Below are 1,003,234 nucleotides of genomic sequence, written 5' to 3' on the forward strand. Positions count from 1 at the left end.
AACCTAATCTGTTTTCCGAGTCCCGCCTTTTACACAGTCTGTCCCAGGACACGTGCATGCATGTGTGCAGCGTCCCTGCCACGTGGGCTCCTCGCATCTCGGGCGGATGTATGTGATCATTCCTGACTAGATCACCTTTGATACGGTTATCTTCCCCTGCTCACTTTCTCTACATTCACTCTGCTCTTCCCACCTCTTTCCTTTTGCCCAAACTGCCTACACCCTTCTTTCTGTTTCTTTCTCTCTGCCTCTGAGAAGACAGCATCACAAGCTCCTGATTTGCTACAGGAAAAGCAGAGGTGAGCCAGGTTCCTGAACAGGATGGCCTTGGAGTCAAGGCCTAGCCAGGGGCAGGTCCAGGGCTAAGGTCTTGCATGACCTGAGGCCAAGCACAGAGGTGGGACACAGTCAGGATGAGATGCAGGAGGGACAGCTAAGCTCTAGAAGATATGGTGCCCACTGCATAGGTACACAGAGGTGTGCTGTACTAGCAACTTTCTAGTCTATGACACAACATCGCCAAGACATTCCCCAAGGCTCATGTAAAGAAAAGCACTCAGGCCTGATGGGAACAGAAACTGATCTACACACAGGGGATCTGAGTGTGTACACCAGCCCGCGCGTGTGTGTGTGTGGGGGGGGGGGGGGAGGAGGGGGGGGTGTTTGGGGGTGAGGGGAGGCCGGCAGTGGCTAGGACGCATGACCTGCGTGTGGCACAGAGAAAATGCACAGGGCTTCTCGGGTTTCATGTCCCCTAACCCCTGGATTATAGTCTAACTAGGCCAGGGTGGCCCGAGGATATGCAGCTCTTTCTGGCTCTGAGCCTAGAAGGTTCCCACACTCCCCAAGACATCTGACCAAGAGGGCAGATGTCTTGTGACCCAAGTATTCTCAAAGTGGGTAAATCCCGAGATAATGGCAGCCCTGCTCTAGGGAAAGAGGTTTACAGTAAAATATATGTGCACATAGATATATAAGAGAACCATAGGCAATCCTTCATCATAAACGACTCCGGCCAACCTGAGTTACGAACGTAAGGCGTGCTCACCATCCTTCCAGAGCTCGGCCACAAATCTGTCAGAGGACTGGTGCAGCAGCGTGGCCACATTGTCGTTCAGGGGGTCCATGTTCTTCATCAGCCACTCGTCCGCCTTGTAGTCCACCTGGCCGGCCCGGAGCCGAACGAGGCGAGACGGAAAAACAAAAAAAACCCAGAAACAGTTAGCCTTACCCACAGACGTTCACAGAGCAACCTAAGAAGAGGATTGTCTTAAAGGTCCTCAATTGCAATGTACACTATATTTAGGGATTTACAAATGTTTATTGGCACCTTTCTTATAAACTCCATCACATGTAGCAAAGTTTCAAACAGTACTTTTACCAGGTAATCCAGTTCTCCAGCTCTTACCTTCCCTGCATAGTGTATGATGCAAAAGTCAGCTTTGTCTTTCAGCTGCCGAGGTTTCTGGAACTTGGAGTGGGAACCTTGCTCTTGAACTAGTTTTTCAACAAAGGTTTTATCTGTGGCTTTCGGGAACCAGCACTCCTCATCCAAAAGGGCAAGCACACCGGGAGGGTTGGCCTGATAACGAGAAGCAACGAGAATGGCGAGTTTGCATGTAATACCATCGGGTCTGATCCAGACCATGGACACCAACGGCTGGGATAGGAGGCCATGTCCAGGCCAACCCTATGCCCCAAGCTCCCAGGCCTCCGAGTGCTAAGTAAGTACAGGGGAGCCAGTGGGTGAGTCACTTTCTTATAAACACACACGTGTAAACTGTAGGTAAACGAATTCCAAGCAGATAGTCCCTCAAACACAGCAAATAAAAGACACCACAAAGGAGCGAGGAGGTGGAGAGATGAAACTGAATGTTCATAGTCAGTGACTGGATGGATAAGTTATTCAAAACCCCCACTAGGTGGAATGCTTCAGACGTTTTATATCCTAATCCATTTTTCTGGTTAAGTAATGATTAAATAAAATAAATGTACTGCTTCACACTTGGTGAAATGTTTTAAACTATTATTAAGTAGAGTAGATGGAAGGTGATGAAATAATTTATCAGTTACTTTATAGATTTGTTTCAACAAACACTTGAGAGCCTATTTTATTTCACACAACTAATTCCCTGAAAAAAGATAGAAACATAAAGTAGGTTAGTGTAGCCAGGGACTCGGGGAGGGGAGCAGGGAGCACCTGCCAACGGGAGGGAGTTTCTTTGAGGGATTATGAGCATGTGGAATCAGACAATGGTAATGGCTACACAACTTTGTGAATATGCTGAAACCCACTGAACTGTATACTTTATATTTATTTATTTATTTATTTATTTATTTATTTATTTATTTATTTTATTGTTTAAGGCAGGAGTCCTCAAACTACGGCCCGTGGGCCACATGCAAATACAAATATTGTATTTGTTCCCGTTTTGTTTTTTTACTTCAAAATAAGATATGTGCAGTGTGCATAGGAATTTGTTCATAGTTTTTTTTTAAACTATAGTCCGGCCCTCCAACGGTCTGAGGGACAGTGAACTGGCCCCGTTTAAAAAGTTTGAGGACCCCTGGTTTAAGGTATTACAAATACTAGTATATATGTTTCTCTTTTTTTTCCCTCCACTGACGACCCCCCAGCCTCCCCTACCCCCCGGCACTTGCCCTCGTCCCCAGTGTCTTGTGTCTGTTGGTTGTGCTTATATGCGTACATATAAGTCCTTTGGTTGATCTCTTACCCCCCAACCCTCCCCTACCTTCCCGCTGTAGTTTGACAGTCTGTTCGATGCTTCTTCGCCTCTATTTTTGTTCAATAGTTTGTAATGTTCTTTATTATCCATAAATGAGTGTAAAGAATTGTATACTTTAAAAGAGTGAGTTTTAGGGTCTGTGCCTATAGCCTGCCATTCTCTGGAAGCTCAAAATTTAGTGGCCTGACTTCTTTCTTGGAGGAATGTGGGGTTCTCAGTGGTCTATTTTATAACTTCTGCATAAGCATTCATTGCCACTCTGAAATACAGCAACTTGTGATACAAGACTGAATGCCTCCATTCCAGGGCCTATCAGTTTCCTGAATAAATCTCTAGGATCAGTTTTCTGCAACTCACAAGGCCTTTCTATTTACTCGGGAAGAGAAGGCTGTGTACAAATAGCACTTAAAGAGTAACTAGAGGCTATAGTTAAGTGTGAGTGAAATAATGTAATAACATGGTCAGGGGCAGGTGACAGCAGAAGCTGAGACTCCTCTGCAGCGAGCCCAGCACTGAGCCCTCCCTCCACGCTGCTAGGTTTGCATCCTCCCCCTGAGGAACTACATGAAAGAACTTCTGAGCAGCTAAAAAAAGACTGTGATCAAAGCGACCGGGATCTCTAACTTCTGAAATAGGATCCCAAATATAATTTAATCTTTTCTAAATGACTCAGTGACAGCATAATTATGAATATCCATTATGGTGTCTCCTTGTTATTTTTCCTGCGTCATCCTTCAATGTCAAGTTCACTATTAGCACTTCTTTTAATTGGAGCTTAAGTATGAGTGACTGTTTCCTGCCCAAGGCCAGAGGTACTCTCAAAGGTTTTTAAGCAGCTTTCTGAACTTAGAGGCTCACCCACTGCCGCCCCACCCCCACCCACCCCCACCCTAGGCTGGGCAGGGCTAGGTTTGGGAGAGAGGAGGTCAAGACTGGTCCATAGCTTTCAAGGTATTTATTTTCCTTCTGGAAAATGTTCTCACTCTCCATTTTGAAAGAACCATCAATAGCATCATTATCCCATATTGTACATGCCATAGTTAAATTTCCTACTGTTATAAAATCTTTATGTTTCTATGGATAAGTAGAAAAAGGTAATCCTAAAGAACAATGGATTTAAAGAGTGAGTCAGCATTCGATCCTAAACTCCCTCCCTCCCCTTTCTGAGCCGCCTCTCCTTTAAGTTGGGACCAGTCAGGCAAGAAATAAAACGGTACATTCTAAAGTCTTTTGGGGAAGAGCCTAGAGATGCCAGTACAAAAAGTATAGGAGGAAGGAGGAAGAAAGGAAGGGGAGAGGGAGGGAGCAGGGAAGCAGTGAGGAGAAAAGGAAGCATTCATTCTGCTCACTGTCCTTAAGTATCTAGACCAGTGATGGCGAACCTATGACACCTCTGACACACAAACTCATTTTTTGGTTGATTTTTCTTTGTTAAATGGCATTTAAATATATAAAATAAATATCAAAAATATAAGTTTTTGTTTTACTATGGTTGCAAAAATCAAAAAATTTCTATATGTGACACGGCACCAGAGTTAGTTAGGGTTTTTCAAAATGCTGACACGCCGAGCTCAAAAGGTTCGCCATCACTGATCTAGACAAAGCTGGCATATCCTCCCCATGCCAATAGCTTCTGAACACCCTGACTGGACAATTTTCCTAAAATCCCACTATCCTCCCAATTTCTGGAATGTGGCCCTTGGAACGCTCTCCCACAGCTGTCCTGGCCTTTACCGTCTCCAAATTCAGAGCGTCACTGACCAGGAACCACTAACCAGTGAACTACCACCATGTTCTGCTCTGTTCTCTGGCTTTAAGATCAGGTCCCCTAGGACCAGGGCCATGCAACTACTCCCCACACCCCCACAGCACCCCAATCTTTTTATTTCCAGGCTGTAATAGAGGAGTTAATAAAATTTTGCAGCCTCGATCTTATCCTAACCTAATAATGGTCAACAAAACAACTAAAAGTGCAGATAGTTAATACTTTCTTAACACATAGAGCTCCCAGTGTTACAGATACACATAAGTGAGCATCTCAAATCATATGATCGCTGATAATACCAATATTAAATGTTCTATTCCCTTATTTATATTAAATTCCCAAATAGTTTTTTGGGCAAAAAAAGCTGTAAGGAAATAGATGCACATGTTTGTGTGGACACTGGAAGTTACTACGAGTAATGCCTTCAATATTATTGCTAAACAATGCTTCAGGGTACACAGAGCAGCATCCTCCCAAGTGCAGTAATTTGAGAGTTCGGCCCCAAACAAGTGGCTGCAGTGCCTTGAAAGGTAAAATAATCTCTCATGGATGAGCCAAATGAAAACGATGTTCCTTCCCTTAAACCCAAACTTCTAATGCGCGACAAGTACGTCTCTAACAAGGTGAGTGTCCTCTAGGCTCCTGTCCCTCGTTCGGAACCAGGTACTGAGCATCCAGGCTTAGGCATTGGTCCTCCAACCCCTCAGACACGAGAACATGGGTGCAGACTGAGTAGCACAAGGAGAACTGCTCCACAGCCTAGAGCGCCCCACAGAACACACCCCATGGGAACACACCTGCTGAACCAGCATTAGGCCTTGACCTAAATGACTGGTATCGGTGCTTAATTGCGCTTTAGTTTTCCTATGTTTTGGTAGTTAGCAAAGTAAAATACATTCACTTGGGATCATACAGTTCCATTCGAGAGTTATACATGTTCCATGTATTTCTACATGATACTGAACCAAAAGAAAATGGTCTAAGATTGCTATAAAAATATACCTGCCTCAACCTTAAAAATAAAAACTTCTAATTAAAAAAATCTGTCAGAATAAAAACATCCTTGTGCTTATCAGGATAAACTTTAGTTATCTGAAAAATAGATTTACACGCCATGTCTTAGTTTTGGGCAAATGAAGTGCCCTGTATTGCCTAGGAGGCGAGTCAGGTGGAGCCCTCCACCCTCCCAAGGTGCAGAGGATTGGAGGTAAACGTGACGGCCACCACCATCGTGGCACCTGCAGTCTGGGAAGACCGGGTACATGAGACAAAGAAGGGTCTAAATGGCATGCTACTTACTTTTTCAATAGGTACTTTATCACAGTATCACCTTCCTAGAACATTTAGATTAGAAAATTAACACTGAGCAGACAGGATAATTCACACAGACCAGATTAAGCCAAGAAAAACTCAAGGCACTGCCTGCAGCAGCTCTGAAAGCCAACAGCAGGGAAACACTCACAGGCCTCTCTATCAGGTCGATGCAGGGCTGCAGGTCGAGCCCGAAGTCGATGAAGTTCCACTCGATGCCCTCGCGCTGGTACTCCTCCTGCTCCAGGATGAACATGGTGTGGTTGAACAGCTGCTGCAGCTTCTCGTTCGTGTAGTTGATGCACAGCTGCTCGAAGGAGTTCAGCTGCCAAGGTTGAGAGAACGGGTTTCCAAACATGGGGAGGGGACAGAAAAGCAGAAATATCATCTAGTTATCAAACAATTCATTAAAGGTCAATTAGGTGTCAACCATGTTATTGCTTGTAGCTAATGATAGCGACTGAAACGAGGGGGTCTCTCTCTCTCTCTCTCTCTCCACACACACACACACACACACACACACACACACACACACACACATTACTGAACGGCTACAATGAGAAAATAATAAACTCAGTATGCTAACTGAATAATCTACAAATAAAACAAAGCTTATTAGTGATTGGTTAATGAGTATAAATTATGAAATAAATGAGAAAGAGAAGAAGAAAAACAGAGAGACGTGGGCAGGCAAAGGAAAGCAAGCACCACTCCATAAGCTCTGAGGGGCCTAGAGCATGGACGTGGCGCGGTCCCATCTACTCTTCACTCAGCTGCCAGCGCAGAGGGAGCTGAGAAAGAACGAGTGTGTACCTCACAGGGACGTTGTTGAGATCTAGCCGGGCCTGACGAGCAAAATGCACTCAACCCAGTGTGAGGCTCCCGGCTGCTCCCTAGGCATCCCTTCTGATCAAGTGTATGACCTTTGCCAATACTAACAGTGACACTGCATTGCTCTCAGGAAGTGAACTTGAGCATCTTTGCATATGTTACAGACACTTGTTTCCTTCTATGCGATCTGCCTGTTTTTCTATTGTGCTGTTAACAGGATGAATGACCAAATGGATGAATTAATAGGCACAATATTCTTAAAGCAATCACTTTCTATATTAGAGGCACTCAACCTTTTTTCCTGCCTTCACACTATTCACACAAGTAGCAAGTGCCCATAAATAACCTCTTTCATTATAAAAAGTGATCCTCAAGTAGGGCAGGTACAATCCATCTCCGAGGAATAAATTTATAGTCTGAGAGACATTCTAGTCCCCCACCCCCTACGGAGGTGTTACACTCACCATTTGGAATGAGGTCAGGCTAGGAAGGCAGGGGCAGTGTCTGCTTGCTCAAACACATTTCGAGTGAGCCACATGAACATCTACAGGCTGCTCGACGGTGCTTATTCATGTTTGTGTCAATGGCATTGCTCTGCCTTAGGGTTATGAGACCTTATTCTCTGTTTAGCCTTACTAGTATGTGTGGTGGTATTTTTTTTAAATAGTTTTTTATTTCTCTTCCATATTTAAGCTATCAACTATATGTTAAAACAATCAATATTTACATTGGTAATTCATGGTATAAAATTAAAAATGTACAAGAATTGCAGTCTCATTCCCTAGAGTCAACTACTATCACTTAATTCTTGTGATCCTTCCAGAAATAGTCTGTGCACTTATAAATGTGTTACCTTGTTTTATTTTTTAACTCAACAATGTATTTGGAGTCTTTCCATATCAGTAAATAAAGCCACGTACTCTTTATAATGGGTGCGTAGCACTCCACTCTACGGATATCTCTAGGTTAATTGAACCAATCTCCTAATGGTGGGCATTTAGCTTTTCCCATGATAAATAACGATCAATAACACCCTTGAATTTTTAGCATTACACACTTTTCTACTGTCCGTGTACTTTCATGTATAGCTTTCTTTTACATCCTTTAATACCCTCGTGAAGATTTATCCTCTACAGTACTATATTTTCCTATCCAAGAACAAGGTATGCTTTTTCAACTGTTCAAGTCTTCTATGTTTTCACAGTAGCCTTATAAAATTGTCTTATAAAACTGTCTTCAACTTAATCTTGCCCATTTCTTCTTAAATTTATGCTTAGATATTTTTTTTTTTTCCTTTTAATTCATGTGTTACATATTTTATTTTATTATTTTTTTATTTTTATTTTTTTTTTTAATTAAATCTTTATTGTTCAGATTATTACATTTGTTCCTCTTTTTTTTCCCCCCATAACTCCCCTCCTCCCAGTTCCCGCCCCACCCTCCGCCCTCACTCCCCACCCACTGTCCTCATCCATAGGTGCACGATTTTTGTCCAGTCTCTTCCCGCATCTCCCACACCCCTTTCCCCCCCAGGAATAGTCAGTCCATTCCCTTTCTATGTCCCTGATTCTATTATAATCAACAGTTCATTCTGTTCATCAGATTATTTATTCACTTGATTCTTAGATTCACTTGTTGATAGATGCATATTTGTTGTTCATAATTTGTATCTTTACCTTTTTCTTCCTCTTCCCCTTCTTAAAGGATACCTTTCAGCATTTCATATAATCCTGGTTTGGTGGTGATGAACTCCTTTAGCTTTTCCTTATCTGTGAAGCTCTTTATCTGACCTTCAATTCTGAATGATAGCTTTGCTGGATAAAGTAATCTTGGTTGTAGGTTGTTGGTATTCATCACTTTGAATATTTCTTGCCACTCCCTTCTGGCCTGCAAAGTTTCTGTTGAGAAATCAGCTGACAGTCGTATGGGTATTCCCTTGTAGGTAACTGAGTTTCTTTCTCTTGCTGTTTTTAAGATTCTCTCTTTATCTTTTGCTCTTGGCATTTTAATTATGATGTGTCTTGGTGTGGTCCTCTTTGGATTCCTTTTGTTTGGGGTTCTCCGCGCTTCTTGGATCTGTAAGTCCATTTCTTTCACCAGGTGGGGGAAGTTTTCTGTCATTATTTCTTCAAATAGGTTTTCAATATCTTGCTCTCTCTCATCTTCTGGCACCCCTATAATTCTGATGTTGGTACGCTTGAAGCTGTCCCAGAGGCTCCTTACACTATCCTCGCATTTTTGGATTCTTTTTTCATTTTGCTTTTCCGGTTGGGTGTTTTTTGCTTCCTCGCATTTCAAATCATTGACTTGATTCTTGTGCTCCTCTGGTCTGCTGTCGGGAGTCTGTATAATATTCGTTATTTCAGTCCGTGTATGCTTAATTTCTAGTTGGTTCCCCAATATAAGATCGAGGGTCTTATTAGTTTTCTTGTAGATCTCATTAAGTTTATCGACGGCTTCTAAACAGTTCTTGAGAGACCTTAAAAGTGTGGTTCTGAACTCTATATCTTCCATTGACAATTTTGTCCTGTTTCTTTGTCTCCGCATTTTGTTATGCTTCCTTGGTGCACCCCCTAGTGGTCTTTGTTCACAGTCTTATAGTTAAATCTTGATTGTTGTAGCTAATTCCAGGGAGGGTTTGACCTCCAGGCCAAGTGGCTATGAGAATCAGCTGTGTCAGCAGTGAGAGAACTTCTGTCCTCTAGGGAGGTGCTAATCTAGCCTTTGCCTGAGGCTATCCGGCAAATGCCTGTGTGCAGGGCTTGGGCGGGGCGGGTCGCACAGGATCAACAGGGTGGGCCGGAGAGAGCAGTTATGGCGGCTCTCAGTCCTGTCCCCAGGGGCTCTGCCTCTCTGAGTCCCAGCACCCGCTGCAAAGCTCAGAGAGAAAGCTGCACTCGCTCTGACCGAAGCCAGACAGTCCCGCTTCTCCCGTTTTAGTCTGGGTCCCTAAAGACTCGCCCGGATCTGGAGCTCAGAGTCTGCGACTCCCTCCCAATTGAAAACGCCAACCGCGCCCTCCGCCGCCAGCCCGCTCGCGCACTCCGCACCTCAGAATTTGACTTCAGCACTGTGCCTCCTCTGAGTGTCCGTATGCGTTTCTCTTTCCTCCTAGTTGTAGGACTTCCACTCAGGCAGCGTTCCTGTGGTTCTGGGTGATGTCCCTTCCGTTTTTTGGTTTCACTTTTGAAGTAGTTGTTCAAAGCAGCAAACTCCAGTGTTAACCTATGCCGCCATCTTGGTTCCACATATTTTTCTATGCTTAGATATTTCATCTGCTTTTGCTGCAGTTGGAAATGTAATTCTTTTCTTTTATTACATCTTCTGATTATTTATATATAGGGTGGAAATGATTTTAAAAATGTAACTTTAAGTTACAGACATTTCTGTTTCCTTCTCTGTGAACTCTGCCCATTTACTGGGCCACCTTCCATGATTTCTCAAGTTATTTACTAATCAATGCACATTAAAGCAACTTCTTATTGTGGCAGTTGCAGCTGAGCAGGCAAAACAGCGTATACGGTACCAGTTCAGACTGCATGGAAACAGATGTAATTTTAAAGTGGCCAAAGTAGCACACTGATCCCAAGAAGTACATTATTATTTGTTTCTTACATATATACAATCAGCCTATCAAAGGAGAGATAAAGAGCCACCATCCCCTGGCCCCTGGGCCACGATAAAGGCCAGTGGCCTCACGGTCTCCCTACTTCTGCTTTTGCTCCACACCACATTCCAGTTCCCGTTGGGCAGCTACATCTAGTCACTCTGGCTTTCCAGCAATTTCTAACATTAACAAATCCCCTCCCATACAGGACTGCTGCCTGGAGAACTTAGGGAGGCTGGGCTTCTCCTCCTTCATGTACCCATAAGGCCAGCACTGCAGAGACACCTCCCAAGACTCCGCTGTCTAAAGCCGGCCTCCCCATTCTCCTATCACAGCAGCACTCACAGTTCTGAGAATGTAGTGGTTCTTCCTCTTTTATGGTCTGAGTCTCCACTAGAATGGCAGGGACTATCCCTGCTTCTCTACCACTACGTCCCCAGTGCCTAGCACAGCAGTGAGCGTACATTGTGAGCCTTCATTAATATCTGTTAAAAGACTAAGACGAGCCCGACCGGCGTGGCTCAGTTGAGCATCGACCTATGAACCAGGAGGTCAGGGTTCGATTCCCAGTCAGGGCACATGCCCGGGTTGCAGGCTCGATCCCCAGTTGGGGGCGTGCAGGAGGCAGCCAATCAATGATTCTCTGTCATCACTGATGTTTCTATCCCTCTTATCCTCTCCCTTTCTCTCTCTGAAATCAATAAAAATAAAGAAAGAAAGGAAGAATAATTTGAAGGAAGAGCAGGAGGGAGAGACACACCTCAAAAATTTCAAATCCAGCAATGTCCAGGATTCCAATGAAAGATGCTCCCTGACGCTTGGTCCTATCCAGAGCTTTATTGATCCGGTGAACGAGCCAGCGAAAGAGCCGCTCGTAGGTAGCTTTTGCCAATGCTTCCACTGCAAAGTCCGCCTGTAATTACACAACACCATGCTTTATTCTGGGAATGATCTCAACAAGGCATTCATGGCTATTATATATAGTTCAATGTTCTACAAAAATCCTGAAATAGCATGTACTGCTTAGTCATGTCTCAAGTTTACACATCAACAAAGGGTGTTAGTACAATTAAATGTAAACTAGAGACAATCAATTTAAGGGAAGGTGAAGACGGCCAGTAAAGAGGAACCCCTCCCTGTGTCCCGGGGCTTCTGTGAGCCTATCTGCTCGGAGTCTGAAAGGAGTCCACCCTGAAACGGGGGAGTCCAACTCCTATACTCTTGGCGGGTGGGCTCTACAAGGACATAACTTTGTCCTCCTGGATCTACTATCTACTGGGGAAAACTCAAATTTCCTTTTAAAAAAACTATACAAGAAAACCCCCACTCAACTAGTCCCAGGAAACATCCATATTATAGAGCTTTATCTGATTCAGTTTGTCACACACCACTCAGACGGTCTTATGACCACAATTTATCTTCAAACAAATGTAGAATAATTAATGGTAAATGTACTTGTTCTTTGGTCTGGGCTTTCTGCACGTAGTCTCGGCCGACCTTGATCCGGGGGGTAAGGATGGCCCGGGTGAACTCCATCACATTCATCCCAAGAAGATGGCACAGCTTCTGGGCAACTAGAGTGTAAAAAAATCTCCTAAATAGTGGCCTCCTCCTTATGATCCAGTCACAACACATGCAATAAACACTCGAAAAACCCGAGTCATCATTAAATTGTATTAAGAAATAACAAGTTTTAGGTCTGATGGAAAATCCCTTCATCCCTTCAAATTAATAGCACTCATCCTTAGGTTATTTATAAGAGATGGCTAGCCAGCAATTACTTATTATGGCTAATAATGCAAGTTACTGAGTCTTGGAAGCCATGATAACACAGAGAATGAGAAAAACAGTGCTACCAAGATAACTGGCCGTGATCATGTAATGATCCTAATAATATTTTAATGGGCAAGAAATCTATAAGTTTAAAAAAAGTTATTTGATTACATGGCTAACATGAAACACTTGATACATAACTGCTACTTTTGTTATTGTTGATTCTCAGCAGCATTAGGGCACCTGCCTCACTAGAAGTTCATTGTCTAATATCCCCCAAGGTCCAACAAGTATACGAATTATTATAATTAGTTTTGAACTAAGTGTTAAAAATAACAATAATATTCTCTAAAGGTAAGTGCATTTTGAATTACGTTACAGGGATAACCTACCCAGGTCATTTCAAGACCTGCATCCTATTACCCTAACCCAGGCCAACTGCTGGCCGCCTGCAGGAGCCCTGTCTGCAGGGCGGGCCGTGCCTCGAGAGCACTTCCTGTGCTTTGGGACTCTTCTCACTGGCTCTTACCAATGGCCCTGCCTCAGCTGCTAGGTCATGGCTCCCTTTAGTTAATGAGTGGATCATGAGTGTAGGTATTGGATAGAAAATTAGAAAATACAAAGAAGTACAAAAGGCAAATTAATCCCTTTGCTTTGTACCATGACAAATATCATTTCAGCAGCTAAAATATATACTTCACAGTGGGGCTATATCTTGGTTTACTTCATTCCATTGGATATTTAAGGTAGCTCCCTTGTTGCCATTGCATACATCTTTCTGTGTGATGTGTTCTGTCTGTCTCTTATTCCCCTTCCTGAGACTACTTCAAAGAGCCAAGCTTAGTACAAAAGTTCCAGAAATTAAATAAAACACAGTAATTAATTAAAGCTACTGAATAGGAAACTTACTGGCCATCTCGCCATGGCAAGTACAACTTTGGTTTTATGATGTTACGGTAAAGAAATGTGGCTAAATGTTTAAACAGGCCTATTAGAACTCATCTATCTTACGGAGAGCTGGCACCTGGGGTGGCAAACACTCACTACAGGGCTGAGTGCTGCTCAAGGAAGAATAAAACAGAAACGGGTGAGACTGATTTCCGACAGGGGTAGGTGGAAACAGGGCAGAAAGAATGGGGGAAGGGAACAGAGTGGAAGAGATGGGGGTGGGTGGGAACAAAATCAGAGAAGTACACATTTTTCTGTAGCTCTTTTAGAATTATTTATATGTTGCATATACTAAAATATAAGCAAAAAGGGTTGATGGGGGGCAAAATGCAATACAAACAGAAATAAATGAAGCTACCTACATTACAAATGAAAGCTTAGCCAGTTGAAGGTGGAAGGAGGGAAGAGTAAAAGAGCCTTTTGACCCACCATCTGCTGATGGGCACTTAGGCTGTTTCCAAATCTTAGCTATGGTGAATTGTGCTGCTATGAACATAGGGGTACATATATCCTTTCTGACTGGTGTTTCTAGTTTCTTGGGATATATTCCTAGAAGTGGGATTACTGGGTCAAATGGGAGTTCCATTTTTAGTTTTTTGAGGAAAACTCCTTACTGTTCTCCACTGTGGTACACAATGGAATACTACGCTGCGGTAAAAAAGAAGGAATTCTTACCATTTGCAACAGCATGGATGGAACTGGAGAGCATTATGCTAAGTGAAATAAGCCAGTCAGAGAAAGATAAATATCACATGATCTCACTCATTTGTGGAATATAATGAACCACATAAACTGATGAACAAAAACAGATCCAGAGACAGAGAATCATTGATCAGACCGTCAAACCTCAGAGCGAAGGCAGGGAGGGCGGGGTTAAGGGGGAGAGATCAACCAAAGGACTTGTATGCATGCACGTAAGCCCAACCAATGGACACAGACACCAGGGGGGTGAGGACATGAGTGAGAGGGGCAATGGGGGGATAAGGACACATATGTAATACCTTAATCAATAAAGAAAAAAAACAACACAAACAAAAACCCACAGTATTTTGACTCTGTACTCTAATGCTAACGAACCGTACACAGATACTGTTTATTAATTAGCAGGTTTGTTTTCCGGAGGAGTACAAGTGAGTAATTCTGAAGCTCTTTTATGGGTATTCTAGGATCAAACAAATAAACAAATATACTGTAGATAAGACTTCTTACTGTCAGAGAAAGGAGTTTCAAATAAAGAAAAGGAAATGGCTAGCATAAAACCTGTAGCGTCGGATCAAAATTGGAGGTATCAGTATAAATCCATGGTTTTGAATATACAAACAAAGAAATGAAAATAGGAGTGAGTACACGTGTGTGCATGTTCCCTTGCTCTGTCCTCTGAGAGAAGTCAGAAACAAATGAGACCCTAGAACAGTGATGGTGAACCTTTTGAGCTCGGCGTGTCAGCATTTTGAAAAACCCTAACTTCACTCTGGTGCCGTGTCACATATAGAAATATTTTGATATTTGCAACCATAGTAAAACAAAGACTTATATTTTTGATATTTATTTTATATATTTAAATGCCACTTAACAAAGAAAAATCAACCAAAAAAATGAGTTCACGTGTCACCTCTGACACGTGTGTCATAGATTCGCCATCACTGCCCTAGAACAACCAGGTATTGGCAGCTAAATCCCATTCTTCAATATGAAGAAACGGTAGCGAAACGGCCAATTCCAGGGCCGGGCTGGACAAATACAAAATGAGTCTGGAACATTTTGTGTTGCCATAAAGTAAGAAAATGCTTTAAAATAAAAGTGACAGAGTCATGTCAAAGTGGCCTGAGCACTAGCCTGAAGGGCTCCAACTCCTCACGGCCACACCCAGGACAGGAATGAATAGATGATTACGGAATGGACCATAAACCACACAATTAAAGACGGGCCCACGTGTCTATACTGACAGGAATGAAAAAGCGAAAGCTCTTCCTTACAGTAGAATTCCAGGGAGTGAATATAAAAGAACGATGCAGACAGAAGTCACCACTTGACATACACCACAAGCAAGACTCATTTGCGGTAAGAATCATAAACGGATGCTACAACTAGTAGCCCAAGAGCCTGATGAGAGCCTGGACTTTCTTCCTTAGTCTCTGTGTCTCCCTCCTCTCCCAGATACTTGTTCCAAAGGCAGAAGGTAATCCGGTAGCGGAGAAACCCAGTAGACACTTCCTTAACCAAGTGAACCTCGCCAACGAGACAAACTCACATAGGCCTGCCGATATGATGCACGAGAAGGCCACACCACTTCTGTGATATTCTTACCAAAAACGCGTAACCTGAATTTAATCAGGAGGAAACCTCAGACAAACGCAAATGAAGGGACGTTTTCCAAAACAACCGGCCAGCATTCTTCTTCAAAAGTCAAGGCCATGAAAGACAGAGACTGGGCCTATGGTCCTGGTAGGTCTCAGTAGCTGCAGCTCCCTTTCCGATCAGCTGTGTGGCCTTTGCAGCTTAGGTCTCCGCATGCCCCCATTCCCAGTGCCTCCCCAGGCCACGGCGGGGTCTCCAGGGCTGCCTTGTGTCCTACACACATCTCTTCCCTCAGATGACAGCAGAGTGGCCCTCACACATTCTGCTCCTGAGTCTGTGGCACTGCGTCGGGAGTGCTTTCTATGCCTGCGCTAACATGTTCTTGGAGAGCACAACTACCGACCATTTAAACGGAAATAAAATCAGCATCGTCAGTTACCTGTATTTTCCGGCATGGAAGCTTGATCAGTGTTTCGCTCCTTTTTGAAAGAAATGTTTCCAAACTGAAGCACTGAAGACACTACTTTAAGCATAGCTTTATTAAAGAGAAAAAAATTAATAAGAATATTGCATCAACATATAGCAGAGATATATTCTAATTTATTTTGGCTAAAAATTAGCTGGACAAAACTTTTCAGGATATCTCTGAGGATGTCATAACATTACAGGCAGTTCTCAGTTCCTCGATCATTTTCTAGTTTAGGCTATTAACCCCCAACATGTGTCTTATTTAAATGAGTATCAGAATCTTAGAGAAATCCCACATACACAGAATCTCTTCATGAGAGAAGCCCATTATATGCATCGCTTCCATCGTCTCCTGGAAGTTATCTTTGTCTTGCTGTCCCGGAATGGGAATATAACCGTTGGAGAGAAATCTGTAGTTGTTAAATCCTTCAAGCAGCAAGTCAGCTACGAGAAAACAGAACAGAATGCCTTCAAGCAACACTCATCAGCAGACTGAGCATGCCCACATCCAGGCGGCACCGATGCCCCAGGAGGCCAGTGGTTCCCCACCAACCATCACCCTACATACTTCTCAGCCCCACACTTTCTCTTTCTGTATATGTTCATGCTAAATACACAAACACATACAGTTTCCCATCGTCTGCAACCAGGAAGGAAAATGATAATGTAAACTGCACAAATCTCAACGGGTGGTGGGGACAGTGGTTTATATAATATTTTAAATTGGATCGTGGGAAAATGATGTAACTTTTCCAGAGAACTAAAACCTTATTGTTTTCAGATTTAAATATTTTAGAAAGCTTTTAAACCCATCTTCTATTCCTTTCTTAGCAAGGAGTTTATAGCAAACACTATGGGGTCAATATGAAGACTAAGTGGACCTAAGATAAACACCCAGATGTAGAAGGTGTGTGCTCAGCCCAGCCACCCCGAAACGTCTCTCCGAGGCAGTCTATTTAGTGGTAAATGTGCTTTTGAGAGCGATGTGCAACATAAAATATTATGACAGAATATTATAATGGATAATACCCCCACTGTCTACTTGTACTTTAGGGGCCGTGAGTTAGAGACAACTTAACTACCTCTTTCGATAAATGTGTTTGTTCCTGGAGAGCAGAAGGCTGTCTCTCAGGAGGGATCAAGACAGACAGGGCAACTTATCCCGAGAAAGGACGCCAGCACATGCTCCCAGCCTGCAGAGAATTTCTGATCGACATCACATTTAACTCTACTGGGTACTGACTGCTTTCTTCTTCTCTATCTTGAATACTTTGATATTATGTCTTTTGATCATTACTATTGCCCGTTGGGAAGCCTGAGAGTTTCCTTCCCGTTAGCATCACATACTGCATGTGTAGAAGCCTGAATTTTCAGTCTCTTGTTGGCTCGCTTTATTTTTGTTACTTATTTTTTTCCTTGCAGGTCATTTCCAATCAATTTCTGGGTTCAATGCTTTCACAGCAAAAGCATTTCATTGCAAAAGTCTACATCCCAATGAGAAAAGCATTACTGTGCATGTATTATTTCTTGTGAGATCTACAAAATATGTTTATAATATTCACACAGAAGCACTGAGTTTGAGAAATTGGAAAGTTGTGCCTCTTTTCCCCTCATATACTTAGAAACGTGCTTTTACCCTGCCCAGGCCTAAGCTTCCAGTCCTTGTGATTCAAGAAAAACCCACCATAGGCTTTTCCCAGGACTAGTGGAAACATAACATATATATTTGTTAATCTAGAAATAAAAATGTTTGTTCATTAATTTTATTAAGTTTATTTTTTCTAACTTGTATATTTATAAATGCTGAAACAAAACTTTATAAAAACACACCATTTGCCTTCTAATTTAAAAAAGAAACAGAAATAATATAACACCACTCATGTACCTACCACTTAAAAGTATTTATCCCATTGGCATGGAAATTCCATTTCACTTTCATCATCTGACCAGCTAGAGTTTTGTAACTTACACTTTAGGTGTTCTCCTGCTCCAGATAGCAGCTGGTAAAAGATATGAAAAGTACGCTCATCTTTTGCTTGGCGAACAGCACGAGATTTTTCCAGAAGGTCTGAGCAAAGACGGGTTAAGGATTAAGTTGGTCCTTTTTCCATGTCTATTTAATTATAAAACATTTTTTCTCTCTGATATAGGTCAGGTATCCTGCTATTAACCACTCTAAATGGTTAAACTTTGTAAGTGAGAAAAGAAAATGTATGCAATTTATGTTTCCCACTAATCTACTAGATCCATTGGGCTAGTAGGGAACTTAAAACCTCAGAGTGCTTTCCTCAACCCCCCCCCTCCCCCGTTCTTAACTTGGATTATATTCAAAGAATACAGCACTATACAAAGAACTATATTTATATCACTGGAGATTATTCTAATAAGAATCAGAGAAATGTCATCTGTAACTTTCCTAACTGGCACACTACCAGTTCAGAAACACTTCTATTTTATTATCTGTACCCAAATTAATTCCATATAGACCTACCATTTCTTAGGACTAGTGTATGTATTTGACATTTTCTTCTAGTTTTGTTCTGCTTAACACTAACTGAAACGGCTTTAACTGTACTTTTATGAGGCTTGTTTCAATGGGTACACGCCCATCCTACGAATGGCAGAAATAGGTGGTAAAAAATAAATAAGCTAACACAACCATAACTGAAGAGTAGTTCAATTTAACAGTATTCACCTAAAGGTCCTTACACCACACAAACATTCCTTGGGCTGATGACATATAGGTGATCCTCACCTCTGTGCAACTCTCCACTTCCCCAGCCACATGATCAGGTTGTGGCCTGGTGTTATAAGACCAAGTCACAATCTCTTGGGACTCAAGTTTTACCATCTTGATAACGGGAGTGATATCACAAAGGGTTTCTTTGAGGCCGTAGGAAGAGGAAATGATTCTTTATTTTAGATTATACTATTCTGAAAAAGGATACATGTTTCAATGTTGGCCCCAACAATATAGCCAGTTACATCAAAGTTGATCCGAATAAATTTGCCCTGAAAATAAATTACAAAGAAAAAATTGAAAATAAATAAGGCAGAAAGGATCTGAGCACCATCATAAATAAGCCAATGTGCCCTGCCAAGTATCCATAAATTTGTTATAAAAATGAACCTTAAATATTGCCTCAAATAAAAAGGGGGAAAAAAGCTTCAATAAATTCCAAAACTGTAGCAATAGGATAGGTTACCTTCTTGGACTATAACATAATAAAAATGAAACCCTAATCATTTAGACCTTTTAAAAAGCTCTTCTAAATAACCTGAGATATAAGCAATTTCAATAGTATAAAAGGAACACTACACCCAGCCTTATAATGATAGACTTGAAAAACTGAATAATATAGATAATTTCCTAGGAAAAGAGAAATCCATTTAAGAAAAAAACAAGAGAAAACTTGAATGGACCATAATCACAAAAAGTAATGAAGTCATTTGGCAAATTCCTAAGGAATATGTAATTGCCTTACTACATAACTGTTTTAGGGAAACAGAACCCAGTGATTATTTCATAATTCACTTTAAAAAATTATCACAACACTGAATACCCAAACAGGTAAAGATAGACTAAAAAAAGGAAAGCAAAATAAAACTGAATATCTTACTCATAAGTGTGTATATATATATATATATATGTATATACACACATATATATGTATATACACACATATATATGTGTGTATGTGTATATATGTGTGTGTGTGTGTGTGTGTGTGTGTGTATATATATATATGTATATATATATATATATATATATATATATATATATATATATATCAAATTAAACACTGCAAAACAAAGAAACACAACAATGATCAAGAATGGCGTATTCCACGACAGCTAAGAAGGGCTGATGTTAATATACATACTACTATCATTCATCACATGAGTAGTCAAGGGACTGAAGGGCTTTCTTCAAAGAAATGAACAAAGTGACTCTAAAATTTATAGGGAAATGGAAAGGACCTAGAATAGTCACAACAATTTTGAGAAAGAGAACAAGAACCAGAGCTGAAGGGCTCAAACTATTCAATTTCAAAAAGCTACAAATGTATTAAGACAGTGTGGGAAGGATAGAGACCGAGTCCAGGCATAGGCCAGACATGTACGGCCAATCCATCTTCAACTGAGGTGCCAAGGTAATTTAACAGTGAAAGGATCTTTTCAACAAATGAAGCTTAAAAAGATGTAAAATAAAACAAAATAAATGCCAAACCTGGACCCTTACCTCACTCCATACATAAAAATTAAGTCAAAGTAGATCACAGACTTAAATGTATGGGGTAAAACTATAAAACTTCCATAAGAACAGAAGAAAATTTTTACAACCTTAAGTTAGACCAAGATTTCTTAGACAAAATGCAAAAAAGCAGGAACCATAAAATTAAGCACTGATGAATTTTATCAAAATTTAAAACTTTTGTTCTTCAAAAGACACTGTAAAGAAATAAAAAGAAACTTCAGACTAGCAGAGAATATTTGTGGAACACATTGTCTGATAAAGGATTTGTACCCAGAATACATAAGGAACTCCTACAACTCAATTATAAGAAGACCAACCAAAGTTTTAAAAAGTTGAATAAAAGATTTGAACAAATTATCTCAATGATATGTATGGCTACATTTTAAAAGAGAGACTAGCAAGGATATAGAATTAGAACTCTCACAAAACCCCGGTAAGAATGCAAAATGGTACAGCCACTTTGGAAAATGGTTTGCTAGTTTCTTATAAAATTAAACTTAAGTTGCCATATGACTCAGCAGTTCCACTCTTAGGTAGTTAGTTACCTAAGAGAAACGAAAGCATGTGTCCACACAAAAATTTGCACAGGAATGTTCATAGCCACTTTATTCTTAACGGCACTCAATGAAAACAACCCAAATGTTCATCAAGTGGTAAATGGATAAAGAAATCATGGTATATTTACACAATGAAATCCTACTAAGCAATAAAAAGGAACCAGTGATATGCTATGTCAAAGAAGTTAGACATAAAAAAACTACACAATATATGATTCCATTTATTTGACATTCTAAAGAAAAACTATAGAGACAAATAAATCAATGGTTATCAGGGCTAGGGGGTAGAAGCAGGAGGAGGGGGCTGATTGCATAAAGGCGAAAGGAAACTTTTTGGGGTAATGGAAATATTCTCTCTGGATCCTGGTGCTAGTTACACCACTATATTAAACACTCACCAACACTCATCGAACTGTACACTTAAAAAGGGTGAATGTTATTGCATACAAAATATAACTCAATAAACCTAATTTTAAAAACTACTCAAGGGAGATGTCTTGATACTGTAGGACCCCTTGAATAAATGCCAATTTTAAAAATATAATTAATCATTTATTCTTTATATTTACTACAAACATTAAGCATGTTACTTTCTCACTAAAGTGAAAAATCTTGGCTTACACTCTTGTACTTATTTCTCCACTCAACTTGCTTATTCTTATATTCACTACTTTAGGCCTTTTCTTGTCTTTTCAATGTTTTTTTAGTGTAGAAATATTTTAAGTAGAAAAAGATGAGTACTCAGTACTTGAATGCTACCACAGAAAAACTTGAACTACATTTTATTACATATAAATTGTTTCTCAATAATATTGTTTTTCAAAACTGAAGAGGGTAATTTACTAAAAATGTATGATCTATTATTTTGTCTAATTTTATGAGCATTCATTAAGAACTCATCCAAGCCTGACTGGAGTGGCTCAGTGGTTGTTGACCTATGAACCAGGAGGTCACAGTTCAATCCCTGGTCAGGGCACATGCCTGGGCTGCAGGCTCGACCCCCAGTGTGGGGCATGCAGCTGATCAATGATTCTCTCTCATTACTGATGTTTCTCTCTCTCCCTCTCCCTTCCTCTCTGAAATCAACACACACACACACACACACACACACACACACACACACACACACACACCCCTATGTATATAAAAGCCTAAGTGACTGTTCGACCAGTAGCTATGATGCGCACTGACCACCAGGGGGGAGATGCTTAATGCATAGGCATGGAAACATGGAACAGACTGATGAATTTCAGAGGGAAGTGGGGGAGGAGGGAAGAGATTAACCAAAGATCTTATATGCATGCTAGAGGCCTGGTGCATGGGATTCATGCACTGCTGGGAAGCATGGCCTGCGGGGATTGACCCGCTGTGGGAGTGCTGCTCATCCTGGCCTGCCGAGCAGCTGCTCCCTGGTCCGGTATCTCCCATGGAGCTGGAGCACTTGCCTCTCCAGGGGACCCAGTCAGGGCCAGGCCAGGGACAATAGCACTGAGAGACAGCAGAGTAGGCTTCAGTCCCGCAGTGGCCACAAACCCGCCTCCCAGTCTCCGGTCAGCCAAGTGGCACTTCCACTGTGGTAGCGCACTGACCACCAGGGGGAAGCTCCTGCATTGAGCATCTGCCCCTTGGTGGTCAGTGCGTGTCATAGTGACTGGTCAACCAGTCATTCTGGTTGTTCTGCCATTTAGTTGCTGGGCTTTTATTATATAGGACTAGAGGCCTAGTGCACAAATTTGTGCATTGGTGGGGTCCCTGGCCTGGCCTGCGGGGATCGGGCTGTAACCAGCAGTCCAACATCCCCCAAGGGGTCCCGGATTGTGAGAGGGTGCAGGCCAGGCCAAGGGACCCCACTGGTGCACGAATCCATATTAGTCTGAAGATGAATGCAGAGGGACAGGTAGCGCTATAGACTCTGATGATGACAGTGGAATTGATTCTGTAAGAACACGTTTCTGAGGACAGGAAGCATGGCATTAGCATTCAGCAGGAAGGACTTCCTTACTCATTGTTATGCAACAAGAACCTAGACCGTTGTTTAGTTAATGGACATGTAACAATATTATTATGTGATGCTCTGGCCTCTAATATATATATATATATTTATATAAAAGAACTCATCCAAGCCCGGCTGGTGTGGCTCAGTGGTTGAATGTTGATCCATGAACCAAGAGGTGATGGGTTTGATTCCCAGTCAGGGAATATGCCTGGGTTGTGGGCTCAATCCCCAGTAAGGGGTATGCAGGAGACAGCCAATTGATGTTTCTGTCTCTCTATTCCTCTTCCTTCCTCTCTCTAAAAATCAATAAAGCCTTGCTCTGAACAGAAAATGCATAGCTAGTTTGATACACCTAAGGTATCATGCCATAACAACAAACATGCATTCCATTACAGACCTGTTTCAGATGCCACTAAACCTCAGAATTTAGAGGGAAAAGGGAGTATGACTACAAAGAAAAGGCATTTTGTGACAAATAGCCTCTTAGCACCTCTTACACAGGCATGTATACACTCTGCATAATAAATGATCAAAACATTGGCTAAACCAAAAAAATCTCTGGACATGGTCTTACATTTATAACTGAGTGTATGTGAGTGGGATAGAATATACCAAAATGGAACATATCTGGGAAACTAGGATGGTGTCAGTCACAATACCTGCCATGTCCTCTAGTCTAAAAGCTCTCGGACCACCCAAACTTCCTGAACACTTTAAATTCCATCGATGACAATGCATCTTTAAGAGGCTGCTTAACAATGGGTAAGCATTTAACATTTTCTTCTATAAAGAACTTATTAAGAGGCACAAAACCAAAATGACAATTTATGTGTTTTTGGTTAGTTTTGTAGTATGGGAGAGAAAAGTTTTGTTTGCATTTTTTCTTAAATGGGAGAAACATTTTCTCTTTTGAGATAGGGTCTTGTGATGTCATATAAGCACAAGTTTTATACATATGACCACTTGACACAAATAACATATTTGTGACATTGAGAGATGCTGACCTAACGCCCTAAACTTAGTCAAACTGTGAGGCTGTGTTCTTTCAACACGTGAGCACAGTGGTGCGGGCACTTCTAAAGCACGAGGTGGGATGGGCACACACAGGAAGGCATTGCAGAGAGAGTGCCATTCGAGCTGATTACGGTTTATCAAGTATATTAGTTTGCTGCAAGCTAAATGGTAATGTAAAGGGAGGTTCTGTGAGTCTCTTTTCTCTAAAAAAATATATTTATGGGATGATATTGGTTAATAAAATTATGTAGGCTTCAAGTGTAACTCCTTCTTTATTTCTAAGTTTTCTTAAAATAAAACTACTACAAAGAGTCGTCCTCGAAATACTGCAATCTGATTTCAACCCCTAAGTTGTGAGACATTATTTTCAAGAGAGACAACATTCTGGGCTAACAGCGGTTCCAAGTGGCACCTATATTCTCTTCTGCCAATAGGTTCTCACTATTGTCCTTGTGTTGTCAGAATGCGATACTTGAAGAATATTTGAAACGTTTGACGGCTCATAATTTTGTTAGAGTGGAAGGACTTTTTTGCTCCATAACTGTAAGACATTTTCATTGTTAGATTTACAATCACCAATTAGAATGGCCAATCCAATGAATTTCATTTCTACATCATTTCTTTCCTTCCAATAACTTTCATATACACATCTGCCTTCAGCATTGGTCCACTTACAAACCACATCAGATAAACTGTGGTAGATAAGCATCACATAAGAATACTGTTACATGTCCATTTAACAAAACAACGGTCCACGTTCTTGTTGCAAAACAATGAGTAAGGAAGTCCTTCCTGCTGAATGCTGAAGTCCTTCCTGTCCTCAGAAACATGTTCTTACAGAATCGATTCCACTGTCATCATCAGAGTCTATAGCGCTACCTGTCCCTCTGCATTCATCTTCAGACTCACCTAATGTTTTTTGTTTTTAATATATTTGATTGTTCAGAGAGGAAGGGAGAGAGCTAGAGAGTCAGAAACATCGATGAGAGAGAAACATGGACCAGCCGCCTCCTGCATACTTCCCACTGGGGATGTGCCCGCAACCAAGGTACATGCCACTGACCGGAATCGAACCCAGGACCCTTCAGTCCGCAGGCCAACTCTCTATCCATTGAGCCAAACCGGCCACGGCTCACCTAATGTTTTTTAAATGCTTTCCTCTATTATTTTTTTTCTCTTGGACATTATGGATAGAAAATGAAAACTTCTGACTCTTTGCCCTGGCTGGTGTAGCTCAGTTGGTTGGAGTGTCATCCCGTTTACACCAAAAGGCTCGGGTTTGATTCCAGGTGAGGGCACATACCCAGGTTGTGGGTTCAATGCGTGCTTGGGGCGCTTCAGGGAGGCAACTGATTGCTGTTTCTCTGTCGCATTGATGTTTTTTCTCTCATTCTCTCTCTTCCTCTTGCTCTCTCAAATCAACAACATATCCTCAGGTAAGGATTTAAAAAAGAAAAAGCACTGGCTGGTCAGTTAGTTGGAGCCTTGTTCCATGCACCGAAAGGTAGCAGGTTTGATTCTGGTCAGGGCACGTGCCTGGGTTGTGGGCTCCATCCCCGGTAGGGGGTGTGCAGGACACAGCCGAGCGATGATTCGTTCTCATCACTGATGTTTCGCTCTACGTTGATGTTTCTCTCTCTCTCTCTCTTCCTGTGTAAAAACCAATAAACTAGCCTTTAAAAAACCCCACAAACTTCTGACTTTCCAATTATGTTCCCTGAAAAGCTAAAAGTAGACCACAAAGATGGTGTCCCTAGTCTTCTGACATACCTTCTTGAAAGATAATGCAATATGATCACTGATACCCCACATAATGTATCTTAGATTTATAAAATCATCCAATGGACTCACATAATAATTATAAAAGAGAATGATTTTATTTTTAAAATAAGTAAATTTTGGGGTCTCCTTCCTGCACTTGTCATTACATCCCTGTCTGGATTCCCGGATGCCTGTCCAGTGCCGGACCTCTGCCCACGGCCCCCATCTCACAGCGTCCGGGCTCTTCACCGGCATCCATATCCAGGGCCACTGCCAATGACCAGACCCTATAACTCCCAGGGCAGAGCCTGGCCCTCCCGACCACCCGTCTTAGCGCCTGCTCTCTGGGAATCCAGGAAAGGCTGTGTGAGGACATAGTGAGAAGGCGGCTGCCTGCAAGTCAGGAATCGAGTCCTCATAGAAACCAACCTGGCGGAACTTGGACCTCAGACTTCCAGCCTCCATAACTGTGAGAAAATTGAAACTACCTAAGAGATCTAAAATCTGTTGTTTAACCCCACCCCCCCAAAAAGGGAAATTGTGTCTTTGTTCTCCAGAAGACCCTAAGAAGAAATAAAGTTAAAAAATTATTAGTCCTTATAAATAGTTGGAATGCCTCAAGAAAGAAACTAAAAAAAAAACTAAAATCGGGTCCTGATGTTCAAATTTTAAACAGCTGTATTATCTATACAATATCTCATCGAGTTAATAAAAAATTGCTATTTTAGAGACAGTAGTCAAAAGACAATGTTATTCCTTCAAAGCTGCAGAGAATACGCTGCCAACATACTGTTCAAGAAAATACTTTCTCAAACTTCTCACTGTAACACTGCAGAAAGTTTAATCAAAATCATATGGTATCACGTCATTCTCACTGAAGAAAATATTTCACTCAAAAAACTCGTTACATAGAAAAACAAACTTTCAGATTTCAACATGTCTGTTTAACTTCTTTATTAGGTCTATATCAACGTGCTGTTTAAGCTTTTAGTTTCTTATGCTATTTCCTATTCGTTTTCTTGATCACCCCTAATAGAAGTTCATATTCATTAAACAAAGTATTTTTTTTAACTTGGGAAATAAGATAAAATTGTTATATTGATAACTTTAAACTCTAATAACTTAAAAATATAAAACAGAAAATTATCCACTGTATATTTAGTAAACTTATTTTGCCCTTACTTCTTGGAAAATTATAAAATAGGAAAGAAAGTAAAGGAGAAATGGAAGAAACAAAGGTTTTTTGGCCTTCTGAACAGGTAACCTAAAAAGAAGTTTCTCAAAATAATTTAGGCACGTGGTCCCTTAATTGGATAAACGAAACCACAACATCCAACATTTACTAATAATTGTCTCATCAGTTCCCTGATCAAATTAGTTCCCTTTCTTTCTCATAACTGGTGTCCATAGTTGTTCTAGCCAGTATAGCTAGCGCAGAGAAATATCTTCTGGCTAAATAAAAATGGCTAGGCATAAAGTAATGGAATAAAGGGACAGAATGAGGAAAGAGATGGGGCAGTAGAAGCCTGCTGTGGGGGGAGGCGGCAGAGTGGATTAGGTGTCCTTCCACCCCTCCTCTCCACCTCCCCCTGCCCCGACTTCTCTTATTTACACCCAAAAGAAACTAGTATCTCTGAAAACAACATATTTAGTCACTAATAAATACTGGTTATAAGCCAAAGCTCTAGCATTGATTCTATTTTGAAAACACTTTAACAAAACAAAAACCTTACAAAGTTGAAAATTATCAACTCTCTATGCTAAGTGACATTCACATTCAGCTGTATTACAAGATCTACCCACACATATTGCCAACACGACAAAGTGAAATTTCAGAACCAAAGAGAAATACTTCCCTGCACATCCCCCAACAGCCCAGGATTCACAGATTCCCCTTAATGCTGGATATCCTGAAAAACCAGGCCAGAAGCAGGCCATGAAGTATGAAATCACTTCAGTCTTGGGCGGAGGAGGAGGAAGGGGACGGAATAAAATCTGTTAAGTTAAAAAGTCTTTTTCTCACAGTAATAAATACTTTCAGAGTTAACATTTTTATTAAAATACAAATCTAGACTAAAGTGGAAAAGAATTTTACTGTCAAGTGGTCCTCTAATCTTTAAAACATTATGTGAAGAAACTTGTAAAAATGCCCACTCCATATTTGATTTCCACGTCAGATTATGGCACTCAGAATATTGAACCAGAATTTCACCAATAAAAACAAAAACAAGAAAAACCCTCAAAATATGACCAGTACATTATGTATGAATTATAGAGCATGCGCTTTAATGCCATATACATGTTGAATGCCATATACATGTTGAATGCCAATCCAAGAACCACCGAGACCCCACACTTCCTGCACGAGCTCTGGGCAGCAAAGACGACTAGAATCACCTCTCATACACTTTCACTTAAAAGGTGCAATTGGACAACTTGGATATTTTGATATTGTCAAGAAAGTAATAAGAAAAATGTTTTATTTAAAGAATTTTATTCCTTGTAAATCGACATTGATTTTCTAGACCTTTCTGTGCTGTTTACAATCTATCTGTAGTAATTACACCTAGATGGTTAGCAATTTACTATAGGGGTACAGGTTTGTTTCATTTGAAAATATTCTCCCCTTCCTAACTTGATATTTAAAGTTGTTATAAAATCTGTAATTTACTTTAAGACACGTCAGTACAGTGTGCTATGTGTGTGTGTTAGTTACTCCACTAAAAATCTACACTCTAGAGCAGGGATGGGGAACCTCGGGCCTTATAAGACCCGAGAAATCATTTGCTCTGGCCCTGCCAAGGCATTAGGGGTGAGTTAATTAAATGACCGAATATAGCAGCTGATGTTGGTAACGTTGTATGGCCCGCGAATGATGTTATAAATATCCACATGGCCCTGGGCAGAAGGAAGGCTCCCCGCCCCTGCTCTAGAGACCACTATTGACCCTAAGTGGGAAAACCCATTCGAGGAGTAATTAAGCTAGGATTTAACCTACAAGCCAGATGGCTATTTTACATGCTTCCGTTATCCTAGCCTCATGTAAACTAAGTAGCCCTGTTACTTAGGATCATGGATATTAGAAATTCCTGGGATAAAATGAGTGGCATTAAGGCACGGACTGATTGGAAATACACAGATAATCCCCCACTCTGGTGTGAACACGGTATTTAAGACTCTAGTGGTGGCCACCGCAGAAGCGCCAGCGGTCAAAATGAAGTTTAATCACTCTGACCCCTGACCAGAGCCGTAAAAGGCATTTCGATGCACTTTCCCACGTTCGCAGGAAGATTATGTCTTCTCTTTCCAAAGAGCCGAGACAGGAGTACAATGTGCGATCCATGCCCACCGCAAGGACAATGAGGTTCAGGTTGCTCAAGGACATTACAAAGGGCAGCAAATTAACAGAGTCGTCCAGGTTTACAGGAAGAACTACACCAGCGACACTGAACGAGTGCAGCGGAGCAGGTGAACGGTACAACTTCCATGCGTGTGTTCACCCCAGCACACTGGTTATCAAGACTAAAGCTGGACAAAGGCCGCAAGAAGACCCTGAACGTAAAGCCAAATCTCGCCAAGTAGGAAAGGAGAAGGGCAAGTAGAAGGAAGAAACCATTGAGAAGATGCAGGAATAAAGTAATCTTATACACAACTTCATCTGAAACTTAAAATGGAAAAAGAAAGAAGACTCTATGGTAAACGACTCTGTGCAGCCACTTAATTGAAGATGCTGGTGGCCTGGTTCAGACCACGTTCTGTCTCTGTCACATCTGCCTCAGTACATCTTTAGGGTCAGGTAGGTGAGAGGACTAAAGACGGACAGCAGGGGCTGCCTTCACTATTTCTGCAAGGGCGCAGGCTCTGGCTTGCTTCCACTGTAACCTGCTAGCCTGGTGGGAGGGCGCATACCCAGAGCCTTTATCTATCTGTAACTATTGGAAGCAGATTACCAAAAGGTACATCAACTGGGGAATTGCCAAACTGGCTTAACACGTTAAGCGCCCAGTCAATCACCGGTGACTGACACTATACTTTCTGTCCAGAAGACAAAACAAGCTGGGCGCTTAACGTGTTAAATAAGTTTGGGGAAAAAAAGATTTGAGCAAATACAGAAAGTACTTCCTACTAAAACTTTCTGAGGGAAGATGTATCTGCTGATACGATCATTTTGACATTGAAATCCCTGTTTTTAAAGTTTCATTACAAGAGATTCATTTTACGTAAAACCTCCCCCATCTGGAACACATTTTACTTCTCCATAAACAGCGAACTGGAGTAACTGTGAACGATTATTTTCACAAGGGTAATGCTCTTCTAAAGAATCCCCTTTAACACAAACCATATGCTAGCATCTTTGAAAGAAAAGATATTCTTCAGGAAATTACTTGTCTATTTCAGATCAAAGAAATGGAAACAAAAGGATTCTAAAGCTTACGGAGTTTACAGTTTCAAATATTTTTCACTGTGAGCATGTGGTTTGTAAATACTGACTACATGAAATTCCACTGTACACCCAACTCATTTTTTAGTATCACATTGCTCTTCCAGTATGAGGTATAACACTAATACCAGCCCAAGGCCTGGCCCGTCCACAGAGCCACCGCCTCCCATGTAACTTCTTCTCATCCTTCAGAAACTGGGGCAGGCACACTCTCAGGGGTCTAGCACACGCCATACGCTCCCTGAGCTCAATTGTGCGTTGTGGCGTGTCTTTGAAAGTATATTAAAGTTAAACCCAAAAGAAGGTGAGCTCTCTGAGGCTAGGGGCTTTGTTTTTGTCCACTGATATATTCCCAGGGCTTAGAGAGTGTTTAGCACTTAGTAGGCAACCACCTTTCAATAAAGGGATCACACACCTACTATGTACTTACATGTGAAAGGCACAGCCAGAGACTAAGGAGCCAGAGAACAAGGTGGATGAGGTCCCTACTGTCAGAGAGCTTACATTCTAGCAGGAGAGACCATAAGTTAGCAGAGCAATTAACTCTACGTTGTGATTAATGCTATGAGGGAAATCAATAGGACACTGATACACAACAGAGGAAAATCCTGAGACAGGGTGTTAGACTGACTAAGTGTTTAAATGAGACAGAAGAGAAATATGGACAGATCTGAAATTCATGCTTGAAATAACCAATAGGGTTTACTCCTGGCCTGGACTTGGGCCATGAAAAAAAAAGCTGAATCAAGGATGATTCATAGATATTTTGTTTCTCTAGGGTTTTTTTTGGTTGTTTTTATTTTATTTTATGCTTAAGCAGGTGGATGATTTGATGATATCATATACTGACATAAGACTTAAATTTTGAACAGAAAAGATGAAATTACATCTGTAATATGTTAAATTTGAGAAATCTATTAGACATCCAAATGAAGATAACAGGTAAGCAGCACAGTGCCTGGCAGAGAATAGGAACTTAATAATTAACTACATAACAAAAAATATAAATTATATAAAATTTACTTTAAAAATGAGCCAATGCTGGCTACTCTCTAAACCCATGAGAACCAGTGTTGGCAACACCCACAGACAACTGCTAACGGGATGTTTGAACTGAACATGAATCAATTAATGGAACTAACCACTCAGCTATTTATGGAACCACTAAAATCAACTACTTATAGTATTGTGTAATGCCTTATGATAGTAGTAGCTAGCTAATAAACTATTTCTTTAAAAAAGATACTATACCTATCAATATAAAGTTGACTTTTTTTTTTTTGATGTTGTTACTGTCTTTATTCAGGAGTTAAATGTGGCTAACAGTGGTGCATAAAATTGCTGAGAAAACAAAGGGGTGGACTGTGCTTGATTATTTGTTATCTTTGAGATAGTAATTTCATTCCCTTGGATACATACCCAGAAGTAGGATTGTTGGTTTGTAAAGTAGTTTTTTGTTTTGTTTTTATTTTTAGTTTTTTAAATTTTGTTTTATTGCTTAAAGTATTACAAAGAGTATTACATATGTCTCTCCCCCCCCCCCCCGCCGCCCTTGACATTCCCCCAGCCTCCCCTACTCCCCAGTGTCTTGTGTCCACTGGTTATGCTTATATGCATGCATACAAGTCCTTCGGTTGATCTCTTACCGCCCCCCCTCCCCCAACCCTCTCAGGCAGAGCAGCATTGAACAGACTGTAAAGTTGACTTTCTAAAATAAAGCTCAGCCTAGCCAGAGTGGCTCAGTGGTTGAGCATCAACCTATGAACCAGGAGGTCACAGTTTGATTCCCAGTCAGGGCACATGCCTGGTTGTGGGCTCGATCTCCAGTGTGGGGCGTGCAGGAGGCAGCTGATCAATGATTCTCTCTCATCATTAATGTTTCTCTCTCTCTCTCTCTCTCTCTCTCTCTCTCTCTCTCCCCTCTCCCCTCCCTTCCTCTCTGATATCAATAAAAAATATTTAAAAAATAAAAATAAAAATTAAAAAAGCCAAAAGCCAGTAATTAAAGATACTTTTGTTTCTTGTTTGAATGAATAGCTATGTCTAAGAATATTGCCTTCATTAAAAATATTTTTCTAAAACAATTAGCTTTTAATATATTAGATTAAGCATAAAGATTATTATACAGTAACACAAGCACGTTGGAAGGTGGATTATCAGCTTAAACAGGGTTTGCTGAGAATTTAGATTGGATGGCGGATTCCTGCTAGAATCAATCTTGCTAGCAAACAACCTAAGGCATTCTACCTACCAGTAGATTTATAAGTTTCTCCCAGAATTATTAAACATTGTATAAATAATGAGACTCACGTATAGTATTTACTTTGCAAATTAATTTCAAAAAGTAAGGAACAAGCTAGAGCAGCGTTTCTCAACCTCAACATAACTGACACTGGGGCTGGGTGATTCGCTGCCTGTCCTGTACACTGCAGGGTGCTTAGCAGCATCCCTGGCCTCTACCCACCACCAGATGCCAGCGGCACACCACTACCCACTGCCCAAGCTGAACAACCAAAACTGTCTCCAGACACAACCAAACGTCCCCTGGGGCACCCTAATTGAGAAGCACTGGTCTAAAGTAATGCAAATTACAGATTATAACCCACACATGTCAGCATGATTATTTTATTAACTAGAGGCCCGGTGCACAAAAATTTGTGCACTCGGGGGGGAAGGGAGGGTCCCTCAGCCCGGCCTGTGCCCTCTAGCAGTCTGGGACCCCTCGGGAGATAACGACCTGCTGGCTTAGGCCTGCTCCCGGGTGGCAGAGGGCAGGCCCAATCCCTAGGTGCAGCCCCTGGTCGGGCTCAGAGCAGGGCCGATTGGGGGGTTGGGGCACCACCCCCTGTCACACTCAAGGCAGGGTCGATGGGGAGGTTGCGGTGCGACCCCCTGTCACGCACAGAGCAGGGCCAACCCAGGGGTTGGGGCACTGCCCCGTCACACACAGAGCAGGGCCCATCAGGGGGGGGTTGGGCTCCATACCCTGTCATGCACAGAGCAGAGCCCATCAGGGGGTTGGGGAGTTCCCTCCTGTCACTCAGAGTAGGTCCGATAGGGGAGTTGGGGCACCGTCCCGTCACACACAGAGCAGGGCGGATCAGTGGGTTGGAGCGCCGCCCTCTATCACCCACAGAGCAGGGCCAATCAGGGGGTTGGGGCGCCGCCACTGTCACACTCAGGGCAGGGCTGATGGGGAGGTTATGGCTCTACCCCGTCACACACAGAGCAGGGCCAGTGGCGGACTGGGGGGTTTGGGGTGCCATCCTCTATCACCCACAAAGCAGGGCCGATCAGGGGGTTGGGGCACCGCCACTCTCACACTCAGGGTAGGGCCGATGGGGAGGTTATGGCTCTACCCCATCACACACAGAGCAGGACCGATCAGGGGGTTTGGGCGCTGCCCCGTCATGCTGATCCCGGTGCCGGGAGGCCTCGCGGCTCCGCTGATCCCGGTGCTGGGAGGCATATTACCCTTTTACTATATAGGGTAGAGGCCTGGTGCACGGGTGGGGGCCGGCTGGTTTGCCCTGAAGGGTGTCCTGGATCAGGGTGGGGGTCCCCACTGGGGTGCCTGGCCAGCCTGGGTGAGGGGATGATGGCTGTTTGCAGCTGGTCACACACCCTTCAGGGTGGGGGTCCCCACTGGGGTGCCTGGCAAGTCTGGGTGAGGGGCTGAGGGCTGTTTTCAGGCTGGGGGTGACTGAACTCCCAAACGCTCCTTTTTTCCTTTTTTTTTTTTTATTCTGGGCCAGCTTTAGCTTGAGGCTTGGCTCCAGCTCTTAGGCCTCCGCTCCTGAAAGTAGGTTTCTGGCCTTTGCATACAATGTTGCAAATCTGCTGGCTGAAGTCCTGCAGTATTTGTTAAAATGTTTCAAACTGCAGGCTCAGAGGCCTGCAGCCGCAGGCGGGAACGTTGGTTTCCCCCGTCACTGAGGCAACCAAGCCTCACGTTAGTTTCAAGCTGCCTGGCTGCCGGCCACCATCTTAGCTGACAGTTAATTTGCATATCTCGCTGATTAGCCAATGAAAAGGGTAGAGGTTGTACGCCAATTACCATGTTTCTCTTTTATTAGTGTAGATGATTTGTGGCAGCCAATTTCCAAGATGAGTTCAACAATCCCCACCTTTTGATACGTCATTATGTGACCAATAAAATATATCAAAGGGATGGTATGTGACATCCAAGGTGGGGTCATAAAAAACACCGTGTGGCTTCTGTCTTGCTCTTTCTTGAATCCCTTGCTCTGGGGGGATGCCAGCTGCCACGTCAGGAGCAAGCAACTCTATGGAGAGGCCTTTGAGGTGGGGAACGAGGGCCGCCAAGCAGCCACCAGGAGGAAGTGAGGCCTCCTGACAGTAAGCTTGGAAGAAGATCCTCCAGCCTCAAGTCTTCAGATGACTGCAGCTCTAGCCAGAACATCTTAATGACAACCTCATGCGAGACCCTGAGCTAGAGCCACCCACCACACAGAAACTCTGAAATAATCAATGTTTTAAGCCACCAGGTTTTAGGGCAACTTGTTACATAGCAATAGGTCACCAATACAGAACTGTACTTCTGTCTCAAACACAAAAGCCCTGGCAAGTATACGAACCCTTACTGCTTAGTAACAGAATCACTACATTGTTTATCAAGGACACAAATGACTGATTCGTAGCAATTTATCTTTTCTAAGCAAAAATAAGACAAATGGGTTCAAAACTGTTTCTCCTGAATTTAAAGTGTGGTTTAGGGGAGAACATCGGAACAGACGGGTAACTGGATTTATGTGGTAAAATAAAATATTTTCCACTAAGAAGTCCTTGAAAATCTTCACAGAGATCGCATACCTAAGTTGGTAGCTCAGTGTCTTCTATCCCATGATACAGCCACTAAACACAGGGCTTTCAGTAGGAAGAATTCAAGATTTAATTGTGGCTCAGGGCAATGGTGATGATCCATGGACTGACAGAAACTCTGCAAACAAAGCTCCGTTTCCCCAGATGTCTTGTATAGCCAAGCGTCTTAGCTGAGTTCCTACTGCCATAGGCACATTTGTTATCCCCCTTTGTACATAAATAAAATAATTGCTAAGTGAATGCGGATTAAGTGATTTGGAATAAACAATATTCTAAGCAAATAGATCCTTATTTCTCACATAACTGGGAAGCCTCTTGTACTTAAAATATCTGATGGTGTTATGGGCTACCAGCGGTTCTCAACCTGTGGGTCGAGACCCCTGAAAATACATCCTGCATATCAGATATTTACATTACGATTCATAACAGTAGCAAAATTACAGTTATGAAGTAGCAATGAAGATAATTTTATGGTTGGGGGGTCACCACAACATGAGGAACTGTATTAAAGGGTCGTGGCATTAGAAAGGTTGAGAACCACTGGCGCTAAACTGTGCCATCCCCCCAATTCATGTGCCAAAGTCCTAACTCCCAGCACCTCAGAACATGATACTTGGAGACTGGGTTTTTACCGAGGTAATTAAGTTCAAATGAGGTCACCAGGAGGGTCCTAATCCCAAATGATGGGTGTCCTTTTAAGAGAAAATAGGCCACAGACGCACACAGAGGGAAGACCATGAGAAGACATGGAGAAGATGGCCATCTACAAGCCAAGAGAGAGGTCTCAGAAGAAACCAACCCTGCCAACCCCTTCACCTCAGAATCTAGCCTCCAACTGTGCGGCAGTTAATTCCTCTGGTTTCAGCCTCCCAGTTGGTGGCAGTCTGTTATGGCAGCCTTAGCAAACTCGGATGGCCACCTGGCTGGCTGCCTTTGTGTTTACCAGGTCCTCTGTGACCCTGAATCTGGTCACTTCTACTGATCGCAGAGACCATGTCATCAGAAAATTAACATGCAGACCATGGCTTTACATTTCCAGAATAAAAAAGTATGTGACAATGTTTTCAGATTTCCCCAAATTAGCCACTGAATTGAAGCCTCACTTATTCTGGCCTTCTTGACTTTTACGACACGTCTAATATCGGAAGAGGGAGAAGAAACAATAACTCTAACCACTGAAGGAGAAATATAACTGAAACCAAAGACCCTCTCCAAAATGACCGTGGAAAGGGTTACGGACTCTTGATGACTATAATCCAGGGCAAAAGATTTGCTGAAGGAACGCCCACTTTGTTGAATATGGGTTTAGAGATGATCTGCCATGAAAGTGTTGACTCTGAGCTGGTGGAATGGGGAGGACAGGATCCTCATTCTAATACTACTTTGGCTACCACTTACGATAATATCCTCAGGTGAACTGTTACAGTTGATCCAACTGAGGGAGAAAGTAAAGCTTTTAATGAATCAAGAGAGTTGAACAGAAGAATTTTTAAAGAGAAATAATAGTAATGACAACTTATTTTGAAGTCCATGACATGGGAACAGCAAGATAAGAGAAGGATAATTTACTACATCCAATACCAACCTTATGCGTTGAGCATTTATTATGCTCAGTGCTGTGTTAAATAGCAAACACACACCTTTAAGTCTCCATGCCAGCCCCCTAACAGGTATTACATATCATCCCCGATCAAAGATGAAAAAATAAGTTCAGAGAGGTTACAGAATTATATATCCATACAATAATATGTAATTATCTATTTATGTAGAATATATGATTACAATTAATTTCACAATTTTTCAATTGCTTTTTTAAAATGTGCCTACTAGAAAAATTTAAATTACAGGTTACCTGCATTATATTTCTATTGATAGTACTATTCTATATTATATTGATTAGCCTCTTTCAAAAATCTATACAGTGCTGTATAATGAATCATAATAGACACTTAACTAGAAGTCTGAGAAATTAAGTTTCTGATACTTTCAACTTACAAAACGAGATGAGTTATCATTTTTCACAGTCTTCGCATTTCCAAACGATTCCAGAATTGGATTGGCTTGCAAAAGTTGCCGTTCAAGTTCCCCCTAAAAGACATTACACATACACACATGTATACACACATACACACAAATAAAAGCAGATGTGTGTTAATCTAGTGTCTTTACTCCAGTCCTCAGGGGGGTAAAACAAAATAAAACAAAAAACTGCCTCTTTCCCTCAGTCCTCTCATCTAGTTTGTCATCCAGCAACCTTTGTTGGCTTCTTATTCTAGGTCATAAGAGGCTCCACTGAAGGAAAAGAGTTAGCATCTATAAAGAAGAAAATGTCACACTGGTCAGAGAAGACACATTTAAGGACAGGGCACATAAATTAGGCAGAGAATTCTGAAAATAAAACAAAAGTAACTGGTTTTCATAAAATAAAATTTAGCATGACACTTCAATTAAGAACATATTAATACTTACATGTTATAATTACTGGTATAAAGCTTGCCATTTTCCCAAGGGTTTCATATATTTTAATAATGTAGACCAGGCAATGTCCTCATCCATCTCCATGATCAGAGATGGTGATATTATTGACTTCTTGCTCAAATGTAAAAGACTTAAATATAGACTATTTGATATAATGTATGTGGGTTTTTGGATATGTTTTACTTAGATATGCAAATAAAACAGATTTTACAAAAAGATGTGAGTATATTAATATGTGTTTTATCATGAAACACAATAGAAAGCTGTATGAGAAAGCATGATGTCATTCCTGACCATAAAAACTCTAGAAAGTTTTTATGCTTGTTCCTGGAATGTAATTTCAGAATTATATTGTATGATTTCAGTAACTCTGCTTTTTCCAAACACAAATCTCACCCCTATATTTTAAAATAGCCACAAGCACTTTAGACCCTAATGAAAGAAAGGACTAAAAACCACTAGCAGCCCTGACCTGTGTTGCTCAGTTAGCTGGAGCGTCATCCCATGCACCAGAAGGTCACAGGTTCGATTCCTCATCAGGGCACATACCTAGGTTGCAGGTTTGTACTGGAGACAACCAATTGATGTATCTCTCTTACACTGATGTTTTTTTCTCTCTCTTCCTTCCTCTCTAAAAATCAATAAAAAACAACAAACAACCACTAGCAAATGTGATTCTCTAGGCAGTGGTTCTCAACCTTCCTAAAGCCGCGACCCTTTAATACAGTTCCTCATGTTGTGATGACCCCCAGCCATAAAATTATTATTTTTTTAAAAAATATATATATTTTATTGATTTTTTACAGAGAGGAAGGGATAGGGATAGAGAGTTAGAAACATCGATGAGAGAGAAACATCGATAAGCTGCCTCCTGCACACTCCTTACTGGATATGTGCCCGCAACCAAGGTACATGCCCTTAACCGGAATCGAACCTAGGACCCTTGAGTCCGCAGGCCTAAGCTCTATCCACTGAGCCAAACCGGTTAGGGCCATAAAATTATTTTTGTTACTTCATAACTGTAATTTTGCTACTGTTATGAATCGTAATGTAAATATCTGATATGCAGGATGTATTTTCAGGGGTCTCGACCCACAGGTTGAGAACCGCTGCAAGGGAAACAAGGAATATAAGGAACCTCACATAAGATTTGTTATGTAATGGTCAGTTGCTATGTGACTAATTATACTATAATCAAATCAAAAACCAGGAACAAATATATGCCAAATTGACTCCTGTACTCTGAAAGGGTGAGGACGTTTTTCTGAGGCACACGACACAGTGAGGAAATATGCTCCTTATGTCTACTCTGCAGCACTTATCAGGATTGTTCAGACTTTTACAGGTGCTAATTCCAGTCTACAGTTGTGTCCCATTGAGACCAGTCAGGAACCGGTCCCTTGTCAGAATCCCAAGCTGCATGAATTTCATGCTACCAGTATTGAAACACTTTCTTGGCACTAGATAATATGCTCTTTGTACAGTGAATCTAGTTTATTAACTTCAAAACACCAGATTATTTCTGATGTAAACCTTTCTAAATATTATATGCTACCAAAATTTCTTTAACATGGCATCCTGAGCCAATTTTAATGACTGAGAGTCATCATTAAAAATGTTAGTATCTGCCTGGCCTGTGTGGCTCAGTGGTTGAGCGTCAACCTATAAACCAGAAGGTCACGGTTCTATTCCTGGTCAGAGCACACGCCCAGGTTGTGAGCTTGATCCCCAGTAGGGGGCATGCAGGAAGCAGCTGATCAAAGATTCTCTCTCATCATTGATGTTTCTATCTCCCTTTCCCTTCCTCTCTGAAATCGATTAAAATATATTTTAAAATATTGTATCATTCTGTGATATATCAGTGCCTTTCTCCTGAGGTCACGTCCAGCGGTGTGCCCATGGCTAACATCCTACAAAAGCCCTCAGATGCTGGCTCTGCAGTAGTTGTTTGGGCTCTAGAATCCTTTGACCTCACTCAGAACATGTAATCAGAATGTAGAAACTGTTAGAAAAAACTAACTTTTCATAAGTGAGGCATTACCTTTACAACACCGAACATCTGTTAGATCAAGGAATTAGAATAGGTTCCTCAAAATTACCCACTATTCTGCCAAATAAAACCGTAATGAAAATACTTTAAGAAGTAATGCACCTTTAAAATGTTTTCCTAACTTGGGAGGTAATACAAGTGTTGCATATTCCATTTTAATATTCCTTAGGCATGGCTACAAGAATTCTTTGGATCAAATTTATTGATTCTTTTCCTTTCGTGTGTGTGTGTGTATGTGTGTGTGTGTGTGTGTGTGTGTGTGTTTCTCTCCTGCTGGCTTATAGCAGCAATTTTCAACCTTTTTCATCTCATGGCACATATACACTAATTACCCAAATCCTGCAATACACCAAAAAAAACATGTATTTTTTCCTGACCTGAACAACAACAAAAAGTATAATTCTGATTCATTCACAATGGACCACTATTGTTCTGTTGGCTGTCATCATTTTTTAAATTTGATAACCTATGGGAAAAGAGTTCAGAACCCCTGACTATATAGTCAGGTATTGCATGTTTTAAACATTCTTGTGGCACACAGGCTGAAAATCGCTGGCTTATAGTCATTGACTGTATTCCCTGCACCTAGCTCAGTCAGTAACGAGTCAAAATGATGCACCGGGACTATTTCCTGAGTAAATGTATAATCAGAGATCCTAGAACATCTAGTAGTATTTGGGTAAGGGATGGCGATGAGCTAAAGGTGGCAACAAGATTTGGGTAAGGGTCTCCGTAGTCATGGAAGTAGCTGTAGACATTGGCACTTCCATGTCCCTCTTGGGGCCACTACTGTAATAGCCTTGTGGTATTCTGTCCTGATGGATATGTGGCTTCAGTGAGTCCGGACAAAGACCTCAAAAACTCATCAATGAATCACAAAAAACGTGACACGAAACATACAAAAATGGTCTTACATTAAGGAAGTTACCACTAAATTTGATCATTTCTGTGTTGAGCAATTTCATATTTAAACAGTGCCAAGATCTCGCAACAAATGACAAAGCCCCTGGTAAACCATCGGGGCAGTGACTAGCTGTTACCCTTTCTGCCAGAAGTGGATGGGCAGTGGCCCTTATTTCTATCCAATATAAGGAGAAGTGGCATTTGGGAATGTGGAAAACAGCCGCATTAGCTATTGACATTATTTTTTAAATTCTAAGTACTTAGAATTGTATGGTTTATAGATTTACCAATAGTGATGAAAACCCTGTTTATTACATAGTGTATAATATACACTTGCTATATGATAGATAGAGGATGACTTTAAATCGGTAAAACTATATACCCCTTTCAAAATTTCAGTTCAGCCAACAAGGGGACTCAGGCTGAGACCATCCTGCACCTGCAGGCTGAGAGGGCAAAGGCGTGGTGTCGCACTGACCACAGGAGGAGGGACAAAACAAGGTGGCAGCAGCTAGTCACAATGTTGAGAAACAGACTCTAATCACAACTGGCAGGTCTAATTTCTGTACTTGCTATCATCTTGTGTCTTATAGTTCAAGGCCGTTTAGACCAGTAAATATAATGGTAGCCTGAGATGCTGCCTGGCTTTGGGGCAGGTGAGCGGGCTGGATGGATCGCTCTTAGGGAATGGTCAAGTTTTAGAAACTGGTTGTTTTAAACCTTCTCTGAAACTGAGCTGAGCTCCGCCTCTGGTGTGGCACTGAACACTGTGCAGGCTCTGAGGCCTATGACAGCGACCGATGACAAGGGAAGAGGGGGTGGAAACTGTACTTTCAGTTGGCTGGGGGGCAAAGCCAAATAAGATGTAATTTTATTATAAAAACTCTATCAAAGGTTTATAGGCAAATATTTAATGTTTATTTAAATACTGTGAGCTAAATTTTAAAAATTGATGTCATGTATTTGTTCATGTTTCCGTAAGTTTCAAAGGCACATATAAAAAGGACAGATCACTTTGCACTGCCAGAATGGCTACAATAAAGACAATGACAGTGTTGGTGAGGATAGAGAAACTGGCACCCTCCTAAACTGCTGGTGAAAATGTACAAAAATGGTACAGTCACTTTGAAAAATAGTTTGGCAGTTCCTCAAAATGTTAAACAGAAGGTTACCACAACTCACCAATTCCACTCCTAGGCATACACCCAAGAGAACTGAAAATCTATGTCCACACAAAACTTGTCTGCAAATGCTCAGTGCAGCATTATTCGTCATGGCCCCCAAATGGAAACAACCCCAATGTCCATCAACTGATGAATGGATTAACGAAATGCGACATATTTAATATCATGGAATTTTATTCAGCCATAAAAAGGACTGGAATATTTGTACATGCTACAGCACGAATGAACCTGGAAAACATTATGTGAAAGAACAGTCACAGAGACCCACATATTATAGGATTCCATTCATATAAAATATCCAGAACAGGCAAAGTCTTTGAGACAAGGTATTTTAGTGATTTCCAGGGACTGGGAGGAAATGGAAGGTGACTCTGAATAGGTACGAAGTTTCATTTTGGAGCGATGAAAATGTTCTAAAATTAACTGCAGTGATAATTATACATCCTTTAAAAAACTGAACAGTATACTTTAAATGAGTGAATGCTATGGTACATGAATTAAACCTCAATAAATAAAGCTGATTTTTAAGAATAAGCAAATAGACAAATAATAGACTCACAAAATCAGGAGCTTAGAAATCATACTAATGATAATATGCTAGAAATTTATACAAATGGTTCCTGGGAACTTAAGTTTTGCCTATGAAGTTCATCAATGTAAATTAACAAAACAGTGATATCAAGCCAAAAGAAACACTGACTTGCGAAGTCTAGACTTTCAACATTATAATTGTTACTTTATGGCAGTCACCCTCAAAATGGGGCATAGAAATCACGACTAGGGGCACCCCCGGAGGGGGAAGGGAGTGTGGACAGAGAAGTAATTACTTGCTAGGATCCTCTCCAGGGTGTGCGCATTCCCTACTACTCACGAGTAGCTCATATCCCTTAAGAGTGCTGGGGAAGAAAAATTAATAGAGAACCGGTGTTCTCATGTTTCTAAAGACATAATCGCAGCTACTCCTTGACTAGACTATTATGAAATAACTTGGGAAAAGCAGCCTTGACGATGCGGTGCACAGGAAATCCATGCAGGAAGACATGCAAATCAACGACGACAGCGAAGCGCGGCCTAGAGAAGCGGTTGCCTTCTTTGGGAGAACTTGCTACCCAGGGATTGATTTGACCCAAAGTTAAATCTGGGGGGAGGCATGCTACTCACATACAACAGGGATTCACTTGTTTAAAATGACATCGAAACAAAATGCAAACAACCATGATTTATGTTTTCCATAGAGGGCTGGAAAACCTAAATCTGTACTTCGTTTAAGTAGGATCTAAGTACCTATTAAAAGGACAAAAGCTGGTTTCTGGCCTAGTGGTTCCTTCTTTAAATATCCTATAGGATGATGATCATTTCATTAACCCTCCAATTTGTCTGAATGGTCTGGTCTGCAGCTAAGAGAGCTGAAAGGCACCATAGGCCTTCAGAGGTATAGTACAGCTCTGGATGTGAGAATTTCTTACATTTTTAAGGAAGACATCTGAAAATCTTAGTACCTGTGACTATTCCTTTATTTCTATTCTGTTCTAATTAGAATAGAAACTTGTGACGGTTTCTTTATAGTAATAGTTGCTTTATATTACCTTTGTAGCATTATGTTTGGGGGAGACAGACAAAATCAAGGCCATTCCCATGCTAGGAAGGGTTCCAACCGAGGATGGATGGCCCATTCTGCCTGAGGCCCTGGCTCGGCTCTGCCCGCCCCTCATCCCCGCGGCAGCAAGTGCTCCGGTTCGCAGTTTGTTCACTGCTCTGCTCTGTGGAGCTAAAGAGGTGGCATCTGAGAGCTGGGAAGATCAAGACATGCCACAGACAGAAAATTCTAATTTTATAAAATATAAGCAGACCTTTAGGTTAAAACACATATGGCCATAAAATTTTAACAGATTTGAAATTTAAAGCTGCAGCCCCAGATTCAAAATTTAATATATGGCACAAGGCCAGGCTTCCATGTGTTGAAGAAGCATTAATATAATTCCACCTAGTCCTTGGCATATGAAACCCTGAGGTTATAGGCTTCATAAATGTGCGATTCAATGTCATGATAAAAGAGTAATTACTAAAATTCATCTAGAAAACAAATTTAAAGCAAAACGGCATGCTGCTTCTGATGAAAAGAACAAGCCTCTAAGCAAGAAATTTTCAAAATCAAAATGTTCTTTATAATAGATTTCACTCAGAACTAACGGTATTGTTTCTAGTAGAGACTCAATGTAAAGACAGAAATTAGTGCGCACACTCAAGACTAAGAAGCATAAAGAAAAGCACTTGCCTGGTGTTTCACGGGTTTAGGCGATTCCTGCTGCTCGTTACAAACAGACAAATGCAAATGTTAGCAAGAGTGGTTCTCCCCTAGAGCAGTAAGCCACCTCCACAGCGCCCAGGCCCTGCAGTTAGAACTGGGAGGGCTGGGAGGGCTGGCATTCTTTCAGGCCACATTAACTAACAGTTTTGCAATCTACAAAGTAAGGATAAAGGACATTTATATCCTTACCCCTTTTCTAGCTCCAATTCTTTCCAAATTTCTAGCCTCCCTTCAAGCTGCTGTGGGCTGCTTTGCAGAGTTCAGAAAGAACTGCTAAAAATATTTGGGGCTCTTCTTTTGGTGGAAAATAAGTCTTCAAAGGCACTGCTCACCAGTTTTTAACAATTCTCACCAAATCTTTGCAAGAAATGAGGCTTCAAGCCACAGCCATGATTGACAGCCATTTCCTGATCATCGGCTCCCTTTTAAGTGAAGGAGAGAGTTGCTGGGTGGGGAGGGGGGACAGGGCGCTGTCAGAGAGCAGCACACTGGGTGGGCCCGCTTCCTCAGTGTTTCTGAAATTGTGAAAGAATGAATCTAAGATGTGAAACACCAGCCACAGAGCAAGAACTTACAGGAATATTATGGTCCTTGCGTCCTTTATGTGAGGAAGCGACGTGAGCAAGGTACTGGATGACCTTCTTAGTGTTCTCCGTCTTCCCGGCACCCGACTCGCCCCTGGAAGAGACAGTAACACAGGCCGCCTTGAAGGAAGCACAGTTCACATTCCGAAATTATACTCAACAAATTAAACTGAGCGGAAACAAGAATTAGAAAATAAAAAAAAAATAAGTAAAGGAAAAAAATCTATCAGCAATAGTTAGAAAGTTATTGTTTTTAAATGGTATTAAATTAACCCAAATGTTTTTTGGTAAGGGGCCACAGGAAAATGCTCACAGCACTTTTTGTTCTTGGCACAAGGGTTCTGGCATGGAAGTGAAATTTATTAGAACGCTTGCGAAGAAATCCCTTAGCACCAGAAATGTACCCAGCACTGGAGATGGAATTCCTAAAACAGTGAAATGAGGTAGAAAATATTGTTTCAAAGTTGGATGTATTCAACACTTGCCTGCTGAGTTACCAAGAGGGGAGATGATGAGCCTTACATCCTCCATCTTAGCAGGGGACCACAGCCTCTGCTGTGTGAGGTGGTTGTGAAGAAAAAGTACCATCCATCTAAAGCACATGATTAGCGTTCAATAATCATTACCATTACCGGCCGCACAACCGTTCATCCACCATACAAGAGGTCATTTGAATGAATAAACTCCAAATGACTCCCTGAATCGATAGTGTAAGAGTATGGCTCTGGTGTCAAAGTGACCACCGAGCAACACAGCCATGCTATATTTTCATTTATAACTAAATCTTTAATCAACCTTGCCGGAGTCCAACCCCAGCAGGTCCAGGGGTCCCCAAAGGTGTGGATGGAGTCGGCGAAGAAGGAAGGACACGGAGACAGTGTTCAGTTGATCAGCAGCCTAGCCAGGATCTCCAGCCAGGATCTCCAGCCAAGTTCTGGTCTGGATCTCCAGCGAAGTTCTGCTTAGGATCTCCAGCCAGGTTCTGTAGCCATGTTCCCTCGCTAGGTTCTCCAGCCAGGTTCAGTCACCAGGTTCTAGTCAGGTTCTCTTGCCAATTTCTGTAGTCAGGTTCAGTCCAGGATCTTTTGCCATGTTCTCTCCAGCGAAGTTCTTCTGTCTCTAGGTTCTGAGTAGGTTCTGTGTTCTTCGTTCTGTCTTCTTCTGGTTCTGTATTCTAAGTTCTGTCTCTTGCTGTCTTATTACATCTGTATTTATACCAGTTGATTCAATCCTATCAATCTCTATTACAAAGGTTAGGGCGTTTCTTATCTCCATTCCAGGGAGTAAAGGTTATGTAGCTTAAGCATGATTGTTCGTAGTTAAAGTGATTAATTACCCACCTGGCACTAGTTAAGAGGTTTTATTCCCTCCCTAACTTCAGGGGAAAATCCCTACCTGGGGAAACAACGTTTCTCAGAGACCTTGGTTAAAACACATAGTGCCAAGAAGGTGAGCAAACATATTAAGAACAGTATGCCATATATGCCAGGTCCCTTGAAACAGCAAGGATGGACCGGCTCCCGGCACAACCTGAAAAAATAATTTATGGTTGGAGGTAAAGATTTAAACTAATTTTCCCCCAAATGACTCAACCCAATATCAATGGTTCACAAAGACATTAATTCTCCAGTGATATGAAATGTTATATTTATCTTATACTCACTTCTTACACATATGGCTTATTCCAAAGCTGGTAACATATTGCAGTCGTTTTGAAATATGACTAATCAAAGTACACATCATTTTTCTTCTTAAAAAAGCACACAAACCAAGTTGTCTCCGGGGTTTGTTTTGTCAGATAAACTTCAAATAATTTTGTTCTGCTATGTCTCCTCCATCTCCTGCTCCCACAAATAAACAGGCGGAATTTTGAATTAAATAATAATAATATTAACATGTATGCTGTTTTTAGGAGAAATGATGTTTTCACCTCTGTCTCTCAGGTAACTGTATTTTTCTAAGTTCATAACAAGCAAGGACCATTATCTTATTCATCTTTAAAGTCATAGTGCCTAGCATAATAAGTGCCTTTGAATACAGGTCCTACGCATGTTTTGTTAAGTTTACTCCTAGGCTCTTTGAAAATATTTTTTGTTCCTGTCATTAATGTCCTTTCATCACCATTCTATTTTCTACCTGGCTACCACTCGTACCTAGATAAGGTTAATAATTTTCATTCACTCACTCCACAAATATTTACAAGTTTACTTCTACGTGTAGGGCATTCTTCTCAGTGCTAGAGAGGTAGCTGTGAAAAAAAAAATGCATGTCCTTATGGAACTCAAGTTTAGGAAAAGAGACAGAAAATAAGTAAGAAAAATAAGATGATTACAGAATGTGAGGAATGCTACAAAGGATGAGGATCTGGGAAGAGCTTCCTGAAAGATGAGCCGGAACTAGCAAGTGAAGAGCTAGGGGCAGAGTGTTCAGGCAGATGGAAAGACAAACACGAAAGCCCCGCCAGCGTGGCGTGGCTCAGTGATTGAGGGTCAACGTATGAACCAGGAGGTCACAGTTTGATTCCCGGTCAGGGCACATGCCAGGGTTGCGGGCTTGATCCTCAGTAGGGGGTCTGCAGGAGGCAGCTGATTGATGATTCTGTCTTATCAATGATGTTTCTCTCTCTCTCTCTCCCTCTCCCTTTCTCTCTGAAATCAATAAAAATGTTTGTTTGTTTTTTAAAGCCCCAAAGCAGGAAAAAGCTTGTTAAATTCTAGGAACCAGCAGCCTGTGTGTAGGATTTGATGTAACTAACCAGCAAGGCAGAGAACAGCAGGAGACACTGATGATGTAGGAATAGGGTGGATGTATGTGCCCAGGAGTCAGGGGAAAGAATATGGGCTTTATTCAAGTATAATTTTTTAGTAGCTATGGTAGAGGTGTTCTCTGTTTTGTTCTTAACTTTATTCAACATACTTAGTGTTTCAAGGTTAATCATGATGTTGGCTGTCGGTTTCAAACATAATGTTTATTATGCTGAGAAATGAGCGTCTCATTTGACCGATGATGACTCGTCTTGTACAGTTATGACTGGGGCTTTTCAGCTCAGTTTGCCTCTGGTTTCTCAGCGAACCCTTCTCACCTGGACATGCTTCAGTTTGTCCTTAAAGCACTCTCCCCTCCCGTCACACTTCCTGGGCTGTTTATTAGCATAAACACAACTGTTTAGGAACTCTGCTACATTTCACACACTTTAGTTTAAAAAGGTAACTTTGCTGTAGAAAATATTGTTTCAAAGTTGGATGTATTCAACACTTGCCTGCTGAGTTACCAAGAGGGGAGATGATGAGCCTTACATCCTCCATCTTAGCAGGGGACCACAGCCTCTGCTGTGTGAGGTGGTTGTGAAGAAAAAGTACCATCCATCTAAAGCACATGATTAGCGTTCAATAATCATTACCATTACCGGCCGCACAACCGTTCATCCACCATACAAGAGGTCATTTGAATGAATAAACTCCAAATGACTCCCTGAATCGATAGTGTAAGAGTATGGCTCTGGTGTCAAAGCGACCCACCTGGATTCAAATCCCACCTACCACTTCCTGGCTATGGCGCTTCGGGCAAATTACTGAGCTCTTTGATCCCCAGTTTATCTGCTTTAAAAAGAGATAGTTATTTCCCAGGACTGAGAGAATGCATGTAGGAGCCTAACACTGCACCTGGCAAAGTCTCTCAATAAATGGCTGCAGTAGTAGTAGTAACAGCTATGATGATGATCAATAATGATGAAGATAAATATATTAACAAAAGTTTTATAAAAACCTTCGATTTGAATATGAAAGAGATGGAGGATCAAAGGAATACAATTCTTGGAAAAGATTTTTTAAAATGGGCAATGGCACATCTGTCCTAGATGGAAGCAAAGAAAATAAAGCCGCATGAACAAAAGTCACAGGAAAGGGAACCAACCAGATAGTTCAGCAGACGTCTCTTGAAGAAAATGAGGAGAATTCTGAGAGGAGAACAACAGGACGAGATCTCAAAGAGAAGGAGGACAAAGGGAATCTGACCTCATTTCCACCAACAACACGCGGTCTGCTGACCCAGGAGTTCTGTGCTGTGAGTGACGGCTTGTTTCTGTGCTGGTCTCCTGGTTCAAGGGCAAGGTTAACAGAACAAAACAAGGAGCCTGCTGGGTGGGTGCCTGTGTCTGCTGCAGCGCTTCCGGACATAAAAGATCAGGAATTCCTAATCTGAAGGTATTTGTGTTTTCTAGAAAGGTCTATGGCTTTCTCGGCTCCTCAAAAGGATGTGCAATTCAAAACAAAGGCTTAAAAACCAAGAGTGGAAGGAAGCAGTAAAGCAGATCATTAATAAATGATCAGTTCCAGGATCTTTCTCGGATTCCCTCTAGACCAGGGGTGTTTCCCCAATGAGAAACCCCTTGCCCAGATCTTCACTAGTTTTGTTTTTATTCTCTCTGGCTATTTATAAAATTCAATTCAGTCTAGCTTCAAAAACACCCTTTGCCTGAAGTTCTTGCTTTAGATGATCTCAATTTGAAAAACAACATATATATTATTCAATCTACTAGAGGCCCAGTGTGAGAAATCGCTTGAGACCCAGACTCGCCCCACCGGCAGGACTCCAGACCCGCCCCTGCTGCGCGAACGTGAATCCTGAACCGTGAGAGGTGCTCCATGCACCTCCTGGAGACTGGTTGTTTGGTCATTCCACTGTTATGGCGTCACAACCACAGGCCTTTTACGAGATAGATAATAATAAAAGCATAATATGCTAATTAGACGGGATGTCCTTCTGGATGAAGCTGGGGCTGTGAGGGAAGCCCGGGTCGTGGGTGCCAGAGGGAAGCCGGTGCCAGCAGCCGGGGGAAGGAAGGCCTATTCTTGCACGAATTTCATGCATCGGGCCTCTAGTATATATATAAAACATTAGTCAATTTCTTATAGTTTCAAAACTGTTAGAAAGTAGTCTACTAGGAAGAACAGAAATTTTATGGTCAAGATAGGCTTGGCTGGGGCAGGGGGCGGGGGCGGGCTAGAAGAGGTCAATGGAGGAAGAAAGGGAACATATGTAATACTTTCAACAATAAAGACTTTTTTTAAAAAAGGCTTGTGTTCAAGTTTTCCATCACACATGTAAATGTAACATGGGTGTTGCAAAGATTAATGGAGATATTTGCAAAGTCAGTTCCTTGGCAGATTTGCCTAGAACATTTTAAACTTAGAATTACAAGTTGATTTGCATACTCTCTGCCCACCCCCACCCCTACCCCCACCCCCGCCCCGCCCCGCCCTGCCCCTCCACTACAACACAGCTACAATAACCTAAAAATTCCTTTAGTTGAGACTTGAGGACAGCTAACAGAGTCCTAGAAAAGCAAATTGAGGTCTAAAAAAACTGGCTGTCTGGCCTAGGTCACAGAGCTAGTTCATAGTAGAGCTGGGACAAGAAAGAATTCCAGATTCCTATCTGACAACATAATATTTCAACTACACCACACTGTTGCCTTGGCTTTTTTTTAAGACTTAAATTTTTTAAATAGCAGTTTTAGGTTTATAACACAATTGAGTTCCTGTTGCTCCAGCCTCACCAGCATGTGTTGCCAATGTTTCGGATTTCATCCTTTCTAGTGGGTGTGTAGTGATGATGAGACAGGATGTGAAACAACTCCTCACATGCTCTTTTGCCATCTGCATATCTTCTTTGGTGAGGAGTCTGACTGCTGAATTTTAAGCGTTCTTCGTACATTTTGGATAACTGTCTTTTATAAGATGTTATCTTTTGCACCTATTTTCTCCCAATCTGTGGCTTATCTCATTGTCTTGCCAATGTCTTTTGCAGAGCAGTTTTTAATTTTAATGAAGTCCAGCTTATCAATTATTTCTTTCACGGATCGTGTCTTTAGTGTTGAATGTAAAAAGGCATCTAGGTTTCGTCCTATGTTCCCTTCTAGGAGTTTTATAGTTCTGTCTTTTATATTTAGGTCCATGATCCATTTTGAGCTTATTTTTGTGACGGGAGTAAGATCTGGGTCTAGATTCATTTTTTTGCTGTTGTTCCAGCACCATTTGTTAAAGTGACTGACTACCTTTGCTCTGTGGCCTTGGATCCTTTGTCAAAGATCAGTTGGCCTACATTTATAGGGCCTATTTCTAGGTTGCCTTAGCTATTTAATCAATTCTATTGAATCGATTATCTTAACATTTTTTAAGGCATGTTTCTCATAGCAAGAATCAACTGTTCTAAATCCAGGTTGGGGTGGTCATCACCATTTAGTGTAATACTTGCATATGATAGATAAAATTCCTTAACAAAAGAAATCTATTGTCACATCCTGCTAGAACGCTGAAGTAACCATTGTTTTACAATGGTTGCATTATATTTAAATATATTTTATAGGAAAAAAGAAAATTTGAGTTAACCAGAGTTATTCATAAATGTAAACCGAATTCTTTAAAAGGGAGGCTTAGACGACAAAGTCAATTCCTCACCAAGTATGAATTTTAATTCTAACAAGAAGGAAAGTCAGCCCGAGGCTTATCCTCTCAACAGGATTTCACGTCCAATTAGATGGAGGGCATGTGGGAAAGACTTTGCTCTCTGAGGATAAAGGAAATCCTGAGTGTCCTCACCAAAGACTGTCAGGATACCAGGCTAAGACTGAGCAGGGTCCGGGGCCTTTAACTGGGAGCTCCCTCTGCCTCCCTGAGTCTGCAGGAATAAAAGCTGGTTGGGGGCTGTAGGCAGATGAGGCCAGAGGTTAAATTACATGCTCATCATTTTGGGGAGAAAAAGTAAACTACAGAGTAAATGACTAAAAAAACAAAACTTAAACAGAAGGAAATGCTGCTTCCAATTGTATTTTTTCTTTATGATACAATGCAGACATAGATACTTAGTATAAAATAACTATTAAATTAACGTGACTGAACAATTATTCTTATACAGAAAGTTCATTAGGTTGGCTGTGCACTAAATTTAAGAAGACCCTTGTTATACACTCGTGGAATTCATTTGGTAGGTTCTCAAAGGCACCAAGGAACATATAATATTTTCTTAAACCTAGGATACTTTGTTTCCCATTTTCCTGTTTCTCAAGTCACAATGTAGCTTATAATAGATAGAAATACGAAAAGCTGTTTATTAACATTCATAACTAGAGGTATCTAAGAATTAAGAAAATGTGGCGATGCTAAAAGAAGTGAGGGGCGAGATTTGCTGCAAGTACACAGGGGGAATTCTGGGGTGATGGTGATAGTAATGTTTTCTATTTTGATAGGGATTTTGGTTACTTAAATAACTCAGCACATGTATACTTAAGATGTATGCATTTTATTACACGTAAATTGTCTCAAAAGTTAAAGATGCAAATTCTGGACTTTAGTGACTGTTATATATGTTGATGTTATTCAAGGGGAAATGTACTGACATGCATCAAATTAAGGGATTAGTAGTTCATCAAAGTGGTATAAAAACTTAAACTGAAAACATCTGAACAATCAGCAGCCACAGAAAGAAACATTCTCTAACCTTAAGCAGAGCCTCCCGAAAATACAGCTGCCACTGACCCCACCCCAGGCAGTTGCCTGATGGGAAAAGACTGACCCTTAGCACCAAGGAGTGTTAATTCAGCTGTCTATTAACATCACAAAGCCGAATAGGCCCTTCCATACTTTCCCCAGAAAGCCCTAATTTTTCTACTCTCCCCTTTTTGCTGAAGTTTAGTATAGTTTGTAAGCCTTTTGATTTCTGGCTATTCAGCAACTTACTAATCACATGCCTGTGTAAAGAAACTTCGCCTGTTATCAGTTAATTTTCAGACCCTCCAAACTCTGGACCCAAGTTGGAAAAGTTAGTTTTCCTCCCAACAAAAATAAAAATAGATTAATGGATGGATAAAAGAATGAACAGGTTAATATATATAATAAAGCAAGTACAGAACAATATTAATGGTAGAATGTAGGTGGTCTATATATGGGTCTTGACTGCAGCTTTATGTAAAAGTATAAATAAGATGTTCAGAAAAGTTGAAAGAAAAAATAAGGAAAGAGAGGGAGGGAAAGAAAAACAAAACAGACAGACATGGCACTTGATTGCTACTCTGTGCCCAAGAGGTAGCCAGCTGCTAGGGAGACTTACCTCATACCCAAGCCTATTAATTGATGACAACCCTCAGTCTAAAATGGAACTAACCATCTAATTACAAGTGCTAGTGCCTGTAATGGTCACTCTGGTGCTGAAAGTAAATTAGTATTCACTGACCTCTCGTTAGGCCAAACAGCAGTCATTCTCTCCCCAAGTGTTTCCTGCTGCCAGACATTCCAAAGTCATCAGCAAAGGTCATCCAAGCTGCCAACCCTCAATCAAAGGGAGTGGGTGCCCTGCACCTGACTCCCTGCTCTCTCTGCAGGGTTACCGACTGCAGCCCTGCAGGTGGGCAACACAGCTCTGTCCCTCCCTAGCTCACCCGCAGAAACATGCAGCTCCCTATGCTCGGTTCCGGGAGAGTTTCGGGGACTAGAAGCTGGCTGCGGTTTTATTAACTCATGCTGCATAACAAAGAATTTGGCTGGTCTTTGTCCCTGGTTCCTGGGAGGAAGCCTCTAAGTCCTTGGAATGTCTGTGCTATTCACGTGGGCCCTGACCGTTTATGCTAATGAGGTGACTCATAGTGGGCACCTAGATCACTCCAGGATGGGAACTGGCCAAGCTGAAAGACCAAAAGGGTGATTAGAGATGTGGGCTGCTGAACCACATAATACCAGCCAGATCTGGGAGGGGAGAGGGTTGGAGAGTGAATTCAACCCTGTGGCCAGTGGTTCAAAACGCAGACATATGAATCCCAATAAAAACCCTGGACCTGGGCACTTAGGGGAGATTCCTGGTTAGTGACAGACAAGGGTGTGCTGGGCAGGAAGTGTCCAGAGACATGGAGGCTGTGTCTTTGGGACCCTCTGAAGGGTAGTGGCAACACCCAAATTTGTGTTACTTTGTCAGAAGTCCCCAGGGCTTGGGAGCCCCTGAGCTTGTGGCTGGTGTCTATAGTGCGGGCACCAGGTGGGAAGTCAGTGTCAGAATTATCCTGCAACAGATAATTTTGAAAAGACATCTGCACACATGCATAACCCATGGACTCAGACCACAGTGTGGTGAAGGCCTGGGGCAGGGGCTGGGTACGTTGCCAAGTCCCACTCATGTGAATGACATCCCGGACCTGGCAACGTGATACCCTCAACTCCCATGACCTCCTCCTCCTCTCTTCAGTTACCCACTCCTGCTGCCACACCCGAGGTGCTCCCGTCTCACCTCGTGCAGCCATACTGCCTACTCTTTCTGCCTGGCACTCCAGTATCCTCAAGATTATCTGTTCCATTTCATCAAGACCTCTAGTTCTTTTATGCAGCTACTTCCTTCCTCTCAACCCCCTCCTCTTTGCCCACTTCCCATGGTCCATTGAGACAGTTTCTCTTGCCAATCTCCCCAATTCCTATGCTCCACTGTCGCCCATTTGCACCCACTTGCAAAAACTGGGACTGGACTTCGGTGGACTGGATCTGGTTCCATTCCACACACTCATAGTGGCTAAGCAATGGCCCCAACTGTCCCACCTCGCTGTGTCCACTCTCTTTGGCCGTGTCTCCACACGGACCCTGGCCATGGCCCTGTGTCTTGCCTGGGAATGGGACAGTGGTACATGTGACACAAGCAGAAACCTGGACTTTGTTTCACACTGGCTCTCACGCTGCTCCTGGAACCCTGCCACCAGGTTAAACCAGGGCTAGCCAGCTGCACACTGAGGGGACAGGTGGAGGAGAAAGCACGGCTCCCAGCAGGTGACTGCAGGCGCAGGAGTGAGCCCCACCTGGGACCGCTCAGCCGGCCGGATCAGCAGACCCACCCAGCTGAGCCCAACCCAATTCCTGGGAAAACGGTTTTAAGGCACTGAATTTCTGGGTGGTTTGTTGGTTAGGAAGAGCTAATTTGTATAACCCAGAGGCTAAGCAATGCTGGAAAGAAGTTTACACAACAGAGCAGACGTGTCAGCTATTTCTACCTCTCTTCTCCCTTCAAACCCACTCTGCCTACCAGATAACAAATGCTCTTCACTTCGTGGAAGAGAAAAACTATTTGACAACTTTTTCAATTCCCAGCCTCCCCATCCCTACTTACCTACCTCAGCGCCTGTCTGCCTCCGGGGCGTGTAGAGGGGTCCCGGTCCCCGCCCAGCCCGGACACCCAGCCCCGCTCTGGTCTCACCATCCTCCTCACCCCCTCAATTCCCTCCTTCCTGCCCCCACCTCCCTCTCATCAGCATTTCATCTCTCCCACATTAAAAACACCAACAGTAACAACAAATGTTCTCTCTCTAGCTGCTCACTACACACAGACCTTGTTTATTGCACTTCACTGGTGTTGAGTTCTTTTTATAAACTGAAGGCAAGACCCTCCACAAGGAAAAAGGTCCTGACTCGACTGACTGCGTGGTCTGGAAGCATCTCAGCACCATCTGCCGGTTTTAGCCATCTCTGCAGCTCCACGTCCTCTGCCTGACCCTCACCTGTCGCTTTTCCCCAGGATTGCATCCCCGTTGTGCTCTCTCAACACATTCTGCTGGGGCATCTCACTCACGGGCACGGCGTCCATTACCATCCAGGCTGCTGGCTCATCAGCTCGCTCTCTCTGCCCTGAGCTGCACCCACATATCCAATGGCCCAGTGGGCAGCTCCACTTAGATGAGCCGTACACACCTCAAAGTCAACGCGTCCGCAACCAAACTCATTATCTTCCTCTCCAAATCTGTTCTTTCTCTCATCTTCCCAGGTCAGGAAACAGCCAGAAATCATCGTAATCCCACCTCTGCTCTCAGCTCCTCTTTCTTAAGCGGATAAATCACCACGTCCTGGCGAGTCTGTCTCCTGAACTGAACGCCACTGAAACTCGTCCATTTCCTCCAGGCTCGTGGCCACCCCTCTAATATCTCTTGCCTGGATAACGGAACAGCCAGCCTCCACACTGCTCTTCCTCTTTTAACTCTTCCTCCAACCCATTTCCACACGACAGCCAAAGTGGCCTCTCGAATGTGCAAAACTGCTCACTTCCTTCTGTGGATACTGTTTTATTCAACCTTCACTCTCTCGTACTTAGCACAGAACACCAGGCACATAATAATCCAATAACGCCTATTGGGGAGCATGGCTACATTACTGAAACGTTTAGTATATCAACATTTGGAAATACAACTAAAGATGGAAGTTTCACAGATTAACATTATGACATGTGTGAAAAACCCAGTTTGCAGTAATACCAAATTTAAGCAACTTATATAATCTTAGTTTTAAAAATAACTACAAGGTTTACAACAAACTCAAAAATTACCATTCTACTATACCTCGCCCTCCATACAAAAAAATTAATTGCTTTACTTTCCAACAGAATCAAAAATGAATCTGAACATTCAACATTTACTTACGTGCAAAGAATTGACTGGTCCTCACGATCTATAAGACAAAACAAATAGAAAAAGAGAAAGTGACCATTTGCCTGATTTTTAAAGTATCTGATATAATAAAGTTACAGTAACAGCTTCTAAAATAGTAACTGTACACCTCTCAGGTCAGGTTAACGCTTCCCCAACCTGTTAGATAGTCCCAAATCCAGTCAAGTTCACTTACTCTTTCAACAGATTCTCTGGGAATAAAAGCCCAGGCTTAGCAAACTTTATATGCCTATCAACCTTGATTCTCAGCCACTTCCGCTTATCAAATTCAACTGGGAAGTTTTATAACAATATACTTCTTGGAGCGCCACCTTTGCTAAATTATTTTCAAGTGGTGTAGGGATTGAAAAATCCCACGTGAAGTAAATTCCCTAAGTGATTCTGAGGCAAGGCCAAGTTTGGAAAACCAATGCCTTTCAGAATGGCTTCAAGAATACCCACAACCATTATTAATGTGACCATGTGACCTTAAAGGAGAAAAGAACTAGCATCAAACACTGAATAGAAAAGAAGGTTCAAGGAGGATATGTCTCTATGTGATGTTTAGCCACTGTCTCAAGTCAAATGTTATATATACCAAAAATAAGGAAAGCAAGAGCAATGAAAAAAGTCCAACATGATTTTAAAGTGATCAATGATTTAAGTATTCAACTCAATTTTCAAGTGAAAAGATGAAATTCAAGTCCACATCTGGCCCATGGACAAAACCACCGATGTAGGAAGTATGACTTCCGATCACTTATGAACGAGCATCACTGTCTCTATTTTACAGATGAGAAATGTTCCCCGAGAAGGCCAGGTAATCCTCCCAAGTCACACACTACTGGAGGGCAAGGTGCTGGGGTGAGGACCAGCCAGGTCTGCCTCCAGCGCCTGTGTTCTCTGCACTATTGACCAAGCTCACCACTGCTTCGCAACGTCATAGGCCTGCCTAGCCAGCTTCTTTGTCACTACCTTATGTCGGGCTTGCTTCCCTCATCAGGTGCCCAATGAGGATCTCACAGCAGTTCAGGCATAAATTCGTGTGACGAAGGAGAAATAAATAGTTCATTCACTATGCCATACCTTTTCCTCTATTGGTAAAATAAGCAAATCCATTCATATAGTCTATGTATAAACTGAATTATATTACTGCCCGGCCCAGAAAGCTTACCTCCTAACAGACATACCTCCTCAGAGATTCCAGACCACCACAATAAAGCAAGTATTATAATTAAGCAAGTTGTAATCTTTTCGGTTGGTGGAGGGTATTACCTTCAATTTGTAAAAACCCTACATCTGTGAAGCGCAGCAAAGTGCGATAAAACAAGGTATGCCTGTAGCTTCTACCAGTTTTCCCTTCCTTCTGGTTGCCGTAGACAGCGTTCATAGTACACAGTTGATGTGCACCTCCTCTGTCGGCTCACTTTCCCAGAGGTCATGCCATATCCTTTCCTCAACACGCTCCGCCTAGATCCAAATACCTGGCCGTCTCCACGTATCCTCTCCTGCTCGGCTCCGCTGTATCTCCTCCGGGAACCACCCAGACACTCCCTCAGACTCCTCCCTGTTTCCTTCTTTGAGCCATATTTTCAAGTTAGACAAACAATAGTGCCAACTCCTGCCCAGTAGAATGTGCTGCCTGAGGTCAGAAACTGTCTTATTTCTTCATCCACAGAATTAACGGTAAGGCCTGCTGAGAGAAATTCAGTGCTGGGTACCATGCTGGGCACTGGCAAAATAGTGGGATCTGGAATCTTTTGTTCTCACTCCAGCTCTGCTGCAAACGGACTAATGTAGCTATAGATGACACATTGATTCCCTGCTGGTTTCAATTTCTTTACCTATAAAACTAGGTTTTAACAAGTTTTTGCTTATCTTATATAATAAAAGGCTAATATGCAACCTGTTTCCTTGACCAGGAGTTAAACCAGGGGACGAGCCAGCTGGCCAACTGCCCGAGGCCCCTCCCTCTGGCCAACCCCACCCCCATCAGGGCGGCCGGCTAGACCCCACCCACCCATGCACGAATTCGCACACCAGGCCTCTAGTTCACTATAAATATGAACTGTCAGACCCTGAGATTCTTCTGTTCTGAGCAATTTCTATAGAACTCCACTACACCAAGTGTTTTTTAATGGCTTTTATAAACTGGTTTATAGATGTAACTGAAACACAAAAATTAACCAGAATTAAATTGCATTCCATCCTTAATCCATTGAGAATGGTTTTCTTCCCGCATCTGTACATGCTATTATCACTGTCTGAAATTTGAGACTTAGACAACCCAAATCTATCCTTCAAATCTGCGCAATACTTCATTTCCCATGCTTCTACCCCCCAGCCAAAAACAAAACAAAACAACTGTCTTCTAAGTGAGACTTGTTTATTCTCTTACTCATCTGTCTGACTTTAGGCTTCAGTGTCACTAGCAGTACAGTAAGGGGAGGGGCTTCATAACCTCCAAGATTCTGTCCAACTAGGACTGTCCCACCCCTACTTCTCCCTTCTGCTTCACTCAGTTCTTTACATCCTTCAAGGACCAACTTCAGCAGCACTATGGCAATTTATACACTGATCTTGAAAAACCTATAAATGTGACCAGACAGAGCCTTATATTGGTATTTTTAAAAAAATATTTTTTATTGATTTCAGAAAGGAAGGGGGGTGGAGAGAAACATCAATGATGAGAGAGAATCATTGATCGGCTGCCTCCTACACTCCCCACACTGCGGATCGAGCCCTCAACCCAGGCATCTGCCCTGACCAGGAATTGAACCATGACCTCCTGGTTCATAGGTTGACACTCAAATACTGATCCAAACTGGCTAGACCAGCTGTGGGCAAACTACGGCCCGCGGGCCAGATCCGGCCCATTTGAAATGAATAAAACTAAAAAAAAAAAAAAAAGACCGTACCCTTTTATGTAATGATGTTTACTTTGAATTTATATTAGTTCACACAAACACTCCATCCATGCTTTTGTTCCGGCCCTCCCGTCCAGTTTAAGAACCCATTGTGGCCCTCGAGTCAAAAAGTTTGCCCACCCCTGGGCTAGACTGTATATTGATATTTAAAGGAAACAATTTTAATTTTAAAAAATGCAAATAGCCTTCTGAAGACTAGGGACTCATCTGATAACTCATATTTTCCACAGTACCTCCCCAAAATCACATACCATTTATGGAGATACTCAATAAATCCATACAAATTAAATCATATTTTCAACAGTGAAAATAGTTTTAAATCAATGCCTTCAGCTCCTACCTTAAAAGAAGGTAGAGGCAACACCTCTACAGATCTCAGATACTAAAAGGATAATAAGGAAATATTAGGAATTACTTTATGTAAAAACTTTTGATAACTAAGATTAAAGGGACAGTTTCTTGAAAGACATAAACTATTAAAGCTCACTCAAGAAGAAATGATAACCTGAACAGTCCTATATCTATTAAAGAAATTGAGCTCTAACTGGTGTGGCTCAGTGGGTTGATGTCATTGGTGCACCAAAAGGTCACCAGTTGATTCCCAGTCAGGGCACATGCCCGGGTTTCGGCCTCAATCCCCGGTAGGGGGTATGTAGGAGGCAGCCAATTCTCCCTCTAAAATCAATTTAAAAAGAAAGAAATTGAATTGGTAAAACTAGTATGATATTATATGTCAATTAAATCACAATAAAAAAATAAATTCAATGCGTAATTAAAAACCTCACAGCCCGGCCAGCGTGGCTCAGTGGGTTGGAAAATCATCCTGTGCACCAGAAGGTCACAGGTTCGATTTCTGGTCAAGGGCACATACCTGGGTTGCAGGAGTCAAACCTTTCACACTCTCTGAAATCAATAGAAAAAAATATCCTCGGGTGATGATTAAAAAACAAACCAAAAAAACCAATTCTATATGAACTCTTCAGAAAAACCGAAGAGGAAAAACACTTCCCAGCCCATTCTAAAAGACAAGCCTTACCCTGATACTAAAATCAGAAAGAGACATTGTAATAAAAGAAAATGACATACAAATATCTCTCATAAACAAGGGCACAAAAATTCTTAACAGAATGTTGGCAGATCAAATCCAACAATATGTGAAAAGGATAACGTACAGGAGCAAGTGGTGTTTATCCTGGAAATGCAAGGTTAGCTCAACATCCAAAAGGCAAACAATCTAATTCACTGTATCAACAGACTAAAAGGAAAGCCATGTAATCATCTGAATAGATGTTGAAAAAGCATTTGATAAAACTCAATATCCATTCATGATTTAAACAAACTAACAAAAAAACCTCAGCAAACTAGGAACACAGGGAATTTCATCAACCTGATAAAGGGCACCTACAAAGAAGCCTTTTGCTGATATCATCTTCAAAGGTGAAAAACTCAATGCTGTCCCCCTAAGATGAGGAGCAGGCAAGGATGTCTGTTCTCACAATAGCTTTTCAGCATCACAAGGCAAGAAAAATAATTAGAAGCATAGGATTGAAAAGGAGGAAATAACAACATCTCTATTTGCAGAGACCATGACTGTCTATACAGGAAATCCCAAACAATCTACAAAAAACCTTCCCGAATTAGTGAGTTTTACAAGGTTGCAAAATACAAGGTCAATATAATGTATATTTAAAAAAGAATATTACTATACATTAACAGTGAACAATTAGAAACTTAAAAATTTTAAGTTCCACTTAATACTAAAAACATGAAATGCCTAGTTATTATTAGAGCATATATCATGTCTAGGTATAAATTTAACAAAAACTAAATTTGTAATTTTTGTAATAAAGTTTATGTCTAACAACATTACTTTCATTCATTCATTCAATAAATACTTATTGAGCATTTTATTGAAACTTAAGAAAAAATTAAGTTTTCTTCTATTTTGCATTAAACGAACCATTGAGAGGGACCACATGCTCTGAATCCTCTGCATGGTCCCCGCTTCTCTAGCAGCAGATCCTTCAGAGGCCCAGTTACATTTAGTTACTTGCTCACATTTGTAATTGAAAACCTGGATTGATCAGCATTGGAAGGTAGCCTGAGCTTGGTCAGCCACCGCATATGCAATGAACCCCTATCAGATGTCCCAACCCAATTGTGCTGTGTATGTAGCACATTAGCAGGTGGCCCCTGCTTACACAATGGAATACAACACAACTGTTTAGCATTTTTTTCAATCTCCTGTATCAATTTGTAAATTACTATGCAATAAAAGCTATAAATTACTGTAATTCCTTTTAACTTTTACATTGAAGTTTATTTTTGTGGATAAGAATGTGTCACATTGCCTTGGTTTTGACTCCTAGCTCATACCTCTTACTAGTTACATTTTCTTGGTTACATTTTTAACCTTTGTGCCACATAAAATAGGGATAAGTGATCATACTTACTTTTTAGGGTTGTTGTGTGGATTAACTAATACACATAAAAGCAATGAGCTCAGTGCCTGGCACACAGTAATATTCAATAAATGTTCATTGAGCATTAATGATGGTATTAATACTATGATGTGCTGATAAGCCACATCTTTTTCTTTGTTTTAAAGACAATAGCTTTATTGACAGATGAGGATAGTCAAGTCCCTACTCTCAGGGTCCTGGCGGCATCTAGCTCAGGCCTCCTGCAGTCAGAGAGCCACACCTTGCTCCTTCTGCGCTGGGACATTAACATTTACCCATCAACGATTTTGTTAGATCTAATTCCCCATTCAACCTGTCAAGATATTTTAAAAATTCTGTTTATTTTCATCAGATATATTTATTTTCCCTCCCTCCCAGTTTTGTGTCATCTACGAATTTTATGGGCATGCATCCCCCATCGTCAAGTATACTGATAAAGATGTTGGGAAGGGCACAAACCCACTGTGCACACCCTGATAAACCTGGCCAACCGCAATCATTAAAAGCACTTCAAGTGCAACTTCTCAGTCTACAGCCACAAGGATATCATGGTAGACTACGGGATGCGTGTAGAGTCTCTCTGTTTACACTGTCTACTGTATTTCCCTTCCTACTAAGCTAAAGCAACGTGGTATTTTCATGTTGTTTTTTGACTGTTAACAATAGAGTCCAGAATCTTTCCTGGAAGGTGTATTAAGCTCAGCAGTTTGAAGTGTCTCTCCCCCTACCTCCTTTTTTTTGCTAATCTGCCATTGATTTTTAGAGAGAGTGGGGGGGGGGGGGGATGGGAGCGAGAAAGAGAGAGAAACATTGATGTGAGAGATACACATTGATTGGTTGCCTTCCACACGTGCCCTGACCCTGATTGGGGCTGGGGATCAAACCTGCAACCCAGGTACATGGCCCTTGACTGGGAATTGAACCTGGGACTCTCTGGTGTGTAGGCTGATGCTCTAACCACTGAGCCCACCGACCAGGATGCTTCTTCCCTTTAAAAAATTAGAATTATATATGTGAGCCCATCCCAGCGTTCTGGAAACTCCCCTTTTAGTTCAAAGACCAGAGTTACAATCTCAATTGTAAGAATGTATTTGTCTTTTTGTTTTTTTAATCCTCACCCGAGGATATTTTTCCACTGATTTTTAGGGAGAGTGGAAGAAAGAGGGAAAGACAGAAAGAAAAAAAATCAATGTGAGAGACACACAGCAATTGATTGCCTCCTGCCTGAGCCCTGACCAGGGCCCGGGCTGAGGAGAAGCCTGCAACCAAGGTACAAGCCCTTAACCGGAATCAAACCCGGGTCCCTTTGGTCCGCAGGCCAAAGCTCTACCCACTGCGCCAAACCGGCTAGGGCAGAACATATTTGTTTAAATGAGGAACTATGGTTTCAATTAGGGAAGAAGTGTACCTTCTCTAATTTCTTCTCCCATATAAGGCAAAGTTTGCTCATTCATACATTACATGCTTTTCTGTAAATAAAGATTATTCTTAACAGAGACACAAAACCAAAAACAAAGAAGCTGACAATTTTTCTTTCTCCATTATCTAGTAGCAATTTATCACTGCCATAGTCATTTTTAGTATTCTTTGGCTCTGAAAGGTTATTAAATATAATCTTTTTTTAAGCCTAAGCTGATTTTGGATATTGAACCTGTCCTTACCAATCTATGACACTATTCTAATCTTGAAGTACTTCCTATTTGCCTCAGAGGACCTGGTACGTAAAAGTACCCAAACAAAACTTGAAAGAGGAAATGGGTATTGTAATTTATTAATTCCCTCACACTCCCCTTCAGACCCAGTCACCAAGGCAGCCTTTCCATGACCTACAAACTTTGATGATAGGTGGATATAGCATATCCTGTTTTCTGATAATGGAACTACTTTATAAGAACCATATAGATTTTAATACATCTTATCGAATTTATTAAAAATAAATAATAGTAGATAGAGGGGGAGTTATACTTCACATAGCACTAGCAAGTCCCATGTATAATGTAGTCTTTTTGAGCAATGCTAAGTGCATTAAAAACTACTACATTTTAGTTTTTTAAAACATGTCCGTCCACAAACCATTGTGTCTAAAGCCATGATTCAAATGAATGACTCCTTACATTTACATTTCATTCTAAATCCAAAAGAAAACAAAAATCAACCAATTCAACACATTTTTTAACTTTTGCTGTCTCTTTTACACATATTTAAATAAGAAATATTTTATAATCTTTCTTTCCCCAATGAAACATTCACCTTTTCTGTTTATTATTCTTCCTGCTGGCTCTTCCTGTTGGTTTTAAAACCTAGTGCAACAGAGCTTTGCTTATACTGGCTTGTGGTGTGGATCAGATGTATATACAGCCTAGAAGCTTTTGAACATAAAAATTAACATGGAGTATTTATGAAGCAAGGTACATACCAGCTTCCTATAAGAATGTCCATTTTGCCCATTCTAATTTTAAGAATTCATAATTTTTTACAATAAACATTTATTACTTTAATTTCTAATCTTTTAAAAATGTTAATATTTTTTTGATAAATGTAGCATCTAATAAGATACCTAATGACATTTAAAAAACTCTAAGCATTTCGTACTGTAACGTTTCCAGTTACCTTGAAGCATGCATCTGTAAGCAGACTCAGATATAGCATAGATGTGTGGAGGCATCTCATGACGTTTCTTCCCTCTGTACATTTCAATAATATTCTCAGAGTAAATTGGAAGATTCTTGTAAGGATTTATGACTACACAGAAGAGTCCAGAATAAGTCTAGAATAAAAATAAAACACAGTGTTTTAAAAAAGGCATATATCGGACAAACAGAAATCACACAGTCATCTGAACAGGGAGACTTTTCAATTATTCTTTGGATAATTAATCTAGTCCCAAAATTAAATCTAGCACATGAGAGGCAATTCTAAACCACAAGTAGTTCTGTCACAGAGAGATTTTTAAGTGGCTCTCTCCTGGATCAATCACTTCATCTGTAAAATGGAAATAACAATATATGCCTCATGACGTCACAGGGCTACCATAAGGTTCAAACAATGTTGTCTTTTCACACATTCTTTCCCAAGAGTAGTAGGTATGAAAAGTTCATTAACGTAGTTTCAGAGTCCACACTGCAACTAATCTTTAAGAAAACACCATTTAAGTTTGAGTATACTAGCAAAGAAAAATACCCACAGTTATCTAAAAAGGAGATTATTAAAAAGATTTACAAATATGTAAACTTTTCACTCTTCTAATTTTTCTTTTTTGGAAAATATATTTTTTTCCATAAAAAATAATTTACATTAACTTGTTATATATTTAAGTGAATTTATTTAAGTAAATGGTTTATTATTTTTAAATGAATTGATAAATATTTTAAAATTTTGCTTTAATTTCTAATACAGTAAATATCAATAAATATAAGCCACATAAACAAAAGCTCTTGGGGGTCCCCAATGTTTAAAGCCACTTGTCTAGAAGACACAGGCCTGCCTGATCAGTAATCAGTACACAGAACTGATCCTAACACTTTTGACTTTGGGGTTTTTAAGTTCACATGGAATGATTTCTGAGAATAATCTACAAAACTGATCCTGGGAATTAGAGAAAAGCAAGAGCAGTTAGGATTGCTGCCAAATGCTCCAAGCCTCTGAGGGACTGAGGTATTTGGAAAGGACGCTCAGTCACACTATGAAGCAGACCTTTTATTTAAGGTGACTCGGGCAGACCAAATCCAAAGGCGAGAGGACACGACAGGCGGCTGAGAACTGACGTGTTCAGCTCCCCAGGGAGCCTAAGGGAGCGTCTAACCAGCAGCTGTGTTGGGAAGGGCTGAAACCCTTGGCAGTTGCCACCAGAAGGCACTCTAGAGACTACTCTGTTTTGAATACTGCAGTTACTAGCGCTAAAACAAGAGAAGGAAATCCTGCCAGAAAAGGTTAAGTGGTCAGAACTATCTCTGTAGCTGTTCTCTTTCTGAAACTCACAATGGTAGGCTCTAACGCGGAATGCCCTTCCTCACCTGGCTCAGGGGTACAGGGGGGGCCAAAAGGCAGAAAGACCCTGCCTAAGGTCGCTGATCTGGGCTGTCTGCCTTATAGCCGGAGCCAGAGCACTTGCCCTCCCTTGCTGATCACTTAGGTCCCCAGACTGCTGGCTCAGAGTAGAGCACACAGCTCAGACAACCTTGGCTAACTCTTGGGCTTCTCACACCATCAACTTGGCTGTTTCTCCCAAATCAAGTCTCTCATCTAGCTAGCCCAGCCTCTCTGCCACCCATATGACAAAAAGGCATTGAGAGAGAATAAAAACAAAAGCTGAGGAGAGGTGATCCAAATATTTTGTTATTGAGTTTTATTTATATAAAGTTAACAAATCATAATTATACATCTTAATGCATTTTAAAATATATAACCTCATTTTTTTCATTCAAAATTAGATAATAGTCTATCATGAAGCTACAGATGATTTATTTTACTTTTATAAGAGGCAAATAATTAGACTGGCAACAAACAAACAAAACAAAAAACCTCCCAGAAACATACATTCTATATATATGACATGGTAACAAATCATAACAATGACATTTTTAATCAGAAATAATTTGCTTGGCTCAGTGGTTGAACATCAACTAACAAACCAGGAGGTCACCAGTTCGATTCCCAGTCAGGGCACATGCCCAGACTGCAGATGTGGGCTGGATTCCCAGTGGGGGGCGTGTAGGAGGTAACTGATCAATGATTCTCTCTCATCATTGATGTTTCTATCTCTCTCCCTCTCTCATCCTCTCTGAAATCAATAAAAATTTTTTAAAAATTAAAAATAAAGAAATAATTCCAACATGTGTCTACCATGTGTTTCTGAGGACTAGGATTAAAAAAAAAATGAGTAAGTCTCACAAATATGAGTAAGTCATCAAAAAACAAGGTTAAATAGTCATCAGTGTTCTGTGCTTACCAAAGGGCAGTAATAAATATTTAAGTGGAAACATTAAATTAAAGTGCTTAAAGAGGTAACTTACATCTAGAAAATTAGCTCAAATGTTGGGCTCCTGCATAAGTGATAACTGAACTGATACTCTATCACTTTTGTCCTTCCCTAAGGCACTCGGTAAGAGGGCGATATGTTAAAATAATTTCTTTGATACCTTAAAGTTTAAATTAAACTCCACCGAAGTATTTAAGGACGTACACAGGCCCTGGCGAGGGAGCTCGGTTGGAGAGTTGTCTGATGCATCAAGATGGTGGGTTCAATCCCTGGTCAGGGTGCATACAAGAATCAACCACTGAATGCATAAAGTAGAACACTGAATCGATGTTTCTCTCCCTTCCTCTCCCTAACGTCAAATAAAGGTGTGTTTAAAAAAATTTTTTTTAAAGACATACACAAGGTATTAAGCAACTTCATGATGCTTACACTCTAGACATGATGACAATAAATATTCATTAAATAAACAAGACAATATATGGCACTAAAAAAAAAGAGAGTGGCACAGAGAAAGAGAAAGATTTAGAGACATTATAAATAGTAGAGAAACTCTACTGAGGTGGAACACACTAGCCCCAGGCACTAAAAGTCAGGGCCATCCTGTCAGAAACTGTAACACTAGGAACACAAAATCAAACCTAGTGGTCTTTGATGTTCTTTTAGGTCAAAAGTGGGGGATAAAGGAGTCCCTATTAAAATATTAAGAGCATAAAACTAGGTGGGGGGGATATACCCAAGGCAGAGTGAGAAGTCCAGTCTAGCTACATATTGTTTGTACCCTGGAAGGTGAGAGGCATGAACCCAGAAAGTCAAACTGGACAATTTAGATGTTGTCCTCTATAGATGATTAGGTATCAGAAATTTAGCAGAGATGAGTGATGGAAAGAAAAAAGGATTTTTGAAAATGTATAAACCTGGCAGCCATGTGGGAAATAGAGCGAAGGGGGAAGAGGTGAGAAGCAGGAAATGGAGCCTGCTGAACAGTCCTGGCCCGATAACAGCCGAGATGAGAGAAAGGCAATACAAAAATGGAGAGGGGATGAGTCACAGGGAAAGCTGAATGGAAAGGCAATGTACTCAGTAACTCAGAATAGAGGAAAACCACTTATGATACAAGTTAAAGACTCCAAGCTTGAGAGACTGGAAAGGTTACTGTTGGACAAGAAAAATGATTTGATTTGTGGGAAAAATAATGAATCCCCTTTTAACATTTTTGAGATTGCAGTTTGTTAAAAGGGGATTCATTACAATAGGGTAGATTGCCTAGGGCAGTGGTCAGCAAACCGTGGCTCGCGAGCCACATGCGGCTCTTTGGCCCCTTGAGTGTGGCTCTTCCACAAAATACCACGTGCCGCACGTACAGTGCGATTGAAACTTCGTGGCCCATGCGCAGAAGTCGGTTTTCAGCCTGGGCGAGTCTATTTTGAAGTAGTGGCGTTCGAAGAAGTGGGGGGTGAACATATAGAGAGGATAAACGAAAGGAGGTAGACGAAACAAGTATATAAGACGAGTGTGGATGGGAGAGTTGGAAGGGGTCGACCTCAGCGAATGTACCTCAATCAGATTGAGGACGTTTTTAGCAAAGGCCAGCTTAGGGGTACCCTAATTAAGTTAACAACAACGTACCTACCTATATAGTTTATGTTTAAAAAATTTGGCTCTCAAAAGAAATTTCAATCATTGTACTGTTGATATTTTGCTCTGTTGACTAATAAGTTTGCCAACCACTGACTGGCCTAGGGAGCAGTTGGAAATACTGAATTGCTAAAGCCATGAGAAAAACCTGAAGAAATGCAAAGGCTTGAGGGGTAAGTGTGCGTGGCCTTTAAGACACCAAGTAACATTATGTACATAAGAGAAATACAAAAATATTTGCAGAAAATAGTTGGCAATTTTCAAACAGGCTATGCTGCTCTATGCCTCTAGGCCTCAATATATGCTGGTTACTCTGCCAGGAATGTGCACCTCTTGTCTAGTACTGGGAAATTCCACTCATCCTTCAGTGTCAGGCCTCTGTTTAAGAAAGCAGGGACAGTGTACACATTATTTCATAGCTCAGAGTATTGGAGAGCCAGGAAAAGAGGCAGCGGCATGTCAATGAAATTGTTTAAAAAAATTTTTTTTGAAGACATACACAAGATATTAAGTGGAGAGGAGTCAGGAAAGGGGAACTGACCTGGGAGCACTGTACAACCTACACCCCAGCTGCAGCTCTCAGAAGAAACCATCCACAGAAAAGAAAGGAAGAACAATTCTCTCACACCACATCAAACATCGCACCTAGGTAAAATTCCGGTGTGTTTAAGAGAAAACAAACAAACAACCCTATGTAATAAGGAGATCATTACCCAGAGGATTCAGAGAAAGAAATTACCTGTGGAAATTATCTACAAACTCGGCTAAAAGGAAACTTTAGGAAACAGTGTTATAGCTGCAACCAAATTTAATATAATATGGATTCTACATACCGGAACAGAAATGCATAAGGAAAAAAGAGGTGACTAAAGCAAGGAAGAACTGTAAGGAATAATCTGAAATTTAAAAAAGTTAAAATTCACAGTGGAGAAAAAAGGGCCGAATGGATATCAGGAAATCAAGTGATAGAATGGACACATTCTCAGAGGGTGTCTTTCTTTCTTTCCATTAATTTTTATTTATTATTATTTTAATTTAAATTCTTTATTGTTAATTAAGTTAATAACAATGTACCTACCTATATAGTTGTACCCTGGAAGGTGAGAGGCATGAACCCAGAAAGTATTACATGTCTCCTTTTTTGCCCATAGACCTCTCCCCACCTGCTCCCAACCTCACCCTCCTACTGTCTGTGTCTATTGGTTATGCTTATATACATGCATATGAGTCCTTTGGTTGATCTCTGGCCCCTCCCCCATCCTCCTGGCCTTCCCTCAGAAGGTGTCTTTCTTATAGAAAAATAGAACAAGTGTAAAATAATAAAAAGAGGCAGATAGATAAAACCAATAAAAATATTTAGAAGACAGCCAAAACCGGTTTGACTCGGTGGATAGAGCGTCGGCCTGCAGACTGAAAGGTCCCAGGTTCAATTCTGGTCAAGGGCATATACCTTGGTTGCGGGCACATCCCCAGCAGGAGGTGTGCAGGAGGCAGCTAGTCGATGTTTCTCTCTCATCGATGTTTCTAACTCTCTATCCCTCTCCCTTCCTCTCTGTAAAAAATCAATAAAATGTATTTAAAAAAATATTTAGAAGACAGATGAATATGGAGAGAAGAGAAAGGATAAATAAATATTAATTACTATCATTCTTTTGGAGGGAAACAGGTTAAAACTGTAAAAAAAATAATAAACTAGAAAACTCTGTGTGCATGTGGGAGGAAGGGTGTATATATAGATTAAAAAGAATCCATCGAGACAATAAACACACAAGGAGTGGTGGTGGTTCACTGGCATCATTTTGCAGCCCCAAATAAAATAATAGATCTGGACAGCGCTCACCACTGGCTACTAAAAGCCTTAGGTGAATGGCAGACGAGGACACTCCCAATACACAAACAGGGCTGCCAAAATCCAAACTGATCACTAACTCACTGGTCAATCTCAACATCACAAAGTGAAAGACACCCTGGCATTATTGCCTCCTGAACCCGAACCTGTTCAAGCCTCTAGAACCAATCAGTACTTTATAGGAAGCGCCACAGGAATGAATCAATAAAATCCAAAATATGGGAAATTCTACAGCACAATTGACCTCGTCCTTCAAATTAAAAAAGGGGGGGGGGGGACATATAGATTAGAAGAGACATAACCACCAATTACGATACACGTTGACCTTGTTTGGATCATGAAATGAATAGACCAACTATAATAACATTTATGAAACATAAGGAAAACCTGAAAAATGACTGAATATTTGATGATACAGAAGTAGTGTTCTTTCTTCTTTAGGCAGCTAATAAGTCCCCAACCCCAAAAACTAATGCTGAGAAGCAAGAAGCTGAGCAGAGCTTTCAGCAGAATGCAAGGCTGGGAGGAGAAAATGCAGAGTTTGGGTAACCCACGAGGAAGGTGAACACCTGGGCTTTCAGCTCATGCCCTGGTGGCTGCATCCTCAGAGTTACCAGAAACAGACCAGCCTGCACCTCGTTGGGAAGGATGGCAATCACTGATTGTCTACAGGTGCTAGCCCCCGTGGCCTGCCCAAAGAGTTCCAGAATGAGCTTATTGTCCTCCAGAGCCTCAAATTACCTTCACAATTTCTCTATACAATAACTGGCAGGGAAGGCAACAATTATGACTATAGTAAAATACAAGACAAAATCTGAATCCCCTGTGAGCCTATTTTTATTGCCGTGTATTATTACCTTGGATAATAATATATATTTTCAAATAATTAAGACATGATTGAGAATTCTGACAGAGAATTGGAAACTATTAAAAGAAAGCTCAAATGAAAATTCTAAATTTGGAAAACAGAATAACTGAAATAAAGAATTCAATAGATGTGCTTAACAGCAAATGAGATACAGCTGAAGAAAGAGTTAGTTGACATTTTAATTAGAAGCAAATATCCAGACCGAAGCCTGGGAAAAAAACAGGAATACAGAAAAATGTGACAGATATATGGGACATGATGAAAAGGTCTGAAAGACGAGGTATCTGATTCCAAGAAGAAAAGAGAGAATGGAGCAGAAGCATATCTGAAGAGATAAAGGCTAAGAATTTACCAGAACTAACAAAAGACATCAAGCCACAGATTCAAAAATGCTATGAATTCCAATCAGAATATGTAAAAAAAACCTTACCTTAGCACATGAGAGTAAAACCGCTGAAAGCCAAAATCAAAGAGAAAATTTTAGAAATAGCCAGTGGGGAAAAAGAGATTATCTTCAAAAAGAAATAGCAATAAAACTCTAAGCTGGATTCTCAACAACAACAAAAAAAGATGAAGGGAGAACATCTTTATAGGCTGAAAGGAAATAATTGCCAGCTTGAAATTCCAAATCCAGGGGGGGAAAGAACTTAAAAAATGAAGATGAAATACAGACACTGTCAGACAAATAGAGACCCCTTCTTAAAAGGAAGATAGAAGCTAAGAGATGTAGGGAAAAAAAAAAAAAGCAATAGGAAGTAAGTGAATAAACCTAAATGGATGCCAACCAAGAAGGAATAAGCCTCTTGTGGGATTAAAATACAGAGAATTAGCCCAGCTGGTGCAGCTCCGTGGCTGACCTATGAACCAAGGTCACAGTTGGATTCTGGTCAGGGCACATGACCAGGTTGTGGGCTCGATCCCCAGTAGGGGACATGCAGGAGGCATGCCGATCAATGATTCTCTCTTCATCACTGATGTTTTTCTCTCTCTCCCTCTTTCTTCCTCTCTGAAATCAATTAAAAATAAATAAGTAAATAAAACAAAATACAGAGAATTAAACAGCAGTGGCACATAACTTCGTGAGGGAGGAGTAAGTGGAGTTCAAGTGCTCTGAGGTCTAAGCTAACACTACTGTCAGATAACGCTGCATTACTAAAAATGGAAATCATGACGATTCACCAGAAAGATATAAACATTTTGCATTTGCATTTGTACATATCTTACAACGTAACTTCAACAGCATATAGCAAAAATTGACAGAACTAAACAGAGAAGCAAAGATTTTAATGGTAGTAAGGAACAAGCAGATAAAAAAATCTGAGAACATGCAAGATTGAGCGACATTGCACATACAAGAGACACTGCATCCAGTAACTGCAGCATACATGTTTTTCAAGGGCATGATGACCTCTTATCCAAACTGATCATATGATGAACTATACAGCAAGTCTAACAAATTTCAAAGGACTACAACTATGTTCTCTGACCAAGGGGGGATTATATCAGAAATAACGGAATAAACCTAAAAATCCCTTTATATTTGGAAATTAAGCAATTTACTTCTAAATAACCCATGGAAGCAACAAAGACATCCTCATTATTTTGAACTGAATGAACAATAAAAACACATATTAAAACTTGTAGAATAGTGCTAAAGCTTTTACCTTAGAATGAAATGTATAGCTTTTAAAGTACATATTAGAAATGACTAGCTGAAAAAAAAAGATCTAAATCTCCATCTCAAAAATGAGAATGAACAAATTAAACCCACAGAAAGTATTGTAAAAATCTCTCTATATAAAACCCTAATATGCGGAACAATCGAACAACCGGTCACTATGACGTGTTCTGACCACCAGGAGGTGCACGCGGAACATGGCGGGTGTCGGCAGCAGGCAGCAGAGCGTGGAACATGGTGGGCATCAGCCACGGTGGGATGGTGGAGCAGGTGAGCGAGAGCGCCAGACCAAGGGCGCCAGTCTCTGTCATCAGGGCAAGCCTCTGGTGGTTACTGAAAATTCTTTGCTCCTGTGTGCCACGGTCCCGCAGGGCGCTCACACCTACTGCCAGTGCTGGAGCCACTGCTCACACCCACTGCCAGTGCCCGGCGCCAGTCCCAATCGCTCAGCACCGTCAGAGGGTGCAAGCGGTGGCTGCTGGCCCCGATCACCCTTGAGGGCTTCTCCACCTCCCTCTGCTCCTGAGGGGGGATTGGGGCAGCAGTCACTGCTCGCACCCATTGATGATGACAGCCTCGCTCACACCCGTTGCTGGTGCCGGCCCCAATTGCTCTGTGCCATCAGTGGGTGCAAGCGGGGTCAGCGTGGTCAGCACGTGAGAGTGGCGGCAGTGGGAGCAGGGCTGCCCTGCCGGCAGACAGGGGACCCAGGGGCCACGGTAGGAGGGGCCACGGAGGACGGGTCGAGACCTGCCCCTGTGCCCAGCACAGCCTTGTGGCCCACAGTGCCTTTCACGGTACAGGAATTCGTGCACTGAGCCCCTAGTACAGTGATGGTGAATCTTTTGAGCTCGGCGTGCCAGCATTTTGAAAAGCCCTAACTTAACTCTGGTGCCGTGTCACATATACAGTGGGGCCTTGATTTATGAGTTTAATTCATTCTGTGACGGAGCTCGTAACTCAAATTACTCGTATGCCAAATCAAAAAGTGAACGAGTGAGACACGTGATGCTGGGCTGATGTTGTGGCGTTCACTGTGGCGTTCGCTGCACCAACTAGTGGTGGGGTATCTGAAGCTGGCTCGTAACCCGAATTTTAGCTCGCAACTCAAAGCAAAAAATCGGCCAAGAGACGGCTCATATCTCGAAAAACTTGTTAGTTGGGACACTCATAAGTCAAGGCCCCACTGTAGAAATTTTTTGATATTTGCAACCATAGTAAAACAAAGACTTATATTTTTGATATTTATTTTATATATTTAAATGCCACTTAACAAAGAAAAATCAACCAAAAAAAATGAGTTCGTGTGTCACCTCTGACACGCGTGTCATAGATTCACCATCACTGCCCTAGTATAATATAAACAGAGCCACTTTAAAATGGCGTCAGCTACATCCCAGAGGAGCTGAAGGTTTTCTGCCTCAACCCTTTGGAATGTTAAAATAGGGCAAATAACCGGCACTTATCTCCAACAACTGTTTACAAAGATAACAAGAAATCTGATATGACTACCAGACTGATGACTTCCAGACTGAAAAGTAAAAAACATTTTCAGAATTAGAGCCACTAGTTAGTTTATCTGCGCCTACAGAAATGCCTTCCGCCTTTTGGTGTGACTGTTCCCCGTCCCTTTCTAATAAATGCCCCTTGCCTTTGTCTCCTAATGGGAATTCTATTTGGGCTAATGCCTAAGTCAGTGCTTTCCAAATAGCTATTCTTTTTTGATCTCAAAAGAAATGCTTGTTGCTTCTCACTTTGGCCTTTATTTTTAGGTTAACAGTACCGTTGTGGCCACTTAATGAGAAGGATACACCTGAGAAATGTGTTGTTAGGCGACTGCATCCTCATGCAAACATCATAGAGTGCATTACACAAACCTAAGTGGTATAGCCTACTCCACACCTAGGCTATGTAGTGCAGTCTATTGCTCTCTAGAGTCTAGAAGAGGAAAAATAACTTTCCCTCTTACTGGGTTCGTGGCTGAGACATCCCTGCGATAAGAGATTAAAAGGAGAAAACAAAAAAAGTTTAGTAATATGTGTACCTCCTGAATACATGGGAGAGACCCAGGAAAACAATTATTTGCCGAAATGACTGAAGCCACTACCTTAATTACCATCTTCAGCTGAAAACAAAAGAGGATAGATAGCCCTAGTCAAGTGTCAGCCTTCGGACCAAAAGGTCCCGGGTTCAATTCTGGTCAAGGGCTCCTTCTAGGCCTGGGCCCTGGTTGGGGCTCATGCAGGAGGCAACCAATAGATGTGTTTCTCTCACATCGATGTTTCTGTCTTTCCCTCTCTCTTCCACTCTCTCTATAAATCAATGGAAAAAGATCCTCAGATGAGAGAGAGAGAGAGAGAGAGAGAGAGAGAGAGAGAGAGAGAGAGAGAAAGGAAAGAAAGAAAGAAAGAAAGAAAGAAAGAAAGAAAGAAAGAAAGAAAGAAAGAAAGAAAGAAAGAAAGAAAGAAAGAAAGGGAGAGAAGAGAATATTGCGGTGGGGCAAGTCAGTTATGGGAGGTTATCAAGAAAAAACACAGAGCCCTCCCCGGCTCAGGCCCGAGTTCCACCCCGGGGACCCAAGAAAAAACACAGTAAATAGGGTAAGGTTGTTCTGCCGATATAAATCTTCTGAATTGATAAGAGTTTCCAGAAATAAAGTCATCCCTCTCTACCAGGTACAGGAGGGAGGCGCTCTTACTAATGGAGATTTCCCTTACAAATTTGTTACCTTTACAAAAGGCAACTTCTACTTGGTTTTTCAGAGCTTCTCCCAATGTCTGCTGTTTCTTACAATTAGCCTAAAATAACCCTTAGGCCAAAGACAATATTTTGCGGTGCCAAATTCTGTTGCCCTATAAGCTCCTAGGATACAGATCTGTGCAGCATGTTACTGTATTGAATACTTAGGCAACTGTAACTCAATGATAAGTATTTGTGAACTTCATTGTACATTACACATTACCATCTCACTGGGTAATAGGAATTTTCAGTTCCATTATAACCTCATGAGACCACTGTCATATATATATATATACACAGTCCATCACTGACCAAAACATCATGTGCAGATGGCTGTAGAAAAAAAACACCCCAAATGTGTGAAGGTAGGTAGACAGGTAAAGAATAAGGTGGTTAGATGAAGGAGGAAGAAAGGAAGGGAGGGAGGGAGGGAGGGAGGAAAGAGAGGACCAACAAAGTCAGAAGTCTGTTCTTTGAAAAGACTAATACTGATAAATCTCTGATGAGCCTAATTTAAAAATAAAAAGGTAGAACGAATTATTAGTATCAGGAATAAGTGAATATCACTACAAATCCTACAGAAATAAGAGGATATTATGAACAACTGTATGCCAATAAATTTGAAAATTTAGGTGAAGTAGACAAATTCCCAGAAAAAATTATCAAAACTGATACAAGAAATTTAAAATCTGAAAAGTTCTACATTTATGAAAGAAAACGTTCCCACAAAGAAAACTATATTGTTATTTAAAAAAAAAAAATAACATCAATCCTATCCAAACTCTTTCAGAGAACACACAAACATAAAATATTACTCAATTCACTTTATTACGCCAACATAATCTTGATAGCAAAATAGGACAAGGACACTGCAAGAAAGGAAAATTTCAAGTCAGTCTCATTTACAGAAATACAGGGTGTCCCAAAAAAGTGTATATATACTTTAATAGCTGATAGCTTAAATTTGAAAATGAAATGTATTTTAATAAACACTGCCTTTATTATTCCAAGTGTGTGTATACATTTTTGGGGGACATCCTATATGTAAAATCCACAACAATCTCTCTATATCAAAGCCTGCAACCAGAACGGTGGAATGACCAGATGGACCAGTGGCTACGACGAGCACTGCGAGCATGGTGGAGCATAGGTTAGTTGCAGCAGCCAACCAGCCTAATCCCGGCCCTGACTGGCCCCCAACACCCCGATCAGGGGAGGGGCTGGCCCGCCAACCGCCCTTGGCCCCTCCCCCTGTCCAACCCCTTCTCTGATCGGCCCCCAAAACTTTGATTGGTGGCGGAACCAGCCGGCCAACTGCCGACAGCCCCTCCTCCCCGCTGGCCCGGCCCAATGGGCCCCCATCGGGGTGGGCCAGCTGGACCCCACCCATGCATGAATTCATACACAGGGCCTCTAGTAACAACATAATCAGAAAAATCACACTATCACACATGCAGGATAAAAACTAAGAGGAGAATGAAACTCCCTTTAATCTGATAAAAAAATATTCAAAGCAAAAACTATAGCAAACATCATTCTTTAAAAAAAGTTTTTGAATTTAATATTTAATTACAGTTGGCATGCAATATATTAGTTTCAGACATACAACACAGTGATTAGACATTTATATAGCTTACAAAGCAATCATCCTGAAAAGTTTAGTATCCATCTGATACAGTTATTACAGTGTTATTGACTATATTCCCTATGCTGTACTTTATATCCCTGTGACTATTTTTATAACTAGAAAATTGTACTTTTTAATCCCTTTCACCCTTTTCACCTATCTCCCTAACCCTTCTCCCATCTGGTGACCATCAATTCTCTATTAGTTTTTTTTTTTTAATTCTTTATGTGAGTGAAATCATATGGTATTTGTCTTTCTCTGTCTGACTTATTTCACTTAGTATAATATCCTCTAGGTCCATCCATATTGTCCCAAATAGCAAGAGTTCCTTCTTTTTTTTTTTTAATGGCTGAGTAATATTCCATTGCAAACATCATTCTTAATGATGAAATGCTGAAAGCTTTCCCTCTGAGATAGGAATGATATAAAGATGCCTCCAATCACTACTTCTATTCAACAAACATTTACTGAATAAAGGTCCTGGACAGCGCAATAAAGCAAGTTAAAGTGTGAATGGGAGAGGGGCTTTGTAGCAAGCCTGACAAGCTCAGGGACCATGTAACCTAACCACATAGGATGATCTGATCTTACATTTCCTAACTGGGCAGGTCATGAGGCAAAGTCACATTGTGAGTTATAGATTCCTTAATAAAAGGTCAATCTTTGCCTTAAGGGAGCCCTGTCCATTGTTTTTGTGCATCTAAGATAACATACCCTTGGAATATCAGTCACCATCTTTTCCAGACCTCTCAGAGGCATAACCACCCACCTTCACAGGACAACCCCAAAACTCATTTTCTTGTTGTCTGTACCATCTCTATATACTGTAAAAGTTAAATGCTAACTATCCTGTGCCCACTTAAAACAAGTATGTATCTCTCCACTTTGTTTTTCATCCAATCCTTGAGACACCTCCCCCTGGCTTTCTCCCACCTCTTTAATCTACCACTAATGACTAATGGATTGCATGTAGCCTTCTCCTTTGATTCTAAACTAGAAAAAAGAACTACAAAAGTGTCGTTCTCCAGAGTGTCACTCCTTTGAGATTTTGCTTGTGGGTTGGTCCTCAATTTTTTGGCTCAAACTCTTATAAAATTTATCTATAGGTTCTGACCTACTTTTGTTGACAAAAGAACTATATAAGAATTGGAAAGGAAACTGTCAGTATTTGCAGACAACACTGAGTGCTTTCATGGGAAATCCAAAAGAATACCCAGCTGAACTATTATAATTAATAACTAAACTTACTAAGGTTAAAGTTAAAATACAAAAATCAATTGTAGGCAAAGGACCTAAATAGACACCTTTCAAAAGAGGACATTCAGAAAGCCAAGAGACATATGAAAACATGCTCAAAGTCACTAATCATCCGAGAGATGCAAATCAAAACAACAATGAGGTACCATCTCACACCTGTCAGAATGGCTATCATCAACAAATCAACAAACGACAAGTGCTGGAGAGGATGTGGAGAAAAAGGAACACTTGTGCACTGCTGGTGGGAATGCAGACTGGTGCAGCCACTATGGAAGACAGTATGGAGTTTCCTCAAAAAACTGAAAATGGAACTCCCATTTGACCCTGTGATCCCACTTCTAGGAATATATCCCAAGAAACCAGAAACACCAATCAGAAAGGATATATGCACCTCTATGTTCATAGCAGCACAATTCACCATAGCTAAGATCTGGAAACAGCCTAAGTGCCCATCAGTAGATGAATGGATTAGAAAACTGTGGTACATTTACACGATGGAATACTATGCTGCTCTAAAAAGGAAGGAACTCTTACCATTTGCAACAGCATGGATGGAACTGGAGAGCATTATGCTAAGTGAAATAAGCCAGTCAATGAAGGAAAAATACCACATGATCTCACTCATTCATGGATAATAGAGACCATTATAAACTTTTGAACAATAATAGATACAGAGGCAGAGCTGCCTCAAACAGATTGTCAAACTGCAGCGGGAAGGCCGGGGAGGGTTGGGGGGCAGGAGGTAGGGGGGTAAGAGATCAACCAAAGGACTTGTATGCATGCATATAAGCATAACCAATGGACATAAGACACTGGGGGATAGGGGAGGCTAGGGGACTGTCTAGGGCGGGGGGGGGGGGGGGAATGGACACATATGTAATACCCTTTGTAATACTTTAATAAAATAAAAAAAAATCAATTGTAAAAAACATAGCAACTGTATTTGTACATAATGGTAACAATTAAAAAGCAATATTTAGGACACCATTTTAAAATAGTACCTGAAAATCAAATACACAAAAATAAATTCAACAAAAGATGTACATGGTCTCTACAAAGGAAATAAAATATAGAGAAAAATTTTAAAAATAAATAAATAGGTATACCCCTAAACTACAAGATCTCATTTTCCTCCAAATTGACCTACAGAATCAACAAATCCCAATCAAATTTCCAATAAGGGTGTGTGTGTGTATGCACACACATAAAACTATAAAAACCAAGACAATATCTACTGGCTCATAGACAGGCACACAGACCCATGAAACATACTAAGGAGTCAACAAACTCATGAACATCTGGTTTATAATAAAGGTGGCACTTCAGAGCAGTGAGATAGGACTGTTTCAGTAAACAACACTGGTCACTTGGGGAGCCATTTGGAAAAAAAAAAAATCAGTCTTACACTGTCTACAAAATTCAATTCCAAATGGATCTGAGGCTGACCTAAAAAAAATTAATTAAAAAAAATATATATCATTGCCCTGGTTAGTGTGACTCAGTTGACTGGACATCATCCTGTGCACGGATGAAGAATGGCAGGGTTGTCGATTCACCTCCAGGTCAGGGCACATGCCCAGGTTTCGGCTTGATCCTCCCGTAGGGGGTGTGCAGGGGCAGCCAATTGATGTTTCGCTCTCACATCAATGTTTCTGTTTCTCCCTCTCCCTTCCTCTCTAAAAATAAATTTAAAAATCTAAACATAAAATCCTATATAACTAAAGGCTCATATCCAATTTGACAGAACTGCGGAACGACCAGTCGCTATGACGTGCACTGACCACCAGAGGGCAGATGCTCAACAGGAGCTGCCCTCTGGTGGTCAGTGTGCTCCCACAGGAGAAGCGCTGCTCAGCCAGAAGCCAGGCTCAGGGCTGGCGAGCCCAGTGGTGGTGGCAGGATCATCTCCTGCCTCTGCAGCAGTGCTAAGGATGTCTGACTACCAGCTTAGGCCAAGTGGGCTAATCTGTCTGTCAGTCAGACATCCCCCGAGGGCTCCCAGATTGTGAGGGCGCAGGCTGGGCTGAGGGACACCCCCCCCCCCCACCGAGTGCACGAATTTTGTGCACCTGCCCCCCCCCCCCCCCCCCGGAAAAATATATAATCAAACTCCTCTCTCCTCTGGCTTCAAACTGAGTTCAACCCATGGGAGACATTAGCAGGAGACTGAGGCTGGGAGGAGGTAAAGACAGGTAATTTATTCCCCAGGATCTTCCCTGCCAGTTGTCATGAGTTATGGGCATCCCTCTTTAGGGGCCACAATTCCTATCAGGAAGCCCTTTCCATACAACTATCCTCTCCCAGTTGAGGTCAAGTTCTTTCCCATTGCTTTTTTAAACACCAAGCTGTGTCAAGGGCTCTCAGCCATCACTAGTGCTGGATACTGTACAACTAGCATGTTTTCTAAACTCTATCCACGTGTTTCTAAATCGTCCCCTTAGTAAACTCTCAAAATACCTAGTTTGAGGGCCTTCTGTTTCCTGCTAGACTCTGACTAAATCAGGCATTATCTAAAAAAGCTCAAGATATGAGTTAAAAATATGCATATTCTCTAGTCCAGGAATCCCACCGCTAGTTCTATACCTTACAGAAAGGCATGCTTATGTGCACTAGGTACATGTCCAAAGCTGTTCACTGAAGCAATCAATGTTCATAATGTTCCAGTTTCCAAACTGGAAAAAACAAATGTCCAAAAACATTTGGATTAAAGAAAAGGGTCAAAAATCTGAAAAAGAATATTACATTCAAACAAAAATGAACAAAATATTCAAACTTTTTTATTTCAGGGCCGTTTTATACTCTTAGAAAATGAGTACAAAGATCTTTTGTCTTATATAACTGAGTTTTTAAAATGTACATGTATTCATTTTAAATAACAATGAATATGTGTTAATATAAGTAACATTTATAAAATTAACTATGTTTTCTAAAAAGTAAAAAGACTGACAGTTTTATATTTTTGCAAATCTTATCTGGCTTAATAGAAAACCCCATTTTCATATCTGTTTCTACATTTAATCTGTTGTGACATTTTGTTTTGGTTGAAGTATGAAGAAAATCAGCCTTACACAGATATATAGTTGGAATGGGAGAAGCAGTCTTACACTCTTTTTAAGTAATTGTGGATATTCTTCTTTGATACTATACCCAAACCCAACAAGTGATAATTTCTTAAAGATCAGAGGCAATGTACCTTCTGAAACCCTATCAATGAACTTTTCATACTGTTTTCACTAAAATCCAATGTCTTATATCTTGCATGTTGAATGAAAGCTATTACCTATGCATGATTTTGTAATATCTACACACATCACTTGCAAAACATTGGTTCACTAAATTATGCAAATCTTCTCAATGATGGCATTGTACCACTCTATGTCATAATCACGTTTGTCTATCGAAACAGAAAGGTTAAGTAGTGATATCAAGTTCACAGTGGTAGACATGAGTTTCTCCAAATTTTAATTTTCATGTAAAAATTCAAATTTTATCATTGGCAACAAATACAATCAGTTTTTTCTTTGAAGTGACTGGCTCGCTTTATTTCTAAGAAAATATCTGCCAAACACTGAAGTGGAAGTAACCAGAGTTTATCTATCAGCCACTCTATAAAATAAAAACGGTATTCTATTTTAAAAGTAGCAAATGTAGTCTGCAACTTAATAATGACATGCTTTTCCTCAGGGCGACCACCGTAGTTCAACACGCAGCAGAAGTGCTTTATACATACTCACCATTTCATCATATGGAATATTCAAAAGACATGGACACAAGGGCTGAGAATTAATAAAATCAATAATTTATCTGCTTTATCAAAGACATTCTTCTTTTATTATTGTTATTTTTTTATTTTATTAAAGCTGGGGACAATGAGACCAGGAAGGGCTTAGGGTAGAAGAAGCAACAGGAGAGCCTAGACAGGGCTGCTTTCGGTCTCCAGAAATGTTACAGGGAAAAAATGAGCGGAGGCAGGGCTGCTGTCAGCTCTGGAAAGTCAGAGAAAAGGGGGCCTTGGAGACAGGTTGGGGGGTAGCCCGGGGCCAGGCAGGGCTGTCCATAGCTCTCCTGGTTGCAAGTCTCATGGGCACCCTTAGGATTGAAGAGGTGCACGCCTGAGAGGGAAGGCATGGCGTGCTCCCAGGAGGGAGAGCACTAGCAAAGACATTCTTGAGTGAAACTGAATTAAAATGACCACTAGGTACAGTTTGGGGTCACCATCTTAATTCATGACAACGTGTCAATGGATTTTCTTACCATTGTCTGTTCACTGTTGACATCACTACCAATGTCAACAGTGAAAAGGGCAAATAATCATGAAAATAGTTTTGACCACACGGATCCTGGGAAAGCGTCTTGGGGAAAAACCCTGAAGTCCATAGACCACAATTTGAAAACTACTAAATTATTCCAACACAAAGCAATATGGATGATCTTTAGAAGGTAATGCTGAGCAAAGAATAATAATAATAACAAATAATAAAAAAGAGGCAGAAAAGGCTATGTAAGATTCATTCACAAACAGGCAAAACTCAACTATATAATTATATTATTTAGGAATGTATACCTTGTTGATAAGACACACTGAGAGATTTTAAGATACTTCTCAGTAATTGATAGACCAAGCAGACAAAAATAAGGCTATAGAAGATTTAAACAATTAAAAATCTTAGTCATATACAGAATAGACCTTCAATAACAGAATATACCTTCTTTATAAACACATATAGAACTGTCAATATCTATATAAAGCAAGTCTCAACAAAAACAAAGAATGTATTATATGGACTATATTCTTTGACTGCAATGCAATTAATTTAAAAATAATAAAAAGATAGCCCTAGCCCAGTGGTCGGCAAACTCATTAGTCAACAGAGCCAAATATCAACAGTACAACGATTGAAATTCCTTTTGAGAGCCAAATTTTTAAAACTTAAACTATATAGGTAGGTACATTGTTATTAACTTAATTAGGGTACACCTAAGCTGGCCTTTGCTAAAAACGTCCTCAATCTGAGGGGTCAACCTCAGCAAACGTACCCCCACTCCTTCTAACGCTGCTTCTTCAAAATAGACTGGCCCAGGCTGAAAACCAACTTCTGCGCATGGGCCACGAAGTTTCAATCGCACTGTACGTGCGCGCCCGCACTTGGTATTTTGTGGAAGAGCCACACTCAAAGGGGCCAAAGAGCCGCATGAGGCTCACAAGCCACGGTTTGCCGACCACTGCCCTAGCCGGTTTGGCTCAGTGGATAAAGCATCGGCCTGCAGACTGAAGGGTCCCGGATTCAATTCTGGTCAAGGGCACGTGCCCAGGTTGTAGGCTTGATTGCCAGTAGGGGACATGCAGGAGGCAGCCAATCAATGATCCTTTCTCATCATAGATGTTTCTATCTCTCTCTCCCTCTTCCTTCCTCTCTGAAATCATAAAGATATATTTTTTAAAAAATAAAAATAAATAATAAAAAGATAACTTAAAAACCAACATTTAGAAGTTTTAAAAATATACTTTTAAAAGGTTCATAAAGAAGAAATCATAAGAGAAATTAGAAAATATTTAGAACTAAATAATACAAATACTACAGAAAAAAACGGACGAGGTGAGCTAAAACAGTACCAGGGGAGATATTCACAGTGTTTAAATGGTTTTTACTAGGGGAAAAAAATTAATATTGGATGAGAAGTTATATGTCAGGGAGATTAAATACAAAGAAAATATAAGGAAACTAAACCTGTGAATATCAATTTTTGAAAATTGTGGACAAGATCCTCCCAGACCCCCACTTCTGCTGTGACCTTAAAACTTAGAAAAACTCAGATTTCCCTTCTTTAAAGATCAAGGGGACCATGGTTTGAAAGGAAACTCAGAAAGTCACTCAGGTTATACCTGAGATAAGTGGGGAAAACTCAAACACAATAAAAGATACTTGCAAAGTTGTAGAAGTATTATAAAGCATGGCTACAAATAAAATGTCTTTTCTTTCACCCCTTCTCTTTATCCCACAATCTTCCCCTTCCTAGTTCTCTTCTCTCTCCTGGTGGCAGGAGCCTACAGACTACAAGGTGGGGAATGGAGGGAAGACTGGCAGAAAGAGCCTGGCTCCATTCCACAACGTTTTGGTTGTGTCATCACACGGAGCCTTTCGCAAGTCATTGCGCCCAGGCATCATCCGAAATTGACCCACAGCTCAAATCTTTGCTCACCATTACGATCTGGCCACAATCTCTTAGTTTTCCAGTTTTCTCTCTCCTTCATGGCCATTACCTTCACTCCAGGCCCCTTTGATTTGTTTGACAAGACAGAGAAGAGAAAGGAACTGTGCTAGCAGTGGAGACACACAGTGGTCAGGCTCTCCTGCCTTCACAGATCTGGGCAAGCCTACAAATGTGGCAAAACCAGGAAGACAAACAACCCAATTAAAAAATGGGCAAAGGACCTCAATAGCCACTTCTCCAAAGTGGACATACAGATGGCTAAGAGACATATGAAAAAATGCTCAAAGTCACGGATCATCAGAGAGATGCAAATTAAAACGACAATGAGGTAGCATCTCACACCTGTCAGAATGGCTACCATCAACAAATCAACAAATGACAAGTGCTGGCGAGGATGTGGGGAAAAGGGGACCCTCTTACACTGCTGGTGGGAATGCAGACTGGTGCAGCCATTATGGAAAACAATATGGAGTTTCCTCAAAAAATTAAATATGAAACTGCCACTTGACCCAGTGATCCCACTTCCAGGAATATATCCTAAGAAACCCGAAATACCAATCAGAAAGAATATATGTACCCCTATGTTCACAACAGCACAATTTACAATAGCTAAGATCTGGAAAGAGCCAAGTGCCCATCAATAGACAAGTGGATAAAAAAGCTGTGGTACATTTATACCATGGAATACTATGCAGCAGTAAAAAAGAAGAATCTCTTAGCCTTTGAGACAGCATGGAGGGACCTGGAGAGTATTATGCTAAGTGAAATAAGCCAGTCAGAGAAAGACAAATATCACATGACCTCACTTATATGTGGAATCTAATTAACAAAATAAACCGATAAAGAGTGGATCCAGAGACATGGAAGCATGGAACAGAGTGCGGAATCTTGGAGGGAAGGCGGGAGAGGGTGGGTGGGTGGGAGGTGATCAACCAAAGAACTTGTATGCATATATAAGCATAACCCATGGACACAGACAATAGGGTGGGCAGGGGGACGGGGGTGGGCTAGAGGGGGTCAATGGGGGGAAAAACGGGGAAATATTAATACTTTCAATAATAAAGATTAAAAAAAATAATGGCAAAACGACATAGCCAGACAAAAATGTGGTCACCATACATATTCTGTTATTCAGTCTCAGCCAGATCCTCAATGCTACTCTCCAATTGTCTCCTTATCTGTGGCTTATCTTCCAAACCTTTCCCATTCTCCTGGAGCCACCTTCCCAACCCTGATGCCTCTTACTCACTTACTTTCCATCCTACCTCATAGCAGGGGTGGGTGGGGGGAGAGAGTAAGAGAGAGACCTTCAGGCTTCATTGAAATTTCTCTGGCAAAGGTCATGAATGAACTATTCATTTCTCAGATTTTCCCATGGCTAGCTCCCTCCTATCAGTCAGATTCTATCTAGCTCAAATGCTACCTTCTCAGAGCTCTTCACTGACCTGCTGTGGAAAGTCTCCTACTTACTCTATCCCGTTTCATTCCCTTAGAGCAGTGGTTCTCAACCTTCTGGCCCTTTAGATACAGTTCCTCATGTTGTGACCCAACCATAAAATTATTTTCGTTGCTACTTCATAACTGTAATGTTGCTACTGTTATGAATCGTAATGTAAATATCTGATATGCAGGATGGTCTTAGGCGACCCCTGTGAAAGGGTCATTCGACCGCCAATGGGGTCGCGACCCACAGGTTGAGAACCACTGCCTTAGAGGGTGTATCACAAAGGCAGGAGCCTATCCTGTCCACCACACTCTCCCCTGCAGGAGGTGCTCGGTACATATTCACCAAATAAACTAGTTCCTATGGTAGAGCTAGTTCTGATTTGTTGAAGTTCTAAATTGTGTATGAGCTTCAGTGTCACACCTCGTGCATAAAATTCTTTTCCAAATTCAGACCATTACAATGTCAACTTTTCTGTCTCCTTCTCTTCATTCTAAATCTAAGTTCTACCTACACCACCTTCTTTAAATCTTTGCCAATTGCATCTACCACCCCTTCAAACCTGTTTTGTCATTCTAGGTTTTTTTCAGGAGTTGGCTTGCATTTTCCCTCTTCCTTACCCCTTATTATTTTCAATGACTTTTATATGGTCAGTGACTACAACATCCGGATGTGTCAACTGCTAACCACAGGACAACCCCAGCCTCAATCTCACCCTGAACTGTTTCCTCTTAAAAACCTCAGTCTCATCTTTCCCATTTCCCTGCACCCAGTGAACTGGTTCTTGCCCTCCACTTTACAATTCTGGATTTACCCAGCATTTCCTACCAATTTGCTGTCTGTCTCCTCCTATTAATGCACCTCTTAGTCCCATATTAAACTCCCTGGTCTTTCTGCCACATGCTTCCCCTATCTTATTATATTCCAGAGCACCACCACAAAAGTCTTCACATACCATTCAGTATATTTCATTAAAAACAATTTTTAAGCAAAGCAAGACTTAGGGTAAGCAAGAGACTATCTTTAATAGAAACAACAGTTAAACAGAGAATGTGAATAGTCCACATTCTTATTTGATTATGACAGTATATATAATTTACATTAATTCTCAGTCACCACACTCACGTGATTAGAGGGAATACTTACATAGATAAGTCCTGAATAGTAACGATCCTTCAGATTATGTAAAACAGAAGCTTCATTCAAGCACGTCAATTCTGCCATATCCTCCACCTTGGAAAACTTAGGTGGGTTCATCTTCTGAATATCATCTTTGTTGACCATTGCTTTCTTTCCATTCTCTGCCAACTCCACCATAACTTCATCTCCCCGCTCTTCTTTGATACTAGCTGCCTCAAAACCATGGCGTTCTGATGGAATCCACACTAGCTTTTTCGCCGTCCAATCAGCCTGTGTGGCAGGGTTGTAGATGACAGCCCTGTCCACAAAGAGATACCTCTCTGGATCTTCAAGTCCACTTCTCTGCGCCATTGTAAACAGAAGGATCCAAGAGCAATTGCCTCTATGGAAAGAGGAGGAGGATAAAGTTAGATACTCAAACATATAAAACTAGAGGCCCAATGCACAAAATTCGTGCAGGAATATGCCTTCCTTCCCCTGGCTGCCAGCACCGCTTCCCTCTGGCACCTGGGACCCGGGCTTCCCTTGTAGCCCTGGCTTCATCTGGAAGGACGGAAGGACGTCCGGAAGGACATCCAGAATGACGTCCGAAAGGACGTCCGGTCTAATTAGCATATTATGCTTTTATTATTATAGATGAGCCCTGGCTGATGTTGGCTCAGTTGTTTGAGTATCATCCTGTGCACCGAGAGGTTGCCAGTTCAATTCCCAGTCAGGGCACATGCCCAGGTTGTGAGTTTGATCCCCAGCAGGGGGCATGCAGGAGGCAGTTGACCAATGTTTCTCTCCCATTGATGTTTCTCTCTCTCCCTCTCTCTCTCTCTCTCTCTCTCTCTCTCTCTCTCTCTCTCTCTCTCTCTCCTTCTCACTTCCTCTCTCTCAATAAACACACACACATATAAAATCACTTATATTTATATATAAAATTTACAAATTTTGCTCCTTTGGTAAAGAGAAAGCATAAACTTTGAGTTAAAAAGCTGGGGTATTCCTCTTTATGGCCATATTAACTGAGTTTCCAAGGTAAATTTCAGGGGTGACCACAAATTATGACTGGTTGTCTGAAGACCACTCAAGACACGCCCTCAGTTACTGAGGGCTGAAAAACAAGCAGAAGGGCAAAGCAAAGTTCTAGTTTGACTTTCCCCCCCTCTTCATCTCCTCTTTCACCCTCACCACAAATTAAACAGAGTTAAGACGGGAAAGGATAATGAAGAGAAAGAAAACAAAAATTCATAATAAAAAGCCACTCCATAGAGTGGTACCAGAATTTGTTTCACCACCAGGATATAGCACAGAACACATGAGGAATGACAGAAGAGAAAGCATCGGTCTCAAGCAGGCCTCCTATTCCATCCTCAAATACCCCAACTCAGTTTCCCTATAGCTTGTCTATGGTCAGTGTGGTCTTAATGTGATCAAATAAGGCCACAGAGGAAAAACATAACTTGGCTTCACGTAATAGTCTTTCAAGTATGTGATGGTAGCTATTCAGGTCTCCACTCCCCTTCCTGCAGCTGCTCCTACTCCCTTGGTTCCTCTTTAGCATTCCATCATTCATCAAGACTCATTCCACTACCCTGAGCTCTTGCCTCCAAACAGACTCGATGTGCTTATGCCCCTTTAGAGTGTGTGACCAGAAGTAAACATAATATTCCAGACACAGTTCCACCAGTACCACAGAAAAAGGGAATGCTAACAACCATAGGGCCACACTAGGGAAAGCTGTTAATGTATTTCAAGACCTAATGGGTGCATTTGTACTCATTCACTGTTGGCTCCGAATGAGCTGTCAGCCAAACCTCCACACATGCTGCTCTAAGTTACCTCCCCTCCTATACTTGTGCAACTGGCTTCTTGGATCAAATGACAAGATTTTATATTCACCACTCACCTTTCTGATGAGATTCACTTATCTCCTTTACAATATCTTTTTGGAACCCAATAACATCATTACACACTTTTGTTATTACTCCAAATTCCAGGTGGCTACAAATTTCATAAGCATGGATTCCATCCATGACTTCATCCAAATCAATACAAGGAGCCAACTGAGAACCTACTCTTGCTCTATCAAATCTTCCCAGCTTCTCCCAGCCCCCGAACTGATGGGGATTCTTTATAGGCAAGATAGAAGGCTGAAAGGTTAACCATAAAATAGTCCAAGGTTGTTAAAGAGGTTCTTAACCTTGATTCCGTAGACAAATTTCAAGCTCAAATGGTATAAAAAAGTTGTACACTCACTTTATACATGTATGTGTGCTATTCTAAAAGGAGAACACTCAGGACTTCCTTCAGATTCTGTGCCCTAAAAAATTAATCACTGATACTATCCCTTTCACTGCTAGTGAGAATGTACTAGAATCAAATAGCTAAGATTCTTCAGAAATTATTTGTTATAAAGTAATGCATCACGAACACCTATGTCTAGAACAGTGATGGTGACCCTATGACACGCGTGTTAGAGGTGACACTTGAATTCATTTTTTTGGTTGATTTTTCTTTGTTAAATGGCATTTAAATATATAAAATAAATATCAAAAATATAAGTCTTTGTTTTACTATGGTTGCAAATATCAAAAAATTTCTATATGTGACACGGCACCAGAGTTAAGTTAGGGTTTTTCAAAATGCTGACACGCCGAGCTCAAAAGGTTCGCCATCACTGCTCTAGAACGTGGTTCTCAAACTCTGGCATGTGCACCAGCAGCACCTACACACTGCCGGGCCCCATCCCAGAGCTTCTGATTTAGTTAAATCTGGGGTGGAGCCTAGTAACTTGCATTTGTAACAAATTCCCAGATGATGCTAATGCTGCTGATCCTGGACCACACTTTGAGAATCATTGCTCCAAAGTTCTCTGGCTGCCATGGTGAACCACTGTTACTAATAGGTATTTGAGGGGGGGAAAAAAAAAAGGTGAAAACCAATGTTCTAGACTAATTCATACCAAGATTTAAAGACTACGCTAATGTTTTAAGGATAACAGACATGGACAAAACAAAAATTAAATGAAAAAACGTCACAAAACATGTAACATTAAGACTTCTATAAATAAAATTGCTAACCTGTTTTTTAATTAGCATTTTTTCCTTCTTACAGAAAATATTCATGGACACATGTACAATCCAAAGAATGGTTTTAGCCCTAGCTGGTTTGGCTCAGTGGATAGAGCATCGGCCTGCAGACTAAAGGGTCCCGAGTTCGATTCTGGTCAAGGGCACATGGCTGGGTTATGGGCTTGATCCTCGGTAGGAGGCGTGCAGGAAGCAGTCAATCAATGATTTTTATCACTGATTTCATCTCTCCTTCCCTCGCCCTTCCTCTCTGAAATCAACTATATATATATATATATATATATATATATATATATATATATCTTTTTTTTTTTTTTAAAGAATGGTTTCAAAAGACCATTACCTCTAGGGACTACTCTATAAGATCATTAACAAATTATCTGTCTTTCCAACTTATATACTGCTAAGGAGGAGGCATGGCTTTGAAGTGGGACTTACCCAGATGAATTTAGAGACAATCAGACACACACTCTGCCTAAAGGACAGTCTATCAAAAACAAAGATATCCAACTCTAAAAAAATATGATAAGTTATTCTTTCTTTATTTATTTTTTTAAAAAAATATATTTTATTGATTTTTTACAGAGAGGAAGGGAGAGAGATAGAGAGTTAGAAACATTGATGAGAGAGAAACATCGATCAGCTGCCTCCTGCACATCTCCCACTGGGGATATGCCCGCAACCCAGGTACATGCCCTTGACCGGAATCGAACCTGGGACCTTTCAGTCCGCAGGCCGACGCTCTATCCACTGAGCCAAACCGGTTTCGGCGATAAGTTATTCTTTATATTCTTTTTAGGTATTAACTGTATGTCCCATATAACACTTGGAAAACTGTCTTGCTGCCAGTTGGCACACATACATTTCTTTACTTTTACCTTGGGTATGCTTAAATTTTTTACTATAAGTTAGAATAACTGATCATTTCTACAGCAGGTTCTTCTTTAAGTAAATTATATATTTAAGAATTATTTTATCGAATTGTACATTTTAAATGTACTAGTACTTTTTTTGGTGGGGAAGTGCTTATAATAGTTCCTACCGATATAGCTAAGTGATTAGAGCATTAGCCCACACATTGAAGGATCACGGGTTCGATTCCCGGTCAAGGACACATACCTGGGTTGTAGGTTCAATCCTCAGCATGGGGAAGCAACCAATTGATGTGACTCACATCAATGTTTCTCTCCCCACCCCCCTCCCTACCCTCCACTCTATCTAAAAGCAATGGAACAATATTCTCAAGTGAGAATTAACAAAATAAAAAATCCAATACATCGCAAAAGTGTAATTACAAAATGTTCCCTGTTTTGTGGGTGGAAATTACACACACACACACACACACACACACACACATACACTTTAAAAAAAGGTAACAACTACTCATGGGTCTTCACTGGGAAGTGGGATTAAACATTTTTACTTTTCCAGAGTTTTCTACAACTAAACACTATTCCTTACTATATGGTAAGCACTCAGCCTAGTCCCTGATCCAAGGAGGGAATCTATACCTACTGATCAAATATTACATGAGTGGTCCTACCCTCATTTCTCCTCCACAACCAAACACCTACCATTCCTTCAAATCCTGACCCAAATGACACCCTACCACAAGTTCTTTTCACGTCAATCTGGCACCTGAATCCTTCTCCTTCCCTTAACATTTTGTGCTGCTCTTCTGGCATTTTTCTTGCCCTCCTGTGCATTGGCCAAGAGAACCTAGCAGGCAGTAGGTACTCAAATCATTCTTTAGTTGATAGTGTTCATGAGGCCACTGAGGATTTTTTTTGTTCACTTTAATTCTTCACTTGTGATTGCCAAATATGTTGTATTTTTTTCCATTCCATTGTACATTTGGGACCCAATCTTGATAATACTGGTATTTAAAGTGAACCACTCCCAAATGCTTTGCCTTGTGGTAAGGATAATATCACAATATTTAAAATAGCAAATACTGTTGTTATATATCACTAATTATGGCCAGACACTATTCTAAGCAGTTTACATATATCAACTCTTAATCCTCACAAAAGCCCTATGAAGTAGGTACTATTTATATCTTCATTATACAGATGAGGAACCCGAGGCACAGAGAAAGCCAAAACCAGCTAACAAGTAGCAGAGCTGGGCGTAAACCCAGAGTTCAGTTCCTGAGTTCATTCTACAGCAGTGGAAGGTGACGGGGAGGGAATTTTGAAGGCATGATGTGCACTATATACTGCCTCTCTACTAAGTAAAAACCCTATCGATTATGGCTTCAAGAGTACAGGCTCGGCCAATAAACACACTCGCACAACCTAGGAAATGCTTTATACTTTATATAAAAAAAATAACTATACTTAGGGGAAAAACGAATAAATAGGAACCTCTTTGCAGGAGACACAAAGGTTCTTGGTATCATTTGAAATAACTGCCTAATTATAGTTAAATCATTTATATGTGTATGAATTAACCCCCTACAGAGTCAAAGCCCTATGTCCTTCATTGGTTTTACGGGCACACACTCCTGGGCTCCCTCCCACTAGACCATTTTTGACTTGCAATAAAACGCCACCCAGAACATTTCTCAACTGCCGTCCAGCACATACCAAAGTATGGATACAGGGAAACAATTAAATTTTATGAGTATCTTGCATACAAAGCCAAACAAAAAATGGATAAATTTCCCATGATAGTGCATCCCTCTATGACAGATACACTAAAACAGAAATTGTCCCAATTTGTGTAACACTATCTCAGAGGTCACTTGCACTACAGAGACCTGCAAGTCTGTTAATTTACCAATATTCTGCTTAATCAAACGAGCACAGATACAAACCAAACGCGAAAGGACACTATGGCTAGTCGTGGCCTGCACCATCTCTCAGTTAATATTTGTGTTACATTATTTCTGAAATGCGAACCCAAAACCAGGAATTTTCATTTCTATATGATGAGAAAGTACATAAACCACAGCCGCATATAGCCTTTCACCACACAACGTGCCCTTCAGAATTTCCTCCATCTCACCTTCCATCCAGCCTGTCTTCATTTGTAATCATTTCCCCAAGGAGCCCAAATAAAAAGCCCGGCTCTCGGGTCACATCCCTTTGCTGTAAGAGCTCGTGCTATATCGCACAATGACACCATCTGCTTTCTCCAGATAAGAAAACGGGGAAGAACTGAATTTAAGATGCAGAAGTAAGGAGAAGCATAAAATGGCCACTTTTCCAGAATCGGAGACACACAGGGCATATACATCAACACCACAAGCACGGGACTAAACAGAATAATGAATAAGGACGGACTGATGAAGGAAAGGAAACAATAAATAGGTTCAAGTTTTCCAGAGTGAATACCATATCAGGAATAATGAAGCCTGCCTCAAAGAATCCTCAGTTTCCATGTTTAAAACACACACACACACACACACACACACACACAATCTCGGCAAAGCCCAAGTATTATATCTGGTATTATATTATTCAGCGAAAACAGCCGTCTTTGTTTCATTTGCAGCCTGGATCTACCCCGCCTGCTCTCCCCTACCCCACCCACCCCACCCCCTTCCACCAGCCGCAGTGATCTGGACGGGAGCTGCAGAGGCCCCGCGGAACAGATAACGGTCACGGGCAGAGGCCACGGGCAGGGGCCGCGCTGCCCAAACCTCCCGGGCTGAGCCCCGACCCACCGAGTCGCCAACCTCCTTCCCGGGGCCCTCGTTCCCGGGCAGGCCCGGCCGGGGGGCCTCCGAGGTCCCCGGGCCGCATCCGCCCCCCACAGGCCCACAAAGCCCCGCACTCCCTCTGACCCCATTCCAGGCTGATTTGAGGGGACCCGGGTGTGACCCCCAGATGCACAAGGCCAGGAAGGCTCGGCGGCGGGCCACTGCCAGGTCCCCCACACAATAAAGGGCTCCCGGAGCCAGGGCGGACCCTCCCCCCGGCCGCCCTGCTGCAGCGCGGCCCCGCCACATTTCCCGCCTCGCCCCCCGCCCCCCGCCCTAAACCGCCGGGGCCTCGCCCGCGTCCACCTCGGCCCCCGCGGGCTGCAGAGCACGTTGTCGGACGCCCCCTCCCGCCCTCCTGCCCGGGAACCACGGAGCCCGACCCGCCCCGTGCCGGCGGCCGGCTCCTCCGACCCTCCGCCGCCCCGCGCTTTCCCGGCGGCGCCGAGCCCCTGCCTCCGGTCCCTCCAACCCACGGGTCCTGGGCGCTCCGTCCGCCTGCCGAATCCTCGGCGAACCCCTCGCCGCACCCTGGCTGCCCGACCCGGCCTAACCCCCAGGAACCCACCAGGGGCCCTTCCTGTCCAGCATCTCCCCACCCCCAACCGGGATCGCGCTTCCCAGCCCGCCCCGGACTCCCACCCCTCCAGGGAGACAGAGACTCGCGGGACCCCCCGGGACCCCCACCAGAGCACCAGCCCCCCAACCCCAGCGCCGGGGCGCTCGGACCCCACACACCGAATACCAACTCCCCTCATCCCCACACCCACATCTCCATCCCAGCCCCCGAGGGGTCGTCCTCCCGCACACCCAGGCCCTGGTTCCTGCAGGGGTCTCACGCTCAAGGACCTCATTCCCCGCCCTTCCCGGGGTCTCTCCACCCACTGGGGTCCCGTTACCCTACTCCTGGGTCCTTCCCCAGATGAACCTAGATCCCCGCACACAAGCCTCTACCCAGAGCCCCTCAGCTTCCCCCCGCTTCCACTGCGGGCTCCGCTCCTGCCGTCCGGGCCCAACGGGTGCCCGGCCCGGGATCCTCCCGTCCCCCCCAAACCGTCCCTCGGCCCCCGACAGCCGCACCTCTCACCTTCAGCCGAAGATGGTGGCGCCGGCGCACGTTCTGAGCCGCGACCACAGATCCAGCGCCTCAGTCCCAAACCCACCGCTGCCTCCGCCGGGCTCCTTTAGCACTGCTGCTCCGGGCGGCCCCTCCCACCCCCGCCCTCATTGGGCCAGCCCCACGCCCGTCACCGCCGCCCCCAGACCCACTGGTCCGTTTGCGCGCCCATCTCCAGGGGAAGACGTTAGCAACGCGAACGAAGCTACCTTCCCGAGGTCCGCTCCCTCCACCCACCTGGAACTGCGCTCATTGGCTCCCGCTCCCAGCCCGGCCCGCAGAGGCCCCAAGCTCATAGGGCGCTGCGCACGCCAGTCATCGATTCCGGGAGGTGCGGCCGGAGCAGTGGCGCGCGATTGGCTGACTCAGGCAGAGATGGACAGCTGAGGCTGGCTGCGCGCCCCGCGATCCCGCGGGGCAGCGGATGCAGGCTCTGCTGGGGCCGCGGCGGTGCGGACGGCGGGGCAGGTGTGCCGCCGCAGGAGCACCGAGCTCCGCCTGGACGCGGCTCGCCCTGGCGTCCGGCCGCCGCGACAACCCCCTCGAGCGCCTTGATGCCCACACTGCTTGCCGCCGCCGGCATGTCCCGAAGCGATACCGCTCCCACCGCAGAGTCGCGGGCCCCCAACGCTGCCGGCAGGGGCGGGGCGGGAGCGCGGTCCAGAGGCCTTACGTCACCCTGGCTGCGGGGGCGGGTGGGGACCGCGGCTCCGCTGCTCACCTGCAGTGGGGGAGGAGAGGCCGCGCTCGGGGTGCAGCTCTGCCCATGCGCACTGGCTCTGCGGGGGGCGGGGGGCCGGGGGCCGACTGGGTTCTGCGATCGGGCCGCGGTGGCCGCCGTGGGATCCCCGGTTCAACCTACCCGGGTCTGCTGAGCGCCGACGCGGGACGGCTTCCTCCGCTGCCGCAGCTCTGGTGTGTGCGAGGGGAGGGGCCTTCCTACCCAGCCTCCAGGCCGGGCTTGGGTGCCTGAAGGTGAAACCAGCCGGCCTTGGAGAGGACACTTGGGGAAAGGACTTCGTTCGCCTCATTCATTCGTCTTTCACCAAATGGAATTTCCTACGTGAGAGGGGGCTGTGAGGAGGTGCTGCTGGGCTGTTACATCACGTTCGGGCTGATCAGCTTTCCAAAAGCCTTAGAAACCTGAGGCCTGAGACCTGAAAAAAGAAAATGGCTCCAAAATGAGGAAACTGGAAAAAATCAAAGTTAATAACCATTTCATGGAATGTCTGCAGAATTTAGTCCACTTCAACACGACTCAAATGCTTACATACAAACAGAATAAAGCTTAAGTCACAAAAATAAAGTGAATGACTTACTTTAACAAGAACAAAATGATCAAGGTTCTTCACAAAGAAATTACAAAGAGATAGTTACGTCATGTTGGATATGGGTGCATTTTAATACGGGTGATGTGATAGAAGTGGCTAAGCCTAGGAAACTTCCAGTCTAGTAAAAAAAAAAAAAAAGAATAAAGCAATAAACAAAACAAGGCAGGAAAAGATAAGGGCGGGTTGGTGGAATTCAGAGAAGGTTCCAGGGCAGCCAAGTGCAGAGTCCTTCCTGGGGAAATCCGAATCAGGTCCTGTATTGTCCTTTGTCCGAGCGCATCTGGACCCCCTCCCCCACCGGCCTGCTGGGTGAGCTGCCCCTTGTCCAGGTGTCTTGTGACTTGGCTCCATCAAGAGGTCTGTCCTTAGTGCAGCCTGCAATGGAGTATGAGTGAACGGTACAAAATATGTGAATGGTGTTTTTAAGTGAATTTAAAAACATTTCTTAGAGAAGACCAAAGACTGTGTCTCTAGGGCGTGAAGCTCGGCTTTGTGAGCCACCAAAGTCATTTCTGAACGCAGTGTCCCGTGCTTAGAGCATCTATGTACAAATGCAGCCCCATTAGCCACCACGTCTGTGGGTTTTCATAATTTTTAAAACAAACTCAGTGGACCATCAGAAGAGGAGGGCAGGAAGCTCACCAGAATTAAACATCACAAAGATGGTAGGCTTGATGAGAAGGCAATAGTAAAGAGAATGCCCCCAAATATTTCACTAGCCCTGGCATCTCTCCAGCACTTCGGCCCTACATACAACTCTCTACCAGACATCTCTCCCTAGAGACTGCAAAAGCAACTAGTCCAAAACCTTATTTCTTCCCACTTCCACTATATCCTACCACCCCCAAACCCTCTATTCCCAACTTCCTTTGTCTTGAAACTTCTTTGGCTCCTTGCTCCTACATCATGTCTCTCTCCACCTCTGTCATCCGTCCATCCTGTGACTCCAGTCTCACTCCATGTAGCTCCATCCCAGAATCTGTTGCCATTTTGATGTGGAAAACACAGAATTTCAAACTAGATAGGTCTGGCTTTAATCCATCTCTGCCACTTCCTTAGTCTTTAACCTTTGACAAATTTCTTAACCTCACCTCTGAAAATGGGACACAAATATATACGTAAGGGACTAATTCAATGCCTGTGTAACAGGATAATTTACTGGAGGAAAAAGTGGCACTATGAATATATAGATTAAAAATTGTCATTTTTTTCTAGCCCACGAGTTCATTACAAAAGAGTGAGAAAATTTTCCCCTCTCTCTATTGTAATTTTTGCTGGCGGTCTGGGCTGTTTTTAACCCTAAAAGGAACAGTTCACAGACCATTGTTTTTCAGAATTTAGGTCAGAAGTGCAAACTCGTTCCCTTAGGGCAGGTCCTGCCCGTGAACAGGTTTTGTTCTAAACAGGTTTGTTCCATCTGTACAGTGCCGATATGGAGCATTTTAAAAATTTGAATGAATTCCAACATTTAAGAATCGAGATCTATCCAAAATCATTAGCCATTAGGGAAACACAAATCAAAACCATGAGACATCACTTTACACCCAGTAGAATGACTATAATTAAAAAGACAGACTATAGCCCTAGCTGGTTTGGCTCAATGGATAGAGCATTGGCCTGTGGACTGAAGGGTCCCATGGGCACATTCCTGGGTTGCGGGCTTGATCCCCAGTAGGGGGCGTGCAGGAGGCAGCCAATCAATGATTCTGTCTCATCATTGATGTTTCTCTCTCTCTTTCCCTCTCCCTTCCTCTCTAAAATCAATAAAATATACTTAAAAAAAAAAAAAAAAGACAGACTGTAGCAAATGTTGGCAAAAATGCAGAGAAACGGAAACCCTCAGTCATTTCTGATGGGAATTTAAAATGGTACAGCCCTAGCCCGTTTGGCTCAGTGGATAGAGTGTCGGCCAATGGACTGAAGGGTCCCAGGTTTGGTTGAGGTCAAGGGCACATGCCCTTCCTCTCCGAAATAAATAAAAATATATTTAAAAAATAAAATGGTACAGCCTCTCTGGGAAATAGTTTGCCAGTTTCTTAAAAAGTTAAACAAATTTACCATGTAACCCACAATTCTACCCAGAGGTACCTACCAAAAATCAAACAAAAAGGAAAACATATATGGACTCAAAGACTTGCACGCAAATATTCATAGCAGCATTATTCATAATAGCAAAAAGAATGGCCATCAGCTGGTGAATGGATAGATAAAATGTGCTACATCCACACAATGGAATACTATCCTATATAATAAAAGCCTAATATGCTAAGTGTCCAGTCGTCTGGTCGGCCATTCAACCAATCAAAATGCAATATGCTAATGATATGCTAAGGCTGCTCAACCGCTTGCTATGACATGCACTGACCACCAGGGAGCAGACACTCCAACTGGTAGGTTAGCTTGCTGCTGGGGTCTGGCTGATCATGACTGAATGAGATGGGCCAGTCACACCCTGGGCCCTCCCCCCCCCCCCCCCGCAGTCCCTCCCCAGCCCCAATCGTACACCAGAGGGGTCCCTTGGCCTGGCCTGCACCCTCTTGCAATCTGGGCTGAGGGACCTCCCCCTCCCTCCCCCAGTGCAAAAATTTTGTGCACCAGGTCTCTAGTTCAGCAATGAAAAGGAATGAACTGCAGATACATGCAGCAATATGGACGAATCTTGAAAACATAGTGCTCAGCCGAAGAAGCCACTCACAAAAGACCACATATTATATTATATGAAATGTCCATAAAGTCTATGCGAAAGAGACAGAAAGGGGGATAGTAGTTGCCTGGAGAGGAGGGACAGCAGAGGGATTAACAGTAAATATACATGAGGTATCTTATTGGGACGAGGAAAATACTCTAAAACTATGGTCATGGTTACACAACTTGGCAAACTTACTTTAGAAATTATTGGATTTTATACTGTGAATTACACGATTCACAAAATATACCTTAATAATGTACATTTTTAGATAAAGAAAAAAGAGCTATGACATAAATTCCCGATTTCCGGCTCCCTTGAAAAATCGGAAGATCTGGAAATTTCAGCAACAATTGGTTGATGCCTTAATTGCTGCTCCTTTTTAAACAAGGCCTATGTTCTCCAGTATACCTCAGTTGCCACTATTTCCTGTTGTCTTTTTTTTTCCCCTCAATTGATTTCAGAGAGGAAGGGAGAGGGAAAGAGAAACAGAAACATCAATGATGAGAGAGAATCATTGATTGGCTGCCTCCTGCACATCCCACACTGGGAATGAATGAGCCCACAACCTGGGCATGTGCCTTGACCAGGTATAGAATCGTGACCTCATGGTTCATAGGTCAACGCTCAACCACTGAGCCACATTGGATGGGTCGTATTGTCTCATTGCTTTAAGAGACAATGTCGTTGACATTCTTCGCCTCATCTTTTTAGGCATTTATTTTCGTTTTCAGTCCCTGTCATGCTTGTTGAGGGATTTCATGTCAGATTATCCGAAAAAGATAAGAAGAAAGGTAGTATTTTTGAGTCTAAGAGCTGTTTCCCTGATAGTGGTGAAGGAGCAGGGGTTTGGAGTGTCATAGAGAAGTATAGACAGGGTCCCTCCTTTCAACATGATTCCTGGATGTGGAAGGACCTTGGGGCACAGACTGTGATAAGCATCTCACAGCTCACCCAGGACAATAGTACCTGACCTACAGAAGGGTCAGTGCTCAATTGTGGAATCTCGAAATAGAAGGAGTGATGGTTAAAGCAGAGACTCAAGGAGCTGAGAAACATGGAACCTTCCAGAATTTTCTTGGATCCTGTAAGTTCTGGAGTTCTGGGGAAACAGCCATGAGAAGAAGTTCCTGAAAATGACTAATGTAAGCCTCTTGCCAACCATATGGGATAAGACTAAGTCAGATTTAATTTGATCTAGAAAAATAAAGGTGCGATACTCCTTGCATCCTCATGTCTTAGAACAAGCCATAACTGCGGCAAATGCCTACTGAGTATCCTTTATATCTGGGGATTGTGCCAGGTGCTGAGGAAATACCGATACCAACACAGCAGGGTCCCTACCCTCAGGTGCATACAGGCTAGCAAGAAATATAAGGAAGCTCTGCCGGTTTGGCTCGGTGGATAGAGTGTCAGCCTCCGGACTGAAGGGTCCCAGGTTTGATTCCGGTCAAGGGCATGTACCTTGGTTGTGGGCACATCCCCAGTAGGGGGTGTGCAGGAGGCAGCTGATCGATGTTTCTCTCTCATTGATGTTTCTAACTCTCTATCTCTCTCCCTTCCTCTCTGTAAAAAATCAATAAAAAATATATTTAAAAAAAAAAAGGAATATAAGGAAATGTGCAGATAATTATAATAAAGCAGGGTTTTTTAAAATTGAGTCCATGGAAACCTAAAGGGCTCTAAAGGATCTATAAAACCTCTGAAACTGTATGCAAGATTCATTGTGCACTCTTTTTCTGGAAGATCTACAGCTTTTAGCAGATTCTCATAAAGACCTCTGATCCAAGAAGGTTGAGAGAATGCAATACAATATGGTAAGTACTACATTATGGGAAGGACGGCAAGATCCAGGAACATATAAGAGGACCCTTAACTCGGAATATGGCAGGAGTGGGAGGGGGTTCCGGAAAGTCTTCTTAAGAAAAGTTATCTTGAAAATATAATCTGAAGAATAAGACATTAACCAGACAAACAGGAGGAAGAATCTTTCAGGAAAAAAAAAACAGGATATAGAAGGGAGAATGAAGATCAGAAAGAAATTCAGCGTAGTCAGAAGGTTGAGAGCAGAGAGAGCATGAAGGAGGGTGAGGGGCCTGGAGGCGGTCCGCAGGACCAGATGTATGTATTCACCCCGAGGCAGAATTTAGATTTTATCCAGATGACAGTGGGGAGCAGTGGAAGAGTTTTAAATTGAAGAGTAACATGACCAGGTTTGCGTTTTAGAAGAATCACTCTGGTCATAATGTGGAGAACGGATTGAAGTGAGGCCAGCAGAGACCAGTTAAGAGGCCGCTGCCAAACAGTCCAGATGAGAGATGACGGTGACTTGGTCTAGGAAGGGGACAGCAGGCTGGAAAGACCTGGTCAGATCGTGGTGATTGCTGCTGCGAGGATTAAGGGAGTGTGTAAGGTACCAAGCCAATGCATGAAGATAGTAAAGTGCCTACCAAAGTGCGTGAGGATGTCTATAATGCTTGACACGGTCCAAATCGATTCCCTTCCTCCTCCTTCTCATGGCCTCCTGAATTAAAAAAAAAAAAAAAAAAAAAAAAAAAAAATCCCTCAGTGTATCCTGCACACACTTTTATAAAAGCACCTATAAACATTCCTTACACATTTTCAAATCCATCCCTGTATCCTATGGCAACTGAGTGTAAATGAATCAGGAGCATTTGGCTAGAATTGAAATGATATTTATTCAGGGGTCTTACGGTTTTCGAACCAGAAACACAACTAGGCAAAACCCAGAGTGCTCTGAAGAAGAAAGAAAAGCTTGGAGCTCTTATAGTGAAAAGTTCATTCTTAAGGAGAATCAGTCCTACATTCTTAACTTCTGGATTGGTCTAAAATGATAATTTTCCAGATCCCTGGTGTTCTGGATAGTGGATGTCAGGCCGTCTGGATACATGAATATTCTTCCCTAAGTCCTTCAGGGGGTAGTCAGAGGGTTAACTATAGGATTTATATACACATGCATATACGTATTCATTTCCAGGCATAGCTGGAGAGTTCAAAAGCTTAAGTTCCCAGGCTAGTTAAAACAAGAGTGGACTCATTTCCTCATGCTTCAGACTACTTGATTTCACTAATTTAGCAGCTTGACTAAAATGACATCATTTTATTTTATTTTTTCACTCTTTTCTTACCTCCTTTAAGACCAGTGCTGTCCAAGAGAAATAGAATGTGAGCTACCAAAGCAAGCCACATATATAGGTTTAAATTTTCTAGGAGCTATATTTAAAAAGTAAAGACAAATCATTGAAATTAATTTTAACATAGTAACCCAACATAAAAGGAATATTACGTTTCACCATGTAACCAGTTAAAAATCATTAGTAGGATGTTTCACATTCTTTTTCTTATGCTAAGTGTTCAAAATCCATGTGTGTTTTAGGCTCAGAGCACACCCCATTTCAGGCTGGCCACATTTTCAGTGCTCAGCAGTTCTCTGTAGCTGGTGGCTACCACATAGTTCTAGCCCCAAAACGCCTTGCAGGCAAGGCCAGTGTGTTCAACTTGTATCCCAGGGAACTACCTCAGTGCTCGATACACAGCAGCTGCTCATCAAATGTTTGTCAGGTAGAAAGATGGCTGGATGGGTAGGTGGATGAGGAGGTCCCATCCAGATGTCCAGGCATCATTTTAGCTGAGCCTGAAAAGTGAGCAGGATTACAATACAGGTGATGATAAAAGATGGTGGGCTGCAAGGAACCAAATCATGGGCAAAGGCGAGGAAAAGTGTAACCAGGAAAGAGTGGGATGAAATAACGTTTGGTTACAGTATGGAATACATGCCGCAGAAAAGAAGGCGGGATGTGACCCTGGAGGTTCCTGAAAGCTGACACCACACTGTCTATACATCTGGGGATTCTCAAGCATCTAGTGTAATTTTTTTCAGTAAATATTTAAAGAACAATTGAAAAGAGAAGTAAGAGGACAAGGTAACAGAAGACAGGAAAGGATTACAAAAAGAAAGGAAAATGTTGGCAAAGCGGTCAACGATCCCTGGCGTTAAAGTTGGCAAATAACAAACAATAGGAAAGTTTATAGGATCCAGTTTGTCACCATGCTGGTGGTTGCTGGAAAGAGGAACAGGTTACTGGAGGCAAACAGTCCGAGAAGAAGTCTGAAGTCGCTCAGCGGTTAGAAATGAAAGCAGGGTTGTCCGTCTCAGAGTGCCTGCTGGCCCTGGTAGATCAGGCCAGGTGGGGACGTGGAGAGCCCTGTGTTGGCGTAGAGGGCCCAAGGTTCAAATCAAGCATCTCCGTTGTTACATGACACGGCACTGTTGCCACCTGGTCTTTAAGGAGTCGGGCTGGTGTGCTTTTCTTTGCGTCAGTTCTATTCACCAGGTGGAGAAAATATCAAGAAGTTGCCCTAGATTTGCTGAAAATAAATATAATTCTTCAGGCAAAAAAAGTGTGTGGGTATCTCATTGTTTTGAAAATCTACATCAGTCTATTCTTGAAAGATATTTTCTATCAAAGGTTCTTCTTGTATAAAAGGTTCTTCCTGCATGATATTGGGCAAGTGCTTACCCCTCTGAGCCTTAACTTAATTGTGTGCAAAACAGGGATAACAATTACACAGAGTAATAGTCAGTAGGCGTTCCTTTTTATCAACACTATTATATTAATCATCAGTATCACCCCCTTTTCAAAAGGACTTATACCTAGTCTTGCACAGGAAATTTATAGTGCTCTTCCATTACTTTCTACAGATGTATATTAATCAGAGTGTGGTTCCTGGTTTAGAGTTTTAAATGATACATGAAAAATACATAACCTGCAGAAAAAAATCACCTAAGGCAATCGAAGTCCTTATAAAAATAAAGAAAAATATAAGCTAGAAAAGCAATGCAAACTGGAAGTTATATTCATATATAACTTCACGAAGAGCCCTTCCTAGAAAGGTCCACTCTGATAGGTAGATTCCTCTATGAACACAGGAGCCTTTGCTCTGTATCGCTAAGCAGGAGAAATGGGAAGGCTTGAGGGAAATCCCAGTATTCACAATGCGCCTTGAGGACACGCAGAGCCCTCTGCGGAGGTAGGATGGCACCGTGGGTAAATGCCTGGACGTGGCAATCAGTTCAGTTGGCTCTACCACTGACAGCTATGTGACCTTGACCAAGTTTTTCATCTATAAATGGTGACGGTGACAGCACAGACCGAATGGGATTGTTTTAAGAATCAAATAAGACAATCTTTGCAAAGGCAAATTGTGTCCTCATGTGGAGGACGGGGAGGACAGAGAGGACGGGGAAGGGAGCTGGTGGGTCTCTTTTACAAGGGCGCTAATCCCATTCAGGAGGGCTCTCCCCTCAGGACGTAATCACCTCCCAGAGGCTCGACATGCATGTGCGGGGACGGAAACATTCATTCCAGTCTCTCTACTTTGGCATCTATTTGAAATGCTCTGTAACAGAAAATTTAAACATTATTTTTTGTTATAATGATTTCTACAGGGAGGGCTGGATTCGAGGGAAGAGAAAATGAGATCAAAAAGAAAAGAAGAGATTCCCTAGTGTGATTGCCACAATCCTACATAATGTGGTCTCAGCCTACCTCCTCAAATGCATGTTTCCTGTCCCTTCAGCACACCTGTTCCTCCCAGTCACCTCTCCTCCGTCTTCTCCATCTGCCTGTTCCTTTCTGGCCATCTTCTCCCCTTAGTCTGTGCTATTTCCCGTTGGAAGGCCCTTTCTTCACGAGCTCGCCTGGCCAACGCCTCCCCACTCGTCAAGGCTGAGCTCCCAGTTCACCTCCTCCCTGGAGCTTCTCGGAACACTCCAGCCAAAATTTCTGTTGTGCTTAAAATTACTTTGTTTCCTGCCTGTGCATACTTTCCCCTCTAAATTAAAATAGAAGACATCGTCCAGCTCTGAGGCAGGCGCAGAGTAGGCCCCTAGCAAGTATTGAATCAACAGAAAATATTGACTCAGTTTGTGATCCCAAATCCACCTCTACTTTCTTTGCAGTCTCACCTCGACCTATTCTGATGACCCAGCAGACTGATTGATCCCGATTCCTTGAAGATACCCCCATGCTTTGCGATTGTGACCAGAATTTCCCTGCCAGGCCTTCTCTAGGTCCCACCTACTGAAATTCTGCCCACTCTTGGACGTTTGTCTCATGTACCTTTTCCTCCCAAAGCCTCATCTCTGCTCTCCATCTCACCGGCAGCCCAAATCTTCTAACTTTGTAAACAGTGGATTTAAATTCAAACAGTTTTGGCCAGAAAAATCACTGACCACTTTGAGAATCTCATGGAGGCTATGGGTGCTCTCTCCGCTCCCCATAGGCACACACATCTCTCAGTTGATTTTGTGGGGGAAGCCCATGGACTCAGGCTACAGCTCTGCCCAGGTCCCTGCCTTCTAACACTAATCATACCTTTCCGGTGCCCAGGTGTTTTGTAAACGAGACATGTTTTCTTCTGGCCTTATGAGGGTCTTAAAGGAAAAACATGCTTTGCTTAACCCTGTATCCCCCATGGCACCTATAGCATGATGTTGCATACTCTGTAGGTTCTTTTGTTGTTGTTGTTAATCCTCACCTGAGGACATTTTCCCATTGATTTTTAGAGAGAGTGGAAAGGAGGGGGAGAGACACTGAGAAAGAGAGAGAGAGAGAGAGAGAGAGAGAGAGAGAGAGAGAGAGACATTGATATGAGAGAGACACATCGATTGGTTGCTTCCTGCACACTTCCTGGTCAGGGCTAGGGATGGAGCCTGCAACCGAGGTACATGCCCTTGACTGGAATTGAACCTGGGACCCTTCAGTTCTAGGGCCAATGCTCTATTCCAGCCGTGGGCAAACTACGGCCCGAGGGCCGGATCAGGCCGGTTTGAAATGAATAAAACTAAAAAAAAAAAAAGACCGTACCCTTTTATGTAATGATGTTTACTTTGAATTTATATTAGTTCACACAAACACTCCATCCATGCTTTTGTTCCGGCCCTCCGGTCCAGTTTAAGAACCCATTGTGGCCCTCAAGTCAAAAAGTTTGCCCACCCCTGCTCTATCCACTGAGCCAAATCGGCTAGGGCCTCTGTAGGTTCTTGAAAAACATTTGATGCACAGAGTCAGGTTGGACTGATTGAATGATGGTTGTGGATTCCTGTTTAGTAATCATATAGTTAACCAACCACATGCTTTCTAACAGCGGTTCTGGTTCATGTTAGCTCTTCAATTTGTCCCTTTTTTATTTTTCTCTCCAATTTTTAGAGAGCGAGGAAGGGAAAGGGACAGAGAGAGAAGCCATCTATGTGAGAGGGAAACATCATTTGGCTGCCTCCTGCCTGCCCCCTGCCAGGGACCGGACTGGAAATCCGGGCATGTGCCCTGATTGGGAATCAAACTGGCAACTCTTCGGTACAGGGGACTGATGCCCAACATGAGCCACACTGGCCAGGGCCAATTTGTTTCTTTACTTCTTTTCTCCTGGGGAGTTTCACTGTGGCCTGGCCGAGGAACAGGCCCAAGAGGTGGTTTTCAGATCTGTGTGGCTGCCGAAACTCAGGGTAATTGTGAGGCATCTGTGGCAGAGGCTGGAACACCGATTGGATTCTTTTATTTGACTGGGCGAAGCCCTTGATATCCTCCAGCCCTCACTCTTCTTGACCCCATAGTGCAGCAAACATGAGACCTGCCAGGCCAAATAACACCTCAGAGGCCCTCGGGGATGCCAACTGGGCTCTCCACAGTGTTTTACATGAGGATGGATCTACTGTCTTGGCAAAGTGTGCGGCCTCTCCCATCATTACTCTCAGAGGCCATCGCCAGGCTCTATTTGCCCGGAAACCCTTCCCCCTGGGCTTGCCATGGTGCTGCCTGTCCATCTGTCTGAAACTTCCCACCATCCATATGACTCTTCTGGTTTGGACCAGAGCAATAGCGCGTCACCATCAGATGCACACGCCACCTGAGAATGGAGGGTGGTTCTCTCCAGGACCCCATTTGTATACGAGCATGAATATTCTAATCATTAGCTAGTTTTTCTCTGACCACCGGTGGTTGGGGAGCCGTTAAAGGGACTGCTGGCTGCCGTATGGCAGGGAGCCTCGCCGAGCTCTCCTGTGGGAGAAACTAAAGGTTTCTAATTAGTTGTGCAGTGTTCTTGGCAGGTTAGGAATGGTGATTCCTGCTTTGCCCTTAAAAGGAGATTTCCCAGTTTTCTTCTGTTGAGGACATGGATGATCGTGAGCCCACAGAGAACACCACTGCCTTCCTCACCAGGTTGGAAGTTGGCTCACAGGAGAGAGACACAGAGGCCCTGCCCAGAGTCTGTGTCCAGACTCTGTGTCTGCCCTTCACATGGGCATGCGGGAGCCACCGAACTAGACCCCTACAGGTAGAAGAGGCTGCAGGGGCCGCCTACTCATTTCACAGATAAGGTTCTGAGTCGGAGGCTTGCCCAAGCGCAGGCAGCAAACCAATGCAGAGCGAGGGCTCGGCCCTACACCACCTGCCCACGCCCCACCCAGGGCTCTCTGCGTGTCCTCATCGTCAGCACAGCAATGCTGCGGTGCTCCTACTGCGCGCAGAGCTCCTACTCTTTGTGGAGAAAAGTAACAGATCATCTCAGGAAGAGCCACTAGAATTCAGCAGATGCTGGCGTGCTTAGGGGACGGGGGCGGGGGGGGGGGGGGATGGGAAAGAGCTCATAGAAACGGGGCTTGTGCTGAGCTCAGAGTGTGGCGAGAAAGGCACAGGGCATCAGGATGACGGGGAGCAGGTCTAGAAGTCCGAGGGAGTTTTAAATAGAAGGATGCCCATTCTTCCCCCAACTGCCTATTTACAAATCTCAGAAACCTCCAGTTACCTCCTCTTCCCCACGATGCTTGAAAGCCTGTGAAAATGCCTACGATTTTTTTTTTTTTTTTTGCCCCCAACTGGATGGTCAGAGGCTCTATGGAAGCAGCCTGAGTTCAAATCCCAGCTCGGTAGTGACTTGACCTAGGACTAGTCGCAGCCTCTCTGAGTGTCCAATTTCCCTCCTACAAGTTCAGGGTCACCATGTGGGTCTAGGAGCCACAGTACATAGAGTGGGAAGCACGGTGCCTGGCACACAGACAACTGCTCAGTAACTGATGGCTGTGATCATCCTGGTACTTGGCTCCTCTGTCTCCATAGTTCTGGCTCCCGCGTCAACACGAAGTTGGCCAAGAGACAGATGAGGTCCCCCGGAACATACCCTGGAATCAAGACCTGTTAAACGTTTCTCCCTCTCCCCTCATAGCCGCGTCTTTCATTTCGGGGAGAATTAGAAAGAGCTATACCGGGAACGGAAAATTTGCATCTGACAAGAGGTATGTGCAGACACATGTTTGCAAATGAGGTCAAGGTTTCAAAATATTCCTTCTCTGACAGATGAGTCAAGCCCCACACAGTGGTCTTACTATTTACCACACATGACGGCACATTCAGCGACCGGTAGGGTCGCCTGCCAGGAGTTATATTGGAGGGAGTTACTCATTGGAAAATGTGGCTGCATTGCCCAGACTGAGAACTCAACTTGGACTTCCAGGGATTTCACCCAAAATAAGCTGAATTCCTCGGCTATAATTGCCGGAGAAACACAGCCAAGGAGCCTGTGTGCCAGCCCAGCACCGGTTCCCGATGGGGAAGTGTGGGTTCAGGCAGGAGCCGCTCTGGCTTTCAGCGGGAGGGCACGGGCCTGTCCGACCCTCACGGCATTTATCGTTCCTGTCAAGGACTGTTGCCAGGTGGTCAGTCATTCGTCCTTTGATTCAATTATTTACTCACTCCCTCGGCGACTGTTTTATGAGCACCTAGCAATAGCAGCTACCACCAGCCTAGTAGCTGTGTGCTAAGCACCGTGTCTGCATTCTCTCCTGTGGTCCTCCCACAGCCCTGTGAGATCGGTGTTAGAGTAGAGCAGGGTCAGATAGTTCAGCTCAACTCCAGCTGAGAAGTGTGGAGAAAATGTAAATGTTTCATTGTGTCTGTAACTAATCAGGCCTTCTTTCCTCGTCTCCTGCCACCCCCACTCATACGTGTTGGGAGTGGGATGAACTAAGTGGCTAAAGCAGTTGAAATCTTTGTCTCATCTTATTAGTCAAATAGTCCTCTTTAGTAACGCCCAGTCTCTCCGACAGCACCCCGTGCTGCCTCTCTCTCTCTCTCTCTCTCTCTCTCTCTCCCTCTCTCTCTTTTTCTCTCTCTCTTGGAGTGTGTGAACGAGGGTGCATGGCTCACTCCATCTTGTAGCTGAGGGGAAGTTTTGGAGTTGCTGGTGTCATGTACTCTGGCCTCTGGGGCAAAGTCCCAAATTCTCTCATTTGATGTCTTAGCACATGTCCTCCTCCTCTGTCGCCCACCCAGAAGACCATACTCCTGGACCCGGCTGTCAAGGCCCTTCTCACTAGAAGTGGGTTCCCACGTTGCAACTTTCTCTTATATGCTTCCAATTCGTTCCTGAAGGCCTGCCATCTCCAACTACACCTGAGATGAGGCCTTTGCCTGTGATTTGGGGCACCCGAGCCGGATCGCTCCCTTCTCTGAACTTCTATGGTCATTATATTTGGCAATTAAGTCTATACTCCTGTGACATATCTTCTTATTGTTTCATAAAAATCACTTCTATCTGTCGCTGTTATTTAAGTTTTAAGCTCCCTTGGAGCATGGATGATGCCGTAGATCTGGGTGAATTCACCAAATCCAATCCGGAGTCCAGCACAGAGAAGGACTGCGGGTGTCCCCTGAAAAAGCGGTGCAGGTGCCCAGCGTGTGAGCAGCTTCTCAAAACACAGAAGAGACTAACCAGTGGCACCACGGAGAAATGGGCTAGAGCCGTGGCCGGCAAACCGCGGCTCGCGAGCCATGTGCGGCTCTTCGGCCCCTTGAGTGTGGCTCTGCCACAAAATACCACGTGCGGGCGCGCATGTACAGTGCGATTGAAACTTCGTGGCCCGTGCGCAGAAGTCGGTATTTTGTGGAAGAGCCACACCCAAGGGGCCAAAGAGCCGCAAGTGGCTCGAGAGCCGCAGTTTGCCGACCACGGGTAGAGGTATGAATAGATAATTCACAGAAAAAGAAATGAAACTCACATGAAAATATGCTCAAACTTGCTCATCACAAGAACAATAACAATTAAAAATACACGGATACTATTTCTAACCTATCAGATTGGCCCAAGCCCAAAAGCTTTACAGCACACTCTTGGCAAGGCGGCAGAGAAAAGGGCACACTCGGGATCGCTGGGGCCCTGTGTCTCACTGCGGAAACCTGTCGCATGTGGGCTGGGAGGAAGGATGTGACACGGTGGTTTATTTGTCTTTGCTCTCACCTGAGCACTTTCCTTGCTCAGACCCTCCCATACCTCAAAGCTGTGTCCATCTCCTGTGTTGGCAGCAGCACGACCCACACGCATTCATCGAATTAGACACGGCCACCTTATTTCAAGGCTATAGGACAAGAGGCAAGGAGAAGCGCTTCCCTGTGGCCTGAATGGTGTTAGTGATGAGGGAGGGATTTAGGGCCCTGAACATGCCAGTGCTTTGCGCTTGGGACTTAGTGTCCCAGGCACCCCTATAATAAATACACTTTAATGAGGGTCTCGTGTGTTTGTGGTATGTGGGGCCCCTAAAGCACAGGGTGCAGGGCAGAGGCCCAGGGTAGTCCTTTAGTCAGGTTCTAAGAAAGTTCTGCTTCAACGCCATCTCCAATGAAAAGAGCAAGGTGGAGAAAAGTATGTAGAGAATGTAAGGAAAGATGTATCTTTTTTTGTTTGCCACAAAAGATAAGCCATATGTTCTTTTAAAAAATATATCTGGAGAGAGAGAGAGAGAGAGAGAGAGAGAGAGAGAGAGAGAGAGAGAGAGAGAGAATAGGGTAGAGAGACAAGATAGAAACTGGATTTCTCAGAACACATTTTGTTTTATAGGTATGACTTTGGAGCCATGTAAATATTTTAGAAACTATACAAAATCAAAGTTAAAAAATCTAAAGTAAATGAAAAAAAGGAGCTAACTCTTTGTCCAATTTGAGGCATAACCATACAGAGAAAAACAATTCCAGGTGACTTTAAAGCATAGACACTTGAGTGTGCATTCCTAGTGGGACATACCCTAAGGACAAAAAGAAGTGTATTGAGGGGGAAAAAAAAAGAAGAAAGAAAAAAATTGTCGTCTACGAATACTATTTCCCACTAATGCAACCAGAGTTCCTCGGAGAAACTGCCTTGTCCCCGTCTGAAGGAGGAAATACACAAGATGAGCTTGCAGCATCTTGTCAATAGAGAAAGCAAGGAAACAAAATATCAAAAACTACTAAGTTGTGACTAAAGGACTCAGGAACTAACTTAAAGAGACTCCCTCTGGCCAAAGATGGGAGGCATAATGTGAGTATCATGCTAGATAATAAAAGGCTAATATGCAAATTGTCCCCTCCACAGGGAGTTTGACCAGGGGCCAGGGCAGGCTGGCCAACCACCTGTGGGTCTCCCCTCCCCCTGCTGGCCGGCCAGCCGGCCCGCCCAATCGGCCTGATTAGGGTGGGCCAGCCGGACCTCACCCATGCATGAATTCGTGCACTAGGCCTCTAGTGATGATAATAATGGCAATGAATGGAAACATGCTAAATATGTTTAAAAACATGAGTTCTTAATGATTAAAACAAAACAGTGGATTTATCAGTTAACTTTGAAGAGGGCAAAGGAACAATCTCCTGATTTCGAAAACAGATAGAAGTAAAAAAATCAATCAAGCGTTTATTTTGTCTTTTCTATACACACTGTGCCTCACAATAGCCAAATCATTGATAAGGGAGAAGTTATATATTTTTTTAAAGAATCCCTATCTAGAGGTACAGATGGATATATTTAAGACAAAATAATATGACGTTGGAACTTATTCAGAATAATCTGGGAGGAGTGGATAGAGTTATTGTTGAAACAACACTGTCTACAGGTTGTCTATTGTTGGAAGCTGGGTGACAGGTCATGGAGGGGCGGGCCACCAAACTATTGTCTTTTTTGCTTATGTTTGAATTGTCCATAATAAAAGGTTAAAGATAAATAATACATAAAAGGTATTTTTTTTAAAATATATTTTATTGATTTTTTACAGAGAGGAAGGGAGAGAAATAGAGAGTCAGAAACATCGATGAGAGAGAAACATCGATCAGCTGCCTCCTGCACATCTCCCACTGGGAATGTGCCTGCAACCCAGGTACGTGCCCTTGACCGGAATCGAACCTGGGACCTTTCAGTCCGCAGGCCGACACTCTATCCACTGAGCCAAACCGGTTTCGGCATAAAAGGTATTTTTAGGTACAAAAAAGTGCATGCTTTTAAAAAAACATTAAAATAATATAGAAGTGCAGAAAGTGAGAGGTGAAACCTCCTTCACCGGCAGCCTGCCCCACATGGCGACCTCATGGGGGGTGGGGTGGGGGGGAGGGGGGATGGGTGGGTAGTTCTGTGGGAACATTTTGCGTTACTGCTCAGACATTGTCACTATGCTGCTCTGAGGAGGGAATGTACTCTCTCACCGTGTGGCTTTCAGGCGTAGCCATGTGACTTGCTTGACCAAAACACTACAAGCAGAAGGAGTCTCTCTGGAGCCAGTACATGGGTCTCTTTTCTCTCTGTCACGTTGTTCTGGAAAATTGGATCCCAGGGTGAAGACAGCAGAGCCACACCAGCCATGATACACTAGTGCAGATGACAAGTAACCCTCTACTGGCGGACACGGAGATTTTGCAGCCATTTATCACTGGACATACCTACCCTATCCTGATCGATACAAAATCTTTCCACACCTCTGCTGGGCATCCATAAACAAATGTTTCCCCACAAATGTTACACATGCTACTCTTCAATTTGCGTGTGTGTGTGTGTGTGTGTGTGTGTGTTTTGTTAATTCTCAAACAAGGATTTTTCTTCCATTGATTTTTAGGGAGAGTAGAAGAAAGAGAGAAAGACAGAGAGGAACACATCGATTGGTTGCCTCCTGCATGAGCCCCCACCAGGGCCCAGGCAGGGAGGAATCTGCAACCAAGGTACATGCCCTTGACCAGAATCGAACCCGGGACCCTTTGGTCTGCAGGACCATGTTCTATCCACTGAGCCAAACCGGTTAGGGCTGCTTTTCTGGTTTAATTAATAATGTATTGCCCTGACTGGTTTGGCTCAGTGGATAAAGCGTCAGCCTGCGGACTGAAGGGTCCCAGGTTCGATTCCGGTCAAGGGCATGTACCTTGGTTGCCTGCACATCCCCAGTAGGGAGTGTGCAGGAGGCAGCTTATCGATGTTTCTCTCTCATCGATGTTTCTAACGCTCTATCCCTCTCCCTTCCTCTCTGTAAAAAATCAATAAAATATATTTAAAAAAAATAATGTATCGTGGGCATTTGAGTCTACCTTGAAACAAAACCAGTCTGAGTTTCCAAAGGCCCAAGAACAGTTTCCTAATGCCAGAAGTTTCTGTGCTGTTTATTTTTTATTTATTTTTTAAATAGGGGTCAGTGGAGAGGTTCTCCAGAAAAAACCAGTGTGGGAAGCTGAGTGTGTCAGAGTGTGAATTCAACTCTGAGCCCCCTTGTCACTGGAGCGTAATTGGCAGTGAGCTGTGGACTTTTGCACGATTCCAGTGCCTTTCCGGCCTAGGAAAGGCAGGAAATCTCCGAGGCTGCTAAAGTGCTTGTCTTTCTCTTTGTAATCTCGCAGGCGCTGCCTGTGGTTGGAAGTGAAATCCTGGATTTCCTCAACAGCTTGTAGTCGGAGTGCTGTGACTGTGGTTATGATCACAGCTGAAGTGCCCGGGAACTGAGCACTTACTGTCTTGGTTATGTTATCAACCCTGCGTTCAAACTGGCCTCCTGGGTCCCTCACCTGTGATCGTGGCAGCACCCTGCCGTGCCGGGTACACACACAGGAACATTGGCAGCACCTTTCATTCTCCAGTCCCGAGCATAGAAGCCCCGTGGAGCGGGGAGTTATACCTGTTTTATTTACTGCCATGTCCTCAGCGTCTGTAACATTGCCTGATGTGTAGTGGATGCTCACTAAATAATTTATGCATAACCCGGTCGGTGTGGCTCAGTGGTTGATTGTCAACCTATGAACCAGGAGGTCACGGTTGGATTCGGTCAGGGCACATGCTCAGGTTTTGGTCTCGATTCCCAGTGGGGGTTGTGCAGGAGGCAATTGGTCAATGATTCTCTCTCATCATTAATGTTTCTATTTCTCTCTCTCTCTCTGAAATCAATAAGAACATGCTTAAAGTAGTAATGTATGCATGAATGAATCTAAACAGCTGTCAAGTCCAGGGATTTCTCTCTCTCTGTGTTTATCTTATATTTGTCATCCTCTCATTCCCATTGTTATCGCCTGTGGGGGATTAAAGATGGCCACAATTTCTTGACAATGCCCCCCCATTGAGATAGGGTGTGTATGTCTCTAACTCTTGAGTGTGGGTGGGTTCTGTGACTACCTGAACCAATAGAACACAGTAGAAGTGATGCTACGTAGTCTGCAGGCTGAGGACTTCAGAGGTCTGCAGTTTCTACTTCCTGTCTCTTAAAACGCTCACTCTTTGAGCCCCGGGCAGCTGGAGAAGCCATGAGACTTTTCCAGCCCCGGCTGCCCAGGAGCCAGACATGAGCGAAGCTATACCAGCGGTTCTCAACCTGGGGGTCGAACAACCCTTTCACAGGGGTCACCTAAGACCATCGGAAAACACATATACAATTACATATTGTTTTTGAGATTAATCACTATGCTTTCATTATGTTCAATTTGTAACCATGAAAATACATTCTGCATATCAGATATTTACATGACGATTCATAACAGTAGCAAAATGACAGTTGTGAAGTAGCAACGAAAATGATTTTATGGGTGGGGGTCCCCACAACAGGAGGAACCGTATTGAACGGCATTAGGAAGGTGGAGAACCACTGAGCTATCCGAACCCTCCGGCCTATCTCAGCCTGTCAGCGGAACAGCGCTGGGAAACTCCAGGTGGGCGTTCTGTGGAGCAGAAGGAACATTGGGCGGAGCCCTGGGCTGATCTACACAATCGAGGCGGAGCCTGCATTCCTGAGCTACACAACTGTACGGGATAAAAAGTGCTGTCGTTTAAACCATTACGTTTAGGGGTGATTTGTTAATGTCAGAACATTACCGTACTCAGGACCGCATGCGACGTCTCACCTGGAAAATGACCCGTACGCTCAGTTTCCTGACCGTGCTCTGCACTGCTGCTTGTTTTCCTGAAGAAACCATGGGGGGCTCCTGCTTTTCAACGCAAACAAGCAAGTCACTGTCAACAGAACAGAGCACCGTCTTCTTAGCCTGCCCCGATGGGCCTTCTAAGATCTGTCTCTGAACTCGACTTTGCCAGCTCTCCTAGTCCTCCCTCACATTTCCTATGTTCCAGTCAAATCCAACTTTTGGCTCAGCGCCTTGGCACGCCATGATTTCCATCACGTAGTTCCTCCTCCAGGAATGCCCTCCACCTCATCTGCATATGTTCACATCCTACTTGTCTTCCAAAGATATCCAAGACCTCCCTCGTGGAAACAATCTCTTCTGGATTTCTAAAGCAGTTTACCTGGGCCTTTCAAAGGTTTGCCCTTTTCTACTTTTCTAACATTATAATTTGGAAAGATGTCTTTAACAGTCCTCATAGACCAGGAGTCCTTGAAGGCAGGGTCCACATCTTATTATTGTAAACTCATTATCAAATATTTATTGGACAAACAGATGGAGAAATGAGTGAATGGTGCCCAGTCTTGCTTCTCTGTTGTCATAGGTCACAGTAAGAGCACTACACTCGTGTGTCTTTATAAACTACTAGAAGCCTGGTGCACGTATTTGTGCATGGTAGGGTCCCCAGGCCTGGCCGGCGATCAGGGCCGATGAGGGCCTTCCGGCTGCTGCCCAAGGCCTTCCTTCCTTGGCTGCCGGCTGCTGCCCAAGGCCTTCCTTCATTCCTCACCACACCCTGGTGGTCAGCGCATGTCACAGCGAGCAATCGAACTCCCTGTCTCCCAGTCAAACTCTCAAGGGGACACGTTGCATGTTAGCCTTTTATATATATAGATGTTCAGTTTATAAATACATCTGCTTGAAACATGTTGCCAGGTCTCAGGTTCTCTCCATTTCTCAGCTCTGCTTTCTTCTGTCTTGGTTCCATTCTGAGGCGGGCTCTCCCAGGTTGTAGCACAGATGGTCCCTAGCAGCCTCACACTGATACCCTACCAGTTTAGCAACCCCTTGGAAAAGAGTGCTTTTCTTTCTCAGTAGTTCCAGAAGAAGCATATAAATTAGGAGTCACAGACACACAGGAGCCCTTTCCCTGTGGCCAAGGGGATGGACTGTCTTGATGACCCAGTTCTGGGTTTTCAGGAGACCCCAGGAGCAGGAGTTGGAAGCTCTGGTGGTAGGGATTAGCCTAAAGGATAACGGTACTATTACCAAAGGAATGGGGAGTGGGAGTTCATAGGAAAAACAACAGATCCCACCCTACCCATGCTGGAAGGGGATACCAAGCCCTACATAAATAAAAGGACTGCTCTTCCTTACGCCTACTTTTGGGTACCTGTTCTGTACTGGACCTCTAAAAATAACTGTCCCAACCAGGTCACAGGGTGTCCAGGGCCCAGGATAGCTCCATTCCACTGCACGCCCCACCATCTCTGTTCCTTACTCAAACTTTCTTTGTTGTTAATCCTCACCTGAGGATATTTTTCCATTCATTTTTAGAGAGAGTGGAAGGGAAAGGGAGAGACAGAGAGAAACATCAATGTGAGAGAGACACATTGATTGGTTGCCTCCTTCACGCCAGGGAACCTACAACCAAGGTCTGTGCCCTTGACCAGAATCGAACTCGGGACCCTTCAGTCTGCAGGCCGATGCTCTATCACTGAGCCAAACCAGCTAGGGAGGGCCTTACCCAGACTTTTAAATTTGTCTCTGATTTACCCTTTCTCACCAATCACATCTTGCTCTCATAGTTCCTGACTCACTATCTCTCTTAGCCTCCATGAGCACAAAACACAAGAGGTGCTTACTGCTACTTCCCTGTGCAACCCCCGTACCATCAGCACTGACATCTGTGAGCTGCTAGCAACTGTCAGGCAGAGAGCCTGTCTGAATAGTGAAGAGACCGAGACCTGGTGACACTGTTTGAGCCCCTGAAGCCAGCCATCCCTCTATTGTGGGTTGAATTGTGTCCTCCAGAAAGATATGGTCCCCGTGAATGTGACTTTATTTGGACACAGGGTCTTTGTAATCAAGTTAAGATGAGGTTATATGGTGTCCTTATAAAAAGACACCAGTCCTTATAGGAAGAGGACAAGAGACATAGAAACAGACGTATAAGGAGAATGCTATGTGACAATGGAGGAGGAAATTGGGGTGATGTGTGTACAAGCCAAGGATTGTTGGCAACACCAGAAACTGAGAAAGGCATCAAGTGGAATCTTCTCTAGAGCTGAGAGAGAGAGAGAAAGAGAAAGAGAGAGAGAAAAGAAGAAGAAGAAGAAGAAGAAGAAGAAGAAGAAGAAGAAGAAGAAGAAGAAGGAGAAGAAGGAGAAGAAGAAGAAGTCTACAGAAAGAAGTAACCTTGCTGACACCTTGACTTTAGACTTCCAGCTTCCAGAACTGTGAGAGAATAAGTTTCTGTTGTTTTATGCCACCCACTTTGTGGTGATGTGTTAGGGCAGCTGAGAAGGAAACATACACTACGTCCGTGTTTCTCCTTTGCTCTCACACTACTATCAGACTCACAACACTCTGTACCAGATGTGTGGGGTTTTCCACACTAAGCAATCCTCTGACACCAGCTGGATGTCTTAAAATTCAACTCAATTCTGACACTGTCTACCTGGAGAGAGCTTCGGATCTCCGAGGTTACGGGCTCAGGCTGCCCTCCCCACCTCAGAGCCCACCACAAGTCCAGGTGTGGGGAAAGACTGACCGACCCGGGATAGACTGGTTGGAAGTTCCAATGACACCCTCCTCGGGTTTGATTAATTTGCTAGCGTGGCTTACAAAACTCAGAAAAGCACTTTACTTACTAGATTGCCAGTTTATTATAAAAAAAATATATCTCAGGATGAAGAGATGCATAGGGTAAGGTGTGGGGAAAGGGCAGCTTGCAAGCTTCCATGGCCTCGCAGGCATGCCATTCTCCCAGCACCTCCCCATGGTCACCAATCGGAAGGGTTTTATGGAGTCTTCAGTAGGCAGGACTGATTAAATTACCGGCAATTCGTGTTTGAACTCTCCCCTCTCCCCTGTCCCTGGAAGTGGGGAGGTGGGGGTTGGGACTGAAAGTTCCAACACTCTAGTCACTGGTTGGTTCCCCTGGCAACCAGCCCCCATCCCTAAGTAACCTAGGGGCTTTCCCAAAGTCACCTCATTAATGTAACAAGACACCTCTTCTGGCTCTCATCACTCAGGAAATTCCAAGGGTTTTAGGAGCTCCATGCCAGGAACTGGGACAAAGACTAAATATATTTCTTATTATAAATCACAATATCACAGCGGCCCTAGAAAACTCATATACCCTCGCACCCCTTCCCCCGCCTCGTTTTGTGAGCCAGTGAATTCCCTGGTTGCTTCAGCAAAATTGTTTCTATTACAGCTGAAGTCCTCAATAATACAACGTGTTTTCTACTCTACATGCTGAGGATACGAAAACAAATTAAACCCTGTCCCTATCTTCGAGTTATCCATCCTGTGGCACTGAGCCCAGCACCATCTAACATTACTGGGGCCAAAACCAGTGAGAAGGATGAGAAGAAACCCAAAGAAATACTGGGGAGGCAATTTCTTAACGCTGATTAATGAAGGAATTCATCTCAAGCACAGTCCAGACTCCAGGAAAAAATGTTAATGACTTCCCAAACAAGATAAAGGCCAAACTCCTTAGCCTGGCACTGGAGGCCCCAGCCTATATGTCCATCATCTCCCACAATACTTGGCCCCTCCTCCATCTCCTTTGCTCCAGCCACATCAAGATACTAATTATTCCCCAAGGACATGGATGACTTAAAAAATTATTACATTCACTCATAGTAGCTCTGTCAACACATAGTCCTTCCCTCCATCTCATAGTCCTGCCCATCTATATTGGTTTCCTAGAGCTGTCATAACAAATTACCACAAGCTGGCTTTTTTTTTTTTTTTTTTTTTTAACTTTTAGAGAGAGAGGCAAGGAGGAGAGAGAGAGAGCAAAACATCGATGTAAGAGTGAGACATTTATTGGCTGCCTCTTGCACACCCTCTACCGGGCATCAAGCCTGCAACCTGGGCATGTGCTCCCACTGGGAATCGAACCAGCAACATTTTGGTGCACAGGACAGGCCAGGGTATGGGTGGCTTTAACTGACAGACGTTTGTTCTCTCAAGGTTCTGGAGGCGATACATCTGAAGTCAGGGTGTCAGCAGGGCCAGGCTTCCTCATCCTTCCCGGCCTCTCCGAGGCTTCTGGTGGCTGCTGGCAATCTCTGGCATTCCTTGGCTTGTAGGCACATCACTCCAATGCCTGCCGCTGTTGTCACATGATGTTCTTGTATTGGAGTCTGTGTTCAAATTTCTCTCTTGAGCGGAGCCCACCCTAATTCCGAGTGACCCCAGATCTTAACTTGATCATATCTACAAACAGGTATGGGGGTGAGGGCTTGAATAAATCTTTTGGGGGAACATTATCCTTCAAAGCACAGCTCAAATACTACTTCCTGCCAGAAACCCTCAGCACCTGACTACAGCAGGAGCGTCCAGTGCGCCCGAGGTTCGCTGCACTCACTTAGACTCGGACGCAGGCCTAGGCGTCAAACCCTGTCCGTGTGGCCCAAGTCCCTGGGTCAGTACCTGTACTAGTCAGCACGTAATCTATAAATGTTTGTCATCTTTTAATTAAACTGATAAGGAGAAGAGTGTTAAGATGAGGGAGAGAGTAGTTGTATGGCACATGCTGGAAAGGTTTTTGTTTTTTAAAAATCCTCACCCTAGGTTATTTTTTCCATTGATTTCTAGAGAGTGGAAGGGAGGGAGGAAGGAGAGAGCGAGAAACATCAATGTGAGAGAGACACATCGATGGGTTGCCTCCTGCATGCACCCCTATTGGGGCTGGGGAACCTGCAAATAAGGTACATGCCCTTGACTGGGAATCGAACTGGGGACCCTTTGGTCTGAGGGCCGGGGCTCTAACCACTGAGAAACCGGCCAGGGCTGGAAGGGTTTTTAAGCCATTAGAAGGCGGAGAATAAGATTAAAGCTGCCTCATAAGAACTGAAATGCGATGGCAATGTCTCTATCCCTCTTCTGCAGCTCGTCCTTCTCCGTTCCCCCCTTGCAATCATTTTGCTCTCTTGCATCCTCTCGATGGGGGGCTTTGAGATGCTCCGAGGGCCAAGCAGAGACTTTGAGACCAAGAATGGCTCCAGTCCAGTGGCTGCCCTGGCCTCCAGGCTCAGGGACAGTGAGAAATCCCCCCTCTCTGTGACTCTGGCATAGCCTCCAGCCCCAGACTCTGCCCCAAATCAAACCCACACCAGAAAGACGCCTCCATGGTGCTTCACGGAAAATTGTTGGCCAGTGTCTGGGCCCAGCTCATGCTGATCCCAGCACGAAGAGGAAACAGCATGGCTGGCCCAGAGCCCAGGCTCTCCCTCCGTCTGTGGTCTCAGCACTTGACAGAGTGGAGCTATTGCAGTCTGCCTGGAGACAAGAATAACACTGCCGCATCCTCGTCATCCTGAAATAGCTGAGACATGAGCCCCAGCACCTTGACGCCTGTCCTTCAGGGAGAGACTTTCAGAGAAGGGCCCGGTACCCACAGCCCCGTTTATTCCTCCTCATTAGAATGTGTCAGTGAGGCCCTCAGTCGGACTTTGGGGCCCAGGCTTCAGCAACCCCTTGGCTAGGGTTCCTCCCTGGTGTTTTGGTAGCTCTTGTGGAATTGGGCAGTTGATGTAGAGACTGTTTCTAAATCAGGGTCTAAGAATCCCTGGCCTCCTTAGGAAAATTACCAAAAGAATCAAGAGGGAAAGGAAATATTAAAGACAGTCCTCATATTGCACTTCCATGGCCTTATCGAGAATTATTTTAAGCACTGTGGGTAGATACTGCACTAGACTGTATTATTGTCCCAAAGATTCTCTGTCCCTCCTTATGGGAGAATTATATCTCTCCCACCATGGTGACATCAAGCATAGCCAAGGAAAAGTAAACAGAAGCGACACGTCATTTTTAAGAACAAGCCTTAAGAGCCGTTATGGGGATCCACAATCAACCATTCTTTTCCTGTTGCCCTAACATCAGTCGTGTTTTATTTTTTTTAAATATATTTTATTGATTTTTTACAGAGAGGAAGGTTAGAAACATCGATGAGAGAGAAACATCGATCAGCTGCCTCCTGCATACCCACCACTGGGGATGTGCTGGAAACCAAGGTATATGCCCTTGACCGGAATCGAACCCGGGACCCTTCAGTCCACAGGCCAATGCTCTATCCACTGAGCCAAACTGGTTAGGGCCAGTCGTGTTTTAGATAAGGGCTGCTCCTCAGCCTGGTCCAGGGGGGAAGAGCCAAAGTCAACCTGTAATGGACACGTGATATGAACAAGACATAAACCTTTGTTGTTGTGAGCCACTAATTTTTGGAGCTGCTTGTTATTGCAGCTTAGCTTCGCTTAACCCTGAGCATTATCGTCATCCCCATTTCACAAACAGGGGAATAAAGGCACCTAGAGATTTGTGGAACTTGCCGAGGCCGTACAACCAGGATTCACATCCACACTACATCCCTTCCACCAATGTCTCTGATGTTTTTTTTTCCAAACTCCTTTAGCCAGCAAGATCCCCATGAATGTTCTGTTTTTCTGTATTTCCCATGGAGGTGATTAAGAATAATCAGCAGACCATTCGGGCCTCAATAGGTAGAATGGACCAGGTAGGTAGGCTGTGCAATAAAGCATATCTGGCTGTTGAGTGAGCTGGTCTCATTGGTATGCAAAGCAGTTAACAACTAAATGTTTTCCATACCAACAGTCTTTCAGGAATTAACAAACAATTTTATTATTAGAGATTTAAAAACAGAAATCAAATTTTGTCTCAACACCCCAGCTCCTCAGCCATTGGAAAAATTCTCTCCTGTCCCTGGTTTGGAACTTCGCAATAGGCCCTAAATGTTAGGGGGTCATGGGTGGCTTCCTCTTGACTTCCCTCTTCCATGCCACCCCCACTCACCAGGGTCTCAGGCTCCTGCAGAATTACAGAGCTGGAGTGGTGAGGGGGACAAGAAGCAGGGAAAGTGACTTTGAAGTATGGTAGCAATCATCTCAGGTAGAAACTGTAGTTTAACTCTAACCCTGCTGTCTGGCTTATGTACCTATTTGCTTTGTTTAACAATAGACAGGTTATTTTGATTTTCTAAATTATATAAATCATCCCATTCAATTAAATACCCTATTGATTATGTGAATATCCCATGGGTTGTGGTTATACTAGTCTTAGAAAGCACATTTTCCCTTACCTGGGAAGGACAGCACAATTATCCCAAGGTCAGAGGGCTCCAGTTATCGTGTCCCTGTTGACTCAGTGTTCTGGAGACCCAAAACAAAAACTGTAATTTAGATAACATGCTTAAGTCTGACCAGGTTCCTCGTTCCAGACCCGAGGCTCTAGATAATGTGTTTCTGTCAATTCAGTGATCCGGAGACCCCAAACTGTAATTTAGATAACATGCTTAGGTCTGACCAGGTTCCTCGTTCCAGACCCGAGGGCTCTAGATAACGTGTTTCTGTCAATTCAGTGACCCGGAGACCCAAACTGTAATGTAGATAACCTGCTGCTTCTGCTTCTGTGAACTGCTCTTTGCAAATCAGGTTCCTCGTTCCAAACCTTGGGATGTAGTCATACCTTTGTGACCTTTGCCTATTTAAGTCTGGTTTTGCGACCATCTTATCACTATGAGATTTGGGAAATCAAAATGGCCCCTCATAGTCCCGGATTGCAATAAATGTGGCTCTTTAATTCGACTTCTTGAGGCGTCCTTCTGTGATTTGTGGGGTACATTACAACAACTTTAGTGTCTTCTGGGTGTGGTAGGAGGTCAAATGCTGGCTCTTTGTGACAAGGGCCTCTTTTGTTTTGTTGTTAACCTTCACCTGAGGATACTTTTTCCCCATTTATTTTTAGAGAGAGTGGAAGGAAGGGAGAGAGGAATGGAGGAAGGGAGAGAGAGAGAGAGGGAGAAACATGAATGTGTCTCTCTCACTATTAGAAATAAGGTGAGCCCCCAAACCAGGGGTCCTGGTAGAACACAAAGCACACTCGGGAGCCTGCAGGAGGGTGCGCACACTCAGGTCTGGGAGCAGCACACACTGAGCGGGCAGTCCTCTCGGGCTTTTGTCCTTGACGCACATGATCTGTCCCTCACTCTTGATTGGAAGAGCTTAGGCTCACACTGTTGCGCGATTGGCTAATTTAAAGGAAGGGGTTGACCTTTGCCATTTCAAAATGGCAGCCCACCGGTGAGCTGCAAGTCACGCGAGCCAAAGTGGTGGTTGCCTAAACTCCCTTCTTTGACAGAAAAGATTGCTTGTTTATTCTCACACTCACATTGAGTGGTTGTCTCCCACATGAGGGTCTCCCACACGCAGGTATATGCCCTTGACCAGGAATCGAACCCGAGACCCTTGTTGAGCGGGTCCATGCTCTAACCATTGAGCTCACTGGCCAGGTCATCAAAGGCCTCTTTTATGGGCATTAAAGGGCAGAATTCCCTAGAGTTTTCCCCTTGGACATCCCACAGCACCACTTTCTGGCCCAAGTAATGTGCTACCTGGCTCACCACTTAGGATGGAGCCCTTCCCTCCACTAGCTTCTGCACCAACCTCTTTCTTCTGGGGTAACCTGGCTCCAGCACGAGGCCCTCTTCCACGGAGTCCTTTTCAGGTTAAACAGCTTTACTGAGATATAGTTTGCATGCAGTAATAAACTGAACATATTTAAAATGTCCTACTTGATAAGTTCTGACTTTTGAAGGGGCCCAATGAGCCAGAATCAAGGTAATAAACACTGCATCACCCCAAAAAGCTTCCCTTTGGCCCTTAGTGATTCCTCTTGCCCTTCCTCCCACTCCCAGGCTCCACTGATCTGCTTTCTGGCCTGTAGGTAAGTTTGCATTCTCTAGAATTTTAATGGTGCCATACAGTATGCACTCTTTCTCTGGGGGGCACTCAGCCTAATTCTTTATAGGTTCACCATGGAGTCTCTTTTCAAGAGAATTTAAGTCTGGCCACCTTCCGGTGCACAGGCCCACGGAAAGTCCACTCACCCATGTCCTGTCACACTGCAAGTGCAGCCTGTTCCCAGGCAGCCACCGGGCTGCTCCCCCCGTTGTTTTCCAGGTGTGGCAGGCTCCAGTGCGAGGACTTCCCAGGGAACACGGGCCCGCCTCTCTAAGCACTTGAAGGTCTGTTCCACTGGGCTGGAGGGAGGGACAGGCACCCCTCTGTCCTTTGCACCCCGTCCTGATGACTTGGGTAGATCTTCCCTTTCCAGTCTCCTTGTGGATGCCTCAGCTCCCGTTACACAGCCTTCTGATGCTATTGCAACCGGACAATCAATGGGTCTGGGCTGCCTGTCACTACTTGAGCCAATTCAGCAGAGACAGGATTGAATCATATATGAGCGTTTATTCCAATCCTGCCGGCAGTATGGGAGAGCAGCAGGCCATCCACAAAAATCTGCTCTGCAGCCCCCCATAAGCCAGCTGTTTATACAGGGTATGACAAGGATTACATGGGGAAGTAGAGCTTACAGGCATGGGGAAGCAGGCTATGCAGACTGGGGTGGGACTCCATTGTTTGGGCAACCAGGTTGTTAATCTTTCCATGACAATAGGCTAGTCTTGAATGAGAATGAACCGCATTCCAAGGTTGACTCCCAGGTCCCGGGGGCATACAACTTCCAGCCAAGTTAGAATGTCCTATCTTTAATCAGAACAAGGCAATCACAGTTATTAGAGCATGATTAATATTTCCCGTAACCATAGCTAGTCCCCAACATTCTATTTTTGTTTATAACACTGAGTCCCCAGGTCAGTTTTTTGGGTCAACTCAATAAGTTCTGTCTGCACAGATAGTCTGAAGTCTTTAGAATATACTATGTTCTGGGCTGAAACAGACAACAGGAAAAGTTGCCTGCTAATAATCTATGTCAGCGGTCGCCAACCTTTCAGATCTTATGGGCCACCGGTTGGCGACCACTGATCTATGTCATAAACTCAGAGGTTAAAGGACAACATTGTGTAGAAATGTCCCTATCAAGTTTCTGCACCTAAATCCAACGTGACTGTGTGTGTGTGTGTGGGGGGGGGGGGGGGGGAGGGAGGGGAGTTCCCCAAACCACCAAGCAATTCTCTGACAGCAGCTGAGTGTCCTACAATTAAGCTCAATTCTGACACTAGCTACCTGGAGTGCTACTGTATTTTTCCGTGTATAAGACGCTATTTTTTCCTAAAATTGTTAGACTGAAAATCCAGGGGCGTCTTATACATGGAACTCAGCCGCGGAGAGAGCCCTGTGGGTGCATGGCTGCCCATACCTTATCAAACAGGCTTCCTCTAGTCATGAGCCTTATTGTTACTGTCGGCAGCTGATGCTGTAATTAGAGGCGAAGGTGGAGAGTGCGCAGATGCAACAGGAACCGAGCGTTCTGAGCCCATAAAGATGTCAAAAAATAAAAAGGTAAATACCGGTAAGTGATTGTCTTAATCTGCAAAATTCAAAGTGAATGTAATCAGCTATGCAAAAGAGCATGGCAATAGAGCTGCAGAGAATTTGGAACTCCTCCTCCCACTGAGTGTATGATCAGACAGTGGAGAAAACAGGAAGAACAACTCCTTAAGATGCCAAAAAAGAAGGCCTTCAGAGGAAAATGTTTAAAGTATTGATTTCTTAATTTTGGGTTGGAAAAGTGGGGTCGTCTTATACATGGGGCATCTTAGACACAGAAAATACAGTAGTTAGCTTCAGATTCCACAGATTCCTTAAGGACTTAGTCCCACAAGACTCCCCCCAGACCTCACCCCAAACCTCAGGCACCAGTCACAAGCCCAGGTTATCACCTCTGGCTTCTGACTAAGCAGCTATGGTCCAGAGGTTCGATTAATTTGCTAGAGCAGCTCACAGAACTCAGAGAAACATTTCATTTACTAGATTACTAGTTCATTATAAAAGGATTTAAATAACCCAGGAATGGCCAGATGAAGGAGATATACAGGGTGCAGTCTGGGGAAAGGACTCTGAGCTTCCATGCCCTCCTGGAGCTCCCCACTCTCCCCAAATCTTCACGTGTTCACCAACCTGGAAGCTCTCTGAACGCCTCCTTTTGGGTTTTTATGGAGCCTGCATTACGCAGTCACCATTGATTAAATCGCAGGCCATTGGAGATTGATTCAACCGCCAGCCCCTCTCCCTCCCCAGAGGTCAGGGAGGTGGGACTATAAGTTCCAATCCACTAATTGCAAGATTGATTCTCTTGGCAACCAGCCCCCATCCCAAGGTCAGCTCAAGACCCACCTCATTAATATAACAAAAGACGCCTGGATCGCTCTCCTCATCTAGGACAACCCAAGGATTTTAGGAGCTCTGTGCCAGAAATGGGGTTGGAGGCCAAATATATTTCTTACTACAAATCACAGTCCCCAACACTGATGCCTCCAGTTGAACTTGTAGCTCAGGGATCTCAGACTTCATCAGCGTCTGTGGTCATGCTGCCCTTGGATGTCCAGAACACTCTAGCCCGGGACCCAGCCCCCTTGACCAGAATCTCTACTTTGAAGTGTCTAGGACTCCCGAAGAAATGCTCTCAAAAGCTACAAATCTCCCCGGCCTCCACTCCCCCCTCAGTCACAGAGTGACCCTGTGACTCTGGGTCACTCCATGACCCTATTCTCTCTCCTCAGCCTAGACCAGTGATGGCGAACCTTTTGAGCTCGGCGTGTCAGCATTTTGAAAAACCCTAACTTCACTCTGGTGCCGTGTCACATATAGAAATTTTTTGATATTTGCAACCATAGTAAAACAAAGACTTATATTTTTGATATTTATTTTATATATTTAAATGCCATTTAACAAAGAAAAATCAACCAAACAAATGAGTTCGCGTGTCACCTCTGACACGCGTGTCATAGGTTCACCATCATTGGCCTAGACTCTGAGTCCTCTGGCATTGGCTACCACTCCCATCAGCACGGCTTCAACCCACGCGTGGCACAGAGCCCTCCCTCAAGTGCCCCCAGCAATTTTTTAGTGTAACGATGTTCTGTACCACATTAGAAACCGAACATTATTTGGGATATCCTTATGCTAACATATTATTTGTTGTTTATCTGAAATTCAGGTTTACTTGGGTGTCAGCATTTTATCTGGCAACCCTATCCCTTCCCCCACCAGTGTCTTTCTGTGGCCCTTGCTGTGCCCCCCATTGCAGAATGGAACTTGCTCTCCCACATGGAAGTGTCCTGGAGACCCCTCCTTTCCCAGGCCCAGGCTTTGCAATGCTCAAGATTCCAAGAGCAAGAAGCAGTTTTCCCCTCAGAGAGTCTACACTCCTTCCACATCCCTATTTTAGGCCCCAGGATGACTGATCCTGGGAACATCCATTCCTTTCAGGGAAGCCCTACCCAGACCCAGAATAATGCAGTCTTTCCTTTAGCCCCAAGGGCACCGGAACAATCTTCTCAGCACATTTCCTAGAGTTGCACAGCTGTTCTAGAATTAGCTGCCTGGGGAATGTCCGGGGAGTCCAGGTGGCCTCAGGCCATGCCCGTCAGGCTGCCGCAGGGCCCTCAGTGGGCCTGCAGCAAAGCGACCGGTTCCGGGCTCGCTCCCGAACCTTCTGAGGCCGGTGTCTGGTCTGGGACAAGACTGCCTCACACGTCTCCCTGAAGAAACCATAACTTAGAAAGGAACATGATGTAGCTCTGCCCACGGCGGAGGCTCTAGTTTCCATTATGCAGAGAAGCAAACCGCCCTGTTCTGTAACCGGTAACACATTCACTACCTTTACAGAATCAAAGACCATTGGAGGATTTTCCCCAAGTCAAAGCAGTAAGCTGTCCTCAGGCTGACCTCCCAGCCCCGGCCTAATCCAGAGGACAGCCTGTGCACGGAAATGTTCGTTTTTTGCTCTGGCCCATGTGGTTCAGTTGGTTGGTCCTCATCCCAGGCACCGAAGGGTTTGCCGGTTCCAGTCACGGTCGATATTTCTCTCTCCCTTTCTCTCTCTCTCAAAATCAATTTTAAAAAATCAAAAAAAAAATAAAAAAAAAATCCATGGCCCTTCTGCAAAAAAAAAAAAAAAAAAAAAAAAAAAACTTTTATGTTTTTCCTGCTCAGAACCATCAAACTTTCATAAAATCTAGTGTAGTCTTAGCTGAGGTCTCCCCCACACCCTCACCCGTACATACCACTAGTAATTCATCCAACTGGTAGATCTTAAATCTTTGAATGCCTTGCTAGGTTTGCTTATTCAAAACACAGTGACGCTTCAGTTATGCAGCTTCCGAAGCAAATGAGTTCTGCAGTTAACTGAGGCTTGTCTCTGAAGCGCCAGCACTGTTTAGTTTAGTCATTTTGGTTGGAATCCATCAAAAATGTCACAGCACAAGTACCACAGCTGCTTTTTTTTTTTTTTTTTTTTTTTAGTTTCTCTGTCTCCTTTGTCCTCAGGCTACCAGCTGGTTCAGCACTGCTGCTAACATGTCTGTGCTCCCCCAGTTTCACCCACTGTTGAGAAGGATGTGTTAAAAAAGAGTAAGTGTCATTTTGGGGTCCAGAGACTTTTCTCAGAAAAAAGGCTTTTTTGTCTTTAGTGTGAGACTCTGTGAGGGTCATTCCAGAAGCCAACGGGCTTTGTTTTAGATTTTTATCATTCTGAAAGGCTACGATTTTTTCCCTCCTTCTGGATCAGAGACGTTATTATCATGAAATCTGCAAGTTCCTTTAGAATGAGCTCCGGCAAGCTATAAAAGTTAGAGCCGTTGCCAAGGGAACCAGGCAAGGCTTGCTTAATGCATAAACCTGGTTATTATATTTAAAATCCAAGTTGCCGCCAGAGACTCCTAATGGGAGAGGAAAGTGGAAAATTACTTCTCTCTCCTGGGAAAGGGCAGCTCCTGAGGCTCGTTCCTGGAGGCCTAGAGTCACGCTTCTGTGACTTCTCTCCCGTGTCTCCAATGCCGGAAGGAAAGGAGAGCCGTCTTCCCACGGGAGGTGAAGAGGAGACCTAGCAGCCCTCCCTTCTCCACCAGCGGTTTGCTGACTGAGGTGGAGAGACCAGGGAGCAGAGGAAGCCCACAAGCTGGGTAGCAGCTCGAGGGACGTACAGGACGACTCCGGGACAGAGAGAACCATCCGGGAAACGTTTGGATCCTGAGCCGTGAAGGTGAGGAAAGAGCAAAAGATTGCGTTCCCCTTTAAAGGAAACAGGTGACCAAAGGAAAATGTGGAGGCGGAAGGACAAAGACATTAAACTGTCCCTAGTGGCATGCTCTCCCCAACCCTCACCCTTCCCTCTTCATCCTGATGGCACATCCCGGGGGAGGGGACCGCGTGGGGCCATCTGGTTGTCAGACTGAATGAACTGTTGCAGAAATTACGGTCCACAGAGACCCTCATCAGACAGAAATGCGCGTTCTCGCTCCTAACCCAGGGTATTTTCTCACTGCATCAGTCAAGGCGGGGATTTCCCTGGAAAATTCAGGAAATTTCTCACTTCCTAGTGCTCCCTCCGAGCTACAAGCACAGCATTGCTAAACTGCGTTCCGCAGAACACGAGCCCAAGAGATGCTCCAGCAACTCCACGTCTGGGCGCGCACCTAAAATACCTGAAAGCAGGGACGCAAACAGATGTCTGTGCACCCGTGTTCACGGTGTCATGATCGCCAAAAGGCGGGAACAAGCCCAGTGTCCTGGATGGACGAACAGATAAACAAAAACATGAAATATACATACAATGAGAAATTCACTGTTCAGTCTTAAAAGGAAATGACAGGCTGACACATGCTGCAACATGGATGAACTCTAGGATATGAAGTGAAATAAGCCAGTGACGAAGGACAAATGTTACGTGATTCCACTTATATGAGGCACCTGGAATGCTCAAGTTCATAGAGACAGAAAGTAGAATGGTGGTTGCCGGGGACGGGGGTGAGGGAGGGGAACAAGGCGTTACTTAATGGGTACAAAGGTTCAGTTTGGGAAGATGGAAATCTGGCGATGGATGGTGGGCATGTGAATGTACTAGTATGAATGCCACTAGGTGGTACATTCTGTGTTAGTTATATTTTCACACACACACACACACACACACACACACACACACACACACACACACGGAATGCTCCACTCATCAGGGGTATCACAGACAAACCCTCAGGAGGTCTGGCACCTACCCCTTCACCCCTTTCACACACAGCCCCAGCCCTGGCCGTCACAGCGCACATTCAATAAAAGGCTCCGCGAAGTCCTAAGTCAAAGGCTGTTTCATTGGATTTAATCAAGCATTTCCTCAACTGCATACAGACCCTTTTTATTTCCACGGGGCCACTATGAATAGCCCGATCCACGTGCACACTCTGGAAATACTGATAAAGAGCCTCATTCCCTTCAAAGTCCTGCTGTCAATACTCCACTGGCTGCTGCCCGCAAGACTGCAAGATGGTCCCCAGAAGTTAGACCTCAGTCATCTGTGCTGACTAGTGAACAGCCAATGAGCTTACTAATGGCTCCTCTTTCCTGATGAAGACACTGGAGCCCAGAGAAGTCAGGCCCTGGCTCAAGACCACACAAACCACTTGAGGTCGGTGCAGGGACGAGACAGAATCCCAGTTTCCTCAACCCCAGTTTGGAGTCTGTCCCCCGACCCCTGTGTGATCTCCCGTCTCCCCTCCTGGGTGCCCAGATGTGTGAGCAAGTTCACTGAAGACCCCCCGAGCCCCAGGGCTGCTGACCAGCAAGCCAGGGACACCAGAGGTGACAGGACTCGGGGAATGTGGCTCGCGTCCCTGACATCTGAGTCCTTAAAGGCCAGAGCTGCCAGCCTCTTCGCTGTGTTTTCCATTCTCCAAATAGAGCTGGGCGTTTGGAGATGTCCCACCCCCTACAGCAGCTCCTGGGTTTTCCTGATGGAAGACTCATCTGGGTGCTGATTGAAATAGATGCCAGTGGAATAAGTCAGGCAGAGAAGGACAAACGCTGTATGATCTCTCTTCTATGTGGAATCTAAAAAAAAAAAAAAAAAATGCAACTCACAGAAACACAGAACAGATTGGCCATTGCCAGAGGCAGGGGATGGGGTGGGGGGAATGGCTGAAGGGAGTCAAAAGGTACGAGCTTCCAGTTATAAGATAGTCCTGAGGATGTCTAGTTTACAATACTGTATAGTATATATCTATTTTTTTAAAAAAATATTTTTATTGATTTCAGAGAGGAAGGGAGAAGGAGAGAGAGAGAGAGAGAGAGAGAGAGAGAGAGAGAGAGAGAGAGAAACATCGATGATGAGAATCACTGATGGGCCGCCTCTGCACTGGAGAAGGAAGTTTCTCACTTCCTAGTCCTCCCCCAGAGCAATAAAGAGCAGTGTTTCTAAACCGAGTTCCATAGAACATTAGCCCAAGAAATGCTCCCACGATTCCACTTCTGGGCATATGGGTATACACCCAAAATAACTGAAAGCAGGGGCTCAAACAGAGAACTCAAACTCCCCCACTTAAGTATATTTTTAAGTTGCTAAGAGAGTAGACCCTGAAAGTTCTCATCACAAGGGGATTTTTTTTTTTTTTTTGTAACTGTATAAGATGATGGATGCTAACTAAACTTACTGTGGTAATCATTTTGCAATATATATGTGTGTCAACTCATTATGCTGCATGCCTTAGACTTACACAGTGTTGCATGCCAATTACCTAGCAATGAAACTATATTAGTAAATAAGTAAATAAATTGTGCGTCAGTATCCTCATCTATAAAAATAAATAAAATGAAATGAAATCAAGTACAGGTTCCCAGGCCCTTTCTCCAGAAATTCTGACTGAGGAGGATGGGCCGGAACTTAGAAATGTTCTAAACAGCCCAGCCAGCGTGGTTCAGTGGTGGAGTCTCGACCAGGAGGTCACAGTTCGATCCCAGGTCAGGGCACCTGTCTAGGTTACAGGCTTGATCCCTAGTGTGGGGCATGAGGAGGTAGCCAATCGATGCTTCTCTCTCATCATTACTGTTTCTCTCTCTCTCTCCCTCTCCCTTCCTCTCTGAAATCAATAAAAATATATTTTAAAGAAAGAGATGTTCTAAACAAGTGTCCTGGAGGAAGTTTGAGAACCCTTAAAAGTACCCTAACAGAACACCCTCTGGTTTACACGCCCCCCCCCCCCCCCCCACTTCCCAATCCACAGATACTGCCGCTGAGGCACCACAGAGCTAAAGTGATTGTCCACATCCACACAGCTGCTTTTCTAACTGCCTTTAAAACAGATACAAAATAGTGATCTGTATGCCCCCTCTACTCCTCCCCGTGCTAACTCTCCCTGCCCAGTGGAGACCCCCCCCCCCCCCCCCGCCTCCTGTTCTTTGGGCAGGTCCAGCTGCTGTATCCCTGCCACAGCCCTAACCGTGACGGCAGTGGTGACCCAATTGCTTTCTGAGCACTGATGGAGACCAAATGGTGCTTGGCTTCGCGGGCCCAACCCATTTCCTCCGGGCCCACCCCATTGAAGCTCTCAAAGCTCTCGGCCCCAGGCCCCAGCTACGCTGCAGGAGGGAGCTGGCAGCCTCCGCGTCTGCCCTCCGCGAGGAGCTCACCCCAGAACTGTGGCTCCAGCCCAACAAGGGAGATGGATGACCCGTGGGGACGAGCCTGGGCACACACACAGCATTCCGCCTTCACTTGGCAGAGCCTTGTCAAGCAGCAGATGGAAAAGTCTGAGGACACTCAATTCCCCAGATTCCTTTTCTGCGAGCTCTACCCCGTCGCAGCCTCGGCGAGTTAGTCTTTTCAAAGGAGTTAAAACCCAGCTCCTCCCCACCTACACACTCCCCAGTTTTCTTTTCTTCTTTTTTTTAATACTCACCCTAGGACATGTTTATTGATTTTTTTTTTTTTTTTTTTTTTTTAGAGAGAAGAATGGAGAGAGACACACAGAAAGAGAGATAGACAGAGAGATACCCAGAGAGAGACAGAGAGAGAGACACACACAAAGAGATAGAGAGATGTGAGAGAGAAACATGGTTGCTTCTTGTACCTGCTCTAACTGGACCGAACCCACAACCTAGGCATGTGACCTGACCGGGAATCGAACCTGCAACTTTTTGGTGTATGGGATGACACTCCAAACAACTGAGCCAGCCGGCCAGGGCACCGGCTTTCTTTACTTCAGGTCCCAGGCAAGGGGGAGCTAAGAGATTGATGGGTCAGCGGGAATGTGTGGTCCTGGGAGTTGTCCGCCTGCCCTCGCCGGCGAGGCTGCAGCTCCTGCTCCGGGGGGCCCAGAGTGGAAGCTGCTGTTGGCGGGGTCTTACCGGCCACACGTTCCCTCCGAGGGGCCTCCGTGTTGCGTGGGGCCCTGGAGCCCTGGCCAGCAACAGGACCATGGCTTGGACACAGAGTCGGCTTCACACCCTGGCTTCCTGGCTGAGGGATGATAACACTGCACCTCAGTGGGGCTCTCTCTGCGCCTGTAAAATGGGACCATCGTGTCTCCTTCACCGGGTTGTGGTGGAAAGTACATGAAAGGCCAGGTGTCCAGTGCCCGGCACCCAGCGAAACGCTCAGTGAGTGCTGGTGATTGTTGCTGCCCGAGGTCTCAGGACACTGCCTCACCTTCCTGTGGCTCCCCTTTGCCACGTGGAATGCCACCAAGTACCATCAGCGGGGATCTGGGCTGCGGCCAGCATAAGGCCTACATACTGGCCATCCGGGAATATTTGATTCAATTAAAAATTTACTACACACGCAGATGCACACAACACTAATAATGGCCACCTGGGGTGGGGTGTCTTAACTTGTGGATTTTCATATAAAGTACACCTGGGGGTATAGAAGGTATACTTTGATCTCTACTGCTAAATTGCTTCTGGAGAGGTTGCATCAATGAACACTTGTGCATACGATGAGGAGGGGCCTGCTTCCCCAGCCCCTCCCCAGCAATGCCTGTGGAAACGTTTCCTAGGGCCCCAGTTTGATGAATTATCTTATAGTCGTTCTGATTGGTGAATCTATGATTAATGCTGAAGTTGTAGGTTTTTTTTTCCCCCTCCTATTTACTGGATATCTGTATCTCTTGTGATTTTCTTATTCATATCCTTTGATTATTTTTCTAAGGCTTCTTCATTTTTTATTAAATTACAGTTTTAATTTACAATTGATTTACAGTGTATATTTTATGACCATATATCAAAAATATAAACCCTTATATTTTATTCTAGTACTTTCTTATTCCCTATATTTACACATGTAGTCCATCTAGAATGTGCTGTTCAATATGGTAGCCACCAGCCACAAATGGCCATTTACATTTCAACGAATTAAAAGTAGAAATTCAGTTCTTCAGTGCACTAGCCCCATTTAGTAACCACGTGTGGACAGTGGCTACATGTTGAACAGCACAGGTATAGAGTCTGTTAGACAGAAAGTTCTATTGGAGAGCACTGATCTACAATTCATGTTGTGAATGATGGGGGAAGATAGGGAGTTGTTTCAACAATATCTTTTGAATAATCCACTGCTTTTATCCTGATTTGAATGCCACACATATTTGTAAGTCTAGTATTACATACTAGGACCCATTTCTGTACTTCCTATTCTATTCCTTTATCTTTCTAATGGTCACACAATTCTGACCATTATGATCTTATATTTTATTATTTAGTAGAGCAGCATTTTTTCTTTCCTTGTTATTGTTTTAAAAAATTCTTGGCAATTATCATACTTACTGTTTCCAGACAAATGTCAAAATCATTTTGTAGTTTGGAGTTGGGATTTATATCCATATAAGAGCTCAACTCATGATGGGCCCCGATGGGCCCCCTTGCTTTCTCAACTTCCTTCACGTCCCGTCAAACTGTAGGCTCCCACTAGACTTAGCCGCTTCCCTTCCCCAGCGTCACTGTGCACTGTGTCTTCCTCCTGGAACTCGCTGCCTGGGTCCACTGGGAACTTTGGCTCTTCCTCTCAGCTCAAAACTCCCTCTCTCTGCAAGCCCTGTCGGATGCTCCCAGGGAGTTGTAGGTGCCTCTTCTCCTCCTGTGCTTTCTTCATTCCATGTAGAAACAATGAACTTAGGATTTTGCCCTTGTTTACACGTCTGTCTTCTCACTGTGAAAAACAATTTGAGGATGTGGACTATGACCTTTCAACTTTGGATTTCCATAACCTGCCACAGTACTTGGCCCAAAGTCGCCACTCAACAAAAATGTATCGAGTGAAAGAGCATCATCAGGCAAAGCTGGAAAAGCTGGCTGTGGCCTGCCGTGGGAGGCCTCGGCTGGAGACACTGGCGGGCTTGGTGCTGGCGGGGGCTAGGACAGAGCTGTTCTGTCTTCATTTAATCTGGCAGGGATGCAATACTGAATTGGAGCGGAGAAGCAACGGAAAGCCAGACACTAGTGACGAGGCCCTTATAAGAGTTCAAGGCAGACAGAGTAAAGGCCTGAATGAGGCGGGTGGCTTGGAAAGGAGGGACATTGTTAGGGACAACGCAGGGTTAGAACTGTCAGGTGACTGAGCACCAACAGAGCCAACACTATGGCCAGCAGCCAACAGGCTCTTTCTGCAATTTATCCTCATGGAATTTTCAGTACCTGTAAATGTGCTGTGTCATTCACAAACACGACAATGAGATTTTATTATAAAATCTAAATGAATTATGATAATGGCAGCAGCAATTGTTCTAGAACTAGCTGAGTTTCCTCAGTCAAGTCACTTAGCCTGTGCCTGTAAACTTGGTATCGTGCTGGCACCTCCTTTTAGAAAGCTTTGGTGAGTGTATACTTGGGACATGCTTAGAGCAATGCTTGGTACAGAGTAAGTTCTCAGTCGTTGGCTATTTTAAAAATCATTACTCAGACATTCCCATCCAGAGAAGCACCCATTTGTCCCTGCACCTACGTAGCTCCCAACTTGTGACAAAAAGTGACCAGTCATCCAGTCAATGACTCATTCAGCCTTACATGGGGCAATTTGTCAACGGCTCTGAAGGCTCAAATCTATACGTAGATGTATGTATGCGGTTGGGAAAGAAGCTAGTCTTCTCTTATCAAGACAGGTTTGTTCGAAGATATCATTACCTCACTGTTCAATGTGTAACTGGTAAAACTGGTCTCTTTGTCTCCTTTGAGAGGTGATGTAGGTGTAGCTAAGCCAAGAGCTAAGAAGCACATGGGGTGTGTAGAGTGTGATTAGGGCCATGTAGAAAGGGCCCTGCGGATGGAGAGTGAGGAGGGGCCACCCCAAGCGAGACCCACCCACTCATGTCCCCAAAACAGGACAGGACACTATTTTTCCACATGGCTCCCATTGTCCATGGGGAGAAGGTGAGTTGAGAGGAAGGAATTGGAGGTGGAAGCTGTCTTGTTCTTTCTACCCCCAGAGAAGGGTGCATGAGGAGCTGTGATACCCCCATTAGGGAGAAACTACCCTGCCAGCAGATTTTTAAGTCATAAGGATTCAGGTCCCAGGCCTCTCATCCTAGACATTGCTTTGTGGACTCCCTAGAGCAGTGATGGCGAACCTATGACACACGTGTCAGGGGTGACACGCGAACTCATTTGGTTGATTTTTCTTTGTTAAATGGCATTTAAATATATAAAATAAATATCAAAAATATAAGTCTTTGTTTTACTATGGTTGCGAATATCAAAAAATTTCTCTATGTGACACGGCACCTGAGTTAAGTTAGGGTTTTTCAAAATGCTGACACGCCGAGCTCAAAAGGTTCACCATCACTGCCCTAGAGCCTACGGCCCAGTCCTGCTACTTGCTGCGTTGCCTGCATTTCACTCAGTTTTATCATCAACCTGGCTTCTTGCCCATAAATAAAGTGAGACGTGCCAGTGTGCTTATCATAGCTCTTATCATCTTTAGAGAAAAAAGTGAACTATCCTAGGATGTCTGTTACAAGATGATCTTATCATCTTGCTCATAATGAAAGTGAACATGGCATAGTGTTTATTATTGATTCTGTCCTCTCACCTAGAACGAAGGTGAGAGGTGCCCCTATCTTTATCAAAGCTTCTATGAGTCTTTCCTGTGAATGGAGGTTGAAATGGTCCAGTGATGGCCAAAGCCAAGTCTGTCCAGCTATTCTGGAACTCTCTCTCCATCCATCCTGCCCTTGTCCTCGGACGTGCCTGTCTCCATCCTCCGGGACAGGATCCTGACGCTTTGAGGTCTTTGGTGAGCATTGCCATGTTTGGGAGGGTCACACTAACAGTTAATGCCTTTGTGCTGGAACAAGGTCCCCACTGTGCCTCTCCGGGTGAAAACAAAATCCCTGAGACACAGAGCTGACTTCCAGAACAGCTCCCGTGCGAAGCCAGCCAGCAGACTCCGGAGCTAATCTGGACCAGATGTGAGTTCTTTCACTGGAATATATTGCAGGTCACAGATTTATTTTTTGAGAGCACCTATAATAACAATTAAAGTCATAAAATGTGTTTTCCCTAGATATTTTCTCCTAGTCAACCACGCAATACAGTCTGATAAGTTGGGGCGAACCCAGGCCAAAGTCAACATATTTGCTTTGTTAAAAATCTGCAGAATGTGTCTGTCTGTGGAGGTGTGCTCTGGTCAGGAACAGCTGCCAACAGACAAACAGTTTCCTAAAATATCCCGTGCACGCAGGAATGATAAGCGGACTCCGTGGCTGAGAGGTGGGAAGAGAAAAGCCTGGGGGAGAGGCATAGAATGAATGGCATTAAGCATAATTCATGTCATGTGGCAGATACTTCCTGTGTTTTTAAAAACGGAGTGTACAAAGGGTTCAGCGACTGCCGACAACTTGCTCCATCCCGGCCTCACTGCCAAAGTTCAAGTGCTGGGCTGAGGTCCACCTCTGGGAAGCAGACTGGCAGACTCCCGGGCTGTTCTTTCTTCTAAAGTCTTCTATCAAGACACATCTACTTGCCCTGACCGGTTTGGCTCAGTGGATAGAGCGTCAGCCTGCGGACTGAAAGGTCCCAGGTTCGATTCTGGTCAAGGGCATGTACCTTGGTTGCGGGCACATCCCCAGTAGGAGGTGTGCAGGAGGCAGCTGATCAACGTTTCTCTCTCATCAATGTTTCTAACTCTCTATCCCTCTCCCTTCCTCTCTGTAAAAAATCAATAATATATGTAATCACACATCTACTTATTGAAGATGTTGCCAGGCCTTCTCAGAGCTGATTCTCTGCCCCCCCTTAGACAGGTGTTGCCAATTGTCCCCACTTGGGTCCCAACTTCATGGACAGTGGCCTGCTGCCCAACATGAAATGTCAGTGAGCAGGGGCCTCCCTGCCCCCTGATCCCTCTTTTACTTGTTGGCATCCATTTCCATTCCAGGACATCCCTTATTTCCCAACACTACACTCCCGACGCCCTCTGGTCCTCACCTCTTTTCTGTGCTTAATGTTAACGTCAGCGGCAACGGGACAAATAAAAATCATGTGTCGTCTGATAGAATGCAATGGGATCACATATCACATCTGTGATATTCCTGCCCGAGAGTCAGAACCTGAAGCCAGTCATGAGGAAACATCGGGCAAACCCACGGAAAGACATTCAATGCGGTGATCGTGAAGGCCGAGGGAGCACGAAGGAGCGATTCCAGGCGGGAGGAGACTAAGGAGACACGACAACGGGAGGCAACACGTGGGTAGGAGTTGGATCCTTTTGTTGTTATAAAGGACATTATGGGGACACGGTGAAACTTGAGTGGTGGAAATATAGCAGTGTCAATTTTTCTATTTTTAAATTTGTTCCGGGATTATGTCAGGGAAGATCCTTGTTGTAGGAAATCCACACTGAGGTCCTCAGGGGTGATGGGGGATCCTATCAGCAACTTACTCTCAAATAGTTCAGAAAAAAGAAGTGATTTTTACCGTACTTTTAGCTGTCATGTAAATTTGAGATTATTTTAAAATAAATTGTTCTAAGTTATCTAAGAAAAATTTTACCTCTAATTCCTGACCCTCACCTGCCTACCCACTCCCCAGTAATAGATAGCCATATATCCTAGTGCAGTGGTCGGCAAACCGCGGCTTGCGAGCCACAAGCGGCTCTTTGGCCCCTTGAGTGTGGCTCTTCCACAAAATACCACGTGTGGGCGCGCACGTACAGTGCGATTGAAACTTCGTGGCCCATGAGCAGAAGTCGGTTTTAGGCCTGGGCGAGTCTATTTTGAAGAAGTGGCGTTAGAAGAAGTGGGGGGTGTCGGTCGGTCGGGCGACGGGAGATGCAGCGCCAGGGGAGGTACATTGTTTTGAGGTACGTTCGCTCAGGTCGACCCCTTCCAACTCTCCCATCCACACTCGTCTATCTGAAACTACAACAAGGCCAGTGTGGGTGGGAGAGTTGGAAGGGGTTGACCTCAGAGAACATACCTCAACCAGATTGAGGATGTTTTTAGCAAAGGCCAGCTTAGGAGTACCCTAATTAAGTTAATAACAATGTACCTACCTCTATAGTTTAAGTTTAAAAAATTTGGCTCTCAAAAGAAATTTCAATCGTTGTACTATTGATATTTGGCTCTGTTGACTAATGAGTTTGCCGACCACTGTCCTAGTGGATTCTTTGGAGGTTTCTTTCTAACTTAAGAGGCCTCTTTAAGACAAGGGTCTCTGAATCACAATCTAGAAAGGTCTGGAAACTATGCCCAGGCTGGGTAGCTCGTCCCTTGTTCTCATAGCTCTCGGGGATCCTCAGTCTAGGGGTGTGGAGCACCTGGCTCACAGCTGACCTTGTTCAGGTCTGCAACTTGTACTCTTAGGCCTCTTTCTCTCATCACTTATCAGAAGTCGCGTGGCTTTGTAGAGGGCCTCCTGCTCAAAGAGCTCATCTACCCGAAGCCCCCAACCCATGGGAAACATACACAGCGAACCCTTGAGCAACACAGGTTTGAACTGAGTGGGCCCACTTATACATGGATGCTTAAAAATAAAAATACCTGCCCTAGCCGGTTTGGCTCAGTGGAGAGAGTGTGGCCTATGGACCAAAGAGCCTGGGGTTCAATTCTGGTCAACTTCCTTAGACACGAGGAAAATACCCAGTAAAACAATGATGAAATAGCCCACTAGAATGGCTATAACAACAAAACAATTGATGACATTAAGTGTAGACAAGGATTTGAAGAAACTAGAACCCTCAGGGCTGGAATTTAAATGCTGCGGCCACTTTAGATAACAGTTTGGCAGCTTCTTAAAAATTTTAACATGAACTTACCACATGACTCAGCAATTCCACGCTTAGGTAGATTCTCAAGAGAAATTAAGACATATATGTCCATTCAAAACCTTGTGGCAAATGTTCAAAGCAGCATTTTTCATAATGGCCAAACACCGAAACGACTGAAGTGTCCGTCAATTGATGAATGGATCAATGAATGTGGTCTATCCACACAGCGGCTGCTACCCAGCAGGAGTATGAATATGGTATCAGCGTGAAGGACTGATATATTCCACAGGGAGCAAGCTCAAGAATATTATGCTTAGGGAAAAAAGCCGGACTACAAAAGACCGTATATTATACGAATATGCTTACATGAAATTTCTAGGGAAGACTAAACTGGAGACTGAAAGCAGGTCAAGGGTTGCCCGAGGTGGGGGTGGGACCAAGGATTGACTCCAAATAGGCACAAAGGAAATCTTCGGGGTGATGGGAATATTCTAACACTGGGTTCTGGTGATGGTTACGCAATTGTATAAATTACTCAAACTTGTCTGACTGTGCCTTTTTAATGGGTGAATTTTATGATATGTAACTTATGCCTTAATAAAGCTATTTTAAAAGAATCATTCTGGCCCTAACTGGTTTGGCTCAGTGGATAGAGCGTCGGCCTGCGGACTGAAAGGTCCCAGGTTCGATTCCGGCCAAGGGCATGTACCTGGGTTGCGGGCACATCCCCAGTAGGGGATGTGCAGGAGGCAGCTGATTGATGTTTCTCTCTCATCGATATTTCTAACTCTCTATCCCTCTCCTTTCCTCTCTGTGAAAAATCAATAAAATATATACTTTAAAAAAAAAAAAAAAGAATCATTCTGAGAGGTGGGGCGAGGTTAAAGATAGAAGACCACTTAGAAATCCCAGAGTCTTCTCTGTGCTTTGTTTCTTGGATTCTCACCTCCAGAAACTAAATCTCCCTTAAAACAGAAATGCAAAGCACCTCTCCACAGAAAAAGACAGCGTGGTGACGTTTCTGACCCCCTGATTCAGCAGACGCTGAGACTGGCCCCAGAAAACCTGCACCATGAACACGTGCATTCAGTTTATGTAGGATCCACAGTTTGTCTAAGAACAATGGATGGGAACCTGCATTACATTTGTTCAATAAAGAGTCCATTTTAGTGGGATTTCCCCCAAACAAACAGGATAAAAAACAGTTGGTTGTAAAGATAAATCGAAGACTCCATCTTTAGTGATAGAAAATTGTTCCCAACTTTTACATTATAGACCCACTCTCATCCCCTCAAAGTTTCAAAATTCATAGGGTCTCTTGTCTACCCCTCCTTACACATATTCCTCACCCCACCCAGCAGAGGGAAGATGTTGGTAAACATATGTTAAGGACCAAGTGATTAAGTTTTAGAATGTTTCCATGGTCATCTTCTCTCTCACTGTCTGTCTTTTCTCCCTCTCAATTCATCTTTCCAATGTTTTTTATTTTATTTTTGGTATCATGCTTTTTTTCTTCCTAGATTTTATTATAGTTGGGCTGCTCTTAACAATTGTGGGGCCTGGACCAAGAGTACAAATGGAGGCCAGCCTTGTTATATTTCTAAATATTTAGAAATTACAAGCCAAAATGAATGTCAAACGGTTAAATAAAATATGTGCTTCCTCTTACCTTGACATTTGCCTTCATAACAACCTTGGAGGCCGAGTTTGAATTTAGAATTCTCATACTCCTTGGAATATGGAAGCTTAGAGAAAGGCTGCCCACCCCCAACCTCAGGCTGAGGCCCGCCATCCCACTCTTCTCACCCCCAGCTCCATCCCACACCAGGAGGCACCTCATGTGCCCAGCTAAGGACACCCCGGCCCACAAATCCAGGCTTCACCCTACTACACTGCCACCTCCCACAGCAGCTTGACCTTGGCCATCCCTCAGGCCTTGGGATGAGTACCACTCTGGTGGCAAGATCCACCCTGGAGCGGGTGGAACCAGGGAAGAGGCCAGGGTAAGTCCTAGGAATGGGCGTGGGCCATTTGAGCAGGCAGTTTTAGAGTCCGGGTACCCCAAATTGTGGTCTAATAGGGAGGAGGAACACAGGCCGAGTCTTTGGGAGAAGTAGGCCTGGAGGGGACCAGGGCAGGGAGCCCTGTTGGCCAGGTCCAGGGGCAGGACTGATTGTCCTGATAAATTGTCTTAATTGATTTCCTGATATTCATTTACCCTGGAATAAACCCTGCTTAGTCATGGTTTTTATATACTGCTGGATTCCATTTGCTAATGTTCCACATAGGAATTTTCCATCCGTATTCCTAAGCGACATTAATCTCTAATCTTTATTTGTGCCAACATTGCAAGTTTTGATATATCAGGGTGATGCCAGTTTTGTAAATTGAGTTGGGAAGCTTTCCACTTTTTCTATGTTCTATAACTGTTATTTCATTCCTTTTAATCTCTGAGGCATTTATAAAAACATTCTCACTGTACAAACTTCAAATCATACAGAAAAAGCAAATATTTTCCTTGACTCTCCCTTCAAATCTTAATCCCTTGCCTAGAAACGACCACATTATCCATTTGCTGTGTATTCATTTCCATCCATACATGTGCATATATATTTATCATTTTCTACTTTCCTTTTTTTTTACACAAATGGGATTAAATTCTACTTACAGAATGGTAAGGTTTTGTGGCTTGCGTATTTTTTGTGTTGGTTTGGTTTTACTTAGCAAATGTATGTCGTGGAGAACTCACCATGTCCGTGCACACAGAACTATCTCATCCTATTTAACTGCTACATGATAGTCCATAGTATGGACATTTTTATTTAAAATGATTTCCCATTTGAGGGACATGTAAGTGGGTTCCAAATTTTCTTCGTTCCTATGCTAAGTTACACATTGTTTCATAGCCCTCATTACCTTCTGATTTTATCCTATTTAGACATTTGCTTGTTGGAATGTTCATTTGTTTCTTGTCTGTCTGCCAGCACTAGAACTTCAACTTCCTCGCAGAGAAACTCTTACTTTTCCTCCTGTGCCTCCAACTGTGCCTGGTACACAGTAGTCACTCCATGGATATTCACTGAATAGATAAGTGAGTGAAAGACCATCGTTGTGAATGGCTCTTCGGATGTGCAAGCTATTAGGTACCCGGAAGTGGAGCTCTCAGTCAAAGGGCACAGGCATTTGAAATGTCAACAGATATGGTCACATTGACCTCCAGTCTAACAATAGACTAATATACTTCCACAAGTGATATAAAGGAGAATTCGCTTCTTCACACTCTTGCCAACATTCACCATTAACAAACAGCTTCTTACCCACTTTATGAGTGAAAAATGCATCTTAAGTTGGATACTGCTGCAGTTGACCATGGTTTTATTTCTGGGCCCTGTGGAGATCCTTATTGGTGAATTACTTGTTTCTATTTTTATCCCATTTCCTACCTCGTTACTTATAATTTATTGATTTGTGGGAGATCTTTATTTATTTTGGAAAATTGTTCAATATGTGGCCATAATTTCTCCTAACCTGTTGATTTTGACTTAACTTTATGGTATCATTTTAGTCTGCATCAAGTAGTTTATATTTTAGTGAATCAAACTTACTCTTCTTTTCCTTTGTGCTTTTTTCAATTTGAATCTTATTATCTATTGCAGCGGTTCTCAACCTGTGGGTCGCGACCCCTTTGGCGGTCGAACGACCCTTCCACAGGGGTCGCCTAAGACCATCCTGCATATCAGATATTTACATTATGATTCATAACAGTAGCAACATGACAGTTATGAAGTAGCAACGAAAATCATGTTATGGTTGGATCACAGCATGAGGAACTGTATTTAAAGGGCCAGAAGGTTGAGAACCACTGATCTACTGACTCATCTCTGTGAATAATGAGAATTTTTTCATAATCGTAAAGAGTACCCTTTCAAGTTGATAATCTTTAAATACTTGTTGGATGTTTATTTAAGAGGACCGCAAAAGGCTGTTTTTAAAGTGATAGTGGAACATGGCTTCTTTATATGCCACAGAAGGGATTGATCCCAGGCACTGAATGTCACAAAGCATTTGAACTTATTGGCATTATCTTTTATTTTAGTCTTTTTCTTGTTTACAAGTGGATCCCCAGGGATGAGAATGACCTGCTGCACTAAGTGAACGCCAGCGTCAAGGCGATGGGTACGCACAGGAGCCCACAGGAGGACAGGCTCCCATTCTGGGTGCAGGGTCTGATCCCCCCCACCTCCCCACCCCCCCACCCCGCCACCACCACCTTCATCCCCACCATAATCTGTTAGCTCCCAGTTATGTCTGCTTTGGGTGGGGACAGGGAGTTGAAATATGGGCTAGGTCTTGGACTGGATATCAGTCGCATTTTGATAGTTAGAGATTTGCCTCCCTGGTCTAAACTTTTAAACTAGTAAATTGAACCTCTCGTATTTCTCTCTCAACAACACCATGCCGACCTAAGTCAGTACTTGGTGCTCTGTAAGTTTTTGTCAGTTGCTCCCTGCCCTCTCCTCCCTGCCCTCCTCTTTCTAGATAATCAGTAGCCTTTTTGAGAAAAGCCCAGCAGTCAGGGTCAGTGGTTCTCAACGGAAAGATGCACATAGAATCACGTGGGCAGCGCTAGAGCATAGGCTCCTGGGCTGTCCCCGACATTTGCTGCAGCAGAATCAGCAGGGGCTCTGAAATGTTTAACTTTCTCCAGGGGGTACTGATGTGCAGCCAGCGCTGAGGACACCCAGGTCTTGATTTTTTTTTTTTTTTTATATTTTATTGATTTTTTACAGAGAGGAAGGGAGAGAGATAGAGAGTCAGAAACATCGATGAGAGAGAAACATCGATCAGCTGCCTCCTGCACATCTCCCACTGGGGATATGCCCGCAACCCAGGTACATGCCCCTGACCGGAATCGAACCTGGGACCCCTCAGTCCGCAGGCCGACGCTCCATCCACTGAGCCAAACTGGTTTCGGCCAGGTCTTGATTTTTAACATCTGACATCATCCTTGCGGAACGGTTAAACCACCCAAAGAATATACAGTCAGCCCACGTGACTAATTCTGTAGGACACATGACCCAGTTTCTTCAAGTAAGTGTCATGAAAAACGGAGCAGGAGGGTGGGAAGTGTTATAAATGAAAAGACTGGGAGCATGTCAACCACAGTCAACGTGTAGACTTTATCTGGGTCCTGGTTTGAACAAACTAAAAATAGCCATTTTGAGACAATTAGAGAAAACTGAATACCGGTAATTTTATATTAAAGAATTATTATTAACTTGTTGGATGCAATGATGGGAGGGGAAGAAACTTTCCTCTACCCTTCTAGGTTTTCCCAGGTGGTCTAATCATCAAACAGGCACGAGGCAGATTAGCAAGAGAAAATAACCAGATTTAATGGCGTAAGTACCTATGGGAACCCCACACACCTGAGAGGCTCAGAGACGGACAGTTAAAATGAGTTACAGATGACTTTCTGAGGGAGGGGTGAAGTGAGGCCCATTGGGGAGGAAGGACAGGAAGGTCATTTGAAGGACGATAAGAAGAGCAGATGTTCAGTAATTAGATGTTTGCCCTGCCATAGGTTATAAAAGTTATTTCTGGTGCTAACCCTGACCACGGGCAAGGCCCCTAATTTAAATTCTTTAAGGGAGACGTAAAGGTTTCTCATGAGCCCTCAGGGTCTCCACTGCCTTCAGCTCAAAATAATTCACATGCCAAAGTAGCACATCTTGGGGAGGCCTGTTCTGAACCCTTTCGTGATATTGCTGTGATGGTTGTGTTAAAAAAAACAAAGTCTCTATCCTTATCTTTAGTCCTTAGCAGTCAGAGATAAATACTGAGGTGTTTAAGGGTGAAATAATATACCTGGAATTTGCTTTTCAATATTTCTGGGAGGAGACAACGAAGCAAGAAGGGTGGAGTGTTGCTAACTGTGGCAACAAGGTGATAGGTACAAGGGGTTCTTTGTATTATTTTTTCCATTTTTTATATGTTTGAAAATTTCACTAAGAAAAACATTTAAAAAAATGGAGTCTGGCCTTAGTGAAAAGAGAATCATGGTGTACCTGGGAACTGGCTTTTCTGTATTTTGTCTTATAGACAAAAAAAACAATAACCAACCTATTGTTTTTCGAACTAGGTTTTCTTGATTTTTAACTTAAGGGTTGTGTGTGTGTTTAATTAAAATGACAAGAGGAAAGGACGCTGACTGTGGAGTTAACCACGCTCTGGCTGTAGCGAGGCTGTGCCGACAGCATGACACAGTTCCACCGGCGGCAGCTTACTCTAAATTCAGGCAAAGTGCCTCAGAGGCAATCAGCAACCTCCCCTGAAGCCTCATAGCTCAAGTCCAAGTTCTGTTAAGTACCGTCAACAATGAACACACGAGTACAAAACCATTTCTCTGTCCTCTCTCACTTGGCCTATTGGCTTCTCCCAGACTTGCCAATTCCAGTTACAACACCTCTGTTTTCTGATTCAGGCTGCTTCTGTCTTCACTCCCTCGTGACGCTAACCTCATCTCTGACCCTCGTGTAAGCTCAAATTCCCCTTCCTTTTGATTTTGCTCCCAAGACAATGACAAGTGGAGTGGCAGGGTGGAGGGAGACCTGACTCTACATGCTACCGATGGTCTGGGTTGGAGACAGGCCCACTGTTCACTCAGCCACCCTCTTTGTTTTTTTGTTTTTTTCTTTATCTTTCCTTCCTGCTGAGCAGAGAGGGGTTGCTGCTCTCTCTCAGCTGGCTGATGTCACCTCATCTTGGGGCCAAACACTGTGTTATGCACTTATTAAACGAAGAAGCAAGCTTTGAAGCCCATTCCTTGGCAGCTCATGACAGAGGGCAAGAGGAAACACCACGCTGCCCGTGTCAGAATCCAGGAGCGTGCCAAGGGCATTTCTTGCACCACCTGACGCATCCTCCTCCCAGGATTTGTCTTGCTGGGTTTGGCCCTGGCCTCCTGGGAAAGGACAGCCACAGTAAGTCCCTTCAGATCTGTCTGGTATGCAAAGCAACGGTGGTGCTTAGGCAGGCGAGCCCTGGAACTGCACTGTGGGATCTTGGCACAGAGGGGACCCCGGTGGGAGGACCAGTCCCTGTTATTTGGAGCAAATTGGAAGACAGGGACCACCAAAGCCACGCTGTGCCCACTGTGCTGTCCCTGAGGCTGGTCTAGACACCTTGTGAGAGGCTGGCCGCCCTCCCTGCCCTTGTCATTGGAGGTTTAGCTGCTCCTGTGAACACCCCCAAGCTTGCGCCTGCCACTCAAGAGTTGGTCTAACACTGCCCCGCCTGACCTTGCTTTAGGTTAACTGAACAGCGCCCCCTGTGACCTGTGGGCGGAGCGCAGGAGAAGATCTGAACTGGAGATGTAAACCTCTCAAATCCTTTTTTTTTTTTTTTTTTTTTGGCGGGGTGGGGTGTGTGTGTGTGTGTGTCATACTACAGTCCTTTATTATTTTATTTATGAAATAGATTTGACATACAACACTGTATACATTTAAGGTGTACAATGTGTTATACATTTGCATATTGTAATAGGATTACTATTGCAGCGATACTTAGCAGCTTATCACATTACAGGACCGGAGTTGATACTGTGGTCGGAGTTCATTATACTGTGCTTATTTACTACTTGCTGCAAGTTTAAACATCGATCCGATGCTCACCCCCATCTCTTGGTAAGCATCATTTTTTCCTGTTTTTTTTTTTTACAAGTTTGACTTTTTTAAGATTCCATATGTAAGTGATATCATACAATGCTTGTCTTTCTCGTCTGACTGATTTCACTTAACACAATGTGCTCAGCCCTCACCCATGTTGTCACAAATGGCAGGGTATCCTCCTCTCTCGTGGCTGAATTCTCTCTCTCTCTCTCTCTCTCTCTCTCTATCTATCTATCTATCTATCTGTCATATATCTATATCTACTAGTATATCTATATCTATATCTAGATTTAGATATCTCCATCCATGTTCAGGGCTCCTTGATGTGGCAGGTGATAAGCCTAGGAAATCTTTTTTTTTTTTTTTAATATGACAGTCTTCATTGTGGACCAAGTAGCCATTGCTACCAAAGAGCCATCAGACAAAACAGTTCTTCAGAGGAGCCCCATAAAGGCAGCCCCACAAAGTGGCCTCACAGAGCAGCCGGGCAAACACAGGGGCCATTGCGAACAAAGCAGCCCGGCCAAGTGGCCAGCCACTGGCTGCTCAGTGACACATCTTTATTCCAACTCAGACAAAGGAGCCTTGGAGTCTTGATGGCCTCAGGCTGGAGGTAGAAGGTGAGGCCCTGACAGTGACGTTTGGGGATCACCCTGTGCACTCAGATCTGCTGCGAGGCCCAGGATTGGCTTCCTGTGCTGCCATGTTGCTGCCTCAGGCCCCGGGGCGGGCCCCCCTCACCCCCTCTGCAGCTCTTGCTTGACCAGGCCAGGTGGGGAGCGCCAGCCGCCAACATTCTGCCAAGACGGTCCCTGTCCCAGGAGCTGGGGATCCCACCTGCTGTGACTCCACCCTCTCTGAGCCCTGCCCAGCCTCAGGGGTCATCTGCGCCCGGCAGCTTGAGGTGTGCAGGGAAGAAGGGGACACCGGCCGGCCGGGGAACAAAGGAGGAATGTGGGCAGAGGGGGCCCCGCTGGAGGAGGCCAGCGCTGGAAAGACTCCTGGGACAATACAGGGACAAGGGGGCAGGGGGTGGGAGGGGCAGGGATCAAGGAAGGGAATTGACAGCCAGCAGAGCTCTCCCCCCACATTCCTCTGGAATTGTTTTCATTCCCTGGTTAGAGAAGAATAGCAATTAGCAAATTCAGTAAAAAGAGCCAGATATGGAGACTGCTTGTGCCTTTGGGGGCCAACATGCATTAGTGAAGGAATGTGACCAGAACTATATATAACCCCGCTCTTGGCCCACCCACCTGTCCGGCGAGCGAGCGGCGCTCTGTTTGTTCTGGGCTGGTATGCAGCTCGCTGCGCGCTGGGAGCTGACCATCTGGGCCAGTAGCGCTCAGTGACCATATATGGCAAAATGACATATGTGATCCAAAGAAGCCAAATTCTCCAGTTGCGTCAGCCCCCGGAGCAGGCAACCAGCCTGGGTCGAAACCCCTCGCAGCCCGACTCTCTTCTCCCACCCCCACCGCCTTCGCTCCGAAACCAAAGGCGCTCAGCGATTGGCTGGGGGAGCAGGACCGGGCGGGCGCTCAGGTCCAGACTGACTTGAAAGTTTGTTTGGGATGGGGGAGCTGAGGAGCGAGGGTCCGAAAGGGGCCTTAAACCTGGAAGATTGTAAGTTAAGAATGAGAGCACGCTCTTTCCAGAAAGCAGCTTGGTGTGATGCCAGTGTGATGTAGACAGTGGGGTAGGGGCGCAGTCCGCCCCACTTCCAAGGATAAAGTGAGCCCACGCTCCCCAACATGCCTGCAATTCCCTCGAGCCTTCCTGACCAGGAGAAAGATTCAGTGTAGATTGCTCAGCTGGAGGTGGGGGTGACATATTATTATATATATCCTCTCCCCAATTTTTCTCTCTTCCCCTCGGCCCTGCCCTCAGCAGCCAGACCCCATGGCTGCATCCATCTCCTTCAGATGGTTCCCACTCCAGGCCAGGCGCTGGGCTGGAGGCTGGGGGAGGTGACACGGGGGAGTGGGGGGGGGGACGACGACGACGATGACAGCCCAGGCAGTGGCATTGCTGTCGGGGGTGGTGGGGTGGTGGGGTGGTGGTGGTGGTGGTGGGGTATCCAGCCCAGACATGGGGGCTAAGGTGGCTCTGGGAGGAGGAACACTGGAGCCAGGCTTCAAGGACAAGCAGTAGTTTGCCTAATAATGGATGGGGATTAGGCACAGCAACCACAGGCTGAGGAGAGAGAGGGTAAGTTCCCTGTTGATGTGGTGAGACCTGAGCCTGGGATGTAGGCAGAGGCCAGAGCAGCGAGGCCTTTCCCAAGAGGTGCTAAGTGGTCTGGACCTCTGCCTACACCCCCGCCTTCTATCACATCTGAGCCCACTAACCCTGAGCAGATGCCAGGTGTGGCCCACTCCCCAGCATCCTTGGTACACACAGAAACAGATACAATCTCTCTCTCTCTCTCTCTCTCTCTCTCTCTCTCTCTCTCTCTCTCTCTCTCATACCTGGTGCATGCTCACGCCCACCCGTTGCCACATCACATATGCAAGGAGCGTTAGCAAAAGGGAAGAACAGAAGAGCAATGACGAGCGAATGAGAGCGGGGAGGGACGGTAGGCCTGGTGAAGGCACCTTGTCAGGAAGGGGTGGGCGCTGGGCGTGAAAAGTGTGTGGGAGGGAGAGCCAGGAGTTGTTCTTGGAAGGGGAGAGACATTCTAGCATGTTCTGGGCTCCTCTTCTGGGGAAAGAACAGACTGGGATGGAGATAGCTGGTCAGCAGAGGCGGGTGGGGTGCGGGTGGGCCAGCATAGGTTTTCTAGCCCAGCCTCCCCCAACTGACAGCTCAGCTCAGGATGTGTTGTGTGCCTGTGTCTTTGCAGGGGGTCAACAGCCCCTCTCATACTCTCTTCCTCGCCTGTGGGAACTGCGGGCCCTGTAGCTCCACTTCTCTGAGCTGACCGCTGGCTGCAGGAGGTCCCTGAGAAAGTGCTCTGGTGTGATCCAGCAGGGAACTAGGGCCTGGAGGTCTTATCTGGCTTTCTCCCCTCCAGGGTGCATATATTGACCAGCTGTGTCCCCCGACATCTTGGAAACTGACCTGAAGGGTGTGCCTTCAGAGACCTGTCTACTGAGCATTCAGAGGGAAGGATAGACTTTAGGACTGAGTTTAATCATTGCTTCCACCAGGAAGTCCTCCCTGGCTCCTCAGGGCAAGCCAGATACCCTCCTGTGTGCTTACCTGGACGTCAGAATGCAACAGGATATGTCCAGGAGAAGCAAAGAGCCGCAAAGTATAATGTCTCTTCTGACCTAGCCTGAAAGTCACGCATCGTCCCTTTCACTGTATTCTGTTTATCTCACAGACTAACGCATGTAGGAGTCTGCAATGGGCATGAATACCAGAAGGTGAGGATCTTTAAGGGCCACCTTGGAGGAGGCTGGTTGCCATAGTTACTAAATTTGGGGTTATTTATTATGCAGCCATAGATACACTGTGGATGCCCTTGAAAGGGTACTTGGGCTCAGGGTGACAGGCAGATAAGGGTGGGCAGGACCTGCCTCTATATTCTCTTTACTAGACAGGATTCTTTATATTAGACAAGGTGTTTTTTCCCCATTATGCAAGATAAAAATTCACTTCAAGCTGAAGTGTAGAAAGAAATGTATTGACTCACATAACAGAAGAGCCCAGGAATAGCGCTGGTTTCAAGAGTAGCTGAAATGAAGATTTCATGAGAAAGTACATGAGTGGGAGGCATGGGCAAGTTAGAGGTGCTTGGCGGAGGAAGAGATCAATAGAAGGGAGAATAATGGGTCATGGAGACTCACTGTACTCTGCTCGTCATTATTATCTATGTTTTCAAATGTCTACAACAAGAAGTAAAAGCAACAACAAACACGCAGAGCGGACACACTTCCTAGGAGGGGTCACGTTGTTGGTCTGTCTCTCTTCACACATGTGTGGTGTCAACCACACTCACGTGCACATCAAATACCCTCAAGACACAGAGTGAGCCCCAGCTGGTGTGGCTCAGTGGATAGAGCATCGGCCTGTGGACTGAAGGGCCCCAAGTTGGATTCTGGTCAAGGGCACATGGCTGGGTTGCAGGTTCAATCCACAGTAGGGGGCGTGCAGGAGGCAGCCGATCAATGATTCTCTCTCATTGATGTTTCTGTCTCTCCCTCTCCCTTCTTCTTTGAAATCAATAAAAATACATATTTAAAAAAAAAGACAGAGTGATTCTCTGCATCAAGTCGCTCCCGAGGCACATCTGGACACCCTCCAAAGTCCCCAAGACCTTCTAGACGACAAGCCCTACCCAACAGCCCCCTTCCCGGTACGGGGAGTTCGCTTTGCTGTGACTCCCATGTCTGTTGCATCTCTTTGCTGCTATTCAATAATCAGTCCAAACCGAGGCACCTGCTCTGCCAAAGAGGTTGAGCTACTTGCCTCCTTTGGAAGCAGGAACAAATTCTGACGACGAGTTCAGTCACTCATGGGCTAGAAGCTTCCTGGGAGGGAGTAGCCTTGGTGTGGACACTGAGGCTGATCAGAGGGCGTGGCTGTTGGGGGCTGTCAAGCAACTACATTTCTCGTCTCTTTTTTTAAAAAAAATTAATTCTTTATTGTTTAAAGTGTTATGTATGTCTCCTTTCCCCCCCATTGACCTCTCCCCGGCTGCTCCCGCCCCTCAGCACATGCCCTCACCCCGCTACTGAGTGTGTCCACTGGTTATGCTTATAAGCATGCATACAACCCCTCACCCCCCACCCTCATGCCCTGCCCCCCTGCCTTCCCTTTGAGGTTGGGAGATCTGTTTGATGCTTCTATGTCTCTCCAGAGTCTCTTGAAGGGACTTGTGAGTAGTCCCCCCCGTGGCCACACGGCACCTCCCCAAACTTGATCACATCCCTTTGGTACATGTTGTCCTGGGACGATGTCCCTTCCCTTTGGAGAAGTTACCTTAGTTGTGACTACACCACCCATGAGCATCCTGTTTGTTTCAGGTCCGTTCCTCCTTGAGAAACAGGGACAATGGACTTGCTCACCATTGTGTCTCCCATGCCCAGCAGTGTGATCGCTCTGAGTTGAGTTTGGGGGGCTGTGTCCCTGGATTTCAACAAGAGCTTGTTAGAGAAATGAAAGAATGAATAAGTAACCAATAGCTCGTTCAGTCTCCCAGAATCCCCTCGTCATGACTGGCTACCTGGGCGCTGTTGCTGACCCTGTCCAATCAGCTATGTTTGGAGGGGCGTTGGGTGGTACAAATCCGGATGCAACAATGAGTATTTCTAGAATGGGCATCTCTGCGCCATAAATCTTTGTGTCCCTTCCTTGTAAAGGGTTGGCACTGCTTCCCCTGACTTACTCTAGAGCAGTGGTTCTCAACCTTCCTAATGCCGCGACCCTTTAATACAGTTCCTCATGTTGTGGTGACCCCCAACCATAAAATTATTTTCGTTGCTACTTCATAACTGTAATTTTGCCACTGTTATGAATCGTCATGTAAATATCTGATCTGCAGGATGTATTTTCATTGTTACAAATTGAACATAATGAAAGCATAGTGATTAATCTCAAAAACAATATGTAATTATATATGTGTTTTCCAATGGTCTTAGGCGACCCCTGTGAAAGGGTCATTCGACCCCCAAAGGCGTCGCGACCCACAGGTTGAGAACCGCTGCTCTAGAGCCTGGTTCCAGCTGTGAGGAGCAGCACAAATGTTGGTGAGTCCCCCACCTCCTGAATGAGTTGTCCCCAGGAGGTAGCCACTGGCCCTTCTGCGTGAGGTATTTGTATACACAAAAACCCTCACTCTCCTCTCTGCTTCCCCAGAAGCCTGCCCTTTGCTCCATTTCCCCGGAGGTGCTGCAGCTGGGACCAAGGCAGCGTGTCAGGGCCAGGACCTCCATCCTGGAGTTGACTAACATGGGATGAAAAGGCAGCCTATGTTAGGGACATGGGCTCTCGAGTCAGATCACAGCCCCTTCACTTCCAAGCTGCAGGACTCTGGGCAAGCGGGAGCCTCACGTTTGCATCTGTGAAATGGAAACAGCAAAATGGCAAAAACAAAGGCTGTGGTGAAGGGGAAGCAGAGTCTGTAGTCACGGTTCTCACGTGGAGGTGCCTTCGCCTGTCAAAGGCTCTGAGAAGCCCTGCAGCGAAGAGACCCCCAGCTTATTGGACAACAGGTTTAGCAAACCCAAGTGCGCATGGGACCCCAGGGTTCCACAGAAAGCGTTTCCGGAAACATTGCTCTAAGGTTTTAGCTTTTTACTTTTAGAAGACTGAGGACCTTTAAAATGACCACCGACGAGATCCAGGTGGGCTTGGCCTCCGGGGCGATCATGCTGAGTTGAGTTTGGGGGGTTACGACTCTGGATTTCACAGGGGGTTACTGAAACGCTCTAGTGCAGTGGTTCTCAACCTGTGGGTCGCGACCCCTTTGGGAGTTGAAAGACCCTTTCACAGGGGTCGCCTAAGACTAGTAGTTCTCAACCTTCTGGCCCTTTAAATACAGTTCCTCATGTTGTGACCCAACCATAAAATTATTTTCGTTGCTACTTCATAACTGTAATGTTGCTACTGTTATGAATCATAATGTAAATATCTGATATGCAGGATGGTCTTAGGCGACCCCTGTGAAAGGGTCGTTCGACCGCCAAAGGGGTCGCGACCCACAGGCTGAGAACCGCTGCCTAAGACCATCGGAAAACACATATATAATGACATATTGTTTTTGTGATTAATCACTATGCTTTCATTATGTTCAATTTGTAACAATGAAATTGGGGGTCACCACAACATGAGGAACTGTATGAAAGGGCCGCGGCATTAGGAGGGCTGAGAACCACTGCTCTAGTGCATTCCATGACTGTGCTTGTCAGGGATGTTGTGATACCATCAGCGATGCCCCTCTCTTTAATACTGCCCCTCTCTTCTCTGGCAAAAACCGGCCGTGGTCATAGAGGCTTGGAAGGTTTTAAGTGGGGAGCACCCTGAGGTTTGGGGCCCTCTCATTCCACTATTGATAGACGGGAAAACAGGCTCAGCTAGAAAGTCAGGTGACTTGCCCAGAGGCGCACAGAAGTGAGGGGCAGGGCCCAGGGCTCAGAGCCAGTTGTCTGCTGTGCACTGGATGGCCGATGCTGGGCCCGAGGGAAGTGACATCTCCTTGGTTCGAACTGGGCATGTAAAGGACCCCTCTGTGGGGACTGGGAGGCCCCGTGGCTCCTTGCTCCTTCTCCCAGCATGGATGATGTGGAAGGAGGTGAGGGGAAGGCTTATGGCCGAAGGTCAGGGGTTAATAGGCCTGAGTCCAGATGGCAGGCAGCTGGGCCGAGGCGCAAACCAAGCACTGCTTCCTCCCCTTTCTGGTGATTTCAGGGATGAGAAGGCAGGGAAGGAACTTGCAACAGATGGAAGGGGGACCAGAGGAATTTGGAATGAGCCCAAGGGGCCCAGCTCTTAGAAAATGAGGGGAAACATGTTCTGCTCCAAGAGAACGTTATTTACAAGAGGAGAGCTGGGCAGACGGGTGGGCTCTGGCTTACATTTTTTGGCCATGACCAATCATACCAAGTCATGTTTCTAAGACAACTAGAGAACCAAATAGGAACAACATTAATGGTGATAAGAGGTGGCTGTTGCAGACTGGGCCAAGCCAGACAAGTTGAGCTCAAAGATCAGAAGTTTTGAGGCCAGTTCTAAATTTAGAGTCCAATTTTTGAGGGAGCCAAAATGAGCTCTCCCTGCATGAAGTGTGTCAGAAGAATAGAGACACAAATCCCAAAGAGCAGCTAGCACAGAGGGGGTGGGGAGCCCCTTTCAGCCAGAGATGCTAAGAATGAGATCAACCAGGCTCTTTATAAAAAAAATAAAAGAAAAGAACTCAGTGTCTCTTTAAACTAAGAGCGTTGAAAGAACTGCGTGTCACACCCCCTCTTCTCTCTTCCCTCAGAAAAACCCTCAAAGCAACTCAGGGTGTATGGGGAGGTGGCAAAATTCCTCGTTCAAATCCAGCCCCCATCTAGCTCCGAGGGCCCAGCTCTTCACAGAGGGGAGAGAGCAGGTCATCACGAGGGCAGACCTTTTCTGTTGGGTCAAACCAACTCTCACTGGACAATTCACAGGATTGAACTGACATGACACCAGGCCATGCTGATGCCAACGTGCCCCACAGAACGGTCAGCGGAGCCAACTCTTGCGGTTCCCACCGTGACTGCTCCCATTGCTCACGAATGGACCAGGGGTCCAAGGACCTGGGCTCCTGGGCTCCACCCTCCACTTATTCGTTGGCCCATTGACCTCTTACCCCTGCCATCTGCTTTGCTAAGAGATCCTGGAGCATTTACCTCTAGAGACACAATGTCCTCATCTGTAAAATGCCAACTTGTCAAGTTGTGTCAAATCCACCCCTGAAATGTGTCCTGCATTCACACCCATCCTCTGTTCCCACATACGGTGTCTAGGCCAGGTCTCCAGCACTCCTGTGAGTCTCCTCACTTACTGGGCTGCCTCCATTCATCCAGCACACACAGGGCTCCCTTCATCTCCCTGGTCAAGCCACTCTCCTGCTCCAAACCTTTGCATGGCTTCCCATCGCCCTCAGAATCAAGCCCACCTAGCTTAGCCTGCTGTTCCGAGTCATCCCCTGTGACTAAAGGTGGCCCCAGCCTACTTTTGTTTTTTTTTTTGTCTCATTCTTATATACATAGTTCTTTCTGCAAAGTGAACAATCACACTCCAGGCCACAACGCTGGGCCCTCACTCACATGCATCCTTTCATCTGAAATGTCCTGCTCTACATTTCTGCATGTCTGACCTTTACCTTACTGACCCCCCACCCAAGGCCTAATTATTAGCTGTATGATCTTGTCTGAGTAAGATCTCTTCCAAAGATGACCACAGCAGTTTCTTCCATTCTGCATGTCCTTTGCAAGGTGACTTTGCCACGCCTCCCATGACAATTTGCCTTCCACTGGAACCTGGGCTGGCTCTGTGACATCCCGTGACCAATTGAATGGTGTACTTGATGGTGTCGCTTGCAGGTTCTGTGTTTGCACTCTGGGAAGAGAGCTGCTATGGAAAGAAGTCCCAGTTATCCTGCTGAAGAGAGAGAGGTCACATGAAGGGCAACCAAAGTGCCAACCCTAAGGCCCTAGACATGTGCAAGGCCATCTTGATCCTCTAGCTCCAGCCAAAAGCCCAGCTAACGCTATGGAGCAGAGATGAGCCGTCCCTGCTGAGCCCTGCCTGAATTCCTGACCCACCAAATTGTAACAAAATAAAATGATGGCTGTTTTAAGCCACTCATTTTGGGGTGGATTGCTAAGCAGCAATGAATAAATGAAACCCTCTCCTCCTACAAAATGGGAATATCAGTGGTTTCCTGCCTCAGAAGGGCTGGGAGGACGAAAGAAGTCAATCTATGGAGAGCACTTAGAACGGCATCAGCATGTTAGAAGCACTCAGTAAACTTTAGCGCCTCATAACCTGAAATCGCTTTGTTTAATTTTTCTTATTCATCCCCAACCCTTTTCCCCAATAGCGCGAGGCATATCGTTAGATACCCAGTAAACGCAGTTGAATGTCAAAGGTCCCCTCCTTCATTGAGACCTCTGATTCCCTTCCACCAGAGGGCGGTAACTCTCTCTTCCCTGGCCCCATGGCACTTCCTCGGCGCCCCTCCTCATGGAGATTCCCTCAGCCCTGAGCTCTGGTTGGTAGTCTCCTTTGCAGAATGTGAGCTCTTTGAAGGCAATGACCTTGCCCATGGTACGTGGGCAATAGGAGTTTGTTGAAAGAATAAATGAATGAACTAATGAAAATGGGGACAATGCTGCCTGCCCTATCAGTCTACTAACCAGGCTATTGTACAGGAGCCCCCCTTATGTGAGGCTCCATTCTCTGTGGTTGCTGTAGTCACCTGCAGTCTGAAAATATTAAATGGAAAATTTCAGAAATAAAACAACTCATAAGTTTTCATGAGTAGTGTAAGGAAGTCTCTTGCCATCCAGCTTCATCTCAAACCCCCATGCTGGATATGCTACCCACAGATTGTGCCTTAGTAGCCTCTTGCTGGGGAGGGGGTGGGGGGAGGAGAGAGAGAGAGAGAGAGAGAGAGAGAGAGAGAGAGAGAGAGAGGAAGAGTGAGCCAACAGTCACACAACTTTTATTATAGTATATTGTTATAATTGTTCTATTTTATCATTAGTTATTGTTGTTAATCTCTTACAGGGCCTAATTTATAAGTTAAAGTTTGTCATAGGTGTGTATGCATAGAAAGCATAGCATATACAGGGATTCAGGCATTCACAGGGGTCTTGGAACCGATCCCCTGTGGTTAAGGGAGGGCAACTATAATTGCAAAGGAGATGAAGAAAGTACTCAGGCACCTCGTGCTTCCTCTGCAGGAGTGCATTTAGCTCCGATTCTCCTGCTTCGGTGTCTTCTGGTCCCACCTGGGTGGCCTTTATCCTTTAGGGCAGAAGAGAATGGAACATGGGGCTCCTAGAGGAAGCCCCCCTATTTCCTGATTTAAGAGCTGGCTGACCTCGCAGGCTAAGGCAGTACATGGTATGATGTCACAGATCAAGTCCGTTTCTATTGTTGACAGATGCCTGAAGTTCCATCAGTACGTAAAAAAGAGCTGATTCCTAAGCCATAATTCAATCAGGTCTAAAGAGGCAATAAAATATGAAAGAATGCAGGATCCCATCTGGCTCAAAGATCTTTAGCTTTAGGTAGAAACGACTAATCATAAAAACCAACAACATGCAACGTCAGACCAGGCAGTAGAGTTTCCGGCGTGGGGGTGTGACCTATAGCTTAGGTCTAGGCTTCCTAGGCTACTGCCTTTGAATTATGGGCTCACCGACACAGCAACGATAAACAGGGCAGAGCAGGTGTTCTGGAATCTCAAGAGTCAAGAAGGCAACCCTCACCACGGTGTGAGGCGAATATTACAGTTTTCTTGGCGAGTGAGCATCTTTAAAGATTTAAAATTAAGTATAGAAAGGTTAAAGAAATCTAAATCATGGTATCAATGCTTCTATGTAAAAGAATCTGTGTGCATTTGGTATTCAGGCATTTATAACTCAATATGACTTGGCCTACTTAGAGTAAAAATCTTGAAATTCCAGTATAAAATTAGTAAGTATGACTTGATTGAGATTCATAATTTTAACCAAAAATCTTCTCAAATGTATATCTAATTTTGGAACATTTAGGAGAACTCAATGTTCAGTGTAGTTGTAAGTTTAATTTATTGGGTGAATAATTTAAATTTAAGTATTTGGAAAGGTTTTGTTTATTAAGTCAGAACACTGAAGCACATAAGGAAACTGAACACAATGGATGCTTAAATGCAATTGAAAATGTTTGAGGGAATTTACCTTTGGAACTGGAATCAAACATTCAAAATCCTTTTAAAAGGATTGTTAAAATATGTTGAGAACTTGGGTTTTTGAATAGTAATTTCAATAAATAAAATATGAATTTTAAAAGTCATGCCCTGGCTGGTTTGGCTCAGTGGATAGAGCATCAGCCTGCAGACTGAAGGGTCCCGGGTTTGACTCCAATCAAGGGCACATGCCCAAGTTGCAGGCTCAATCCCCAGTAGGGGGCATGCAGGAGGCAGCCGATCAATGATTCTCTCTTATCATTGATGTTTCTATCGCTCTCTCCATCTCCTTTCCTCTCTGAAATTAATAAAAATATATTTAAGAAAAAATCAGGTAACCTCTGAACCATCCTTGTCTAGCAAATGAGTTTGATGGTAATACCTGCCTCATAGGATTGTTAAGATGATTAAATAAATACAGGGTTTAAAGTGTTTGGCACTGTAACTGTCACATGGTAAGCATTCAATATAACACGCCTGTTTCTTAAAGGAGAGTATAAAAATGTTTAGACCAGTGGTGTGGTTCAGTGGCTGAGCATTGACCTATGAACCAGGAGGTCACAGTTCAATTCCCAGTCAGGGCACATGTCTAGGTTGTAGGCTCTGTACCCAGTAGAGGGATGCAGGAAGCAGCTGGTCAATATTCTCTCTCATTACTGATGTTTCTATCTCCCTCTCCCTTCCTCTCTGAAATCAATAAAAATATATTTAAAAAAGTGTTCTGAGATAAGAGGATGTTCTGAGACAGGATGTGACACAGGACACAGGTAATCCTGGTGGCTGAGTCAATATATCCACCCCACCCTGTGACCCCTTAGTCCCTCTCTGGCTAGCAAGGTTCACCCTCATCTTGTCTGGGCCTCCCCAACATGTGGTAGACTTCTTCAGGAGTGCTGTCAGTGCATTATCTTACATCACCCAATGTCTCCTTTGCCAGTCCCCATGGTGGACATTTCTCCCACTTCACTCGTTCATTCACTCACTCATCCATCCTACAAACAGCCGTTGATGTTTTACCAGGCATTGTTCTTGGCAGCGGGAGTACTATAGTGAACGCAGATGACAACCCTGTCCTACATTCTAATAAGGGAGACAGACATTACACAAAACCAACAAGGAAATTATGCAGTATGCTAGAAGAAGATACATCTCTGAAGCAAAATCTGCAGGACAAGGGAAGGGAGTCCCAGGGGTGGGGTCTGTCACTTTAGAATGGGTAGCCATAGTAGACCCCACCGAGGAGGAGACAGCTGAACCATTTGAGCCAAGTCCTTAAGGAGGTGAGAGTGACTTCTGTCCACGGGACAGCAAGTACAAAGGGCAGGAGGTGGGAGTGTGCCCAAGTATCAGGGGAGCTGGAGAGGCTGGAGAGGAGTGTGCAAGGGGGAGGGTAGGAAATGAGGTCAGAGAGGTGCCAGGGGCAGGGGTGGAGCTGATCACTGAGGCCCTCACGGCTTCGGTGAGAACGTTGGCTTTTACTCTGAATGAAGTGGGGAGCCACCGGGATATTCTGGGAACGATGAGAGAAATGTATAAACTGTATGTTAGATATTATTTAATCAATACTCAAATTCAGGAGCATGATAATTCCTAAGAAACTGAAAGAAAACTTTGGGGTGTCATTGTTCTCAGAAGAAACAAGCTAAATATTTAGAGCTGAAGCATCACGTCTGCAACTTTTCAAATGTTAGGCAAGGAAAGTAAAACACAGAACTATTCATAATCGTTACCGATCACTGAGTAATAAATTACCTCAAACTTAGGGGCACAAAACAAGATCACACACATTATATGAGGGATTCTGAGATTACCACTGTTCATTTTTCACTTCTTTACTGTCTTTTAAAACATTAATTTAGTCTGTAATGTTAATTGAGCTCCAATCATGTTCAAGCTACAGCATTCAGAATTGTAGAGATCCAAAGAAGATCAACATAGTTCCTTCCATTAAAAAATATAGACTTTATTTATTTTATTCAACAAACACATAATGAGCACCTACTATGTACCAGGCATTGCTCTGAACAACAAGGACACATCTCGAAGTAATATAGAAACAATTTCTGCTTTCATTGAGCTTAAATTATAGTGGAGCTAGTTAACAATCCTATCCTATATAAAAAAGGCTAATATGCAAATTGTCCCCACTGGCTGGAGTTTGACCGACTGGGAGTTAGACGTGCACTGACCGCCAGGGGCCGGCATGAAACATGGCAGGCATCGGCGACATGGTGCTGGCAGCTGGCTGCAGTGAAGGCACTGCCGGCCTCAATGGGCCCCGAGGGTGCGAAGGGAGGCCCCAGCCGGCAGCCGGCAGCCGCTAGGGACCCTATCCATGCACAAATTTTGTGCACACTGGGCCTCTAGTAAACAAGTAAGAAAATTAAGTAGTAACAGGTGCTGTAAAAAAAATGTATGCAATTCATCTTCAGCATTTTAAGATCTAAATACAAGCAGGAGTTAAAGAGTACATAAATAATTGAGACTAAGGTTGGGGAAACTAGAAAGCCCAGGTATCCAAGAACGCTAAGTAGCCTGGTTGGGGTGTATACAGCAGGCAACCGATCCATGTTTCTCTCATATTGATGTTTCTCTCTCTCTCTCTCTCTCTCTCTCTCCCTTCTCCTCTCTCTAAAATCAATAAAAACATATCCTCGGGTGAGGATTAAAAAAATAATAATAATGTGAACCTAGGAAACACGTAGGGCAAAAGTTTTCAAACTGGATTCTGGAGTCCCAGGCTTCCTGACGTGTCCCAGGAGCGGCCTGTTGGGGGAGGGAGCTCTGTGGAGCCTCACCACGCAGCTCACCGCAGCACTGGATCTGTTTCACACACTGTTCCTCTGCAAAGCCCAGGTTTGCACGGGCCACTGCACAGCTCCAGATTGTCGGCCAAATGTGTGGAAGACTTTGAAGCAGGCAAACATTTCACTGCTTCCTTTCCGTGGTGGTGTCTCCAGAGAACTCGTCTAGGCTTATCTGATTTGACAGGGGTTTGCACCTTTCTCTTCTTTTCCTTTTTTCTTTACAGTTTGCAGTTCCTTAGAGACAGAAGTTAACCTACGGAGGTGATGCAAATGATTTCTGTTCAGAGACATGCAAATGAATTCTGCACAGGGAAGATGCGATTGGCTCCTGCCCTCCGCAGAGATCATTTCTGCATCAATTAGCAAGTTAACTTCATTCCTGATGATCTCTGTTTTGTGCCTGTTCTTTGGATTCTCATTTGAACTGGGTTTTATGTCATACCGGTTCTCTCAATTGATGAGTTCAATACAATCTTTAAGACGTGCCCATTCTATATTTATATGGCAGTCATAACCTTCCTTTAAAATACTATCCTGTAGCGAGATAGACTCCACTCTGGCCTCCGTCCTTTCTATTTGTTTAAATCCTCACCCCAGGAATGAGGATATTTTTTCCATTGATTTTTAGAGACAGTAGAAAGGCTCGGGGCAGAGACACATTGATTGATTGACTCCCACGTGCCCCAACCAGGGCCAGGGATTGAACCTACAACTGAGGTATGTGCCCTTGACTGGGAATCGAATCCGCAACCCTTCAGTTCACTGGCTGATGCTCTCACCACTGAGAAAATCGGCCAGGGCCCGAGCCATCTTTTCCAAGGGCAAATCTGACCATACTCCTCCCTTGCAACTGACATGCTATGTACAGACGGCTGACAGCCTTGCAGATCTGGCTTAAGGCAACTGTGGGCCACCATCCTGAGTCTGACACCTTGCTCTGCTGCAGACAGTGGGACAGCCCCAAGGAAGGCGCCCCTTGGAGGGGAAAAGCCGCGCCCGCGCCTGCCTGATTAAGCCCAGACTTTGCCAGCGGCTCTCAGAGACTTACCTTTCTAGCACAGGACAGAGAAAGTTTTCAAGTTTTGCTTTGTTTTATTTTTCAGATTGAAAAGATCCTTCCCCAAACCTCATTTCCGAGATCCTAGATTCTGTGCCAAGTCGAATTTGTAAGCCTGACACTATAAAACAAATACAGTTCTACTCAGAGTTCAACCTTGGTCTCTTATTCTTTTTAAATAGAAAATCCCCCAGTGCTCTTCAGTCCCCTTAGGATAAAACACAAGATCCTCGGAAAGGCCTCTCCACAGGGCCTCCCGACCTAGCCTGCCCACCCCTGTCCAGTGACACTGGCCCTCTGAGCCATTCCTTCCAGACTCACGTCTTCCCATTTTGTGTTGGCACCACCCTCCCCTCCCTCTTTCACCTCGTCCTCATTCTCCCTCTCATCACTGTCTGGCTAAGATAACACTTACTCATCCTATCAGTCTCTTCCTAAATGTTACATCGCTTCCGCAGAAGGACTTGGCTGGTTCCCCACCTCCACCCCCTTCTCTGGTCTCAGCACCCAGCACTTCTTGCCAGCCTCGCAGTGACAGCCCCTCAGTTATTGAACTATTTGTCGAATGTCTTTCCCAAGAGACCACAAGATCCAAGAGTCAGCAACCGCCTCAATTGTTTACTAATCTGTCCCTTTGCTTCTATCGGAGCTGGCACGTGGAAGGCTCGCCGGTCACACCATTAATTGCCGGTCAACAGAAGGGCTCTGCAGCCCAGGTGTGAGGGTGCAGGATGGGGAGGATGGGTGGGTGAGGAGGATGGTGCATGTGGGGGCTGTGAAATGAGTTAAGGGTAGGGCTGGGATGCAGTCTGTTCTCTAATTCATGGCCCAGCCTCCTTCCCTTGAGTCCGGACAGCCTATAATTGATATTGTATTCATCAATCTTGAACTATCCTAAGTCATTGCTTCATCAAATCCTGGTTTTCCTTCGGACTATTCCTTGCCAGCTGGCCTTCCTTTTTGCTAATTTGCCATGAATGTCTGAAATAAAAATGCCCTCAGAGCATCTCAAAAGGCAGCTGTTCAAAAAATATATAACAGTCCTTAAAAGGTTAAATGGAGTTACCTTATGACTAGCAGTTCCACTTCTAGGAATATATATTCCCACAAGAAACAAACTTGCACAAAAATGTTCACAGCAGCATTATTTATAATAGCCAAAAAATAGGAATAATCCAAATGTCCATCAACTGATGACTGGATATAAATGTATATCCACACAGTGGAACATTATTCAGCCATAAAAAGGAATGATAGCTGCTGTAACATGGATGAACCTTGAAAACATTATGCAAAGGGAAAGAAGCCAATCACAAAAGACAACATATTGTATGATTCCATTTATATGGAATGTCCAAAACAGGCAAATCCAGAGAAACAGAAAGTAGATTACTGGCTGCTGGGGACTGGGAGTTTGGGAGGAAACGGGAATGACTGCTAACAGGCGTGCATTTTGCAGGGGGGGGGGGGAGAGGAGTGTGATGAAAGTTTTCTCAAGTTGACTGTATTGATGGTTGCACATCTCTGTCAATTGAATAAAAACCACTGAATTGTGGTGAATATATGGTATATGACTCCTATCTCAATAAAGCTGTTAATTTTTAAAGATATATTTTATTGATTTTTTTTTTTTTAAAAGAGAGGAAGGGAGAAGGATAGAGAGTTAGAAACATCAATGAGAGAGAAACATTGATCAGCTGCCCCCTGCACACCCACTACTGGGGATGTGCCCACAACCAAGGTACATACCCTTGACCGGAATCGAACCTGGGACCGTTCAGTCCGCAGGCTGACGCTCTATCCACTGAGCCAAACCGGTCAGGGAAAAGCTGTTAATTTTTTAAAAAGCAGTAGTTCCTACTGCTTTTTGGGTAAGGATTCTTGGGATAATCTATTGAAAGACAAGGACTTTCTCCCGCCTCCCCTCCTCCACCCATCTCTCCCCCCCCCCCCCCAATGAAAAATCCATAATGGATGTTTATAAAACTTTCATAAAACATCAAGAAATCCCCAGACTGACCCAGGTCCATTTACTGATGCCCTGGAGGGCTCTAAGCTCCAGGGAAACCCTGTGTTGATGAGAGTGTCACTAGTGAATGTTAGGTCAGGTGCTCACCTGAAAGGTTTCTTTCCATCCAGGCCTCATCTTGGCCTTTGACCACCCTCATCACAGTTCCTCTTGCCCCCTCCTCCCTTTCTCTTCCTTCTCAAGCTATTTTGACATCCTTTCTTCATTACTGGGGTAGGGTTTTTAAATGGCCCCCATGACCTTCACCCCTTGGCGTTACTCCCAGGTTATATGGCAAAAGGGAAGTTATCGGGATGGGCCTAACCTAACGTCATGAGCCTGTTAAGAGCAGAGTTTTCTCTGGATGGTATTGGAAGAGAAAGTCGGAGGGATTCAAACCATGACAGCGACTCCATTGCTGGCTTTGAAGGTGGAAGCCATAGCGTGTGGCCAGGAATGCAGGTGGCCTCTAGCGGGAGCCGAGAGTGGCCCCTGGCTAGCAGCCAGCAAGGAAATGGGGGCCTCAGACCCACAACCGCACGGACCTGGATTCTGCCGACAACTGGACGAACTTGGAGGTGGATTCCTCTCTAGACTCTCCAGGTAAGAGCCAGGTCCCACCAACATCTTGATCTGGGCCTTGCACGGAGAACCCAGTTGCGTCCACACAGGCTTCCAACCTACTATTTTGAGATAATAGTGGGTGTTGGTTCAAGACACCGAGTTTGGGGTTATTTGTTATGCAGACTGGAAAATTAATTCAATCAGTTTGCAGCACTATGCAGCTGGCTTTCATTCTGTTGGATATTTCTAGATCCAGCTTGTTTCTTCATGAAGTTCCTCAAATGGTTATTTGCCCTCAGAGGGTGGTATCCCTACACTCTGGCTGCCACCAAGCCTGGCTGTTGTCATTCCCTTCTCCGTGGTCTACATTGGGAGCCTCCTCAATGTCAAAATGTTAAAAGTTTTAGAGTCAAAGCTCAGGGGAGCTTCGGGCCATCATCGGCAAGAAAGCTGAGGTGAGGCCTAGGCTCTGCTGGCATCGCAGCTCGCAGTGGGTTCTTCTTAAAAAAATATATTTTTATTGATTTCAGAGAGGAAGGGAGAGGGAGAGAGAGAGATAGAAACATCAATGATGAGAGAGAATCACTGATCAGCTGCCTCCTGCACTCGCCCCCCCCCCCCAACCCCCCCATTGGAGATGGAGCCCACAACCTGGAATTGAACTGTGACCTCCTGGTTCATCGGTCAATGCTACTGAGTCATGAGGGCCAGCTCGAAGTGGGTTCTTATCTGCCAGGAAAGAGAAGCTGCCTGGGGCAGGGCCTCTAGACTCTGCTTGCCCTCAGCACCCTGCAGTGCACACATGACACTTCCGATATTCCTGGATTGAAAGTCCCAGAGCAGAGCAGCTTGCGCGGGTGCCTGAGCGAGCAGCCCCAAGAAGAGGAAGGTTCCAGGTCCCTCCAGCTGGCTGCAACCCTTGAATATAAGATGTGGGACCCGGGCCCGCAGTCTGGGAAAGGGGCTGAGAGGCTCCAATTGAGTGAGGGAGGGTCTGATCCCACAGCAGCACGGGCCCTTAGCTACTCCAGAGACCCCCCCGCAAGCCCTCAGCTCTTTGTTCTAGACCCGTTCTCACCAGCAGCTCTTGGACATTCGTTGCTGCTCTGGGTCAGTGTCCTTGGCATGGTGTGCATGACAGCCATGGGGTTGTCTGGTACCAGGCTGCTTGCAGGCTGAGCCCTTTCACACCTGGAGGCCACCCTCCTCTCTCTTCCTTCCTCCCTTCCTCTCCTCCTTTCTATTGGGAAGAGCGATCAGCTTTGGGGGGATGGAGTATTCCTGAAGGTCTTGCTGCCCTTGACCCTTAGGGCACCCGGAGCCCTCCTCCCTGCCAGTGCTGATGAAAACGACTCATGTCTGGAACCAGTCCGTTACTTCTGCTTCAATGAGCTGGTGTCTTCCCAGCTGGAAAACTCCAATGGGCTCTCAATGCTATCTTCTTTTTCTTGACCCTGATATCATGTACCTGGAGCCCAAATCTCTCTTGATTGGGCCAGACTTGGGCTTCGTGGGTCCAGGGCCCAGGGTGGACATGCTGAGGGGTCCTATGTGTGTGCTCAGCTCCAAGGTGAAGGGTCCTGGCCGCTGTGGGACACGCACACCACTGAGCTTGGAAATGACCAGAACGGCATGGGTTTCTGTCTGTCCCCAGGTTGTGCATATGGATTCTGGCTCCTGCTTGATCTCTCCCCTCCCCCACTTTACATCCATATTTCTCCCCCAACTCCCTCCCCCTGTGGACTTTAAGGCCCAGTGTCAGGTGTGAAGACAACAGCTTTGCAGAGAGTATTCACCCGGCGCCCACAACCCCTGCAGCCAGCCCTGTATGGACATCTGTCTCTGGTAGCTCCACTTCTCTGGCTGCAGCTGGCAAGACAGGGCCTCCCTGACGTGTGTGGCTTCACATGGTGGAGGTGACAGGAGCCCGGTTCTTGAGAGTGCTCGGCTCACAACAAAGCAGTGGTGCTCAAACCTGGAGGACTTGTTAAAACCCAGATGGTGCCATGGCCACTGTGCTCAGTGGTTAGAGCAATGACCCACGCACCAAAAGGTCCCTTGGTTCGATTCCCAGTCAAGGGCACTTACCTGGGTTGTAGCCCAGTTGGGGTACGTGTGAAAGGCAACCGATTGATGTGTCTCTCTCACATGGATGTTTCTCTCTCTTTCTTTTCTCCTCCTCTCTCCCTTTCACTGTCTCTAAAAATCAATGGGAAATATCCTCGGATGGCGATTCATAGAAGACAAATAAACAAAAAACAACCCAGGTGTCTGGGGCCCACCCAGAGTTTCCGATTCTCATTTCTGGTCAGTTCCCAGGTGATGCTGCTGCCACTGGCCCAGGAGCCACACTGAGACGGACGGTGGGTGTACAAAGCCCAGAGCAGGACCAGAGGGGCGACTGCAGCAGCCCCTGGGGTCATGGGGATCCCTCTGGGGTCACAGGGCCAGGGAGGAAGCGAGGAGCCTCGTCTGGCCTGCTCCTCAGCCTTCTTTGGAGGGGACAGCAGCCGTGTCTGTCTTCTGAAGGGCAGCCAGGCTGAGGGTGCCCCGGCTGGGGGCAGGCAGCCCCCGTGTGAACCCCCACCCTGCCCTCTGTGCCAGTGTCCTTGGGCAAGCGGCCTGTTGGGTGAGACGGGGACACAGAGCTTCCACGGGGGTGCTGAGCATGGATGCTCAGTCAGTGCTGCTTCCTCTGTCCACCTCTGACCCAGCTTTTGCCACTGGGGGTTTGGAAATGTGCAGCTGAGTTTTGGACGCTAAGTGCAAGGCTTTCCATCGGCCCGTCCTCAGTTTAGTTTGCCTGGGGTAAGCCATCATCCAGCCTGCTCAGGTGCTGCCTGCTCTTCCTGTTAGCGTGGCTGATACCATGTTGTAGTTTTAGGGTTCACGGTGGGTGGGAGAAAAGGGAAGAGGTGGGACCCTGACTTGGGAAGCTGCCTTCATAGCTTCTAGTGGGCCCCTGCTCCCCACTTAGAAAGACCCACCCCCCACATTGTTTTTGAAGCGGTAGAGGGAAGACAGCCCCATGTGCCATCCCCACTGGCCTGCGGCCCTATGCATACCTACTGTGTGCTTGCCACGCCGAGGAGACACGAGACCCAAGATTGGATGTCTAGACCCCAGGCAGCCTAGTGACCAGCTTCAAGGGCGGGGGGCGCTTTGGGGGGTTCTTTCCTCAATGGGCCCTCTTCCCCGTGAATAACCAAAACGAGAACTTAGGAAAAACTTATAGAATTTAATGTGCACAGGGGAGGGCGGGCTGAGGCCCGAGGGGAAACCCGGCAGGGTGTCTGCCAGCAGAAAGGCGCAGGTCCCAGAGGGCTGGACTGGGCTGAGCACCGCAAGCTCACCAGGAACTTCTCTCTCCGTCGCTGCTCACGGCGACTCCTTAAACCCGGATCTGCGGTGTTTGGTCCTTCTTCTTCACCTCTGCCCAGATGTCCGACAGGTCCTGGATGAACTGCTGGACCTGACAAGGCAAGGGGACCAAGTGATCCTGCCCAGCTCAGGCTGCCCACCCAGGAACAGAGCGCGTCCAGGAGCCCCCCTGTTCCTGTGACCAGCTGCAGCCACTCTCCGTCATTCGACAATGATTCTAGTGGACACGGAGGGCCAGACTTCGTAGACCAACTGCAATAATAGCTTGGAGCTGGAACGCCTGGAGGCAGGCACGGTGACGGGAAGGAGCCAGGCTGGGGATCTGACTGAAGGGCGAGAGGAGAGAGGGGGGGGATGCAAGCATTCCGCAGGCGGCAGGGAGCGTTCCCCCGTTGGATAATCTTGAAGGTGTCATTCACCTGAAACCCAGAACTGATGCTCCTTATGCTAATCTCCAGTCATCTGGGGAGTTTGAATTCTCTTTGCTGGCTTCTTTTTTTATGTTTTATTCTATTTATTTTTTGGTTAATCCTCACTCCAGAATATTTTTCATTGATTTTTTTGTTTTGTTTTTGAGAGAGAGAGTGTGGAAAGGAGGGGGATAGACACAGAGAGAGAAACATTGATTGGTTGCCTCCCACATGCACCTTGACCAGGGTCAAGCCTGCAACCGAGGTACGTGTCCTTGACCGAAGCGAACTGGGGACCCCTCAGTTCGCAGGCCTATGCTCTATCTCCCAGGGGTCCTCAAACTACGGCCCGCGGGCCACATGCAAATACAAATATTGTATTTGTTCCCGTTTTGGTTTTTTACTTCAAAATAAGATATGTGCAGTGTGCATAGGAATTTGTTCATAGTTTTTTCTTAAACTATAGTCCGGCCTTCCAACGGTCTGAGGGACAGTGAACTGACCCCCTGTTTAAAAAGTTTGAGGACCCCTGCTCTATCCACTGAGCCAAACAGGCTAGGGCGCTGGCTTCTGTTTGTAAGAACATGAAATCAGTTTAATGGTGGAAACCGTGCTGCCTTATAAGCCAGAGGCCTGGAGTCCTGATGCAACTTTAGGGCAATTATGTCATCTTTCTAGGACTTAATTGCTTCATCTTTAAAAAGGGAAGAGGGAGGAAAGCTTGGCCTAGATGACCTCTAAGATCTCAGTTCTAACATTTCTCCTTTTCAAGAATGTCCCTGGAGATAGGGCTGTCCCAAACTTTCAGCAACTCTGTCAGTAGCTAATACTCGTACCATGACCGATGTGACGCCTATTTTGCAAAAAGAGGAAACCAAGAGTCAGCGAATTAAAGTAACTTTCCCAAGGCTACAGAGAAGACCAGCCCAGCATTTCCCAAACTGTGTTCTTACAATAAGTAACCTCATGCCCTCCAAAAGGGCTCAGTGGTCAAGTAAGTTTCAGAAACGTTCAACATAAACTATGCGGAATCTCCTTCGAGAGCCTCAGGACTCGGTGAAGTCCCATATTTACAAACCACGTAACTTTGTTTTACTTTCGAGTTTTCAAAATGTATTAGGCCACAGAGTCCTTTTATTCCCCCAAAGGAAATGTGTGAGCTCCGTCTGGAAAAAAATGCTGCTCTAGACCTTCCCCCACGCAGCATGTGGATTCGCATGGTCCCGGCCGTTCGCAGGCTGCACTGTCATGCTGTGCTCCTGCTTCTGCAGAAGTGGCTCCCAAAGCCCAGGCTTGGATCGGTTGCAGGGATTTGTTGAGAACACTGTTTCCTGAGCATCTCAGAAGCCTCCTTGAGAAATTTTTGTTGGGATTAGGGCTGGAAAAGGCTCCCTTTCTCTGAGGAAAACGTATGTTTTCTTATTTTGGTGCCAGACCTGCGTGTTGCTCTTCCTCCTGGTTGCCAGGAAGCTCAGCGTCAACTACTGTCCTTTATAAGGCCAGAGTCTACAGTCTTTCTTTCTCTCTCTTGCCCTGACCTTGGATTTCAACTTATATTTTTCCTGGGCCTTATTTTTTTAATTGTTCAGGCTACTGGACTGTGTGTATTTCTCTCAGTAGGCTCATATCCTTTGGGAATGCAGCGGGATGTTTTAGAAGAACATTTGGGCTGTGTTAAGTATTCCTGTGGAGACAAATCAAGGTTGAAAGGGAGTCAGAAAGCTCATGACTCGGAGTGGATGAGCTGGAAGCTGTGCTCTCAGCAGGGATGCGCAGGCAGAGGCGAGGAGCTGGGCTCGCGGCCCCCTGCCCACCTGTCTCCACAACAGCCAAAGGAAAGGGCCCGAGGCCCCTGGAGTCCCCGAGGCCCCACTGCTGGGGAGAGGGCTGCAGGCCCAAACCCTGTTTATAACCTAAGATGTGATTTGTGTTTTTTTCGCTCTTATTCTCTCATGAGTGTGCAGTGGCTTTTACCAGAGTAGAACGTTTCAGGGACATGGGCTGTCAAACAGGATGAAGGCGAAAGCGGACACGAGAAGCCACCCGTCCTCCGTGCAGCCAGACATTAAGGGGATTTGTAAAAGGGTCAAGGATGCCACTCATCCCACAAAACAGCTTTTGAAAACGGATTTTTCATTAAAAAGGCTATTTATGTTCATGTGCTTCCTGCTATTTAAAAATGAATGAATTAAGTATTTTTAACTTTTCTGTTTGCGTTTCTAATGTGCTAAATATCAGTAGATACAACTGATATAAACAGAAACTCTTCGAGGGCCTTCAATAAATGTTAAGAGCGTGACGGTATCCAGATACCAAAAAGTTTGAGAATTGCTGCTTCAGCGCAGGCTTTCTTGCAAATTCCCTTTATGGTCTTTGGACCGTCAATAACGCTGCCCTCACTTGCCTTAAGAAGGAGGCAGAGTTTTGGGTTTAGGGAAATCCTTCTTCCTGGCTGGTCAGAGGGTGAAATCCTTTACGTTTCATGACTTTCGCCTTTTTGTTGTTGTTAAACAGGGGAAGTGGCCCTCAATCAATTGCCTTTTGTAGCTTGTGTTTGATCTTCATTCACCAAATACTTGTTGAGGGCCTGCTCTGTGACTGGCATTGTTCTAGACACTGGGATACAGTAGGGAACAAAAGAAAAATCACAGTTTAAAAGCTTTCTTTCTACTACTGCACAGCAGAGCTGAAGACTTTTGCCAAAGGAATACGAAGTCATGGTTCTTTGCATGTTGCAAGAAACATGGCGAATGCATCTGCTGATGTGGAACCTCCCAAATTATGGGGTGTGTTCACCTTTGGTCAGAAACGAGATGATGTTGGGTGGCACATGACATGGCATCAAATAGCTTTGGATCAGACAGTGAAAAGTTACTCAATGACTTCAAAGAGAAAAATCTCAGACTGGCACTAATATGACTCGACAACTTGCCTAAACTTGCTGGTTGTCCTCCCTTCTCCCTCACCAACATTCTCTTTTCCCAAAGAGTGGGCCTCAGGCATAAGCCTCTGGGAACTCACTAGATCTAACAGGACTGTTTTGCACAATGAATTCGATAGTGGGTCCCTGCTGCTGTCCCTGTTGATTGGGGCCAACAGGGACTCAGTTCTAATGCCGTGAGTGGTTCTCAAAGTGTGGAACCCAGGCCAGCACCTGGGACCTGTTGGAAATGGAAATTCAGCCCTGGCTGGTGTGACTCAGCTGGTTGGAGCACTGTTCTGTGACCCGAAGGGCTGAAGGGCCGAGGGTTCGATTCTGGTCAGGGTACATAGCCAGGTTTTGGGTTCGATGATGTCTCTCTCTCACATTGATGTTTCTCTCTCTCTCTTCTCCCTCCCCCTCTCCCTTCTTCTCTCTCTAAAATCAGTAAAAAAGACAACAACACAATACATCCTCAGGTTCAATTAAAAAAAAACAAACTACACACATCCTCAGGTGAGGATTACAAAGAAAATGGAAATTCGTGGATTCCCGCTTCAGTCCCGTTGAATCAGAGACTCTGGGATGGGGCCCAGCAATGCTCCACAGACCCTATCAGTCGTTCTCAACCTGTGGGTCACGACCCCTTTGGCGGTCGAACAACCCTTTCACACGGGTCGCCTAAGACCATCCTGCATATCAGATATTTACATTACGATTCATAACAGTAGCAACATGACAGTTATAAAGTAGCAACGAAAATAATTTTATGGTTGGGTCACAACATGAGGAACTGAATTTAAAGGGCCAGAAGGTTGAGAACCACTGCCTAGGTGATGGGAATCCTGTTAACATTTGAGAACCGGGGCTCTATCCGGTTCATCCCTCCACTCAACCAGTCAAGCACCATCTTGGTTCAGTAGACACAGCCCAGGCGGCACCTGTACCTCCTCTTACCATGTCCAGCTGTTTGTGCGTGTCCTCCAGGGACACGAAGGTTGTCTCCTTTAGCTGCTTGCTCACGATCTGGAAGAGGTTCAGCGTTGCCATCTTGATGGTGCCAAGCAAGAGGGTCTTCTTGGCGGCGGTGTTCTGGATGTGCGCCCAGCGGGATTCCTGGGGAGGGCATGCGGGAGGGATGTGAGGGCAGCCTGTGTGTGTGTGTGTGTGTGTGTGTGTGTGTGTGTGTGTGCGCGCCTCCCGCGCACCTGTCCCTCCCTTCTTCACCCAACCGGTGGCTCACCCAGATGATGACGTCGCTGCGGGCGCGGTCGAAGCGCATCTGCAGGCGCGCCAGCTCGTTGTTGTGCTGCAGGATCTCGTCGTCCTTCTCCTCCATGTAGCGCGCCAGCCGCGCCTTGGCCCGCTCGATCTTCTCCTGGCCCTCCTGCGCCGACTGCATGAGGTCCTGGTGCATGCTCACCAGCGTCTTGTGCCGCGCCATCACCTCGTGGATCTCCTCGAACTGCAATGGGGGCTTGTTCACAGCACTGCAGTCCCAGGGCCCTACCGCTGCCCCGGTTCCCCGCCAGCTTCCGGCCTCGTTTCCTTGGCCTGGCAGGGAGGCCCTAGGCCAGTGATGGCGAACCTATGACACGCGTGTCAGAGATGACACGCGAACTCATTTTTTTGGTTGATTTTTCTTTGTTAAATGGCATTTAAATATATAAAATAAATATCAAAAATATAAATCTTTGTTTTACTATGGTTGCAAAGATCAAAACATTTCTATATGTGACACGGCACCAGAGTTACGTTAGGGTTTTTCAAAATGCTGACACGCCGAGCTCAAAAGGTTCGCCATCACTGCCCTAGGCCAAGGTCAAGGGGCAGGAGCTCGGGGTACATTGGAGTCCTGCTGCTTGTTCCTCTTGGGTTGGTATGGGCCATGGGCCATATGTTAGGGGAACCTGCAACTGGACCAAGAGTTCTCAGTCTTGCTGCACGTTGGAACTGAAGCATCCATCTTGTATAAGAACTGCTGTTTGAAATTTTAACCCTGATAGTATGGCTTCTGTAAACGCTTGCTTGCTTAAATAATAAGGAAAATAAGACTACTCCCATTCCAGAGAGGCCGTAAACTATGCCTCAGACAGAGTCGTCAGTGCTGACACCAGGCCAGGCCTTGAGATAGGGTCTGATGGCCCCTTCCCCGCACGCAGGCCTTCTTTCTCGGAAGGCCCGGAAGGCTCATTCCAAATTTGGGAGACAAAGGACTGGACAAAGTATAAATAGAGGAGTTTCCTCCATGTTGGGGGGCCCAGAATTTGAAAGACACATATTTCCCTGGGCCTGCGCAGAATTTAATAATAAAATGTAACTCCCTTTCTCTAAGCGTGGCTTGGTTTTTCTCTGGTCTTCTGCGACAGAATCATGGGAGGAACTTTAAAAAGGACACCTGGCAGGCTCCATCCCCAGAGATTTGGATGAATAAACAGGTCTGCATGGTCCCTGGCATCTGAATTTTGCATCTCCCCCCTCAACCCCTCTCCCCTCCCTGCACATTGCTACAGGGAACAGCCCGGGAAAGATGATGGAGCATATGTCACATGGTCAGGAAGCTCAAGGAAGGTTAGTATGAATGACCTGAGCTCGTGAAGGGGAGGGAGAGGTTGACCTGGAGAAGTAAAAGCAGTGCCCAGGGAACGCTGGAAGGAGTGTGGACTTCACCTCCTGAAGGATTTTAAGAAGCAGAGAGAACCGCATGTCTGCAGGAGGGGGAGGGTGCATTCTGAGACGTTTCCCATGGCAATGATGATCCTATTCAACAAGAATGTACCAAGAACCACTACAACCCAGGAACTATGCTGACTGCTAGGGACAGAGCAGGAGATAAGCCAGGCAGACCCTGCTCTTATAAAGCCTGCAATTTGGGGTGGTGTGGAGGCAAAACAGACAGACAAGTAAACAGTCGGTTACAGCAGAGTGATAAGCCTTATCTCTGACTGGGGGAGGGGGCAGGACGGGGCCTGTGAGGGTAATAACTTCAATATGGTCTCTCTGGTATCCAACATTTGCTGAGCCCTCCCTCCAGCAGAGACTGCAGAGGGTACCAGTGGGTCAGGAGGCCTGCCAGGCTCCGCTGCCTCCTCTGGCATGGTCCAGAGCTGCGGTTCTCAACCTGTGGGTCACGACCCCTTTGGGGGTCAAACGACCCTTTCACAGGGGTCGCCTAAGACCACCGGAAAACGCAAATATAATTACATATTGCTTTTGTGATTGATCACTATGCTTTCATTATGTTCAATTTGTAACAATGGAAATACATCCTGCATATCAGATAGTTACATTACGATTCATAACAGTAGCAAAATTACAGTTATGAGGTAGCAACGAAAATAATTTTATGGTTGGGGGTCACACAACATGAGGAACTGTATTAAAGGGCCGCGGCATTAGGAAGGTGGAGAACCACTGGTCCAGAGCCATGCCACGCTGGCCCTGACTTGCAGGCCCCACTCAGCAGAAGGGACGAAGGCAGTGTGAGCACCAGTCCCAGGGGGCCAACTCCCCTCCCCAGGCGTGGATCAAAGTGAGCTTTCTGGCCACCCAGGGGACACTCCTTGAGCACTTTGTTCATCGCATGGCATTTCCAGTGATAGGTTGGTGACTGGGATCTGCCCTGCTGGCTTTTGTCCAAGTCTGCCTCTGTGGGGAAGGGCCACCCAACCCAGCATTAGAGGAGATGGAAACAGAAAAGGTTTCCTCGGGGAAAGGATGGCTAAAATGAGACCAGAGGTATGAACAGAAGATAGCCAGGCAAAGGCATGGGGAGCGGTGGGGGCGGGGGGAAGGTGCGGAAGGATCACAGGCAGAGGGAAGAGCCTGGTTAAAGATCATGGGTGTGTGTGGCATGCTTAGGAAGCTCAAGAAGGTTTAGTCTGAATGACCCGAGTTCAAGATGGGGAGGGAGAGATCCACCTGGAGAAGTAAGGAAAGCGCCCAGTGAACCCTGAGAAGGAGGGTGGGCTTTACCCACGGAAGGATTTTAAGAAGCAGAGAGAGGACTTTATGTCTATATGTTGAAGTTCACCCAGCACATGGTGCAACAGCATTCAGGTTGAAACGAATGGGCCACCTCTAATCTACCAGGGGCACCTCTCCAAAACTTAGTGCTGATGGCAAAAGGCCTCCGGTGCCAACTTGAAGAGGCTCCCACTGTCCGAGGATGGGACACTGAACATCAGGAAGAGAAGGTGCAAAGTATTAAAACATATCAAACATGTTAAAAATCCGTGAGTTCATAATGATGATCACAACAGGACAGGTCGCTTTGGGAGGACGCTGGAGAGCCAACGCACTATTCTGAAAAGAATCGGGCACTGAAGCAGCTTCTGTAAGACCCACACAGAGACCAAGTAGCTGACGAAGGGAAGGGTCTCTTTAAGGAGTCCTTCCCTTTATGGCAGGATTCTAGTTATGTGTGAAGAGGGCTGATAGGAATGTCCTTAGAGGGGTCTCCTGTCCCCTACCACCAAGGAGATCACAATTGTGACTTCTATCATCAAAGACTCATCTTACCTGTTTTTAAACACATCAGCGAAATCACGCAATATGTCCCTTTTCAGGTTTGGCTAATTTTGGTCATCATAATGTCTGTGACTCAAGAAACATATCCACCAAATGCAGTGTGGGGACCTTGTTTGGCCCCCGATTGGAACAAACCAACTGTCCAAAAAGCATTTGTGCAAGAATGGGGGAATTTTTAACATCAACTGGATATTTAACATGAAGGAGTTACTAACACATTTTCCCTGGGCGTGACAATGGCATTGGGACTACATTAAAAAGAGCTCTTCTTTTTTAGAGTTACATACAGAAATACTTATGGATAAAAAATATAACTTGCTTGAAAATGGCAGAGGTGGGAGGTTTGGGGGATTTGACTATGAGTTGATAATTGTTGGAATTAGGTGATGAGTAATGGACAGTCACAGACTGTTCTGTCTATTTTTGTATATGTTCAAAATTTTACATAATAAAAAGGTTTTTAAAAATATTGGTGGGAAAAAGTAAGTCACAAAAGGACATGTACAATAGTATTAGCAGTTTATGGATAAGTAATATGTTGCCAAAGCAAGAAGAACAAACATGTGAATGAGAAATGAGAAAATCCGAGAGCCGGTTACCTCTCAGGAGAGGGGAAGAAGAATGGGTTTGGAAGGGGGCACACAATCACCTATAGTATTTTATTAAAGAAAAAAAGTATTAGGGGCAAATATTAAGATTTGACAAAGCTGCGGCGAGTACTTGGGTGCTATTTTATATTTCTCTATACTTTTCAGTGCGCCTGAAATATTGTGAGAGAAGGAAAGAGAGAAAGAAACAGGTGGGGGACTGCACTGGCTGTAGGTGCTGGACAGGCTGGTGGGCAGGGATCATACAAATCTGAGCTCCAGGTGAGGTACATTGGTGGTCTGGACGAGGAAGGGGCAGGGACTGGATGCCAGAAATACTTAGGCTGTGGGTGGGAGGCTGTGGGTGGGAGGCTGTGAGTGGGAGGCTGTGGGTGGGAGGCTGTGGATGGGAGGCTGTGGGTGGGAGGCTGTGGGTGGGAGGCTGTGAGTGGGAGGCTGTGGGTGGGAGGCTGTGAGTGGGAGGCTGTGGGTGGGAGGCTGTGGGTGGGAGGCTGTGGGTGGGAGGCTGTGGGTGGGAGGCTATGGTGGGAGGCTGTGGGTGGAATGGTATGGGGGGGTGGTCATGCCATCCATCAGTACCAGACACACCAGCAGTGGGCTGGCCTGGGGATGGCGGGAAGCAGATGAGATGAGTCGTAGACACGATAAATTAGATGTAGGGGCCTGAACTCAGGAGGGAGACACAGGACAGTGAGATACAGGCCGCTCTCCTCAGTGCATCCTTTGTCTCTCCGCAGCCGCCACAGGCATCGATCCACACGGAGAGGGCCTCTCATACCGCTCTCTGCCCTGATAAGGGGCCCTACCTCCTGCTGTCACATGGGGCATGGGGACACAGCGTGGAGAGCCACTGACATGGGGGCACCCAAGGGAGGCCCAGGGGATTGATTAGGGAGAAGAGTGGAGGGTCCGGGACAAGGACCTGAGGAATGTGTCAGGAAGGAGCTGGGAGGGAGCCCCAGAGGAGCCTGAGGAGGAAGGGCCAGAGGTCGGAGGAAGCAGGGGGTGCCCAGAGGAAAGGGCAAAGGCGGGCTTAAAGGAGGAGTGTCAACAGTGAGGATACAGCTGAGCCTTGAACAATGCAGGGCCTAGGGGCAACCACGCCCATGCAGGGCTTGGGGGCAACGACACCCAGGCAGTGGAAAATCCACATACAGCCTTTGACTCCCCCCAACTTAGCCACTGGCAGCCTGCTGTTGACTGGAAGCCTCAGTGATAACATAAACAGTCGATTACACTTACGTTGCATGTGATGGGTATTATATACTGTATCAGAGAGTGCTGCTAAAAAAACATAAGGAAGAGAAAATACATTGACAGCACTGATTGTACTGTACTGATCGATACTGCCAGTGTATGCCATTGTTTTAGGCTACATGGTTCGTCTGAGTTTTTTCCAATTATTTGTTGAAAAAAGCCACACGTCAGTGGCCCTGCACAGCTCAAACCCCTGTTGGCGAAGGTCAACTGGACTGCGGGGTGCACGGGCGGGAAGAGGCTGGGCAGTTCCCGTTGCTCTGGCAACGAGGCGACCTCAGGAAGAGCAGTGGCCAGTGGCACTGTGGGGCCGCAGAGGAGCAGCTAGAGGCCAGCGCTCAGCCAGGCACAGGCTGGGAGACCCTGAGCAGTTTCCCTGACCTCCCCGAGCCTCCACGTCGTCCCTGGGGCCAATGAGCAAACTGAATGCAGTCACGCATGAGCAGCCCCGAGCCCAGGGCCCAGCACACACTGAGCCAGTGGTTCTCAACCTTCCTGATGCCGCAACCCTTTCATACAGTTCCTCATGTCGTGGTGACCCCCGATTTCATTGTGACAAATTGAACATAATGAAAGCATAGTGATGAATCACAAAAACAATCTGTAATTATATATGTGTTTTCCGACGGTCTTAGGTGACCCCTGTGAAAGGGTCGGTCGACCCCCCAAGGGGTCGCGACCCACAGGTTGAGAACCGCTGCTCTAAGCTCTCAAAGGCTGCCTTAGGTTGGGCGTCTCCCAGTTTCTCCCCCTTCCTCTCCCCATTGACTCCCAAGTAAACAGAACGCCCGGGGGGAGGGGATGCTGGGAGAGAAGCAGGCCACATCCGGCAAAGCTTCTCGCTGCGCAGCTAAAAGAAACCTCCTTTCCGCACACACCCCGCACACCACCATTCAGAGGCATGGGCACAGCTGTCACCTGCACAGACACCAAGGTACAGCGCCCAGTCCCCAGCCCCGACCAGGGGCCTTTCCCAGCTGCCCTCAGAGTAGGTGGGCATCCCCCCCCACCCCCAGGGTCCCTCTGCCTCCTGTAGCCCCAGGCCTGGGCCGGGGAGGCGGGGCCGAGGAAGGCAACCCTCCTGCCCCCGCTCACCTCAGAGCTCTCCACCACCTTCTCCAGGTACTTGTTGAAGATGGAGTAGTTCTGCAGCTTGCTGCTCAGCTGCTGGTGCTGCAGCCGCAGGGCCGCCATCTCCTGCTTGGCCTTGGCCAGCTCACGCATGCGCTGCCTCTTGAGGTCTCTCTCCTTGTTGGCTTTCTTCAGGGCGCGGATCCGCTTCTGGTCATTCTCCTGGGGCCAGGGAGGGGGCGTCTGCCAGGCATTCGCCCTGCCCTCCCTGGGGCCCCGCTGGTGGTGCCCCCACCCAGGGCTTCCGTTTGCTGAGCCCAGGTCACCCTGAGGATGCACAGGCACCATCCAGGTGGGCAAGAAGGCCTGAGTTGTCTCCCGATTTGGTATTTGGTGCCTCAGTTTCTCCGACTGCAGAAGGGAGAGGCAGTAGCCCCCCCTCTTTCCTTCCAAAAGCTGGGGCAACAGTGCTCAAGCCACAGGGAGATGAGCTAGGAGAGGGGCCTGCTCCAGAGGACCTGGGGCGAGGCCACACCAGAGAGCATGCAGCTAGGAGCTCCGGCTGGCGTCAGGCTCAGGCAGGAGGAGCAGATGCGGGCAATTCCATGCCCAGAAAAAGACAGGACACCCAGCTACTGCAATTCAGGCCGACCCCCTTTCTGCCTCCTTCTGCAAAGCCTCCCCCCCCCCCCCCCCCCGCCCAAGATTAGAGGGCAAGCCCGCCCCTCACAGGGCACGCGTGCGACTCCGTTCCCTGATCCCAAACGGACAGCGTGTGTGCTGGTGCCTTTGGGGGCATGTGGGGAGGACACACAGGATTGGCACTGTCCCCGTCAGCCCCGGAGAAGATTGAAGGGCCTAAGCCAGTGGTTTTCAAGTCCAACTGTGCATCACAACCCTCTGAGGAACTTCTTAAAAATGTAGTTGCCTGGGCCAGACCTCGGGCCTCTGAAAGCAAGGGGAGGGGAGTGCCGGGGTCTGCATTTGGAACAAGCGACGCTGTGGTCGCTGGTGGCCGTTTGGAGAACCCTCGTCCCCAAATTTCCTGCTGCCCCAGCCACTCCATTCGCTTTCCTCTGGTCAGTAAGAGGAACTGCACCTCTGCAGAATATGCCTGGTCCCTCAGCTTCCTTTCCCACCGGGGTTAGGCCCAGAGCAACACAGAAGAGGCTCCAGAGCAGGCCGCCCCTGTAGCAGGGGCCAGCGATTCCTCCCCAGAGCTGGGCCAGCCCTTCCTTCTGGGAGAGATCTGGGTTTTAAATGGTGAGATCGCTCCTCAGGGGACCAATCGGGAGGAGTTGCCTCAAAGTGGACTCTGGTGCCTGGCCCTCCAACCACCCCCTCCCTGGACCCTCAGTGCCAGGAGGGAAGGATGGGGTCATTGGGGAGGCTAAAACTCGGCCTGATTTATCCTTGTTTCTCCAAGTGCCGAGCCCTGCCCCTAGCGCATTCATTCATTCAATACATCGTGTATACCAGGTATGGGTATGGAAATGGTCAACGGAAATCTAGAAGGAGCAGAGACTGGCAGGTAAACAAGGAATTACCAACAGCAATAAGCGGGGACCTAAAGGGGGAAGCCCCAGGCATTGCTGAGCACTGAGAGACTTCTAACCCAGGGTGAGGAGTCAGCCAAAGCAAGGAGGAAGAGGGGAGGCAGGACACGGAGGAGGGGACGAGAGAGTGGGTGTCCCTGGCCTGCTGCAGGCCGCACACCGGGTACCTGGATGAACTGTTCAAACTTCTGAATGTGGGCCTTCAGCTGGGCTTCCTTGATGCCCAGCTCCTCCCAGCGCAGGTTCAGAGTTTCCATTCTCCGCTGAAATGTCTTGGGTGGAGGAAGCAGGAAGGTCAGGAGGGCCTCTGGCATGGGAACCAAGGAAGGCCCCAGCATCCTCTGCCCCCGCGCCTCTCTCCCCAGGCCTCCCCACTTTCCACCCCCTGCCTGGCTCAGAGCAGAGCATCCCAGGACACAGGCACCCCCAAAGCCTGGGATTGTTCCTGTGTCTGCAGAGGGAACACAGAACCACCATCCAGGACTCCTGGCGTGAGCCAAAGCCACCCACAAAATGAAGCGCTGTCCCTGTGGCCCCTGCACCCCTCCCCCAGTATCCCACCTCCTTCTTATGCAACATAGCATGGTGCATGATCTTGGCCTCCTTCTTCTTCTCCAGGAGCTGGATAGATGGGGAATCCGACTGCTCCTCAATGTGGGGGAACTTCCTGTCCAAGACATGAGCCAGAGGGGCTGGGGCAGGCTGGGCTGGGAGTGACCCGTGGACACAGGCAGCCATGGGGAGGGAAGGGAGCCTGTCCCTGTCTGAGTGAAGGGAATGGTGTGCTGCGAGGAAGAGAGGGCTGTGCTGATGTCCAAGGAGCAAGGTGAGGCGGGGTGATGAGGGGTGGGGATCGGTGATGGGGGTGGATTGGTGCCAGGTGAAGGGGCAGGACCATTTGGGTCACTGGGCTATAGGAGAGGGAGGGTTGGAAGGTGGGGCGTGGGTAGGAATGGGAGGTCCCAGGCGCAGAGGGGGCGGCCCAGGCCCCAGGCACTCACTGCAGCAGCTGGAGCAGCCGCTCCCCATACTGCAGCCGGAAGTACTCGGCCAGGTCTTCCTCCTCCATGATGCCCAGACTCATGGTGGCGGCGGTCTAAGGCCCAGGCAGCCCAGTCTCCGCAGGAAAAGAGTGGGTGGTGGAGCCCCAGGTAGCTCGGGAGTGGTCGGAGCTTGCTTCTCCTTTCTGCCTGCTTTTCAGGGTCCAGAGGGCAGGTGTCTGAGTGACTCCCCCGGAAAACGGCTGGAGGCTGAGAGCAGCAGCCACCAGAGACCTGGTTACCTAGCAACAGGACGCCGGTTCCGTGGACCACCCCGGGAGCTGGGCTTCGCCCTCTGACCTCTGGCCCCGCTGACCCTGGCTGGCTGGGGCCCGCAGGGACCGAGGGAAGAAGCTGGGCTGGGTAGATGCTGGCGTCCAGGCGGGGAGGAAGGGAAAAGGGGTTCGGTGGAGGGGCGGGGTGTGTGAGGCCGAGGCGGGGAGGCGGGGCGGCGCTGGGACAGGTGGCCGAGCAAAGGGGGACAGAAGGAGGGACAGGAGGAGGGACAGGAGGAGGGAGGTGCTTGGGGAGGTGGGGGGCGGCCTGAGGCGGGAGCCACGGTGGGGGAGGGAGGTGCAGGGTGCGTGTGGGGGGCAGGCAGGAGCGGGGACTACAGGGGCCTCCCCGGGAACAGGAATGCGGCCCCGGGCAAGGCCCCGGGAGGGAACAGACCCTCCTTTTGCGGTTGGCGGGATGTTAAAATATGAGATGTCACCTATGGACGTGTCTGCTGTGCAGTGGTTACCTTTCTTGATCCCATCCGAGCTCCGTGCATAGCTCATCTGGCCGAGGGTCGGCGTGGAAATGTGAGAGCCTGAGTGGGGCCCGCTCTGCACCCTCTGCACCCCCGGACCTCGCCTGGGAGGGCAGCGTGGTGGGTGGGTGGGGGGCTCCGGCTGGGGCCGGGTCCCTACTCGGCAAGCCCACCCCCGCGGCATTGCCGGTCCTCTGGCGCCCCCTGCCGGCCGCCCCACCCAATCCTGGCCTGGGAGGAGGAGACTGGTGGGGGGCGCTGCCAACTCCCACCTTCCCGAGTCACACCCCCAGTCTTTCCTCCAGAGCTGGTCGCTTCCAGACAGCCCCGCGGGCTCAGCAGGGCCCCCCATCCTCTACCTCCCCCGCCCCCCAATCCCTCAACCAGACATGGCAGGGTGACAAGAACACCAATAAAGATGGTAAGCGCCCCATAGGGGTGTGCTTCTCCCCTTGTTTATCCCTAGAGCCTGGCACAATCGACCTGGTCCCCCCTTTTTCCTTGGGGGGGCTGGGTGATGCCAACCTGAGGAGGAGGCTCTCTGTTCGCCAGTCAGCAGTGTGCCTGGCACACACAGGCACATCCTTGGTTGCATCTATGGTTGCTGGTCCGGGGCCAGATGCAGACAGTAAGACAGCCTCTTCGGCCTGCGGACCCCTCACATCTGGGACTCTTTCTGCCGCTTCCTCTGTGCCTTGCATGAGAGTCAGCAGAATCTTTATCTCCATCTCCCACCTCCATCCTTCTCTGGGATCTCACTGTCTTCCCAGGGATACCCTGCAAGATCGGGGCTGCTGAGACTCACAGAAAGCTGTGCTCCCCCATCCCTCCTCCTCTTACCTCCTCATTTTCTTTTTCCTGCCCCCGAGGATATTTTTCCATTGATTTTGAGAGAGTGGAAGGGAGCGGGAGAGACACACACAGAGAGAAACATCAAATAGTTGCCTCCTGCATTCGCCTAAACCAGGGCCTGGGACCGAGCCTGCCACCCAGGTACATGCCCTTGACTGGAGTCAAACCCGGGACCCTTCGGTCCGCTGGCTGACACTCTACCCACTGAGCCAAACCGGCGAGGGCTCCCCTCCTCCTTTTCTATCTTGACATTTTCTGAGACATCTAGCAAAATCTCCTAATGGATTTAGGTGGTTGGAAATCAATAGGCGTAATAGTTTCTGCTTTCTGTCCCTTCTCGTCTTCCCTCTGAGACAGTTGTCAGCTTAAAAAGGGGGAGGAGGAAATATCAGGAAAAAGAATGAGGTCAATATAAACATTATTCTGCCATACAGACCAGCACGTAGAGTGTTGGGTATGAGGGAACTGCTTTTTATCTTTCTTATGTCCCAGTTCACATACGTGGAATCGTGCAGACACGTTATCTTAAATGCAGCCATGTGTCACTCACTTAAGGACGGGGATATGTCCTGAGAAATGCATCATGGGGCAAGTCTGTCGTTGTGCTTGCATGATAGTGTGTGAACAGAAACCCAGGGGTATAACCTGCTGCACGCCAGATGGGATAGCCTACTGCTCCCAGCCGCAGACCGGCACAGTGTGCGGCTGTGCTGGACACTCTAGGCACTTGCAACCCAATGGTATTAGTGCATTAAACATACGAAATGTGGCAAAGGCGCCGTGAACATGTGGCACAAAAGGTGGAAATGGTGCACCTGCAGAGGGCGCTCGCCAGGCATGGCGCTCGCAGGACTGGGAGTTGCTGGGGGGTGGGGGGGGGAGTCGGTGAGTGAGCGGTGCGTGGATGTGAAGGCCTAGGACACACTGTCCACTCCTGCAGACGTCATAACACTGTGCGCTTAGCTGCACTAAGTTTATAAAAATACTTCTCTTCCTTCATAATAAATTAACCTTAGCTTACTGTATCTTTTTTACTTTATAAACTTTAAAACCGTTTCAACTGTTCAACTCTTTTGTAATACTCCCTCTGTCCCATAACAATATAGCGAGTGGATATTTAAATGGGAATTATTGGCGAATGCAGCTGGAAGTGATGTTGTAGCTCAAAATTGCGAAGCCTTCAATCAAAACCAATGTTTCATGACATCTGTCATGTTTTGACGCATCTTTCAATTTTTAGGTTAATCTAATTATTACCAATTATAACTATTTTTTCTAATTTCATCTGCTGATTGAAATCAATTGTTTTATTTCAGTTGAATATCAACCCATTGTAAAAGTAAGATGAAAAAAAGAGAGTTTTCAAGCAAAGATTGAGTTGTGATTGTCCAGTTCTTGATGCATCAAAAGAAAAAGAAGGAAAAGTTGCAGAAAGGTGCAATTACGTTAGCTGCAAAACAATTTAAGTGCAACACAATGACCACATCAAGAATTTGGAAACGTGCTTCCGAAAATAATTGTCAAGGAGAATCTTATGCCAATGTTGATTCTTTGAAAAAAACAAAACTGTGGACTTAAATGCAAAGATTATGGAGAAAAACTTGAAAAACGTAGTCATATTCCTCTTAGCACCATATTAGCCTTTGATAATATTTCTCCCGAAATTCTGGATAATACGTTTCTGTCACTTCAACAAGTTATGCTGGAAGCAATGAAGAACGATGGCTTCAATAATTTTAAGCTCATGCATATAGGGAAAGCAAAGCTTCGCAGCCAAGGGCTCCTACCTACAAGTTTAAAATGCAGTAACGAAATTATTGAAAAATCCAGAAACTATCTGAACACTCAAAATAAAAATTAGGAGTACTATTTTTAATTTATTATTTAATTTAATCTAGTTTTTGATAATAAATGTTGCGTTCTATATTTATTTTCTTTTGCTACTATTATTTTGGGACAAATTACATTCATCAACTGCTACTATTATTATGGGACAGAGGGAGTAACACTTAACTTAAAGCACAAACGCATTGTGCAGCTATGCAAAAATGTTCTTTCTTTATATCCTTATTCTGTCAGCTTTTATTCTACTTAAACTTTTTTTTTTACTTTTAAAATATTTTTGTTAGAAATGAAGACACAAACACATACATTAGTTTAGACCCATAAAGGGTCAGGATCATCAGTATCCGTGTCTTCCATCCACATCGGACCCTCCCAGAAGGTCTCCAGGGACCATGTGTGGAGTCCTCATCCCTATGACAACAGACAACAATGCCTTCCCCTGGGAGGCCCCGGAAGGACCCCCTGCGGCCCTTCTTGCGGTATCACCCTTCTCAGAAATGTGTCTATAGTGGTTTGCTTGGCTCGTTTCCTTTTTTTCCATCATGGATTTGCTTATAAGCAGATAATACACCATGAACAGGCCTCTCTGTTAATTGAAACCAGTCGATGTTGGGGGTCCATGTTTTCAAACTTTTCACGGAGCTTGTTGAAGTCTGCAGAAGCCCCTGCTGAAGCGTCACTGTGTCACCTTAAGGGACATTGCTGTGCATGTGGTCTCTCCTTAAGCAAAATGTAGTTACGTGGCACACCGCTACGCTTCAGGATGGCTCGAGTATTGTATTGCATTGTATTGCGTTGCGTTGCGTTGCGTTGCGTTGCATTGCATTGCATTGTATTGTATTGTTAGTTCTGTAATAAGCAGCTAACAAGTTCCAATATGGATTTTCCTAGTGGGGTGCTTCTCCTGGGAGATTTTCTTCCAAGCAGTGAAGGCTCTAAGCCTTTTCCATCTTGCAGCTCCGTGACCCCCATGGCTGCGGTGGGAGGGAGAAAAGAGAGAAAGAGGGGAAAAGGCCGCTCTGCTGTGAACAAACTCAGCATCGCTCTTGTGCCCTGGCCTTTGGGGGGAACAGCCACGTGCCAGGGGCTGGCGATGTGGGTCAGCTGTGTCCCCGGACGAGGAAACTAGTTTGACGAGAGTCACACTAGTGTGTGCTGTGCTCCTGAGAATCAGAAAGATGTTGGGAAGGAAGCTGAAGGCAGAGCTTCAGAAAGAAACTAAACAAAGAAAAAAACAAACAACAAACAGGCCAACCACGAGCTCACGTCTGAAAAGTCTTAATGGAAACATTATCAAATTTAATTTGGCATAATATTAAAAAAAGAATCCACCAGAACCATGGGTACAAAAATGGTTTAATATTAGGCAATCTACTAATACAATTAAGTTTATCAATGTCTCAAGAGAAAAGGCTTATTATCGTTGCAATAAATGCCAACATGTCATTGAAAAATACAACATCCATCCTGATTAAAAAACAAACTATTAGTATACAAAGACACTTTATTCGCATGATAAAAAAAAAATCTGAACCCTACAGATAACATTAAAATGTAGTTTAAAGATGTTATTGTTAAAGTTAGGGACATAGGCTTTCTTCTGTCACTACAATCAGTCAACATTATTTTGAATACTCTAGCTGCTGCAAAAAGGCAATAAAATTAAGTTTTCTTTTTTTACATGGCAGATGCTGTGATCATGTACTGTGAAAATCCAAGAATGGTTAATTAATAAAAACCTATTAGAATTTAATGTAATACTATACAATTTATAAAAGGTGAGGTTGATTTACATGCATGGACATGGAGAGATGTCTGTAATAAACAGCTATGTGACAGAAGCAAGATGCAGAACGCTATGTATGGTGTGACCTAGTCAGCGTGTGTGTGCGTGCGTGTGTGTGTGTGTGTGTGTGTCTGTGCATGTGTGTGTGATTAAGTATAGAAAAGCATTAGAAGGATATAGCCCTACCTCTGGGGAAGGACGTGGCATCAGTGGGGGTGATGGTTCTTTTACTTTTTACTGTCTTTATTTCTGTATTGTTTATTTTTTTTTATGACTACATGTGGTTACAGTTGGCATCCTTGTCTTGTACTGGATCTTAGAGGAAAAGCTTTCAGTTTTCCTCAGATTTATGTTAGCTATGGACTTTTAAAAAATATATATTTTTATTGATTTCAGAGAGGAAGGGAGAGAGAGTGAGAGTGAGATAGAAACATCAGTGATGGGATAGAGTCATTGATTGGCTGCCTCCTGCACATCCCACACTAGGGATCAAACCCGCAACCCAGGCATATGGCTTGACCGGGTATAGAACTGGTTCATAGGTCCATGCTCATCCACTGAACTACAGCGGCTGGGCCAGCTATGGACTTTTTATAAATTGTCTTTATTGTGTTGAGGAAATTTTTATATCTATTTTATTGAGAGTGTTTATCATGAATGCATGTTGAGTTTTCTCAAAACTTTTCCTCTATTGAGATAATCCGATGGTTTTAATCTTTTATTCTGTTAATATGGTGTATCACTTTGATTAATGTTTGTATGTTAAACCAATTTTGCATCCCAGGAATAAATCCCACTTGGTCATAGTGTATATACTTCTTGATGAATTGTTGTAATCAGTTTGCTTGTATTTTATTGAGGATTTTGGCATCTATTTTCATAATAGACATTAGCCCATGACAGTTTTCTTTTCAGTCTTTGACTTTGGTATCAGGGTGATGCTTGCTTCATAAAATGAGTTTGAAAGTGTTCCCTCTTATTCTATTTTTTTAGAGGAGTTTGAGAAAGATTGGTATTAATTCTTTGAATGTTTGGTAGAATTCAGCTGTGAAGCCATTTGGTCCCGGGCTTTCCTTTGTTGCTGGTTTTTAGATTACTTTACTCTCCATACTTGTTAACAATCTGCTAACGTTTTCTATTTCTTCTTGATTCAGTCTTGGTAGGTTGTATGTTTCTAGGAATTTACCTATTTCTTCTAAGTTATCCAATTTATTTACATGTAATTGTTCATAATAGTCCCTTATAATTCATTTTATTTCAGACGCATCTGTTGTAATGCTTCCTCCTTCTTTTCTGAATTTTCTCTCGTTATTCTTGATTAGTCTAGCTAAGAGTTTGTTGATGTTATTTTTTAAAAACCCAATTCTTAGTTTTATTGACTTTTGTTTTTCTATTCTCTATTTGATTTATTTCAGCTCTGGCTTTTATTATTTCCTTCCTTCTGCTAACTATGGTTTAGTTTTTCTTCTTCTTTTTTTTAGTTCCTTGAAGTATAAAGTTAGGTTGCTTATTTGAGATCTTTCTTCTTTATTAATGTTGGTATTTACTGCTACAAACTCCCCTCTTGGTACCGCTTTTGCTGCATCCCATAAGTTATGTTCTCGTTTTCATTTGTCTTGAGATTTGTTTGGTTTCCTTCTGATTTGATTCTTTAACACAGTGATTGTTCAAGATGATATGAATTTAAATTACAGGTAAATTAGAGTTAAATGGAAAAATATATTATGTAGCAGGATATCCAATGGAAATTACACTATTATTTTCCAGTGAAATTGACAACACTATTCCACCCCCTTGTGAGAGAAAGAGCTGCCAGAATACAGCCTGATGCAGTGAGGTACGTCAGTCACATGAGTCTCTGAAGATCATACTTTGCAAGTATATATCCTGACCAAGAGCATATGGAATATTCATTTCTCTGCGTCGTCACCAGCACCATATGTTACTACTCTTTAAATTGTTTGCCAGTCCCATCGGTGAAAATGACACTCAATTGTTGTTTTAAATTAATTTTCCTAATTATTAGTGAAATGAAGCATCTTTTCATATACATAGCCATTTCTCCCTCTGTGTGTTTCTTGTTCATATTTGATGCACATTCAAAGTGAGTTGTTTGTATTTTCTTTATTGATTGCTAGGAGGTGTTTATGTTTCCTGGGTAGTAACCTCACACGTGCGGTGCTCTCTCATACCCATCCTCATATTTTTGAATGTGTTGGACCCACATTAGATGCAACAGGAGGCAGGGAGGACAACCAACGCAAGCTGACCAAGAGTAAGTAACCCAAGCCAACTCACCCAATCCTGGGAGAATGAGCATAAAAGCAGAGATGGCACCAAACAGAAGAGGGGGAGGCAACTTGGGTCGTTTTACCCTGTGCCCGCATCACAGGAAGCAGGTCGGCTTTTATGCTCATTCTCCCAGGAGAGCGGACTCTTTTATTAACAACCCGAGTCCACACTTTGTGAGTTCGTTCTTTGACATTGCACAGACTCTTACCAAACTGCTCTCAGCTCTTGCTTGCCTCATCTGCATGTGGTTTCGGGTATCAGTGACACGAGGAGGGGTCCTGTGATGGAGCCGGTCTGGAGTAGTGCTTGCACAGTCCTATGTGCTTGAATAATTGTGTTCTTGGCTCACCCACCTGGTTACAAAAGCATCAGCACTCTGCAGCCTCCTGCTTAATTTGTTTGTTTCTCCCAGTGTCTCCTCTAAATCCATTGACTTCAGTTATTTTATTTCCAACTAAACCCACTACACTTCCCTGCTCGCATACGGTAGTTTCCTTGACGGTCAGTACTGCCCAACATATGTATGTAAATATTTCCTTCCAGTCTATCAGTTGTCTTTTACTTTGTTTGTGTTTTCTTTTATCATAGACATTTAAAATATTGATCTAGCCAAATCTGATTATCTTTTTATTTTGGGGAGCTCTGTGTTTTGTTTAAAAGTATTTCACACTCAAAATTATAAATGTATTCCAACCCATTTACTTTTAGAATTATGTTTTGATTTTTTTTCGTTTAATTATGACAAAATACACATAACATAAAATTTACCACCTTAACCATTTTTAGTGTACTGCTCAGTATTGTTACGCATATTTATATTGTTATGCAACCAATTTCCAGAACATTTGCATTTTGCAAAACTGCAACTCAATATGTATTACTCAACAACTCCCCATTCCCCTGCCTCCCTACCCCTGGCAGCCACTATTCTGCTTTCTGATTCTAGGAATTGACTACTAGGTACCTCATGTAAGTGGAATCACATGGTATTTGTCCTTTTGTGGATGGCTTATTGCACTTAACATAACTTCCTCAAAGTGTATCCATGTTGGAATGTGTGACAGGATTTGCTTCCTTTTTTAAGGCTAAATAACATTCAATTGTATGTATGTACCGCATTTTGTTTATCCATGTATCTGTGGATGGACACTTGTTGCATTTACCTTTTGCCTATTGTGAATAATGCCGTTATGAACATGGTTGTGCAGATATCTCTTTTGAGAAGCTGCTTTTGCTTTAAATTCGTTTGGGTATATATTCAGAAGAAGAATTGCTGGATCATATGATCATTCTATTTTCGATGTTTTGAGGAACCACCATGCTGTTCTCCGTAGTGGCTGTTTCATTCCCACCAGCACTGCACAAGGATTCCAATTTCTTCACATCCTCACCACCTCTGTTAATTTTTTTTTTTAATGGTAGCCATCCTGATGGGAAGGAGGTAATATCTCATTATGAAATTATATTGTTTCGATTAGAAGGGAATTAAGTGAATACATTCTCATTATACATTATTCAAACAATAAAGATACAGCGGAGGCCTGTTTATCCACCATCCAGTCCTGTTTCCTAGAGGTGAGTGTGCTTTCAACAAATACTTAGGTGAATAGCTGAGTGGGCCTGACAGTCTCCTAGGCTGGAGAACAAAATAAGCTTACCACTCAGACAGTGGCTGAGGGAGGGAATAGGAAATGCATTCTGGTGACTACATCTGGGGATGCTGTCTTCAGTGCACTGCCCTCACTACCACCATAGGTGACCATGGGGAGGTAGGGGTGGAAAACTGGGACAAAGGAGTCAGTAATGCCCAAAGACCCAGGCACCTCCCATTAAATCTCTTCAGCAGGTCCTCCGGGACCTCTGGGCACAGAACCAAGGTCTATGAGCTTTTCAAGAGCTTACAACAGGGTTTGAAGCCTGGAAATGATTACTGGCTCTAAAAGAAAAAAAGGAAACCACAAAAGAAAAAATAATTTATTATTTAAATGCATACAAAGGTAATATTCCAACTTCATAAGTTGTTAACTTTAGCATTCACACAGCATTTCACTCATTTCAAAGTAATCTGTGGACTTGATTTTTCTCACTTCTCAAGAATTCCCAATTATGCACAGGCTTTTTGGGGGGAAAATATCGAAGCAAATTGCAAATGAAATGAGTTACTCATAGACAAATAATTTCAAAAACAAATTTTATAAAAATCCTTTCAGTGTCCGCCTAATTGTATTTAGTGTTGATGAAATTATGTTATTATCATTTTTTTCCTCCAAATTATATACTTAGAATGCATTTTCGTCTGTTTGCTAAGACCGTTTTAGGGCTTAAGATAATCCCATTCACCTTGGCCAGTGTGGCTCAGTTGGTTGGGTGCCGTCTTGTGTACCAAAAGGTTGCCGGTTTGATTCCTGGTCAGGGTACACGACCAGAGTTGCAGGCAATATCCCCGGTAGGGGCTGTGCAGGAGGCAGCCGCATGTTTTTCTCTCTCCCTCTCCCTTCCTCTCTCTATAAAAATCAATAAAAAGCACCCTCCATGAAATATTTTTAAATAAAATAAGTCACAAGACAAAAAAAAATCATATAAAAGTAATTATTCCTTTCTTCTGACCTTGATGTTCTAGGAGTGTGGCCCTCTCTTGGTATCAGTCCGTTTCTGGGAGCTCCTGCCGGTGACCTCATCACGTAGAAGAGACCTAAATGAGTAGGAATAATCTTCTCGTTATTCCATTCTCTTTATTACTCTCCTTGCCTGGGGCTCCTTCAACAACGACACTTTTTTAAAAACCTCAAACAGGTATTCCAGTAGCCATACTTTTCAGTCTTCACACGCCAAACTTGAGATTTTTAAAGATAAAATATGGCCCTCGAGTACAAAAATCGAGAGTAAAACTGTAATGCACTACTGGGAATGATAAAGAACAAATTAGGATAATGGTTCCTACCTCTTGGTGGTGGTCGGGAGAGGATTACTATATATTGGTGAGGAGTAATATTTGAGATTGGGCAGCGGGGACACAAGCGTTCAGTAGATTATTCCGTGTGCTTTTTGCTGGGTCAGGCATACTGAATAAGGAACTGGAACGCAAATATTGCATCTCCTCAAGGTGTTTGCCATTCTCACCTGTCGATTTTCCTCCAAACCTCTTTTCAATCAGTGGTTTTCCTCTTCTCCTGGGAACCTCTGCCAACGTCCTCCCCCACCTCCTCGTTCCTTGAAACTTGATTGACATTCCACCCTCTAACATGCATTTTTGCTAACAGCTCTCTCTTGTTGGGTGTTCCCCGTTATGTCTCTTTATCTCCTTGGAAACTGGGTAGCCTTAAAATATCTCAGTGTCTCTTATTGGCCGCCTCTTCGTTTACTGCACGGAACCACAGAACTTTAGAGCTAGAACAGCTTGGGGTCACCTCTTCCAGACTCCTCGTTATATATAGAAAAAAGGGGAGACGAAGATCTCATTTCATCTTCAGCGGCTGCAAAGCCAGGATCCCAAGCGAGACTGCCTTCAGGTTCCCCACAAGATGACAAACCAGGAGAGGTTCTTTGCTCCTGTCCCTGGAGATGCTGTAGAGGTGGGAGGGAGGCTGATGGATCCTTGAACCGAACACAGAAACTCCTAGGGAGGCACATGTGGTTGGATGTCTCTCTCTGTGAAACGCAGTCTAGAGCAGAGACCAAGGCCAGAGACCAAGACCCGGGGTCAGACGCTGCCAATTCTCTCTTGCACATTGTTCTGGGAAGATCGCTGCCCCTACCCTATTGCCATGTGTGGCAAGAAAACAGTATTGGCCCAGTGCCAACTTAATGCCGGCCCAGGGCGGGGGGGTTAGAGGAGACAGCGCTGAAGCAGACACAGGCGCTCAGCGGGACGCGGCCCCTAGAAAAAAGCAATGTCTGAGGAGGAGGCTCCAGATGATTTAGGGAGAAAGTACGGCCTGGTTGGGAGAGCAAAGGGGGAGGTGGTTGCTCACAGACAGCAGCACCACAGGCTCTCTGACTGCTCTCAGGGGTGGGCAAACTTTTTGACTCGAGGGCCACAATGGGTTCTTAAACTGGACCGGAGGGCCGGAACGAAAGCATGGATGGAGTGTTTGTGTGAACTAATAGAAATTCAAAATAAACATCATTACATAAAAGGGTACGGTCTTTTTTTTTTTTTTTTTTTTTTTTTTTAGTTTTATTCATTTAAAACGGGCCGGATCCGGCCTGCGGGCTGTAGTTTGCCCACGGCTGGCTCAAGTACACATTCCAGCCAAGGTAGCTGGTGGCTCAAGGACACATGAGCTCTTGAGAAAAAATACAGCCAAACCTCGGTTCTCAAACATCTCCCATCTGGAGCAATTCAGTTGGCAGGGGAGAGGGGTCTCAATTGTCCAACAAAACTTTGGTTCTCAGCCTGACCAGTCTTTCATGCCAATACCTGTATGACCATCAGTCACACACGTCTCTCAGGCGACAAACAAAGGAGAGAATGCAGCAGTGGGAGTCAGTTTACCGCTAAACCTCGAATTGTTAACATCTCAGGAGATTGTGCTGTGAACATTTTCATTTTGTTTGTTTTTGCTTTTGAGGGTCTGGAATGGATTCATTCCATTTACATGGATTTCTAATGGGGAAAAAATGACTTGGTTTTCGAATAGCCTTCTGGAACAAATTAAGTTCAAGAACCTAGGTTCCACTGTAATGGGAAGCCTGAGGAGGACACCTGTTATAAGAGAAAGGCAACAGACTCGAGAACCTGTACCAAAGGAAGCAGAATAAATGGGTCAAAGGAATAAGAGTTTATTTAAAATAAACAGCAAATATCCTCGGAGAGATGAGAAAAGATATTGAAAATACGAAACCAGAAGCAGGCAAAAATGATGAACAAATTTGATTGACATATGGGATAAGAAAACTGAGTGAAATAGCTCATGGGTGCATTGAATGGCAGTATGGATATAAACAACACATTAGTGAATGAAGACTATATTTAGGAACTTTCCCGGAGGCCTCAGGAAGAAAGAAAGAAAGAATAAAAGTGAAGATACAGAGGATTGAAGTAAAAATTGGAAAATCTAAGTAACAGTAGGAGTTTCATAAGAAAAAAAATGAATAGAATGAATACTTGAAGAAAAAAATGACCAAGATTTCCAGAAGAGCCCTCCAATTGAAAATAACCACCACACCTTGACATAGTACAGTGAAATTTAAGAATATGGAAAGTAAATAGAAAAGCATTTAAATTTAATTTTTAATTTTAAACAAATAATTTATTGTCATGATTTTTTTTTTTTAAATATATTTTATTGATTTTTTACAGAGAGGAAGGGAGAGAGATAGAGAGTTAGAAACATCGATGAGAGAGAAACATCGATCAGCTGCCTCCCGCACATCCCCTACTGGGAATATGCCCGCAACCCAGGCACATGCCCTCGACTGGAATCGAACCTGGGACCCCTCAGTCCGCAGGCCGACGCTCCATCCACTGAGCCAAACCAGTTTCGGCTATTGTCATGATTTAATGAATCCAAAAAGGAGCAGTGAAAAGTCCAACTTCCGTTCCTTCTTTCATCTACCCAATTCTCACTTCTTCCCCAAATATCATCACTTTCATTCCTTTCTGTGAATTTTTCAGAGTTTCTTTATGCAAATACATTCTTTTTAAAAAATGTCTATACAAAAGGTGGCACATAGACACTTCTACCCCTTACTTTGAAAATTTTAACTGAATATATATTAGACATTTTTCCATATCAATATATACACAGCTGATTTAATTATATGGTGTTCTATATGCCAGCTTAGCTGGTCTCTTATCAATGGAAATTTAAGTTATTTCCATTTTTTTTTTGCAATAAATAACAGTATAAACATTACTTCACACAAAAGCAGGTATAATCTGTAGGATAATTTCTAAGAAGTGGGAGTGCAGGGTCAGTCCATTTGTATTTTCTTTTCTATAAACTGCCGGTGTTAACCTTCTCCTATCAATCTATTGGGTTTGTTGGTCTTTCCCTCGTAGGTTTGTAGATTTGTAGGGAGAAAACCTTTTTGTACATGAAGTGAGTTGCAAATACTTTTCCTTGTTTGTCTTTGGTGTTTTGACTTATGGTGGTTTTTTTTTTTTTTTGGGTAAAATTTGACTTTATTTTCCATGCATTAAAACATTGGTATTTTTTATGGCTTCTGGATTTTGAGTCATAGTTAGAGAGACTTCCTATTGCAAGGTTATTAAGGAATTCTTTCACTTTTGTGGTTTTAAATTTTACATTTTTATCTTTAAGCCAATTGGAATTTATCTTGTGAGGCAGGTGTGAGGTAAAATCCATCTTCCCCTTTCCCTCTTCTGATGGTTGTCCAACTGTCTTCAAATCATTTGTTGACTTTTCTTCATGAACATTTTCTGTTCAATAGGTCTGTCCATTCAGACTTCAAGTGTATTTATATCTTTTAGAGCTGGCATCCTTCCACTTTGCTACTTTTTCAGTTTTCATAGTTATTCTTGTTTATTTTCACATATAAATGTTGGAATCAGATTCTCTAGTTCCAAATAAAGTAATCAATGAAACAAGACCTAGTTAATATTTTTATTGAGATTGCATTAAATGTATAAATTAATGTACAGAAAATTGACATCTTTGAGATGTTGAATTAACCAATCAAAAAACATGGTATGCTTTTTCATTGTTTCAGTCTTTTTTCATTTTTTGATCTTCAACAGAATTTTTAAAGTTTTCTTTATATAAGTCTTGTACAGTTTTTGTTAAATTTATTCTTAGGCATTTTATTATTATTTTGTTGTTGTTGTTGAAAAAGACAATTCTAAAACCTTCCAGAGAAAAAGCAGATCACTTACAAGTAACAAGAAATATGTTGATATCAGACTTCTCAACATGAAACTGGATGCAATATAACAATGGAGCAGTATTTTCAAAAGGCTTAAGGGCAAAGACTTTTCAAATTCTAGAATTTTTAATGCATCTTAACTACTATTAAATTGTGATCATGAATTAAAAATATTGTTAGGCACATAAATTCTCAAAAAGTTTATCATATCTGGATCTTCTTTGAACCCATTTAACAAATTATTTTCCTAGTGGCTGACCTTGGAATTACAATTAGCACTTTAATTTAAAACAATCTGGTTTGGGTAGATATTAACTCAATTTCAATAGTCCACAAAACTTTGCTCCAACACACCTCCATTCTCTCCCTCCTCCTTTGTGCTATTATTGTCATACAAATTATATCTTGATATAGTATAAGCCCTCTGCTAACCTTTTTAAAAGTTCTTACTATATATAATACAGTTTTATAATTATTGCTTTATGCAGTTGTTATTAAATCAGATAGGAGAAAAAAGAATTATAATAAAAATATATTTATACTGTCTTTTATATTTACTTAGATAGTTATCTATACTAGTGTTCTTTATTTCTTCATGTGAATTCTAGTTTCTGTCTAATTCCTTTTATTTCAGCCTGAAGGACTCCCTTTAGTATTTCTGGGCAGGTCTGCTAGTGGCAAGTTCTCTGTTTTTGTTTATCTAGACATATCTTAATTTCACCTTTATTTTTGAAGGAGAGTTTTGTTAGGTATAGAGTTCTTGAATGATAGTCTGTGTCTTTCAACACTTTGAAGGTGTCATTTCACTGTCTTCTGTCTTTATCATTTCTGCTAAGAAGTCAGCTGTTAATCTTATTGAGGCACCTGGTACATGATAAATGGGTTTCCTCTTGTAGCGTTCAAGATTTTCTCTCTCTGTCTTTGACTTTTACCAGTTGGACTATGATGTTATTTTGAATTATTCTATTTGGAGTTTGTTAAGTTTCCTGGATGAATATACTGTTTTCATCAAATTTGGGATGTTTTTAGTCAAAATTTCTTCCAATATATTATTTGTTCTCTCTATTTTTTTCTTTTCCTTCTGAGACTCCTATTAGGTGTATATTGGTATGCTTTAAATTATTCTATAGGTCTCTGAGGCTCTGTTCTTTTTTTTATTTTTTACTTTAAATATATTTTTATTGATTTTTTTTACAGAGAGGAAGAGAGAGGGATAGAGAGTTAGAAACATCGATGAGAGAGAAACATCGATCAGCTGCCTCCTGCACACCCCCCACTGGGGATGTGCCCGCAACCAAGGTACATGCCCTTGACCGGAATCGAACCTGGGACCCTTCAGTCCGCAGGCCGACACGCTGTCCACTGAGCCAAACCGGTTAGGGCCTGTTCTTTTTTTAAAATTCTTTTCCTGAGAGTTGATAATCTCTATTAACCTATCTTCAAGTTTGTTGATTCTTTCTTCTGATAGTCTAAATTTGTTATTGAGTGAAGTTTTCATTTTAGCAGTTGTACTCTTCAATTCTAGAATTTCTATTTGATTGTTTTTTGTAATTTCTATTGTTTGTTAATGTTTTCTACTTGGTGAGATACTATTATCATAATTTCCTTTTATTTTTTAGACATGGTATCCTTCAGTTTTTAAAAAATTTCTACTAGCTAATTTAAAGTCTTTGTCTATTAATTTAAACATCCTTGTCTCCTTAGAAATATTTTCTGTTGGTTATTCATTTTACAGCGTATCTGACATACTTTTCTGTTTCTTTACATATCTTTTAAATTTTGTCAAAATTACACATTTAACATAATATATTGTAACAACTTGAAATCAGATTCTTTTTCCTCAGATTTGCCATTGTTGCTGTTTTTTGTTCTTGTTGCTGGTTATTTGTTAAACGACTTTCCTGAATTAATTCTATAGATTCTACATTCCCTGCAGTGTGAAGCCCTTGAGTTCTCTGCTAGGTCCTTTATTTAAGATCTTATTTTTAAGTCTGTTTTCTAAGGTTCACTCCTGGTTCAGTATAATTTAGTGGTGAGTCAATGATTGGTCTGAAGTTGTTTTTTTTTAAATGCCTTGTTTGTGTGTCTTTACCCTTTGACAAGGGGAACAATGTCTGAAGGTACACAATCAAACCTGAGGCAGCTTGAATGCCTGAACAGCCTTCGCTTTCGCTTTCTAAGTGCACAGGGCCTGAAGGTCAGCCAGAGGTGAGTGGCTGGAGCCTTCTTTCCAAGGTCTTTCCCAAGAATGCACATGTGTGCAGCCTTCTAGAACCTCAAGAATATGTGGGAGCTTTTCAGAGTTCCCTGTGGCTTTCTAATTCCCCAGGGCTTACTTTTAAACCTTTGCCCTTGTTTGTTTCAACCCAAATCACAGCCTTAGGCAGTTGAGGTATTTCCAGCAGATTGCTACTTTTTTTCTATTTTTTTTTCTTTTTGGGGGGTAATGCCCTTGGGAAGGTTTATCCACTGTCCCAAGTCACATCACATAGCCACAACACCTTGGGAATGGATGTTTTCCTGGTAGCTGCTAATTTGGACAAATATTGTCTGTGGTCTAGGGATGGGGCTTTTAACATAGCACCAAAGAGGTCAGTGTTCTCGGTGAGCCTGCTGGCCTTCCATGGCTTCTAGGCCACGGATATGGGGGCGGGGAGAGAGGACAGGAATGGGCCCCAGTTACAATTCCACAGACACCACTCTTTTATTCAAGTCCAGTAGCTTCTCTTGGAGAGAGGATTTTCAGTTCTCTCAGTGGCTTTGGTGCATTTCCAAAGTTCTGAAATGGCTGATTTAAGTTGTTCTGTCGGTATTTTTGTTGTTTTTATGGGAGAGTGGTTCACCAAGATCCTCACTTCACCATTCCAAAAGTTGATCTCCCTTGAAAGCATTTTAAAAGGCGCAGTGCCTCAGTAAGATGGGAAATGAATCCAGGAAGAAGCAATGAAGCAAGCAAAGTAAAGGGGAGAACACAGTCTAGAAAAGTGTAATGTTACCTTAATTAGCAATGCTTCTCTCCTGTAAAAAAATATATATATCACAGATAATTCAGAAATAAAGTCAGAGTAGAAGCATGGCTGGGGAAGGAGAATGGGGATCTGATGAGGGGAGGGAAGACTGGAAGGTTATGGTAGCATGCTAGGGTACTTGCCTGTTTAAGTATAAATTTGTTAAGCTTAAGATATTGACAGGGGAAGAATAAACATAAATAAAGGTCATAATAAGTTAGGTTAACCATGAGAAGTATACAAATGGAATGTATTATTTTTGACAGAATAATTTGATCTTGTCAATGGAAAGTAGAAAATCTAAACTTGTCATTTGAAGAGAAGAAATTTTGAACTATTCCAAAGATGTCAAAGAGTAGAAAGGAAGTATAGTAAATAGAAAACACAAAGTGAGGTAGCAGAAAGAAGTCCTGAAATAACATTAATAAATATAAATGAGATGAATTAAACTCACAAATCAAAATTTTTAGCCAATCTCTGATTGGCTAAAAAAACCAAGATGCAATAAAATATTGTTAGCAAGAGATCATTGGAGCAAAGTTGGAAAATAAAAGGTTAAAAACATTTTATTATTTAACATTTAATATTATTTTATTTAATATTTTAATATGAAATATTTAATATCAAGTAATATTTATTTAATATTTTATTTAATATTTAATAGTATTTTACTAACCACATTATAAAAGAAAGAACTTTAGGGTAACAATTTTAGCATCAGAAGAAAAAAATGAATTTTGGGTGAAAAATAACAGGTAACAAATAGAAATGTTATATATTAATAAGAAATAATAAATAAAAAAGACAATCATAAACATATATGCACTCAGCAATGTGGCCTCAAAATATATAAAGCAACAAACAGCTAAAATGGGGGAAATGGATATATCCAAATTATATTTGGAGATTTTTTTTTAAAAATGTGTTTTATTTTTAATTGATTTCAGAGAGAGGAAGGGAGAGGAAGATGGAAACATCAAAGCTCAGAGAGAATCACTGATTGGCTGCCTCCTGCCTGCCCCCCACTGGAGGCTGAGCCCACAACTTGGGCACGTGCCCTGAGCAGGAATCTCGAACTGTGACCTCCTGGTTCAACCACTGAGCCACACCAGCTGGGCTATTCAACTCTTCCAGAATATGATACATCAAGCAGACCAAAAATAGCAGAATAGAATATTTGACTAATACAATTAAAAAATCTTGAACTAAAATATGTCTACACAGACATACTTCTTTTTAATTAACAAAGGAAATCTTTTACAAGTCACAAAGAACAATTTCAAAACCATAATGAAATAAAGTTAGAATTCAATAAAAAGAGAACACTTAAAAATCCCATATTCCTGGGGGGGAAATTAAGTTACCTTTGGGCTAAAGAAGAAATGACGAGGGAAATTATGAAATATTTAGAACCGAGTCACATTGCCAAGGTTTGTGCTGAGTTACAATGTCAAGATGTGCACTAAAGCAATACATGAGGGAAATTAAAACTTTTGACTACATTTATGGGCAAATAAGAAATCCCGAGAACAGAAGAGTTAAGTGTGTAACTCAAGAAGTAAAAAAGAAAAGAAAAAGAGCAATGGTGGGAAGTCACAAAAATAAGAAGGAAGTAAATAACACATAATGGCAGAGGTGAAAAGGAGACAAACAAGAATAAAATGACCAAAACTAAAAACAGGTCTTTTGAAAATACGAAACACAAACCTCTGATAAGCGTAACTAAGCAAAAACAAAAACAAACTGTGTTCAACCGACTGTAGGCTTTCCTTGCTCAGGCTGGCCAACGTCTGGTTTCAAGGTGATTGCTTCTCCTCTAAGGAAAGGGGAGCAGGAGGGGGTGGAGCCTGTGTAGGAGGCGGAGCCTACACCTGGGAAAGTTCTGCTTTGATGAATAGTGGTAACGGTAGTGGTTAAAATGCACATTTCCACATGCAAGGGAATCTGGGAAGGTAACCGTTTTACTTGAAATACAATGGTTTAGGAACACAATTTGAGTAAAGAGAGAAGAATGAATATTGGGGAGGCATGCAGCAGTTTTTGCCTCCACAATTATACACGCAATGCATTGGAAAACTTGGGTAAAAAGCATACATTTTCAGAAAAAAATGTCAAATGAATGAATAGAAAACAGTATAAACACTCACACCCTAAGTTCCCTTTATACAAGAAAACTTGTTCTGCTAGCCTCCAGCACGCATGGCCATTGGTGGTGGCCGCGAACGGGGTGGTGGGCCCCAGTTGGAACGGACTAGTGACATCTGGTGGCTCTTCTCTCCCAGGTTATTCTTACTTAGATCCTTTCGGTTACAATGAACTTTCCTTAGAAAGGGCGGCCCCCGGCGGCGTCCGTTCACAGCCCTCTGACCTCAGTCACCGCAGGTTCAGTGTCTCTCTCAGCGAATCTGTGCACTGAGGGCACGCTTCTCACTATCCTCCAGCAGAAACCTAGAAAGCCAGTCATACCCCCTCTAAGCAAAAGCATGCGTTTGATTCTTTCCTTCCTGGAAGTATGCTCTTTTTGTCTGGGAAAAGGACGCCCAGATTTCGATGGAACTTGCCAAGAGAAATAGAAGGACTCCTTGTTGACGCCATCTGCTACCGGAGAAAAGGAAGACAGTGTAACACGGTGACGTCAGAGGGTGTCGGGATTCCCTGCAGGTCTCCCGTGACAAACCCTCTCAGCTTTTCCCGTTGGTAATGGGGGCCGGTGGATGCCTGGTGAGATCAGACTCATTTGTAAACACCCAGAGGCCCTTGCTGTAGGCTCCCAGAAATAAACAGGTGCAGCCAGTGTTGGACGGGGAGGGAGGCTGAGGAGCAGGGGGTGCAGATCTGTGGAGCTGAAGTTATTATTGGGGCTCTGACCCCATGGGGCCCGTTATCAGTTCTAGGAAACTCAAGTGGAACACTTGTCCTGTTTCTTTCACACTAACACCAACTCCTCCCCAGCCTGACCAAGACTAAGGCAGCATTAGGGTGGCCTGTCTCCTCAGGAAGCAATGCCTGGGGCTGCTCTGGGCTGGGCCAGCTGTTGGTACCTGTGTTTATCACAGGCCAAGTCCAATGCAGGTCCTTGCAGCTGGCCCCTTTCCCCAGACCCCTCTCCTGGACATACCTCCTGTCTCTCACACAAAGCCGGCCCAGCAATTGGCACCCGATCCTTGGGTTTTTCTGTACGTTCCAGGCTCCTAGAGGTGCAGGGTCTTCAGGGAGCCCGCCTCAGCCTGAGCTGGAGCTTTGGGAAGGGGGCCAGACCCTGTTTGACCAAGGAAGCCGCTGGGGAGTCTTCCCAATGTGTTTGGTGCCTCCTGGTGGAACGATGCTGAACTGCTGGTGGAACCCCTTCCCCCTTCCCTCCCTTCTTGTCTCGGTTTGCTCTCAGAAACCCTCTCCAGCCCCATCTTATGCCCTTCCACCCCACGTGGAGGTAGACAATGGCTTTTTGGGCCAAGAGGGTACCCCCACTTCTTGCAAAGGGCAGAGGGGATACAGGAATCCGAGGCTGCGGCCTGTGATGATTGACAGGAGCTCAGCTGGTGGGTGGAGGAGGGGGGGAGTGGAGAGGAGTGGGAAGTTGGATGCCACCAGGAATGAATTCCCCACACAGGTGGTGCCCCTTCCATCACAGACCCCATGCTGCAGCCGTCACGCACAGGCATGCAATTCAGCTCCCACAGATTGACCCTCTGGTCCATGCCCTCCCCGCTCACCCTCCTCCCACCCTCCCCACCCTGGCCTTGGCTTTGAGGGCAGGCGGGTCTAGGGGCTCTCTCCCCTAGGGTTGGAGCTGAGGGCTCAATGTGGTCACACTGCACAGCACACCCAGGGCTTTGTGCCAGGTTCAGGGAAGGAAACGGACAGTCATTCAATTGATGCTGTGCTACTCTGCCAGGTGAGAGGGGCCGGGGCAGGGCCCTGGCCGCCTTAGGGTAACCCGTCTCCTCGGGAGGAAACGCCCAGCTCCTCAAAGGAAGGAATCATGTCACCGTCGAGCGGCACAAATTTGGAAGGTCACGGAGGCCAAGGCCCCTGATTTTCAGACTCGGAAGCTGAGACCCAGTGGGGTGAGTGATTTGCTCACGGGGTCACATCTCAACCTGACTCTGCAGCAGAAGACACCGCACTGAGCCGTGTCCCTGTCTCAGACCACAGGCTCCCAGGATGGAGAACTCCAGTCCAGTCCAACCTCCTGGCTCCAAGCTACTCCCCAACCAGGCTTGACAAGAGGGTGACATGGCTATGGAAAGCCTCTGGCTATTGGGAATGCCTTCTGCTCTTCTCCACGTCACAAGTGTCACCAAACAGTGATGTCCGTGGTCTCGGCAACAGTCAGCGATTGCAGGAAGGGAGCGAGCCGGATTAGGAGTGATTTTTTTTTTTTTTTCTGTATTGTCTTTAACGTTTATGATCTATGCATCCATTTTCCATCATTCTGAATTCTGCCATTTCTACAGACTTTCTCCCTCAGATGGATTCAAAATGGTAAAATTATCTATGACCTTTGATACCTCCTTCCTTAACTCTCTTCCTCATTATCCAATCAAAAGCCAAGGGCTATGTTATTGGTCCCACCTTGAAAACTCCTTCGCATACTGCCTTAGTCTTCTCGAGCTGAACACAACAGACATTTATTTTCTCCCAGTTCTGGAGGCGAGAAGTTCATGATCAAGGTGCTGGCAAATGCAGTTTCTGGTGAGGCCTCTCTTCCGGGCTTATGGACATGTGCCTTCTCACTGGTCCTCATGTAGCCTCTCCTCTGTGCACTTCAGGTGGGGAGTGTGTGTGTGGAGAGAATGAGAGAGAGAGAGGTGGGGTGGTGGAGTGTGAGCGTTCTCTGATGTCCCATAAACACACCAATCTTCACGGATTAGGGCCTCACCCTTATGACTTCATTTAACCCTAATCATTAACTAAAGGCCCTACCAAATATTGGATGTTTGGGCTTCAGTTTATGAATTTGGAGGGGACACAATTCAGTCCATAGCCCATACATGACCTTGTCATTAGATCCTCACGGGCTATTGAGATGCAGTCCCTTCCTACCTGGACAGTCGCAATGGTCTGTCCAAAGCAGACATCCCAGCAGCCCCGGAAGCTCCCTAACTCAGACTCATTGCTCACAACGCAACTGGCAAAAGAGAGTCAGAAAGCTTCAGGGTCTCTTCCCTGGCTGGTGACACCTTCCCTTCCTGGGAGCATGGGATTTGCAATGGTCATATCTGGGCTCAAACCATGCTCCACCCCCTAATAGTCATGACCCTGAGCAACTAAGTCAGTAAATCTCCTGCACCTCTACTTCCCTTGCTGTAAAGTGAGCATGACAAGCGGTACTGTATGCAGATGTTAGGCACAGAGAGGGTGGGCATAGTCAACCCATGTGAGTTCCCTTTCCTTTAGGGTGACATTTAGGGTGTCCACATCTGATTCCAACCCATGTCTCCCACCTATTTTTCTACCACTCTGCATGTGAAATCCAGGGAATCCACAAGCCAACTCAATGAGTCGTCCCCGCCTTGCCCCTGCCTCTATCGCTCGCTCCCCTGCGAGGAATAGCCTCTCCACTAATCGGAATCATTACTGACATCGAGGCGGAGAGGACTGGCTCAGACACACCTGGTTAGGAATTGTAACCTGTCTGAACTGCAGTGACTCCACGTGTGAAGAGAGCGGATGCTCTGGCGCAATGAGAGCAGCTTTGTCAAGTTCCCAGCAGGGGTGGGAGCCCAGGTTTGTCCCTGAGCACTGACTGCTGGGTTGCCAAGTCCGCACAGAAAATGCCAACGGTGGTGTTTTCCAGTCTCTTGTAGAGAGCATTAGTTCTGCAAGATCGTGGTCGGTGTGACCCGGAAGAAGGTTGTGGTACTGGATATAAAAGGGGAATTACAGGTCCAACAGAGCTAACAAGTTTATTGACTACAGGGCTTTTACAAGTCTTTAATTGCCAATGTTTATTGTAATTTTCTCAGAAGTGACAATAATTTACGTCATTTTCCAAACCGGTTAGCGACAGAATCCTTTTATTTTTTTAAATTCTTTATTGTTTAAAGTATTACATATGTCTCCTTTTTCCCCATTGACCTCTCCCCGGCCACAGAATCCTTTTTCAAACAAATATATCTTTATTGATTTCAGAGAGGAAAGGAGAGGGAGAGAAAGATAGAAATGTCAGTGATGAGAGAGAATTGTTGATTGGCTGCCTCCTGCATGATCTGGGATTGAGCCTGCAACCCGGACATATGCCCTGACTGGGAACCGAACTGTGACCTCCTGGTTCATAGGCTGACACTCAACTACTGAGCCACTGTGGCCAGGCCAGGATTTTTTTTTAATTGCCCCCGCCCCACCCCACCCCACTAGGATTAAGTGTTGTACAAAAGTCATTTGGGAAAGAATAGTTTAAGTAAACCTGAGAATAAAAGTTAATAGCTCATTCAATATTTGCTTTCCTTTTAGCTGGAACCAACATATGTTAGAACTTGACATTTCTGACAGCCATGAGGCTGGGAGCTAAACATTAATTTAGTTTTGATTTTATGAAGTTTAACCGACCCGCTGGCTAGTCAACAGAGTAAAAGTCACAGCTCGAAGTCGAAGCATGCAAGTCCCAGTTCTTTCTTCAATGCGCAAGCCTACCCTTCATCATCTCCTTAGGGTGTCTCTGAGCACCCAGCCCTCAGCCAGCGTACCTGCCCCAGACTTCATGAAGAACTCACTGTTTGAACTTCTCCTGTGACTTTTAGTTTGTCCTGTTCGTCCTGTTTTGTTCTGTTTGTGTACATGATTTTGGTTATTCACGATGGGCCTCTCAGACCACACCTGTGTTTGTGCGAATGAGGTGACTCTGAATACAGATTGTCCATGCAAGAAAGATCAATCACATGTTAGAAATTTGAGACTTTGAGCCACATAATATCCTGGCAGTCTGATTTCTGGGGAGGAGAAAGGGACTGGAAATTGAGTCACAGGCCAATGATTCAACGAATCAGGCTTATATAATGAAGCCTCACTAAAAGCCACGGACTCCAAAGCTTGGTGAGGCTCCCTGTTGGTAATACTTCATCCATTGGTGCATCAGTGTGCTGACCGCAGGATGCATCCTGACTCCACAGGGAGAGGACGGGACACCTCACACTTGGGACCTCCCAGACCGCGCCCCCTCTGCACCTCTTCTTTCAGCCGCTTCTGATTTGTGTCCTTTGGTTATCATGAAATCATAATCCTACGTATAGAGCGTTCCTGAACCATGTGAATGGTTCTAATGAATTATTGAACCTGAGTGGGGAGTGGGCCCCTTCAAATCTGTAGCCAGTCAGTCAGAAGTGAGAGTGTCTGAATTGAGGGCAGTTGTGTGCCCTTAACCTGTAGAGTATGGCCTAACTCCGGGTAGTCGGTGTCAGAAGTCACTGCAATTATGCCGAGTGAAAGAGGTCGGACATAGAGGAGTACATATGATAGTCTCTAAAAATGCGGACACCGTCGGCAAAAGGAGGTTTACAGTTGTTCATATGGAAAAAGACGTGCAGGCTCTGATGATCACAACTGTAAATCTACTTGTGCCCACCCCTGCATAGTGACAGAAAGTAGACCTTAGAAAGCAGTGCTGCCTAAGACCAGGTAGAGTGAGGGAGAAAGGAGGGATTGCGAAGGGGCAGGAGGAAATTTGGGGGGGGGGGTCTATATGTTCACTATGTTGATCGTGGTGTTGATTTCGGAGGTGTATATATATTAAAAACTTATCAAATTGTACAATTTAAATGTGTGCAGTTTATTACATGTCAATTAATACATCAATAAAGCTAGTGCTTTTTTTTTTTTTTTTTTAATGAAAGCTCAGCACGGTCCTCATCTATCATGACCCTGTCCAGAACCTTCCATGGTTTACCTAAAGTCTACCGAATCAAAACCTTCCTTGATCTGGTCCTAAGCCATTTTTCCAGTCTTGATATTTCTTGCTATTCTCCAAGAAGACCCCGTATTTGCCACCTTTGTAACACTGCTCACGCTCTGCCCTCTGCCTGGAATGCCCTTCCCCGAGTTACCACCCTCTCTCTACCGATTAGCTTTCCTGTCCTTGAAGCTTAGCTGAAATGTAATGCCACAAAATCTTCCTTCACTTCTTGAGTCAGAAATGATCTGTCTTTTCCCTAAACTCCTGTACTGCTTTGTGTGTGTGTGTGTGTGTGTGGCATTTTTCAGTGTCTTGTGCTTCCTTTGTATGTGTGTACGTATAGAAGTAAATCTCCCACCCGGCCGGTGTGGCTCAGTGGTTGAGCATTGACCTATGAACCAGGAGGTCACGGTTCGATTCCAGCTCAGGGGTGCTAGGGCTTCGGACTCGATCCCCAGGAGGGGGTGTGCAGGAGGCAGCCCATCAATGATTCTCTCTCATCACTGATGTTTCTATCTCTTTCTTTCTCTGAAATCAATAAAAATATATTTTTTTAAAAAAGAAGTAAATCTCCTAGAAAATCTGGAGGGTAGGAGGTTATGTGTTTTATTCATTCTTGTATTTTCCATGACAAGTAGCATAATTCTTTACAAATAGAGGCTAGTCAAATAATAAATAGCCAGAAACACAAATTTCTCAGCACGTTTAGATCCTTAAGCCATGATATCACTCAGGTTCCTTTCAGCTCCTCCTCCTCCTCCACCTCGTGCTCCCTTCTCCTCCTCTTCCTTTCCTTCCTGTGGAACCACACTCACATTCTCAGCTCTTTTCTTAAGCCAGCGCTTGTTCCGCACCCTCTTGCTTATGTTAGGAACACACATGTGCTTGCATTTTGGTATTACTGTATGTTCTGTCTACAGGGTGAATGCTATCTCTACCCAGCAGATTTCAAGTGATAGCCACCTTAAACCTTAATATTTCATGTTCCATCTTTTGTCCCATTTCTTGGCCACAGAGCAGAGATGGCAGTTTCAGGCTTCGGCCCCAGGCCGGCTCAGAAGCCCCGCCCTGCCACCTACCAGCTCTGTGTCCTCGAGCCAGTTACTTAGCGGTCAGCTTTGTCATCTGGAAATTGGATATGGTGATAATGGCTTCCAGCTAAGGTGCTTTAGGACTAAAGGAGCGACACCTGGGAAGTGTTTAGAACAGTGTCTACATAGAGTAGCACTCAGTAGCTACCTTTCTTTCACTTCGGGCTGAGAAGCATTCAGCAAAGGAGTGGGAGACGCGCAGGGCGTGGTTAGCCACAGACTCGCTTGGTGTTTGCATGGCTGGGGGATTCTGGGCCCCACCTGAGAGATTCCGATGGCGCCCAGGAACCTGTCTTTTTGGATACGCTCCTCAGGTGACTTGGGTGGCCAGGCAGGCGTGGACCTGCTGGCGCAGCAGAGAACGCACTAAATTTGGGGTAAAGGAGATCAGGGCTCTGGTGGTGTTTTTGCCCGCGACCCACTGTGTGACTTTTCCAAGACTCCATTTTCTTGTTTGTAAAATGCAGCGAACAAATTTGCGCTATTCCTAGGGTTGCGGTGGGAGGTCTAGTTGCTAAGGGCATTTCTGTGGGAAGCAGGCTTGCTGTGCAGAAAGAACGCAGGCTTTGGAACGAGACAGGCCTGAATGTGAGCTCCGCTTCTGGCGCTGGGCTAGGCAGTGCCAGCCCCTCGTCTCTCTCACAGGACCCTGATTTTGCTTGGGGTGTAAATGTGCCCACTGGAAAACACTCCACCTCCCAGATGCCTTTGCAGTTCAGGGTGGCCACGTGAGCAGACGGAGGCTATGAATTTCAGGGAAGTTTCTTGTTTTCCTGACCTAGGCATTCAGTCCTCTCGCTCCCTGGAGCATGGGTGAGAGGCCTGCAGTTGCAGAGCCACCGTGTAATGAGTGAACAATATGGGAGAGAGGCCTATAAGCTGAGGATGATGAAGCAGAGATGAAAAGATTTGGGTCCCCAGTGGCATCGCGAAGCAGCTATACTAGCTCTGGACTGCCTACCCCTAGACTTCTTCTGTAAGACAAATGAATCCCTAATTACTAGTATTGAAGGTAGAGGTTATTTTTTGTTGGTTATTTGAACCCTTAGGAACTTTAAAAAGAACAAAGTTGCTAGAACCATGACTAAACCATTGGACATTCTGGGTGTGTTCCTTTCCCCAGCTATGAGACATTTTCTGCATTTGAGGCCCCTTCTAAACCCAATATCCTACACCCACCTGATTATAAGATAGAAGGCTTGGGCTCTGGGGGCTGGTCCCTGGAATAAAAAACCGTTTTCTGGGATGTGGGGAGGGTTTGCAAAAGCGCCCAACCAAGTGATTAGGCACAGGTGCCGTGTGGACTACCCGTGGCACCTGAATCCTGCAGAGGCCGCCGCACACTAATCAAAGCAAAGGTGAGGGGAGTGTGTACAATGCGAGTCCAAAGGACATGACATTGCCTTTGCTCTGACATAAGAATGGAAGGCAGTCCTAAGGATTCTATTCCCGGTGACACATTTGAGAGTAAGAATGAAAACTCATGAACTCCCACCCCCTCTCCCCTGGACATATTACATCTCCATCATCTTCTCTTATTGGAAACTTAAGTACCTGGGTCTGAGTGTGGGCACCTGTGTATCGGGGGGGGGGGGGGAAGTTCTAATTTTCGTGACAACTCTTACCTGCCCAGGCGTGGCTTTAATAGGATCAGGCGCAGGCCCGTTAGGACCCACAGGAATGCACAGCACTCATCAACGCCAGCTGCTCCCTCTGCTGCTGGAATTCTGCAGGCCCCATGGTCACCCTGGCGCAGCACGTTTGACCCAAGCGCTCCCGCCATGGCTGGATTCAGCAGCACCGGATCCGTGCTAGTAAAGCTCTGGCAAACCTCATAGACCAAAAGGCAGTGACCACAGAGGGAACTTTGTTTTTTTAGCAAATGTTTTCTTTCCTCCATGACTTTTTACAAAATTGAGCTGCAATCCGACAAGGAGAGGAACCTGTGGGGCTTCCGCATCGACGTGCCCTCTCTCCCCCGAGGCCGTGGAGCCCCGGGCAGGACTCGGGGACTCTGTCCTCAGCAGGCCGAGTTCTGTCCAGTCCTGTGGCTCCTTCCCAGACTGGCCTTCACAAGACAGTCCCGTTCGGTCCCCTGCTCCGAGTCGCTCGTGTCACTTGCCTCCACGACCAGCAGCTTCGAGTAGCTGACTCGCGGCTCCTGGGGCAGCCTGGGCCGGACGGACAGGAAGAGGGCCAGCCAGAGCCCCAGGACGACGCAGCCGGCCTGGTAGAGCACCGCCAGGCTGAAGTGCCTCGCCACGAAGCCGCCCACGAAGCTGCCCAGGCTGGCCCCGCCCCCATAAAAGTGGCCCCGGAACATGGCACTCAGAGGTCTCTCCATTCCGGGGGTGGCCAGGTCCTCTAGGGAGGCGCCCACCGCCCACCACAGAGCCCCGTGGCTGACGGCACTCAAGACCTGCGCAGGGAGGACGGACCACCAGCTCCAGAGGAGCGAGTAGTACAGGAGCTGCCCCGAGAGGCAGCCCAGCCCCAGCCCTAGGGTTCCCAGCCTGGACAGTTTCCTAAGCAACGTGGCCCTGAACGGGTGGAGGAGAACCTCCCCCAGCAAGCCCAGGGCCACGGAGAAGCCCATCACCAGCTCGCTGCTGCCGTGGTCCTGCATGTGCCAGAACAGAAAGTTCTGGGTGGTGCTGGTGACGGCTCCGACCAGAAAGACAGTGATGGCCAGGAGGAGGAGGCGGGGGTCGCCCTCCACCAGAGACAGCGCTTTGCTGGTTTTGCAGCTGGGCTCCCGCCGCCTGCACAGGGGCACGGGGAAAACAGTGCTGACCGGCAGAGCCAGGACGCTGACCAGGGCGTAGCCGTAGAAGTACACCACCCCCCGGGGGCCGCTGGCCTTCAGGGAGCAGTCCAGCTGCTCCACCAAGGCCGCGATGCCGCACACGCCCGCCGCCGTGCCCAGCAGCTTCCAGGCCCAAAGGGTTCTGTGCCGGTCGGTGGCGTCCACAACATCCAGGTACTCAAACAGGCTGTCGTCCGCCACCTGCTCCAGAGGGGCCGCCAGCAGCTCCCAGAACACCAAGGACACCAAGCAGGGAAGGAAACTCCGCAGCAACCCTTCCGGGGACAGGCCCAGGGTCCCCGAGTCCCCCTGGGTCACGGACACGTTGGCTGGACTCGCCAGCGCTGTACCCCCGGCCAGCGAAGGGAGGGCGGTGCTGACCACCTTCAAGGCACCTTCTTCCCAGGGCGCCTCTTCCCTCCCTGCAGCGACAGGATGGAGGACTTCGGGTGCGGTCCGGGCTCCTTCCCCGGAGCCCACCAAGCTTCTGGGCAGATGCCAGGAAGGTTCTTGGGCACTTTCCACCAGTCCTTTCCTGAAGCTGGAGGCGTGGCTGATCTCAGCACCGCTCTCGGCTGGGAGGCTCGAGCCGCGCTCCTGGGTCAGGGTGACGTTCACCGCCAGTGCGGGGGTCAGGCTGGGGCCGGCGTGGCAGGAGCGGGGCCCCAGGTCTGCGTCCAGCGGCGGCACCAGCAGCACCAGCAGGCTGGCTCCGGCCGAGCCCAGCAGCGACCCGACCAGCAGCGCCCTCCTCCTCGGGTGGCTCCGGGCCAGGCAGGCGCAGAAGGGAGCCCAGAAGGCGGCGACCAGGTGCCTGGTCCCCATCAGGACGCCCACCCAGGGCGCGGCCAGACCCAGCTGCCTCAGGTAGAGGGTCAGGAACGGGCTCACGGCGGCCTCCCGGACCCCGCACACCACGCGGAAGAGCCCGGCCACTCCCAGCGCCCGGCGGATGTCCCACTGGGGGTTGGCGCTCATGGCTGCCCGGCGCCGGGGACCCAGGCCGCGGAGGGAGGGGAGCTGCGCGGGCGGAGGCGGGACCCGAGGGAGGCTCGCGCCGAGGTGAGCGGACCCCGCCTCCGGCTTCGCTCTGAGCCCCGTCACCTGGTCAACGGCCGCCCCCGCCCCTGTGTCCGGCCTCCCACCCGGAAGTGGCCCCGCCCTGAGGGACGTGCACCTGGGGGCGGGGCGCGCGCACCTGCAGCTGCACCTGCCGCCTCCTGTCCTGGCCGGACACTGCTGGCTCCCCCCGCACCTGCCGGTTCCTGTCCCCTGGGCCAGGCACTGCTGGCTCCCCCCGCACCTGCCGGGTCCTGTCCCCTGGGCCAGGCACTGCTGGCTCCCCCCGCACCTGCCGGTTCCTGTCCTCCTGGGCCAGGCTCTGCTGGCTCCCCCCGCACCTGCCACCTGCCCTGTGTACAGGTGCTGCGCTCCAAGCTGAGCCCCGCGACCCCCGCTGAACTGAGTTTGACCCCTGAACTGCTTCAGGTGAGTGAAACTATTGGGGAGCGGAGAGTGAGTATAGAAGTCGAATTCCTTCCTCATCTTCAGGATTTACTAAAAGGCCAGGACCACCCGGTTACTGTCAGGGGCCGCCCGCCCGAGGCCACCCTCACTGAAATACCAGCCCACCCCCTCCCAGACTCCACCCTCGCGCCCCGCTTTAGTTTTCTCCCCAGCAGCTACTGTCCCGCACACGATCTCTTTGTCACTTGTTATCTTGTTCATCACCCGCCTCCCTCCAATCAGAGCCCCAGAAGGCAGCTATTTTTGTCCCAAGGGCTCAGAGCTCCTTCATGGGACGTGGGTGCCCCCTGGAAGGGGCATGGCTGGGTGACACCATCCTCTTCAGTTGGGACCACCCCCAGAGGGCTGGCAGCTGAGGGCTGTCTTGGAGTGGCACTCCACACCCCATCCGGGGTCCATCTAGACCCAGAAGGGGTTAGTTTTAATCTACACCTAGGACGTCCAACTCGGACGTTAGCCAACATTTACTTAACCAGCCACATCCAGAGACAGGTTTGCTCACAGCGCCGGATTTGGTTGGGGTGGGAGGGAGTTGGGTGGGGGTGTATGCGTGGCAGGATTTGGTGTACAGCTTGCTTTCATTGCAAGCTGACGGGATGGACTCAAGCCTAGCCTTTATGTTCTCTATTCCTTTCTCTCCCACCCACAGCTAGTCCTGGGGGCGAGGGAACTGGTTCTGGGCCACTGATCTTCCCTATTTTAACTTGGGTGTGAGTTTTCGAACTCAAGAGCCAAGCATTTTACTGTCTCTACTCTCTGGTTTCTCTGAAACTAGCCTGCACTCCCTCCTCTGTTTTGGGAGTCCCTACATCAACGTGTGGTCAGGCAGACACTACCTGGCCCAAGTGGATTCACAGGGTAGTCCTGCCCCCAGTCCCCATTAAAATAGAAATATTGCCGGTGTTAGATAAAAGCAGAAACACTTTAGTGTGCATTTATTGAATCTGACACTTTCCTCTCAATCGAGAGAGACGCCCAGGGGTGGGTGAGGTGGGCAGAGGCTCGAGTGAGGGAAGGGAGCAGACATGGGAGGCAGAGGAGGTGTAGTTGCCTTTGTCTACTTCCCATTTCCCCCCAGGACGCGGGCCCTGACCAGAACAGCAGCTGTCACTGTGGTCTTAAGGGCTGGGGGGAGCATGAGTGGGAGAGGTGGGAATTGGAAGGAGCGGACAGCTGTGCCAGGAGCTGGGCTTGTGTGTGTGCTCAGCTTTGCCCGGGCATCCTGGGGCCTTCGCGTGGCCTCCGTCAACCTCACGGCCAGCCTCCTTGTGTTCCAGACACTTGCTGGCTCCTCACTGGGGCCAGTCCAGGGCAGCCTGGCCTTGCTCCGGCCATCGGTGTGAGTATTTGGACTGGTGGGTAGTGTGTCCTTCCTCGCGGGCCAGCAGCTCTTGGACTCAGCGCGTCCACTACCCCTTCAGGCTCACTGGACGATGCCGGAGAACGTGTTGATGGGCATGAGAAGGGGCTTGGGCTTGGCTTTGGTCCCTTCCACCTCCTTCTGGTGGTGTGAACTGAGCCATAGTGCCTTGGACTTCTGGACCCCGGAACATGGCTCTGGGCAGGGGACAACCTCGATTCTGTGAGTGGAGAGAGACCAGCTCAGGAGACCCATCTCAGGGTTCAAATCTCAGGGGCTAAAGGGTATAGAGGAGGGGGCCCCATAGAGGGAGGAGGAAGCATCAGGAGAAGAAAGAGCCCCCTAGCCGAGGGCGAACACTGGGAGAGGAGAACATGGCTGGATGGGTCACTGTGTCTGCCGCCCTTACCCAACAAGGGTCACAGGAACTGGGCACAGCTGCCACCGTAGGGCAGCTTGTGTTGCAGGGGGCAGTGCCAGTACCGGGCATTGGATTAGGAGGGCTGCAGCTGCAGGTTCATGGCAATCTCGGCTACTCGGGGTCAGCCGTGCATTTGCCCTTCTTCCAGGATTCAAGTCACAGGGCAGTGGCCCAAGTTCACACCCACCAGGAACACCTGCCCGGCCTCAGGATCTGCCTCTGGCAAGGCTGGAGGCGGGGGATGGGAGGGGTTGGCTTCTGCTAGGTTTGCCCAATGGGGCACGCAGCCCAAGAGGTGGCGGCCCAGCCTCACCTGACCACATCCCTGAAAGTGCGCCGATGGTCCTTGTCCAGCCACAGTGTCAGCAGCCTCTGGTCCTGGCTCTGGATCTGGACGTTGGCCGCACGGAAGGTGTTCGTCACTGTCTGCAACAAAGAGACAGCTCCGGCATCACCTCTGTGACAGGTGGCCCTGCCAACGTCTCCTCCCCTGAACGCGGGTGTGTTTCTTCCATCCAGCACACGGTCCCGGCTCTCTTCCTGCAAGTGACCCGGCAGGGGCAGTCCTGCAGGCTGCTCTGGTCCCTGCGGGCCTCGGGGTTTCTGCAGTCCTTCTCTCAACCTGCCATCCGTAATTCAGAACACAGCCCGGGCTGCTGGGGCCGGTGCCTGCCAGGTTATGAAGTGGCCTGAGTGCTCCCATATGACAGGCAGGCTATGGGTGGAATTTCCTAAGTCCTGACTCCAAGTTCCATGTTGGATTACATACAAAATTATTCACCTGGGACAGACACAGGACATCTAGAAAGAGGCCACGACCCCCCTACCCCCCAGGGCTCAGATCAGGCCTTCTCACTTTGTACCCTGGAATTGTCTGGGGGCCAGATATGGGTGGAAGGAATCCACCCTCTGCACAGGGAACCTGGGCCCAGGTGTCCAGCCTTCTGTGCCCCAAAGCCGTACGTGGCTTCTCTAGACAATACCCAGGGCCCAAGGAAAGCACCTCCCTAACCTCCAAGCTCAGGGGGCCTCTCGGAGAGGACCTCCCCCGCCCCAGGCAGGGAATTGGAGCTGCCTGGGCTGCAGGTGGGACTTCAGAGGCCTTTCCAGTCACTGGCCCAACCCACCTGCAGCTTTGGGTGGCTCCCCACCACAGAACACTGGAGTGCTAGAGCCGGGGACACTTGTCCAGGTGTTCTCAACCCTGGCTGCTCGTAAGAGTCATCTTTCAAAACATAAAATTAGAGATTCTGACTTAAATGGTCTGGAGTCCAGCCAGGTGTGATTTTGTGTTAGGGAGGGAGGGAGGGAGAGAGAGAGAGAGAGAGAGAGAGAGAGAGAGAGAGAGAGAGAGAGAGAGAGAGGTGTGCCCTGACTGGGGATTGAACCTGAAACCCTTTGGTGTACCAGATGACGCTCCAACCAACTGAGCCTCCCAGCCAGGGCCAGGCACGAGCATTTTAAAATAAGCTCCCATTGAAGGCATTGCTGGGAACCGCTGAGCTAAGCTACCTCTGCATTGTCACAGAGCAGAGGCACCAGCAGTAGCCTAAACGGGGGTGGGGTGCTGGGGTGTCAAGCATGTCCTGGCATCCCTGCTGCAGTTTGGGGGGCTAGGGTAGGCCAGCCGGAAACCCATGGGCAGAGTCTCGCGGGAGGAGGGGCAAAGTCCAGACTCTACAGCCAGGCACCCGGGCCTGGCTCTGCCCTGATCAGCTGTGTGACCTTGCACATATTTCTTAATCTCTCTGTGCTTTTGTTTCTCACCTGTTTAGGAAAAATGTGGTAATAATAGCAGCCACTTTGTAGGTGTGGAGATGAAAAGACAGCATATGTTAAGCCCCTGGGACATGACAAGCACTGTATTCGTGTTGGCTGTTTATTGATGGTAATTTTTCAAGAAGGAGCTGGCATAAACGATGACCTCGGCTGTCAGGGGAGAAGGGAACAAACCTGCTGTGGGTCCTTTCACTCCTCAGCCTGTCTCCTGGCCCCGGCCCCCTCCTACCATCACCCTGTAGACTAGGCCACAGGGCATTTCTCTTTCTAGGATGGAAAAGACGTGAGCATGTTTATAGGCTAAGAGAAAGGAGCAGTAGAGAGCGGGGGGCGGGGAGGCAGTGCCAACACTGGAGGAAACAGATGGAGAGGTGCCCAGAGGAGATGGAAGAGAAATGGGTTAAATGATGCCAAGGCTCCATTGAGGTGGAAGGTCATGAGTGTGCTCTGGCCCTAGTCTATGTGGTTGTAAGGATTTAGTCCAGAAACACTCAGCCACATGAGCGTACAAACTGAGGAGGAGGCTGGACCCAAAGTGAGGATCTGCCTGGTAGTTGAGGGTGTCTAAGAACATGGTCAGGGGAATCATGGGATCCAAGGCCCAGCTAAGTAGGGAGGAGAAGCCGGGAGAGGCCATCAGGCAGGGGGAAGGTGGGTGAGTCTGTATCAATGGGGAATCCACATCAAGAAGTATGAATAAGGGCCAAGGGCAATGAGGTTGAAAGAGCTGGTTGGATTTGGTCAAAGGCTGGGCTATAGTGTTAGGAGTCTGGCCGTTGTGCAGTACAGGGGATGCCAGAATGTGTATTTTGTAGTTACCTCCATGCGTCTTAGGTCTTCAGAGAGCCAGCAGGTGGGGGACAAGGCCTTCACTCTTATGATGCCTTATATGCCAGTTCATGCTCAATATTTCAAACCAACTGATTGGAAAGCAGATTCTTTCTGATAGGACGACCCATTTCCATAGCAAAGGCTCACAAGTCCTTCCTCTGAACACTGATCCCCCTGCGCTCCCAGCCACCTGCCCCTTTGAACATCCCCAGTTCCCATTCTACCCAGTACTCACAGAAAAGGACCTTCCTGCCAAGTTGGATGACTTGATAACTTCCATCACGTTAACACTCAGGCACGTGTGGTCTGTAAGGGGAGACACATTTTGGGGGGGAGTGGGTGGGATTTGAAATGGGAAGGAATGAGATGGGGAGGGGCAGCTATGAATGGGCCCTCAGGGAAGTAGGACAGTTTGAGAGCCTAGGTCCTAAGAGGACTCCCCCTCCCCACATGAACCTTCTCCCACATTCTGCTTGGCCCCTTCCTGACTCCACCTGGGTCCTAGCCACCTTTCTGTTCCTTCCTGATTATGTTATCTATTTCCCTCCCCTGGGGAATCCACAAGCTTCCGCATCCTCAGGCAGAGCAGCCAACCCAGACCCCTTTCTTCATCCCCTCGCACCCCTTTTTCAATGGGAGAAGGTTCTGTTGAGCTTCCTCGCAGCTCCTGGGAAGGAACCTGGCCCAGGATGTGTGTGCAACAAAGCACCACGGAGAGGGAGGAGCGCAGCACTCCGACAGGCTGAGGGCCTTCCCTGGGCTTCGGAATGGTGTCTAATGTGTCCAAACCATCGTGTGACTGCTCCCCGGCTCCCCGGCTCCCCCGGCTCCCTGCTAAGGAGGGTTCTTAGATGTCTATGCCTGAGGCGGGTCTGGCCTCAGTTCTGACAGGGTTTTGTGATGGAAGACTTGGAGAAGCACAAGTTAGAGTGGGGGTGGGCAGTGCGAGTCTTGAGAAGAAATACAAAGTTAACAAGAAGTTAAGATTGTCACTTACTACATGTAATAAATTAGTATCTTATTTCCATTTTAGAAGTGAAAAAAACGGGGAGAGAGGACACAAGTAACTTGCCCAGGTCACCCGGCGGTAAGTGACAAAGCTGGCTTGAAGACTGCCCTTCCGGTCCTAGAATCTGTGCTCTCCACCCACCCTACCCCACCTCTCGGTTAGAGCTATTGCCAAAGTCACACATCCCCTTCACGGTGGGCGTCAAAGACCTACAGGCAGAGGATGTCTGGTGCCCTGGCCGGTAGCTCCGATACACCGAGAATGTCTGGCTGTGACAGGGTTTCATGTCATCCACAAATTCAACCCGCCTGCAAGCCATTTTATCAGGAAGTGATCAAATCAACAGATTATTTCTTGAGTGTCCTCTTTGTGACAGATGCTAAGACAATTTTTGGAGCGATGATGCCCTTAAATAAATGCAAATGCTGTACAGGACAGATGTCGTTAACTGGAGAGCTAGCAAAGCCGCCCTCATCGCTCATCGTTGGACAGGAGAGGAGGGAGGGAGCCGAGGCATACTCCTCAGAGGCGTCCAGGCGGGCTAATGTGTACTTTCAGTCTGTGTTTCTTCTGGAACATTCCAGATTCATTCATTCTTTTTAAAAAAAATATATTTTATTGATTTCAGAGAGGAAGAGAGAGATAGAAACATCAAGAGAGAATCATTGATCGGCTGCCTCCTGCACACCCCCTATTGGGGATTGAGCCTGAACCCAGGCATGTGCCCTTGATCGCAATTGAATCCAGGACCCCTCAGTTCACAGGCGGATGCTCTATCCGCTGAGCCAGACCAGCTAGGGCTCATTCATTCGTTTTAAAATAAATTTCCGGGTGTAAAGTAGCACTTCCTTTATTCACTGAATGTTCACTGAGTACCTACTGTGTGCCAGGGTGTGTGCTAGGCAGTGAGCAAGATACAGTTCTGCCAGGTACACTGTTTGCTCTGGAACAATCTTCCACAAGCATCTGTGGCTCACAGCCTGTACGTCTGGCCTGCTGAGGTTTGGAGGTTGCAGAGGAAGAGTGAGGAGCCGAGGTGAGGAATACTGGCTCTTGTGTGAGGTGTGACCTTGGGCAAGTTATTTCATTTTCTTCAGTTTCCTCTCCCGTAAAAAGTGGCTAATACGAATAATGCCTATGTCATCGGGTTGATATGCTTACAGGAGTGGATAGGTTTGGCCTCTGAGCAACGTGCGTGGTGGTTAGGAATCCACATCACCACCCTTTCATTATTCCAGAGGCCAGGGCGCTCACAGGAACAGCTCCCATCTATAATCTATGCATAGAATTATATGCACATAACCTGGTGTCTTCTAGGATCTCAATTTTAGATTTAGATAATGAGATAATGATCTTAGTATCAATAGATCTCTGTCATTCTATAATTAGTTAGTAGATACTTTGGATTGGTAGTGCCCTGTGTGACCTGGAGGGTCCCTGCCCACTGGAACAGCATTCAAATAAAATTTTTCAAATGAAACTCTAGCCCTGCAGCCCGGGTGCAGAGGAGGAGCTCCGCCTTCATCAGGCCTCAGACGCGCGCAACCCACTGCTAGAGCGCAGCCAGCGCTCACTGCTCAGCATCTGAGGGCGGGGCAGCCTGAGTAGGAGCTCAACCTGTTCAGTGACCCCAGGGCTGGGGTGGGAGGCCTCCCTGGGTCACCTCCCCTCCTGTCACTGGCCCCTCTATCCTCTGCCCTCTGTCCCTCCGCCCTCTCTCTGCTCTGCATTCCCGCTCCTCACCGTTAGTGTCACTGGCTGGAAGGGCCTTCAGGACCAGCCCGGTGGCCCTCAGGGAAATGGTAACCTCTCGGGTCCGGTGGCTGAGCAGGGCCTGGGGAGGGAGGTCAGGGATAGATGGCGGCCCTCACATCCTCACGTCAGCAGTCTCACTCCCAGCCCCTGCCTCGAGTTTTACCTGAGTCATCACTGCCCAGTCAGGGGACCCGGGGAAGGGCTTGGAGCACTCTCAGCCCAGGGGGCATGTGCAGCCTTCTAGATCTAGAGGATGCTGTCTCTAATGAGGAAGGGGACAGCCTCTTGTTCCTGAAATCGGGTCCCCTCCTGTCTACATGGGAGGCCGCTGGTAGCCCTCACATTCCTACAAAACTCTCTGAAGGCTGGGGCACCGGTGTGTGTGTTTGTGTGTGTGTGGGTGCGGGGGGCGGGGGGGGGGGGCGTGCGGAAAGGGCAGAAGGCCCCGCTGGCTCTGTTTTCCCTCCATGTGCTCCTGACACCTGCTTCCATCCAGTGGCACCTCCCGACCACACCCAGCACTGACCTTCCGGTAGCACAGGGAGAGCTCAGCCCCGGGGGCCTCAGCCGCGCCTCTCCTCCTGGGGGAGAAAGCATCTGAGGGAAGAGGAGAAGAGGCTGAAGGTGGGAGGTCCTCCCCCAGCCCAGCTTCCCCACCGCCCTGAGCCTCAGGGGGGCCAGGCTGCCCTTTCATCCGGGTGAGCTTGGAGGGACCCAGGTCACCTCAGTATTCAGCCAAGACAGGTGGGGCAATGGGGCTTGGGGGGGCTGAGTCAGGGCGAGCTTTGGAAACGGGAGCAGATGCTCACCTTTGGGGAGTTTGGAGTCTTGGATCTTCACCTTCAGCTCAGTGAGGAAAACGTCCTCCACGGGGTCCTGGCTCAGGTCACCGAAGAAGATCTGGAGAAACGGGGGTAAAGGGTAAGGGGTGAGGGGGGAGGGGGGAGGAGGTGGAGAAGGCTGGCTCCCTGCCAGAGGAGCTCCCCCTGCAGCCCCAGAGACCGAGGATGTGGGTGCTGGGAGAGTGTCCAGAGCTGCCAGAGTCCCCCTGCCCCTCCTGCCGGTGCGGGGTTCCGAGTGGCATCCAGTGATGGCCCGGATCTGACTGTCCATCACCTACACGTACATCACATGCCAGCAAATCACAGATTTATCAACAGTGGAGGAAAGTATGATTGGAACCAGCACTAATCTGGACAGCAGGAGCGGGGACACCGTTCACAGGAGGGAGGGTAACAGTCTCTTGTAGACCCTGGTAGGGGAGGATGAAAGGGTGAGGGCCAGACCGGAGGACCCGGCAGTCCTCCATGTGCACAGAGAAGCCCGGGCTGTGGGAGCCAAGGGCTAGGGAGACCCCCAGGAAATTGGGGGTGGGAGTGGCTCCTGAGGGAAGAGGGACAGAGCAGAGGGGAGCGGCAGGAGGGAGGATGTTGGAACAGCAGGGAAGAGTAGCTATAGGATCCTCAAAAGAACAGGATGGAGAGAGTAAAAACATGTCCGCCAGCAGCCAGGAGCTGGCCTGGCACTCAGGGCGCGGTCTGCGTGTTCTGTTGACCATAAACAAGTTCACAGACGCCGGCACTGTTAGGCAAGGCCACTCTGTGACTGTGATGGGCCAAGACAGAAAGCCGACTCGCCACTGTCACGTCTGAACACAGGAAAGATGGGAAGACTGTGCAGGCCACAGCCCTCCCCTCCCCTCCCAGCAAACAGTGAGCAGCTGCTGTTTCTTTGCGCCAAAGAATAGCAGTTAAAGCCACTGAGATGCCCAGTCGTAGAATCATTCCTGACAGCGTGCGACCCAGAGCCAAGTCACATGTTTCCGAGCCCTCTCCAAAGTCACTGGGCAGGAGGCCAGACGCTGTGAGTTCTAACCGTCTCCTCCTGAGATGCCCCGTGGTTCTCCAGGTGTGTGGCCCCCCTCACTCAGCAAGTCGGGAAACCCCTCTCTGTCCTGCGTTAGGTGTGCTCCTGGGGGCAGTGGCAGCTGCGATGTTTACTCCCTGTACCAGGGTCCTCTGAGAGTTTTTCCCCCCATTTGTCTCTTTTGTGTTCTTTTGGTTTGCAGTTTGAAAACCAAGGAAAAGTCCTGAATCCTTTATTTAGGTCAAAATCAAGGAGGCAATGAAGAAGAGATCTCCCCCAGGAAGCAGAGTGAAAACAAGAATCCCGTAAGCTAGAAGGACTTCCACAAGGAGCTAGACTAGAGGCAGAGGTGGCCATTGGAAACTAGCCTGCAGGCGCTCACAGAAATCCAGGACGAAACCCAGTGAGAAGATAACATTCACAGCCCGGGGTCTCTGGGTGGGTTTATGACGTTCACCCAGGTAACCAGTGTTTCCCCAGAGCCAGGTACTCAGGGGTGGGGTCCTGGGGCCCAGCAGGCTGCCCCAGGTGGAAAGCTTACCTTGACTGTGTAGAGCTGGAAATAGATGGGTTGGGTGCCCATGCGGACATAGTAGGTGATGACATCCAGGATGAAGGGGTCTACAGTCTGGGATGTGTCCAGGGAGGGAGGCTGTGAGGGAGACAGAGACAGTTTTCAACGACCTCCTTCCATGCTACAGTGGGAGGTGCCACTTTCTTAATAGAGAAACCCCATAACCACCACCTATCCTCTGGGATGTACTAACCCAGCTGGCCCTTCAGCACAGCCCAAGCCTTTCCTACCACCCAACTTCCACTCTAGTCAAAATATGCCTGTGCAGAACCCCATTTCCCCAGGGACTCGGGGTCATTGTAATTGCACCGAGACATACTTGGTACCTCGATGTGCAAAGCATTGTGCTGGGTGCCTAGGGTAGACAAGATGCGTGAGGATATAACTAGTCACGTAAGAGTCTGGACTGGGTTCTAGGTTTGCTCTCACATCACTAACCTTGGGCATGAGAAGTTGAACCAGAAGGTGATGTTTCCTTCAGTTCTGGTGGTATCTGAATATATTAAGAAACTAACTATTTTTTACATATTATTGGGAAGGGACTAGTGCAATGTCCTACAGCCCCCCCCCCCCCCAAAGCCCCATATAATTGTAAAGCATAATAATTTGGTATTTTAGGTAAATAGAGCAGAATGTCTACATAGAATCTGAGAGTATCAGTGTTGGAAAGAAGCTCAGCGTTTATCTAACCCATCTGCGTATGGCCCTATGAGATCTCCTCTGATTCTCACCTCTGATCTACTGAATACTGTTCCCTTCAAAAAGGTCATGCTGAAGAAGTAGGAACTTATTCTAGTCATGCTGCATCACGCACACTGTTTCCAGTCTCCTCGTGTGGAAACTGCTTTTGGAATAAGTGTAAGGGTCATACAAATTGTTAATTATAAGGAGACGGAGAGCAGGAGGAAACCAAAATCTTATATGTGTCCTGGCAGGGGGAAAAACTACCAATAAATGCATATAGTTTTGAGGAAAAGGTATTTTAATACCCAGCTGAATAGTCTTTCATGTATATGCAGACATTTTTAGATAAGCAATAATTCAGAAAACATGCTGCCCTAGCCGCTTTGGCTCAGTGGATAGAGCGTCGGCCTGCGGACTCAAGGGTCCCAGGTTCGATTCTAGTCAAGGGCATGTACCTTGATTGCGGGCACATACCCAGTAGGGAGTGTGCAGGAGGCAGCTGATCGATGTTTCTCTCTCATCGATGTTTCTAGGTCTCTATCCCTCTCCCTTCCTCTCTGTAAAAAATCAATAAAATATATTTTAAAAAAGAAAACATGCCCCCCAACATCTTTATTCAAATAAAAGATATAAGAAGGCACCCCAATCAATCAGGCACTAAAGCAAAACGGAGATCTCAGTAAAGTGGCAAGTTTGAAAATAAATACGTAAAAATCAATAAGTCCCTTTTATACTAGCAGTAACACCATCCAAAAACAATGGGAGAAAGATACCATCCACAATTGCAAGAAAAAACTATTAAACATGAGGATAAATTAATCAAGAAATGGGTCAAATCTATATGCTGAGAGCTACACAACTATCATGAGGAATATACAAGAAGACCTTAATAAATAGAGTTATACTTCGGTCTCAGAGACGGTGACTTGATATGCTAAAGATGCTAATTCTCCTCCAAAGTCCAATCAAAATCCCAAAGGAATTAAACATAAAACGAAGCGCCAGCCAGCGTGGCTCAGCTGGTTTGGTGTCGGCCCCGTGCACCCAAAGGTTGCAGGCTGGGTTCCCAGCCGGGGCACATGCCCAGGTTGATCCCTGGTAGGGAACTTGCAGGAGGCAGCCGAGTGATGTTTTGCTCTCACATCAATATTTCTCTCTGTGTGTCCCTCTCCCACTAAAAAAAAAAAAATCAATAAAATTTTTAGAAAAATGAAAAAATTCTGAAACTTTTCTGGAAACAAACCTAAATAAGCACATTCTGAAAAGTTTTAAAAAGGGGAAGTAAGGGGGTAAGCTTACCCTGACAACTATTAAAATATCAAAGTGCTAATTGGTACAGAACTGAATAGACCAACGAGAAAGAACAGGTATCCCGAAATAAACTCAAGCATATGTTAGAATTTAGTAAATGATGAAAGTGGCATTTCAGATGGATGGAGCAAGATGGTTTATGCAATTAATAGCTTCGGAAAACTGGCTAACCATTTGGAAAAAATAAAATTACATACTCCACACTAAACACTGAAATTAATGGCAGATAGGTCATTTAAATGTAAAAGTGGAGATGCTCAAAGTATTAGGGTAAATTATCAGTGAAAATGTATTTAATCTTGGGTACAATTTAATCAGTAGAGAAGTCCTTTCAACACATAAAAGTGCTATGTATGTCTACACAAATGTATTGAACTTTTGAAGATCAAAAGCTCTGTTGACATAATTGATAGGCAAATAATGAAGTGGAATAAAATGTCTGCAACACATATGATTGCAAAAAGGATAAGATTCTCTTAATATGTCAAGGCCTTTTCAAGTCAGCAAGAGTCTAGCTTCTTCCCACTGTCGGCCACCAGGGGTGGGGGTGGCGCGGTGTAAGAGAATGTGCTCTTGATTCCATGAGGGACTCTACCACTCATCGGTCACTTTGGGCAGGTACCTAATCTCTCTGTGCCTCCGCTGCTTGAGCTGTAAAATGGGGATGTGGAGACAATAGCACCCGCCAACAGGAGTATCTACTTGGTAGGGATGCCCTGCGTTAAGTGCTCAGAGCAGTGCCTGGCACATGGGTGGACCCTGGAAGCATTCGCTATATAACCACAGACAAAGCATCGCAGGAAACTCACAAGAGAAGGAGTGTCATTGGCCTACACACTCACGCAAGGATGCTTTCCTTCATCTTTTTCCCTGTGGTTTTGTCCAAAGTACAGTCAGTAACCACGGGGATTGCTTCCGGGACCCCTGTGGGTACCAGCATCTGCGGATGCTCATACATCCCCTATAGAAAGTCACCTACCCACAACCTCCCGTGTGCTTTAAGTCAGCTCTAGATTACTTCTAACGCCTAATACAATGTGAATGCTATGTACATCGCTGTCATACTGTATTATCTAGGGAACAACGACAAGAAAAAAGAGTCCGTATGTGTTTAGTACAGAGGCAACTGTGGGCCAAGTACACATGAGCAACAGTGTAACCTGTATTCCTGAGTGTTTTCCATCCGGGTTGGTTGAATCGGCAGATGCGGAACCCGTGGATAAGGACTGTGGTTAGGGTTCGCTCCTGTATTGCTCTCCTGCCTCCTCCAACCATGGATCCCCTGGGAGGGTCCCCTGGACTGACTCTTTAGGTCAAGGGTCAAGAGTCACATTGGAAATGGCCCCCTCCCGCCTCCCTCTACCTTGCTGCCCTCACCGCCCCTACCATCTCCGCCAGCTTCTGGATGGCCGGGCACAGGGTGTTGACGGTGCTCTCGTACCAGGGGTCCGCCCGGCCCAGGAACGCCGCCAGCTCTCCGAGCTCCAAGTGCCGGGATGATGCGCGCTTCTGAGGACAAAGGGAGGAGGCGGACCATCAGGCCTTGTCTCGGCCCGCTCGTCCTGGCCGCAGGGTTCCCAGGTACCAGGCCCGGGCAAACCAGCTTTGGGAATGTGGTCCAATCGCTTAACCTCGTGGGGCCGTTTCTGCACCATAGACTGTGCTGTTCTATCTCGGATGAAGCGGGAATAGCCTCTCTGAGGGCCACTTGCCAGGGACGTTGCGAAATGACCATCAGCCTTAAAAGGAGGAGGTGGGTGTTGCATTGACCTTAATCTTCCCATAAGCAGCAGCGTGGACAACAGGAATGAGAACCCTCGAGTGGGGCTTCCTCTCCCCCAGCAGACCAATGGCTTCCGCTGCCCGAGGTTCCCAGGAAGTGGTGTGTGTGCGTGTGTGGGTGCGCGCGCACGCGCGTTCCTGTGTGTGTACATGTGCATGCGTGCATGTGTGCCCCTGTCTGAGGAGGAGCTTGCCATTAATTCCATTAGGAAAGCAAAATGAAAACAGGCGTTGGGCAGGTTGCCTGCCCCTGTGAGGGAACATCCCTCCGGCCACACTCAGCCCCAGGGCCATGTCCGTGGCTTCTGGGAAGAAGACCTCTAGGGCAGTGATGGCTAACCAATGACACGCGTGTCAGAGGTGACACATGAACTCAGTTTTTTGGTTGACTGTTCTTTGTTAAATGGCATTTAAATATATAAAATAAATATCAAAAATATAAATCTTTGTTTTACTATGGCTGCAAATATCAAAAAATTTCTATATGTGACACGGCACCAGAGTTAAGTTAGGGTTTTTCAAAATGCTGACACGCCGAGCTCAAAAGGTTCGCCATCGCTGCCCTAGGGTATCTCCCAGCCCCGAATCCCGAGGAAGATGACCCTAGTTCCTGGAGCCGGGGCAGCAGGCTGCAGTGTGTCCTGCCCAGCCTCTAACCCAGACCCCTGCTCCTGACAGCCCCCCGCCCCCCTCACCTCAGGAGTCAGCACAGGGATGTAGTAGAGCTGCAGGCTGAGTCTGGGAGACAAGCAGAATGTCTGGGTCTCTCGCTTCCTGGCAAAGGGCAACAGAGCACAGGGGGTGTCAGCACATGCCGACCGGTGCCCCCAGAAGCCCCCGCCGCAGCACCTCTCCCCCCCGCCCCCGCCCCCGCCCCCGGGCCCCACCTGAGGCTGTGGTAGGCCCTGGCCAGGCGCCCCAGCATCCTGTCGTCCCCCAGCACCAGCACGCGGGCTGTGTGCAGCCGGGCGACACCGGGCAGCAGTTCTCCATCCCCACTGGGCCTGCCTGTCCTCCGGTGAAGCCCGGGGGGGCCGTCCCAGTGGCTGATGTCCGGGGGCCACATCCGCTTCTTCACGCCCCCTTTGCGCTGCAGCCCCGCGCGCTCCGTCTCGGGGCTGCTGGGTGCGGGCAGCTCGTCAGCGCCCGGAGGAAGGTCCCGCTCGATGCCGCTGTCGGTGGACAGCACGGACATGCGGGCCAGCGACCGGTCGGGCAGGAGGCCCTGCAGGTCCAAGGCCTCCATGTCCGCGCTGAGGCGCCGCTGGGAGCGCGGGCGCAGGAAGAGCACCAGTTCCTTCCCTGCGACGCGGAGAACAAGGGCGCCATGGGCGGAGGGCGTGTGGGCTGCCAGGGCCTCACCCCGCCAGGTGGGGTTCATGTTTCCCAAACGCTGCTTCACTGAGCAGCAGCCCCACAAGATGCTCCCGAAGGAGCAGAGGTTCTGCGGCCAACAGGCCAAGCGCCCCCCTCGCCGGCCCCCTCTTGCTGAGTCCATTCCTCAGCATCTAAAGGCTCCGGGAAGCCTGCCGTCAAGGAATCAGGTCAGCAGTACCTCCCGACTTGGAGCCTCTTTTTCACCATCGCTCATTAGCATCCTCCCGCCCTCCCACTTCCTGTAGCTTCCCCTGGGACACAGAGAACGGACCAGCAGCTCCGGGAGCCATGACTTCTCTTGTGACTGCCTCCTTCTTGGGGACCTGCATTGTCTGTTGGCATCATCATGAGCATGTGGCCCTTTCTAGACCAGTGGTTCTCAACCTTCCTAATGCCGCGACCCTTTAATACAGTTCCTCACATTGTGGTGACCCCCAATTTCATTGTTACAAATTGAACATAATTAAAGCATAGTGATTAATCACAAAAACAACATGTAATTATATATGTGTTTTCTGATGGTCTTAGGCGACCCCTGTGAAAGGGTCGTTCGACCCCCAAAGGGGTCGCGACCCACAGGTTGAGAACCGCTGTTCTAGACAATGCGAAGCCGGTGGCTAATGCGCTCAGCTGTTCTGACATCAGGAAAATGCCTGCTTCCTTCAGATGTGCAGAGCAGCTCAGTGCACACCCAGACGCACAACAGATGTACACATGGACACGCAGACACATACAGACACACACAGATACACCTAAACAGATGCACACACAAAGACAGACACAGACACACATAATAGATATAAAGTTACAGTCACACAGAACACACACAGACACAATAGATACACATACAAGCACATGCAGATACATACACAGACACACACAGAGACACATGGACACAATGACACACAAACACATGTACACACAGACACACAAGCACACACAGACACAGGCACACTTACACAGATGCAGAGACACACACAGACACACACAGACACACACATATGCCGCTGTTCCCAGCCAGCTGCTACGGAGGAGGTCAAAGGCGTGACTTACAGAGCTGCTCCTCATCCGTCCACAGCTGGAACGTGATGTGCGGGCTGGGCAGGGGGATGCTTGGGGGCCGCTCTGGGACGGGGTCACCTGAAGGAAGGAGCAGGCTGTGGAGACCACGGAGAAGATTGTGGGATTCTCCTCTGCCCTCCCATCCCACCCACAGCTCCTGCATGGGGCCTAGGGAGTTGGCAGAGACCCTCGCCCTCACACGCCCGCTCTGGTTCCGGCCTCTCCCGCTCTGCCACTGGCAGCTCACCCAGGCCTCACACTGCAGCCGTGCCTCCTGCCCATGGTGCTCAGAAGCTCTGTCTCCTGCAAGCTTCCTAGCTCAGCTTTTAGGTCCCCTCACAAACCAGCTCACAGGGTCTTTCCCAACCGTTTCTCCTATGGCTGGTCCCTCCGCTGACCCCATAGGCAGCCACGCTGCCTTCACCCAGAGCAGTGGTTGGCAAACTGCGGCTCGCGAGCCATATGCGGCTCTTTGGCCCCTTGAGTGTGGCTCTTCCACAAAATACCGACTTCTGCGCATGGGCCATGAAGTTTCAATCGCACTGTACGTGCGTGCCCGAAAGTGGTATTTTGTGGAAGAGCCACACTCAAGGGGCCAAAGAGCCGCATGTGGCTCACGATCCACAGTTTGCCAACCACTGACCCAGAGGAAGGGGAAAGGCTGCTGTGTTTCTCAGTGTCTCTCCCAGTAGCTTGCACACAGAAGGCACTCAATTAATGTTTGCTCTGGGGGGTGACGCTAAAGAGAGCTCAGGAGCCAAGTACTAAGGTCAGCAGGACCCCTGCAGTCCAGGAGAGAGACGGGGCCAGGCCCCCCCTCTTCTCCTCCTTCGGAAAGCCTTCCTGACCACTCCACCCCCGTGGTCATTCCCTCCCAGCAGACCTTACTGGCTGCGCTTAACAACTAAATCCTAACACGTAGACTTAGGATTTAATTTCTACAAAGCATGGCTCCCTCCCTATTAAGGCTGCAAGTTCCTTAGTGGAGAGCAACTGATGCCCACAGAACACCTACTCCTGCCAGGCGCTGTTCTCCGCACCTGGCACACCTTGCCATCACCTCACCAGATTCTGCATGGGCCACAGACAGTATTCTTATCCTCACTTTACAGAGGAGGAGCCAGCGGCACAGAGAGGTTAAGTAACTGGCCCCAGGCCACACAGTAAGTCGCAGAGTCAGAACTTGAGGCCAGGTATGCCCCCTTCAGAGTGCATGCTCTTACCCAGGACACTGTGCTCAAAACCACCGTCCCATGCAGGGGCTCAACAGGCTGGTCAGTAAGATGTGCAGGACAAGTCAAGGCAGGAGGCAGGTGCTGGGTGTGGCTGGCTGGTGGGGGTGGCCAGACCTGGTCTCATCCTGTCCATGCAGTTACTGCAGAGTTAGCAAGTGGTACCCCAGGAGAGCACCCGCCGCTTACCGCCGCAGCGCCCCCTGGCGGCCGCCGTCGGCCCCAGCAGCGAGCAGTAAATCTCCTCCAGCCTCTCCAGGTGCCCCTCCCGGGTGGCGCTGGGCTCGCTGGCCGTCTGCTCCACCGCGGCCACCACCTCGTGGAAATGGCGCTCCAGGGCGCGGCGGGGGCTGGCCTGCCGAGGAGCGGTGTCAGAGCCTGGATCCCGGCCCCGCACCCGCCCACCCCAGCTCCGACGCCAAGTCCGCAGGTGCATGGACAACGCCACCTGGCGCCTCCCCTCTGCCTGGGGCGAAGGTGCGGGGGTGAGGAGGAGCAGACGGAGCTTCCCCGCCAAAGTGCCTTCGCCCCCACATCCAAGGCTCCGCCCCTGCCCCGCCACACCTGCTACCAGATGCTGCCTGCGACCCTGGGGGGGGGGGGGGGGGGGAGACAGCTGGTGCCCGGCAGCGTGGGGAACCCAGTGGGCAGGATGGCTGCTGGCACCCACCTCCCTGAGGGTCACCAGGCACTTGTGTCAACGTCCTGCCCCCACCAGGACGTGAACTCCAGGAAGGCAGCGATGTTGTCTGTTTTATTTAGAGCTGCATCGCCAGCACCCTGTCCATACATGTATTGAATATTTCCTGAACTTCTCTCATTTTTATACTGCCTTGACATAGCACCTATACTGTTAACTACTCAATATTTTTATTTAAGTCAGCTCAGTTTTTTGGTTCAAAAATATTTTAAGAAGAAATTTTATATTGCTACCCTACATAAAAAGGTTGGCTCAGTGGTTGAGCGTTGACCTATGAACCAGGAGGTCACGGGTTCGATTCCCAGTCAGGGCACATGGGCGGGTGGCTGGCTTGATTCCCATGATGGAGGCAGCCGGTCAATGATGCTCTCTCATCATTGATGTTTCTCTCTCTCTCTCCCTCTCCCTTCCTCTCTGATATCAATAAAAGTATATTTAAAAAAATAAAACTGCGTATAGAGGGTGATCTCCCAGTTTGTTAGAAAGGAGTGGTGGAGGAGGCGACTGAACATGGGCTTGAAGTCAGGTCTGGGTGACATTCTGACTTGGTCCCTTTGCATGTGTGACCAGGAGTAGGTTAGCATCTTCTCTGTCCCTGAGTTTTGAAAAATGACATCCATTTCACAGTGTTGTGGTGAGAATTTTAGAACGTGATATATGTGAAGTGCTAACACAGTGCCTGGAACACAACAAACATCCAATAAACAGTAGCTATTGGGATTATCATTGTCATTAAGGCAATATACCAGACTGTTCATTGCTACTAGGTCTGGGTGGAGGGTGTGAGTGATTTTTATTTTCCCCTGTGACTTACCTGCATTTCTCAGGCTTTCCTTAGCGCATGTGTATTCGTGTTGACTTACGAAAGGTAACATGGCAATAGGAGAGGGGGCAGACGAGTAGAGTCAGCACTTGGTGTGGGCATGTAGGGCCCAGGGCTGGACCCCGCAGGGCTGGGCAGGGAGTTACCTGCAGCTTCCTTTGCAGAACTTCCGCCCGGCAGGCCCCGCCCAGAGCTGCCTGCAGGGTGTGGGAGACCACGTGGCGCATGCAGGCCTCGGGCGTCTGCTGTGTCTGGGCGGCCTGGATCTCCAGCAGCAGGGCACTGCACACGGAGGGAGGCACCAGCTCGGGATCCACGAAGAGGAACACTCTGAGGGCACAGCGGGGAGGGTGTGTGCTGATGAGAGTGACTACTAGGCGCAGAGCCATGGGAGGGGCACCCTCAGAGTCTTGCGCCCCCCCCTCCCCCAAGTTATTTAGCTCCTCCCAAAACAGGAACCTCAAATTCAAACCTCTATGGGGGAGGGGAGCAACGATAGGGAATGGTGAGGACTGTGGCAAGGAAGAGCGTGCACAGCCCTTCTAGAGAGGCAGCTGGTCCGTCTAGCCCAAGCATGTCAAACTCAAAGGCTAACACGGGCCAAATAAACAAGGTGTAAGTGTATGTGGCCGCAAAAAAACAAAAGCTTCAATTTTCATAGAAACGTAGGTGTATTTCGATAGAGACATGCTGAATACAAAGGGCTGAAATAAATGACTCATCGTTAACATAAAATAATAGAACATTTTAATAAAATTAATATTTTTTCTTGAACTTTAACTTACCAGACACTGAATAACTGCGCAAATGAATACGCGCAATGCAAAAAAACACCCCCTATTTTTCTTGTTCTCCGAAAGTGAAGTATTTCCTGTTGCGCACACCAAACAAGCCAGTACAAGACTAATGACGTGGCCATCGGCGGCGGCTAAAATATTCGCTGCTAGGATTAGTGGAGAGAAATGGTGCGCTTGCACGTAAGGCACATAAGGGAAATGAATGCAACACGATGATAGTAATCAGTCATTAGCGAACATTGTAGTTTGTTATTAATAATTATGTATCACAGGATATTGTAAAAGTTAAGTTGCGAAATTTTTATTAAAACGTTTCTTACATACTGTTATATTGGCTGGGCTGCAAAAATATTCGTTGTGGGCCGCGAGTTTGACATGCTTGGTCCAGTGTCTGGTGTCCAGGTAGGTTCTAACCTGCTTCCTCCGTTGGCGTCATGGCCCATCGACCACATGGCCCTCTGGGAGGGACCCTAAACCCTTCTTGCTGAAACTGGCGCTCTGAGCAGTCCCATCTGCTCTCATCATCCCCGTCACACCAGGAGGCACCTCAGCCAGCTGTGCCTCCCACTTCTCCAAGCTTATTCCTCCGAGCCCTTCCCCTCCCTGCACCTGCCTGAACACAGAGCCTCAAGCCATGCCTTCCAGCAGAAGTCCCTGCGGGGGAGGAAGCTATTCACCCAGCGCTATCTGTCCCTCTTCTCAGCTGTAACAGTGGGCACTTCCTCAACCTTAGCTACAGGGCCAGGCACACTGACGACAGCCCGCAGACCTCTGTGACCATGGCCTGAGCTCCTCTGCTCTGGGCATTCTGGAGCTGGCTCGGCTGCCAGCCTAGTTGACACTGCCTCACGGCCACGGGAAGGATGGAGGTGAAACAACAGAGCTCCCGGGTGGCCAGTGTCCTGTCCAAGAAGGAGACCTATCCTACTCTCAGTGAGCTCCAGGGAAGGGCCTGCACCGGAGACGCACCCACCGCTGGACACATGTCATGGACGGGAGCTCTGCTGGGCTCCCCTCTGTCCAGCCCCCTCCCTGTCCTCCTGTCAGTGCGCAGTCACACAGGCCCCACACTGGAGGGCGGAGGGCAGCACCCATGGGAGCCACTCACCTCTCCTGGTAGGGGTACAGCTCACTCCTCAAGTTCTGCTCAGCAATGACCAGCCTCTGATACAGCGTCCCTGCCAAGCAGAGCACTTCAGCAAGCTGCCCGGCCTGACCCCAGGCCCCTCCCCACAGCAGGTGCTGGGATTTTTGAGCTCCCAGAATCCTGAGACCTGCGCGAGGCCTTGGGTGGAGCTGGACTGCAGAGTGGGAGACTCAGCTCCTCCCTGGGGCAGCTCCTCTCTGGGGCAGCTCCTCCCTGGGGCAGCTCCCACCTGGGGCAGCTCCCACCTGGGGCAGCTCCTCCCTGGGGCAGCTCCCACCTGGGGCAGCTTCTCCCTGGGGCAGCTCCCACCTGGGCCAGCTCCACCCTGGGGCAGCTCCTCCCTGGGGCAGCTCCCACCTGGGGCAGCTTCTCCCTGGGGCAGCTCCCACCTGGGGCAGCTCCCACCTGGGGCAGCTCCTCCCTGGGGCAGCTCCTCCCTGGGGCAGCTCCCACCTGGGGCAGCTTCTCCCTGGGGCAGCTCCCACCTGGGGCAGCTCCCACCTGGGGCAGCTCCTCCCTGGGGCAGCTCCCACCTGGGGCAGCTTCTCCCTGGGGCAGCTCCCACCTGGGGCAGCTCCCACCTGGGGCAGCTTCTCCCTGGGGCAGCTCCCACCTGGGGCAGCTTCTCCCTGGGGCAGCTCCCACCTGGGCCAGTTCCTCCCTGGGGCAGCTCCTACCTGGGGCCGCCGTCTCGGTTTTCAGCCTGATGGCGCAGTCCAGGGCCACCGTGCAGTAGGGGGCGGGCAGGGTCAGTAGCCGCATGCAGAGGGCGTAGGTCCTCCGGTAGAGCTCCTGCGAGATGCCTGTGGCCTGGGACAGAGTGAGGGGGTGGGTGCCCGGAGCCCGAGGTCAGGAGGGTCCTGGGTGGATGGGAGAGGAGGAAGGTGGGCCTGAAGCAGGACTTGGGCTCCCACTTCTCTCCCCCAAATCTACACCTTCAATCTCTTCCCCCAGCACCTGGGGGACAGGCTATTTGACACTCTACTCAGCTCCCCAGGAGAGAGAGCCATCTGTCTTCCCCCCAGTAAGTCCTCTCCCTCCTAGCCCTCTGCTCAGGGAGTCCCCCACGCCCCACGGCCTCCAGGTTTCATCGAGGACTGCTAGGGAGAGGGCACGGCCAGTGGAGGGAAGCCCTGGCTGGTTTGGCTCAGTGGTCAGAGCTTAGCCTGAGATCTGAAGGGTCCCAGGTTTGATTCCCCATCAAGGGCACATGCCTGGGTTGTGGCTGGATCCCCAGTAGGGGGTGTGCAGGAGGCAGCCGATCAATGATTCTCTCTCATCATTGATGTTTCTCTTTCCCTCTCCCTTCCTCACTGAAATCAATAAAAATATATTTAAAGAAAAAAGAAAAAGAGAAAGAAAGAGAAGAGCCGATCCAGGCGGGCAACCCAAGAGTTCTTCCCGGATCGCCCAGTCAGGGGGAGAGGACGTGTCCAGCCCCGCCCGCGTCATGGGTCCCCCCTCCCCCTACCCTCAGCGCGGCTCACCTTGGTGAGCACGTACATTAGCGTGTGCAGCAAAGGGATGATGACGCGCCGGGTGTCCTCGCGTTCTGCCTGCAAAACACGCATTGGGCTGGGGCTGAGGGGCTCACGCCCTAGCAGGAGGCTGTGGAAGGGGTTGGGGATGGGCAGGGACGTGGTGGAAAAGGGCCACAGTCTGCCCTGTGGAGGTGGGTGGGGAGAGCACAGGGGTGGCGGTCCCAGTGTGAGGGGGCGGGCGGGGGGGAGTGAGGTGGGGGCAACTTCGTGGGGGAGGGGCGGCGGCGACCCAGGGCAGGGGCTGGGAACAAGGCGACAAGAAAGTCCCCAACTGGGAGGCCCCTTGAGTGCAGCCCTGGTGGTGTGTGCGGGGAGCTGGGAGTCATGTGCGGGGAGCTGGGAGGGGTGTGTGGGGAGCTGGGAGGGGTGTGCGGGGAGCTGGGATCATGTGCGGGGAGCTGGGAGGGGTGTGCGGGGAGCTGGGAGCGGTGTGCGGGGAGCTGGGGGGTCTGGGGGACGGTGGGGGGAGCTGGGGGGTGTGGGGGACGGTGCGGGGAGCTGGGGGGGGTGTGAGGAACGGGGGGCGGTGCGGGGAGCTGGGAGGGGTGTGCGGGGAGCTGGGAGGTGTGTGCGGGGAGCTGGGGAGTGCGGGGAGCTGGGAGCGGTGTGCGGGGATCTGGGGGGTGTGGGGAACTGGGGGACGGTGCGGGGAGCTGGGAGCCGTGCGGTAACTGTGGGCATTCTAGTAGCTGTGCATGTATGTTGATGGTGCTTTCTCTCTGCCAAGTGACGTGATTGTCCATTGGTGCTCGCGCTATGCTTTCCTTTAGAAACATGCCAGCTCGTGTGAAACAGTGGGCGTCACTGAAAGACAGTGCTGCTCCCAGGAAAGCACAGGAGGGAGGCCCGTGGTGGGAACGCAGCGGTTCACCAGTGACCAGTCCGGGGCGCAGCGCTGAGGGGCCTCTCCTCCTCTCACCCCTTTGGCCCCGGGCTGGGACCCACCTTTTCCAGTTCTCGGAGCAGAATGTGGACCAGCACCGGGCTCTTTCCAGGATCCCGCTCCACCTTCTTGTGCAGGGACCACCTCCACATGCCTGGGCCGGGAAAGGGGCCGCCCAGCCCGGCGGGGGCAGCTCTCAGAGGAGAAGCCTCTGAGCCAGACCCCGCGTGCGTCCCGGAGCCCCAGACCCCGCGTCCCGGAGCCCCAGACCACGCCTTTGCGCAGCCACGGGCTGACCTGGGCCCGGCACTGGCTCCAGGTACACGTGGGGCCCAGTGCAGAAGGTGGGGGGGGCACGGGGTGCGGGGGGAGGTGGGACACAGGAAGAGGGGCGTGTGCACGTGGCTGAGGGAGCAGCATCCTTTACAGCTCAGGCCTCCACCACGGTTCTGGAAGTCACGTGGGCCTGGAGGGCCCGGGGGTTTCATGGGAAGGGGAGTTGGGGCGGGTGGTTAGGGAAGAGGCTGCAGGCCCCGGGGGCACTCTGCCACAGCCCCTGGCAGGGTGAGGGTGAGCAGGGGGCTGGGAAGGCTTCTGGGTTCTTCAGGCCCCGGGGATCCCCAGCAGGATGAGGGTTCTGCTGGAAGCCCCTCCCTGTGAGCCGCATACTTCGTTGAGAAGGTGTGGACGGGTTGGGGGTGGGGGTGGGGGGAGGTGGGGGCACCCGCGGGCTCCTACCTCGGTTGCTCCGCAGGGCGGGGGCCTGGGCGCTGAGCTCCCGGAGCACAGCCTGCACGCTCCGCTGCAGGTCCAGCTCCACATCTGGGGGCGGAGAGCGGGGAGCTTAGAGGCCAGGAGCTTTGGAGCTCAGCCCCTGGTCCTGCCCTCGCCCCACGGCCCACTCTCCCACGGGAATGTCTGTAGCCCCTTCTCTGAGCCTCAGGGGGTGCCTGAAAGTATCCACTAGAGCTGGCAGGCAGCATCCGGCCCGGGCAGGGATACAGCCTCACACAGCGTGTCTGTGATTCCTGTAGAACCAGCATTTCCAAGCGTGCGGCGTGTGTCCCACCGGTGGCACACAGGACATGTAAGATGGTACACAAATGAGCCTAACATCTGATAACGATGCACTCATTTTAATGCGTAGTGGAAAAATAGAAAACCAGTTCCCCAACAAATGCATGGAGCCAAAATGAAAGCCAGTTTAAAGAAACATATCGGGTAATACCAGGAAGAGGCAAAGACTCTCTCCCTGACCAAACGTCACCCGGGCTCTTCTGAGCCCTCTTCTCCACTGGGCCTGGCCCTGGCCCCTGGCCTGCCCTTGGCCTGCCTCGCAGTGTCAGCACGAATCCCGCCGTCAGTGTACACAGAATCCCCCACTTGATATCTGATCAAGTTCGCCATCCCCATGTCTGGTGTGTAAGTCCTTGACCTGCCTCTCGCGAGAATCCTGTCAGGTCAGTTGAATAAGAATCCCCCCAGCCCTGAGGTCTCTTCTTAGTAATTTTCTGTCCCCTGGCCGCCCCTTGTGCGTGGGCTGTAAATGCCCAGCTGGCTCTGCCTTATTCAGAGTTGAGCTGATGTCTCTCTCCTATTGCAGTGGTCTCGCATAAAGTGTTCCTTAGCGCTTTAACAAGTGCCAGAATAGTTTTTTCTTTCATAGCGGTACGTTGACATGAAACCGTGAAGGCGGCACAAAAATAAGTAACTGACGTTTGGGAAGCGTGGTAGCCGTGAGCATGCGTTTTGCGGGTCCAGCTATGAGACGTTCCCCTGACCAGGGCGGGGAGCTCTGTGTGGCTGGGCTGGGAACTCCGTGGCTTTGTGCCGAGGCCGTGCCACCCGGCCCACGGTGAGGGCAGCAGGGATGCCAAGGCGGGCTGGTCCTGGAGATGCAAGCCTTCTCTGGCGGCTGACTTTGGCTCAGGGATTCCCCAGCCACCCTGCGGAGCCTTCCTCCATGACCTGTCCATCTGAGACATTCCCCCACCCACCCACCTCCGTCCTTTCTCCTGCATCCAGTGTCAGATTTGCATCATCCCTGACACCTTGCTCCTCAGCTGTGCCCAGCTCCCTCGCCATGTTCTGCCCACAGGTGTTTCCCCGCATAAACCCTTGCGTAGCTACTCCTGTGTTGGTATCTGCTTCTTGGAGGATCCGACTAGCACGGGAAGGGTGGGAGACGCTCCCTGCATAAATCCCCCTTTATGATGAACGCCAGCCGAGAGTTGGTCTTTGCAGGCAAGTGTGCTTTCTCTGGCTGTCAGACAATACAAGCCACATGCCTCAGGGGTTCCCCTTTCTCCTCAGCCGCCAGGAAGCGTACAGCCAACCTGCGGCCCAGCCTCTAACATCAGCTCATCTCCAGCGATGGGGACTCTGCTCTGTTCCTCTTTGGTGTTTCTGCTTTATGTCCTGCTTTACACGTCTAGGCGTTGCCTCGGCTGCCTCGGAAGCACATGGGATGGAGATGGCAAGCTTTAAAAATCAGCAGGTGGCCGTCCAGGCATCAAAGTGTGTTTAGGCCAAGGCACCCCCTGCCCTGGGCTCACAGACTGGCTCCCCCAGGCCTGGCTCTGGCACGAGCTTGTGCGAAGCCTGCCGGGGCCACTGGCCACTCTGAAACCTCTCACGTGTCCCCCAGATCATGCCAAGGCCCAATTCTAAGCCTGCTTCAGGCTGAGGGCGGGCAGCGAGCTGTTCCAGCCCATGTTTGCCCTCCCGGCCACTGGCCAGGAAGTAATTTAGCCTGGTGCGAGGCTGGCCACAGCTGCCCTTTCACCTACCTTTCTCCACCTTGCATGAAGCGTGGTTGCAGGGTGAGTTATTAAAAAATAATCGATGTTCAGTCTCCTCCCCTCCCTCCCTTCTTCCCTCCTTTCCTTCCTTCCTTCCTTCCTTCCTTCCTTCCTTCCTTCCTTCCTTCCTTCCTCCCCCTCCCCCACCACCCCCCTGCACACACAGACTTACAGCTGATCAGTGACCTCCTCCTGGCCCCCTCACTAGAGGGCAGAGGAGCCTTCATCTTCGGAGCTTTAGTTTCCCCTGCTTTGCAAAGGGAGTTACGTTTTCATTTTCAGAGAAAAATAGAGAAGTTGCCAGTAGCCCCGGGAGACAGCCCCAAACAAACTTTGTTTTCAAAAGTCTGGGCGGCCGGAACACACTCAGGCTTCGGTCCACATCTGGCTGCGGACGCGTTTTGTTTGGGCTGTAGAGTCTCAAAAAAATGGAATGAGCCGCCAACAGGTGCAAATCGGGGACTTTGCGTTACAGTCGGGGGCTCGGTCATCTCTTGCACGTCTGCTGGCACCGGCAAGCATTCCTTTCACATGCGACCATCCACGGGCTGGGCAGCTGCCCCGTGAGGTGAGGCACGGGTTCTTGCTCTTCCCAGTTCCCACTCTCCTCCTTTCATTCATCTACATCCTCCCCGAGCCCAGGAGTTTGAGACCCTGGCCATGTGGCTGAGACAATCAATCAGATTGACTTCAAGGCGTGGGGAGGAAGCCTGCAGCCTTTAGTTAAAGAAGAAAATGGCAACCCAAGAGTGTGTGGTTGGATTCCCCAAGGGTTACAGGGCCCAGGGGTTATGGGACCCAGGGAATGAGGGAGACCTGGGCTCCCTGGGACATAGCTCACTGGTGGCGGCAAGGATCTCTGATGAGGGCAGCGAAGCACCAAACTCTGTGCCCTTGAATGCCATTGCCATGTTCTCCTGTGCCACCTTTGCCAGAGCACAGGAATGTCCCCAAGGGAACCCCCTATCTCCAGATGGACCGTGGTAGCCTGGCCAAGGAGCCTGCACCCCCGTGGAACAGAGAGCACATACTTTCCCACCAACCAGACTCTCAGACCGAGGTAGGTGTTACTATAGCTAAAGAGGCAACAGGGAGAGACAGAGAAGCAAGGCTGAGAGGGTCCTGACCATGGTAGGATCCCCATAGTTCAGGGTCTTGTCCTCAATCTGAGACCATTCAAAGCTGTCCTAGGACTTGGCCATGCCAGCTCTCCATTGCCCTTCGATCCCAGACGAGTCTCTTGTCTCTTACCACACCCTTCCTAGGGTTGTTTGCTTTCTCTTAGTCCCCAACCTGGGTGCACAGTAGAATCACCTGGAAAGCTTTCAAAGAAAACACCCATGCATAGCCCACCCCAAATCCAAATCACTTCTCTGAGGGTGGGGCCTACTGATGAACTTTTATTTTATTTTTAAAATATATTTTTATTGATTTCAGAGAGAAGAAGGGAGAGGAAGAGAGAGACAGAAACATCCATGATAAGAGGGAATCATTGACTGGCTGCCTCCTGCATGCCCCACACTAGGGATCGAGCCTGCAACCCAGGCATGTGCCCTTGACTGGAATCGAACCTGGGACCCATCGGTCAGCAGGCCAACGCTCTATCCACTGAGCCAAACTGGCTAGGGTTCAGCTGGATCTTCTGACTGGGAGCCGCTCCCTGGCGGTGGGTGGGGTGTGGCCAGTGTGCATGTCTTAGGAATGATAACAACCTGGTCGCTGTGCTTGCCCTGCCGGGGTGTCCCCTCACCTTCCCCAGGACAGGCATCCTCCAGGGCCCTGGAGTCCGCGCCTGGAGGCCTGCGGAGTGCTTTGACTTGCTGGGGGACCACTGGCCAACACACACCTTAGGGGAGGGCTCATCTCTCCTTGCTCTCACAGGTTCACAGAAGGAAAAGAACGTAAGTTTTGGAATCAGCCAGATCTGGGTTCCAATCCTGACTCTGCCACTTTACTAGCTCTGTGGCCTTGAGCAAATTACCTAACCTCTCTGAGCCTTGGTTTCCTTTTCAGTAAAATAAGGAAAATCACACTGATATTCCTACCTCACAGAAGTACCTGACGTTTGCATGAGGCCATCCATAGTGAAATCGCTAAGAGCAGGATGCTGGAGCCGGGTCACTGGGTCAATCCCGATTTAACCACACGGCATCTGTGTGACTGCGGGAACAATGCCCGTCCTCCCTGTGCCTCGCTTTCCCTGTCTGTCAAATGGGAGTAAGAATAATATCTACCTTTCTAATGACTAAATGAGTTCATATTTGTCGTGCTTTCACTAGTACTTGATATAGTGTAAGCTCTATAAAGGGTTTTGTTCAATAAATGCAAGGCTTTGGCAATAAATCTCTCTTGCCTATTACTGTCCTTCTTCCCAGTGTCCACCTCAGTGACCTATACACAGCTGAGGCCAATAACAGTGTGTGGATGTCAGATGTGGATGTGGGTTGGCTCTCGCAGCCAGCTGGGGGGAGGTCCTGCCAGCCCAGGGCAGCCTCACCTGCAAGAGCGTCCTTCCCATGATGCACACCAGGCGCACTAGACCCCTCTCCCCGACCATACTGACCTGAGCTCTCCATGGGAGCGCGTGTGTGAGGAGGATGTGGTTGTCTCGGGCAGCAGAATGGAAAGTAAAGTGGTTTGGTTTTTTTCTGCACAGAGATGGTTCTGCAAAATAAGAGGCAGTGAGTGTAAGGGGTAGGAAGGTGCAGAAAGTGCACTTGGGGGGTGGAGGGGCTGCCAGGGACCTGGGCTTCCAGCACACAGCAGGAAAGCCTAGGTTTATGTAAGAAACACGTCTATGGTGCGTGCCATGTGGCAGGCGCTCCTCTAAGCACTTAAATAATGGTCAGCTCTTCAATGTTAATATTAACCTTATGTTGTAGATGCTATTTTCTCCCAAAGTACAAGTGGGAAAATTGAAGCACAGAGAGCTCAAATAGCTCTTCAAGGTCAAACAGCCAGTAAGTAACAGGATGAGCACTGGACTTGGAGCGTCTGGCTTCAGAGCCCATGCCCGCCCTCATGAGCCCAGGCTGCTCCACTGGAGGGCAGGGACTCCCACAGAGAGAGAAGACAAAGAGACAATATTAGGAATGACAAATATGCATATACATTTGTGTCTTTTAAAATATATTTTTATTGACTTCAGAGAGGAAGGGAGAGGGAGAAAGGAACATCAATGATAAGAGAGAATTGTTGATCAGCTGCCTCCTGCACGCCCTACACTGGGGATTGAGTCTGCAACCTGGGCATGTGCCTTGACCGAGAATTGAACCATGACCTCCTGGTTTATAGGTCGACGCTCAACCACTGAACAATGCCGGCCGCACTAGACATATATATTTGTAGCAAAAAAAAAAAAAAAAAAAAAAGAAAGAAAGAAAAGAAAATCTGAATCCTCTACATCATACATAGTTTTCTAGGAAAATAAAAATGACTCAAAAGTCTCTAGGAGAGCTGGTAAATCTGCTTATATGAGTAACCACCGAGGAAACAGAGAAAGGTGTCAAGGAACCAGCTCCTAAAATTTGGTGTCAGAGGGTTCCTGTGATAAATTCTCTCAAAGCTGCAAAGTAAAGTCATTTTCTACATTATTTAAACTGTCCCCAAAGGCAGCGAAAGAAAGGTTCTCTGAGAAAAAGCCAGCTTATCCTGGACACCAAAATCTCATAAAGACAGTTCTAAAAATAGATGAAGCCCTTCACACCCAGCGGGACAGCTATTTCAAAAAGAAAAGCAATAGGAAGCAACAAGTGTCGGCGAGGACGTGGGGAGATCAGAGTCCTGGGGCACTGGTGGCTGGAATTTAGAATGTGCAGCTGCTGTGGACAGCGGTCTGCAGCTCCTCAAAGAGTTGAACAGAGTCACCGTATGACCCAGCCATTCCACTCCTGGGTAAATCCCCAAAAGAATGGAAAATGGGGACTCCAACCAGAACCTACACACCAGTGTTCACAGCAGCATCATTCAAAGGGGCCCAAAGATGGGAACACTACAAATGCCCTTCAACAGATGAATGAATAAACAAAATGGGTGTATACATACACACAATGAAAAACTATTCAGCCTTTAAAAAGAATGAAACTATGATAACATGCTACTATTTAAGTCAACCTCGAAGACATCATGCCAATTGAAATAAGTCAAAATGACAAATATTATGTGATTGCACTTTCATGAGGCACCCAGAAAAGGTGAATTTATAGAGACAGAAAGTGTAACGGGGGTGTCTAGGGGTTTGGGGAAGGGAGGAATGGGGAGTTAGTGTGGAATGAGTTTCTTTTGGGGATGATGAAAAAGTTCTAGAAATGGGTAGTGGTGTGGAGTACGCAACATCGGGTCTGTACTTAATGCCACCGAACTGTATGCTTTAGAATGGTTCAAATGGTAAATTTTATGGTCTGTATGTTTTACCACAGTGAAAAGTAGATTAGGCTCACTTATAAATATACTAGAGGCCCGTTGCACGAAGACATTCGTGCAATAGGCCTTCCGTCCCCTGGCCGCCGGCACCAGTTTTCCTCTGGCACCCGGGACCCAGGCCTTCGCTCCGGCTGCAGTGGAGAAGCCAAGCCTCTTCAGTCTTCGCTCCGTGCCTGCATATGCAAATTAACCGCCATCTTTGTTGGGTTAATTTGCATACTCATCCTGATTGGCTGGTGGGCATAGCAGAGTGACACCAATTTCTATGTTTCTCTTTTATTAGTGTAGATATGTACACATTCTAACTAAATATCAACTAATTGAATTTAATGTATTAACATGACAATGAACTCAAAATAACTTTAGCCTGTTGATATAACCATAGGGATGAATACTAAAATGTGATATAACTTTGGCGAAGATTGGAAAAGACAGTCACAACAACTGCTGGTGAAGACACCCAGCTGGTGAGAAGGAAATTGGTATCACTTTTCTGGGGGTAGGTGGGCAATGAGTATCAAATTTCAAAATGTGCTTACTTTTTGTCCAAGAAATTCCATTTTTAAAAATGTATACTAAGGCCGAAACCGGTTTGGCTCAGTGGATAGAGCATTGACCTGCGGACTGAAGGGTCCCAGGTTCGATTCCGGTCTAGGGCATGTACCTGGGTTGTGGGCACATCCCCGGTGGGGGGTGTGCAGGAGGCGGCTGATCGATGTTTCTCTCTCATTGATGTTTCTGACTCTCTATCTCTCTCCCTTCCTTTCTGTGGAAAATCAATAAAATATATTTAAAAAAATAAATAAATAAAAAATAAAAATAGCCTAAAATCATATAAGGAGCTCACCTTGATCTGACCCCAATAAGCAAACTTACGATCATGATTTATTTAAAAAAAAAATGTATACTAAGGAACTTATCAGACAAGGGAATCAGGAGCATGTGCAGCAATGTGCACGAAAACATTGTTTATGGTGAGTGAGAACCAGAAGAAACTTAAAGGCCCAACTAGAGGATATTGATTAAGCAAATTAGAGTAATCTGTGCCCTGGAATACTACGTGGGCATAAAACTGAGTATGTACGTCTATATTTATTGCATTGAAAAGATTTGTAAGTGTTCATTTTAAATAGCCGGTAATGAAACAATGGACACATTTCAAACACATCAGCTTTTGAAAGTGTATTTCTAAATCTGCACATATGCATTAAAAAAGTCAGGCAAAGCTCAACATCAAAATGTGACGTCGGAGGTTCTAGATCTGGTGAAGATGGAGCAAGAACACTCCGCCGTGGCACCCCCACTGAGTGAGCCGAAAGCTCTGGACACTGTGTGTGAACAGCGCCCTGAGGACTCTGCAAGGCGAACGCAGCAAGCAGCAGGGGAAGGAGCCGGTCCTGGGAGGGAGAACAGCCCGGCAGTGAGCTCTCTGCTCTCCCCTCCCGTTACACCTTGGCCTGGATGCAAAAGCAGCCTGAACCTCAGAGGTGCACGCCGAGGGCAGACGGAAAGATCTAGAAGAAAAGCTTTCTCTTTCTGGCCTGACAAACAGAAAAGGGTCCCCTAAGGATTGGAGAAATGGGGGGATTCCTTCTTTCTTTTTGCCTTTCCTCCTGCTATCGCCCCCAGGAGTCCTGCCCAGCAGCAGCCGCAGCAGTGATGGCTGTGGAGGCCACGCAGGTCCCTATGTTATGGACTAGACCAGTGGTGGGCAAACGCATTAGTCAACAGAGCGAAATATCAACAGTACAACGATTGAAATTTTTTTTGAGAGTCAAATTTTTTAAACTTAAACTATATAGGTAGGTACATTGTTATTAACTTAATTAGGGTACTCCTAAGGCTTAGGAAGAGCCACACTCAAGGGGCCAAAGAGCCGCATGTGGCTCACGAGCCGCAGTTTGCTGACCACAAGACTAGAAGAACCATGTCCCAAGGGCCCTGGGAGAATCCTTATTGCTTTTCCCCTCTATCTGTGGAACAAAACACAAGGTACATGCCCTTGACCAGAATCGAACCTGGGACCCTTCAGTCCACAGGCCGACGCTCTATCCACTGAGCCAAACCAGCCAGGGCGGTAAATTTTATTTTAACGCATTTTTACATCTTCTGATTTCTTAATATTAAGCATGTTTGACTTTATTTTTCTTATGTAGCAGGCGGCACAGAGAAGGGAGAGCTAGCCTACATGTAAGCTGTGAAACAGCAATAACATGGACATCTGTGAGCCACCAACCAACCCAAGAACGCAGCCATCGCTTTGCACTGTGTGTGACAAAATCAGGGTGAAAAGCCGATAAACTATGAAAATAACTGCTCTTCTCTCCCTCCCTGGGCACCCGGAGCTGCTGAGCTGTGAGGCTGACCATGGCCTCCTGGAGCCTAAAGAAGTCCCGCTCCCCGCCCGCACCTGCGGGCCCAGGACTCGCCTCTCTGAGCTGCAGCCTCCGCCTTTGCCTGGGAGCCGGACACCCACCAGCACCAGAGAAAGGGGCAGACTATTTCAGGACAACGTTGTGATCACGGCTTGGCGTGGAGATCAGGGACCCACATCCCTGCTGAAAGAGGAACGCGCACTCATGACGTTTCTGTCTCTAAAGATGCTGTGGCACGTTTTTGTGGTAAGAATAGACATCACAACTGAATGAACTACGACAATTCAAACATGAAAATTCGGCTGTGAATGAAAGACTGTGGTTGGCCTTGGGGGTTCCCAGTCCAGGGAGAGGAGCTGGGGAAAGGCTGTGTGGTGTGGTCGGAGCCAGCACACGGGGACAGGCAGTGGGGACAGCACAGATCGGGGTCCTGGTCCCAAATCTAGTGGTGGACCCAGTGGCCCGGAAGTCCGTTCCCAGGTCCCCCCACTAGCTGTGTGGTTGTGAAGAAAGATCGTGATAACCTCTGCTCCACCCTCTCTACCTCCAGGAGTCCAGGCCACCGGCATCTCTTGCTCAGTTAACAGCAGCCTCCCCACTGCGTCTCCCAGCTGCCACTCTCCCCCTGCAATCCAGCCCTGATTAAAGCCCTCCCATGGTTCCCTTAGATCTTACAGTGAACGCCACACTCCTCATCCTGCCTACATCTTGCCTCACCAGCGCACCTCTCCAGCCTCATCCCCTCCCCTCCCCCGTGGCTCATCAGGGTCTCACCTCATGGCTTATTTATTTATTTATTTAAATATGAAAGCATCTGTGGTTTCTCTTCTTCTTTTTTAAAAAAAATATATATTTTATTGATTTTTTTACAGAGAGGAAGGGAGAAGGATAGAGAGTTAGAAACATCGATGAGAGAGAAACATCAATCGGCTGCCTCCAGCACACTCCCCACTGGGGATGTGCCCGCAACCAAGGTACATGCCCTTGACTGGAATCAAACCTGGGACCCTTCAGTCCGCAGGCCGACCCTCTGTCCACTGAGCCAAACCGGTCAGGGCTCATGGCTTATTTTTAATGTCACTTTTCAGAGAGGACTTTCCGGACCAGCCTATAAAGCGGCCCTCCCAGTCATGCTCTAGCGCACGTTGAAGTTTACTCAGCGTTTCTCAGTAGCGGAAATGTTCCTGTGCTTTAGTGTTTTGACTGCCCGTTAGAACGCGAGCTCCACAAACACTGGGTCCTGGCGTGTCTTCTTCATGCAGCGTGTCGGGCACCGAGGGCACTGTTGGCGCCCAGTAGACAATAAATACACATTTCAGAGAAACATGTGATGGATGAATGAAGATGAAGTGTCTTGCCAAAGTCACATGGCCAATGCATGAGGACACCCGGGCTAAAGCCCACCCTGGGGTGTGCCATCACGGCCACCTCCCCGGCCTTCCTCCCAGCACCCCCTCAACCTCTCTGGTCACCCTCTGCCCCAGTAAAATAAAATGAACACACAGACGAACTTCTGCCTGGATAGAATCAGCTAATCATGGACATCAAGCAGCCTCTACGGAAAACAAGTCACACACATACACATTGAAAGAGGAGTGTCCTCTTACTGTGTTAATGTGGGGGTGTCTGGGCTGATTTTTCATTGAAAGTGAAATTCTAAGAAGCTTAAACACTCTCTGTCAGAAAGCCTCCTTAGTCACTCTTCTAGTCATTCCGTCGCTCTCTCATGCATTCGTCAAACCTTTATCCGGTGTTTACATATATCTGTGCAGCTGCTGGGGCTATTTTGTCCAGCCCCCCTGTCCCCTGCAGGGCACCTCTGTCTATTTCCTGTCCTTTGGGGCTGCTGACCACACCAGTGCGGGGGGGCGGGGGGAGGACGGGGTGACACCCTCAGGGGACAAGCTTGCAAGGAGACAGGAAATGGCAACAAGCAGAACCCAGGACATTCTCAAAATGCATCTCTCATTCGTCTTCACTTCAGGATGACACGGGTTTCTCGGGGAGTAAAGCTGCCCGTTTAAGCACTCAGACTGCCCCGTCTGTGAATCGCAGAGGAGCTGACCGCACGTGCCACGTCGAAACCCGAGGACGATCTCAGAGCTGCTGGCAGGTGAAGGAGCCTCCGTCCTGCGCTGCGTGGCTCCGACTTTCTGCTTCCCAGCTGTGCCTTGCACCTCACTAGGATGGGGGCTGCTGTCCAGGCCACTGGCCTCTCGGTAATTTACCCAGCCAGGGCGGGCGGGGTTTTGTCACTAATCTGTCTGCTTGGAGGGGGAAGGGATGCTTCTTTCTGATGTGCACACAGGCCCCGGGTGCTGGCCGCAGCCCTGCCTGAGCCTCTCTGTTTCCCCTCCAGCAGCCAGCGTGCATGCAGGAGGCTGGGAAGCCAGAGGAGCCCCCGGGCTTGTCTTGTATGAAACAAAGCCTGAGAAACTGCTCTCTGCAAAGAGCATGACACGTCCACCCCCAGACTTGGAACACGTATTTGGGCTGCTCAGAGGCCCTGGGGGTGGCTTCCTAGCGCTGGACAGAGCTTTGAGGGTCAGAGGTTGCCGAGGAAATGAGAGAGCATCTAGGGGACGCCATCCCTGTGGCAGACACTGTGCAGGGCGGAGAGCACAGAGACCAAGAAATGACAGGGGGTGGGGTTTCTTTTTGGATGATGAAAATGTTCTAAAACTTATGGTAGTGATAATTGCACATATCTGTGAACATACTAAAAACCACTGAATTACACCTTAAAAAAGAAAAGAAAAGAAAAAGAAACGACAGGGCCCTTGCCCTTAGGAGCCGGAGGTCTAACCAGCCTGTGACTTCTTAGTGAGCACAGTCACACTCCCGGCCGAGACACGCACACTGACAGCTCACAGACCCAGTGTCCACAGCCTGCTGATAACCTACCCGCTTCACAGGTTCACACGGGGAGCCAGAGGCGCGCTCTGCCTAGTGCAGTGTTAAAACTCACCTGTCACATACAAAACCAGGCCTGCGGTAAACATAAAAGGCACACGTGGCTGTACAGTGAAAAGCAAGTGTCCTCAGCTCTCCTCTGGACGCTGTGCCCTTCCCCAGAAGGAGCCGTCGTGTTAAAAAGTCTTAGTCTGTGGCCAACATTTAAAAGTATATGCACAACCGTGGACACAGACAGCAGTGTGGTCGGCCGGGGAAAGGGGGAGGTCCGGGGTGGAGGGGGTCAGTGGAGGGGGAAAGGGACATTTGTAATAATTCCAACAATAAAGATAAATTTAAAAAAGGAAAAAGGAATAAAAACAAAGTCAGCCGGGCTCGGGCGGCCTGTGGTGCCCATGTGCCCATGTGAATCGTCTGACAAGCATCCATGGGGCACTCGCTGCTTCTCCGAGCACCTGCCGCATGGGGTCCTGTGTGTTAGTTGTCCGGTTGCCCCGCTAGAATGTAAGCTCCACGGGGCAGGACTCTGTCACGTCCACTGCTGTGTCCCCATTACCCCACAGGGTTTACACCCCCCGGAAGGCCCTCAGTAAATATCGTTGAATGAACGGCTGCCAGGCTCTCAGATAGAGACGAGACAGTGTCACTGTCCCCAAGCTGCTCTCAGGCCGGGAGCAGAAGCCAGTCTGGGGGGCATGGCTGGTAGGACACATGGCACAGGAAACAGACATCATCTTGATGCTCAGAGTACTGGCAGAGGAGCCAGCCATCCCATGGGGAGGGGACGCGGACGCAGACACAGTAGCGAGGACACTGTGCTCTGCCACACTCCCATCACGGACACCCCTGCCCCCTGTGCTTGGGGATCTGTCTCGGGCCCCATCTCGGACAACCTGGCTGCAACACCAGGCTGCTCCTTTTGTGCCTCTGACCAAGCAAATGGCACCTCCGGGCTCCGCTCACGTGCCCTGCGGTTTCCCTGTTCCTCTAGTCACAGCAAGAACGTGGTATCACAAGAAAGAAGCACATGACCTCTGTCTCCAGCACCCGGCACAGGCAGCAGGGCGCGCGGCCCCGGGGTGGATCCCAGTGAGCCGGGAGCAGTGCCACGGTCACTGCACTGTGGCCTCTCACCCTGCACTGTCCGTGCATCGTTTCATTTATTCAGTAGTTATTGAGCCTCACTGTGTGATGGACACTGTGTTCCAGACACAAGGTTGGAAAACGTGTCTTCAGTTGAAGACCAGATCCATGCATGGATGGATTTATTCATTCATTCATTCAACATTTACTGAGCATCTTCTGTATGGCAGACACTGTGTTCGGTCCTGGGGATATGGCAATACTTTATCATAGACCAAGACACCTGCCCTCCTAAAGGTTGTGCCCCAGTCTAGTGGGTATGTAGTGAGTATGGACGGTATAGACAAAGTCAGTGATTAAACTGCATGTTAGATGATGGCCGTGCTATAAGAATGAGACTGGGAAGGAGAATGAGGGGTTCCAGGGTTGGGGGTGTGGTTTTTAGAAGGGTGATCAGGGAGTTCTCATTGAAGAGGTGGCATCTGAGTAGAAACCTGTAGAAGGAAGAGAGCAAGCTAGGTGACAGCTGCAGGAATTGGGCCCCAGGTGAAGGGAGGAGCCAGCCAGGCGCTAAGGAGGGTGCTGGCAGACAGCTCTCCATGGTTTATGCAGGCCTGTGGGCTTTCGTTTCAGGTCAAGAATTCAAGTAAGTTTGTGTCATGAATAGCTTTGGAAAAGAGAGAGTGTGTCTCCCCAGGGCAGAGCGCCATTCAGTATAATAGAGACAATGTTTCCTTCCAGGGCAAAGATCTGCTGGCAGCTCATTGTGAAACCTGGGCTTCCCGAGCTCAGGTTCCTTGGTTGGGACAGCATTCACTGGCTCCACTCCTTGCTGTCCCCAGGGGCTTGGCAGGCCAGGGGAACCGAAGGACATGACACTCATGCTCTGATTGTGCTGTGAGTAATAAAGTCCTTCGTCTCTGACCCTGGAGTCGAGTGTTTTCTGCCAATGTCCTTAACACTGTGGCAAGCGAACTTGTTAGTTGTGGGGAAGCACGGGACTTGGTTGGAAAGTCTGTAAGGAGGAATCTCCAAAAGGTCGGGGGGCCTTGAGGGGGGCCTTGCCAAAGCTGCAACCCCTGCCTTGACTTTTCCAAACAAGTCTGAACCCCCGGGTGTTCTATTGGAATCTTTATGTCTAGTCTCTAGACATGTCCTTGCTTAAAGGACACTGCCGACGCATGTGTCTTCTCAAGGATGCTTACCCTACTGATAATGTCTAATAGTTAATTTTAATTCAAGCTGCTGTTACAATAAAAGCCTGAGGAGGCAGGCAAACGGGGCTGTTTGGTTCCTCAAACCAAGCAGTCCCTTAGCTTTCTCTTTCACAGAAACTAGTGTCAGAGTAATCATTCATCTGTAGCTCAGGGTCTGCTGGTCAGCCCCGGCAGATGGTTTCCCATGTGAGGACCGAGGAACTGAACAAGACTCGAGGAAAACCTCGAAAATAAAGAGGAAGAAAAGGAAAGTAACTGCACAGTAAGTCATTGGAGCCCACTGGGGATTTCCAAGTTCGAGGGGATTGTTTCTCAGCTAAGCTTTCATAATGGGACAACAGTTATCCACAGAACAGCAGCAACATATCACAGTGCTAAAGCAGTTAGTAAAAGCAGGTGGTGCCTCTGTTACAGAAGAACAACTAAAATGCCTCTTACAAACTGTTATAATTTATAATCCTTGGCTTCCTGATGCTGGAATGCTAGACCTTAATCTCTGGGAACAAGTGGGCAGGAATTTAAAGAGAAATCAGGCCCAGGGAAAACGAGTGCCCTTATCATCAGTAACTATGTGGTCATGTTATCTCTGTTATGCTTCTTAAGAATGTAAGTATATTTTCCATTGGAAAAATAAACCTATTTCTAAAAGTACAGGGGAAAAAAAGGTTTTCCCTGTATTTGCCTAGGAAGCAAAGGTTTTATATGTATACTAGAGGCCCGGTGCATGAAATTTGTGCCCTCGGGGGCGGGGGGCCCTCAGCCAGGATTGAGAGAGGGCACAAGCCAGGCCGAGAGACCCCACCGGTGCATGATCGGGGCCAGGGAGGGACACGGGAGGTTGGCCAGCTGGGGAGGGGCCACGGGAGGGCTCCAGGGCATGTCCGGTCCATCTCACTCAGTCCCAATGGGCAGGACCTCAGCAGCAAGCTAACCTACCAGTTGGAGCGTCTGCCCCCTGGTGGTCAGTGCACATCATAGAGAGTGGTTGAACTGTCTTAGCATATCATTAGCATACTAGAGGCCCAGTGCATGAAAATTCATGCACTGGAGGGGGTCCCTCAGCCTGGCCTGCCCCCTCTTACAGTCCGGAGCCCTCAGGGGCGGGAGGTGACCTGGCGATCAGGAGATGGCGATGCCCCCATCACACCTCTGCTGTTGCCACTGCCAGTAGCGCAAGCCTCAGCCGGCCCTGGTTACCTGCACCTTGGGCTGACCCTGGGGTGACTGGGCAGCCACCATCTGAGGCTTGCCTGCACCTTGGGCTGGCCCTGGGCGGCTGGGGGGCTGAGGGGACTGGGGGACTCTGGAGGCAGGTGCAAGGCAAGGCTGGGCCTGCCTGGGGGCGGGCCCGGCCTTGTTGTGTGTGCCTGCCACCCTGGTGGGGTTGAGGGGACTGGGCGCTGCCATCTTTGAGGGCAAGGCAGTCAATTAGCATACTCCCTCCTTATTGGCTGTGGGCACTGCCATCTTTGCGACGGCATGAGGATCAATTAGCATATTCCCTCTTTATTAGATAGGATTATGCTTTGATTAGTTGAACAGATGACTGGACAACCGAACACTTAACATATTAGGCTTTTATTATATAGGACTGGAGGCCCAGTGCACAGATTTGTGCACCGGTGGAGTCCCCTGGCCTGGCCTGTGGGGATTGGGCTGAAACTGGCTCTCCAACATCCCCCGAGGGGTCTCGGATTGTGAGAGAGCACAGGCCAGGCCGAGGGACCCACCAGCGCATGATTGGGGCCTAAGAGGGACCGCGGGAGGGGTCCAGGGTGTGTCTGGCCCATCTCGCCCAGTCCCGATGGGCCAGACCTCAGCAACAAGCTAACCTACCAGTCAGAGCATCTGCCCCCTGGTGGTCAGTCTACATCATAGTGACTGGTCAAATGATGGAATGAACGATTGGACACTTAGCATATTAGGCTTTTACTATATAGGATTATTAAAATGATTATGTTAATCAGGAACTTGATTACTTTAAATGAATAAATTACTTAACACTATTTAATAATCTCTATATATAAAAACCTAAGCGACTGTTACGACTGGACGACCAGATGACTGGAAGACCGGCCAGTAGCTATGACACACACTGGCCACCAGGGGGCAGACCCTCAATGGAGGAGCTGCCCCCTGGTGGTCAGTGTGCTCCCACAGCCAACCTCCTGTAGTCTCTCCACCGCTGCCCCCTTCCCCCCCCCGCCCCCAGCCCCAATCAGCTGGGAGGGACCCCACCTGTGTATGAATTTGTGCACCAGGCCTCTAGTAGTAGTAGTAATAATAATAATAATAATAATAGTAATATACAATCTTTTAGTCTAATGTATTTGACAATCCTTCCAGGGTTTAAATTTTAAGAAACTTTTCCTTGACCTAGAATTAGCTGTAGGTCATTCCAAAAGGCTCTGGAATGCCTCAAATGTTTGTTTTCTCTCTCACAAAGGAAAGTTTCCTGCCCAACGTACATGGGAAGCTTTGTCAAATAATAATAACTATGTCATGCTTTCATTGATAGCTCTAATTATTATTAGAATATTGTGTTTTATTGTGTTTTACAGAAAGGACAAGATTCCATGTCACTTCCATTACTCCATAAAGTATTTGGATTTATAGAAGTACTAGCAGGAAAAATCAGGAGAAACAAACATTTTATTATGGGGCTAAATGCATAGAAAATAATTATATAGCTTTTATAACTTTTGTTAAAAGTATTACTAATTCTTAAACTTTTTGTTTTTCAGATATAAGGAAGTATTTTAAAAGCAATTTGGTAAATTATATATTTCTCTTTCTACTTGTCCCTCCAGAATTCTTAATAAGTAGCAATACATTTATTTACATAGATTCAATAAGAACTGTTTCCAATTATAGCCATAGTAACCAAGATAAAAACTGACAATGGGCCTGCTTATAGCAGCCATGCGTTTGCTACCTTTTATAGGACTTGGTCCATCCAGCATTCCACGGGAATCCCTTACAATCCACAGGGGCAGGCCCTTGTCGAGCACACCCATTTGACATTAAAGAGCGTACTAGTAAAACAAAAAAGGGGGAATATAGGACTCAAGGACCCAGTGAATTATTAACATGGGGGAGAGGATATGGGTGTGTTTCACCCCCACAGGGCCGATGTGGATTCCAGCGCATCGGATTAAACCCTATCATGGCATGGCACGGTGACTGCCAGAACTCCTCCAGCCACAGTAGTACGACTTTCACTGATAATATTACTGACAATAGCCTGACTTACACCACTCACCCCTATGTCTTTGTTATGGGCCCCAATCTACTAATAAACCGTAGCTCATCTTTTCTAGTACAGGTTGGAGAAGAAACTTATTTTGCATCCTGTATTAGCACCCAGAATATTACCTCATTGAACATCAGCACTGTTATGGTACTTAGGAGACAAGCAGAAATCCTAATACTTGTTAATCTCACCAGGAAATGGCAAGGCTCATCAGCTATTGAAGTCTTAGAAAGAGCATTGAGCCAATCACTGCCCAAAAGATTTTTGGGGATGCTCCTTGCAGCCATCATCTCCACTGTTGTTATTCTTACTACTGCCAGCATCGCCGTGGAGGCCCTTTCTGAGTCTGTGCAGATTGCCACATTTGTAGACAATATGGCTTATAATGTAACTAGCGAATTCACTATATAATAGCACATAGATAAAAAAAAATATTAGCTAGACTACAGGCAATAGAGGCAGCCATTGAATATCTGGGGGAAAGACAGGACACCATAGCATACAGGCAAGTGCTCAATTGCAACTAGGAGCATAAGCACATATGTGTCACCCCTTAAAACGGAACAGTGGTCACCATCAGTAGATTGATATTAAAAAGCATCTATAGAGAGTCTTTCATGATAACCTTACTGAGAAGTAAACATGTTGCAAAGGCAAATTAAAGAGTCCTTTCTTGCTATCAATGAACATGAAAACCAGACTACTGCTTGGAATACGGTAAGGGAGCATTTGGAGTGGCTAGACCCCACCACATGGTTTCCTTGAATCAATTAGTACCTGATTGGACTAATCATTGCTGTCATTGTAATTCTCTTTGTTTTTCTTATAGTCTACAAAATCAGAAATCAAGCAGTAAATGTGCTCTGCGGACCCTGACATTCCAAAGCAAAAGTTCACTGCGTCCCTCTGTCTTCTGCAGCCAGCAAAACAAAAAGGGGGAGATGTGGGGAAGCATGGGACTTGATTGGAAAGTTTGTAAGGAGGAATCTCTGAAAGGTCAGGGGCCTCTAAGGAGACCTTGCCAAAGGCAGCAGCCCCTGCCTTGACTTTTCCAAACAAGTCTGAGCCCCCGGGTGTTTTACTGGAATCTTTATGTTTAGTCTCTAGACGTCCTTGCTTAAAGGACATTGCAGATGCATGTGTCTTCTCCAGGCTGCTTACCCTCCTGATAGTATCTAATAGTTAATTTTAGTTCAAGCTGCTGTTACAATAAAAGCCTGAGGAGGCAGGGGAACGGGGCTGTTTGGTTTCTCAAACCAAGCAGTCCCTTAGCCTTCTCTTTCACAGAAACTAGTGTCAGAGTAATCATTCATCTGTACTCAGGGTCTGCTGGTCAGCCCCGGCAGTTAGTTATAAGTAGAGTAAAATCTTAGACCCCTCATTGTTCTTGACAGAGGGACCAGACCAGAGACAAAGAGAATGAGCGAATGAATAAGTGAATGAAGGAATTGGGATTTAGAGGCCTATCTCCTTAAATACAGCATATTCACAATGAGCAGTCCTGGGGCAGGTGCAGACCACACTGGTCATTGCCTTAGGGAAAAGCAGGCCCCAGGACTGTCCACAGAACCATAGAGATGCTCATTGGGATGCAGCAGAAAAAGGCCGACGGGAGTGCGTTCACCTCTTAAAGCAATTAAGTGGCTAGTCCCCACCACATGGTTTCTGTAGGTGATGCAAGTACCGTGGGAAGGTTTCCGGAGAGGAAGGACTGGAGTAAGCAGGACTTAGGGGAGGATGTGAAGAGGCCTGGGTCAGGGTTTCACAGTACAGACCCCAGGTTCTGACCATCCCCGCCCACCCCAGCACCCCAAGCTCTTACTGCTGGCTCCTAGGGCAGGCTGTTCAGACAGAAGAACCACCCCCCAGACCGCCCTGTGGCCACCCCTTCCAGACTAAAACCTGGGGAAAAGGTGTGGATTTCCCAGGACTGCACCTCTGCCTCCCTCAGGCCCTCTGCCCACAGCCTGGCACAGAGAGAAGGGACCTCCTAAGCCTGCCACCTCACTGCTCCCCAGGAATCCACTTTCCCTCCTCCCACCACCGCTGCCTCACGCCCAGGGCGTCAGGGGCAGGTGCTCTTTCCAGTGCTCTGGCCCTTTCTCCATTGAGACAGTCACGCTGGCCAGACAACACACCTGGTTCTCTGGTTTAGAGCATGTGGCAGCAGACTCACAGCAGCAGGAGGGAGTAGGAATGAGGGTTCCCTCACTCCTCACCCCTCATCCCTCACCCCGTGAGGCTTTCCAGATCCTGTGGGGTCAGGGAGGGGACGGCCTGCTCCCCTGTGGCTGCTCCCTGTGGATGGGGCGGCCCATTTCCTCCTCTATGTCTGCCAATAGCCCGGAAGGAAACACCTGGCTGTTGGAAGGCCACTCTGAGGGTGAGGGGAGAGCATTGTTCCCGGGGGCAGGGAGCTGCACGCAGGCCGGGAAGCTTTGGGGCCGGGACGAGGTGGTGCTGACTGCAGCGTGGCCTTCCCACTCACTGCCAGTCTGTTATCTCTCTGAGGTAACAGAGGGGTGCGCAGGCCCTGGTGAGTGGCTGTGCAGGTAGAGTGGGTGCTGAGCAGCCCTCTCTATTGCTATGGCAACTTGGAGTAGTAGCTTAAAACCTTTGCCCCTCAGTTTCCCTAATTTTAAAGGAGACCTAATAGCCTGGCCAGTGTTGCTCAGTGGTTGAGCACCGACCTATGAACCAGGAGGTCACAGTTTGATTCCTGGTCAGGGCACATGCCTGGGTTGTGGGCTCAGTCCCCAGTGTGGGGCGTGCAGGAGGCAGCCGATCAATGATTCTCTCTCATCATTGATGTTTCTGTCTCTCCCTCGCCCTTCCTCTCTGAAATCAATAAAAATATATATTTTAAAAAGAGACTTAATAATAGCACCTACTCGCAGGATTACCGTGAAGGCTAAATGAGATCATATTTAAAATCCACTTAAAACCAAATAAAGAAACAGGACAGGCCAGACCTGTAAGTCCTCCATAAACTCTACACTTTGGTGTCCAAATTGAACCTCCAGCCGTTCTTTCCTTTATCGCCACCTCTCACAGCCACCCTCCTGCTCCATGGGTTTGCACACGTGCCTCGTGTTTGCACACAAACCATCTGCTTCCTTCAAGGCTCAGGTGCACCTCCCGCCGAGCCCTTCCTGATCCCACACCCAGCGCCAACCTCTGCCTTCACACCCCACCCGCCCACGGCTCTGGCGCGTTTGACCTTCTCTGTTAGTCGTTTGTAGCCAGGCCTCAACCCCCACACCAGCCGGCCAGCTTCTCAAGGATGGAGACCGGCCCTGGTTGGACTCGCGCTGGCTGCACGTGTAGAAGATGCTCAATCCACGTGTGTGGAGAGAGAGGCCAGACTGGCCTCTCTGGCTCCAGGTTCCCCGGGAGAGGGGTGGGCAGAAGCCGCCCCAGAAGGGGTGCAGAGGGAACCCAGAAGGCTCGTTCTGAGTTGCTTATCACCCTGTAATCTTTGGTAAGTTGCTTCATCTCTCTAAGCTTTAGTCTCCCGGCCTATAAAATGGGCGTTAGAACATGTATCCAGTCTACTGCCTCTGAGAATCCAGCCTACTGCCTCATGAGAACCCAGCGGGATGGGGACTGGACTCTACAGCACGGACGGGGCTGTAGTCTTATGATTATTGTACATTAATCTTATGATGATTGGCATTTGCAAGATTCAGAGAAGAAAGAAGAGGTCTGCTCACACAGGCCTGTGTCCTTTCTTCTTGTGAAAATGGACTGAACAATCTTAACTTGGCTGCGTGGTCCTAGTAGCCGCCAGATCTGGGTAACCCTTCTCAGAGAGGCTGGGCCTGTATTCCTCAGAGCCAGGGCTGCCTCACCCCTTCCCTGGACCCCCCTCCAGCATCCCTCCTCCAGGCACCCCATCTGCTCTGCTCCGATCTGCCTTTTCCGCTCCCCCCTTGCAGACCCCGCCCTGGTCAGCACCTACCTCGGCTCAGCTGCTGCAGCTCAGCCCCACAAGTCCTTCAGCCGATGAGCTCCCCACAGTCCTGCCTCGGGAGGCTGCCAGCCCCAGAGAAGCCGATGCCCTAGAGGAGCCAGGCTGGTGCTTTCAGCCTCAGCTGCAGCCTCCAGGTCTGCAGAGAAAAGCCGAGGGTTGAACAGGCCGGCTCTGTCCCCTCCCCTTCCTTCCCCTTCCCCTTCCCCTCAGGCCTCAGAGCTCCTCCCAGGGCGCATCCTGCTGCGAGGTTGCTCTGTGGCCAGCCATGGTCACGGAGGTTCTTTATTCTCATCAGGCAGGAGGTCGGCACCTCTGCCTCCTCCCAGAAGTCCTGCTGCTGACTGGGCAGTGACGCGGGGACGCTGACCTCGCTCCCCCGCTCCAGACCCACCGAGCCCCTGCCTCCGGACACTCAGCCAGAGACTCAGGCACCTCCAAAGTGTGAGCGAACCCAGCTCATCACTTCCCCTCCAAACCACTGCTCTGCCCCTCACCTTAGAAGCAGAAACCCGAGACTCGTTCCTAACACCTCTGGCTCCCTCACCTCTAACATCTAAGCAGCACCAAGTCCTGTCAATGCCTCACGAACCCACCGCTTTTTCCCACCATCACTGCTTCATCAGGCACCAGCGTCTTTTGCCGGGACTGACGGGCAGACCGGAATGACGGATGAATGATGACTTTAACACTCGTTTCTGTGAGGGACGGGGCTGAGGCACTACTTGGCTATCGCCGCCCAGTCGCCCTGTTCGCCTGCCTCCTTTGGCTTTTATCGTCACAACGGCTTGACCTCAAATTGACCTCTAGATACAATCAGTGGGGCAAGTATCGTTGAGAAAGCACATGCTTCTACAAGGTCAGGCCTTTAAAGACTAAACATAGAGATTCTAGCAAAACACCCAGGGGGGTCGGACTTGTTTGGAAAAGTCAAGGTAGGGGCCGCCACCTTCGGCCAGGTCCCTCAGAGGCCCCGACCTTTCGGAGAATCCTCCTCACAGACCTTCCAACCCAGTCCCGTGCTTTCTCCTCTATTCTGGCAACAGCCCGATGTCTCCCTGGAGTGCTCCCTCCACCTCACAGCCCGAGGTCTCCTTCTGACAGCGAAACACATGCTGATCATCTGACCCCTTCAGTGGCCCCCTGTTGCCTTCAAGAGACCAGCCAAGCTCCTGGCGCGACTTGTAAAGACCTTCTCGATCTGGTCCTTCTTCCATCCCCAACCTCGGGCTCTACCCCATCACCCTGTCTCCTCCCAGAAGTCATGACCGACGGCAGCTCCTCGGTGACGCGGGCTTCGCCTGTATGCACATTCTCTTCCCAGCCCTCCTCCCGGCTCCCTTTAAGTCATCCTTCGTTCAGCAGAGCAGAGCCAAAAAGAAGACGTCAGAGTGGCAGGAGGAAGAGTGGAGGGCCAGGAAGCTGGGGAGAGAGCGTCAAGGAGATGACGGTCAACACTGTCAAGGACGGCAAAGAGGACACGGATGAGGGTGACAGGTACCTGCCGGCCTTGGCGATGAGGGGAGGGCCGGGCTGGGGAGCAGCTGGCCTCCACGGTGACACGGCTGCTAGCTGGTCACGTTCGTTCTTTTTCTCACATTTTGAAGCCAAGCAGCCTTTCGGGGAATCGCCAACACATTTCCAGACGTTGGTAAAGCTCGCAGATTTCTATGCTCTCATCGGTTTGGCCTAATGGGTAAATGGAGAGTGACAGATTGCTGGCGGCGTTGTCTGAATGTCTAGATGCAGCTCTGCCTGACCCTGAAGCCTAGATCCATTCTTTAATTGTTCAACTGTGTGATCCAAGACATACCCCGCCCCCCCCCCCCGCCTTTTTTTTTTTTAATAGGCCTCTTTGAGCTAGGTTTCTGTCACTTGCAACCAAAGGAGAAGTCACTTTTTCTGCAAAGGCTTGCATGCATTTTGTTGCATCCCCTCATTTCCTAGAAGAGGACATTTGAAAAGAGAGAGAGAGAGTCCAGCCCCAGCCAGTTTGATTCTGTGGATAGAGCCTCAGCCCGAGGACTGAAGGGTCCCAGGTTTGGGTCTGATCAAGGGCATGTACCTCAGTTGCCTGCAACCAGCCGCTGTGTCTCTCTCACATTGATATTTCTCTCTCGGTGTCTCTCCCCCCTCCATGCCACTCTCTCTAAACGTCAATGGAAAAATATCCTTGGATGAGGATTAACAACAACAACAAAAAGAGGCCTGAAATTTAAATAATTTGCTCTATGGCTCTGCTTCCCTCCCACATGTACTGTTCTGTCCCACTTTTGTGTGACTGGAATCACATTCTATTTTGCATCTTTGTATTGGGGTTCTTAGGTCACATGTCTGCCTCGCCTCTCTGGCCATCACTGTAACTTCTGGGAAAGCAGAGAGGAAGTCTTCATTACTCTACCCATCGTAGGATAAGAGAATGTTAAGAGAATGCTTGGCTCTTTAGAGAAAGTAAATGGATGAATGGGTGAATGGAGGAAGAGAGGGAAGGAGAGAGAGGGGTGGAGGGAGGAGGGAGGGAGAGAGTTGGGAAGGGTGCAATGAATAAGGACCGAGAGCTCAGCCCCTGCAGGTTCAGGACTGAGCAGAGGCCGGCAGTGTGGCCATTCTTATCAGCGCGGGCCTAACTGAATCGGAAGTCACAAGCTGATGATGCCTCTGTGGCCACCCTGCTCCTCTTATCAGCTGTTGGGTCTGTAACTGCACTGGGTGTGGCAGCCACAGAGGGGGGCTTGGTGCCTGTCCACACTCCAGAGCTGTCCCCTGCAAGCCTCCCCACTCCTCTGTCTCTCCTGGGCACTGGGAGCTGCTCCTGAAACTTGGCTTGGGGCTGTGAAGTTACTGATCTTTCCTGGCCCATCCTCAATCCTCTTTCCTGGAGAACTCCGTCCGGTCCCACCTATTCAGACAAATGCGTCTCATCTGTTTTCTGGACTTCTTTTTTTTTTTTTCCAGTTACAGTTTACATTCAATATTATTCTGCATGAGTGTCAGGTGTACAGTATAGTGGTTAGACAATCATACACTTCACAATGTGGTCCCCCCTTCCCCCCAATATTTCAAGTACCCACCTGGCCTCAGGCATAGTTATTATAATACTAGAGGCCCGGTGCACAAAATTTGTGCATGGAGGTGTGTGTGTCCCTCAGCCCAGCCTGCACCCTCTCCAATCCAGGACTGCTGGCTCCCAATCGCTCGCCTGCCTGCCTGATTGCCCCTAACTGCTTCTGCCTGCCAGCCTGATCACCCCCTAACCAGTCCCCTGCCAGCCTGATCAAGGCCTAACTGCTCCCCTGCCAGCCCAATTGCCCCTAACTGCCCCCCCTACTGGCCTGGTTGCCCCTAACTTCCCTCCCCTGAAGGTCTGTTCCCTCCCAACTGCCCTCCCCTGCCGGCCATCTTGTGGCGACCATCTTTGACCACATGGGGTGACCATCTTGTATGTTGGAGTGACGGTCAATTTGCATATTACTCTTTTATTAGATAGGGTTGTGGACTATATTCCCTGTGCTGTACTTTACATTCACTTGACTATTCTGTAACTATCAATTTGTACTTAATTCCTTCACCTTTTTCACCCAGTCCCCAAATCCCCTCCTCTCTGGCAACCATCAGTCTGTTCTTTGTATCTATGAGTCTGTTTCTGTTTTGTTTGTCATTTATTTTGTTCTTTAGATTCCACATATAAGTGACATCATAGGGTATTTGTCTTTCTCTGACTGACTGATTTCACTTAACATAATACCCTCTAGGTCCATCCATGCTGTTGCAAATGGTAAGATTTCTTTTTAATAGGTCAGAACTGTTCCATTGCATATATGTATCACAACTTTTATACCCATTCATATATTGATGGGCACCGGGATTGCTTCCATAGCTTGGCTATTGTAAGTAGCTGCAATGAACATAGGGGTGCATGTATTCTTTTGAATTAGTGTTTTGGGTTTCTTTGGATATATATACACAGAAGCAGAATCACTGGGTCATAAGACAGTTCCATTTTTAATTTTTTGAGGAATCTCCATACTGTTTTCCATAATGGCTGCACCAGTCTGCATTCCCACCAACAGTGCAAGAGGGTTCCCTTTCCTCCACATCCTCACCAACACTTGTGGTTTGTTGATTTATTGATAATAGTCACTCTGACAGGTGTGAAGTGGTATCTCATTGTGGTTTTAATTTTTGTTTCTCTGGTGAACCAGTGTCAGATTTGAATTTGGACTCATTTAATTGCAGGTCTTGAGAACTGAAAAGGATCATTCAATAGAACTTTGTGTACTTTTGATGAACTCTTGGCTTACAGGGGCTGTTTAAATGTGTAGCTAGGTTACCTGTCAGAATACTTACACAGAAATTAGGCGTCCTTAGTTTTTTCTACTGTCCAGTGAAAAATCTCTGTTTCTGCATAGGGAGTAAAACCCAGTGGTATTTGGTATTTTGGATATAAAATTCTTTTTTTCTTTTTAAATATATTTTATTGATTTTTTTTTACAGAGAGGAAGGGAGAGGGATAGAGAGTCAGAAACATCGATCAGCTGCCTCCTGCACACCCCCTACTGGGGATGTGCCCACAACCAAGGTACATGCCCTTGACCGGAATCGAACCTGGGACCTTCCAGTCCACAGGCCGACACTCCATCTACTGAGCCAAAACGGTCAGGGCTGGATGTAAAATTCTTGTTTGTGGGATTGTCCTGTGTTGAGCACTGCTGGCCTCAGTGCAGTAAATGCTAGGAGTGCTCTCTAGTGGTTGTATGAATAAAATCGCCCCTGCCTGTTTCCAAAGACTGCAGATACCCCCCTGGCTGAGAACCAGTCTTCATTTCTTTTGCTTCTAATAGGCTCCGACTTATTTGTGCACCCACGGTTCTCAGATGTAAAAACTCTGTCTCGTGTTTGCGGGATGCGCCTACCTCTGAAAATGCCATGGATGTGTGCATAGGCTCTTGTATGAGGAACTGGACTAATCACTAATATTTAAGAACCTACTGCACTCAAGAGATTAAGTACCAGTTCTGCAGGGTACATATTCTAGGTGAGATCTGGAGTGAAAATCACAGCACCAGAATATTAACCCAACCCTGACTTCACACAAAGAACAAAGTGAGAGTTTAGAGAACCTAGGACCACATAAGTGAGCAGCTCTGCCCAGAGAGCAGCCAGGCGGTTCAGTTCAGTGGTTCAAAGTACATTCATATTGTTGTGCAACCACCACCACCATCCATGTCCAGAGCTCTTTCCATCTTGTAAAACTGAAACTCTGTCCCGATTAAACAATGACCCCCCATGACCGCCCCCTCCCCCAGCCCTTGGTCTCCCCCATCCTCCTTCCTGTCTCTGTGAATATGACTATTCTAAGTACCTCATATAAGTAGGAACAAACAGTATTTATCTTTTTTTTTGGTGACTGGCTTATTTCACTTAGCATAATGCCCTCAAGATTCATTCACGCTATGGCATGTTGCAGAATTTCTTTCCTTTTTGAGGCTGAATTATAATCTATTTTATGTATATGCCATATTTTGCTTATCCATTCATCTGTCAATAGACACTAAGAACTCCTTATTCTTAAAACATTAATAACATCGCACTTAAAAATTGATAATTCCTCAAAATCAAATACCTTGTCAATGATAAATTTCTCTGTTTGTACCAAGTGTTTTAAACATTTGATTTCTTTCTGTCACCATCCAAAATAAAAGCCCACACATTGCATTTGGTCAATGTTTTATATCTTAGAGCTTTCTGAGCAAATCTTTGATCCTATTTTTTAAAAACTTGGTTGTTCGAAGTATTGCAAACGTTCCCCTTTATTCCCAGTTGACCCCCGACACCCTTCTCCCACCATCCCTATTTTTATATTTAACACAAATGTAGTATTTTATTTGTTTTTGTGTACATCTATCTTTTCATAGTCCTTTCAGATCTATTAAGATTCTATTCTGATTGTTATCCTGGTGTACTGACAGTCTCAAAGGAGACCCTTAGCAGGTAATAAAAACATCCCATCTGTGGCTTCAATTGGAGAAATTGTTCCAAATATTGACTAGCAGGCGATTAAGGTCAGAACCCTGGGTCCAGCTAGGGGACAGCGGTCCGTAGGCCAGCACCCTCATGGTGTGGCTCAGCTGTACCCCTGCTTATATACAAGCTCGCTTCACGCTTTCCCATCTCATCCCAAATCTCATTTGTTTCATATGCCGTTTGAGCTCCTATGTGCTGGATATTTTGATGAATTCAAAGTGAGGAGACCCCCAGATCTGGCTCTGAAGAATAAACAAGCAGTAGGGTGTATGTGAATAACGAATACAAAGCAGAGTTCTATACGCCATTAAAATGCCATAGAGAAAAGGCTTGGGGTGGGGTGGGTGGCGTTACTGGCTGTGGGAGTGACCGCCAGTTACCTTAGCAGAGCTAAGCCAAGTGTTTTGCTGAGATGATTTATTTTACCCCATTTGTTTGGCTTCAACAAAATGAGGTTGGTTTGGCATGACTTCTCAGTGATCCCACATGGACTCCAGGTCATCATGAGTTTCCTATCAAAGGGCTCACAGTCATCTGATGGGTAAATGTAGAAGCTGGAGGGGGAGCTCACACGCAGCTGCTTGTCTTCTAGAGCCCCACTGCACGCCCCCTCCCCCCCCCCCCGCCCCCCGTTTTGAATGTTGTATTATCTAGGACATTGACATCATTCCATTTCTAGGATATTCCTGCAGACAGAGCCAATAGCACTAATGTGAGCCACATGCTCCAGGGAGTTACCATCTTAGATCCTGTCCTGCAAACCAGCAGAGGACTAAGGGGGAAGAGGACGAAGGAATCTGAGTGTGGCTCATACGTGACAGAGCGGGCAGGACTGGGAGGGTTTTTGTGTTGTGGAGTTTCATCAGTTATTAAGCATCGGTGGTGGTTGCCTTGTGGGATTTCTGTTATTTCCCATTCTTGGTTTATTTTAAAAAAAATTTTTTTATTGATTTTAGAGGGGAAGGGAGAGGGAAAGAGAGAGATAGAGACATCAATGATGAAAGCGAATCATTGATCGGCTGCCTCCTGGGTGCCCTCTACTGGGGATTGTGCATAATGATCTCACTTATATGTGGCCTGATCTGTGACCCTCTCCTTCATAGGTCGATGCTCAACCACTGAGCTATGCTGGCTGGGCTCATTTAAATATGCCATCTTTAATTCAATTATGTTCATCCTTGTGGGCTGCTGCTCTGCCTCCCTTCAGAGTCTAGGTGCTCCCGAGGGTTGTGCCCTTGGGTCCATGCCCACCTGCTCACTGCTCACGTCTCTCTCCGTGACTTCCTGTAGTCTCTTGGCTTCCCTGGCCACCTATACATAGGCAGCCCCATATTTTTTATGTTCCGATAATAAATGTATGATTCAATTTATTTTTTACACATAAGTAATATAAAATGTCATTTCTCTAAAGAAACTTAAAATACACATTCAGGATAGCCAAGTTCTATTCTTTTTTTAATTTTCCAATTGCAGTTGATGTTCAATTTGACATTAGCTTCAGGTGTACAGCATAGTGACTAGACACTTATATAACTTACGGAGTGGCCCCTCTGGTAGGTCTAGTACCCACCTGGCACCATACGTAGTCGTTACAGTATTATTGACTGTGTCCCCTAGGCTGTCTGTACTTTACGTCCCCGAGACTGTTTTGTAACTGCCAATTTGTGCTTCTTGACCCCTTAACCATTTTCACTCAGCCCCCCTGAGCCCCTTCCCATCCAGCAACCATTAGTTTGTTCTCTGTATCGATGCATCTGCTTTGTTTGTTTTCGTTTATTTGGATGCCACGTATAAGTGAGATCATACATCATTTGTTTTCCTCTGTCTGACTTATTCATTAGCATAATACCTTCTAGGTCCCTCCATGTTGTCACAAATGGTGAGATTTCATTCTTTTTATGGCCAAGTAATATTCCATTGTATATAGGTACCACACTGTTAGCCAATTGTCTATTTAAAAAATACTTTTATTGATTTCAGAGAGGAAGGAAGAGGGAAAGAGAGATAGAAACATTAATGATGAGAGAGAATCATGGATTGGCTGTCTCCTGCACGCTCCCTACTGAGGACTGAGCCCACAACCTGGGCGTGTGCCCTTGGCTGGAATTGAACCCAGGATCCTTGAGTCCGTAGGCCGATGCTCTATTCACTGAGCCAAACCGGCTAGGGCCCAGTTGTCTATTGAGGGATACTCAGGTTGCTTCCACATGTTGGCTATTATAAATAATGCTGCAGTGAACATAGGGATACATGTATCTTTTCAAATTCATGTTTTGGATTTCTTCAGATAAATACTCAGAAGAGGAATTGCTGTGACCCCTGTATTTTTATTTTGGGGCCTGAAATTTTCTTTTGACTTAAAAAGTGAAGCAGCATATTATCTAAGAAAATTACGAAAGTAAAGAGTGCTGAGGAGGGCAAATCCTACCAAAATGTTTAAAAACTATGTAAAATCTCAATAAAGAAAAGTGTGGCCCTAGCCAGTTTTGCTCAGTAGATAGAGCCTCAGCCTGCAGACAGAAGGGTCCAGGGTTCGATTCCGGTCAAGGGCACATACATCAGTTGCAGGCTCGATCCTGGCTCTGGTCAAGAGTGTGTGCAGGAGGCAACCAATTGATGTATCTCTCTCATACTGATGTCTCTCTCTCTCTCTCTCTCTCTCTCTCCCTCCCTCCCTTCCACTCTCTCTAAAAATCAATGGAAAAATATCCTTGGGTGAAGATTAACAAAAAAATAAAAAATAAAAAGTGTGGCACCGATGCATAGGCAGATTAATGCCACTGACTAGAGAGCCAAGAGTAGACACACAGGAGACACAAATACATTTTGGGATTTAGTGTGAGATGAAGATAGCATTTCAAATGAGCGATGAAAAGATTATTGACCAATGATACTGAGAAAACTGAATAGCCATTTAGAAAAAGATAGAAGCTGGAACCTTAATACCAAAATAAATTCCCAGTACACGTAGGACATAAAAAAGAAAGCATAAAGTCTTAGAAGAAAAGGTGGTAGAAGGCTGTGTGATGCCAAATCCGGAACGCACACACGTGTGCTAGTGCAGCTCTGATGAGTCAGACGCATACAAATTTGTGCATAAACAGACTCAAAAGGGCTGCAGCTCATTTCAGAGAGCGGACTCTATTCCTCTATCAAAAGCTCCGTCCAAGCAATGGGAGACTCAGTAGTCAGGCAGAAGAACAGCGAGGAGAGGAGAGATTTAGAGACTGTCTGTGGGAAAAGATACACAGAAGGAAAAGATGTTCAGGCTTTACTTGTGAAAAGTATAAATTAAAAATTTTAAATTTTTAAAAATTATTGATTGAATGAGAGAGAGAGAGAGAGAGATTTGTTGTTCCACTTATTTATGCATTCATTGGTTGACTCTTGTATGTGACTGGGGATCGAACTCAAAATCTTGGCATATTAGGACCACACTCTAACCAACTGAGCCACCCAGCCAAGGCCTAAATTAAACATTTTCATCTATTGAAGCTTCTTCAAGTATCAAGCCGTTCGATAAGGTGTCTGGCAAGGATGCAGAAAGTAGGTATACCCGTTTGGGGCTGGTTTTGGAATGTATCCCTGTCCCATACAGTTCTACTTCTAGAAATGTATTCTATAGATATTTAATATATGTGCCAATTTCAGTATGAACAAGGTGATTTATTGCAGTGTTTGGAGGTAATAGCAAAACATTGGAATAAGCCAGCTAGCACTAGTAAGTACACTGAATTATGTTGCATCAATACAATGAAATATTGAATAAAAAAAAGCCAGGTGCAGAAAAGTGTGTATAGTAGGCTATCAATTAGGGCGCCTATATAATACTAGAGAGATCAAAATACATTCAGATTAAAATTTGTTAGACTTTGCGGGCCGTAGGGATCCTGCACACTTTCACACCTTGAATTTTTTAACTTTCCATATAGTAGGCCTCTTTCCAAATCACTTTGTATACATCAGACTCATTATTATTTTTTAACTTTTTAAAAATATATTTTATTGATTTTTTACAGAGATGAAGGGAGAGGGATAGAGAGTTAGAAACACCGATGAGAGAGAAACATCAATCAGCTGCCTCCTGCACACCTCTTACTGGGGATGTGCCCGCAACCAAGGTACATGCCCTTGACCGGAATCGAGCCTGGGACCCTTGAGTCCGCAAGCCGATGCCCTATCCTCTGAGCCAAACCTGTTAGGGCAAGACTCACTGTTTCTATTAGTTGCCAAGTACTCCGGTTATTGGTAAAGCTACAGAGAGAGTCTTTATCATATCCATTTTCTGCTAGAGCATGTGATGTCTTTATGCACTCATGCTCGTGTGTATTTTTGTGGGGTATATTAGTATGCATTACATTGCTGAGTCACACCTGTTGTATTTCTTTAAAATCGATGCTCCTGTATGGCTTGTGAAATGGTCTCTTCTCCCACACTCTTGCCAATATTAGATATTAATCAATTTTTAAAATGTTTCCCAGGTTGATGAGAGGAAAGTGACATCTCATTTTAATCGCTATTTCTTTATTAGTGAGAATGAATACCCTTTGTTGTCTTTTTATTATCTACTAGAGGCCTGGCGCACAAAATTCCTGCATGGGGGTGTGTGTGTGTCTCTCAGCCCGGCCTTTACCCTCTCCAATCTGGGATCCCTCTCACAATCCAGGACTGCTGGCTCCCAATCGCTCACCTGCCTGCCTGCCTGTTTGCTCCTAACCACTTCTGTCTGCCAGCCCGATTGCCCCTAACTGCCCTCCCCTGCTGGCCCGGTCACCCCCAATTGCCCTCCCCTGCTGGCCCAGTCACCCCTAACTGCCTTCCCTTGCCAGCCTAGTTGCCCTTAACTGACCTTCCCTGCCAGCCTGGTCCCCCCCAACTGCCCTCCCCTGCAGGCCTGGTCCCTCCCAACTGCCCTCCCCTGCTGACCTGATTGCCCACAACTGCCCTCTGCTGCTGGCCACCTTGTGTCCACATGGGGGCAGCCATCTTGTGTGTTGGAGTGATGGTCAATTTGCATATTATCTCTTTATTATATAGGATAATGTCATATTTATAACAAAGCTGGGGAACGTGTGGGAGATGTAAAGATTTGACAAAGTTGGGTGTTAAATGCTCTCCCAATGTTAGATGCTCTCCCAATGTTACTATCTGCTTATGCTATTTCAAAATAAGAAAGGAAGACTGTCTAGGTCTCCTGAAAATGTTCTTTTACCTCCTCTCCTTGCTTCCCGATGTGACTTGTCATTGTCCCCTAGACACACATGTCACCTGAGGGCAGCTCCATACGGTTCACTTCGCAGGCTCTGTGAGCTCTGGGAGGTGTGACCGGGTCTGGTATATCTTGCGAGTCGAGCACAGTGGGTAGCAGGTAGTATGTGTTCAATACTTACTCGTGGAATGAATGTCTGCAAATTACTCGCTTTGAGAAAGTCTCATTTCTGCATGACTGTGCTTGCATTAACCTGTTACTTCAGTTGGTTTTGTGATAATTCTGAGGCATTGGTGTACATATTACAAGCAAACTTTGCAGAGAGAAAAAGGTATTGGAAAGAGAAGGATCGTCCCAGGAAAGTTAGACAATCAATAGGTTAATATATTAGCAATGATCAGCCTGGATGTGAGCAACGGCGGAGACTCCTTCACGCCCTTTTGCTGTGTCTAACACCTTGGGTCCCCTGGAACCGCCACATCTCCTGCCCGTTTTGTCGTAGCGGTGACCTCAGTTTACAATGAGTTCGTTGGCTTCCCTCCAGAGCTGTGAGCTGGGGCAGAATCTTGTCTGACTTGTTGTCCACTGTCCCTGGAGCCTGGCACATAGTGGTACATGATTTTTCTTTGTTGAGAAAAATCAGTTTGTGCTTTTCTAGCAAGATTTTGGATTTAATTTGTTGTTTTAATTTTAGGAATCCATATTGAGTCATTTCTGCCAAATTAACGGTAATGTGATAGGCCAGTGTGTGGATGTTCTGTGTGATGGGGGGAGAGATTGTCGGGTGACAAACAGTCAGGTAAAGACTGTAGCAAACAGACTTGTTAGAAGGATCTCTGTATGTTTTAAATGCCCCATGGTTGAGTGTGTTTTCCCTGTTGTGAGTACTTGATTTTATTCTTTAGCCCAACCTCATAGCAGCCAATGTATAATTCACTTTTTAAAAAATATATTTTTATTGATTTGAGAAAGAGAGAGAGAGAGGGAGAGAGATCAATGATGAAAGAAAATCATCCATCGGCTGCCTCCTGCATGCCCCACACTGGGGATCAAGCCCACAACCCGGGCATGTGCCCCGACTGGGAATCGAACTGCGACCTCCTGGTTCATAGGTTGATGCTCAACCACTGAGCTATGCCAGCCCGGCTAATTCACTTTTAAAAAACTCCCTTATACGTTTTTTGTCTCTCCCCACCACCCCATGGTAAAATATACCAAACATTGAATGTACCATTTTAGCCATTTTTAAGTGTACAGTTCAATGGTCTTAAATGGTCTTACAAGCCGTGTAGCCATCACCACCAACATCTCCAGAACCTTCTCACCTTCCCAAACTGAAACTCTGTCTCCCTTAAACACTAACCCCTCAGTCCTCCCTTAGTCTTGACCAAAAGGTTCCACTTTTCCATCGATAAGTAGCCCAATCCATTAGAAGGAGTATTGTATCCAGTGTATCTTCTTACTAATGATAGGAAATTACAAGATTACCATGTGTCACTCGAACAACAGCTGTGAGCAGTGAAAAGGGGTGAGTCCACAGTTAGAGACGCCCAGTGGTAAGCTGGGTGTGTGGTCTTCCAAACATGGAAAAATATAAAAATTATAACATTGTGTTTTTCAGAGTTCTGACTAAAGAGGACCTTTTCAGTGAAATGGACAAGGCCAGCAGACCTCGGGGGGTGCCCCAGAGAACTGGGCATGGCCACACCTCCTCCCTGACACAGCCTTCCTCTCAGGGACAACACCGGCCTCCTGCCTTTGGCTTCTTCGGGGGAGAAGTCTTTCAAGCTCATTGCTTTTACCTCTTGATCTCGGGGACACAATATAAATCCAGGCTCCAAGGGCTATGGTTTGGGGATTCCTTTAGGAGTGAGATTTCCTTTTGATATGTTTCAGCCCAAGTCGCTTTTTACTGCAGGGGTTCCTTCAGTCTCCGAGGGCACCTGCTTTTCCCCAACACTCCAGGTAAAGTTCCCTGTGGAAGTCCCCGAGGGGCTTCAGCACCGAGAGCCTGGCTGCCCTTGCCAAGGCCGGAGACACTGGCACGTGCCCCGTGAGTGCTGCCGACTGTCTGCAGGCATGACTCTCTGTCCTGTCCCTAGGCTGGGATGGGGAGGGGCTGTCTTGAGGAAATGGCGGTGTTCCTGGGCAGGTTTTATCTTGTTTCATGCTTTCCCACCATCATGAAGTCAGGGTTGGTTTTGCTTCGTTGCTGTTATGTGTGCTTTGGTTGGTGGTGGACTCTCTGAGGAGGGTAAGCACCACGTAGTCCCTCCGTTCTGGGTTAACGTGAGATATGAACTCCACACGGCTCAGCACTGTGCCCAGGCCTCACTTACACGGGGCACCATCAACCACCTTCGTGGCTTGGGAAAGAGTTCTTCACCTCAGAGCCTTGTTTTGCACACGTGTCAGTCGTGCAAAGCACAATCAGCTGAGGTGACCTCTGTCCTGCAGCCCGTGCACGCCGCAGCTGGGATCCCCAACATGTGCTAGACTCAGACCGAAGTACAGCAGGGTCAGGCTCTGCTTTTGAGCAGTTCGTGTCCAGAAGAAGGAAGGAAAAACCCCGGTAGAATAAGGACTGATGCGAGCAGTATGAGCAGCCTCAGTTATGCTCCTTCCATAGGTTGCTGTTATCTTTGTTTTGTTAATCCTCACCTGGATATTTCCCCATTGACTTTTTAGAGAGGGTGGAAGGCGGGGGCAGAGGAGGGGGGGAGATACATTGATTGGTTGCCTCCGACACGCACGGGATGTGCCCTTGACTGGGATGTGCCCTTGACCGGAATCGAACCTGCAAGCCTTCAGTCTTCAGGCAGACGCTCTACCCACAGAGCCAAACCTGCTAGGGCAAGGCTGTTGGTTATTGTTAGCAAGTGGTCTCTGATCTCTGTTGCTAGGCTGAACCTACACCAGGTCACACAGGGTCACAGGACTTAAAGGGTCAAGTCAATCTCTGTCGGGTTTGGGTTGAGCAGAACCATGTTTAGAAACAAAGGTGCCTTGTAGGTAGGCTGGGCAGGGGAATGACACAGAAATAAGCTTGTTCTTCACAGGGGTGCCTTACAGTTCCCCAGTGTGTGTGTGTTCCAGGGTTCTTCATGGAAGCTTATCTCACTACTAGGCCTTCGTTGAAGCTGGCACAACGTACAAATTGGGCTTTAGAGAACGGCACCTGATTCAGGTTGCATTCTGTCCACCCCACAGATGGACCAGACCTGCTGGCTTCCTATTCGCCTCGGAGTGCCACGCTGACAGTTCATCTAACCCGGGCTGGGACAGACTTCATGAAATGTAGGGGGGTTTCAAGCACAAGCTCCTGCTTAGTTGTTTGCTATTGCTTGTTTTTGGAGAAATCAGCGTTGTGTTTTCTGCTTCCTGCTCTGGCCCTGTTGTCCCTCACCAAGACCTCCTCCTGCCGAGGCTCTCGCGGGGGTCGGAGTGAGGGGCTCTCCCCAGGGCTCCTGCACCCGCTCCCCCGATCTCTTCCTGTCTGTCCCACCCGTGCTTCTCCCTGGTGTTACCTCCCTGTCCTCGTGCGTTGGCTTCAGCCCCGGGGGACTGTGACAGGGCCGGGCTGTGAGGCCGGGCCAGCCTCCCGCTGGCGGGAACTGCTACTGTTTTTCTTCTTTCTCGGTGTTCAGATGCATTGCTTCAGCTATAACAATGTTCAGTGCTGTTTCTGTTCGTGCTAAGTGTGAAGCTATGGGACCAAAGAGGTGTCATTTTAAGGCTTTTTCCCATTTTGACTGCAATTCTGTGGCCATAGCATGACTTTGCACCCTTGTAGTACAGATGGTTGGCAAATGGAGGATATGCAATGTTTTAAAGACCCTAGACCAGTGGTTCTCAACCTGTGGGTCTCGACCCTTTTGGGGTCAAATGACCCTTTCACAGGGGTCACCTAAGACCATCGGAAAACACACATATAATTACACATTGTTTTTGTGATTAATCACTATGCTTTCATTATGTTCAATTTGTAACAATGAAATTGGGGGTCACCACAACATGAGGAACTGTATTAGGAAGGTTGAGAACCACTGCCCTAGACTAAAATGAGCAAAACGGACTTAAAAAAAAAAAGGTATTTGCGCGGTGGTTGAGTTACAGTTCACTGTTTTGCACACCGAGGCTGTCTCAAAGGTGCCAGTGGGAAAGTCTGGAAGTGAAGCCTGGGGGTCCAGCTTGAATCTCACAGGCTCCCCTCTTTGACCGGTTAAGTCTCGTGATTGGAAAGGGGCTCGCAAGAGACGGACTTGTTCTTATTTTATTTTTGTTCATCCTCACCCGAGGATACTTTTCCATTGATTCTTAGAGAGAGTGGGAGGGAGGGAGACAGACAGAGAGAGAGAAAAACATCGATGTGAGAGAGACACATGGATTGGTTGCCCCCCTCACACATCTCTACAAAGGCCAGGGATTGAGCCTGCAACCGAAATACATGCCCTTGACCAAAATCGAACCCAGGACCCTTCGGTCCACGGGCCAGCGCTCTAACCACTGAGGAAAACCAGCGAGGGCAAGAAACGGGCTTGTTTCTAGAAAGGTCTGCCTTTGCGGCTGTCCTGGCAGCTGGCTGAGAGCTCCCGGGGTGCTGAGCCCCTAGCGTCACGAGTTGGGAGAAGCCTGGAGCCCATTTGCTCACCCCAGTCTCTCCTCAAACCCTCTGCTGATGGATTTGTGGTGAATATTTTAAAACCAGAGTTACACCCTCACCGGTTTGGCTCAGTGGATAGAGCGTCGGCTGCGGACTGAAGGGTTCCAGGTTCGATTCCTTGGTTGCAGGCACATCCCCAGTGTGGGGTGTGCAGGAGGCAGCTGATCGATGTTTCTCTCTCATCCGATGTTTCTACCTCTCTATTCCTCTCCCTTCCTCTCTGTAAAAAATCAATAAAATATATTTTTAAAAAAATAAAAAATAACCAGAGTTACATTTTTACCTTTGACCAAAAGAGTGTGAAGTGGGGGTAGAACTCCCCGTCTGTTGCTTATCATTTTAATGGAACGTTAATACTCCACCCGAGGACCACAAAACGTCTTGTTTTGTTGTTGTTTTGTACAGCCCAAAGCTAAGATTGGTTTTTATATTTTTAAAGAGTTGTGAAACCAAAAAGAAAACAGGCGAATATGTGACAGAGGTCTTATATGTCCCTTGATAGAAAGAGTTTGCTGACTGCTTGCGTCATTGGCCTGAGTGTGATATTCCAATTCTTATTGTGAAACATTGCCTTTCGGTTATTCGTGTGTTTCTTTTTGCAAACTTTCCTTTTCCCCTTTATTTTTAGAGGTAGGTTGGATGTAAGCTAATGCAGGGCCAGCCTAGCGGTTCTTGGCTCTGTAGGGGAGGGAGGGGCGGAGGGATGCTGCCCCCTTGTGGTGGCACACTGCTCACCTTGCCCACTTGAATCTGACCTGAGGTTGATTCCCTCAGGAGGTTGGCCCCCTTTTTTAGTTTTTTTTTTCTTTGGGGGACGCTAAATACTTTGTGTGTCTGTTAAACAAGTTATTTTGAAGTAGCCGACGGTCAACTTGACAAGTTTTTGAGTTAGAGGAAATTTCCTCTGTGACACCTATCCCATAATTTAACTTTAGCCCACTTTTTTTTCTTGCTTTAACTGCTTCATTCTTTCTTTAATTATTTTATCCGGGTATAATTTACACACCATAAAACCCACCCATTCCAAGTGTGAAGTTTAATGATTTTTGGTAAATTTATCGAGTTGTGGAACTGTCACGATGCTACGGTTTTATAACATTTCTACCACCCCAAGCAGTTCCTTTATTCCTACTATTAGTCACTCCCCACTCCCACCACTAGCCACAGGCAGCTTTTGGCCTCTGTAGATTAACCTTTTCTGGACATTTCGAGTCAATAGGATCATGCTTTTGCATCCGGCTTCCTTCACTTAGCATCGTGTGTTTGCGTTTCACCCCTGTTGTAGCTTGTATCGGTAGTTAGTCAGTACTTAGTTCCTCTTTAGTGTTGAGTAACAGTCTGTTGTATGGCTATACCACACTACTTTCCCCAAGTTGATTGGTTCCACTTTGGGGCTATTTTGAGTAACTCTGCTAAAATACTTGCCTATGAGTGATGTGTGGGTATATATTTTCATTAGGGGAGGAGTGCGTGGGGGATAAATACCTAGGAATGGAAATGCTGAATTATATGGCAGATTTGCTTATCTTTTGAAGAAACTACCAAACTTTTCCGAAGTGGCTGCACCCTTTTACAGTCCCATCGGCAGTGTGTAAGGTTTCTCGTTTTTCCACACCCACGTCATCACTTGATAGTGTCTATTATAGCAATTCCAGTGGTTGTGTACTCACTGTAAAGCCGCAGTGGGTACCACATTGTATGTGTTTTGTTGTAGTTGTTTTTATCTTAGAAAGAGGAAGGGAGGGAAGGAGGGAGAGAGAGAGAGAGGGAGAAATAGAGAGAGAGAGAGACATCGACGTGAGAGAGAAATGTGGGCCAGTTGCCTCCCATATGCACCCTGACCAGGGACTGCAACTGCAACCTGGGCATATGCCCTGACTGGGGATCAAACCCCCAAAACTTGGCATATCGGGACGCTGCTCCAACCAACTGAGCGCACTGATCAGGGGTCTTTGACTATGTTTTCAATTCTACATGAAGTTTTAAAAATATTTAAGATATTTACAATTCTGACTATTACAGACTTTCAAGCACTTGGATATCTAATGTGACAGAACAGTATTAATGAATTTCTTTTCTTTCTTTTTTTTTGGTTAATCCTCACCTGAGGATATTTTTCCACTGATTTTTAGAGAGTGTGGAAGAGGGAAAGACACAGAGAAACATCGATGTGAGAGAAAAGCATCGATTGGTTGCTTCTTGCACTTGTCCTGACCAGGGCCCAGGCCAGGGAGGAGCCTGCAACCAAAGTACGTACCCTTGACTGGACTCGAACCCGGACCCTTTGGTCCACAGGCCAAAGCTCTATCCACTGAGCGAGTCAAACCGGCTAGGGCATGAATTTCTAATTATCTGAAAATCCATGGACCCTTATCCCCTCCAGGATCTTATATTTAGTTGATTCCCCTCATTTCCTTCCGTTTATTACAGTTGCATTATAAAATAGGATGGGTTACAGATGTGCATTTTGTGAAAGCATGTGTCCACTCCCATTTGAACCTGTTTCTATGGAAGGGAAAAGCAAACAAATTATTTGCTCTTGGCATCATACGTGACTAAATTAACTTAGTCGTGTCGGCACCCACTTTACATGAGCCCATCGCTGTCCTGAAAAAAAAATTAGGGTCCTCTTATCAAGGAAGAAGGGGGAGTGGAGGAAGGAGGAAGCAGCCGGAGTAACCCCCAGCACTGTGTCACTGAAAAGGGCAGCAGGCAGGCATGCAATGTGCTCCATAAAAGTGGATAAAACCATGGAGAATTAATGTCTTACAGGTGGGTAAGAGAGTTGACAAAGAAATAAAACCCAATAGATATTTTTAATGCCCCGAGAATTATGTTTCTCATGTGCTTAAAAGCTTCTTGTGTCTGTATCTAAGGATTCAGAGTGAGTGCTAGACAATTCTGCTTCGGGGCCGTCCTGGCCATGAGGTTCAGTGGGTGTAAACCCAGGAGAACCCAGGTGCCTGCAGCAAGCGGGGGCGTCTGGTGCTGTGTAGCAGTTACTCTAGATGCCCCAATGTCATTGCCGCACTTGGGTAGAGAGGTGTGAGTTTGGCTTTGTGACAGGTGACTCCACTGCTCTGTCTGCAACCATCATCAGTGCTGAGATTCCCATAACATGTTTGAAACATACTGTTTGTTTCTTTTTAAAAACCTTTTCATTGATGTATTATACATGTGCCGAAACACGCTGATATCATGGTTGAACAGCTCTATGAATTTTCACAAACTGCGTAATCTTCCCCTAGATTTAAAAACCAAAGACAAAAATCAAAATACATGATTGGAACCGAGCACCCCAGAAGTTCCTTCAGGCCTCCTTCCTGTAATGACACCCCCCTAGCCCCCCGCAAGGTAACCACTTGCAAATAAAGGAAATCATGATTCCTTTAGTGCCTGGCTGCATCCACTCTCCAGTTTATGAGATTCACCTAGATCAGCGGTTCTCAACCTGTGGGTCGCGACCCCTTTGGCAGTCGAACGACCCTTTCACAGGGGTCGCCTAAGACCATCCTGCATATTAGATATTTACATGACAATTCATAACAGTAGCAGCATTACAGTTATGAAGTAGCAACGAAAATAATTTGATGGTTGGGTCACAACCTGAGGAACGGTATTTAAAGGGCCAGAAGGTTGAGAACCACTGAGCTAGATGGTTGTATATTTAAAGGGTCATTCCTCCCTATGACGGTACAGTAGGCACTTGTCGAAACCGGCTGGAATATGTTTGCACATTCTGCTGTCATGAGGGTTTGGGTAGTTCACAGCTTTGGGGAATTAGGAGTAATGCTGCTTTGCACATTCTTGTAAATGTCTTCTGGGGAACACGTGCGTGCCTTTCTGTTGAGCATTCCTGTACTGAATCGCTGGGACATCGGGATGCTTATACTCAGTCTTCTAAATGGACACCGGGATGCTTATACTCAGTCTTCTAAATGGAGCGCGCATCGGATGCTCACACCTGCCCTGGGAGAGTCTGCTTGCTCCCAGCCCCACCACCACTGGTAGGTTGTGACTTTTCATGTTAGCCTCTGGCGGATGTGTCCACAGCAATCAGAAAGCTCAGATGCTTCTGGTTAGCCCACAGAGTCTGAGAGCTCAGAGGCAACAGAAGGGCCACCTGGTCAACCTCAGCCGTTGCTGGGGTTTCCTTAGCATCAGTGGAAAGCAAACAAGGTTGAGGAGATATGTTAGTGGTCTATGCCAGCATCATCACCACCTGCCCTAGGCATCCCGGGAGATACACAACTTAGGGACAGTGGCAAATAAAAACTCCTCGTTCTAGTTGGTTATTGGCCTGGTGTCCAACACCCCTTTTTGTAATGCTTGCGTAGCTGGGTTCGAGGAACGTATGAGCAGTACCAGCAAAGGACTGATAGTTCATCTGCATCCTGGTTCCCCAGAGGACCAGTTGGCAGGGCAGACGAGGGGCTCCCCCTCTAATGCCAAGGTAAGATGGTTCCTGAGACAGAAATGTTGCTTTCGGGGGCAGCCCCGCGGTCAGTAGTGGCGGTTCCCACTGCAGCCCAGCGGCAGGAGGGCAGACCTGATGTGCTAGAGGGATGCAGGGGCCACCACCAGGGTTCCCACCTCCTGAGAGTCAGTGCCCTCTGCCTCCCCTTTTACTCCCTACCCCTTCCCCAAGCCACTAACGTCCCACGGTTCTGAGTGTTCAGAGTCTGGGCCTGGTCGGGTGCTGCTGCATCCTTGGCTGCCCTCGCCCCACACAACCCTCCCCACCCAGGTGCCTGGGCACTCCAGAGGGCTGAGCCCGCCCCTCCCCCGCCAAGCCTGAACCCAGGCACTGCTCCCGCTGTGGCGCTGTAGCCCGCATGTGGAGTCAGTGGACAAGAGGCACCCCCTCTGGGGGCCCTGCCCCAGACCTACAGCTACAGCTGCAGCAGGAGGAGCTGCACCTCCACGCCAACCAGCTGCCCAGCCCTTCTTCCGGCACTGAACCTGCACAAGCTGGGCCCGAGCAACCATGAAATCCAGCGGAGGCGGCCAAGTTCATGCAGCTGGCGGAGCTGGGCATGTCCCGGCACACATCCCCGAAATCATCAAGTTCTGCAAGGCCCTGGGCACTGCGGACCTCAGCGGGAACCCCTTGTGCAGGCCTCCAAAGGCTCCACTCAGCCTGGCTCGCCTGGCCCTGAGTGCCCTAGCCTTGCAGACGCTTCCCCGGGAACCTGGGCAACCTCGCCCACCTGGTGGCCCTGGAGCTCCGGCTGAACCCGCTCAAGTCCCTGCCTGCGGCCTTGTCCTTTGAATCTGGGAGGCAGTGATGTGGAGGTGCTGCCTCAGGTGACGCCATCAGGTGGGCGGTGGCTGGACTGGACCCAGCTGCCTCTGGAGCCCGGGAGCCCGTGGCCTGGTGCGCCTGGACGTGTGGGAGACCCGGCTGGACGCTGCCTGGGGGCTGGCGCTGGCGCTGCTCCTACCCTGCTGCTGCCCCAGGCCCCGCCGCAGTGGCTCTTGGCGGCCGGGTCAGCTGACGCAGCTGTCCATGCGTCCATCCGAGGGTGGGCCAGGTGGGCCAGAGCCGCCTGGGGCATGAGGACTGTGAGAACTTGTCAGAGTGGTCCTCACAGCGACTCCGCTGAGGGCGCTGCCTGCTCCTGGGGCAGCTGGCCAAGCTGGCCAACATCAGTGTGGACCGGAACTGCCTGGAGGTGCTGCCCCCAGATCGGGGCTGTGAGGCCCTCGGTGTCCTGTCCTTGAGGGTCAGCCGCCTGGCCATCCTCAGACACATTGCCGGCTGTGGGTGCTGGACGTGCCTGGGCACCGGCTGCAGAGCCTGCTGTTCCCACTGCCCCCCAACTCCAGGCCCCGTGGCTGTCTGAGAACCAGGTGCAGTCCCTGCTCTGCTTCCAGGCCCAGGAAGACGCCCAGACCGTGAGATGGTGCTCAGCGGCTCACTGCTGTCCCAGGACCCCACCCAGCCTGGAGGACAGGGCAGCGGAGCAGCCCATCTGAGAGCTGAAGCGACCCCCTGCTCAGCCCAGTCAGTGTCATCAAGTTCCCTCAGGCCCGTCAGGCAACGAGGACACAGGAGGCAGCTGCCCAGAAGCAGGGCCTGTGGCACCAGCCACGCCTCACCCCAGCAGCTCAGGTGACCAACGTGGGCATGGAAGAGCGTGGGAGCGAAGCCTGCAGGCTTGGCCAGGCCCTCCAGATGGCGAAGCTGAGCAGCACCCACAGAGCCCTGAGAGCTGCCCTGTCCCCCCAGTTCAGGCCCTTGAGGCAGAGAAGGTGCGCTGTGGAGGGCAGCCAGGATGACTCACCGATAGTTCTCAGCAAGTCCCAGGGTGGACGGAGCAAGCGTGGGCCCCTGAAGCGGCCGCCTGAACCCCCCCCCCACCCCACACCCACCCTCTTGGAAGACCTTGACCCCCAGACCAGCACCTCCTCGTCCGTCTGTCCCTAGATTTTGCTGAGGAGCTGAGATCCTTGGAACGGTCTCATAGGCTGTCCCCAGATGCCACGGGCCCCGGGGAGGTGACACTGCACAGCAGCTGCCACCCAGTGTGGCCAGGACGCGGTGTCCTGGGCCCGGTGCCCTCCTGGAGGGTCAGGATGGGGCCCTGCCAGCGCCAACACCACCCTCACCCAAGTCTTCTAATTTGGGTGTTAGAATTTTAGAGAGATTCCTCCCCAACCTCTTGGCAAGATTGTAACTGGTGATGTTTGGACAACCAAACACTATTTTGTGGTTTAAGGAGAATAAAATTGACAATGTTTTACCTTCAAAAACAAAAGAAATGTTGCTTTCGTAATTTTGTTCTTACTCGTGAGATCAGATGTGAAAACCTGGTCATGTGCATCACAGGGTTAGTTACCGCTTCCCTGTGTCTGGAAGGGTGGGCTTCCGGCAGCGAGGCCAGCTTACAGGCGCTCAGAGAGGGAGCTCCCGTGTGCTCTGCTGGAGGGAGGGGGGGACCGACCGTTTCTTAGCAGCCATTTATCCTCTTTGATTAAGAACATTGTGGTTGCAAGCCCAGCCACGGTGGCTCAGTGGCTGAGCATCGGCCTATGGGCCAGGAGGTCACGGTTCAATTCCCGGTCAGAGCTCATGCCCGGGTTGTGGGGGGTGTGGTGGTGGAGGGGGGGAGAGGCAGTAAAGGGCATGGGGGGGGCCATTGGGGGCGTGCAGGAGGCAGCTGATCAATGATTCTCTCTCATCATTGATGTTTCTATCTCCCTCTCCCTTCCTCTCTGAAATCAATAAACACATATTTTAAAAAACCCAAAAAACGTTGTGGTTGCCCATCAAGATAGACTTGAGAGACATCCTCCTGGTGTGTGTGTGTGTCCTCCACTCTTGCTTAGCGTTTCCCCCGTCTTGACCACTGTTTCCCCTCTGGTCAGCAGGAGAACAAAGGGCCTGCGAACCAGGACACTGCCTGGCCCGACACTCGGTGCTTTCTTTCCTGGAAGTGCAGGTGGCCTCAAGAGAGACAAAAAAATGTGCACTTTCTGGGTCAGTCACTTCCTGAGGAAACAAAATCCAGATGCTGAGAAAGGTGAGTCTTCCTTGCCGGCTTAGAACCACCCAGTGCCAGCTTCCTGCTGGAACGAGGGTTCATCGTGCAGCGAAGGGAAGTGCCTTTCTGGGTAAAGCCCCAGGGCCACGTTGCGACAGGCGGTTATAGATGGTCCCTGTTGATGTCACGGGGGTGGGGTATGTGAGCTGACGTGGTGTGATTGTGTGCACATGCGTGCGTCCTCCCCCTGGAGTTCTAGCCCCCTTACAGAGCAAAATGGCATAAAGAATCCCATCACCATCGCTTTCTGGGTGGCAGCGTGTCCTCTTCCTGGCACTGCCATGCCACTCAGACTGACACTAACCACCAGAGGCACTATCAAAGCCCACAAGTCAGGGACCCAGGCCTTGACAAGGCTGCCCTTTCTTCAGACACCTGCCACAATGCGGGGGGCCCCAGGCCTCCCACATTTCCAAAGCATGGGCTATAAATCTAGGGGCTCCCATGACACCTTAAGCTTGACATCCACTATTAATCACTCACAGAACTCAGGAAAGCTCTGTACTTGTTCCAGCGCTATTACAAGGCTGTGCGTAGGCTGAGGTCTGGGAGGACCCGGGAGCGGAGCTTGCATGCCCTCTCTCTGTGGGTCAGGGCGCCGTGCCCTCCCAGCACATCAGTGGACTCCCCAAACAGAAACCCGCTTAGCCTCCGCGTCCATCATCTTTATGGGTTCCAATCTGTAGGCAGAATTGATTGGAGTCAGTCTCTGTCTGCCCTCCCCTCTCCTGGCCTTTGACCTTGGTTACCTTATGGCAACATGATCATACCTGTCTGAGCATCTACATTGGGTGCAGCATTTATGTAACAGATAAAGCAATAGTAGCAACATGAATATACCTCGTGTTTGGAGGAGTGAGTGTGGGGTACATCTAGTAGGTTTTTAGTTTAAAAGCATGTCCCAGTATTTGACTATCCACATTGATCTTACAATTTTACCAACAGTGCCAGTGATTGTTACAGCCTATTGCAATGATGGTAGACGAACCTGAAAAATAAAGGTCAAAGGTACTGGCACATTCCTGGAGTTCCTGTTAGTCATCAATAATTAGGCGGTCCATCATCATATCATACGATGAACATGTCCCCTGGGGCAAGGCCACACAGGTGTGCAGGCTTCAGGTTCCAAAAGGAGGAATGGTCTCAGCTTCACCCTCTCATCATAGAGCTCAGAGCCTTTTGTGGAAAAGATTGGATTTCTCTCATTGCATAACCCATGGCTCCATTCCTTTACCCTCAGCTGTTAGTTCCCCTTCTCCCCATCCGTACAGGACTAACGGATGGTTTCTACCACTAGGCCATACGGGTACCTGCAGCATTAACCCCATTTGTGCCAGATGGAGTGAAAGTACAGCCCACACAGTCAGGGCCACAGGGATTCTGACCTAAAAGGGTAAAAGCATATTTATAATTTCTTGCCTAGAAATCATGCCTGCTTCTGACCATTGTAGTTGCAGCCCGGTTCTGGAATTACTACCTCAGGTAGGAAAAAGTTGTGATGTGGGGAAGAAAGAAAAATATATAGTCATACCATTACCTCCCCATGGTGGGACGAATGGCATAGTCATACCGGCTTCCTGCCTCCCCCCACCCTTCACCCCAGATCCATCAGAAAAGCAGAGGGATCTACCTAGTGGGGCCACACCCTCAGCACCCCCATGGTGAGTGTGAGCAAACACTCCCGAAGACATGGAAACAAGCCCAGCTGTTTTATGTAGGTATATCTCCAGCTGTTTTAATTGCTTTAATTGGCCGGTCCAGTTACCTATGGAACCATTACTCTGAGTATGAGGATGTGTCCCTGGGTCTAAGAAAATGTAACTTGGTGGCCTCACTTGGCTCAGGATCTTCTGTTCTGGCTCTTTTGCTGTGCTCTGAGCATTCGTATCTACCACCTGGTACACACGGTCCAGAGTCCGTCTATTCCTGTCAGTGCCCATGTCTAGCCCAGGACACTTCTTTTCTTGTTAATCCTCACCTGAGGATATTTTTCCAATGGTTTTTAGAGAGAGTGGGAAGGAGGGGGGAGAGACACAGAGAGAGAGAAACACCAACATGAGAGAGACACATCGATTAGTTGCCTTGCACATACACCCGACCAGGGCCAGGATTGAGCCTGCAATGGAGGTATGTGCCCTTGACTGGAATCAAGCCTGGGACCCTTCAGTCCACAGGCTGACGCTCTATCTACTGAGCCAAACGGCTAGAGCAACAGAACACTTCTTACTGGCATTTTGTGCCTCAAGGGCTGTAAGAGGAATGCATCTAGATGGAACCCATTTCTGCTTTATTGCAGTCCATGGACCAAGGAGGCCACCGCAAGCGAACACAGTGGTACATGCACTCACCTTCAGTCACCACATGCGTCTGACTGACATGCACTGCTTTAATGCATTCTGCAATTTCCCCAGTGGCTTCCCCAGCACCATGCCCCATTTGAGCATCTGAACAGGCCAATTTCCCGTGGCCCTTCTGCCCGACTCTGTGGCCAGGCTCTTGGGCACTACCCGCCAGCCAGTACGAACCCAGACCCAGAGGCAAACACCACGCACTTTGGCCCAGGGTCTGGTTTATGTTTACCTTCTTTGTTCAGAGTGGTGGTCTTCTAAGCAGGAAACGATTTGTTCACCTTGGAGTGCAGCCACCCCAAAGCCAAGCAGGTTGGCGTTGGCCAAAGAAAAGCTGTTTATAGGGCACTGTCCAGGTGGTAATAGAACCAGGCAGCTCCTGGTGTGGCCCAGGTCAGCCGTGAGGGGAAGGACGTACCTGTTTAGGAAGATGCCGAGTTGCCCTCTGCATCCCCTCGTAGCACCCCCTCGTAGCATGCTCCTGTGCAAGCCTTTTCCATGTTTACTGTGGAAGCCTTCTGGGCACTGCCCACCCCCCACCCCCTGCCCCATAGTCATCAGTTTTGCAGTCATCGTATCAGCAGATGTTGTCTTTGCAAGCAGTGGTTGGGGTACAGTGCTGCTTGGGCCCAGTCCGGAGGTTATTGTGCCTCTTTAACCTTCAAAAGGCACAAGACGGAGACTCTCAAGGCAGTTCCTCAGGACGGCAGCTCCACCTCCATTTAAGGTGGATTCGTTTATTTTCATGTTACAGTGTCTTCCCAGCATTCATAGGTTGAACTCCCAAGGTGACGGTACTAGGAGGTAGGACCTCTGGTGGGGGGCAACGAGGCTTAGATGACATCATGAGGGTAGGGCCCCCATGATGGGGTCGGTGTCCCTGTAAGAAGAGGGGGGCCAGAGCTTCCTCTCCGCACCTTGTGAAGACACGGCGAGAAGGTGGCGTCTGCAGACCAAGAGGAGAGCTCTCCCCACATACAGAATCTGCCAGCACCTCGATCTTGGACACCCCAGCCCCCAGAACTGTGAGGAATGAATGCCTGCTGGTTAAGCCCTCCCCCCTCATGGTATTCTGCTAGGGCAACCTGAGCGAAGGCAGGGGGGCTGTGGTCCGAGCTGGGACACAGGTGTGTGCCTGCTGCACAGAAGGGAGAACTAAAGTGACACAGGTGGGGACAGTCTGCCACCTGCCTGTTATCAGCCTCAGTAAAGACGTAAACGGAGATACGACCAAGACTGTAAAAAAAGATGAGTTTATTTGGTGATAGCGAGGAATTGCAATTTGGGCCGAGTGAACTGTAAAGCTACAGGGGAGCCTGCAGAGGGTTGGGGAGGGCGGTATTTGTGAGCAGGGAATGGAAGGAGGGAGCGTTCAGCTGGAGTCTGTTAAAATGGAGAACAAATGGAGACCAGCCTTGAAAACGCGCTGCAGACGAGCAGCTCAGTTCAGCGTGTTTTGTGAGATTAACCCAACCTGGGTGGGTTTTTGTTCACGCCTCTGGACAGCATAGCAACCCTTCCCAAGGCTGATGCGAGGCAACCCCTAACCAGCTCCCTCTAAGAAAATCCCAGTATTATCTGTTTCCTAACCAGGCATTTATGGGAAACCAGTCTCTCTTGGTCCTTGAGTTCTGTTTTCCTGACTCTGCATGGGGTTTCCTATTTCACACTTCTGGTTCCATTTTAGATGGAAATTCCATCACACTGCCTGTGCCCGCTCCCCCCCCCCCCGCCCCCCGGGGAGGTGGGGACCATGCCCCTTCCCCGGGAGGACCTGAGGTAGGGGCAGGGTTGGGGGAGGAGATAGAAGGGGAGGAAATGAGAAAGGAGGGCGCAGCTTCCTCCCAGAAATGCAAGAAGCCCTCTTCCGAGGGCAGGGGCCACATCCCTGTGCTGGAGGGGCCGGGGGTGACAGGGGGATGGGAGTCTGATCACGGGGGAGGCACCCAGCTGCGGGCCCACCCTCATCTCCTGTGCGTGTGAGGCTGTGGGGCTGGACACCTCTCTGGTGCCTCCGCTTGGAGCAGACAGGGGTGTGGGTGGTGCCTCTTGGGGGCACATGGACTGCAGGTCAGGGACCTCAGGGAGGGGTCTGAGGAGGGTGACTGACCACTACACTCTGAGCCCCAGAGGACGCTCCAAGCTGCCAGAAGAGAACAAACTGCTAATTGGACGTCATTACAATGAAGACCATCTGCTTGTCAAAAGGCACTGTTACGGAAATGAAAAGACAAGCCACAGACTGGAAGAGATATTTGCAAAACATTTACTGGATCTGCAAAAGGACCGGTATCCAAAATACACAGAGAAAACATAATTTGACATTAAGAAAACAAACAGCCCGATTTGAAAATGGGCAAAGCACCTGAACAGACACCTCACCAAAGAAGACATGCACTTGGCAAAGAAACACACGGAAAGGTGCTCAACGTCACGGCCACTGGGGAGTCGCAGATTAAGACAACAGCGATATCACTGCACAGCCACTGGCATGGGTACACCACAAATGCTGGCCACGCCAGGTGCCGATGAAGCCATGGAGCCACAGGAGCGCTCATCCGCCTGGTGAGGGTGAGAAGGGCCACCGCCACTTTGGACGGCAGCCTGGCGTTTGTTTTGCAACTAAACATGCTTATACCAGATGGTTGAGTGATGGTGCTTTTTGGTATTTACCCAAATAAATTGAAAATCCATGTCCACACGGACAGCAGTACATGAATGTTTATAGCGGCTTCATTCATAATCGCCCCAAATTGGCATCAACCAAGATGTTCATCAGTAGGTGAATGAATAAACAAATCAGGGTACATCCATACAATGGAATATTATTCAACAACAAAAAGAAATGAGCTGTGAAACCACGGGAAGATCTGGAAGCGCCTTACGTGCATATTGCTAAGTGAAAGAAGGCAATCAGAAAAGGCTACATGCTGCATGGTTTCAACTGTATGATATTCTGGAGAATGCGTTACAACGGAGACAGTAAAAAGATGATTGGATTCCAGTCTAATTAGTAAAATAATGGTTTCAAATTCTTTACTATATTAGCCTACTCAGTATATCCATTTCTTTCGTCAAATTGGCAAATTGTATTTTTGAGAAATTTCTTCATTTAACCCAAGTGTCAAATTTATTGGTGAATGTGTAATATCCTTTTATTATCTTTTAAAGGGTGTATAGGACCTTTTTTTCATTCATGATATTGATAATTCTCTCTCTCATCAGCCTTGCTGGGGTTTATCGATTAGTATGCTGTTTTCTAATTTATAGATTTCTGTAATCACACTTATTTCCTTCCTTCTACTTTCTTGAGGATTGATCGACTGCTCTTTCTCTGGCTTTTTGAGATGTAAATGTAAATAATTGATTTTTAGCTATTGCTCCAGTCTAAGATATGCTTTTAATGGAAATAAATTTTCTCCGAAGCATGGCTTTAGCATCCTAAGAGTTTCAATATCATATATTCATTATTAACCAGTTTAATATATTTTCTAGCTTCCATTTTTATTTTATTTATTTTTTTTGACCTGTGAATTATTTAGGGATATTGTGCTTAATTCCCAAGCAGTTGGGATTTTCTCTCTCTCTCTCTCTCTCTCTCTCTCTCTCTCTCTCTCTCTCTATATATATATATTTATATATATATATATTTTTTAATCCTCACCCGAGGATATATTTTTCCATTGACTTTTAGAGAGAATGGAAGGGAGCAGGAGAGACAGAAAGAAATATTGATGTGAGAGAGACACATCGATTGGTTGCCTCCTGCATGTCCCTGACTAGGGCCCATGCCCCTGACCAAGGCCAGGAGCCTGCAACCAAGGCCTTGACCGGAATCAAACTCGGGACCCTTCAGTCCGCAGGCCGACGCTCTATCCACTGAGCAAAACCAGCTAGGGCTAATATTTTTATTGATAGTCTAATTTCAGTGTAGTCAGAGAACATACTTTGATTTCAATCATTTGAAATTTGATATTCTATTTGTATTCTAAAGTAATATGAATTCTGTTGTTGGGCACAGTGTTCTATTTCAAAAAGATCACATTTATTTTATTTATTTACTAGGGGCCCAGTGCATAAATTCATGCACCTTGAAAGGAACTGTGGGTCGAGAGGCTGTGGTAGGCACAGGAGTGGGTCTTGGCCCATCCTCCACACCCCCACCCGGCCCCTCCTGCCGTGGCCCCCTGTCCCCTGTCTGCCGGCAGCCCTGCTCCTGCTGCCACCACTCCCGCCAGCCCCGCTTGCACCCACTGACGGCACGGAGCAGTTGGGGCTGGCGCCAGCGCCAGCGCCAGCAGCGGGTGCAAGCAGGGCCAGTGCTGTCAGTGTGTGAAAGCGGCGATTGTTGCACCGATCGTCCCTCAAGAGCAGGGGGTGGTGGAGAAGCCCTCAGGGGTGATCTGGGCTGGCAGCTGACGCTCGCACCTGCTGATGGCGCCGAGTGATTGGGACCAGCACCAGCAGTGGGTGCAAACAGTGGCTCCGGCGCCAGCTGTGGGTGCAAGCGGGGCTGGGGCCATCAGCAGGTGTGAGTGTCAGGCGGGACTGCGGTGCCTGGGAGCAAAGAATTTTCAGTAACCACCAGAGGCTCGCCCCCACGACAGCAACCGGCGCTCTGCCTTGGTCTGGCGACCCCGCTCACCTGCTCCACCATCCCACCACGGCCAATGCCCACCATGTTCTGCACACGCCCCATGGTGGTCATAGTGACCAGTTGTTTGGTTGGTTGGTTGTTCCAGTTGTTCTGCTGTTCAGTCTATTTGCATATTAGCCTTTTATTATACAGGATAGGATTATTTATATTCTTTAAAATATATTTTTATTGATATCAGAGAGGAAGGGAGAGGGAGAGATAGAAACATCAATGATGAAAGAGACTCATTGATTAGCTGCCTCCTGCAAGCCCCATACAGGGGATGGAACCTGCAACCCGGGTATGTGCCCCAACTGGGAATTGAACCATGACTTCCTGCTTCATAGGTCCATGCTCAACCACTGAGCCACACCAGACAGGCAAGATCACATTTATTAATTGTTTCGTCCAGATCTTCTATATCACTACTGATTTTTTGTCTATTTGTTCTATCAGCTACTGAAAGAAGTGTGTTAAAGTATTTCACTATGGCTGTAGAGATGTAGAAACAGTCTCTGCTTTATAGTTTAAATGCATGTCATGGGATGCATACAGACTCATGATTGTGATATCTTTTTGTTGGATTGACTCTTTGATCTTTATAAAATGTCCCTCTTTATCTTTTGTTTCTTGCCTTAAAAATGTTTGATATTTGGGTCATGTGTGCATGGTGTTATCCTTTTAGTTTTTCTGTGTTCTTAAGATTTAAAGTATGTCTCTCATGAACAGTGTATAATTTTTAAAAAATCATTGGACAATACTAGGTATAGAATTCTAGGTTGATGGGGTTCTGCAGCCCTTTGAGGGTGTCATTTCATTGTCTTCTGGCTTCTACTGTTACTGTTGAGAAGAGAGATCTCAGTTTTATTGTTGATCCTTTGATGATAACATGTATTTTTTTAAAAAATATATTTTATTGATTTTTTACAGAGAGGAAGGGAGAGAGATAGAGTTAGAAACATTGATGAGAGAGAAACATCGATCAGCCGCCTCCTGCACACCTCCTACTGGGGATGTGCCCGCAACCCAGGTACATGCCCTTGACCGGAATCGAACCCGGGACCTTTCAGTCCGTAGGCCGATGCTCTATCCACTGAGCCAAACCGGTTTCAGCGATAACATGTATTTTTTCCCTTGAGCTGTCTTTACGTTTTCTTCATTACCTCCCCCCTCCCCACACCCACCCTGCTCCCCACAGGAGTTTGACAATGAGGTACTTGTGTGTTTTAAAATATAAACTCCAGACTTTATTGGAATTTCACCCATTTTTTCCATTAATCTTCTCTTTCTGTTTCATGAGCCAATCCGGGTACCACATTGCATTTAGTTTTCAGGTTTCCTGAGTCTCCTTTGGTCCTTCCTTGTTTTTTATGACACCGACTGGCCGATGAAATGGTCAGATTATCCCGTAGAATGTCCCACAGGGGTTATCTGATATCTTCTTCGTTAGACTAGGGTTATGGAATTTTGGAAAGAAATCGGAAATGAAGTGAAGTGCTCTTCTCATGTAATTTTGTTTTTATTCTGTAGGAGACTTGCTGAGCTTATTGAACTGGTGGATGAGATTTGCCGAGTTAAGAGCTGTTGTGCCTCTTCACTGTTGGCCAGTTGGATGTTAGGAGCAGATGCTGCGCCAGGCCCAGGCCCAGGCCCGAGGAGGCAGCACCTGTCGCTGCTTTCCTCTCTAGTGCTAACATGCCGGCCCGAGGTGCCCGAGGGACCCACCCAGCAGACCGGAGCCCAACCTGCAGCCCGAACCCAGCCACTCTGAGCCCGACTTCGACCCAGGGCCCCCTCGATGCCTATGGATGCATGAGCGAGACTAAACAAGCACAGTCAGCGCACAGAGCATCGGCTGTGCTTTCCTGTTTGCAAGAGGGGCTGGTGCAGACCTGGGCATCTCACGCTTCCTTCTTCCTCCATCTCCAGCAGCCGTGTTTGGAGCAGTTGTGTTTGGTGCTACGTACTTCTCCCAGGTCACAGGTGTCCTCCACCACCCCTTTACCTCCTCTTCTCTCCCTCCCCGTGCCCCAAGACTGACAACTGCCCCAGAGCCGGAGGGCCCGCATTAAGCTGACTTTCCTTCCTCTCAGCAGCATGATAAGGCTTAAATGGAACCGTGTCGGGGAAAACTTAAGCACAAATACATTTTCTACAGAGAAGAAAATTCCCCAAATCAACAAAACAACCCCCCAAGAATCTTATTTCTGCTGTAGGTGAAATAATGTATGTGAACTGCCCAACTAGCAGTTAACTGTCACACAACAAAATAACTCTCGGTCATTAAATACAAGATTGATGTTTTATTTAACAATAATATTAAATTCAATTCATTCCTACCCTTGCTCATACAGGAGGACATCTTGTTCACACAATAAGAAATATTGACAGTGTAGAGCCGGCCACTCTCTGGAGCCCGGCTGGGCGGGAGGAGTGCCGACTCCGGGTGGGAGCTGGCCCTGTCCACGTCTCTCCAGCTGTGAATCCTCTGGGCTCCGACAGGCCCAGAACCTTTGGATCAGGAGGAAGCAGGAGAGGAAGGAGGGGGTCTGTGCAGGATACAACTGTCCTTGGACACCCCTCCTCTCACACAACATGCACACCTCCGCCAGTTCAAATCCTGGCCCCGGCCCTGCCCTCCACCCGATCGCCCTAGCCTTTATTTATTTGTTTGTTTGTTTATTTATTTATTTATTTAGTATTCCTCACCTGAGGATCCTTTTTCACTGATTTTTAAAGAGAGTGGAAGAGAGAGAGAGGTAGGGGAAGAGAGAGGGGGATAGGGATGGGGACTGGGCTGAAGGTCAGGAATGAAAAGTCTCGTCCACATTTCTGGAGTCGAGGGGACTGAGCTCCGGACACAAAGGGTTTCCCAGGCCTTTGACAAAGGAAGGAGTGGGCCCGCTGGGCCGCAGGTGGGAGAGGAGGCCTAACCCAGACCTCAGAGCACCAGGGCCTCCGGTCTTTCTTCTGGAAAGGATACGGAGCATGTTGGTGGCCGGGGCCCTCAGAGGTGAGCTCTCCTTCTACCTCAGGAATCTGAGGGGCTGTGTGGCCAGGCCCCTCTCTCCCTAAAGCCTGTTTCTGTCCCAAGCAGAGCCCCGGGGCCCCAGAAACCACCGACGCGCTGCCCTGCCCAGTGCAGGGCCCTCGGCAGGACCCGGACCCCGCACAGGCCCCTGTGGTTCTCCACCAGGAGCGAGACCCTCACCGCTAACCGACCGACCGTCTGGAGAGGCTCGGAAGAGGCCGCTTCTGGGCTTTCTGTCCGGGGTGGGTGGGTGGGTGGGGTGCGGGGCGGTGGGTGCAGAGCCTCGCTAGGGCAGCGCCCCGCTGAAAGTCATGATGGGCAGGCAGAGGAGGGAGCAGAGATCGGGCGTGGCCTGGGCCGGTGAGTGGGGCGACCTCTGGGGCTGGGGGCCGAGGCTGCTCTTCTCGGGCTTGTAGCAAGGTGAGACCTCACACCTGTGGGGGCAGGAGTCAGGACAGGCTCACATCCCTCCAGCCACTTCCAGGCCTCCGGGTGGGAACAGCACAGACAGGGACCCTTCCCTCCACCTCACGCAGCTGGGGCAGAGCCGCGCCCCTTCCTACCTGACCACACTCTGCAGGATCTTCCTCTCATCCTGGTCCAGGCACACCGCAAAGGGGCAGATTTTGGAGCCGATAATCTGTACCTTGTCCACTTCGATCTGCGAGGTGCTGATCTGGAAGGAAGGCCCAGGTCAGTCCCCTGGGATTGCCCGCCACCCTGGGGTGGGGTGGGCGTTTGTCTGTCAGCTCTCTAAGGCTAATGGCCAGCGCAGGGGAGGGGTTCTGTGGGCAGCTCGGGGCCTGGCTCTGCCCTTTCCTGAGCCTGGAAGAAGCAAATGCCCTCCAAGGAGAAGTTGCACTGCGCTCACGCGCCCCCCCTCCCCCCCCCCCCCGCTCCCATCCCCCTGCAAGAGCCCTGGGGGTCCCACAGCCCGCTCTGCCTCTGACTTAGGGCAGAACCCTTCCACACCACATTTCCTCTCACAGAGCCCCCCCCTTCCTCCTAACGCCCCACAGCACCCCACATGTGAGCACACCCAAACCTCACCCCTCCCCCTGCTTCCCCTCCCCCCACACCCCCCAGAGCCTTGGACACCCCTCCTCTCACACAACATGCCCACGTGCACGCACACAGGTGCATACTCACCCGTCAGTCTCCAGAGGGTGTGGCTTCAAGGAGAGGGAAGCCCTTACCTGGTTAAAGCCCTTCTTGGATTTGGGGTTTTGCCTCTTCACCACTTCCGTCAGGTTTAGCGTCAGGGACTCTACACCGGAGTCTGAAGGGCAGGGGTGCTCAGGCCAGGCCCAGAGCCCCTCCCCGCCACCACCCCTGCACTGCCCGCCCACCCGACCAACCTAGCTCCTCCTGCTTCCGGCAGGCCTTGTTGAGGTTGATGGAGGTGCAGACCTTCTCCATGTTACTCCAGCGACTTCGTCCGCTGATGGCCCCCTGCAAAGGCAGCAAACCAGGTCCTCTCTCAGCTCGGGGCCCCGTGGCCTGCCACCTTCCTTTCAAAGAAGAGGCCCAGATTGCCAGGGCCCGGAGCTGCCTGTCGTGGGCACACCCAGGGAGCTCTCTCTCCTCCACCCAGGTCTGCCGGCTCCTTCACTGAGACCCCTGGCCCCTGTAGAGACCTTGCTGACTCCGGGGAGGGCGTGATGCCGCTAGCGTGGTCCATGGGTCAGCCTTGTGACCAGGTCATAGGACACGAGAGCTGAGAGCACCTAAGGGGTGGCCTTGATGACCTCCTGCTGAGCCCAGAGTGAGGAAGAGAGGGGCCCACAGGCCTGGAGCTCCCAGCAGAGCCAGCCTGCCACCCTCTTTCATGGGGGGCCTCCATGTTGCCAAACCCAAGAGGGTTTCTCGGTCCTTGGTCAATCTCAAGGTCAGCTCACTTGATCTTGCAGGAGAATTTGCTTCTGTTCACCCCTCTCCTCCCCTGGCTTTTGTGAGGGCACACGCCTGGTTCCCCACCACCTTTCGGCCAGGGCCTCTGCTCAGCCCGACACCCTCCTCTGCCTGCGGTCACATGACACAGGTCTCAGGACCTTCTCCTGGCTCCTCCGCTCTTCGCACTTCTACTTTCTCCATTAGGGAACCTCGACCACCTATACACCCCTCCTCATATTTCATGTCTGAGTTCAGGCCCATCCATCCAACTGCCTCCTCTGACTTCTTCCTTCTGCCTCTCAAGGGCACTGCAAACTCACATGTCCCGCATGCATTCCTGATCTGCTGCTACCGGACCTGGGCTGCTTCTGAGACAATGCATTATTAGTCTCAGAAGACTGAAATCCGGGAGTCCGGGCCCCTCTTTTTCCAACCCACCCCTACGCCCTGCTGCTCGCATAATCCACATCTAGCCCCCATTCCTTCCCATCTCCACCACCACCAGCTAGACCTGGCGGCCACATTTCTCTCCTGGGAAACCACCGGAGCCTCCCATGGGCCTTGCCATGGCCCCCGTGGACCCGCCAATCTGTTCTCCACAGAGCTGCCAGGGGCACCACCCCAAACTTAAGCCCCTTCCAAGAATACCCATTGCTCTTATGACTGGACAAAACTCCTCTCACTGTCACTAAGGCCCTTGGTATCCTGGCCCCGCCTCTCTCTTCAGCCTCGCCTCGTCGCCTTTGCTGTTCATGCTCTCTTCTACCACAGGGCCTTTGAACATGCTGCTTCCTCTGTCTGGGGAATACATTCCTCTCTTTTTAGCTTAACTAATGAATTCCTGTCTTCCCCCACCCCCCCTAATATTGACTCAATGTCCCTTCTCTAAGAAGCGTCTAACTTTCCAGACTGGGTTGAGGGATCCCCTGGAGGTTCTCCCAGTACCATGTACTCCTTCATCTGTTTGTCACAGTTGTAATTATGCATCTGTGGGTCCATCTAACCAATGCCTACCATCCCTCTAGGCCAGTGATGGCGAACCTATGACATGCGTGTCAGAGGTGACACACGAACTCATTTTTTTGGTTGATTTTTCTTTGTTAAATGGCATTTAAATATATAAAATAAATATCAAAAATATAAGTCTTTGTTTTACTATGGTTGTAGATATCAAAACATTTCTATATGTGACACGGCACCAGAGTTAAGTTAGGGTTTTTCAAAATGCTGACACGCCGAGCTCAAAAGGTTCGCCATAACTGCTCTAGGCTGCCAGCATTTTGTTCACTCTTGACAGCACTACCTGTGCCCAGAACAATGCCTGGGGCCCAGTAGGTGCTAACAAACACCTGGCACACAGCTCTCAGGGGCAGTCCCACCTGCCCACTGCCATGGCCACCAAATGTAAAGTAGCCCCATGATCACCATCCCATCAGCCCTTTGATTGCCTTGTCATCGCTCGCTACTCAGACACGACCTTGGTCATTTCCTCGTTTCCTGTCTGTCTCTCTCTTCTGAAAAAGCTAAAGGCAGGGCCCAGCCCTCCCTGCTTACTGCATTCTCCCTTGCCCAGCACAGGGCCTGGCAGGAGTAGGTGCTAAATAAATACCTTTTGAATGATTGAAAGAAGGAAGAAAGAAAAGAAGGCAGGAGGTGAGGTCAGGGCTCTCACGGCCTGTCCCCCAAAGTGTGACAGGCTCAGAGACACATGCTCATGGGCACCCCTTCCTCCCTCACCTCAAATATCTCTTCACTGACACTAATCCCACCTCCCATGCACCCAGCCTGGCACACCGGCCCCAGACCACAGCCTCTCCCTCGTGGTGCCTCTGGAAGCCCAGCCTTGCCCCACTCTCCACCCTAGCCCTGTAGCCCGGCCCGGACACCTCACGGCAGCTGCTGGGCACATCCAGGAGGGGCAGAGCACAGGGGGGGGGTGGCCTCTGCGGGCTCCAGCTTGAACACTGGGGCCCGGGAACCCGAGTCTGACGCTGCGTGAGGAGGCCCAGGAGCAGACCCCAGAGGGCCGTGGCCCAGCGCCATCTTACCTTGCTGTAAATTATCTGTAGTGTTAGAGGGACGGCCTCCCGGTCCCCATCAATGCCCAGCCTCTTGCTGCCAGGACCTGTGCCACACGCAGACAGACCCTTCACTCGGTGCCCCTTACAGACCCTGGGGCCCTACCTCCCCGCCCCCCACCTCTGGCCCTGCTTTCCGGTGACCCTGCCTCCCAGGGCCCTCCCTCCCCAGGGCTCCACCTCCCGCCCCCCCACCCCCACCTGTGTCCCCGGGACTCAGGCAGCACTCACCTGAAGCCTTGATGGCTCGCGTGGCGGCAGAGTGACCCAGCTCCAGGGAATGAATGAAGATCTCCGTGGTCTTCTCCCCGGTGATGAAGGTCAGCTGCAGAGGGCAAGACCGGGCGTCAGGGTGGACCTCCTGCAGGGACCCTCCAGGCTCCTCTGGCTCAGGGCCGGGGGCTGCCACGTGGTGGGGACGGGGCATAGGCTGGGGCCCGGCGATGTGAGGGAGGCCTGCCTGTGAGTCCCAGGGAGCAGGTGGCTGGGGCGACAGGCACTCACCTCTGTCTGGTAGACCTGCAGCAGCACCGGCCGTGCAGCGAAGCGGCAGTAATAGAGCAGCATGTCGGCCAGGATGGGCAGCTGGGTGGGGGAGCCCTCCAGGGGCCGGGAGTCAGCCTTCAGGGACTGCTGCGTCGGGGGAGCCAGAGCCAGAGGGGCAGGTGGATGGCGAGTGGGAGGGAAAGGGAAGATGAGAGGCAGAGGAACATGCACACACATGCAGAGGGAGACGCAGAGGAGAGAGCCAGGGAGGGGGTGGTGAGGCGAAAGCAGAAAATAGACGGTCAGGGGAGCACCCACAGCCGATCTCCACACGGCTCCCTGGCCTGGCCCGGGGGCTCAGGAAGGCCCCTGACAGAGCTGGACAGGGCAGAGCTGAGGACGGGGCCCAAGCCCCAGGTCGTCTGGATCCTTCTGAGAGCCTCCCTGTCACTCTGGTGACTTCACCCCTTGCCCCCAGAGCCCTGTCCCGCTTTTCGCCTACTCTCTGCTCATTCCCAAGGGCACCCTGGCCCTCCGTGGAGTCCTCGAGCTGGAGCTCCCCAAACCAGGGCCTCTGAGTGAGGCTGGGTGACCCCAGCCAGCGGGCCTTCTCTCCCCTCCCAGGGGCCGCTTACCTGGCACAGGACTTCGGGGGGCAGGTGCATGAGGCCCAGCACGTTGCGCTCATACCAGGGGTCGAGCATGCCGAGGTAGTGAGAGATGTCGTTGGTGCTCTCCTCCCACTGGGCCGCGCCCAGCTCCTGAGACAGGGGCGAGAGTCATGCCCGGCGACCCAGGAGGCCTGCCAGGGCCCTGGGCAGCCCTGCACCCCACATCTGAGCTTCCCCCTACCCTCGGACAGGTCTGTGTCATACAGCAAAATGCCACCCCCACGTGCAGGGCGGGGACCACTCCCGGGAGCAAGGGCCAGGGGCCAGGCGGGAGAAGGTGCCCACCACCACAGTGATGGCTTAGTGGCCTCCAACCAGCCCTCTGGGATGACTGCCACCTGCTCACGTCCACCTACTTTCCCACCCCGTTTGGTGCAGGGCCGGGACATACTGTAGGGAGGGGGTGCCTCGGGGACTCGGGGGGAAGCGGCGGTGTCTGGCTCCGAGGGGCCGGGCAGGCGCTGGAGCAGGCCCCCTGGCTTCGCTTCATGGGCACGTAGAAGAACTGCAGCTTGAAGAACCGGGTGAGGAGGGGGCGATTGCTCTCCAGCAGCCTGGCAACAAGAAGGTGGTGAGAAGGTGCCCCGGGTCCCTGTGGGAGGTCAGCTCAAGCCTGAGATGCCACCAGCACCACCACCCCGCCACTCCGGCAGAGACGACCCACTCCGGCTCTTACCGCAGGTTGCTGTAGGCCCGGGCTACCTTCCCCGAGATCCGATCGGAGCCGAAGACCACCACGCGGAGGGTGGAAGCCTTGGGGTCCTCGTCCCCGCTCAGGAAGGGGCGGCGGCGCTGATGGCGCGAGGCGGGCGCCAGGAGCCAGCTGGGCAGCTGGATGCCGAGCTTGGGCTGGGGCAGGGAGCGGGAGCGCTGGGCCCGGGACGGGGGCGGGCCCGGGCTGTCCAGGGGGCTGCAGAGGCTGCCGGCCCGCCGCAGGGGCAGTGCCGAGTCCGGGCTGCCCTCCAGGCTGCGAGAGTCCCTCCGCAGCACCAGCTGGCTGGTGCTCTTGAACAGTTTGTAGATCCTGTTAAACTTCTGCCCGGGCCTGCGGTAGCCCCGGCGCTCCCGGCCGCCCGGCCTCTTGGGCCACTCCGGGGAGCTCTCCTCGCTGTCCTCCACGTAGCCGCTGTCCATGCCGTCCGAGAGGCCCGAGACAAAGGAGGTCAGCACCTGGCTGGAGAGGGTGGCCCCCGAGGCCTGGGACGAGGCGAGGGACAGGGTGGAGTCACGGGAGGCCTCCGAGCTGGTGGAAAACAGTGAGTCCCTCTGGGCACAGGGCCCATCCGTTTCCAAGTCCTCCTCCTCCTCTTCCTCCTCCTCTTCCTCCTCCTCGTCCTCGTCCTCGTCCTCGTCCCCCAGGAGCCCCGGCTCCAGCAGCTCCTGTTCCTTGAGCAGCATCTCCTGCAGGACGTCTGCACGGGGAAAGGGAGACACTGCTGGGTGTACGGGCCGGGAAACCTCTCCCGCTCACCTCTGGGAGGGTGACAGGCTCCGACAGAATGAACTTGGGGAGGAGGTGCCAGAAGGCGGATCAAGTCCAGCCCAGGACTCAGCGTGCGGCCCTGTGCCCTGCCCAGAGCCTGCTCAGGCCGGAGGGCTGGTGGGGAGTGGAGGCGGCTGCCCAGACGGGCCGGGAAGAGAGCCCAGGCCGCTGGGGTGGGCGCCATGAGGCCCCAGCCGGCTGCTTACCAAAGCTGTCCTGGTTCCAGCTGTAGGTGTAGCACCTGGCGACAGGGATGGGGATGGTGCGGAGCTTGCCTGGGTTGGCAGGATCTGTAAGAACGGGCGGGGCCGGCCCAGGTGAGGCCTGGGAAGGAGCCCTGGGATCGGCCAGCCCAGTGCCCTCGCCTTAAAGAAGAGGGCAGAGTTGGGAGAGGACAGGCCAGGCCGCGAAGCTGGGTGGGCCAGGGCGGAGCTGGAGCTGAGAGCTGGGGTGCTGGCTCGCAGCCAGAGGGCACCGTGGGGGTGCCATGCCTTGTATACGCTGTGTAAATGTGGCGGCACACACTTTGCGCCTCCTTTCACAGGGGCCAAACAGCAAAACGGGGGCACTCCCCCTTCAGATGCGAGAACACCGTGTCCCTTCTTCTGCGGTCACACGGTGTGGAGAGGAAGTTTCCCAGGCTCCTCGGGGGGAGGTGTGGCCATGTGACCAAAGTGGGCCAAGGGGATATGGGTCGATGTGACGCACGCGACTTCCGTATTGTCTTCACGTCAAGTGAGAGGCCCTTGCCCTTGATTAGCACATGCTTTTCCTCTTCCCACAGCCCCACATGGTGCGCCCAGCCCTGACCCCGCAGGCAGGACCCGGGCACCAGGCACCAGGGTGGAGGACACGCTGAGGAGCGTGGTCCCCGAGGGACGGTGTGGAGCAGAGCCTCCAGCCAACCTGGACTGCTCACGGTGGGCGCCAGAGCAGGCCACGGGGAAAGTGGGCCCCCCTGTCCCAGGGCCTCACCTAAGACTTCGAGGAAGCCAGCTTTCTCTCCCACCGCCTTCAGCTTGGTCCTGAGCCACTGCCGGGCCTGGGCTGCATCCCCGATGCCAGAGGCCAGCTCCTGGGCCTCTGCCGTCTCCGTGTAGACGTCCTCAAGCTCGGCCAGCGCCTTGGACTGGAACCCCAGGAGGAGACCGGCTTGCTCCTCTGCCATGGCTGGCTGCCCGCCTCCACTTCCCAGGTCTTACCCAGGGCAGCAGGGCCCAGGCCCTCCCAGACTCATCACCCATCTCCACCCACAGCCCAGGAGCCAGGCCTGCCCCCAACCCCCCTCTGAGGACATGGTCATGAGAGAAGGGCTCAGAGCAGAGGGTCTGTCCGGGGTCTGTCCCAGAGCTGGGGCCAGACACCAGTCTTCCAGCTTCAGTCTGAATCTCGTTCCCCTGAGGTGGGTCCCACCCACCCTGGTCAGGCCCCAGCACAACAGAGAGCCTCTTGGCAGGGCCGGCTCTCCAACCACTGCCGCCATGCTTTGGGGTGAGGGAGGCCAGCGTACCCTGGAGGCTGCAGCCCTAAGATGGAGCAGACGCAGGTCTGCGAGAAGGGGGCAGCGTGGACCCCTGGGCCCCAGACACATACCTGCAGCCTGCAGTGCAGACCCGCGAGGTCACAGTGGGCCCCGAAGGTGGCCTGGAAGGCGTGCAGGAGCAGGGTGATGTAGGCGCTATGGGGCGAGTGCCCTGGCGTGCTCAGCTTGTTGGCCACGGCAAGGAACTCCGCCTGCACCTCCACAGGGTTCAGCAGCAGCACGGTGCTGGGGGCACAGAGGAGTGGCTGTGGGCACCGGGGCGCCGCCACACGCCTCATGCTGGGGTTGTGGCCCCTCCCCCCCCGCACCTCCACTCCAGCCAGAGGCCTGGGCCTCCTCACAGCCCGGGCAGGGCCTGAGGCCACGAGAGAGGTGGGGGCTCAAGGGTCCCGTTTCCAAGAGGAAAGTGTCTGGTCTACTTTTGAGTATTTTTTGCCCGGTGTTTTCAAAGACCTTTTCAACACTGAACTCAATTTTTTTAAAATAAGTTTGACCTTAATTTTTATATAAACATTTTTTTTTTCTCTACAGGACATCTGAATGGATATAAGATTACTCAAGAGAAGACTGTGTTTTAGGTGAGGTCGCTGGAAGCCAGGCGATCATTTTGGGAAGGGGAAGCAGACATATGCCATGGTGCAGGGGGGCTGAAATTTTGGCCCCTGCCCTTGTCCTCAAGCCACGGGTTGCGGGGTGGGGTGGCATCTGCCAGGAGGAAGGCGGGCCAAGTCAGGGCTGCATCCCAGTCCTCTGCCCGGGGGACCCCCTTCTAACTGCCCGCACATCACACAGGCCGGCACTGGCCGGGGAGGAGTGTGTGTCCAGCCACCTCCGCCTCTCTCCCCACTCCACCCCGGCTCCTCCTCGGTGCGTGTGAAATGCGTTCATTATGAAAATTTCAAATATACACAAATGTTGAGAACCGTGAACCCCGAGGTGTCAATTACTCAGTTAACGGTTAACAACCCAGGACGGTTCTCACGTCGCCCACGCCGACCCTCGTCGCTGCATCTCCTGGAACGTGTCTGAGCCATCACCGTGCTCCTGCGCCCGCCCGTGCACGCTGTCATGCACATGGCTGCCCTTCGCTGCGCTCTCTCCCAAACCCACGCCGCAAACTGCATTCACACCAGTGCAAAGCAACGCCAGGCAGGCGACGCAACTCCCAGTCCCTGTGGGCATCTGCTCAGAGCGGGGCCCTGGGCGCAGGACCAGGCGCTGTCAGAGGCATCAGCGTGGGGAGAAACGATGTGTGATTTCTCTCTTTATGAGAAAAAGGAGGCAGGCTCACGTAAGCAGCCCCCTACTGAGCCCCTCTCCTTCACTGAGGGCTTGATCCCAGGTGCTGGGCACACAGGACCTCACTCTCCCCCACTTGACTCCCTGTGTGCAGGACCAGCCTGGCCAGCCTGCGCCCTCGCAGCCTGCAAGCCATCTCCGCTGGGAAACCGACCATCCCTCCCAACACACAGAAAACAGGAGTGGCTTCCCCCTCAGCCCCGAGACCTCCTACTAACCTCTCAGAACCTCAGTTCCCCGGCCTTAAAAATGCCTTTTCTGTAAGGTCAGCACGAGGATTGCAGGAAGCAGCCATGCCCACAGCAGTGCCCAGAGCTCAGTAAGTGCCCGGGCGATGTTGGTGAGTGTTCGCCAGCCCCCTGCCTCCGCCCGGGAGGGAGCTTATTTACTTGCTAAGCTAACATTTACAAATATGCTCGTCCCTCTGTCTCTCTCAGGACCTGCACTGCCTGAGGATGGGAGGGCGGGAGTGACTAGTTTCTGCTGCTGGAGCTGAAGCGTCTGGGCGCCCCGGTGTCCGGGTGAGACAGCGCCCACACGCCCGGAGACCGGCTGGAGGGGCCTCGGAACGGAGGCTGCTCTTCTAGCGTTTGTCACACTGCAGACCCGGACCCGTGAGTGGGCAATGCAATCCATTTGCGGAGTCACCACCAGAATTGCCTTTTAAATGAAATGGACAGAACCTACCCTAGGAGGTAAGGGTAAGTTTCAATTTATGAAACCTGTTTTAGCTGTGTGTGTGTGTGTGTGTGTGTGTGTGTGTGTGTGCGCGCGCGCGCCAGGCTGTCATAGAAAATAAATTCTTTATTGCAGATTCTGGTTAAAAAAAAAAAGTTTGGAAAATGCTGCTTTAAAAACCAGCAGAAAGACACTGTGGGAAGAGCATGGGATTCCGAGGAGGACTGAGGTTCCGGTCCTGGCTCAGACACTCATTGCTGTGTGACCTTGGGGAAGTTACTTGGCCTCTCTGACCTCCAGTTTCCTCATCTGAAAAGTGGGGTGAAGTGAGGTAACGTGTGCCCAGCGTCTGGCATGATCAATGCAGGTGATTCTTAACCTTTTTTTTTTAAGTCTCAGACCTGTTTAGGAATCTGATGAAAGACCCTCAGCCCAGAAAGCGGCTCTGCGCACAAAACTTCACCAGCAATCCCTGGGTTCCGGGTCTAAGCCTGTTTGTGGGGGGCTTGGTTGGGGTGCAGCGAGAGAGGGATGCAGGGGTGCTGGTGCAGGAATGGTGAACAGTGGGCGTAGTCCCATCCCCACCCCACCCCACACCCTTTCTCGCTCCCCAAGAGCACTCACACAGTGGAGCTGCGGTGACTCCGAAGGGGCAGACCCTGCTCAGCCCTCACCAGCCGCTGGTAGGAGATTCCTGTGGCCAAAGAAAAAGAACAGGTTCACGCGGTTACCTGGTCCTTTGGCGCTCGTGGCCTGTGCCTCACAGTGGCCGCACCGGACAGTTCGGATGGGAGTTTCTGGATGGGGTTCAGGCCCAGGGGCAGATCATGCCTGACGCCTACGGGGCCTCTGACAAGATGAGCCCCAGGCCCCACCTGGCTCCAGCCACCTTCCGAGCTTTGCTCCTCAGAGGCAGTGGGGCAGAGCACCCTGAGAGGAGAACTGAGGCCGGTCTCCTGCTGTCCAGCAGTCCTGGCTCCTGTCACACTGCCCTCTCGCAGTCCCGGTGTCCGGCAGTGGGCACGCCGGGCACCCCTCGGGCCATCCCCTCAGCCTCAGCCCCTCCCACACTCTCTCCTTCCCCCAGCATCTTGGCCTGGCCTCCACAACTTTTCAAGGGCCACAGACCCCTGATGGGGTCCCTCCCAGACTGCGCCTCTGCACCCCCCACCCCCAGCCTTCCTCTCCGCCCCGTCCACCTGCCGGTCTCCTTGACTTTAAATGTGTGGAGAAATGGACTCAAGTGTCTCCTGCGACCTGGCTCCGTTCTGCAGCTGGAAGCAGACCCTCCACCGAGTGTCTTCGGTTCTGTGTCACCCTCGGGAGGAGATGAAAGCACGTTTCACTCTCCTCACTGACAAGGGTGACAGAGCAGGGGCTGGGCCTCAGGAGACAGCACCCTTGTTAGAGCTTGGACGTCTTTACGGGGTCCCTGTCTCCCTGTCGGGGGCAGGGCCAGCCCGGGCCGGTAGGAGTGGGGAGCAGGAAGGCGATCCACTCGGGAAGCGTTGCAGAAAGCAGGAAAGAAGGCCCTGATGCTTGTCTAACACATGGAAGAAAATGGCCAATGTATGCATTCTGACTTAGCACCTAATTGCTTTGATCTGGGCCTTCTGCTTGGCGTTTCTTTTATGTAACTGTCACATGTTTGGACGTGACTGTTGTGTCTGGTTTGATGGTCCCCGGACAGTGGCTGCTCCTATCAGGACTGGGAACGCTGTCGGGCAGCTCTCACACACGTACTCCTGTACTCTCGTACTCAAACGCTGGAGCGGATGAGGGTGCCCGCTCTGCACGGGTTCCCCACGAGGAGCACACAGACAAGCCGCCTCCTCTTGACTCATCTGCTCTTTCCTTTTACCATGGGACGGCTTAACGGTAACCCACACCCCACGGACGCGTCGCCTCGCCTCCCACTCTGCCTCGATGGACACAGGCCACGCAGCCTGCCACTCTCCTGGGGAGGGGAGCAGCCGGCAAGATCACTCTCCCTCCATCAGGCCTCCTTCCAGATGCCGGCCATTGGCTTCCAATCCCATTGCCCTCCTGGACTGCCCTCCTGAAGTCACAACACCCTAGGCCTCAACCTTATCATCATTTTCCTTGAATTGCTTTTTTCTTTTCGTCTTTGATACTGTGGACCACTTTCTCCTTGAAGCTTGCTCTGCTCCATTAGTCTCCATGACAAGGACCATTCAGTCACATCTTGTATTTCTCTCCCTGTTTATCTTAGGACTAGAGGCCCAGTACCTGAAATTCGTGCACGGGTGGAATTCCTAGGCCTGGCCAGTGATCAGGGCCAATCGGGCCTTCCTTCCCGCAGCTGCCGGCTGCCCGCTGGGGCCTTCCTTCATTCCCCACTGTCCCCTGGTGGTCAGTGCACGTCCTAGCAAGCAGTCAAACTCCCGGTCGGTCGAACTCCCAAGGGGACAATTTGCATATTAGGCTTTTATTATATAGGATAATACCCAATAGTCTCATTTGGGGATTGCAGTACAGGTAGAACTGGGAGCTGCCTCATATCAGCTAGGCAGATGCCATATAACCTTGCCCTGTGCCTGATTTTGCTGTTGGGGGACTTTTAGGAGGACGTCTGTGCCCCTGGGCACACCCTCGCCCAGAGGGAGTCATTTCCAGAGCTGGATATCCTGGATGCCAACAGTCCCCAAGTGAAGCACGGAGCATCAGATGAGACTCCCCCACCCCCAACGAAGACATTGAAACAAAAAATCGGGTGGACGGCAATCCAGGGGTCAGAGTGAAAACAGCACAGACCCTCTCCTACTCGTGGTCCCATGAACATTCAGACTAGGCTTCTCCCATCTTTCTGCTCCCCCATCCCTGGCAGGAGACCTCATCCTCAAGGTCATTTCAATGTCTAACGACTGCTGGAGTGCCGGCCATCAAGTCTTCATTCGAGTTAACAGGAGGAAGTGAGGGGGAGGGGTGTCAAAAGTGTAAGCCACTGTTATTTCAGGCTTTCTTTTATAGGCAGCCGGCTCAACTAATCACACCCTGTGATTTCTGGAACATCTGCCTTCCACTCCTTCCCTGAGTCTCCCCTTATAGTATTGTGATATAATGAGGAATATATATTTGTATTTATTATATTTATATGTTCATCCCCAGTTCCTGGGACAGAGCTCCTAAAATCCTTGTCATGTCCTGAGTGAGGGGTGAGAGGAGCATCTAAATAAGCCCCTTTAACTGGACCTGAGTTTATGCTAATGAGGTGACTCTGGGTGGGTCCCTAGATAGCTTCCAGCAGCGGGCTGGGTGCCCTCTGGAACCAGCCCTGTGAGTGATTCAAGGGCTGGAACTTTGTGACCTCCCCCAGCAACCTTCAGCGGGGGGAGGGGCTGGAGATAGAGGTAATCAGCCAAGATTGAGTCAATCATGCCTACTTAGTAGGACCTCCATGAAATCCCTAAACCCGTGGTCGGCAAACTGCGGCTCGCGAGCCACATGTGGCTGTTTGGCCCCTTGAGTGTGGCTCTTCCTAAGCCTTAGGAGCACCCTAGTTAAGTTAATAACAATGACCTACCTCTATAGTTTAAGTTTAAAAATGTTGGCTCTCAAAAGAAATTTCAATCGTTGTACTGTTGATATTTGGCTCTGTTGACTAATGAGTTTGCCAACCACTGCCCTAAACAATGGGGTTCAGGAAGCTCCCAGGGTGGCGGTGCACCCCAACTCCACAGGGTAGAAGCTCCTACCCTCAGGACCCCTCCAGACCTCGCCCTCTGTACCCCTTCACCCGGCTGTTCCTCAGTATTCTTCATAGTATCCTTTCCAATAAACCAGTGAACGTAAGTAAAGTGCTCTCCTACTTCTAGGAGCTGTTTTAGCAAATTACTGCACCTGAGGAGGGAGCGCTGGGAAACCCTGATTTGTAGCTGGTTGGTCAAACGCAAGGGAGACCTGGGCTTATGGTCAGCACCTGAAGTGGGGCCAGTCTTGCAGGACTGAGCCCTCCACTGCGGGGTCTGTGCTGACTCCAGGTGGTTAGTGTCCGAATTGGATTGAATCTGTGGACACCCAGCTGGTGTCTGGGGAGCTGGAGAACGGGCGTGTGGGGGAAAGACTCCCATGTATCTGGGGTCGGAGTAAAAACAGCACAGACCCTCTCCTACTAGTCCGTGTTGGTTGACTTTCCACTAAGAGACCTAAACCTTTCATTCCATAATCTGAGACAAAAAGTAGGAGATGCAAATGTTTATGATCAGTTATGTCCCAAGAGAAACGTATTGCCACTGAAGAATATTCACAGTTCAGCTGCCACCAGTCGACAGGCAGAACTGACCTCATCAGGTTTCTTCCTGATGGCAGGAGGCCCAGGGTGGGAGGGCACTAGGCGATAGGAAAGGGACAGGAGAAACTGCCCAAGGGCAGAAGGTGCTTGGGAGCCAGCAGGGCCCGGGGCCTGTCAGTCATGCAGTCCCCTGCCTGGGTCTTTTGAAAGAAACAGCATTTTGCAATGTGAGAAGGTAGTTTTTGACTCAAACAGACATGGGTTCAAGTGGTAGAGCTCTAGTTAGCTATGTGACCACAGAAAAGCTCCTTAATTGTCTGGCCCTCAAGTTTCATTATCTGAAAGATGGAAATACTAGTGACTAATCAGGGGACTGTCGGAGGATGGATGGGACCGATTCTTAGCAATGTTGAATGCACCGTAAGCACACAGGTAATGCAGCCATTGCCACCATCACCACCACCACCACCATCATCAACCACAATTTCAGTCCTGCTTTGATGAGGAAAGCTTATGCAACCTGTCCCCAGGTCACCAACTAATAAGTAACAAAGCAGATGTTTTTGTCATACCAAGGCCTGTGTTTCTCCTCTCACACCTGGCTTTATAGCTTGGGCAAGAAACAAACTTCTCCCAGTCTTGGTTGTGTCATGCACAAAATGGGAGTAATATTGCTTTTCCCTCTTACGTCATGGGGCCGTGGTCTGGGTGAGATGCAGGCATTGATGCCCACTGTCACCCCTCAGGATTACAGATAAATTCTTTGCAGACAAGTATTCCGCTGAGTGCAGCCATGTGGTCACAGCATAAATATTCAACAAACATGTGGGCTTAACCCCAGAGGGTTGTGGTGGGCAGGACCTGGTAGCACTGATGTGAGGTTTCCTGCCAGCCCCAGAGCGGAGCCAGTAGGCACCCTATTGGGGGTGGAGTCAGGAAGAAGGGGGAGGCCCGGGGCTTCATAACCTGCCCACTTCCTCTGCTACCCAGCCACATCAAAGTAGAGTAAACTGTTTCATTCATCTCCATGGCAACTCGCTCCCTAAGGCTCCCTGGGTGGAGGGCCCAGCTCTTCAGGTCCCTGGTCATCTTCTTCCTGTGACCTTGCCAGGACCTCTCTCTTAAGCCAACACACCCCAAACCCTACTGCCCAAGCAACGTGAAATCAACGTAGGTCAGCGGTCAGCATTTAGCCTCGAAAACTGCTCTGAGAGGGAGGGATCCTCCTCCCATTTTACAGATGAGGAAACTGAGGCTCCCATAAGTAAAACATCTTTCCAACGGCCCCGCAGCTCCAGGACTTGAAACCACTGAGGTCTAATACCTAGTACTGGTAACCGCCAAGTGATTGAGCCTCAGCTCCTCCTCCCAGAGCCCATTCCGGCCTCCATCCCAGCCCCTCCCTGGTTCCTCCCATTGCCTCTCTCGGCTGGGCTCACTAGGGGTGGGGCACTCAGCCACATGCCTCTACAAAACCACACTGAAGCATTTTCTAACAAGCCCACCTAAGGTTCCTGCAGATGAGGGTCAATTTTGTTCAACTTACTATTTGCTGTTGATGAGGGCTCAGGTTCTGTGAAATCAGAGGTTAACGTGTGGATGTGAGATGAGTGTTTTGTTCCGGACAAAAGATGCCCTCAAAGGTTACAGTTTTATTCTCCTAGATGACATTAACTAATTTGGTATCTAGTTTTGCAACCTTATTCTAGCTTGCATGAGAAACCTGTATCAGTTTCTCACACCCTCCTCTACACCAGTTCTGTCGTGTCGCTGGTTCCCTCGGGACGGGGTGAACACATCTGGGGCACAGGCTCGCTGTGCATTTGTATGAGAGCTTGGTTTTTGTTTGAAGACATGAGAAGGAGATGGTTTCCTGTTTCAGTTCTGCTTTCCCTGGAAGAGAAGTTCCTAGCACGGGCAGCCTGGCCCGAGTCCCTCTCCACACATCTGCCTTCTGGGTCACCGGCATATCTGAGGCCTCGAGTGGTCCCTGGGCACTGCCCCTCAGCAGGGAGGGGCAAGAGCGCCACGGGTCCTCCCTGCTCTGGGTCCAGCTGCAGCTGCTGCTCTGCCTGGCTTTTGTCCCCCAGGCTTAGAACCTCATGTCCCAGCATCTGGACCTCGCCACAGCCCGTCCCTCTGCTCCCCATCTGCTCGCTAGGCTGCCCAGAACAGAGTTCCTGCTCAGCTGCCCGCAAAAACACTTCCAGGCATAGCGTGCGTTCAGCGGAGGAGGGCCAGCTGGCTCCACTCGAAATTGGGAAGCCGTCGCCCCACATGCAGGTGACGGCCCTCCCCCAACCCAACATCGCCCTTGGCCATGTCAAAGAAAGAAAGGGTTGTTTAAATCTTTGGTATAGACCCGTGGTCTGCAAACTGCGCTCGCGAGACACATGCGGCTCTTCGGCCCCTTGACTGTGGCTCTTCCTAAGCCTTAGGAGGACCCTAATTAAGTTAATGACAATGTACCTACCTATATAGTTTAAGTTTAAAAAATTCGGCTCTCAAAAGAAATTTCAATCGTTGTACTGTTGATATTTGGCTCTGTTGACTAATGAGTTTGCCGACCACTGGTATAGACAGAAGGTCCTGCCAAGGCATGTGCATTGAAATCTTTTCCGTCTAAATCATAAGCAGGAATAAAACTTTCCATTCTTGTTAAAGGCATTCTGGTCCCCAGCAGGAAGCCCAGAAGTGATCTAGTCCTACTTACTTTGGGGACAGTGGGAAGGACGGGCATGAAGGAGATTAACCTTAAACTGGTCTGTTCATTTAGGGTGCCTTGGAGAGTCAGGTTGGCAGTTTCTCGATTCATCATGTGCCCAAGCACCTCCTCGTTCAACACCTTCTCCTCAGGGTCTTCCTGATTTCTTCATTCTTCCACCACGTCTCTCCCATAAAGTGAGGTTCATGCAAGAGGCAGACTTGGGTGACGGCCAAGCTCAGCCTGTGCCTGCTCTGCTCTGTAACAACACACAGCTGATTGGCTGGGGGCAGAGAGGTCAGATAGATGATTGGCTGGGGAAGGAAGTCATGAGTCCCTCAAAGAAATCTGCAGACCGAGCTTCAGTCCTGAGCTTTCGAGGGTTCGTGAATTGTTGGGGAATAAGATTTGGTCCCTCTGTCCTATGTGTATAATGCGTACAGTGAGAATGAAACACTGTCAGTACTACATAGGGCTTGGTGTGCAGAGATTTAAAAGAAAAGATGGGATTACAACATACATAGTATTTTGGGGCCTGGTTTTTTAAAGATTCAAGTTACCCAACATCTTCTGATCTCAGTAATTACATTTCTATATCATTTCTAATGATGGACTAGCATTCCACCAAGTGACTTTGCTAGACTATACTCAGCCATGTCCAATATTTAGGTTTTTTGGAATTGGTTGATTACTAGAAAGAACTCATCGATGAACACCCTTGTAGGAAAACCTTTGCATAGCCATAATTGCTCAAATTTCTAGGAATGGAACTGCTGTGTGAAAGGATATTCTTTTTAATATTTTAAAGGACACAGCTCCCCTTTCCTGACCAATATTGGCTTTTTTTTTTTTTTTTTTAAATCTTTGCCAATTTGTTAGGGGAAAATGGTGTCTCACTGTTAAGTTTTGCATTTTCTTTATTATTAATGGGGGTGAATATCTTGAGAGTTGTTCCTCAGATGTTTTTAGTTCTTTTTTTGATGTGCTTAAAGCATGCTTTGTCACATGGTCATTGGTGTGTTGGCCTATTTTTAACTGACTCAAAAGAACTCTTCATGGATTTGAATACTATTAATTTTTATTGAAAATATTTTTCTTAGCTTGTCATTTACCTTTCACTTATAGTGGGTTGTGCCAAATAAAGAGCTTTAAATTTTATGCTCTCAAATCTGTTGGCCTTTTATAATTTTTGTCTTGCAGGGACAATCCTTCTTCATTCTAAGCTCAGGTGACCTATTTTTCTTCTATGACTTTTATGGTCTTGTTTCTACCCTTAAGCTTTTAATCCAATTGTAAGTTATTTTTATAAAACTCAATTTTGTTTTTTGGAGATAAAATTCTAACTTGTTTTTTATGGTCTCTCCATTATCCTGATATCATTTATTAAATGACCAATTTTTTTTCAGGACCCATTTGAGGATGCCACTTTGTTATATAACAATTTTTTACTATTTCATTTGTTCCTAGCTATTCTATTTTGCTCCATTATTCATGTATTCTTTTCCCAATAGTGTATGATTTTCATAACTACATATAGCCTTAGGGTACCTTCAAAGACCTAGTAAGGAAATATCCATCCTTACTCTTCTTTAAGAATACATAATTATATATATCAAATGCATGGGTAAATGTTATTGTAGGGCACTGATAGACTTTCTCTATTTTGTTAAATTGTAAAAGATGTTGATGTATTTTGATCATGGTAACACCTGATATTATTATGATATTGACTCAATCTAGCAACATGTGTTTTAATTTATTTATCCTTTGGTTAAATTTGTTTCTTCTATGTAGGTTAGTTGCATTTATTTTATATTTGTAGTCGCTATTGCAAATTGTTGTGGGTTTTTTTTTTTCATGTCTTCTAACTGGTTAATGGCATTATATGGCAAAGCTCTTAGCTCCCTGTTTACCAGTCTGACAGTCCTTCAGGTGATCCTCTTAGTCTTGATAAATAAGCAATTGTTTGATTTCTACCTATTAAAATTTTATCTTCTCTGGAAAAGGAAATATCTTTATTTTTTTGCATAGGCAAAATCATTGTAAGCATGAAGAGAAAGAATATTGACTAAATGGAAATGCCTCTAGTATTAAGAACACTTCCGTATATTAGAAGTTTTCATATATTAGAGGGGTTTTAAATATTAGGAACGGATATTGAATTTTTTCCATTCACTTGTTTCCTGACTTCATTCCTTTGAGCCTCTGATGGGATGAATTGCTCTAATATCAGACTACCTCTCAGGACATCATACTTGATTATGATTCCTCTTGCTCTGCAATAGTGTATCATAGCACCTGCAATTTCTCAAGAATTCCTACTTTTCAGACTCTACATATGAAAAGTTAGTACCAGGCCCCTGCCCGCACTTGTCATGGCGCCCATTAACCTGTCCATTCCCAACACCAGCCACCTTCCGTGGCCAGACTGAACCTGTCCACACACACATACATTTTCCCACGTGCTCCTGAGGCAAAGAGAACACGCGAGGGCCTCGTGTCAACATGGGCTTCGCTGTCGGACCTGGGCAGCCTCCGAGACCACTTGCATAACCAGAGCAGAGGCACAGGCCGCATGGTGTGGTCTCCTTGCCCTGAACGCCTGCTCAGCCTCCCCTGAGAAGCCCTCTGTTTTTTCCCCTTTTTATCCTTTCCCGAGGACATTTTCTGATTTTCAAAGAGAGGGGAAGGGACAGAGACAGAGAAAGGGAAACATCGATCAGTTGCCTCCCACAGGCTGGGTTGGGATCAGGGATCAAACCCAAAACCCAGGTATGTGCCCTGACCGGGAATCAAACCCACAACCTTTCAGTGTAACTGGACGAAACTCCTACCAATTGAGCAACGCCGGGCAGGACAAGAATTCCCCCTCGAGTTACTGCCTACGTTCACTGTTTCAGCCATCTGATGCTGGTGCGCACATGGTACACACAGCACCATAAAGAGGAGACTCCAAGGTTTTGAATCGGGGCCATGGGCAGAGACGAGCTGAAGGTTGAGAGGCGAGGGGATCACAGCCCGAGAGCAGTTCCAGAAGAACCTCCTGCCTGCACGATCCCTGCTCCCCGCGCAAGCTGCCTCCGCACTGACCTGGGGCCTTGAGCTCAGCGTCGATGAAGGTGAGCAGCTCCTGGCTGATGTTGCAGTACGGAACGGGCCAGGTCAGGAATCGGTGGTAGGTGCCGGCTGCTTTCAGAAGAAGGTCTGAGTCCGGGGGGAAGTGTGGTGTCTGCAATGCAGAGGGAGTGGTAAGCAGAGAAGTCTGGGTGGGAGAAAGGGCACTGGTATTCCAGAGCAGAACCTGCTACTTTTCTGGAATGTTCCACAAAGGGCACACATTTCCCGGCAGCCGCATGTCCAAGAACAAGGTCAGGAAGGACTGGAAATAACCCACAGGCAGTGAGTTACAGATAGGCAAGAGGGTGCCAGGGATGTCTCTACCGTAAGGGCCTTGGTTTTATTAAACATAACACAGTTTACCCAGTTCAGGAGAGCAGCGCTCTGAAAAGCTGGAGTCATCTTAAATGGGGCAGCTGCTGCCTCTCAAATGTCTAAACCTGTGGTCGGCAAACTGCGGCTTGCGAGCCACATGTGGCTCTTTGGCCCCTTGAGTGTGGCTCTTCCACAAAATACCACGTGCGGGCGTGCACATAAAGTGCGATTGAAACTTTGTGGCCCGTGTGCAGAAGTCGGTATTTTGTGGAAGAGCCACACTCAAGGGGCCAAAGAGCCGCATGTGGCTCGTGAGCCACAGTTTGCCGACCACTGGTCTAAACCACATTTATCCTTACTAGAGGGAAACATTTCTTCTGTGAAGTGAATTGACTCAATCAATGTACATGGACTCATTTGATGCCCCCAGTCTGGCGAATAGAGGGTGATCACATTGGGTAAAACTGACCACTGGGGCACAAAATGAGGTGGGCATAGAAGCTGTTTAACGGGTCTATTCCATGGCTTGTGAGAGGCTGTGACTGGTTCCTCCATGGGCGCCAGATGTGCCAGGCACAACAGCATCCACATGAGTTACTGGAGATGAGTTACAGAAGAAGTTCTGAATCCGGTGGGAAGTGTGGCTTATCAAGACGGCTTATTGGCTTATCAGCGGTTCTCAACCTGTGGGTCGCGACCCCTTTGGAGGTCGAACGACCCTTTCACAGGGGTCGCCTAAGACCATCCTGCATATCAGATATTTACATGACAATTCATAACAGTAGCAACATTACAGTTATGAAGTAGCCACGAAAATAATTTTATGGTTGGGTCACAACATGAGGAACTGTATTTAAAGGGCCAGAAGGTTGAGAACCACTGGCTTAGCTGAAGCCATCAGAAGGTTGACATGCATCAGGTGTCATTGATTGACAGTTTCTCTCCCAGTGTTTATCCTCAGAGTCGTGAGGGCTATGCCTGCCCTGTGTGGGCTGTTCTCTTTCCTCCCCCAGCTCCCAGCCTGGCCCACCCTGGAACTTACACAGAGGACCGTGGAGTAGAATAGCAGGGCCAGGGGCGTGAAGAGGTCATAGGAACCCTTCTCTTGGACCTGTGGAGAGGGTAGGAGAGGAGGGTGAGGCTCACTTACGGGTGCAGAACAGAGCAGCGTGTCCTTGTTTTATTGTTGTTTTTTTAAATACATTTTTATTGATTTCAGGATGGAAGGGAGAGAGAAAGAGAGATAGAAACATCAATGATGAGAGAGAATCATTGATTGGCTGCCTGCTGCACACCCCCCGTGGGGATTGAGCCCACAACCTGGGCATATGCCCTGACTGTGACCTCCTGGTTCATAGATCAATGTTCAATCACTGAGCCATGCCAGCTGGGCTAGTCTTTCTTTCTTTCTTTCTTTCTTTCTTTCTTTCTTTCTTTCTTTCTTTCTTTCTTTCTTCTTTTCTTTTTTTCAATGAAAAGATGAAAAGCAATGCAACCACGAGACAAAATTTGGAAATTAGAAATTAGAAAAAAACTCCACGCACAATGGCCCCTTCCAAACTCAACCACTGCTAATGTTTCAACGTACTTCTCCTTACAGTGTTTCTCTGTGTATTTTCCTCTGCGAAGTCTTCATAGTGTGCACATTTTTACTCTTAATGTCTTTTACATGTAATATTACAGATGGATTTCTGTTTTGTTACATGATCGCTAAGCCCACCTCTTGTTCCCCTTCTGGTTATACATGTACCTGTTACCTGTATTGTAAAGTTTTGTTTTTTTTCCAGTCTGTTGTTTGCTTTTAAATGTATGGAGTATTTGTGTACATAAATTATGTGTTAATTTTTTCCTTTCTGGATGTTTGCTTTGCCATGCAAGGATCATGTGAATACTCATATATTTTCTTTGAAGCTTTATTTTCTTAAATTTAAGTCTTTAAGACATCTAAAATTCCATTTGCTGTATGGTATGAATTAGGATTCTCACTCTGTGTTTTTCCAAGTGTTTCATCAATTTCCCCTAAGCCATTTAATAAATATTACTGTTGTGATTTTTATTACATATGCAATTGTGTTAATACCCTTGGATAATATCCATTATTTTTATTAGCTGTATAATATTCCTTCTGGTAGATACGTATACTGTATTAGTTTCATTTTAGACATTTGAGGTCATTTCTTGCTATTTAATTACTTTTGCAATGAAAACCTTTGAGCAAATTTCTTTTCCTATAATTTGTATGGTTTATCTAGGATACAGTTCAAGAAGTGGAATCAATCGAGATTATAAACATATTTACTATCTTTTAAACATATTGCCGCATTGCTTTCCAAAAGGATTTTGCCATTTATAAGATCTCATACGTTTGAAAGTGCCAGCTTCACTACAACCTTCTCTGCATTGCTTATTATAATTTTTTGCTAATTTGCTAGGCAAAGGCTGTCTCATTGTGGTTTTAATTTGCATTTGTTCTATGATCACAGGGGCAACATTTTTCCTGTATATGTTTAAAGTTCTAGTTATTCTTTTGTGCCCTGTCTTTTTTTAAAAATATTTTATTGATTTTTTACAGAGAGGAAGGGAGAGGGATAGTTAGAAACATCGATGAGCAAGAAACATCTATCAGCTGCCTCCTGCATGCCCCCTACTGGGGATGTGCCTGCAGCCAAGGTACATGCCCTTCACCGGAATCGAACCTGGGACCCTTGAGTCCACAGGCCGACGCTCTAGCCACTGAGCCAAACCGGTCAGGGCTGTGCACTGTCTTTTTTAGAGCACTCACCCACCACAGCACATACACACCTGAGCCCGGGTTTTAGACTTCTTCGGCCTTTCAGCCCCGTCGAGAGCTCACAGGCTGAGGCCTCAGTGGCAGCCCCGCATTCCCGCTGCCTGGTGACCTCGCAGGCCCAAATGTAAGGTTCTCCTTTTCTTTCTCCTGAAGAGACCATGTGCCTGCTCCCCTGTCACTGCACAGCAGTCGGTCCTTTACATTTGGGTTGTGCGTTAAGCACTCCAGGGAGGGTCAGCTCTCCTTAGTGGGCTTGCGTATAAACGCACCAGGTAAATGGTGGTGCTAGAGCTGGGACCTTGGGAGTCTTGATAAACCAGTACAGTGGGGCCTTGACTTACGAGTTTAATTCGTTCCATGACGGAGCTCGTAACTCAAATTACTCGTATGTCAAATCATAAAGTGAACAAGTGAGACACGTGATGCTGGGCTATTGTTGTGGCGTTCACTGTGACGTTCGCTGCGCCAACTAGCGGTGGGTATCTGAAGCTGGCTCGTAACTCGAATTTTAGCTCGCAACTCAAAGCAAAAAATCGGCCGAGAGACAGCTCATATCTCGAAAAACTCGTTAGTCCGGACACTCGTAAGTCAAGGCCCCACTGTACTTTCTTCTTATAGGTAAAAGGGTCAGCTAATAGAGAAAGGCCAATGTTTTGCAACTCAGTCATGTATTAAAAAGCAAAACTTTAGCTCAGCTGGTGTGGCTCAGTGATTGAGCGTCAACCTATTACACCAGGAGGTCACAGTTCGATTTCCAGTCAGGACATATGCCCGGGGTGCAGGCTGGATCCCTAGTAAGGGGCGTGCAGGAGGCAGCCAATCAATGATTCTCTCTCATCATTCATGTTTCTATCTCTCTCTCCCTCTCCCTTCCTCTCTGAAATCAATAACAAAATTTAAAACACACACCAATAACAACAACAACAACAAAACTTTAAAGAGAATTCTTCAGGAAAGAGCCATAGTCCTCCTTAGGGACTCAGCTGTCCTGGAACCCCAGCCCAGCTCAGCTCCGACGGCACTCCTCCGCTTAGACGTAAAGGCCCATTTATTGACCTGTTAGAGGAGGTCTCGGTTTACCTCTCCCATCAGTCCTTGTTTTCATGGATCTTTTTGAGGAAAGGATCCAGCAAGGCTTCCTCCCCTTCTCTAGTCGATACCTTGACATACACGCAAGCAGCTTAAAGGACCCTGGCTCACGTACCACGTGTTCTCATGGCGAGGCCCACATCCCTTCCCAGAAGCCTTTGATCCATGGCTGACACCAAGCTCGCAGGTTCCCGGAGCCTTTGCCAAGCCCCTCGGCGGCCCAGGCACCCCAGAACCGACATTCTGTGGGGCCTCTTTCTTGACCACGCGGCTGATCCCAGCTCACCGTCACCCCTGGCCAGCCTCACCTCTTGCGTCTTCTGCAGGATCTGCTCCAGGAGGATGAGGAAGTGGCCCGGGTCCCTGCTGACCAGCTCCTGCAGGCTCCAGCAGTTCAGACACAGCCCGGCTGGGAAGGGAACGGCCAGTGGTCAGATTCCTATATGAAGTAAGAGGCTCCGAAAATCGTATCAACACTCAACTCTATCGTGCCCATTAAGACATAATGACAAGTTTCTTATTCTTGGAAACTCAAGAGACACAGAGAGGAGCTGGGGTCCCCCTTAAAGGCCAATGAGCGGCCACGATTCTGGTCCCTGTACCTCCCCCCAGCGGGCACCACGTCTCCCACCACCACCTGCCCCGCTTCCTACGGGGGGAGCTGGGAAGGAGGTGCCGGGAAGGAGGCCAGAGGCAGCAATTGCTGGAAGAATAGGGAGAGGAGCCACGGTGACACCTCCCCCCCCCCCCCCCCGCCCCGACCCCAACACAAGGCTGAGTCCCTGACAGCGGGGACTTCCCGGGACTGCCTGGACCGGAGCCCAGGACGGGGAAGCCACATTCATTTCTATTTTGAAAGTTAGAATGAACACTTTGCCATTCTAACTTCCCCACACTTTCTTATTGTGTCAAGAAGAATTCTAATTTCTATTTCCCTGCAGTCAGCAAGGGTAAACCCCTAAAAATTAAAGGGGTGGTCATGGAGGCGCTTGTGCATGTGTGTGTGTATGTGTGTGTATGTGTGTGTATGTGTGTTTATGTGTGTGTATGTGTGTTTATGTGTGTGTGTATGTGTGTGTATGTGTGTGTATGTGTGTTTATGTGTGTGTATGTGTGTTTATGTGTGTGTGTGTGTATGTGTGTATATGTGTGTATATGTGTGTGTATGTGTGTGTGTGTGTGTGTGTGTGTGTGTGTGTGTGCACGCGCGCGCGCAGTGAGAGCAGCAGGGGCAGAAGTGGTTAAACCAGGGGTTTCATGGAGCTCCAGCCCCTCCTCATGGTGGAGGCTCCTCCCAAAGTCCTGGAGGCCCGAATAGTGCGCTTCATGTGGTCGTGGGATTTTGTAAATTTGTAAAAGTCAGATATTTTTGTGTGATTTCACTTAATGACGGCCCTCTCAATTCTCTGAGCTCACGCTCCATCGACACCTGGGAAGGAGGCAAGAAGAAAAATACTACCACCTACTGACCAACTCCTATGTGCCAGGCCTTGCATACACATCTCCACTGAGCCTCCCGCCCTCCCTTCAGGAAGGTGGTTTCTGTTGTCATTATTCTCATTTCGCAGACAAGGCAGCTGAGGTCCTGAGAGGTTAAGTGACTCACACAAGTTCATAGAGCCAGCGAGAAAGAGTTTAATCCAGATCGGGTTAATTCCTAAGGCCAAGGAAAGCCTCCAGAGGAGGTGACGTCTGAGCTGAGACCTGGATGAGAAAGAGGCAGTGGGCACAGTTCTGAAGGAGGAATCCCAGGCAGCAAGTGCAAAGGTCCTGAGGTAGGAACGAACCAAGATGTGTTCAAGGACCAGTGGGCATTTCTCTCATGGGGCAGTTAGGGAGGCAAGTGAGATATGGGATAGAAAAAAGAAATCTTTACAAGATAAGAATGATTACAATTAGCCACCAGCCTTCGGAGAAAGAACTGCCCCAGCCTGCGGATACCTCCGTTTCTCGGTCCTGGGGAACATGGAGCACGGAGGCCTCCTACTCCCTGTGTACAGAATTCCGCGGAGAGCAGCCTATGAAGTTCCAGCTGCTCTTTCAGAACCAGCCGATGTGGTATTTCTAAGTAGGTTAAACAATGACTATGCTTCTAGCGAATGCTAAGGAAGCAAGATGCAGCCCTGAGCAGGATGAGGAAGACAGCACGGGCGACAGGAGAAACTGCTGCATCCAGAGGGCCTGCCTCCATCGGGGGCTGTGCCAAGCACCTGTCCAGGTGAGGTCCAGGGGTTTGCAAAGTCATACAGAGTTGGAGCCAGAATCTTCCCGGTCCAGGGCTCACTGTGGCCCCCGAGGCTTCCTTGAGTCTTCGGAGCCTCCCCAACCCCCCCAGCTCTCTCAGACCTACCTGACCAGGAGGTGGAGCGGAGGCGGTTGAGGTTGAGTCCGTGCAGGCAGCGCTCCAGGGCATGCTGGATGCGGTCCTCTGTGCACGTCGTAGCCCCTGGCTGCATCCTGAGTCATCGCCTGCGTGGAAACAGACACTGTCAGCCCCGGACCCCCAGGTGTGAGGAGCGCACAGCCAGCAGGGCAGGTGGCACAGACAACGGCACTCCCAGCCCAGTGCTGCCAGCCTTGCTATTGACTGGGTGCTGTGGGCACAGCAGGTGGGAGCTCAGCTGCCTCCAGGGCTGGAATGGCTCCCTGTGGGGGGATGGGGGGGCGCTGCTCTGAGTGGCAGGAAGGAGTGCTCCTGCAGCCAAGGGCGCGATGCTACAGGAAGCAAGGGGTCAGGGACAGGAGTGGAGAGGTGTCTGCCCCAAGGTGGTCGTGTTTCCAAGCGCCTGGGGAATGCCCAGGGCGTGGCCAGACCCCAGTAGGCTGGGCAGCAGGACCTCCAGGAACAAGCAGAATGGCTTGGGGATTTTTCTGAATTTCCAGGCCTGCAACCCCCAGCCCCAGGGAAGAGCACGGAGATCCCTCTCAGGGAACCGGGGGCTCCAACGCCGAGGCCTGGTGGGGGCTGCCCCACGTGCTCCCCACCACACTCCCTGCTAGGGTGCCCGGGCCCAGGCACCGTTCCTTGTCTGCCCTCGCCTCTACTTTGGCCATGTTTCTTTGCTCTCTGAAGCATTGCAGTGCTGCCAGCTACACACAGACTCCGCATGCCCTGCCCCCTCCCTTGTCCAGCTCAGGCTGGAGGGCCATGAGGAAGGGATCTAAGAGGGGGTCTCAGCACCCGCTGGGGAACTGTGGGAAGGGCCGCATTCTAAGAGCCGCCAGAAGGGCCAGCCTGCCTCTCAGTGATGTGTGAGGCCCCCAGGTCCCTTGGGAGCCACAGCAGGTAGGTGAACAGGTGAATAAGCCTGGCCCCTGGGTCAACAGACTTGGACTCAGATCTGGACTCTGCTATTGGTTAGCCATGCAATTCTGGACACACTTTTTCCCTTTTCCAAACCTCAGTTTACTTATCTGTAAAATGGGATAATGAGAGCACTGACCCCACAGGGCTGTTAGGAAGATTAAACGTCACAGTGGTGTGTGTGCTGGGTAAGCTTTAGGACACGAAAGCTATGGTGCCCCAGTCTTGCCACCACTCTTTCCCTCAGGAATTCCACTGCGTTCACCCGCCGGGCAGACTCCACTGCCCACCGAGCAGGCCAGGCCAGGGAGGGAGGCCGAAGAGGCTGCGGTCCAGCTCCGTGGAACTGGGGACAGACCAGGAAACCACAAGCAGAAGCACCCAGAGCTGAGCCATGCAAACAGCATGCAAAGAGCTACGGAATCCGAGGCTGCTCAGCTGCATGCCCGGCAGTCAGCTCACGGGGCCCCGGGAGGCACAGGCCCCTGCTCCCCGGCCGGGGAGGAACCAAGCGTCCAGGGAAACGTAGCCCCTGTGAGCTGTCCGGCATCACGTCACCTCCGTGAGACCTGGGACGGTGCCGCGGTCTGCGTGCATTTATTCTTTCATATAATTTATGACCACCTATGTGTGGCAGGCAATACGGACACAGCACCGAGGGACACAGGCCATCTCCTTGGTAGGAGACAGACATTAGCAAACAATTTAACAGCTCTGAACAGTTTGGCTCAGTGGATAGAGCCCACGGACAGAAGGGTCCCGGGTTCGATTCTGGTTGTGGGCTCGATCCTCAGTAGGGGGCGTGCAGGAGGCAGCCGATCAATGATTCTCTCTCATCATTGATGTTTCTCTCTCTCTCCCTCTCCTTTCCTCTCTGAAATCAATAAAAACCTATGTTAAAAAAAGAAAGATGAAGGAGGAAATCCGGAGAAAAGTTCGGGGGGAGGCAGATGTTCCGGAAAGAGGAGCCAGCATGTGCCAAGGTCTGGGCCCGCCATGGACTGAGCGCCCGGAGCACAGACCAGCCTTCCAGGTCCCACACCTGCCCGCTGCCGAGGTGGCGGGCGGAGTTCCACAAACCGCTCACCAGGTACCCAGGACGGGGACCTCGGGGGCTTCCGTGAGTGGCACCTCCAGGCCTGCAGATGCCCGCGGGCCCTCCCGGGGCGACTCTCACAGTCACCTTCGGGCCTTTGTCTGCTGACGCTCACGCTAGTCCAGGCAGGGAGTCCACAGCCCTGAACCAGGAGGCAGTTTGCAAGCTGCTGGGCCCCTCCTTCACCTGGATGGGCAAGCCTCCATGTGCCAGTGTGTGTCCATTGGGCAGGGGGGAGGGGGGAGTTGGGGGTGGGAGTGGGGATCAGGGACACCAGGAACAAAAGCTGGTTCTGTTCACACTTCACTCTGGAGGGCCCCCGGCAGGTGAGGGGTGCTTAGCAGTAGAGGCCTGAAGGTTAGACCACCTTGGGTGGGAGCGGGGGGGGGGGGGGGGGGAAACCTGTGGCACAGAGAAGCTAAACAACTGGCCTGAGGCCACACAGCGAGGAGGTGGCAGAGCCAGGCCGAGGACCCAGGGCGTGGCTCTGACACTAGCACAGGCTGCGCCTCAGCACCATCAGATGCAGTTACTAGAAGAAAACAAAAACCAATTCACACTTCCACCCTACAGTGAAGACTCAGTCAGCTACAGCATGATCTTGCTTTTAGTGGCCCCGACGCCCAGTTGCTGGGAGCCCTGAGGCCACCATGTCTGTCTGCACAGCTGCCGCCCTCCAAGGAGAGGACTAGGCTCACGGGAGCAGCATTCTCGGCTGAACTGGGCGATGACCATGGTGACCCCCCCCCCAACCCCCCCGCCTGGAGCACGGGCTTCCCCGTGGGAACTGGGTGAGACCCCTCCACCCCGCCCTGCGATGGATAAGTCCGTTGTGTGGTGAGGCAGGAATGAGTCACCTGCTCTGCTGTGCCCCATTGGAACTGATGCAAACACACGATGCAAATGATCAGCCTCGGCCCACGCCCCTCTGCCGCAGCCCGTCCCTGGGGGTCGGAACACACTGCTCTTCGGGAGGCTGCAGGCTGCCCCCCGCACCCCCAGGGCCTGCAGGCCCACGTCTTTCCTTCTCCAGGCCCTGGCACTTTCCTATCTCCTGGCCTTGGTGTCCCTGGCTGCTCACTGGAGGCAATCAGGGCTTCTGCACAGATGGGCACTGGGCAGAGTTCCTGGTGTGCCCACCTCCAGGCCTGGCACCCAGGCCATCTAGAGCTTGTCCCCAAGCTCCTCTAAGAAGTAGGGCCTGCCCAAGTCGCTGGGGGCCCAGCTGGGGTCCTCGGCGAGCTGCCCTGGGGGTTCACCAGGCGTTCTGCCTGGTCCTCTGGCACGCTCATTTCCGTTTGATGAGTCAGTCATCAGCCGTTTCTTATGACTCGTCAGCAGAACCCAGTGGCTTTGGGGTGGAGATGAAGGGGGAAGAAGGTGGCATCCAATCTCCCCAGGGATGATGCCTTTTTTCAAAGGCTTGGCAAGCAAGGCTTGGCTTCCTGGCACCCCGCTCCCAGCACCCCCTCCACCCGGCAGAAGGAGCTGTTGTGAAATTCAGTGGCTGCCGGGAATGGGAATGCCCCCACATCCGCGGTGGGGGAGTGTCGAAACAGTCAACAATGGGGTTTGCCCCTACCTCCAGTTCCTCTTCTGAGCCAGTAAGGACGAGTCTTTACTGGGGACCCTGAACAGGACAGGATCTTGTTGACATGACCCCTTGAGGCAAAACAGGGGTTGTCTTCCCTACTGTGCAGGACTGGTCAGAGGGTCGGGGTCGGCCTGGGCCCATCTTCCTAGGCAGCCCCCAAGGAGGCAGGGAAGAGGGCATCTTTTCTTGGGGGATAGAGCGCCGGCCTGCAGAAGGGTCCCAGGTTTGATTCCGGTCAAGGGCACCTGCCAGGGTTATGGGCTCAATCCCCCGTAAGGGGCGTGCAGGAGGCAGCCAATCAATGATTCTTATCATTGATGTTGCTATCTCTCTCTCTCTCTCACTTCCTCTCTGTAATTAATAAAAATCTATTTTGTAAAAGTAATAATAAATGGAGGAGAAGGAACAGGTCTCATTTACAAAAGAATTCCAATTAATAAATGAGAGCGGAATGAGAGAAATACAAAATCACCATTAGGCCAACACCACAGTAGTCATTTTACAGGCAAGAGCCACCAATGGATGCTAAAATCAGTGGGTTATCCTGGCCGGTGCGGCTCAGTTGGTTGAGTGTCATCCCGTGCACCGGGAGGTCACCAATTCGATTCCCAGTCAGGGCACATGCCCCGGTTGAGGGTTCAGTCCCCAGTCAGGGTGCATATGGAAGGCAACCAACTGATGTTTCTCTCACACATATATGTTTCTCTTCCCGCCCTCCCTCTCTCTCTAAAATTAATAGAAACCTATTTTTTAAAATACATTTTTATTGATTTCAGAGAGGAAAGGGGAGAGAGAGAGAGAGAGAGAAAGAGAGAGAGAGAGAAATAGAGAGATAGAAACATCAGTGATGAGAATCATTGATCGGCTGCCTCCTGCATGCCCCTTAATGGGGATCTAGCCCGCAACCCGGCTATGTGCCCTTGACTGGAATTGAACCTGGGACCCTTCAGTTCCCAGGCCGATGCTCTATTCACTGAGTCAAACCAGCCAGGGGGGAAACCTATTTTTAAAAATAAAGAAATAATAAAATCAATGGGTGAAAATTTGAGAGGAAACAGAATATTTGCTTAATCTCAGAGTATTTCCCCTAAGAAGTTGAGCAATTATAAAGGGGAAAGTACTAACTTTAGCATGGAGAAACCCAGCATCACTTACACCTCACGATCAAAGTTAATATCACCAATAAGAAGGCATATCAACATCATGTATTGATGTTGCCCTGAGAGGCTCATGACATCACTTCCCTGGGATGTATCCCCAAAATGCATCCCTGCAATCTAATGAGAAAAGGTCATTCCCAACCTAAATGGGAAGAACTGCTATTTGACTGACCAGCATTCACCCAAGTGTCAAGGTCATAGAAGCTAAGGAAAGACTGAGGAACTGTCACAGACTGGAGGAGCCTAAGGAACACAGAAAGCTAAATGTAATGTGGGATCCTGGGCTGGATTCTGCAACTGAAAGGGGACATTAGGGGGGAAACAGCTAAAACCCAAATAAAGCCTGTAGCATTGTACAGTTGGACCAGTTGTTCGTGGTTTTGATAACTGCACCACATTACGTGAGCTGTAAACATTAGGGGAAGCTGGGTGGGGGACATGCATGTCTCTAAGACCCTTTATCTAGTTACCTAACCTCACATATCCTTTCTGTATCTCTCTGGCTGGTGGTCCAATGCCTTGCTGCCCTTCATGAACTTGTTTGAAGTTCTTATTTCATAAATACTCATTAATTCCTAGCGACAGGTGGGTAGGCCAGTGCAGGGCTGGCTGCCTTAAAATCCTCTACATCGATGTTCCTAAACGGGGGTTGAGACTCTGGGGTTCTTGAAGGGTTTCTGAGGGCTCTTCGTGAGAACGGTTAAGTTGTGTTTTCATTTGGAAGACAGTCTATGAAAAGTTAGTAGTGAACATATTCTGGAACATCCTGATGACACCTATGACCAAATATTACCATAAGGTGTTATGCCCAGTTTGCATTTGTGCCTATCATTGATCTGGTGCCACCTAAGAGGACAGAACAGGTGTGTTTTGGGGTCTGCGAGAGCTCAAGGTTGATCAGAAGGAATTACTAGATGGAAAATGTTTGGAATAGTGCCTGGCACGAAATAAGCATTCAACAATGTTGTGTATTAACTATCAGGGTACTTTCCTCACACATACAATTCTGCTGCCCAACTCTAGATGCCCTTGAGATTGGGCCAAGAAATAAAACACTCCCTGGATGCTTCTGTTGCATAGTCAGGCTCGGAGAGTAATGTTTTCTATTTCACAAATTCTGCACATATACCTACTAGGAGACTGTGAGATCAGGAGGGCACCAGAGAGATCATCCCGGGCAACTCTCCCATTCCACAGATAAGAAGCGGAGACGCTGAGCAGGGAAGGACTTGCTCAGATTAGAAAGTGGTAAATCCATACCAGAAACTGAGCCTGGAGCCCAGGAGAGCGTGGCACCTCCTGCTCGCGTGGAGTCAGTGAGTGACCTCAGTGCCTCGCCGCTAAGTTCTGTTAGGAACCCTTTAGCAAATGTCTTCTGGAGTTAGGCATTCCACTTCCTCACGTGTCGATTTTGTGAATTTAGGTTTTTGACAATATCATTCATTTTAATCAAGATTTTCAGGTTTATTAGCAAGGGTCTGAATCTAGAATTCCTAAATGATTTTTAAAATTATATCTGAATCAGTGATTTTAGCCACTCTTTTAATCTTAATGTTGTAATATTACATATATATTTTTAATCCTCACCAAAAGATATGTTTTTATTGATTTGAGAGAGAAAGGAAAGGAGAGAGAGAGAGAGAGAGAGAGAGAGAGAGAGAGAGAGAGAGAGAGAGAAACATTGACTTGAGAAACATCCATCGATCGCCTCCTGCACGCATCCTGACCGGGAATCGAACCTGCAATCTTTTGGTCTACAGGGTGATGCTCCAACCGACTGAGCCACCTGGCCAGGGCTTAATGTTATAATATTATGTTTTCTTTTAATGCAGGTCTGGTTTCTAGTAAATATTTTAATACTACATCACAATTCTTTAATTACTTTTGACATTGACAGTAAATGTAATAACTATGATAACAGCACTGCTTGTTTTGGACAGCGGCTTTAAGTTTGATTTATTTCATTGCTCACTGTTTTGTTTGCCTGTTTTGTGCCATGCTACCCCTATTTACAAGTTCTTTATGTGATTCATTTCTTGCTCAGCTGGGGTATTTCGAGTAACTTCAGGAAGAGTGCGTGGGCAAGGTACTTTCTAAGACTATATGTCGCCTCATTACTGAGGCTCACTAGAAACGATAGCTTTGCCAAACATAAAATTGGCATAATTCAGTTTTTCACCCTCAACATGTTTATAGAAACCCAAAATAATTACTCGAAAAACTGGCTATAACAAAAACTATAACTAGGTAAGGTGATTGGGCACAAATTAAGATAAAAATTTATATTATTCAATTTTACAAATAACAAAAGAGAAATTATGTTAGAAGAAGACCCCAATTATAATAGCAACAAAAAGAAGGGAAAATAAACTTCACAAATATGCAACATCTGAATGAAACAAAACTTTTGAGGGACATAAAAGCAGGCAAATCACTGGAAATGCATATCCTGTTGTTAGACAGGAAGATTCAATATCGTAAAGAATTAATTCAGAATGGGTCAGAGACCAAGTGTAAAGAAATTCAAGTATTTCTTGGACATGACACTAAAAGCACAGGCAACAGAAGACAAACGAGATAAACGGGGCGACATCAACATTTAACACTCTGCCCATCAAAAGAAACAAGAGAGTGGGAAAAAACAACCACCTACAGCATAGGGGGCATATCTGCAAGTCCTACATCTGATAACACGTGAGTCCCAGAATAGACAAAGACCCTCTATAAACTCAACAACAATGAAACAAACAACCCAAGTTAAAAATGGACAAAGGACTTGAATAGACATTCCTGCAAAGAAGACATACAAATGACCAATAAGCACATGAAAATATGCTCAGTGTCACTGATCATTAGGGAACTGCAAATCAAAACCACAATGAGCTCACGCCTGCCAGAATGGCCACCACCAACAAGTCAACAAACAACTAGTGCTAGTGAGGATGTGAGAAAAGGGAACCCTAGCACACAGTTGGTGAAAATGCAGCCACTGTGGAAAACAACGTGGAGTTTCCTCAATGGGCCTGCCTCTTGGCCAGTGGGCCCACTTCTGGGAATATATCCTAAGACTCCCGAAACACCAATCAGAAAGAATATATGCACCCCTATGTTCATAGCAGCGTTACTTACAATAGCTAAGATCTGGAAACAGCCCAAGTGCCCACCAGTAGATGAGTGGATCAAACAGCTGTGGTACCTTTACACAATGGAATACTACGTGGCTGTAAGGAAGAAGCATCTCTTATCCTTTGTGACAGTAGGAACGGACCTGGAGAGCATTACGCTAAGTGAAATAAGCCGGTCAGATATGACCTCATTTATATGTGGAATCTAATGAACAAAACAAATTGATGAACAAAATAGAACTAGAGGCTTGGATGCATGGGACAGACTGATAGAGGTCAGAGGGAAAGGAGGTGGGGGAAATGGAATAAACGGTGAAGAGAGTAGCCAAAGAACATATAGACACAGCCCACGGACACAGACAACGGAGTGGTGAAGGCCAGGGGAGGGGTGACAGGAGCTGGGTGGAGGTGGGCAAAGGGGGAGGAAATGGGGGGCATTTGTAATAGTGTCAACAATTAAAAAATAAGAAAAAACAATTTAAAAAAAGAAAGAAAGAGTAAAAAAGAAAACTCACAATGAGCTATAACCTCACACCCAGTGAGAGGGGAGTGGGGTGTTATTGGTGAATGGGCACCAGTTTCCGTTTTACAAGATGAAAAGAGCTCTGGAGATCAGTTGCACAATGTGAAAGTACTTAACACCACTGAACTGTACACTTAAAAATGGTCAAGATGATCAGTTTTATGTCAGGTGTATTTTACTACAATATTGAAAGAGAGTTAAAGAAGAATTAACATATTTATGATATTACACAGGAATATCAATTATCTATAAGTTTCAGCCTAGACAACAGGAAGGGAGGGAGGGAGGGAGGGAGGGAGGGAGGGAGGGAGGGAGGGAGGGAGGGAGGGAGGAAGAGGGAAGGAAGGAAGGAAGGAAGGAAGGAAGGAAGGAAGGAAGGAAGGAAGGAAGGAAGGGAGGGGCTGCTCTATGTCAGGTGCTATACTGGGCACTTTCGCTTGATTATCTAGTTTAATTATCATAATTACTCTACAACATAATCACAGTTTTTCACAATCCGTGGTACAGGGAGAGTCTGTATTTATCTGCCCAGTTCCTGCGGTGGCATTCCTGTGGCTGAGCTGGAGGCACATCCAAAGCTGTCCTGACTCCCACAGCCCGTGCGCTTTCCTGTGCCAGGTTCTCAGGAACCCTCTCCACGGTTTCCTGGAGGAAGGGTGAGCGCGCGGCTTCGCCTGTGTTGTCATTGGAGGCTTCCAGGGAAGACGCCTTGCACCAAAAGTGCCTGAGTTCTTGTCAGTGATTCATTCCCCACGGGTTCAGCTTCCAGTGACTCACTGCCTCCGTCCCAGCTTATTTTTCAAGATGTAAGATTCCTGGAGGGACAGTTAGCTAACAAATGAGTCTATTGCGGCAGCGACAGTGGACAGTGGGCGGCGGAAGGACGCCAGGGCCAGGAGAGGAGGGAAATACGAAAAGGTAGGTGGAGACGGCATGGGGGCGCAGGGAGCAGGATGACGTAGAAGTGGGCACCCAGTGGGAACCGCGAAGGGTGCTCAGACAAGCCTTTACCTACTTCCCAACTTTGCTCACGCTCTCCTTTACCAAGGAAAGGGCCCAGGAAGACAACGCCGTGGTTAAGACCAAGAGAAATGAGACGAGGGATGGGGGAGGGAAGGAGAAAGATGCTAACATGTACACAGCGCTGACTCTACGCCAGCTTCTGTGCTTAGGGCTTGAAGCACATGATCTCATTGATTCTGAACAACCCCCAAAACTCTGAACATCCAAGGATGAGGACATGCAGCTCCTGGTGGCTAATGACTTTCCCAAGGTCGCACAACGAGCAAGCAGCATAAGCAGAATTTGAACCCAGGTCTCTCTGACTCCCTTCTACCCAGGCAATCCTCTGGAAGGGCACTGAAAAGAAAACAGGATGCATGAAGATGCCTTCGCATATAATAATTATAATCACAGCAGCTAATGCTACCTGGTAGCATACTATGTGCTGGGCACCATTCTAGGTGTTTTCTATGAATTAGCTCATTGAATCTGTAGAAGTAGATAGATTCCCATCTTAAAAATGAGGAGACAGGCACAGAGTGTTCTTGGCTGGTAAGTGATGTATGTCCTTTCTTGGCATGTCTTAGGCAAGTTAGCTTCTCTAGGCGCATTAAAGGAACCCATAAGGGAGCTAGAGATGGGCCAACTGAAATGACTGAAAAGAGACTGAGATTAAGGCATAAACTCCAGGCAGCAAGGATGTTCTATGGGCCTCTAGGCTAAACCATGGGCACCTGGCCCTGGAGACTATTTAACCACCTTTCAAACGCTGAGCCTATCTTGTTTGCCAGCAAATGCTCACAACAACAAGGCCAAAAACAATGAATGGAGATGTAAAAGCTCCAGAAAAGCCAATTACACATGTGTTGGCAGCTTTCTGGTTTTCCTGGATGTGGAAAAAGATTGTGGTTGTGACAAATTGCATTCATTATCTGCTGCTCGTTTTCTGCAGAATCATCTTCAGTTTGGAAGACAGGCATGAATACTTCATAGTTTTGGGCAAAGATTTTATGGAGCACTGTGACTTCCAGATGCTTTACCAGTGGGAAAAAAATAAACGGGGCACAGACTGATCCAACCCATCATCTCTTCCCTCCACCATCTCTCCTTCCCTCCACCATCATCTCTTCCCTCCACCATCTTCCCTTCCCTCCCAGAGTGAAAACCATTTACCACCCCATTGTCTCTCTGTTAATTGGCAACAGGTAATTGCTCCCAGACACTGGCATATCCACCTTCTTTAGTCTCCTTCTCTCTTTAAGCTCTTGCCCAATTATATACATCTCTCCCCTCTCTATGTCATTCATGAATATGGTTTATTAGTGTAAGAAAAACTTCTCTAACAAGAAAAGAAACTATCGATGTTTGTGGACAGAACTGAAATCAGACACTCCTCCTAATACTTGGCCAGATGTGATTTATACAACTTTTCATGAAACAGACACTGATTTCAAGAGTCCCATTTAGCACATTTCGTCCCATTTAGAACTCTCTAGGAGGCCACGGGGCTATTTACCGTGACAGGACAGCAGGCACCGAAACAGTCTCTCCCAACTCCTTACCAAATATACCCATGAAGAGGAGAACTACTGAAAACCAATGCTGACAGGCCAGGGTCAAGGACTGACATTACGTCTGAACCAGATGGAAATGGATTAAGAAAATCTAGCCTCCAGTTCAGGCCAAAATCTCTCTAGAGGGCGGCCAGAGGACTTGGCATCATGGCTGATCAACGTTTGATACTCAAGTGGGTGGGCAGTGTTTTCAGATATTTGGTCCCCGTCTGTCTTTTCCTTCAGTGAAGATTGGTGGGTCACGTTGGCAGAGGGGGGATTTGGGAAGAGGACCATGTGAGAGGGGAAAATAGGAATCCTGATTTGGCCAAGTTACATCGCATTGTGACCCCAGTGGAGAGGTCTGGGCAGCAGCTCTAAATTTGGGAGCTACTCTGAATATAGTGATCACTGAGACTATGCACTGTGTGGAGAGAGAGTGAGGCACTAGGGTTCAGCCCAGAGGCATCCAGTGTTAAGAGGTGGTACATGAAGAATCAGCAAAAGGACACTGAGAAAGTAAGCTCATAAAGTAAGAGGAGAGCATGATGTCTCAGAAAATCAAAGCAAGAGTGTCTTGAGGAGGGAGAGGGGACCGCTGCTGCAAGGTCCACACCATGAGAGCAGAGAAGTGGCCATTGGACTTGGTGACATGGAGGTTTTGGTGACCTTGGGAGAATAAGTGACCTTGGGAGAGGGCGATAAGATGCAATGGAATAGGCAGAGGAGACAAAGGGGGGTGGGAGAGAGGCAACTCCTCTGAGTTTTGCTTAGAAATGGATTTTATGAGCTGCTCCAGTATCCTTCTACTAACTCCTTCAGGGTCTTTACATAGCACAAGTTCATTTCTGGTACTTTGACCAAAGGAACCTTAATCTGCTTCCAACTATGTTTTTTAAAGATCTATATCTACATCTAAAAAAAACCTACTCTATGTGATCACCAGAGATTGTTTCCAAGAGGCAAGATTAGATATCACCTTTTGACTATAAACATTTTAATAACACATTTTATGCATTGTTTTTCTTCACACAGATTGTAAGTGTTAAGTATATAAGAAATGGACAACAGTTCTGGAAAAGTGGAATAGATGTACTTTTCCCTATTCCTCCTGCTAAGTACGAATACAAACCTAGACATTATATAAAAACCTAACATAAAAGGCTCTGAAGGAGGAGGGAGAGAAGGCAGACCAGGTAGGGACCTTGGCCCCAAGAAGGAACATGGTGAGAAAATCCCTGGGTTTTCTTTTTGTCTTATAATTCCAAACTTGGAGCTAAAGAGCCAACAAGCTGGAAACACCAATGGGTGCAGACAGTGGGGTGGCGGGGACCCCCAAAGAAAAGCCTGCTCTCTCTAGCCAAAGGACCAGGAAAGGGGTAGCTTAGCAAGACAGAAAATTTTAAGACAATACTCTCTCTATTCCAGGCAAAAACTGCAGAAAAAACAATGGCCCATCTCCACTAGCAAAGGCCTAGATGGGGAGCCTAGATTTCACTCTGGCAAAGCTACATTTAATGAGGTTAGGGGCGCCCTAACCATGGGGGTATCTGAGAAATCCAAGTAGGGGACCAAGCTTTTCATACTCACTGGCAGTAATGAGCCTCCTTCCACCCTCTGTGATCAGTGGAGACTTCTGCAGAGCCTGGACGTTCAGCCCCACCAGACAATAAAGAGCTCATACTTGCGGGGAGGGGATGTCAGAGGAAGCCTAGCCAGGGAGCCAGGACTTTCACTACTGCCCAGTGGTAATGAGGTCATCTCCTCAACCCCAAGGTGTCAGTGGACAGTACTGAGCCCTCCGGTCCAGCCCAACCAGGGAGGCATCAGTGGAGGCCTAATGGGAAGCCCGAATTCCCAGTCCCCCCAGCAGTGATTAGGAGCACCTCCTGAATTTCAATGGAGGCTGAGAATGGGACGTGAACATGCACCTTTACCTGACAGTAATGAGGTGGTGTTCCCCACCCTCATAACCCCTTTCAGGGACATGTTAGAGAAAGGCAGCTAAAATAAAAGGTTTAAATAGAGCCAGAGTCTCATAACTCTCATAATACCCAAAAGGCCCAGGTTTCAATAGGAAATAACTTGCCATGCCAAGACCAAGGGAGATCTCAAACTGAATGAAAAAAGGCAATCCATAGACGCCAACACCAAAATGAGAGCTGTTAAAATGACCTGACAGAGAGTTTAAAGCAGCCACCATTGAAAATGCTTCAATGAAAAAGAATAAACCAATAAAAACTAGAAAAATCCCAGCAAAAAACTAGAAGAGATAAGTACCAAAATGGAAATTTGAGAACTGAAAAATATAATATATGAAATAAAAAGCTCAGTGGATGGGCTCAACAGCAGAATGGAGGGGACAGAGGGAGTAATCAATGAACTTGAATATAAAACAATAACTTTATCCAGTCTGAACAACAGAGAGAAAATAAGTTGAAGAAGAATTAAAAGAGCCTCAGGGATCTGTGGGACTATAACAAAAGGTCTAAAATTCATGTCATCTGAGTTCCAGTGGGAGAGGGCAGAGCTGAAAAAGTACTCAAAGAAATAATGACTGAAAATTTGGCACATCTCGAAAAATACATAAAACTACAGATTCAAGAAGCTGTGTGAATCCTAAATAGGAGAAAGCCAAGAAATACACACCAACATACATCATAGTCAAACTTCTGAAAAACTAAAGACCAGAAACAACAACAAAAACAGAGGGGAAAACAGAAAACAAATAATAAAATAACAGATTAAAGTTCCAACATATCAATAATTACATTACATTTAATTGGGCTAAGCTTACCAATTAAAAACAGAGATTGGTAGTGAATTCTAAAACATGACCCAACTATTTGCTGTCCACAATAGACTCGCTTCCAATTATAATGATATAGGCAAGTTGAAAGTACTAAATGTACAGAGATATATCATGTAATGTTAATCAAAAGAAAGCAGAAGTAGATATATTAATATCAGATAAAGCCGACCTCAAAACAAAGAAAATTACCAAGGACAGAGAGGGACACTATATAATGACAAAAAGGTCGATCTACCAAGAAGATACAGTAATCCTTAATGAGGCTTCACCAAACAAGAGAGTTGCAAGATACATGAAGTAAAAGCTGGTAACACTGAGAAGATTAATAGACAGATCCATAATTATGGTTGGATCAACAGCCCTCTCTCAACAACTGATAGGAAATGAGCAAGGACACAAAAGAACTCTAATACCATTGGCCAACAGGACCTAATCAATATTTCTAGGATGCTTCACCCAATAACAGCAGAATATACGTTCTCTTCAAGTACCCAAGGAACATATACTGGGCCATAAACCAACCTCAACATATTGAAATCATAAAGTGTGATCTACAACCACAATGGAATCAAACTACAATACAGAAAGATAACAGGAAAATCTCCAAACACTTAGGAACGGAACACACAGCTAAATAATGGGGCAGAGCGGAAGTCTCAAGGGAAGTCCAAAAATACACTGAACAGAATAAAAATGAATATATGACATATCAAATTTTGTTGGGCACAACTAAAGCTGTGAGGGAAATTTCTGGCACTAAGTACATACATTAGAACTAACCCGTGGCCCAGCAATTTCACTCCTGGGCAGTCATCTCCAAGAAATGAAAACTTACCCTCACACTGAAACCTATACATGAATGTTTATAGCAGTTTTGTTCAGAATAGCCACGAAATGGGAACAACCCAGATCTCCTTCAGGGGGTGAATAGTTAGACTATGGTACCATGGAATACTATTCAGCAATAAAAAGAAAATAATGGTTAATGCATACAACATCCAGAAAATTATGTGAATCAAAAAGCCAACCCTGAAAGATTACCTACTATATGATTCCATTTATGTAACATTTTTGAAATTACAAAATTATAGAATGATCACAGATTGGGAGAAAACAGTCTATATATATATATATATATATGACAAACGAATTGTACCCCAGAAATGAACAGAGATAAGAACAGCCACTTCACAAAAAGACCCAATGTGAATAAATAAACACATGAAAATATGCCAGTTACCGTTAGTCATCAGGAAAATGCAGATGTAAAGCTGTAATGAGACTACACTGCACTAGAGTTGCTAAAATTAAAAAGATGGACAATACCAAGCTGGCGAGGATACGGAGCAACCATACGTGATTGGTAGAATCATAAAACGGTGCGACCACTTTGAAAATCAGCTTGGCATTTTCACAAAGGTAGCAAATACTTATCATTTTGACCCAATAATTCCACTTCTTTAACCAAAATAAATGAAAACACATGTCGACCAAAAGACTTGTGCCAAAATGTTCATAGCAGCTTTATTTATAACTAGAGGCCCAATGCACGAAATTCGTGCAAGAGTAGGCCTTCCTTCCCCCAGCTGCCAGCACCGGCTTCCCTCTGGCACCCGGGACCCAAGACCTGGACTTCCCTCGCAGCCCCAGCTTCATCCGGAAAGTCATCCAGAAGGAAGTCCAGTCTAATTAACATATTCTGCTTTTATTATTATAGATAGCCTCAATCTGGAAGCAGCCCAATCCATCACCAGGAGAATGGATAAACATATTTGGTATATTCATATAATACATTACTACTTAGCAATGCAAAGAATAAAAAAGAACAAATCACTAATGTGTGTAACAAGTATGAGTGTGTGAATAAAGCTGGACACAAAATATATTCTATGGTTCCATTTACAGGAAATACTAGAACAGGCAAAACTAGTCCATGATGAAATAAATCAAAATGGTAGTTGTCTCTGGGAGGGCACAGGGAGAGTTGATCAGGAATGAAATCTATGCATTTCGCTGTATGCAAATCATACCTCAATAAAAAACATTTTAAAGAGGCATGCATACTAAGTGTGGAGAATAAATCTTTAAACTTTTCTTAGCCTGACCACTTAGCTGTGCCCCCCCCCACACACACACACACACACACATTCCCCACCTCAGTTTGGCCTCTTATCCTTCCAGTCCTTTTTAATGCATTTATATGCCACATACCCACACACATGCACTTTCTTCTTACATACATGGGGTCACAACACAGACACTGCTCTGTACAGAGTTGTCTCCCCAGAAGCGCATCTGCCATTCCCTCCCTGCCCCTTAAAACTTTCTAATGGTTTTCCGATGCCTTAGGACAAGGTGTGGCCCCCTTAGCCGGATCATCTGGCCCTCTGGACTCTTCTTCCCCGACCAGTTTCAGGCCCTCACTTCACCTCTCCTTGACGAACCTCTTCCTGCCTGGGCTCGCCCGGCCTGAAACATTCCCACGGTCTGCCCCTGCTTTTGATGTGGCTCCTAATACCCATTTTTCTGTCTTCCCTTTACAAGATCAATTTTTCAGGGAATGCCCCCTGATTCCCCAGGCTGGGTGCACACCCCACCCTCTCTGCTTCCTCTATGCCTGTGTTGTAACTTTTATTTTATTTATTTGTTATTAATTAATTAATTAATTTTATTAATTACTTTTTTATTGATTGATTGACTGATGAGAGATCAATTGGCTGTTCCACTTACTTATGCATTCACTAGTTGACTATTATTTTTAAATATATTTTTATTCATTTCAGAGAGGAAGGGAGAGGAAGAGAGAGATAGAAATATCAATATGAGAGAGAATCATCAACCAGCTGCCTCCTGCACACCTCACCCTGGGGATCGAGCCCCACAACCCAGGCATGTGCCCTGACCAGGAATCGAACCGGGACCTCTTGGTTCATAAGTTGAGCCATGCCGGCTGGGTCCACTCTTTGATTCTTGTATATGCCCTGACCGGGGATCAAACCCACAACCTTGGCATATTGAGATGATCCCCTCACCAACTGAGCTACCGGCCAGGCTGCACCTGTTCTCTCTACTGGGCTTTCAGCCTTGATGACAGTGGCTCCTCTACCATGCGAGTGGTTCTAACGCCAGCCTCTGGCAGAGGGCGCGGTGGGATTCTCCCTGGACAGTTAGATGAGTGTACAAATGTGCCCTGCAAACCAAAAGCCCCACCCAAATCTGGGGCGTGATGTCATGACCACACGAGCAATAGGGGAGATTCCTCAGGCCTCCAGGGGAAATCACGTCTATTGTAACTTCCCAGTGAGTCAGTCCTCCGAGGTGCGGCACAAGTCACTCTGGCCACCCACGTGTGGCAGGTCGACTCCAAGACCTGCTTCCTCCTGTGTTTCCACTGCCAGGGGCCAGAGGAAGGGAGTCCAGTCGGAACCAAGCTTTCTAGGAGCTGCTCCTCAGGCCACAGGGGACAAACACAGGACGACTTCTTTCTTTCTGTACAGTGTTCCCTCCCCCCACCGTCCCCTGCTAACAGGGCACCACCCTGGGGACGGTGTGTGGCAGGAGAGTGCGGTCCTGAGCTCCTGGACAGCTCCTGGCAGGATGGAGGGGGCTCGGAGCTGGATTTCAGTCGATGTGAGGACATAGAGAAATGGTTCTTTCTCTTCTTTTTATTAACTTTATCTCTTAGAGCAGTTTTAGGTTTGCCACTCGCCCGCCCCCCGCCCCCCCACGCCCTTCCTGCCCACAGTTTCCTCTCTTATTAATATCTTCCACTAGTGAGGCATATTTGTTACAATCGATGAACCAATATTGACACAATAGTATTTATTAAAGCCCACAGTTTACTTGGTTGTAAGTTCTACGGGTTTTGCCAGATACAAACTGGCATGTACCCACCATTATCACACAGAATATAATAGTTTCACTGACCTAAAATCCCCTAAGCCCTATCTATTCATCTCAACCCCAGCAGCCACTATCATTTCGCTGTCTCTAGTTTTTCCTTTTCCAGAATGTCAGACTGTTGGTATTATACATTATGTAGACTTTTCAAATTGGCTTTTTTTTTTCACTTAATAATATGCATTTAAGGCTTCTCCTTGTCTTTTCATGACTTCACAGCGCATTTTTTTTTTCCTAAATAGCATTCTAGTCTGTGGATGTACCACGGTTTGTTTATCCATTCACCTACTGAAGGACATCTTGGCTGCTTCTAATTTTTGGCAATTATGAATAAAGCCGCTATAAACACTCATGTGCAGGTTTCTGTGTGGAAATTAATTTTCTATTCATTTGGGTAAACACCTAGAGGCATGATTGCTGGGTCATATGACAAGACTTCTTAGCTTTCTAAGAAACTGTCAAACTGTCTGCTAAAGTGGCATATGCCATCTGCATTCCTGTTAGCAGGGAATCAGAGTTCCTATTGCTCCACATCCTTGTCAGCACTTAGAGTTGTCAGCGTTTGGGATTTTAGCCATTTAACAGATATTTAGAAGGAGCTCATTGTTTTAACTTTCATCTCCCTAATGACATACGATGTCAAACACCTTTTTATATGCTTACTTGTCATCTGTAGATCTTCTTTGGTGAGTGATTCAGATATTTGCCTACTTTTAAAAATTGGGTTATTTTCTGACTATTGAATTTTAAGAATTCTTTGTATATTTTGGATACAAGTCCTTTTATCAGATAAATGTTTTGCAAATAGTTTCTCCTAGTCTGTGGCTTGTCTTTTCATTCTCTTAATGGTGTCTTTCAGAGAGCAGATGTTTTTAATTTTTCTTTCATGGACTATGCTTTTGGGGTTATGTCTAAAAACTCCTTGCCAAACCCAAGCTCATCTAAGTTTTCTTGTGTTATCTTCTATGAGTTTTATGGTTTTGCATTTTACCTTTAGGTGTATGATCTATTTTTAGTTCATTTTTGTGAAAGAGTTAAGGTAGTGTTTCCATTCACTTTTTGCTATGGATACCCAGTTGTTCCAGCACCATTTGTTAAAAAGACTATCCTTTCTCCATGGAATTGCGTTTGTTACTTTGTCAAAGATCAATTGCTTATATTTGTGTGGGTCTAATTCTGGGCTCTCTATTCTGTTCCATTGATCTATTTACCTATTATTTCACCTATATCACCCTCTTTTGATTAATGTAGCTTTATAGTAAGTCTCAAAGTCAGGTAATGTCGGTTCTCTAACTCTGTTCTTTTCCTTCAGGATTGCTTTGACTATTCTTTATAATAAACTTTATTAGAATCAGTTTATTGGCGTATACAAAGTAATTTGTTGGATTTTGACTGGAATGGCATTGAATCTATATATCAAGTTGGGAAGAACTGACATATTAGCAATATTTAGTCTGCCTATTCATAAACATGGAATAGCTTTCCATTTATTTGCATTTTCTTTGACTTTGTTCATCAAAGTTTTGAAGTTTTCCTCATATAGATCTTGCCCATATTTTGTTAGATCTGTGCCTAAGTACTTCATTTTGTGGTGCTAATGTCAATGATGTTGTATTTTTTATTTCAAATTCCAATAGCTCATTGCTGGTGTATAGGAAAACATTAGATTTCTTTGTATAAGTCATGTATCCTGCAACCTTCCCATAATTGTTTATTAGTTCCAGAACTTTTTTGTCAACTATTTGGCATTTTCTACCTAGACAGTCATGTTACCTGCAAACAAAGATAGTTTCATTTCATTCTTTCCATTCATCTATCTTTTATTTCCTTGTCTTGTCTTATTGCATTAGCGATGACTTCTAGTATGATGCTGAATAGGAGGAATGAGAAGGAACATCCTTACCTTGTTCCCATTCTTAGGGAGAAAGCATCTAGGTTCTCAGCATTGTGTATGATGTTGGCTGTAGGATTTTTGTAGATAGTCTATATCTATTAAGGACGTTCCCCCTCAATTGCTAGTTTGCTGAAATATTTTATCATGAATATATATTGGATTTTGTCAAATACTTTTTCTGTATCAATTGATGATCATAGGATTTTACTTCTTTATCCTGTTGATGTCACAAATTACACTAATTGATTTTCAAATGTTGAACCAGCCTGCATACCAGAAATAAATCCCACTTAGTTGTGGTATATAATTCTTTTTATAGATTGTTGGATTCAGTTTTTTAACATTTTGTTGAGGAATATATATATATATATATATATATATATATATATATATATATATATATATATTTGATTTTAGAGAGGAAGGGAGAGGGAGATAGAAACATCAATGATCAATGATGAGAAAGAATCATTGATCGACTGCCTCCTGCATGCCCCCTACTGGGGATCGAGCCCGAAACCCAGGCATGTGCCATTGGCCGGAATCAAACCTGGGACCCTTCAGTTCACAGGCCGATGCTCTATCCATTGAGCCAAACCAGCTAGGGCTTGTTGGAGGATTTTTACATTGATATTCATGAGAGATATTGGTTTATAGTTTTCCTTTCTTGTAATATCTTTGGTGATTTGGGTATTAGAGTAATGTAGGCCTCATAGAGTGATTTAGGAAGTGTTCCCTCTGCTTCTATTTTCTGGAATTATATTATAGAGCAGTGATTTTCAACCAGTGTGCTGCAAATCATTTTAAAACATGTAATTCCTAACTTTAATTTCTTTAAAATATACAGATCTACTCAGATGACCTATCCTGGTTTGAGCTTTGATAGACTGTGTCTTTCAAGGAATTGGTCCATTTCACTCAAGTTATCAAATTTGTGAGCACAAAGTTATTCAAAGTATTCCTCTGTTATGTCCATGAGTTGGTAGTGATTTCTTAACTTTTTACATTTTTTATATAATTCATATAACATAAAATTCACCATTTTAAAGTACACACTTCAGTGGTTTTTAATATATTCACTATGTTGTCTAAACATAACCATGATCTAAATCCAGAATGTTTCCATCAGCCCAAAAAGAAACCTCATCCCTATTAGCAGTCACTCCCTTCTTCTTCCCCCATCATCTGGCAACCACTGATCTACTTTCTGTCTCTATGAATTTCCTTTTTCTGTACATTTCATATAAATGAAATCATCTAATACGTGATATTTGGCATCTGGCCCTTTTTACCTAGCATATTTTCTAAGTTCACCCATGGTATAGCATGGAACAGTACTTTTAATGATTGAATAATATTCCATTGCATGGACATACAATGGCTATTTCTTAAATACTCCAATTTATGGATCAAGATTCATATTGGATACCTGGGGGCTCCCTGTTCCCAGCCTAAAGCCACAGAGAAAGATGGGAGGCATAATCCCATATGCAGTCTTTCCTTCTCCACGAGGGCTCCAGACTGGAGTTTCCTCAGTGATGAGCAAGAATCCTACTGGAACCTCATGGGCTTCAAAAAACTGCTGCCGCTGCCACCAGCTACTGCCCACGGTGAAGTTCCCACTGCCTGCCAGGCTGCAGACTCGGCAGGCACGGGCCCACGAAAAAACCCTCCAAAGTAGATCTTTTACCCCCATTTACATGTAAAGAAACTCTGGCTCTGAGAGACAAAGCCACTACCTCCGGGTCTGCAGCAGCAATGCCAGCACAGGCCTGCCTCATGCCACAGCCCCCTTCACTGTCCCAGTAGCAGGACTCCCGGCCTTTTCATGCTCTGGACCCACTTGGCCATCTGGAGAAGTTTACAGACCCCCTTCAGAAGGATGTTTTAAATGCCCGGGATAAAATCCGTGGAACTGCAATGGAAGGGAGTTACACTGGAATACAGGTATCAATGTTTTAAATAATCAGATTTGTGAAACGGTAATACATGTTCTTCTCATTCATACACTAAATAACAAAAGCCAGCGGCGGGTCTAGCCACTCTGATCACTTTGAAGAAGTAAAATGCAGAAGTGACATTTGAGGTACCTGCACAACTGCAAAGTACTATGAAAACATCTGGATAGGAAAACATCTGGACGGAGGCACAGGTGCCAGTAATGCGACCACAGTTTGTTGCCTACATTCATAATGGAAGGAAACACTCCAGTTCAGCTAGAGGTGAGTGCAAATAAAAATGTCACATGTTTCCCATCCGAGCCCAAGGACCCGCGGGCAAGGGTCTCTGCTCCCAGAGGAAGGGGGATGTGGGCGGGGAGAGAAGGGAGACCCCGCCCCGCCCAGAGCCCGTGGTGCCCCAGGATGCCCATCACACTTAGCAGTCCTGGTGTGTGTGTGTGGAGGGGGGGGCCGGGGGGGAGGTGGGGTCGCCTTCATGCCCACTATCTCGGCCTAGTCCAGAATCCCTCAAATCCGCTTTTCTGGGAAGCTCCCTGAATAGTGTTTCAGTTTCTCAATCTGGTCCCTTCTGTCTTCGTCTTATACACTCTCTCTCTCTCTCTGGACAGTGTGATGCCTTTAGAACAACCCCTTTGAGGTTTGGGGAGTTTCTCACCTCTCATATCAGACTTCTTATATGACTTCAAAAGGGCAGCCCCTAAGGCAGGTCCCCTGGGAGAAGGGGAGGCCCCGCCTGAAGGCGTGGTACCGAGGCAGGAAGGAAGGCCCAGGGCGCAGCCCCGCAGGGGGCGCCCAAGAGCACAGCAGCTCCCTATGCAGAGAGCCACTGGCCTCTGGCCTCCTGAGGGGCCAGCGTGGCCATGGAGAACAAAAGCCATGGGACCTCTCTGGGCCTCAGTTTGTTCATCCATAAAATGGGCCTCTCCATAGTGGCACATTATGGGGTGGGGAATGGACAGCAAGAAAGCTTGACTACAGCCCCAGACATGCTCAGAGGTCACCCCTGCAAGAGGAGGCCGGGATGAGGGGATAAGGACACATATGTAATACCTTAATAAAGAAAAAATTTAAAAAAAAGAAAATTGGCCACCCAAATAAATAAATAAATAAATAAATAAATAAATAAATAAATAAATAAGATGAGGCTGGGAAACACTCCCCAGGGACAGCAGCAGCGCTTCCTCGCACTTGACTAAAGGCCCAATGCGCACACGGCAGTCCCCGCCCCGCCTCCTCCCCGCCTCCTGCATGCCTGTGTCCCAGCCTGGGCAGGGGGGTCTGGGGCAGAGCCGGAGCTTGGACCCAGACCTCCCCACCCGCTCCCTGTTCCTCCTCTTTATCAGGCATCTCTCTCATCTGGGGCCCCTGGAAAGTCCCCAGCCCTCTCGGCCTCAGTGTCTCCATAGATAAAGTGACATCCGAGGGCCCCTGCAGCTCCGGTCTGACCCAGGCGGGATGACGGATTTCCCTGCCCCTGTTTCCAGCTACAGGACAGCGGCCCCAGCTGCTGCAGGTCCTGGTCCGCAGAACCCACTGTGCTTCCTGTCCAACCACCGCGATAAAGGTGGGGGGAGCGCAGGGCGGAGGGGCCACGGCAGGTGCAGGGAAACCCCACTCCACAGAAGCACATGCTCCAAGTCGCATACGTCACCAAGACAGGACACCTGTTTCCCTGGTCTAGACTGTCCCCCTCCCCACAGAAGCGACGGGGTGGGGGGAGAAGGTGGTCCAGTCAAGAGGAACAGGGACTGGAGAAGGCCCAGGGGCCGCCAGGACGGTAAGGAGGCTTGAAAGGTAGGGCTGAGCAGAAACGCCCTTACAACACCTGAGGCCGAGACAGATGAAAGGGGTTCAAAAACAAAAACAAAAAAGGCAAAATGTACGCCAGCAGCCCCAATGTTTCCTGTTTTTCTAACAAATCACCAATGATTTCCAAGAAAAGCAAACTGTGCTAGGCTCGGCCTGGGCACAGCCGCAGAATTTGCACATCTGGCCTGTGCTTCGAGAGCAGCAGGACCGGGCACAGGATGTGGCAGGGCGGCCCAGAGGTCTGCAGCCCGAGGGGGCGCGGGGCGCGGCCGGGAGCTCTCCAGGGATCCCGCGCTTAGAGGGCCCTGGCGGAGGACTCAGGCGTGTTTGAATTCTCTGAGGATTTCCAGTCCTGGGGTGTGGGGGCTCAGGGAGGCCCGGTGGGTCTCGCAGGGTCCTGGGCTTTTTCAAAAACCCCAGGAATGATGGGCTGACCCCAGAGCTGGGGCTAAAGATCAGTGTCCTCTGCCCAGGACCCCCACCCTTCTTACCATGGCCACCTGCTCCTCCCTCAGTCGCCCCAGGAGCCACATCCTGCCCCAGCCTGCCGGACTGATCACTCTGACTTCTCACCCTCCAGGAATACACAGCTGCCCCCTGAAGAGCCCCTCCCCCTCCCCAGCCCTGTCCCAGGCCCTCTTCTCTCCATGGGTAACCAGAGCCTCCTCTGTAGTGCCTCCCCCTCTCCCGCCGGCTCACCATCACTTTCCCAGGCGGTTCTTTTAGACCAGGGTAGGAAATGTCTGGCCCGCAGGCCACAGAGGGCCCACAGAATCATTTGGTCAGGCCCTATGGGTTAGTTAATTAGATGCCTGACCAAATATAACAGGCTAATTTTTAAGTTGATAATTTTGTATGGCCCGAGAATGATGTTATAAATATCCACATGTCCCTGGGCAGAAAAAAGGTTCCCCACCCCTGTAACAGAGGGCCAGGGGTTTGTTTGCACAGAAAACTGAGAGACTTTGCCTCATCCATTTGGGTTCAGGGCAATTCAGCCCAACATAGACCGGGCCTGCCCCAGCTGAGACCCTCCAGCACCACCCATCCCCAGGGCAGGGTGGGAGGCAGGCTGTGGGTGGGGGTTGCGGATGGAAGGGAGGGAGACAGGGAGCCCAGCCCCATGTGCCTGCAGCCTTGTTCCTATTGGGCTGGGACCAGATCCTCAGGTCAACACCCCCACCCCCTCCAACACACATACACATTTATTTTGCTGAACCGTTTGAAAGTGAGTTGTAGGTTGCAGACATCATGACTCCTCAATTTTAGATTTAAGCATATTGCACATGAGCAGAGATCAGCAAATTCATAGGGTTCAATATAATACTTCAGCAGGCATCCCTTGAGAACAAGGACATTCACTCGGGTAATAACACCATGAGCACGCTGAGTAAACGAGTAAACGGATAACAATCAACACTGCTCTGCCCCAGGGGCATACGGACTCCTGAAGAGCCCTTGCTCTGTGCCTGAACACCCACCTTCCCCCGGCCTTGGGACTTCACCCACACAGGGCACGCAGTCAGAGGGGGAGGCCACCGGTCCCAGCAGCCATCGCACACCGGGAATTTTCTCTGAACAGGGTGCAAAAAGACATCTGAAAATCCACGACAGCCCAGGGGCAGCAGGAAAGGAGACCTTCTCCCCAGGGAAACAGGAGGTGCTAGATGAGATTGTCTTTTCCAACGCTGGTCACAACATCGGCCGTCCCACATTCAGCCTTGCCACTTCCCATCAAGAGGTGGCACCTCATGCCCCTCCCCTAAATCTGGGTGGGCTTGAAACTGCTTCAACCACCAGGTGACAGTGGAGGTGACACCGTGCGGCTTTCCGAACTAGGTCGTGAAGACGACGCAGCTGCTGCCTCATTGGCTACAACACCAGCCCTTGGAGCTCTGGGCTGTCCGAGAACTAATCCGACTGTCCACTTAGCAGTGGTTCTCAACCTTCTGGCCCTTTAAATACAGTTCCTCAGGTTGTGACCCAACCATAAAATTATTTTCGTTGCTACTTCGTAATGTTGCTACTGTGATGAATCGTAATGTAAATATCTGATATGCAGGATGGCCTTAGGCGACCCCTGTGAAAGGGTCGTTCGACCGCCAAAGGGGTCGCGACCCACAGGTTGAGAACGGCTGCTTTAGAGGTTGGAAGCCCCAGCTACAATGGAGAGGCCATTGCAGGCACGCTGACCACAGTGCCAGTCCCCAGCCGGCCAGGTCTTCCCAGCAGAGGCCCTGACCTTGTTGAACACAGACAAGCCATCCCATTGTGTTCTGCCCAGATCCCTGGCTCCCACAATCCACAGGCACACTGAAATCATCAGTCTTCTACCATACATTTTGGGTAGTTTGTTGCACAGCCACTGCATCTGGAACATACCAGTATATATCTAATGGAGGCCCCACCCCTTGACGGAGACCAGGCCACATGGCCAGAAGCCATGTGTTCCGCAGAGCGCAGGTGGAGCAGCTGGAGACAAAGCCACTGGTAGCTAAGATAACCGTGGCCGTTCAGAGGTGAAAGGGCTCTCAGAGGTTGTCCAACCTAAATTCATCGATTCCAATAAAAAGTTGTCTGAGTAAGTGAATCTGGCCACAGAGACCTTGCTGGGTGCTGTTGTAGACCCAACGATGACTAATACACTGTCCTTCATGTCAGATATTAAGATTCCCCGATGCCAGCATGAAGTGGCCAATTCTGAGGACTACAATGACCACAGCAACACACCAGGAGCACTCCTGCCTCGGGACCTTGGCACTTGCTGTTCCCTCCACCTGGAGTGCTCTTCTCCCAGATGTCCATTCGGCTCACTCCCTCACCTCCGCACAGTTTTCGTATTATATTCTCAACAAGGACTTACCACCCCTCTTGTCACCAACTGACACACAAAACATGTTACGTATTATTCATTGTGCTCATTGTCAGTCTCTCTCCTCCAGCCCCATTAGATTATAAACTCCATGAGGACTTAGAAGAGTGCCTGGATGAATAAATGAATTTTGAATGAATAAGTAAGTGATACAGAGGTTTAAAAGAAGATAAAAGAAGAAAGAAGCACATGGGATTACCCACACATAGTTTAACTGAGATATGGATGCTGCTTTTCTCATATGAATCATAAAACTGACCCACAGCAAAGTCTAGGGGTGTAGCATTTCACCTTGACAATACATGGAAGACAGTACCTGGCTCCTCTGATCATCTCATCTCTTGGAAGGTTGAGGAAGCAGAGGAAAACTATTCCATTTGTGTCATTGATTCTGACCAAGAATAATGAAAGGTTTGTAAAACAGGAGTGAGGGGAAGATGGGAAAAAATGACCACATCATTTTTTTAATCCTCCAAGTTTGGACTAATCATGGAAAGAAATGTCAGACACACATCTTAGACTTTAAGAAAGTGGAATCAGAGAGGATGGCATAACAGGAAAAGAAAGCTCTTAAAATTAAATTCTGAAGGCACAGGCACAGAGCCTCATGAGAATGGTGTGGGGTCGGTGAGGTTTTCTGGGCCATATACAAAAGATGGAAGTGAGGTTCCCAAATAAGGATGGACACAAAAGGGCGGTAGTGAGCAGGCATGAAAGGAAATCTTGAGAAAAACACTGAGGACATTAATAAGGGCCCATAGAGTTATTTTCAGAGCCTAAACTTGGAGAGATTAGCCAACCACGCAGGACAGGTGGGCAGTAGTCACAGATGCCCAAGAGAGAGCGGAATTGCTCCACTGCTATTTCCTCCATCTTTTTCCTCCAGGGAGATGGTTATCTTTCTGGAAAGCATGGATCAAAGATGATTTATTTAGTCAACAGCAGATACTGGTATATACGAAGGTCTATTATTAGAGGGATTTTACTACGGGGGGAGGGGTCCAGAAATCTCAAGAAGCTTGTGGTCAGAAGGGAAAGTGGGACTCTAAGAGGCCCATCATCTCCATACAAAGTGTGAGGAGCTGCAACAAATACAAAAAAATACAGACGACCCAAGAGAAAAATGGGCAAAAGATTTGAATAGACCCTTCACCAAAGAAGATATCCAAATGACCAATAAACATGAAAAGATTCTCAATCCCATTAGTCATAAGAGACATGCAAATTCAAATCATGATGCAATACCACTAAACACCCACCAGAATGGCTCAAATGGAAAAGACGGAAAACACGATTTGTGAGGGTGTGAAGCACCTTGAACCCTGGGGGCTGCCGGGGAGAGTGTAAACTGGTACAGCCGCTTTCCAAATGGAAAACCGTTTAGCAATACCACGAAGGCACAGTCTGGGCATGCCCTACGACCCTGCAATTCCGCTCCTAAGAATGTACTCAAAGGACATACGCCAGAAAGCTCACAGCAAGCAGCACCATTCAAAATGACCTTCAGAAAAGACACTACCCAATGGATGAGCTGTCCCAGTGGAGGTGAATATGGGACTGGTGCACTAGGGACTTGGAGGAGGGAGAAGGTCAATCAGCAAAACTTCTCCAAGAGGGTAGCTCCTGAGATAACTCTACAGGCAGGAGCCGCTGCCCTGGGTTTGGGGCATGGTGTTGGGAAAATGGACAGAGGCAAGGGGTGTGAATCAGAATGGTTCCTTCAGGGAACGGCCAGGCATTTAAAACCCTACTGCAGGATAAAGTATGACACGGGGCATGCTGGGAGATGAAGCTGCATGAGCTGGGCTGGCAGATGGTACATGGCTTTATATGCCAAGCTAAGTGCTTAAGGATTTCCTCCAGGGCCATGTGGAGCCACTGCCAAATTATCAGCTGGTACATCTACTGTCCAAGTGGAAATGGCACATCGGCCTTGTATTTAGAAGCCCACAGCAGCAGGGGAGGGTCGGGGAGACTGTAGCAGAAGGGTCCCACACGGGGGGCTCTGAAGTCAAATAACGGGTTGGTTGAAAATGAGTTGAGGATTGCATGAGGATAAATACATCTCAGACTCATAAGGAAACTTGAGGTTGTGAAAGGGAACTGCTATTAGTAATCTTGGAAGGATCAGAGAAAATGAAAGATGTGCAAGAGAGACAGAGAGTGAGACAGAAAAAGGCAGAGACAGACACTAGAAAAGGCTGTCCTAATTTTTGAGAACATGAACAAGGTAGAATCTTGGAAACTGCAGTCTCTGAGCCCACTAAGCCCCTGGCAATGTTGTCTACATGTAACTGAGAGGCACTTCGTGAGCATTCAGCAAAGGATCTCGGGACCACCAGGCGCTGGAATGGACTCACTAACAAAACAGGTATGACAGCAAAATGCCACCAAAACAGCGTATCTGGATTTTGTGTAGAAAAAGGTGAGCTGAATGGCAACACAGGTGGATGCACTCACCACTGACTTCATAACCTCACCCAAAGGGGGTTGAGAATCTTTACCCATGGGGACATCTCTCCTAAAATGCCAGAGAACTCCGCTTTTAGATCATTAGCACATGCCACTTAAAAACTTGTGGCAAAATATAAGCATAAATTTATCATTTTAACCATTTTTAATGTACAGTTGTGTGGCATTTAGCACATTCACATTGTTGTGCGACCGTCACCACCATCATCTCCAAAACTTTTTCATCTTCCCAAACTGAAACCGTATCCATTAAACACTAAGTCCCCATTCTGCCTCCTCCCAGTATACTAACCAATGCTTCAGTCAACACTGAGTTAATCTAAGAAATAAAATTATGTTTTACTTGGAACCATCATTCTACTTTCTGTCTCCATGAGTTTGACTCATAGGTATCTAATGTAAGTGGAATTGTACAGTGTTTGTTCTTTTGTGTCTGGCTTATTTCACTCAGTATAATGTCTTCACGTTTCTTCCATGTTGTAGCATGTGTCAGAATTTCCTTCCTTTTTAAGGCTAAATAATATTATTCCATTGTATGTATATACCACATTTTGTTTATCCATTCCCCCATAGATGGACATTTGGGTTGATTCCATCTTTTGGTATAGCATGCCATTTTTTTAAACGAACAGTTTTCAATAGGACTCAGAAGGCATGCTTACTATAGGACAGAAGGGATGAAGAATATTTATATGACTAAAGATTCAGTAAGATCTCAAACTAATAGAGTTCAAATATGGATGAGAGTCATAATTGTCCTGTGTCCAATCTCCCTTCTTTGATAGTTATACAATTTTTGGAAATTTTAGATTACATTTCCCAGATTCTTTTGCAATTAAATGTGATCATAGGATGACATTCTGGCCAATGGAATGTGAGTAAACATTGACAATTGCAATTTCCACATGCTTTTAAATGCCTTCTTCTTCTTCTTCTTTTCTCCTCCTCCTGCTAACTGGAATGAAGACGTAATTGTAATTGTAATTGCTAGAATAGCCATTATGGGCTATGAGATGAAAGCTACATGTTGAGGGAGGAGAAGCAACGAGATAGAAGGGGCATAGGCTCCCAACCTATGAAGATGGCATGTAAAGTCTTGATCACTTATTCTCAGATTTACATGAGAAAGAAATCAACCTTTATCTTATCCAAGCCACTGCTGTTTTGGGTCTGTCCACTACAACATCAAACCAGTATACCAACTAATACTTCAGTCAACACTGAGTTAATCTAAGAAGTAAAATTATGTTTTTGTTTGTCTGTTACTGTGTCATTTAGATACAGCTGGTGGGATTTCCCCCAAGTTGTAGAGTATGTTTTATGGTCTGACCTTAAATAGAGACCACATAATGTACCCAAAATTCCCTTGTAAGGGGACACCTCATAACAGCCAAAGTCATCCTTCAGAGAAGCAGTATACACCTTCTATATGGCATGACCACCTCTGTGTATCCTAATCTGGGGCAGCAACAGCAGAGATGAAGTTATTTAAAGGTTAGATATTCTTTGGAACAAACTGGGTTGGCCAGCTAATGTTGAAGCAATTCAAGTTGAGAGGGTACCGTTTTGGTAAATGAGTTAGAAATCATCTCTTACTGGTCAGTAAAAAGGTACTTGAAAATAAAGTATGGGCATTACAAAACTTTTCCTATTTAAATGAGATAAAATAGTTTAGTAAAATATGATGTTCCCAAGGCAAAACTATGGAGACAATAAATCAGGGGTGGGGAACATCCGGCCTGCAGGCCGTAAAAGGCCCATGAAATCATTTGGTCTGGCCCTGCCGAGGCCTTAGGGGTGAGTTAATTAAATGTCTGACCGAATATAGCAGGCTAATTTTTAAGTTGGTAATTTTATATGTCCTGCGAATGATGTTATACATATCCACATGGCACTCAGCCGATCAAAGGTTCCCCACCCCTGCAATAAACAGATCAATGACTGTGAAGGGTGAGGGGAGAGGGAGAGGAATATTAGGGAAGTAAGAATACTATATGCTATTATAATGATGGGTATATGTCATTACTCATTTAGTAAAAGCCATAGATTATACTATACAACACCAAGCATGAACCCTAAGGTAAGTTATGCACGTTGGGTGGTTATGATGTGAAAATGTAGGTTCATCCTTGGTAAAAAAAAAATGTACCATTCTGGTGAGTAATATTATAAAGGGGAAAGCTATACATGAGTGGGGACAAGAGATTTATGGGAAATCTCTGTACTTTCCTCTCAATTTTGTTGTAAATCTAAATTTTCTCTAAGAAAAGAAAATCTCCTTTAAAAAATAATGATGATGTTCTCACCTCCATCTACTGAGCAGGCCTTAGAAATAATGTAGACAATGATGGGGGTTAATGAGGGGGATGAGGACACATTTGTAATACCTTAACTAATAATAATAATAATAATAAAATAATGTAGACAATGAGAAGTAATCCCTCCTCTTGGAAGAGAGAATTCTCTGAGGGCACTGAGCTCTGGACCCAAGGTGGGATTCAACTGTGGTCCCGACCCAATTAATCCCTTTGAAAGTCCCTTGATGGAAACCCAGTAGAGCTTAGCCATGGCCCAAGCAGGGGCATGCTCAGTCTGCCACGTCCATCTCAGGGAAGAATGTTGGCCATCATAGTGCCTTGCCTTGGGCCAGGGGTGGGAGAATAAGAGGAATGGTGCCTCTTTCTTGTTACATTGCACCCAATATATGGCCTTGTACCGAGGGCTGCTTCTATCAACTCCCACAAGTCCCCATCCACTTGTTTTTCTAGCTGATGAGGTATCTTCTAGAATAACCTCCTGTCCAGACCCCTAAAAAGCTCACATGCCTTGGGCCTGAGCTCCTTAGCCCCCCTAGTTCAGAAATGCATTGTCTTGATGCTACACGAGGCTAGTCCTTGCTCCACCCCACCCTCTCATCACTCTTCTCAGCCCTGCCCCTCAGGCCAACCTCTATCTCTTTCAAGTAGGTTTGTACTATCAGTTTCTTTAAAGGGCCCTGCCCTTATTTTTTTTTCTTCCTTTGCATTTTATAGCAAACCTCCCTACCCAAACCAATACTGTCCCACCATGGCCCGCAGGCTCGCGTGTGGATGTCAGGGGAGTCCTCTGCACCTCTGCCCTGCAGCTGGGCAGCTCTTGTTCCACATCCTTTTTCTAATGGGTGTAGAAGAAGACTTCACCACAGAAAACAACCTCAGGTCTTTGAAGTCAGGAGGTAATTTGAGCCCCAAATTTGAGTCATCCACTCACCAGAAAGGGAATATGGAATATTTCTGTCCCCAAGGCCAAGAGAGCCTGAGGCACTTTACCAGACCTTTCCAGGGACCAGTGATACAAGCTTAAGTTCTTGTGGGTGCCATGGTGGTGGTTCCAGGCTGGTGGGTGGGTGCCCCAGGTGTGCCCTGGCCCTTTGAGGAAGCAGGTGAGCATGGACAGGGCACCGCTCTCCATCTTTGGGGGAACTCTACATCGGAACGGGAGGTTCTCTCTCGGGGGGAGTCCTTTCCGCCGCTGTCTCCCTCCCTCAGAAAGCCCTCTGTCCTCTCCAAGCATAATTCCCCTTCAGAAAAAGAACAGCATCCTTGCTGGCCTGACCACGCACCTGCTTGGGAGCAACAGAAGGGACTGTCCTTCTGCTCTAAACGGCTCTGCGTCAGACTAGCGGGGCCACACTGCCGAGCACGTGTGCAAGCTGTGAAGGGCAATATGCAAAGTAATGATAATGATGAGTAATACTTTCTTTTCTCCTAATTTAAAAACCTGAGTTCTACATCTCCCTGGACCTCCTCCAGGGTCTGCTTGGCCAGGTACCCGCTGGGGATGTTTGAAGAATCCCCCCAAATCCTCCAAGCATTTCCTGCCCCCACTCCCCTGAAAGCACAGCTCCCGATTGCCCCACAGCTGCCGGCAGGCGGGACAGGAAGCCCCTCTGCCCTGTAAACACCGTGTTGCAAGCAGATACTTCCCCAGGCTCCTGTGAAACAGCGGTCACCAGGCTGGGAGTGGCTCGTCTGGGCCAGTTCCCAGGTCTCCCCCTGTCAGACTCAGAGAGCTGCTTCTCTTAAACCTGACCGATGCGGGAGGCGTAAGAGGACGCCAAGGAGTGGAGTCAGTCTGCAGTCTGCCCGGGGTCATGGGGCCTAAGCAGCTCAGAGAAGGACACCTGCTTGCCCATCCTGGAGGGCAAAGACACATGGTGTTGCCCCTTCAGATGCTCACAGAAAGCCAGTGAGGTGCCTGCAGGGTGCAGTCCGTGAGGAAGATGATGACTGAACCCCCACAATGATCTCAGATGGGGGACAGCCCAGCCGCCAGGTCAGCAGCTACCCTAGGCTGAGGCGAAGGTCTCCCACGTGCTGCTGCTCAACCAGACAATCTTCCATTCAGCAAACACGGACTGAGCACCACCCAACACCGGCCCGTCCAGGCACTGGGGGGTCAGTGCTGAACACAATGGTGGGGAGAGGGATGGGAGAGGCAGGAGCACACGTTGGGCCTTGGGGAAACTGAGTCAGGCAGCGGGCTGGAGGAGAGGGCGAGAATTCCCGGAGAAGACTCCAAGAGCGGGACTCACCTTGGAAACTAGAACAGAAGATGAAGGACTGGGCTTTCCCTATGAGGCGGGGTAGGATCGAAGATTTCCAAACAGGACGAAGGAGCGTTCATATGAAAAATCTCCTGGTGAAGCAAGGAAGAGACTGCGGCCCAGAAGCACCATGAGCAGCACACGGTGATGAAAGCTGAATTCGATGGCAGAGAGGACGATGGGGAAGTGAGAGAAGCAAGAGCTCCAGGGAAAGGAAGCGCCATCAAAACTGACGGAAGGAGAGGAGACTCGGGGTGGTGAGCACACAGAGCAATAGACAGACCCTGTGTTCTGGGGCTGCACACCTGAAACTCCGTGTTACTAATCGATGTTCCACCAATAAACTTAATTTTTGAAAACCTGGCTGGATAATGAGAACAGGAAGACGGAGGGGAGCTCAGGGATGACTCGAAGCTCTCAAGAGCAGGAGTCTGATTTCACTAGACACAAAACAGGGAAGTCTGCAGAGGAAGCTGCTCTGTGGGCGACGAGTTGGGCTTTGGACATGTGCTGAAGACGAAATAGTGAAAATAACCAGCATGGACATGGGGAAAGGTATTAGGGGAGGGAGACAGGACCATTGGGGAGGCAAGAACAAGAGTCTGCAGAGGAAGGAGGAGGTGAGACTAAGAGAACAGGTGCAAATGTTGGGCATCAGATGCTATAGAAACTTCAAAGAGAGATGTGGGTTGGGAGCAGGCCTTTGGAATTTGTCCTTACAAAGCCACCAATGACTGTAGAGGAAGCCATCCAATGGGAGCATGGGCAGGGGAAGACGTGGCGCCATTGTGGTATGAAGAAGGGTCTGGAGTTCTGGGAATCCTGCCAAGAGATGGGCACCTCGAGGGAAGGAGCAGGTCCCCTCTGCTCAGCCCATCAGAGCAGCTCCCACTATGGAAGGGTAGACTTTGAAAACTCACCGGCTGTCAGAACAATAGAGTCCATTGGCTCAGGGGGGATGCAGAGGTAAGCAGGGGACAGCTCAGACTAGAGATCTCCTCTCCTATTCCCCTCCTGCAGCCTGAACATCACCCCACAGCCCTGTTGTCTCTTAAGCACAGTAGCAGGCCAAGGACAGCTCTCTGAGCATTTAGTTCTCTCAAAACCAAGCCCCCAAGATGTCAGTATAGACGTGAATGCAAAAGGCAAAGGCCTGGGAAACGTTGGCTCAGAAACCCCAAGAACGAGAGGCCATTCATTTCCAGCTCAATCTGCAGGTTGGGAGGTTGACCTTGAGAACTTATCTCGGTCAGCCACAGAGGAAGGTGGTTCTGAAGTGGAGTTCAATTCGTTGATTTCACCCAGAGTCAGGATGAGAGATCCAAGAGCAGCCGGGGCTCCAGCACAGGATGTGGGCAAGGTCCCAGTTCAGGGATGGCCCCTGGGCCCTTCCCCATGGGTAACCACCAAAGGGCTCCTGCTCTGGGGAATGGGCTGTGAAGCTGTGGGATTTGGGAGGCATCTTCCCAGCTTTGTGATTTTTTATTCAAGGCCAGGGAATTTCTTACATTCAAATTATGTTCTCAGAACCACCAGTTTTTATATGACCAGTCAGACACAGCTAGACACTCTCAGAAACGGAGCCATCTCGGTCTTCATCCTCACAGCTATCATTTCCACATCTGACCTGTATTTTCTCTGAATACTTCCCCCGCCAGGGAACGCACTACCACTAGGTCACCTATTCCACTGTCTGGATTTCTCCAAGACCTGCTCGCAGCACACCGAAGTCTATTTCCTTACAATGTCCCTTCACTGGACCCTTTTCCTTCTGGAGAGGGACCGCCACAGAGCAGGTGTGTGGCTTTTCCGAAGGACGCTGCCTTCAAACATGTGAAGAGAGATATTACCTCGTTGGTGCTCTCCGTAGAAGAAAACATCTCGCTTCTTTAGTCATTTCGTATTATGGCACCAGCATCTCGGGTACCTGTCCCTGGGTATAAAGTGGTTTATCGGCATCCCCATAAAATGCAGCACCTGGAGTTGAACTGCCCTCCAGCAGGCTCTACGCCAGCAGTTCTCAACCTGTGGGTCATGACCCCTTTGGCGGTCAAACAACCCTTTCACAGGGGTCACCTAAGACCATCCTGCATATCAGATATTGACATTGTGATTCATAACAGTAGCAACATTACAGTTATGAAGTAGCAATGAAAACAATTTTATGGTTGGGTCACAACATGAGGAACTGTATTTAAAGGGCCAGAAGGTTGAGAACCACTGCTCTAAGCTATGGTATGACCAAGAGTCAAAGACGGCTCTCCGGGGCCGGCATGGGAGCAGTGGGGTGACAGGTGCGCACTTGGAGAACCAAGGAAGAGAGAAGAGGAGAGAAAGGCCCAGCAAGTGGGTAACCAAGGGTCTGGCCGTAAAGGACCTGAAGACCCGAGCCATTCTCCCAACTTTCCGGGGACGGATCATTGCCCTGCAGGATAAGCTGGCCCAGGGCACAGGAGCAAATGAAATGCCTCCCAAACACTCGGCAAAGCAGCACATCAAACCCGGACAACGCGGCACAGGACAGGAGAATAGGCCGAGCTTACTGGTGAGTATAGGTGTGAAAACTCTACAGAGAACCACCTCACCGTATTAAAAGGATAAAACACCTTGGCCAAATGGAGTTTATTCCAGAAGTGCAAGGAGGGTTCCATAGAAGGATGCTGCTACAGTGTGCCACATAAGTCTACCTCAAGGTGAAAGAATACAAGAATTGCCTAGTGCAGTGGTGGGCAAACTCATTAGTCAACAGAGCCAAATATCAACAGTACGACGATTGAAATTTCCTTTTGAGAGCCAAATTTTTTAAACTTAAACTATATAGGTAGGTACATTGTTATTAACTTAATTGGGGTACTCCTAAGGCTTAGGAAGAGCCACACTCAAGGGGCCAACGAGCCGCATGTGGCTCGCAAGCCGCAATTTGCCGACCACGGGTAGATGCTTAAAGAAGAATCTGACAAACTTCCATTCCTGCTTTTTAAAATCCTTAGAAACGAGGAGTTGAAGCAAACATGCTTCACATGTGGTGCCGGACTTCAAGGCACCCAAAGAGCTGTGACCACATCAGAGAAACAAAGCCCCAAGCCCGTGCCAGACCCTGGAGCCGGCGGGGAGGGCGAGACCTGCAGCAGGGCTGCCTCTGCCTCCTAGACCGGCTCCAGGCGAAGAGCCACAAACACACATGTTCTCTGACTCTCATTCCTGGCCTAAAACCTACTTCTCTGGTTCGGGGGGGGGGGGAGGGGCGGGGGCAGTAGGGAGGCAGAGGGCTTCTTGTAAGGACACCGCCAGCAAAGTGATGCTCTTTAATCAACTTGGAAATGGGTTGAATCAAGACTTGATGAGAAATGCAGAAAGCGGATGGGAGGCGGCGGCTCCGTGAGTGGTCAGGGAGCTCTGCCCGCTGCTCGCCGCCTGGAGGTCTGCCAGGGAGTCCAGCGCCTCCTCTGCAGTCTGCAGGCTTCCGCCGCCAGCATCACCCCCAGCTGGCCTGTGACAACAGCTGGGGCTATTCAAAGCGATCGCAGTAGAGAAAGTCGGTTACTCGGTGGACTGCAATGTTAAGAAGACCCTGAAGTTTCATTCAAAACCTTGAGAGAGGGAGAAGATGGTCTATCACTTTGATCAGTTTTTGAAAGAGCCCCATTATCTAATAGAGTTTGAAACTCTCCTTTAAGAGCTGTAGGTGTAGCCCAGCCGGCATGGCCCAGTGGATGGAGCGTCAGCCTGCGGACTGAAGGGTCCCAGGTTCGATTCCAGTCAAGGGCATATGCCTGGGTTGTAGGCTCAATCCTCAGTGTGGGGTGTGAAGGAGGCAGCCAATCAACGATTCTCTCTCATCATTGATGTTTCTCTCCCTCTCTCTCCCTTTCCCTTCCTCTCTGAAATCAATAACAATATATTTTAAAAAAAACAAAAGAGCTGTAGGTGTAGATGTGATCGAACAAACCCAAAACATTCAAAGAGGAGGCAGGCCGCCTCAGCCTGTGTGGCAGTGTGAAGAATTGCCTGACAAGAGTCAAAGCCACCACGCCATTCAGGAACAGATGCTCAGACCCCAAACCCAGAGATACGTCCGCAGAGACTTCGTGGCTCTGGGGCGACAAGTTTGGATTAAGAAGGCTGTGAGAGCTGAACAGGTGTCTTCACAGATGATAGAGAAAACCAGATCTTCTGAACCCCGCGAGAAGAGCAGCTCTGGGGGACGTAAGGCAGGCCCAGCAAGCGCCGCGATGGTTGTCTGTGGAGGGGGCGCCCTATACCGTGATAGCCAGCCTGAAAGCCACCTGCAGAGGACGCCTGCGTGGAGCCGCGACAGCAGCACGGACACCACGGGCACGCGCTCTCCGGTGATGAGCAGCGAAAGGAAAAGGGAGACACCCTGTCATAGCATGTGTGGCCTTGGGTGGTTAGGCTGGCCTTTGGAGTGTGGGGGAGGCAGGGAAGGAGGAGATGCAGGGGATGAGCCCTGGTCTCTGCCAGGCACTGGGCGAGGTACTTGCCAGCAGTTGACTCATGTAATTGTCACAGGACAGGAAGTCTACTGAGCCCCCCAGAGTTGTTGAAGGACTGCCGCAGAGGGTGCACCCGGAGAACGCTTAGCACGTGTCTGCTAAGTGCTAGGCGTGACTATTACTAGCGTTACTGCTTTTTAAATTTTATATCTCAAGTCTCAAACATGATTTTTTTCTTTTTTTTGTTTAGTTTTGTTTTGTTTTGTTAATCCTCACCCGAGGATATTTTTTCTATTGATTTTTAGAAAGTGGAAGGGAATGGGAGAGACAGAGAGGAACATTGATGTGAGAGAGACCAGGGTCAGGGAACCTGCAACCAAGGTACCTGCTTTTGATTGGAATCGAACCCGGGACCCTTCAGTCTGTGAGCCAACGCTATCCACTGAGCTAAACCGGCTGGGGCCCAAATACGATGTCTTTAGGGAAGACTTTCCGTAATTCCCCAACTATATTGGGATCCTTTAACGAAATCTCGCAGAACTCCATAATTCTCGTGATTGTAATGAAATGATATGTGTGCCTAGTGTCTTGTCCACTGGACTGTGATTCCCATGAGCAGGAGCACTGTATGTCTCGCTCAGGAGTCCAGCACATGCCTGGCACATAGGAAGTGCTCCATGTTGAAATGCTGACCCAATGTGTGAAATGTTGAGGTTAAGATGGGTCACAGAAAGCAACTGGTGCCATCTGCCATGCAGATGGGGAAACTGACACCCAGAGAGACACATGGATTCACCCAAGATCACATGCTAGGAGTGCAGGACTCAGGCAGGAATGAGAGACCCTAACTCCACGGGAGGCAGGAGCCTGGAAGCCACCGTCAGCCCTCATACCCAAGCCCTGCCCCCCACAAAGAAACCACACAAGCTTATTTGCCTAGATCAACAACAACAGCAAGAAGACTCCGGAGGACACGAAAATGAAAAGCACACCACTCCCTCCCAACCCCACCCTCCTGCCCCCAACACCATCCTGTCCAGGCAGCTTCCACCGTTAATGTGCGTGGACTTCTTGCCTATGAGACCCCAGAGAGTTTCCTGGTGACAGCTTCACAGCCACACTGAGCATCAGTGAGCAAGCCACCAAGCCACTGATCAGACCCTGTAGGCCAGGGTGGTCAGTGTTCTGGTAGGAGGACATCACAGGTATGGCAAGGACAGAGGAGTGGGTGCTCAGTGCTGGGGGTGGGGAGAAGGTTAGGGAATATGTCAAAGATGATGTTTGGGTTGGGTATCCAAGGATGAATTCATGGTCCCCCAGGCAGGCGAAGGGCAACGGGGGAGAAGGAATAGCACGTGCAAAGGCACTGAGGTTTGCCTGAGCTTCAGAGGGTTAAACAGGGTGGGTGGTGGAGGCCTTCCTAGTCATGCTAGGGGGTATCGGCCTTCTCCAGAGGGCAGTGGCAGCTCTGCAGGGGTTGCAGCTGAAAAGCAACTTGCTCTGATTTGTTGTCTTACATCACCATGGGAACAGGAGAGGGGCTGGACTGGGAGTGGGGGGAGGCCAGAGGCTGGAGGCAGGAGTCTCCCACTGAGGCCAAACTCTAAAGCCCAAAGCCTAGTACCCAAATGGGTAATCACTAGGCTCAAGAAGGACCCAATATCTGCTTTGTGCCACCAAATCACCCCCTTCTTCCTAACCATTGTCCTCACCCTCCTATTGGGTGCACCTTGCTATAGCTATATCTCACTTATCCAGAAGTCCCTTAACCGGTAACCCCAATTATCCAGAACCTAGCTGCTAGCCTGGAAGCAGACAGAAAAGGCATGTGGACAGCCACAGGTATGCCCCAAAGCAATGCCCTACAGAGCATGCACTTCACACCCAAGAGTACATGCAGGCTGCCACTCAAGCTTAATCATCTCTGGTCAAGAGTAGACGCCAGTGTCCGACTGGTTGTGGCTAAGTGGTTGAGCGTCAACTCAGGAACTAAGAGGTCACGGTTCAATTCCCAGTTAGGGCACATGCTTGGGTTGCAGCCAACTGATGTTTCTCTCTCTAAAAAAATCAATAAAAACATATTTTTAAAAGGAGTAGACGCCAGCCAGGGTCAGCCCAGCTCTACCACTTTCTAGTCATGTGGCCAGGTTCCTAACGCATAAAATAGGGGCAACAGTTGTGGCCGCCTCTGAGTGTGGCTGTGAGGAGTAAAGAACATGAAATACTGGGAGAAAGGGAAGGAAGAAAAAGGCAGAAAATGTGTCCTGAGCAGCCCCCAGGTACAAAGAATGGCAGGCAGAGCCGTGTGATATTTTCAAGATATTAAATCCCACACAATGTGCTACATTTATAAATGCAAGCAACACATTTTACAAAGATGTCCTTTAAAACTAGACATACTGAAAAGTTTTGGGGTGTTTAGAAGGCAGAGTTGCTGGAAAATGAATGTATACAAATTTACTTAGGGGAATGTCAATTCTGTGTGTACCTGGGTACATCTAAAGCAGTGGTTCTCCACCTTCCTAATGCCGTGACCCTTTAATACAGTTCCTCATGTTGTGGTGACCCCCAACCATAAAATTATTTTCGTTGCTACTTCATAACTGTAATATTGCTACTGTTATGAATCGTAATGTCAATATCTGATATGCAGGATGGTCTTAGGCGACCCCTGTGAAAGGGTCGTTCGACCGCCAAAGGGGTCGCGACCCACAGGTTGAGAACCACTGATCTAAAGTGTCCCTCAAATTTTGGAAAACATACATCGTGTTTAACAGAATCTCAGACGCCATCGACTGTATGTAAGCGCACCATTATTTTGTGTGCCACTAAGAAAGGAACACGGCTATCTATTCTGATGGTGAGATGCTATAGATGGTAAGATGCATCTTGATGTCAGAGTTGTTAAAATGTGAAAGCATGCACATCTTTAAGTCAATGGGAATCCGAATATGCAATACGTTTGCTGTGAAAGTGTCTCTTGGGCAGAGAAGTCAGATATATTCTTTCCTTTACCCACCCATGTATGCCAGAGGCTCCAAGCCAAAGGTAACACCTCTCCTTTGACCTTCTGGTGACCTCTCTACCTTGCCCTCCAGAAGCTTCCTCTTTCAAGAAGCTGATCCAGGCTTTCAGCCCACCCATGGCTCAGACAAACAAGTCTTCAGGTTCCCAGGGATCCCACAGAGCCCCCAGCTCAGGGTGAGCCTCTCTGAGCCAAGGCCATGTGCATAGCCTGAGTGCTCACTGAACCCAAGCTGGGGCCTCCAGCACCAGGCTGCCCAGGCTAAAAATCTACTGGTTCTCCTCCCACTTCTCAGCCAGCAGGCCCAGGGCCAGTGACTCACCTGGGGCTGCAGAGAAGCCTCCAGAGCCAGCCTCCTCCGCCTTCACCGTGAAGGCCGACCCCCCCACCCCCCATCATTACCACTGTAGTAATCCCCAACACACTGTAGCCCAGTGCCACTGCTATTCTTGAAAGAAACAAGAGGGGTGCATGGGCGGGGTGACGAGGTGGCGGCTTACCCTACAGCTTGCTGAGAGAGGACATTACTCACCCCCGCCCAAGCTAGAGATAAGGGGAAAGGTTTTCTTAAAACCCTAATGAGGGCAGCACACGGACCGGGCGCCCTCCTGCCCCACAGTCTTGGCCGGTTATGCTTAAAAAAATCAAAGGAGGTTTTCCTGAAGCAGGAAGAGAGCTGGATCATCCCACCCCAGGGACCACGCTGAGGAAGAGGTGAGCCCTTGCCGCCCACTCTTGTTCTGCAAACGCCCAGGGAGAAGCTCCCCTGTGCAGCTGCTCTTATCACACCTTCCCCATTGAATGTTCCCACAGCCCCAGAAGTCGCTAGGGGAGCCCATTTTGCGGACAGGGAAACAGGCTGGGAGAGGGCGGCAAGATGCTCAAGATCACACCACGGGGCTTGGCTGGAACCCGGGTGTCCTTTCCATACAACAGGGAGTCCCCAGGCAGTGGCTCCAGCGTCATCCCTTAAGAAGCTTGTTCAGACTGTAGAATAATACGATTCCAGACCCCACCCCCGGAGAGCTGTGCTGTAGGGCTAGGCCTGCACCAGGTGGTCCAGGTGGTCCGAGGCCAGGAGGAAGGAGAGCTGGATGGGCAGATGCCGGGCCCAGGGGGAGAGGCGGGGGAGAAGGCCAATCCAGAAGGGGCCTTGGAGGCACCCTGGCCTACTTTGAGTCCTCATTTTGCCTAAACCCACCCCTCCTCTCTGCACGGAGGCTTGTTAACTCACGAGATACCACATCCTGCTACTTTCATCTCATCTTCCTTTTCCCTCCCAACAATCTCCTTCCTCCTACTGACCTGAACTTCTTGCTTATTTACCCCAGGACCAGCCCGACGCGCACGCGCAAACACACACACACACACACACACACACACACACACACACACACACACGTCAAGGGACAGGCAGGCAGGGTGTAAACACAAATCCTGACAGTGCCAGGCGTGCAATCCGCTAGAAGAGCAGCCCCTGCCTGGGCCCACGCTCGCTAGGGGCGGGCTGAGGCAAGCACTTGCACGACCCCCAGGCCCGGATGGCAAAGGACCCCGGAGGCCAATGCTCCCCGGGAGGGCGCCCAGGCGGGGAGGTGCAGACCTGTGACCCCGTGACACAGGACGCACGCGGCCTGGGGAGGTGGCAGGAAGCTATGGCCACACTCGGACCGCAGGGAGGCAGCGGCCACCTAGGCAACGACAGAGGAGCCCCGGAATGCCCCTTCTGTCTCCGGGACTGTGGGGACCGCGGGTGTGGCTCCTGTCCCCAGAGCCCTGAGAGAGCAGGATCTGTCCAGCCGCCGCCGCCGCCGCCACCGCTGCCGCAGCCGAGCCCACCGCTCCCCCACGGTGCCCGCCCGCTCGGCGCCGCCTCGAGTCCCGAGCTCGCCCCCGACGGCCCCCGCCCCGGCCGCCCCGACACACACCTGCAGTCCCCGCCGGGCGCCACGCCCCTCTCCAGTGACGACTCCCTGCGACCCGGGGTTCGGCCGGGACCCCGCACCTGGGCTGCAGTCGCGCGGCAGGTCCCAGCATCGGCCGATGCTCCGCTCCTCGGGCAGCTGTGGGCGGGGCCGCGCCGTGGGCGGAGCTTGCTCGTGGGCGGGGGCGGGGCCCGGGCCAGGCCGGCCGCCCGCCCAGCGGACCCGTCGCGCCACCTAGTGGCGGGGCAGGGATGGCAAGGCGCTGGGCCAGGTCACGTGTCCTCGCAGCCCTGCTGCAGCCCGCAGCTCTGAGCCGCTCTGCCGTCGGAGGGAACGGGCCCTGACGGTGGGCGGCCGCGGTGGGAGGCATGCCAGCCCCCCCCCCACTCCCTCCCGCCCTGGAGCAAGGTGCGGTTCCGCCCGGGGAGCGGAAGCGGTTTTGGACCCCGCAGGGGAGGTGGGCGGGGCAGGGGCCAGGCTGGGGTGGGGGCGTCGGGGAAGGAGGAGAAAGGGGAAGCTCGGAGGAGCTGCTTCCTTCTCTCGCGGAGACCCAGCGCCCCACTTCCTTTTACCACTTCTATTTTCTGTCGTTGCTCTGAACATGTAAAATGTCTGCGCCCCCTCGGAGCAGAAAGACGCCCTGACCCTCACCTTCCGCGGGGACCGAGAAGCACCGGCCAGTCCAGACTCCCCGCCGCGGGTCTGGCTTTCCCGCCTCCTCCACGGGGCTGTCACTGCCTCCGTTTCTCGTCCCTGAAGGGCCGCCCCTTCTCTCCCCGCAGACCACGCGGCAGCCGCGGTTATGCCAGGAGGCGGGTCGCAGAGCCCTGGAAGTCAGAGCCCACCCCCGTGCCTCAGTGTCCTCGTTTGCAAAACGGAGCCGAGCTGGTTTGCTGCTGTGCAGGCAGCCCCAGCGGCGCCAGGCGGCACTCGACTCAGAGGTGACAGCGGGCCTGGCTGGAACTCTCACGGCCGCTCCTGGACGAGGCCGCCAGCCGCAGGAGCTGCCAGAAGCCGGTTCGTTATTGTTGGTCAGAAGCCACAGCCCTACCTGAGCTTGAGAGATGTGAGCGCCAATGACTTGGCTGTCCCTGGCTCCCTAAATAGCAAGAGAGCAACTTCCCCAAAGGCCTAAAACAGAAAGTTCGCTGGGTGAACACGGAGGACTGTTCCCGCCGGTAGTAAGAGGTGGAAGGGGGCTCAAAACCATCTAGTGCTTCTCCTCATTCACCACTGAACCCCCTCCCGCCCCCCTGCCCCCCCCCCCCCACCATTTTATAAATAAGGAACCAAGGCCATGAAAGACAGAGGATACGCCTAAGGTCATGGGACTTGATGAGGGTGGGCAAGGACTGTAGTCTCCCAACCCCTACTTTTCCACCGCGGAAGCGAGAGGGGGTGGGGAGGAGGGAGCCCGGAGGTGGCCAGCCTGGAGGGGGCGAGGGGGAGGATGGGGGAAGGGGTAGAACTGCTCTAGAATGAGGAACAGGGTAGCAAGAGTGACACACTTGTGTACCACATTGACGTGTTGCATTATGAGATCGCTTTGAAGGGTGAAGAAAATGCTAGAGAGGTTAGGGCATCCTGGACTTCTTCCCTGTTCTTTGTATTCCTGAAACTGCAGGGAGAGGAAAGCCAAGGCAGAGGGGCCCCTCAGGTCACTCCCAGGAGGCTGAGCAGCCCGTGAAGCCCACTCAGTCCCATCCTGCCTCCCCTCGCAGGTGGCCGTTCCCTTCTCCATCAGCAGGTGTGGCCCAGATGTTGCGTTGTCATGTTATCCCACCCCCTCAGTGAGCTCCACCTGTGTCCCCCTGTCCCAAGCCGGCAGACCACCAACCAGGAGATCTGAGCAGCACCTGACACCTATTGGCCACAACTCCGAACTGCAGCTACTGGGGGCATCTGACTCCCGCCTCCCCGAAGCAGCTGGTAAGACTCAAGGTGTCTCTGTCACTCGTGTGGCACCTGATTTTGTACCACTGTGTACAGCTCTGTTGTTGCTTCATTTAAAAATACGTCTGTTTTTGTCCCTCTCCTTCCTTTCACTGCCTTATGTTTTCAAAGAGGAGCCTAGTCGTCTCAACTTCCTCATCCTACATTTATGTTTCAGCGCTCTGAAACTGTCACCAAGGAAACCCCAAATGCCAAATCCAGTGCCCTCATTTCTTACCTCACTGTGGCATTTGATGCTACCCCTCCTTGAGAATTATCTCCCTTGACTTCTCCTCTTCTGCCTCTGACTAATATTTCTGTTTTCTTTTTTCTGGCTTCATTTTATGGCAACCCTAGGCAACATTTTTAAAAAATATATGTTTTTTATTGATTTCAGAGAGAGGAGGGGAGAGAAGGAGAGGGATAGAAACATCAATGATGAGAGAGAATCATTGAGCAGCTGCCTCCTGCACACCCCCTACTGGGGATTGAGCCTGAACCCGGGCATGTGCCCTTGACCGGAATCAAAGCTGAGGCCCTTCAGTTCTCAGTCTGATGCTCTATATCAGGGGTCCTCAAACTACGGCCCGCGGGCCAATGCAAATACAAATATTGTATTTGTTCCTGTTTTGTTATTTTACTTCAAAATAAGATATGTGCAGTGTGCATAGGAATTTGTTCATAGTTTGTGTTTTTTTTTAAACTATAGTCCGGCCCTCCAACGATCTGAGGGACAATGAACTGGCCCCCGGTTTAAAAAGTTTGAGGACCCCTGCTCTATATGCTGAGCCAAACCGGCTAGGGCTACAACATTTTTTATAACTCCAAAATCACTGCAAAATATACATTTAAAAAAAGCAAACATTAAATGTTGCAACTCTTTCAAACTTTTGAAGAACTTCCCATTTCATTTTCCTTGTTACTAAAACTTAAAAAGAAAACGACAGACCACTGTTTTCTATGATACAAATATAAAAATCTGAAATAAAATAAGCACAGCCTATCAGAGTGGCTCAGTTGGTTGAGCGTCATGCTGTGCACCAAAAGGTTGCCAGTTCGATTCATGGTCGGGGCACATACCTGGGTTTGATCCCCAGTTGGGCAAGTACAGAAAGCAACCGATCTCTCTCTCTCCCTTCTTCTGTCTAAGCAAGTCCTTTGGTGAGAATTAAAAATAAATATGTAAGTAAGTACAAATTGTACTCAGCCTTTAAGATAGTAATATGCCGTGACAAAGTAGAGTCTGTTCAAGGAATGCCAGTGTTTGAATGAGCCTAAAGCGATTCAGGCATATTCAATGGCTCAGTTGGACTGGTTGCCCACCAGCAACAATGGTGGGAAGTCAGGCGCCTGCCAGGAGGGGTTTATGCCGGGTCTTGGGTTGCAAGATGCAGTGTGGTCTCCAGTGAAAGCTCCAGTAGGTCAACATAGGAGACTTTGGATCTGACTGATCAGTTGCCATTTTAAAGTTCAGAAAGGACATTTGGGGAAGAACCGATGAAGGTGGGGGCCAACCTTCACCGCCCCCCAGTCCCTCCCAAGCAAGTCCACTGATGCTTTACTGGTAGCGGTGTGACCGCTGTCCCAGGTCAGATCAGATTGGTTCTTGATCCTCATGGAGAAAAGAGCTTCAGGCAACAGCAAAAGAGTAGTTTCCATTAGGGTCCTGGAGAACAACAGGGGTAGGGGGGTAGATTTCCGGGGGGTAGGGGGACACAATGAAGGAAGCTTTGAAGGAAGCTGGAGGACTGAGCAGGAGTCAGAAGCTCAGATGTCTCCAAGAGCCAAACAGGTCCAAGTCCTGCACAGAACTGGTGAGATGGTGTCCACTCACCTGTCTTACATCATCTCATGGCAGCTTCCTTTATACGCTGAGCCTCCAGAAACGAGCCCTGCTGAAATGTCAGTCCCTTTCCCCCCAGTTCAAAGGTTGCCTCTCCCCACAGAGCTTTTGCACATTCTTCTTCGGATTTCTTTTCTGGAGGCATTATGCGTTGTACTCTTTCCACAGGCACGCTTCATATATTACACAAAAAGGAATATTCTTCACTCCCGGCAAGAAATGTGCCTCCTCCCATTTCTCTTGAAGCATATATCCCTCTTGGCCTCTTCTATTTTTCCACGTTTGCTAGAGACATGATTACAAGAAATATTTCACTCTTACCTAATTCCAATATATAAAAAAACAAAACCAATTGCACAAATACAAAAACTGGCGACTGACCCCTGACCTTGATGTCTGGGAACAATAAGGTTTGGAAAGGATGCAAATGAGGAGACCGCTGAAGGAGGCCCCCCTGGGAAAAGCCCGGCTTCAGCCCCGTGGAAATGCAGAAGTGATGTGGTCAGACTTTATAATTTTTGAAGAAAACCAAAATTTGGAACTCTTGATCTGAAATTGCCTGGTTTGTAAATGCAGGAAATTCAAAAGAGTATTTTAAAACTCCTCGCAGGCCAAGCCAGACGCGGCCTACTGGCTTCCAGCGTGTGACATCTGGTCTGTATTGTTCAGGTGGGAGCTGCAGCAGCGAGCTCTGAGTTATTTCTGTTAATGTGCGCTAATTTGTTCCCACTGGCGTGAGAGACCGTTTATGCGAAGGAGGGTCAATGTTCAAAGTTTATTAATGTTGTTCATCATATGAATGGGCCACCGGAGAACAACTGCATCATTAGCCTAATAGGATGCACCCTGATGAAAACTCCTAGGGACTAGGAATAAAAAGACTTTGTCAGGATGATAAATGTTATCTCAAGCCCACAGACCATATGATAGCTGGTGATGACCAGGAATGGAGAGCAAATATAGTTCTTTGGAACAGAGGCAATGCTACAAAAACAAGGAGCAGGACAAGGATGGCAATAATGTCAACAATATTCTGAAATTTAAGGGAAAACAATAAGGAAACATAAATAAGAGACATAAATTTGGGGAGGAAGAGTTATAAATTTTGCTTATGATTATTTGCAAAAGATATGATAGTCTACCTGAGAAACCCCCGCTAATGGATTGAGGAATGTTTACAAAGAGTTGTAAAGTAGCTGTACACAAAATTATATGTAATTCAATGGTTTTCTATACACCAGCAATGACCAAACAGGAAATAAAGCTCATTCACCCCAGCAACAAAATGCCACGGATTAGGAAATTCAAGGAACCCAGAATAGCCAAAATATCTAGAGAAAGAAAAATTGGAGGCCTCGAACTCTCTGATTTCAAAACTTACCGCAAAGCTACAGATAGACATACAATCAGTGGAGTATAATTGAGAGTCCAGAAATAAACCCTCCCACTTACAATCAAATGATTTTTTTAGCAATGGTGTCAAGACAATTCAAAGGGGGAATGGTTGTTGCTGACATAATTGGATATCCATATGAAAAAGAGTGAAGTTGCATTCCTAACTCATACCACACATAGAAATTAATTCAAAATTGATCAAAGACCTAAATGAAAGAGTTAAAACTATAAAACTCTCAGAAGAAAACAATGGTTTTCTTGAATTAGACAATGGCTTTTTAGATATAACCTCAAAATCACAAGCAACAAAAGAAAAATTAAATAAGATGTGCAGTATCGAAACAGAAAACTTTTGTGCTTCAAGGACACCATCAAGAAACAAAAGACACCCCACAGAATGGGAGAAAAATTTTGCAGGTCATTCATATGATAGGGGATTTCAATCTAGAATATATAAGTAACTTCTATAACTCAATAATAAAAAGACATAAATACATTGAAAAATGGACAAAGGACATAAATAGATATACAAAGGAAGATATACAAAGGGTCAAAAAACATTTGAAAAAATGTCCAATGTCATTAGCTATCAGAGAGATGCAAATCAAAACCACAATGAAATACTACTTCACATCCCCTATAATCAAAAAGGCATATAATAAGAAGTGTTGATAGGAATGTAGAGAATTTGGAACCCACATATATACATTGCTGATGGAAATGTAAATGGTGCAGCTGCTTTGGAAAACAGTCTGGCAGTTCCTCCAAAAGTTAAATAAGAAAACCATATGACCTAGCAATTCCACTCCTGGGTATATACCCAAAAGAAGTGAAAACATATGTGCACACAAAAACATATACACAGATATCCATAGCTGTATTATTTACAACTAGAGGCCTGGTGCAAGGATTTGTGCACCAGTGGGGTCCCTCCGCCTGACCTGCAACCTCTCGCAATCTGGGACCTCTCGGGGGATGTCGGACTGCTGGTTTCGGCCCAATCCTCGCAGGCCAGACGGAGGGACTCCGCCAGTACACCAATCCATGCACCAGGTCCTTACTATGCATATAAGATCTTTGGTTAATCTCTTCCCGCCCTCTTCCCTCCCCCCTCCCGCCTTCCCTCTGAGATTCATCAGTCTGTTCCATGTTTCCATACCTGTGCATTGAGCATCTGCCCCCTGGTGGTCAGTGCTCATCATAGCTACCAGTCAAACAGTCAAATGGTCACTTAGGCTCTTATATATATAGACTAGAGGCCCGATGCACAAAAATTTGTGCACTCGGGGGGGACAGGGGGTCCCTCAGCCCAGCCTGTGTCCTCTCGCAGTCTGAGACCCCTCAGGGGATGACCACCTGCTGGCTTAGGCCCACTCCCCGGGGGATTGGGCCTAAGATGGCAATCAGACAATCCTCTGGCAGCCCAGCAGCCCTCGGGGGATGTCCACTTGCCAGCGGGGAGCAGGCCTAAACTGCAGTCAGACATCCTTAGCGCTGCTGAGGAGGCAGGAGAGGCTCCCACCACCACCGCTGTACTGGCAGCCATCAGCCTGGCTTGTGGCTGAACAGAGCTCCTCCCATGTGAGAGCGACCTTACCACCAGAGGGCAGCTCCTGCATTGAGAGTCTGCCCCCTGGTGGTCAGTGTGTGTCATAGTGACCAGTCATTCCCAGTCTTTTTGCTGTTAGGGTCAGTTTTCATATTACCCTTTTACTATATAGGATAGAGGCCTGGTGCACCGGTGGGGGCTGGCTGGTTTGCCCTGAAGGGTGTCCCGGATCAGGGTGGGGGTCCCTCTTGGGTGCCTGGCCAGCCTGGATGAGGGGATGATGGCTGTTTGCATCTGGTCACACCCCCTTCAGGGTGGGGGTCCCCACTGGGGTGCCTGGCCAGCTTGGATGAGGGGGTGATGGCTGTTTGCAGCCAGTCACACCCCCTTCAGTGTGGAGGCCCCCACTGGGGTGCCTGGCAAGTCTGGGTGAGGGGCTGAGGGCCGTTTTCAGGCTGGCGGGTGACTGAAGCTCCCAACCTCTCCTTTTTTGCTTTTTTTTTATTCTGGGATTTATTTACCTTCTATGCCTGTTACTGGAGCTGAGAGCCAGCTTTAGCTCTGAGGCTCGGCTCCAGCTCTGAGACCTCGGCTGCTGAAAGCAGGTATCTGGTTTGTTTGGGTTCTATAATCATAACACTGTTGTGGTCCTGCTCGCTCCAGCTCTGACAGTTGAAAGCAGGTTTCTGGGGTTTGTTTAGGTTCTATAATTGCAACATAGTTGCTTAGAGTTGCAGCTCAGAGGCCGGCAGAGGCAGGCAGGGAACCTTGGCTTCCTCCATCACTGGAGCAAGCAAGCCTCCTGTTCACTTCAGCTGCCTGGCTGCCGGCCACCATCTTGGTTGGCAGTTAATTTGCATATCTCACTGATTAGCCAATGGGAAGGGTAGCGAAGTTACAGTTAATTACCATGTTTCTCTATTATTAGATAGGATAGCCAATGGGTGGAAACACCACAAATGCCCATCAGCTAACGAATAGATAAATAAAATGTGGTATATTTATACAATGGAATATTATTTGGCCACAAAGAGAAATGAGGTACCAATACATGCTACAACACAGACGAACCTTAAAAACATGATAAGTGAAAGAATCCAGTTACAAAGGACCACATACTGTATGATTCCATTTATATGAAATGTTCAGAATAGGCAAATACCTAGAGACAAAAAAGTAGATTGGTGGTTGCCTAGGGCTGGGATGGTTGGAGAAAAGTAGGGAGTGAATGCTAATGGGTATGGGATTGGGGGTGAGGGGAGGAGGAGGTTAATGGAAATGTTCTAAACTGACTTTGAGGATAATTGCACAACTCTGAACATGCTAAAAACCATTTAATTATTTTTCTAAATGGGTGAATTGTATGGTGTGTGAATTATAACTCCATAAAGCTGTTATTTAAAAACTATAGGCTTCATTATGGGAAAGAAAAGAAACCTTGCATAAATGTAAGGCACTTAATGTTCTTGGATTCTAAAATTGTATTATAAAAGATACCCATTCGTCTCCAGTTGAGTATATAAATGTAATATAGTTTCAATCTATAGCCAAATAAGGCTTTTTTTTTTGGAGGGAAGAATATTGACAAAATGATTTTACATTTCATCATGAAAAAGAATTGTGTAAAAATAATCAAACTACAGAGTTAAAACACTATAGTACTGATATAAAAAGTGTAACAGCTCAATGAAGCAACTTGATCTGTCAGAAACAAACACAAGTATCTGAATGAATTAAATATATGATAAAGGAGGTAAGATTGATTATCCAATAAATGGGCTACGACAATTAAATAACCATTAGGAGAAAAACACAATTGTGGTTTCAACCTCAAATCTTACACAACAAAAAATTCCTGACTAATTAAGGATCCATATGTAAAAATTCAAATAAAACAAGAGAAGTTTAGAAGAAATAAAGGAAATGTGTATATATTGTTGGACTTGTAGGTGGCCTTTCTTTGAAAAGTAAATCTTTATTGTTGAAAGTATTACATATGTCACCTTTTCCCCCCATTGACCTTCTAGCCTGTAGCCACCCCCATAGATGGCCTTTTGAGACATGACACCAAACTAGGAAATTATGAAGAAACTGATTAATTTGAATATGTAAAATAACTTCTCTACATAAAAAATTACCATAAGCATTAAATTAAAAGGCAAATGGCATGCTAGGGCAAAATGTTTACAGCAAATAACAAGGGCAACATCCTTAATATAAAAACTTACATCTGACCATGAGGCAAAAATAAAATAAATTATATTACCCAGAGTTCTCAAACATTTGGAGACTCAAATCAATGGGAAAAAATCCCACAAATATTCAACAGAGAAAACCAAATAAAGCTAAAAAGATGGTTCTTTGAGAAAATAAAAACAAATCTGCAAGATAAATAAGAAATAGAAAGCATAAGTAACTAATATTAGGGATGAAAAGGACATAATTAGAGATACAGGGAAGATTATAAAAATAATATAATACAATGATCAACTTTATGCTGAAGAATTTTAAAACTTTGATGAAACAGGGATTTTTTCCTATATATAAAAAAAAACTTTAATAAAACCAATTCAAGAAGAAATAGAATGCCTACAATTGCATAACTTGCTAAAACATTGAAGCAGTAATTAAAATCTTTTCACAAAGACTGTCCCGGGATGAGGACATGTTTCAGGTGAGTTCTAGCTGACTTCCAAGGAACAGATCATTCCAATCATGTACTAAACCCTTTCAGACAGTTGACGAAGGAATAGCCCCCAACTTATTTGATGAAGGCACCATAACCTTCGTATCCAAACTCAAGAAAAACAGTAAAAGAAATTAGAGGCCACTCTTATTTGTGAACCTAGATGCAGAGATAGTAGGTGGTCAAAACAGATGATACCCTTGGATTTACCCGGGAATGCAAGAGGGTAATTTGAACATTAGGAAAGCCGGTGGCATCATAGCAACAGTGTGCCGTGTGATTATCGAATTGGATGCCAAAGAGGCATTTGGTAAAAGCCTCAATTTAGAAAAGTAGAAGTAGGACTTCCTTAACCTGAAATAAGGCATCGACCAAGTACGTGTAATGAACAACCAGCTTTAGTGAGGAAGCAGCCTCTTTAAAATCAGGCACAGGCAACAATATAGATCAGTGGTTCTCAACCTTGGCTGCACATTAGAATCACCTGGGAATCTTTTTAAAATCCTGATTTCTGGGCCTTCTCCTCCGGAAATTCTGTTTCTTTGTTACTCATGTTGTGGCCCCACCCCATAACCAAGAAACAGAATTTCCGGAGGATGAGGCCCAGAAATCAGGATTTTAAAAAGATTCCCAGGTGATTCTAATGTGCAGCCAAGGTTGAGAGCCACTGACATAGATGAAGCTTGGAAACTCTATTCTAAGTGAAAAACAGCCAGTTACAAAGGACCAGCCAGGCTGGTGTGGCTCAGTGGTTGAGCACCGACCCGTGAACCAGGAGGTTCCTCATCCTGGATACTGTGAATGAATTTATGTTCAATTGGCATTATTTCTTAAACATTTGAAAGAGTTTATGTGTAGTGCCATCTGGGCTTAGAGGTTTCTTTGTAGGATGTTACAGCTTGATGAGGTATAACTGACATGCAGTAAAGTGTGCATAAATAAAGAGTGCAACTTCAGAAGTTTTGCCCAATGTATAGATGCATGAAAAAGCATCACCACAATCCAGATGATGAACACATCCATCAATCCCCAACGTTTCTTTGTGCCCCTTTTTAGTCCCTTCCTCCCACCCAACCCGTTCCAGGCAACCACTGACCTACCTTCTGTCACTATAGGTTAGTTTTCATTTTCTAAAATTTTAAATAAATAAAATAATACAACATGTGTTCTTTTTTCTCTCTCTCTCAGGAGTGTTTTCCAAAACCAACAATCAATTCTCTAATTCTCTTAGCACCAACTGGATGTTCAATAATTCAGTTCAGTTCTGACACTAGCTACTGAAGTTAGCACCGACACCACAACTTAAGCGCTCAGCCCACAAGACTGGCCCCAATTTCAGACACCAGTCAAAGTCCCAGGGTCCCCATACTTCTGGCCAACCCACTATAAGTTGGTATTTCTCACAATCCCCTCCTAAGTTTTGATAATTTGCTAGGAAGGCTCACAGAACTCAGAAAGGCACTTGGCTTATGTTTAGCAGTTTCTTATAAAAGACACAACTCAGGAACAGTCATACTGAAGAGATGCATAGGACGATGCATGTGGGAGGGTGCCCGGAGCTTTCACGCCCTCTGCAGGTGCACCACCCTCCCAGCACCTCGATGGGTTCCCCGGCCCGAAAGCCCATCAAATTCTGTTGTTCAAGAGTCTTTACAGCCCTGACTGGTGTGGCTCAGAAGGTCCACCAGAAGGTCCACAGTTCAATCCCCGATCAAGACATATGCCCAGGTTTGGGGCTCCATTCCTGGTGGGGGATGTGCAGGATGCAGCTGATCCATGTTTCTCTCTCATTCCTCTCTGTCTACAATCAATTAAAAAAATTAAATGAGTTTTTATGGAGCTTAATCTACAGCCCCTTCTTCTCCTCCCTAGAGGTTGGTGAATGGGACTGGAATTTTCAACCCTCTACACACATAATCTTTCCAGTGACCAGCCCCATCTGGGGCTCTCTGGGGGTTAACTCTAGGAAAGAGAGAGGGTTATGATCAAAGAGACGCCCGGGGCGGGCTTGGGTGGGGTGGGGGTAATGTTTTATGTCTTGGTGGTAGTTAACACATTTTATAATTATTTATTAAGCTGTGCAAAGAATGCTGTTCTTAAAAGTTCTTTGAAGATAGACATCTTGTTTCTTTATATCAACAGTCACAGCAATGTTAGACTCTTCTTAGACCTGGAAGCCATTTTCTCTCCTTAATAAAATTCTACCGACTTCTGTTAGACCTTGTCTCACCATGTTGTCCTATGCTTTCCTCAAAAGACAACCTTATCGCCAGCACTGCTGGCGCCTGGGAGGGGCCCCACTGCCACCCTCATGCAGGAACACCAGCAGGATTTGAAGATTCCAGTTTTTGATGTCTCAGCTCAAACCACTGTGTCAGCCATGCATGGTCTAAGGCAAAACCCTGTAGTCATCACTCCCCCTGCACTCCCCCTCTTCTCTTTGACCCCGGCTGCCCTGACTCCCATGCCAGCGCCAAGGCTCAGCAGCCCCCACTTGGTGACAGAAGATAATATGATTCAACCAGCTTCTGCTAAAGCAGGGTCTTTAACCACATGTACATCACCGACCTCCTTGGCTACCCACTGAGGCTGATGAACCGCATTTCAGAATAATGGTTTCAACCCAATAAGATAAAATACATAAGACTCCGAAGGAAAACAATGATACTGAATTTCAGCATTAACATAAATTTTTTAAAAATTGGCAATCCAGTAATAACATGCGTGCTTCTTTATTGGTGTGTTAAATAACATGGTCCCGTGGCAGATCTAACAGCTGGTGTACCTGTGACTTAGCGATCAATGAAAAGGAGATTTCAAGCTATCAGCAACACCTTAATGGGAAATAAAAATAACTGTTCCTTGCGACAAAGTCCAGGTACTGTTTGTTGACACTGTTATGATTTGTCGCGTGTGTTCATTCTTAAAGTAAATCCTACATTTCAGTGAGAGGTCAGTGAAAATTAAGGGGTGTATTTTTGCCCCCTAAGTTCAGCGACTCCAATAAGAATCCTGAAGTGGAGGGAGAGTTGCTCCCACTAGGGGGCGCTGGGATTTTAGAAAGCAGAGCTAACTCCTCTGTCTACCCAGGGAGAGTCAACCACCAGCCGTCTTCCCGGTGGTTGGGCCTCAGCTCTCCCAGCCGCAGACCTTCTCTTCCTCAGGCTGACCCCCACCTGTGACCCCCACCTTCCTCACACACACCCTGTTGACAGGGAGGTACAGCTCTTGGTGTAACACACAGATTCCTGGGGACGAATCACCTGCCAACCAGCACTCAGAGGGGTCGCCAACAAGGTGGGCACCCCTCAACGCTGCCCAGGTCTAGGCCCTTGGCTGTGACAATGTCCTCACCCCAGGTCCACGCAGCCAGCAAGACCTCACAGGAACAGCACCGGCTCTGGTGCAGGCCGGCTGCCTGGGCCCTGCCATTTCACTGTTCCTGCTGTGGCTGGTGGGAAGCCAGGGCTTCTGATGAAATCTCAGCAGGGCCACTCGCCTTCTGGAAAGTTCTCTCCTCATATCTGGGGGCCCCTCGGGAGAGAATAATGTCCTGTGTGTTGCCTGCACCTGGAGTGGTGACGCTGTGATGGTCAGAGCTGCCTGTGGCTGCAGCTTCCTGGACTAATCCCACCCAGAACGAGCGTGGAATTGACTTCCTGCAGGAGCAGAGTGTCTGCTGCTGCCGTTCTCCACGTACAAAGCAGAGGGACGTGTCAGCTCTCGCCGCCCGCCTCGTGCACCCGTGGGTGCTGGAGCTGGCTTTGCAGTCACTCGAGAGGCCGTGTGAGGAGAGGCCAAGAAGCAGATTCCAGACAACCTGCTGGAGAAACCCCAGCCCTGCCGCCCACGGTACATGTCACTTTAGGCGAGTCAGTCAACCTCCGTGCCTCCAGCTCCTCATCTCCAAGGTGGCGATGGTAATAGTCCTGAGCTTATAGGCTGTTTGTAGATTAAACGACATGTTACCCAGAAAGCACTTAGAAGTGTGCCCGAGTCACGGTAAGTGTCAAGTGAGATTTTGCTGTTATTAATAACTGGCATAAATGTTATAAAAGAAATAACACACGCCAGCTATTGCTTCTCTCCTCAGCTCTGCTTATCCAAAAGTCCATTCCAGTTTCTTCCTCCCTTCATGACTTGTTTTTATCTGAGAAATGAGTGTTTTCCCCCAAACTCTCCCAGCCCTCCCTGTTGCTTTTTCTGGGGAGAGCAGGGAAGTGAGCACAGGAGATGGAGCCCAAAGACCTGCTTCTCGTCCACGAGCCTCCGCCAGACATGTTGGGCCCCTTGGGGTTAAAATGTGGGTTTCATTACGATGCAAGATGGTGAGCCCAACCGATCAGGAGGCACCTGCTGCTGAAAAGATAGTTGGCTACAGTTCCAGGCCTTGTGAGGCCACACCGGGGGCAGCAGGATCAGTCGCGAGGCATAGGAATGAACGGAGAATGTAGCGAGAGTCTTCTTTGTGGTTTTCATGGGAAAGGCAAGGCAGGGCAGGCTGAGCCAGCTCAGGACTGGCTAATTTGAATCCGTTCAGCGGGCTCAAGGGATGTCTCTGATTGTCCCATACAGGACCCTGCGGTAATTAGGACGGAGAGATAGTGGCCCAGCCTGTGACAGCTTGGGTATGGGCCCTGAATCGGTTGGTTCGCATATCAAAAGGCATGTTCCCAGGGAAGTGGTTTGCTATCTTTAGGAATTAGAGGTAAACCCTAGGAGGCCAGTCCCTCCAGAATCAGCAAAGCCCGGATGCCAAAGCGCCAAGGATACAGAAAGTCAGCAAACATAGTTGATTCACCCTTCTGCTGTGATGTGGATTCATCAGTCTCTTTATACATGCCAACGTATATATCTTTCTAATAGGACCATGACTTTTTAAAAAAATATACTTTTATTGATTTCAGAGAGGAAGGGAGAGGGGAGAGATAGAAACATCAATGATGAGAGAGAATCATTGATCAGCCGCCTCCTGCACGCCCCACACTGGGGATCAAGTCTGCAACCCGGACATGTGTCCCTGGCTGGAATCAAACCTGGGATCCTTCAGTCTGCAGGCTGACGCCAAACCAGTTAGGATGACCATGACTTCTGATCTGATATAGAGGTTAAGGCTGCAGTCTCTGGGAATGACATCACCAAGAGAGCAAAGTAGGAGACCCCAGCCTCTGTCCCCTGACAAAGGCCCACAATTAGACAGCCGTCCACAAGCAAAAAATAGCTCTGGGGGAGTTCAGTTTCTTTAAGAAGCGTTAGTCCCTCCTGCTGTGTGCCTGCATGTTGCTGGCTGGCCTGACCCCTGTCACCAGCCTCTACTGCTACGTGCTTGCCCAAGGGGAGACCCCGCAGTGCACACCTGCAGCCAGGATTCCCACAACCACCAGCCTGCCTGCCATTGGTCCCAGCCCTGGCCGCTGGCCTTGGCCCCCACCACAAGGTGTTTGTGTCTGCAACTGACCTCTGCCACCCACAAGCACCTACAGCTGACCCCCAAGGTCCATCGTAGGCACCCACTGGCTCCAGCAGCAACTGCCGCCGGCCTTGATCTCTAACTGCTGGACCTAGAGGCACTGCTGCGGACCCCCACAGCCCTGGCAGCCGCTGTGGATGCCCCAATACACTCTCCAAGAACCATGCGGTGGTTGATGCTGAGGACCCCAGTGGCCAGAGCTGATGAGACATCATGCCCGCCTCTGACCCGCAGCCTCCACACACCCCTGCACGTGGTGACCTGCACCACCAGACCCAGGTCACAGCAGCTCCAGCATTCTCCACCCACAGGCGAAGGTCTTTTCCTACTGAAGCCCGTCTGTGAAATCTGGAAGAGGCGACTGCTTCTTCAAATGTGCAGACACCTGTACAAGGCTACAGGGACCATGAAGAATCAGGGAAACATAACACCACCAAAGGAACCCAGTACGTTTCCAATAACTGACTCCAAAGAAATGGAGACACATGAATTGCCCAGCAAAGAATTAAAAATAGTTGTTCTGAAGCTAGTTAGAGAGCTACAAGAAAACACAGATAAATTCTTTGTGAAATCATGAAAACAATGCAAGAACTAAGAGGTAGAAAACATAAAAAAGAACCAAACAGAAATATTGGAGCTGTAGAACACAATGACTGAACTAAAGAGTTCAACAGAGAGCTACAACAGCAGACTGGACCAAGCAGAAGAAAGAAGCAGTGAGTTAGAAGACAGACCAATTTCAATTATCCAGTCAGAGGAGCAAAAAGAAAAAGAATGGAAGGAATCTGATAAGGGGTTAATGGTCAAAATATACAAGGGACTCACACAACTCAATAGCAAACATAAAAATAAAAAGCAACACCACCACCACCACAACCCAAACAATAAGATTTAAAAATGAGCAGAGGCCCTAGCTGATTTGGTTCAGTGGATAGAGCATCGGCCTGCCAGCTGAAGGGTCTCGGGTTCGATTTCGAACAAAGGAACATGCCTGGGTTGTGGGCTTGATCCCCAGTGTGAGGTGTGCAGGAGGCAGCCGATCAATGATTCTCTCTCATCATTGATGTTTCTCTCTCTCTCTCTCTCTCTCTCTCTCTCTCTCTCTCTCTCTCTCTCTCTCCCTCTCCCTTCCTCTCTGAAATTAATTTAAAAATATTTTTTAAAAATGTGCAGAGGACTTGAATGGCCATTTCTCCAAAGAAGACATGCAATGCAACTGGCAAACAGGTACATGGAAAGATGTTCAACATCCAAATCAAAACCACAGTGAGATACCACATCACACTGTTAGAATGGCTATTATGGAAAAAGACTAGAAATAACAAGTTGGCCAGGAAAAAAGAATGTAAATAAATAGGTGCAGCTACTTTAAAAAACAGTGTGGAGGTTCCTCAAAAAATTAAAAAGAGAACTATCATGTGATCCAGTAATTCTACATCTGGGTATATATCCTTAGGAAATGAAGTCACTACCTCAAAGAGATACTAGTATATCACTCCAATGTTCATCGTAGCATTATTCACAATAGCCAAGACATGGCAACAATCTAAGTGTTCACTGACAGGTAAATAAATGGATAAAGAAAATGTTTATTTATTTACTTAATGGGAAATCATCTACACTAATAAAAGAGAAACATGGTAATTGGCGTACAACCGCTACCCTTCCCATTGACTAATCCCCCTGTCACTCACAGAGTAGGGCCGAGATATGCAAATTAACTGGCAGCCAAGATGGCGGCCGGCAGCCAGGCAGCTGATGCGAACAGGGAGGCTTGCTTGCTTCAGTGACGGAGGACTCCAACGTTCCCCGCCTGACTTCCCGGCTTCTCAGCTGCAACTCTAAGCAACTATGTTGCGAATAAAGAAGCTAAAAAAACCCCAGAAACCTGCTTTACTCAGCAGAGCTTCAGCCAGCCAGACCGCAACATTGTATCAAATACAGACGGTAAACAAAGGCCAGAAACCTGTTTTCAGCAGCCGAGGCCTCAGAGCTAAAGCTGGCCCAGAATAAAAAAAAAAAAGAAAAGAAAAGAAAAAAAGGAGCGGTTGGGAGCTTCAGTCCCAGCCTGAAAACAGCCCTCAGCCCCTCAGCCAGACTGGCCGGGCACCCCAGTGGGGACCCCCACCCTGATCAGGACACCCTTCAGGGCAAACCAGCCAGCCCCACCTGTGCACCAGGCCTCTACCCTATATAGTAAAAGGGTAATATGCCTCCCGGCACCGGGATCAGCATGACAGGGGGCAGCGCCCAAACACCCTGATCGCCCTGTGGCTCTGTGTGTGACAGGGGGCGGGGCCCCAACCCCCCTGCCCCCCACAGGCCCTGCTCTGTGTGTGACGGGGTAGAGCCATAACCTCCCCATTGGCCCTGCCCTGAGTATGAGAGTGGAGGCGCCCCAACTGCCTGATCGGCCCTGCTCTGTGGGTGACAGGGGGCGGTGTCCCAACTCCCTTATCGGCCCTACTCTGTGAGTGACAGGGAGGAGCTCCTCAACCCCCTGATCGGCCCTGCTCTGTGCATGACAGGGTATGGAGCCCCAACCCCCCTGATGGGCCCTGCTCTGTGTGTGACAGGGGGTGGCGTCGCAACCTCCCCATCGACCCTGCCTTGAGTGTGACAGGGGCCGGTGCCCCAACCCCCCAATCGGCCCCACCCTGAGCGTGACTGAGGGTGGCATCACAACCTCCCAATCTGCCCTGCTCTGTGCATGACAGGGGAAGGCGCCCCAACTCCCCAATCGGCCCTGCTCTGAGCCCGACCAGGGGCTGCACCTAGGGATTGGGCCTGCCCTCTGCCACCCGGGAGCAGGCCTAAGCCAGCAGGTCGTTATCTCCTGAGGGGTCCCAGACTGCAAGAGGGCACAGGCCGGTCTGAGGGACCCCCCCTTCCCCCGAGTGCACAAATTTTTGTGCACCGGGCCTCTAGTTAAACCATAAAAAAGGAAGGAAATCCTGCTATTTGCAACAACATGGATAGTCTTTGAGGGCATTATGCTAAGTGAAATAATTCAACAGAGAAGGACAAATACTGTATGATCTCACTTAAATGTGGAAGCTAAAGAAGCTGAATTCATAGAAACCAAGAGTCGAATGGTGGTTGCCAGGGGCTGAGGGGTGGGAGGAAATAGGGAGATCGTGGTAAAGGCCTTCAGGTATAAAATGAGTAAGTTCCGGGGAGATGGCGTACAGTACCGTGATTATGGCTAACAATACTGTATTTGCGCCCTCGAAAGTTATTAGGAGCGTAGAGCTTTAATGTTCTCACCACAACAAAAACAATGACAACAAAACGGTAACTGTGCGGGGAAACATGTGGAAATCAATCTTATTGTGGTCGTCATTCCGTAACATGGTTATGTATCAAATCTTCACATCAGACACCTTGAACTCACATTATGTTATATGGCAGTTATATCTTGATAAATCTGGGGTGGGGAAATGTTTCTTTAAAAATCAATACAGTCTCCAGAGTCAGATGACCTGGGTCCAAATGCTGCCTCTGTCGTTTTGAGAAGGTAATTAACCTGTCTGTGCCTCGGTTTCCTCATTTGTACAACAGGGCTGGTAGCATTTTATTTCATAACATTGTGGGCATTAGGAGAACTGATACTGAACAGCTCTTAGAACAGGTTGGGTACACCGTGAGCGACCTATAAATGTCGACTATTATGATTTCTTGGTCACATCAAGCCGCCTTCTGACTCAGCGCCTTCACCTGTGCTGCTACTGCCACCGGAAAGGCTCCTCCCCACTCTCTTCACCTGCATAACACCTCACCCCTCAGATGCCAACAGAAACGTCACCTCCTCAGTGATGCCGTGTCCCAGCCCGCCCCAGCCTCTGTTATAATCGCTCGCAGGGCTCCTGTATTCCTTGAAATGCTTATCGTAGTTGCAATCCCATGGCTGTGTATTATTCACTGATGCCTGTCTTTCCCATCAGGCTGTGAGCCCTACGAGAACAGGGACGGTGCCTACCCAGTTTCCACTGTACCCATAGTGCCTGGCGTACAGGAGGTGCTCAATAAATGTCTGTGCGCTAGATAAGTCACACAGGCTTACGCTGCAGGTGTGTGGACGGATGCCAGGGTGAGAAGCCACCTGGACTGTTGCCTGAAGAGCAGATATACAGAGTCATAGGCTTCTGACCCTTTCGTTTGATATGGGAAGGCTTCTGGGCTCTTCTGCTGCCCTTTTCAGACTCAAGAGTCTGGGAAGGAATTCTGGAGGCAGCCAAACCTGTGTAGTAGATGACCAGCTGGCCCCGAGACATCAATTGGCAGAGTGATGGAATGTGTGCAGAAACACGCAGCTGCCCTGCCCAGGAAGATCCCGTCCTGGTTTGCTAAAGCAGCTGAATTCCAGGAATACCAGCGGGAGATTGGGTCATGTCATACCTGCCTCTCAAGACAAACAAGCTGACAGTCTGGGCAGGGTAGGGGGGTGGGGGGAGGGGGAGGTGCCAGCACTGCTGAGAGAAAGGAAGGGCCAGATGCACAGACCGGAAAAAGCCCCATAGCAGGTGGAGGTGGACATAATTGATGGAGCCCAGGGAGCGAGCCTGTACATGCCGACTTGTCAAAACCTTGTCCCAAGGAGCCCTGGGCTCGCTAGCCCTTCCCCGAGAAAGCAGAGAAAGGATAGCTTGCGATTGACATGCCCAGCAAATGGAGGGCAGGAAATTCTCACAAACCAGGGGCTTGCTCAGAGGCCCTGGCCCCTCTGGCTAAAGTCAGCATTATGTCTGCGCTGATGTACTTGCCAGCTGGGTCTTAGGAAAAGCTCGAAAAAGACCCCTCCGTTATTCCTGAGATTGGCAGGAGAGGCCAGCCTCCCCCAGGCCTCCCCTTTCTGGACAAAGAGCTAACAGAAGGGGGATGGGGAAAGGCCCCACCCACAGCCTCTTTCTCTCTGGAACGGCTTTGCATCCCGGCTCTAGTCCCAGATGAGTATATCTGTGTGCATTAGAGAAAAACAAATGCCCTTAGTAGCCCGAGGGCCCACTTGCTAGAAATGGCCACAGCAATTTTGACCCCGGACCAGAGGTTCTCAACGGAGATGTTATTGTTCAGTTGAAAATATTGTGGCGAAGGGGTTCTGACCGCCACAGTGACTGGGGAACTCTTACTTAACTGTTGAGTAGGCGGGGACCAGAGGTGCTGGCCACCTACGCTGCACTCAGGGGATAGTCATGCACTTCATGGCTTTCCATACAACTTTTAAAGTCCCACTGAACGTTCATAAAGATGAAAAATCATCTGTGCCCAGAGTCTACCTTTATTTTGCCTGTGAATACAAAGGTATGGTTTGGTTTTTGTCTTGATGAACAACTCTAACATGCACTAACATTTCCAGGAGGTGACTTGCCCAAGAGCTGCTGGCCACTTGGAAAGCACGGTGCTTTCTGCCACGCCACTCAAGGTGTTCGAGTCGCCAGAACGACACACCTCTATCAGACATCATTTGTTCTTGGTAATTCTTACTTATAGATGGAGCCATGCAATGATTGCCTTACGTCGGCTGATGTCGTTGTGCCTAAGCCTTTACATATTGAAATGCATGTTATTTTACTAGATGTGACTTTATTTATTTATTTTTTCTTCCTCATATTACCTTCAGGTCATTATGTTGATATGAGGGAGAAAATTATGCGTCGGAAAACTATGTTGTCCATAAATGTCATTTCAGGGTGAGGAAGGAAGGTGTTACAAAATGTTCGAGATAAAGAGGAGGAGGGTGCTGGGGGGAAACTCACATATGTGTTTCACTGCAGGACATCAGCTGGTACGCAGCTCATGTTCTACCTTCACCATGCACTTTATTTGTAGACATGCACTGGCTGGCTTCTCTGTGTTGGAGAAAATTTTGTCCTTTGAGTGGCACTGAATAGAGAAATTTGGTGTATTATAGGTGATCTTGCTATAGGTAGCTCACCGACGGAACCACAACAACAGCACTAGCAAATGATTTGCATGGTTTATCACAGCCCAGGGTTAACTGTGCAAGGGACCTAACTGTGCAAGGGACCGAGGGCCATTTTCGTTGCCCGAAGTGTTGCGCCTACGCCACCTAGTGGGACAAGGGAAAGTAGCAGGCCTGTAAGAAGTTCACTTTCATAGGCAGATGGTTAACAATAACTGAATAATATTGTCAACTAATGCTTATGGAGTGCCTATCACAGACTACCATTTTATATATATTAATTTATTTAATTTATACACAACCCTTATGACATAGGCACTTTTATCCCCATTTTGCACATCAAGAAACTGAGGCACAGAGAAGGTCAGTGGCAGGGGCGGGATTTGAACCTGGCGTCTGCCTCCACGGTTGCTGTTCTGAACCATTGTGTTATGGCCTTGCAGGGCTCCTATGATGGGAGACACTGTTCTTAGAGTGAAGAACTATACTGAGTCTGTAAGGCTACTGCAGCCATTTCTCTCAGGGCAGGAGGATTGCCAAGAGAGGAAGCAGAGAAAGTTAATGCCTACGTATTAGGACATGGTAAGATCCAGAAGACTCTTGCCTTTGTATGAGCCATGAAAATCTTTGTGCATAAGTGGGAGGGGGTGTTTCATTCTTTTGGCAGGCTGTAGCGCCCTGAAATGGCTACACCCTCAATTACGTTGTGAGCTTCATGAGGGCAGAACCCACATCTCTTGGTTACCTCAGTATTTATTCCAGTACCTGACATGCATTGCGTGCTCAATAAGTATTTTTTATATAATATCTGCATTGAGACAGAATTCACATACCATACAATTCATCCGTCTAAAACAGCCGTGGGCAAACTACGGCCCGCAGGCCGGATCCGGCCCGTTTCAAATGAATAAAACAAACAAACAAAAAAAAGACCGTACCCTTTTATGTAATGATGTTTACTTTGAATTTATATTAGTTCACAAAAACACTCCATCCATGCTTTTGTTCCAGCCCTCCGGTCCAGTTTAAGAACCCATTGTGGCCCTCGAGTCAAAAAGTTTGCCCACCCCTGGTCTAAAATGTAGAATAAAACGGTGTTTCATAGGGTTATGTAACCATCATCACCATCAATTTTTATCACACCGAATAGGAAACCAGTCTTACCAACGTTCACTTCTCATTGTCCTCACCCCCACCCCCAGTCCTAGGCAACCACTAATCTACTCTCTGTCTCTTCGGATTTGCTTGTTCCGGGCATTTCATAATAAATGGGACCATACAACATGTGACCTTTGGTGGATGCCTTCTTTCACTTAGCATGACGTTTTCAAGCCTCATCCGTGTGGTAGCATGTGTCAGCCCTTCCTCTTTATGGCTGCTATGACCATTTGTGTACCAGTGCATGGACTTATGTTGTCATACCCAGGAGTGGAATGGCTGGGTCACATGATAACTGTACGTTTCACCTTTTGGGCTCTGCTAGACCGTCTTCCAATGGCTGCACCATGTTTTTTCATTCCCACCAGGAAGGCATGAGGCTTCTAACCTCAACACTTGGTAGTATCTGTCTTTTTTTAATATATTTTTATTGATTTCGAGAAGAAGGAAGAGGGAGAGAGAGATAGAAACATCCATGATGAGAGAGAATCATAGATTGGCTGCCTCCTGCACGTCAGGAGGTTGTGGGATCGAGCCCACAACCTCGGCATGTGCCCTTGACCGGAATCGAACCTGGGACCTTTCAGTTCGCAGGCCGACACTCTATCCACTGAGCCAAACCAGCTAGGGTGTCTCTGTCTTTTTATTACAGCCATCCTAGTTGGTGTGAATTATCCTTGTGGTGAGGCTGTTGCTTTTTCATCATAGATGAAGAGACTCCAGGACTGTTGGAGCTGATGGGACCGCGGCAATCATGGAGCCCACTTCCTTCATTTTACAGGAGAAGCAGTGAAGGGGAAGAGAGAAGGGACCCACTCAAGCTCCCAATTAGTAAAGGAGGCAGTGACAGAACCTATATCGGGTTGTTTTTTTTCCTTTAAAAGGCAAAGAAAACTAAAGACAGATGTCTAAGAAGGATGAGAGTCTGAATATATTATCCTCTAAATCTAGAAGTTTCTGCAACTATAAAAACCAGAAGACAATGAATCAATGACTAATAACATTTACGGATCCTCTATGTGTCTTAGCCACAGAGCAAAGTATGCACTTTTCATTCACATCCCGGCTTAGTGCTGGCAAGACCCCTGCCTTACAGAGCCTGTAAGTGTAAATAAAGGGTTTTGGAGCCTCTATCCCATAGAACCCTAAGTCTATCTAGGGTCTGTGTATAAGTTAACAGAGACATTCTTGGACATGCAATGACTCAAAAAGTCCATCCTCCACGCACCCTTCCCCCAAAGGTTACTCGAAGTAGCATTTCGGCTGTGTGAGAAATTAATCAAAATAAGCAACTGAAGAATGAGGAAGACATTTATAATAAAAGAAATGGCAAACAATGAAGAAATGGGAAAACCACATTAACTATGAATGCAATCTGAAATCTCAGTACAAATAACAGAAATAATTTTTGAAAGAGAAGACAGATTATGTAAAATAGTAAGAATGGCCTGAGGTCGAGGTTTATCCCTGTAGTAGGTGAGCTCTGCGGCGGGTCCCAGGGCCTCAGGCGGTGGACTCCCCTCCCTGAGCTTGCAGGAGGCAGGGCAACAGGGTTGCTCAAGCTCTTCCAGGCCCACTCCTGCTTCTCGCCTGATGAATGCGGAGTCCCTTCGTCCTCCCCTTGGCTCCTCTGAAACTTCCCTGTCTCGGGAGAGTGAAGGACACATTTCCCTAGATTTCGGGGGCGACCGTTCTCTATAGTCTCAGTCATTTCAGTGGTGATGGGAGGAGGCCTGCACTCGTCATTTAGATCAAGGGAGAGAGGACCAGTTTGACATTGACTTGAGGCGCTTCCTGAGATGATGACAGGGGGTGGTGGTGGGGGGGGGGGAACACATCATCGCAGGTCCTTGGACAAGACTCCTCAACCTTCTCCGGCCCCTTCCCCCACTGCCCCAGCATGACCCCCCTCCCCCCAATAGATGTCTCCATCCCCAGGCCCACCGAAGCTAGGGTGGGCAGGATGGCTGACTTGCTCTTGGGTATCCGTGTGTCCCCAATGATACCCATGCTGTCCCCCTGGGCTTCTGGCTCAGCTCCGTGGGAGCGGGCGCGGCAGGGCGCGGAGGGGAAGCGAGGGGCTGGGATCTGCCCGGGGCGGCCTGGGAAGCGGGGTGGCCGCGGGGGTGAGGAGCCGCCCCAGCCGGGTCGGCCTGACACCACCTGGCGGAGTCTCGGGGAAGAGTCTTAAAGCGCGCGCTCCTCGGCGCCCCGCGCACTCCAGCGGGAGCCGCCGAGCGCGCCGCCCTCTCCCACCAGCGCCTCCGGAGGTAAGTGCCGAGCGCCGGCCGCAGTCGGGGTCCGGTGGGGGCGGCCCCGCGCTCGCCAAGCCCCGGCCCGGCTTCGGTGGGAGGGCGGCGCCCAAGTTTGTTGGAGGCCTCGGAGGGCAGCCGGAGCGGCGCGGTGCCGGGGCGGGGATGGCGCGGGTGGCCGCGAGCTGGGCCGTCTGGGGCGGTCTTCCCCGGCGGGGCTCCGGGGAGACACCCGCGCGCGGCGCACGCCGGCGCCCCGGCCCCGCGCCCCGAGCACTTGGCGCGCTCTGGCCGCGGTCCCAGCGAGCCCCGGCCGCCGCCGGCTCCGCGCCTTGCCGCCCGCCCCGGTCCCTCTGCAGCCCTCTCGCCCCGCGGTCGCGCCCGGTCACGCCGGCAGATCGTGCTCGGCGGCCCGCCGCGCCCGCCCCGGCCCCGCCGCGCCCGCGCCCCGGGCCACCCCGCCCGGCCTCAGCGCTGCGCCCCTCGCCTTCCCCACCTCCAGCCGCTCGCTCTTTTCACACCTCCCGGTGCCCCGGCCCCGGCGCCTGATTCAGCGCTTAGTAATTAATTTGGCGTTTCAGAATGGTCACCGGGCTGGATAATGGGCGCATTCATCCCCCGGGCTAATCCGAACAGAGGTGGGAAGAAAGGCTTTCACAGACAGAAAATGCCATTCGCCGAGCGCTCAAAGGGGCTGTCACTCCCGGAATAAATCGCCGCCGCGCCCGCCGGCTTCCCTGGCCATTTCCATGCAGCGCGGCCCGCGCCGCGGACCCGCCGCCTCGCCCGCCCGGCTCCCGGGAACCAGCCGCTCGGGTGCCTCCGACGGGAAAGTCGGCGAGAGCGCGACCCGGGGCAGGGGCCGAGGGGGAACGAGGAAGGAGGGACTCGGTTCAGGCCGCAGGGGACAAAGAGCTTGATTAGAAAATCAAATGCCAGACTCGGAGGAGGCGATGCTAATTCGAGGCGCGGACGTTGGAGCTGGGGTTCGGGGGGAGCCTTCATCCAAAACCCTACGGCTCCTCGCCAAAGAGAAGGACCCGCGTGGTCCAGGGCGGTGCTAGGGTGCCCGAGGCCACGCGGCAAGTTTCTGGGTCTCCCGAGGTGTAACCGGAACCCAACGCACCAGCACAGGTCCCAGGAGCGGGGCGCACGGTGCAGCCCCGACCCTCGCCAGCTGTTTAAAGCCGGGTTCCCGGCGGCATTGGCTGTTTCGCTGGTGGGGCTGGGGAGGTGACGCCGCGGCCTCCTGCTGGGACCCTAGGTGTGCCCCAGGGATCAGCTGAGGGTGACGGCAGCTTTATTCCCTGACCTCTTCTTGACCCCCGGGTCGCCCCAAGAGTGTCAGGCAAAGCCGGGGCCCTTTCCTGGCGGCAACCCCCGCCCTTTAGCGAAGCTGGATAGAGCGCCCCAGCGGCAGCCCTGACCCAGCCTCCGGGAGTATCCAGGGTGGCGCTCGAGGCACTGATTTTTCTGCCCTCGGGGCTCACTGCGTGCCCACCTGGCGGGGCCCAGTGGGACCCCATCTGGGGAAGAGAAGGAGCTGTGTGGTTGGTTCTAAGTTCGAAGCTCAGCTTGGTTGAGTGGCTGGAATGACGAGGGAAGCAGCTGGTCAGAAGGGACCTTCCTGGAATGGCCAGACGGGTGACCCAGCGGGACAGGGGCAGGACTCCCATGCCACTTGCCGACTTCTGAGTGGAAGGCACACCTCCTTCGAGTCTCACTTTCCTTGTCTGCGAAGCAGGAGTGAAATGGGACCACATTGGGCTCCAAGGGCAGGGCCCTCAGTAGACGGATCCCACACACCACTCACACCCCCCACCAGCAACCCAGCCCGCGCCCCTGGCATCTCTCCAAGTCATAACCAGCACCGCTCCTTGGAGCTCTAGGGATGCCCCTGTTTTCCTCGGGCTGCTTCCACCCATCTTTGCGGCTCCTGGGTCTGGTGTCCAGCTCTCCGTGAAACTAAACATGCTAAGAGCTGAAAGGGGCCTTTCAAAGATTCCAGGGCCATTGTACAGACGGTGACACTGAGGCCTGAAGTGGCTGACAGTGTGAGCCAGTTTGTCAGAGAACTTGAACTAGCATGGGTTTCCCAGCAGAGTGGATCCCAGCCCCTGGCCCCACCACCAGGGAGAGCTTCCCTAGGCCTGGGGAGGAGCTCAGAAATCTGCATTTAAACAAGCTTCCTGAAGCACTTAGATGTCTGTGGATAGGGACTGTATTTAGGGAAATGCATCCCAAACTTTCCCCCAGCAACTCCTTTCCTCCCAGGACCACAGGCCCAGCTTTCCTTGGGGGGGGGGGGGGGTGTGTGTCCATCAGTGGCACAGTCCTGACTGTCTCCTGTCCCTATTGGAGGCCCGTGGAGGGTGGAGTCTACGTCTAGGAGACACCTCTGGATGCCTGAATGTGCTGCCTCTGAGGGAGCAGCTGCAGGTGAGCTGAGTACGGGCCAGATGAGGAACAATCTGAATGGGCCGCAGACTCCCTGGACATTGAGCCCCAAACCTGGGGGCCTTCTCTTACCAACACACGTTGACAGCTGGACCTAACACTGTCCACCACAGGCCCCACACAGACAGTACAAATATGCCTGGAGGGCCCCTTAGCAAGGCAAACCCTGCCCACACCAGGGACAGAGCGGCCCACCATAGGGGATCCGTGCCAGTAATAACCCAGGTGCAAGCTGTGGCCCAGAATACCCAACACCTGCCCCTCCACCATGCTGGGGCTCAGAGGAGAGGAGGTGGGGGGCAGGGGGAAGTTTGGAAGAGTGTGGAAGAGTGGGGGGGGGGAGCTGTAAGAACAGAGAGGGGGCAGGGGAGGGGACGAGTCCCTATTTATGTAAGCCGTTTGTAGCTGTGGATTGTAAAACTAGGCAGGATTCTCTGGAGTAATTCATAGTGTTTGGACAAGACAAACATTGTTCTGCTTTAAACAAACCTCCAGAAAGGTCAGCCCGGTTCATCCTTTTGCTGCAAGTTGCTGAGACTATCCAGATGATGAGAAAATCAGATCTTAGCTGAGGGGCCCGGGCAGGAGGCAGTTGTCTCCTGAGCCCTTTGGATCCAGGGTGAGGGCACTCGGTCCAGGGAGGGTCCTTAGCTCCGCTGAGAAAGGCTGGCTCCCACTCTGGAGGGAGGAGACATGGGTGTGCGCGTGTGTGTGTTTATATGTGTGCGCACGCGTGTGTGCATGTGTGTGTGTGTGTGCGCACGTGTGTGTGTGTGTGTGTGTGTGTGTGTGTGTGTGTGAGACAGATGATGAGATCTTGATGATGCCAAGGAACATCCAAGTTCTGGAGCGAGGCCAACATGTCCTTCATTGTGAGTCTTCTGTATGGGGGTGAAGAATTGAGGGAAAACGAAAGTTCGTGGATACAGAACCAAATTAGACCCACTAAACCCAAGCCAGATGCGCTCCCGGGTACCAAGAAATCACTGGTCCTTACATACGGATGCATTGGCTGGGCCCCTCTGTGTTCATTTAGCAAACATTTTTTGAGTGCCTACTATTTGCTAAGTGTTGAGTGTATGATATTGAGCAATAAAGATGTGTACCCAGTCATTGGGCCTATATTCTGGCTTCCCAACCCCAGCCCCATTTTCCCTAAGCAGATAAACTCACAATTTCACTTCCAGCACCTCTACTACCATGGTTGCCTCTATAAGCCCCTGGCGGAGACATTTCCGTCCCCAGACTGAGCCTGGCAGCCATACAGTGTTCTGTAAGCATGAGCTGTCATTGTGACTATGATTATGACTGCGATCATAGACTCCACTCTTGAAGGATCTATCTGAGCCCAAGCTGAAGTGAATACGTTTTGATAGTTATTATGCCTGCTCACTGACTTATTATGAGTTAGTAATGGGTAACGTGCTATTAACACCAAGTCCAGTCTTTCTGTAGTACTAGTTGTCACTGTCCTGTACATGATCTTCAGTTGCCCAGGGCAGCTTGTCATCCCCTCAAGAGGGTGGTGTCCCTGTGGTAACCATGGTGATGGTAGTGGCACTGGGTTATCTGGTTCCATACAAATTTATAAAGTTTATATTTGTTTAGGGTTCTGGACACTTCAGCGTCTTTTGAATATACTTTTTTACTCAGTACTCCTGATATCCATGGGAGACTTGAATGGATGAAAAGAAGGAAGGAAGGAAGGAAGGAAGGAAGGAAGGAAGGAAGGAAAACAGAATACCATAGACTGGGTGGCTTGAGCAACAAACATTTATTTCTCATTGTTCTGGATGCTGGGAAGGCCAAGGCCAAGGTGCTGGCCAATTGGGTTCCTGGTGAAGGCTCTCTGCCTCGTTTTCAGACAGCTCGCTGCCTTCTTGCTGTGCTCTCACATGGTGGAAAGAGACATGTCTCTCACATCTCTTCTTAAAAGGGCACTAATCCCACCACTGGGGATTAAGGCTTCAATAGACACAGTCATTTAGTCCATAGCACCCACTGTCTCAGACGTGTGAGGGCCAGGGAGTGTACATGACTGGAGTATAATCCAAGAAGTCTTCTTGGTCCTGCGCCATCCTGCCGACCACCTGAGGAGCTCTCTGCAAACAGGGCTAGGAACCTGGCTCCCCGGGAGACCCCATAACCAGGTGCCCAGCGAGAGGCTAGGAAGTAGCTTCTAGGCTAGGTCATGTCTAGCCAGCCTCTGTCTAGTTTCTGGCATCCGTCTTGGGGCTAGAATGGTAGCACCTTCGCCTGATATTACCATCAGTGAGAGGTCCCCTCCTTCCCCCCAAACCCTACTTTCCTTTAATACCTTATTATAATTCATGTACTTACCCAATCTGTTTGGAATCAATGGTCCGTGTCTGTTTTATCCTGTATCACCTCTTGAAATGAAATCCTTCTGAATTTTCTCCCTGTGTGCTGTGAAGACCAGTAACACCTTCTTTTACTATTTGGGGATGATCAGCTGTTTTACATAGCTGAGTTTTTGCAGGTAACAGAAGATTGCTCCTTGAAGCATAGAAACTTTTTATGTAATATTTCATGAAAAACATTTTCCCATCAAAATCATGATCTTTTTTCCACCGAGGTCAGCAGGATTGAATATATAGCAGGTGTCCCCTAAATGTGGTTAAATGGGTGACCCGCCACCTATTCTGATGACTCACAGCCATCTTTAGGAACATCAGCTCCTAGGCAATTCGCTCAGCCCCCCTGCCTCAGTTTCCTAACTTGTAAACTGGGGAGCACTGGATGGATGCTCTCTAGGAGCTCCTTCTATTCTTCTCCATCTCCGCTGGGCTCTAATGCAGCAATGAATCTGGGTGGGACCTGTCTTGAGTCCCTGGGTAGTGGCTGGGTTAGGTTCTACTGTCAGCTGTCACTTCTCAGTGTAACAATGTTCAGCAATCACCCATCCCCCCAAGGACCCTAACCTGTGGTTCTCTGTGACGCTGGAAGAACAGAAGATGCCTGACCTCAGCTTATAGACACTTCTAAGTGAGGCGCTTCTGGCTCCCCTGTGGACTAAAGTCCCTGATATTGTGACTCTTCTTCTCTCAAATGCTCAGGGGGCTATTGACTGGCTTTTGGAATATGTTCAAAATCATAAACAGTGCAGGAACCCTGGCCTCCAGAAAAGGGGGTTTATAATACCTAATATTAAGAGCAGGCTCTTGGCAAGCTTATGTTGAAGGGCTGAACACTGCATTGTGGGAGGTAAAGGACAGTGAGACATGGCCACAGCTCATGAGAAGACCCAAAGGAAGACTTCACAAGCATTTTAAAACTAGAGTGCTAGCATTCCCTCTTTTTGTTCCTCTCATTTACCCCAAGCTCACCTTTTAATATTTGTAAAGAACCCTCTTTAAATATATATCTATACTAATAAAACGGTAATATGCTAATTAGACCAGGTCAACCGGCCATCTTCCAGACATCCGACTTCCTTCCGGACAAAGCCATGGTGGTGGGGGCCGAGGCAGAAGCAGTTAGGGGTGATCAGGCCAGTAGGAGAGGGCAGTTGGGGGCGATCAGGCCTGCAAGGGAGGGCAGTTGGGGGAGACCAGGCCAGCAGGGGAGCAGTTAGGGGTGATCAGACAGGCAGACAGAGGTGGTTAGGGGCGATCAGGCAGGCAGGCAGAGGTGGTTAGGGGCGATCAGGCAGGCAGGCAGGTGAGCAATTCGGAGCCAGCAGTCCCAGATTGCAAGAGGGATGTCGACTGTGGGTTTAGGCCCAATTCCAGGGATCAGGCCTAAACCGGCAGTCGGATATCCCCCAAGGGGTCCCCAATTGGAGAGGGTGCAGGGGGAACTGCCCCCTCCCAGTGCACAAATTTTTTGCACTGGGCCTCTAGAGTGTGTGTGTGTGTGTGTGTGTGTGTGTATATATATATATATATATATATATATATATATATATATATATATATATATATATATTTCCCTGATTTCAGAGAGGAAGGGAGAGGGAGAGAGAGAGACAGAAACATCAATGATGAGAGAGAATCATCGCTCTCTCCTGCATGCCCCAACTGGGAATCGAACTGTGACCTCCAGGTTCATAGGTTGATGCTCAACCACTGAGCAACACTGGCTGGGCTGCAAGGGACCCTCTTAATTCTGGCATTTCTGGGTTGTTAGTGTATTAGCTTCTTGTGGCCACAAATTCCCACAAATTGGGTGTCTTAAAACAACAGAAATTTATTATTTCACAGTTCTGGAAGCCAGAAGTTTGAAATCACTGTCACTAGATTGAAGTCAAGGGATGCACTCTCTCCACAGGTTCTGGAGGGGGATGAGTTTCTTGTCTCTTTCAGCTTCTTGTGGCTGCCAATATTCCTTGGCTTGTGGCCATACCACCCTATGACTCTGTCTTCACCTGGCCTTCTCCTCTCCTATCTTGTCAGATCGCCCTCTGCACTCTCTTATAAAGATGGCATTTAGGGCCCACCCAGAGGATATCTTGTCAGATCTCCCTCTGCACTCTCTTGTGATGGCATTTAGGGCCCACCCAGATAATCCATGATGATATTCCCATCTCAAGATTCTTAATCGCATCTGTAAATACTTTTTTTTTTTTTTTGTCATATAAGGTAACGTTCACTGGGGGCAGGGGTCAGGAATGCCCAGTGTCCTGTAATGGGCAGGGCTGTTCTGTCTGGTGAAGAATTTTCTGATCCGGAATGCCAATAGCGCCTCTGTGGAGAAACAATCTTAAGGCAATAGTTTGTATTCAATTCCTAAAATAGTATTTTTCAATCTTAACTGATAACCTTTTATCTTATGAGTATTTTAAATTATTTCTCCCTGAGTGCACCACCTTCTGCTAAACCTGTCTGAGTTCCACGGCCCATTCACACAACCTCTTGAGATGCTCCGATTCACCCCTTTCCTCTTGGCCTCACTCCAGTGTCACCTCTGCATTTTAAGATTTCACCAAGAAGACTCCTGCTCCTTCAGATTTTGTCTAAATGCTCAATGAGCGGAGCCCCAATTTGGGGCTCTGAGCCCCGCCCACACACACTATTTTCCAACCTGGAGAACCATCCTTTCATTTGCATCCTTTGTTCCGGCCTCCACGGCCAGGCTTCCATCCATGACAAAGCTTCCCCCGTGGTGTCCCATTTTCTTTATTTTAATAGTGTTCCGGGTGGGACCTTGTCGAAACCTTTTTGCAAATGAAAATAAATTACATCTGCTGGTTCCCCTTATCCACAGGCATTTCACCCCTTCAAAGAGCTCTGCTAGATTAAAGGATTTGCCGGATTTGGGGTTTGTATGGTTTCTAGGCCCAACTCCTGAGTCCTCAGCCAAGAAGCCTGCCATAGGGGAGGCCTGAGCTGAAGATGCAGATAAACAGCACTGAGGAAACAGACCAATCTCCAGGAATCCTCTGCACTCTCCAGGCCTGTTCTCCCCGGCTCTCCGGCCTTTTCCAGAATAGCCACATCTCCTGAAATCCTGCCAGGGACCTGGGGTGGGGCCCTTCAGCAACTTCCATGAGGCTGATAGGTGAGCTGAGCTCTAGAAACCTTGGAATGAGAGGAAGCCCCTAACTCTTCCAGGGTGAGAGGTCTGGGAGCCTGATCTGAGAATGATGAGTATTAAAAAGAAACAAAATCCCCCTCTAAACTCACACATATTGAGCCTCTACTCTGTTCCAGCTTCTTTCTTTTCAGATACATCTTTGTAAGCACCCTGACAAACCTATAAGGCAAGAGTGATGACTCCCATTTCACTGTGAGAAAACTGATGCTCAGACGGGTCAGATAGCTTGCTCAAGGTCATCCCATCCGTTATGGCGAATTGGAATCAAGCTTTGTCGAAGTTAAATTCTTTCCATTTCCAAAAAACACACACAATCAATCCAAGCTACACTGACCCTTTTGCAGGGGCCAGATGCTGGGGCCACCTCTGCAGCTACAATTTCCAGCCTATGTTGGGAGTCCTGGAAATCAAATCATTTCATGTCTGCCCTCTTAACTGAACTAGACAGCTGAGCCAGGTCACAGCTCATATTTCTGGGAGACCTGACTTTCCTCCCCTGTCTCAAGGTCGCTGAGACCCGTTTTTATTGGAAAGCTTCTGGCAACCAGCTCATCTTGCCTATCGGTGCTAAGAGCTCCAAACACTGGAACCAGACCATTTTAGTTCAGACCTCTGCTCCTCTACTTACCGGTGACGGCATCTTCAGCAAATTCCTTCTGTGTCTCAGTTTCCTCCTCTGTAAAATGGAGATAGTAGTACTTGCCTCATCAGGTTGTGATGAGTATTATGAGTTAATGATTGATAAAGTTCTTAGAAGAGTGCTTGGCACCCAGTGAGCATTATGTAAATGCTCGATGTAAAAAGTAAAACCCTCAGTCATGCCCGATATGAAGGCCCCTTGGGTCATCTCGTTTCTCCGTTAGCCTTAGCCGGTGCCACCTGGTGCGCCCCTGCCCTGGGATATGCTCTCCCCTGCATCTTCACCCTGTTCCCTGATTGTTCCACCCACCTTCATGCTTATCCCACAGCCTTGCCCCATGCACACGGCGGCCCCTTCAGTGGGGCTCTTCTCCCACATCACACACCCAATGCCCTGGAGGGGGAGCTGTTGTCATCCTCAGTCCCCAACGTTCCTTCCATCTTCATTAAAAACCCCAGCAACACTCTGTTCCTTTAAGGCCGGAACCACACAGCTAGTCCACCTTCCACATCTCATCCTTGGAATCTCCTCTCCATCCAAGTCAGCGATTTTCAACCTTTTTTATCTCATGGCACACACAAACTAATTACTAAAATCCTGTGGCACACCAAAATATATATATATTTTTTGCCAACCTGACAAAAAAATAATAGATGTAATTTTTATTCATTCACGCCAGATGGCTATTGTCATTTTTTTAATTTGACAAAGGGAAAAAAGATCCGTGCCCCTGACTAAACAGGTATTGCACGATTTAAAAGTTCTTGCAGTGCACCGGTTGATAATTGAAGATCTAGGTCACTTCCCTTTCTTTGAAGATACTAGCACCTGGTTTGGTTTTCATCTCTGTCCCAAGCCCTGATGTGGGTCCCAAGTGTCTTTAATATCCAGGGTACCTTGACCACCTTATATCCAGTCATTTCACCTCTCCTTCCGGGCAGTACCAATCCCCAACATTACCCTTCGTGGACCTTGTCACCACCAGACTTGTTCCACATCTGGGATCCTCAATTCAGACATCTGGTTTGGGGCCACAATCTCGCTGGTTATTCCCCACCACATTTCTTTTTTCCTGAATCTTCTAGACCAGTTCTGTCCAATATAAGTTTCTGTGATGGTAGAAATGTTCTTTATTGGCACTATCCAAATCAGGGGTAGTTGAGGAATGAGCTTTAAGTTTTATTTAAGTTTAATTCTTTTTTAAAAAAAAATATATATATTTTTATTGCTTTCAGAGAGGAAGGGAGAGGGAGAGAGAAATAGAAACATCAATAATGAGAGAGAATCATCCATCAGCTACTTCCTGCACGCCCCCTACTGGGGATTGAGCCCTGACCTGACTGGGAATTGGGAATCAAGAATCGAACCGTGACTTGCAGGTTCATAGGTCTATGCTCCAATGAGTTATGCCCGCCAGGCTTAACTTTAATTCTTTCAAGCTGAAACGGAACTAGCAACATGTGCTTCCTGGCTATTGCATTTAACAGCACAGCCTGAGACCCCTGGCATCTCTCTTTCCTCTTCTATCCTCTCCTGTCCTCACTTCCTTCTCTCTTTAGCTTTGTCTCCTGGTCCATCGCATCAGCCACCCTCCTCTTCCCCCTTGTCCTTCTGTCCCACCTCCTGGAACAAACCCTCAACTCGAGATTAATTCAACTGCTCTGCTTTTTCTAAGTCTACACGGGAGGCTGCTGAGCCCTGCTGGGGGGAGGGGAGCCCTGCGACTTGGCTGGTTTGCATTCTTTCTCCTAGATAGTCACCCACTTCAATGGGACCTTTATCTGCCCAGCACACATTATCCTCTTTTCTGTAATGACCCAACCCAGCCTTCTCCCCCAGTCTGAAACCTCCAGTGCGCCCACCTGCTCCCTCACTCTCGGCAGGTGGTGCCACTTCCTATTCCGTTGTAACCCGAGCAGCTTTCAGACCACCTGACCACACATTTTACAAGGCTGGTTTTATCTGTCTTCAACCTGTCCCCTTAGCCGCCTTCGGATCAACATTTAGGCATGTTTAAACAGCCTTATCTTATAAACAACAGTAAAAAATCCCAATGCCCCCTCAATCCCGTGTCAGCTTCCTGCTATCACCATCTCTCTTTCCTACCACTTGTTTTCACACTTCTTGAGAGGTGCCTACACTCGCTATCTTCCACTTTCTCACCTCCCATTCACTCCAGAACCTGAGGCGGTCTGGCTTCTGTCCTTACCACTCCTCAGCCACGGCTGGTCAAGGTCACCAATGGCTTCCTTGTAGTTTAATCCAAAGGACTCCTTTCAGATCTTATCTCGACCTTGAAAGCATGTGATACTCCTCACTGCCCCTGCTTCCCTGAACTTGCCTGTGGGTTTCTAGGACACCCGACTCTCCTGTTTTCCTCCTTCTGTTTTGGCTACTTGGAAGTTTTCTTGAAACTGCCACATTCATTCTCCTCTTCTGGGGTGATCCTGGGCTTCAGGTGAGGCTGGGTTCCAAGAAGGGCAGCTCCCCCTCCAGACACATTCCTTGCAGAAACACCTGGGAATTTGCTTTCTCACCCAACAGCCATTGTTGTGTTTTGAACTCCAGCCTGAACTGTGGATCCTGCTGCTTAGCGCCTGACAGCCTTTGCGGGTGTGTATTTATAACCCCCACTTTGAGAAGCTCTCACAACACTTGGACATCTGTTTTTTTCATTTGTCCCCTCAAAAGGTAGAATGCTTTCGGAATGGACATTGACAAATTAGAGGGCATCGGGAGTCTGCAGAGCAGTCAGGAAACAATGTCCTTGCCGAAATCTTTGAAAGAACTGGGAACGTTTAGCCTAGAAGACATAAAACTGAAAGACGATAGAGGGTTGACTTCAAACATTTGAAGAGGCAGAATGGTGGAGTTGGAATTGGACCAACTGTACAAGTGACAGGGAGGCAGGTTTGAATGGACGTAGACAGGTTCTACTGTGTCCCAGAATGTTCCAGGCCTTCATGGTACAAGGTGAGGGTCCAGCTCGCCAGGAACTACTAAAGAAGATAGCTTAGGCCTCAGTGACCACAAGCAAAGTGGAAAGCTTTCCCCCCAAGGCCCCTCCGGAAGACCACTGGCCAAGGCTCAGAGGCCACTTGTAGCTGCAGTCCAGGGAGTACGAGCCAAACCTGCTGCCCCGCAAGGGCCACCAGCAGCTCTGCAGACAGAGCAGCCGAAGGAAGGCTTGGAGGGCCCTGGGTGACGGAGCGGGCTGGGTGGGGAGTGGGGCACTCTGATTTGCCTCTCTCAGCCCCTCCTTGTCGGTGTGTCTTTTCCTGTGTTCTGGTGCGCTGCCAACCGCTTACATTGTGGGCCACCATCACAGAAACTGCCCCCCGAAGCTCACCACTGTGACTGTGAGGGGGATGTTGTTGAGGGTGTTTGCTGTCATCTCACACTGGGTTCTATGTTTGAGGCCCCCCCCCCCCCCAGGAGAAATTCCTGTCTGATTTTAGTACCGAGAATAGTTAGTTGTAATTCTCTTGAGTAATAGGTCTGTTTTTATCTCTGGGACACTGGGAATTGTGTAACTGACATGATCTCCTTTTCACTTTGGCTGTTGGGGGTGGAGGGTGGGATGTGGGGGTGTGGGGAAGCTTAGGGACAGATTTGTGGCCCACCGACAGGAGGTGAACAGGGCATTCAGGGTGCATTTTAGCTCTATCCCCATCTCTACTTGGCCCTTCCTCTTGGTTTTTCTTTTTTCTTTTAGCCTTCCCTCTCATTTTACTACACAAAATCGAGACTATAGAAGCAAACATAAATAAAAATCATCTCTAACCTCACTATCCAGAGATAACCACAGTTAACAATGCTGTCTTTGTATGCATATGTAAAAAAAAATAAAAATGAGAGGATACTGTGCACAATGTGCTTTGGGCTTCAGTGTTTTGTAATTTGCTTTTTTTCATTTTATAATTTTTTAGATTAAATTTACTTATTAGTTTTAAATTTCCATAAAGATCTAGCAACTTAATAGTAAGAACTAACATTCCCACATCCACTTACTTACGATGTGCCTGGTTTTATGTATATTTACATATACACGTATGTGGAAGTATATCCATGTAGATTATGTAAGTACACTATGTATACATATTATAAGCCATGATATTCATATGTTAACTCATCTGATGCTCGCACCTCTATGAGGTAGATAATGTTGTACCCCTTTTGAAACTGAGAAAAATAAGTCACAGAAAGTTGCAAGACTTGCCAGCGGCACACTGGCTCCTCACCGCTATGCTGCCTCTCATGCCTTTGGAATGTCACAGTCCACAGTGGTGGAACATCTCCTTTATCTCCTTTCCGCTCACTTTCTGATTTATGCGATTTTGCCATGTTTGCAGTCCTCCTGTAAGTTACCTTAAGTCCTCTCAGCCATAAGGTCAGGCTGTAAGTAACCAGGGCACAGTGGTAGTGGCACAAGAAGGCAAAGCTAAAGTGTGACCCCGGAAAGAGGATGCGCCCAGGCTGTCCTGCCAAGGAACGGACGTCACTCCTCGGGCTGGGTGAAACCCCAGGCCTGGAAGAGCTGGCTTGGGGGGCTGTCTCTCCAGGAAAGCGGTTCTTCCGAGACTGAGCTGGGCCAGGCGAGCCCTGAAGCCCCTTCGTAGAGTCTCGGAGTTTATGAAAATGCCAAGAAGACAAAATGAGGCCCTTAATGGAGCTAATGAGCAAGTCAGCTGTTAGGCCAGAACCAGGACCCTGGGCTTTCAATCCAGATCTGTTACTAGTGACATAAAGCAACAGAAATGTTGTCCCAACCTCCCAGCCCGTGCATTCTTTCCCCACAGCTCTTGGTGGCTGCGGCAAGACGGTCAAAGGAGACCGTCACTGTCCTCAGTCCTTTCGTTAAGGCAGAGCATGAGGTAAGGAGAGGCTGGGCAGCCCGGAGAATGCCCCATGAGCCTACAACTGGGTGGGAATATCCGCTTGACAAATGTGAGGAGAGGAAGGATTTGATGTTTACCAGTTGGGAGAGCTGGGCAAGTCTCTTCACCTCCCGAGAGAGACCTCAGTGTCTTCATTTGCAAAAAGGAATTAATGCCTGCTTTGTAAAGCTGTTGTGGGCTCCCATGAGAGAGTATAGGGTATGGCACCCTTCAAGACCTGAGCCAGGAAGAAGTCCTATCAGCCTGCCTCAGGGGACCCGGGAGGGTTGGCTTCCCCCAGCCTGAGGCTCTGCAGACCTGGCTAGAGGGGCACTGGCCAGTGCCCAGGTGCTGTCCTGCTTCTTTCCCCTTCAGTCTACTGCCCACCTAGGTTCCCCGGGCATGAAAAAAACCACGTGCCTGCCAGATAGGCCCAACCTCACAGTGACAACTGTGTGTCCGTGGGAGGAAGTGTGTGTGTGTGGGTGTGTGTTGGGGGTGTGTGTGTGTGTGGGGGGGGACTGGTGCACAGGAGCAGCCCCTCCCGCCAGACCCCATGGGCTTCGGGCAGGGGGAGTGAGCAGGCAGAGGTTACATCCTCCTCTTCCTCATGACCCCAGGCTGTTTGCCGACAGGGGCGCGGAGCTGTACGCGGTGCCACCATGGCCACAGGGCTGGGTTAGAGGCAGGCCCGACCTCGGCGCAGCAAAGAAAACAAACACAGATGTGTTGGGATGGGACCTGGAGGGAGAAGCCCGTCCCCTCCCCCACCCCCGCCTGCGCGCTCCCGGGGGAGAGGGGCTGGCGGAAACCTGCGAGGCTCCCGGGGCAGCGCGGGCCGGAGCGGGGCTGACAGTCCCCGTCCCCCGCCGGCCCCTCCTCCCTCCGCGGGGTGCGCGCGGGCCCGGCCTCCTCTCCGGGGTTTCCCCGGGCGCTCTCCTAGCTTTCTCTTTGTCTCTGCTTTTCTTTCTCGGGCTCCCGGGTTCCCACCCGCGGGCGCCCTCGCTCTGTCCGCGTCCCAGGCCGCTTCCCTTGAACTTTCTTCTTTCCCGGGGTGAAAACTTGGCTCCCGAGCGGGCGGCTGCTCGCCGACGTTATTGGCCGGCGCCCCGCCCGGCGGCCCCGCCCCCCGCCCCCGCGCTCCCCTCCGCCCCCCACTCCCGGCGCGAGTGGCGGCCGCCGCGGAGCCCTCGGAGGCGTGCGTGCGTGTGTGCGAGTCCGCGCCAGCCAGCGTGAGTGTGTGCGCCCCGGGCGCGGGCTGGGCGGCACTCCGACCGCGGCGGGAGACCGGCGGCCGCGTCGTCACTCGGGCGAGAGAGGCGGCGGCGGCAGCAGCGGCCGGGCCGGGGCCGGGGCTGGGTAGCGGCGGCCGCGCCGGGCATGGAGCTGGCAAGCCCGCGCTGAGGCAGGACGCGTCTGCTAGCGGCGAGGGAGAGCCTCCCGCTGTCCGGCGTGCGGGCTCCCCGGCCAGTGCCCCGCAAACTTTTCTTTCTCGTTTGCCCTTTCCAGAGGTAAAGTCCCGAATGCGGAGTCTCCGGCGGGGACGCGATCTGGGGCAGCGGAGCGGGACCCCAGGCTGCGGGAGGAAGGGGCGCGGGTCGTGAGGGGTTGGGGCCCCCCGCGCTCTCCTGCGCCCGAGACTTGGGGTGCAAGGCGGGCTGGCTGCGAGCGGGCAGGCGGGCGCGGGCATGCCCCTCGGGCGGCGTGGAGGCGGTGGCTGGGAAGCCTAGCTTTCGCCCGCGGCCCCGCTTCGCCGCCGGGCCGGGGAGAAGCGCGGGCGATGCTGGCTTGGGGGCCCCGGACTCGCCTTCCTCTGCGAGGCCGGCAGTCGGCCGCGGGGCTGGTGCTGGGGAAGCCGGGCGTTCGCCCGCACCTCGGCTCTTGGCCTCGCGGTGGGTAGAGGGCGCGGGCGGGCTGGCTGAGCGCAGCTCCCCTCTCTCCGCAGGCGCCTTCTGCGGCGGGCGGACCCACTCCTCGGCGCGGCGGGGCCGGGGCAAGCTGGACGCAGCATGATGCGCGCCGTGTGGGAGGCGCTGGCGGCGCTGGCGACCGTGGCGTGCCTGGTGGGCGCGGTGCGCGGCGGGCCCGGGCTCAGCATGTTCGCGGGCCAGGCGGCGCAGCCCGACCCCTGCTCGGACGAGAACGGCCACCCCCGCCGCTGCATCCCTGACTTTGTCAACGCGGCCTTCGGCAAGGACGTGCGCGTGTCCAGCACCTGCGGCCGGCCCCCGGCGCGCTACTGCGTGGTGAGCGAGCGCGGCGAAGAGCGGCTGCGCTCCTGCCACCTCTGCAACGCGTCGGATCCCAAGAAGGCGCACCCGCCCGCCTTCCTCACCGACCTCAACAACCCGCACAACCTGACGTGCTGGCAGTCCGAGAACTACCTGCAGTTCCCGCACAACGTCACGCTCACGCTGTCGCTGGGCAAGAAGTTCGAGGTGACTTACGTGAGCCTCCAGTTCTGCTCGCCACGGCCCGAGTCCATGGCCATCTACAAGTCCATGGACTACGGGCGCACGTGGGTGCCCTTCCAGTACTACTCCACGCAGTGCCGCAAGATGTACAACCGGCCGCACCGCGCGCCCATCACCAAGCAGAACGAGCAGGAGGCCGTCTGCACGGACTCGCACACGGACATGCGCCCGCTCTCCGGCGGCCTCATCGCCTTCAGCACGCTGGACGGGCGGCCCTCGGCGCACGACTTCGACAACTCGCCGGTGCTGCAGGACTGGGTCACGGCCACCGACATCCGAGTGGCTTTCAGCCGCCTGCACACGTTCGGCGACGAGAACGAGGACGACTCGGAGCTGGCGCGGGACTCCTACTTCTATGCAGTGTCCGACCTACAGGTGGGCGGCCGCTGCAAGTGCAACGGACACGCGGCCCGCTGCGTGCGCGACCGCGACGACAGCCTGGTGTGCGATTGCAGGCACAACACGGCGGGTCCCGAGTGCGACCGCTGCAAGCCCTTCCACTACGATCGGCCCTGGCAACGCGCCACCGCCCGCGAGGCCAACGAGTGCGTGGGTGAGTGGAGCGCCGCGGAGGGTGCGGGCGGCGGGCGGGGAAGCGGGCGGCTGTTCTGGGGGCCTCGCACCCTGGAGCGCGGGCCGCGGCTGCCCCGAGGATCATCTGCTGTGGTCGTGCCGCGGGAACGGTGGGAGGTGCGTTCCGGGAGGTAGTGGACCCGGGAGGGCGGACCTCAGGACCACGCGCTCCCATGGCGCTGGCCGTGGACTCTCGGGTTGGCGACCAGTGCACTCTGCAAAGCCAAGAAGCACGAGAAATGTTGCGGGGGGAGAGAGGGTTTTGCAGAAAATATGCCGACTGGTCCCTCTAACCTGGGATCCACATGCAAACATACGTTGCTTTAAGCTCGGCTCGGCAGGATCCCCCTTAGGGCTGAAACTGGGCGCAGTGGGGGATCCCGGCCGGGTTCCCTGGGTGTTCCAGCCCCACAACCATACACCCCTTGGGAGATGGCAAAGGGATTTGCAGTTTGGGGCCAGTTCAGTACCCGACGATCATTTCCTGCGCCTTTTTATAGTTCAATTTTTTTTTTCCTTTTGGACAGCGTGTTTGTGTTAGCAAAATAATGATGTGGTTTAAATTAATTACTATCCACAGATTACAAAGGAGAGTTCATTAATTATTTTAAACCAATTCAATTCTGGGTTCAAAAAATGAACATAACAGATTTGTTAGTGTCAGGATTGGGTGAAATTAAATAGTTTTGAATTAACTAAGGATCCAGATTCGCACTTTTTAGTGGGGTTTCTGTTCCTGAAAGAGAAAACTGACAAAACCGGCACTGGCGAATAGATTTTGTTAGAAATGAGACTAAGGGGGTACATTCTATTTCTGAATTGTGCAACTTTGCTGCTATAGAAACTCAGGGTCCAGTTTCTGGGGGCGGTAGGAGGAGGGGGCAGGTAGTAAGACATTATTCTTCCAGTATGAGATGTAAATTTCATTTCATTTTAAGGAAAATTACTTAGTTTGTAAAGTGCCATTTGGTGTGCATCTTTTGTGAACAGTATAGATTTTTCCTTCGCACCCCCTCCCCCGCCCCCATCCCCAAACAGCCAGTGTGAGTCTCTTCAGTTGCTTCGCCCTCTGAAGCACATTGCAGTTTGCCGGTCCCCACGCACACACGTTTTGAGGTCTGGTTCTGATTAATTGTGTCATGTTGTTGTCGAATAGTTTGTGCCTCATGACTGCGGATGCAGCCTTTGGAGCAATCCAGTGGAAAACATGTCTCGGAGCGCTGGGTGGGCACGGAGGCCCAGGAAGGCCTCCTGGTCTGCAAGGGCTGGGCCTCCTGTTGCATGGTGGGCCCTCCATTTTTGCACTCACTGTGTCGGATTTTGCAGACCTAATTGTTCTCCCCTCTCCTTTAAGAGATGGAACCGGTTGCCGGTTTGAAGAGTCTTTTCAGGATTCTGCAGTGAGATACTTATACCCGGGCATTCGTGGTCTTTGAGAATGAAATTCCTTTGATCTGCTCAAGTTCTTCAGAAATATTGGTTTTTCCCATCTCTTCCCCCCTCTTCCCCTTTCCTCTTTTCTTTTCTTCCTTTTGTGCGGAAAAGCCCTGTATTGACATTCCAAGGGCCTCCCAGGGTTTTGCTATCAGTTTTAGTTTGTATGTGCATATGAAAGATACCTTTGAATTGTCACCAGCGGGGTCTAATTGGACAAATGCAAGTGAATGCATTGAGGCAAATAAGCTGGATGTTGTGGTAACATTTGACTGGTTTGAAGATTTGTTCTCAGTGTAGATTTGTTCAGATTCATCAGCCACCCCTCCCTCTCCGTGTCACTTGGGATGTGGAGACATAACCCACATTTGCTGTAACAATAGTCCTGCACTTGAAATAACCTCTGTAGTTTAGGATTTTGTCTTTTGACTACAGCACTAACTATGCACAAATTGGATTGACAGTTTTTTTAAGCCAAATGGAGCAATCAACATATTAACTAATGTAATTAGTAAGTCTTTTTGCTCAAAAAGTTTAATTAGGCCTAATAAGCACATGATCTACATGACAAATAATCAGCTAACAGTATTTTCTGGGGTTTTTTTTTTAGTTTTTTTTTACTGAAGTTATTTTAATTCTCAGTAGTTAACGTATCTTTAAATTTTGCCAGTTGTTCAGTTACTGTATAAAAGCAAAGCCTATTCAACTATCTTAAAGTTACTTATGGTTTCCTTTTTGAATAGACATTCTGATATCTTGTAGATACAGACAGGAAAGTCAGGTTGAAGTTCCCATAAAGTCTTAATTGAAGTCTTAGTGATTTTTCCATCCTTCTGTGAGAGAGAAAGCCAGCAAAGACAATTTAAAAGTGATTTACAATTAAAGGTCGAGCTTTTTATGAAAAGGCCCCGTAGCGGAGAGATGTGAATGAATTAGTATTTGACAGGTGATCTGAGACACTACAGGGCACTGTGCTAGGAAAAAGCCTTAATAAATCCTTCGAACACTAACTTTTGTACTATCAGCGGCCCAGATCCTTTTTTTTCTCTCTCTCTCCAACATAATCCCATCTTGTGAATTTCACACTGTTGACCTAAATTCAAGCTCCCAGATTATTTACAACTAGGGCAAATTGAAGAAGTATATCTACTTTTCATTCCCCAAATCAGTCTTGATAAACACGAAGCATTGTCCCCGTGCTATTCTGTCTTTGCCACATCGTTTCAAGGTTGAGTTCTCTATGGAATAAATGTGAGCTTTGGTGAAACTCAATTTTATTTTGAATGCCATTTTGGGTTACTTCCGGAAAAACACACACCCTCGAAACAATATGAAAGACAGGACTACGTATAATGTTACAGCCTCGACAGCTCTCAGTGGAATAACGAAAGACTTTCTTCCGCCCATATGTATCAGCAGTGTCCACATGCTTTTACACACATGTGCATTTACATTCATGGTGTAAAGAAGCATCCATGCATGTTGGGGTGGGGGGCGGTGTACATTCAAGGGAAAATTCAAGGGAACAGTTTTAAACCACCTGGGTTGCTAGGCCCTTTTTTCCCCCACTCCTATTTTTTTTTTTTTTTTTTCAAAAGAGCATCTGAAGACCATATTGTGTTTCATAAATTATTGACATCAGTTTTAATCAGTGTCCCCCTGACGTCGGAGCTGTGTTAGTATTTAGTGCCTGACTAAGCATGCTGTTTAATCTTGCTGTGGGGATGTCAGCAGGAGCCCCTGCCTGGCTTGTGACAGGGTGAGCTTGTGAAAACTCGTTTTTCGACTCACTCTCTGGTTTTGCATTGCCCAGCTGAAACCCAAAACCCACACAAAAGACACCTTTGCAAGATGAGCACCCTGCTGGGCTGGCCTCCGCTGGTCATGGGTACCTGCAACATAATGCTCATAGTTGTTTAAACATGGTTTTGGGAGGGAGTTTTTCATGCCGTAAATGGCTCCAGTGTTTGGGCCTACCATCATCCTCGCACGAGAGGGAGGGCTGTCTTGGTGGCGTTGCCGTGAGAAATCCAATGCCCCCGCTAAAGACGCTTGCAAAATCAGAAGGCTAACGTTATTTGCTGCCTGGTCCAGAGTCTGGCACATAGCTGTAGGTCAGCGAATGGTTTCTTAGTCAGAGTAGTTATTATAATTACTGTCATTGTGATGATGAACTCTTGAGGGCTTATTTTTTTTTGCCCGGCAATCATTAATTGAATCATTTTATCATTGTGACTATGCTAATAAAAGGCACTATTAATTGTTTTCATTTCACAGATGAGGAAACCACAACCAAGAGACATTAAACGTTTTACCCAAAGACTACCAGCTGTTAGTAGTACATATACCCAGGAGATGGTGGAGGTGAAACTCCAGTCTGATATTTATGCTTTTAAAGCATCCTTGGTGCTGCCTCCCCATAGAATGGGTGATTGGATGGTGGGGCAATGGCAGGCACACATCCACATACAGGAGAAAAGTTGGCACAACTTTTCTTGCTAGAACTGCACGCGGTTCCCGTGTTATATTATGTAATGTTATCATTATATTTATGGTGTTTATTCATGCTTAATAGGAAATTATATATGAGAAGTTGTCCTTTATTTTAGCCATCAGGCCGAGCGGGCGCTGGAGTGAGGAATGTGAGTGAAGAGGGTTTAAATACTTCCTTGTGGGTGTTCAGCGTCCACAGGTGTTGCTGATGGCCACGTCTGTCTTGATTCCAGGGCCTGTGATCTCTCTCAAAGATGCTGGAACAGAGCTCATAATCAGAAAATCCTCTTTAATAAGGCCTTCTCCTTTCTCCCTGATGTTCGGATTCCCTTTGCTTCTCCGGGACATATTGAGAAAAAAAAAAAAAAAAAATCGAGGCAGAGACTAAGAAGTGCTGCTAAGAGAGGAGTGCAGTGGTATATCCTGGTCCCCAGCGCGGTGCTGGTCGGTGCAGCGCCTGTGTGTCAGCAGCACAGGCCTGTCATCGATCTCTGTGGGCCGCTAGAGCTGGAGTGAGGGTCTTGCTGGGTCCTCAGTTCCTCGTGGGCAGGGAGACAGCTTTGGGACAGGGTATCCTCTTGGGGCGGGTCTCTGCATTTCCAGGCTCTGCCAAGCTCTCCTTTGGCCCTGCCCAGACTTCTCTCTGACCTCCTCCTCCTGTAGAAAAATGAGATCCTCGGAAAAGTATTTGAGACTTTATGTCCAGAGAAAATATTGGAAAGGCAGTGGGTTGAAATTCAAATGTTCCCTGGAAGGAATCCCCTCATTTTCTGCTCACAGCTGGTATCGATATTTCCTTCTTGAGATGAGTTGTGCTTTTCATTAAGTCGATTTTTTGTCTTGGGATTAAACCAACATTGTATTCTTAATAGACTTTTATGTTTACACTTCAAAAGTCCACTGGGTTGGTTGGTATTCGTGTTATCTTGATGGCTTCTATAGTTTCTGCTGTGCACACTGGCCTCACCGAAATAAATGGCTCTCCGGGGAACTGGATTAGAAAACAGCCTTATCTGTCCGCGCACGAGTGTGGCTAGTTCGTGAGGCAGGGTTTCTTTCTTCCTTTTAGAAGTGGCCATCGTCCCAGGGGCTTCTGCAGGGCCTTAAATTGGCGGGAGACCGGAGGTGCAGGAGGGCTTAGGACCCGCTCAGGATCTAAGCCTAACGGTTGCAGAGCGGCCCACAGCATTGGCCCGTGGTCCGGAAAGATGCACATCAGCGCTTGTGGTCTCCGCGGCCTGGGAAGGTGTGGCACTGCGTGGGGCGGCTGGGCAACGGCAGGGTGTAGAATGTCAGTTCACGGTGGTTGTCAGGTTGCCTCCTGGAAACAGCCCACAAACCCCCTATGAATGCCCGGCACTGGACCAGGGGCGTTATATGGGCTTTGTTCCGGTGCGTGAGGTTCCCACCAGGAGTGGAAGCTTTTCCCAAACAGATGCCCCTGCCACCCATGGGCAGTTTTGACACAAACTGAACTAAGTGTGGACAGGTGTGCAGGGCACATCCTGGCTCATTCAGCGACAGCGTTGCACACGCAGAGCGGGGGCAGGAGCCGGGCTTGCTTTGAAGGCCGATCGTTGTCATCAGCTCCAAGGAACGGCGTTTGTGGATCCCACCCGAGATAAGTGAGCTGCCGGGGACCGTCCTCAGGACACAGGTCTCTTGGCCTTTGTGCTGACCGCTGTCCTGGGGTTTGACTTGTGGGGCACAACGCAGTGAGTTCAGTATGGCAGCCCCATATTCTTATTTCTAAAGGGCATCTCCATTGTAAACGCAGAATTAAATCTTACTCTGCCTTGGAGACACTGTATAATTTATGCGAATCCCCCCCCCCCCCCAACACGCACCCTCCACCGGGTCAGAAGGCAGGGACCTATTTCAGTTGTCAGTCTTTTGCCTTAGAGATAATGCTCCCTTTCCATCCCCAGCCGCCCGGACACCTGCGCTGGGTTTGTGCTCAGCCCTGGCTACATTATTTTGTGCCAGTTCTACCCTCTGACGGAGGGATGGGCCTGTGGTCCTGAGATGGATGAGACGGAAGTGCCTCTCCTCTGAGCCTTTCCCTTCTAGCGTGGCAGTGCCTGCCCTGGCCTCCTCTGCGATGGGCATTTCAATCATCAGAGGCGCCGGCTGGCACTCAGAGGACAGGGAAGGTACATCTGAGGGGACAGGTGTGTGGGACAACTGCCAAGGAGTGGAGAAGTGTGCTCTGCCTTTTCCTGTGTTGGGGTCGTCCCCAGAGGTCGCTGATCCTCCTGCCGCTGGGAGTTGAATAGTGGCTACAGTTAAGTTGAAGTGAATTCATGCTGCGGTGCGTTGACGCAGGTGAGGAAGACCCGGAAGAACGGTGTCTCTGTCCCTATGGTGGGCTTCCGGGCGTTTCAAGGGGTGGCTTTCCAGGGATCAAAGAAAATGTGTTGGGTGAGAACCTGGAAAGGTAGAAAGTAACAAACACCAGGGCTCATTGCAGTACATCCAGTCTTCCCAACTCAGCCAGTGCCCGGAAGGAGATGCGGGAATCTGTCTCTGAGGACGATTCGATTCGAGAGTAGCCCGGGTGAGGTGGTGGCCCTCTTCAGATGGCTGGGTTTTACTTGGGGACCCATCCATGTCCCCTCCTAGCGGGTGCTATTGCTATATTTCCCCCTCCTCTTCCCCAGTCCTGTTCTGCCTACAGATGAGAGATTATTGGTTGTCATGTCCAATTGTTCAGGTTCCAGAGGCTCCACACCTAAGTTAGATAATCTGTAAGACCACAGGGATGTTCGAAGGGGCTGGATCTGAATAACTGAGTCCTAGGTAGCAAGGAAACGAGGCATCTTTTAGTTTCCGGGGGCCTATCCTCTATGTTGTGCTGTGTCCCATATTGGAGATCCCAAAGTAAGCCCTGGCCAGTGTGGCGCACCAACATGTCACCAGTATGATGCTGGGTCAGGGCACATGCCCAGGTTGCAGGCTCAGTCCCCAGTAGGAAGCAGCTGATTGATGTTTCTCTTTCTCTCTCTCTCTCTCTCTCTCTCTCTCTCTCTCTCTCTCTCTCTCTCCCTTCCATGCTTTCTAAAATCAATAAAAACATATTTAAAAAAACAACAAAAAGAAATGTATGCAAACTGATGGACATTTCCTGCCTGCCTGTTGCCGATGCCAGTGTTGGGAGTGGCGTGGGGAGTACATAGCAAGTACACTCCCGCTCCCCAACTCGGGGACCAAGGCAGATGTTGCTAACCCATCACAGCCGTCTTTTCTCCCAAGTCCAGAAATGGCCTGAGGGTATGGGAATCCTTCTCAAGATAATACCCTAGGCAGCCATTACTGCTTATGCAGAATCAGCCTCAGAGATGAAAACCAGGTGCCGTTGTCAGCCTCAGAAGTCATTCCCCGTTGCCCCAGCTGCAGATGAGGAAGTACTTGTAAGTGGATGTTTCTGGAGCGGCCAGTGGTCAGCTGGTCCATGGCTCTGGAATGAATGTAAGGCAGTGAGAAGGGGCTGCCCTCCCCGCAGGCGGGATACCTGGGAAGTTGTACTAATAGGCAGCATGGGCGGGTCCCCACAGTGGGGAGATTTGCCAAATGCCTGGGACACGGGGGAGGTGGGTGTCCGATTTGGCTCCTGGGTCCTGGGAGAACTGGAGTTTCACGTATTTCTCCTCCTTTTGCCCTGGCCTGGTGTTTCTGTTTGCTCCCGTCCTGTCTAGAGACCATGGTTCCCTAAAAAGGGGAGGTGGGGGGCAGGATTGCTCCAGGGCGCCTGCGTTCTGAGACAAGCTCACCACGGCCCCACCATGTGGAGGAAATCACAGGCCAGCCCGCATGCCCCTCCCCTGCATGAGGCTTGCGGAGCCCTGCCCAGGTTGGGGTGTAATCTTCCCACCTCAGAAGTCGGGCCCTTGACCCCAAACCCCGTCTCTGTGGCCTTGAGCAAGGAGGACTCCGCGCAGGCCACTTCACCCCGCGCTCTGCTTACATGAGGGCTGTGCAGAAAGTGCTGAACAATAAGAGCCCCAGCCCCAGCATGAAAAAGGAAACACATTGTGTTTACAGATACAGAATTTGGCATCCGAAACATGAAAGTACCTTCGGGTCGGGCGCCCCAGGACCGGGCTGTTGGACACCAGCCCCCCTGCTCGGAGTCCTGCGGCCAACTTGTTTCCTCTGCCCGAAGCCAGGCCTCAGAGGTGGGCAGGTTGATCTCAGCCAGCTCTTTTTTCCCAGCCCCAGCCCAGCCTCCCCGCCTGGCTCAGACCCGGGAGAGTGTACGGTGAGAAAGTGCGTGGCCTTCCCAGCTGCCACGGGGGAGGAAATTGCTTCTCACTCCAATCCACAGAAATCAATCCTCCTTAAGCCACATTTTTTGGCAGATTTGCCATCCTGATACCCAGAAATGCTAGGGAAGAAGGGCCTGGGCATTCCCCTGTAGTTCTCATCCTATTTATTGTTGGAACGGGGGTCCGACCGCTATTTTTATTGTTGTTGGTGTTTTATTTTTTTTTTAAAAAAATGTATTCTATTGATTTTTTACAGAGAGGAAGGGAGAGGGATAGAGAGTTAGAAACATCGATGAGAGAGGAACATCGACCAGCTGCCTCCTACACACTCCCCACTGGGGATGTGCCCGAAACCAAGGTACATGCCCTTGACCGGAATCGAACCCGGGACCCTTCAGCCTGCAGGCCGACGCTCTATCCACTGAGCCAAACGGGTCAGGGCTGTTTGTTTGTTTTTAAATCAAAGATCTCTACAGAAGAACCTGACCCAGTGAAAGTGGACAGCAAGTCCGGCTTTTTCTGATCCTTAGGAAATAGTTCTAAAGTCAAGAGCAGAGAGCACAGTATTTTATTTAATAATGTATGAAATACCAGGATGTATGTGTTAGGGGTTATGGGTGAGAGCTCATCTCCAGCTTCAGGCTGCCCGGGCCAAATCCGGCTCCAGGGCCGTGGGAGTGGGAGCCACCTGGGAGCCAGCCGTGGGAGTGTGAGCCTGTGAGCGCGGGCCCTTAGCCTCCCTGGGCCTTCCCTGGCTTAGTGTCCTGGGGGCTGTGCTCAGGACCACGCTGGTATATGAGGCTGATGGGGAGAGAGAGGAGCCCTTCCATTCCGCTAGGGCGGGCTCCTTCCTATGGACACCCAAAGGCCAGGTGCTTACCTTCAGCTTTGGGCTTTGTCAGCACACATTTCTATAGCCCTTACTATCACCACACTCTGTTCTAAACACTTTATAGATATTACTTCTTTCCTAATAATGGCATTATAAGGCGGGTTCTATTATCATTAAGTAAACTTCTTTCTTCTTTCCATCCTTCCTTCCTTTCATCCTTCCTTCCTTTCTTTCTTCCTTCCTATTCTCACCTGAGGATTTTTTTCCCATTGATCTTTTTTTTAGAGAGAGTGGAAGAGAGGGCGAGGGGAAGAGAGAGAGGAGAGAGGCAGCAATTGGAAAGACACATCGATTGGTTGCCTCTTGCCTCCCACACATGCCCCGACTGGGGACAGGGATTGGACCTGCAACCCGGGTACGAACCCCCTGACCCTCTGTGCACAGGGCGGTGCTGTAACTGATGAGCACGCCAGCCAAGGCAAGTAAACATTTTTATTGAAGTGTAACATACATACAGAAAAGCACACGAATCATAAGCAGACCGCTCAAAGACTTCTCCCCATGCGACCACACCTACATAACTAGCACCCACATCAAGAACAGGCCAGCATGGCCGGCCGGTGTGGCTCTGCCTGTCCCATGCACCAAGAGGTCATGGGTTCAATTCCCAGTCAGGGCGCATGTCCGGGTTTCAGGCTTGGTCCTCAGTAGGGGGAATGCAGGAGGCAGCTGATGGATGTTTCTCTCTCATCGATGATTCTATCTCTCTCCCTCTCCCTTTCTTCCTCTCTAAAAATCAATAAAAACATTTTTTTTTTAAAAAAAAAGAACATGCTCTGTGTCCCCTTCCAGTCACCACGCCCCCTGCCCACTGTACCTTGACTGTTTTTGGACTTTATATAAATTGAATGTATTCTGGCTTCTTTTGCTCAGTCATAAATTTGTGGTATTCACCCACAGGCAGTCATAGTTTTATTAGTTCTCATTGCTTTATAGTGATCTGTGATATACACGATACATTTATTTGTTCCACGTATGGTGGATGTTCGAGTTGTTTCCAGATTTTAGCTGTGAACAATAATGCTGCTGTGGCCATCCTGCCCATGTCTTCTGATGCACATATGGATGCCTTTCCGTTGGGCATGCATCTACCAGAGGAATCCCTGGGCCCTAGGGGGGGTCTCTGTTCAGCTGGAGTAGAAGGTGGCTCTGCATTGGTGATACATCTTGTAGGACGTGTCAGATACCGTTTTACCGGTGAGGGAATAGAGGCACACAGGAGGCATAAGCAGCCAGCAAGCGGCAGGGTTGGAATTAGAGTCTAAGGGAAGTGGCTCTGGAGGCCTGCTTTTTCGCCCCGCTTCCTGGTGGCCTTTATCTTTAATCCGTACATACCCGCCAAGGAAAACTGTAACGGGGAAGGGGGGTGTGTGGGAGGACGGGGGCGCAGGAGGACGGGGGCGCAGAGGTGACTCTGGGTAAGGTTCTTTACTTTTCTGGGCCTTGTTTTTCTCTTCTGTAAAATGAGGGCTTGGGCCCTGAAGACCCTTCAGCTCTGATATCCTGTGTCCCAGTGGACGCACCTCCTTCCCGAGGACTTCCCAATCTACATGACCCACCCCCTCAACCCCATCTCAACCAGAAGCAGCTCTTTCTCTTGAATGATGTATGTCCCATCCCCTCCATTCCATTGGGGTTCCATCCAAAGACTGCTCGGCTCTGATTGGGGGACCTCACTTGGGCCTGCCCTCCAAAACTACTGGGAATTTCTCCACCTCACTCACCAGCTCCTCCATGCGGGTTTGGGCAGACGTGGGCCTACACCATCCTTGCCCTCCGGCATGTCAGCCAGCCCTCTCTCTTCACATCACGCATGTTTAGTCCACTCATCTGTGTAACTGGCTCCGTCATCCAGCGATAAAGTATTTTCATAAGGCCCCCTGTGCCCTTCCCAATCGCCCTCGACCCCCGTGGCCACCATATTGACTTCTAACACCAGCGTTTCGTTTTGCTGGTCCTTGAACTTCATATATGAACGTGAAATCATAGTGTTTGTTCTCTTCGGTACCTGGCTGCTTTGCCCAGCATTATTCCCTGGTAAAGAGTTCTAAGCATAACTTACCCTGTGTTCCTTTTTAGTTTGATGGATAATCGCATCTTTTGGGGGAAGGATTGATCCTCCTGCTTGTTCTGTCTCTGACCTTCCCTCACAGTGAATGATTTCCTTGTGTGTTTTGTACTGTCTGCCTGGGCGCTTATCTTTATTGGGGATTTTGTGTAAATCCCACTGGTCTTAGTTCTGGAAATGTTTCTGTTGAGTGATTTTGCCCGATATCCTAGAGTTACCATTGGCTTGGGACTGATTTTTCCATTAATTAATTATCTTGGAAATTCCTGTATCGAATGAGGAGTGTGCATGTTGCCTCTAATCGCTGGCAGGCTTAAGTTCCGTTTTCCCACGGAAGACTTTTTCTCCCTTTACTTGACAGTGTCACTGTCTCCTTAGGTCGATGGACAAGGATTTCTAGTGTCCCTTTCACTTAGGAGACATTCAGAAGGCCCAGGCTTGCTCGCCACCGGGATTACTGCCAACTGGTCTCCCTGCCTCTACCTCCCCCCGACCTCCCTGCCCCCCCACCCCCCAGTGTGTTCTTACTAGTAGTTCCCTCTGCCCAGATATCTGAATGCATGGCTTCCTCAGCTCCTCTAAGTCTTTGATCAGTTGTCATTTCTCAGTGCAGCCTGCCCTGATAATCCTATTTAATATCCTAAAACAGTTTCCTTATCTGTGCCTGACTGTGTCCATTTCTTCCTCCCACCTCCCACCCACCCCCAATTTCACACTTCTGATCACCCTCATCTTGCTCTATTTTCTATTCCTACAATATTTATCACCTTCTAACATACTACTTAATTTACTTATTTATTATGTTTATTAACTGTCTCCCCCATCCTCCCACTTGTTGCATTCTAGCACTTGCTAGAATATGAATTTATGTAAAGGCAGGAATCCTTGTCTGTTTTGTTGACAGGGGGCTGGCATGTCATTAGGCTCTCATTTCTAACTCCTGGCCTTGAAAGAACCAAGGCCTCAATTTATGTGTGTGTGTGGGTACTAAAACCCAAGCCCACAGCCATGAAGGCCTAGCTCCAAGTCTAATCACCAACATTTCTTTTGCCTTATCCCCTCCCTCCCTCTCCCTCCCTCCCTCCCCACTCATCATACCTCACGATCACTGTGGCCTCAGTGCTTCTTCTAATACTTTGGCTTTCACATTCTTATTTCCTCTAACACCTGGGGATTTCCTTTTTTTCTTGTGAGATCTGCTACACATTAAGTATTTTTGAAATTACATTTCATCTAGTATTTTTAGACATTTGCAGAGGTAGGAGTTCTGCATGAGCTCAGTCCACTTTGTTGCCAGAACTCGAGTTGCATGTTTTAACCCTTCGTGTGTCTGGCATGATGACATACGGTGTGAAGGTAAAGATTTCCATTTCTTTCATCAAATATTTAGCCAGTTACTCAATGACAGTTATTGAGAAAATTACTCTCACTGATTTGAGATGCCACATTTCTTAAACGCTGAAGTATTGTATAAACTTGGATCCGTTTTCTGGATTTTCCATTTTGTTTCCCTGATCTGCCTATTTTCCTGCCTTTTCCTATCTGTCTGGATAGTGCATTTCAAAGTCTGGTGGGTTCAGTATTTATTCCTTTCTTCTTTTTTAGCTATTCCCATTGCTATTTTTATTTACTTATACATAGATGTTAGATCCGTTTGTCACACTTCAGTACAAATGCCATTGGTAATTTGATGGCAGTATTGTTACAATAAACTTGGTGATCATTGATAACCTTACACTTTTTAAATTGTAACAGGATCAATACAACGGTTGCACTTAATGATTTGATTATTCAAATGGCTCCATTAGTGTTGTTAGGATATCAAAAGGGAAGGCTATATAAGCCTGGATAAAATCACAAATTGTGTGTTTCTCTCTGATTCTTCCAGATGAATTTTAAACAGTCTTACTGTGTATAATTGAAATTCAGTAAATTGCACATATTTAAAGAATGTTCTTTGGTAAGTTTGATATATGTATGTGCTACTACCCCATTAAAGGTAAAGAACATACCCATCAGCCTCAGATGTTTCTAAAAGCCCCTTGGTAATTCCTTCTACACCTCTGGCCCCTTTTCCCCATTATACTTCCTATCACTTTATTATATTAGTTTGCCTTTTATAGATTTTTTCTAGAAATTTTTATATATATATTTCTAGTTGGGGCTGTTACAGATAAAGCAGCTGTGAACATTCTGTACACGTTTTGCATGGCCATATGCTTTCATGTCTCTTCGGTGGATACCTAGGAGAGGAATGACTGGTGATATGGTAGGTGTATGTTTAACTTTGAAAGAAACTGCTGAACTTATTCAAGGTATGCTGTCACAAGGTAATTTTACTTACTTGTAGCACCTAAAGGAGAAGGGGATTCACATCTAAAGCTCTGTATCCTGCCCTGGCCCGTGTTGCTCAGTGGTTGAGTGTTGACCCATGAGCCAAGAAGTCACTGGTTTGATTCCTGGTCAGGACACATGCCCTAGTTGTGGGCTTGATCCCCAGTAGGGAGTGTGCAGGAGGCAGCCGATCAATGTTTCTCTCGCATTGATGCTTCTATCTCTCTACTTCTCTCTCTAAAAATATCAATAAAAACATATTTAAATGATGTCAAGGGAAATGCTGAAACTGGAGAAAGTGAGGGAACTGCATGGAGAAAACAGAGCCTCCCAATCCACAGTAGACCCCGAGCCGGGAGCTGCCTGGGGCAGGACAGGCAACTTCCTACCATTGACCCACTGGCTGTATTTCTTAATTTATATAAGTGCTTTATTTCTTTATGTCAAATAAACAGATCCAGTTCTGGAGGATTTGAGTTTCCCATAGCCAGCACATTTACATCAAGACAAACAAGGCAAGCCCAAATGTCCACACAAAATCCAACTCCTGCAGGACAGACGGCCAGACCAGAGACTGCCATTGAGGATGTCTTGGATTGTCTCGCAGGCATTCCCTCTCCCTTCAGAGTTAGACCTCGGTCAGGCCTTAATCTGGTGTCCTAGGCACGCACCAGACCCGAAACTACTTTTCTGACAACCCTGTATCCCAAACAGGAATAGAAACACTCATTGAAGTGACTACAGGCGCTGACCTACTCACCTCCCTACCAAACTGCTGACCGGAGCGGGCTCAGGTGGCCTGTCCACTTCACTGCTGAGGCAGGCCCGGCAGCTGCTCCAGTGGTGAGCACCAAGGCAGAGTCTCCTATAAACAGTCTCCGTCCAGTGGAGACAGATGCGTAAGCCCTGGGACGAGCTGCCGCTGCCGACCACTTGGCCAAGTGTCCACACCAGGCCGAGAGGGAGTCCCTTTAGGAGAATCCCAAATCTGAGCCGTCAAATTTGTTAATGAACTCAAGGGGTTTGCCTCTTGGGGTGAGCTACAGAATGAGAGGTCGCTGCAACCCCTTAGTTTTATTCCCTTCAGCAAGTAAAGGAGGCGGGGGATGCACATCCAAAGCTCTGTCCCCTCAGGGAAGTTCAGCCATTGCTTACGTACACTGTTCAGTCAGTCACACATGGATTCCTCCTCTGCAGTTAGCTATACTTCTACCCAGTTGAGTTCCTGTCAAGCTCATACTGCTTACAGTTGCAGCTGCGAAATACTGAGCTACATTTTAATTTTTAGCAAGAATAACACTTAGCGATAACCTTTAGAACTGCCCACACCCTGAGACCCTTGTCATAGCCAACAAAACTGTCGTCCAAAATGGTTGTACCACTTTATACTCCTACCAGCAGCGTAGGCCAAGCCTGTCAAACTCACAGGCTAACACGGGCCAAGTAAGGTTTAAGTGTATGTGGCCGCAAAAGAACAAAAGCTTCACTTTTCATAGAAACGTAGGTTTATTTTGATAGAGACATGCTGAATACAAAGGGCTGAAATAAGTAATTGTTAACATAAAATAATAGAACATTTTAATAAAAATTAATATTTTTTTCTTGAACATTGTCTTACCAGACACTGAAATAACTGCACAAATTAATAAGTGTCATGCAGATAAACCTATTTCTCTTGTTCTTCGAAAGTGAAATACTTCCTGTTGCTCACACCAAACAAGCCAGTCCAAGACTAATGACGTGGCCATCGGTGGCTAAAATATTCGCTGCTAGTATGGAGAGAAATGGTGTGCCTGCCTGCGTGTAAGGCATGTAAGGGAAAGGAATGAAACACGATTATAGTAATTAATCATTAGCGAACCTTGTAGTTCATTAATAATAATTAAATCTAACAGGATATTGTAAAAATTAAGTTATGAAATTTTTATTAAAACATTTCTTACATGCCGTTGTATTGGCTGGGCCACAAGAATATTCGTTGTGGGCCAGATGTCGCCTGCGGGCTGTGAGTTTGACATGCTTGGTGTAGAAGAATTCCAGTTTCTCCAGTTCTAGTTGCTCATCAGCCTTTCATATGGTCAGTTTTTTTAGTTTTAGTCATTCCAATAGGTATGTAGCAGATAGCTTTACAACTTTAAGTGTTACAATCTAGAAACATTGAACATTTCCTGTTATTTATGTCTTCTTTTATGTCTTTTTGTAGAGTATATAAATTTCTTTGTATTGGTATCACACTTAAAGGTTTTATTTCTGTGTATTTTTAATTTTTATTACTATTATGAAAGGGATTTTTTCCTTCTCATTTTATTTTCTAAGTGGGTATTGCTGACATGTAGGAAAGCTATTGATTTTTATATAAGTATTTTGTAATCTGCAACCTTACTGAACTCTTCAAATTAGTTCTCATAGTGTTTCAGTTAATTCTCTTCTCTTGGACTCTTTTCATGTTCAGCTATAATCCACAAATCATGAATATTTTAGTTCTTCTTTACCAATACCTGCATTTTTGTTTTTCTTGTCTTATTGCATTGGCTATAGCTTCAAAGTTACGATATGTGATAATGGTAAGATAAACCTTTGGGTTGATCCTGATTTGAGTGGGAATGTTCTAGAGTCTCATCATTAAGTTTGTTGTTTGTTACTAGTTTCTGATAGATAATCCTTATTGTGCTAAATGGAGTGACCTCCATTAATGGGAGGCTTGCTTCTTTTTGTTATTATTGTTTTAAGTCAAATATGTGGAATGTTAATCCTTTGGATATCAGTCAGAATGATCATACAATAAATACTTCTGCTTTGACTATTAATGTAATGAATTATATTAATTGTCTTTCTAAATTCTTTAACAACTTTATTGAAATATAATTCACATACCATACAACTCACCCATTTAAGGTGTACAATTCAGTGGTTTTGGTATGTTTAGACTGGTACAGCCATCACTAAAATAAATCTCAGAGTATTTTTTCTCATCTCCAAAAGAAACCTTGTTCTCATTAGCGGTCACTCTCCATTTCCTCCCTTGTACCACCACTCAAGCTCTAGGCAACCACTCATCTACTTCCAGTCGCTATGGATTTACCTGTTATGGATGTTTCATATAACTAGAATACAACATGTGGCTTTGAGTGGCGGACTTCTTCCAGTTAGTTTCATGTCTTCACGGTTCCATCCAGGTGTTAGCATGTGTCAGTACTGCATTCTTTGTGTGGCTGAATAATACTCCATTGTATAAATATGCCACATTTATTTATTTATTCATCATGGAGGGACATTGGAGTTGTTTCTACTTTTTAGCTATTAGGAACAATGCTCCTGTGAACCTTGATGTACAGGTTTTTGTATGGATATGTGTTTTAATTTCTCTTGAATTTATACTTAGGAGAGGAATTGTTGGGTCAAAGGATAGCTCTGTTTAACCTTTGGAGGCGCTGCCAGGCTGTTTTCAATGCAGTTGCACCATTTTGCATTCCCACTTAGCAACATATGAGGATTCCAGTCTCTGCACGTTCTCGTCAATACTTATTCTTTGTATTTGTGAGTATAGCCGTTCTGGTGGGTGTGAAGGGATACCTCATTGTGGTTTTGTGAATTTCTAAGTCTGAACTGTCCTAGCATTCTTGGAATTCACTCTACGTGGTGATACATTGTTTTTTTTGCTCATATTTTATTTTTGATTTTTATGTCTGTTCAAAGGTGAGATTTCTCTGTATAGTGCCTTTTGTATCAGAGCTATTCTAATAGAACGGAATGAAGTGAGAACTTTCCATTCTTTTGTATGCTCTGGAATAATTTAGGTAGCATGAAAAATACCTGTCCCTTGAAGACCTGTTAGAATTAGCCCACCAGGGCCCTGTGCCATTGTTGGAAGTAGTTCTTTGATAACCATTTCAACTTCTTGCATGCTTGTATGTTTATTCAGGAATTTTGAACTGCTTTTTGAGTCAAATCTGGTGATTTCTTTTCCAAGAAAATAATCATTTACCCAGATTTTCATTTTTAAGCATAGTTGCATGGAGTAATCACTACAGATATTTTTTAAAATTTCCATATGTGGCTCTATTACCTTTCTAATTTCTAATAGTGGATATTTATTCTCACTCTCTCTTTGCCCACGTTTGTTGTTTTCTTGACATTTTAGAAGTGATGCTAATAACATCTGATAATATCTATTGACCACTCACTGTGTGACAGGCCCTGCGCTAAGTACTTGGTATGCAGTCTGATTTTTAAAATCGTTACAACTCTGTGAATTGAGTACTATTATTCTCATTTTACAGGTGGTTGAGAAATTTAGAAATTTAGCTTGCGTGAGGTCACACAGCTACAAAGCCCAGAACGGTAATTCAAATAAGACCTTTCTGCTCTCGGAACTGGGGGTCTTAGCTGCCATTTCCGGCTGCCACTTCTTTTTGAATGTCTTACTGTTTTTAATTTTCTAAGTTATGTTTGTTAACTTCTTAGTTAGGAGTTTGTGATCCTCCTAATAGTGTGAGTTGAAGGCTAAGTTCAAATAATATTGTTCTCTTATTTCTGTTTAGCAGTAAAGCCATTTAAGGTAATGACTTTTTCTTTCTCGAGTTGCTTTGACCACTTCCCATTAGTGTTTATTTGCACTGCTACCATTGTCATGATTTTACAATGACTACATCATAGTCGTTTTGATATGCTTTTTGCTCCTGGAGTTACTTAGGAATTGGATTTTTAAAAAATCCTCACTCAAGGAGTGAGGATATTTTTTCCATTGATTTTCAGAGAGAGTGGAAGGGAGAGGGGAGAGAGGAGAGAGAGGAGAGAGAAAAGAGAGGAGAGGAGAGGGGAGGGGAGGGGAGGGGAGGGGAGGGGAGGGGAGGGGAGGGGAGGGGAGGGGAGGGGAGGGAGAGAGAGAAATAGTAACATGAGGGAGACACATGGACTGGCTGCCCTCCCACTCACACTCCGACCAGGGCCAGGGATTGAAGCTGCAACTGAGGTGTGTGCTCTTGACCAGGAATCGAACAGGCGACACTTTGGTCCGAGGGCAGACACTTCAACCACTGAGCAAACTGGCCAGGGCAAGTTGGATTTTCATTTTCAAGAGAATATGTCCTCAAAATATATATTTGGTTATTAATTTCCAATTTTATTTTATTACAGCTGGTACTTTCCTAAAAAAATCATCTTGTATGTGTATATAAGATCTTTTCTTTTTTTTCGCTATTCTATGGGAAGTGATGGAGAACTCTATTTTTAGAGTACAGACTCCAATATATTATGAAGTCAATATTATTGATTACATTCTTCAGGTACTCTGTCTTCTCATTTTTAGTTTTGCCTACTTGAAACAAAAACCACAATATTAGTAGTAGCCTCTCACATATCACTCTCAGTATTTTTTTTATTTTTTAAAAATATATTTTATTGATTACAGAGAGGAAGGGAGAGGGAGAGAGAGAGATAGAAACATCAATGATGAGAGAGAATCATTGATCGGCTGCCTCCTGCATACCCCACACTGGGGATCGAGCTCGCAACCCGGGCATGCGCCCTTGATCAGAATTGAACATGCCCTTGACCAGAATCGAACCCGGGACCCTTCATCCCGCAGGCCAACACTCTATCCACGGAGCCAAACCAGCGAGGGCTCACTCTCAGTATTTAACAGGTTAAGTGACCAAGTTGTCCAACTTTTCAAAATTAAGGGATGTACAAAAGCACATGAGGCAGATAAATAGCAAGCAAACGCAGGGTTCATAAAATCGTATCTGAAGTGTAGAGTTCAGAGCAGACTGCACCAAATAGGACCAAGCTGGTGGGTTTACACTGACAGTAGAGAAAGAGCACCGTGTTGTGAACTGTAATGGACACTCCCTGGCCTCAGTCTGCTCCTCGGGAAAAAGGGGGAGTGGGACAGATGATTCCTCAGACCCTCCCACCCTCCCATTCCGTGATGAAGGTTTTGGGGTTCCCTACCAAGTGGTGCCAAGGAAGGAATGAACTGGGAATGAGAATTAGAAGCAGAGAAAAGGTCAGGATGACTCCTGGCTGAAACTGGAGCAGTTTGAGCTGACAGCTGGGGCCGAGATGATTGCTTTGGCTCATTGCTGTCTTTACACGAGCATCTGCCTCATTGCCTTTTGGCCTGGCAAAGGAGATCTGCTGACATAGAAGCCAGCCTGCAAGAAAAGATGTGAGGCCACAAGAGCTCAGCGATGTGGGGTGCCACCTCCTGTAATGAAATTTGACCCCAAATGGTTTCATTTGGCTCTGGAATATGCCCCCACCACCCTCCAGGAGCTCTCAGCCCTCCGAAAGAGCGTTTCCATAGGTGGCTTCCTGTGGGAACAGGCAGGCGACCCAGCTCCACACCTGCCTCTGTTTCTCCTTGTTCCCCTGCCAAGGGGTGATGGATTCGCCGAAGAAAGTGGGCGTGCTAAAGAGAGGCATGCTTTTCACTGGATACCAGAACCATAAGAAAGACAGAAAATAATGAGCTAAGTATCTAATTTAGGGAGTTAAAAAATTAATAGAATAATCCAGAAAAAAGGCGAGGGGGGGTGGGGAGGATAAAAATAAGAGCCGGAAGTCATTGAACTAGAAAACAGATACTTAGGAGAGGGCCAACCAAAGCCCAAAGTTGGTTGTTTGAAAAGACTAATAAATTAAACAAATATCTGGAAAACTTGGTCAAGAAAAAAAGAGAAGGTGCACATAAACCACATTAGGATTGAAAAAGAGATGTAACTAGAGATCTGACAGAGTCTAAAAAATAATACTATGAACAATGTTGTGCTAATAAAGTTTTAAAGGTGTAACCTCTAGCATTTTGATCAAACCCTTGGAGTATTCCTCATAGAGCTGTCCATAGGCCATCTACATCAAAATCTTCTGTGGAGTCAAATAGAAAAACATAATGTAGACATCATCAAAATTTAAAATTTGTGCTTCAGAGGACACTGTCAAGGAAATGAACAAACAACGCACAGAATGGGGAAAATTTTAAACATCATATACTGATAAGGGTCCCAGAGTCTGTAAATATTATCCTAATATATAAAAAGCCAGGGGCCATCACGACTGAAATAACCGAATGGACAACTGAACAGCAGGTTGCGTGGGGCAACAAGGCCATCAGGGGGGTTAGTGAGGGACAACCAAACGACTGAACAGCAGGCTGCGTGGGGTGATCAGGCTGGCAGGGGGCACAGTTAGGGGCAAGCAGGCAGGCAGGCAGGTGAGCAGTTAGGAGCCAGCGGTCCCAGATTGTGAGAGCGATGTCCGACTGCCGGTTAGGCCTGATCCCAGGGATAGGGTCTAAACTGGCAGTCAGACATCCCCTGAGGGGTCCCGGATTGGAGAGGGTGCAGGCTGGGCTGAAGGGACCCCCCCGCCCCCCCATGCACAAATTTTGTGCACTGGGCCTTCAGTATTATATAAAGAAATTTTACAACTCAACTCAAGGACAACCCAATTTAAAAAGTCAAAGGTCTTAATAGACACTTCTCCAAAGAAGACATGCAGGTGGCCATGTGAAAAAAATGTCAGTGTAATTGGCAGTCAGAGACATTCAGATTAAGACCATAATGAGATTAAGACCACTTCACAGTCACGCGGACAGGTCATAATCAAAAAGACTGGTGGTAATAAGTGTTGAAAGAACGTGGAGAAATTGGCACCTCTGTGCTGGTGGGAACAGAAAGCGATGTAACTGTTTTAGAAAATAGTTCCTCACAAGGTTAAACAGTCTCAATATGGCCCAGCAGTTCCCCTCCTGGTATAAACCCGAGAGGTGAAAGTACATATCCACATAAAAAAACTGGACACACATGTCCATATTAGCAGTATTCTTAATAGCCAAAAAGTAGAAACAGCCCAACCACTGAACGGATAAATGAAGTTTGGTATAGCCACACAGCGGAATATTATTCTGCCATGTGAAGGAATGGAGTGCTGATACATGCTTAAACATGGGTATGTCTTGAAAACTCACGATACTTGAAAGTCAGTCCCAGAAGACCACCTACTGTATGATTCTACTCATACGAAATGTCCAGAGTCGGCGAATCCATACAGGAAGCAGTTAGTGGTTACCAGAGACTGAAGGGAGGGGTCGGTAGGGAGTAACTCTTTAGTGGGTATAGATTTTTTTTTTTTTGAGATGATGAAAATGTCCTGGAATTAGATAGTGTTGATGGACCAACCATGTGAATATACTAAAAACCATGGAACTGTACACTTCTAAGGGTAAATTGTATGGTATGTGAATTATAACTTTTAAAAAACCTCATGGGAAGTGGGAAATGCTTATTAAAAATGTGTATTTTTGAGCTTGCCCTGACTTAATGAAGTCATATCTTTGGAAGTAGGGCCTAGAAATCTATGCTTTGGATGAAACCAGTGCACAGAGAGATTTAATCACTCTCCACTATTTTTTAGTAAAATTCCAATCGTGAATGTAAAAAAGAATGATTGAAATAGAAACTCACTACTTGGGGGGCGTGGGGGGACCCCAGTAATAATTGTTGTAGAGACTCAGCATGTCTGCCAAAGTTAGTGGGTGACAGTACGGTGCGAAATAGAAAACTTACAGAATGTCACAGTATCTCCCCCAAGTTCAAGAGGAAAAATAGTAACTTTACAGTGAAGAGTTCAGGCAGCTATCACCCTAACCAAGTGACCAGAATCAACATGACCGCTGATGGAATATGCTGACAGCGGGGACCGCCGGATGGCATGCACCGAGGAGGATCTTGCTCAAAATGCATAACTTGAGCTTAATCACGAAGAAACATCAGATAATCTCAAAGGAGAGACGTGCTACGAAACAACTGGCCAGGACTCTTCAGGAGCATCAGGGCTGCCAAAGACAGAATGAGCGACTGCCACAATGACGAGGAGGCGAAGGAGGCGTGGAACCTAAATGCAGTGTCTGATTCAGAACTGGAGCCATCCTGGACCAGAAAAGGACGATCGTGGGACAGCTAACAAAATCCGTGAACTTCCATTTCCTGGATTTGAGAACTGTGGGATGGGTATGTTAGACATCAGCGTTTGGGGAAGTGGGGTGAAGGGTAAACAGGAGTTCTTTGCACCATTTTGCAACTTTTTGTAAGTCTAAGATTATTTCAGGTTGAAATAATTTTTTAAAAATCACTGTCCTAGAGTGTCATGGGTCCCAGTGTGCAAACCAGTGGTGTCATACGGAAAGAACTCTGGCTTTGGAATCAGCGAGCCTCAGCTGGACACCAGCTCCACCAGTGACCAGCTGGGCCTGGAGCCTCCCAGCCTCAGCGTGCCGCCTGTGAAATGGAGTTAGTCCTGTTGCTGTCCGAGGCTTGTTGGATGGCTCAGAGGAAACGATGCATGTAAAATGCTAGTTGCAGGCGCAGGAAACGCCACTGCTCCTGAGCGGGTCATGCTCTCGGCGTTGTCCCCCACGCCTCAGCCTCCAGGCCCCGGGAGGACCAGTCCTGGGGCGGGACTGGGGCACCTGGCAAGGAGCCATCTCCGCTTCCTGGCCTGGCAGCTGAGAAAAGGTGCACCCTGGGAGAGGGGATTTGACCGAGGTTGCGAAGGGGGAAGCAGCCTGGCCTGGGAGCTTTCTCACAGGCTCTGCTTGGCAGGCTGCTTAAAGTTACACCAACTTCAAACAAAACGTTTTCAGACACAAAGAAAGGCTCGACCTGGCCAGTGCTGGGCCTGGCTTGGCATTTGAATTCAGTCCTCGGTGCTCAGACAGGCCACGCCGTCCTGGACGCTCTCCTGCCCCCGCTCCCGGAATGCCAAGAACCTGCAGCGGGACTCTCGGGGCCGCTCCCATTGTCGACCCGGGGTCCAAATTAATTAGAGTTAAATGAGATCCAGTTCCCCACGGCGTGCGTCCTGCTGACAGCGGAGCCCGGGCGACAGGCCTGAGGTGGTGGTCCCTCCACCTGCCTTCCCTTCCGACTCCTCCCCACTTGGTGCTGGGGCGGCTTTCTTCACTGATTATGTATCTACTTCATTTATGTGTCCAGCTCCTGAAGAAATAATCGCCCATCACTGTGGAAGCACGATGGTTTGATTTACATAGAGGATTGTGACATGATTACCGCAATAGGCTCAGTTACCATCCATCAGCTGATACACTAAAAAGAGAAAAAAAAAATTCTTGTGATGAGAACTCTCCAGCTCTCTTCTTATACCCACTTCCCGGTATACCGTGCAGTGTTAACTGTAGCCATCATGTTGAAATCACATCCCTACCTGACCTTATAACTGGGAGTTTGAACCTTTGTAGCACCTCCCTTTTGCTTTTAAAACAAAGCGGCAGTGCTAGCGTGCCATTGGGCCAGGTAGTTTGGGTAGCTTTTTGGTTGTGTGCTAGGCTGTCACTTGGGATCCCCATGTGACAAAAGGCACAGGTATAGAACATTAGAATGACCAAGTGTTTTACAGGAGCTTCCCCGTGACTTGGCAGTTCTACCCCACCCTAGAGAAACGCACACATGCGTGTGCAGATGTTTGTCCCAGATGTCTATAGATCTAGATCAGTCTTTCTCTATTACCGTTATTGTTTACTGTCTCTATATTACACACACCCCGGAGGACACAGCCTTAACATCTACCAGTAAGGAAATGGCTAAATAAAACGGGGTATTCACACCGGAGAATTGAATGCTGCAGGTCAAATCATAAATCTCTATGAGTGCCCATGCGCAGGACTCCATGATACAGGAAGTGTGGTACCACTTACATAGCAAAACAAAATCACACCCCGTCTGTCCTGGGTGCACAATGTCCCCCCTGAGCAGAAGGGCCCCCTCCTCCTCACCTCTGTCCTGTCCCAGCCCTGGCACATACAGGTCTCATGGCTGCTTTAGCAAAAGCCTTGGTTTCAGGAAGTTTGTTAATTAACCGAGTTTGCCATTATTATGTGGATTATTAATTCAATTCATTAAATTAATGAAGAACTAGGCCCAGAGTTGATTCTTTCTCAGTGCTGAACTGGACCATGTAATTGGCAAACTATAGCCTGTGGCCAGATTCTGCCTGTTGCCTGTGCTGTAAATAAACTCGCGTTGGAACACAGCCACACCCGTCTGTTTATGGATTGTCTGTGGCTGTTTCCCCTACAACAGCAGAGTGGAGTAGTTGCAAGAGACCCTGTGGCCCACAGGGCCTAAAATAGTCATTATCGGCCTTTCACTGAGCTTGCTGAACCTTGCCTAAATCCTTCTCCCAGATCAGCCCCATTTCTCCCGATCCTGGGGGACACTGGAAGGAATTGGCCCCTCCTGCTGCTGCCATATGACTCAGTGGTTTTTGGAAGAGCTGTCGGGGAAAAGCCTGGACTGAAGGTTACTTTATTATGAGTTAGTCTTTAAGAAACTTGCTGCAGCCCTGGCCAGTGGTTAGAGCATCAGCCTGAGCACCGAAGGGTTGGGTTCGATTCGCGGTCAATGGAAGGTACCTGGGTTGCAGGTACCATCCTTGGCCCCAGTGGGGGTGCATGCTGGAGGCAGCCAATCGATGTGTCTCTGTCACATCGCTGTTTCTCTCCCTCTCTCTCTCTCTTGCTCTTTCCTCCGTCTCCCACTCTCTCTAAAAATCAATGGGACAAATATCCTCTGGTGAGGAAGAAAGAAAGGAAGATAGAAAGAAAGAAAGAAAAGAAAGGAAAGAAAGGAAAGGAAAGGAAGGAAGGAAGGAAGGAAGGAAGGAAGGAAGGAAGGAAGGAAGGGGCATCCCCTGCCTCTCCAGCACTGGAACTTCTGAAATGCTTTGTGTCCTGAATCCCACCCCCAGGAGACTGGGGCTGCTCTCTTTGTGTCCTCAGGGCCTAGCAGAATGCTGGCACTGGCAGGTGCAGGTGTGTGGGTAAATCCATCAATGAAAAGCATTTTTAAAAAGTGTCCTCTTTAGTCTCGCCCCCGGGATGGCATATTGAGCGAGTGTCCTCCAGAAATTAAAGAAACCCATTCACCTGCATGAACGACCAGCTGTCCGAATGTCAGGCAAATGGCCCCCAGGTCTAGAGCTCGCTGGGAGCGAAGGGAATGCTTTCCCTCCTTCGCGGAGCCCTGGCGGCGGGCGTGCGCCCGGTGCCATGAATGCCATGGCTGCACCAGGTCCAGGGACACATACCCATCGCGTTTGTCGAGGCTGCCGAGCCGTTCCTCCCAGGGTGGCCCCCCTTCTGACTTGGCAGGGATCCCCGATGGTTGCCTGACATCTGGTTCAGAGGCCGCAGGTAGGAAATGCCAGGCCGCCCTGAGAAGGGAGAATCGGCCCGATGGGCACTACAGGGACACGGGCACGTGATTCTCCCTCCCAGAGAACCTGGCAACGGGTGAGCACTTCCCGGGGAGTTTTTGTCTGATTCACACGCTAATTCCAGCAGCAGGGCGGTTATCAGAGAGCAGTGTGCCACAGGGTGACGTCCCTGGTGCGCTGGCTGCAGGGTAACTCGGGGAGAATCGCTCACTGGGGCCTGCCTACCGCAGAAAGCCCGGCAGCCCTCCCTGCCTGTCCCACCTGCCTCACTGGGAAATGGCTCCTGCTCTGTCTTTGCCCCAGGATGGAGGGCAAAGCGAGGGGGCCGGCTCAGGAAGGATTAGCCCCCCTAAAGGGGATATTCATCTTGCCTTGTGGAGGGGTCTTTCATTGGGATGAAAAGTCCCCCATGCAGTCGTTATCAAAAGGTCCCCTCACGAAGCAGAAAGAGGCTGGGGTGGTGGGGGGGGGGCGGTGGGGGGCAGAGAAGAGGTGGCAGAAGGGAAATGCTTCAGAACTAGAGTCAGAGAATGAGAATACCCTCCTTCTCTATTTGGCAAAAATAGAGACAGACTCATAGAAAGCAGGCTGACAACGGGCGGGGGGGGGGGGGGGGCGGGATCAGGGATCGGACTACTGTGTGGTGACTGGGGGCCCTGGAGGGTGAGGCGAGCACGCAGTGCGGTGTACAGATGATGTGCTGTAGAACTGAAACCTGTGTAGTTTTGTTAGCCAGTGTCACTCCCAGTAAATGTAACAAGAAGGAGCACGGAGAACACACTCTCAATAACGGAGATGCGAGGGCACGTTGAGCTTGGCCCGTGAGGAGGGAGATTAGCCAAGTGGCCGAGCTTCCAGGGGCCGAGCCTCTCCCTGGCCCACAGTCCGTCCATCAGCCTCCAGCCGGGCAGCACAACGAGAGCTTTGGGATGCTAATGGGCCTTTCGGAATGCTAAATGGAGCATTTCTGTCGCAACAAAGGGGCGAAATGAGGGGAGAAAGGCATTTTAGTTGTGAAGTTTCCTTAGGGGAGGACCAAACAAAGGCAGTTTAAATGGACAGTGTAAAAGTTTTATCTGTGTGATGGAAAAGAAGAATAGCGTGCACATGCCCCTGGCCGCGTCCCCGTCGGGTTACACGGGGACTGGCGTGGACCGGCGGAGGCTGGACTGGTGTTTGCTGGGTTCCAGCCCTCCCTGAGCAAAGAGCAGAGGGCCCAGTTGAGGACGGCTAGGGAGTGCCTGTCTGATGGAGACCCTGCTTTCGGCCTCGCTGCATTCATTTAAGCGCTCATTCATGCATTCATGCGCTCAGTCCATTCACTCACTGATTCACCTTCCCATTCACTCATTCAGTGAACGCCCAATGAATGCCCACTGCGTCCAGGCAGAGTGCTGGACGCTGCAGACACCACAGTGAACAAGCAGGGTCTCTGCTCTCACGAAACCCATGCCCTTTCCAAGAGTTAGGTGTTAGAGAGGTGAATGCTGGGAGGTGAGAGCAGGGAGTGCTTGCAGGGCAGTGATAGGCAAGGCACAGGGTGGGGTGCCTCTTGGAGCAGATGCCTCAGGGCTGAGACCTGAATGAGGGCGAGGCCAGCTGTGCAGAGATCAGAGTGGAGGCCATTCCCGGTGGAGGACAGTGAGGAAGTCCGGATGCAGGAGGGAGCTTGCTGTGTTTGAGGAACAGAGGGAAGGCCGGTGGGAAGGAAGGTGGGGAGGTGGGAGAGGCGGGAGTGAGGAAGGCAGAAGGGCTGCCCTCACCACGGGGTCCGTGGGCTCCGCGAGAGGTTACATTTTACCGAGGACCAGGGAGCTCTTAGAGGACTTGGGGGAGGTGGTGGATAACGCAGGGAAGGGTCCTGGGCCGATGGCTGTGAGCAGAGCCCAAGGGAGAGTGTGGGGTGCTGAGTGCTGGCCTGGGGCCGTTTGGGCAGAGGGAGGGCAAGCACTAGTGCTCTTGTGGGCGGGGCACCGTCCATCAGTCTAGGTTTGGGAATGTGCCCACAGTCCTGGAGTGTGATACCCCAAACAGGTGAGCACTCACCCCAGCTTGCCCAGACTCTGCTCAGAGTCCAGACACAGGATTTCCACCCCGAGAGGTTAGAGGAGGCAGCATGGGCAGGAGGCCCAGAGCTCCCAGTGCGCCCTTGGAGGGACCCGTGATCAAGCACTGATGGAGGGAGCCCTTTGGCCGAAAGTGAAGGGCAGAGTGATCACACCTGCAGAGGCCCGCCCACCCGCAGCCCTGTCCCTGTTCTCTGGCTGTGTTCCCACCTCAGCAATGATTTCCATCAGACATCCCCCTGCCGTACAGTGCACCCCCAGCGGCCAGTAGGGAGGGGCCAGGAGTATTGCCTGGAGCCTCAGAATGTAACTTGGACACATTCTCTTCATTGTCGGGGCGGGGACACCAGTGAGAAATAAAATGACCAGCAAACTGAGATGCCAGAGACCTCGGGGAGCCCTTCTCCTCTTGGCTGGACTGCTGTGGATGAGTGAGCCTGGTGGGAGTGCCCTGGGACATGCTCTGAGGCCAGCTAGGACACGTAACCCTTTGGGCCACAGGTGGCATCAGGAAGGTGTGTTCCATACAGGTGAGGGGTGGAGGGGGATGGGCCAGGCCACCGGCAGCAGGCAGGCTGTTGCTGGAAGCCAGGAGAGGGGCCATGCCTGGGTTGGTGGCCTAGGGTTTGGGAAAGATGTGAGTCGACCTTCTGAAGGAAGAAATGATAAGATTTGGGGCCGGTCCAGTGTCAAGGATGAAGAGAACCTGGAGAAACAGTCCAGAGAAGGCACTGCGTGTGTGCTGGCTGCACCCTCCCTCTCTCGGCAGCCAGCCGAGCAAGACCCTCTGTAGGGCTTGCCTCTCGCCTCACCTGCTTGCCTTTCAGATGCCCTTTGTCCTCAAGATTTTTTTTTATACAAAATCTTACATGAAAACTCAGAGGGTAAAATAAGGCGAAAGTTGAGCTGCTCTGGCTGAAGGAGGTATTGGTGAAGGGGGGTGGCTGGAGTGTCACCCTGACATCCCCCCAAAAGACCAAAGGACACCCAGGGCTATGGGGGAAATGGTTTGCAAAGAGAGGCTTGGGACCCAATTATACAGCCTTTTGTTTTTATTATTATTAAAAGATATACTTTTATTGATTTCAGAGGGAAGGGAGAGGGAGAGAGAGAGATAGAAACATCAATGATGAGAGAGAATCATTGATTGGTTGCCTCCTGCACACCCCATAGTGGGGGTCGAGCCCACAACTCAGGCATGTACCCTGACTGGGAATCTCACCATAACCTCCTGGTTCATAGGGCAACGCTCAACCACGGAGCCACGCCAGCCGGGGCTACAACCTTTTATTTTTGACCTCACTGAATTTACTGTGTAAACAACACGCAGTCAGGTTTGTTAGCTGAAACAATTTCATCACTTAACCCTCAATTTGACGTCTGACTGGTTGGTTGCACACAGATCTGGTGACCCCCAGGCTGTTTCCTAGTGATTGCCCGGGCTTAGCACCGTCTTGTTTGCTTTTGTTCTTCTCAGTGACGTGCTTTCCAGGGGCAATAGTCTGACCCGTCCGCCTCTTTCTAGGTGACCCCTTCTCACTCTGGTTAATGCACCTTCATCTCCCTGTTTTCATTGATTTCTCAGGTGTTTTCCATCCCGTAATTCTTTGACTGCTGTTTCTTCCTTGTTTTTATAATTCATCTGCGGATTGCAGTTTCCACCACGTCGCCATGAAGACCTCCGGTGGGAAGGTGGTATTGTGGACCCACAGTGCAGGCTCATTGACGGCTGGCCAAGGCCGGGTTTGAGATCCCATGTGAGAAAATTGTACATGGCTCCTTTAAGTGCAACCCTTCTTATATCGTCTTAGTCATTTCGAATAACAGCCTTCCTAAAATTCATTTTGTATTATCTGCCTTAAACATAATCTTTTTCTTGACGACTCAGGTCATTCGTTGAATGTAATGTACAGAAGCGTGTAGGACTCTTGTTCTGGCTCTAAATGGCTCCAGGTGGCCAACCAAGCCTTAACAATCAGCGTTGTATATTAAAGTCTCATTTTTCCTGTCCATAAAACGGGGACAATTATACTTACCTTATAGGATTTCGGTGAAGATTAGGGCCTACAGAGGATATTTGACCTCTGGTAGGCACCAAAGAAATAGCTTTAAAAAAAAAAAGAAGGAAAACTTGCAATAGATGCTAAGGAGGCTGGATGATTTTCATGTGAGCTCTTTTGCTGTGTTGATCTGATTTTGTTTTTTTGAGCCCCAGGTACCAGGTATCCCCCACATTTCCCACCCCAGTTTTGTCTTTTTCGAGTTGAGGGTGATGGATGGGGGAGTAGTTTAAGAGCCCATATTCGGGAGTCAGACTGCCTGGGTTCTAATCCTGGCTCTGTCACTTGCTGGCCATTTACTCTCCTGCATCTCAGTTTACTTATTGGAAAAATGGAGATAATAATAAGTATTACCTCACAGGTCTGTTATGAGGATTAAATAAGTTAATACACATAAATGTCTTAGCAAAATGCCTGGTAAGCCCTCTCTATTATCATTCATTGTGACGCCTCCCTACTGTGTGTGCTAGAGCCTGGGTATAAGATGAGGTGCTTGAGGTTCTATTTTTGCTGACATGTATCATTGGGGGGACATAGGGCAGATACATTGAAGAACTCATGTAAGAATCTCAAAAAGGTAAACATGGAATTACCACATGATCCAGCCTGAATATTCAAAAGAACTGGAAAGCAGGGAATCAAATTGGATCTTGTACAAAAATGTTCATATCAACATTATTAACAACTCGAGGCCCAGTGCACAAAATTCATGCACTGGTAGGGTCCCTAGTAGCTACTGGCCAGGGCCTCCCTCTCTTCCCCTGCCAGCCAGGGCCTCCCTAATTTCCCCCAGCTGGCCCCACCCCCTGGTCGAACTCCTGGACAAACTCCTGGTTGAGGGGACAGTTTGCATACTATGCCTTTATTAAATAGGATAGGATAGCCTAAAAGGTGGAAACAACCCAAATGCTCATCAGTGGATAAATGGATAAACACAGCGTGGTACACACATGTAATGGAATATTATTCAGCTGTAAAAAGAAATGAAGTACTGATATAAGCTACCATGGAACATGCTAAGTGAAAGAAGACAGACACAAAAGGTCACATGTTATATGACTCCATTTATGTGAAATATCCAGACGGGCAAAGCCACAGAGACAGAAAGCAGATTGGTGGTTGCCAGGCTGCAGGGAAGGGCCGTAGGGAGTGGCTGCTGTATGGGAATGGGGTCTCCTTTGGGAGCAACGAACTTGTTTTGGAACTAGCCAGAGGGGATGGTTGTACAACATTGTGGATGTACTAAATGCCACTGAATTGTAGTGGTTAACTTTATGTTATGTGAATTTCATCTCAGTTTAAACATGCAGTCCTAGCCAATTTGGCTCAATGGATAGAGCGTCAGCCTTCAGACTGAAGGGTCCCAGATTTGATTCCAGCCAAGGGCACATGCCTGGGTTGCAGGCTCTGTCCCCAGTGGGGGGCGTGTAGGAGGAAGATAGATGATTCTCTTTCATCATTGATGTTTCTATCTTGCTCTCCCTTTCCCTTCCTCTCTGAAATCAATAAAGAAATATATATTTTTTAAAAAGATTCATGCAGATGGGAAGAGCGCAGAGGGTGAGTCTAAACCACCAGGGTCATGTGCAGGTGAGTGGGTGTGTCTGTGAGCGCTGAGGACAGAGGAGGGGGCCTGGCAGAGTGGCAAGGATGACATCGGTCAGAGGAAATGGGGCACACTGCCATCAGGGTGCATGTGTGTAAATGTGTGTGTGCGCATCTTTATCCAAAACACTAGCCACTAGGATTAGGGCAGGGTATATAGGGACGACAGTCTATTTTATAACAAGGTGTGGTACCAGCAGTGGGCTTGGGACATGCGCAGCACACAGCAGGGGAAGCCACCTGCTCTTTGCAGAACACCAGTCTGTCTGCTTTGTTCTTCGCTGGCCAGCACTCAAGCGGGGAAGCAAGGAGCAGGCAGCAAAGGTTTAGGAGAAATGTGCAACTGAAAAGGCATTAAGCTGAGAACATTATTTTACAGCTAGTTATTCTGCCACAGTCACTGTAATGGCGTCACCTTAGGCTGGTTTACTTCGCAGAGGGGAAAGACTGGCATGTTCTGTTATCGGGTAGAGCCGCGTGGAGGTGGGGAAGGCCTGGTCGGAGAGGTCGGGCAGGGCTCAGTCTGGGTTACTGTTTTTTCCTCCCTAGAGAATAGAGGACTTACTGATGGTGGGAGAATGGGGTGGGGGAGGTGGTAGGTTCTAGGTGAGTGAGTGCAGTGAGTGATGAGGGCCCAGAGGGAAAGTGTGGAGCTGGCACTTTCAGGGGACATCCCATCAGCGAGAGAGCCTGGCTAGAAGGTAGGCTTGGAATGGAAGAGAAGTAGGGGCTGGAGCAGAGAGGGGGCAGCCAGGTTAACGGGCGGGGGTTTCTGTGGGCCAGTGGTTGTCACACTGCAGCACGCATCAGAGGCACAGCTTGCCGAGGCCCTCCCCAGAGATTCAGTAGGTCTGGGGAAGGGCCCCAGAGTTGGCACTTCTAGCGAGTTCCCAGATGGTGCTGGTCCCTCCTGATCTGAGGACCATACTTGGAGAACCACTAAGAGGCAGTGGGGAGTCGGGACCCGTTTTTAGTAGGGTCACGTCTGCTGGAAGGGGGCGCAGGGTGGCCACTGGGTATGGCTGTGAGAGCAGTAACTCATTACATCGGGTGGATTTGTTTCTCAGCCAGTATCACGTCCCAGTAGATCTTTAGCCCCAGATGCTCAATGTGGTAACAGACAATCTTCGAGGCCTTTTTATTGCGAGGACCACAGGCTTGTGTGAAGTCTCCCCAGCTCCAGATCAGGGGCTGTGGCCTAACAGAAGCTGTGTGGGACCTTCCTGGTTACAGAAGCAACCTAGAGAGATGCTGCATCTAAAGTGTTGAGGTATCCAGGATGTTTTAACGAATTAGAAAGACATTGAACAGAATATATGGATTCAGGTCCTTTCTGGAAATTTCAGGCTGTATGATTTTGGAGCCAGAACGTTTCTCAAGCTTTTTGACACATTTTTTGAGACACGCGCCCCCCCCCCCCCCCCAATCCAATATTCTCCTGCAGAAATATGGCTTCTCCAGGTGTGCATTTAACACTGGCTTCTTTGCAGCCAGCCAAGTCTCCAGAGCGAAGGGAAAAAGCCCTCCTACCCCTGGTTTCAAAAGGGTTTGAAATGCTAATTCACAGCCGAGAAGGATTCTGACAGCCTGGAATGTAATTCAGGGCAATCAGGCACCGTGATGATTACACAAGTGTGAAAGGTAAATTGCTGCTACCCAAGAAGTCACCCTGCTTCTTAAGAGAAAGCTCAGACAAATAGCACATGAAATTATGTTCAGGCATCACGTTTCATGTGTCGTGTGATGAGGGTATCTGACACCCAGTATATCTGTGGGTGTGAGAGTGTCAACTCATGGCAGAAATCTAACAGCTTTGCCAGCATTGCTTTCTGTCAGGGAAAAAAAACACCGGGTTGTGGCAAATACTTTCAGAACTCGTCACACGCCTATCTAACATCTGAAAGCACATTTTCTTAAACTCCTGCTTTTCTGTTTTCCACTGAGAAATCCTGCCCCAGAGATGAGACTTCCATACCATTTATTTATTTATTTATTTATTTATTTATTTATTTATTTATTTATTTATTTATTTGGAAAGGCTGATTTTCACCCATACTGTAGTCTTTTATGGATCTCATTAATGGCTTTTAAAGCTTTTCTTGTATTTTTTTTGCCACAATACACACAAGTTGGTCTTTCTCTGTGGTCCAAGCGCAAAGGCAGGAGTTAGACCGGGATCCGAAGGTCCCACACCTTGCTGTGACGGGGGTTAGCGTGTGTGTTGAGGACAGTGGAAGATTCTCTTTTAGCCAAGACTGATACGTGCCTTGAGGGAGCCAGTGTCATAGCCCACTGCTTCTGGGAGAGAGAGAAGCCCATCTGGATTTCTTTACCCAGCGTTTTCCAGTATGATTTACGTACTTTTAAAACCAAGTAAGCAATACAGCGCATCCTAGTCACCAGTCCCTTATTTGGCGATGTCTTACTGAAGATCAAGTGGGTGGTGTGGCCTGTTGCTGTCCTTGGAGGAGTAGGGGAGAGGGTTCTTTGTCTTGCCCGGATGTAGAAACCAAGTCAGTGGGGAGGAGAATGTGTGTACTGAGTAAGGGGTCCTCTTCCTGTTAGGGCTGTGTGCAGATACATCCATGCATCCATCCATCTGTTTCTTGCCCAGCCTCTCTCCTGGTTACTCCTCCTCTACTTAACCGTTGCATTTAGGAGCTCACCCCAGAGTTCTCTCCTCTCTTCCTTCTACGCATTCTCGCTGCAGATGACCTCATCCTTCCTCTTGACTTTGTGTAAAGCTATGCAGAGCTGCTCAGTTTTGCCTCTCCGGCACTGACCTCTCTTCTGAGCTCCAAACCCCACCAAGCCCTCTATCTCCCCTCCACTGAGGTATCTCCTAGGGACCTCAAAGTGGTTGATTCATTTCCACATGTGCCGCAGGGAAAACACAGACCTCTGCTTGAAACCCCGATGGCTTCCGATGCATTCCCCTCGGTGGCATCCAGCCTGCCTCTCACAGCGCAGTCCCCAGCCTTCCTCAGACTCCCTGAGCCCCAGCTGCTCTTCCCGTCTCCCTTGGGCTGTTTTCCCTCATTTCTCAGCTTTCAGCCCAAAGGCCTTACTCAGAGAGGCCTTCCTTGACGTACCTGAGCTTCATACTGTCATGTTTTCACCATCTGAAATGACCTTGTTTACGTATTTGCTCACTCATTTGATGCCTGCCTTCTGACACTGGACTGCAAACGCCCTTAGGCCAGGCATGAGTCTGCTTGGAGGACTCTGTGTCCCCGTCCCTGGACCGGTCCTCAGTTCAGCAGAAACCTACACTGAATGAAGGAAGGAAGGTCTGCGTGACCACCACGGACGCAGAGCTGGGCTCCTGCCAGAGCATGGACAGTGTGCCAGGGTAAGGGGAGTACGTGGGAATTTAAACACTTCACCACTTACTGACGAGTTCCCAGAAAGGCAGGAAAGCTTAATTTAAACAAATTATTATAATGAGTAGAGTTAACCATACGTGCCCCCAAATCCTCATTTATCATTTTTTGCTAATCCTAGCTCCTCTGTGAGAATATTTACCTTTAGTTTGAGGTTATATGCAGTCACGTGTCTGGAGAAAGGTATACAATATGTGTGCAACGCATACGTCCATAGTGAAGAATGTGGTGGAATGAACACCCCAAGGTGGATGTATTCGTAGGACATTAAAAATGGGTAAAATGCAATAACATCTATCATTGTCTGATTAAGACAGTCACTCATTGTACTAAAGACATAGGCTTGCGTTGGTTCCATTCAGACAGAGGCCGTTCAATAGCAGATCCTCAGAATGGTGGCATCAAATGCCTGGCTGGTGTAATAACTAGTCCTGAGAATGGCACTGATGGTAGGGGTTGGGTCGTGGGCATGGCAGTGACTCTCACGGTGACCGAATAAGCCTTTAGTCGAGTGTGAAGAAGGTACATGTGCTCCGAGCTCTGGAGTGAGCCACAGGAAAGAGTACATATATTGAATATTAGTTTCTCTGAGCTTTCTGCTACCATAGAATAGTGGTTTCATGGCAGTAAATACATTTGTCCGTGAGATAAGGTACATTTTATATAACCACACTCTAGTCCAGCCGTGGGCAAACTACAGCCCGTGCGTTTGAAATGAATAAAACTAAAAAAAAAAAGACCGTACCCTTTTATGTAATGATGTTTACTTTGAATTTATATTAGTTCACACAAACACTCCATCCATGCTTTTGTTCTGGCCCTCTGAACCAGTTTAAGAACCCATTGTGGCCCTCGAGTCAAAAGTTTGCCCACGGCTGCTCTAGTCACATTCATTCACAACCACATTGTTCTTGGGCAAACTGCCACCCAAGCTGCCTTCTTCTGTGATTCTGATTCTTTTAAAAAATATATTTATTATTATTATTATTTTTAAAATCTTTATTGTTGAAAAGTACTACAGATGTCCCCTCTTTTCTCCTATGGACCCCTTATATATAATAGCCCGCCCCTGCCCCCACCCCAGGCCTCCGTCACCCTGTGATTCTGACTCATCATCCCTGTCTTTTGCAGAATCAAGTCCAAATTCCTTATTCACGTGGGATCTGAGGCCCTTCGCAGGCTGTTCCTAACGTCCATCTTTCTCACTTGTTCAGCCACCTCCCGTGTCCCATTAGGTTTGTGCCGCACACATGGCCTTGGGCCTGGGTCGGAGTTCTTCCTGGCCTCTCTGCCCGCCTCGCCCCTTGGCAGGTGAGGTGGGGTAGGGCTCCAGGCTTGGCGGATGAAGGCCTCGCCCATCCTCCCTCAGCCAGATGCTCCCTGCCCGGGTGCTGGGTCTCCGGGTGCAAACTCACACTTGCGTCTGCCGCCACTGTGCTTAGGTTGTGTTTCGCAGCACAGCGCCTCTGCCGAGACACTCGGTGAAGGGTGACTCGTTGGGTAAATGGAAAAACGGCCGAGCTAAAAAGGGATTGATGAGCTTATCCAGTACCTTTTGGTGGAATAGAGTCAGATTATGTTCCCTAGTTAAGGCACCCTCCCCTTTTTATAGGCTTTTTCTCACTTTAGACCCTTGGGAGGGAACAGTGTGTCCACTTCAAGTTTTCAGTGTGTGTGTGTTGGGGGGCGGTCTAAAAGGCTGGAGGGGGAGTGGCTGACTTCCAGATAACAGGGCAGCAAAACGCGCTGCCCCCTCGCTCCTTTCCTGGCTGATGTCCTGCGTCCTGGACACCCCCGCACCCCTCCATCAGCATGGGAATAAGCTCGCTGAGTTTCCCTACCCTGCACACGGCCTCCAGCTTCCCTCCCGGCGTCGTCTACCGCGCATGTGTGTCGTGTGTGTGTGTGTGTGTGTGTGTGTGTGTGTGTGAGAAGACCCGGTACCCAGAGCCCTGTGCTGATGAATTTCACAATCCTGTGGGGATTGCGGGCGGCTAAGACACTTTCCTCAGCTGTTAAATTTGAACCTCTTCGACACCACGATCGCACTTCCCCTCCCAGGAATTTTCCTATTAAAACATTTTAAAGGTCTATTCAACTAGTTTATAGTTATGGGAATTTAAAAAAAAAAAAAGAGTGGAAATTAAGTTTTAGGAACATTTCTTTCTGGTCGTCTTTACAGATCAATTTAATTTCCATTTCATGGGCTTGTTATTCCCGAGCTGAAGAGTGGCCGTTTTTTTCTTTCATGTTTCATAATTAAAAAGCCCTCAGCAGACTCTGCACACGAACTACTGTAGTTTGAATAGGGAGTCATCACTTTCACTTGGTTAAGAAATAGAACGGAGCCAAGAAGGCCCTTTTCTTTCCAAGAAGAGTTGTGTCTTCTGGGTTTGTCTGGGTTTGTCTCCCTCCTGAGCTCCCCGTGTTCTCCACGGCGAGGTCTTTCCTTGCTTTCCCTCGCTTCTTGGGGTCTGGGGGCAGAAGGGCCGAAAGGCAACCTGAAGTAAGAACATCAGGGTCTGAGTGCAAGTGTTGCGTGGGGCTCCCCTTGCTCCTAGTGAAGAAAGGCTGGTCAGTTTTTAAGAAAATGTTTGACGTTTGGAGCCCCTATTTGTGGCCCTAATACAGTGATGGCGAACCCATGACACGCGTGTCAGAGGCGACACGCGAACTCATTTTTTTTGGTTGATTGTTCTTTGTTAAATGGCATTTAAATACATAAAATAAATATAAAAAATATAAGTCTTTGTTTTACTATGGTTGCAAATATCAAAAAATTTTCTATATGTGACACGGCACCAGAGTTAAGTTAGGGTTTTTCAAAATGCTGACACGCCGAGCTCAAAAGGTTCACCATCACTGCCCTAATATGGCTCATCTTTGCACCCCGTGAAGTTTGGAGCCCCTATTTGTGGCCCTAATACAGTGATGCCACAGGCCGGTGTCATGCCACAGGCCGATTGAACCACCTCTGTACCCTCCTCCTGGGGGGATGCTGGTGGGTGACCCCGATACCAGCAGGCAGCCTTTCGGGGAAAGTGAGTTAGTCCAGCTGTGCTCCAGGTACGTGGCGGAGCCTGTGTCCCAAGCACCGGAGCCCCGCAGTTCCTCTTCCCGGCAGGCGGGGTAGCCCAGAGGCCCCGGGAGGCGAGCGGGCTCCTGTGCCAGAGCCTGCAGGCTCCGACACCACCGCCGTCACGTACGAACTCGGTGACGGTGGTCAGGTGTCTCAGCTCCTCGGTGACTCACGTTCTCCTGCTGTGAACCGGGGGTGATTTTAATGCCCCTCGGGTGGGTGGCTGCTGTGAGTTAAAGGAGCCAGATTCAGTGCTTGGGACAGTATTGGGTTCGCAGCGAGTGCTCAATAAAAGTCAGCGCTAAGCCCTCTGGGTCGGTTTTACTTAAGCTACTGGTTAGGACGACTCAGAAAATTTCATCTGTGGTTGCCCCTCCCGGAAAGGAAGCTTTGTCTAAACTCACTTCACTGTTTAGAGAGGAACTAGAGACACAGGGCGTGGCCACGGCTCCTTCGGCCGGACCCCCGAGGCGTTGGAGAAGCGCAGTGTGCTGGGAAGGTAGAATTGGAACCGCAATCCCTTATCTCCTCGTCTGGCATGGTTACTTCTCGAAGCTGCCACTGGCTTGGAGCTCAGTGAAGAGACATGTGCTTTATGGGGTCACGCCCGCACCTGGGGCTCCCCGAGCCTCCTGGGATGCTCTGTGCGCTAGAGCTGCCGCCGTGTGGGACCGCCTCGCTGCTTCCCGCCAGAGCCCTTCTCTGGTCACCAGCGTATCCCGCTCCCCCCGGACCTCAGTCCTCCAACCTCAGTCTCCAGCCCCTGGGAACTTTCTGTCTTGAGAGAATCGCCACAAACCACAAAGGCTCACCAACCAGCTCTCTTTCACCCTGTCAGCTGCCCGAGGAGTCTGCTCCCTCCAGGACACAGATCTGGCGTTGATGCCACACGGATGGCCTGACACGGATGCCCTGGGACGTGTGACGTGCTCTCGTGTTTCTCAGGCATTTAAAGGGCAGGGTCTGGAATGCCCGGTAAGCCCCTGACACGGTCCCGGGCATGCTCTAAGCCTGTTTTGATCACTTTCTACTATAATAATATCTCTTTACATCCTCAGTAATGAGACTTTGTAATCCCCCTGTTCTGTTCTGCCTGACCTTTATCTTAAATTAAATTTTTTATTTGAAGTTGGAAAAAAAAAAAACAAACCCAAAAACCTAACAAACCAAAATGTGTTTGCAAAGACAAAAAAGTATTAAAATGATTTCTAGTTCCTATGCCTGGCACTGGAGGACCTGGCTGAGCTGGCCCTGGGTTGGAGGGTGTGCCCACCTGCCTGCCTGGACGGAGGGAGACCCCACACACATGCCCGTCAGCCAGCAGTCTGGGACGGAGGCCTGGGGACAATGTGGCAGTCACGCGGTGGTCGATTGCACTGGAATTGTTTCCCCCGCACCCGAGAAAGGGCCTTAAACTGCAAACATATGTTTCCACAGTCGGGACCGGGGTCTCGTTTCCCTGCAGGAGTCCTCAGACTCTCTGGGTTCCAGCCTGAAGTCTGAGGGATGCTGGTGAGACTGAGAGATGGGGTGTGGGAGGTGCCTTGTGTGGCATGGTGGTCCCTGCGTGTCCCAGCCCCTAGCAGAGGTGGCAGTTTCAGCATCCCTGTGGAGGGGCCAGAACACCTACATCGGCCTTTGGACCTGAGCAGACAGCTCCCAGAGGGATGGGAGGGAGGCCAGGGCTGGGAGACAGAGCTGTTCGCCCTTTGAGAGCTGAGCTCTGCCGAGAGGTCTCTGGGCCCAGGGCCCCGAGGGGAGCACCTTCCGTGACCCTCCTTTCCTGGGTGTCTGCAGGAAGCCCCTCGCCCTATCTTTCCAGCCTCACACCAGCCCCTCCCTGGTGGCCCTGGAGCCGGGTTATTTGCTGTTTTTTCAAGCGAGCACCACACCCTTGCACTGGCTGCCAAGAAGGGCCATTGTTCATGAGAATTCCTCGCTGGCTCCAGCTAACCCTTAGATGCACTATTCTGGGGTTGTGCCCTGAATTCTTCCTGGTCTTTTTTAAAGCCCCCCTCCTTCTGACTTTTTCTTGCCGTCTCTGGACCCAGGCTTCTCGTCAAGCCTGCTTTTGTTGTCCAAAAAGCTTTGAGAGGTCGGAAGGGTGCGGAGGCGAAGCCCTTCAGGGAAATCTAACGTGGCCGCTGGAGCCAGTCTGAGGCAGCTCAGCGCCCCTGGCTGGCCTGGGGGAGAGGAGGCGGGGAGGCCGTGCTCAGGTGAAGGAGGCCAGGTAGCCTCCGCTGGGCGTGCAGAGAGCCATGGGAAGTGCGTGGAGGTGGGGGTGTGGTGGGAATAAGGGGGGAGGCTAAGGAATGAAAACCAGTATCTGCCCCCACCAGAGCCGAGCTGATTAACCTGTAGACACGGAGGTCCTGCCAAGCCCAACTTCCTTGTTTCCAGAAACCTTGGCACAGAGGCCCCGCTTCTGGCAGAGGCCCGTCCTCATCAGGGAACCAGCAGAGCAGCTGCCGTGATTTTCTTTTTCCTCTCATTTCTGGCAATCCCGAATGGGACTGTTTACTTCTCTCTTCCCCTTTCCTTCCCCACCCTCCTGTAGCAGGGAGTTGGTTCTGGTTAATGTTGAAGATCATAACATGATTACCCCAAGTCTCATGAAATTAAATCACTTTTCTTCAAAGAGAAAGGGGTGGGGGGGACCGTCTGGCTGGTAGGCCGGCGAGGGACGGGCGGATATTGAAAGCAGGCTGGCAGGCGCGCCTCCGTGTGCCCAGTGGAGGCAGCTGTGCAGGGCCCCGCTTTGCAAATGGTGGCCGTGGCCGTGGCTCAGTGGCTCGGAGGAGTCGGGCCTCCCACCTGGGCCCCGGGCACCTGCCTCCCGTGCAGGGAACGGCGGTGGGAGCTGGTGGAGGTGTGTGGGGGGTGCTTCAGGGAGCAGAACCTGCAAGTGAACCGTCTGGGAAGAAATTGAACTCTTAAAGCAAGTCCCTGGGAGAGTTCTCCATCCCGTCCTGCCCGGGAGTTCATCAGGGCAGGGCACAATTTTCGGGCAGATTTTCCACCGGAATAGCCTGGGAAGGCGATAGCGCCCGTGGTGGGCTGGGGCGTGTTCTTGTGTGGATCTTGCTCTGCATCAGATATTCGGGGCCTCGTTAACTTTTAAGGGTCGAGAGGACTCTAGGGATTCTTCAGCATCCGACCCTCCACCCAGTGCAGGAATCCCCTTTACTCTTGACCCTGACCCAGACCCCTCGGCCTCCAGCGGCGGTGCCCTTTCTCGCAAGGCCAGCTCTTGGAGAGACGTGCGGGGCATCGCACCTGTTCGTCCCAGCTGTGCCATCCGGAACCGGAACAGCGTGGCCCAGCTTGTTCGGGAGGCCGCGGGAGGCGTTGGGAAAGCGCTTGCCGTGAGTGTGTCCTTCGCTGCCTCTTCGGCAGGGCGGGCTGTTGGGACATCAGTTCTTGGTCCTGCAGGTTCAGCACCTCCTCTCTGGTGTTTTCCTGAGCTGGTTCCCCCACCATTTCTCAGTGGTCTTGGAAGGGAATCAAGAAAGAGGGAAACCATTTGGGAAAAGGGCCTGGGAGATGCGTGGCTCTTGTTGCCCGTGTCCCAGCACCCTGAGCTCTTGTCTGGGGACAGAAACCAGCCCGGGAGGCCCAGGGAGCGTAGATGTGTAGAGCGAAGACTTCAGGGAACCGGTCTGCTGGTAACAAGAGCCAGAGGGCACCGCGTAGGCATGGGGGGCAGGGGGTGAGCGTCCGAGAGAAGGCATCGGTGCCGCCTGCTTGCGGCATTGAAATCTAACTTCCCTGGGTCGGGGAGGGTGGCAGCGTGTGCCCTGGCGGTTGCATTTTTCAGGAGGATGACGGATGGGACGCGGCCAGCTCACTCCTGCCGGAGCTCCCGCGGTGACTCACGCTCGTCAGGGGTCACTGAGTGTCTCTCTGTGCGCGGCCTTGGGCTGAACTCTCACCTGGCCAGCCTTCTCGAAAATGTGTGTCATTCCTCACAAGGCAGAGTGGGGGAGCGGGGAGGCGGGCGTGCGAATCAGTGGAAAGTCATCTCCGCCGCTGGAAAAACAACTCCAAGTTCATGACTCGTTGGCTTCAGAGGTGTGACTGTGAAGGATGGAGCCGACGTTTCGTGTTTTCCACCAAACAGACCCCAGGCCCCAGGCCCGGAGGCGTGTCCTGTCCACTTTAGCGGTCACCTGGGGAGGAGAACCATTTCTTCCACTGGCCTGAGCCCTGGGGGTGGGGGGTGAGGGGCAGCCAGTTTCGTTACTTTGCAGTCATGATTCGTTTTTATCCAACAACCCATGCTTGGTCCTGGAGCCTGGAGTCACCAGGTTTGACACCCCAGGGTTGGGGCTGGATATGAAAGCGCTGTCTGCATCCAGGGGTTGAGGCTGCCACCCCGGGATGTTCAGAAGCTCCTGAGGGCAGCTCCTGAGATAGTCCCCGCAATGTTATGGGTGATGGTGTCATTGTTGAAATAAATGAGCGGTCCTCACCCCACCTTCCCAACACCCGAGGGTCTTTCTCAAAGAACATGTGATGTGGAATGTTCTGGGTGTTTAAAGGTCAGGCTCACCATGTGTGGTCAGGCCTAGTTGGTTTGTGTAGCATGAGTCCCATGGAGTGGTGGTATAGCTCAATGGTTAAGGGCAGGGATTCTGGAGCCAGACCACCCAAGCTCAAATCCCAGCCTTATCCTCTAATGATGATATGACCTTGGGCTTGAAGTTAGAGAGGCCCCAGGGGCTAGGACACCCCTCAACCCAGGGGAGCCCTTGAGGGGATGCCACCAGATCTTGGGGCCCCTTGAGGTATTTTATTTTATTTTTTTAAATATATTTTATTGATTTTTTACAGAGAGGAAGGGAGAGGGACAGAGAGCCAGAAACATCGATGAGAGAGAAACATCGATCAGCTGCCTCCTGCACATCTCCTACTGGGGATGTGCCCGCAACCAAGGTACATGCCCTTGACCGGAATCGAACCTGGGACCCTTGAGTCCGCAGGCCCACGCTCTATCCACTGAGCCAAACTGGCCAGGGGCCCTTGAGGTATTTTAGGAACTGCTGGTCGAAGAGATGAAGCGACTGCCCAAGCTCACTCTGCTGGTGTCACTCGGGAGCTGATGGGAAAGCCTCACCCTCTGGGAGACGTGCGGCCCCACCGTGTCCTTTAATACCCATGACAGCCGCCACCGCCACTAACAAAAGGGGGCCCCGTGTTAAGGTGGAGTAGACTCAACCCCAGGTGAGCGGCCTGCTGAGTCCCCTGTCCATTCCACCCCCTGTACAAACCGCCATGGATGGGAGGTACCTCAAGGTACAGCGATGGGAAGGCTCGGACACACCCCTTTCCTCCTGTTCACTGGTTTTCACCCTTCAGCACGCCCAACAAATCATCAGAGTCCCCAATGAATACACAGACCATGCATTTTGTGCAGTTATTGGTGATTTAAGTATTTTGACAACCATTGCCACTCCTTTATGACTTTATCAATGACCTACCACCCCCCAGCACGGGGCATCCCTAAGCTAGGACTCAGGTGTCCAGGCTCCCCACTGTCAGAGGTGCCCTCTCGCTGCCCTTATTCTAGGAAATGTAATGCAGACCATCATCAGAACCCTAAGTAAGGGCGAGTTAGGGTAACCCGACTCTGAGTTTTGGGTCAAGAGTGTGAGTCCTAGCATTTTGCATACGTTGCAGAGAAATCAGAGGGGGTGGAAACGCATGTTTGAAGCTGAAACCTTGGCCACGGCGCTTTCCCTCTCCCGGAAGCGCACTCGGCCCTGTTCTGTGGCAGGTGACGGCCAGACAGCTGGGTGAACGTAGCCAGGTTACCATTTTCTTTCCTGTGTGGGGCATCTTGGAATTAACAAAGGAAAAGACAGAAGAAAGAACTGATAACAGCTGGAGATAAAGTGTTTCCAAAATGTGGGCAATGGAAACGGAGATTTTTTTTTTTTTTTTAAAGAAAAGAAATGGAAGAAATGATGTAGGTTTTGGCCAGAAAGAGGGACAGTGTTTGGGGCTACATGTTGTTTGAGGAGCAGACCCAGGAGAACTTAAGTTCAGATGCATTAGAGGTGAGAGGGAGGGCATCCAGAGGCAACAGGATATCGGAGGTGGAGCACTGGGCCGGGAGTCAAAAGACTTGGTTTCTGATTCAGGCGATACCAGCAGCTCATTTTCGCGCTTTGAGGAAGTCATTCCCCCTTCCCGAGCCTCAGTGTCCTCACGGCAAAATGGAGCTAATAATCCCCAGCTTCCTCACAAGGTGCCTGTGAATATTTTGTATTGATTGATTGAGAGAGAGAGAGAGAGAGAGAGAGAGACATTGATGTGAGAGCAAAACGTCAACCAGCTGCCTCCTGCCTGCCCCCTGCTGGATGAAGCCCGCAACCCAGGCATGTGCCCCACCTGGGAATCATGGAACTGGCAATCTCTTGCTACACGGGATGATGCCCAACCAACTGAGCCACAGCTGCCAGGACTTGTTGTTATTGTGAACATGATGTCGCTGGTAGAAATGAAGTGGAAAGAGGAGCTCTAGTTGCTAGTAGGCCATCCTGGAGGACTGGAAAGATGGTGGAGACGTCATGGGAAGAAATTGAAGGTAGAAGGAATGATGCACAAAGCACCCATTTATCTCATCTTAGTCAAGATGTCCAAACCTCGGCCACCTTGAAGATCTAGAACTCCCCGAGTGCGTGTAGCAGGGCTGAGGCTCCGGCACGTGGTCATCGCTATTTGTGGAGGCTGATGGAGTCCTGGGCTCCATGCTGGGAATGTGAAGGTCAGCCCGAAGACATTTTCAGTAGCAGGTTTTATTACCATTTTTCCACTCTCGTGTTCCCATTCCCAGACAGCGGTTAAGCTCTCCTTGTCCACACTGAGTACTGTTTGTTCATTAGCCTTCCCTCCTCTCCCTCCCTCCTGTTTTACTTCGAACCCTTTCTATGGGTATATAGAAACTGACTCAGGAGTCTGGGGTACATCTGGCTGGAAAGACATCACATCTAGGGATGCTCCCAGTGGCTTCTATGGTCTCCCCAACAACCCCCCATCACACATGTCAGCCTTCGGCCCTGGGGGAGGAGACCCACTGCAGGAGCCAGGCCTGAGATGGCAAGGCAGTAGGAGCTGGACTCTTCTGTGTAGCCAGGAGCCGAGGTCCTGCTGACCAGGTCCCCTGTGCAGGCCTCTGCCGACATGCTGCTGGAGGGGAGCCCTGCTCAGGGATGCGGGGTTGTTAATCCTGGCGGAGGCAGGTGCCCAGGGGTGAGCCGTGGTGGCTTGTGCTCCACCTCCTCCAGCCTGGCTGCCCCTTCAGTGTCTGAAACACTTCTGAGCTTTGGGCTTCTTCCTAGTCCTCTAAGAACATGTCTTGCATAATGAGGTGAGCTGGGAGCTTATCGTCTCTCCCCTCCCCTCTGTATTGAAGCTTCAAGGGTAAGCTATGTTTCTTTTTTCTTGAACACCATCCCCTTCCCCTGACATCCCTTCTAGCTGCTTCTGGCCCCTGCAGGAGGAGTGGTCCCCCGGGCAGCCATGTACCTGGATCTCCACGGACATCCATGAAGCATGAGGACACATGGGCCTCTTTCCCCTTTGAAGGTCTCTTCACCTTGTCTTCATGAGCAGGTTCCTCCCCACATTTCTGCCCCAGGCCTTGTCTCACTTCCTCCGTGGCCCTCCTCCTCCAGCTCCTGAAATGTGGGTGTGTTCCGAGGTGAGCCCTGCCTTCTAGAGTTCTCATCCCAATGACTTCCTTTATTCTTAGAGGTGAGATGTAAATGGGTCCGAGTTGTCCACCTAGTATGTTCTAGTCTTTTTGGAAATATCAAATGTTCTGATCTCAAACTTAGAACATCTGAGATCTCATTCACAAGCCAAAATGTATTCCTCCGTCGTCTTCTCTGTGTAGGCCGAGGAGAAACCCCAGGAACCCCATCTTGGTCTTCTTTGATTTCTCAACCAATCCGCCAGTCTTGTTGATTATCCCTTTGTCATGACCCATCTTCACCTGTTCCTTCCATTCTCATTGCCAACACCCATGTTCCCTTCCCCTGCAGACATGACCACCCTCCCAACTAGTCTAACCTGCCCCCCTTCTTGCCAAATCCCACCTGTCCCACAGGTTCACGCTCACTGTTATAAAAGCACCTCCTCCATCCTGACACGTCACCGGGGCAGCAGACCTGCTGGCACAGAGAGGGTGCGAAGCTCAGGCCTGCCTTTCGCAACAGTCTTACTCCTTTGAGGAGAAGATGGATGACAGACCGGTAACGTTATGAATCGCAGGAAGCTGGGGTGTGTGTGGAGTGGGATAGCCATAGGGGAAGCCCTTTAATGTCCCATGGTTGAAGGCAAGAGTTGGCTGGATAATCAAATAAGTCAGATAAACATTTAAATATTTGATTTTAACTTAAGACATGTAAATGTGCATCCATTTGCCAAGCTTTTGATGTAGGGCCAAGACGTTTTCTTTGAGTTGGGTCTGCTGGTTAGGTTCTGTGTTCTTTCTTGTGCATAAACCTTGCCCACAACACATCGTCTCCAGTCTCCAGTTTCATGAAAGGGCAGCAGGTCCTCAGAGAAGCTTGTGAAGTTATCTGAGTTCAGAATCTTCTATTTTTTTTTTTCTTAAGTTCTTTCCAATCTTTTCCAGATATCCTCTCACATCTCGGTTGACAGCACTTCTCTGTAAATGTAGGGACTTGCTTTGGTTGTCTTTCCAGTTTAGTTTTGTAGAAACAACAGCGCTTCTCACGCTGATTTCAGTGAGTGGGGAACCCACACCACTGCCCGGGGAGAGCAGCAGTGCTCAGATACAGGACAGGGAGCCCGCAGCCGTGGGTAGCACTCACCTTGCTGTGGACAGGGGTCTGAGAGGAGAAAGTGTAAATTATGCCGGCAAGCGCAGCGAGTAGAGACTGGTCAGGAGAGGTTTTGTTTTCTATGCTCGGATGACAGAATCAACTGGGCTAACTTAATCAGATGGACAGTGTGGGGATACGTCTAAAGTCTTTGCCACAGGTCTAAAGCACGAATGGTGCTGCTACAGTGTGACGGATTAACATGTGATCAGAGAGACCTAAGGATTTCAGTCGAAAGGAAAATGTATGAGTCAACGATGCACTGTGGCTGCCAAAGGAAGCTAATGGAATCTTCCATCACTGATCATCTCCCCGACATTCGTTCCGCCCCTTGTCTGTGTACAGCCCAGTGGCCTGGGGGGGATTGTCTGTGATTTGTATAATCCAATCAGGATGACTCCACCTTTGCCACATGATGGATCAACACGCAGCATTTCCCTGGCTACAGAGATTGGTCCAGGAATAGACGTATCACCCAGTTTGGTCCAAAGAGGCGTAAGAAGACATTGGCCAGAGGCTGCCGTAATGAAGTCGCTATAACTCTCCTGGAGAAGATTCTGGAAACCAGCCCTCTCTCTGTTGCCTTGGATGGCATGTGGATGCAAAGCTTGGGGCTGCTGCATCCCTTTTGCCACCACGAGGGACACCCACCCTAGGAAGATGCGAATACCACTCAGGCCCCGAGGACGGGTAGGAGATGCCACGGTCTCGATGACATTTTGAATGGAACCAGTTCTACCTCCAGACCTTTCCGTTACCCAATCCAGGAAATTCTTTTAAGCCATTTTGCCCTGAGTTTTCCATTACTTGGCACAGAGAGAGCCTTCGTTGCCACAGAGAAGAGAACCCCCGCTTCCTCCGGGGGAGGCCCACTGCTTGGCACGCTGCGTTTGCCCGCCCAGGAACTGCAGAGTGGCGGAGAAAGACCTGTGAGGCTCAGGAAAAGGGACGCGGAATCAGATTTTAAAAGCATGTGCAGTGGGGGGTGATGGCGCATTGGAGGTATAGATTCATAACCGCACTCCTCCAAATGGAAAGCTCAGCGCATACATTTTTCAAAGGATGAGGTTCTGCAGAAACGTGGACTGGTTCATTTTTCAGCAGCACGTGGACTGCATGCGGTAAGATACTCTCGCAGCCTCCACGAACATGCTGGGAATAGCAAGAGCGCATTTTCACAAAGGCGCACGGGACGATTTGAATAAGAAGAAGCTGTTTTGTCTAGTCGTTCTGTGGGAGGGAAACCCAGATCCCAAGTTGTCTTCATTCCAGTGCAGAAATAGCCACCGAGTGTTGTTTCACAAGAGGCTGTCTCCGGGTGGCCCTCGAGGGAGTGTGGAGTGGCTTGCACTGGAGATTCCCATCTGGGGGGCAGCGTCCCCGGAGAGCTGGCGGCTCTTCCGGCCTTCCTGCACGCGTAGGTGGCAGGAGACCTCCGGACGCGCTGCCGCCCGGCCCGCAGCCTCGCTGGGCTGCTTCGGCTCTCGTCCTCCTCGCGGCAGCCTTCACGCTTCCTTCCGATGCCTCGCGTAGCAGGAGGGAAGCCCAGGAGGGAAGCCGAAGCTGGCACCTCCTCTCCGTGCACCGGGGCGCTACAGAAACAAACAAAAGCAAGCAGCTGTGTGACTTGGGCAGGGACCTGGTGAGCTGTGGGCTGTTTCCGTCACACAGAAACCTCCAAACACACAGGCTCAAGCAAAGTGGATGTTTATTTCTCTTTCCCTTACTAGTGCGGAGGTAGGGCCCGAGCCTGGTGAGCGGGCAGCTCTGCTCCGTGACGTCATCCAGGCCAGGACCCAGCCTCTGCCTCGTTGCTCTCACCCTCGGGGGTGTTGTCATCTCCGTGGTAGAAGCTGTTTCCCCAGAGGCCTGCGTTCATTCCAGCCCGCCAGAAATGGGGAGAGTAATCTCGTGGAAGGAAGCGGTGTGGAGTGGCATGTATCATTTCCACTCATTGGCATCGCCTCCAACTTGTTAGGACCACATCTAGCTGTAAGGTATCCTGAGAAGTATGGTCGCAAGCTGGGTGGCCGTGGGCCTCCGTAACTAAAAGGAAGGGACAGAATGGAGACAGTGAGCCTCTCTGCCATAAAGCCTCAGTTCCTGCATCGATGGAACGAGGGCCATAGGATCACGAACAGTCTCTCCAGCCCCTGCCTTACGCCCTCTAAGCCTCAGTACCTTCACCTGTGAAATGGAAATAACAAAAGTGCTGACCTCAAGACTCACTGGAAAGGACTTTGCCAGCAGCGACACGTAGGTGGGTACGCACTCAAATGGGAGCTGCCATCACGGCTGTCTCAGTCAGCCACCAACACGCAGGTTTTGTGTTCAGGGTGCTGGAGCTCAGCAGTGAACACACCAGGCTAACGCTCAGTCCTCGGGGATCTCGAATTCTAGTGGTGGTGGTGGTGGCGCGGGGGGAGGGTGGCAGTGGCACATACTCGGGAGAACTGCCAACTCTTCTGACCACCTTGGGCTCTTTGCAAGAGTCTTCCAGGTGGTTGCATGCAGTTAGCATGTAAGGAGCACCTTCTGCGTGCCTGGCACGGTGCGAAGCTCTTTGCGTGCATCGTCTCATTTAATTCTCACCATGACCCTGTGAAGTCGAATTATTATTCTCCTTTTAGAAGCGAGAAAACTGAGGCTCATCAAGGTTAAGCAGCTTAAGGTGACACAGCGAGTGTGTCAAGATTCAAGCCCAGGCTGCCTGTTCTGGCGCCTGACTGTGCCCACCACACTGGGCAGAGGAATGGGCGTGGGCCAGGGGCGCTGGGGCCAGGAGCATTCCAGGGAGAGGAAGTCACAGGCCCAGGGCCTAGGGGTGCAGATTGCTGCGGGGAGGTGAGGACCCCAGAGGCTCTGTGGCTGGAGTGCCTCAGGCGAGGGCAGTGGGACGGGACCCAGCCCACAAGCCCCAGCTGGCCATGCTCACGTTGGGACTGTAGCTGATGAAAGTACGAGGAAGATGTCGAGGAGTTTTCAACGGAATGGGGGCTCGTTTGGATTTGTGCTGTAGGAGGGTCACCCTGATTGCCAAGGAGATAGTGGAGCTGAGGGGGAGACTGAGGCAGGGAGACAGCAGCTGGGGGGAGGTCTGGAGTCACCTGCTTCCCCACATTGAAGTCCCGGGGCTGGAAGAGAAGGTGACCCTCTGCGCATGCTCTTAGTTATCCTCAAGTTCCCTCCGGGTGCTCGTCCCACCAACCCCGAGGGGCTCAGTCAAGCTGGGAGCACAGTTCACCCCTCTTCCTCAGGGCAGCGGCACCCCTCTTGTTTGGGGCCCTGGGCCTGTGCCCGATTTGCCCAGCAGTTTAAAAATGAGTTCATGAAACTGATGAAGAAAGCGATCCCGCTCTGTCTTTTATGTTTCTTTAAAGCCAGACTCGTGCTTCCTGAAGTCAACCCTTTTGAGGACTGTGACCTTATAGAGCACGAAAGGGAGGTTTACATCTGGGTGTGTCCCCAAGTGCCCCTGCGCTGTGGCCACCTGACCCTTCAACCTGGTCCCCAGTCCAGGGAGAGTTCCGTGCCTCTGAGCCACTCCTCTCAAGGCTAAGGGTCTGGCCCAGGAAGGTCAAGGTCGAAGAGTCCCCAAGTCCCAGGGTAATAAAGACGGCTCTTGGGCATCCTGCCCCCAGGAGCTTATAATCTAAGAACCAGGAGGCTGAACGAAGCCACTTTGTCCCAGGCTCCCAGCTCCTGTCCCTCCTCCCCTGAGGCTGCAGCATGACTTGGTGACTTTCCTGGGGAATGGAGCTGCCGTGCCCAGAGCGGAGGGCTGCACCGCTGGGCCAGGTGAGTGAGCCAGAACCCAGCTCCACCAAGCTGGCGCCCGTGGTGAACAGGTGGCCCCGATGGGGACAGACAGGAGGCAGGAGGCAAGGGGAACAGCAGAAGGTCGTGCTGTGAGGGTCCAGGTGGGCATCCATCTGCAGATCGGCCTCAAGGGTGCTCTGGCCACCTGTTCTGTGACTTGCTGTTTCCCGTTGTCCTGCTCTGGGAGATCTGGAGGGATCCCTCGTGAGGGGGGGGGTGGGGGGGGTCAGGAGTTTATCACCAGTTCACGGGGCGGTGTGGGGCCAACCCTTCCCCTCTCTGGGCCTCAGTCTCCTTTTTGGGAAACAAGGGCTTGGCCTTAGACGTCATCTGAGGTCCCTCCAGGCTGAAAGGCGGGCCCATGCTGTGGAGCTCCTCCCACCCCAGTGACTGACGCTAAATAGGGGTCCCAGACAGATGGGTGGCCAGGCTCCAGGTCTGACTCTACACCACTCCCAGGTGGGATGGGCATCTGGGGACTGAGACCTCAGGCAGACCCGGAAGCCTGGGACTCGGTCAGATGTCGCAGATGCAGGGTTTTTCTGCTTCAGTGATACTGCTTGGGTTTGTAGACAGGTTGGCAGCTTGGCTGAGCCGCGGTAACTCTTTCCGCGCCGGCTGGAAGCGAGCGTGGAGGACCGCAGGGTTGAAAGTCTGCTCTCCTTCCAGATCAAGAGTGTGAATGATTTCGGATCCAGAGAAACAGTCTCTCTCGGCTTCCTCGTGGCCACCCATCATGAAGGCCTCTCTCGCACCTGTTCACCCGCTAAGCGTGATGTGTCCGATCTATTTAAATGGCTGGGTTGACTGATTAATTTCTCTCTCGCCCGATGCCTGGACCTTGGGTGGCTGCCATCGGGACGGAGGTGATGGATGTGGGGCTGGGCCTCCCGGCCCGGGGGAGGCTCGTCTCCACAATGGAGAACTGAGCAAACCAGGAGCAAGAAGCCTGATTGGCGCTCTCTTTATGATGAAACGAGCGCACACATTTTGCTCGCTCTCCATTTTTTCCTTTCTATGCCCGATAAACACACTGGAGCTGCCCTGGAAGGCAGTCATTTCCTATTGCGAACGCGCACCTTCGTGAAAGTTTTGCCTAAGCCTTGCTGATGCTCTCCCGCCTCCAGGTCCCTGTCAGGTGTCTTGCTGTTGGTCAAACTGAGCATGAATTTCCCCTCCTGAGCACCCCTGCTCTGCCACCGCCCCTACCCACAGAGGACCCTGAGCCAGGGCGCCCTCAGCCACTCTGGGACCTTCTCCCTGCCCCCCCTCCCCACCCCCCAAACACCGCAGCGCTGGAGACGGGGCTGTGTTCACAGCTGCAGCTGCTTGCCTGTGATCGTCTTTTTCCAGGCCGGGGTTTCATCTCCTTTTATAACCTGGCTCTGGCCACCAGCCTCCTGCACTTTCTGGCGACCACTTGTTAGAGTGGCTAAACAGATTTTTTTTAAACACTAACAAAACTATCTGGACGCAGCAGCATAGTTACTAAGCAAAATGAATAGGGTTCCATTTCGTACCCAGAAATCCCAAAGCCCGTGTGTCCGCCCATCCTTTCAAGGTCCAGCAGGGAGATGGCATTTGAGGACACGGGGGAGCGGCGAGGCCACAGCACAGGCTCTGGGCTGCGAGCAGAGACTGGCGTTAGCACCTGCTTCCTCCCAACGTCAGGCATTGATTCATCTTTTGGTGGGAACCAGGGGCCAGTGCCCTCCTGGCTGTTGATTTTTCTCTTTCCCCAGCAACTTTCCCAAGGGCTCATCCTGTGACACTGAGGAAGAAAGTCACTCAGTGTCTCTGGCCATTCAGGAGCCGAGAGATGGACACATGGGTGCCGGTGTATGAAACCGGATGGTGCGGGGCAGCGGCTCTCGCCGACTCGCTGGGGCCGACTTCTTGCTGCCTGCCTTCTCCGGCCATGTCTGCTCGGGGACAGAAACCAGGCCAAGTGCCGGGGAACATTTAGCTTTTTGTTGTGAGGAGGAGAGAATTAGAAAGTCAAATGCTCTTATGGACTGGCAGCCAAGAGAAGGGGGCAGGGAGGCTTGGCCGCAGTCGCCGTGCTTGTCCATCCTGAGACTGCGGCAGGAGGGAGGGGGCGGCCAGGGGCCGGCCGAGGCCCTGCTGCCACCACCATACTCTCTGGTCCCGAGGCCAGTGGGGTGGAGCCAACCAAAGGGAGACTTGAAAAAGTGCCAGCTTGCGAAGGGCACTGGATGCCAGGCAGAGAAGTCGGCAGTGCCAAGCGAAGGCTTCTGGAGTGCTGGTTATGGCTCACTTTCTGCACTAACACCTCCCCGGTGTGGCTTTATCTGAGAGCAAGCTGTGCTCCCTAAGTGACTTCTGAAGGACTGAAGCTCCTCCCCCCGAACTTTAAAAATTGACCTACTTGGTGTGTCAAGCTTTTTAAAAAAAATTGTGGTAAAATACTGATAACATAAAACTTACCATCTTAACCATTTTTAAGTGCACTATTCAGCGACGTTAAGTATATTTACATTATTATTGTGCAACCATCACCACCATCTATTTCCAGAACTTTCTTCATCATCATAGCTGAACCTTCGTTTGTTTCCATGAAACACTAACTCCCCATTCCCCTGCTCCAGCCCTGGCAACCACCATTCTACTTCCGTCTCTATGAACTTGACCACTTTAGGTACCTGATATAAGTGGAGTCATACAGTATCTGTTCTATTGTGATTGGCTTATTTTACTTTACATATAATGTCCCCATGGTTCATCCATGTTGTAGCATGTGTCAGACTTTTCTTTGTTTTAAAGACTAATTAACTTCCTGTTTTATATGCATAGACCACATTTTGTTTATCTCTCTGTTGATGGACATTTGGGTTGCTCCCACCTCTTGGCAATTATGAATAGTGTTGCTATGAATATGGGTGTTCTCAATCTATCTTTTACAAATAACTATTGAAAAGTGCTTTTTCTTATGTCAGAAGTATATTCATTTAAAAACATTTTAAAAATGTAGGCAAGCATGGCCAGCGTGGCTCAGTGGTTGAGCGTTGGCCTATGAACCAGGAGGTCACGGTTCGATTCCCAGTCAGGGCACATGCCTGAGTTGTGGGTTCAGTCCCCAGTGTGGGGTGTGAAGGAGGCAGCCAATCAATTTTCTCTCTCATTGTTGTTTTCTGTCTCTCTCTCCCTCTCCCTTCCTCTCTGAAATCAATAAAAATATATTAATAAATAAATAAATAATGTAAGCAAGTTAACATCAAAATTGCAAATAAACTAGAACAGCCATCATTGAGAACCACCTGAAGACTAGCTGAACAGAAGTCCTGTAACTAAGAACGTACAGAAGAAGCCACAGCAAGACTAGTAGAAAGGGCGGAGATGCACAAGGGGCTGGTTCCACATCCATGTGTGGTGGTTAAAAATTGGGAGGGAGATCTCAGATGTGGAGGTCCCCCTGAGGAGCTAGGGATCTCAGTCCCACCCTGGCCCTCCACCCCAGGGTTCCAGTGCCAGGAAGAGAAGTCTCCATAACTTCCGGCTGTCAAAAACCAGTGGAGATTGTGGCTGAGTGAGATGAGGGCTTCTGGAGCTCCAAGTGTTTCTCTTTAAGGGCTCGCTGCGCATGAACTTACTCTGACTCACTTGCTCTGAGCTCCAGCGCTGGGGCAGCAGCTTGAAAGGTCCAGGGACATATGGGGAGAAACTGAATTGTCTGGCATCAGGACGAGGGCTGGAGAGGCAGCTTTCTCCAGGCAGAAGTGCTGGCAGAAGCCATTGTTCCTTTGCTGAGCCCTCCCACTGCAGATGCAGGTGGTGCCATATCTGAGTCTCTACAACCTGGCTAACACCATTGTCTCCCACTGCCCCCTTCCTCCCCTACTCTGTATTCCCTGAGACCCTGCCTCACCCAACTTGCAGGCCCACCCAAGCCCCTTCCAGTGGCATTTCCATACAAACGGCCTGTCTTCACTTATGCAGCGGATTTCCCTAAAAGCTCTCAAAGGTCCATATACCCCCAACAAGCAGCATCTGGCCTCAGCATGCCCTGCACTTCTTTGCTAAATAGCCCTAAGCCCTGCACTAGGGGCAGCCGGCTTCCATGCGTAGCTTGGGCTCTCCCAAGGGGCACTTCCAAGTCCAGCACAAGTGACAGCCATCTGCAGATCACTCTGTAGCTCATGCTGGATGGCTGTGGGCAGGGCACAGGCAGCGGCTGACCTTGTCCTGTACCTCCCTGGAGGCCCAGAGCCAGCACACTGAGTGCACAGCTTCAGACCACATGGGAGTACCACCAGCCACCTCCACTCGTGACACGCTCAAGGGGCAGATTTGGTAGGCACCAGAGCCTTCTGAAATGAGTGAGTCCTGCTGAAGCGAGTCCTGCACAACAGCTCCTCCCTTGTATTTGCAGCTGGTCCTCACAGTGGATCAGCCAAGGGAGGGGGGAGGTTATCTCTCTAATTGACTTGCCAACAGCAATCAAGGTTCAACTACAACAGGAGGGTGCAGACATCCCACACGAGGGCACACCTGGAGCACCCCGCTTGGGTGACTGACTGGGGAGGCTGTGCCACTGTGCCCCATAGGACATTTACTTTATAAGGACCCTCAACCAAGATTGAGAGACGTAACAGCTCTACCCAATACATAGAAACAAACATGGTGGGGGCAGGGGAGGCGCGGCCAAAATGAAAAGACAGAGAAAAACATGTCCCAAATGAAATAGGACAAAGCTCCAGAAAAAGAACTAAACAAGATGGAGACAGTTAAAAACGCTGGCTGTAAGGATGCTCAATAAACATAGGGGAAGAACACTAGGGGTGGTGAACACACCATAAAATGCACAGATGATGTACTATACAAATGTACGGAAGTCTGCATAATTTTATTAACCAATGTCACCCCAATACATTCAATAGAAAATAAAATAAAAATTTTAGGAGCTTATTTAAGGAGTGCCAAACTCAGAAGTGGTTAGGAGCTTTCCAAGGACAAGAGCTCAGGGAGAGACTTCTATAGAAAAAAGGCAGTAGCAAAGCAGGGAAAAAAGAACATAGGGGAAGAACAGATCAACTTGGCAAGAACTTAGGGAGATAGGAAACATAAAAATGGAGATAGAAAACATAAAAAAGGGCCAGTCAGAAATGAAGAATACAATAACTGAATGAAGACTACACTAGAAGGAATCAACCATATATTAGCTGAAGTAAAGGATCAAATCATCAATTTGGAAAATAAGGAGGCAAACCAATCAGAACAGCAAAAAAAAAAAATAAATAAATAAAAATAAATAAATATATATATATATATATATATATATATATATATATATATGACCTCTGGGACAACTTCAGACCTACCGACATCAATATAATGGGGTGCCAGAAGGCTAAGAAAGAGAGCAAGGGAGTGAGAACCTATTTGCAAAAATAATGTCAGAAAGCATCCCTAAATTGAGGAAGGAAATAGACACACAAGTCTAGGAAGCACAGAGAGTCCCAAAGAAGATGAACCCAAAGAGGCCCACACCAAGACACATCATAATTAAAATACCAAGGGCTAAAGGCAAAGAGAATCTTAAAAGCATTAAGAGGAAAGCAGTTAGTTACCTACAGTGGACCTCCCATAAGACTGTCAGCTGATTTCTCAACAGGAACTGTGCAGGCCACATGAATTGGCATAAAATATTCCAACTAATGAAAAGCAAAGACCTACAACCAGGATTACCCAGCAAAGCTATCATTTAGAATCAAAGGACAGCCCAGACAAGAAAAAAATAGTTCATCACAAGTATTACAAGATAAGCTAAAGGATCTTCTTTAAAAGAAGAAAAAAAGAAAGATAACAACACGAGTAATCAAATGGCAGTAAGCACGTATCTATCATCCATTACTTTAAATGCAAATGGATGAAATACTTTAATCAAAGGACACAGGGTGGTTAAATGCATAAGAATATAAGACCCATACATATGGTGTCTACAAGAGACTCCAGATCAAAAGACACACACAGACGGAAAGTAAAGGAATAGAAAAAGGTATTTTATGAAAATGGAAACAAACAAACAAAAAAGCTGGGGTAGCAATACTTATACCAGACAAAATAGACTTTAAAGCAAAGGCTACATCAAGAGACAAAGAAGGATACAGCAGTTTACTTCTGGGTATTTATCTACAGAAACCCAAAACACTGATTTGAGAAGACATGTATTCATATGTTCATTGTGATATTATTTACAATATGAAAGCAATCTAAGTGCCCATTGATAGACGAATGGATAGAGATGATTTAGTACATATATACAATTTGGTGTATATATATATAATGGAATATTACTTGGTCATAAAAAAGAATGAAACCTTGCCATTTGCAACAACATGGATGAACCTAGAGGGTTTTGTGCTTAGAATAAGTTAGAGAAAGACAAATGCCTATGATTTCACTTACATCAGAATCTAAAGAGCAAAATTAACAAATAAAACAGAAACAAATTCATAGATACAGAGAAAACTTTGAAGGTAGCCAGTGGTAAGAGGGAATTGGGGGCTGGGTGAAAAAGGTAAAGGGATTAAGAAACACAAATGGATAGTTACAGAATAGTCATGGGGGTGTAAAATATAGCATTAGGGAATATAGTCAGTGATATTGTAATAACTATGTATGTCAGATGGGTACTAGATGAATCTGGGTGATCACTTCATAAATTATATAAATGTCTAATCATTGGGTTGTATGCCTGAAAATACAATATTGTGCATCAAGTGTAATCAAAAAATAAAAAAAATTATTTTAAAAAGAAAATAGATTATTTAGTGCCAATTACAGGTCATTCAATTCTGTAAAGCTCTAAACATTATATGTTGTAATAATTATCAAAGATGAAAAGGGAAACTACTTAATAAAGTTGGAAATTGGAGAGCAAAAAAAAAAAAAAATGTAGACAACTTAAAAGAAATCACCCATGATCTCATCCAGAGCAACTTTTGGTGTGTATGTTTCCATTTTGATATACGTAGCTCTGTTTCACCTTCAGTGCATACATGCCTTCCATTTCTAAGAACAGGATTTTATGTTCAAGCCTACACTATTTTGTAACTTGCTTTTCTCAGCTTACCTGATGTGTTGATGCTCTTGCAGTCACATAATTTTGATAATTGCTTAGCGTTTCAGCACATGAATGTACCACACATCCTAACCAGTTTTTCTCTGCTATTCCAGTTTTTCCCTGTTCCCAACAGCTCATGAGGCGCGTCCTTGGAGCCCAACCTCTTGTACATGTGTAGTCCTTTCTTTGGGATAGATTCTTAGAATCACAGTTGGTGGGTTCATCTTTTGAGTCTTTGACACATACTGGCAAATTGCTTGTCAGATGAGTTTTACTCATTTGCATCTTAATCAGCAGCACGGAAGGGTAGTGCTTTCCCCATCCCCTCACAGATACTGAGTATTATCACTCACAAATTCTTGGCCAATTTGAATGTAAGAAATAGCATCTTGGTTTAAAAAGTGCATGTTTCTTTGAACATTTCAAACCATGTTTGTTAGCCGTCTGTATTCTTTCTTTCGGGAGTTGCTTATTCATGCCGTTTGTATATTTTTCCACGGGGGTGGATTAATATTTTCTTATTAATTTGTAGGAAGCCTTTGTATATCAAGGACGTAAATTGTTTGTTCTGTCAGTTACAGACAGTGTTACCACAGTTTGTCCTTTGCTCCGCAGTTTCGCTACTAGTGTTTATTGACATGAAAATGCCCTTATTTTCTTGCAGAGATATTTCTACGTGTTTTCTTTCTAAGTTCTGCATTCGGTGTCATTCTTAGTGACTGCGCTTCTCTAATATGTTATAGATATTCATCTACATTTTAGTTTATTCTAACACTTTCAAACTTACATTTTGAATAATTTTCACACTTAAATCTTGAATTCATTTCTAACAGGATCTGATGTTTCATGTGAGGTAAAGAATCTAACTTTATATTTTCTCAACATTGTCCTTCTCCTACTGATTCAAAATGCTCCCTTTGTCATCTGTTAATTCTCACATATTCTTGGTTCTGTTTCTGGAGTTCTTTCTGTCCAATGATATGAATCTCTGTTCTTATGCCAATTCCACGCTGTTTTAATATTTTAATTATTTTAGGGCATGAATCCCATGATTACAAAATTTCTTGGCTGCTCTCCTCCATTTTATTTCCAAATGAATTTTAGAATGATTTGGTCAACTTGGAAAAAAATTCCTCTGTGATTGAAATTGCATTAAATCTGTAGGTGAATGTTGAGGGAATGGGAATCCTTGTAGCATTGGATCTAGCTCCGCTGGCACTTCAGTATGCCCATCAGAGGTTCACATGGTTTTCTTATATAGGTAGGTCCCTGTACATTTCTTAAGTTAGCACCTGGGCATTTTGAATTGTTTGCAGTCCAGGTGAATGCTATCTTTCCCCAGTATATTTCCTAGTTGTTTGCTGTTGGTATATATAAAGAAATGGACTTTCATGTATCTTATTATTATTACAAGAGGCCCAGTGCACAACATTTGTTGCACTGAGGGGGGGGGGGGTGGGAGGCCCTCAGCCCAGCCTGTGCCCTCTCTCATTCTGGGACCCTCGGGGGATGTCTGCCTGCTGCAGAGGCGGGAGAGGCTCCCACCGCCGCCGCTGTGCTCTCCAACCATGAGCCTGCCTTCTGGCTGAGCGGTGCTCCCCTGTGGGAGTGCACTGACCACCAGGGGGTAGCTCCTGCAATGAGCATCTGCCCCCTGGTGGTCAGTGAGCCTCAGAGCGACCGGCCATTCTGTAGTTCGGTCGATTTGCATATTAGGGTTTTATTATATAGGATTTTGTTAAACCTTACCTGAGGATTTTTTTCTCCCATTGATTTTTCAGAAAGGGTGGGAGGGAGAGGGAGAAGGTGAGAAAGAGAGAGAAACACTGATGTGAGAGACACATTGATTGGTTGCCTCCTGCACACACCCTGACCAGGGCTAGGGGTTGAGCCTGTAACCGAGGTACATGCTCTTGACCGGGATCGACCCTTCGACCCTTCAGTCCCAGGGCTGATGCTCAAACCACTGAGAAAAACTGACCAGGGAAATTCTCATGCATTTATTTAGTAATCGTCCTGCTTTTTGAACTGAGGGGCAGTCTTCCTGGGTTTTATGGTAGTCCGTTATAGCATCCCCCTAGCATCTTCTGTCTGTTTCTTTTCAATGCTTTCTGTCGTTCATTCTCTTTTCTTGTCTTATTGCATTGGCTATACCATCCAGAACAACTTTAAACAATAAGAATGACAGGAGGCACCTTTGTCTTAATTCTGAGTTAAGTGGGAATGTCTCCAGTGGTTCAAATGTCTCTGCTTAAAGAATGTTAAGCTAATTTTATCTTGATGTTTCAGAAGCATTGTTAGCACACAATCAAACATCATTTTATAATGCGTAATATTGCCAGGGATAAATGGGTGTTACATATCTATTTGGCTATGGGCCCTAAACTGCTATTTTTCTCACATTTCCATTCTCTTTCTCTTGGATTAGTGACCTACTGAAACTTTCCTTGTATCTTTTCTCTTGTTCGAAAACTGTTATCAGTTATTTCTGCTATCACTGGATCTACTTCCAAAAGTTATTCCTCTCCCCCTTCTTTCTTTCTTTTTTTAAAAAATCATTGTTTTACTTGAGTGTGGAAAACATTTTACGCATTACAAAAGCAAAAATTCAAAAGCAAAAAAATCCAAACATTATAATAAACAGTATTTCCCTCTCACACCAAATCCTTGCTCACTTTGAGAAAGGCAACATTTTATATCCTTCCAGATATGTTCAATGCATATACCAGGACATGTATGAATATATATCTTTGTTTTTTTTTACACAAACAGAATCACACTATTCATACAATTAAGTGCTTTTTTCACTTAATATAGTGTTGCAGTCTTTCTAAACCAGCACATATGAATGCAGGCAACATTATTTATACAGTCCTCAGTATATTTAGGTTTTTCCAGTCTTTTGCTGTAACAAAAACAGCTACAGTGAACATCTGTATAAATATAAGTCTTTGCTCTCCTTTGCTGATTCTCCTCCTCATCTACTTACTCCCTCCTCCCCCACTCCCCTCTCTCCCTGCCTCCCTATCTATTTATCTATTACAACATTCTATAAGGAACGTCCTAGATGTAGATTTGTATAAATTCATAATTTATTTATAATAAGTTCCTACAGGTGAAAATTTCTGGGTCAAAGGATAAGCATATTTTCTATTTAAATTTGCTTTCCAAAAAAGATGAAAGCAATCGTGTTTCTACCAAAAATATATGAAAATTCTTCAGACTCTTGCCCACAATAGTTATTATTAAAAATGTTTTGCATGTGTATTAGGTAAAATAATGATCACATATCATATTTGTAAAGGTTGAATTGCTTTTTTCTCAATTTAATATCTGTTATTTTTCAAATATTAAACGATGTAGAAAAAATAAGAAAAAAAGTTTTTGAGTAATCCTTTTCGACTGAGAAAAATCACCACTTATGTTTTGATGACAGTCCTTCAAGACGCCTCGCTGTATGTCCCTGTGCCGTTCAGGGACTGCATTTTCTGCTCAGCAATATGTCATTGATATCTGAACTGGCCAGTAAATAGCTCTACATCAGCATTTTAATGGCTCATTATATGGATTTCTAGAATTCATGTAAACAACTCCCTTTGTCTACCTTATGATGCAAATAATATTTGTCCGTTGCGTTGCGGCATTTGCCATTTAATTATGCTTGTGGGCGGGTGTGTTTTTTTAATCCAAAGGTTAACTTTTATGACATGTCGGTATCCTTCTTCAAAGGTTTTTGCCTTTGTCATTTCTCCTGCCAAACCGAAACTTTCTCTGGCCATTTAACCTCCACTTCCTCAGCCTGTGGTAGCTTATGCTGCTCCCGCCGGGAGGGCCTTCCTGCCAGTTTCCAGTTGTTGAGATACCCTATCCATTGCTCCGAGCCCGCCTCAAACTTCTCTTCCTCCGTGAAGCCTCCTTGGTTCTCTATAAGCAGACATTTTTTTTTCTCCACTCAACTCATCATGTCCTGCTTACATTATGTTCATGTCTTGCTTGCAGCGTGTATCACATTTTTCCTAACAGTCACGTTCTTGTAGACCGGTGGTTCTCAACCTTCCTAATGCCACGACCCTTTAATACAGTTCCTCATGTTGTGGTGACCCTCAACCATCACATTATTTTTGTTGCTACTTCATAACTGTAATTTTGCTACTGTTATGAATCGTAATGTAAATATCTGATATGCAGGATGTATTTAGGCGACCCCCAGAGGGTTCGCGACCCACAGGTTGAGAACCGCTGTTGTAGACCATCTGCTCTTTGAGGGCTGGGACCATCTTCCATGTCTCTGACTCAATGCTTGGCGCGTAGCAGGGCCTCAGTAAATACTTGCTAGATGGAATCAGATGGACTTCGGGTAGACCAACAGATCAGGCCTAGCTCAGGGAGTTGATTGGCATGATTCTTGAGCAAGACCAGACATGGGTTACTCCTAGTTCCTGTACTGATTGCGGAATTCTCCATATTTGTGGTTTGTTGTTCCTAAGAATTGCACACTTGTTATTTGTTGGCTTTTATACATGCCGACCCAGTGACATCTGGCTCTCTTGGCAAAAGGCCTGGCCCTTGGGACACTGTTCTGAGCAAACAGTGCTTGAGGAGCAGGCCAGTCGTGTCGAATCCAGGCCAGGACCCGCGACAGCGACCTGGCCAGGTGAGTGGAGAACTTACCTGGACTTTATCATGAGACCTGGCCGCCTGGGAGGCGTGGAGACGGCCTTGTGAGGCATTGAGAACCCTGCTGTGTCTTCTTATTGGGAGGTTTGTGAGCTGACCCTCAAACGTAAGAGACAATAATAGACATGACAAGATGCTCAGCTTCCTTAGTCATCAGGGAAGTGCAAATTTAAAGCCACCAGGCACTCACCGCATATCCGCCCAAATGGTTAAAATGACAAAGAGAGTATCAAGTATTGGCTAAATACTCTGCTGGCAGGATGTAAAGTGGTCCAATTATTTTGGAAAATTGTTTGGCTTTTTCTACTCAAGTGGATACGTGTACACATACGACCCAGCAGTTTCTACTGCCAGTTGAGTACCCATAAGAAATGTGTACCTGTGCTACCAAGAGACATAGAAACACTGTAAGAGTTCCAACCTGGACTGTAGTCATAAATACCCATCCACCATAAAATAGAAGAACAAAATGTGAGCGCCATCCAGCAGGATGCCATACAGGAATGAGTGTGATCTACCCACAGCTACATGCAACAGCTGCCTGAGCCTCACAAACGCGATGCTGAGTAAAAGAAGCCAGACACATGCTATGTGATCCCACTTATGTAAAGTGTAGAAACAGGCAGACTGAGCGAATGCATGCTGTTAGGAGACAGGATATCGCTTTCCCTGGTTGGATGGAGGGTAGTGGCTGTCTGGGGTGGTGGGGACATGAAGGGCCCTCTGGGGGAAGTGGCTCTCGATCTGGGTGCTGTTACACGGAATTTTCCATGGAGAGTACGCTTACCTGAGCAATTTTCTGACCAATAGTATGTGTCAAGAACACGTTAAAAAGTCATTGACAGGGTATATATCCAAAAGAACTGAAAGCAGGGACTTGAGTAGATATTTGTGCACCCATGTTCATAGCAGCATTATCCACATTAGCCAAAAGGTGGAAACAACCCAAGTGTCCATTGACAGATGAATGGAAACACGCACACACTAATATATACACATGCATGCGTGCAGTGGGATATCATCCAGCCTTAAAAAGGAAGGAAATTCTGACACATGCTATTCATGGAGGAGCCTTAAAGACATTATGCTTAAGTGAAATAAGCCAGACACAAGAGGATAAATACTGCGTGATTCCACTTATGTGCGGTTCATAGAGGAGTCCAATTCAGAGAGAGAGAGTAGTAGAGTGGTGGCCGTTAGGGGCTGGGGCGGGGAGGGGGCGCGGGGCGGGAGGAACGGGAGGTTAGTGTTTAATGGGTATGAAGTTTCCGTTTGGGAAGATGAAAAAGTTCTGGGGATGACATGGTGGTGATGGTTGCACAGCAGTGTGAGTGTACTTAATGCCCCTCAGTTGTGACATTAAAAAATGGTTAACATGGTAGATTCTGTCGTGTATATTTTACCAAAATAAAAAAGTAAATGGTTATAAATAATTATTGGCAGCACAATGCCAGCTCTGACGAGGGGCCAGTGAGAAGCAGCTCTGGCAGGCAGTGCCGCTGCTGAGCGGAGGGCGGGAGCTTGGGCGAGAGGGGCTCTGAAAACGTCCCGATGGGTGGAGAGGCCCCATGCGACCTTGGAGGTAACAGTAGGGTCAGAATCATCGGGCGAGCAGGCTGGCGTGTCGAAACTGGCACATTTGAGGGTGCTCGTGCCAGCCGGAATGAACTCCTGTCTCGCTGGCCCAGCACCCCGGTCTGGCTGGTTTCTGAGCTCAGAGCAGCATTCCCGGCAGGTCCTGGAGACAGGAGGCTTCAGGAGGCATTTGGCCTGTGGACGGGCAGGAATTCCCATGTGGGACTGTTCTGGGGAGCGAGAGGTTGGAACTACAGTCCTGATGTGCCAGCCAGGGCCCGCTGCCCACAGGACATTTCAGTCAGAGTCACATTCCTCTGCACTGCAGGGCCAGGCCCGGATCACAGTCAGTGGCTCCAAGTGGGGCAAGGGTGGGGGACTTGTCGCCAGGGCTACTGTGGCAGGAGAGGCCCTGCTGGCCATGTGGGTCCCGGGGAAGCACCCTGGCCCCGGGGCCCGTTGGGGGCAGAGCTCGTGCTTCCCGTCTGGGACAGAACCCTGGGCAGCTGTGCGGCCAGGTGTTTTGTTCTGAGTGTCCACTTGGGAGTGGGAGGCACCATGTGAACTCTTTTACCAGCAGGGACAGGGTTCCCAGAAAAGGCTCCTCCTGACACCTGGACTTGTGGGCCAGCCTCTGGCCAGTCAGCTCAGGCCACTCTGTCTGCCGGGGCCTCGGAAGTCGGCTCTCCCTCTCCCCAGCCCCACCCAGACTTGTCTTGGAGGCAGCCAGCCGCCGCCTCTCTGGGCCTTCGCTGGAGGACCTGGAGCCCGGAAAGGCTTAAGAACATTTTTGGGCCGAGGAAAGAATGTTCTCAGTCGGCAGGTGGATGTAGGTGGCATTCACCCAGAATACTTTTTCCTGCTCTGATAGTTTTGTTATAAATCTATGGAGACGTGGGAGTTCCTCAATCTTATCCCTGCCTTCTGCATGGAGAGAGGGGTGGGCAAGGGCTCCAGGCTAAGGAGAAACAGAGTTCGCCCCTAAAAGGTTTTTTTGGGGTTTTTGGTGTGTTTTTTTTTTTGGTTCTCTCTCCCCCTTCCTCCCTCCCTGCCTCTCTCCTTCTATACCTTTCTCTTTCTCTCCCCCCAACCCCTTCCTCCATGCTGTCGATGGAGAACAGCCAACCTGTCTCTGGGTCTTCAGGAACTGTGGGAATCCCCTACCCCACCCCATGGGCGGGAGAGGAAAGGAGGGGCCACAGAGAAAAAGCAGAGAGGGTTGAAGAGAAGGAAAAAGAAATGAATGAATGATGAGTAGATGTGTCCTAGTGTTCTGATCAAAGCGTGCTAATCTGGGGGTGGGGTGGCAGGGTGGGGGTGGGGTGGGGTTGGGGGGGACAAGAGGCTTTCTAGATGAGTGGCTCCCAAAGTGTGGCCCGAGGATGCCTCAGCACCCCTGAGAACTTGTTAGCAAGGCAAATTATTGGGCCCCCCCTTAGACCCACTGAATCAGAACCTGCATTTTAATAAGACTCTCCAGGTGATTCACATGAGAAGCACTGAATGGGCCACACTTCCTGGCCCAGAGAGGTGAAGTGGCTTGTCTGTGATCCCACAGGTGCTTAGTTGCAGAGGTGGGACTTTCTACCTGCTGTGTAGGTGAGATGGGGCAGAGTTAGGACCTGACTCTTGGTGCTAAGGATTTGTCTTTCCATTTGCATTTTGTATCCTGGAGACAGAAGTTTTGCGTGAGCTATTACAGAAGGACTAGAGGCCCGGTGCACAAAATTTGTGCATGGGTAGGGTCCCTAGGCCTGGCTGGTGATTAGGGCCAATCAGGTTTCCAGGCTCTCTACCTCTCCGCCTCCTCCTTCCCTCGCTGGTCGCCTGCCATGTTCCGTGCTGCCCCCTGCTGATCAGTGCACATCATAGCAAGTGATCGAACTCCCGTTTTCCTGGTCAAACTCCCGAGGGGACACTTTGCATATTAGCCTTTTATATATATATAGATAGATGGTAGAATTGTGAAGATGGAGACCTGCCTCAGAGTTAACTCAGAGCTGAATTCCCGAAATGCTGTGGGCTTGGTTCTGATCACCAATTTGCCATCTAGTTGCTGACATTTCAAAACATACTTTGTTCTGTCATCATCATCATCACAGCACTGACCCTTTTTCAGGCGTTTACTGGGATCTATGCAGGTTATCTCACTTGTCACACCAACCACACACTTCAATAAAGCTGAGGAAATCAAGGCTCAGGAAGAGAGGTGATGTGCTCTCAGTCACTCATGTAGATGAAGGAAGGGAAGGAATTTGGACCAAGGCCCATGTGACTCCACCATCACACTTATTTACACTGGGGACGTTAGGTGAAACTGTAGTACATTTTGTATTTCTGACATTGTCCAAATTTTATGGTTCTGGTGCAGAAGTTATCCTGATAAGTGCCAAATCTGTTCAGTTATTATTACCATATGTTACAGTTTATGAAGACATTTTATAGTATAAATGCTAATGTCTGTATCAGTTTAAGTTTCCATATGCATTTTAATTGTATTTTAATTATAAAGGCTGAAACGGAAATTCTGTATATTTCAGCCAGTTGAGAGAAAAGAATCCTAAATGCTCAAGTAAGTGTGATTTATGCTGTTGCCAAAAAAAACCAAAGTGAAGGACATATGGACACTATCTCCTTAGTTATGATTGTTTGCAGACTATACATTTGAAGAGAAAGAGAAAGTCTGGAGTGGGGAGGAGCCCTGAGTAAACATGTGGACACTGGATTAGATCTGTGGCTCATTCAGCTGGGAATGGGATGTAGACGGCCAGGGGATGGCTGACTTGTCCCTACTTCCCCACAGGTTAGGGTCACTGGTGATTGATTTATTGTTCTTTTAACTTATGGTGGGGGGTGCTTGGCAAACTATAGCCCATGGGTAAAATCCAGCCAGCCAGCTATGTTTGTAAATAAAGTTTTATTGGAACACAGCCACACTCACTTGTTTGCATACTCTCCATGGCTGCTTTCACACCACAAGGTCAGAGTTGAGTTACTGAGACAGAAAGCAGTATGGCCTGCAAAGCCAGCAGTGTTCACAGTCTGGTCCTTTACATTAAAAAGTTTGCCAAACCCTGGCCTAACAGTATCTTTTGGATGTTTACTAACTTTTCTTTCTGCTGTGTGTCATACATGCTTGAAACTCATTTATTCATTGGTTAATTTATTTGTCAAATATGGATTCATCGTAGTGGCAAGAAATCTTAGCACAGGGACTGTGGGCTCACGAGAAAAACCATGTAGTCAAAGACCATGGGCTTGATAATAAGAAACATTCGTTGAACTTGCCATGGTCAGGGTTCTTAGCTACAAATAACAGAATCCACTAACTCAGTGGTTGGCAAACTCATTAGTCAACAGAGCCAAATATCAACAGTACTACGATTGAAATTTCTTTTGAGAGCCAAATTTTTTAAACTTAAACTATAGAGGTAGGTACATTGTTATTAACTTAATTAGGGTACTCCTAAGGCTTAGGAAGAGCCACACTCAAGGGGCCAAAGAGCCGCATGTGGCTCGAGAGCCACAGTTTGCCGACCACGGCACTAACTCAAGTAGAAAGGGATTCATTTAATAATTTAGATAACTCTCAGAATTGTTGGGAGGGCTGAAGAAAATGCTTCAGATCACCAAAGCACCCAAGAACAAGCCACCAAGGGAATTGCTGCCTGCCACAATCATGAAGTGTCAGAACCCAGTAGTGGAGCCATCTCTGCCAGCTCCGGAACCACACCTTCCACATAGCTCATCCCATAGAACCATGCCCCACCTTGCCTTTGCCCTGGCTGTCTCCCTGCTGACTCACATGAAACCTAATTGACAAAGCCAAATCACACACAAAACCTAGCTGCAAAGGAGTCTGAGAAGGGTTTTCAGCTCTCCAGCCCCTGGATGTTGATCCGACAGTCCGCAGCCACACAGCCACTACCTCTCTAGTTATGCCTTGAAAGATAGATTGTTCAACTCCTTTACTCCTATATTAAAATTTGAGAACTAAGGCATTATTAAGTAAACATAGCAAATGAGACTGGCCGAGAATACCCAAGGGAGCAGGAGTAGGTACTATGGAAGTTATTGTCAGACCCATCTCCCAATCCCACCTATTTATCTTTCTTTTTTTTTATTCTATCAGTTCTATGTGTCATATATCTAGAATTCATTATATAAATCTTTCAAAATAATTAGATTTTACAAGGGTAGTTTACCAATTAGCTCTAATTTCACAAATGTTTGACAGAGGAAACCATTTTTACAAATACATATGTTTTCTTATAAGGCTACTTTAATAAAGAAAATAAGTCTCTATACCTCTTACAGAAAGATTGATGCAGTTTTCCCCCATTTAATTATCATTTTAGATTTTCTATCATAGCATGTCCATCACACCCAGTAAATCAAATTACAATTTGCTGCTGCCTCTCCTTTTCAATCACTATTGAGAATCACACTGTTAAGAGTTTTTAGGCTTCTTTTTCTAATCTTCCCTGATCTGAAAGAATTCGTGTATTTAGGCTAGAAGATGTCATTTAAACAATACTCCTTCCAAATATAACTCGTACCAGGTTATATTTGGCTAATCACTGTGCTTGGTGAGTGACCTTTTCACGTCTCACTGAGGCTACAGCAGCGAGTAGTTTTATCCCCGCTGTATCAGCAAAAGGGGAGAATCCTTGCATTCCTAAGTTTTTAAACTGCAAGAGTGAAACCCTAGAAACAAGAGTTATATAGAAATATTAAGAGAGCTAAAACATTGCTATTGTTTAGAGAACACTTTTAAATTCAAGTTCTCACCCCAGAGGGCACGGCTCAGTGGTTGAGCGTCAACCTCTGAACCAGGAGGTCACGGTTCAATTCCTGGTCAGGGTGCATGCCCAGGTTGTGGGCTCCGTCCCCAGTGTGGGGCGTGCAGGGGCAGCCGATCAATGATTCTCTCTCATCATTAATGTTTCTATCTCTTTCTCCCTATCCCTTCTTCTCTGAAATAAAAAAAAAAAAAAATGTATTTTAAAAAATTCAAGGTCTCTCCCAGGTTGAAGAAGACATAAAAGAAGTAAAGTTTAAGGATTTGGCAGTAGTTTCATAAAATATTGAAAAACTGAAAAAGGTTAATCACTTGGGTCAGTGATGTGTCATATCCAAAGTGCCAGAAGATACGGACTCTGTTACTCATGTGCCCAAGGCAAGTGATCACTTAGGCCAGGGGAATTTTACAGGTTACTGACCATGTTTACTTGAAGAGACAGGACCCACAAGGGGAAACATTTGGCATTCATTCCATTCCTTCACTGTTACTGAAGTGTGTGTCCACTTGGCAAAGCTCGTCTGCTTTTCAGGTAGCGTGAGTTAAAACCAAGAGAAGAGCAGTGTTCTCCAGTCCTGTTCCCTAGTACTCAGCTCCAGTTAGCCAACAGTCTTGAAAAGATTCTTTTTTTTTAAATATATTTTATTGATTTTTTTTACAGAGAGGAAGGGAGAGGGATAGAGAGTTAGAAACATCGATGAAAGAAAAACATCAATCAGCTGCCTCTTGCACACCCCCTCCTGGGGATGTGCTTGCAACCAAGGTACATGCCCTTGACCGGAATGAACCTGGGACCCTTCAGTCCGCAGGCCGACGCTCTATCCACTGAGCCAAACTAGGTAGGGCTTGAAAAGATCCTTTAATCGAACCCTTGTCCAACAGGAGATTTAACAGTACTTGGGGACTACAGCACACCCCATTCTCTTCTTTTTTTATTTCTCCTTCTTATCTCAGTGTAACAATTATTGCAGGTTTTGACCAAAGCACTTCCGCAGTAGTTGGAAATGAGTTACTCTGTATTACCAGAAGTGTTCCATCACCTTACCATGGGTCACGTTTGCATAACAACTAAGAGATGGTCAAAAAGTGTCTGCTGTAGTGATTTTGCAAATTCAGTGTTGTGGTTGCATCCATCGTTGTTCTCTTTCTTAAAACACCATCTATTAAGTTCACCAGTTCCTCTTCACTCATCAGTGGTGCCTGCTCATTCCCCTCCTACTTATGGACATGAGCGATGGCTGTGGATAGTTCTAGGCCGTCAGGCAAACCCCTGCCATTGTAATCATGCCTTTTGAAACAATGGAGCTGCAGTTCTTGTGGGGACATCCCCACCTCTGGTTGGTTGATGACACCTGGATGTTCCGTGACATGCTCTTGCTGGTGCACTGTGTTCTGATCCAGGCCCGTGCTGCTGGGATGGGAGAAGCCAGCCCTGGGGCTCCTGGGCCCTGGCACCTGGGGCGCACAGGGCCCAGGGCAAGCCACACAGGAGGGGGTTCTGAGCAGCTGCAGAGATCTCAGTTGCTGGTACCCTCGCTGCGCCCCCTCCCCATTTGTCTTTCAAAGCCTCAGAGCCACCGCCTTCCGGTAGAAGGAGGTGGAAGTCTCTGTCCTCTGGCGTTCTCAGAACACTTTCTCTCGCATACGTTCTTCCATGTCTTTCTTTTAACATTTTTTTTTTATTTTTTAAATAAGAGAACATCGTTGGTACAGTACCTTTGAAGTACCTCTCATTTTCCTGTTCATTCCATGAAACTCCCCTCTTCCCAGAGACAAATAGTGGAGCCGATTTATCTTTCCGTATTTTTCAATTTTGACTACGTATGTGTGTCTGTGCACAACACAGAGGGTTGTTTATGAGTTAATGAGTTTATCTAAAGGCTGTCACACCAGATGTATCATTTTGCAATGGGCTGTGTTTTTGAGATGGATCCATGTTGCTTCATCAGGCTCTACTTCATTCATCTTTCAGGGTCATATGCCAGGACCGTGTGTAAACAAGCTGCAGTTCGTTTGTCCGTTTCCTACTGAGGGCCCTGCAGCCTGCCCCCCGTGTTTTCTTACCGTAAACATTGCTGCCATCAGCAGCTCGGCCTGTGCTCCCGGGTTGTGTGAGATTTCTCCAGGATGGGCACCAAGGTGCAGCATGGCTCGGCTGTTTCCAGCACTTCTAGGTCCTGTCAGATCGCTAAGATGAATCTCCAGTTCCCAGCAGCTCTACATGGAAGTTTTCATTTCCCCATTTTAGCGAACACTGGACATTATCAAGAGTTGCAGGCTTGTGCCAGTCCAGCGGGCGTATTGTTTACATGTGCATTGTTGTTTTGATGTGCATATGTCTGATTATTAGTGAGGCTGGCTATTCGGGTTTCCTTTCTGTAACATGAACACTGATTGCACGCGCTCGTGTGTGTGTGTGTGTGTGTGTGTGTGTGTGTGTGTGTTCTGTTGGGTTGTCTCTTCTTGTTTAGTTGTTGGTGTTCTTTATGTATTCTGGATACAATCCTTTGTTATATGTGGTGCCATTGTTTTCTCCTAGTGTGTCATTGTCACTTTCCTCTCTGTCCTTTGTGTCCTCTGACCTGGTTTTGCTTCAGACCAATGTTTGAATGAGGACAGAATGATGCTTCCCCACCATCTGAGCTTCTGGGCTCAGAATGTCAGCTTCTATATCAGTGAGAAAACCCGAAATCCCTTTAGCTGCTTCCCCCTGGAGGTGGGCAGAGCAGAATTCCTTCCCTTCTCCCCACCTCCTCCATCTTTCTGAATCTAGGTGTGTTGGTTTCCCAGGGCTGCTGTGAGAGATTAACTCAGCCTGGTGGCTTAGAACAACAGACATTTATTTTTCCACAGTCAGGAGGCCAGAAACCCAAAATCAAAGTGTTGGCAGGGTCAGCTTCTTCTGGAGGCTCTGAGGGCGGATTTGGTCCGTGCCTCTCTCTTAGTGTCTGTGGCTTCTGGCAACGCTCAGAGACACAGAGCTCCAGGCTCTGCTTCCTTTTTCACACGGCCTTCCCTTCTGTGCGACTCTGTGTCTCCTCCTTACCCCAAATCCAGGATAATCTCACATCAAGAGCCTTAATTTAATCACGTCTGCAAAGACCCTGCTTCTACGTAGGGTCACACTCACAGGCACTGGGAATCAGGACATGGACATATATTTTTGGACCATTCAACCCACTACGTTAGGCAAACTCCATAGATCCCAGGGGACAACTAGCTAACAGCAGGGTGTCTGTGCTCATGTGTGAGTGTGTGTGGAGTGCAGTGCTGAGAGGGTGTAGAGGAGGACGAGTACATTCTGAGAGGCGTGTATTGTGGGAGTGACCGTTCCCGCAGACAGGAAGAGCTGTACTTGTTGGGCATGTGGTTATCGGATTCGTCGTCCCAGAAGACAGATAGTGGGAATAAAAGAAGGTGCCTCCTGGGGTGAGCAGGTATAAGCCATGCAGCACCTTGGAAGTGGCTGTTAACCTGTCCCTTGCGATGGAGCTGAGCAGGTGACTGTACCCCTGCAGAAGTAGGCAAGGCGGAGCCAAGGGTGGGCTGCTCTGTCCCTTCCCAGATATTAAACTTTGTAGATTCTGCCCTTTTGAAGAGAAGTAAAGGGAAAACAGATAGGGCCTGCTCAGAAAATAGAGCAGAACCAAGGAGACAGAATGGCACTGCTGACCCTCATTACTTGTGGAGTTCATATTTGCCACGTTACTCACTAACCTGTATTCGTAACCCCCAAAACTAAGACACGTGGTCCCTTCCCAGTGACCGTGGGCTGAGCAGGGCAGCTGGGAACCTGAGTCAGCGATGTGCACGTCCCCAGCTGAGGGGGAGCCGGGCCAGGCTCTGTCCTCTTGTTTCAGCTCGGTGCGTTCTCTGAACTTCTGTGCTTTTTCTTGAAGATGTCACTGTTTAAAATGGCCCCGCGTGTATGACTCTGTCTAATGTCCCGAAGCACAAGAGGCTGTGATGTGCCTTACGGAGAAAAAACGTGTGTGTTAGACAGGCTTCCTTCAGGCACGAGCTAGGCTGCTGTTGGCCATGAGCTCCATGCGAGTGAAGCAGCAGTGTGTGTAAAATAAGGTGTCTTTAAACAGGAACACACATAAAACCAGGTTCAGTATTGATCGGTGTGTGGGAATGTGACCAGAGGCTTGCAGGAATCTAACTCTGTATTTCCCTTAGGAGCATTGGTTCCGAATTTGCTAATAGGGTGTCCCCAGCAGCCTTATCTATATATATACAAGCCTAAGCGACCGAACAACCAAACGACTGGTCGACCAGTCGCTATGACGCACACTGACCACCAGGGGGCAGGTGCTCAACTCAGGAGCTGCCCCTGGTGGTCAGTGCACTCCGACAGCCAACCTCCCATGGCCCTTCCACCCCACTGGCCAACCTCTTGCGTCCCCAATTGGCCCCGATCGGCCCCAATTGCTGGCCAGGCCGAGGGACCCCACCTATGCATGAATTTGTGCACCGGGCCTCTAGTAGACTGTAACTACCATGAATATAATGAGGACCAACGGAATCTGAAAGAGCCCACCTCTGGAGATGATTACACCTTAAGATCCAGAAGCAAATGCCCGGAAATTGGCATCCTCAAATGGCAAGAAGACACATTCTATGTGCAAGCAAAGCGGAGAGGACAGTCTGAGATTAGAAGGCCTTGGGATACGATGGAAGTGGAGATGGAAAATAGGGAAGGAATACAAGGAAACGGAAAAGTTAATGGCAGGATCAAAGTCCGTACGGCACACAGTGAGGAGCAGAAAATGGGTCCAACACTAGATTCTTTAACTAGCTGTAAAGTGAAATATGTATTTTTCGGTTATTAAGATATTGTGCCTTAGTTATTGACTTAAAAGGAGTAAGGAAAAAAGCGGTATTTAAAATAGCATGAGCAGCCCTAGCTGGTTTTGCTCTGTGGCTTGTGGATTGAAGGGTTCCGGGTTCAATTCCGCGTGAGGGCACATTCCCAGGTTGCATGCTCAATCCCCAGGAGGGGGCATGCAGGAGGCAGCCAATCAATGATTCTCTCTCATCATTGATGTTTCTATCTCTCTCTCCCTTTCCCTTCCTCTCTGAAATCAATAAAAATCTATAGTAATAAAAGGGTAATATGCTAATTAGACCAGGCGTCCTCCTGGACAAAGCCTCAGTGGTGCAAGGGCCAAAGGCAGGCAGCCATGGTGGCAGCTGCAAGGGCCAAAGGCAGGCCACCACTGCAGTGGCTGCGAGGGCCAAGGACAGGCTGCTGCAGAGGCTGTCAGTGACAGCAGCAGCAGGGTGGTGGGGGTGGCGCCTTCCCCTGATCACCTGGTCGCCTCCCACAGGGGGAGGCCAGAGGCAGCAGCAGTGGCTGGGTTGATGGGGCAGTGCCTTCCCTTGCTCGGCCCGGTCACCTCCCGCAGAGGACATCTCCTGAGGGCTCCTGGACTGTGAGAGGGGGCAGGCCAGACTGAGGGACCTCGCCTAGGTCCTGGTTGCCTGCAGCCAGCCAGAGGGAGGGAAGCCCGGGTCCTGGTTGCCTGTGGCCAACCGGAGGAGGGAAGCCTGGATCCCGGGTGTGGGGGCCAAGGCAGAGGCAGTTAGGGGTGATCAGGCAGGCAGGGGAGCAGTTAGGGGTGATCAGGGGTTCCAGGTACCTGTGGCCGGCCTGGGTGAAGCCACCTGAGGTCATGGGTGCCTGCGGCCAGCTGGAGGAGGCAAGCCTAGGTCCTGGGTGTGGGGGCCGAGGCAGAGGCAGTTAGGGGTGATCAGGCAGGCAGGGGAGCAGTTAGGGGTGATCAAGGGTTCCTAAATACCTGTGGCTGGCCTGGGTGAAGCCACCCGAGGTCACAGGTGCCTGCAGCCAGCTGGAGGAGGCAAGCCTGGGTCCTGGGTGCGGGGGCTGAGGCAGAGGTGGTTAGGGGCGATCAGGCAGGCAGGTGAGCAGTTAGGAGCGATCAGGCAAGCAGGCAGGTGAGTGGTTCGGAGCCAGCAGTCCCAGATTGCGAGAGGGATGTCCCGCATTGGAGAGGATGCAAGCCGGGCTGAGGACCGCCCCCCCCCCCCGCCCCTGTGCACAAATTTTGTGCACTGGGCCTTTAGCATTTAATAAAATAAAATAGCACGAGCATACGATGTTTTAACTCCTTTTCTCTTTTAAATGCATGCTTACTTAGAAAAGGTTCTGGATGACTGTATTAAGGTATTTAAGGTGGGATAGATGTTACTTTTTATTTTTTTTTTTTTTTTTTTTTTTTTTTATATTTTTTTTTTTTTTTTTTTTTTTTTTTTTTATTGCTTAAAGTATTACAAAGGGTATTACATATGTGTCCATTTTATCCCCCCGCCCTAGACAGTCCCCTAGCCTCCCCTATCCCCCAATGTCTTATGTCCACTGGTTATGCTTCTATACATGCATACAAGTCCTTTAGTTGATCTCTTACCCCCCTACCTCCTGCCCCCCAACCCTCCCCGGCCTTCCTGCTGCAGTTTGACAATCTGTTTGAGGCAGCTCTGCCTCTGTATCTATTATTGTTCAAAAGTTTATAATGGTCTCTATTATCCATGAATGAGTGAGATCATGTGGTATTTTTCCTTCATTGACTGGCTTATTTCACTTAGCATAATGCTCTCCAGTTCCATCCATGACGTTGCAAATGGTAAGAGTTCCTTCCTTTTTAGAGCAGCATAGTATTCCATCGTGTAGATGTACCACAGTTTTCTAATCCATTCATCTACTGATGGGCACTTAGGCTGTTTCCAGATCTTAGCTATGGTGAATTGTGCTGCTATGAACATAGGGGTGCATATATCCTTTCTGATTGGTGTTTCTGGTTTCTTGGGATATATTCCTAGAAGTGGGATCACAGGGTCAAATGGGAGTTCCATTTTCAGTTTTTTAAGGAAACTCCATACTGTCTTCCATAGTGGCTGCACCAGTCTGCATTCCCACCAGCAGTGCACAAGTGTTCCTTTTTCTCCACATCCTCTCCAGCACTTGTCGTTTGTTGATTTGTTGATGATAGCCAGTCTGACAGGTGTGAGATGGTACCTCATTGTTGTTTTGATTTGCATCTCTCGGATGATTAGTGACTTTGAGCATGTTTTCATATGTCTCTTGGCTTTCTGAATGTCCTCTTTTGAAAGGTGTCTATTTAGGTCCTTTGCCCATTTTTTGATTGGATTGTTTATCTTCCTTTTGTTAAGTTGTATGAGTTCCCTATAAATTTTGGAGATTAGGCCCTTATCGGATATGACATTGGCAAATATGTTTTCCCACACAGTGGGTTTTCTCGTTGTTTTGTTGATGGTTTCTTTTGCTGTGCAGAAGCTTTTTATTTTGATGTAGTCCCATTTGTTCATTTTCTCTTTAGTTTCAAGTGCCCTAGGAGCTGTATCAGTGAAGAAATTGCTTCGGCATATGTCTGAGATTTTGTTGCCTTTGGATTCTTCTAGAATTTTTATAGTTTCCTGTCGTACATTTAAGTCCTTTATCCATTTTGAGTTTATTTTTGTGTATGGTGTAAGTTGGTGGTCTAGTTTCATTTTCTTGCATATATCTGTCCAATTTTCCCAGCACCATTTATTGAAGAGACTATCTTGGCTCCATTGTATGTTCTTGCCTCCTTTGTCAAATATTAATTGAGCATATTGGTTCGGGCCGATTTCTGGGCTCTCTATTCTATTCCATTGATCTATATGCCTATTCTTGTGCCAGTACCAGGCAGTTTTGAGAACAGTGGCTTTGTAATACATCTTGATATCTGGTATTGAGATCCCACCTACTTTGGTCTTTTTCAGGATTGCTGCAGCTATTCGAGGTCTTTTTTTATTCCAGATGAATTTTTGGAGAGTTCGTTCTAGATCTCTGAAGTATGCCATTGGTATTTTAATGGGAAGTGCGTTGAATTTATAGATTGCTTTGGGTAGTATGGACATTTTAATGATGTTGATTCTACCAATCCATGAACATGGTATGTTCTTCCATCTGTTTATGTCTTCCTCTATATCTTTTTTCAACGTCCTGTAGTTTTCTGAGTAGAGGTCTTTTACCTCTTTAGTTAAGTTTATTCCTAGGTAGCTTAATTTTTTTGGTGCGATGGTAAACGGGATTGTTTTTATAATCTCTCTTTCTGAAAGTTCACTATTGGTGTATAGAAATGCCTCGGATTTCTTGGGGTTAATTTTGTATCCTGCTACATTGCCAAATTACTTTAGTATTTGACATGCTTATGCTACTCTGGTGTTTGATTTTGTGCAAAAGATTGTATTAACTTGAGTTAAAAATATTAAAATGGGGATAAAGAAAACAAGGCATTGTCAGTGTGGACTGTTGGGCTCACTCCCTCCTCTGTTCTCCCATAGCTCCTGGTCCTTCCTCTCTGGCTGGCAGCACTTACTCACCTGTGTCTGTGACCATCTCCCTCCTCAGGCTGTGAGGGCAGCCTTTATATTTCTAAAACCCGTGTGTGTGTGTGTGTGTGTGTGTGTGTGTGTGTGTGTGTGAGTGTGTGTGTGATGCTCAGGGCATTCTTCTTGTGGGGAGAAGTGGTGGAGGTGCGGCCCCCAGCCTGGGCTTGCGGCTCGGCCCCGTCCTTCTGTTCCTGGGCCTGCCTCAGCTCCTCTCCATCGTCCAGCCCAGCTTCTTAAGGGTGGGAACTGTGACACAGGCGAGGGAGTGGGAGAATGAAGCACTAACGCACTTGAGCTCATTCATTCGGGTGGATCAGAAGGTGTGTTGACACCGATTCAGGAAGTTCAAGGCCTTTGAGAAAACGTCTGCGTTTTGGATGGAGTGTGGAAGGTGGAGGGAGTTCTGTGGGGTTCTGCAGAGATCCACTCTGTGGGTGTCGGCTTAGCACATCTCCCCGGAGTCGGGCCGGGGCACACAGGCGTCTCGCTGAGCAGTTAGAGGGCTCCTTCCCAGCACTAAGTCAGGGAGAGAAAGCCACATCTCTGCTGAAACTGTCCTTGTCCAGGAAGCTCCCAGAGCTGGATCGATCCCGGCGAGGTCCAGAGGGTTTGCTAAATGCTGTCAATGCTCCCACTCGTGTGCTGGAGTCCCTCTAAACCCAGCTTCGCAGACACACAGGAGGCCTCAGAAGGCAAGGAGGCAGGCGGAGCGAGCTCGTTGCAGGAACTCCTCTTTCCCAGGGCCGGCCGGTGACACCTGGCTCTGACCTTCTCTGAGTTCACAGCCCCCCGGAGGCCCCCGGAGGCTCTGAGCAGCCTTGGATGGGTGTGAGGGAGGAGAGCCTGGGGGCGAATAGGAGTGAGGTCCTCGCCATCTTGGAGGCCTCAGAGGAAGGGACCCAGGCTCCCTCCCTGAGAGGGTCTGGAGCAGGGGTGGGCAAACTTTGTGACTCGAGGGCCACAGTGGGTTCTTCAACTGGACCGGAGGGCCGGAACAAAAGCATGGATGGAGTGTTTGTGTGAACTAATATAAATTCAAAGTAAACATCATTACATAAAAGGGTACGGTCTTTTTTTTTTTTAGTTTTATTCATTTCCACGGCTGGTCTGGAGCATTTTCCTCTCAGAAACAAGGCAAACATGAGCGATAGGGTGGAGGCCCCAGAGGCAGTCCGGGGGCTCTTCCTTCCGCCTCCGCATTCGCTTCTCCGGGGCAGCGCGTGGAAGCGTTAGAGGCCCGGGAAGCCGCCTGTGGGCCCGGCATCTGGGTTCACGGTGCAGGCGCCGGCTCTGTTGTTCTTGGAGAAGAGGCTGTGCGCTTCTCAGACCCTGGTCCACACAGGCAAGTGGACGCAGACGACGCGCAGGTGCTCCGGGGCCGGGGCAGGCAGCGTGGTGTCGCGGGCAGAGCCCTCGTGGGGTGGGGAAGCAGCCCCCAGTTTTGACCAACTCTCCCCCCGCTACCCCCCACCCCCCGCACTCGCTGGGTGGCCTTCGCCAGCCCTCGCTCCACGGGGCCTCAGCTGCCCATCTTTTGCTCAGAAGGTCAAGCGGAGGTTCCTGGAGTGTCTGCCAGCCTTTGAGTCTGTGAACCACGGAGCAGCGGCTGCGACGGTGGGGGCTTCCTCCCGGGCCCCTCCCCGCGGCCCCCTTTCTCTTCCCCGTCTCCCGGACTCACCCCCGTTTTGTTTCCGAAGCTGAGATCCCAGGCCTTTCTGTGAGCCGAGGAAGAGGGTGTTGGCTTCAGCTTGACAACAGGGCCGGAGAACACTGCCATCCATCACGTCCTCATTGTCGCCTTAGAAGGTCCCAGAGGGTCAGCCTCCAATTGCCTCCCGGGACAGAGTCCTGTTTGTGTGGCCGGGGGACCGCCTTTCACAGAGACCCTGGAGAAAGGCCCCCCGTCCCGCCAGAGGAGGCGAGAAGAAATGGATTATTCTGAAGGTCGACAGAAGAGAAGTTCGGAGGACAGGATGCTGTGTTAAAGCACAAGCACGGGATAGAAATATTTTTTGAGTGTTGCGCGCATCCCCTTTATTTTATTGAACGCGGATTGAGTGTATTTTGTCTGCTTTCTGGAAGGATCTGTGGCCGGGGTGCGAGGGGTGGCTTTTGATATGAAAATGTGTATTGTGGCTCCGTGAATGGGGTGTGGGAAGGGGCAGCGATGGCCCCCACTTGCTGGAGGAGGGGCCTCGCTGTGGGTCCAGCCCAGCCGGAGCGACCCGGGGAAGCTGCGAGGCGTGAAAGGGTGCTTTTAGGAAAGTCTGGATCAGACATGATGTTATAGGAAAAAATGCAGCGTCTGAGGAAACTGCGCATGAATAGAGAGAAAGCCGAGAAACGGGCAGGAGGCAGAGGACATAAAACAGATTGTCATCGGGAGCCGGGAGCGGGCCGGCTGCGCCTGGGGGGAGAGGCAGAGGCTCCTGCTCCCGAGGGGAGGCCGAGCAGGGGCTGGAGCTCTTGCGGAGGGGTGGGGAGGCCAGGGGGCAGGCCCGTGCATTTCTGAAGCGTGAGGACAGACGGAGCCTCGGACAGAGCCATTGCCCCCTGGTCTGTGCCCGGAGAAGCCTTGCCTGTGCTGGGCTGTGCCCTCTCACCTTGACCCCCACACCTTTGGGGTGGGTGGCAGCGTCCACAGCAGGGAAGGGAGCCATCTGTCCGGGCACTAGGAGAGGCCTGGGAGGCAGGGGAAGGGCAGGTGCCACCTCTCGGGCTGCGGGCAGTTTCCAGCAGCACTTGTTGTGCCCCACACTGCCCGCTTCTCAGCCAGGCTCTGCCCTGGCCAAGTGCCCGGGGGCACAACATTCTTTGTGCCTCAGTTTCCTCACCTGTAAAAGGGGGTTAACCCCTATCGGGTTTGGCTCAGTGGATAGAGCGTTGGCCTGCGGACTAAAGGGTCCAGGGTTCAATTCCGGTCAAGGGCACATGCCCAGGTTGTGGGCTCCAGCCCCAGTAGGGGGCGTGCAGGAGGCAGCTGATCAATGATTCTCTCTCATCATTGATGTTTTTATCTCTCCCTCCCTCTCCCTTCCTCTCTGAAATCAATAAAAATACATTAAAAAATAACTTTAAAAAAATGAAAGGGGATTAATGTCAGTGCCTACCTCAAAGGGATGTGAGGACTAAGTTAATTCTTTTTTTAATGTCAATATTTTATTTATTGCCAAAACAGAATTTATTGTCCTTTAACTTTCCCAGCTAACGTCAATATAGTTTAATGTACCCATCTGAGTTTATCTCATTTTCACATCAGTGTTACTGGGTTTGACATTTTCTCATGAACCAGTGATGCCTACGTAATTAAAATTACTTTGATAACTAAAATGTTCTTTGCTAGATATCTCTGTGAATTGATTTAAAAATAAAATAAAATAGACCTGGCCGGTGTGGTTTACTTGGTTGAATGTTGTCCCATGCACCAAAAGGTCGCTGGCTCGATCCCTGGTCAGGTGTGTGCAGGAGGCAATGGAGCGATACTTCTCTCATCTCTCGCTCTCTCCCTCTCTCCCCCTCCCCCCTCCTTCTCGCTCTAAAATCAATTTAAAAACATTAACAAATAAAATCAAGAGAACTTGCTAATTTGTCCTGGGATTGTAGTAAGCAAAATTCGTGAAAACAGCTCCCTAGGCTGGTGGAGGCCACAGCTGGCTTCCCGAGCCTTGTTTCTCTTGGGGGCTCCACTGGCCTGGGGGTCAGTGGAGAGCGAACACCCTGGTGGCTTTGGTGATGTGGGGGGGGCGGTGTTAACAGCCTTTACAGGGCCCTGGCGAAGGGGTTCATTCACAGCAAGCATTAGCTTTGATGGTCCTGACCTGGGATGACTTGTCATGGGGTAGCAGGAGCTCCGTAAATACCAGAGTCCTCCTGGGCTCCCGCCTCCTCCCATCCTCACGCCAGGCCAGAGGAGGGGCCCTGGATGTTTCACTTCTTGAGGAGCTGCCAGACAGGCTCCCCAAGTGGCGGCACCATTTGACATTCCCACCAGGAATGCCCGAGGGCTCCCCTTCCTCCCCATTCTCACCAGTACTTGCTACTATCTGCCTCTTGGGATTCTAGACGTTCCCCTAGGCCCGGCTTCGGTTTGCATTTCCCTGGTGGCTTGCATTTCCCTGGTGGCTAGTGGTGGTAAGCCCCTATTCATGGGCTTATTGGCCATTTGTGTATCTTCTTTGGAGACATGTCTGTTCAGATCGTTGTCTGTTTAAATGGGTAAGTTAGTTCTCAGTAGTGCTTGGGAGAAGGCCTTGCAGGTGGGGAGATACTGTTGGGAGAGTCCCCAGGACTCGCCTGCCCGACTTCTCGCCTACCTGTGCAAAGGATTTGGGGGGTACTGCATGAATGGCCAAGCCTGCAGAGCTGGTGGCTTTATGTTCCCCTCAAATATTTCCCCACTCGGGAGAGGCTGGAGCCACAGGACAAACACCCACCAGACTTGTTGTGTTCCTTCCCCCAAGTCCCTGTGGTGGGCAGGGGCTTGCCCATACCTGGCCGCCTTTGGTGATGACTTCAGTGCCTCTCAGGATCTGAATTCTGTTCACCCTCACGCCCCTGAGCGGCTGCTGCCAACGGTGGGCTGGCACACGCAGTGTCTTGGGGGCCGCAGCAGGACGTCCCAGGTCCTGCCCTCCAACCCCCCTCCAGCAGCTTCCTCCAGCGCTGCTGACCCTGCGCCTGCGTCATCCCCGAGTTGTTTTGTACCAGCTGCTTGCTGCTCAGGTGGCTCTTTGGCTCAGCATAAGCTTTCCTTTTCATTTTTGCTTAAAAACACTCAAGGTTTTCCCGGAGTCGATTAGTCCTTGGTGATGACTGATCAAAGGTTTGGGTTGACCTCAGCATTTCAAGCAGAGCAGGCCCTCAAATAACGAAAAAGTTGTTTTGTTCAACGTCGTTATGCCGTTGAGAAAAAAAGCGATGCCGGGGCCACCGTGCGGAGTTTGCATGTATTCCCGTGTCTGTGTGGAGAATTACGATGCGAGGCTCCAGATGGACACATTGGGCGGATAGCTGATGTCATGATTAAAATCCCCTGCGGGACGAGCCGGTCGTACTGTACTGGGTCCGGACAGCGGCGTGTCAATGGCCCCACTGGTGATAAAACTCCTGTCTCCTCCCACCCCAGGGCTTTCTCCTTCTTTTCCTAGAGGCCATTTATATTCAGGTTCTGTTCCCTGCGGCCACCCTTTGCGTCTTCTCCCCCTGAACTTCCCTGGCTGCTCCCTGCCTCGCCTCGCCTCGCCGTGCAGGGGGTAGTTAATTCCTCCTCCCACAGTATAATATCTGGCAACTGCGCCTCATCCTACGTTTTATTTCCTCCCCCATCTTCTCCGTTAATCCGCGCCTGCTGGAAGCGTGCTTCCTCTGCCATTTCCCGCTCGGCTCAGGCGCTGCGTTCCTCTCGGGGACCTCTCGGCAGTTCCGTGCATACCTATGGTTATTGTTATTCTGGCTCCGGGATAATCCTGCTTGCTCGCATGCGCGCTGCGGGGGCTCTGCGCCTTCCCACGCCTTCTGCGCCCATGGGGAACGGGGTCTGCAGCACCCCCATCTGGTCGGCCACCCCGGCCCAGCCCAGGGTGGCAACTCTGGTCAGTCACATGCTGACTCTCCCTGGGCGCAGAGCAGCCGCCCTTCCACTTCCACGAAGCAGCCGCCCTCCACCGCCCCAGGCTTTTCCTCCCCCTGCGTATGGTAACAGTCCTCTTGTTACCATTTCCAGGCCTCTCAATGTCTCATCACCTCCCCTGACACCCTCCAGTTCGTCAGGGACCCTCTTATTTTTTTTAAATATATTTTTATTGATTTCAGAGAGGGAGAGAGAGATAGAAACATCAGTGATGAGAATCATTGATTGGCTGCCTCCTGCATGCCCCCCACCGGAGATCGAGCCCGCAACCCGGGCATGTGCCCTTGCCCGGACTCGAACCTGCGACCCTTCAGTTCCTAGGCCAACACTCTATCCACTGAGCCAAACCAGCCAGGGACCCTCTTCTTGATGTGGGAAAGGTGGACTGTGACCCGGTCAGTGCCAAAGGGGAGTATTACCGTTCCCAGTCATAGGCATTTGGGGGTCTACAGAGTTAGTTTCAGAATTACACTTCCTTTTTTTTAGTATCATAACTAGCAAGTGGTGACTTGGATGGGAGGTGCTGGGGGTCGGGCAATGGCTTTAACTTCCCCATGGTACTCCTGACCAGACGGTGGGGTTGCTGTGCCCTAGAGCATGAGAGTGGGTCCTGGGAGTGTAACATGCTGAGGAGTGAGCATGTTGTCAAGGCACAACCCCAGTCTCTAATCTTGTGCTTTTGTTTCCAGTTAAACATTTTTTATTTTATTTCTCATGTTACAAAAGCAGTGCCTGTTAGTGGTAGAAAAATCTATGTATATAAAAAGCCAGTGACCATAATGCCGGGGGGTGGGAGGGTGGGGAGGGTGGTGGCCGGCCCACCGCCCACAGCCCCTCCCCATGGCCGGCCCCACCCCCAATCAGCCTCCCCACCTCAATTGGGGGCGGGGCCCACTGGCCAATCACCCCTCCCCCCAGCTGGCCTGGCCCTGATTAGGCCTATCAGGGCGGGCTGGCCGGCCAACCTCCCGCCATCTCCATCCCCTCACCCCCCACCCCCTGCCCCATAGGCCTGGCCCTGATCCACCCCAATTGGGGCCGGGCCGGCTGGACAACCCACCCCCCCGCCCACCCCCCACCCTGTGCACAAATTCATGCACTAGGCCTCCACTTAGAAGATAATAGACTAGGGGGGAAAAAAGAAAATGCAAGTAACAGTGAATCCCGCCCGCCTGAGTGACTGCTAACACCTAGAGCCTCTGTCACCTCACAGGCCTTTCTCCACGTGTGTATGTTTCTGCTGTGCGTGCAGTCACACTACGTTTCACAGAGTATATTTTTGTCGTCTTTCCATGTTATTGAATCGTCTTCTAACCTGTGGCTTTGTGTGGCTGTGTAGTATTGCATCTGTGGGTCTACATGCCTCCATCAGACATTTAAACTTGCACGGCTGGGCTGTGCTTAGGTCTGCATTCTAGGCTTTGCTGTGTTGACTATCCTCCTAAGCTGATCTTTATGCCATTCTCAGATAAATTCCTAGGATGTGGGGTTGCTAGGTCAAAGAATAAGCACACGTTTAAGACCTTTGATGCATATTTATTATTGCTGTTCCCAGAATGCTTATCCGTGTTTCTTTATATGCATCGGGCATTAGTTACTCTAAAAAATATTGGCCAACTTGGAAGACAAAAAGCGGCATTTGGTTATTTTAACTTGTATGTCTTTGAAAACAAGGAAGATGGAACATTTTTTGTGAGTTTATATTTTGTATATTACCTTTTGGGGTATTGATACATTTTTTTTAGTAAGAGCTCATCTTTTCCCTCTCTCTCTCTCTCTCTCTCTCTCTCTCTCTCTCTCGTTTTGTTTTGTTAATCCTCACATGAAGTTATTTTTTTCCAATGCTTTTTCAGAGAGAGTGAAAGGAAGGGAGGGACTGGGGAGTGGGAGGGGAGAAGGAGAGAGAGAGAGAGAGAGAGAGAGCGAGAGAGAGACATGTGAGACACATCGACTGGTTGCCTCCCACATATGCCCGGACCTGGCCCCGGGGTGGGGAGCGAACCTGAAACCTAGGTACGTGCCCTTGACTGGAAATCAAATCTGAGACCCTTCGGTGTACAGGTTGGTGCTCTAACCACTGAGACACTGGTCAGGGCCCTCTTTCTTTCTTAATGAACTCTTTATATATACTAAAGATTGTGACTTTCTGCCCATCTCCTGTCTTACAGCTCTTTCTCTCAGGTGTTATTGATTTTTATTGTTATTTAAAATTTTAAATGTGTGTGCTTTTTTACATAGACAGCTTAAAATTGTCATCTATCCAGATATATGTTTTACGGTATTTGCTTTTGGTGTCATCCTGTAGAAAGGCCTTCTCAACCCCAAGATTATATAAATATTTACTATGGTTTCGTCTAGTAGTTTTTGCAGTTTCGCTTTTTACATGTAAACATGTAATCTGTCTGAAATATCTCGGTGGAAGGTACGAAAGTAAACTGTAACCATTACACTTCTTGAGTGGGGCACCAGCTGCCTTAGCACCACTTATTACTCAATCTGCCCTCCTCTTCCCAATTTTCCCCTCAGTTTATGAAATAAATAGGTCTCACTTTAGGCATTCTATTTGATTAAATCCTCTCTCTCTTCTTATGCCAGTTCGCACTGTTTTGATTCTTGTGGCCGATGACACACTGTCAGGCTCTGGGAAGCTTTGCGAGCGGCACAGCACACGCCAGCGCAAAGGGCTGCTCGCGGTGTCGTGCCAAGTCGCTGTGTGCGTTACAGTCGCTGCCCTCCTCGGTGAGAGTAAATAATCTCTATTTTTTCCAGCTTTTCTTCAGGGATCCTGAGTATCATGGCTTTGTCATTTGCACCAGCGAGTGCGCAGGTCTCTTGATAAATGTTTGCCTTGCCCCCTGCCCCGAGCCTCGCACTGTGCCCTGTACCCAGGAAAGGCAGGTCTGTGTCAGCCCGGGCCCCTCAGTTCCACGGCCATGTCTTAATCACATCTGTTTTTCTTAAAAACCGGCAGCCCCCCTCTGCTGACTCATGTTCTTGACTCCTAGACGCTTTTCTCCCCTAGTCGGGTGTGCCGGGCACAGTCCCGGCTTCTTCCTTCCTGATGGGGGGCTCGGGGTGGAAATGTGGTGGAGGACCTGGAGGCCAGCGAGTCAGGGATGCTGCTCCCCCACTCCCGTCGCTGGGCTGTTGCCATGACAGTGGGTCGGACAGACACGTCCTCCCTGTGCCTCCTCCCTCCAGCTTCTCTCTGACTCCACTTCCTGAACTCAGAGGGAGCCTGTGGGTGGGCAGCCTGCTGGGTGGTCTGCCCAGGCTCCAAGGCAGCCTCGGCCACTCCCAGGGCCTAAGAGGGGCCTGGCCGCCCTCAGACCACACTCAGCCATGCTTTCTTCTCCAGTGATGCTTTCGATGACAGTGACGATGAGGAAGAGCCGGTGACAACCAGGGAGTAGCTGATGATAACGTGGAAACGGTGCAGGGGTCTCCTGTTCACAGATTGTAGTTACATTACCCAGCACCTGCCTGGTTTGTGCTCTAAGCGATTAGTAGATGCTGTGGGCAGTTAGGAGAAGCCTCGTGTCCAGTGCTCGCCCTCATTCTGTCAGCCCAGGCGAGAACCCTGGTTCAGCTCCCAGACCCTGGGGTCTGACTCCCTCAGTGTGAACCCTGACTGTGCCCCTACTATGACACCTGGACCGGTGACCGAACTTTTCTGTGCCTCAGTTTCCTCATTGTTGAATGGGAATGATGCTTCCCTGGTTGTTGGAAGGATTAAAGAGTTTGTATATATAAGCATTACAGTGCCTGACCCGTGGTGTGGGTTTGCAGTTATTATTGTTGTTGTTGTTGGGTATGTGCCTGTCTTTCCTGTAGTTCCAGCGAACCCCAAGCTCCATGAGAGCCTTCTCTCTAGTTTTGTATTCACCGTTGCACACCCTTCACAGACCTGACACCCAGCCAATACGTTGCTGATAATACTAATGTGAAGTATTATGATCCCCTATTGTGCTGGGCTCTTTGTCACAGTACATGATCTAATCTTCAAAAGCGTCTACGGTAGGTGTTATGTGGGTTTTACAGATGAGAAATCCAAAGATCTGGGGGTCTAGGTGGCTCGCCAAAGGCTGCCCAGCCCACAGGCGCCAGGGCCAAGAGTCACCCCCAGTCCACCTGACCCCAAAGCAGAGTCAGGATGAATGGATGACGAATGGGATGGGCACAGGGGAGATGCTTTGAAAGGATTCGAGAACAATCTGGCATTTAAGGAATTTAATAGGACCCATCGATGTGGTTGCCACGGAGGGGAAGGGCTGACGGGCAGTCAGCAGGGGAGACGAGTAGATTTCATGACATATGGTTTGTGAAGGAAATGAAAGCCGCTTGGCATGTGAAGGGGCTTAAAACACTCATCTCAACCTCCAGGTTGCTCTGCCTGCCCGCTCTGGCTTGCCTGGCGCAGGGGCCCAGAGCCGTGAGGGAGGGTTCCTGGAGGAAGAGGGCTTGGGTCCGGCTCCAACCACTGGTAGGAGGTCTGCGGTCAGAGGGCACGGCGGGTGCCACAGGATGCAAGCACCTGCGGGAGCATCCGGGCACACACGGGAGGCCAGAGGGCACGGCGGGTGCCACAGGATGCAAGCACCTGCGGGAGCATCCGGGCACACACGGGAGGCGTGGCCTCCAGAGCATCCCCTGTGCAGGGCACAGGTGCCAGTGGGAGGGGCGGCGCTTAGGCAGTGGGTCCTTTCACCTGGGGGATGGGGCTGTGCAGCAGCTGCCCTGTGTCCCGTGTACATCCTGAGGAGGGACCTGGGGAAGGCAGCCATGGGTGGAGCAGGTGGGAGGGGGAAGGCTGGGCGGGGAGGGGCAGGGGGAAGGGGCAGAGAGGCAGGCAGGGGCTGGATGTGGGAGGGCAGAGGTGGGGTGTGGGTTTTATTCCAAGTGCAAAGGGAAAATGAGGGTGTGTGTTGAGCTGAGGCACGATATGATCCTGTCTGCATTTTCGTAAGGTCAGCCTGGCTGCTCTGGGGGAGGCTGGGGGAGGACCTGGGCATTTCCAGCTCAGAGATGATGGAGGCCTGGGTGTGGATGGGATGACGGCAGGAGCTGGGGTGTGGGAGGTGGTGCCCCTACAACTTGGTGGGCTACCTGTGGAAACACGAGTTAAGAAATGACCCTGAGTTCTTCTCAAGGGGCTGTAGGACCCCGAAGCTTGGTGCCACTTGGAGGACACGGTGCTGTGGTGAAGGGTGAGAGCCGTGGCTGCTGTGCCCCGGGGGAGCCTGTGTAGGCTGGAGGGTGGGACGCTCAGAGCGTGTGGCAGACCGGGCTCTGTTGCCTGATTTCCTCGGTTGCACTTGGCCTCTGCTGGGCACTCTTGGCTTTAAAAACCACCTTGTGCTCAGAGGGCCGGGGAGGCAAGTGCCACAACCCTGAGCCCAGCCCTGGGGAATGCTGGGAAGTCTCCCGAGAAAAGGTGCCATCACCAGGGATTTCATCAGTGAGACACGAGTGGCCCGGGTGGAGTCAGTCTTCCCAGGAATCAGGAAAACAAATGCCAAGTTCATCTAAAGGGGTCCTAGGCGACCGTGGCCTCTGTGGTCTGGGAGCAGGAGCTTCTGATCCGACCTACCCCCTCCAGAACCTTCCTGCGGGTGACCAGTGACATGGGAGGGGGCTGAAGGAGGGCCATGGACCTGATGCTCCTGGCATCAGCCATGGACCGAGGGGGGCCCAGCAGGAGGAGGTGGAGGTGGCTCGCTGGCCTGATATCTGTCCCCAGTGCACAGCGAAGGGAGTGCCCCTTAACCCCCCCCCCCCCCCCACACACACACACACTTCAGACCCCCTGTTTTTTAGACTCATGTTCTTCATCTAAACCTGGATGTTTTCCTCGGATTCAGTTATTGGGAGGAGGAAGAACCCAGGGTCCTGGACATGGCTGTCCCTGTGGTATGTTACCAGGGAGCCCCCTCAAGGCCTCTAGCATGTCTCATACCTGCCCCAGTGGAAGGGCTGCCTGGATCAAGTTCACCTACACCGAGCGCAGTCGTGACGAAAATCAGCACCTTCCTGGAATTTCCAGGCACGGAGAACAGAAAGAAATGGTCCCTAGGGCTAAAGAAAAAAAAGAAAAAAGAATCCCGTTTGACGTTTATCCGAGGTGCTATGGAACAGAAGAAAGAGAATTTAAAAATGAACCGAGGGGCCTGCAGCCCATCTTGGACGCTACCTGAGTGACCGGGCCAGGCCCGCCTCCCTCCGCTTGCAAAACCCAAAACCGGGGGCTGGCTGTCGTCCCCAGGCCCCTCTCCGCAGTAACATTACCCCGCGCGGCGCTCGCTTTCATTACCTGCCCCGGCAGAACAGCGAGGGCCGAGATTAACACCCTCAGCTACGGCTTTGCAGAGCTCAGGCCTGAGGAAATTGGAAAACACTCGAGCCGGCGTGGAGCTGGGTTTACAGCGTGTTCACTGGAGACGCCAGCGGGCCTCATTAAAAGGCACTTTATCTGGAGGGCCCCGGGCGCGGCCGGGCGGAGGGAAGAGCGGTGGCAACGGAGGCGGACACGAGCTGCCTGATGCAGTGGGAAGAACGCCGAGTTTCAGCTGCGCCTCTGGTCTGCCTGCTGCCCCTCACCAGGTACCTTCGTGTCCCTGATCGCTGTTCCCCTCCGGGAGGACACATTCCCGTGGGGCGCCAGCGTTCAGAGCGACCTGGTGAAGTCCATCACCGCTAAGGCGCTTTCGAGTCTGAGGTTTGTGCATATGCTAAAGGGGAAAAGCAAATGCTATCAGGAATGCCCCCAAAGCATTCCACTCAGCATCTGCCCCGAGCCTTGGCCTGTGTCGCCTACACTGTCCCCTCCCACGCTGCAGGCTTAGATGTGTATTTGCAGCCAGTAACTAGTGAGCCACCCCAGCTGCCTGGTTGACATCCGTTCCAGAAATGGCAAAACCTAGAAAAACGTGCATCTCAGGATTGATGAAATCTCGTTCAACAAAAAGAGTTTGAAAACTGTGACCTCTCGGAGCCAGTGATTGTGTCTACACCTCCCCCAGTAACCTCCCCCAGTAACCCGGCTGCTTGGGCACGGGGCCTGGAAGAAGGTGCCTATGTGGGAGCAGGCCCTTAGGGTGCCTAGAACAGCCGTGGGCAAACTACGGCCCGTGGGCCAGATCCGGCCCGTTTGAAATGAATAAAACTAAAAAAAAAAAAAAGACCGTACCCTTTTATGTAATGATGTTTACTTTGAATTTATATTAGTTCACACAAACACTCCATCCATGCTTTTGTTCCGGCCCTCCGGTCCAGTTGAAGAACCCACTGTGGCCCTCGAGTCAAAAAGTTTGCCCACCCCTGCTCTAGAACCACGGTCGGCAAACTGCGGCTCGCGAGCCACATGCGGCTCTTTGGCCCCTTGAGTGAGGTTCTTCCTAAGCCTTAGGAGTACCCTAATTAAGTTAATAACAATGTACCTACCTATATAGTTTAAGTTTAAAAAATTTGGCTCTCAAAAGAAATTTCAATCGTTGTACTGTTGATATTTGGCTCTGTTGACTAATGAGTTTGCCGACCACTGCTCTAGAACAGTGGTTCTCAACCTTCCTAACGCCGCGACCCTTTAATACAGTTCCTCATGTTGTGGTGACCCCCAATTTCATTGTTACAAATTGAACATAATTAAAGCATAGTGATTAATCACAAAAACAATATGTAATCATATATGTGTTTTCCGATGGTCTTAGGCGACCCCTGTGAAAAGGTCGTTTGACCCCCAAAGGGGTCGCAACCCACAGGTTGAGAACTGCTGCTCTAGAAGCGATATCTGTGTGGGAAGCCATCATGGGCTCACTCTGACACCGCGATGGGAGCCTGGTGACTCCAGGGTCAGGCTGGTCTGATCGATGGCCGTCCCTCCTGTTTTCTACCTGATGTGAGTTAGCTGGCAAGTTTGGATTTGTCACCCGTGGGAGGCAGGTGATGGGGTGGGGAGGGCAGAGCTTTTGGGATGGGTCGGACGGGGGTTTCTCCAGCTCTGTCATTCCCATAGGCCGGGCCTTCATGCGCTTGTCCCATTGGCTATAAGATGGGGGTAACCCTGAGGACTAAGGGAGGTGCAGGGAGACCCTGTCCTCCCCTCTCCGAGGTGCTGGGGAGGCGATCAAAGACTCAGAGCCCGTTCTCCAGGAGTTTCAGTCTTGCTTGGCAATCTTTCTCTGCAGCTGCGGTAGGTTGGGCAGCCGCCCAGCAGGGGACCGTTCCCACTGGCTGCCCTTCAAACGCAAGCAGGCCTGTTCCCCCTCTGGGTTTCCCCTTTGGTCCCTGACATCCCTGGGACCCTAAATACCTCAGGGCATTCCCCTTCTTCATGTGCTGGCGTAGGACCCCGGGGCTGCCAAGGGCACCTCCAGTGGGTTTTCTCCTCTTCCCCCCTTGCCCCACCCTGATTCGGGCCCTCAGCCCACACCTGAATGGCCCACAAGCTCTAAATGGTTCCCCCCAAGTTTGCAAAGCCTTGTGGCACCATGGCTGCCCTTACTTACCGTGAGCATGGTGCCCCGACTACCTTAGTGTCTTGGGCGCCTGTCATTTGTTCTGTCATTAGTATTGAGGCTAGGCTCGCTGATATCCATGGGGAGCTTTCTCTGCCCCCCCTCTGCCTGGGGCTGGGTCAGGCGCCCCTCCTCTGTCCCTGCCCTAACTTCCCGTATGTGTTGCAGTGACGGTCTCCTGGCTATTCCTCCAGACTGGCAGGCACTGTCTCCTCAGGGCCTTTGCGCTGGCTGTTCCTTCTCCTGAAATGTCCTCCTCCTGTATGTCTGTGTGGCTCACACCTTCACTTCTTTAGGTCTTTACTCACAGATCACCTACCCCACGAGGCCTCCATGACCCCCCTTTGTAAAACCACACTTCTCTCTGACATCCGGGACCCTCTCCTCTCTCCTGCTTACTGTTCTTCCTGACGCTGTCATCCTCACATAGGCCAGACGGCTTCTTTTGTGCCTTGTTGATTGTCTGTCTTCAGTGTCCGGCCACAGGGATTTTTGTCTGTCCGTTCGCTGCCGAGTCCCCTGTGCCTGGCACAGTGCCTGGTGTGCAGCTTTCAGTAGATATTTACTGAATGAATGAATGAATGAATGAAGTGCATTTACCCCATTTTAAAATGGTCCATTCTGGCCTCTCCCCCACTGGACTCTGGCCTCCCAGCGGGCAGGGCCGTGTGCTGTTGGTCTTTGTTTGGCCACAGTATTTCCTGGGTTCCTTTTTGATGAGCAGATGTTGTCTCAGCCTCTGTCTAAATTCTGTCTCTCAATAGAAATCTGAGCATGCACTTGGGCCTTTGAAAGGCTGGCTTTTTGGGCGGTTTCTCTACAGCACCCACTTATCCCTTCATCACCTACCCATGGACCCGCTGTTTTCCTCTCTCTCAGCCCCTTGTGCTCACATTCTGGGCTCATTATTCCCTCACTCCGTCCACTAACACGCCCTGTGCTTTCAGGAACATTACCCAAGCCCACTCCACGCTGTTCTCCTGCTGCCCCACCGTGGGCCAGGAGTGCCCTCGCCCTTGGCCTCCTGTAAAACTCCTAGGCATCCCTCACTTGCTTTGAACCCTTCTTCCCTGTGCACACCCCGCATGCTCCTCCCCTCTAGCAGGGCCCGCTCCCAGATCATGCCTACCTTCTGCACTAGTACGTGAACTTTGCAAGCCAGCCACCACATCCTGTGCCCCTTTGTGCCCCCTGGGCCCAGTACAGTTAGTCTTTGGCATGAAGCTGACCTGCACGTTTATCAGATGAATCAGAGGGCTCATACAAAGCTCCCTTTGACTAAGGGTCCGAATGAGTGTGGCCCAGCCTGACTCCTGAAACCTTTTAAATGCCATTGGTTAAGGGCTCTGGCCAAGTCCCTGCACCGATAGCAAGTGCTCACAGCCTGATAGGAGTTCTTCCTCCCCTGCAATGCTGACCACATGCTCACGACAGAGCCATGCCAACTTCTCCCAGGCCCTGGGCACCTGCTTAGTCCCCTTCCTGTCCCCTCGGGGGCCTCTGAGAGTGCACTCTGCAGTGGGGACTCTGAAGGCCACGGCTAATTGCCTCCTCTGGAGGCCCCTGGGGAGGCAGGTGCAGGGCGCTGGCAGGCAACTCCAGGTGTCTCTCCTCGCCTGACCTGTCCTCATGGGGGGAAGTCTGGCTGCTGTCTCCTCTCCCCTCACCCCCCCCCCCCCCCACTCGCCGGGCCGTTCAGCTGTGGCCCGAGGCCAGGTGCCCGCCTGAGGACACGTTGCAGAAGGAACTGGGCTGCCCAGCCTGGGAAGGGCCATCCTCCCTGTGCCCCAGGGTTTGGCTGTGTGTGAACCTGCGCCTTAGGTCTGCGCAGCAGGCTTCGTCTAGACCTGTGGTGACCATGGGGTGTGTGAGCTGGGGTCCTTGCATCATTCTCGTTGGAGCTGAAAAGCAAGTGGCCGCCGTGGCCTTGCATCTGTGACAGGGCCTTCCTCGTGGATGTGTGGAAGTTTCACTAATCACAGGAATGGGGACCTCCCTAAAATCTGGACCTCTTTGTTCTGGGGCTGATAAGACTCTCCTCGTGCCCTCAGATGACTGGGTGAATCTCCCTCCCCCCCAAGTTCTTAACACTTCTGGGGGTGCAGCTGCCTCTTCCTCAGACCAGTCTCTCTGGGTCTTATTGGAATGACAGAGGTTGGCTTATCAGGGAGCCTTACTCCTTGTATGTTACTAACATGGGGAACTTGAAAAGCTGCCCAGCCAGGACCTCACTTGGACTAATTAATCAGATTGAACGGTTTCCCTTCTGGGGGTAGGAAACCGTGCGTTTTTCTTTTTAAAGCTTCCCCGGTGGGTTTACTGTGCCGCAGGCGTGGAGACCGTGAGGGTGAACTATCGCTCGGCCGTTAAAACCAGTTCGTCCCTCTGCGCAGCCTGAGCTTTCAGGGCCCCTTGGCGCACAGATGCCCACGCTCACTGCCCTGCCAGGCCGGTCCGGGTGCGAAGTGAGTGTGCAGACAGCCCCTGCCTCACGGGAGCGCAGGGGTAAGCCTGTGGCCTGGGCTCCGTTTTGTGGTGGCTGCTTGCTAGGCATTTGCAGACCTGAAATGAACCTCGCCAGGCCACTCAATTTTGGGTCCTAGGAGAAGTGAGCAGACTTGTCCCAGGACTTGATGGTCTAGTTTGGGAGGCCTGTCCCTGGGCCCCAGACCCAGAGGATCTGAATGAACACCCTATCCACAGGCCTCCAGCCCCTCCAACCCCATGTCTCCCAAGCAAACCCTCTGAACACTCTATGCAGAAACTGGCTTCCTCACCCGCTCCAGGGACCCAGTGAGACACAGCTCCTGACTCTCCCAGGCCGCCCTCTGCTCCCCGTCCCGACTCCTCCACTCCTTCATCTTTGTCCACCTTTGCCAGGTCTTTGCATCACCCCCTTACCACCCCCAATCTGGTCTTTCCTCGCCACCAGAGGGTCCCTGTCCTGTGGAAAGTGTGTGAGCTCAGCTGCCATCTGGGGCTGAAAGTGCCCCGCCCCCAGCACACCTGTGCCTACCTCTGGGCCTGTCTCCAGCTGCAGCCCCGGCGCAGCCTTCCCCGCCAGCCTGTCTGTGCCGAAGTCACTCTCACGCAAGGCTGCTTCTTGCTCGGAGCCTTTGCACACCCGGCTCACTGTTCTTGGAAGACTGCAGTTCTTCTCCTGCTTCGGCCGGGTTGGCTCATTAGCCGCTCTCGGGGGTCAACGAGGTGGTCCTTTGTGACCCTCAGACTCTTGCCTGACCCTGGATCAGAGGATTGGTTGACCCCCATGTTCCCTGGAGCCCAGCGAGTCCTCCTGAATTGTATGGAGCCCTGGCGTGTGGCTTCGGGGGGTGTTCGCGGAGCCCGTTCCTTCTGTAGGGACTGGACTCGGGGCTTCTGGTGCCATCGTGTCATCTGCAGGTTGAGGCTCTGGCGTGGCTGCAGCGGAGCCCTTGCCCGTAGGTCTCCCCCGGCTTCCAGCGTGCACAGGGCATTGCACTGGCTTTACTTTGGGGAGACTAGCGTTCCAGCCCTGGGCCCACCCAGCCAGACTGAGTGTAACTGAGTATTGGCTGAGCCCGGACCACACTCAGAGGGTAGGTACTTCCTGCCGAAACACGTTCCGTGTCATAGCCCCATGCAGACACGTGTGCACTCGCGCGTGGCCCCTGTCTCCTCGCTTCCTGCTGCAGATGCTGAGCCCGTTTCTCACACTTTCCTGGTGCACCAAACCAGGCTGCTTTCTGGAATCTCTCTAGAGCCAGTCCCTGCGGAGGAGAAGCTGTCCCAGGCCATGGAAGGGGCAGCTTTCCCTGGAAGGAGGAGGCAGTGGGAAGTTTTCCATCGCAGGCCAGCGGCCAGGTCAGGGAGAGAGCGCTCGCCTCCGTTCCTCGGTTTACCCAACGGAACCGGAATTTCATTTACTCTGAACTAGTTACAAGGGTAATAACACAGCTCAGAGGGCAGTGTGGTGACTGCCTGTGTGTCTCCCCGCTGCCCCCAGCTTTAGCAAATTTTTGCTTCATCTTTTTGCTTTTCTTTTTGCTTCATCTCCCTCCCTCCCTCCTCCCTCCCTCCCTTCCTTCCTTCCTCCCTCCCTTCCTTCCCTCCTTCTTTCCTTCCTCCCTCCCTCCTCCCTCCCTCCCTCCCTCCCTTCCTTCCCTCCCTCTCTCTTCCCTCCTCCTCCTCCTCCTCCTCCTCCTCTCCTCCTCCTCTTCCTTCTTCTTTTGATTTTTAAGAAGCCGCACCCTCATCCCCACCTCGGTCTTGCACACTGGGAAGTGCAGTGTAGACAGAGGGAAAGGATCTGGGAACCATGGTCAAACCTTCCCTCTAGTCCCACCACATGCTCCTCATGGAATTTAGGGTTTTTCCGCAATGGGCATCCCCCCCCCCCCCCCCCCCCCGAGTTCCTCCAGCTTTTCTTTCCTGCTCTTCCCTGCCCTGCTTCTCACTCGTGGGCAGAAAGTGGATGGAGTGAGGGCAGAGGGAGGCCCCATCTGTTTAGTATCTATAAAGGAATGTACATGGATGGTGAGCAAAAAATAAAGTTATTCCTCGTTCAGGCCGACGCTCTGCGTCAGAGCTCAGGAGAGAGAGGCTGACGGTCCAAACTCCCATGTTTTTCTCTATTTCCCTCTGCTGAGAATGCCCTTCTGCCGGGAGCCGGTCCATCCTTGCTGTTTCAAGGGACCTGGCATATATGGCATACTGTTCTTAATATGTTTGCTCACCTTCTTGGCACTATGTGTTTTAACCAAGGTCACCTCTCTGAGAAAGGTTGTTTCCCCAGGTAGGGATTTTTCCCTGAAGTTAGGGAGGGAATAAAACCCCTTAACTAAGTGCCAGGCGGGTAGTTAATCACTTTAACTACGAACAATCACACTTAAGCTACATAATCTTTACTCCCTGGAATGGAGATTAAAAACGCCCTAACCTTTGGAATAGAGATTGATAGGATTGGAATCAACTGGTATAAATACAGATGTAACAAGACAACAGGACACACACAGAAACTGGAGAACAGAACCTAGACAGAACCTAGATGCAGAACCTACACAGAACCTAGAGACAGAAGAACTTCGCTGGAGAGAACATGGAAAAACAGAAACTGGCAACAGAACCTGGAGACAGAACCTAGAGACAGAACATGGCAAAAGATCCTGGACAGAAACTGGCAACAGAACCTAGAGACTGAACCTAGCGAGAGAACCTGGCTGAAGATCCTAGAGACAGAACCTGGCTACAGAACCTGGATAGAACATGGCAAGAGAACCTGACTAGAACGTGGTGACTGAACCTGGCTGGAGAACCTGGACAAAACCTGGCTGGAGAACCTAGTGAGGGAACATGGCTACAGAACCTGGCTGGAGAACCTGGAGAACCTGTCTGGAGAACCTAGCAAGAGAACATGGACACAGAACCTGGCTGGAGATCCTAACCAGAACTTCGCTGGAGATCCTGACCAGAACTTGGCTAGAGATCCTGGCTAGGCTGCTGATCAACTGAACGCTGTCTCCGTGTCATTCCTTCTTCGCCGACTCCGTCCACACCTTTGGGGACCCCTGGACCTGCTGGGGTTGGACCCCAGCACCCTTCTCCCTCCCCCAGGCGCCGTCTTCTCTCTATTTTTGAGGCCCTGGCTCAGGTGACACCTCCCCTGTGAAGGTTCTGTCAGCCCCATCAGAAATGGCCCTGCCTTTTCTAAACCTCCTTGCCCATTATCAGTACCTGGAGTTGATTCCGTCCATGCTTTGTCCCTCCCTCCCACTAGACCGTAAATCCCGGAGGCCACCAACTGGGTCTCCTGTTTGTGTTCGTATCTCCCACTCCCTTGCCCAGGTCAGTGGGCATGAAGATTCGGTGAGTGAATGAATGAGTGAACGAATGAATGAATGAATACACGGAGTGCCCTATTGCTGGGGCAGCCATGTCTCTACTAGTAAGAGTTGGCCGGCATTGGGGTGGGGGGTGGGGTGGTGGGAGACACGCTGGACCTGGAGCTGCCTCCGTGTCAGGTTCGGGGAAGGAGGTAGTGTTTCAGGATGCCCAGGCCAGTGGCCGTGTCCCTGCTGTGGGGCGGGCCCCACCGAAGTCCCCTGGTCGTCCTGGAAAACAGTGAGCCCCAGGACAGACTCCAGGCCCCGCCCCAGCCAGCCTCCCTCGCTCCCACAGTGAGGCCGGCCGCCTCTGGAAGCCGCAAGGCCTGCCGTTTGCAGGAATCCCGGTGTGTTTTTTCCCGTTGAGTGACTTTAAATCGTCTTTAAAATGATTGCTCAACTCGAAAACCCCTGCCGGCGGTGTCTGCGGTGGTTTGGACCGCGCTCCGCATTTCATTCCTTTCCCCAAATTGTTCATTATTTCATTTGCATAAATTTCAGTGGTGAGATACTGCCCCGGGCCTAGGAAGCTCAAATAGACCTCGTAATGGGGCAGCAGCGACGAGGGGCAGACTCCGTCTGGCCGAGGGCGTGTGCCTGTGATCTTCTCAGCTCTGTCCTCCGCAAGAGCTCCGCAGGGGCGGCTGCCAAGGCGGGCAAGACGGCACTGCTTCCCGGAGGCCCGGGACCCTGCCCGCCTGGCCCTGGCCTGGACCCGGCCCCCTCTCTCTGCATGTTGTCCCCAAAGGTCCTTGTCCCGGCAGGAGACAGAGCCAGACAGCCCCTCGCTCCCACCTGGGCTCTGGCATCCCCTCCCCATCAGTCAATCCGTCCGCACCGACTTATTGAGCGCCACCCGGGGTACTGACAGCCGGGCGCTGGGTGCTGCCGCGGGCAGACGAAGAAGCGAAAGACACAGGGAGATAAGACTCTCCTTCGGGGACCAGGGTGGACAAGACAAGGCAGCTGTGTTAGGTGCCACGCCAGGGGTAGGGGCAGTCAGAGCTGGGGGTGGGGGGGTGGGGGTGAGGATGGGATGTGAGGGTGAGGACTTGGCCTGAGGGCTGAAGACGGGGACTTAGGGCAGTGAAGGTTAACCAGGAACTTCTGGGGCTGAGCTCCCCCAGGTGTGCTCCAGGCTGCCGCCTGCAGTAGAGACCGCCCAGGGCCTTGGCCCCTCGGTGTACCCGAGCGTGCGGTTTCTGGGTGCAGCGTGTGGGAGAGGAGGGTGGAGGCTGTTCTGGGTCAAGTTGGTGGATGCCATGTAGGCGGGGGTGTAGTCAGAGGGCTCTCTGAGGGAGGGAGTAGGTGGGCAGCTGGCAGTGGTGGGGAGTTGTGGGGGTGACACCAGGATTGGGGGGATGTGAGGAGCCTCAAATGCCCAGCTGTGGAATCTAGATGTGTCCTTGAGGCTCAGTGGAGCCAGGGCAGGTTTCTGATCAGACAAGAGGCCTGATAGAAGAGATACTTGAGGCCTGCCCACTGGGCAGTGGTGTGGGTACAGGAGGAAGGAGCTGGGGGCAGGAGCTCAGACTTGATGCCATGTGGGCAGAAAGTGTGCACGACAGGGGCAGAGGGAGCCCCCAGCCGGCAGCCATGACTTCTCAGACCTGGCACCTGCCTCCTGCACTTCCCAGCTCCCTTGAGGTAGCATGAAGGAAGCCTGGCTTTCACCAAGCACTGGCTTCAGGGTTGAAGGTGAGGCTGTAGCAAGGACAGACTTGGCCTTCACCTTGGTCCAGGCAGAGAGCTTGCTGGGACCTGATCGATTTCAGTTCCGAGAGAAACGATTTACTCCCTCTCTCCAGAAACGCAGTCAATCCATGCCTCTCAGTGTCTGCAAGAACTCCCGTGAGCCCAGCATGCTGCTGAGCCCAGGGAGGTAGCAGCAGAGGAGTAAGGCGTGGCCCTTGTCCTCCAGGACCAACCAGACCACAGTCAGTGGCATTTAAATTCCACACTTTTGGACCATGACACACAGTAGAAATATACTTACCATTATAAATCGTGACCTCGTAATCTGTCCGTCCGTCCAAAATAAAACTGTAACGAACCCTTACTACCTGTGGTTCGGTTTCTGTTCGCCTGTATTTATTTATTTTTTATGCTGCCTCACAATCCACTAAATCAGGCATGTCACACTCGCAGCCAGTGGGCCACATGCCCAAACGAGGCCGCGAGTTTGACGTGCTTGCACTAAATGACCTCGTGACCTGCCAGAGGGTTGTTACCTTCTCTTTGCTAAGTGCTGACCACACTGGAGAGCTGAAGCCAGCCCCCTCACACCGGGCGACAGGCAGTCTAGGCGGGCGGCGTGCTGCTCAAAGGAGCATGTGGCTGTGCGTGCCCTGGTCATCGACGTGGACCGGGTAAAGACCCGGCGCTCTGCAGTGCTGTGGCATCGCTCCCACCTCCGGCGTGTGGTGCAGTGGCCTGTTTTGACCTTCTCACTGGACAGGAGGGGAAAGACGGTCTCCAGAGAATTCATAACCACGAGCCAGCTCTCGGATGGGTGTAAACCCCGATTCATGACCCCTGAGCAGGTCAAAGAGGATTGTGACTTGGACTCGGGCGAGAAGTAGAGGGCTATGGGTGAGATTTGGGACTTAAGAGTCAACAGGACTTGGTGATGGATTCCATAACAGGACAGAGGGCTGGGAGGTGACACAGGTGACTCCCACACTTCCGGCTTGCACTGTCGGCAGATGAAAGCCTGCTGTCCCGGAAGACAGCTAGATTCGGGAGGGACTATCATAGCTTTGATCTTGGACCACGTTAAGTTTGAAGTGCTGTCAGAGATCCGAGACGGGGCAGGCAGTTGGGTACATGTGTCAGAAGCTCCACGCAGATTTCTGGGCTGGAGACATCCATCTGGGAGTCCCTTTTCCCCAGGAAGAGAATTGAATTGGGTGAGATTATGGAGGGAGATAGTCCCGTGAGCGGGGAGAAGGCCCACGTCATCTGAGAACTCCGGCTTTGATGAAGGTCAGGCCTGGCAGGGGGATGGGGCCGCGGGAGGAAAACCAGGCTCGGGTGCTGCTGTGAACACCAGAGAAGCAAGGGCCGCAGAGGAGATGGGGGAACGCTCAGAACTGAGCGGTCTAATGGGCAGATGGAGACATCCATTGCATTTGCAGCATTGTGGCTGTGGGTGACCTTAGTATGGCCATTCTGGTGGAATGATCACAAAGAAGGCAGAGGGGGTAACTGAAGAGTGAGCCGAAGTGAGGCCATGGAGAGCTGAGCTGGGAAGGCCAGGGGAGAGGGGCTGGGGGAGGTGTGGGCTGGAGGGAGGGCTCTTCAAGAGGAGCCACTGGAGCACAATGCCAGGAGAAGGAGAGGACGAAGGGGACAGAAGGGAGAGGCCGAGCACCGGCGTGAGAAGGACAGTTCATTTTTCCTGAAGGAGCCGAGGGGATAAGGACAAGAGCAGTGTGGGGACTGGCTCTACACGGGGAGGAAGGAGGGTGCCCCCCGATGGAGGTGGCTTCAGCGTTGGGAGCAGCAGGTTGTAGGAGCTCTTGTTTACCGACTTCCATTTTCTCTGAGAAGTGGGAGGTGAGGCCACAAACAGCAGTGATGGAGATGAGGAGGGCGAGGGAGGGCTGGAGGTTTAAAGAGGGTGGGGAGCATTCGAAATAAGGAATTGTTCCAAGGAGTGGGAGGGAGGGTTGACAAGTCTTAAGGACCCATTCATTCATTCAGCCGAAAATATTACTGTGTGCCTACTGTGGTCTAAGCCCTGGGGGTAGATCAGTGAACAAAACAGACAAAAACATCCCTGCCCTCAAGGAGCTTAGATTAGGGAAGCATGGTAAATGAACGGATATGTGAAGTATGTGCTATCCTATTTCTTTACTAATAAAAGGGTAATACGCTAATTAGACTGGACGTCTTCCGGATGTCTTTCCTGACAAAAACGGGGTCCTGGGTGCTGGCCCGGGTGAAGCCGCCTGGGTTCTGGGTGCCTGCGGCCGGCCGGAGGAGGGAAGCCTGGGTCCTGGTTGTGGGGGCCGAGGCAGAGGAGGTTAGGGGCGATCGGGCAGGCAGGCAGAGGTGGTTAGGGGCAATCAGGCAGGCAAGTAGTTAGGGGCGCTCAGGCAGGCAGGTGAGTGGTTAGGGGCAATCAAGCAGGCGAGTGGTTAGGGCAATCAGGCAGGCAGGCGAGCAGTTAGGATCCAGCGGTCCTGGATTGCGAGAGGGTGCAGGCCAGGCTGAGGGACCCCTCTCCCGTGCACGAATTTTGTGCACCGGGCCTCTAGTCCTCCTATATAATAAAGGGCTAATATGGAAATCAACCAAATGGAATGACTGGTCGCTATGACGCACACTGACCACCAGGGGCAGACGCTCAATGAAGGAGCTGCCCCCTGGTGGTCATTGCACTCCCACAGGGGGAGCACTGCTCAGCCAGAAGCCGGGCTCATAGCTGGAGAGTGCAGCGGTGGAGGTGGGAGAGGCAGTGTGAAGGATGTCCAACTGCTGACTTAGTCAAGGGGGCCTAAACTCAGTTGGACATCCTCTGAGCGGTCCCAGACTACAAGAGGGTGCAGACCGGGCTGAGGGACTCCCCCCCCCCCCACCCCCCCACCCCCGCCCCGAGTGCACGAATTTTGTGCACCGGGCCTCTAGTAATATAATAGAATCAGTATGTAAAGTATGTGTATGCTGTGGATAGATATGCTATGGTGGAAGCCACAGCAGAGGAGGGGGCGTGGAAGGCTGCGGTGGGGAGTGTGGAGCAGGCCAGTGTGACAGGGAGACCCTTTGTGGTCATGGATTTGTGCAAGTCCATCTTCCCTGTGGTGTGACTCCTCCAGAAGGGCTGGCTGTTTGGCTGGGGGTAGAGAAGAGAGGAGGTGATGGTGATAAAAGGGGCCACATACCCAACGACCCCGGGCCTGGACTCACTTGCTTGAACTCGTGCATCCAGCTCCAGGATTACCTTCTGCATTGTGTTTTGCCAGCTGTAGCTCATCTGATAAAGGGGTGCTTGTAGTCACCGTTTCTTCAGTGACCAGGGAAGGTCAGGTGACCTGGCCCAGGTCACACAGGGAGAAGATTTGTACAGACTCCGGATCCCCCTCTTGGCACCTCGTGCTCCTGCCTCAGTGGTGTTTGCTGATGAAACAGACCAGCAAATGGATGAAACCAAGTCCCCACTGGGCCTAATGAATCCTGCTGTTACAGCTTGTTTGCATTTGTTAAGTTAATTCGTTTTCCAGACAGAACCGCAGACCAGTGTCCCTGCCTCCTGCCCAGTGTGCCCCGCCCGGGGCCCTAACATCCGCCCTCGGCCCTGTCAGTCTCCTAGCTCTGGGCCCAGGGACTAGAGGGGCTAGTTGGCCAGGCGAGGGGCTGACCGTGAGGACCGTGATGCCTGGCTGGCCTCCTTGCTCCCTGGCTGGAGCCAGTGCATGAAATCTGAACTGTGGAGGGAAGTTTACTGCACACTAAAGGGAGAATGGCCCGCTTTGGGGACAATTAAAGCCATATTACTGCGGAATTACAGAGGACGCCTGGGGAATTAGCCAAATCCAAGCAGCCAGAAGTACCAGGGCCAAGAAATGTGGGGTGTTCACATGTGGGTCTCCCCCCACCCCCCACTTGTACAAGGAACCTGTCTGGTTCCCAAACCCCCTAATTTTAGGGCAAGAAAAGACATTTCCAAAGACTTTACCTGAGGGGAACTATTGTCATAAAACAGGCCCCGCCCAGCTTGTCCCTTAAATAGTTCTATTCTTATGCCAAAGCCAACCCAGTCACCAGCGGAGGTCCAGGGGGAGGGCTAACTAACCCACCCTGTGCGGCCGGCCGGGGAGGGACGAGCCAGGATTCGGAGCCGGAGCTGGAGACGAGCGGGGGGTGAGCCATGCCAGTCACCCCCTGTGAGCGGTGAGAGCCAGGCTGCCCCTCGCTGTCCTCACCTGTGAAGTGGGCATGGCCGCGCCTTCCTCACCCACTGTTTGTCAGAACGTTGGGTGGATAAAGTATGTCAACGTCGGCCCCTGGTGCCTCCACTTTTTTTATTTCATGGCCTCCTTGGGTGAGAATAACTTAAAGTTGTACCGTGTGTGGGGGCTTTAGAAGGGCAGATGTGTTTGTACTCGTTTTCCATCTGGGCCTCCCGTGGAGAGGAAGAGGGGCAGGGTTTTGTGTCTCTGGTTGGATGGCTTCAGTGTCTTTCCTCCCTCGCCTCCATGACTTACCTTGAGAGCAGTGGTGACTGCTTCATGGTGGGGGAATGAGGGAGATGAGTAGGGTGCAAGGTGGGACGCTAGGGATCCCTGCATGCGGGGGGGGGCGGGCGGCGTGTAAAGAGTAAATGTAATCGTGGGTGTCTGGCACCTACCTCCGTGCATAGAGATGACTTCAGGTGGCTCACCTGTCACTGCTGTGGGGTGGCTAACATGGGTTGAGGTGGACAGGTATCAGCGCTTCCACTATTAGCACTGCCCTCACCTCCTGCCCTGCCCTCTGCCCCCCACTGCTTGCCCACCTCGTCCTTCAGACTGTGGCTGGGCACTGTTCTCTGTCGTCCCTGTCCCAAGGCCCCGGAGGTGCTCAGCAGGCAGCTGTGTTGGCGCATTTCTGCAGAAGATGGGTCTGCCCTGAAGCCTTTGAGGCCTTGGAAGACTGGCTAGTTTTTAAAAAAATATATATATATTACTGATTTTTTACAGAGAGGAAAGGAGAGGGATAGAGAGAAGCATCGATGAGAGAGAAACATCAATCAGCTGCCTCCTGCACACTCCCTACTGGGGATTTGCCCATAACCAAGGTACATGCCCTTGACGGGAATCGAACCTGGGACCCTTCAGTCCGAAGGCCGACGCTCTACCCACTGAGCCAAACCATTCAGGGCAAGACTGGCTAGTTTTTAACGAAGCCACCGCTGTCGCTGCACCGACTCCTCGCTGTGAGGAAGCGGTGACTGTGGTCCCCGGGCCGTGTTCTCTAGCTCTAGCCCAGCGGTTCTCAACCTGTGGGTCACCAACCTGTGGGTCGCGACCCCTTTGGGGGTTGAACGACCCTTTCACAGGGGTCTCCTAAGACCATCGGAAAACACATATATAATTACATATTGTTTTTGTGATTAATCACTATGCTTTAATTATGTTCAATTTGTAACAATGAAAATACATCCTGCATATCAGATATTTACGTTACGATTTATAACAGTAGCAAAATTACAGTTATGAAGTAGCAACAAAAATAATTTCATGGTTGGGGGTCACCACAACATGAGGAACTGTATTCAAGGGTCGCGGCATTAGGAAGGTTGAGAACCACTGCTCTAGCCGACAACTTAGAACACCCTTCCAGAAGGAGCATTTGGCTCGTTTTCTGCAAATAAGTCCCCCACATTTGCCCACAGGTCAGGTCTTCTGCCGTCTCCTTCCTGCATGCACAGTCCCTACCCCAAGGACTGAGGGTCACTGTAGGGTCACTGGGAGACTTCTCAGGCCCCGTCCACAAACTCAGCTATAAGACTACTCTCCAGGCTGGCCCTGGCCGGGTAGCTCCGTTGGTTCCATCTCCAATCAGGGCACATACAAAAGTCAACCAATGAATGCATGAATAAGTGGAACAACTAATTGATGTTTCTCTTTCTCTCTCTAAATCAATAACTTAAAAAAAAGGATATTAACAAGGCCAGTCCTAGACTCAAACCTGGGAGCTTCTCTGAGCCCAGAGGTGGAACAGTGTCTTCTCTGAGGCTCTCTGAGAAGGAAGGGACTCTGTCAGTCTAGTTGCACCTCCTCCCCAGAGCCGGAATCTCCGCCTGTGTCCCTCTCCTGGAAGGCCTCCGGGGACGGCAAGGTCACTCTCTCTCGGGCTGGCCCATTCTGTTCCCCATCAGCTGGAATCTGCCTTTCCTTGTCACTTTCTCAAGTCTGGGGCAGGCCACCTGCATTCTTCAGTGATATGATGATGTTTCATTAAAGTCCTTCATTGTAATTTCATAAACACTTTACTGATATCTAAATAAATGTTACCTACTGGTTTGATTAGAATAACTGGATTCAGAATTGGGGTTCAGAGTTTGATCAGTTTCACCATAAAGCATGTCCTGATGAAAATGGCCTGTTTGGGGTAAAGATTTGGGATGTGGCTCGGTGGTTGAGCGTCTACTGGTCAGGGCATATGCCCAGGTTGCGGGCTTGATCCCCAGAGTGGGGCATGTGGAGGCAGCCGATCAATGATTCTCTCTCATCATTGATGTTTCTATTTATCTCTCCCTCTCCCTTCCTCTCTGAAATCAATAAAAATATTAAAAAAAAGATTTTAGGCCATACTGGTCATAATTGCCTTCCTTCTGTTTCTCCCTAAACAGCAGCGTGAGTCCACCTGGGGAGCTTTGCACAGGGGTGTTGAGGCATTCTAAGGAAATCGGGGCCCCTCTCGGGCCTGGTGGGGACGTGCCTGTCTGCTCCACCTGGTGGTGGAGTGTGTAGCCCGGGGAACACCTTTTGGGTCATCAGATGAGCAGGGCCTTTCCCTTCTCTCACAGTTCCCTGGGGTCTCAGACAGGACTTCTGTTCTCATTTAGCAGCTGGAGAAAGGGATGTGATTAAGGAAGGTCAGAGTGACAGGAAGGTCAGAGTGACACTGACCAAGCAGGAACTGAAGAATCAGACAAGCCTTGGGGCTCGGAAAAGCCCAGCAGGCCTCTTCCCGGCTGGTGCTGTTGAATCCAGGGCCCTCTTAGCCTCCCCCGGGACTGTCAGGTGCGGAGAAGATTAGAGTTTCCTTTGATTAAAAATCGTCAGGTAAAATCGCGCGTCCCGGGCAAAGCACACTTTAGATAGGGGTCCACCAGGTGTTGGAGATCGGATCGCCAGGCAACTATTGGGCTTCCTTTCACTAAGAGGTATTTGCTGCAATTCCAGTTTAACCGGGCGGGCGTCCTGCATTTTTATTTTCCAAAGCTGGCACCTCTCGTTGGCAAGTGAGTTAGGGAAATGAGAGGGCATGCTGGTGTTGACCTGGAGTGGCCCAGGGGACCCCCGTTCCAGCTGTCTCCATTCATAAGCATGGACCCCGAACTCTCGAGCTCACCTGGCCCTGTGTGTGGTGTCGTAGTTCGGCAGCAGTTCAGGCTGCAGGGTAGGTTGGTCTCTGAGCTTGAAAGTCCAGGTCCAAGTTAACTGAAGAGTTGAATTAAATAACTGGTCAGGCAGAGAGGGACGCTGCCTGAGACCGTGGGGACGGGAGTGAGCGGCGTCCTGGGAATTGCATGCTTTCCTGCCTGGTGTCAGGGGCGTGGAATCCACTGCAAGTCATCCACCCCCCGCCCCCCTTGCCTCTCCTACTCCCACGGGAGTCAGCCTTGCCCCTCCCGGCTGGCGTGAGCCAGACTCGGTGATGGGACCCATTGCAGATGGGAAATGACTCCAGGGAGCCTGGGGCCAGGCCTGGCTGGCGAGGCTGGCAAACCAGTGCTCATCTGTCCGTTTAATAAGTGTGGGGAGTGTGCACACCTCTGGGGAGAGGCCTGGGAGGAAGTCCATGCTGCCAGACAGGCATTGGGCAGGGGCATTGCCACAGGCAAAGAGGATTTCACGGCAGCCCCGGCCCAGGGGGGTGGGGTGGGGAGCTTGACTCTCACCTCTTCCACTTGGAAAATTCTGGGCCTTCAGAAATGAATTCCAGTGGCCGTGGGGATTTATCAGGCTTCTTCCCACTGCTGCCATGCCACCCTCACCTCCATGCTGGAGGTCTGGAAAGAGCCTGAATTAGGAGCGCTCCCTAACTGCTTCCAGGTTCTTGGCAAGGTCACGTTGCCTGTTGGGGGCCTCGTTTTCTCATCTCTTCCACCCGACAACGGGGTGCGCTTGGAAACCTTGGCAACTGCAGCAGCCCCAGGAGCCTGCTCCTGCCCTGGGGCGTCACACCCCTTTCCCCTGTGGCTGGTAGATCTTGGGTGTGGACTGGGAGTGGCAGGGGTGTTGCCATAGGGTTCCGTCTCCGGACCTCTATTTGGAAACCAATACCCGTGAGGGCCAGAGAATTCACATCTGGTAGCCAGTAGACAGCCACCAGAAGTTCCAGAATGGGGCAGTGACAAGGTGGGAGGAGTGTTCGAAGAGGGACTGCGGTGGGGTGGAGGGTCATTGAGTTGGGAATGCCACCGTGGGCCAGGGCTGACGTCCCCCAGGGGGGTTCCAGGGCCAGGGCCCCCCCCCCCCCTCGCCTGGCTGCCTGGGGCGGGCCCAGCCAGGGCGGATCTGAGGAAGGACGCACGCAGACAAGAGCGGAGGCCGCGGGGCTGAGCAGAGCCTCCCCGCCTTTCCTCCGCAGAGGGGCCTCCCCTGCACAGAGGAGGGCGTTTGTGCCCAGGAGCCGGCTGGCTCCTCAGCAGGGAAAGGCCTGGGAGGCGTTAGGAGGGGGTTGTTTCAAAGCCTTAGGGGGAGGCGCGGCGGCCAAAAAAGGGCAGGAGAAAGAAAAGGCTAAGATGTTTACAGAGAAAAAAGCCAGTGGAAAATATGATGGGGAGACCAAGCCGATTCAGGGGATGGCCCCGCGCGGTCGGCTGGGGAGGGGCCGGTCGCCCCGCACAGCGGGAGAGAAGGCGCCAGGCTGTGGGCAGCCCCACAAATGCATCCCAGCCCCACGAACACCCTCTGCTCGAAGACCAGCCTGTTTGCAGACTGCATGACCAGGTCTCCCAGCTCAGAGGGAGCTCACGGACCTCTCCTTCGCTTGAAGGCGGCAGGACTCTCAGACCTCAGATGTACCCGCCTGCCCCGTCCCTTCTCCAGAACCCCCCGAGGGTCTGGCTGGGTTTGGGCTCCCAGCGGCTCTTTTGTCTGACATCTTGACAAAGGGGCCAGGCCGTTCCCAAGCCCCACAGGTGTGAAGAGCTTGTTACCCTAGTGTTTGTGCAGCCCTATTAGTGGCCTGAAGGGTTGTTGACAGAGGGCCCCTTTGTGTGCGGCCTCGGCTAAAGCTCCCTAAGCCCTCGACAAACACAGGCCACTTATCTCCCAGGACTCCATCAGAAACCGCCTGAAGCCTACAGCCGCCCTGGCAGGGAGCTCCAGCCTCCTGGACTGAACCCGGGCTGGGTTTCTAAAGCATTTCCCAGTGTTTTGTTGTTCGTCATGCCTCCTACCACCTTGATCCACCTCTTGTCGATTCTGTTTCTGATATCAGAGATAAAGCACCTGGCCAGCAGGGGTCAGAGATCTGGTGTTCCAGGTGGAGTTTTTAAAACAATGGGTGGCTTGGCAGGCCTGTCCCCACAGGGAGGTGCTGTCAGAGGGGTCGGTGGGCTCCCCCTTTAAGACGTGGCTTCAGGGGCTCCTGGGTCCCCCAGGAAAGTTCCCTCTTGCTAACTGCCCTACTGGGAATCCTCTCACAAGGCCTCCCCAGCATCCCCCCCCCCCAACCACACACACACACACACACACACACACACACACACACACGTCTAAATAGGGGACCATTCTTTCTCCCTCAGAATGGTTTCCTCTGCCCAGTACCCTAGAGATTATCCTTGCCACAACCTCTCCTTCTGGAAGACCCAGGTGGTCATCAGTCCTCTCAGCTACTCCCCTTCTGAGGCTGCTCCTCTGCTGAACAACCCCCCCCCCCCCCAATCACCCTCACCTTGAGTGATTGGAAGCCGGCATGATGCCCCTTCAGGGCCTTGGTATCATTATGCCCCATCTCTGATCCACCTGGGCTGGTGGTGGCCTTACTGCCCCGCCCTGTCACCTGCCCGGAGTAGTCCCACCCCTGTGGCGTGTTCACACCTGGAGCACTCCCCTCCTGGACTCTCAGGTACCGCCTTGCTGACATGCACCTGCCCTTACCTCCCAGGAGTGTTGGTGTCCTACAGCTGTAGACTTCGAGGCCAGAAAAGAACTCAGAGCTCATCAGACCCAGTGTCTTCATTTTTCAAAAATTGATTTTAGAGAGAGAGGAAGGGATGGGAGAGAGAGAGAGAAACATTAATAGGTTGCCTTCCATACGTGCCCTGACGGGGGATTGAACCTGCAACCTGGGTCTGGTGTCCTGCAGCCTTTGGTGTACGGGATGCTGCTCCAACAAACGCCGCCACCCGGCCAGGGCCCAGTGTCTTCATTTTTCAGATGAGAATGTGGAGGCGCAGGGAGGCCATGTGGGCTTCCCAGGGCCACACACCTGGGTGAGGTGCGGGGCCAGGGCTAACGCCCAGGTCCCTGGTCTTCCAAAAGGTCCAGCTCTCTTTCCTCTCATCCTTGTGTGCCGTTTGATCTTTATTTAATAACTAGAGGCCCATTGCATGAATTCGTGCATGGGTGGGGTCCCTCGGGGTGGCCTGCAGGGATTGGGCCCCAGCTTGTGCCCCCAGGCTCGCAGTCCTGCAGCCCCGCTTGGCACCCCACCATGGCCTGGTGTTGCCCCCTCACCTGCTCCACCATCCCATCTGTGGGTGATTGATTGGGGCTGGGCCCCCCTGCCTGGCTTCCTCAGCACCTGGGAGCTGGGCGGTGGCCCTGCCCCCTGCAGCCTGCTGCCGCCGCTGGTCACAGTTTACAGGGCAATCGGTGGGGCGATCGGGCCCTCGCTTGCACCCGCCTTGGCCTGGTGCCTCCTGCTCACCTGCTCCACCATCCTGCCGCGGTCCCACTTTCGTTGTGGCCCATTAGGGCCAGCAGCACCTCCACTGCTACCCGCTGCCAGTGCCAAGTCACTGACACCTGCCATGTTCCACGCCGCCCTCTAGTGGTCAGCGCACATCATAGTGAGCGGTCGAATTTCCTGTCAAACAATTTGCATATTAGGCTTTTATTATATAGGGTAACTGCACCACATGTGGACTCCGACGTCCTTCTCTTTAGACATCTCTTCTCCTCTGCATTATCAGTGGTTTTTATTACCAGTGGTTCTCAAAGTGTGGCCCTGGGACAGGCAGCTCAGCCTCACCTGGGAATTGTTAGCCGTGCAGATTCTCATGCCCCGTCTACAGATCCGAGACTCCTAGGGGCGTGGCTCAGCTGCCTGTGTTCTGATAGGCATCCTGGTGACTCTGGGCACCTGAGTTTGAGAACCATCCCATGCTGGGTCTTGGGAGGGAGTTAATGGCTGCTGGAATGGACCCCACAGCAGCCGTGCTTCTCTGCTCAGAGACTGACGCGTCGGAGGGGCCCGCTTATGTTCACTGAATGAGAAAGGACCGAGCAGTCCTGCAGAAGCAGGTCCTCTCGGGGATGTCATTGGTGGCCCCCTCTCACGCCTAGAGGTGCCACATCTTTCCTCATGTGTCCTCGGGGACCCCCGAGAGTCCCATCGAACATCCTCACCTCTCCCGGGCCCTGTCTCACTCAGCATGGACTGTTGACAGAAGAACGAGTTTCCAGGTCTCCTGGCCATTTCTCAGTGATGCTTTTTAAACAGTTTATTTAAAACTAAAATTGACATGCGCACCCATCAAATGACTGCAAACCCCAGAGCCTGAGCGTGGCCCGACCTCTTTGGCTCACCTTGCCTGGTCACCACTGCATTTTCTCTGGCCGGTTGATGTCTCCAGTGACGAGCGTTAAGCCCTGAGCTCGGCAGTGGAGGTGCACCTGGGAGGCAGGTGGCAGTGACGGCATCCAGACTTTTATCACACCAGGTGCCCCCGGAGTCTGTGAGGGCAGGGACCACATCTGTCCTGCTCCCTGTTATGTCCCCAGTGCCTTGCCTAGTGCCTGGAACAGCGTAGGTACCGGATTTGTCAAGTGCGCTTGGGTTGTTTTGCAAATGTGTTCCTCCTATGCCCAGCTCACCTGTAGACACGAAAGGGCCCAGGCCCGGAAGTGCTTGGGCCAGTCCTGCCTCAGCCCCTTCCCAAAAGGAGTCCTTTGAGAGGCCAGCTGTGTCCCCAGGTGCTGGCAGGAGCCAGGTATGTGGCGGTGGTGGCTGCTCGGCTGTTATTTCAGGAGAAGCTGAAAACGGGCTTAGAGTAGCCATCACTGGGGGCAGAATGCTTAAAATTTATAAACAAGGGTCAATAGTTTCTAAATAAGTAGTATACCAAGCAGAGTAACTAAGTAGTAAATACAAACTACCCCAAACTCGTAAAAATAGTTCTCACATATTTTTATTATTCCGAAACAGTCATTTAAGGAGACATTTCTTTTTAAAACCAGACCTCTGCCCACGGCTTTAACCCAGACACCCGCCATGAACTCTCCTCGTAACCTTCCTGGGGACTCACCCCAGAGGTTTCTTTCCTTTTTAGTGGTTTTTATTACCAGTGGGACTGCGGCAGGGTGGTGGCGCAGCAGGCATGTCACCTGGGTGCTTGTTGGACGTGAAGGCTCCCAGGCCCCACCCAGATCTCCTGGGTCAGAATCTGCTCCTGGACACCAGGTGACCCTGTGCCCACTGCATGGGGCTGTGCTGGGTGACCCTGTGCCCGCCGCATGGGGCAGGGCTGGGTGACCCTGTGCCCGCCGCATGGGGCTGTGCTGGGTGACCCTGTGCCCGCTGCAGTAGGGGCAGGGCTGGGTGACCCTATGCCCGCCGCATGGGGCAGGGCTGGGTGACCCTATGCCCGCCGCATGTGGCAGGGCTGGGTGACCCTGTGCCCGCTGCATGGGGCAGGGCTGGGTGACCCTCTGCCCGCTGCATGGGGCAGGGCTGGGTGACCCTCTGCCCGCTGCATGGGGCAGTGCTGGGTGACCCTATGCCCGCTGCAGTAGGGGCAGGGCTGGGTGACCCTATGCCCGCCGCATGGGGCAGGGCTGGGTGACCCTGTGCCCGCCGCATGTGGCAGGGCTGGGTGACCCTGTGCCCGCCGCATGGGGCTGTGCTGGGTGACCCTGTGCCCGCCGCATGGGGCTGTGCTGGGTGACCCTGTGCCCGCTGCAGTAGGGGCAGGGCTGGGTGACCCTATGCCCGCCGCATGGGGCAGGGCTGGGTGACCCTGTGCCCGCCGCATGGGGCAGGGCTGGGTGACCCTATGCCCGCTGCATGGGGCAGGGCTGGGTGACCCTATGCCCGCTGCAGTAGGGGCAGAGCTGGCCAGACCCTTCCGTCTGGGCTCTGATTGTGTCCTCAGGCCCCGTCCTCCCCACCTCTTCCCGGAGCAAAGAAGCAGGGCCTCTCCCACCGTCAGTGCCACAGGCAGCACCCAGCCAGCTGGGAATCCGGAGCTGATATGCGATCTGTGGTTACTAAGCATGGCCACCTGTTTCTGAGCAGAAGTGCCTGAGGCCGGTCTCCGTCTGCTGGCCTTGGCCTCTGACTCCCACCAGCCTGGTAAAGGCTTGGAGTTGAGAACTTCTTACCTCCCTGGGCAGCACTCAGAGCTGCAGGGTTTGCATTTAGAGAACCATCTTAGACAGCAGTGAAGGCAGTAAAAATTCACATACCCGGGGGTGTGGACGGCACAGTCTCCCTAACCCAGGGCTTCTCAGACTTGGCGCTGTTGACATTTGGAGCCGGATAGGTCTGTTGAGTGTGTGTGTGTGTGGGGGGGGGGGGAGGGTGGAGGGAGGCTGTTCTGTGCGTGTTTAGCAACCTCCCTGGTCTCTGTCCCCTCGATGCTGATGCCGGTAGCATCTCCCTCCCCAACTGAGACGACTGAAAGTGTCTGTAGATGTTGCCAAATGTTTTCTGAGGGCACAGTCACCCCTGTTGAGAAGCACCACTCTAATCTTCACCCCCTGCAGGCTGTGAACACTGTGTGGTGAGTAGTAGGTCTCATGGTCCTTCCCAGCAGCCACAGATAAAATTAGCAAAAGAAATGGCGAGAGAAGCAGCCCCCACCCGCCCTGCACGTGCCCACATGCCCAGCCTGCCCCCGCGGCCCAGACACGTGGCAGTGGGAGGTGTGAGAGCTGTGCTGAGGGTGCGCAGGAACCCTGGGGCCGGGGACTGGGCCCCCAGCCTGCAGATGGTTCGTACGGCCATCACTCTGGACAGCGCAGACACGTCAGTCCAAGCTCCCTGTGACGCTGCAGAAATCCCACGGGGAACCTTCTCCAAAGAATGGCCCTGGGAAGGAGGGAGGGATGTTGGTGTGGTCTGTGTGCTGGAGGCCCATCGCCAGTGACCTTCCTGCTCCACTGAAAGCCCTGAGCCACGTGAAGTTTCGGGGACCCAGGCCCCAGATATCCCGAGAGACAGGGCGGGGATATCGCTGGATTGTTTCTGGGCATGGGCTGGCCCTGGTGGAACTGGGGGTCAGCTCATCAGGGCATTTCGGGAGCGGGCCAGCGCGTGCGTGGTAAACTCATCAAACAGCCGGTGTGGGCTCAGCCACTGTTGTGCAAGCCCCACTCAAGGTCGTGAGAGGAGTCGAGGGCAGCGGGCACTGGTCGGTGGTCTGCAGATCACTGGTGGTCCGTGAGGTCCGGAAGGTTGGTGACCGCTGGTCTGGGGCATCCTAGATACGGGTTCTTCTCCTTAAAGCACTGCAGTCTACTTGAACAGACCGTTAAAGTAGCAATACAAGGTAAAAGGAATGCCGCATATCACAGGAGCATGCTTGTCAGGGTGCAGTCTGGGCAGACCACACGATCTTTCCTTCAGCCTATCTGTACCTACTACCTACCCACCATTTATCCACCCATCCACCCATCTGTTCATTCACCCGCCCATTTACCCACCCACCTGCCAATTCACCCACTGATCCATCCATCCATCCAACTCATCCAACCACTCACCCATTCATCATCCATCCATCTATCCCAGTGTTGGCGAACCTTTTGAGCTCAGCATGTCAGCATTTTGAAAAACCCTCACTTAACTCTGGTGCCGTGTCACATATAGAAATTTTTTGATATTTGCAACCATAGTAAAACAAAGACTTATATTTTTGATATTTATTTTATAGATTTAAATGCCATTTAACAACAAAAAAAAATCAACCAAAAAAATGAGTTCGCGTGTCACCTCTGACACGCGTGTCATAGGCTCACCATCACTGATCTATCCACCACTCACCCATCTATCCACTCACCCGCCTATCTATTCACACCCACCCACCCATCCATCTCATCCATCCATTCATGCACTCATCCATCCATCCATCCATCCATCCATCCATCCATCCATCCATCCATCCATATTCTGTCTGACTTACTTTTGCGCTCTCTCATTAGTGCAACAAAAACATGGAGGTCTGCTCTGGGCTGGAGGGTATAAGGCAAACACTGTTCCTCCGCGAAAACAACACAGCCAAAGACAGCATGTGTCGCACTTTGTCTAAGAGCGTGCCCGCCTGTGCCTCCACCTCCCTCCGGGGGGGAGCTCCAGACGGGGGAGCCCTGTCCACCCTGTCTCCCTCACGGCCGGTGGCACGGGGCCTGGCAGGCGGCGGGAGTGCCTAGCTGTGTGTTGGACTGAACTGGCCTGGGGGGGTGAGGGGTTGCACAGTCCAGGTTGGTGGGAGAGCTTTGAAGAAGCTTAAGGAGCAGTGGTGACTGGCATATGTTAACGAGGACATAGGAGAACTTCTCATGGGAGAAGAAAACAGAACCTTGTCTCTTGGGCCGCATTTCCTGTTGGGTTTCTGGTTAGGGTGTGTGTGTGTGTGTGTGTGTGTGGCGGGGGGGGTCTCTTCCTCCTCCCTCCTGCCCCATGTTATGCCCCTGGGTCTGCAATGCAGCCACACATGATGTATCCTTGGTGATCCCCACATGACAGGTGAGGGGGCATAGAGCTCAGGGTGGCTGGGGGACCTCTGGACAGGACATAGCGCCTCACAGGGCAGCCTGTGCTGGTTCCTCAGAAGTTGTGCTGCCCCAGCCCCCCGCCCTTCTGCCCGGGGCTGACCTCTCTGTGCTCACAAAGCTGCCCTTTCCTCCCCGCCTTGAAATCTGATAATGAAACTAATACCCAATATTTTTGCCTCGGAGAGAGCAGGGGATAAACAGGAAGGCGCAGGGGATTAAGGTGTCTCTGAGAAAGGGGCTGGGGACAGGTGGGGAGGTGGGTGACATCTGCATGTGGAGCAGCGGGGGAATCCAGATGTGAGCGGCTTTGCCTGCTGCATTTTTCCATTTGTGCAGAGAAAATAAAACAAAGAGAAAAGAAAACAAGCTGTAAAATACTTTGCAGAAGGTTGAGCGTGGGCAATCGCCACTTGATGTCCCCTGACAGCTCCAAGACGAGGGGTGGGGGTGGGGTGGGGGTGAGGGGAGCCCTGCCTTTTGATGTTCAGCCTCTGAGTTTTCTTTTGTGTGGCCAGTTGTTTGAAGAACCTTTTGTTGGTGTAAGGTGCCTATGGAAGGGAGAAACCAACCCAAGGTTCTCCTCAGGGTGGGAGTGGGAGTCAGGGTGGGGGCGCGGGCCGAGCTCCCAGCGGGGGCTCAGAGGCTGGGGGGATGGGGGGCAGCTGGAGCCATCCTGGCAGAGGAGGACACAGGATTAGCATCTGCCTCCGAGAAGGAAGGAGAAGATGCTGCCCCTGAGGCCTTTCCCAGGGTGAGAGGCCCGAGGGAGTGAGGCCTGGGTGGTCTCCCCAGACCCCTGTCCCTGGGCAGGTGAGCCAGGCCCTGTGGCTTCTGTGCTGGCAGGAAAGCCTCCCTGCCAGGCTGTAGTCTAGGCCCCGCTGTTCTTCCTTCCATGAGGGCAGTGGACCAGGAGCTGGAAGACCTGGGTTCTGGTCCCGGGCCCCCCCCCTTTACTGGCTTGGCGGTCCCGGGCTGGTAGTCGCTTAACTGCGCGGAGAAGCTCCGTCATCCTGGACTGGTTGAGGGAGTCCACAGGGACAAGGAACTTGTGTGTGCACGACCCCCAGTGCTGGGGGCTGTGGCTTCTCTTTGTACTTAGTTGCGCTCAGCGCCGAGGGCTGGAGTGCTGAGGGAGCTTGTGAAGCTCTCAGGAGGCCTTCCCTGGCCTCGTGTGTCCAGCTGCTTCCAGACGTCAGGCGTGAGCTGCCTTCTGTCTCCCCACTGAGCCTCCTCGGAAGCACTTGTCCATCTCGACGTGTAACTGAAGTGACGAATGGGGGCGTGATGTGGAGAGCGGCTCCGGGCAGGACATTTAAAGAAGCTTATTATGACGTCACAGAAAAACATCAAAGGGGCAAATATTTTGTGAAAACCACACAAGTAATACCTGAATAAGAAACTGGTAAAAACATTGGCAGCTTATATAGTAGAAAGGACAGGTGGTTTTTCATCCATCATATTTAAGAGCGCTAGACATGGTGGAAAAAACAACACCTTGTTTGAAAACTAGGCAAATGGCATGAGCAGGCAGTGCACAAAAAGTGAAGTATAAATAGAAAAACAAACATGGAGGAATGTTCAGCCTCACTGGGAATCAAAGACATGCAAATTAACATCGTGTGTGTGTGTGTGTATGTGTGTGTGTGTTTTCCAGACGAATTGGCAAAGATTTTTTTCAAAAATGAATGCTGATACCAAATGCATATTATTATTCTTTTCAAGGGCGTGTCCAATAGGAGCTCTCATATCCTGCTGATGGGAGTGGAAGCCTTTTTTGGAGGGGAATTTGGCAGTTTGGATCCCAAGTTAAAACATGTAGACCCCAAACCTAACTACCAAGTCTGTCTTGAGAAATTTACCTGTACAGCCGTCATCAGAGCAGAGTAAAAAGTCGTGAGTGCAAAGGTGGTTCTCAGTGCGTTGTTTATAATAATAGTGAAAAACTGGAAGCAACCCAGCCACCCAACCCGGGGAGGCCCTGAGCGTGAATGCACCCACTGCAGATCCAGGCAGCCCCATCACACACGTCCGGACAGAGGTGGACTAGGCAGGCTTTCAAAATCATGAAGAACATTGTCTGACACAAAAAAAATGCTCACCATTATGAGGCACGAGGCCACGAGCCCGAGACGCACACGTGTGATCCGTGGCTGCAGAACTGAGCAGCTCCACAGCTGAGCAAATGTTAATTCAAGTCTGCGAGGACGGCCCTCGTGTTAGCAGCCGTCGGTGGAAATTGGAGTGCAGTTTTTCCCTTTCTGCTTTTGTTTTTCAAATGTCTGGCATGAAGCACGTCTTTCCTTAGAAATTACATAAAATGCCATTTAAAACAAGCTTAGCCCCAAAGCAGGGCAAATTATGTGACAGGGTGAGCAAGATCGGGCGGATCTAAGCTGGAGTTATGTTGGCGTTAGAGACCTAAGGGGGAAGGCAGGCAGCGCGCTTCCCGGGGTGGCATGAGGAGGGCTGTGGGGGCTGTGCCGATGCCTGGGGAGCCCATGGCCCTCTTGCCTAAGCCAGGCCGGTGGAGGTGACAGTGGGCGTGGAAGTGACAGCTGAGACCAGTACGTGGAGGGTGAGTAGGTTGCAGGCAGATGAGGAGGGGGCTTGGGAGAAGGTCCTCAGAGGCGAGGAAAGTCGTAGGGGGGCAGGCAGAGGGTCCTCACGCAGGGCACACTAGACGAGTTGGCTGGAGCTTAAGAGCGGGAAGTGGAAGCGGAATCGGCGTATCGAGAGTCCTCGAGGCCACAGGAAATGATTTCGATTTTATACAGGGAAAACCTGGGAGCCATTGAAAGGCTTCAGTAGGTAAAGGGCATCCTCAGACGCTTAGAGCTCCTGTTCTGAGAACAGCCTAGGAGCAAGCTGTTTATTTAGACGAGGCAGTGGCCCGCAGGCCCCGAGTTTGACATGCTTGGCCTAGAGGGCTCAGCCCAGGAGACAGCGGGGCTGAGGTCTGGCAGCCCGGAGAGCAGTGAATGGATTTGGAGGACTTGCCTCTGGGTCCCAGTGCGGACCCCAGAGTCAAAGCTGATGAGGGGTGAACAAGGGAAAGGGTGCTGAACCCTGAGGAACAGGTAGGGACCAGCAGAGGGGAGGAGGATGGGCGGAAGGAAGGCTGCGGTCCCCATGCGGCAGGTGGCTTGCGGCTGCCACCTTCTTCCTGTGCCTCACTTGGTCTCTCCTCTGTGTGTGTGCCCTGGTGTCTGGCTCCGTGGCCACACTTCCTCTTCCCAGGACACCAGTCAGATTGGATGAGGGCCCGCCCTCACAGCCTCATTCAAGGCCCTAACCACCTCTTTCAAGGCCCCATCTCCAAACAGGTCACATTCTGAGGTCCGGGGTCAGTTAGGGTAGCAGGTGAATGGGGGAGGCACAATACAGCCCTGAGCAAGCGGATTTGGGCACAAGGGGATGCCGGGTCCCCTCCCCACCCTGAGTGTGTATGGCGGGGCCGGGTGCTGAGGGAAATGAAGTCTCCCTGTGGTGCAGGCCCTGCAAGGTGGTCCAGGAGCCTGTGTGTGGGAAACGGGGGAGCCTAGGAGAAGCTCCGCGGTGGAAGAGGGGACTTGGGGGCAGTCTCCGGCCCCCAGGCGCCCCTTCCTGACGCTCTCCCTGCCCCCTCCACAGCCTGCAGCTGCAACCTGCACGCCCGGCGCTGCCGCTTCAACATGGAGCTCTACAAGCTGTCGGGACGCAAGAGCGGGGGCGTCTGCCTCAACTGCCGCCACAACACGGCCGGCCGCCACTGCCACTACTGCAAGGAGGGCTACTACCGCGACATGGGCAAGCCCATCACCCACCGGAAGGCCTGCAAAGGTAGGCGGGTGGAGGGGGGGCGGGAATCGGGCACCCCTGCCCCCTCTCTTTCCTCGCTGCTTCTCCTTTCCTGTCGCTTTTGTCCATGATCATACACGCGCCTGCCCGCACGCACGCACACACGCAGGGCCTCCCTGGCATTCGGAGGTGTAGGCCCAAACAAAGGGGCAATGCAGCAATGACTGGGAGAAGAAAGGAGGTGTGATCTCTGTGAGGGTGCAGGTCGCCCCGCCCCCTCCCAGCTGCTTGTCCCTCGCACAGGTGTGCCTCATACCACAGGGCGGGGGTCAGGTTCACCCGGCTTACCATCGCACAAAGGGCTCTATTTTACCAAAACCCGGCAGACGGATTTCTTTGGATGTCGCATGCACCTCCTGCCCCACCCCCAGCTCAGACAGACAGACAGCGTGGCTTCAGGGGCAGGGTCGCAGAAGGAGCACTTAATCCACCTGCAAGTAGCTTTACTACTCAGGACAAAGTACGACAGGGAGATGGAGACTATTTTCGTTCACTGAAGCAAGCACTGATGTTTTCACGTTGCGTGTTTGTTTTTCCCCACGAACACAAACAAAGCAATGGTGAGATGGCTCAGAAGAGCCGATGAAACGCCAGGGAACTGCATGATGCTGGGGGAGGAATGAGCCCCACCCCACATTAGCTTCTGGGAATTCCAGGAATCGGGGCTCTTTGGGTCCAGAATTTGGAGGCTGGAGCCAGGGCTTGCTGTGAGCATGGCTTCCCAAGATGATATCTCTGAGGGCTCTTGGGGGACACTTGAGAGACCCCAGCCATGGCAGACTCGGGCCTGGGTGATGAGCTGCAGCAGAAAAATCCTTCCGTGGCCACTGCTTAGCCTTTGGACGAAGCCAGAGCATCATTTTCTCAACAGGAAACCCACCGGATGTCAGGCACTGGTGCGCAGGACAACCGCACGACCTGCAGGCCCCGGTGCAAAATGAAAACACAGGGCTTCGTGCCCGGCTGGCAGGGCTCCGTGCTTGAGCGTCTACCTATGAACCAGGAGGTCACGGTTCACTTCCCGGTCAGGGCACATGCCCGGGTTTCGAGCTCCATCCCCAGTAGGGGGGTGTGCAGGAGGCAGCCAGTCAATGATTTTCTCTCATTATTGATGTTTCTATCTCTCCCTCTCCTTTCCTCTCAGCAATCAGTAATACACACACACACACACACACAGACATAAAAGAAAGAAAATATAGGGCTTCTTGTTCAGGAATTGCTAAGGATTTCAAAATGGCAACAGCAGAGCTTCAATCAAGCATGTGACCTTAGGAGCATGTGCCCGTGACACTGGCCTTGCTTGTTTGAAACGCTTTTCTCAAAAAACAAACAAACAAAACCCCCCACAAGCCAACAAAAACAAAACAGGTTCCCAGTCTGCGTCTTCCTGGAGAAATCCCTTCGATTCCAAATGAACAGGTGGCTCCAAACGAGCTCTCCTTTCTGATCTGTGGACTTAAGGCTGCCTCTGGTGGTTGTCAAGAGAAACTTAAGCATAAAGGTAGTTGGGTTATTTCCACATCAAACAACAACTCATCCAGGTGAGAACCGCCCCCAGGAGACTTGAGCAGGGACTAAGAAAGTGGCCTGGACAAAGGGACTCAACAAAGGCCTGCAGTGGCAGGAAGGCATGAGCGGGACATGACTAGCGAGTGAGGGCTTTGGGTTGTCAGAGAACATAATTGGAAGGTAATCCAACTCCTTCACGTATGCCCAAGTGTTCATTGTATTTCACTGACAGAAGAAATTGAAGCCAAGGTCTTATAAACCGCTGCTTGCACACAGATATCTTGGGGATTTGGCCAACAAATCTTGATCAAAAGTGGCCACTCTGGATGAATGGAGAAATCTGCTGGTGGGTGAGGTCTGGGCTCTCCCTCTCCGTTTCTGCTGTCAGAGCAGGGAAGGTGTGTCCCCTGGAGAGACAGGAAGGAGCATCTTGGCCGCCCTGCCGTTTGCCTTCCCCTCCTCCCCTCCGTTGCTGTGGGACAAGGCCCATGTGTGGCCTCTTGCCTCTTCGAGTGAGATGTCAAGAAGCCACAGGATTCTGGAACCTGTAGGTCATCCTCTAGGGCTCTGCCACCCGGTTAAATGGTGTGTAGACACCCAGCTCCCAGGAGGAACAAGTGCAGGCAGGCAAGGGGGTGGCCCTGTCTTATCTCAAACGCTGTGGCCAGCCGCAGTGGCTGTGTCTTCCCGCTCAGCCCTGGACAGCAGCTGCCCCTGTCTCGGTAGGAGCACAGGGAGAAGAACCCACAGAGCAGGGGGACCGTATGGATGGATTCTGCTCAGAAGGATTCCTGCATATCCTGCTGGGGAAAAGTGACAGGAAAGGGCGGGACTCTCAGTGTGTCCTGATTGGTGAGGAAAAACAATGCTTCCAGGATCCTGCCGCCTGATTGGCGAGGGAAACCGCTACGCGGCTGGTCCTAACACTGATTGGTTGGGAACAGCATTGTCCGAAGGGCTTCGTGCTTGCTGAAAAGCCACTGCGGGGAGGAACTGCTCTGAGCTGAGCAGGGAGAATGTGACCTGACAGTTCCAGGTCCCCCCTGCTCTTCTTTTCCTGCTGTCACCCCCGTAGGGGATGTGGGAACTTGGACTCCTCAGTTCCCTCTCAGGATACTTCTCAGCAAAGAGAGACCCTGCCGTCTTGTCAGGAACCAGCTGCAGCAGCTGAGATGCTGGCGGGGGATATGCACGGTTGAGATCTGCAGAGGGAGGTCTCTTCATCGCCTCCATGGAGCCCGCTGTCTTGCCTTCCAGGGCTGGATGGCTTAAGGAAGTGATTCCTTTGGCGGAAGCATTTGGCCCAGTATGTTGATCCCCCAGGGTTTGCTCTCAGAAGCTTCCAGACCGTGTCGCTGAGGAGCTACCCCCGTGCCCGGCCTCCTGGGGTTGCCCTCAGGGCGTCTCGGCCTAGCCCTCGGGTGAAGGCCGCCCGCCTCCTCCTTTGCTGTTTCCGATGCGTTTTCCAGGGGCACTGAGACGACCGGCCGTGGCTCTTGGCGCAGGTTGGCAGTTGGCCGGAGGAATGGCATCAGGGCCCCCTTTACCGCCTGCCTGACTTTCCAGGGCCTGGGAGGCGCCCGGCAGGGGGATGAGGCCACCCATACACTCCTGGCGATGGGCTGACTCCCAACCTTGTTCTGTCTAGAGCAGGGGTGGACCCAGACAAGAACAGTGAGGAGCGAGGGCCTTCGGTTCCCAACGTGATTATGCAGTCCCCCGTCCGGGAAGTTTCGTAGCAACAAATTTGTTGGGTTCTTTCTCCTCTCCAGTGGTTTAGAACCAAGCCAGGCTGGCAGGGCTGGCGCGTACAAAGGGCTGTAATAAACATGCCCGGGAACAGGCGGCTGCACTCTCCGGCTATTCAGTGCGATTTCACAGCCCCGCGAAGGCCTCATTATGGCGGGGGCTGTTGTCCTATACAAAGTCAGATGAGATGAATCTCTCTCTTTTCTCCCCAGAATGGTTTGTGAAGGATACGCGTCCTGGAATCTGTCAAAAGCTAGGGGGTTTTGTTTACCATTTGTCTTCTTTATGGACCAGGGGGCGCTTTCTCCTTTGGAGCCAGCAAAGAAGACGTTGCCATTTAACCATTTCAGCCATGGCCCCCATTTAAATGATATTAATTTATCATCTTCCCAAACCATCTGCGACGGATAAAGACATTCCGGGAGTCTCCCGTGAACCGCATCGCGATGAGAATTAAGAAATTAACCCCCACATCTAGCGTCCTGCACAAAGGGCTTCGTTCCGTCTCACTGAGCAGCCTGTTTCTTTCGCTCTCTGCCCTGCCCCCTTCAAGTCCACAGTCAACGCTGCTGATTGAATGCAGGCTGCTGGGAAGGTGCGAGTCCTCAGAAGATGCAGGCGGTGGGAGCAGAGGAATGTAGGGTCCTCTCTCCTGGCCAGTGCACACCTGCTGCGCCCATCCACCCCCTGCCGCTCTGCCGGGGGTTGGGGAAGAAGCCAGCGTCTGGGGCTGCCCCTTGGCTCCCTGCCCACTGTGTGTAGCTTTCCATGTCTCCTTTCCCTGCACATCAGGGCATCCTCAGTGCAGCAGGTCCTTGAATAGCGTCACTTCTTTCAATGCCGTTTGTTATAATGTGGATGAGATGTTGTAGGAACTTAACTGGTTAATATCAGTTCGCCTTTAGTAAAATTGGTTTCGTTATACATTATTTCACTTGAAGTTGCAGAAGCTATTGACAACGTCTGTATCTTTTCTCCGACTTGTGTGGAGGTCTCACCCTTGGCTGCACTTTGGAATCGCCTGGAGATTTGAAAATCCTGAGGCCTGAGTCCTACCCCCCAGAGATTCTGGTTTAATTCCTGGGCCAGGTGGGTCCTGGGAACCTGAAAAGCTTCCCAAGGTGGGTCAGACGTGCAGCCCAGGCCGAGAACCACGGCCGTGGGAGAGTAAGAAGGAGGACAGTGAGCGCTCTTGGGTTGAGAAAGGTGGCCTAGGCCCCAGGTTTATTCTTTTGAGGGGAGAGGCTTATTATCAATGAATTTAAATGTCTTTTTCTTTATGCCTCTCTTGATGAAAACTGGGTGGAGGGGGGGTGTGTATTTAAAATTTTTTAATTTAAATCTCCCAGGTGAGGCTGGGAGTTTAGCTAGGCAGCTGAAGTTCTAGTGTCCAGTGAGAGCATGGGATCGGGTGTGTGCACCCGTCTGTATGTCTGGACTTGATCACAGTCAAAGCAGAGAGAGGAACCTGGGGCCCCACCCCTTCCTGACTCTAAGGCACGGTTCATGCACCCCACAAAAACCTGAAAGCATCAGGAGTGCCCCTGCACTCTGTGGGTCCCTGGCCACGTTTCCATTTCCTGTCATCACTTTAGGGGTGCAAGGAAAGGGTGGTCACCTTAGGCAGGAAGGTACTCAGTGGCTGGAGCAGCTCCCGGCTCAGAGGGCAGAGGCCACAGCCAAGGAGTGGACTGTGTCAGGGTGCGATGAAGGTCAGTGCCCCTGGGGAGAGCAGAAGTGAGAAGAAGAAAAAATCCCATGGAAGCTCCATGCTCAACACCAGTTGTGGCATCTGGGCCTGCTGGTCCCTGGGGGGGGGGGGGGGGGGGGGGAATCCCAATCTCCAGATTTGGCTCTAGGTTTAAAGCCTGGGGGAAGTCACGTGACTTCCCTAGACCTCGGTCTCTCATCTCTGAGTCACATTCAGATTTATGGTCTCCGAGTCCCATCCAATGTTGACATTCCACACTCCACGTGCTCTTTTTAAATAAGCGTTTTATCCGTCCCTGGTTCGCTTTATCAGTCCCTGAAGCTTGTGAGCTGGGAACGTGGGAAGCTGGCGGACACCGGGCGGAGGTGGTTGGCTCCCAAGGTCTTTACAAATGAAGAGTCCCCGCTCTTGTGTCCAGGCCCACACAGTGCCCCATGCTAAAACGGGATCTTCAGGCCCAGCCCTTGGTCTCATCCATGCCCTGGGCATCCTTGGCCATTTTCTTCATCTTGCTGGGCGCCAGTGCCCTGCCTCTGAAGGCTGCTGCCATCCCAGTGCCCTGGCCTTGAGCTCCTCTGTTGATGGAGGGCGTTTCACCTGGGACACAGCTTTTGCCACCAGGAGAGCAGCAGGGGAGCTCTAGCCAACAGCCTTGGGGTGGGTAGCTTTTCAAAGCACCGAGTTATCGAGACCAGGGCTCAAGTTCCATCCCTGGGCAACGTATGTACTCTTCGGTGCCTCAGTTTTCTCATCTGAAAATGGGGTTAACAGTAGTTTCTCCTCCCTCCCAGGGTTAAATGACATGACACAGAGGAGGTTCCAGGCACGTGCATCACCCCACACCTGTTCGCTGGTGGGGTCACTTGTACAATTAGAGGAAAGTAGGACAAGCCGGGCACATGGGTTCCCTCGGCTCTTCTGCAGCCTTAGTTCTTTCGGTGAGCGGGGGTGCCTCTCACTTGGACGGCTCAGCCCCAGTGTGGCAGATTCCCACAGCACTGGGCAAGGCCCCGGGGCTTTGTCCGATGGCTGTTGCACACTCTGGATAAAGGATTTACACACTCGGGGAGCAAAAATGACAAACAAGTCAAATCGCAGAGATGAGTGTCCGGCAGCTGCTCCCGGAGGCCCTGAGCGGAGAGGTGGGGACAGGCCGTGTGTATAAACGCGGCTGTGAAAGTGCCGCCCAGAGAGATCCCGCCCCTGCCCGCCTGCCCTGAGCCTGTGCGTGCAGGCTCCCACCCCCGCCCCGTGGGGAGCCATCTGCAGGAGTGAGCCCTTCCCTCAGCTGTAAATCAGGTGCAGGAGACTATAGTTAACTAGACCGGGAGGGTCAAATAACCCAGTTCGGGATTAGGGGGCGGCCCTCCCCTTCCACTTCCTGCTGTCTGCACCTTGATCCGCGAGTGGCAGGGGAGAGGAGAGGTCGCCCAACTTGAAACATTTATTCTTTTGTGCCTCGTTAGCAACTGCTGGGAGAAAGAAAAGCATAGCCGCAAGGAGGTGGACACGATGGGGAGATGGTTTGCGGACGATCTGTGGACTGAAGTGCTCCTGGCTCCCTCATTAGCGGGGAGAACGCAGGAGCAGGGGGTGCTCTGGACTCAGGCTGGGTCCGAGGATGGTCTTCCCTGCTCGCCCGCCTTCTTTCCTCCAGACTCACAGCGCAAATCAAATAGCCTTTCCCCAGGGAGAGGGTGGCAAGTTTGCCCGTTTGTTCTCTGATTCCACTAGTATTTATGGAGCACCTGCTTGCTCTCTGAGGGGTGGGGGTGGGGGTTGACGAAAAGAAGAAAGAGCATAAGAGTATTATACATCGGTGAGTTACAGGGAGGAATTACAGAGAGTGTAGGTGGGGGGAGCTGCTCTGTCTGAGTGCAGCCATTGGTGACGTCTGAAGTGAGGATCGATGCTGTGGGCTGTGGTCGTTCCCTCTCCCACCCTCCTGCCTGGAGCTCTCCAGGAGTCTGGGCACCAGGCCACTCCCCTCTCCTACGTCCTGAGATCACTGCCATTTGAAGGCCCTGCCTGAACCCAAAGGCCCTTAGAGCCAGGTCCTCAGGAAAAGCAGCCAGACCCCCCTATAGGCGCCCAGGATGGGCTCCCAAAGGCCACAGGGTGAGCCACAGTGAGAGGGGGCAGCCTCGGGCGTGCGCCTCCCCCTGATGGAGGCTGTGGGTCCTCAGGGAGCCTGGACAGGCACCGGAGGAAACAGGGAAAGGAGCTGCCGGAGGCCAGCAGCCTGGGGTCAGGACCGTCTGCCTCTGGGAACCCTGCTGGGCTGCTCTTCACTGACAGAGAAACCAGCCTCAGCGAGGACATCCTGGCACTACTGGGTCGACAGGGGTGTCAGGCAGGGCGACTGGGGGGTGTGGACGGAAGGCGTGATGTGCCCGGCAGTATGAGCGAGCAATTGCCTGGACCCTCGGTGGGGACACTGCCATGCCTGCAGCGGTGGGGGTGGTCCGGGGCAGACACCAAGCCCCAGGCTGTTAAGTTGGAAGTGACTCTAGTGCAGTGGTTCTCCACCTTCCTAATGCCGCGACCCTTTAATACAGTTCCTCATGTTGTGGGGACCCCCAACCATAACATTATTTTCGTTGCTACTTCATAACTGTAATTCTGCTACTGTTATGAATCGTCATGTAAATATCTGATATGCAGGATGTATTTTCATTGTTACAAATTGAACATAATGAAAGCATAGTGATTAATCACAAAAACATTTTCTGATGGTCTTAGGCGACCCCTGTGAAAGGGTCGTTCGACCCCCAAAGGGGTCGCGACCCACAGGTTGAGAACCGCTGCTCTAGTGAGAGTGTAGACCTGTATTCTTACAGGTGAGCCACTGGGGCCAGAGCAAGCCAGGCACTAGCCCAGGGTCACACAGAATTACTGCAGGGCAGGCCCAGGCCTGGGTCTCCTGATGCCCGTCTGAAACCGCCTGTGTGCCCTGAGCCCCTGGCCCTGTCCGGCGGCCGAGCGCAGAGACAGCGGGCTTCTGCTGCGCACCTGGAGGCCCTCCCGCCTCCTCAGGGCCCCGAGCTCCCGCCGGTCTCACATCCTCTGGATGGGAGAAGCCTGGGGTAGGCTGTTGCCCATGGCCAGGTGCTGCCCGCTCCGGCAAACGCGGTGACCTGCGTGGGAGGGGTTGGCCTCTGCTGGAAGAAGCGGCTGACTTCCAGGGAAATGGAGTCACCAATGGGCTTGCCCTGGCGGAGGACGTTCTGAGCCAGACCCAGTTCTCAGCATCAGGGAGGCTCTCCTCGCCCCTCGCCCGGCCCCCTGCCAAGAAGCCTCCACTCACCTGAGCCCCACGTTCTGTCCAGCTCCGCCTGCCCCGCCCACCGCGCCAGTGCCCTGCGCGCTCACGGGTGTTCCTCTGTCTGCGTGTGTCTCTCCCTGCGGGTCAGGGCCCGGGCCTCCTGGTACCCTGCGGTGGCTCACCCCCTTCCTCTGACACTGCTTGCTCCCTCCCTCCTCCCAGGCTGTGGCAGAACCCTCTGCAGGTGCTGTCATCCGTCAGTCCTCCCACGCCCGTCTGCACAGAGGGATAATTCAGACTTTTCCTCCTAAACAGGGTTTTGGGAAAAGTCCTTACTTCGAATGCAATGCAAGCCTGTCTGTCGGGATTGTATTTGACCACGCCTAACAAAACCCATCTAGCCTTGGTTCCAGCTGGTGTGAGCATGGATTTCTCCTTGCAGAGTGAGAAGAGGGGGCCTCCAGAGAGGGGAGGGCCTCAGTGATGCCCTCGGAGACGAGCCCTCCCCCCACGGCTCCTCCCCCCGCTGCAGTCTTCGCTGCCTGTCCACAGTCTCCACCTCCGGGTGGTTGTGCCAATGTCGCAGGCAGGTGTGAGGGCCAGAGCTGACGGCTGTATGAGAAGGTGGACCCGTAAGGTGTTCACAGGAGCCACATGGGAGGTGTTCCCCTCCTCCTGATGTCCCATTGCCCTGGGGGTGACCAGGCTGGCTTGCCGAGCACCCCGCCCCCCACTCTGTGGAACACTGATGGCGCCTCCTCCTGGAACACGGAAGCACAGTGAGCGCTGCTCCCGCTAGACCAGGCTGCAGATCTCCGGAGAAATGTTTGGAAGCTGAGATGACGCACCCGCTCCTTTAATCAAAGGATGGTCCTTGGGAAGTGCCCGCTCCACCCAGCAGACAACAACCCCAGCAGCACAGAGGGCGGCCTCGGCTCCACCGGCCCTCAGCTGGCGCAGCTGAGAGGTCACAGCTGTGGGGGCCGCAGGGAGGGACACTGTCCTCCCACTGCTCCCCAACTTCTGCTCTGGGCCAGCTCCCCCCACGGTAGAGACCCCTGGACTGGTGCTGATGCCCGCGGGGGACTTAGCTCGGACCCTTCAGTCCTGAGCAGCCTTTGGTGACCTCTGTCAGCCCAGTCCAAGGGTCCCGAAGTCCATTGCGGGCAGCGATGCTCTGTCACACGGAGAGGAGAGGAGGCGTCCTGGCGTGCGTCTCGGCCTTGCCAGCCAGCTGTGTGAGCAGGCCAGGGCGTCAGCCAGCGGGAGCCTCCGTCCCCATCCGACTGGTGCGGTGTCGGGAGCTCGGGACAGCAGCGTCCTGTGCTGTGGCCTCTGCTTTCACGTGGCAGCTGAGACACGCCGCCCACAGGTGAGCGCCCTTCCCATCACGGGACGTGGAGGCCAAGGGAAAGGTCGGCGTATTCTCCATCCGCCCCTCCTGGCGTCATCCGCACCTTGCACCGAGGTGCAGTCTCTTCTTACTGAATAAAAACAAAACAAAACAAAAAACAAGAAGGAAAGAAAAAAACAGTGAGGCATGACCTTAAATTCAGGGTAGGTTTGAGAAGACAGGCTTCTAGCAGACGGGTTTACTGCTGTTAACGAGGCAGGACTGGAGCAGTCGCCTTCCTCTGTGGAGCCTGCACTGAGAGACCCCTCAGCCCACCAGCCGCCTGCGTGGCACCCAGGGCCTCTGTCCCGGGCCTGTGTCCCCCGCCTCTCACCTGCCAGGGGGCACCCACAACTAGGAGCCCGCTCCTCCACGAGTTTCGGGAAGCCACACATGTCCAGACACAACTTCAGCAAACATCTCACCTTCCTCTCCGTCCTGCTCTCCTGCTTCCTTCCTCCTGTGGATCCCCCGTCCCCCTGGCCCAGGGCTGCAGGGAGAGGCCTATCTTCATCCGCAGGCTCTGCCTCCCCGTGAGCAGAGCCGGCTGGAGAACCCCAAGTTAGCTCCTTGAGGAGCTCTGCTCCCACTCATTTTCTTGGATACCTTTTCCCGTTAGGAGCAGAAGCACAGAGCAGCTGCAGCACCAGTTGAAATGGCTGCGGGATGCCTCCCTGAAGACCCTCCCCCACTGCCCTTGGGGGAGGGGGAGAGGGAGAGGAGGGGAAAGGAGCGGGAGGAGGGGGGGCAGGGCGGGGGAGAGGCAGACCACTTCTCCTTCGTCCTGTCTTCCCTTCCCACTCCCACTCAGGGCCACTGCCTGGACTTGGGCAGGACACGGGGACTCAGGTCCTGCCTTGTTGGTGCAGCCGTTCTTGCCCGGGCATCAGGTGTCTCGGTCAGCTCTGGCTGCTGTAACAAAGCACCATCGACTTAGACAACAGCTGTGTATTTCTCACCGTCCGGAGGCTGACAAGTCAGGATCAGGTGCCGCAGAGTCGGTGTCTGGGGAGGGCCACTTCCTGGTTTGCAGGGGCTGCCTCCTTGCTCTGTGCTTGTGGAGACCTCTCTCTCCTCCCGTTAAAGGCGCTAATCCCAGCAGGCGGGTCCCACCCTCATGACCTCATCTAACCCGAATTACCTCCCAGGGGCCCCACCTCCCCATACCATTGTATTTGGGGTTTAGGGCTTGAACGTAAGACTTTGGGGAGATACAGACAGTCAGTCCCCAGCAGTGGGATGTCCCCCCAATGTTGCCCGGCCACTGCATCGCTGGAGTAGGGTCCTTAGCGCACAGGAGTGGGCCCCCGGACACAGTGTGACAGGATGGGCACCGGGAGCATGGTCCTGGGCGTGCTCTTCGTGTGCTGCCAGTGGCCTGAGAACCGGGGCCTCACGTCACTGCCCCACCTGGCCATTCCCTCTGTGAGGCCCTTGGGGGAGGGTTCCCGCACCTCCCAGTCTTTGCACGTTTATTAAACAATCACTGTGCCTCTTCCCACTGCTGTGGTTTATGGGCTTTGGGGTCCAGAAGCCTGAGCCCCAGCCCAGCTGCAAATCAGGGCGAGTGAGCAGAGCAGGTGGGAGCAGCAGCCTGCAGGCCGCACCTCCTGCTGACTCCCCCGTCAGGCTCCAAACCCTGTCCCTCTCGCCCAGAGGGTCAGCAGGGGAATGTGGGGGCCAGGTGCTGGCGGGTGGAGGAATGAGAATGCACAAACCCATTGGGAGAAGGGGCGGCTCCCAGGTCTGACTCCTCCGCCATGGTCAGACTTTGCATTCCTGGAAACATGCTTGATTGTGTGCCTTCTTCTCGGGCCTTTGGAAGGGCCCTCACCCTCACTTTCCTGCTGCCAGAACATCCTTTCGAGTCCGTGTATCCTAATCTTCACTCCCTTTTCCAGGTAGGCAGGTGGCCAGTGTTCAGAGCTTCCGGAACGTGTGGGCTTGGCTGGGCCCACTTCCCCCCTTCCTGCTCTTCCCTGGGGAGGGCCCCCGGGGAAGGGTGTGCATGGGGCCCCTGCCGGCCCTCTGACCCTCCTGTTGTGTGTCTTCCACAGCCTGCGATTGCCACCCCGTGGGCGCTGCTGGCAAAACCTGCAACCAAACCACCGGCCAGTGTCCCTGCAAGGACGGCGTGACCGGCATCACCTGCAACCGCTGCGCCAAAGGCTACCAGCAGAGCCGCTCCCCCATCGCCCCCTGCATAAGTACGCTGGCGCCTGCTCCTGGGGCTCCGGCTTGGGTGTGGGTGGAGGGCCCTTTCCAGAGGCGGGTCCCGCCACCCAGGGAGTGTAGCTCATGGGTGCGATCTCTGCCTGGGTGGAACCCCGGGTGGGACCCCAAGCCGCGGGGTGCTTGCTGGAGCACAGCAGAGCCGGCCTGTCTGGGGCTGTCTGTCCTGACCAAGAATGAGTCGGGGAAGCGAGCCCACCCCTACGCCTGGGTCCTGTTTCCATGTGCCACCTTGACCTTGGACCTGAGTGGGTGGGTGGGCAGAGCAGGTGGGGGCAGCAGCCCGGAGGTCACACCTCCCTGGTGACTCCCTCAGACCTGGCAAACCCCAGAGCCCCATTCGGCTCCAAACCTTGTCCCTCCCGGCCAGAGGGCCTGTACCTGGGCCGCCATTGCTGCTGTGGGAATTCACACCCCCTGCTGCTGACCGACACCACAGGACTTTTGAGGGAAGCTGGGAAGGCTCCCATGGCCGTTATGAAGGATGGGAGCAGCCCCGAGGGTGCTGGAGGCCCCATCGGGCCAACCATGGCCCCTTAGTTGCGGGAGCTTGGAGAGGGAGTGAGGAGGTGGCAGGGGGCCTTGGCTCAGCCAGTCTTCATGTTTTACAACCGGTGGCATCGCACAGGTGTCGTGAGCAGAGGCTGAGCCCTGGCGGAAGCCGGGTCTGGGGCGTGCAGGCCGGGCCTGCCTCAGAAAGGAGGGCAGAGGGAGGAGCCAAGCCCAGCCCGCAGGGCGGAGCCTGATGGAGTCTGCTACTCCAGAGCGGGGTTGGCACACCCGCCGGGAGGTTCCTGCCACCTGGTTTTATGCGGCTGCAAGGGGTGTGTGTGTGTGTGTGTGTGTGTGTGTGTGTGTGTTTGCCCTTTTTAAATGACCGAAACAAAAAACAAAGGAACACTGCTGCTTCCCGTGTGCAGATGATGGGAACGTTCAGTGTCCACAGGGAAAGTTTTATGGAGACACAGCCGGGCCCGCTGTTCACAGGCGCCTGTGGCGGCTTTTGAACCGTAACCACAGAATCGAGCAGCCACAGTGTAGACCGGTGACCTGCGGAGCCGGACGTCTTTTCTAACTGTTTCTACCCGGGCCTCCACGGGAGAGGCCGGCGACCTGTCAGTGTCCTGTAGCACTGGGAGGGCACCGGCCCTTCTGGCCTGTCACAAGGCACCTGGGGACTTGGAGTGGTCCCCATGGGCCTTGCAGAGAACCCTATGTACATGTGTGCACACACACGCACACTCACACGCACACACACACGCATGCACGCACACTCACGCACACACACATGCGCGCGCACACACACGCACGCACACACGCACAGGCAGGAGCTTTAGCCGCTGTGCCTCACCTGCCCAAGCTGGGGTGGCCTTCACCTTCCAGGACACATCGGGCGGTGTCGGTTCCGGCGGCGCCAACCAGCTTCTAAGGCAGGATGTGTGGCAGGGTCCAGTGCCAGCCAGTGACCCAAAGCGCAGCCTCAGGAAATTGAGCTCAGTGCCCACCGGGGCAGAGGAAGGTGAAAGGGTTCCCACAACACGCCTCCCTGCCGGTCTCCCAGCGTTCAGCAGCCCTCCACCCACCCAGGAAGCAGCAGTGACACTGGGAGCGCTGGGCGGAAACCATGCCGCCACCTGGAGAATGCACACGGGGAACGGTCTCCCTTTTAAAGGGAGTCAGGAGCTGTCGGGTTGCTCAGAGGTGGCGGGAACCAACATTCCCAGTGCCCAGGGCAGACCCGGCAATGAAGCGGATGTTTCAGACTCTGAGACAGGGACCTGGAAAATGGGGGCTCGCGCTTCCTGATGCTCAGTACCTTCCCCTGTCCTGCCCGAGGCAGGTGATGCCAGGAGAGCTGGCCCACCAGCAGCCTAAAGACCTGGTCTCCCTCCCGGGGTTCCCACGAGCTCTGCAGAGAGCACCCGCTGCAGGCACCCGACAATGCCCTGAGGACTGCTGTCACGACTCGGGGAGCCACAGGCCCCCTGCACACCAGCGCCAGCCCTCAGGCCAGTGTGGCTCCGTGGCCACCAGCCTCCACTCCGTTTGGGGACGTGCAGGGTTGGGCTGGACTGTGCGGACGCCCGCTCTGGGGTGTTTCTGCTGGGACCAGGTAGCTCCTAGGGACCGAGGGGGGCCTGGTGTAAGCTGCTGTGATGGCACTTGTTGCTGCTGATAAAATCCATCGAGCGCAAGATTTGCCTCCACATTGACGGCTGGGTCCTCTGCCCATTCCTTCCGGAAGGTGTTCCTGCCGTAGTGCTCGGGTTTGCCCCCAGCCTGAGTGTCCCCAGGTGCCCAGCTCCACACGGCTCCAGTCCTAGCTGGTCTAGATCTGGGGGTCCAAGGGAGGTCTTATCCCAACAGTCAGAGGGCAGCCAGAGTCCTCAGGGCTCTCAGAGGCCTCTGTGGTCACTCACCAGGGAGCCCCTGCCCCTCAGGGACTGTGGTCCCTGGTTTGGCCTCGTTTAGAAGGAAGAAGCCTCAGCTGTGATACCGGTGGTACCTGGCCCGTTCTAGGGACCAGCTGCACCCCTCCCTTTGCAGAGCATGGGGTGGGGCAGGAACTGGTGGGAACTGGCTGCCACCCTAGGTAGAAGTGGAGTGACCACAATAAGGCGCACTCTTCCACAGGCCCCTTCTCCTTCCGTGGTGTTGGTCTCTACTGCCCACGGAGACAATGCCCTAGCTGGTGAGATGTGCCCATGGGAACCTGGGAAGGGTGCAGACCCCTTTCTGCACATGTAGGACACCTCCCAGCCGCCTTACGTGCCACCCCTGCCATGAGCGCCATCCCCTCCCTTCCCCCGTGAGTTGAGGTCAGAGGTGAGCAGGGCCTAGTCAGCCACATGGAGATGAGCAGGGGGCCTGGGGAAGCCCCTGTCGGCCACCTCAAGGGCTCAGCAGAAACACACACACACACACACACACCACCCCCTACCTGGCCCTGGCTCAAGGGCGAGGGCAGCCCGGCTTCCCTTCTCCTCACTCCCGTCCCTCCTCAGTGTCGAGGAGTGTGGGCATCCCTGCGGGTGGAGGGACAGTTTCCACAGGAGAACAGGCAGGGAGCCTGGGCATCCCGTCCCCTGCAGCTGCCTCCTCCTCCCCGACCATCCTTTCCTGGAGCTGGGGTGATAGTGATGGGGGGGTGGTGAGGGAGACACTGGAAGGCTGGGAGGGTCTGTGTTGTGCTCATCCTTCTCTAAGGTCAGAAATAACACCTTCTCACCTCACTTTCCCTTCCTCCTGTCCCGAATCTTGCAGAGATCCCCGTGGCACCACCCACCACTGCAGCCAGCAGCGTGGAGGAGCCGGAAGGTAGGCTGGCCCCCTCTGCTCATCTTTTTGGGAGGGGTGGGTAGGGATGGGGGTTAGAGGGGCCAGAATCCTCCCAACCACCATCAGGGGGCTCCTTGGCATGAGTGGTTCCCGGGCTGGACTGAGGAGGGTGGAGCCCCAGGGCATTTATCTGGGAGCGCCCCCCCACACACACACACACACAAGAATAAAAGAGAGGGGTTTATCCCTGCCTGTGGCTAGCCTCTCTCCACGCCCAGGACGCTCACAGCGGCTCCTCTTGTTCATCCACCAAGTTAGGAAGCGGCCTGAGCCCAGCACCATCCGAGGGGCCGCGCAACCCCTTCCGGGGGCTGCAGAAGGTGCGGGAAGGAGGTGGCAATGCCTTCCTGAGCAGCAGAACAGAACAGGGGGCCGCACACAGACATCGGGGTGGGGGACAGGGAGCTGGACAGGGAGAGAACCACACGCCACTGTCCCTCTCCTCTCGCTGAACGTGAGCATTTCCTCGGTTGCAGAGGTGGCCACGAACCACGGCAGGGCCAGCAGCCCGGTGACCTGGGTGCCAGCAGAAGTCACAGGTGTTTCCCCATCCCGTTCGGGTGGGTGCAGGTATCCCAGAATGCCGTTTAGGTCACTGTCGCTTCAAAATTACGGGAGCCGCCAGGCCTGCTGCTGCCTCCTGACCCATAACCATGAATAACGAAGCGGTACAGTGAGGGGCTGCACCGTCACCCTCGGGTTTCGAACGTGCTTGGATAAGTGTATTTTCGTGTGTTCGTTTCCGTTGTAATGTCGACAAGAGAACGTCCAGCCTAAGAAAAAGTCTTAGAGGAGTGGACTGGAGCCAAACTGACCACATTTGCCGGGAAGCAAAACCTCAGCGGAGTGAGAAAATGCTCCGGAGAATGGCAGCTTTACAGCTTCCTTTATACATTGCAGTCAAAGGAGGAGGTGTAAGGGGTTACATGAAGCCCATTGGTGGTACATTAAAGGGCCGGGAGAAAGCAGAGTGGGGAAAGTCTGGGACTGGATAAAAAGTGAAATGGAGAGACCCTGCTTTTCATTGGCGGGTGCGGGATAGTTAGTAGTTAGCACTTACAGCAGCACGTGGAGACGGTATCGGGGGACAAGATAGCAATGTGGTGTCTGGTAGGTGGTGTGCCCCGCGGGGTCTGGAAAAGGAGGTTACTCTGACATTTCCGAGGTATGTTAGTTATCGTAGATGCAGAAAGACAGGCAGGCTCAGCCAAGGTAAAGAGCGACCTTTGTCAGGGGAGCTACAGGCCTGGGACGCAGCCACCTGCCACGTCCGCTTTGAGTTGGGAATTGTACGTTCAGACCTTCCTGTGCAGCGACTTTCGGTCTCTGAGTCTGCAAGGCCCCCCATGCAGGGCCCTGAGTGTGTCAGGTTTAGTATGTGGCCCCTTTCCCATCCGCAGTCGTCCCGTGTGTTTTATTTTTGTATTTGGAGATAATACTGTGAATGGTTGTCGCCAGCCCTCGGCACAGGGAGGTTACATGGGGCTCAGAGCCGGCTGGCTGGGGCGCCACACGGAGAGCAGCCAGGCTTGTACCCAGCGTCCTGGGGTCACATGGGCCTTTCGTGTACTGGCACTTGGAGTAGGCGTGGGAAAGGGGGTCCCATGTGGACATCAGTGTCAGCTCTGGGGACCCCCTTCCTCCCCTCCAGGGAGGACTGTAGGGAGGTGTGGGGGAGGCTTGCACACCCACGTGGCTGCCTGAATGTCTTAGAGTAAAGACTAGACTGGAGTGTTGCCGTACGCTGGGAACTGAGAGAGAACGTTTCAAACTCGCCTACGTGCACAGTCAACGAACAGCCCCCAGCGAGGAGCGGACAGAGGGCGTTTCAGGGAGTGCCAGGGTCACACCGGGAGAGCCAGGGACGTTGGTCTTGGGAAATTGGGTAGAGCCGTCAGTCACCTTTGGTCGAGCTGCAAGGGACACTCATGGGAAAAACCGCAGGAGGAAGCAGCTCGGGGCCCGGGAGGCCGAGGCAGGAGCCGGCGTGAGGCTGAGGAAGGCCTTTCTGACCCGATTCAAAGGCTCATCCCATCCAGCCCTGGGCAGTGCAGCTGGGCGAGCAGACGCCACCACTCGCTAGAGTCCTGACTCCTGCTCCCGTGATGTGGCCTCAGCCGCTCAGAGCTCACCTGGCCCCGCGCGTGGGGCCGTGCACCCAGCTAGGCCGCGGCAGACCGGCATCTCGCTCTTGCTCCCATTTTCCCAGTCCCTGCAGCGGTTTTGGCGTTTGCCCTTGCAAATCAGAAATGGGCAAATGGGGAAAAAATAGAGGGAAAAAGGAAAACGACCCCGGAGATTTCTGTGCCGGCCAGGAAGCCGGAGTAAAGCAAGCGACCATCTTCGCTGGACCAGACAAGATTCCCAAGCCAGCGCTTACAGACACGTGCAGCTCCCCCTTTAAAGTCCTCTCCAGCAGTTCTTGGTTAGTTAGTTGCCTCTCTGTCTCCTTTTGTTTTTGTTACTGTTTCTTTCTTTTCTTCCTCCTGAACCTTTAAAAAACATGTTGGAAATGGAAGCCAACAGTAAACACCCTTTACAAAGCGCTTTGCTCACCGAGGGGCTGAGCAAGCAGGTGTGATCCTCATGCTTTGACCAGACCCCTGGCACCTTCTCTGGTGGTCTTGGATGCCCAGGATCTGGTGCTTGCACCCGAGGACCAGGGCCGTGCCCGGGCCTCGGGCGCTGGACGCTGGGCCTGCCACGCACGGCTGCCTTGTCTCGGTGGGCGGGACGGTGTGGGCAGGGGGCCAGGGGGCCCCTGGGGAGCGGGCCTGGAGCACAGCACTCCCAAGCCTGTCAGTTCTTGCAGTGTTTGAATAGGGAAGGCCCGTGTGCCAGGCTGCCGGAGAAAAGCTTATTTACTTTTGCCTGCGTAACGGAGGAGAATTAATACACCGAGAATTCGTCCAGGAAGCTGATGGACATAACCTCACGCTGAACCTGCCCCCCGGCAGGGCCAGCTCACGTAGGGAATGCTGTCCACTGCTGTCTGAGCGGCCGGAGCCCCGTCATGGGGCAGGAGGCAGGAACGCCATGTCCGTGGGAGGTCTGGGCCGGGGCCCAGGAGGGCAGTGGGCTGAGGGGCAGAGAGGAACCCCCATTCCAAACTCACCCATCCTCTGGGCTGAAAGAGGGCCCGCCCTCCCGGCCGCCATCAGCTCTGTGTAGGTGTTGATTGCGGGTCGTTTGGCTTCGTGGAGGCCGCTTGGCTCAGCGGGATGAGTCCAGTTGGGACCGGGGGCTCTGGGGTTGATTCTCCGCTGGCTGAGAGGCCTTGGACATGCAAAGACTTCTTTTTTCTTCCCCCTGTCCCCCACCCCCTGGGGTTGAGGTGGGGGGAGGCTTTCTTCTCAGGGTAGGAATGGCCTTCTTTCTCCTGGTGCGCTTTCTTCCTCTTCAGAAACGCTTGCTCTCTCTCCTCTGCCTCTGATGGTCAGTCCTGCAGCCCCTTGCTGAGGTCTCCGTGGGCAGAGGCGCTGGTGAATAGTTAGACCTGGCTGGGGGAGAGTCTGACGTCTGGCATTTGCCACTTTCCCTGGTGCAAACACTCCCAGGTGGCTGGTTGCAGACACCCCCTCTGATGTCATTGAACGCACAGGTGGGAAGAGATGCGTACGATGGGCTCTCGGAGCCCAGGTGAGCTGACCCCACCCAGCACTGCCTGTGGGCTCCCCCGGAATGGAGTGTAGGCGTAGGAACACGAAAGTACAGAGGGAGGAAGGGCCGCCTCTCAGCCGGGCGAGAGGCTGTGGTCTTTCACTGGCTTCCCTGGTGCCAAGGGGCACTGCTGTCTCCTGGGTGGAGGCTGGACTTGGGATGGAGGTGCAAGAGCAAGGAGCCGACTCCTGGGCCTCCCTCCCCACAGGGTCTCGGTCCTCTCTCGGCTTGGTCTCCTCACGGCACTTGCCTATTTGGTGTGGTGTCTCCTGTGACCTGCTTCCATGGCCCCAGCCTCAGGGTAGTCACCTGAGAGTTGTCACACCTGGCGGCCTCTTAGCGCCTCCATTTTTTTCATGAAAGAAACTTGGGTTTATAGAGACCTGCAACCTGGAGCAGCTTGGACTGTCCTGTTAGGCTCGTTTTCCAGGACAGGGAATAGGTGATGAGGAGGGAAAGGGAGCTGACAAGACTAGGGTGCAGCCTTCCCAAGGTGCCGGGTGGCCGGACGGAGAGGAGAGGACACCGGATGGGAGCCCCAGACCCCAGTTCTGCTCATCTTGTTTCCTTCTCTGGAAACAGGGTAGTTCATGGGACGGGATGATGCAGATAAAGCTGTGGACTCGGTGGTGGGCTTGTACATGCCCAGTGTCACCCAGTGGAACCGCCCGGGAAGCAGACACCACGGTGCGTGGAGGGCTCGCGCGGCGTTGAGGTGTCCGCGGGCTCCGTGGTGGGAAGGCAGGGTGGGCAGCAGGGGGTGCGGCCGAGGACAGGGGTGCAGGGCCCGCTAAGTGGAAACTGCTGGTGGCCTCGCCACGTCCTTCCCAGCGGCCGGTGTTGGACCCTGAACCCAGCAGAGAGTTGGAGCCTGGAAATCGATTACTGTGGCTTAACTAATTGTTCAACTGTTTATGACGAGAAACCTCAGAGGAGCAGAGAGAATGGTGGCGGGTACCCACGCCCATCACCTACACTTCACCATGGACATTTTGTCCCATTTGCTTCAGCAATTTCTTCTGCTGAAATATTTTAAGAGAAAAGCTGCCGTAGGACATTTGACCCCTAAATCGTTCGGAATGCCATCTCTGGGAATATTCTCCGCACCTTCTCAGTAGCGTCATTACATCCAACAAAGCGGTCCACACTTTACTACCATCTGACCCCAGTCCATCTTTCTTACCCCCCGAGTGTCTGTTGGAGCTGGTTTGCTCGGCGCTTTAATTACTGAAGCATCATGCAGGCACGTGCTTCTCAGAGCGTTATATTTAGACGTGCATCTGGGTCCCCAGGGTGTGATGCACGGGGAGTGGCGTGTCAAGTGAAACGTGCTGCCCACATGTTACACGTCATCACCATTCATCTCATGCTCTGAAAGGGGAGGCAGGGAGCGCCACGTCCAGCCCCAACGCCAGCCCCCGCTGTGGTGTTGGAGGTGGAGGTTGCACGCTCTGCGCTTCCTTCAGGGGACCGGCCCTAGGGGAGGGGCACCTCCACAGCTGAGGGGACCAGGAAGCCCCACAGTGTGGTGGGAGCAGAGGGTGCCGATGCTAAACGACGCTGAGCGTCTTCAGTGGGCACTACGGGTCTGAAGCGGGCTTTTTTTTAAAAAAATATATATATATATATATTTTATTGATTTCAGAGAGGAAGGGAGAGGGAGAGAGATATAGAAACATAAATGATGAAGGAGAATCATTGGCTGCCTACTACTTGCCCTCTACTGGGGATTGACCCACAATCAGGGCATGTGCCCCTGACCGGAATCAAACCCAGGACCCTTCCATCCACAGGCCAGTGCTCTATCCACTGAGCCAAACCGGCCAGGGCTGAAGCAGGCTTTCTTGATCCTGGCACTGCCAGCAGTGGGGCTGGAGAATTCTTAGTATTATTTTTTTTGGGGGGGGGGGGGCTGGCTTGTGCACAGCATCTCTGGCCTCCGCCCTCAGCCCAGTCCCTCTCAGAAACTAGAGACCGAGCCTGGGGAATGGGGACTGTGGGTGGGACCCGCTCACTGCACCCTGGCTGGCGACCAGACTGACCCCATGTGGATCAGGTTGGACGGAATGGAATTGCCATTGTATTTGGCCTCTGCGTCCCGCAGAAGTGGCAGTTTCACACGGTCCCGCTTACCGCTTGCTTCCCGTGCTCCCGGCAGCCTGCGTGAAGCAGGTGCTCCTTCCTCCTTACTCTGTCTGTCCCTTTCTCTGACTGCCTTTCTCCATCCTCATCTCCCTCTGTCTTTCTCCTCCACCCCTCTCCACCACCTCTGTATTCCCTGGCTTTCCCTGCCCCCCTCCCCTCCCCCTTTCTCTTCCCTTTTTTGGGGGCTGCACAAAGGGCTGGGGCAGAGGTCAGGCTGGGGCGAGCAGGGCTGGAGCGCTCAGCTGCCCCCACTGCCCGCCGCCCCAGGGAGCACAAAGGAACCATTTGCATTGTGTGTCGCAGGCCCCCCTTGTTGCCCTGTGGAGGGGCCTCTGCAGGTGGAGATGCCGCCATCAGAGAGGAGGATAAAGGGATGAGCTGGGAGGCAGAGCAGCGTGGGGGTGGAATATTTAGCCCTTGTTCCCACTCAAGGGGACTCCAGGGGATGGCTGATGGGAATGGACAAGTGACAGGTGTCAGTGAGCGAGAGGATTGGAATCCCCAGGACCCGCCCCGTGTCACACTCATGTCACAGGGTCCTTGTTGGCAGAGGGGGGACTGCAGGCTGCAGAACAAGGGTGGGGCAGGGTGGACGCAGAGATCCACCCCTACCCCTACCCCCACTCCCAGGGTGGCCCCCAGCCCGAAGCTGGGCCTGACACCTCCCTTGGGGATTCCTGTCGAGATCCTGGCTGGGCACTGGGGGGAGGGTGCATGGAAATGGGTTGTGCCTGGCGCCCTGGCCCTCGGCCCTCGGCGCACAGATAGCCCTCTCTCCTGCCCAGATTGGTGGGGGGAACCCCAACAGCCACTGAACTGGGGGGAGTCATGTCCCCAATCCTAGAGGGGGGGTTGGGCAGCACCCGCAGTGGTCCCTTTGATTTCCTACATACCCTGCAAGACTGAAAATATATTTGTCTGCTCAGGCTGCCATAACAAAGCACCATAGACTGTGTGGCTTAAACAACAGGAATTCATTTCTCACAACCTGGAGACTGAAAGCCCAAGTTTGGGGTGCCAGCGTGATCGGTTCCAGGGAATGCCCTCTTCCTGGTTGCAGACTGCTCACTTCTTGCTGAGCCCTCACAGGGCGGGGAGAGACCTCCCTGGTGTCTCCTCTTATAAGGGCCCTAATTCCATCCCCAAGGGCCCCACCCTCTTGACCTCACCCTAACCCCACTTACCTCCCAAAGGCCCCACCTCCGGATACCATCCCATTGAGGGTTAGGGCTTCAATGTAGGCATTTTGATGCGACAGTTTAGTCCACAGCAAGTAGTAATAGTAACCGCCTTAAATGCAATCACTTATAAGAGCATGGATTTTTAGTTTTTTGTTGCCTTCCCTCCACTCAGTTAAAGTGTCCTGCAGGCCACTTGGTAGCTTGGGCTGAGGCTTCTCAATGAAATGAGGGAGTTGGGCTACATGATTCATTTAGTCCCCTCCCAGCTTGGAATTCCCTGGGTCCAAGCCGCCCGGGAGTCCGACTGCTCTCAGGGCCCAGTGGCCGCAGGGCCTTTCCTTGGAGGCTCTTTCGGGCTGTGTTGAGGGGACTGTTGGCGATTTGGACCAAGAAGGGTACCCAGACCCAGAGGAGGGAAGGAGAAGAGGAGAGTAGACTGGGGACAGTGTCTGCCCATTCGCCAGGTGTCCTCCCTGCTGTGGACATGGACCTTCACGGCCTCAAGGCCTGTCCCCAAGCCCAAGCCTACCTCCTGCTGACCGGGACTCTCCTCTCTGCTGCACTGACCCTGTGTTCCTAAAGCTACAGGTACAGACACGACACAAGTCCCTGCTCTGTCCCAAGGAGTGACCACACAGATTGCGGACCTTGTGCCTTGTCCCCAGGCAGAGCCCAGAGCTTTAATTCAGCAAGAGCAGTGGCTCTGCATCTCGGGAGGGGCCGTGCCCTTCCTGCTCCTTCCCTGCAGGTCACTGGGAGGTCAGCGTCCGCCTCGGCAAGATGGTGGCAAGTGTCATTGGACTGCCTTGCGGTCTCTGTTCAAGCGTAAAGTGGACTGTAGGGCTGAGGAAAGGCGAAGGCCCTTTGGTTTGCCGTGATTAGAAATGAGCCAGGTCTGAAATGAAGTTATTTTGTGCAGTGAGGTATCTGCAAAGCGGTGGTATCCTGGAGCCAGCATGCACCTGCTCACACAGGCTCGTGAGCACTGACTGTGGGCATCTCTTCCCAGCTCTGCATTCAGGCCACCGTGCTGGTAGTTTGATATTGGCCATGATGGGAATATTTACACCTTGGAAATTGGCACGTGCTACAAATCAAGGGTTTTCTTCCTACAGAGCTGGTTGTTAAATGTTTCTCAGCATTTCTCCCCAAAGGCATCCTGGAAGTGGACTTTCGGATTTTGGTAGCAGCAGGAAACCTAGAGGTAGCTCATACAATTTGGCTGCCACATGGGACAGATGGGGAGAGTAGGCCCAGAGGAGAGCAGTGACTTGCCCTAACGGTTGAGGGCGGCATCAATGAAGACCCAGTTTCTCAACGTTGTTAGCCATAGGGCTTCAAGCAAGCATCCTTTCAAGTGGTAAGTCCTGGAGAGAAATCAGACCTGGGGACTTGGAAACGATTCCTCTTATTGAGGAGAGGTTAGAAGTTCATGAATGTTTGGCGGCAGCTGCTTTAGTGAACCTGCCTTGACATTTTCTTCAAGCCAGATGGGATTAGGCTTCCACCCACGGCCATCCTTCTTCACCTTCCCTCCCCCACCCCAGTGAGCAGGGCGGGGCATTCCTGGTTTCCTGGCCAAGCATTCCTTCTGATCCACGTGGTCACCTCCTTCAGCCCCAGGAGGGGAAGATGTGCTTTCGCATCTACAGTGTCCCTCCAGGCCATGACATCTTTACAGCAGCATCCATCTTCACCGATGGTGGGACCTCTGAGAAGGTGGTGATCTTCGTAGGCCTGACAGTCCAGGACTGTCCAAGCTTGGACTTCACCCCGTCTTCTTCCTCTTTATGACAAATGTGCTGCTGTGGATGGGACAAGAGGTGGAATTCCAGCCATTCTTTTGGGTTAGCAGGGTCCTAAGAGGCCTCAAGACAGGGATTCTTGTGCCGATGATTTATTGAGGGGGTGCTCAGGAGAAACTAGTGAGGGAGTGAGGGAAGCAGGACAGGGCAGGGAAGATGCTAGGGAAACACGTGGGTTCGAGAGAATTCAGGTCTCAACATAATCACATGGGGCTCTGGAGAGTAAGTTGCACCGAAGTTGTCCTGCTTAAAAGCAAGAGGGCAGGCGGTTATACCTGTCCGTATAGCTGGCCGTTAGCTAGGACTGCCCCTGGGAGGGGTATGTGTACCCTCCCATGTATTTCTAAGCAGGGCAGTTTTTACCAAGCAAGGGCACGCCTTCAGGGAAAGTGCAAGTGCAAGCCATTAGCCGCAGGCACTGGCAGCTGCTGGAGGTGGGCGTACTGGCCCAGCCACATCTTGGTGAGTTACTTGAGGGGAAGACAAGTTTATTGGGATTTAGGGGCCATTTGTGGTTTTCTGTTGTGTCCACTCTCCAACAGCCCTGTACTGTGGGAAGACCTGGTGGAGGTTCCCTGGGGCCGCGTGTCCTTCCTCTGATGGCCAACCAGTCACTCAGCCGTGACATCTCTCATACCCCTCTTCTCTTCCGTGCACACTGCTGCTGGGGGTGTCTTCCATCAGACTCTCTTCTCACCCCCTGTACTGGCCAGTGCAGGCTGCGTGCTGTAACGAGCAGCCCCGGTGGTCCACTGCAGCAGCAGCGAGTCGGGCCCAGGCTTCTCCCATCATGTGGTTGTGCCATCCTCTAGGGCCGTGGTCAGCAAACTGCGGCTCAAGAGCCACATGCGGCTCTTTGGCCTCTTGAGTGTGGCTCTTCCACAAAATACCACAAAAATGCCACGTGCGGGTGCGCACGTACAGTGTGATTGAAACTTTGTACAGAAGTCAGTATTTTGTGGAAGAGCCACACTCGAAGGGCCAAAGAGCCGCATGTGGCTTGAGAGCCACAATTTGCCGAGCCGCAGTTTTCCCACCACTGCTCTAGGGCAGTGGTTCTCAACCTTCCTAATGCCGCGACCCTTTAATACAGTTCCTCATGTTGTGACCCAACCATAAAATTATTTTCATTGCTACTTCATAACTGTCATGTTGCTACTGTTATGAATCGTAATGTAAATATCTGATATGCAGGATGGTCTTAGGCGACCCCTGTGAAAGGGTCGTTCGACCGCCAAAGGGGTCGCGACCCACAGGTTGAGAACCGCTGCTCCAGGGCCTTGGCGTCCTTGCTGGCATGGAAAGAGCAGAGGGGGGCACATTGGAGACATTGCCAGGCTGGGCCTGAAAGGAGCATGTGTCATGTCATTTCTACCCATGACATTGGCCAGAGCTGCATCACATGGCCACACCTAACCGCAAGGGGTGCTGGAGAATGTAGTTTATACGCCTAGGAGGAAAATGAAATGGTGTTTGATAACTCCGGACAGCCTCCACCATAGACCTTTTTGCTCACTCTGCTGACTTCGCGGGCATTTGCCAGCCACCTCATTATGGAGTTATTGGCATCAGAAAGTGATGGTGAACGTTAAGGGTCTTTGGTCTGTGGAGGAAGCAGTCCTGGCCGAGTGGTGTGTCTCCTGCTCGGCAGCTGCCTAGGCTGGGGGCGTAGGCCCCCCCAGGGAACCGAGCAAAGGCGACACTGGCTTCCAAGGCATGACCTCATCGGCACTGGCTTAACCAGCTCGGCTAACCGGCCAGCCAACCCGCGGCTGGACAGACAGGGCTGCAAGCTCCCCTGTCTCTCATGGCCTTCCCGTGAGCCCAGCTTAGGCCCCCTCCGCTTCGCCGAACCACCCTTTCGTGCTGCCCACGGGCTGGGCCGGTCTGCCATTGGCTCTCGCTGGAAAAGCGTATCGAGGGCCAACTGGATCCCCATCGGGGCAGCTTTGTTTTCCCCGCTGAACACAAAATCTCCTGTTCACAGGGAGAGCCGACAAGGAGACCCCGTGGGGCTGCCCTGTGGGAGCAGCGCCGGTGAATACCGCGCCAAATGCTCCAGCTTATAGAAGGCGGCGGCGCAGGCCGACTCTGCCCTCGCGGAGCGGAGCGGGCGCGGAGGGCGGGCGCGGAGCTGTTCCAGGGATTAGCATCGCAGACTGAGGGCGGCAGGTGCGGCCTTCTCTGCTGTTGGGAAGGGTGTGAAATACTGATCTTTGCTCTGCAGATCCTCCCCGCGGCCTCGTCCAGGCTACAGGCTGAGAGTGGGGATTTCTTGTTCAGCCAGGCACGGTGGTGGTTTTTAGTATGTACCCCCTTCTTCCCCTGACTCCCAGCATTCCTTGGGAACTCCGGTGCCAGGATTCATGCACGTGTCTGTTCGTTTTCTCTTCATTCGTTCATTAGCTGCACATTTACTGGGGCTGTGTTAGTGCTGGGGTTACAGGGATGGGTGTAGCACATGGAGCCCCGGGTTCAAGAGACCCTGGTTTACTGCAAGAAAGACGCCTACGCAGGCGATTCTAACCAGGCTGTTACCTGTTAGAGTAGATGCCATGCAGGTGTCAGCAGGCGCTCACGTGGCCTTGTCAGCTGGGCTAAGAGAGGCTGTCTGTCCTGCCCTCATGCAAGCTGGGGTCCCAGGTGGCTCATCACACCTCCAGCCAGGCTGCTGCTCGCTAATGGCGCTGACGGCAGGTAAGAAGGTGGCAAAGCCAGAAACAACTGGGGATCCACACGCAAAACCTCCACAAAGACCATCTTATGTGGCAGAATTGCATCTTGAGGATGCGCCGGGGCTGCAATCCTCAGCTCTGCGGTGGATGGATCTCCGTGGCTTTCCCTCAGAGCAGGGGCTGCCCAGGGCACAGTCAGACCCCTTCGCCCGCCCAGCCTGGCAGCGAGCACTCTCCCCTGGATCTGCCCGCACTCTCCCCTGGGGTTGCAGGGCTCCTCTGGGCTGCGAGCTTTCGTTTCCACGCTGGCAGAGGATGCTCGGATGTGGCCTGTGGCTCCCGTTTCCATGAGCCTGTTTCAGTGGGAGGGACTGGGAGACCTCGGGGCTCCTCTAAGCCTGATTCCCAGGTCAGAGGCATGTGGCACCCTAAGGCTCTGCGGTAACTTGTCCCCAGGCCCAGCAGCGGTTTCCCAGTTCCTAGCAGGAGCTGGTGCGGGGAGTGGAGCGAGATGGTGTCGCCGACCCCTACGGCCCCCGTAGCGGGTGAAAGCTGGCTAGTCCTTTGTCCAGCAGGCTGTCCTGAAGCCTCCCAGGAGGCCTGGTGAGCTCCCGCAGGTCAGGGCCAGCGCTGGGGGTGGGGTCCTGTGCCTCACCCTCTGCCGAGCTCCTGAGGCCTCATTCCCACTCCCCTCTGTCTATGTGTGTGTGTGATGGGGTGGGGGGTGGGGGCGTCGGGGACTGACTGAGGGGGCCCTCTAAGACTGGGGGATGTACGTGGGCACCAGCTGGAAATCCTGTGTTGGGGGTTCCTGGAGACAAAAGAGATGGTTAAGCAGCAGAAGACGGTGTAGAATGTGAACTTGGCCACCAGTTAAAGCCCAGATGTGTCCAGGTGGGGAGTGCAGGGCAGGGGAAGTCCAGTGTCCACTGACCTCTGGCCCCTCAGGGCTCGCGGGTCAGCAGGCCTCTGCCCGGATGTGAGGGCTCCTCACACCTCCTGCGGGGTCTGTGGTTCCCTGGGGCGTAGAGAGAACCCCTCACTCCGGGAGCAGACATTTCCTTCATTCTTCGTGAGGAGGCGGTCAGGCTGGTCTTGACGGGGAGATTTCAGCAGCTGCCGCTGTTCTTGTGGACTGAGCAGCCCCCGCAAACACGGTTTTCAGACACCTGAGGTGTAATTCACTGAAATACTATATAGTTTTTAAAAATTGCAACCATTTTGGGTGGGAATCTTTCCCAAAGAAAACCCAGCTTTCCTGCCTCGTGGAGCCATGCACACGGACGCGATTTCACCTGTGGGGGGGGCGTGGCGAAGGCGGACTGGGCTGCGATAAGGCCTAACCCCGAGGCTTTCTCAGCGGTTCCGGATTGTTGGCCTCTGTTCAGAGTGGCCCTTAGGTGCTCTCTGTCTGCTCTTCCTGGTTTCATGGTCCCTGGCCCCTTTTCCATTGGCTGGCTGTTCCTTCTTCCGGTCAGTGGGTGCCCCACCCTTTAAATATGTGGCTCTAGAATGGCTATAACATTTGTCACCAGTGCTTGTGAGTAAAGGGTAATTAAGCTGAGAATGAAGACCTGAAGGTCTGGCAATTTGGCTGCTTCCTTCCTGCTTCTCACCTGTGTCCCAGAGACGTGAGCTACGCAGGTTAAGTAGGATTGTATCCGTCCTCAGCAGAGACGTCTATAAAGTAAAGAGGAGACAGAGTTCCTCTTTTCAGTCCTCACATCGAGTAACTGAGGAGCAAAGAGGGTAAGACGGGGGATCCGCTTGGTGGGGGTTCTGATGGCCACACCCTTGGGTTTTGAGGACCCAGGAAGGCTTGGGAGGGGGGGTACTTTCTCTGAAAGTCTTGAGGGCTGATCTGTTGGCTAAACAGGCTTATGCTGGGCTGTTCCTGAAGGTGGAACGAGGGCCATCTGGGAGGAGCTGTAGAAACAGGCGAGGCGAGGCTCACGGAAGTCTGTCCAGACGGTGGGATGGCGACAGGAGGAGCAAGGGTGCACGACCTTCACGTACCCTTTCCTCACGAGAAGGCAGATTCCGTGGCTGGTGTCCAGTCTGTCAATAACTGGCCAGTGACTGAGTCAACAGGGAGGGCAGGAATGTGCCCGCTCTCCCACCAGGAACCAGGAGCACCTGGTTGAGTTCTGGGCTCCCTTGGGTGCTGAGGTTGATTAGTAATGTCTGCCACGAGCGTGGCCGGGGAATCTGGTGGCTTGTGAGCTGCCTGTTTGCTTTTCCTGCTTCCACACTCGCTCCCAGTCAGTGTCTTCTCGGGCGACCCTCCTTTTTTCCACCTGGAGACAAGTTGCTCATCACTGAGCCTTTCGGAGTAGGGACCTGAGCTTCCTGCCTGCTCCTTCCTTTCTCGGGCAGCCGCTGAGCACAGCCGCTTTTCCTAAGGGCTGGCCAATGCATGGGCAGGGGCGTCAGGTGGGAGCTGAGTGAGGGGAGGGGAGTGGCAGGAGTGGGGGGCACACAGAGGTTCTTCCCGAGGACAGGCAGCTGAGAGGAGGTACCCTTGAGAGGGGGCAGCCGCTGCATTGGTGTGTGTGTGTGGGGGGGGGGGGGTTAGGGTCATTGCTTAATGGTCATCAGGTTGCCCATGGATTTGGGGACAAAGATGCGGATGGCCCTGACCTAGAATGAAGGGCGGCTGGTGTTAGCAAAACTGCCCCCACTGGCGGGTGACCTTGAACACTGAACATTCTGGGCCCCAGTTTTCTGGTGTGTGTAACGGAACCTGTGGTCCTAATACCACCTGCCTGGGTTCCTTACAGGTCCCTGTGCTGCTCACCTGGGGTTGTGGATGGAAAGTGCTGCTGAGGGCTGCCCAGGTGCGGCTCATCACTGTCCCCTAGGGACAGGCTGAGGTGGGCCACGTGGATTGGACATGGGCTCCCTCTGGGGAGGAGGCGGTACCTGCAGGCAGGGAACAGGGTGGCTGGTGGCAGAGCAGGCTCCGCAGTCCTCTTCGTGGTGGAATTGACCTTCTCGGCATAGTTACCACTGGCTGGGGAGGCCTGGGTGAGCACCCGAGGGTCAGGAGAAAATTCTAGATGTCCAGGAGCTGGTTCAGCCCACTGAGTCTCCTGCCTCCAGTCAGGAGGGCTTTCTGCAGCCCTGAAGGCTCTGGGCAAGAGGCTTTAATCTAATTACATGCTTTATTTGAGCCAATTTGTTTTCCAATCCATCTTGTTCAGCAAGAAGAAAGAGCATGCTGGGGACTCGGGGCACCCTCCGGTTCCGAGTGGAGAAGGGGCCGCTCTCCTGCCTCACGTGGCCAGGGCAGCCCTGACCTCTCCCAGCCCGGCCACCCCACCCCCAACCCGGCTGCAGGCTGCCCTGCCTCACGGGGCGGGAGCTGCCTCCGCTCAGCCACTTCCATCTGCTCAGAGAGAAAGCTCGGCTTGCTGGTCACCCCTCCAGGAAGCCCAGCCAGTGTGCCGGTTCCTGCTTGTTCCAGTCCCAGTGCCCCAGGCCCGGGCTGAAGCAGGAGGGGCAGGCGACCTGGCAGGGACTCTCCTTCCCCCGGTCGCCCCAGCTCCGAGCCTTCCTGGCTCCACCCGCGGGAGCTGCCCTCAGAATCCCAGGCCCAGGATTTTAAATCTGCAAATCTCTTTTCATAATAAGGCAGGGGATTTAGAATCTGTGTTATTAACATCCAAACAAAACACCAGAGCCTTTCAAACCTCCCTGGAGAGGGCAGACTTATCGGCTCCTGCCGCACTCCCCGAGCGGCAGCTTTTGGTTCCACAGCATTTTCCAGAATTGTCTTTCCCCGCTCTCCCTCCGGAATCCTGCTCCGGCCTTTGCCTCCCTGCTGTTTGCACAGCCTCCTCTGCAGGCTCCCTTGCAGGGCCCGTGTCTCCTGCCCTTGGACCAGGGGAGTGGAGGGATTGTGAGGGCACAGGTGGTGGCAGCTGAGCCCCCTCTCACTCAGCTCATTCAACAGCGTGACCAGTGCGGTGGCCTCTGCCTTCGGGAGGGAGGCAGAAAGCAGGCCAGCCCGCAAACCCGCTCCTGCCCCTGGGACAAGTGCTGGGAAGGAACCAGGTCCCCTGAAGGCGAGTGTGCTTTTCAGGACAGCCAGAGGTCAGCCAGAACGTGCTCGAGTGAGAAAGTTAAACATTTGCTTAGTTGGTTGTGCCGGGAATACCGCGACGTGGGGTTTTTTCTTTTCGTGCTCCTAAATTTTAGTAAAAATGAGAGCTAACATTTTTTTAGAGCTTAGCATGTCAGGCTTCATCTCACTAGAACTGCCGAGAACTCCGCACTCACCCCATTCAATTGGTGAGGAATCTGAGGTCCAGAGGGGTGCGGTCACGTGCTCACGGACACAGCTCACACGTCCCGGGACCAGCATGTTGAGGCCCTCCCATCGCCTGCCTACCCGCTAACTGCCGCCCGGCGTCCCACAGCCCTCAAGTTCATCACGATCCTGAGACAAGCTGTTCCCTCCGCTATAATGGGTTGTATGCCAGGTCCAGGGAGAGGCTGCCTGTCCAATGGCCACTCCGGGCCCCCGAGCAGCAGGCACGGCCTGCAGAACAGCCCCGTGGCCCGGAGCTCAAGGCTGCGCTTTCTAGGTGTCAGCTGTGCACCCCAACACAGGTGTGGGGGCCTCCTGATTTCTAGAGCCACTCCCGGCCTCTCCAGCCCAAGCCACGCCCTCTGTGTCATCAGAAAGCTTAGGGAGTTTAAAAGGTGCCAAAGCCCTTCACCCAGGCGTCCTCACAGGTCACCAGCAGAGTGGCAAAGGGAGCCGGCTGTGACTTCCGCCTGGGGAGCCTGTGCGTGTGGGTTTCTTGGTCCAAGCGGTCTGGCATCTCGCAGGAGCCACTGCACGCAGCCCATTTTACACCTCTGAGCACCGGGGGCCGGGGTCATGTTCCAGTGGGTTCATCGAGCATTCAGGGGTGACCCCACCGCGGGCAGAGGAGGCACACAGACCATTCCAGAGCTGAGGTGGGTGCTGAGAACGTAGAGAGGAAGGCCGCACCAGGAAATGATACAGGAATGGGTTGCCAGGAAGGTCGCGAGGGGAAAGGCATGGATGGCCGAACCTGTGAATGGCCCACCATGGTCTCTGGCTTCTCCAGCATCCCTGGGGTGCGGTCCTGGTCTTTCCAGAGAGTTTGCGGGCAGTGGGATCCAGGCGCCGCCCGCTGGAACGGAGGAGGAGATGTGTGAACAGAGTAACCGTGCCGAGGCCATGGACCTCGGGCACAGGCAGGGTCCCAGCTGTGGGTCTGAAGTCCGCGCATGTGGACACCTCTGACTGGCTGTGGCCTGGCCCTGGGCCCGTAGTGTAGCCCAGAGAAGATTTTGGGGGCAGATGTGCTTCTCTTGGGAGCTGCATGGCTCAGACCCAGCACACGAGCTGGCTTCGGGGTGTGGGTCAGGTGTACACTTCTGCGGAGGACCCGCCAGCCACTCTCCTCCTTGTCTCAGGAGGTCCACTGGCGGGACCCCACCTTTCCACTGCTCTGCCATCATTCACCCTCCATTTACCCGCATCCAGAGGGGCCCAGAAGCGCCTCGAGCCCATCACACCCAGTTAGCAGCAGCTTCTCATCCTTTGGGTCCCAGCTGAAGGGTCATCTTGAGAGCCCGTCTCTGACATCCCTCATCACTCTTGCCGACCACAGTTATTTCCTCCTCAACCCCACGAATAGGCAGGACAGTTATTATTACCCCATTTCACTGATGGGGAAACTGAGGCTTGGAATCGTCAGATCATAGGGCTGGTGATGCGACCCCTTTCTACAAGAAACAACCAGTTTCTCCGGAGCCCACTAACACCTCCACCCTCAGGGCCACCGTGGGGACGTGGCCTTGGGGAGCTGCCAGAGGGCATTCGAAGTGGAAGCATTGAGCTTTGCTGTTTGGGAAGAAAGGAACATGGGATGTGAGGCCACAGAGGGTGTGCCAGACCCAGGCCTGATGTTGGAAGCTGGCACAGCGGGTGGCTCTCCAGGAAAGATGTGAGCACCAGCCCCTGCTCTGACCAGCGGAGCCCCTGTCCCCAGCGGGGTGCGGGGAGAGGACCCCGGGCTGCGTAAGCCCACATTTCCTGCCCCCCCCACCCCCGCCCCGAATGGTTATTTGCAGTCCTTGGCTTCGAAGGGCTTGGAAACTGTTCTTTGTAACCACAGCACAGAGTAGAGAGCACGTTCCCGTGCCCTCAGGTGTGAGGTGGGCCTGGGCAGCCCGGGGGCCCACCTGTGATAGTAAGAGGATAAAAGCCTCCCTCAGCCATGCAGCTAAAGACCCTGCACCCAGCAGCCCCGAGTGACCCAGGCCTGGCCAGAACTTTCCAGTAGTGGCTTTGCTTCCATTTCAGATGGAATCCAGACCGTCTCCAGCCCCACAGGGCCCACTCAGGCTGTGTGATGCATCTCTCTCCTCCTTCATGTTGGGCAAGGCTCCCCAGCCTTCATTCCGTGCCTGGACGGTGCCAGGCTTAGTCCTGCCTTCGGGCCTTTGCACGGCCGTTCTTCCTGCTTGGAGCCTCCTTGCCTCAGACCTTAGTCCTGCTTCCTTCGCAATGTTCGGGTCTCGGTCCTGTGCTACCTCCTGAGAGAGCTTCCCCGGCCACCCTGGCTAGAGCTGGGTCCTCACTCCCACCCACTTCACCTGCATACAGCTGGCTGGCAACTCATGCTTCCTTTTCCCTTGGTATCAACAGCTGTGGAGTTGGGGGACGATGAAGCTACACACACACACATACACACACACACGCACACACGCAGCTCTTAGCAGCAGAAACCCATGCGTTAGGAATACAAGTGTCACCTTGTTCAATACGGATGTCACCTCGTTACAGGATTCACGCCCACCACCCGTATGTGGTTCCCATCCTCACGGAAGAAGACTCACCTCAGAGTTTTAAGTGCAACATTGTATCCTCATTACAGTAAAATTAAAAATATGGATGAGACAGGACAGACAGAGTCCCACCGCCTAGCATTTCGGTGCGTGGTGCACTCTTCCGCCACAAACCCAGCCCCTGCCGTGGGTGACAAGCCTCCTGCCAGCCACGCAGCCTCAGCTCTGGCTGGGCCCCCTCACCAGCTCCAGGCTCCCCTTTTTGTGGTTCCTCGCTCCCGCCTGGCCCTTTGCTGCCCCGGGCGTCTCACGGGGCTGATTCCCTGTCATCCTACCTGGCACCTCCTCGGACTGGCCTTCCTATGTAACGCTGTGTCGCCTGACCTCCCCCTGCCTCCCCATTCTCTCCTGTCAGTGTCTTCACTGTAGGAGCGTCTCTCATTTCTCTGCTGGTAGCACTCAGGAGAGTGTGTGTTAATGTGCATCCCAACCACATCGTACAAGTCTGCCTGACAAAGCCCTGTTCCTGTTGATCTAAGTGCGTCTCTCTGGTCAAGACTGAATGCTTTTCCTTCTCCCCTTTTCCCTCCTTCGTGAATTGCTTGTTCCTCTGCTTTGAACTTTAGGCCACTTGCCTTTTTTTTTTTTTTTTTTTTTTTAATGATTCAGGAGAGCTCTTTCTATATCAAAGACACTAGTCCTTTGCCATCGATGTTGTAAACACCTTGGGGATTTTTCCAGTCATTTGCCCCCATAGGTTGTAAGGTACCCCACACCCAGCTGCTCTGCCAGTGTATTGCTAGAGGCTGCCTTGACTGGGGAGTCCGTGGCCTCTCTGAGCCAGAGCCCCGAGTTCAATGGGCATTATGCTGTCGAGGCAAGGAGGGCTTGGAGGTGATAGAGTGGGTGCGTTTGGAGAGACATGTGGGTGCTCAGCGGCTGCCTTGGACCCCAGCTTCCCAGAGAGGGCGCTGGGCAAGGTAGTGTGGGTGAGGGTGCCAACAAGGTGGTTTTACCAGGGGGACAGTTGCTCACTCACCTGTATTAGGACCAAGAGGTGTGAGCTGGCTTCACAGGGAGCGCCTCCTCTGTCCGCACCCCTCAACGGCTGTTACAAACCTGTGGGTGGCCGCAGCCCCTGGGAAATTGCCCACTGAAAGCTGACTGCCTGAGGAGTTCCAGGCAGCTTGGTGGCTCCAATGGAGCCCAAACACACTCCCTGGGCAGATGGACCTCACCTGTCTTTTGTCACCTGCTGGTGGGCAGAGTGGCTCAGCCCAAACAGTGGAGCCAGTGGGGCACCCCTCCTCGCCCCAGTGCCTTGAGCTCTCTTACCCCGGGTCAAGGAACCAGGGGCTCCTCCCCTGTGTCCTGCCAGTGGCGTCTGAAACTCCCCCAGCCCTCCAGGTCCCTGTCCTGGGATGGACTGGGTAGCTGGGTGTCCCTCGCTCATTACCCACACAGCCCCACCTTCCTGAGGCCCACGGCCCAGAAGCAGGGGCAGGGGTGCTGCTGGGAGCGAGACCTTGCCAGCTCGCCGCCCCACGCCAAGGGAGGTGCCAGATGCAGCGCCCCTGGCTCCAGCCAGGGACCGCTGGGCCCGCCTGCCATATGCTCAGAGATGAGCTTCGATCTGCCAAGCAGGCCCTCCCAGCAGGATTTTTGGCACCTGGGCACAGGAGGCAGACCAGAGGGCCAGCTACTCAAGGTGGAGGAAGAGGAGGGAGGGGCTTGGCCGCTGGGATTGGGCCTGCAAGGCACCCTCTTGGTTCTTGGCTGTGGGTCGGTCAGCGGAGCAGGTGGGGGGAATAAAAGGGAGGGTTGGCTGCTCCCAGGATGCCAGCCAGCCAGCCAGGATGGGCCTGCTGCGAGCTGCAGATGGCGGCCTCGGGGTCTCCGCAGCTCTCCCCGGGACAGAGCCATCCCAGTGGGGAGCCAGGCGGTCCCCGTGTTTTTCCCTGGCAGCTCCCACCTCGTTGGTCTGTGCAGGTCTCCCAGTATTTACCTGTGCCCTTGACGGGGGCCCCAGAGGCTCCTCTGAGAGCGTGAGGGCAGGAGCCTTTTGCTCACCCCGGACTCACAACTTCTGTGTGGAGCCGGGGTAGTGGGGGCAGGGAGGGGGGTGCGCCCAGCCGTTGGGCCCAGTGAGGATGGGAACGTGCTGGGCATAAAATATTGGGACCCATTTGGTAAATGAGGTCAATTTACTGATCTGCTGGGTCTGTGTGTGCTTAAGCTTATGCTAGCTTTCATATTAGGGCTGAACTATATGAAACTGCTTTTTTATAATGTGACAAATGATTGATTTTAGGCACTTTCATGTGGTTCCTCCTAATAGCTTTCCATCTTTTTCTATGTTTCTGACCACATCAAATTGCATGAAAAGGATGTGTCCTTTACATGTTCATGTGGACCCAGCCTTTGAAACTGTCTGGATCCAGCGAGTTCTTAGGATTATTTCTCTGTTCACCTTCTGCTCTCTCTCCTTTGGTTCAACTTGGTCATTGATGTGATGTATTTCATTCAGACGTCCAAGATCCCAGCCTGACGCTATACAAGAGCCTTAGAATTTATAAAACCTTTAGATCGTGGTTCTGCCCCCTTCTCCTTCCTTTCTAATGTGTATGTTTCTCTCTTTTACTCATAATTAGACATGATAGTGTATTGTCTGTTTGGGTTTTTTTTGTTGTTTTTAGTTGGTTTTGGGGCTTTCTTGAGAATCACTTCTTGGGTGTATTTATAACTTTTGAGATTTTTAGTATCTACTTTATTAATATCTACATCTGTTGTTATTCTTTCCTCCTGCTTCAGGTTTTGTTTTGCGTGTTTCTGACTTGTAGAATTCAATATACTTAATTTATTTTCTTTATTTTCTGCCAATTTGTTACATCGTGGTCAGGACATGTGGCCTGTACAGTTTCAGCCCCTTGGAATTGATTTAGCATTCTTATATATGTATGTGTCTACTCCTTTTTGTATTTCTAACATATTTGTTTAATGTACTTCACTAAGATGTTATTCCATACAAAATGTTATGTTAGAACAAGCCTGTGAAGCTCTTGGCCTGTGGGCCACCTGCCTCGTTTATTTGGCCCTTATTAGCCTTTGAGTGTGACATGCTTGTTTTAGAAGTTTACAACTTCTTCTTTAAAGTTGTAAACTTAAAAAATTTGGCTTTATTTGGTTATGACCCTCTGCAAAAGTTATTTAATGCACTTTGATCGGTTTTTCAATAGAGGTACATCCATTTACAGTCATTGCTCTTCTTTGATCTTAATTTATCACAACACTTTTCCTGTTGTTGTTGTTGTTGTTTTCTTTCGGCATATTACCTATAATTTATTTGCTATCTTCTCTGGTGTTTTGTGATTTTTTTTGTGATCTAATAGCTCCAAATTGTCAGAGTAAAGCTGAAATAGCATCTTTTGCATTCTCCTCACTTAACACAGAGAGTTGTATTTTCCACCTCACTTTATTTCTTAGTTTTTGTTAATATGATCTACAGTTTCAGATCATATTTAGATCACATTAACATATAGTTAGTATGACCTGAATTTTTGTAGTTATTTATACATACTAGCACATACACATTTTCTGATGTTCTCTTTGAAACATTTTAAAATTACTTTGATATTTGCCTTGTTTTAGAACCAAATTTGAAGTCTCTATGTTCACTGGTTTTGGTGCTCACCACCAGTATGTTCATACTATGACTTTCTCCTCTTAAACTCTTGATTGATTTCACGGTTGGGAAATAGTCTCAAGTATTTCTCTCAAAAAGGATACATGATTGGAATGTCTTCAGAACCCTTGCACACTTGAGAATGCCTTTTGTTTATCATGGCCAGCATACATACAAGACAGTCCAGCGAGGTATAAAATTCTTGGGTGACAAACGTTTTCCTCTTCAGGACCCATAGACATTGTGCCATAGTCATCAGGCCAACCTCTCCTTCTTGATTTTTAATCTGTATGTATCTTTTCCTCATCTTGGTATTTCATATGTTTTGCAAAGATGTGTCTAGGTGTTGGTGTCTTTTCCTTGATGGAAACACATCAACGAGCCCTTTCCTTGGACATGCGTAGGCCTGTCTTTAGCTCAGGAACCCTATCGTTGATTGTTTGTATTCCACTTGGCCTCCACTGTAGTTCTCTTCCAGTTATATGCCACCTCGCCACTCTTCCCTATTCCCTTATCATTTTCTTGTTCATAGTTTGCATGTCTCTATCCTCTTCCTCCATATTTTAGGAGAACTCCTCCAATTCATTCTCCATTTTCTGAATCAGTGCTCTACAGCAAGTACCATTTTTCTTTACTGCCTCCAGAGTGGATTTTAATTGTGCTGGGCTTTTAGGTTTTTGTTTTTTTTCAACTCTTTTCTCTCTCCTACGTCGCTCTTTATGTGTCATCATATGGCCTTTTCAGACTTGCGTAGTCTTCCCTTATGGCTTTCTTCTCCTATTTCATAGAGGATGTGTCTTTTTAGAATTCTTTTAGTCTGCCATACTCATTCAGTTACATATTTTCTATGACTGTTTTCCAGCTATGGCGACAGAACTTGAAGAGTTGTGATTGAGACCGTATGGCCTGCAAAGCCTAAAATATTTACTTTTGGCACTTTGCAACAACAACAAAAAAATTCACAGATCCCTGTGCTAGCATGACAGCTGGATTCCTGTTTAGCTCCAAGAGGGATGGCAGGGGACTGTTCCTCATTCTGACCAGCCTTTCCCCTCGGTTCACTTCTGCCCTGTGGAGCTGGCATTCTTCTGTCTCCTCGGCCGATTTTCTCAGTCTCTGCATCGATAACTTGGATAAAAATGCAGGTTCACATACCTCCCGCAAACACCGTCCTTCCAGTCCCTGCCCTTCCTTAAGCTTTCCCTCCCAGAAGGAGGCCACTGTCACCAGGCCCCGCCCACTTCCTGCCCATTTGTTTCTGGTTGTTGTTTCTCTGTCATTTTTCCTTTTTTTTTTTTTTTAAGGATCTTTCTGCTCATCAGACAAAGAACTGTGTCCGGAGGTAAAACCTGGACAGGTTTAGCTTGTTCCACCACCATCTGCCTTTAATTAATAGAGATTGCTCCCAGATTCCAGCATTGGGTCATCTATCAGTTTCGTTTCTGGCATTAGTGTGAATTTTCATTTTTTTTTTCATTGTCTTTATAGCTATTTTGGAACAGAACAAGGAGGGGCTCCATGGGTGACTGCCAAGTAGATGCCATTTTGAGGGAGTCGGAGCTGCGTTTTCAAGCTGGGTTGTCCATCTCGAAGCAGATTCCCCAGCTTAGTGCGCATGTGATCACAGAAGACGAGGCAGGGACGTTTTCCTTACCCAGGGACCACTTGTCCAATGACCTCAGTCCTCGGGAATCCAGCCCACGCAGAGAGCCCCCAGAGCCAGGGAGCTGCCGCGGTGTCCGCGCCCCGGAGCTCACTGGCTTCACCCGCAGGAGAGCAGCACGTGTCCTAGTCCAGCCCCGCGTGCCCGTGCTTTACACACAGCCCGGCGGGCTGGGGATGATGTCCTGTTTCCTTAGCTCTCAACTAAATTGGAAGCAGCGAATAGGACCCCCCCCCCCCCCGCCTGCTCCTGACACACACACACACACACACACACACACACACACACAACTGCACACGTTCAGAGGCTGGCTCCGTGTCCTGCAGGAGCCTGCGTGTCGCCGTGTGAGCGCCATCTCCCACACAGGCTGGCCTTCCCCTGCCCGGCTGGGTGCTCTGTGCAAGTCCTGGGTGCGGGGACTCCCTCCCCTCCTCCACAGCTACACCTGATCCAGACTGGCTTCTAACCCTGGCTGCATATTAGAATCACCAGGGAACTCTATGAGCCTGGACACTCAGGGCTGCCCCCGTACCAGTGATGTCAGAATGTCTCAGGCGGGGACGCAGGCATCCGTGTGTTTTTACAGCTTCTGGGTGATTCCACTGTGTGGTCCAGGCTGGGAACCAGGGGTTGGGAGCACAGACTGCAGCTGGGATCTCCCATCTGTATGTGGGGCTGATGGGCAGGGTAGAGGGCCGTGTCTTGGGCCCCGTTGGTCCGTGTGAGTGTGAGGCACAGACTGGATAGTTCCGGGGTGGCTGTGATTCGTCAGGCCGGGTCCAGAGCTCCAGCTAACTAGGCAGTGATGGCGGCCACACATCCTAGTACGCTTCCTGTCTCAGGTGGGTGCTTGGCTCTGAAAAGAGAAGCTGAAGATGAACCAGGAGGGAGTGACGAGAGGGAGGGAGGAGGTGAGAGCTGGAGGTGCAGGCTAGGTTGTCCCAGGACTCAGCCACCTGCCCTTCTGCCCCGCAGGGCAGAGCTTACAGGGGCGGGCACCTGGGGACCTTTCCATCTCTAGTGTCCTGGTCTTTAAGGGGGATTCGGTCCCTGCCTCACCGGTTGCTGTGAGGCTAATAGCAGACAGGCCTCAAGGCTCTCTCTGGACCCGCTGTCGCCTCAGCTGAGATGCAGGATGTGCTGGACCCTGCAGAGGAGGCAGTGTGCACGTTCCCTCCTCACCTGAGTGCAGCACCAACAGGGGCCAGTGACTTTCCTGAAAAATAACCAGAAAGCGACGAGAGTGGATTCAAGGCTGTCCCTGGAATGACGTCACCCGGCACCACTTACATTCCAATTCGCTTCCCTAAGTGGAGAGAGCAGGCGGGATCCCGGCCAGCGCACTCGGGACCACAAGGACTTACGCACGACCTGGGTTTAGCCGCAGCAGTGGCTTTGCTGTGAGCGTCATCTGCCCTGAGCTGTCAGAGAGGGCTCTTCCCGGCAGTGAAGCGCCCTGACGGTGGTGGTGACGATGGTGGTGACGGCGCTACTTATCTGGTGCCCAGGCCTCCATCCCCTCTCAGCTCCCCCTCTCGGACTTGGCCGTGGTACATGCAGGCCAGGCTCTCAGGACGCCCCAGGCCCTGCACCCCAGCAGGTTCTTCCTGCAGTAACCAGCCGGCCGTCCAGCGGGCGGAGGGACTGGTCCTGCGCCTCCGGTGCATCTGGTCAGGGCATCCCAGGGCGGGGCCCAAGGCTCAGACCCAGGGGAGCTGGCAGGGGGCTGTTTGTTCTCCATTCCCGAGACTGGTCTCTAACTGGGTGCTCAGGAAGCTGGCTCCGGAGGCATTAGGCAGCTGCCAGCTGTGACGCTCAGGGCAACGGGGCGGAGCTGTTTCGACGTTATTTGAGGCACCGTCCGTGTATTGCAGGCCCCTGAAGGAAGCAGCGACCTCCGATGGGGTCAGCGGCTGACTCTGGGGTGATCTCTGAATATCCCCTGCAGACTTCAGCCAGGGGTTGGGGCGTTGGGCACTGGAGGCCCAACTTCATGCCCTGGCTTTGTCCTGTGCTCCCAACCCAAGTCACTGCTTTCCCCTAACTTGGCCTCAGTTTCCCACTCCGCACAGTGAAGGGCTGGCCAGTCATTTGCATGTCTGTGTGTGCGTGTGTGTCCCCTTCACCTTTTTAGTCACCCTCCCCAGGACACACCCCCTCCCACTCCCAGCACCCCAGGCTGTCATCGCTCCTAGAACAGGGGGCCTTCACGGCCCAGGCCGTCCTGGCTGCTCCCGCGGGCAGTCCAGGAGTTGCTGGAACACGGGGCCACTCCTCGTCCCCAGTTCTGAGCCTGACACGCACGCCCACCGAGGGACTGCCGTGTTTACTGAGACCCAGCATGGCGTAAGCACGGGGACACTCATTTTGACGTCTCAGCCTCGGTTCTAGGTCCAGTCTTGGTGCTAGCTGTCTGGGATGCATTGGGCAGGCGGCCTCAGTTTTTGTATCCGCAGAATGGGAATAGCACCCACCCATCCAAGAATGTTTGTGAGACTTGAACAGGATCCAACGTGTCAAGTAGTGGTGCCGGGAGGCCGGGATGAATCACTGGGCCTCAGACATGGACCTAGTGAAGGCATTGCACCACCTCAACTGCAGAGCAGCAGGAGCCCGCGGGTGCGGGGGGGCGGGCGTGCTGGGCTGGGGTTGGAGGTGTGCCGTGGGTGGGTTGCCACAGGCCACCCCCAGGAGAAGCAGGCCTGATTTCTGGCCAGGCCCGGGGCCCTCCACATCCCGCCTGGCTCGCACTCGACTGGGGGAGCCCCGAGGTGCTCCCCGGCGGCTGCAGCCAGGCCGCCCAGTGTCAGCAGTAGGGCCCATTAGAACTGAACTCGTCTTCGGGGGCATTCTATTTGCACACTCCAGTAGAGTGGACACCAACGGGGTTTTCTAATACTTCACGGGCTGCTAATTTCCTCTCTGACCCCTTTTGTTGGGGCCTGACCCCAGCCAGAGGCTCCACGCCATGAAAGCCAGCGCCTGACACAGACCCGGGCGGGCGACAATGAGGCCTCTATCGGCTTTAATCAGGCTCCACTTGCGTCTCTGAGCGGGGGAATTTGTGTGGCTCAGAAGCCCTGGGTGGCGTAAAGTGGGAGCCCCCAGCGTCCCTCCCGGAGGCCAAGGGGGCTGCAGGCAGCGGCTGAAGGATTCCTCAGGCTGGGGGGTAGGAGGGGTGGGGGGCCTTTGTCCCAAGCGCCTCTTTAGAAGCCAGGCCTGCCCTGAATGGCCGCAGCCCGGCCTTGCCCGGGGGTATCATGGGCCTCTGGGTATTTAGGGAGGTGGCCCCGCCTCTCGCCGGAGGCCTCGTCAGCACCAGCCTAATTGGGTTTTGTCTGTGCTCTCCCTCCCCTGCAGACTGTGATTCCTACTGCAAGGCCTCCAAAGGGAAGCTGAAGATTAACATGAAAAAGTACTGCAAGAAGGACTATGGTGAGTGAGGCGGCGGGGCGCGCGTGGGACCAGCGAGCAGGAGCCGAGCCGGACAGATCCCACGCCCAGGACTTCTCATCCCTTCCACCTCGGTCCTTGGCGGCGAGGGGCACCAGGGCCACAGGGCGTGAGGACCCGGGTACCCCAGCCCTGCAGGGCGGTGCCCAGCCCAGCGGGGGGCGGCCTCGGACTCGTCCATTCTGTGCACATTCGGCCTGAGTCTCTGTTGCTCAAAGGGAGGTCCATGGCGCGTTTGAGACGCAGATCCCTGACGCCACCTCCTCTGGGGTTGACTTCAGAAGGCGCTGGGGTTGGGCTGGGGAACAGCGCGTTGTCACTCTGATCCACGGGAGTGTGAACACGGCCAACCGGAGCCGCGGGGCTGCCAGCCTGGGTGCCGCCTGCAGATTCCGTCACCTGAGCCCTCGGGCTGTCTAAGCTGGGGAGGGTCTCCCGTCCCCCTACTCTCATCGCGCACAGTTCTCCCCTCCCTGGGGACAGTGAGCCCCTTGCCCCCTTTCCCCATGGAGCTCCCTTTCCCGCCTCCTTAAGCATCTGCTGAGAGTCCGGTGCGGGCCTGCCTGGTGGGAGGTGAGGCGGCGGCCTTGTGGTTCTGGGCCCTGAGAGTTCTCACTGGCCAGACACCATGTGACACAGGGGCACAGCCTGGCCTCGGTCCTGGTGGGCGGGAGACGGACGGGGAGCCTGCAGGAGGGGGAGGCCGTGTTGGCCACAGGTTGTGTGCAGAGCAGAGGGACAAGCAGACGGAAGTCGGAGAGTCATTCAGGCCCTGCCCCCTGGCAGGGCAGGAAGGCCCTGTGGAGAAGGGTGTCCTCCTGGTCGCCCAGCCAGGACGTAGCACAGCCTAGAGGCAGCCCCCGGGGCTGTGAGGCCAGGCCTGGCGCCTTCCCGGGGGGCTCCTCCTGACCTGGGGGCCAGGGGCGAGCCCAGGCTGTCCTTGCAGGCCCTGTGCCCCTCACCATGCCTCCCCCACCCCCGCTGCCCAGGATGGGCAGGAAGGGGAAGACTAGACAGCCACGTGGGCCAGGGTTGTTTCCACCTTGGCTTGAAGCGCCCCTGAGTAGACGCCGGGGAGGGGCTGGGACGAGAGAGCTGAGCAGGCTTCCTGTCAGGAGTAGACCCACAGCCGGTTCTGTTTTTCGAGTGAAAAAGGACAAATTGGACTTTTGTTTAAAAGTTACCAAAACGGATCCCGTTTCCACCTGATTCCATTGGACTCCGTCCCGTTTTGTTCTCTCCTGACTCCTCGTCCTCCATGGAATTCCACCTTCACGCCCCTGCCATTCCCCGGGGACACAGCCCCTCCGAGCTCTCCGGCCTCCTCGCCCACCATCTGGCAGCCCCTCTCTCTGCCCAAGGGGCCCAGTACCCTCTCTTCATAGACCCAAGCGTCCCCAGCCTGCCTGCGCCCTGTCCTCGCTGGGGCCTCCCTGGGGCACGGGCTCCTCTCCTGCCGGTGGGGATGGAAGGGCACAGCCTCTGGCTTGCACTTGACCTCTGCTCCCTGACTCAGCCCTTGCCTTCCCTTTGCCCCTGACACCCCCAGGGAGGATCAGAATGGAGCAGGGGTCAGAGGGGGCAGGCCTCCGTTCCCTGTGGCCCCAGGTGGGACCTGGCCAGCTGGGACAGTGACCAGCCAGTTGTGGCCCAGCCTCTGCTCCTCCCACAGGCCCTTCCCTGGGTCCCCTCTGCTCCCCGCATTACGTTTAGCCTCGGCCCCCATGTTCACCTTTCCAGACTTCATTGAGACCCCCCAACGCGCCCCCTCCCGTCCCCCACACCCACTGCCCAGGCAGGACGTGAGGAGCAGCACATGCAGGGAGCTGACCAGGCCTGGAGCTCTGGCCTTTGCTTTAATGCCTCCTAACCACGCCCTTGGCCTGTTACCCCAAGGCCAGGACTGGCACTTCCCCTTCCATTCCCCCCAAAACATTGGGGGGTTCTGTTCCCCAGGATTGTCCCTGATACTCTTGGGGTCCCCCACTCAGCTCAGCATCGAGGCCTGTGTGTGGAGAGGCAGGACAGGGAAGGATCAGGAAGGAGGTGCGGGGGCTTCTGGGGATGGCTTACAGGAGCCTGCGGGGGAGTGGGGAGGGCCTCGGGGAGGGTTCAGTGAGGAAGGTGTGAGTGGTACCCACAGGTCCGGGCTGGGCCCACGGACACAGCAGGGGGCAGCCCCCCCCCCCACCCCCGCAGCTGCAGGCCTGGCTCTGAGGCTGGGGCGGATCCTGTTGGGACCCTGGACCCTGAAAGGAGTGTGAACAGAGGTGTCCCTCCCAACCCAGGAGCAGACCTGGGCCGGCCCCGGGATCGAAGAGCAGGGAGAGGATGAGGGGGTGCTGGCCTGGGGCTGGGTGAGGAGGTGAGGCCAGGCAGGGAGACCAGACCAGGGCGGCAGGATCCCGGGGGGAGGGGGGGTAGCGGGGCGGTCGGAGAGGCCGTCCAGTGTCTGCCCTCTGACCGACACCCCGGCGGGGAGCCAATTAGGAAACACGGTTCCTTCACCTACAGACGGGCCCTGGGATGTTCCAGCAGCTGCTAATTAGAAACTTGGGTCTGCCGCCCGCCCGCCCCGGGAGAAGAGCGGCCCCTCTGAGGCCAGCTCGGCGCTGGTGGTGCTGGTGCAGAACAAGGGTCCGCTGACCTGGGCAGCGGTCAGGGGGGCGCGAGGCTGGGGAAGCGGGCAGTGAGGCCGGGTGGGGTGTGCAGGTCCCACCCTGTGTCTCTTGGGCATGTTTGCCAGTGAGAGAGGGCCCGGCCTGGGGAGGGTTGGGGTGGGCACCTGGCAGGGCAGGAGGGCATTGGGGTGGGGGGGTCTCAGGGCCAAGCCCCTCCATGCTTCTCACATTCACTCGAGAGACCGCAGGGCAGGGCAGGGCAGGGCGGTCCGTTTCTTCTACAGGGAAAGGGCGCACAGGTTCCGGGTTTGCCCTGGGACTTGGGACCGGGAGCCACAAGCCTGGGCCTCAGTGTCCCCATCTGTCAAATGGAGGTGTGACCCAGGGCACCTGACATCCCCTAGATGAGCCAGCCCGGCCCCACCCAGCCCCGTGCCATCTCCCTGGGCAGGTCCACGGTGACACTGTCCCGCAGCCCCTCTCCTGGCCACCTCAGTCCTCTGATGCCCTCTAGGGGTTCCGGCTCACCTTGCAAAGGCCCCCGAGAAAGCCGGTTGTTCACGGAAGACACTTTTATTATTGCCAAGTGTCTCGGCCGTTCCTGGCAGCTTTGCAGGAAGCCCAGCCTTGGAGGTCTATCCTTGATGTAACGTTGCCGTGAGTGTGCGTGTGTGACTCTGTGTGTGTGTGTGTGTGTGTGTGTGTGTGTGTGTCCGCCACAGAGTCTGTGCCCTGCGCCCTATGCAGGCAGAGCGCACCTGCTGGGGGCGCTGCTCTGTGGCCCGTGTCCTGGGAGCCAGCGGAGTCCGGGCAGTGAGAGTGCCGGGTGCACCTTGTTCCAAGCATCGGTTGTGCGAGGACGCTGACCAGGCCCAACCAAGGGCTGGGCACCTCGGCTGGCGTGGGAAGCACCCCCTGTGCTCCCAGCTGACATGGCGACATGGCATGGAAGGGGCAGAAGAGCACCCTCACCCCACCTGTGGGCCCAGGCTCCTCCTGACTCCTCCCAGGCCCTGCCCCTCAACCTTCCGCCTTTCTCTTTCCCTCCGGCCTCGACTCCACCTTGTCCCTGTGCTCCCTGGGGGGGCCCCGTGTGGTCCTCTCACCTCCTCGTGTTTGCACAACCTCCTCTCATCTCACACAGCCACTCTGCACAGGCACGCCCATGCACACGCACACACAAGCACATGCACACACATGCACACACAGGCACAGCGGTGCATAGCCGAAGGAGTCCTGCTCCCTCACACAGCCGTCCCCACCCCCAGTCCTTCCCTCCTTTGTGAGAGAGGGCCCAGCTTGGGGGTTGGGAGGGCACCGAGCAAGGGGTTTGGGGTGTGCCCCTAAACTCCATTGAGGGCCCCATCCTGCTCTGGGTGCTGAGCTTGCAGCTGTGGAGGAGACGGGCCTAGTCCCCAAGGAGCTTACCGTCCAGGAGGAGCACAGGCACGCAGACGGGAGCAAAGAAGGCGGGTGTGTGGCGGGGCCCAGCCTGAGGCAGCAGGTGCAGGGGAGCTTCCTCTGAGCGGGGTGGGAGGAGGGCCTCCTGGGGGAGGGAGCCGTCGTCAGTGTTCACTGGGCAAAGCAGGGCTCCCAGGCAGAGGAGCGTTCTCCAAGCACAGAAGTGGGCACAGGCTGGGAAGTGGGGGGAGAGCAAGCCTGGGGCGCTGGGTGCACGGGGGTCTTGTGTGGGCCTCAGCAGTCGTACCCATATCCGTGTCCAGAACCCCTCTGACCCCCCGCACCTCCCCCCCTCCCCCCCCCCCCCCCCCGGGTTCAGCTCCTGCCCACTCCCCACGCTGCTGCCTGGGGCGGCCGGGTGCTGCGCCGGCCTCATCCTTCCCCCCGAGGTTCAGACCGAGGGAGACAGACAGCTCACACTCTCGGCAAGGTGAGGTCATCTCACTTTTGCCAGTTCTTGGAAAAATTATCCGTTCCCAGAAATGTTTATTAGTCACCCCTTTTGTTGAAAGACGTTTTGGCACCACCAGATGGAAAAATCCAAATGCTTCACAAGAGGATTCGTCTGAGCGCTCCTCCTCCGAGAGCCCGGAGGGGCACTGCCGAGGGCACAGCTCGAAGGGAGGTCTGCGGGCACCTGTGGGGGAGCTGGGCGTGTTAGGCTGTGCGCATTCACGTGTGCTTTTGGGGGGCCCCTGGCAGAGGTGGGCCTGGGGACCTAGGTGGGACCTCCGTTGGTAGCAACACACCCCGTGTGCCCTGGTACCTCCTGGGGCGGTGGAAACCCGAGGGAAGAGCCTGCCAGGCCAGCGCCTGCTCCCTGCCCTGTGGGCCCTGGACCGGGCACCTCACCGCCTGTGCCCTCATCCTGTGGAATCCTCAGAGCACCGGGAGGCAGGGATGTGTTCGTCAGTCAGATGTTGAGATGCAACCCAATGAAACATGCCCAAGATCAGGAACCCCAAGGCCGAGTCTTCCTCCTCCTGTGCCAGGGCCCCGAGCCTTGGGCAGCACAGAGTGGCACTCAGTCCCTTAGGAGGCTCCAGAGCTGGTGGCCTCACGGGCCCCTGGGCTCCCAGCTCCTGGAGGCCTCAGGGGAGGCCACAGAGATGTCTTCATGGGGCCACCGTGCTGTTGAGGTGACCGTCACGGGGGATGGAGCCGAGGTGATGGGTGTCCCAGCAGGAATGTCAGTGATGGTGGCAGAGGTGGGGTGGGCACAGCCATTTCGGTGAGAGGCTTGGCCTCATGGTAGAGGAAGGTCCTGGGCAGAGGCGCGATGGTGGAGGTGGGCGCGGGGATGCTGGTGGTGGGTGCCTGCAGACGGCCGTGCCTGCCGCGGGCTGGAGGGTGCGATGCTGGTGGAGGTGGGAGCCGCTGCCGGCCCTTGCTCAGCTGCTGGGAATCGGTGAGCAGGGTGGGCAGGCGAGGCGCACACTGGGCCTCTCTCTCTCCAGCTTGCCCCGGGCACATGGGGCCTCTCAGCACAGGCTGGCCTCTCCTCTCTACACCCCTCCCCCTTCCTTTCCTTGACCTTGAGGTCAGTAGCTATTCTGACCAAGAGCAATCCCTTCACGTGCAGAGAACCGGGCGGGTACCGGCCACGTCCTGGAGACAGAGGTGGCGTCTGCAGCACCGTGACTGTGGGGCTTGGGTGTGAGTGCAGGTGGTAGAGGAGCATCTGGGGCTGACCCCCAGAATGAGGGCTGCTCGGGGAGCCGGCAGTGGGCAGGATCCTGGCTGAGGCTGGGGCAGCTGCCCATAGTGACTGGAGAGCCAACCCCCCCCCCCCCCCCCCAAGTGCTGCCCGGAGCTCTGGGGGGCACGACGCAGACCAGCCAGCAGCACGTGTCATGTGTTTCAGAGGCTCACTGACCCTTCCCTGGGGGTCACTGGCCCCCTGGGGTCCTCCGATTTCCCCACCAGATGTGACCTTCCCCCTTCCCCCCGGGAGTACCAGCCCCATATGGAGGCCAGATGTGGAGCTGGGTCCGCGTGAGTCAGCCTGGGTCTCGGAATGTGGTGACCACCAGGTTGGGCAGGGAGGGCTGGTGGGCCCCAGGGACAGCTCAGCATAAAAGCCCACAGGGTGCGACGTGGATGTGGGCCTCCTGCCGTGGTCGGGGGCTCTGCAGTCCTTCCCAGCACAGTGACTTCAGGCTCGGCCCCTCCCCGCGGACTCCATGGGGGCCTGCCCTGGGGCCTAGCAGCTCCCAGCCCTCCTCTGTCCCCCTCTCTGGAGCTCCCTTCTGTCTTTGTTCCTCACACTGTCTCCCCTCCTCTGGACATCCTGGTTTTAGGACAGGAGGGGCCGGTAGGGGAGGCTTTCAGGGGCCACAAAAACCATCCAGTGAGCAGCGCCTCCTTCCCTTTCACAGACGGGGACACTGAGGCGCCGAGTGGGGCTGGGGAGGCGGGTCTGTCCGAGGTGCTGGAGCCATCGGGCGGGGGACACCATGCGTGCTTCTTGGACGGCCACACAGCATCCTCTCTCCACCCACCGGGGCCGGTCTCTGGAGTCACGGGGCACTGGTCCCACCCACGCCGGACCCAGGTGGGCATTGTCCCCAGTGGGGTCGATCTGGTGGGTCCAGATGCCCCCTTCCCCTGAGATGAGTGCCGAGCACCGTATCACCCGGTCCCTGACCCTGGGGCTTCCTCCCGAGACCTGCCTATTTCTGGGAGGCAGTCTCCACACACCTGCCACTCCGCCTGCCTGCACGGGACCTGCATTCATCCCTAGGCTGAGGGTCACCCCGAGGCTTGGTGCCCAGCAGGGCTGTGTCCGGGCTGGATCCCGCTTCGGTTCCAGGCCTGAGCCCCTTTCTTTGATTCTCCTTAGAGGAGCGGTTTCACCCTTTCAGGGTGCTTTGACTTGGGAGCTAGAGCCAACTGTGCCATCAGAGGCTCACGGGACGAAGGTGGCCGCGGGGTGCCCACTCCTAGGACAGGGCTGCACGCGTGCCCTGGGAGGGGCCCAAGGGGCCAGCCCAGGTGGGAGGAGGCTCTTCTCTCTCCTGCCAGCAGCTCTCTGGAGGCTGGGGAAGGGGTTGTGGTCAGGACTGGTGTTGGGGTGCTCTCAGGTGGGCCACACTTCCTGGGGAGCAGGTATACCTGCAGCCAGAGCCCCCTCTGCATCAGACATTCTGGGAGACCCAGAGGCCGGGGGCCCTGAGGGACGTGGGTGATCAGGGGCCTGGGCTGATGCCATGTGGGGAAAGCCGACCCTTCACCTTCTCCAGAAGTTGGGACCCCACTGATGCCGAGGGCATGGGGGATGCCCATTGCTGGACCTCCCCAGCCAGGTGGTCCCCAGCGGCACAGCCAGCCAGCCTTGCCCTCCATGGGGGGCGGGTGGGGGAGCAGGCGGGTGCTCCATGGGGGGCGGGTGGGGGAGCAGGCGGGTGCTCCATGGGGGGCGGGTGGGGGAGTAGGCGGGGTGCTCCACGGGGGGCCGGTGCTCCATGTGGGGGCGGGTGGGGGAACAGGCGGGTGCTCCAGCCAGCCTGGAGCAGGTGTAGGTAGTGGGCATCTCATGAGGCTGGGTGAGCCCTTGGGGGGCAGGGTGGGGGGGAGACTCGCCCTTCCTCAGGGCATCACTCTGGCAGGTCTGGCCATGCCCATGGTAGGTGGGCGGGGGGCAGGCACCGCATTAGGAGCCCCCCGGGCTGGCCTAGTTCCCCCTGACTGGGAGAGGGAGACGACCGGGGAGTCCTCCCTGGTGCGGGCTCCCTCCTTGGCTGCTTGTCTAGGAGACCATCCCTGGTGATGAGGGCACCTAGCCAGGCAGGACCGGCCCCCCCAGGCCCACCTCCTACCTGATGTCTGAGTTTGGCCCCCATTCCCAGACCTCCAATGTCCCTTCCCCTGGGGCTCCTCGTGCAATCCGATGCTCTCAGGCATCTAACCCCTTCCCCTCCCAAGCGCGGAGCCTCAGTACCAGGACCTGGCGGGGACACTGAGGCAGCCTCCCATGCTGTTGGTTCTGAGAGGGAGGCGTACCAGTCCTCCTTCGGGTGAGGGAGAAAGGGGGAACCTCTGGCTCTAAGTTGGGTGTCCCTACTTAAGCTCAGGGTAGGGCTTTTGGGGTGTGGGAGGAGGTCACAGCCCGGATTCCTGAGGATTCCAGGGGTGGGGTGTGTGTGGCTGGGGCTGGATCTGGCCACAGTGAGCCTCCGGCTCCTCCTCATTTAATGAAAGCTGGGCAGGGCTGCCGTGACCCCGTCTTGGGTGTGTGGGCCCTGCAAGCCCCCAGCCCGTGGCAGGTCGGCTTCCCCCGCACAGGCCCGGCCCTGCTCTCGGTTCCTTACCTTCACGGGGGCCTGGGGAACATGTGGTCAGAGCCGCATTTTATGAAAGCAGCTGCGCCTCATGACGCGCTCTCTGTGCAGGGAGATTTATGGGGCTGCATGGCTTTAATGGTTTCTGTGGGGTTAGTGTCCTCCCCCATTCATCCTGGCCGCTGTCTCCGAGGCAGATGGGTGACAAGCCTCCCCACACTGGACAGGAAGGTATGGCGGGGTGGGGGAGGGGGGCTGACCACCCAAGCCTCCTCGGGAGGGGCCTGCTGCAAGCAGCCCGTAAATCCAGGAGACCTCCAGGAGGCAGGGACCCTCCCTGGGCCTGTGGGGGGAGGAGCGCAGCGGCACCCCGGGGCCTGTGCCAAGGCCACGCCCCCAGGCTGCCCAGCAGGTTGTCTGTGTCAGGTGGGCTGGGCCGGCAGATGAATGAGCAACAACTGTATACTCGCTGACTTAGCAGCTTTCCTAGAACCTGGTCCCGGGGCCGGGACTGTGATCCCCAAATCTGCACGGGGTGGGGGGAGGGGAGGGCAGAGTCAGCGGGAAGCTGCCTCCTGCCCCTAACTGCCCGTGGTGGTGGCAACGCCAGGCCCTCGAGGGCCCAGAGCTGACAGGCTCCAGGTCTCCTGGGCCAGGGAGAGCGGCAGGCTTCGAGTGAGTGGGCGGAGGGCAGAGAGCATGTCCCACTTGGGAGGGACCCAAGCAGAGAGGGACCTGGAGCTCCCCACTGCGCAGGTTGCCTTTGACGCCTCCTCAGTTCCCAGCGTGGGACTCTTGAGGTCAGGGCACCCGGGAAGCACAGCCAGAGGGCTGCTTCTATGAAAGACACGGGAGCCTCGCCCTGCGGCCAGGGATGCAATAAGCAGCTGCTGAGAGGACTCCCAGGCTGCCGGGTGCCTGCCCCAGCCCCCTGCCCCTTGGCCAGAACCATCCCAGCACTGACACAGGCTGTTCTGGCTGACTCTGGCCTCCATGGGCTTGATCCTCAGTCCCTTCTCGTCCCCTTGGGGTCACAGCATCCCTCCAGAGCTAGGCCCAGGCTTCTGCCGAGGGACAGGCATGTGCCCCTGCCAGTGGGAGGGGCAGCATGAGCGGCAGCAGGGGAAGTCGGTCCTCACAGCCTGCCCAGTAGCTGAGAAGGTCACCTGCATGAAAGGCCTTCCTGTGAGCCCCGGAATTGTGGGGGTGGCTGCAGGCTCGCTAACCCGCTGGCCGCCGCGGGCAGGGGTGTTGCTGCACAGGTGCGGGCAGCCCAGGACTGCAAGGCCAGGACACACGGCGCCTGGGGCCTGGTGCTGTGCTCTGGAGCCGCTCCCTTTGCCGGCGTCTGTCCATCCTGCAGACATCAACGGCCCCGGGTGCCGCAGCTGCTGGGCGTTCTAGAGGAAGCCTCACCTGAACACAGGAGTTCTGGCCTCATTGGTGTCAGTTTAGGATGCCCTCAGTTTGAGGGGGCTCAGGTGTCCTGAGGACTGAGACTAGGTGGCCGGGGACGAGTGTTGTGGGGTGTATGTAAGGGGTCCGCCCTCAGGGACATGGTCCTAGGGTGGGCAGAGCCACCGAGGTCACCATGCCAGCGCCAGGCAGGCGATGTGCACCCCCAGAGACCCTGGTCCTTCCCAGCTCCAGCGGCAGGGCTGCTGCCGGGCCGGGCCATGCCGTGCGGCCTGAGCGCCGGGAGCCTGCTGAGCGGCTCTGCCTGAGGTCACCGCCTCAGTGTGTATTTTGAATATTTCAGCTGTATGTGCACTGCGGGGACTTGGCCCGTGCACTGCGTGTGCAGCTCATACTTGGTGGGCTGTGTAATGTGCGGAGGCGTTGCCAAGGGCAGCGGAAATGTGGACTTTTTCCAGGATAATCATGCGAATCCGACCACCACCCTCCCTGCACCTTCCCGGGCCTGTGCCTTCTCACCCCTGCCAGGAGCTGCCAGGAGCTGCTGGGTGGGAGGGGCACAAGGGCCAGTGCTTTGTCCCAACCAACCAGTTCTCGAGAGCAGCGAGGTGTCCAGGGGTGCATACCCCCCCAGGCTGTGTCCTCAAGTGTTAAACGGGTGCCCTTCTCCGTGCTGGCCGAGCCTGGGGAAGTGGGGTGGGGGCTGCTCTGGATGCCCTGCCTGGTGGTCCAGGGCAATCCTTAGGGTGGGGGGGGGGGTGAGGGGAGTGGGGCTCCAGGTGAGGAAGGTGGGGCCGGTGGCAAGTCCTCCTGTGAAGGGCCACGTCCTTGCCAGTGCAGGGAAGAGAAAGGCCTGGCCTCGCCCAGCCAGGTCTCAGAACATGTGGCCTCCCCAGCTCTGCTCCCGCCTGGCCCGCAGCCGAGGCCCCGGAGTCCGGTGGCTGGGGCTGCCAGAACGAAGCCCCACAGACGGGGCTCGAACGACAGACATTTATTGTCTCACAGGCCTAGAGGCTGGAAGCACTAGATCAAGGTGTCAGCAGGCCGAGCTCCTTCTGAGGCCTCTCTCCTGAGCTCGCAGGCGGCGCATTCTCGCTGTCTTCATGTGGCTGTTCCTCCGTGTGTGTCCCTGTCCCGATCTCCTCTTATGAGGACAGCAATAGCTCCATTTTAACGTAACCACCGCTTTAAAGACCCCCATCTCCAAATATGGTCACCTTCTGGGGCACTGGGGTTAGGACTGCCAACATGTGGATTTGGGCGTCACACTTCCGTGCATGACACCCACAGATGCTCAGGGCCTCGGATCAGTGCCAAGTTCTCCCTCGGCCCCAGCCAGAGGCGCCTTCTGCAGCATCCTCGTCGGCCACCCCTGCCCACCCTGGCTGGCTGGGGGTCTGTGGTCCCCTGCAGGGGGACAGCCGCATCCGGAGGGAGGCTCATTCTGTATTCTGCTCAGTCCTGAGGAGAGGAAACCAGGGCTCTCAGGGAAGCGGGGGTGGCTCCCCGTTGCTTAGCTAAGGGGCACTCAGTTGCCACGGTGACCTCTGTCTGCACAGTCAAACACACACACAACCCAGCCACTTCTCTCGGGCTGGAGGGTTCCCCGCCCCCATCAGAGTTCACACTGAGTGTTGAGTCCCTTGGTGACAAAAACATGGAAACGGTTGCCATGGCAGCCATTCTTTGGAGCCCTCAGACTGGAGTGCAAAGTTCAGGATGCCCAAGAACGGATGAAATGAAAATATGGGAAAATCTGCCACTTCCCTCACCCCAGGAGGATGCGTTGGATGGTGTTTCATGCTCCCCTGGGCCCAGCCATCCCTGCCCCTCCCATCACCCCGGGCCCAGGCGGGGAGAGGCCCTGGGAATGAAGGTGGCAAAGAGGCCCACAGAATCCTTGGGAGGAGTGGGCCAGCCTGGGAGGCCAGGCTGAACTGTGGGTGGGCCCAGTGCCTGCAGCTGTAATTGGGCAGGCGATGACCCCTAGGCACTGCCTGGGGACATGTCCTCCTGGTTGCTGAAGTCCCCGAGCCTGCTGTGACTCAGTTTCTCCATGTAATCTGGAGGGACAAGCGGCTGCCTCTTTCTCAGGGGGGACTCCCACCCACTCAGCTGCCAGGGTACTCCTCATCCTGGTCCAGGGGTGAAGGGTCCAGGGCATGCTCGGTGGGCTCAGCACCGAAGTCACCCTGTTCTGACCAAGGGGATGGGAATATGGCCCTGGGCAGACAGACCTGGCCCAGAGTGCTGGGGTGCAGTCAGTTCCTACAGAATTCTTCTAGTCTTCCTGGACACGAGTAGATGAGGGTCTGAGTCCATTAATGGAGGTCATGGCAGAGGCCTCTCCCTTTATCCATTGGACTGGGGAGAATGTGTCCCCCACCAGCAGTTCCCCAAGTAGGCCCCATGGGGCTCTGGTGACTGAAATGCACCAAGTGGGCACGTGTGCAACCCGCCCTCACCCCGACACACACAATTTATAGATTAAACTAGAGGCCCAGTGCACAACATTTGTGCGGGAGGGGTGGCGCAGGCGGATGTGTCCCTCAGCCCAGCCTGTGCCCTCTCACAGTCCGGGACCCCTTGGGGGATGTCCGACTGCCGGCTTAGCGGGGAGCGGGCCTAAGCTGGCAGTCGGACATCCCCTGAGGGGTCCTTAGCGCTGCCACGGAGGTGGGAAAGGCTCCCGCCACCACCACTGTGCTCGCCAGTCGTGAGCCCGGCTTCTGGCTAAGCAGCGCTCCCCCTGCAGGAGCACATTGACCACCGGGGGCAGCTCCTGTGTTGAGCATCTGCCTCCTGGTGGCCAGTGTGCATCATAGCGACTGGTCATTCTGCTGTTTGGTCAATTTGCATATTAGGGTTTTATTATTATAGGATGCTCTGAAAAGTCCTGCAATAAGGGAATTTCTTGACTTTAAGCCAGTATTTGAAAAATAAGCTTTTTCCTCTTTTTTTAAAAAGTATTTTCTAGTTTTAAAAAGTCTCTTAATATCCTGCAGAAATAACATTCGGTGACACTCACTAGGGCACTGGTTCTTGGTGTGATCATCAGCACGTGGGAATTTGTGAGAAATGCATATTCTCTTCCACCCCAGAAACTTGTGTTTTGATAAGCCCTTTGGGTTGAGAACCCATGTGCTAAGGGTGGACCATGGTGGTCTGTGAGGTCTGAAAGGTTGGCGACCGCAGTGCTAGAGAATTGGGAGGAAGGGGAATGGCCTGGAGGAGGTGAGAGGTGAAGGGAGGGAGGGAAGCATGGCAGGGATGGGGCGTGGGCAGCACAAGAACCCTGGACGCTGGGAGAGGTGCTGTGGCACCTTGAAGGGTGGGTTCAGGGTGCACTGCCCCTGAGCACTGAGCTCCCACCATGGTTTTCTGAGGCGTCAAGTGCGAGGTTGTGTGTCTGGAGGTGTCATGAGCTTGGTGCTAAGTGATTGGGGCCTTGGGAAATGCCTGGGGTACCCGTCCCCCTCCTACTCGCCAGCAAGGGGTATCCAGGTGCGCTGAAGGCACCTGCCCTGGGCAGATGGACTCTCTCTACCCGGAGTGCTGGGCGCGGGGGTCAGTTCCGTGATTTTCTTCTTTCCTTCCTCGACCCAAGAGGGGGCTTGTCCCCGAAGGCAGTGCTGGGTGGCTCCTTCAAAGCAGGCATGAGGTGAGGCTTGAAGCGATGGCCCTGGCCCAGGTATCAGGGGGTGGGCTGCCAGGTTAGCTTTGCCACCATCCACCCCTCCCCAGTGGGACGCCCGGTGCAGCCGCTTCCCAGCTCTGGGTGTCCTTTTCCTCCCCATCAAACAGGCTGCCCCACTGTCAGCCTCGGGGAGGGTCAGGCAGACGGGGCCCACCGGGCCACAGGAGCCGGGCGCACGGGCGGCAGCCCCCTGCCCCGCGCCCACCGCTCGCCTGTGCTTCCTTGCAGCCGTCCAGATCCACATCCTGAAGGCGGACAAGGCGGGGGACTGGTGGAAGTTCACCGTGAGCATCATCTCCGTGTACAAGCAGGGCGCGAGCCGCATTCGGCGCGGTGACCAGAGCCTGTGGATCCGCTCGCGGGACATCGCTTGCAAGTGCCCCAAGATCAAGCCCCTCAAGAAGTACCTGCTGCTGGGCAACGCGGAGGACTCGCCGGACCAGAGCGGCATCGTGGCCGACAAGAGCAGCCTGGTGATCCAGTGGCGGGACACGTGGGCGCGGCGGCTGCGCAAGTTCCAGCAGCGCGAGAAGAAGGGCAAGTGCAAGAAGGCCTAGCGCGGAGGCAGCGGGGCGGGCGGGCCTGGCGGCACCGCAGCTGCCCGGGGCCCAGAGGGCTTTCCCAGGTGGGGGGCGAGGGGCGGGGCTTCGGCGGGGGCGGGGCCTCGGCGGCGCCTCTCCTGGTGGCCCCGCCCCTCGCCCCACTCGGCGCGCCCCTGGCGGAGCCGCACGCGGGGAGGGGTGCAGGCCAGGCCAGGCCCTGGAGAAATGAGGACGAGACTTAGCTACCTCACGGGCTCCTTCCCGAGCAGGGACGCGCTTCCCTGGGGCCAGGCGGGTCGCCGCGGTGGGGTCAGGGCAGCCCGATCTGGGTCCCAGGGCCTGACACAGAACGCGCAGGTGGTGCCGCACCTGCGGCTGGCGTAGGGTTATGGAGAAGGGGACGTGAGGAGGAGAACTGTGAATTCTCAGGCCCCCAGTTGGGCCAGGGGCTGAGCGAGCCCGGCCAAACCATCACCCAAACGTAAAAGACTGAAAATCCCCCCCTTTTCCCTGACCCCTCTTTGTCACAGGACCCCCTGGTTGGGACAACTTGGGCCCCGTCTGAAGGGGCCAGACAGGCATTTGGGGGCAGCAGGGTTCCTTCCCCATGCAGGCGGTGGTCCGTTGCCACCTGCTGCACTGGTCCTCCCGGGTGGGGCGAAGCAGGAACCCTTGCTGGCCCCAACCCCACCCCCACCCCCACCCCCCGGGTTTAGGTGCAGCCCAGGATTCTGGCCCAGGCAGAGGGCTGTGGACCCAAAGACACCCCTGAGAAGCTCGAGCCGGGTGGTCATGCCTCACTGAGCTGCTTGCCCGAGGAGGCACTGGGAAGGCACAACCTCCCAGAGAGTTTCCTCTTTGGAAACTTGGAACCAGCCCCTTTATGACATTTTCCAGGGGAGGGGACGGGCTCGGGCTGGGTTTATGGCAGTGACACTATTTGTGTAATGACATCAGCTCCCACCAGGCCCCTCAGCAGTGTTTGCAGCTGGGAAGGGCCTGGATGGGTATGGAATGCAGGCTGCAAAGGCGGTCACCCCGGCTGGGGGAAGGGGCTGGCTGAGTCAGGACCGGGTCTGTTGGCTCAGCAGGGCACAGTGTGCCCGCGCCACGGGCAGGCAAGGCCAGGAATGACCAGGTTCGGGGAACCACGGGAACCATGACCACTTCCTGCTGCTGCCCTCACTCCTGGCTCCAAGGGGCAGCAGCTGCTGGGCCGAGAAAGCCTGCTGAGCTACCCAGCTGCCTGCACCTGCCTTGGACTACCGCAGGCAGAGCCTTGCCTACCCTTCCCGGCTGTCCCCTTTGTGCCCTCCCCTTTCCAAAGCTCAGAGACACTGCCTTCAAGCAGGCAGCCCCCACAGGGCCTGTTCCTATGCCCAGGGCCCACGGTCTCCCTTCCCGAGCTCTCGGCACCTGGCACAGAGTTAGCGGCCTGGCTTCCTCCTCACTCAGGACACTGGCTTCACTCTCCTTCGAGTTCGCCTGCTCAGAAGGGTCACACTGAGTGTGAAGGCCGCCCTGTGGTCCGGCCCGCGTCCGGGCTGCCGTGTAGCGAGCACCTGCCCTGTGCCTGGCACTTTACCCACACCCCCCCGTGGCCCTCACGACAGCCCCGTGAGACAGGGATCCTTGCCCATCTCACCAGTGGGGAAACGGAAGCACACGTGCCCAAGGCCACCAGGAAAAGCGGCAGAACTGGACTCGCAGTCCAGGGCCAGGCTTGCTGACCACGGCCCTGCTGCCCCGGCCCGCTGCGCACCAGCTCCCACAGCAGCTGCGAGGGGTGCTCCTGGGAGGTCGCCACGGAGACACGCCCTGGTGGCACCTGGCGAATGGAGTGTGTGGGGTGGGTGCAGTGACATCTTCAGAGGTGGAGCCGGGGTGGTGGGTGAGGCGCACAAACACAATTTGTAGGTTAAAGGCTCTGAAAGGGGCCTTGGCTGATCTAAGACACAGCAGAAAGGACATTTGGCTGCCTGGTTGGGGGTGGGGGTGTGTCTGGGGTGTGTGTGTGGAGGATTCCAGGAGAGACTGGTGGCAGAGGTGCCCCCGTCGGGGGGAGAGGACAGAATGGCCCTGGGGAGGGATATTTGTCTTCCCTGACTCCAGGTCCAAGACGGGAGCATAGGGACCGCTCTCCTAGCAGTGAGCCCTCTGACGCCAGCGCGGTTTGCCGAGTGCCATTAGCACCTCGCAGGCCTTGGCGTTTTGCTGGCCCACAGTCCTGTAAAGGCACTCGCTGCTTGGGCTGGTCCTGTTCTGTTTACACCGGTCTGGCTTCTCTGCCTGCCTGTCCACAAGGGTGTGGCAGCCCCGCCACCTCCCCCCTGGGTCTGAGTCACCCAGGTCCATCCGAAGGCCAGCACTGGTGGTCTCCGAGGCCCCCAGCTCTGGTGCCAGCAGCCTGCCAAGCAGTAATACATCTTGCTTTAAACTCAACCAGCCTCACCCTCCTGCTCTGCCCCTGAGGGCAAAGGCCACCCAATCCACCCAGCAGCCTGGCCCCTGGGCCACGTGTCAGGGCGGCCGGATTTGTCACCACAGGCCTCCGCACCTCACTGACCCAGCCGGAACCCAGCCCCCAACTTCAGCGGCGAGGACCCCTCCCAGAGGAAGCACCTCGTCCACCAGGAGGAGATGAATAGGAACTGAGGTGTGCCCGTTTGTACAGTTAGGAAGGGATGTAAAATGAACTAGATTTTGATTCTGAAGAGTGTATTAACCAGAATTGTGATATGTAGGTATTTGAAGAAAAACACCAGATTAGTCCTTTTTTGTTTTAAAAGATTCCCCACTTGTCCTTTTTCTTACCTGCTGGGTGGTCTGGAGCCCCTGACAGCGGAGTGGCTGCTTTACTGAGCATATAGTAAAGAGGACGGGGTGGAGGGAGGAGGACACGGGCTGCCCGGACTCACCTGCAGCCCTGCTTCTGTCCCGAGCAGGGCGGGAGGCAGCCCCGCAGGTCCTGAGAAATGGGCGGGAGGCTGTGAGCTGCCCCAGGCCCCCAGTGACCTGGAATTCCGTCTCCACAGTAGCGCGCAGGAAATGGGTATCGACTTTCTTGGGTTGGCCCCAGGTTGGAATGAGACCGAAATCGAGAAGATTCTGAGTGATCAGGAAATGATCCCCCCAGGAAACTGAAAAACATTGGGACCTCAATGCTCAAAGGAAGCGCCCCTATCACACCCCACGAGGGAGACAGAGTAGACCAACTAGACTCACCGGTGGGGTTCCTGGGCCACGGTTCACAGCCGCAGACATGCCATACCCAGGGGCATCACAGTGTGTACTCTGAGGCCTCGCCTCTGCCACCCCAGCCAGCCCACTCCTCCTCATTTGCCATCCCCCCCCCCCCTCCTGGGTGCACTACCCCCCACCCCCTGCGTTCCGGAATTCTGTTCACTCAGAATGGTAAATGTTTAGTTGTGACCATGACATTGGGTCAGTGCTCCTTTCCAATGCATACTAATATATTATGGTTATTATATATGAATATATTTAATGACATGGAAAAAGTTGTGGATTTTTTAAAGTTTTTTTTGTTTGTTTAGAGTTGTAATGGACCCAGATGGAACTTGTAACGTGGGCCCCACATGATAGAACTAAATGCAGATATCAATTAAATAAACTCTTGTACACTGTTCTCTGTCTCCCAGTCTTCACTGGTGGTCTGAGCTGGGGGGGGGGGGGGGGCATGCGGGAGGGGGAGGACGGCAGGTCTTTGTGCCATTTAAGGAACGTGGATTCTGTGCTAAGAACTCCCAGCAGGACAGCCACTGGGTTCCCAGAGCCTGGGACAGAGCTCCAACTACCACAAAGCAGATAAATAAAAAACAAAAAGGAGCCGAACTGGTCTGGCTCAGTGGATAGAGCGCCAGCCTGCGGACTGAAGGGTCCCAGGTTTGATTCCGGTCAAGGGCATGTACCTTGGTTTTGGGCACATCCCCAGTGGGGGGCGTGCAGGAGGCAGCTGATCGATCTCTCTCATCGATGTTCTGGCTCTCTATCCCTCTCCCTTCTTCTCTGTAAAAAAATCAAAAAAATATTTTTTAAAAAAGAAAATAAAACAAAAAAGAAAAGGCCGCTTTGCTGCGAAGTCCTGGGGCCAAAAGTCTCTCAAATGGGTTGAGCTGTATTTAACACTCTGAGTGCCAACCAATATCCTAGGAACTATGCTAAAATTGCCAAGGCATTTTTTCTGATTTTACAGCAGTTTAGAAAAAAAAATTATGAATCGCAAGTAAATGAAGTTACATATTCAAAAACTTAAGGAAACCTTTACTACATTGACGTATTTAGCAATATCATCATCACTAATAAAAGCAGACTTAGAACTGGATGCCATTTCGAAGCTTTGATAGCGCTCCCGGCACTTTAGGCAAAAGACAGGAGGAGCGCGATCACGCTCCCCAGCACTGTAGGGGTTAAGTTCCCCCAAACCATCCCTGGGATCCTTACCACTCCTTGGGGCTCCAGGTCTGGGCACTGCAGGGGCGGACACACAGGTACTCTCCCCACCTGATCCAAAACCTGCAAGCAGAGGCTTTGCCTCTCACAGAACATTTCCTGAAAGCCAAGAGGAGACTGGGGAGAAGACAGCAGGGTTAGTCAAACTCGGGAAACGTTTAGGGCCATTGCTCAAGGCTTTGTGCGGTGCAGGGCTGGGGCTGAGCTCACCGGGTTTCTGAGAAACTATATTTAAATCTCCAAATGGTTGTGATTTCTTTATTACACAAACAATCCAGCCATTAGGAACACGTTGTGTTGCTACGCAGCGTGGCCGATCGGCACCAGGAGGCTGTCATTTCTGCACCCGGCTGTTCTGTAGACAAGTCTCCGCCGTGGGGCTGGGCTGGCCCCTCAGCGCGCCGATTCCGCTGGCACCTGGGAGGTGTGGAGCCCGTGCCTGCTGCGTGGGGCGCTGGATGTGGTGCCCTCGCCTCTCCTCAGGAAGAAACAGGCCAGCCCAGCTCCTCACCGGGTCCGGCTGGGGACCAGGAACTGTTCTCGGAGCCAGGGGTCAGAGCCGGGGCAGCCCCAGACAGGGCTGGCCTTGCGTCCCGATCAGTCCCAGGAGTAAGTCCCTGCTGGAGCGGCACTTCCTGACCCTGGGTGGTCGGGGCGGAGGCAGGAAGAAAACCCGCACTTTCTGCAGAATCGGGCTCTTCCCAAGGCCAGTTGGGACCCAGCTGGGCCCTGCAGGGCTGAAGGCCGAGAGGCCGGGCCAGAGTTTGTGCTGCACTCGGAACTCTCCCAGCTCTGGTCATTCTGTTCACGGGCCCAGTCCTCCCGATGTGGCTGGTGCCTGTCCTTCCTAAAGACGCCGTCTATGATCGAGGGGCCTGTCCTTGGGGACACCTCCACTGCCGGGCCGTGTGCTGGCAGCTGCAGCCCGTCCCAGGCTGGAGGGAGACAGGCTGGTAAGGGACACACGGGAGCGTGATGGAAGCCGCCGCTGCCTCCGGCCTGCCTCACTCTCTACGGAGAGAGGGCATCGACAGAGGCCACGCTCACAGCAGGGCATAAGCTGGGTCGCTGCTAAGAGCTGGCCAGGTGGTCAGGAAAGTCCACGCTGGAGGCTGGAATGGTTAGGCACAAGGAAGCCGAGTGACCCCAGCAGGACTCGGGGCCCAGCGCAGTCCAGTCCAACGCCCAGAGCCTGCCGGGTGCAAGGCCTCCCAGGGCCCCTGTCAGAGACGCGCCCCTTCTTGAGGCCCGCCCCGCCCTTCCCAACATGCTGCCTCCTCATGGCAGACACACTCCTGGGTTTCAGACTTCGTTGCACAGACACCTCTTCTCTGCTCTTTTAAGACTAAATAAAGACGTAAGAAATACGCCAAGAAAAACTGGGAGTGGGCACCAAACAGCCAGTGAGAAACACAGCGCCGGACGGATGAACTCATCGCTTCATCAGACCGGAGGCTCACCGGACAGCAGCTCCCTTCTGCAAAGAGGTGACTTGGGAAGAAGTCAGAAGTACAGAGCAACGAGAGGAAAGGTGAATCCTGGCCCCCTTTTTTAAATAAAGGGGGGGGGACTCCACTCAACCCGGGGGGCTATTGACTAGATAAACGATGGTCTTCAGTCTTTGCCAAGAGCTCTCATGCCACCTGAAGCTGGAGCAGCAGGGTGAGGGCTCAGGGGAGCCGAGGAGAGGCAGGGAGGCTGGGGGGCAGGCTGAGGGTCGGGGCTCTGCTGGCCCAAGAGATCAGGGGCAGGCCGGCCTAGGGCTAATATAGACTAAGCTCAGCTACAGCTAATCAACTTTCAACGGAGCAGAAGTCCCCACTGTAACCAGCTATCTGGATTCCTTTATATGGTATCCAGACTGGAAATGCTTATAATTAATAACCAGTTAAGTTAAACAATACTTACACTGTTATTTCACTCAAGTCTATTTCCACTGAAAAAACGCCCGAGGTATGGGCGCCACATCCCGCCCTCGCCTTTCCTCTCTGCTCCGTGAGGTCTCGCTGCTCACAGGGCAGGCTCAGAGCAAGGCCACCCGGGCTGCGCTCCTGGCACCTGTGAGGGGAAGGGCAGGCCTTCCCAAACCCGGCCAGATAGTGCCGGGTTAGCTGTCACCCTAGAGTGGCTCCAGGCAACAGACCCCCAGAGTGATTGGGGAATGCCTCGCCACTTCGGGTCTGCCCTTCACTGCAGAGTGGGGTGGCTGTCTCCTGGGAGAAGTGCACCCCAAGAAAGCTACGTAAGGAGCAGGGAGCCATCCTGCCCAGCACGCCTACCTCTGGGCGCGCACTGCCTGAGTCTGGATGGCAGGTCCCTGCAGTCCGACCTGGCCAGGCTTCCACCCCTCATCCCCCCTGTCCCCCATCCCCTCCCCGCACCCCACCCCGCCTGCAGGTCCAGAGAAGCGAGGTTGCTGTCCGGGTCTCCGGGCTGCAGAGCTGGTGGGCCTCGAGCCCACTCCTCCCGAGAACAGAAGCTGTTGTGTGCAGACATCAGCTCAGTGTTTGGCTTGAAAGGGCCTTTCCGTGCGGCGGAGCCAGAACGCCGTGGCTCCGGTTCAAAGACGCCCACGAGTTGCCGGGCTCCGTGCTGAGCAAGTCAAGAGGAGGTGAGAAAGTCAAACAGACCTTCAATGCAGCCTCCCATGAGCCCCAAAGTGGGGGCTCCAAGGAGACACTGTTTACAGATTTGGGGTTTTGCACGACACACTGAAAGCCGTGGCTCTCAGATTCCTGATCTGCTGTGGGTGATCCATCGGCAACCACTCCGCTCCCCACCCCCCAGCAGAATGCACCCCTGGCCCCAGTCCAGCGCGGCTCCTCTCCTTCCGATCCTGCCCATCCCGAAGCACGCCTGCTCCCTTTCCTCTCCTGGGCTCTGCAATCCAGTTCCCCAACAGACGGCGTGGCTCACTCCTACCTGCCTCCGCTCCCAGCCCTCTCACCCCATCAGTCTGTCCACAGGGGTCAGGTGACGCCCTCGTGTGCAAAGGTGCCCACAGTATCGAGGAAACCCACCAACCATCCCCAGGACTCCCCCGCACAGGCCTGTCCTCTGCTTTGCCTCAGGGAAGTCTTGTGCTTTGGAACCTGCCCCATCACCAATGTGAATTCTTTCCCCTTTTGCCAGAGAGGGCCAAGCAAGGCTGACTGGCCCGGCCTGCTTTCTGCACAGGCAGGAGAGGGCAGGAGCTGGCCCTCTGCCCTGAGGGCCGGGGCTCTGCTGGCCCAAGAGGTCAGGAGCAGACCGGCTTGGGGCTAATAGAGACTAAGCTCAGCTACAGCTAATCAAGTTTCAACGGAGCAGAAACTTTAGGCTCTCCAGCCTCCTCTCACCTGGAGAACTCGCCAACACCCCCAGGGGCTGGATGGCCCGCAGGCCTGCTCCCCGTCTGCCCTTTTCCATGGGGGCAGTCACACGCTGGGTTGCCAGACCCAGGTTAGGAGCCGAATAAGGCCCCTGACTCCATACACCCGCCTTTCTTTGAACCCTAAACAGTGCTTCCCAGACGGACCTCTTCCCTCCCCACCACCTCATGCACCGGCCGCATTCTGGCTGCTGATCAAGTTGTTTCAGCCTTGGAAACGGTTACTGTCACCGCAGAAATGAGAGAAACTGTGCCTCTGGGTCTGAAGGCAGCTCCGCTGAGTCCAGAGAGGCTGCAGCAATGGCAGCACCACCAGGAGCGGCGCGCCTGGCGGGGACGTGGGCAGGGAGCTGGGTACACACTGACACCGCGCCTGTCAGCCCTCGCGCCACTCCCTCCGCCCCCCCCCCCTCCTCCCCAGCTGGACAACGCGGCCTTGACCGTTCGCTGATTTCCTACGTGGACACACGACCTCCTAGCAGACCAGACATTCCCGGTTACTCACTGCCTGTGCGCTCCGTACCATCCCCCAGGGCGCCCGCGCACTTTGGGGGGGGGTGGACTCCACTGTAGCCGTGGCAGCGCCCACTCGAGGAACCTTGGGCTGGCACAGAAACGACCAAGGCTGACGCGAGAGGGCCGCCCTGGGCCTCAGACTCCGTCGGCTCTGGGGCTGCCACGCAGTTTGCTTTGACCGAAGCCACGCACATGGAGAGTTCAGAGCTTTGAGGGGATTTATTGAGAGCAGCTTCCGTGTATCAAAAGGTGCTGAGCTTTTCTCCGTTGCCGGCAGGAGTCCAGCTGGTGGCCCCGCTATTGCCACTAGCTGGTAGGCCAGACCGCAACCACCACAATGGCCACGAGCAGCAATAAAATCACCATCATCATCCCTGAAAAACAGGAGCAGAAGAGACCCTGTGAGTGATCCACGTGGACGAGCATCCCGCGCCCTGAGCACCTTCAGGGAGGACGGCAGGTGCCGTCCATCTGCTCCCCGGGAGCCTTTACTTTGTGCTTCGAGGTGTGTTGGGCGCCGGCACCCAAGGGCACGGCCCAAACTCTGCTGTGGGCAGTGGGTGCAGAGGGGAGGCTCCGGGGACGCTGGCGAGTCTGCAACCCACCACCTCGAGAGTTGTGCAGCAAAGTGCAGGAGCTCCTGACAGCAGGGCTGGGGGGGGGATCCAGGGAGGGCCCCCATCCAGCACTGTGTACGCTCGGCCCCCAGGTCTAGCTTCTGTGTGCAGCCCGACCCTGTTTCCTGTTTGCATTGATGAGACACTGAGAAAGGAAAGGGCTTCTGAGTTTACAAAGAAATTCATTCTAGAATCCGTTATCTCCACCATCCACACGGCTTTGCCTTTTCTTCTTGAGCCCAAGATACTTATGTCATCCATCTGTGAAAATACGCAATAGAGGGGCTTTTCTTCACATGTACATTTTTGTTAGTATTTTTTCTGTTTTATTTCCTAACATTTCTTGGCTGGGAGACCAAGGCCAGCATCAGCCCTCGGGCCAGTCTGCTCCCTGTCTGTGCCCAGCTCCACCCACACTAGCACCTGCCAACCCCACCCGCCTCTCAGCGCATCCTGGGACAGGCCTGCCCATTCCTGCAGCGCGGATGAGGAGGCCCACGAGAACGCCTACCCTTCGCTCACTGACTCCCACGCTTCCCGGTGTGTAGTGAGTGCTGACCACACCAGGCACCCGAGGCCAGCATATGCCAGAGGTGGGCATGGTTGCCACAGAGCAAGCACTCAATCATTTGCCTCCTGAAGGATCCCTGAGCACAGAGGCCCCAAGAGGGAAGTGAGCAGCAGATGGGGTAAAGCACCTGAAAATGCTCTATAAAGTAACAGTGAGTCGAGCCCACAGGCCCACGTGGTCGTGGCCACCAGGGCTGACCACCTCAGACCGAGGAGCTGTTTTTGGAGAGGTCAGGGTCCTGAGAGTTCAACAACTTATTCTCTCATGGGAGGCCATCAGCTAGAAAACAACTGGTCACATCTGGCTCTTTCAATTTCAATTAATTAAAAGGAAATAGAGTTAAAAATTCAGTGCCTCAGTTGCACTAACCGTATTTCAAGTGCTTTAGAGCCACACGTGGCCAATGGCTACCATATTGCCAGAGACAATAAAGACCATCATCATGGAAAGTTCTTTCCGACAGAACTGAGAGTGTGGGGCTTTGATTATCTTATTCACTGCTGCACCCCAGCTTCCACGACAGTGCCTGGTGTGGGACTCAATACATAGCTGTTGAATAAATGAATGACGGGCTGCTCAATGCCTTTTCAACACTCACTCTACACTTGGATAGCTTCCCACGCTGGGAATTCTGTTTTTCCCTCTTCTTGAGTCAGTTTTGTTAAGTTATATTTTTCTGGGAAATTGCCATTTTTTTCCTGAGTATTTAAAAATACTGGAATAAAACTATTCATTGTATTCTTATAATTTAAACACTATGCTAAATCTATAGCCCTGGCCGGGTAGCTCAGTTGGTTAGAACATCGTCCCAATACACCAAGGGTTTGATCCCCTGGCCAGGGCACATACACAACTCAACCGATGAATGCATAAATAAGTGGCACAACAAAGTGATGTTTCACTCTCTAAAATCAATCCATCAGTAAAAATTTAAATGCTAATCTATATCTATGTCCTTCTGTTTATTTCTAACCATTATTTGTGCTCCCTTTTCTCTTGACTAGCCTTGCCACAAAGTGTGCCTGTTTACTAATCTTTTCTAAGAAAAAGTTTTGACTTTGACAATCATCTCTCATTTATTTTCTGTTTTATTAATTTCTGCATTTATTTTCCTTAATCCTTCTCTTCTGGATTTACTTTGCTGTTCCTTCTCTAACTTCTTGAGTTGAAAGTTAACTCATTCACTTTCAATCTTCTAAATATTACCCCTCTAAACCTATAATTTGATATGAAATAAACACTGTTAGTTTCCAAATTATAAATATTTTTTAAAATTTCACCCTGACCAGATAGCTAGCTCAGTTGGTTAAGAGTGTTGTCCCAATAGGCCAAGGTTGCAGGTTCGATCCCCGGTCAGGGCACATACAAGAATCAACCAATAAATGCATAGATACGTGGAACAACAAATCGATGTTTCTCTCTCCCCCTTCCTCTCTCTAAAATCAATAAATAAAAATTTCAACAATTACTTCTTTGGCCCAATAATTATTTAGAAGTGTGTTTTAACATTTCCAATTCATTGAAACATACTTATCAGAATGTATATTTTTAAAATTCTGCAATAATACATGCTCTATATTTTGATGTGAAAATATCTGTGATTGCTATTAGTGACAAAGTCACAAGTTCTAACACTACTGTTGCCTGTTAACTGTCCTCTTAATTGAAGAAAATGCTAAATCTCCATTAGAGGTTAGTGAGAATAAGAATGCAATCAGCTTTCCCCTCCGTGTTCAGACTCCTGAATTCCAGCACAGATCCCAGGGTTCACTGGCATTCACAGTGTGAATTTACAACCCACCCACGTCAGCACGGCACGCCCACAGCTCTGAGTCCTGAGGAGCGGCTTAAAAATGTGCGGCAAGCTCCCCTGTCATCGCCCTGTGGCAAGGGGCACTCGTTTTCAAAGACACCCACCCCCTTTCTTTGGCGATCCAGGCTTTGAGAGCACTCCCTCAGGGGAGCTGAGATCTCCCCCCAGCTTTATGTGGACATACACCTTCCTGCATCGTGGGCCAGCAAACCGTGGCCCAGGGGCCACATCTGGCTTGTGGGCTATTTTTGTATGATTCATAAGCTAAGAATGATTTATATATATTTAAAAGATTGTCAAAAAGCAGCCCAGTTCAGGGGTTGAGCATCAACCTATGAACCTGGAGATCCTGGTTCGATTCCCGGTCAGGGCACATGCCTGGGTTGTGGGCTCGATTCCCAGTGTAGGGTGTGCAGGAGACAGCCAGCTGATCAAGGATTCTCTTTCGTCATTGATGTTTCTCTCACCCTCTCCCTTGTTCTCTGAAATCAATAAAAGTATATTTAAAAAAAAAGAAAAGAAAAAGAAGATGCCACACTGTCTGTGGTCTGCGAAGCCTCACTTACTGTCTGGCCTTCACAGAGCTGGGCCGAGCCTGCTCTGTGTCGCTGTGGCCGACAATGACCCAGCTGTGCATCAGTCGCTCATCCAGGTGCCGGTTTCTGGTTCTCTCTCCATTTGTTTCATCCGGGGATTTCCTGTCTTCCTTGTAAATTCAGCTAAGCCTTAACATTTTAGGGGGTGTTGTAATATTTTATCTAGCACTTTAGGATGCTTATAGTGAGGGGTGTGTGTGTGTGTGAAGATTATCTCCATCCATCTTCTTGCCAGAACCGGAAGAACAAATCTTCTCATTCGTTTCTGCCTCCAGAAACACCTTTAGGTTGATCACGAGCTCCACGTGGGCAGGAATCCCCCTACTTCTGGACGGGGGTGAAAGGCTTACATTGCACAATAAAAATATGATGGAAATGGGGGAAGCAGACAGTGAGGTGGGGCGTCAGGGGCGAGGGCTGGCCCCCAGAGCCCGGGCTGACCCTGAGACCGGGGGAGCGGGGGGAGTTTTGAGGAAAGCAGAGCTCACGAGTGGTGCGTCGGGGAGAAGGGCCGTCACGTGCTCAGGTGGGTCAGAGCCGGAGCGCACGAGGCCGAGGGGCGCCTCAGGCAGCAAGGGTCCTGGACTGAGGCTGCGATGGCCCAAAGGAGAGGCCGACGCAGCAGAACAAGTGATGAGAACCAGGAACTCGAGAGCAGTGACTGGTTGGGAAACAGAATCCTCACACCCGGTTTCAGTGTAAACACACGGAACGGTCAGTCCCAGGGAAGAGCCTGCGCCGTCTCCCGCTTGGGCCACTGCAGGGACTGACCCGCCGCTCCTGTCACCCAGCACAGCGCCCACAGTTCAGCTGGAATGGGAATCTGATCCGGCGACTTCCTGGCTTGAAGCTCTCTGATGGCGCCCTAGCCAGTTTGACTCAGAGGATAGAGCAATGGCCGGTGGACGGAAGGGTCCCAGGTTCGATTCCCGTCAAGGGAACGCACCTGGGTTGCAGGTTTGATCCCCAGCCCTGGTCAGGGCGTATGTGGAAGCAACCAATTGATGTGTCTCTTTCACACTGATGTTTCACTCTGTCTCTTCCCCTCCCTTCCACTCTCTCTAAAAATCAGTGGAAAAATACCCTCAGGTGAGGATGAACAACAATAAATTCTCCGACAGCTTCAGCTCAAGTCCAAACTTCCCAGTGGTTACAAGGCCCTGTACAGCCCAGCCCTTCCACCCCTGAGCCACACTACCCCTGTGGTCTAGCCACCCTGGCTGTGGGTCCTCAGCGGGCCAAGCGCCTTCTTACCACCAGCCTGTTCTCTTGCCATTCTTTCGGCCCAGACAACGCTATACACTCTTGGCTCAGTTAATCCCTCCTTGTCCCCCAAATCTCACGAGTGTCACTCCCTCGAGGAGCTCCATCCAGACCTCCAGCGGACCGTTGTCCCTCTTGCTGTCCCTCTCTCTCTCTGTCGTGGCCCTTCCTACATCCTAGCTTAGGTCCTCAGTGACTAGCTCCTCCGCTGACCCGTGAGCGTCCAGGCACCGTGCCTGTATAGTCCACCACCCGACCCCCAGTGCTGGGAACAGAGCCTGGCTCCCGAAAGGGGCCCAGCAGATTCTTTTTTATGTAATAAATAACGTACTGAGTACCTGGGCGGCACAAGAGCCAATGAAAAGGACACAGAAGCAATGGTCCGGAGTGAGAGAGAAGCTGAGAAAGGTGTCAAGGAGGCCAAGAAAGGAGACAATTCAACAGATCAGTGCTGGTCTCCAAACACTGGCACAGGGTTCGCAGAAGGGAGGGCAGGTCCGTTAGAACTATTGTCAATTCCGCATTTCTCTTTAAGCTGCTGATTGCTCTTTCACAGAAACTGTGAGTTATACAAATGGTGCCACAGTGAAGGTGTGACAGGGTACACAATACCTGTGAAAAATGGAAGCACTTCAGCCATTGACACAAGAGATAGTGTCACTTGATAATATGTGATAAACTGGGCTCTTGTCCCGAGATGAAAAGGGAGACCGGAGAGTAATGCCCAATAAGACTCTTACATTTCAAACCCTTTCAGAACAAACAGGGGCCACTGGGGAGGAGGTTCTCAATAGATTTAAGCAAACCGCTGTGCACAGAGGGCCAGCGGAGGAAGTCATTCCGAGACCGCAAGTGACAGTGATAAGCAAAAGCCAGTGGTGGCCTTTGGATTCTGTTGGACAAAGAGCAGGTGTTGACACACCTTATCGCCGCGGTCCTCTCTCTGTAAGGAGTGTGGCTTTCCTGGAATGTGACCGCGGCTCTGGCACCTTTCCTGAATGGAGGCTCTCTTCTCTAAAGCATTTCACAGAGGAGCCCGGGCCTTCAGGAAGCCGGGAGAGCTCAGCCATGCTGTGGGAGGGACATTCACATGCCAGGTCTGCGCTGGCTGCCATGGGCGGAAGGGGGGTGCAAGGGGGTCGCCTCGCTGAGTTCTCAGCAGCAGAGGACTCTCATCTCTTCCAGGGGAGGGAGAGGGGGTTCTGGGAGGTGGCTCTCCTCTGTAAGGCCCTATAGCAGGGGTGGGGAACGTCCGGCCCCTGGGCCACGTAAGGCCGGCAAAATCATTTGGTCTGGCCCTGCCAAGGCATTAGGGGTGAGTTAATTAAATGTTTGACCAAATCCAGCAGCTCATGTTTAAGCTGATAATGCTGTATGGCCCGAGAACGATGTTATAAATATCCACATGCCCTGGGCAGAAGAAAGGCTCCCCGCCCTGCCCGACAGCAAGAGGAAGAGCTGGGCTGAACCCGGTGGGACTGACCCTGGGCCACGCTCTCGCCCTTTCTCTGCATCGGGGGCCTGTGCGGGGGACCCTGTCTCCCACAGTGTGGGGTTGATCAGGGAGAGGCCCAGACTTCTTTGGGCTGCAAAACTGGTATAAAGAGGTTCTTCTGTCTTGCCTTCTTCTCTTTTCTTTCTCCTCCCTTCCTTCCTGTATCTCTCTATGGTGAAAAAATTTAAACAGATACAAAAGGAGACAGAGTATAATGCGCTGTGATGAGCGCAGCGCTCAGCTTTAACAAAGACCCATTCACGGCCCGTCCGTGGACACCTCACCCGCCCCTGCCCGTGCGTTCTTCTGCAGCACATCCAGAGCCACTCCTAGTGAACACGTCAGTAAGTACCACTGAGAAGGCAGCATGAAAACGAAGACGCCGCCGCCACGCAGTGCGGGGCTCACAATTTCTTAGAGGCGGGAGGTGTCCGCCGGGCAGAGCAGGACCCCGTCCCCATGGGAGGGCCAGAGCGCCTGCGGTGCCAGGAGAACCTGCTGGCATCAACATTTCTTAGAGGCGGGAGGTGTCCGCCAGGCAGAGCAGGACCCTGTCCCCGCGGGAGGGCCAGAGCGCCCGCGGTGCCGGGAGAACCTGCTGGCATCCATCACCTGGGAGAGAGCACTTCCTTCTCCTGCCTCAGAGGAATGCTTCAACCTCGGGGGCTGGTCCCCCATCCCAGCCAAGGAAATAGCTGACATTTCAGGACGAGGAAAGACAGTTGAACATCTGGGAAGCTGCCAGCTTCTCAGACAATGGATGCTCTCTGCCCCAGCCCTGCGCAGGAACACCTGGTGAGCTCCTGACAGCGGATCACTTCCTCCGCTTCGCTCGGCCCCGCCGGCGGTGTGGCGGCGGCGGGCACCTGGCGAGGCAGGCTTTCCTTCCCGGCACCAGCGCCCCTCTCGGGCGGGCATGCGGAGCCGCTTACGGGGGCGGACAGAACTGTTTCCTTTGGTCAGTTTACCAGATGAGTATTACTCAACCACTTACAATATTTACAAGTCCAGCTCAGAGCAATTAAAAAAAGATGTAAGAAAATAAACTCCTTTCCAAACAGGGAAAGGACATGAAACAGTCTCTCAGGAACAGGGCTGTGTTTTCTGAAGGTTGTTCCTCCGGATTAATGGTCCCTATTTCTTCCCAGGGAAACACTGGACCCTGCAAATTATGGAGGCTGTGCTGCCAACACCTCTGCCTCAGCTGAGCGTAGGTAACAGCTCCGTGCTCACTAACAAGGAAGAGGAGAAGAGGGGAGAGGAGGGGGTGGGCGGATGGAGAGGGAGAGAGAGGAGGGTAGAGAGAGAGAGACACCTCCATACTGGACACCTCTCCCTTTAGCTGTAGGAAATGTGGGAGATAAGGATGGTGGGAGAGGAGGGGGATAGGGGGTGAGGGGTGGCAGCAGGTGATATGAAGGGCAAGTTTATTTAAAAGTCTTTTTACCTGGTTTTGTTTATCACAAGGAAAGTCATGCTGGTCGCCTGCTGTTGGTTGTTTTGAACCAAAATACATACTCCCCTGCTGTCTGCCGGCTCTCCCCAGTGGAGCCGTCAGGGCCGACAGACGACTCTCACACACTGGTAACCCCCAGACCCACGGGGGGCATTGCTGCAAGGATCTTGCAGGTGTCTGCCCAGCTGTGCCCGCCGCTAGGTGACATTTGCTTAAGTATTAGCTGTCAGATGCTTGCAGCAGACTCCTGAGTTAAGGTGGGGAATACGCAGGAGAGAAGACAAAACTGGAATATTTGTTTTCAAAAGTTCATGTAAATGTTCCCTTTAATCCCATTACTGGGCAAATAAGCGAAGAGAAGAGCAGACGCCTGCAGAGGTGAACATATTGACATTCTGACTTTCAGCTGAATGCCTGGAGGCCTGCGGTCACCCTCGAGATCCCCCTCGGTCTGGGCTGCCCGCTCGGAGCTGTTTGCTTTGCCGGTTGCCACCCGCGTGGGCACCTGCCACCTACCTCCAGCGCCTACAAGCTCAACTATGCTGGGAAATGCCATGGGCCTTCGGTTTGCCCAGAACGGGTGGCGGGTGGCAGGCCCCGAGTCGTCTGTGGACTGTCACACCAGGTCCCACATGTTCATTTCCCACCACAGAGCTTCCAGGAGACACGGTGACCAGTCCTCCCTGACTTGCTGAGTCGGCTCTGTTCTTACTGGCCCTCGCCCACCCCTGCAGGCTCACCCTCTCTGTTGGTGGTAACCCTCCCTTGCACTCAGCTCAGAGGCACCCATCTCCTCTGCTGACCTCACATCCTCTTTCCCCTCTGCTTCTCCTCAACACCCTCCCACCCCGCCCCCCCGCAGGGCCAAGGCGCTGCACTCAGCTCAGCTCCCACTCCTCTGGCAAGACCCTGGGCCCGCCGGCGTGGCCCCTGGAGTCAGGTAAGCGCAGCCAGGCTGCTGCTCTTCCCCGCTGCCCTCCATCTTTGCACTCAGATTATCGTTCCTGTCTCTTTCCTTAGGTCGCGAATCTCCAGGGACAGGTCATGTGGTAGAAGGGACACTGGTTTTAGGAGTCGGGGGACCTGGCTTCGGACCTGCCACTTTCTGGCTATAAGATGCTGGGGATGTTCCTTTACTCTGAGTTCCGGCATCTGGAAAACAGCCTAGAATGCTGCTTCCGTAGGCTGGTGTGAGGGTCAACAAGATGAAGCACGAAACTTCTAGACCCAAGCTGGCACGCCACCAACGGGAGCTCTGGTGACAACAGTCACGGCTTGTATAACCCACTGCCCGAGAATGGCGCCTTGTGTACGGCAGAAGCTCCCTGAATGGCCTGGGAGAGCGCCGGCCTCTCGGTTTAACAACAGAAATAAAATGTCCTTCATTCCAAAAGGAAGAGGAACGGAAGCAGAGGAGCACCTGGGTGGCACTTGGGTAGGAACAGAGCCCGATTCCAGCCGAGCCTGGCGGGGTGACGGCGTCCAGGAAAGCTAGGCAGTTCGGGTGGATGCCTGGCAGATCCGTGTCGGGCACTGGCCACGGGAAGGACAGCTGTGCTGGCTGGGCCGCTGGCTGAAGTCAGGCCCCGGAGCCCGGCCCAGTGGGCGCCAGGTGTGCGGGGCTGTGAAAACCGCCCTGGGAGGGCTGCTGGCAGGGAAAGCAGGGCAGGGCAGGGAAGGGGCATGCATCGAGGAGGTCAGAGTGAACCCAAGGGGGTGGAAGATCACAGGAAGCTCGAGGGCGGGCGGCAGTTGTGCCCGGCACCGTACCCTGCTCAGCGGCATGGAGAATGGGCGGAGAGGGGCTCAGGGCCCGGGAGCCAGGCATGTTAGCTATGATGGCACAAATAATAATGACAACAAAAATAATAACAGGAAGAAAAGAAGTGAAAAAAAAATAGGAGCTACTGTTATGCCATGAGGTGCGTGTGCAGAGCCCGCCAGTGCTTAGATTCCTACTATTCTCACCATATGGCAGCGGGGCTGCTGGAACAAAGCTCCCCGCAACTTACAGGAGGGGACGGGCTCAGAGGCTGGTCACGCCACCTGCCCCGAGAGAGCCGCTGGAGCAGGGCCGATGGCAGGGCAGGACGGGCAGAGTCGGGTGCAGCTGGAAACCAGCCTGCAGCCAGGGCGCAGGGTGGGAGGGGGCGAGGGAGGCCACGGAGTCCTGGCCTGGCCAGCGTTCTGCACCCACTTCCTCGGGCTCAGAAGGGAAAACACAACCTCAAGGCTGGAGGGGTCACGTGGCGCTCGTCGAGGCCCAGGGCCTGGCCCGGGCCAGGGCTCACTAACCTCTGGCTCCATCTGCAAAGTGCAAGCTTCTGAAGGGAAACACCACGGCCTTTCCGAGGTGGCTCTTGGAGGGGGGGGGGGGGGGCGGGGGCGGGGGGAGACGAGCCCGGGCCCCATGCCTCCAGGACAGACGTGAGCTGGGGTGGATGGGAGGACAGAGACCTCCTACGCTGGCACTCAGCCCTGCCCTCTGACGGCCGGGCCTGTCCCTGGGCTGGTGCCATCTCAGTGCAGACGGGAGGTAACGCTCCACGTAAACAGAAAAACTCCAAGAGAATCAACGCACAGGGGAAGGCCGCTGCTGGGGGAGAGGAGAGCAGCAGAGGCGTGTGCTGCGGAGAGAGGGAGAGCAGGAAGCGGGGACGGTGACCTGAGAACAGGGGGGCTGGGAGGAGAGAAAAGCACTTGCCCAGAAATAGGAAATTAAAAGGAAGTAAGACTGTACGAGCAGGCAGAGGCGCGGACGAGACCTCGTGAGGGGCAGGCTCCCGGGTGCAGGCGTCAGGTGCGGGCACAGCCACAGGGTGGGAGGCGAGCACTCGGCCAGCAGGCCCCGTGGGAGAGCTCATCGCACGGTCCAGGGAGGGTCAGGCCCAGGAAGGGGGCCCAGTGCACAGCACACGCGGGCAGATCAGTCAGATCAACCACGCCAAAGCCCGACCCAAGAGACGCTCATTGAGCGCCTGCTGTGGGTCGTGCTCAGTGGTGCAGAGGTACACGCTGGCCCGTTCAGGGCCTCCCAGCCTCCGAGGAGAGGCAGAAAAATCAGCCCACGCTGCCTCCCCCAAACAAAACAAAAGCCTCCGCAGATGACACCTCCTTAGGGAGCCTGCAAAGACTCGGCCGTATTGCTGCTTCCTGCCAGAGCGGGCCCACTAGTTTCTAGGCCCATCCCCACGCTTGTCCTTAATGTGTTCTTCATTTCCCTTCCCAGAAGTAAGTTCCCCCAGCAATGGCCACAGTTCCGCGGCACAGTCCAATTGCAAATAGATAACCCATCACATCGGCAATCAGAGGCAGCCCAGGGCGAGTTGTCACGTCAATAATTTAATGCCCATTTGCTGGCGCTATCAGTGTTTGCTCAGAAACGTCCCCTTGCTGCCCGCGCAGTGCCCCTGGGAATGGGAATCTGTCTGGAGTCTGGCAGGAATTCAAGTGTCTTTGACAAGACAGTCGGGACCTCTGTTATGGATATCTTGTTTTGACAACTCCCTCTTGACTAAGTGTCAAAAGATTTCGGGATGGCTCCAGTCGGGCTGTGGATTCACCGTTCCAGCCCCTCATCTGGGCTGCAGGACGGGGAGCCGTCACCTGGCATCGATCAGGGAGGCGGGCTGGGCGAGGCGGGAGGTGCTGCTGCCCAGTCCTCACTCAGGTACAGAGAGGCTGGGCAGAGAGTGCGGCCATCAACACAGTCCTTTCTCAACACAGCACACGATCATCCATCTGATTTTTTATTTTTAAAGCAAATCATTTGACCAAGATGCAAAAAGCTACTGGGTGATCGATCTGAACTGAGTCTCTGAATTCCAAACCTCAGAAAAGCATAGTGTTGGGCGAGGGAGGGAGCCATGTCTGTCCAACCTGCCTGCCTCTGCTGTGAACAGCTGATGGGTCCAGCGGGGAGCTCTGTTCTCGGGGAGTTCTGGCTTTCGGACCAAGCAGCGCTGGGCTCGGTCACAAACGCAGCCGGAAGGTCCCAGGACAGGCCTCTGTTCCGACTCCTGCTGAGACGTGGCTGGCCCAATTATCCCTGAGATTCTCACAAGTAGCCCAGCATCATTCAAATAAATTACATGTTGTTTAACCTAAACGAGCCAGTCATTTCCTCTTACAGTAACCGAGACCTTTCAGGAAAGACACCATCAGCAGAAGTAACTGTTTGTCTCTAATTATTTGGAAAAAATCTGAGTAACCTGAGAACCCTTTCGCTTTGCCCATTTACTGCTGAGAGGACCCCTCGCTGCGAACGGAACAGCCGGGTCCCGAAGGAAGGAATGCCGCTACCACGAGCCTTCTCGGAGACCAAGCTCTTCTCGCTCAGCCGCATGTCCTGGGACGTCACAAGGCTGCTGTGGAGAACACTGTAGACCTCCTGGATCCAAGTGAGCGCGAGGTGCACTCAAGTTCTCGGGCAAACAGCGGAGCAAAGATGGGGCAGGAGAGTTCCTCTGTGTAAACCAGCGGCTCTCAACCTGGGGGTCGAACGACCCTTTCACAGGGGTCTCCTAAGACCACCGGAAAACACATATATAATTACATATTGTTTTTGTGATTAATCACTATGCTTTCATTATGTTCAATTTGTAACAATGAAAATACATCCTGCATATCAGATATTTACATGACGATTCATAACAGTAGCAACATTACAGTTATGAAGTAGCAACGGAAATCATTTTATGGTTGGGGGTCACCACAACATGAGGAACTGTATTAAAGGGTGGCGGCATTGGAAGGTTGAGAACCACTGGTGTAAACAAAGCTGACAAGACCCCCCCCCCCGGGGGGGCCCCACCTCCCCAGGGCACACGATGTAGGGCCAGCAGGGGTCCGAGTGAGGCAGGTCCCTGGGGAATGCACGCTGTTCCTGCCACCAACCACAGTGCTTTTCGTAAGAGCCACATCTACCATTAGCTGCTCAATAAACGTTTAATCAACAAACGAAACAGAAGACCCCACTCCTGATGAGGTTAGGAAAGCAAAAACGATATTTATAACCTCTGGATTTGCACCTCTATTGGCTTTTGATTTAACAAATATTGATTGAGCCTGTACAGGGCTCCAGGCACTGTTCTAGGCACTGGCGACACAGCACGAACAGAACAGGCAAGAATCTCTGCCTCCACCTCACTGACCTGTGTGTGTGTGTGTGTGTGTGTGTATTAAAGGGTGCAGTTGGTAAAGATAGACAAAAACCAAAGTAAGTAAATTCTGCAATGTGCTGATTAAGTGCTAAAAAGAGCATAGAGCTTATCCTCTTCGTACTGTGGCCTGAGGTGGCAGCTCAGAGGCATGACCCCTTTCCCTTGGGCCCTAGGAGCACGTGGGGAAGGAGAGCTAACATTTTCCAGAAACTGGCCACCCCACAGTGGGGTTTGGAAACATCGCGGGAAGATTAGGGTGCCTTCCTACGGGCACCAGGAGACTGGCATCCCTGAATGTTAATAATATGTAAGCTTAGGAATAACACATTACGAAGCTTTGCTGGAATGAAGGGTGATGTAATGACAACTGGAAACAGAAAAGGGACTTATTATGGAGTAGAAGGTCGAGCGGAGAGGGAGAGCGTGGGCATCCAGCACTTCCCAGGGCAGGGACACCCTGGTCGGGGAGCTCTGTGCCCGCCTGGTCTGCAGGACACGGGATCTGCCACGGGGTCGGGCGCAGAGCAGCGGCACACCGCTTCCTCCTGATGGGTCTCTCCCAGATGGAAAGTGTGCTTAAGCTGGCGGCCTGCACTGGGCTTTCACTTCAGCTCTGGCTGAGGGTCACCCAGTACTGGCCACCAGCTAGTTCTGGTGGGAGAAGTAAGATGAAATCAGATGCAGGATGTCACCCAAAGTCTGCCAGGATCCCGGCAAAGGCATTTCAGCTGAAGCGGGGACAGCTAGCACCACTTTGGTATTTTGGGTGGAGAGCCACTCTGTCATCTGGGAGGCCACATCTGCCCCCACTAATCCCAGCATTCCGTTGGCCTCCAAGGTGACACGGATTATATATAACCAAGAGCAGAAGAAAGATGACTGCTAAGAGCTGTGGGAGAAAAGAAAAATAAGGGCTGGAGGGAGAGCCAGACGGGGTCCTTTCACTTTAAGAGCAGAGTCATTCCCCAAATAACCAGAACAGATGTCAGGATCACTCAGTCTGGCCGTGAAGCCTTCCCCATCACGGCAGCAGAGAAATGAGCTCTCCTGTGTTCAAAGGTCCCCTGCTTCCAGTGGCCACCATCAGGGGATCAGGGGACTGCGACTCTCTGTCCCACTGACCTCCACCCCGGGTGCCACCTCCCAACTGCAACAGGACGACGGAGGCTGAGTGTGTGTGTGTGTGTGTGTGTGTGTGTGTGTGTGTGTGAGAGAGAGAGAGAGAGAGAGAGAGAGAGAGAGAGAGAGAGAGAGAGAGAGCACACGTGAGTACAAGCTTTGCTTCTTTGGGGGCCCGGAAGCCAGTTGGCTTCATTCAAATCAAGGGGCAGAACTGGGTAAGGGATCCAGTCCTCTGAGCCTAAAATCAGGTGGACACTACTGACCCTTAGCTCCCAGGCTGGTCCTGGAGAAGAAACGAGCTCAAATGCTTGGTGCTGAGCACACTACCTGGAACGTGGCATGTTCTCAAGTGACGGCAGCTGCGATTACCACCGACTGGAAACTGCTCTTGCGACAAAAGGGCAGCAGACACTTTGAGCATCACGTCTGGACAGGAGGCACTTGGAGCTGCCCCCTCTGTGATCACATGAGCCGTGCACATCTCCCCGACTCACACGCCAAGAGCGCAGGAGAAAGGGGCACTGGGAGAGGCTGCCACACTCGGCTTGAAAATCCGCTCACCTCACTCTTCAGACTCCCATCACGGAAAGAGACTTGGAAATGTATGCTTACGTAAAGTCTTCCACGACCTGCAGGCCGAATGAATGAAAACACGCAGCGGCGAGCACTGCGGCCTCTGTTTGCTCTCGCAGGAGGGACGCGCCACCTCTGCTCAGGTGCCCAGGCCTCTGCTTCGGGCCCGGGAGCCCTAACCTAACGGTGCCGCTGCAGCCGGCGCCTGGTGGCAGCGATGGAGTGAAAACGAACCGGCGCGCGGTCAGCTGCTGGTTTTTCATTAGTAGCAGGAAGGGAGCCATCAGAGTTGTGAGCCCCATGGGCAGCACCAACGCTGGTAGAGCGAGAACAGAAAAGAGCCTTGGAAGCCGCTCCGCACTGGGTCATGGAAAAAGGGCCTCCTACCAAAAGCAGCACCGGGCTCGCTGCTCCGGCTGGGAAATAGCAGGCGCAACAGGGACAGGCGGGCTGCAGGGCTGCGCCGCCCGATGCACGGTGACACTACAGGCACAGTCGCATGTGCGGTGAAGGGCTCTCCCTCACGGCGGGGAATGCAGCCACGACGTCACCTCCTGTCAGTGCCCTCCTCAAACACTTCACCGTCCTAGACACGTCCTCTGTGAGCAGCGTATCATCCGAGGAGCCATAATCTGGCCTTGCCAGAGGGGGTGCCGCTGAGTATAGTGGTGACTCTCAAGGTAGCAACGAAGGTGGGCGCTCCTAAGAGAAAACTTAGAGTGGACACTGGGTGCCCTCAGAAGCCCTGACAGCTCTAGTGATGTCACCAGTGAGCCCACTGAACAATGGACAGATCCCTGGTTATACATTCCAGGGTATGGTTGGCCTAAAAACTGTTGAGCAAAGATTCTATCGGCAAGAAGGGTGAGTAGATGTGCCTGAGGCCCTAGGATTCATGCAGCAGAGTCGAAAGACCGGGAAACAGCTGCACCTGAGGGAAGCGGCTGGGAATACTCTCTAGAGAAGTGTGGCTTATGTCACTGTTTAAGGATAAGGCCACCCAGGCAGAAGGCCTTCTCCTCTCCCTTCCTCCGAAGGTGGTCAAGGTGGAAAGGGCGTGGACCATAAAACACTGTCACAGAAAGGCACACACACCGACGACCACACTGAGCTCCATGGGCCACACACCAGCCTGTTCCGGCCAATCTGAGGCAAGTGCCAGTCACATCCCAGGCATGAAACCACCGAACAGCTGCCCTTCAAATGCGTGTTGTTAGTGCAAATAATAAAGGTGTCTGCAGATAATATTAAAATGATGTCATCAACTTCTCCTGATCTACTCTTCCGAGAAAAAGTAGAACAGACCATTCAAAATGTCAGATTTGGCTTTGAAATATTTGTTGGCTTGCATGGTCTGTCAGATATTCCAGAAATCATTTCAAAGGAAAATTAAAAAGTTGAATTATGACCCTTTCCCAGTGAAACAACCCAGCGTCCGCCCTTGGCCTCTCGTTCTCACATGCCGCCCTCCTCATGCCTCTGCACTTTGCAGGGACGGTTCACGGTGTTTCAAGCCGCTGCTGGCTTCTATGCACCCGGAACCTGACACCAGCTTTAGGCCTCAGATCAGAAATGCACCCTCCCCAGTGCCATGTGGCTCTCAAGCCCAAGGCAGTCTTAGGATGGCTTTTCTAGGCTTCTTCTAAATGCTGAACACATAGGTTACAAAAATAAACGTATCACTTAGGTAAATTGACTGGGTTCATGGTTTAAGTCTGTAGGTTCTTTGTGAAGTAGGTGGCCAGCACAGACATCATTTAATACACACGCAACATGTTTTTGTGTTTTGGTTGACTGGACTCAGTTGTTTACATGGTTTAGGTTCAAATATTGCTTGGATATTAAGAGTCAGTAGCATGGATTTCAAATGACATTTTTGCTTGGTGGTAATTAATGTAGAGATATTCTAGCAGCTAGAACAGTACTTTGCACATAGTGAGTGTTCAATAAATGTGTTGAAAAACGAATGAATGAGTATAAATTATCAATGAAATGGGTTATTAAGGAGCACTGGTTCTAAAGAACTTTAAAAGGATACAAGTAAAGTAAGTACAGTTGGTATTGCCAAGCTCAAAATATATTGCTCATTAGTGGTTAGTAATTTGCATATAAAATTCTAGGATAATATATTCTGTGTGTATCTTTAAAATAAATGAACATAGTTACATTTTAGTGAAATGTTGGGATTTTACCGGACGTTCACGGGCTCATGGGTTTCTTTCTAACACAGATGATACAGACTCAGAATTCTCAGCCAAGTAGACCCTTTTTGTGTCGAATCCAAAAGCTCCAGTTCAGATTTCATTCATTCCCTGTAACTTTTTATCACCCTCTCTTTGCAGATATCCCAGAGAAGGCTATTACTCAAAAAATCACCTCAAGCTAGAAATGCCAGGCTTCTGTTTAGAGCAGTGCTGCTCAGGGCACGACCTCAGTGCGGCGGCATCACGGATAATATTCAGATATTCACGGATAATGGTCAGAAAGGTAACTTTAGGGGCCCTGCCTCACTCCTCCTGAGTCTGAGCTTCTGGGGGTGGGGCCCAGGAAGCTGGGTGTTAACAAGCCCTCCATGTAATTCTTCTGGCGCTAAAGTTTGAGAACCACTGGTGTGGAGGTTAGGATCAAAAGTTCGCTAGCAGTTCTCTGCGCTATATAATCAAACGCCACCTGTTAACGTGCTAGGAAGGGCTGTGGCTTTCTCTGGGCTCTAGGAAGACAATGAGCCGGGGTCCCCAGCCGGTGGGGAGGCCACTGTCCTGGAGGCAAGAGAGGCACCACGGACTGTCCTTGGAGACACAGCCTCACGAGGAAGAGGAGCAGCCAGAGTTGTGCTTGACACACAAACTCGTTTGCTGTCACAATTCACCCCCGACCCCACACCAATATTACCTTGGCCTCATTTCCTCTGACAGAGGTAGTTCTGCACTAGGAGGTCTGCAGGACCACGGCAGCTGCTGGAGTGACCAAAAGCTGCTCTCACTTAAATGAGAGCCAGTGAATCATCCCCGCTGGGTTGCCAGACTTTTCTATTTAGCATCGGGTTGAGCCAGATGGCCTCCCCTGCTAAGGAACTCTGACCCTCTTCTTGGTCACAGGAGCCCAAGGGAAGGCCCGAGAGAGGAAGAAGAACCTGAGATGAGAACTACGTGATGGAAGAAGCTGGTGGTTCAGTTTCAAAGGCAACGGCAGGATTGCAAGGGGCCAGGGTGACCTTCCTTTTCCCACACCGAGGGTCCTGGTCTTGGATACCGTTGGTACTGCTAGTGCACCTGAAGAATGAAGAATTGGGATGCTCAAGCACTGGGTGCAAAATCAGTCAAGAGGAGATGCCTTGTCATTCACACACAGCTAGTCACAGCTGCCTGCCAGCCCAGAGCGTCCCCCGACCTAGCATGCTGGAGAGCTGGCTCTCAAGCCCGGCAGACTCGCTGCTCACAGCCTTCTTCGAGCACTGTGGTGAGGAAATGAGAGCGGGAATGTCTGATGATTAGTTCCTTATGGCCCTGACATTCCTGAAGTACACTCTTTACACCCCTGGAACACTTCTGCATTCTTGATAGCAGGCCGGCAGTGTGAGTTTTCCTTTCAGAGCACTGTCTTTTATTGACTCACAATATCCTAGGAGCGAGACTTGCCTCCCCCTCCTCACGCCCCTCCTTCACCACGGCCACGCTCTCCACGCCATTCCTTGTTCTCTTTCTAAGAATGCAATAAACATTTCAGCACGATCTTTTCAATCCACATTATTTATAATATTCCGAACATCCATTGGGCCTGGCTAGAATGCTTGGTAATAAATCAAACTTAACAACAACAAAAGAGGAAGGGGGGGAAAATCACCCTTTGGCTAGGCTAAAGCCTGAGACATTTCATTCCCCAAAGGGTTTAGTTATGTGGGGAAAAATGAGATGGGGATGAGACTCAAGGTTTAGAATGACAGAGCCAGGAACTCAAATCTATAGGCATAATCATAACTTTGTAGAAATCGCAAACAAACTGACCTCCAAGGGGTGTCAGGAGGATAAATGAGATACGTGGGAAGCACTCTGAGTGCCGCATAAAAGCAACTGGAGCCCAGTTCTCCTCTCGGGGTCCAAGAGGTCATCTCCTTGGAACAAACAGGCTCAGAGCCTCAGAGTCTTTGCTAATTAATATCCCTCCACAGGCCTGAATGTGTGTTGTGTGTGTGTGTGTGTGGGGGGGGGGGGGGTGGGAGGGGGACGCGAGCCCTGAAATGGGGCCTGCCACAGGGCCCAGCAGGCAGTGTGATTACGGCAGCCTGGCCACGCGGTCCGGCTCCGGTAGCCACCCTGCGGGCGGTGACCCTGCCCTCCCTTCCCCACCAGTGAGGACCAGCCAGGCCACACACAGCCAAGGTCTCTCCACATCGATTCCACTCCGGCCCGGGGGTGGGAAGCGGAACTTGTCCCACACCCATACTGTGTGGCGCTGTGTATAGTCTGACTTTCTCCTCACCGAGAGGAATCTGGCTCAAGAGCTCGCTGATGATTTCAAAATTTATCTAAACAAATGTGGAGGCCAGCACAGGCTATTGGCTAATTGCATAATTGGCCTGAGGCCTTCCTGCGTTGGCGATGTCCCCACTCGCTCCGCATCTCGCCCTGGAAACCCAAGCTGCTCAGCCCGCCGTGGAGCAGGCGTGTGTTTACGTGGCTAGACCTCAGCTCAGCGGCTCCGCTGGTGTATAGTCTGCCGAGCTCGGCCACCGGCCCGTAAGTGGTCCCTCTGACAGTTTCCTGGCTATGAGGTGCCGCTGCTTTTCTATTCTTGCTGAAGACATTCAATATTCGATCAGAGTGACTGAATCATAATGGTCTTTTCATCGTGACGGTCTCAGGCTGGTGGGGAAATGACCCTAACTGGCTGGTCAGGAGACTTACCTATAATAATGTCAGGCAAGAAAGTAACTTTTCTTATTAAAACTGTCAAGGCTGCCAACCAATCTAGCTTCAGCACAACTACCACGTTGCATTGCAACTTAATTTGCTCTTTTGATAGGTCGGATTTTGTCACCTGCTCATTGGATTGGGTGGCAGGCAGGTCTCGTCCAACGTTCTAAAGGGATTTGGTACCAGCTTTGCTTGTTCATCACTTCCACCAGTGTCCAAAAACAACAAGCCAAGTTTATGGATGACAGCCACGTTTGTTTAAAAAGTCTTCTAAAACCCAACAGCTTCTTTCTAATGCTCCCACGTCACAGGAACCACAGCGTCTTCATTGCTTGACTCTTACAGTTAATGGTCTGTTTACAACTTCCACTCCTGCTGCTGCTGCTGACACCGAGCCCTCTTCTCTGGACTCCCCGGGCTGAGTGGTTTACCCAGGCCTCTTGGGTTTCTTCCTCGGGACATTTCCACTCTCACCCCAGCACCCAAGGGGACTTCCTTCCTCAGCTCTCACCTCCTAGGCCGACCTCCTCTACCCTGGGAGCTTCCCCCATCGCCCCTAAATAAAGGCTGGCGTGCCTGGTGGCGGGAGGCCGCTGCTGCTCTCTCTGTTTCTTCCTTTCGTCCCTCTCCCTGTCATTCTCCCTTTTCCAACCTGACCCACTTATATACGCTATCTTCCTATCTTTACCCATAGAGAGTCATTGACACGGAAGGAATGGGCAAGCCCATGACTTTGCAGCCACACAGCTTCGGTTCTAAGCCTGGCCACCCCACTGCCCATCTGTGTGATATGGGCAAGCTACTTTGCCTGTCTGGGCCTTACCTATAAAATAGGGGGAACAGTGGCATATATAATGAACTGGGCATAGTATCTGTAACACAGTAAGTGCTCAATAAACATTCATTTGTCCTATTACAGTGTCTTTACCAGACATGTTTTATTGGGGTGCCCAAAGCCCCTTCAAATGGGATCTGTTTCGACCAAACCTCTGGTGGAGGGGTGAGCCAGGGCAGCTGTGGTTTGCACCCCATGATCCCACCCAGTGAGCCAGAGTGCCGTGGGCATACAGACAGGTCAGCCAATCCACAGGCTGGCCAGCTGCCCCTGCCCATTGTAGCTTGGCTCACGAAGCTGAACCGGGCCAACAGGTTCTCCTCTCCGGAGGTGAACTGGGAGATAAGGAGCAAAGGAGGCTGCCAGCTCTGCCTCGCTTCCTAACAACGGCAACGCGTCCCTGTATAACCCCCCCTTTACTGGATACTGTGAGTGACTGTCCCCCCGAGAAGATCGCCCAAAGAACAAAAGTTTAATCAATATCTATCTCAGGCCACAGATATATGCACTTTAAGCAAAGGATGGAATCTGACTAAAGGAATAAATTTTAGGTCATTAGGAAGATGGCTGAAAGGCCTTCTGTCCTTTAGAAATTAGGCTTTTTAAGGCCATCGTGAGATATTTAAGACATGAGCAAGGTCAGCTTTAGTCAGAGTCACCTTCTGGCATCCACCCATTTCACATCCAGATTTTACAGTGTCTGAAGGTGTAACCAAGACGGAAGTCTTCCCAAGTCAAGGTGAGTAAAGAGGACACGCTTTTCTGGGTAACTTCCTGGTCACTCTGGAGAATGTCCCCACCTCTGTATCTCAGATGAAAACTCCTGAAGCTTCTGGGGCACAGGTTGTGGGTGGGGCTACAAGAGAAGGAACAGTGGGAAATGGCAGCCGGTGAAGCTTAGTGAGGGCAGGACTTAAAAGGTTCAGGATGGGACCTTGGCTGAGTAAAGAGGAGAGAAGCTAGTCCTCCACCTATCACTAACGAATTCTGTATTGGGTACCATGTTAGATGCTGGGAATATAATAATGGTCAAGGTGGACTGACACTTGGCCCCAAAGAAGTTACATGCTAATGGGGGAAACGGACATCCAGATAATCACACAATGAAATAATTACAGGTCACGGATAAGTGTTTAGGAACAAACGAGGCGCTATGATAAGAGCTACCATTAGGGAGTGGTCCGATATGGCCTTCTGCCACACAAAAAGCTGGGCAAAGACCATTCCAGTTGGAGGGAGTAGTAACCACAGAATACCTGGGGAGTTCTCAGACTGGAAAGAGCCACTGTGGCAAGAACTGGCCGATGAGGAAGAGAGAAATCAGGATGAGTTTGCTGCTAGAGAAAGGGACTAAGTTCTGTAGGGCCTTGGAGGCCATGGCAAGGAATGGATTTCATTCAAGAACAAGGGAAGCCACTGATGGGTTTACGCAGGGAGTAGCAATATCTCATTTATGTTATACAGACACTCATGCCACTGTGTGGGGACTGGACTGAAGGGGACAGTCTTTGGGGACAAGGAAAGCCAACAAGGCCTTCTTGAGAGAACTCTCACAGCACCGAGGCACAAGGGTGGGGTGAAGGGGTGGTGGCAGTGGAGATGGGGCATTTGAAATATATTTTAGGATAGAATTAACAGAGCCTCCTTCTGGATAAGAAAGAAGGCTGTGATGATAGAAGGAGAGGAAACAAGGTTTCAACTTGGAATAACTAGGTCAATGGCGCCATTTACTGAAATGGAGAGAATGAGGGGGTTCTGGCCACGCTGCACAGGGATTCAAGCTAAGATGCAAATACGTAGTTGGATGATCAGTCTAAATCCGAGGCTCAGAAGATAGAGCTTGCTGGGCACAAAACAGTAACTCCGTGACGTCTGCTGTAGAGCTGTGTGCGGGCGAGAGATCCGCAGGAGAGGAGACACGGGGGCCCTGAGAGTTGTCACGAGGAACTTGGGCAATGGGGAACCTCTGAGAGGTTTTATTTAGTGGGGAGAAGTGGTGGTGGAGGAAAAGGCTGATAAAGCAAATCCACATTTCCCAAAGCTCACACTGGCTTCAGTGTGGAGAACAGATTGGGAAGGAGCAGGATCGAAGAAAGATGAGTTAGGAAACAAAAAGAGTAATCCTGAAGGTGACAGCATCTGAAGGACAGAAGGACAGAAGGGTACAACTTCCACAGACGCAAGGAGGGAGAATCAGCAAGAACACACATCTGCTTGGACGTGGGGCCTGAGCGAGAGGGAAGCGTCAGGAACAACTCCTGAGAATTTGGCTTGAGAACCTGAGTGGCTGGTGGTCTTGCTCAGCAAAACAGAAACAGGGACAGAAGAGCGGGGCTGGAGAGGATCACGAGTCCAGTGTGGACCTCTTGGGTATCGTTTTGAGCAAGTTTTGACAGCACGATATTATATTTGCTTTTCTTCCACTGGGATTACACAGAACTTGTCTGGTGGGCTAGCAAGCCATTGAGGAAAATTTCTTGTTCTAGGGTAGGAGAGGGAGGGTTGGGGGGAAGACCTGCATCTATTGTCCGTATCCTAAATGTAAAGCAGATAGAGTCCCTTGCAGTGATTGTAAAAGTGGTAAAAGGCTCAGGTGTGGGTCCAGCGACGGCTAGTAGAGGCCTCCCGGCAAGGCCCTCCTTGGGGTTTTCTGTCCACACTCACGTCAGAAGCTCAGCGCGATGCCACTTTCCCATGCCCCTTCTGCCCCAAGACTCCCAGGTACCCACTCTATGTTTTTGAACATTTGATAATATTTGGGTTGGTTCTTGATGATATTTTCTTACTAAATCCCTCCTCTTTGACATCCTAGGATGCATTCCTTCATTCATTATATTCCTTCAAACATTACATTGTTTTAAAGATGGCAAGAGAGTTTTCAACAGAAAGGCCTATAATTGGAAGCCATACATTTTATTAATGAAGTATCAGTGCTTCCAGGTTTCTGTTTTCTTATAGATCGGCATCACCCTGGGCCTTAGACTCCACTCTTTATCACGGTGTCGAGAGAGGTCAGCCAAAGGGAAGGTCACTATTCCCTGTGCCTCACACTGCGCTCGAAACCTCCTTGACCAAGAGCAGAACTGAGAGTCTGCGCTCACCTGCGGCAGCGCACCCACCTGCAGGAGGGATCGGGGAGGGGAGACCCAGGGAAGAGCTGAACTTGCAAACCTGAAGACATGAAATGAGCGAGTAGCGCTATGGGGGTGAATGTTCTTCTTTACCCAAATGTGAGAGCTGCAGACATCGGTCGTCCAGCAAACTGGCATCTAAGACCCAGCACAGGATGAAGCAAGAGCACTGACATGCTTGTTGTGGAACCCAGGAGGAGGTACCGGGGGGTACAAATACAGAGCACTGAACAGGTGTCCCCAACAGGACACATGGGGCTCACAATGACAGACCGCACCAGAGAGGAGGTGCTTTACAAAGCTCCCACGGCCGCCCGGAGGAACTGCTGAGCCCTCTGCCACCAAATGGTACCTTTTCCTCCCACAGCCAGTTGTGGAGAATTAGAAATTACTTTTCTTAAATGAAGGAGGCTTTTCCTTTCTAGAAATATTCAACCTTCTGTGTTTGAAGCAGAATTCTCAGGGTGTTCATTTCATGGGGGTCAAGCCTAAGCTCAAGAAAAGGACGCACTAAGCCAACTTGGAACGTAGAGCCTTTGCGACGGAGGGAACACCGCCCTTTCATTTCATCAGCTGAGATGGCATGCATCTTTTTAAATTAAAAACAATTTTCTTAAGCAACTCAATGTTTCCAACAAGTTCTGTCTACAGGGATTAGATTATAGCTCTGGAATTATTTTATTAATCAAACACAAATTTATTACTGTCTATTCCAGAAAGCCTGATGGAAACGGTGACCTGAATAATATTCAAGGGTTTTCTTTTGAAGCTGCGAGCCAGCAGTTACTATTCTGGAAAAGGCAATTTCACTGGGGTGCGTTTCCTCAGGAGAGGAAATGATTTTTGAGAATACTGAAGCCTTTTTTATTCTAACGCAGGCGAGCAACACCTGTACACAATCTTTCTAGACAACAATAAGACTTTTCTGAGGTTTCATGTCATGACCGTTTAATTTAATAGCTCTGAGAGTTTAAGCAGGACACTAATACCTCAGTTAACTGGCACGATTGGTGAACTGGGGATTCCAGTTAACTTAATTTTTCCATCCACTAATAGTAGCCCATTTATGCAATGAAATTTCCTCGGCAGGATGCAGGGGCTCTGGACATCTCTTTCCAGGTATGCACAACTGTATGTTTTGTCTCTCGGTTTTACATTTTTTTAAAAAGAAAAATCAACATTCTGCCCTCCATAAATCTTCAAATTAGTAAACCAATAAGCAACCACATATGAGAAGTGGAGGTCTGGAGGGGGAGAGGGAACGAAAGAGAAAAATAAAATCAATCAATCAATCTCTCTCTCTCTCTCTCTCTCTCTGTCTCTCGTCCGCGCAGCATCCGTTCAGCATGTTGGGCACTGGCCTGCACCCAGGGACAGAGGTGAACAATCCATGGTTCTTTACCCTCAGAAGCTCACAGTTTACATATAGGTAAAATCGAAAACTTCAGAGGATATGAGACATGACAAGTGTTTGAAATGTTTTCTTTAAAATACGCATAAAAAGCATATTTTATTGCTTTTGAAAAGTCAAAGCAAATGAAATGCATTTTTAAAAAACAATTAGTGAAAAGAAAGTAAATATCAAGTTGTCTCTAATCTTTTAACTAGCAGAAGAAGGACTGATTTTATGTCTTGATGTCAACTTAGGAGAATTGAAAGCTTCAAACGTTCTCAGAAATGCAACAGGTAAATGGGTAAAAATAATCAAAAAATGTTCTGATTTGACTTGCATGGGACCCAAAGACCCTCGGTCCTCCTCAGTCTCTTGCTAGTTTTATGTTTTAATTAACAGATGCAAAGTCTTTCAAAGTCACGGTGGGGTGTGGTTTCCTCCCTCTGATGGTTTCCAGCAGGCAACCTTGGCCTCAGGATCTTAAGTTTTCCGTGACACTGGGCTCCACGCTCCCTGTTCCCAGGCCCCTCCCCTCGGGAGATCCTGAATCAGTGGTTCCGGGATGAGGCGGTGGAACTTGGATTTTTAGTAAGAATATCACGTGATCCTTATCATCAAGGAGACTTGGCAAAGATGGCCATGGACAATATAATCTGCCTAAGAACGGAGAGCAGATTCCCAGGCCTCAGGAGCCGGAGACCCAGGCTCAGTAAACCTGGGGTCGGGTGCAGGAATCCGCATTTATAACAACACCACTGGAAACATATGGCCGACAGAAAACTGCCCCTGTTGCTGATGAGCCGCCAAACTCTAATCTGCAAGTGTTGGACATAAAACAACCCGGATCAGGAGGCACGGAGGTGGAGATCCGGAGTAGCGACAAGGGGGGCATCCGGGACATCTGGGTCCCCTGCGCCCCAGGCTGCTTTCCGCAGTGCCTGACCGCACCTCCATGGACCGCTTCTCCAAGACCTGCCTGCGGAAGCCAGGGCAAGCCCAAAGCATTATGGGCAGCAAAGTGCCTGTCTGTCCCCACTGGAGCAGATCTAGGATGCCCACGGGCACAACTCCGGCAGTCTCAAACGGCGATCGCCTGACGGAAAGGAACCCAAAGGGGCAAAATGTCTTTTGGAACGGTCATGACCGGTTATAGCATGCCTGGAAATCGCAAATGAAACTATTACATGTGCCGTCGCCCGGTCATAAATGAACACACTGTTTACCACACATTCTGCCGTAACGAACCTGTCTTCACATACAGTTGCTAAGGCATTTGTGCTCAGAAAAACAAATACTTTAAAGACAAACAATACCTTCACATTTTCCCCTCAAAAGTGACTAATTTACTCAGTGCCTCTGGGAAGTTGTAATGACCCTCTTCTGGAATCCCCAGAGAACTCGCTGCATTTCGCACTTGCTCATAACCAGGCGAACCTCTTTGGGAATGCCAAGGGAAATACCGGACTTGGTAAAGCTAGAAAAAGAGAAAAAAACAGGGGCAAGATCCTAAGTGGGATAAAAACTCCACTTGAACGCTTCCCCATGAAGTCAGTCTGTGTTCTGTCCAAATGGCTGAACCCCGAAAGTCCCTCAGCAGCTCCACTGCCTCGATTTCAGATCTCTGCCCACACCCCACCGGCTGGAATTTGCAACTTAAATATTCAGCATGAAAACAAAGTTCCTGAACTGGTGGCACGGGAGTCTTCTCCACGGGAAGACAGAAAGGCACACGTCTCAGCCCACGCACACACACACACACCGACTGGCTCCTACACATCAGTGTGCAACACGAGTGTGTTGGCTTTGGGGGAGATACTGTCTGCTGTGGGGTGGGCAGTTACAACAAAGCTTGTCTTGAATGCCGCCTGAGCTGACGGTTTTTACGCACATACAGTATGGTGCACATGGTCCTTTTTCATTTTGGACAGAAACAGCACGTTTTTAGCACAGGTTGTGGGAGGCTTTGCGGCAGTATTTCACCTCAATACATCTTTCAAGTTGATAGCCTGTAAGTTCCCGGCTTTGGTTCTCGTCCTCAGCCTCAGACAACTCTAAGCTGTCCACGGCAGCTGCAGAGACCAGGTCTTTAAATGAAATAAAGAAATAACTGCTCAGGGAACAAAGGGAAGGGGGAAAAGCCCTGTGAGCTGAACGACATGGCCCCCAGGACGGTGTGGTGTGTATTCCTGATTCACGCTGTTCAGTGCGGCGAGGAGGAGTCCCCGAGCAGCCTCCGAGGCCAGAAGTGTGATGCGGCCGCAAGGGCGTGAGTTCCAGAGGATACCTGGGTCCCACCTGCAGCTACGACAAAGGGCCGCACCCCCCCGGGTCCTTGCCTTAACTCCGCTGTGGGAGCAGCATGCCTGCTTCAGGCTGTGATGCAGGCTGGAGGGATGATATATGTGCAGTCATGTGCTGATTCTGTGAAACAGCAAATCCACCGCCCACGGTTATCTCGGCCCCTCCCCCACTCCACCCACAGGGGAACATGGTACAAACCCATAAACCAAAAGAACAGGGCGGAAAAGGATATCCAACCAGATACAGCAATAACATGCTGAGAGAAAATGGACAGGTGGTAAATGACTTAGAGTAAAAGATGAAACAGTGATGGGGAGACGGGACCCAAAGTAGAACACTGACTGGTGCGCTGGGTCCCTGGGAAGGCTCAGAGATGGGAGGGGCGGGTATTTCTGAAGGAGGAGCTAAGAGCAGGGGGACTGGTTAAGACTCTATGAGGACCAGTTCCACCCCAGGTTCCCCATCACCCACACAACACAACTAGGCAAACCACCTCCTCACTAGCTTCTCGGGGAAGAGGCTCAGTGGAGAAATCAGGCTAAAGGGGTTCAGAACATGGGGCGATGGGCTCACAAGAAGAAAGGGATGGGCAAGAGGTTGGAAACAGGGAGATTAAATATCAGTTTTCATGTGAAATGGTGAGCTCTCTGTCCCCGCCCCCTATGACGTTCCCAGGCACTAACAGCAGGGCCCCTCTTGGCAGAAAGGGACAAAGTAGAGAAAAGACCTGACAGATACGACATCTGGGGTCCCCAATAAAATGACTAGGTCCTTCCTGTTTGATAATCCTTTTAGGGAACCTACAACTCAACACGGCTACCCATGCATATGGAGCTTTTAGATGTCTTTTAGTGCAGCGATTCTTAACCTGTGGGTCGCAGCCCCTTTGGGGGTCGAACGACCCTTTCACAGGGGTCGCCTAAGACCATCGGAAAACACATACATAATTACATATTGTTTTTGTGATTAATCACTATGCTTTCATTATGTTCAATTTGTAACAATGAAAATACATCCTGCATATCAGATATTTACATTACGATTCATAACAGTAGCAAAATTACAGTTATGAAGTAGCAACGAAAATCATTTTATGGTTGGGGGTCACCACAACATGAGGAACTGTATTAAAGGGTCGCGGCATTAGGAAGGTTGAGAACCACTGTTTTAGTGCTTCATTCTTTTCTGTTTGTTAATCCTCACCAGAGGATATTTTAACATTTTTTTCCATTGATATTTAGAGAGAGCAGAAGGGAGGGAGGAGGGTAGAGAGGGAGGGGGAGAGGAGAGAGTGAGAGAAACATCGATGTAAGAGAGACACATCATTTGGTTGCCTCCTGCATGTGCCCCAACTGGGGTTGGGAATCACACCTACAACCCAGGTTTGAACCCGTGACCTTTCTGTGTTCCGGCCGAAACTCTACCACAGAGCCACACTGGCCAGCGCTTGAGCTTCATTCTTAAACATTAATGGGTAGCCAAGCGGAAATAGACATTTGACAAACAAAAAAAAGGGACAAAAATCAAACTCACCCCCCTCAACAACAATAAAACAGAAAAAAGAATTCAGCAAAAAGATACAATGCAAAGAACAGAAGAAAACTGCAGAGAAACAATAATATACTCAGAGATATATTTTATATCTATGAAACTAGAATAGAATATTTTAAAATCAGAAAACTTAAGAGTTAGAAAAATAAGACAGCAGCAATGTTCCACAGAAGAATTTGAAGATGTAACGAAAGAAGTGCTCCAAAAGTGAACAAAAAGATACAGAAATGAAAACCAGGGGATGGAATAATAAGGGAACGCGAGGACTAACCGGGAGGCCCAGTTCCTCCTCTCGCTTCCTCTGCTGGGAAGGACACTCCGGGGGCCTCCCCACTTGACCTGAGGTCGGCTTCAGAAGAAGATGCGCACGGCCGGCCCTGAGATCGAGTTCTGGGAAGCCAGGTTCTGTCAGTGCCAAACATGGTATCAACGCCAAAAAACATCGCTATCAACCAGAGTTTCTGTGCGTTCTATAGAATCGCTGTTAAATTATATGCTCTAAGGACTGTGACACATACTCAGTACCAGGAAATAGCTTGCCTTTCTTGAAAATGTGTGTTTCTTTTCTATTAGATATTATCATTATTTAGCACATCCCAGTTCGCCTTTTTGTATTCGTTTTTCAGGATTATATTCTTGGTGTTAAATTGGACACTCAGCCCGGCGGGCATGGCTCAGTGGTCGAGCGTCAACCTGTAAACCAGGAGGTCATGGTTGGATTCCTGGTCAGGGCACATGCATGGGTTGTGGGCTCGATCCCCAATAAGAGGTGTGCAAGAAGCGGCCAATCAATGATTCTCTCTCTCATTGTTGATGTTTCTGTCTCTCTCTCCCTCTCCCTTCCTCTCTGAAATCAATAAAAATAGAGTTTTTAAAAATTGGACACTCAAGCATGGTATTAATTTAGCAATCTGATCTATTTAGGTTCTTGTATACAGTATATTTAAACATTTTTCTATAGAAATGTTTAGCATCTTTGAGATTCTACACACACACACTCACACACACTATGTTGTAATCTACCCCACGTACTCTTTAGAATACAGAGGTTACAACTTATAAATAAAATCTCTCCCAGGATAGAATTTGGACTATCTTTGTTCCAGTTTGTTCCAGAATCTACCAGATTTTTCTATTTCAAGGTAGAGGGAGAAATGAGGCTTGGAATAGCCTGCAAGCCTTGCTAGCCAGTCTTCGTCACTTGCTGCTGAATCCTCAGTCTTGGTCTACAGGCCAGACTCCACGAACCTATCTATTTTGCTATTGTGTATATTTCCTGTTGTTTCCCAGGAAAAGCTCTTTTTGAATCCTGCAGCCCTGCCTTAGCTGAACGAAGGGGAAGCAGGGCTGTTCTCACATGTCTGTGTGTGTCCGAGTGTTGGAGGAGGCCGGCTCACAGACCACAACCAGAATTCGGGACCGAGCCATTAGAGTTGGGGGCAGATGCTGTGAATCTAGGTGGTACAGGACCAGGGCAGAGGTGGACGGATGCCGGGCCTGCCCACTGGGCAATTCCTTCTTGTGGTCAAAGACAAACTTCAGACAAATAAGCAGATACTAATATGAATCTTATAAGGCTAAGAGCAAACGCATCATAAAAATCGGTGACACGATCTCCATCTTGGTACCAGTCAGGGGCCTTGGGCGGGACGGCCTTGGAGACCTGCTCTGCAGGCTGGGCGTGGTGCCGCCATGCGGCGGAGCAGGGAGTAACAGGCACGCAGGACCAAGAGGGCTCCCGGTTCCTGGGTCCGGGATTTGGAATGCTGTTGCCAAGCCATAGTTCGGGACAAAAATAGAATCTGTTTATTAAATGTGTCTCCTTCATAATGCAACACAGACTTCAGAAGGATAATCACACAGCAAAGGAAAGGGCAAGCCCTCTCATATTTCTCCAGCTACCTGTGAAAGGCTCATCTCCATCACACTTTATTTGGAGGCTACAGAGTTAAGTGTCCTCTTCCCGCCTCCAGTGAAAAGGACCGCTTTTTAAAATGTGCCATCAGACGCCTCCCCAGCACAGCCCCACTCGGCTGCAGCTGGCCAGGGCTTCGATCCTCCCCTAACCCGCCTGAGCTGGTCGGGAAAAGGAGAGCCAGCGAGCCTTCCCCTCGGGGTCTCCTCAGATACCACTCGGCATTCAAATGTCAAGCTCTCTCCCTTCTCCCCACACCTGGCCGCACACCTGGCCGGCAAGCTGCCTTTCTCAAGACTGTTTTCCTTGCAGATGAAAGTGATCTGACAGAGACAGAAGAAGCGTGAATGTCGGACAGCTTTCATGATGGGTGTTGGTTGGCTAAGCAAACTGAGATTCAATTCACCAACATTGCTGAATTGCGCCGAGTCACTACAAAACGGCCGGGAGACTGTAGCCACCTACCTCCATGTCTGTTGGACAAAGGAGGAAAAATAACAACAAACACAACACTCACTTGTGCCAAGCACGTTTTAACTCATTCACTCCTCCCAGGTCTCCTCCTGGAGAGGTTTCTCTCCGCCTTGTTTTCTGTGTTATGCCGCCTTCTCACTCACAGTGCTTTGCTGGCCTGTGGTCAAGTGAGCAAGATGCAGTGGCAGACAGCAGAGCAATAGGTCAACACACCGGACCCTCAGTTTCCAGGTAAGGAGACAGAAACAAGGGTGCTCAAGGTCACAGCCGGTGAGTAATGGAGCTGGATTCAAATCCAGAAAGTCAAACCAGAGAACTTCACTCGTGACCACTGCAGGACCGCCTTCCCGTGAAGCCAGCTCATGCTCTCTGACCAGGTCGGGAGGGCTCCCCAGGGGGCCTGGAACTGCAGAGAGGGCTTTTAGAAGGAGAGACTACAACTTGGGCATGGGAGGGGATGACTGATGTTCGTGAGGCAGCTTGGAGAATCCTCAAATACTTGCTTAAGGTCCTATTGAGTTTGTAAGTACATTGACACAGAAGATGAGTTAAAGTCCAGTGACCCACCCAGAAGACATTGTTATGGGAAAGGACTCAAAAAAGCACGAGTGGACGGAATGTGGCACCTCAGTGATGAGGCATCAGGAGGAAGTGGGGGGCCAGGTGGGCCCAAGTCCAACGGGGCCAGGGTCCTTGTAAGAAGACGAGACCCCAGATCTCTCCCCTCCTCCCGCATCAACAGCAGAAAGGCCAGGTGAGGCTGCAGCAAGAAGGTGACTCCCTGCAACTCAAGGACAGGCCTCACCGCAAACCAACTCTGCTGGCACCTTGATCTTGAACTTCCTGCCTCCAGAACGGGGAGAAATGGATTCCTGTTGTCTAAACCACCCGGACTGTGGTATTTTGTTATGACAGGCCGAGCAGACTGATACTGTGAGCCTTGGCCTTGCCACCCCTGGCCCTTGGCCAGCACGGGTTCATCTTTCAAAACTCTGAGGAATCTCTTCTCTGCAGTCTTTCTCACCCACCCAGCCACCTCCTCTTCGATGCTCTCACGACATAAAGAGATTTTATCTTAGGATCCATACACTTTATTGACTTAATTTTTTTTTTTTAGGGAGTCTGTCTGCCCCTACTAACTCTGAGCCCTTTGAAAGAAGAGACTATCTCATTCAACCTTGCAGTCCAAGTGCCTGGCACATAATTGTTTATGGACTAAATGAAGAAATGAGTGGATTTAGGACACTGTCTTAAAAATGTACATTAATATAAATGTTATGACATGATATATTCACTCACTCATTTATTCAACAATCAAGAGGTAAATGGTGAGGAGAAGAAAAGAAGTAAATCATTAAAAGAGAGGACTACAACATGGGGACCTCTCTAGAGAATAAAGAAATGACAAAATGAAGCATTAGCTGTGTAAGAGAACACAAATCAGCTATTTGTATGAACTACTTACCGTGTGGCATGATTAAAATCTATAATTAAATGTGCAGGATGGAGTGTGGGCTACGTGAGCTCCAACACGAGGCCCGTGGTGGTGGAAACCCGCTTCTGCTCACATGGTCAGGTGACTGGGCAAGTTACTGAGCTTTGGGGGCCTCCTCTTTTCTTTGGAACAACAATTTCACTGAAGCCTAACACATATACAGAAAAGCACACAAGTTGTGAAGGAATGAGCTCAGTGAGTTTTCTAGTTGCCAGATCCCATAAACGGGGAAGACAGCAGTACCTGCCATGTGGGGTGAGCATGAAGGTTGGACGACACGTGCTTGTGAGGTATAAGAAAGGTGCCCTAACACAGGGAGCCCCCCCCCCCCACACACGTTAGCTCTCATTAATGCACGTTTGCCTAATGTAACTGCAGTTCTAAACCTGATTCAGAGAGGCCCAAACCCTGGGGCATTGTTCACATAGCCTGGTAGAATATCCCCAGGCTCAAGAAACAGTGTGAATACTCCCAACCCACCGGTGGATACAGAAATTCACCACCAGAACCTGATACGAGAATCTCATTACTGCCACCGCTCCTGCCCCTCCAGTTTGGAGCAGTGACTCTTCATCTACCTAAAATGCCAAGTAAGCTGGGAGTTATAAACAGGCTAAAGGAGGCAACAGAATCGATTTGGAAATGCTGCCTTGGTTGGTACATGCGAGAGAGAAAGCGAAAACCTTCCATCTCAGCACGTGACTTCTGACACCAGCGCGTGAGGTGCCAGTGCCCGCAGCGGCGGACAGTAACGTGTGTTAGCTAAGGGCACAGCCGGGGCACTTTCTGAAAGGACAGTGTGGGGCCCAGGGCACACTCAGCAGCACTCCTAAACATCCGCGGCCTCCACACACCTACCAGGCCAGGCCGCGTGGTCACCTAATCGGGGTGGGGGGGAACCTGGTGAGTAAAAGCAAGTCGCTTCTGCTCCCACACGTCCTCCGACCACATCCCACCACCCGGAGTGACTGTTGATGTCCCGCGGACAACACCTTCCGTCCCCAGTACCTGAGCATGAATGGACGCAGGGAGCCCTTTGCCTGGAGCGAAGCGGGTGGACAGGAGCGGCGCACAGGACTGAGGACGCGATGTGAGGAAGTGACAAGTGGGGAGGGCGCTGGCGGACGAGTCGGGTGCAGACGAGGCGCCGCCTGACCTCCCGTCCGCTTCTGCCCAGGGCAGCCCGGCACGGCAGGAAGGAAGGGGCCGGGCAATGAAAAGGCTGACGAGGCAACGAGCCCAGGTTTTCCTAAGTGACCTTCCAACATCGTCCTCACCTGTCCCACGGCTGCCTTGTTTTCCCCTCTTGCAAGTAACAGACATACTTCCATTGTCCAATTTAAAACAAAAACAAAATCCTAACCTGAGCGGCATTCACCTTTGCAAACATTCCTGGGCAGCTCCTCAGAAGGTGCAGGTTCCCCAAGTAGCGAGGGCAGATGTGGCTGAGAAGCAAGATGCTTGGGGGCAACGTGCAGCCTGTGACCAATTAGCCAGATGGGCTCGCCTTCCCACCTGGTTTTCCTCTGTGCTGTCTGCGAGCTCTCTCTCTCACTCTCCTTCACTCTCCATTAGCTGAGGAAGGTCATTTCCCTTTGGCCTGCGGGGCTCATTGTCTGAGGGCCATCTTGGGTTCACATATGCTCCCGGGGACTTCAGATGGCACAGTGACCAGGACACGCTTCCTCCAACATGCACTTCGGCACAGGCACCGTGACCTTTTCTCCGAGATTCGTATCTCACCATTGTTCTCCACACGTTTGTGAGCTCCAACTTCAGCTGGTGCAAATGTGCTTACATGATTAATTCCAAACATATGCTGCACGGAGTCTCCATCTGACCATATCTGCATATCATTTACAAAGCAAACTGAGGCACTGAATTTTAGCTACAAAACCCATGATGTGGGAGAGGGCGGGGGGCTCTGCCCGTTTCTGTATCCATTCCTGTGCTATTTAGCACTGATTACACTATTTCTTGCTTCCAGTGTATGGAGCAGGGTTACTTAGCTTTCTAGAAGCAATCCTCTCAAGTTCTTTGTTATTCTGAATGAAATGTAAACTTCTTTACTTTCATCTTGGGTTTGCCTCAATCAAGGAACTTTCCCAAGTGCTGGAGAGGAAGGGAACTGTAAATGGGTATCTAGTGAGATCTTTGAACTTAGGCCTGGTATGAACATAAATCACACAAGATAAACATTTATCTCGCCTATTTTTACAAATTTCCAGAGTTGAAAATTCCCCAATTGTTTCAAAAGCCAAAGAAATTAGACCTGACACATATTTACACAGGCATTACCATGCCTTCCACATTCGCTTTCCCTTCCAGACGTGGGTTTACTTTCCCAAGAAGAGTGCCACTTGCGAACACAAAACAAAATGACAAATGAAAGTTCTTCCGACCAGCACACACTTCCCCTGCAAACACTGTCTGACTGGCACTTCCTCGCCATCTCTTTCTTCTTCCTTTGGCTCTGGAGGCAGCACATGCTGTCTTGCTTAGGTCATCTCCAGCATCACTGAAAACTGTGTCCAAGGTCAGGTTCTTCTACTATTCCATAAATATCCTTACATTTCAACCCATGTCGGCCACTGCCACACTTAACAATTCTTCACCAACCCACCCACAAGTTCTTTTGTATTCTTGTCATTCCAGATCAGATCTTTGCACTTTCTTCCTGCTCTTTTTATTTTGGCAAACTTGTTCCCCGAATCATGTGTAAGAATGACACACTTACAATGTCTAGTACCCATCTTTAGTTGTAAAGCCAAACATAATCATTAATGGGTGGGAAGACAGTATGGTTTTCTTGTCTAAAGAAAGGCCATAGCATCTGGCACTAGGAGGCATTCACAATAACTTGAGTGATGGAAGAGTGACGGATACTAAGTCTCTGAATGCCTAATTAAGAGTTTCCTGGGTAATGTAAAAGCTATACAGGGAGGAACGCTTTAAAAGCTAGGTGTCAACATTGGAGCATTTTAAGCCTAGGATGACGATAAAACAGAGATGAAGACGTATAAATTAAGGTGGTCCCCTTATATCGGGCACTACATATGTCTGTTACTGCAGATGAACCTTAGAATCATGTCAAGTACGCCCCAAACTCCATCTGAAATTCTAAATGAGATGGTATGAAATTTATATGTCAACTTAGGGAAAATCTCTCTGTCTACAATGCAGGCCAGCCTATCTTGAAATACAGCATACCCCTACATTTAATCAAATCTTCTCTGTCTATAGCTATAATTTTTCCTGCCTCTCAACTGTTACCCCAACCAACCTGCACACCAGTCCGATCAAATGGCCTGCTGCACCCTCAGCCAAACACAAGAACCCACATTTCAGAGAGAGAAGACCCCAGCAGCCCGAAGAGAAACGGTCCCCATGCCTCTCCTAGCTGCAGGGAAGGAGCCGTCTCACAGAGGGAGGAGGACAGCGGGGGGCTCTGCTCTCCACCACAGGGAAAGCCGCCCATGGCAGGAGAGCGACCGGGTGCAGGCAGCCCCACCACCGACGCAGAGGGTGTGTGTGAAACAGAAACAAGCACTCCGTCCTCACTGCCGTAAAACTGCTGTCCTTGTACATACAGCTGCGGTGAGGTCCTGACGAGTGGCAAGCCCTTAGAATAGAGGTGCCCACTGCGTGCTCTGAGTAACTGGACCCTGCAGTCCTAACCGAGAGTCCTGGGAGCTTTGAGAATCAGGCTCTACTTCCGCAGGCCTCAGAGCCGCCTTGACTCCTGCAGTCCTTCCCTTAGTGATCCTATTTCTTGTTGGGTTTTTGTAGCTCTTGCTAATGTGATCTTTTCTCTGTTCCCTGTGACATTTTCTGATTATGGGTGCTTTATGAGAAAACCATCTTGTATATTTATTTCATAATTGGCAAAGGACTTGGCTTTCTTTTTAGTTTTCCCATTGATTCTCTTGAATTTTCCAGGTAGGAGATTGTAAATATTTACAAAAATGATGGTAATTTTGATTTCTCCTTATTAATTAATTTGCATAGTGTAGAGGCTAGGTCTTCCAAGTTAATGATACATATCAATGGTAAGAGGGGACATTCTGATTTTCTCCCTGACCTGATCTTCTCACTTAGCTTGTGATAGTTATGATGCAGCATGATAATGAAGTGCCCTTTAATGCCTACTTTGAACAGTTGCTTTCTTCATTTAAATTTTTTTTTTACTAGTATTGATTTTAGAGAGAGAGGGAGAAGGATAGACAGAAACATTGATGAGAGAGAAACATCGAACAGCTGCCTCCTGCACACCCCCCTACTGGGGATTAAGCCTGCAACCTGGGCATGTGCCCTGACAGGGAATCGAACTGGTGACCTCCTGGTTCATGGGTTGACACTCAATCACTAAGCCACACCAGCCAGGCTGAACAGTTGCTTCCTTTAAAAAAACAAAACAAAACTAATAACAGACACTCAGTTTTATTAAATGCCTTTTTATTGTGTCTTAAGGTGATTATATGACTTTTTTCCATTTATTTATGTGAAGAAATATGTTAATATTTCACTAACCACTCTGCATTCTGGTTGACTTGGGCACAGTGCTTTATTTAAAAGAGTACTGAATTGCTCGAGTTTTATTTATGATTAAGTGAGACTGGACTACAGATTTGTGTGCATATGTTGTCTTTGTTGGGTTTTGATATCAGAGTTATGCATGCTTCATAAAAGTGAAATGGGAAGCTTTCCTGTTTCTCTATATTCTGAAGCCAGTTTTACATAACATGCAAATTATTTTTCTAGGGATGTCTGAAAGAATTTGCCTATAAAACTGTTTAACACCAGAGCATTTTGGGGGCAGGTATGTGCTTTGTTTTTCCTTTGTGCCATTATACTTGACATACGTTTATCTATTTGATTGGCCTTTTCAAGTAGACAGCTCTGATATTTATCAATACATCTATTATTTATACATATTCAAATGCACTGAATGGTCATCTTCCTCTAAAAACTATCCACAGATTTTTCTGCCTAAGGATTATTACATTTGCATTCTCCATGTTGTAATATCTCATTTGGCCGATTTTAATAGTAATCGCTGAACTAGAAGACTTGGTAAGAGCCAGCTCCTCTCTGCAGGGCACTGATACTGCCTTGTCAGTACCCATACCCCTCTGCCCAGGCCAGCAGTGCTGGCAACACTGGTTTTTGTGCTATTAATGACATGTCTTTATGTGCTTGATTTTCTACGCCTGCTTTTTAAGGAATTTATTCACACTCACACAACTTAATCCTAAAAATTAGGTGGTAGGAGATTGCTTAACAGCTTTCTATTAAAATAACTATAATAATATAATTAAATATATTTAGAGATAATGCACATGCGGTAGTTAAAGACATAAATGCTTCTACATAATTTGTTAACTTTAAGCAAGCCATTACAAGAAAGTGATGAGCTCATGCAAGAATTGAACAGATTATGAGAAGAGATGGAAGGAAAAGCCTAGAAAACAGGGGCCTTGCAGAGCTGGAAAAGCCAAGCGGCTGGGCCCTGAACAGGGGGGATGCGACTACGGGTGACCCAGCCTTTCTTAATAGCCTCCAGGAAGCCAAAGAAAGAGGGTCAGCCCAGTGGCAGAGGTCAGGTTTACGGTCACCCCTCCTAAATCTACCATTTCAGGTAACCCCAAAGCAGCTACTTTGAAAACAGGGAAGAAGCATTAATCTAATTAGAAGTCAGAAAACCAACCAGAACTACGTACAGAGATGGAACTTGAAGGTGGTGCCGGGCACAAGGAACGGGAGTCCCATAAGTTGGAAAGAAACCCCAGTCCTGGGGAGGAGACGGGAAGGAGAGGCACGCGTAGCTTGTGTTTTAGTCTTGAGGTCCCTAGACCATGGGCAGCCACCGCAGAGCCAGCGGGAGAAGACTCCCATCACTCAGCCACCCTGGCCTTTGCGCAGGATTTAGTAACTGGGGAGGGTCTGGGGCTGTCTCCCTCGGGAAGAGGGTGTGTTCTGTGTGTGGAGACAGATGGCGGTGGGTGTGTTGGTGGCCAGGCTGTTGGGGCCATCGCTAGATTAGGCCATCGGGGTTCCCTTTCCCTTTCTTCAGCAGAGATAGAGTCCATTTCCCAGGTCGGGGAGCATGTACTTAAATTCGCACTAATGGACAGTGAGCAGATGTGAGGTGTCCCACTTCTGGCCTGAAAACATTAGCAATGCATGTTAACACTCTTGACCTCTCCCTGAAGTATAGCATGATGTGCCCAGGCCTAGCTTTGACGCTGGGGACAAGGATCCATACAGCACAGGGGAGGGAGGGAGGGCGGGCCAAGAATGACCCCAAGAAAAGGCAAAACCATTAGGGACAGACTTCAGACCAATGATTATCAGGGACTGTGTGGGGAGGTGGGGAAAGAGGGAGGGGATAAACTGACCACTAGGGAATATTCAATATTTTGCCGATGATGGAAGTTACTCAACTGTATTTGCTTGTCAATATTCATAGAACTGGTCACACAAAAATGTTGAATTTTACTGTATGTAAATTAAACCTCAATATATTTGACTTACAAAAAAAGAAAAGAATACCCACTGGAGAAGAGACCTCCCCGTTTCTCAAAAGTTTCTAATATTTATATAATCGTAATTATCAATCTTTTATTATTTTAAGTTTTTTTTTATTGATTTTTACAGACAGAGGGAGGGAGAGGGAGGGAGAGGGAGAGAGAGAAACATCGATCAGTTTCCTCTTGTATGCACCCCAACCTGGGATTGAACTGGCAACCTGGGCATGTGCCCTGAGAATTGAACCGGCGACCTTTCGATGCATGGGATGACACTCGACCGACTGAGCCACACCAGCCAGGGCTCAATTTTTTCGATTACGATGCCAAGATTTTAAGGCATAGCAAGGTCATCTCCACCCCAAGGGCATAAAGGAATTCTCCTGTAGGTTTTTCCTAGAATTTTCATGGTTTTGTTTATTGCATTTAAAATTTTGACCCATTAGGAGTTTATCCTAGATGGGGTATAGACCCACCTTTTTCTATTTGCACAAAGCTACTCAGTTGTTCCAATACTATTTATAATTTAATAAGTCCATCCTTATTCCTATTGATTATGGTTGTAACCATGACCACATACTAATATGGAAGATTATCTTTAAGTCCCAGCAATTTAACTTTTTGGCTTAAATTATAGATAAATTATGTGACTTTCCTTAAAATATTTTTTTACTTATTGAAGAATTAATATATGTTTGAAAAACACCACATTTACTGAATATAAACAAAAATTAAATAGCCCTAATTCTGCCATTTACCAATGTTAATATTTTGATGTGTGTATGATACACACTCTCGTACACACACACACATGGTGTTGAATAAGCTACTATAATAACCATATTGGAACAATAAACATTTGACCCTTGAACAACATGAGTTTGAACTGCACAGTCCCACTTACATGCAGATTATATGCAAAAAATCATCATAAGCAAAGTCAAAAGAAAAATAAGGAAAAATATTTTCAACTCATTGTCACAAAAGATTCTTTTCCCTAATGTATAAAGGATTCCATAAAACTGATAAGACAAAGACCAGCAACAGAAAATGTACCAAGAACATCAACATACTATTCAGAACAAAAAGAAATACAGCCATTAAAATATATTAAAAGGTATTCTGTTTCACTCATAAGGAAAATATAGAACAAAGCTATTAGGTTGAACTATATGAAATTACTGAAGGTCTACCAATTCTGACCTACATAAATTACAATTTCATGTGGTTCAACCTAATACAATGAAATACTATTTTCCATCTATCAGACTGGCAAAATTCCAAAAGCTGAACAACACACTCTGAGAGTAAAGGCTGCAGGGAAATGCTCTCACACACACTGCTGGGAGCACCACGCTGTATAGTCTCTGCAAAGGGCAGGCTGGCAACACTTATAAAAATTTCCATGCCTGTGAATTTATCCTAGATATACCTATATGCACATAAAATAGCAAATGTGTGAGATGCAGAAGATATGTATAATACTACACACACACACACACACACACACACACACACACACACACACACACAATTATCCTATCCTATATAATAAAGGGCTAATATGCAAATAGACTGAACAGTGGAAAAACCAAACCGAACAACCAGTTGCTATGATGTGTGCTGACCACCGGGGGGCGTGCGTGAAACATGGTGGGCATCGGCAGCAGGCGATAGAGAGGGGAACATGGCGGGCGTCGGCCATCGTGGGATGGTGGAGGAGGTGAGCGGGGGCACCAGACCAAGGCAGGGCACGGTCGCTGTGAAGGGGGCGAACTTCTGGTGGTTACTGAAAATCCTTTGCTCCTGTGCACCGCAGTCCCACCTGGTGCTCGCACTTGCTGCCGGCACCAGCCCCACTCGCACCCGCTTCTGTCAGCGGGTGCGAGTGGCAGCTGCCAGCCCCAATTGCTCCTGAGGGCTTCTTCACCTCCCCCTGCTCCTGAGGGGCGACTGGGGCAGCAGCCCCTGCTCGCACCCACTGCTGGTGCCAGCCCCAATCACTTCGCGCTCCACACCATCAGCGGATGCAAGCAGGGCCGGCCCGTCAGCATGTGAGGGCAGGGCTGCTGGCAGACAGGGAATCGGGCTGCAGTGGGAAGGGCCAGGGGGGAGCATGGAGGATGGGCTGAGACCCGCCCCTGTGCCTACCGCAGCCTCAGGGCCCACAGTTCCTTTCAAGGTGCATGAATTCGTGCAGTGGGCCCCTAGTGCCGTGGTCGGCAAACTGCGGTTCGCGAGCCACATGCAGCTCTTTGGCCCCTTGAATGTGGCTCTTCCTAAGCCTTAGGAGTACCCTAATTAAGTTAATAACAATGTACCTACCTATATAGTTTAAGTTTAAAAAATCTGACTCTCACAAGAAATTTCAATCGTTGTACTGTTGATATTTGGCTCTGTTGACTAATAATGAGTTTGCCGACCACTGCCCTAGTGCATATTTAATACGCTACCTTTCATTAGGGAGGTAGGGATAGAACATACACAACATACACAGATTTTTCCCTATTTGCTTGTATCTGCACAAAGGAGCACTAGGAAGAGATAGGAGCAACTGATTAAAGTGGTTAGCTATATGTGGAAGGGAAAGAGTCAAGAAGACAGGAGTAAAAGTTCTCGGGTATACCTTGCTCATTGTATTGGTGATTAAAAATCACACTAAAAGGTAAATAGAAAAGTTAAAAAGTTAACCTGCAGGTATTTGGGAAAATTGGCTATTAAAACAACTCACTTGCTACAGTCTTAAATGATGTCACTATGATATATAATTTATGCATTTACAAAGATTTTCCCACTATCAACAAAATAAACAAAAAATCATGCATCTAAACTCCCTCACCGGGCTGATTATTTTCCATCTGCCTCTCTGGATCCTTGCTCCGCTCTTCTCTGCTTTCTGGATTTGGGGGGGGTGGGCGGGGGGGGCGGGGTGTGGGTGACCCCCACATACTGCATCATCTGGGCTCTCCTGCCTCTGGCTTCCTGTTGGGTTTGGCTGGAGGTCAGAGGTCAGGAGAGAGCCATGCTGGAGCATTCTGGTCTCGCCTTGCTTCAGCACTGCCCCCTCCATACCCCCTCTTAACCACACTTGCTGGCTGCTGGCCTCTTCCAGGCCCAGCTCCTACTAAGCTCAGGAATAGTGACCTCTCCCCTTGCTCCTTAGGGATGGGGATGGGGATGAACATCACTTCACACTATTGCCAGTCCCTGTGGGCCCCAATGTTCATTGTTGGTCCCCTCACCCCTGCTAAGACCTCTGTGCGTTACCCAGCTGAGAATGCTCTCTAGTTCACGCTGGGAACCTGGCTGATATATTCAGTCACATCTGTTTCTTAGAAAAACCACTCAAAAGTCATTCTCTTCTCATTTTTATATCAAAGGCCAGTTCATTTATGGAATACTTCACACACCCATTTTTGCTCCCATGTTTCTTTTCTACACTTTCTAGGTTCCTAATTTTTCCTCCTCTGTCTTCCTTTGACCAAGCCTCTTGAATTCTTTCTGTGTAGCCATCAGTTAAGCCATGAACTCACCCCAATATCCTTCGCCAGAAATACTTTTAACCACTGCACTCTCATCCAGCCAGCCATTCATCCAGCAAATACTGTTTGAGAATTTACCGAGATTATAATGGCATGTAAAAACCAGGCACGATCCTTACATACTCACGGGGGGGCAAAGAGAGAGCAATTTGACAAAAAAAAAAAAAGTGCAATTACAGCTGTGCAGCCGCTATGAAAGCAAGATGCAGGCGTGCACAGAGACTCCTATGGGGACGAGAACGGGCTTCCTGGAGGAAGTGATGGTCGGGCCGAGATCTGAAGGACGGGAGGCACTGACCAGGCAGAGAGGATGCGCGGAGAGAGGAGAGGTGTTTCTGGCTCCCGTTCCCACAGCCTCTTTCCAACAGGAACTTGCTCCCCAATAAACGCGCTGAGCTTTACCCGGTGGGTGGGTGATGTGGGGAACACAGTATGAGTTTTTCGACCCCATGTCCTTCAATGTCCTCTCACCTCCAGACCTGCAATTCTACACGAGGTCACGTGAAGTCCTCTCTGCCTCTACGGACACAGTGCAGAACAGCCTTGCCCCTCCTTTCAAGATAAACTGTATTCTACTGACTGTTGATCCCAAATAGAAAAGCCACACTGTACTTGCTAAGTTGATGTGTTTAATACTAACAACTTCAAGGATAAATGTGAAATGAACCTAAAAGAAAATACAATCAGAAAATTATAGGAAGCGTATTTTTCCCCCTAAGTGATTTTTCTACTTGTTTGCTTACAATGAGCAGCTTATTCTTCAATTCTGACAATGAAAAAAAGGGGTGTGGGGGCAAATGAGCGAGATCCACTGGAAAAACAGAAACAAAAACCTCCCCAAACTTAAACAAAACTTCTCCAAGTCGCCAACATCCTGAGCTCTTTGCAAAGCGTCTCGCCCTGTCCCTGGAAGGACATTTTTCTCACCCAATTACATTGCAAGGGGTGAAGCCACATTTTTAAGATTTCAGCTTTTCAGACGCGGGTACTTGTGATAAAGGGTGTTTTCAAGCCCTCTTCTTCACTCAACCTGCCAGCTCACATGGGAAACCATTAGCTCAGGCGCTACAATTAACTCGGGGCTGCTTGGTAAAAGGCTCACACAATTCCCAGCTACTTATCATGCAAACAACCTGGGGACTCATTTTCCCTGCAGTGCAGTAGGAGGGGTAAATTACTGAGATAAGTAGATTATTGGGGAAAAAGTCACACTCAGAGGCCTTATGAAATGATTAAGCCCTGGGAAATTCACCCCCTGAAATCCCTGGCCTGATAGCACACATTCACTCCTGACTCCTGGAGAGTCCACAATGAAGACCCTTCTTGGGAAGCAATGCACACTCCCACCCGGCTGAATTTTCATTTAACTTTTCAGACCAGTAGATTCCTTAGTTTTGATGGGTGAGAGTCACCATACATGAAGCAAATTAAATAAAAGGGGGAGGTTATCAAACTTGCAAGATTTAAAATTTTTTTCTAAAATAGTAGAGGTACAAACGCTAAAGCCAATAAAATGATCACTTTAGGAAAAAAGTCTTACCGACTTCCTTGCATTAACTTCAAAAACTCCACATTGCCCTGGCTGGTGGGGTTCAGTTGGTTGGAGGTTGTCCAGTACACCAAAAGGTGGTGGGTTCGATTCCCGGTCAGGGCACATACCTAGGTTGTGGGTTCAATCTCCAGCTGGGGTGCGTGTGGAAGTGTCTCTCTTACATGAATGTTTTTCTCTCTCTTTCTCTCAAATAAAATAAAAATTTTTTTTTTTAAAAAAACCTTGTGTATCAATAGAAACCATTTCACATTTGATTAGCCATCTTCAAGTCTACTGTGAAAAAATATATCTTCTCTATAAAAAGGACTTCCTTATATCATGTATTAGTCAATGATCAAGTTGACTATTACTAGTCAAGGTGATGAACAACCTGAAATAATGTTTCAGAAGAAATATATACTGAAAAACAACATAAATAAATGTAACTATGACCTGGAGACAGAAAATGAATCCTTTTATTCTGGCAAGAGGGAAAAACCAACCAATTAACCAGGAGCTCTGATAACCAACATCTAAATAAGAGAGTTTCATGGCGGAGGCTGTTGGTATCAATGAGGACTTTGGCGGCTGAGCTGGGAACAGGTGGTGTGAACAAGCAGAGTTTCGGGTGAGGAGGGCACACGGCGACCAGGACCTTCCCAGGCAGGGCAGTGCACACACTCGTCATCCCTCTAGGAAATACTCAAGGAATTACCAACTCTTTACGTCACGCTTAGATTGAAATACTTAATTTAATGGATTGAAATACTTCTGCTTCTTCTCTTATAAGCGGAAGAGTCTCTGCCTCCCAGGAACTTAGGCTTCCTCCCACCTGTCTGATAAAGCAGAACTCGAGATAATGTGCCTGAACCAAGGTGGGAGGGCGAGGACCAGGGAGGCCCAGGGGGCTTCTGGGGGAAGAGCAGCGGATGACAAAGCCCTGACTCTTCTTTTCTTAAAGGGAAGATTGGCTTTGTGGGTACAATGCAACCTGTTCCTCTGTCTCAACATGAAACCTTCAGTGAACTCTATAATTCAACAAAATTCCTGAAGCTGATTTGTATGTGCACATGGGCACATGCTTGTTTGGGGAGGAAAGTGTGCTGTGAGGTATGGGATTAACCTTTTGGGGTGGGGCTGCTTGCAGGTAGGGGTGGTGGTGGTCCATGGTGATCTGTTCCCACTGAACTTACAATATGGCCACCTCCATTGTTTCAGATGAAATATCGGAAGCTTAAGAGGTTAAGTCACTTGCCAAGGTCTCAGTGCTTGAACTGGGATTTAAGTCACACTGTCTGATCCTGGAACTGAAAGGCCAACATCACACTAGACTTAGAAGATGGTAGAGGGAAAAAGGACCAGCTGATATCTCAAATTGCGATGCTTCATTTATGAAAGAATGCATTACTGGAGGTAACAGAACTGATATTTGTGGGGTAATACAGAAATCCATCACTGTCCATATTCAATAGTTGCCTGAGCACATTTATCGTCAAAAGCATAACACTATTTCACCAACAGACTCGAGATTCAAATCAGAAGGCACAGCAAGGAAATAATATGGGAGATAAAAAGGAAATTTTTTCATTAAAAAATGGCAGATTTATTAATAGAGTATTGCTTTTCGAAACCCCAATATGAGATAGTAACAGTGAGTTATTAATCATATTTATGGCGAAAGAGAAAAAATGTTTTTAATATCCACATAAAGATGCACAGATATCTTGGCATCTTTTAAAACAGATGAAAGGAATGCAGATAGAACAGTTATTAACAACATGGACAGTTTGAATCCCAGCTCAACCATTCACCAGCTGTGTGGCCTTGGGCAAATCGCTTAACCTTTCTGTGCTTCAGTCTCTTCATCTTTAAAATGTGAACATAAATGTCCCTTTTTCATTGAATAGTTCTGAGGATTCAATGAGTTAACCCAGTGGTCGGCAAACCGCGGCTCGCGAGCCACATGCGGCTCTTTGGCCCCTTGAGTGTGGCTCTTCCACAAAATACCACATGCAGGCGCGCATGTACAGTGCGATTGAAACTTCGTGGCCCATGCGCAGAAGTCGGTATTTTGTGGAAGAGCCACACTCGAGGAGCCAAAGAGCCACATGTGGCTCACGAGCCGCAGTTTGCCAACCACTGGTTAACCTATTACAGTGCTTGGAACAATGCCTGGTGCATGGTAAGCACTTTACAAGTACTAGCTAATATTATATTCTTATTACTAAACATGTGGGAGCAAAGGACATGTTAAGGGTTATCATAAGAGACAGTAAATGTGCAGTAGGTGTAAAGTGAGGAAACTGCTGGGTGTGTAGTTGAAATGAGTACCCACTAGGTTGGGGCTTAGAGGGAAAGAAAGCTGGACTATTATGTTTGGAGGACAGAGATGGATTATGAGACAGAAGGCCACTCTCCGGTTAAAAAGCAGGTCTGAGTGGGGTGAGAAAGTGGAATGATCTGTGATTGGGGTCAGAGAGGAACTGTAAAAGCGATACAGTTCCAGATGTACGAACTCCAGGACGCAGCCATGGAGATGGAGATGGAGAAATGACGCAGCCAGGGTGTTGGACAGGTCATCAACCCCTAGCACGACTGCCGAAGACGGGTGAAAGAGATAACTGTGAATTGAGTGTCAAAGTCCTCAAGAAGCATGGTGGATGACTGGAATGTCAAAACACGGCATCCGTGGGGTTTTGTTGTTGTCAATGGCAACATACGCTCTTATTAGTTTAGGCAAAGGGGATTTTTTTTTTAAAAAAGGCTATTGGGCACTTAACAAAATCTTCAGGACAACCAGAAAACCAGATTTGGAAGCTACACAACCAGGACCTACAGAGCCAACCACACAGGACAGTCCTCTGCCACTGTTGCAGCTGCCCGCCACATGCCACACGTCATAAAGGGCCACAGGAACCAGGGGCTGGACTTAGCTGACCTCCCCACAAAGTCTTTAAGGTAGAAGCCAGGCCACAGGCGGATTCCTTGTGGCAAGAAGTTTGAGAAATCAGCTTTCGACTTTTCAAACTCTATAATTCTGGGAGGAAAGGAGGACGGGGCTGAAGTGGGTGGTGAGAAAGCCCACCTGCCAATCAAAACTACCTGGCAGTGCAGGCCACGAGGAGAAAAGAAGGAGATGCGGATGCCACAGGGCTGGGCTTCCCTGATGGGATCACAGGAGAGCAGGGTGCTGAAGGGGAAGGGGGTGAGGGAGCTATAGTTTTATGGTGCTGAGATATTCAAGTCATGGAAGAATAAAGACCCTCAACTGAACAAGAGGCTGTAAGAGGAAATCTATGCTTCAATTAAGCCAGTGCTAGAAGCAATGTTCTAGGAAAAGGGAATTACTCATGGTGACATATTGCGAGTGTCTTTCACATTCTGAGTTCCAGTTGAGACGGATTTCTCCTTGTACCCCTGACTCACCCAAGCTCCATCTCTCCTCACCGTTCCCACTTGTCCAAGTCTTCTTTCAGTGAGCCATTTTTCAATGAGCCTGTTTTAACTTCCCTTATTCCGCACACACTTGCAGGAAGGAATTTCTCCCTTTACTTTAAACTCTCAGAACACTTTACCTGGACTATACTCATGCCATTTATCTCACTTTGCCTTGTCTTTGTTATTTATCTTGTTTAGTAAGACAGAAATACTAAACAAGATAAATGAATATTCCATAGCTGAGCACGGATGGTGGAGGCAGAGAAAATTCTGAAAGGGGAACTTGCTTACTGAAGTTGTGCCAGTTTCCCAAGTCATTTAAAAAGTTTGGGTATTCCACATAGCAGTTTTTAAAAAGTATGCCAAAAAAAAGAGTTATTTAAATTCATCTCTCCCTCTTGAGGCAGGGTGTATATCTGATGGACTTTGGTGTTCTTCTCAGCATCTAGTACAGTCCCTTGCACTCTAACAACCTTTGATGAATGAGTCATCATATGTCCTTCACAGTATTGTTGTTGTTTTTTAATTTATAAATATATTTTTTATTGATTTTAGAGCAGAAGGGAGAGGGAGAGAGAGATAGAGACATCAATGATGAAAGAGAATCATTGATTGGCTGCCTCCTACACGCCCCCTACTGGGGATCAAGCCCACAACCCGGGCAAGTGCCCTTTACTGGAATCAAACCCGGGACCTTTTAGTTCACAGGCTGACACTCTATCCACTGAGCCACACCGGCTAGGGCTCTTCATAGTATTATTTGCCGATTTACAATTTCTGTGAGGAAAAGGATTGCCAGGTAGCCAGTCCATCTGTTTGAGGTTCATTCTAACCAAAATGATAAACCTTTAAAAATGCCCATAATTTTGGGCCTTGCTCTACCTATATTATGGGTTTCTCACTAGATTCTGAGACTGGGGATACGTCTTTTACATCTTTATATATCCTATTATCCCTATTGTAGTACATACTCAAAGAACACTTGTTGACTTGTCTAAGTCCCAGATGTGGACCCTGAACTTTGTCTTATTGAGGATGTCTACTAAGATTTCTATATGACACATCTGGAGAGATGAATAGCAATAACAGATATTAGATCAGATTGACTCTGGAGAAGATAGGGTTTAAGAAGAGATGAAGAGGATAAGGCATAAGGGAAGTGCAGTTCTGCAACAGTGAAGAGAACTGGAGAGGAACCATCAGTGAAAGAGAGATTTCCACAAAGTTCTGGAAGACAGAAGATAAATGGGACAGGGCTGACAACTCAAGCCAAGGAAGAAGCTGTGGCTTAGAAAACACAGAAGAGCCATAACTGAAGGGGGCGCCAACTTGCCAACCACAACTCCTGAGAGGCCCCAGATGGAGAGAGAGCAAACAAGAGAGTGAGAAATGGAAATGAAAACAAGATTCATTTAATATCTCTATATGGTTCCTCCCTCTGACCAGGTGACAAAACCACCATGCCGCCAAGTGTTCACACCTACGTAAGAAGATGGAGTGACTAGAGCTGCTAGTGTGGGTCCTGCTGTCCTAGAGCCCTCTGCTTTTTTGATCAAAGTATGTGTTGAAAGATGCTGCCCAGCAACCTGGCTGTGAGGCCTGTTGGTCAACCATCCCCATGCGTTTACACAGAGCTTCCCATCTGCCTTTCTACTATCAAATTTGCACACATGAACTCATCCCCATGATTCATCAAGCATGACATAGAAAGCACAGATAAACAAACAGACAAGCTGACCCTAGAGGATACGGAGATAATTCTGATCACGGAAGAGAACTTAAAAACACAACATGACCAAAATCTCTAAGTAGTATTCTCGAAGAGACTTGGGAAAAATAGTGTACCCATAAGAACAAAGATCCAATAAAAAAAGGGGGGGGGGGGACAATCAAGAATTAAAAAGAGCTTTTACAAATTAAAAGACCTACAACCAGATGCATTGTTTTGACATTTGAAAACAACAACAGTAAGAGAGAGACCCTAGAGAGAGCGGGGCATCTGGCTTGAGTGGGAACCTCTGTGCCATGTGTGACAACAGAGCGATGATGTTAGGAAAGGTAAGGAGATTTTTGTTCAGAAGTGTGTCCAGTGCCATACAGCTCAAAGCTGGGCCAAAGCTCCATGGTCAGTTTGGGCAAAAACAGGTCAGGTCCCTGGATTTCCTTACAAGAACAAAGGCATCAGCTGGGGAGATGGTATACCGATGGAGTATTTGGAGAAATCCCAGTAAGTATATCCCTGGAAGAAAAATCTTCGCTGCATTAGACGAGTGCAGAAAGGGCAGACTTGACAGCTTAGATCAGAAAATCTAATGAGTAATAGTTGGCCACACCCTTCTTTATTAAAAATATCTCATGCCTTTTAAAACATGTACCATATTTAAATTAATCTCATACACCAGAATTCAGATCATGAACGGCCGAGAGAACACTCCTTTGGGGCAGGCCTGCTTTAAATAAGATTGGCTTGTGGTTAAATGAATATGATCAGCTTCTTGAACTTGGACGGTGATTTTGGCTCAGCAAGCGCTATCTCTGTTCTCTCCTAAAGATATGATTGGACTTGGTTCATAATGTTCGACTTTCCAGAGATGGTGAGTGCCATCTCAAAACCTGCAGGAGACTGGTTTGTATTAGATTTGTAGAACTGGTTGTGTTCATATATTTAAACATAGAGGAAATCCCTTCACTCTCTTAGACCAGCAAGATGGTGTTTCAAATTGTGCTCTTCAGCCTGTTACAGTCAAGTGCTGGAGATAAGCTGGCCGTGTCCACTTTATCTTTTTGATCCCAACTATGCCAATTTAATGAAAAGTCCCTGTATCTAAACTGCTGCCTTTTACTGAATGGCAGGCACTTTAGTGTGGTTTATGTATAATATAGAATAAAAAATATTTAACACTTCTCACATTTTATAGATCATCTATAAGATCAGATGCTTTTAAAAATCAGCGTGACAAGATATAGAAGCAAATTTTGCTTGTGAATTCTTTAAGTCAGACGAAGTTATAATTCAGGACTGTCTTGAACAGCTATTCACAAAAACTGTGGAATGACCGTATGCACATGATCGGTACTGGTGCTTTTGCCAGCTTACTAGAAGGATTAAAGTACAGAAGACTGGGTCATCACAAAACTGTAAATTATGTGATCATAACGCTTAAGATAATTAAAAACAAATTCACAGATCAAAAGAAGAAGAAAAAAAGAAAGACCCTAAAAGCTTCCAAAGTGAAAAACAAACAATATGACGATGACAGGATAAATAAGAACAGATCACAATGAAGGCCCAAGACTCAGACTGGCACGGACCTCGCATGAGCAGCACTGGATGTTATTAGACATTAAAGCGAGTTCTGAGCAATTTATAACTTAGAATTCTGCATCCAGTCAAGCATGAGGACAGAATTCAGAACGCATACATACTATACATACTACTTTTGCCTCCTTATTTAGAAAGTTGAGGATACTGGTCAGCAAAATGAGGGTTAACATTTTGAGAAAATGGAAGACACGAGATCAGAGACACAGTGTAAGTATAAAGGATTACAACTAGAAATACCAGGATGGCAAAACATGCAAAAAGCAAAAACAACCCAGTTTAGATTGGAGCAGAAAGGGGATCTGGAAGGAAAAAACTCTGGGCAAACACACAAACCAACAAAAGGCAAACAACAAACAAATGAAAAGATAAACAACTAAAAACCTTGCGAGATTTTCTGATAAACGTTTCCATGTGGAAGTTACTGTGAGGCATTTTAAAGAGATGTTGACATGTTGGGAAGAATTACAAGTGCACTGAAGACTGAACAAAAGATAAAAGGAATTACCAAGATCTGAAAAAATCAAAAAGTGACATAAAGCAGAAAATATAATAGCATCATACCACTTGGTTCAGCAGTAAACATATGTACAGAGTAATAATCCCATCCAAATCGAAACAGGAAACTTAGGGTTTGAGGATTTAGGTTTCCAGGGAAATTCAGGTTAGGAAAACTTCAAGACAAAACAAAGGCAAGGAATATAAGAAGAAAAGAAAGGCAATTGTAAACTCCAAGAAATATATAAGGCAGTATAATATTTTTCTGGTATAAGAGGCTGTTTAAAACAAGCAAATGAGAACAGAAAGTTGGTGGGCTTCTAGAAGAATGAAATGGATTCAGAAGAATAGAGTTAGAAGCTGGAAGGTATCAGGGGCCTGGTGAAAAAGACACATACTGTTTCTCCCAACAAGCAAAAAGGAAAAACAATCAGAAAAATTACAAAAACAATACAATCTGAAAATAATTTTAGCGAACTAAAATGTGGCACAGTTATAAACCAATGATGGAATATAAGAAAAGAGAATAGACTTCAGCCTTCTCCTTTGACTTAAAATTTATAGAAAAGGAAATGTAATCAGCCACAGCGCACGTCTTGGTTTTTACAGTGCACACTATTCATACAGGTATAATCATAAAAAAGCCACCTATTGGCTTTTAACTTAGAACGTATAGAAATCTTAATTGTGGTCAAAATGGGATGTAAATTGTCAACAAGCTGATAGAAGTGAAGGGTGAGAGAGATGAGAAGAGGTGGAAGAAAGGTGAGGCAAGCATACTGTTCATAGTCAATGGCACAGGAAATAGAGGTTTCAGGATATTATTTAAAGTTATAACAGTAACAGAGGAATAAAAACAATGATGTTGGAAAGAGGAGAGGTGTGTATGGAGTTGGAGTGAAACCTTATATACCAAACCAGGAAATCAACAGGCAATGTCTAAAGTGGAGAAATAAAACACGGTGTATGAATACGTTATTCAGTAATCTGCAAGCAATCACAGGAGAAGGAAAAAGCAACAATGGTTACAAGCAATGGCCTCTGGGGATCAGGACGGATAAGGAGGGACAAGGCCAGGGACTGGCTGTTTTTTTTTGTTTTTGTTTTTTAACTATGTACAAGCGTTATCTAATTCTTTTAAAAGTAAATATTTACTATTTTGGCTCATGACTGCTAAGACATTAACCTCTGACATGTACTACTGGATACATGTATTCTCCCGCTTCTGCCTGCTCCCTGGTTCTCTGGCAGTCCCCCCAGACGGCATCCCACCGGCATGATGTAAGGACGGAGGAAGTGTAAAAGGTGGGTCACTGGTCATCCAGGGAATTTCTACCACAAGTCACGACAGGGGAAGATCTCTCCCGGCTGACTGCGGAACAGCCCTGGGTCTCCCCAGCCTTCCATGCTCCCGCTGGACAGAATAAGTAAAATGTCTCATGTTTTCCCTTTGAAAGCATGAGGAGCAGCTCACGGATTTGCACAGCAGAATGAAAGAGGGGGCTGTCACTTAGTTCCTTAGGACTCGCAGCTTGAAAGGAAAGAGGAGGCCCACAGGGGGCCTGTGGACCATGCCCAGCGGGGAGGCCCAGCACTTCCACAGCCCAGGGGGTGGGACCATAGCTCTTAAAGCCACAGATCTCCTCTGTAGGCACAGAGACCCTCTCAGCAGGAATCCATTCACACCAGTCACCCTTGGAGACTGCTATTTATGCTAAAGAAATTTACCCCATTCCATTGTATGTTTCTTGTCCAGAGTTCTCTTGGATCCCCTATTTAAGGCCTTAGTCCTATATTGTGAGCCGTGGAATGGACAGGCCATTTAAGAGGGCAGAGATGGCTAATGATGGGTCTGTTAGCTTTGCAGCCAGTCTTTCCTTTGTGAACCAAACCCAATTTGGGTGCATTTGCTTAAAAAAAAAAAAAAAGAAAGAAAAGAAAGAAAACCTCCATTCGTGGTTGAAGAAATGTTAGTTGTGTTCTATTCCTTTTACTAGAAAAAAACAACACTGGAAGAAACTTTATAATATTTATAATCCCTTCTTTTGGTTGAAATACATATCCAATTATCTGGAGGGTAGGGGTAAATACTGCAGCTGTAGCTCCTCAAGATCGGAAGGATATTAAAAAGTAGAAGGCCTTTTTATCACTGGAGAGATGCTAATTTTTATCTTGCAATAAGTAAGGGGAAGCCCCTTCTGAAATGTTCTCTTTTGAGGCAGAATTTAAACGCATGCTACTGCTTTCATGAATTCTGTGAGCCAAATCCTTATAAATCCCGTGAGCTGACAGATCAATTATTCCTTCTAACAGCTAATGAACTAATAACCCTTAGAAACAGAAAAAAATACTTCAGGGGAAAAATCAATTAAAGACTACATAGCAATAAAAAACAATTAAATTCATTAAAGCTTTTTAAAGAGAGCTATATTTTGTTTGAAAGCTGTGATTTTTTAATTAAAAACGTCAAATAACCTTGTATTTTATAAACATCATAAATATTCCTAAAATATGCCTTAATCTCATATTGTGTCCTGTCAAGGGAAGGAAATGGAGAAAGGGCAGGAATTGAGAAAGAAAAGGAGAAAGAGACGGCACTGGAGAAGACAGCAATGAGATGGCGGGGCACTGACGCCTGCTCCTGGGTAGGCTCCCAGGGAACCGGAGAGGGGAGAGGACACGCACGCCCAGCGCTGGAGACAAAGGAGGGAGAGGTGTGTTACTCCAGGATTCACAGACTGGGAGGCCTGTACTAAGTAAGCATTTTGCTAACAGGGGGAGTCTGGGGGTGGTGGTGGTAGGAGTGGCATATAGTATAGGTTGGGCATTCAGGGGGTTGGGCACAGGGCCACCGAGGGCTGGAACAGGTGGCAGAAAGGGGGCTGGGAGAATGGGAGTGCACGAGGGCACTGGAGTGGGCTTTGACCTCAAGAATGAAATGGCATCTTCTGGGTGAGCAGGGCACCACAGGGCAGAGGGGCACCGATCCTACGTTGTGGGAGAAGGTCAAGGACTTGAAGAGTTGAGAAAACTGAAGCACTGGGAAGCTGAGTAAAGGACTTGCTCAAGGTCATGTGGCATCGCGCGCGTGCACACACATACACAGTTGTGTGTAAAAGAGAGTCTGTTTATTTTAATTGAGGAACTAGAGTGTGGCGATGGTCCGGCTACGAGCTGGTGAGCACTGCTCCCCATCCTTCCTGCAATGCAGTCATTGGCAGTGAAAAGCCAAGCCTTATTTTAAACGGAGTGAGTAGTCTTTTTTTCTACATTAACCCTTTTCGGTACAACGTGGAGGCTGACTCGACAGACTAGCGCTAGGAGCAGGTCCAACGTCGAGGCTGAGGTCGACACCGCAAACCGGTTCAACATTCAATCCCATCAATTAATTTGGACCAGACTGTTTGAATTTCAAAAATAAAATTGGACCGCAAAGGGTTAAAACCTCTGGAGCAGTGGTTCTCGACCTTCCTAATGCCGCGACCCTTTAATACAGTTCCTCATGTTGTGGTGACCCCCAATTTCATTGTGACAAATTGAACATAATTAAAGCATAGTGATTAATCACAAAAACAATATGTAATTATATATGTGTTTTCTGATGGTCTTAGGCGACCCCTGTGAAAGGATCGTTCGACCCCCAAAGGGGTCGCGACCCACAGGTTGAGAACCGCTGCTCTGGAGGCTGATGCCTGAGAGCATCGCCTATGTTCCAGGAAGGCCACACAGCTCTCACCCTGTAACTCCTGTGCCGTGTGGCATGGGGTCCAGACAGTGGACCTCAGAGTCAGAAGGCCTGGCCCGGAACCAGAGTCCCAGTGTTAGCTAGCCTCATTTGCTCGAACTGTAAAACAGGGACAATTATAATCACATCTCAAGTTGTGAGTAGCAAATAAAATGAAATAACACTGATACATCAGAACCCACTTGCGCAGCCTTGTAAAGGCCCCGGACCCAAATGTGGGCCTGTGGCCCTGCCAAGGTAAAGCCAGGACCGGCTTCATGGGTGTGCGACGTGAGCATCACTCAGGGTCCCGTGCTCGGAGCCCCAGGCTTGGCCTACTGCCCTGCTGTCGCCATCTTGACGTTCTTAATAACTTCTGCACAAGGGCCTCGTTTTCATTTTTCACGTGGCCCCATAGATTACGTAGCTCATCCTGGGTGAAGATGGGAGGAGTCTGGGAAGATGTCCATCTTTGGCAAATCACTCCCAGTGAAAGCAGGTAGGAGGCAGGGCCTAAAAGGGCCACATGTTGGCATTCCCCTGTCTCCCTGCCAGCTAGTCTGTAGCCAGAGAGGGGCCACGACGCTGGAGCACGGCGAGTTCATTGGCGGTGTTGGAAGCAATATCAGTCCTCCAGGGGCATCAGTGGCAGCCCCTCCAGCTACAGCCTCTGGTGTCCCTGGGAGTGCTGGGTAGTGAGAGGTGTCTAGCAGGTGTGGCAATGAGACCCTCCACCACGTGGTTCTGGCTTTGTGGTTGCCTGTGGTTATGGCTCTAGCCACCCTTGTTTCTCCCCATGTCCTAGTTCTCCAGGCTTCTCAATGACTTATTTTCAAACTACTCAATATCCTTTCAATAAGCTCCTTTTGTGCTTAAGTAATCAGAGATGGTTTTTGTTCTTTATAGCCAAGAGCTTCTTCTGATTTAGAGTTGGGCTCTGTTATGGAGTTACTGCCCTGATGTCCACTCAGCTGATAGAAAGCCAGAGTCCTGTGTCCTGAGGCAGAACGCACTGGGCCCCGCCCCTGGTGATGACATGAGTGCTGGCACATGCCCACACGGAAGGGACCTTGGAAGTCACTGGGTGCACACTCCTTCTAAAAGTAGGAATCCTGCCCTAGCCGGTTTGGCTCAGTGGATAGGGCATCGGCCTGAGGACTCAAGGGTCCCAGGTTCGATTCCGGTCAAGGGCATGTACCTTGGTTGTGGGCACATACCCAGTAGGGAGTGTGCAGGAGGCAGTTGATCGATGTTTCTCTCTCATCGACGTTTCTAACTCTCTATCCCACTCCCTTCCTCTCTGTAAAAAAACAATAAAATATATTTAAAAAATAAAAGTAGGAATCCTTCCAGAACAATCCAGAGTCTAGATAAGATTCAAATAAAGTTGCTCTTGATAACAGAGGGTATGCGAAGCAGAAAGCCTTATCGTGGGTGACAAACCTTGAAGCCTGGCAGCTTCTACTTCTGCTTCGCCAGGTCATGGCCATCTTAGTACCAGTGAGGATATCCCTACCTGTCACCAAACTGTCATGGACGAAGTTCCAGGAAATTCCACATCACTCATGGCCAGGAGATGGAATGCCATTCCTTCAGAGCAGGTGATTAAGATGGTAGGTGAGTTGCTAATGGATTCCCAGAGCATGATGGGGTTACAGCGCTCTGGGACCCTGACAACCAGGGACCACCCAGTAAAGAACACGCATAAATATCACTGCCACATAGGAAACCGCAAGTGCCAGAATCGATGCTGCTGGCACCGGGTCAAGGATGCCCGGGACATTTCTTTCTTTCCTTTCTGGGCATGTTCTATCAAAGGCAACAATATCCTACATTTTGCCAAGGGCTGGGAGAGAAGGCGAACAGAGAGTTCGGACAAGCTCATTCCCAACACTTGATCTGAGCTCCTGGCTGAAACAAAGCCACTGGGTCAGGGGCGTCACAGCTATATCTCTACAGCCGCTTGCTGGGCTGGGTGACTCACAGTCACCGAGGGAGAGGCAGCGGTTCCAGAATAGCGCCCATAGCCCGAATCTGACCCAACTGTGAGGGGCCTCCCCGGGAAGCCCAGGATGCAACCCACCCAACTCGGTCTGATTAGCAGGCGCGTGAGCAGGGGCAGGGGCTGCCGTGGCGGAGAGGTGGTAGGTAGGACGCACAGCCCTGCGGTCCCAGCCGACCATTCAGGCAGCTGCTAAGTGGGTCTCGGGTCAGGACACTTGATGCCAAAGTCATGAGTAGGGTCCCTCCCCTCACAGCTGAGCTGGCTGAGGGATGCCATGAAGGAGGAAGGCAGTTATCCTTTATCCGGGACCTGAATTGCATCTCATCAAGTCAGTGAGCTCAGGGGGGTACAGGGGTTCAGAGGGTCCAGGCAAACAAGGGCCAGGGCTGGGTTACTGGGAGCAGCAGACCCTGCAGGGGGCCTGTGCCTGCGCAGAGGGCAGGACGTGGGGCTGCAGGGCCCTGCCCTGGGGCGGGGCGAGGGGGAGGAGGAGGAGGAGGAGGGGGAGGAGGGGGAGGAGGGGGAGGAGGGGGAGGAGGAGGAGGAGGAGGGGGAGGAGGAGGAGGAAGGGGAGGAGGAGGAGGGCGGGGAGGGGGAGGAGGGGGGAGGAGGGGGAGGAGGGGGAGGAGGGGAGGAGGAGGAGGCAGAGGTACCCTGGGAGGTCCCGCAGCTTCAAAGGGAAAGGGAGAGGTGGGCAGGGAGAGAGAAGGAAGGGAGGTGCTGGCTCTGAGGGCTTTCCAGAGAGTAAAGTACTCATACCAGGGCTTTATTTGAATTTATCACCTCTTATTAGTGTCTTTTGAAATGCGAATTAGTTGATTACCCACTGCTCACAGCCTTCCAGCTGCTCTTTATTCTCCAGCATTCAGCAACTTGGCTCTAAATAGGGCAGCCACTGCAGCCCACGGGGGAATTTTTCTCAAGGTTAGGAGAACAGGGACCAGGCAAACTCACTGCCCGGTGGGTGGGAGGAGGCTGGGGCGAGACTGTGCCTAACCATGGCTGGTCCACATGCAGCCCCGGGAGGACGCGGGTTACCTTCCTGTGAGCCCTCAGCCCATCAGGACGATTCGGAACAGGAGCCGGAGAACAGCTAGACCCTCCTACCCCAACTTCTCTAGTTACCACATGCCTTTTCTGAAGGCCGCCTTGGGCCCAGGTCCCTGCCCAATGCCCTGGCTTTCCTCCCTGTCTGGGCCCTGGGCTCCCATCTCCGACCTCTGGCAGAGCCTCGTGCGCGCCTGCTCCTGCCTCCAGTTGGGCAACACAACACACAGGCAGAGGCGGTGTGGCCTGTGTACACTCTCCGGGCCGCACCCCTACTCAGAGGGGGCTGCAGCCTGCGCATAATGGGCCCCCTGCCGACAAAGCCAGCAAGTTTCTTAATTAAGTCTCAGTGAAAGACAGATCCCGCTCACATCTGCAGAGAACCTGCCTTCAGAACTTCAAACACCCCCGGGACTGCCTATCAAATCTCCGCACGAATAACCAGCCAGCAGTTTCCTCTCTTTCTTAACTCTAGAAAGCCAAGCCCCGGCGCCCCCTCTTCAGCCCCCTCTCACTTTCCCTGCAGTTTCAGACATGCCTCTGGTTTGTAAAACAGGAAACAAAGGGACTGCTTGTGTCGGAGGAGCCCTCGGAGGGGCTGCATTTCACCGGGCCGTCCCCAACGCTGGGCTGTCGGAGGGGCTCTTAACGGGCTCCGTCTCATTAACATTTCCAGGCGGTATCAAAGGGTGCGCTGAGAAACCAGCGCCTGTCCATATATCACATACGGACAAATCCTGGATGGAATTCTACGAAAATGTAATGATTAGCTAATTGCCTTTTCAAAAATGGGGTTTTCACAACCCGACCCCTGCCCGGCTTTTTACCCCAGCCCCAGCGACCCCCCTCTCTCAGACAGACCTGTTTCCCGGGCTTTGCTGTGATCATTTCTGTGCAAACAGAAACCAATTATTCTGCAGCAGTAAGTCACCGGGAGTGGGAACTGCTTTAATTTTCCCCCTTTCACCAGCTGCCCAGGGTGGTTGTGAGGTGGCTGCAGTCATGAAGCCGGAGTGAATACTACGGTGGCACCGAGGCCCGGTGTCCCGCAGGGAAAATGATGGGCAAAAATGAAAATGCGCTTTTGATGTGAGAGGCTAATCAACGAGTCGGACGCTTCCAAAATCACGCTCTCCACTCGGGATTTGCATCGCGACGCTGCTTTTCCCAGTCACTCCTGTGCACCTGACCAGCTTGTAAAGCTGTCACCTGACTGGTAAAGTGTGAACGCCTGGTTTTCCTCGCCGTGCTCTCCTCCCGACCCTCCCTTTTGCCTCTTTCCTCCTGCAATTCTTTGCTTTCTCATTAGAAATGCCCAGCAACGGCTGGCAGACAAAGACACTACAAATAAAGTGTATGGAAAGGGGAAAAAAAATTAAAAAGGAGAAAAGTGCTGAGGAATTCTCCATTCACGGATCCCTGGAATACATTAATATCTGAAACTGTTGGCACAGCCTGGAGTGCTTGGGCAGCTAACAATGCAAGCAATGATTTGGAGTCTGGGATCTTCAAACAAACCCCTGCGCTGTCATGGCCACCAGGAAGGGGAATAATGGCGATATTAGCTGACCTTCATTTTGTTGTTTCTTCAGACCTGACTGCTGGACCTCTGTGTTTGCTTGTTACTAGGATTTCTTGGCTAAAAAAATTTTTTTAGCATTTCCCAGGCAATACAAGAGCCAGTTTATTAGGCAAAGAAACTAGGCCTTAAGCAGTCTTTTCTGCTTCGCACTGGGAACTGGGGGAATTGGAATGAGGGCGGAGGTGGCGTCGGGAGAAGACTAAGAATCAGAGACAGACAAGGAGGACAGACTCTACAAATCATCAAATCCATGTGCTGGCTCTGGTTAACTTAGCCAGTGCCATCCTCGACGTGAGGAGGATACAGCTCACAAAAGCCAAGAACAAAAAGAGCAGCTTTCTTCCTTAGACAGCAGCTCTTCCATGGCGTTTCCCTTATCCCAAGTGTACGAGTAACTGGAGAATATGTTATAACACATTCAAGTGGAACTGACGCTATTGTATTTCATTCATCTGTCATAATTACCTAAACGCACTTACGTTATCCAAACCACTCTCCAGTGGCCATCTTAATGATGCTAATAAAGTAAGTGATACAGAACTGGAGCCTTTAGATCCACAGGGTGGGCCGCTGGCTGCCCAGACTATCAAACTGGTAATTATTACATTTATGTGTCTGTTTACTGCCTCTCTCCCTCCCCTCTCACTGCAATGGAAGCCCATTAGGGCAAAGACCGCTGTTGTATCCTATCTCACCCAGCACAGCACCCAGCACCTAAGGTAGCCTTGCCACAGGCGTTAGTATTATTTTTTGCCTATCTTTGGGAAAATATACCATATTTTTAGTCTTTCAGCCGCCACGCCTAAAAGGTACTAGGTGCAATACTTCCCTAAAATACAGTAATTCTCCACTGAAAATGAACATAGGATTTGAAGTTTCCTGTGGTTCCCAACTTTCAAATTAAAATACGTCTGATAATATGCCAGGCTGCATGGCTCCAGTGGTTGAGGGTTGACCCTTGAGCCAGGAGGCCATTGTTTTATTTCCTGTCAAGGTTCATGCCCAGATTGCAGGCTAGATCAGTAGGGGGCATGCAGGAAGCAATTGATCCATGATTCTCTCTTATCACTGATGTTCCTATCTCTCTCTCCCTCTTCCTTCCTCTTTGAAATCAATAAAAACATTTTTAAATATATATCTGATAATAAATGCAAGAAATGTTTACTCTTGCTTAAAGAAGGAGGTCATGTGAAAAGATATAATACACACACTTTTCAACAAGTTACGCAGTCAATAGAGTTGGAAAGACAGAGAAAATTTCACACTCCGGGAAGAAAAGCAAGTGACATGGCATGTGGGATATGGTATCAAAATGGTTTTAAAAGGTAGTACACGTAGACATATGTTTGCATGAACACACACAAAGACTAGAAACATACACCAAAATGATAAGAGTGAATGTAGGTGGTGAATTTTTATTGTTTACTATTCTCTAGTTTACCATTTTTCTACAGTAAACCTATTATGTTTAAAATCAGAAAAAACCTTCAACAAGCTTTTTGTAAGAAGGAAATCCATTTATTAAATGAGCCACATCTCTGCCTCAAACGTTTTGAGAAATAAATTATAGTTAATACAGGCACCCAAATGGTATTTCTTATACACACACACACTGCTTCCTGGGTGCACATGTTCAAAGCTATACAGAAACGGGGCGGGGGAGGGGGGGGGGGTCTGTGGCAATTATTTATTCATTTATTTTTTAGTTTATTGAGACAGAGTTGCTACCGGAATCTGGAGAGAGTTTTCTCTCTCGGCATGAAGCGACCTGGTTCCTCATGTCTGGGTTTTAAAGGAGATTATATTCAAGGATGCTCAATTACCCTGAACAGGTGTGACATTCCAGGCTGAGGGGTAGTCACAGCTGTCAACAGCTGAGAATGAGCATTGCAGAACCGTGGCTTCAGCACCTTGCAGAAGGCAAAGGCTGAGTGCAAAGCAGGGTGAAAACCCTTCCTGATGGGGAGTGGCAGCCACAGGCATGTGAGATGCTAGAGACCCAGCTGCCAGGCACACCTCGCAGACCTGCAAGTCCACAAGGGCCTGCCAGCAGTTGGGAACAAGAGCACTGCTTTCGGTTTTTAACTGGGCACTTAGAGGGGGAGTAGCTATGCCTGGGGGGGGGGGGGGAGTGTTAGGGTGCTGCGGGATATCTGATAATACTGACTCATCAAAGTTCTCCCGGCAGCATCACTCTGTGCATTTCTGCTCTGATTCCTACAAGGCCACAGTGAGAAATGGGAGGGGGAATAAAGCTGAATTAAATGAATTAAATGCCTATTTCAACTTCAAACATTCCCTTGAAAATTTACTTTTAAGGAAGATGGACTAGCTGCTCAGGAAACACTGGAAGGAACGGCCTCCCACCTCAGACAGACTCCCGACAGTGCCTGAGGCTGGAAAATGCGTCCCCGACACGTGTCACCCCTTCACACGCACGTGGAAACGCCTGGAGAATTCCACGGGAAAACCCGTGAAGGGGACCAAACGTTTCCCTGCCCTGGTGCTGCTTTTTTGGATGTTGATTCTAAGCTGGTTGTTACGAAATAAGACACAGAAAGAGCCAAAACCGGTTTGGCTCAGTGGATAGAGCGTCGGCCTGCGGACTGAAAGGTCCCGGGTTCGATTCCGGTCAAGGGCATGTACCTGGGTTGCGGGCACATCCCCAGTAGGAGATGTGCAGAAGGCAGCTGATCGATGTTTCTCTCTCATCGATGTTTCTAACTCTCTATCTCTCTCCCTTCCTCTCTGTAAAATATCAATAAAATATTTATAAAAAATAAAAAAAAAGACACAGAAAGAAACTCGGACCCTCCCCTTTCCTGCCCAAAAGATTCAGACAGAAAAACCTGCTTCAGGAAGGAGGTCTTAGGATGTCGCCGTAGCCTGATTTGAATTGTGTGGTGAACAGGAGGGCTTCACGCAGGGGCCTGCTAGCTAGAACCTAGGTACCCACTGCGTCTGAGCTGCCTGGAGAATGTGCCTGCCATGTGTGTGCTCAACTACCTGCACGTCACCCACTCCAACTTCTGAAATCTAAGACCCGCCCCCATCCTGTCTCCTTTATCTAAAATGTCATATACTAGCATACCCAATGTCGCCTCACTATCATTAGAATTTTCATACTTACATGAATTCTTCATGGAGGAGGGAGGAGAAGCAGAGAGGGAAAAACAGGGAGGAGGGGGAGGGAGGAGGGGAAGGGAGAAGGAGTGGGAGGAGAGAGAGGGAGGAGGGAGGAGGGAAAAGGAGGAGGGAAGGAGGGGGAGGAGGGGAAGGAGAGGGAAGAGGGAGAAAGGGAGGAGAAAGAGGGAGGAGGGAGGAGAGAGGGAGGACAGAGAAGGAGTGGGAGGAGGGAGATGGAGGAGGGAGATGAAGAAGGAGGGAGGAGGGAGATGGAGGAGGAAGAGAGAAGGAGGAGGGGAAGGGAGGAGGGGGAGAGAGGGAGGAAGGAGAAGGAGTGGGAGGAGGGAGATGAAGGAGGGAGATGGAGGAGGGAGGAGGGAGACAGAGGAGGGAGAGGGAGGAGAGAGGAGCCAGACCGCATCTGGTTTCCCTCATCATGGACATAAGGCCACGCTGGACCGAGCTTTCCCACAGGGGATGATGCCAGGACCCAAAGAGATGTGTGTTTTTGAAACACCGTGGACTCTTCTTCCTCGTATCACTGTTAGCTTCCTAAACAGGTCACTGAGGAGCCCAGGACACTGACCACATGCTCCCCACTAGACTTTAAGCCACTCGCAGGCGGGACCATGGCGATGCCCCTGGGGACCCTCCCCGCAGCTCGTCATCGCTGAAGGGACTCGATAAACGTGCGATGAGTGGATGGAAGATGACGATGTCACAGAAGCCCAAATGTATCAATAACAGCTCATTTGGAACCTGTACCTGGGGGAGGACGCTCCGAACACCTGCTGAGGCCAGGCCTGTCTTCCCAGCCTCGCAAAGAGGGCAGCTGCTCCGCCCCCTCCTGGGTCCGCTCTCAGGCATCTGACCTGGAGAGAGCTGTGGTTTCCCAACATCCAGGCTCTCCCAGCATCTACCAGGCCCACTAAACAGATTGCCTTTAATGCTAACCTAGTAAAATCGCATCTGAAAACTGGGTTCAAGGGGGAGGGGGAGGGGGATGGGAGATATCTGTAATACTGCCAACAATAAAAAAATATTAAATAAATAAAAACTGGTTTCTCTGAACGTTTTCATAAAAATGAAAATAACAAGATGTTAAAGATGCCTGGTTATATTAAGTAATGGAGATGCTACATCACTCATTGCATCTGTAAAAAGGAAAGAGTGACAAACACGGCCATATTTTCTCCTATCGTTTCAATCCCAACTTCACAGGATGCTTTTGCAGCACTACTTTTACAGATCCCAAACCCAGCCCGAAAAGAGGATTGTTCCTCTCGCTTGTATCTGTACACCCATGCATTCCTATTTCTATCCATATTGCACGTGAAGTAGCCTTTAAACTGTCATCTAAGGGGCTACGCTCCCCGGGTAGGCACCACTTTTAAAACAGGATGTGAAAAGTTTTAAACTAAGCAATTTCCCATGGAAATTGAGGCTTCTGGCTTTCCATGAAAAACGAAGTGGCCCACAAGGCTACCCTGCAGCAATCCCCCGGGCCTGACCCCGTGTGAGGGACGCTGAGTCAGTGGCTCACCTCGGGCTCACTCTCTCGTGCCTGCCTGACGGTGCCGCCTGCGGTGACCACACAGGATGCCCGGCTCCTTTTCCGAAGGCACTTATGTGCATGGACTGTTGTTAAATGCACGCGTGGCCTAGAGCATTGGCCACGGCAAAAACCAACTCTTAGGTGGCGTTGAAGGCAGACTGGAAGCAGAACAGCACTGAGGGAGCCACCATGTGAACACATGCCCAGAAGCAGAAAAGAACAGGCCAGGTTCAGAGAGTGGAGGTACCTGGTGTGGATGCAGTGGAAGGATCCCAGGGGGACCCAGAAAGCAGGTGCCAGCTGAGGCACAGGGGAGCGAGGCTGCCAAGGGCTCTAGGCCCGGAGCAGGGACCTGGGCTACGTCCCAGGGGCACGCTGGCGCACCAGCACGGCCAAATGACAGTGGGGCTCACAACGCACCGGGGCCATGTCGTGTCATGTCGAAGATGCACAGGAGAAAAGTGAGACTGCAGACGGGCCCCTGGTGAGCCCACCCAGGAAGGCACAGTAACAGCAGCCCAGCCCACAGGGGAGTGTGACAGGTGAGTGCAGAGGGACGAGACCGAGTGTGTAAGTAATACGACGGCCTGGGAGCAGAAGGCACTGCAGGAGGAGGGACAGAAAGTGGAAAAGTGTCCAGCTTGAGCCCTGAAGAACGGTGGTGCCAACACATGTAGTGGGAGAGGCTGGCCGTCCGCTTTGGTTGCCGTGTGCACAGGTGTGCGTGTCTAAGGTGGCAGGTGGGGGCTGTAAGTGACGAATGTGGTTTGAGACCTGCTAGGTGCCAGGGAATGACAGGGTGCTCAAAAGACAAGTGTGCGTGCAGATTGGGAGACACTGGGTGGTGAGCACGGCTGGAACCAGAGGCTGCAGGAAACTCCCAAGAGGTCTGAGGACAACCACACCACCAAACGGCAACATTGCTGCCCCAGTTCAAGAAAGAGTGGAGGTTTCATTCTTCCCTGCGTAGCCTTAGAAACTGGACTCAACTGTTGTCCTGGATATGCCCAACCTCTCAAGTTTTTACTGAGCCTCCGGCATGATGGATGGGGCTCAGTTTACCCAGGGACAGTAAAATCAGAAAGGCGGGGGTAATTACAGTGGTTCTCTCTACTGCTGGTGCAAAACAGCCAAGACGAAGCCACAATAAAACTGCAACTATTTAAGCAGCCAAATTGATCTCTGTAACTGTTATTTTTTTTTCCCCCTCTTAAAACTCCCACACCTTTAAAGCCATATCCCTGCTTTTCAAAACCTCTCATACAAAAGTAAAAGATGCCCAAATAATCCTAGACCTTAAAGAGGCCATGATTTATCATTTCACAACTGGTTCCCATGCATCCCCCATCCCTGCCCTTTCCACTTTTTCAGAACTTAACAATAAATCCTGCCACCAGACCAGGGAGGCAGCAGGCTGGTGATGGATGTCGGGCCAGGGGTGGGGAAGGTGAACTGCAGATCCCGCCTGGGAACAGATAAGCACGCACAGTGGCACGGCTGGCGGCTGCCTGCAGGTTCCTCACAGACTGTTCCAGTTATGACTCAGCCGGCGGGCGACCCTCTGCTCCCCAGGCCTCCCTATCTGCCCTCTCGGCCTCCCCTCTGCTACCGATATCTAGCTATGCTCGCTCCTGCGCTGGGGAAATGAGGCTTCTGCTCCTGGTTTGGGCTCTTTTTTGAAAATCATCAGGTTAATTAATCTTAATTAAAATAGAAGGTTAAAGAGCAGATAAGGCAAGAATGAGGTCCAAGCACAACAACTGACTATGGGACAACGAAATAAGTTACAAAATATAAAAATAGCCACTTATAGCAAAGTTCATCTGCTTGTTCATGCCCTGGATTCTTGCTGACTGGTATAGGGCTCTTTGCATTTACTCGTAGGTATCACCTTTAAGCAAAAGGGGCACTTCCATTCGACATGGGGCTGGGGGACTGGGACAAGTAACGTTCTGATGACTGAGAAGGCTCCAGGTAAAATGTGGAAGTCAGGCAGTCAATCTTTTATAATTATTATTGTTGTTGTTATTATTATTAGAGAGAGACAGAGAGACTTTGATTGGTTGCCTCTGCACATACCCTGACCGGGGCTCAAACCCAAAACCTCCGTAAGTGCCCTGACCGGGAATCAAACCCGCAAAACCCTGGTACATGGGTCGATGCTCCCACCAGCTGAGATACCCGGCCAGGGCGGGCAGTCTGTCTTTGACACCAAACTTTCCTTTTCCTTTTCCTTTCCCTTTCTCCTTCCTTCCCCTTTCCCTTTCCTTCCTTTCTACCTGTGCTCCCCTCCTACTGCCCAGTCCTCCTCTGCCCAGCACCCGGGGCCCTGAGAGCTCACTCACAATGCTGTCTCTGGCTTGCCAAGATGGCACTGTCCCATGGGAGGGCTGTCCCCGGCCCACGGTGCCACCTCCTCCAGGCCTCCCTCCCTTCCCCAGGGCATCAAATTATTTCTCCATCCAAGTTCCAATTTCCCTAATATGAATGATTTCCTGGAGATATTTTTTTTTAAATGAAATTAAGTCACTGAAAAGGTGAAGAACAAACTCTTTGACCTCCCCTGACCTCATGCACATCACATCCGGCCTTGGCATCTGTATTAGTAATTTGTTAACTTAAGTCACTGCTCATAACCTGGCAGTCAGGGAGCCAGGTCCAGTCTGCAGTGATGTTTTGACCGGGGTGCCGTTTTAAAAATTGGCAAGTTCCACACAGAATCAGGTCTTTCTCTTTCTCCCTTTGCCTCCCTCTCCTCTTTTAAAGCAGGCAGCCGCTCCCCCGGCAGCCCAGGGCCACAGCTCTGAGACGGAAGAGCAAGGCTCTATCCCCAGGGCACACGCTCCGGGTCGGAGGCGATCGCTGCTCCCACTGTTAGGGCCTGGTCTGCGGCTCGCATTTTTTTTTACTGAAGCTTTGAATTTGTGACCCTGACCGAAATGGCTCTCCAAATGAGGGCGCAGTCATTTAGAGAAGACGTCTTTTGAGTACGGGCCTTTCCTAGGTTTCTGCTGTGGACCTGGACATCTGCAGTGCCTAACACAAACACCCATAACTTTCACATTTATAATTCACCCAGGAAATCTGGGAACAAGTCTCTGTAGGTTCCTCACTACTGAAAAGGCATCACGGTGTAGGAACAGATTCCACAGGAGGCATTCGCAACAGAAGAGCTTCCTTCTTGCCTTTCAGAGCCTCCCCTCACCTTCTCCTCCTCTCTCGTCTTTCAGATCTCTTTGCTTCCACTGCTGCTCCCCGGCCCCTGGGCTCTCCTCCACGTAACCGGGTGTGGCCCCAGGAGACGCCTCTCCCAGCAGGTGGCCTGTCCATCCCACCTAACCTCGGTCCTCAACACTCCGTGTGTCATGGAAAATTAAGAACCTCTGGGAGGCACCAGGGAAAGGAAAAGTTCAGCAAGTGATGACCACAAACCACGAACACTGGCCACAACTGGTCACTTCCTGTACGAAACTCGAAAACTTTATCAAACACTCGATGGGGGGCCTTCGAGACTACGCAAGTCTGAGTGTGATTTCACAGGCATCCAAATCAAGTATTTTAGGAAAAAGAAAACAAACTCAGAGACCAGGCTTCCTAGAGCTTCTAACTCGCTGAGCGGCAACAGTGACCCCATGGGAAGGGCCTTGCTGAATGGGACCCACGCTCTCTCCTGGCCAGTCTTTATCACAGGGATGAGGAGGGACACAGTAGGAAAGCCAGCTTCAAAAGTTAGATGTATCCCCAACTTAGCCTAGCTCGCTTCAAATAACCTATTGTCCTTCTATATAAAACTGTTTTGATCTTTTAAACCAGGAAACCCCAGCCCTCCCAAATTGCCTGTGCGGCTTGAAATCATAAGATCCTCGAGAAATTCCTTTTTATAAGAATCAGTCCTTGCTTTTAATGGCTTTTCTTTACCGTTTTAATATATACATTCATTGGTATTAATTACAGCCACTGTATTATACAACGATCACTACTATCTTTACCCAGAGCTTTTTCATCGTCCCAAAAGGAAACCTCATACCCAGTAAAAAATCTCTCCCCATCCCCTCCAAACCTCTAGCCCTTGGCAACCAACCATTAATCTGTCTGTCTCTATACATTTCCCTATTCTAGACATTTTGCATAAATGGAATCATTCGATATGTGACCTTTTGGGTCTAGCTTCTTTCAGTTAACATGTTTCAAAATTATCCATACTGTAACATGTATTGGTTGGATAATAGTCCATTGTATGTTGTGTGTGTAAGTTAGCAAAATGAATATCTGTGGCTCCATAGTATGTGGCTACAAGCTACAAAACTTAAGGAATTTACCTATGTGACAGGTATTTCTTTTTAGTGGCCCTAGACATTTGAGTTTTGTAGACCATGAGGACAAAACTCAAGCATACCTGACCCAGGCCATTCATGACCTAATAACTTTCTATCTGTATGCAAATTTCATCTTTCCAGACTTGAATTCTGGGTTGTCCCATTGCTGGTGACTGCTAAGCTTGATTACTTTGTTCAAGTATCTTTCCTCCTTCGTAATTAATAAAGGATCTGTGGGGTGATAATTTGAGACAGTGAATAAATGTCCTACTTCCCACAATTTTTACCTGATAGTTTAGCATTCATTGATGGTTCTGAAAGAATTATACTCGTGGCTGCAAAATGGTGATTTCATAATTTTATCATTCTTCCACACTTATTAGCTGGCAAGAAGACCCTCTCCCCACCTTCACCTCTGCCTTTTTTTTTTTTTTTAAACTATCACTGTGGACTCATTTTTAAAATTCAGTGTTTAATACCAGCACTACCACCATTTTCCTTTTTATTGCTCCAAGTGCCCCAAATTTGACCAGTGGGAGTCCCTATAAGCCAGCTTCAGTGTTCTTTCCATGTGTCCTCATCATTGTATGTCCAGTTCCTTGATTTCTGACGAAAGGTGTAATAAGCTTCACTTAAATCTCTCTGCCCCAGGCCTGGAATTAGCAGTTTCTGCAAGGAGCCGTGGTTCCTTTTAGCGGTGAATAGTATTTAACCCCAAATCTGGGTGCCAATTGTGCTCACTGCTGCTGGAGTGCCATTGCTTCTAGGCTTTCGGTGGTTAAAAGTAGAACATTAAAAATAAACAAATAAATAAAGTAGGAAATTTATTTTTAAATCACAAGTCCACAGTGATGCTTCTAATTCCAATCTAACGCCGTAGTGTGCTCTTACTTCTCCCATTTGCTAATTGTGTCTCCCTGGTCCCTAAGAGCATCACCACACTTACTCATCTCTGCTAGTAACACACGAAGTAGACTCGGAATTACACCTCTACCATCATCCCCCAAACAGACCTACTTAGTACAGTTTGAGATTTCTGCAGTGCATCATCCTGCAAATATATTCAACTAAGGGTATAGAAGAACTCTATTTTAAAATTACTTGAATTCTCTTTCACTAAATAAACGCTCTATATTTTTAATTAACACAGATTTTGATTGCTATTTAGAAGCTTATCCCTCAAGACAAACAGAACCTACAAATCTAAAAACCTCAACATCAGAGAAAATTATGGTATTAAAATGATTCATGCACAAATTTAAAAAGTCAAAGAATTCTTAAAAAGGTGTATAACAGAAAACAGTAACCTGTGCCTCCCCCTTCTAACTTCTCCATCATTAATCTCCACATTTTAACACATTTCGTACCACTCAGGAGTTTTCTCGTGTTTCGCGCGCCATCTGTTTAGGACCGCTCACGAGTGTTCTCGTTTTTCACGCCCATGGAAAAAGGAGCGAATCTAGATACTTACGTAAATTTTGTTTGGTCCCTCTTCATAGAGGAAAATGTTTTACGCAGTACCATATGTTAAAAAAGTACTAGGAACTTTAATTGTTTGTTTTTGTAAATAAAAATGTTATAATTATTGAAAAAAAACACCTAAAGTGCATTATGATGATTTAAATTACGTGCAGTTTGCCCCAAAACGTGCGGTCCCTGGCGTATGCCTTACAGATTTCTATGCGGTACGCAATGTGTTTTAAAATAATATGCTCACACCAAAACTCAAAATTCTAACAGCTTGGGAAGTGACATGGTTATTTCTTCTTTCCTTGTGGAAGGGATTTAGACTTGGCTCTCTTACACTCCACCTCTTCCCTCTCCCATCTCCCTTATAGATAAATCAGACATGGCTATGTCCATATTCACTCTTAAGTCACACATTATGTTTCCTTTCTTGTATTACTTTTCGTTTTCCTGGAGTTAATAGCTGCCTTTATTATTTGATTGCTTAGGTTTTCTCCGAGTAAATCCCACTCTCCCGCAGCCTCTCGGTGTAATGTGTCATGAGGGAAGCACATTCTAGTTTCTCCCCTGACTTCTAGCTCCATTCTGGAATGGTGGTTCTCTTGGTCTGTTGCATAGTAGACATCCTGGTCTTCTCACTGTTATTAGCCAGAGAGGTCTCTTTACGTCTCTCTTGATTCTGGCATCACAGCTCGCCTTCCTACAGCTACTTTCTCATTTAAGGAAAGTACACCTGCCAGGAGCTTGGTGTGGTGCTGCATTGCTGGGATACTAGATACCATTCTGACTTCAGATCCCTTGAATGTGATCTGCCCTGAGTACCCCAAGTGATCCGCAAGCTCCCCCTCCACCCCCGAGACCCACTGGGAAGCTTATAGCAACTTCTCTTTATCTGGATATTTACAAATTTCTTCATGCTGTGCTTTAACATGAGCCTTTTCTTCATTCCTTAAGCCGGGTGTCCAGAGGACTCTGTCCATATGGTCACTCCTTTCCCTCAGGTCTAGGGGAATTTCTTGCATTATTTTCTTTGAAAATTTCCTTGCTCCTGTTTTCTCGTTGTGATACTTGTATTATTTGGATCTTGAACTGATCCTCTCATTTTTATGTCCTCCTTTATCTGGAAGATTTCTTCAGCTTTACCGTCTACTCCTTAAAACTGCAGAAGGTGGCCAGCGGGCTGCTTTGTTTGTCACTTTTTACAGACAACTTCTCATAGTCCTTTCTTTCACAAAAAGATAGAAAGGAAATAACTGAAGGATGTAAGCCAACCTAACTATAAGACCTTACAGTAGACTATTGTACATGTGTTCATATCTATAATTATTTAATATGCAGGTGGTAGGTCCATTGCCAAGCAGTAGAAATGGCATCATTCCTTTCAGTAACTCAGTGTGACAACACATTTTCTTCTGTTCATGACAATCTATGTATTTCAGGGTTTTCTGAAATTCATATTGCCTGGCATGACTTCAAGAATGGCTCTAACTAAATAGTCCTTTAGAATACATACAAAACTCTTCAAATTCAACAGGCCCAAGGAGAACCTAGTAATTCTGAAAGAAACATCAAAGGCTGGGAAAACATCTCAGATGATTTTCGGTGAAATATATACAGAGCTTCTCAATGGCCCCATGGCAAGAGCCTGTGGCCAGGAATACCTGCTGTCTCCCAGCTGCACACCTGCCCTTCTCTGTTATGCTGTCGTGCTGGGGCTCGGAGTCTACAAGCTACTTTCCCCGGTTCCCGTTAGCGAGGTTCCTGCTTTGTTCTGTCAACATAAGATACTGGCAGGAGTTCAGGAAGCAAGAACTCCTCATCTACGTCTAGCAGTGTCTCTGCAAGTGTCAGCGTTCCTCCCGTGATCCCAGCTGCAGCCACAACAGCCTCTCTTTAGCAGTCCCAGCACCACCGAGGCAGGCCCTCCTGGTCTGCTGGCACCTCCTCGTGGTTCCAGCACGGCTCGCGGAGCCCTCCTTGGTGGTCAGTCGGTCTCTCTCTCTCTCTCTCTCTCTCTCGCTCTCCCTCCCACCCTGGCTGAGAAGCCACCCCAGGGGCGCAGCCGTGAGCGTGCTCCCGGGCTCCAGAACCCCACCTCCGTACCTTCCTTCGTCCATGCATAGTTACTAATTTCTGTGTTACTTCACTCTCCCCTTTTATTCTCTCAGTCCTTCCAACAGTATGGTAACAAGCTCTCTGCATGAAGTCTTCTCTTGGTAGGCAACTCCTTTTCCTGATTGGCCCCTGCCTAATAGAGCCTCCTTGAGGATAAAAACCTTTAATAAGAACCTCTACAACTCCTCATCACCAGACAGAGCTAAGGGCGCCGTGCCTCATCTATGGTTATAATTGCAAAAGTATAATCTGTTTTAAACTGTGTTATCGATAAAGTCATACATCTCTAGAAGATGGCAAATTTACCCAACGTGAAGCCCAAAATTAAAGCCGATATCTACCACTTTCCAGACTAAGGAGCTAAATGCATGGCAGACCCTTCTCCATGAGGTCTGACTGGTGCAAACATGGTTGCATTCTGCTAATGTGACCAAAAACGTAGCACTGCTCCATGAGGAGGTGAAACCAAGTTGGGAGGAGGCTGCCAGGCTTCACTTCTGCAAAACGCAGCCACGCTTCATCACGCAGGTGCTACCCCACTTCAAGGTGAGGAAGGGAAATGGCAGGAAAGCAGACACACATGACACTTTGAAAAGCAAGGAGCAGACTAGATCATAAAGACGTCGTTCAATCACATTTTAAAATGCAGTTCTTGGACTCTTCCTCTGTCTGTCATATTCTGCACACCCTTCCAGGCGGCTCACGCTCTGTGACACACCAAGGGAGAGCGCGACTGGCTGGGACAGACAATACCAACCGGAGGGCACGGCCTCCTACACGCTGCGGAGGGCGGGGTGAGGCTGCGGAGGGAGGCCTTTGGGGGTGTGTTCTCAGAGATGACGAACGTAGAAGAGCAGTGGAGAGACAACGGCTGGCACAAGAGAAGACAGGGAAGGAGAAATGAGGAAAGAAGGACGAGAAAGAGAAGACGGAAGAGGCGAGAGGGAGAGCACAGGAGTACAGGGCGTGCCCAGCACCCCAGACTAGAGGTGCAGCGCCAGGTGGGTGTGTTAGGTTCCGGGTGACTGGCTGATGTCAGAGTCCGGAGCCCAAAGTGAGCCCCTCGGGGCAGCTAGTGCGACAGGGCTGTTTGCTCAGAGAAACCACCTGAGGATTCACTCCAGCATCCTCTCACTGACGTGAAGGGCCGTCAGCCCGACTTCCAACATCAAAAGGAAGGAAAAGAGCCATCACTGGCTGTGGGAGCTCCTACCCTCAAAATGAACACGTCAGCCCCGGGGGAAAGGTGCGACAGAGAGCCTCAAGCCCTACACAGCAATTCTCCAGAGGGCTCCCAGCACCCACAAACTGAAGGCTCTCCGGGTGTTCCCTGATGCCAGAGACTCGACTGTGCTTAACTGAAATGAGCAGCAGAGACAAGCAGAGTTTGTATGCACTTTGGTGAGAACACCTTAGAGAATAAAACTACCGGGTTAATTTTGAGGGTTCCTATAGGTATAATTAGTAGTAATTTTATTTCTCTTGTTCCAAAGAACCTGCATATGCCTTTATAGCTAAACCTTCTGATTTTCCAAAGACACGTCACATCATGTTCAGCCTGGAGAGGACTAGAAGTGGTCACCGGGTAAAGGGGAGCTCCATCCCGCGGGGCCTCCTTACCCTCCTTTTACAGACCAGGCTAGAGCACAATCCAGTCTCCACTTCGCAAAGTGGCGACAAGTAGGTTTATTTAGTACTTACAGACTAAAGGGCTTCTTTCCTGGAAAACATGCCTACGGTCCAGCATTTATTTATGCAACTGGCAGATGAAGCTCTTTGGGGGGGGGGGGGGAGGAATATTTAAACTTAATCACAGCATAACTGTTACATTGATAGGAGCCATCATATGCCGCCAACAATCTAAGCCACAGCTTAAAACTACTTATGTCAGGAGAAAACCCACAGGAAGCAGTTCCAGATGACATTTTTTAAAAAAAATATATTTTATTGATTTTTTACAGAGAGGGAGAGAGATAGAGAGTCAGAAACATCGATGAGAGAGAAACATCCATCAGCTGCCTCCTGCACATCTCCTACTGGGGATGTGTACGCAACCCAGGTACATGCCCTTAACCAGAATCGAACCGGGGACCTTTCAGTCCGTAGGCCGACGCTCTATCCACTGAGCCAAACCGGCTTCGGCAGAGATGACATTTTTTTTAAAAGAAGGAAAAGCAGAGTTGAAAAAGTAGACTAAGAGATGTAAAATTGGATCACAAAGAACAGCCGTGTTTTGGAAGGACTGGAAGGTTAACCTTTCTCAGGCACAGAAAGTAGAAAACAAATTCAGTGCCGGTTGCCTAACAAAATGTTACTGAAATTACCTAAGAAGTGTAATCTCAGAGGATAGGTGACAGGAGTAAAGAAGTCGGCAAATCAGACATCCCAGGCAAGAAACTTTCCTTGCAAGTTTCAAAAATAAATTGGCAATAATTTAGATGAACACACTATATCATTGATCAGTTACTAGTAACTATGCATATCATAACACAGTATATCACTGATCAGTTAACTATGGCAAGAATAAGATATAGTAATAATAATGCTTAATTCACTCTTAGTTATTTTTAAAACATGCTCTAGTTTTTGAAGCCATTTTTGTTCTTCTTTATTTAGGCAAATCAAGTAGATATTATTAAGAGTCTGTTACCACATCATGTAAAAAATGGTTGTGTGAACCAATGTGGCACATTAATTTAAAGATACCAAGGAATTTTAGAAATTATATTATCCTAACTCTATCATAATTTCATGGAATGGAAAGCACCAAGTATTTATTCAGTTTTTTATTAGGAAAAAAAAAACACCACGGGTTATTGTAATAAAATATACAACATAAAATGTACCTCCCTAACCATTTTTAAGAGGACAGTTCGGTGACATTAAGTATATTCACACTGTTTTGCTACGGCCACCACCGCATTAATTCATTTCTTTAAGCGACCTTTTCGCCCTGGTCAGATGGCTTGGTTGGAGCATTGTCCCAAACACCAAAAGGTTCGATTCCCAGGGAGGACACATACCTAGTTTCAGGTTTGATCCTGGTTGGGGTGCGTATGATTGATGTTTCTCTCTCACATTAATAATTCCCTCCCTCCCTTCTCCCCTCCCTCTCTTCCTTCCTCTCTCTCTCTCTCTCTCTCTCTCTCTCTCTCTCTCTCTCTCTCTCTCCCATCCCTCTTCCCCTTCCTTCCTCTCTCTCTAAATCAATAAACATATCCTCAGGTGAAATTATTTTAAAAGGGAAAGGTAAAATATTTAAAAAAATAAAGGGACCATTTTCAGTTTTCTTTCCAGTTCTCTGTGTATTTACAAGGTAAGAGGCTATTCCAGACAAATGGCAACACGATGACGAAAAACCTTAGATCCATTTCTGCGGTAGTTTTTTAAATGAGAGTTTTCAGAAATCCAAGAGTCATTGTGAAAGGAATTACTGCCTAAGGTCTCAAAGAGGGAAAGGGCTCTTGGAAGCACAAGTCAGGGGAGACAGGGCATCGGGGACCATCTGGACCCCTGCTCTGCTCGGGCCACTGAGAGGCACGCCCGCTGCGCAGTCAGCTCCCAGCGCAGGTATGTGAGGTACACGGGGCAGGTGGGGGGGGGGCGGGGAGTGCAGGCAGGGGGGTTCGTCACGGACCACTGATACTCAGTCCCATACAAAGATCATTTTGCTTCTAATCTAGAGAAATTGATCTCAGAGTTCACACTTACGGACAAATAAAACCCAACAGTGATGGAAAACGAGCCCCAAATCAATTACTCTAAGGAATTTAACGCTGGTTCAGTGGATGAAAGTTATCATCATTGCCTGACTCTGAAACACAAAGGAAAGGTGAGGCTGTGGGAGCTGATTAATGGATCCCTAGGGCTGATAAAGACTTTAATTAATGCAACAACGCCTAGAGTCACGTTCTTTAAAAGTTAGCATCAAGACTCGCCACACTATTTCCAAAGTGTTTGGCAAAGGAGACGTATGTGTCTCCTGAATACCACAAATTCCCTTAAACCACCCAACCCCTCCCGCTTTATTCAAACATGTACAGTTCCAAGTGGGCATCTGTGCCCTTAGGACCAAAAGGAAGTCCCAGGGCAGGCCCTCTGGACTGTAACCACTGCTTTGCAGAGAGGCTTTGCAGAGAGTTAGAAATGACTACTGCCAGGTATTAATTGCTATAATTTCTAAAATGTTATAACTCCTTCTTTAATTTTGTTTCTATGTGAACCCCGAGAAAGAAGATACCTACTAAGAAGGGCTCCTGGAGGCTAAGTGGGCTCAAATTTTTAAAAAAACACAGCCTCCCAGCCATTTCTACACAGGGGCCTCTCATGCAAACTGTACTTCAAGGAAACGCCTGCACTGAACTGCCTGCCTGCACTGTGTCCTGCCAGCTAAGCCAGCCCTTATAAAGGAGCTCCTGGAATCCTAGTTCAATCAACAGGACTGAGGCTTTCCCATCCAACTGGAGATGCATAGCTCCACACAACCATAGTGCCTCTATTCTGACCAATCAGGAATTGCCTTTTGGACCAATCAAACTTTAAGAATTTGGAGTTCTCATTTGCATGAAGACAGACCAATTAGGGATGAGGGGCAGGGACTTCTGTCTCTATAAGCCAGCTCCCCGGTGGCCCTAGGAGAGGGGTGGGCAAACTTTTTGACTGGAGGGCCACAATGGGTTCTTAAACTGGACTCAGAAGAAGGAGCTGCCGCCGTGTTTCCCGACGTTGCCATGTTAACACTGCTGCTGGTGAAGGAGCGGAGGGAGAGCAAGAGAACCCTCCACTCTTTCGGCTCCGCGGGCCGGACAGAACAGCCGAACGGGCCGGATCCGCAGCCCGTAGTTTGCCCACGGCTGCCCTAGGAGCACACTTTCCCTTTCCACCCAAGAATGCATTTCCCTGGCTGAGCTGAAACATCGAAGATGTCTTCCAGAGCAGAGCTAAGCAGGCCAGCACGGAGCAAAACAGGCCAGTACCGACCCAGAGCAGACTGGCACAGAATGCAGCCATCCGGAGTGAAGCACAGCAGCACAGCACAAAGCAGACCGGCACTGTCCAGCCCCCTCACATCCGTGCTGTTTTCACAGCCTTGCTGTATCACAATTGAGCTGTTTTGCATACATAAAGTTTCATTCGTCCTCACACCACAAACTGGGGATTCCTGTTGGCACTGAATTGGCACCAACAGTTGACATTATTCAACTCTATCAATGGTGCCTGTTTCTCCTGGGCAATGCTGGGCATCACAACTGACAGTAAAGTAAAACAGTCTCGTTCTCTGAGCACACACCGGTAACTGGCTGGGCCGGAGGACTATCAAACAGGGTAGCAAGCACTAGAAAGTCAGGAAGGTGACCTGACATTTAAATTTTTGTTTTGATAATACATAAAGAAGGTAATCCACTTGTGGATAAGTATGTGTTTAATAATCCTAAACCAACTACATGTCCATTTAATCTATCTTATAGTTATAATTTTTAAGGAGGGAGAGGCATGAAAACCTCTACCAAAACTTAAGTTTTAGGGAACTTTCTCAAAAAAATAAAAAACACCTACCAGATCACTTTTAAAAATGTAACTAAAAAACTAAACAACAAAAATTTAACTAAAAATAGCCCCAGAGCTATAATGCCTACTTGAGAGGAAAGCATAAGGAATCTCTATCCACCAAGTACTTTTGAACAAGGACTGAAGACTTATTCTCAATAACCCCATCCTTTCTTTTCTTATGTAAGTGGTTACATACCACCAAACTTTCTCATACCGCCAATTAAAACCATTTCCCTTTCTATCCTTCTTGTTTTGTTCTGATGAGAAAAAGTATCTACACTAATAAAAGGGTAATATGCTAATTAGACCAGAGAGACCGATGTCTTCCAGACATCCCTCCAGACAAAGCCACAGTGGTGGGTGCCAAGGCAGAGGCAATTAGGGGCAATCAGGCCAGCAGGGGAGAGCGGTTAGGAGCGATCAGGCCAGCAGCAGAGCAGTTAGGGGCATCAGGCAGGCAGGCAGGCAGGCAGAGGCGGTTAGGGGAGATCAGGCAGGCAGGCAGGCAGGCAGGCAGAGTGGTTAGGGGCAATCAGGCAGGCAGGCAGAGGCAGTTAGGAGTGATCAGGCAGGCAGGCAGAGTGTTTAGGGGCGATCAGGCAGGTAGGTGAGTGGTTAGCCAGCGGTCCTGGATTGAGAGAAGGATGTCCGACTGCCGGTTTAGGCCCGATCCCACAGGGCCTAAACCGGCAGTCAGACATCCCCCAAGTAGTCCCAGATTGGAGAGGGTGCAATCTGGGGACACCTCCCTCCCCCTTCCTGTGCACAAATTTCGTGCCCCAGGCCTCTAGTATTATATGTGTTTCTTTAGAAAATTCTCAACCAACACAGCAATACATAACATTTAAGGTAAAAGTCTGTTTAGGTATAATTTACCTCTGCAAGTATCTCACCTGATGCTGGCCACCCTGTGAAAGGAAGAGATTGACAAAGGTCTGACATAGATCTGATTTACTGGTGTGTGTGTGTGTGTGTGTGTGTGTGTGTGTAGGGTGACGGGTGGAGGGGAGTGTCTAGTTATCTTCACAGGGGTATGGAAGAAGGATGAGAGTTGGATGGAATCTCAAAGACCATCTAGTCTAAGCTTCTGATTTTATATGTAAAAAGACATCATTCCTCCAGGCTTATCAGTTTGGGTAACTGAGTCAGAACAGAATTGAATCTCAGTTAATTTGAATTTATAAATATACACTAAAATCAATATATGAATGAGAAGCACTTGAGTGTAATGGTGAACCCCTGAAGGATTTAGGTTGGGTTGGCAAAATATCTTGAGTGGCGATGGGGTGTTCTTCCCCCATAAGCAGTAGACAAATAGCAGAAGTAACGTATACTTTGAGTACACAAAGCGTACTCTATCCCAGGCCTCCTGATAGTCTTTCTAAATGCAGCCAGTGCTCGCTGGTCCCGTGGGGCCGGGTGAAAGCAGATGAATTCACTGGTGAACAAACATTACCAGAAAACACGCACAAACACGTACATCAGCAGTAGCATCAGCCGAGGCCCACACAGTGTAATTATTATTCCACAGCTACATAAGCCACTCTTGGAAATCACACCTTATCTTTCCAAACCACACCAAGCAAAAACAATAATCAAAAAATGATTCTACTTTGTGATCATTTCTGACCCCCCTGATGATAGCAAGTCACACCTCATAACAGACTACAGGAGCATGGATCCTCTGAGGTGGTCACGGTGGCAGCCGGGAGGCTGTCAGCCCCTATCAATCACCTTCCATTACATAAAGGTTTTCCAATTTTCTGCTTCTCTCAAAAGTTTTTTTTTGCCTGGATTAAGCCGAGGCATCAACATTTGAACTTACTGTTCCGATTACTGCTCCCTAAATAAATGCTATAAGCAGAAAAACTAGCTTTTCCACAGTAAGAACTCAAAATCAAGGCTGACAACAGCGATGTGGTCGCATAGAAAAGGTATCTGGCTACAAACCCTTCACAGGTACGCATGACACAAAGTTCATGAACAACTCCAGGGCCCAGGAGGGAGGGAGGATGTAAGGCGCCAAGAGGACAGGTCTGTGAGTTGTACATTTTAGCTCCTGAAATGAAATTGAGCAACTCCAATATATGCACTGGAGTGCCACAATCCTCTCGGATTTCAGAAACAGGCCTCCTAAGAGTGTTGCGCTATATGGTTTCACTACCTAGTACCTATTATCTTCATGATGGAGAAAAGTGATTTTTCTAAAATATAACAGATATGCCTGGGGGTGGAGGGACAGTTTAAATCATTGAAAAGGCAAGTTTAAAAAGTAACAGTGCCTAAGGAAGGGACTCATCTTCTTTATCTTTGTAATCCCGAGAGCCAGGTAGATGTCTGCTGCATGAAGACACCGAATTCATAAGCTGGGGGCCCGTTTATGTAAATATGATCAGGGTTACAATCATGCACATTCCTCTGTACCAATAAATAGACTTTTCATTATGATTTTTAATGGCTGCATGAATGTGACGAGAGCCAGAAACAGAGTGGTAAGAACAGAGAGTGACGAAGAGGGAAGAGACGTATTTTCAGAGTTAGTCGCAAACAGGCCTGGGGGCTACCTAGAGAGATGTGTACGAAAGCGGTCCCAAGGTAGTACACTGCGACATGGTTATTTGGCCCATGCAGATTTTTTTATGCTAATTTATGGTCAGCATTAAAATATTGGGAGATTTTACTCAAAGATCCAGTGTCAGGCTTCTCCTAAAAAAGGAAACGAACAGATGATCTGGAGATTCTAGGCTGGCATCCCCACCGGAAGGAACCTGCTGTGCGGTCTCTTGTTTGCCCCTGGAGACCATCACAGGGGCCCACTTCATGCATGGAGGCTTCCTGTCTGGCCTCTGAGAGCATTTGAAGCGATGAAGGAAGGTTTGAGCCTGAAATAGGGGGCACGGAAGAGGCAGCCTATTTTGGGATGGAGATAATGAGCCTACAGAGAACATGTACGGATTGAGAGGTGCTGGGGACAGTCGAAGACAGTGATTGGAAGCAGATGAAGACACAAACCTTGAGATGCGGAACTGGTCACTGCTCATGACATCATCCAAGAGCATGACGCAGCTTGGAGAAAAAGTGTCAAGAGGAAAAGACCGAGGACTAAGCCCAGGTCCTGTCCTCACTAGGAGAGGAAAGAACATGCTGAGAGACAAGGGGAGAGTGTGCGCCCGTGGCTCTCCCAGACCTGGTCCTCGCTGTCCAGCTGCATTTTCTACGCCTCCCAGCAGGCACCGTGAGCCCAGCCAGGCCTATTGGTCGTTTGAGAAACCGAGTACTGTTGCCTGCCTTACAGCCTCCTTCAGACCCGTGTGTCCTACCACCCGAAGTGCTCTTTTCTCCCCCTGCCTTCGTGACGTTTCTATTTGACGTTCCACAACGAGCCGGAGTGGCCCCAGGAGGTTGCTTCCACGGCGCCAGCGCACAACTAGCAGAGCCTCCTCGCGCTGCCCTGAGCTTGCTGCCCCCCTCGGAGGCTGAGTGCCAGGCACCAGGTCGGTCTTCGCCAACGTCTGACCCTCAGTGCCTGGCGTGGCATCCAACAAAGAGCAGGACCAAGGAGGGAAGGAGTAAGCCACTGCAGGGGTAGATAAACCCCGGGGAGTGCTGTGCCACGGAACTCGAGGAGGAGCCATTTCTAACAGAACCACCTGGATACCAGGAGTCATTCCAGGGGAGTGGGAGCGGAGAGAGGCACTGTATTTCAGCAAGAACCTGTGGCTAATAGTTTAGGTGGGGGGTGGTTTCTGATACATTACTGGAAAGTAGTTTGGTAATATGTATCAAAAGGCTTATCACTGCTCCCATCCTCTTTGGGAAATCCATCTGTAACTGACAACTTGTTTTATTTGTTCCCTGGCGGTTCAGATCTACCCCCCATTTCCATGTTAAGGGAGCTCCCCTCATGTGAGTCCTGGCAGGAGACCATGCATTGCTTCCCACTCGGATGCCAGTGAGACCAGACTCCTCCGCTGCCCGCCCCTGGCAGCCAGGCCTGGCCATGCGGGCACTCCTCCTCCAGCAGGGAGCAGAGACGCTGGCCTCACTCAGCTGCTCTGGGTGCGGCACCCCGACCTCGCACTCCCAGGGACCGACCCCTCAGGGACGCTGCTCAGACCCCTGGCCCTCCACTTCCTGTCACTTCTCTGAACCTCAAACAACCGTCTAATCGGGGCCCCACTTTGATAAGACAGCCAATTCCAGTCTCTGGAAACATCCTGATAGGAAAAAACTCCTAAATATGGAAAAAGCTTTGTGCTTGCAACGCAACATTATTTATACAGAAAAATGTGGAAATAATCTAAACTCCCCAAACAAGTATTTAAGTCAATGATAGTACAGCCACTTGATAGAATAGCACTAATGGCACTAAAAGGAAATAGATTTATAATAAAGTGTAAAAAAAATAAAGGGGCTTAAAGATACAGTATTATTGTGCTCTTACAAAATATGGGAAGTACCAAAATATTGAGAAGTATCTTCTTAAAATTTTAATTATTTTTTAATTACAAAAGTAATTCAGGTTTACTGCAAAATGTTCTAAAGAGACATAAAGCATTGGCCCTGCCTGTCACCAGCTCCAGCTGGCCTCCACGGCACCTGAGTAACCACCTGCCTTAACTCCACCTGCCTCATGCTCTGCCCTCTACACAGCACTTCCTGGACCCTTTGTCTTCCCCCCTCTCTCCCTCCGTCCTCGTGTGTCCCTCCATCCCTCCTTTAAGTGGGACTGCAAACCCTGCTTCTTTTGGTTTTGCCCTTTGCCAAAGCAGCTTCTATTCAGTCCTCAGACCCCTGCCCAGTGTCTGTCGGCTCGGAAACCTCTGGACCCCTCGGCTGACGTAGACCCTTTTCCTCCTGCGCCCCATACTAATGCTTTACCAGGGTCCCTCCCATTGGCTCTAGTTCCCCAAGGGCAGGAACTGTGCCCGTGTCCCTTGCAGCTCCAGTACCTCGCCCTATGCCAGGCACTCAGATGGCGCCCAGTGACTGTTGGCACAGAGGAAGAAGGAAGGATGTGTGAACGGGCGAGGGAGCACGGTGCTGGAGGACAGTGTGGCTGGGAGGGCACCCAGGCATTGGCAGAGGACTGGGCACTTCTCCATAGCGACCGAATGAGCGAGGACACGAGGAAATGCGGACACCATGCCTGGGAAGAAAAGGGAGCAGAGGGGTTTAACTGCATTATCTCAACAAAGGACAAAAGAAAGAAGAAAAGGCAGGAAACAATAGCCAAGAAGGGTATTCTGGGTAAACAGTAACATAAGTAAAAGAGACTGCATGGCTATTCTTTTTCTTCAGATGAACTGTTTACGTTTGCGGAAGGGTTTTAAAAATAATCCCTTGAAAGATTAAACTGTCTCTAAGGTCAGTTGAACACACCAGACTGCTTAGAGTCAGTTTCCTACCCATGTTGTACTGGGCTCCCAGGAGCTAACCTAAGAGAGAGTGTGTTCAGTGAGATGCAAACCAGGCAGCACCGTCACCACCCGCATGCGCCCCTGGGGGGCTCCCACTAATTCCATGATGGGGAATGGGCTTCAGCTACAAAATTCCAAATTGCAGTCTCAGTTGATTTTTAATAAACTCTGTTTCTAGTCATTGCTAACCTCAGAGCTCCAGAACATCCCGGTATAACCTACGCAAGGTGTCACCGTTCTCCTTAAAGGCCCTTGTACGCTGCTTCAAACAGAGCCTCTGAGTCTTATCTCCTGAGGCGGCTCTAGGCAACCGACTTAACTTCCATTTTTAACACAGCCGGTTTTTATTAAGGACTCTCTAGAACAGGGGTCCTCAAACTTTTTAAACAGGGGGCCAGTTCACTGTCCCTCAGACCGTTGGAGGGCCGGACTATAGTTTAAAAAAAAACAAACTATGAACAAATTCCTATGCACACTGCACATATCTTATTTTGAAGTAAAAAAACAAAACGGGAACAAATACAATATTTGTATTTGCATGTGGCCTGCGGGCCATAGTTTGAGGACCCCTGCTCTAGAACCAGTCACTATGCCACCAACTTGTTCTCACGAGTCTGCAGAATAACCACGGGTGCTAGCAACTGTTACCCGAATTTTAGAGAGAAGGCAGCTGAGACTGAGGGCAAACGGCTCCAGCCAGGTTGTAAGTGGCAGAGCCCGACTGTGGCCGGGTCTGTCCGGCTGCGGGCCCACACCCCCCTGTGCTCATCTTCACCGCGGGGCTGCTCCAGCTCCTACGACACCACACTCCGAGGAGCTGAAGGCAAACGCGTGGTTCCAGGATGAGAAAGTGTTTAATGCAAATGGAGTCGGGCTGATTTCTCACCACATCGCTGAAACCTTGCTAAACTCACAATCAATGTGCTTAGACAACATTACGTAATAGTCAGTGTGCTCAGAGGCGCACTGTCCCTCAGCCTGAGTCATTCAGGACTCGTCGTCTGGCCCCTCACAATTGCCTGTCCCTCAGACGCAGACGGGGCTCTATTTTGAATTCTAATGAGAACGAGGCACACTGAATATTTAAACTGCAATTACAAAGATCCTGCTTTTGCACAGATGTTCTCACTACAAGCAAGAGACCTGAAAATACACATAGGTACCAACAGAAAATATCAGTCTAATTTACATTTAGAAGCTGGAAAAAAGACAGTATTGTTTTCTATTTGATGCTATCATTGAGGTAGGGTTGGGTGAAGGGAGGGAAAACCATGCAAAGATCTCGGGGAAAATGTTACAGCCCGGGCTACGAGCGAGAGGTTCACAAAGAGGTGCTTGAATCCTTTGTTAACAACTGAACAAACAAGTTCATCCCCAGGCCCTTCTGTGTGGCCCCCTTGCAATCCAGTCTGTACTTATAACTAGAAATTTCCTCACTGCGAAAGCATCTAGGACTGATGTATCCGATCAGCAAGGAAGATACGCTGAGGGCAGGGAAACAAAAGATCATTTCACGGTTCGCAATCTATTTTCGCAGTCCCTTAAGTAAAACGACCTGCCGGCTGCTCTCAGTTAAACAGGAATAGCGTGCCCTGTGGACAGCAAGCGAGTCACACAGGGGGGAGCTGCTTGATCCCCACCCCCCAAATAGTTAAGGTCTCTCTTGCTTGCAGTTTCATGTATGTATATGATCGTGTTTACATATGAAACGATCAATCTGGGCTTGCATTTGGGAAAAGCAGGTGATTAACTCCCTGCTCTGTCTTGAGTCTCCTGGGCCAAGCCCCTGCCCCCAAAGGCCTTTCTTATTAAGACCGTAATTGAACTTCCATGGTATCTGGCTGGCTCTTGTAAATGCCAGCACTAAGGAAGGGGCTATGGTTTATTCTTTTCTGATCTCTCTGGTTGATGCCCTCTTCAGCTGGTATGAAATATGTCCATTGAGGTTTTAATTTCAGTTATTTTTCATTTCAGGAAGTTCTACTTGGTCCCTTTTCAAATGTTCTATGTCACTCTTTATAGTCTCCCATTCTCTGAAGATCCTTTCAAGCTTGTCATTTCTTTCTTTAAATATGATAAGCACAATTGATGTTATAATCGTGTCTGATCATCGAGCACTGCAAGGCTGTGAAGACTGGTTTCTGTGGTCTGTTGCTGGTCCTGGACCGTGTTATTCTGTTCCCTGTATCCTAGGTATCTTTGACTATGTGCTGGTCATTGTCCTGCAAATTTTTTTTTCAGTTGAATCCTAGCGACCGAGTACAAATATGTCTTTCTCCAAAGAGGCCTTTCATTGTTTTTGCCAAGTACCTGGAGCTATTACAGGTGAATCTGTCTCAAACCAAATTCAGGGTCTAAGGTTTCCTGGCCTTGCTGAGTATGGATACCCAGGGTGCACACCAGAGGAGGGCCTTTTTGTGCCATACCTGTCAGGAAACGTAGGTTTTTCTTTTGTTTTTCTTCTATTGTGTTCAGTGCCAAGGCTGCCTTCTCTACAGTTCTCAAAGGCAAGTTTCCTTCTGGTTCACTTCTATCCTAGGGTGTAGCTCTTAGGGGCCCAATCATCATCATCATCATCATCATCATCATCATCTCCTGTTACATTTCCAGTTTGGAGTGAGCCAGGGACTTCACTTTTACTCTGCTTGCCTGCCCCTCTCAGGCTATGGAAGTCCCTGACTCCTGCCTGCAAAAGGGCTCTATCAGATAAGAAAATAAGACCCTAGACCAGTGATGGCGAACCTATGACATGCGTGTCAGAGGTGACACGCGAACTCATTTTTTTGGTTTATTTTTCTTTGTTAAATGGCATTTAAATATATAAAATAAATATCAAAAATATAAGTCTTTGTTTTACTATGGTTGCAAATATCAAAAAATTTCTATATGTGACACGGCACCAAAGTTAAGTTAGGGTTTTTCAAAATGTTTTTCAAAATGACACACCGAGCTCAAAAGGTTCACCATCACTGCCCTAAACAGGACCTATGAGTTTAGAGGCTGGAAGCAAAACAACAGGTCAGGTTATGGTGGTTCCTCAGAAAAAATGAAACACCATTTGATGCAGTAACTCCACTGTGGGTATATGCACAGAATATAGGCTTGACCCAACACTAGTGCACTCATGGTCACAGTGGCATTATTCATAATAGTCAGAGTCCACTAACAAAGAAATAGACAAAATGTAGTATATACACTCAATGGAACATTATCCAGCTTTAAAAAAAAAAGGGGGGAAGGAGATTCTGACACATGCTACAAAGTAGAGGAATACTGAAGACATTATGCTCAATGAAATAAGCCAGATTCAAAGGATGAATACTATGTGATTTCACTTACAGAGGGTCTTAGAATAGAGACAGAGAGTAGGATGGTAATTGACAGGGGCCATGGGAGCGGGAATGGGGAGTTAGTGTTCAATGGGGATAGAGCTCCAGTTTGGGATGGTGAAAAGTTCTGGAGACGATGCTGGTGATGCTGGCAGAACCACGTCAATGTGCTTAGCACTGATAATAGTTGCAATGGTAAATTTTATGGTATGTGTATTTTACCACAATAAAACAAAGTTTTTAAATAAAGGGTCTGGCTAATTTTGCCAAGGGCTGCTAGGCCTACTCAACAAATCCCACAACATGCCTTGTGTTCAAAGGCTTAATACTGACCAATGGAATCTCAGAAGTTAATTGCTGGGTGTCACAAATACAAGTCTGACCCCCCCTAGAGCTCCGGAGGCCACAGGCTGAGCCTGCAGGATTGTGGGAAAACTCGCACTGCTTGTCAACAAGCACATACATAATTACACGTTTCCCTTAAAAATATAAGTGCAGTACGTTTTCCTTGAGAGGCATCAGGCATCAGAAATGGTATAGGGGTAGTTATTCGGTGTTGAGCTACAACATTAATGGAGCTGCTAAGTAAATATTCGGAAAAAATTGAAGGGATAAGAGAAACAAATCTCTCTAAAGTATTTCCATTGGAAGAATAAAGAAATTTCTTCTTTCAGTACCTGACACTGTTGTCCTGTTGCATCTCCCTTCTGAGTCACAACATGTAATTCTGTTATAGATAATATGTTAAATGTAATATATACCTACTATATAACCACTATATAACAAATTACTAAATATAAATGAGGCATGAGATAAATTTACAGTTAACATATTTTAAGATACCAAGTTTTAAAAACATAAACATGCATTTCAGTAATTCTAGTAATCTCTAAATTTCTTCTATTTAAAAAGATGTAACGGAGTTCAGCTCAGAAGGTTTTATGGAAATTTCTGGGTATAAAAACTAACACTAGGTAATAACATAATTAAAGAAGTGGCAATAGTAGACTCTGTGACTCTATGAATGGCACATACTGAGGCCACTACATTGCAAATACAAAACTCATCTATTTGTCTATGAATATGTTCATTCAAAAATAATAGCAACATAATTGCTCATCATATAAAAAAGACCTCTGTAAAGTTATCCCTCAATTGGGAAGAGTCTTCCCCCTTCACACATACATGACAAATGCCTCATGCTTGCTCGTTGCTTACTATGTGCCAAACACTGCTCTAAGTGCTATCTATAATAATAAAAGCGTAATATTAGACCGGACGAAGCCGGGGCTGCGAGGAAAGCCCCAGTTCCGGGTGCCAGAGGGAAGCCGGTGCCGGCAGCAGGGGGAAGGAAGGCCTACTCTTACAAGATTTTCTTGCATCGAGACTCTATATATCTAGATATCTGTATCTGTATCCTCTATCTCAACATCAGCTATAACTTGTATCTTTATCTATATTAATTCATTTATTCCTTACAACAACCCTCTCACCCCCATTGCAAAGATGAGAAGCCCGAGGCAAAGGTGAGCATGGGCTTCCCCAGGTCATACAGCTGGTGAGTGGCAAAGCTGGGTGCACATTCCGGCTCGGGAGCCTGCTACCCACTGTGCCCTCGGGCCTCTCTACATAAACAGGGAAATTCAGGGAAGATGGGCAGCATCACACACGTTCCAGATTCTATAGAGTTTAATTCTGATAATCACCGCTGAGGAAACCAAGGCTCAGCAGGATTAAGTTTATCCAGAAATCAAAGAGGATCAGAGAGGCAGGTGGGAGTGGACCCACATCTCTCTGCCTCCCAGGTTTCAGGGTCATGTGCAGAGAAGTTATGAGAAAAGGCTGGGAAGGCACCGTGGAGGCGGCTGGGCTTCTGGCAGGAAGAAGGAAGCTCATGCCTCAGGAACAGAAGCACAGAGTGGGTTGGCGTCTGATGGATGAGAACTGGGGGTGGGGGGAGCAGGACAGGTGAGAAGAGGGAAGCAGGTCGGCCCCTCAGTTTCCCTTCTCCTGAGGTTCTGGGTCGCTAGCTGCCTGGTCCTGCCTCAGCCTGTGCTAGACTTCCGCTTAACCAGTAAGTAACACGGGGCGGACAGCCATGCTTCTCAAGGTGAGGTCTCAGGTGACCCTTGCACCAAGGTCTCTGTTCTAAAACGAGGTAGATCAGAGGGATCCATTGTATTTTTCGTGTTGAAAGGGCTACAAGTTAGGCTAAGCATGTCCCCGAATCAATAGTTGTCATGCTGTATTTCCATTTACAATAAAAGCATCAGCTCGATACACTTGGTGCACCTTTGTGGGATGGAGCACCGGCGACAATCACTGTGACTGCCCCACTGTCCCCACCGCGTATGAGCACTGACCTATCTGACAAGGCACGGGACGCAGGCCGCGGGTAACGTAAACCGCATGAAATCTGCATCAGAACCTCGCAGAACAGCAAGTACCTGCATCAGAACTTCGTGGCATTCCTGTTACATAGCGAACGCCCTTGAACCCTGACCTGCGCCCACTCAGTCAGCCTTGAAATCACTCCGAGTGACCCTCATCTTGGCATGTGAACCCCCATTTTACTTACAAGGTATTAAGAAGTAAAATGATTGCCAAAGATGACACCACCAAGTACAGGATTTGAACTCACTTGAGCTTCAGAACCTGGGCTTGTGTCTGCTCAGGAGTTCTACCTTCAACAATTAAGCTTTGATTCGATTACAACAAGGCACAGCAGTGAAAGAGATTGCCTTGAAAACCCAGAGTTCCACCACCACCAATCCGCATGCTGTCACACAGCTTCCCAAACGATTATTCTCTACAAGCACACAGAAAGGTTCCTTCTTTTAAATTTTAAAACATCAATGCCTTTTACTTCCCCTGAACTCATAACAACTCATTTCAGTTGAGCAAGACCTGGGTTATCTGTTAGCAGTTTGTGCTTCATCCGATGGGGCTGCCGTTTTAGAAGCGCAGCCAAACCTGCAGTAATTAGACCAACGCGGGAAAGCCAAAGCAGAGGCGCCCGCACTACCCCCTCACTCACCACAGGACGCTGACTTTCTGTCCACCAGGGTCACACGCCGGGTTTCAGTGCGGAGCCTCTCGTCAGTGTTCTCCACCAGGTTGGCGAGGTCATCGATGATCTCTACAAAGGAAAACAAAGATGCGCGGTTAATACTCCAAAATACCCTGGTCACCTCAACGCTCTGAGCAGAGCTGCATGGGCCTTCCCAGGAGCAATTCTCCCCGTGCAGCCAGTAAAGAGGCAAAAACTCATGTGTGTTCTTTGAAAACTGCCATTTTGATTTTTAGAAAAGGGGGAAACTGGAGTGGTGAAGAACAACCTGGTTTAACACAACAGACAGAGGAGACACGTCACAAGTTCAGGGGGAAGGAAGCATGACCCCAGAGTGTACGCAGCCTAGTTGTCATTCACGTGCTCAAGGTGACAGACGGGGCAGGAGACTTCAGGGACAACTGGGGTCCTTCTTAGAGAACTGCTGGATGGTGAAATCTAGTCACTGAGAATGGAGAAGCCAGAGACCCTGGCACAGAGGATGGTGAGAATGGCATCCATCTGAATACTGAGCAGAGAAGAAACAGGTTACAGAAAGGAGATGCGATTACCCCTGGAAACCAGGATGCGCTGGGGGAGGGCAAAAGAAACTGAAGGTGCTATTCTTCATCACTCACAGCAGAGCCCTATTAAGCTGTTAAAAAGTAAGATATGTAGTAACTTATAGCTTTATAAAATCAGCAAAGCTTCAATATTTTATGAAATGTTAGATGGATTTTTTTGATAATTACTCTCTCATAAAGAATCCTTTATGTGGTTTGTCTTTTTATTTTTAACACTAATCTCTAAGAGTGAAATTAGCACTTCACATTTAAGATAGCATATATATAGTATGATCCTAATTATGTAAAAATATTTCGATCTATCTTTTTATCTATAAACCAAGAAGGATATATCTGGATTATTTCTAGGTGAGTAGACAGGACAAAAGGAATATAAATACCTAGATGGCAGACTTAAATCCAACTATATTAGTGGTCACTTAAATATAAATGGACAAACTGCTCAATGAAAAGACAAAGAATGTCAGGCAGGTAAGATTTTTTAAAAAGACAACACAATTACGTGCTTTCACAAGAAACTAACTTTAAATATGAAGCATAGAAAGTGTTTACGTGAGAAAGCTGGCATGGTTTTATTAATATTAGACCAGACAGACTTCAAGCCAAGGAGTATGATCAGATATAAAAAGGACATTTTCATCATCATGAAAGAACACATATGACAAAAATGGGGAAATCCCTGTTGCCTGAATAATAAGGAAACTGCCTGTAAATAATCCATGGGATAAGAATCAAATCACAAAAGAACATAGAAAATGTTTTGAACTGAATGATAATGACAATCCAAAATAAAAGTTTGTGAAATGCAACTGAAGCAGTGCTGAGAGGGAACTTTATTGCTTTAAACACATATATTAGAAAAGAAGAAAGGTGTAAAAATCAATGATCGGACTAAAGGAGATAATCATATGATCATATCAATAAATGTATAAAAAGAATTAGACAAAATTCAGTGTTCATTCATAACACAAAGTCTCAAGAAAACAGGAATGAAAGGGAGCTGCTTCAACCTGATGAAGGACAGCTATGAAAAACTTAGAAGTAGCATCACCCTAAATGGTGAACACTGAACACTTTCTCTAAGGTCAGGAACAGGCAAAGACATATGCTCTGACAACCTTTGGTGAATATTTTATCAGAAGTCCTACACTGTTTAATGAGGAAAAAAAAGGCAAAAAGATTTAAAAGGAAGATGTAAATATGTATACCTAACATGACTGTGTACATAGGGTAATCTATGAAATCTATCATAAAACCACTATAATAAGTTAATATAACAAGTCCACAGATACAAAATCAATTGTAAAGAGTAATATATTTCTATATAATAGCGACAAGCAACTGAAAAATGAAAGTGAAAAACAGTATCATTTAAAATAGCACCCAAAACTACATCAAATACTAGAAATAAATCTAACAAAAAGTGTGCAAGACCTCTATGCTGAAAACTAAAACATTGTGGGAGAAATCAAAGACCTAAATAGTTGGAGAGCTATACCATGTTCATGGATTGAAAGACTCAATATTTTAAAGTTATCTGTATATTCTCCTCAATTGATTTATAGATTTAGTGCAATTCCAATCAAAATTCTAGCAGGCTTTAAAAATGAAATTGGCAAGCCAATTTAAGATATGCATGGAATGCAAGTGATTTAGAATTGCCAAAATAATCTTAAAGAAAAAATTCAAGATCTGTTATAAATATATAATAATCAAGATACTGTGGTATTGGAATATGTATAGACAAATTGATCAATGGAACAAAACAGAATCCAGAGATAGACCGTGTGTGTGTGTGTGTGTGTGTGTGTGTGCGCACATGCGCACACGCACACACAACTACAGATGCATTCCATTAATTCTCAACAAAGTTGTCAATCACAAAATCAGTCAACTAGGGAAAGAAATGTCTTTTCAACAAATGATGTTGTGACAACTGGATATCTGTATGGGGAAATGAAAATAATCATGACCTTTTCTTCCTACTATACAAAAAAAAAAAATTGACTTAAGATGGTTCGTAGATCTAACTGTAAAACCTAGAATTGTAAATCTTCTAGAAGAAAAAATAGAAAACATTCATGAACTAGGGTGGGCAAAAATTCTTGGACAGTACATAAAAAGGCTATTCACAAAAGACTAAAAAACTGGTCAACTAGATTTCATAAAAAATTTTTTTCTGCTCATCCAAGGATGCCATTAAGAAAATTAATAAACAAACTACAGGCTGGTAAATACTTACAGGCCATATATCTAAGTATTTGTATCTAGAATACATAAAGAACTCCTACGTATTAACAGTGAAGACACCAAACAAACCTAATTTTAAAATAGGCAGAAGATCTGAACAGATGTTTGTAAAAGGAGATGTGCAAATGGCCAATACGCACATGAAGAGGAGCTCAGCGTCATTAGTCATTAGGGAGCTGCACATTCAAACCACGGCAATACTACTGCACACCTATCAGGGTGCTAAAATTAAACACTTCAGTGCTAATTATCGGGGGAGATTTGGCACAAAGGTAATCGTAGGAGTGTTTGTCAATTTAATCAAGTTAACCAGACACTGATCCAGAAATTGCACTCCTAAATATTGCCAAACAAAAATTGAAAAAGACCTGCACAAAAATATACATAGCAGTCTTATTATATAAAACAAAAAAAACTAGAAACAACCCCAATATCCATCAGTGTGAAGAATGAATAAGCAAACTGGGATTTGTCTGTACAATGGAATACTACTCAGCAATGAAAACAAAGAACTATTTATAAATACAACAATTGTATAAATCTCAAACTCATTTTGTTGGCTAAAATAAGAAAATAAAATCAATATGTACTTAGTGAGTCTATGTATACAAAGTAGAAAGTTAAACCTAATCTATTGGATAGAAATCAGGAGGTAGTTGCCTCTGGGGGTAGAGGGATTGACTTAAAAGGGACATGAAAAATTTTCCAGATGATAGAAATGTTCTAAATAGTCACACAAATGTATACAGTTGTCAAAACACATAGAACTGAACACTAACTATCTGTGCATTTTGTTGTATATAAATTATACATCAATTAAAAATATAAATCAGAAAAAATAAAAGTTTATAATATTATGATATTCCTAAGATTTTTTCCGGAAGGAAGGAAGGCAGACAGGGGTACATACATGGATGCTGGAAAGACAAAGCAAATGATTATAACAAAATTTCAGAGCGGCAAGAGGTCATGGGATCATCTCATTGCTCCCTGACTTTTAAGAAACCCTGGCAGTGGGGTGGTTAATTTCTTGCTGAACACTCCCAGTGGCTGGTAACATGGAAACTCATGAGCAAATTAGCTCTATGGCTGAGCTGGAGAGTGACTAGTTATTGTAAGGTTCTGTGTATTGAGCTGAAAATCTGCCTACCTTCAACATCTACTTTAGTTATTGCTAGAACAACACAAGTCCAGTGTTCTCCCACAAGACAGTTCCCCTCATATATCTCTTCTAGGCTAAAGACACTTAGCTCCAAACTTCAGCAGATCCTCGGAGAAAGGGATTTGTAGATTGGTGACACCTTGATGCTTTGGGCACGGTATTCATCCTGAAATGTATGCAAAGACTTGGATACATGGGTTCAACTTTCTAGTCCGCAAAGAACACAGCTGAGTTTATTTTAATAGCACACATACAAGTGGATATTTTTATGATCCATTCCTCATGTCCTATCAGGATATTCCACAGTAACACCTGTGCTTCTGATAGGTGCCTGGTACATTGTTCTCACGCTACCAATTACGGTCAGAATTTCATGACACGCTCTATGCTGCAATATGTGACACAAAACTCAGGCTTAATCAATCTCTGTCACAACGAGAAAGTCAAGCACAGAATAATCCTTGTCTGATGCTAAGTATGTCAGCTGTTATATATTCACTGTGTTTATAGATAGATTTTTAAAATCTGTAAGTATTCATAACTTAGAGGTCAATAAACTTTTTGTAGCAGATTAGCTCAGCAAAAGTCAGTAATAAACACTGAGGAGTTACCTCTTCTGATTACTAGTTTGTTTTCTGTTTTTATTTCTTAAAAAAAAAACCCTCTATTTTTAAGTTATGAAAGTTACTTAATTGAAGTTTATAAAAGAGAGGGGAGAAAAGTAAAATATTATCCAAATGCCCCGGTAACTACCTTTAAGTGTTCCCTTCTAAGATTTTCCATAAACACATATTGTTTATAAACACAAACAGTGAACAAAGAGTTTTTCTTGCAGGTATTAGCTGAACACCCTCTATTTCCTATATTTGCAATATGTAAGTCTTTTGCCCCCATGTACATATCATTTGTACTTTTTCATGCTGCTAGACCTCCTTCAGTTATCATTTCTAATGGTTATCCATTAAATAAACATTCATTCAAAGTGTGAAATACTTAGAATGCTTCTCTATTTCTACATAATGAGTCAATGAATTCTTTCCTCTATTATCATTTTCCTTCTCTTGTGTCATTTCCTGAAGTTAACAAAGTGTGATTATGATGGCTGCATGGGCTTTGAAGCACACTGCCAGGCCAGCTTCTGAAGGTTTATACTGCCACTGCTGGTTGGTTCGCTAGACTGCTCCCCTTGTCAGTTATCCTGACCTCAGATTTCCCAGGGCAGGGAGGCTGGGGGAATTCCCATGCTGCAGCCCAGGCTTCTCAGGTGGGAATTCCCCCAACCAGAGTCTATTCGGAGCAAATTACACACAGGTTTCAGCGTACAGGTTGAGAAACAACCAGCGGGCTTTCAGATTCCTGACAGCACAACCCCCAGAGAAACTGATATTTGGTTTCCTGTAAGCATTTGCATTGGCTTCTAGAAGGAGCTTATATTTCCGCCCCGTGTTAATTTGAGACACCAGGTGCCATGCCAACATAGGAGGGAAAAAATGGACAATGTAAAGGATGATGCAAAATTAACAGGATCTAAAGCAGTAACAAATATTATATGGTACCAAAATATCTGATTCCAATTATATTTCATGTTTTTTCTCCCAATTATGGTCTCAATAAATTCCACGTAAAGGCAGAAAGTGTGCTGCACATTTTCAGATAATTATGGTGCCTTTTGTATCAGAATGGATGCTGGCGGTTGCAAAGTCATTGTTATTTGGCCTTTCGCTTATATTGCTAATACCACTTGAAGACAAATATTAAAAAGCAAACAGTGAATAAAGAGCTTTTCTTACAGGAATTAGTTTAACTCCCTCTATTTCCTACAATGGAAGCTTTAAAAGGGGGGGAGGGAAGATGACCTCTAATAATACCTAACACTAGGAAAAAGCGTCAAATACATTACAGAAAGCAGGAACAGAAAGACCAGTGCGTGACTCAGCAGGAGAAGCACTAACTCACCTCTGGCACCCGTAGGGGCAGTTGGCAGGAAACTCCAGCACCCCAAGCAGAGCCTCTGGGACACGCTCAGGCTTTGGGGGCCGAGGAGGAACCCCCTTGGCCACACCTGCTCGAGCGCCTGAAGCAGGAGCAGGTGGGCCGGGCGAGGCAGAAGGCACAGGCTCCTTTCCTGCCTCCTCTTCACTACCAGCCAAGGCCTCCCGTTCTTTCTTCATCTGGACCTACACCAAGATGGCACCTCCCCAAGTTCTAACAACAGACGCTGACCTCTGTGTGTAAAGACGAGCAAACAGCCCACAGGTGTAAATGAAGAGCTCCCAACGGGGAGCACCTGTGGAGCAGTCAAGGGAACGTCCTCTCCCCGTCCCGTGCCCCTGCTGCCCTAGGAAATACAATTCCTTCCAAATATGAGGAACCTTGAGAAACTGGTTTCTTTTTTACAAACACAATTCAAGAGGACACTAAATCAACGCAAGCAGAACAGAGAGCCACCATGAGGGAATTAAGATGACCAGAAATACTGCATCCAGATAGAAACAGAACTGTCAAATTAAGTACCACAACCAGGGCAATTAAACAGATTGTAATCTAAATAAGAGATTTAGAAACCAAGCTTGAACTGTCTCCTGGAACTCACAGAAAAAAGTTAGAAAGGACAAAATATGGGAGGGGAAAAAACAAAAGAGAAACAGATATAAAGATCTAGGAAAACTGAGGTAGAAACAATAACCAAATAAATAATTTCCTTTGAGCTGAAAAAAAAAAGTGTTTTAATATGAAAAAACTCACCAAATTCTGAACATTAATTTTAAAAAGGTCTAGAAATATCTCTTGATATTTCTGAATTTCAGAATAAAAAAAAATGCTGAAGCAGTCACATGGTAGACAAAGGGAGAGAAGCTTCCCAGCTTCTGAAATTAAGAAAATTAAAGAATTAAAGAAAATTAATTAACTTGCATCAGACTGTTCCTGTGAAACACTAAATACCAAAAGACAATGGAATAAAAGAGTCTGAGGGACCAAGGCTGTAGCCTACAGACTCAAAATCTCATCACACTGCGGTGGGTGCCATCAGTAAGAGGAAGGCCTAACTGCACACAGACTCAGAAAGCACCCATCGACTGGTCAATACAGGACACAAGGTCATGGAAACAGGAGCACTAACTGAAGCAAAACTGCTCAGTGAGTGACAGTTAAGTTCTTAGAGCATGAGCAAATAGAGTGGGGTGAGGAGAACTACCATCGCCTCAGAGAGCTGTGGACAACCACAAAAGGTCAAATACATCATCAGAGCCCCCAGGAAGAGCAAAAGAGTATGGGGCAGCAAAAATGTTTGAAGAAACAATGGCTGAAATTTTCTTAAATTTGGCAAAAACATAAATCCACACATTCAAGAAGCTCAGAAAACCCCAAACAAGACAAACACAATGAAATCCATGCCCAGGCACATCATATCCAAATTGCTGAACACTAAAGGCAAAGGAAAAAAAATATTGAAAGCAACCACAGAAAAAACTGACACATTACTTACAAGTAAAGATACATTACTTACAGGTGAACAGAGAGTGGAAAGAAAAAGGAAGTGTATTTTAAAGTTCAACTGAAAGAACTGCCAATACAGGATTCTATATCCAGTGAAAATATCCTTTAGGAATGAAGGCAGAAGAAACACTGTCAGATAACTAAGTACTAAGAAAATTTGTTGTCAGCAGACCAAAAAACAAACAAAAAACCCAAAATCCCAAAACCCTTCAAACAAACAAACAAACAACAACAACAAAAAACTGCTAAAGGCAGAAGGGAAATCATACCAGTAGGAAATCTGGACCATCAGAAATAATAAAGGAAGAGCAACATAAACGGGAAGTATCTGGGTAAATATAATACAGTGTTGTCCAACTGACTTCTTTAATATTTGTTTGACAGTTGAAAGCAAGACCTATAATGCCTGGTTTTCAATACACATAATGTGATACATAATAAGACAATCACAGCATAAAGGCGGGGTAAAGGAGCCTATATGGTGGCAAGTTTCTATAATCCAGTGAAGTGGTAAAATATTGATTCTAACTTAACTATAAAATGTAAATATATATGTGTGTGTATATCTATATCTAGATCTAGATATTATCATCCCTAATAACCACTAACATAATCTCTACAAAGAGATATAGAAAAGGCCCTGGCTGGGTAGCTCAGTTGGTTGGTGTGACTTCCAATACCCCAAGGTTGCAGGCTCCATCTCAGGTCAGGGCACATACAGGAAGCAACCAATGGATACATAAATAAGAGGAACAAATCGATGTTTCTCTCTCTCTCTCTCTCTCTCTCTCTCTCTCTCTCTCTCTCTCTCTTTCAAAATCAATCAATAAATAAAAAGAGATAGTAAAAATACAATAAAAATTTTAATAGAATACTAAAGAAGCTCATATAGATGATTTAATTTATATGATATTCTCCAAAAGACAAAACTGCAGTGATGGAATACAGATCAGCTAGTAACCACCAAGGTTAGGAACGAGGCAGGGTATGACCACAGAGGAATAGCACAGGGAAGTTTCTGGAGTGATGGAACTGTTTTGTGTCCTGCTTGTGGCAGCAGTTACACAAACTTATATATGTGTTAAAATTCACAGTATGAATAGATATACATATAGATATAGATTAGATATAGATATAGATATATAGATACACAAAAGTCAATTATGCTGTGTGTTAATTAAAAATTAAAAAAGATATAATAAACAAAGAGGTATGGGTAAAGGCAGAATCTCAGAGAACACTGGTATGTAAAGAACAAGAGGAATAAAAATAGAAGCAAAGAAGGAGGGAAAACCCCAGAAGAGCATGCTGTCACACAGGCAGCACTGCAGGGAAAAGGGTGAGGAATATACCACGTCCCCTGGCCTGGCAACTGGGCACTCGGTGTGGGCTGTGCTCCCAGCTGCTTCGGGAGTGGGAGGTGAGGGGAAGGAGGGGGCCGTCTGCCTGAGCCGCAGGAGTGAACGCATGCCATGTGCGGGGAAGGGAAGCGGTCAGACTGGACTAGTGTGTTACAGAAAGCTCACATTATATAAACCATAACAACTACTAATATTTACTAAACACTTGCTATGTGCTAGGCCACTGTTTTCCAATCTTGAGTTGCATATGCTTAGTTATAGTTAAAGTTAAATAAGTTCTTCCACCCCCCCTCGGTGTTGTTATTCCATTTAAGTTATTTAATTAAATAAGAAATATCTGTTCTTTATGCTTACAGCTCTTGATTCCATACGTCTAAGAATAAATATTCATATTAAAAATAAGAACTACAAAACTAAAATTCTAACAACAATAATTTATTCTTAACAGATAAAGCTTGTTTTGTGAATACTAAATGGCTGCTTAAAACATGACTATGATACTAAGATACAGGTCCTTGGGTCTGCTCTGCTGTTCTTTTCTTAAAAATCTTTATTGTTGAGAGTATTACAGATGCCCCCTCTGGCCCCCCTCCACCCGGTTCCTGCCCTGCCCCGCCCCAGTCCTTCGCCACCCTATTGTCTGTGTCCCTGGGCAATGCACATGTGCATCTAAGTTCTCTGTCCTGGCATTCTTTATTCCACCTGTGGAGACATCCTTCACACAGTGCACACTGACAGCCCTGGCCTTCTCTTGGAGGCAAATACACGGTTACGTATTAAGTACATCTTTTTTTCCTCATCAGCCAAGAACCACTGGGATCCAAGACAATTACACACACAAATACAAACGTGGGCAGGAATGCGTGGCAAGACACAATACAAGGGTCATCCCCATGATCCAGAATATTAATTTTTAAATATTATCATCAGTAGGAAAAAACAAAATTTCAAAACAGTCATTAAAAGAAACAAACAGACCCAGAGCTCAGAGAAGACACCATCAACCCTAATTAGAAGACTCGATGCTAAAAGCAAACACACATTATCTTAATTCGGGCATTACAACCCTGTGATAGGTACAACAAATAAAGAGCTCACCAGTTCTCCTAGCCCCTCAGCAAAACTTTTACTTAAAAAAAATGTAAGCCATCTCAGAATTCTTGCTAAATAAGGTAACAACAAAAATCTCCTTCCCATTATCTAGAAGACTGGAATCCTGGCAATAACATGCTCAGCTCCGACTAAAAATGACTTATAGATGATCAACATGTGTTTTCTAGCACCCTGCATGCATAAAAAGGTTCCATCCTGCACGAATCCAATTATATAACATTCTGGAAAAAGGCTAAACTATGGAAAGAATAAAATAATCAGCGGTTGCCAGGAGTTTGGAAGGAAGGGGAAAGTGATAAATAAACGAAGCACAGGGGATTTTTAGGACAGTAAAAATATTGTGTATGATATAGTAATGGTAGATATGTGACATTACGCATTTGTCAAATCCAATAGAATGTTACAGCACAAAGAGTGAACCCTATGAATGTAAATTTTTAAAAAATCATTTAGGAGCCTACGGATTCCAGGAAAGAATGTGGACTGTGATAAGAGCATCACTCTACAAACGTATAAAACAACACTGAAGGGTTGGAAAGATGATGACTTAAGTCACTATGGAAATGAGTGGAATCTGTAAGACTAAAGGCAAAAGGAACTGCACATAAATCAACAGGGTATTCTAGGTTGATAAAGTAGTTTTCTACAGGGTATGAGTTACTTCAGATACTGCTTAACATGTACATTGAAACTGATAATTAAGGAAATAGAAGATGGATGGTGGGAGCCAAATTCTCACTCCAGCAGTGAGAATTTAAAGATAAGCAAGGGGATGAGGCTAGAATGACCCATGTGGTAATGAATTAAAGACATTGGGCCGAAACCGGTTTGGCTCAGTGGACAGAGTGTCGGCTTGCGGACTGAAAGGTCCCAGGTTCGATTCCGGTCAAGGGCATGTACCTGGGTTGCGGGCACGTACCTGGGTTGCGGGCACATCCCCAATAGGAGGTGTGCAGGAGGCAGCTGATCGATGTTTCTCTCTCATCGATGTTTCTAACTATCTATCTCTCTCCCTTCCTCTCTGTAAAAAATAAATAAAATATATTAAAAAAAAAAAGACATTGGTATAAACTCATGTTTATCTTAATATACCAGGTGTACCGGTTAATAATGGCGGATTTTGTAATCAAAGAAAACACGATAATTTCAAGAGAAACATCAAAAGTGCTTTATTCAAAGTAATGTCCATCGCTAGCTACACATTTCCCCCATATTTCAGGTAACTTGTGGATACCGTCCCAATAGAGCTTTTCTTGTTTTGAGGCAAACTATTCAGAGACCAAATTTTCCACTTCTTCGTATGTTTTGAAGTGCTGCTCAGAAAGTGCGTGCGCCATCGATCAGAACAAGTGGTAATCTGAAGGAGCAAGGTCTGGGGAATACAGCGGGTGGGCTAATACTTCCCAGGCAAGATCTTTTAACGTGTCTTTAACTTGTTTTGAAGTGTGTGATGGTGCATCATCATGAAGCAAAATTACTTTGCCATGTCTTCTGGTCGTTTCATGATCAAAGCGTGGTTCAAATTGATTATTTGTTGTCGGTAGCGATCAGTATTAACGGTTTCACCTGGTTTTAGAAGCTCATAATACACCACACCTTCCTGATCCCACCAAACGCAGAGCACTGTCTTCTTTCTGAAGCGATTTGGCCTTGCAGTCGATGTTGATGGTTGACCTGGATCAACCTATGATTTTGTGCATTTGGGATTCTCAAAATAAATCCACTTTTCATCGCCAGTCACAATTCGATGCACAAAAGGCTTTCTTTCGTGCCATTGAAGCAACATTTACTGATGACTTTTCAGTTTTCCATTTATCTTTTGTTCAGTTGATGTGGCACCCATTTTCCTTCCTCTAAGATCTTTCCCATTGCTTGTAAACGATTGGAAATTGCTGAGCTACATTTAATCTTTCTGAAAGTTGTTTTTGAGTTTGACACGCATCTTCATCCAATAATGCTTGTAATTGTTGGTCTTCAAACTTTTTTGGTTGACCTGGATGTTCTTTGTCTTTCACATCGAAATCATCTCTTTTAAAGCATTTAAACCAGCGTTCACAAGTATCTTGAGAGGAGCATGTTCACCATAAGCTTCCCGAAGTATACGATAACTTTTTCTTGAAAATAAAGTAATGAATTAAAACTTCCCGCAAATGCTCTTTTTTTTTTGGCACGAAATTCAACATTTTTAAGTGTAAAAATATCTATGTTAACACCTTCAGCAAATTTGACATATGAAGTTTGAAGCTTGCTGTCAATACAACAAAACAGCATACATATCAAATCGCATATATATCAACATATGTGTAACTCCATCTAGTGAAAAAAAATCCGCATTATTAATTGGTACACCTAGTAAATAAAGACGGCTACGTATCGATATGTGTATATACACAGGTGAGTAAACATCTACGTATTTCTGTGCTTTGTCAACTGAGAAAGAATAAAAACACAACACCCTAATCACAATGAGCACACGTAGCACCCAGATCTTGGTTTCTAACACCAATCTCCAGGACAGAAATGGCTAATTCTAGGACGGGGGCAGGAATATACAAGATGAGTCTGAAGTATCTGGTAGTACCAGGAACAAAGGAAGTGCTTTAAAAAACAACCAGCAACCGCACTGGTGGGAGTCTGCCAAGGAGCACAGGAGCCAACCAACACAATAAAGTAACAACAAAATAAAGCAGCTTTGGATTACAGCCAAAATGTAAAATAAATTTTCATGAGCCCATGCTGACATAAACACATGATTGAGTCAATTCATAAATGGGAAAGAAGAGACAAATCCCCCATTCGGAATTCCAAATAGTTTACGTAGATACTTGTCCTCAAAGAGAGGGCAAAGTAACTCCTCCCTCCTCGGTGTGGGCTGCCTGTAGTGACTTCCTTCCAAGAAGTAGTGTATGGAAATGGGGGAGCGGAAGGAGTCCCTTCACTGTGAAGCCTGGCAAACACAACCTCAGCGAGGTGATCAAGGCCAACAGTGAGTCACAAAGCATGTTGACGGATGTACCCTTGATATGCTATGATGAAAAAGGTGCGTGACCCCTGTGGTCTTCCTCCTAATAACTTATAATTCCAGTCTTATCATGAGAAAAACATCTACTAGTAAGTCTAGCTGTGTAGCATCCTACAAAATACCTGACAAATATCCCTCAGGACTGTCAACATCATCAAAACTGAGTCTGAGAAACGGCCACAGCCAGGAGCTGCCTAGAGACGAGGCAGTGAAATTAATGTGGCGTCCTGGATGGGACCCGGGAACCAAAAAAGGACATCCATGAGGTAAAAACTAAGGAAAGCGGAATAAACTAAGGACTGTAGTTAATAACCACATATTGATATTGGCTCCTTAAATGTAAAAAATATACCATGCTAATGTAAGGATACTAGGTGTGGTGGACATGGGAACCCTCTTGAACTATCTTCTCAGTTTTTCTGTAAAATTGTTCTAAAAAATAAAGTTTATTACTAAAAGAAAACAAAACCCTACAGCTAACATATTTAAAGACACATTAAACATTTTCCCCAATATCAGAAACAAGGCAAATAGGTTTATTAGTCTCATTACATCTAATCAATGTTTTGGAAAACAAAACAAACCCAGAGTTGGAAAAGACACACCCCCTGATATCAAGGCTTCCTATAACGCTTCAGCAATTACGGCCATCGAGACAGCGTGGTATGGACAAGAGTCAAAGGAAGAGCCCAGAAATAGATTCACACATGTGGCCCCATGAGTGTCCACTGATATCCATGCGACCTCAGGTTCCATGAGAAACGTCGGCAGGCCTATGTCTTCAATTTTCTTAGGAACCCGACCTACATCATATGCAAGAGTGAGAACACAGTAAGGGAATGTATGAACTCCTAAGAGGCTCCTGAGAGCCATGTATTATTTCTGTTCATCCTTCGGAGAACCCTGGGAGGCAGGTGTGACTAGAGGCGAAGCTCACTGCGGTTAAGTAATTGGCAGTTACGTGGCTGGTACGTGGCAAGGTTGGTCTAATTGGCAATCCGTCTGATTCCAGAGACTTCTAATCACATTCAGAAAGAACAAAGAAGGTAACAGATCAAATAGTCCAAGACTGCCTTGTTTTCTCCTTTGTTTGGCTTTGATTAAAAGATGACATCATTCAAGCTTCCTCTATGAAATATCTTTCACATTACTGTTAAGTAAATGTTTAATTACAATTTATTACAATGAACATATTGGTTTATTAAGTCAAATTTATGATCCAGATGGGTGTTTCTGCATGCTGTGTATATACTTTGTAGTAACTGAGGGCTTTTTTGCAGAGTCAGTGGAATTATTGAAATGCTATGAAACTAAACAATAGTCTTATTTGTAATTGTTATAAAAACGCACAGTTGTTACTTGTTATATCTTGTTGGCCATTATCATGAGTATCTAATGCCATGGCTGTGGTCAAGAATATAACTTCCTACTGAGCCTAGGTCCTTTGCAAACGTATTTTCCCTCTCACAATTGATTGTTGGGACCCAAACTATGAGATCTCTGCTCCCTCTGATAACAGCACATACCTCAAGTCCAACAGGAGATCACAGCCCTGTATTTCCACATCTTCCCCTGCTACTCAATATTTATAGCATATTTATGATACCGAATACTTAGAGCATGTTTATATTCTCATAACATAGAACAAAACATGTAAATCCAAAAAGAAAACAATAGGAATGGAGAAAGTCTCACACATTATTTCTGGGTTCTTCCTCTTAGATCTCAACGAAACAGACTAGCTTTTAATGAAATTCATAAAATGGTGCTATTTCTAAGTTAGGGCCTACTCTCCTTGCTTCAATTGGATTTCATATAGATGAAGAATTATAAATATACTTATGATGATGGTAACACAATTTTAATGCACTGTAACCATTTATCTCCACCTATACTCCTCACCATCCTGAAAGGTAGATAGGGAAACTGTTACTGCGTTTTAAGGAAGTCAAAACAAGCCTGCACAGATTGTGTAACTTGTCCAAGTTACCACACCAGTCAGTAGGAGCGCACAAGAGGGGTCTCTGGATTTCAACTCAAAAGCTTTACTCAGTAGCTCACGCCTCTAATGTCTCAAATTTCAGGTCTATGTCTCACTCCAGACTAAACATAGTCTGCATTTTTCCCATTCCAAAGGAGCATCGCCTTGGTTTCTCCACATTTCCCTTTCCTACAGAAGATCTCTGATGAAGCTCAGATAGTTGGTTAAGACTTCGGTCCCGAGAGATTGAGAACCATGACATCTATCAGTCAGAAAGCTAAAATTACCTATGTGCCCTTGTTAGTTTAAAACACACACACACACACACACACACACACACACACACACACACACACACACAACAAAAACAAGTAACTTGAAGAAGAAACATATTTTTCACTCAAGAAGAGAACAAGTCCTCTTTGCAGAAGTTACCTACCTTTTTCCCAACTAGTTTCCATATTCCGGACATATTTTAGGTGTGTTTCTCCATTAGAAAAAGGGGGTGTAAAGGAAATAAGCCCATGCCAACATTTTCCTGAGGCCAGTATTTACAGGCAAGTCTCTTAGAGCCACAGTCCACCCAGTATCTTTGACTTTCTGGTAATATATACATTTTAAATAATCCTAGTGTTTTACTTTATATGTATTTTTAAACACTCCCATCATAGAAAAATAATCCAAATACGAGACGCCATATGAAGCATCATATAACTAAAATGCTGCTGACCTGAAAATGTCCCAATTTTATAAGAAGTATCAACAGACTGATACATTGCATTATATTTTATTCCTCTATGCCAGTTATCCACCTATTGCCTCTCGGCTCCAAATTCACCCGTCACTACCAAGTCTGCCACTAACGGGCCGGACTCTAAGCTTCGCGCCTTTGCAGTGCGCATGCTGTTGCACCTTATCAGTAGAGGGCGCTGGAGGGACAAAGCAGAGGAAAGGGCCACTCCAGGGTCAGGTGCTCTACTGTGTTTCTTCTTCCTACTGCTGTGCTGCACCAGTGACTATGGTACAAACAGCAGCCAGTGGTGCTGGGCCCAGCTGTGAGCCCGGAGCAACAACCCTTCAGTGCACTCAGAGCCTCAGCCTGGTGACCACCTTGCCATGGCCCTTCCGACACGGACACATGCACCATCCTGCCAGCAGGCCAGCTCCCGGTGCCAGGACTCCACTGTGTGCCCGCCAACCAGCCTCCGCCTGCCTTCAGCCCAGAGAGGTGTTTCTTGCTCATCAGCCCTGGTTGTGGCTCCTCACTGGCTGGCCTCAGTTCACCTTCAACCCAAGAGCAGTGCTTTCTGTGGACCAGCTCTGGCCCGGGAGCCCAACAAACTTCTCTGTCATCAACTGGGCTATGGAGAGGTCCACACCTTCTCTAGTGAGGTCTGGTTCCCAGTTGGGGAGCTCTGTGTCTCGTGTAACAAGAGGAGCAGCATTAAATAAAGTGTGCCTACTAAAATATACCGGTCCCAGCTCACTATTCCACTTCCTGGAATCTTGTTCCCCAGCAGCATCCAGAACTTGGGGGTAGATACCCTAGGAGGAGACGGGAGGGCTGTCTTCCAGAAAGAGGCCAGCCCAACAGGAAAGACGTAGACATTCTGACATTGAAACTCCTATAATGAAATGGCTGGGTCCCCCCTGTACTGCCCTAAAGTGAGGCCTACCAGTTAAACTTCAGCCAACACAAGTCCTTCCAATCAACTTTTGGTGCCTCGTTTTAAAAGAGGAGAATTCAGAATCAACAAATATTTGATTTAGAATCAATAAACCTTTTTTTTTTTTTTACACACACACAAACATACATACACACACACACCCTCAGAGAGATAAAAGGCAATGTAGTCACAAAATCATAACCAAAGGGTAAAAGAGGAGCTTTCAGGGAGCAAGAAAGAGTTTCTAGAAATTAGGATACGAGGGTGTGGAGTGGAGGGAATAAATGGGAAAAAAGGGGGGCATGTGTAATACTTTCAACAATAAAGATAATTAAAAAAAAGAAATTAGGATACCAATAATAGGTTGAGTCTTGACTGTGGTAATGGTGACATAAGTCTACGTGACAAAATGACATAGAACTACATGCATACACTGTACCGATATCAATTCCTGGCTTTGATATTGTGCTATGATAATATACGATGTAAGCACTGAGAGAACCTGGGTGAAGGGACTATGGGACCACTGTTCTAACTTTATAATGTCTTGTGAATCTGTAATGACTTCAGAATGAAAAGTTAAGAAAACGTTTTTTAAAAAGTAGGCTAGTGAGAGAGGATAAAGGAAAGAATGAGAAGGAAGACAGAGTTGAGGACATCATTTAAGAAATAAAGCAGTAAGACAAAGCAATGAAAAATAAGAGAAAATTTTTTTTAATTAAATGGAGGATCAATTCTTGAGGCCCAACACTGATGATAGGAACTACAAAGAGAAAAAGAAGAGAAAAAATCATGTGGAGGAAATTAACAATAAAATAATACAAGAAAGTCTCCCAACATGCTGAGCGCCCTGATGAAAAGTGAGGAAGAAGTGCTGAGAACCAGGAGGGAGCCGGCACACCCACATCACTGAGAGACTGCAGAGCGCTGAGATGAAAGGCTCTGGGAGCTCGGAGCTGGGAGAAGACTAGCTCATGGAATGGAAACCAGACGCAGACCTTTCACGCACAGCCCTGAAATTTGGAAGCTAATGGAGGTAAGCCTTCACAATTCCGAGAGAATCAGCCCCTACCCTAACACACTCTTTCAAGGAGGGAGAACAAAGGGACTCTCAAACGCGCAAAGTCTTAACGTTTTTTACCTCCCGTTCACCCTTGTTTTGGAAGTTCCTGGTAAACGCGTTTCATCAGAAAAAGGGAGAGGGAAGAAAGAAGACCTGAGAGCCAGAAAACAGGAATGTACCTAAAGAGAGACAAAGACCCTGGTTCCCAGAGTGGAGGCCGGTGCAGGGACATCCCTCCAGCAGGGGGCAGCTGCCTGAGTGCGGTCAGGCCAGACAGGACCAGGGAGATACAGACTCCCATCGCTGGATGAAACTGACAGCCTACTGCTCTGGCCTCATCTGTGGTTCCCCTGCCCCCAAAGCCATCTGATGAAACCCTAACCCCCAAGGTGCTGGCATTTGGGGGTGGGGCCTTTGGGAAGTACTTAAGCCCTGAGGGTGGAACCCCATGAATGGGATCAATGCCTTATGAAGGAGGCCCCATAAGCTCCCCAGCCCATTCTGCCACATGAGGACTGGGGACGCAAGGAGTCTGCAAACTGGAGGAGGGCGGCGCTGGCCACGCTGGCTCCGAGTCAGGCCTTCCGCCTCCAGAACCAAGAGAGTAAGTTCATGTTTATAAGGCTCCCAGTCTGTGCTACTTTGTTATAGCAGCCAGAATGGACTAAGACAGCTACCAACAGTGCTTGTCTGTATTGAAAGGAATTATACAATTCTATCAGAGGCTTTTTTTTTTAAGAGAGGTGGGATAAAATAAAAAGTATCAATAAAGACAAATTGCTTCTTTCTTATATTAAAAAAATAAAAAAGAGCCCTAACCGGTTTGGCTCAGTGGATAGAGCGTCGGCCTGCGGATTGAAAGGTCCCAGGTTCGATTCCAGTCAAGGGCATGTACCTTGGTTGCGGGCACATCCCCAGTAGGAGGTGTGCAGGAGGCAGCTGGTCGATGTTTCTCTCTCACCGATGTTTCTGACTCTCTATCCCTCTCCCTTCCTCTCTGTAAAAAATCAATAAAATATATTAAAAAAATAAGAAAGAGGCAATTATTGACTTGAGGGCAAATGGTGTATAACAGCTATTCTAGTACGCACTGTGGCTCAGGCATGAGCCACACTCACATGGTCATGACTCCGTAAGCCCTAATGTGACGACAACGTGTGAGCCACGGGGGGAGGGGCATGTGTGTGCATGATCCTGTAGGTTACATGAGCATCTTCCTTCGGAGGAAGTTGACAGAATCGAAGATGGAAAACAGGAAGAAATGGCAGCACACTATTTTGAAATATAAATACTGTGCTGCAGATAAGGACATATAAACCACGAGAAAAGTAGAAGCACTGCTCCTCAGGGGAGGACTTCGAGGAGGGGAGGGCCGACGGGGAGCTCTGCTCCTCCTGAGCCAGTGATGGCGAACCTTTTGAGCTCGGCCTGTCAGCATTTTAAAAAACCCTAACTTAATTCTGGTGCCGTGTCACATATAGAAATTTTTTGATCTTTGCAACCATAGTAAAACAAAGATTTATATTTTTGATATTTATTTTATATATTTAAATGCCATTTAACCAAGAAAAATCAACCAAAAAAATGAGTTCGCGTGTCACCTCTGACACGCGTGTCATAGGTTCGCCATCACTGTCTAAGCCTTCTTTCCGATTTTTCAAACCATGTACTAGTAAAGGGATTATTCTGGTAAAAAAATAAAATTTAATTTAAAAAATTAAGCCCAAAGAACTTGAAATGAAAATCACTACAGGTGAATATGACCAAAATCATGCAGGTCTTGGCAACACTGCTGAGGCACTGAAGAGCCACTGAAGGTTTCTAGCAAATAAGTGACATGATCAGAACGCTATTTTACAAAGAAAATTATTGAGATAGAAAAACACAGAATGGAGTGAAAGAGGGAGAGTGTGGAGGTTTGAAACAGCAGTGAGAAGTTCTCGTGACACCACGCTGGTGTGAGCAAAGAGCACTTGGGCTCCGTGTGTGGGCGGGCTACAGAGGAGTGGAGTGTGGCCACCACAAGGCTCTCTCCACCTCTATCCACCTAGCAGTTCTCTGACCATAAACTAGTCCTAATTATCACGGTCTTCTGTAGAGCATCTCACCCATGGACAGAGAACCACCCTGAGTTATGAATCAGTCTTTCAGGAGATTTCCCCGAGTGTGGGTTTCCACCGTGTCCCATTAGACCACCGGGAAAACGCTGACCGTCCCGGGGCTGGACCTCCGAGCCGAGGGCCACACCTTGAGAGTAATGATGCTTGAAAACCCGCAAAACCCACACTTAGTCACACATCCTTCCATCGCCAGGCTCTGCCCACATGTTGAGGAGCACAGATCAAAGAACGCCGGCTTCACTTTCCTTCCTCTTTGTTAATATGGCCGCAAAGATGGATCCGAGAAAACGAGGCAGGCAGTGGATCTGGATTTCAGGAAGGTGTGACAAAAGAACTGGAGCTTATCTCCTGCGACTCATCGGTTAGAAAAGTGTGCTATTTTGCAGAACAGCGGGGAGAGAGTGCCCTGTGACGGTCTAGAGAACCGGGGCGTCTGAGAAATAAGTAAGCCTATACCAGGAAGACAAGCAAGAGTCACACCTACCCAAATGCACTGGGGGCCCAGCCACAAGCTGGAGATCAAGGTTAAGTCTAGATCTGCCCCCTTCCCCCGCCACCCACTGCTTAGACCAGGGGTGGGCAAACTTTTTGACTGGAGGGCCACAATGGGTTCTTAAACTGGACCGGAGGGCCGGAACAAAAGCATGGATGGAGTGTTTGTGTGAACTAATATAAATTCAAAGTAAACATCATTACATAAAAGGGTACGGTGTTTTTTTTTTTTTAGTTTTATTCATTTCAAACGGGCCGGATCCGGCCCGCGGGCCGTAGTTTGCCCACGGCTGGCTTAGACCCTCACCCCTCCAAGTGTGGTCCGGGCCAGCAGCAGGGCCTTCCCCTGGGCCTTGTTAGACATGCAGAATCTCAGGCCCCGCCTCAGAACTAAGGAATCAAAATCTGCATTTTAACAAGGTCCCCAGGATACCGAGCCCATTAAAGTCTGAGAAGCGCTGACTTAGGAGAGAGACCCCCCCCCCACCCGGCCGCCCCCGGCTCCCCGGTGGATGGTGGATCTTCAGATGGTGCCGGGGGGAGAGGGGTTCACTCCACCCTGGTGTCCTGGGTCTGAAGCCGCTGAGGCAGCAGCGGGACGTGCACAGTGTGAGAGGGACGGAGGACCTGGTAACCAGGTCTTGTCCAGAAACTGACCCCAGGACGATGGTTTCTTAGGAGCTCGATTTGAGACTAAAATTAGAGCACGGATTTTCCTTTAGCTGCCTATTTCATTTAAACAAAAAATACTAAACATTAATTTCAGTTGTACTTAATTGGATAATTTCTCGGGGGAATAGTTCAGGGAGAGTTTAAAACTGCCTGTTTCCAAAAGCCATTACAAATTGGCATATACTCCAATGTCACCGTGCCAACCCAAACAGCGCGCTCTGGTGTCCCTGGGGCCGCCCTCTCCAGATGTGTTCTGAACGCCCGGTAATGCACTGCAGGCGAAAACCATATTCACACGAAGTCGTATTTTGAATATCCTTTTCCAATTATCTGGAATGAGATAATAGATCCCTAATTGGAAGCACTGGGTGGGGGGAGACCAGGTCAGTGGCTTCTCCCTGAGTGCTTTTTATTAGTCAAAACTAAGAGCGTTCTTGGTGTAAGAGTAAGAGAACTCTCCTTTGCCACACTGAACCATCTGAACATCTAGGAAGTTAGAAACTAGCCCATGGCGCCTCTAACTAACTAGCTGATCTTTAAAAGATGGATCTTTTCCTATGAATCGTAAATAAGCAAGGATTGGGGTTGGAGGAGGCAGAAATGAAACTCGAGTGGGTGAAATCCAAAAAGCACTCTGGCAAGAGAGCAGACCAAGGCGGATGGGGTGCAGGTGTTGCTCCTCCTCCCTGACCCCATCCCCCCCCCCAAATGCCCCGGACTCCGCTCCATGCTGACACGAAGGCACAGGCCTGACCCTCTCTGCCACTCCTTCCTCGGCATGGTGAGACGCTGCCCGGTGAGCCGTCCTGCTCGTGCTCACGAGGGGCGTGTTAGCTTGCATCCCCAATGAAATCATCTTTTTCTTCTCTAACTTAAGCAGGTAAAGACAAAAATCAAGTAATGGGATTTACAGTTCCTGCTAAGTTGAAGTGTCCATCCTTAGCATTTATCTAATAAATGTCAGTTTAAATTCAGGTGTAAGTCAGGTAAGTGTTTTGTGCACAGCAGCAGCCAGCCAGTTCCGGGGAGACCTGCCCCACACACCACGCGCGCTGGAGCGTGCCACGCGGTCACGGCTTGCTCGGTTTCTGAAGTTGTCTGTTTCCCCAGATGTCGCCGAGCAGCCATCTGAAAACCGTGCATACATGCAGCTGTGCCTGGCCGTTAGCAAGATATACTTGGAAACCTTGTTCCCTAGAATGTTCAAAACTGGAAAGGGTTTCCTAAATAAAAATTAATTATCGAATTCCATGTGTTGACAAGCAAACACTCTAATGTGTATGCTTCAACTTGACAAAGGAAATTTAAGCATATTACCCAGAAACCTCTAAAGCAAACAAAGTCCATGTATGGTATTTACTGCACTGCATTTTTCTCCTAAAATGTTTAAAAACATTTTTATCATGGAATGTAACTTGCCAAGAGAAAGAAGACTCATGTACAGTTTAACACATGGTAGCAAATCAGAACCTGCATAACCATCACATGCTCCCCCAGCTTGGTGCCACAATACTACAGACCAATCTACCTGGTGAAAGTCTAGCTCACTCACTCCACTGTGCAATCAACAAACTTCATGCCATACTGTTATGTGCTAACGTAAACACTTTACCAAGTCTGACTTGCTAGCACATTTGCTCAAATAACTACCACAGTCCTTAGCTGTCACCTACCTGAGTTTCAAAGAAAATAAACACCTAACTCTATCATATGGACAGGGGGCATTTTCCTCCCATAAATCTACACTAGAGGCTTGTGCCCTGGGGATGCTGAACAATACATCACTTCTGAAAGGACCTGGAGAAAGGGCTTGGTGGTCAGTCACACCCAGATGTGAACTTTTCTCCCTGGCCTGTTCCGGCAGTGAGTGATGCCCCCATCGTCCCTCGGATTAACCCTGAAGTCAGGCCTCTTCCACCGGAACCAAGGCCTCGCCACTCAGAGCTCCTGAGAGCGTTCGCAGCACCTTGCAAGCTGCCTTCTTTTTCATGCTGTTTCCAGATCCGAAACAAGCGTTCATTCCAGCATAAAGACGCTAAAATCGCTGGTTACAAGATGAATGTTCTCTGAACTCTAAGAGAAGCTTAATCCGCAGCTTCGCTGTAAGAGAAACAGTTTTCAAGTAAACTTGGTTTGTGAGATTCTAAGAAGCAGTTCAGCTGCTTCCAAATCGCACATCGGAAAATTCCTACATTACACAGTCAAGGATAATCAATGTTAAAACAATATACAAAACATCATCATTTCCGTACTGGGCGCCATTTCTGTCGGGAAAGGAGGGAGACATCTAAACCAAGATGGTAATTTAAGCCAATAATCTACAAACTGGGGTGTGCAAGATGATTCATTGGAATGCGGAAAGAAAGAACTGAAACTTCTATTAACATACTGAATTTCTTAAAATCTCCACCTTTTCTAATTTCTAATTTTAGGAGCCACATAATACAGAGAAGAGCAGTACCTATAATTTTATAAATGCAATTATAAAAGAATATTCTAGAGAGTTGTTCATACTTTTTACTAATGCGATGCATGATCTAAAATGTTGGAGGCCATCGTGGTAAGAGTGGTATAGAGCAGCAGTCCCCAACCGGTGGTCCGCGGATCACTGGTGGTCCGCGAGGTCCAAAAGGTTGGCGACCGCTGGTATAGAGGATCTATAGAGGAACACAAGACAACCCAAGAGGCTCAAAGTTAAATGTCTTTGCCGTTATTCAAGAAAACATTCAATACGTCCTCAGAGAAATAACTGAGCATTCGGCTAATCTGAATTGCGAGAGGGTTAAAAACCGCACAAACACATCACCCAAAGAATATAGTAGTAAAATGTCCATATTAGGGAAAGTGGAATGAGGGAGATAAGAGAACTCTCTGTATTATTTTTGCAACTTTTCTACAAATCTAAGAGTAGTTCAAAATAAAACACTTAAAATTTGCAAGTTATTTTCACTAAAGCAGAGTGTAGGTTAACCCTAAAATGGCACACTTCCCCGCACTTCCTGACACCCAGGCTCTCCTACCTCCCATCACTATAACTGATACCCCCATAGTCAGGGCGATTAGGGGTTACTCCCCTCTCTACTTCCTGGCAGCATTTTGAGAGCTTTTGTCAAAATGTTTGTTCATAGAGTGCACTTTGCATATAAACATGGTTTGTCTTTGGAGTTCTGACCAATGACAGAAATAGTCAAGAACTGCAGAACCATGAAAGAGGACAGAGAAAGTAGAGAAAGCACATGATTGCGTAATCAAAGGAAAAGGTAAGGAAAGCGTTCCCAGACGTGATCAGAGGTTTGCTTTAGGAGAAGAATGGCCACAGGACAGAGTGCCTGAGAGTAAACAGGTGTCAGACACGGTCTGAGCACTGGGGACACAGAGGGACGGACAGACACCCCCCTGCCCTCAGGAAGCTTACAGTCTGGACTAGAGGGAGACAGATCAGGGAGGAGGCTGCAGCCGTGGGAGGAGAGCGGGGCTGAGCTAAGCCAGTGGCATAAGATGGAAAAGCAGGGGCCAGGAGGAGGGACAAGGAGGAACAGAACTCACCCAGCGTATCACAGTGAGAGAAACCCTTTGCTCACAGGCAAACTGATGAGTGCCAACCAAGTGGATCTTTTGCCTGGAGACACAGGACGGGGACAAACCCCTACATTGTTACTAAAATAAATTAGCGCTGTCCAAAGGTAAGGAAGTGAGCGTGAACAAGAGGCCAAGGTGATGGGATGGGGAGCGACCTGGAGTACAGCTGGGACTGTCAGGAAGGAGACCTGCTCCAGAGGCTGGGAGTCGTCACAGCTGAGCACCCAGGAAAGGGGCTTCCTGAACAACAGGCCGAGCTGAGGGCTTTGAAGGGTAGCCTTTATCTCTCCGTTGTTTGCTTCTGTTCTTAGCTACCCGGCCAGGGCATTCCCTGGCCTAAAGAAACAAGCCTCAGTCCCAGAGGAACCACCACTGACTTTCCAGTGTTTCAAACAACCCCAACACCACATCTGTCCATGGACTATCTGCTGAATGAATAGATGAACACAAAGAATCCTGGGTCAGGAGCACCTGAGCAAGGGTGATGAAATAGCCATGAATGTGTCCGTCCTTCCTTCCTTCCTTCCTTCCTTCCTTCCTTCCTTCCTTCCTTCCTTCCTCCCTTCCTCCCTCCCTCCCTCCTTTCCTTCCTTCCTTCCTTCCCTCCCTCCCTCCTTCCTTCTTTCCTTCCTTTCCTCTCTCCTTCCCTTCCTCCCTTCCATACTGTTCCTTCCTTCCTCCCTTCCATACTGTTCCTTCCTTCCTTCCCTCCTTCCTTTCCTTCATCCATCCATCCATGAAAGCAACACCAACATCCAAGAAGTGGTGACCACCCAGCACAGAACCCGGGAGGTGAGTGGGAGCTGCAGAGCTTCCATGGAGGGCAGAAGAGCATCCGTCAGATGGGAGGGGAGGGGCTAGGAAACTGCGGCTCAGACTCCCTGTGGTGCAGGATTTTCTAAAAATGTCCAGCCGTTATGGGCCAATGCTTTTGGAAAATGCAGTGAACATAAATTACTAGGAAAATAAAATTGTAAAATCCACAAAATGCAAGCCTACTAATAATGCATCTGGGTGTCATGGCAACACCAAAATGCTGTCCCGAGGTCTGACTCCTCACTCTCAACGTGTTCGCTTAGCTCAGTGTGCACTGCTAACCACAGTTAAGAGCAGGCTCCGGTCCAGGGGCCACAGTTCGGGCTGGGGGCTTGCCGGGGCCGAGTTTGCACAGCGAGCACACTATCTGTACTGCTGAGGTGCTTGGTTAGAACTACAGCTGCTGCCCAGGGTGTCCCGGGCCAGACAGCTCCACCAGGGTCAGCCACGAGAACCAGTTATGTACAGATCTGTTCGTGTCTTTTAGAGCTTCCCCAGTCATCACACAGCTCTGGAGCTTGTTTTGACTTGATGCCTGAAGCCTGAGTTCTGCGTTCCACCCCTCCCCACAGTGCGAGGAAGGACAGGGGTCTCGTACTGACTCGTGGCGAGGCTGGTAGACGGCCTCTTTGTCTGGCACCTTCAGGCTCTTTTCCTTTCTCCAGACACCTCTCCTCTGCCTTTCAACACTCACCTCAGTCTGGGCTCCTCTCCTCGGGTCTTAACCTTATTATGAACGACCCTCAAGACCCTTCTCTTGACCTTGATGCCCTCACAAGTTCTCTCCTGCCCTGGTTTGCACCTTCCTTTCACGGAGAGGTTCCTGGCACCCGGGGTCTACTCTGTGGGCCATGGCCTCTTCAGAGAAGGTCCTAGAACCTGGTTTCCACCCCCAACGCACTCTAGTGAGACTGGTTCCCCCATTAATCACCTCAAGATCCAACTGTGACAAAGGCAATGGCTTTTCTTCTTGGTCATCTTATAGCAGCTCCCTATGGCTTTCCCAACAGGCTGGCCACCTCACCTTTGAAAACGCTCCTCTGTGAATCCCAGGAAAAATACTCATACCTCTCTGCTGGCCTTTTCTTCCTTGGGGTGTTCCCACGTCTTCGTCCTGGGCCCCTCTTGTTGGTACTGGTAATGATGCCAGATTTATTCCCACCTCACAATGACCCCCAAGTGAACAACTCCGGGTCGTCATCTCCCTTGAGCTCTAGCGCCCTCTGCCCAAATATCTCTGGAGCCATGTCAGCCTGAAGGTCCCACCATCACCTCACTCAGGCTTCCCAGGCCTGTGGGCACCTGAGAAGGACCTGGAGCTCTCTTACGTGATACCAGCCCTGGCCTCACACCCAGAGATTCTGATCGGATTGGACCGGAAGTAGGGCTAAGGCTTTCTGTCTTTAATACTAAGCTTTTAAAGGATTGCCTGAGAACAAGGCTTTTCAAACTTGGCTGCACACACTGGAAGCATCTGGGGTGCTCTAGAAACACAGATGCCTGGTTCCTACTCCCATGAATCCTGATTGAATGAACTGTAGTAAAATAAAGAAGACACTTGGTCTATGGTCCTGGTTTCGGGCACAGTTCCTAAAACCCTGGGACTTCCTTAGTGACAGGAGTGTCTTTTGTTATCCATAACAAGCCCCTCTCAATCATACCTGAGTTTACACTAAGGAGGTGACTCTTGGTGATCCCCCCGCCCACACACACACAGCTTCAGGATGGGAGCTGGTCGCAAGAAGGAACCATGTGACCAGAGAGCACTGAGACGAAGTTCAGTGACCAAGGTCAACGATATAATCAGTCTTGCTTGGGTAATGGATCGCCATAAAAACCCTTCAATAGTGGGATTCTGAGAGCTTCTGAAAGCACCCACCACTCGCCAGTATCGGGGGCAGACTGGACATGGGGATTTTAAAAACTCCCAGGTGATTCTAATATGCAGCAAAAGCTGAGAACCACTGCCCGAGACAACCTGTGTACCTATGAACCTGACTTTCACCCCAAGATCTTCCTTCTCATCCCAAACACCATCTTGGCTTCCCAGCCACAGTGCACCTGCTCTTATTTGTTGTTGTTTCCATTGATCTCAGAAAGAAAGGAAAAGGAGAGGAAGAAAGAGATAGAAACATCGATGAGAGAGAAACGTCAATCTGCTGCCTCCTGCATGTCCTCTACTAGGGATCAAGACCACAACCTGGGCATGTGCCCTGACCGGGAATCGAACCAGTGACCTCTTGGTTCACGGGTCAGTGCTTAACCACTGAGCCACACCGGCTGGACTGGTGTACCTGCCTTTTAAATTCATGTACCAGTGTGGCTTAGTGCTGCATCATTTAGTCCCACACTATTCACTGTTGTTTCGTGTGCATTACTTTTCCCTCCCTGGCTGCAGTGCAGGCCTTCTGCAGATTCAGGCACTGTTTCCTAATTCTCTCCCAACACACTTATTGTCGACCACACTGCTAGGCCCACAGCGGGTACTCAGCACACTGTCCACCACACTGCTAGGCCCACACCGGGTACTCAGCACACTGTCCACCACACTGCTAGGCCCACAGCGGGTACTCAGCACACTGCTGGTTAAAACTACTTCCCAGGCAGTAACACTGACTCTAACCCCAAATTCCTTGCTACATTAAGGCTTCCTGAAGGAAATAGGGAATCACATACTTCTTTTTAATCTCCTGTGACATGGTTCATAAGATCATGGTTCTTGGCATTTTTTTGTACTAAAGCAAGATTTATTAGCTTATGGACACAGAATCTAAAACAGCAATCTTAAGGTATTCTTTTTTTTCCCCCAGAGAGAAATTTTACATTTTAAAAGTATTTATTTTGAAGAAAAAAAGTTTTCACATCATAATTGATTGAATTGACCATTCCTCCATTAAGTAGCAAAAACTTTTCCAGAGAGTTCTAAGAACTGAATCAATCCTACAAATATTATTCTAAAAGAAAGTATCGGATAAATTCCCATTAGGAGATGGTTCTAGAGCTGAACCAGAAAAGACCAAGAAATACAGCGGACTGGTTTCTCCCCAGAGTTTGCTCTTTCACCATGCTCTCCCCAGTTTTCTGGAAAATGGGAAAATGTCTTAATTGAGAACTGTCGTAACTGAATATCGACAGTCTCTGACTTCCTTTATAAAATCAATCACCTGGTTACACAAGGGGGTGCACTAGATTCCAAAACCGTGCGGCGTCAGCGGGGATCACGCATGAAAGAAAGGGAAGGAGGAGGCTGAACTTCAGCAGCAAGCAGGTCAGCAGACGGGGGGGTGGGCAGTCAGCTTCTGGTGATCATTTCATAATGTATATAAATACCTAATCACGACGATGAACACCTGAAACCAGTAAGATATTGTATGCCAATTAGACTTAAAAAAAAAAACGTTCTACCCAAGCATGCTGAGAGCTGCTCACAGTGGGTACTGGAAGCCTTCATTATCAAAGTTGGTCACTGGGTCACACGCAGGCAATGGCTCAGGACTCACCCGAAACTTCAAGGGCCACTCACAACTGCATGGGGAGGACTGTGTTTTCTGAGCTTGCAGTCCTCTCTCGCGCTCTTACAGAACCCAATTTTGCTAAGACAAACAGAACAGGGAGAAGGGAGAGAGACAGGAGGAACACACGTCTGGTCTAACTACTAAACCTCAGAGGATTCACAGAAACTCTGGATGAATTAGGAATTATATGTGCGCGAACTAGGAGTTATCTTCTATTTTAGTGTAGGTTCACTCTTCAACAAGTGTGTGCAGGTCACCCTATTGTCCACTGACTAACCTAGCGCAGTACTGTGTGCAGTGGAATCAAACTGTCATGAATCAACCTGCTGAACCCACTGCTGGAATGACCCTTCTGAATAAGAGTGTTGGGTTGTAGAGATGAAAACTTAGTAACATGTCTTGCCTGACCGACATGACTGTGGTTGAGCGTCAACCTATGAACCAGGAGATCACGGTTAGATTGGCAGTCAGGGTGCATGCCTGCATTGCGGGCTCCATCCCCAGTGGGGGATGTGCAGGAGGCAGATGATCAATGATTCTCTCTTATCACTGATGTTTTTTTCTCTCTCTCCCTCTCCCTTCCTCTCTGAAATCAATAAAAACATATTATTTTTTAAAAAAAGACTTAGTAACATTTCTCATTCTCTCTCTTACAACATTCTTGTTGAAAAATTAGAAAAGCATGATCTCATCAGCTGTTCTTAGATGGGTGCCCCATGGCACATGGATACACTCCATCAACATTTATTGACTGAACTAGAGGAGAGGCCTGATGCACGAAATTCGTGCAAGGGGCTCAGCCCCTGCCGCTGCAGCGGCTGCCTCTGTCTTGGTCCCTGCCACCACAGCTTCATCCAGAAGAACATCCGGAAGGACATCGGGTCTAATTAGCATATTACGTTTTTATTATTATAGATGAGCCCTAGGAACTCATCAATTGTACTAAACATCTGCCACTAGAGACCCTTAAAATCAGCTGCCCACAGCAGCTGCCCCAAACCTCAGCAATTCTCTTAGCCTTGGACCCCACAGCCACCTCCTTTCTCATTCTCAGCAGGTGCTCTTGTCAATTATTTCACAGAGAAAGAGGTCCTCTGGGAAAAACCACTGCCAAGTTCTCTCCTCTCCACCTCCAAACTTACCTGTAAGCACCCATCAGTTCTATGGTCTCCTTTCTCTTCCTGGAAAGTGGATCTGCCACCCACCTACTGGGTCTCAATATGACTCCCCCCAGACCCTGGCAACCACTTATCTCATTCCTGTGTCTATGGATTTCCTATTCTAAGCATTTCATTGTGACCTTTTTTTGTCTGACTTCTCGCACTTAGCGTAACATTTCTGAAATTTATCCACATTATAGCATGTATCAGAACTTCATTCCTTTCCATGACTAATATTACACTCTATATACCACAGTCTGTTTACCCAATTATAGCTGCTTTTGCACTACAACTCCAGAGGTCAGAGATGAATAGGTGGGACAGAGGCTGTGTGGCCTGCTGAAAAGCTGAAAATATTTATGATCTGCCTCTTTATGGGGGGAAATTACAACCCCTGAAATCTCCATGTCTTCACCTTCAGAAGTAGTGGCTTCTCAGACAACCGTCTCAGATGCTGTCCATGTTAATAGTCACTGTAGCACTATATGGAACAGAAAGATACTGGAAACAAAATGCCCATCCTTAGAAAACTGGTTAAATTACGGTAAATCCATACTGTGTAATACCATGCGGAATCAGGTAAATGTGTACATGCTGACAGGGGAAGATTTCTTGGTTGGATTAGGTTTAAAAAAGCAAAGGATTACAGTACATATAGTACATATGCACAGAATATATTACCTTTTTCTTAAAAATAATAAGCCATAAGTAAGTACATGTATACACATCTGCACAAAAATTCCCTGAGAATCACAGGAACCTTTCACTTACCACATTGTACCTTTCCGAAATTTCTGCCTGGAATTTCTAACTTTACATGTGCATTTATTACACTGTTAAAAGATACCAACTAAGAGGAAATCATGGTCCATGTATTTTCATTCTTTACAAACCTCTGTATTTACACGTAATCATGAAAAGGCAATCTAATAAATACTATGCTTTTAAAGAAGAAAATAAAAAAGGGAATTCCAACCTGCCGAAGTCTGGTGTACGCTATGCTTTGTGGTTTTTAAAATCAGCTTTCTTCCCCCCGCACCGCCCCCCCACTTAACAGGTCCGTGATCCTCCAAAGAAGAAAAAGTCCCTATGACAGCTAGACACAGCGCCAGACGGCCTCTCAGACGCGTCCACGTCAGTCATGCACTAGGTTCCGATCCGAGCTTCCCGCTGATCACTACTGAAAGGCCTTCCCCATCACTCAGCCACAGGACACGACAAATCCATCGCCGGAGCGCAGGACGCGGTGCCGCAGCTTCAGCACACCAGGCAGCCTGGCGGGCTGGTTCGCAGGGTTTATCTATGTGTGTGATGGTCCCTAAACATTTTCCAGATGTGCTGACCTCATAAAACTACCACCTACCAGGGGCTGTGAAAGAACTGCTCCGAGACTGTGTTCTTCCCACCCCCCAACTACCGCAACCCCCTGGGCCCCTGGCTGGGCAGCCCCCTAAGTTCTGCACTAGGTTGAGCACCAGGCTTGAGCCTGGAAAAGACAACGATGGCAAGCAGCTCGGCAGCAGGGAAATTTTGCATCTGCCAACCCCTCCCTGTTGATTCCCAGGGCCAGGAGTCCACCCATTCCTTGTTCCTTGGGATGTAAGCCTCTGGGCTCCTGCAAAATTGGGGGTCTGCCTTACGTTCCCAACCAGTCTATGCTCGAACCCTGCCGCTTTGGTAGGGTCCCCATAACTTGCTCCTCTTAGACCTGCCTCACGTAGAGGGCCGGCCTTCCTCCCTCGACCGCCAGCTGGGAGCTCCTTTCTCCTCGACCCTTGCTTCTCCCACCGTGAAACTCTGGTTGCTAGACCCTTCCTCCTCTGCTCTGGCCGATGGAACCCTTACAGCATCCGCTTTCTCACTGAAGCATCTGGACAAGTCACTGGGGCAAGACAGATGTTCACCGTGTATTTTCTTCCAATTACAAAATAAAATTAACTGAGGAACTAGCCCCAAATTGAAACTATCTTTCCTGATGCTGCCTATATACAAGGCACTTTGTACATCTTCCAAGGAGGCGAAGATTCGGCGGCCTTCTTCCCTTAGGGAGTTTGCAATGCAGTAGAGAAAAAACAAATTGAGAAATAACTATAAATAATCCAGCGCAAAGAACACGCCAGGACACAAGAGAGGCACGAAGTGCTGCAGAGTGTAAAGGATGAAGAGATCATCGCCAACGGGGGAGCCAGGGAAAGATTCATGAAGGAGGCGGCGTTTGCGGTTGATACTGATGAACGATCGGGATTTCTGCGAGGTGGGACGCAGGCCACAGTTTCTGAGCAGGAGAAAGTCTATTTATCAAGTTCTGTGTGTGAATAATGAGCAAATCTGGCCTCTTGTCAATAAATGCTCTGTAATCAGCTGGCTTTTTGTCTGACAGGCTATACTATATCATCCAAACTTGTTCAAGGAAGATATTTCTTTTAGGGAATCATCATTCAACCCTTCGTGAAATCTCAAAACCTTTTCATTTATAACATGTTCCCCCATCTAGCTTCTTTCTTTTCTATTGCCTAATTATATATTCACTGTTTTTAAATTATGTATAGCTTTTGTATCGGTATGATAAATGCCATGCTTCCTGACTGTCATTAGGACAAAGACGGGGGCCTGAAGTGAGGGGGCATTCTACTTAATAACTGCACTCAACAATGATAGCTGCCAGCCACCCAGCACTGCATGGACCTTAAGCACGACCACCCTAAGGGTTTCACAGTGAAAAGTAAATCATTTAAAAAATTTCATTACACCCAGACGGCATGGCTCAGTGCTTGAGCGTCGACCTATGAACCAGAAGATCATGGTTCGATTGCTGGTCAGGGCACATGCGGGCTCGATCCCCAGTGTGGGGCATGCAGGAGGCAGCCTATCAATGATTCTCTTTCATCATCATCATCTCTCTCTCTCTCTCTCTCTCTCTCTCTCTCTCTCTCTCTCTCTCTCCCCCCCCCCCCTCCTTTCCTCTCTGAAATCAACAAAAATATATTTTTAAAAATTTCATTACAATCCATTGCGATCAAAATTTTATTATTTACTTTTTTAAAAAATTGATTTCAAAAAGGAAAGGAGAAGGAGGAAGGGGCAGAAACATCAATGATGAGAATCACTGACTCCTGCACACTCCCTACTGGGGACCGGGGCATGTGCCCTGACTGGGAATTGAACCATAGCCTCCTGGTTCATGGATAGATGCTCAATCACTGAGCAACAGTGGCCAGGCTGCGGTCAAAATTTTTATTTATTCAGATGTTACCTTCAGTAATACTTGCAGGACAATTGCAGTGCGGGGTCTAAGGCTTCCTTCTGGCTAGGTGACAGGTAAACTTCGTTTCCCACGCTGCACTAAGCATGGAGACTCCCTGACACGCCTGCTTATGTCCTGCTCAGCTCAGATCCCCAGGGGTTCCTGGAATATGGATGTCAGCCCTGAACAAAAGACTCAGCACACACATCCAAAGGCCAGCACATATGCAGACAAGTCAGTCTCCATCTCTGTTCTTCTCTCTCACACACGCACACATGCACACACACGCATGCACACACACATGCACACACATGCATGCACCACACATAGCTGAAACATGGCTTCAAGGCCATGTACTTTAGCTGTAATACTCGCCCCTCTCTTCTCCAGCAGGATCAGCCAACCACTAAAAGGCACCCTACTAATTAAAACCCAGACAATGTCTTTTAATTTGACATGGTGCCAAAGTAGCCCCTAAACCCTGAATTTCAACACATGGAAGGATTTCTCCTACATTAGTAAAGACCTGGGTGAAAAAAATCTATTCTCTGAAGACTTTCAGAGGTGCAGGCCTGAGAAAACAAAATAACTCAAGGTAAGTTATGTCTAGATGTATTTATTAGTGAAGAGGTGGAAAGGTAGTTTGAAATTCATGTTACCACTTAGTACCTTCTAATTTCTATGATTTTTTACCACCTTCAGCTTCCCAAAGTTCACATTTCCTACTTTCGCCTCACTAAGTGGTGGTGGGGCGGGGGTGGGGGAAATAGAGAGGGTGGCGGCGAGGAGTGGGGGGGTGGGGGGGGCTGTTTTCTAGAGTCATACAAGCACTTGCCCAGTTTGCAAAGAGAATGAATTCCAAACGTGTATTAAAGAGTTGGCTGTTTACAACTCAAGAATGCCAAAGACACCTCCACGTAGAAATAAGGTTGTACCCACGGCAGATGGTTCGGAGGCAGCCCGAGTCCTACATGCACCATGTCCTCAGAGAAACAGTATTAACGCAGGTGCACCTGACCACCTACCCAACAGCCGCAACCTGAGTCCACTGTGAAATGCCAGGAACACACCTCCCAGTGGCAGCGCCTGTCCCCTTGGCATCCTGAGACTTGTCTACTGAGGGGGCAGGACAAAGTTCACGTGGATATTCCCTCTATAACATGATCTATGCGCTTCTGAAAAACCTCACATCCTGCAAAGTCACACTCTTAAAATAAGAGGGTTTATGGTGGAAAACGGTTTCAAGTGGTTAGGGGCAGACCGCTTGAAACCGATGTAACTTTGTAACCAGAGAACTAACCAGAAGAGTAATTAATACCAAGGGAGATGACTAGGACAGCCCAGACCAGCAGCTCGGCCAAGGCTGCGGCTGCCTCCAGGGATATTAAACATGCAAACATGCGTGTGACAACAGAGAGGCTCTGAGCCCAAGGCCTGCTGGTAAGGTGGCCACGGAGGGAGTCACCCCTGCCAGGAGCCCAGAGTCCTCCCAGGCTGGGCTGCCTTCTCTGGGGATGGGGCCCTGGGTGCAGGTGCTCATTTTTAGTTTTCCTAAAATAGAGTTGAAAGGGTGTCCACGGCCTGAGAGGCCTTCCCTTTCTTGCCTAAGGCTGTAATTCTACTCCTGCGATGCCTGCTTCTCTTGCCAAAGAAAAACTGCCTCCTGACGTCTTTCCTCCACTTTTCAATTGAGCTAGCTCGGTTATGGAACTGCGTGCCTACCAGACCCACTGTGTTCCTAGGATGGGACTTGTGGCCTCCTGAGAGCTCTCCACCAGTGAGAGCAGGGCCTTTCCCAGGCCCCCATTCCCAGAAACTCTCAATTAGAGAAGGGGCAGCCATCAACATCATGTCAATTCAGTGAACTCCTTGAGTTCTACCTCGTCATCAGGAGTCTTACTCTCTCTCAAAGTATGTGAGTCCTGGGGAGGTCAGGATTAGGAGACCAGCCCTGTCCAAGAGAAATGTAATATGAGCCCCAAATGAAATTTAAAAATTTTAGTAGCCACATTAAAAAAGTAAAAAGAAACTAATATACCTAATACTGTATTTTATATAACCCAGCATATCCAAAGTACGTAATGAATATAAAAATTATTAACGAGAATTTCACATTCTTTCTTTCATACCAAATCTTTAAAATCCAGTATTTTGCCTACATAGCATATCTGATTTGGAGTAACCATATTTCAAGTGCTCAAAAGCCACCTGTGGCTAGTGACAGTACAGTTCTATTCAGATCCTCTGTAGATAGCAAAGTGTCATATTTTTAAAACTTCATCATTAAAAGACTATACCACCCAATGAAGCACAAAAAACGTTTAAGTTCATATTCATATTCCCACAAAGGGTACCTTTCACATGTTAGTTTCAATGCAATTTATTAGTCCTTAATTACCTAGAACATTCATTAACCAGAACACTCCCTAACTACACTCAGTTTTTGAATTTTAACAGCTTTATTGAGATAGCAGAGGCCCGGTGCACAAAATTCGTGCATGGGGGGGGGAGGGGGGGATGCCCCTCAGCACGGCCTGCACCCTCTCCAATCCGGGACCCCTTGGGAGATGTCCGACTGCCTCTCGCAATCTGGGAACCACTGGCTCTTAATCACTCACCTGCCTGCCTGCCTGATCGCCCCTAACCACCTCTGCCTGCCTTCCTGATCGCCCCTAACTGCTCCCCTGCTGGCCTGATTGCCCCTAACCACCTCTGCCTCACCCCGCACCCGGGACCCAGGATTCCCTCCTCCAACTGGTTGCAGGTACCTGGGACCTGGGCTTCCCTCCCTCTGGCCAGCCGCAGGCACCCAGGACCGCGGGGTGGGCGGCTTGTCCCTCTCCCGGGCTGCAAGCGTAGACACAGCCGCTGGTGCCCAGGACTGCAGAGAGGGCGGCTTGTCCCTCTTCCGAGCCACAGGCACAGGCGCAGCTGCTGGCACCCAGGACCGCGGGGTGGGCGGCTTGTCCCTTTTCTGGGCCGCAGCCTGGCTGGTCCCCATTCCTCTCTCGTGAGCTCATTTGTGCCTGGCTGGTCCCCATTCCTCTCTCGTGAGCTCATTTGTGCCTGGCTGGTCCCCATTCCTCTCTCGTGAGCTCATTTGTGCCTGGCTGGTCCCCATTCCTATCTCCCCAGTGTTGAGTGTCTGAGCCCGTATGGCGCGATGGTGTGAGGACCATTTGCATATTAGCTCTTTATTATATAGGATAATTCACATACCATAAATTCACCCGTTTAAAGTATATAATTCAATGGTTTTGTGCATTTCATTAATTTTAAAAAACTGGTAAAGTGCCCAGCCACAATGGCTCAGTTGGTTCAGCATTATCCTGTGCACTGAGAATTGCAGGTTAGATTCCCAGTCAGGGCACACACCTGGGTTGTGGGTTCAATCCCCAGTCAGAGAGTGTATGGGAGAAAACCAATTGCTGTTTCTTTCTCACATTGATGTTTCTCTCCCTTTCTCTCTCTCTCCTTTCTCATCTAAAATCAATGAATATGTCCTTGGTTGAGAATTTTAAAAAATTTTAATGGTATTAACTATAACAGACTAAAGTCATAGAACTCACCATAATTTTAAGTTAGAGACAAATATTGAAATCAAATTTTAATGCTTTAACTTAACATTTGCTTCAAACAGGAAACACTGCATTATGGACTCTTATTTTTAAACTACTTTTTTTGTTGTTTAAGTTCTCAAGGAAAACTAAAGACATTCCAATAGTTTTATATATTTTATACTGGTAAAACAAGATGTGGAGAAAATCGTTGCGAGTACCAAGCAGAGTTAATTAATTCGGCACAGCCTCCTCACACGGGCCAGAGCTTGCGAGCAGATGTGCTGGCTAAATATCAGGTCACTCTCAGACGTCGTGGAGGGTAACCTCCCGTTCCTCAGAAGGTCCGGCAGGCAGCTTGAGTCGACAGCAAACACTTGGACACATGGAAAAGTGGGATTTAATATCTCTTGATTTGCACTCTCCATTTATTTCCAAACCTTTGCATTTACATAGGGGGGGAAAAAAGCCCCACTGTCAGACATATACCATACTAAGGATTAGCCACTAAAGTCAAAGACGAGGAAGCAATTTTAGGCACAGTTACCACAAATGTATTTTGGGAACTTTTACCTTGTTTCTCATAAACTAGAAAGTGTACTTCATGTTTCTTTTGATTTCTAATGACCAATGCGTTTAAACTATTAACATTTCATTTGCAACACGTGTCTGTTTCAGGGCTAGCAGCTGGACTATTTATTTTGCTAGCTGGGGATAGAATTCAATCCAGAGTCTTTGAAAACATTTACCAGCTTTCCCTCTGACCTTCTGTGTACTTTCCAAATCAGGCGACTTTGATTTTTATTAGCTAAAGGTTTACATACTGCAACGCTAACACTGTTACCTTCGGAATAAATTGTTTATAGCTCAGGTGCGGTTTGAAATATTTTCCTCCACGCAATACCCTGGAGGTTGAGGAGGAGAGAAGTTGAACTCGGTCACTCTAGAGCAACAGTTTTCCTTTGTGAGTCCAACAATGTTCGGGCCGCAGATCTAGACGCAGGCGGGGAGACCAGTTGTGAAAACAGTGCTAGTCCTCTACAAAACCACAGGCTTCCTCTGCGAGCTCCCAAGTGCTTCATAATCACAAAATCACTATCCTCGGGGAGGGCCTCGTCATGCATTCTTAAGATTTATTCTTTGACACTAGCGTTTTGACATGGTAGACAAGGCATGAGCTTGGAACCCAGACCGATCTGACTTAACATCACGACTCTTGCCTATTAGCTATATAGTCTTAACCAAATAATTTAACCTGAGTCATAGTTTCGAGCTCTGCAAAATGGAAGTAATTATTCCTGCCTCATAACTGGATTGTGAGCACTCGCACTGAACAGATGCTCAATTCGATGGTTTCTGATGGAGTCAAAAATCCCTCTTCACAGAGTCCCTCCCAACATCCTCAGCCCCCAGCGTCATTCATTACACGTTCATTCACTCACTCAGTCAAAACTATCTTCTGGCTCCAATGCAGGTGAAAAGACGAATCGAGCGTGGCCCCTTCTCTTGAGGGACACACAGTATGTCTGTGGGTCCCAGATATTAAATGGGGAAAATCCGAAATAGCGAACAGTCACTTCATGGAGTTCTGTGGAGCCCGCAGAAGGGCCAACCTGACTGAGAGCGTGGGGAAGGGTTTTATGGGGAAGACATTTGAACTATGACTGTCTTTAGATAAGGACGGCGGGAAGAGCATCGTGAGCAGAGGGAACGACATGTGGGAAGGCAGAGGTGTGAAACGGATTCCATATTCAGTGTGGCTACGCACAAGATGAGGTTGCCTAGGCGCGAGATGGGCTTTTGTATTTTATCCTGAATGTGACAGGAGCCACTAGAGGTTTTCAGCACGAAAACAGCACAATTTGTTTTTAAGAAGCTAATTCTGTCCACAGTGGGACAACAGACTGGAGCACAGAAAACAGGTGACAGGAAACCTGCTGGGCTGCAGCCATAGCCCCAAAGGGGGAAATGGGGTCTTAGGTGAAAGCAGAGGCGGGAGAGGTGGGAGAGAAGCTGTGAGGCGGTGTCAGAGGTGAAATCAACAGAAATGAGTGACTGGCAGCAGGTACCTAACCTGGAAGATAAGCTGGACGGTGACACCGATGCCCAGAAAGAATTGCAAGCGGCGGAGCAGGTTTGAGGGGTAGGTGATGACCTGAGGTTTGGACATAGTGCACTGGAAAATCTTAGATGACGATGCTAAGGCAAGTTGGAATATGGATCCAGGACTGTGGAGAAATACAGATTGAAACATGATCAGCATTTATATGAGGCTGAAGCCAAAGGAACAGATTAGGATGTGGATTAGCCAATAGGAATAGGAAAGGACCACGATAACAGCAGGCAGAGTAAGAAAAGACCAAGAACGGGCCCAGGAGCCCCAGATTTCAGTGATGCTTACCTATGTGGCTCAGTATATACTTAATTATACGTTGCCTTTTATCATTATTACTAGAGACCTGGTGCACGAATTTGTGCACCAGTGGGGTCCCTCAGCCTGGCCTGCAGGATCGGGCTGAAACTGGCTCTTTGACATCCCCTGAGGGGTCCCAGATTGCAAGACGGCACAGGCCAGGCTGAGGGACCCCATCAGTGCACGATCAGGGCCAGGGAGTGACATGGGAGATTGGCCAGCTGAGGAGGGACCCTGGGAGGGCTCCAGGGTGTGTCTTGCCCATCTCACTCAGTCCTGATCAGTCAGACCCCAGCAGCAAGCTAACCTACTGGTCGGATCGTCTGCCCCCCTGATGGTCAGTGCATGCCATAGCAAGCGGTTAAGCAGCCTTAGCATATCATTAGCATATTACGCTTTGATTGGTTGAACAGCCGACTGGACTACCAGACACTTAGTATATTAGGCTTTTATTATATAGGATTATTTTATATTTAAAATTTTTAATTTATTGATTTGAGAGAGAAAGAAAAAAACATCAATTTGTTGCTCCACTTATTTATGCATTCATTGGCTGATTCTTATTTGTGCCCTGACCAGGGATTGAACCTGCAACCTTGGTGCATCAGGATGATACTCCAACCAACTGAACCACCCAGTCAGGACACCTTTTATCATTATTTACCTGCACTGTGAGAGCATACAGTCTCCCCAAATAGGTTAAAACGATAGTGCTTATACCCATTGCTTAAGGAGCACCCAGAATAGTAACAGGTATGGAAAAGACACACAGAATTGAAATAGAGGAAACTTACATGGAGTACAAGAAAATGAGGGTTGCATTTTAAAAAGGCTTTAAGTATTGGCCTAAGGAATTTTAACATCATCCATTAGATAATAAGAAAACAATCAAAGTTTTTGAGAATTGAAGTCATCAAACAAAAACAGTATTTTTAAAAGATTTATGTAGGGTGGAAGAAAAATAGAGATTCCACAGCCCAGGAACCCATTAGAAATGAACTATGGGCATTGAGCCACTGGTCCTAGGGGAACGCGAGAGCCGAAGGGGATATAATCCATCTAGTTGATGAATGGAACAACATGCATGGGTCCCCCAATTTTTTTTTAAAGAGACTTGCCAAAAGAGAGAGAAGCAAGGATTGCATGGAAGGTAAATAAGAAGTGGGCAGGTGGAATGGGAAAAGTAGGCAAGGATATCTATTTACTTGTAGAAGTGGTGAGAGACCTGGGATACATGAGATAACAGGAAGAGGGGGCATCTAAAATGTTAGATTTTGAAAAATATTAATGCAGTGGTTATTTGTGGTTTCACTTTCCGAGGTTTCAGTTACCCAGTGATCAACAGCGGTCTGAAAATATTACATGAAAAATGCCAGAAGTAAGTAAGTCATAAGTTTTAGACTGCACGCCGGTCTGAGCACAGTGGTGAAATCTTGTGCTGTCCCGCCCATCCCACCCACACCCCTTTGTCCAGCATCTCCCTGCCATATCCGCTTCCCCACCCATTAGTCACTTAGTAGTAACTTGCTCATCAGATCGACTGTCACAGCATCGCAGTGCTTGTGTTCAGCTCACTCTTATTTCACTTGATTATGGCCTCGAAGAGCAAGAGTAGTTGAAACTTTATCACAGGTGCATATGTGCAGGAAAAAACATTGTCCAGGGTTTGGTACTATCTGCGGTTTCACTTACCCATGGGGAGTCTTGAAATGTATCCCCTGCAGGTGGGGGGACTACTGTACACACACACGCAGATCTGTAAGATCACCATCAACAACAGAATCTACTCTTCATGCTACTTGGGTTTTAATGATCAGAATAGCAATTATGACGGCAATGAACATAATACAGTGGATGATGAAGAACTGCCTGAGAAGTCTTCAAGAGCTGAAAGGTATTTGGCCTGTGTCACCGTAGCCGAGCTCTGGGATTGGGGATATAGGTGGATTTACTAAAGAAAAGGCAGCATTGTGTGTATGCTGCCTCCACCATCTGTTCTTCCCTCCAGTTAGCAGAATGAGACAAACTCTCTGGGCAAGATATTGATTCACATTTTTCAAGCGCTGACTCCTGGTTTGGATATAGAGCTGAGGTCAGAATTCCTGTGTCCTTTCCCAACCAAACCGATTTTAAGACAGGCAAGCAATCATAGAATGCTCTTCCGTGCAATAAATATGAAAATACTTAACCTCCCTAGGGTGTAACGAAGCATAAATCATGTCTTTAAAGGCCCCATGACAAGCTGAAATGAAAAGCATTCCAAGTAGAGAAACACAATGAGCACACTACCACAGCCACTTGCTGAATTGTGTGTGGGTAGTTGTACTATTAACTTAATGAGTTTTACAGTTTTGAAAGTATTCGTTAATAGCTAAATATTAGGTTGGTAAAATACTCTGTGACTACTCATCTGCCTAAATATACTACAGACTCCAACATTGATCAGCTTGCTCAAATGGCTAGTTTCATGTCTTTGCTTTCTCTTCTCTCCCTCTCTCTCTCTCTCTCTCTCTCTCTCTCTCCTTCTTAAAGGAACCATTAACAAGAGGATTCACTCATCAGGGCTGAAAATGACTTGCAGCTGGAAGGTCCGACTACAGCCACGGATCTGTTCTAAGACTGCTGATAACATGCTCAGGGAAGGGATGTGGAGAGTAAGAAGGGCAGGGATTACCATTACCTGCTTCATAAGGAAACAAAATCCTATGAGTGTGACAACTGCAGCCTTTTCAGTACACGCAAGGGCTGAGTCCAGTAATATGAAGCACAAATCTATCCTATCTAATAATAGACAAAGATTAAAATTGACCATACCTTCACTACACCTCACATTGGCTAATCAGCGAGATATGCAAATTAACCAACAAAGATGGCGGTTAATTTGCATACGTAGGCGCAAAGTGGCGGAGCGAAGACTGAAGGCGGCTCCAGCTGCCAGAACCGCAAGAGGCTTGAATACGCCTCCGATCGCCAGAGCCGCGAGAGGCTTGAAGGTGCCTCTGGCCACCGGAGCAGCGAGAGGCTTGAAGGCGCCTCCAGCCGGAGCGAAGGCCTGGATCCCGGGTGCCGGAGGAAAACCGGTGCTGGCAGCCAGGGGAAGGGAAGGCCTATTGCACGAATCTTTTCGTGCAACAGGCCTCTAGAGTATATATATAAGCCTAATATGCAAAGTGACTGATCGGGAGTTTGATCACTTGCTGTCGTGTACGCTGACCAACAGGGGGCAGTGAGGAACAAAGGAAGGCCCTGGCCGACAGCCGGCAGCCACTAGGGACCCTACCCATGCACAAATTTCATGTACTGGGCCTCTAGTTGAACTATAAAAATCAAAGCTAAACACTTACTCCATGAGTTTATTGAATGTTAAGCCTAAATAGTTTGCCACTCCCCTTACAAAAGTAAACTAGCTGTTGTACCATTTAAGAGAGATTAATCCACCCGGCCAGTGTTGCTCAGTGGTTAAGCATCAATTCACAAACCAGGAGTTCCTGGTCCGATTCTCAGTCAGGGCACATGCCCGGGTTATGGGCTTGATCCCCAGTAGGGGGTGTGCAGGAGGCAGCTGCTTGATGATTCTCTCTCATCCCTGATGTTTCTATCTCTCTCCCTCTCCCTTCCTCTCTCTGAAATCAATAAAAACACTTAAAAAAGAGAGAGATTAATCCAATAATACCAAACCTGCTAGGCTAGGCCTTGTTTCTATGAGCAATTCAGTTCTGTCCTCCCATTCACATATTCTCTCTTCCCTTTATCATGGCAACCAAAGAAACTGAGCTGGAGGAGGTCATAATAGTAAGTAGCACCTTCCACTTTGGGAAAGTCCAACCACTTGTCCGACTTAGGAGTCTGCTCATATCCCAGCCTCACTGCGGCCCCTGCAGGGATTCTCTGATTGTATTTCATTAGCAAGGGCTTCCTAAGGTAAAAGCCAGAGCTCCGGAGTAACGTGAAACAAGCCTCTTTCCACTTTAAAAACGTGATCATCTCTCCTTTACAACACATCTCTTCCCGCCCCTCTCCTCCCTTAGGTGCCTGGGCCCTCACAAATCCGAGGCTAATGCAAGGCCCAGTAGCTTTGGCCTTGTCTGGGAGCTGGTCAGAATGCAGAGTCCTCGGCCCCGACCTCCTGAGTCTGTAGTGTATGTAACAAGAGGCCCAGGTAATTCACCTGCACAGGAAAGTCTGGGACACGCTGCATACGGCCAGTGGTTGGTAAATATTTTCTGCAACGGGCCAGATGGTAAACATTTTGGGCTTTGCAGGCCATATGTCTTTGTCACAACTACTCAACTCTGCTGTTACAGTGCAAAAGCAGCCACAGGGACACTGTACCCCAGCAAGCATAACTGCATTAAAGAGAACTTTAGGGACAATGGAGTTTGAATTTTGTATAACTTTCATGTGATGAAATAGTATTCTGTTTTTGAGCTTTTCAACCACTTATAAAGATAAAAATCTAAATTCTTCCTTGTGTGCTGTACAAAAGCAGGCAGTGGGCTGTAGATGATGGAGCCCGCTCTGTACCCTGGTCCTTCAGTGTGAACATGACAATATTGCTGGCTCTACCTGGGCCTGGTCCCCAACTCTAGGAAATGTATGCCAGTTCCTCAAGGTGGCATGCATAGCCGAATCAAATACAACGGATGATGTTTGACGATATAAAGTAGAGCAAGTCCACAATTTCTTTTTCTTTTTCCACAGTATTTCTTTTCATGTAGACTGATGCTTAACACCATCCTGATTTTAACATAGCAGGACACACCATAGCTGGAGGGTAGTATATTTTTGAGTACTAAAAGGTATTTATCCTTTTGCAAAATGGACTTTTAACCTCAATAGTCATATCTTCTCATACTATAATAATTGATGGTTACTAACAATGCCATACTTTCCTCTATATAAGTTTTGTCATTTTTATCAAGAAAGCACCAATGATATCACTTCCTGCTGGGTGAGGGGGAGGTCTGGTGCTGGAACACACAACCATTTAAAAAATTCTCACCAATGTGCCCCTGTGTACACGAGAAGTAAAGGGTGCATAGGAAGGGCATTCTGTAAGGCCCTCTCCATGGGGGACTTTTCAAACCTGGTCGGGATGGATAAAAGGAAGCTGGAGGCTCAGTCTGGTGGTGGATACACTAACCCGTGTCCAGAGCCCTGGAAAAATCTCACTGGTAAAGGGACAGGAAGAAGGGGACTCAGAAAGAAAGGAGCTGAGAGCTACATTCACAATCTAATGGCTCCCACCCTGAGCTATTCCACTACGTCTTAGATGGGAAACACTGGATGAGGTGACTTTAAAGCAAGCATGTCAAACTCAAAGGCTATCAAGGGCCAAGTAAAAAAGGTGTAAGTTTATGTGGCTGCAAAAAAACAAAAGCTTCAATTTTCACAGAAACGTAGGTTTATTTCAATAGAGACATGTGGAATACAAAGGGCTGAAATAAATGAGTCATCGTTAACATAAAATAGAACATTTTAATAAAAATTAATATTTTTTCTTGAACATTAACTTACCAGACACTGAATAACTGTACAAATTACTAAGCATAATGCAAATAAGCCTATTTTTCTTGTTCTCCGAAAGCGAAATATTTCCTGTTGCGCACACCGAACAAGTCAGTCCAAGACTAATGATGTGGCAATCGGCTGCTAAAATATTTGCTGCTAGTATTAGTGGAGAGAAATGGTGCGCCTACACGTAAGGCGCATATGGGAAATGAATGCAACACAATTATAGTCATCAGTCATTAGTGAATGTTGTAGTTTGTTATTAATAACCAAAGGCCTGTGGGGTCCCTCGTGCATGGGTGGTGATCGGGCCAATGAGGGCTGTCTCGCCCAGTCCCGATTGGGGCGATCAGGGCTGGCCAGCCAGGTGGAGGAACCGTGGGAGGTTGGCCAGCTTGGAGGAGGGACCATGGGAGGTTGGCTGGCCGCGGAAGGTTGGCTGTGGGAGCACACTGACCACCAGAGGGCAGCTCCTGCATTGAGCGTCTGCCCCCTGGTGGTCAGTGCATGTCACAGTGACCAGTTGACCGGTTGTTTGGTTGACTAGTCATAATGGTTGCTTAGGCTTTTATATATATATAGATTATGTATAACAGGATATTGTAAAATTAAGTTACTAAATTTTTTTATTAAAACGTTTCTTATATACCATTACATTGGCTGGGCCGTAAAAATATTCATTGTGGGCCACATGCGGCTGGTGGGCCATGAGTTTGACATGCTTGCTTTAAAGGCATTTTCTAACTCTCGGTGTGGAGATCTGTCATTAGTACCATTATTTATCTAGAATATGGCTGAGTCTGGGAGACAACTCTTACACATCCCTTGCCTTAGACCTCTCTGCAGATCCATCACCAACACTTGCAGATTCCTCTTTTTTCTCTCTCAAATGTACCCCCTTTCCACTCTTATTGTCACCATCCTAGTTAATGCTTCACCTCAAATTACTGCAGTTGTCTCCATGGCCAGACGCCCTCAGTACTTCGCACCACTGCCTAATTCATCCACAAGCATCACTTTTCTTTTGTACTGTCACCGCCACTTCTGAACCATCTTCAGTAGTTTCCCAACCCTTAACACATGAGCCCACATCCCAGTGCACATCGTTCTTCCCAGTTCTTCCCAGAGCTGTCTCCCATGCCTCCTTCGCATCATTGCGACCGGCCTCCTCTGGTCCCCAGTGCCGGAGGCTGATTTCACTCCTGTGCCTCAGCCCTTCTCTCCTGCTTCCCTCGCCTCCATGCTGGGCTCAACATTCCCGCCTCAGGCCAAATGGGAGGCATAAACATACAGTCAAATAATTAACAATCCCGACTATAGAAAAGCAAATGCTAAGATGGGCACATTAGAAAACAATAGATTCAAATGAGAAGGACCTCAGAAATGTGTTCTCCTCCCTTTCCTCAAATCTCCTGGCCCCTCCGCCACCACCCTGCCAATTAACAGCAGTCTCCTGGGAACTCCGCCCCAGGCCCTCAGCTCCTCCTGGGTTCAGCAGCACCGCTTCCATCACCATCACACACGCTGGCTCTCGGGTCTCAATCTCAGGTTCACAGTTCTTCACTGAGCTCCAAACCACAAAGAAGCAAACTCCCAATGGAAGAGGATCTCAGGCACCTCTGAACAAAATCTGTCTGCCCACTTCTTCCCCCAAGCCCAATTATTCCCGTTCAGTCCAACATTATCTCATTAACTTGAGTCACCTCTTAACTGACTCTCAGTCTTAAATCCTGACCCACTCCTGTCCACTGTCCACATTGCCGCAAAGTCATCCTCCCTTTATGCAAATTTAATTGGTCAGCGTGGAGCCCCAGGGTAAGTGGGTGTCATGGTGGTGGAGGCAGGTGCCGTCTCTAAGTGGAACAGGTGAGCAGCCGCGGTGGTGTATTAGCAGCTCAGAATGTTAAGAACATGCGAGACATCCTCTTGGGACTCACCAAAATATTCAAAAGGGGGAGTCAGTGAGAATTCAAAATTAATGTCAGTACAGCATCAGTGGGTATAAATTCATTTATACTCAGAAGCTGGTGAAACTGGGAGTTGTTCTGGCTACAGATTGGTAACTATTTGGTGATTCCATAGATGGAAGACCCAAGGGGGCTATAGAGAAGTGCTTAGATGTGTGAGAAGATCCTAGTAAATCATAGTTAATACTGAAGAAGATAATCATAACATGTTCTCCTTGCACATAAACTTCAAAGACAGCCTTGGGGGCTAGAGGATCTTATCAACAGGACAAAACCACTATTCTTATGAGTCTGGAATATTCATGTTTGGGTCTGAGTAGTTAAACCAACTATTAAAAGTAGCTGTAGGTCTTCAATTCTTTCCCCTTTGCCAAAACAGAACTGAGAATTGAGTCACTCATCCATCAAACATCTACTGTGTGCCTACTATGTGTAAGTGGGGAGCACAGAGATGGCTCACATAAGTCTCTATCCTAAAGGAACCTGAAATCCAGCAACATGGTACAGTCTGCTACAGTTCATGCAGAGTATGATACGGGAAGGTGCCAATAAGCTCCTCTAACGTAAGTGCTTACTAAACCAGAAATCACTTCCACGGCTCAAGAAGAATGGGCCCGCTGAGCAGCAATTTGAGGTAAAAGTGATTCCCACTCTCTCTTTCCAGAGTTCCCTTTATTCTACTTCTTCTTTACCTTTGCTAGCTCCTCCCTGGGTCTGGAGACCCCTAATCTCTATGGAGAAATGAGTACTCCACCTACCCTGAACAAGGAGCAAATAATCCCATTGCCCCTTTATACTTCTATACTAAATGACAACAGAAACCATTTACCAGAGGGTAACATGATCATAGACAAGAAGGAACAATAATTTGTGTCACTAAATCTCCGCCAAATAATATAAACTTTTCTTTCTGGCCCTTTTTCAGTTTTCCACTTTGCCTTCCCCATCCATGAATAGCTTCCTCATTGCTGTTACTCATTCATTCACACCTACTGAAAAGACACCGTAGCACTGTATCAGAGTTTTAGTTCAATACAGAAAGCTCTTTTTGGAACTTCTGCTTTTATCCACAGGTCCTCCCTCCACTACCCCTTCACATAATCGTTCATACACTCTTCTCTTAGTGATGTCTTCCGCTCTACCAACTCAAAGTCCCTCCACTAGGCCATGGTTTGTGGCCTACCCAGGCACTCCTCTGCCTAGTGAACTTGAAGAAAGGTCTCTTAGAAGTTCACCAGTAGTAAGACGACATCGTGTGTTCCGATTAGCACTGATTTGGTGGAATTATTTCAAACCAGCTGGTGATCAATCTGTGTTAGACGGCAATGTGCTTGTCGGTGCAAATGAGTTGGACCTCTCTGCCACATATCTACCTTAACTAGAAATAATAATAAACCTAAATTAAAGCTTTACAGCATATTTCACATCAGTATCAAAATGTTGGCTTTACCTTGAGGTTGGAGAAATCAACTAAAATTCTAAACCCCAGGGTCTTTTCATATTGCAGTGAGAAATCTCCAGAGATGGTACAACAAGCATGAACATGCAATCTTTACCAAAAAAAAAAACACACCAAGATATTTACTGTGTGTGTGTGTGTGTGTGTGTGTGCATACATCTATTTTTTCTCTCTTCTTTTTTTAGTGCTACTTCCTGACCTCTCGGGACAATTTCCTTAGGACACTGGCTGGAGGTATTTGCATGGATTTTTCAATAGCTGGTTGTGTAAAGGGAGACAGGCTTTTTGTCTTTACCCCGCAAAAGAATGGAAACAGACTCTTTCTTTCAAAAGTTGGCAGAGATATGTGGCAGAGGGGTCCAGCTCATTTGTACAGGCAAACACGTTGCCGTCTACCCCAGATTGATCACCAGCTGGGAAGCAAGTCGCTCCGCTGCAGGCTCACAATAACATTGGCTCTCTGCGGCTCTGCTGACCATCAGCGACAGATTGATGTGCAGTTCTCTGAGCGAAGGAGCTGGCTACGGAGGAGCACTGGGGGGAGCTAAGCAGGTTGCGAGTGTATTATTCACGGACTCCCTGCCTAGAAAAACAAAAGTTTCCCACCTTTCTGACCTGAGTTTGGAGAGCTATTAGGGGCCGAGTTTGCTTTGTGACTTGGAAGGCTGCACACAGCTTTTCAGAGCAACATAAAAAATGAATACCTATTGGCACTTCCCAATGAAATGCCAAAATCCACAAAGAGAAATGACCAAGGAGCATTTTTTTTTCCTTTTCCCACTGCGAGTGAGAAAGAAGAGACATGATATTTCATGTCACTGCCAGAGAGTTTGTTTTGTAGAAACAAATGAAGAAGTATAGCTGTTGCACCATTCATAGAAGACAGCCCGGGGCCCAGGAACGGCATTTCTCTGGGTTTCATTTGGGACGATAAGAAGAGTGAAACTCCCCAAATGAACAGCATCCAATAGGCGAGGCCTGTCTGTTGCTTAAGAAAACTGGCACCAAAGTGGCAAATTTGGAAAATAGGTCTACCTGCTGATGTGTTTTATTCTGTGTACGTTTGAGTAACTAAATTTTTCAAAATTTTGCACTTTTTAAAAACTATTAACATGCTTCTAATCTACTGCTTTTTAAACCATTTTGAAACTTTAGGTACATTAATGTTCCAATCGTGGTTTTCTGCACTGGTTTTCCATCATCTTCTAATAACGGACACTTTAACCAAAGACATTTAGCACAAGAAAATGGAGTAATTACCCAGCAGTCAGGGACTATCTTCTTCACCACGGTATCGCTAAAGCCGGGAAGAATGCCTGGCACATAGCAGATCCTCACTAAATATTTGCTGACTGCCTATTCACTGGAAGCCAACTTAGCAACACCATTTCTTATTCTTCTTAGCCTAATAGAAGGTTTAATGGCAAAACTTCATGAGCAGTTTTCCCACAACTTTCACAATACGTCTTAATGAAGAAACACAATCATGAGCACACCATTTTTGCTGTTACCTCTTGGTCCACAGTTAACACTATTCAATTAAAGCTGAACATAAAGAAGACCTCTAACCCATGGGATTCATTTCTGCAAAGCTAGTGAGAGGGAGGACGCAAACTACTGTTTTCCTTTTCATGGGAGCGCCGTTCAGGTTCCTCTCCACAAAGATAGGAAAGCATAAACATGTAGTAGTTAATGACGGGGAGAAGCAACAGTCTTCTGGCCGTAGTACAAAGCCAGGAAATTTAGCAGTTTCCAGAGAGTTGCATATGCTTTCCAGTGAAAAGGTTTGTGATAGCACTTCCTAATGAAATGCCAAAATCCACACCGAGAATGAGTGAGTAGCTGTTTTTTTCTGTTTTCCCACTGAGAGTGAGAGAGAAGATACATGATGTTTCATGTCACCGCCAAAACAGTTTGTTTTGTAACAATATATGGAGAGAGACAGCTTATTACACCACCTGTACTATGCTATGTGTTAGCATGTTAATAGGTAATTAATCTTGATTTGATAGGATTTAAGATTTTTATTTTTTGGCGCATATGCTCAAGCTATTATGTTATAAATCTCAAACATTTCAGCAAATGTCATCCTGATTGTTCCCTACTGCACAGAACACTACCAGGGAAATATTCAAGGTCAAGAACTTGGATTCTTTACCCACTGTATCCAGGAAAACCAATTTATTGTTCTGTCTTAGTAAAGAGGGGTGATTTCTTTGGGGCCTATATCATATTGGCAGTCAGTCTAGAAAAGTTAGAATTACTTTTAGGCAATGCAGGTTTGTTAAGTACATTAACCTGTCGCTATGAATTTAAACTCAAACCCTGTAGCTATTATTCTGATAAAATTTGAAGTTCAAGATTTTATACTACTTTTTAAGAATTAATTGTGTGCTTAATATGTTTGAATGGTGCAAAGATGGAGCATAAATCATGAGTATGTTTTTGCAAAGGGGTAAAATCTTAGGAAGGTTTTGAGGTGCTTTAAAAGCAACTTTAATATTGAATGGTACTGGTTTATCAAGTTAATTTTCTCATTAATTTATTGGAATAAACATATTCAATTATGTTTGGCATTGAACCAAATTACTACACATCATTATTTAAATTAGACAAAATTTAAGCACTTTCTAAAATATAAAAACAGGTGAACAAGCCTACTCGCCGATATTTCTTTGTGACCCAGATGTAGTAGTTGGGCCTTGACAGTCACCTCTGCACGTGTCGCAGGGGTGAAACCTGAGTCACCCACCGACATGACACCCAGCCGAGGTGCAACGAGACGGTGTCCCCTTTTTATTTTTGCCTCGGACTCGAAACAAGGGTCTCTTTCCTGTCTGCTTAGTGCCACGTTTTTCAGTTTTGTGCTTTTTATTAGTGACTAGAAGCCCGTTGCACGAAGATGCATGCAATAGGCCTTCCTTCCCTTGGCTGCTGGCACCCGTTTTCCTCCGGCACTTGGGACCCAGGCCTTTGGTCCGGCTGCAGCGAGACTTGGAGAAGCCAAGCCTCTTCAGTCTTCACTCTTCAGTCTTCACTCTGGCTGGAGCCTTCAGTCTTTGCTCTGTGCCTGCATATGCAAATTGACCGCCATCTTTGTTGGGTTAATTTACATAGTCACTCTGATTGGCTGGTGGGCGTAGCAGAGTGACACCAATTTGCATGTTTCTCTTTATTAGTGTAGATCATGCTTATTTAGAACTAGAGGTCTGTTGCACGAAGAGATTCGTGCAATAGGCCTTCCCTTCTCCTGGTTCCCGGCACGAGTTTTCCTCCGGCACCTGGGACCCAGGCCTTCGCTCTGGCCAGAGCCACCTTCCATCCTCCGTCTTCGCAGCCCCGGACGGAGCCGCCTTCCGTCCTCCGTCTTCGCAGCCCCGGCCGGAGCTGCCTTCCGTCTTCGCGGCTCTGGCTCACCTTCAGTCTTCGCTCCACCGTCTGGAGCCTACATATGCAAATTAACCGCCATCTTTGTTGGTGGTTAATTTGCATATCACACTGATTAGCCAGTGGGAGGCATAGCGATTACCCTGTTTGTCTATTATTAGATAGGATGACCCATGAGTACGGGCTGTGATGTGCCTTATGGGACAAACGTATGTATTAGTGCAGCTACGTGCAGGCTGTTGACCATGAGCTCAATGTTAATGGATCAGCAAAACTTATAAAATGATGTGTCTTCAAACAGAAACACACTAAAAACAAGACCACATATTGGTCAGTTATGAAAACGTTGTGGCCAAAGGCTTGTGCGAACCTGACTAACCCTATGTTCTCCTGGGAGCAGGGGCTTAGTATTCATGAATTCAGCATTCACGGTGACTTTATAGAACATAAGTACTGCAAATAATGAGAATCGACTCCAATTACTTTTTTTAAATGACCTTAATACAAAATTTTCACTATTCAGAGAGAAATTATGCTTTTGAGGGCTACAGGTAAGCTCTCTACACTATAAAATGTAATAAAGGAACCAATTTTTAAAAAGATATTAAAAATGGCTAAATTTTTTTAATGACAATACCAAGAGCTGACAAGAATGAGGTGCAACTGAAAGTGTCATACACTACTGGTGGGAATGCAAACGGTACAGACACTTTGGACAACAGTTTGTCAGTTTCTTAGAAAACTAAACAGATACTTACCACATAAACCAACAATCCTGCTCCTACAGATTTACCCAAGAGAAATAAAAACATCTATTCACAAAAAATTTAAACATAAATGTTTGTAGCAGCTTTATTCAACATTGTCAAGAGCTGGAAACTTCATCTGGTGAGTGAATAAATGAATTGTTGTGCTAAGATCCAATGGAATATTCTTTAGCAATAAAAGAAATGAGCTACTGATACACACAACACTATGAACGAGTCTCAAGTGCATTTCTTCTTGGTGAAAGTGGTCAGGTACAAAAGCTACACACTGCATGATTCCATTTTATCCCATTTTGGAAAAGGCAAAACTGTAGGGACAAAAAACAAATCAGTGATGCCCAGAAGCTGGGGACGGAAGGAGGAGGTGACTGCACAGGGGAATGAGAACTTTTGGGGGTGATAGACCTGTTCTGTATCATAATTGTCTCTGTTTATTAAAACTCAGAACTGTTAACAAAAGGAAAAAATTTACTAGACGGAAATTTTATCTAAATAAACCTAACACACACACACACAACAGTAACAAAGGATAGTACTACTGTAATGACGGACATTCCTTCAAATTTTCCACTGATTTTTACCAATGTTCAAAGGCACAGTTTTATCTAGCTATCATATAAATTGATGATGTTTTTGCTTTTTAAAAATCTGATTAATTTTTCCACTCCAGCATGATGGCCTAGCCAGGTAAGACCCCTTAATTAGCTTCGAATCAACATCTTCTCTGTGCTTGTGCAGCAGCGTGCCACATGAACTGGTTTTAGTCCCCGGTGGCCTTCTAAGTCTTGGTGCACATATATGCTCTACCCACCAACAGAAGTCAATGACTTCCTGAAACAAGCCTCTTGTGGCCTTCCTCTCTGTGCAGCACTGCCTTCTCCTGCCCTCTGACAACAGAACAAACATTTGCAGAGCACAGACTGTACCCGGCCCCACGCTCAGCACCGGGAAGACAAAAAGGCATCAGCCCGCCTGCCTTCTGTCACTTCCTCACTTTAGCTTCCAGTAATGGAGCCTACATGGACTTTATCCAAAACTTCTGGCATGGGTCGTATGTGAGAATTCTCTCCTTTGTTTATACTTCTTCCTTCCAGCATTTATCTTCTGAATTATTCACTTCTCCCAGATCTAACCCTCACCATAATCCCATTCACTTCTTAAAGTCTGACTCAAAGAGAAGTCTGAGCTGATTCTGCCTAAATCCATCTCCTTGCGGAGAAAAAACAAGGTCACACAAGTCAATGTCATCTCATCTCATCTTTTCATCTCACGTGTTGTTACTAAGTGTGCTATCTACAAAGACAGACAATCCCAGCTTGAGAATTTACACCAGGCATCATTTCAATGTTTAATGTCATCATACAAAGTAAGCACTAATTCCCTTTGGATACAACGGTTTTCATAATTTTTCTAAATGAAATGGTGCCTCTGACATAGATATGGCCCCTGATAGAGTTCATGGTTTCTAATGACCCATAGAGCTTAAAATATTATATACTTTGTGGCAGGTAAAAGTAACTAGACTCCCTATTTCAAGAGTTATAATTTAGCTCCCACTACACAAATGTCCAAATTATTTGTGTAATTTTATAAATAATCCCTTCTCTAAGTTTTCCTTTTAAGGAAAAATGAGCATTTACGAGAGAATGAAAAAATACTCAAGGTGCTGGTTTTCCCCCAAATCATAAGAAACAAGTGTGCAATTTAAATATGCACATATATATTAGTACATAGATACACTCCCCCACATTTGCACATAGTCCCCAAATTCTTAGAAAACTGAACAAAAGTTTCACTGCTTAGAAAATCTGAGTTTCATAAATTGCTTCTTTTTTTCTTTTTTGGTTTAATTCAAGTTGTATCCGATATAGGCTTTCTTCTTAATCCAATTAAGTTCTCTTGATTTATGCTTAAAATGTAGAGGCATTTACTGTAATCTTTCTTAATATAAGGTACATGACTTCTTCTGTTGGGGTCAAATAATAATGAGAAACTATAAGATATGTCCCAACAGCAATTTCACCATCATTATGATGGGGCTGTTATGAGACTCAAATTCTAGTTACTCAGCAGTAACTATAATGTAATCTGATTTCTTCTTTGATGCTTTATACTAAGTATCTTAATTTATTTTCACCCCAGACATTCCCAGTACCTCAATGCTTCTTGGTGGAGCCTTTGTCTTGCCTAGAAATACCTGAAACGATTAGCTCTATTTTCCCTTCTTTCAAACACAAGGGTGCTTGTGGGGAAGAAAACTGATGCTGGAGAAAGGTGGGATAAGAAGGAAAGAAATTCTCTTCAATCTTTAGCGGAATTTAGCAAATTAAAAAAAAAAATCTTTGTTCAACTAGAAGCTTATTATAAATGTGTCCCCATTTCTAAACACTAGTTCTTAGTTATGCAATTATAATGCTTCCTAGGAGAGGGAATCAGTGCTTTAAAGCGCACTGTCGCTCTGAGACTCCGAAGAGAGGTAGGGAGTGCCCAGCTGTGGGGGTCTGCGCTCAGCCTGATGAAGTGCATGCAAAGAATAAACACCGGGCAGATGGCCACAATGGCCGTGACTTCTGGCTCTGGAGGCAGCAGCAGAACAACGAGGGCTCCTGTACATAGGTGAGCACCTGGAAGCTCAGCGCTGCGAGGTCAGTCATGAAGAGCGTCCCCATGAACGAACCGCCACGCCCCTTCAGCTGTCCATGACTTCAATGCTGACGTCCACCTGGGAACTCTCAGATAGCCAAGTATCTCAGTAGGATGGGCTGGACCGCCATCCTCTTTAAGACCAACTTGGCTAGAAATTGGTGTGGGGATCCGAAAGGTTAATTTCCTAGGCCCTGAAACTCACTGATACCGGTTCATAGTGTAGGTTCATCTGACCCACTGTAAAAGTCCAGGAGAACCAAATAAGATAACTACAAGTCAGCTTAGCTGCCATAGCTCCAGTAAAAACACGCTTAGTCCATGAAGAAAATACTATTGTTATTAACACTGACTATACCCTAATGGTCCAGGGTGAAGAATATACTTGCTCAGATCTGAATTAGTAGGCACACAGGCACAGACAGAGCCTTCAAACAGCACTTTATAGCTCCCATTCTTCACCTTTCTTGTGAAATACTGTAATTCTCTGTTCACAACGATGCCTTTGCCACTAGAATGTAAATTACTTGGAGGAGGAAGAACGCTAGGTGAACACATTCCAATTTCTCTTTACACAGTGTAACAGGGATGTTGAACTACCGTTTGGTGAGTTAATAAGTAAAATGTGCCACGAGTCTCTGGCTCTGCCGGCAGGGCTCACTGTTATGACTCCCTGAACCCGCCTATGAAGCCTCTGTCCCTGGCTCGGGGACGACAAGGAAGCACGGATTGAAGCTGACGAAGAGGGAAGGGCAGGCTGCGGGATGTTGCTCTAACACGGTTTTCAAACACAACGATGTCAAAGAGGCAAAGGAGGAGTTCGAATAAAATAATTTCATAAAATTAAATTGGAAACTTCTGTATTCCTATATATGTTTTCCAAGTCATTTAAAATATGTATAATTAAACAATAAATTGAATAGCATAAGTAGACCACTGATTATTATTTCACCTATAGACTTGAAAATATATATATATATATATATATATATATATATATATATATACACACACACATATTTCTCCCATGTTGAGAAATTGGTAGGGGACTAGGGCCTTCTCTTTGGAACAACAAGGCATTATATTCAGGAATGCATTTTTACAAGAGTAGATAGTCGTGAAGGCTTTTGGGGATACTAGGAAAAGCATAGCAAGGGAAATATTTTGGCATGCTAGTGTGAAAAAAGCACAAGTGAAAAAATTACAGTGTGGTAAGTAATTAAAACAATAGTTGAGTAAAAAATGGTAAGATTTTGACTATGGTGTCAGGAAGGGAAGCATAGAGAAGAAAGAACCCAAATATGGACGGGATCCAGAAATTCAGCAATACAGTCAATGTGCTTTGCAGATGGCACATTTCATTACCAACAAAGTGGGCAACGATGCACACACAGCTTTCCATCCAGGACTCTCTCAAATTTATTTATAAAACTTTATAACTTACACACTGTATGAGAAAGTCTGCAACCAATAAGTTGAATTAAGGTTCTGACCATTTCTCATATGAAAAACCACACTGAACTCCTCTGTGGTGTACAGCTCATCCCCCATCTGGATTTAGGCACATGATTTACTATCCCCAGCACACACCCTACCCCCACTACCCTAACAATACAACTGCTTCACACAGAAGCCAGATCCCGGAAGGCACCATCGTGACCAAGAACGTTAAGTATATTAAGCATGCGACCAGTAGAGGAGGCCCTCACTAGATGGGCAGAGAGAGGCCGGGTGCCATGACAAGAGAAGTCCTGGCTTCCCTGGACATGATCGTCATCTACTTCAGAAAAAGGCTTTGCTGGTGAAAGTGGGGGGCGGGGGAGGAGGCAATAAGGCTGAGCAAGTGCACAGGTGGGAGAGGGAATCAGGATGGTCTGTGGAGAAGAAATTACAAGAACTAATTTAAAACCCAGAGGTGGTAGAGAAAAGGTCTGGAAACCAAAGGAAATAGCATTTGACCTTTGGCCTCTGGGATCTTAAACTGGGCTGAGCCTGCAGCTGAGTTCACCGAGGCCATTGAGCAGCTGTCCCATGATAACCGCTTTCCTAGTTGTCAGCAACATTTGGTGAGAGCCAGTCCCGGGGCTGCCCCCACTCTGGAGATGGAAGGGGTCTCTGCTCCCCTTCGCGCTGCCGCTGCCTGAGCGACCCTAAATCAGGAAATCATCTGGATCTGCACAGATAATCACTCCTTGGCTTGCTCGAAGAGTCTGCTGCAATGTTATTTTGGAAGGAGAATTTGAATGCCCGGAGGTCACAATAGGAAATGAATCTGGCAATTTGAAGGTGCACCTGCTTAAGTTCCAGGCCATCTCAGTATTCAATCATCTATCCATCCTCCCAAACATTTTTGTGTCTTTTATTTTATTTTTTTAAAGAGTGTTAAGTTATTACACTTGGTATCAGAAAACAGCCCTGCTTCTTTAGGTGTGGATTCTGGGGCTTTTCTCCAACACTTCTTCACAATTCAAGAAATAACTCATTTAGAGTCTACCTTATATACGGCACTCTGCGAAGCATATCTGTATCGACCAGGACAGCTTAGGCTGCAAGCAGCAGAAAATCATTCTCAAACAAGACTAAATAAACATTATAGAAATTTGTCACATGAGCTGAAAAAAGCAGGGGTAGCTCCAGGGTCCACTGATTCAGAAGTTGAGCAAAGTCATTAAGCATCCAGGTTCTTTTCATCTCTGTATTAGTTTCCTGTTGCTGCTGTAACAAATTACCACAGACTTAGTGACTTAGAACAACACAAAGGTACCATCTTACAATTCTGGAGATGGGAAATCTGTCGTGGGTCTCATTGGGTTAAAGTCAGTGTGTCAACAGGGCTGTGTTCACTTCTGTAGGCTGGAAGGAAGAGCCTGTTTCCTTGCCTTTGCCAGGTTCTAGAGGCTGCCTGCGTTCCTTGGCTCATGGCCCCTTCCAGCTTCAAAGCCAGCGATGACTGGTTGAGTCTTTCTCATACTGCATCCCTCTGACACTGACTCTCCTGACTCCCTCTTCCACTTTTAAGGACCCTTGTGATTACACTGAGCCCATCCGGATAACCCAGAATGATTTCTCCATCTCAAGACCCATACCCTTAATCACATCTGCAAAGTCTTCTGCAGTATAAAGTAATACTGTCACAGGTTCAGGGCCGAGGACATGAGTCATTTGGGGCCATTTGGCCTACCGCAATCTCTCCCCCTCTCAGTCTCAGTGTGGGCAGGTTCCTCTCAAGAGTCATAAAATGAAGGGAGAAACCAAGATGGTGGCATAGGTAAACACTGGAAATTGCTGCCTCCCACAACTTCAAAAATACAACTAAAAGAAAAAACGGACATCATCCAGAACCACAGGAAGGCTGGCTGAGTGGATATTCTACAACTAGAAGGAAAGAGAAAAGCACACAGAGACTCAGAGAAGGTGCGGAAGTAAAGTGCAGAGGTACGGAGGTGCATGCAGCAAGGGCTGGCAACTGAGGACACAGTTGTCTTTTTCAATCGGGAGGGAGTCTCAAGTTCCCAATTGCTCTGAACTCCAGTTCCAGGCGAGCCTCTGGGGACCCAGACTCATACAGGGAGAAACTGGACTGTCTGGCATCAGGCGGAACTCGAGGACGGCTTTCTCTCAGAGGTGGTTGCAGCGATTACCTGGACACTGAGAGGACGCGGGGCCCCTTAGGGTAGGACTGAGGATCAGCCATAGCTGCTTGCTCCGCCCTGTTGATTCCCTGAGACCCCACCCCATCCAAGCTGTGGCAGAGGCTTTTGCATATGAAAGGCCTGGCCCTTTGCAATCTGAAAATTACCTAACAAACTGCAGCTGGGTCAGAGACCCAGAACTTCCAAAAGAAGGCCCAAGGCCCCACAGCAGCTTGCATTCCTTCACAGCTGGGCCTCATCTGGGCACCTCCAAACCCCAAACAAAGAAGAGAAATCTACAGATCTCTCCATAGCTCCTGCTGGGTAGCCTCAGGCAGAGGCTAAATTAGCACCTCCTTAGAGATCCAAGAGCCAGTGTACCCAGTGGTCAGAGTGGGACCATCCAGATTATAACTCCTCAGATCCATAAGGGACATACTCAGGGGGCAGACTCAGTGAGCACCAAAGCCCCACTGAAGCAAGTCTTGCCCCAGAAGGGTGTCTCCAGCACAGAAGTTCTCCCACTGCAGACACAGCTGATTCTCACAGCCAACTGGCCTGGAGGTCAATTCCTCCCAGTGATACCTACAACAATCAAGGCTTAACTACAGCAAGACTGTGCACAAAGCCCACAAACAGGTGAACCAAGAGTGTCCACCTCAGGTAATTGGGGAGGCTGAGCCACTGGGCCCTACAAGACACCTAGCACACAAAGCCACTCTATCAACACAGGGAAGCATAAAAAATGCGGAGACAAAGAAACAAGTCACAAATGACAGAAATGGAGGAAAGCAAACTACTGGATATAGAGTTCAAAACCACACTTTTAAGGTTTTTTAAGAATTTTCTAGAAACCGCCGATAAATTTAGTGAGACTCTCAAGAAATCTAGTGAGACCCTCGAGGTTATGAAAAAGGACCAACTAGAAATTAAGCATACACTGACTGAAATAAAGAATATTATACAGAGATCCAACAGCAGACTAGAAGATCGCAAGGATCAAGTCAAAGATTTGAAATACAAAGAAGCAAAAAACACCCAACTGGAAAAACAAAAAGAAATAATAATCCTGCCGAAACCGGTTTGGCTCAGTGGATAGAGCGTCGGCCTGCGGACTCAGGGGTCCCAGGTTTGATTCTGGTCAAGGACATGTACCTGGGTTGCGGGCACATCCCCAGTGGGGAGTGTGCAGGAGGCAGCTGATCGATGTTTCTCTCTCATCGATGTTTCTAACTCTCTATCTCTCTCCCTTCCTCTCTGTAAAAAATCAATGAAATATATTTAAAAAAAAAAAAGAAATAATAATCCAAAAATATGAAGATAGTGTAAGGAGCCTCTGGGACAGCTTCAAGCGTACCAACATACGGGGTGCCAGAAGAGGAGAGAGAGCAAGATATTGAAAACCTATTTGAAGAAATAATGACAGAAAACTTCCCCTACCTGGTGAAAGAAATAGACTTACAAGTCCAGGAAGCCCAGAGAACCCCAAACAAAAGGAATCCAAAGAGGACCACACCAAGACACATCATCATTAAAATGGCAAGAGCAAAAGACAAAGAGAGAATCTTAAAAGCAGCAAGAGAAAGACAGTCAGTTACCTACAAGGGAGTACCCATACGACTATCAGCTGATTTCTCCACAGAAACAATGCAGGCCAAAATGGAGTGGCAAGAAATATTCAAAGTGATGAATACCAAGAACCTACAACCAAGATTACTTTACCCAGCAAAGCTATCATTCAGAATTGAAGGTCAGATAAAGAGCTTCACAGATAAGGAAAAGCTAAAGGAGTTCATCAAACACCAAACCAGTATTATATGAAATGCTGAAAGGTATCCTTTAAGAGGAAGAAGAAGAAAAAGGTAAAGATACAAATTATGAACAACAAATACACATCTATCAACAAGTGAATCTAAAAATCAAGTGAATAAATAATCTGATGAACAGAATAAACTGGTGAATATAATAGAATCAGGGGCATAGAAAGGGAGTGGACTGACTACTCTCGGGGAGGGAGGAAAGAGTGTAGGGGGTGCGGGAAGAGACTGGACAAAAATCGTACACCTATGGATGAGGACAGTGCGGGGAGTAAGGGCGGGTGGGAGGGGGGGAACGGGGTGGGGGGGAGCTATGAGGGGAAAAAAGAGGAACAACTGTAATAATCTAAACAATAAAGATTTAATTTAAAAAAATAAAAAATAAAAAAAGAGTCATAAAATGGTAATTAGAGTAGTTCCACGCCATATCCAGACAAACCTTCCACAGGAAGAAAAGGGTGCGCCATCTCTTTTTTAGAAGGAAAAGGAAACCATTGCCATAGGCCCTAGAACAGATCCTCCTTCCTGTTTAATTGACTGAGATGGGTCACCTACTCATTATCAAGCCAAGCTTTGACAAGGAGAATAGGTTCACTGTAATTGGCCTAGACCAGTGGTCCGCAAACCGCGGCTCGGGAGCCACATGCGGCTCTTCGGCCCCGTGGCATGGGCCACGAAGTTTCAATCGCACTGTACATGCGCACCCGCACGTGGTATTTTGTAGAAGAGCCGCACTCAAGGGGCCAGTTTGCTGACCACTGGCCTAGACCAGCGACAGCGAACCTTTTGAGCTCGGCGTGTCAGCATTTTGAAAAACCCTAACTTAACTCTGGTGCCGTGTCACATATAGAAATTTTTTGATCTTTGCAACCATAGTAAAACAAAGATTTATATTTTTGATATTTATTTTATATATTTAAATGCCATTTAACAAAGAAAAATCAACCAAAAAAATGAGTTCGCGTGTCACCTCTGACATGCGTGTTGTAGGTTCGCCATCTCTGGCCTAGACTAATAATTTGGGCTGGCTGCAGGAGTGTCAGCCACCATATTCACTCTAATGCAGCAAATTCCCCAAAGGGGATGTAATTACTATTTATAGAATACTTGCAGCTAAAGGTTCACTACTGTGCTAGATGTTTTACACGTCATCTTGCTTAATCTCACATCAACTCTGTGAGGTAGGTATTAAACCAATTTTACCAGGAAAGCTGAGGCTCAGTCTGCATTTTACTATTTGTTCCAGTTATAGATACTTCTGTATTTACCATTTCATATAGAGATGCAGATGTAGAGATTCTGGTTATTAAGGACAGGAGAGTGGAGTTGAAATCCATTGTTCTCTATCAAAAGAAGGCCCTTTAAAACTAACACAGTGTTATCAAAAGTAAGCATGGCTCTGAGCAGCCCACCCATGCCTAGGAAACAGACAAGAGGCCCTCACTTCGAGTCTGTGGTTCCCCGAAAGCCGGAAATCCCAATTCCCAGTGCTGCTCCCCAGAACACATCCCTACGCCTAACTGGCCTGACAGTATGCAGCCTCAGTGGTTTCCACCACGTCACCACTGTGTGGTTTTAGGCAAGTATTCAATTCTCTAAGTGTCAGTTTCCTCATCTGTAAAATGGGAATAGCACCGCCACCCACAGGGTTGCTGCAAGTATCCAATACAATACTGTACACAAACCAGGAAGAACAATTCCTGGAACAGAGCAGGCAACCAATATGCATTGCCAATTTTATGGATTTTTTCCCTACAACAGAATTTCTGATAATAAAAGGCATCACTAGAATCTATTTCATCAAGAGACTTTTTTAAAAATATCTTTTTATATTTTTGTGAATCCTCACCAGAGGATATTTTTTTCCATTGATTTTTAGAGAGAGTGAAAGGGAGGGGGAGGAGACAGAGAGAGAAAAACATCGATGTAAGAGAGATACATCGACTGGTTGCCTCCGGCATGCACCCCAACCAGGGCAGGGATTGAGCCCACAACCAAGTTACGTGCCTTTGACCAGAATTGAACCTGGGACCCTTCAGTCTATGAGCTGACGCTCTAACCACTGAGCTAAACGAGCTAGGGCAAGAGACCTTTTTTTTTAGTATTAAGTTCTTCCCCCAAATCAAAATAACTCTCAAATTCAAAGTCAATATTTTATTTATCAAAGAACTAAAATATTCTGCTTTCAGACAGTTACCATATATGCTCTATACGTTTCTTAAATCTGATTCCTAAAAATTAGCAGCTGCAAGAGGCGATTATCAGAAAGAGCAGTTGTTTTAGAAAAAGATTTTCTACGGTACCCCTATAAATAAAAAGGTATGCTAAGGGATTTAAACTGTGATCTGTAACTGCGATCTTTCAATTATGATGTGCGTGTGACTATTTTAGGAATACACTTACGACACAGGCCGACGTCTACTGCTGGGTACAATCCTTAGCTCGGGTCTCGGACTTAGACACGAGTAGGCTGAGTAAGGACAGCTGAACATCGAGACAACTTTCCCTTTAGATTTACAAAACAGCACAGGAAGCAAAGAAGGGCATTTAAATATGAAATCAAACCAAGTACAATTTTTCTAAGGTTCCTGGAGGGCTCAAAGTGCTGAGCAAGTTCAAGAACATGTCTTCAGTGAAGAGTGTCAGGAGTGGGCACACAATGAACATTCCAACGAGCGCGGCAGCCGGGACAGGGCCAGCTGCAGAACCCAGGTGCCCTCTGGTGCCCGTCTCAGCCTCCTAGACACACACTGTGGGTCATGCCCTCGAGCCTCTTAGGTTTAATATATTCTCCACCACGAAGTGATTCAGAATTATTCTTCTCCCCGAAGTCATGCAATTTCCTCTCCTTTCTCACCAAAAACACTTCCTCAATAATAAGCAGAGTGTTATTACTTCAGGTTGTTGTTGTTTTTAAACTGGAGAAATGTCAGGCATGTTCTTTTCAGAGTGATTTAAACAGCTGTAGTGAAACAACTAAAAAGAAAGAACAGCGATGCTAAAATATGAATCATCCGCCCAGTTGTCCGCTGGAGAAGCTGACCGCGCCTGCTGGCCCCGCGGCCACATCACGGCCTGGGCCGCGCGCTCCCTTTCCTGGACATATGGAGCGGGCTCAGGAAGGAATCTGCCTCGGTGAACCCTGACTAGCCAATCAAAACCAGAAGGTTCCAAGTTCAGTGACTAATATCAGAAATGAATTGTGCGTGGTGAAAAGGGAACTTTGTGCAGCGGAGAAATTTATGCCCTGAGAGCAGCCGTATCACAGGTGTGCGGGATCACCTGGAGAAACTGAACTTTCACAAAGGCGAGTTCAAACATTTCTTCAGGCAGCACGCCTGTCAACGCCGAGGATGAAAAGCTAAATCGCGTTCTGCGGTAACGGAGCGCTGCACGGCGGGGCTGCCACGCACGGGGGACAGCCAGGGCTCCGCGCGGCCGTCGCTGTGCTAAGCACTGTGTAAGCCCGATGCTCGTGAGGCTAATCCTCACAGCCCACAGGGCAGAGTTACCCTCCCTGGTCTGCAGAAAAGCAGCATGGGAAGGTGAGGTCCACTGCTGTTGGTCACACAGCTAGAGAATGAGTGGTGGAGGAGAGGGGGGGCTCTCTCTCCAATCCCAGGGCCTTTGATCGTAGCCACCGTATTATTCAATATTCTTTAACCCCTTTCTCGTGCCCCGAAGTTCATAGAAAAAGATTTTTAAAAACCTGGGAAAATTAGATGGAAGAAATATTCAAACATGAATAGGCACAGGCTGAGCAAGAATGGTCTTGGAAGTATGGGGTTGGGAGTGGGCACCGATTTCCAGAGTGGATTATATTCATTAATAACCATGGGAGATAAATGAAGTACAACATTAAAGGCATTTTGACCGCTGAGAGGAACTAACATGTTTTTAATATATATTTTTGATTTCAGAGAAGAAAGGAGAGGGACAGAGAGATAGAAACACCAATGATGAGAGAGAACCATCAATCGGCTGCCTCCTGCATGCCCCACACTGGAGATGGAGCCCACAGCCTGGGCATGTGCCCTGACCAGGAATCGAACCCTGACCTCCTGGTTCATAGGTCGATGCTCAAGCACTGAGCCATGCCACCCGGGCAGGACTAACATTTTGACATTTCAACATAGAGTGTGTGAATAAGCTCCGAGAGACATTTGCCAGCTCTTCAAATTCTATATAAAACAATAAAAACTCAAAAAGGATATTACAGAATCCTAGCCAGTTTCATACTAAAAGATACAATATTAAATCCCCACACTTACTTCCAACAACAAAGTGCTATAGACCTGTGTGCACTATGCCTTCGTCCCCTCTCCCTTGGCCCAGCAGAGTTCACAAGGTCAGGGTGTGGCCCAGTGGTCCATGAAAACCAGTAGAATCTCAACTCAACAAACCCTCACTAACCATCTGCGAAGCACAAGGCATCGTGATGACAATCGCTTCATACATGCTGGGCAGTGGGCTCTTTATATGCTTTACCTCATTTAATCCTCACCAAACCCTGGGAGACGAGTACTACTATTTGCCCACTTTAAAAATGAAACAACTGCCCTGGCCGGTTCGGCTCAGTGGATAGAGCATGGGCTTACGGACTGAAAGGTCCCGGGTTTGATTCCGGTCAAGGGCATATACCTGGGTTGTGGGCTCGATCCCCAGTAGGGGGCATGCAGGAGGCAGCCGATCGATGATTCTTTCTCATCATTGATGTTTCTGTCTCTCTTTCCTTCTCCCTTCTTCTCTCTCTAAAAAGTCAATAAAATATTAAAAAAAAAACCTGCCCTGGCCAGTGTTGCTTGGTGGTTAGGCCTGTGCACCGAAGGGTCTCGGGTTCCATTCCTGGTCAAGGGCACGTACCTCGGTTGCTGGTTCGCTCCCTGTGCCCCGACCTGGATGCGTGTGGGAGGCAACCAGTCAATGTCTCTCTCACACAGATGTTTCTCTCTCTCTCTCCCCCTCCCTCCTTTCTACTCTTTCTGAAAAGCAATGGAAAAAAATAACCTCAGGTGAGGATTAACCAATAAATCCTATATAACAAAAGGCTAATATGCAAATTGTCCCCTCGACCAGGAGTTGGACTGGGAGTTCAACCAGGGGGCAGGGCCAGCCAGCCAACCTCCTGCATCCCTCCCTACCCAATCGGGGCGGGCTGCCAGGCCCCACCTGTGCATGAATTCGTGCACCAGGCCTCTAGTAAATACATAAGTAACTAAGTAAATAAAAATGAAACCGCTGAGGCATGAAGAGTTAAGTAATTTGCCAGAGTCTCATGCTTAATTGCCAAGGCTGTGCTGCAGGCTCTGTGGAATGAAACAGCGCCCAGCATCCAGACTGTTCAATAATGTGAAGATGAAGAGAGGTTCCCCCAGCTCCAGGGCTGAGGAACAGGCTGAGCACCCACCCGCTCCCTCCCCCACTGAGGACATCGTAACTGTGGAGATCCTCCAGGCAGCCTTTTCCTCCCGAAGAGCGGGAAGGGGGCTCGCTTACCTGTGGGAAGAGAAGAGCTTCCCAGAGAAGGGCTCACTTTGGAAAAGGAAGAGGGGGCAAGGAAGAGAAAACAGCAACATGGGAGTGCCTCAAACTGAGACTCCCCACACCCACTCACCCCTGCTTCTCTGAAAGCAGACACCCTCTTCCCGAGAAGGGGAGGCTGCGCTCACCCCACCCTGCAGAGCGGCTCAGGGCCCGGGAAGACTCCAGTAAGAGGCTCAGGATCGCAGAGTCCAGAGTCACCCACTCTGACCCCTCCACCCCTCCACCCTTCCACCCCTCCACCCCTCCACTCCTCCACCCCTCTGCTGGTTCCAGATCGCAGAGCCCAAGGGTCACCCCTGGGCTGGTGACAGTCTTGTCCAGGGCCCTCCATCCAGCACAGGAAGGACCGTCCCACATGTTCTCTCACAGTTTAACACAGAAAGGCTCTGGAGTGGATGTTAGATACAGAAAACACTTCTTGGGAAGGAGATACTTTGTTATATTTAAAAGAAAGCATAAAAGCTATTCCTAAGGAAAACCATCTTACTTCCAACTGAGCTGCAAGTTTGGTTCTTTAAGTAGTTTCTTGTGAAGTTTATTGTCTCCAATTAAAAATCTGCTCACTTTATCTTTCCCTTCATTAATTAGTTAGTAGTAAGAATTACCAATGTGTGAAATTTTTAAAAGAATAAAACTATAAAGTCTAACTGGATTTCTTTTTCTTTTCTTTCCTTTTTTTGTTAATCATCACTGGAGGATATTTTTTCCATTGATTTTTAGAGAAAGTGGAAAGGAAGGAGGGAGGGGGAGGGGGAAAGAGAGAGAGAGAGAAACATCTATGTGAGAGAGACACATCGATTGGTTGCCTCCCACATATGCCCCAAAGGGGGGCCAGGGATCAAACCTGAAACCCAGGTATATGTCCTTGACCAGGAATCGAACCCATGGCCCTTGGGGGGGGGGGGGGGGGCGGGCAGTGCATGCAATACTCTAACCTCTTAGTATCACCGGCCAGGGCTGGTTTTCTTTTTTTAAAGTAAAAGGGGTGGGATGCTGAAGATGCAGTTAGAACACTGTTGTGTCGAAAATAAAGCAAACAATCATTTCTACTGGGTTTGGGCTTTTTATTCTCATTTCCCAAGTACCTGAAGAGAACCCTTTATGTCTGCTGCAGATTCCAACTGTTTCTGAACAACTATAACTGAATAATAGCTTTTGAACACAGAAGGCCCTGAAGTATACAGCTCCCATAACAATACACATTGAACCATAAAGGGTAAAGAAAAGATACAAGGTTCCACATTTTCACCCCAACTACTAACAAAGCTATGGTTAGAAACAGGGGAGAGGCACTTTACTGACTTATTTCCAAGGATTTATAAACATCTTTCCAAAGGTTGGGTGGGGTCAATCACTTCCAGAGACTGCATTCCAGTTACTCCTGTCCCATGACCTGCGGATTTCTCACTCGACAGACCTAAGGGTTTTCAAATGCTTAAAACTGACCCAATGTGTGATGGACCCAAAGCAGGTTCCCCCAGTCCCCCTCCAGGAAGGGCCTTCTGCCCCCGCTGCCGGGAATGCTGCCAGCAGAGGGCCTCGGGCCATCGGCCTCTGTGGGGTACTGACTGCCTCAAGGGCACAGAGCGCTTGCCCGAGGACACACTCTTCCCAGGGTCTTCCATGTTCACCACTGAGCAAGATGGAGGTGTACAGGCCCAGACATTGAATGCAAATGGGACAACTCCGACAGGCCATTTGGCTCTAGAACAGGGGTGGGCAAACTTTTTGACTCGAGGGCCACAATGGGTTCTTAAACTGGACCGGAGGGCCGGAACAAAAGCAGGGACGGAGTGTTTGTGTGAACTAATATAAATTCAAAGTAAACATCATTACATAAAAGGGTACGGTCTTTTTTTTTTTTTAGTTTTATTCATTTCAAACGGGCCGGATCCAGCCCGGGGCCGTAGTTTGCCCACGGCTGATCTAGAACGAACTTCCCCTGGTGTTGGCTGAGGCTGTCTGCGAGCTCCGCTTCTCCTGCCCGTCCTGCTCACGTGGCCTCCCTGTCACAGGTGTTGATCCCATAGGAACTCCCTAATCAACAGCCTGCATACTCAACTCCCTCCTGCGTGTGCTCCCAAGAGAATCCCGTCTGTAACTCAATGCCTCTATGAATAAGAAAAAGACATTCCATTTTCAAGGTAAGTGGCACATGTTGAATGAAGAGGCTAGAAAAAAGCTTTCACAATTATCTTGGTACTTTTCCTCCTCTATCTGACCTACACTCCATGGGGCTTTAAAATTCAACCTAGGCCCAGCCTGGGTGGCTCAGTGCTTGAGCATCAACCTATGAACCCGGAGGTCATGGTTTGATTCCTGGCCAGGGCACATGCCCAGGTTGTGGGCTCCATCCCCAGTAGGGGACATGCAGGAGGCAGGCAATCAATGATTCTCTCTCATCATTGATGTTTCTATCCCTCTCTCCCTTCCTCTCTGAAATCAATAAATTATATATATATATATATATATATATATATATATATATATATATATATATTTTAAATTCAACATAGAACAAGACTGAACAACTCAACCTGGGTTGGTCTTTTGCATTATTGCAGGTAAAGGAACATAGCAAAATTCTCAGTGAGGCAAGCTGAGATACCTGGTCAGCCCACAAACGCCCTGAGCAGCGCAAGTAGTACTGCTACCTGGTACTTTAGTGTGTTGTGAACTCCTAGACCAGTGGTCGACAAACTGCGGCTCGCGAGCCACATGTGGCTCTTTGGCCCCTTGACTGTGGCTCTTCCTAAGCCTTAGGAGTACCCTAATTAAGTTAATAACAATGTACCTACCTATATAGTTTAAGTTTAAAAAATTTGACTCTCAAAAGAAATTTCAATCATTGTACTGTTGATATTTGGCTCTGTTGACTAATGAGTTTGCTGACCACTGTCCTAGACCATCAGATGCATTCCTATTCACATCTCAGTCTAAGCCCACATCAGTCTGTCTCTGTCTCTCTCCTTCACACATAGACATAGACACACACACACACACACACACTGTGTCTCTCTTCCTTCATGTGGGAAATTGAGGCCTAACTATAGTGGTGTCAGTCCGGTTACATGTACACAATTGATATAAGATGAAAATCGAATACAGTCACCTCAATATTTTACATCCCAAACCACTATTTCAAGCCCAATCTCTCCATGAACCCACGAAAACATCTACAAGAATAAAAGAGGAACATGCAAATTGGTGTCACTCTGCTACACCCACCAGCCAATCAGGATGAGTATGCAAATCAACTCAACAAAGATGGTGGTTAATTTGCAAAGCACGTGCGGAGCGAAGACTGAAGACTAAAGACGACTAAAGACTGAAGATGACTGAAGACTGAAGAGGCTTGGGTTCTCCATTGCGGCTGGAGTGCAGGCCTGGGTCCCGGGTGCTGGAGGAAAACTGGTGCCGGCGGAAAACTGGTGCCGGCAGCCAGGGAAAGGAAGGCCTATTGCACGAATCTCTTCATGCAATAGGCCTCTAGTTTCCCATAAGCACAACTACTTACTTCTTCCTAGACTCTCTGCCCATTTCTGGCAAGAAAAAGTACAAGAGCACGTGTTATTTTTAAAAGAAAGCAAAACAAAAATAGCTACTCTTATGCTCTTTGATTGGATGACAAAATAAACCTGTAAAGGAGACTCACCCTACTCCCATCCCCAGGGACTGGCCAAGCTTAGAATGAGCCAAGGAGCAAAAGCCCTCCATGAGTCAGGAGTGAAGCCAGAAGCAGAAGTGAGGGCCACGTCTGTGCACAGAGCCTCAAATGATCCCAACCAAGTGGCTCAAGGGGTACAGAAACACCCTGGGTGCCCTGGCATTCACTCAGTCACAGGTGAACACGTACACTGAAGCACACTCGAAGGCTTGTTATACATCCACGGTGAGAAAGTAGGTTTATAAGGACCTCTCTGCTCAAGTGTTTTTGAGTATAGCAAGTAGACTACCAGAACACGTAAATCCTGAAGGCCAGCAATTTGAGCACTTTCGAGATTATACCCAAGTGCCCAGAATTGTGACATTCTTCTGAGTTGATAAAGCTACTGATTATCACACCGCTTGTCTTTCTCCATCTGACCTGTACACCTACTTTTGCCCACCCCTCGAGACATACTCTAATTGACTAGTTGTTAATTCTTTAATATACAATAAAAGCATTAAAGTTCTGTTTATGAATGTCAACCTAATCAAACCTACTGACAGAACACTTTTTCCTTTGACCTCAATCCAGTTCCTAAATTGTATTGGTTTAAAACAGTGGGAGCAATTGCATCACTAATAAAAAGAAAATAAAGCCAAAACCGGTTTGGCTCAGTGGATAGAGCGTCGGCCTGCGGACTGAAAGGTCCCAGGTTCGATTCCGGTCAAGGGCATGTACCTTGGTTGCGGGCACATCCCCAGTAGGAGATGTGCAGGAGGCAGCTGATCGATGTTTCTCTCTCATCGATGTTTCTAACTCTCTATCTCTCTCCCTTCCTCTCTGTAAAAAATCAATAAAATATATATAAAAAAAAAAAAAAAAGAAAAGGACTTTCTCACTGCATTCAAAGTATTTTCTCTAAGGTCTCCCTCCCCTGGCAGTACCGTCCAGATGGAAAGAGAACATCGTGTCCTGGCCCAAAATAAACCGTCATGACCGCGTCCCCTTCCTGCGGCAGCTCCTTTAAGGTTCTAAATCAACTGAAACTACTGCTCAGCAACTTCAGTTCCTCTCTCATGCTCTTTCCCTGCAAAGCACTTGGTTCTAATCAGACCACTTCCTTCCTGCTGCTTTGGTTTTTATTACCGAAGTGCTTCAGTCCTTTTCACCACCCCATATGCTACACAACTCCCACTTCTAAAAGTGCATTCCCGGAGACTCCTAAAGAGAAGTCGGGCTCAGCTGAAAGTCTTCAATAATGGAACTGGCCTTCGGAAATTCTAGATGAAACGGGAGAGACAAGTTTGCCTTCGGTGGCTTTCACCTTTCTTCGGCAGCCCTGCCCTTCTGGAGAGCACACTCCTGCTTTCCTCCAAAACCAAGCGTCCTCCATCCTTTCGCACCCGGCCGATCCCGGGAAGTGTAATAACAAGACAAATAAATCATAGTTGGTGTACCTCTGTCCAGAAAGGAACTAACACAGCCGGCCTAACTGCTTGTCGTAGAAAGACCTGCTCACAAAGTTGGCTCTTGGCTGGGCGTTTGGGAACTTGAATTTGGGGAGGGTTCCCCATCATTCACGCAGAGTGGTCACTGCTCCGAAATTGTATAAACAATATGGTTTATGCTGAACACCTGCTTTCCTTCTGAGAGTCTGGAATTTGGGGAGCTGCCAGGCAGAGGGGGCCTTCGTGGCCAATACCCTCGAAAAATCCCTGGGCCCCGAGTCTTCAATGAGCTTCCGGTTGGCAACACTTCACAGGTGTTGCAGCAATGCCTTGCGGGGGGGGGGATTTAAGCACATCCTGTGTGACTCCGTTGGAAGAGGCCTCTGGAAGCTCCTGCCTGGCTTTCCCTGGACCTCACCCTTTGCCCCTTTTCTCTGCTGATTTTGCTTTGTATCCTTTCACTGTAACAAATCACAGCCATGAGCATAACTAGAATCGATCTCATTATCCGTGGAAGGTGTGTTCTAGAAAGTCTCCATGGACACTGAATTAGCAAATACTACATCACTGTTCCTAAAGGAAATACATACCTAGTGTGTGTGTGTGTGTGTGTACATTTTATTTGTATATAGCTACATATATATCACATGTGGACTATATCTTAAATCCTAAAAACAACTCATTGTGATAGATTATATTTTATTATATTTTTTTTATTTTTCAAGAGGGAAAACAAGGTTCAGAAGTGTTGGTCTGGCTTGCTTGACACTGCCCCCTATCAGGAGCCAGAACAGGGATTCAAACCCCATCCGACCGGCCTCCATCCTTTGGTCATCTCTGTGTGAGAGCAAAAATGAAAAGGCAGAGCATTGCCTGACTTGACCTTGGCTCAGAATGTGCACAATGGATCCCTCAAAATGTCCACCTCTGTGCACATGCCCGTGAGTCACTGCTGAGACGCTGCAGGAATTGGCCTGGGGGTATGAATTTCAGTGAGTAGCAAGTATATACTGAGTTCGATGAGTCCTTCTAGCAAATCACCAAACATGGGAGTGATCTTGGGGACCCCAACAAAGCCTCCAAGAAGAGCCCCAGGTCTCCCCTTCCTGCGAAGGCACCAAGGATGAGGAACAATATTATCATTGGGCCAAAGTGGCAGGAGGTTGAGCTTCCAGTGTGACCTGCTCTCTACAGCTGTGATCACTGTGGCCTTTCCTCTGAGATTCTCTTTGGTCTCATTTTGACTTTTTTGTCATCCATTCTCCGGTTCAGCTGCTACAGCTGGCATGAGATCCTCCCTCTTGGAAGTCAAATAGGAGCTGTGGTGAGCCCCAGGGGAAGGAGGCCTGATGAGTCAGGAGGCCGCTGTACTGGGACCTGAGGATAAATGCCCTTTTCCTTGACAACTGTTTCCACAGCTTTTCCTCTGGAAAATCCTTGCCTCTCTCTCATTAGATCGCCTCTCGGCGCGACCCAGGGTGAAGACGAAGGCCTAGGCCTAGACCTAGGAGGAAGGGATAAAGCAGGAACCAGACCAGAAGGGAGAACTAAGTCCTGTGGGCCCAACCCAGCTCATCATCAGTTACAGCTAGCAGCAAAGCCAGGTGATAAATGCTGTGCATGTGTCTAATTATCGTTTCTGTGCCCTGGCTGGTTTGGCTCAATGGACAGAGCATCAGCCTGCGGACTGAAGGGTCCCAGGTTCAAGTCCAGTCAAGGGTGTGCCTGGGTTTCGTGCTCAATCCCCAGTAGGGGGCGTGCAGGAGGCAGCCGATCAATGATTCTCTCTCATCATTGATGTTTCCATCTCTTTCTCTCTTCCTCTCTCTGAAATTAAATAAATAAATACATAAATGTTGTTTCTGCAGACTCAGCAAATGCAAAGGGTTTGCGCTCCTCGTGTGCCCAGAGACTTAGGCAGCCCTGCCAATGTAACGAAGCCTCAGAAAAACTCTTTAGCACCGAGGTCTGGGAGCTTCTAGGTTGGAGAACACACTGATGTGCTGTGGGAGGGTGACTTACATGGAGAAGGCACACCCGCCTTGACACCCTCCCTATCTACTCTACCATTTGGCTTTTCTGAGCTGTATCCTTTACAACAAAACAGTAGCATAAGTATAGCACTGTCCTGCATTCTGTGAGTCGTTCCCGTAAATGACTAAATCCTGAAGGGGGACGATGGGAACCCAGTGTTTGCAGCCGGCGGGCAGAAGTGACTGGGGACGCCGAGACTTGCAGCCAGCATCGGAAGGGACAGCAGTCTTTTGGGACTGAGCCCTTAAACCCGTGGAATCTGACATTAACTCCAGGTAAACAGTGTCACGATTGAATTAAATGATTGGTGTCAGAAAATTATTGGGATGACATAACTGCCCTTGTTTTCTCTCTTTCTTTCTCTCTCTCTCTCTCTCTCTCTCTCTCTCTCTCTCTCTCTCTCTCTCTCTCTCTCTCCCTCTCCCAGCAGCCCCATTACTATAAACCAGTCCCTTCCTAGAGATGAATAATGAATGTTCTGATAACCGATTTTATATTCACCACGTACTTAATACCATTAAGTGCATGAAAAATAACCACCTTGCATAGCTCTAGCTGTCTTATCTCTAGGCAAATTCATCTCTAAACACATCAGATGGTAGCTTGCAGGTATCGCTCAAACCACAAAGCCCTAGAAAGCAAGACTAATTACAAACTTGTTTAATTGAAGCTTCCAGAACATGTTTCAGCAAAACAACTTCTATAGATACCATGACCTCATAAAAAATATAAGCCCACTTTGAGCTCAAGACAGTAGCGTAAGCATACAGAGCTGCCCCCTTCCTTCCCAAGACACAGTGAGATGCCAATAACGATGTTTGTGAAGGAATGAACCTGTGGTGGCACTGAGAACACGAAGGAATGCTCTCAGTAAATTGGTCATCATAAAGTCTTCCTTAAAAAACAAAGATAATTGGGACTGTACTGGCAAATAAACAAAAACTGAAAGAAATGTGACTTTAAACACACAAAGATAGAGACAGGGGTTCTTTTTTCCCAACAGAACCCGGAGAGTCTCCCAGCTTGGAGTCCATTGCAACTGGGAGCCAAAAATGGTCTAAACATGGTTGCCAGGTAGGAATCGGGGCAGTGGAGGGAGAGTCGTCCACAGAGCAGCTGTCTGTGGGCCTGGGTCCGAGCCAGAACCACCGGAGTAGCTCTCTCTAGAGAGGAAGGTTTGCCCGGGCCGTGCCCAGGGTGTTGGTGCTCAGGCTGGCAAGTGAGTCAAAAGAAGAGCCTCTAGGATAGACGCAGCGGAGAAAAGAAATTAAATATATGTCACCCCAAGGTTAGAGCTCTCCTTACCTGTGTAATTTTGGGGGAAGCGTTACAGCAAAGGGTCTTGAACCTGCTCGTGTCCTCTTCTACTGACCACACACACGAAAGGGAAATCTGCCTCCTGGTCTATCCTGCCCACTTATACTGAGGCCACACCCAGTCCTCCCATTCAAGAAAGAATGTCTGGGGTCAATGAACCTACCTAAATACCAAGAAAGCCTATGTCAGCTGCCTCTATTCACTGATATGTTAATTCATAAATATGAAGCCAATGAAGAATTAGCAGATATGGAAGGAAAAGCCCACAGCATGTGTACAAGTTTGCCAGAGCTGCCATAACAAAGTACCAAGACAGGGTGGCTTAAACCATAGAAACGTATCTTCCAGGTATAGGAGGTCAAGTGTCAGCAAGACTGGTTTCTGCTGAGGCCCCTCTTGAGCCTGCAGATGACCAACATCTTCCTGTGTCTTCCCTCTTCTCAGGACATCAATCAGGCTGAATGAGGACCCACATTAATGGTTGAATTTTAACTGAATTACCTCTTTAAAGTCACTATTTCCAAATACTGTAACATTCTGAAGTCTTGGAATTTAGGACTTTCAACATATGAATTTTGAGGGGACATAATTCAGCCCATAACAGAATTAAAGAGAAAGAATGAGATGAACAACCCAAAACTTTATTAAGAGGAAAAAGAAATATCGTGAGGAGCAGAAGGAAAATTTTAAAGTTCTAACTGGTACCATTTAAAGGTTGAAAAGATTTTACAACCTTAAAAACATACTTCTGTAAAAAAATAAAATAAAGTAATGTAAGCATTAAAGCTTATTGGTGCTTCAAAGTATAGTCCTCAAAATTAAAAAATATCAATTAGAAGAGCTGAGTAGTAAAATGGCTACAACAATTTTAACAGAAATCAGTAAAACATGTTGTTAAATCAAAATAAAATACTGACTACAAAAAGGGGAGCTTCAGTTTAAAACAACATGAGAGATAAGTTTGAAGGAAAGTTTAAGAATTCTAGGCTTGACTTATTCAGTGATATTTATTTACTTTAGACTTTGTTAGAAAAATGTAAATTCAGGTATGCTAGTTAAAAATATAAGGGTGGCTGTAGCCCAAGGCAAGTGGCCTAGCTGAGCATCTCCTTCTTGGATGAGGATAGGGGAAGTTCATTTCCCATAAAACTGGCACTTCCCAGCTTCTGGCTCTATGTGGGGAGCCCACGTTCAGCCCCTCACAATGCACAGGGACCACAGCCTCAATGCCCCTCTCTGCATGAGTGTTAGGACACTAGCCCCTGAGGTCTGTAGCTGGTCCAGTTTTCTCTGAGGGCCATGAGACTTCCATTCCACTTGCCGCTACAGGTTTGTGCCTTCATTTCCAACACCTGAGAACTCCTTTTCTTGCTTCCAAACTCAGCTAAGAATGGAAAGCCAATTTTTAAAAATATACAGGTGGGCAACAGGAGGTATACAGTTGTGAGTATGTGAAACACAGAGTATATCCTTGTATTGTTATTAATCAACTAGAGGCCCAGTGCACGAATTCATGCACCGGTGGGGTCCCTCAGCCTGGCCTGTGGGGACTGGGCCGAAACCAGCTCTCCGACATCCCCCAAGGGGTCCCAGATTGCGAGAGGGCGGTTCTCGGGTGACGCGCCCCGGAATTGGGCTCACTCCTCTCTGGTTCAGGGTGCAGCACTCAAGAACCACAGCTGCCAAATCACTTTAAAATTTTCCTTCTGCTCCTCACGATATTTCTTTTTCCTCTTGATAAAGTTTTGGGTTATTTATCTCATTCTTTCTCTTTAATTTTGTTATGGGCTGAATTATGTCCCCTCAGCAACTCCTGTGTTGAGCATCTGTCCCCGGTGGTCACTGCGTGTCATAGCTACTGGCCGGACGGTCGGATGGTCACTTAGGCTTTTATATATTTAGATTGTTGGATTATTTTCCATACAAACAACTGTAAACCTCCGTTTGCCCATCCCTGTATGTCGTCTAATATTTCCATGTGTTTGGAAAAAGGAGTGGTGGGACTCCCCCTTCAGCTCAGTCTACCATTTTTATTTTTTATTTTAATTAAATCTTTATTGTTCAGATTATTACATTTGTTCCTCTTTCCCCCCCCCCCAAAACTCCCCTCCTCCCAGTTCCCGCCCCACCCTCCGCCCTCACTCCCCACCCATTGTCCTCATCCATAGGTGCATGATATTTGTCCAGTCTCTTCCCGCATCTCCCACACCCCTTTCCCCCACAAGAATAGTCAGTCCATTCCCTTTCTATGTCCCTGATTCTATTATGATCACCAGATTATTTGTTCACTTGATTCTTAGATTCACTTGTTGATAGATGCATGTTTGTTGTTCATAATTTGTATCTTTACCTTTTTCTTCTTCTTCCTCTTCTTAAAGGATACCTTTCAGCATTTCATATAATACTGGTTTGGTGGTGATGAACTCCTTTAGCTTTTCCTTATCTGTGAAGCTCTTTATCTGACCTTCAGTTCTGAATGATAGCTTTGCTGGATAAAGTAATCTTGGTTGTAGGTTCTTGGTATTCATCACTTTGAATATTTCTTGCCATTCCCTTCTGGCCTGCAAAGTTTCTGTTGAGAAATCAGCTGACAGTCGTATGGGTACTCCCTTGTAGGTAACTGAGTTTCTTTCTCTTGCTGCTTTTAAGATTCTCTCTTTATCTTTTGCTCTTGGCATTTTAATTATGATGTGTCTTGGTGTGGTCCTCTTTGGATTCCTTTTGTTTGGGGTTCTCTGCGCTTCCTGGACCTGTAAGTCTATTTCTTTCACCAGGTGGGGGAAGTTTTCTGTCATTATTTCTTCAAATAGGTTTTCAATATCTTGCTCTCTCTCATCTTCTGGCACCCCTATAATTCTGATGTTGGTACGCTTGAAGCTGTCCCAGAGGCTCTCCTTACACTATCTTCGTATTTTCGGATTCTTTTTTCGTTTTGCTTTTCTGGTTGGGTGTTTTTTGCTTCTTTGCATTTCAAATCTTTGCCTTGATTCTTGCGCTCCTCTGGTCTGCTGTTGGGAGTCTGTATAGTATTCGTTATTTCAGTCCATGTATGCTTAATTTCTAGTTGGTTCTTTATCATAACATCGAGGGTCTCATTAGATTTCTTGAGGATCTCACTACATTTATCGGCGGCTTCTAGACAGTTCTTAAGAGACCTTAAAAGTGTGGTTCTGAACTCAATATCCTCCATTGACAGTTTTGTCCTGTTTCTTTGTCTCCGCATTTTTTATGCTTTCTTGGTGCACCCCCTAGTGGTCTTTGTGCGCAGTCTTGTTGTAGTTAAGCCTTGATTGTTGTCGGCAATACCGGGGGTGATTTGACCTCCAGGCTAACTGGCTATGAGAGTCCACTGTGTCTGCAGTGGGAGAGCTTCTGTGCTGGATCTCTAGGGCGGTGCTAATCTAGCCTTTGCCTGAGGCTATCCGGCAAATGGCTCTGCGCAGGGCTTGGGCGGGGCGGGTCCCCGGGGATCTACAGGGCGGGCCGGAGCGAGCAGTTATGGCTGCTCTCAGTTCCGTCCCTAGGGGCTCTGCCTCACAGAGTCCCAGCAACCGCTGCAAACCTCGGAGAGAAAGCTGCCTTCGAGTTCCGACCGAAGCCAGACAGTCCCGCTTCTCCCGTTTGAGTCTGGGTCCCCAGAGACTCGCCCGGATCTGGAGCTCAGAGTCTGAAACTCCCTCCCGATTGAAAACAACAACCGCGCCCTCCGCCTCCAGCCCGCTCCGCGTGCACTCCGCACCTGAGTATTTCACTTCAGCACTGCGCCTCCTCTGAGTCTGGGTATGATATTCTCTTTCCTCCTAGTTGTAGAATTTCCACTCAGCCAGCCTTCCTGTGGTTCTGGATGATGTCCGTTCCGTCTTTTAGTTGTTTTTTGAAGTGGTTGTTCGAGGCAGCAATCTCTGGCGTTAACCTATGCCGCCATCTTGATTTTCACTCAGTCTACCATGTTGACCGAAAGTCTACACTGAGAATAAATACAGTTGATAATAAAAAGTACATTTAAAGCGCACTATCCTAAGAGCTTCATGTATCAACTCATTTCATCTTCATAACAACACTATAAAATAGGCACTAAAGTCCCCATTTTAGAGACAAGAAAGGACAGAGGAAGAGGCAGTAACTTGCTCAAGGTCTCAAGGTCACATGGCTAATATGTATCAGAGGCAGTTTGGCCCTTACCTGCTAACTGCCCCTGTGATATTCATTTGTGCTGTTCAACCAACACTGTTGGTTCTCCTTCCCCCAAAACAAGATACATGAGTATGATTATACCTCCTAGTATCATCACTGGTGGGGGCACATGACTACCTCTGACCAATGAGTTGTGAATGAAACTGGCACATCCCTTCTGGGCCAGAGCATATAATTGCAGAAACAAGACCCTCCAGTGCTCTCTTGCTCTCTGGCACGGTGACCAGCAATGTATGAAATGGTGGCTATTCTGTCAGCCAGGGATCTTAAGTAACTATGCCCATCACTGACCCAACCTGAGTTGGTTTTTTATTCTTGCTATAAACACACAGGTCAGAAGTCTGCCATGAGTAAAACCAGGTGTCAGCAGGGCTGCATTCCTTTCTGGAGGCTCTAGGGGAGAATTAAATGTCCTTGCCTTTTCCAGCTTCGAAAGGCTGCCGGCATTCCTTGGCTTGTGGCCCCCTCTACCATCTTCAAAGCCAGCAACAGTAGATGGAGCCCTTTTCACATTACATTACTCTGAACTCTAACGTCTACCTCTATCTTCCACTTTTAAAAGCCTCTGTGATGACACTGGACCGCCCAGATAATCCAGAATAATTGTCCTACGGTCAGCTGGTTTAGCAACCTTAATTCCATCAGCAACTGATGCCCCTTGGCCATGTAACCTAATATATTCACAGGTTCTAGTATGTGACAACTTTTTGGGGGGAGTGGGGAGGTTGTACTCTTCTGCCTACCACAGTACTTTATACAAATCACATCAGCCCTTCTGGGGTGAGGCCCAAGCATCAATACTGTTTATAGGTCCCCAGATAATTTCCATGTACTGACAAGTTTGAGAACCAGTACCCTATGTTGAATATGTGGAGAGAATATACTTAGTCCTCTACTTTCATATTGCCTCTCATGTTCACATGACAGATATAAACCCCACACATGCACAGAAGAACATCACACAGTTACATACCCACGCATCTGCCATGCTAGTCGCAGGCGGAGACTCTGTTCATCACATTTTAACTCCATCCTTTTCGCTTCCTCGCCGCCTCCCAGTCCTCATCTTCCTTCTAGCCCCGGATGTGTGCATGTGTACATAGACAAACATGAGGTATTTTCCCATTTGTTGCCAAAATAAGCTGTTTTCCCTGTGGTGGCCTCCCAGAGAGACCGAGTTATGCTGGTGGTTTTCCAACATGCACATTTGCTCCTCAGAAATGGGGCAGAGTCAGCCATTTTCTTTCATAGGAACCAAGAGGCTCTGAGGATAAAAATTATATCCCTGCCGGACTATAATCAGCCTCTACTGCTCGTGTATCTGTAGGTGTTGAGAACAGGGCTGCGGCCCCCGCTGGACTGTTACTGTGATCTGAGTGTGCACTGAGGAATCTGGACAGTGGAGAAGGACACCGCTTTGGTTGTAAATATCTCTATTTGATTGACTGACCTACTGAATTATTCTCTTGGTTTTCATTAATGAGAGAAACAATAGGCTAAGATAAAGGCCAACCAGGCCATTTTGGAATCAAGTATCAAAACCTTACTAGCAAAACACATTGTACTTAGAACATAACCACAAAGCTGAAGGGTCAAATGATCATCAATTTAGAAACTCAGTTTCCAATCTCCTCATATAGATTTAAAAAAGGCCTGACCAGCACAAGGGATTATCCTGTTCATATGTCGGTGACCAAGCCTAAAGAGGACTAGGGTGAGCAGTTTAGTGGCAATGCCAGTGAGGGGAGACCTCAGTGCGCAGTGGACCTGGGCTGGTCGCTGGTGAAGGTGCGGTCAGCAGGAGAGAGCAGCGGAGGCCAAACCAAGGTCACCTCATGCATCAGAGTTTAGTGTTTCCGTTCGAGGTGAACTGCATGGGAGGCTGGGCACAGAGGACTCCGTCAGACTCCCAGACACTGTTCATAAGGAAGAACTGTGGTGCTGGTTTACTAGGAACATCCTTCAAGTTCACGCTCAAGAGGACAGGGTGTTTTGAAAGGAACACAAACAAGAAAATGAACTGGACTGAGCTGACTGAAGTAGGTGTTGCTGAAACCTAATTCTGGCATTGGCCAAACCTTCAAGCAGGAGTGGGGAACGTCCGGCCCTCGGGCTGTATAAGGCCCGAGAAATCACTTGCGCTGGCCCTGCCAAGGCGTTAGGGGTGAGTTAGTTAAATGTCTGACCAAATACAGCAGCTAATGTTTGAGTTGATAATTGTGTATGGCCCGGGAATGATGTTATAAATATCCAAATGGCCCTGGGCGGAAGAAAGGCTCCCACTAAAGTCAGCACCACGAAGAGTCAGAGAGGCACCGCTCTGGTGGGTAAACAGCTGTCTCAGCCGTCTCTGCCAGTGTGTGCCAGTCCCCATCACTCCTTTTGATGTTCAAATATCCCACATTTGGCCAATCCTCTTTATCTCTCTCTGTCAACCTTTGCGCCTTTCCCTTCCTGAAAGAAACCAAGGTGATAAGGAAGACCACTGTCTCAAGAGCATCAGTACTGGGACTAAGGGGACCAGTGTGTCCTTTGGAAGAAGCACGAAATAACTACTATGCTCCCTGAAGGACACAAAATGCTCAGAGATCGCCTATGCTTACCAGTGAACTACCATGATAAAGGCATGCTAGAGCCCATCAGTGGAATTTTCATGTTGAAAGGTTAGGAAGGGAACGTGGTAGGCTGAATAATATAGACCCTCATCCTGGTCCCTGGAATCTGTGAATGTTACCTTATATGGCAAAGGGACTTTGCAGGTGTGTTAATAAGTTAAGGATAAAAAAGGGGAAGGGATTAAGATATAAAATTACCAGCTATAAAAATAATCACAGGAATGTAAAGTACAACATAGGGAATATAGTCAATAATATTGAAATAACTGTGTATGGTATCAGATGGGTACTAGACTCACAGAGTGGTCCCTTTGTAAGCTATATAAATAACTAATCCCTTTTTGACCTCCTGAAACTAATAGACTATTGTATGTCAACTATAATTGAAAAAAATAATAAATAAATTAATTAATTAAAGATATGAGATGCAGAGATTATTCTAACATGCAGCAAAGTACAAAAACTATTGAACTAGAGAAAAGACTAGATAAGGACATGCTGACGTGGTTGCTTCTGTGGGAAAAATGTATGGGAAGTCAGCAAGTCACCTCACCCAAGAATGAACCATCAATCCTTAACCATCTACCCACAGATGACTACACAGGGGCCTATCTAAGCACGTCATAGGATGGCACGCTTCCCCAGTGTGGTGTCCCTTCTAGTCTGACCCACTGCATATGCTGCATTTCCTTGGGACAAAGAACAATTACACACATGACAGGCAGACTTTCTACAGAGCTAACTTTCTTACCAATACCACCTTTCACGGAAGGAACGGGCCAGTGACTACATCATATGCAAACACATGAATCAGCACATTCACACGAACACTATCAGGAAAAGGACTATGCCGGGAGCCGGTCCATCCTTGCTGTTTCAAAGGACCTGGCATATATGGCATACTGTCCTTAAAATGTTTGCTCACCTTCTTGGCACTATGTGTTTTAACCAAGGTCTCTGAGAAAGGTTGTTTCCCCAAGTATGGATTTTCCCCTGAAGTTAGGGAGGGAATAAAACCTCTTAACTAAGTGCCAGGCGGGTAATTAATCACTTTAACTATGAACAATGGAGATAAGAAACGCCCTAACCTTTGTAATAGAGATTGATAGGATTGAATCAACTGGTATAAATACAGACGTAATAAGACAGCAAGAGACAGAACTTAGAACACAGAACTTAGAATACGGAACCAAGAGAGACAGAACCTAGGCACAGACCCTACACAGAACGTTCTCTAGAGACAGAAGAACTTCGCTGGAGAGAACATGGCAAAAGTTCCTGGACTGAACCTGACTACAGAAATGGGCAAGAGAACCTGACTAGAACCTGGTGACTGAACCTGGCTGGAGAACCTGGACAGAACCTGGCTGGAGAACCTAGCGAGGGAACATGGCTACAGAACCTGTCTGGAGAACCTAGCGAGGGAACATGGACACAGACCCTGGCTGGAGATCCTAAGCAGAACCTCTCTGGAGATCGAGACCAGAACTTGGCTGGAGATCCTGGCTGGAGATCCTGGCTAGGCTGCTGATCAACTGAACGCTGCCTCCATGTCATTCCTTCTTCGCCAACTCCGTCCACACCTTTGGGGACCCCTGGACCTGCTGGGGCCGGACCCCAGCAGGACTACACTGTCTTCCTCTCTGGGCTTAAACTACGAAAAACCACTATTAGGACTGTAAAGATGGAGAGCTTTTCATTTGCTTTAGTCATCTATTTACTTACGATAGGTTATAGATGGGGATTGTTTATATATTATTTATTTGGGAACAAATTAACTCATTCTTCATAGAGATCCAGAAAAGTACTACTTGTACAATTTTGACAGGGACAGCCCTCCCTCCAGAGCGAGCGTCTGCCTGCTCCTGGGGCTTCCTCATACATGGTATGCTTAATAAACAGCCATTCCATCATGAGCCTCCGTAGTACTATCACCAACAGCCAAACGCACAACCTCTTACTTCTTACTTTTCTCTCCCTACTTTGTCTTCCCCAGAGAGGGAGCTAGTGAAGTAGAAGAGGCAGTCACATGAGAATCAGAAGACCTGTTTGGAATTTCAGTTCCATCCTGTATAAGTCATGTCATGTTTAGGAGTCCCTCAGCCACTCTGAGCTCTGTCTCTAACAAACTGATACCATTGCCTTCACAGTGTTAATGAAATAAAACAATACAGATGAAAGTGCTTGGCCGTAGTAAGAACTTCACGAGGCTCAGCTTTCACACATCACCCCATGCTGAAGCCTCTCACGTCTCGTCTTCCGTCGTCCTCTCATGAGCTCTGGCCCCGTATCTCCCACCGTCTCCTCAATGCTCCGGCTCGGATCCCTTACTGGCATCTCCAACTGGACATGTCTAAACTGGATTTATGATCTGCACTCACAACCATGGCCCTCCAGCTGCACTGACCGTGTCCATCAGTTAAAGTGCCATCGGTCCCCCGCCCCATCCTTTCCTCTCCATTCCCACTGCTCAACTCTCACTCAGGCTCAGAGCCTCGCAGCTCACACCTCAAGCGCCGGAGCCTGTCAGGTAAAGCCCTGTCGCTTCCAAGCCAGCCTGCTTGTGGACTGCAGATGAGTCTCTCTTCAAACAGACTCACCACATCGAGCCCTGAATAAAGATCCTCAAGCACTTTCTTGCCCTGCAGCTGGCATCTGTGATGGAGGAGGAGCCAGCTCCACTGGGCACGCAGAGGACAGTGTGCTTGTCCCCGCAGCTCCCCTGTGCCTCCCATCAGCGTGCCAGGCACTGAGTAACTTCACTCCATGATGCACGAAGGAAAGCTCTCAGAATAGATGGATCGTAAAACAAAGTATTTTTAAAAGCAGTTCCAGAGAACTGGAAATTTTTTATCAAACTTCTTTACACAGTATATAGTAACTACAATCTAAATCTGCCACAAACCACCCTCAATTGCATTAAGTATCATAATCCATTGATAGTAAACCACATTACATGTTTTGTAATATTACAATCATTTAACAAATATCCAAGCCTTCAGTATTTATACTAAATAGCAAAGGCGGTCAATCTCAGAGATGTTCTTACCATTTTGTTCCTCCAGTTCATTCCCAATCTCCTGCCCCATTTGTTTTTGGCGACTTATGATAGAAGAAAGGGCATCGAGGCCTGCATCCTGTTCTGAAAGAAAAAGTAAAAAATTAACTAAAAACCGAAGGAAACCATTTAAAGTCCAGAAATATACCCAGGCATATAACACAACTCAATATATGATAAAAGTAACATTTTAAATCACTAGGAAAAGGAGAGAGAAAACAGTTAACACTATTGGAAAAAAATGAAGAAAAAAAAATTAAGTGCCTACCTCATACCTTAAATGAAAGTGATTTCCAGATGAATTAAAATTTTAAATATTAGAAATGAGCATGAAATTTGACTATATAAACATTTAAACTTTCGAATATCTAATACATAAAGAGCATGTGCAAATCAGTAAGAATTAATCTTCCAATTTTTAAAATGGGCAAAGGATATAAACAAGAAATGAAAATGAAAAAGAATGCGAATACCCAGGGTTAACGAAGTGTGAAGAACTAGAAGCTCCTATGTACCGCGTCATGGGAGGACAGCTCACATAACTTTCTGGAGAGCAAATCGTGCCTACCTTTTTATCTGTCAGCTCTACGTCTACAAATGTATGTAAGAAAGCATCAGACAACATGCAAGATGTATATCCAATGACATTCCTTGACACATCGCTTCCTGTGCTAGTTACCAGTGTATTATCTCTCAGCTCCAAACTGACCCCCTTTTGACCGCTCTGTGAAAATGGACCTGGGTCCTTTAAATATCTTTCCTTTTGCCATCTTTGTCAGTAGAGGGGACTACAGAGACATCAGAGGAGGAAAGGTTTGCTTCCTGCCTGCACCCCGCTCTCTCGCTGGGTTCCCGCAGCCTTCCAGCTTCTCCAGTGTCCTCCAGCGCACAGAGGCCAGCAGCACCCAAGGTCAGCAGGGCACCCCCCTCCGTGGGCAGTTCCATAACAGAGTGCCTCCACTTAGACACTTCCCCAGGAATAATATCCCTAGCATCCTAGAGGGCAGATTCTAGCAGACTGTCTGGCTGCAAACCACAGGGACTTCTCTGAAATCGTTACTCTAACGTCCCGTTATAGTTAATAATTCTGTATATTAAACTTTCAACCCTCTTTCTCCTAATTGGACCCACACTGATACATTTATAATAGTGAAAAACTGGAAACTATCCAAATGCCCAAACACAATGATTTGTTTAAAAATGTATATAGAGCCATGTAATAAAATACTACAGAGCCATTAAAAGTGATATGGTCCATGGATATTTTGATGTTGAAAGAAATCCCTGATATGTTATTAAGTGTAAAAATGCAGGACACAAAACAATAAATAGTAAAAATAGCATTTTTGTTTTTTTAAATGTACTGCTTTTCTAGATTGTGAAAATTTAAAGAAAAAAAGAACTCAAAGTACTTTCTTTAAAATTTTATATTGGTTTGTTCTTTGCAGTCTCAGTAATCTCTTTGTAAGAACCATTCTCTTTGCTTTCAGGTGCATTTGGAAGAACATTCTGAGGCTGAATCTAAGGACTCTTTCTACCCAGGCAATCTGCCAGATGAGGTAACATGCCAATTGTGGCTTCATTTGTTGACGGGGTTCTTTTCATGACTAGTTCACATAAAGGCATATCTTCAAAAGCTGAAATCACAACCGTCTTCTTATGCAAGATCACGTTAACAGTGACTTGTATTTTTTCCTAGTCTTTTTATGGAATTAAGCCATTGCGCTTAACTCATTAATTCATCTGGAATTTATTTAAACTAATGGTGTGAGGTAAGGACCCCTCAGTGACATTTTTTGACACTACGTATTTTTCAAACTATACAAATGACCTGCTTTCTCCAGGGATCATTCTAAGGGACCATTTTATAGCAAAATCTCTTTATAATGAGGTCCTTTTGGTCTTTAGTAACAACCTCTTGGATGGCCTCCAAGATAAATCTATCATCAACCTAGTGCTGCTATAGGATGACCAATATTATAGCAAAATTCCAAATGCATCCCAAAAAGAATCTACATACAGGACTGAGGGTCAAGAGTCAACATGAATTAAAAGGTAAAACAATTTTAAAAGAGGAAAGACGATTCCTCTACAGTTTTCAATTAGAAAAAGAATCATTAAAGTTATGAAGTTGATTTATCTAGTAGAGACATAGATTATGAATGAAAAATAACTACTCTGCACTCTTTTTTCTCAACCTTGACTCGTGATATGGTTTAACTACCTAAAGGTTCTCTTCCTAATGCAAAACAGAAAGAGGGCTAAACATTCTGCTCCACTGAAATCATTTCTGTGAGAACTGAGCACCTCCCCACTATGGTTAAGAGAAAAACATTTTCATTCCAGAATCCAAAGACACAGACAGTCCAGGGATCTGAAACACTGCATATGTGATGATGATATTGATGACCTAAGCTTCTCCAGATCCTAAAGCAGCAATTCCAAGGGGAGGTGCTACGGTCATCTTAGAGACAATGAACCAAGTAAAATACTTCTGCTTACACAAATATAAACACAGTCATGCAGCACCATGCAAAACTATGACGTCATACTGAGTAACTCATTACTGTCATCTGCCCTACCCTATCACATAACCCAAGTCATTCCATCACAATCGATCATTTGCAACATACAACAGTCTATTAATCATGCTTCGATTTTATAATGATATTAATTTTTTAAAAATGGGTAACCATTGTGATACGTAAAATAATGTGCCCCCTAAAGATTTCCATTTCCTAATCCCTGGAACCTGGGAATATATGAGCTTACTCGGCAAAAGGAACTTTGCAGTTGTGATTAAGGTTAAGGCACTGGAAATGGGAGATTATTCGGATTGTCCAGGTGGACCCAGTGTAATCACGAGTCCTTAAGACAAAAACCTCTTCTAGCTGCAGTCACAGGGAGACATGAAGAAGGATCTGAGAGATGCAACTGCTGGCTTTGAAGACTGAAGCAGGGAACGACGAGACGGGTTGGCGGCCTCTAGCAGCTGGAAAAGGCAAGGAGATGCACTCTCCTCGGGAGCCTCCATCAAGGAAGCCAACACCTCTGCCCCAGCCCAGAGACCCACAGTGAACTTCTGACCTCCGGGACTGTAAAATAATAAGTTTGAATTTTAAGTCACCAAATTTGTACTAATTTATAATGACAGACTAGAAAATGAATACAATCATTTTTTTTAAATCCCTCTGGAATAATTAGGTGTTTGGCGATTTTCTATCTTTAGATATTCAGAAAAGCCATCTTCTAACTAAATATCATGTAATTGTGGGAGGACTATTTGGTGGCTGCAGATTAAAAATAAAGAATCATCCTACTGTACTCTTACCAAAAATAACAAACTTGATTCTGATCAAGCCACTAAATCTAACTACCAATTTACAGAAGATATGCAGGACAGAGGAATATTTTAATATATGGGCATACAAACAGCAAGATCTAGATGACGGGAACTACACGGCAAATGACCCTGTTTCTTCGACCAAGAAAATGCAAAGAAAAAAAAAAGAGAGAGAGCTGGCAAAGGAACCTATCTATTAAAGGAACCAAAGGGACATCAATTAGTTGCAATATACAGACTATATTCAGATCATGAAAAGAACAACCTAAAAATAACAAAACCCAACATCATGGGACAATCAAGGAAATCTGAACACTCGATGTTTGATTATACTATGGAATTATTATGAACTTGCTAAGGGTGATAATGGTGTTGTAATTATATTTTTAAAAAACAGTTCTTCTCTGTTTAAAACATACGTTAGAGACATATTCTGGAATATTCACCCATGAAATGATATAATAAATACCTGAGATTTGCTTCAAAATAATCCACGGAATAGGTAGTTGGGTAGACATATGGATGAAACACAATGGACTATGAATTGGTAATTGCCGAAACAATGGGTAGACTGGAATCATTATCTTACTCTTTCTACTTTTATGTTTGAAATTTTCCACAGCAAAAAATTATCAACTTTTTAACAAGTAAATAAAACAAAGGGACAGTTCTAAGAGCTGCAGCCTCAGGCCCCTGACTAAGCACATGACAAAGGCCCCTAGGGCTGGGCTGTGTCTTCTTTCCCTATGTCTTTGTCCCAGTTCAGAGCCCAACTGGTGGCACAGCGCAAGTATTTAATAAATTATGTGAAATCAAGAATAACCAAAGAGACCTCTAGGTCTGTAGAAGAAAGAAATTTAGTCTCTACTAGACATACGAAAGGGCTTCTGGTCAATACAAGACAGCCTTCTAAGTTCAGGTAGTAGAAAAGTCATTGAGGTTTACTGCCCAGTGCCCAGAGAGGACCAATGGAAATTCTCATGTTTACATATAGAGTGAGCTCTCCCTGAGTAAGGAGAAGGAAGGAACAAATGAGGAAAAGATTAGGTCAAGCTGGATAAAGCTAATCATTTTCCCAGCATTGGAAAGACTCTTAGAGCAAGATCTAAGAATAGATGATTTTATTGTGAGATTTTAGTGAAAGATTCCTGGTCTAGGTGATAGTTACAAGGAAGAAAGTTGTCTGTAAAGTACGAATTGCAAGGGTTTAAAGATAAGCTACTCTGACTTGCTGGAATCTGACTAGCCACCTTCCCACCAGGCCTAAGAACACAGAAATCTAGAAAAACATGCGGCTTTCTGCTAGAATCCAGAAAGGACACCTATAAAATAACAGTTAAGAAACCCCATCAACAAAGACCTCCTGAGTGAAGATAGAACAATACCTCATACCTTCTCCAAGGTCTGCCGTCGACTCAGACAGGGGTCTGTATTAATCACAAAGTTACCTTCCCTTGTTCTATCTCGGGAATTTTTGAGGAGATCTAGGTACTGTCATCACCTCCTCCATCTCATGCTTAATGTCCATTTGTGCCTCAAATTACAGCGTGACTAACACAGAAGCCGAGACCGGCTGACTGGCTGTAACAAGGCCTAGCTTCTAGCTTAGTCGAGGAAGGCATCCGTTGCCGAGTCCAAGGTCTGCCAACAAACTGTTATTTTAGGATGATTTTCAGAGTGTTTCTAAGGGTCAACTAAAGTACAGAAAGGCTAACAGAGTGTATGGGCCAAAGGAAGCTAGAAATGACCCTTCGTGGTGCTTTATTTTTATCTGGTGCAGGCCCTGGTGATGAAACAAAGCCATAGCAACCTCAGCACATTGCCAAGAGTCTTGAGGCAGAGAAAAGGCTAACAGGGCTTCATCTAAATTTTTACTTCCATTTTTGTGTTTATCCTTGAAAATCAACTGCTAGGAAAGCAGAGAGGGATCCAGCATTTCAAAACACAAAGGTAAACGCAGAAAAACAAACTGACCTACAGTATGAGCTGCTACTCTCGTCCATTCCTTCCTCTCCCCACCCTCCAACAAACCGCCAAGGCTCTGCATCGCAGTAAGGATGCTCTGTCACAGGGACTCACTGACAAAAACTTGCAGGTGGCATCTGCTCACACTGACTGTAGCACCTTCTCGGTGACAGGGATACTGTACCTAACTGGAAAGAGCTTTTCCTGGCACAAAGCCACAATGCCAGAAAATTCCTTAGCGTGATCTAACAAGACCAGCTTTTCAGGAGCCATGAATCCTGAAGAGTGAGGCACTGCTAATGAATGGCTGTGCTTCGGGTACAGCTGCATTGCTCTAGATTTCTCCACTTTGCTTCAAACATGACAATGGGTGAGGTCTGCGGAACTGCAGATACGAGGGAGACACCGTGTCTCGTTCGCTGGAGATCCTCACAACAGAATTAGACTTCTGCTTCTCGCCAAGATGAACGGACAGGGACCAGATTTACTTCTGGCCTGAAACTTGGGGGGAAATCACACACACAAAAAAACCACAGGCAAAATATACCCCTCCTCCCCCCCAAAAAAATCATTTCAAGACACAGACATTAGGAACTGAAGGACGTGATCCCTGAGAGAGGGGAAACAAACGAGATTAGTGCCCTGGGAGAGCTGCCAGGCTGTGGGGGTGGGACAGATGGACTCAGGTGGAGCCTGGCCATCGCCCTGAGTTGAAAAGAATCAGAACAGGTCAGGGTGGCGAGAGTATTCGGGGCACAGGACCAGAGAGGAGAGAGGTGTGCCGAGAGAAGCCTGGGGGTCCGCACGGGGACCATCTTGAGGCTTCAGCTGAGTGCTGGTCAGGGCACTTAGCTGAGGAAACTAACCAAGGCTGGGGCAAGCACCCCCCAAAAGGGGCCTCTGGGCGCAAACAGGGTTGGACACAGTTCCATTCCCACTGACCAGGTCACCTCATAATTCACTAGGCAGAGTGCAGGCGGACCTCGTTTTATGGTACTCACTTTATTGCACTTCACAGATGTTGTGTTTTTTACAAAGTGAAGGCGAGTCCCTCCACCAGCAAGAAGATTACGACTCCCTTTGTTGGGACGCTCACTCCGCTGCAGCGGGCTGGAACAGAACCCGCAACGTCCCCGAGGGGTGTCTGTGCTCAGAAGGCTTTTGGCTCAGTAGTGGGGTAAATGACCGCTAGCCTGGCGTCAGCAAACATCTTCTATAAAGGGCCAGATATTAAATATCTTAGGCTTTGTGGTTCATACTGTCTCGAGACCAACTACTAAACTATGCAATTGTAGCAGGAACGCATCCATAGATAAAATGAATAAGCATGGCTGTGTTCCCAGGAGACTTTATTTATGGACACAAAACTTCGAATTTCATATAATTTTCAGTCACAACATATTCCCCTTTTGACTATTTTCTGAACACAGAGAAATGTGAAACACATTTTTAGTTTACAAAAACAGGTAGCAGGCCGAATGTGGCCACAGGTTATGGTCTGCGGACCCCTGCTCTAAAGCACACACTGATCTGGTCCACATTACAAAGCAAGACCCAAATAACAGCATCCCAGAGAAGAATCTCAAAAGTATTTCTAGAAATACAAAGCTACCCAGTACCAGCCCTGGCTGGTGCTTCTCAATGGTTAGAAAAGTCAGCCTGCACACCAAAGGGGCACAGGGCATGTACCTGGGTTGCAGGTTCAATCCCAAGCCCTGGTCAGGCAGTGTGCAGGAGGCAACCAATCTCTCTCTACTTCTCCTTCCCTCCCTTCCTCCCTGCCTTTATCCCTCCTTCCTCCTTCCCTTCCTTCTACTTTCTCTAAAAATCAATTAAAAAAAAATATTCTCAGGTGAGGATTAACTATACACACACACACACACACACACACACACACACACACTAGGGGCCCAGTACACGAATTTATGCATGGGTGGGGTCCGGCTGGCCCGCCCTGATGGGGACCCGATCAGGCCAAGCCAGTGGGGGGGGAGGGGCTGCAGGAGGTTGGCTGGCCAGCCCTGCCCCCAATCAGGATGGGGGAGCCGATTGGGGACTGGGTTTGGTGGGGGAGGGGGACTGATTGGGTCCCAGATCAGGCTGGTTGGCTACTGTAGTGCACGTCACAGCCACCTGTCATACTGGTCGTTCCACCATTCCAGTTGCTGGGCTTTTATATATATAGATAGAAAAATTCACAGTACCTGGCTTCCAAATGAATACTTCTCCTCTAATATTAGAAATAAGACAAGGATGTCTGCTCTTACCATTTCTATAAAGCAAGGGAGGAAAAAAAGACATCCAGATTGAAATGAAGTGAAACTATACCAACTGAAAAACAGAGACTATCAGAGTGGATCAAAACAGAGGAGCCAACTATATCCTGTCTACAATAAAACCCCACTTTAAACCTAAAAGTACATACAGATTAAAAGTAAATAAATGGAGAAAGATATACCTTTCTAACACTAATCAAAAGAAAGCGGGAGTAGTTATTTTATTTCAGAGCTGACCTCAAAGCAAATAAAGTTATCGGGAATAAAGAGGGGCCTTATGTAATTATAAGGAGGTTAATTATCCAAAAAGAAATAATCCTTAATGTGTAAGTGCCTAATAACAGAGCATCTAACTACTGCATGAGGTAACGAGTGATAGAACTGCAAGGAGAAATAGATGAATCCACTATCATAGTGGTAGACCTCAACACACCTCTGTTAGAAATGGAAAGATCCAGCAGGCAGGAAATCAGTAAAAACATAAATTCAACACCATCAATCAACTGGATATAATGTACATCTATAGACTACTTCATTAAACAGCAGAATAACATTCTTCTCAAGCTTATATGGTACATTCACCAAGACAGACCACATTCTGGGCCATAAAATGCACCTTAACAAACTTAAAATAGAAATCATACAATGTTTGCTCTCAGACTAAAATGAAATTAAGCTAGAAATTAATAACAGAAAGAAAAATCGAAAATACTAAAATATACAGAGATTAAACAACACACTTTTACAGATTTTTTTATAAATGTTTTTATTGATTTTTTTAAAATATGTATTTCATTGATTTTTTACAGAGAGGAAGGGAGAGGGATAGAGAGTTAGAAACATCGATGAGAGAGAAACATCGATCAGCCGCCTCCTGCACACCTCCCACTGGGGATGTGCCCGCAACCCAGCTACATACCCTTGACTGGAATCGAACCTGGGACCCTTCAGTCCACAGGCCAACACTCTATCCACTGAGCCAAACCGATTAGGGCTTGATTTATTATTATTATTATTATTATTATTATTATTATTTTTAGAAAGAGAGAGAAGAAGGGATAGGGAGAGAGATCAGAAACATCAATGAGAAACATTGACTGGCTGTCTCCTGCACACCCCCTACTGAAGATTGAGCCCACAACCTGGGCATGTGCCCTGTCTGGGAATCAAACCAGTTCCCTCTTGATGTGTGGGTGGATGCTCAACCACTGAGACACACCAGCTGGGCTAAACAATACGCTTTTAAATAACACCTGTGTCAAAGAAAAAAAATCTCAAGAGAAATTTTTAAATATTTTGAACTAATGTAAATGAAAACAACATCAAAATTTATGGGATGCAGCAAAAGCAGTGTATAGAGGAAAATTTATAGCACTGAGGTAGTAAAGGGTGTCCCAAAATTCACGCAAGAAGTAATTTTGATAGAAAACACAGGTTTATTAGTAAAAATTGTAAATTTTTTATTGATTCATAAAGCATACAGTATAGGGTTATGTATGGAGTAGCATATTGGGTAAATGGCCTCTACAGCTTTGCTGGCACATACGCACTCTTTTGTTGAAATTTTCCATGACCGTTTTGCATAAATGTGGCTGAATTTCGATGAGGTTCATTTTCATCTTGATGGCTTGGTTAATCGACAAAATTGTCGCATTTGGGGTTCAGAAAATCCACGAGTGATTGTTGAGAAACACAACGTGTCACTGTTTGGTGCGGATTTGGGGCTGGAGGCATCATCGGACCATTCTTCTTCAAAAAATGCGGCTGCTCAGGCAATAACAAAGCCAGCAAAGCCGTGGAGGCCATTTACCCGATATCCTATTCCGTACATAACCCTGTACTGTATACTTTATGAATCAATAAAAAATTTACAATTTTTAATTAAAAAACCTGTGTTTTCTATCAAAATTACTTCTTGCGTGAATTTTGGGACACCCTTTAGAAAAGAAGAAAGATCTGTGTTCAGTAACATAAACTTCACCTTTAGAAACGAGAAAAAGAACAAATTAAAATCCAAAGTAAGCAAAAGAAAAGAAATAAGAATTAGAACAGAAATCAATGAGACTGAAAACAGGAATTCAAAAAACTAATGCTAGTTCTTTGAAAAGATTAAAAAAAAAATCAATAAGCCTCTAACCAGATTAACTAAGAAAAAAGGAGAGGACACAAATTAATAACAGAACTGAAAAAGGAAACATTACTACAGATCTCATGAACATTAAAAGAATAATAAAAAATATCATGAACAACTTTATGCCACCAAATGTGATAACCCAGATGAAATGGACCAATTTCTTGAAAGATACAAACTGCCAAAACTCACACAAGAAGAAACAGACAATCTGAATAGGCTTTTATCTAAAGAAACTGAATTAACAATTAACAACCACCCCACATAGAAAGCAACAAGTGGGTTCGCTGTTGAAGCCTACCACACATTTAAGGAAGAAACTGTAACATTCCTCAAATGTTATAACCACAGCAAGTTGGATTTATCCTAGGTATGTAAGGCTGGTTCAACACTCAACAATCAAATCCATCACAATTTGTTGAGAAGACTTCATTGTATTACCTTTGGTCCTCTGTCAAAGATCAGTTGACTATATTTGCATGGATTTATTTCTGGGCTGTCTATTCTGTTCCATTGATCTATTGGGTGTATTTTTTTCATCAGCACTAAATTTTTTCTTTATCTTTGATTTTCTGTAGTTTGAAAATGATATGCCTAGGTGTCGTTGGGTTTTTTTGTTAGTTTGCATTTAACCTACCTTGTTACTTTTAACAAATTTTAGTGAACAGGCTGTATGTTGGGAAAAGCACTGTAGTAATTTCACCAACATAAATAAATATTATATATCTTCAATTATAGTCTACATATTTAAATCTAAGAGTTACCGCTGGTAAACAATATTTGGCCAATGATTAGCACGTGATCACACCACCTGAAGCTAGATTCTGTTGTCACATGGCATGACCTTCTGCAGCGGTTTTAACGCTGCCCGCTGATGTTCCCATATGCACTGAGTCACGCCCTAGCCGTGTGCGTTTGTTTACTCCTGGTGACTGGTGAATGCACACATTAACTAGACTTATTCGGTATAAATTTAAAATTACAGTAATACATAGAAAACTTTTCTATGAAATTAAACTTTTCATACATTTTAATTACACAAACCTGTCTACGTAAGTAAAAGCAGGTAAGATAATTAATTTGTCAATTTTTTAACATATGCATTCAGAAAACCTGCTTTATCATATAACGGACTTTTAGTTTTAACGGACACCCCCTCGCCCAAATTAGTCTGTTATATCAAGGTTTTACTGTAATCATTAGGGCGATACATATTAGAACCACAATGAAATGCAACACAGATTATTAAAATGTCTAAAATGAAAAAGACTGACTGTACCACGTTTGCTGAGGATCTAAAACAAATAGAACACCCAGCTGGCGTGGCTCAGTGGTTGAGCATCGACCTATAAACCAGGAGATCATGGTTCGATTCCCGGTCAGGGCACATACTCTGGTTGTGGGCTCGATCTCCAGTATGAGGCATGCAGGAGGCAGCCAATCAATAATACTCTCTCATCATTGATGTTTCTATCTCTCTCTCCCTCTCTCTTCCTCTCTGAAACCAATAAAAATATATTTTAAAAAAATAACACAAATAGGAGACATACATCTTTTGATGATGATGTAATATAGTACAGACACTTTCAAAACTAGTGTGATAATTTCTTTAACAGTTAAACATACACCTACATTGACCAGTCATTCCTCTAGCAGGGATTTACCTAAGAAAATGAAAATTTATGTCTATACAAAGACTTGCATATGAACGTTCAATTGCAATTTTATTTGTAATACCAAAATACTCATCAACATGTGAATGGACACAAAGATTGTGGTTAATTCAAGCCATGTAATACTATTCTGCAATACAAAAGAATGAAATACTGACCCATACAACAATGTGGATGAATCTTAAAATAATTATGCTTCAATAAAGAAGCCAGACTCCTTCCTCCTAAAAGGAGTACATACTGTATGATTCCATTTATGCAAAATTATAGAAAATAGAAACTAATTTATAGTGACAGAAAGCAGATCAACAGCTGTCTAGGGATTGGGGGAGGAGCAATAGTAAGAATTACAAATAGACATGAAGGAAACTTTTGGGAATAATGATTATGTTCATTATTTTGATTATAGTGATGGTTGCACAGGTGTATACATATGTCAAAGCTTAGGGCAGCAGTTCTCAACCTATGGGTCGCAACCCCTTTGGCGGTCGAACGACCCTTTCACAGGGGTCGCCTAAGACCATCCTGCATATCAGATATTTACATTATGATTCATAACAGTAGCAACATTACAGTTATGAAGTAGCAACGAAAATAGTTTTATGGTTGGGTCACAACATGAGGAATTGTATTTAAAGGGCCAGAAGGTTGAGAACCACTGGCTTAGGGACTCACATACACTGTGTGCCATTTATAATAATGTCAACTGCACCCCAAAAAGCTGTTTTTAAAAAGTAGAATTAGAATGAATAACATCTCAACACTGACATGAAATAATATCCATGATACATATTAAATAAAAAATTAAAAAGCTGTAGAATTATATATATCATAAATCCATTTATGCAAAATATGTATCCTTATACTGAATATATGCATGTGTATTGACAAAAAGTCTGAGGAAATATATATTAGCTTGTTTATATATTGGAGAAGCAATATGGAAAGCTTTTTATTTATATATCTCTGTATTGTTTGAACTTTGTATAACAATTGTGCATTACTTCTGAAATTTAAAAGATAGAAGACAGTAAAAGAAATAATTAGCAGGTTTATAAGTCACTGGGCAAGATGAACTTCAAGGTAAAGGCCAAACTGACTTATTTTAATAAGGAAACGATGGAGTCTGTGTTTGCAGAATAAATTCCCCATTGCCTTGGATTCAGGGGGCTAACCAGCCTCAGAGCTGCCGGCCGCTCTCTCCCAGGGGGAGTCACTACCTCCTGAGTCACCTTCATGGATGACATCATCTGTCTGTTCCCCAGGTTTCCTGAGGCACAAAACTGCCAGGGGCTTTAGAAGACCAACAGTTCTCCCTCTGATATTCAACGGGCATAGGAAGAGTCAGGGCTACAGGAAAAACCTGACAAGGTTCCTGAGCCCACAGTCCTTGGGTAGTCAGTACCTTGGATGATTTTCTGCTGCTGTTGCCGGATTTCATCAAAACCCAAGCCACTGGTCTCCTCCGGCTCCTCAAAGAGCCAAGGGTTGGGTACGCCTCGCTTCGCCCCTCCCGTCATCAGGCTGGACCTAAGAACAAGATTAAATGTGTTACATAACTCCAAAAATATAGCTCTGCTGCAAATTACTCCCACAAGTGCGGAGGTGGCCAGCCTCGAATGCTTTGAAAATTCAATTCAACCACAATTTATTGCAGCCTACGCTGATGCCAGCAACTGCGTTCGGTGCTGGAAGAGACCTGAGGAGGAATAAAGCGCAAGCCTGCTCCTCTGGAGAATTACAGTCTGTTAAGGAGGCTACGGCAGCACGTAATACTCTTACTAATCCTCCAAGATACATTTGAGTCAATAATCACAAATGAGGGCCTTAAATTTCAAAATCACGAGGTCAGTGGAAATAGCCTTTTTAAGGATAAAGTTTGTCTCACAGGCCCTGTAACATCAAAGGCACATATTTTATCTCAAGAAGACCCAAATTTGCAACCACAGATTATAGCATTAAAAAATGACCATATAATTTTCTATTAATGGGTATTTCGTAGCTCACAGACAGGGTTCAAATCCAATTTTATGAATGTAATGTAGCATTCATAACATAATAAATTCTGAATTATCGATCTTAATTTCTCTCCCTCTAGTGAACCACATGCCCCTTCTGCGCCAGACACGTTGGTCTCCTTGCTGTCTGAGAACGGGACACGCACGCTCCCAGCCTCAGTCCCATGTTTAAGGGGATCTTCTCATCTCGAGTACCCCCTCTTGTGTTCCCACCTGTCCACCCTGCCCAAGCCCCAAGGACCATCCTGTTCATGAAACCATCTCTGACCACTTCAATCCAGATGTGAACAGTCACTCACTTTAGAGTTCACAGGATTCATAAAAAATGACGATGGTGACAATGGCGACATAGCAGTAGGAGTAGTGACAACGTACGTGCAGGCACAGCTCCAGGAGATTTACAGGTATTCACTAACATTATCGGTGATTCTAGCCCTTTCTTTGCCCATCTCTTTTATTGTCTACAAATAACTGCCACCCTATTGTTTAACCTTTTATATAAATGTCTACTCGGCAGAAGGCAGGAACTGAAAATCACCCGTGATGGGACTGCACACAGCTTCCCAACACGGAGTGAATAGCTGTGAGCTCCACCCACTACCAGCAATACGGTAACATCTGCCTCAGAGAGCCCGGTTGGTTGCAGTGTAGTCCCCCTACACCGAAAGGTGGTGGGTTCAATCCTCAGTCGGGGAGAGTAAGGGAGACAACCAATTGCTGTTTATCTCACAATAATGTTTCTCTTTCTCCCTTCCTCTCTCTAAAAATAAAATAAAAAAGTAAAAAAATAAAGCACAAAGCTTTAAAAAAGTTCTCGGCAATAACAAAGTTATCTTGGTCTTACTCTCACTATAAAAGCAATAGTAAACGGCGGTAAAAATGATTCCCTAATGCCTTCTTTCCTGGTTATCTGATTCTAAAACTTCTGTTACGTTTTCCAAGGCTGAACTACCTCTCTCTCTTTTCTTCTGGTGTCTGTCTTTTGCTGATGCCCCAAACCTGTGGGAAATCCAGCAATGGCCACCCTCTACTAACGAAGCAGGTCAGCTCGCAGGCGTCACTATGCAGAGACCTGATTTTCTTTTCTTTGCGTTTTACGCTCAACTTAATGTTTGGACTGATGCCTACTATTACTCAGTATTCTCCTAGGTAAGAAGAAAATATGGAAGAATTTAAGACATAATTCTTGTTTTCAGGGAGTTTACAATCAAACTGAAAAGAAAAACTAACCACCCATGCAGCAGTTACTGACTGAAGTTAAGAAAACTGCAGCTCTGTCTCCCTGGGCACTTCCAGCACCTCCTCAGCCCATAAAACAAGTGAACTAAGTAGGTCAATGGTTTTCAAAAGTTCTGGTCAAATGCTCGAGGAATAAGACACCCTCATTAACAGCCATTAATAGCGGTTTGGGAGGTGAGAGGGGAGCCAGGCGTTCCCTTTACTCTTACAGGAAATGATTTTCCATCATTGGACATCACCGAATAAGATGATCTGTAGGATCCTTACTGCTTTCATTAAAATTTTTCTCATTAAGTAGTAAACTGCATAAATAAGAACAGAAAGAAAACAATTCCCCACAAAATCCATTCTCCTCTCCCCCAGTCTTTCTATTTCACCACAGACCCATGGGCTCAGGCCAAATACCTTGGAATGCTCTCTGACTCTCTCTCTCCTATCCCACACATCTAACCCATTGGAAATCCTTCAAAACGTATCTAAAACCTGACGATTTCTCCTTTACTCTGCTGCTTCCGCCCTCCTGCTCCTGCCTCCTGCTCCCACTCCCACCCTCTACAATGTACTCCCCAAAGAGCTGTCAGAGTGATCACTGTAAAAATAGATCTGCTTCCTCTGCTCTTCCCATCCACCTTTAAAACACGACATCTTTACTATAACTACAAGCCACACTAGTTTCCTTGCTGCTTAGAATACACTGAGCACATTCATATCTCAGGGACTTTGCACCCACTGGCCCCTCCAACCTACCATGGCTAAGGCACGCCTCCCTGTCCTCCCCGAGCCCCACCCCATGGTCACGTGGCCTTGCTCCCTTATTCATTCTACCTTGCTGAAATGTCATCTCAGACAGGTTTCCCTGACCACTCTAAAACAGTACCCTTCCCTATAACTCAGCCCCCCAATCCTGCTATATTTTTCTTTATAGTATTTAAACCACCTGCTATTATATATTTGTTGATTTTCGGTCTCCTACACAAGACTACAAGCTCCACAATGATAGGGACTGTCTTGTTTGTTACTGTATCCTCAGTGCCTGGCATAATAGACACTGAAAAAAAGGCTGAATGAATTAACTAATTCAGCAAAAAACATAACCAAATGAATGAAATAAACAGGTGTAGTCAGGATATTATAGCATCATATGCTGGTGCTGTGTTTTGTCATTTCAAAGGCATTTCACAAACATTATTTCATTTGAATTGTACACAAGCCTGTGTGTAAGTCAGAGTTGGTATTACTGACAAGAAAACTAAGGTAGCCCAGCCGGCGTGGCTCAATGGTTGAACATCAACCCATGAACCAGGAGATCATGGTTCGATTCCCAGTCAGGGCAAATGCCTGGGTTATGAGCTTGATCCCCTGTGTGAGCGTGCAGGAGGCAGTCGATCAAAGATCCCTCATCATTGATGTTTCTCTCTCTCCCCCTCTGCCTTCATCTCTGAAATCAATAAAAATATCCTATCTAATAAAAGAGAAACATGGTAATTAGCGTACGACCGCTACCCTTCCCATTGGCTAATCAGGGCAATATGCAAATTAACTGCCAGCCAAGATGGCGGCCGGCAGCCAGGCAGCTGGAAGCTAACATGAGGCTTGCTTGCTTCAGTGACGGAGGAAACCAACGTTCCCCGCCTGCCGCTGCCGGCCTCTGAGCTTGCAGTTTAAGAAACACTGTAACAAATATAGAAGCTAAACAAAACCCCAGAAACCAGCTTTCAGCCTGCCAGGATCTCAGAGCTGGAGTTGATACAGTGTCTCGATTATAGAACTTAAACAAACCAGATACCTGCTTTCAGCAGCAGAGGCCTCAGAGCTGGAGCCAGAGCTAAAGCTGGCCCAGAATTAAAAAAAAAAAAAAAAAAAAGGAAAAAAGGAGCGGTTGGGAGCTTCAGTCACCCGTCAGCCTGAAAACAGCCCTCAGCCCCTCACCCAGACTGGCCAGGCACCCCAGTGGGGACCCCCACCCTGAAGGGTGTGACCAGCTGCAAACAGCCATCATCCCCTCATCCAGGCTGGCCAGGCACCCCAGTTGGGGACCCCCACCTGAAGGGTGTGTGACCAGCTGCAAACAGCCATCATCCCCTCACCCGGCTGGCCAGGCACCCAAGCAGGACCCCCACCCTGATCCAGGACACCCTTCAGGGCAAACCAGCTGGCCCCACCCATGCACCAGGCCAATATCCTATATAGTAAAAGGGTAATATGCCTCCCAGCACCGGGATCAGCGGAGCCATGAGGCCTCCCGGCACGGGGATCAGCATGACAGGGGGCAGCGCCCAAACCCCCTGATCGTCCTGCGGCTCTGTGTGTGACAGGTGGCGGGGCCACAACCTCCCTATCCGCCCTGCTCTGTTTGTGACAGGGGAAGGTGCCCCAACCCCCTAATCAGCCCTGCTCTGTGCCTGATAGGGGGGAGCTCCCCAACCCCCTGATCGCCCTGCGGCTCTGTGTGACAGGGTGCGGCGCCCCAACCCCCCCGCCCCCACGGGCCCTGCTCTGTGTGTGACGGGGTAGAGCCATAACCTTCCCATAGGCCCTGCCCTGAGTGTGAGAGTGGCAGCGCCCCAACCCCCTGATCGAACCTGCTCTGTGGGTGATAGAGGGCGGCGCCCCAACCCCCCCCCTCCATGGGCCCTGCTCTGTGTGTGATGGGGTAGAGCCATAACCTCCCCATCGGCCCTGCCCTGAGTGTGACAGGGGGCAGTGCCCCAACTCCCCAATCGGCCCTACCCTGAGCGTGACTGAGGGTGGCATCCCAACCTCCCAATCCGCCCTGCTCTGTGCATGACAGGGGGTGGCGCCCCAACTCCCCAATCGGCCCTGCTCTGAGCCCGACCAGGGGCTGCACCTAGGGATTGGGCCTGCCCTCTGCCACCCGGGAGCAGGCCTAAGCCAGCAGGTCGTTATCTCCCGAGGGGTCCCAGACTGCGAGAGGGCACAGACCGGGCTGAGGGACCCCCCTTTCCCCCGAGTGCACAAATTTCTGTGCACTGGGCCTCCAGTGTTTAAAAATAAAAGAAAACCAAGGTAAAGAAACATCACAGTGACTTTCTCCAGGTCACACCCTTAGTGGCAGAGCTAAATGTTCAATGCACAGCTTCTGGCTCTAAACCCAAGACAAAATTTTGAAAAAGCAATTCCCCAACACCCTAGAAATATTTTCCTAATCCTAACTTCCAGCAGGCTCTACATCTGCATTTATTGCTTTTTGTTTAGGAAACTCCAACTGATATTCCACTCCAAATCCAATATATCCAAAATCCAATTCATTACTTTCAGCCCACAGCTGTGTTCCTCCTCTGCTCTGTCTGGTTAGCACCATCACTGTATTCCCAATCACCCAAACCTCCCCCCCCCCCCAGCCCCATGTCCTCTCAATGTCCCAGGCCTTCCTCAGAGGTGGTCCTCAAGCATGTGCCCTCACTGCATCCCCACTGGCACTGCCCTCTTCAGCTCGCATGTAAAAGATGGTCATAGCCTTCAGACTGGTCTCCCTGTTCCCAGTCACCCTCATTCAAACCATCTCCGCCTCTGTGGCCAGAACTCCTTCTAAAGTGGAGTCTCGCCGCAACATTTCCCTATTTTCAAACTTTCACAATTCCCTAGAACAGTGATAGCGAACCTTTTGAGCTCGGCGTGTCAGCATTTTGAAAAACCCTAACTTAACTCTGGTGCTGTGTCACGTATAGAAATTTTTTGATATTTGCAACCATAGTAAAACAAAGACTTATATTTTTGATATTTATTTTATATATTTAAATGGCAGGGGGAAAGGAGACATATGTAATACTCTTTGTAATAATTTAAGAAAAACAAAAAAATAAAAAATAAATAAATAAATGCCATTTAACAAAGAAAAATCAACAAAAAAAAATGAGTTCACGTGTCACCTCTGACGCACGTGTCATAGGTTCGCCATCACCTCCCTAGAAGGTACAGATCAGGTTTAAGCTTTACAATGTGGCCCCACTGATCTCTGCCAACACCCCTTCCATGCCCTGCTCTTCCTCCAGCCCCACAGCCCCTCAGAAGTGGAGACAAAGGCACAAACTTTCACACTCTCATGTTTTTGCATGAGTCTGGAGGGTCCCCACCCCCACCCCTTTGTCCATCTGGCAAAATTCTATTCACCCCGTAAGGCTCAACTCAAATGTCACTTCTGCTGTTTAGTCTTGCCTGCTCCCCGTCCCCACCCCCTTCCCTCGAATCAATCACTCCCTGGTGCTCCCCTGGCACTTTGTTCGAAACCTCCAACGTGGCATTTATCAAGCAGGATTGTAGTTAGTTATTTGCTCATCTGTCTCCCTTCCTGAATGACGCGCTCTGTAAGGAGAGCGGCCACATGACAGTCTCGTTTATACCGCTAGTGCCGAATAAGCAGAGCCGCTGCGCATGCTGGGCAGGAAGCCTTCAGTGCGTGTTCATGAAACAGGATGGGAAACCACTGAGCTTATTAAGCAAGAGAGACAAGATGAGAGGGGTAGTTAACCTTTTTATCATGAGGTTGTCTTTTTTTTTAATATCTTTTTATTGACTTCAGAGAGGAAAGGAGAGAGAGAGAGAGAGAGAGACATCAATGATGAGAGAGAATCATTGGTCGGCTGCCTCCTGCACGCCCTGCACTGGGGATTGAGCCCGCAACCTGGGCATGTGCCCTGACCAGGAATCGAACCACGATCTCCTGGTTCATCACTGAGCCACACCGGCTGGGCGAAATTGGTTTTTTACTAAAAAAAAAAAAAAAAGGCAAAAGAAACCAACTGCTGTCCGCCTTTCAGATTTTAGAGCAAATGGAGAGAATGTTACTAGAAAGGGACTTGTCACTAAAACACGTTTGGAAGGACAACAAGGGAGTGTTTCTCCTTCGAAAAGTTAAAGAAAGGGGATGCTAAAAACTCTCTTTCAGAGGTTAGGATAGACTCCCAATGTTCTTTTAAATAAATTAATAACTTCTATCCACATTCTTTCAAGATGCAAGTTATCTAAAAAATGGCACTTATCAAATAAATGCCACATTAATAAACAGGTCAGGTATGTCATAAAGATTTTACCAAAAAATTGTACAGTCTCTTCTAAAGATATAAAAATACTGCATTTCCATCCCCCAAAGCAAATGATGTTCATTTTTAAATTATAACACGTGACGCGGGGGGCAGAGATAAGCCGCGTTTTTCTGCGGACAAATGTAGCTGAAGCTGTTAGAGTTCGCAGAGGGGGCTGCTAATCCCACTGACTAAGGACGGGGAAAGGCGGTGAATTCCGAGCAGCAGCTTTCTTTAGCTTTGCTGACCATTCCAAGAAGATGTCAAAATGACTATAGAAAATGCCTGTTCTATCTGAAAAAAATCTCCAGGAGTATTCACAGGCTGCACTGAGGCTGGAAGTTAGGGTTAGGGAGATATTTCTAGGGTGTCAGGGAATTGCTTTTTCAAAATGTTGTCTCGGTAGTTTCTTCCTGTGATTCCAGAGATGCACAGAGGCTCAAATTTCAAGCAGAAATAGATTCCTTGACATCGATTCTTTAAGGAAAATCTGGCAGCAACATGCAGACTGGATCGCACTGAGGAGAGCGCAGTCAGAGGCGGGCCAGGAGCGAGTGTCCTCCGGGCGGAAGGTGATGAGGGTCTGGACAAGGGAAATGACAAGGAACAGCAAGAAAATGACGATTCACACAGTGACTCAGAGGAAACCCCACGAGTGTTGGTGAACAGACTGGATAGAGGGGACACAGGCTGCCACACTGGGTGACTTGGGAAACTGACACAACGTAGGGAAAGGAAAAGTTTCATTTTCTTTCAGAATTTTCTCCAACTTCAACACAGTTCCTAGTAACAACCCTGAAGTAAAACTGCTCCTTTAAGATCATGATCTGTGGATGGATGTCTACTTGTAGCCATGCTTACTAGATGGTAAAGTCTTCAGTCCAGTACGCTGTCCTATTCTTTTTCTGTATCCCATCCGCCTGTCCATCCACAAATACTAAAGACCTTCCAGGTGCCAGGCTTGGAAGTGAACAGGAGGACAAACACCTGACCTCATAGAGCTGATATTTCAGGGACAACAAACGCCTGAACTGTGACTTTTGCAAGTAAGTACTCGAAATAATTTTTGGGGGGGGATTAAATAGAATAAATAATCTTTATTGTGTATTAGTCCAGAACAATAAGAACTCAAGCAAGAAAAATACCTTACATATCACCCAAGGAAATTCTCACCATAGCATCTTTAAATCTACTGCAATAAAATATTTTTCTAATTTTAAACAAATCCCATCTTGTCCCTATTCGTTGCTGGCCAAATTTACCAACAAAACGGTATAACATTAAAGTAAAAACTTAACCAAAGAGTCCACGGAAACACAGAAATGCCACCAAGTTGTTATTTTGACCTCCAACCTAAATTTGACAAATTCCGGTTTGCTATTCCAGAAAGCAATGCGGCAATCCAAAAATCACTCAAATAAAACCAGATCAGTTTACCTAAGTGTGACTGTCATGGTACCTGAAGAGGGGCAGGAAGGGTGATACACAAACACTGAGAATTCTAAGTGAAAAGTGAATTAGCTACTCCGCAAAATTTATGGTGACTGAGAGCCATCTGCTGGTTAGCAATTAAAGTTCAACTACAAAATAAATGTTAAGAAACCCAATAATTAGAATTTATTGTAAACAGCTCCTTACTTTATTACACAAGGCCCTCCTGAAAACATGTTTCAAAACAGAATGAGCAAAAGTCAACAGTTTGCTTACATATTACCAGGGAGTTTCTAGTGCCAGAGCTGTTGCCCCCTTTTTTTTTTTATCCTCACCTGAGGATATTTTTTCAATTGATTTTTTTTTTAAGAGAGGAGAGGAGAGAGGAAGGGGAGAGAGAAAGAGAGATACATCTATGTGAGAGAGACACACTCATCGATCGTTTGCCTCGCACCCAACTGGGTCAGGGATCGAGCCTGCAACTGAGGTACGTGCCCAGGAATCTGAATCAACAACCCTTTGGTCTGCAGGCCAACGCTCTAACCACTAAGAAAAACCAGCCAGGGCAAAGCTGTGCCTTTTTTGACATTATTTGCAATCTTTCACTTTGCTCTGCACAACCAAATACACTTACATGACAAATCCAATGAGCGCCCAACTTGATCAATGTGCATGTAGGCACTCGGCAAGCCCAATGACTCCATCTTTGTGTCAACGCTACTGTCTTGTCCCTTTAGTATGTGTTTCCATTCGCACTCATTTTATAAAATAAAGATTAAATGCACTAAAATATTCAATAAATTGTGCAAATTATCACTGTTCTATGGATAAAGATGCAAAGTCTAGTGAAACAAAATTATTGGCTGGCAGTGAGCAGAATTAAACACTCTATAGTGTTTAAACTCTGGTGTTGAAAATTTTATAGAGAAATTGCCAGCTGATCTCAAAAATCCAAATCTGGCATTAAAACACTGTTTAAGGGTGTCAATGAATAATGCATCTATAATCAAGATGGGTGGGGTCCCTCAGCCTGGCCCAGTCCCAATTGGGGTGGATGGGAGCCAGCCAACTGGGGGAGGGACCATGAGAGGTTGGCCAGCCACGGGAGGTTGACTGTGGGAGTGCACTGACCACTAGGAGACAGCCCCTGCGTTGAGTGTCTGTTCCCTGGTGGTCAGTGTGCATCATAGCTACCGGCCGGACGTCCGGTTATAATGTTCACTTAGGCCAGCTATTGCCAACCTTTTGGACCTCTCGGACCACCAGTGGTCCCCGGACCATCAGTTGGCGACCGCTGGCTTAAGCTTTTATATATACAGATTAACCAGATTCATATCTAAAATCTCAAATAAATAGCAAGGGCACCCATGCTTTTAACTATGGCATCTTTCCCTCTGCAGGCAGGGCCCAGGAATCTGTAAGCTCTCCCAGGTGAGTCTTATGCAACCAGCTGGGAACCTATAAGCAGACTGGTATGGACATTATTGGTCTAGAAAGAATAGGATCAGAGAAAGCATACAAGTAAGCCGGGAAATGTATGGTGCACAAATCTATTCACTCTACAAAGGCTATCTGGAGTCTACATGCATCTCTCCTTTCTCTAAGACAGTGGTTCTCAACCTTCTGGCCCTTTAAATACAGTTCCTCATGTTGTGACCCAACCATAAAATTATTTTCATTGCTACTTCATAACTGTAATGTTGCTACTGTTATGAATCGTAATGTAAATATCTGATATGCAGGATGGTCTTAGGTGACCCCTGTGAAAGGGTCGTTCGACCGCCAAAGGGGTTGCGACCCACAGGTTGAGAACCGCTGCTCTAAGAGCTCACTTACGGCCCACACCACACAATTTAGCACTTAATTATAAACCACCACTGTTCTCTAATTACTTTGTGCAGGCCAGAAAGACCTCCCCCAATGGCATGCCAGGTCTGGATTCCCCTCTGCTAAGACCAGAGACAAGTGTTCAGTGATGTTTACAAAGCACTTTCCAAAGCAAAATATACTTTTTCAGATAGATTTGTATCATTGGAACTTCACAATATTGAGGAGTCATGATTATCTTCATTTGACAGAAAATGAAATGGGCTCAAAATTCAAACCTAGGTTTTCTAATACCACCCCCCCTTTTTTTATTGAATTATTAAAGTTAGCAATATTATCTACTAGGTGCCATGAACAACAAGGCAGTGAGAAAGGAATAAATGAGGGTGCTTACAGGGGGACCATGACAGGACACCAAAATTAGAGAGAAAGGCCTGAGAGACAAAAACATGGCAAAGGACAAGGAGGCTTTCTAGTTCTTTCTCTGCCATTTACTCACCTCAGGCACAATGACTTCTCTAAGAATCAGTCTCCTCATATGTGAGCCAAAAAAAGTAATCCCTTCTCTGCTTACCTCTGAAAATTATTATGAGGGTCAAATAAAATAATATATGAAAGTGCTTGGTAAATAGAGAAGAGAGGGAGGGAGACATAGAAAACTCTTTTCAATAAAGAAGAAAGAATATTTTTAGCAGTTTCTTTAAAATTTCACTTATTGCCCTAACCAGTTTGGCTCAGTGGATAGAGCGTCGGCCTGTGGACTGAAGGGTCCCAGGTTCAATTCCGGTCAAGGGCATGTACCTTGGTTGCGGGCACATCCCCAGTCGGGGGTGTGCAAGAGGCAGCTGATCGATGTTTCTCTCTCATCGATGTTTCTAGCTCTCTATCTCTCTCCCTTCCTCTATGTAAAAAATCAATAAAATATATTTAAAAATAAAAAAAATAAAATAAAATAAAATTTCACTTATTAAAAAAGCAATTTCATCTATAGTGAGTACTTTTCAAATTGAAAGTATGAAATAGGCCTTTTAAGAAATCAACTAACTAACTTACAGTATGGGGTATATAGGTAACTCCTCTTTCTTCTTCCTGCTTATTCATAGACTAGAATTCTCCCTTTTCAATTCCCAGATGACTTTTACAATTTAATTAATGAATACAGGGGTATCAAATCTTTTTACTTTCCCTGTCAAAAGTCACAACTGCACCAACAGTTAGGGACTGCAATTCAAAACAAGATATACCATATGTCACTCATCAAATTGGCAAAACCCAACAAGTTCCATCACACTCTGACAGCCACGGGGTAGGGAAATGGGATCCCATGTATTGCTGGAGGGATGAAAAGCATTACAACTTTCAAGAAACAGACATGGCAGGACCTGTTAAATCTGAATAACCATACCTTTGTCCCCACTTTGGGGACTCTGTCCTACAGAAATTGAAGCCACACATTCTTTATGGATATTTGCTGCAATATTGTTTGTAATGACAAAAAACTAAACAACCCAATATCCATCAAATGGGAGTGGTTGTACTGACTGCATATTCATACTGTGGAATAATGTAGCTACTGAAAAGAATTTTGGTAGATCTAATGATTTGGAGGAATACCCAAATGTAAATGATTAAGTCAATTACAGTCCTGGCTCCCTTGGTTGGGTGTGGTGCCGCGTGCCAAAAGGTTGCTGGTTGGATTCCAGGTCAGGGCACATGCATGGATTTGGGGACTGAACCCCAGTACGGGTTGTGCAGGGGGTAACTATTGATGGTTGACTCTCACATTGATGTTTCTCTCCCTTCCTCTCTCTCTAAAAATCAACAAAAATATAATAGATGAGATTATTATGCTAAATGAAACAAGCCGATCAGAGAAAGACAAATATCACATGATCTCATTTATATGTAGAGTCAAATTAACACAATAAACTGACAAATAAAATTGTACCAGTGGCATGGAAACATAAAACAGACTAACGAATCTAGGAGGAAAAGGGGGAAGAGGTTAGGAAGAGATTAACCAAAGAACTTCATGTATTTATGCACTGCCCATGGACACAGACAATAGGGTGGTGAAGACCTGGGGCAGGGCGGGAACCATGTGGAGGGGGTAATGAGGGGGGAAAGGGGATATCTGTAATAATCTTAACAAAAATGACTTTTTTTAAAGCAAGGCGGGGGGAGGTAAGAGATCAACCAAAGGACTTGTATGCATGCATTTAAGTATAACCAATGGACCCAGACACTAGGGGGGTGAGGGCATGTGCTGGGGGGTGGGGGTGGCTGGGGAGAGGTCAATGGGGGACAAAGGAGACTTACGTAATACTGTATGTAATACTTTAAACAATAAAAAAGAATTTTTAAAAAATAAAATAAAAGTAAATTACAGAATATGTACAGTACAATTCTGTTTTCATTAAAAAACAGGAAAGGAAAACTCACATGTATGTAAATGCGTGTGTAAATATTTGTATAAGCACAGAGAAGCGTGGGGAAGGAAACCCTCCAAACAGTTAACACTGGTTACTTTAGGGAATGGCACTGAAGGGAAAGAAAAGGAGAGAAACTATTAACTTTTGGGTTACACCTCTCTATCATTTGACTTCTTATAATGAACATGTATCATGTCGATAATTTGTTTAAAATCTAATAAAGATGAGCCATATCTCCATGGGGAGGAGACAGGGGAAGGGCACATAATAGGGGAACAAATGCCCACAAAAGTAAACAATAACAAGTGAAGATTATTAGAAAGAAGCATTGAAAGCAAACCCTCTTCTTTCAAAATTAAGAATGGGAAACAAAAACTACAATTAAAAAACACAGAAATCAAGCAACTTTTTCCAGGGGGAAAGAGCAATGGAAGAGAAGGAGATGCAAGGAAAAGGCAAGGAAGGAAGATGAAAGCAAGAGGAAGAAAGAACCGACTGGGGATGGGGCAAATGTCTAAGTCACTGAGAAGAAAATTTAAAAATGACAAACAGGTTTCCATTACACAAAGGAGGAGGGAGAAGATGAGAGAGAACTGAAAAAAGTGAGACGGGCCTTTTTCTAAAATCAGGCAGTGTAAGCAAACACCATTCTCGCCTTACTTTCAAGGGAGAAAAATGCTAACTTTCCAAAATCTAGAAACTAGAATCAATGATCTAGTAACTTTCCCCTTCTGTTGGCTTATATCTCCACCTTGTGGTCTGTTCAGAATACAGCTCTTTGTGTGAGTGTGTGTTGGTATGTGCACAAACGTATGCATGAATATGCATGAGTGTAAGTATACATGTGGTTATAAACATATATCAGTATACTTAGTAATATACATGTATTACATATACTTATTATATATCATAATTATATATAAGCATATATACATAAGTATAGCTAAGACATGTGTATTATAAGTATGCTTACATATTTCATACGTACATACATTCAGTATATATGTATAATACATGTGTGTATTATAGAAAAATGTTTGTGTTTATATATATGTGCTTACATACAGATTTTTAAATTCAAGTAGAACACAAACAGAAAAACCACTGTGTGTATAGCTCAAAAATAATTCACAAAATGAGCACCCCAGCTAATCCCCACCCAAGGCATAAACAGAGCACTAGCAGAACTCCAGGGTCCCTCACCCCCAGAGGGAGACACTTTTGTGATAGTAACACCATAAATAAATTAGCCTTCACAGGAATGGAATCATACAGTATGTACTCTTCTGTCAGTCTCACTTCACTCAACATTCTGTTTGTGAGATTCATCCATCGTGTGTGTGTAGTTGTAGACTGTGACTTCCCATTTGCTGTGTAGTATCATTGTATAGATATGCCATGATGTAGAGTGTAGATGTTCTTTGGACTGTTTCCAGGCAGGACTATTAAGAATAATGCTACTGTTGCCCTGGCTGGTTTGGCTCAGTGGATAGAGCATCGGCCTGCGGACTGAAGGGTCCCAGGTTCGATTCTGGTCAAGGGCATGTACCTTGGCTGCAAGCACATCCCCAGTAGGAGGTGTGCAGGAGGCAGCTGATCAATGTTTCTCTCTCATCGATGTTTCTAACTCTCTATCCCTCTCCCTTCCTCTTTGTAGAAAATCAATAAAATGAAAGAAAAAAAAGAATAATGCTACTGTAAACACAGTTCTGCACATGTACACCTATGTACACTTCCATTTTAGGAGATACAATCAACGAATTTTCCCAAGTGGCAGTACAACTGAGAGTATATTAGAACTCCGGTCACTGCATATCCTAGCAACACGTGAATTGTCTGTTAATTCTGGTAGGTGTACTAATATGACATCATGGTTTTAGTTTGCAATTTCCTGAACACTAGTGAAGTTGAACACCTTTTCATATGTTCATCAGTCACTGGGTATTTTCTTTGGTCAAGTCCAACTTCGTTGTTTTGCCTGTCTTCTGTCTGCTTTTCTTCTTCATTACAGGGGTTCTTTATATATGCCAGTACAACTCCTAAGTCAGATAGATGTGCTACAAATATAGATTCCTGTTTTGTGGCTTGTCTTTTCACTCTCTTTGTGATATCTTTAAATAAAAAGAATTTCTTATTTTAATGAAATTCAACTTATCATGTTTCCTTCATATTTAGTCCTTTTTCTGTTCTGTTTAATAAATCTTTGCCTATCTCGAGGCCATAGGCAAAGATTTCTAAAAGCTTTCTAGGTTTACCTTTCACATTTAGATCTCTAATCCCTTCGGAGTTGACTTGTACGGAGGGTGACAGCAGAGCCTGAGATTCATTTTTTCATATGGCTATCCAGTTGACCTGGCACTATTTCCTGAAGAGGTCACTTTTCCCTCCACAGCACTGCAGGGTCATCTTAGTCATAAATCAAGTGACAATACATGTGTGGGACTGTTTCTGGACTCTATTTTGTCCCATTGGTGTAACTGCCTATCCCCCGGCAACACCACCCTGCAGCTTTGAGGTAAGAGTGGGTAACATAATGTGAGTCCTTAAGCCTTTTGTTCTTCAAAATTGCCTTGGCTTTCCTTGGCTCATCAAATTGCCATTTAAATCTCAGAATCAGCTTACGTAACAAACAGAAACAAATTAAAAAACTGGCTGGTGACACTACAGATCAATTTTGTTTGTTTGGTTTTTTGTTGTTGTTGTTTGTTTGGTTTTGTTTTAAATATATTTTTGATTTCAGAAAGGAAGGGAGAGAAAGAGGGATAGTTACATCAATGATGAGAGAGAATCATTGATTGGCTGCCACCTGCATGCTCCATACTGGGAATCAAGCCTGCAACTCAGGCCTGTGCCCTGACTGGGAATCAAACCGCAACCTCCTGGTTCATAGGTTGATGCTCAACCACTGAGCCATGCCGGCCAGACCTCAATTTCAAACCTACAGCTCGATTTTGAGATGACTGACATCTTTACAGTATTGAGTCTTCCCATCTCTAAACAAGGTATACCCTCTATTAGGTTTTTATTTTAAAAAAATAAAAATAAAAGCCTAAGCGACCGATCGACTATTCGACTGGTAGCTACGATGCACACTGACCACCAGGGGCAGACGCTTAATGCAGGAGCTTCCCCCTGGTGGTCAGTGTGCTCCCACAGTGGGAGCGCCGCTCAGCTGACCAACGGGCACCAGATGCCGGGCTCATGGCTGGCGAGCACAGCTGCGGCGGTGGGATTCTCTCCTGAGGACACTTCCCCTGCGCGCCCCTTCCCCCATCCGGACTGGGACCGGGATCGAGACCAGCATCAGGACTGACTGGTCACAAGCCCAGGGCCACTTCTTGGTCATGGGCATATTGGTATCATCCTAGGACGGGCGCGCGGAAACAGCAGCGGAGTGGCAGCGAGCCTACCGAGCGGCGGCAGCAAGCACAGTGGGGCTGGGATGAGCGGGAGCGGCATGGCGCCCAGCCCAGGCTCAGGCTCCTTCCCTGCTGCCTGCTGCTTCGCACACTACTACATCCCTCGGGGGATGTCGACTGCCAGTTTTGCCCGATCCCCACAGGCCAGGCCAAGGGACCCCACCGGTGCACAAATTCGTGCACCAGGCCTCTAGTACTTAATATAACCTTGGTTCAACTATTCTTATACTCAATGAAACAGAGAGAAAAGCAAGGCCTTTCTGATTTCAGCACATCCTTTACACATCAGAAAACCTAGGAAACTAGTGTATTTCTGGGATGTAAGATAAATTATTACCGCTTATCCATGGTCTCACATGAGCAGGCTAATGATGCAGGTGAATATTTCTTAGCAATTACCTACTTCTAGAGGAGTAGGCTGGTCATGTATTAATAACTTTAAGCAACACAAAGTATAAATCAATGATTCTTTAGAAAACCTCAGTACTATCAGATACAGATCATGCTTCTTATAAACCAAACTTAAAGTTGCAATAAAACATTACATGGTTTAAAATAAGGGAGGGACAGTACTTTTGATGTAATACTTAATGTTAATTTTTCCTTGACTGTGATATGCAATATATACTGGAAGTATGATACTTTTTTTAGCAGCTCAAATATCTGAAGTGAAATTTAAATGTTTACATTTCATTATCATCTTCTACTCTTAATTTTAGCAATTAGTCTACTTGTTAATATACCATTCCTGACAAATAACTACCATATTAACCTTTAAATAACTTCCTATTTCCTATAATCCTTCATATAGTTGGTGGTGTGAAGATTAAAGGTTAGCCAATTAGCCACCCACTACAGCCCAGTTAATCACCTGATCTTGAGATGGTCACAGGCAGTGGAGTATGTGATGATATTTTTCCTTTTACAGACAAAGATTTAAGTAATTGTGAGACTCAACAACACTCTCAAATATAAGGGGCAGTGGGCTTTTCAATGAGAAGCTGTGTCATTGCTTCAGAAGTCATGGCTGATCTTCTAAGAGACACTGTCACGCAGAGATTTCTTTAACAAGTTTCCAAATGCCCTAAATTAGTCAACCATTAATTGTTTAGACCACCGTCTCACATCAGGCTCTCTGCTTCCGAATAATGGCCAGTAATCCGTAGGTAAAGCTAACATCCCATCACATGACAGCTACACATTCAATTATGTGATTGCCACGTGAATGTCTAGCTAAAGGAAATGTTAATCCGAGCTGAAGTTTCACAATACTCTTCGCTCCTTAACAAGGCCACCTCTGAGGAGGAAGAGAAAAGAGCGGGTAGGGGGGATGCAGAAGGACTCCTTGGAACAAGGGATGGGGAAGACAGAGAGGAGGCAAAGGATTTGGGTGGGAGTGGAAGAGGAGAAAGTACACAAAGGAAACAGGAAAAAGAGAAAGAAGTCGGGGCTCTAGGAGGACAGAGATCAACAGGTTCCCAGTGCGTTCTGGCGAGGCAGACTGATCCGGGGGACTGCTGCCAGTTATCACGGGGCTTTGAAATACTGATTGGAAGATGAACCCCCCATTTCTCCAACAGTGAATGTGCTGCGGTGATAATCTAGCATTAATGACCAACGTGCCATAGACAGCACGTCTACAACACTTTAAAGTGCTGCAAGGCTTTCTGGCCGTGTGTCTCTGTAAGCCAGGCCCTGAAGGAAAGACATATGCCACCACCACTCTCCTGCCCAGTGACAAGGCAGCCCACATGGATATCAAGAATTACAAAATCAAACAAAAATGTGGGAGAAATCCAGAGATCAGAGAAGCAAACAAAAACCCTGGAGGAGCCAGAAGTAGAAACTGACCGTGAGGAGGACTGAGGAAATCTTTGTACGTCACTGGAAATAACACATACTGACCGGCAGAGAAGAGAATGAGGCTTCCCCAAAGACAGAGCTGAAAGGGCCCTGACAACGGGAATCAGAAATGATCAGGCAGCCTGACAATCAGGAGGCAAAGGGCAAGGTTGAGTGGTGAGCCGGAACGGTCATGTCCACAACTGAATGCAACCCTCAGAAGGCCAGGTCCAAGAGGAAGAATGATCGGGTATAGAAGTTGGGGATGGAAGAGAAGGCTTAAATGTGGGGCTAGGGGTTTAAAAAAATAAAGGCAAAAATCATACTCTGACATAGGCAGGTGAATAAAGTCAAAGATCAGAAACTCTGACCTCAAATTAATCTACTTGTAGCCACATACTTTAACTTGAACATTTATTCATTCTCTCATCTGTCCTCGCACTGCTTGACTCTAGTATAGCCGTCGCCAACTGGTGGTCCGTGAGGTCCCAAAGGCTGGGGACCGCTGCTCTAGTAAGTCTACAATGGTGCTATCCTCAGTTTCATCTTGGAGAATACAAAAGAGCCTGGCTGGTTTCCTAAATTACTCCACCCCTCAAGACATAGGTTATCGTTGCTTCACAGATTCTCCTCCAGCCCCATGCCGCCCCAGCTGCTCACCAAGTAAGACCTTTAGGCCCACCATGTGCACTAGCCTTAAACCAGGAGGGGTAGGGGGCAGGCCCAGTGGCTGGACTTCAGATTTCTCAACAGGCCTCCATCCCAAACACCTCTGCCACCAATCTGCCATATTCCCTAAAACCCTCCCATCAGTTAATTTCCTTTAGACTCAAAGAGGTTTTCACTAAACTACTCCAGAAGACAAGTCTGTGCCAGCCATGGATTCCACTGTGAGAATGAATGTACAGCTGTTTAATAGGACAACAAGCAGCAAGCTGGGCACTGAGGAAAGGGAACAGAACAAGATTCGCAAGGGGAGAATGGGAGGGCAGAGGACCAGGGGCAGAGCATGGAACAAGACCGGCCATGGAGGCCAGGACTCCAGCACTCAGGGGGTGCAACAAGGACAGGTCTCCTGGAAACAAAGAAGGCAGCATGAACCCCTCCACCCCCTCCTACCCTAACAGTGCACAATGCTCCAAGAATAACATCTTAGTTTGTAAAGGTTTTAGAGCTTACAAAGTCCTTCACACAACAATCACCTCATCTGGTCCACACAACAACGGAAGAGGCAGAACACAGTTACCCGTTTCAAGGTCAATGATTCTGAAGCCCAGATGACTGGGTAACTGCAAGGCTAGTAAGCAACAGAGCTGGGTCCTTCCAACTCTTGGTCCAGCTTTTCTTGCACAGTGGTGGAGTGCCCATCTGAAGACACACAGATCTACTAGTAGAGGAAACCCAAACGCTGAGACTGATTCGTCTTAGAGTCTGTGCAAGTTATCTGACTCCTCTGAGCCTCACTTCTCTTCTGTAAAATGGGGATGTAATGAAGATCTCCTGAGGAAGGTTCTTAAAAGAGCTTAGCATGGTGCCTGGCACACAGAAATCGAGCGACATAAGCCATTAGCTCTCATTACTGGTACCCATGACACAAAGCAGGGCTCTAACCTGCCCTGTTAGGACCACCCGAGATGCCCAGCATGCCTGCCACCCAGGCCGCTCACCAGACTAACTCACACTCTGCAAGTATATGATCCAGACACTTGTATTTCTTTTCTTTTCTCTTGCTCTCTTTCTTCTTTTTTATTTCTTATCTGCCTCTTGAGTGATTCTAATGCAAAATGTCACAATTAAGAATAACATAAAGCAGTATCTCTCAAAATCGACAGTGCATTCAAATCACCTGAGGGTCTTGTTAAACTGCAGGCTCAGTAGAGTTGGGGTGAGGTTTGAGACTCTGCATTTCTAACACGCTCCACAGAAAGGACTTAAGAGCCTCAGCTGGTGTGGCTCAGTGGTTGAAGGTCAACCTATGAACCAGGAGGTCACAGTTCGATTCCTAATCAGGGTACATGCCCAAGTTGCGGGCTTGATCCCCAGTGGGGGGCATGCAGGATGCAGCCAATCAATGATTCTTTGTCACCACTGATGTTTCTATCTCCCTCTTCCTTCCTTTCTGAAATCAATAGATAGATAGATAGATAGATAGATAGATATCCTATATAATAAAAGGCTAATATGCAAATTGTCCCCTCTACTGGAGTTCAACTGGGAATTCGACCAGGGGGCAGGGCCAGCTGGCCAACCTCCCACATCCCCTCCCCTCTGGCCAGCCTGGTCAGCTCCTATCAGCGCAGGCCTGCCAGACCCCACCCGTGCACAAATTTTTGCACCGGGCCTCTAGTCCTATATAATAAGAGAGGAATACGCTAATTATCCATTACGCTGTAATGTCACAACCAATCTACAAGTGGTGGAGAGCTACAGGAGGGCAGGGCAGTGAGCTATAAGCAGAGAGAGCTACAGGAGGGGGGGGCAGCAAGCTAGGAGTGGGGAGGGCTACAGGAGGGCGGGGCAGCGAGCTACAAGCAGCAGAGAGCTACCAGCGGTGGTGGGCGGGTAGCCAGCTGAGGCAAGTGGCAGTGAGCTACTCGCACACAGATTCGTGCGCAGGGCTACTAGTATACATATAAAAGGCTAATATGCTAAGTGTCCAACCATCCGACCAGTCGCTATGATGCACCGTGACCACCAGGGGGCAGACGCACAACACAGGAGCTGCCGTGACGTGTACAGAGAAACGGCACCACAGACCTGGCGCCCACAAAGCAACACTCAGCTTCCCCCAAGTGGGACACAGGCCCCACCACCACCCCGAGTGACACCCCACCATGAGAGGAATCCACCTGTTCTACTCCACGAACCACAGACTGCATCTTACAGGGACAGTTTTTTCAAGTTGCCAATTGAAAACAAAAACATTTCCCCAGATAAGTACATGACTTCGGGAGTTTAAAGGCAGCTAACAGTGGAAAGCTCAACTAGGCATGCAAAAGAAATGTGCTGCCTGCCTGCGTTCTACCTAAACACCCTTCCTCTGAGATGGGATCCAGCTGAACACACCTGGCATGCAAAACCTGGAAAATTAATGAAAACGGAATCGAACAGATAGGATAGGAAAACACTATAAATGAACAGAATATATTTTACTAATTAAAGGAATGAAGCCATTCAGAATACAGCTGTTCTCTGCAAATAAACCTCCCGCCCCCCCCCCCCCCCCCCACATCACCCCGTAAACGGAAACACCATACCTGATGAGATCGGGCTCTGCACCCTCGTTCTTAAAGGATGCCAGAAGCAGTCTCTCTCGAGTTACAAGATCATCCAGTAGGTTCTGTCTTCGGTCCCCTTCAAGCTGTGTTCTGCAGACATCTCGTTAAGGTCCAACAGGGTGTGAATGACCTCCTTCTACCTATCACGTTATTAACTGAGCTGACTGCTCGGACTCTAGTCCATCCTGTCCATAGAGATTTGAACCACCCTTCTTCTCCTGCTCTGACCTTCAATTTCACGGTCGTTCAAGTAAAGAACCTTGACTGACCGTCACAGGGGATGTGCAAACACTGGAGTGGACCCATCACACAGTTCCTCACTGAGGAATGCAGTAGGTGAACAGTGTTTTCCTCCCAGTGACCAGCAGTGAAACGATCATTCCTGCCCAGCAGTCTGACTCAGGGATTCCTTAGGTTTTCAGTTACAGCAGTCAATGGTCAAGGGTGTTTTCCTTGACATCAATATGCTAAATACTCTGTTAAAAAAGAAAAAGAGGAAAAAAAGGTTCCAGTATTGCCTTCTTCCTTCCATGTTAACACCAAAGTGCCACTTCATGCATCAGGTTTGCTCTAAAAGTTGTTACCATCAGTTCATTATTTAAATACACTGCATGATCTTTAAAGAAAATTACAAGGAGATAATCATATTTTAATCTGTTGATCTATTAATAAGTATGCTGGACTAGGAAACCTAGAAGTCCTATTTTGAACACTATCTATGATTTTGAACCAGTTATCTCACCTTTTTTAACCCCTTTTCCAGCACAATTCATAAGTTATGGCTAAAAAAATAAATCAGGATTAAATCCCAAGTTTTATATACTAGCTTTCTTGAAGCAAGCTACATGAGCTCCTCTAGGCTGTGTGTGTGTGTGTGTGTGTGTGTGTGTGTGTCTGTATCTGTGTGTGTCCATGTGTTTTCTAAAAAACAAAATAAAGGAACTATTGATGGAGAAAACTTCTGCCATAAAGAGAACGAATGGAGAAAGCTAAGGAACACCTTTGAAAAGATATATATGGCAAAATACACAAAAAGCAAGCACAAAGGTGAGCCAGCTCAACATGCTGGGTTTTATCTGGCTTTTACTTTTCTATTAAGTGCCCTTTGTCTTCCTAGAGCTGAAACACTGGTGGCTCAAAGACCTGGCCACCACGACCTGCTCTAGAAGACCCTAGTGCAGGGGTCCTCAAACTTTTTAAACGGGGCCAGTTCACTGTCCCTCAGACCGTTGGAGGGCCGGACTATAGTTTTAAAAAAAACTATGAACAAATTCCTATGCACACTGCACATATCTTATTTTGAAGTAAAAAAACAAAAAGGGAACAAATGCAATATTTGCATGTGGCCCGCGGGCCGTAGTTTGAGGACCCCTTCCCTAGTGAGACAGCTGCGTTGGATTTACAGATTCTTTTCTTGTTAAAAGAGGGACAGCACCACTGCATTTAGGCCCCCAAAATTCTAAGGAATTGGCAGAATCAAGTAGTAGCATCACCACTGCCTAGTGAATAGGAAAAAACTGTGGCCCAGTGAATCTACAGCTTGTGTTGCTAATTTTGAATACAAAGAGCTGGCTAGCTGGTAAAACAGTAAATAAACCTGTAAAAATTTTCCCCAAAACAGATAGCAGTTAGAAAAGTCATAAATCTCCCAAACCAATGAAGCTAAGCAGTGTTAGTGGCCTTACATATAAAAAAAAATAATAATAAATGAATTCTCTCAACATTCCAGAATGCCATGCTTTTCCGCGTAAAATTACTACCACCGCTTTTCCATTTCCTTCTTGACTATAGTCACTAAGGACCCATCATAGAGACCATGAAGTAGCAGCTCTAACTAAGATACAGTGGTTAAATACTTCTTCTGTATTAATAAAAGGGCCAAATATTAGCAACATCAAGAATAAATAGTGATGTGGTTCAAATTAGTGGCAAATAGTCAATAAAGCAGAAGGCTTTTCTTCTACCTAAAGCAGCGGTTCTCAACCTGTGGGTCGCGACCCCTTTGGTGGTCAAACGACCCTTTCACAGGGGTCGCCTAAGACCATCCTGCAAATCAGATATTTACATTACGATTCATAACAGTAGCAACATTACAGTTATGAAGTAGCAACGAAAATAATTTTATGGTTGGGTCACAACATGAGGAACTGTATTTAAAGGGCCAGAAGGTTGAGAACCACTGACTAAAGGAAGTTCCTCAGAAAAGAAAAACAGAAATGACAGAAGCTATAACATGAATTACATAGGACAAAACGGGAATTTTAAATTGTGGAAACTATTCATTATATCACAATACTATGCTCAACCTACTCTGGCAACCTGTGGTTTTCAGCATCCAACACCCAAGCAAACATAAGCTCAACTATAATCCAATGTTACAATTAAACACAGATTTAACTGGCTCAAGTATTTAAACATAAAAAGTAAAATGACAGGAGTATCCTTAGAAGAAAACATAGGAGAGCTTTTTAATAATCTTAGAGGAGTTAAAATCTTTCTGGATTGAAAACCTAGAGGCATGAAGGAAAAGATAAATCTGGCTACATAGAAATTTTAAATACCTGCCAAAAAAATTACAAGTTACAAATTAATAGTGGCAAATTTAGAAAGGCAAAAGACATAACAGAGCACAAGAAAAAAAACACTAATAACTCTAATCAAAGGAAAAGCACTTCATTCTGCATTAGTAAGAGAAATGTGAATTTAAATAATATAGCCATTTCAGCTATCTGCAGGGAACCGTGGTGAGGCAGCTCTAGAAAGCGGGCAGGAATCAGGACTCTCAGACATGCTCGGCAGGAATGTAAACAGATTCAACCAACTGCCACACTGCCTTCCAAATGCCTAACAAAATGTAAATGGCACGTTATTCCAAAAGGAATTCTCCTGCAGATATATTCACAAGTCTATACAGACTCAGAAAGATGGTCACTGCAGCATTACTTATTATAGCAGATTCTGGAAACATCCTAAAGCTCATTAATAAGGAACTAGTGCATCTACGTAACGAAATGCTTTGCAGCCCCCAGAAATCCGGGGTAGCTCCTTATGTACCGATGATAATGATAATTAACATTTCTGAGCACTCACTAAGTGCGCCTGTGAATTATTTGATATGGAATCATCTACAAAATGCAGCATTAAACCAAAAAATAAAAAAAAAGCAGCAGCAGCAGCAAAGAGCTAAACAGTAAAGAGTACATTCCCACTGTGTTAAAAAAAAATCAGATAGCCGTATATATGTTTGTATGTACACAGAAAATTCCTGGAAGGATATGCAAACAGCTAAGGAGGGGGAGCTGGGAGTTCAGGGTGTGAGACTTATTGTTCATTGAATACTGTTTCTATCGTTTGACTCTGCCATGTGCCAATTAATAAAATAGTTTCAAAACCATATGTATAATATTACACCTTTATAGTCAACAGATTTTTGTACTTTCATCTATACAGACATTTGTTCATGCCTAGGAAGGCCTGGATGACAGGTCCCAAGCATCAACACTGTTTAACTATGGAGAACGATGGGCGATAGGATGGGGACGAGGAAAAGAACAGTCACTGGGAAAAACTAACAAAAAGAAGTGTGTGGAGAGAGAGTACTCTTAATCATAAAAATAATAAAGACACGTTTAAAAATTTAGCAGACACTAGTTACAGACTTAAAGTAGTTCAGAATGGACTGATTTACTTAGAGCCGTACAGCTCGGTGAGTAGGTTTTGTAGACGAGTAACACAAGAACAGTCGCAGGCAGTGAATGCCAGAAGAGGCCTCAGAAGTTCCTGTTCCACCGCCCCTGTCCTGACCGGGACTTGAGGGCTAAGTCCCAGTTGGTGATGGCAGTGCTGGGCTAGCACAGCTCCTCCTGCTCTAAATCATGGCCTGTCCACCACACCTGCTGGGCTTGCCACCAAAGCACTCCGGCTTCTCCACCCTGAGGTTTCCAGGACTGGGCATTGAATTTTGCCCCTTCTTAGCATCCTGTTAAAAACAATAACAAAACTGGTACTATTAATTCTGAATATTCCCAGAGACTCCCTGGAATCTGGGAAAACTAACCAATACTTCACTAGGAACACTCCACCTCTTTATGTTTATTTTAATCTATTCAGAGGACAGAGCATAAGGAGATTGGAGGGTAGGGATTGTTAACAAGAAGCTAAAGAATCATCTGGGCCCATGGTCAGCAAACCGCGGCTCACGAGCCACATGCAGCTCTTTGGCCCCTTGAGTGTGGCTCTTCCACAAAATACCACGTGCTGTCGCGCACATACAGTGCGACTGAAACTTCGCGGCCCATGCGCAGAAGTTGGTATTTTGTGGAAGAGCCACACTCAAGGGGCCAAAGAGCCACATGTGGCTCGCGAGCCGCGGTTTGCCGAGCTGCAGTTTGCCGACCACTGATCTAGGCAATGATCATACTGAGTGTATGTACACTCATGGTAGTTGGAGGTGTGGGGACAGGGTAAGGAAGGACAAGGAAGTGGTCAGTGGTAGCTGTAACTTTTACAATCTATAATAATAAAAGTGTAATATGCTAATTGACCGGACATCCTTCAGGCTGCAAGGGAAGCCCAGGTCCAGGTGCCAGAGGGAAACCGGTGCCGGCAGCTGGGGGAAGGAAGGCCTACTCTTGCATGAGTTTTGTGCATTGGGCCTCTAGTAATAAAATAATAGCCCGGCCAGCATGGCTCAGTGGTTGAGTGTTGACCTATGAACTTGGAGGTCACGGTTCGATTCCTGGTCAGGGCACATAGTAAAAACTAACAAAAGAAGTATGTAGGAAGAAAGTAAGTTTAATCATAAAAATAATAAAGACAAGTTTTAAATTTTAGCAGACACTAGTTACAGGTTTAAAGTAGTTAAGAATAGACTAATTTACTTAGAGAACATCAATTTCAAGAGCAGTACAACTCTCTTGTGGGCTCAATCCAGTGTGGGGCGTGCAGGAGGCAGCCGATCAACGATTCTCTCATCGTTGATGTTTCTCTCTCTCTCTCCCCCTCCCTTCCTCTCTGAAATCAATACAAAAATATTTTTCAAAAAAGAGTAAAATAATGAGTAGCAGCTGATTCTCAAGGAGGGCTTACTATATGCAAAGCACCTTCTATCCATATAATTTACTCCTCACAACAACCCTATAAACCAGGTCTACTTTTGTTATCCCTTTTTCTTTCACAGGTGAAAAAAACGAGGCACAAAGAGATTGAGTAACCTGTCCAAGGTTACACAGAAAGTGCCGTTAACTATCTTTTATTCTACAACCACCACATGGGGGTCTAGTCCTGTGAGGTGCTTTAAATATATTTCCTTCAACGTTCACAAGAGCCTCGCAAGGTCTGATTATTCCCACGCTACAGAACGAAACAGGTCAAGAAGGCCTACACTGTTCCTTGGCCTGGCGGGAGTGGCAGGGCTGGTCTTCCATCTCAGTTCTGTCTGGTCCAAAGCCAGTGTTGCTCCTACTTCTCCAGCGGTGCCTGGACTTGCATTTCATGGAGCAGAAACACTTGCAAACAAAGGTGGGAAGGAGGGAGACTGACATGAAGTTACCAACTATCCATTTTGCCGCATATGGACATTGAGAAAAACCACAACAGACAAAACTGCTCTTCCTGTCATGATGAAAAGATTTTAACACTAAAAACTAGAAAGAACCGTGTAACAGACTATACACAAAAAGGTTTCTGCTGACATAAACGCGATCTGGTCCTTATTTTTCTCACATCACTAGGCACAGTGAAAGCGGTCACGGGCAGGTGCAGGGTCTGAGAACCACAGCGCTTCCACTGGAGCCACGCGGGGCTGTCACTGAACTAGCCAGTTGGCCTCTCCGCACGTACGTTATGGGGTGTGTTAGAAGGTGCTTGCTGCGTCTATCCTTCCATCCACCTCTCTACCTACCCTTTTCCCAAAAAAATAATACAAAGTGGAGAAAAGACATTCATAGATTTGTAAAAATTATTCTACAAAACGTCTCCCAGGACACCAAAACGTCTTTTGATACTGAATCCCTCTGTAAAGAGATTTTAAAATTCACTTTACATGCCGCCTTTGAAAACCCAAGCGCCACGCAAAGAAATTCGAGTGCCACCTGAAATTTCACATGCAGCTCCCATAGCACACACACCTCTCTCAACTGGTGAGGCCATTAGAATTCCATCTCAAAGGAGCTCTGTGAATAGAAGCTAATGTCTTTCAGCAATTTAAACTCTCTGGCTGCAGGACTTTGGTTTATGAATTGCAAACTAACCGATTCAAAAGCACAGAACCTCCATTTTAATTTCACATTTACTCTTGCCAGAAGAAAAATACTTTTTCGGGAAAGAGCAATAACATCTTATGCCTGAACTCCATGAATTTAATTGTTTGGAAGGCATTTTCATAGAACTTACCTTTCTGGCAACTCCTAGTGTTCTTTGGAAAGAGTCACGAATGCAGAAGGGCATAAATTTACTCAGTAAAGTACCATAAACTCTCAACTACCCGACACAGTAAGGAAATGTGGCATTCAAATATGCACATTTAAACAGTCACCCATCATTAATTATGCCCTGAAAACAGGATTAAAAAGTCACTCTATTGGCGATTTATGGACAAAAATTTTTCTAAGAACTACAACATCATAAAGTGGATCTAATAAGCCACAGGGAACCCTGTTTAATCTCCGTGATGATGAAGAAGGGTCTGGAGCATCTGCACCAAAAGGATTTGTCCTGGCACGGCAGCAGCGCACCGGCGAACAGGGAATTCTAGTTGAAGATGTGCCAAGTGACAGTTGACTGTGTAATTTGTACTCAATTGGAATTCGGCTTTTAAACAACTGGCTTTGGGGCCAGACAGCCCCGCGTCTGCATCCTAGCTCTTCCATTTCGCAGCTGCGGGGTCCAGGGCAAAGGTGCCTCTCCTCGGTGCGAAAACCTCTGCTAAAGGCCGGGTTCTCTCTCCAACTCCATCAGTGACTTAGGGTATTGCACAGTCAATACCCTTTTTGTAACGAAAGGAAGGAGCCCCCAAACAAACTAACAATATGAGCTTATTTAGACTAATGAGCTGCTATCTGATAGACCTAAAATTTGGAGGATAACTGCCACAGAATTGATTAAACACCTGGGAAGAGGAAGATCAGGGGAAGAGCTGGGGGGGGGGGGGGGGGGGGGGCAGAGAATTAAAAAGAGGCCTTCGTAACTGAAACTGCCTCCTTCTTTCCTTTCTATCAAAAGTCCCCCAGAAAATACAGAGGTTTGCACCCTCGGTGGTTCAGCTCAGTGAATAGAGCATCGGCCTGCGGACTGAAGGGTCCCGGGTTCAATTCCAGTCAAGGGCACATGCCCGGGTTGGGGGCTCAATCCCCAGTAGGGGGCATGCAGGAGGCAGCCGATCAATGATTCTCTCTCATCATTGATGTTTCTCTCTCTCCCTCTCCCTTTCTCTCTGCAATCAATAAAAATATACTTTTTTTTAAAAAGACAGAGGTGTGGATGGTCCCCATGGGGTGGATTATATAAATTTCATTCATAGTATTGGTTTTATTCCAGCAGATACAGACCCAATTGTTTGAAAAATATATATAAGATTTAAAGAAAGCTGTTATATTCCAGTTGAGTTTTGTAGTTCTCCTAGGAAAATCTAAATTATCCACATTAAGGTCTTTAAATGTTTTCATAATGTTGTTTAATAATTCTGTTTGGTATTTTTAAATGCTTAGTGCTTAATTCAGCAATTCTGAGATCACCACAAAACCAAAGTCTAAGAGATTTCAACAGATGGTCAGACTGCAAGCATGTAGAAGAACAAAGTCAATTTTTAGTGTGGCATGCTTACTACTCTCTATAATTAACAACTACCAGAAATTATTACAACAGAGAAAAGTATGAGTTTTTAATTTGAATCTTTTGTGCCTTACATGCTTTGCACATAAATATTATTAGATGAATAATAATCAGTTACCTTAATGGAAGTTAGCAAATACATAGTTGTTAATATTGCCTTGTGTAATAATATTTAGTTGCCTTTCAAATATATGTGCTTTAGGTAGCACAAAATGAAATTTCACACCTTGACCTCATGTGCAGACTGCCTAGTACTTAGTACTAAAGTGGAGAAAATAGCCCTACCAATCTAAAACTACTTCAGCGCTATATATTAAGACTTGCTGATTTTGATAATAAAAACTCTGTATATAATAGATTAACTGTGCAGTAAGGAAAAAATGATACCAGATACTTTACCTAATGGAAGGTAAAGTTAAAAACTAAGTGTATCAGAATATTCCAATCTAGTTAAAAATAAGGTCCCGCTTGCTTACTGAAATTAAACTTTTATTCTGAAACCTTAGTGGGTTAATAACTGAATATATGAAAAATCATGCAACTAATCTAAACGAACCTCCCTGATGACATAAAGGGGATTACACTTGGAGAAAAATATTTTTTAAAACATTTTCTATAGTTTTAGCTAAAAAACTATATTCCTACATTTTCCCCCATTTAAAAGTGTGCAGTAACAACTATTTCCTGAGATACTACAATTTCGGTTTTGGATATGAACTACTGACAATTCAAAAAAATGAAGAGAGGACTAGTTTGAGGTCAATTTCCAAACCAATAGAAACTCAGGTTTAAAGGATTCATTTAGTTAAGAGGTCACATGTATTTTGCTAAATTGACCAGATTATGAATTTCTAAAAAAAAAATATTTTTAATACTTGACAGTGTTGGTGGAAGTTGAGATGATGACTCAACTTGCTTCAAGCAACTGCTCCCCCCTCAAAATTCCCAAACCAGAGGCAGTGTCGGACAGTATGAAAAATAATAAGGCAAACAAGTTACATCCCAATAATCTATAAAAAAGGGGGAAAAGTATGGTTTCTACTGGTATTGGCCTTCAAGGCAGTCTAGACAAGTAGTGAGTAGCACAAGGCTCTATGCAAACACCGCACTGACAGAAAGCATCAGCTTCCTGCACTACAGGACTACACCCAAATAAGTTAATTCCTCCAGTATGTCTTGCTTCGCTAGCATATTCACTGTAAAACATGAAACAGACACTTAAAATAGAAGTCAACATTTTGGAAACCAGGTCTTCCTTAAGCTGTGGAAAAATCTGGGTGGCCCAGATTCCTTCCTTTCTTAAAACAAGGCTGTTTTGCCTCCCACTCTAGAAGAGAGGTGGAGATGTTTACATGGATACATCTGATGTGTTGACACAGCTCTTAGCAATAAGTCCTTCAAAAGGGCGATCTTTTCCTTCAGATTCTGCAACAAAGCTCTGATTGTCACGGTAAGCTGCAAAGAAAAGAACACATCCTAAGTATGCCAGTCCAAACGGAGAGGATCCTCTAAAAGTATCATGTAAACGCTGCTTCGTGTGCTATGATTCAATCAAGGGAGGGCTGGAAGAGACCCTTAGCATCCTCCCAATGCAACCTCAGGGTCGACGGAATCTCAATGGTCACTACAACCTGCCCAGACGGTGAGCCAGTCATGGCTAACACTGGCATCGACTGGAAACTGTCACTTTCCCTCACAACCTACTGACTTCTGCCCCTGAGAATCAACCCTCTGATCCTGACTGTCCCTGTGGAGCCACGCAGGAGACGGTGTTCTCCAGGCTTTGTTCTCCGCAGTGAGAACTCCACCATCCACTCAACCCGCTTCAAACGGCACGACGCCAAGTCCCGCTGCCATCCCGGCCAGTCTTCTCTAAACGCACTGGTGCACTTGCTAGGATAACTCATTTAAAAGTTCTGTAGCAGCGTGTTCTTTCCACACACGGGGAATGTTAACCATGCACTGCTCTTTTCCCAGGATTGTGTCAATTTTTTCCAATCGTTCTATAAACCCAGAGGAAATTTTTGTTTGTGACTAACAGTGCTACCTTAAAGGATGGAGGATGGGTGGAGAGAGCTTCTTAGGAGCTTAGAAATGTGAAAAATAAAGTCGCCCACGTAAATTAAACATAGTCAGCCATGGGTGAAATCAGAGATGTTTAAAAAGGCTATCACAGGTTTCATTTGCTATCATGTTAAAAATGGCAATTATACACTACAGCGGAAGCAGGGGCTCCCTCCTCAGATTAACAGCAGAACACCAGAAACTGGCCAAAGGCTGCCCACATCAAGCAACCCTCAAAAGAATCGACAGCCAAGAAAAGTCTAACCTTAACTATTCTCATACCTCTGGGAACCACAGGAAAACCACCCACAATGTTTATGGGGAAACTCCAAAGAGAAGAAATTTCTCCTCATTCAAGAAAAAAAGAGCTAAATAAACAAACAAAAAAGCAAAACACACACACACACACACACACACACACACACACACACACACACACCAGGCCTATGAAGAGTCTACAAAGTTAGAGATCAAAAGTACTCAAGAGATAGTGCTCGCTTCAGCAGCACATATACTAAAATTGGAACGATACAGAGATTAGCATGGCCCCTGCACAAGGATGACATGCAAATTCGTGAAGCATTCCATATTAAAAAAGAAAAGTATTCAAGAGATGAAAGAGTATGTAGTCATTAAAAAATATGACTGAAATAAAAATTTGTTGACACAGAAAGCCATCCATCATAATTTAGTAAAAGGAAAAAAAATCGAGTCATAAAACACAATGTCACCCACACATGGAAAAAACAATCCAGGAACTAAATACATCAAAATGACAAGGGTGGTTATGTAAGTAGTGGGAAAATGATTACTTTTATAATCAGGAAAAAAAACTTCTATTACCATAATTTAACAGAAACTTTACAAAGAATAGAAAAAGAAGGAATGGCTAATTCATAGTTTAAGCTTACACACTCTGGTAACAAGCACTAACAGAGATAATGGAAAAAGAAAACCACATGGCAATCTCCATTAAGGGTTATAAATGTAAAAGTCTTTTTAAAATATTAGCAAATTCAGAATTACATTAAAAATTACAATAGACCATCACCAAGTAGAATTTACACTAGTAATTTAAGAATAGTTTGTTATTAGAAAATCTAATAATAAAGCAAATAGTGTTAATGATTAAAAACAGAATAAATATATGACTAATACAGTATGGGAGAAATTATTTAAAAACAAAACAAAGAAAGAAAACTATGAATGAAGCACTATTGCCTTAACTGCAATATTATTTAACTTTGGTCTAGAAGTTCTAACCAATACAATAAGACAAATTAAAGAAATACATTAGGGCTAGAAAGGAAATGAAATTATTATTATTCAGATTATTAATAGTCTATTTGGAAAAGTTAAGAGAATCAACTGAAAGATTACTAGAAACAGGAAAAAATTCACTATGCTGATCAAAAATAAAATAAAATAAACAAGGACATTCCTAAATTCAGTAATAGCTAGGGACATTTTTTAAATTATTATTTTAAATCATTATTAACAATATCAACACAATCTAAAAATTATCTAGCACAGTACCTGGCCTATAGTAACTGCAGGAAATACTACTGAAGTAATGAGTAAAAGAAAAGACTCAATATTGTAAAAATGTAAATGCTCTCCAATTTAATCTATTCAAAATCCCATTTGGAGTTCTTTTATAGGACAGGAAGTGGTAATTATGGTAAAGGCACAGCACAAAATTCTTTTTCATGAAGCTGTGAAAGGTCACTCTAAAAAAAGGATAAATGAAGAAAATTCATGAATAAGTATAATAAAGGGGCATTAAACAATCAGATTGTAAATCTTTATTAAAAACTACAAGAGTATGATGTTGGCAGCTGCTAACAATTTCATTAGTGAAACAGATCAGAAGGTCCAGAAATAGTGCAGTTGTGTGAAAGTGCAGTGAATGAGATACAGAATATTTCATACTAGAGGCCCGGTGCACGAAATTCGTGCACAGGGAGGTTGGGGGGGGGTGTCCCTCAGCCCAGCCTGCACCCTCTCCAATCTGGGACTCCTTGGGGGATGTCCGACTATAGGTTTAGGTGGGATTGGGCCTAAACTGGCAGTCGGACATCCCTCTCACAACCCGGGACTGCTGGCTCCTAACTGCTCACCTGCCTGCCTGCCTGATTGCCCCTAACCACTCTGCCTGCCTGCCTGATCACCCCTAACTGCTCTCCCCTGCCAGCCTGATTGCCCCTAACTGCCTCTGCCTCAGCCCCCACCATGGTGGCTTTGTTTGGAAGGATGTCCGGAAGACATCCAGTCTAATTAGCATATTACCCTTTTATTAGTATAGATGTTCAAGGGGAAGGTAATTAATAATTTATCAAATGGGGGAAAATCAGATCCCTACAACACACCAAAATAAAACGCAAATATTATAAAGATTTATGTGTTTAAAAAAATAAAAACAGAAGAAAAGCTTAATAGGTAGACAGAGGTAGATGGCCATCCAAACACATCAACAGGGCCTACATATTGACATCGAACTCAGAAACCAATTGTTTGTCTTCACCTGTCTGCTAATAATACTACTCATAATAATAGTTATACTTAATCTTTTTTTCTATATAATTTGTTTATGATTATTGAACATGTATGAGATAACTGTTAATACTCTTTTATTGCTTATGTAAATGTTATACAAGATGCCAAATACAGAGAATGAGACAGACGGCAAAACCTGGATCATGATAATTCACAGGACAGAACTGATCCAGGGTGTTTTTGTTTTGCAGAGAAGGCCGTAAGACCTGACTGCCTTCCATTTACCTGCCCTTCCTTTTGGGGGAGAAATTAGGCCTCCACTCAGATCCCATGGTAACGGCATTGCCCCATCACCAGTGGTCAACAAGATGATGTCAATACTGAAACTTCCTAGATCTGTGAGACTGAACTATTCTCAGCCAAAAGGCTGATCACCAGCAAATCCTTGGGACTGATTTATGACCAAAAGGGGGAATTGTGGATGAAAAAAACGGTGTTCTATGCAAAGTAACCTCACAGGGTGATCTGATCATAAATTCCTAACTGGGCAGGTCATGGTGATAGTCACGCCTGAGACCTGTAATTTCTTTAGTAAAAGGTTTTAAGCTGGCTCTGCCCATTATTCTTGTGCACCTAAGTTAACACACCTTTAAAATACCATAAGTAAGCCCGACTGGTGTGGCTCAGTGGTTGAGCATCGACCTAGGAACCAAGAGGTCACCAGTTCAATTCCTGATCAGGGCACATGCCCGGGTTGTGGGCTCGATCCCCAGTAGGAGGTGTGCAAGAGGTAGCTGATCAATGTTTCTCTCTCATTGATGTTTCTATCTCTCTATCCCTCTCTCTTCCTCTCTCTCTCTCTCTCTCAAAATCAATAAAAACATATCTTTTTAAAAATATACCAGAATACCGCTGGAAGTGGGTAGTATCCTCAAGAGAGCAAATAATCTCGTTAACTATCCTATAATCCAATTCCTGCCTTGATTCCTCCAATCTTCCTTACCCTCTCCTTAATTTCAAATGCATTAAAAAAAGCTGATAAACTGTTATTCTCTCTCTCTCCCCCTTTCTTCCATTCTCTCTGGGGGGAAAAAAAATCAATGGGAAAAAAAATTTTTTTTGAATCACATATAACTTGGTTCTAAGAATTCACCCTTAAAAGACACTTCTGAAAATACAAAGAAAAAAAGCATAAAGCTATTTACTGCAGCATTATTCATAACAGCAACAGACTGGAAACCACCTAAATGCCCACCAGAATACACACTAGAATATTATACAGCCCTAATGAATTAATAGAGAGATTTCTATGATATATTATTAAATAATAAGATACAAAAGAGCATTTTATTTAAAAGGAAGAGAAAAATACGCACACACAGAAATGCTAATTTCTGCAAAAAGTAATACAGGAAGAATAAACCAGAAATTAATGATAATACTTACGTATAGGAAGTAGGTGAAAAAAGGGTGGAAGACTGAGATGGGAACAAAACTTTTGAGTGTACTTTTGTGTACAATTTTGACTTTTTAGCAAGGTAAATGTTTTACATATTTAAAATTAAATCAACAAGGTGAAGGGGAAAGTAAGCCCTAAAAATGAATATAAACAGAAACAAAGGATAGCATAAGACAAAGAAAAAGAGAATCAATTTTTACATTTTTAAATGTAACGTGTAAAAAAAGACTATTATTCTTTTGGTAAGAATGAACACTCAAAGAAATGAGGACATTGCCTCTGGTCCTGCAAAACCTAAAAGAGTTACTATCTGGGGGGGAAAGTGTACCAACCCTAGAACCAGACTAAAATGGTTAGAAACTTTTAAGATAAAACAGGAGAAGTTAAAGAGATGTCATGCTTCATTTAGTGTCAGTGACTAAGTAACTGGTTGTAATGTCAATGCAACAAACTAGCATGTAGGCCACTATGCATGCACACACACACACACACACACACCCTCAGAAATCGGGGGGTTTTCAGACCTCAAAGCTCAAACAAATCATCTGCGGTACTACCAGTAATTCCCTCCTGGTCATACCTTGGTTGTACTTTCACCATTTCTTTCATACTGGTTTCTTTGTTGAATTTTCTCAGCAATCTCTTGTGCAATTTGACAAGTAGAATCATATGTGGAGAACCTGTATCAAAGTCATAAAAGGAGAAAAACATTTAAGGTACTTTAAAAGAAATTTATGTATTATATATTTATATACTATATATATATATATATATATATATATGAGTTTTTTTTTTCATGTATATCAAAAAAGAGCAGGTGATTCAAGACATCACATCAGTAAGAAAATAGGAGGGAGGCTCAAAAGGAAAATTGGGTCCTGGTCCCAACTTTGCTACATTTCCTCTTTTTCTCCTCCACGCTATCTATAATAATAAAAGCGTAATATGCTAATTAGACTGGACGTCCTTCTGGACGAGGCCGGGATGCCAGGGAAGCATGGGTCCCAGGTGCCTGCTAGCGGCTGGAGGGAAGCCCAGGTCCAGAGGAAAGCTGGTGCCCGCAGCCGGGGGAAAGAAGGCCTACTCTTGCACGAATTTCGTGCATCGGGTCTCTAGTCATCTATAAAAAGAACAGCTTAGTGGAGGTATCACATTTCCTGACTTCAAATTATACTACAAAGCTACAATAATCAAAAAAACAGACACAGAAAAATGGAAGAGAATTGAGAGCCCAGAAATGAACCCACATATATGTGGGCAGCTACTTTTCGACAAGGGAGTCAAAACCATACAATGGAGAAAAGAGCCTCTTCAGTAAATGGTGCTGGGAAAACCGGAAAGCCACATGCAAAAGACTAGAACTACACTGCTAGTTGACACCATGCACAAAAATTAACTCAAAATGGATCAAAGACCTAAATATAAGACCTGGAACAATAAAATACATGGAAGAAAACATCGGCACTGAACTTATGAACCTCAATCTGAGAGAGGATTTTGTGAATTTGACCCCAAAGGCAAGGAAATCAAAAGCAAAAATCAATGCATGCGACTGTATCACACTAAAAAATTTCTGCATAGCTAAAGAAACCAACAAAACAAAAAGACAACCAACTGAATGGGAGAAGATATTTGCAAACAATACTCCAATAAGGGGCTAATATATAAAAAAAACTCGTACATACAACGCAACAACAAAAAACAAACAATCCAATGGGCAGAGGACTCGAACAGACATTTTCCCCAAAAAGACATACAAATGGCCAACAGATATATGAAAAGTCTTGGTATAAGGGAAATGCAAATCAAAACTACAGTGAGAAACTACCTCACACATTGTTATGTTAGATTGGCTACTATCCACAAGACAAGTAGTAAGGGCTGGTGAGGATGTGTAGGAAAGGGAACCCTCGTGGACTGCTGGTGGGAATGCAGATTGGTGCAGGTGCTGTGGAAAACAGTAGGGAGTTTCTTCAAAAAAAATTAAAAATGGAGCTGCCTTATGAACCAGTGATTCCACTTTTGGGAATATATCTGAAGACACTCAAAACACCAGTCAGAAAGAATATAAGCACCCCTATTTTCATTGCAGCGTTATTTACCATAGCTAAGATTTGGAAGCTGCCCAAGTGTCCGGCAGTAGAAGAGTGGATAAAAAAGCAGCGGTACATTTACACAACGGAATACTACTTGGCCATGAAAAAGAAGGCAATCTTACCTTTTGTGACAGCATAGATCAGTGGTTCTCAACCTTGGCTGAACATTAGAATCACCTGGGAATCTTTTTAAAATCCTGATTTCTGGGGCTCATCCTCCGGAAATTCTGTTTCTTTGTTATGCTGCGTGGCCACAGAATTTCTGGAGGACAAGGCCCAGAAATCAGGATTTTAAAAATATTCCCAGGTGATTCTAATGTGTAGCCAAGGTTGAGAACCATTGGCATAGATCAGCCATGGGCAAACTACGGCCCGAGGGCCGGATCTGCCCCCTTAGAAATGAATAAAACTAAAAAAAAAAAAGACCGTACCCTTTTATGTAATGATGTTTACTTTGAATTTATATTAGTTCACACAAACACTCCATCCATGCTTTTGTTCCGGCCCTCTGGTCCAGTTTAAGAACCCATTGTGGCCCTCGAGTCAAAAAGTTTGCCCACCCCTGGCATAGATGGACCAGGAGAACATTATGCTAAATGAAATAAGCCGCCATTCAGAGACAGACAAGTACCATATAATTTCACTTAAATGTGGAATATAATAAGCAAAATAAACTGACAAACAAAACAGAAACAGACTCATAGATACAGAGACCAGACTAACAGCTGTCGGAGGAGAGAGGGAGGTTTCAGAGCTGGGTGAAAAAGGTGACGGATTAAGGGGGGGAAAACACTCATAGACACAGGCCACATGGGAGGGGTTGTGAGAGAAAGCAAAAGAGTGGTAGACAAGGTATCAATGGTGACGGAAGGAGACTCGATTTTGTGTAATGAACACTGAATATGAACACTGAATAAATACACTATATCGATGATGTATTATAGAATTGTACACCTGAAACCTATATAATTTTATTAACCAACTAGAGGTCCGATGCACGAAATTTGTGCAAGGGGCTCAGCCCTCCCAGCTGCTGCGGCTTACCTCGGCGGCTTGCCTCAGCCCGGCTTTGTCTGGAAGGTCGTCAGGAAGGATGTCTGGTCTAATTAGCATATTACACTTTAATTATTATAGATGTCACCCCAATAAATTCAATAAAAGCTTAAAAAAATGAAAAAAATTTGAAGAGGAGCTTAGCTCTGGCTCTGTGGTTCCAGTACATACATATGAAAATAAATAAATAATAGGATACAATATTATCTCCCACCAAAATGTGGGGTATAAATGGTGTTTCTGGAGTTCCAAATCCAGAGAAATGACTGTCATCAAGGCACTCAGACCTGACAGCATGAGGCCAAACGCTACATCTTGGGCTGAGGCACCAGGTTAAAGCAAGCCTCTCATTCAGACAGATGCCAGGGGCACCTTTCAGACGTGGCAAAGGCACAAGGAGCAGAAGACGAAAGGAACAACATGTGTCTGACCCCTTCTGCTGAACAATGGCCCTGGGTAGGAAGGTAAAGTTTAAAGTGATAAAGAGGAGAAGCTAGTTTCTGAAGAGCCTGGAACACCAGCCTAGTCAGATTAGATTTGTGAGAGAATTTCAGAGCTGTAGGTATTACTTTCACGCATAAAGCAAGGCGTTGATGAGGTTAAGTGAACTGCTGAAGGGCAAAATCCCAGGGGTCTCGCCCGAAATCCTCGCATTCTCACTTTAGCCATAAAGAGCGGTGGTTCTGAAACTTTGCTACATAGTGAATAAATGGGGAATCTTTAAAAAACAAAAAATCGCCACCAACTCCTGCCTCTCCCCTGCCCCCACCCCCAGCATTCTGGTTAAATCGGTATGGGGTTCCCCCTGGATAGGACAAGTTGTAAATGCTCCCAGGTGGTTCCAATCTGTAGCAAAGTTTGGGAACCACTGGCCTGGTGGTAATGCAACCTCATCACCGCATCAAGCATACAAGTGCCTCAAGTACTAGTTTAGGAAAATTACCCTGAACTCCATTTACATAAGCTGTTGGGAAGGAGAGAAAGTGACAGGAGACTAGTACAAGACTTCTCAAGCTGCTCATTACATGACCAGTCACCAGTATTTACTCTCTTCAAGGCATAAGGCTATAACGGACTGGACTATGGTAGAAATGGACAGCCTAAACGAGATTTAAAAGAAAAAAAACAAAGGAGATTAGTGACTAATCTGATGCTATAAGGAGTGAAGAAAAAGGAGATGATTAGTTTTCAGGCGTAAGAGATGCCATGAAGGAGAATGAAAAACTGGAAGAGGGAGAAAAAAAGAAATTTCCAGACTATGAACTGGGCCCTCTTCTACCACAAAAATACTCAATGTATGACTAAATTGATATGTGTATAACACATTAAAACACACAAACACACACACACACACACACACACACACACACAAAGACATGGAGGACAGAGATGAAACAAAAATGGCAAAATATTGATAATTCCAGAAAGTGGGTTATGAGTATTAAAGGGCTTTTTCCAGAAATGGTGTATCATCAACAAATAAGCTGCCCTAGCAGTAAAGCTAAATAACTTTAGCAAAGAGCCAGTTCAAAGACAATAACCACTCAGTGCTTGTATTAAACTGTGAGCTGACTTACCACTTGCTGCGATATGCCATTAGGGCAGTAGCTGCTGTGTTCCATTTCTAAATGCTAGCACACTACTCAGGAGCGAAGCATCATTGACCTATGACTTTCAACAGCACGAAGCAAAGCCACAGTCAAGTCTGTTTTCACAGGTTTTTCAAAGTCCCAGTGCATACTCCTTTCTACCCTCCAGATCAGCAACCCATTTTGCAAGGCAACTGATGCTAGCACAGCCAAGTCCCCCCATTGCTTCTTTCAACAGTCCAATGAGAAAGCCACTGAGTCAAGCTAGAGAGTAACAGGAAAATTATAAATGTTTTTTCAACATTAACTGTAGAAGAGGCTTGGAGTCCAGTGACAGCTTCCACCAATCTAAATGGATAACCTGGGGCCCTTATCTCTGAGCTTTATATCCCACCTTATGTATAAAGTGAGCGAGTTAGCTTTCAGGAGGTGGAGAGCAATTTAGCAAGATGTTATCAAGGGCCTTAAAAATGCTCAGCCCCTTAGATCCAACAGTTTCACTTCTCAGAAGTAAGCCAAGGAAATGAGATGGAACAAAGGGATAGTATTTATAATAATTCAAAACAAAAATTAAAAAATACCCTAATATTACAGATACAAAGAGGGTAATCCTATATAATAAAAGAGAAAGATGCAAATTGACCATCCCTCCACTACACTCACCAGCCAATCAGGAGTGAGTATGCAAATTACCCCAACAAAGATGTCGGGTTAATTTGCATATGAAAGCACCGAGCAGCCTGGGTCCTGGGAACATCCTTGGGACCCAGGCCACTCCAAGCCTGTAGGCCCGTGTGTAGGCCCTGAGCAGCTGGGATCCTAGAACGCCCTGGCCAGGAGTGGCTTACAGGCGCCGGCGCCAAGTGGCCCAGGTCCCGAGACAAGCAGGCGGGAGCACCAAGTGGGCTGGGTCCCGGGACAAGCAGCAGGGGCACCAAGCACAAATGGCCGCGGGGCGCCAAGCACAAGCAGCCGCGGGGTGGGGCGGGAACTTTCACCACAAGTTCCCGCCCCGTGGCCGCTTGAGCATGCGCCCATGCCAAGTGGCCCGGGTCCCGGGACACCGGCTGGGTTCCGGGACAAGCATCTGGGGGTGCCAAGCGGGCTGGGTCCCGGGACAAGTGGCCAGGGCGCCAACCACAAGCGGCCATGCCAAGCAGCTCAAGTCCACGCCCCCCGGCCCGGTGGACACAGCAAACGCGGGGCCGCCGGGCTTGGGGTGTGCCCCTGGTGGCCGTGGCATGCCGTGTCCGAGGGATCCACATCCCCCAGCCTGTGGACACAGCCAACGCGGGGCCGCTGGGCTTGAGGGCATGCCCCCAGTGGCCAGCCGGACACGCCCCTACCCCAGTGGACACAATGCAGGAGATCCTCTGCACATGGGCTGCAGAGGAAACACCTTTTCTTTTCTTTTCTTTTTTTAAAAAAATATATTTTATTGATTTTTTAGAGAAGAGGGGAGAGGGATAGACTGTCAGAAACATCAATGAGAGAGAAACATTGACAGCTGCCTCCTGCATACTCCCCATGGGGATGTGTCCCCAACCAAGGTACATGCCCTTGACCGGAATCAAACCTGGATCCTTCAGTCTACCGGCCGACGCTCTATCCACTGAGCCAAACCAGTTCGAGCGTAACCACCTTTTCTGACCGCGCACTGGCTAAGCTCCCTGTACGCCGCCACTTGCAGTATTCTTGGTAACCTGGGTTATAAGAATCCAAGAAGATGATCTAGGTTTTTTCCACCACACTCCTGGAGGAAAAAACTAAGGTCCGCTGCTGGAGGGGCTAAGAAATGTCATATCCTGCCCTAGGCAGTTTGGCTCAATGGATGACCGCAGGGTCCGAGTTCGATTCTGATCAAGGGCATGTACCTAGGTTACAGGCTCCTCCCTGGCCGGGGCACAGGTCAGGGCTCATGCAGGAGGCAACCAATCAAAGTGTCTCTCTCACATTGATGTTTCTCTCTGTCTCTCCCTCTCTCTTCCACACTCTCTAAAAATCAATGGAAACATATCCTCAGGAAATGTCATATCCTATGAAAGACACATCTTGAAAATGCCTAAAGAAAGTTATCATTTTTTCATGGTGAAGGGACTGGAGTCCGTGTTGATGAAAACATCTTAGCGGCTGCGGTGGCTGGCAGTGGTTGCAGCAGCAGGGTGATGGGGCTGGCACCTTCCCGTGATCAGCCCAGTCGCCTCCCACAGAGGGAAGCCAGACTGTGGCTTAGGCCCGCTCCCCATGGGCCTGTGAGAGGGGGCAGGCTGGGCTGAGGGACCGCCCCCCCCACCCCAATGCACAAATTTCGTGCACTGGGCCCCTAGTAATTAAATAAGATATGGTTATTCATGGCATTTTTATGCAGCAAGAAAATGTATTTTCAGTAAATATTTAATAATATAGAGAGATATTCCTTTACATAATATATATGTGTTATAAGTAACACATATATTTTATATAAATAAATTCATTTTAAAAAACAATAATGGCTACTATTCTAAATGACAGCTAAAGATATCAAATTTTTTCCTCTGCAAATAGTTGTTATTTTCTAAATTTTCTATAGGGGTGTATACAACTGTTAAAAATAGGCGGAAAAATTAGTGTTAAATCAAACCATTGGGTCAGATACCCTAGATCAGTGGTTCTCAGCCTTCCTAATGCCACGACCCTTTAATACAGTTCCTCATGTTGTGGTGACCCCAACCATAAAATTATTTTCGTTGCTACTTCATAACTGTAATGTTGCTACTGTTACGAATCGTCATGTAAATATCTGATATGCAGGATGTATTTTCATTGTTACAAATTGAACATAATTAAAGCATAGTGATTAATCACAAAAACAATATGTAATTATATATGTGTTTTCCGGTGGTCTTAGGTGACCCCTGTGAAAGGGTCGTTGGACCCCCAAAGGGGTCGTGACCCACAGGTTGAGAACTGCTGCCCTAGATCTTAGGTAGTGCTAACTTGGATCTTGCAATCCATTCTGATGTCCAGGCTTCAGCAATTACAAACTATAATTAGAGATGTCAACCTAAGACATATACTCCAAAAAGAACTTTACAGAACTGTAATGTTTTTAATTATTACACAAAAGGCTCAAATCTGATCAACTATAGCAATATGTTCCCAGGGATCAGAACTGAGTCTTTCGTCATCCAGTCCTCGGGGATTTAATTGTTGAATAAAATAAACAACTCAACAGCTATTGTTTTTCTGCAAGGGCTGTTGACTCGGGTAAGGGTAAAATGCCTCATCAACTAATGCCTAATTCCCTCCCAGATTCCTACACGTTTTCTGAAGGACTCACAAGACCGGGGTCCTATGCCAAGTGGTTACTAACTGGCCGGAGACGATGGATCCTGATCCCGTGAAATAAGGGGGTTCACCAGGTGGCCAGCACCCGCAGAAAGGCTGCTTCCGCTGCACTTTCCCAGGAGAGCAGCGAAGCCGGCACCAGTCAGCCCCGCCGCAGAGGAGGCGGGAAATCCCCGCGGCCAGACGCGGCCCAGGAGGACGAGCGGAGCGTCCAGAGTCCAGCGCGAGCCCGCAGCTCCGAGGGGCTCACGGGTCTCCTGCCCCGGCCACCCCAGCCTACACCGATGGCGGGATGCGGCAGAGACACCTCCGGCAGCGGGAGAGTCCGTGCGGCCCCTCCTCTGATCTCTAAAGGCCTTCAGCCGCAATGCCCAGCGGTCGCCTGCTCCCCGGAAACCCGGCCGACCCCCAAAGCCCCCGCGCGCGTGGCCGCCGCCACCACCGGGGACTCACCAGGGGTCCGGAGCCATAGTGCAGCCTCCGCCGCGCCGGGACACTTCCTGCCGCAGCAGCTGACTACGGCGGCCCGCGCGGGTCACACCCCGCGCTCCGACCCGAACGCGCCGGAACCTGGAGTTTGCCAAGTGAATGAATATACGGTGAGCGGGTCTCCGGCCCCGTGATAAAGGACAGCGCTCCGCCGAGGAGCAGCAGGTTGGAGCAATGTTTCCGCTAAGAGACGCGAACAGCTGGGTGCAGTTAAAATAAAATTGTTGAACAAAATTGTATCCTGCTTGAAACAAAAACGATTGTGGTGATCATTCCGCAAGTGTATAAGTTCACTAAAACTCACTTTAAGTGAATTTTGTGATATGTAAATTATGCCTCAATAAAGCTGAAACTCTTTTTTACCCAGCTTCAAACTAGCGACCTGACGTATTAATTATATATTATTTTATGGCAGTCTTTCCATCAGAAGAAATCCTCTGATCAATTTTTAAATGCCATGAAGTACTTGATTACATAGTTACCCAAAAGATCACAGACTCTTTACATTGGGGAAGGAGTAATTCCCCCTGTGCATTTGGTAGCCCCTAAATTTGCAGAAAGCTAGGAAAAAGAAGCCCTCTGCGTATTTGCAAAAGGGCTTGCAGGAATTTGAACTCCGCAGGCTAGGTTTAGCGCGGGCGTGGATCTGATGCGCATGCGCACGTCCGTTACCATAACGACCAGAAGACGCTGTGTGTCCGGGAGGTTGAGCGAAAAGTGAGAGGTGTCTCCGCATGATGGAGAACCAAATTTCTCCCAAGGCCGAGATGGCCGAGGTCCCCCACGCAGCCGAGGTGGCCGAGCTGGAGCTTCAGGCTGTGATCGGCTTCAATGGTGAGGCCATGAGTATGTCTGGGCTGGGTGGTGTGGGAACCCTGGGATGTGTAGTGCTAACAGGAGCAGTGAGACAGCGGGTGGTACCTGGCAGACAGGTGGGATGCTGGCATGAGCCTTTGCCAGGGCCATATATGGGGCCTGGGGGGTGGGGAGGAGACAGCTTCTCCTGCACAAAAGCCTTAGAGCGTCAATTCTTCGCTCCAAGTCTCAATGGACTGGATGGTTATTCCCAGCACCTAAAGGGACCAAATGTCTCCTCACAGGGCTGTAAGGATGAATAAGCGTGTTGTACCCCTTCTCCCACCAGATCAGCCTTCCCTGGCTCTAACCTCCATGTAGTTCGAAAAGCTGTCCGCCCCTCAGTAACCACTGGATAACCGAGTCCATGATGGCCCCTGGGACTAACTAACTTCCAACATCCCAGCTGCTGTACACATAAGCACCGCTTTAGGGGATGATCCTGTGCTTTAACCCAAAAGAAGATTCTATTGGTGAGGACTTCAGACCACGACAGAAGCCAAAAAAGACGCCAAGGGGGAACTGGAGGGGAGAGAGGCTTTGGTCAGAGGGGGCCTGGCTGTTCTGCCCAAGTCCTTACTTAGACTAGTAACTGCCTATTATTTTGGACATTAAGGGGAGAAATGATTTTGGGTTTTTTTCTGAAGAATGAAAAAAAGCAATGAATTACATTTTTTAAAAGCAAAATTTTAAAAGTACATTGTAATGCCTGGAAGCTTTAAAATTGTAAAATTGTACATACAAAACAATCAATGACCAAGATTTTAAGAGCATTCTAGGACATGGCTCTTGACTCTTATCTTCGTTTTAATTTAACCATCTCTATAGAAAGTAGGCACTTAAGCCCTAGTTGGTTTGGCTCAGTAGATAGAGCTTCAGCCTGCAGACTGAATAGTCCCAGGTTCGATTCTGGTCAAGTGTACATGCCCAGGTTATGGTCTCAATCTCCAGTAGGAGGCGTGCAGAGGCAGCCGGTCAATGGTTCTCTCTCAGATCAATGGTTCTCTCTCATCATTGATGTTTATATCTCTCTCTCCCTCTCCCTCTCCCTTCCTCTCTGAAATCAATAAAACTGGTTTTTAAGAAAAAGAAAAAGAAAGTGCATCTGAAGTATGGGCCATCTTTGGAGCTGGATCCAAAATCATTGGTAAAAGAAGTAAGTGGCCTGCAGTCCGTGCAAAGGGTCACAGTGGTGACTAGTGTAGAGCCTCAAATATAGAGCTCTGCAATCGAAGTCATGCTGCCCTGTAGCGCTCCAAGAGTAAATAAATGGCAAATTATATCCAATGTCTTCCATGGCAGTTAATTACTAATTATTTTGGCCTTTTTACTTTATTTATTTTAAAATATATTCTTATTGATTTCAGAGAGAAAAGAAAAGGGGAAGAGAGAGAGAAACATCAATGAGGACAGGGAATCATTGATTGTCTGCCTCCTGCATGCCCCACACTGGGGATCAAGCCTGCAACCCCAGGCATATGCCCTGACTGGAAATCGAACTGCAACCTCCTGGTTCATAGGTCAACGCTCAAGGACTGAGCCACGCCAGCCAGGATATCTTGGCCTTTTTTAAATGGCCCAAATTAATTGAATTGTTTTTTTTTATTAAAAATATATTTTATTGATTTTTTACAGAGAGGAAAGGAGAGAGATAGAGAGTTAGAAACATCGATGAGAGAGAAACATCGATCAGCTGCCTCCTGCACATCTCCTACTGGGGATGTGCCCGCAACCCAGGTACATGCCCTTGACCGGAATCGAACCTGGGACCTTTCCGTCCGCAGACCGACGCTCTATCCACTGAGCCAAACCGGTTCCGGCAATTGAATTGTTTTTACCTTGTTGGTTTTGTGACAATTTGTATTCTCTCCTAGTAAAATATACATTATTTAAAACCACCACACGCCAAGTAGTATGCTATTCACTGCAAACACAAGGACAAATTCATAGCCATACTTAAAAAGAGTTTTTAAAAATAGAAAAATGGAGTGAAACCAAAAGAAAAATCAGCCATCATTACATTTCCCAAAATATCACTGTTCAATTTTGCTGTGATCCTTTCACATAAACACATACATCACTTACATATAAATATGGTGTTTTTTAAATAAAACTTGATCCGGACATATATAACCTCTTATAACAAGAATTTCACTTAACAGGATGCCATATAAATATTTCCTTAGCAGTAAATATACTCTATGCCATAATTTTTAATATTTTAATATATTATTCTGTTGCAAAGATATGCTACAATTTATAAGAGCAATGCCCTGTTCTTAAAAATTTAGGATGATTTTCATTTTCTACATTTATTTTTAAATGCTACAAAGAACATCTGCATAGGTAACCTTTTTACCCTAACTTTTTTCCTTAGGATAATTTCTGAGTACATTTTACAGATTTTTGATGTATCCTCCAAATGCTATATCTGACTTGGAACAGAAATGTGTGCTCAAAAAGCATGGGAATATTATAATAACATTATTTCTTTTTTTTTTCTTTTTTTCTTTTTTTGTCATTTTCTTACAGTAGCATTATTTCAAACCACTGGAAATTAAAACAACCAAATGTTCATCAAAATTAAAAGGACAAATAAATTGTGGTATATTTACACAATAGATAACTGTACAGCAATGGAAAAAGAGTGAACTATTACACACAGCATGGCTAGATCTCACACACATAATATTGAATGGAAAAACCTAGATGTAAAAGAGTGCATATTGCATAATTCAATTCACAAAGTTCTAAAATGAGGAAAATTAATTTAAAAAAAATAGAAGTCAAAACAGCAATTACCTTTGGGAAAATGTAAACTGGGCAAAGGCACCTGGTGGGTATCTGGGGAGGGCGGCAGTAATAATCTATCTCTTTATCCAGGCCACAGTTGAGTTGGTATGTTTACTTGGTAAAAGGTTACTGGGTTTTCTTGTATTTTTTGTCCTCAATGAAAAAAATGTTTAAGAGGATTAAAAATGGCGGTGGAGTAAGTGGAAGCTACACCAACACTCTCCCAGGACCAAACTGGAAAGACAACTAAAATATAGAAAAACCAGCCTGAAAAATCAACTGAAGACTAGCTGCAGAGAACCCTGATAACCAAGGACAGGAAGTGGAGCCTCCATAGAGACTGAGGGCATCTTTCTCCTGGGACCTTTGCTAACCAGGAGGTTTTGACCTGGGGAAAGACAGTCACTCTACCCTGTAGCCCATCTAAGGCCAATCAAGGCTGATAACAATCAGACTGCAGGCGGAGGCTTTGAGTCTTTGCCTGATGTCCTTCTGCAAGCATGTCAAACTCAAAGGCTAACACGGGCCAAATAAACAAGGTCTACTAGTAAGTTTATGTGGCCTCAAAAAAACAAAAGCTTCCATTTTCATAGAAACGTAGGTTTATTTCAATAGAGACAGGCTGAATACAAAGGGCTGAAATAAATGAGTCATTGTTAGCATAAAATAATAGAACTTTTAATAAAAATTAATATTTTTTCTTGAACATTAACTTACCAGACACTGAAAACTGCACAAATTAATAAGCGTAACGCAAATTAACCTATTTAATGTCCTCTGAAAGTGAAATATTTCCTGTTGCGCACACCAAACAAGCCAGTCCAAGATTAATGACGTGGCCATCAGCTGCTAAAATATTCGCTGCTAGTATTAGTGGAGAGAAATGGTGCACGTGCGCATAAGGTGCGTAAGGGAAATGAGTGCAACACGATGATAGCAATCGGTCATTAGCGAATGTTGTAGTTCGTTATTAATAATTATGTATAACAGGATATTATAAAAATTAAGTTGTGAAATTTTTATTAAAACTTTTCTTACATACCGTTATATTGGCTGGGCCACACTATTTGTTGTGGGTCGGATGCAGCCCTTGGGCCTGGATTTTGACCTGCTTGCTCTAAGGCAGTGGTTCTCAACCTTCTGGCCCTTTAAATACAGTTCCTCATGTTGTGACCCAACCATAAAATTATTTTCGTTGCTACTTCATAACTGTAATGTTGCTACTGTTATGAATCATAATATAAATATCTGATATGCAGGGTGGTCTTAGGCGACCCCTGTGAAAGGGTCGTTCGACTGCCAAAGGGGCCGCGACCCACAGGTTGAGAACCACTGCTCTAAGGCCAATCAAGGCTAATAATCAGACTGCAGGATCTCTGGGGGTTTTGCATCTTTGCCTCATCTCCTTCTGGGCCCAGGTGTAGGAAAAGCAGACCCTGGTGCACATCTTGGTCCTTTCCAAAGGCATGCGATGCAGCTCCAGAAGAGGGAGCCACAAGCTGCGGATTGCTGATAGCCCTGAACAGGGTACTTGGGGCAGAAACAGACTGCCTGAGAAACTGACTGTCCTGAGCTAGAGATTGGGAGTCATAGCAGATCTACCTAACACACAGACACAAACCCAAACAGGCAGCCAAAATGGGGAGACGAGAGAGAGAGAGAGAGAGAGAGAGAGAGAGAGAGAGAGAGAGAGAGAGAGAGAGAGAGAGAGAGGGAGATTCTCCAGGAGAAGAGAGAAATGAAATGGAGATAAGAAATTTATCTGATACAGAGTTCAGAATAATGATGGTAAAAAATGTTAAAAATTCTATAATACCTCTCATAAAAAAAACAAGCAAACTTTATGAAAGTTTGGGAGGTCAAGGAAGGGTTAATCCAAGTAGTCTTTAAAGTTGGGTAGGAGTCAGAGTAAAGACTGAGGAGCAAAATATTCCAGGCAGCAGGTGTATGGTGAGCAAAGAAGGAAGGCGGAGCCTGTGGGGACTGGTTGGGGAATGGCAAAGGCCGGGTGTGGCTTCGGGGTCAGGGAGGGCAGGATAACCCAGGAAAGAACCTGGGATTCGATGGTAGAGGCCTTAAATACCAGGTAACTGAGTTTAGTCTCCACATGGAAACAAATTAGAAGCAAAAGTAAAGCCCCTTTCCTCATTATGACACTCGAACTCATTGTAGTTCCACATTATACATTATACTTTCACATTATAAGTTTTAACTTGAAGGTGTAAATGTTTAACTGTACTTGACTCTTTTAGGTATTTTCATGGGAATTTATTATGTAAGCAAACCAAGTAGAGTTGTGTTGCTTATGAAAGCTTTTTATAAGGCTGTAGGTATTAAGAGTTCTTAAACTGAAAACACCAACATTACCAAAACAGACGAGGAGTCTGCAAGCTATAGCCTATAGACCAAGTCTGGGCTTCTGCCTGTTTTTCTAAATAAAATTTTATTGGAACCCAGCCAATAAAATGTTTTTCTCTCTCTCCCTTACTCCCTCTAAAATCAATTTTAAAAAGTACTTTAAAAAATGCTTTAAAATTGATTTAAAAATTGGTTTAAAAAGTTACAGTCTGGAAATGTTTTGGAACTAGATAGAGAGGTGGTGCCATTGGAATGTTCATTTTTTTAAAATATATTTTTATTGATTTTGGATTTGAGAGCGAGAGAAACATCAATGAGAGAGAAACAGCAACATTGATTGGATGCATATACTGGCATTTTCTGTTAGGATTTGCTCTTTGGCTTATGTTTAAGAAGTCATTTCCTACAACTTGTACATACATTGAGTCTTGTTTTTCACATTGAGATCCTTGGTCTACCTGGAATGTATTGTGTGTGGATGGTGGGAAGAGCGGATCTAATTTTACTTTTTCCACGTGGATAGCCATATGATTATTTAAAAGGAGCCTGCAATTAGAAATAAACAAATATATATTTTAGTCGGAATAGATTACCTCCAGACATAAAGCTTAGTATTATGAGAACTTACTGCATAAAAAAGGAACAATAACAAAATGAAAGAAATCATTTACTCGGTAAATACATTTGGCCATTTGAGCAAAAAGGAAATCTATTTAGCTACTGGGATCACACTCTGCACCAAAATAAATTCCAGAGGGAGTTAAATATAAAAGACAAATTCATTAAAAGACCAGAAAGCTACATCTATAAATATGACACTTTTGGTGGAGAATGGAAATATCAATACGTAAGATTTTTAAGTATCCAGGAATAAACATAATAAGAAATGTGTGAGATCTTTCCAAAGAAAAATTGTAAATGCTACTGGGCGGAGGCACATAGAAGGAGACTATGGGAAATATACCCTGTTTTTAGAAAAGAGACATAATGTATCATTACGGAAATTATCTTTCCTTAAATTAATCTATACATTCAATACACCCCACTAAAAATGACTTTTTAACAAGTCAAGCTGAACTTAAAGCTTATATTGTAAAGTAAATATGAAGAACTAAAACAAATCCTAACCAAAGGTGAGTGATAAGGGGGACTTGTGTCTATTTCACATTAAAACATATTACAAAGGCCTGGCTGGGTAGCTTCGCTGGTTAAAATGTCATCCAATACATCAAGGTTCAATTCCTGGTCAGAGAACATACAAGAAGCAACCAATGAATGCATAAGTAAGGGAAACAACAAATCAGTGTTTCTCTCTCTTTCCCTCTCCCTCGCTAAAAAAAAAAAAAAGAAAAAGAAAAAATCAATAATAAAAAACATTTTGCCAAGGTTTGAAATTGTTGACATGATTCTTGGCAAATATCTGGAAGATTGCAACCTCCTGTGAAGGGTCCAGGGCTTATTCAAAGTGCCTGGTGGAGACTTAGGACTGAAACCAGAATTTTATCTTTACCAAACTTGTGCTCAGGGCAATGAATTCACGTGCCTGTGTTCTCACCGGGATGCACTCACCAGACAGGCATTCTTGCTTCTTAGAATGACAAGAATTGGCCCGAGGGCCTTGATGTTCAAAGTGAGGTTCCTGGACCAGCATCAACATCAGCCGCACTTGGGAGCTTGTCAGAAAAGGCGATATCTCTGTCCCGCTCCAGACCTAAAACCAGAACCTACCTTTCAACCAGGCACCTGGGGAGTTTTTGCACATTGCAGTTTGAGCAGTCACACACTAGACCAGTGGTTCTCAACCTTGGCTGCACATTAGAATCACCTGGGAATCTTTTTAAAATCCTGATTTCTGGGCCCCATCCTCCGGAAATTCTGTTTCTTTGTTACTAATGTTGTGGCCCCACCCCATAACAAAGAAACAGAATTTCCGGAGGATGAGGCCCAGAAATCAGGATTTTAAAAAAGATTCCCAGGTGAGGTGATTCTAATGTGCGGCCAAGGTTGAGAACCACTGCACTAGACTGACCTTGTCAGTGGAATAAAATTACCTTTCACCCACCACTTACTTTCGTTGAACTAAGGCCTATATCAAAAGTGTTCTCCTTTGTACTCATTTTTTTTTTTAATTACCAGCCACTTCTGCACCTTCTTATTAATTTTAATCTCTCTCTCTTAGGACATGTGCCCAACGGTCTGAAATGCCACCCTGACCAGGAACACCTGGTTTACCCTCTGGGTTGCACAGTCCTCATTCAGGCGATAAATACCAACAAACAGGATTTCCTGCACGGCCACGGCAACAACGTCTCCTGTGTGGACGTCTCCAACAGCGGGGAGTACATTGCCTCGGGGCAGGTCACATACATGGGCTTCAAGGTGAGCAGCCCGAGAGTCACTCGCTGTGAGGCGACTGAGAGCCGCCTGCCTTAGCAAACCCGCCCCGCCTGCTCGTGGGTCAGCTCTGGGCTGACGCGCGTCTGTGACGTACAGTAACCTTCATCTCGGGTCAAAACTGCTGTTTAAAATTTTATCCCTGCTACTCTGTAAAAATGTGCTTGCTTCAGAGGGAAAATAAGACTACTCCCCACTCCAGAGAGGCTGTAAAATATGCCCCAGATAGGGTTGTCAGTGTTGGCGCCAGGCCAGGCCTTGAGATACGGTCTCACGGCCCTGTCCCGGCACACAGGACTTTTTCTCAGAAGGTCCGGAAGTCTCATTCCAAATTTGGAAAACAAAGAGCTGAAAAACGTATAAATTGAAAAGACTTCCACCATACTGGGCCCCGGAATTTGAGAAGCTAGAGTTCCGCTGGGCCCGCTCGCGCCAGCGAAAATGAACAGGACTCCAAATAAATTTGGCTTATTGATTCAGGCGTCTTCTGATTTACAATATAACATCTGTACCCTTCCTCCTCTCCCTCTTGACCCCCCCTTCAGCTCCTTTTCATTCTCCCAGGCCGAGAGGGAAGGAACCCGGCAGTTCTTACACCAAATGCTGCTGCCGGTGACCGATCTGCTCAGGAATAGAAGTCACCCTTTGAAACGGTTTCCATTCTGTTGCTGTGGTCTTTGTAGGACATGATGCCCTTTCTAGAAAAGTGACATCGCTGCTCTTCTTCGCCGAGGGGGGCAGCCGCCTCCGCGGGTTCTTGAAAGCCTGCCCGTGACCTGACTGTGTGCTCTTTCTCCCAGGCAGATATCATCTTGTGGGATTACAAGAAAAGGGAGCTGATTGCCCGGCTGTCACTTCACAAGGGCAAAATTGAAGATCTGGCCTTTTCACCAAATGATCTGTACTTGGTCTCCCTCGGGGGCCCAGATGATGGAAGGTAACGAACTAAACATGCGTAGTTATGCTCCAGCAGGCATGTTTCTAGACATGCCAAGGACCTCTCCCGCCTCTAACATTCCCTGGTGTGTGAAAGCCTAGGAAGAAAATGCCATAGGACCCTGGCGGGCATTGAAATGTGCTGGGGGCTTTAGAAAATGACCAGTGCCTGGCTCCACCCGCAGAGAGTCAGCTTTGATTGGTCTGGGCTTTGGGAGCAATAAAAGCCTCCACATGATTCTAATGTGCATCTAAATTCGAGAGTCATTGCTATTAAAAAAAGAGAGAGAGAGAAAGATGACATCTTCATCATCATTGTCATCAGCAGCAGCATCACAGGCAAAGCTGATTTTTGTGAGCACTGACTATGTGCCAGGTGTGTGCTGCACTTGAACTGCGTTACCCCACTTAAGCCTCACAGCAACTCCAGGAGGTGGGAGCTGCTGCTACCGGGAGGGGCTAAAAAGCTGCCAGTGGCAAGGAGCAGAGCTGAGAGGCAAGCCCTGGCGCTGCGACGCCAGAGGCGGCATTTTTAGCTTGCCTCGCCAAGACATGACCTTGGCCCTCAAGGAACTCATAGTCAAGTGAGTGGGCAGAGAATACATACTAGGACAAATGAAATTGGGGGGAAAGTATTTAAAAACACTACGCTAGAAGGAACAATCAATGCAGTCCACCTACCTGTGTAAAGAGCCTGGAAAAGTAAAGTAACAACACCTGAGGTGTGCGTAGGATTCAATACCGTGGTGCGCTCTCACAGGTACGTTCTTGTTTGAGCTCCATGGGTTTATTACAAATGAGATTTATCAACAACAAAAAATGAAATTTACTTTTATGTGTCGTGATATAGTGATAGTTCTGTATGCATACCAGACTTGTGTAGCAAGGCCACAGAATTTTAATGAGATTCCCACCTTCAATAGGTGTTCCTTTCCCCTGTTGAGTAGTTACACCTTCCCTGGGCCATCCCCATTTGACTGTTTGTGGTAAGAAATGTACCCAGAGTCACCTGTCAGTATTCTTAGTTTAGCTTTAAAGCAGCTGTGCTCAGCCTTGGGTGCACATTGGAATCACCCAAGGAAATGTACAAACTACCGACGCCTCGTCTCACCCCAGAGATCCCTGGAGCTCGGCAATCAGGCCCCTTCCACCTCCACGTCTTTCTGCCAGAAAGGTGCCCAGGCTAGACCCAGGGGGAGAAAAAGATGGCCCTCTAGCCAAGCTTAATCTGCAGCTTGTTCGTCTCCTCTGTCATTTTAAGTTTGATTTTAGGCTGTCTAAAACTTGCTTGCAGAAAATTAGGGGATGTTGAGAAAAACATTCTAAAGAAAGTTTCTTTCCTAAAGAAAGAAAAACAAACCTTGCCAGGCAAGAGCATGCAATATGCCCACCCCTGAACAGCCACGGAGGGGAGGAAGGCAAAGTTCTGAGGGTTGGTTTTGGATAATCAGGGATCAACCCTGAACCTGTGGCAGGGTCCCTTCTACCCAAACCACCTGGCGTCTACACACAGGATGAGGAACAGAGGGGTGGTAGGGACTGTAGTAGACATTTGACAGTTTGGATGTGCATGCTTTTAAAAAACATTTTGTAAACTATTTATGAACCTTTTTTGCACTAACGTTATCGCACATCAGTGTTGTAATGCACCCTGCTTTTTGGTCAACTTGATATCAGGAACATATTCTGTGTGTGCACGTGTAGACACATGCCACATTCTTTGCAATGGCTGCATGGTATTCCACTGCATGGATGTGCTGGAATTTACTCAGCCATCTCTCTCTCTATGTCAGTGGCTTTTATTTAGTTTTACACTTTAAACTTATTTTTCTGAAAAATTTAAACTAGCCCTGACCAGTTTGGCTCAATGGATAGAGCGTCGGCCTGCAGACTGAAGGGTCCCAGGTTCGATTCTGGTCGAGGGCATGTACCTTGGTTGCGGGCACATCCCCAGTGGGGGGTGTGCAGGAGGCAGCTGATTGATGTTTCTCTCTCCTCGATGTTTCTAACTCTCTATCCCTCTCCCTTCCTCTCTGTAAAAAAATCAATAAAATATATTTAAAAAACAAAAAAATCTATGCTTTAAAAAAAAAGAAAAATTAAAACTACACATGTCCATGGTTTATAAAGAAAGTATGTTTTCTAACTATGCAGATGGATTTAAAATACATATTCCCTCCACCTAGAAGAGCTCTACTCTCCTAAGGCCCTTGGGTTCATTCTTTACAGCTGTATTGAGATATATTTTACGTACCATAAAATTCATCCATTTAAGGTATACAGTTGAGTGGTTAATTGAGTGGTTTTGTGTGTTTTTTTTTGGGGGGGGGGGTTGCTAAAATACTTCTCCAAGGAATTTTTTACATGCTGTGTTTTGTAACCATCACCACAATCAATTTTATTTTATTTTTTTTTTTTTAATTAAATCTTTATTGTTCAGATTATTACATTTGTTCCTCTTTTTTTTCCCCCCATAACTCCCCTCCTCCCAGTTCCCGCCCCACCCTCCGCCCTCACTCCCCACCCACTGTCCTCATCCATAGGTGCACGATTTTTGTCCAGTCTCTTCCCGAATCTCCCACACCCCTTTCCCCCCCAGGAATAGTCAGTCCATTCCCTTTCTATGTCCCTGATTCTATTATAATCAACAGTTCATTCTGTTCATCAGATTATTTATTCACTTGATTCTTAGATTCACTTGTTGATAGATGCATATTTGTTGTTCATAATTTGTATCTTTACCTTTTTCTTCCTCTTCCCCTTCTTAAAGGATACCTTTCAGCATTTCATATAATCCTGGTTTGGTGGTGATGAACTCCTTTAGCTTTTCCTTATCTGTGAAGCTCTTTATCTGACCTTCAATTCTGAATGATAGCTTTGCTGGATAAAGTAATCTTGGTTGTAGGTTCTTGGTATTCATCACTTTGAATATTTCTTGCCACTCCCTTCTGGCCTGCAAAGTTTCTGTTGAGAAATCAGCTGACAGTCGTATGGGTATTCCCTTGTAGGTAACTGAGTTTCTTTCTCTTGCTGTTTTTAAGATTCTCTCTTTATCTTTTGCTCTTGGCATTTTAATTATGATGTGTCTTGGTGTGGTCCTCTTTGGATTCCTTTTGTTTGGGGTTCTCCGCGCTTCTTGGATCTGTAAGTCCATTTCTTTCACCAGGTGGGGGAAGTTTTCTGTCATTATTTCTTCAAATAGGTTTTCAATATCTTGCTCTCTCTCATCTTCTGGCACCCCTATAATTCTGATGTTGGTACGCTTGAAGCTGTCCCAGAGGCTCCTTACACTATCCTCGCATTTTTGGATTCTTTTTTCATTTTGCTTTTCCGGTTGGGTGTTTTTTGCTTCCTCGCATTTCAAATCATTGACTTGATTCTTGCGCTCCTCTGGTCTGCTGTCGGGAGTCTGTATAATATTCGTTATTTCAGTCCGTGTATGCTTAATTTCTAGTTGGTTCCCCAATATAAGATCGAGGGTCTTATTAGTTTTCTTGTAGATCTCATTAAGTTTATCGACGGCTTCTAAACAGTTCTTGAGAGACCTTAAAAGTGTGGTTCTGAACTCTATATCTTCCATTGACAATTTTGTCCTGTTTCTTTGTCTCCGCATTTTGTTATGCTTCCTTGGTGCACCCCCTAGTGGTCTTTGTTCACAGTCTTATAGTTAAATCTTGATTGTTGTAGCTAATTCCAGGGAGGGTTTGACCTCCAGGCCAAGTGGCTATGAGAATCAGCTGTGTCAGCAGTGAGAGAACTTCTGTCCTCTAGGGAGGTGCTAATCTAGCCTTTGCCTGAGGCTATCCGGCAAATGCCTGTGTGCAGGGCTTGGGCGGGGCGGGTCGCACAGGATCAACAGGGTGGGCCGGAGAGAGCAGTTATGGCGGCTCTCAGTCCTGTCCCCAGGGGCTCTGCCTCTCTGAGTCCCAGCACCCGCTGCAAAGCTCAGAGAGAAAGCTGCACTCGCTCTGACCGAAGCCAGACAGTCCCGCTTCTCCCGTTTGAGTCTGGGTCCCTAAAGACTCGCCCGGATCTGGAGCTCAGAGTCTGCGACTCCCTCCCGATTGAAAACGCCAACCGCGCCCTCCGCCGCCAGCCCGCTCGCGCACTCCGCACCTCAGAATTTGACTTCAGCACTGCGCCTCCTCTGAGTGTCCGTATGCGTTTCTCTTTCCTCCTAGTTGTAGGACTTCCACTCAGGCAGCGTTCCTGTGGTTCTGGGTGATGTCCCTTCCGTTTTTTGGTTTCACTTTTGAAGTAGTTGTTCAAAGCAGCAAACTCCAGTGTTAACCTATGCCGCCATCTTGGTTCTCTCCACAATCAATTTTAGAACATTGTCAACACCCCCCAAAGAAATCCCATGCCCATGAGTGGTCACTCCTCATTCCCACTCCACCACTACCCTCCCAGCCCCAGGCAACCTCTAATCTACTTTCTGTCTCTATAGATGTGCCTGCTCTGGATGTTTCTGATAAATGGAGTCATACAGTTTGTGGCCTTTTGTGACTGATTTACTTTATTAAGCATAATGTTTTCACGGTTCATCCATGTTGTGGCATGTATCACTACCTCATTCTTTTTTATTGTCAAATAATATTCCATTGCATGGATATACCACTTTTTCTTTTTCTTTTTTTTTTTTCTTTTTTTTAAAATATATTTTATTGATTTTTTACAGAGAGGAAGGGAGAGAGATAGAGAGTCAGAAACATCGATGAGAGAGAAACATCGATCAGCTGCCTCCTGCACATCCCCCACTGGGGATATGCCCTCAACCCAGGTACATGCCCTTGACCGGAATCGAACCTGGGACCCCTCAGTCCGCAGGCCGACGCTCTATCCACTGAGCCAAACCGGTTTCAGCCCACTTTTTCTTTATCCATTCATCAGTTGATGACTTTTTGGCTCTTTTCCACTTTTAGGCTATTATTAACACATTGTATGCGGGAAACGTATTTATATGTTTTACTTATATGTTTTACATTGACTGGTAGTAGAGTGCGGGACACGTATTAATACATTTTTTATAGACTAGCGGTAGAATGCGGGTAACGTATAAATACGTAAACTAAAGTTATCATAATTTTACTGAACGTTGCCATTTGCGCAAAAAATTAGCAAAAATGGCCCGCACCACCTGTTAGCGCGCGATAAAAACTACCCGCAAACAATGTGTTAATAACTAGTGGCCCGGTGCACAAAATTTGTGCACATTAAAAGGGAATTAATTAGAGGAAATATTTTAATATTGCTATTTGCCCTTTCTCTATAATAGAAGTGTCAGAGATGAAAGAAAATTAGTAAAATGTATATGAAAAATCTCCCTCCTGTCAGAGTCTGGAGCGTGCCACAGGACCTAGAGCAGTGATGGCGAACCTATTACACACACGTCAGAGGTGACACGCGAACTCATTTTTTTTGGTTGATTTTTCTTTGTTAAATGGCATTTAAATATATAAAATAAATATCAAAAATATAAGTCTTTGTTTTACTATGGTTGCAAAGATCAAAAAATTTCTATATGTGACACAGCACCAGAGTTAAGTTAGGGTTTTTCAAAATGCTGACACGCCGAGCTCAAAAGGTTCGCCATCACTGACCTAGAGTCAAGTCCCTACCCACCACCCACATCCACCCACATACGCTTTGAAAACGCAGGAGACCCAGACCCAGCTGGCCCCACCCGCATTGGGTGAGACCCAGACCTGGCTGACCCCACCCCCGTCAAGCCCCACCAGGCAGGGGGTGCAGCCTCAGGTCTCCTGTGAAGCCCTGCTGAGTGGGGGGCATGGCCTGAGGTCCCCCAGCCTGGCGCTGGTGGGGGGAGCACAGCCTGAGGTCCCCTGGCCTGGTGCTGGTGGGGGGACACGGCATGAGGTCTCCTGGTCCAGTGCCAGGGTGGGGGGTGCAGCCTGAGGTCCCCTGTCAAGCCCCGCCAGACGGGGGCCGTGGCCTGAGGTCTCCCATCAAGCCCCGCTGGGTGAGGGGCATTGCCTGATGCCCCTGTCAAACCCCATGGGGCGGGGGGGGGGGGGGGGCGCAGCCTGAGGTTCCTCGCCCAGCCAGGCGCCATGCAGCCTCAGGTCCCCGCTGTTCAGGACGTTACGGCGTCCTGGCCAATTTGCATATTTTTCTATTATATAGATAGATGCTGCTATGAGCATTCATGTATAAGATTTTGTATGTACACATGCTTTTATTCTCTTGGGCATAAAGTACTTGGTTTTAAGAGGGTTTTTGTTGTTGTTGTTCATCTAGTTATCAGTATAATCTTTTAAGTAATATGTCTCTCAAATTTCCCAATGCAGGTGGGGCTGGCTGGGCCTGAGTCTCCTAAATTTCCCATGTTAGATGGTAACTATCAACTTCTTACTAAGGAAAAAAAATGTATGGCTCTTACATTGTCTCCTACCTCTCCATTTTTGGAGATCTTGGTTAGACCTTGATTTTAGATTACCTGTGATCACACATTCCACATGTGTACAATTTGGGAAATAGAAATAGGCATGTTTTACATTGACACGGTTTATAATATTTGTATTCTATTTCTGTGATACTTGGACTACTGACCAGAAGCTTGAGGGTGGGTCCTAGCACTCTGCTTTAACAAGCCCTCAAGTGATTCTGATACACCATCAAGTTTCAGAATACTGCCTTAGGTCGTCCTCTTTATTGCTTTTTTTTTTTTTTCTAGAAAACTTCCCCAAGGGAGTTTTTTACATGATATAAATGGGGGGTCAACTTCTATGCCTTGAATGTCTGAAAATGTCTTTATTTTAGCATTGGACTTGATTGTTGCACTTGCTAGTCTCTAACGTCATAATAATTTTCCTTAAAAAAAAAAAAATTAAGTGTCACTTATTTGTCCTCTCAGATCCAGTGTGATCCAAGAGCTGTTGCGGGGAAGTGGGGTGAGGGGGGGTGTCAGTGTAATTTTGTTTGTTCCTTTGTAAGTAACCTGTTTTTCCCTTTTTTCTAGAACTACTGAAAGAACGGTTTCTTATTTTGAAAGCCCGCCTGGCCCTGACCTGTTTGTCCCTCTCGTTCTGGCAGCGTGTTGGTGTGGAGCATAGCCAAGAGAGACGCCATCTGCGGCAGCCCTGCGGCCGGCCTCAACGTGGGCAACGCCACCGCGGTCATCTTCTCGGGGGGCTGCGACGAGATGTTTGTCACCGCGGGGAAGTACGCATCTGCAGGCGGGGGCGCAGGGCCCCTAAGCCACTTTACTTGCTTCTGCAGAAAACAGGGTCATTCCAGTGTGGGGGAACATGTTTTCCGTCCTGGAAACATATCCTAAAGTCTTAAAAATGGTTATTTGAAAATTCTGTGCTTCCCACGGAAAATATTCTGCTTATCTGCTAAATCCATTTCCGGTTCTGGTCCAGGTGTTACTGGTAACACATCACCCATAAGCTTTGCTCCCAGAGCATTTTGCAGATTCGCTTACTGGGTGATGTTTTTTCCCACCTGCTTTTGATTTAGGTTTCATGAAATGATAGTTTGAGAATGAACTGTTCCAGGAAGTTTCAAGGGTTTGACTAGTAGCCATGTGAGATCCTTTCCAGTAGGGGACCAAGGTCTGAACCGAGGCCAGCATCTGCTTAACTGCAAAAAATTAATTTACAGACTCCCCAGCCTATATGAAGGCATCCTATTTCATGCCACGTATCAGTTCAAAGGTCAAACATCTGTGAATGTCGGGTGGCAGTATACGGAAGTCTACGTTGGCTGGAACTATCCTTTCTGGCCCACCTGCGGTTTCCCGTCTAGAGAAGCACACGGTGTTGCCTGCTTCTCCGCCAGAGCCAAGCATTTGTGCTGCTCTGCCCCTGTACTGCTTCCTGTCCCCACCTGGTGACACGTAGCACACATTTGTTCCCTGGATAACAATGAGGAGGGGCCTATTCAGAAGCCATGACACGACTGGCTGGGATGACAGCCAGCCCCTAAGGAGCGAATCTGACTAGGGCGGTACCCGGGCCCTGAAGCAGCTGACCACGTCCCGCCCTGTCTCCGGGGCTGGTGACCATGAGGCTCTTCAGCTCTGTTCAGGTTTCAGCCGGTGGACGAGGCCTTTATGTGATGTGGTCGCTCTGCTCCTCGGCAGCTGCGGCAGCTGTGGCAGCTGTAAGCATCAACCGATTCCGACATCTGAGGACACCATTTCTCCAGGAGTCAAACTTGAATTTGAGTCAAAACAAGTTTTTAGGACAATCTCTAACCGAGGTCTGCTTTAATTTCATGTGACCCTGATGGCTGAGAAAAAGCCCTCTGAAGTAAGATTTCTGGGATGGCGGCCTGACCCTGGGCTCTCCACGATGCTCCCAAGTTCAGGGGTTCCATCCGATTGTCTCCAAGAGTTATCCTGCAAATCCCAATATTTCAGCCTCCAAATGCCAGCTAGCAGGAAGGCCATGGAAAAGCTCTTTTTCTTTTTAGTTTAGAAAGTACATTCAAAATACTTATTGAACACTTAATTATGTGAATAACTCTGGGGGCTAAAGGAAAAGAAAAACTGAACTTGATCAATAGATTTTTTTAACATTTTCTGTCTTAAGATATTAGCTAAAGTCTTGGTGATGTTGATCATGATATATTTATACAATTATTAAGTCAGATGAGCTCAACATACAAGGAGGAACTATCACCCGTCTGCCAGGTCTTGTGTTAGGTGCTGATTTTGTTGGGCTTTTCGTTGCTTAGTCTCATTTCTTCTTCCTTGAAGACAGGACTCCCCATAAGGAAGTCCTTCCTTTTAAAAAACTTCCTCATAGATCAATATCTATGAACTCCGGTTTGCTCTTCGTTTGTTTCCTTGTTTATTTGTAAGTCTTTCTGTTTTCACTCTAGTGGGCAGAGTGTATGCTTCACAGTGAGAGAGCCGGGTGTGAGTCCTTGCTCTGGTGTACGCAGCCTCTGCCTTTCCTCATGGGGAGAGTTGGGGGATCAGAGCCCTTCCCTGCAGGGCGGTTGTGACCATCAAATGGAAGGTCTTCGGTAGAGCACTAGACTATAAGAAACCCTCAAATATAGCTAGTTCTCTTCGGCTTCATGACATACAGGAAACAGAGAAGAGGCGAAGTGGTTGTTAAATGGGCACCCAGTTGATTGTGAATTTCTTTCCTGTAGTGGGACAATTCGAGTATGGGAACTGGATCTCCCAAATAGAAAAATTTGGCCAACTGAGTGCCAAACAGGACAGATGAAAAGGATAGGCTTGTGTATTACAGTAAGTATTACTGTGTTGTTTTAACGAACTATTAGTGCAAGTTCCTGTTAACAGCACTGACCAAGGTGTGTGTGTGTGTGTGTGTGTGTGTGTGTGTGTGTGTACATGTACCTTGGGCTTGGGTAGGGAGGGGAGGTCTGGACATATGAGATAGTGAGTGCGGAGGTAAAGGTGAGGGAGAGTCTCAATTCTGGAGCTCCCGTCAGAAGTCAGAGAGGAGCTGGACTAGACTAGACACAACGCCGGGTAGTACTGGGACCTGGGCTGACACATGGAGGGAAGCAGTGTGGCCAGAAGGCACATTGCCGTGCCACTTATGTTATCTCTGCCACTGGAAATGACGTTTCTAACAATGCAAGTCATTGTTGAAAAGCAGTCTTTCCACAAAGAGGAATGATTCATATGTTTTCAAGGTGGATTCATACATGTAGACTTGTAACTCCATTCTCCATTGACTTGTTCCTCTGGTCTAGCGCATAGTCATTTTATGAGACAGCCTTTGGAAAATAGGAGATGAAGCAAATGCCTGTTCTCTTTGGAGGAGTACAGCTGCATCCTAGGAGCCCTTTGGAGGAGTCTCAGGAGATGGAGCCCACAGGGTGTGCACACTAACCTCAGACACAGATAGACTTCCCGTGAAATGCACAGGCTAAATGCAGTCTAAGATTTCTGCCAGTGCTGAGTTCAGCCGAGCTTTTCTTACCCTCCGTTGGGTCTGAGAAAATAAGAAGTAGCCATGCGCACCTTTGTAGGTCTTGGTGTTTCAGAGAAAGCTCATCCCATCCCTGACCGGGCTCATGGCGTCACTGGGGAAAGCCAGGTCTTCAGGTTTCTTTGTCCTCTGGCCCCTAGATGCCCAGTGATGACAGCTTCTTCTACCTGGGCACCACGACTGGAGATGTTCTAAAAATGAACCCTAGGACTAAACTGATGGCAGACACCGGGCCCGTGAAGGACAAATTCAGTCTGGTGAGTGGAGACCTTCGCAGTCTGCTCTGCTTTGCTGTTTTCCGTTGATGTCTTCCCTTCGCTGCCGACGCAGACTCTAGTTAAGGAAGAGTCTGTGGAAAAAAAGAAAAGTCTGTGACCTCCGAAGGCCACACCTAAATTTGCAAGTTGCATGGCCTAGTTCTCTAGGCCCTCATCTCTGTTTATATTCAGAGCGAAGGCATTCGTAGGCATCCTCAATTAGGGCATCCGAACCACACCTTTTCCCCATCTTCAAAACACACGGCCTGGGGCTTGTGATTTGTAATCACGTTGGTCCCAGCGTGTGGGCAGCCTGTTGCCATGTGCAAGAGAAGCATGCTCTTTGATCTATAAGACGATAGGTACATATAACCTTTTAAATCTAATAACTAGACTTTAGATTTCAGCCTTGGCCAGTATTAGAAGTCATGAGAAGACCTAGAAATTGTCTATTGTTTATATTTGCAGAATTGCTAAGAATTCTGGTAAAAAGTCCAGTGAGAGATGTTGCTATTTAACCAAAATAAAAAGTCTACAATCAAAGGATAACTTTACAGAGTGAATGCTGCTATTCCCAGTACCCCCAGAAAGTTACAAGGGTTGTTTCTACTCAACTTTGAATGTGAAAGCTGGTGCACCTGCCTATGTCATGTCTGATAATGGAACAGATGGTTCTAACTAAACTTAGATACCTTCCATCAGACATTCCCAAGAAGTTTTAAAATACTGCACTGTGTTCCTGGGAATATGTCAGAGTGTTTTGTGTTGTTGATTTTTAATACTCACCCAAGGATATGTTTTTATTGATTTTTAGAGAGAGAGGAATGAGGAAGAGACACAGAGAGAGAGAGAAACATCGATCGATTGCCTCCCATATGAGTCCCAACTGGAGATCAAACCGGCAACCTTTTGGTGTATGGGACAACACTCTAACCAGGGCCATGTCAGAGCTTTCTTAAACATATAATCATTTAATATTCAAAATTTTGAAGCGATGCACACAAATGGAAGAAAGCTGTAAGTAGAAAAGAGTTTAGAAATAATCCTAGAGGAGGTTGAGATGTTTTTCAAATTATTATTAGGGGAGGGATTCCAATATATTAAATAGATGAAGATAAAACAGATCAGGTTAAGGAAGGCAAGGCTGGGAGTGCTGCCAGTTCCAACTCCAGAGACACCCCCAAAGGGCTCCACAGAACACAATATGAAAACTGCTGGCATTTTTGCCTCCCAGCACTTGGGCTCCAAGTGCCTCCCCAGAAAAGATGCTGGCTGTCTTAGTGTGCCTCTAGCCTTTGTCACTTCGGTGCTATCCATAGCGGCGCTAGGAATGCTTTCACTCCCAACCGTCGGGCCTGATGGTCAATTCCACCAAGCTACGATTCCATATGCCTTTTATGCCAGTGAAAAGAAAACCATTGTTGTGGGACGAAGGGTTAGGAGGTATCACTGAAGACATTTGGTTGGAAAATCAAGTGATCTTGATACCCATTTTGAAATTCTACTTAAATCTTTGCTCTACAGTTAAAAAGGTAAAAAGTTAAAATGGTTTCAAGTGGGCCTATTAGGCAGACAGTACTAAAATGAAGATGACGATGATGATGTGATGATTGTAACAATAACATTAAACACACTTCCTTTGCATTATCTCATTTGATCCTTACCACAGTCTAATGAGATAAGTACCCTTTTTAAAAAATATATATTTTATTGATTTTTTTACAGAGAGGAAGGGAGAGGGGTAGAGAGTTAGAAACATCGATGAGAGAGAAAAAATTGATCAGCTGCCTCCTGCACACTCCCTACTGGGGATGTGCCTGCAACCAAGGTACATGCCCTTGACCGGAATCGAACCTGGGACCCTTGAGTCTGCAGGCCGACGCTCTATCCACTGAGCCAAATCGGTTAGGGCAATAAGTACCCTTTTTATTTATTTATTTTTATTTTTTTATTTTTTTACCCATTCTTTACAGATGAGGAAACTAAGGCACCTACCATTTAGGACAGCGGTTCTCAACCTGTGGGTCGTGACCCCTTTGGGGGTCAAATGACCCTTTCACAGGGGTCGCCTAAATACATCCTGCATATCAGATATTTACAGTAGCAACATTACAGTTATGAAGTAGCAACAAAAATAATTTTATGGTTGGGGGTCACCACAACATGAGGAACTGTGTTAAAGGGTCGGGCATTAGGAAGGTTGAGAACCACTGATTTAGGATCTCATGGCTAGCAAGTGTAAGAACTGGGATACGAACAAACCTAGGCAGACTCCAAAACCTGTCACTTGAACAATATCATCTATAGTTTCAAAGAGTTTATTTAGAAATCACATATATGTAACTTTGAGGCTCTGTTGAGCTCTTTATCTCTTACTTCCCCAAGTCCCTGAGCAAATGCTAAGAATATGTATGAGGGCTGTCTCTTCATCGGCCAGGCATTCGCCCTGTTGTCCTGCTGTGGCACTTTGGGTTCATGCCTTCATATTCTTGAGCCTTGGTTTCTCTTCTCCAACATAATGAAGTGAATTTTGAAAAACCAGAACAGGCAAAATTCAATTTAATGTAACTTGAAAGAACATATTTGTTTTATAATATTCAAACTTGATTAAGATACAAGCTTATAAAGTAAAGGGCTGTATTATTATTGAAAGTTTTAAAATGTAATATTGGTCAAGCACATTTTTAAATTAGAACTTTACAGTAGGTGCTACAAAATGGCCACCATGCATCCCCAAACTCTGAAGATGGCCTTGAATGTAAATGCCCTCTATTATTTGTCAGATGATGTACTGTGTGCTTTAGTTCATACAATAGAGTCACCAGACAATAAGGAGTCTTCTCTGGATGTCCAGCATGGTCTCTCCGCATCACATATGTATGTAATACTCTTTGTAATACTTTAAGCAATAAAACAAAATTAAAAAAAAAAAGTCAAGTGAAAATGGTGGCACCTGAGGAACAAATGCTGCTGGGGCCGTGCTTGCCCCTCCGCTCTACCTTCGTCCGAGTGGATAGAAAGTGTTAATGTTTTAGTATATTTTCCCTGCACAGGTGTTTTAAAGGGAGGAAGCCTGCTCCTTGCAGGACCAGGAGGCTACTGCCCGCCCAGGAGCTCGTGGCTGGCACTGAGCCCTTGGGCCAGCCCCGCCGTGCATCACAGACAACCCCGGCAGGGGCCGCATCCCAGCCACGTGTGGCAGCACGGACACGACCCTGGCCGTGCCCACTGTGCCAGGCCATGCTGTGTCTTCATGATGAACACGGTGGGCCTTTTTCATGATGCTTTCTCCCCCCCCCCCCCCCCAGGGAGTGACAGCGATCAAGTGCCTGAAGATGGGGGTGTTACTGGTGGGCTCCGGAACCGGATTGCTGGTCCTCTGTAAAAGCCCCAGCTACAAACCCATCAAGTAAGTTCCAGGCCCCACAGGGCTGGGATGGGGAGAGACCCACCAGACGGCAGTTTGCTTAAAGCCCACAAAAAAACTGATATTGGCAACATGCTATTTGGTTAAGGAATGTCATCTTGCTGTTAAAATGAGTAATTGGAATCACAGTAGATGGCAGTTTCTTTGTCAATGAAAAGATAATGGCTTATGTTGAATCAAACCAAAGTAGTCCACTGTTACCCAGGGAGATGCTTCTCTTCTAATACACGCATGTCTTTATTTAGTTAACACATTGAGCCATGACAGCGGAAATAAGCTGTTATAAACTTATTCAACAAATAACCTCACATTTCAAACTTTCAAAATTGGTTTATTCAATGAAATGTCTTGTGCAATGGGTATCCATTATGTACCCCTTAACTGTTATGTTAGTAGTTAATGCATTTGAATACAAGTTCTAATAAAAATAGCCAACATTTACCACCTATTTCTCTGTACCAGATACTATGCTGTGTACTTTGCTTGGCTTATCTAAATTAAAGAAAATGAAATAAAACTTTATACATTGTTACTAACAAGTATTTGTTGAACACCTCTTCCATCCAAACCAATGTGCTAGATGCTGTTAAAAAATAAAGAAGCTGCCCTAGCTGGTTTGGCTCAGTGGATAAAGTGTTGGCCTGCGTACTAAAGGGTCCCGGGTTCGATTCTGGTCAAGGGCACATGCCTGGGTTGCGGGCTCATCCCCAGTAGGGGGCGTGCAGGAGGCAGTCAATCAATGACTGTCATCATTGATGTTTCTATCTCTCTCTCCCTTTCCCTTCCTCTCTGAAATAAATAAAAAGATATTAAAATAATAAGAAAGAAAGAAAGAAAGAAAGAAAGAAAGAAAGAAAGAAAGAAAGAAAGAAAGCAGCTAAGGCATGGTCTTTGCCTTCCAGAACTTACAGTCTGGTTTGGGGATAAGGATATATATACAGGGTGTCCCACAAAAATGTATATACACTTAACAGCTGATAGCTCAATTTTGAAAATGAAATGTATTTTAATAAACACTGCCTTTATAATTATTCAAAGTACATTTTTGAGGATACCCTATATAATAAAGAGTTAATATGCTAATTAGACTGAACAGCAGAACGACCGCCCCGGACATCCTTCCGGACAACCGTCCAGACAAAGCCAAGGTTGTGAGGGCTGGCCTGGGCTGCGAGGGCCGAGCCCCTTGCACAAATTTCATGCATCAGGCCTCTAGTGTGTGTGTATATATATGTGTGTATATGTGTGTGTGTGTGTGTGTGTGTGTGTGTGTGTGTGTATATGAAAAAGTCACTATAATATAAGATAATATACAAGCACTTCATGGTCCAGATAAAGTAAAGTATCTCATAGGTTTTGTAAAGACACTTAGAGAGGGATGTGATCTTGTCGGAATGATGAGGTCAGAGGAGCAGAGGCAGAATTTGAATTTAGCTTCAACAAAAGCCAGAACCCCAGACATGTTCCACGTGGTCCTTGGCAGCTCCATGGGAGTCAGGGGTAGTTCCATACATGTTGTAGGAATGAGCAGCAGTTGTCTTCATTGGCACAAATCTGTACTAAGAATATGTACCAGGTGCTATTCTAGGTGCTTGGGACACATCAATGAACAAACTAAACAAAGAGGAAGAAAAAAAATCCCTGCCCGCGTGGAGCTTACATTCTGGCAGGAGGGAAAAGACAAACACGAAGCAAGTACTGAAGGGCGATGAGAACCATGGATATGCCTGGGGGAGGATGTAGGGTTAGGGCAGCGGTTCTCAACCTGTGGGTCGCGACCCCTTTGGCGGTCGAACAACCCTTTCACAGGGGTCGCCTAAGACCATCCTGCATATCAGATATTTACATGACGATTCATAACAGTAACAACATTACAGTTATGAAGTAGCAACGAAAATAATTTTATGGTTGGGTCACAACATGAGGAACTGTATTTAAAGGGCTAGAAGGTTGAGAACCACTGGGTTAGGGGGATTTGGGCGTAAAGGGAGGCAGGAACAGATTGCAATTTGAAATCCAGAGCTCAGCATAGGTCTTATTGAGACTGTGTTTAGACCAGTTATGTGTTTTTGTGAAGGGGAAAAAGGAAGGGAGGCAAGTTAAGAACCATGTTGGGTGGATTCTGGATACATGAAGTAAAAATAGAAAATTAACCCCCTAATTATTTAACCCCTTATTTTTAATTCACAAGTGTTCCCACTGTATGAAGATAAATAGGCTCCAAGCAGTTACCACAAGGTCTGTGCTCTAAGTGTCCCCAAAATAACCCCGTGTGAAGCACAGGCTCCAACGGGATGCCGTGATTTCTGCCTCCTTGGGTTTGAGAACACGCTCACACAAGAAGTCATGGGACTAGCCGTGTGCTAACACAGACCACTGGCCGTGGCCCTGTAGCCCCGGGCTCCACCTTGTCCTCTAGGGAGCCCAGATGCCAGTATGTAGCCAATAGTTCTTGGCCTTCCCTTGTGGGCTCCGTAGGTCACCTCCGTTACCTCTAATCTCCTCTGCAACCCTGAAAAAAAGGGGTTATTCTGTGGTTGAGAAAACTGAGGCCCCGAGTCACAGGGCTCTAGTCAGAGAAGGAGCTGGAATATGACTTGGGGTCTTCCCTTTCCTCACTTACTGTTCTGTGTCCCACGCACACATGCATCTCTGTGCACAGGAACCCCCATGGAATTCTTATTGTCAAAACTAAATTAGTTGCAGAGAAGGCTGGGTATCTAAGGCCTTATTTATTTACATATTCTTTTTTTAAAGCTTATACTCACTATGCATTTGGGGAGCAGGGGGATTGGAAAGTGGAAGAAGATAACATAATCGCTGTAAGTTCTGATGAAGATAGCCATGATTAGCATTTTACTTCTTCTTGTCTGTTATTCATATAATTTTAAAAATCATTGTGCTTATTTGGTATATAAAATTTTATATTCTGATATGTTACTTAATGCAAACAGTATAAACATTGTTAATGTTACTATATAATCTTTAAAAATTTTTTTTGATAATTTATATACATAAATTCCATAAGCTTTTAAACATGATTTTAATGACTAGGCAAATATTCTTTAAAGTTGCTGTCTCATAGATCATCTAATTATTCCATTATAATTATTTAGGTTGCTTCCAACTTTTCACTCTTACAAATAAGGTTATAAGGGTTTGACATAAGGGTTTCCCCCACCCCCGATATTAGGATCATTTTCTAAAAATGGATTCATGAAGTATTTCATTGCCATGGTCATTTATGCCTGTATGCCTGTCTGGAACATTCCCTCTGTTCAAATCCTACCACATCGCACAACCCCTTTCAAACTACATCTCACCGATGGAATTTCCTGTTGTAACCTATGCTTGACCATGGGTACCCAATATTGTACCTCCTGCCCTTCTAACTGTGTCACCTCCTTGAAGTCATTCCCCAGGTCATGTGCCTGGTTTGTGGCCCCTGTGATGCTTCAGATGGTTAATAAATAATTGTTAAGTGACTCCGCTTTACTCTTTTGCTTCTCCTCAAAGGAAAATCCAGTTACAAGGTTGTATCACCTCTATCACGCTCCGGGGGGAAGGACACCAGTTTTTTGTAGGAACAGAAGAATCATACATCTATCGCGTCAACTTCACGGATTTCAAGGAGACTCTCATTACCACTTGTCACTTTGAAGCTGTAGAGGACATTGTCTTTCCATTGTAAGTAGAAGAGGAAAATATTTTCACCCCCCAAAACAATAAGAACATGAAGATTCAATGTAGTGTCCAAAGAAATGTAATTTTATTAATACACGTTAACATCTATTAACATAATAAGTCATAATAGATTATGATTTTTTTCTCTTTATTGTGCCCCGGTCTGACTCCTTTTTCATATCCAGATTGGAAGGATCTGTACTTTTTTACATATTGGTATTTTTTAAATCTATTTATAAGTTGTCCTTAAAAAAAAAAAATCTAACAGACCAATTACTCTGAGATTCTCTTCCTTGTCCACAATCTTATATTTTCTCATAACTAAGCAAAAAAGTATTTTTGAATTATTTGCAAACATGAATTCTAGCACCCTTTTCATTTTCTCCTTTGAAATTTTAATGATTCTTTACAGGAAAAGTTTCATTTAGCCTCTTTTAATAGAAATATTTTACATTGTATTTTATTTCAAGAAATGTTACCTACTATCCTCCAGTCTACCAGGACATTGAAAGACTTCTTTATTGACATTTTCCTTGTCCCAACCCTTCCTCAAGGGAAAGGACTACAGAAGATCATTCACAGATGATTTATGGGCATCAGATGCCATTTTACATAAAAAACCTGCGGGACCATCAGGCCTTGAGATAATCGGTGCCTAAGAGGCATCCTTCCCGCTATCCCATGAAACACATTGTAGTGTCAAACATACATCGAAGAAACACTGTGCATCTTCTTCTATGGCTGCATCTCATATTCTCTTGGTGCGTTCTTTTCAGCGGCACTGACGAGCTATTTGCCACCTGTGCCAAGAGGGACATCAGAGTGTGGCACACACTGTCCAACAGGGAGCTGCTGCGGATCACCGTCCCCAACATGACCTGCCACAGCATCGATTTCATGAGAGATGGCAAGAGCATCATTTCCGGTAATGTCGACACACTCAGAGGTGGCGTCCAGCTCTGGCTGTGGCTCTGGATCGTGTCATTCTCATCATACGCTCGTCTCTGCCTGTGGATAACCTGAAACAGCCACCCGCTCCTTGCTTCTAATCGAGCCTCTCTTTGGCGTTCCCTTCCAGCTGGCAGACTTTCTGAGCTAGGAAGCACCAAATTTCTCTTCTCCCGAATGGCTACACATGGCATGTAGCTTTCGCTCTAGCAGGGAAATTTAGCAATTTGATTACAGAATGGATTGGAGCCTTTAGTGAGTGCAAGGCACTTGTGTTAGAACCTCTTATGCTGTTCAAGGGATAAAATCCTGACTTTAAGTTATATCCCAAAGGAAATTTATTTTTAATTTGGTTATTTTATGCCAATATATATATATATATATAAATATATATATATATATATATATATATTTATATATATATATATATATGCCTAATATGCAAATTGTCCCCTCTGGAGTTCAACCAGGAGACCAGGAGTTTGATCGCTTGTTATGACATGCACTGACCACAAGGGGGCGACGCGGAATGAAGGTAGGCCCTGGCCAGTGCAGCTGGGGAAGGGAGGCCCCGGCTGGCAGGTGGCAGCCAGAAGGCCCCGATTGGTCCTGATCACCAGCCAGGTCGAGGGACCCTACCCATGCATGGATTTCGTGCACAGGGCCTCTAGTTTTAACATAAATTATAAGGATAACAATATTCCATTTATAAATATTTCAGTATACATCTCTAAAAATAATATTTTCCTATAAAATAATAATTTCTTAATATCTTATTATTTTAATCCATGTAAAATTTTCCTCAGTCGTCACAAAGTAGACTCAGTGGTTGATATCAGTGAAGAGTCAAGTGGGTCTTTAGGTGTAGCTAGTAAAGTAGTGACATCAGAAACCCATCTCATCCCTCTTTTCTCGGCTCTGCTGCCTCCATGTTGGCCTCCCCCTTGGGCATGTTCTTTCTCCACATAGAGGCCACCAGGAGTTCCTGGCTTACATTACACTCCAAGCTAACAAACATTCAGGTCATCATCACCTCCTCTTTCTCTTATACCCCACATTAATTTGCCCCTAGTGATTCCCCCTTCAGAGTATATCCAAGATTCCATCACTTCTCATCATTTTTACCCTTGTCTCAGTCACCATCATCTCTCTCCTAGGTTAACCCTAGTAGCTTCCTACCAGGTCTGCCTACTTCTGCCCCTGCCCACCACCCTTCTCCCTCAGTCTATTCTCAGCGCAGAAGCCAGAAATCTGCTTTTAAAGTTAAAGTCAGATCATGCCATGTCTAGGCTTCAACGGTATTTTACTTTTATAGAATAAAGTACAAAGTCCCTGAAATTGCCTACAAGGCCCTACATGACCTTCGCACCTCCCCAACCTTCACCTTCTTATCTCTGACTTTGTCTCTTCCCAGTCACCCCCACTAGCCATACTTGTTTCTTTGCTGTTCTTCACACACACTGCATATAAGATCTTTGGTCTAGCTGTCCAGTCTGCCTGGAATGTTTCTTCCCCAGATAGCCCCATGACTCCCTCCTTCTCCCCCTCACTTCCTCAAGTTTTTGATGAAATGAGATCTGCCTAGAGCATCCTATTTAACATTGCTAAGGTCAAGAGGTGACACTAACGATGATGGGAAGGAGCCAGCCATTTAAAGATGTGGGGGAAGGACATTCCAGGCAGAGGGGACAGCAAGAACAAAGACCTTGAAGTAAGAAATAGCTTGGTGTACTTGAGGACTAGAAATATGACCAGTGTGTCTGGATCTTAGTAGGTAATGGTGGGGTCAGCGTTCAGGGAGAGTGGTAGGAGAGGAGGTTGAATGTTTTCAAAGTTCTTGATCCAGGAGGTAACATGGTTTGAAGAGGCTCACCCTGACCCCTGCATAGATAATTGGTTCTAAGGGAGCAAGAGGCTGAGGCCAGGGATGAAGCCCAGGAGACAGGTGCTGATGGCTTAGGTGCAGATGGTCCCAGTGGATGAGTTCAGACTCAGGGTGTTTAACTGTAGAGCTGATGGAACTTGCCAATGGGTTAGATGTTGGGTGGATGGATTAGTGAGGAATCAAGAATGACTCTGAAGTTCTTGGCTTGAGTTCTTCAGTGGCAAGTTTTATTGAGATGCGGAAGATGGCGGGAGTGGAGGAAAGAGCATCAGGGTTTAAAGATGTGGGGCGGGGTGAGAAGCCAACATTTATTTGGGGATGCTAAATTATACAACCCAGGTGCTATATCCAACAGCTAGTTGAACATAACAAGTTTTGCAGCTCATGGGAGAGTAGGAGCTGGTCTCCCTCCTTCCTCCCCACTCCAACTTCTCTCCATTGACGTAGGGTGTACATGGAGGCAGAGTCAACTAAGGCCCCTCATTTCCCTCAGCCAGGTGTGACCAGTTTGGGGAGTCAGGAGAAAAGGTGATAGGATTCCGGGCAATTGGTGGGGGACTGGCCTCTTTCCTCCATCACCACCACTGCTCCCCAATCCTGAGTTTCCCTTATGATTTCGGAGAGCAACAGTCTGCAGAGAGAGTATGCTATACTGATCTTGCCTGCCTTTTGTTTTCCTTTCATGACAGCCTGGGATGACGGTAAAATCCGAGCCTTCGCCCCAGAGACAGGCCGCTTAATGTATGCCATTAACAATGCCCACAGGATCGGCGTGACGGCCATCTCTACCACCAGCGACTGTAAAAGGATCATCAGTGGCGGTGGGGAAGGGGAGGTAGAGTCTTTTTAAAAATAGCCCTCAATTTAGTGTGACTGCCTCATTGTTTGATATATATACATATATTTTTTAATCTGCTCTACAAGTCAGGCAGGCCCAAATTAAAATTTTGACGAAACCCTAAACTACACCACAAATTCAAATTCAAATAATATAAATCCTCATATAAATACATTTGTTCACAGAAAGGACATTTGAGATACAGACATGAAAGTGTTCTGTATGGAATTGAACTAGGAATCCAAGTTGTGTTTTGCCTGAGTTTTGGAATACATGCTTGTTGCCTCCCTTCAAAGACCATAGTTACATAAATTGTCTTTATCTTATCTTTTATGTACTTATTTATCTATCTTTATTTTATCCTCACCCGAAGGTATGTTCATTGATTTGAGAGAGAGAGAGAGAGAGAGGAAGGGAGCGGAAGAGTGAGAAACATTGATGTTTGAGAAAAACATCCATCGGTGGCCTCCCGTTTGCACCCCAACCTGCGATCGAACAGCAATCTAGGTATGCGCCCTGACTGGGAATGGAACCTGCAAACTTTTGGTGCACAGGATGACTCTCCAGCTAGCTGAGCCACCCAGTCAGGGCTTTCTCTTATCTTTTAAAGGAGATGCTGTTTTTAGAATCCGTTCTTTAAACTGCCCAGATGTTTTGACCATTATTTTGAAATGATCACACTTGCCCTCTTCCTTCCATCATTCTGATGAGCCTACAGCATCTCTCACTCAGACATTCATCTTATGTCTCCCTCCCTTCCTCCCCAGCTGTTTTCCTATCCCACAGCCTTCCCTTCCTGGACATGGGACATTTTCTTTGCCTTTCTTTTCTCCATGCTATCATAGGAATGGCATCAGCGAGAAGAAAGACACCGCATGTTGTGCAGCCTTTAGCAGAGTTTGGGCCGAACAGAGGAGTGGCTGAGCTTTTAGGTGCTGGTGTCATGCTGCCTGGGCTCAGATTTCACTTCCACCCCATCCCAGCCCAGCGGCGAGAACTGGGGTGTGTTCTTTAACCTCTCTGAGCTTCAGTTTCCTGTGGAAATGTGAAGATAACAGTGCTCCTGTCAGTGAGCTATTTCACACTCTATTTGTACTAAGTCTTCAAATTCTGGTGTGCATATTCATCCAGAGCACATCTCCCCCTGCACCAGCCACTTTTCAGGTGCTCTAGAGACTCACCCAGCCCTGGACAATCTCTGGGCTCTGCCTGTCACCACCCTCATGGCTTGACTCCCTTCACATGCTGTTGCGGACACCTTCACACGCTGCTTCCTTGCTTACTCCCTCAGCCATTTGCGGCATCTGCCCTGCTGATGCCTAAGACTTGGCTTGGACCAGACCATCTGCATTCACGGTGCCTGAAACTGAGGAAATGACCCATTACAGTCATTGCCCTGCTCAGCAATCTCCTGACAATGTCAACTTTTCCTGCCATTCCCCACAGCTATTTCAGAACTTCCCTTCCAAAAAACAGTCTTCAGGGCCTTGGGAAGTACTACAGACCAGGGCTGCTGGCCAGCAGGTGTGCACTGGCATGAAAGCAGTAGTTGCTGAAATACTCAAGCACTTCCATTTTCACTGGTAAAGGGCCATTGCCTGAGTTGTGAAGGCCCCAACCCCACCACTGTATCCCCTTCCCCCTAAGCATACCCCAACCACCCCTGCAACCCCACAACTCAAGGGCTGGTGCCCGGTACCTCCAAGTTCTGGTCCTGGGGCTGTTTGGTCAGGGCCCACAACATACTAGGTAGAAAGAGACCACATGTGTGCCTCCGCATGTAGTGGGATTTCAAGATTGGAGATTTGTTTTCTTTGGTAAAAGTCATTATCCCTCCCCACATCTTAACCCAGGGATATTACCTGGACTCCGTAAAAAAACATATGGCCCAGCTCATTTGGGATACCTCATGCTTCCTAATTTTCTTTACTGAGAAAGTGGTTTAGAATGTTGTTTTTCATTTAGGTTACTTTCTTCTCATCAGGTACAAACAACTTACTTATCCTCACACCAGCTCTTAGACGTGTCCACCAGGACTATTGTTCTTTCATTCTTATATTACTTACACGAAATAGTTTCTGCTCTTCTCATTTTTCTTACATGAAATGTATTCATCATAAGAAGACATAAACATCTGACTATATTATTATGTTTTCAGGTGCAGTTGTAACAGACCACTTATCCATTACTGGACATACAATAATAACTAAATCACTTTCCTTTTTTATTACAGTTAGGGCCTCGTATGGACTATTTTGAAAATTTGTATGTAGGTAGTTGTATTACCTATGAATTTCAGGATAGCAAAGAGGTATTAATAAAATTTAAAAAAAAAAAAAAAGTGGGGCCCACCCTCTTGGTGTCCTGCATTCGGGTGAAGAGCATTCGGGTGGGTCAGTGGTTGGGTGGAGACCCATGCACCAAGGCACCAAGAGGTCACTGGTTTGATTCCTAGTCAGGGCACATGGCCCAGTTGCAGGCTCGACCCCCCAATCGGGGGCGTGCAGGAGGCAGCCAATCAGTGTTTCTCTCTCCCATCAATATTTCTATCTCTCTCTCCCTCTCCCTTCCTTTCTCTCTAAAATAAAAATTCTTTTTAAAGTGGGTATTGGCCTTGATGGAGTGGAGACCCATGGATTTTTAAATGGTTAAAATGGAGCAGCTGATGTGAAAATTTAAATATGGCTCTGAGTACCCATGAGGTCTCCCGGCACCAGACATTTGAGAAGAAATGAGTGGCGATATTCTTTAACTTGGGTTAGCAGCAGCCCTTGCATTGTTGTTTTTAGCAGCCGGAATTGAATACATTTCTCAGCCCTGATGGTAGAAGTCGGTGCATGCTCACTGGGAGCATTTTCCTGGCTCCATGGAAGAATCTCCTTGGCCTACAGCTCTGCACTCCCACCCCACTCAGCTGAGGGGAGAAGACAAGCAGAGCAGGGGTGGGAAAGCCCTCGGGAGTTATTTCATCCCTTCGGAAGCCCAGGGGTGTGCTGAGAGCCTGTGCTTTGTGGCTTTCAGGTGAGGGTGTGGCAGATAAGCTGCCAGACGCAGAAGCTGGAGGAGGCGCTGAAGGAGCACAAGTCCTCCGTGTCCTGCATTCGGGTGAAGAGCAACGACGAGGAGTGCGTCACAGCCAGCACGGACGGCACTTGCATCATTTGGGACCTAGTGTAGGTACCTGTGATGGGGAGGACCGAGCGCACCTACAAACCCAACAATGCCATCGTTTGGTTGGGCTTGAAAGAAGATTCAAACGAAGGGTAGACATCTTACTTAAGGCAGCGATAGAGCGATGTTCATCAGGGGCCCTTTATCCCTATGGCTGGTCATGGATGCCGGTGGAAATGGAATAGTTTTCAGGAGGAGCTGGGTGTGAGGTGTCTGGACAGGTAGGGCAGTCGCTTTCTGGATACACACAGTGAAGCATGATTTAACTCGCACTAACTCAACTCTGAAGTATTCCCCCAGAGGGAGAAGGGACATAACTTGGGCAATGCGGGCAGTTCCTCTGGTCATGCCACGAAGTCCAGTCAAGCCCAGAAGGAGCCTGCCTTGGGGTGGGAGGAGGGGAGTGGCGAATTGCCCTGCCCTCAGTTGACCTCATTCTCAGGGTCTCCCTATACAAGACCAAAGCATGTACACTTTAGTGTGGGAGTAATTCCAAGTATTTTCAAGGATATTTTTGGACGATAAGCATTTTTTCCTGTGTTTATTTTGAGACTTAGACCCTGTTCCACCAACACTTCCTCCTGCCAAGCACCTCTCTACCACTAAAAAGATGCCTCACCTTTGTGTATAACTGCATTAGAGAGATTTAAGTATCGAGGAAAAGATAGAGAGATAGACAGACACATACATATAGCAAAAGAATATAAAATTTTCTTGATTGGAGAGAAGAGAATGGCAACTAAAGGCAAAGGCAGGACACTCTTTATTTAATACATTATAAAACAAAAACCAAAGCACACCTCTGTCTTTGGGTTCTGTGCGTCTCTAACTTTGGGGATCTTGTTAAAATGTTGATTTTGTTTCACTAGAGTATCATCTGAGATCTCACATTTGTAAAAGCTCCCAAATGAGGCCCCCGGGCCACACTTGGAGGACGTGTTGCCTTCACCTGCACTTCCCACTGGGAAACATAACTAGGAGGCCATGTCTAAGCTTGTTTCCATGGACGGTTTGCGACCACTTCAGAGCTTTAAGCCTCCTTGCTCTGTAGCAGGAATATTTGGTTAACTTGTGCCCAAATCTTTGAAAATGCTCAGTTCAGGTACCATGTTTGGAAACTCCCATAATGAGAAGAAACTGTGCAGAAGGGACATTATTTTACCCAGGGGAGCCTGGCCTGTGAGACGGCCACCCAGCCACCTCACCTGTGGAAGGTGAAGCTAATTTACATATTTTTGGTACAGTACCTAAAGCAGTGGCTCTCAAACTACTTTAGAGTCCATTGGGGTGCTGATTAAAAATGCAGATCTGTGGGCTTTATCCCAACCTACTGAATCCAAGTCCCACAGGTAAGGCCCAACAACCTCCGGTTCTGAAAGCCCTTCCCCGCACTTTGCACTCAGCTTGTAGGGCCCCTCACTGGGAAGCGGGGCCTCAGGAGTCAAGTGCACGGTGTGGAAGACAGCAGGTGGACTCCCAGTTCAGCCTCCTACTTCCTTCTCACTGGAACTTGAGGCATCCCATCTAGTCCTGGGCTTTGTCCTTAAGAAACCCCCGCCCTCCTCCCCCATCCCCCCGTATCCTCTGACTGCCCCATCCGTGCAGTGGGGAGATGTGGAAGGGGAGTGGGCAGAGTCACAGGATGTCTGTTTGGAATGAATGAACCAACCCTAATCCAAGCTTGCGCCAAATCCAGTTTGAACAGCAAGTACATTTTCCAGGGGAGAGAAAGTAGTCGAGTTTTACAGCTTTTGAATCTATGCTTCAGACGTCTTAGGAGGAGTCAGATGATCCTGGCCAATACCTTGTTCAAGTGCGTTTGTTACCACCCCGAAGAGTTCCAGATCATCACCAGTGGGACAGACAGGAAGGTAAGCACCCCTGAAGGTAAGCAGGAGTTGAGATCTTTCTGGTACGAGAGAAAAGCAAAGTGTTGTGGCTGAGGGTGCAGGCTCTGGACATGCCAGTGCAAAGGATGGTCTTTGCTGTTGATCAGCGTGGCTCTTGGGACGTGCTATGTCATCTTTTGGTACCATCACTTCCTCAGCTGTAAAACGGACATGATGGTGCCACCAACCTCATAGAGTGTCTGTGAAGATTAAAGCCACGCTCGCATATACTGCTAATAGCAGGGTGCCTGCGCCAGGGGGGATACTCCATAGATATTGGTTTTTATTATTAGGAAGTTTCTGAGGCCGGGAAGGAATTGCTGTGCCCAAACCAGTTGTCGCTTTGACCAAGTTCAAATGGAATGACACCAGAGCTCCTCATCTCCTCTCATCACTCTGCTTCATCAATATGTTAAAAATCTTTTAAATCTTTTAAGTTGGAGAGTACATGTCCTTGGGTGAAGATTGGTTCCTTTTTGGGGGGACATTTCTCCTTGGAGAAGAGGCTTCAGCAGAGAGGCACATGGAGGGGCAAGGATGCTGGGGTGCCATCCACCCTGCTGGCCAAATCAGATCTTATCAGATCTGCACATCCAATGAATGGATTTGGATTCTTCTAGTTCAGACTTTGAGATCACTGGAGAGGGGGTTGCATGTTTATCTTTTCCTAGCCACAGAGAAAGTTGATGAGTTAAAAGTATAACAAGACAATACTAAAGGTGCCTCTCCCATCCCACACCACCCAGATTAGACTTAGGGGTGGGGCTTTTACCTATCTAAGTTTCCCAGGTGATTGGGGACCACTGCCCAAGAAATGCTGTCTGGCCCATCCAGGACTTGTTAGTTATTTGTGTCTCATTGGCCCAAACTGGCTTATGCCTCCCATCCTCTAACACCCTGTTTGACTTATGGTCTATGTGGGCTTCCTCTTGGGACTGGGGTGGGGTGGATAGTGGGGAGCGTAGCACAATGTCACTATAAATGCTTTGATATATGGTTCCTTAAGTTTCTAAATTAGTGTGATATTTACTACTATATTTTAGGTTTTAGTGTATGAACAGTCTATTTCCCTCTTATTAGAATTTTTACCAGGATTTTTAAATCATAAATTTGTGAAACTATTCTGCATGCTGGGGACATGACAGTGTCCCTGCTGTCATACCACTTACTTATTTTATGTGTTTATTTGGGGCAGGAGGGGATGGAATGGGACGGTACACATGTAAACAAACATATGAATAAGCACCGAGTAATAAGTGAGCAGGATGGATATGAGACGGTGAAAGAGCTAAAAAGAAAACAGGACAAGTTGTAGGAAAAGAAAACAGAACAAGTTATAGGGAAAGAAAATAGAACGGGTTCTATGATACTGGCTGGGAGGAAGGAGGCTGCTTTAGCTAGGGGGTCAGTGAAGGCCTCCTTAAGGAGGTGACATTTGAGCTGAGGCCTGGGTGACAAAAGGACTCAGCCACGCTCAGATCTGGGGAAGACCGTCCCAGGTGGGGGATATCCAGGAAAGCCTGAGGCCTGCTAGAACTCTCAGGGGAGGCCCACTCGGACCTCTTTGACTGGGAAAGCTGGTAATGAAGAACAAAGGCCTTGTAGGGCTGTGCTTCCTGAGAACAAGGATTCTTGGCGTGCTTTTCTAGTTCTGCATGCTTTGCCTGTGAAAGCAGAACTTTATTTAAAGTGATCAGACATCAGATGAAATTATACAGCCAGATATATCTCTCCTACACCATTTCTAGCTAGATTCAGAGGAATACAGGTTCCTGGCATAATGACGGGAACACAGAATTTCCATCAACAGGAAACCAAGTTCACACTCCTGACCCCTAGTCAAGGGCTCACAGTGGTTCTCAACCTTCTGGCCCTTTAAATACAGTTCCTCATGTTGTGACCCAACCATACAATTATTTTTGTTGCTGCTTCATAACTGTAATGTTGCTACTGTTATGAATCATAATATAAATATCTGATATGCAGGATGGTTTTAGGCGACCCCTGTGAAAGGGTCGTTCGACCGCCAAAGGGGTCGCGACCCGCAGGTTGAGAACAGCTGGTTTAGAAGGAAATTGGAGTTTCAAATAGGCTGTACATTTATGTTTCAAAGTTCAAAAAGTATAAAATCTGTCTATTTAGAGAAAAATTTCTCCTCCAATCCCACCCCTATCCTAGTTTCGCTCCCCAGGAGGGACTGATAGTAACGGTTTGTCTTTAAAACCCCGCCCTGTGGAAAGCTTAATTGCTTTGAGGCAGAATAGAAAGTTGGGGCAAGGATGGGGTCTCAGGACGTTCTGGATGGCTGGGCTCCCTGTCCCTGCTGAAGGAAGGAAACGCTTCCCTTCCCCCACGCCGGGCGCTCCCGAGCCTGCTGTGAGCGGAAGTGGGGAAGTGCGGGCAGTGGCAGGTGCCTTTTCCTTTACAGCTGACTTCAGACTCAATCTGCTCTGTCTGATCAAAAGCACTTCTGTCGCAATCCGGGTTTCCAGCCTATCGACAGCTCTCTAAATAGAATGCACATTTAAAAATCAATACTAAAAATGTGAACGTGATTTCTCCGCCCCTGCTTGAGCCTATTTATAATCTCAGCCCACATGGCATCCTGCTATATAAAGTAGAGCCTTCTATGGAAAGCAGAGCCACCTTTCGTTAGCCTGCGCGTGGATGAGCCGAATTCTGCCTAAGGCTTCTCTCCCAATTCCAGATTGGCTACTGGGAAGTCTATGACGGGTCAGTCATCAGAGAGCTGGAAGGCTCCTCGTCTGGGTCCATCAATGGGATGGATATCTCCGTGGACGGGGCGCACTTTGTCACAGGTCAGTCCCCGGGTCACACAAGAACACCAGGCCGGACTGACTTGGGCAGGAACATGGAGCTCCCAGGCAGGAGGCGACTGGAAGGGACCACAAAAGGGTCTAAAGGGCAACATGTTTTGATTCAGGCCTGAGCCCTGCAGCCAGTGTGGTTGGAAAATAAAAACGCAAAAGTCCCATTTCAGTGAGAGGAAACGTTTGCCCAGGAGCCTTAGGGGCACAAAGAAAAGCGAAGCCTTGCATGGCTGGCTTTTTTTGTGGTGGGCCTTCATGATGGAAATGGGATTTTCAGTGGCCCGGGCTGTCCACTGGGCCTTGTTCTGTTCTCTCCCGCTGAAGTCTTCAATGCCAGGCTTTGAAATCAGTACTTCCAGGGGGCATTTACCACACGACATGCCTATTGGAACAACATCGATATCATTTCCTGCCAGGCTCTTTGATTCTTTGGGACATTAAAAGTCCCAAGTGAATTACAGTTTCATAAACACATTTACGGAAAACAATATATAAAACCAGACGTGGTGTGACCCCTGTCACGTACACAAATGTAAATGTGTACCTGCAGACTGCGGAGAAAAGACTGGAAGGAACAAAACCAAGGTGCTATCAGTGGTTATTTCTGGGTGGTGGGACCAAGGGTGATGTCACCGCTTTGCATTTTTCCCCCCCTCAAATTTACTACAACAGACGACCTAGCCCAGTGGTCGGCAAACTCATTAGTCAACAGAGCCAAATATCAACAGCACAACGATTAAAATTTCTTTTGAGAGCCAAATTTTTAAAACTTAAACAATATAGGTAGGTACATTGTTATTAACTTAATTAGAGTACTTCTAAGCTGGCCTTTGCTAAAAACGTCCTCAATCTGATTGAGGTACGTTCGCTGAGGTCAACCCCTTCCAACTCTCCCATCCACACTTGTCTTGTATACTTGTTTCATCAATCTCCTTTCCGAAAACCAACTTCTGCGCATGGGCCACGAAGTTTCAATCGCACTGTACATGCGCGCCCACACGTGGTATTTTGTGGAAGAGCCACACTCAAGGGGCCAAAGAGTCGCATGTGGCTCTCGAGCCGCGGTTTGCCGACCCCTGACCTAGACTTTTATAACCAAGGAAGAGTTACAATTAAGACAGGTTTTTCTTTCTTGAAGTTGCCCCGGGGGGAATGTGTTGAAGATGGTCCAGTTCGTTGAGACCAGGGCTGCTTCTCTGCATTTCTATGATAGCCATGCCATACAAATGTGTTTTGCAGGTGGAAAGGACCACATGGTCAAAGTTTGGGATTATAATGAGGGTGAAGTGACTCACGTTGGGGTTGGACACAGTGGCACCATCACGCGCCTTCGGATAAGCCCCGGGAATCAGTACATCATCAGCGTCAGTGCCGACGGAGCCATCCTCCGGTGGAAGTGCCCGTTTACCACCTGAAGCTGGGAGAGCTGACTCGGCATCGCACACAGTTCTGGTGGCTGTGGCGCTCAGATAACTCCCTGTGTTTTTTGTGTTACCTATAAGTTTCAAAATATTTCCTCTTTAAGTTTCTCCTTTCCTTTATAGAATGTATGTGACATTCTTAAACTGTACATTAAAATAGAAATGCGTCCAAGGATAATTTGTCCAAGCTGTAATTAAAGGTTTGTATTATGAATAAACTACCAGTGGTTGGTTTCCTGTAAGAGTCTCTTTTCTAGGACTCTGCGAAGCCCACAGCCCTTCCTCTGCTACATCCACAGACGGCTTTGCTGATGTCTCTCAAAATAAGGAGGCGAGCTCACCTTCTTAATCAGCATTTCATTGGTCAAGCTGCACGGGCAAGACTTTGAATTTGGATCTTGGGTAGTTTTTTTTTTTAGTTTTTATTCTCTGAGCCACTGTTTTCTCTTTTGTAATTCAAGAATAAAATCCTGCTCCAAAGGTTACTGTGAGGATTAAGTGAAATAGTGTATTAAAGCAGAATTCTGGACACGTAGAGAGGTAAATGTGAATTACAGGGCTTTCTCCAAGAAAATGTGTTGAGGATCTTGGGGTGGTTATCAAGGATGACCTTTCATAGGTGCTTTTTTGGAGTTGGCCATAAAATCTTTCTTCTGTGCTCACCATCAGAAGGGCGAGGGACCGGATCTCGTGTATTGATCATCCAACCGGGTATCCTTTCCCAGCGAGGGTAAACATTGTTTTCCGGAAACACAGAATCCCCAATGCACAGCACAGTCTTTTGTTCTTAGCACATTCTTTATCCTTAACTGATGCTCTTTTTTTTTTTTTTTTTTTTTTTTTGCATTCAGTGATTTGCTGCTGCCTATTTGATATATCAAGGAGGACATTTAACCAATGATTTTCACTTATCAAATAATAAGTAACATTTCAGGGCGTTGATGTAATAATGCATACGACTGATCTCTTTTAGAGCTAGACCCATGAGAAATTCATTTTGCAAGACTTTGCCCGATTAATTATAAACCTGACCGTTACAGGATAGAGTGAGTGGAGTCCCTCAGTTACCCAGGGAATCAAGGGCAGGGCAAGGCCCACTGAATTCTGATTGGGCAACAATTCAGCAAGGATTACGCGTCAAGGAATGAGCAGGTGAGCGCGTAGGTGGAATGTCTGAGACCCAGAAAACTTCCTGAGAAGCAAATACTGCACAGCGCGGAGGTTGGCAAGAGCCAGCCCGTGGGGTTAGCAGTCCGCAGGCCCAGGCGGAGTTCCATTTGTTCTATCTATGGGTTTGGTGACCTCCGTATATTGTTAACCCGAGTCCGTTTCTCCACCAGTTAAAACAAATGACCAAATCTCGTAAGTTTTTGGAAAATGATTCTAACCTAGTCTGTAGTTTAAAAAAAGCAAAGCATACCCATCTGGGTTATTTCACGCAGGGCAACACGCAGGGCAACACGCGACTCCCAGTTCGGGTCCTAGTGTAGGGGGGTAGGGGTGGGGGGTCCTGGGAAAGGCTCTGCCTCCCGCACCACGCAGACAGACTGGAAGGAGTGGCGCCACGTGCACGCACACACCTGAGCCTGCGGGCGAACCCGCGGTGCACAAAAGCGCTCCCGGTCCCTTCACAGTCCCCACTGCGCGCCTCTCACCGCGCCAGAGCCTGCCCTTTGGGGAGTCTTCTGTTCCCTTTGCAACGTGCTCCCCTGGACCTAATGACAAGACACTTAGAACTGGCCAGGGCTTTGCAATTTACGAGGCGCTTTCAAACGTATCATTCCTCTTATTCCACAGCTGGACCGCCCGGAGGGGGACGAGGCGGAGGTTAAATTCAGGTCTGGCGGTTTATAATAGGTGAGCGAGGAAGGGACGTGAACTCGGTGACTCCCAGTGTCTCATTACTAGTCTCCGCCGCGGGGGCGGAGGAGGCCGGCCCGGCGCTGCCCCGGGGCGGAACCTGCGGCCGGATTCCCGCGCGGGGCGGGGCGGGGTGGGGTGGCCCCGCCCTGGCTCCGCCTCCGCCCAGGCTGCACACACCTGGCCCGCAGGTAGCCTGCGCCCCGGCACCGGTTCGGGGCTGTAAGGGCCTGTTAGCCGCGGGTCCGCTTGGGGCCCGGCGCACGCTCGGGGAGGCGCACGGACCGGAGCCATGGAGCAGGGCCCGGGGGGCGCGGCAGGAGGGGGGCCGCCCGCGCCCCGGCCCCGCCGCCGCCGCTCCCTGCGCCGCCTGCTCAGCCGCTTCCTGCTGGCGCTGGGCAGTCGCTCCCGCCCCGAGGACTCGCCGCCCCGGTCTGAGCCCCAGCCCCAGCCGCGACACTGCGATGGCGACGGTGAGGGGGGCTTTGCCTGCGCCCCGGCCCCCGCTCCAGCCGCGCCCGGGAGCCCCGAGGAGGACCGCCCGCCCGGACCTCTACCCCAGCTCCACGCCGGCGATGGGGCGCGGCCCCCGGGCGCGCTGGGTTTGAAGAACCACGGCAACACCTGTTTCATGAACGCCGTGGTGCAGTGTCTCAGCAACACCGACCTGCTGGCCGAGTTCCTGGCGCTCGGGCGCTACCGGGCCGCCCCGGGCCGCGCGGAGGTCACCGAGCACCTGGCGGCGCTGGTGCGCGCGCTCTGGACGCGCGAATACACGCCCCAACTTTCCGCGGAGTTCAAGGTAGGCAGCGCCCCGCAGCCCGCCGCCCTGGCCGCGCGGCGGCACCCTCGCCCCGGCCCTTGTGGTTTCGCTTCCTGAGAAGTGTGTGCTCCGCCGGGAAAGGGCTCTCCTGCCGCTTTCTGTAGATGGCGTTCGCCGGTCCCGCCGCGGGTTGCCGCCCCAGTTTGGAGCTGATTTGTTGTGCCATCAATCGCACACGTTTTCTTCATGAATTAATTCCTCCCAGGTATTTTAAAGGGTTGAATGGAGGGAGCTGGCAGATTTGAGTAGTGTGTTCAGCTTTTTGTTTGTTTGTTTACGTCCAGCAAACATTTATTTAGTGCGAATTAAATCCCTAGGATGCGTTAGCGCGGGGTTGCATCCACTCCACTGTCCCCAGGATCACGGTCTATTGAATAGACTCTATTCACTGGGGATACTGCAGGTCGCGAGGCGTTCTTTGGAAGTTATGTGTATCATTTCACCCGGGGTGAAAGCGGGACGTGCGTTTGGGGTCCCAGTCGGAGTCAAGAGTTCCCGATAATTGATGCACATGGCTTGCTTCCTGCTTAAAAAAACAAACAAACCAAACAAACCCACAGCTCTGGGCGGAGAGCTGAAGCTCCCCATAGACTAGCGATTGTTGTTCTTGGCGGGAGGAGGGAACCTGTCAGGGTTCATTCCGCAAGCGTCACTGCTGTTGAGTTTCAGCCCGAGAAAGCAGTCCTTGTCACGTGACCCACCGGGATGCCAAGCCCCACCTTCCACTCTCCTACTTCCTCTGGTGAAGCACTGTGCTGCAGGAAGCAATGGATCCAATTGGTGTCATTAATATCTCTTTTTGGCAACCTTTGCTTTTTAAATAGAGGCAGTATCACATAGTGGTCGAGAGCAAGGTCTCCGGAGCTTTGTGTCCTTGAGCAAATTTCCAGATCTTGCTGTGCCCCAACTTTCCTCATCTGTGAAATGGGACCATAATGGTACCTTCCTTACTAGTATTACAGCATAGCCTTGTGGAGTTTAAGTGAGTTATATGTACAGCATTTAAAACAGTGCCTGGAAGGAACTTTTTATTATTCTATTATTATACCTCCTCACCTGCAGAAACCCAGGAGGGAGGACGGTAACCTTTGTGCACTTTTCTCATACCAGATGCATTCCCATCCACTTACTGCAGGGATGGGAGCGGTTCCAGGAGTAGCTTGGAAAAAACCTTCCAAATTACTAATCACCCTTGGTGACTCACCAGGAGTTCTCTTTCTCTCTCCTGTCCTGAAACTCTGAAGGCCTAGAACCTCCCGGTGGGCCTTGGGGAATGGAAGGATAATCAAGCTGTTAATGTCAATGAGGGTGATATAAGGTCGGTTTCCTGGGACTCTCTGGGTAGCTACCCTTGGAGAGAGTGGAGGATCCCAGAATCCAGGGTTTTAAATCTTGCTGATTGAAATCTAGGTGAGCTCTTATTTTACAGATGAAAAAATATTCATTCATCTAACAAGTATTTCTTGAGTGTCCAGACACTAACAGGTGCATGGGATATGCGAGTGATGAGCATAAAACCTGATTCTGGGGCTGCCCTCCAGGAACTTACAGTCTGTGAGAGAGATGGTTGGTAACGTCATCAGCCAGGCACATGATGAGAATTGGTGGCGAGTGCTAGAAAATAAAAATACAGGGAGCTGTGGCAGTTCTGGCAGGAGGCTGTGACATGACTGGGGAGGTGGAGTGTCGAGGGGCAGGACGGCTTCCCAGGAGAGGTAACCACTGAGTTGAGTTTTGGAGGAACAAGGGTCAACTAAGGAATGGAACTGAAAGTGCCCGTCACTGGGGTTCGGGCTGAGGAGCTAGGCAGAATGAATAAATGGTTAAATGAATTAATGAAAACCTATGTGATGGGGGGGGGGGGGAGAGGCTGGAGAATTGGTTGGGGACAAGCCACATAAGGTTTTACAAAGGCGTTTGGTCTTCAGGAGGGATTTGTAGCTTCAGACAGAGGAAGGAAGGAAATCGAGAAGGAGTGAGTTACCCAACCCCCTCCTGAGCCCTGAGCCACCCAGACCCCCTCCCCCCGCCACACACACAGGAGGACCACTCTTTGTTTTTAACAGCAAATGAATACATACATTAAAGAGATCCTGTTTAGGACATTATCCACAATACTTTGCTTTTCTAATGATATGGTTAGATGTGTGTATGCTATAAAAAAATTGAAAAGTTCAAAAATGTAAACAATGATCTGGAACTCCACTAGAGACAACCATCTCTAGAGATAATCATAATAAACATTGATGTGCTTCAAAGCACGTGCAAACAATTGGAAATCCTGGCTTTGTAGCCTGCCTTTAAAAAAAAAAAAATGCCGAAACCGGTTTGGCTTGGTGGATAGAGCGTTGGCCTGCGGACTGAAGGGTCCCAGGCTCGATTCCGGTCCAGGGCATGTACCTGGTTGCGGGCACATTCCCAGTGGGAGATGGGCAGGAGGCAGCTGATCGATGTTTCTCTCTCACCGATGTTTCTAACTCTCTATCTCTCTCCCTTCCTCTCTGTAAAAAATCAATAAAATATATTTTTTAAAAAACAACAACAACAAAAAACGATCATAAGACCTGCGATACGGAGACAGTGGATCTGATAACCAAGAGGGCCCCTAAGACTAACAGGAGGGAGCACATCCAGCGTGGAGACGCTGGACAAAGGGATGACTCATGCCCCAGGCGGGATGGAGCAGGGCGGCAGGAGATCTCTCATGCTATCCAGAATGGATCGCAATTGAAAACTTATAGACTGTTTATTTTTGAAAATTCCCATTTAATATTTTCAATCTTTGGTTGACCTTGTGTAACTGAAATTATGCAAAGCAAAACCAAGGATAAGGGAGGACTACTGTCCATCATATTGGTTTGATACATTTATATTGCAACGTGATTGCCATAGCAGCATTAGCTAACATCTTTATCAGGTCAGGTAATTATTCCTTCTTCTCCGGTTGGGAACAGTTAAAAGCCAGTCTCTTAGCAAGTGCCGTGTTTATAACGCGGTTTTGTTGTCTGTAGTCACTGCACTGGGCGTTAGGTCTGCAGGTCTTATTTTTTTACTAGTTGCAGTTCGTGCCCTTAAACAGCACCTCCATTTCCCCACCGCTCGGCCCCCCAAGACCACCAGTTTACTCTCTGCTTTTACAATTTCGGTTATTTTTTTTTTTTATTAGAAGTAAAATATAGTATTTTACCATGCTTCTTACTAGTTGTAAGGCGGCTCTTGGAATGATCTGTTTATGTCATTTGTCTATCCCTCTGCTTTGATCTTAATGTTTTTACAAGTTCCTCGACCATTGTCATATTTCTTGCACATGTTTTCTCCAAACTCTCCTTCCTATCCTGATACTGGATGTTTTAGATTTATTTATATCAGACCTTGATAAATATTTTATGTGTTTCTAATTTTTCTGTGGTTGTATTAAGGATTTCAGCCATCTGGAATTTATCTTAGCTTATGTGCTTAAGGATCAATTTTAGACCTATGATTTTAGACACAGAATATGTCTCAAGTGATATACTCAAGGCACTGCTAGTTATTTATTTATTTATTTATTTATTTATTTATTTATTTATTTATTCCTCATTCGAGGATATTATTCCATTGATTTTCAGAGAGAGTGGAAAGTAGGGAGGGAGGGGGAGAAAGAGATAGAGGGAAACATCTATGTGGGAGAGACACACCGATTGGTTGCCTCCCGAATGCACTCCAACTGGAGCCAGGAGTCAAACCTGCAACCTAGGTACATGATCTTTTTTTATTCTTTCTTTCTTTTTTTTAAAATATATATTTTATTGATTTTTTACAGAGAGGAAGGGAGAGGGATAGAGAGTTAGAAACATAGATGAGAGAAACATCAATCAACTGCCTCCTGCACACCTCCTACTAGGGATGTGCCCACAACCAAGGTACATGCCCTTAACCGGAATCGAACCTGGGACCCTTCAGTCCACAGGCTAATGCTCTATCCACTGAGCCAAACCAGCTAGGTCCTAGGTACATGGTCTTGACTGGGAATCGAACCTCCATGCTCGGGCCAACACTCTAATCACTGAGCCACACTGGCCAGGGCTCCAGGCACTGTTTTTTTTTTTTTAAAATAAAACGAGGATGCCTTTATAATTGTTATGTTTTGGAAGTTCTTGACAAAACAGTACATACAACATGAAACTGGAATGGAGTAGAAATATTAAACAGAAAATTACCAAATGGCTCTAGAAATTCGTATTTCAAATTACAACTATCACTAATGAGATTAGGTACAAGACAGAAAGCCAAGAGCAATAACCACTTATAACCATTTAGAACATTATAAAAATTAGGCTTTATTTATAAATACAACCTAGAAATATGAAATAACTAGTAATGACTTTAATAAGAAATACTTAAAAAATTATCAATGTTTGAGAGAGAAAAAACACATAGATAGAGCGATGCCATGTTTCAGGGCAGAAATACCAAGTATTTTTGTTCATTCCTCCCAAGTTAGGATTTAGCATTAATGTGGCTCTAAATTTCACTAGACTTTCTATAAGAATGTGCTCTGTAGGAATTGATAAGCTACGTTTTTTAAAAAATTCTGGAAAACACCTGCCAGATACTATTATAATTGGAAAAGAAACAATAAAGAACAAAGTTCATTTAAAAAAAAATTTAAATATACAAATGCGAATGGAAAAAACACCTATGGTCCCATTCTTCTATGACAACCATTTGTTATTACTTTGCTGTGTATTTTTGGGACTTTTATCTATCTACAAATATATATAAAACAATGCCAAATAGCTAATTTTCCATTCTTTCTTTTTAAATGACAGGGTTGTTTATTTTACTTTTTCATTAGTATTTCCTCAAGCATAATTAAAAAAAATCCTCACCCAATGATATGTTTATTGATTTTAGAGAGAGAGGAAGAGAGAGAGGGAGGGAGGGAGGGAAGGAAGGGGGGGAAAGAGAGAGAGAAAGAGAGAGAGAGAGAGGGAGAGAGAGAGAGAGAGAAACTTCAGTGTGAGAGAGAAAAACATCGATTGGTTGCCTCTGGTGCGTGCCCTGACCAGGGATTGAACCCTAGGTCTATATACCCTGATCTGGAATCGAACCCAGAATCTTTTCGGCGTGTGGGACAATGGTGAGCCACCCAGCTTTTAAGGCCATCTCATATGAGTGTGCCACAGGCTTTCCTCAAGTTACTTTGATGCCTAGAGCTACCTTTGTTTGTACCTCTCATTTCTTAGCCTAAATCCCCCAAAGCAGAATTTCGTTTGACCCTTGAACAACTCTGGGGTTGGGCAGTGACCTCCCCTGTCCCCACTGCAGCCAAAAATCCATGTATAGCTTTCGGCTCCCACAAAACTTAACTACTAATAGCTTACAATGGACCAGAGCCTTACTGATAACATAAACAGTTGACTAACACATATTTTTTATGTTGTATGTATTATATGCGGTAGTCTCACAATAAAGTAAGCTAGAGAAAAGAAAATATTAAGAAAATCATAAGAGAAAAATGCATTTATAGTATTTCTTGAGAAAACTTGCTCAAAAGTGGGCCCATGCATATCAAACCTGTGCTGTTCGAGGGTCAGCTCTGTACTGTGTTTCTGGAGAAACATTTTAAGGCCCTCGCTTATCTATCTTCCTGATGTTCATTGTCAAATGCTTTCTGGAAAGGGCGTATGGCTTTCTAGCCAGGCTGACACCAAGAGAGGATGAGTCTTACAGGACTAGCTTGATTAGCAGGAGGGGGATGGGTTTCGCATGGGAGGAAGGAGAAGTACAGGTAGAGACTTTTGAAGTGGGGAAGCATGTTGGGGGCACCTGAGTTGGTTGGTTTACCTGGAGCTTTGAAACACAGGAGAGAGCTGTGAGAGACAGGGGACACGTATGCATCCAGACCAGGTGGTGAGAGTCAGGAAGGGTTGGGAGTAGGGAATGCAATATCCAGGGGTGGGAAGATGGGTCTGCCCTGCCCGGCGGTCAGGGGGCTGGCAGGGGGAGACTGTCTGTCGGGGCTGGGCTCCTTTGTAGGGAGGTATTGTCGCCTGGGTACCAGTAGTTAGGACTCAACAGTGGGAATGGGACTGGGCAGAAAGAATTTGGAAGCCAGAGTTCAGAATGCTTGACAGCTGACTGATGTGGGGGAGAGGGGATCTGAAAGGGGACGCGGACATGAGGAGGAGGAGCTGATTTGAGGGCTTTCCAGCTGGCGGGGCTGGCTGCTCCCCAGGGGACACATGAGATGTTGGTACTAAGGATGTAGGTTGGAGGGTGGCAGGTCAAATACATGATGCCCACCAGTTAAATTTGAGCTTCAGGTACAAATAACCTTTTAGTATAAACACATCTCAAATATTGCCTGGGACATATTTATACCACAAACGTTATTTATAGCTTACTGCTTATTTATGATTCATTGTATTCGCTCAATCTGGCAGCCCTACGAAGGGCACAGAAGCTGGAGGGAAGGATCCAAACTAGCCCCTCAGTGAACCAGACAGTGCGACTGGCATATAAACTCCGCACCAGCATTTCAAGGAATGAAGTCTTGAATTTTGCTTCCTCCCATCCTACAGTTCCTTGAAATTCCAAGGAAAGATGAAACGAAAGAAGAAGAGAGCCCAGGCCATTGGGTTTGCTTGGCAGTGGTGAGGCTTCTCGGCCCACAGCCTTGCAGACTGGCCCCTTTGCTGGGTGTGAGCAGAGAACAGCCCGGGGGGGGGGGGGGGGGGGGGGCAGGGAGACCTGATGCCTGGCTCTCAGTCTCGGGGTTGGACAGACCGCCATGGACTGTGCGCGCACACAGACAAGGGGCTTCGCTTACACTCAGATGCTCATGCTTGCACATGCATTAAAAAAAAATCGCTGGAAAGGTGCTTAAGAAACTGCTGAGAGCAGCCTCCCTGTGCGGAGGGGTAGCAGGGATTGAGAATGAGTAGAAGGAAGACACTTCATTACTGTCCTTTTAAAAAAAATTTTTTTTAAAAATATATTTTATTGATTTTTTACAGAGAGGAAGGGAGAGAGATAGAGAGTTAGAAACATCGATGAGAGAGAAACATTGATCAGCTGCCTCCTGCACATCCCCCACTGGGGAAGTGCCCGCAACCCAGGTACATGCCCTTGACCGGAATCGAACCTGGGACCCTTCAGTCCACAGGCCGACGCTCTATCCACTGAGTCAAACCGGTTTCGGCTCAAAAAATTTTTGAATTCTTTTTTTAAAGAATGTGCATAGGTTACCCTTTGAAGTTAAGTTTTAAAAAGCTGAAATACGCATTTACACAGACACGGACATAGTTGTTACACAGCTGAACAGGACAGTACAAAGGGAGCGAGCACGGAATAGGAGTGTCCCGGAGGCAGGAGTCCTGTCCTGCTCACTGGTGTGTCCCCAGTGCACATGGTAGGCCCTCCGTGAATAGTTCATGGAGGAATGAAGCTTGAAAACAATCAACCGTTTTGTGATCTAACCATAGGAAGCGAAGTCTGCACTTCGGTTTCATGCATAGTAGCAGGGGCAGTGAAAGAGCTACATGCCTGTTTAAGGTATTGGAGGAAGTCCGCCTCACTTTGCCAGGTGGTCATTCAGAGAGAGTTGAATCGATGGGAGAGAATGAAATCGCTGAGGGAGGGGTAAGGCAAGGAGCTGCGCACCTGCAGGTGTAAACAGACAGACGGATGGAGCAGGTGCCCAGTGATCAAGGGAGGACAGATGGTCAACAGAATCAAAATAGTCAACAGGGACCACCCTGTGGGTTCCCAAGGACAGGACTTCCATTAGTAGTCTTTCTGGAAAGCAAGGTGCCTTCTCTGTACAGAAAACCCCAAAGGGCAGACTGTAGCTGGAAAGACTGTTCCTCACCCCAGATCGTCGCCATGCTGTTGGCCCAGGTGAGGGCTGAAGAGTGACCGCTGGTGGACCTGGAGCGAACGGGCCCTGATGGGGTTGTGGGAGGCCAGGGTGACCCTCCGGTTTTCTCCTCTCCTTTCAGAATGCTGTTTCCAAGCACGGCGCCCAGTTCCAGGGCCACGCCCAGCACGACGCCCTGGAGTTCCTACTCTGGCTGCTGGATCGGGTGCACGAGGACTCAGAGGGCTCCTCCCGAGGGCCAGGGTCCCAGCAGGTCAGTCCCTTGAAACAACACGTTGTACTTGACTTTCTTTTCTTCGCTTGAATATTTACGCAGCTCCTGCAGGCTGACTCTTGGACGTCAGAGTCTTGCATCCCTGCGTGTCCCGGCTCGCGCACACAGCGGGTCCCTGCGCCTTTCTCTCAGCTCCTTTCGTAGACAATGCACTGCCTCCGATGCGGTTCCATCTTCTAATTCCACTGATACACTGAAGAGGTTTCCTTTTGCATTGCAGTTTGAAAAATCTTACGTCAACATTCTGTCCATCAGTGTGTGCACCTGCAGCCCTGGGTACCGCTGCTTCTTTTCAGATGATATGGTTTCAACTCTACCACCGCTTTCTCAGCTACGCATCCTACGGAGCAGGGATTCCCAGTCTTTTTGTCTCAAGACACAGGATGGGGGATCTTTACACGTGTGTGCTTAGCGTTCCAGGTGGCGGGGAAACCCCAGACCTCTGGGAGGGAGAAAGCACTGACTCGCGTCAGAGCCAAGTTCACTGAGCATCAGCTGTGTGCTCTGGGCTTTGCTCATAAGGGTCGGTGACGGGTTCTGCCCTCCTGCTCTCCTTCTACCTCTCCCTCACGGGAGTAAAAGCCAGTGAAGTTACTGCACCACGAGGGAGCCAGGGCATAACAATACCCGGGAATAAGCCGCTGTCATTTAAGACATGGCTCACAAGCTGTGGTAAATAATCAGTTGCCCATTATTTTAATGTGTCTCAAAGCTGACCCAGATGCAGTACTCCGTCTTCCACAGATCACCTCTTGGAGTGTCACTAACAGTAGGAGTAACGATCGTCGTTTATGGAGAGGTGCTGGGGTTACTATCTGCATTTTATCTATGGGTAACACCAGAGAGGTTGGGTAACTTTCCCAAAGCAACACAGCTAAAGAAGGGACAGAATCAGGACCCACGGCGGGGCCTAGCCCAGTGATGGCAAACCTATGACACGCGAACTCATTTTTTTTGGTTGATTTTTCTTTGTTAAATGGCATTTAAATATATAAAATAAATATCAAAAATATAAGTCTTTGTTTTACTATGGTTGCAAATATCAAAAAATTTCTCTATGTGACACAGCACCAGAGTTAAGTTAGAGTTTTTCAAAATGCTGACACGCAGAGCTCAAAAGGTTCGCCATCACTGCCCTAGCCTGAAAGCCTGTTATTTTAAAAAGAACTACACCAGTCACCTGCAAAACACACAAATGAAACAAAGCAGAACCATCGCAACAGAACCCGGGAGGACCACACACTCAGAGGGGAGAGTGGTTTCCTGGGCTGGTGGGCTGGTGGGTGGTTTTTCTCCTAGGTGCAGTGACTTTCTGTTTACCTGATTTAGATCCTCTCGGTTGCAAGTGACAGAAATATAACTCGCTTCAACTTAAGGAAAGGACATTGATTGGCCTTTATAGCTTGCAGGTCAAAAGGTGCAGCAGCTTCAGGGAGGACTGGGCCCAAGTCCTCAAGATGACGTGACCAGGTCTGTGGCGCTCTATCTCTTGTCTCTGGCTGCTCTCTCAGACCGGCTCTGCCCACGTGGTGACAAGAGGCGCCCCTGAAATGCTCAAATGCTCTTTAGGGTTTGGGAAGATGTGATCTCCCCAGTATGGTTCATATGCTCCCTGCTGGCCGGGCAGGTGGTCTGCAGAATGAAACGTTCTGATTGGGCACCCCTGAGCTGCCCGTGTGTGTGTGTGCGTGCATGCGTGTGCGTGTGTGTGTGTGTGTGTGTGTCTGTGTGCGTGTGTGTGGTGGGGAGTAAACTCCACCCGAATCACATGGCCAAGGAGAGCTTTTTAGGTTCTGGCTGGGTTACTTCCCCAAAGGAAGGAATGCTGAGCAGATAAACGTGTCCAGTACATGGTGTAGTCCATAACCTTACAGTGAACACATTTTGAAATCAGAACGGTGTATTTTTTATAAAAGATACTATTTATTGAATATTTGTTGTGGGCCACACATCTGATTTGATGCTTTTCATGATTTATTTTACCCCTGACACACAGGAGACACTCAAGCTCCTGAATGGTTGAATAAACCGGGTAGTTACCAGGCCTTAATATTTGTAAGGATAGCTCATTTTTTTATAGTTAACCGGAATTTAGGTCACGTTGCCCAAAGTCACTCACTTCTACTTGGGAGGCACAGAGTTGAACCTGAGTCTGTCTGTTTCGGAGCAGGCTGGATCCTTCCCTTCTCATGAGTGTCTTCTGAGTCCCCAGCAGGGGGTGAGAAGAAACCAGAAGGGCCTCTTTCTGCTGGCCGAGCTGGAACTTCTGTCCCTTTAACGGGCCAAGAGTGACCAGGCAAGAGCAGGGGAGGCTGTTGGCCAGAGAGAGGAGCCTGCCCAGCTCTTAATTTGACCTGATTGAAACCAGACAAGATCTTTTTCTCGGTCTGGGGTCCAGGCCGCCCCGTGAAATCTGCGGTCAGAAACGGGGCCACCTGTGGAGGCCCGGCTGCTGGGGCTGCAGGGAAGGAACAGGCTGTTGGGGTGGGTTGGCAGGAAACCCCGTTTTCCCTTTCCAGTGACTCTGCGTAACTCTGAACAGCTTTCTCTTTGAGGTTATTTCAGCTGCAGAACATAAAAAAGCCATAGAGCGAGGTGCACTGAAACGAGTAGAAACCATCAGGACCGCTTTCTTCTGTGACTTTAATGATTCTCAACTGCTTTCCCCGGCAGAGCAGGCCCATTTTACTCTCCTGTAGACGCACACAGGCAGGTTATCTTAGACCAGTGGTTCTCAACCTCAGCTGCACATTAGAATCACCTGGGAATCTTGTTAAAATCCTGATTTCTGGGCCTCATCATTAGTAACAGAAAGAATTTCTGGAGGATGAGGCCCAGAAATCAGGATTTTAACAAGATTCCCAGGTGATTCTAATGTGCAGCTGAGGTTGAGAACCACTGTCTTAGAGGAAGAGCTGCTCTCACAGAGGCGAGAAAGGAGTGAGGCTGGGAGAGGACCAGGAAGCTGACATGTATTAAGCACCTACTGCATGCCAGGCAGGAGACACAGGTCATCTTTTCTGATGTTATTGATGGCCCCGAGGTGGATGGGACACTCCTATTCCTTTTACAGGTGGAGTGAGGCCCCTCCCCCAGCCATGCTCAGGGATTCCTCCTTCCACACCCACCCCTGGGTGATCCCCCATTGCTGCTCCCACTGTGCTGCATTGTCACCTTGATGCAGAAGCAGCCTGTGTCCCTGTGGGGTGTTCAGCTGACTCAGATAAGAACGGGACTTGTGAGAAGGCCGAGGGGTGGCACGGGGACCACAGGGCAGGCTGAAGACCTAGGCGTGGGCTCCCTGAGAGCCGGACAGCTCTGGGCGGGCGGCCTCAGTGGCGGAGCTGTTCTGGCCTGGACTCTGCCAGCATCACTGTCTCCAGCCCTTTGATCGCTCTGCTTATTTGCTAAGGGAGAGCAGGGCCCCTGATTAAAGAGCCTGTCCCACCTCCCCATGGGCTGGCCAGAAATACCACGTGCGCTCTGCATCCGAGCTCTGTCTGCTCTGAGCCCTTCGCTGCTCTGCTGTCAGATGTCTCGCCTGGATGGGGATGCCCTTCCCTGACACACTTCCTTTGGCTTTCATTCATGGAACAGGCAATCGCCAGGCTCGGGGTCCGCAGCTCGGAGCTGGTCCTGTGTATCTGCTCCCTTTCCGCCCTCTGTTCCCCCATCAGGTGCTCAGCCCTGAGCTGCGTGCACAGGGTGTCTGAGCCCTTCCCTCCTTCTCCTTTTTACAACTCCTACTCTAGTTCACCCTGTGTCAGCTGGGCCCTTGAGCCTCCTCGGCTGTGTCATACTCAGACTTACCCTCCTTCCTCCTGGCGACGTGCTCCTCTCTGGGCATGTTGCCACCACTAGGCTCCAAACCCGTCTACGACATGTAAACAGTGCTTACTGTGCCAGCTACTGTTGTGTTTTGTATTAACTCTTTCCTCTTATGAAAGTCCCATCAGATCGGCATTATCATTCCCTATCCCTTTATGACAGTTGGGGAACCTTGGAGCCTGAAGGTGACTAACCCCCCTGGCTCCATGCCAGTGCAGGGGCTCGAACCCAGGCAGTGCCCCTCAAGGTCAATGTTTAACTCCGGTGCTATGCCCTTTACTGAACCAGACAGTCCTCCCTGGGGCAGGCAGGGCCCCACCCAGCGTGGCTCCAGACTCGCTCTCCAGCCCCATTTCCTGCTTCCCTTTGCACATCCTGTGTTCTGGTCACCTGGGGCTTCATAAAATAGGAAGAGTGACCATTCTGAGTATTTGTCGCTTTTGTTCGTCCCACTGTTTTGTTATGGAAAATGTCAAACATATGGACAAGTTGAATTAATTATAAAGTGAACACCTCATACCTACCACCTAGAGTCTATAATTTGTATTTAACTAAAATTGCTTTGTCACATTTTATCCATCTATTCATTCTTCTCTCATCACTCCCTCGGGTTTCCTCATCTTACATTTTTGATGCATTTTAAATTAAATTTCAGACATTGGTGTACTTCACCCCAAACCCTTCCTTTTTGCTGGCTCTTGGAAGGAGATGCTGGCCTTGAAGACGGCAGTGATGTGGCCACAAGCCACAGAATTCCTGTAGCCACGAGGAGTGGGAGAGGCAAGGAATGTCCAGAGGAAGCGTGGCCTCACCAACACCTTGATTTGGGGCCAGTGATATTGACTTTGGATGTCTGCCCTTGGGAACTGTGAGAGAATAAACGTCTGCTGTTTTAAGCCACTGGTGTGTGGTGATTTGCTACAGCAACAACAGGCAACTTAAACATAAGGGGATGCAAGGGAGGGAGAGTAGACTCAGCTGTGAGTGAAGGAGTCTAAGGTGCGGGGTGGTTTGTCCGAGAAGGACGGTGGTCATGCGGAGGCTGGCTCGCTGGGAAATGTGGACAGACAGGTTTAGTCACTGGGAACTTTGGCTCGGACATGTTTGAAGTCATGGGAGCGCATCCCAGTGAGACATCCTAGAGCAGCGGTTCTCAACCTGTGGGTCGCAACCCCTTTGGGGGTCGAACGACCCTTTCACAGGGGTCGCCTAAGACCATCAGAAAACACATATATAATTACATATTGTTTTCGCGATTAATCACTATGCTTTAATGATGTTCAATTTGTAACAATGAAAATACATCCTGCCTATCAGATATTTACATGACGATTCATAACAGTAGCAAAATTACAGTTTTGAAGTAGCAATGAAAATAATTTTATGGTTGGGGGTCACCACAACATGAGGAACTGTATTAAAGGGTCGCGGCATTAGGAAGGTTGAGAACCGCTGTCCTAGAGGCACCTAGACACACAAGGCCCAGCCAGATGGAGATAAAGAGCAAGGCAGTAAACTCAGGGGTCGTCGTCAAGCTGGGTGAGTGTGTGTGAGTGTTCGCCACGGTTCATGCTGCAGTTCTGCTCTTCCAGCTCCTCCTCTGTCGTGAGGTGAAGAGATGGAGGGAGCAAGGGGTTGTGGCAAAGGCAGCATGGAAGGCCCAGGCTCTGCAGCGGGCGGGCGTTGCCCGGGAGGAGGCCGGGACTCCGTGGTCTGGAAGCGGCGGCGTGATGGGAGGTGTATTCATTTGCTTCCTTTCCTCATTTTGCAGCTTCAGCCGGAAGGCAGTAAAGCCTCTGAGAACCACCTGTCACCGTCGGCTCAGCTTTCTCTAGGCCAGAGCTTCGTGCAAAGCCACTTTCAAGCACAATATAGGTAAGAAGGGGATGTGTTTAGTCACCCAAGAGCTCAGCACACTTATATGCTGGGCACAGTCTCCCACGGCCAGGCTCACCCTGAGATTACAAAGCACCTCTCCGCCATCATTAATCCAAATGAACCACTCACTCCTACGGCTCCTGACCGGTAGTGTCTCTCCCTTTCCTTCTTGCTGGCCTCTGGGCCTCCCATCTCCCCTTGAAGGGGGGCTGATGCCAGGGTGGTTCCGCAGACTGTGAGTGAGGAGGCCAGGACCTCCCCAGCAGGCAGTCCCTGGGTGAGGACCTTCCTCTTTCTTTTTCATTGCCAGAAAGACAAATCATATGGTATTTGTCTTTCTCTGTTTTATTTTACTTAATATAAGGTATTGCAGTGTTTTAACCAAAGCACTAATTGCAGTGAGAGGTCAGAAAGGGAGAAACCCCTGTGGGCTTCTCAGAGGGGGTGTGCCTTTGGATGGGCTCTGAAGGATGACTAGGATCGAATGGGTGGGAGCATAGTCAACAAGAATGAAACAGGCCTAGAGGTGGGAATGAGCACACAATCAGGATCCGGGGAACCCACTGTTATAGAGAACCACCTCCAAGTGACATGTTCGCCCATCTATTTTAACGTTTATTCCTTCTAGGAGCCTCAGAATGTGAGGCACAGTCAGGGAGGTTGGGCTTTTTGTGAGCTCACGCCTAGTAAGTGGCAGACCCAGGGTTTGACTTTTGAGAGATCTCTGAAGCACAAGTCCTGCTCCTGCTTTCTTCGTAACTTGTCCTCTTCGGTGGCTTTTCCACCTCCCCTTGCCGCAAACCGAACTGGTTTGAAAAGTTTTTTCGTCTGGATGTTGCAGCCAGTCGTTTTCAAAGGTGTGCTTTCCTCCGAGTCCTCTGGACACTCTCCTCTTCCCTTTGCTCTGCTGTGCTTTTCATGGGCCTCCCGTTGTTTTTTCCTCCTATTTACTTTAAACCAATGGACAATTATTCCGTATTCTAGAATTCACGTAGCCATTTGCTTCCATCCTTCCTGGACACTTGCATTCCTTGTGTTTGGGAAGGAGATCACTTCAAGACGTGCTCTTGATTTAGGGTTGATACTCAGTGATTGCCAACCGAGTAAACTGGACATGACCGCTGCCTTTGGCGGTTTATCTACGGAGGCCAGATAGTCTCTGAGCCACTTTGGGAAGGTGCCACGGTGGCTTTCCACTGGAGAGGAAACCCACAGCCCTGGAGAAGTTCTCCCTGCCCCTACCCCTGCCCCGCCGGGGAGGGGCGGCCACGGGCACGCCCTCCTGCCTCGGTTGCTTAGCATATTGGGTAATTAAAGTCTCTTCTGAATGTGCCCACATTTCATTGCCCAGTAGGAGAGGCCGCCAGTTTCCCGAGAGGGGTGATGCACTGCGCGGTGCGCATGGGGGAAACGGATTCCACGCTACCGACCTTTTTAGCCGTGAAAGCTACTAGAGCATCTGTTTTTATCTTCGGGTCCCAAGGCACAGCCTGCTTGAGAGCCAAGGAGACAGGAGAAGACTAGAGGAGGGGAAAGAAGGACAGGCAGGGAGGGAGAAGGGAGTAGAAGGCGTGGATGCGTTGGAGAGCAGGGAAGGGTCGCCAGGAATTGCCACCAGGGACCGCTCATTGGTGTCCTTGTTCAATACATTCACTCATTTCTCTGCTCACTCCATTCTCTCTACCCTCTTCCCCTGTTGCCTCCCCATAGTCTCTCTCTGTTCTTCTTTCAAATATCTGAGGATCTGAGATTGTGCTGTGTCCAGCAGTTACAGTGAGAACATAATGATTCCTTGCCCATGAGAGAGAAATACTAATGAAAGATATCCATTCATTCTCTAGGTAATTCCTACATACCTACTATGCGCCAGGTTCTCTTCCAGGTTGGGACTGGGGCTGTGAACGAGTCCCAGCGCCTGTTCTCATGGGGCTCACGTTCTATTGGGGAGGGTGAGAGAATACACAGCTCAACAGGCCCCACCACAGAGAAACATGAATGATGAGGTGGGGGAGGCAGCCAAGCTCAGATCAGGTGGTCAGAGAAGGCTTCTTTCAGGGGGGACATCCGAGCTGACAGCTGAGTGACAAGGAGTCGGCCATTCAGGTACTGTATTTGGGGACAGGGTATTCCAGGCAGGGAATAGCAGGGACACAGGGCCTGGGTGGGCATGATCTTGGCAAGTTCCAGAGACAGAGCTGCTACGTGGTGAGGGCTGGGAGCTGGGGCTAGACAGGTGGACGGGGACCCGGTGACACAGGTGTCCTGGCCAGGTGTGGGGTTTGGTCCAAAGAGCACAGGAAGCCGCTGCCAAATGTAAAGCAGGGTGTGGTCTAGATGTCCATTTAAGACAGTGGTTCTCAACCTTCTGGCCCTTTAAATACAGTTCCTCATGTTGTGACCCAACCATAAAATTATTTTCATTGCTACTTCATATCTGTAATGTTGCTACTGTTATGAATCATAATGTAAATATCTGATATGCAGGATGGTCTTAGGTGACCCCTGTGAAAGGGTCATTCAATGGCCAAAGGGGTCGTGACCCACAGGTTGAGAACTGCTGGTAAGAGGTGATGCTGGTTGTTATGGGCAATGAAGGGAGGCGGGACTGGGAGCTGGAGCAGCGGCTGATGGAGGGCAGTGGTCCTAGTGGGTGAACGGTGGCGGCTGGGACCATGGAGGTGCCAGTGGAGACGGAGAGAAGTGGATGGGGGTGAGGAGGGGAGGTGTTTGGGTCGAGAGTTGACATGACTTGCCGATGGGTTTAAGGTCTGGGTTGGGGACAGGGAAAGGTGGGGACCTAGGTGGCTCCTGGGTGTTTCTGTAGTTACGCCTGGTGAGTGATTCGGAATACATGTCTGGGTGTGGGAGCGGAGACTTGTCTTCTTACTGCTCTGCACTACGGCCCCTCTTACGTCTGAACCTGGTGCGTGGGTGTTTTCCCCCACACCACGCAATCCTGCAGTTCTCTGCGGAAGCCAGCCTGAGTCCTACGCTGACCTCCGTTCTGACACCATGAGATAGCATCAGGTCCCATAGGTAAGGGCTCAGCCCCAGGAGGCTGCTCCCACCAGGCACCAATGACAGCCTCCCGGTGTCACCTGTGCTTCTCACTGACTGACTATGAGTCAGGCTCCCAGGACCCCACCTCAGAGTCGATGGTTTGCTGGAGCAACTCTGAGAACTCGGGAAAACAGTGCACTCACTAGGATCCCAGCTCATTATTAGAGGGTACAACTCAGGACAGCCAGGTGGCAGAGATGCACAGGCAGGCTGTGTGGGGGTGCAGGCCTTCGTGCCCTCTTGGGGCACCCTCCCTCCCAGCACCTCCACGTGTCCACCAACCTGGACGCTGTGAGGGCTTTGTGGAGGCATCGTTTTATAGGCACGGTTGATTAGACTATGGACCATGAACCATGAGCTCAGCATCTGCCTGCCTCCCTTTCCCCAGGAGGTGGGTGCTGAAAGTTCCGCCATCTAATCACATGGTTGGTCCCCCTGACAACCAGCCCCATCCTGGGGCTATCTAGGGCAGTGATGGCGAACCTTTTGAGCTCGGCGTGCCAGCATTTTGAAAAACCCTAACTTAGCTCTGGTGCCGTGTCACATATAGAAATGTTTTGATATTTGCAACCATAGTAAAACAAAGACATATTTTTGATATTTATTTTATATACTTACATGCCATTTAACAAAGAAAAATCAACCAAAAAAACTGAGCTCGCGTGTCACCTCTGACACGCGTGTCATAGGTTCGCCTTCACTGGCCTAGGGGCTTTTCAAAAGTCACCTCCGTAATATAACTCAGGTGTGGCTGTAAGGGGTTTGCTATAAATAACAAAAGATTCACCTTATTGTTGCTCTTATCCGGAAATTTCAAGGCTTTAGGAGCTCTGTGCCAGGAGCAGGTGTGGAGACCAAACATCTGTTTCTCATTAAAGTCACAGTATCACAGAGGGCCCGCCCGGCACAGGGAGTCAGGGGGCATACCTCAGCACTCGACATCTGAGCCCTGAGGAATGCTAGTGCCTTCCGGGCAGGCTGATGAGGCGTTCATGCTCAGAAATGTACTGGTGACAGCGAAAACACCTGCTTTGTGCCTGATAATCTATAGTAAAGAAAAATAATAGCTGGGGACGTCCAGCAGGCTGGGGCTCCTCAGGCCTGAGCATCAGTGGGGGCCCACCCCACGCTGGTCCCCTGGGCGGTGGTCCTCTGAGTATTTGACTTTGGCTGGAGGACAGCAGGAGGAATAATGTTAGGGTGCTGGAGATATGGACTAGAGGGAACATAATTAGCTATTCTGTATGACGATGGCCACAGCCTAAAACCTCTCCAAGTTTAATAACCAGAGATTGAGGTTTGGCTGGAGGACGGAGTGTGTGTGTGTGTGTGTGTGTGTGTGTGTGTGTACACACACGCGTGTGGGCTTGTTTATTGCTTCCTGCTCTTCGTAGCTTTATGTGCAGACAGTCTGGTCTGGTCCCTGTCGCAGGCAGCGTTCCCGTTAGGCAGAGGAGCTTTGGAAGGCTTTCTCAGAACAGATCTTGGAGAGGTGGCACCTTGCTTACGTGTCGTCATAATTATGGTAGACATTAGTTCCATTGCCAGTGAGCGGGTGAAGCTGGCCAGGTCTGAGGTGTGAAGTGTGCATTTGGCAGCCGGGAGAGCCAGAGTGGTGAGCTGTTCAGTGTCGAAGCTGCAGACTCATTCCTGGCGTTTGGAACTGGGAAAGCAGAGCAGTGCGAGGTGGCGGCTGACCGCTGGGCGTTACAACAGAAAGAAGCAGGTGACCAGAGAGCCAACCCCGCAGGGAGATGGGCGAGTGCACACGGAAGGGCAGCGGGTGATTTCCTGCCCCTTCCCCCTGGGGCCGCTGGGGGACATGAGGACGGGGCGTGAGCACGCTGGAGGGGACAGGGCCCCTTAGGCCCGCTGAGGGGTAGCTGGGAACTTCTGGAGTTTCTGTAAGCGTGACACTGCCCTCTCTCTGTTGGTCCCACTCTGTCATCCTCTGAGAAACAGGTGTATTTCACATCCTTTCTGTAGCTTATTGTGCCTGCAGCATGTTTTCTTCATCCTTCAAAGATAAAATTAGACCCTTGTCTGTTTTTTCCAGTCCACACATCTCTTGCGTCCTGATAGAGATTCATGGCTCAATATAGAGGCCTATACTGAGCCAGTTTTAGTAGGTTAAAACAAAAAGTAAAAATATTCCTTTCCATTTCTTTGCTTAAGTGTGAGACGGGGATTTGGAAATTTCCCAACAACACAAATGCGTTCTTCAGGCCTCTGCTATGTGTAGGTATGTGATGGGTGACGTGGGAGAAGGACTGGAAGGGAAAAGGGGTGGCGAGACCCCACAATGCCAGGTCCCCCTGGTGGCGGGAGCTCGATGTCTGATACACAGTTTTTTACCAAACCATTCCCATGGTTTTCCTGAGGGGCAGTTTATCAGAGGCAGTGAGAGGGATTGAGCGTTGAGTACTTGGGTCTGTTTCCTAAATCAGTGTTGGCATCTATAGGCTTGTGTCCAGGAGAGGGACCTGCTAGGAGCAGGCCATGCGGGTTGCTGGGGGCAGCACCCAGAAAACCTCCCATGTCCTTGCCTGTCCCTGGTCTTTTCTATTTTGTTTGCTCAACAGAAAACCCATCAAGCAGGGCGGGTGCTCTCCATAGAGTTGGGAATCTGGTTTTTTTGTTTGTTATCCTCACGGGAGGATTATTTTTTCCATTGATTTTTGGAGAGAGTGAAAAGAAGTGAGGAGAGAGAGACACATACACATCGATTGGTTGCCTCCCACATGTGCCCCAACTGGGGCCAGGGATCGATCCTTATCCCAGGTATGTGCTCTCAATCGGGAATTGGTCCTGCCACCCTTCGGTGCACAGGTGGATGCTCTGTCCACTGAGCCACACCAGCCTTGGGCTGTCTAGTGGAGAGAGCAGACTACCCGTGGGCTGCTGTTCCATGTTCCCAAGGAAGTCAGTGTAGCTTTGGGATCAGGAGTGTAGCATCCAGAAATCCCTTATGTCTTGGAAGAAATGGTGCATTTTGTGATTAAGGAAGTAAGTTGGAGCAACCATGTGGAATATGGAAGCGGCATTTCACTTTCAAAGGCACTAAAGCGAGGGAGCATTAAATTTAAAAGGGTTTAAAGGCTATAACTAATGTCAAGTTTAAGCCACGGAGTAGCATTGTCAGGACTCGTGTCTGGGTAACAGCCCACTGTGTGGATATACCACGTTCTGTTTATGAACCCATTGGTGGTCAGTTGGGTTGTTTTCGCCCTTTGACTGTTGTGAATAATGCTGCTAGGAGCATTTGCGTACAAGTATTTGTCTGAATATTTGTTTTCAGTTCTTTGGGGCATTTACCTAGGAGTGGAATTGCAATGGTAATTCTGTATGTAACTTTTTGAGCAACCAGTAGACAGTTCAGATGTGATTAAACGTCCGTCTCTGTTCTTTGCCCTCACAGATCTTCCTTGACTTGTCCCCACTGCCTGAAGCAGAGCAACACCTTCGATCCGTTCCTGTGTGTGTCCCTGCCCATCCCCTTGCGCCAGACCAGGTATGTGAGTGCTGTGCCCGGTGCACCTGAAACCCTTCCTCCATTGGGTAACCTCTGGCCTTGCAGCTGCACCTGTCTCTTACTTCTCAGCCAGTGTTTTCTAGAAACCAGCCTTATAGCTGGGCGACATTCCGTTATGGAATGTGATGAATAAAGTGAAAGGTTACCGTGTCCTCTCGTAGCTGAAGAAGGAATTATAAACAATGCTTTTGTTTACCAGCACCTGGCTTATGTCTTCGGCCTGTTCAGAAGCGGGCATGGGCCAGTGGGTACCAGTTGGTCAGATGGGCAACCCGGAGAAAATGTGTCACCACCTGCTTTTCCTTGCTTTGTTTCCACTCCTTTTTCCTGTTTGTGAAGATGTAGGAAAAGGTTTATCCAAGGAGCAAAGAAAAAGGAAAAGGGTGATTGGAGGAGGTGAGACAAAAAGGAAAGAGGAGTCAGGATTGGGCAAGAGCCATGTGGGGCCCAGCATCCCAGCATCGCAGGTCCTCACAGTGGCCACAGGCACCTGGCCAATGTCAGCCTCACGGAAGTTTAGTGAGCTCCCACATGGGGTACCTTCACTGGCGTCAAGATGGTGGCATTTGCCCATTTGGCTCAGTGGATAGAGAGTCGCCTACGGACTGCAGAGTCCTGGGTTCAATTCTAAGTCAAGGGCAGGTACCTCAGTGCAGGCTCGATCCCCAGCCCCAGTCGGGGCACGTGCAGGAGGCAACCAGTTGATGTGTCTCTCTCACAAAGATGGTTCTCTCTCTCCCCCTTCCTTCCACTCTCTCTAAAAATCAATGGAAAAATCTCCTTGAGTGAGGATTAAGCAAAAATAATAATAATTAGATGGTGGCATTTCTTCCAGTGTTCCCCACCTCTGTACGTACTATTTCTCTTGCCCTCTATTCTATTGAGATCCTCCATCTGTAGGATGCAGCTGAAACCACGACAGCCTCATCAAGCCTTTCCTGGCATCTTAATCCTTTTCTGCTCTGAATTCCTGTGCTGCTAGTTTATGCCACACATGGAACAGGGGCTTATCCTGTCACCAGTGACACCATGCAATGATGTCTGCTGGTAGATGTGAGTAAAGGTTCCTGACTTGATTCATCATAGCACATCGGTTAGGCCCACTGACTCTGGGACCTGACTCCCTGGGTTCAAATCCCAGCTCTATTAGTTAGCTGTGCGAATTGGGTAATTATAGAGCAGGAGAGACGGGAGCTGGAGGAGTGAGGCCCGGTGAGCTGGTGGGGACAGGAGGGAGTGGGGCCAGCCAAGGGCCCTATCTCATCCGTCACCCAGGGAGAATTTAAAAAAGGAAGGAGGGCAGCATCGGTAGTGTTGAAGCAGACTGCAGGAGAAGCTTGAAGATTATCTAGTTAACAAACAACCTTGAGACCGTAGGTCTGTGTTGTGATTATTAATCCAATACCTTTTTAAAAAATATACTTTTACTGATTTCAGAGAGGAAGGGAGAGGGAGAGAGAGATAGAAACATCAGTGATGAGAGAGAATCATTGACTGGCTGCCTCCTGCACACACACTCCACACTGGGGATCGAGCCCGCAACCCAGGCATGTGCCTCTGACCGGAATCAAACCTGGGACCCTTCAGTCCGTAGGCTGACGCTCTAACCACTGAGCCAAAGCAGCCAGGGCGTCGACCAAATACCTTTTCTTTTTAACTTGCTGGAAAAGTACTCAGTGGTATCTGTGGAGAATTGGCTCTCCAGCGCCACCCGATGACAGTGGAATATAGTGACCCGCCCCGGAAGCAGAGAAAAGCCCAGGTGCTGAGCTTGACCGAGTGTCAGGGGTGTTGGTGACACTTCATCTCAGTCCTTTAAGGACGTGGACTCTTCCCTCTTTTTCAGGTTCTTGAGCGTCACCTTGGTCTTCCCCTCTCAGAGCCAGCGGTTCCTGCGGGTTGGCCTGGCGGTGCCCATCCTCAGCACAGTGGCAGCCCTGAGGAAGATGGTGGCCCAGGAAGGCAACGTCCCTGTGGATGAGGTCTGATGGAAGCGCCTGGGGCCTGGTCACTGGAGGGCGAGATGCTAACTGAGCCAGCTGTCTCGGTTGCTTAGGCTAATTTCTGGTTCTCGGGTGACGCCAGCGTGACTCATGGGTTTCTGGGTGATTAGTCATCCCTGGTGTCTGTGATGACTAGGTCTTGACCTCTCTGGGCATTTACAGAGAATAACCAGAAGAAGACACTACCTTTGTCTTCCAAGAAGGTGGTGGTGATTGCAACTACAGTGATTCCACAGTCACTATACCCTCAGCAGTGCTTAATAAGTGCTGGGTACTCTATGAACTTTATATCGTGGGCAATTTAATTCTCACAGCATCCTGTGAAGTCGATACTGCAGGTGTCCTCATTTACCAGTGGGCAAAGAAGAGGCATAGAGAGGTTGGGTGACTTGCCCAGGGTCACACCGCTGAGCCAGGATGTGAACACGGATGGTTTGATTTCAGAGCCTGCGCCACTATTCTATATTTTCACTCCCAAGAATATAAGCCAGGTTATGGAAGGGACAATCAGTGAAATGTGAGGACCACTGAGGGAACTGAGGGTGTGTAACTCGAGAGGGGAGCTTCGGGGGAAAGTGGGATTGTCTGTGCCCTATCTCTTTTGTAAAGGAGGCTTGGGCCCTAACTGGTTTGGCTCAGTGGACAGAGCGTCGGCCTGCGGACTCAAGGGTCCCAGGTTCGATTCTGGTCAAGGGCATGTACCTTGGTTGTGGGCACATCCCCAGTAGGGAGTGTGCAGGAGGTGGCTGATTGATGTTTCGCTCTCATCGATGTTTCTAACTCTCTATCCCTCTCCCTTTCTCTCTGTAAAAAATCAATAAAAAAATATTTTAAAAAATGAAGGAAGCTTAGTAACAAGATTGGATTACAGGGGTCCCCCCATGAAAGGACAGGGTAGAGGTGATGGTGGTGAGAATCACTGTGGCATGAAGGGAAGGGCTGAGAACGGGGCTTTCATTGTGATTCAGTCACTTTCTAGTGTTCTGACCTTGAACAAAGTAATTGGTCCTCTTTCTTAATAGTAAAAGGGGAATTGTATACTTCCTTAAAGACCTCAAGGGATTTTTTTCAAATTAAAAAATACCATTAACCTTTTTGTTAAGGAATAATACACATACAATAAAGTACACATGCTTCACAGTTAAAAATCTGTTTAAATTTTACCTGCATGTACATCCTGTAAAACACTATGACTACTGAGCCTTTCCATCACCCCAGTGCTTCTTCCTGCCTCTACCCAGGTCCCTCTGACCTCTACAGTCATTTTATAAGGATCTCAAGTGGGTAAAACTCTGTGTTTCTTGCTTTGTGCTCTATGGGGATCTATTGAGAGAATGAGAGAGAAGAGAGTAGGACAGTAGGTGAGAATCTTGGGGGAAAAATCTATAATATTAAAAGCATAATATGCTAATTAGACCAGATGTCCTTCTGGACGTCCTTCCGGGATGAACCTGGGGCTGCAGCCGTGGGATCGAGGCAGCCTCTGTGGCTACGAGGGAGGGATCGAGGCAGCCTCAGCTGCGAAGGCCTACTCTTTTTTTTTTTTTTTAAATTTATTTATTGATTTCAGAGAGGAAGGGAGGAAAGAGAGATAGAAACATCAATGATGAGAGAGAATCATTGATTGGCTGCCTCCTGCACACCCCCTACTGGGGATGGAGCCCGCAACCCAGGCATATGCCCTTGGCCGGAATCGAACCTGGGACCCCTCAGTCTGCAGGCCGACGCTCTATCCACTGAGCCAAGCCGGCTAGGGCCGAAGGCCTACTCTTGCACGAATTTCATGCATCGGGCCTCTAGTGTCAGTAATAAAAGATCAAAAGTCTGAGAGGTAGAGTTTGAATAGTTAAGAGAGTGAAAGGACTGTTGGGGAATTTGAAAGGTGTGACCTGTTTGTTCAGGGAGATACATATCACTTGGGATTCCTAAGTGCAGGAGAGCGCACTTTGATTGGAACTTAAAATCTATTTTGACATTTAGTTTTAACTGGCCACTTTTTTCCATTTATATTATATATGATCATGGACATATTTGGACTTATTTTATGCTTTCTATTTATCCTACTTTTCCTTTGTTTCTTTTATCCCTTTTTTTATTGCTTCTTTTGGTTTGAGCAGTTTTTCTTTACTTCATCTCTTCAGATTTGGAACATATACATTATATTTCTATGCTCTTACTGGTTATCATTAAGATGTCAACATGCAGCTCTAGCTGGTTTGGCTCAGTGGATAGAGCATCGGTCTGTGGACTGAAGGGTCCCAGGTTCGATTCTGGTCAAGGGCATATGTCCGAGTTGTGGGCTCGATCCCCAGTAGGGGTCGTGCAGGAGGCAGCCGATCAATGATTCTCATCATTGATGTAGCTATCTCTCTCTCCCTCTCCTTTCCTCTCTGATATCAATAAAATTATATTTTAAAAAAGTCAACATGCATTAACAAAGTCTTATGTTAATTTTCCCAAGCAACACAAGGATCTCGGCATGCTTTAATTTCCTTTATATTATACCTTTTTGATTTAGATATTATTGTAGATGGATAATCCCTCCTCCCTGTTCTTCCTTGTAGTAGTAGTTTAGTTGTTATTTTAGGTTTATATAGTCACTGCATATTTACATTCACCAATGTTTACCTTTTTTTGGTTTATCATTTCTCCTTAAAACTCAAGTATTGCTCTGGATTCAGTTTTGTTTTGTTTTTTAAACCCTGAAATGTATCTTTTACAAGAAAATTTCCAGCCACTGTGCCTTGAATGGTTTGTGTGCACTGAGATGTTGATTCCAGATGTTGATTCCTGTAGCCCTGGAGGTGACCAAGTTGGGACTGGGGCATCCAGGACCCTCAACGCAGTCACCCCACTTTTCCTCTACAAAACCAGATTCTTCTGCTTACCTCAGTGTTCCATAAAAATATTTTTCATGTATGTGATAATGTAAAAAATGTTGGCAGTACATTTTAGAAATTCTTTCAATGGAGATCTGAAGAAGACTTTATTTTATGCTCACCTTGCATGATACTTTAGCTGGGTATTAAAGTTTAGATTTTCAACTCCCCCCCACCCTTCCCTAGGCCAGTGTGATATTCTATTGTTGCAGTTGAGACGTCTGTATTTAATCTAATTGTTATATCTACTGTATTTTAGTATTAAAAATAAGCAGTATTTCTCAATAGCTAGAAGGGAGGGAAGGGTAAAGGACAGTTGTAAATCTATCAGTCTCTTTTATTATTAAAAACACATTTTAAAAAATTTTCAATTATAGTTGACATTCAATATTATATTAGTTTCAAGTGTACAGCATAGTGGTAACACATTTATATAACTTATGAGGTGACCCCTCTGCCCCCATAAGTCTAGTACCCATCTGACACCATACACAGTTATTACAATATTATTGACTCTATTCCCTATGCAGCACTTTACTCCCCATGACTTTGTAACTGCCAATTTGTATTTCTTAATCCCTTCGCTTTTGGATTTCTTATTTGTTAAGTTCCCTTGGAGAAATCAAGGTGGAAAACGATCCTTCTCATTCCAGGTGATCCTGGTTGAACTGTGCCCCAGTGGACTCCAGCGGTCTTTCTTTGATGAAGACGACCTGAACACGATAACAGAGGGAGATAACGTGTATGCCTTCCAAGCCCCTCCGCCACCTGGCCAGGGGACACTCGCAGGTACAATAGTGCTTGAATATCGTGGGCTACAGGTCTGAGAGAGTACTCATTGGGTCCTGAGGCATAAGACATTTAGTTTTCGTACTTGGAGGCTTATTTTCCCTGATATTTGTTGTACAGATGGTTGATTACTTTAAAATATTCCATGAATATAGGGGCTTTCAAGACTTTCGTGAGTATCAGAGTCACCTGGAAGGCTTGTTTGAGTAGATTGCTGAGCCCTACCCACAGGGTTTCTTTCTGATTCTCTAGGCCTGGGGCGGGGCCTGAGAATTTTCAAGTGAAATGAGTTCCCAGGTGATGCTGCTGTCCCGAGAGCACACTTTGACAAGCACTAATCAGAACAGGTGCTGGTTAGTCTTTGCGTTCAGACTCCAGAGAGTCAAGGTCTGTGCTTAAAGTAAATTTTTATAAGTTCGAGCAGCAGATGGCCAGAGAGGTTATAAATGACTTTTTGTTAACAGTTCTGCTTCCCAATGCTTGGCTTTCCTAAACTTTGGATTAGCTAAGATAGCCAGTATCTGACAGTCTTTCATTGTAGGTCATTTAGTCAGTCAAGGACCCTGTGCCAGTGTCACCGTATCCCCAGATTAATCCTGTGCCCAAGCCCTGCATCCTCAGCAAGCCTAGGTGACAGGTGTGGGGACCAGGTGTCTATGGTGGTTCTGGGTCAACAGAGAGACTCTGGGTAAGGAATCTGGGACAGGACATAGACTGGCCCTGATTACGTTGTAGCTCAGTGAAACAAGCCCTCATTTCAAATTCAATCACAGGCGACATATCTGTGCCTTAAAAGTCAAATTTTCAGAACCGATTAGAAATTGAGGAAAGTCCAGACCCCCTACTTCCCCAAGGGTAAAGATTCCTACCTGCTCTGTGTGCTTCTTACGTTGGCTTTCGAAGACAGTGGGTATTCTGTGACTCTGGTCAGGCGTACGAGCATCCACAATGCTTTTGGAGTATTTTTCAGACTGGCTTTGAAAAGTGTTCATTAAAATCCCTACCCTCATTTTTTTAATTACTGGCTGAACACAACACAAATTCTTTACTATTTATATGATCGTCCAGTGCCATGAACCTTCTATCTCTTCCCCTAAAGTGCTCTAGTGTCTCCTAAGGGTGGTTAAGAGAACGAGGGCCTAGGGAAGCAGGGTTTTGACCCAGCGAAGTAGCTCCTTGAAGAATACAAATGTAGTTCTCTCTCTTCAGCTCCTTCGCCTGGTCTGTCCGTGTCCCCTCGCTTGGCAGCCCGTGCAGGTCAGCGGTTGTCCCTGCCTGCCCACAGGGAGAACAAGGTGCTAATCCTCTTCTGTAACCTGGTGGGGTCAGGGCAGCAGGCGAGCAGGTATGTTTCATTGCATCCTTTTTACGTGATGTCTGGGATGTGTAGATGTGTACGTGGAATTCTGTCTAGAATAATTCTAATTTGATTAAATTAAACACCCGTTTTTCAAGGTTAATCAACTAGGAATAGGGACTGGAATAATTTAAGCAGATGGCAAACATTGTCCTTAACAATTAAACATTGAAAGCTTTTTAAATTAATTTCAGAAACAATTATTCATGCTTTCACCACTATTATTTTATACTACAGGCCTGGTGCATGAATTCATGCACGGGTGGGTTCTGGCCGGCCCACCTGCCCCGATGGGGGCCCCTTGGGCAGAGCCGCCTGTTCTAATGCTGGGAGCTATAGCTTTCCCCCCAGCTGGATCTAATTATACTTGAAGGATGGCCAAAAGAAAACCCACAGCAGAACTGTTTTGCATTTCACGTGCCATCAGATGAAGTTGTTTATGTGTTGCTTGCAAACCTATATCAAGATGGATGATCGCCCCTGAATGATTTTTGCGTTCTTCCCAGAGCTCTGCTCTCATTTTCCCAATATGGTCTTCATGTCTGTTTGTTTAAAAGTTTTTCTGTTTTTGAATGTGCCTACCCTCCGCTGTTGCTACTGGCAGCCTGTGGGCTGCCCCTTTTAAAGAGAGATTGGAAGCTCACCTAATCTGCAAGGCACCGCAATTTCACAAAATCCCCACCCAGTCTCTCTACATTCCTCAGCAAAAGGCCGCCATCCTGTCAATGCTTAGGTTGCCTTTTTGGTAACTTGGAAGGCCTCCTGGGGCTGAGGGCCATGGAGAGAGAATTCCACACTCGGCTGCAGTATTAGCAGAGCCCTCTGGAGACTCTGGTCGGGGACAGAAGAGACTGATAATTATTTTCTTGTGCTTTCACTAAATGTACATGCACCAGGGAGCCAGGCAGTGATTTAGGGGTGTTGGGGGCCGATCAGGGTCTGGGCCAGCTAGGGGGAGGGGCTGCAGGCAGTTGGTGGCCACCCCTAACCCCGATTGGGGTGTTGGGTGCCGATCGGCCCGGGCCGGCCGGAGGGGCGGGCAATTGGGGCCCGGATCAGGCTGGTTGGCTACCACAGTGTACATCACAGCTACTGTCGTTCTGGTGGTTTTTTTTTTTGTGTTTTTTTTTTTGCGGAAAAGACATTTATTAACGAGCTATAAATTAGAGGTGGAAGGGGGGTGGGTCGGTGGGAGGAGCCAGTGGTCACGTTTGTGGCCTCTTCTCTTTCTCTCTGTCCTCCTGAGCCTGGATTCGGAGCTCCTCCTCAAGGCGCTCCTTTGCTCCGACCACCTTTGACTGCAGGTAGAAGGGCTTATATATATATAGATTGTGTACTGAGGTTTGGGCAGTATGGTGGGACAAGGAAGAAGAAACTGGCTCTGTAATTGTAAGGAGATACAATTACAGCTATTTGCAGATCCACTGTCCGGAGAACCAAGAACTTGAAAATGATTAAAACTAACAAAAGAGTTCAGGCAAGTGACTGGCTACATAACTAATGTACAAAAGCAGAGACTTTTCTTATATAGTCCAAATAAAATGTTTAAAAGATATGTGGCTCCAATAAAAAATTTTTAGATTGATAAAATATAAAATTTATCTGGACTAATAAGCTTGTAAGAGTAGTCAGAAAATATTGGGGGAAGAAGAGGGATTGTTCTACTAGAACAGAATGAAGTTGTGATTATTAAAATATTGTGATACAGGCAGAAGGATAGATATTTAAGTCAATGAACAGACCAGGCCAAACTGTATTTAAGTATTATATGATAGAAATGGTATATTTCATATTACTAGGTAGGGAATGAATTCTTCTATATAAAATGCTGACTTAATTGATTTCTTTTTAAATTTTATATAATCAATTTTTTACTCCCACTATAAATTCACATGTGTAAATTCCAGATTGATTAGAGAGGTGATTGTAGTAAAGGAAACCTTAAAATAGCTTGAAGATAATGTAGGGGCATATTTATGTCTTTGGGTGGGGACTGTTTTAACACTTAAGCCAGGGTCTATAAGAGAACAGGATAATATTTTAAATACATTTACAATTTTGAACTCAAAGCAAATTTGAAAGGCAAAGCACACAGAGGAATCATATTGGCATCATGTGACAGATAAAGGCTTCAGATCCATCATGCAAAACCCAGCTCTCAGATAAGGGAGAGAAATACTCTTTTAGTAACAGGAGCTTCAGAGGTTCACATGCATTTCCAGAAGGAACACAAGCTGAAGTTAAAATAGGCCTCTTCATGTGCTAGTAGAAGTTCTGACTGCAACAGAACTTCTTTGTTTTTTTATTATTGATTTTTTTTACAGAGAGGAAGGGAGAGGGATAGAGTTAGAAACATGGATGAGAGAGAAACATCGATCAGCTGCCTCCTACACATCCCCTACCGGAATCGAACCTGGGACCCTTCTATCCGCAGGCTGACGCTCTATCCACTGAGCCAAACCAGTTAGGGCCAAGATGCTATTATTAACCTTTCAGGTTGTTAAAGAAGTTTTAGAGATTGGCGATGCCCGTTCTGGGCAGGTGCCTCGTCGGTACACTGGGGTTGCCTTTCTGGAGGGCAGCTTTGGTCTTGCATTTCTACTTCTGGGACTTTATCCCAAAGGAACAATTAGTCATGTGCACCCAGAGGTGTGTGTAAAAGAGTACATGTCGTCCTGTTATAAGCAAGCACTGTTTCAATAAAAAGTTGAAGCAATCTGAATGCCTAATAGTAGAGGACAAGGCAGATAACCCCACCTGTCCACACACAGTGGGTGGCCCAATGTGCTTGCCTCTCCGGACACAGCACCTGAGACTTGTGCAGAGTTTATCCTGCAGCTTCACATTCTTTCTTTTTTAAAAAAAGAAAATATTTTCATTGATTTCAGAGAGGAAAGGAGGGGGAGAGAGAGATAGAAACATCAATGATGAGAGAGAATCATTGATTGGCCGCCTCCTGCACGCCCCCTACTGGGGATCGAGCCTGCAACCTGTGCATGTGCCCTTGATAGGAATCGAACCCGGGACCTTCAGTCCGCAGGCTGACACTATCCACTGAGCCAAACCGACTAGGGCAGCTTCACATCCTGAACCCACTGACTCTCCACAAAACCGTGTGTGGCGTGGTCACGGGACAGTCAGCAGTCAGGGACGTGCCCAGCGGAACGTTCCCATGGCTGAGCTGGAACTGACCGCGGGGCGTTCTCAGCGTCGGGGCTCACTGCGGCGTGTCCATCCGCGTGGGACGTGAAACCTCCCCCCCGTGATGAGGCTCGTCCTGATGCACCAGGCATCGGTGCCGGCTGGGCTGCTCCCCTCTGGCTGCAGTGCTCTCCCACTCCGCTCTCTTCTGTGGGGAGAGAGTTTCCCAGCCGCTGAGCGCTCGGAGCATCTCTTTGCCCTGCAGTGTCTCCTCGGCCTCTGTTTCCGCCTCAGGGTCTCCACTGGCAGCAGGTCCTCTGACGGGCAGTTTTGCGTTATGCCTGGCGTTGAGCCCTTAGCCAGTGGAGAGCAGCTATGACAGAGCAAAGGTCACACGTGTTGGTTTTTCCTCCGCTGAAATAACCCGATGTCCTTGGGTTTTCAGGTTTGGGCCACCATTCCTGATCAGGGAGGACAGAACCATCTCCTGGGTCCAGCTCCAGCAGTGCATTCTCAGCAAGGTCCGCCACCTCATGAAGGGCGAGGCCCCGGGACAGCAGGTCAGTGTGTGTGTGTGTGTGTCTGTCTGTTGTGAGGGGGTGGAGATGAGGTGGGAAGCTAGGAGTAGCTCAGGAGAAACCAGAGTTTGCTGTTAATAAGTATTAACGTTATTGTATAAAATAACTTTGATTTACGTGCAAGGAAATGACCAATTTATGACCCGTGGCGGCTCACTCTTCACAGCCTTACAAATAACCTTTCATGGACAGCTTTTTTCTCCTTAAATCTTACAAAACACCATTGGAGTCAAGTGTGGGATTTACATTATTCTTCTCACTTTTGTACATTTATGGCTTCCCGTAGGACAGCTTACTGTAATAAATTGTAACTTATCTTTGGATCAAAAACTTGAAGGGACTTCATAATTTATGTGGAAAATTAATGTTCCTGTCCAAATATAAAGCCTAGTTTTAAAATAGTTTTGTCCAGTTTTTGAATAACTGAGAGAGAAACTCAAGGGAAAACACCTTTTATATATTTAAATGCCATTTAACAAAGAAAAATCAACCAAAAGAATGAGTTCACCTGTCACCTCTGACATGCGTGTCATAGGTTCGCCATCACTGTCCTATAGTATCAGAAACTAATCCCATGGCTTCCTGGCGCAGAAGATGTTGACATTTTTAGGGACAAGTCAGTGGCTTTGAAATTTTTGGGCCCCCCCTCCCCAGCTATTCTCTTAGAACTTTTTATTTGGGGGATGTACCAAACGTAGTGATAATTCTTTATAATTCACGTTGCTTAGTGCTCAGGGAAAAACCATACATTTAATTTAGGATTTACTCCAAATACCACTTTGTTAAAGACCTCCCTACATTTGTACCCATCATTAGCTCTAAGGGACTTTGCTTTTATTCTGCCCAGCAGCTCTGCCAGAGCCCAATTTAGAACACGGCTTCTCTCTAAGTAGGTCACGGTACCTAGGAATAGCTGTAGCCTCCCCCAAACCCTGTGCCCCTGATTCTTGAAAGCGGATGAACCACTGTCATGTGAACATTGAACCCAGCTGGCCCATTTTCCCCCGGACACACGGGGGCCTTTGCCTCTGCCCCCTGCAGTCATTTTGACTTTAGAAACCAATCAAGCAATTGGTGGTGCCAGCAAAATTCTATTACAGGTCACCTCCAACTCAGCTGTGGACGCCTTTCCAGTCATTGGTAAACATGTGGTTGGAAGGATTTTCTGTAGGAATAATGTATGTTGAATGGTTGACTGTGAGCTTCCCACGCTAGCCCACCCATGTAACTCAGAATGCTTTTAGTAATGTATTCAATACTGGCTCCATATGCTAATCATTTGGAAAGAATACATTCAGAATTCACATCCTTGAACTGAAGAGATGAAAAATAGTGAGCATATTGTGGAGGTTCTAAAATGAATTTCTCCAGCCAAGGAGAGAGGACAGGAAAGTAACTCTTACGCAAATGGCCCATTTGCTGGACGGGCTTTTACCTCGCACGAATTATCAAAGAGGAGAGTTATCATTGCCGAGGCATGTTTATGGCGACTTTGTAAACTTCCTTTGTGCGCAGGCTGGGTAAGCTGCCTCCACTCAGTGCAGAGGCCTTGTGTTGCCACCCAACCAGCAAAGCTCAAGATTTAACTAGCTTCTCCTCAGGAAGCACAGCAGGTCCTCCAATAACAAGGCTGGGGCCACTGTCTCTGGAGTCTGCACACTCCTACCTCCCACCCCCTGTGTGTGTGTGGTTTACTCCCACGTCCCAGAGATGTGCACATGAGGCGAAGGGTGTCTGAATTGTCCCAGTCTGAGTGGGTGTGGGTATGGGTGTGAGTGCGGTGTGAGCGCCCTGTGATGGAAGGGTGTCCTGTCCAGCGTGGGTCCTGCCTTGTGCCCTGAGCTCCCAGCAGAGGCCTGGCCACCCATGACCCTGAACCGGAATAACTGGGTTGGAAAATCATTCTTTTTCTTGTTTTCATTCATCTTGTAAATGTTTATATAGATCATATTCATTTCGATGTCAAATAGTAGCAGTGTGTTGGGTCTTTATTTAGAAGTTGGATGGTATTTTTGGGACCAGAAATATGCATTAGGAACTTAGACTAAAAACATAGCTGGTATTTCCTTATGTGGCTTGTTTTGAAGTGTTTATTGGCATTTGGGAATGTAAAATATACGCTAATTTGCTTTTAGATTACTGGCTCATTTTGGTAATTTGGTGATGATAATTTCTTAAAGTAAGTTAAATTACCGATTAATAATTCATTAACATACTTGATTTATTTTTCCAGCTTCTGTTCCAATGAAACAGGAGTTATTTAAGAACAGCATGCTTATCCCTCAGGGAAATTTACTGCGTTAGACAGTGTTCGATCACTATGTGAAAAGAAACTGTGCATCTTCAAAAGCAGACGAAGCCGTCACACATCTCGGTCTTGAATACTAATTGTTACGGGAATATTCAAAATAGACTGTAAACAGAAAGGCTTACAGTTTTTGAGTCATGTGTCTGCACTCAGAGCCTAATTTAAAACAGCAGGCCTGATGACCCCCTCCCCCGTTTTTGTCTTGGCAGAACCCAGGGCCACTGTTCTCCATCCGGGTGGTGGGGCAATCCCTGGCCCTTAGCTACTTGTCCCCACAGGACAGCAGGCCCCTCTGTCACTGGGCAGTGGACAGGTAAGGGCAGGTTCCGGATTTGGTACGAGTATGAATGTGTCAATACCATTGATTACAATTGTAGCCACTCTCTGCATTGATTACAATTGTAGCCACTCTCTCCAGTGTCTGCTTCCGAGGTGGGTCCTTACACACTCAAGGGCTTGCAGTCCTTATGTGTAGGGAGGAAGTATGATGCTCACTTCAAAGATGAGGAGACACTGAGGTTCCCAGAGATCAGTTAACGTGCTCACACTCGCATGGCGAGTTAATGGCCGAACCCAAATTTGAACCCAGATCTGAGTGAAAAACCCAGGCTCATTCAGTTAGTCATGCTACTGAATTCAAGCTGAATTCCCGCTCTAGCGGAGGGAGAATTCTACCTGAACCATCGGCCCCAAACTGTAGTCAGCTGTGGACTCTGGCTGAGGATGAAACCGGCGTGGCCGTGTCTCCGGTGGTTCTGACTTCCTGACTCTCCGCGTGCCCGCACACAGCCTCCCACTGGACACAGCCTTGCCCGGCAGCCTGCGGGCCAGCACAGGGCCCGAGAGCCAGCTTTGCTCCTTCCCCACAGACAGACCCTCAGTGAGGGTCTCATTTCCTGGCTTGGTCAGCCAAGGCTGACTGAGTCCAGTGTCGGGTGATGTTTTGGGTTGTCATAAGACATACACATTTGGGGCTCCCAGTTCTGGCACAGCGCCTGAAGCCCTTAGAATTTCCTAAATGATGAAAGCATTAACGATGTCTTGTTATCCTTCATAATGACCCCTTTCAGCCACACCCACGTGTGTGTAACGAGGTGACTCTTGGATAGCACCTAAGGAGGGGGCTGGTTGCCAGGCGAACCAGCCTGTGATTAGAGGGTTGGGACGTCCACTCCCACCCCCTGACCTTGGGGAGGTGGGGAGGAGCTGGAGGGTGACTCTGTCCCCCTGGTTAATGATGTAATCAGTCATGACTATGTAATGAAGCCTCCACTGAAACCAGAAGGACATCGTTTGGGGGGCTTTGGCCTGATGAGCACATCACACGGAGGTGCTGGGAGGGTGGAGCCTGGGCGGGTGTGGAGGCTCCCCGCCTCCCCCCCCCCCCCCCCCCACATGCTTGCCCTGCTTGTCTCTTCCACTGGCTGTTCCTGAGTTAAGCCTTCTTATGATAAACTGGTCATCTAATCAGTACACTGTTTCTCTGAGTTCTGTGAGCTGCTCTGAGCAAATTAACTGAACCCAAGGAGGGGACCCTTGGACCCTCCAAGCGATTATTGGTTTGGTCAGAAGCCCATGTGGCAAGCACCCCGGACTTGCGATTGGTGTCTGAGGCGGGGGGCGGGGCCCCCATCCTACAGGACTGAGCTCTTAGCCTGTGGGGCCTGAGGCTTCTCCAGGTGGCGAGAGTCAGAACTGAGTTCAGTGTTGGAGGTTTGGAAAAAACACACTAGGAATTGGTGTCAGAACCTGAATTGGTGTCAGACTTATAACAGGGACAGGCCCCTCCCTGTATAAAGAGACCAGGAACCAGGAGGATAGGGGGGGGATCCAGGAAGCTCTGTGCCCTACACCCCATCTGCACCCTCCTGGGCTGGTCGATGCTATACAGAGTTAGGGAGGCAGAGGAATGTCAGCCGGGCCTGCCTGGGTGTGAGAGGGAGACCGAGCCTGGGGTGGGGTGGAGGCTGTGGGAAGGGCCCCCTGGAGGCACTCAGAGAGCTCCACAGAGCCCCGCTAAGAACCCGAGAGGAAGCATTTAGAAGCATTACAGCAATGTGATAGAGCAATTTAAAACATGATGAATAGAATAATTTTTTAAATTGAACTTGTATTTTTATATCTTCCCTCCCCCCCCAGTACATGTTTATTATATTAGTTTGCAGAAGTATTAGTCTGCTCTGATTTGGAAACAAACCAAGACACGGGCCTGTCCCTAGAGGTGGTTTGAGCAATACTGAAGAGTGTGGCTGCCCCCAGGCTGGCCCTGCTAAAGGGAGCCCTCCCCTGAGGCTGCAGCCCTTCCTCCCACCTTCAGCCACTCAGCCTGTCACCCCGCCCTCTCCACCCCTCCCCCACCCACCATCCCTCTCCTCAGCGTCTGATAGCCTCAATTTCTTGCTCTATTATCCCAGCACCTCCTTTCCCCCCATAAATTACTTTTTAAAAAATAATTCTTTATTATTGAAAGTATTACGTATGTCCTCCTTTCCCCCTGCATTGGCCCCCTCCCGCCCCCCTTCCAACTCCTGCCCCAGGCCTTCGGCACCCTGTTGTCTGTGTCCATGGGTGATGCATATGTGCATACAAGGTCTTTGGTTGGTTACCTCCCACCCACCCACCCTCCCCCGCCTTCCCTCTGAGATTCCGCACTCTGTTCCATTGTGACTGGATTCAGCCATCAGTGAAAAATTGTGGCCAAATGTACATCACATGTAATTAACCTTCTTAACATGTTTAAGTGGACAGTTCAATAGTGTTAAGTACATTTACAGTGTTGTGCAACCATCACCACTATCATCTTCAGAACTTTTTCATCTTCCTAAACTAAAACCCTGTATCCGTTAAACAATGACTCCCCCTCTCCCCCACCCCTCAGCCCCTGGAAACCGCCATCCTACGTCCTGTCTGTGACTGTGATGACTCTAGGTACCTCATATAAGTGAATCACATAGTGCTCATCCTTTTGTGACTGGCTTGTTGCACTTAGCACAATGTCCTCAGTGCACATCCACGTGGTAGCGTGTGTCAGAATTTCCTTTCTTTATAAGGCTGCATGATATTGCATTGTATGGATACTAGAGGCCTGGTGCACGAAATTTGTGCACTGGTGGGGGGTGTCCCTCAGCCCAGTTGGTTGTGCCCAGTCCGTGACAAGAACCCGAGAGTTTGCACACTCTCCAATCTGGGACCCCTCGGGGGATGTCCGACTGCCGGTTTAGGCCCAATCCCACAGGGGTCGGGCCTAAACTGACAGTCGGAGATCCCTCTCACAATCCGGGACTGCTGGCTCCCAACCGCTTGCCTGCCTGCCTGCCTGCCTGCCTGATTGCCCCTAACCACTCCCCTGCCAGCCTGATTGACACCTAACTGCTCCCCTGCCGGCCCAATCACCCCCAACTGCCCTTCCCTGCCTGCCCGGTCCCCCCCAACTGCCCTCCCCTGCAGGCCTTACCACCCACAACTGCCCTCCCCTGCTGGCCATCTTGTGGCTGTGGGTGCCGCCATCTCTGAGGGTGTGGCAGTCAATTAGCATATTCCCTCCTTATTGGCTGTGGGCGCCGCCATCTTTGTAATGGTATGAGGGTCAATTAGCATATTCCCTCTTTATTAGATAGGATACTGTGTTCTGCTTAACATCTCCTAGACATTTCCTTGTTTCCTTGGAGTGTTTCTCTCCCTCTCGGGGCCCTCAAATATTGTGGGGCCTCAGTGTCCCAGTGCGGCCTGCTGTGTGCTCCTCTGCACTCTGTCCCTGGGCCATCTTGCCTGGGTTCTTCCGCCACCTTCAGGCCCAGGTCTCGGATGCAGACCCACCTGGCCCATTGAGATGTCTCAGAGACATGGAAACTGGATGCTGGCCAATTGGAACTCTTCCCGGGAGGCCTTTCCTCTCCTGTCTTCTGTGACTATAGGTGACCACCATCTATGTGCCCAGTGACCAAAGCTTGCAACCTAGGGGTCATCCTCACTTTCTCCTCACAGTTAACCCACCACCAGGTCTCCCTGTTCCAAATCCAGGGCGTTCCTCAGATCTCTTGCCTCCTCTCTACGTTTACCACCATCGCCTGAGTTCAGGCCCTTAGCACCTCTTTGCTGGACGCCCGGGAACCTCCACCCTGTCCCATCTGCCTCTAGACCAGTGTCCCTCTCATCCATCTGCATCTGTACCCTTCGGTGGCCCACAGGGTCAAGTCCACACCTCCAAGGGTGGCATGCAAAGCCCTCCCTCCCTCCAAGGTCTGAGCCCGCCCTCTCACCATGTGGCCTTCCCTCAGTGCTCATTCCAGCACAAACCCTGCCCTTCTCTCCCCCTCCCCCCACGTCCCCCCAGCCCTCTGCCTGTACAAACCTCTGACCCTTTCCCCTCGCCACTCCCCTGGACACCATGGTGCCTCCTCTGCAGGTTGTCTTCCCTGGTCTGCAGAGCAGCCCGGGCGCATTCCTCTGAGTCTCTCCCATTAGTCTTAGCTCCTCAGGGCAGAGACTACGCCCATGTGTTCCTGGAAGCACATCCTGCCATAAAGTCAAATAATGTCCTCATTCCTGTTTGACAAGAAGCAGACTGCAGGTTTCACGTAAGCTTCTCTCTTTGTGTGGCCTGTGGGCTTTTGTACAACAGCCAGAGCCCGAGGGCACCACGTCTCCTTCCCACCCCAAGCGAGGCTCTGGTGGGAAAGGAGTCTGGGGAGCGAGACAGAAAGAGGTCAGCACATCAGGTGCATTAGAGGATCCTTTGCTGAGTAAAGGCTGTGGCTTAGATATGAGTCCAATACGAGCTTTTGAATAGGTTCCGCAGAATTAAATACCCCCACCCCCAGCAAGGCAGGTCTCTTGATTGTGGGAATGGGGAATTCGAGGGTCCTTTAATATGTAAAGAAAATCCATCTGTGAAGTGCAATCAAGCAAGATGTGCCTGTAAAGAAAGAGGCTTGGACCTAGGGCTGCACACAGGCTCCCCAGTATGTCTCCTCTGAAATGAAGAGACATCCTAGTCTGCCAGCCTTCCACCTGCAGGGACCAGCCTTGCACCTGCAGGGACCAGCCATCCACCTGTTAGGGACCAGCCATCCACCTGCAGGGACCAGCTTTGCACCTGCAGGGACCAGCCATCCACCTACAGGGACCAGCTTTGCACCTGCAGGGACCAGCTTTGCACCTGCAGGGACCAGCCATCCACCTACAGGGACAAGCCATCCACCTGCAGGGACCAGCCATCCACCTGCAGGGACCAGCCTTCCACCTGCAGGGACCAGCCATCCACCTGCAGGGACCGGCCATCCACCTGCAGGGACCAGCTTTGCACCTGCAGGGACCAGCCATCCACCTACAGGGACCAGCCATCCACCTGCAGGGACCAGCCTTCCACCTGCAGGGACCAGCCATCCACCTGCAGGGACCAGCTTTGCACCTGCAGGGACCAGCCATCCACCTGCAGGGACCAGCCTTCCACCTGCAGGGACCAGCCATCCACCTGCAGGGACCAGCCTTGCACCTGCGGAGAGAGAGCTGCTTCCAGGAAGCTCAGGGCATGATGAGGGAGGATCTGCTTGCTAGTGATTAGGCCGCAAGGAGGAGTAAGCAGGAGGGATGAGCTGACTACCTCCCCCCAATCCCATCCACCAGGGGAGTGAGGCAGATGGAGAGGGAGACAGCCACATGCCCGAGCTTAGTTCCCCTCATTCCACACAAAGATGAGGAAGGGCAGTCATTCTTCATCGGAATGACAAGCTGGAGGCCTTCTCCCAGACACACCTGCTCCTTGCTCCCTGCTGGCTCCGGTTCCTCGGGATGGTGCCAGCCTCCACCCTAGACCTGGCACTGCTCGGCCGTAGGATTCCGTGCCTTCCGGGAGCTCACACCGTGCTTTTGAATCATCCTGGTGACAGGTTCTCATGTGACGCCCCCTCTTTTTTCTCACAATCCATTCCAAGCGCCCTCAGGTGCAGACTTTCCCAGCTCCTGCCTATGCCTTGTTGATTCGGGGACAAAGCTGCATGTCCTCCACCCTCTTCTTGACGTATCTCTTCTGTGTTAAGAAATAGAAACCTGTTCAGAAACGGGCTGAGCCCATGGAACTGGGAAGAGCTAGAGGCGGATTCGCATTTCGCGTTTCTGGGTATTCGAGGGTCTGAAAGAGAAGACCTTTTAGGTCGAGGAGGTGGACTAGGGGGAGCTCCTTGCGCTTTGTGGTGGGGGAAAGTGAGCAGCTCGTTTTAGGCATCGTCAGGATTGGGGACTTGTGTGAGATGTTCACGTGGAACTGCCCCCCAGACTAGAAGGTTCTGGGGAGCACTGGAGAGTTGGTCTGTGTCCTTGCAGTATCCCCAGTGCTCAGAGCTCACCAGCTCCAGGGAGTGGCTCTGCAGCCAGAAGCCCCCAGGTCCTCGGGTTGCGCTCTGCGTTGGGCATTTCTGTTTGGAAGCTCAGTCCTGGGGTTGGAGGCCGACCGTCGCCCCCTGCAGAGATGTGGGAAGGAGGCTGCGTGCTTTCTCATGGGCTCCCTGTTCTCTCCTTCAGGGCTCTGCATCTCAGGAGGCCCGGAGGCCCTCCACACATCAAGCTGGCTGTCGAGTGGGATAGCTGTGCCAAGGAGCGGTGAGTCTGACAGGATTTGACCCTAGCGGGGAGGGGGCCTGCCTGTACAGGCATCGTCCTGTGCCCATTGCCCCAGTGACTGAGGCAGTACACATATCTCCTTGATGCCACGTGATCCATGCCTCTGAGAAACCCTGGTGCCAGTTGTCTGTGTAGAAACAATGAGGGCAGTACAGGCACACCTCGGGGATTCTGCAGGTTCCGTTCCAGACCGCCGCAATAAAGCGAGTGCTGCAATAAAGCGAGTGCCGCAACAAAGCGAGTCGTAATCCTGCTGGTGGAGGGGCTTGCCTTCAATTTGTAAAAAAGCACATCCGTGAAGTGCAGTCAAACAAGATGTGCCTGTAATAGTAAGAGTGGTGGTGGCAGGTGGCACTAGTGGCATCACAGTTGGAGTGGACTGTTACGTAACGCTTACCCTGTGCCAGTCATTGCTCTGAGCACTTGGCACATTTGCAATCTATTTAACCCCTTGAGTGCCGGGGAGCGCGATCGCGCTCCTCCTGTCTTTTGCCAAAAGTGCCGGGAGCGCTATCAAAGCTTCGAAATGGCGTCCAGTTCTAAGTCTGCTTTTATTAGTGATGATGATATTGCTAAATATGTCAATGTAGTAAAGGTTTCCTTAAGTTTTTGAATATGTAACTTCATTTACTTACAATTCATAATTTTCTTCCTAAACTGCTGTAAAATCAGCAAAAATGCCTTGGCAATTTTAGCGTAGTTCCTAGGATATTGGTTGGCACTCAAAGGGTTAATCTTCATTACATCGTGTCAGGTGGATACCACATCACCTGCCTTTTCAGGTGTGGAAACTGAGGCCCAGAGAGGCTCCACAGTTGCTCAGTGTCACGCAGCTGGTGCCTAACTCGGCTGGGATTTGAGCCCGTGTCGTCCTGCCCTTAATCACTGCACTCGGCTGCTTCTGTGACTCCGAGTGCGTCGGCCGTACTTTGAAAGAGGACACTGTTCAACCCAGCGAGTGTTCATTAACCTGCTTCTGGGTGGGAGGCCCTGCGCTAGGACAAGGAAGCAGAGGCAGACGCGGCGAGGACTGGGTCCCTCGAGGAGCTGGGGGGGAGAGAGAACTCCAGGGAACAGAGCGAGCGCTGAGTCAGGGCATGAGGCCCCCGGGGCACCTTCGCCTCGCCCGGTGGGTCCTTCCACCTGCGGGCTGGGAGTGGGGATTAGGAGCGACCCCTCTGGAAGAGAGAAGCCCTGACGGCATCGGCTCCTCTCTGCAGCCTGTTCGGGAGCCCCCAGGAGGAGCGGGTGCAGGACGCGGACAGCGTGTGGCGGCAGCAGCAGGCGCACCAGCAGCACAGCTGCACCTTGGACGAATGCTTTCAGTTCTACACGAAGGAGGAGCAGGTCCGGCGGGAGGGGGACTGGTCACCTTGCCTGGGAGGGGGCGGCGGGAGGAGGCCCAGTGCCGTGGGGGCCTCACATCGGGTGGCCTCCTTTGCAGCTGGCCCAGGACGACGCGTGGAAGTGCCCGCACTGCCAAGCCCTGCAGCAGGGCGTGGTGAAGCTGAGCCTGTGGACGCTGCCCGACATCCTCATCGTCCACCTCAAGAGGTTCTGTCAGGTGGGGGGGAGAAGAAACAAGCTCTCCACGCTGGTGAAGTTCCCGCTCTGCGGCCTCAACATGGCTCCGCATGTGGCCCAGAGGAGCACTGGGGCCACGCCCGGCCCCTGGCCGTCCTGGAAGCAGCCAGCCTGCCTGCCCACCAGCTACCCGCTGGACTTCCTGTACGACCTGTACGCCGTCTGCAACCACCACGGCAGTCTGCAAGGTGGGCATTACACAGGTGAGCGCTGCCTCTTGGCTGGTGGCTGCCGTGGCCATGTGTCGTGGCTGTGGCCTGGGCCTCGATGCCCCGGGAGGAGGCACCCTTGGAATGCCATGCTGAGCCTGTGCGGCCACTCGACGTGAGCTGGCCCCTCACCCGCTGCACCCCAGGCATCTGCCGGAGGGCGGGGGCCTGGTCCAAGCCGTAGAGTTGAGCTGGGTGGGTGGTGGGTGGTTGGGATGTAAAGTCAGTTATGGCCTGAATCTTCGACCACGTCAAGTAGAGGAGGGTAATTGTTAGAACCGAGAGAATGATGTTTATCCTCGTTTGCGCTTCAGCACGAGGGCTCTTATCAGATTTGGATTCCTATCAGATGTTTTTATTTCAGTGGGGTACATTTAATTGTTACCTTCAAGAGCAACTTGAGAGAAGTAGACGAATGGAAGGACAGACACAAATAGCTGGGTGACTTGTTCAGTTGTTCATATTCATCTACCTTAGTCTGTTCTGTTCTAGAAGAACATCTATTATTTCACTTTAAAAAAATGCTTTAAAATATTCATTTTTCAAAGGGTGCACTGTTGTGGTGTACTAATGTACCTGGAATTTGGAAGACACTGGACTGTGCAGAAATCCATGGTCATGACTCATTCATTCATTGGACAAATATTTATTAAGGTCTCATTTCTCTGCCAGACCCTGTGCTGGATGCTGGCGCGTCCATGATGAACAAGGCAGATATGAGTCCTGCCTTCGTGGACCTTCAATCTAATTTCAGACACAGACCACAAAAAGGGGGCTGGCCACGTGAGCATTTTCACTGCCTGGCATTATGGAAAGGTGGCTGACTGAGTAATGGTGTCTGTGATAGAGATGAGGCCTCTCTGAAGATGTCCCTTCGGTGGAACTAGCTATGTGACTAATGGGAGGAGGAGCATGATGGGCAGCACTGTGATCATGTGCAAAGGCCCTGAGGCAGAGCTGTGGTGTGGTTTGAGAATGGATGCAAGCCTGTCCCAGCTGAAGGGTAGTGAGTCAGGGGTAAGACAAGATGGGGCTGGATGAGAAGGCACCGTAAGCCACGGACAAGAGTTCATGTTTATTCTAGAGGGTGATGGGAAGCCTTTTAGGGTTTTAGGCAGAGGACTCGGTGTAATTCTGTTAACAAATGGAGGTAGGAGCTCTGCTCTGTGGAGAACAGTAGAAAGGAGTGAGAGTAGAAGTTGTAACTCCCGTTAGGAGGATGTTTCTGGGGCTCAGTGAGAGACGGTGTTGTCTGGTGCATGGGTGATGACAAGCAGGTATTCAAGACACATTCTGGAAGGGAAATCAGTAAAAGTGGCTTTTGGGCTGGGTGTAGGGTGGAAGGGAAAGGGGGGAGCAAAGATGGACTGTGAGGTGGCTGCTTGCATTAGTGCAGGGGTCAGCAAACTATGGCCCATGGGCCACATGCAGCCCAGCACCTGTTGTACGGCTCGTGAGGTAGGAATAGTTTGTGCATTTTAAAAACTGGCAAAAGAACAGGAATATACGGCAGAGACCATGTGTGCTGTGAAATAGTTTCTGTTTGCTACAGGGAAAGTTGGCTGATCCCAGATGAGTGGGTTAGAGTACCATTCACTGCGATACAAGGGAAAGGAGAATATTTTGTTTTAATTGTTTGGAAGGTGGTGAGACCCTTATTTATGAGCATTTTCTTTTTTAAAAGATATTTTTTTAAAAAGAGAGGGAGAGTGAGCTAGAAACATCAATGATGAGAGAGAATCATTGATTGGCTGCCTTCTGCATGCCCCCTATTGGGGATTGAGCTGGTAACCCACGCATGTGCCCTGACCGGGAATTGAACCCTCCTGGCTCATAGGTTGACACTCAACCACTGAGCTACACCGGCTGGGCTGTGAGCATTTTCTTAAATGTGGGACTTCAGTTTTTGGGTAGGAAAGAGGCATCCCATAATCCAACTGCGTATTCTCATTGCATACTGAAGTAGAGGTGTGCAATGTGAAGCCTTGCAGAAGAAATGGGGTGCACGTGGACAGCATGGTCTGGCTCAGCAACTTGGGGCTCCCTTTGATTGGAGGTTGTGCTTGAGTAGGGGCTACAAGGTAAAATTCCATTTCAAGTCGCAGCATGAGGAGGCATCTGGGCATGTAACTGATCGATCCTTTTGGATTCCACACAATTCATTTCTGACCCAGAATGGACCAAGATTTCTCGTTCTCTTGCAAACCTGTCCATTTCTAAGCTCTGACAGTGGGGTATGTCTTGCTGCTTTGGGGGGGCTACCGTAATGGGAGTTGGGTTTGGACCTTTGCAGCCTACTGCCGGAACTCCCTGGACGGCCAGTGGTACAGCTACGACGACAGCATGGTGGAGTCGCTGCCGGAAGAGGAGGTCATCACCCGGGGGGCTTACATCCTGTTTTATCAGAAGCGGAACAGCATCCCTTGCTGGTCAGCCAGCAGCTCCATGAGAGGTGGGTGCTGCTCAGGACAGGGCAGGGCGGGGGGGGGGGGGGGGCTTTCAGAGCTGGGAAGGCGCTTAGTCCAACGTCCAGGGCCAGGAGCGGGAGGCAGGGGTCTGAAAGAGGAAGCTGTGTCTGCTGCTGCAGAGATGTGAGCTCCGCCGGCTGGCATCCCGTGTGGGAGGGTGTGGTCATACTGAAATCTAAGAAAGGGGACAGGAACAGTGTTTTGTACCCGTGGCAGGTGACTCTTGGTGGCGTGGGATTTCATAGTCCCAGTCTCACTCGGGTCAAGCCAGCTTTTAATTAAGCTTGTGCAGCAGCGGCCTGTGCTTGTCCTGTCGGAAAGGGCAGGGCAGTCATGAGGGTGGCAGGGTCTTCACGGGAAACGTAGCTGCTTACCTAACTGCTGCCCAGCGATGCGTGTATTAGCTAACCCTGACCTCAAACTTGCTTGGAAGTCATGACCTTTTTTTGTGACTGTTTTTAAAAATATATTTTTATTGATTTCAGAGAAGAAGGGAGAGGGAGAGAGAGAGGGAAATATCAATGATGAGAGAGAATTATTGATCGGCTGCCTCCTGCACGCCCCCTACTGGGGACTGAGCCCCAACCCGAGCATGTGCCCTTGGCCGAATCAAACCTGGGACCCTTCAGTCTGCGGGCCAATGTTCTATCCACTGAGCCAAACCAGCTAGGGCTTTATGTGACTTATTTCACTCTGAAAACTAGCCATCCTTACCTTTGGGATAAAAGAGCTTTTTAAAAACACTACTCAGATTTTTTTCTCCAATTGTTGGAAAATAGCCAAATAAAACTAAGATGCCCCCTAAATGGTCTAAATCAAGCCGAATGCAAAGCCTGTCTTCCCTTCGCAGAAGATTGTAGGAAGAATGGAGAGCACACCATGTTTAGGAAACGGGAGTTGGGGAAAAGTAATTTCATGGGAAGCATTTCCATTCTCATCAACGCACTTGCCTCTCTGAGCCCAGCGCCTGTCCTTAAACTTCCAGCTTGGCCAGCAGGTGATCAGTTGCAGGTTTCTCCTCTGGCCCTGAACTTCGAGTGTGTGGTTCCGCTTTGGTCGGCAGTTCCAGGGCTCAGGGGTGGGAGTCCAGCCCCGCGGAGCTCCGCCGGGACCCCCGATGCTGGAGAAGGTGCACTTTCCCCCCCTCTGCTTCCTCCGCAGGCTCCACCAGCTCCTCCCTGTCCGATCACTGGCTCCTGAGGCTCGGGAGCCACCCCAGCAGCACGAGGGGAAGCCTGTCGTCCTGGCGCTCGGCCCCCAGCCCCACCCAGCCCCCGGGGCCCGACCCTCTCGTTTTCACAAGCAGCCTCTCCCGTCAGGAAAAGGGTACGTTTTCTCGTGTGGTTAAATGTGCTGATTATTTTCTTGAACGAGGGCTGGATCATGGCCTTGAGTATCCCGTGTCTATCATTGTGCGAGGCTTCTTCGTCTGTCAGATCGGGTCTTCCATGCCCAGCCCTTGCCGCCCTCTCCTCCCCTGTCCTCTCCAGCAGCAGGTTCATCCTTTCTGCTCCGTGGAGCTCACTGTCTCGGGGGAGGACAACAAAGAAACAAGTAAACGGATGTGATGACATGACGTAGAGCAGGGACAAGGGGGAGAGGTGAATCGTCAGAGAAGAAGATATCGTGGCAGGGGTGAGGGAGAGAGGGCGCAGAGGCCGTGGGGGAGGGCCTTTCCACAAAGGAGGCCACTTTGGACAGAGTGAGTGAGAGTGAGGCATGGATTTGGGATGAGCGGGGGGTGTGGGAGGGCGGAAGGCACCGAGCTGTGGCGGAGCACAGTGAGCGAGGAGGACAGAGACAGGCGATCAGGGGCCAGGTCATGATGCACCTTTGGCCCATGGACTAAGGTTGCATTTTATCACAAGTACAGTGCGTAGCTTTGGGGGAATATTGATCAGAGAAGTAATGTATGTAAAAAATATATAAATATATAAATATATAAATATATATCTACACTAATAAAAGAGAAAGATGCAAATTGACCATACCTTCATGACACCCACCAGCCAATCAGGAGTGAGTATGCAAATTAACCCAACAAAGATGGCGGGTTAACTTGCATATGCAGGTGCCTAGCGGCTGGGGGTGGGGCGGGATGCGTTGCCATGGCGACGATGCAGGCGTTCCGCACTGCCTCAGCCACTCTGTGCCTCTGGACAGCGTGGGAAGGTGTAAAGGCGGCTCCGGGCTGGAATGAAGGCAGAAAGGCAGCTCAGGGCCGGAGCGAAGGTGGTGCCGGCAGCCAGGGGAAGGCAAGCCCATTCTTGCATGAATCTTCATGCATCGGGCCTCTAATATATATATATATATGTTTATATATATATGTTTATATATATACAGTGGGGCCTTGACTTACGAGTTTAATTCGTTCCGTGACGGAGCTCGTAACTCAAATTACTCGTATGTCAAATCAAAAGTGAACGAGTGAGACACGTGATGCTGGGCTGATGTTGTGGCGTTCACTGTGACGTTCGCTGCGCCAACTAGAGGTGGGGTATCTGAAGCTGGCTTGTAACCCGAATTTTAGCTCGCAACTCAAAGCAAAAAATCGGCCGAGAGACGGCTCGTATCTTGAAACACTTGTTAGTCGGGACACTCCTAAGTCAAGGCCCCACTGTATATGTATGTTTATATATACATACATATTCAAATATATGTTTTATTGATTTCAGAGAGGAAGGGAAAGGGAGAGGGAGATAGAAACATCAATGATGAGAGAGAATCAATGATCGGCTGCCCCACTCTGGAGATTGAACCTGGGCATGTGCCCTGGCTGGGAATTGAACCATGACTTCCTGGTTCATAGGTTGATGCTCAACCACTGAGCCACGCCGGCTGGGCTGATTTATATTTTTAAAAAGTCTACTCTGGCTGCCGTGTGGAGAATACATCATAGAGAGGTGAGAGTGGAAGACAGAAGGTCGATTGGGAGTCTTATATGATTGTTGAGAGTGGTGGCTTGGACAAGTGTGTTAGGTAGGAGACATCAGATCCTGGATATACTTGAAGATGGAGCTGATGGGCTTGCTGATATGAGAGAGTGAGTGATCCAGGAGGACCCTGCTTGGCTAGCATCGACGTGACTAGGTGGTCAGGTTAGTAGTGCAGTTAATGAGATGGGAAAGAATTGGGTGGGAAACAGTCAGTTTTGGAGAGAAATCTAGAAACTTGTGACTTGATAACTTTGAGAGTCCCATAAGACCTCCAAGTCAAGATGGTTTAAGACAGCGGTTCTCAACCTGTGGGTCGCGACCCCTTTGGGGGTCAAACGACCCTTTCACAGGGGTCGCCTAAGACCATCAGAAAACACATATATAATTACATATTGTTTTTGTGATTAATCACTATGCTTTAATTATGTTCAATTTGTAACAATGAAAAGGATCCTGCATATCAGATATTTACATTACGATTAATAACAGTAGCAAAATTACAGTTTTGAAGTAGCAACGAAAATCATTTTATGGTTGGGGGGTCACCACAACATGAGGAACTGTATTAAAGGGTCGCAGCATTAGGAAGGTTGAGAACCACTGGTTTAAGGAGATAAATGTTTGAGCCATCAGCACAGGGATGGACTTGAAACCCCGGGGCTGGCTGAGCTCCCCTGGGGAAGGCACAGATAGGAAGGAATGGAGACCTTCAGCGATCCCTGGAGCTCCCCACAGGAGGGTGGGCAGGGCGAGAGGCCAGCAAAGAACAGGGAGGAGCCAGGGAGATAGGAAGAAACCTGCGTGCAAATGAACCACTGATGCAGAAGAGGAAATTGTGGCCAACGGTGTCACATATGGTTGAGAGGCTAAGGTGAGGCTGGGTAAGTGATCACCAGGCTGGAGGGCCACTGTTTGAGAAGCTCTGAGGTGGCACTAAACCTGGGCAGGTAAGAATCTAGCCATAGGTGTTCAGTACTGGGTGGTACTACCTCTTCTCCCCAGGGCTGTGCCAGAGATCCTCACCGAAGCTATCTTTTCATTGATTCCAGAGAGAGGGGAAGGGAGAGGGAGAGAGAGAGAAACATTGATCGGCTGCCTCTTATATGCACCCCAACATGAGATCAAACCCAAAACTTGGGTAAGGGCCCTGACTGGAATCAAGCCCTTGACCTTTAGGTGAACGGGATGATATTCCAACCAACTGAGCCACATTGGCCAGGGCTGGGAGACGACCTTTACTGTCAAAGGCAGGGATGATGCTGTTCTGTACAGAACGGTCCCTCCCAGATGCCAGCAGTCCAAATGCCAGAGAAACACCGATAGCCGGGGAACGTCATCCTCCCAGCGGCTCTGGTTATGGGACATTGTGATAACGAGGCATTTTTAAACAAAAATGAATGGATTCGACCTTGTGGTGCTGTACTGACGTCACTGGGAATGGGTGTCGGAGAGGCTGTCCAGCAAAGGATAGAAACACGGCTTGCTTTTGCAACTTTTACAAAAACATGACCCTTAGACAATATTGCTGGGGTCCCTGGGAGTGTGGGGGCCGGGGGCTCAAGCGTCCTTGGGTTTTCAGTAGGGTAGGTGGCCCGTTGATACATTTCTTTTATGGCTTTCATTGGGCTCAGAAGCTTTGTTTTTCTCTCTTTCAGTGATTTCCAGATAGTATGTTATTTCAGTTCTGATTTCTCTTTGATCTAAAGGTTATCTGGGAGTCTCAAATATTTAAGATTTTTTTTGGTCACCTTTTTAATCTTTATTTCTAATTTTGTGGATTGTGATCCAAGAATGTGGTTCTCAAACATTCCCTTTTTGTGGGCAAGTAAGTACCTGAATATTATTGTGTTAAGTGTCCTGTGCACGTATGAAATAGTGTACACCTCACCTATTTGAGGGATGTGAGCTTTATGTCATTACTGTTAAATTAGGTGTGTCGATGGTTGTCTTCGATTCACCTATGTCTTTAAATTAACCTTGGTAGGACTGCCTGGCTGGGAAGGGGGTATATGCACCCCTTCTTGTAGAGCTATAGCTTTAATTGGGTACCCCAAGAACTTGAACAACTTTCGTTGTAAATATAAGCTTATGTTTAGCTGCTTTGGTGGGAGGGTCTGTGAGCTGATGACTGTGAGGTCTTCTTTAGAAATTGTGTCTTTTCTCATTATAATGTTGCTCTTTATCCTGCTTAATGCCTTTCATCTTAAATTCCACCTGTTCAAGATGAATAATGATATAATGATACCCCGGCATCCTTCCTTTTGGTTTGCATTTGCCTGGTATCGTTTCACCCTTCTCTTTTGCATTTGAGTCAATTTTAATCAGTTCAATACACATTCTGTTGCTTTCTTTTACTGTCAAAAATACAGAGCGTACCTTATAATGGGGAGAGTTCAGTCTGTTTATATTTAGTATAATAACTGCACAACTTGACTTCATTTTATTTAAAACTTTTTCCATTACTTGTTTCTTTTTTTTTTTTTTTTTTTACCGATTTGATTATGTTGTTATTTATTCCCTTTTTCTCCCCTTGTTCCTTTGGAAGTTCTGTTCTTTTCCATCCTGCTAATGGCTGCTTTATGTTTCCAATACTTACAATCAAATGGCTTTTCCTGTAATTATGTGGCTATGAAAGGCCAACAACTCCCTGCAAGTCCTTCTGCCCCCCCCCCCCCCCGCTTTCTCTCCTCCCCCCAGACATGTGAGGCCTACACGACGCTTCCATGTCGGCCCTCCAAACCAGGCCTTCCGATGCTTTCACGCGTTCCCTCTGGTCTGCGTTAGGCGCCCCCCCGCCTCAACCCCCGACTCTCAGATTTGCTGGGATGGCGGGATATTCTTCAGACTGCAATTAGAACTCCTCTTGCAGTACCTTTCCATCCTAAACACACTGACTTAAGGTTATGTGACACAGTCTCACCCCATCGGAGCCCCACGTGGGTGGGTGGGCGGTGCACGGACCGCGGGGTCCACTGAGCACCTCGGATGGTTCCACCCCCGCTGCCCGAGGTCTCATTCTGACCCGGGAGTGATTGGTCAGAGCTCTCCTGGGGTGTGCGCCATGTGTCCTCTAACTCTGCACGGCCGCAGGTCTTTTCTTTCACTTGGGAGTGAGTGGCGCTTGGCTGCTTTTCCCACGGCCTGCCAGGCCTCAGGGCTGCGGGTGAGGAGCCCATTTATTTATTTTTTTTCCCCATGAGAGTCACTTGGTCTTTCTGGCTGGAAGCTTTTAAGATTCTGTCTTTGACTTTGGAGTTGAGAAGTTCTACCAGAGCGTGCCTAGGGGTGTGTGTTGTCCATCAATCCCACCTAGGACTCGGGGAGGCCTTTCCTTCTACAGATGCAGGCTTTTCTTTCGGGAAATGATCTTTTTTGTTGTGTAATGGTCTCACCTGCTTTTCAAATTCCTGTTACTTGCCTGTTGTGTCTCCTGGATCTGTCCTCGGAGTCTCCTAGCTTTTCCCTGAGATTTCTGTCTCTTTGTCATTTTGCTTGGTGGTATGAGACATTGCTTTCACAATTACGGATTTTTCACAAATGCCACGATCATGTCAGGCCACAGTGTGAGTTCCCACAGGGACCTTGGATGTCTTCATTTACTGACTTGAAAAACCTGGGAGTTATATTTTCAGTCTCTTGTTTTATACCTGAGTCTCCTTAACAACTTTACGGTGTCTGTTTCCTCTGGTGGCTCCATTTCAAGGGGTTCTTCTGATGGTCGCATGTTCTGACCCTCTGATTGCTGGACCCCTCGTGTGCGCTGTTATTTTTCTGTTTCTCCCAAAGGGGCCCCCCTCCACCTTCTCTTGAGCACTGGTTATTAGAGTGGGGGGAGGGCAGTGGCCTCAGCTCCCGAGTTAGCCTTTCTCCTCGCCAGCCTCGTTCTGGAGGCTCCATCTCAGAGGCGGAGAAGGCTCAGCTCACCTGTGCAGCTTCCCCTTACCTTCTAAATGCCCGAGGGCCAGCTTGCCGGAGGCTACACTCTGCAGCTACAGCAGACTAGTCTCCAAATGCAGATCGGGGCTCAGAAGAGGAAGCCCCCTTTTCTCCCTCGATCCCAACCACGGTGGTCTCTTTCCTGCCTCCCTGGCCCTCCAAGCTTACCTGTGCCCCGGGCCTTTGCACTAGCAGCTGCCTCTGCCTGGAGCCTGTTCTCTCCAGATCTCCACGTGGCTTCTTCCCTCTCTGCCCTGAGGTCTCATCATTCCTCACGCGTCACTCACCGCCCTGTATTTCCCCCGCATTCTTCCTCATAGCTCTTGTCCTGACATCCCATGAGATCATAAAGTTTTATTTCCTGTCCAACCCCATAAGGGACAAGCGCTTTGTATTTTTTCGACAACGGTGTCCCCAGCCCTGAACACTGTCCTTAGCCCGCAGCAGGCTCTTAGGAAATATTGATTGAGTGCGGAAGTGAGTGGAAACCCTCGGAAGGTGGAAAGCACTGGCCAGGAAAGGGCTGGTCCTGTTGCCGGTGGGCACAGGATGCCGAGGAGAGGGCCCTGCCCGCCCCTGCCCACCGCGCACACTGGGGTGGCTCCACTTCCCTTTGGGGGGCTCTTGTCATTGGTGAAGATGGGCCTCTAGCCAGCGTTGCCCCGACTCCTTCAGCAAGTGAACAGCACCTGGGAAGGCTGAGAGCAGGGGCTTGGGCTGGCACTCTATGCCATGCTTGGCACACAGGGACTGGCCCTCGTTTGGCCTGGGAAAGCAGGTCCAATAAGCAGAACTTGTGCAGAGTATGCTGTTTCAGGAAATACTTAAAGATGAATGGAAGTGATGTTGAATCGGAGGGCTAGACGCCTCAGGGACTGGTCTTTACCAGGAGTCTGCACTGCCTGGCCTGTAGCTGGCTACCTTCTTGGGCACTGGTTCGCCCTGTGGCTTCAGTGCGCAAATGGATTCGGTGGAATAGGGGTGAGAGCGTGATGCCCCGCGAGCAGGAGCCGCAGTGGCCCGCCCACGGCTGTGTCCGTGCCCAGCACAGCGCCTGCAGCGTCGGAGGTGCCCACTCACTGCCGGTTCAGGGCTGGCGTTGCAGTGACTCCTGTTGAGCTGGAGGGGTCTGTGGGCACTAATGCTCTTGGCGTCTCTTTCAGGAGGCCTGCAGTCCAGGCCCTTGGTCCGGGGAGAGAGAGGCCGAAGCATCAGCATGAAGGTGCCCACTGCCTCTCGAGCCAAGCAGGGGGCCTTCAGGACCATGCCACTTCGGTGGTCTTTTGGACACAGAGAGAAACCGGTGGTGGCGTCGGTCGAGTTGGTGGAGTACTTGGAGTCCAGACGGAGGCCTCGGTCTACGAGCCAGTCCATCGTGCCGCTGCTGACGGGCGCTGCTGGCGGGGACGAGAAGTCGGCGGGGCCGAGGTCAAGTGCCACCCCCCCTGCTAAGGGTGAAGGTCGTGAGCAGCGAGCCAGCGAGAGAGGACCAGCCGGCGTGTCCTGCCCCGAGGGCCACCTCAGCCATGGTGCCGTCCCTGGAGCCTCGGATGGTCTGAACACAGCGGGGAAACTGGAGGGACATGCCGGCCACGATATCGGGCTCCCCAGGCAGTTGGATCTGCCGCTCACAGTCACACCCTCAGTGCACACTGAGAAGCGAGCCGGGCCTGAGGGCCAGAGGACTGCGAACGGGAAGGAAAGTGGCCATGTGGGGACCCAGGACGCCTCAAGTACGGTGGGCAGATCAGCTCCTCAAAATGCCTTCGCCAGGGCCAGGGCAGATGCAGAGGGAAGGGACCCTGAGACAGACAGACTCCCACAGGGGACCCTCACCCTTCTGAGGTCTGTGTTTTTGAAGAAGAACAAGAAGAATGACAGGGCTGAGGTGGCCCCCCGGGTGGCCCCAGTCTCCCTGGGGAGTGGCAGACTGAGCCCAGCGGTGGGTGAGCAGACTCGAGTCTCGTCCTCTCCCCTGCGGGTGCCGGGGGGCCTGGAGGGCGCTGTCCGCTCTGCACCCAGCTCTCTGCACCTCCCTCGCAAGGCCTGCAGGCCCCCCAGGGCGAGGGCCCCGAGCCCGGCACAGAGGAGCGTTCCCGGGGAGCACACGTCTTTCGGCAGCTTGCAGAGGGTGAAATACCACACTCTCTCCTTAAGGCGAAAGAAAACGTTACCGGAGTCCAGCTTTTGACGGTGCGTCCAGTGTCGTGTGAAGCTGGCATCCTCTCAGCTCTGCCCCAAGCAGCTGCAGGCGGCCTGGCTTGCGAGCAGGACTCTGGGAAGCCACTTGTCTTGGGACCCCTGAAAAATAAAATGTGTTTGGTCTTCACATCTAGATTTCCAACACATCCAAACACCTTCCTGTCTTGTCGGCTGCTTTTCTCCTCGTGGGACACTAGAGGGCGCTGTTGGGTCAGCATTACCGTTTCAGGGCAAGAACTGCTGTTTTGTTTAAATAAGTCCAGGACCCGAGGAATTATTTAAAGAGTGATTGGTTGTGGGCACACCTTTCAACATAACTCTGTGGGGAAGCCCAGTTAATACGAATCTTCCCTATCAAATCAAATATTGCCATTGGCTGCTCCTATTAATTTTTTTTTTTAATTTAAATAGGTGACTTAACAGGAAAAATCTTTTCCTTTTAATGTTTCTCTGGGATAAAGCACTGAAATGCCAGAAAAGTGGTAGTGACAGGCAAGATTCTAGGAGAGAGATGATTGAGGTGTTAGGAGAATATTTAATATATAACAAAATAATTGTATTAAAGATTTTCAAGGTATTTAAAAGGAACTATTTTGATACTAGGACAAAAGGAAGTTCTTTTTTAAAAAAGTTGAAGTATGAGGTGTGTGTGTACTTTTAATAAAAGCCCGTCATTGAAATATGGGAATGGCTGGATTACTCATGTTTTATAAATGGTATTGTTTTGTTCCTGCTGTATCCACTCATTGCTGTTGATATCAGACCGTCATTACTCGAGTTTCACTGGAATTTTAAAAAGCTTTTAATTAAAATGACTTGCTTTAAAATACGTTTTTATTGATTTCAGAGAGGAGAGGGGGAGAGAGAATCATTGACTGGCTGCCTCCTGCACACCCCCCTGCTGGGGATGGAGCTCGCAATCTGAGCATGTGCCCTGACCAGAGGTCAAACCATGACCTCCTGGTTCATAGGCTGACGCTCAACCATTGAGCCACGCCAGCCGGGCTAACATGACTTGCTTTATAAGACATAGAAAGCCCGGTCTGGGAGTTGAGCCTGCCCATTTCCTGGAGCTTCGCAGGCTGCTCAGCGGCCGCTCTGACAAATGCCCTGTCGCTGCTCCTGGAAGCCGTCAAGCGACCTCAGGCCTGTGGCCCGACAGTTGGGGTTCCTGGTGAGTCTGTACTTACACAGCACGCTTTCTAGAAATACTTCCTTTCTCATGGGAACCATTGGTTCCGGACATCAACTCCCCAAATGTAGTTCTCATACTCACTGCCGGGCTCACTGGTATGTCTTTGCTGTGTTTTTTTTTTTTCTTAAGAAGAAAGAATGATGTCCCTTTATGTCCCCACTGGGAAAGACGCTTGCTTTTGAGCACGAACTAAGTGGACCCGAGCTAAGGTGGACCCGGGATAACAGGAGAAGCAGGAAGCCCAGCCGCCTGACTCACCCGAGGGCACGCGCACCGTGGACCTGTGTCTGCATTTCAGAAGCCCAGGTTCTGTTCCCGTCCCGGTCCTGGCCGCTGTGCTCCGGGCGGGTGGGAGCCGTGGCTGGCCACGTCCTCTGTGGCTATGAAGTCTGGGAGCCTTCCTGCTTTATCTGGTTCGTTCTCAGATGCCGCTCATTCGTCATGTTTAGCACCCATGCTCTTTCTAAGCTCAGCGTCACTTCCTGTGTCCTCAGATGTGCTCCCCTTGTAAGGTCCCAACTTTAAATACCCCTGGGTGTGCCGAGGGGGGCCCAGAGTTAGCTGTGTTCTCCACGATGCACCGTGAGCTGGAGCGCTTGCCCTGGGCCTAATTGCTCACAGACCCTGGTGGACCCATCTTCAGCAAGGATGCCTGCCGGAGGCCCCTTGGTCTTCCCTTCCCTGAGGCTGCTTTCCCTTTTAGAGCAGCGGTTCTCAACCTGTGGGTCGCAAACCCTTTGGGGGTCGAACGACCCTTTCACAGGGGTCGCCTAAGACCATCGGAAAACACATATATAATTACATACTGTTTTTGTGATTCATCACTATGCTTTCATTATGTTCAATTTGTAACAATGAAAATACATCCTGCATATCAGATATTTACATGACGATTCATAACAGTAGCAGAATTACAGTTACGAAGTAGCAACGGAAATAATTTTATGGTTGGGGGTCCCCACAACATGAGGAACTGTATTAAAGGGTCGTGGCATTAGGAAGGTTGAGAACCACTGTTCTAGAGGAATCAGTAGGGAAGGCTGTGAGGACAGACCATGTCTCTATCGAAATAAACCTACGTTTCTATGAAAATTGAACCTTTTGTTTTCTTGCAGCCTGCATACAATTAAACCTTGTTTATTTGGCCCGTGTTAGCCTTTGAGTCTGACATGCTTGCTGTGAAATCTCCCTGCCATCTTTGACCTCATTTCTCCCTACCCCTCACCCCCAATCCGTTGCCAGTTCCACATTCCTTGCATCACTTGCCTCTGTCTTTGCCTCCTTCCCCCTGACCCTCTGTAGCCATCACCTGCGTTATTGCAGCAGCCTCCTAATACAGCTGCCAGCTGACGCAGCCCTGCTGATTGGGCCGCCCTCAGGGCACCAGGCTCCAGCGTTTCTGACCTTCTATCCCAGTGGTTCTCAACCTTGGCTGCACATTAGAATCACCTGGGAATCTTTTCAAAATCCTGATTTCTGGGCCCCATCCTCTGGAAATTCTGTTTCTTCGTTACTAATGTTGTGGCCCCGCCCCATAACAAAGAAACAGAATTTCCGGAGGATGAGGCCCAGAAATCAGGATTTTAAAAAGATTCCCAGGTGATTCTAATGTGCAGCCAAGGTTGAGAACCACTGCTCTATCCACAGCAAAACTGTCCTCCTATGAACCCTGCCCTCGCAGCCAAGGGGTCTGTCTGCTCACGTGTAGTAAGACACATGTCACTGAGCAGATTGGTTTGGAATATTCTGGAGATAACAGTTCTACCTTAGAGGGGCTTGTTTTGGTGTCTGAGATTCCCACTCGCAATTTTGGAGCATATAAGGCCCTTCAATGAGGAGCTGCTTAGTTCTCCGATGCCGTCCAGAGCCAGCTGTTCCCGGGGGCTTGGGAAGTGCCCTAGAAGGATGCCTGTGTCTGCTGGAGAGATGGGCTGTTTCCTCTGGTTTTTGACTTTCCCCAAAGGAGTCTCACGATTCTTCTGGGTGTTGGCCATGTCGGTCAAGATCCAGGCTGGAAACAGATCCACTCGAATAGGGTGTATGAGTTTCCTGTGGCTGCTGTAACAAATACCACAGCCTGGGTGGCTTAGAACAACAGAAACGTATTGCCTCACAGCTCTGGAGGCCCGAAGTCAGATCAAGGGGTCAGCAGGGCCCTGCTCTCAGGACAGCTGTAGGGGAGAATCCCTCTTTGCCTCTTCCTGGCTTTTGGTGGTTGGCTTGCAGTCCTCGGCCTTTTTTTGGCTTGCAGCTGCGTAAATCCAATCTCTGTCCTGGTTACGCATGGCTGCTCCCTGTGTGTCTGTCTTCACATGGCTTTCTTCTCAAGGACACCGGTCCATTGAATTAGGGCTCCATCCTACGCCAGCAAGACCTCATGTTAACTAGTTACATCTGCGATGACCCTATGTCCAAATAAGGTGACATTGCTAAGGTACTGGGGGTTAAGACTCCAACATATCTTTTTATGGGGGATACAACTCAGCTCATAAGATGTGGTGTCCAGGAGAGCTTAACGAATGGGCTGGGAATGGAGGTCAAGGTCAAGGGCAACCAACAAGGTGCTGCAGCTCCCAGGGCAAACAGCCAGGAGCCATGGCCACCCTGGCATCGGAAGGCCAAAGGGAAGGAGCAGTTTGAGTGTGACCCGAGGGCACAGCTGCGGGACAGGAGCGGTGGCTTTCAGGGGTGCATTGCAGTCATGTCACAGCAGTGGAAGGGGTGGAGGGGGGCTGGGGGACTAAATCCTGGGGCCTCATTCCCTTCCTGCCCCCCAACCACCGATGGCTGACCCCAGTCAGCAGCCGGGACGAGAGCGCCCTCTGCTGCAGTCCTGGGCACTCAGGCGGAGAGGGAACACAGTCCTGGACACGGACTGGCTGTCTCCAGCGGAGTCTCTATGGTGCCGTCTTCCCTCAGCCGGACTCCGGGTGGCCCCTGAAGCTGCTCTCACCTTTAAAGATTCTGGCTCTTCAGAAAAGTGCCCACGTGTGAACAGTGCGTGCCAGGGGGCGTGAGTGTTTCTCTGCTTCTTTATGCTTCTCACTTTTTTCAATTAAAAAAATTTTGTAGATATTGGGAGGAAAAAACCAGAAAACCCCATTTATGTCACCCACATGGAGTAGTGCGGGCTGTGTCAAGCTTTGCCGTGTCGCCTGGTGGTCTGGGACAGTCCTTCTGTGTCCTAAGGGCGTGCCATCCTCAGGCTGCCTCAGAGCATCACAGAGCATGCTCTCCCTCAGTTTTCTCATCTGTGAAATGGGTTTGTCAGCCCTTCCAGGGAATCAAATTTGATGTGAAGACCAAATGGGACCTTGGAGGGGGATACTCATTGGAGATTATGAGCTGCACATAATCTTGTGGGATTATTACTACTAAGCTCTACAGTGTCTTGGTGGAAAGTAGCTATAGAATAGGTTTGGAGCCACAGTGACACCTTGTGGCCAGTCCTCATATTGCATGACACTTTGCCCCCTCAATTTAAAGTAATTTCCCCCCCTCTATGTTTGAAGCTTTCTTTGTGGGCTTTCCTTTAGTGGGCTGGTGAGATACCCATCCTGAGTGGGCAGCAGAGCATGAGTGGACACAGGCACACCTGAAAGCCAGTAAGGGCATCCAGTCAGAGGGATGCCGAAGTTCGTGGACAGGAAATTCAACTTCAGGGCGTTTGGTGTGTGGGACAGCCAGTCCTGAAGCTGGGTCCACCTGCAGGTCTCTGACCCCCACCGCGGCGCTGCAGGGCGCCCTCTGCGGGTTGCAGGGGAACAGCGGAGCAGACCCACGGACATGGGAGGTCCTTATCCCTTTCCTTGCTGTCCTTTCAGGGAATCTGGGTCTGAGGTCTTCCAACTCCAAGTTCTTGCCTTCCCAGAATGCAGCTCAGTGCTAGTGTAGATGCATCCCTGACGCAGTTCCTCCCTGCCTGTCCACCCCCACCCCATCCAAGGATCATCCCCTGGGCCCCACTCCAATAAACTACCCGAGAAGAGGCAGAGCCCCACAGGGAGCTGGTCAGGACCCCACCGCCTGAGTCTGGGTCATGGCCAAGCGTGGCTGGAGCCCAGCCTAGTGCATCCTCAGGACTGGCTGCCTGTGGCCACGGCTCCAGGCCTACTCATCCTGAAGCTGTCATCTCTGTCTCTGGCCACCAATCAAGTTTTAGCTTTTTTGTTTTGTTTTATTGCTGCTGTTGTTCTCCCTCCAGCCCTAAGCTCCCTCCTGCCCTCCAATGATTCTGGTCTGAGCACCCCTCTAGCAGCCAGCGCCCTCAACAACAGTAACAAGACCTCTCAAAAAATAGACCATTATCTGCTGCCTCTAGGCCTGTCCTGCCTGCTGCTTAGCCGACTCCTGAATTCTGGTGCCACATCCCAACCATCAGCCTTGTCCTGGGTGGGCCAGGTTCCTTGGTGATCTCGCGATCCTAGGTATTTTGCCTTTTAAATAAGGTTTACAGCGCAGCCAGTGTGGTTCAGTGGTTGAGTGTCGACCTATGCACCAGAAGGTGGCGGTGTGATTCCCGGCCAGCGCACATGCCCTGACTGTGGGCTCGATCCCCAGTGGGGGACGTGCAGGAGGCAGCCAATCAATGATTCTCTCTCATCATGGATGTTTCTATCTCTCTCTTTCCTTCTCCCTTCCTCTCTGAAATTAATAAAAATATATTTAAAAATAAATTAAGGTTTATACATGTGCATATGTATACCATATGCATGTTCGTTTTGTAAATAGCAAATTTGAGCCCCCTTTCATCTATAAATATGACAAAGGTTGGAATCAGCAGTTACAATATTGATGCAAAAAGCGTGCCCTACACTTTCCAAGATCCCAAGAACCATTAACCGTTTTGTGTAAGAAAAACTAAACAAAGAGAAACACCCATCAGTAACAAGGGTGGCAGTTCCCAATGCGTTTCGCTGTGAGGATGTAAGCAAAGGCTGGGAGGCGGTGGATGCCGCGGGCAGGAGTTCTGAACATCTGTTGCCCCTTAGAATCAACTGAGAAACGTGATAAAAACAGCAGTGCCCGGGCCCCCCTTCCGGCCAATGAAGTCTAGGGAAGGGGCTCATTCAGAGACGCTGCTAGGACAGATAATCACAGCTCTTCGCCGCTGCCAGCCCGCCGGGAGCTGCCAGCCCTGTGGCTATTGCAATTCGGGTTGATTAGAATGAAACAAAGTGAAAAATCCCCTTTCGTAGCTGCACAGGCTACATGTCGAGGGCTCAGCAGCCACATGTGGCTAATGGTTGGTTATCATATTGAAAAATGCAGATGACAGAATGTTTCCACCGTGGACAAGAAGGGGCTGCGTGCTCACCCGACAAGCTCAGGGTAGGCCTGCCTGCTGGGTCCTGCACACGCAGAGACCAAAAGGAACCGCATAGGACGGTCTGACATGAAAACTTTCTGACTAAAAGCAAGTCATGGCGGGTAGTCATGTCCTAGGCCGGCATCTTCCCTGACAAAGGTCAGTCTGTACCTTAACTGCGCCTGTCCATTTTCCTGTTGCATCTACGATGACATATCTTTAGGATGTCAGGGTAACTTCCCTTTTCCACACCCTCACTGCCCCAGAGCAGAGACCACAAATGCCCGCATTGCTCTGTGATCGTGTTAGTTGTTAACTGCTAAGTCTCCTACACCCGCCAATGGAGAGAAGTATGTGTCTCTATTCATTTTACTTTTTATCCGTTCCCAGAGATTTCCCTGCCTCCCCAATCTATCACCAATGGACTTCCGGTAACTCCTTGCACCTCCTCCTTTGATTTTAATGTATAAAATAGGGTGCGAAGCTGCCATTCTCCGGAGCACTTTCTCACTCCGTTGAGATTTTGCTTCCCAACAGTTGTCGTCAGTTGGGCTCAGATAAGCTCATAAAAATTATCTGCAGGTTTAAAGGTTTCTCACGGTGACACATCCCTGCAGGAAGGTCTACGTGGCAGGGCTGCCCGTGGGGTTGCCAAGCCCTGCCTGTTCTTGGAGGCTGATGTGGGCCAGTGGCCCTTACTAAACTGGAAGTGGTTTTCTGAGTGAGTTCCTAGGCAGGCTGATGGCCGTGTGTGCATGTGTGTGTGTGTGTGTGTGTGCGTGTGTGGTGTTAGGTCCACTCTGGTTCCTGTTTTCTGCTCAGATGTCACCCTACAGAGTCAAGAAGCTTCTGGAAGTGTGTCCTGGGAATGTCGAGTGGAGACACCCAGAGCGCCCCGGGCCATCCTTGCCAGGATGGTGAGCATCTCCCACCAGGAGGACAGGTTCGGGGGGGAAGGGGGGGCTTGTGTGGGACCCCCAGTGCCGAGAGGACAGAAGAACCGTCGCCTGCAGGAAAGCCTTTATTCACGTCGGGTGAGCCACTGCCCTCCGTGTCAGCCCTCCTCGGGGACACTGAGCCTCTCCTTCACCCCACAGGCCACCACAGCGAAGAAGAACTCGGGGAAGAAGGTACGCACGTACACGGCGGCCTTGGGGATGGGGTTGGCCATGAACACCTCTTGCTTCTTCCGTCTCACCGTGCGCATCACCTCCTCGGCCACGTCCACTGGGTGCACCCCATAGGTCAGCTTCCTGGAAAAGACTAAAGACCCCCAGCGGAGGGCACGGGTTCGAGCCCCAGCAGGAGCAAGCTGGTCAGGCCCCTCTGCGCGCCCAAAGGCAGGGCCGTGTGTGCCGAGCCTGGAGTCAGGGGCTCAGGGCAGCTCTGCCTTCCCCTGACCGGAGGCCCTGGGCAGACACTTTACACCTCTGCACCTCAGCTTCCTCATCTGTAAAGTGGGCGCAGCTTCCTGCGCTATTAACTTCACAGGAGCCGTAGAAGGGATGAGGAGGAGCTGGGAAAAGCTAAAGGTGTCGGGGGAACTCAGGGGATGCTGCTGATCGCTGCTGTTTGTGAAGCTGTGCTTGGCCTCCTGGACTCACTCCCCCATCGTGGTTCACCCTGACTCCCTAAGGTGGACAGAGCCTCGGGCAGAGGACAGTGAGCAGAGCATTCTAGCGTAACAGTAATAACAGTGTGCTGGGAACTGCTCCAAACCCTCTGGGAGCCAGAGCCCTCATTCCTCCCAATGACTCCATGAGGTGGATAGCACCATCCCTCATTTTCTAGACGGGAAACTGAGGCACGGAGAGGAAGGGAATTGCTTGTGCTCAAACATCTAGTATGTGACAGAGGCAAGCTTCAGATGCAGGCAGCCTGGCCCCAGACTCTCAGCCTCTATTCTAGGGAAAGGCTGTTCTCAATGACCAAACGTGGGAAACTGAGGCTCAGAGACAGGCCGCTCCATGGCCACGGTCACAGAGCCTGTGAGTGACTGAGCCCAGCTGGCCCTGGACTGCGGGTTACAGGTTAGGATTCTCTCGACCTGGTGCCTCTGGACTGAAGTTCTGGGGCCCCTCCCTGCCATTAGGTGGTGCAAGGACCCCACCCCCCAGTCTCATGCTTCTGGAAGACACCCCTCCCCTCCCCCGGACCCAATAAAATCAGGCTGTCCTGGTGGCACCCCCTATGGCCCACCCTCCCACCCCCAGCCCTCCCCACCCATTCCTCTGGCTCCCCTGGAAAAGCTCACATTTGCAAATGGAGGCCTCCCAGCCGCCCTGGCCCGGGTGCACATGGTAGGACCGGATGAACGTCGGGCTCACAGTGCTGACCACCACGTCGTACTCCTCCACTTCGGCTCGGAGGCAGTCGAAGAAGCCGAGTGCAGCGTGCTTGGAGGCAGCGTCTGGGAGGGAAAGCAGCCAGTGGTGGGTCAGGGCGCCACCCCGCTTCTCGGAGGGCATGGGGACAGGGCGCCTAGTGCATATTCCTACCAGCTCAGCTGGGAGCAGCCTGGGACTCACTTCCTGGGGGAGGAAGGAAGCCCTGTGATGGGAGGGGCAGGGCTAGAGCTGGGGCTGAATCCAGGTTACCACTTGCCCACTGTGCAGCCTCGGGCAAATCACTCTACATTTCTGAGGCTCAGTTTTCTTATCTTTAATATGGGGAGGGGCCCGGCTGGGGCAGCTCAGTGGTTGAGTATCGACCCATGAATCCAGAGGTTATGAAGAGATTCCCGGTCAAGGCACATGCCCAGGTTTCAGGCTCGTTCCCCAGTAAGGGCCGTGCAGGAGGCAGCCAGCCCTTTCATCATCAATGTTTCTATCTCTCTCCCTTCCTCTCTCTCTAAAAATCAATAAAAACATACTTTTTAAAATATGGGGATAATATGACCCTTGCCAAGTTGTGAAGATCAGATGAGACATCTATAACGAGCCTGGCCCACAGGTGAGCTCCCCTTCCCTGCCAGGAAGGCTGTGAATTAGGGCAGCTGCTTTAGAAAACAGTTCCTTAAACACTGAGGAGCTCCCACGCGAGCAATGAAAACATGTGTCCACACAAGATCTGGTCCATGAATGTTCACAGCAGCATCATTCATAATGGCCCCAAAGTCGAAACAACCCAGACGTCCATCAGCTGATGAATGATACATAAAATGTGGTCTGTCCGTACAGTGAAACAGCATCTGGCCATCAAAAGGAATGGGGCTCTGACGCATGCCACAGATGAACCTTGAAACGTCCTGCTGAGTGAAGGAAGCCGGTCCCCAAGGCCCTTGCAATGATGCCCCGTCTATGTGAAAGGTAAAGTCACAGTGGCGATTGAGCCAGGCTGTGCACCCCTGTCTGTAGAGAGCGGCTACAGTGTTTGGACAGGTTCAAGCCTCGGACTAATGAGAGGGCACAGTCCTCTCATGGCCACGTGCAAGTCCAACTTGGAGGGCAGAGACCTCCCAGCACAATTATAGCCAACAGCTGTAGCTGTAAGCTTGAACCTATGGTCCAAACACGTGGCCCCATGTGTCTAAATATGGGCTTGATAGAGTTCAGGTGCATGTAGTTGAGTAGGATGGAAACCCACGAGAATGTTGTAAACATCTTGACCATGCCCTTACTTTGCCTTGTGGAATCTGCTATAAAATACACAGCTTGTAGTCCATGGCATCAGAGAGGGCAGTGTCCCTCTCAGACCCAGCTTTCTTCTCTTGTCTGTCTTTTCTCCATCCTTCACTGCCCCTCTCAGGGTCATGGAACCTGGCTGAGCTGGTGCGGCACATAAGGCGCCCTTGGGCTGAGTATGCCATGGCCGTGCCGGCTCGCCACACCTGTCCGGAGTGTGGTCTTCATCCAGCACTGATCATGTTCAGCCAGGGATGACCTGACACTGTGAGACATGAGCCTCAGGGGAGCGGGACCTTACTTTCCTGTCTCCGGCTCTACCATGGCCACCCTCGGGCTATGGGTGCTCAAAATAGGAAGTGAAGGGATGAGAGAAAATGCAACAGGCCATTTCATTTTTGGACCTTCTCCCATGGGACCATATGCCTCATCCTTGACACAACACCTCTTGTCTTATAAAACATGGAAGACAAAACATTCTTGTCAACTTACAAGCTGTACGGAATGGAATCCCAAGCTTCCCTTGGATGTTGTTCACTAGCACGATTTGGCCCGTCCTCCGGGAGATCATGTTGGGAAGCAGGACTGGAAAGCGCAGGACAATGAGTTGAGGTTAAAAATCTGAGACCAAGTCAGCAGGAACGGGCAGACCTCCCCCAGACCCATTTCTTCAGGGGTCCTCCATCTCCCTGGTGACAGGACGAGTATGGAACGGACCCCCAGCCATCACTTGTCCAGTTTTCCTAAGAGTGGGCTGGTCTCAACTGGTGAATTGCTGGGGGACTTTAAATGACCCGCCCATGGGCACGGGGACACGATTTCGATAGCGAGGGAGGCAACCCCTTTTCAATTCTCCTCTCACCGCCAGTAGCAAGTCTGCTGTTGGTTCCAATGCGCCTTCAGCACCCTCTTGCATGTGCTAATCTTTTAACAAAGCGAGGAAAGACCTCAGCCCTTAGGAGAATTTTCCACTTTGTTCTGACTTCAAGTTTTCCTCTATTTATGGGGAGAGAAAGGGGTTTCTAATTTATGGTGGTGTTAGAAAGATTTCCTCCCAAAGCGAATTCCTTTAAAATGGAGAGAATTGCCCTGCCCTGCTTAGCTCAGTGGATAGAGCGTCAGCCTGCGGATTGAAGGGTCCCAGGTTTGATTCCGGCCAAGGGCACATGCCTGGGTTGCAGGCTTGATCCCCAGTGGGGGACGTGCAGGAGGCAGCCAATCAATGATTCTCTCTCATCATTGATGTTTCTATCTCTCTCTCCTCCTTTCCTCTCTGAAATCAATAAAGAAATATAAAATAAATAAATAAATAAATAGATAGATAGATAGATAAATAAATAAATAAAATGGAGAGAATTCAGAGAAAGATATGAAGGAAGTAGCAGTACCAGTGGAAGAGGAATCTGGCAAAAGTTAAAAGACTAGGGCGTAAAGTTTGAGTTAAAGGATAATTGAGGAAGCAGATTCTTGTGACTTTAGATAAAAAAAAAAACCCACAAAAAAACAAAGTTGGTGCCCAAGAGAAGGAGGGCAGTGTAAGCCGCCTGAAGGGTTCCCTACCCCCCTCTACTGTCAGCATCCTGGCACCACACCAGCTTTTCCAGCTGTGTTGGGGTCAGTGAAGGTAGATAGCTGGTGTTCTGCAAGCGAAGCCCAGAGTGAGCCGGGGCAATGGCGGCAGGGGGGGTGGGGGGGGGTGGGAGTTGCCCTCTTCGTGGCTACAGTGCTCTGGTTTCTGATTGAGGGGCAGTGGAAGTGCCTGTGGCTTGGGACAGCAATACTAGGGTCTGCTGGTCCCTGGAACTGAAGGTGGGGACTTAGAATATGTTTTGGGGAGAAGAAGACACCATGTTGTGATGGGCCTGGGGTCTTAGCCACTTTACTGCTTTGAAAGAAGAGCAACTTTTATAGACTCTAACCACTGATTCACACCTTTCTGTTTATCCAGCTGTCCTGTATGCCTAGGAATAAGCTCATCTCCCAAATCCAGCCCTTTAAGCATGCAGGCCACTGAGAATATGAAGATTAAAGCTAATTTATTATTACACATGAAAAAAAAAAAAAAAAAGTTAAAAGACTGAACTTTCTGATGGCCAACTGAATCCAGCACCTGCGTGTTCGAGGCGGGCACACAGAGACTCGGCCAGGGAGTGGAGTCCAGGCTCGGCACGTTAGAGACGCAGCCAGGGAGACACCCAGCCCTGGCCTCCCCCACTCCACTGTGCATTCCTCACTTGGATGTCCTCAAACCCTGACCCCTCAGAGGTTAACTGAAGGGCACAGCTTGGAGTGTCCCCAGGGACTGGGCCGGAGGTTCTTATTATCTCTGGGCACCATGTTAGAAGCTCTGGGAGGTCATCTTTCTGCATGAAATATTTTTTTCCTTCTGTGTTATCGTAGCCATTAGTATGGAGATCCTGGCTGCAAAATCCTGCTCCCTCAGCCTCCACCAGGGAACCCCACTCCCTACATGTAGGAATTCTCCATGCTTATATGCTCCTTCTTGGGGTTCTGCTTTGCTAAGCTTTTTGTGGGGAAGGGACTTGGACTACTGGTCCTATTCCATGTCCTCTCCAGCCCCAACCCCCTCGGCTTCAGACCTGCATTTGAACTTGGCAGTGAAAAATGCTCACACAGGAACCTTAAAAGGGATTCCTGCCCTCCCTGTTTCTTGCAAAGGGAGCGACAGTATTCTGCGTCTCTTATACTTTGAGGATAAACTGTTTTCCTTTTCATTACTGAGGGCAGAAGCTCTACCTTTAAAAACACTATCATGGTTAGAAGCAGATTGACTGCAAGGCTGATAGGTCAAAGTCGATGCAGAGCATGAAGACAATGTGTAGAGATAGGGGATGGGGTTGGAAGGGAGCCATGGATATAATGAGGAGAGGGGGGAGGGAAGGGAAGGGCTTGGGGAACGAGCCTCACAGAGAGGGAGGTTGGATAGACCAGGAAGATACTTCCAAAGCCCCTTTCCTTCCATCAGCATTTACAGTCAGAATGTCCAAGGCTTTCACCAAATAAGTAGGGATTTTTCCGAGGGGCTGGAGACTTCTTCCAGAATTGGATGCTCGTCTGTCTACATAACAGAGCCCTCCCTAGCAGCTGGTGGCCCAGAAGTCCAGAGGAAGGTCAAACTCACGAGACCTTTGGTCAGTGTGATGGGCCCAAAGTAGTTGGCATCCATGATCCTTCTGTCCAGCTCCAGGGAGATCTTATCGGCTGGCCCCTTCACCTTCAGGCTGGCGTTGTGGATGAGGATGTCCACGCAGCCGTAGCAGCCCAGGACCTCCTTGGCCACGTCCTGCACACAGCTGATGTCTGCCAGGTCTAAGAAGACCAGCTTTGGGGTGAACGTCTGCCGAATCAATGAGACAGTTAAGACACGCGTGGGAACACCTCCTCTTCACACGCTGGGGCCCTTCAATCAAAGAGCCGCCCTTTTTAAATTCAGAAATTCAGACACTTGAAATGACTCTGAAGACTGATGAGGAAAAAGCAGAAATGACCGCGGGAGGGAGGGAAGTGATGCAGGATGCGTCCTTGGGGACCAGAGCCATAGCAGCCGCGACACAAATCCAAACATGCAAACAGGCAGCCATAAGTCTGCGCTTTTGGCCTCGGGGCCACAGCTAGTGACCCAAGTGAATAGCACCCTTCACACGGGGCAGTGTCCTGATTCCAGTGGTGGCGTTGTTATTTAAAACGTTTCTGAGCTTTCTGGAAACTGCTTTCCAAAATGGCTTACAAGCCACATCTGGCTTAAACATTTTTTCCCCTTTAATTTTCAATTGCACTTGACATTGAATAGTCTATTAGTTTCAGGTGGATAGCATAATGACTAGACATTCTATGACTTGCCAAGTGATCCCCCGGTAAGTCTAGTACCTCCCTGACATCATGCAGCGTTACTACGATATTACTGACTCTATTTCCCAGGCAGTACTTTGTTTTGTAACGGCCCACATCCAGCTTTGCAGCCAGGCGTGGTGGTGAGCTCTAGACACGTGTTGCCATGGAGACTCATGTTGAGAGGGATAGGGATGGGAAAACTGATGAGGCCATGTGGGTAAAACAATCTCAGTGGTTAACAGACGCTAGTCCTGAGATACAACCTTGAAAAGAGGGTCTCCTGACCCAATTTGCTTGGGAAGTGAAATACTCTTTTCGGAGGCACACAATGCACCTCATTAGCATGTCAAAGGCTCCGGAAAGTCCCGTGGGAAAGTCATGGGCCAGAGGAGCCTGGCTTCCTCAGCATCTCCCACCACGGCCTCAGAGCCTCCGGTTCACTCATTCCCTGAGAACGTCCCGGGAAACACACCTCGAAGGGTCATGTGCTGCCCTGTTTCCTCCACCTTTTCACCTACCACACTTGGGTCTGAATCATTGTTGGCTATTTCCAAACACCAAGTTCAACGTCACGGGCAAAGATTTAAAATGTCCCGGTGGGACCTGAAGGCAGTTTCCCTACAGCGCTCCGGAAACGCTCTGAAACGGCAGCGGCGCTGAAATACACGGTCACCTCCCGGGTGACTCCTTAGGGGGGGTTTCTCCCCCTGATCTCTTTGAAGAAAACATCACTTGAGGTGACATACCCTCCCTCTGGATCCTCTTTGGCTCTGACTTAAATAGAATGGGGTGGGGGGTTGGGGAGTCAATGGCTGGAGGACACAATTAGGCCTGGCCAGTGATCAGTGAATTAATTGACCCCTATGACAGGCAGACATGCTGTGTCAAGATGAATGAGGCCGTCGCCTTACCTTCTCCCAAAATCATCACCACATTTGCCCCCATTTGACCAGAGAGCTGCTCTTTAACAACCCGCGGAGGTTACGGGTGCCCGGGAGGCGTCCAGGCTGACTGCCGAGGCCTCACCTTGCTGGGGTCAGCCACGCTGATCAGGGCATCGTAGAGGTTCTCCAGCCTCTCCCAGTTCTTCCCGCACAGCACCAGCCTCGCGCCGCCCGTGTGGAACACCCGGGCGCACTCTGTGGGGAGAAGGAAGGAGGGTGGGGCGCACTGTGTGGATGGAGCCACGGATGGTGAGCCCCTCTGCAGTGCAAATTCAAAAATTCAAAGAGTCTCAGAGGTCAACCAAAGGCCTTGTATGCATGCATAGAAGCCTAACCAATGGACACAGACACCAGTGGGGTGAGGGCATGAGTGGGTAGGTAGGGGGGTATTGGGGGGATAAGGACACATATCCTTATCAACAAAGAGAAAAATGGAAAAAAATTTAAAAGAATCTGAAAGTCTTAGGACCCTGAGGTCTTTTAGAGTTCATTTCGCTCCACCTCCTCCCTGGGCTGGGATCTGTTCTCGTTGCTACCCTTGGTATGTGGCCTCCTGTGACAGGGACCCCATCGTGGGGTGGGACAGCCCTTTGCTCACAGGTGCGCTCTGATTATGAGAACATTCTTCCTCAAACTGGACAGAACGATGACCCTGCCCCCCAAGGCCTCCTGACCACAGCCTTAACTATATCTCAATCTCAAGATATGGAGAACAGCCTATGTCTTTTTCAGACCAAATGGCACCAGTTTTCTTTACGTAGTCTCTGTAGATAAGTACTCCAGCCAGGGTTCTTTTTATTAAAAAAGCAAACCTGCCTTCTGTCTAGTTAATTTGACTCTGGACTAACTCCCAACTCACCCAATACAGGACTTTCCCAGCTGGGCAGTGGCTGGTAGACACACTGCATTCCTGTGCAGCAATAACACTGCCATTTAAGAACAATGAAAGCTAACATTTCTCGAGAGTTTAATTGTTCCAGGGACTCTTAAAGGAGATGTACAAGTATCAGCACATTAAATTCTCACAGTAGCCCTCGGAGGCCGTCCCCTGGTTGGGCGGCCTGGAAGCAGAATCGGGGTGGCCAGGATTTACTGAGCGTGCTCTTCAGGAAAAACCTACCAGGAGTTAGGCCTCGGGTAGTGCCAGGCAAGGATGGGGTCCCAGGTAAAGTCCAGCCGTGGCTGGATCCAAGGAAGGATCTGGAGCAAACCCAACCGCAGAGCTGTTGTCCCTGGAGGCAGGGGGACCAGCCTTTCCTACCCCTGTGCCAACCAGTCGCTGACTGTGCTGCCTCCCCCTGGGTGTGGGTGCAAAGGGTGTTTAACTCCTGGGCAAGTCAATGTCCACATGCAGAGGGACGGTGAGTCTTTGAGCCTCGGCAGCCACAGCACCTACTGGGGGGCGGGTACCTGCTACTGTGCCATTGCCCACCAAGCAGAATGCGGAAGGCTGGCTGGGCAGCACCGGGAGGCTGGGTCCGAGGGTAACGGCTCGAAGTGACGTTATGGGTGTGATAGTCTCCTGCGAGCTTAGTGGCCGGGGCAGGTGAGAGAAGGGAGCCAGACAGGTGGCTGGGACAGCACTGTGGGCAGGGGGTCGTGGTGTTGGAGAGAGCGTGACTGAGGTGCTGAAGCAGGCCATGTAAGCCAGATGGGAGCAGGAGAGACAGCAGAAGAGGCCAGAAAGAGGAAAAGCTGATCAGGGCATCGTAGAAATTCTGTGTTACTTTCCTTTCCTACCTGGACCCACCAGAGTGGCTCCCACAAGAAAGGGAGGCGAGAAGGGCCATTCTGCCATCAAGGAGGTCGAGATCAGAGAATACACCATCGACACTCCCAAGTGCACCCACGGCGTGGCTTTCAAGAAGCGCGCCCCTCGGGCACTCACAGAGACCCGGAAAGTCGCCACGAAGGAGAAGGGGGCTCCAGGTGTGCGTGCGGACACCAGGCTCCACGGGGCTGCCCGGGCCACGGAATAAGGACTGTCCCACACCGCAGCCCGGTGTGTGGTCCAGAAGACGTGAGGAGGATGAAGAGTCACCGAACAAGTTCCACGGGCCTGTCACCACTTTCAAACCCACAAACAGTTAATGCGGGTGAGAACTAGCTGCTGATGATCAAAGAAAGCGATAAGACTCCAAAATAAAGCGCCACAAAACTGTTAACAACGGCACCTTGAATCACTAGGACCACAGAGAATGGAAGATTTCTCTAAATGTAGGTATTTTATTGAGAAAGAGGAATGATGATTGCGGGTGGTGAAGTTCAATAAAGATGGGAATTTATTTGCAGCGGATTTGATGCAGGAAATCAATGTTCCAGCTTGCCTTGGCAAGTGACAGAAAGATCTTAAACTTCACTTGGAACAATAAATACGCAAGAAAAGCAAAGGACATTTTGATAAACGATAATGGGGATGGACTAATAGTATCTGTTGTTAAAATGTATCATAAAGCGACAGGAATTAAAGCAGTGGCTCAAGTATAGATAGAAAATTTGATTAAAAACAGAGCCATGTATTCATAAAAGTTTAGTATTTAATGAAGTTATGAATCAGTGTGAAAAGAACATATTATTTAGGGGTATTTGGACCACTGCTTAACTATTTGGGAGGGAAAAAAATCTAGATGCAATATATTGAAATGCATTAAATAATTAAATGTAAAAACAGAACCATAAAAGAACTAGAAGGAAGGAGAGATGAATATATAGCCCTGCTCTGGGGAAAGATCGTTTAAGCATGAAAGGAAGAAAGCATAACAGAAATGATTTATAGAGCTGTATCCTTAAAAGAGCTTCCTTTACATCAGAAAACATAAATAAAAATTAGGACAGAGACAAATTGAGGAAACAGGATTTTAATTGGAAGTTTGACCAGAGCAAATAGATCTAAAATCTTAAAGTGAGTGGCCAGTCTAAGATGTAAATTTTCAAAGGGATGAACCAAACCCTGTTTTAAGGATCCATTTGTGTCCAAAAATAGGACACAAATGGATCAAGAAAGAGGAGGAAGGTCTTTGAAGAAGGAATTTTGGGGGAAAGAACTGTTAGGTGAGTATTTGCCCATTTCTCCCTCCTAGAGAGAAGGTGCCAGAGGGCCCGTGTCAACAGCTCCCTATGAGCTCCCTGCAGCTGGGACCCAGACCCATGTCTGAGTCAGACCTGAGAATCCAATGGAGAGGACCATGGGCCAACAACTCTCCCCGGAGCAGAGGAGGGGAGAGCTGGCTGCCCCACGGGGTGGGTTTGTATTGTTGAGGACCCCACCGCACAGCCATAGCAGACCAGACGTAGGGTGTGACTGGTTGGGAGCTGGCAGGAGGGCAGTGGGTCTCACACAGAGGGCCTGGGGGGTGCAGACTTTCAAAGACGGGCTGAGCCGTGACTGTGCAAGCAGAGATACAGCCCTTCACAGGAAGTGTGACCGGATGTTCCCGGGAGAACTCTGCTGGACCCAACACTCCCCCAGAGGAAGACTCAGACTCGGTTTAAACATGCGCCATCTCTAAGTGTCAGGCAGGTAAGACTGATTCCCGCTCTCCTGCTACCTCCTCCTCCCCTCCCCTTGACCCCAGAGGGGTCAGGAAGAGCAGCCATCTGACAGGTAACCTGCCCTGCCCGGAGGAGCGGAGAGGGGAAAGAAAGTTCACCTTTCATGAGAATTGGCACCTTTCCTAACGTATTGGAGGGCATCCCATTTCTGAATCGACAGAAATGTTTTATAGCCACAGGGTTTTGCATAAACTAATAGTATCAGAAAAGCCATGGCACCACCTGATTTTTTAAGAGAACCAACATGCAGCCCAGCCGGTGTGGCTCAGTGGTTGAGCAACGAACGATGAACCAGGAATTCACTGTCAGTGCACATGCCCGGGTTCTGGGCTCGGTCCCTGGTAGGCGGCGTGCGGGAGGCACCAATAGATGTTTCTCTCTGATCATTGATGTTTCTATCTCCCTCTCCCTCTCCCTTCTTCTCTGAAATCAATAAAAACACATTAAAAATATCTTAACAAATCAAGGTGCAGAGAAATAATCCCCGCTGCATGCGTCACCTCAGCCCGATTCCTGCTGGTTGCACCTGTGAGCATCATGAAGGGGCTGAAAGCAAATACATGAGTGAGTGTTCCTGAGTGCGTGGGGGTCTATGCCTTATGTTCTTTTTACTTAAACATTCTTTAATATCTATGGCTTTTCATAGAAACAGAATTCATTTGGGGGGAGGAAGGCTTCCGAGGCTCAGCTGTCATTTGAGCAGCAGCAGCTGGGTGTCGGGCAGCCACGATGGTCAGCTGTGCTGGTCAGGGTTTTATAGACCAGAGAAGGGAGGCTCAATGACATGAAATGATTACCCCGAGTCCACAGCTGGTCCCTGGTGAAGCCAGGATGTTACCCCACGCAGTGAGGTTTCCCACAGTGGGCCGCCTCTTGGCCCATGCCCCCTGCGGAGAAAGGAGCATGTTGGGGAGGGCTGTCACCTGCCCATACTCCCCCGCCCTCTCAGGAAGATGGGACACACTTACAAGCTGGGCAAGGGGCAGGTGAGAAGCCTGTGGCCCAGAGCCAGACCAAACCTGTGGCCTTGACCTCATTAGGAGGGGCAGCCAGGAGTGTTCCCTACCATCGTCCCATGTCCCCTCTTCTCTGCTGACACCATGCCTTTCCCAGGCCTGGAAGATGCCCAGTGGTGCGACCGCTGCTTTGGTCCAGCAACCCCCAAAGGCACAGTCCCAAACACGTGGTCAGTCGTTCTTGCTAATGCAAGGCGTCAGGTGTGCCCAGGTGTTCTTATATTTATTTTTTCTCAGGGTAGCCCAGCACAGCATCTATCCTGTGTCAAGCAAGTGGGCACCAGGCTTTTTCTCTTTCAGGCAGTGAACGTAAGTCGAGCCCTCAAATCTAAGATGCCAGAGACTGCAAGTTGCTTCCTGACATCAGAGATATTAAAATGCAGACAGATGGCCTGTGAATGCTGTAAAGTGCTGTTGATTGAAAGACAAGCAGCTCGATCTCAGAAATGTTTGACGATGAATCGTCGTGCATCCTAGAGGTGATGGAGTAGGCAGGGCTGTGCTCTCTGAAGTGCAGTGGTTAGGGCTTTTGAGCGTTACTCTTGCTGCAGGGACAGTGGGTCCCAGGTCACTCGATTCTTGACTTGGCTGAGTGGTGCGGGTGTGGGTGAGGGTGAGATGTCCTGATAAACAGCTGTTTCCCTAGTAAACAGCTCGGTGCTGGGCTCCTTGTTGCTCCCCCGGGTTAGGTCAGGTTCCCTGGGCCCAGGGCTGTGCTGTGTGCTGTGCACAGCCCATGTCATCTGCTCAGTGCCTCTCACTTTTTTCTTGCCTTGGACCCGAGAAATGAGGCGTTTTGAACCTAGAGTCGCTGTGGTCAGTAGCGTGCTCTGGCTCGGCATTTACTTAAGGTCACATACACCCAGCTCCTCAAGTTACTTCTAGACACTTGGACTTAATTTTTTCTGCTTTGCATTTCTTTCCAGAGCGGGATCCATACCATACAGTAAAAAACAACAACACTGACAGTAGTCACGACAGCGACTAGGCCATGGACCTCAGAAAGTGCCATTTGCCCCTGAGGTGTATTCGCTTGGGCACTGGATGTGTACAATGTGTGACTGTGACTTAATGAGACTTAAAAAAACAGAGAGACTACTAACACACGCATGCATCTCCCAGCAGTGGAGAGAACAGTAGCTCTATCTAGGAAAACAGAAAACCAGGAAGGGCACGGAGGAGCCGAGCAGCCTCCTGACCGACAGCACCTAACGCACATTTGCAGAACGCTCTACCCAAAGCAGCAGGCTGTGCATTCACTTCCAGGGGCCGTTCACCGGGGCAGTTCACTTCCTGGGCCAGAAAACACACTCAACAAATTCACAAGAATTGAAATCACACAGAGTTATGTTCTCTGATCATATTGGAATCTAGTTAGAAATCAATGAAACAAGTACATAATGACATACTTACCCCAAGAAGTGCCTTCTCTCATCAGATGGCCACTTTTAGAGGATGGTCCTTACATACACATTTGGGGGGTACTTACTACACACCCAGCTTTGAGCTAGGTGCTGGGGACACCGCAGGTGACCAAAACAGTCTCCAGCTCAGGGGGCTCATGTCTAGAGACCAAGTGAGAAACGCATGGATCCGGCACAGTGTGGGAAGAGCACCAACGGGTGTGTTTCTATGAGGAGCTCGGGAGCCCAGCAGTCAGTTCCTCGGGGACACCAAGGCGTCAGGGAAGACTTGGCGATGAAGGGGCCGCATGTGCAGCTAGGCTGATGCTGGTGGGCCTGTTCTACTTGAAGAACAAGGGTTCCCCGAAGACTTTGACTCTGAGTGTCTGTAAGTGGGTCTCTACTCCAGTTCCCCAGGACAACTGCTGCTTCCTGTTTTCTTGAGTCTGGTCTGGTTGACAAATGTGTGCGTGTCCTGCTTTGTCCCTGTTGAGCAGCGGTTCTCAACCTGTGGGTCGCGACCCCTTTGGGGGCCGAACGACCCTTTCACAGGGGTCGCCTAAGACCATCGGAAAACACATATATGATTACATCTTGTTTTTGTGATTAGTCACTGTGCTTTAATTATGTTCAATTTGTAACAATGAAATTGGGGGTCACCACAACATGAGGAACTGTATTAAAGGGTTGCGGCATTCGGAAGGTTGAGAACCCCTGCTGTGGAGTCTATAGTGTAGACGACGGAGTTCGTGCCCCCTCCCTCTTGAGTCCTGCGTGGAAGGATGCAGGCTATATCCTCTTTGGGAATTGCTTCTGGGACCCACATAGGGGCCACACAAAGAACCTAGTTTATCCACCTTACACTTTAAAAAAAATTACATGGTGAACCGAAGTTGATCACCCACTGAAATGGAGCCCATTGTCAGGGCAGGCAGATTGGCTCCCATTGGGGCGCCCAAGAGAATGAGGCCCTGAGAGAATTCCCAACAGGAGGACGAGGCATCCAGCCCCCCCACCCCCAGGGGGACTCTTTGGAAGGGGCAGTACATCTCAGCCCTCAGGATGCAGTGGACTTGATGGACACTTGCTAAGTGACCTAATGAATGTTTGGCAGGTGTGTTCTTCATTTGGTTAAAAATGACAAAACAACAGCAAAAATGACACCCAGACCATGTAACGTGTGGGGCTGCACTACCATGGTTAGAAAGGATAGAGTCAAATCTTACAAACCTGAGGACATCACGCCACAGATGGTGCCCGTGGAAGGGCCCTCTGAGACCATCTAATTCAGGGCCTGCAAACGTAAATGCCTCTAAGGCCTCGAGGTAATGTGCTTGAGGGAATCAGGCCGAGTGTGGCACCTGAGAATCGGCGGGGGGCGGGTATGGGAGGTGCGGCACACCAGAGCAGGCACACCCATCATTTTACCACTGCTCACACTTGAGTGGTACCCACTACAGCTCCAGCCGCTGCTCTAAGAGCTTTCTGTCTATTAATTCATTAGTCCCTCACCACAATATTGTGAGGTGGAGATTACTAGTAACCCCACTTATGGATGAGAAATCTAAGAAAGAGAAGTGACACCACCAGAGAAATGAAAATGGTAGAGCCAGGAACTGAACTGAGCTCCCAAGTGTAGGCTTATAACCAACACACTGCCCCAGCTAAGGGCTTCCCATTTCAAAATTTCTGGAGACTCTTTGAGAGCAAAACAAGCCACACCTGCAGCCACTTAGGCTGTGAGTTTGCAACTGCAGAAATCTCAGTGCCCTCATTTCTCAGGCGAGGGAGCTGCAGCCTCCAAAGGAGAAGGTTTGCACCATGTGTGACCTGCTGGTTAATGACAGACGCTAGGAGAGAATGCGGCCTTGACCCCTGCCCGCCTCACAGGCTGGCCCGCACCCCACCTTTCGGCTGCCTATCCCTCGGGGCAGGAGTGGGACTGAGTGGGGGTGAAAGCCGCTTACCCTTGCCCAGGCCTGAGATGGCATCTGTGATCACCACCACTTTGTTCTGCACGGCCGACTTTGACCACAGCCTGGACACCTCTTGGTAGATGAAGAGAAGGCCGCTGATTCCCAGGAGCAGCAGAGGCAGGGCGAGCACTGCTGTGACCCCCATCTTGTTCTGGGGGAAGTGGCAAAAAGACACTGGCTTTGCAAAGGGTTTCTGACCAAGACACCGGAGGCGGGGGATGGGGGGGCGGGGGAGGCCCAGGGCTGCAGGGTGGAGGCCCTCGTGCATCAAGCCCTGAGTGCCCTCAGGAGCCGGGCTCTGTGCAGCCCCAGGCTGCTTCCGAGCTGAACACCCTGCTAATCCCCCCCAGTCTGATACATAGGAAATTACTCACGGCGTCTCCAAAAGCAACGTGAATCCACGGGCCTGCCCTCCTGAAGGGTAATTATAAATTTAATTAAAACGAGTCTGCATTTTTGGAAGGAAGTCCATGTGTTAAGGCCACTTGCTTGGGCCCTAATGGCTATTTATAGGGCTCAGGGCACTGGAGGGCTTTCAGGGTAAATATAGTGTCTGCTCTGAGGTTCGGGGACACATGCTGGCCGGCTCTGATTTCAGGGCTCTTGCCAGGACTCTGACAGCTCTCCGCTTGCCTGGCTATTGGAGGTTCCTCTGCCGTTCGAGGCTGGGTATCCGGGGGCAGGACCTGGGATTTCAGCGCCAGCATGCTTGCCCTCGCTTCCTGGGGCCCTCCTATCAGGTAGCTGCCGGGTAGCTCGGACTGGCCTGGCAGCGAGCCATCTGGCCTTCCCGTTCTGGCTGGGACTGAGCAGCATAGAAAAGCTGTTCAGTGGAATGGAGCCTGTGGCAGAATAACCACTTGGAGGTGTGACAGGAACGATTAGAAAGAGCAGGGTCTGGGGAGCGTTTCTCATTCGTCATGGTTACCCATCTCACTGAGGCGCAGCTTCCCCAGCGGCGCAGTGGGCATCACAGTGTTCTCTTGCAAGACTGTTGGGAGGAAAAGTAAGACACTGCCCGTTAACCCGGAATAGACCCCGTCTCACAGGAAGAGGACTATTGTTATCTTTAACGATTATTAAGAATTTATCCCAAATGTCAATATTTTAATTTTACAAGGGAAGCCGGAAGGATTGGAAATGGGGAGACATAAATAGCTAATCTCCAATTCAAGTGCTCACACCATCAAAACCCAGGAAACCGGTCATAATCACACCTTCATTTGCGTGGTGACGATCGTTGGGCTGACCAGGAAGTGGGGCAAGGAGCAGTGCATGGGGTGGTGGGGGGGTGGGGGTGGAGAAACGGCATTTCTTCCTTGGAAATGAAGGAACATTTTCTTAAAAACAAAAACTTTTTAAAAACTTTTTATTTATTGATGAGAGAGAGAGAGAGACCTGTTGTTGCGCTTATTTATGCATTCATTGACAACCAACTTTTTATTGACCTGTAATCTACTAGAAATGTGCACATATCCTAAGTGCGGCACTTTCTGAATCTTCGTCAACCGAACATGTCCCTGCAATCAGCACCCAGATGAAGAAACAGCATTGGTCCTGGCCTGTGTGGCTCAGTTGGTTGGGCATCAATCACCCTAGGCATTGAAAGGTTGCGGTTGATTCACAGTCAGGGTATATGCCTGGGTTTCAGGCTTGGTCCCTGGTGGGGGGTGTGAAGGAGGCAGCCAATTGGTGTTGTGGTCTCACATCGATGTTTCTCTCCCTCTCTTTTCCTCTCTCTCTAAAAATCAATACAAATAGATTTTTAAAGAAAGTAAAGAAACAGCCCTAGCTGGTTTGGCTCAGTGGATAGGGCGTCGGCCTGTGGACTGCAGGTCCGGTGTTCGATTCCAGTCAAGGGCACATACTTAGGTTGTGGGCTTGATCCCCAGTGTGGGGCGTGCAGGAGGCAGCTGATCAATGATTCTCTGTCATCATTGATGTTTCTATCTCTCTCTCTCTCCCTCCCTCTCCCTTCTCTCTGAAATCAATAAAAATATATATATAAAACCTTAATATGCAAATAGACCGAACAGTGGAACAATTGAACAACCGGTTGCTGTGATGTGCGCTGACCACCAGGGGGCATGCACAGAACATGGTGGGCAGATGACAGAGCGTGGAACATGGTGGGCGTCAGCCACGGTGGGATGGTGGAGCAGGTGAGTGAGGGCACCAGACCAAGGTGGGGCACCGGTCACTGTCATTGGGGCGAGCCTCTGGTGGTTACTGAAAATTCTTTGCTCCTGCACCGTGGTCCCGCCCGGCGCTCGCACCTGCTGCTGGCGCCGGCCCTGATCACCCCTGAGGGCTTCTTCACCTTCCCCTGCTTCTGAGGGGTGATTGGGGCAGCAGCCGCTACTCTCACCCACTGACAGCACTGGCCCCGCTCACATCTGCTGCTGACACCGGCCCCAATCGCTCTGTGCTGTCAGCGGTGCGAGCAGGGCCGGCACCGTCAGCATGTGGGAGCAGCAGGAGCGGGGCTGCTGGCAGACAGGGGCCGGGAGGGGCCGGGAGGGGCCGGGAGGGGCCAGGCGGGGGCATGGATGATGGGCCGACACCTGCCTCTGTGCCCACCACAGCCTCGAGGCCCACAGTTCCTTTCAAGGTGCATGAATTTGTGCACTGGGCCCCTAGTAAAAAATAAAAAAAGTAACGAAACAACATTGACAACATACCCCCACCATGTCTCTTTCCAGTCTATAAGGGTAACAGCTTCCTAAATTTTCAAAGTATCTATTAGGTTTACTTGTGCATGAAAACATTTCTTTTATTTAAATAGATTTACAAGTCATTACTGTTTTTGCTGAACATTGCATTTATGAGATGCATCCATACTGTGTGAAGTTGGAGAGCTTTCCTTTCACGGTATGAAGACCCTTCACATATTACATTTATTCCTCTGGGAGCGGGCACTCGGCTGGTTTGCGATACGGGGCTATTACAAATAGTGCTGCTACAGACACACGGCTTTTGGTGACGTGAGCACTATCTGAATGTGAACGCATTGGGCCTTTTGGATGACAGAGTAAGAAATGTTGGCTCTGATGACCTTCGCACCTGAAGACGTTGGCTGAAAAAAGTAAAAAGAGGTAAACGTAAAGCCCACCCACCATCTTAGTGCCAAGGATTCCTTGAGTTAAGTCCCGGTGCTCACTCCACACCCACAGGCAGGGATGGAGGCATTTGAAATTCACGGAAATGATGAGTCAGGAAACTTCCAAAGAGCATTTTTGGGGGAGCGGCTTACATCGGGAGGCTTAAAACAGTATTACTATTGCAATGTCTCCATGCCAAGGTTGGTTCGGTCCCTACAGAAGCTCAGGAGACGTACTGTGCAGCTGTGGCCCTGCTGTGATTGGACACTTTACAAGTCCTTCGTCGGAAGGCCAGCCCACCACGGTACAGGCTCCTTTGCGAGGAGGCGGCACCCGGGTCTGCTGTGGTGTTGGCGGTGGGCTCTCTGCTGAAGAAGATCAGCTGACAGCGGTCGCCTATGCCCAGGTGTCCTGAGAACCGGCCGCCGCTTCCACAGTCACAGGCCTTCGCGGTGCAGCTTTTTGTGCTGCTGAAAACAGCGAGTCAGGGGACAGACAGCATGGCGCCTACAGACTAGTAGACATCCCCAGATTTCAGCTTCATGTTTCCAGAAGACGAGTTAAGCTGTGTGTACACATCATTCAAAGATTCTATTCTTTCATTTTGTTTTCAACCGTCGGCTGTGGGTGAAGAGAGGCCTGGGACCCAGCCTGCCTTCTCTGGACTGGGCTTATTCTGGAAAATTCCACTTTATGCCTCTTCAAATATGCGTCGTTCAATAAAACACTGAATTCCATGGGACCGTCATGTGCTGGGCAGGTACTCGCTGGAGCTCAGACATGGAGAAGGGACTGGGTTTGCCCTTAGTGTGTGGCAGTGTGGGTGTTACAGTCGCGTAAGCAGAGGGAGGGATTTTATTGGAAGCATTCATTCCCCTCCCTGCCCCAAGGAATGATGTGTTCACTAAACACAAATACATTTTGAAATGAATCTGACATACCTAGCATTGCTAGAATTTGCTGGTCCACACCCCTCTCCCCCTCAACCGCAGATTATGTGTCTAACAACCTGTGGCCTCAATAAAATGTTACTTTAAAATATTAGATAAATTTATACAGTATTGTAACTGAGCACATTAGGGAACATGCAGTACCCTACTGCCTTAAACCAGATTGCACCCTTAGCATTGTTTATTTTTAGAAGCAAAAGTGCCTGGCAATTTAAGCACAAGCATTCAAACATTTGTTCCACTTAACTGAGATAAGGTGTCATTCCATTCGACTGTTCTCCTTTTATCATTTGATTAGCCTTGCAAACTGATTTACTATGGGGAGAAATTCGAAAATTTAGAAGAAAAAATATTTTTTAAAAAAATAACACAACATTTATTTTTGAACTCATGTCTTTTAGATGAAAATTAAAAAGAAAGGATGGGATAGTTACACGTACTATCCATTTGTGTGTGTCAGTGAAGGGAAAACGTTCTGGACTCTTCTGTCACCAGACCTGTGTGGGCAACACATTTACATCCTTCAGCTTCTCTTTCTCTTAGTGCTCATGCGTGCCCTCTCTCTTTGTTATACTTATTAAACTCACGGTCAGGAAAGCCGGAGACGTTCATTTAAACTAGAGCCGTGATGGCGAACCTATGACACGCGTTTCAGAGGTGACACACGAACTCATTTTTTTGGTTGACTTTTCTTTGTTAAATGGCATTTAAATATATAAAATAAATATCAAAAATATACATCTTCCTTTTACTATGGTTGCAAATATCAAAAAATTTCTATATGTGACACGGCACCAGAGTTAAATTAGGGTTTTTCAAAATGCTGGCACACCGAGCTCAAAAGGTTCTCCATCACTGAACTAGAGTGTCAATGGCTGATACCTTCAGTAAACATGGTCTCACTTCCAGATGCTGGAATTAGAGGGGGTTTGGAGCAGGATAAGCTGGTGAGTGGAAGTCTCCCCGACTGCAGCCTTCCGAAGCCCACCCCAGAGATGCTCATTGTGGACATACATGCCCAGCTCGCCTGCCCGTGCAGACCGGGCAGCCACTGGCTAGCGTGAGGACACCTTGCCTGGGCGCCTGGTGGCAGGTGCTCAGAGAATCTCACCAGGACATGCCCTGCGAGGCTGGGAGCAGCTTCTGCTGCCCAAACATTTTCCAAAGCCTTGGGTTCCGGGAAGGGGTGTTGAGGGTGTCAGCTGCTGTTCTGTGCCCCCTGCTTCTCTGTGAGTTCCAAGCAGGCTTCTTATTTATTTATTTGTTTGTTTGTTTGTTTTTATATATTTTTATTGATTTCAGAGAGGAAGGGAGAGGGAGAAAGAGATGGAAACAGCAATGATGAGAGAGAATCATTGATTGGCTGTCTCCTGCACACCTCCTACTGGGGATCAAGCCCACAACCCAGGCATGTGACCTGACCAGGAATCGAACCTGGGACCTCTTGGTTCTTGGGTCAACGCTCAACCCCTGAGCCACATCTGGCTGAGCTCCAGTCATATTTAAATATGACTTGCCAATCAAGAAGCTTGTGAGTAATTAACAGAGGCATAGTCACCAAACCCCGGCAGGCTATTTATTTTACAAAGAGGAAAGGAACCCAGGAGTTGTTACACAGGATGAAAGGTAAGTGTAGGCACATGTATTTGTAAGATGAGGCTATAGTCCGGGGTCCACATCAGAGGGAACCCTGTGGTCTAGGGCAGCATGGCCGAGTCTTTCTGGTAGAGAGAAGTTCTATGGCATGGCCCTGTCTTCCCCTGAGAAACAGCGGCTGGGTCTCCCCCCTTTGCAGTATTTATTAGGAGCTGTAGCTCAGGGCTTTCCCCCCTGAGCTGTGTGGAAGAATGGAATGACAATGACTTCGTTTCTGAGGATTTTACTCTGTGCCAAGCATTTTAGAAACATAATCTCTTTAAAACTATGATAAGCCGAAACCGGTTTGGCTCAGTGGATAGAGCGTCGGCCTGCGGACTGAAAGGTCCCAGGTTCGATTCCGGTCAAGGGCATGTACCTGGGTTGCGGGCACATCCCCAGTAGGAGGTGTGCAGGAGGCAGCTGATCGATGTTTCTCTCTCATCGATGTTTCTAACTCTCTATCTCTCTCCCTTCCTCTCTGTAAAAAAATCAATAAAATATATTAAAAAAAAACAAAAAACAAATAAAACTGTGATAACATTTTTGTTTGTTTCTTTTGTTAATCCTCACCTGAGGATATTTTTCCTCAGTGATTTTTCGAGTGAGTGGGAGAGAGAGAGAGAGAGAGAGAGAGAGAGAGAGAGAGAGGGAGAGAGAAATATAGATGTGAGAGGGACACATCGATTGGTTGCCTCCTGCTCTCACCCTGACAGGGAACCAAACCTGCAAGCCAGGTTTGTGCCCCTGACTGGGAATCGAATCTGTGGCCCTTCGGTGTGTGGCTGATGCTCTAACCACTGACCACACTAACCAGGTCTAAATCTATGAAAACATTTGAGACAGCCCTCCTCACTTTACAGGGTCCTGTCATTTTTAATGTGAATTGCTTGCTAACACTTAAAAACTAGGATACTTTACACAAAAATCTGAAATGTTCTGATTGCGCTGGACGCACATGGCAGCTATCAGTGGGGGCCGAGGTCAGTTGCCAATGTGATTTTCCTTCCTGTGTGAGTGACTTGGTCTTCATGCCTGGAGACCCAGAGGGGTTTTCCCTTTAAAAGCTTTAGTAGGATGTGTCTAGGACTTGCCAATTTTCCCAGGTGTTTGGGGGGAGGTTTGTATAGATAGATTTGGTATTTTGCTCAAGAAAGTTTCCTTGAATTTTAAATATTAGTTGTTTCATTGTTTTGTCTTTCCTTTTCAGGGATTCTAATTACAAATATGCTTTAACTTAACAACTGTATGGTGGGCAGTGGCTGCTGGGGGTGACTTCGGTGGTCCAAATAGAAATTAGTCTTAACTGGCGGGGGCAATTATTTCTATACTAGTATTAATGGCAATGGCTAAAGTCCTTAGGATGTACCTGAACTTACAAACATTCTAGCAGACATCTCATTCGCACAGCTGAAACTAAAAGAGACATCCAGAAGGAGGCCTACTCGTGACCTTGTTGGACCTTGGGGGACGCCAGGACCTGGGGAGGAGCCTCCAAGAGTCCACGGCCTGGTTCTTTGCTATGAAAACCCAGACATTGGATTTTATCATCCTCTTCACGGAAGATAAGACTCGGGAAAGATGTTTTACACTCACCAAGCATAGCAGGGACCTACCCGCTGACATCCCCTGTCCACCGAAACGCACATATACAACAAGCTACAAATAAATTTGTTGGTTTAAACTACTGGGCTTTGGGAGTTATTTGTTACTGCAGCAGAACCGAGCCCATCTGGACTGATGCCGCCAGCCTTAGGCTAGTCTTTCTCAGCTGCCCAGACAGCATCCATTTTGACATGAGTCTCAAATAATTTGCTTCTGTTCAGAGGGAAAGGAACAAAGTTAGTAATGATTTTTTAAAATGAATCTGGACAGATTCAGAACTATCTCCATTACTAAGTGACCCAGTTACTTGCCTTCCATCGGGCTTTCTAGAGAATGAAAGGACAGGGAGGATTGATTGTGCATGTGCCAGGTACCCGGCAGAAGCCACCACCAGACTCATTCCGTGTGCCTGGGATGTGCGCTGCGCACACTGGTTGGCAAAGCGTGCGTTTCTGCCTTAGCTGTGTGGCTCCTTTGAAAGAGCTCAATCCATGAATGTCCACTTGGTGTGTGGATCTTGCCAAGTTTTGATTTGGGGTGAGTGACAGATGGACAATTGAGACCACAGCCAATCACCCTGTGGGGCCCTGCCCCGGTGGGTACCCACTTTCTCCCCATTCATTCTTCAGCCCCAAACTGAATCACAGATTGGAGAGGGAGGAGCCCGGGAAATTGCCTGGATGTTCCCTCCACAGGCAGACGCAGCTTCAGCATCAGAACTGAGGTCTGCGGAGGCCCAGCCAACTCTGTCCCCCCACATCACTGACCCCCACATCACTGACCCCCACATCTCAGACCCCCGATATCACTGACCCCACATCTCAGACCCCCCACATCTCAGACCCCCCACATCACTGACCCCCACATCACTGACCCCCATATCACTGATCCCCATATCACTGATCCCCCACATCACTGACCCCCCACATCTCAGACCCCCCCACATCTCAGACCCCCCACATCTCAGACCCCCCACATCACTGACCCCCACATCACTGACCCCCACATCACTGATCCCCATATCACTGATCCCCCACATCACTGACCCCCACATCACTGACCCCCCACATCACTGACCCCCCACATCTCAGACCCCCCACATCACTGACCCCCCACATCTCAGACCCCCCACATCACTGACCCCCACATCTCAGACCCCCCATATCACTGACCCCCCACATCACTGACCCCCCACATCTCAGACCCCCCACATCACTGACCCACAGGAATCCAGCAAGAGTAGGGAAGGTGCCAGGATGCGAAAATGCCCGAGACACAGGGAGCTGCTCCAACCTGGGCTGGGAGCAGCTAAAATGGATCTAGATGCAAAAGCTAAGGGGCATAGGTCATCCACTCTTCAGAGGCACGGCTTTCCTATCGCTAAAATGGTCCAGTAGTCCCCACATTAGCCTTGCTTTGCGCGTTCACTGAGCAAATGGATAGGAAAACGTCTCTCACAGTTAATATGCGCTTAAGCCTTATTGGAATGAACTGAGTCCTGTTGGGCAGGGCTGACATCCTCGTTTCATGGTGTTTCGTTTTATTGTGCTCTGCAGATACTGGGATTTTTCCAGACTGAAGGCAAGACCCTCCACCAGCAAAAAGATGACAACTCGCTGAACGCTCAGATGATGCTTAGCATTATTTAGCAACCAAGTGTTTTTATCTAGTGTGTACATTGTTTTTTAAGACTTAATGCTACTGCATATGTAATAGACTATGGCAAGCATGCCAAACTCAAAGGCTAACATGCCACATAAACAAGGCATGCGGCCCGAGGGCCAGGAGTTTGACATGCTTGGACTACGGCATAGGGTAAACATAACTTTTACATGCCCTGGGAAACAAGGCAAAAAAAGTCAGGTGACTCGCTTTATTTCGATATTCGCTTTACTGAGGTGGTCTCCTAAAGGTCGTCAACCTTAAGGTTTGCCAGCTCCTCCTCCCGAAACGGGCCCTATTCCTTGCACTCCTGCACTGCCCCCTGTTGGGCTGTAGGAGGAAGAGGGACTCGCCTGGGTTACGATGCAGCCATTTAGTTGGGCTGCCTGGCTGCTGTGCTTTCTGACTTACATGTTCAGCAGGAACTCATCTGTCACAGAGCTGTCCACACGAATGGCCGGAGGAGGGTGTGTGCACCGCCGGGGGCTGCGGGCCGGAGTCAGGGACCCAGCTGCTAATCCTCAGCTGCAGGGGCCTCACAGCTGTTTATTTAACTTTGGGTTGATGTCATCGGACATTTTCCCCGGTGGATTCTCTGATTTTACAGCAGTGGCAGTATTATGATCACAGCAGCCAGAAATTGTCCTTGCCCCTGAGTGCTACCAGAGAGGTCCCCGCAGCACCGGGAAAATCCCAGCGCTCACAGGACACGTGGGCTGAGGCCGCCCTTGTTCCACGTCATCTCATCCGATCCTCGTTACAACCCGGTGAGTCAGGCCGGAAGTGAGAGCAACGGATGGACACGGGGATGGAATGTGGCAGCTACAGCCCAAGGCCTGGCTCTTATGCCTGGTTCTGCCACACTCAGTGATCACAGTCCTCTGTGAGCCTCGCTTTCTTCATCTGCAAAATGGGTAGAAGAAAGTCCTCCAACGGGAGAGTGTTTTGTGAACGGCCTTACACTTGTTTTTGTGTCTAACTACTGATAGGAGAGGCACGTACAAACGTCCATGGACTGCAGACCTGATGGCCGGGCTCAAACAGGTTGGGGGGGGGCGCCAGGAATGGAAACTGGGTTTTCTCATCTGAGACCTCAGTGCCTTTTCTTTGTCACCACCTGCTGTCTTTCTACGCAGTGCACGGATGACTACGGGTCTGTCTTGTCTTCCAAAGAGGCTGCCTTTTTGTCATCAGAACACAGAGCAGGGGCCTGGTACAGAGCCAGGGGCAGGGCAGAGAGAGAGCGTGGCGGCTCCCGGAGGAGATGAAGAGAATTCACAATAGCTTAGGAGGGTGAGGTTAGCCTGGGCGAAAACAGTTAGACATAATGACCCCTTAATTCCCACAATCCTCAGAAGTGGCGTCCTTTTGAACAAGGCCAGCAGGATTAGAAAGAAAAACCTTGACAAATCCCATGAAGCCAGAGTGGCGGGTGCTACAGCGCTCGGCAGTGGCTGGCCAGACACGCGGTGCGGCCAGCCAGCCTGGACGTGGTGGCCAAGTCCCCGGAGGTGGCCTCTGTCCTGCCTCCTTTGCTTGTTCCCCCACCGTTTATGGGGTGCCCAGGCGCCCCCGTCCTTAAACTTTTTGAGTTTAGCAGAGCAGCGTAGAATCAGAAATCAACACACTTCGTGGGCTGATTCACTGCCTGAGGGACAGGACGTTTTGTGTAAGTGACTTGTCTGTTTCAGAGGGTGGAGCGGGAGGTGCCTTTAATGGGGCTCAGGTACTGGGACGGAAGTGCAGAGCCGTTCCAGGTGACTTGTGCGGAGGCCGTCCTGAGGTCGCACTCAGGTGAAGGTTCCCAGGGAAGGTCAGCTTTCAGGGTCCGAGATGGAGTTGGTTCAGAGGGAACATATCCAGCAGCCCCTTCCGCGCAGCCAGGGCCTCCCTGCTCAGGCTGGGTCCTTACGGCCAGCTCTCCCTGGCTTCCTACTCCTGCTCACCTCTCTCTCTAAAGCACCATTCAGGCTCCTTCACACTCACCTCCCAGTCTCCCGGCCCTCCTGAGAAATCAGACAAAATACAGGTGTCTGAGTGCAGTGACCCCCAGCCCCCGGCCCGGCTGCATTCGGCTGCGCACAGGCTGTCTTGGGCCCCTGCGATGTTCTCAAGGTGCCGGGGAATTCCACCTGAAACCCAGACGTCTTCCCGGAAAAGCCAGAGGATCTACGACACCGAACGTACAAGCCGCATGGCCATAGGCTCAGCTGAGCAAGAGGCTGTCCCCTTATCGGAGGGTGAGATTTCAAGGTCGTTGGCATTCCCTGCCTGCCCCGTTTCATTCCCTTTTCTTACCACCTCCTGTAAGCATTTTAATATATATATTTTTTTGTTGATTTTTAGAGAGGAAAGAAGAGGGAGGGAGGAAGGGAGGAGAGAGTGAGAAAGAGAGAGAGAGAAACATCTACATGAGAGTGAAACACCGATCTGCCTCCTGCATGCCCCCTACCAGGGATGCGTCCGAAACCGGGCATGAACCTGCAACCTTTCAGGTGCATGGGATGATGCTCAACCGACTGAGCCACACCGGCCAGGGCCACTGTAAGCATTTATGTGCATCCTCTGATGTGTACCTTACGTTTACTCTCTCATATGTTTGCTATTATTTTAGTCAGTATCTTGAAAAAAAAATTTAATTCCAAATATTTTGCTGTAGGGGCATCTGGTAGCACATGAGGTGGTGATGTTTTTCGGGGGGAAAGGCATTCTGGAGAAGATGGCCTCCTTTATTCCTTCTTAATAAAATGATAACAGTGTTTAGACCCTGTTTACCTGGATGATCCGTGTATTAGAAAACAAGTAAAAATGTGATGGAGGCTTTTTAGATTGCTGGACACAAACACGTTTGTTGATCATCACAAGACAGTTAATTGCCCTTCAGTTAAGTTTTGGGTATTTTGGGGACCAGGCAAGTCTGGGCTCAGAGTGAAGGAGTTTGAGTTCCACGTCTCCTCCCTCAGGACTGGGATGTACGGTCCTCAGTGGGGGCGCTCTACCTCCAGCTTCGCAATCAAAAACATGGGTCTGTTGTTCTCAGCCTTTTCCGAAGAGCGCCCCACTGAACACGGCTCGCAGAACATTAACCCATGTTTTACATGGACAGTTTTCCTACGGCCACCAGATGTGGAGAAGTACTGGTGTGTGTTACAGTAACAGGTTTCTTTATTGTGGGGCTTCTCATATATATGTATATTTAAATATATTTTTATTGATTTCAGAGAGGAAGGGAGAGGGAGAGAGAGAGAGAAACATCAATGATGAGAGCAAATCATTGATTGGCTGCCTCCTGCATGCCCCCTACTGGAGATCGAGCCCACAGCCCTGGCATGTGCCTTTAAGTGGAGTTGAACCCAGGACCCTTCAGTCCGCCGGCCGATGATCTAGCCACTGAGCCAAACCAGCTAGGGCTCAGATATTTTAATGGACTAATGTGCACTGAGAATTCCCAAGAAGAAAATGTAATAGGCGACATTTTCCAAATTTGTTTGACTATTGAAACTATTTTTATTTAATTTTACAAGAATATCTGGACAGGCATCTCTGCGGAGTAATCTTTGAGTAAACCCAGCAAGGTGCTTATTAAATTCACTTTCTGGCTGGACATCAAGGATATGAGATGCACTTAAATCAGAAAGGGCTCCACACATTATTTCTACAGCACTTGGCCTTGTCCACGAATCACTGAGAACACCACCCTCCCTGGACTCCAGCGTGTGTCCCCGACAACATATGGAAGACTTTCGTGTGTGATCCGTGAGGAGGTGGGGGTGTGGTGAGCAGTCCAGGGTGACAACAGCACCCAGGGAACTCCTGTCGCTAGAGACAGAGCCTGGAAGATCCCGACTCAGACCCGAGCTGTGCTTTGTCCCTGTTGGAAGTTGAGAAAGCCCCTGCCCCCTCCTGGTACCAGCTGTTTCATCAGGAAGCCAGGGGCCGTTATCACCCACCTCACAGTGTTGTGTAGACAAGGCATGTGCCCATTGCAGGTGGACAGCCTGCAGCTGCGTCTGGTCCGGCCGGAGTCTCATGGCTTCACTGTTGCCTAAGAGGCGAGGTTTCCGGTCCCACCCTTTCCTGAAGCCCTGCCCAGGAGAAGTCCTTTCTCCCAGGTCACGGGGAGCAGCACCCATCCACCTAATTCCCTAACGCAGTGGTTGGCAAACCGCGGCTCGAGAGCCACATCCTGCTCTTTGGCCCCTTGAGTGTGGCTCTTCCACAGAATACCACGTGCGGGCATGCACGTTCAGTGCGATTGAAACTTCGTGGCCCATGTGAGGTGTGCAGTGTAGGATGAACAGTGGCCCCTCCTCCCCTCCTGGTCGTGGTGCCCACCCTCCCCAGCCCGGCCATTGGGCAGCTCACAGGCTTCCGTGGTGCTCCCCGGGGAGTCGGTGCATGCCAGCCTGGGGCATCCAAGTGAGCGCAGTAGCCTGAGGGGCCTGGTGAGAATGCACAGGTCTGGGTGCGCTCCATCACAGTGCTCCCCAGGGCGTAGAGGTTAGGGGGGCTTTCCGGTTTTTTCCATTGTAGTGAAATACACATTGTGCAATCCTTCCCCCGAACTTTCATCTCGGGAAACTGAGACACTGTACCCACTCAACACTGACTCCCCATCCTCCTCCCCCAGCCCCAGCCACCACCACACCACCCTCTGTCTCTATGAATCTGATCGCTCTGGGTATAAGTGGAATTTGCCTTTTTATGACTGGCTTCTTTCACGTAGGATACTGTCCTCACGGTCCATCCGAGTTGACTCCTGCCAGAGCTTCCTTCCTTTCTAAGGCTGAGTAATGCCCCACAGAGTGGACGGACCACGTCTTGTTCGCCCGTTCATCTGGTGCACAGGTGGCTTGTTTCCACCTTTTGGCTACTGTGGGGGGTGCTAGCTTTTGAGGGAAGATCAGGGGGGTTTGGGTGGGTTTCTGGGTATAGTCTCCCCACCCTTGCCCTTTGCACTGAGCAGGGGCCTCAGCGTTGGATTTGGGGAATCTGGGGCCGGCATGGCTCCCTGCCCAGCCCCACAAGGAGGGACTTCCTCTTCGATGGGCTTTGAGAGACTCGAGGTGCAGGCAGCCTGCTTCAGGCCCAGGTGCCGTGCAGAACAGGGGAGGGCGCCCCACCCCACATGGGCGCAGAATTCAGCCCGATCCTAGAGCCCCCAGGGCTGCAGGCAGAGCCCTTGGCCCGTCACTCATGCCCTTACAGTGGGGCCCTGCAGCAGGGAGGACTGCGGCGCGAGGGAGGCTCACGCTGCTTCTTGGGCCGAGGGCACTCATGGAGCAGCGAGGGCAGGAGAGTCGGGGAAGATTCCTGTGGCATCTGAAACGTGCAGGCTCTCGATTACATATGCGGCACCTCCTGAAGACACTCGGACATTACTGAGCATGGACCGGCCCGGGCGGGTGGGCGAAAAGGCAGCGCCTGTGGGCTGCCAGCAGTGCTCTGTCCTGTCTGCTGCTAAAGGCTGAGGGTGTGCTGACAGGCGCCCAGGAGCCGCAAGCATCTGGTTTACCAAGTTTTCTCACTAGATGGCATCCGTCGATGGATGGGGGAAGCCATGTGTGTCCCCACCTTCTAGAAAAAGGTTGTTTTTGAGAAAAAGAGATTAGATGGAAGATTCTTACCAAGCTGGCATTTTCTTTGCCAGCACGCCACTTGGAAGCCAGCCTTAACTGGGCAGTTGCAGGATAACTGTACAACCATAGCAAAAGGACCGGAGCCAACCATGTGGGCACTTTGCTCCCTCTATGTCACTTCGTCCTGCTCTCTTTTGTCCCCAAGAGATGACCACATTGGTGCCAGAGGCCACATCGTTAAAAGAGTCCATTTGGCAGGGGGGGTGGGGGGGGGGGGGGGGGGGGGAGGGTGTGTGTCTCTGCTCATTATGAGCATTCGTTGCTAAGGATTAAAATCTTGCCACAGGCAGTTCCTAAGACTCGCAAGGATTTCTATGAGGGGTTGCTCATCGGCTTCTCTCCAACTGTTCAGAATTTACTCACGCAGATAAGCTGACCAAGATGAGTTCCTGCTGACCTGCATCTCATCCAGTCAGGATGTGGTCCACTGGGCCTCCAGTTCCAGAGGCTGGGAGGACTTGGCGGGGGATGCTGGGAGCTAGGCTGGGAGAGGTGAGGTGAGAAGGGCCACACAGAGCCTTTCAGAGGCACGGTGATGAGACCACTAGAGAAATGGAACTGCCTAGAGTTAGGGTAAGATAAGGCAACTTACCACATCGCTGTGGCCAGGTGACTGGTCAGAGGACCTGGGGAGGTATCTTGGCTCTGCTGTTTACTGCTGTGTGGCCTTGGGCAAATAACCTAACGTCTCTGAACCTTAGTTTCTCAGCTGTCAAGTGGAGAAATAGCAGCCCTCACAGGAGTATCGTGGGGACGAATGAATAGGATGCTGGGTGAAAAGCCTTTGTAAAAGTGAATTGTGATGGGGAAGCACAAATACAGTCCTAAGTGACGGCTCACGTGTTCCGGAGAAAGGTCTGCCAGGGGAGCTGCGTGATGTGCTCGGAACGCGTGGGCCATGCCAGGAGGCGCAGCTGACTTCTCAGCGTGTTGCGTTGCCGCCGCGCAGACAGAACTTGGATCACCGATTGGGTGTTTGCTTCAGGTCCTGGGTCAGGAGCTGCTCTCCTGGGCCGGGCAGCTGTTTCTTGTGAAGTCTTGGCACAGACAGGGCCCAAGGAGGCCTGGACAACCTCGGAGGCTGGGCTCAGCCCGGCCTGGGCCATCCCAACGCCTTAGCCAAAAATGTCTCCATCAGGAAGATGCCCACCAGGAGCTGGCTCGAGGCCCATCCTCTCTGCCGGCCATGCCTCAGCGGCTCGAACCCGAGCGGCCACAGCCAGGCCTCGGGGGTGGAACCTCCGGGCTGCCTTGCTTTTCCTCCTGGACCTCCGCAGAGGACGTCCCAGCAAACACAGCTGACTTGGGGAGGTCTGGGAAAAATCTCCCTGCCCTGGGGGGGGCTGGACGGGGCTGAGCTACGGTTGATGAGAAACTTGGGAGAGCCAGTAGATTGGTCTAGCCGGGTGCAGACGCTCTTGACGCGTGTGGAGAGACTTTGTGCAAACATTTCCTCGCTGGACACGGAGGGATGCGACAGGAGGCTGCCTGCGGTACATCTTGGACCGTCAGACAAATGTGCCCGCACTTGTGAGGGTGCCGCGAGGAAGATGAGGCCGGAACCCAGCAGGATAGGGCCCCGGAGGAGGACCTCGGGGCCCCGGCCGGGGGTCCGTGCGTTGCCCACCCACAGCCCTGCCTCCCCGGGGGCCAGCTCTCTCCCCTCCCGTGGGAAGCGCTCTCTCCAGTCCCCTGCGCGGTCCTTCCTCGCTCTGCTGCTTCTGGTTTCCGTCAAGCAAGTAAGAGCAGTTTTTATTATTATTGTTGTTATTATTATCAGTGGCACATTCTTTCTGATTACGGAAGCAATCTAGGCCTCTTGTAGGCAATTTGGAAAATATAAGACAGTATGAAGACAATCTAATCCTAGCATCCAGAGGTAGTCACTGTGAATATTTGGGCATATTTTCCTCAAATCCTTTCTCTTTGCATTTTTCACACAGCTGAGATTATGATGCAGAAAACATTTTGCATCCTGGTTTCCCCTTTACGTCCTAGTAGAAGCATTTCCCCACGTCGGTATGAACTCTAAATACTAGTAGCATTTAAGATCGCTGCATATAACCTCCTGTCTGTCTGCTTCTATCATCCTCTCACATGTGAGGATGTAGGCTGAGTGGGTAGCTCTTTTTTGATCTTTTCTTTCCTTTTTTCCTCCTTTCCTTCCTTCGTTCCTTCTCATTATAAAAATATAGGATGTTCATTGTTTAAAAAAGTAAACTTATACAATCCAAAGAAGGATAAATACGGACGACAGCTCACGGTGATGCCACCACCCAGGGGTCACCCTCATTCACATTTTGGGGCTCATACTTCTACCACTTATTTATATCTTCTTTATAAAAACAACAACACGGGATCTAATTGTAACTGTTATTTTGTAATCTGCATTTTTTTTCTTAACAAAATACACTAATAACACAGGCTAACATTTTTTGACCACTTACCATGCAGCAGGTGCGGTGCCAGGCTCTCAGCAGCCCTGTGAGGGGAGTTCTTTAATCCCATTTTACAGATGAGGAAACTGAGTCTCGGGGAGGTTGAACGCTTTCCACGTCAGTACAGGTAGCTCCATGCATGAGGCTTAAGGGCTCCAAGGAAGTGTTCTAACGTATGTAACCCTTCTCTTCAGTTGGGCATTCTGGTAGCTTGTCTTATATCTCATCCAAGAAGTTGGCATCTTTGCTCCTTCCTTTTCAAGGTTCCGTTGCTAGACTGGGCTGCGATGTGAAGGAACCCAGTTCCATTCATCTGAGTAAAGAGGGGCCTTGAGGAATGTTCTCGTATTCCTTTGGTCCCTAGGCACCTCTGAGTCCTAAACCCCTGCTGCCCCCTAGAGGGAGGACTGGGTGCCAGCTCTCATGTGCTCACCGACCAGGCTTTCTCTGGTGCTAGCCCAGGACCAGGCAGGCAGGACACCCCGACCAAATTCGTGCATCCCAGTTCTCTCCAAGCTGATGTCCAGCCCTCGTAGCAAACTGCAGACGCTAGCCCCTCCGTGGTCTACTGGAAGCCTGGCCTGGTGGCAGCTTCGTTCGTGGTCAGTGTCCAGAACGTTTCCGAGAGGCAGGTGGCTGAAGCCTGCCTCCTACCCCAGGACATAATCTGTTAGTGGCAGGGCCACTGGGAAGGTTGACACAGAACCCTCACCCTTGCTTCAATTCTCTATCTCATAGTAAAACTGAATAGATCCAGCTAATTATCTAGTTTTCTTCACCTTCTACCCACAGCTATGCATTGATGGCCTCTGAGGTGCCAGGCACTGTTGAACTTGCACTTACCATTAATCACCTTGCTCAAACCCACACCGAGCTTCTGAGAAAAGGATTATCACTGAGCCCATTTTACAGATGGGGAAATGAAGATTCACAGGAGTTAAATGATCACCGGTGATCATGTAGCTCGTGAGCCGTGGAGCCACTGGGCGCTTGAGGAAATGCGCTCTTTCTTCCCCAGCATCCCTTGCAAGCCGCTGGCATACGGATATTTATATGCTAAAACAGCAGACTCTGTGGGGCCTCAGGCCGGCTTATGACACTACAAAGCCGCCCCTTCGCCCAGCGTTCATATCACTCACGTGCCTGTTAGCATGTTCCCTCCCCACTCCACCACCCAGTCTGTTTTCAGAGCCCCTTCCCTCTGTCTGTCCGGCAGTGTGTCTGTAATCCTGATGGCCCTCCTCTTGGTTCTATCTCAAAGCCCATATTCTTCTCCACATGTTTACATTACAAGGCCTGGTGCGGACTTCCATGCTGAATTTTGCTTGGAGATGCTCTCCCTGCGTGGATTATAAATGACCCTGGTGTGTTGTCTGGCAGGAAGTCTTCATAAAAATCCACTTACTGAGAAATTCTCAGGGATAGTTTTGTTTCTAAATTCAAGTAGAGAAATAATTCTGTCACCTCCTTCCCCCTCCCCCTCCTTACAACTCATCTAAGCCAATTAGCAGTTGCTTTGGGCATCAAAACACAAGCTCTTTAAGACTCTTTCACACATGGCTGATGGGATTGTAAAAAGGTACATATTTTTAGGTCAAAATTTTTTTTTGCGAGGCTGATAGTTTGGCAGTACGTTATCAAACCCTCTAAAAGTGTGTACTTTATGACCCAGAAATTCCAACTCAAAGAATTTCTCCTAATAAAGATGTGCTCAAGTGTTTAACTCTGAGTATTTGCATTACAGCATCATTTATATTAGCAAACAGCTAAAGCAACATAGATGTCCAAAGCTAGAGAATTTAAAAATAAATTACACCACATTCATCCTCAGAAAATGATCGTACCTGTTAAAATGGTCGTTTTAGAAGAATATATCTTCTAGCGAAAAAGAGGCCACAGAACAACACAATTTCCTTTTTAGCTAAAATAAAAAAAGAAGAACAAGGATGCCCGTGTGCAGAGATGATATCCTCTGAGTAATAACATTGTGATTTTATCTTCTCCCTTTTTGCTTATCTGTAACTTAATTTTATTTACAATGACATATATTCCTTCTGTAACAAATAATATTAGAAGATGTACTTAAAGCAAGTCAACAGAAGAATGTTACGTTTCCCTGAATCCCTTCTCAGCCAAATTAGTCACTAATGCTGTTACCTACGCAAGAAAAAGAGGAACCAGACTTGCGCTGGACTTTTCCAGAGGAAGCATCACTCCTGTACCTGCTTTCCTCGTTACTGTTTGGACCTGGCTGTGACTGAACTTGGATTTGCCTCTTGTGTCTTAGGACATGCACCTGGGAAGACAGTTGAGCTTGTCTGGCTCCCTGAGACTGGCCAAATTCAGTGTTTTAGTGTTTCTCATGGTTTGCCTTTTTTTTTTTTTCTGTTTTTGAGCACAGCCATTAGTCACGGCAAAGAGCAGGGGATGGGGAGTGTTAATCCAGGGACATCTCACATAAAGGACTGATTCTATTGTCTCTTCCTCAGCCGGGTCCCAGTGAGGTCCCCAAGAACACACACAGGCCTTTAACCAAGAAAGGTCTTACTTTTGTGACTTGGAAGATTCTGGAAGTTTACAATTTAATTATCAACTTCTTTGCTAAACTTGTAAAAGCAATAGAAAGTTACTTATGGCCCCACTAGGATGCAAAACATCCTAATGTGTTAATAAACTTTCATCGTGCCTCTTGGGCCATTCACAGGGAGATATATTACTAATGGAGATTCAAAATTCATTAAAAACAGAAACCAAGGGATACATGCCAATTATTTCATCATCAATATCACCATCATCATTATTTCTTGGCTAATCCCAGGGTTCCCAAATGGTGTGCTAAGGTGCCCCAGGGCACTGCTGTGAGTTCACAGGGGTGCTGTAAGATATTTTAATTTTTTTTTTTTTTAAATCCTTAATGGAATCATACCTACAAAGTCCCTCTTACTGTGCCAGGCAACATATTCACAGGTTCTGGAAATTAGGATATAGACATCTTTGGCTGGGGTGGGGGCATTGTTGAGTCTACCACAGCATGATATAGTATAAAACTATTAATCAATAATCATCAAATAAATGTAGCATTAGAAGCTCTAACAGCACTATGCCAAAAAGCAGCACTGTGTTGTGGGAGATATAACAGACACCTAGCTTAGCCTGGGGGGATAGCAAAGGCTGAGCCACACTCCCCCCTTTTTCTTGAGTCCTGCCTATTCTCACTGCCCTGTCTGCCATCCAGAAGACTCCCTATGAAAGGAGGGGTCTCTTAAACCCCCTGACCTCTTGTTATTAATCTTTTTTTTTTAATTAAATCTTTATTGTTCAGATTATTACATTTGTTCCTCTTTTTTCCCCCCCATGACTCCCCTCCTCTCAGTTCCCGCCCCACCCTCCACCCTCACTCCCCACCCACTGTCCTCATCCATAGGTGCACAATTTTTGTCCAGTCTCTTCCCGCATCTCCCACACCCCTTTCCCCCCCATGAATAGTCAGTCCATTCCCTTTCTATGTCCCTGATTCTATTATAATCACCAGTTCATTCTGTTCATCAGATTATTTATTCACTTGATTCTTAGATTCACTTGTTGATAGATGAATATTTGTTGTTCATAATTTGTATCTTTACCTTTTTCTTCCTCTTCCTCTTCTTAAAGGATACCTTTCAGCATTTCATATAATCCTGGTTTGGTGGTGATGAACTCCTTTAGCTTTTCCTTATCTGTGAAGCTCTTTATCTGACCTTCAATTCTGAATGATAGCTTTGCTGGATAAAGTAATCTTGGTTGTAGGTTCTTGGTATTCATCACTTTGAATATTTCTTGCCACTCCCTTCTGGCCTGCAAAGTTTCTGTTGAGAAATCAGCTGACAGTCGTATGGGTATTCCCTTGTAGGTAACTGAGTTTCTTTCTCTTGCTGTTTTTAAGATTCTCTCTTTATCTTTTGCTCTTGGCATTTTAATGATGATGTGTCTTGGTGTGGTCCTCTTTGGATTCCTTTTGTTTGGGGTTCTCCGCGCTTCTTGGACCTGTAAGTCCATTTCTTTCACCAGGTGGGGGAAGTTTTCTGTCATTATTTCTTCAAATAGGTTTTCAATATCTTGCTCTCTCTCATCTTCTGGCACCCCTATAATTCTGATGTTGGTACGCTTGAAGCTGTCCCAGAGGCTCCTTACACTATCCTCGCATTTTTGGATTCTTTTTTCATTCCGCCCCTCCGGTTGGGTGTTTTTTGCTTCCTCGCATTTCAAATCATTGACTTGATTCTTGCGCTCCTCTGGTCTGCTGTCGGGAGTCTGTATAATATTCGTTATTTCAGTCCGTGTATGCTTAATTTCTAGTTGGTTCCCCAATATAACATCGAGGGTCTCATTAGTTTTCTTGTAGATCTCATTAAGTTTATCGGCGGCTTCTAAACAGTTCTTGAGAGACCTTAAAAGTGTGGTTCTGAACTCTATATCTTCCATTGACAATTTTGTCCTGTTTCTTTGTCTCCGCATTTTGTTATGCTTCCTTGGTGCACAGATATTTTAATTTTTTGAGGGGAGCAGTGATCCATGACATCTGCCAGACGCTGTGTGAATTACTAGCTTGAGGTAGTTCATGGTTTCAACATTATATCATGCTGCATTCCTTTCGATGATGTTGTATTTGTGCAAAGCTGGGTTTTCTGAAGTTGCTGTGATAAAAAGCAAGTACTGCACAGAAGTCAATGTGGAACAAAGGTGGTGGTGTCCAGTCTGAGTCTTAGGTTTGGGAGGCAGTGCGATCCCCAGTGGGCACTAAGTCGTTAGGATTTAAGTACTTACTAAGTTGTTTAGACCTACCTACTTAATAAGAGGGACTTTAGATACTTCTTTCAGCATAGGGGTGCCCTGGAATAATTATTGAGACACCAAAGGCACCAGAAATTGAAAAAGTTTGGGACCCTCTAGCCTAATAATGACCGTATTTATTTTTCAAAAAGTTGGCTGTGATTCTTTAGAAGAAATGCAAAGAACTACTCACACACATGATCATGAATGCTATAAGATTGGGGGCGGGGCAAGCTGGGCAGAGGGTGGGTATAGATTGGACTAATTACTCAGGAGGTGAAAACTGGGTACTGGTTAAGCTCATAAGAGTTGTGGTTTTTGTTTGTTTGTTTCATGGGTGCTTTTTTTTGCTTGTTGGTTTTGCTTTGTTTAGGGTGTGTGTGTGTGTTTGAATACCTTTAGGTGGAGTATCTGCCCAATTTACAATGGCTCCTCACTCCCTGTTGTTGCACCCGTCTACTTCATTCTTTCAGGTTATCTACCCAGCCAAGACAGCATGTGAGTTTGGTAATCCTCGTGAGAGGAGACAAAGCCTCAAAGCCAACTAACTGATTACCGGGTTGATCTTAGCCCAGATTCCATGTTCATGTCCCCCTGCCCTGCCTCACCCCACTACTGTGCCTCTCTTTCTTTAGTGGGAGAATGAGGACAATAACTCCAGCCCTGTGCGAGGGCCTTGTACTCAGAGATGAAAGGCATATCTCAGCCCTCACAGAATGTATGGGGTAGTGGAAGCGATGGATAGGTGCCTCCTGATGGCAGTACAATGTGATGGGCCATAGGACTCAGTCATGTGTGGGGTCAAAAAACACTGGAAAGAAGGCTTACCAGCTCAAGACTTCAGTGAGAGAGGTGGTCAAGTATGGCCAGGGCTCACTAGGCTTGAGTGGAACCTTGAGAGATGAGTAGAGAGCGAGCCAGGTGAAGACGAGGGTGGAGGGAGTGCCTGTGGGAAGTGCAAAGATGCGAAGTCATGAAAGAGCAGGACTGGGGTTGAGAGCCTTGGGACTGGGTGGCTGAGTGAAATCTTGAGTCAACAAGTCCAGGAGGGCAAGACTTTAAGCAAGAGAGCTCTGTGCTCAGTCTGCTCTGCGGACCTGTTGCTGGAACAGTGGGAAGGGGAGACAGTGGCACCAGGCCAGAGGTGGAGGAAATGGGAAGCAGGGTTGGACAGAAATGTTGGAGGACAGAACGTGGAGGTGAAGAGAGGAGCAGAGGACAGCTCCGGGTTTCCGGTTTGTGACTGAGACGACAATGGTGCCAGCACTGAGCCACTAGGGAAGCAGAGGATGACAGGGTATGAATGTCACTTGACTTTGTATGCCGGCTAATACATACAGTCGGCCCTTGAACACTATGGGTTTGAACTGCATGGATCCACTTATATGTGGATTCAAAAAATAAATATTTGCACTGTTTTGATCCACAGTCTGGAGATGAGGATGTGGAGGGCCGGCTATATGCACTGATCCGCACCATTTTATTTAGAGGACTTGAACACCTGCAGAGTTTGGCATCTGCAGGGGGTCCTGGAACCAGTCCTCTGCAGACACCAGGGGACAGCTAAGTTTTGGGGAAATCAAAAGTTCTGCATGGATTTCTGGCTGCATGGGGTGTGGTGTCGGAACCCTAAGCCCGTGTTGTTCAAGGGTCCACTGTGGTTGTCTTATCTTTAGTAGCTTCTAAGTCAGTGATGGCGAACCTTTTGAGCTCGGCGTGCCAGCATTTTGAAAAACCCTAACTTAACTCTGGTGCCGTGTCACATATAGAAATGTTTTGATATTTGCAGCCATAGTAAAACAAAGATTTATATTTTTGATATTTATTTTATATATTTAAATGCCATTTAACAAAGAAAAATCAACCAAAAAAATGAGTTCACGTGTCACCTCTGACACGCATGTCATAGGCTCGCCATCACTGTTCTAAGTCCTTTTGGGCAGAGAAAGTGTCTTACTCATTTTGTATCCCCTTCAATTCCTCCTTGATATAAAACCTGGAACAAAACAACTACTCAATAAAAATGAGTAAATTGAAGAAGAAAAATCCCCTTTTAAAACCAAAAGAAGTGGTACACAATTAGAAGTTGTTAGATAATCCAATCACCAAGAAGGCCCAAAAAGTATATTCTGTATAACTAAGGTTCTAAGGCAGTGACGGCGAACCTTTTGAGCTCAGCATGTCAGCATTTTGAAAAACCCTAACTTAACTCTGGTGCTGTGTCACATATAGAAATGTTTTGATATTTACAACTATAGTAAAACAAAGATTTATATTTTTGATATTTATTTTATATATTTAAATGCCATTTAACAAAGAAAAATCAAACAAAAAATGAGTTCGGGTGTCACCTCTGACACGCATGTCATAGGTTCGCCATCACTGTTCTACGGGATGAGATAGTTTAATGTCAGAAAGAAAAAAATCCCAAAACCTTCAATAACAGAGCTTCTATCTGCTCAATGTCTTCGACTCTGGACCCACAGGCACTGAGGTGGGCTGGGGGGGGGGGTGAGGTGGATACTGAGCCTGGGGTGCAGACCCCTGCAAGTCCTCTGGCCCTTCTCTGACACACGATTGAGCCCTCTTCATGTGCCGCCCCTCTCTTTGACACCTGCATGGTCTTCGAAGCAGGCAACTATTTGTCTGGTAGGGTATGAAAATTCAGGATGAGCATATTGCATCCTCTGGAAATGTAAGCCTCTCTTAAAGACTTTGAAAAAAAAACTTTTCATAGTTGTATTAAAACCACCATGATTAGATTATGGAGTAAATGTAAAATTCATATGTATCTTTTATTTTTTATTATTTTTTTAAAATATATTTTATTGATTTTTTACAGAGAGGAAGGGAGAGGGATAGAGAGTTAGAAACATCCATGAGAGAGAAACATCGATCAGCTGCCTCCTGCACAGCCCCTACTGGGGATGTGCCCGCAACCAAGGTACATGCCCTTGACCGGAATCGAACCTGGGACTCCTCAGTCCACAGGCTGACACTCTAGCCACTGAGACAAACTAGTCAGGGCCATATGTATCTTTTAAATAGGACATAAGATGCCAAACAAATTCTATTTCTTGGTGCAGGCCACGGTGGGCACTTCAGCAGGAAGGTTTGAGAATCATGGTATGAGACGATGACAAGGCCACCTCTGTGCTTGCAGCTAGATAGGGGTCAACACAGTGTTTTCTGCTCAGGTTACAGGATCTCTCCTTGAGGAGACAACTCGAAAGTGGGCTCAGTACAGAGAGAAGTGCCTGAGAGACTTACTCAAACAACCTTCCGGTAAGCACACGTATTAGTTATTTATGGCTGTGTAACAAATGGTCCCAAAGCTTAGTGTCTTTAAACAATAAGAATAATCAGTTGCTATGTCTCAGACCGAGCACATTGGGGATGGCTTGGTTCTGGTCTACAATGTCTGGAGTGTGGTTGGAAGACTCAGAGGCTGGGGTGAAATCATCTCAAGTTTTGTTCACACCCATGTCTGCGGGTTGATGCCAGCTCTCAGCTGAGAGTTGAGCTGGGAATGTGGGCCAGAAAACTTCCACGTGCCCTCTTCGTGTGGCCTGGGCTTCCGCACAGCACATTGGCTGGGTCCCAAGGGCACGTATGACCACAGGTCAGGTCTCATTTTATGACCCAACTTCAGAAGTCCCTTCTGCCACACTCAGTTGGTCAGACGGTCACAAAGGCTTACACAGTTCCAGGGGAGGACCCCCCCCCACACACACACACACACATACCTCTCATAGTAAAAGAGCATGTGAGATGGGACACATACACTTGTGGCATCTTTGATAAAAGCCATCTGACACAGCACACTCACCACCCAATCACAAAACTTGGGCAACTGTCAGAGATTAACCAAGGACTCTACTGAGTGTGTTCTGGGTGGACTGGGGGTCCTCAGTCTCGGGTGGTAACTGAATCACAGCATTTCTTTTATCTAGGTCTGCACCGGGTTCAGAGCACTCTGGCAAATTTGCTAGTAGCTTGGTCAGTCCACGGCCTCTCCTGCCCACATACTGACTCTTGGGGTGTGTCCAGATTTTTGTTGTAAGAAAAATAAAAAGAATAAGGAGCCTTGGCTCGCTGCTTCTGAGCGCCGGGGAGTGTGGCTGAAAGCTCCTTGTTTTCTGGGCTTCCTGCAGATCATGTCATTCAGGCCCTGGAGGTTGACAGACACTGGAAACTCTCTGTCCATTTTCCTGACCCAAAGGCAGTGCCGACCTGCAAGCCACCGGCTTCTCCCTGGACTGACTCCATCAGCCCAGGCAGGCAGCAGGCGAGGCTCGACCTGTTACAGGAAGCATCTCCCTTTGGGGAGCACCGCTTTCCGAGGTCAAAGCGGAGCAGGTGCTCTCCACCTGGAGCCACGCTCTGAGCCGCTCAGCACCGCCTCACACAGATGGGGTGCTGACCCCTGGCAGCCTTGTCCGCGAGGTGCCTGCGCCAGCTCATACCTGGCAGATCTGCGCTCGCAGGATCCCGCAGCCCTGGCTGTCCACCCTGAGATCTAGCCTAGTCAGGAGCAGATGGTGGGGGATGGTGCTTGGTTCTCAGAAATGAGGAGCCTGCAAAATAGACATTTGGGGTCCACCCTGAAACCCCTTCAATTGATTCTGGGAGGCCTATGAGTCTGAGGCTTCTGTTTGTCGCCTCTCATCACCAAGCACTGCGATGTACATCATCCCGTGAGCCTGACATGGCCCACATATTTCATAGTAATCTACAGATTAGTATTCAAATGGAGAAGTATGATTGACAAAAGCCTTCAGTTCTGCAGATGCCCTTATATCTACCGGTCCTTTGGCACATGTCACAGTAAGGGTGTTCCAGGATCTAACTGGTGAAGGCTTGACAAGTATTTAGTAAGTTATGGAACATAAGGATCTCCCAGTGTCCTCCTGACCCGGAGCGTCTGTGAGAGTCAGTTCATGTAAAGTAAACCAAAGCCAGCGTGACGTACACATTGACGTAACTGATGAGACCACTGCCAGAGGTCAGGTTGGCTAGACAAAGCCACAGTGCTTGGCTGCATGAAGCATCCTGCCTGCATATTGTTCCTCATCCTTGACCTTTCTGGAGAGGGGGATGCCCATGCTGGCCCCTGTGCAGGTGACCACAGCTTCTGAGGCCAGGAAGGCGGGCTCTCGTCTCCCAGTGCCTCTCTCTCCATCAGTGGCCTGAGGCTCCCGCACCGCAGTTCATTGTCCCCTTCTTCTCTCTGCAGGCGTATTTTGTAACGGAACCTTTGATCGGTATGTATGCTGGCCTCATTCTTCTCCGGGAAACGTCTCCGTTCCCTGCCCTTCATACTTACCTGGGTGGAGTGAAGGTAATGTCGCATTTCACCAATTCCTGACCGTTTCCTTAAAGGCTGGTCCCTCCTGGCAGACCAGCCAGGGAGCAGAGAGAGAAAGGGCTGCAACCAACTGCTTTCCTCAAGTCTTCTTCTCCCATAAAAGGTTTCCTTCTAAGGTTTCCTGTCAGTGATACAGGTTCCTTCTTCTCTCTGCTTCTCGTATCTTCCTGCAGTTCTGTGCTGGATGTTCTGTTAACATACTAGTCCTCTTTTCTTTGAAATGATAGGTTCCAGGCCTGGCTTCCACAGAATGTGCTGCAGTGAGGGTCAGAATTGTCACTACCCTGCAGAGGAGAAAGAGGTGGGGGAGAAAGGTGGGATGCTCACAGCCATGCAACCTCGGCTTGTCAAACGTCAAAACCACCCTGGCAATAGCATGGGGAGGAAGTGCTATGGAACTGGTGTTTTTAAGCCTCATGGGACTTGGATGGAGAGTTTAACCCTCAGCTTGCCCTGGTCCTGCTTCAAGGAAGTGATTATCATTTAGGACTTCAGGATGCTATCCCGCCCTACCTGCCCCACCAAGCAGCTCCTTGGCTGTTTCACCAGAAGGAGGGAGGAACAATGACTGGTTAGAATTCTATAGCCTTTGACCGAAGACCATGGACAAATCTAAGAACACGTGAAATCTTGAGGACTGTTCTCAAGAAACATAAGCAGTTACAAAATTCCAGGCAACACAAAGTGAGAATGGGTTTCTGAGAAGGCGAGATGGTGATATTTTGTACTGAATGTCAGCCCAGGAAATGGTCGCATCAGTTAAAATTTGGTTTCAACTTTTTGAGGCTTCTGGTGAAAAGAGAGAGGGTTTTTTGTTGTTGTTGTTTGTTTGTTTTTAAAAATATATTTTATTGATTTTTTACAGAGAGGAAGGGAGAGGGATAGAGAGTTAGAAACAGCGATGAGAGAGAAACATTGATCAGCTGCCTCCTGCACACCTCCTACTGGGGATGTGCCCACAACCAAGGTACATGCCCTTGACCGGAATAGAACCTGGGACCCTTCAGGCCGCAGGCTGATGCTCTATCCCCTGAGCCAAACTGGTTAGGGCAAGAGAGAGTTTTCAAGGAAGACGCATTTCTGGGTGGGAGTGCTCATGAAACTGTCCTCTGGAATCAGCCCAGGGAAGGTGAAAGGAAAGACGCTGGAGAGCTTGCTGGACCAGAGGGTTCAGCTCAGTGATGAGTGAAGAGCACAGGGAGTCAGGAGCTCTAAGCTTAGATCCCCTCCCTCTATTCTACACTCAGGCTTTTGACAGATTGCCAGAGACCTCCGACTGTGGTTTTGTCTGTAATAGCCAACTCCTAAGTTCATCCTGAGGAATAAGTGAGAAGGCACGCACCGAGTCAGTCACACAGTAGGTGCTTCGTCAATGGGAGCTGAGGCTGAGACTGAGTCCAGCTCTTTGGTCCCCTCCACGTCTTTAGGGCCCCAATTGTGGGTGGTCTCCTCAAGGGCACGTGGAACAGACCACCACCACCAGCTCCACCATCTGCCTGTTCCTTCCCGAGAGCTAGAAACAGAGGTCCATTCACTTGAAGAGAAAAAAATGATCACAAACTCAAACTTACAAAGAAGTGGAGTTAAGGCTTAAAAAAATGAGTTGTGGGCTTCTAGAATGTGCTAAGGGGAATGTGACTCGCAGAAGGTGGAAGTTGCTTTTCCACTCAACCTTTTGTGCGTTAAATCTTAAGAATCCAAACGGGTTCTTGCAGTAAAAGGAAACTGGAGCCAGCAGAGGGGCTTAGAGAAGTAGGATGGACAAGCATTCCTGTGAGGTAAGATCAGAAGGGGAGCATTGTACTATGAGAAGGGAGCCCGAGTGGTGGTGGATACAGGCTGAAACAGTGGGCACAGGCTGTAAGGGCATATAAAGCTGAGGATGAAGCAGGAACCTGTATGTTATGCTAAGGTTTTAAACTTTCCTCTGTAGAGAAGATTATGTGGAGCTGCCGAAGGTGTGAAGGCATGAGAAGGACATGAGATGTGTGGTGTGGGGAGATGATGTTGGTAGCCTGTGGCTGTTGGACTGAGGCATGGAGGGGGTCAGGGAGGCAAAGCTACTTCAGTGGCTCAGAAAAAGAGACGGTGAGGGTAGAGGTTCAGGCAAAAGGCAGGAGATTGGAGAGAACAGGAAAGAGTTTTAAAAATATCGGTGGTAGAACAGTCAAGACTTGTCATCAGGGGAAGTGAGTATGGAGGGACAGAGAGGAGTGGGAAATAGAGGAGAGAAAAACATCCCCCATTCCACCTGGCCCCCCTAACATCCCTCATCTGGCTAGTAGCCAAGTCCCCTGGCCCCTCTCCCCCTCCACCCTCCACTGCTCATCTTTGCTCTCCGCTATTGCTCCCCCATCCTCACTGGTCCCAGCCTCAGGTCCGGTCCCCTTCCAACCACCTTCACAGAGTTTTCTAAAATGCACATTGGATTATGCTGGCTCATCACCAACACCACTAAATGGTGCTCAAGACCTTCCGCCGCATGGCCCTGCTGACCTCTCTAGCATTTTCTCCCGTCTCCACTCCAGCCAAATAAACAACTCCCAGCCCCCTACACCTGCACAGCCAGTCCCACCCACTGCCTTTGCCCACACTCTTCTGTCTATAAACCCAACTTTAATCCTCAGCTTGAAGCTTTCATCCTTCTAGAAAATTTTTCCAAATTTTCCCGCCTTTCTGAGGCCTCTTAGTTTCTTCAGCTTTTACAGTGCTTGGTGACACTTGTATGTGCACATCTCCTCCACCTGCTTGACTTGGAGCTGTGTCTCATTTGTCTGTGCCTCCCCAGCACAGAGAAATTATGGCTGATGTGGAACACCATGTCAGGTGACATTATTGTCATTCACTCATTCAACAAATAGTTATTGAAGACCTACTGTGTGCTAGCCATTGTTTTCAGTGCTTCGGACATATTAGTGACCAAAACCAGAATACAATTCCTCTCCTTGTGGGGCTCATATTCCAGCAACAAGCAATAATCAAGAAACATCACAAGCAAGTAAAGTATAGAGAGTATTTGAATGTGATGTGTTTTAACTAAGACGGGAGGGAAAGAGATGGGAAGGTTGGAATGGGCTTTTATGACAAGGTGATGTTTTAGCGAAAACTTAAAGGAGGTGAGGGGTTTAGCCAATAGAGGAAGAGTGTTCAGCAGGGAAGGAGTCGATGAGTGTAAGTTGCACACTATTTGGGCAGCATGTCTGATGAGCAAGGAGGCCTCTGTGGCTGGAGTGAAGGGGGAAGAGAAGTAATAGGAGGTTAGGCCAGGGAGCATTGGGGCCGGGCCCTGCAGGACTCTGTGGGAGACCCTGGCACTCTGACCTGTTTTCTGAGTGCCCTGGGATGACTTTGAGTGAGGCGTCCCATGATGTGACTGACATATGTTTAAGCTCATTCTGACTGCTGGCCTGGCTGTGGCCCATGATAGCGGAGGCGCTGACAAGTATTGGAAGGGGTCACAATAATCCAGGTGAGAGACGAGGGTGGTTCCAGTGAGGGTGGTAGCAGGAGGTGAAAAACAGTGGTCGGATTCTGGATGTGTTTGGAGGTAGAGACATCATGGACCAGATGAAGGTATGTCAGATAGGAAACAGGCTGGGGCCAGCCTACTAAGATGATGGGCTTCCCATCAACGGAGGCAGGAAGACCTGTGGGTGGAGCAGGTTTGAGGAGAAGATGAAGAGTTTGGGTTAGGACTTCTGAGGAAATGTAGAGACTTCCTGTTTTTCTTTCCATCCCAAATAAACAGTAGGGATGCTAATGAGCCCCCCAAGGGGAAGTACAAGTCCCATTTCCCTGGGATTTTCCACGGCTTTTCGGAGGAGCGGGCCTCCCCACGTGCTCAGGGAGCCGACCTTTCCCCCAGAGCTGTGTTTACTTTCAGAGAACCCGGGAAGGGCCTACAGACGCTGCCTGGCTCGAGGCGCTTGGCAGACGCTGGCGAACCGCACAGTTTGGCAGGATGACTCCGAATGCTCTGAGAACCACAGCATCCAAAAAAACGTGAGTCCCCTTGGCTCAGCGAGAACACGCCTGGGGCCCAACCACCCTGCCCTGCCCCAGGGCCCTCCATGGCCCCTTGGCTTTAGGGGCCACACAGAGAGCCTTCCCTCAGCTTGTCTGCTCCGGACTCATTTTGCTGCTGTTCCCTCTCCCTGGAACACCTCTCCTCAGCTCTTTTGCGGCCTCTTCTTCTTTTTAAAGTATGTTTTTATTGATTTCAGAGGGAAGGGAGAGGGAGCGAGAGAGAGAAACGTCAATGATGACAGAGAATCACTGATCGGCTGCCTCCTGCACGCCCCACGCTGGGGATCGAGCCTGCCACCCAGGCACATGCCCGGACGGGGAATGGAACCGTGACCTCCTAGTTCATGAGTCGATGCCCAACCACTGAGCCACGCCAGCCGGGCGGCTTCTCCTTCTTATCATCCAGGTTTCAGGTCAATGTCTCCTTCAAAGCGAAGTCTTCTGTGGCCACCCCAGCAAGAGTGGCCACCGCTCCCCATCACGCTCTGACCTGCTCCCGCGTTTGCCTCTCTGTTATGGAGCCTTCTCCTTAGAAAGTGGACTCAGTGGTAGCAGGCGGGGCATGGGCCTGAGGGACACAGTGAGCCCCGGATTCTGAGCTGAGGGTCAAGGGCCAGACAGCCCAGTTTCCTGTCCAGACTCTTTGATTCCTAGCTCTTCATACCAAGACCCTTCACCTGTCTGTGACTTTGCTCCCCATCCATCCCCGGGGGTAGGATCTATTGCACGTGAGCGCTGTGAGGATGTAAACAGACACACAATTGTTAGTAGGCATACGGTTCTCCAGAGAGGACCTGAGCCCTAGTCAGCACACTGGGTAGGAGTGACCCCTCTGTCGCCAGGCCCAGCACCATGACTGGGCAGTGAATCACCATCGCTGCTCAGCAAATGTTCATTGGGCGCACAGCCAATCCCTGCCTCAGACTTCCACCCACACATCTTCTTTCCAGGACTCTAGTCTGCAGCCCCCCAGGCACGGCTCTTCTCCCCAAACACCTCCTGTTTGTACACATCCCACCCACCTTCCTTCAAAGTGAAGAGCAAAGGGCAGCATGGCCAGAGGGAAAGGTGCTTGGGAATCAGAGGTCTGGGGCCACATCTGGGCTTCTTTCAGACAGTCAGACGTGACATGCCTCCTGGGCACTAGCCACTGGGCTAAACAGCGAGGGAGACAGATACCGCCTTCCAGGAGCTTAGCGTCTCAGGCGGCACAGGGACAAGGTGGAGGTCCCTAGAGATGCCAACGCAGTGAGTTAGGATTCAGCACCGTTTAAAAGGGGAGGGACATCACCGAGCAGGCTTCAGGATTGCCCTGTCAGGTCAGAGAGGGAGGCAGGGATGGGGCTAGACTGGAAGCAGAGGCGGAGGACCAGGCAGGAGCCATCGCAGGAGCTCAGCCCAGGCAGAGAGAGGACGCAGTGGGGTGCAGAGGAGAGGGAGGCTGGATTTGCAGGTTCCTGTGGAGGGAAGCAGAATGATCGGAGGCTGGGGGTGTGGTGAGAAGGCAGAGTCAAGGGCAACAGGAAGCTCTGGTTGGCTCGGACCCTGAGGAGCTTTGAGGCAGGGGACAAGGAAGACTCCTTGCCCTTTCCTCTGTCCTGGGTTCTAGATATTTCACAACCACTTCTGAATTCTCTGCCCTCACTGCAGATTGCACACCATACCCCACCCCTGCCCCGGGCTGTGGCTCACTGACTGTAGAGCCTGGTGGGCGTTACGTGCCCTGGGCTCTCCCAAGTCTGTACCACCTTCCTCTCAGGCGTGAAGAGCCTTCCATTTGATCCTCATCCACAGGGAATTCTTTCTAAACCTCTTTTTCACTGTATTACTTAAGTTAACAAAATTCGATGTTTCCTTTACAGTGTTACCATGTGACAGGTCACACCCCTTAATGGTATTAAAATGATACCTGTGGCTGAATTGGATTCAGCTTATCTCAAGCATCTGTCTGACTTTCACCAGGAACCAGACGGGTGCTAATTGCGTGGCTTGAATTAGACAAATTGTATGTCTTTCTTATCTCCCCTCCTGAACTAAGCTTCTTGAGAACAATGACCAAATCGTAGTTCTCTCTGAATGCCACCACCCTGTCCTTGGCCTAGTACTGGGATGCACAAAAGCCTTTGCATACGGTGGGCACATAATAAACACTGAAGAAATGGTGTCACCGATTCTGAGTCAACGGGTCTGTGGTGGAGCCTAGGAACCAGGTCTGGTGCTAAATGGGTGATTCTCATGTGCCGCTGAGGCCGGGAACCCAGGCCTCAGGGAGGAATTCACCGGCAGGTCCGAGATGCCTGCTGCTTCCTCTGGACTTAGGTCTGCAGCGGCCCAAGTGAGTGGACAGGGACAACAACACTTTCCAAGACAGTAAGTAAATATTTCTCTCTTTAGAAAAGTGAGGACAAGGGCATTGGCTCCTCCCCTCTGCAAAAGGCCATATTTCAAAAAATTCAAATATTTAAAAGAACAAAATACAAAACCAACTCTGGCCATGTTTACCTGCCCTTCCTCACAAGTACCCATTGCCTTTGTCTCCTCATTAGAACATTATTCAGGCTTCTGCCTGGATCAGTGCGACAGGAATAGATACCCTTTGGATCTCACTTTGAAAGGCCTTTCTATTTTTAGGTTAACACAGCGTAGGTAGTGACGGCCAGGATCTCTCCATTGCAAAGGCACATTTCTCCTCTTGGATTTAGTCACTAATTGGCAGGAGCTACTTTGGTACCGTTGTTTACCTTGTTGCTGACACATCTTCATCAGTGTCCTACCTCCATTGATGACGCGTGCTTGAGGGGATTCAAGCTCTATCAGTCCTTCCACATTTACTCGATGGCAGTCTCCTGAAAAGAAGACCTCCTCCCCTTCCCCTCCTTTTTTGAATATCACTATGGACTTAGAGATTGTTTTATTCACTTATTCCCATTCTTTTTTTTAAATTCTCACCCAAGGATATGTTTTTCTGATTTTTAGAGAGAGGGGAGGGGAGAGAGAGAGAGAGAGAGAGAGAGAGAGAGAGAGAGGATTTATGAGAGGAACATTGTCTTCCATACATGCCACCAACAGAGATTCAACTCACAACCTAGGTATGATCTCTGACCAGAAATTGAACCAGCACTCTTTTGGTGCACAGGACAATGCTCTAACTACCCAAACCACACTGGCCAGGGCTATCTAGACTTATTCGTTTTTATGATAAACTAGAGGCTCAATGCACAAAAATTCATGCACTCAGCGGGGGGGGGGGGGGGGGCGTTCCTCAGTGTGCATCATAGCAAGCAGTCATTCCCGGTTGTTCTGCATTTAGGGTCAATATACATATTACCCTTTTATTATATAGGATGTTTTCTAGATTTAGTTAGTGAAATCCCATCAAACTGGCTCTCAAGTCCTTTTGTTATAATCCTATTAGTCTTTGAGCACTTCCTTATTTTCTGGCAGAAGAAGGTGGTTCAGGCCCATCTTACACAAATCAGCTGTTTCTTCAGAATCCTGGGCCCTTTAAGTGGAAGAATGGTATTTGAAACCAAGATCTCAGTGTTAGATGTGCTCATTGCCACTACTACAAGGTCCTAGAACCTTTAGTGTTCAGACTTCGAAAAAAACATTAAAAAAAAATCAAGGCTTCATATTGATAATTCTAATTCAAATCTAACATTTAGGATTTTACCTTATTACTTTGTATTCTATATCTTTTTTTCTTTCAGTGAAAATTTGCTTTCTAATAACATTACCATAATTATTTATTTACCTTATCATGCAATATACATAAAATAGTCTCAACCAGCCCAGCTGGTGTGCTCAGTGGTTGAGCATCAACCCATGAATCAAGAGGTCCTGGGTTCGATTCTTGGTCAGGGCACATGCCTGGGTTGCAAGCTTGATTCCTGATAGCAGATGTGCAGGAGGCAGCTGATCAATGTCTCTCTCATCATTGATGTTTCTATCTCTCTGTCCCTCTCCCTTCTTCTCTCTCTAAAAAAAAATCAATAAAAACATATTTATAATAGTATCAACCTTAATATTGAAATTTCCACTAAAAATATTAACCTATTTGGTAAAGTTTCAGATTTCTTTGAAGTGCTTTATATCCTTAGACTATAACCCATGGTTAGAGTACTATGTTCATAATATTTGAAATAATTAAATTCTCTATGTGGTCCTGTTATTAATTGGATATACAGTTTTATTCATTTGTGTCTATTAGTACTAGTGGAGTGCCTTTTTCATTTTTCTGTCTCTATTTTTTAAAATAAATAAAGTGTTGGCAATGTTTAAAAGCATATTCAGAGAAATCTTACTTCCATCACTGCCTCTAGCCCTGTTTCTACCTATTCCCTATAGGTAACCATTTTTATTACTTTCTAGTTTATCCTTTCTCTCTTTCCTTTTTCTTTAGTTCTTTTTAAAATCAAATTGTAATATATATTTTACATTTCTTTGTGCCAAACTAAGCAAATATATTAATATGTTACTTCCCCATTGTTCTTGCACAAAAGGCAGTATATCAGATACCCTATTCTGCATCTTTCTTTTCTCCCTTATAACGTGCCCCGGAAATTACATCAATTTCCAGAAATGGTTCTCTGTCTTTTTTACTTCACAGCTGCGAAGTGCCCCACTCTATATGCTTACTGTAGTCTATTCAGCCACTCTCCCATGGCCATGTGGATTATTCCCATTGTTTTGTTACTAATGATGCCGCCTGGAGTAACCTTGTGTATGTATGTCGGTTCATAGCTATGGGGGTCTATCTTTTGGAAGGTTCCTAGAAATGGGATTGCTGGATTAAAGGTAGAAGCACATATACTTTGGTCAGATATTGCCAAATCCCACCCCCCTTACAGGGGTTGTACTGTTTTGCCCTTCTTTCAGCAATATTTGAGAAGGCCAATTTCCCTGGCGGGTGCATACTACACACTGTTTACGAAGCATTTTATGAAGGTATCTCAGTGACTTCAGATTCTCCAGTTGGTTCTGAGAGTGAGCTGGAGACTATCTGGGTGTTCTGAGACCTCCAGAGAGGTAGCCAGGTTTGGTAGAGCCCTGAATCTAGAGGAGAGTTAAGGAACATTTTCTAACAGAGTGCAGTTAAAACCAACTGCCCCAGCTGGTGCCCATCTCTATCCCCTTGTTCTAACCCAGCGGTTCTCAACCTGTGGGTTGCGACCTCTTTGGGGGTCGAACGACCCTTTCACAGGGGTCGCCTAAGACCATCCTGCATATCAGATATTTACATGACGATTCATAACAGTAGCAACATTACAATTATGAAGTAGCAACGAAAATAATTTTATGGTTGGGCCACAACATGAGGAACTGTATTTAAAGGGCCAGAAGGTTGAGAACCACTTTGTCTAACCAATTTAACACACAGCTTTTTAGCTTGTTACCACTAGTATATGCCTTTTTTTTTTTTGCTGGTTTTCTGGTTCTTGGAGCCCACTTTGTCTGCTGAAAAGCGGGCCAGATGTGCTGGGGAATTCATGCCTCTGCTAACCCCACAGCAGCCTTCAGAGGGACTGCTAATCTGCCACTTGGATTTTAGCCGAGGGAAACTGATTTTAGACTTCTGACCCCAGCCTGCAAGACAATAAATCATGTTATTTTGAGTCACCAAATTTGTGGTATTTGTTACAGCAGCCACAGGAAATTAATATAAAAGGGCATCTTTAAGAAATTGCAGCTGACATCATATAATTGGTGAAAAAAATAAATTCTTTCCCCTAAGATCTTTAACAAGATAATAAATTCACTCTTTCCACTTCTGTTCAACTGGAGATCATAGCCAGAGCAATAATGCAAGAAAGAGAAATACATAGAAATAAAGAGTTTGGAAAAGAATAAGTAAAAATGTTATTCACAGAGAGCATGATCATCTATAGAAAATCCCAAGGAATCTACACAAAGTCCTACTGATATTAATAAGTGAGCTTAGCAAGGTTGCAGACTACTGATCAATATTTAAAAAACAGTTGTATTTTTATATACTAACAATAAGCAATTAAAATTAAGAAAACAATATCATTTATAGCAGCATTAATAATATAAAACACATATGGATGAATTTGACAAAAGATAAGCAGGACCTATATACTGAAAGCTACAAAGCTCTGTGGAAAGAAATTTAAACAAAATCTAACTAAAGGGAGGGACATACTATGTTCATGGACTCTAAATTGATCCATAGTTTCAGTGTAATCCAATTCAAAATCCCAGCAGAATTTTTGTAGAAAATAGCAAGCTGATTCTAAAATTTATATGGAAATGCAAAGATCTAGAATAGCTAAAACAAACTTGAGAAAGAACAAAAGTGGAAGACTAACACTAATTGATTTCAAGGCTTGCTATAAAACTATAGTATTCAAGCCAGTGCAGCACTGGCATAAAGATAAATATACAGAATAATGAAATAGAATATAGAGTCCAGAAACAGACCCACACATATAAAGGAATTTGATTTTTTACAGAAGTGCCAAGGCAATTCAAAGGGGAAAGAATAATCTTAGAAGCATATGGTTCCAGAGCAATTGAATATAAAAAACCAACTTCTATCCTTACCTCACACCATGAATGCAAATGAAGTAGAAATAGATCACAGACCTAAATGTAAGAGCTTAATCTATTAAACTTCTAGGAAAAAAAACAACATAACTGAAAATCTTAAGGCCCTTGGTACAGGTTTTAAAAATAGGATAGAAAAATAAAAAGTTGATAACTTGGACTTTATATAAAAAAACTTCTGCTCTTCTACAGACACTGTTAAAAAATAAAAAAGGCAAGCCACAGAATGAGAGAAAATACTTGCAAAACACAATCTGACAAGAGATTTATACCTAGACTATATAAAGAACACTTACAATGAGCAATTAAGACAAATAATTCAATTTAAAAGATGGAACAGATACTTTACCAAGTAAGATATACAGATGGAAAATAAGCACGGAAATTATTCTCAACATCATCAATCGTTCGAGAAGTTCAAATTAAAATCACAATAAGACACGGCTACACCCCCATTAGAATGGCTAAGATTTAAAAGACTGATGATATGAAGTGTTAATAGACTCTAGAGCAGCTGGAACTCTCATACATCGCTGGTGGGGATGTAAGTTGATACGACTCAATTAGAAAACAGCTCGGCAGTTTTGTAAGAAGTTAAAACATACACCATCCTACTCCACCATTCTATGTCTAGATATTTATCTGAGAGAAATGAAAATCTATGTCCATATAAAAACTTGTACAGAAATTTTTATAGCAACTTTATTTGTAAAAGCCAAATTCTTAAAACTATCCAAATGTCCATTAATAGGTGAGTGGACCAATAAATGGTGGTGCATTCCCAATGGAATGCCACTCAGCAATAAACAAGGAATGGGCTCTGACATGGATGAATTTCAAAATAATTATTCTGAGGGAAATAAGCCTTGCAAAAAAGAGTACCTATCATAAAATTACGTTTTATATAGAATTTTAGAAAATGTAAACTAACCTATAATGACAGAAAACAGACCAGTGCTTGCCGGGACATGGAATGGCAGGAACAGTGAGAGGAGAGGTATCACAAAGGGTCACAGAACCTTCTGGGAGGTGATGGAAATGTTCATTGTCTTGAATGTAATAATAACATCACAGATATATTCATGTCCAAATTCATCCAGGTTTAGGCTTTAAACATGTGCAGGTTACCGTACATCAAGTTTACTTTAATAAAAGGGATATGCAGAGAAGTGTAGACATAATTTAGCAGATAGTAAGTATTTACTGTGGGATTTAAAAATGAATTTACTTAGAGACACCATCAAGATTTTGTTTGTAAATACATTTCGTAGAAGAACCCACAGCATCTTGATGGTGCTATGTATGACAGGCTGAATGAAAAGGTGAGATTCCAATGGAAAATCTCACTTAACAAAACAGAATTTCCAGTAAATTATCCTCTTTTCACAATCAGGCTACCCTGGGACTCAGAGAAAATATTCCAGTGATTTGTAAGGTCTTTGTCTAAGAGGTCATCTATGAAAAGTTATTTTAGGAAGGAGACATCCCATTGGAAACCTGGTTCCGAGAGAGAGAGAGAGAGAGAGAGAGAGAGAGAGAGAGAGAGAGAGAGAAGAACCATTATACTCTAGGGACAACACAACACACCAGGGGCAAAGATCCTGCCTTAATTCCCAAGGTACCCTCTTGTCCTGGCACAATTCTCCTATGATACTGTGACTCTTGGTGCACCAATGCTGGCCTGTGGGACCAGCTGTGAAGGTGAGCCCCAAGGTGGGCTCTTTACTCATCAAGGCGCCGTGGCCTCTGAGTTCTTTACTTGGGTGTCAACAAGGTGGGGTGCATGCCTAGAACCTTGGTGGTCTGGGCATGGAGCTCAGGGGTGGAGACCATAGCCATCTAGCTTGGTGATCACGGCTGCTCTTCCTCTGTGCTCAGGTGGAACACCACGCCTTGCTGTCCACCTTGCAGCTATTGTACACCGTGGGCTATTCCCTCTCCACTGTCGCCCTCCTCCTGGCTCTCACTCTCCTCCTGTTTCTTCGGTGAGTGGAACCCTGCGGGCGTGTGTTCAGGCGTGTGCCCTGGAGCTTGCGCACTGGCTACCTCTAGAATGCAGTAGAAGAGTGGGCCGGGTGCGGGCCTGGCTCATCAGAGCTGGAAAGGGGTCTGAGGGAGTTCCTAGTCCACCCATGCCTTTTCCAGAGGAAGGGGGATGAATATCAGAGGTCCACTGAGAGCCACGGAGTCACCCCAGGCACCACGCACAGTGAGAGCTGGAATCTGGGGCCCTAACTCAGCTTTTGCTTCCTTTGGGTTGGATAACCTGTGTGCCGGGCCCTGCTCCAAAGTCCTAATCACACCCATTGCTACCACAGCCGGTTCTCACCACAGCGCTGCCAGAGGCATTATTTTTACAGCAGAGATTAAGAAAGGTCCCCTAAGCAGATGAATGAGGGCTAGAGATGGGATTTCAGGCTCCAATTAGCTGTGTTTCCTGGTGCCCAGGCGCTGTCCTAAGCATGTTACATGCGCTGAGTCGTTTAAATCTCATCCTGATCTGAATCAAGCTGAGTTCTGATGCTAGGGGATGAGCGCTGTTATTACCCCGTTTTGTAAGTGAGTTACTGAACTATGGAGAGGTCGAGGAACTGGCCCAAGATCGCACAGCTGGTGAGCGATGGAGCCACGACCACAACCAGGCAGTCCAGCGCCTCAGCATTTTCACTCCCTAATACTCTCTGTCAGAACCCAAGCCTCCGTGCATTTTATTAAATCACGTTTTTAAAAATTCCCCGAGTGAGACATTTACAGAGCCACAGGGGAGCCCTCTCAGGCTCTTTCCGTTCAGCCCTTTCGGGAACATCACTGAGCACATGACAGGGCAGAAGGAGAGTTTGGCACGGAAGCAGGAGACCTGATGGGGACCTTGGAGACCTGGATGCCAGTTCCAGAGCAGCTCCCCTCCTCGGCTCTCCACGCCCAGGTCTGGCCCTCCCTGGCCCTTAACCTCAGGGAGGTCGCTGGCTCCTGGAGCAGGGTAACGACTTTCTGCTCCAGGGAGAGCAGTTCCTGAACAACAGGAGAATCGCACAGCCCGGGCCCGCTGCTGCGGGTGACCGCCTCCACTCACCTTCCCAAAGTCTCAGACCCGAGCCAGGAGAAAGGCGCTGCCCGGCGCCGCAGGGAGTAAATTCAGCAGAACCCGGGTCAACCGAGTGTCCGTTTGTCTCAGGCACTGGGTAGAGTAAGGCCCCGTCCCTGCCCTGGAGTAGTCCCCAGTCTAGCTAGGGAGAAGGATGCATACATGCTGAAGTGCAAGGACCTGCTTCAAATCTGCCTTCAAAATTAGAAAAGACGAATAGCTCTAAAGCAAGGCATGTGCCGCCCAGGGGCCCAGGCGGGGCTGTGAGAGCGAGTGATGCAGCTTTCATCAGCCAGGGCAAGGCGGAGCTGCGGGAGGCTCCAGGTGGGCGAGGCGGAGGCAAGGAGAGCTGACCATTTCTGGGCGCTTGTTCTGTGCCTAAGTGAGTGCCTGTGTGAGCACTTCTCACCCAGGAACTGCCTGAACCCTCCCGCAGCCCTGGGAGGCAAGCACTCCTTGTTCATTCAGGCCGCAGAGCCTGGGAGAGCCGTATGTTATAGCCTCAGAGTTTCCGGGTTCAAATCTCAGCTCTACCACTTACTGCTCTGGGACTTTGGACAAGTGACTTAACCTTCCTGCCATGATCTCCCCAGTAGTAAAATCAGGGCAATAATGGTACCTACTCCTTCAGAGGTTGGAAGGAGCAAGGGTACCCACAGGCACTCACTGTAAATGGCTTGGGACGTAGCGGCATATGTGGGCCATGTTATAAAGGTGTTAGCTCTCATTATCCTCGCATCGCAGTTGAGGAAAATGAGTCGCAGAGCAGTAAGGTCACGTCTCCCAGCCAGCCCGCTCTGGAGCCTCCACCGAGCCTCCAACCTGTAGGTGTTACGCAGTGTTTCAGGCACAACCTGTTGGCCGCCACCGCCTTTCCTAAGAGAAGGAACGCGGTTTCCTCCCGCACAGAAAGCTCCACTGCACCCGCAACTACATCCACATGAACCTGTTTGCTTCCTTCGTCCTGAAAGCCCTGGCCGTGCTGGGGAAGGACATCGTCTTCCACAACTCTTACTCCAGGAGGCCCGACACCGAGAGGGAGTGGGTGTCCTACATGTCCGAGGTATGTCCTCCACCGGGTGGGTCCGTGCTGGGTCAGAGGGCAGGGAGGGGGGCTGGAGAGGGGGGAGGGAGATAAAGGGGGCCACACAGGCATCACCTCTGAGAGTGGGGCAGGGTAAAGAGAATCAGCAGCAGAAACTTCACTGTGGGGCTGCTGAACAACCCTGGGGTGGGAAATGTCTTCGTCTGTACATACAAGAAGAATGAAGCCAGATCCATCTTTTTTATGATTACTGTTTTGTTGTTGTTGTTGTTAACCCTCACCCAAGGATATTTTCCATTGATTTTTAGAGAGAGTGGAAGGGAGAAGGAGAGACGGAAATATCAATGTGAGAGAGACGCATCGATAGGTTGCCTCCTACACGCACTCCCATCAGGGTCCGGGGGACCTGCAACCAAAATACTTGGCCTTGACCAGAATCGAACCCGGGACTTTTCAGTCCGTGGGCTGATGCTCTATTCACTGAGTCAAACAGGCGAGGGCTATTTTTATTATTTTTATTAAAGCAGCAAAGCTTTTCCACATTGAAATCTGCATCTGTGGACATGGTTTTTCCTTTATCCTGTTAATGACAAACGCAGTAGCCTGTCAAACTAACTGCATTCCTGGAATGAACCCAACTAGGATCTGACACACCATTCTTCCTTTTCTATGGCTGGATCCCGATGGCTAATACTGTCTTTGGTTTAGCCTTTCTCACCTACATTCGTGAGTAATTTTCTTTTATTGTAATGCCTTTGTTAAGCTTTTGGATAAAGTTTATGCTGACCTCTTAAATCGGACTTGTTCCCTCTTTCTCTAGTCTCTGGAAGAGTTGATTGAAGACCGCTATTATTTCTTCCTTAAATGTGTGCTAGATTACACCAGTGAAGCCATGTGGGCCCAGAGTTTTGTTTATTGGGAGGCTTTTAATTATAAACTAATTATGTCTCATACTTACATTTTCTATTTCTTCTGGTGTCACAAGGTAAAATTTATGTTTTTCTAGGAATTTGTCTACTTCATCTAATATTTTATTTTATTTTTATTTATTTTTTTAAAATATATTTTATTGATTTTTTACAGGGCGGAGGGGAGAGGGAGAGAGAGTTAGAAACATTGATCAGCTGTCTCCTGCACACCCCCCACTGGGGATGTGCCCGCAACCAAGGTACATGCCCTTGACTGGAATTGAACCCGGGACCCTTTAGTCCGAAGGCCGACGCTCTATCCACTGAGCCAAACCGGTCAGGGCTACTTCATCTAATATTTTAAATTTATTGGCATAATATTGTCCATAGCTTCCTGAGGTCTTTAAAGGTCTGTTGCATCTGTAGTGGTGTTCTTTTCTTCCGTTCGGATATTGATCACTTTAGTTTCACTCTCTTCCTCTGTCCCCTTTCTTGTCTTTGACTCAGTTTTATTAGATTTTCCAAAAACTGAACTTTTGGCATTATTGATTCTCTTTATTTTATGTTCTCTATTTCATTAATTTCCACTTCCATCTTTATTATTTTTTTTATGTGCTTTCATTAGGTTTATTTGCTGTTCTTTTTCTGACATAATATTTAAGGTAATTGATTTTCAGCTTTTTGCTTAAATTAATGCATTTAAGGCTACACGTTTCATTCTGAGTGTGGAATTAGCTGCATAGCACACATTTTGATATGCAGTATTTTCCTTTCATTCAGTTCAGAAGGAAGTTCTAATCTCTGTTATCATTTCTCCTTTGATTCATGAGTTATTTAAAAGTTCATTTCCTCATTTTCGATCATATGCAGATTTTTTGGTTGTTGATGTCTAGCTGAATTGAACTGAGATCAGAGAATAAACCCTTTAGTTTCCTTTAGGGAAGTTGCTGATGAGATTCCTCTGTTTTTGTTTGTCTAAAAGTGTCTCAAGTGTCAAGGAAAAGGCTAGGGTTTGAAACCCACATGAAGCCCTCCTGCACATTTTGGTATTGTGGTCACCTGTCTGAGAGGGAGAGAGGGGAGCCAGGAGGGAGGGGTTCTGCTCAGGGAGACCCTTCACCCTCCTGTGGCCCCGACCTGGGGGAGCCTGGGCCCAGCTGCGGGCGCTCTGTCCTCTGCAGATTTCCACCTCCTGCCGCTCCGCCCAGGTTCTGCTGCACTACGTCGTGGGCGCCAACTACTCCTGGCTGCTGGTGGAAGGCCTGTACCTCCGCACGCTGCTGGAGCCCACGGTGCTCTCCGAAAGGCGGCTGTGGCCCACGTACCTGCTGGTGGGTTGGGGTGAGTCATGTGAACCCCCAGCCTCTTTTTCTGGGGACTCTTCGGATCATGGGGGCCCAGTAGAGCCTTTGGTCAGAGTTAGACACCCAACTGGAGTGTGCAAGCAATGCACACGCACACATAAACGTGCCGCAGACCCAACGCACACATGCAAACACTGGTAGAATAGTGACATTTCTTCTACCCTGTCCCCAGTTGTATTAGTCTGCTCAGGACGTCATAACAAAATTCCATAGACTGCATGGCTTATATCAGGGGTCCTCAAACTTTTTAAACAGCGGGCCAGTTCACTGACCCTCAGACCGTCAGAGGGCCGGACTATAGTTTTTAAAAAAAGCTATGAACAAATTCCTATGCACACTGCACATATCTTATTTTGAAGTAAAAAAACAAAACAGGAACAAATACAATATTTGTATTTGCATGTGGCCTGCGGGCCATAGTTTGAGGACCCCTGGCTTATATGATGGACAATTACTTCTCACAGTTATGGGGGATGGGAAGCTTGGAATCAGGGTGCCAGCATGACTGAGTTCTGGCGAGGGCCGTCTTTCTGGGTTGCAGACAGCTGTCTTCTTGCTGTCTTCACATGGTAGGGGGTGGGGGGGGAGCGAGAGAGAGAGAGAGAGAGAGAGAGAGAGAGAGAGAGAGAGCGCACACAGCTCTCTGGTCTCTTCTTACAAGGACATTGATCCCATCATGATGACACCCCTGCCTCCCCAACCTCTTCCAAATTCAGTTACCTCCAAAGGTCTCATCTCTGAATATGATGTTATTACGTTGGGGTTATGGCTTCAACATATTAATTTGGGGGTGGGGGGCGGGAGACAGAAACCATAACACTAAGTCTTCCAGATGAGGTCTGGAACCCCTGCTGCCACAGCTTCTGGGGAATGTGAGTCCACAGAATTCAGAGGAAATGACCTTGGCCTTCAGTTCAGAATATTTTGGTTAACGTCTCTGAATTGACTCCAAGCTGCATTGTGACATGTGACAAGTGTGTCCTCTCTGCTTCCTTGTTTGCTGACAGTGGGACAGTGGACGGGCTATATGCCAGGCTAGGTCTATAGCCCTCGCAGCCCACCGTGCCATGATGTTTGGGCTTTTGTCAGATTCAACCAGCAGTGCTTGGCCCATCAGGCTGGGGCGGGGACAGGCAGGTTTGGCCAACCAGCAACTAACTGCACTTGCCTGTTCTCTCCCAGGCTTCCCGCTGCTGTTCGTTGTGCCCTGGGGCATCGCCCGTGCGCAGCTGGAGAACACAGGGTAGGCAGTTCTTCTGTTTTCTCACTTCCATGAGCCAGTCATTCTCAAATATGCCCAAATGCAAGGCTACACATCATTTTTCCCAGAGACCACCCACCCCCTTCCATTTTGGCCATCTAAAATATACCTACTGGGGGACTGGGTGGGGAGATGGTGGAGGGATTGAGCAAAAAGAAAAATGAAGGGAAAAAACTCATGGACATGGACAACAGTGTGGTGATTGCCAGGGGGTGAGGGGTAGGTAGAGGACAGTATAGAGGGGATAAATGGTGATGGATGGAGACTTGACTTGGGGTGCTGAATATACAGTACAGTGTACAGATGATGTGTTGTGTGCACCTGAAACCTGTATAATTTTGCTAACCAGTGTCACCCCAATGAAGTCAATAAAAAGGAAAAAATTAAAAATAAAATATATCTAGGAATGTAGATAAAAATAATCAAAGATTTTCCTTACAGTTTATTAAGTTATGCCTGCAAATTAGCACAAAATTAGCCAGAACAAATTAGAAAGTAACACAAAAATTTGCTGCATACCTTATCCGTGAGCTGGGTATATAAGCATACAGGTACAAGAATGGTTATTGCATCATAATTCAAAGTGGGAGAAAAAAAGCAAAGAGGAAAGGGTGGAAGTGGTCAAAAGATTCAAAATTCTGGTTATAAATGAATAAGTCCTGGGATGTAATGTACAGCATGGTGACTATAGTTAACATAACTTTATTGTGTATTTGAATGTTGCTAAGACAGCGAGTCTTAAAAGTTTTCATTATAAGAAAAAAAATTATAACCATGTGAGGTGATGGAGGTTAACTAGACTTATTGTGATGATCATCCTATATAATAAAAGCATAATATGCTAAGTGTCCGACCGATCTGTCGACTGTTCGGTCGACCGTTGGACCAGTCGCTATGATGCACAAGGGGGAAGGTGCTCTGACTGGTAGGTTAGCTTGCTGCTGGGGTCCGGCCAATTGGGGATTGGGTGAGAGAGCCAGACATACCCTGGAGCCCTCCCACGGTCCCTCCCCAGCTGGTCAACCTCCCACAGTCCCTCCCTGACTGGTCAGCCTCCATCAGCCCCGATTGGAACTGAGTGAGATGGATCTGAATGGCCCTGATCGCCACCCAGGCCAAGGGACCCCACCCGTGCATGAATTTGTGCACGAAGCCTCTAATTTCACTATATTTATATAGTAAATCATCACGTTGTACACCTGAAACTAATATAATGTTAATCTGGCAATTATATTTCAATTTAAAAAATAAAACAAAACCCCCTAATCAAACAAAAAGACCCTGAACATTCATCAATACAGGAATTAATGAATAAATTGTGACCTACCTAAATTGTGGAATATTATGAGACTACTGAGAAAACATGTTAATTCTATATCTTCTGACTTCTAGGGGCTGAATCTCAATAGCACATTGTTAAGGCTGTTGCTGAATAATGCTTATGATCCCATGTGATCCCATTTTTTTCTCCAAATAATCCACCATCAAAAATTCCTTTAAGTAATTAAGAATTTATATTTCCATGAACATGAGAGAGGTGTAGGAGGATATACACCAAGCTTTAGCATCGAGGAGCACTTTAGTGGTTAGAAAAGTCAACACTACGGTACTTGTAGGAAGGAAGGTGAGTCCTCTCTTCTTCTCTTCCACCCTCAGGAGAAGATGGCTTGAAGGTAAGTCTTGAGTATGAGCATCCTTTTTCCAGAGGTCATGCAGCTTTTGCATTCAACCTTGCCTGGATTTAAAGTCTTCTTCTACTGTCTGCTCTTTGCTGTAGATGCTGGGTAAACAACCGAAATAAGGCAATCTGGTGGATCATCCGAGGACCCATGCTTCTTTGTGTAGCTGTAAGGACCACCCCATCTACCCTGTTTTCCCTTCTGAGCTCAGCAGCTGTGGAGGACCATGCCCCCTCCCCCACCACCAAATTCTCTGGCTCAGAAAGAGCCCCTGGGCCAGATCCCTTGAGAAGGAGATGCTGAGCTGTGAGTAGGATCTGCTGAATGAAAAGGAACAAGTTAGAAACTTCTCTGTGTTCTGGTTCAGGACCCAAGTTCAGGGTTGTATACAAGCCTCCTTCTCTCTGGGTCTTCAGACATGTGCTTGGTAACTATGGATTAAACGGTTGAGATGGGGATACAGGCGTATCAGCCACGGGCCAGCCCAGGGATAGCCTTGGGTTTTAACACCACTAGTAGGAGGGAGGGGACACCCGGGAAGCTTCGTTTAGGGAGGAAAACATAGAATCAAGATTGACCCAAAGCTGTGATGGGCGTGAGAGTCAGGAGATGCTGCTACTGTGAGACCCTGAGGAGGAAGAGCCTTTATTCCATGTGGCCCAGGATTTGGGGGCTGGGGAAGGAATGCTTGGCCCAGAGTCCTAAAGCTGAGAGAGAGAGAGAGAGAGAGAGAGAGAGAGAGAGAGAGAGAGAGAGAGAGAGAGAGAGAATATGTAGATAAATAGACAGACAGACAGACAGATAGCAGATGGAAGCCATCCTTTTGAGGACCCAGCCTTAGAAGACACATAGCATCACTTCCACCATATTTTTTTCTTTAGGTGCCAATAACGAAATGTAGCTCACACTCAGAGGGAAGGGGGACCTTAGGCTCAGCCTCTTGATGGGAGAGGCGTCAAAAATTCTGTAAACACATTTTAAAATTTCTACCAAGGCTGATAATGAAGAGCTGGCTTTTCCTAGGTCACGCAGTTGTGGGAAGTAGTCCAGATAGCGGAGAACATGTACTTTCCAGTGAGTTCTGGGGCAGCAACAGGATCTCAAAACCAGACACCAAGAGTGCCGGAGTTCTTTCCAGAAGGGAGGCTGTGGCAGTTGTTTTTAAGTGCAGGGAGGTTTGGAATCAGATAAATCTAGATTTAATTACCGACTCAGCCACTTACCAGCTGTGCCACCTTGGAAATTGCACTTGTCTCCTCTGTGCCTCTGTTTTCTCACTGTATCGTGTCATAAAAATAGCGTGGCTTCCTCAGAGGGTTATTGTGAGGATTAAATAAAATGATGTTTGGATAGTTAGCCAATGCCTAGCATGGTAAGTGCTCAATAAACATTAGTTAATGATGATAATGTACGTGTCCTTCTGCCTTTCTCGGACGACTGTAGTGGTGGGCATTCCTGAGGCAGAAGAATAAACTAAATGACGTTTCAGGACCCTTCCCAGGCTTTCGGTGGAGGTGGCCTTAGGGAGAGTGGGGTTTACTGCAAGCTCTTTCTACCTGACCGCTGACTGCCAAGTTGCCCCTAGTTTACCTGGACAGGGATCTGATGGCCAGGCCCAGGGTGACCTCGATATTCATAGCCACATGGACTCCATCACTTACACTTGTCTGCTTTTTTTCAAGGTCAACTTCTTCATCTTCCTGAAAATTCTTAAACTTCTCATTTCTAAGCTCAAAGCCCATCAAATGTGCTTCAAAGATTACAGATACAGGTGAGTAGCCTGAGGTCCGTATCGAGTAGTCTAAGACTGTTGTGACCCCTCTGGCTGTTCTGGCCAATGCCTGGGGGGGTGTGGGAGGGAATGAGTTACATTAGTATGTTTATCTCCTCAGGCAAGGGTGTCAGGGAGAACCCCTCTGAGAAAGGAGTCATGGGATCATGTAGGGCTTTTGCCAATGGTGAGGACTTTCTGGCCCCAGGAAAATGAAGTAAGTGGTGAGTTGTCAAGAGCACACACATCCCCCCAGTAGGAAACTGTTGAGATGCTCTTAAGAATGGCTGGTTTACAGGGAAAGGGAAGAGCCACGTGAAGGGAAGTTAGTCACCTATCTTTGGGAGGGATTTGAGGTCACAGGATAAAAGACATATTCATAACTCAGAAGAGAATAGTTGGGTATTTTTGAAACCTTGGGATATCAGACCACAAACGTTTGAAGTCCTAGGAAATGCATTCAGTGCACAGTCACTCTTTCTTTGTGACGTGCCTTTGCTGTGTCCCATCTTCTGCTTTCCACCGTGACAGTAGTCCCAGTTCACAGCAAGTCAGCTCACAGGTACTGAAATCTGCATTGCTGCAGATACAAATGAATGAATAAATGAAGGAACAAATAAATGAATAGGTGGCATAACAAGATCTCTCCTTCCTTTTCCAGTTACTCTTTACTGTCTATGAGACTTGTCCACTTCAGCAGGGCTCTTGTGAAAGGACTGTTTTAACTCAAAAAGGTAGCTCTCAGAGAAGGGATTCTAGTCCACATGGTATGACAGAGGCGGGGGTGTGAGTGGGGATGGCTATAGCTCTGTTTCTCATTCGCCTAGGCCAAAACGGGGCCTGACCCAGGTGTGTGGGAAGGTAGTTTTTCCATTTACCTGACAAACATTTAACGAATGCCTCCAGTGTGTCTGAAACTGTGCTGGGAACAAAAGGTAAAGACGATGTGGACCCTGACAGCGAGGAGTACACACTCACTTGCCAAGGATTGGAACGTTGGTGTGGAACTCGAGTCAGCAGGGCTGATGCTGGCCATGACCTCAGACTCACTGACTGACCTTGGGCAAGTCACTTGGCCTCTCTGGGCCTGTTTTCTGGTGTGTAAAGTGAGAGTCCATACTAAGTCCCCCTCCTCCTCGTTATGAGGATAAAGGAGGCCATAGACAGAGGTGTCCCAGTCTAATCAGATGTGGTGAGTGGTATTTGCCCAGGACTCAAACCCTGAATGCTACCCACCCCAGGAGGTCAGAAGAATAAACACACGCGGTTCAGGACTGGGAAAATATACACTGTAGTTGGCCCAACTCTTTTGCAAACACCCCAGCCCTGGGCCACTTGGGCTGGCCTGGACCACACAGGGCCTCCCTGTCCTTGGCGCCTCTGATCGAGCCTCCAAGTGGCTGACAGTTGCTTTGGCTCTTTTCCCAAGGCCCAGCCTCTCTCGCCACTCTCTGAGTGGGGAGGCCCCAGGCCAAGAGCAGAGCTGCCCTAGTCTCCCCTGTGCGGGTCCATTCAGGGGGAGCCGTTCTCTCACGAACACCCTGGAAACCCCACAGAGGACAGCATTCCCGAAGACTTTCCACAAAGGCTGAGCGCCTAAACCCTGTCATGTTGTGCCCCCAAAGCCCACTATGTACCACTTGGTCTCCGTGCTCCAGGCCCAGAGCAGTCCTTCCAATAGCTTTCCATCTAATAGCTAAGCATCTCCTGACACTCGGCCAAAACCACAGGCTGGTGAGCCTCCACGGAGTGTTCTGACTCAGGGAGTGAGGGATGGAGTCCATCGTTGGGCTTTTCACAGCCGACTTCTCCAGGAGATTCTGATACACAGGCAGAGGGGGGACCACCGGATCAGATGCTCTAGAGCAGTGGTTCTCACCCTTCCTAATGCCGAGACCCTTCAATACAGTTCCTCATGTTGTGGTGACCCCCAATTTCATTGTTACAAATTGAACATAATTAAAGCATAGTGATTAATCCCCAAAACAATATGTAATTATATATGTGTTTTCCGATGGTCTTAGGAGACCCTTGTGAAAGGGTCGTTCGACCCCCAAAGGGGTCGCGACCCACAGGTTGAGAACCACTGCTCTAGAGAAACCAGGCCTGGATTGCCCGGTCAGGCCACGGCAAATGTGTTTCTAAGCAGCCTTGATACCCCTTTCCAAGCTCTCCTTCAGCGTTATCCAAGACAGTGGTTTGCAAACCTTTCTGATCATGCATCTCTATTAGTACAGAAATTGCGAGCATGACCCTCATCATATATACACATGGTCTGTGGAACTGTTGCGTACATTATAACATACACCAAAAAATAGAAAAGGATAAAGGATAGGTAAAAATTAATATACATAGAACTTCTACTACCTTTTTTAGTTCTGTTTTTTTTTCTAACAGCACTGGAGTGTGTCACCCCATTGGGAGCAAGGATTGAGGGAAGTGGGACTAAAGATACTGGGGAGGCCCTCAGGGCTGAGCAGTGATTTAGGCCTGGCTATTTTGGGGAGAGAAAGAGTAACTGTGCCTGACGCACTCAATGTGTCTGAAAACTTCTTTTTCCTTTCCCCACTCTTGTGTGAGGAAAAAGCTTGAAACAAGAAACGTGGGTTCGTGCCTACCGGGAGGCCTCCCAGGATGAGACACCTCATCCTGGCAAGTTTGCTTCCACCTGGGACTGTGCTGGGGACCAATGAGTGTGCCCAAGGGGCTGAGACTTTGCAGGGCTGACTGATGCCCTACCTCCAACTCTCCCAGATTTTGAGAACTTTCAGGAAGTCACTCTCAAGAATTGATCCCCCTCCAGGAGTCTATTTTAGGAAAGTTTAAACTAAACACATTTAGACCTTGCCAAAGAGGCAAGCTGCTAGGACCTGGGGAACCTTCTGTAGGCCCAGCCCTCGTTTCTAAGTTTCTGTTCCTCAAGTGGAGGCAACTGTAACCAGCCTCAGACTGGGCTGGGAGGGACAGCTGGGCCCCACCTGCAGGCGAGCAAGGCCCTGGGATGCCCACAGACACCCGCAGACCTCTGCGTGGTCCGTGATCTCTGTTCTTGGTGGTTCCAGCATGGCGGTGTCTCACTTCCTCTAGATCAGTGGTTCTCAACCTTCCTGATGCCGCGACCCTTTATTACAGTTCCTCATGTTGTGGTGGCCTTCAATTTCATTGTTACAAATTGAACATAATTAAAGCATAGTGATGAATCACAGAAACAATATGTAATTATATATGTGTTTTCCAATGGTCTTAGGTGACCCTTGTGAAAGGGTCGTTCGACCCTCAAAGGGTTCGCGACCCACAGGTTGAGAACCGCTGCTCTAGATAAACCATCTTAACCATCCATGTGATGGGTGGGGCAGAGCGCTTATGGATTCACAAAGGAGAATCATTTAACATGCTAAACCCCAGAGCCCTTCTTGAAAGGACTTTCTGGTGGGCAAAGATGAAAAATATCACAAATGGAAGTAAAATTGATCAAAGTCATTGAGGTTGTAAACAGCTTGAGGGCAGGGAGGGCTTCTTTAAATATAGGGATAGCTAAATTTTAGTGATCATTCATTATGTAGCAAATACCATTTATTTGGAGGGTTTACCATGTGTTAATCCTTATGATGACATTTCCAGTTGTTATTATTAGTAGTAACATTTTATTTTTATTTCAATATTTTATATTATATTAGTATTTGTATAGTCCTCATTTTTACCAATAAAAAGGTTAAATAATTTGCCCAAGGCCGCACTGCTAGCAATTGGTAGCATTGGGATTTGAACCCAGGCCCCAGATACTCTACTGCTTTTGACCCTAGCTCCCCTTTCTCCACTGTAAATATTTATTGAATAGCTAAATGACTGCAATAAACTAAGCCATTTGGTGTGGCTGTTTTTAAAGATTTTTAATTGATTTTTAGAGAGGAAAGGAGGGAAGAGAAAGAGACACACGGATGTGAGAGCAATACATTGATCAGCTGCCTCCTGCACTCCCCCTACCAGGGATTGAGCCTGCAACCTGGGCATATGCCCTGACTAGAATCGAACCTGCCACCTTTCAGTCACAGGATGGCACCAACCAACTGAGCCACACTGGCCAGGGCAAACTCAGTAATTTAAATAAACAAATGATTAAATTTGAAAAATAAGCATAAACCCAGTTCATAAGAGTAAACTGCTATAAATATTTATGGATTTTTATCTGAACAGGAACACAAATAGTACTTTGCCTAAGGAGAAGTTAGAATGAGGTGGGGCGACACCCATCCCAAGAAGTGGGGGTTACTAAAACACTCCAGAACTTTATGAAATGTGGTCATTCTTTAGAAACCATCCCATGCTAAATGGGAGGTCTTGGATTGGATCCTGTTATGAAAAAAACACTAGCAGAAAAGCTGCTGAAATCCTAGTAAAGTCTGGACTATAGTTATTAGTCACCTACCCATGTGGGTTTCTCAGTTTTGACAAACATATGTGATTTCTGTAAGATCTGAACATTAGGGGACACGGAGTGAAGGGTATCCGGGAACTTTCTGCACTATCTTGGCTACCTTTCTCCACATGTAAAATTATTCTGAAATAAAAACTTTATTTAAAAATATAATGCTGGGGTGGGGATGGGGTGGAGGGGCTTCATGGGGAAAGAGAGGGGACATCTGTAATACTTTCAACAATAAAGATACAAAAAACCCCATAGTGCCCTAGAAGCCCCTAAGAATAAGTTGATGGTAAGACAGGGGTCTGAGGGGTCCAGAGCAAGGGTCGCAAACTCAAACACTTGTGAGGGCCCAGCAGGCAGGTTGGGGGGTGGTAAGCATGTTCCCTCTAAAGGGACAGCCACCACCAGGCTGTAGCTGACGATTGCCGGGCAGGCATTTGGGCCCGATCGCCCCATTTTTTCAGAAGAAGCTGGAAATCTGGACAGCATTGCTAAAGTCTCCTTACCAATTAAAGGTGGCTTCAGTAACAAAAATCACTTCCTACAGCTCATGTTGCCACTGTGCAACCTCTGAGCGAGAGGGCTTTAAAGCCCTCCTGGAAATTCTAAACAACAACAATAAAAAACTCTTGAAATGGTCTCTCCGTGGGAGACCTTCCTGTTTGCTTAGCTCAGTGTGTGCCGTGTGGGTGGACCTGTGGGTAGCAGAGCATGTGAGCGTGGCACAGGCCAACCACATAACCAGGCCTGTGTCTCAGGCTCCCACTCCTTGGCAGCTCTTTTTCTTTTCTTTTTAAAATATTTTTATTGATTTCTTTACAGAGAGGAAGGGAGAGGGATAGAGAGTTAGAAACATCAATGAGAGAGAAACATCGATCAGCTGCCTGGGGCATACACCCCCACTGGGGATGTGCCCGCAACCAAGGTACATGCCCTTGACCGGAATCGAACCTGGGACCCTTCAGTCCCCAGGCCAACGCTCCATCCACTGAGCCAAACCGGTCAGGGCATCCTTGGCTGCTCTTGATGGTCAACCCCGAGGGACACCCAGTCCAGGCGCCTGGGTGGGGTCTCTCTTTCTGGGTGACTCCTGCTCAGCTCATACTGGCTTTAGGTGCTTTTAGGGCACAAAGGAGAGCGGTGTTGTTTCCTTGATGACATTGCATTTGAACGGCTCTCAGAGACACAGGAATCATGGTAAGCACTGTTCTCTCTTGAGCAGAGATATACCTTCTGGCAGACACTGCCCATTAGCTGCTGCCGATCCTCCATGGTCCTACATCTTTAATTCCATGGGGTTTGGGGAAATCTCCTAGTCTAGACCTTTAAGAAAGGGAGTTGGGCTAAAAAAATCATTACAGTTGAGCTCTTTGCCCCCCGTAGGTATAAAACAGTAGCTTTCTTTGTGCCCTGAATATGAATCACAGTGCTAATGTAGTCAGCTTTACATCAAGAAGCGGCTCAGTGGTAAAGAGCAGTTATTTCCAAAGGTGGCTCCTGAAAAATTCACATTCCCGGGACCCAGACTCCAGAGGTCTTGCTTCAGAGCCCCGTCCCTGGGACCAGAAGGATGTGTACAGACATAGCTCTGCAGGGACTTCTAATAGTCAAATAGCCGAGTTTGGAAAGCACCGGTATGTGAGATGGGAGGTTGGGCCCCAGCTGTGCGCTTTGCACGTGGGTGGTACAAAGGAATGTTTGTCTTTTTCGTGTACGGTTTATACAACAGGGAGCTTCCGCACTGCACTTTTTACGAGGAGGATCAGTTTCTCATTTCCTCGGCGTCACCGGGGTTCCGGGGCAGCATGGGGACTGGGGTGGAGCTGCGTGGAGTGAGCAGGGCCTGAGTGTGAAGTCAGAAGCCCTGCTTCGAGGCAGGTTTTTGGGGCTTAGTGGTTCTGTGACCCAGGAAAGCACTGACATCAGAAGTCCTGAATAGAGAAAGAGACAGAGGCACCGCCAGCTAGCCAGGTAATAGGACATTTGTCAAAGCTAGTAGAGGTGTAGGGCCCAGGGTGATAGCTGTGTGCATGGCAATCTATCCATCAGGCAAAATGTAGATATATCTGTAGGTGTGTCATAATCCATATAGGGGAATTCATTCATTCATTCATTCAATTCATGTTTTCTGCTGTGCATCTGCCATGAGCCAAGTGTTCAGATGCACCAATGAACAAGATCACACTGGCCCTTAAGGCAGTCAATGTGTAGCCAAGAAAACAAACTGGAAAATCAACTGTTTATTAATATGATAACAGCTACAATAAAGGCATGCACAGAAGAGCAGGAAATGTTGCCTATTCCCAATGGGGCCCTCATGGATAGTAATTTGGTTGTCGTTACAGGTTGGCAAAATCAACGCTGGTTCTCATCCCTTTATTGGGCGTTCACGAGATTCTCTTCTCTTTTGTCACTGATGATCAAGTTCAAGGATTTTCAAGACTTGTACGACTCTTCATCCAGTTGACTCTGAGCTCCTTCCATGTAAGTAGGCGTCTGAACCAGGATGCCTTGGACTTGTAGAAAACAAAATGCCCTTGATCCAAACAGACTCAAAATTGAGAAAGCCCACAGATGGAAATAAAAGTTCTGGAATCAGCAGGCTTTATCAGTGAGGGCCTTTGGCCATAGAAGGGTATGTAGATGGAGGTGTTGCCTTGATCCTGCTAGCATGATGTGGTGACTAAGAAGGGAAAAATGGCCTGTTTCCTGGGAGGTAATAGTTGGTGTGACTCATGATCATATTAACTGTGAGTGTCAACGTGAAACCTTTTATTAAGTGGCTATTTTTGCTGGGTCCTCTGCAGAACATTGTACAAAATGATTGTTGTGTATACTTCAGGTGATGTACTCAGAACACAAAAAACATAGGTAGAGACCAATGAGTTGAGACCAGGAGGCTCTTGAACCTTGACAGATGTGTGGGGGTTGAAACAAGAAACAGGAGGCCAGCTGTGGTTAATTTACCTGGGAAGCATTAGTATGTGAGATGGGAGGTTGGTATTTTAATTACTCATTGCTTGAATTGTTATCCATTACTCAGCAGTTCGAAATGACAGTAACTATCATTCTCATGATTCTGGGGGTCTGAAATCCAGGTAGGACATAACAAGGATGGTTCATCTCGGATCCACATGATGCCTGCCAGGGTGGCAGGAAGTTCCCAGACGGCTTTTCCACTCAGATGTCTGGAGCCTAAGCTGGAAAGGCTCGAATGGCTAGGGCTGGCCAGAGCGGCCTTATTTGGGTGAAGGTTCTGGGGCTTTATTTCTCACTGCCAACTACATCCCTCAGTCCCATACAGTCCTAAAGCCTTGCACTTGTCGCACGTCCCCTCTCCATGGTTTCTCTGGCAGGGGAGCTGAACTTCTACATGGAAGTTCAGGGCTCCCCAGGGCACAAAATCAGGAGCTTTCAGGCCTTCTAAATGCCCGGGCCTGGAAGTCACATAGTGATACTAGTAATGAATTCTACTATTTAAAGCAAGTCATAGACCCAACCTGGACTGAAGCGGAGGAGACTGAACGTGCCATGAAAACTGGGAGGCATGGCTCATCAGCAAAGGCCACTAATGCAAAAGACTACCACAAACAGTGTGGACACACAAAAGGTCCTGTACAGTAGTAATGTTAGAATTAATGATCTCAAAATGCTAGTATAGGAGCAGGATTTTCAGAATGGACAAGAGAGGAGCTCAGCAAGTCCTTATCTGCAAGAAGCAAATATAAAATTGGGCAAAATTGTCAACAACATCCATTTCAGGACCCTGGAAATCAACCAAAGGCACACAAAAGACTGAGAAGAGTTTATTCAAGAAGAATTACTGAACTTACTTGAGTAAGAGCAATCGGAATCTATGTGTGTGTTTTTTTCAGAGACAGTTCTTGTCTTCCAACCCTTCCTCCATCAATTAGCAAATTCTAGTGAAAACTATCAGCTTCATTGAAGAAACGCCTGACTTAATATGGATCAGAGAGCATAAAAAGCCCATACTCCTGGGCCTTGTCAGATACAGTAATGGTCTTAGTAGCAAAAGAACAAGGAAAAACAATGTCACAGACTGAGGCTGTGATCCTAGGTAGGGCAGAGAGGCTCAGTATCAGATTAAGGTGGCAGAAGAAAGCATCAATGAACTTGAAGAAAGTTCAGTTACAATTAGCCAGTCTGAGAAACAAACAAACAAAAAGAATGAAGAAAAATAATAGAGCTTCAGATATCTGTAGAGTGCCATCAAGAAAATCAACATACACATAGAGGAGTCCCAAAAGGAGAAGGGAGATAAGAAAAAGTAGAAAAATCATTTGGAGAAAAAAATGGTTGAAAACTTCCCAAGTTTGATGAAAAACTTTAATCTAGGCATCCAGGAAACTCAACAAGCTTCAAATAGGATAAAGCAAAGAGATTCACATCTAGAAACATTATAGTTAAACTTTTGGAAGCCAAATACAAAGAGAAAATCCTGAAACTAACAAGAGAGCCCTGGCTAGTGTTTCTAAGTGGTTGGAGCATCTGCCTGCACACCAAAGGGTTCCAGGCTTGATTGACAGTCAAGGTCAGGTACCTGGGTTTTGGATTTGCTCCCCATCCTGGGTGGGGAGTGAGTGGGAGGCAACCGGTTGATGTGTCTCTCTCACATCCATCCTTCTCTCTCTCTCTCTCTCTCTCTCTCTCTCTCTCTCTCTCTCTCTCTCTCTCTCCCTCTCTCCCTCTCTCTCTTTCTCTCTCTCTCTCTCTCTCTCTTTCTCCTCCCTTCCACTCTCTATGAAAAAGCAATGGAAAAAATATCCTCGTGTGAGGATTAACAAAACAAAAATGAAAGTAACAAGAGAAAAATGACTCATTGCATATGGGGACCAACAATACAATTACCGCTGACTATGATCGGAAACAATGGAGGCCAGAAAGCAGTGAGATGACATAATCAAAATGCTGCATGAAAAATAATTTAATCAAGGATTCTATATTTAGCAAGATTATTTCAAACTTAAGGTAAAATAAAGACATAAATAAAGACTCAGATAACTTATTGCTAGCAAACCCCCCTTAAGAGAAGTACCATGGGACATCTGTCAGGCTGGAAGAAAATGACATTAGTCAATAATGCAAATCCACAAGAAGAAATAGGTAAACACATAGCTAAATGTGAAAGATATAAATATATATTTTCTTCTTTATTGAGCTGATTTTAAAGGCATAAGATTGCAAAAAATAATTATAAATTCTATTATTTTTTTTTAAACTGTATCGTATAAAGATCTAATATGTTATGACAATAGTAGCACAAAAGAACAAGGAGGAAATGGAGCTGTATTGAAGGAAAGTTTCTATATTTTGCCAGAATTGTGAGTATTAATATGAAATAGATTATGATAAGTTAAGATGCATATTGTAATCTTTGGTACAAACACTAGGAAAATAAGACAAAGAATATAGTAAGGATGCCAGCACAGGCATTAAAATGGTACACTTGAAAATATCTGTTTACTCCCAAATGCTTTCAATCTCATTGGATCCTCACATTATCTTGTGAGGGAGAAATTATTATACCATTTTCAAAATGAAGGAACTCAGACTCAGAGAACTTGCAAATACTAATAAGTGACAAATATGAGATTTGTATGCAGTGAGGTTAAGACCTTGCTTGTAACTATTATGCCATCATGCCCCTCAGGTGCCCATGAGGGTCGGAAACAGGAGACGCCCAATTCCCTATATCGGATTCTTAAAGATGTGCCCGCAGACAGGGGCAGGTGCTGCGATTCTGTGGACAGAGTGGAGACGTGTGCCTGCCCCCTGCACGCTCATGAAAGGCCCAGGGGACAGAGCCTGAGGCGGGGTCAGAGCAGTTGGACAGTGGCTCCTTTTAGAGCTGAATTTTGTGTAGCTTTGAACTGAAAAATAATCAATAACTATTTTTTATCATGAAACCATGTTTCATTTATGTCAGTCCTTTGGGAAATTTCAATAGCTAAGGTTTAGTAATTTGGGCTTCCTATGTTGTTTGGGCTTAATCTTCTTTAAAGGGTAATTCTAAATGAGAAAAAAAACACAATAAAAAGCTGCAGCTGTTATCTCATTAGTATTTGGTGGCCATTTTCCCCCCTAAAGGACAGATTTCTGAGAAGGAATTCTAGCCTATCGTACCTTCCTGGCAAGGGAGCGTGTTTGGATCATCTATTGCTATGCAACGAACTCCTACAAAACTTCCTGGCTTAAAACAGTAATCATATTATTATCTTTAATGATTCTATGAGCTGGGCCATCTGGACTCAGCAGGCTGGTCCTTTTGATACGTGTGATATTTGGCTGGGGCTGCAAACATCTGAAGGCTCAATTGGGCTGGAACCTCCAAGATGGCTCTATCGCATGACTGGACATTGACCTGGGCGGTTGGCTGAGCTCAGCTGAAGCTATCCATTAGAGAGTTGCAGTTCTCCTCCATGTGGCCTCTCCATGCAACGTGGGCATCTCCCACCGTGGCAGCTGGACCCTTGCAGCATCCCAAGAACAAATGTTTTGAGAGAGAGAAATAAGAAACTTCCAACGTTCTTGAGGCACGGGCTCGGAAGCCCCAGAATATCACTTTTACCACATGGTATTGGTAGAAAAAGTCACAAGCTAATCCCAGATCCAAGGGAAAAATAAGGTCCACCCACCTCTTGATGTGAGGATGAGCATATGCCTACTGAGAGGGGAGGAATCGTTGGGGCCACCTCTGGAGACCAGCTACCACACTGGATCCTTTGGTTCCACAGCCACGTAGTGCTCTGCTCACCACCATGCAACACTGAGGAATGTGACCAATCGGAGTGACTCGGCGGCCTGAGCCAGAAAACACGCTTGGAGGCCTGTGCGTAGTCAGAGGCGTCCCACCTTCTGAATACCCTGCACTGTTCCCCTCCACCCCGCCAGGAAGAGGGGAGCATGTGGGTGGGCAGGTGCGTGGGTGCTTACATACATCCTGGTACATATTGTGGTGAATCATCAGGAATCAACGTGGGATCTAATAGCTTCCTTTTCTTGCTCCTTTGGAGGGTCTTTCACTCTTCCAAGGCCTTGTTGCCTAGCAACCTTCACCAGCTTCCTCCCATCGAGGACTCTTTGGAGAGAGCGCCACGCAGTGGTGAGGTATGTTCTGTGGGACCTCTCCATTTGCATTTGCTTTACCTAGAATGCAGGTTAACCAGGCTCCAGGATGTTCCTGAAACAGGGAATCAAGGACCCGAGGGAATGAAAGACGTGTTTGTGATGTGGAATCCTGTTTTAGCTAACTCGTTTACGAGAATTCCGGCACGCTCTCAGCCACCCTTCTACTATCACGTGCCCAGAGGCAAATACTACTGGCCCTGCCAACTATACAGGGCACCTGTGAACCTCCAATGAGATCGCATGTGTGAAGTGGTTGCTTGGTACCACCATGCTCCTGTTTAGGAGCTTTGCCTTGGAATATCTAGCCACATAAGAGGGCAGAAATGCCACACGGGTGGGGAGAAGCCAAGCATTTGATTGATGCGGCAGCCAGATTTCTGACTTCCACGGGGAAAGGCATAAAAATCTTCCCCCAGGGCAACATTTTATAATTCCTTCTCAATTCATCATTTTAAAAAAACCAGTACTGAATCTCCCTTACCAGCAACAGGGCTGAGAGAAATATTCTTAAGAGAAGTGGGGGAGTCAGCCTGCACCATGACCTTCGTGTTGGAATGTGTTTTTTCCTTGTGAGTTCTGGCATTTCATGAAATTCTTCCTGTAAACCCTCAAGTAATTGGGTCTTGTATGCCTATCCAGCTTCATGTATCAGCCACACAGCCCGGGTCCCACAGACCCTCACGTCCCAGGGAAAGCTATGGGAGGTAGGTTATCACATGTGCCTTGAACAAATCAGGAATTGCAGGAGTCTGGAAAAAAACAGTAGAAACAAACTAACTCAAGCGTCTTTGATTGCAGACCTCTGGCAGTTAAGCAGTGAATCCAGAAAAATTTTCCCTTTATTGAAACTTCCCCCACACAAATTCTTTATCGTTGAAAATTCCTTTTGCTTTCATTGTGATCCTTGTGCCCACAATTCTAAATAACTAGGAAGATGACAGAAAGAAATGGTCCTATCATAGTTTACAAGAGGTACAACAATGTACAGGGCAAGACTCTTAGTTGTAAGTTATAGAAACTCGACCCATTCATTCATCCACTCATTCAGTCATTCACTTATTTACTCAACACATATTGGTGAGCTCCTATGATGTGCCAGGCATTTGTTTCAAGTGCTGGGGATCTGGCAGTGAAAAGAGTAGATAAGGATGCTAGTCTTGTTTGGAGGGGCGGGGAATAAGGACAGATAATAATAATAATAATCACATTGACAAATAAATAGTATAATTCTGGCGTTGTGAAACATATAGAATGGCCACCAAACATTGGGTGGTTAGGAAAGACCTCTCTTTTAGATGATATTTGGGCTAAGACCTGAAGCTTGAGAAGTAAGTTAGGCAGAGATTTGAAAGAAGAATGACTCTGAAAACAAAAAGTGTGAAGGGACCTGAGGAAGAACTCAGAGGTGGTAGCCGGTCTCCAAGATGGCGCCCAAGGATCTTTATCTCCTGGTATTGGAGGCTTTGTGTAGTCCTCCCGCACACTGAATGAGGTTCACATGTGTGACCATTGAAGTCATGTAGGCATGAAGGTATGTGGCCTCTGCCTTGCTCCCTTGAATTGCACCTTCGGGGGAAGCCTGCTGCCATGTCATGAGGACAACCAACCCGCTCTCTGGAGAGACACTGATGCCTCCTACCAACAACTTGCCTGGCGTGTGAGCCATCGTGGGAGCAAGTCAAGTCTTCAGATGACTGAAGTTCCAACCAGCCTCTGGACGACAACCTGAAAAATGACCCTGAACCAGACTGCCCAGCTAAGCCACCGCCAGAGTCTTGGCCCATAGAAAGTATGTGAGATGGTACATCTTTATTGTTTTGATCCACTAAGTCAGGCGCGGGGAACCCCGTTTTCTGCCAAAGGCCATTTGGGTATTGATAACGTCATTGGAGAGCCAGGCAAAATTATCAACTTAAAAATTATGTTGCTATGAAAAAAAGCTCCTAGATTTATTGAATTTCAAGTCCCACCTATGATTGCCTTGGCAGGGCCAGACCAAATGATACGGCCCTCGGCCTGGACATCCCCCCCCCCCCCACCTGCCCGAAGTTATACAGCAACAGGTGATGAATACATGAGCTTGAGATGCCGGGGGAAGCCAGGAGGCCTGCGTGGCTGGAATGTAGTGGCCGAGGGGAAGCCAGTAACACAGACACAGCCCAGATCACCTTAATGCAGCGGTTCTCAACCTGTGGGTCGCGACCCCTTTGGCGGTCGAACGACCCTTTCACAGGGGTCGCCTAAGACCATCCTGCATATGAGATACTCACATTACTATTCATAACAGTAGCAACATGACAGTTATGAAGTATAATTTTATGGTTGGGTCCCAACACGAGGAACTGTATTTAAAGGGCCAGAAGGTTGAGAACCACTGCAATGCCTTCTGTGGTTATATTTTATTTTAATCTAAGTGTGATGAGAAACCACTGGTGTGACATTATCTATCTCTTCAAAAGAAATATTTTGACAAGAGAAAGGGCTATTTACTATCTCACATAAATAAAAATGTCAGAATCAGGCATAGCTGATCCAGATACTCAGACAATATCAGAATTCTGTCTTCCACCATCTCCAGCCTCTACTTTTTTTCCCTGTTGGCATCATTCTTAGATGGGTTTTCACCATGTAGCTGGCAAGATGTCCAGAAATATAAAGCTGTGGCTATAAAGCTGGAAAATCTAGGAAGAGAGTACAATCCTCTCTTCTTTCCCAGTGAAAAGAACTCAGATTGGCTTCGCTTGGGTCACATGACCATTTGGACTAATTAGATTGTGGTGATGGTCATCCTAGAACATGGGGGCCCCATGATTGACCCCAACAGAAGCCTAGGAAATAGGGGAGGGTCAGTTTCCAAAAGGAAAGAATTCAAGTGAAGAGAAAAAATTAGCTAATGCCTACTGTGGACAAATAGAAAAGGGCAGTGGCCTGGCACAGTATTTGCATAGTTGAATGAATGATATAGGGTCTTTGGGACTTAATCATCATTGACCTACGAGCACCTAAGCAAACACTTAGGCTGATACGCGCAGTGGGTGTCAAAGTAAGAAGAGACCTGATGGAAATCCAAGTTCGCCGGTATGACTAGCTCTAGTTAGTGTGAGCAGTGTAGTCGCCTGCCTCCCCTAGGGGCTACTAGGACCAGGGCAGGCCTTTGGACTTTCCCAGTAACTCAGACACATCTTCGACCGAATCAAAGTTCATGCTGCCTCTTCTTTTCACTCCAGGGACTACTTGTGGCCTTGCAGTACTGCTTTGTCAATGGAGAGGTATGTTTTCCATGCTGCCATCCTAGCTTCCGGTGAGGCTGGGCTGGCATCCTACTGCCACCCAGCGTTTCCTGTTTATGTGATGGTGCCATGGGGAGTGTGCAGTGACCATCAGGCAATGGGACACATTTGTACCGTGAGTTCCAGGGGTGAGAGCAGGGGCAGCTGAGAGAAATGGGAAAAGGGGATGGGATGAGTGTAAGGAAGCTCAGAGCCCAACCTTGGCCCTGCTGGAAGTGTTAGTGTGATAGAGGAAACAGGCTTGAACTTGGCAGTCCAAAAATCTGGGCTTAAGCCATCACTCACCACTTAGGAGCTCTGAGTTAGGTTACTGTGGCTCTTTGAGCCTTAGTTTCATCATCTGTAAAGTGGGAAGAATAACTGTCCCTACCTTCTAATGTTGTCTTGGGCATGCCAAGCTCATGGTAAAGGCCCAATACCTGATAGCTGTGATGGTTTTTATTATTAATACTAGAGGCACGATGCACGAAATTTGTGCAAGAGTAGGCTTTTGCAGCCCCGGCTGCCTCAGCCCTCCCAGCCCCTGCTTTGTCCAGAAGGTCATCAGTGTCCTGACAGTCTTTCTGCTGTTCATCCATTGGGTCGATTTGCATACTATGCTTTTATCATTATAGATTATTGCGTATCCCCAACCAGCTCTCTGCTCCTCTGGAAAGAGTCTTGAAAGGGGCAGGGGCAGAGGCCAGACCAGTTTCTCCTGAACAGTTCTCCAGTAGAATTGGTGTATTTCCAGTCCCCTTTCATCTTTCCAGGTTTAGATGTTCATTTCTGTCTCCTCCCACTGAAATATAAGCTTCTTGATAGCAAACCCTCCTCCATCTCGCTCATGGCTGCCTCTTCTGTATCTTCTCCTATCAGGTGGGCCTCACATGCCACCTTGGCACAGTCCTTCCTTGGTCCTGCTTAATGGACTCCTCCCCCATGGTCCTGCTTAATGGACTGACAGTGTCACTGCCATGTGTAGGCTCATGGGTATTTGTTCACTCCTCTCTGTTCATCTCCCCAAGTCTGATACGTTTCCCAAGGGTGGCACGGAGTTAGCCTCTCATTAATATTTGGTGAATGGACCCAAGACCAAATGACTCTGAGACAGTAACGCTGCCCTCTTCTCGCCCGGCAGGTGAAGGCCGAGCTGCGGAGGCACTGGGGCCGCTTCCTGCTGGCCCACCACTCCGGCTGCAGAGCCTGGGGCCTGGAGAAGAACTTCCGGTTCCTGGGGAAGTACCCCAAGAAGCTCTCCAAGGGAGACAGCGCCAGGGCGCTGCAGAAGTCACAGTCCTCGCCTGGCGGCGGGCAGCTCCTGCCGCTGACCACGCAGGGCCTGGGGGAGCCAGGCACCAGGTCCCACGGGGGCCACACAGCCTGGCGCTGGGGCCGCAGCCTGTCCGAGAGCAGCGAGGGGGACTTCACCCAGGCCCACACCATGGAGGAGATTCTGGAGGAGAGTGAGATGTAGGCGGGCTCCTGCGACAGGTGCTGTGGGGTGCCGTCATCACTCTTCCCGGGCACCAGGTCCACTTCGACATGAAGTCTATCTCGAGGTTCTTCATGCTCTGATGAGGTTGTGCAAACAGTCACTGCTTCTGCCTGCCATCGTCATCTACAACCTCCACTGGCGAATTTTCCAGAATGACCACCAGCCTCTGGGGTGGCCCTAAATTCAAGTGAATGGAGCCCCAAGATACAGAGAAACGTCTGCTGTGAAAGAGGGGACAGCCAGTATCTCTTCCTTTATCCCTCACGGCAGAAGGTTTCCCTCTGAATCTGGGTTTGGGGTGTATAAGGACCACATGGGAAGTGTTTTACACGCAGAGTTGGGCTCCTGGGTGATTCTAAGAAAGTACGTCTGGAGTGATGGCCAGGGTTGGGAGTCGTGTAACAAGCATCCCAGATAACTCTGATGCAAGCCCAGTGTGCAGAAGCGAGCAGCCCCCTGAGTTGGTCAATGGCGGGACAAAGCCAGTGGTGTCCTGGATTCAACAGCTCAGCTGTGACCCGCTCACCCCCCTCAGACAGTGTGCAACCCCACGCCACCCAGAACCCCATTCACTCCCTTGTCCAGTCTTCCCCCCCACCCCTGCCCCCCGCCCCCGTCTCAGTTCTTCATCTGTGGTCGGCAGATGTTCTGTTTGATTCTTAACAATGTCCTCCTTCCTATCAGGGTTGGCCCCAGTCTCTCTGAAAGTCCCCATTGGTCCTTTCCTCCCTTTTTGGCTCCACCCATCTTTACCCTTCTGAGCGTGGCTTCTTCAAGCCTAGCTTGCCCTCCCATTCTCGGCCATTTTTGGGTTGTCACTGATACACTGGTGCTCAAGGCTTGCCCACTGCTCTCCCTGACCCTAGTCCCTGCTGATAAGAATCCCACTGGCCCTATGGGAATGGATGCTGACAGCTTGGTGGAGGGATGGGACTGTGCTGATCTGACATGCCAGGAGGGCACAGTGGGATCCGGTCTGGCTTGGAGCAATGACTTGTGCTCCAGACCTTGAGAAGAGGGTGCTTCTGGAGGCTGAGGGGGGTCCAGGCAATTCGGGTCTGGCTCAGTGGCTGAAACTATAAGGCAAGAAGCTGAAAGAAGATCAAAGGAGGGGCATCCCATGGAAATGGGGTGTTAATGTCTCTTTCATAGTGTGCAAAACGTATGTGTATGTGGGTGGGGTATGTTGCCATGGGACTAAATACTGCCTTGTGTTAGAGGGGGGCTCTATGTTACTTCTCAAGTAGGGTTGCCCAATTTAGCAAATGAAAATACATGATGCTCAATTAAATTTGAACTCCAGATAAATAACCTTCCCGTATAAGTATATCCTGTGGCATATATTGTATTTAAAATTCCATGCTGATTGTGCGTCCTGTGTTTTACCTGGCAACCCTATTTTCAAGGACACTTTACAGTGGGACTGGGACTAGAGTAAGCAAGGGTGTCAAATTTAAGAGAGTACTAAAAATCCTCAACTGTCAAGATCAGGAATATTTTAATGCAATATTTTAAAAAATGAAATCCGCAAACCACAGCCCACAGGCCATTATAACAAATGTTCTATTGAAACCAGGGCCCAGGTGAGAGTGAGGAGAGTTAGGCCAGCTCATGCAAGTGCATGGTCGGATCACGGCTTTATTTAACATTTTAATATTGCTCACTGTAGACTTCTTAACATTCATTTTTATTTTTAAACTACTGCATTAAAATGTTATTTATTTTGATTACTGGATTTTTGCCCCCTCCCCCTTAAATTTTGTATCTGAGGCCACTGCTCATCTTGCCCTCACCCTTGTCCTGGCTCTGCTTTGCAACAGGGGAAACTGAAGCAAAGGCATAGGCAAGTGCATAACCACGGTTTGTTTTCCAGTGTCCCGATTATCCATAATTCAATCATCAAATCATATGTCCTTCTAATTTTTCCTTTCTGCAAATTCCTGCCTTTTCTCTTGAGCCTACTAGCTCCTAGAAAGCTGGGGCCATGTCATATTCCAAGCTTGCACCTAGCACACCTGGTTCCGGGTAGGTGCTGGGGACACATGCATCTAATGAGACAAGACAGAAATGTCTCGGAAGTGATAGATGCTGTCTGGGGTCAATTATCCAGGACTCTGTCATTAATAGAAGTAAGTGGTTTTTTTCCATAGCATTTGTAAATATGTCTTTGACCCCTCACTCCACAAATGGGGTGGCACATACACACTACTTTCTAATAATTAAAATAACAGGTGCCCTAACCGGTTTGGCTCAGTGGATAGAGCATCAGCCTGTGGACTGAAAGGTCCCAGGTTTGATTCCGGTCAAGGGCATGTACCTTGGTTGCGGGCACATCCCCAGTAGGAGGTGTGTAGGAGGCAGCTGATTGATGTTTCTCTTTCATCAATGTTTCTAACTCTCTATCCCTCTCCCTTCTTCTTTGTAGAAAATCAATAAAATATATTTAAAAAAAAATAAAATAACAGGTTTATTTGGTTTGTATTTTGTTGATTCTTTTACATTTGTTTCTCACTGGAGCTGAAGGGCACTGCACGAGAGGCTGGGATCCTGCGAGAGCAGGTGGTAACAGGGGGCAGGGCAGTTTGGGTTATTGTGATGAGACCCATTCTGCCCTGGAGTGCACATGTACTGGAGGAAGCAGAAACTCAGAAGTGAGGTGACTTCTGTTTCTATACTCCATCCCTCTTGTACTAAAAGCACCCGAATTTTCCTCTTGGAAACCATACATCTCCCACTCCCGGTCCCTGAAGCTGAATTGTCCCAACTCCATCCTCAGCCCTAAGGATGGACATGAAAATATGCCTGTCTAATCTGAGCATGTCTTTCTCCTGGCACCAGATACTGGATCAGGGATGGGCACATAACCAATCAGACACAGTCCTGGGATTTTGACTAAGACTCACTATAGAAAGGCATTTTCTCTTTTCGGCTGAAATTAGAAGCATGAAGCCCGCTGGATGGCCATCTGGCCAGCCTGGGGTAAAGCCTGCCTGAGAGTGGGGCCACCACAGCAGAAAGCAGATGCAGGAGATGGAGAAGGAACTCTGAAACATTTCTGGAGTCCCTGGACTGAGCAAGACCTACTGCTAGTGCTCCTCCTGGCATTCCTGTTACATGAGTCAGTAAATTCCTATTTGTGCCATGACAATGCACGTTGGATCTTCTGTCCTTTGCATCTGGGAGAATCTTGATGACAGAGTTCATCACCACCTCTACCTCCTTCTCTTAAGTTGGACTTGCCACTGATTCTGGGTTCTGTAAGCATCTTCCCCATGCCACCCAAGCTAACAGAAGATGTGCTAATTAGGTCACTAGTCTTGGGTTCTCCACCGGCCAGTAGGCGGCCCAGTGGCCCCTTTATGTCTCTCATTGAACCACAGGCCAACAAGGTCATTAGGCAGTGTCTATCATTTTAGACTCAGGGGACATGGATGCCCTGACCTCAGAGAGAAGTGAAAAGCCCGCACCTTCCCATCCCAACCAATCAAATTCATTCATGGAGGGCGGTATGTGGGGTGGGGAAGGAGCTCTGGAGTGAGGCATTGAGCCCTTTGGCTCTATCCCGAGACCACCCTGGGGTACACCCAAGGTCTTTCTACTCCCCTTGAATTGGCCCCTGGGTGGCCCACTGTGTCTGATACCGGAGGGGTGTTTTGGCAGATGATTCTAATAACTGTCCTTCTCCAAGAACTGCTGGACCAGATGCTGTGTAGCCCCATCTGCCTTCAACACTGTGGGAATCAGAATTCTCGGTCCTATCATCTCCAGGTCAAAACAATTGAGGCAGCCTCGTGCAATGGAAGGGATGCTGGTTTAAGTGCCAAATCCTCCTCTCACTTTGTGGCTTCAGTGTTCCCATCTATACCCTTTTGAGCATCTAGCAGGGGTGCCTGCCTCCAAACCGAAGTGTTAGGGTTACTCTCAAGTTCACCCTCCACAAAAAGCAGCACTCTCGGCGGTGGTGACGGTGCCATCGCTGGGCTAAAGCTGGGGGTGGGGCGGAGCAGGAGTCACCTCTAGCACCAGCAAGTGGGGACCCCCCTGCTTCAGGGGGTTGCATACAGGTCGGTCAAGTGTCCGGGACATCTGTCTATTTTCTGGCCTCATCTTGGAACTTACAGCTGCAGACTACATTGGCCTTCAAAACAATGACTCCAGTGATCTGAGAACCCCCTGGTGGAGTGATTTCTGGGGTGTCCCAGTCCTTGGAGCTCCGAGGAGACAATGTGGGCCGCTGGCAGCCTTGGCCTGGCCTCGGCTCATTAGCTGCCTGCTATCTGGGCTCCTCTCCCTTTCTC

The 1,003,234-nt window shown here is 48.2% G+C and overlaps 11 protein-coding genes, 1 non-coding gene and 1 pseudogene across 32 annotated transcripts in view; 5 read left to right on the top strand and 8 right to left on the bottom strand.

Annotated features, from left to right (window-relative positions):
- MYH10 (myosin heavy chain 10) overlaps positions 1–94,364 on the bottom strand; it is a 146,819-nt gene extending 52,455 nt beyond the window's left edge. The window contains exons 1-16 of one of the 9 annotated variants that reach the window (XM_036341558.1): positions 86,391–86,484; positions 66,095–66,203; positions 63,567–63,723; positions 55,562–55,589; positions 44,116–44,218; positions 43,508–43,537; positions 36,613–36,705; positions 18,697–18,760; positions 17,718–17,816; positions 16,049–16,192; positions 15,720–15,815; positions 11,717–11,835; positions 11,022–11,174; positions 5,975–6,148; positions 1,409–1,582; positions 1,049–1,163 (exon numbers count right to left, since the gene is read on the bottom strand). In XM_036341558.1, the coding sequence (XP_036197451.1) occupies positions 1,049–1,163; positions 1,409–1,582; positions 5,975–6,148; positions 11,022–11,174; positions 11,717–11,835; positions 15,720–15,815; positions 16,049–16,192; positions 17,718–17,816; positions 18,697–18,760; positions 36,613–36,705; positions 43,508–43,537; positions 44,116–44,218; positions 55,562–55,589; positions 63,567–63,648 (1,474 nt within the window). In that variant the 5' untranslated portion in view covers positions 63,649–63,723; positions 66,095–66,203; positions 86,391–86,484. Of the gene's footprint in view, positions 1–1,048; positions 1,164–1,408; positions 1,583–5,974; positions 6,149–11,021; positions 11,175–11,716; positions 11,836–13,657; positions 13,696–15,719; positions 15,816–16,048; positions 16,193–17,637; positions 17,817–18,503; positions 18,674–18,696; positions 18,761–36,612; positions 36,706–43,507; positions 43,538–44,115; positions 44,219–45,787; positions 45,966–55,561; positions 55,590–63,566; positions 63,724–66,094; positions 66,204–86,390; positions 86,767–92,470; positions 92,493–94,254 lie in introns of those variants that run through there. The other 8 variants (XM_036341555.1, XM_036341557.1, XM_036341553.1 and 5 more) reach the window with 8 other exon arrangements.
- Positions 94,365–168,449: 74,085 nt separating this feature from the next.
- CCDC42 (coiled-coil domain containing 42) lies at positions 168,450–182,336 on the bottom strand. Its single transcript, XM_036341781.1, has 7 exons — positions 181,930–182,336; positions 181,490–181,595; positions 181,096–181,200; positions 179,397–179,594; positions 173,150–173,371; positions 172,864–173,022; positions 168,450–168,667 (listed from the first exon to the last, which is right to left on the bottom strand). The coding sequence occupies exons 1-7, from the start codon at positions 182,010–182,012 to the stop codon at positions 168,587–168,589; spliced, it is 954 nt and encodes a 317-aa protein (XP_036197674.1). The 5' UTR covers positions 182,013–182,336; the 3' UTR covers positions 168,450–168,586.
- Positions 182,337–210,185: 27,849 nt separating this feature from the next.
- On the bottom strand, positions 210,186–212,270 carry MFSD6L (major facilitator superfamily domain containing 6 like). Its single transcript, XM_036341794.1, has one exon. It carries the CDS (start codon positions 212,097–212,099, stop codon positions 210,336–210,338), a length of 1,764 nt encoding a protein of 587 aa, XP_036197687.1. The 5' UTR covers positions 212,100–212,270; the 3' UTR covers positions 210,186–210,335.
- A 947-nt stretch (positions 212,271–213,217) lies between these two features.
- PIK3R6 (phosphoinositide-3-kinase regulatory subunit 6) lies at positions 213,218–257,750 on the bottom strand. The gene is made up of 20 exons (XM_036341793.1): positions 257,608–257,750; positions 240,947–241,047; positions 236,321–236,404; positions 235,645–235,736; positions 234,646–234,714; positions 233,836–233,968; positions 233,120–233,189; positions 231,361–231,544; positions 229,881–230,046; positions 228,451–228,537; positions 226,908–227,322; positions 226,716–226,794; positions 225,625–225,747; positions 222,211–222,321; positions 220,613–220,703; positions 220,330–220,400; positions 219,792–219,882; positions 217,275–217,345; positions 214,743–214,855; positions 213,218–214,228 (listed from the first exon to the last, which is right to left on the bottom strand). The coding sequence occupies exons 2-20, from the start codon at positions 240,957–240,959 to the stop codon at positions 214,072–214,074; spliced, it is 2,220 nt and encodes a 739-aa protein (XP_036197686.1). The 5' UTR covers positions 240,960–241,047; positions 257,608–257,750; the 3' UTR covers positions 213,218–214,071.
- A 32,581-nt stretch (positions 257,751–290,331) lies between these two features.
- On the bottom strand, positions 290,332–361,289 carry PIK3R5 (phosphoinositide-3-kinase regulatory subunit 5). Of its 3 annotated transcripts, none has more exons than XM_036341583.1 (19): positions 361,191–361,289; positions 317,824–317,942; positions 315,782–315,882; positions 312,636–312,704; positions 311,252–311,390; positions 301,830–301,899; positions 299,279–299,453; positions 298,661–298,814; positions 297,892–297,975; positions 296,879–297,614; positions 296,594–296,756; positions 296,167–296,292; positions 295,550–295,678; positions 295,277–295,370; positions 295,016–295,092; positions 292,433–292,526; positions 292,271–292,353; positions 291,638–291,750; positions 290,332–291,508 (listed from the first exon to the last, which is right to left on the bottom strand). In XM_036341583.1, exons 2-19 carry the CDS (start codon positions 317,927–317,929, stop codon positions 291,361–291,363), a joined length of 2,661 nt encoding a protein of 886 aa, XP_036197476.1. In that variant the 5' UTR covers positions 317,930–317,942; positions 361,191–361,289; the 3' UTR covers positions 290,332–291,360. The 3 variants fall into 3 exon arrangements, with proteins under 3 accessions (XP_036197476.1, XP_036197477.1, XP_036197475.1); XM_036341584.1 differs by lacking the exon at positions 361,191–361,289 and adding an exon at positions 360,543–360,691 and having other exon boundaries at positions 295,550–295,675; XM_036341582.1 differs by lacking the exon at positions 361,191–361,289 and adding an exon at positions 360,543–360,691.
- A 38,146-nt stretch (positions 361,290–399,435) lies between these two features.
- On the top strand, positions 399,436–579,901 carry NTN1 (netrin 1). 2 transcript variants are annotated; one of them, XM_036341586.1, is made up of 8 exons: positions 399,436–399,509; positions 400,223–401,304; positions 519,739–519,927; positions 531,630–531,779; positions 535,069–535,122; positions 562,146–562,220; positions 575,942–576,333; positions 576,406–579,901. In XM_036341586.1, the coding sequence occupies exons 2-7, from the start codon at positions 400,287–400,289 to the stop codon at positions 576,268–576,270; spliced, it is 1,815 nt and encodes a 604-aa protein (XP_036197479.1). In that variant the 5' UTR covers positions 399,436–399,509; positions 400,223–400,286; the 3' UTR covers positions 576,271–576,333; positions 576,406–579,901. The 2 variants fall into 2 exon arrangements, with proteins under 2 accessions (XP_036197479.1, XP_036197478.1); XM_036341585.1 differs by having other exon boundaries at positions 399,449–399,788.
- On the bottom strand, positions 471,097–472,193 carry LOC118671347 (annotated as a pseudogene).
- Positions 579,902–584,806: 4,905 nt separating the features above from the next.
- STX8 (syntaxin 8) lies at positions 584,807–815,129 on the bottom strand. Of its 3 annotated transcripts, none has more exons than XM_036341589.1 (8): positions 815,025–815,129; positions 807,087–807,186; positions 801,848–801,942; positions 792,637–792,747; positions 771,535–771,659; positions 758,733–758,825; positions 674,419–674,520; positions 584,807–584,985 (listed from the first exon to the last, which is right to left on the bottom strand). In XM_036341589.1, the coding sequence occupies exons 1-8, from the start codon at positions 815,039–815,041 to the stop codon at positions 584,918–584,920; spliced, it is 711 nt and encodes a 236-aa protein (XP_036197482.1). In that variant the 5' UTR covers positions 815,042–815,129; the 3' UTR covers positions 584,807–584,917. The 3 variants fall into 3 exon arrangements, with proteins under 3 accessions (XP_036197482.1, XP_036197480.1, XP_036197483.1); XM_036341587.1 differs by lacking the exon at positions 584,807–584,985 and adding an exon at positions 673,117–673,325; XM_036341590.1 differs by lacking the exons at positions 584,807–584,985; positions 674,419–674,520 and adding an exon at positions 711,304–711,662.
- Positions 803,042–803,145, top strand: LOC118672501. The gene has a single exon (XR_004973071.1). It is a non-coding gene; the product is annotated as a U6 spliceosomal RNA (small nuclear RNA).
- Positions 815,130–815,797: 668 nt separating the features above from the next.
- On the top strand, positions 815,798–854,682 carry CFAP52 (cilia and flagella associated protein 52). The gene is made up of 14 exons (XM_036341792.1): positions 815,798–815,894; positions 823,246–823,445; positions 824,261–824,397; positions 831,450–831,578; positions 833,526–833,625; positions 834,478–834,594; positions 837,903–838,003; positions 841,538–841,708; positions 842,482–842,630; positions 845,228–845,373; positions 848,398–848,549; positions 850,316–850,418; positions 853,144–853,255; positions 854,507–854,682. Exons 1-14 carry the CDS (start codon positions 815,798–815,800, stop codon positions 854,680–854,682), a joined length of 1,890 nt encoding a protein of 629 aa, XP_036197685.1.
- Positions 854,683–856,719: 2,037 nt separating this feature from the next.
- Positions 856,720–910,942, top strand: USP43 (ubiquitin specific peptidase 43). Of its 8 annotated transcripts, none has more exons than XM_036341591.1 (16): positions 856,720–857,350; positions 865,357–865,488; positions 865,730–865,909; positions 871,109–871,212; positions 877,694–877,786; positions 879,654–879,789; positions 883,343–883,478; positions 884,688–884,823; positions 888,422–888,536; positions 891,072–891,175; positions 897,382–897,459; positions 898,701–898,827; positions 898,925–899,267; positions 901,567–901,725; positions 902,903–903,067; positions 909,777–910,942. In XM_036341591.1, the coding sequence occupies exons 1-16, from the start codon at positions 856,841–856,843 to the stop codon at positions 910,802–910,804; spliced, it is 3,546 nt and encodes a 1,181-aa protein (XP_036197484.1). In that variant the 5' UTR covers positions 856,720–856,840; the 3' UTR covers positions 910,805–910,942. The 8 variants fall into 8 exon arrangements, with proteins under 8 accessions (XP_036197484.1, XP_036197485.1, XP_036197486.1 ...); XM_036341592.1 differs by having other exon boundaries at positions 898,925–899,252; XM_036341593.1 differs by lacking the exon at positions 865,730–865,909.
- Positions 910,943–918,324: 7,382 nt separating this feature from the next.
- Positions 918,325–934,215, bottom strand: DHRS7C (dehydrogenase/reductase 7C). Its single transcript, XM_036342066.1, has 7 exons — positions 934,059–934,215; positions 933,676–933,835; positions 925,820–925,932; positions 924,089–924,299; positions 921,434–921,526; positions 919,573–919,728; positions 918,325–918,581 (listed from the first exon to the last, which is right to left on the bottom strand). The coding sequence occupies exons 2-7, from the start codon at positions 933,827–933,829 to the stop codon at positions 918,373–918,375; spliced, it is 936 nt and encodes a 311-aa protein (XP_036197959.1). The 5' UTR covers positions 933,830–933,835; positions 934,059–934,215; the 3' UTR covers positions 918,325–918,372.
- A 15,611-nt stretch (positions 934,216–949,826) lies between these two features.
- GLP2R (glucagon like peptide 2 receptor) lies at positions 949,827–999,257 on the top strand. Its single transcript, XM_036338792.1, has 13 exons — positions 949,827–950,015; positions 958,721–958,808; positions 960,760–960,864; positions 964,775–964,893; positions 973,363–973,469; positions 975,479–975,632; positions 977,704–977,863; positions 979,069–979,129; positions 980,925–980,994; positions 982,509–982,597; positions 989,366–989,504; positions 997,397–997,438; positions 998,580–999,257. The coding sequence occupies exons 1-13, from the start codon at positions 949,827–949,829 to the stop codon at positions 998,913–998,915; spliced, it is 1,659 nt and encodes a 552-aa protein (XP_036194685.1). The 3' UTR covers positions 998,916–999,257.
- The last annotated feature ends 3,977 nt before the right edge of the window (positions 999,258–1,003,234 follow it).

This window comes from Myotis myotis, unplaced genomic scaffold (genome assembly GCF_014108235.1).
Source record: "Myotis myotis isolate mMyoMyo1 unplaced genomic scaffold, mMyoMyo1.p scaffold_m19_p_17, whole genome shotgun sequence".
Classification (NCBI taxonomy): domain Eukaryota; kingdom Metazoa; phylum Chordata; class Mammalia; order Chiroptera; family Vespertilionidae; genus Myotis; species Myotis myotis.

Bases quoted from the DNA above. Each gene is read 5' to 3' on its own strand.
- CCDC42 (XM_036341781.1), bottom strand. From the start codon at position 182,012: ATGAGTCTGGGCATCATGGAGGAGGAAGACCTGGCCGAGTACTTCCGG. The intron at 181,596-181,929 runs GTGAGTGCCTGG...TGTCTTGGACAG, and splicing joins CGGCTGCTCCAGCTGCTGCA to GAAGTTCCCCCACATTGAGG. The intron at 173,372-179,396 runs GTGAGCGGGGGC...CCCCCATTGCAG, and splicing joins AGGTGGTGGAGAGCTCTGAG to TTCGAGGAGATCCACGAGGT.
- MFSD6L (XM_036341794.1), bottom strand. From the start codon at position 212,099: ATGAGCGCCAACCCCCAGTGGGACATCCGCCGGGCGCTGGGAGTGGCC.
- PIK3R6 (XM_036341793.1), bottom strand. The intron at 233,969-234,645 runs GTGAGCCGCGCT...ACTCTGTCCCAG, and splicing joins TAATGTACGTGCTCACCAAG to GCCACAGGCATCTCGCAGGA. The intron at 219,883-220,329 runs GTCAGTGCTGGG...CTCCCTCCCCAG, and splicing joins TCTCCCTGTGCTACCGGAAG to GCCCTGCTCAGCCACCGGAC.
- PIK3R5 (XM_036341583.1), bottom strand. From the start codon at position 317,929: ATGCAGCCAGGGGCTACGACGTGCACAGAGGACCGCATCCAGCATGCC. The intron at 299,454-301,829 runs GTGAGTGCTCTT...CTGTGCCCCCAG, and splicing joins AGTCACCGCAGCTCCACTGT to CACCGTGCTGCTGCTGAACC. The intron at 297,615-297,891 runs GTAAGCAGCCGG...TTCCCCGTGCAG, and splicing joins CTGGAACCAGGACAGCTTTG to ACGTCCTGCAGGAGATGCTG.
- NTN1 (XM_036341586.1), top strand. From the start codon at position 400,287: ATGATGCGCGCCGTGTGGGAGGCGCTGGCGGCGCTGGCGACCGTGGCG. The intron at 531,780-535,068 runs GTACGCTGGCGC...CGAATCTTGCAG, and splicing joins CCCCATCGCCCCCTGCATAA to AGATCCCCGTGGCACCACCC. The intron at 562,221-575,941 runs GTGAGTGAGGCG...GCTTCCTTGCAG, and splicing joins GTACTGCAAGAAGGACTATG to CCGTCCAGATCCACATCCTG.
- STX8 (XM_036341587.1), bottom strand. The intron at 801,943-807,086 runs GTATGACCAGGA...TTTTCTTTGCAG, and splicing joins ATGGTGAAAGTACAACCAAG to CTTACCGTGACAATCAGAGC. The intron at 758,826-771,534 runs GTACTGACTACC...TTTTTCTTTCAG, and splicing joins GCAGCAGAAAATCATCCAAG to AACAGGATGCAGGCCTCGAT.
- CFAP52 (XM_036341792.1), top strand. From the start codon at position 815,798: ATGGAGAACCAAATTTCTCCCAAGGCCGAGATGGCCGAGGTCCCCCAC. The intron at 824,398-831,449 runs GTAACGAACTAA...TCGTTCTGGCAG, and splicing joins GGGGGCCCAGATGATGGAAG to CGTGTTGGTGTGGAGCATAG. The intron at 834,595-837,902 runs GTGAGTGGAGAC...CCCCCCCCCCAG, and splicing joins TGAAGGACAAATTCAGTCTG to GGAGTGACAGCGATCAAGTG.
- USP43 (XM_036341591.1), top strand. From the start codon at position 856,841: ATGGAGCAGGGCCCGGGGGGCGCGGCAGGAGGGGGGCCGCCCGCGCCC. The intron at 891,176-897,381 runs GTAAGGGCAGGT...TCTCTCCTTCAG, and splicing joins TGTCACTGGGCAGTGGACAG to GGCTCTGCATCTCAGGAGGC. The intron at 903,068-909,776 runs GTACGTTTTCTC...CGTCTCTTTCAG, and splicing joins CCTCTCCCGTCAGGAAAAGG to GAGGCCTGCAGTCCAGGCCC.
- DHRS7C (XM_036342066.1), bottom strand. From the start codon at position 933,829: ATGGGGGTCACAGCAGTGCTCGCCCTGCCTCTGCTGCTCCTGGGAATC. The intron at 921,527-924,088 runs GTCTCGTGAGTT...TGCGCTTTCCAG, and splicing joins GCCCATCACACTGACCAAAG to TCCTGCTTCCCAACATGATC. The intron at 918,582-919,572 runs GTGAGCTTTTCC...GGGGGTCTTTAG, and splicing joins GGAGGCCTCCATTTGCAAAT to TCTTTTCCAGGAAGCTGACC.
- GLP2R (XM_036338792.1), top strand. From the start codon at position 949,827: ATGAGGCCGGAACCCAGCAGGATAGGGCCCCGGAGGAGGACCTCGGGG. The intron at 979,130-980,924 runs GTAGGCAGTTCT...TCTTTGCTGTAG, and splicing joins GCGCAGCTGGAGAACACAGG to ATGCTGGGTAAACAACCGAA. The intron at 997,439-998,579 runs GTATGTTTTCCA...CTCGCCCGGCAG, and splicing joins ACTGCTTTGTCAATGGAGAG to GTGAAGGCCGAGCTGCGGAG.